The sequence below is a fragment of the Dermochelys coriacea genome, chromosome 2, assembly GCF_009764565.3.
Source record: "Dermochelys coriacea isolate rDerCor1 chromosome 2, rDerCor1.pri.v4, whole genome shotgun sequence".
NCBI classification, from domain to species: Eukaryota; Metazoa; Chordata; order Testudines; family Dermochelyidae; genus Dermochelys; species Dermochelys coriacea.
Window position 1 is genome coordinate 242,733,928 of NC_050069.1, and position 1,080,784 is coordinate 243,814,711.

General features: G+C 41.1%; 2 protein-coding genes and 2 long non-coding RNA genes across 30 annotated transcripts; 1 reads left to right on the forward strand and 3 right to left on the reverse strand.

Moving 5' to 3' along the window:
- Positions 1-215,817: 215,817 nt before the first annotated feature.
- Positions 215,818-873,688, reverse strand: PARD3 (par-3 family cell polarity regulator). 13 transcript variants are annotated; one of them, XM_043509555.1, is made up of 25 exons: positions 873,244-873,687; positions 796,053-796,154; positions 641,725-641,905; positions 607,137-607,315; positions 575,716-575,847; positions 520,709-520,800; positions 516,819-516,830; positions 499,168-499,293; positions 497,235-497,617; positions 481,056-481,195; positions 471,997-472,125; positions 467,621-467,659; positions 453,016-453,204; positions 452,375-452,545; positions 443,434-443,584; positions 432,283-432,472; positions 427,480-427,628; positions 423,446-423,490; positions 415,635-415,862; positions 400,284-400,500; positions 376,116-376,226; positions 354,446-354,703; positions 234,068-234,188; positions 222,158-222,285; positions 215,819-218,036 (listed from the first exon to the last, which is right to left on the reverse strand). In XM_043509555.1, exons 1-25 carry the CDS (start codon positions 873,361-873,363, stop codon positions 217,643-217,645), a joined length of 3,987 nt encoding a protein of 1,328 aa, XP_043365490.1. In that variant the 5' UTR covers positions 873,364-873,687; the 3' UTR covers positions 215,819-217,642. The 13 variants fall into 13 exon arrangements, with proteins under 13 accessions (XP_043365493.1, XP_038248072.1, XP_038248074.1 ...); XM_038392139.2 differs by lacking the exon at positions 516,819-516,830 and adding an exon at positions 516,596-516,679 and having other exon boundaries at positions 215,820-218,036; XM_043509558.1 differs by lacking the exon at positions 575,716-575,847 and having other exon boundaries at positions 215,818-218,036; positions 873,244-873,688.
- LOC122459037 lies at positions 238,097-247,388 on the forward strand. Of its 2 annotated transcripts, XR_006279458.1 has the most exons (3): positions 238,203-238,539; positions 245,069-245,169; positions 245,758-247,388. It is a non-coding gene; the product is annotated as an uncharacterized LOC122459037 (long non-coding RNA). The 2 variants fall into 2 exon arrangements; XR_006279457.1 differs by having other exon boundaries at positions 238,097-238,539; positions 245,069-247,388.
- Positions 327,140-348,470, reverse strand: LOC122459038. Its single transcript, XR_006279459.1, has 3 exons — positions 348,460-348,470; positions 342,157-342,161; positions 327,140-327,224 (listed from the first exon to the last, which is right to left on the reverse strand). It is a non-coding gene; the product is annotated as an uncharacterized LOC122459038 (long non-coding RNA).
- An 80,997-nt stretch (positions 873,689-954,685) lies between the features above and the next one.
- Positions 954,686-1,050,359, reverse strand: CUL2 (cullin 2). 14 transcript variants are annotated; one of them, XM_043509561.1, is made up of 23 exons: positions 1,050,060-1,050,310; positions 1,048,325-1,048,367; positions 1,041,491-1,041,629; positions 1,032,187-1,032,289; positions 1,031,405-1,031,499; positions 1,010,782-1,010,887; positions 1,010,256-1,010,338; positions 1,004,213-1,004,299; positions 995,837-995,933; positions 995,630-995,740; positions 993,839-994,001; positions 992,100-992,224; positions 990,989-991,096; positions 988,619-988,678; positions 988,121-988,249; positions 987,888-987,974; positions 987,142-987,294; positions 986,622-986,699; positions 974,658-974,724; positions 972,497-972,699; positions 969,319-969,420; positions 964,046-964,162; positions 954,686-955,270 (listed from the first exon to the last, which is right to left on the reverse strand). In XM_043509561.1, exons 3-23 carry the CDS (start codon positions 1,041,607-1,041,609, stop codon positions 955,139-955,141), a joined length of 2,325 nt encoding a protein of 774 aa, XP_043365496.1. In that variant the 5' UTR covers positions 1,041,610-1,041,629; positions 1,048,325-1,048,367; positions 1,050,060-1,050,310; the 3' UTR covers positions 954,686-955,138. The 14 variants fall into 14 exon arrangements, with proteins under 14 accessions (XP_043365496.1, XP_043365495.1, XP_043365497.1 ...); XM_043509560.1 differs by lacking the exon at positions 1,048,325-1,048,367; XM_043509562.1 differs by lacking the exons at positions 1,048,325-1,048,367; positions 1,050,060-1,050,310 and adding an exon at positions 1,047,177-1,047,419 and having other exon boundaries at positions 972,497-972,660.
- Between the last annotated feature and the right edge of the window lie 30,425 nt (positions 1,050,360-1,080,784).

Sequence of the window (1,080,784 nt, forward strand, 5' to 3'; positions counted from 1 at the left end):
ATTGGCCAAACTGGACAGTCTCTACGTAAAAGAATGAATGGACACAAATCAGACGTCAAGAATTATAACATTCAAAAACCAGTTGGAGAACACTTCAATCTCTCTGGTCACTCGATCACAGACCTAAGAGTGGCTATACTTCAACAAAAAAGCTTCAAAAAGAGACTCCAACGAGAGACTGCTGAATTGGAATTAATTTGCAAACTGGATACAATTAACTTAGGCTTGAATAGAGACTGGGAATGGATGAGTCATTACACAAAGTAAAACCATTTCCCCATGTTATTTCTCCACCCCACCCCACCCCCCACTGTTCCTCTGATATTCTTGTTAACTGCTGGAATTAGCCTACCTTGCTTGTCACCATGAAAGGTTTTCCTCCTTTCCCCCCCCTGCTGCTGGTGACGGCTTATCTTAAGTGATCACTCTCCTTACAGTGTGTATGATAAACCCATTGTTTCATGTTCTCTGTGTGTGTGTATATAAATCTCTCCTCTGTTTTTTCCACCAAATGCATCCGATGAAGTGAGCTGTAGCTCACGAAAGCTTATGCTCTAATAAATTTGTTAGTCTCTAAGGTGCCACAAGTACTCCTTTTCTTTTTGCTAATAATTTTTGTTGCCCTTTTCTGAACCTTTTCCAATTCCAATCTATCTTTTTTGAGATGGGGTGACCACATCTGCAAGCAGAATTCAGGATGTGGACATACCATAGATTTATATAGAGGCAATATACTATTTTCTGTCTTATTATCTATCCCTTTCTTAATGATTCCCAATATTCTGTTTGCTTTTTTTGACTGCCGTTGCACACTGAGTGGATGTTTTCAGAGCACTATCCACAGTGACTCCAAGATGTCTTTCTTGAGTGGTAACAGCTAATTTAGACCCCATCATTTTATATGTATAGTTGGTATTATGTTTTCCAATGTGCATTACTTTGCATTTATCAAATGCAAAATCCTTAAAGTATCCTGACAACTCTGGATGTTTTAAAAAAACAAAGTAAGGGATAAGAATTATGATGTCTAATTTTCCTTCAGTGAAAATACTGTAGGTTGCTCCCATAGAATAAGCCTCCCAAATGCATATAATCCATAGAGTTTGAACCAATTTCTGCACTAACTCACATTGAAGACAATAATAACTATTAGGCAATACTGTCATACTATACTGTATATTCTCACAGCCATTACAAACTCTAAACAGAGAAACAAGAACACAGCCTATTTTAATTATGTCAAAGCATAACAATATTTGGTATGATTCCTAGCAGAATCATCTGTTTTCTGCTATAAAATTTTCTTCTACTTCTCTTCTGTCTTGCTTCATTTTATCGCAAAGGAAGAAGAGACTGCCTCTAGTTTCTGAACTTTTATTCCTCGCTACACTGTCTCTGGGCCCGACTGGGTGTCTAAAAATGGTGTGCTGAGCTATATAGAAAAGGTGTTACTGTATACTGAAGATTCTAATTCCATGATTTGTACTCTGATTATCACCTTATGGATTTGATATTGAAACACAGTGCACTTTAAAATATTGGCATTTAAATATAGCTTAAAATTTATAAGACCAGACACAAAAATACCAACCCTCCCCTCCCCTCCCCCACAACACTGTACTAATCTGAACATATACACAAAAAAAGTAGTGTTCCAGATGGGTCAGTTTTGGGTCTGGTGCTATTCAATATTTTCATTAATGGCTTGAATAATGGAGTGGAGAGTATGCTTATAAAATTTACAGATGACATCAGACTCGGAGGGTTTGCAAGCACCTCAGAGGAACAAGATTAGAATTCAAAAAGACCTTGACAAATTGGAGAGAATTGGTCTGATTCCACAAAATAAAATTCAATGAAGATAAGTACAAAGTGCAGTACTTCACTTAGGAAGGAATATCAAATGCTCAACTACAAAATGGGGAATAATAACTAGGCATTAATGCTGCTGAAAAGGAACTAGGAGTTATAGTGGATCTCAAATTGAACAGGAATCACCAGTATGATGTTATTGCAAAAAAAGGATAATATCATTCTGGAATGTATTAACAGGAGTGTTGTATGTAAGACACAAGGGTTAACAGTCCCACTTTACTCCGCATTAGTGACACCTCAACTGGCTTACTGTGTCCAATTCTGGGTACCACACTTCAGGAAAGAGTTTAGAAAACCTGATCTATAAGGGAAGTTTACAAAAACTAGACACGTTTAGTCTTGAGAAAAGAAGACTTGGGGAGAGGGGAACCTGACAACAGTCTTCAAATATATTAAGGGCTGTTATAAAAAGTATGGGATTTATTGTTCTCCAATTGTAAAGGGCTTAATCTTAAGGGAGATTTAGGTTAGATATTAGAAAAGGCTTTCTAACTATAACAATAGTTAAACTCTAGAATAGACTTCCAAGGGAAGTTGTGGAATCCCTATCCGGGGAGGTTTTTAAAAATCAGTTGGAAAAACACCTGTCAGGGATGGTCTAGGATTACTTGGTCTGGCCTCATTGCAGGAAGTAGACTTGATGACTTCTCAAATTCCCCTCCAGCCCTACTTTTATAGGAAAACCATACTGTTTTAACTCAAACACACATTTATGGATTTTTGTTGCTGTTGAAAAAAGTATCAAGAAAAATTACATCATGTCACAAAGCAAGGGATATGCTTTCACAGAAACATATATAGTAATGGGCACATACAACTGTGGTCATGTGATTCCCAAGTCAGTTCAACCATGGCAAGACTGCAGTGCATCATGGGAAATTTAGTCCAGTCAGGAAGCCAAGCCCATAGAGTAGAATGGGGACAACAGTCACCCAAATTACAACTCCCACGAGGCACAGAAGCACCTCAGGCAAACAGGTGGATGTCAAACTAATCTGAACCAAAATGGTTCAATTTGATTTAAAAAACAGAAATGCTTTTATTTGGGTTATCTCAGGCTGGTCTCATCCTACATGGTATTTGTCAAGTATGGCATATGTATCATGAAGCAGTTTGCAATGTTATCGGGGTGAAAGTAACTTAAAGGACTTAACGGTACTCTGGAGTCCTGTGCAGAGGGGCGTGGTCTCAACTGGAAGAGGTGGGGCCTTTAAATACCCGGGCCCTTTAAATCAAGCTTTAAAGGCCCCAGGGCTCAGGCTGCAGCTGGGAGCCCCTGGGCCTTTAAATCATCCCCGGAGCTACCAGCTGCAGAGGCAGCTGGGAGCCCCAGGGCTTGGGGCAATTTAAAGGGCCTCGGGCTCCGGGCGCCGTTACCACAGCAGGGCTCCAGGTCCTTTAAATCACCGCTGGAGCCCTGTTGCTGCTACCCCAGGGGCTCCGGCAGCAGGACTCGGGGGGCTCTTTACCGGGCTCAGGAGGTGCTTTACAGGGCCTGAGCTCCCCGCAGTGGCCAAAGCCCTGGGCCCTTTAAAACACCGCTGGAACCCTGCCGCCGCTACCCCAGGGGCTCCGGCAGCAGGGCTCGGGCGGCACTTTATAGGACCCGGGGTTCTGGCCACTGCAGGGAACCCGGGGCCCCTTAAAGCGCCAGCCTGGGGAAGCCGGTCCGGTCCAGCACAGCGTACTGGCTCTTGCCGGTACGCCATACCGGACCGGACCAGCTTACTTTCACCTCTGACTGTTATTTTTTATTGAATTTTACTTTAGACATTTTATCAAAATGGACTAGAGAGTCTTCACAAAAGTTTCTATTCCAAGCATCTCGTTCACAGGAAGGAAAGAAGGTGGTGATAGCTATGTTCTGAAATGTCATTGAAAGCATCTGCAAAGCAGGACTAGATATAAAAGTCTGTGTCCATGTACACCAGGGCTCACCCCAAAGCACTGGTAGAGCAGCAGTGGGGTTAGAGCAATGGTGGGAGAATCTGAGAAAATCCCCATGTAGACACAGCTGATAATGACGAGAGAACCAGTGCAATGATCTCATTACAAGAGTCAGGAGAGTGAAAGCTGAGCAACTGCTACTCTGAAACCTGTGAGAAAGGAAGAGAGTTTTAGTCTGATTGTAAAATTCTGGGTGGTGGATTGTTTTGTTTGTTAGCTTTGTTGTTGTTGTTGTTTTTGCTAATATGCAACTTCAGTGACTGCCATTTTGGACAAAAGAGGTCTTTGTTAAAGATTTATTACCCAAGCCTCTGCAGTTAAGTTATTAGAACTCACAGAATGCATACTCTGAGCAAAACAAGGGAAGATCAGACTTGACATTCCTGATACGTTTAAATTTAATAACCAAGGAGCTCATCACAAATCAGAAGGACAAACGTATTTTAAAAATCTGAAACAAACTCTCATATCTTTCTTATACATTGTAAGAAGCAAAGAAGTGTAGGTCTATATAGCAAGGGGCACTGAAGTCTCAGAGCTTCAGAGGCCAAGCTCCAGCCCAAGCATAGAATCTACACATCTATTTTTAGGTGGTAGCCCAAACCCCACAAGTCCAAGTCAAGATGGGTTCTGAGACTTGCTGCCATAGGCTGCCACTCACTGTGTAGACCAGTGATATTCTGACCTGAGTGGTTAAGGAGTCAAATTAGCTATCGGCATTACCCAAAAGAGTCACAGTAATGTGAACTCATTGTTTAATTTACTATATATAAAGAGAGAGTAGCTAAGATAGCTAATATATATACATATTATTCTTGCACCAAAATGACTGACCAAGTATTCTACAATTGGTTAATAGCATAGTAAAAGCATCCTGACTGGTTAATAAATTAGATTGGTTAATCATTAAATCATGCGGTGTTTTAATATCATAGGATGCAAAAAGCTGCAGGAGATACCTTAAAACAGTGGTTCTGAACCAGGGGTACATGTACTCAACAGGGGTACATCAACTCATCTACATATTTGTCTAGTTTTACAACAGGCTACATAGAAAGCACTAGTGAAGTCAGTACAAACTAAAATTGTATACACCCAATGACTTGTTTATACTAGATAAATTCATGGAGGATAGGTCCATCAATGGCTATTAGCCAGGATGGGCAGGGATGGTGTCTCTAGCCTCTGTTTGTCAGAAGCTGGAAATGGGCAACAGGGGATGGATCACTTGATGATTACCTGTTCTGTTCATTTCCTCTGGGGCACCTGGCATTGGCCACTGTCAGAAGACAGGATACTGGACTAGATGGACCCTTGGTCTGACCCAGTATGGCCGTTCTTTTGTACTGCTCTCTATACTGTACACTAACATGTAAGTACAATATTTGTATTCCAGTTGATTTTATAATTATATGGTAAAAATGAGAAAGTCAGCAATTTTAAGTAATAGTGTGCAGTGATACTTTTGAATTTTTATGTCTGATTTTGTAAGCAAGTAGTTTTTAAGTGAGGTGAAATTTGAGGTATGCAAGACAAATCAGCATCCTGACAGGCGTACAGTAATGTGGAAAGGTTGTGAGCCACTGCCTTAAAGAGGCATTTGAGGCCCCCGAGCTTCAGACTGAGTATCACTGGTGTAGACAGACCCTAAAAGGGCACAAACTCAATTAAAAAAGAAAAAAGAAAACAAAAACCTTTTCATATCCCTTTAATCTGTTGAGAAGCTGTTGCATAACACAACCATTCTAGACATGGTTATTTGGGGCAGGTACTTAACATTTCCTGATTGTATCAACTTTTGAACTATGGAGTGTGATCCTCAGCAGAGCCACAGGCTCCAACTTTGTTCCTCAGCAATTTTAAGGACACGTCCTTTAGACCTAGAATTGGGACAGCTGCAACAATCCTTTAGGGTGAATAAGTCAATAAGGAGATAGACACAAGGATCAAGTGATCCTCAAAACAAATACGAAAGCAAAAATGAGTTCAGTTGTCCTACTTAGGTAGAATTTCACTAGCTAACAACCTGTGACAGTGAAATTTATTTATCTCATGTTGATTGTTTGCTCCTCCATTTCTACCATTTATTTCTACCAAATAGCTACCATTTCTCAGCTTGGAATTGCAAACTATTGGCTGATTCTGAAGATGACATCAGGGGTCCTCCTCACCCAGCTGTGAGAAGATGGCTTTCCCCTGAGGCAGCATGTATTATGAAAGTGATACATGTGTACAGCATCTAGCAGCTCAGCAACTATAGAATGCAGATATTTTGTGAATTTGTGGAGAGCCACCAGCTGCACACTTAACTTATCTCCTCATCAGCAAAGTAGAAAATGAACATACAGGGAAACTCTTCCCACTTCCTACACTATCTCAGCAGTGAGAACTTCATTTGGAAGTTGTAAGAAGTAAGCCATTCTTTGAGGTGTGGATTCCTTTCCTCGTGGGCCTAGCTGTGAAAACAAAACAAGCTTAGAATAGGATCATTAAATATCAGGGTTGGAAGGGACCTCAGGAGGTCATCTAGTCCAATCCCCTGCTCAAAGCAGGACCAATCCCCAACTAAATCATCCCAGCCAGGGCTTTGGCAAGCTTGATCTTAAAAACTTCTAAGGAGGAGATTCTACCACCTCCCTAGGTAACGCATTCCAGTGTTTCACCACCCTCCTAGTGAAAAAGTTTTTCCTAATATCCAACTTAAACCTCCCCCACTGCAACTTTAGACCATTACTCCTTGTTCTGTCATCTGGTACCACTGAGAACAGTCTAGATCATCCTCTTTGGAACCCCCTTTAGGTAATTGAAAGAAGCTATCAGATCCCCCTCATTCTTCTCTTCTGCAGACTAAACAATCCCAGTTCCCTCAGCCTCTCCTCATAAGTCATGTGTTCCAGTCCCCTAATCATTTTTGTTGCCCTCCGCTGGACTCTTTCCAATTTTTCCACACCCTTCTTGTAGCATGGGGCCCAAAACTGGACACAGTACTCCAGATGAGGCCTCACCAATGTCGAATAGAGGGGAACGATCAATCTGCTGGCAATGCCCCTACTTATACATCCCAAAATGCCATTGGCCTTCTTGGCAACAACTGCACACTGTTGACTCATATCCAGCTTCTCATCCACTGAAACCCTTAGGTCCTTTTCTGCAGAACTGCTGCCTAGCCATTCAGTCCCTAGTCTGTAGCAGTGCATGGGATTCTTCCGTCCTAAGTGTAAGACTCTGCACTTGTCCTTGTTGAACCTCATCTGATTTCTTTTGGTCCAATCCTCTAATTTGTCTAGGACACTCTGTATCCTATCCCTACCCTCCAGCATATCTACCTCCACTTCCAGTTTAGTGTCATCTGCAACTTGCTGAGGGTGCAATCCACGCCATCCTCCAAATCATTACTGAAGATATTGAACAAAACCAGCCCCAGGACCGACCCTTGGGCACTCCACTTGATACAGGCTGCCAACTAGACATGGAGCCATTGATCACTACCCATTGAGCCCAACAATCTAGCCAGCTTTCTATCCACCTTATAGTCCATTCATCCAGCCCATACTTCTTTAACTTGCTGGCAAGAATACTGTGGGAGACCGTGTCAAAAGCTTTGCAAAAGTCAAGGAACAACACGTCCACTGTTTTCCCCTCATCCACAGATCCAGTTATCTCATCATAGTAGGCAATTAGATTAGTCAGGCATGACTTGCCCTTGGTGAATCCATGCTGACTGTTCCTGATCACCTTCCTCTCCTCTAAGTGCTTCCGAATTGATTCCTTGAGGACCTGCTCCATGATTTTTCCAGGGACTGAGGTGAGGCTGACTGGCCTGTAGTTCCCAGGATCCTCCTTCTTCCCTTTTTAAAAGATGAGCACTACATTAGGCTTTTTCCAGTTGTCTGGGACCTCCCCCGATCACCATGAGTTTTCAAAGATAATGGCCAATGGCTCTGCAATCACATCCGCCAACTCCTTTAGCACTCTCGGATGCATCCGGCCCCATGGACTTGTGCTCGTCTGACTTTTCTAAATAGTCCTGAACCACTTGTTTCTCCACAGAGGGCTGGTCGCCTCCTCCCTATGCTGTGCTGCCCAGTGCAGTAGTCTGGGAGCTGACCTTGTTCATGAAGACAGAGGCAAAAAAAGCATTGAGTACATTAGCTTTTTCCACATCCTCTGTCACTAGGTTGCCACCCTCATTCAGTAAAGGGCCCACACTTTCCTTGACTTTCTTCTTGTTGCTAACATACCTGAAGAAACCCTTCTTGTTACTCTTAACATCTCTTGCTAGCTGCAACTCCAGGTGTGATTTGGCCTTCCTGATTTCACTCCGGCATGCCCGAGCAATACTTTTACTCTTCCCTGGTCATTTGTCCAATCTTCCACTTCTTGTAAGCTTCTTTTTTGTGTTTAAGATCAGCAAGGATCTCACTGTTAAGCCAAGCTGGTGGCCTGCCATGTTTACTATTCTTTCTACATATCGGGATGGTTTGTCCCTGTAACCTCAATAAGGATTCTTTAAAATACAGCCAGCTCTCCTGGACTCCTTTCCCCCTCATGTTATTCTCCCAGGGGATCCTGCCCATCAGTTCCCTGAGGGAGTCAAAGTCTGCTTTTCTGAAATCCAGGGTCCGTATTCTGCTGCTCTCCTTTCTTCCTTGTGTCAGGATCCTGAACTCGATCATCTCATGGTCACTGCCTCCCAGGTTCCCATCCACTTTTGCTTCCCCTAATAATTCTTCCCAATTTGTGAGCAGCAGGTCAAGAAGGGCTCTGCCCCTAGTTGTTTCCTCCAGCACTTGCACCAGGAAATTGTCCCCTACACTTTCCAAAAACTTCCTGGATTGTCTGTGCACCGCTTTATTGCTCTCCCAGCAGATATCAGGGTGATTGAAGCCTCCCATCAGAACCAGGGCCTGCGATCTAGTAACTTCCGTTAGTTGCTGGAAGAAAGCCTCATCCACCTCGTCCAGTGGTCTATAGAAGACTCCCACCACGACATCACCCTTGTTGCTCACACTTCTAAACTTAATCCAGAGACTCTCAGGTTTTTCTGCACTTTCATACCAGAGCTCTGAGCAGTCATACTGCTCTCTTACATACAGTGCAACTCCCCCACCTTTTCTGCCCTCCCTGTCCTTCCTGAATAGCTTATATCCATCCATGACAGTACTCCAGTCATGTGAGTTATCCCACCAAGTCTCTGTTATTCCAGTCATATCATAATTCCTTGACTGTGCCAGGACTTCCAGTTCCCCCTGCTTGTTTCCCAGGCTTCTTGGATTTGTGTATAGGCATTTGAAATAACTTTTTGTTTGTCCTGCTTTCTTAGTATGAGGCGGGATCCCTCCCCTCTTGCAATCTCCTGCTCGTGCTTCCTCCCGGTATCCCATGTCCCCACTTATCTCAGGGCTTTGGTCTCCTTCCCCCGGTGAACCTAGTTTAAAGCCCTCCTCACTAAGTTAGCCAGCCTGCTTACGAAGATGCTCTTCCCTCTCTTTGTTAGGTGGAGCTCGTCTCTGCTAGTGCTCCTTCTTCTTGGAACACCATCCCATGGTCAAAGAATCCAAAGCCTTCTCTCCGACACCACCTGCGTAGCCATTTGTTGACTTCCACAATTCAACGGTCTCTACCCGGGCCTTTTCCTTCCACAGGGAGGATGGACGAGAACACTACTTGCGCCTCAAATTCCTTTATCCTTCTTCCCAAAGCCACAGAGTCTGCAGTGATCTGCTCAAGGTCATTCTTGGCAGTATCATTGGTGCCCACATGGAGAAGCAGGAAGGGGTAGTGATCTGAGGGCTTGATGAATCTCGGTAGTCTCTCCATCACATAGTGAATCCTAGCTCCTGACAAGCAGCAGACTTCTCGGTTTTCCCGGTCGGGGCGGCAGATAGATGACTCAGTCCCCCGAGGAGAGAGTCCCTGACCACCAATACCCGCCTCCTTCTGTTGGGAGTGGTGATCGTGGAACCCCCATCCCTAGGACAGTGCATCTCATGCCTTCCAATCGGCGGAGTCTCCTTCTGTTCCCTTCCCTCAGATGTATCATCTAGTCCACTCTCCACATTAATACCTGTGGAGAGAACATGAAAATGGTTGCTTACCTGTATCTGCGTTGCTGGTACATGGAGGCTACCCTTTCTTCTTCTGAAGGTCACATGCTGCCAAATTTCTTCACCGTCTTTCTGTCCCTGCTGCACAGCCTGCTCTGAATCTTCAGAACATTGTGTCTGTAGAAGCATATCCTGACGTCCAGGAAATCTTCGGTTTCTCTTACACAATGCAGGGTCGATACTTGTTTCTCCAGACCTTGAACCTTCTCTTCAAATATGGAGACCAGCTTGCACTTGGTACAGACAAAGTCGCTTCTGTCCCATGGAAGAAAGACAAACATGGCACATCCAGTGCAGGTCACAACAGCTGAACACTCCCCATCCATATTACCTTCCTTCTACGAGCTTCCTCAGGAGTTGTAGTAACTACTCAGAGAAGTCAGCAAGATGTAAGCCTCAGTGGGCTCTCCTAAGGTGAACTCCCCAGGCGAACTCCTAGCTTATTATGGGTTAAATCATGCCCCCTGCATAATGCAGCCAGACAGTAGTGTAGGAGTGAGTAAAGATTCCCATTTCTAGTGTGGCCCACATTAAAGGCCAGAATTCCAGACCCTCTGCTTGAAAGAGCACAGCAGCTACTATTGAGTTGTCTCCTTCTGATAGCAACTCTCTAAAAAGAGGACTGTAATGGAAGAGGGAGCCCGGGCTTCACACATCCCCATCCTCCCACATGCTACCCAGCCACATCAGGAGAGTACGTTGTACCCTTTTAAAGGAGTTTTACAAAGTATTCCTCTGTGCTCAGTGCAATTGGGAGTGCCAGGAGGTATTGTTCCTCCCTGAGGTAGAATGCCTCCTGACTGTCTCTTTGGAAGGGTGTGGTTCTACACATTGCTGCAGTCCAAGCACAATCTAGCCCCTGAATGTCTGAACATGCTTGGTTTCTTAATTCAGGCAATGAGTAGAGACGGATGAACTGCATAAGGTATGCAGTTCAGCTTTGTTTGACCAAAGAAATTCAAATCCCAGATGCTTATGCAAACTTTATCTACATATTTCTACATATTTCCCCAAGTACTTGAACCTTTGGGCCTAGGAGACACCTGACACTGAAATTAATGGGAGTTACATGCACACATTTCCCAGGATGGTGAGTCTGTGAAATTATGCTGGAAATCTCATGGGAACAATTTCTCTCTTTCCTCATATTTGCTGCTTCCCACTGGACAGGAAAAACTTGAACAGGCTCACCTGTGGTATTTTGGCAATTCCAGTTCTTCCATAAAAAGGGACAAGAACTCACAGGAGTACCCTAAAGATGAAAAAATATATTTCTCTTTTTAAGTAACTAAAAATGTCCAACCTCTGAAAATGTTCAATCTGGATTTTGTTCAAAGTTGTGCATGGATTTTGGGCCAGTTCTTATTTTTATCCTAACAGGTTGGACAATCTTTAATAAAAAGAAGGTTTCTGTGGGAAGTGCATGGAAAATTGATTCTTGAGGCCTCATCTTGTAATGTATAACATATGAGTGAACTGCTCTGCCAATGCAGAGTTTCATGATGTCAAGCGGGCTCTATGCAGGGGCAACAGTTGCAGTGCAAGCCAGAGAATGCAGGGTCAGGGCCTTAGCTTTCACACTCGTAGGAACATAACAGTATCCAGTGCCACCGCCCATTACATACAGTGGCTCGATTTATCCCATGTGTCTCAACTGCAACTGCAGTGCAAAACCGATGCAGGGTCCCAGTAGCTGAAAATTAAAAAAGGGATTTGTGGCAGTGAAAGTCCATCACAACCTCCCCACTGCCACAACTACCTTTGGGGTTGCCAAGATGACCAGCACAGCCAAAAAAGTAGGTAGTGGTGAATGGAAAAGGGGCATGACTAGAATGGCCTGGGAGAAAGTGATGATTCAGTGCCTCCCTGGCCTCAGCGCCCCCCAACCAGGTGCCCCAACTGCAAGAGACCGTGCAAAGACAGGCAGGAGTCCCTGCCTTCTTCTAGGTGAATCCCCTGTGTGGTGCAGAGGCCATTCTGACTCAGACACGTGTAAATCCTTGTTGCCAAGTTTCTGTGAACCTGCCTTAGAATAACCTTTAAAAATATTGAGCGACTGCTGTAAACTGAATACCAAACACTGTTTACTCGAATAATCATCAGGCTCCAGAAACTCCTAACAATGGCCCTTTCTCCTAATCTTTATCATTTTTATTTTAAAAATTCCTCAGAAGCAACAATACAAGCTGTGGTGGTTTCTTCATCTATGCAGTGCTGCACTGTCCCTTTAGCCTGTTTTACAGAGCTGGCATCCAGTAATTAAAACATATTCCTAACACATCCCACTCTCCTTTGTTATTCATTTTTTATTTAGAGATGGGCTTGAAACCACACCCCAGCTCTGATCAACCCAAAGCCAAGGTTCAGGAGTAGATGTCTCAAGCCCATGTCTGCTTTTAGCATACTGGTTTGTAGGAAGGCATGGTTGTCCATAGGCAGGGCCGGCTCTACAGTTTTTGCCACCCCAAGCAGTGAAAAAAACTGCTGCTGCGGACGGCAAAAGGGAGAAGCTGCTGCCAAATTGCCACCACCGGCTGCGGGACAGAGGAGCTGCCGCCGAATTGCCACTGCCACGGAAACGCTGCCGTCCCTTTCTAACTGCCACCCTAAGCACCTGCTTGGAACGCTGGTGCCTGGAGCCAGCCCTGTACATAGGGAGTTCTTTTATTCTTTATATTTTCTTCCCACACTGTTTCAAAGAACATTCAGCAGTGTATTAATTAGCTAGCACTTTGCAGACCACTATATTCACCTTGTGCAACAGAAGACTCCTGCTGAAGCCCCATCACCTCTTGTTGAGCCAAGATGTATATTTCATGAGTGTGTGGCATGTAAATATGCTTCATGTTTCCTGCTCCAGTTTCCAGGTGCTAATATGGCTAGAAGGATTTGCCAATCCCAATAATAGTGTGTGTAAATGGGGAGGGCAGAGGAGTGTGTGGGAGGGGTAAACATAAGGACAGGGGAGAAAGACAGTTTTGCCTATGAAGCAAAGGGAAGAGCAGAGATCTGAACAGATCTTACTGCCTTTCTAACACATAAATGGAGTTTTAAAGATGAGTTTAATATAGGGAATTTTAGAGCTAAATTAATTTGGTGCTCATCAGTAGGTATTCTTGTACCAGCAGGAAATGCCATATGATATGGAATTTGATTGAACCACCACCATTTTTTGAAAAGACATAAATGGAATAAAAGCTGTCTTCAAAGAAATTGGTTGTATTTATGTATTGAAATTCAAATAAATCTGTCTTCACTAAAGTTGATCAAATTTATACCACATAACAAAGCTCCAGCAATCCAGCAGCTTGGCTTGGTGTGAACATGTTCTGTTTTTGTGTCTCAGGGGTCAGTGGCTCTGCCTGTTATTCTTGGAAACTTATTTATGTAATAAGCTAACTAAGCAAGTTACCAGTTCTCAATTATGCTTAAGCAGGGGAGTGTTGTTCACAAGGGTGTTGGATACAGAAGAAACTGCTTTGAGGGAAAGGAAATAAAACTCTGTTCATTTTCTTCATTTATGTTCTTGCCTAGTACAGCTCAGTGCTGGCAAGTTCAACTCTAGGAGGAATACCCACCTTTTGACAGTCTAGTGATATCAGCAAAATTAAACCTCTGAGCAAAGGCTTTTTAAAATTGGCTTACTGCCTCTGCTAACAAACTGCAAACATAAAAACGCATGTACATATAGACAAAGCCAGTACATGTAGAACCACTGTATTGTTAAAATATATACAAAACCAAGTTCTAAGCATAAATTCTCCTTTAGTGTCTTTCTCTCTCTAAAAATGTATATTCTCTTTGTTTTATTCTCAGAAAACTTTGCGTTTATTCCCACAAGCCTGTTTATAATGATGCTCCAGGTTCAGCGGCATGTCCCCTTTGGCTTTCCTCCTGAAGCACAGAAGCATTTGAAAAGAGCACACCAGGTGTTACTTTCATATCCTCAGACATACTAGAATATATTAACATGAACACTAAATCAAAACACAGCAAATTAATTATCACTGCCAGGGTTTATAAACCAAAGTCTTTATTATCGAACAAGACTTTTGTGCATTGTTTCTATAATCTCAGTTTTCAGATTATTATAGAATCAGATTCCAATAGCTAATTATTGGTTTTAATTATTGGTTTAAATTTGCATAAATTATGGTGAAATGCCCGAGTTTCTCTTGCTTTAATCAATATAAAATATGTCAGAAGGTTGCTTGGGGTTGTAAGATAATGAGATAACAGAAGCTGTATCCTGTATGCTTCATTAATGTAGGCCATAGCCCAAAGAGATCTCAGAACTTCAGAATTATCCCCACTTTAATGTGTGTGAACCGAAGCCTACAACAACTGTTCATCATCTCTGCTCCTTTTGTTACTATTGCCTAGCAATCAGGCTATAAAAACAAATGTAGGAATAATGAAGTGAGTGAATATATCTTTTATAATGGAACCTCAATCTGCTGGAATGGTGGGATTTGCATAAATACTTTTGTGAAAATACCCACCCTTGGTGATTACAGGATATATATTCTTCCTCAAATTGGGCACAAGGGCATCCTTTGAGAATGAGAATGAGAGTGGCTTGCAAGCATCTAAGGGCACAATTTTGGTCAATTGGGCAAATTCAACTCTCAAAGCAGTGCAGCCCCATCAATGTGGGGTGGTATTTGTGTAATTGACCGCAGACTCCAGCCCAATGGAACTGAGCCATTCTTGCTTGCAAAGTTAAAAATCAACGCAGTAGCTGTTCTTGGGGTTATTTCTACAATCACTGACCAATGCATGGTGTAACTGAATCAAATCCATTAATTATGTGTAAAATGGACATCCTTCTATGCCTTAGTCCACTACTTTAAAATATTTAATTATAAACAGTCAAATTTATCAAAAAATACAATTTTATGTAGTTATGACATAGGTGAAGGGTAAGAATAAAAAAATAGTGGAATATGAGAGTTGTGAAAGAAAAGTTATCTTCATCTATTTATCCATCTCTTTTTCTCATATATTTATATAATGCCAATCATTATAGCATGAGGCAGTAACTGATTTTATTTGACCACTACTCTTTACAAATAAGACTGTTAGGGAAAAAAGAAATCAAAATGAATGTGTTTAATTTGTAATTATTAACCTGCATCTTAATTAAAGCAGGTCAGCATTTTTTTAATTGAAACTGTTTTTTGATGAAAAATGACTTTTTTGTCTAAGAGGAATTTTCCATGGGAAAATCTGAAAACCATTTTTTTGGCAGTTAAGAACTGAAAAATTTCTGCCAACAGGTAAAAACATGTCAGTAAAACTAAAGATATTTGCCCAACCAAATTGGAAATTTTGGTAGCTTATTTTTTTAATCTGTTTTTTGGTTTCTCAACACAAACTCAAAGATTTTTGTAGAAAAACTTTGATGAAAACAAGAACAGTTTTGTTTTCAATGAGTTATTTTATGAAAAAATAAATCCTGGACATCTCTAGTCCTAATCAAACACTGGGATTTGAATTCTCACCCTGAGAGGGGACTTGGAAACCAAATTGAGATCCAAACCAAAATTTCATACCTGGCCCCTGCCTTTTTAGGGGCACATTACTGCACATCTTCTTCACATTGAGTAGTCCTTATTCCTGTGAGTGATGCCTATGAAATGAGAAGGAGGTGGGGAAGGGGATTGAAATCTGGATCCATACATAACCTTTGAGGCAATAGACACCCTTTTACAATAACAGAGTGTTTTCCCCTCAAAATAATTGATGGGATTCTTTCTGCCCAGAATCAATGGGAGTTGTAGGCACTTAGCACCTTGCAGGAATAAGCCCAGAATGTGGGACTGTCTGACAGCAGAACTGGAAATGAGTTTATCCACTAGACAAATGCAAAAGAGACAGTATTATCCATAATGACATTTGCTGTGACCTTGAGGGACAATCCTCTCTGGAGTCCAAAGACAGTTCCTTCTCCAGGAAAAATGTGGAGATAGTTTTTTTACAATAACAATGGAAGAACACATGAGAGTACAGTGAAAGGCACAATGGGTCCTCTAAGACAGAGCATGGCTCATTTCTTGAAAGAAGAGGTAGATGTTGCTGAAATTAATTAATTAATTGCTGCTTTGCCTTGGAGTTTACAAAGGAGGATGGGTGACAGATGTCAGAAACACATGGAAATTTCCCAAGTGAGGAGGAAGAAATATTAAAAAAGAAAAACTCTATAGGGTCATGACCAGACAGATAATCAAAAAATTGAAATGTCTGAAGAATGATAGAACTTTGAGACCAGATGGGATCCACCATGGAGAAAAAAAGACATTTAGAGAGATGGGGGAAGTATTAATCACTTTACTGCCCTACAGATTTATGATGTTCATCCATAACAGTAGCACCTGTGGATACTGTATGCTGAAAGTTCTGAGCCTTATCTTCTGTTCTCCTACTTAACATTTTATAATGTATTACTATTGAGTATTGTTATATTCTCTTCACGGTAATTTTGTTCCGACTCTGTAGCTCAGTAGCTTACATATTACATATTTTGAATCTGTTTCTTCTTTTCCTCCAGCTCTTAGTCTATGCAGTTTGAACTTTGTTGACCCCCTCCTTTGCTCTGATTGCCACTTTGTTTTGTCTCAATGGCAAATATAATCCACTTATTGTATCTTATTTCTTCATTGATAAATAAAGTGAACAAAATTGATCCTAATACCTTATTGTTACAATTCTCCTCTGGTCACATCCCTATATGCTGAACAGTTACTATTCACGATGTCTGTCTGTCTTTGGTATCCAAGCTAATTCTTTACTCCCTTAAGCATCTACACTATTTCCTAAGCCTTTTGTGTTAAGGATTGGTACCTGTAGGTTCTACTGAAAAGTTTGAGGCAGATCATCAGCTGGTGTGAACTGTCACAGTTCCACTGCAGTAAAAATAGAATAAAAGTAAGGGAAATTTGCTACATACCCCATAGTCATACATTATGAAACATTAAGTAGGAGAACAGTATCAAGGCTCAGTACTTTCACAATCCATAGGTACCCTTTATAATGTCATGGCTTTTGCTTCAGCTCAGCTTGCCCATCTGTTAAGTGGGTATAATAATACTTATCTATTACATGGGGATGATTCTTAATGCTTGTAAAGAATTCTGATGAAAGGTTCTGCAGCAAGTGCAAATAATGATAATTATTAACAATGTTATCTATTGATCTACTGGTATGGTCCTCATTACCAATGAACCTCAGAATTAGTAATTGATGTTATCCACACAACACCTCTGGGAGGTAGGGAAGTATTATCTCCATTCACACATATGGAATTGAAACACATGGTAGATTAAGTAACTTGTCCAAATTCATACAGAAAGTATGTGTCTGAGCCAGAAAGTGAACTTAAGTCTTCTGAGTCCCAATCCACTGCTCTAGACAAGACTACCTTTCCTCCCTGCAGCATTGAAAAGATGATGGTAAAGCCTATGAAATGAGAGCCATGTACTGCATGCCTAATTGCAGCAGTGAAGAACAGACTCAAAACACTAGTCAGGGACATACTAGCAGAAATTATTATTTAATTAGGAAAAGTCAGCACGGATTCACAAAAGGATATCCTGATTAACAAAGGCTAATGGGATTTTTTTTTTTTAGCTGTAATAAAGAGCTAGATTTTTACAGAGAGTTTCAAGGTCATAAGAGGCCAGATTTTGTTAGAGTGAGGAAGGTGAAGGGAGGCACAAGGAGCCTTCTTCTTGTGCCTATGCAGGATAGAGTAGCAACCCTTGTGCTAGGGAAGCATACTTCCTACACCTTTCCAGCAGTGACTATCACCAGAAAGATGCCAAGGAAGTGCAGGGGAGAGGTGTGCCTGTGAACCTGCTCACACTCTGTAGCATCTCGCAGACCTAGCCAGGCACACTAGATAGGGGCAAGTTCACTCCCGCAAGGATAGGTACCTTCTGAGGCTGGTCCACACTGTATCAACCTGCATTGAACCTGGAGGGAGGAGCGCAAGTTGCAGGAGGGAAGAGTTTGGAGGAGGTACCAGGAAGTCAGCCTGTTTGCATACATTTGGAATGCTAGCTGCAGTTGCAGCACCACAGTAAATAGTTCTCTTAATAAAGCATTAAGAGTAAGAATGTCCAAGGTGGATTAGGTGGCCTAGTGGTTAGCGCACTTAGTGCCACCTTCCAGTGAGCATGTCCTACAGTCCAGGCCCTCTTTTAATCAGAGGTGTGGAGAGGTGGGCACCCAGCTTGTGTGCCTCCTGTAGTAGGGGAAGTGGTAGGGGAGCCCAGGCCTACCCACTACATGGGGCTCCAAACCAGTGCCCTAGGAGGGTCAACAGTGTTTGGTCCCCAAAGGTGCCTTCTGAGTCACCTTCCCTGCTTCACTTCCTATGACCTGATTTTCTCCCCCAGCTTCCAGTCCAATATAAAGTGAAAAGAAAAAGAAAAGGAAACCAAAATCATCAGCCCCAACTGGGCTCAGCAGACAATATTATTCTCTCAGGGAGGCTTCTCCAGAACCCTTGTCAGGAGCCTTCAAGATAGGTCTGTCCTCCTCCCAAGCTTTGAGTTGGGTTGCTCCCTTGTCAACCCTTTCTCCAGCTGGACCATGTTCTGCAGGTCTGAACGTACAAGGCTACCTGGGCCCAGTACCATCCTTTAATGACTTCCAGGCCACTGTGCGATAGGGTGTACAAACCCCAAAGAACCAATTTAGTTTTAGAAATATGGAGTCCTCTCATGTTATTATCCAGCACATAGTATCTGAAACTGGGCCTGTGGGTACTGGGCACAGTCTTTGCCCAAAATGGTTATGTTACTTCAATGAGCAAAGTAGCCTGAATATCAAAAAACAAGTGGTAACTGTGAATGGCAACAGTTCAGCATGGAAGGATGTGACCGGAGAAGAGTCATAAGGATTAGTATGAGGATCAGTTTTCCGCACTTTATATATCAATGACCTGGAAGAAAGAAGATGCAGTAAGTGGATTACACTTGCTGATGATATAAAGTGAAGGGGCAATCAAAACAAAAGGGCAAAAAAATTCAGAATTTATAGTCTAGGAGCTGGAGGCAGATAAATAGGGTATAAAATTCAAAGGATGCAATTAGGGCTGTCAAGCGATTAAAAAAATTAATCGTGATTAATTGCATGATTAATCGCTCTGTTAACAAAAATAGAATACTATTTATTTAAATATTTTGCATGTTTTCTACATTTTCAAATATATTTATTTCAATTACAGCACAGAATACAAAGTGTACAGGGCTCACTTTATATTTATTTTGATTACAAATGTTTGGACTATAAAAAACAAAGAAATAGTATTTTTCAATTCACCTAACACAAGTACTGTAGTGCAATCTCTTTATCATGAAAGTTGAACTTACAAATGTAGTATTATGTACAAAAAATAACAGCATTCAAAAATAAAACAATGTAAAACTTACAAGTCCACTCAGTCCTACTTCTTGTTCAGCCAATTGCTCAGACAAACAATTTTTTTACATTTGCAGGAGATAATGCTGCCCACTTCTTTATAATGTCACCTGAAAGTGGGAACAGGCATTTGCATGGCATTGTTGTAGCCAGCGTTGCAAGATATTTATGTGCCAGATGCGCTAAAGATTCATTTGTTCCTTCATGTTTCAACCACCATTCCAGAGCACTGTACACTTTGTATTCTGTGTTGTAATACATTTGTTAGTCTCTAAGGTGCCACCAGTACTCCTTTTCTTTTTGCGAATACAGACTAACACGGCTGCTACTCTGAAACCTGTGTTGTAATTGAAATCAATATATTAGAAAATGTAGAATCACATCAAAAATATTTAATAAATGTCACTTGGCATTCTATTGTTTAACAGTGTGATTAAACTGCAATTAATTGCGATTGTTTTAATCTCGATTAATTTTTTTGAGTTAATCATGTGAGTTAACTGTGATTAATCGACAGCCCTAGATGTAATGTAAGGTAATAAGTCTGGGAACAAAGAAAACCAAGAAAAAGGGAATATACACTCAACAATCAAACATTATGAAACCTTAAGGAAGAGCAGTAACTGAGGTTAGTGGCAGATAAAACTCTAACACCATTAGCAAAATGCTGAACAGCAATGAGAAATTGAACAAAAACTTGTGATACAGAAAAAAGGTAACAAAAATAAGTCGGGCGAAAAATTAACTGCACACTGTTAAAGAGTGTGGCTTTAAGACCAAATACTGAATATTCCTACTCCACTATGAAAAGCATATTATAGAAAAGGGGACCGTGTAATAAACCCCAACCAGAATAAAACAGGAGCAGAAGCATCTTGATTATTCAGAGATCTGAGATACAGCCCAGGTTCATACTCTTTTACAAGTTGGGAGATTAAGAGGAGGGTTCACTGAGGTACGGTAAACACAATCCTAAAGGGAAATATGAGGAGAGATGCTACAAGGCAGTTTGAGCTCATGACAAATGCAAGGGCAAGGAGGCATGAACTTTAGCTAAGGGCCAGGCACCAAGGGGGTCTAGGCAGAGTTTCCTTGAACAAAGAATGAACTGAGTAACTTATGAAGGGTAAAACACACAAACTGCATGATTCCAAACAACTTGGTGTGACTTATAGAAGGGCACAAAGCAGTGAGCTCATTATAAGCAGTTGGTAGTGGGGACCTAGTAAAAGTAAAACCAGCTAGGGAAAAGCCACTCTTCAGATCAAACCAGATCCAAAGCTCACTGCAGTCAATAGAAAAACTCCTATTAACTTCATTGGCTTTGAATCAGTCCCACAGGGTTTAAGGGTAGATGGCATGGATGAGACAAAGAGGTTACGGAAAAGAAGTGTAAATGGTTTTGAACAGGAGTTTGACATGTGTATAAGTGGATGGACCATGTTGTGGCCCACAATAGAGGGCATATACGTAGTGACTCATATCCTCTCTTTCTCACACACACACACACACACACACACACACACAGATGTGGTACATTTGTGTGTAGGTGGGCAGACAGCTGCTGTATTTTCAAAAGTTTCGACCCATTATCACTTAAACTGTGGAAGTGGGAACACTGCAGCATCTTTAGCTGGACCCAGAAACTTTTAACATTAGATATCACTGTGTATTGTGATAACAATGCCAATCTTTAGACCCATTTGAAAAAACCCAGCAGATTAAATTATTTTTCTGGCAACCGGCAAATCCATTAAAAAAACCCCAAAAAAACCCAGCCAGAATGGTCAAATACAGGACAGGTGGTAATTCTAGCAGCAGGGACAAACCCAAGTGGCACTGTAACCCCATACGTCAAGTCACAATGTCTGGAGTGGTGGGGCCAGGCCCAGCCCTGTAGGACAGGAGCTGCCATTGCAAGGTGAGTGCAGGGCAGGCTTGCGCTCCAACAACTCTCCTCCAGGGCCTCCTCTCTGCACAGGCTGGAGAAGTGTACATTTGCCTACACCAGGGCCAAGAGATGGATTAATCTGGCCCTGGACACTTTCCTGTGACCCTCTGTTTGGGAAACACTTGTCTATAACACACTCCTCCTGCTTTCTTGCTACAGGTTTCTGAGTGCCTGGTGACTCTGAGGTCCATACACATGCCTTTCCTCCTTTCTGCCTAAATCACCTCTGCTGCAGCTTTTCTTCTGTTCTCTGGTAGCGCCATATTAGTGATGCTCATTTTTACTATTTCTGAAAGAGACTTCCCATCACCGCTGAACAACATCACCCCTGAGTGCCTTCAACAGCCAGTTACCAGCTACTTCTGGTGCTACTACTCTATCAGGCCAACACAATTGGATAAGCTGGCCATGAGTAAGGGGTAAGATAGGGGAATGACTCTGCTACCTCTGAAACACCATACCACAGCTACTCTTAAAGAGACAGCCTGCTAACCTGAACTCGAGATTTTTTTTTTTTAAAGAGTTGGTTTTAACAGAAATTTCTGACCCCCATGGTGTTTGAGTGGGCTTGAAATTTCGGTAGTGCATTCCTCTCATCCTTGAAATAAATGTTAACTGAACTGTGAAAAACAAACCATTGACCATATTTCTGTCAGAACAGATTCATGCTAACAATATTCAGCTTTTCATTATCATCCTGCATTTCTTCTTTGCATTAAAAGGCTTTTGGATTAAAAACCTTTAGCAGATAGTACTCAACCAATTTCAGTTTCCAAAATCTTGATAATTCTCATCCTAGCCTGCAGATCTGCCCTGGAATACAAACTCCAATCAGCAGTGCTCACTGGGACATGCCTAATGAGAGTCAGCCTTCCCCTGGGATTGCAGAGAGGTCTCTGAAACATAACTGTGCCCTTCATAATGAGAGAGAGATACCTGGGGAATACTAGTCCTTAGTGAACCTCAAATACAAACCAAGCTTGTTCTCTCATATCATGTTCTAAGTCAATCTGAATGCATTATAGACCACAAAGGCACGAATTGTATTTGATTATTTATAACCATAAAATAAATGGAATAATTTCATTCTTGTGAATTTCCGTATCACAGATAAGGCAAAGAGCAGTAAAATCCCTTGTGGATATATATGATGAATTTGTAATATTCTAGCATCTGACAACCATTCAGAAGAAGATTGTAGCTGAAGGCCTTCTACTACCACCACTCTCTAAATGAAATACAATTTTTAAGTTTTCCAGCAGTGAACTTTCTGATAAGCCAGCAGAGAACAGAGAAGAACTACATTTGAGAGGGGTGGGGGTAAGATTTCACATTATTCTCATGTCTTTGTTCTGAACAATTTTTGCTCCTTCGGATTCAGAATAGACTTTTACAATCCACCTGCTAGTGATCAGGTATAAAGACAAAAATAATATTTCCAGGCATTTACCTTTAATACATCAGACTGTAAGATGAAAGAAGGCCAGTAAATCCCTGGTCTATCAGAGACAATGGTTTCCCATGATTAAAGCTACCTAGGTAACCTGGACAAGACTACATCAAAGTCCTAATTCAGTGAACCTATATGTCTAACCAGACTACCTCTGAGGCTAATATTCTTTCATTTGTGTTAAAATCCTGACTGTTGCAGAGCATCAAGGTGAGCCAGAAAGGTACATAATGGACTGTATTACTGCAGTCCGCCAGCTTCCTCATGATGTATCCCAGGCTTGTGCAGGGATAGAGCAGTCAGCACGTAGAACATACTATATGTCTCACGCATAGTCTGCTCTCCACAGAGTGATATGTTCTGAATATCCAAAAACATCCTAAATTGTAATTGTGTTTGTTCTTTCGGGGGAGGTGAATAATACTGAATTATCTCCAAAAGTGACTAATAAAACAGACAATACCTCCAATAATCAAGAAATATCAAAATTGTAGGTTTGTTAGGGGTGCTGGAACAATTTGTATAGCGGGGGTGCTGAGAGTCACTGGACCAAACTGTATATAATGAAACCATTTCAAGTCAGGGAGTGCAGCAACACCACCAGCACTGCTAATTCCAGCACTTATGAAGTTTGTTATTAAACCTTAAAAAGCAATGTCCAGACTATTTTCCTGCTGAGTCAGAAAACAGGATAGACTTAAAAATAAAGCAAACCAGACTGTCTTTGATACACTTTTACCCAAGGAATAACAACTCCATTGTTTCACAATTGGACATGGACCATTTGGAGACCATCTGTACATCCACATTTTATTGCTCATGCAGTTGATATTTTACTGTAAGCACACTATATTTTTAATGCTTCTTCATGGGGGCTTTTGCAGAGAGATCAAATAACTTTTTTCTTTTAAGAGGAAGATAAAACAGCAGGAATAATACACCTAAGTGTTTTAAATTGACCATTGCACTTGGTATCATAGGAAAAAGTGGGCAAAGTATAGCAAAGCTATATTGCAAAGGGCTGCAAAGGTGCTGATCCTCCAGAAATTCAGATTCTTTCATTTATTGCTTACTTTCAGGAGTAATTAAGACTACCATTTCTTGGTTAATGCCTCCTAATGGTCACTTTATTCTGAAAAACTGCAAAGTGGTATAATGGAGGGAAGAGAAATTAATTATGTAAAAGGCTTATTGGGATTAGCCTGATAAAATCCAAAGGGAAAACATTTTATCTAAGACCTAAGAAAAAGCAAGGTTTTGTCAACTGAAAATGGAATAATTTGTCTGGTTTTGTACAGAGCAATATAGACAAAGGACAACAGATAATACAAAAACTTTAATACTGTGAAATATGAGCCTCTGATTCCTCTTTGGATGTTTCCATTGGAGACCCATCGTTTATTTTTCCCTTACACAATGTAGTTTTAATTTGTATCTGAGCTACCACTCTCTGGCTTGCGTTTAATTTATTCAGTTTACCTATTTACATCCACCACAGAGCTGTGCGTTGGACCCATATGCAAATGAATAAACATCTCAGAGGTTTTTTTGAACACTTTTCTGGTTTAATACTGTATTTGTGCTTATAACAAACACTAAAGTTTTTGCAGTCTGGTAACAATAATATAATCATTTAACTGTTATAGAAGGCTCGTGTATACTTCACCTGCAGTCAAGTAGGGCTTGAATAGGAGGTCTCTGACTTAGCCCGGTAGCCAAATGCAAGTTTTTGGCAATACCTTGTGTTAGTGTCCACACAATTTTTGTTTGTGGAGTCTGAATTTCAAGACTTTAAATTCAAAGAAATTGCCTGATCACCCCTTGTCACTTCTGAGCATTTTAAAATATAAGCACTTATTACCAACCCCTCCTGATTCACTAGCTAAGTGACAGTGAAACCATTTTCATTGAATTTCAATGCTTTTTAAATGAAAACTTCACTTAGCTAGGAGGCACATATGTGATGCTTGTATTAGTGTCTGTATTAGCAGTATGCCTTTTCAGTGTGCCTACTTCTCCCCATGAATCAAGACACAAGGCATATCCTTCTTGTACTTTCAGAGCATGGTCACCTAACAAATTCTTAAATATTGACTCATGAGAGTTAAATTTCAAATTAATAGACATTAACAGATTATAATCTGAATACAAAATCATCTTCTTTTTTAATTCACCTTTTGTTTACTTTTATGCTTTTAATTGTTTATTTTCTATACTAGCTACCACTACCTAGTTGCAGTTTATTCTTCATTTGGCCTTAGCTCTTAGCATCCACAGGTGCAGCTGGCTGGTGGAAGACATTATAAACATAAATGACACCAGTGAGGCACAAATACAAGACAGTCACAAAGAAGAAATGAAGTCAGAGATTTCTGCTGATGCAATGGACAGAGAAGCCATTAGCAAGAAGCTAGTGCTGTCCATTTATCCTTTGACCCCCTCTAAGCACTACATTGTCTATGGTAGAGTGACACCACCACCAGTCAAATGTAGATGATGCATTTACAATTGGAATTTGCCAAATGCAAGAATGTGAACATAGCTGGTCCCCAGGGTTCTATGACACAATACCAAGGATAGTAGAGACACTGGCAGTGACAGAAGAACATGTACAGGTTGGTCCAACAAAGGTCTTTGACACTAACTTTAATCTATTCAGTAGTGACAGGCTAAGAAGCAAGTTCACAAGAGGTTGACATCAAGAATATATTGTCACATGAGCTGGCTTTTATACCAATGTCAATGTTTCCTGACTGCTGATATGAGAATTACCAAGGCTAAATCTAACCCAAAGAATCAGCTACAGACAGAGTTGTCATCTAGATATACTTCACAGGAAGTCAGCTGGATAGTCATTTATGATTCCACAGTTCTTTGGGTGGTACACTGGCCAGCAAGTGGTATCATCAAGGACTCTGTGATCAATTTCAGAGCCTACACTGAATACAAGCTAGTAGCAAGTGATGCATACTTTATCTTTGACAGGTTCAAAGACTTCAACACAAAGGGTGTAACAAGATCTAGCAGAGTTACAGAAGCATCAGTGGAGACCAAGTACAGAGCTACCTCTACAGAAAATTGGTTTAATGGTTACTGAAAATAAGCAACAGTTGATTGACATAATCTGTACAGAACTCATTTAGGATAAGAAGTTTCACCAATGACACACACTAAAGCACAAGCTAGTCATCACAGGCAGAGACAACATCCCAACTGAAATAAACTAGTGAGGTGTGATGATAAACGGAGAGATTATGGCCAACTCAAAAGAGAAAGCCAAAACATCCTTGTACAACAAATGTGATGGTTGTAAAAGAGAGCATAGCGGGAACACCAATATTATTATATGACTATGAAGATTTTGTCTTACTCTTGCACTATTACCTTGAACAGGGCCTAACATCTTTAGTGACTATGGAACCCACAGTCCAAAAGAGAACTGTAATAGGCATTGGTGCTACTGCAGATCAACACCAGCACATTATTCCAGGACTGTTAGCTACCTATGCACTCTCAGGGTGTGTTATAGTAGCTTCCTATTGTGGCTTCAGCAAAGGCACTGGGTTGAAGATTCTGTGACCTGGATACTCCCTCTCTGTCTGTTGGTGACATCAGAGCAGTGATGCCTGATGTAATTGAGCAGGCAACCAAATTCATGCTGCATGCTATGGACAATCAGGTTGTGCCACAATGTCAGAAGCACATCAGAAATCCTGGGCAGCAAAAATTTGCAAAAAGTGCACATCAACACCAGTGCTCATCTCCTAATCACCAACAACTGAAACATTTATAGAAAATATAAAACGAGCACATCCTCAGGCAAGCATTTGCAAAAGGGCTTTGGAGTTGGATTTCCACCACTTGATCCACTGAAGAATGGATGGATATGGAATGGCAGTTCCAAGTCTGTGTTTCCAAAAATTGTACCAAAGTTGCATTTGCTCCTCCATATATTATGAAGTTAATCAAGTGCTCTTTTAAGAATGATGCACCTGGTAAATTTATGAGATGTGTATGTAACCATACCAAATTCCCATTACCATATTCTGTGCATGCCAAGGAGGGGTGTATTGCAATGACCTGACAAAATCAGCATCAGCACTTGCAGATGAAAACAGCAATGACAAGTAGTGACCTATATTACTCATATTAGGACACTCAAAAATAGCTTGAATGAGAAAAAACAATAATCATCATTTATAATGATTAAAAAATGTAGTATTTGGTTAAAATTATTATTATTGTAGTTATAATTTCATTGAATATATATCATTATAACATGTTGACTATTTTTCACACTGAAAAGAGTGGTCACTGTATCAACTGAAAATTGAATTTGGTGCTGTACCCCAGACTCATCCTCAAACGCCTCCATTATTCAAATATGTATTGTTAGTGCTTGATATTGTAAATGTTAAATAGATGCATTTCATGTATTAGAAGTCTTCAGTTTTTATTCTGTATGCTCCAAATCATGCAAACTCTTGCTGACTATGGGAGGGTTAATAGCAGTGGGAGGCATCAAATGTCATTATTTCAAAATGCTCAACAGTGATAGAGTGTCATCAGGCAGAATCTTAAAATGTGTGATCTGACATACAGAATCTACAAAAAAAAATAATCTTGTATGGACCTTAAAGCAAGATTGACCAGAGTAGCTGCTGGAGTAACTCTCCAGGGAAGCAGGGAATAGTGCCATGAAGGTGATTGAGTGTGTAAAACCCCAACCTGCACACTACTATCATGGGGTGTGCTGCTCCCTGTGTAACAACTGCGGGGACAAAGTTTTTGGGCATTCATTTAGGCAGACAAAACTCCAGAAAAGTCAAAGGAGTTCTGACTGACTAAATGCTGGGTAATAGCTGAGCAAGGACTTCAAGAACTGCTCTATCATTTGTCTAGTGGAAACGTCATATTAATCAGAAAGACACAGCATCCAGTCAAAAGAACTTTATCAGAAATCTTTGTTTTGACTGCCAAGGTGCGACAGCTACCTCCTCACTGACTTAGATCAAGGAGATGGCTGTTCTAAATCCAGAAAATCCAGACATGGCCGCACCAATAAATGAGCTGTTAACATTGATTTCTTCTTATTGAATGGTACTTCATTCGCAAATACAGCCAGCTGCATGAAGACCATTTTACTTTTAAAAACTGGGCTGTTCTGAGCTAAAATACTCTGAATATAGATATACCTTTCAAAACTCTTTATTGGCTTTGTTAATGTGTAAAATCCCATTTTTCCACATTTACACAGCAATTCAGACTTAGATGTCAATCACTTTTTCCCCCAAGAAAACAATTCTGTACATTTCATTCCTGTCACAGCACACAGTGAACTATTCAGAAAGGATAAATATCACTTAAGGGAATATTCTTTGCACTGCTTCTGCTGGACCTCTTCTAAAATATTATTTTTATTGTATTTTCTCTTACAACCTGGGATTTCCATGCTGCTGTTTGCATGCAGAAAGCTACTATAAGTGGAACGTTGCACGTCACTTGTTCTAAGCTCATGATGTGGGAAAATGTGCAAAAGCATTACTTTGCAAAAATAGATAAGCAAGCATCTTCCCCGTCAAACGATGTCCCCCATGCTTGGCAGACAACACAGACTGCATAAACCCAGTGCAAGACTGTGTGGTCCACAGAGCATGAAATGTCTTACGGATTAAGAGTCCATATTCTGCTATTCTTCATGTATTGGTGGGGGGGGAAGAGTTCTTTACTATGATGCAGAAACTGCAGTGCATTGCAAAATATTCACAGGAAGACCCTTTAATTATAACTGGGATGAATTTCTTATGAAATATTACCTAGTTAAAGAAGCTGTCCCAAATCCCAAATAGACTGGTGATATTTAGATTGCAAAATTAAGTTCACAGAATGCTAAGGCTCAATACAAGAAGGGTCTCAGTACACAGAACTAATGAACTACTCCACTAAAAACCCCCAGACATTTTAGCTGAATTGTTCCCACAAACAGCTTGAGGTAACACAAAAGCTATCTAAGGTAGTCTTACATAACATCTGCCTGGTGCTAGTTCCATATGTTACTCAGAGTATCTGCTAGTGTTTTCACTTAAATGGGGGTGGTTGGTGTTTGTTTTTCTTTCCAGTTCTGCCATCTGTATCTGCGTTTGTTGGAGGGAAGCAATCCTATTTTGTGATGCCTCAGACTGGAAGACAATATACTGTTTGTATACATTCAGTGTGCTACAGCTTCAATCCTCAGGTCTGCCTGAGTTGAGCTCAGGGCACCTGAGAAGGGAAAGGGCAGACACATCATTATGCCTCCTTTCTGTCCCCTGCCATCTTGTGCTAGTCGGGGGGGAGGGGGCGCAATGGGCTTCCTGTTGTACATTAGAACTGCCTCTGGGAAGCTGTCATTTATGCCAGAAGAAATGGCTTGTTATGTTCCACTAGCAAAAAATCAACTAGAGCATTGTGTTTCTGGCTCTGGACATGCCTGCCTCTGGCACTCTCCCTCTCACACTAACATGTACCCTCTGCCAAGAGATGGGGAGCAGGGAGCTTAGAGCACAATATGGGAACCCTCAGGAACCACCTTTAAGTTAGATTTAAGGTTACCTTGTACTTCTCTGGCAGAAAGTCTCAATTATTCCCCTGCAGTCTCCTGGCACTACTGGGGGAGTGCAGAGGGAGGAGTAAGATAACTTCACCCCTTTATATGAAGCCACTTGCTCACCTGTGTAACTAGCCACCTATTCTGGCCAGTGACTAACAGGGGTGGAACCAAGCCTTCCTTCATCTGCTCTCCCTTCTAGCCCCTCCTTTCCCCCTTGTTTACAAGGCAGTATACCAAACAAGTCCCCCCCCCCTTCCCACTTCACCACAGCAGAGCCATGTAAGGAAATCAGGGACTCTTCCTCCCGTGCGTGGCCATGTAAGGCTGTAACAATCTAGCCCCAGAGTGAACAGGTGCAGGCATTGATGGCAAGGCTGAAAATCAGGCCCAATAACCCGTTCAAAAATAAGGCAGAGTATTTCCATTATATGGGAACAGGGAATGAGAACCACCCGAACACCAAGTCATTCAGAACAGTTCACCTAACCCAGATGGACAATGATGATACGAAGTTCTGAACTTATGCATAAGTGTATAATATTAGAGAAGTTAAGCCTTATTTCACAAGAATGAGTGCAAGAGTTTGGGCCACATTCACACTCAATTGCTCTGGAGCAGCAAGGTGTAAATTACAAGTCATTGCACCAGCCTGAGCTACTGTGTCAGGAGGGATTCACCTAAGTTAGGGCAGGTGGGGGACAGAGGAACACCTGGCTAGTATTGCCCACTATTAGGTCAGTGCAGGGGTTACTGCTTGCATGTTCCCAAGGTATAAGGGACATTGCAGCTGACTTGAGCTGTTATGACCTACCTTCTATTGGAATTTCTACTCCTGTGGACCCTGCACCTGTGGTTATGGATGCAGTTGTTGCTGTACCCCTGGACTGAATTTAGCCCATGACTTTACTGATAGACTTCAGTTAGGCTTAGTGGTAGGAAAACCTCTAAAGGTTTACAGGTTGAGTGTCCTTTGGATCAGTATGCAAAATTTATTCCGGTGCCTATTTATGTTTTACTGGGGGTTGGAAATCAAATGAACTTTAGTTCTAATGTTCTGAAGCTACATGAGACACAACGTAGAGCTTGAAAAGAGGTGATTTTTGCTTTGTAAACTCAAATCAGAAGAGCAGATTCCTTCTGCTTTCAAGAACACTGCACCATCACTTGTTCCCCACAGCAGGCTAAAGAAACCAGCATGAGAAAAAGGAACAAAGGTAAGGGATTGAAAATAAAATAAAAGATGGATTTTGGATGACCCAGACTAACACTGTGCAGGAGAGGACTTATTCTTCTGCATTTCTGAAAGGGTAGCGTAATTTTTGCATGAGAAAGGGAGGATCTTTTAAAAAGGTTCTTTTTCTACATTGTTATTGTCCAAATTTGCCCTTTATTCACTTACCGCATACCCTGCAGCTTTCTGAACAAGCAACGAAGCATGGAACAACTAAGGTATTTTTGATACATAGCGGTAAATTTGGCCAAATGTGGTATTCTGAATATCAGCATGGTCCAGTATCTTATTTTATGCAAGATATTATTTGACTGCTTTTATGTATGTCTCTACTGTTGGTAACTAGCATTGTCAAAAATGGAGCATGCCTCCTTCTTTTACTAGTTGAATTTCAATTAACTGACATTGGGGGGAAAGAGTCGGATACAGTATCATATGCAAAGGCTTCTGGTCTCCTCTTGATATGAATGTGCAACTGTCATTCGTCCTAAGAGGCTATACACATATACTGAATGGAGAAGAGATTCCTAAGGGTTCTTATCTTTGTGGGTATTACCAAAAGAGAAAGAAAACACAAATAGGGTTCTACTTTTATGCTGGTTCTTTGTGGGTATTGCTGGAAAAGACTCATTAATGAAAGCAGAGCTGGGCAATTAATTCCTAACCAATCATTTATTAAACTAGTTTAACCTATTTTTCCATTCATGAATTGTCATCATTCAGTTAATAATTTTCTTGAATGTCTTTATTGGTCAAAATTATTCACTAAATAGCTTGTGTCAATAATTCTTCATGGCTGGATCATGAATAGTGCATTGCTAGTATTTGATATTCAGAATTCACTTCCTGCAAGTATGCTGCGCTGTTTGCTTAAAATGGGCAGTTTCAATTAAATTGCCTTCTAGTGAACTCATTTGCTAGAATATTCCTGAAAAGTGAGTGTAATTTTTCTGTGAACACAGACAAAGCAAATCCATTTAAAACTGTGAATAAATATTTGCAAAAAATGTGTAGCCATATTCAACCTATTCCAGTTGAAACCACCTGTGCTGCCATCCCATCACTTGAAGATGCCCTCTAGACCTCTTCTTTGTTGTGTCAGGCGGAAGTGTCCTTCCAGAAGCAACAGTGTTTTTCACCAGTGAACAAGCCTTTCTATGTAACTGGCTGAGGTCCACGATAATTTCCCTTCATTTTATCCAATTTTCCCAACAAGTGGATGAGTGAGATAACTTGACTTAATGATGGCATTTCAGTACCAGGCTCTTTGGTGACAATACAGAGGAGAAAGAGAATGTCATCACTGCATACTTTTGTTAGTTCTGTATTATTTTCTTTTTGAAAAATTATTCTTCCGTATATTGTCTTGAGCAGCCTTTTTCAGGCTGAATAGCCCTGCTGCTGCTGAGTGCATGTAGTTGATCACCCACACTTAGAACAACCTTTTCTCTTGCTGAGCTTTTTGGAAATGGTAGGCAGCGGGGCTCATGAAGCAATAAAATGTCATGATTACAGAAGAAGGAAATAGTACGAGGCTAGGATTCCTCCCACTGTTTCCTTATCATGTCCTAATTTCAAAGTAGTGTGAGAAATTATGGGGGATTATATATTTCATATATAATAAACAATTTCCTCTGAGCTCTTGTGCTAAGTCCTACCTGGCCTGTTGTGTATGTGAGGAACTCTATTAAACTCCAATCCTAAAAACAACAGCTTGACAGAGTTGTGAACTGTGGTCCCAGTACAGTACGTTTCGTACAGCTGAAGTTACAGAGCTGCATTAACTTTAAATCCTATGGATTGTCTAGGGGGCCTGTTATTTGCTATTCCTTGGTTCCCTCTCCCCTTCCCCAGACTTTCATAGTTTTTGAGCATCACAGAAGAAATGATAATGGTTAATCGCACATGTAATATTGCACTTAAATACAAATTGGTCTGACACAACAACAACCACCAAAGCCCTTATTACCTTATAGTGCCAGAGGTTTACTTTGATAGCTTATTACAAGTCTGTTTATTAGCATGGGATAACACAGTAAAAGGTTGCAAATATAACTAAAATAATACTTAAATATAAGGGTCACAGTCACCTGAACTTTTGAGAACTCGAGCCCCAGCCATGATTGTCCACTTCTCACTTTGTTCTGAATTTACATTTACTGGGCAGGCTAGACTATTCCACCATACATTTACACAGACTGAATCCCATCAAGGGACTCTTTCCCAGCAACATCAGCTAGAACAGTTTGGTTTTGGACCACTCTAATATGACTGCATTTGCTGCGTGTCTCTGAGTTTTGTATATACAGTAGTTTTCCCCTTAAAATAAAAAAAAATCATCATTTAAATGAGCTTTTAGGAGTGGTTTACTCTGGAGCATGCCTGCATTTCCTTTCATTTCATATATACAATGTTGGATGTGAAAAGATGTTTTTTTTTGTTTTATCTATGTCAGACAAATTTCAGGTGGAGCAGGATTGGTCCCTTTGGTAACAATACTGCTTCATTACTTTGTTATAGGTACATAAAACAGGGAGGGATTGAAATAGCTGTAACCATTTGGATAAAAGGTCGGCTCAGATCCCAGGACTACCCATTTCTTTTCTAATGGTTCCCTCTCTAAACGTCTTTCAGGGTCCCGCTAAAAAATCATCTCACACTGACATCTTAAAAGGATTTGTCTAGAGCCTATAAAGGCAAAATTTAAAGATTAACTTTACGTGTCCGTATGCTTTCACCTGCCAGAGTAATTCATTTTGAGGCTTCCAGATTGCTCCAAGCAATCAATACAAATGCAGCTCCCAGGATAACTTTCTTGGCCTAGTGATTTGACCTGCCACCCCTTTCTGTCAGTCCCTCCTCTCCCCTGTCCCTCTTTTACACCATTCCACCAAATAAAACATTCTTATCCCTTGCTCTGCCTCTCCCTACTTATCAGACTTGGTCTTCTATTGCATTGACTTCCTCCCATCTACTCCACTCCACCAGCAAAGCCAACCTTGATACCACATTCACACACGTCTCACACAACGTTGCCTGTGCCTTTTTCCATCCAGGATGAGTAAGAAGGGAAAAAAAAAGGTGGGGAAATCCAAGTATAATTAGCTGAACATTAAAACGGCAAGAGCAGAGACCACTTCAGATTACATTTTGTTAATCTGAGCAACTATATTTGGTGTCTAGATAATACGTGACCCAGTTCAGTAAGGTACTTAAGCACATGTCTAATTTAGGTTCATGGGACTATTCGTATGCTTCAAGATAGACATGTGCTGAAGTATCTTGCTGAATCAGGCCTCTGGTGATAGGTAGATGTGATAGGCCATGCTTTTTAGAACATATCTTTATAAATCCTTTGGACACCTTCTCTGACTTGGATTACTTACACTGTTATCATCAGTCATCTATACGGCAGCTGTGCAGGGTTTGTGTGGTCACAATTGGATTGACAGCTGTGGGCAGTCCTGACGGATCTGTACAAGAAGTGTGAGATGTTCCCACCTTCCACTAGTCTTAGGGTTACACGCTGGGTAAGTGTGAGTAACCCCTAAACTCCCTGCCAGAGTCACAGTGAAGTCTTCATTGGCAGATGATGCAGAAGAACACATTAGTGTCAATGGAGAGGATGGAGATGAAGCACATGCCTTGTGACGGCATAAAAGGGAAACCTGCATTATATATGTAGTCATTGGCCAATCACTATAACCATGGGCAGATAAGGCTCTTCGGCGCAAATCAGCAGCTCATCTAAGAGAAGGATGACTCTGAATACAAATCCTGCACCCATGTCAGGTGCAGTGCTTGTGAGATTTACCGCACCAGCATGGCAACAGCTGCTTGGGCAAGAAAGCAGGAAAGGCTCTGCACAAACCTTTCTTGCTTAAATCCATTCATAGTGCAGGTTGTTCAGCCCACTCTCAAACTCATTTAATGTAATCAACTTACCAGAGTCCTGTGGCAATGGGGAAGTGGCGACATGCACAGGCAGAGGATGCTGCTGGCAGTCATTAGTCACAACATAGTCTTCCAACAGGTCAATAAATATAAGACAACATGAATCCATTCTATGTCAAAACAGTGACAGATGCTGGACAATGTAATTGCATGGTCTAAAGCCATTAAAGATGTGCATAAAACCTGATCTTTGAGAGGAGCCAAATGCTGGTCAGACCATTGGCTTGTGAGAAGTATCAAGTCGCTACACTTCTCAGCAAAGTGCCCCAGAAGATGTCCAAGTCCACCAAAGAAGATCAATATCACTGCCATGAAAGATTCCAGCGAACAAGCAAAGTTGGAACAGGCACTGCAAACTGCATTAGCTGAGGTCCCAGAGAACTCCACAGACATTGAGGAAACCTGGCAGAAGCTCAGAAATGTCACATATAATATGGCATCCAAGTTTCTTGGCTTTGTAAGGTGGAAACACCAAGACTGGTTTGAGGAGAATGACCCTGGAGATAGATCAGCTGTTGGAAACAATGCACACCACATTCAAATACTACATCTTGGACAAGAAATCAGCAATGAAAAAGGCTGGTACCATCAGGACAAACAAACACCACACACCTGATTAAGGCTAATGAAGAACTACTGGTGGAAGCAGAAGGTTGCAGAACTACAGGAAGTGGCTGACAAGCATGAGATGAAGGCTTTCTATGAAGGTCTCTGTGCTGTGTGTGGCCCAAAATCTAGTGGTACAGCCCCTGTCCTCATAGCAGATGGTAACCAGCTGCTCACAGACAAAGGTAATATTCTCTCTTGCTGGGCAGATCATTTTGATAATTTTCTGAACTGTCAATCCACCATGTCTGATGAAGCCATCAACTCACTCCCAAAGCATCCTGTCCATGGACCCTTCTTTAGATGCAGTTACTAAGATCATCAAGCAGTTGTCCACAGGCAAGTCTCCAGACCCCAACGGCATTCCACCTGAAGTGTACAAATGTGGAGGTATCCCACCTGGTCAGGAAACTCACCACCCTTTTCAAGACAATACAGGAACAGGGTACTATGCCCCAGGAATATAAAGATGCTTTCACAGTAGAGCTATACAAAAAGAAGGGAAGTATATCTAGTGAGAACCATCACAGAATCTCACTGCTGTCTGTAGTGGGGAAGATCCTTGCACAAGTTGTCCTCAACAGGCACATCGATCACCTCATGGACTTGGTGTATCCAGAGTCACAGTGTGGCTTTTGTGCTGGCTGTGGCACTATACACATGATTTTTGCAGCCTGACAAATACAAGGGAAGGCTCATGAACAGAACAAGGACCTGTATGTGGTGTTTGTTAACCTGAGCAAGGCCTTTGCACAGTGAATCATGAGAGCCTATGGAAAGTCCTTCATAAATTTGGCTGCCCAGAGGAGATGATTACGGTCATCTGCTCATTTCAGGATGGCATGATGGCAAGGGTGATAGAGTGTGATATCTCATCAGAAGTCTTCCTTGTCACCAATGATACCACAGAAGGATGCATAATGGCTCCAGTCCTCTTTGCCATTGTATTTTCAGACATACTCTTGTTTGCATTCCAGGACTTTGACAGAGATATAGACAGCCAGTTTAGATTGCATGGGGAACTGTTCAATCAACAGTGACTCAGGGACAGCACCAAGGTAACTGAACAGCTATTAAAGAGCTCCTGTTTGCTGATGATGGTGCCCTCATTGCACAAGCACTCACAAACATTCAGCTTATTGTGGACCACTTTGCTATCCCACAAAAAGCGTAGGTTTTACAATCAGCCTGAAAAAGATGGACGTCATGCACCAGCCATCATCAGATCCCTGGCATCAAACGCACCATGATCCCATCCTCACAATTGACAAAAAAGCTCTCATTTCAGTCAGAAAATTCTGCTACCTGCATAGCATACTTTCCAGCAACACCAAATGATCAGCACCTGGCAAAGGCCACTTTGGTATTTGGCACGCTCATCCACTGGCTCTGGAGGGCGTGTAGAATCTGCCTCAGTACACAGATAAAAAATCTATCACGCTATTGTACTCGCCTCACTCCTGTATGGCCGTGGGAACTAGGTGCTCTATTGATGCCACATCAGACAGCTGCAGAGCTTCCACCTTAGCTGCCTAAGATCCATCTGCAACATCAAGTGGCAAGACAGGATTCCCAACACTGAACTCCTTGAGAGGTGCCAAATTTCTGGTATTGAGAGTATACTCATCAGGGCTCAACTTCACTGGGTCCACATGAAGGTTTCCCATATGCCAAAAGTGGTGCTCGAAAGCCCTCTGAGCATGGGAACCTGCTCTAAGGATCGACTCATCTTAAGTATAGACACACCTTGAAGGCCAACCCCAAAGCATGCAAGACAGACATTAAAATCTGGGAACTCGTTGCATTGGACAGACCTAGATGAAGAGGTCTGTGCCACAAGGACACATCCACTTCTGAGGAGGATGGTATTGATATGTACATGGGATTTGTGGGATAAGGCCAATGCCTCAAATCCTTCCCCCAGCAATGACTAAATTGAGAGACATGCAACCACATTTGCAAATTCAGGATTGGACTTGTTTCCCACGTGAGAAGCCATAAAAACAAAATAAACCCAGAATTTAAGTCAACACCAGCTGAACACTCATCTGGTCTAATAAAAGGTATTATTTCACCAACCTTGTTTCTCTAATATCCTGGGACCAACACAGCTACAACAATCTACAATAAACAAGACAGTTATATATAATGGACAGATATACACAGGTATCTCATTCATTACAAAAGCGTCCCATAACAAAATGAAAAATCTCTCCTTTGATCTTACAACAAAGAGTATATCAGACTGCTGCCACAAATCCAATACACATATCAATACTGTGCTTAACATAGTTAAGCTTCACTGAACCTGATGCTAAATTACCTTTCACAGGCAATTACAAAATCTTATAATCATGCAAATTAGTAGTAAGCACCTTATATATCCCAATTAAACAACCACCTGCTATTTCAAGATCCAAGTTAGTCATAGTCAACTTTTTCACTTTTCATTTTGTACTTTTTTTTTTATGTGCAGGGTAACTGACAAGTGAAATGGACTTATAAAGAATAGAAGGTTCAGCTGTGAAGGCATTCAAAAGAATGTTACTTAAAAAGAAATATATATTCTAGGATAGAGAGAGAAGTGGATAGACCCAGACAGACCATATGGTTTCCTTCTCGAATGAACTACCTTACTTCACATTTCAAAACATAGGAAACTGAGGTAAGTGAGGTAAACAGCAGAGCAAAATGGACTGGTGACTGGAATACACTTTAAGGTAAGGCAGTAAGGTGCAGCCAGATAAGTATTTGCTGAAACAGAATGTGTTTTTGAGACTTAAGTTTTTGATTTTACCACAGCAAAGCTATTGTCATTTATTACTTAAATGCAGAGATTGTGCTGAGAGACAATGAGTCTTTTTCCTGTCTGCTTTCAGCAAGAATAATGAACATCCGCTATTTAGGCTCCTAAAACAACAAAAATACCATAACATCCTATGGTCTGCAGAATTAACTGCTACGACGCAAATCAAATGTCTTGAACTGAATGTCAAACATGAAATGCACCAGATAATGAGAACCAGTGTAAATTCTGGAAAATGTTATGGATTTTTTTTTTCAACCAACCCCCATCTTTCCCCTCAGAAGGTTGAGCATATGATTCCAATTGCACAATAGTGACAGAATCTATGCATATAAACAGCTTTTCCTTAAATTTCCAAGGGGTCATTATTAATGGTTTGTAGCCAACAGCACCATTCTTCACAACTGGCTTAGCTGACATCCATTTCAACAAGATTCATGCAGTTTTGAGAGACACTGTGCATGTAAAAAAAGTTTCTCCTTAAATTTTCAGGAGGTTATTAGTGTTCTGTAGCCAACAGCAAGGGTACTTTCAGGCACAGTTCTTCAAGGCAGGCTTGGCTGATATCCCCAAGTACAATAAACTCCTAAGGCCAGATTCTGCTCTCATTTATATTGGCTTTACACCAGTTTAATTCCATTGATTTTAGTGGAGTTACTCCTGGTTTATGCTGATAGATAAGAATCAGACTCCAAAGCTTTATATATAAGGGAATCCTTCATGAGGTGCAACTCATCAATTTGCTTGCAACTGCAGTTTTATATAAAAAAAAACCCACCACACTTATGACAGGACCTAAGGAACTATAAAACATCTTTTTACTTCCTCTGCCTCCAACCCCAATCCTGCCATGCATAGCCATAATAATACAGCCTGAGTATTACTCAGAAATGAACTACATGCATTATGGGTAGCCAAGGTACTCAAGAACTGTCCTCATCCATACAAAAAAAATGGAGAACAGACTGTAAGACTATCATAGTTACTCATCTTATCATGAACTGTGGTCTCTCTTCTTAGACACAATAAATGCAATAATGACACTGAATCTATGGATTAAGAATAGCATCTGTTCACTCTTTAGCTGCATCATGTCTTGAAAATATCACATTATATGATATTTAAAAAGACATCATTTCCAGTGATTCACTGCCAAAGCTGCAGAATGAAAGGGATGGTGAATCTTGGTTGAAAGGGGGAATTATAGATCTATTGTTTCATATCATAAAATCAGATCAGTAGAAAATTTCCTGTTTTACTTTATGGTTGGGAATTTCTACAGCTAAATCAATCAGTAGCAGTTAGACTGTAAGTACAAGCAGCATATCAAAGATTCTTTTCATATCAGAGAAGCTGGAAAAAAACAGTTCTTATGCCAGATAGATGTAAAAGATTATATAGCTGCAGTGTCCTGAGTTTACAAAACTGCCAGTTTAGCAAGGGAGATAAGCAGCAATGCTGATGTATTTATAAGAGTTTAGACATTTATATTGCTTTTTAAAAGAAATTTAATGATCCAAACCATAAATAGCATAAACATCATCAGTTTATTGCCTTTTTTAGTTTAATAGGACTACACAATATAAATACATGTCCATAAAATACCACTGTGAAAATAAGATTGGCAATAAGCTCTCCGGGGCAAGGACTGCCCATTACCATGTGTCTGTACAGAGCCTAGCACAATGGGTCCCTGATCTAATTGAGGCCTCTAGGCATTATTATAATCTAAACATTAAGTAAGAAGAAGTGAGCTGGAATCTATAGTATTGTAGCAGCCAAACAGGAAAATTACATCGCTTCTCAAAAATGTGTTAAGCTAATGTTTGTTTAGCACTTGGGGCCTGATCCCAGGACTCCCACTGATTTCAGTGGACTTTGGATCAGGCCACACCAGCCCTGACACAATAATATCTGCTCCTTTGGGAAAGTAGGAAGGTACAGAACTGAACACACCTTCTATCTTTTCAGATGTACAGACATTTTTTTTGAGGTGGGGTATGTACAGCACCTAACACAATGGGGTCCTGGTCCACAATTAGAGCTCCTCAGCTCTACAGTAAAACAAATAAATAGATAAATCATAATAATGCATTTAAAACTTAGTTTTTAAATATTCACAATGGGCCATATCTTAACTCTGATTCCTTTACACCATGCTACCAATATAAAAGGGACTGTCAAGCTGTTCTAACCTGACCACTGAAAATCCCCCCAGCATAGGGAAATCACATAGAGGGTGTTTCTGTGGTACTGTGATAAGTTATTGGAAGTTAGAGAATCCCTCAGGCTTATCTAACTTATACTGGGGGCTGGACTGGCCCGAGGAGTGCCACAGTAGCATACTGTCAACACTGCCAAGCAGAGCTTGGAAATACCTAAGAATCAGGGCCATTAACTTTCACCAGCCAACAATTTTACCACACTGGAGAGATTTTGTCAGGGTTGAGGCTATCATTAAGGCAATACTGGCTTCACAGGTGACTAAAACATGAAGAATTAAAAATGCTTTCTCTACCTGAAGGTCTTTTAGATCTTTGGAGCAGGAACTGGCTCTGAATCTTTCAGCTGCAAGAGAAAAACAGAAAAGGTTGCCAAAGATCAAAATCTGAGCTGTGTTCCTTGAAAATATCAGGCACTGATAATTCTATCCAAAGTCAATATTGGAGCAGCAGCTTGCGTGATGCAAGCATTAGACTATTACCATAGGTTGGGTCCCCGCCACGGTTAGGTGATGTTTGGATCTGGTTTCTCAGCCAACCTCTCATGCGTAAGTGTTAAAAAGTCAGTATGGAAGGGGTAGCATAAGGATGAGGGCCAAATTGGCCTGAGCAGCTCAGTTCAAGTCAATGAGACCATCAAAGGAATGGCAATCAAAATTTGGCCCTAAATGTAGCCCAGATTTGGCCCTAAATGTAGCCCATCAAAAGTTCGATCTGTCATTTAGCACTTCAAATATCCCCTGAAGAACTATTCCTCTGAGCCTCTTTTTCTTCCCTTCTCCCAAGCCCCATACTTCTTTACCACAATAGGGTGACCAGACAGCAAGCATGAAAAATCAGGACGGGGGGGCGTAACTGAACCCTATATAAGAAAAAGCCCCAAATATCAGGACTGTCCCTATAAAATCGGGACATCTGGTCACCCTATACCACATAGAGATGTTTCCTCCCAGCTCTCCAGGATGGACTCTCATCTTCTTCCCACTCCTGAGTTCTTGGGCTTCCTAACAAATGAACTAGCCTAGCTTGCCCAATAGGCTGCTGTCTGGCACCATTAAGCTGTGTGCTGACCTGGCCATCTGATGCTTTGCCTCAAACACACTGCTATGTCCTTGTTGCCTCTAAGCATATATCTAGGGTCCTGGTGATGCTGCCTATTCCAGCTCTGCTGTTATGTGTGAATGGAATTTTCAGATTGCCATACATCAATGCACATGTGTTTATGTTCAAAATCAACAAGGAATGTAAAGTTAAATACGCTTGACTGTTCCATTGAGCAGACTTGTCTGCCTTGTGCTGCAAACAGGGCAAACACCTCTTGTAGCTCATTTTTGATGGAACTAATGGTGCATGCAGAATCATAATTCAGTGAAATGAATTAAATTATCTAATAGTCTTTTACTCTTGTCACTTATCAATGCCTCCATAGAAAACAAAAATCTGCGTGCCTGTGAGTAACCAAATTTTTTCCACCTCTAGGTGGAGAGACAGCTGTGAGGGAAAGATAGAGAGACAGAGATTCAGTGCAGAGTTGTGAGAGAGAAAAATATGCAAATTATAAATGTAAACAAATCTATAACTCTCAAAAGATGAAGCCTTCAGTGAATTGCAAAAACACTTTCTTCAATAAGTTCTTGTCAATAAAGCATGTTCATCCATTACTTACACAATTTAATAGGCAACTAGAATGATTTATTTGGTATTATTTTCTTCATTTTGGGAAAAGGGCTCCCAGTTGTCCCACTGCTTGAAATTCCCACTGCTTGAAATTCCCCACATCACAGAGCCTTTCCTCTACTCAATGAAAAATGCATGTGGCATCACTGCAATTCTCTTCTCAACATTGGCTGGACTGAGGAATCTCTTGATGGAAAGGCCAAGTGCTTTTTCTCACTAGCAAGTAGGTGTGGTACTTGTAAAACACTCCAGACTCAGCCATCCCAGTAAGCTTGAACCCCAAACTCTGTTCTTGTTCATGGCAGTGCAACTTGATTCCACTGAAACTCAACAACTCACTTATCTTTGACTGAGAGATGCCAAATGTGTTGACTGTCAGGGCATGCTGCAAGACCTGTTTATCCAGGTATTTTCCCAGGGGGTTGTTGCAAGGACTTTGGAAGTTACTCTGGATAATGTTTAGGGCTTGACTGCATCCGCACAGCACAAAGGGTGCCAAGTTGAACCATCCTCTATGGAACTCATGGAATCATTGCAGGCACAAATCCTCTGAGGATTCTGTAGAGTACAGGACATCCTTTGGTAGAATTCAGCAGGCACTATACCTTTCATGGGCTCAGTTCTGCTGGACAGTCAGAAGGGAGCAGTGTCATGACCATTCCCCAGCCCACTCTCTTTGGGGAGGATAGGCTCAAGTAGTCCTTGAGATCTCTGAGCATATGAACTGAAATTGTGTCTTGATTGTGCAGAGGCACATAGGTAGGAAGTTATGGGGGTGTGTACCCTCCCCCCACATTTGTGCAAAGGGCAGATACAATCTCAGCATTGTAGAATAAATATTAATTTAACTGTGAAATGCTTTGGGCCAGATTTTCAAAGGTGCCCAAATATGCAGATAAACCTCATTGGGTTTTCAAAAGAGCCTAGGTTTTAAATGGAACTAGGTACCTATGTGCTTTTGAAAATCCTACTAGGTGCCTATCTGCATTTTCAGGCACCTAAATACTTTTGAAAAATTGGCCCTCTGTCTTCCTGAAAGCTCTTCAACTCTTATACAGGTCCTTGCCAGAGAGTGGATTTTAGTGCAGTATTCCTATTCCTTTTGGAGTTGTTGGGAGCTGACATGAGTCATAACAAGAGATTCAAATTCCACTGGATAAGAGTTGCTGCTCAGGCACGTGGCTCACTCACACAGTTAACCCCTCCTTTTTTGAGCCTCCCCAGGCAGTCTGACACAACACCCCGTTGAGCTGGGGCTGATGCCTGTGCTTCGTTGAACAACGTTGCTATAAAAATCTCATTCTGCTCCTATTTTTGTCTGCTTGTGTTGTGTCCTGTGATGATAATAAGGTAAGAAAGTACTTGTTTCCTGCGGTTTCCTAATGGAATATGCGAAAGGGGTTCTGAAATGATCTCTTTTGTGGCCCTTTCCACACTAGCTATTGAACCATGATAGCCAAGATCAAAACTGTTGCTAATGCAGTTTCCTGGACCATCATAGATCATTTCAGGGAGTTTACAGATGTATCATAGCTAGCATGGTTCCAGCTGGAGTGGAGGAGAGTGGACAGGGCCTTGATATCATAAAAATGGGTGCCTATGATCTAAATACTTGTGGATACTCAAATGCCTCTGGAAGATGACATTTCTGCAACTGACATTTTCAGTACCAGTAAGTGAGCCCTGGAATGGCATTTCTGTCATTTTCGCATTGTGGATGGGATTAGTTTGCAATAGATATAGAGGAGTATTGAGGCCAAGATACTTTTGTGCTCAGAGGTGCCCCCTGGGTATGTTCCCAGGCTTGTTTCTTACACACTCTAAAGCGCTTCCATTTTAAAAAATAGTGTTAAGTTTGATACAGGTAATGAAACTCAGGAAGGCTGCTGACTTCTCTGGAAAATAGGGCAGCAATTTGGATGTGTTAAAGGTACTAGGATCGACAGCTAACATAATCTACTCTGAATATTGTATTTCCCCACCAATCTCTGAGTCTGCTCAGACATGCAGCAGAAGCACAGAAAAGAACTAACTGTGAAGCTAGATTGGCATAGCCCTTTGGAGCTGAATGCACTCAGCACTTTTCAGGATCAGACAATGGCTGGTAGTAAGAGCTCTGCTTCTTTTTTAGGTTAAGAGCTAAGATTCTGAAAAGAAAATGAAGTCAATCTCCCTAGCGAAGGCACTGAGCTAAGTCCAAATGTTTTGAATAAGGAGTTGAACCCAGCAACTTCACAGCACCAAACAGATCATTCTTAAGATATTTTTGAGGGCCAGCAAAACGCTGTAATTTGGTCTGGCTTTTACTCCAATTTGGCAAAAGTAGACACAACTGGGCCAGCAGGTGAAAGGCTCGCTCCTGCGCTCATGATAAACTACTCGCTCTCAGGTTGGTGCAAAAGACAAAGATTTTTGTTTGGCTGTCATCCCCATCAGGCGGGGCACCACTCAGCAGCAACAGGCGAATCACTGGCAGCCAATCAGTGGGCCCCTGAAGTAATCCACCACTGGCAAAGCAGTGGAAATTACATCCCTAGCTTGTACTACAAACATAGCCAGAGTGACAGCAGTAGATCTCCCTCCCAGCCAGCTACCAACTGAGCTGGGCTCACACCTTTTAACCCCTTCTGCCAAGCCTGACACCAAGTTCAGAAATAGCAGGGCAGGGTTGTTTGAGCTCTTAGATGCTTGTTAATTCTTTCCTGAGCAGTGTGGGGTCTGTATACCCTATCACACAGCATAACTCCATTGACGTCAGCAGAGCTACACTGATTTACATCAGTAGAGAAACTGGCCCATCTATCTTTAGGCAATGAAATTTCAGCATGAAGTGTTAGCTTTCAAAACTTGAGGCCCTAACTTCCTGCCTAACCGTTCCCACTATCTCCCTCTCTCATTCTCCCATTGTGCGATCTCCAGATTGCCCTTTACATAGCATGCTCCCCCCTCTCTTTGTCAGCTGAGCACTCCTATCTTTTCTCTGGTTTCAGAGTAGCAGCCGTGTTAGTCTGTATTCACAAAAAGAAAAGGAGTACTTGTGGCACCTCAGAGACTAACAAATTTATTAGCGCATAAGCTTTCGTGAGCTACAGCTCACTTCATCGGATGTATCCGATGAAGTGAGCTGTAGCTCACGAAAGCTTATGCTCTAATAAATTTGTAGTCTCTAAGGTGCCACAAGTACTCCTTTTCTTTTTGCGAATACAGACTAACACGGCTGCTACTCTGAAACCTTGAATTTTTTTGTCTGTTCAGATTGTAAATTTTCTGAGTCAAGGTATGTGCCCTCTCTTATGCTCTGTATATTGCAAAATTCAGTGTTGGAACTCCACAAATAATTAACAACAGTATTAATTCAACTTTCCCTAAGTTTAATTAGTAAAGTACCATGTAAATATTTAACAATACGAGTAGATTCTTTTCTGGCCCATGCTACTGAAATATCTGAGTGACTCAATCATTGATTAACTTTATCTTCACAATACTCTTATGCGGTATGGAGATATTATCCCCATTTTACAGATGGGGAACTGAGGCATATGGTGGATTGAAGCCCAGATTTTTAAATTATTTAGGTGTTGGGATGCTCAGTGTCGCAATGCCTAACTAATTTAGGAGCCTAAATCTCATTTTCAAAAATAACTTAGGCACTTTTGAAAATGAGATTTAGGCTTCTAAATCAGTGAAGCATTGCAATACTGAGCTCAACAATGCTTAAATGCCTTTACAGATCTGGGCCCAAGATCTCACAGTAGGCCTGGAGTTGAGCCAGGAATTATATACAGGTTCCCTGATTCCTAGCCCAGTGTCCAAGCCATGAGACCATTCTTCCTACCCTGATGTATGAAAATAACACTGTACTCATATAATACTTTTTTCCTAAGCGATACAAAGTGGTTTAAGTAGTTCAGCATTATTAATGGCCCAGCTCCAGCACTTCACTGTGGTCTCTTTGGGCCAGACCACTGGCAAAAGTACACATAGACCAAGCAGATCCAAGCGCAGGAGGTTTGTTCCATATAATCAGGAAAAAAAGAAAACCTTGATATAACTCCAGCAGATTTCAGAGAAAAATCCCCACAGATTTTGCCCAGTTCTTCCCCATTGTCCTTCCTACAATGGAGTCAAGATCAGAACTGAGCCCCATATACAAGCAAATACCAAAACCACAACCACTCTCAAAAGTAATGCTTCTCGCCAGTTCCCAGTAGTAACTTTTGACTGGGTTATAATTTTGAATGAAAAACCTCAAACTCATGATACATACTAAATGTGAGTGGGAAGAAAGAGAAAAAAAATCAGCTGTGCGCGCTGTCCAAACATTTATATTTGGGGTGAGTGATATGCAGCGTGGATAGCCAAAAAGTTTCCAACTTTCCCATAGGAGTCTGCTTCCCCTGTGTTTGCAGGTCTGCACATATTAACACAGAATGCTCATCCCATGTCTAACAGAGATATTTACAGCTACCTGCTAGATCCTGCAGTGGTCTTAAGATTGACTGCATTCAACCTCCGACTTGTCTACAGTGCCCTGGATTTTGGACTACAGGAGCATGAATAGCAGTGCCCACTAAAGTGCAGCACTATAACTTCTATGTGTAGATGCTGCAGCCACAAATGAAAATGTTCCTAGCTCACGTTAACGTAACTTTCTTCAAAACGGATGGGGAGTTACAGTGGGGCAGTGTAGACATAGCCCTACATCTAGCAGTGAAAAGGGGCCTTAAAGTAGAATTTATACCCAGTGTAATGGGGCCATATGTAAGTGAGAAACATGTCCAAAATGGTTACTACAGAAAAAAATCAGAACTCTTCAGAAACTAATACTGTGTGTTGGTTTACTGGCTGACTGACATTGTCCTGTGTTACAGTTACTCTGGCTTATGTACCAAACTTTGAGAAATGCATGTTTTATTAAAAAACTGCTTTTAATGGAGATTTTAAAAATAAAATGTAAAAAAACTCTGTTGTTATTTATGTAAATACAATATGGATATTGATGACATTTCCCCTGGTTTGGAAGTAAATATGGCAGAACCCATTGCTCTGATCCATTTGAAAAATGGATATTTTAACTTTCAGATAGTAGAGATAAAGAAAAGCTGTCTGACAATACCAATAATAATGATCCATAGAGAGAACAGCGAGATAGCAGTTGTGTCCATATGTCTGCGTGGTCTTCCCCCTGACAGTCTCTTGAAGGTTGAAGGGGAGCGGGTGAAATTTGAGAATGGGTAGGCAGCTTGTGTGCTGAGACCTCTGCCTCTCATGACAACCAATACTGTTGCATTGTTTCCTTGTGCTCCCGTCAGTCTGTATCCTCTTGTTTTCTTTTTTCTTATACTTAAGATTGTAAGATATTTGGGCAGGGACTGTCTTTTTGTTTGTACAGCACCTAGCACAATGAGGTCCATGACTGGGTCTCCTAGGTGCTATAGTAATGCAAATACAGAAGAAGATTGATTTCATTTTCCTAAAGGGCTCAGTTTTCAGAAGTTTGGGAAACTGCACTAGAACTTCTTTGTTCTTCAAGCTCCTCCCTACCAAACATTACCCCAACCAAATGCTTGAATTGTATGAAACAAACATTTTCTTATTTTTACATTTACACCGCCCCAGTTCAGAACAAATATTTACTCACCACTTTTATTTTTATTAATCTATGTATTTTTCTTGCTGCTAAAAGGGATTACTTGCAGATGCTAGCATATTTATTTTTCCCACAATCTTCAAAGAGTTGGCCTTAGGTTTGGTATTCATTCTTCAAACCAGAAGTTACATACCTAATTCCATTAACATGATTGTCGAAATATGCAGTCTGTTATTTAGCTGCCTTTTTCAACACTGTCATTAGCAAAACATCTCCATCCTACATAAATTAGAAAATCTTTGACCTTTCAGAATCTTACTGCATGCCATCGAAGTATCACATCACTTCTCTTCCTTACCTTGTGCAGAAGATTTCCCATATGTCAAGCAATGGCATGAATATCAACAGCAAAGAGCTGAAAAGCAGCAACAGAATAAAAAATCATGAAGTCAACACAAAAAGGTATAGCAAATAAAAATGTATTACAAGGCAAAATAGTTACTGTTATATTAGACTTTAAAATAGGGTATCAAAGTAGGGTTTTAATTTAAGTACAATTGTCTCTGAATTTGTCAGGGAAATGATTAACCAAGCAATGTTAAATTTGCACAGATTGTTGAACAAATGAATGGAGGGGCCCTACATGCTTTACATGGCAGCACACCAACCAACAAACACACACATTTTAAACGGTTGCAGTTCACAAGGAATGATATTTTCCTTTCAGTTAGCAGTTTCTCTCTGAATTCATTACTTATGGGCTAATGCCCCCCATCTGTGGAATTTGAAGGTGGTCCAGTGTTGTTGCTGAAGGCTCCATGACTAAGCTCTGCCTTTCAGCTCAGGCCCACCAGAAGAATTCTACCACAGCTGTAGAAACATTCCAGCAGCCAATTATTAGCAATAAGAAAAACTGATATAATGTATTAAATTAACCTTAAGATAATAAATCTCCCTTTTAGAAAAAAATTCAATTTATATTCTTGTTATTTACAAGACACCAGAGTGGGTTGAAGTCAGAGACAAGCTGCTAATGGAAAGAGAATGATCAGGTAAGAAATTTCTTGTGCGGTTGCAAAGCTTCCTCAGTCATTAATCATGGGCAGTAGAGAGCAGTGAATCCCAGAAGTAGGCAGAGAAAGGGATAAGCAGAGTTTAATTATTATAGGAGAATAATAGAAAACAAATTGAAGTCCCCACCATGTAAAGCAAGAGTTTTAGGAACTAAGGAGTTATGTGGGACCCAATAGCACATTCCTACCAAAGGATGCCTTTGCAGAGGAATGGAAAGTTACTTCACAAATCTTCCTCAAACGAGGCTCATACATGTTTCCCCCAGTGCCTGTCTCTCAGGACTTCTATAGTTTCCCAGATGCATAGCATGCCAACTAGTACAGGATTTTTACTTTTTGCCTGATGAAACCTTGAGGCCTTGGCATTTTGTATAGAATGAAATGAACAGGGTACAGTTGGTGTACGTACTCCATAGGCTTTAGATATATCTTTTGAGCTCTAGACATGCCATTTATTGCCACAACCTTCCAGGGTTAGAACAAAAATGATTGGAGAATGGTTCCCCAGGAATTGTAGAAAGAGGAATTTACCTTGAACAGAAAGATTTCTGGGGCTATAAGAATAACCTTTTCTGCATGACAAAGGTAGCATGGTTCTTGTACGGATATGAGAACTAATTCCAAGACTTGCCTTTCAGGGGTAATGGTGACTATAAAGACCAGCCAGACTTGTCTAGTTTGCCAACATGGTTAAACTTGGCAACTGATACTCAGATGGAGGCTTCCGTGTGCCTGGCTGCAAAATGTTGCTATGACGTGTCTACAGTACTTGGTTGTAGGACTCCGACAAATATCCTGGAGAAACTCTCATATGGCTGAGATTCCAAGAATTTAGGGATTATTATAATATTTGTATCACAGTGCATCTAAAGGTTAGGGCTCTGTTGTGCTGGGCACTGCTCAGAGGCAGTCCCTTCCTCAAAGAGCTTTCTACTTGCCCTCACACCAGAAACATTAATTTGACCAGACCAATGAATGAAATGTCCTGGTTGAGTTGTCTGGATACCAAATTCTATCAGAGGTTAATGGAGAATCCATGCCAAATTACACTTCTCTTCTGATACCCAGACTGTTAACTGTAGGTGTTCCTGGTCTGAATGAAGGAGTCCCTATTTCAAGAGGTCTGGTGTTTTCTGCGGGTACAAGGGTCTCTGGCTAGCCTATCTAGCAAGTCCAAGTCCTTTTGGGCCAGTGGAGGACTAAGAGAAAGACCACAACTCTCCATTTTACTTTTTTCTGTATCCGTTATGTGAACTGTCTTGAAAGGAAGCAGAATTTTCTCAACCCAGGACATTATTTCCATTGTCAGAGAGAAGATTTGACCTCTGGTTACTCCGTGGTTTCAGAAGGGACATAAACATTCTTGCCTCAGTCATAAGCCAACCCCTAACAGGAAGTAGGAGGAGATTTCCTCTGCAAGTACCATAATTGTCCTATGTGTGGTTTCTTGCAGCTTCCAATGAAGCATCTGGTACTGGTCACTGTCATAGACAGGAGACTGTTATGAGCTCATAGGGCCACGTCTGTGCCATTTTTTAAGACACATCCTGGTAGAGGTGTTAAAATGAAATGAAAGGATGTGTACTATAAGATTCCAGAAATTTGTCTTCCAAGTAGGTTTGCTTTCATAAGAAGGGCCTAGACTGGAAGTTGGGTTGGCTTTCAGCATATTGTTTGAACCCATGAAGAAGCACTGGAGGTTATCTGAAATTGACACCTAATTTTGCATTGCATCAAGTGCATGGTTCTATGTCCTCGGAGGAAATTTCAGAAGGTGCATTTTGAGAAAAGCACTCAGGAGATGAAGCTAATGCATGGCACCAGCAATCCTAGCCATTGGAACTTATTGGCTACTGGTGACCTCTCAAGAAGAGACTGATGTGATGAAGTTTTGGATCTTTGCAAATCTTTACTATTGTGGTAAAATTACAGCCAGAGCTATGTCTGTTTTGATCTCTGGGTGGGTAATTCTCTGCATTGGGGTAAAAAGCACCTCTTGGCTTGGAAGAACTGATGGCTATGAATCCTTTTCAGAAGCTGTTCATTTATTAATGAGTCTGTTTCTCTGGACAGCATACTGATTGCCATGTTGTCTATTCATGGATATAGATGCCTAACTTACAACCTGTGCCTTCTGTGACTATCACCAACTGCTTATGATTCTAGGTGGAGAGAGTGGATCAGAAGAAATGGTTTGCACAGGAACTGTGAACTCTTGCTCACAGATGCTCTTTGTCTTTGTCATGCTGAGGATTTTGTTGGTTTGGAGGAAAAATTATCTGGGTTTCTTTGGAATTTTCTGCTCCAGATTTTTCCCTGTCCTAGGGTAACCGTCTCTTCATTTATCCTTCATGTTGGTAGCAACCAATGGATTGTTATGCTGGTTTTGACAGTGAGGACTGAGACCTCTCTCAATCTCTCTCAGCTAATAATTTCCCTAATGTTTCCCTCAATAGCTCCTCATCTGCAAGTTTGCATGATATCTGAGTAGGATGAGCAATGACTATTCATGGGTATAACATGGCTTCCAAGTTGAAATCCATTGTTCATTACAAATCACGTTAAGGGTTTGAGCAGGACAGAACCCAAGATGTCTTACTCCAAGCCAGGATCATAACTTTAGATTCTAAGCCACTTGTTTGCCGCAACATAGGCTTTCCTTACTAAATATATGAAAATCTTTTGGGATGAAAGGCTGGGGCTGAGGCTTTGAAATTTATGTGCAGTGTATCTTCACTCCTATGGCCTACAGGGTCTTTCAGAAAGAAGTCCCCTTCTGAAGGTGTGACTGCATCTTTCACTGAATAGAGCTACTGCTGCACCAAGTTTAGGGTCCCAACATTGATGAAATGTCTTTGTTTCATGTACACATTTTAATTTAACATCTGATTAAACCAAATGTCCTCATTTGAATCTTAGCATGCTCTCAAAGGAGGCATCAACAGGAAAACATGTATATAATCATGCTGGAAGAAGAAGCTATTTCATTAATATTAATGACTTCCTAGCCAGTTATTGACTCACATCCCTTCCTGGAAAAGTCCTGTAGGTTTTTGGTTTGTTTGTGATGCATGTGTGGGCCAAGTTCTTCCCCGGGCTGCTTACAGTGAGGAGGTAACCACACTATTCATCTGTGAAAGGGGACCACACACCAGAGGAGAGGTGCTGGTACACATACCTTGATGTTGAAGAAGGTTGCCTCAAAGACTGCCTACCTGCTCCCCCAGCTGGCAAGCACACAAGTCCTATAGCAGCATCCTAGTACTACTTGGGGCTTTACTCAGTAAATCATGGGAAGGAATTTCTCACTTACTCCTCTGTAATCTTCTGAAGGTGCAGCTTCATGGGGAGAAGAATCCCCATGTCCATCTGGTCACAGGCTGCCTGGAGTGTTCTTAGGGCTTTAATGTGGAGCCAGCCTATGGAGTCTAGGAGGAGTCTAAAGTGAGACCTTTTCCTGCCTTTCTGAGTCTGAACCCCTTTTCCTAGCAGAACAGGGTTTACAGCAGATGCTCAGAGGGCACAATTCCCATTCCACTGCTGCCTCACATGGGAGCTCCTTGCCCTGTCAGAGCCATGGTCCTTGGGCTGAAAGCACAATTTCCAGTAGGCTGGAGCCTGAGGCAGAGCTGCATAGGATTCACAGGCTCCTCTGCACTTTCAGACATGTCACAGAGTGGGGGAGGAGGGCCGGTGAACATGGTATGGAGCACTGTGAGAGAGACTCTGTGAAGGAGTTAAACTCCAACAAACACTCCCTGGGGGGGGGTGGAGAAAAAGGGCTTTAACCCCTGATTTTCACCCCATTTGGTCATTAACAACAACACTAATTGCTGCTTTGTGAAGGATGAACTTTTGCCTTTTGGGTAGTTTCTGGGATTTGCAAGACTTTTCCCTGATACTCAGTGGGAGGAAGGAGAGCTGTATAGGAACCCTGCTTCTTTCCCAGGATGATGACACACATAAATGTCCGGGGATGGGGAGGGAGAACTCTGGATCCTTTCCAGGGTTTTCTCCCTTCCACTCCAGGTCTTTTGCAGGACTTGCCCTCTGAGTTGGCCATATAGCTTCCTCCTTGTCCTTAGACTCACACCTCAAAAGCTCAGGCACTCCTGATTGAGCTTTTTTGTGTTGGAGAAAACCCTGGCACTGCTAGGGCAGGGTGCTCAGCGTCAGCACTTACAGGCGTTACAGGGGATCAATTATGACCTGCCTGTTAAACTAAAATGTGTATATCAGACAAAGACAGTTCCATCAATGTTAGGAGCCCAAGCTTGGTGCAGCAGTAGCTCCCCCAGTGAAAGACGTAGTCCCACCTTCAGACGGGGACTTCCTTCCAAAAGACCCTATAGACCATAAGAGAGATGGCACACTGCACAGCAATTTCACAGCCACAGCCTTTCAGGACAAAGGTTTTTCCTGGGCTTTTCGGTGTAGCTCAGCTCTTCAGGGTAGAGTGGGGTCGTAGCTCTGAGCCCCATGCCCTGGCAGTGTAAAGGTTGGCTGGCTGGCAACAGGCAGGTCATCATTCTGTAGAGCCTGTAAGTGCTGCCTCACATAGGAACACCGATTTGATATTTAAGCCAGGTGTTTGCAGGACAGCTCTGCCATGCCTGAGTGGGGGCAGAAGAGTCTGGCAGGCAGGTGCTGCAGCAGCATATCTAGGTGGTTAAAATCACCATGCTGATGTTTACCCAATCCAGGGGAGGGGGAAGTAGATTATAAATTGCAACTGCACAAAAAAAGAAAAATAAAGGTTTTAAAACAAAATGGTTAGGAGAAACTGAATTGCCAACTTGTTCCACTGCCAGAGACAGAAAATCTGGTAGTCTGAGCTGCAGAGCAGTGCTTAGTCCTGGAGTCTCCAGCAGCAACACTGGACCACCTCTGAATTCCACAGGTGGGGAGCATTAGCTCATGAACAAAGAACTAGGAGAGAAGCTGTGCAACAGAAAAAAGGAAAAGAGAATTTCTTGCAATCCACAAGGAAAAATAAAAACTTAGCCTGGTAATGGTGCATACTTCAGGAACTGCATCATTGTTTTATTGCTATTATTATTTGTGTTGCATGGACCAGGATCCCATTGTACTTGGTGCTGTACAAACAGAACAAAAAAGATGTTCACAGCACCAAAGATCCTACAGTCTAAGGATCTTTAAAGGAGTACTTTTCAACAGCTGGCTAGTACAAATACCGTGTTGGTATCAACAGATTTTTACAGACGCAAACCAAAGACAAACAGAAAATGTTGTATAATTATAACTACTCATTTATCCAGTTATTTGTCATTTGATGAACTGCTAGTTTTCTTCTTCTTGTCACTAAACAATAGCCAGAGAGATTCAGATATCTGGATGCATAAATATGAACAGTGTGGAAAGTTTTCTGAAAAACTGAATGCAGCTAAACAGTACTTTATAAAGCTCGGTTTATGTGGCGTCCAGGTAGAGGGTTTTCTTTTACTATACATCTGGCTGTAATTATTGCTAGACATATATAATCAGAAAAAAAACATTTGGATATGCTGAACAGGATTTCTTCCTCTTAATGGTAAAATTTACCCTCCCCCAAATCCTTCAGTTTCTGAAAATACTGGGCCAGATCCTCAGCTGGTATAAATTGGGATAGTGCCATTGATTTCAAAGGAATTCTGGTGATTTACAGCATCTGAGAATCTGGACTACCATATATAGTGAATAACAGAGAGTAAATCAGAAGAAAAAAACAAGATCAGAGATTTTTTTTAAAAAGGTAAATGTGATACTAAAATTTAAATTGAATTAAGATCATAATTATTAAATATTATTATTATTATTTATTATTAATATTCACTTGTTTGGCATTGTACAAAACACAAAGGCAGTCCCTCTCCCAGAGAATTTACAGTCTCAGTTTAAAGGCCATATTGTGACACATACACCTCTTCTCTTCTCACTTTGATAAGCAATTATTTACACAAACAGCCCTATTGAGTTCAATGGTGCTATGTGTAGAATAAAGTGCTACTCAGTAGGAGGAAGGGTATTGGAATCTGGCCCTGTAGAAATAGACACACAGAAGACAAGAAGCATTGGAAAACTCAGAGATGACAATGGTCTTTTAATTTTTTCTCTCATAATTATGGTAAACTCCCCTCTTATGGGTATGTATAGGTGTGATTTGATGGAAAAGAGGGTGGTAACTTAATGAACTGTGAGTAGAAGATCATTCCATGCAAAAAGGTTGACATGGGACAATGTGCAATTGAGACAGGGAAGATGCAAAAGATGGGTTAGTTGTTGACAGAGCGGATGAGGTGGATGAGAAGATGAAGGCCAGGGAAGAGCTGGAGAGATATTCAGCACAGAAATAAATCTGAAATAACAGAGCAACTCCCAAAAGTAAACTCCCCTGGATAACTAACCACACTGGTCAATGTGAATGCTGTGATCTTATTCCCAGAAGCACAGTTCCAGTTTCAAATAGCTTCATAAAGCAGTTATGTCATTTCCTATTTAGACACTTCCTATTTATAGCTGCAATGGACACAAAGAGACCCCCTTCTACTATCATAGACTTCTTTTATAACACTAATGAGGTGTATTGGAGGAAGGACCCTCTGCATATATAAGCAAGAGTAACTACAATACCTCTAACTGAATTAAATTAGGTTGAATTTTGCTGGGGTTATAATTTAAGTAATTGACATTTCCAGTCTAAGGACTACAAGATGGTCCAGCACATGATAATGCACATTATGATCATGAGGCCAAATTACCCATGGGCTAAAGCAGCACAACTCCATGGGATTCAATAGAATTATACCAGTTTACACCAGCCATGAATTTGGCCCCTGTAAAGCACAATTTGCTGAGGTGTGAATTATATAAAGTTTTGGCTCCAGAGAAATATTAGGTAACAGAAATGATCCCAAGTTTCAATACTTCAATTATTTTTCATTTGTTTTTGGTGTTCACATGTGGACTTGGCAATAGAAATTGCCTGTTTCCATCTGACAAACACCAGGGTGTTCTAATGAATTGAAGTTAACATGTTCTAAAGGCAAAATAGAGCAGAGGGAAATGAAATGCTAAATGGCAAAAGGGAGAATAAACAAACAAACCTAGTAAAATGCGATAGGCCAAGGTTATTGAACAATACACCATAGTATAGTAGTCTGTTTACTTCCAGTACTTGAATAGGCAGGATACATTGAAGGCACCCAAGACACACTATTCATTATCTAACAGCTGCCTTTGTGCTGAACCACATAGCAGAATCAAAAGGAACATCATGGAATAAAGCTGCCACACTAGACACCTTACTATGGCCCCTGTTAGCTGCCATCAACACTCTTTCCTTCTATTCAAATACAGCACATTGCTAATTTTTCTTTCAAATAATGATGTTACTTGTTCATGGGAAGAGGGAAGAAATATAAAGAAAAATAACCCTGTTGTGTGAAACAATTCTTGTCAAGCAAAGTCTTGATAAAAAGAAATAACCATGTTTGTCATTAAAATATCATCACAAAAACAATGCAAGAATATCAAGTCCAAATATGAGAGAATTGCTAGGTATTTCCCTAAGAAGGTGATTTGAGCTAGCAAATTCATGAAAGCCCCTGGCCTGGAAAGCATCACTATTCAGGACAGCACTCGTGAGTGCTTAAATGCCTTCCTGAACACGAATGGACTGAAGCACATAGGGTGACAAGACAGCAAATGTGAAAAATCGGGACGGGGTGCGGTGGGAGGGGGTAATAGGAGCCTATATAAGAAAAAGACCCCAAAATCGAGACTGTCCCTATAAAATCGGAACATCTGGTCACCCTAGAACAGGGGTGGGAAAACTTTTTGGCCCGAGGGCCACATCAGGGTTGTGAAACAGTATGGAGGGCTGGGTAGGGAAGGCTATGCCTCTGCAAACAGCCTGGCCCTCACCCTCTATCCACCTCCTCCCACTTCCCACCCCCTGACTGTCCCCATCAGAACCCCCAACCCATACAACTCCCCCTGCTCCTTGTCCCCTAACACCCCCTCCCGGCACCCCACCCTCTGTCCAACTCCTGCTGCTCCCTGTCCCCTGACTGCCCCAACCCTTATCCACACCACTGCCCCCTGACAGGCCCCCCGACCCATCCAACCGCCCACCCCACTCCTTGCCCCTGACCGCCCCCTCCCAGGACCTCGTCCCTAACTGCACCCCTCAGGGACTGTCCTATCCAATTCCCCTTGCTCCCTGTCCCCCCAATCCTGGGACCCACTAATCCCCAGGACCCCACCCCCTAGCCAACACCCCCCCTGCTCCCTGTCTCCTGACCGCCCCACCCAACAGCCCTCTGACTACTCTCCGGGACCTCCTGCCCCTTATCCAACCCCGCCTCCCCCTGCCCCCTTACCATGCCGCTCAGAGTGGCAGGACAGGCTTATTGGAAAGCCTGGGAGGTGGGTGGGCACAAGCCGCACTACCCGCGCGGCTGCAAAAAAAATAAATAAATAAAAGAGGAAGGGACAGTGGGGGAGGGGCCAGGGGCTAACCTCCCCAGCCAGGAGCTCAGGGGCCAGGCAGGATGGTCCCATGAGCCTGACATGGCCCCAGGGCTGTAGTTTACTCAACTCTGCCCTAGAAGCACATGCTCAAATGTTTTAAGAGAAGCAGCAATTGTCATATAGGGCACAGTGAAAGTATGCAAAAGGGAGACGGTACTGCTGCGTCTGTGGTCACTGCCACCATTTAGGCACTAGCTCTGCTCTTTGCTGTGAAAACTTTTGCTGATGGTAGAGGAAGAAATACTTTCCACTGCCTCATTTTCCTCAAGTCCTCCGACTTTGCCATTTTCCATATTGTAAGGCTAGCATCTTTCTCATTTTACACTACGTATCTCTTTATCCTTATAGCTCAATCTATCTGGCCCCCACTAGAGCTGGATTTAGGGGCAGGCGACCAGGTGACCACCCAGGATGCCAGGATTGGGGGGCACCAGGATTGGGGGTTCTGGGCTCTGGGTGCTGTTTTTTGTTAGCGACAAAAGGGAAAATGGAATGTTTGAAGTAAAATGTTTCAGGTATTCTGTATGTGGATTTATTTTTCAAAAACCTCCTAGAATGGTCTGGACCTTTGTAGAATCTCATGGAACCTTCCAGACTTTGAGAACTACATTTTTCTCAAACCTCCAAGAATGTTGTCAGCCATGCCCTAGCGGATATATAAGGGGCAAGGCATCACCAGTCAGTCGGTGAGATGTAAGAATGAACTGAAGTAAAGTGAGAGCCCAGCTGCGATATTGTGAACCTTGTTTTATTGTGTAATTGTGAAAGTGTACTTATGTTTTAAGACTTGAAGAGTTTAAGTAGAAACTGATAAAGGACATATCTAATGAGACGCCAGAGATATTTATTGAACGCCTATCTATGCAATATCTCAATATAAAAGAAATACTGTTACTTCTTTTGCCATGTTTAACAGGTAATATTTGATGACTTTCTAAGATTGTGGAACATAGACTTTTGCTCTCCCTAATACTGTCTGTAGAAAATAAAATATGCCCCAAAAGAAGCCTTCAGGAGCTCAGTATAAGAAGTGAAAAGTTCAGTTGCAATCTAGTTTGCAGCAAGGGGAAAATTTGATGGGAAAATATCTGAAACAGAACAACATAGACTGGGCTTTAGGCAGTAGTGATCATCCCAGTGCAGAAGAAATTGAGGAGTGAAGCATAAATGATGGCAGTCCCATTACTAAGAAATTAGCAGATTTACCTGAAGATAAGGAATGAAAATGTGAGGAAAGTGATGTAGAATTGTCCAGTTTTCTTGGTGGCATAAAGGAGAATGATGATAACGAAGAATATGGCTCACAGGAAAAGGAGAGTAATGATGAAGGAAAACCTGGTTTACATGAAAAGGAGAGTAAGGATAAAGAAGAATCAGCCTTGCATGATGACAGAAACAGCAGTGAGAAAAATTTTACACCACAGATCAATACATCAGATCCTGCTTTATGGCCGGCGATAAACTCTGCCAATATTGGTCGTACAATTTTGAACAGCCCAGGCAAAATTTAGGCTGTGAGGTTTCCAGTAAATGAGCCAAAGTGACACTTCTCAAAGTCACATTGCAAAAGAGTTCTCAAGAATGGTGAGAAACTGAATCAGCGTTGGCTAGTTTACTCGAAATCAATTAACAAAAAGTGTTCTGTTTTCATTGCATAGTATTTGACAAGAATGCCAAATTGGTTCTTGCGCTTTCCAGGTACAATTACTGGCATAATCGGAATGCATCCGATGAAGTGAGCTGTAGCTCACGAAAGCTTATGCTCTAATAAATTTGTTAGTCTCTAAGGTGCCACCGGTACTCCTTTTCTTTTGGCATAACTTAGCTGATGCTCTGAAGCAATATGAAAAGTCACCTGGCCAATTTTTTGGCCTACTCCAAATGGATGGAGTTCACGTCCAGGCTCAAGCTGAATAAATGCATAGATGCAGAAAACCAGTGCATTATTCATTTAGAAACCCAGCATTGGAGGAATGTGCTCAAGCATCTAATCTCAATGACCCTCTTCCTTGCAAAGAATAATTTGGCTTTCCAGGGCTTGTTGAATAAGTTGTTCACTGAACAAATGGTAATTTTCTTGGTTTGGTAGAGCTCTTTGAGAAATACGACAATGTCAAGCGTTAGCACCTCCACTGAGCAGTTCATAAAGAAGCTATGGACCATTACTGCAGCAAAACAATTCAAAATGAATTGACTGATCTTATGACAAGGAAGATGCTTCATAACATTGATGCAGTTCCACAAAGCGAAATACTATGCTGTAATAATGGACTGCACTCCCGACATTAGTCTCAGTGAAAAGATGTCATTTGCAGTAAGATTTGTTGACAATGAGGATGAATGTATCCAAGTAAAGGAACACTTTATTTGTTTTTGGTCTGTGAACATCTTTATGGAAGAGGTCTAACAGAACTGTTTATGAATGTTTTGAATGAGAATAAAATGAAGCTTTAGGACGGCTGTGGCCAAGGCTACCACAACAGCACAAACATGAAGGGAAGAAACAGTGAGTCTAGGCAAGGATCCTTGTGCTGAATCCAAGAGCTTTCTTCATGCCTTGTGGCTGCATTCCCTCAGCCTGGTTGTGTCAGATATAGCATCATTTTTTTTAGATTCAGTATCTCTCTTCAGAGTACTGCAAAGAATATACATACTGTTTAGAGCATCAACTATCAGATGGAAGATCCTCATGGACAATGTTACAAATCTGACCAAGAAGCTACTAAGTTACAGTCACTGGGAGAGCCTCATCGACAGAGTAAGGCCAGTGCGGTACCAAGTGACTGAGGTTTATGACACCCTGATGGAACTGGCGCAGTTGAGTAAAGCCGAGGCTGGAATCTGACATGAGGTGCAAAGCCTAGCAAACCAGATCACTGACTTCAAATTTCTAGTCTCGGTTGTAGTTTGGCAAATACATATTCTGTTCCAAGTGAATGTTGTAAGCAAGGCATTACAAACTCAGTTGATGGACATCATCACCACTAATACTTTGATGAGAAGCTGCCTTGGTTTCATTGTGGCCTACAGAGACAATGGATTTGAAGATGCCATCACTGCTGCCAAAGAAATGGCAGAAAACTTAGGAGCTGAACATGTATTCAAGGAAACTTGTATTCATCGGAAGAAGAGACAGTTTGGTTACGAGGGTAGAGATGAGGTGATGGTAAGCTCAGAAGAAAAATTCAAGAGGGAATTTGTTTGCTCACTTGTTGTCATTGTTCGAGTCTCCATCGAAGAAAGGTTTGGACAACTGAAGCACCCCATGAAAAGACTTGGGGGTTTTTGTATGACCTTAGAAAGCTGCCACTGGAAAGGAAAACACTCTTGAACAATTGTATGGACCTTCACCGGACACTGACACATGGGCAATGTTCGGACGTCAATGATAAAGACGTCTATGTCGAATTGGACAATATCAGTCACATTTTGCCACACAGACTCAGTAGCAGTCTCCTCTTCAAGTTCTCTAATTCATTCATGATGCAGAGCTAAAGGACACTTTTCTTCATGTGTGGATAGCTTTGAGGGTTCTATTCACGCTGCTGGTCATAGTCATGAGTGGTTAGCACAGCTTTTCGCAGCTCAGGCTTATTAAAACATATCTTCAATTGATGAGAGACTTGTTTCAGAGTAGCAGTCGTGTTAGTCTGTATTCGCAAAAAGAAAAGGAGTACTTGTGGCACCTTAGAGACTAACAAATTTATTTGAACATAAGCTTTCGTGAGCTACAGCTCACTTCATCCGATGAAGTGAGCTTTAGCTCACGAAAGCTTATGCTCAAATAAATTTGTTAGTCTCTAAGGTGCCACAAGTACTCCTTTTCTTGATGAGATAATGTCATTGCTTGCTATTTTATCACTTGAAAATGCCATTGGCCAGACTTTGGATCTCTATAATGCTGTACATCAGTTTGTGAGGGCAAAGGCAAGACAAGCAACATTTTGAACTAAAGGACATTCTAAGGCTCTCACCGACTGTACTGGTCCACCCAATGTTGGTGTTAGTACATTTCAGTTATTCTTGAAATTAAAAAGTTTCTATAAGTTTAGCAGAAACCATTTTTTTGCTTATATATGGCATGAATAAATACAGATTTACAGATCCTAGCATGCAAATTTATCATCTTATATGAAAGGGATAAATCATGCATGCAAATCATCCATCAAAGTCGTGAAATGGACTACAAATGCAATAAAAATTAAGATATTCAAAAGTTTAACAAATGGAGGGGGAGTGCCATTTGGTGTAGGGCTGGCCCTCGCCCCCATCAAGAAAGTTCAAATATTTGCTCATGCTTGTATATTTTTTTAAAGTTAGGAAACATGAATCAACAAACAGAATATTTGTCATGTTTTCCAGTTTACTTCCTTTAGGGTATTTTTCTTCTGCAGCCTCACTCTGTGTCCCTCTGCATTCAGTACTCCCCCAGCTTTTACAGTCAACCCAGCTGATCACATTATATTTAAACTGAGATACAGGGACCCTTTGCCAGCAACAACTGAAAGTACAATGTACGGAGTCACATCAGGGAGGAGAGAGAGATCAAATCTGAAATCCAGTTCACACCTTTGCCATGGGCTTGTCTACATGGCAACACTGAGAAAATTAATCTGAATTATTTAAAGATGTGAAATTGAAGTTGATTAGTTAAACTGCATTAAATCTCTGCATGTACACTCTCATTCAGAATTAAAGGGACCTTAATTTGGTTTCTCTTACTTCACTAAGGCCACTTTAATTTTGAAAGAGAATATCCACAAAGGGGTTTAATGCAGTTTAACTAATGCACTTCAAATTCATACCTCTAGTTAATTCAGAATAACATGTTCCCATGTACACAAGCCCACAGCAAAGGTGCGATCTGGATTTCAGTTTTGATCTCTCTCTCCTCCCTGATGTAACCCCGTATGTTGTACTTTCATTTGTTCCTGGCAAAGGGTCAGGAAATATCAGATTTTTTTGAAAGCAGCATTTGGTTTAGGCCCGTTCATGGAATAGCCAAGAGGCAAATTACTGTGCAATATTTTCACATGCTTCAGATGAATTCCGTTTGATATCTGTTATATACCAAAGCAGAGCCACAGGAAATATAGCACATCAGAGTACAAAACGGAGGGAAAAAACAAACTAGTTTAGATTTGTTGTAGCCCTACTTTTATAACATACAAATGACTGACACAGTTAAAAGGACTGCAGAAGGTTAGACAGAAGGACAGATTCATCCGTGGCATAACTCATCCAAAGTCCATGGATGAGTCTGCCTCAAAGACTCCAAGTGGATTTCTACAATTTATGGTTTACAAATCTTCCCTAATCCTTGTCCTTCCTATCTGTTATGGGCTACTCACAGGCACTATCTGTCATGTTGCCAAAGAACAGTTGTTTATCTAATTTTAAGAGCATTTGGAAATCATGTGTTTGTTTTTACAAGAAGTATGATAGATGGAATTATGGGGACAGTAATTTGCCTGGCTACAGTGTAACTGGACTACTTATCTGAAGACAGCAAAACCATTAGTCTTCCATCCCTGTGACTACCAGCAACTGAAAGAAATCACCTCAAAAATGTGGAGAAAGTTATCTTTTAAAAGTTATAGGTCAAAATAGATGAAATCACGTGCCTGAGTGTCTGGGGTATTAGTGTGACAGGAATGGCGACTCAATTTCTATTTAACTATAGGATGATTTATGCCTGAGGAACTTTCTTCCCCATCGGGCAAGAACGTTTGGTATTATTATCAGTACTATGTCAGTGCTAATATTCTCCTCCCTGGTGAAAAGACTGAATATTTAAACAGCAAGAACTAGTCATTTTGAATCAAGTCACAAACTGCATTTAGATTCTCAATGCTATATCTGCAGATGTAAAAGTAAGGGGTATGCCCAGCAGATACTTACTCTTCTGCTATCCACTCCCCCATAGATTGTGTCCAATAGGTGAATCTTGCACTGTACACATGCAAATTCTGATTTGTCTTGTTTCCAATAACATATTCCCTCTCCTAGCACTTTTAGGGCTTGCAACCTTTCCCTCTGACGAGCCTCTATTATTTGATTTACTCCCCAATTTGAGTGCACCTCTGATTTAATGGCTGTATCCACTGCATGTGCCCTTTTATTTTTTTTTTCTCACCTCTTTACAGCTTGACCTTCCCTAGACCTTGTTTAAAAGACGTACATTGCCATTTATACTTCCACCTTTTGCTTTCTGGCCTTCTTCCCGGCCATCGGTCATACCTCTTACTTCCCTAAAAGCAGAAGAAGGGGGATTAAAAATAAAAGCACTGATATGATAGGATTGCCACTGATTTCAACAGACCCTGGATTCAGCCCACAGTGAATTGGATGTAGTAAACTCTGTTTATAGAGAAGCACAATGAAATTGCAAATTGCTGAATGCTCTCAACATCTATTAAAACCAATGAATTACAAGGTCAGACCCTGAGTGTATTGAAATATGCAAATTGCTATTCTTGCTTACTTTCTTTTATAATACTTGATATTATTAATATCATTTGGTAAACCTCTAAGGTCCTCACTCATTTTTACTCCAGCACAGGCAAACTGAGTTACTTTTGATTCAGGCCGGAGTTAAAAAATAAATAAGGACAGTAGGCTTTGGCCAACTATTATTAGTAATGTTTTCCCGTAAAAAATTATTTTCTTCACTCTAGGAAGATTCCTCTCTATTTAAGAAAACTCTTTTGTTCTCATCTATAGCAGTGTTGAGCAGCAATGGGAAATGAATTAGAATATCCTGTTACAGACAGAAACAGCATTGTATTCAGGACAGAATTAGTGAAAATATATCATGCTTTCTATAAATCACAGCCCAAAATGACAAATTTCACAGGTTGGTCAGGGTTAAATTGGTAAATTACACAGTCAGTTATGGATTAAACAATAACAGACGATACCCCGAATAAAGCACATAGTTGATTACATTATTACAAATTACTCCCAGATGTTAAAATGTGTTTTCTAGTGAAAAAGATTAAATAAAAAAAGTCTGAAAAGCATCTCAAAAATGTAGAAAGTGAAAATAAAAAAAAGTCATAATCTAGACCCTGGCTGATGTTTTTCTTTAAAGAAAAAATTTATATCTCCACTTGTCCATAGAGCTGATGAAATGAAAAATTCAAAACTTAACACAAGTTGCATTAACTGTAGTCTGTTCATTGGCAGACTAAAATACAGACATTTTTGTAAATTCTTTGACATTGTGATTCATAAGAAGCCTTGCATTTCTATCCTGATTACAATATATATCTTCAGAACTGAGTGGCTACTCCAGATAGTTGCTTTTAACCCAATTAATTAGTCTCTACCCATTCACTTCCCTTTATACCTGCTGGTAGAAATTTAAATTGGCACAGTATTGTCAACCCCAAGTATTCAAAAATCAGAGGCAGTCCCCCAAAATCATGAGATTTATTTTAATCTCATTTTTAAGGCAATGATAATACATTTTGGGTTCTTTTTATTTGCCTATTTTTGGGACAAAGTTGGTGCACTTGCTTCACATTTTCATGTTTTTTTCAACCATAAAGGTTAGAATTTTACTATTTTTAAAAAATAAAAGCAGAGTCACAGGATTCCAAAGCTGGGTTTTAACAAAAAACTCCAAATACTCCAAGACATTTTAATTGTGAGAGAGAGCTGGCAACATTATACGATTTAAAAATGGAATTAAAATAGTCACATTGTTATTTAATAGTTTATAAGTCAAAGCTATGATAATTATTTGTGCATTGCTTGGGTAACTAATTAATTCATTCTTAAGTAGATATTTGCCCAAATGTTAATTACTTGATTACTTTCTTTTGATTTGCAAGAGTTATAAGCTCTCATACAGATCCTTGAGCACTTTCACAATAATTAAAATTGATGACAATTATACTTAATAATAAAACATTGCCCATATAACTTTGAGTTAAGGGCCTACCCTGAAGTTAAGGCATTCAGAGATGTGGATGGGTGCTCATAATTGTTACAGAAAAGAAAGAAAAAGAAAAACTTGCACCAACATTTATTTTATGTACATTAACTGGTTAACCAGACAATGACTGGTCTCATCTACATTACAAATTGAACCAAATTTTAAACACTTTAAAACTGTTGTAATATGGTTCTGTGACATGGGTGAAGTTGGTGTAGATGAGATTTAAGACAAATTACTGCACCTCACCTAGAATTTTGGTCTCTAGGAAATGGCTTCCATTTTTGCTTTGCAGCACATCTTTAATAATAACACTCTTATGTCCATTTTTAGATACTAGGGGTATATTTTTCAAGAGTGCCTAAGTCTTATTTTCAAAAGTGAATTAGGCACTTAGGAGCCTACGTTCTATTGCCTTTCAATGGGACCTAGGAAATATATGCCTCACAAATACCACAGACAAAACAGACAGGGAGGTCGGAAAATGACAGTTCCTCTCTTCATGGGTAGACCTCCATGCTTGGGTGATCCTCTATGAAGTCAGTGGGATTTCTCACAGGCACAAGAGTGCTCCCATAAGGTTGTAACGTTCTCCACATGCATATGGTGTTTGTAAGACTGGGGGGTCTAAGCAGAGATTGAAGATCCCATGTAGAGGCACATATTGGTTAGAAAAACTACTGATTGCTTCTTGTAACTAGGAATATAATAATAAACCTAAACTGATAAATTAAAAGGATAAGATAAATTAGTAAGAGTGCTTTTGAAGTAATATCATCTTTACATTGTAAAAATTCTGTTAATTACCTGGCAGAACTGCTTATATTTTCCTTTAAAGTGTTGACAAATGTATTTTCAGATTCAAATCAAAATGATACTATTTTCAGCTGAATGCATTAATGTTTTATTTATGTATATTTATTTTTTAAAAATATCTGTGATATTTAAGGAATTTATGAGTTTTACGATTGGTTTGTTTTTTCTTAGTAAAGGTTTCTTTTAATCAAAAGTGAGCATTAACTATTTATTAGCTATGGTAAAAAATAAATGTTCAGATCTGGAGGGCAAACACATTGTAAAGCTCTTTCAGTTTAATCCTGGATTATGCAAACATTAGAGTATAGTGAAGCTCACTTAAGAGAAAGGAACAAATGGGTCTGGAAGGAACCGGAAATCACAACTTCTGAGTCCTAGTCCCAGCTGTGCTGCTGGCTTACTGCAAACCTGGATACATTGCATAGCCATTTATTTTCAGCTCTATCTACTCTTGTCTCACTGCCCAAAGCAGTATTGAAATGTCTAGTCTGGTGGCTGGAAGTCAGCAGATATTCATAGGGACACAAGATGTCAGAGCCAGAGGGAATTGTAGTGACCACTAATGCCAGTCATAAAGAATGGGGAGGGAATATCATTCCAGGAACAAATCCATACCAGGGTCATGAATGGTCAAGGAACTTCAAGGAGACAGTATTATATGGCTTAAACTTAATGGCACTAACCACAGAGTTAAGCAACAGAGGTGTTCTAGTGATGTCTGGCAATACAGCTACAGTAGATTATGTCAACATGCAAGGAGGCACCAGATCAGCAGCCGTGTTATGAGAATCCAACATCCTACGTTCATGGGCAGAAAAGAACTTTCTGCCCGTTTGAGCTCTTCATATAAAAGGGAATTAAACACCCAGATAAATTGGCTGAAGGGATGGAGAATAGAATGGGAGACTTGGAGGTAACTAGAGGTAACTAACACCATAGTCAGAGCCCTAGGACAGGTCTGATGTGCCCTGTGCCCTCAGAGAAATCAGGAGGTGCTGGAATTGATGCATTTGAAATCTTACTGATAGCAGGATATAAATGCAGGATACCATCATATTGAGCAATGACATCAGAGCATTTATTTGTGTAGCCTGGTATCTATGATAACTCCCACATGTAACATGGACTGTGTAGGAACCATTTGGCTTAGTGTAGGTGATAACAGACCCATGCTATTCTATAACTTGGGCTGTGAAGTCAACTGCCTCTTATGCTCTTTCCAGGGAGGGGGCACTGATCAGAAGATTGTCCAGGAATCCTCCTCCAGTCTGAGAAAATCTATGATCGTAACTAGCACTTTGGGGCAGTTGCAAGACCAAAGGGTAAAGAAGTAAACTGGAAGTGCTATTCATTGCAGAGGAATTTCAAGTACTTCTTGAGTGATGGGCATATGAAGATGTGCAGATAAGCATCTTTTAGGTCCATCAACAATAGAAAATCCCCTTTAGGAATGGCTGCCAAAATAGATTTCATGGTCTCCATCCTGAACCTAGGTTTTATCAAAAACTTGAGGTCAAGTACTGCTTTATTGTCTCTAGAGCTCTTTGGGACTCAGAATAAGATAAAGTAAGGGCCTAAATTCTCTTGTCCCTTGGAAACTCAGTATTGCAACAATCTGGAGATGATGATCCATGGCCACATTCATGCCCTGTGTTTCATATGGTTGGGGGAAGTCAGGGAGTTCAGGAACCTGGATTTTGGACTTGCCTTCAGCTCTAATAACCCAGCAATCTATAATAAAACATGGCTTATAAGGCCAGCTATGTCCAATACCAATGTATTTTGCATAGTGTTAATCCAACTGTTCATACATGTTTGCCGTCTGCCCCCTATCTGGGTGTCATGTAGGACTGACTGGCCACAAGTCATGCTTGCTGGAAAAAAGAGCTTTCCAGGGCGGATTACTCTGCCCCTTGCGCCTCGGAACTCATTCCACCTGTACCTGGCTGTTGAAATGCTTCAGGAGGACTGAATGTTTCAGTAGGACTGAAAGGAGTGACATGATCTGTAATAAGGCCTGAATTCCCTTTTGAAGCTCTTGGAGGTTCGGAAGGTCCTCTTTAAGTTTTCAAAATATTCTGCTATAGATTTGTCAATTGGTTCACCAAAGGGCCTGCCACCCGGGCACTTAGCATTTACCAGAGCCTGTTAGACACGAGCATCAGACTTCCTTGGCCTTACCCATATATGATGGTATGAGACAAGGCTGCATCCCATTGCCTTTGCAGCACCTCTGAGGCTGTCAAGGAAAGTGTCTGCTATGAAAGCCGCTGCTAATGCAATTTTTTTCAAAGTGACTCCCAAATGGAAAGATTTTCTGATCTTCAAAGGGACTGAATCATTCAGGGAATCAGTCCATATCAGGATGGCTTGTGTGAAAGAGGTAGAGGTTGTGGATGTCTGAAGGCACAGGACCATGAGGAATACATGGTTCACAAGATACTAGACTCTAAACATAAAAGTGGCAGGCTCTGGTATCTTATTGACTGGGAGTGGGGTGGTCCTGAGGAGCATCCCTGTGAAAAACATACATACTCCTGTACTTGTACAAATGTTCCATAGCAATCACGCCAAAACCCAGGCTTCACATCACCCTGAGGGTGGCCCTGGGGAGAGGGGTGATGTCAAGGACCACAGATCTTGAACACTAGTCAACAGGGCCCTTCAGAGGAAGGAAGTTCCAACCAGTCTCCCAGTGACCAGCTAACAGTTGCCAGAATAGAAACTGAACTCTGACAGAAGACTTTAGTTCTGGGATCTGATTGGTGGAATGTTGGGTGTCCTGACTAGTTTCCAGCTTCTATTTAAACCAAGCACAGGAACAGGAGGTTGTCCATGCAACTGGATTCCCCCCTGCATTGGGCTGCTTTGTTTGCATTACTGCTCCTACTGTCTGACTCTGATCTCTTGGGTAACCTAACCCTTTCTGCATTCTGACACCTGACTCTCAGTTTGCCCTGTGGCCTGTCTCAGACTCTGACCTCCTGGTATCTGACCCAGACTGGCCCCCTGACTCCTGCTCTGACCACTAGGTCAGGCCACCCAAGCCCTGGTCATAACATACTGCTGCCACCACCTGCTTGAGCCTGCACCATATCTGGTGTGGGGGAAGGCTCAGGCCCAGTTCCAGTGGAGTGGGGAGCAGTGGTTGACTGACTCTGAACCGTTGATGAGCTCTTGCTGAATCAGATAAGCAGAAGGCTGGCAGAAGAACAAAAGTCCCTGTCCAAATACTCTCAGTGGAGCAGCACCCCTCAGGCACAGTTTTCATTTGCGTTTCTGCTTCTCTGTCATAAGGCAGGCACGTGGCTCAGAAGGGAGCAACCAGGTGATCTGGATAGTAAGCACGGAGGAGGGCAGAGAATATTCCCTTACAGACTTCCCCTTGACCAACGCGCTGCACAGGCTAGCCCAAATAGTCAGATGTTGCTCAGTGCAGGAGGTTCAGTGGAATGCATGGGAGACATTTTTTATTTCAGAAGGCGGAGAAAGCAATTAGGGGAGAGGCTGTTCTAGATTTGATTTGGACAAATAGGGAGGAATTGGTTGAGAATTTGAAAGTGGAAGGCAGTTTGGGTGAAAGTGATCATGAAATGATAGAGTTCATGATTCTAAGGAATGTTAGGAAGGAAAACAGCAGAATAAAGATAATGGATTTAATCAAGAAGGCAAATTTTAGCAAATGCAGAGAACTGGTTAGTAAGATCCAAGTCTAAGGGGAATAACAGTTTGAGAGTTGCAACATGTAAATATTCTGCATGTGGCATATACTTGAAAGTGTGGAACAGATTTCATTAGCACTTATTTGAGCAGGGCAGAGGTTATGTTAGGGAGCCAGTTATAGCTTCCTGATTCTCTGCACCAGCCTGGCCCAAATGAGAGCAGCCTGAAGGCTACTCTGAGTTCTACCAGGTATGTATGTTTCCCTATGGACCATAAGCCATTTGGGAATAGTTGGTACATACCACTCCCATCCCTGCAGCAGACATTCCCCCTTTGTCAGTTCTGTGCCTGCTATGGGCTCCACCACAATCCAGGTATCCTGATCAGGGGACTTCAGATTCTGCTTGCTTTGCAAATACCTGAACAGCACAAAGAAAATGACTGGGGACAAAGAATCTGACCCTTGGATTTTTTTCCTAAGCAAAGTTTTAAGGGCAATGAATGTAGGATTTAAAATGGAGCCCTGGTTGCAAGCTTAACTATGGAGAGACTATTGCTTATTCATAATGATTCCTCTGATTTTCTTGCTACATGCATTCTCCAAGCAGACAATCTAATGGTGTTACGGGAGTTCAGCAGCAGTCACATTGAATACCCATTAGATTCACTTGTGAAAGATTTCCTGTCACTGCCCACTCACTCTCATGATCATATTCTTGGTGTCATTGTACAGCATGGGATGTTGTGGTTTCTTGTCACCAACTGAGCTTCTCCTCTCTTTGTTCATTAACTTCTTAGGGAAATGAATGATGGCAACAGAAAAGGACCTCTGTCTCCTTCATACCTTTCCTATTTCAGTTTTGCTATTCATTTCTCATACTTCCTGTCTCTTGCATTCTCCTGAACTCCTTTCAATGAGCCTCCTTTCTTACCCTAATTTTGGGCAAAGCACCTTATTTCACTGCAAGTCATAAGCTTCTGTGCTCTTGGCAAATGTCAATGAACTGCCTGGCTCATTTTAATCAGTTATCATAATCATTTTTAAAAAAGAGTAGCAATTAGATCACTAAACCAAGAAGTCTCTTGTGTTCTACTAAAAAAAAAAATCTGTTTGTCTCAGTCTTGCTTCATAATTTAATTACTGAAGCTTGATATCATTTTGGTTTCTGTGTAGTGCAACCCCAGCAGAGCAATTATATCCTTTTTAAGGCAAGGTTACTGCAGCACTCTAGAGGGGGCCTGGTAGTGTCTCATATATGGTAATAATTCTACTTCCTTCTATTGATATTGCAACATTCTTCTAGCTACAAAACAGTAGCACTGTTTTGGCTTTCTTACTGCTGCTCTGAACCAGCCTAACAGAGTATAAGTAACTTGTATCAATTAGTTAATATTTTTACAACGCTTTGAGATATAACGCATTGTCTAAATGCTAAAGCATTATTACTATTATCATGATAACTAATTGTTTTTCTTTTGCCTCTCATACATTTCATTTATTTTTTGCTTAAAAAACACAACTGTTATTGTACTATTAACTATGTTTAGCATCTCCTAGTCCTGACATTTAAATGCCTGAAATGTTTCTGCATAATTACCCTGTTCTGTATCACAACACCTAATAAGTTTCCCAGCATTTTAATATTTGCATACCTATATTTTTTGTTTTCAGAATCATAACTTGGATGTTGTAACACAATAAATATAAGGAGAAAATGCTGAGGTCTTAGCACTGTTCCTTTATTCACCTGGTTGCATTATCTTTCCAGATTAAAATGTCTGGTTTCTGTTTTCAGCTAGCCAATTTTCAGTTCAAACTAAAAAAATCATGATTATATTATAATACTAGTGTACTGGAAACGTCACTCGAATCACATAGTTTGAATCTGATCAAATCTAGTTGGCTGTTATGGTCAATAGGAAGCCATGCATTTCAGAAAGATTAATAACAAAGCAGTATTGCTTAAAATCATTGGACACGTTGGAGGAATTCTACAAGTTATTTTCAAAGAGCATGCCCTGGCAGAAGAAGACGAGTGAATTTCCTCATTAGCTCTGAGTTTTTAGTCTCACATCATCTAATATTTTCAGTGGAACAGTATATTATCCAGTTCATTGTAATAAACTTTTATTAACCATTCCAAATGTTAATTACACACTTTGTCCGACATGGACGTTATGCGCTCTCAGAGGGAAGGACTGTCTTTGTTATTTGTCTGTACAATGCTTAGCATATGAGGCCCTGATCCTTGATTGAGATGACTAGGTGCTGCATTAATATAATTTATAAATAATAATTTGCATATGCTGAATTAAATTGGTTTTAAACCTGTCGTTCAAAGAGCTGTAGCACCAGATTTTAGAGAATAACCTATACTTTTGCAGGCACAATTATATGTCTGAAACTATTTGAGCTTGCAAATTGCATCACAAAAATTGGAGACTCATTTAAGGCCAGAAATATGGTTTATCGTGTGAATTTCTCTTGAAGCTATTTTACATTTCAGTCAGTCTAAAGAAATTTAACAATGATCCGCCTGAAAAACTTTAAAGCCTTTCTAAACTGAACAGAACAAAATTACCCTAGTGCTATAAATCATTAGATATCTTCAATACTGTCAGGAACAAACCACTTAAGTAACAACAACTCAGCTCTTTCTGGTGCAACTAATTTGATGTCCCTTTTACATAGCAGTTCTGTCCATTCTGTAGGTTATTAGAACATCTCCTGTGTATTCAGACAGTATGAGGACACTGAGGGTAGCCTCATGGAATTCCATTAGAATGAAAGTAAAGATGTTCTTAATTTGGGACACATCATTCAATATGGCTTGTTACAGACAGTCCTGGAGATGATACAAATATCCACTTTAATCACTCAGGACAATACAGTGCAGTGTGGAACTATTTTAGATCTTACTTCTTTTAATGAGGATTATGCAACCATCCCCCCAATCCCACCCCCAGTACCATACTTAGGATGTATGACAGAGTTTCATGTAATATTTGTGTGAGCCAAGGGGTGGAGTGAGCATATCACACAGTCCTACCTAACAAAACTGATTCTTTATAATAATTTAGAGCTCTTTTGAGGTCTGCCTTGGATAAGCGATAATGAGGATAGACAGTGTAGGGTGGCTTCTCTCCTTTTTGCACTACACACATGACTTCTATTGGGAAGCATAGACACTACTCTCAGATCTAACTTCCTGAATTGGGGTAGTGTGTGGTTATGGATAGGTCTGAGGCTGATGGATTGGGGAAGGATGTTGGTAGATGTGCATGAAATTGGGGTAGTACCCCTAGTTGATAAAAAAGGGGCTGTGACCTATAGATGCACCATCTGCATTATTGTATGAGAACTTGTCATAAGGTAGCAGTGTATACCTGTTGATGGTTGATGTAGCATTGTAAGTATTGTTCTAGGATCTGGTTGATTCTTTCCATTTAGCCATTTTTCTGAGGATGGTAGACAGAGGATAGGTTCACTAATAATAAATGTAGGTCATTATGCCAGAAGCAGGCAGTAAACTGTGTACCCCAGTCAGAGGTACCATAATCCAGGAGGTCATGAAGACAGACTAGGTTTCCCCTGCAGAGGGTAAACCCATGCAGGGCATGAAGTAAGCCATCTTAGAAAAGAGATGGTTTCATGTCAGGGTGGTCATGAAACCATTGCATTCTTTTAGTTCTGAAACAAAATCCAAGGAAATGGCCTCCCACGGCTAAGGTGAAGTGTCAACAGGTTGGAGGAGACCACAGGTTTTCTTGCATCGTATCTTGGTGTGGGCACATGCTAGGCAGTAAGCTACAAAGGTCTCTATTGTGGGATGCACATTCAGAGCCACCAGAAGAAATGGGATGTTAATCTTTGGGTTTTATATCACACTAAGTATCTTGACAGGGTGGAGTTGTGGCACAGTTGTGTCACCACCACGCTCTCAGGTCCTGTTGGAACACAGATATCCCTTATGAACATGATCCCCTCATAGGTGTCGGGGGGTTCTGGTTGATAATGGCCAACTCATTGGATGGTATTCCAGAGACAGAGGCAGAGCAGATGATCCTGACAGGTCCTGGAGGCTAGTTGCATTGGGGAAACTTGAGAATGTGGACTGGTTCCAGACCAGCTTTGGGAGTTGGACCCATATCTTTGGGCAAGGCATGAGCCTTGCCATTTCTGGTTCCAGGATGGTAGATCAAGGTAAAGTTGAACTAGGAGAAGAACAGAGCCCACTGGAGCTGTCGTTGGTTTAGAGCTTTGGCCTTGAGCAGGTGCTCCAGGTTCTTATTATGACAGGCCCCTTCCAGGTAGGGTCACCACTCTATGAAGATGGCCTTAATTGCCAAGATCTCATAGTTTCACTCAGCAAGGAGTATGTTTCCTTGAACAATAGGCAATGGGTTGTAGTATTTGCCTGCGTCCATGCCTTTGGAAGAGGACCACCCTGATCGCCAGACTAGAAACATCAGCTTCCATAACAAAAGCTTGAGCCATGTCTGGGTGAATCAGTATTGCAGTGGTGGTGAAGAAATGTTTCAACTGCTCAAATGTGTGCTGGACCATGGGTAACCAATGGTGAGCTTCTGGAGTAGAGCAGTGAGGGGCTTAGCTTAATTTGAAAAGTTCAAAACGAACCTCTGGTAAAAGTTTGTGAAGCCTAAAAAATGTTGTAGGTCACATACATTGCAAGGGGTGCCCAGTCACAGACAGCCTGGACCTTGTGTGGATCCATCTTGATAGCTTCTGGGGAGAGGATGAAACCCAGGTACTCGGCTGAGATCTGATGAAATGTGAACTTCTCAAGTTTAGGACAGAGACCATGTTGTTATAGTATTTCCAGAACTGCGCAGATGTGTTGGTCCAGATTCTCTCAGAAGATCAGTTTATCATCTAAGTATACCACCAACAAACTGGTCCAGCAGGTTTGTAGCACATCATTAATGAAGTGCTGGAATGTCCCTCAGGCATTACCAAATGGCATAAGCAAATATTCAAAGTGGCCATAACAGGTCAGAAAGGCAGTCTTCCATTCCTCCCGCTCTTGGATACACACAAGATTATAAAATCCAGTTAAGTGAATATGTGGGTGGACCCCATGCAATCCAACAACTCAAGGATTGGGATAGTGGGTAACGTTTCTGATTTAACTGATTTAGGTCCTGTTAATTGACACAAAGACAGAGGCTGCTGTCCTTTTTACAAAATAGAATTGGGGCATCAGCTGGTGAAGTTAACATGTGGACGAACCCTCCAAGCCAGGTTCTCTTGGAGATATTCTTGCAACACAAGAAGTTCAGGCTCTGACATTGTATATATGTCTAACAGTATCTTTGCCCCCAGCTGAAGTTCTGTGGGGCAGTCACAGTCCCAATATGAGAGGAGGTTTTCTTCATTCTTCTTCTCAAAGAATCAGTGTAGTTGCGTTGGGAAGTTCCATAGTTCCTTCAGCAGGTGTTTCAGTGCAGGCAATTACATCTACTTAAGCCTTCTTGGGTCTCAGTGCAACATTCACTGGTCATGCTGTGGGCAAAATGCTAATAGGAAGCTGACCTTCTGCTCTCCCTAGTGAATGAGGGGATCATGAAGAATTAAGTAGGAGATGCCAAGGATCGGGGAAAATGTAAGGAATAGATCACATTGAATTGCATTATTTCTCTGTCCCTGAATAACAGCCTTCAGGGGGATAGTCTCCTCCACAGCTGGACCTGAAGAGGGGAGCCATCAATAGCTTCAATCATGTCGGGCATAACCTTGCTTAGCAGGGGATTGTGAAGGGCCCAAGTTGTAGCTGCATCCATAAAATTGTCCACTTCTCCCGAATTGATGAGAGCCTATTGGAGGAAAATCCATCAGGGGTTTCCTAGGATGTGCAGTTAGATAGGCACCTGCAAATGACAAATGACAAATGACCCTCTAAGAGGGTTAGGTCATGTTTCAGTGAGAACCAGTGTATAGGGAAGTTCTCTTCTTTCAAGGCCCAGGCTGGTTCCCTCCATTCTGCCTGGACTGCCTTGTTTCCCTGAGCTCCTTGGTGTTCGTACTGTGCAGGTCAAGATGGTATGGCCAGGTTCACCATAGTAGAAGTAATAGTGGTGCTGACAGTGCCATTCTTTTTCTTCGGATGTGAGTTGCTGATGAGCATTCCAGTTAGATAGCACTGGTCTACGGCCTTCCAGCAGTCTGCCAGCAGGCTGATTACCAAGTTCACCTTAGACTGGTCAGAGGAGTAGATTTAGGGACACATCAGAAACAGAAGGCAGCACTGGTTCATGAAATCCCCAAACCACTGGCAGTTCCAATCAAACTGTTTGGGCCAGGGTATCACAGGCCCCTGTTCGGGACACGGTGCTGCAGGCTATGTTTGCAGCACAGTATTCTTGTCCCTGAGCTGTCTCACTATCTACTGAAGCCCCTGATGGTCCAAGATCAGTTGCACAACTTGGGCCTGCATTGCTTGATTATCCACATGGAGGGGAAGGACACATTCGGGCAAGTCTGATGCTGTTGGTGGTGCGGCTGGGTCCATCCTTCTCACACTGGGCTCAGTCACACAGGGTTATTGTGGTCCAAACAAGCTGTCATGGCCAAGTCGTGGGCAGCCAGACCTGGCAGTTGGAGCCAGAGTCCACAGTCACAAGACAGGAGTCAAGAGTTGGCTGGGTCACAACACTGGGAGGTCAGAAGCAGGAGACAAACTGGAACAGAACTGCAAGGCAGGAACCAGAGTCAGGCTGAGTCAGGATACCAGGATATCAGAGGCAGAAGGCAAACTGAAGATCAGGAATCATAAGTCAGATGCCAGGTGTCAAGCTGGGTTGGGATGCCAGGATATCAAGTCGGGGAGCAGGAGTAGGAGGAGGAGGTGCATAGTCCAGAGCAGAGTGGAGTCCAGTTGTTCAGACAGCTTCCTGGTCCCGCTGCTGGCTTAAGTAGGGCCAGTGGGCCAATCAACCACTCTAGGACTCCTCCAGTTGAACCATGGGGCCAAGCCTCATGCCAGAGCTGGGCTGTATGTGTTCCAGGTAAGCAGTTGTCAGCTGGCTACCAAGTGGAAGGTTGAAGTGTGGCTGCTCCATTGAACCCTGCAGGCCTGGGTTTGAGATCTATAGCCATGCTCCCTGGGTGCATCCAGGAGGAATTTTCTGATTCAGTCAGAAACCCAGTCATAGACCGGGTCCCCATTGTGTTACACACAACAGCGTAAATGCATAACAATGAAGATAGGGTAAGAAGAGCTTCAATAGTATTTAACCTGAAGACCGATGATATAGTACTGTGATTCTAGCATGACCTATCTTTTCTGATCTGAGTTGCTAAGGTTGTGGTATTTCACTTTAGAAGGTCAGAGGTGTTCTGAAGATACAGATCTAAGATATTCAATGGAAGTGAAGGCCCAACAGAAGGAAAACCATTATATAGAGACACATGCAAGGTCTATAAAAAAGGTCTAAGTCTTATGAAGTGGATTTTTTTTAAGAGCATAAGATTTTTATCATGACAGTGCCCCTAAAGCAGAACCAGTAGTGAGAATAACCATAGTGGCCATAACTACGTTAATAATAAAATGAGAATACTATACTGTGGTGAAGTAAAACCAAAGCAACCACTGCTCAACAAATGGGTTGACTTTTACAGCTGCTTGTTGAGGCTCTGCAAGAACAGGCAATTATTAGTGTATATCAAATGCTTCTTGTCAGAATATTTGTTCGACAAAGGAAAGTTTCTATCAGGGTGGAGAATTATTTTGCAGAAAATTAAATTTCTGTAAACTCTTCCATCTCATTACACTTGTCAGCTCTGCTCTCCCATTCTCCTTCACCCTCATTCTGAGTACTAGGAATTAGGGAAGTGCATAGCTCTGCATATTTGCATTCAGGAGGCTACTAGAACTTAGATTCATTATTGTTAGTAAACACCATGCTTTTGAAAGCAGCTTAAAAGTTAAAGAGCAAGGATAATGGTGCAGAGTGAGGCGTTTATTAATGTAAAGCTAACCCTGGGATGTTAGAGCTGTCAGTTTGAACTGGCTAACAGAGCTGGGGACAGATTTTAGGCAAAAGGCATGTGCAATCCCATGGGGGGGGGAGAATCCTGACATGACTGTTACTGATGGATTGTGGGGAGGCATTCTGGAATTTTCCTGCACAGAATGCCCTTGGTCAAACTGAGTTTTCCTGTAGAAAGCTGAGAGAACTCCTGTGCAACTCATCTCTCCCCTACTATCTCATGCAGAACAAAGTCACTATCAGAAATCTGGGTGGCCCTGGGTGATTGGGGTTAGCTTTTCCTCCATAACTATTAAGGCAGAATTTCTTTCTTTCTCTGATATGCCCAGTGAGCAGAAAACAGAAGAGAAGCACCAACCATCCCTTAGGAGTAAACGGTCATTGTACCATATTTTTTGCCTTGCAGCTTCATCCTCTTTATGCCCTTGATTCAGCAACCTACCTAAGTACACAAGTAATCCTATTAACATTAGCAGGTCTAACCACATGCTTACAGTTCTGCATGTGCTTTAGTCTCTCTTGCCTTATTGGGACATATATTCTCTTTCCTAATCCTCCAAAAGCTACCCTGTGCCGTAACTAAGGAAGAAAGAACTAAGTCTTTGGAGACTGACACCCTCAAATTTACTCTGTAACCTGCTCATTCTTTTTACCACATCTGGAGTCTGGCCTGCAGCCTTTCCCCATCCTCGGGGCAGGGCGGGGGAGGAAGAGAGAGAGAGAGATTGGGGCAAAGAGAGAATAATGAGAGAAGAAAAGTGTGAAAGTAAAAATAAGAAGAGGGAAGAAAGTTGCAAGAGGGCAGTTTAAAAGAGCCTAGTTTAAATGAAACATTGAAATAAAATAAATTCTAGACAAATTAGTCTAAGGTAATTACAGACCATAAAAGTGACTGAAGGGAAGTTTCATCAAAGGTTTATACAAGATGAAAAATGAAGAAATAGAAGTGAAAAAAGGAAAAAACAATGGAGAGAGTGTTATCATGTAGTAGGTTTTCTTTAAGCAACATTTTGAATTATGTTTTAATGATGGCTTGCCTGTTTCTTGCAAAACAAATATCTGAAAATGTGCCTGGTTTCTGGATGAAACTTTGGCTGCTATATATCAACCTTATTCACTCTGAAAAGTTGAAATGAAGACTCTCAAGGCACCAAATATAGGAATCTATTATAGCTAAAATAGCTTCATTAGTCAGTTTTATTATTAACACACACAAATAGCATCAGACCTCCAACTTGTAAAGGTGGCAGCTCTATTTCCAATACCCCAGCACTTTTAATGTGCTTTGAATTTAGACAACAAATTTCACCACTTCCCAACTGTAAATTGGGTGACATAAAACAAAAATAGTGTTCCAACAGCTTTAACATTTTATAGATATTTTAACCAAGCAACAGTCCTTAACCTTAAGAAAAAAGGAAGAATTACAAAGAGCTTGCTATAAAAATACCTAATCCTCAGTAATTGGCTGAAGTTGTGTGGCCCAATATATAGAGCACGGGACTGGGACCTCCAACACTTGGGTTCTATTCCCAGCTCTGGGTGGTCCTGGGCAAGTCACTTCATCCCTTTGTTTCCTCATCAGTAAAATGGGCTAGTGATACCTTGTGGGTAAAAAGAAAAGGAGTACTTGTGGCACCTTAGAGACTAACAAATTTATTAGAGCATAAGCTTTCGTGAGCTACAGCTCACTTCATCGGATGCATTGAGATGAAGTGAGCTGTAGCTCACGAAAGCTTATGCTCTAATAAATTTGTTAGTCTCTAAGGTGCCACAAGTACTCCTTTTCTTTTTGCGAATACAGACTAACACGGCTGCTACTCTGAAACTTGTGGGTAAAGTGCTTTGAGATCTACAGATAAGAGCTTGGTGTTATTATGTGAAGCAGGGTTCAGCACTAGAGGTCTCACTTCATATTGCCAACTGCATAACTAACAATAATGCAATAGAAAGCGTTTAAGCAAACTTGAGTGGATGGATAAAATTTAACCATGCAACCATCTGGCAAATTCCAATTTGTGTGGCGTATTTCCACTAGAGAGTGTCAATCCAAATAAAGCACAAAGATAGCATTGTTCATGGTAACAATATCCCAGCACATTCAGATATTAATAATAGCAATATCTTTCTCAGCCAGAGTGAACTGTGCAGACTTCATTAACATTAGGCATGACATTTTGATGTACTTTTTGGAATCGCATGTGGTCAATTGGCAGAATTTGAAGGATAATAGCAAAATGCTATCAATAAAATAATGCCAGAATCTGTAGAATTTTTGAAATACATAAGTAAGACCAGGCTTAAAATACTTAGTATAATATCATGGAAAAATCCCCTCTGCATTCCAGACCAGAGGTGAAATCTTGTCCCCATTGAAGTCAGGGGAAGTTTTGCCATTGACCTCGATGGATCAGGATTTCACCCAGGATTTTAGAACAAACAGATTAGAAACAGCCTCATTTCAGATTTCAGACAAGACATAGACTGGGCCAGGACATTGTGAATATTTAAGTAACTCCAGTGCATCCCGCTAGGTAGGATGTATAAAATAAACCTGCTGCTTTACGGTGAGGAATGATCTTCCAGTGAGGACTTGCAATGTCTGACACCTATTATTTTGTATTCATCCTCGAGAATCTGAGACACAATGCTTGCTATGTAACAACAAATCTATATATTTATACAGCACTACTGCATATAGTATTTAGGGCTTCGATCTTGCCCTTGTCACACGCATGTCATGCAGCCCCACAAATTTCAGTAGAGGTCCAGCCACACTGAGTCACATATAAGATCAGAGCCGAGATGGAGATGGAGATGAAAGAAGGTTTCAAAGTTGTGGAAATAATTTTTGCTTACAAAAATGAATCTAATCACACATTTTTCCCATTTCTTATACTATTGTTTCCCTTTGACCCAAATATCCAGGGACTTGCCGGGATTGTTTTCATTAGGAGAGATTGATGATAGTCAGATATTTCTTTGGTGCAATCCTATTCATTTATAAAGCACATACACAGAGTCCTGTTTCCCTGAACACAGTGCGAACAAACAAGGAGAAGTTTCCTTTTTCAGAATTCCAAACCTGCTTCAAGCCATCCTGTGCTCAAAAGAAGCTCTCTCTCTCTGCTTCCTCCGTGGTCCTCACTACCATCAATTCACATGGCTTAAAAAGGTTTTCTGGCTGCTTCCAGTTCACTTTCTTCTTCTGACACCCATAACTGGAATCCAGTCAAAAACTCAGCCCCTGTGTTTGCAACCAACTTCCAGGGAAAGCCCTCATAATCTCCCTGAGTTTGTTCTTGCTCAGGCTTTCCACATGGCCAGTGCTTTGGGCACTGGCTTCTATTGTTTCAGCCATTTTATTTCATAAAGGAGCTTAATTGCATTTCTCATTTAGCCAGAATGGAAGGCGGCTAGCATACCCATCGGCTTCAGCAAGGTCCATGATTGCCCATAGATCAAAGACACACTTGCTGGCAGCTACCGACACCCTCCAACATAATATTATTTAACCCTTTGGACTGCAATCATTCCAACCATGCAAATCCTTATAGATTCATAGATACTAAGGTCAGAAGGGACCATCCTGAAATGCATTTGTTTTGAGCTTTGCTGATAGCTAAAAAAACACAAGCTAATAACTATTGAAATGGAAATCAACAACTGTTCCAGGCCTGAGTGAATGGATTTGAGGATTTAGTAACATTGCATACCTGGAACATGTATTCTATACAATGCCAGACAGAATGAATGTATTTCGAATGAATGTGTTCTCTATGGTTAAACACACACACTCACTCCCGCTCTTTCTGTGGAATAAGAACATTTCAAAGCCAGAGATAGAAGACCTATAGTCTTCGCATAGGTCTATAGTCACACATTTTTCCCATTTCTTATATTATTGTTTCCCTTTGACCCAAATATCCAGGGACTTGCTGGGATTGTTTTCATTAGGAGGAGAGATTGATGATAGTCAGATAGTCCCTATAGTCTATAGGTCTTTGATAAGCCAGAGATATAATCATGTCTCTTCTATCTTTGATAAGTCTTATCTAGCCAGTGGTTTGAATCCATGCATAGCATGTACCTATTTTTTTTTCATACAGTTGGTCCATTTATGGGCGTGAAGAGTTATTACAAACTGGAATGATGTATCCAGTATATTGTAATGACACCTTTCTATTTGTGATATGTATTTATATAAGAAAGGAACTGTTGATCATTTTAAGAGCATACTTATGAAAGCAGCAACAATCCTTATGAAAATTAGTTACTGTATAATCACAGCAGCTGTCTCCTAATGTTAAATATCTTACTCCATTTCAATTTTCTTTCTAAATTGCCCAAAACTATTATGATAATAACCCACCTGTTTGCCCAGTTTTCTTCCAGGGAAGGATTGATGAGGATAATTGATTGTGGGGCTGAGGGAGGGGGTGGGGAGATGAGGTCAGCTGATTGCTGCCCGGGGGAAGAGGATGTTGGAGGTCTGTTTTGTTCTGAGATCGGGATCCATTTGTCATGAATGAGATATAGCAGGGACTCTTGGAAGGCACTGTTTTAAGATCCTTCCCCTACTTGAGAATGGCAGATGTTCTGTATGATTTATGGGCCTGGTTAGGAGAACTTAATATTATGGAATACAATGGGCTCCACCCAGTAAACAAATATAAATACATCATGATTTGACACATTTTGTGAACTGCATTAAAACAGGACAAATGCAAACAATACCCCAACCTAGAAAAATATTTTTCTTCTCTATACTTGTACAACTGACTGGGTCCAGACCTCACATGCTATGGGAACCATTACGTCTTGCAAGGGAATAGAACTCATCCTGAACACTACTGTCCCATGGGATCCACACCTTTACATCCTAAGAGATCTCACATCTGTTCCTGAACTCGCCTGCTCTAATAAAATGCATTTGTTTTGAGCTTTGCTGATAGCTAAAAAAACACAAGCTAATAACTATTGAAATGGAAATCAACAACTGTTCCAGGCCTGAGTGAATGGATTTGAGGATTTAGTAACCTGGCATACCTGGAACATGTATTCTATACAATGCCAGACAGAATGAATGTATTTCGAATGAATGTGTTCTCTATGGTTAAACACACACGCTCACTCCCGCTCTTTCTGTAGAATTAGAACATTTCAAAAGCCAGAGATATAATTATGTCTCTTCTATCTTCTCTTCCCATCATTCTAGCAAACATCCTTGTATAGGAGCTGATGCCGCTCTGTTGTATAGCTAATCATCTGTACCCTGTGAATTATTATTTAGAACTAGAACATGCAACTCGAAAATAGTACAGTGCTGGATGGAAGGGAACAGTTCTGTATTGACAAAGGAAATGAATAAAATAACCCAATATACATCTTTTCCATCTATAATTTGTATGATTTTTAAAGTCTAAAAAAAAAATCCAGAGAAATTTGTTTTGGCATTGGAGGCAGAGATGCTGATGTTTTTTCACTTAGATTTTTTATGGTCATGCTATATACACTTAGAAAATGGTGTTTGTAATGGTATGGAAGGGTAGCACTTCCAGCTCCTTGCTTAAAGTTCCCTATTGAAAGTGCTTTTACATGGCAAACTGCCCAATAGATCAAAAGCATTAAGAAACAGATTTTTAAAACCTACTCTTCTTTCTTGTGTTCGCAATTTGCCAGATATAGTAGCTAGAATTGTAAATTATTTCAATTACTCCTGCCAGGTTGCAGGTGCAAAAAGCAAGATTGGATTCAAAATCAAGCCTTAACAGTTAAGCTTTCAAACCAGGGCACGATGGGGTCCTCCACAAATTCAGATGCACCTACTTCGCCTGCAAAAAGCTAACATGTGACTAGGCATTTATGCATCCAAATCACCCAGCTATACAACAAAAGTGCAATATCTGTGTGCGCATCCCTTATGCCCAGCTCTGAAATTTGGCATTAAGGGAATAGCCCATGTAATAAAATAAAGAGGAAAATGAAACAAATTAAGCCGTGGTAAAGAGAAGCAGGTACCAGAAAACAGCCCATTAATGAAGATTTACTAAAAGAGATGGAGAAAATCTTGGGAGATTGGGGAAATGATTCTTCCCTCTCTGACTTCTTCTTCTTAGCATATGTGCAACCTGGCTCAGGTGGCACATGACCAGGATTCATCACCGAATTTGGCCTGCTGGTTGGACCATTAGCTTCTCTGCCTGGGCCAGGTATTGATGGGGAGTGCTACTTGAATGTTGATCCATGCTTCCCCTACTCCCACCCCCATCCCCACCCCCTGACTCAGAAGCATTAATCCTATTTTTTCCTGCTCCAAGAAAAGAAAAAGATCTAGGAATAACATCCAGGTACCTGAAAGCACAAATGGAGGAGAAATGATGAATCATGCTTAGGGAAATTATGTTACCCAGTCATCTTACAAGTCACATGTAACTTGTCTTTGTCTTACACTAAAAATTGAATCTGCATTTTGAAATTGTAAGTGAGAGATAACATTGTGTGCACGAGAAAAAAGATTTTATCTAAAGGTTGTGAATAATCATTCAGAAACCTCTCCCTCCCAGCTCATCTATCCATATTCAAAACTGAAATCTTGGGCAGAACTAATGGCTCTAGCTATGCAGATGGAACTTCCCAAGGGAATGAAGTGTGAACACAGGGATATTAACGTGACCTTAGCAAAGACTGATCTAATCTTGCAGCTGACATTGTTTAGAGTTGCTGGTTTATGAGGGATGGTAGTTAAAAAGATTATTGGATTGGTTAAATAGCTGGTTACAAAGGTATGCAAACAGAAAGAAATACAAAGAGCACCCTTGCTGTGGCCATAAACTAAATATAAAATACTAGGACTTCAAGTAGATTTGGGTCTGTGGTCTAAAGGCCATTAGGTTTCCCTTAATGGTCATAGTTCATTAATTCAAAGTAACTTTGTCTCAGAGTCAGTGGAGGCACCTTTCTAAATAGGGCTTGACAGCAAATTTTGCAGAGACAAAAGACAAATGAATATCATGTAATGAATTATCTTTATATTCAACCTTCTGAAGTCAACAGTCAAAGATTTCCACCTAAGTGAGAATGCATTCATGCTTAATGGAAGCAAGTTCTGACCTGCCCAATGCCAGGTTGTAAACAAGTTTAGGACGGCCAGTCCCACAAAGACCTAGCATATCTACTGCCGAAAACATGTTTAGATAACAGCAATAGCAATACCTTACGGGGTTATGCCTTGGCTTGTACCACTGGAACTGCATTAGAGTCAAAAGAGAGGCATAAACATAAGTGAGAGCTGAATTTTTCCAAAGAAACTTAAAGCTCAGGATACGCCCTTCTCCCTAACTCACAGTGTCTGACAAAGAAAGAATTGAAGGATAGAGAATGGGTATAAGGACTCTAAGCTTTGATTTTTCTGGATTTTGCTAGTTCATATCACAACCTTGATGGTGCTTAGATTGAATTTTTCTTGTTGGTTTTAAAACAAATTTAAGTTATCTTCATACATGAGAATTCACAGTTAGTGAAACCAACCATCTTCAGCCTGGCAGAATTATAGAACCATTTTGTTAGTAAATAGCTTGTAAAGAGCCACTACATAGGAACAAAAAGAAAAGGAGTACTTGTGGCACCTTAGAGACTAACAAATTTATTAGCGCATAAGCTTTCGTGAGCTACAGCTCACTTCATCGGATGCTGTAGCTCACGAAAGCTTATGCTCTAATAAATTTGTTAGTCTCTAAGGTGCCACAAGTACTCCTTTTCTTTTTGCAAATACAGACTAACATGGCTGCTACTATGAAACCTACATAGGAACAGTATGTTGATGATCCATCTCTGTTTTCCTTCTGACATTCCACACTGTGCCTGCTTGTACTAGTGCAGCCATATTATTAATTATTATTCAATAATTATATTTCAATATTGCATGAAGGCCCCATGGTGCTTGGTTCTATGCATGCCATACAAAGACACAGTCTCTGCCTCAAAGAACTTCCAATCTAACAAATAATCTCAAATCAGTCTAAAAGTGCATGTTGTAAACATTGTAATGAAATGGCAAGACATCACATCACAATTATTTGGTTGCTCTCTGTGCTCGTTTGACACTCTATATATGCTGGGAGGGGATATGCAATGTTTGTCCTCATTGACTATATGCCTAGCAGCTTGGAGAGACTGCCGCCCACTTTGGAGGAATCCTGAATGATTTCTGGTGGCTTCTAGCCATTTTTTCAGTTCTTTGCACTGCCTTGTGTGCGTAATTTGTGCTCTGCTCTCTTTGCCTTGGATAAAACTCTCGCTCTGCTCCATTAGAGCCAAAGAGCCACATGCTGAGGATTTCTGCATTAGGCCATAAATGCTCTCGAGCTGTTGGAATCTGCTTGGTAAATAAGTAATAAAAACAAAGGAGAAACTTCTGCTCTCAGTTTTACATGTCAAATCTCAATGCCTATAGTCTATATGGGCTCAATCCTGCAAGGTGCCAAGTCTATAGTCTATATGGGCTCAATCCTGCAAGGTGCCAAGCAACCCGTGGAAAGAGCTGAATGCCAAAGACTTAAGGAGTTAAAGGTGGTCAGCACCATGCATGATCAAGCCATGTGTGCACAGGACTCCCACCGATTTCTGCTATCAGAGCAATTCATTTTGAAAATACATTAAAAAAAATCTCCCACTAACACCAGTGGGAGTTCTGTGCATGTAGAGAAACCAAAATATCATAGCTGAGATCCACTGTGGATTTGAGAGCAGAATTTTACTCCGCTTATGCAAATAATTATCAAGTTGTGGTCTACTGTAAAATGCAGCTGGTTTCACTGTGACAAATTTATCCCTGATGTGTACCCATTGCAGTAACAGCAGTGACACTAGGGATGAATTTGTCCTGGTGCGTTTAAAACTGGGGACAGAAAAAAAGTTCAGGAAAATGAGAACTGGCCTGAACCATCATCCATCACCTGATTAAAACTTTTCTGGGTTCTGATTGGTTCCAGTACCCCTTCCCTTCCCATCCACACCCTGACTTCCAATAATAACTGCATTTCTCTCTCTCTTTGGTCCTCCAGTAGCCACCCTGACTCCCTCTCCTTGCCCACAACTTTACAGTATGCCTGCAGTTCCTCCTTCCCATAACTTTCCAGATTGTGCAAGTTCCCTCACATAGACAAAGGGAAAACACATACAGAATATTTGTTCCTGAATAATTAAAGAAAATGACTAATGACTAGCTTTATCTTGGGGTTTTGGATAAAATTGATCAGTCTTGTTACATTTTGGAACAAATATTTTAAACATATCATAACTTTGCATCAGGAGACACTCTCAGTTACAACAGTGTAAGTCCAGAGTAACTCCATTGAAGTCAGAACTGTTATTCTAGATTTACTCCTGAATAATTTGAAGCACATCTGCTTGAATGTGAAGTATCTGTATTGAGCTGAGAGAATAGAGGAACCCCTCTCATCTTAGAAGTTTGAGTTTCTTTATGCTACCAAGATTTTTTGAGTGGAATACAAATTATCAGGAACTCTTGCAGATCTGATGGGTACCAGAAACTTTTTCCGCTTAAGTCGCAATAGCCATTCGCATACTGATTTAACTTTTCGAGTAAGTACCAAGAATGTATGAAACTCCCTCCCTCTATTTTGACAATCTGTCTATATTTTCATTCTGCTCTTTCTCAGCACCATTTTCACTAGCATTAGAATTTCTCTTCTCTACTTTCTCTCTGCTCCTTACTCACAATCTCTCTTTAATGGAAAATGAATGTATTAATTCTCAGTTTTAGTCAAATTTTCAAAACTGCTATAGAATCATAGAATATCAGGGTTGGAAGGGACCCCAGAAGGTCATCTAGTCCAACCCCCTGCTCAAAGCAGGACCAAGTCCCAGTTAAATCATCCCAGCCAGGGCTTTGTCAAGCCTGACCTTAAAAACCTCTAAGGAAGGAGATTCTACCACCTCCCTAGGTAACGCATTCCAGTGTTTCACCACCCTCTTAGTGAAAAAGTTTTTCCTAATATCCAATCTAAACCTCCCCCATTGCAACTTGAGACCATTACTCCTCGTTCTGTCATCTGCTACCATTGAGAACAGTCTAGAGCCATCCTCTTTGAAACCCCCTTTCAGGTAGTTGAAAGCAGCTATCAAATCCCCCCTCATTCTTCTCTTCTGCAGACTAAACAATCCCAGCTCCCTCAGCCTCTCCTCATAAGTCATGTGCTCTAGACCCCTAATCATTTTTGTTGCCCTTCGCTGTACTCTTTCCAATTTATCCACATCCTTCCTGTAGTGTGGGGCCCAAAACTGGACACAGTACTCCAGATGAGGCCTCACCAGTGTCGAATAGAGGGGAACGATCACGTCCCTCGATCTGCTCGCTATGCCCCTACTTATACATCCCAAAATGCCATTGGCCTTCTTGGCAACAAGGGCACACTGCTGACTCATATCCAGCTTCTCGTCCACTGTCACCCCTAGGTCCTTTTCCGCAGAACTGCTGCCGAGCCATTCGGTCCCTAGTCTGTAGCGGTGCATTGGATTCTTCCATCCTAAGTGCAGGACCCTGCATTTATCCTTATTGAACCTCATTAGATTTCTTTTGGCCCAATCCTCCAATTTGTCTAGGTCCTTCTGTATCCTATCCCTCCCCTCCAGCGTATCTACCACTCCTCCCAGTTTAGTATCATCCGCAAATTTGCTGAGAGTGCAATCCACACCATCCTCCAGATCATTTATGAAGATATTGAACAAAACGGGCCCCAGGACCGACCCCTGGGGCACTCCACTTGACACCGGCTGCCAACTAGACATGGAGCCATTGATCACTACCCGTTGAGCCCGACAATCTAGCCAGCTTTCTACCCACCTTATAGTGCATTCATCCAGCCCATACTTCCTTAACTTGCTGACAAGAATGCTGTGGGAGACCGTGTCAAAAGCTTTGCTAAAGTCAAGAAACAATACATCCACTGCTTTCCCTTCATCCACAGAACCAGTAATCTCATCATAAAAGGCGATTAGATTAGTCAGGCATGACCTTCCCTTGGTGAATCCATGCTGACTGTTCCTGATCACTTTCCTCTCCTCTAAGTGCTTCAGGATTGATTCTTTGAGGACCTGCTCCATGATTTTTCCAGGGACTGAGGTGAGGCTGACCGGCCTGTAGTTCCCAGGATCCTCCTTCTTCCCTTTTTTAAAGATGGGCACTACATTAGCCTTTTTCCAGTCATCCGGGACTTCCCCCGTTCGCCACGAGTTTTCAAAGATAATGGCCAAGGGCTCTGCAATCACAGCCGCCAATTCCTTCAGCACTCTCGGATGCAATTCGTCCGGCCCCATGGACTTGTGCACGTCCAGCTTTTCTAAATAGTCCCTAACCACCTCTATCTCTACAGAGGGCTGGCCATCTCTTCCCCGTTTTGTGTTGCCCAGCACAGCAGTCTGGGAGCTGACCTTGTTAGTGAAAACAGAGGCAAAAAAAGCATTGAGTACATTAGCTTTTTCCACATCCTCTGTCACTAGCTTGCCTCCCTCATTCAGTAAGGGGCCCACACTTTCCTTGGCTTTCTTCTTGTTGCCAACATACCTGAAGAAACCCTTCTTGTTACTCTTGACATCTCTTGCTAGCTGCAGCTCCAGGTGCGATTTGGCCCTCCTGATATCTTTCCTACATGCCCGAGCAATATTTTTATACTCTTCCCTGGTCATATGTCCAACCTTCCACTTCTTGTAAGCTTCTTTTTTATGCTATGTTTAAATAGTTCAAAATTAGGCATGAGTTTAACTATCCCCAGTGAGAAATGCACCATCACTTTGTTGCCTTTGAGAATTTGGACATGAGAAAAATGTCTGAGAACTCTTCCTGACAAGGTTTTCCATATGAAAGACCATCTAACCTGTATGTTTATATTGGGGTGTGATGCTGTGAGTTCTCAACTGCCCACCATAGTCTGCTATTCACCGGAGCCCTGGATATGGTTTGGAAGAGTCCGTCTCTGTAGTGGGAGGGATAGGAGAAATGAATGTGAGGAAATACTTGAAAGGTTCAGCTTCCACTAGAGTAAATCTGAATAGCCTTGAGCTGACAGATGTAAGGGCAATTGTTTAACAAGTTCCTTCTGCCAAGAGACAATATTACAAGCCCCTGTAAAATACAATACACTATGTAATATAAATACAGTACAAGTATGTTTAGCAAATTAAATAGCTGGGAGTAGAATATTTGGCTATTTAGCCACATTTTCTTGACTTCTAATTGTCCAACAGAAAAGAAATGTTGGCTAGATATCAAGTCAAAAAATTCTTGGTTAATTTAACTTTTCATTCTGATTACCCCACACTGAACCTCCTGGTAAACTGAGTAGGTTTTCTAGTTCCAGAGAATAGTTTTGCTTAATAGGAAACTGTTTATCTTGGCCACTAAAATTTCCTCCATGTGGACTGGAATCTCTCAGGTTTAAAATACAGAATTCACAGGAAAGACTGGGAAAGTTACTACGGCAAGTATAGATGTCTTACAATTTATCAGATCCCTGTGCCACTGATAGAAAGCAGGACACACCACCTACATTGTTTGAGGGTCAAATCCCCTTTCTCCATTGCTTAGATGGTCCTTCTTTAGATAAATTGGTGGAACTCTGGTGGGAGAGGGAGGTTCTGGTTGTGGGGGCACTGATCCAACTTCCAATGAAGTCAACAGGAGCCTTCGTTGAGTGGCACGACCCCATCTCTGTGTGAGCCTCCACAGCAATGCATGAGAGGTGGGGCATGGGTGGGATGCCCACATAAAGTACCCCCATAGGCTACTCCAGAACTACTTCACAGAAGCCTCTCTGGAGCAGATCTGCTGCCAGTCCATGGCCTGGGAAAATGGATTACTCTCACTGTGTCCTTCTGTGCATCCCCCCAGCACTGAGACTCAGGCAGAGGGCTGGGTCTAGATATGCTCCTATATGCCAAAAAACAAAGTAAGGCAAGAGCTTACCATAGGTATCCATACTGGTTTTGGCCATATTTCTATAACAAAGGGAATCTTTTGACCAGTCAGAACACTCCCTACCACCTCACTTATATAGATAACAACTTGAAGAAGATACTTCTTGTTTATTAAGTTATAACCATATCCTGGGCTAAATAAAGTCAGAGGCCCAAGGTAATAATTAGCCTGGAATATGGTTATTTTTGAATTAGCAGAAAAAACACAGAAGTTACTGTTATATTGCAAGTAAAATAACTAAATACTGAACTTCTAAGACTTTGTGTATTTTAGAACTAGAAGAAAACCAAATTAGTTACAGTGGCATTATGGAATTGTCAGCATATGGATGGAGAGTTTTAAGGTCAGTCACAAATGAGAGTAAAGGGCTATGCAGATTGGATAGTTACTGAAAAATCAGATTATCATTGTGAGCATCTATTCGTGATCTCTGCACTCTGATTGTCCAAGACTGCTTTATTTCAATATAATCTCTAATAATAGAATTATACCGTGAACACTATGCAGGCTAATCAATAATAATGAATTCATTCAGTGGTGTTATCACTGTATCTTCACCTTCATGGAAACATTCAACATCCGTATCATACCTTAGAAAGTAAAAGCAGACATTTAGATTTTTGAAGCTGCTTGAAGAAAAAGTGTGCTCTATATTTTTCATAAGAACATCCAAGTATTTGAAATCAGGACACTCTATTCTAAAACAATTTCTCAAGACATATAGCATAACCAATAATGCCGGTGTCATACTGTTTTTCTTGGGAATTATCAGCCACCAATAAATAGCAATAAAAATAACGTATGCCAATAAACTGGATTACAATGTTAAAAATATCCTGGGAGAAGCAAACCTCAGTATCTTATATTCCCTATATAGCTTCATAAGTCTTCACAGATGGTATACCTAAAATGCTTTTTCTAGTTCAGGAGATATATTCTGGCTCTAGCACTATTCCCCCTCTTGAGTATAGAGCAATCTTCTCTGTCTCTAGATTAGAAGAAACTTTTCTAAGTGAGCTCACTGTATGACAAAAAACCCAAAGCCAATCTAGAGAATTTAAGCCCTTGACTCTAAAATTAAAAAGGAAATTAAACCTGACAGAGTGAGGTATCCTTTTTATCCAATCTGAAAACATTAACTCTAGAAAGGCACACTGAACTCTGGTGTGTAACAGGCACTGCTTTTATCCAACAGGAACTTCTGTTAGTGCTTTTGACAATTCCATGCATGCATGGAAGCAGCTTTGTCCAGGTGAAAAAGCCCAGGGCTGTAAGTCAACAGACTTGGATTCTGGCTTTGCTGGAGATTTGCTGTGTTGCTTTGAACAAGGAACCTCTCTGGACATTAGTTTCCCCAACATTATAAAGAGGTAACAATGCCTTTCCACCTTTATAATTAGCTTAGAGATCAACAGATGAAAAGTGCTAGATAAGTGCTTAGTGTTATCAGTAATTGGGTGTCACTGGTAAGTCAGTCCATGTTATTCCTTTGGCATGAAACTCACCCCAATACAGAGGGCTCCTCAAGCCCTTATTATGGATCTTATGTGCTACAAGGGGGCTTTTTTGGTATGTTTCACATAACAGCCAACAGCAGGTTCTGATGTGAAAGCTACCTTCTTTCCAGGTTAACCACAGTCTTTTCTACTCTTTCTACCCCTCGGAGCTCCCTGTCAACCTCTTCAATTTGGTATCACTGCCTTCATTTCCTCCACCTCATTACTGCTATTTCTACATCTTATTTCTTATCTTACACCTTATTTCTTCATGAATAGATTTTTTTCAGTGGTTACATTTAAAATTACTCTTTAGATAGGCCCACAAGAAGTAGGGAGAAAGATATGAGAACACTTACTTTCTAACCTAGGTCATTTCTGTTGTAGCAAAATGCACTGTTACTGTAATTCTAAACAAAGTCCTATCAGATGTATTAGATTAATCACAGGGTGTCTCTGCAGCTCATGTAGACATACCCGAGCTAGTTTTACTCTAGTCCCAGAGCAATGAAGCCATAGTAGCATGAATTCAGAGTAGGCTATACAAGCCAACTTGGAACTCTGAATAATTACTTGTAGGACTAGCTCATGCTGAAACATTAACTGCCACAGCTCCAGTTCCCAAAGTAGTGCAGGTATGTCTACTTGCACTTCAATCACACCTTATGATTGCAGTATAGATATACACTCTGTCTTTAAAATTCAGTACTATTTTGATAACATACATTGTGATATTTTCTCTTTCAAGCATAGTTTCCTATTGGTTTACTGCATGCTAATGCTGGGAAGTTCAAGAACCACCTGCCGTCATCCTCAGTATTGTCCATTAGCTCAACGATTGTTTTCTTCATAAACACAAACTCATATCCTAATCTATAACAGACTCTTTGCAGGCTTTCGAACACCTGTTATGAAAATCAAGAGATATGCTAGTGCCAGAAAGAATGGAGTTACATCACTAATTAGTCTGACCCAAGGTCTTCAACCATCTTTTGCTGTGTATATATAGCAGTGATGGAACGAAATCTCAGAGGAAAACTGCAGATTGTTGCCTGTTATTTCAAGAGTGAGTAAAAACAAAAATTAAAGCAGCTGCAATCTTTATTTGTCCACCTTAATATTGCATATTTATTGCATCATGGTTTCAGCAGGAGGGATCTTTTGCTATATGTCAGTCAGTACCACCTCTACTGTAAAATTGTGTCATAACTTTGTTCTTTTAAAACAAAACATCAAAGAGAATTTGCAAATCTGGAAAAGATTTCTGAAAAATTTCAATGGGGTGTCTCTGTGACATTCCGAGTGGCATGAATTGTTTGATACTCAACTATTTACAGATGTACATGGAATTTTGGCTGCATTTGCTGCCTGCATTTTCCAGAGACACTGAGCATATAAATGGAGGGTCAATTTTTGTGTGTATTACAGCAGAACTGATTAACAAAGTGACATTTCTGGGAGTTTTTTCTTGTGCTTGCACACACCGCTTAGTAATCTAAGACAGTGTGTATGTGTGCACAGACACACATCCATGTGTAAAAATTAATAAAAACCTAAATGTTTTTCACATCCTGACATTAATTTTTGTTACAGTAGAAATGCTGAATCTTGAAACTGAGGGAAAGAGAAAATATTCTTTATGCTGAAATAATTAATTTTATATCACTTGAAACTTTCTGAGCTATTATTATTCTTTTGCCTTTGTCCTACCTTCAAGCCCTCTCAAACTGGGATGGAAAGAGTCAAATTATGCCAGAACTCATTTAGAGTACTTTGTCACTTGCCTCCAAATACCAAAATCACCCTGGCATTTGAAATATAAGGGAGTCAGTGTACTCCTTCCCAAATATCACTGTGGCGGCGGCAGATATATTTATACAGACTACAATTAATTATTCTGAAGGATTCCACTAATGTTAATAGCCTTCTTAAAATAAACAAACAGAAAAATTATAAGTGGTATTGGTAGTTCATGTAGAACAGTTGTTTTCAACCTGTGGTCTGTGGACCCCTGGGACTCAGCAGACTAAATCGAAGACTTCCAAAGCAGTTCACACCTCCATTTGAAATTTTTAGGGGTCCACAAATGAAAAAAAGGTTAAAAACCACTGATCTAGAAATTTAAGAATTTAAGACAAATAAAGTGAATGCCCATCTAAAGATTCACAAGCACAAATAAGTACCGAACTAGCTTTTTTCCTGTAAGTGAGTCAAACTTTTTTATGAGATATAGTGACCACAGGACAGAATATTCTGTTCTAGCTAAGTTGTTACTAAAGTGCCCGTCTGCATGATATTTAGGCACCAGCTACAAAAGATAATGTTTTTTCTCATCTTGATTCTGCTATTAATGCTTAGCTGCTTTAAACTCAATGGGAGTTAAGTGAGTGTCAAAGCTGACTGCGTAATACTATACAAAGCTGGGAGGAATCCGAAGTTTTATGCTAATTTTTGCCAGCATTCTCACAGATCTTAGTGCACTTTTCTTCCTGCAAAGCTGACTTAGTATATGAGGTTCTGTGGATTTCCCTTTAATGCCCTAAAGGGAAAAGCTATGAAGCATAAAGGTGATTCATGTCAAAGTGCTGATATTGGAAGCGCAAGAGGTTAGTTATACATCCTAGTACACAGAGCTGTGATTTGGTAGGGAAAGTAGTATATGAATGGAAATCAGCTGGTGTTCTCACCTACATATTACTTCAGATGCACTAACAGAAACAAACATGATGATTTATGTGGGAGAAAATAAGCTAGTAAGAGGTATAGAACTCGACCTCATTAAGATGTAGATGCATATAATACCCTTTAGGCAGGCAATACAGAATTTAAAATGGCTCTGGCAGAATGCCTGTCAAGCCATGTTTGAAGGGCGTCAATAGAAGACACAACTGAAAAGAATTTGTTGAACAGAGACTTAATATTGTAACCCTTTAGGCTTGGTGGTATTCATGTCCCTGTGTTAGCACATATCATGTCCCCATGTTAGCACATCCCAAAGGCTTACACCTATGTATTAGATATTCAGGCAGATTATTCAATGCAGTCTTGCAGGGCCCTTTGAAGGAGAATCTGACATGATGGGCTTGCTGGCCTACCAAGCAAATCAATTATAGGAGAAAGATCAACACTTGTGTATATAGGTTGTAAAGAAACCACCCCTATTGTCCAATGAATAGAAGTATCACTGATCCCTGAGTAATGTCACATTATCCAGTGTAGGTAAAAAATGCAAAGATTCAGATATTTGTATTGTGTGAATAGAGTCAGACTCATAGACTTTAAGGCCAGAAGGCACCATTGTGATCACCTGCTCTGACCTCCTGCACACTGCAGGCCACAGAACCTCACCTATCCACTGCTATAATGTCATGTCATAACATGAGCTATTCCCATAAAGGGTGAAAAACTTTGTGCAGTTATTGATTAGAATGAGGACAGTGAAGTTGCTTCAAGATGAATGACTGACAAGCAATGACCTTCTGATGTTTGTCTGATTTCATATTGTTTGCTGTTATTTATTATCTAGTGCAGGGGTGGGCAAACTGTTTGGCCTCAGGGCCACATCTGGGAATAGAAATTTTATAGTAGGCCATGAATGCTCACAAAATTGGGGTTGGGATGCGGGAGGGGTGAGGGCTCCAGTTGGGGGTGCGGGCTCCAGGGTGGTGTCAGAAATAAGTTCAGAGTATGGGAGGGGGCTCCAGGCTAGGGTGCAGGATTGGGGTGTGTGGGGGGGTGAGGGCTCCAGCTGGGGGGTGCAGGCTCTGGGGTGGGCTGGGGATAAAGAGTTTGGGGTGCAGGAGGGTGCTTGGGGCTGAGATTGAAGGGTTTAGAGGCCAGGAGGGGGATCGGTGATGGGCAGGGGGTTGGGGCATGGGGAGAGGCTCAGGGGTTTAGGCTTCAAGCAGCGCTTACCTCAGGCAGCTCCCAGAAATAGTGGCACATCCCTCTCCAGCTCCTACACGGAGGCATGGCCAGGTGGCTCTGCACGCTGCCCCATCCGCAGGCACCGTGCCTGCAGCTCCCATTGGAGCACTGGAGGGGACCATTGGAGCCCATAGGAGCCCTGATTTAGTGCTTATTGATTACAAGATGGAAAAAATGGTTAGCTGCTATTTAGAATTAACACAAAACTGTAGGCTTCAGTTGGTATGAAGTTATATGGGGCCAAATCAGACTTTGGTCAATATAGCAGATTTTTATGTCAAATGTTTTCTGGAAAAGAAACAGATTAAAATGGAGTAGGCATTATTCAGTTTAAAAATAAATTTCCTGTTATTAGAGCAGGTCACTATAACAGGATGTTTGCTACGTGGAATAAACCTTTGGGGATTGCGATCATACTGGACACAGAACAGACTGTGACAGCAATCATAAAGTGTGCTGAGCTCCAGTGTGGGAAAAAGCAATGGAAACAAAAGCTACAGCACTGTATATTCCTAACACAGATTCACACTGAAATCTGACCTTGAATAATTACAAGAGCTGGAAGTATTTTGCTTTAATTTCCATATATTTCCCATGTCTGTCTGAATCAAAGGAAAAACGCACTTTAGTGAATTAATTGTATTTTATTTCTTTATTTATTTTCCAATATATGTAGACTCTGGGTTCATGTGCAGTAGTTGAAAACACTACACACAGCATCGTAGTGCGCAATGTCAGCAGAGATGCCCTCCAAAAGACTAAAATAAACACCCAGCCCTCCACTGGCAAAACTGAGAGAAGAGAAGTGCTGGGTAACAGGCCATGAAGACAGCATATTTAGATCCTGTTGCACCAACAAGGAAGTGAATTCTAGAGCTGGGAGGCTCTCCATTGCCTGCCCCCCACCACAAGATATTAGCACAGGGTTCCTCAGCTGACTTCTACTGCCAAGAGTGCTAGGAGAGAGGCAGACAAATATAGAGCCAGGTCTCAAGCAATGGAGGGTTTTATAGATCTATTTCAACAACTTGACTGGATGCAAATAGGAAGCCAGTACTGCTATCAGAGAACTGTAATGTATCTATCCAGGCTTTTATACTGAACTCATCACCATCGTAACCAAGTACCTTTACCCCTGAGTCTAAAAACACCTCGCAGAAGGGCAGCCACATTCTGCACCAAGTGGTTGTAAAGGGTACCTCAGGTAGAGCACATATGGTAATCCATTCTGGGGCTTCCAAAGGCAGAGAGAACTGTAGCAGATATAAATAAAAAAGGCCAATTAGGAATCAAAAAGCAATTGTAGGACACAAAATGAGCCCCAAATTGTGACCATCTTGGACGCGGAGTAAGAGCAGACTTGGACCCAGCAGAGGGGGCAGGCAAATTACCCTCATGATGCTAACCCTACCTACCAAGATACTTAGCCCATAAACCCTTCAGAGTTGTGACCGTGCCCATGTATTTGTATATACTAGGCCCAATACAAGGGGGCACTGATCCTGATTGAGGCCTCAGTAATATAAATTAAGTAATAATAATCACTTTAGTCTTCTCTAGGGTGAGCGTCAGCTAGCTCATACTCAACCAAGTTTCTGTCTGAGGCAGGCAGTGGGACAGCAGAAACCCCACACCATCTATGTTCAACACAAAAGAGGTGTGGAGCTGAATGCAGTGATGGCAGGTCACCCCACATGGTGTCATCATCTCCCTCAGCAGCATTCCATACATGTCAGATACATACAATTGTTTTTAAAAGAGTGCCCCCAAATCGCTATAATGGCCAATTTGAATTGTGTTTCTAAATGAGCAGGTTGTGAGTGGTCAGTACACAGGAACCGGATGCGGGAAGTGTGTGAAATCCATGGGTGAACAGAGTCTTATTCCCTTCTCCTGGGCCAATGTAGCTGGCTAGCTGTGGAGGTGAGTAAATACGACTCTGTTTAGAGAGGACGTGCAGGCATTGTGTTCTCCGGAAGCTTAAAAAGACATTGTCCTGAGTAGTGCAACTGCACTGCTCCCTGCTTTGGGCTTTGCCTGGTGAAAATGTCATCTCCATGCAAGAACCTCTACACACGCACTTGCCATTCCCACCAGTATTGGAAGCTACCTCCACAAAGCACTGTATTTATATTCAATTTTAAAATGCTGCATTATTTTTTTCCTGTATCCAAAATGCAAAAGACACACAGGCATGATAAGTAAAAGCTAGATTCACAGGTGAAGCCAGGGTGCACTTCACGCAGGACCTGGGGTTGGTGGAAAAAAGTGGCTCTGAAACACCTTTCTACTTCCCTGGTCCTTGTACCTGACCCAGCATAACCTAGGTGTGACTGAATACACCCTGTATTCACACCCTACAACTTATTGTAACTATCTTTGTCCAAAGAATGCCCTTGCAAGGTATCATTTGAAAACTCATAATTTGCTGGTTAGTATTGTCCTGGTAAAATATGTGTGGCAACATTGTATGTGAAGTTATAAGATTCCCCTGTATGATGTTAACAACACATGTTCTAAAGCCCACAGCCCTGACCAGGGAAGGAATGTGTGCTTGCCTTAATTTGCATTTAAGCAGTAAACAGAGTCATCAAGCAGGGAGGGAAAACAAAGGAAGTTCAAACAGGTGAAAAAAACAGCAGGGAATATTCTTCTAAAGAGACACTGTCTCCTGGGTCTCAGCTGGAAATGTTTTTTAAGAGAGGGACTGAAACTATAAAAAGGAGGGTCAAACATCCCAAGGCATCCATCTCTCTCTCTCTCCCCTCTGCCCATCACATTCTCTGCACTTAAGAACACAAAAGAAAACAGCCATTGGACTTTAAGTGAGGGGTTCTGACCTAAAGAGTTTGATCAACAAACTAGCTGGAAGCATTTGGTGTAGGAAATTTTATTTGAATCTAATATAGTTTGTTAAATTAGGCACTAGTAAATATTTTATCTTTAACCATTTCTGACTTTCATGTCTCATTACTTATACTCACTTAAAATCTCACTCTTTGTAGTTTATAATTTTGTTTTACTGTTTTAGTTAATCCAGTGTGTTTAAGATGAAGTGTCTGGGTAACTATTTAAGATAATAATCTGGTATATTATTCCCTTAAAGGAATAACTGACAATATATTTGTACTGTCTAGAAGAGGGCTGAGAAGTACAAGATATACATTTCTGGAGGAAGATCCAGGACTAGGGGTGTTTGGGGTTACCCAACAGTATAACCAAGGCTGGTGAGAGCCAGGGTGTAACTGGCAGGTTGCAGTTACACGCACACTCACTCAGGGTGTAGCTTGTATCCTGGAAGGCTCTTTGTGAACATCCCAGGTGGAAGCTATTACAGCAAAGCATTTGAAGGAACCCATGGTTGCAGAGCAGGGGTGACACAGCCTCCCACTAGTCTGGAATGTACCCCTGGAACACCACACAAAGACAGCCTATAGAGAACACTGGATCGAGTGATCCCCAGGGACCACTCCCCCAACCTGGATCACTTTAGAGTACTGTCTCCTGCTCAGAAGTGCTCCCAGTACCCATGGGTTGGGAACTGGGGTGTATATGCCAGCTATACAAGCTTTGCATTGCCCACGGATTTCCTCTAAATCAGGGAAATCCCTGGTTTCCCTGTTAGGGCAGCTCTTTGTCTGCTTTCCATTGCCAGAGCCACACAGTGGGGATGTAGTCAGTTTCAGGATCTGACCCAAGCACTTGAGTTAATGTGCCCTTTTGGCAGTGCTCAAAGCCTTAATCCTGATTTAACTGGCTTAATTCCCCTGCATAGGGCTCCCATGCCAAGCCCTGGTTGCCCATACAGAGGGCACTGCCAGGAATAAGAGTCAGTGAGCCCCTGTAACCAGCTGATCCCCAGCTGCCAGGACTGGCCCTGAGGCTCTTTCAGAATCAGTGTAAAATAGTGTGAAGACTGCTTTCCTTTATGCCAGAAAATTAGCTTTGGCACTGCCTGGAATAGGAAGAGTCAGAGCTACTTTTGCTTCCCCACTACCATAACTTGCAACTGGCTGGTCCAGGAATCTGGGCCAATATATGACAAAGGAGAGTGGGGAGTTAAGCTTTCCTTTTCTCTCTGAAAATCATTTGACCATCACATGGCTGGAAGCCATTGCACCTGTGAGCACATCTCGGAGGTCACTGTGGACCGTCTGCTTCAAAATGTTGAAAACAGCAGAACGTACAGGGGGAAAGCGAAGCACAAAAGAATCTGAACCATTCGATTTTTGTTTTGGAGAGTAAAACACTGTTTATTTTCCTTTAATTATAGAGCAATCAGGCTCCTCTAAAAGGGGCCTACAGATTTCACTATAACTTTCCTCTTAATTGGATGTTTGTGAATTTAAAGGTTTCTACTGTGACTTGGGGAGTGAAACAGAAACATCATTTGTACATTAATTTAATTCTCTTATTTTCACCCATTTCTCACAATCAGGTCTCCTTGATATATTTAATCTTTCTCAATGGTTCCCATGGCAACTCCTCCTGGTTGTGGTGCTGCTGAAGACTACTGTAATCATGAAGCCCAGCCTTGCCAAGGGAAGTGTTTTTCCTTTCTCTCTCTCTCTGTTTGTTTGAATAGGGTAGTCCTAAGCAGCTACTTTTTGGCCTTCTCTTGCCCCTCTGACTCCTTGCACTGGCATCCCACAAGGGATAGAAAATATTGAACAGACCTGATTAAGGTTTTAGGATTATTGCTACATTCCGGGCCTCTCATTTTCAGCTATGCCACACATCATTTGTGATGGCGGCATTCAGAGTAAATTCCTGTCACCATAATATGATGTGGATCTAGTTGACATTCATCCTCAGAGATCAATAGCCGCACTGCTGCATTGTTTTCAGTTTCAGAGGTACTGTAGTGTACATCTATAGAAAATAGTTCATACTGTAGTATGTAGTGTCATATCTGTAGTGTTCAGCTATATCAATTAGCCCATATTATACACACCATAGCTATAGTGTACAGCTGTATATAATATCCTATGCCAGACTGTGCTGGCACCAGCAAAGTTTGGATTATGTAGCGCAGGATAGCTTAATGGTAGCACATCATTCTAATTTCCTCCCTACTATTCACCTCCCCCTTCCCCAGACAATACAAGCTCCAAAGGGTGGACTGTGTGACGAGCAAATCAGATATTATTATTAATCACTGTAATTACTTTTCTTGACCCAATTGCAGACCCGTGGAAACTAACCACAGTCTCTGGAGTGCAACCTTAACGAAAACATATTTCCGAGCCACCATTACCTCATTGTTAGTCATTTTAAAAAAGAAAGACTCCTGAACCATTTTTTCCCCTAACATTTCCCAACCCATATATACTGCAAACACATGCATATGAAAGTGTGTGCATGTGTATGTTTCGATAGACAACAGACCAATGGCTCTGTCAAAAACCAAGGTATTTAACATAACCGTCCACATTTAGGAATTGGTGGGTAGCTAAGCTAATGGTTCTCTGCCACTAGCAAATACCCACAAACAATTTAATGTGAACTCTTTAACCACAATAACAATAACATAGCTTCTTCCTGCAAAACAGGTAGTTTGTACAAAGAAAACCCCTACATTCAAACTACAGCTTATGATGACATTTAATGGTGGGAGAATATTTTTGTTTACCACTTCTGAGAGCTGAGAATGCCACAGATTTATATATACATGACATTTATATACCTCCTTTGAGAGGCAGCCATTACAATTTTAGCTAATCGGTGGCTGTGAATGAGCTGTATAAATTAGATGATTTTAACTAACAGTGTGCCTAAATACCTGCTGTAGTACCAGCTTCTCATGGACAATGTGAGCAGACAGTTACTCACAGACTCCCAGATTATGGTGGGCAGAATTTTTTTAAACTTGAGGGGGTAAGGGAGAGCAGAATAAGGATGGTCTTGTGGTCATGGCCCTGGAACAGGACAACGAAGATCTAGGTTCAGTTCCTAGCTTTGCCACAGATTCCTGTAGAACCTCGGGCAAGTTACTTTGCTAGGTGCAGTTGGGCGACTCAAAGGTGGTGTGAACCACCCAGAAGTCCCCTGGTGGGGATTCCTGCCAGCTCCTAAAACTCCCTCCATGCAACCCTCCACTGCAGGAGAGAAGATATCAGGGCAGGGAAAGGGAGTGCCTGGAGGGTATTCTGGCTATCTCAAAGCCTGCTCTAACCTGGGCCAGGAATGAGGCAGAGAATCAGAGAGCCATAACAAGTTCCCTGCAGCTATCCACCACCCCAGCACACGCACTACCCCAGTGCACCCAGCAGAAGCGATGCACAGTAGAGAATATGGCTGTTAATTTCTCTGTCCCTCATCTCCACACTATAAAATGGGGATTATAGCACTTCCCTGCCTCACAGGGACACTGGGAGAAAAAAATCCTCAAGGTTTGTGAGATACGCAGGAACTAGGGAGATGGGGGGCATATAAGGCAACAGACAATAAATACTACTATCCAATTGTCTAATAAGTGGAAGACAAGATATAGAGTGCTAATGTAATGGATCAAATTTCTTGGTCCTAATGAAGAGAGTGGAAGTTGTGGCATTGGCTACAATGGGACTAGGAATTGTCCCAAACTCTAGATTTTCAGTCAAATCTCACTGAGACTATGTAAGTCTGCAAATACAATAACTGCACCTGCATTTTTTTGCTCTCTGATTCACAGGTATAAATAGTAGTATTTAGTTATCTAACACCAGACTTAAGCTCCAATGAACCGCAGGTCTAAAAATGTGGTTGTAATTATTTACTGATGCAAACCTACATCTGCAAAGGGAGTCCAGCACTGAAAATCTGACCCTGTAAGAATTGCTTCTGCTACTACTCAAAGTAGTGAATGTTCCAGTTAATATCTCCAAGCCATTTTTCTGTTGCCGGGCTGACCTGGCATTTCTATTGGAAACACCATGGCTTTGGATGAAATACTTCCAGATGCACATTCTGGCAAATGGTGAAAATGTCTATTCCATAGCAGAGGCATGGACCTTAAACATGCACAATGATTAGGCCAGAGATACAAGAGATGTTGCGCCACAGTTTGTCTTATCTGTTGTTTTCTGTCATGGATTTAACACGACCTTGCTTTTAATCTCATCTTCCAGTTCCTGTTGATCAATTAGCAGGGATATAAAGTCATTGTCTGGGAGGTAGGGTAGGTATATTATGCACACCCTAGCCAGAGTCATGCATTCAGAAGCCTCTGAATCACTGAACTTTGTTTATACTTGCAATATTTAGTTCTTACCTTATATGCAATTCTTAATGCTTATGTAGAACTTTAAAATACTAGGCCACCTATATGGAGGTTGGCATGGGTAGGGGTAAATGACACTTCTCTGCATCAGTGAAAACCAGTGGAAGGGGGTCTTCCTACCTCCTCCACCCCACACACACTAAAATAGAGTGTAGCTACAATGGCACAGCAGCAGGATGGGTTAGCCATCCCAAATACATGCTTTGGTCTATATTGGGTGGTTAGGTTGTCCTATGGCTACAATCTATTTTTAGCACATTATCTTGATCAGAGCTAGCATGAGTATGTCTCCAGAAGCTGGGAATCCCACCGCCAGCTCCAAGTGTGGGCATGCCCTGAGATTCCTTCCAGAGGAAGCCATTTTAACTGCTGAGAGGTCAATATCCATGGGAGCTCTGACAGCAGCAGAAGGGATATAGGGAATCAGACCAGTCCCCCACCACCCCAGCTACACACTTTTTCCAGCTAGAACTGCCTGCTTTGGGGGCAATGCCCGTTGCTCACCACGCCAGCCCAAGGGAAGTTGCAGCCACTTTCCATTGCAATCTCTCCCTCCCCACGCTCCCTTAGCAGACTTTCCACTTCAGCCGCCCTCTCCTGGGGGTAAAACTAGCCCATTAACTAATTTAGCAACATTTACATTACAAACATTAACTAATTAACAAATATCTCTTCTTCTGAGATTCACTGCACAGCATTAGCAAAACTTTACACTGGAAAAGGTATCAAGGTTGCTCAGGTCTCTAACTTCCCAGTCAGTCATTTCACTTGGCATTAGCTACTATGTTTATTTTTGTTTCCCCACTGACAACTATATAAAAAAACCAAAGCAAGCAGCAACTCCACATGCCTCTCTGTTGACTCTTTGATCCCTGAGAGAAACGTGCAGTTATTAGAACATTTATCAGACAATTATGATCTAAATGTTGGTAATTAATGCCTCTCCTTGTCCTTTCTCTCGCTTTAATTTATGTACACATTTGTTTCCTAGGATTTGGCTATGGCAGCTGCTGTAGTATAAAGTTACTTACTTGGAGCAAAATAATAAAGGTCTTTGGGGAGATGCCACTGTGAAACGAGCCAGGACTAAGGGAAGCAGAAATTCAGAAAGATGGACTGAAATGAGTCCAAACAAAACATGCTCACACCAGCTACTCAGCCTAGAAGGAGGCAGGTGGCAGCTATACATCCTCCTGTTCTCCAGCTACCCACTTCCTCTTGTGGTCATGTTGCATTTGAGTTTCTTCCTGTCCTTGCAAGCCAAAATCTGAAAATACTCCTTGCTGCCCTGTGCTTGCAGTTTCTGATCCAGCCTGCACACAGAAGAATTCAACCACAGCTTCCTATGTTCCAAATTTATCCTGCTTCTATAATCACTTTTCTCTCCTTCCTTTCCATGGGCAACTCAGCACCAAGAAGATGTGGGCAAACTAAAGGGAATTCAGAGAAGAACATTTCTAATGATTAAAGAGATGAAGAGTCTGCATGAGGTAATATTAAAAATTTGGATAAATGATGACTTGGGGGTAATATGACAATTGTCTACTAGTTATTTTGTTTATTTTTTTTATTTGGATTTCAATAACTAAAAAGATGCCTATCAAGGGATAGAGGTGCCCTGACACATCATTAACAACGCACTTAAATCTCGGAAGCATCACAATAATCAGTTCAACAGGAGCTTAGCCAGCAAGCCACCTATAAAAACTCCCTTCCACCTATTCATCATCTAACACATACACACTCCTCTCTTTCCAAACACCCAGACAAACAGATGTCTTTTGCAACATGCTCAGAAGGGCACCAAATTCAAACTATTTCAGACCTGAGAGGTCAGGTGGGGGAAATTCCAGAGAACACCCTGGAATACTGATATTTGAATGCTCTAAAAACTCAGAGCAATTGTTGAGTGTGGTAAAGGAAGATATAACTAGGAAATATGGGCTGGATTTAAGAAAAGGGAAATGTAGTGTGAATATATATAAAAAAACAACATTAACAAGAAATCTATCAAAATTTGATATGAGAACTAGTGGGAATATGCCTCGGACATTTAAAACTAGACAAGGAACTTGGAAATATTGGGCTGATTCTCCTGCGCAAAATGAGTGCAAAAGTAGATAAAATGCTATTAAACCTGAATGGTAACAATATATACCCACTTGGAGGATTAGGCCAATAATATGTCACATGTGACCAACAGGACTTTTTTTTATCTCTAATCCATAGATTGTATTGGGATTCCATCACAAGGCAATAATAGCAGCAGACTGCTAGCATTCAGGGGCAAAGAATATGTCTGTGTATATGTTAGTACAGCCCCTAGCACAAGGGGCCCTGACACATGCTGCATCTCATATACATATAGAAAGAGAGAGTACTTGCAAAAAAGTCCTATTATTCTATCCCAACGAATGCTTCACATAAGCACTGGAGTGCACTCATATGCATTCTTGTTGCCCCTGAGTGTCAGCTCCTGCTTGATCCAGCAAGAGAAGGTGACATATTACTTTTCAATAGGCCAGATCCAATTGGAAGTCAAAAATACATCAAGAATTGAAATTGTGGACTGCACTTAAACCACAAAAAACAGCTAGTGAAACAAGACACGTAGATGCTGTGCAGACTTCTGTTCTCGCACTCCACGGTTCCCTAAATGGACATTTAAAAAAAAATTTCTTCCACGCTTAGTAAGCTAAGGTATGAAAGTACCCCAGTTTCACACATTTACAACTTCTGACCCAACTTGCATACATATTCATCACTCCTGACTTTGTAGTTTCCCACAGAAATATGAGAAGCCAAGCCAAAGTATATAGCAAAACTATTTGTCTGCTCAGTGAAGATTTGAAGCAATTATGTGTTTCAAGAAATTTTGCTCAAAGAAAAGCACATTTTTTTCACAAAATTAAAAATAAAAATCTAGTCTGGCAATTGGAACTTATTACTGGATTCATTAGAGCTTCAATAGCCTATGTACTGCCAAGCTGCTTACAAAACAAGATTTAACTGAAATGAGTAGATCTAATGAAGGCCCAGAGTCCATGGGTTGATCACTTCCAGAGTATAAATTATTGGTGGTATTTCTAAACACTGACTGACAGCTGAAGCCAGCACATGTTTCCTATATGACTTCAGATTGTTATTATGGATGGGAGTGTATTTTGTAACCTTTCAATTATATTAGGAAAAAAGGATAATCTTTCAGATTTTTGCTCTCCTCCATTTCTTCTATTTGGATTATCCACAGATACAGTGTCCACTCAGCACAGGTGTCTAGATTCTGATTTCTGTTACAATATTCCAAAGCCCAACTCAGCAAAGGGCCCTTATGTTTGCACAGTGTTCCATTTCCTTCAATGTGTAAGGGGCTGCCCATATGGACTGGCCCTAAAATCTGCACTAATCCCATGGTCTTCATTGAGTTACGCTCCAAATGAATACTAGGGTAACAGAGCAGAATCCTCCCCATAGTCTAAATGTTAAAGAAGAGCATTTAGGATTGTATTTATATATGGCTCTCTTTGGAATCATGCAGGAAATTGTTTAAAATACTGATCAAATGTTTGGTATTTATTTCAGGCTTCAAACTGTGAACTTTTAGGTTCACAAACTGTGTCTTCCTGTTGAAAGTGCCTAGAACATAGACGACACTACCAGAATATGAATAACTAATAATAAGACACCTATACCTTTCTGTAAAGCCACTATACCAGAGGATGTATGTTAACAACTGATCTGCATCCTTTTGTGTCTGCAGCAGTAATTTAGCTGCAGCTTCAAGGCTCTGTGCAATTGTCCTTCCTCCATTGCTGTTCCAAGAGAACAGAATTCAATGTACTGCAAGTTACACATCCTAAGCTGAAAGGAAAACCTGTATCAGAAGTCAAGGTCAATTATCTCAATGTGGGTCTGCTCAGCTGCTATTAGAATAACAAACTGTTCAAGGTGTCGGGCCTGATCACACAATCGTTTCATGTGCAAAACTCCCATTGACACCAAAGGTAATTCCACACATGGAGGGACTACAAGATCAGGCATCTAGCAATGTTTTATAGTTTAAATGTACTATTCTTTGCAATGCTTTAATATGAAAGTACATTAAGCAGAGTAATGCACATATAAAACAAAGCAAAACAATCCCCTCTCCCTCCCACACCAATAGACGCTAAAGATTCCAGCAGCCTCCTGCCATGAAAGAAAGCCTGGATGCATGAAATGTGACTAGTCAAATTTTGCCTATGGTGTTGTAATACACTACAAGTCCCCAAAATACATGTTAAGGAGGGTGGGGAGGGTTCACTTATATAGTCTTGGTTCTGGGTATAGCTGGGTGAATTGTTCGTTACAAATAATGTATCCAATAAATGCATCCTAATGAAATTGGTCACTGTAGTCAGACAACCCTCAACCTGAGCTCGGACATAGCCTTTTCCGTTCTCTGGCCCTGGGTCCCCTACAAGAGTTCCAACTCCTGAACAAGCTCACTCCCAGCATCCTTTCTGGGTCTAACCACTGAGCTCACTCCCAGCATCCTTTCTGGGTCTAATTACCGCCACTTCCTGGAGCGGCTCCTCGGGTCTGGCTACAGAGCACTGACAGAGAATAGATGTCCAGAGTCCTTCTCAGGGCTGCAGTATCTGCCTGTCCTAAACAAGGGGGAGAGGGAAAAGGGGAGGAAGGGAAGGCTAGTCACTGCCTCAGGCTGGGCTCCCCTGGCTGCTGGGCTCTCCTCTTGGGAAAACTCCCCCCGAGTTTGTGGGCAGCTTCACTTTTTTTTTCAAGTAGAGCAGGTTCTGCAGATGCACCTAATTGGCACTGCCCTTGTGCAGTGATGCTCCTTAGGTTTGCTATCAGTGGTCATGTCTCATCACAGCCACCTAGGTCATGTGGTATTGTTTTTGCTCTCTGTTGAATTACCAAAACTTAATAAACAGGCACATTTTCTTTTCCTGTCTGCAAATATCCATGAACAGTGATAATAGTTCGGTGAATGCATTGTATGCGTATTAAACAGAGCTTTTCAAAATGGCCATGAAACCAGTTTTGGTGTGAATAACTCTTGTGTTTATTCACGCTAGTATTTGCAATAGTTTTTCTTGCCATGAACAAATTTGCAAATACATTCTCACTCCTCCTGAGCAAGCCAAGCAAAAATTATTGTGAATACAAGCAAATGAAATCAGTGGGTTTTAGTCACAACAATATTTGTGAATGCTGTTTTGCTAAGCTCTAGCTAGATATATAATGCCATAATGAAAGCAAGAGCTGGCAGAACAAAATAGGAAGTGGCCTGTGGCTATTTTAACTAATAAATGCAATCCACTGAGAGTGGCAGCTCATTTTGGGAAGGGCTTTAACAGTATAGGTTAAGGGGGAATGTGAGTGGTTTCATTTTCCTAAAAAGGGACTTAACTATGAAAAATTTGAGAAATATTGACATAGTTGAGTTGAGAAGCACATTATTCATCTGCTCAAAAGGTTTTAGTTATCCAATCAGTGGGAGTGGGCATAGGGCAGAAACAATGCCATGTGATGTAGATACCCAATCACACATCACAAATAACCAATAGCAAATAGACAAAGCAAAGAGTTTGCAAATAACCCACTGGCTTAGTTTTGTGAGCAAAAATTTGAATAATGAATACTTGGTAGAAATCAGGATCAGGTCTTTAAAAAATTACAAACAAGATAAAAAAAGCTACACTTGCTGAATAGTTTATTTGCAATGAATAATTCAACCAACTCTAATAAAAACCTGTAAATTTGAAAATGCAGAATTTGTTTTACATAAGTGAGTCACATTGTGTTATTTGTTCACTAAACGAATTGGGATGCCCAGTAAAATGCATTTAGTTGCAAAATCCCCTCTGTTCTCTTTATACAAGCCATGCACACACAGTAATAAGGGTTTCAGCATTTCTTTCCTTCAAAGCTACATCTATGTCTGTAAGTAGGAGCGAATGTTTGAGAGGTATTCTTTACAGTATTCTCTAAAATATATCTCTACAGAATTTTTACTTAGCCATCCTAATACAGAGGTGACCAACCTGAAAGTCATAAAAACGTTATCAACCAACAGGAGATAAAAACAATCCTCAGAGACCTACATGAAAATAATCTCTTCAAAAACATCTACAAGAATGAACAAGATTTCTAGATATTTACATATTCTTTTGTAACACCCATTCGTCATTTGCTTTTTAACCAGTCAAAATTAATTATAAAAATGAAAATTTCCAAATAGTGTTTTAATGAAAAGTTAGAAAGTTTAACTTGTGTGAGAGCATTGATAAGTGTATTAGTTTTGAAGGAGCTTTGAAGTTTTGCCTTACACAGTACTCAGCATTTAGAGACATCTTTGATTGAAGTGTTATTTTTAGCAATTATCTTCTCTTTTCTTCTTCTGGAGGAAAAATAATTAATTCTATTCTATAGCTCACAGCATATTCTCTTTTAACACATATATGAAAGACACATTCTGGAAGATTATGGTCAATATATACAGGATTGACAACCAATAACTCATCATCTTAGTGGATGTGTGATGACTGTTAAAGAAAATTCTGTTATACAGAAATCAAATTCTCCTTCTTAACCTTTAGGTAGATTTTTGTTCCTGTGTCTGTGAAAATATAAAAAAATCAAAAAATCTTCAATCATAGGAAAAACAAATATTTCAAGTGATAATTCAGAAGTAGAAATATTCTGTGGTTTGGATAAACCAATGAAAGATATGAAAATTGTCAACAACATTGTTTCTATGACATTCTTCACAACTAAAATGAAGGAAAATATCATTCATCTGTTTTGTCTGTGTGCTGGATTCTTTATCACTTTATTTTAGCAAAAAGCAAGAACAATCTTTTTAGTGGTCACTTGGATCTTAGAGGGAGAGAGTAGAGACCAGTTAAGAACTAGCTGTTAACCACACATTTCAGAGCTGGCTTGGAAGCCAAACTTTCAGGATGTTCAAATCAGGACTTGTGGTTCTTAAAGATTCATAGATACTAAGATCAGAAGGGACCATTCTGATTATCTAGTCTGACCTCCTGCACAATTCAGGCCACAGAATCTCACCCACCCACTCCTATGAAAAACCTCACCTATGTCTGAGCTATTAAAGTCCTCAAATCATGGTTTAAAGACTTCAAGGAGCAGAGAAGCCTCCCTCAAGTGACCCGTGCCCCATGCTACAGAGAAGGCAAAAAACCTCCAGGGCCTCTTCCAATCTGCCCTGGAGGAAAATTCCTTCCCGACCCCAAATATGGCAATCAGCTAAACCCTGAGCATATGAGCAAGATTCACCAGCCACATACTACAGAAAATTCTTTCCTGGGTAACTCAGATCCCACCCATCTAATATCCCATCTCAGGGGATTAGGCCTATTTACCCTGAATATTTAAAGATCAATTAATTACCAAAATCACATTATCCCATCATAACATCTCCTCCATAAACTTATCGAGTAGAATCTTAAAGCCAGATAGATCTTTTGCCCCCACTGCTTCCCTTGGAAGGCTATTCCAAAACTTCACTCCTCTGATGGTTAGAAATCTTCATCTAATTTTAAGTCTAAACTTCCTGGTGGCCAGTTTATACCCATTTGTTCTTGTGTCCACATTGGTACGGAGCTTAAATAATTCCTCTCCCTCTCTGGTATTTATCCCTCTGATATATTTATAGAGAGCAATCATATCTCCCCTCAACCTTCTTTTAGTTAGGATAAACAAGCCAAGCTCCTTGAGTCTCCTTTCATAAGATAAGTTTTCCATTCCTCAGATCATCCTAGTAGCCCTTCTCTGTACCTGTTCCAGTTTGAATTCATCCTTTTTAAACATGGGAGACCAGAACTGCACACAGTATTCCAGGTGAGGTCTCACTAGTGCCCATAACGGTACTAAAACCTCCTTAACCCTGCTGTAAATACCTCTCCTGATGCATCTCAAAACGGCATTAGCTTTTTTCACAACCATATCACATTGGCAGCTCATAGCATCCTATGATCAATCAATACTCCAAGGTCCTTCTACTCCTCCGTTACTTCTAATTGATGTGTCCAAAGCTTATAACTAAAATTCTTGTTATTAATCCCTAAATGCATAACCTTACACTTCTCACTATTAAATTTCATCCTATTACTATTACTCCAGTTTACAAGGTCATCCAGATCCTCCTGTATAATATCTCGATCCTTCTCTGAATTGGCAACACCTCCCAGCTTTGTATCATCTGCAGACTTTATTAGCACACTTCCACTTTTTGTGCCAAGGTCAGTAATAAAAAGATTAAATAAGATTGGTCCCAAAACTGATCCCTGAGGAACTCCACTAGTAACCTCCCTCCAGCCTGACAGTTTGCCTTTCAGTAGGACCCGTTGTAGTCTCCCCTTTAACCAATTCCTTATCCACCTTTCGATGTTCATATTGATCCCCATCTTTTCCAATTTAACTAATAATTCCCCATGTGGCACGGTATCAAACGCCTTACTGAAATCTAGGTAAATTAGATCCACTGCGTTTCCTTTGTCTAAAAAATCTGTTACTTTCTCAAAAAAAGGAGATCAGGTTGGTTTGGCACGATCTACCTTTTGTAAAACCATGTTGTATTTTATCCCATTTACCATTGACTTTAATGTCCTTAACTATTTTCTCCTTCAAAATTTTTTCCAGGACCTCGCATACTACAGATGTCAAACTAATAGGCCTGTAGTTACCCGGATCACTTTTTTTTCCTTTCTTAAAAATAGGAACTATTATTCTCACAGTAGAGAGACAGAAGCCAGACATAAATTATAGTTTAGATTTCTGGCGTCTTTCTACCAGGCCTTTGGACCTCTATGTTGACCAGTAATGTCCATTTTTCATGTAAAAATCAATGTGGAGATCATTTTTACAGCTGCTCTCTTTCCTTTGCTAGATTAGGCCCCAGTTCATGAAGACTGAAGACAGAGAGGAACTGATTAGTTTGCTAGCCTGGAAAGTGGGAAATGTGAGTTCAATTCCCTGGCCTGCCATAGATTTCCCATATGACTTTGGGCAAGTCATGTAGACCAGGCTTACACTAGAACTTTTTGCTCATATAATGTCAGTTAGGGGTGTGATTCTTTATGACATTTTTATACCAGCAAAAAAGCTGTAGTGTGGACATAGTTATACCTGCAAAAAAGTCCTTTTGCCAGAATATCTTATTTCATTCAGGAAGTGGTATAAAATATACCATCAAACCCTTTTAATGTAGACCTAACATTAGTCTCTTCTATGACGGAGCTCCCCAGCTGTAAAAAGGTGTAAAAAGGTTATAGCACTTCCATACTACGCAGGGGTGTTGTGAGAATAAATACATTAAAGACTGAGAGGCACTCAGATGCTACAGTGAAGCAGGCCATTTAAGTACTTTAGAGAGAGAGAGAGAGAGAAGGCACTTAAGCACATGCTTAATTTTTAGAATATCAAATATCTAATTAAGCATGGACCTAGCTGTTTTGCTGAATCAGGCCTTTCTTGTCTGTAAGCTTGTCATTTTATCCAGAAAGTGCAGTGGGCTTTAAAATAACAGGCATTCTCATTGTGTCAAGTTCTGGGTGCCACATTTCAGGAAAGATATGGACAAATTGGAGAAAGTCCAGAGAAGAGCAACCAAAATGATTAAAAGTTTAGAAAAATGACCTATGAGGGAAGATTGAAAAAAATTGGGTGTGTTTAGTCTGGAAAAGAGAAAACTTAGAGGGGACATGATAACAGTTTGCAAGTACTTAAAAGGCTGTTACGAGGACGAGGAAGAAAAATTGTTCTTCTTAACCTCTGAGAATAGGACAAGAAGCGATGGGCTTAAATTGCAGCAAGGGAGGTTTAGGTTGGACATTAGGAAAAGCTTCCTAACTGTCAGGGTGGTTAAGCACTGGAATAAATTGCCTAGGAAGCTGGTGGAATATCCATCATTGGAGATTTCTACGAGCAGGTTAGACAAACACCTGTCAGGAATGGTCTAGATAATACTTAGTCCTGCCATGAGTGCAGGGGACTGGACTAGATGACCTCTTGAGGTGCCTTCCAGTCCTATGATTCTATGATTTACTCCATCAGCAACTAAGGGCCTTGACACCAGACACTTTATTGGTGTTGGTCTGAGGCAGTTTAAAAAAAGCTTTGGGATCTAATCTGCTAATGACCCAACAATAAGCTTCTTTACAGGAAACTATTTCATTGACAAACTATTTCATCCACAGGGCTGGAATTGACACTTCACAACACTTCACAGTGCTGGTAATGGATCTTGACAGAATAAAAAAAAGATACTTACGGCAGAAAAATGAAATCACTAAAAATAAAACTAGAGGCAAAGTACATGAATGCTGTGTCTCTCAGAACTCATTCTAAAGTCTGACTGGGAAAGTTTTCTGCAAGGAAGGGTGGCTATTGGAGGCTCCAGAGCCCACACCTGCCTTCCCAGATGCAACTCTGCCTATTAAGAAGACAAATAGCTAGGGATATTGCTTTACTCATTGTGTGGACTGCACTTTGTGGCCAAGATAAAATGCTAAAAGTGGACAGGAAAACAGGAGCTATTTCTGACAATGATGCCTGGGATTGTTTAGTCTGCAGAAGAGAAGAATGAGGGGGGATTTGATAGCTGCTTTCAACTACCTGAAATGGGGTTCCAAAGAGGATGGATCTAGACTCTTCTCAGTGGTAGCAGATGACAGAAAGAGGAGTAATGGTCTCAAGTCACAGTGGGGGAGGTTTAGGTTGGATAGTAGGAAAAACTTTTTCACTAGGAGGTGGTGAAGCACTGGAATGCATTACTTAGGCAGGTGGTGGAATCTCCTTCCTTTGAGGTTTTTAAGATCAGGCTTGACAAAGCCCTGGCTGGGATGATTTAGTTGAGGATTGGTCCTGCTTTGAGCAGGTGGTTGCACTAGATGACCATCTGAGGTACCTTCCAACCCCGATATTCTATGATTCTATGCCTTTGTTAGATTCTTTCCAAACTATACACGGAATTGGATAACAAAGGTACACATTTTTAAAAGGCTGGAACTGTAGTATGACTTGATTTTTCAATGAGGCACAGAGCATCTTTAAGAGCACAGGCTTCTCTCCTCACCACCTGTGGTGGTCAGTGATCACTCAGTGCTTAAGGTGCCAGCAAGAGCTCTGCTTTATTCTTTGTCTGATTCCAGCTGGCTGTGCATAACAATAAGAGCTTCACAATGTCCCACCCAAATTCTTTATCTGGGAAGCTAAGTCCTTAAAGGACACAGTCCCCAATACCACACCTTCCCTTCCATGTATAGCTGGTCAGAAATTATTCATCGGTATGACTCTTCAATGAAAAATGCTCTTTTCACAAAACCAAAATTTTCTCCAGGAACATTTCAGTTTTGACAGAAAATTCTGATTTTCCACTTTCTGTTGAGAGTACCTAAATGATGTCTCCCCAGCTTCCTTCTTGGCAGACTCTTGCCATAGGCTTTCCAGGAGGACTGGTAAGGCTGAACACCTTGACCCTCTGCCTCCCTGACTCTCAGCCCCCTTCCCAGGTTGGAGGCTGAAGAAGCAGAGCCTGGCCACTCACTTACCTGTCCCCTCCACAGCTACGGGGTAGAAAGTACAGAGAGCAGCCAGGCTCTCTACCTCTCCAGCAACAATACTGGAAAGCTCATCAGTTTCACATTCTAAGAAAGTAAAAATGACAAGAGTTTTCCACGTAAGCAACTGAGAAACTGGAAAATTCCACTTAGGGTCTTCCACAACAGATGTTTTTTATTGAAATCCCTTCCCACAACAAAATGTTACAATTTTGATGTTTCATCCCAGTTCAGGATGAAAATATTTTCAAAAATGTGAAATTTTTCAAGGGAAGGGCTTTCCATTTTCTGTCTATTTTCAAGGCAAAAAATTAACAACATTTTAAAACCTTAATATTAATGCACAACTGTAAATATTTATTACAGACCTAATGACTAAACTTTCCAACAAAGTTCATTTAGTCTTTGAGGTGCTCTGTGCTGCTCCTTGGACCTTCAGGACTCCCTGGGAACACTGGCATTACTGCTATCAGGATGAAGCAAGTCCACTTGTTCTGGTTGCTACATGTGCTCTTTTGGTGGACTCCAACTTTGAGCACTGCATGCCTTTCTGCCTCAGGTCTCTTTTCTTGTAATATTTTGGATTTTCTGTCATGGCCACAGTGTCAGAGCACAGTTCACCCTCCCTAAGCTTCAGTCTGGACTGAGTGACTTCCTTTGCTTGGCAAATTCTAATTGCTTTCCCAAGGGTTAATTCTGGGTCTTCAAATAGTCTCTCTCTGATTTTTTTGTCCCAGATGCCAACAATGAGCTGGTCTCTTATCAGGACTCATTTAGCCTCCCAAAATTAAGATTTTGTGATTGATCTAGTGCCAATCTTCTATGGTTTCACCTTCCCTTTGCACTTCTGGTTTAAAAACATCACTCTTATATGTTTCATTGTTAAATGGGGTGCAGCACTTCTCAAATTTCTGTACTACTGTTTCCTAGGCAGCCTTCTCTCCCTGTTGAATTGAAAATTGAAAATTATTAAACACATCAAGGACTTCAGAACCAGCTACTGTCTTCCTTTTTGCTGCCATCCAATGCTTGTAGATACAGAGTAAAGTGCTGATTACACCTCCTCCAGTTGTCTTCCGTATTTTCAAAGAGTTTCAACTCTGCTGGGGCTTTTAACTGTTCCATTCCTCCACTAAGCATATCTTCTTTGTGTGCTGTACTCCTGGCACCATATGCTAGTCAGTGATCATTTAGTGCTTAAGGTGCTGCTTGCCAAAGCTCTGTTTTTTTTCTGTGTCTGGTTCCAGCTGACTGTGCATAACAAGAGCACTCCACCCAGAATCTCTGTCTGGGAAGCTCAGTCCTTAAAGGCATGGCCTCCAACACCACAACATTATTCCGCTACACCTCATTTACTCATTAGACTAGTAATCAGGAGATCACCCTCTGCAAAAAACCAAAATGCTAAACAGGACTGACTGAGGAAGCCTGTTGACACCAAGGGAAAGTAAAAGTGACTACGGGCACAGATTCAAATGGACTCATTTTGATTGTGGGTATTGCCAAATATTTAACATGTCAATTTTTTTAAAGGTGCCTCAGACCCAGCTTCCATTTTTATGGGGCAATGTCTGTGCTAATGAAGTATTCCAATTAAATCCATGGAACTGCAAGGAAAATCAGAACTGAGCCCAAAATATAAAGGATAATGTTATACACAGCTAAAAGCAGAACCCTCTAGAGTGAAATGCGGCCAGTCTTCAGTAGTGCACAGTAACACAACTGTTTAGGGCAGGAAGTGAAGACGAACAACATATGCCATTGAAACCTCATGAGATATTCAGGTAGGCAAAATGTAGGTACCTTAGTCGAGGAAAAGAAAAATCATGTAATCAAGTGTGTGGTATAAATAAAATGGCAAGGAGTTTGGCAACATATCTCATCCAAATGTTAACACTGTCTAGCCAAAGCAAGGCCTCTTCTCAGCATGCTGGGAAATCAGTTCTATACTGACTGAAAAAAAGAGCACCCCAGCACCATCTACTAAATCATCCTACATGATTTGTGCAGTGCAGTACTTGTGTTTTCCCCATAATGTCTCCTATCCAAATAGTGACCAAGCCTAATCTATTTAGTATGTGACAAGATCACTGCTCAAAGCAGATAGGTCCCCGTGGCCATGAGAGTATTGCTATGAGATTTCTGGTACTTCTTATTTCAGAGCAAGCAGGAAATACTGCAAGAAAACATTCTAGCAAGTTGCAGCATTCCAGCACTTGTATTCCTAGCCAGAGGAAGGAAGTATAGAAGCAATGGAAAATGAAAAATAATAAGGGGGGGAACATTTGACTTTTTCATATCTGTGCAAAGCTTTGTGTCAAGCCTGATGCCAATATGGGGTGAAGGTTTGGGCATCTAGTCTTAGTGGGGGCAATTCCACCCTCCCTTATCCTAATTGTTCATGCCATACTCTTCATGTTTAATTCTCTCATCAGTGCTTCAAGGTCTTTAGGGATTTCAGCAAAGATGACTATGTTATCTGTTGATCTAATGTGTCTTCGGTGCTCTCATTTATCATGATGCCCTTTTCCTTTCTATTCAAGGTTTTTATAAACTTCTCCAAGTGGCAGGTGAATAGTTTCAATGTGACAGTATCTTCATGTCTAATTCTGTTCTTCATCTTGATCTTTTCACTGTCCTTGTCAAGGCTTAAATGTCACCATGATGCACCATTCACATGCGCTGGGATTCTTATAAATGTTTCCTCTCCTTTAATGCTTCTAATGCTGACTGAGTCCAGGTTTTCTGTGTGTACACTGATACCATTACACACCTCATTAAGGGTATGCACCTGCTCTCATTGAAGCCAATGGCAAAACTCCCATTTACTTCAATGAAAGCAGGTTTGGGTTCCATGTGCCTAAATATGTATGCCAGCTGATAAATTAACTTTCAGACAAAACTCAAAGAGGCAGGAAATGTTCCAGGAAAATGCCTTTCCATTTGAACTAAAGAAGGGCTTTTGATAATTGAAGTCTGCAGACACTCTTCTGTGTATAACCCAGAGTTCTTTTGTTTATCCATTTCCTAAACTTGGAAAGAGCTAAACTAAGATACCCTCTATGAAGATGTGAAATACTTCAAAGCTCCTGGACTTTTTCACATAGTGAAATTTATGAGCTGAGAGGCACTGTTACATTATGAGTCAATCACTTTTGGTAAGTAGGTGGATCTCATTTGAAATGAATGGAAATATCCCATTGAAATGAATGGAAATACTGAATTTGGGACAGTATTGGGTACCAATCAACAATAATGAAAAAATCATAACAGGTAAATGTTTTACAGCCTTAGCTCATGACTTGCTGTGTAACGTCTCAAGTGCAAACTTTAACTCACCTCTGTAGTGGTCATTTACTTTGGGTGAGACTTATATAAAATGTTCTCTTTCATAAGAGGAGGTATGGGAAGTATGCAAAGGATAGTGGGGTTTACACAAGGGAACACATTTCCACCAACAGTCTCTACATTTTTGGGCCCCCAAATTCAAATCTGGGTGGAGGCCTCTCTGAAAATTTGGCCCATGATGGTTTCCCAGTTTGGCATAGCTGAGCTGCTGCTTTTGCCCACCTGTCAGAACACTCTCCTGAGTCCTCTGGGACTTCATGTTCTGCTTTGCATTACAGGTCTTGTCCCTCCCATTGCAAATCTCTCATGAATTTTTGTGGTCCAAGATCATTCCACTAAAGGTACAAATGAATTAGGCCATATCTAAAGCTGGGATGAAAAAAATCATGATTTTTTTTCCTCCACATTTTAAGTGTTTCTTTTTTATATTGGAAACTTCAATTTTTTTCAAAATTTGACAACATTTTCTGAAAATAAAATATTGTTTTTGACCAGCTCTCGTCTCTTCAAGTCTGACCTGTGACCTGCTACATCTTCACTACTCTAGTATTAAGCAGAAATCACCACTTTTGCCATTTTACACTGCGGTATCATGGTGTATGTTAAAGTCCACTGACGTCTGGTTTGAGACTACCAAACTAATTTCATTTATGCTGACCTAAATCAGATTTGAACCTTGGTCTCCAAAATTGCCCCCTTAATCTAACCCCCTGCACTATCTGATCACTGCAAATAATGTGCCCTATCTGACAGTCCTTAGTCAGTTAAACTCCTATCGAGCCCGTGAAATGAATTGGAATTTTGTCTAAATTAAAAACAGCTGGATTGGGCCCATTCTTTGTATAATAGCAGGTTTTACTAATTAACTTAAAACTGTCTTCAAAGCCCTATAAAGGTGTTCTGATTTCATGTGCACAGCCACTTCATTAGAATCACATCATAATTGGGTGGGGGAGGGGAAAGCATTCATTTTCAGACAAATGACAAAACAGGTAAGTACAGAAACCTGCTTTATGCTAGAAAACTAGTAGATTCTGCAGACAAGACAGCAGCATTTTACCATCAGCAAAGATTCACATTCCCTACATTTTCCTCTGTCAAGGGACTTCCTTTTTCAATCATTTTCCACTGATAGAGTCCAGTAGAACTGCAGTTATGATGCCTGCACAGTGCTTATTATGAAGTGATTCAGATCTCAGTTGCACTAGGAAGGGAAGTCTGAATCTTAACCTTTGTGATGAGAATGATAATTACCATGGAGAGCAAGAAACAGGTCTTCATGCTCTCTTCCAGTCATACACTTTGCTAATGATTTGCTCAGTGCTTTGGCAAGGCACAAACTTGCAGAAGGACGCAGCTCGGCTTTCCTATTATGTTTTTCTTAACAAAAGCTACTAAAATATCTTAGACTTTACTAACAAATACCCCCAGAAACATTTTTAAAACTACAAATATGAAAGTACAGTGCATTGCCTCTATAATGCTCTCTGCTGTAAGATTACATTTCATATAAGGTTATTGTACTTTGACTATCAGCTACACTGATCTTCCCGGGAAACGCACTCAATTTTAATGTGCACTTCATCACAATACACAGATTCTCTGGCTCCTGAGAACAAACTAATTGAGAGGGTGTGCTGTATTACAAAATGTGATTTGCCTAAAAAGGAGATTACCATCTAGCTTATTAATTTTACATTCCCATACTGGGCTCCTATTGACGTTATCGCAGTGCTTTCTGCAACTACTTACTGCAATTGCATAAATACACACAGATCACACAGCCATTAATGTGATGAAAAGATGAGTTATTATTTATTTATATTACAGTAGTGACTATAGACCCCAGTCAAGACAAGGACCCCTTTTCACTTGAGCCTGTACACACATATAGGAAGACATGGTCCCTGCCCTAAAGAACTTACAATCTGATTAATCTAAAACACTACAAGTGGAATGTAACAAACAATTGGAAGGAAGAGTGGGGGAAATAACAATACAGACTTGTACTTAAGTAGGCCAAATATGTATAGCTAGAGAGTTCTTAGAGTATTTTATTTATAGGAAATATAAAAAATATAAGTCCATCTACCTAGCCATTAATTAGCTGGCAATTCCTGTAAGCAACATGGTAGACGTGAACATTGAGGAGAGATTTGAAAGAGGACAGAGGAGTGGCAGATGAGAATGAGTGATGGTGGGAGAAGAGGACAAATGGCTGATGGAGGTTGGTTGATGAAGCCAACGGGGCAGCATTTGACATGATAAGATATAAAAGCGTGTAACAAGGGAGATACTACAGTACGTTGGAAAGGCTATGGTAAGTTGGAAAGGGACTCGAGTAGAAGCCTGGGTTCACTACAGTGGAGATGATGAAGCAAGTGGAGCCAGTGTGGGCGTGGCTGTGTCAGGGATGGAATGGACAAGCCAGGAAGATGATTTTTTCAGCAGTGTTTTGAATGGACCTCAGGGGAGCAAGATGGATGTCAGGAAATCCAGATAGGAGGTTGCCGCAGTTAAGATGGGAGATGGGGAGAATTTGGATTATTTTTTATGGGTAACTGAATACACTAAACCTAAGTCCCTTTCTTTGTATGTGTAAACAGTCAATAGGAATGTAATGAGATAGATAACAGAGAGGAAATATACATATTACAAAACTATTTTTCACATCTATAACAGATGATTGTGTGGTACTACAAATATTACAAATAGGTTGCTGTAGAATAGTGTAGGTATATAAACCGATGCTCTAATTTTTAGAAGTGTGTACATGTAAAAGTCCTGCAGTCAGTTTTTGTTTTCTTGCCTAAACTGATTTCAGTCAGGTGAAGAAAAGAAGCAGCTGAGTAGATGATCTTAAAATTTTTTGGCCCTGAACCTCACAGACATGGTCAAGTTTAATTACTGACCCTAGCAGCTTAACATTCAGGATGGCTTTAAAGCAAATGTAACCTTTATTACAGAACGGTTTATATAATATAGGTATCTAGGGAGAGCGCATAAAAAAAAACCCCAAGGCTCGTATCCAAGAGAATGCTTCTTCTGCCATATGAATAGTAATAGTGGGCCAAATTTTGAAGTCTTTGGTTAGTTTTATTCAGTTCTTATTCCAGCAGGACCCCTCTTAATTAAAAACTGAGTCAAATTTGAATGAGAATTTTAAAAACTGGTTAAATAACAACAATTATATTGTAGGCCTACGTGGGGCCTTCCAATCAGGGATCTCAGAGCGCTTTGCAAATGTTAACATGTTGGTCACACAACAGGCCACTGACATTGGTAGGGATTACTATCTCCATTTTACAGATATACTCAGTGAGGTAAAAAGGTTAAGTGATTTGTTCTTGGTCACATAATTAGTCTGTGACATAGTAGGGAACATATCAAGATTTGAGTCTGCCAGTTCTATAATTTAGCTCCCAGATCATGTCTCTTTGTCATTAAATGTATGATACAGCAGTGTCTAGAAAGCCCCACTGAAGCAGGGTCCCATTGTGCTAGGTACTGTACAAGCAAATAGTAAGAAGTGGTCCCTCCCCAAAGAGCTCAGAACCTAAATGGAAAAGACAGACAAACTGTGGGAGAAAATACAGAGGCACAGAGAAGTCAAGTGACTTGCCTGCCGGTGGCAAGGAAGGAATAAACCCAAGTCTCCTGGATCCCTATGCCAGTGGCATATCCATAAGTCTGTATAAAAATTAAGGGAAGAAAAATTATTACCTTAGATTTACTTATTGAGGGCAAGTCTCTGAATCAAACCAAAAGAGTCACAAGATTCAAAAAGGTTGTATAGATTACAGAGACATAGCAGAACTAAAGTGCACACCCATACTCCTGCCTGCTCCCCATTATTGAAAAGCTCTTAGGTTAGGTACCTGACTTTTCTGGAACATGAAAAATACCTGTTGGGTGTTCAGGACCTGAAAAAATTACTCTATATGTTGTTGTACTGGACTATCAGCAATGCTTGTGTTTTCGTCCTGATGAGTGTGTAACAAGAATTCAGTGGCCTCATTCACTCCAGGGGCTGAACCAATTGATAGGAATCCAGCCAAGACCATGGCAGAGGTTTGCTATAGATGAGACAGTGCTAATGCAAGACAATGGCAATTTCCATGCTGGGGAAAGAAGTCGGTAGCCAGCCAGCACAGCCCCAAAATTGGACAATGCTGCCTGGGGAAGAGAAGTGACAAAAGCAGCCAGGAGATCACTGATTCAGTGCGCCTTTGCTGATCTATTCAGAAGCAGAAATTGAAGCTGCTTTCCTTAGGTGACAGTGTTGCCAACAATCACAATTTTATCGTAGGTCTCATGAAACCTGGTGTTTTTAGCCCCAGATTCTGGAGTCAAGCAATTATGTAAGAATCTCAACTTTTTTTTTTTTTGAGGTAAATTTCTAGCCCTCATGGAAAGAAAAAACAAAGTTCTATCATTTTTAAGCCAGCCTCAGGATTCTGGCATGCCTGACACATGATTTTTGACCTCTTAGGGTTTGCAATTTAAGGTCAGAGTATTGGTGCAAACATGGCAGCCTCTCCTCTCCATCAAAGGATAAACCCCTTTTGGCAGCCGTGGCCAATGTAATTTTAACCTCTCTGAAGCAGCAGGAGTTAATACAACCCTCGGTCTCTGTTGTTCAGGACTCAGCATTTACTTAGACTGGATGGATTAAAAGGATACTTTATTCTAGCCTCTACTAGGCTGTCTCTTCTGCTCATAGAAAATGACATGCAAAAATCCATAAAATAAACTCAAATGTATTACCTGCTAACTAGGCTAGGTTCTCCTTGCCATATTAAGAATTCGATTTCACAGGCATCAAACAAATGTTTTTAGAATTCCTTAATGTCAGGTACAGACATATAATTCAAGAGACAAACAAAAGGGAAAAACAAGTAGTATCTGCTAACAGCAGCTATGTTCAGATTGTAGCCACATGGTATCTCCTGCTGCCGTGTGGTAAACAGTTTTTAGCCTATTTAACCAAAAATAACAATGAAAACTTATCCCCATGTAGTTTTCTTTTCCCACATTGTTAGAGTGCCTTTTAATGTGAGTGTTTTCTAACATACTTCAGGCATTTTTCTACCTTAAGCTGTATTAATTATTATTATTATTTATAACACTGGGAAAGGTTAGGTCATGTTTTCACAGAGTTCTCAGAATCACAATTTATCTGCTCAAATGTTGACACCAACATGGTTTAAACTCACTGAACTGGATTAAATGAACTTTAGGAAATGGAAACACTTATTCACCGAAATAGCAATTACTAAATCTTACTAGATATGCAATCTTATACAGAAGGGCCAAACCAAACCTCCAGATCCAAACACTCCTGAACTTTGGGGCTATTCAGGATCTGAATTTTTCAAATAGGCTAACAGACAAAGGGTAGGAGGGAAAATAGAAATATAGAAAATTGAAGTGACCTGTCCAAGGTCACACAGCAGGTCAGTTGCACAGCTAAGACTCGAACCCAGCTTGTTAGAATTGCAGACCTGCACCCCAGCTACTGAACCAAACTGAGTCTCTAAAAGTTTTGATACTGCACCAATGTCATTATAGTGGGCAGAATCAACACCATTGACAGGCATAAAGTATAGACTGGGCTCTGAATTTTCTGCCCTGAGTCCCTCCCTACTGTATATGTATTTATGTTTGAATGAAATACAGAATCCCCATTTAGGGATCCAGGTTTAGCTACATTTACAATGAAATCCTGGCCCCAATAAAGTCAATGGAGTTTTGCCATTGTCTTCAATGGGGCCAGGATTTCACTCTTAGGGCTTTTTTGTTCCTGATAGCAGCTGACTCTTTCATTTACTTCAGGTGGTGCTAGAGAGCATTGGCTTCAGGTACTAAGGCAATATTGGGGGGATGCATGGGTAATTAAACTTAGTACAGTAGAAGAGAGAAGAAAAGATACTTCCCATTTCTTCCCTCACTGATGGTTCTATGGAAAGAAAAAAGGAAAATAATGTTGGAGGGGCTATAAATTTAGCTCAGAAAGAGCACTCAGGTCATCAGAAGAAGAGTTCTCTCCATTCTTGAGTCTGCTCCCATTGCCAGAACCAGATGGAGTTCTGAAAAAGAATTATAACCTTTATGTTGAAATTTGTTAGTCTCTAAGGTGCCACAAGAACTCTTTTTTTTTTTAAATCTAACTAGCAACAAATATTAACACATTCGAAAATAATGTGTTTGTCTTATGATGCTGAGAAATGTGGACTTTAGACTCCTTAGTTTCTCTTCCAGATCAAGTGACATCAGAACCACGCCATTCTACTACTCTACATTTGTTCTCCTTGATTATGGTACTTGCTATATCCCACACAAGGAGAAAAACCATGAACCCACACTCAGACTTCTCATGATCTGAGGCAGGACATTTTTATTTTAAAACATTTTTAAAGGAAAATCCTATAGCTATTTTTTTCCTCTTACTATACACACAAGTATTTAACTTTTAGCAAAATCTTCACAGTTTTCTGTTAGGTGGTTTTGAACCAGTAAGCCAGATTTTTCTCACATGAGTGTAACACCACTGAAGATAAATTAGCAAACCTGCAACTTTTGTCCCCAAAGTTTTGGGGAGTAAGAGTTTCTCTGTGGCCCGTGTCTATGTGGCTCTTTCGTGTGTGAGGAGGCATATGCTGATGAGACAGGCAAAACATCAGTATTAAATAATTTATTCACTGCATTTGGCTTTTTTTTCTTTCTGCTTGTGAATTATTCACAAAAAGAGTCCTAATTTCCATTAACATATTTTTCATATGAAATTATTTGATTAACATTGATTGATTATACAGTCACATCACACTCTCTGAGGGTTCATGAACTATTCACTACAAGTATGTTTTTGCCTAGTCTGTATTTGCTATTTATGGTATGAGATTTTTCACCTGAGCCATATGATATTGGTTCTGCTCTCTAACTGGAAGACAAACTTTTATAAAAAGAGAAGGAAAATTAACAAGAAGGCCACACAAATATTTCCAGCAAGAACCTTCAATTGAGCACAGACTCACTTAAGTATTTGTGAGACTTTTGTTTTCTGTAAACATTCTTATGAATAAAAGAATCGCGCATACAGAATTTTTTATGCTATCCTGCTTCTTTGTAAATCTGTTGGTTGACCAAATGGCTCATCAGCTAGTCAAGATCCAAATGCTGCTTCTCTAAAGCTTTGGGGGGAACCATATTTCAACATACCAGTTGGTTATATTTCCAGTATACTTGACATCCAGAATAACTTTGAGGACAGAATTTCTGTTTAAAATATTTTTAAAAGAATCAAAGGTTGCCTCATTGCATGCAGATGAGATTATGTAAAACAGACCCACAAGCTCACCTTTGTGTTGTGAAAATTTGCTGTTTCTTGGAGGTGGACAGATAACACTTTTTCCCCTTTTTACTGTGAGGACAAAAATGACAGCTGTACCTAGCACAAGGCATTGCCATCTGTATGCATTTGGCTAAGCCAATTTAATTCTTAGAATAATAGGACTTTCCAAGCCATCAAACCTACAGGCAAAAAAGAATATATTCTACTTCGCTTTCTCAGATCCCAGGCATGATTTTTCTTCCCTTTGAAAAGTATTGCAATCATTGTAAGAATCAATATATACATATATATGTTTATTTTGTGAGCACATGCCTAGAAACTATATTTGAATACAAATTCTGTAAAGGATATAATGATAGGCAGGTAAGCTCATCAGTCAGTGTTTGAGTCCTTAGAAAATATATCCTTCTCAGTAAACCAGTTTCTATTTAAAATATGTGTGAGAAAGTGAACCAGAAAAGGAGAGAGAGAAATCAGGACGGGAGCTATTTTGTGTTTCATTTCAATAGGAAAATCTGTATGAACAAAATGAGGTTTTTGCTACAACATAATTCAATCAATGTAGATGAGTCACAGTGTTGACTCTTTTACTATGTGCTCCAGAGAATCCACAAGATAGCAAGTTTCGATCCATATTTAAGACCAATACATCAGTCTGAGTTGAATAAGACATCATTCATTAAACAGAAATTAGGAGTAGCTGCCTTGGCCAGATTGCCTGTGGAATTTCAAGAGGATGAGCAAGAATTCTTATATTGCTGAAGAAGTGTGTTTCCTGGCTTGAGCAGACTTTGAAGGAATTCTCTTTGCATTCTGCTCGTAGTACAGTGTGCAGGGAATTATCCTTATCTTTAAATGAACAAATGCTGAGAATCCTCTACCCTACCAGTCCGTCTCAGCAGAGCAGGATAAATGTGTCATTTTTGTCAACTGAATGCACAACTAACTCTCTTCACTAGCTCTTTACATGTTGACTGTATTTTCATCTTTATTTTTATTGATTTGTTCCAGTTTAAAATTCTAGTTGGCTTCATAAAGGACAAAGCAAAAGTATTTTCTTGGTACTTTCACAGTGGCTTGTTTTGGAAAGTGCAAGATAAATCAGTATTTTTAAAAAAAATATACTGGTAAAAATGTTGAAAGGTGTCAGATTTAGGTCAATTTAAAATCCCAGTTTTAATGCAGGTGCAGTCCTAAAGCACCTTTTTTCCTCCATGAAAACATTATTTATAACATACAGCTATACATTTTAGCCAGACCGGTGCACAGTTACATTTTATAATGTTAATGGCAGCAAAAACTACAGTAAAAGTTTCAGTCACGCCTGCATTGAAACACATTGATTTCACTCATTCATATCTTTTTGAAAAGTGATCCTGTGTGGCTGCAACATTTTCATGTATCCGCTCACCCCAGGGGGACAGACGGAGTGTTAAAATAGGAAATCTCAGGAAAACCCATTTTTCCATGTTAAGTTGCATATTTTCATCTTTCGGACAGCTTAAGGCATTTTTCAGCTCACTGATAACGCAAAAATGGCAGTCCAATGGACTCCAAACTTGGCATGTCATTGATCCTCACTGAAGAAGTGCCTCCTAGCCTAGAATGATGAAGAAAAAATAAAGTTATACGCTACTGAACCCCCTCCACACACACACACACACCTCTGTAGCTATTATACTGGGCAGGGCTAGATGACATACTGGTAAAAATACCTCAGTCCCACCTACACTATTATTCCACTGTTGCCACAGTAACAAAGCCTGCTACAGCTCACCAGCACAGTTGGAACCCATGACCCTTTAACACCAAAGTTCACACCTCTACCACTTAACTAAAGGTAGGCAGCTATCCCTAGTGGGTCAGGCACAGAGATAGGAGGGGCCAGGCTCTTACACGATTGTTTCCCAATGAGAGTGCGATTTTCACTTGTGATGTCCTTGCTAATGATGTCAGACACAGGACAGAGTTTCATTAATTTCTGCTTAATTTTTAGCAGTTGATCAACAAGTACGTGCAAAAGTTATTTTTCAATGGTTTATAACTTTATTTTCAAAGGGGTTTTTCCCCTCCATTAGCGCCCACACACTTTCTCCCCTTGTGGCTCCTATTGTAAGTGGTTCCAGGATTGACTCCCATCTACAGGGCTGCAGGCTCAGTCAGCAGCCCACCAGCCCAAAGTCCCTTCTCTGCTCCTGTCCTCTAATGGCACTCAGTTCAGGCGTGAGTAGTGGCACGGATGGATGCCTCTCACCTTCCTCCTTCCCCTCTGCATCCCAGCAGCAAGTAGCCATTTGATGAATGGGAACTGAAACTACCAAAATGGAGAGAGTCAGCAAAGAACAGAGGACAAGAATGGAAAGAGAGAACAGACAGTAAAGGAAATATGGACAAAAAAAGGATGGCAAGTGTTTCAGGACATAATGTGAGAGGACATGGGATTCCATGCCAAATGAGTGGCAGATGGGAACCCTGTATTAACAAAAACAAATTTATTTATCTAATCTGCCTTCCAGCACCATAGTATCTGAGCATCTTATACACGGAATGTGGAGCAATAGCTGAGTCCGTAGCGCACTTCAGGGAGTCTCTCGCAGTACTCCCTATTTTAGGTCAAAACTCTGCTTAGGGTAGGGAAATTTTATTAATTTCCTCTTTTGGGGGGATTTACAGGCCCAAGGGAGTGTCATTGTTGCAAGTATCATTTTCATGATGGAAACACAAAACTCCTTCGGTCTCTCAGTTGCTCAGCATTCACTCTACTGTTCCTTGTTACGTCACAATTCTGCCAACAAGCTCCAGGGCAAACAAAAAATGGATTTCAAATGCTAAACCTAAGTGGGAGGAAAAGAAGGAGCTAAAAGTCTTGCAGGTCTTCTTTATATGTTAAAAAGGGGCCCACCCTCTATTTCTTTTTCTTTTGCATATCACCTTTAAACCAGTCTTGTAGAAAATTGATGTGATCACACTGAATCTCTGTATTATTTGTTATTAATATGGTGCATGCCTTTGTTTGTTCGCTTATGATGGAGAGTTAAATCAAAGGAAGCTGTAAATTGGGAAAACCCCAGGTAATGAAACACTGGCTAAGACAAGACAACCTCAGTTACACCTTCAAAACAACTAAGATAATGACTGGGCCATCAACAGGGAACAAACTATCCATCTTTGCTCCAGCTAGGTTAGAATGGTTTACACTTCCCAAGGCTGAGTCTGGGATTAAAGAGGATCTAAAATCTCAAAGTTCCCAAAAGAGGGAGGAGTGTTGGGTGAGTTGACAGGCCAGCGAATTCACACAGAGACACACAGATGCTGGAAGCAGGTGCAGTCTGCCTCTCTCAGCCAGAGGTGGAGTTTGCTGGGCTCAGGGGAATTTACAAAGGAGTAAGTAATATGCCTGTGTGCCAGCCTTCTATTGTTTTTACCTCTGCTTTACATGCTTGGTGCCTTTGAGGAATGAATAAACACTGCTTTGTTTTGAAGATGTGTACTGTGACAGGCTCCCAAAGGGAAACTCATACAGGTGTCCAAGCTAAATTGGGCCTGTGTCATTAATCCAGTTGTGAGCCAGGGGCTGCAGCCCAGCGATCCAGTCAGAAAGCAGCTAATCCATGAGGTTCCATCCTTGCAAGGTGCAGGACATCTGGGTTATCACCAAAGAGGGTGGACTTGAGAAAGACTGTGGCTTTGTCTACACTGGAAAGTGAACAACAAAACTTTTGTCATTCGGCGGTGTGGAAAAAAACATTCCCCCGAATGACAAAAGTTTTGCCAACGAAAAGTGTCAGCGTGATCAGCGCTTGATTGGCCGCAGCGCTCTCCTGCCAACAAAGCTACTGCCGCTTGTTAGCACTGGAAGTTTTTTGTCGGTGGGAGAGCTCTCTCCTGCCAACAAACAGTGGCTATACTGCGTGCCTTTTCACAGCAGGGCTGTAGCAGCACAGTGATGTCACTAAAAGGTGCCAGAGTAGCAGCCATGTTAGTCTGTATCTGCAAAAAGAACAGGTGCCACAAGTACTCCTGTTCTTTTTACTAAAAGGTACATAGTGTAGATAAAGCCTTAAAGGGGGCCAAGGCACAGTTCACCTGGTAGCTGTGAAAAAAATGTCTCCAGGCCTTTAGCATCCGAAAAGATGTGAACTTGCTCCTCTCCCTGCCCCATTCGCTTCAGTGAGGTATGAATTCTGTTCTCTCTACAGGAAAATGAAGCTTGCTGGGAGATCCACTTTCCTATGCTGAGACTTAAGGCTTGTTCCTAGTTAAGTCACTGGGAGGTTGCTATTCATTTTTGTGAAGGAAGGATAAGGCCCATAGGTTTGTTTTAATGTCAGACACTAGTGCTTTGACTGTCCATCCTCCCCACTCTTATTTCTTTTGACCTGATGTAATTTGCCATGGTTGTGGTAGGTGCAATATTGCCTATGCCATCTCAGCTAAGACTGCAGGTTAATGAGCATCAGTTAACATATGGAACTTATGATTTTGAAATAAACCAAATAACCTTCTATCCTCTTTAGCCAATTGGATCTTTTTCCCTTGCATGAGGTCATCACCCATGATTCAAGCCTGAAAATCCTATCTATTTTTCCATTTGGATGTGGTGCTGTTTCATTTGAAAACTGGATAGCTCTCAACACCATTCCCTATTAATCGAATCCAGTATGTGAACAGAAAACAGTATAGACATTTATTTCCCATTCTCATGGTTATATTTTGGAGCAACAAATTTTCCCAATGGCAAAATGCCGATATTCATTGTACAGCAGATAGTCTGCGAATAAGCAAAATTATCAAAAGCAACCTCATTTTTACAGGCTAATTAAAAGGACATTGTCAAGATTGGTAGCCTTTAAACTGACCATAAATTGGCAGTTGTTCCATTTGAAACCACTTACCTTAAAGGGACACAGTCTATTTAAAACAAATCACACTTCTATCTGAATTTGTTTACCTAGTATTATTACAATCAGTACCTTAACTTACTGTAATTGAAAAAGATTAAAGAAAATGTTTTGTTCTGTTTTTTTTCTCCCTGATTTTCCTTTGTGCATTGGATAAAGTTTTCAAAAATGCGTGACTTAGGAGCTTAAATCCTACTGACTTAAGGACACATTTTCAAAGATGTTTAGGGACCTTAACTTGCAGATTCCAATGACAGTAGGTGCCTACCCTGTTTACATGCTTTTGAAAATCCTACTAAGTGCCTATCTGCACCTAAATATCTGGCCCTTAGGGGGTCTACATCTTACTTAAAGTCGGTGGGCTTCAGACTCCTAAGTCACTTAGGTACTTTTGGAAGTTTTACCCATTGTGAAAAGTTTTTTTCACTGTTATCCACTTAGTCAGTCAATGAGGCCTTGATCCTGCAATTGGCTCCCTGAGGGCAGAACCGTACATGTGCACAGTCTGATTGGACTAGATGGACTAGATTTCAAGTTGACCATGTCCCTTTAAAGGTGCTACCCATAAAAGGCTTTCCTTAAAACAAACCATTGTGGTACATATCTTAAGATCTATTATAAGCCAAATAGTGTGCATGTGCTATGGCAAACTATAGCTCATACTCATGAATTTGTTGCCAGTGGAATGCTCAAGAAGTTTGGATTGGCATTTAAAGGTGAAGTTCTCACTACATATCCAAGGAGATAAGTTTTCATACTTGCCTGCTCCTTTGTTATTCCCTCCTGCCCTTTTTAAGCACGAATACATTGGTACTGAAAGGTACTAGATTCACAGTAGTGGAGACTGATCTGCTAATAGTCAAAACTCCTTCATACTGACCCAAATGTCTACTTAGATTCTGAACTAGAGGGGGCCCCCTTAGAAGGTGAGCAATTCAGTCACTTTTCCAGTTCCAGAGCTCACTGAGATGCCCAACTGTGAGACAATTCTTTTCTATTATTATGATTTTTTTTTCAAAAATAAAGGAAGAACAGACAAAAAAGATAAAGGAATGGGAAGGGAGGGAAAGGGGAGGAAAGGAAGGGGGGCTGAGAGGGGAAAGGCCAGTGACATCTCACTTTCCATCTACTAGGGATTAACCAAAGATTTCTAAAAAATTAAACCAAATCTTATCAAATTTGACTGAGGTCTCCCTTCTCTGAAACATTACCTGCCTTTAGTTGCCAGATCAGCCAAGCTTCTAGCCCTGGAGGCAGTCTGCTCATCCACCTAAGCAATATGAGTCATTTGGCTAGCAGTACAGCGCTAAAGAACCAAGTTTTCTGTGAGTTAATGTTTCCCTGTGAGACCATTCTAATGGGTTAGGATTTTGATGTGCGCTTTTCTGTTTTTTTGTTTTGTTTTGTTTTCTAAAGATGCACAGATATCTACTAGGACTAGACAGAGTGCACCAATTTGCTTCATGCAGGCCACTCACTGTACAGCCATCCGATGGTTGATTCTATGACAATTTCTTCACAGTCACCAAATAATGCTGGATTCAGTTGGATGATTTAGAAGCTGAAGAAACCCAGTTCTTACACTGAATTAGACATAGACACACCCACACACCATTCCCAGAGTACTGGTAGAGTTCATGATCTGCTTATTGGGAACCTTGAACCCATTCAGACTCAGGATTTGATGGTCACTACAGAGGGGTGGAAGTTCATGAAATAGGAATTCCATGTACTTTTCTCCTCATAGCCACTTGATCTCTTTCACAGCACCATGCCCCAGGATCTGCCTTCTGAGCATCCCTGGTATCTTCAGGGAGGCCTCTCACTCTTATTGCTCCCCTGGGGTTCTTTCCCCAGGTTCTTCAGAAAATCTATATTTCATTTTCATTGGTGGGCCAGTGACACCTCACAAAAATCTGAGGTCTTCCACAGGGGAGTGAGATTGTCTCAACCCATTCATAAAGACATATACAGAGACACAGTGGGATAGAGAAACCTTCCCTCTCTGGCTCCAGATGGTTTGAAATGAACACTCAGCTCAGTTTGTCTCTGCTCAGTCTTCTGGAAATGTCTGGGCATCCTCAGAGGTTTAACACTTCTACTAGTACAGTAGTTACTAGTACTAGTGCAGTCACTCCCATACTACATCTCATATGGAATGTTACTCCCATACTAGAAACTTGACAACTATCCTGTACACATCCTATCAGGCTTAGCATGACAGCTAGGGAACCTTCAGGGAAACTTAATTACCATACATTGGAGCTCACAGGCCTTTGCTACTTATGTGATTAGATTAATTTCCTAGCCACCCCTATAGTAACAACAACATTGCCTTTTCTTCTGAAACCAGTTTCAGTTTCAAGCGGTAGCACAGAGATTGTGCCTTGCTGGTCAGCTTCCCAGTGGAGGAGATATATGGACATATTAGAAATGTAATCTCCTTTATTTATACGTATGCACCAGTCCTGAAGTGATATGTTCAAACAGCATGTGGGGCTCTCTCTTCTTCCAGGAATCTTAGCCCAACAGCAGACCCCAGTTCCGAAGGGAGCTAGGCCTTGGCTTTGTTTCATCTCATCACTTTTAAAAAAATGTTTCTTCATCCAAAGTCCTTACCATACTACCACTAGTTATGATGATGTATTGGTTCTGTCTCTGCACAGCTACAAGAACTGATTCAGCCTTATATTGTACAATGTCATGTCATGTCCTCCAATAATAAAGCATGTTAAGATATATGACAATTATTACACAGCAGCAAACCTGCCTTAACATTACGCTGCTTATCACTCCTTATTTTAGCTGAAGACTCCAAAATTCCATTAATTGTTGTTTCTATTTACAGAATTATGTGGGGGTAAATTGTGTGTGTATGTGGGTATAGCAGGGTTGTCTTGGGCTGTGACGTACAATATCAGGTCTGATGCTCCCCAGCCTGGGAAAATCTAAATGGCAGTCTTGAGGTTAAGGAAAAGAGGGGGTTTCTTCTGTTAATAGAAAGATTAACACACAGTCTAATCAATCATGCTAGTTTGAATTTCTTGTGGATAGGTCATGAACCATTACATCAGCATGTAAGAGGCAGTTGATACAAATCGGTAACTAGATGTCATCTCAATGGCATCCTACTATAAGTCCAATAAGTTTAAATGGTACAGAGAGAGCATTTGTGACCAACTAACAGGTATGAGTTGAACATACTTCATCAGTTAAAAAAATGTTTTCTTAAGCAGGGCAGGAGGCTCATCCCTTCCCTGCCAGTGGTGTTTGAGTGCTGACATGTTTGGTGGTTGCTAAATCTCTGATAGTAGTAATTTTCAGAACAGCTCTAAACACTACATGTCACTTTGCAAAGCTCTATAAATGAGTTAACTAGTTTTATCATTTACTAAAGAGCAGGAAGACAACACTCTATGACTTTCCTGGATTGTAACATTACGCTATTCACATCTCTCCCCCAGCCAATACATCGCCACAACCAAATCCACTTCACTTATTCCATTGTTCAAACACAACTCTACCCAATTTAAGAAATCTCAAAAAAGTTCATTTTAATGGTGATCAAGTGATTGTGGCGAAAGACTTTCTATGCTGCTTCAGATACCATTAAGTATCTGGCTTCTGAAATCAAAGTGGACTGAATGAGATAGTAGCATATCCAGTAGACCGATCAGCTTCAAATTGTGGATCATTCCCAGTTCTGTAGTTATTCTTCAAGAAAAGATAGTGTAAAGCTATCGTATAATGTTAACACCAGTTTTAATTTGTACAGCTATTAGGAGGAAAAAGTGACACTTGTCAATAGCACTATTTAGCTGGGTTCCAATGAAGTATTTCATAACATGATGCTTTTAAGGAGATATCTTTTCCTTATTTCTCCTTGGGCACAAATCAAACAGGAAAAGCTCTAAATATGGCTAAACACCACCATTTTCTCAAGTATCTGAGCTTGAACTCCGATCAGAGGTTGGATCAGTTCCTCTCTTTTATTTAGCATCATCTTCAGAACAACACTTTTAATAACAACAGGTGTGTCTGATTTAAGTAGCGAATATTGATTGACTTGTTAGATCTTCCGTGCTTTATGAATTGTTCTCTAGAGGTGATGAAATGGGGAAATCAATGCTCCTATTTGCTTTTATATTCAAGCCTACAGAGCAAGTTGGATTGTCTAACTAAACTGCAGAAGGAGAATAGATATTTTAAGATACCAACAGGTATTGTGTATGCTGAGAAGATAAACATATCATCAACTTTATGGTTTATGAGACATTCATTGTAATCATGTCAGAAAATAAATAATATAAAATCAGCAATGTGAATTGACCCCAAACTAGATGGAAACCATTTTGTGGAGCAAGTAGATTTCCCTGAAATCCCAATTCTATCTAAAAGCATTACAGCAGAGTCAAAACCAAACAGTGAAGACATATATCCTTCATTTTATTATCATGAATGGCCTAATGCATAGTGTTAATGCACTCACACAGAAGTTCCACTCCCTGATTAACATTATTGCTACTGAAATAGAGGTTTATTGCCAGTACTTGTCAACATAAGTACATCGATCATGTAATAAAATGGGGATTCATGTAGCATTTTGGTAAAAAAAAAAAAAAAACAATGGCAGATTGTGATGGGAAAACACAGAAACTATTACTTGTTTGTTTCTCTGGGAGCCAATATCGCACTGCATAAAAATTTGTCCACCTTATTATGCCTGAAAACCAAGCTACACCATAAGTGACTTGCCAGTTAGATTTGTTTTAATGGATCTTATTAATAAATTAGGCACTCACATTTTGCCCTGCTCTAGTTCTGAATGTAAATGAACAAGCTCCCCAGTTGCTCTACACTATTAATCACCTATGTGTTGTTATATTGCAGGTACAATGAATGTTTAATAATAAATGTGTGCTCCATAGATTTTATTCAGAAAATGAAAGCAATACTCTCTGTTGTCACTATGCATTGCCAAGAATCTTCAGAACAAGTGGAACTTCGTTTTTATAAAATATATTATATGCAGTTGGAGAAAGCATAACCTCTGCTGGCATAAAACTGGTGGATCTCCATCCACTTCAGTGGTTCTATGAGGATTTCCTCCAGCTCAGTTCTGGCCCATATCTTTCAAGTGTTATTTTCTTGAGATGGACAACAATAATTAAAACACATTTTCATTATTGCACTGATCAAACTGAAACTTGCCAGTTTTGTCCTAGATAAATTGGGCCTAATATCTACATATATCCTTCATTTTTAATGTACGAGACAAGTTTTAAGGGTGCATACCCATTAACTGAGAAAGAAATACGTTACAAAAACAAGATTTGAAAATAAAACATAAAAAGTTTTGCTGTCAAAGGGAAAGTATGCAGAACTATAAACACCAGAAAAGCAAATCAGGACAGTGTCGATGAAGAGGAATGGGGGAAAAGCTGGAGTTTTCTCCCATTCAGTACTAAGCCCTGGTCTACACTGAGGTCGAATTTAGCGGCATTAAATCGATTTAAACCTTCCACACGACGAAGCCCTTTTTTTTTTTTTTTAAACTTAAAGGGCTCTTGAAATCTATTTCCTTACTCCACCCCCGACAAGGGGATTAGCACTGAAATCGGCCTTGCCGGGTCGAATTTGGAGTATTGTGGACACAATTAGATGGTATTGGCCTCCAGGAGCTATCCCAGAGTGCTCCATTGTGACCGCTCTAGACATCACTCTCAATTCAGATCACTGGTCAGATAGACAGGAAAAGACCCATGAACTTCTGAATTTCAATTTCCGGCCAGCGTGGCAAGTTGCAGGTGAGTGCAGAGCTCATCAGCAGATGTGACCATGATGGAGTCCCAGAATCGCAAAAGATCTCCAGCATGGACCAAACGGGAGGTACGGGATCTGATTGCTATATGGGGAAAAGAATCCGTGCCATCAGAATTCTGTTCCAGTTTTTGAAATGCCAAAACATTTGTCAAAATCTCCCAGGGCATGAAGGACAGAGGCCATAACAGGGACCAGAAGCAGTGCTGCGTGAAACTTAAGGAGCTCAGGCAAGCCTACCAGAAAACCAGCGAGGCAAACGGCTGCTCCGGGTCAGAGCCCCAAACATGCTGCTTCTATGATGAGCTGCATGCCATTTTAGGGGATTCAGCCACCGCTATCCCAGCCATGTTGTTTGAATCCTTCAATGGAGATGGAGGCAACACGGAAGTAGGTTTTGGGGATGAGGAAGATGATGATGATGAGGTTGTAGATAGCTCACAGCAAGCAAGCAGAGAAACCGGTTTTCCTGACAGCCAGGAACCGTTTTTTTTCTCCACAAGCTGCATGTGTTTCAAGGATCACAGGATCTTCTCCTTCCCAGCGGCTAGTGAAGATTAGAAGGTGAAAAAAACGCACTCACAATGAAATGTTCTGAGCTCATGCTGTCCTCCCACACTGACAGAGCACAGATGAATGCGTGGAGGCAGACAATGTCAGAGTGCAGGAAAGCACAAAATGACCGGGAGGAGAGGTGGCGGGCTGAAGAGAGGGCTGAAGCTGAAAGGTGGCAGCAGCGTGATGAGAGGAGGCAGGATTCAATGCTGAGGCTGCTGAAGGATCAAACTAATATGCTCCAGCATATATATGGTTGAGCTGCAGGAAAGGCAGCTGGAGCACAGACCACCGCTACAGCCCCTGTGTAACCAACCGCTCTCCTCCCCAAGTTCCATAGCCTCCTCACCCAGATGCCCAAGAACGCAGTGGGGGGGCCTCTGGCCACCCAGCCACTGCACCCCAGAGGATTGTCCAAGTAACAGAAGGCTGGCATTCAATAAGTTTTAAAGTTTTAAATTTTTAAAGTGCTGTGTGGCCTAGTCCTTCCCTCCTCCACCAGCCCTCCCAGTGCTTCTCTCCTCCACCACCCCTCCCAGGCTACCTTGGAAGTTATCCCCCTATTTGTGTGATGAATTAAAGAATGCATGAATGTGAAGCAACAATGACTTTATTGCCTCTGCAAGCAGTGATCAAAGGGAGGAGGGGAGGATGGTTAGCTTACAGGGAAGTAGAGTGAACCAAGGTTGGGGGGTTTCATCAAGGAGAAACAAACAGAACTTTCACTCCGTAGCCTGGCCAGTCATGAAATCGGTTTTCAAAGCTTCTCTGATGCGCACCACGCTCTTTTGTGCTCTTCTAACCACCCTGGTGTCTGGCTGCGTGTAACCAGTGGCCAGGCAATTTGCCTCAACCTCCCACCCCGCCATAAACATCTCCCCCTTACTCTCACAGATATTGTGGCGTGCACAGCAAGCAGTAATAACAGTGGGAATATTGGTTTTGCTGAGGTCTGTCAGTAAACTGCGCCAGCGCGCTTTTAAACGTCCAAATGCACATTCTACCACTATTCTGCACTTGCTCAGCCTGTAGTTGAACAGTTTCTGACTACTGTGCAGGCTGCCTGTGTACAGCTTCATGAGATATGGCATTAAGGGATAGGCTGGGTCCCTAAGGATAACTATAGGCATTTCAACATCCCCAACGGTTATTTTCTGGTCTGGGAAGAAAGTCCCTTCCTGCAGCTTTTGAAACAGACCAGAGTTCTTGAAGATGCGAGCATCATGTACCTTTCCTGGCCATCCCACGTTGATGTTGGTGAAACGTCCCTTGTGATCCACCAGTGCTTGCATTGAAAAGTACCCCTTGTAGTTTATGTACTTGCCGGCTTGGTGCTCCGGTGCCAAGATAGGGATATGGGTTCCATCTATGGCCCCACCACAGTTAGGGAATCCCATTGCAGCAAAGCCATTCACTATGACTTGCACATTTCCCAGGGTCACTACCCTTGATATTAGCAGATCTTTGATTGCATTGGCTACTTGCATCACAGCAGCCTCCACAGTAGATTTGCCCACTCCAAATTGATTCTTGACTGACCAGTAGCTATCTGGCGTTGCAAGCTTCTACAGGGCTATTGCCACTCACTTCTCAACTGTGAGGGCTGCTCTCATCTTGGTATTCATGTGCTTCAGGGCAGGGGAAAGCAAGTCACAAAGTTCCATGAAAGTGCCCTTACACATGTGAAAGTTTTGCAACCACTGGGAATCGTCCCAGACCTGCAACACTACGTGGTCTCACCAGTCTGTGCTTGTTTCCCAGCCCCAGAATTGGCATTCCACCGCATGGAACCTGCCCCATTAGCACCATGATGTCCGCATTGCCAGGGCCCGTACTTTGAGAGAAATCTGCGTCCATGTCCTCATCATTCTCATCACCACGCTGACATCGCCTACTTGCCCGGTTTCGCTTTGCCAGGCTCTGGTGCTGCATATATTACTGGATAATGTGCGTGGTGTTTAATGTGCTAATTGCAAAAGTGATCTGAGCGGGCTCCGTGCTTGCAGTGGTATGGCGTCTGCACAGAAAAAAAGGCGCAGAACAATTGTCTGCCATTGCTCTGACGAAGGGCAGGGCGACTGACGACATTGGTTTACAGGGAATTAAAATCAACAAAGGGGGTGGCTTTACATGAAGGAGAAACAAAAACAATCATCACACAGAATGGCCCCCTCAAGGATTGAACTCAAAACCCTGGGTTTAGCAGGCCAATGCTCAACCCACTAAGCTATCCCTCCCTCTGGTATTTCAGGCAGGACTGAATCTCCATTAAAGTTTTCAAGGTGCCCCTGACAGACCTCACCAAAACGATTGTTGACCATTGATTTCACAGAGGGAGGGAGGGAGGGAGCAAATGAAAAAACAAAACAAATCTGGTCTATTTCTTGATTTGGTCCACTCCATCTATCTTTTACATCTTTGGCTGGCAGCAGATGGTGCAGTAAGACTGCAAGCCATCCACATCTTCTGGCTGCTCGGCAGAAGATGGTGCAATAGGACTGCTAGCCATCCTCATCTCCTGCCTGCCGGGCAGAAGATGGTACAATAGGACTGCCTGCAGGACTAAAGAGAATGACCTGGTCAAGTCACTCCTAATTTAGTCCCTGCGCCCATGTCTGGCCAGGCGCTCCTGACCAACCTTACTGAGGCTGCCAGGAGCACCTTGGACATGATGCCAATGGTTTTCAGGCCTATTGCACCATCTGCTGCCACAAGGCAATGGGTTGCTGCTGCTGCTGTGTAGCAATGAAGTACCACATCTGCCAGCACCCAGGAGACATACGGTGACAGTGAGCTGAGCGGGCTCAATGCTTGCCATGGTATGGGGTCTGCACCGGTAACTCAGGAAAAAAGGTGCAAAATGATTGTCTGCCATTGCTTTCACAGAGGGAGGGAGGGAGGGCCTGATGACATGTACCCAGAACCACCCGCGACGATGTTTTTTGCCCCATCAGGCATTGGTATCTCTACCCAGAATTCCAATGGGCGATGGAGACTGCGGAACTGTGGGATAGCTACCCACAGTGCAACACTCTGGAAGTCAACGCTAGCCTCGGTACTGTGGAAGCACTCCGCCGAGTTAATGCACTTAGAGCATTTTGTGTGGGGACACACACAATCAACTATATAAAAACGATTTCTAAAAAAACAACTTCTATAAATTTGACCTAATTTCATAGTGTAGACATATCTAATATTAACAATAAGTACAGGCTCTGTTGTGATGCATAGTTACAAGGAAGCATACAAAGGTGAAAGGAAAGATAGGATGTACTCAGGACTAAGGTACTAGACTGGGGAGGCTCTTTTCCCTAGTCTAGTATCAGATGTTAAGGTATCTGGGTTTAAGTGTAAAAATATAATTAGGAAGGCCAAACAAAGAATTTGAAGAACAGCTAGCCAAAGACTCAAAAAGTAATAAAAGAAAATTTTAAGTTGATCAGAAGTAGGAAGCTTGCTAAACTGCCACCAGTGGGGCCACTGGTCGATCAGGATGCTAAAGGAGCACTCAAGGACCGTGTAGTGGGGCGGCTGCTCCACTCCGAGGTAAAAGGGATTAAGAGCAGCTGAGGGAGGCTAGTGAGGTAGTTGGCCCCAGGTGTGGCTTGCTTCATCACGCCACAGCTGGACTGGATAAAAGGGCTCTGGGGACAGGAGACAGAGGAATCTAACTCTAGCCCAGGAGTGGGAAGGGCTAGCTGCCTGGGAGAAAGGTACCTGAAGCAGAGCAATGCTGGGGAAGGGCAAACAGAGCTGGGGAGCTTCAGCCTGGTAAACTCCCAGGCTGCAGGCCTTGTCTAAGGCCAAAAGGGGCAGCCCGGGGATAGGCAAAGACAGCAGGTCCTACCCCCTTGCCAATGATGAGTGGTCATTATAGATTGCAGTCTGCCTCAGGGAAAGCACAGTGGGCTTGGAGGGTTGGGGGTTCCCCTGGGAAGGGAGACCTAGAGCCTGGGGACTGCTGTGGGGCAGAACCCCTAGGGTAAAGGGACACCAGGGTCCAGGAAGGACACGGGGCCTATGGTAGGCAAGCCACTGGCCAGCAGAGGGCACTCCGAGGGTAAAAAAGAGCTAATTCCCAGACGACTAGCAGGAGGTGCCACGCTGTTGAGTCTTCGACTTTGCTACAGACAGTAAGGCCATTGCAGAGAAACTAAATGAATTCTTTGTATCAGTCTTCATGGCTGAGGATATGAGGGAGATTCCCAAACCTGAGCCATACTTTTTAGGTGATAAATCTGAGGAACTGTCCCAGATTGAGGTGTCATCAGAGGAGGTTTTGGAACAAACTGATAAGTAATAAGTCACCAGGACCAGATGGTATTGTGACAAAGCTCTCTCCTTGTCTCCATGGGTCCCGCATTTCCTGGTGGATTTGCTAGCCTCAGAGACTCACTGTGACCCTCCACATAACCCTTCTCTCTCTAGAGAGAAGGGTCACAGTCTACTGAGGCATTTTCATCATAAGCCAGCAAGGGAGGTGAGGAGAAGCTATCCTCCCTTGCACAGTCTCTGTTGTCTCCCAGTCTCAGTGATTCATCAGGGCGTGGGGGTAAAGGGTGGAGCCCGGGCCCACCCTCTACTCCAGGATCCAGCCCAGGGACCCTAATAGTATCAACTATGGTAGCTGACCTTTTAGAAACATGTCACATACAATTTCCTGGGCTACTTCCCCACAGCAGCCCCCACTTCTTCAAGCTCCACTTCACCCTTACCTCAGGGCCTCCTTCCTTGTGCCTGATATGATGTGTTCTGCTCAATCTCTCCAACAGCACAACTTCCTCCCACAGCTCCTGACACCCACACCCATCTGACTAACTGGGAGGCTTTTAACTAGTTTCAGCCAGTCCCTCATTGGCTTCAGGTGTCCCAATCAACCTAGCCTTCTCCCTGCCTTCTGGAAAGTTCTTAATTCGCCCCAGGTGTCTTAATTGACCTGGAGCAGCTTCCATTTCACTTGTCCTGGTACCAGGGATTTGTTCAGCCTGGAGCGAATCTCTCCCCCCCTCCCACTGCTCTCCCATAGCCTTCTAGCTTGGAGGGAGGTGGGAAGCTGCTGCTACTAGGCCCTAAGCTCTCCCTGCTGCTCCAGCTGCTCCCCTGGCTGGGCCAGACACCCACCCCCCATTCTCTGCTACCTGGTTACTGGACCCCCCACACTTGGGTGCTGCTATTGCTGCAACTGCAACCCTGGGGTGGGGGGGGCTGCTAGCCCACTCCCCAGAGAGGAGGAGTGAGGGACCCCAGCCACTGCTGTTGTGGATACCACCACCACCTGAGAGGGGTCCTTTCTGCCTGCCTGGACCACCACCTGGAGTTCCTGGAGCTGCTGCTGCTGCAGAGGCCGCTGCCTGGAGCTGCTGAAGCCCGAGGAGGAGAAGAAGAGGATCATCTGCCAGTGGGGCAGCACCTAGAGACTTTGCAGACCACCGTGGAGGGGGCCCTAAGACTGAGTAATTTTCAAACTGTGCTCTTGTGGTGGGGGTTTTGACTGTGTTTGTAGGGACACGGGGGTGTGGCGTGGAGCTGCCCCCCGATCCATCTGTGTGTCCCCCCCAACCCCCACCACTATTACTACCACCGCTGCCCCCTCCACCACCCCCACTGGCTGTATACCATCTGCCTCAGCTCCTGCCTCTGGACTCAGCTGCTTGCTTGGCTTGCCACGCCCTATTTCCACCCTTTGGGCCAGAAGCAGCAGCAAGCTAAAAAAGACTTGTGCAAGTGCACATGGGCACATGTGCCCCCCCCGGACTGCCTAACCCCCAGCTTTGCCCTTTACTACCTGCCCCATTTGCCACTTGCTTTGCCTCCTCTTTTGCTCCAGCCCCCCTTACTAGCTTCAGTTTGTTTGCCTGCCCCGCCCATTTCCTTCTGCAGCCTTTGTTTGTTTGCCCCGCCCCAGCCTCTGAAGCTAGCCCCTTGGTTTCCCTGTTCTACCCCCAGACCGCTTAGCCCCTCGCTCCGTGTGCCCATGCCCCCTCCCATGCGCTTGTGCAACTCCCCATTTCAGTTGCAACCCTCTTCACTGCACCTTCAATGTTGTTGAATCCCCACCCCCATAGTGCACCAAGAGGAGCCGGAATTTCCACCTTGTGTCGGTGACTGACCCCTAACCCCTGATTGCCCCCCGTCCAGCCCACCCCTTTTGGCGCCCTCCTCCCCTGCCTGCAGCCTAGCGGGGAGGAGTGGTCGACCTGCTTCCCCTCTCCCCTCCTCCTTTTGATGTCCCCCTTTCCTCCTTGCTCATGATGGCGGGGGATGAGACGGGTGAGACCTCTCCAGTAGCCCGAGCTCTCCCTCCCCCGCCTGCCCCTCCGTCACCCCCCCAAGCTTCTACGTCCGCTGCCAAACCATCTGCCATCGCCCCCGCTGGGGCACCAGCAGCGACGGGCACCGGGGTGACCTCCACTGCTGCCACGTCTATCACCCCCTCAGATTTGGGGGGAGTCCTCCCAGCCGGCGGGAAGGGCCAGGGGAAGAAGAAGGGGAAGGGCCCCGCTAAAAAGACCAGGCCCTCCATGGCAGGGGCTGCCCCCAGTGCCCCGGCCCCATCTCCAGCTGGGGCGCCCCTCCCCGCTGTTCCCTCCACCAGCTCTGCAGGTGTCCCTCCCCCGGCCCCTAGAGCATACGCCCAGGTGGCGGCAGCCCCCCCGCCTGCCGCTACATCATTTCTCCAGCCCACCGCCTCCGCTACCATCTATAGCGGCCGGGGCCCCTTTCCCACCATGACCAGGAAGCACGGCGTCCGTTGCCTCCTGGTGCCCGCCTCGCCCCACGTGGAGACCTATGTGCGGGCGTTGGCGAGGGTGGTGGGGCCCACGGCCATTGTGGCGGCCTCCAAAATGTATGGCAAGGTCGTCTTCTTCCTAGCATCGGAGGCCGCCGCCCAGGAGGCGGTGGAGAAGGGCCTGGCGGTGGGGGGCGTGTTCGTCCCCTTAGAGCCGCTAGAGGACCTGGGCGTCCGCCTGGTCCTGACCTCCGTCCCTCCCTTTCTGCCCAATGCCGCCCTGTTACCCGCCCTTTCTACCTTAGGGAAGCCCATCTCTGTCATCAGCCCTCTCCCGTTGGGCTGCAAAGACCCCGCCCTCCGTCACGTCCTCTCCTTCCGCCGGCAAGTGCACCTTCAACTGCCGCCGGCGGCACGCGACGGAGAGGCACTCGAGGGGTCCTTCCTAGTCCCCTACCAGGGGACCCATTACAGGGTGCATTATTCCACGGGGGAGGCCCGGTGCTACCTCTGCCGGGCGATGGGGCACGTCCGGAGGGACTGCCCCCTGGCCCGGGAAGGAGGGGCATCCAGGACACCCGAGCCCCGGCAGGGCACCGGCCCCGTCATCGCCGACGCCCCTGGCTGCCCGGCACCCGAAACTGCCCCTCCTCCTTCCCAGTCCACCATTGGTCCCGCTCGGGCCCAAGGGGTACCTCCCCCACTATGCCCAGACGAGCGGGAGAACCCCGCCCCCGCTGTTTGCAATCTGGCGGGGCCTGTGGAGGAGGGTGCGGCAGGGACACTGCCAAGTATGGGAGAGGACCCGCCCCAAGGGGAATCTTCCCTCCCTTGTGCTGCCCCACCGTTACCCCCTCGAGTCCCTGAGCCATCGCCTCTGCCCCCTGACACAACCCCTGCTAGCCAGCCCCCGGATGATGCCATGGAGGGCTGGGCCCTAGTCCAGGGGAAGCGGGGCAAGCGGAAGGCTCGAGCTCCGCTCCTCCCATCTGACGCGGAGGCCCCCCGGAAGACCAGGAAGGGGGGCACCGATGCCGAGCCTTCCGCTCTACCCACGGGTGTGTTCCACCCACCAGAGCCGGCTGGGGAAGACGTGGCAGCACTGGAAGGCGGTATCTCCCCTCCACGGGAGTCCCTCCCCTCCAAGACCCCCGAGGCACCATCTGAAACCCCAGTGTGCCCCGAAGTAACCATCGCGTCAGGTGCCGGCGGGGAGAATCCCGGGGTAGCGGAAAACAATTTCCCCTCTATATATGAGGAGATCGAGGCCCTGGGTCTGACCCCGGTCACCCAAGGGGAGGACGATCCTATGCCAGCGGGCCTCGATCTGGGCGACTTCTTTCCAGCCCCCCTTTCCCCATACTCCCTCCCCCTAACCGTTGCTTCTGCTCCCACCTCCGAGGAGCCCCTGGACTCCTCCATCAACCCGGCTGCAGAAGGCACCCTGCTGAGAGCCACCGAGCCAGTTGAGGCGACGGCCAGTGCCACGCGGCTGGAACCTGAGCCACCAGGGGCATCCCTCGCTGGTGAGGAGCATTCGACCTCCTTTCCGGGAGAGGACCCTACAGAAGAAAGTCCACCTCCTGATGCCGTGGCTGCCAAATCCACCAGACAGCTTGCGCCCGGCATCGGTGAGAGCCCTCTCCCGACCCAGACTCTCACCTCTACCCCTGCCCCTGCCCTTCTCCCGCCCACCTCCCGAGATATTATTGCCACCCCTGGGACAGTCTCCTTCCCCTTTCCAACAGATGACTCCCAGGGAATGGCCTTTGTGTTTGCCCGTCCCGACCCACCAGGGGCTGCTATCCTCCCTCCGCCGCCCCCTATCGCCCCAGCACTCAGGTCAACCCATCAAGAGCCCCGTCGGGGGTCCGCACCCTGTCTGCCCGTCCCGCTGGGCCAGGGGGCTGTACCAAGGGCCCCATCGGGAAGCAACCAGACCATAACCCCAGCCCCCCATGCGCTGCGAGAGGAGTTGCGGGAGTTCCTAGAAGACGTCCGTGGCTCCCGCAACAAAGTCCAGCTTGCCCTCCAGCGATGGGGGGACTTTAATCAAATCCTCCGGGCCGCAAGGGCCCTCATGGGGGAGGGGAAAAGGACCGGGAGACAGGGTGCCGCGGCCTACCAGCGGGTCCGCCACTTCCGTGACTCCTTACTCACCTACGGGGTGGGTCACGGACTGCTACGCGGCCCGCCGGGAGCCACGAGCATCCCTGCCGGCGAGGATCCCCCCCAGCCCTCCTCATGGCACCCTTTACCATCGCAACATTGAACACCCGTGGCTGTAAGATGGGTCTCCGCAGGTCCCAGGTGCTCTCCTTCCTTCGAGAGGGGAGGTACTCTGTGGTTTTCCTGCAGGAGACCCATACGGATCCGACCGCCGAAGACAGCTGGCGGCTGGATTGGGGGGACAGGGTCTACTTTAGCCACCTCACAGTTCATACGGGTGGAGTGGCGACCCTGTTCTCCCCCGACCTACGGCCCGAGGTGCTGGGGGTCGCCGAGGCTGTGCCGGGTCGCCTGCTGCACCTCCGGGTCCAAATGGAGGGGCTCGTAGTCAACCTCGTCAACATCTATGCCCCAGCAGCGAGCCCGGAGCGGCTGCAATTCTATCAGCAGGCATCCGCCTTCCTCGGCACCTTGGATCCTCAGGAGTGCCTGGTCCTGGGAGGGGACTTTAACATCACCCTTGAGGAACGGGACCGCTCGGGAACCGAGAAGAGCCCGGCCGCCGTCGCCGTCCTCCAGGAGATAGTCGAACACCACTCCCTGGTGGACGTCTGGCGCGACCACCACCCGGATGACGCTTCCACGTTCACCTTTGTCCGGGTGGAGGCCCATCGGTCGCGCCACTCCCGGTTGGACCGCATTTATTTATCACGCTTTCATCTTACACGAGCCCACTCCTCCAGCATCCGGCCGGCCCCATTTTCTGACCATCACATAGCCACCGTGACAGCCTCCCTCTGCGCGGAGAGGCCGGGGCCGGCCTATTGGCATTTTAACAACAGCTTGCTGGAGGATGCGGGCTTCGTGGCGTCCTTCCGGGAGTTCTGGCTGGCCTGGCGAGGGCAGCGGCGTGCCTTTCCCTCGGCACGGCGATGGTGGGACGTAGGGAAGGTGCGCGCTCGGCTCTTCTGCCGTGACTACACCCGGGGCACCAGCCGACGGAGGGATGCAGCGATAGAGCAGTTGGAACGGGAGGTCTTAGAGCTGGAGAGGCGTCTGGCCGCCAGCCCCGAGGATCCACCCCTCTGCGGAGCGTGCCGGGAGAAGCGGGAGGAGCTCCGGAGCCTCGAGGACCATCGGGCTCGGGGTGCCTTTGTTCGATCCCGCATCCGTCTCCTTCGGGAGATGGATTGCGGCTCCCGCTTCTTCTACGCCCTGGAAAAAAAGAGGGGGGCTAAGAAACATATCATCTGCCTACTGACTGAGGATGGCACCCCCCTCACGGATCCGGTGGAGATGTGCGAGAGGGCGAGAGCCTTCTACGCAAGCCTTTTCTCCCCGGAGCCGACCGATCCTAACGCTTGCAGAGTGCTGTGGGAGGAGCTCCCGACGGTCAGCGTGGGCGACCGAGACCGGCTAGAGCTGCCTCTCACTCTGGCCGAGTTCTCGGAAGCCCTCCGTCGCATGCCCACCAATAAATCTCCGGGCATGGACGGGCTGACCGTGGAGTTCTACCGCGTGTTCTGGGACGTCCTGGGCCCAGACCTAGTCACCGTCTGGGCCGAGTCTTTGCAGAGCGGGGTCCTCCCTCTTTCGTGCAGGCGAGCCGTGCTCGCCTTATTGCCGAAGAAGGGGGACCTCCGCGATTTACGAAATTGGCGTCCCGTCTCGCTCCTCAGCACGGACTACAAAATCGTGGCAAAAGCCATCTCCCTGAGGCTAGGGTCCGTGCTGGCGGACGTGGTCCACCCAGACCAGACCTACACCGTCCCGGGCCGCAGTATCTTCGACAACCTATATCTGGTCCGGGACCTATTGGAACTTGGGTGTAGGGATGGTCTGTCGTTCGCCCTCCTGTCTTTAGATCAGGAGAAGGCGTTCGACAGGATGGATCACGGGTATCTAATGAGCACTCTGCAGGCATTTGGCTTCGGACCCAGGTTTGTGAACTTTCTCCGGGTGCTGTACGCTTCCGCAGAGTGTCTGGTAAGACTCAACTGGACCCTGACCGAACCGGTCAACTTCGGGCGAGGAGTACGGCAGGGGTGCCCCCTCTCAGGCCAGCTCTACGCTCTGGCGATCGAACCCTTCCTCTGTCTCCTCCGAAGGAGGTTGACAGGGTTGGTGCTGAGGGAGCCGGAGCTGCGGCTGGTCCTGTCGGCGTACGCTGATGACGTGCTCCTCATGGTCCAGGACCCGGGCGACTTGGTGCGAGTGGAGGCTTGCCAGGCCATCTATTCAGCAGCCTCCTCTGCGCGGGTCAACTGGGTCAAGAGCTCTGGCTTGGTGGTAGGGGACTGGCGGCAGGCGAGCCCCCGCCCACCCGCGCTTCAAGCCATCCGGTGGAGCACGGGTCCGCTGCTCTATCTGGGCGTTTACCTTTCTGCCACGCATCCCTCTCCGCCGGAGAACTGGCAGAATTTAGAGGGCGGGGTGATAGAGCGGCTCCGGAAATGGACAGGACTGCTCCGGTGCCTCTCCCTTCGAGGGAGAGCGTTAGTGCTTAATCAACTAGTCCTGTCCATGCTTTGGTACCGGCTCAACACCCTGGTCCCGGCCCCGGCTTTCCTGACCAACCTGCGGACATCGATTCTGGAGTTCTTTTGGTCAGGACTGCACTGGGTCCCTGCAGGGGTTCTCCATCTACCTGTGGAGGAGGGAGGGCAGGGCCTCAAATGTCTGCTTACTCAGGTCCATGTCTTCCGCCTCCAGACCCTGCAGAGGCTCCTTTATGGTGCAGGTAGTCCGGCGTGGAGCATACTGGCGCACGCCTTCCTGCGCCGCTTCCGAGGGCTCCGATACGACCGACAGCTCCTTTATCTCCATCCGAGAGGTCTTCCGCGAGACCTCTCCGGGCTGCCGGTCTTCTACCAGGACCTCCTCCGGACCTGGAAACTCTTTACAACGAGCAGGTCCGTGGCGGCCACCGAGGGGGCAGATCTCCTCGCGGAGCCCCTGCTACACAACCCCCAGCTCCGTTTGCAGGTGGCGGAGTCCCGCTCGGTGCGCCAGAGGTTGGTCCTGGCAGAGGTCACAAGAGTCGGAGACCTCCTGGACTATGACCGGGGAGACTGGCTGGATCCCCTTACCTTCGCTCAGCGCATGGGGCTTTCCAGACCTTGTACTCCCCGATGCATACTTCAGGAGGTGAAGGCCGCTTTGCCGCCCGCTGCTCGGGTTTATCTCGACCGGGTCCTGCACGAGGGCACGCCCCGCCCACCCACTACCCCAGGCCCGCCGGACCTTTTAATTGGACCCCTCCCCCGTGGACCCAACCGATCCCTTCACCCCTTCACTAGAAGCCGGCTGCACGAGATGCAGCCGGTCTGTTTTCAAACCGCGCCAAGAAAACATCTCTACACGCTCGTGTTCCACACCCTTCACGCCCGCACCCTCGTGTCCCGCCCCGATACAAAATGGCGGGACCTCCTGCCACCTTTGGAGGGTGAAGAGCCCCGGTGGGCCAGCCTATATTCCATCTTAGTCCCAAAGCCCGCCGGGGATGTCAGTTGGCGGCTCCTTCACGGAGCCGTGAGCACGGGCGTGTACTTGGCGCGGTTCACCACAATCCCAGACACCTGCCCCTTTTGCGGCGTGAGGGATACCCTGGCACATGTCTACCTGGAGTGTGCCAGGCTGCAGCCCCTATTCCGGCTCCTCACCAATATCTTATTACGTTTTTGGTTGCACTTCTCCCCTCACCTTCTCATTTATGCACTCCCTATCCGTGGCCCCACAAAGCCCCGGGATCTCCTGGTCAACCTCCTCCTGGCCCTAGCTAAAATGGCCATCTACAAAACCAGAGTGAGGAGGTTGGCCGATGGAGTCTCCTGTGACTGTGGGGCCTATTTCCGATCCTCGGTCCGTTCACGTATCCGGGCAGAGTTCCTCTGGGCGGCGTCCTCTGACTCCCTTGACGCCTTTGAGGAGCAGTGGGCTCTGTCCGGGGTTCTCTGCTCGGTGTCCCCGTCCGGTTCCCTTCTTTTGACCCTTTGACCGCACTCCTGTCCCTGTTATTTTATTAGTTGTCCCCCGGAATTATTTGGGTATCTAGGTCCTGTGGATCCCCCTTTTAGGCTGGGGGGGACCCTTTAGCAGTGGACGGGCTTCGCCCGCCCACTTCCCGGATCCCAATAAGACTGCTCTCCCATAGCCTCCTAGCTTGGAGGAAGGTGGGAAGCTGCTGCTACTAGGCCCTAAGCTCTCCCTGCTGCTCCAGCTGCTCCCCTGGCTGGGCCAAACACCCCCCATTCTCTGCTACTTGGCTGCTGGACCCCCCACTCTTGGGTGCTGCTACTGCTGCAACTGCAACCCTGGGGTGGGGAGGGGCTGCTAGCCCACTCCCCAGAGAGGAGGAGTGAGGGACCCCAGCCACTGCTGTTGTGGATACCACCACCACCACCACCACCTGAGAGGGGTCCTTTCTGCCTGCCTGGACCACCACCTGGAGTTCCTGGAGCTGCTGCTGCTGCAGAGGCCGCTGCCTGGAGCTGCTGAAGCCCGAGGAGGAGAAGAAGAGGATCATCTGCCAGTGGGGCAGCACCTAGAGACTTTGCAGACCACCGTGGAGGGGGCCCTAAGACTGAGTAATTTTCAAACTGTGCTCTTGTGGTGGGGGTTTTGACTGTGTTTGTAGGGACACCGGGGGTGTGGCGTGGAGCTGCCCCCCGATCCATCTGTGTGTCCCCCCCAACCCCCACCACTATTACCACCACCGCTGCCCCCTCCACCACCCCCACTGGCTGTATACCATCTGCCTCAGCTCCTGCCTCTGGACTCAGCTGCTTGCTTGGCTTGCCACGCCCTATTTCCACCCTTTGGGCCAGAAGCAGCAGCCAGCTAAAAAAGACTTGTGCAAGTGCACATGGGCACATGTGCCCCCCCCGGACTGCCTACCCCTCAGCTTTGCCCTTTACTACCTGCCCCATTTGCCACTTACTTTGCCTCCTCTTTTGCTCCAGCCCCCCTTACTAGCTTCAGTTTGTTTGCCTGCCCCGCCCATTTCCTTCTGCAGCCTTTGTTTGTTTGCCCCGCCCCAGCCTCTGAAGCTAGCCCCTTGGTTTCCCTGTTCTACCCCCAGACCGCTTAGCCCCTCGCTCCATGTGCCCATGCCCCCTCCCATGCGCTTGTGCAACTCCCCATTTTAGTTGCAACCCTCTTCACTGCACCTTCAATGTTGTTGAATCCCCCCCCCCCTAGTGCACCAAGAGGAGCCGGAATTTCCACCTTGTGTCGGTGACTGACCCCTAACCCCTGATTGCCCCCCGTCCAGCCCACCCCTTTTGGCGCCCTCCTCCCCTGCCTGCAGCCTAGCGGGGAGGAGTGGTCGACCTGCTTCCCCTCTCCCCTCCTCCTTTTGGTGTCCCCCTTTCCTCCTTGCTCATGATGGCGGGGGATGAGACGGGTGAGACCTCTCCAGTAGCCCGAGCTCTCCCTCCCCCGCCTACCCCTCCGTCACCCCCCCAAGCTTCTACGTCCGCTGCCAAACCATCTGCCATCGCCCCCGCTGGGGCACCAGCAGCGACGGGCACCGGGGTGACCTCCACTGCTGCCACGTCTATCACACCCTCAGATTTGGGGGGAGTCCTCCCAGCCGGCGGGAAGGGCCAGGGGAAGAAGAAGGGGAAGGGCCCCGCTAAAAAGACCAGGCCCTCCATGGCAGGGGCTGTCCCCCATGCCCCGGCCCCATCTCCAGCTGGGGCGCCCCTCCCCGCTGTTCCCTCCACCAGCTCTGCAGGTGTCCCTCCCCCGGCCCCTAGAGCATACGCCCAGGTGGCGGCAGCCCCCCCGCCTGCCGCTACATCATTTCTCCAGCCCACCGCCTCCGCTACCATCTATAGCGGCCGGGGCCCCTTTCCCACCATGACCAGGAAGCACGGCGTCCGTTGCCTCCTGGTGCCCGCCTACCCCACGTGGAGACCTATGTGCGGGCGTTGGCGAGGGTGGTGGGGCCCACGGCCATTGTGGCGGCCTCCAAAATGTATGGCAAGGTCGTCTTCTTCCTAGCATCGGAGGCCGCCGCCCAGGAGGCGGTGGAGAAGGGCCTGGCGGTGGGGGGCGTGTTCGTCCCCTTAGAGCCGCTAGAGGACCTGGGCGTCCGCCTGGTCCTGACCTCCGTCCCTCCCTTTCTCCCCAATGCCGCCCTGTTACCCGCCCTTTCTACCTTGGGAAAGCCCATCTCTGTCATCAGCCCTCTCCCGTTGGGCTGCAAAGACCCCGCCCTCCGTCACGTCCTCTCCTTCCGCCGGCAAGTGCAGCTTCAACTGCTGCCGGCGGCGCGCGACGGAGAGGCACTCGAGGGGTCCTTCCTAGTCCCCTACCAGGGGACCCATTACAGGGTGCATTATTCCACGGGGGAGGCCCGGTGCTACCTCTGCCGGGCGATGGGGCACGTCCGGAGGGACTGCCCCCTGGCCCGGGAAGAAGGGCCATCCAGGACCCCCGAGCCCCGGCAGGACACCGGCCCCGTCATCGCCGATGCCCCTGGCTGCCCGGCACCTGAAACCGCCCCTCCTCCTTCACAATCCACCATTGCTCCCGCTCAGGCCCAAGGGGCACCTCCCCCACTATGCTCAGACGAGCGGGAGAACCCCGCCACCGCTGCTTGCAATCTGGCGAGGCCTGTGGAGGAGGGTGCGGCAGGGACAGCGCCAAGCATGGGAGAGAGCCCGCCCCAAGGGGAATCTTCCCTCCCTTGTGCTGCCCCACCGTTACCCCCTCGAGTCCCTGAGCCATCGCCTCTGCCCCCTGACACAACCCCTGCTAGCCAGCCCCCGGATGATGCCATGGAGGGCTGGGCCCTAGTCCAGGGGAAGCGGGGCAAGCGGAAGGCTCGAGCTCCGCTCCTCCCAGTCTGACGCGGAGGCCCCCCGGAAGACCAGGAAGGGGGGCACCGATGCCGAGCCTTCCGCTCTACCCACGGGTGTGTTCCACCCACCAGAGCCGGCTGGGGAAGACGTGGCAGCACTGGAAGGCGGTATCTCCCCTCCACGGGAGTCCCTCCCCTCCAAGACCCCCGAGGCACCATCTGAAACCCCAGTGTGCCCCGAAGTAACCATCGCGTCAGGTGCCGGCGGGGAGAATCCCGGGGTAGCGGAAAACAATTTCCCCTCTATATATGAGGAGATCGAGGCCCTGGGTCTGACCCCGGTCACCCAAGGGGAGGACGATCCTATGCCAGCGGGCCTCGATCTGGGCGACTTCTTTCCAGCCCCCCTTTCCCCATACTCCCTCCCCCTAACCGTTGCTTCTGCTCCCACCTCCGAGGAGCCCCTGGACTCCTCCATCAACCCGGCTGCAGAAGGCACCCTGCTGAGAGCCACCGAGCCAGTTGAGGCGACGGCCAGTGCCACGCGGCTGGAACCTGAGCCACCAGGGGCATCCCTTGCTGGTGAGGAGCATTCGACCTCCTTTCCGGGAGAGGACCCTACAGAAGAAAGTCCACCTCCTGATGCCGTGGCTGCCAAATCCACCAGACAGCTTGCGCCCGGCATCGGTGAGAGCCCTCTCCCGACCCAGACTCTCACCTCTACCCCTGCCCCTGCCCTTCTCCCGCCCACCTCCCGAGATATTATTGCCACCCCTGGGACAGTCTCCTTCCCCTTTCCAACAGATGACTCCCAGGGAATGGCCTTTGTGTTTGCCCGTCCCGACCCACCAGGGGCTGCTATCCTCCCTCCGCCGCCCCCTATCGCCCCAGCATTCAGGTCAACCCATCAAGAGCCCCGTCGGGGGTCCGCACCCTGTCTGCCCGTCCCGCTGGGCCAGGGGGCTGTACCAAGGGCCCCATCGGGAAGCAACCAGACCATAACCCCAGCCCCCCATGCGCTGCGAGAGGAGTTGCGGGAGTTCCTAGAAGACGTCCGTGGCTCCCGCAACAAAGTCCAGCTTGCCCTCCAGCGATGGGGGGACTTTAATCAAATCCTCCGGGCCGCAAGGGCCCTCATGGGGGAGGGGAAAAGGACCGGGAGACAGGGCGCCGCGGCCTACCAGCGGGTCCGCCACTTCCGTGACTCCTTACTCACCTACGGGGTGGGTCACGGACTGCTACGCGGCCCGCCGGGAGCCACGAGCATCCCTGCCGGCGAGGATCCCCCCCAGCCCTCCTCATGGCACCCTTTACCATCGCAACATTGAACACCCGTGGCTGTAGGATGGGTCTCCGCAGGTCCCAGGTGCTCTCCTTCCTTCGAGAGGGGAGGTACTCTGTGGTTTTCCTGCAGGAGACCCATACGGATCCGACCGCCGAAGACAGCTGGCGGCTGGATTGGGGGGACAGGGTCTACTTTAGCCACCTCACAGTTCATACGGGTGGAGTGGCGACCCTGTTCTCCCCCGACCTACGGCCCGAGGTGCTGGGGGTCGCCGAGGCTGTGCCGGGTCGCCTGCTGCACCTCCGGGTCCAAATGGAGGGGCTCGTAGTCAACCTCGTCAACATCTATGCCCCAGCAGCGAGCCCGGAGCGGCTGCAATTCTATCAGCAGGCATCCGCCTTCCTCGGCACCTTGGATCCTCAGGAGTGCCTGGTCCTGGGAGGGGACTTTAACATCACCCTTGAGGAATGGGACCGCTCGGGAACCGAGAAGAGCCAGGCCGCCGTGGCCGTCCTCCAGGAGATAGTCGAACACCACTCCCTGGTGGACGTCTGGCGCGACCACCACCCGGATGACGCTTCCACGTTCACCTTTGTCCGGGTGGAGGCCCATCGGTCGCGCCACTCCCGGTTGGACCGCATTTATTTATCACGCTTTCATCTTACACGAGCCCACTCCTCCAGCATCCGGCCGGCCCCATTTTCTGACCATCACATAGCCACCGTGACAGCCTCCCTCTGCGCGGAGAGGCCGGGGCCGGCCTATTGGCATTTTAACAACAGCTTGCTGGAGGATGCGGGCTTCGTGGCGTCCTTCCGGGAGTTCTGGCTGGCCTGGCGAGGGCAGCGGCGTGCCTTTCCCTCGGCACGGCGGTGGTGGGACGTAGGGAAGGTGCGCGCCCGGCTCTTCTGCCGTGACTACACCCGGGGCACCAGCCGACGGAGGGATGCAGCGATAGAGCAGTTGGAACGGGAGGTCTTAGAGCTGGAGAGGCGTCTGGCCGCCAGCCCCGAGGATCCACCCCTCTGCGGAGCGTGCCGGGAGAAGCGGGAGGAGCTCCGGAGCCTCGAGGACCATCGGGCCCGGGGTGTCTTTGTTCGATCCCGCATCCGTCTCCTTCGGGAGATGGATTGCGGCTCCCGCTTCTTCTATGCCCTGGAAAAAAAGAGGGGGGCTAAGAAACATATCATCTGCCTACTGACTGAGGATGGCACCCCCCTCACGGATCCGGTGGAGATGTGCGAGAGGGCGAGAGCCTTCTACGCAAGCCTTTTCTCCCCGGATCCGACCGATCCTAACGCTTGCAGAGTGCTGTGGGAGGAGCTCCCGACGGTCAGCGTGGGCGACCGAGACCGGCTAGAGCTGCCTCTCACTCTGGCCGAGTTCTCGGAAGCCCTCCGTCGCATGCCCACCAATAAATCTCCGGGCATGGACGGGCTGACCGTGGAGTTCTACCGCGTGTTCTGGGACGTCCTGGGCCCAGACCTAGTCACCGTCTGGGCCGAGTCTTTGCAGAGCGGGGTCCTCCCTCTTTCGTGCAGGCGAGCCGTGCTCGCCTTATTGCCGAAGAAGGGGGACCTCCGCGATTTACGAAATTGGCGTCCCGTCTCGCTCCTCAGCACGGACTACAAAATCGTGGCAAAAGCCATCTCCCTGAGGCTAGGGTCCGTGCTGGCGGACGTGGTCCACCCAGACCAGACCTACACCGTCCCGGGCCGCAGTATCTTCGACAACCTATATCTGGTCCGGGACCTATTGGAACTTGGGTGTAGGGATGGTCTGTCGTTCGCCCTCCTGTCCTTAGATCAAGAGAAGGCGTTCGACAGGATGGATCACGGGTATGTAATGAGCACTCTGCAGGTGGTTGGCTTCGGACCCAGATTTGTGAACTTTCTCCGGGTGCTGTACGCTTCCGCAGAGTGTCTGGTAAGACTCAACTGGACCCTGACCGAACCGGTCAACTTCGGGCGAGGAGTACGGCAGGGGTGCCCCCTCTCAGGCCAGCTCTACGCTCTGGCGATCGAGCCCTTCCTCTGTCTCCTCCGAAGGAGGTTGACAGGGTTGGTGCTGAGGGAGCCGGAGCTGCGGCTGGTCCTGTCGGCGTATGCTGATGACGTGCTCCTCATGGTCCAGGACCCGGGCGACTTGGTGCGAGTGGAGGCTTGCCAGGCCATCTATTCAGCAGCCTCCTCCGCGCGGGTCAACTGGGTCAAGAGCTCTGGCTTGGTGGTAGGGGACTGGCGGCAGGCGAGCCCCCGCCCACCCGCGCTTCAAGCCATCCGGTGGAGCACGGGTCCGCTGCTCTATCTGGGCGTTTACCTTTCTGCCACGCATCCCTCTCCGCCGGAGAACTGGCAGAATTTAGAGGGCGGGGTGATAGAGCGGCTCCGGAAATGGACAGGACTGCTCCGGTGCCTCTCCCTTCGAGGGAGAGCGTTAGTGCTTAATCAACTAGTCCTGTCCATGCTTTGGTACCGGCTCAACACCCTGGTCCCAGCCCCGGCTTTCCTGACCAACCTGCGGACATCGATTCTGGAGTTCTTTTGGTCAGGACTGCACTGGGTCCCTGCAGGGGTTCTCCATCTACCTGTGGAGGAGGGAGGGCAGGGCCTCAAATGTCTGCTTACTCAGGTCCATGTCTTCCGCCTCCAGACCCTGCAGAGGCTCCTTTATGGTGCAGGTAGTCCGGCGTGGAGCATACTGGCGCACGCCTTCCTGCGCCGCTTCCGAGGGCTCCGATACGACCGACAGCTCCTTTATCTCCATCCGAGAGGTCTTCCGCGAGACCTCTCCGGGCTGCCGGTCTTCTACCAGGACCTCCTCCGGACCTGGAAACTCTTTACAACGAGCAGGTCCGTGGCGGCCACCGAGGGGGCAGATCTCCTCGCGGAGCCCCTGCTACACAACCCCCAGCTCCGTTTGCAGGTGGCGGAGTCCCGCTCGGTGCGCCAGAGGTTGGTCCTGGCAGAGGTCACAAGAGTCGGAGACCTCCTGGACTATGACCGAGGAGACTGGCTGGATCCCCTAACCTTCGCTCAGCGCATGGGGCTTTCCAGACCTTGTACTCCCCGATGCATACTTCAGGAGGTGAAGGCCGCTTTGCCGCCCGCTGCTCGGGTTTATCTCGACCGGGTCCTGCACGAGGGCACGCCCCGCCCACCCACTACCCCAGGCCCGCCGGACCTTTTAATTGGACCCCTCCCCCGTGGACCCAACCGATCCCTTCACCCCTTCACTAGAAGCCGGCTGCACGAGATGCAGCCGGTCTGTTTTCAAACCGCGCCAAGAAAACATCTCTACACACTCGTGCTCCACACCCTTCACGCCCGCACCCTCGTGTCCCGCCCCGATACAAAATGGCGGGACCTCCTGCCACCTTTGGAGGGTGCAGAGCCCCGGTGGGGCAGCCTATATTCCATCTTAGTCCCAAAGCCCGCCGGGGATGTCAGTTGGCGGCTCCTTCACGGAGCCGTGAGCACGGGCGTGTACTTGGCGCGGTTCACCACAATCCCAGACACCTGCCCCTTTTGCGGCGTGAGGGATACCCTGGCACATGTCTACCTGGAGTGTGCCAGGCTGCAGCCCCTATTCCGGCTCCTCACCAATATCTTATTACGTTTTTGGTTGCACTTCTCCCCTCACCTTCTCATTTATGCACTCCCTATCCGTGGCCCCACAAAGTCCCGGGATCTCCTGGTCAACCTCCTCCTGGCCCTAGCTAAAATGGCCATCTACAAAACCAGAGTGAGGAGGTTGGCCGATGGAGTCTCCTGTGACTGTGGGGCCTATTTCCGATCCTCGGTCCGTTCACGTATCCGGGCAGAGTTCCTCTGGGCGGCGTCCTCTGACTCCCTTGACGCCTTTGAGGAGCAGTGGGCTCTGTCCGGGGTTCTCTGCTCGGTGTCCCCGTCCGGTTCCCTTCTTTTGACCCTTTGACCGCACTCCTGTCCCTGTTATTTTATTAGTTGTCCCCCGGAATTTTTTGGGTATCTAGGTCCTGTGGATCCCCCTTTTAGGCTGGGGGGGACCCTTTAGCAGTGGACGGGCTTCGCCCGCCCACTTCCCGGATCCCAATAAGACTGCTCTCCCATAGCCTCCTAGCTTGGAGGAAGGTGGGAAGCTGCTGCTACTAGGCCCTAAGCTCTCCCTGCTGCTCCAGCTGCTCCCCTGGCTGGGCCAAACACCCCCCATTCTCTGCTACTTGGCTGCTGGACCCCCCACTCTTGGGTGCTGCTACTGCTGCAACTGCAACCCTGGGGTGGGGAGGGGGCTGCTAGCCCACTCCCCAGAGAGGAGGAGTGAGGGACCCCAGCCACTGCTGTTATGGATACCACCACCACCACCACCTGAGAGGGGTCCTTTCTGCCTGCCTGGACCACCACCTGGAGCTCCTGGAGCTGCTGCTGCTGCAGAGGCCGCTGCCTGGAGCTGCTGAAGCCCGAGGAGGAGAAGAAGAGGATCATCCGCCAGTGGGGCAGCACCTAGAGACTTTGCAGACCACCGTGGAGGGGGCCTAAGACTGAGTAATTTTCAAACTGTGCTCTTGTGGTGGGGGTTTTGACTGTGTTTGTAGGGACACGGGGGGTGTGGCGTGGAGCTGCCCCCGATCCATCTGTGTGTCCCCCCCAACCCCCACCACTATTACCACCACCGCTGCCCCCTCCACCACCCCCACTGGCTGTATACCATCTGCCTCAGCTCCTGCCTCTGGACTCAGCTGCTTGCTTGGCTTGCCACGCCCTATTTCCACCCTTTGGGCCAGAAGCAGCAGCAAGCTAAAAAAGACTTGTGCAAGTGCACATGGGCACATGTGCCCCCCCCGGACTGCCTAACCCCCAGCTTTGCCTTTTATTACCTGCCCCATTTGCCACTTACTTTGCCTCCTCTTTTGCTCCAGCCCCCCTTACTAGCTTCAGTTTGTTTGCCTGCCCCGCCCATTTCCTTCTGCAGCCTTTGTTTGTTTGCCCCGCCCCAGCCTCTGAAGCTAGCCCCTTGGTTTCCCTGTTCTACCCCCAGACCGCTTAGCCCCTCGCTCCGTGTGCCCATGCCCCCTCCCATGCGCTTGTGCAACTCCCCATTTCAGTTGCAACCCTCTTCACTGCACCTTCAATGTTGTTGAATCCCGCCCCCATAGTGCACCAAGAGGAGCCGGAATTTCCACCTTGTGTCGGTGACTGACCCTTAGCCCCTGATTGCCCCCCGTCCAGCCCACCCCTTTTGGCGCCCTCCTCCCCTGCCTGCAGCCTAGCGGGGAGGAGTGGTCGACCTGCTTCCCCTCTCCCCTCCTCCTTTTGGTGTCCCCCTTTCCTCCTTGCTCATGATGGCGGGGGATGAGACGGGTGAGACCTCTCCAGTAGCCCGAGCTCTCCCTCCCCCGCCTACGCCTCCGTCACCCCCCCAAGCTTCTACGTCCGCTGCCAAACCATCTGCCATCGCCCCCGCTGGGGCACCAGCAGCGACGGGCACCGGGGTGACCTCCACTGCTGCCACGTCTATCACACCCTCAGATTTGGGGGGAGTCCTCCCAGCCGGCGGGAAGGGCCAGGGGAAGAAGAAGGGGAAGGGCCCCGCTAAAAAGACCAGGCCCTCCATGGCAGGGGCTGCCCCCAGTGCCCCGGCCCCATCTTCAGCTGGGGCGCCCCTCCCCGCTGTTCCCTCCACCAGCTCTGCAGGTGTCCCTCCCCCGGCCCCGAGAGCATACGCCCAGGTGACGGCAGCCCCCCCGCCTGCCGCTACATCATTTCTCCAGCCCACCGCCTCCGCTACCATCTATAGCGGCCGGGGCCCCTTTCCCACCATGACCAGGAAGCACGGCGTCCGTTGCCTCCTGGTGCCCGCCTCGCCCCACGTGGAGACCTATGTGCGGGCGTTGGCGAGGGTGGTGGGGCCCACGGCCATTGTGGCGGCCTCCAAAATGTATGGCAAGGTCGTCTTCTTCCTAGCATCGGAGGCCGCCGCCCAGGAGGCGGTGGAGAAGGGCCTGGCGGTGGGGGGCGTGTTCGTCCCCTTAGAGCCACTAGAGGACCTGGGCGTCCGCCTGGTTCTGACCTCCGTCCCTCCCTTTCTGCCCAATGCCGCCCTGTTACCAACCCTTTCTACCTTGGGAAAGCCCATCTCTGTCATCAGCCCTCTCCCGTTGGGCTGCAAAGACCCCGCCCTCCGTCACGTCCTCTCCTTCCGCCGGCAAGTGCAGCTTCAACTGCCGCCGGCGGCGCGCAACGGAGAGGCACTCGAGGGGTCCTTCCTAGTCCCCTACCAGGGGACCCCTTACAGGGTGCATTATTCCACGGGGGAGGCCCGGTGCTACCTCTGCCGGGCGATGGGGCACGTCCGGAGGGACTGCCCCCTGGCCCGGGAAGAAGGGCCATCCAGGACCCCCGAGCCCCGGCAGGGCACCGGCCCCGTCATCGCCGACGCCCCTGGCTGCCCGGCACCTGAAACCGCCCCTCCTCCTTCACAATCCACCATTGCTCCCGCTCAGGCCCAAGGGGCACCTCCCCCACTATGCCCAGACGAGCGGGAGAACCCCGCCACCGCTGCTTGCAATCTGGCGAGGCCTGTGGAGGAGGGTGCGACAGGGACAGCGCCAAGCATGGGAGAGGGCCCGCCCCAAGGGGAATCTTCCCTCCCTTGTGCTGCCCCACCGTTACCCCCTCGAGTCCCTGAGCCGTCGCCTCTGCCCCCTGACACAACCCCTGCTAGCCAGCCCCCGGATGATGCCATGGAGGGCTGGGCCTTAGTCAAGGGGAAGCGGGGCAAGCGGAAGGCTCGAGCTCCGCTCCTTCCATCAGACGCGGAGGCCCCCCGGAAGACCAGGAAGGGGGGCACCGATGCCGAGCCTTCCGCTCTACCCACGGGTGTGTTCCACCCACCAGAGCCGGCTGGGGAAGACGTGGCAGCACTGGAAGACGGTATCTCCCCTCCACGGGAGTCCCTCCCCTCCAAGACCCCCGAGGCACCATCTGAAACCCCAGTGTGCCCCGAAGTAACCATCGCGTCAGGTGCCGGCGGGGAGAATCCCGGGGTAGCGGAAAACAATTTCCCCTCTATATATGAGGAGATCGAGGCCCTGGGTCTGACCCCGGTCACCCAAGGGGAGGACGATCCTATGCCAGCGGGCCTCGATCTGGGCGACTTCTTTCCGGCCCCCTTTTCCCCATACTCCCTCCCCGTAACAGTTGCTTCTGCTCCCACCTCCGAGGAGCCCCTGGACTCCTCCATCAACCCGGCTGCAGAAGGCATCCTGCTGAGAGCCACCGAGCCAGTTGAGGCGACGGCCAGTGCCACGCGGCTGGAACCTGAGCCACCAGGGGCATCCCTCGCTGGTGAGGAGCATTCGACCTCCTTTCCGGGAGAGGACCCTACAGAAGAAAGTCCACCTCCTGATGCCGTGGCTGCCAAATCCACCAGACAGCTTGCGCCCGGCATCGGTGAGAGCCCTCTCCTGACCCAGAATCTCACCTCTACCCCTGCCCCTGCCCTTCTCCCGCCCACCTCCCGAGATATTATTGCCACCCCTGGGACAGTCTCCTTCCCCTTTCCAACAGATGACTCCCAGGGAATGGCCTTTGTGTTTGCCCGTCCCGACCCACCAGGGGCTGCTATCCTCCCGCCGCCGCCCCCTATCGCCCCAGCATTCAGGTCAACCCATCAAGAGCCCCGTCGGGGGTCCGCACCCTGTCTGCCCGTCCCGCTGGGCCAGGGGGCTGTACCAAGGGCCCCATCGGGAAGCAACCAGACCATAACCCCAGCCCCCCATGCGCTGCGAGAGGAGTTGCGGGAGTTCCTAGAAGACGTCCGTGGCTCCCGCAACAAAGTCCAGCTTGCCCTCCAGCGATGGGGGGACTTTAATCAAATCCTCCGGGCCGCAAGGGCCCTCATGGGGGAGGGGAAAAGGACCGGGAGACAGGGCGCCGCAGCCTACAAGCAGGTCCGCCACTTCCGTGACTCCTTACTCACCTATGGGGTGGGTCACGGACTGCTACGCGGCCCGCCGGGAGCCACGAGCATTCCTGCCGGCGAGGATCCCCCCCAGCCCTCCTCATGGCACCCTTTACCATCGCAACATTGAACACCCGTGGCTGTAAGATGGGTCTCCGCAGGTCCCAGGTGCTCTCCTTCCTTCGAGAGGGGAGGTACTCTGTGGTTTTCCTGCAGGAGACCCATACGGATCCGACCGCCGAAGACAGCTGGCGGCTGGATTGGGGGGACAGGGTCTACTTTAGCCACCTCACAGTTCATACGGGTGGAGTGGCGACCCTGTTCTCCCCCGACCTACGGCCCGAGGTGCTGGGGGTCGCCGAGGCTGTGCCGGGTCGCCTGCTGCACCTCCGGGTCCACATGGAGGGGCTCGTAGTCAACCTCGTCAACATCTATGCCCCAGCAGCGAGCCCAGAGCGGCTGCAATTCTATCAGCAGGCATCCGCCTTCCTCGGCACCTTGGATCCTCAGGAGTGCCTGGTCCTGGGAGGGGACTTTAACATCACCCTTGAGGAACAGGACCGCTCGGGAACCGAGCAGAGCCCGGCCGCCGTGGCCGTCCTCCAGGAGATAGTCGAACACCACTCCCTGGTGGACGTCTGGCGCGACCACCAGCCGGATGACACTTCCACGTTCACCTTTGTCCGGGTGGAGGCCCATCGGTCGCGCCACTCCCGGTTGGACCGCATTTATTTATCACGCTTTCATCTTTCACGAGCCCACTCCTCCAGCATCCGGCCGGCCCCATTTTCTGACCATCACATAGCCACCGTGACAGCCTCCCTCTGCGCGGAGAGGCCGGGGCCGGCCTATTGGCATTTTAACAACAGCTTGCTGGAGGATGCGGGCTTCGTGGCGTCCTTCCGGGAGTTCTGGCTGGCCTGGCGAGGGCAGCGGCGTGCCTTTCCCTCGGCACGGCGGTGGTGGGACGTAGGGAAGGTGCGCGCCCGGCTCTTCTGCCGTGACTACACCCGGGGCACCAGCCGACGGAGGGATGCAGCGATAGAGCAGTTGGAACGGGAGGTCTTAGAGCTGGAGAGGCGTCTGGCCGCCAGCCCCGAGGATCCACCCCTCTGCGGAGCGTGCCGGGAGAAGCGGGAGGAGCTCCGGAGCCTCGAGGACCATCGGGCCCGGGGTGCCTTTGTTCGATCCCGCATCCGTCTCCTTCGGGAGATGGATTGCGGCTCCCGCTTCTTCTACGCCCTGGAAAAAAAGAGGGGGGCTAAGAAACATATCATCTGCCTACTGACAGAGGATGGCACCCCCCTCACGGATCCGGTGGAGATGTGCGAGAGGGCGAGAGCCTTCTACGCAAGCCTTTTCTCCCCGGAGCCGACCGATCCTAACGCTTGCAGAGTGCTGTGGGAGGAGCTCCCGACGGTCAGCGTGGGCGACCGAGACCGGCTAGAGCTGCCTCTCACTCTGGCCGAGTTCTCGGAAGCCCTCCGTCGCATGCCCACCAATAAATCTCCGGGCATGGACGGGCTGACCGTGGAGTTCTACCGCGTGTTCTGGGACATCCTGGGCCCAGACCTAGTCACCGTCTGGGCCGAGTCTTTGCAGAGCGGGGTCCTCCCTCTTTCGTGCAGGCGAGCCGTGCTCGCCTTATTGCCGAAGAAGGGGGACCTCCGCGATTTACGAAATTGGCGTCCCGTCTCGCTCCTCAGCACCGACTACAAAATCGTGGCAAAAGCCATCTCCCTGAGGCTAGGGTCCGTGCTGGCGGACGTGGTCCACCCAGACCAGACCTACACCGTCCCGGGCCGCAGCATCTTTGACAACCTATATCTGGTCCGGGACCTATTGGAACTTGGGTGTAGGGATGGTCTGTCGTTCGCCCTCCTGTCTTTAGATCAAGAGAAGGCGTTCGACAGGATGGATCACGGGTATCTCCTGAGCACTCTGCAGGCATTTGGCTTCGGACCCAGGTTTGTGAACCTTCTCCGGGTGCTGTACGCTTCCGCAGAGTGTCTGGTAAGACTCAACTGGACCCTGACCGAACCGGTCAACTTCGGGCGAGGAGTACGGCAGGGGTGCCCCCTCTCAGGCCAGCTGTACGCTCTGGCGATCGAGCCCTTCCTCTGTCTCCTCCGAAGAAGGTTGACAGGGTTGGTGCTGAGGGAGCCGTAGCTGCGGCTGGTCCTGTCGGCGTACGCTGATGACGTGCTCCTCATGGTCCAGGACCCGGGCGACTTGGTGCGAGTGGAGGCTTGCCAGGCCATCTATTCAGCAGCCTCCTCTGCGCGGGTCAACTGGGTCAAGAGCTCTGGCTTGGTGGTAGGTGACTGGCGGCAGGCGAGCCCCCGCCCACCCGCGCTTCAAGCCATCCGGTGGAGCACGGGTCCGCTGCTCTATCTAGGCGTTTACCTTTCTGCCACGCATCCCTCTCCGCCGGAGAACTGGCAGAATTTAGAGGGCGGGGTTATAGAGCGGCTCCGGAAATGGACAGGACTACTCCGGTGCCTCTCCCTTCGAGGGAGAGCGTTAGTGCTTAATCAACTAGTCCTGTCCATGCTTTGGTACCGGCTCAACACCCTGGTCCCAGCCCCAGCTTTCCTGACCAACCTGCGGACATCGATTCTGGAGTTCTTTTGGTCAGGACTGCACTGGGTCCCTGCAGGGGTTCTCCATCTACCTGTGGAGGAGGGAGGGCAGGGCCTCAAATGTCTGCTTACTCAGGTCCATGTCTTCCGCCTCCAGACCCTGCAGAGGCTCCTTTATGGTGCAGGTAGTCCGGCGTGGAGCATACTGGCGCACGCCTTCCTTCGCCGCTTCCGAGGGCTCCGATACGACCGGCAGCTCCTTTATCTCCATCCAAGAGGTCTTCCGCGAGACCTCTCCAGGCTGCCGGTCTTCTACCAGGACCTCCTCCGGACCTGGAAACTCTTTACAATGAGCAGGTCCGTGGCGGCCACCGAGGGGGCAGATCTCCTCGCGGAGCCCCTGCTACACAACCCCCAGCTCCGTTTGCAGGTGGCAGAGTCCCACTCGGTGCGCCAGAGGTTGGTCCTGGCAGAGGTCACAAGAGTTGGAGACCTCCTGGACTATGACCGGGGAGACTGGCTGGATCCCCTAACCTTCGCTCAGCGCATGGGGCTTTCCAGACCTTGTACTCCCCGGCGCATACTTCAGGAGGTGAAGGCCGCTTTGCCGCCCGCTGCTCGGGTTTATCTCGACCGGGTCCTGAACGAGGGCACGCCCCGCCCACCCACTACCCCAGGCCTGCCGGACCTTTTAATTGGACCCCTGCCCCGTGGACCCAACCGATCCCTTCACCCCTTCACTAGAAGCCGGCTGCACGAGATGCAGCCGGTCTGTTTTCAAACCACGCCAAGAAAACATCTCTACACGCTTGTGCTTCACACCCTTCACGCCCGCACCCTCGTGTCCCGCCCCGATACAAAATGGCGGGACCTCCTGCCACCTTTGGAGGGTGCAGAGCCCCGGTGGGCCAGCCTATATTCCATCTTAGTCCCAAAGCCCGCCGGGGATGTCAGTTGGCGGCTCCTTCACGGAGCCGTGAGCACGGGCATGTACTTGGCGCGGTTCACCACAATCCCAGACACCTGCCCCTTTTGCGGCGTGAGGGATACCCTGGCACATGTCTACCTGGAGTGTGCCAGGCTGCAGCCCCTATTCCGGCTCCTCACCAATATCTTATTACGTTTTTGGTTGCACTTCTCCCCTCACCTACTCATTTATGCACTCCCTATCCGTGGCCCCACAAAGTCCCGGGATCTCCTAGTCAACCTCCTCCTGGCCCTAGCTAAAATGGCCATCTACAAAACCAGAGTGAGGAGGTTGGCCGATGGAGTCTCCTGTGACTGTAGGGCCTATTTCCAATCCTCGGTCCGTTCACGTATCCGGGCAGAGTTCCTCTGGGTGGCGTCCTCTGACTCCCTTGACGCCTTTGAGGAGCAGTGGGCTCTGTCCGGGGTTCTCTGCTCGGTGTCCCCGTCCGGTTCCCTTCTTTTGACCCTTTGACCGCACTCCTGTCCCTGTTATTTTATTAGTTGTCCCCCGGAATTTTTTGGGTATCTAGGTCCTGTGGATCCCCCTTTTAGGCTGTGGGGGATCCTTTAGCTGTGGACGGGCCTCGCCCGCCCACTTCCCGGATCCCAATAAGACCCACTGCTCTCCCATAGCCTTCTAGCTTGGAGGGAGGTGGGAAGCTGCTACTCCTGCTGCTACTAGGCCCTAAGCTCTCCCTGCTGCTCCAGCTGCTCCCCTGGCTGGGCCAGACAACCCCCATTCTCTGCTACTTGGCTGCTGGACCCCCCACTCTTGGGTGCTGCTACTGCTGCAACTGCAGCCCCGGGGGGGGGGCTGCTAGCCCACTCCCCAGAGAGGAGGAGTGAGGGACCCCAGCCACTGCTGTTGTGGATACCACCACCACCAGCACCACCACCTGAGAGGGGTCCATTCTGCCTGCCTGGACGACCACTTGGAGTTCCTGGAGCTGCTGCTGCTGCAGAGGCCGCTGCCTGGAGCTGCTGAAGCCCGAGGAGGAGAAGAAGAGGATCATCTGCCAGTGGGGCAGCACCTAGAGACTTTGCAGACCACCGTGGAGGGGACCTAAGACTGAGTAATTTCAAACTGTGCTCTTGTGGTGGGGGTTTTGACTGTGTTTGTAGGGACACGGGGGGTGTGGCGTGGAGCTGCCCCCCGATCCATCTGTGTGTCCCCCCCAACCCCCACCACTATTACCACCACCGCTGCCCCCTCCACCACCCCCACTGGCTGTATACCATCTGCCTCAGCTCCTGCCTCTGGACTCAGCTGCTTGCTTGGCTTGCCACGCCCTATTTCCACCATTTGGGCCAGAAGCAGCAGCAAGCTAAAAAAGACTTGTGCAAGTGCACATGGGCACATGTACCCCCCCCGGACTGCCTAACCCCCAGCTTTGCCTTTTACTACCTGCCCCTTTTGCCACTTGCTTTGCCTCCTCTTTTGCTCCAGCCCCCCTTACTAGCTTCAGTTTGTTTGCCTGCCCCGCCCATTTCCTTCTGCAGCCTTTGTTTGTTTGCCCCGCCCCAGCCTCTGAAGCTAGCCCCTTGGTTTCCCTGTTCTACCCCCAGACCGCTTAGCCCCTCGCTCCGTGTGCCCATGCCCCCTCCCATGCGCTTGTGCAACTACCCATTTCAGTTGCAACCCTCTTCACTGCACCCTCAATGTTGTTGAATCCCCCCCATAGTGCACCAAGAGGAGCCGGAATTCCACCTTGTGTCGGTGACTGACCCCTAACCCCTGATTGCCCCCCGTCCAGCCCACTCCTTTTGGCGCCCTCCTCCCCTGCCTGCAGAGCCTCTGGGTGGCGTCCTCTGACTCCCTTGACGCTTTTGAGGAGCAGTGGGCGCTGTCCGGGGTTCTCTGCTCGGTGTCCCCGTCCGGTTCCCTTCTTTTGACCCTTTGCCGCACTCCTGTCCCTGTTATTTTATTAGTTGTCCCCCGGAATTATTTGGGCATCTAGGTCCTGTGGATCCCCCTTTTAGGCTGGGGGGGATCCTTTAGCTTCGCCCGCCCACTTCCCGGATCCCAGTAAGACTACTTTTCTATAGCCATCTTGCCCCGTCACAGTATTCACCCAAGAGTTCTGAAGGAACTCAAATGTGAAACTGCAGAACTACTAACCGTGGTTTGTAAACTATCATTTAAATCAGCTTCTATACCAGATGACTGGAGCATAGCTACTGTCACGCCAATTTTTAAAAATGACTCCAGAGGTGATCCTGGCAATTACAGGCCAGTAAGCCTGACTTCAGTACTGGACCAACTGATTGAAACTATCATAAAGAACAGAATTGTCAGATACTTAGATGAACATAATTTGTTGGGGAAAGAATCTACATGGTTTTTGTAAAGGGAAATCTTACCTCACCCATCTATTAGAATTCTTTGAGGGGGTCAACAAGCATGTGGAAAGGGTGATCCAGTAGATTTAGTGCACTTAGATTTTCAGAAAACCTTTGACAAGGTCCCTCACCAAAGGCTTTTAAGCAAAGTAAGCTGTCATGAGATAAGAGGGAAGGTCGTCTCATGGAACAGTAACTAGTTAAAAGATAGGAAACAAAGGGTAGGAATAAATGATCAGTTCTCAGAATGGAGAGAGGTAAATAGTGGTCTATACTGGGACCAGTACTATTCAACATAGTCATAAATGATCTGGAAAAAGGAATAAATAGTGAGGTGGCAAAATTTGCAGATGATATCAAACTACTCAAGATAGTTAAGTCCAAAGCAGACTGCAAGGAGCTACAAAGGGATCTCACAAAACTGGGTGTCTAGGCAACAAAATGGCGGATGAAATTGAATGTTGATAAATGCAAAGTAATGCACATTGGAAAACATAATACCAATTATACATATAAAATGATGGGGTCAAAATTAGCTATTACCACTCAAGAAAGAGATTTTGGAGTCATTGTGGATAGTTCTCTGAAAACATCCACTCAATATGCAGTGGCAGTCAAAAAAGCGAACAAAATGTTGGGAATCATTATGAAATAGATAGAACCCGAACCACCAAAAAGGAAAATCAACCTTCTGCTGGTAGCATCTGACTCAGATGATGAAAATAAACATGTGTTGGTCCGCAGTGCTTTGGATCGTTCTCAAGAAGAACCCATCTTCAGCATGAACAAGTCTTCTGGAATGATAGTTGAAGCATGAAGGGGCATATGAATGTTTAGCATATCTGGCACATAAATCCTTGTGATGCTGGCTACAAACGTGCCATGCGAATGCCTGTTCTCACTTTCAGGTGACATTGTAAACAAGACATGGGCAGCCTTATCTCCTGCAAATTGTAACCAAACTTGTTTGTCTTAGTGATTGGCTGAACAAAAAGTAAGACTAATCTTCTCGGTACCCTGGTGAGGTAAGAGTTACTCTTAAAATGTTAGCGTCTTACAGCACCCAAGGTAGAGGGATTCAGGCAAAATATGTAAATTTGGCTGCCCCAGATTATCCAAATATTCGTCCTTATTTATATTTAACATGGATTCTTAGGCACCTACATATGAAAATTTTGGCATAAATGATTTGCCCATGGTCAGATGGTGGGTTGGAATGTAGGAGCATCCTGGACTCCCTTTCCACACTCTATCATGTATCTTTCTGCTGCCTCACTCATTAAGATGAGAGAGGAAAAGAGAACTGAAGGAAAAAAACATGGACAAAGGGACCAAAAATGAAAAAATATAAGCTCTGTGGTTCAGAGAGAATATGCTTCTTTTTTTGATGTGCTTATTACATGCCTTTTGATCCAAGTTCTGTATTATTATAACTGAGCCTAGGGAAGAGAAGGCTGTGAAAGAATGCTGTAAACTACCTATATTATAACTGAATGTGTTTCAGGGGGCTTGTTTTCATTACAAAAACACAAAGGCATGAGGAAACTTTAGCCACACCTGAGCTCCTTAAATGGCAGGCCTGCTTTGACATGCCAATTTGTATTTATAGGTCAGATGGGCCTGATCCTCAGCTGATGTAAATGAGCTTAGCTTCTTTGAAGCCAGTTGAGCTATACCATTTACATCAGCTAAGCATCCTGCCCCAAAACTCCTTGCTTGTTTTGTTACGGTGCAATAGTACCCAGGCAAACATGGGCTTAGTTCTGTGAATGTCCCTCAGCAATTTAAAAGTGAGAACAAGTATTAATCAGTCAATTGTTTCTTTAGTTGTGTTTTTGTAAAGGTTAAGGACAGCAAAATCATTTTCAGGCTCATCATCACTCAAGTGTATCAACACCTCCTGCCCCTGGAAAAGTTGCTCTTTGACTTCTCAGTGGGGAGTCAAACTGACCATGTTTTCTATTGGCTCAGTTGTTCCTTGAAGGTACAGTCTTGTGTTGAGTGGTGCAGAGTAACACTGCTTCTGGGGGAGCACAGGGAGGTATCCCCTTGCCTCCCAGAGTTCCCCGGGGTACTTAGGGAGCACACTTACCGTTATTCCCCTTCCCTGATCACAGCACACTCTCACCCCTTGCACACAAGTCTCATTCTGCATGAGGGAGACCGAATGGTAAACCTGTCCGTCCCCACTTAACTTTCCATTCCTCTTGGGTAACTTTGTGCCCCTGGAGGAGTAGAATGGGAGCAGTCCCCTAAGTTCCTCTTAATGCAAAGACTGTAACTGTGCCTGACTGCCACAGACTATGCATTGAGAGGGAGTCTCCTGTGCCCTCCCCCAGACTTTGTACCCATGTAAACAGGCACAATCACACCCTATTACAGAGGCCAACATTTCACACAACAAGGTCAGAATCAGGGGGAAGGGGGATTATGCTCCAGTTTTATTGCCTGCTTCTTTTTTCTGTAACCATCATTACATCCAGCAATTTAGTGGAATGGTTATGTTTAGTACTGCTCTCCAACGAAGAGAGATTAATTGTCTGCTCTGAAATCTGAACAGGGAGCCCCAGCCTTTGGTTCAGAAATAATATTACCTGTGTTAGTGTTTGTCTTGAAAAGCTGCCTTTCTCCCTTCCCCTTTTGCTCAATGACAGAAAGATTTCCCACTGCCTGGTAATCTCTGCAGCCACCATCGCTTCAAAGTGATGAGGGCATTATTGCAGAATGAAGGTATGCCAGCTTTTAGCATATGACTATAGTCTGTCTGCAGGCCATAATCATTTCAAACCACTTAGGGGGGAAAAAAGTACTATAATAATGTTAGTCAGGTAGCTTTTTCCACCTTATCAGCACCTGCAGATGCAAACGTGCACTGGCAAACACTACACCAGAGGGTAGGATAAAAGTGGAATTAGAAAATATTACCTTCAGGAGATATTGGCCTTCCAAATGCGATATGCAACAGTAATGTAGATAGCATGGAAAAACAGACAATAAGTACAGCTTTGAATTCAAACATGACCTTCAAAGAGCTTTTTCTTAGAAAAACAGAGAAAAAGCCCTAAATCTTTGAAAGAGCATGACCAAACAATAAAACCCCCAAATCCATGTACACCTTTGAGGCTTCACTCTAAATAATGGCCTCTCAGAAGTCTTTTATCACATTTTAAAAGTCTTTATTTGTCACATTTGAAAGATATCTTTTCTAAACCCCGTTTTTATCACATTCTCAGGGTATCTTATCAATATTCACTTGGTGAGCATGAGCATATTTCTAAGTGACAGAACAGAACAGTGTGTGATAAACTGGAATGTTTCTGCAGCTCAAACCAATGTGCAAGATAAAAGAACTCGGACTCCTGCAAAAGCAGTAGGGCTTTGGCTGAAATATCAGGAGCAACCATTTTGTGGGGAATGATTCATTAAGCCGACACTTCAAAAACTGAATGAGCTGCTCTAGTGGCCTAAGAACTAGGTCTGAAATACCCAGACTCCCTTGAACGATAGGTATAGTAACCCCACTCTCATCCTCCCACGTGAGACAAATTGAGTTCCAGACCACTTACAACAGGGTGCCTCATAGACAAATTCTTCAAAAGTGAAGTTCTGTTTGCTCTTCGTGGACATTAAAGATATGTGGCACTTTTTAATAAAAGTAGGTGTGTGCCCTGGTGTCTGTGACCAACACTGGAACCTTTATTCTCTCTTTTCCAGTGTGCTGCCTTCCATAACAGAGGTAGTTGCATTTCAGTAGTGGGTAGTAATTCCATACTGCACATAATTTGTAATGAATTTAAAGATTCTTTGGTCTGAGAGGTACTAACTGTATAAATACAACATGATTATTTAAGGTATCCTTTATTAAGCAAGTAGCATAGGTAACAACTGAGTTTTTTCAGTAAAATAAAATACCAATAATATTTTGCAAATATAATTTGAGACTAGAAATTGTGTTGTTTGATTCAAAAGTGTAGATATGTAGTGTTCCCTCTAATTTTTTACGTCCATGTACGGAAAGAATTTTGTTATGTCCACCAATATGGAGGTGATGTGTGGTGGGGGTGGGGATGAGGGGTTCGGAGTGTAGGAGGGCCAAGAGCTGGGGCAGAAGGTTGAGGTGTGTGGGGGGGTGAGGGCTCTTGCTGGGGGTGTGGGCTCTGGGGTGGGGCTGGGGATGAGGGGTTCATGGTGTAGGAGGGTACTCAGGGCTGGGGCAGAGGGTTGGGTGCAGGGAGTGAGGGCTCCGGCTAAGGATGAAGGCTCTGGGAGGGGACCAGGGATGAGGGGTTCAGAGTGTGGGAAGGGGCTGATGGCTGGGGCAGAGGGTTAGCGTACAGGAGGTGTGGGGTCTGGGATGAGGGGTTTGGGATGCAGGCTGCCCCAGGGCTGGGGCAGGGAGAGAGGACTTCCCCCCCACCCCTCTCTCGTCCCAGCAGCTCGGGGCCGGGTGAGAGGCACCTCTCCCCATTTGCGGCAGCTCCAGCTGGGCTGGGCTAGGGGAGGGGCTTCTCTCCCCGGCAACTCCTGTGGGTCTGAGCTGGGCCGGGCCGGGGGAAGGACTCCTCTCCCTAGCAGCTCGGGTGGGCCTGAGCTAGGCAGGGGCACCTCTCCCCACCTGCATGGCCCTTGAGAACTGGCTGCTTGGCCACACAGCTTACAGGGAACTTAGTAGATATGTCAAGTAATCACCTCCCAGAGCTAAGGGTACACAATGTGCAAATGTATTTAATTCATATAAAGCATTTTGTACTCTACATAAGAGATAGATGAAAAGCATTTGGAAGTTGAGCAAAGGAAAAGAACTGTGAATAAGAGGCCAAAAAGATTCATATCTTCTAAGGTCAGAAGGGACCATTGTGATCATCTAATCTGACCTCCTGCATAACACAGGCCATAGAATTTCCCCAAAATAATTCCTAGAGCATAACTTTTAGAAAAAACGCTAATCTTGATTTAAAAATTGTCCATGCTGGAGAATCCACTACAACCCTTGGTAAATTGTTCCAATGGTTAATTATTCTCACTGTTAAACATATATGCCCTATTTCCAGTCTGAATTTGTCTAGCTTCAACTTCTAGCCATTGATCATGTTATACCTTTCTCTGCTAGATTGAAGATAACATTATTAAATATTTGTTCTTCATGTAGGTACTTTTCGACTGCAATCAAATCACCCCTTAACCTTCTCTTTGTTAAATCACTTGTGCTCCTTGAGTCTATCACTATAAGGCATGTTTCTATGCCTTTACTCATTCTCATGGCTCTTCCTTGAACCCTCTCACATTTATCAACCTTTTTGAATTGTCAACACCGGAACTGGACACAGTATTCCAGCAGCAGTCATACCAGTGCCAAATAAAGAAGTAAAATAACCTTTCTACTCCTTCTCAAGATTCCCCTGTTTATGCATCCCAGAAGTTCATTAGCTCTTTTGGCCAGAGCATAATACTGGGAGCTCATGTCCAGCTGATTACCCACTCAACCCGCAAATATTTTTCAGACTCTCTGCCTCCCAAAGTAGAGTCCCTCATCCTATAAGTAAGGCCTTCATTCTTTGTTAATAGATGTATTACATTTGGCTTTATTAAAATGCATATTGTTTGCTTGCACCGAGTTTACTAAGCAATCTAGACCGTGCTAAATCAATCTTAATTATTTACCACCCCCCCAACTAGTGTGTCATCTGCAAACTTTATCAGTGATGATTTTATGTGTTGTTCTTGGACACTGATAAAAATGTTAAATAGTGTAGGGACACCAATTCCTGTGGGACCCCACTGGAAACAGATCAGCTCAAGATTGATTCCCCATATACAGTTATATTTTGAGACCTATCAGTCAGCCAGTTTTTAATTCATTGAATGGCTGCCATGTTAATGGTATAGCATTCTAGTTTTTAAATCAAAATGTCATGTGGTATCAAGTCAAACACCTTGCAGAAATCTATTACAACACCACCATTATCTTTTGCAACCAAATTTATGATCTCATCAAAAATATCTAGGTTGACAAGATATATTTTCCATAAACCCACGTTGATTTGCATTAATTACATTACCCTCCTTTAGTTCTTTATTAAGTGAATCCCATACCTGCTGCTCCATACACTTGCCTGGGATCAATGTCAGGCTGACAGGCTTATAGTTACCCAGCTCCTCCCATTTTTAAAAACTGGCACAACATTAACTTTCTTCCAGCCTTCTGGAACTTTCCCAGTTCACCAAGACTTATTGAAAATCAACATTAACTGTTCAGCAACCTCCTCAGCCAGCTTTTTAAACCTTTTAGATGCAAGTTATCTGGATCTGCTGATTTAAAAATTTCTGACTTAAGTAGCTTCTGTTTAACATCCTCCAGAGATACTAGTGGAATAGAAAGAGTGTTATCATTACCAGATGATGACACTGCATCATCTGTTTTTCCCCAAATGAAGAACATAAACATTTATGGAACATTTCTGCATTTTCTGCTGCCTTATGGATAATTCTACCATTTCCATCTAGTAAGGGACCAGTACCACTGTCAGGATTCTTTTTGTTCCTAATATATTTTAAAAAATCCTTATTGTTCTTAGCTCTGCTTTTCATAGATTGCACCTTGCGACCTTTTGCTTCCTTTATCAATTTTCTACAATTCCTAACTTCTGATTTATAGTCACTATTAGCTACTTCCCTTTTCTTACATTTGTTTACATATATATTTACATCTATCTTCATTCCCCTCTAAACCAGATTGTTGTTGGGTTTTTTTTAACTAGCACAGTCTTCCTTAGTTATGGGATTGTGGCTTTTGGGGCATCTAATAAGGTTTTCTTAAATGGTTCCCAGTTATCATTCACATCTTTCTGATTTAATTTTTCCTCCCAGCTGATTTGGCTCATAATTATTTTCAGCTTTGTGAAATTGACCCCATTAAAGTACCAAGTACATATATATATTCTTGGTCTGGACTTTATTCTGCTTGCATATTATAAATGTAATGAAGTCATGATCATATAGAGAGGATGGTGTTAAGCCTCTAACGCCTTCTTAGTTACAAGCCATGTTAGTCTGGATCTTTAAAAGCGGCAAAGAGTCCTGTGACACCTTATAGGCTAACCAATACGTTTCCTAGTCTATAAGGTGCCACAGGACTCTTTGCCACTTTCTTAGTTACAGAATCTTAAAATCAACCTGGCGGTTAATTTAGAAACCAATAAAGTATATAAAGTCCTACACAAGCTAACTTGTTTGGTGATAATATTCTCCATTATCTAGAAAAATAGACAACAAACAAATACAGTAGTGAAGTCAGTATCTGCGCAGTATGTTACCTTGTACTGCAACAGAAGATATATTGTTTTGCTCTTAATAGTCTGTTTCTTCAGGTTTTGATAATCAAGGCAGACAGTTTTGAAATTGAACAAAGGCACATTATGATTCAATATAATGACTCTTAAAGGGCATATTTTTTGTCCCATCACATAATGAATCACTATGTATTTATATGTGACAGAAAACACCCGTATTGTAAAAGAACCTGGATAAAAGAGAAGCTAACCCCAATGGATCTGCTTTAGATGTAAAACTTACCATTGACATGCAACTACTGCATTACATCCAGTTTCTAAGAACAGTGTGAGAGCCTAGGTCTTTTGTAAATTTTTATTGTGGTGGAAACAGCAGTACTATATCTGTTCTTGCCTTCAGAAATTAAGGGCAAGTCCACATCTAATCATATAGTGCTATATACAATCTTTTTCCTTGGTGGCAGAGTCCTTTCTAAGGATAATGCAACAAATCTGAAATCAGTGGATTACGGAATTTCTGGTGCTTTCTTCTAGTAGTTTCTTAGTTCAAACCTTGGCATTGTTTTGTAAGTAGCAGAGCTCATTTGCTCCTGTCATGCTGAATGCACAGTTTGACTCCCCATGTGTGAGAAAACAGGAGGGGGGGGGGGGGCTAGCAGTAGCATGGCTGACCAAGCTCTAAAAAAATCAATTCATGTCATCAGCTTTAGAAAGGCAATCAGGTGTTACATCTACATTCCCCTTACAAGTTCTAATCTACTGAAGGTTTAACTGTAGTTGATTTAATGAGGCTACTCTCTAGAAGGTACAGTTTAGGGATTTCACTTAAGAATCAGCGGACGCAAGAGCAGAGGCTTGGGATTTGATAGCTGAGGATGAGAAATCCTTGTTAATCATGCCTGCCTACAAGTCAATAATTAAAATCTCAGTTTTTCCTAAAGGAATTCTTCTCTCACTGGGCCTACAAATAAAGTCCCTGACAACTGTGTCAGATGACTTTCATGCTAAAGGTTTAAGTCACTGGGACAATAATTTAATAGTTTTTCTTGAGAATCCTGCCAAATTAATTATAAGAACTACATGAAAGGGTGCATTCAGTGCAGCACAAATCTGTTAGAGATAGCTCTACCATTTCTATTGGTTTAAAAAGGTTTGTGTTGCTTTCCTGGATCAACAGGGAGTTATGTAAATGTGCCCAGTAGAACAGCGTTTTATAAAATGGGACTTCATTCTCCTCATATTCACTCAAGCATAACCCAAGAGTAAGACAGCTGAAGTCAGTGGAATTACACCACCATGCAACTGCTACAAAATGAGGGGAGAGTCAGGCCTACTATGAGAGCTTCTCCTTGAAAATACAAGCCATAACTATCTGAATCGTCAGCAAAAATAGCAGGTGGTGTCAGGGATCAGAATGGCAGGTCCTCTTTGTGAAAAGCCTGAGTTGAATGAGATATGGAATTAAGAAGTTTCTTGTTTCAATATAATAAAGTACATTGAAATGCAGCATGGCCTGATTTGTTGTGGGTGTTTAGTTCTCTCAAATCCCACTGAATGCAATGGGTACAGCATCTCTGGAAAAAATCAGACCAAGATATGCCAAAACTTAATATTTTCTTTTTGTGTCTTCTGAGGATCTCAGAGCACTCACATATCATGGAGATATGCGCAGTACATCAACCAGACCAGAATTAAAAGCATTACTGAATTTAGGCTCATAATATCCATGTGAAGGAGTAAATATTCTTATTCCCATTTAGCATAGATGGCAAACAAAGGAGAGAGAAATGGCCACCCATCCCCTCAATTGGTGGGACACTTGTTGGATACAGCAGTGATTAAGAACATAAAGACATAAGCATGTCCACAGCGGGTCCCAGCATCCCCTCTGCTGACAGTGTCAGATGCTTCAGAGGTAATGAACAGAACAGGGCCATTTTGAGTGATCCATCCCCTGTTGTACAGTCCCAGCTTCTGACAGTTGGAGATTCAGGGACCCCCAGATGATGGGGTTGCATCCCTGACCATCTTGGCTAATAGCCATTGATGGACCTATCCTCCATGAACACGTCATTCTTTTTTGAACCTAGCTATACTTTTGGCCTTCACAAAATCCCACGGCAATGAGTTCCTAAGGTTGACTGTGTTGTTGAAGAAGTGTTTCCTTTTGATTGTTTTAAATCTGCTGCCTATTAATTACATTGGGTGACCCCTAGTTCTCGTGTAATGTGAAGGGGTAAATAACACTTCCCTATTCACTTTCTTCATACCGTTCGTGATTTTATAAAAGCTGTCATATCTCCTCTTAGTCATCTTTTTTCTGAGCCCTGGTCTACACTGTGTGGAGAGGGGGGGGGGGAGAATCAATCTAAGTTATGCAACTTCAGCTACGTGAACAATGTAGCTGAAGTTGACGCACTTAGATTGACTTACCGTGGTGTCTTCACCGCGGTGAGTCGACTGCAGCCTCTCCCACATCGACTCCATCTGCACCTCTAGCGGTGGTGGAGTACAGGAGTCGACGGGAGAGCGCTCGGGGATCAATTTATCGTGTCTAGACTAGACACGATAAATCGACCCGCGCTGGATCGATCACTGCCTGCTGATCCAGCGGGTAGTGTAGACATACCCTAAGAGGAACAGTCCCATCCTTTTAATCTCCCCTCATATGGAACATGTTCCACACAGCTAATCATTTTTATTTCCCTTCCCTGCACCTTTTCCAATTCTAACATATCTTTTTTTGAGATGGGGAAAACAGAACTGCAAGCAGTATTCAGAGTGTGGGAATACCCGTGATTAATATAGTGACATCATGATATTTTCTTTCTTAATATTGAACCCTTTCCTAATAGTTCCTAACATTCTGTCAGCTTTTATGACTGCTGCTGCACACTGAGCAGATGTTTTCAGGCAACTATCCATGATGACTCCAAGATCTTTCTTGAGTGGTAACAACTAATTCAGACCCCATCATTTTGTATGTAGAATTGGGATTATTTTTTCCAATGTGCATTACTTTGTACTTCTCAGCACTGAATTTCAACCACCATTTATTGCTCAGTCACTCAGTTTAGTGAGATCATTTTGTAACTCTTCACTTTCAGCTTTGGACTTAACTATCTTGAGAATTTTGTATTGTCACCTTATTTTATTCTACTTTTCCAGATCATTTATGACTATCTTGAAGAACACATGTTTCAGTATAGATCCTTGGAGGACCCCCCCCACACACACACACACACTATTTATCTCTCTTTGTTGTGAAAACTGACCATTTATTCCTACCCATTGTTTCTTATCTGTTAACCAGTTATCTCGCCATGAGGTGACCTTTCCTTTTATCCCATGACTACTTAGTGTAATTAAGAGCCTTTGGTGTGGAACCTTGTCAAAAGTTTTCTGAAAGTCTAAGTGCATTATATTGACTAGCTCACCCTGGTTTATGTTAGTTGACCCCCACCCCTCAAAGAATTCTAATAGATTGGTGATGCATGGTTTCTCTTTGCAAAAGCCAGGTTGACTCTTCCCCAACATATCATATTTACTGATGCGTCTTATAATTCAGTCCTTTGACTATAGTTTCAACCAATTTGCCTAGTACTGAACTTGAGCTTACTAGCCTGCAATTGCCAGGATCACCTCTGGACCCTTTTTAAAAAATCAGCATTGCATTAGCTACACTCCAGTCATCTGCTACAGAGGCCACTTTAAGTGATAGGTTACATACCACAGTTAGTAGTTCTGCAATTTCATATTTGAGTTACTTCAGTTTTCTTGGGTGAATACCATCTGATGCTGGTGACTTCTTATTTAATTCATCAGTTTGTTCCAAAACCTCCTCTACTGACACTGCATCTGGGACAGATTTGCCACCTAAAAAGAATGCCTAGAATGTGAGGACAGTCCCAGTAGAAAGAGGGTGGAGAACACACATTGGGGACGCTCTCCCCTTCCAGCATCTTTAGACAATTATTGGCCAGCCAGCAGAAAAAGTGAGCAGAGTGGTCCCTTGGCCCTCTGCTTTCATTAAGTTAAAACCTTGCCTAAGTCATGCAGTCACTTCCTTTAGTACCCTCTGTCCTCCTTATGAGGGAGGGGGGTGGTACGACTCAAATGAGCTGAGTCCTGGGGGTAGGCAGAGGAGAGTCTATCCTGACTTATGGCCTATATTGTAGGAGTCCTATAACTCTCATAGTGGAATCACTTAAAATGCAAGGTAGGTGAGATTATGGGTGACAGGGTGGGTAGCGTCCCTCCCCGTGTTAAGTTAAATAAGATTGTGGCTGCTGCTAAAAATCCATCCCTGTGTTTGGCCTAATTTGCCACTGTGGCCAGATCAATAAGGGCCAGGTCCGTTGCCGTCAATGGGCTTTGGATGAATGACCTGGGTAAGGTCACACAGTAGCACTCAACTCACAGAACTTTGAACCCATCAGTCCTCAGAACTTCCACTCGCCTGTGTCTGATCCACAATACCATATCTTCTATTGTAAATTCACAGTATAGTATACCAGCATCTAACTGAAACATTACAGTTTTACTGCATGAAGTTTTCTTTAAACTGATGAAACCATGAAGCCAGGCTGTGTGGCAGAAAATAGTCCACCGGTCTTGTAAAAATTTCACATCCTAATCTTTAATGCCAGGATTGCATCGATCTTTCCTTCTAGCCATGCATCAGATTATTCTATTGTTGTCTGTGAAAGGGAGATCAAATATCTGCATTTGAAGGAAAGACAAATACTGAATGAACCCACCCAGAAGTGACAGAATTTCAGACTATTACACCTTACTTGGATGAGTCCCTCTCTCTCATTTCAGAGCTTGTCAGTGGCAGATAAGAATAAGGGGAATTGTTAATACATTTACTTACGCAACTGTCCCCAGAAATGATTCCGGGTTCTTGCTGTAATAAAAGAATCTATAGCTTGCTACTCATTTGAAAGACAGGAGCCAACATTATTACAAAATGAATAATAAAGCCAACAACAAAGAAGTTTTTAAAAGCTATAATGCATAACCCCTCAGGACATTGATATGCAAATGTTTTTCCAGTGCACTATTTCAGATTCTTAATGAACATCAGCACACAGTATTTAAGTATATTTATAAAGTATTTGGTAATAAAGGAAAAAAGTTATTTTCTTCATAAATACATTTTTCTCATTATCCAACAAGGAAATAAAAAGCAACAAAAATAAGAAGAAACAAGGAGGAAGAAAATAAAAAAAATCAAATATTTCCTTTTTATTTTTCCCTCCTCATTCCCATTTCTTTCCCTTTATGGAAGCCACTGGGATTGTTAATGTATTAGAAGCTCAAAAACATACTATAAGTCTTCCACTTGAGATTCAATTCTTGATTTTATTCTGCCACTAAAAATGATGCGTAGGTGTAGATTTTGGTGTTGATGAACAGAGTGAAATAAGAAAAAATTGCACTTATCCTGTAGAATGCTATGAGCAAATATATCCAGTATCAGCAAGTTTTACTGTTTCAGGCTGGTTCAGCTACCCATAAACTGATACAGATGTGACCTCCATGTGCAATGAGACATGCAACCTGACCCAATTCCTACTTGGAGGAACTCTTTAACTAGCCTTGCCTTTTCATAGCCACACCCCAAGCTACCTTCAAAACAATTCTGTTTTTCAATTGTCATCCATCTGGAGAGAAGACTGCTTTCTAAAGACTCAGGGCTTGGCTACACTTGTGAGTTACAACGCAATAAAGGAGCCCCAGTGCACTAGCTCATGACCCATCCACACTGACAAGGCATGTAAAGCGCTCTGACTCCACGGCTACAGCGCTGCTGTTACTCCACCTCGGCGAGTGGAATAATGTTTGCTGCACCCCTGCTAGAGCGCCGCGGCGCCAGTGTGGATGCCCTGGTCCTATAGTGTGCTCTGATTGGCCTCCAGAAGTGTCCCACAATGCCTGTGCTAGCCACTCTGGTCATCACTTTGAACACTACTGCCCTGCCCTCAGGTGACCAACCATTCGAACCGCCCTTTAAATTCTCTGGGACTTTGAAAATCCCCTTCCTGTTTGCTCAGCCGGGGTGGGGTGCTCTCAGCAAATCTTTCCAGGTTACCGTGCCTCCACACACCAGGCAATCCCCGGTATGGAGCAATGACGAGGTGCTGGACCTCATCAGTGTTTGGGGGGAGGAAGCTGTCCAGTCCCAGCTGCCCTCCAGCCATAGGAATTATGATACCTTCTGGCAGATATCAAGGGACATGATGGAAAGGGGCCATGACCGGGACGCACTGCATTGCAGGATTAAAGTGAAGGAGCTGCGGAATGCCTACCGCAAAGCCTGCGAGGCAAACAGCCGTTCTGGTGCTGCTCCTGCGACCTGCCATTTCTACAGAGAGCTGAATGTGATACTTGGGGCCGACCCCACCTCCGCTCCCAGTACCACCATGGACACTTCAGAGCCCAGTGCAACAAGGCGGGAGGAGGAGGAGGAGGAGCAAAGCGGGAGCGAGGGTGCTGAGGCGGAGGAAGACACCCCGGAATCCCCAGACGCATGCAGCCAGGAGCTGCTCTCAAGCCAGGAGAAAGGTAGCCAGTTGTGGTGGCCGGTGCTTGGGGAAGGACAAACACCAGAAGAGGTTCCCAGTAAGCGGCTTTTATTTTGGGAAGGAAGTTATTCAGTGCGAGCTCTTGGGGCGAGGAGGGTTAGGGCTGCATGCATGCTTAGAAGCAGAATAGAGTGTGATGTGCTCTCTCATCATGGTAAACGGCCTCAGTGGTCTCTTCAAAGGTCTCATCCAGAACTTGGGTAATGCACTTGTGCAGGTTTCTCAGAAGAGCCACTGTGGTCCTTGTCCCACTAAGGCTAACTTGTCCATGCCACGTGCCGTGAGGAGCAGGGGGACCATTGCTGCACACAGGCAAGCTGCATATAGGCTAAGGCAGAATCCACATTGCAGTAGAAGACCCTCCCATGCTTCCCAGGTCACGCTCAGCAGTGAAATATCTTCCAGGACGAACTCCTGTGGAAAATCTGGGAACAGTGTTTGGGATAGGGGCCCCCTGCCATTGTTGGCTCTCCCCAAGGCACAGAAATTCAGAGGACAGTACAGCCGTGATACAATCAGTCATGCTTGACCCTGTGCTTACGCACCATTTTGAGGCTCCTGTGGGTTATGTGCACTCGCTTTGGGATGGGCAAATTATGCTATTGTGTAGATTGTGCTTGCCCTTAAGTACAGGGGAATCATTGCTCTGTCTGGTGTGAACAATGCTGCCTCTGTGTTGCATTTTGACTTTATAGGTGCAACCTTGAGATCTCAGCCATCCGTGTTATCACCTGCTGAAAGACTCCAAAGAATCAGAAAGAGGCCACATAGAAGCAAGGAAGACATGTTGCATGAAGTAATGCAGCATTCAAATAATGAAAATCTAAAAGTGCAGGAGTGGCAGGACAGTGAAAGGAGGATCCGCCAGGAAAATGAGGAGCGCTGGCACAAAAGCATGATACTCCGGCAGCAAAGCACGGATCGGCTGATAAGCATAATGAAGAGCCAAGCAGACTCAATCCAGGCACTTGTAGCCATGCAGGCGGAACAATACCATGTCTGATCCTCCCCTGCAGCCTTTGTCCCAAAACTCTTTCTTCTGTGCCCCCATGTCACCTCCAACTCACTTTCCCTAACATCCAGGTTCTTACCGCCACCAGCTGCCTCTAACACCTGTAGCTTCACCATCCAGCCCTGAAAACTACGACCCTTACCCTCTGCACTCAACCCCCATCACCATGCAGTATAGCCATCCTGAAGTGCAGCATTCATTGCACAGCACTCCAGACAGCAAGGCTGAGTATGATTACAGGACATACACAAATCTGTGATTGTACCGCTCTCCACCCCACCCCCTTGCCCTTTCTGTTTCCCAAGCAGCTGTGTTTCTTTTTAATAAATGAATTTTCTTTTCAATAAATGGATTTTTTGGCTTTGAAAACATTCTTTATTATTGCATAAAGTGAAAGATACCTTAACCCAAGAAAGAAACAGGCACTGCAAGTAGCGTAGCATACACAGATTCCTACTAACACTGGAACCACTTCCGTGCAGGGTACCAGACATTACTGGTGGCTTTCAGCGTCAAGTTGCTCCCTCAAGGCATCCCTAATCCTTGCAGCCCCACGCTGGGCCCATCTAATAGCCCTGCTCTCTGGCTGTTCAAATGCAGCCTCCAGGTGTTCAACCTCTGAGTTCCATGCCTAAGTGAATCATTCACCCTTCCCTTCACAAATATTATGGAGGGTACAGCACACGGATATAACTGCGGGAATGCTGTCATCGGCCAGGTCCAGCTTCCCATACAGAAAGCACCAGTGGCCCTTTAAACAGCCAAAAGCACACTCCACAGTCATTCTGCACCAGCTCAGCCTGTTGTTGAACCACTCCTTGCTACTGTCAAGGCTCTCTGTTTAGGGTTTCATGAGCCATGGCATTAAAGGGTAAGTGGGGTCTCCAAGGATCACAATGGGCATTTCGACTTCCCCATGATGATCTTCTGGTCTGGGAAAAAGGTCCCAGCTTGCAGCTTCCTGAACAGGTCAGTGTTCCGAAAGATGGGTGCGTCATGCACCTTTCCAGGCCAGTCTGCATTAATGTCAATGAAACACCCACGGTGATCCACAAGCACCTGGAGAACCATAGAGAAATAACCCTTCCGATTAATGTACTCACAAGCTAGGGCTGGTGCCAGAATTGGAATGTGTGTGCCATCTATCGCCCCTCCGCAGTTAGGGAAACCCAATTGTGCAAAGCCATCCACAATGTCATTCACGTTACCCAGAGTCACAGTTCTTCTGAGCATGATACTATTAATAGCCCTGCAAACTTGCATCAATACAATTCCAACGGTTGACTTCCCCACTCTAAACTGGTTAGCAACTGATCGGTAGCTGTCCGGAGTTGCCAGCTTCCAGATTGCAATAGCCACCCACTTCTCCACCATCAGGACAGCTCTCAATCTCATGTCCTTGCACCTCAGGGTGGGGGCGAGCGCCTCACACAGTCCCATGAAAGTGGCTTTTCTCATCCGAAAGTTCTGCAGCCACTGCTCACCATCCCAGACTTGCATGATGATGTGATCCCACCAGTAAATGCTCGTTTCCTGAGCCCAAAAGCAATGTTCCACGGTGGTGAGCATGTCCATAAGCAAACTTGTGTTATATGTGTTATTCGAGTGGATATCGTCGTTGGAGCCCGCACTGTCACTTTGGATCATAAGGAATAACTTGACTGCTAAACGTGACGTGCTGGCGAGACTCGTCAGCATACTCCTCAGCAGTTCAGGCTCCATTCCCGCAGACTGAAAGGGAAGACAGAGAGCACAGTACAAAACACGTTGAAAGATGGTGCCAAATGTGGATGGAAGCACAGGGATTGCTGGGATGTGAACTGATACATCACGGTGCTGTGGGACAGGACCCAGAATGCCTCGCATCCCCTGCCCCCTTCCCATAAGCCACAGCATCAGAATGGGAAGAGGTGCTCTGTGGGATAGCTGCCCATAATGCACCACTCCCAATGCTGCTGCAAGTGCCACAAATGTGGCCATGCCAGTGCACTTGTTCCTGTCAGTGTGGACAGACTGCAGCGCTTTCCCTACTGCGCTCCCAAAGGCGGGTTTAGCTCAAAGCATGCTACATCTGCAAGTGTAGCCATGCCTTCAACATCTCTTGATAATGTGATCAGCTAATTTCCCAAGAGAAGGTCTTAATGCATTTCACATGAGTATATCATATTAGGAAGTGTGGCTCTAATAGCCACAAGGAGTTAATACATGCTACCTTTCACAAACCTACAGTCAGATTCTGATTTCAAAGGAGCAATGCCAAATGCAGAGAATCTAGCCCTTAATCTTCTTTCTTTCACAAAGGTATCTGTGAAACCAGAAGATAATAATCTGAAATTGGTTCTTGGAGAACTTTTCAACCTAGCGATAAGGATTTCATTGAATTTCATCCCTCATAACTGGATGTTTCATGCACCCAAACCATTGAAAGGGTGTATTTAATCTCTGCAAAATATTTTCTCATCAGTAAATACTAACGCCTGTGTGACAAGACCCAGAAGAGCAAAAGAAAAAACCTGCTCTCAGGATGAAAAAGATAGATTGGAAATGACTAAAGAAATGAATTATAGCTCTTACAAGGAAGCCTAATAGTCATTCTTTAACTATAGAGAAAGGAGTATTCCTGCCTTGGTGTTCTGGAGGGAAAGAATTTCCAGCTTCTGTATCTCAAAGCCATAGCTAGGGAAGTGATTCTCAAATTAAAAGTGTAATTTGCAGGGTGTGTCAGTCCGGACACTGTATTCAGTGACCATGGACTCCATTTTGTCTCTGAAGTATTCAGGATATTTTCTCAGCTATGGGAATTTGACCAAGGCACATCTTCCACAGCATACCCTCAGACCAAGGGTAATGTGGAGTCAGCCAAGAAAACAGTGAAGAGGTAATTTATGCCTGGCAGTATCCTCTTGATGGAATCCCTATTCAGCACTCCTGCCACACAAGAATATTCCATTGCAGGGGTGCCAGAGGAGTCCAGCACCAATCACAGAACCAAAACCCTGCTTCCAATGAGAAGTAGTGGAAAGTGGCAGCCAAAAGAAGTGGGAAATGGCAGAATGGAGTTGGAAAACAGAGGAAGTGCATGAATTGTTACAGCCTCTCAGCTCTGGGAGAGAACATTCCAGGCTGGCTCTAACCTTTAGAAAGAAACAAGAACTGGTGAATTCAATGAATTGTGAGCAGCAGCTCCCAGAAAATCCAAGGTGCCCATTCAGAAGTGTCAAGGGCTATGACAAAACTGCAGGCATTTACAAACCAATACACACAGTGGGGAAGTCACCCAATGTGAGTCTGCTGAGAAGCCAAGGGTGCCAGAAGAGTCTGTGAATAATCCTGTGCCCAACCTTCCACGGGGTTGGGAGAGATTCTGGAGAGAGACAGGTTGCCAGGTTCAGAAATATGTGACAGAGGGACAGAAGTAGTGCGGTCCAGTTGCCTATGGAGGAAACCACATTATCTCAGGGACTATAAGTCTACTGTAATCACTCGATTAGAGACCTAAAAGTGGCAATTCTTCAACAAAAAAACTTCAGAAACAGACTCCAATGAGAGACTGTTGAATTGGAATTAATTTGCAAACTTGATACAATTAACTTAGGCTTGAATAAAGACTGGGAGTGGATGGGTCATTACACAAAGTAAAACTATTTCCCCATGGTTATTTCCCCCCCCTGTTCCTCAGACGTTCTTGTCAACTGCTAGAAATGGCCCACCTCGATTATCACTACAAAAGGTCCCCCCCTCCGCTCTCCTGCTGGTAATAGCTCACCTTACCTGATCACACTCGTTACAATGTGTATGGTAACACCCATTGTTTCATGTTCTCTGTGTATATAAATCTCCCCACTGTATTTTCTACTGAATGCATCCAATGAAGTGAGCTGTAGCTCATGAAAGCTTATGCTCAAATAAATTTGTTAGTCTCTAAGGTGCCACAAGTACTCCTTTTCTGTTTGCAAATACAGACTAACATGTCTGCTACTCTGAAATTTGTCATTTAATCCATGGTAAACACAAACTAGGCTAAATGCTAGTAACCTCTAACTGCTAGTGTTAAATTGGTTATAAAAATGGGGAAGTTATAGGCATGATGAGTTGAAGTGGAGGAAGAGAGTCAAGGTTTCAGGCATGACCTGATTTTGGGGTGACACCAAGGGGTTCAGGAATGCAAGCAGAGACAAAGCTGCTAAATCTCAAACTGTAGATTATGTTACACTGGCAACACAAACATTCGCAATAAAGCTTTCCTTCCAACATTGTTCATCAAAGACCAGTCTTTTCATTCAGACAAATCTACATTTTCCCTACCAGAGAAAGTATTTCAGGAAACTGAAAATGCTCATCTGAATTAAGAACCTCAAAACATCTCAGCTGGGGACCTACAAATGCATTTTTATTATTTAATTTTTATATTGAGGTAATGCCTAGACGCTAACCCAGTTGAGGGCCACATTGTGCAAGCCACTGTACAAACATGTAGGTCCACATCCTCAAAGATATTTAGTCATCTAACTCCCATTGATTTTAAATTAGGTGTCTAAATGCCATTGAGGCTCTGGACCATAGTAAATAACAGTCCCTGACCCAAATAACTTATTCATCTCTGATAATTTTCCTGACTTCAAATAAGGGGTACCCATCATGTATTGGAAAGAGTTTCCTCATCTTTAAAGTTATTCTATCCTATTGACTAATTTGACTCATCACATCAAAACAACCAATTGATTGTAATACTCAGTCATTACTCAGTAAAGATATAGAGGTGGTAGTTTTCATGTGTCTCAGTCAGGCAAATTAAAGTAGTAAGGACATGGAACAGAACTGAATGTTTTTACTGGCATCAAGATAAAAACAAAAAGCAATGTTACCGTGCATAGGAAGAGTCAGAAATGAAAAGCCCTACATGTACTTAGTCAGCAACTCCATCGTGTTGCAAGAATAATTTATAGTCTTCTAACAGAGGTCATACCAGATAAACTGAATCCAGATTGATAGTGGCCAAAAGACCAAAGGACTGATTATCATTTACAAATCTGCCAGAGGAGTGTGAAGGTGCTACAGTCTAAATAAGAATCAGACCCCAAGGGTCTAAGAAGTGACAAGATTACTCAGTGGCTGTGTTTGTAAGTTCAGCACCTCAGGCCAAAATTGTCCCCATTGATTTTGTCATAGGGGAGAGAATAGAACCAGAGAATGACCCTAGGAAATGTTCTTATAACAGAGAAATAGTAAATGTTTAGGCCGTACAGGGTGTGGGGACATTTGTACAGTTATTTACATGGTTGACCAGTTCCCTCTCTTATTTTTGGATTTTCTTTAGTTGTTTATCTTATTAGCGTAGGCAGGTTTTATGTTTATTCACTATTTTTCTTGGAAGCACATGCACCCCATTGTGATTAATGTGCTGGCCTGTGGTAATCTCAGTGATCCAGCAGTGAAGGCATTCTTCAGAGCTAGAGGGCTTCAGTTTGCTTTGGATTACTTGCCAGCCAAATGTTTGCATGCACAACATGTGTGCGCTGTTGCAGGCTGTTCAAATCATCCCAAAACGCATTAAAATGAAGTTTTAAAAGTATTCTGAAAATTTAATACAATATTAAATATGATTATTTTAAAAAAGCCCCCAGAGAGTAATAAGGTTGGTGAAGACAGGAGAAGCTTATCCTGATCAGCTTTAATAGGTCTAGTATTCATCAGTAAAGCTTGGGCTGTTGAGGATTATGATGTTAGGAAAAGTAAATCAACATACTAACAGTTCTGCATATTAGCAGTGTTAACTGGTTTACCAGATTGAGGGGAGATTATTACTTGACACTTACATGTCCTTGCTGAACTGCAAAGTGTGACAGCTTAAATTAAAACAAAGTTATCTCTGTCAGAAGAGGAGACACTAGAAATGACAAATACTTTATCTAGTCAAAGAATATCAGGACTTGGGATGCTTTATCTGGGCTGAAGGTGATTACAGCCATCAATGATGGAATGTCATCCACCTACATGTTGGATCAGTGAAAAATAAGAAGTTATTAGTTTGAAATTTGTGAGGTGATTCATCCAAGTGTCTTCTTTTATGATGACAGAGAAGAAGAGATTTACTCTACTCACATTTCAGGCAAAAGGCTGAAATTGTCACTTTGAATTCACAAAAACATCATGACAAGAGATGGGGACAGTAGGTGGGTTATGGCATGGCTGCCATTTAAGCCCACACCTCAGATTTCAGAATCATGGCTGAAATGAGGCAAGCGTTCAGATTCCAAAATCTTGCAAGCTGTTCTCATGAGATTTCAGCCCACCTTAGCAAAAATCTAATAAAATGAGCTGATCTTGCAAGTTTTCTGCTATCTTGAATTGTAGAAGTCTTATGAAATCAGGTGGTCTTGTGAGATTTCCATCATCTTTGACCAAAATCTCACAAGAACAGTGTGGCACTCTATACCTCAAAGCAACACCCTGGAACTCTCATTCATCACTATCATATAATTATGATATGTTTCATAAAAAGTATGCCTAGTGAGTTATCATTGTAAAGGTTTTGATCTGTTGAACATTAATATCCTGTTGTATTGTGTATACTATCATTGTAGGTGAAGTTATGAAGTTTTGCTGTGTGTGTGTTACCAAAATATATTGTGAGGTTGAAAACACCCACAACCAGCCTTACAGATACAACAATAGTAGCCAGATGTGCTGATATCCCATTAAAGAGAATCCACTATCCCAGGAAATGTATACAACGGAGACTTCGCATAGACAGCACATAGACAATGGACACTGCTTGACCCATGTCATAGGAAAAGATCTTTCCTGAAAGCTGGAAGAAACTATAAAGAGGAGAAGTGACATCATGCCTTGGTCTCATTCCCCCACCCCCACAAGTCAACACCTGGAAGCATGTCTGGAAGACAAAGACTTTGAACTGGGGGAGGGTGGTCCTAGGCTGTAGGAGAGTCCCAGCCTGTGTATTGAATTATACCATCTGTCAGGGTGAGACACTGATTGATTCAAATCCTGTTTAGTTTATAGAATTTAGACTGCAAATTTATTTTATTTCTTAGATAACCAACTTTAATCTCTATGCTTACTACTTATAATCACTTAAAATCTATCTTTCTGTACATAATAAATCTGTTTTATATTTTACCTAAAACAGTGTGTTTTAGTTGAAGTGTTTTGGAAATCTCAGCTGAGTTTACAAAGCGTAGACCTCTCCACATCCAGGGAGGGATGGACAGGGTAAAGAACTTATATTGGTCAGGTTTCTGATCAGGGCAAGATAGTGCAGTTCTAGAGTGCAAGGCTGGGGAGAATTGGCTGGAGCCTCTGTATTGTTGGTTCATGAATGGCTGGAAGAAGCGTTCATGCAACTCAGTTGGGTTTGTCCCTGCCTCTGGATGTCTGTATAAGTGCAGTGCCTGCCAGAGGTTTGTAGCTTTCTAACAGCATCATAGTGTGAGAGGGAGCCCAGGTTGGCTCAGCAGTCCCACAATTCAGGTTGCACCCCAGGAAAAGCTTTCACAAACAGCTATTCAGTTTATATCTGAACCAGAAAATACATTCCTTCTGGATGCAATCCCAACAGTGTATAGATTGAATATTTTGCTTTGGACCCATTTCTATTTATAATGTGCAACTAAATTTGTGACAGTTTCTATTTTTACTATGAACTGATTCCTTTTTTACTTCCATCAAAGCCAGGATCCTTATTTTTATGAAACGTTCTATGTAGGTACATTTGTTGTGTGATAAACAGCACACATAATTTCAAACAAGTAGCCAATTAATGCCTTTTGGGTCTGGAATGGTTGACCATTTACTCAAGTGACAGTCTCCACTGCCTTTCACATATATGTACCAATAGGAACTGGGTGGCCTCTTAGTATGTCATTGGAGAATTCCTATCCAGAGTCCCTTTGGCAGACACAGCTTGGACACAGATATATGGTGTTGTTGAAAAGGTTTTGGGTTTTTTTGTTGGTTTGTTTATTTGAGAAGCTGACACAGCTAGATGGTGTATTAGCACTATTGTTTTGACTCGTTGGTCTTGCTGATTATTTCCAAAAACTCTGTTCACTATCAGAGTATGGTCAAAGTAGTATTTCAACTAAGCAATTGCATAAAAATGCATAAAAACAAACATACATTTCAAAGTTCCATATACAATTGAACTGTACGCTGGCAAATTCTGCCATGTCCTTTGTTTAAAAAATAAATCAACTTCAGTAAGGTCTGGACATTCAGAACTTTTACACATAGGGTTTTGTTGGCTTAGCTACAGCTAAATATCTTAATCTAAATTCATCCATAATATAACTACATAGACTTCAATTTTGCATGACACCAAGCGACACTACAGTATGTATGCAATAAAGTCATGAGGGAATGGTTGAGAATCAGGCATGAAGTCATTGACAGAAAAGTATTGTTTTAAATTACTCAGATTACATTTGTAGGGAAGTGTGGCCATTTCTGATGCTGTCAGAGTATTTTGTAATTTACTGATACTTTGTTCGATTAAGGTTTATTTGAAGAACTTTGTGAGCGAAAGTCAGCATCTAAGAGAATACTCAGATCTATTGTACTATTCTTCCCACAGCAGGAGGATTGTGTGCATCTGTACAGTAGAAACTTTTAAATAGTATTTTCTAGGGATGTCAGGGTAAACTCTTAGTAATAGAGATTAGATCATAAACACTAGGTCAGGGGGAGGGTTTTATTTCTTATCTCCAAGTGTAAAGGGTACTTTAATGAGAAACTTTTGAAAGTAAGGCATTACAGGCCTGATACAAAGCCTATTGATGTCACTTGAAGGACTCGCATTGATGTCAATGGGCTTTGGATCAGGCCCTTACTGATTGTCTGCTACTGTTAAGGTATTCTTCTGGTGTTACACCAGGATACACAACTGTATAACCCTGTGGGATTTGTGTAGCAAAAATGTCATCCTCTTTCTTCTTCATGTTGAATTAAAAGTGGAGTCAAATCACAGTGAAAATTCTTTACAGATGCCTATAGAAAAATGAAGGGTGAATGGTCAGGAAGTACACAGTGGCCATCTTTCATTCAATTTCATTTTCTAGAAATCCATGGGGACTCAATTTTACTTACAAATGTTAAGTTTTTGATAGCAGTGAAGGGCAGATTGATATCTCTTTCTCCTAGGGGGTATGGAATTAACCTGTGTAACCACTATATGGATGTTTATGTGCTTGTACAAGTAAAATAAAGACTGCACAACACAGTTCTTTCTCACCTGTTTGAACTATATTCCCAGCAAATAGCAATTATCTAAGAAAGATCAGGCTAATGTATAGTACACAATATATGTTGTGATTCTCTTGGGCACTTTTGATATACTTTGCCACCCCTGCAGGATATTTCCTTCAATGGAGACAATTTGACTACTTACACAATGAGGCCAGGAGCTTTCAGGTAGTAGCATCCTCAACAAATAGAACAATTTCACCATCAGAATCACCAATCCTACATGCCGGGTTTATATCCACAAACTTTTCCAGATATGTCTTCACAATTGATTTTGAACTGGAGCTGAGTTTGCCAGATCAGGGCTCCTGAGGCAAGTCACACAGTATTGGTATTTCGTCTGTGTTCCTGTTTGGTAGAGCCTCCATTAAGGAAACAGTTGGGTCAGCTCAGGAAAAGCCATTTTCTCTTGTTCACTAGAAGCAGGTTGCATTTTAGTTAAATTCACTGATGAAGTTGTAAATCAGAGGGCAAAGTCTCCCAGTTCCTGTGCATATCTGACTCTGGCAGACAGTGTCTCTGTAGCTTGCTCCCTTTCTGCAGTCCCTCCTTTTATTGGGAATGATCTCATTATGATTTACTGTTTGCTACTTAAAACACTTTCTTTTGAAAAATGGCCCTGAATACACTGGCAGAAAGATGAACTCTGCCACCTGGGTGGCTATTTCACAAGTCCTGCAGTTTAGAAACCAAACAGCTCAAAGAACCAGAGGACTATGAGCCTGATTTTCATTTACAGTAAATCTTAATGTAAATGAAAATCAGGTCTAGTTTATTTAAAACGAACTGAGGCCTGGTCTACACACAAAGTTGTACCAATACAGCTAAAGACTATTTAGCTAAATTGGTATAACTGTGTGTGGACTCTTGTATATTGGCTTAATGTAAGAGACCATTACACTCAACTTGCACCTGTAAATTTGTTGACAATTTTGGTATTCTGGAAAGTGGAAGGTCACATTCTGTGACTTGACATAAGGATATTTACAAATTCTATATCCTTTGTGCCTAATCCAGCTTTGTACAATAAATGCACTGGAAATGACCGTATGACATACTGATTGGAGTTGTGCAATGCAGAATCAAAAAGATTTCCTAACTTTAGTGATTGTCCTAGTCCAATTTATAATTTCAAGGGTATCAGTACAATTTGCCCTGAAGCTCTACTCCTGAAGGAAGATATTCTTTGCTAGACCCATTTGGATCCAGTATGCAACTATAAAGAATTACTTGGATTGCCAATAGAGATGAGATTTCTATTGGCATGAGTGCTTTATCAGATGCAAATTCACAGGGCAAGATGAGATAAGTTAAGGAGAGCTTTTCAGCCTCTAAATTTTCAAACTACCTTGGTTTAAGGTAGATACTTCATGTTATTTTAATGTAACTTTTGGGAATAAAACCCTTTAATTTCCATTTTTAAAAGAAGAATCCCTGATGGAACAGTGAAATTTATATAATTGAGGATGCATTGATTACTTAGATTCTTGATTATTATGGTTTCTTCACTGCTTAATAATTTAGCATCAGCCTATACAATTAGTACTAGGTGTTCAAATCTCACATTTTAAGTATTATTAATAATAAATAGTAATACTTTTACCACTAACATACCACTTGATATATTGGAAGCACTTTACAAATATTAATTACATTTACAAAGTGTAGATAAGTACGGACTGTGTTATCCTTTCCATTTTACAGAAGAGAATAAATAGTGAGGCACAAAGATTTAAGGCCTAGATCCTGGTCCCATTGAAATCCTGGTCCCATTTTGCCAGGATTTAAGTCTTAGATCCTGGTCCCATTTTGCCTTATACTTCAGTGGGGGCAAAGATCTTGCTTTAAGTTACTTCTTAAAGTCACATAACAAGCAAGCAGCAGGGTGGGAGGGTTGCAGTGTCCAGGCTCCAGCCCGAGCCTGGAAGTGAACACTGCAATGAAACAGCTCCGCAGCCCAAGTTCCGCCAGCCTAGGTCAGCTGGCATGGGCCAGCAGCAGGTTTTTTTTTTTTGCTATGTGGACATATTCAATGAGGCCTGTGATTGTTTTTGGATTCAAGCTAGCATTCTCAATTACTTTCAGCATAACATTATTCTGGTAGGTTTCATAGTAGCAGCCATGTTAGTCTGTATTCGCAAAAAGAAAAGGAGTACTTGTGGCACCTTAGAGACTAACAAATTTATTAGAGCATAAGCTTTCGTGAGCTACAGCTCACTTCATCGGATGCATTTGGTGGAAAAAACAGAGGGGAGATTTATATACACACACAGAGAACATGAAACAATGGGTTTTATCATACACACTGTAAGGAGAGTGATCACTTAAGATAAGCCATCACCAGCAGCAGGGGGGGAAGGAGGAAAACCCTTCATGGTGACAAGCAAGGTAGGCTAATTCCAGCAGTTAACAAGAATATCTGAGGAACAGTGGGGGGGGTGGGGGGGAGAAATAACATGGGGAAATAGTTTTAGTTTGTGTAATGACTCATCCATTCCCAGTCTCTATTCAAGCCTAAGTTAATTGTATCCAGTTTGCAAATTAATTCCAATTCAGCAGTCTCTCATTGGAGTCTGTTTTTGAAGCTTTTCTGTTGAAGGATAGCCATTCTTAGGTCTGTGATCGAGTGACCAGAGAGATTGAAGTTTTCTCCAACTGGTTTTTGAATGTTATAATTCTTGATGTCTGATTTGTGTCCATTCATTCTTTTACGTAGCGACTGTCCAGTTTGGCCAATGTACATGGCAGAGGGGCATTGCTGGCACATGATGGCATATATCACATTGGTAGATGCGCAGGTGAACGAGCCTCTGATAGTGTGGCTGATGTGATTAGGCCCTATGATGGTATCCCCTGAATAGATATGTGGACAGAGTTGGCAACGGGCTTTGTTGCAAGGATAGGTTCCTGGGTTAGTGGTTCTGTTGTGTGGTGTGTGCTTGCTGGTGAGTATTTGCTTCAGATTGGGGGGCTGTCTGTAAGCAAGGACTGGCCTGTCTCCCAAGATCTGTGAGAGTGATGGGTCGTCCTTCAGGATAGGTTGTAGATCCTTGATGATGCGTTGGAGAGGTTTTAGTTGGGGGCTGAAGGTGATGGCTACTGGCGTTCTGTTATTTTCTTTGTTGGGCCTGTCCTGTAGTAGGTGACTTCTGGGTACTCTTCTGGCTCTGTCAATCTGTTTCTTCACTTCAGCAGGTGGGTATTGTAGTTGTAGGAATGCATGATAGAGATCTTGTAGGTGTTTGTCTCTGTCTGAGGGGTTGGAGCAAATGCGGTTATATCGTAGAGCTTGGCTGTAGACAATGGATCGAGTGGTATGATCTGGATGAAAGCTAGAGGCATGTAGGTAGGAATAGCGGTCAGTAGGTTTCCGATATAGGGTGGTGTTTATGTGACCATCACTGGACGCCCCATCATCTCAGGCATTGGCACCCTGACAGCAGGATTGTCTGGCTATGTAGACTCCCTCCTCAGGCCCTACTTTACCAGCACTCCCAGCTATCTTCGAGACACCACTGACTTCCTGAGGAAACTACAGTCCATTGGTGATCTTCCTAAAAACACCATCCTAGCCACTATGGATGTAGAAGCCCTCTACACCAACATTCCACACAAAGATGGACTACAAGCCATCAGGAACAGTATCCCCGATAATGTCACAGCTAACCTGGTGGCTGAACTTTGTGACTTTGTCCTCACCCATAACTATTTCACATTTGGGGATAATGTATATCTTCAAATCAGCGGCACTGTGATGCGTACCCACATGGCCCCACAGTATGCCAACATTTTTATGGCTGACTTAGAACAACGCTTCCTCAGCTCTTGTCCCCTAATGCCCCTACTCTACTTGCGCTACATTGATGACATCTTCATCATCTGGACCCATGGAAAAGAAGCCCTTGAGGAATTCCACCATGATTTCAACAATTTTCATCCCACCATCAACCTCAGCCTGGACCAGTCCACACAAGAGATCCACTTCCTGGACACTACGGTGCTAATAAGCGATGGTCACATAAACACCACCCTATATCGGAAACCTACTGACCGCTATTCCTACCTACATGCCTCTAGCTTTCATCCAGATCATACCACTCGATCCATTGTCTACAGCCAAGCTCTACGATATAACCGCATTTGCTCCAACCCCTCAGACAGAGACAAACACCTACAAGATCTCTATCATGCATTCCTACAACTACAATACCCACCTGCTGAAGTGAAGAAACAGATTGACAGAGCCAGAAGAGTACCCAGAAGTCACCTACTACAGGACAGGCCCAACAAAGAAAATAACAGAATGCCAGTAGCCATCACCTTCAGCCCCCAACTAAAACCTCTCCAACGCATCATCAAGGATCTACAACCTATCCTGAAGGACGACCCATCACTCTCACAGATCTTGGGAGACAGGCCAGTCCTTGCTTACAGACAGGCCCCCAATCTGAAGCAAATACTCACCAGCAAGCACACACCACACAACAGAACCACTAACCCAGGAACCTATCCTTGCAACAAAGCCCGTTGCCAACTCTGTCCACATATCTATTCAGGGGATACCATCATAGGGCCTAATCACATCAGCCACACTATCAGAGGCTCGTTCACCTGCGCATCTACCAATGTGATATATGCCATCATGTGCCAGCAATGCCCCTCTGCCATGTACATTGGCCAAACTGGACAGTCTCTACGTAAAAGAATGAATGGACACAAATCAGACATCAAGAATTATAACATTCAAAAACCAGTTGGAGAAAACTTCAATCTCTCTGGTCACTCGATTACAGACCTAACAGTGCAAAAAGAAAAGCAGTACTTGTGGCACCTTAGAGACTAACAAATTTATTAGAGCATAAGCTTTCGTGAGCTACAGCTCACTTCATCGGATGAAGTGAGCTGTAGCTCACGAAAGCTTATGCTCTAATAAATGTGTTAGTCTCTAAGGTGCCACAAGTACTGCTTTTCTTTTTGCGAATACAGACTAACACGGCTGCTACTCTGAGACCTAAGAGTGGCTATCCTTCAACAAAAAAGCTTCAAAAACAGACTCCAACGAGAGACTGCTGAATTGGAATTAATTTGCATACTGGATACAATTAACTTAGGCTTGAATAAAGACTGGGAATGGATGAGTCATTACACAAAGTAAAACTATTTCCCCATGTTATTTCTCCCCCCCCCCCACCATTCCTCAGATGTTCTTGTTAACTGCTGGAATTAGCCTACCTTGCTTGTCACCATGAAAGGTTTTCCTCCTCCCCCCCCTCCCCGCTGCTGGTGATGGCTTATCTTAAGTGATCACTCTCCTTACAGTGTGTATGATAAAACCCATTGTTTCATGTTCTCTGTGTGTGTATATAAATCTCCCCTCTGTTTTTTCCACCAAATGCATCCGATGAAGTGAGCTGTAGCTCACAAAAGCTTATGCTCTAATAAATTTGTTAGTCTCTAAGGTGCCACAAGTACTCCTTTTCTTTTTGCGAATATTCTGGTAGTACCCAAAATATGCCAACAGCTCTCAAAGTATATAGGAAGACACAGTCCCTGCCTCAAAGAGTTTGCTATCTGGTCCTTTAAAAAATCTATATGCTAACTAAAGCCCTGATTCAGCAAAGTACTTATGTGCATAGACCCATTGACTTCAGTGAGACTATACATACTGCTTAAAGTTATGCATGTGCTTTAGTACTTTGTTGAATCAGGACATAAAGCCTTTGGACTGTGTTCTGTTCTTAAGTGAGCCTTCCCAATGGCATCTTCTACAGTCATTCGTTCTCATTAGATACAACTCTGCCTGTATCCTAGTGCAATGCCATACCAAATCCAGACAGTGCCACTGCCACAAAGAATACTCAAAACCAAACTGTAGCAAAGAGGCCATGATAGGGTTAAGTGAGTTATCTTGAGTATTATAGGATGGTGTCATGCTCTATCCCCCTTACTACTTCTTTGTGTGTGGTGGAGGGAACTCCCACTGACTACACACACACGATTGTGATGCAGTTATACAAAGCAGGAAGTTGCCTGCCGTCCTGCAAGTAACTTGTTTTTAGAGCATGGACGTGTTGCCTTTACAAAAGTGAGGCTCAACAGTGCTCTCAGGCTTTAACCATTGGCACCTTTGTTAGCACTCTCACTAGGGAAACCATGAAAAATAAAACTATCCTCTCATCCCTTTAGGGGTTTATTCAGAACAGGGTAAAGCATATTGGCAGAACATAAGTGGGAAGTTGGCACTGCCACTGTTTGTGCCTGGGAAGTTATGTAGTGTGACAGAACACTCCGTTTGCTAAACCTAACAACAGGTCACTTTTCAACCAGCATTATTTTTGTTTGTTTGTTTGTGACACTTTCTTTTAGGCTAATTATCGCATCTCTCTCCCCTTAATGTGCAGCCAAGATGTAGTCTTTTAAATAATATGGGGCTCTTCACTTGCTAATTGGGTAACATCACTTTGTGGCAGCCAGAGGCAGAGACCCACTTTTCCCAGTCTATTCATTCAGGAATTCTGCAGACCTCTCTAACTCAAGCATTCCTCACAAAAGTGCTTCCTCTCCTGGTCTCAGTTCTTCCAGATGGTCATCACCCAAGAGCAAAGCCTCTGGTGTTTGCATGTCACTTTGCAAGCAGACACGATCCTGATGTCATCTTTTGACTTGAGCATCCAAGGATCCATTTTGCCCCATCATAGTATCTGGAATCGACACTAGCTGGCAAGTATTGAACCATTGATATAGTCTAGGTCCTTTTGCCCAACTTGCTGTCTTTAGCACGACAGTAATTGTTTTGTTTTTGAAAATCCTGCTTCTTTAGTAGTTCCCTCTCCATGCTGGGATTTATTATGTCCAAATGAGTTTGTATCTTTCTGCCCATCAAAAGCTGGGCAGTCTTCATACCCATCATAGTTTGAGGAATTGTTCTGTATTTCAACAGAAATTGAGCCAGCTTTGTTTCCAAGCTCATATTAATCTTCTTCTTCCCGTCTCTAAAAGTTCTAACGGCTCTCTCTGCTACCAGTAGTCTGTATGTAGCAAAGATCTGCCTGAGCTTTTCATAGGTAGCACTGGAGGTGGTTGAAGACATCACATGCACTTCTAATAATTACAGATGCACTTCCAATATGACTAGAAACATTTTTCCGATATAGACTTTAGGCCTTTACAGTCTGTATGTATGTGGAACAATGGATGCCCTGGCCATTCCCAGGGGTGATGGGTACTCTATGAGCAACACTCTCTCTCCTGGAAGTTCATAGATTCCAAAGCTGGAAGGGGCACGTGTGATCATCCAGTCTGACCTCCTGTATAAAATAGGCCATAGAACTTCCACAAAATAATTCCTAAGGCAAAAATCAGTCAATTATTCTGGTAACAGCAATTGACTGAGATCATCTGCATTGTCATGCTGATGTGCTGCCTGACAGACTATCCCATCCTCATCACCAGTTTTGTAAAGAGACTGCTTAACACAACAAAAATAAATCCACTTACAGGATTGCATGTTGAAAACTTGCCACTTTATTTAATTACATCACAATACAGTGTGTGTGTGTGTGGTGGAGGGGTGTAAATGGGGAGGAGAATTCCCACTGACTAAACAGGAAGTAAGGAAAGGGTCTGGCTCCATCCCATAATATTCTGGGTAACCCAGTCGGTGGCAGATTAGCCACTGTGCCAATGGGACCCATACCCAAGGGCCCTGGAAAAATGGGTGCCCCATGCCCCTCCGTGCTCTGCCCCCCTAGCACTCCTGCCGGGGGCGGGAGTGCTGGTGCTTGCCCCATTCTGCCCATCTGGCACTTCTGCCAGGGAGTAGGGTCAGGGCATGAGGCCTTTCCCACTCCCCCGACCCTGCTCCTGGCAGGCATGCCGGGGGGTGGGTGGAGAGGGACTGCAGGGCCTCACAAAACTGTAATCCACCTCTAAACCCAGTAAACCTATCATGACCACAACCTAAAGTCCAAACTTCAAGCAGGTCAATTCACAGAGCTCTTTGAGAGAAATGAATCAAAAACATTCACAATGACATTTATGACAATCAGTGACTTGAACCAAAAGGAGTGTGACTTTATTCTAACCCCAAGCCTTATGACAGAATTCATTTAACTGTATTTTGAACTTGATAAAGTAATCAGAGCTGCTTTGATTTAGGAGAGAAGAAGCAGTTTGACCTAGTGAAGAGAGCACTGACTTGGACTCTAAAGACCTGGGTTCTATTCCTGTATTTGCCACTGACCTGTGGGGTGACCTTGGGTAAGTCACTTCCCTTCCCTGTTACTCAGTTTCTCTATCTGTAAAATAGGGATAAAAATACCAATCTCCTTTATAAAGCACTTTGAGGTCTACTGATGAGAAATGCTATCTAAGAGTTCTTGTATATGATGACTGATTTAGGTTATGCATAGATAAGAACACGTAAAAGAACTAAAAAATCATTCTGTGTCTCATTAATTGACATTTTTGCTCTGATAAAAGATCATGTTCCTCACTAGACTCATTTGAACTCAGAGTTGCCTACAGCTTCCTCACAATATTTGTGAGTACCTGTTTTGTGTTTAGATAACTAAATTGAGAGGAAAAAATGTCAGCAAAGAGAATGAAATGACAAATTTTTTCAGAAGTTTTGAATTCTGGTGGTTTGGAGTTTTTTAAGTATTCTCCCTGGACTTTTAGCTAGAATCTCAATTGTTGATGAAATAAAAAGAAAAAAAAATAGCTTTTAGGATTATTAACCTTTAATCTTATCTTTTCAAATTACAATAACATCCTTTCTTTGAAGAAATCTTAAATCAATTATTGCCTTTTTGTTACAAAAGGATCTGAGCATGCCTCTGTTAAGTGGGAATTATGAGATAAAGCCCATAATGGGAAGATAGCAGATTCAAGGTGACAATATTTCATTACCTAATACCAAACTCATGTAGCATTAAGAATTTTCTGTTCATTAGGTCTATAGTTCATATTACTGACTAATAGTCTGCAAAATATCACTTTGTAAAACAAAGCAGTTTTTAGTTATAGACACATTAAGAAAAAAAAACAGTGATGAATTATAACCCCCAGAAGAGATTACTTTGAAACACCAACAGATTGTTAACTATGGTGACACATGTAGTTCTGCTAATAGACAGACTCCTAGCCAGACTGTGGCGTTTACAGCCAAATTTTCAATATTGGCCTCTAATTTTGTTTGCATCCAATTTTTGGATGTCTCGCCTAAGTGAACTTGCGGCCTGATTTACAGAGGTGCTCCATACCTATAGCTCCCATGAATTTCCAATGGAGCTTTTGGTGCTGAGCTTTTCCAAAAATCCAGCCCAAATTGCCTCAAGTTAGGCACTCATTATCTGAAACACCCTTACTTTATTGAAGTGAAACCAAAGAGGTGACTATCACAATGTATAAATACCTGCATTGGTAGAATATATATCCAAAATCAGAGGGTTCTTTAATCTAGAAGACAAAAAAACATAGTAAGATCCTGGAAGTTGAAGTTAGAAAAATTCAAACAGGAAATAAGATGCAATTAAACAGTGAAGGCAACAAAAAACTGAAATGGACGAGGTCAGAAACTGCTGGAAAAGGTGAACAGTAGTCAGCTTTGTGACACTGACACTGACCCGCAGGAATGTGAGGTCTGAAGGCTATAAAGGTGCAAGCCCTGGGCATGGAAAGCCCCTTTTTCCATGCAGCAGGCAAGGCAGCATCCATCCTCCCTCCCCTAGGGGTGGCAAATATCAGGTTGGGTTAGGACCTGCTGTAGGCATTATGCTAAGGGGGGCTGGGAAGTAATTTTTCCCACAGCACCAGATTGGCTTCGGTGGAATAAGGTTTTTTCACCTTCCCCACAGCGGGTGTCTGGGAGGACCTTTTCTGGTAAGAAGAAAAGGTAAGACTATATGTTGCAACTTACTTTGTAAGTGTGGAGTGGATGTCCAGTGCAAGTACTCCAAGGGGAAGGCATCCAGCGACCAGACAAATGGCATGGTAAAGGGCTTAAAAGGAGGTGCTAGATAAAGGAACAGAACCAGGGAGTGAGACTGGGGACTCCTAGAACTGGTATGGCAGGGAGCCAACCCTTCCCCCCCTTCCAGTTCTTATAGTGCACCTTAACCCTCCTACAAGGGGGGTGGATGGTAAGGTCCAAGCCACGGGATGGATGGAGGGACCTGGAAGGAAAATGAAGGGGGGCTGGTGGAAGCCCTGGGTAATGATTTGAATAAGCATGAATTGGTCTGCACTGGACACTTTATCTGCCGGGTAATCCAGACATCTATATGATAAAGTTGTGGCAAGATTCAAAGCCATATCAGTGTCTCCTGTCCTTCTTTTGGTATACCCAAATAACCTTACCTTATTGAAGTGAAACTGAAGAGGTGACTTTATCACAATGTATAAATACCTGCATCATTATAATATATATCCACTATTAGAGGGCTCTTTAATCTAGAAGACAAAAAAACATAACAAGATCCTGGAAGTTGAAGTTAGAAAAACTCAAATGGATTGCCAAGGGATATGGTCAAATTTGCATCCCTAGAGGGTGGATGTCTTTCTAGAAGATCTGCTCTACTTCAACCGCAAATTGTTAGGCTTGATTCAGGAATTACTGAATGAAATTCTATGGCCTTTTTCCTGCAGGACGTCAGTCTAGATTTTTATAACCTCTTCTGGCTTTAAAATCGCTATGAATCTATAAAATTTGAGGCAATTTGTTACAAGAATGGCCTGAGCCACTGAAGGCAGTGTGGAACAGCTGGCTATGAAAAGAACTGTGAACCAAGAGGAAACAAACAATTCCTGGTGATCACAGTGGATGAAAAACATAAAATAAGGATCCTAGAGATCCCCGGGTATCTTCCAGAAGTGCCTATTTCAGGATATTTTTCATGCTATGAAGACTACACTGCTTGAAATCTGAAACACAAAATTAAAAATTCACTTCTTCCACTAGCTCTAATATTTTGTTTTCACAGAAAACAGACAACTTAGAAATGTTGCCTGCCTTATCCAGGTAGCGTGTATTGTTGTTGAAATGATTGGAACAGCAGAAACTTATCCTCTGAAATCAATTGAAAGACTCTTAATAGTCAAAATAAATGTGTTTCTGGATATGACATGGCTTCTTCTGCAAAAGTCTCCTGGTCCATGACTACTGATCACATTAATATTCTAGGATATTCAAAGCACCAGCTAATTAAGAGGTTGTTAGCTTTAAAAATCAAAGTCTCATTGAATTCAGAGATGTAAAAGTGATAAATAAATAACACTAAGACTGAGTACATGGAAATAAAATAGTCCTTTATGTGCACTCGGGCAGATCTAAGTCTAGTGGCAGCACAATACAATTTGTGGTCACAAGGAGTGTTGGTCATATGCTCACAGACTAGCACTTGGAGTCAGTATCTTGACTTCTAGAAGAGAAAAAGGACCTTCCCCTTCTGTCAACCCTGCAGTCTGGTTTCTGAAGGAAGGTGCATCCAATCCTCCATGGTCAGAAGAGGGATTGACCGAACACGGGAACTTTGGGAGAAGAGAGAAATAAAAGATATTTTAGGGGGCTTCCTGTAACCCCTTCCCTCTGTAAAACCAAAAGGCCCTTATTACAATAGTTGGGGATTTTACTACTTGTTTACTGTGGAGAGATGGAGGGCTGAGCTGGTCCTGACAGGATTTTTGTGTGTGTTTTTGTAAGGAATCTAAGCACTCCAGACTGGGACTCACTGTCCCTTCCTGCCAAATAACGATTGGAGGATCCTTGGAAAAGTCCTCACAGACTGTTCCTGGATGCTCCAAAGGGAATGTTCTGCCCCCCAAGACAGGTGGATTTTAAGGATTTAAAGGACACATTGACCACCTCAGTTCTAGGGCCTTTCCCCTGTCACCTGTAACATAGGTTCAATGGAAGGCATGCACTCAAAATCTTCCCAATATGGCTTCACCTAGTACACTTCCCGGAACATCTGGGGGTGGGTGGAGGGCTTTAGTGCCAGGAAATCTCATTGGTGATGGTGGGAGGATAATATCTATCTGTTCCTAGCCTGCACCCTCCCAAACTTGTGGAGTCCCAGGAAAGGGAAATGGTGCTAAAAAAGAAAGCTCTTCCCTCGCTTCTATACAAAGCTCTTTACTGTATTTGGCTTTGGGTAATGAATGCAGTTTGGGCCCTGAATCACACCAAAAAGATAGCCCCTTTGGGCATCTTTTAGACCCTTCTCTGAACCTTGAAGTTTGCCCAGCACTAATCTGCTCATCAAATTGTAATGATGAAGTAAAAATCAGATCTTCATTGTGGTTGCATGGGCCTGCAATTAAAGAAAACCAAAAGGCTCTTTCCATACAGTGAACTGCATTCAAGAGCCACATGCACGTTCTTTTAGACTTTAGCTATTCTGGTTTGAGAAGCATTCAGCAGGAATGTGCCAGCAAAAATCATACGTGGAAAGATTGCTGGGCAAACCGATCAGAGATTTTCATTGTTCCACCCACTTTAACTTTTTTCCTCCTGTAGCTCTTTAATTAAAGTCTCTTACTTTAGAAGCAAGGTGCTCAATTTTACCAGAAAGTGGGACCCTAAGTACACCAAGCTTATTTCAAGTATACTAGCAAAAGCATGTTAGCTCAGGGATTGTTTCCCTAAATGCCTACCAGATACAGTATGTCAGAAAAATTGGGTTAAAAAGGTTCCAGAATTGAAGCCTAGTCAAAGGGAAACAGCCAGAGACCTTTCTTCTACTTCCTGCACTGACAGGTCACTGGATTTTGATTATGCAGTCAGATACGGTGTTCATCCCCTTGATAACGAAAGGTGGCTGGCTGGCTGGCTGAGAAAAAAAAGGCATGCAAGACAGCCTTTTGGTCATTGTCTGTGCTATTTCTAGTAATCCTCTTTGCTGTCTAACTCATATGTTCAGGAAGGATTTGGGCCTGTGGGGGTAAATGGAATTGAAATCTCTCAAGAGGAAAAAATGATAAGGGAACAAAGTATACTTGCTAGCATTTCTAAGAGAAGATGTTTAACAAAAGAAGCAGACTGTGCTCTGTATTAGATTACTGCCTGCCTGCCTGGATTGCTGTCACTGGTGCTTTAGAACACCAGCTAAAAACAATACAAAAGCTGTGGCAGTTATACAGCTCTTTAATGAAACTTTAGCAACTGGATCCAAAATATCACTGATCAAATTTAATAATAATGCAGCTCACTCATAGTCTTTTAATAACTATACAGTGCATGGGGAGGAAAAGACTTCTGGAATCTATGAACCCTGTCTCCCTATACCTCCATTTCTTTCACAGCCCCCTTTGCTGGGCTGGGAGAGCATAGGTCAGGGGAACTAGATGACCAACTGCTCTGTAACATGGGTTTTTCTGACTTGGTGCAACTCGGGGGTCTTGATGCCTCTTCTTGTGCTCCATCTCTGTCTATCTCTTTCCAGGTCCTGACCCTGGGTCCCTGATCTGCAGGGAAAAGCACAGGTTAAAAGTGTCAGCAGCTATATTGTGTCTGTACAGAATCAAAAGCATGCAGTGTAATTCAGTAGCGATCTGACAGTTCAGAGTAGAAGATAAGCATTTTACTTGATTGTTTCCTCTGCAGGAACTAACTAGTGAAACTTTCGGTAGTTGAGAAGACTTGCAGTCTATCACAGTTTCTTGTTGGCCAGTCAAACTCCCTCCTATACTGCTGCTGGCAGAAGGAAACATCTTGCTTTCCGTGAGATAGTGTCATTGTGAACTATTGTTAGTTAAAGTCACTGACACTATTGAGCAGGGAGAACAGCTGATTTTCACCTCCAGACAAACAAAATCCACTTTTTGGATTCTCCATTTTCTATCCATAGGCACCTACAGCCACAGAGCTAGATGGTGCTTGTTGCCACTCATAGGCGTAGGGATTGGGCCAGCTAGGCTGCATGTTGCTTGTGCTCAGTTTGCGCAAAACCTGCTTCAGGCTAGTGCCTCCAACAACACTAGGCTCCCCAAAAGGAGAAAGGCAAAGACAGGTTTTTAATCCGCCTCTCCTTTACACCTCTGTGACAGAGTCAGCTGCCTCCTGAGCATGCCCTCATGGCCAGAGGCCACTCTGCAGTACCCTGCCTCTGTTTTTCCCCTTGGTTCCTCAGTAAACTTAAAAAACACAACCCATAGTTAAAACATTCCCCTTCTGGGGGTCCAATTTATTCAATCCTGTGGGTACACACTGGCCCTCCAGGCCCACTCTCCATTCTCTCCTTTAGGTAGGGTGGCCACTCATGCATTCCCAGAATATTGACCATTGCAGCACTTACGGGAATGGTGTGGCCCTGCCCCTGCCAACATGACCTCACCTACACCAGAGTGACCTCGGATGCATGGTGCGTGTGAAGATGCTAGTTTTTAAGAGGACGCTGCCCCTACCACACCTCGTTGGGGCCCCTGAGATCACACCTCATTGGGAAAGAGGGCATTATTTTTTTTAGAGTGCACCGCTTTGCCCCCACCAGCATGACATTGCATGTGAGATCACACCTCATGGGAGGGGCACCATTTTTAAGAGTGCACTGCTCCATCCCCACCAGTGTGACTTTGCATGCAATGTCATCCCTTTCCAATACCAGACAAAACCATGTCTGGTTTTGTCTGTGTACCAGCTTGGGGATATACCCTGGAAAAGCAGGACTGTTTGGTTTAATATCGGCCAAGTGGCCTCTCAATTCTTAGCCCTTCTTCCCAGAGCTGGGTGCCTATGCAGCCTCTCTCAGGCTTCAAGCAGAAGTTTAGCCCTTCAGGCCAAGACCCATCCCCATCCCCATCCCCCCTCCTCCCCCCCGCTCAGTTTTACTCTCCCTCTTCCCTATTTGGTAAGGAGTCCCCAGTCCTCCATCCCAGGACTAAGTCAACAGTCACTCCCAAGCTTTACTTGACTGGAGTTTAGTCTCCTGGCTCTGACTTATCAACTACCTTGGTATCAGGGTCTTTTCTTCAGGAGCCTCTCTCACTCACTGCAGTGTTGTGAGCTCACCACCACCATCACCTTTACCGCAATGCCCTGCCATCCTTTAGGGGAATCTGCTGTCCTCCATCAAGCCCCACCCAGGCTGTTAGCACTGCACCAGCGGGCTGGAGCTCTTCCTTCGCTAATCAGAATTGGGTGGCTGATTAGCCAAGCCACCCTGTTACAAACACAGAGAAGAGGGGAAAACTTACTGCAGCTTTACAAAAGGGCACACAGAGTCTGCACTTGCTCTGTGAATCCAGAGGCACTGTGTCTAATTGAAGAATAATACCATTAAGCACCTGCTGTGGCACGCCTACCCCAGCTGTGGCTTAAAGCCTCAGTTCAGCCCCTAATTTTAATTTTTATGAATCCTCTTGATCAGTTTTGCAATTGTTTAACTTTTAACTGCTCTAGATTGTGACTTATATGAAACACCCTCCCTGCTTCATTTGCATTCAATACAACCCCCTTTTCCCCACATTAATAAAAACAGACACTGAAATATCTGTGTTGCAATGATCATTTCTGGCATCATTTAAAACCCCAGTTTATTAGGCAAGCATTAAACTTCGTACAACTTGATGCCATGCTGGAATACATACCACAGGAAACCAATTTACTTGAATTGTAATGTTAGGATTATCCTTTAGTCTGTCATGACTGATGCTTCATCTGGAGAATTTTTAGAGGTGTCTTGTCAATGAGTGTTAAATTAAATGAATTATTCCAATCTGGTGTTTTGTCCCTTTCTAATAAACCCATATTCCTTAAATTATAATTAAAAAGAAAAATAAAAGAAATGCAAACAGCATTAAAAACTTAGCACCCCAACATTTTGTGGATTTTTCCTCTTCTGTATCCACATCAATAAGCAATTTAACAATAGAAGAATCTCAATGGGAATTCAACCAATGAAATTAATGTAGAGCAGAACCTTGGACTAAAATAATTCTTTGCCCATGTAATTTCTTGCAGCCACCCTTGTGTGAAAGCCCCCATCAGATTACAGGATTTGTTGTATGTAAATTGAAGACTAAATGCTTCATAGCACCTTTCAGCTCTGCAATGCTGGAAATGAGTTTTTTAATAGGAAATTAGATTAGTAATATTTTAGTCAACAAAAATGTGGGAAAATTCTGCATAAAGATGAGAAAATTATTCATGCAAACTAACTTTTAAAAACAAGAATGAACAATTGTACAATTCTGTACACTGCCTCTCACAAAAGAAGTTCTCTGCATTTTTTTTACCATAGAATGGAACAATCAAATATGGTTTATTTCACATCCATACCCTAGCAATCCTATTAGCCTTTTAAGTCTACAAATACTAAATGAACTCATGAATATCAACAAATTGTATAATTCAGTGACTTATACTCAGGTTTGGGAATGACTGTATCTCTATATAGTTTTCATAATAAGTAGCAATATAGTATGTAGGATGAATAGTTACCTGGAAATCTCTTTGAATTCAATCCAAACTGTAGTTTAGTCTTTAGGCCGATCCAAGAGTTGACAGCCTCTGTCCTTTGTTCTAGAGCTGGTTAAATTCCCCTCACTGAATTTCAGAAATTAGAGATGGAAAAGACTTCTTAGATTTTAGTTCTCCCCCAGATAATGTAGAACTATTTCCTGTAGCATTCACTTGACTTCTTTTATAGCATAAATATTTCCCAGGAAAATGGTAAATCAGACCTCCCATTCTATATTAAAGAAACTTATTATTGTTATTAATCACTTATGTAGCATGATTTTGTGTGGACAGATGTTTACAATAGGTTGAGGGGCCAAAGAACCCAGCCTTACCTTGAGACCAGTGTCTTGATCATACAGTATAATAATGTGTGCTGAAAGTGTGGAAGGACTTGTGTGCATTACATATAAAGGATGAACAGAAGGGTGTAAGAATGAAACAAAAGGAAAAGGATAATGCAGGCCCCTCTCTCTTACACTAATTTATACTTACATATACTTTCCCACCAACAAATAATGCACACCAATGCAATGGCTTCAACTTTGGTCAATGACTGCCAGGAGTCTGCACTTTAAATGAAGATGACTCTTTGCGGGTCATAAATTAGAGATGGTTTGATAGATTGTGGATAAAAATCTGCCAAGCCAGGAAGCCACAGAGCAGAGCTGGCAAACCTAGTGTGGTATGAGATGATAATTCAGATGGAATTTAAGTGAGGCAGGGTTTATGGTATGGATTAAGAGGTAGAGAGTGTGGAAAGAAGCAAAACTGGGTTTAATAGGGCATGATAGAGAGCTGGATATATAGAAAGAGAAGGAAAGAACAAATCTGAGGGCAGAGACAAAAATTAGAGGGCAGAAAGTGGTGGTGAGACCCAAGATGAATCAGAGGACCAGGCCCTTCTCTGGTTGATAACTAACAACCATCACAACTTTATCTGGTTCCTTGTCAACACCCTACAAAGAACTCAGGAGAGTAACAATACAGCCAGGACCAGTCTAGACAAAGGGATCACTTTGCAGAAGTCCCTGACTCACAGAGGAACTCAAGTCCTTTCTGAGTATGATCAAGACAAAAAGCCATGACTGAGGCGATGTCCTGGCAACACCAGAGTTTTTCCTGTTTGGATTTGGGGAAAGGAGAGGCAGAACCTCCCAAACTGTAGCATCCATTATGTCCTTCCACTACATGGAGAAAATGGTATTTTCTACCTGAGAGCCAAATTGCAACTGCAGTTAAAGGAGTTGCACAAGGTGTACATCAGACCAGAATTTGTCTCCAAGAGACTAGGAGGTTTCTCCCACTGAGGAATGGCTGTTGAGCCCTCCTATGTAGAATGACACGGAATTACTGACAAGAACTGCTTTTCCTTCAGTTTGTGTTGGAAAGTGAGACTGGGCTCTGCTAAACACAAAAGGATTGTGCAAGGACTTGCACAGGTGACTTGGACAAACTCCAACCAAGGTAATTAAATTTTGCCTACCAAAGGTTCCCTTGACATCTCAGTTGCACACAGTATTCTTCTTCGCTTCCTGTTCTAAACTGTTGTGCAGAGCTGTGCACAGGTCCCATGTTTTACACCAGAGATGGCTGCAGGTCAATGGTGGAGAAGTGAGTCCTATATATAAACAACAGCACTGAGCAAATAATTGGTAGCATCTTCCTTTCTGTCTCACACTGGCCAAATAACTTGTCTACACTCTACTCATCTCCTGTCTGAACTACCACCCTCTCCTTCTCGTGGCTCTTTTTTATACTCATGTCACCCTCCTCTGATCTTCCGAAAATGCTGCTGTTAATTCATCCTTTTCAGTCATCACTTTGATCATATCATCCTTCCCCATCTCTTTGAGTCATTTCACAGGCTTCCAGAAGACAAAAGGAGAGGTGGAGAGGTGTGGGGGAAATCATTAAGATAGGCATAGGCTGTACTGAGCGACCATGCCAATTTATAGCCCTTGCCATTCCTCCCCCTTTTTCCCTCCTGTTGCCCATTTATGAACCTCATTTGAAATGTCATGTCAAATTAAGATTGCATATTTACTCGGGCATGGACTGTGTCTTGTTGGTGAGACATCTAGCACATGTTTGGACACAAAAAGAGTAAAAATATTAACAATCCATTTTGGCAAATTTAACCTTTTATTCTGTTTGCAAATTGTCTTTTAAAAAAATGGTCAAATTTCCTAATTTCTTTGTGAGTAAAAATTATTTGCTTTTTTCTTCAGTGTCAAAATCATGGTTTGCCAGATTGTTTACAGTTATTCACCATGTGGATCATGTTGCTTACTTAATCGTGTGATATTCTTTCTGTTTCCTGACTGGATGACTTATGTACATAACCAACACGCCGAGAACTGTGAACTTCACCACAGAATATACAACCTAAAATGTGCTTTGGGGAACACAGAAATTAATATTTTTAACAAATATTAGCAGATTTCCCCCCCACTATTTTCACAACTCTATTATATATTTTGCTAAGTATGTAGGGACAAAGGGAGCTATTTACACATCACGGTTAGATTCAAATGCTTTAGACAAAGATACTTCCTTTTGTAGGTAAGGGATGCTCATACATGGCCCTGCACCCCACTGAGTATTACATGGCCTTGTGCTTGTCCTTAAGGACATAAAATCTGAATTAAATCCCAGAATAAAGTCTCAGTCTTTGGAAGAGTCCAAACGGAAATAAGAACCAAACCAATGGAGGAACAAAAGTTAACGTCTTCTCCAGCTTACTAGGAGTAAAAAAAAAAAAAAGAGACAGTGCATGTCAACTGTACTGTGGCTTTGGGGAGAACACAAGCACCATGAAAACTCATTTCCTAAAATAATTCTTCAATTATAAAGTGCCCCTGAGAGTCCATTTCCTCTTTTTATGAGGAATAGACCTCTCCCTCTTCAGAGGAACTGGAAAAGTGAACCTCTTAATTGAAAAGACAAGGCCTGAAAAAAACATTGGTGCTATGTAAGGCACTGAGAGGATACTCCAGGTTAGACTACTGAAGTTTAGCTGGAGCAGTGCATAGGTGCTGGAACTAGGGGAGCTGGGGGTGCTGCTGCACCTGCTGGCTTGAAGTGGTTTCCATTATATACTAGGTTTACAGTTTGGTTCATGGCTCTCATCACCCCCGCTACAAAAAGTGTTCCAGCACCCTTGGAGCAGTGATCCCCAAACTGTGGGGTGTGCCCCATGGTGTTGGGGGGGGGCTGAAGAGGAACGTTCGGGAGGCACAGCAATACCTGGGCCAACCCCCATGGGCTCTGGGAAGGGGATGCCACCCAGCCCCACTCTGCCCCCAGCCATGGCCCCCAGTTCCACTACAGATTCCACTACAGTTAAGGGGAGATGCGACAGAAAAGGCTTGGGAACCACTGAGCTAGAGGATGTTAGACAGGAGGATTTAGAGGTGGGATCTGGAAGTTATAAACTATTGGATTTAGCACATTTGAGCTCCTTTGGCCATCTCTTTGCCATGCCTGGAAGCTCATCACAAAAAAGTGGGTGCATTTAAATAAGGCAGTTGGTCTCAATATGTCTCTGGTTTGTTCAAAGTTCTTGTTGAAGGCTCTGAGCAGGAAAACAGTTTAGATTGTTATTTATAGCAGCAAAATGTGTCATTCCCAATTTAATTAATAATCCAGCCTTATAAATATTGTCTAACTACCTGTGTCAATTAACAAGTTCCTCTTCTTGTGCAGTGTGAGCATGTTGCCAAATATAACTACATAGAGTGAGGTCATTTAAAAAGGTCTATCCTCATTCTAGAGGAATTACTGGTTCTAGTGATATTCCCTATACTTAAAATGGGAATACCGCTGGAACCAAGAATACATCAAAAATAAAGGATTCAGGTGTAAAAATCTGTAAAAATCAAGACATGCTAACTTTAAAAAAACCTTTTTATATGTTAAATTGAAAATCCAAACTGTTTATTATTTATAACCCACCAATAATATGCTCAGTGACTTATTTAAGCAAAATAAATCTAGTCCCTGACTCAAGGAGCTCCCAGTCTAACACGCACACACACACACAGAGGAAATCCACAGAAGGACTGGGCAGAAGGAAATTATGGAGGATTATTGAAGTTGTATTATTTCTTTTATAATTGATTCACTTCTTATGGTCAATACACTAGGAGTATATCTTCAGAACGGACCTTAATCTATATGGCTACTACCCGCTCTTCCCTCAAATCCCTGCTCCAGACAAATTTCTCTTTGAGGCTTACAAGAAATTAGTCAAATGCTAATGGATGCAAACAATATTGGTTTATATAAAAAAAAGCAGTTGAAGGTTTCACGTTTTATTCCTCTTCCCCACCCCATCCTCTTTTTAGCTTGTTTTCATAAGCATTGTCTATACAGGCAGCTCCATATGGGGCATATGTAGCAGTGAAAAACAGCCATGTGTAGCTACATGTAGCAGTTAAAGACTCTGGCCGGGAAAAGCTACATGCTGCCAGAGCCTTTCCCCGCTGCTTCTCACCTGCCAGAGCCTTTCACTGAGGCAGGAAAAGGCTCCAGCACCAGAGGCAGTGAGACTCTATGCTGTAAAAATAGCAGTGTAAATGTGGGAGCCATTGCTTGGGCACAGAGAGAGCCGTGCAGGGTACATACCCTATTGTTCTATACTCTACTCGCCTAAGCAATGTCTCACTGCTATTTATACTTGTGCTAGCTGGGCGTGCCACGTCTGTACTCTACACACCACCCAACTGTGGACATAGACGCCGACTGTGAAATATTCACAGTGGAACTATTATTCCTTTGGACAGTGCCTAGCATGCCATGGGCACGACCATAATACCAACAAGGAAAACTAATATCAATCTTGAGAGAGAAAAGGATGAAGCGTTTGTAAACCAGAACGAGAGATGATTCTGTGAGAATAGGGTTTGTGTATGAGTGGGCAATGAGATTAGATTAATTTGCTCTTAATTTATGTCCAGATTGAAACCCTTTTCAAGTGTCTTGTAACATTTCTTAAGAGTCTTCTTCCATCTGTGCAGAAACCAGCTGATGATTTGATGCAAATTATTATTGTTTCACAACCCTCATATTGATTTTTTTCTGTTTTGGATCTGCATCATTTTGTATCTCTTTTGCATCTGTTTCTGAATTCTGTTGCCTTTATTTGTTTCTCTTGATGGCACAGCACCCATTAATACCCTCAGCTGCTTCTTACTTGTGATTGATATTTTCCCCCTGAGCTTTATCAAACTTATTTTAATATTTTCTGTTTTCAGGGCTCATATTTGCTTTTGCAATTTACACTTTATTATAACAGAGTATTTTTCACTGGTATGCGATTTTAAAAGTGAGCCTGCAAGTCCAGGGTGGGATGACACAAAGGTCAGATGAAGAGTATATGAATTTTGTCCTGTATTTGCGTGCTGTGTATGGTTCCTGACAAGTCCTAAGAACCAGACTGAAGACAGTATGAGATGAAGAAACAGTCAAGCCCAGCAAATAAAATTAGGGAATGTTTGAAAATAGAATTGCAAGCCAGGACATGTAATATCCAAATTCACTTTAAGACGCAACAATATAAGTTCAAAGGTTTGAATTACTCAAGTGTACCCTGTCTTCAGCCGACACTGCTCATCTGGCATATCTCTGCATTGTCTGGCCAGAGCTTCTTCCCAACGTAAGCAGCAGAGATCAATGCTGTGCCACTGACACTGGTAAACAGAATGAACGTGAGCCAGACATTAGTAGATTCTGGAAACCTGAACAATATAACCAAGGTCATGATTGGTTAAAAAATTTCTTTTGTTGTTCTTGCTGCTGTTTGCCAGCAATAAATGGCAGTTGTACGTCATGTCTGTGCTATGCTGGGCACCACGCCACTGTAACTGTTTTTGATGGCAGGAGTCCTCAAAGATGTACTTGAAAATATTTGGGCCAGAAAAAATAATTCACTCAGGCCACAGTCTTGTTTCCAGGGAGGCTCTCTAGCAAGAAGGGAAACATACTTTTACAGAAAGGCAGGAAACTCATACATTCATAATATAAAACTCTCCCATGGAATTACAATAGCATTAACAAATTATTTTGATAAAATACAGGAGGATTCAAGGATGATTTTAGGATATCTGGGAGAAAAAGAATTCTGACTGATTTTGTAAGACAACACCCACTGCTGGATCCCTCTAAAAACTCCCTAAAATTCTGTCTCATGACCATTCTTAGTTATACTAGCCCACCAGAGTTAGTCTCATGTTAATTGGTCCACAAATGAACTGCTTAAGTAATGTACTTTGTTTAATGAGCTTTAGCATTAGTCACTAGTCAGAATTAAAGAATTAAATCTCTTACAGCATCTTGCTCCTTCCTCCTAATCGCCCTTCACAACTTAGTAAGTTAATAACAGAAACCCTGTCTATGCCATGTCAGGAAGAAGACAGGATGATGAAAGCAAAAAAAAAAAAAAAAAAATTCTTAGCTAACATAACACAGACATTTTTCAAAGAGTACATCTGTCTGTCCTTATGAACACATCTAATTATGGCAAACCGTTAACACCTTGAAGAGAGACTATCAATCAAAGGTAAACTTTAACATATGCCATATTTGCTCTTAAAACACCTTTCATCTGGCTTTTCATACTTTTCCATGCATGTTCCTTTTTCTTATAACAGTTTATCAAGGGCCAAATTTTGAAAAAGGACTCCAACCTTTTTTCCATTTTTATGGATACAATTTAGTGCCCACAGTTATGTGTGTGTACAAATGCTACCATAGCAACATGAAACTAGCTGATTTGTGGATACAGTCTTGACGTGAGATATCTAGATGGTAGTTGGGCTTGCAAAATTGTGAGTGCAATTATTTGGCTACTGTTAATTGAATGCCACAAAAATGTAGGCTACTTTTCAAAATCAAGCCTTAGAATGTATTTATGCATCAAAACTGCCTGTGCACCTTGAAGTCCAATCTTTATCTTCCCCAGGAGAGCCTACAATAAAGTCACAATACATGATTTGACATTACTACTACCCTGTCAACAAACAAATGTCATGCATATATAGGATTATGACTGACATTACTGGAGGATCCAAGAACAGGAGAAGCTGTGTGAAGAGGAACAAAAACAGACTCAGCTTCAATACTAATGGAGTTTCACTGGCACAGTAACAATGCTTTATCTATAAGTCTTCTCTTTTCAAGTTTTGTCCAGCGTTGACATCTTTCTTTAAGGCTCAAAACCTTAATCCTGAGCAAAGCCTGAGTAAACAGTCTTTGAAGAGGGGTTCTTCATGCCGGTCTGCTGGGAACAGAATCTGGTGCATTTTGACTCTGGAGCACCAGTGGAGACACTCTGTAAACACCTCTGCACTCTGGCTTAGCAATGAGTTGCCAACAGATCTATGTTAATTATGGATCCACTGGCTACAACTTTGCCCATCATGTCCCTACCTCCAGTGGAGATGTGTAGAGAGAATGGTCTTTGAGGACTGCCACAGAATCTGGTCTTAAGAAAATAGCATTTCAGTGTCACAGGTCTGCTCTAAAAATATCATTAGAGATTTCAGTGCATTTTTTTCTGAGAGGGTCTTTAGGTGCTCAAATGGGTTATAATTCTTTTATTTTTTGTCTATATTTATAAGCACTCACAGAAAGACAGACATAAACCATTAGAAATATGATAAAATAGCACCTGTTAAATATTTTTAAAGGTAATGACTGCTCCAGTTTTCGTAAGGTTCCATAGGCAATACTAAGGAATAGAACAGGCAATGCTAAGACCAGAATGGAAACAGCCTTTTATTCTAAATTTCATATGTACAGGGAAAGCCGTTTTACGCAGTTTTGTAAACTCTGCGTAAAAGAGCCATTGTCATCCAATGTCACTGTGTTTACATTAGTAACAATTTTTAAACACTGGAGTACATTATTAACAACAAAAACCATTACCAAACAGGCATAAAGACAGATATATGTGCTGAAAGGTCACATATATTCTAAAAACTGGTTGATGCAAAAATAAAATGTGCCAGTAAAAAAAAAAAAAGGCATATTTTAAATCACACAATCTAAGATTTTTCTTTTTTCTTTCTTTTTTTAAGCATGATATGTTGAGTCTTAATCTCAAGCCTTTTCACATAAGGATTTGCAGGCACTTTAGTAACCCAGCTATATATTTACCATACATGAAGTTCAGACCAACAAACATAAAAACAGCTGCTGCAAAAGAAATTCTCATATCCCATATGCACATTAAATATCACTGCTAGAGCAATCTTATTTCAGTTATTTTTGGACATTAACATGTTTTCAGGATGATGTGTAACAGATTGTCTCCATTTATCTCTTATTCATACATTTTAGAGTTTCTTTTTAATGTGGTACCACAATGCAAAGGTACAGCATATAGAATCACAAGGTGATCATCCACAAAACTTTACAAATGATAGAAAAAAGAGTTGGGTGTATGTGTTTGTTTTCTGGGTTTTTTTTAGTTGTTTTGGTTTTTTTAGTTTTTTGATCCAAAAAGAAGGTCTGATTTCATTTGGTCTTGCTCTAAGCCCTCCTCCCAACCCTCCCATAATAAAGACAAGTGAATTATAATCATATATAGGATGATTGTGGGGTAATTCTTCCCTAATTCTTTTCTTAGGTACAATTTTCACATGACCTCATACATTTTTAAGGAAAACAAATCACAATCCAGCCTTAAGTTTTTCCACAATTCCTCATATTTCATGAAAGAACAAATATATCTGTCATAGTCTGGACTGAGATTTTATTTATAAATATAATACCCTCTCTTTAGTTATTTCACTGGTAAAGTACTACATGTTAAGATATAAGACATTGTAAAAGGATTTCCAGGATAACTGAAAGCCGTAATGTTGTTTTACTTATGAATCAGGATAAAGACTTTTTATATGAGCTCAGAGAAAGAGAATGTGTGCATAACAGGAGAAAAACAGTTTTTTAGAATATAGACAATTAAATATTGATCAACAAAGACTGTAAATGATTCCACCATAAAACATCTTAGAACTTTGATCTTCAGTGGACTTAAGCCCTATCCACTCAAGAGTGATATGTAACCCGGCCCCCACCCCAAGAGAAATAATAAAGATGTGTCAATGCCTTCTTCAACTTCAAATTATTTAATTTATGCCACAATGCTGTATGTTGTGCAATAACTCACTGCAAAGTAGAACACATTAGAGTAAATCCTAATAATAAGCCATTGACAACTACTGGACTGGGCTAGGATGCTTGGTAACCAACACGCTGCTTACCTATAGTATGATTGTCAAATGGTGGAAAATCCTTCCATGAATATAACACTTGGGACAGAATAGCAAAAACATAAGGCCTATCAATTCTTTGCCCATATTGCTAAAGGCACTGAAGCAGACAACAGATGTATTCCTTAGTACCATCAGTTTAAACAGGTTTTGAAATACAAGTCTTTATATGAAAATGTTCTTTATTGCATGATATGTTGATCATCTTTTTCTTCAACTCAAGAATAAAATGGCCTTCCCTTTTCTGGAGTTTGTAATCTGTTCAGCCTGGCTACCTGAGATGGTGAAGGTGGTACATCTTGCCTGAAAGGACCTTTCGGAGGGACATAAGTAGGGTCCTGAATTTTCTTATATGAGTCATAGTTGTTAGGCCCTTCAGAAGATGTCTTTTTTTTCAGTTGTTGCTCTTTCCGCCTCTGCTCTTGACGGAGCAGTTCTTGTGTTTCCAGCATTACCCTGGCATTGAAGCCATGTCCTCCTGTATAGCCGTTTCTTGATCCTTGGTAGCTGGAATACCTGGGGTTTTCCTTTGCAGTCTGGAACCCTTCACCAGGAGAGTAGCTCTGTTCCCAGGAATCTTGAGATACAGAACTTGCATTTTTCCTGCTCTGCCTGAAAATAAGAACAGAAAAATGTTTTTAAAGAAATCTGCAGGATGCTCTTAAAGTTTAAACAATCATTAAAAGAATGGGAATTCAAGCGTCAAGTCAACTTTTTCATAAAGGAGATTCCTCCCACCCCCCACCCCCGATGGGACTCTCAGCTGATGTCAGCCTTACAGCTAGGAGACTTCTTGATAAGTGTTCTTCTTTTCCCCCCAGAACGGCCACTTTGTCTCTCTTGCATTTTAGATACATTTCCAAAGCACTGCAGTAGGGGAACAGAATTTGGCAGCCAGTACAACAATCACAATTAGAATCTTTAAGATGTTATAATTCAACTGGAAACCAACAAAACAGTCTACAAAAACATTGCCACAATGCCAGAGAAACCAGATAATGGCAAGCACATGTAATGAATGGTAAGTCAGTTATGAAAAAAATCTAGACTCCTATTTGATTAAAAAGGCAACAGGTTGATCAATTTAAATACTTGCTTTAAAGCTGTACAAGTCTGCTGACAAAATTCTTCATTGATGTACAGTACCAATCAGGTTAAGTTCCTCCAGAATCCAGAGTTAGGGAGTTTTGTATTATCAGAACTATTTCCCAGCATGCTATATCTTTCATGAAAGGAATGGCAGGGATAACCTATTTTGCTCATTTTCTGACTCCACAGGGTAGATAAATAAATCAAATGCATATAGGAATTACAAATTCTTATTGCTTTTTTGCAATAAATCATCATGTTATTTCAAGGAAACATTATTGTTCTGAAATATCTTTAATTTACTATCAAGCCACTAGATGCTTTTATGAATTTAAAATAAGATTGGATATGATAAAGTAAAACAATTTTGTGCTGGAATAAGAGAAACACCCACTTTGAGATTAAAATTAGTGTAAGAGAATCAAGCAGTAAAACAAAATATATTGCTGCATTAATCAATAAGAAAGTCATTTAACTGCTGTATATATAGTTCAGGTTTTCATGTCAGCACATAGAATAAAAATAAGGCTCAGTTTTGGCTTAGTGGATTCAATATGCAGCTGGAAGTCAGGAGACAAGGGTAATCTTCCCACCACCAACTTATGTGGCAAGTCACTTAACCTCTCTGTGCTTCTCTTTCCACATGTGCAACTTGGCGACAACTATGCTTGCCCCCATTTGTAATGTACTTTGGGATCACTGGATGAAAACTTTTACTATTCCATATAAATGTAATTTATTATTGTTATTGTTGACGTTCGCAAAACAAGGTCTCTGGGCCACGGCTCTATTGCTTACTTGTACACAAGCAAACTGAATGAACCTTAGGGAACAAAGCTTCTAAAGTTTCTGAAATATGGCAAGATAACTTTTCAATATGAAACATTAGCTTGGAGGTAAACATTACTTAGAACAGTTTCACATGGGAAATGGTAATGACTAATTGAGTAGACTTCATTTAATTACTGTTTTCTGGTCCTAATTCAAAATTAGTTGGACTATTTGTGTTGTCTTTTGGGGAAGATTTAAGAAATATAATTGAAGAGGTTTTTATTTGCCTAAAGTACTCAACATTTTAACTTAAAAGATAGACAAATTGGACTGCTTGAAGTTACACAAGATGGAAAGTAACCAAGTTTAAGAATAAAACCAGTTCATCGGTGTTAATCATAAAATTGTAATTGTATCAATGAATTTGGGATCCAAACGGTATTAGTGATAGTGAGATTTCTTCCTAGGTTAATGAAAAAATCTCCAATTATTTAAGAGCTCACTGATGTCCCGTTTTATTGTTTTATTACTGGTAACTTTTTGAACCACAGAATTTCAGCAGCACAATTTTCTAACAATTCCCTTCACCTGGAGCTGAGAATAACCACTTGTGTTCATAGCCATGTGAAGGGTCATATGAACCCTGCAATTAAATGCTCATCAAATGCACATTAATAAGTGTTCTTATTCATTTACTTATAATTTTTCACACTAATCAATAGATTCAGTAAATTTTCTCTTACACATTAAACTTCTCTGTTTCCTATGGTTATTTTCCAAATTTGTGGTCAATGAAATTTCTCTTAAAAATATGAATTTCTGCAGTTGGAACTTTGCATTACAGCTGTTCTCCAGCTTTTAGATATTACAGTGATGGCTATGACAGCAAAAACGCTAAACACAGGTTCAAAATGCAGGATTCATATTTTCCCAGGTGATCTATGCCTTAACAGAGCTAACGAGCCTGAAATGGACTCCAGTTTGTTCAAACAAGCCCTTAATATTATTATTTAAACAGGGTTTGGTGTTTTTACCTCCATGTCATCTAACTCCTGAATCTGTGTGAGCCTTATTTATATCAAGACAGTTCACTGGTGGAGTGGCGCCCTTTGAGAATTACAAGGTCTGAAAAATCCTAGTATAACATGGCTCGAGAGAGAGACTTCCTGTGCCATCTCTTCTTACTCACACTGTCATGATCCTCTAATTTAGCCACTCTGTGACAAAGTTAGTTTGGCGTATGTACACGCAGTCAGAATCTTTTTATATTTATTTACCTTTTTTAATTGCCTCTTCCTCTGAAAGTCATACTAAAATGCCTAAAACATACCGTAGAACCTCAGAGTTAAGAACACCAGAGTTAAAAACTGACCAGTGAACCCACACCTCCTCTGGAACCGGAAGAACACAATCAGCATCAGCAGAGACCAAAAAAAGCAAATATAGTACAGTATTGTGTTAAACGTAAACTCCTAAAAAAATAAAGGGAAAGCAGGATTTTTCTTCTGTATAGTGTAATTTCAAAGCTGTGTTAAGTTGTAAACTTTTGAAAGAACTATAATGTTTTGTTCAGTTACGAGCATTTCAGAATTAGGAACAACCTCCTGAGGTGTTCGTAACTCTGAGGTTCTACTGTACTTCTCCTCAGAAAAACTAGTTTGAGGTGTAATCGACTCTACAGATAGCAAGAGGTATAGGGAGGAAAAATAGTAATAGAGCTGCCATTTTGAAAAATTTCCTAAAAAAACCCTCCAAAACCCATGCATCCGATGAAGTGAGCTGTAGCTCACGAAAGCTTATGCTCCAAAACCCAGACCACCATAACTTTTAATCTCCTTTTTTCATTTTCTTCCAAACTTCCCAGAAAAATTCTACTCCGAGATGAGTTGTGGCATATGAAAACTCAAGAGATATGGTTTCTTTTGCAGAATAGAGGAGATGATGATGGGGTTCAAAATCAGGGACTTAATTGTTAAGCTAACTTCACCTTTAACTATGAAATGTCTATGGCTGCTGCATAATAAAATAGTGAAATGGCCTCTTTTGCAAGGCTTCAGCAGTTCCTGGTGCTGAGATGTATATATAACCATTACCTGCTCCACAAAATCTATATAAAGGGACCAAAGCAAGGGCAACATAGTAATATGTAAGGCACACCCAAATCAAGGAAGTTTTCAAGCTTAAAGTACCCCTAGCGAAAGGCAGCTCCATTCTACCTCAGCTCTTGTCACAGATTTCCCCAATTAATGTCTGAGAATTCTAAAAACTATCTACATTCACATACAGTGTTCAAGTGTAGCCGTTCTTATATTACCTACCCGACAAGTTGGGTAAAATTCTGACCATTCATTTTACTTCGTATTTGGCTTTTTAAAAAAATTAACTCTAATCAGTTCATTGGCCTGTGAACTTTTTATAAGTACAGATTTGTTTAGACGAAAGGATATTAATTCTCAGCATTCCAATGTTAATGATCCAGTAAGTCTGAAGAAACCTGTAAGCCAAAAACTTGGATGTGGCTCAATTTTGGATAGTGTTTCATGGTTGTCTCCATGTTCTTTTGTTTGATTCCTTGTTTTTTTAAAATATATGTCTGTGTATCAACATCACAAGACTGATTTTTGGTTTGGTAAGAAATTAAGTAACAAAAAAAATATGACATACAAAAAGGGTGTAAACACCTCTCAATTTGCTTCTCTCCTCTGATCTATTTTATACTCGAGATTCTTTTCTAGAGAGGGAAAGTGAAACTAGATAGTGTCCCACAAGGATCCACACTTTAAGGTGCATGCATTAAGCACAGCATTTTCCTTCCACAAATGAAATTAGCTACAGGCTCACATATACCACATAGTTTTAGACAGTTACTATACCTGGGTAATGAGCTATACTGGCGCTGAGCTTGTTGGAAACTTTCTCTTTCTTCTTGTCGTTGCCGCTGCATCTGAACTTCTACAGATACGGAGTGTCTGCCACTCTGTGAGTATGTCTTGGAGTTTGGCTAGAATGTGGAAAGTTAAGCAAAATAATTAAGCAAAGCACGAAAATGTCTACATAGGAGCAATTAACTCAATTACCGTTATATAGCCACACACATACTTTAAAATATTCAAATTCAAACGTTCAAACTGGTCTTTCCATAACTGCAACAAATTCTGACCTTTAACACAATGTCATCTGCTATGGGCTATCTTTTAATCTAACCCTCTATTTTGGAAACATTATCTTATAAATACTAAGGACTGAACTGTGATTCGCTCTTATATGAAGGAATACCTAACTCCATGTGAAATCAGTGGACCAGATCCTCAGCCGGTGTAAATCAATATCATGTCTGTGACGCTGAGGATCTGACCCCATGTGAGTAAGTATATCACAATCTGGCCTTAATGTTTGCACATCATTAATTAGTTCAAATGAGAGCAAACACTGCTTCTTACTATGTAATGCAGTAATGTGCACATGTAGGGCTGGATTCTCCAGTCAACTACAAACAGAGCAAATTGTGCACGGGGGGGGGAATCGCTGTCTGGTGTGAAGGAAGTGACCATCACCTCTTGTGCCTGCTCCTCTACTTGCTGCCTTCCCTACGGGGATGCATTGTCCTGCATAAGGGTGGGGGGGAATTGTGTCAGAGATGGGGAGAGCAGGTAAGAGAAAGGGAGGGAAGGGCAGGAAGGGCAGAGTGAGAGTCTGTCACACCTAACTGTCTGCTCGCCTGCTGCAGCTTTAAATTGCTTTGGGGCCAGGCAAAGCAGAATCAGGGAGTCACAGTCACAAATCCCCTTCCACTGTGCTTGTACAGAGAGAATTCAGCCTGTAGTCTTTTGAGTGCCTTCAACTGGTAGTTCTAATAACAGTAATACCAAGTATAGGAAGTTCCCTGTTGTACTACTGTAATCCACAATCCTTAACTGGAAGTTGATGGTGTCTGCAAGTAGAGACTGTAAAATAAAGAATGATGGATTATTTATTTAAAGACAGATTTTCAGAGGCACTGAGCACTTATAAGAGCAGCAGATCCTGAGCACCTCTGAAACACTGATTCTTAAGGTACATCAACACAGGGATAAAAGCTCCGTGGCACAGCTGGGTCAGCTGACTTGGGCTTGCAAGATCCCAGAGCTCAGATTCCAGTTTCAGCCTGAACATCTACACAGCAATTTTTCAGTCCCAGGGCCCAAATCATTTTTATGCCTGTGTAGATATACCCTTAGTCTTTAGCGGCATAACTTGAAGTCTCTGTCTTCCTTATGAAACACTGAACTTATGTACAATGTACCATTCAAAATACCACTTCTCTCTGCTTGGATATGATCCATTCATCAAGTGTATATAATCCTTCCAGAGAAAATGCTAGCAAGTCTTGTGGAGAGACTACAGCAATCCATACCTTATGGCAAGGATTTCAAATACCATTACAGCCGGGATGTAATTGTGGCATTGAAATTATTGAGCATTACATTGAGTTGAAGTGAAAATGGGCTATTGTTTTGATAGTATCTGTGTAGATATACCCTTAGTCTTTAGCGGCATAACTTGAAGTCTCTGTCTTCCTTATGAAACACTGAACTTATGTACAATGTACCATTCAAAATACCACTTCTCTCTGCTTGGATATGATCCATTCATCAAGTGTATATAATCCTTCCAGAGAAAATGCTAGCAAGTCTTGTGGAGAGACTACAGCAATCCATACCTTATGGCAAGGATTTCAAATACCATTACAGCCGGGATGTAATTGTGGCATTGAAATTATTGAGCATTACATTGAGTTGAAGTGAAAATGGGCTATTGTTTTGATAGTACAGAACACTACAAGACTCCAATACGAACATGTTTCAGATTGCATGGTTTCAAGCTCTTCCGTATGTTGCCAATAGAGCAAACAATGTTGTGTGTGTGAGAGATAGGTGAAAACTAATTATTAAAAAAACCCAACTTTTTTAGCTTTTCTCTAAAAAATTATTAGCTGTGTTGGTGCATGAGTTATGTTCAGCCACTTTTTGCCTTTTCCTTTATTTCTTTCACTCACAGTAAACATCTCTTTTGTTTTCTGCCATTATAATTTTTTCAGCAGACATACGCAGTAGTGGCTGACACATCTGAAGGATAAAAGGTTTTTCAAAAGCTCCTCACATTTTGAAGGCAAATGTAAAAAAAAAAAGTTGCAATTCTTGACTTAAGCTGCTCCTTTGTTTTAATAAAAATTCAGGTACTTGAAAGTAGCCAGTAAAACATAAAACGTGAGACAGGTCTACAGCTGCCAGAACCTCTGTTTTGAACAATGATCTGCATCAGATGGAACATCAGCAGCAGCTCAAAATCTGACAAAATTTGGAGAGCAAGTGTTTTACTTGTTAGTAGAAGATTATCTTGTATCCTTTTCTTTTTGCGGATACAGACTAACACGGCTACTACTCTGAAATATGAAAGAGAGTGCATGATACAAGAATGGTGCCTACTTTAGGGATAGATTTACTCTCACAAAACCTCAATACAAATATTCATAACAAAAAAACCCTTAAAAGAAATGTGTGATGATGAGGTAATAAACTCAGAGTATCATAAACAGGAAACTCACTGAGCTAAAAAACTCTACTGAATATACACATCTAATAATTCACAAAGACAAATTTCCTTACAACACTTGACAGACATAAATGAAGAAAAGAGCATTTCACTTCTTCTACAGTATGTTTCCAATTTTCCTGACTTTATTGTCAATCTTGTGATATTCTGTGTTTTACTCAGTGCCCCCATATTATGGAGGCTAGTGATTATATAAGAATTTCAACTTTCATTTAATAAATAAGATTAAGAGTCTAGCCATTCTGGTTACAGAATGATTAAAGAGAAAAGCTTGAAATTGCAATGCAGTAGTATCATAAACATTCAATAATCAGAAGGCAAATAATCTTTTCCTCACATATTTATTATTCATGTTTATTTTTTAAAAAAATCATGATTTTAAGCCAATCTCATGATTTCTGGGGATCTGATTCATTATTTTTGAATGCTTGGGGTTGGCAAACCTGTTCGGTGCATACAGTTATGCACGCACGCACACACACACACACACACACACACACACACACACACACACTAATATAAACAAAGTAACCATGGAAACATTACTACAATGAAAGATGCTTTAAAAATGTTCAGAGGTTATGGTACCAACCGTCAAAAGTAGATGCTTAAAGTTAGGCACTTAAATCTGCATTAGACACCTTAATACCAGTTTAAGACTCTAAAATGTGTCTCTGTATGGGGGAAGGTATGTGGGCTATTAAAGCATCAGGCCCATGAATGATTTCTGAGTGGGGCATGGATTAGTAGTCACCCAAGTTTGAAAATTGCACTCGATGGTCAACATTTTCACGCTGAGGTGTCTTAAGGAAGGTACCTAAATCAACGTATCTGACTTTTAGAAGTGACAAGCGCCTGCAACTCCTATTATAGTCATTTGGAGTCAAAGTTGCTCAACACATCTGAGAAGCAGGCCAGTTATTCATTTGCCTAATGGTACGTCTACACTGTAATTAAAGTCCCACAGTTGGCCTGACTCAGGCTCCCAGGGCTCAGGTTCTAGGACCTGAGATGCTCGGCCTGGGTTCTAGGACCCTGCAAGGAGGGAGGGTCCCACAGCTTGGGTTGCAGCCCAAGCCCAAATGTTGACAATGCAATTAAACAGCCCCTTAGCTCAAGCCCCAGTCCGTTGGCACGAGCCAGCTGTGGGTATCTAATTGAAATGTAGACAGTGATTGCCTTTAGATCTGTCCATTTGTAAATGTTGGTTATAGAATGGATTCAGGTCTGAATTTAGACATCCAAAGTATGGCTAATGAAAGCCTTATATATCATTGATGCGATATCACACCAAAAATCTACCAAATTTGCTCATCTTTTACTTAACTTGATAAGAGAACTTCAAATTGACACATAAAGCTTTCTCTTTGTAAATGATTAATTGAGAAAAACGTATCAAAGTGTTGCCACAATACTAAAATTTAGTTTACAGGTAAACTATATCTTCTAAAGGAAATTTGTATGTTAGGATTTGTCAGTTTCATTTCAGCCCCCAAAACACAACACATATGCACATAATTTATATTACTACAAAAATACACACCAAGAATAAAGGAAAACCTCCATGGTGAAAAAATGTAATATCTTACAACACAAACCATGCACTTGGAACACAGCACAAAAATGTGTTAACACCTGTACAAACAGGGTACCGCAAAGAAAAGTATAATTATAATAATTCTTTGAAGCCATCAAACAAACGTGGCAACAGCTCTTAGTGAAAATTGCAAAGAACTCTGTCCTTGTTTGTGATGAGATTTATGACAAGTGACCTTTTAAACCAAAAAGCGGTCAAGGCTGCAACAACAACCAAGGCTGAATTATACACATAAATGTATGTTCAAGTCTTCAACAGTATATTTAAGTCATGATAATAGCTTCCCACTCAGCATCGTTAAACAGAATACAGGATACTCATCTTGTAAAATGAAAACTCAACATGAAGGTGTGACATGTATGAAATTAAACAGCTCTATTCCTAAATAGACGCTACTTTAAAACCTGGCTTGGGGAAGTTAAACATTTCTATAGCTTCACTTATACTATTAAAGTATAAAGTTGCATCCGATGAAGTGAGCTGTAGCTCACGAAAGCTTATGCTCTAATAAATTTGTTAGTCTCTAAGGTGCCACAAGTACTCCTTTTCTTTTTACTATTAAAATAGTAAAACTAAGATATTATTTTGCATGGAATGTGCTGACATCATTAATCTCTCTGGGCCATATTGTATCCTTCACTACCACCAACAGCGGGACAGAGGTTTTAGTGAACTCCAGCCTGGGGAGAGTGTAGAAGGCAGGAATACTGCCCCTCAGCAGCATTATCCCCCTTTATTGAAGAAGTCTCTCCATGGAGTTCAGGATACTATCCATGGAACTATCCCACTACCAAATATGTGGGTCTTTTGTGGGTAACTTAACGCAGATTTATTCAGTTTCCCTCTCTGTAGGTTGGAATTCACACCCTTTAGGGCAGCAGTAGATTCCATGATTATATGGTTCCTGTAGGAGCTGCACTATCACAGAACTAGAGAGGGAGAGTATGTGTGTGTGCATGCATGCATGCGAGAGAAAGAAAATATGAGGGGAATCCTGGATCCAAGGCCTCTGAAGATTTTGGGGAATCCACTAGCTTAAGAGATGAAACTCACAGTACCACCTACTGTCCAGGGTGAAAGAATTCAGAGAAACTTTGAGTTAAAATTTGCAGAATTTCCTTGCACCTATATAAAAACAAATAGAGCTAATAGTTCTTTATTATTTTCTCAATTAAAAAAGTCACCATTAATTATCTGAATACATTTGCTTAACTTTTCTAGAACAGGCTTCATAGTTTAACCCAAAAATTGCAGCAAGTTCATGGCCAGTTTGTAGACTTAAGGCACTAAAAACTTTTGATGTACCTATGTTCAGTAGAATTAGAAATAGATAAGATTGCATGACCTTGCCTGCTTTATGTAAAGATGTGCTTGACCCAGATGAAATGTAATCCATTAACTGTGGGTTTCAAAATGTACAATGATATAAAACAGTCTATGGATCTAGAGATGTCCTTGAGGAGTATTTTTACCTCCATCTTTTTGTTTACATTGCTACGGGGAACAGAACATATAGTTATATTCCCTTTAAGTAATTGCCAGCAGGCGTTTTATTCAAACACCATGTAATAAGAAAATTTCATCTCTTTGTATACCTTCTCTACAGAGTACATACAGAAAACTGAAAAGCATTAGAATTAAGATTCTGATTTTATGTATAACTGCAGATGGAAAAATAATAGTCACTATGGCAGAAACCAATCAACGTACATTCAGAATTTTGAAATTCTGTCCTTTCTAGTTGTATGAATTCCATTATATAAGCTATAAATATATTGAAATACAAAATGCAATAATTGCATTTTTTAAATCTGCCACCTTCATTTCATGTGGGGTAAATTAGAATTGCCTAATTTAGCATAATTTGAACTAGAAATACATACTTTTCAAATATAAGACTTTTAAGAGGGAACCTAAATCTTTGCAAGGAAGGTATGCTATTGTATTAATTTCCTTAATGGTTGACAAAGAGAAGGATAGGATTTACATACAGAATGAAGGGAAGGAGTCTTTGGGCAGGACCACCTACATGGCTATGGTTCTATCTCTGGACTTTGAGGAAAGAAAAAACATTGTTTGGCTTTTAATGTATATAGTTAGTTCTTTTACATTTTGATCAGGGCTCTTGTATCTTGGGATAAAAATTCTTATAAAAGATCTTGTATCATAAGCCAATTTTAAGATCAATTTAAAAACTATGAAATATTTAAATTCTCATTCTCCTTTTAGTGATGAACCTGTTTCTGCATAATTTACAGCTACTTGTCCCTTAGTACTTCCTGTTTATCTTCCAAGTCTTTGCTTCAACATTGACTGTCATGTGTTTTCCCAGTCAAAAATAGTGTTAAAGTGCTGTTGCAACTGCAGATACTCATAAAAAGCTGACCTTTCTTGTTTTGCATTGTTGGGTAAGTTGTTCAAATTATTTTAGGTTTTATCTTCTAGGAATGAGCTATTAAGTCCCTATGATTTTGTATAAGGTATAAGAATTCCTTCTAGGGATAAGAGGATAGCAAAAAGTGACAGAAAGGATAAGATTTCCATTATGTCTGTTTTAGAAACAGGGAAAAGGACTGAGGTAGAATAAAGCAACAGAGAAGAGAGATTTTGGAGTGAGAATTTCCCAACACCTGTTATACCAATCTATTCTTCATTAGGTTGTTAAATGTTTTTGAGTGTTTAGCTTATGGAAACTATTCAGTGATTTGTCTGTTGCAAAATTCAGTGTACAATTAAAATCCTATACCCAGAACAGTGGCGATATAGTCAGTTTTGACCAAATTAACTGTTGCCTTAAAAAATAAAGGATCTTTATCTGGTGCATAAATATTTAGGAGTAAATTCTGTCTAAATGCAATCCCTCATGATATCGATATTCAGCAAATTGAATCATCCAATCAGATTATGAGTGACTGGAAGGGAATGTTTTTGTGAATGGAAACGGCAATGCTCCTTTTTAGCATCAGTTTTTGTGTGAAAAGGAGTTTTTAATGCTTTTTGGGTGGTAGGTGTGTTTCTTGGAGCAGGGCTGGGAAGCAGTGCTCTGTTTTCAATTGATACAATATCCTTTTTTTCTTTTAATTGGGTGGTTCAATCCCCTGACATTTAAGGCTATAATACTTAGTTGCCGTGTTTTTGTTACTGAAGGTGGGAATCAGTTAATTAAAATGTGACTAGACAAAAAAACTTTGAATACAAGATATAGAAGAAATTATAGCCCGAATCCCACAACTCCAGCATTGGTTCAAAGATGAGTTTCAGCAGACTTAATACCCACAACATGGAAAAGAATAAAAAAAACCCAGTCACACAACATTGGAACTGAAATATCAACACAAAATGACTCCAGCTTTTGAGTGAAAATATGACATAGCACCACCAAACATCTGATGGAAACTATATATCTAACTGATATAGAATGATGCCACACCCGACTCTGAATGTAGACTGGTTCCTTTGCATGTCCACTGCTATTTATTTACAAATATAAATTACACCTTTATTACACCAAATACTGGCTTGATTTCTTGCCAGCAGGATAACAATGGCTTGTTCATATCCCTGTGTTACTTTTCCATTTTAGCTGTGTAGTGTCACGTATATGTTGTGCACCTAATGCAATTGTGAATTCTCTCTCTCAAACACAAATAAGTGGTTAGGGACCAAAAAAAAATAATAATAAAAAAAATAAGCAGGCCATGAGAAAGTTAACTTTTTTAAATCCCTTCAACAAAACTATGAGCTGACAGAAAAATTACTTTGGACTTTAGTGGACTCTGAATGTAAAAATAATAATAAAAAAAGCTTAATCATTGTTAATGGAGAGAGAATGGTTGAAAAAAATCGATACATCATTCAAATGATCTTGACCAAATTTTTATAATTATACCTTGTTATTTTAATATATGTGCTCATCTCATCTTTCACACGCTAGCATTTTCAGAATTTTAAAAAACACTTTAATGTGAATTTAGTGTCCATGAATGGGGCTGGATTTAACAGCCTTAAAGATTCAAGTCCTTTGTTATAAACATAACAGGTCCAGGTTGGGCACTCCCAGCTACAGAGCAGTAAATATGACCTGATGGGAACTTTCAATGAAAGGGATAGTTCAGACTCCATGCCCAGGCAGTCACCAGACTCTTTGTCAAGGGTATAATTCTGTGCCAATTTGACTCAGCTTTTTGCAAGAGGGATACTTTCCCACTAAACTCTGGCTGAGATTAAACTCATTTGACATATGTAACTGAATTGTAGTACCTTTGGTCACTATCAACCCAGGGCAGATTGGAATTGATGACATAGAGATGATAGTCTCTCTAAGGGCTTATCTACACTTATTGGAGGATCGATGCTGCGGCGATCGCTCTTCCATCGACTCCTGTACTCCACCTGATCAAGAAGAGTAAGGGGAGTCGACGGGAGAGCATCTCCCGCGGTAAGTAGATCTAAGCTACGTGGATTTGTGTTATGCTATTCACGTAACTCAAATTGCGTAGCTTAGATTGACGTTTCACTTTAATGTAGACAAGGCCTGTCATACTAGCCATCAAGCCAGCATATCCTATTAGCCACAGAAGTTCTATCAGTACACATAGCACACACTCCAAAACACATTTTCATTTACTATTTTAAAGTAACCAGCAGTCCCATATCGTATCATCACTTTGCTCCCTATCCTCCAGTCTCCCATCACCATGTTAATGAAAAATGCAAACTACTTATCACTTTATAGTGCACATGACCCTGCAGATGATAAGATTGTTTTTTTCCTCTTTCTATCCAAACTAGGGCAAAGTTTACTTCTATCACATGGCTAAGGCACTTTTCTGGATTTAAAGCCTTTTGTCCGTGGAAGCCCCATTTGTGTGACAAACCAGCTCCCTCAGGCAAAAACATTTTTTTTAAACAATAGTCCTCACATACGTGCACTTTTCACTGCTATAGTTTATAGTCAACATCTTACAGACAAGAAGACTGAAAAGGAGTTTGACAAATGCATCTAAGTCTCCTCCTCTATATATATAGTCAACTACTTGCACATTTTTGAAGTCATTGGTATTTAATAACACATCTGGATGCATTTTGAGAGGGTGCCCTTACAAACTCCATAATCTTAGACTAATATATTGAAGATATACACATTGCTTAAGAGAGGAGTTTATGATTCCTGAACACTAAAATGATTGTAAACTATAGAAATGGATGAGATCACTGTTTTATCCTTTCCAAGAACTGTGATCTTAGAAGGCTGGAGTACATGAAAGGAAAAAATAATTCTGGACTAATTTTTTAAAAAGTACAGATATAATAACAATCATGCAGCTAGTTACAGCTTTAGCAACAGAGCAGCTCCTACAAAAGTAATAATAAGCTTCAGAATTAAAATTAATACATTAAGTAGAATTACAGTCACTTTGAGCTCATTTGCATAATCAGTAGAATGGGGAGTAAATGGAGAGATCCCAATTGTTTGAAAGAGAAAAAAAGGAAAGGTCAATGTTCTGACCCACAATTTAGGAAATTATTCCATTCCTAAGGTAATCAGCCTGTCATCCAAATAATTCCCTACTCAGTCATTAATGGAAACTATAATACAAGCCAAGTTATCTGTCTAAAGTTGCTATGGCATTTAGATATACAACAATTTGGCCCATGACCTTCAGTAGTTAAGTTCCCAAGTCTTCAAGAGTGCAAGTTTTTCTCATAAAACACTTTTCCCAAGAACTCTGCTCGATCTCTCATTCTGAGACTAAGAAACAGTGAATATTCATTATGGACAAATACTCCCAATTCCCAACCTTCTATCTCCCCAAAATCTTAGTACAGCAGAAATGGGGTATCAGATTATCTTCACCTCTTCACATGAAAAACATTTGGTAATGAAAAAAATAAAATGTGCATTTTATTTATTCTGTTTCGGAGAAAGTTAAGGTTTTCCATCGTGGCAAAGAGAAGCCTATACAGTATTCTCAGCAGTTTTAGGTCATTTAAGGACACATTTACCTTTGTTCCTTTCCATGCTGCATGTTAAAAACACCACAATTTCAAATGGATGCATTAAAGAAGGATGAGGGCACAAAGGTTAAACTGTGTGTAAACATGTCAGTTCTATATTCACCATCACAGACTCAAATAGAGATGATGTGCACATCTATGATTTTACCTATGTTATCACAAATAACTATCATACTCAGTGAAATTTATCTCTGGGTATTTCCACATCAGCCTAGTGTACATTATAATACTACTAAGTAGGTTTGTCAGAATTTAATTTTCATTTTTTTCCAATTTCAACAAATAATATTGATGTTTATTTTTATCTACTTAAATATAGATAATTGAGTAAAGGTATGGGTTTTAAGCATTTTTTCTAGTCTCTCTCTTTTCTTCTATTTTCTGTTTTTTTCCTATTTTTATCTATTTAAATGTTCACAGTTGCAGGAAATTATGTGAGGGGGCAGTCAGACAATAATTATTTAATGACAGTAGATGTTCAGATTCAAAAAGTTAAAGTTTTATAACCATTAAAACACAAACTGTCAACAGCAAATGACAAATTATGCAAAGTAAACAGTCTTAGAATCAAACTCTAATAAGTTCTCAAGCAACACTTTTCTTACTTTGCCTATCTGTAAATTTCTATTATCATCAATGGAATTTTTTATCAATGTGTGTGTGTATGGTGAAATTGATGTTTATCAGCATTTACCAATAAAATTCTAATCCTTCCAAGCCTAACAACAAGAATACCGCCCAACATACAAGACTATTGGAATTGTGATGTATTGTATTGGCTTCAAGATACAATTGTTCTTTCCTGGAACAGGTTGACACCAAGCTCATTTTCTTTATTGTGACATTTTAATAAAAAATAAACTAGACAAAAATATTTGCCACAGATATTTAAAGAATCCTAATTTAAGAACCATAACTGATTCAAAAACAACTTGACTGATTCAGTTATGGTAAACAAGGAAAGCATGTAGATTTACATAATTGTATCCCCTTGCTACATCAGCATGAACAGGATTTAAAAGATCAATTGGGATATGTACCTCTTCTTTTTAGTGAGAAAATACATGTAATTTTTTTCATAAGGAAAAAATTAATCTCAACCCATGATAATGTCTCACAAGGACCTCAATATTTTCAGGCATTAATTTGGTATATGCATAGGCTTTCCATCCAGTACAGCTTGTATTTCATGAATATATCCATATTACAATGGAATCTCTCCAGTTTGAGAAGTGAAAAATTACCTATTTATGGAAAATGTCCAGACAACTCCCCCTCCTTTAGATACCAACTGAACTGTAAATTAGTTCACAGTGATGAGAAACTGAGCTGTGTTTTGTCACAGAGCAAATGATACCATTTACACAATGGACAGATGGCTGAGCATGATATAAAATGAAATTAGCAACAATGGACCACAGATGGAGATAAGAGAAAGGTCAGGAGTTAAAAGGTCAAAGGATCTACATTGCTTTGTTGCATGCAGGATTAAGGACCACAGCTGAAATGGTTGTACTTAATGTACATGGGGGGAGGGGGAAGCTTTGTCCAGTATATGGAGAATCTAAACACTCACCCATGGTTGTTCAAAACTATAGGTACGTCTGCGGTCTTCCACATCTTCGTCTTGCTTTGCTTGCTGAAATTCTTGCCTCAGACGCTGTATCCGGTCATGATTGCTAGGAGTTGATCTGTTGCTAAAAGGAGGAGGAAGTAAAGGATGAACACACTTTAGAACCATAATCTGTGAAATTTGGTTAGTAGGAAAATGGCAGCTTCTAGTGAAATGACACTACTTTTGAAGTAATGAAAGAATTTTAAAACAAGTTGCAGGCATTAAATAAAATGTTCTTCCATTTGTTCTTACTATTAATGGCGTTTGCAGCTTTAAAAGAAATTTCAAACAGAATGAGAATAAGACTAGTGAGGCAATTTTAAAATGCAATTTCTAAACTCATCAAAGCAAATTGGCACTTCTACAGTTAATGTTACCATAGAGATTATAAAGTACAAAGAATATTATTCATTAGCATCAGACAAACTCGCAGATTAAAAATGAGGAACATATAGAAAAGCTGCCATAATGACCGCTAATGTTTAATAAACATGGGACATACTCATTCACCATTTAATCTATAGTACTGATGTCAAATCTTTAGTTTCATCAAATTAATTTATGATATTTGGAAATTCTGTCTATACACAATTTGATTATTTTCTTCCAATCAATAAGAATCTGTCGTCCCTTAGTTCTGTTTCTAACAAATCTTTTAAACTGATATTTTGATATCATAAAAAGGCAAATGGAAATGTAAAATTAAAAATATTTGACAGTACAATATTCAAAAACACAGCTGGGCCATAGGCTCACAAGAACACATTCAGGTTACAGGCTTGTTGACATCCTGTGACATTCCAGTATTCTGTGGAAGACTGAATAACATTATAGTTTTTTTTATGTACAGTCATACGCAGACTTGAACTATTTAAAACCATAAATTTTCCATAATGGCAGTAACAGGTAATCCCCTCTCCAAAGTACATTTTAAGCTTGATTTATGTGAAACCATCATGAAATATGCACAGGAACGGCTAGTTTAATAAGGCAGATAGAAAAGTGGACATTCATTAATCTCATTGCCATTTTTCCAGCTTCTCTGGTCTTCCCTCACTTCTCTCCCCCCCCCGCCCCACCCCCCAGCCACTTCTAGCATACTTCAGAGTTTTTGATGTGGGAATTGTAGGATGCCCGACAAACAAATCTTTTATATTAAGGCTAACCAGAAACAATTCTTTCTCCATTTTAATATCTTATTCTGGGGCTCTTAAACTCTGCATTTATTGCTTTCTGTTAGTGCTGATGAAAAATGTTATATTATTACATTGTTTCAAATGAGAAAGCTAAAGAGAAACAGTGAAGAATAATTCCATAGATATGTAGACTTAGACACTGTACATAGAAAAAGCATAATGCACACAAATCCCAGATCATCCCCTCTCTTAGGAAAAAAAATCAGAGGGGGAAGAAATTCTGAAGTCTCACTTCTGGAGTTTTCCCTGCTCTATCTCCTCTGGTGGGAGAGACTTGAAGACTATAGATTTCTCAGGTCACCCCCACCCCCCAATCCTGTTGGAGCTATACAGCTCTCGTCTGTGTTAATCTGCAGTGTTACCAGGCACTTTGATTTTTGTAATTGGCACAGTTCAATACAAGTTACAAAATATTTTTTGGTATAGTTTGCTGATTTTCAAAACTAGAGATTCTTACTATAACAAACAAGCAATATAGTAGTAGAGTATGTATAAAATGCAATGCAAAATACATGCAGACTTACTAACATGTTTTTCATTGTTAGGCTTTAAGAGGTAAGAATATTTTGTGTGTGCAATACCATTTAGTTGTGGTAAAAAGAGATTAGCAAGTAGCTCCAGTTAGGCCACTTGATGTACTTTAAATGATCAATAAATATGAGGGAGCTCATCAGTCAGGGGATGTGGTTCATTTCAAACGCAGAACAGATAACAGCATAAGAGAGCCACTGAATGAACTGAGGGGATTAGCCTCTTGGGGGCACAGCAGGAAAGAAGGCATGACAATAAAGAGCTGACTCTGTTTAATGGTAAGAAAAAGTACTACAGTAAGGCAGCTTGTGCTAAAATGTTGGGACAATAAGCCAAAATAGAGTCCACAGATTAAATGGAATTGACGCATTCTATTAACCACAAAATGGGTGAAGGGGTTATTGTAGAAAACATACTGTAAAAAACTTTGGCTCATTCTATGGATGCTGTTAAAAATAGTTCCATCGACAGTTGAATATTACACAAAATAATCAATAAAGGTATTGTAAACTATAATGGTTAAGCCTCCTCTGAAATTGTATGCTCAACAGGTTGGTCGTCTTTTCACTGGAATGAAATGAAGCAACGGAGGGTAAGGAGGACCCCAGGATTTATGAATAACTTCTCCAAAAACTCTAAAAAGGATACATTGTTCATAAATTGCATAAAGAAAATGTCAAGCTGACTTAAGAGAAGCATTTAAGTTACTAACAGCTTTGCCACAGATAGACAAGAAAAACCTTCCACATGTTTTCTATTTTACTCCCAACTGAAAAAGTGAGGGACAAAATCTAAAATTAGAAAATGGAGAGAGATAGGGGATGGAGCTATAGGGCTATTTCACTGAAAAAGTAGATCATTAAAGAACAAAATCACTTCAGTCTCCCAGCACAATTGCCACCCAAAATTCCTTGTGCTGAAAGAGTCACAAAGATACAGAATAAGTGAGATCAAATGACCATATATTAAAAAAACTTTAAAAAAAATAAGAGAAGGTGGGGAATTGGAGGAATGTTAGGATAAAACAGGGAGGTAGATTTAAGAAACCTTTAAGGGGAGGACAGATTATTTTTTGGTGGGGGGAAGGGTTGAGGAGGAGCATATGTTGCCTCTTATTTTATTGTTTTCATTCTCAGCCCTGCACTATGCCTCTTTCTTGAATCACTCCAGTGATCTCCTTACCCATCATATCAAGTTTAAACTTTTCATTCTTGTCTTCAAGGCCCTGCACAACTCCACCCTGGCCTGCCACCCAAGCTTGTTTCTTTCCACCTTTCTCCTCTCCTTCTTAATTCCACCATCCGCTCCTTTGTTTCCTTCACCCGCTCCTATCTTTGCATGCTTCTATGCATAAAATGACCAGTACGCCACAAGAAAACCCTATCCTCAACAAAAGCCTTCTTGAACATTCATTCATTTCTTCCATGAGGAAGTGAAAAAACAAGAAGGAAATTAGATAAATGACACAAAAACATAAAACCACACACACAAAACAACTGTTCTAAAATTACTTCTCTCCTGTGTCTTCCAGTGTGTGTGTGTCTAATCTATGGCTGCCTTTTAGACCTCAAGCTTCTTGGGGCAAGGACTGTCTTTATGTTAGTCTTGTATAGCTCTTAATGAATAATAAATAACCTAGCAAGTTCTTGGTCTATGACAATATCGGTTTTGACCTGGTAAATATGTCATATGGATGCAGGACTTTAGTCACAGAAAATACTCTAGAAGAGAGAGGCTTTGTCGCAGGCTGCTTAAAATTCTCCTTTGCTGGAGTGGACTTGTACAGAACCAGTACTGGTTGAGGATGGGTAATAGCCAGAGTGGCTTACTTATAAGCACTATCTTACATTTTCGTTTGTGTTTTGCATTCACATGAACCCAAAATTTAAAAGCCAACTAAATCCAAACTGTCCAGAATTATCTATGGGGAGGAAGGAGTTTAACTAGAAACTGAGCCTTAGTTTATTTGAAATTTGGCATATGTGAAGCTGGACTGAGTTTCAGCTTTGTATAATAAACCAGCTATTGCCTAGTTTGTGCTGTTGTTACAAACCTTTCACTCAGTTGCAATTTACTTCAAGAGAGGGTGTCCACAACTTCACAGAAGACAATCAGCACCTCACAGGATCAGATACTTGTGAGAACCCAGTTTTTGTGAAGACAAATTAAATTTCCCCTTGCTCCAATTACTAACAGTTCTTGAAGCAAATCAAGAGGAAAGTTTTCAGAGCCAAACTCAGCCCTGGTGTAAGCCAGCACAATTCCATTTGCTGCAATAGAATTGGGCTTGTTTACACCAGTTCTGCATGTGGCCCTTGGTTATCTTCCGACTACAGATGGTACATTTAACAGTTGGCTATTTCACGTATACTACTTAAAACACAGTCACCTGCATGGGCTTAAAAAAAAAAAAGCAACTGTAAGCAAAGCTCATATAGACCAGACCTATCACATATTTTCAATAACAGCAATGACCATAAGAGTCTCAGATCATTAAGCAATGTCTCACCGTGATGTCATGCATTGATGTACAGAGCTGTAATCCTTTCAAAACAGACACTGTCAGTGTGATAAAGTGGATACAAACAAGCTTCTGAACAGAGATGACTAAAGCTTTGGAAAAATTCATTGGCCTGAAAAAGGAGGAAAAAGGATCCTAACACTACCACCACCAGGCTGTAACAACCCGGCTAGAATAACCAGAAAGTTAGTAAACGAACAATGTTTCTTACACCTTGAAATTTTTCAACGTGGATTGGAGCTGCCTGGTATTCCATGATCTAGCTAGCTGCTTAGATCTCCCAATCGCAGTTATAACACACAAATGTAATAAACTGGGTTCTTAATCACGGCAAGCTAGCGAGCAAACATTACCTACTTGTACTAATTACATTTCTTTAAGTTTAGACAGATTACTCATCTCACTTAAACTTTCTTATGTTATTTTAAAAATCAAGAGTTTGATACCTCTCTAGCCACAGGTTGAAGCAAGTAGAAAATGTGTTCCCAGGAATTTTAAAAGGTTGCCTCATTGGTTATTAATGGTATTATCACTCTTGGGGCAATGCATTAGCCTGCCCAATATATACTTGCCAAAGTTCAGAACTAGCTGAGTGTGTATTAAATTGGACCTGTCTTCATTGCTAGGGCAGGATAAAATAGAGGAACAGTGCTAGGGCAGTGTTAATCCACTGTAAAAGCTTCCGCTAAATTTAATGGAATTAGAATAGCATTCCCACAACTGTGCTCATTCAAAGCAGGTGGGCTTGTCTCAAATCACTCAAACAGGTGACTAAACAGCAACTGTCATATTGTTGCAAAAAAGATGAGGACATATGATAAAATGGCATGAAAAACATCCCTGGATTTAACTTTAAGGTTAATGCTATACTAGACCATGCAGCCCGCTATTCTACAAGTTCTAAGTGAGTTTATAAACTGCGATCGACATGGATGAATGTATCCAGACCCAATGTGGTTAATACTTGGTTGGTAAGCTAGGTAGTTAATAGTCCTTCTGTCTTCCATCAATCTAGCCGGAACTCTCTAAGCATGTCTGTGTTATTAGTTTGGTCAGCCATTCTTCTGTCTAGCAGTCTGTGCTGCAGGCATCCAGAATACATAGTCCCACATGCCACTGGTGCCATTTTGTCTACGTGTCCTCCGCACTCTCACTTTCAGAGGCATTATGGAATAAAGGCACAGATTTTCCCAGAGTGCACTTACATGGCTAGGCAGCATAGTACTGGATGTGCAAATGGGGCTAACATAGGGTTGCATCGTATAAAGGAGTAACAATGTGATCACAGCTAACAGTGTGTGTTATAATAGGGTCAGATGAGTGTGTCACAAACGGATTTAAATACCAACTGTTGTAAAGGTACTATGGAACGGGACTTAGGAAGGTGGATCTTTTATTGCTCCTGTTTTCCGCAAGTTCCAAAGAATTTATGAGAAATGGGGCAAGGGGGAAGGTGTTTAAAGAAGAAAATGTATCAATTACTACAATGCAAATAAAAATAGCTTCTCTGCACAAGCTTCATTAAGTTTTATCAGCTAGTATTTGGGGTTTTACACTCAAACCACAGGTCATAAATTCACAGTAAATCCCCCATATGTTCAGCAAACACCTGAATTCAATTTCTCTTGTAGCTGTAGACACTGAATGTGTTGCTCAAATGAATTATGTATGCAAAGTTAGTTTCTAACAGGGACAGCTTCTTGCATGTAGAAGGGTATATCTCCCATTTGAATTTTCTTTTACCGATCTTTTTCAATCTTAGTTTATTTCTACCATATACAGTATTACAAAAGCCCCTCTCTGCCATTTCATATTTGCAAAGTGAATACGGAGAATAATATCTCCTTTCACGTTTGTACTTTTTAAAATGTAGCTAAACTCAGGGATCAGCTTAATATGACAAGCAAGATCTCTTCACATTTTACCCCGATCACATATATATATACACACACATACACACACACAATGGCATATTAATTCCCACCAAAACAAGGCTATAAATACTAGGATATATGTCAGTGTGTATGTGTGAAATCAGCTACTTAGGAAGTTTGATGGCTTTTCCAGTTTACTTTCAGTTTTAAGCATCATCTCTAAAATGAAAAGTATTATGAGAAAGTTATGCAAATCCCAAAAGGCACTCAACTTCCTTCAGCTGATAAAATTCATTTCCAGATTTTGACATTGTGATTTGTTGTCCATTTCACACCAATTTCAATGTAGTAAATCATCACAAATTAAAAATACACAGCTCTATTCTCTGGGTTAAAATGGTGGTCTCCAAAGCTGTTAATATGGCATTTGCTTTTGATGTGATAACTATAGTCCTCTGGATATTTTATAGCTGATAGGGAGGTCGCTTTAGTACAGCAGATTCTTCAAACTCTCAAGATTAGTTTTCACTTCCAAGCCCTATGTGGTCATTGTGTAACAGGGCCATCATTTTACAAACAGTGAAATCTGAGGAATGCACCCAAGACCCCTTTTATTGCGACCATCTTTCTTCCTTATTAGCCTGTCACAGCTCACATGTGGGAGACAGAAATTCTGTTTTGCATTTCAGGGGAATTCTTTAACTAAAAAGAAAAGCAAATATTTTAGATGCCTGCAATAAACATGTGGATTCAGATATTAAGCAACTGGGCTATTTCAAAGTCTAATCCTTACTTTAGAGCTGTGAGGTTGTACAGAAACAATCCAAGCCAATTTCAAATCATAAACAACTGTAAAGTCTGCTGCAGTCATGGCCATAGAGGATTTTGTTTCAAATGCTGGAGTAAAAAAAACACTTCTTTATTTTTAATTTTGTAACATACTATTATGATTCGCTATTTTTAAAAAATTTATAGAAAAGAGAATGTAAATCATTTGACTCAAGGGAAGACCTTTTCAAAATATTAAGGGGGAGGTAGATGAATCCATAAGAGGAATCAACAAATCCCTTGATGGTGTAAAATACAGGTGATCAGTATGAGAGAGATCAGCATAGGAGAGATTAGTCTTCTTGACCACAAAATATGCTAGAGAAGGGGTGAGAGGCAGTCTGTGAACTTCAAAATATTTTCCTACACCAACATTGAAAGCAATATCTTTTTGATGATGAATCCAGTCCTGCAAAGTCTTATGCAGGTAACTGTACATATGATTAATCCCCATAGAATGCTGTGTAGAAGGCCTTGTCTCCTCTAGGAGGGCTTTGGTGCTATAGTTACACTGGTGTATTTAACTGATGAAACACTCCTAGCTGCACATGGTAATTCCAGTATAACTGTGCTTATACCACTATAGTTTATGCCGGTTAGGCCACTAGTCTAACTATGTCCACAGTAAGTCTTATACTGGCAGAGCTATGTAGGTTAAAAAAATTGCACCATTAACTGACATAGCAATAGTAGCACAACTATTAATGTAGACCAGGCCTAAGTCTTTGCAGGATGGGGGCCTAAATACTTACAAATAAATTATATTCACAGAGTAAGTGATTCTGATTATACAATTGATTTTAAAGTCATCAGCAAATTTCAACACGAAATTTTAGTGCATACTTTTATTAACATATCTGAACTGTACCCTTTAGTTCTCTTTCAACATCAACAAGCTTATTTCTTTAAAAGGTCAGAGGGGTTCTATGTCATGCTTAGCGAACTGCTAGAAAGTATATTAGAGAATGGAAAAGCATTTTTAGATTGATTGTTTTTTCTCTTAACCACTGAAATGATCCATAAAAAATTCTATATCGTGGTGTTGTGTATATGAAAAACAAATAGCATTTTCTCTAGACTGCACATTTACTTTCAGTAAAAATGAAAACTTTGTTTAAAAAAATAAAAGTAATAAAACCACAATGTCAAGGACCATATCACTAGCTGGAAGTTGAAGCTAGACAAATTCATACTGGAAATAAGGCACACATTTTTAACAGTGAGAGTAACTGACCATTGGAACAATTTGCCAAAGGTCATTGTGGATTCTCCATCACTGGCAATTTTAAAAATCAAGATTGGATGTTTTTCTAAAAGATATGCTCTAGGAATTATTTTCAGGAAGTCCTACTACCTGTGTTATACAGGAGGTCAGACTAGATCATCATAGTGGTCCCTTCTTTAAAAATCTTTAAAAACTTGGTTGATCAAAACACCTTTATTTCTGCGTAAAATCACATTGGGCCTGAAACGTATTTACTAAAATACTTTTTGTGACTGATATAGTAATTTCCTGCAATGTCTTTGGAAGAACTTACTGTATTAAGTTTATAAATCATTGTTGGCCTGGGACTGTATGGACTGCCATGGGGAATGGTAACCCCAGCTCCTCCAGGAATTAAGAACAGTGGGGGATGATTAGGCTAATTCACTCAGGTTGCAACACCTCCAGAGAATTAACCTCAGAGGCTTGCATATATGAGTTCAAACTGAATTCTCCAGAGGCCAATAGACAAAGAAAGGAATTTTGATTAATAGTATGGCCAGCAAGCGATTAAAAAAATTAATCGCAATTAATCGCGATTATGATTAATCATACTGTTAAACAATAATAGAATACCTTTTATTGAAATTTTTGGATGTTTTCTACATTTTCAAATATATTGATTTCAATTACAATAGAGTATAGGGCTCACTTTATATTTATTTTTATTACAAATATTTGTGTTGCAAAAAACAAAAATAATATTTTTCAATTCACCTCATATAAGTACTGTAATGCAATGTCTTTATCATGAAAGTTGAACTTACAAATGTAGAATCGTGTTCAAAAAATAACTGCATTCAAAAATTAAACAATGTAAAACTTTAGAGCTTACAAGTCCATTCAGTCCTACTTCTAGTACAGCCTGTCACTCAGACGAAAGTTTGTTTACATTTGCGGAAGATACTGCTGCCCGCTTCTAGTTTACAATGTCACCTGAAAGCAAGAACAGGCATTCACATGGCATTGTTGTAGTCGGTGTTGCAAGATATTTAGGAGCCAGATGCACTAAAGATTCCTATGCCCCTTCATGCTTCAACCATTATTCCAGAGGACATGCGTCCATGCTGATGATGGGTTCTGCTCGATAACGATCCAAAGAAGTGCAGACTGACTCATGTTCACTTTCATCATCTGAGTCAGATGTCACCAGAGAAGGTTGATTTTCTTTTCTGGTGGTTCGGGTTCTGTAGTTTCTGCATCGCAGTGTTGCTCTTTTAAAACTTCTGAAAGCATGCTCCACACTTCGTCCCTCTCAGATTTTGGAAGGCACTTCAGATTCTTAAACCTTTGGTTCAGTGCTGCACCTATCTTCAGAAATCTCACATTGATACCTTCTTTACTTTGTCAAATCTGCAGTGAAAGTGTTCTTAAAATGAACAGCATGTGCTGGGTCATCATCCAAGAAAACAATAACATGAAATATATGGCAGAATGTGGGTAAAACAGAGTAGGAGACATACTGTTTTCCCCCAAGGAGTTCAGTCAAAATTTAATTAACGCATTTTTTTTTAATCAGTGTCATCAGCATGGTAGCATATCCTCTGGAATGGTGGCTGAAGCATGAAGGGTCATACAAATGTTTAGCATATCTGGCATGTAAAAACCTTATAATGCCAAATACAAAAGTGCCATGCGAATGCCTGTTCTCACTGTCAGGTGACATTGAAAATAAGAAGCAGGTAGCAGTATCTCCTGTAAATTTAAACAATCTTGTTTGCCTTAGCAATTGACTGAACAAAAGTAGGACTGAGTAGACTTGTAGACTCTAAAGCAGGGGTAGGCAAACTTGTGGGAATAGAAATTGTATGGCGGACCATGAAAACTCAAAGTTGGGGTTGGGGTGCGGGAGAAGGTGAGGATGAGGGCTCTGGTTGAGGCTGTGGGCTCTGAGGTGGGGCTGGGGTTGGGGAGTTTGGGGTGCACGAGGGCTGGGATCGAGGGGTTCGGAGGGGGATCAGGGCTGGGGCAGGGGGTTGGGGTATGGGAAGAGGCTATGGGGTGCAGGCTCTGGATGTCGCTTACCTCAAGCACCTCCTGGAAGCAGCGGCATGTCCCTTCTCCGCTCCTACGCAGAGGTGCAGCCAAGTGGCTCTGCACGCTGCCCCCTCCACAGGCACCACCCCTGCAGCTCCCATTGGAGCGCTGGAGGGGGCCATTGGAGTGGGGCCACTGGAGAGCATAGGAGTCAGAGGGGGGCCATGCCGCAGCTTCCAGGAGCGGCCTCTGATTCTGCACCCCAGCTGGAGCGCCAGAGCGGAGCAAGCCCCAGACCCCGCTCACCAGCAGGAGCTCGAGGACCGGCTAAAAATGTCTGGTGGGCTGCAGTTTGCTCACCCCTGCTCCAAAGTTTACATTGTTTTTTTGAGTGCAGTAATGTAACAAAAAAAAAATCTACATTTGTAAGTTGCACTTTCCTACTAAAGAGATTGCATTATGGTACTTGTATGAGGTGAATTGAAAAATAGTTTCTTTTGTTTATCATTTTTACAGTGTAAGTATCTGTAATAAAAATAATAATATAAAGTGCGCACTGTACATGTATTCTGTGTTGTAATTGAAATAGATATATTTCAAAATATAGAAAAACATCCAAAAATATTTAATAAATTTCAATTGGTATTCTATTGTTTAACAGTGCGATTAAAACTGCAATTAATTTTTTTGAGTTAATCGTGCGAGTTAACTGCGTTTAATCGACAGCCCTTATGAATAGCCTGAGTTTAAACTGACTTCTTTCTGATCCAGCAAACAGATAGGATTTCCAGTCCAATGAGGGCCACAACTCATAGGGAAGGGTCGGAAAGACTTTGGTTTACTGAGCCCCTACAACTCATGAGTGACCTCTGGTAAGCTATTAGCATGCATATAGAAATGTTATTGTTTTTATTATTTTCTCTGTTATGCTTTTACCTTAAGAAAAAATAGAAAGAACTGTGTGGTAACTTAGAACTGTGGGTAATACACTGGTCATAGCTTCGAGAGAGAGAGAGCAAAGCACAGAGCCTCCATTTTAGGCTCTCTGTCTTGCTGGAAATATCACAATGTAGGCAGGGAACTGTGCAACTTTAAAGAAGCCCCCGTCAGGAGAGAGTGAAATGTGCCCAAGGGACTTGATGGCTGGGAGCTTGAAGGTAGAGGGGTACCTTTGAAGGACCATAAAGGGTGAATACAGGTGCAGTTTCCCTGAAACTGTGACACTTTTCCTTTACTGTTTTTATCCTTTATTATAACCACTTTTGTCTCATATAATTTAAAACTACACATTGTCATAAATGTTACAGTCAAAAGAGTTACCTTCAATAAAATTAATTCATCTAGTTTTCTTTTTTGAGCTGAAAAGCAGGTTTTGCCAGTTAAGATGACTGCAAATTATTTCTGTGTTTGGATACCTTAAATGTTACTTTTCTTTTTAAATTCCTATTTGGCATGTACAGTGAAGGACCCAGTCCTGAAGGAGAATTGGTGATTTTGCCATGTTTAAGAAAACTGGATTAGAAACTGTTATAAGTCTACTTTACTTCTGCGTTGTTTTACTTTTCTTTATGTTTCCAACAAGAAACAGACTTAAGATACTGCAACGTACACATATTCCTCTTATCACGGCAGACCGCAGCAGGAATGAGATTTGTCCAGGACAACCTGAGTTACTAAAACATGAGGTAAAGCTGGCACCAAGATGACTAGCCTGGAGGAAGTTATGGAAAAGTGAAGGGGTTTTCTTTTTTCAACAGGAAACAAAGCCCGAGGTTTTGTAATGGTGCTTCGTGAAGGTAGCTACCTGAAGAGAGTGGCAGCATTGTCTAACACTTGAGCAATACAGTAGGAGGCAGATTTATGAGTCAAGATTTGTCCCTACCACTGACTCTTGGCCAAGTCACTGATTCTCTTTTGGCTTCAGGCTACTCATCTGCCAAAGAAGTAATGCCTGCTTTTATAAGATGCTTTGCGAGTCAAAGTAAGTGCTATATAAAAAGTACAAATTTATCTTAATTATTACATCATGAGTGTTTTTTTTTTTACAGAATACAATGCCTTATAACATACGATTCTCACTTACAGAAAAACCATATATTATAGTACAACTACATCTACTATATGTGAAACTTAGCAAGTCAGCTGTTCTGTGGTTAAAACCTCTTTAGCTTTACTCATTTGTTTTTTAACTTTAATGGTATCTCAACAAATTCTATTAAATTGCAGGATTTTTGCTATGAACAGAAATGAAATATGTATAATATATAATGCCACTTTATCTGTCAAATGCCCTTACCTTGATGTTGACATTATAATCTTATTGACTTGCACTAATATCATTTCATTTTGCCTTTCTTATAATCTTCATCAACTTGTGTTGCTGTTTCATTTTGACATCATAATAGTGTCTCCATGGATTCAGGATGACATTGTGTTTTGACATCATGTTAAAAAAAATACCCAATTGATATCATGTCATTGTCACCCTAATATTGTCTCTATTGGATTTGAATTATATTATTTTATTTTGATATCCTTTCTAAGGAGGATTTTCAGCCCATTAAAATGGGTGATAAAATATGACAGTTGCTAAAATAAAGTTATGAAAATGTTCTGCATAGTTGTTGTTGGGTTTTGTTGTTGCTGCTGTGGAAACTTGCGCATTCAAAATACAGTAAGGAATTGGTTCTGTATGGGGGTGATCTTCAGGTGGTATAACGTGCCATAGCTCTGTCACTGGGCCTATGTCAATTCACTCCAGATGATGATCTGCTCCTAAGAGAATGTAAAATGTCTTTTGTTCTAGAGTTTGGTAAAAATGTGTCCGGATTTATTCTCCCATTTCAGAGATTCACGCAGGAGCTCCAACAGCAAAAATATCCTTGCAAATCGGTTGTTGTTTTCAGAACGTCTAAACTGCATGTTTCATGCTTCTACATGTACTAACCAGAAAGTCTCTTCTGAATATCATTAAAAAGATGAGTTTTGTTTCCATGTATACTGAGCAGAAATTATTTTCTGAATATTTTAAAAATGGATATTTATTGATGATTCATCATCTTCCCTAAAATGGAAACTATTATACACGTTATTGTGAATGAAAAATAGTATCCACAGTACAAGTGCAGTTCTATAAAATGCAATACTTGGCCAGATCCTCAGCTGGTGTAAATCAGGATATATCCACTAAAGAAGCCAGTGTTAAAGTATAAATTGTGAGCTTATGTTCTCCTGTAATAAACAAAATTAAAGAGATTGATTCTGGAATGGATGCACTACAGCTAACAGCTTTACCTGGACTATTAGGAAATTACATATCATACCATGTTTAACCATTTAGAGCTATATCACTCAACAACTTGTTTTAGTTATTTTCTAGTTCTTTAATTTTCTTATAGAAAATCAAACAGCATCTTTTCAGAACCAAGTACATTTAATGTATTAAAAAGTATATTTACTCTGTACTATAGTCCACATCCTATTTACAAATGCTCACTGATAAATGCTCTAATTTTTAACATTACTGCATAAGACTCTTCTTGTGCTTAAATCTGATCAAACAGATTATAGAATTTTCCTCCTTCCCCCCATCCTCCTGAAGTCATCATGTTTAGTAGAAATTTCCTGTTTTATCTTATTTTAGAGAGTCCAGAAAGGTTTATTTGAGACAATCCTCTGATCCCATTTCATGAATAAAGATCAATGTTACTTAATGTACTGGCCTTGGGAAAAGGATAGTCTACACATTCAATCCATCCAGTAAAGTTGTTTCTATTAAAAGAAAAACACCAAAATATATTTTTGCTACCATCAATATTCATGTTTAAAAGACTTTTACTGCCTCTCTCGTTCTGGAATTATGAAGTGTTTTCAGGAGCTCTGTGGCTGACAGTCACACAGATGAGAAGAACTTGGAATTATTCAAACAGTTCTTGAAAGCATTTTATAATTCCTAAAAGACAGTTAAGGCAGTCTTTATAAATATATTATAAAGCTACCTGTGGGAGAAAAAAAATGTACACCAAAAGAGGCAGTATAGTTATTAAATAAATAACAGAGGGCCAGATTGTACCCTGACATGCCAATACATATACAGGAGCCAGTATACTCTTTCGGAGTTTCCTCTGGTTTCTTCTGTTAAGAAGGGGCTATCCCTAGTGGAAATGTGCAGACTATTAACCCAACAGATCTCAGGGATCTGACACATAAATTACTTTGTCTTGATGCACAAGGCCAAGATGAAGGATTTCATCTTAAAGCCTGTAGTTATTTGTAAGGCCATGCTGTGGAACTGGGACCATTTTATGAAAAATTGTGCTCTTGATTCTGATTGGCACTGAACGCCTGCCCCACTAACTAGAAAGCATACAGACTCAGAAATTATTTGAACTGCTTATCTAGTAAAGATATATCTTCTGTTTAACAAAATGCTGACATTTATTAAAAATTAAGCATGTATCAATTCCTTTACGGTACGTGAAAAATTCCTCCAAATTATCTGAAAAATTATACGAATTCCAGTTTGCTTTTTATCTTTCTCAACACAATTAGCATCATGATTTATATAATGAGTTCTTCAATGACAGACTAAAGAAACATTCACAAAATGCTGAAGTAATGTTAATGGTTACTCTCTGGTTACTTGATGAGTTTGTCAAATTATAGTCAATAATAACTTCACAGTAACATCACAGAAAATAGGTTTATGGCACAATGGTAATACACTAAGTCAAGGTTGTATCAAGACAGGTCACATGTTAACTTTGTCATGAGAGATTGTTATGACCTAGTAAAGAGAGTTACCATGTAATGTATTACAAGATTTCATGTGCTATCATTGTTCAACTCAGGGTAATATCACTTGCAGCGGCTACTTCCCTGAAAAAGGAAAGGAAACTCCCATAGTATCTACTGGAATTTGCCCACTGAAACAAAAATAAAAGCATGGGTCACAGAAATGAACCTGGACCATTATTTTTCTATCTTGTTATAGGGCTCCATTCTTAAGATTGAGATGAACCTACTAAGAGGACAGGAAATTCATGGAATTTAAACTCAATTTCCTTTGAATTTTTCCATGAGGACTGCATAACGGTTTGCTTCTCAGGGAAAAAGCCAGGGATTATGGTCACTTAACCCAGAACCGCTGGGGATCCATAAACTGCCCCTTACCTCCCGCTTTACGACCTGGCCCCTTCAAATTCCCTGGTCCCCTGGAGAACATGGCCTTTGCAGGACTCCTGTTCCCAGGGGCTCCACTGTCTGCAGTTACCTATAGGTGGTTCCACAGAACGTATGGAAGGAGAGACAGCATGAGTCTATATAGTCTTGCATTAAACAGCTCTTGTACAGAGCCTAACTGGAGGTGCTCCCACAGTCTGGGGAGAAAAGAACAGAACATGTGACAGCAGGATACCTTCCCACTTCTGTAGGCACTGGGGACTCTGCACATGGATGCAAAGGGAAGGAGAACAGGGTCCTTAATTTTTAAGATAGAGAATTAAATAATCATAAAATCCTCATTTTAAGCAATAACCACAAATAAAAGTAACCTTAATCCATACTCCTTATATAGTATACCCTTCCCAATTCCATGTCATCAGCAGTCTATCCAACTAAGCACTAAGACTTGTCTATTTAACTGATTACAAATAAAGGACTATATTCTCTCCTTGACGCATACAGGTAGTTCCTTTCCTTGTTGTTATGAGTTAAAGGTGTACTGAGAGAACAATACAACTCACTAGGCTATCCTATTTATTTTAAATAAACCAAATAGTGTGTCTTATATTACAGCTATGGCTTGATTACTATTGCCAAATTCAGGCGACATTTTTCCCAACTCTGTCATCCCTAGCAAATTACTTGCACTTGATGTACAGCACATATAAAATAAACAGAAAACAAAACTCGGGCCAGTTTAATTTAAATCCTCATAATGGCAGATCAAATTTATGTGACCTCTTTGGTGAATTGGTTCTTTTATTAGTCCCAGTTTAATTTAAAATCAGAGGCTTCTACCAAGAATTAATTAAATATTAATCAAAGTCCAGAGCAATCTCAGCTTCTGTTCCATTAACCTAAATGTGACTCCACACAGAACTACCAATTCAATAATATATATATATTTGTATATATATATTTAAAAGAAGGCTTTTAGTCTTTTCCCTTATGGTGCAGCTCATAGCAAATGCAGACCTGCTATTTGCAGTATGTGTTTTAAAGGTCATAATTTCTTTCCCTGTTCCAATTAAAGCTGCTCTTAATCACAATTAAGCTTTCAAGAAACAATTAACAGAAGTCAAAACTTTTCTTCCTTGATACATTTAAGGGATATACAGTGTGCAGTGTGTCCCCTCTATTACCACTAGTGGCATTGAACTAATTATATGATGTTAAGGGTTCACCTACTTGAGTGTAAATTTTGGTGCGAGTTGACACTAAAAAGAAACATCAATTTATTAGAAGATAAAACTTGTTCTGCAATAATGGAACAGTTGTGTATATAAATTTATTGCAGCTTAATGTTCTCACACATAAAGCAATTAGGGCCTTCTGACAAACAGACTTGCTAAGTGTAAGTGGTAGCATATAGCAGTCTTCAGCTCCAGCAGCAGCATATTTAAAATTGATTGCATTTATTTTGTGCTATAATATCCTCTTCTCAAAACCAAAATTACAACATGATATATGTTCTTATTTATTTATACACACACACACACACACACGTGTGAAATTTCCCCCTTCTGCAGTTTAGAAATCTTTACGCGTTGAGTCTTTGTACTCTTAGAGATTTTTGTTTTAAAAGTGTTTATCCACAATTAAAATGAAACGCTGATCTTTAGTTTCCCTAGCCACAATATATATATAGGTATCAGTTGAATACAATGTTTTATTGATATGTTTATAATTTTTTTTGATTATCTAATCTGACCCTGGGCTCAATTAGATCAGATAATTGCGGTCCCAACTGTATATGTTTTAATTTTTTCACAAAACGTAAAAACTAAAGATTCTCTATAAAAACGCAAATTCTGCATTTTTCCGTGGCAAATGGATTGCTAGGATCTCTGGTCATCAGACTGTTTAAAAAAAATCTAAGGAGGTAATGATGCATACTTTTTTTTTTTTTTTGCACATACGGACCCACCCATCTACTGTGGTCATGATAAATTTCTTTATTTCTGTAATTGTAAACTATAAAACGAACTGCATTTATTTTGCACCTTTTTCCCTCACCACCTACTCTCTTTCAAGTTGAGTACCTTTCAAACAGCTGCCATTTTTAACAAAATAGGCCTTGCATTAAATGTTTTTTTCTTTCCTCCCTCTTCACAAAAAAATTACACTTATACTAGGTTAAGGGTTGATACATTCTACTTGTTGATTAAGGAGCATTTTAAATGTCTGATGCTCCTTGAACCAGGCAGATTAGAAAGAGATACTGTATCCCACTGGAGAGCTGGAAATCTGGGCTAATGTACAAAGCATTTCTTCTAGCCCTAGGAGTTGGTGAGACATTAGACCTTGAAATGAAAACACACTGGTGGAAAATCATGGAGCAGGTACTCAAAGAATCAATTCTGAAGCACTCAGAGGAGAGGAAAGTGATCAGGAACAGTCAGCATGGATTCACCAAGGGCAAGTCATGCCTGACTAATCTAATTGCCTTCTATGACGAGATAACTGGCTCTGTGGATGAGGGGAAAGCAGTGGACGTGTTGTTCCTTGACTTTAGCACAACTTTTGACACTGTCTCCCATAGTATTCTTGCCAGCAAATTAAAAAAGTATGGGCTGGATGAATGGACTTTAAGGTGGATAGAAAGTTGGCTAGATTGTTGGGCTCCACGAGTAGTGATCAATGGCTCCATGTCTAGTTGGCAGCTGGTATCAAGTGGAGTGCCCCAAGGGCGGTCCTCGGGACGGTTTTGTTCAATATCTTCATTAATGATCTGGAGGATGGCGTGGACTGCACCCTCAGCAAGTTTGCAGATGACACTAAACCGGGAGGAGAGGTAGATATGCAGGAGGGTAGGGATAGGATACAGAGGGCCCTAGACAAATTCTTATGCAGATAACTGGCATTTTGGGATGTACAAGTAGGGGCATTGCCAGCAGATCGAGGGACGTTATCGTTCTCCTCTGTTCGACATTGGTGAGGCCTCATCTGTAGTACAGTGTCCAGTTTTGGGCCCCACACTACAAGAAGGATGTGGAAAAATTGGAAAACGTCCAGCGGAGGTAACTGGGATTGTTTAAGTCTGCGGAAGAGAAGAATGAGGGGGGACTTGATAGCTGCTTTCAACTACCTGAAACGGGGTTCCAAAGAGGATAGATCTGTTCTCAGTGGTAGCAGATGACGGAACAAAGAGTAATGGTCTCAAGTTGCAGTGGGAGAGGTTTAGGTTGGATATTAGGAAAGCCTTGTTCACTAGGAGAGTGGTGAAACACTGGAATGCGTTACCTAGGGAGGTGGTGGAATCTCCTTCCTTAGAAGTTTTTAAGGTCAGGCTTGCCAAAGCCCTGGCTGGGATGATTTAGTTGGGGATTGGTCCTGCTTTGAGCAGAGGGCTGGACTAGATGACATTCTGAGGTCCTTTCCAACCCTGATATTCTATGATTCTGTGATTGGTAAATGAGGCTATTTTGTTTTCCAGTTGGAAGGCTAAATAATTATTATCAGTAAAAACAAATGTAAGATTCTAAAGTAGAGTTCCTCATCCCACAGAACACAACCCAAAACTGGGTTACCGGAATGTGTCAAAGGATCGCAGGAATGGTTCCTCACTCTGTGCGTTGCAACCTGGTGCACGAGATCACAGTGCAGGTCTGGTTTGGTCCAGCTGCCCCATGTCATGTTGATGGGGGAGAGGAGGCGGCGCAGCTGGGCCAAATTTGAGTGGCATTGTGGCCCCATGCACCAGATCACCACCACCACTCTCACAAATTTGTCCCAGTCAGCCCTGCATCAGAGGGTCCAGGCGAAATCTGAGTAGCACTGCTGCCCCGGAGATAGCAATTCTTGGAGTGGGAGCTGAGCCCAGCCCACCCTATGGAGTGGGGAGGGAGCATTTGGTGCTTGTTTGTGCTGAACACAAGGTCACTCTGGGATATGGCGTGGGGAGCGTTGGTTGGGAATGTAGGAATTTTGGGGGTCCTGGCTGCTCCCTCTAATCTACTCCTTCTTCTCATGGGTTGGGGAAGAGCAGCCTTCTGCTATGGTTCACTGATAATGTGCTCCAGTAAGTATCGGCCCCCCAAAATGTACCTCCCACCCTCCAGCAGGGCAACACCTCATCTTCCATATCCCCTGTTCTGCTCCTCAGAATAACTCCCACATACCCCTCTCCCACAGCCAGGTGGTTCCCTCTCTCATACCACCCATCCTGCCCCCCCACACCAGATCTTCTCCCTCTACACGCCCTACTCTCCTGCCCTCCATCTCCTTCCCCCAGTCCTCCCACTTTACCCCCCAGGACCCTAAACCCACCCCACCCTTTTACCCTCTGCTCCCCATGACTGGAGGTGGGGACTGCATGTTTTTGGGGGGCGCTATCAGCCAAACCACTCTGCCTCCATTTCCTTCTCCCAGCCATTCACTGCTTTCTCATTATACCCACAGCCCCCCTCCCCACCCCAACTCTCCCACTTCACCTCCAGGTCACCAAATCCCCCCTTGCCCTCTGCTCCCATGGTCAATGGGATGGGCTATGTTTTTTGGGGGTTGTCTTAGCTCAATGCCCCTGCTCCCCATTGCCAGTGCAGCAGGGGGGATTCCCTAATTGTTCACCTCTGGTCAGACCATCCGGAATCTTAGCTCCAAGACTTTCTACCCCCAATGGACTCCTGTGGGGAGACACTGAGTCTGGGTGTATCTTCTGGGTTTCTGGGTTACAACAGACCATCAAGGTTTTCAAATGAGTCTTGAGCTCAAAAAGGTCAAGAACCCTGCTCTAAAGAACATTTTAAAATAATTTCCCGAGTACCTGATGTGTGGATGTACAAAAGATTTTATTGGAATATATATGTAATAAGCATAAAACTCACTAGAGGCTTCCCTACTTGTGAATAACACGAGCTGTCCTATACTCATCAATAAATACTATATATCTCCATGCCTCTGTGTGAATGTAGGCCGATAAATACCTACATATCATATATTGATCGATACCTCTATACTCCATCTCTGTCAGTATGTGGGTATCTTTTTAACTGGGAAAAGGAAAAGGAGTACTTGTGGCACCTTAGAGACTAACAAATTTATTAGAGCATAAGCTTATGAAGTGAGCTGTAGCTCACGAAAGCTTATGCTCTAATAAATTTGTTAGTCTCTAAGGTGCCACAAGTACTCCTTTTCTTTTTGCAAATACAGACTAACACGGCTACTACTTTTTAACTGGGAGTTTCACTTAATTGGAATTGCACTGTATATGATACAAACACCACCAGTAAGGAATCAGTTCTCACACGAGTGGTATAATAAGAGGATAATATTTCATCACTGTTAGATTATTGCTGTGAAACACTGGCATTACTTTTTGGGCTGGGATTTTCAAGAGAGCCTAAGAGAGTTAGGTGTTCAACTCTCATTGAATTTCAATAAGAGTTGGAGGACTAACTCTCTTAGGCTATGTCTACACTACAGCCGGGATCGACGCAGATCGCTCTCCAGTCGCCTGTGTACTCTATCCCCGACAAGAAGAGTAAGGTAAGTCCCGCCGCAGTGCAGACCCCGCAGTAATTCAATCTAAGGTACGTCAACTCCAGCTACGTGAATAGCGTAGCTGGAGAGATGTAGCATATGTTGACTTACCGCGGCAGTGTAGACATAGCCTTAGACAACTTTGAAAAACCAGCCATAAAGTGCAAGAGAAAACTAAGAGAATTATTCCAGCACTTTAGTAAATAGGAAATTGTGGAATCAAAGTTAATGGCATGATGATGACAAATCAATAATGAGCTGCTCACAACTATTTTGAAATCCAATAGTTTAAAAAAAAATTTCTCTCTCTTTACTCAATAAATTTTAACCCAACAGGAAGTCAGACACACATTTTATATTATTTACTCACATACATTATTTATATATTGTATCTTTCTTTGTTGAATCAACACAGTGAAACTCCAGATAAGGATATAGAGATACAGCAAACCATGTGAGCTTTGATCTTTTAGTTCATCAGAACTCCATGACAGCCTTATACCCCGACAGTGAGCTTTTTCACATTACTCCCTTATCCTTCTCTGTTTTTGAGATGTACCACAGGTTGGTGGATTTGAGCACTGTAGGGGGAACCAAGAACTCTTAAGAGCTAATCCCAGCTTTGACAATGACTCCCTTTGTGAACATGGGCAAGCCACTTAACCTTTCTGTATCTCAACTATAAAACGGAGACAACATCACCACTTATCTACCTCACAAGGTGCTATAAAGATTAATGTTTGTAAAAGAACGCTGAGAATAGAAATTGTTGTATAAATTAAATACTATCATTTATAACTACTGTATTTGTAGCGCAGTAAATAGAAATAATTGGTACATGAATTACATTATTTTCAGTATTGTTGCTAGAAACAAATTTAACCTAACACTTACGCTTATATCACCTATAAACACCCCCCAACCCGATAATTTAAACCATTTCCTCCTCTTCAGCTAACTCACCTCAGTGTACAATTCATTTCCAAAAAATCTTTAAATGAAGTGCAGCCTGCCTAATGTTTCTTTCATGAAGCAAATAAAAAAGCTAAACTATCAAGCAATTTTCTTTCCTTCTTTGTGTGTGTGTGTTTATAACGTGAATCCACATGCATACATCTATAGCAAAAAATACATTCTTCCCACAAAGCTGACATTACAACCAAATTCTATTCTACAGCTGTTTCCTAGGTAACCGACATAGCTAGAAGTCGACATTAGGTAGCATAAAGAAAACAACATTCACACCCTGGCATTTGCATTTTTAGAGGAGTGCCTTTTAAGGGGCACTAAGTATCCTCCTCAATACCCCCTGCAGTCAGTGGGACTTAGGAGTGCTCAGCAAGCAGCAGGATAAGGCCCACAGACAGCCAAAAAGCTGCAAAAATACCAGCAAAAGACAATGTCATATAAAGAAGTATTTAGCTTGGACACTCTAATTTCCTTCACCAGACATGAAGAAGAACTGTGAGCACTTGAAAGCTTGTCCCTTCTACCAACAGAAGAGGGTCCAATAAAAAATATTACCTCACCCACCTTGTCTGTCTCGTATCCTGGGACCAAGACAGCAAACAAAACATTGTTGGCAGCTGGAGACTAACATTCATAGAATATCAGGGTTGGAAGGGATCTCAGGAGGTCATCTAGTCCAACCCCCTGCTCAAAGCAGGACCAATCCCCAACTAAATCATCCCAGCCAGGGCTTTGTCAAGCCTGACCTTAAAAACCTCAATGGAAGGAGATTCCACCACCTCCCTCGGTAATGCATGCTAGTGCTTCACAACGCTCCTAGTGAAAGTTTTTCCTAATATCCAACCTAAACCTTGTCCACTGCAACTTGAGACCATTACTCCTCGTTCTGTCATCTGCTACCACTCAGAATAGTCTAGCTCTATCCTCTTTGGAACCCCCTTTCAGGTAATTGAAAGCAGCTATCAAATCCCCCCTCATTCTTCTCTTCTGCAGACTAAACAATCCAAAGTTCCCTCAGCCTCTCTTCATAAGTCATGTGTTCCAGTCCCCTAATCATTTTTGTTGCCCTCTGCTGGACGCTTTACAATTTTTTTTACATCCTTCTTGTAGTGTGGGGCCCAAAACTGGACACAGTACTCCTGATGAGGCCTCACCAATGTCGAACAGAGGGGAATGATCATGTCCCTCGATCTGCTGGCAATGCCCTACTTATACATCCCAAAATGCCATTGGCCTTCTTGGCAACAAGGGCACACTGTTGACTCATATCCAGCTTCTTGTCCACTGTAACCTCTAGGTCCTTTTCTGCAGAACTGCTGCCTAGCCATTCGGTCCCTAGTCTGTAGCAGTGCATAGGATTCTTCCGTCCTAAGTGCAAGACTCTGCACTTGTCCTTGTTGAACCTCATCAGATTTCTTTTGGCCCAATCCTCTGATTTGTCTAGGTCCCTCTGTATCCTATCCCTACCCTCCAGCGTATCTACCTCTCCTAATCTCACTGGTTCATAAGAAGGATAGTAATTCATGAAGTTTCACCTTTCATGGGTTATAATAGTGGCATTCCACCTTCACCTATCCTTAGAAGCACATGTAGCTATTTTATTATGTGCACATTTCCCCTTCCAGACAGCTGTAGCTCAGGAGGGAACTTCTCATTGTTCCCCTAATTGGTTGAAGCATCTGTCAAATATACCCTGATTTGATCAATTAGCTGGCACCTTTAAGTTGTCAACTGAAAATTGGACACCAATCTCTTGAATTTCATACAGTCACTGGAGTATGCAGACCTCTGTAATGATCAATCCCTGGTTGCTCTCCCATCTTCTGCTTCTCTATTTTAACTGACTGAGAAGCTGAATTATTCTGTGCAGCACTGGATATTAAGTTAGTTTTTTTAGTTATATCCTAGGCGAGATGTATTTTTTAAAAGTCCATGTCAGCTCCAGCTTTTAGTAGCAGGACAGCAGAGAAAGTCACTACGTTGAATAGACTACTAATGGAGTAAGATTTACCCCTTGGACACATCACATATTCCCAGGGTGATGGAAACGATGTTTCTATCAGGAAATTCAATGGCAGGGTGTAGGTAGGAAGCACTGAAGATCAGTCAGTTCCAAATGATGATTGCTATGGAAAACATAAAAAGAAAAGGAGTACTTATTTGAGCATAAGCTTTCAAGTGAACTGTAGCTCACGAAAGCTTATGCTCAAATAAATTTGTTAGTCTCTAAGGTGCCACAAGTACTCTTTTTCTTCTTGTGGATACAGACTAACACGGCTGCGACTCTAAAACTTATGGAAAACATGTAGGCTGAGATCGGGTTGGATCACAGAAATCCCCTAGGAGCGGCCACCTCATGTGCCAAGACTACTTCTGCTCCTGCTTTCCTGCCCAGTCAGCTTAGGACTTCAATGCCCTGCCTGGTTTGAGCCAAACCCGCTAGCCTGCTGCAAACCCAGACCCATGTCTGAACCATGTCCCCTAACAGCTGTAGGCATAACTGAAAGCAATTTAAGAAGTGTTCCTGCCTTTAACACTCAGATGCTCAACTCCCAATGGGTTCTAAACCCTAAATAAATCCATTTTACCCTGTATAAAGCTTATACAGGGTAAATTCACAAATTGTTCGCCCTCTATAACACTGATAGACAGGTATGCACAGCTGTTTGTCCCTCCCCCCTTCCCCAAGTATTAATACATACTCTGGGTTAATGAATAAGTAAAAAGTGATTTTATTAAATACAGAAAGTAGGATTTAAGTGGTTCCAAGTAGTAACAGACAGAACAAAGTGAATTACCAAGCAAAATAAAATAAAACACGCAAGTCTATGTCTAATCAAACTAAATACAGATAAAAACTTCACCAGTTCCAGTAAGCTCTCTTTTACAGGCTAGCCTCCTTCTAGTCTGGGTCCAGCAATCACTCACACCCCCTGCAGTTACTGTTCTTTGTTCCAGTTTCTTTCAGGTATCCTTGGGGGTGGAGAGGCTATCTCCTTAGCCAGCTGAAGACAAAATGGAGGGATCTCCCACGGGCTTAAATAGACTCTCTCTTGTGGGTGGAGACCCCCACCTCTCTCCTATGCAAAGTCCAGCTCCAAGATGGAGTTCTGGAGTCACCTGGGCAAGTCACACGTCCATGCATGACTCACAGTTTTTACAGGAAGAAGCTATTGCCCACATGGTATCTTGAATGTCTCCAGGAGGACTTTTTATGTGGATTGGAGCATTCCATGATGCATTGTTCCTTAAGTGCTTCTTGATTGGGCACTTAACTTTGCAAATTCCTTTCTCCAGGAACTGACAAAATGCTCTACTAAGGTTATTTAGAAATCAAGCCAGTACACGGCCAATATTCATAACTTTGAATATAAAAATGATACATGCATACAAATAGGATTAATAGATTCAGTAGATCATAACCTTTACATAGATATGTTACATGGCATATGTAGCATGAACATATTCCAGTTATGTCATGTATATTCATAAGCCTATTTCCATAAAGCCTTATGGTGGGCACCATCACAGTAGGTTTATCTTTTTGCCTTGAAAAGCAAATTTCTCTTGCTTACATTTCCCCTCAGGACTCACATTACCACTCCCCTTGATTGTGCTGGAGTCTGCCCATTTGGTTTACAGGTTAAGCAGATGTGATGACTTCAAGTACTGAATATATTTAACAACAGACCTCCTTTAATAATTAGCGTTGGAATTTGCAAAAAGTGAACATAAAATCAAGATAGGTTTCAGAGGAATGAATCCGATGAAGTGAGCTGTAGCTCACGAAAGCTTATGATCAAATAAATTTGTTAGTCTCTAAGGTGCCACAAGTACTCCTTTTCTTTTTTATAAAATAAAGATGTATCCTCAACTCTAAAATAAAATTAAACTGTGGGTTGTGTCATTATAGAATAGGTCTGGTGGTAATATGCTATACTTTTTACTTATTCAATCATAATATATTTTCTTATTCCAGGTCAATTTTCAGACTCGGTTTTTCAGTATTAAGATTTCAGATGAACAACCTAGCTCCTTAGGATTGGTTACAATTTAATTTTCTGGAACATTAGGGTAACAGAAACAAGATCCAATTGTGCTGCATTCTCTTTTCAGTCCCGATACACAAGCTTACAGAAGTGGTGACATAGTCTCATATGTATTATTGGTGTAAACCATTTTTGGAAAACAGACAATCTTGATGATGCAAGTTTCAAACATAAAATAAAATTTTGTTATTTCATGGTGGTAATGATTCAACTTCAATTCAGACTGAAAATAGATTCAATTAGATTGTTGAAATAATGTATTTTATTTATAAAAATGTATCTATCAAATTACTTGCTGTGGGCTCAGGCATCACTTTGCCATGAGTCCTGCAAATAAGGTAGTGCTTCTCAGGCACATAGGACAGGAGTGTACTGTATATTTAAGGTAAACTCGGTCTTCTCACTCTAGCCAGACTTCTATTGTTTGTAATTATTTAAAATAAGTTGTTTGTAGTTAATTTGATTAGTTAAAAAAAACACCTTTGTATTTAATTATATATATACACACACATAAATACACACACACGCACGCACTTTCTTCAACCCATTACTTTGACTCCTGCTACTGATGAAGAGGGATTGATTTTTAGAGCTGGCTGAAAATTGGAATTTCTGTCTTGTGGGAAATTCCAATATTTTGACATTTGTTTTTGTCCCAAATTGAATTGAAAAGTCAAAATATTGAAATCTTTCAGAGAACAGAGGATTCCAACAAAGTATGATTTGAAAATATGGAAACATTTCATTTTGACATTTTCACTCAAAGTGAAATGTTTTGACATTCTCCAAAACTAAAGCGTTTAGTTCAGTTTGTCAAACTGAATCAAGAGATTTCACTTTGGGTCAGTCTGACGTTAATCTCTGTCCTCTGCTACAGTGCCTTGTGGGAATTGTAACTTAGGTGCCTCATACCTCCCTTCTGCTCTGCTTTTAAAATGATGCATCAGAGTAGTTCAATCACAGTGGAGATGTAGTTCATGCATCATGGGAGATGTAGTCCAGCCAGAATGCCCAGCTTATAGAAGAGAATGGGAGCATGAGGCACTGGACCAGCTAAGGGAGAGAGAAAGAAATACTGAACTGGCTTGAAACAAAATGTTTCAATTCAGCTTGACAAATCAAAATATTTCACTCTGAGTTAACCAACCTGAAGCAGAATATTTTGTTTAGATATTCCCAATGGAAAAATAAATTTTAAAATGGCAGCAAAATTCCTGACCAGCACTACTGATTTTATTAAGTTTAGCCTAATGATAAAAGCTTTAACCACATAATCTAAATGAAACTTTCAAACAATAATGAAAATCTAACAAAAATAGGAGAGGAATGGGGGGAAATGTACTATCCTCCCTTTACACTGAATGTGCACAACCTGTATAAAAATCTGTAAAAAAAGCAGCTATTTTTCACATGGTTACTGGGCTTATAAAAAGACTGAAGAAATAATGGGCAATTTATGCTTTCTGAAATTAGCTACAACAAGGTAAGTAATTGCTGTGCAAGTCATACTGCATTTTACAAACTATGTTCTTCCACTGAACAAGATTCTCAGATTGCCTTTAAAAGGTATTATCTTCTGTAATCATTTTTGGTGTTGAAAGCAATTACTTTTCAATGGGAAAAGCAAGTGCGAGAACAAGGGCATCCAGGACCAGAGTTGCCAGTAGTTTGTAAACCCTGACCTTTCATATTCAGTTACTGACCTAGTTGGTAAAAGGACATTGCAATGATTAACTTACTATCCCCCTCATCTTAAACTGCATGAAAGGCCATTGAGACCTGTGTCTGGTATGCAGCTTTGAAGAAGAAACCTGAATAAGGTTTGATCATCTAACAGGGAATTTTCACCCCTCTGCCCCAGTAAGGTGTGAGTTTAGTGTAAGTAAAATGCATGTAAGGGAGATGAGAAACAAGAAAGAAACCCCACAGCAATAAGTGAAGGGCAGTCAGATACAGAGAGAGCTTGGGACAGAACTGATTAAGGGTTTTCCTGGGAGGCCACACAATAGGCAGGTGGTGCTGTTGCTATTATAGCAGCGCTCAAAGTTAGCAAAGAAGCTTCAGAGTAAGAACAAACAGTAACAGAGCAAATTCACAGAGCTGAATGAATATTTCTGCCCTGCTCACTCTCTCTATCACATAAATAGTTTGGTTTTCAGTGTCAGAGGATTTAAACAACAATAGGCAACTGTGGGAGGAAAATGTTAGCGGCAGTAGTATGAAGTAACAATTGGTGAGAAGAGGTAAAAGATCACAAAGCTTTTATTAAGCTGCCAGTGCAGGCCTATCAGCACACTTGCACTTTGTGGGTTAGGCCCACATCTTCCCCTTCTCACCTTCCAAGGCCATTTGATCACCTGCATTTTGGAGGGAAAGAGATGCAATGGGGCCAGTAATTTCCCTTCAGCACTGCCTGCTGCTGGGGAAGGGGGGGGGGGGGAGAGAAATTACAGCGATGAATCCAGGTAGAGCCTTTCTGCATCTATGCCATAGGTTGTACAGTGGGAGGGAGGGAGGGAGATTACTTATTATAACTCTGCTCTCTTGTCTTCCTCTCCCCTCTTCTTCCCTGCAGTAGGAGAGGAGCCGCAAGAAGGAGTGTAAAGATGTGGAGAGCTCAAGGGGGAGTCAGAGGACTTTTGAAGGAATGGGGCCAAGGTGGACAGATGAGTCAGGGGATGTTTTTTTTTCTGAGGAGATATGAATAAGGTTAACAGAGGATTCAGAAGATTTGAGAGGTAAGGGATATGTTTGCAGGGGTAACAGAGATTAGAGCAATAAGGGATCTGATTGATGTAATGGAGAAATCCTGCAAATGGGGTGAGGCAGCAAGAGGATGAGGGATTTAGGCAATCTGTGAGTGAACAATGTGCATCCAAGGGAGCACGCAAGAGTCTTGGGAAATAAGATACTAAAAGGAGAATAGGAGGACTAGGACAAGTGGAGTGTGGGAAACAGATGAGGATAGGAATTCAGCAGGTAGGGTGGAGGAAGGAAATGGAGTGGAAAGAGGACAAAGTGAGAGAGAACGATGTTTGGAAGAGAAAAGTCTTGAAGAAAGAAAAGTTGCATGAAGGAATTTAACAAAACTGGAGGAAAACTGAGGAAGGCAGGTAAACAGACACGTAGCAATTCTTGTTTCATTCAACTTTTGAATAGACAGTAAAATAACAAAACCCTGAAGATATTTCTGATTATTAGATAGGTGATACCTTAACCCTGGGCCCAACCGATTTTCATTTGGAAAAGGTAGTTGTGGCACTGTCCAATGAAAAGGAGTACTTGCGGCACCTTAGAGACTAACAAATTTATTTGAGCATAAGCTTTCGTGAGCTACAGCTCACTTCACATTCAGTGCCACTGAATGCATCCGATGAAGTGAGCTGTAGCTCACGAAAGCTTACGCTCAAATAAATTTTTTAGTCTCTAAGGTGCCATAAGTACTCCTTTTCTTTTTGCAAATACAAACTAACATGGCTGCTACTCTGAAACCTGTGCAATGAAGTGAGCATCTTACTAGACGACTGCATGGAAACTGGGCAGCCACAGGAAAAATAAGCTAGCTAAGATTAAAGAAAATATTACCACCTTTGTGAGACTTTGAGGACTACTGGGCGGTCTGTGTGAGTTAATGCGATCTATGAGAGTGATTGGTGTTTGTTTACGGAATGTCTAAAGGGAGAAACAGATACTGCAGAGCAAGAAGGTAACAGAGAGCAAAACTGCTGAACTGAAACACCCCCTGTGGTCTGTTTACCGTTTTCCATAAAAAGGAGACACAATGTAGCCAAACCCTATACCCTCGAGTCAGTTCTTCAGGTGTAAAGCACACATATTTATAATTTATTAACAAGTTAAAAATCGTAATTGGTGGGTCTCTGATTCCTGAGAGCCTAGAATTACCCTGAAAACTAAGACTTGGTGTTAAAATTCAATAACTAGTAGCTTTATTGAACACATCCATTCTGGCAGGTTTACCTGCAGCATAACTGTGGAAAACTCCCAAATTCTTGATTCCGAACTGCACTAGGTCTCATGCAAAACCTGGAACAGGGTTATTTGGGGGATGCTACAGCTTTAGATATTATACTGTTTTACTCAGGAACAGTAAACGGCTCTGAGCCAAAATGGATGGAACTTCTGGTACCTTTCTTGTTTGATTCACCTTTGCAGTCTAAAATAAAGGTTTTGTGAGCTTTAACAACAAGAATACTCAACACTTTCCAGAAGCTATACACACATTATCCAATTTAGCCTCACAACACCCTGGAGGTAGGTAAAAAGCCAGTGAACCTGAGGCAGAAAGGTTAAATGATTTGCTCAAGGCCACACCGTAGAGTCACGATCAGAACAGGTTTCAGAGTAGAAGCTGTGTTGCTGGCTCCCAGCCCCATACATAAGGGTATGGGCTCAACTCTATTGTGAGCTCCATAGGGGTGAATTCCTGAGTATACTCACAGCTTCACTGACATCAAAGGTTATGCCTACACTGCAATTAAACATCCATGCCTGGACCATGTCAGCTGTCTTGGGCTAGTTTCAGAGTAGCAGCCGTGTTAGTCTGTATTCGCAAAAAGAAAAGGAGGACTTGTGGCACCTTAGAGACTAACAAATTTATTTGAGCATAAGCTTCCGATGAAGTGAGCTGTAGCTCACGAAAGCTTATGCTCAAATAAATTTGTTAGTCTCTAAGGTGCCACAAGTACTTCTTTTCTTTTTGTCTTGGGCTAGTGGAGCTTGGGCTAAGGGCTGATTACTTGAGGTGTAGATGTTTGGGCTTGGGCTGGAGGCCAGGTCTAGGACCCCATGATGGGGGGAGGGTCCCAGAGTTCCGGCTCCAGCCTGAATCCAAATGTCTACACCTCAGTTAATCAGCCCCTGACCCCAAACCCCACAAGCCTGAATCAGCTGACATGAGCCAGCCACTGCAGTGTAGACATACCTATAGGGGCCCCATAGAGGCTCACAAGTCCTCCTAAACCCAGAGCACATTGCAGTATCTTCTGGACCACATTGCCTTTGATTTAAATAATACAATACAGCAAAAGTAGGGTTGTAAAAGTTATACTGCTATATTTCCTATTGCCTTCTAGTATTGTGCTGTTCAACACAATACAGAGCACAGATATTACAGCAATATGCCCAAGAAATACTTTAAAAGATTTATCAATTTACTCTGTATTGCAATACTGTAAATTAGCTGGGAGATTTTTTTCCAGTTTCGTAAGCAGCAAAACTGGACAAATATTCTCCTACCCCTCAAACAATTGCTTTATTAAATTATGAAATTGACAGCTTTGGAAGAGATTTTTTTTAAAGTGAGTTAATTTTCAGTTCTGTATGGTAGTTTCTGACAGCACTTTTATTTAGAATGATTATTAATCAATTTTAGTTCAGAGAGTTTTCTAATTTAGGAGAAAACTCTATATTTTGTCTCTTTCATCTGCATCAGGTACTAAAATATGAATGTCTGCACTCATTAAAGTATAAATGGGGAGCATTGTCCCATGCAGAGAGACTGAACTAGTGCTAACCTAATGGCACAGCATTCTGAATTTCAGAAAAGAAAAGATTTAAATCTAAACTTTACATATTTTTCATGTACTCCTGCACTGGAACACCATATTCCATTTATATGAATTGGCTAAAGTATACTGACATACTAGGACATAGTTATTTATTTTGGATGCTCTTTCTGGTTAATTCCACACAGTCTAGGAAACTCATGTCCCCATTTAAAAGCTCCATGGGACAATGAATACATATAAGGACAAGAAGTTACAAGACAAGTACATGTGATGGTGGCAAAAGCATCAGACTTGGCAAAGAAGACTTAAAAACAAATTTTTAAAATGTATTTTGACAAACTCACTAGTTGAGTTACGTATTTCTTTAACATTAGCTGGTTTAGCAAATCTGCTGACCTGGTATGATTATTATACTGTGAATATTTTTCATCAGAACCAAGGGTGAAAGTAAGATGGCACGGGCTGGTACAGTGTACCGGTAAAAAGTGGCTGCAGGTACCAGTCCATACAGCTGACTTTAAAGCGCGGTAACAGCAGCGCTTTAAAGTCATTCCCTCTTTTGCACCCCCGTCCACCAATGGGGGTAGGGTGGGGGGGCAAAAGGAGCAGCTGCCCTGGGGCCGGCGATTTAAAAGCAGTGGCCGGAGCCACGGGCTCTCTAAATCGACGCTGGAGCCCCGGGCAGTGCAGGGCAGGCAGAGTGGATGGGCTGCCTGGGGGATGCTGACCCCCCAGCCCCGCCCCTTCCACCTGAGGCCCTGCCCCTTCCATGGGGGGCAGGGGCGGAGCCGGCCCCCGTACCAATAAGAGTTCAGTTTTACTTTCTCCCCTGATCAGAACATTTTGACACAATTTGCACGGTTAAAATAGTTTACAGTATTGTAATACATACACTTCAGCTTTCTGTAAAACAAACATTTAGGCATTTCTGGGTGCACCCTGGAACACAGTTTTTTAAAAATAATTAAGTTCAGTATGACATGTTTTATGTGGGCATAATTTGTGAAGAAAAGCATCCAAACTCAATGTTTACACTAAATATGCGGCAAGGGAGCCATTTATTAGGCTTTCATACAAAATACAAATGTATTACTAAATCTCTATGTCTAAAACTCCGTATGTAGTACATCATATTTTAAATTATTAACATCTCTGCTGGAGAAGCTTCCTTCATAAAATATTTACACAGCACATATCAGGACTCTATATTTTGCCAACAGTTACAGAAGGTGTATGATAAACAGAGTTAACCGGTCACACTTTTTCTCAGTATCCTATCCTTTTAAAATTAAACCAACCAACCAAACCTTAAGTTATTCTTACATTGTGAACTTTGTTATGAAATACTACATTCCAATATAACACTGTATTCTGATTCCTAGGAGCAGTTAGGGTCAAAGGGCAGCCCTTAAGTTAATGATAGCACATGGCTATACAATACAAGGGGCAAGCGTGTAACTATTACTTTTTCAATTAGTAGCAACAATCAATACATGTAGTAAAAAGCCTTAAGGAAACTTGCAAAATGTTGCCAAGTACACATACAGTTCTTTTTACAAAAGTAACAAATATAGGAACTATAATAATGTTTGGTGCTGCCAACCCTAGGTTACAAATCAGGCAACATGGAAGAGGTATATTCTTTAAATTAGGTAAGTTTTTAAAGAAAATAAGCATTGGGTAATTTACTCTTTTCTAATGTAGGTAATAAAACTAAAAGCATTTCCATACTGATTCATAACACTGTATTATTTGACCAGAGAGAGAGGAAAATGAAATTCATGATGCAAACTTTTAAAGCTTGTTAGAATATTATTTAAAAATAAGCAAGAAAAATGTTCTGATTTTTGCAAGTACCGTTCCTATGGGATAGTACAAAAGAGAGCCGGCAGCAATTCAAGCTCTTAGGCTCTTAGAAAGCTTCTCAACACAATATGGGGATTCTTTTGGCATTTGTGTATTCAGTTTGCCAATGTCAAAATAAAATTTTAAAGAGCAATATGAAGGAACATAAGAAAATAATTAATATACAGAAATACTGTCAAAGTTAAAAACAGTCAAATATTTATGTGCTCAGAAATAAACAAGATACCATTACTACCACAACTTCAGTTTTATAACCTGGTTTGAAACATTATCCTAATAAGTGTATATGCTTCTTCAAGGTGGCAAACACCAACATTTTGAATAAGGTTGGTAGTAATACTACTTTAAGTTGTGTACACTAAATACATGTGTTGCGATAAAGGGCTAGCATTAGCTTATATCCCTGGAAAAAAAAACATTAAAAAGGGTTTCTTTACCGTTAAAGTAGGCCTAAAGTAAGGAAAAGTCTATCACAGTCCAAGAAATGAGGATTCTATGGTTTTCACATTGTGGATTTTTAAAAGTTATGTTTTAAAGAAGATGCGACAAACAAAATCAACCCAACAAAAATAATTTTTAAAACACATCAGGAACAAAAGAAATCCGAGCAATGGAATAGGTACTTTACTAGATATGGATGGTAAAATCATCAGTAATGACACAGAAAAGGCAGAAATAGTCAATAAAATTTTTGGTTTTTTGTTTGGAAAGAAACTGTACAATGTAGTCACATCTTATAGAGATAACAAAATACTTTCTATCCCAAAAGTAACTACTAAACAGCAACTACTAAAGTTAAACATTTGAAATTCTGCATGATGAAGGTAACATGCACCAAAGAATTTTAGAAGTACTGGCAGGGAACCCCTGAGCCCATGAAGTTGAAATTTATATTATCGTGGAACACTGGGGAAAATCTAGAACGCTGGAAAACAAGAAAACATTGCACCAATATTTAAAAAGGGTAAATGGGATGACCCAGGTAGCTATTGACTAGTTAGTCTGACATTAAAATCTGGGGAAAATCATGGAAAGGAGTATAAGGGATGTAATCAATAAAGCATTATAGAATGGTAGCATAATTAATGCCAATCAACATGCCTTTATGGAAAACAGATCTTGCCAAACAAACGTGATCACATTTTATGATGAGATTACCAATTTGGATGATAACAAAAATCTTGATATAATATTCTTAGTCTTCTACATAAAGAGCTAGGGAACATTAGTAGTATCACCACCTCATGATATTCTGAACCAAAATTAGCACTTTACAAAAATCAATGCAGCGCATATTAAATGGATTAAAATCTGGCTAAAAGACACATCTCAAAAAGGAATGGTGTTGTTTCTAGTGATGTTATATTAATGATAGTTCTGCAGACCTATCTGAATTGCTTGATAAACTGGACTCATTTGAACCACATAGATTTCAGTATAGCCAAATGCAAGGTCAGGTACTTTGAAGCAAAAAGTGTAGATCACACTTACAGGAAGAGGGACTGGAAAGTAGTGACCTTGAAAGGGCCTTGGGGATCACACGGGATTACCAAATGAAAATGAGTTTCCAGCCCAATGGAGGTTCAGAGCTCTTAGCAGTCTTTGAGTGTATAAGTAGTGGAATATCAAGTAGAGAGTAGTTCTACATATGGCATTAGTGTGAGCATTACTAGAATGCTGTGTCCATTTCTTGTCTCTACACTTCAAAGTGGATCCTGACAAACTTTAAAGGGCTTAAAAAAAGATTGATTTGAGGACTGCAAAAGCTGTCTTACTAAAGAAACTCCATCTATTTAGTTCATCCAAAGAAGGTTAAGCAGAGACTTGATCACGGTTTATAAGTACCTAAATAAAGGACAAGATTTCTGATACCACAGATCTCTTTTAATCAAGCAGACAAAGGCATAACAAGATCCAATGGCTGGAAGATGAAGCTTAGACAAATTCAAAGTAGAAATAAGGCACACATTTTTAAATGAGGATAATTAACCATTGAAACAACTTACATAAGGATAGGGTGAATTCACTGTCATTTATTTTAAAATAATGACAAAATGAATGTGTTGAGTGCTACAGAGCCAGATTTTTGGAAGTTAGGCAATAGGTATTAATTTCTATATTTATAATTTGTATAGGCAAATATGTGTTTACATACCAACCAGCTATTTGCACAAGCAAACAGTTAAGAATCTAATTAGCCATTCATTTGTACAAACAGCTGATTGTAGATTCTGGGTAGAGGCTAGTAGGATTTACTTTATTTATATAGAGATTCCCTTTATATGTATACATATATACAGCCTCCCATCTGAAAATGGAAATACTACTACTTACCTACTTGACAAGGGTGTTTTGAAGCTGAAATTCATTTTTGTGTGAGGCACTTCGATACTATGGTGATGAGTGCCACAGAAAAGGATATAAAATGAATGAACAAATGTAAATCCTCAATCTTATTTGTTTCCCTTATTACCCCTTCAATCCCAATCAATGTGTTCTGTCTTGTTTTAGATTAGATTGTGTTTGTAGAGTGTCAATCACAGTGTGGCCCAGACCAGAGTGGGGTCTCATTGTGATACTGCAATACAAATAAATAAATATAAATGATGTTTGTGATGTAAGTTAGATATGCACAAATATTTGTGCATATTTAACTTGGAAAATTTGACCCTTACCATCTGGTGACTGGAATGTTTTGTAAAAACATAGCTGACTTCAGTTACCAACTGTAAAAGTGATTGGACTATATTATTTCTGGAGTTATTGTCCATTAAACTTGTGTGATCTATTTTTGTTTAGTGATATTATCTATGGACCAACCAAAAGTTGCAGTAAACTTAAATAAGAGTTAAATTTTCCTGCTGGCTGAAGAATTTGCTAATTGCTGTGATATTTAAATAACAATAGGTTTCAGAGTAGCAGCCATGTTAGTCTGTATTCGCAAAAAGAAAAGGAGTACTTGTGGCACCTTAGAGACTAACCAATTTATTAGAGAATAAGCTTTCGTGAGCTACAGCATCCGATGAAGCTCACGAAAGCTTATGCTCTAATAAATTTGTTAGTCTCTAAGGTGCCACAAGTACTCCTTAAATAACAATATACACTGGTTACTAGAAGAAATATATTCTTTATTGTATATGAATAAATGAATCATATAGGTGAAGAAATAAATTATTCACCAATATCAGCTATTTAAAAACTGTTAATAATACTGTTCCTTATGTTAATTTTATTTAAAATATTATTTATAACATGGTATGTACAAATTTATACTAGAATATAACCTCAGAGTTATGAACACAGACAGTTGCAGCGGCACAGGAGCTAGCAAACAGAGCTGTAAACAGGGGAGTTTGAGTGGGAGTTCTGTTGGAGGAGAAGGACTTAGGTGGGAAGGCGATGACAGATACCGAGGCAGCTGTGGGAGTGACTCCTGTAGTGAAAGACACATTGAGGATGACTGGATGTGGAAGCTGTGGTATTTACATGATCCTGGAGGGGGGACCTGGTAAGAGTTTTTTCTGCATGAAATGCCGTCTGATAGAGCTGATGGAGGAAAAGATCCGAGGTTTGGAGATGCAGGTGGAAGGTCTCGTTGAGTTTAGGAAGGTGTTTGAGCAAATGATGGAGCAAAGACATGAGGTATCTGAAGGGAAAAGCTCAGACTCACAGATGGAAGCAGGGCTGGGGAATTTTGAGGGGAGACTGGGTGAGGAAAGTGGTCAGTGGAAGCATGTGACTCAAAGAACCAGGCAGAGGAAAAGACGGGCTAGTGAAGGAGGAATAGAGCTTAGGAACAGGTCTGCAGAGTTGGAAAATGAAGAAGGGGCTCAGCAGGTACTTGTTGAAGGTGGAAGGGTAAGGAAGAAGAGAAGAGAGGCTAGTCCTATAGCAAAAGCGGAAGAGTCAAGGGAGACTACACCAAATATGAGCCCCACGAGGATACAGGATGGGTTGAAGAGGATTATAAGGAAAAGTAGGAATGGAAAGAACTTGCAGCCAGAGGGAACAGGGGAGAGACTGGAGAATAGCACTGTCACCAGGAAAAGGCAGGTCTATGTGATAGGGGACTTTTTATTGAGAAGAATAGACAGGCCTGTAACTAGAGCTGATCCAGAGAATAGAAGGGTGTGCTGTCTTCTGGGTGCTAAGATACGGGATGTAGACCTGAGGTTGAAAAGGATCCTAAAGGGAGCGGGAAAGAATCCCCTAATTATCCTTCATGTGGGAACAAATGATACGGCTAGATTCTCGCTGGAAAGTATTAAGGGAGACTATGCTAGGCTGGGGAAGACGCTTAAGGAAATTGAGGCTCAGGTGATCTTTAGTGGGATCCTTCCTGTTCCTAGAGAAGGGCAACAAAGGTGTGACAAGATTATGACTGTCAACAGATGGCCTAGGCAGTGGTGCTATAAGGAGGGCTTTGGGACGTATGGCCACTGGGAGGCATTCACAGACAGAGGACAGTTCTGTCGGGATGGACTTCATCTGAGTAGGGAAAGAAATAGACTTCTAGGATCGAGGCTGGCACAACTGATAAAGAGAGCTTTAAACTAGGAATTAGGGGGAGATGGTTGGGAGATGTCCAGGTAATCTCCACGCTAGATTTTAGCATTGAGAGGGAAGAAGACAAAGTAAGAAAGGATACAGCCGTGGGTAGGAGAATGTATATAAAGAGCGAGGGCAGTGTGGATACTAGTCTAATAGGTTATACTGGCTGTAGAATGACTGTGCCTAATAGGGTACAAAATGTGAGTGAGGCCAAACAGCAAAAATTAAGATGTTTGTACACCAATGCGAGGAGCCTAGGTAACAAAATGGAGGAACTAGAGCTACTGGTGCAGGAAGTGAAACCAGATATTATAGGGATAACAGAAACATGGTGGAATAAGAAAAGGAGTACTTGTGGCACCTTAGAGACTAACAAATTTATTAGAGCATAAACTTTCGTGAGCTACAGCTCACTTCATTGGATGCATTCCGATGTGAGCTGTAGCTCATGAAAGTTTATGCTCTAATAAATTTGTTAGTCTCTAAGGTGCCACAAATACTCCTTTTCTCTTTGCGAATACGGACTAACACGGCTGCTACTCTGAATAGAATAGTGGAATAGTAGTCATGACTGGACTACAGGTATTGAAGGGTATATGTTTAGGAAAGACAGAAACAAAGGTAAAGGGGGTGGAGTAGCATTGTATATCAATGATGAGGTAGAATGTAAAGAAATGAGAAGCGATGCAATGGATAAGACAGAGTCCGTCTGGGCAAAAATTACACTGGGGAAGATAACTAGTAAAAGCCTCTCCTACGATAGTGCTTGGGGTGTGCTATAGACCTCCGGGGTCTAATCTGGATATGGATAGAGTCCTTTTTAATGTTTTTAATAAAGTAAATACTAATGGAAACTGCGTGGTCATGGGAGACTAACCTCCCAGATATAGACTGGAGGACCAGTGCTAGTAATAATAATAGGGCTCAGATTTTCCTAGATGCGATAGCTGATGGATTCCTTCATCAAGTAGTTGCTGAACCGACTAGAGGGGATGCCATTTTAGATTTAATTTTGGTGAGTAGCGAGGACCTCATAGAAGAAATGGTTGTAGGGGACAATCTTGGCTCAAGTGATCATGAGCTAATTCAGTTCAAACTAAATGGAAGGATTAACAAAAATAAATCTACAACTAGAGTTTTTGATTTCAAAAGGGCTGACTTTCAAAAATTAAGGAAATTAGTTAGGGAAGTGGATTGGACTGAAGAACTTATGGATCTAAAGGTAGAGGAGGCCTGGGATTACTTTAAATCAAAGCTGCAGAAGCTATCGGAAGCCTGTATCCCAAGAAAGGGGAAAAAATTCATAGGAAGGAATTGTAGACCAAGCTGGATGAGCAAGCATCTTAGAGAGGTGATTAAGAAAAAGCAGAAAGCATACAGGGAGTGGAAGATGGGAGGGATCAGCAAGGAAAGCTACCTAATTGAGGTCAGAACATATAAGGATAAAGTGAGACAGGCTAAAACTCGAGTAGAGTTGGACTTTGCAAAGGGAATTAAAACCAATAGTAAAAGGTTCTATAGCCATATAAATAAGAAGAAAACTAAGAAAGAAGAAGTGGGGCCGCTAAACACTGAGGATGGAGTGGAGGTTAAAGATAATCTAGGCATGGCCCAATATCTAAACAAATACTTTGCCTCCGTCTTTAATAAGGCTAAAGAGGATCTTAGGGATAATGGTAGCATGACAAATGGGAATGAGGATATGGAGGTAGATATTACCATATCTGAGATAGAAGCGAAACTCAAACAGCTTAATGGGACTAAATCGGGGGGCCCAGATAATCTTCATCCAAGAATATTAAAGGAATTGGCACCTGAAATTGCAAGCCCATTAGCAAGTATTTTTAATGAATCTGTAAACTCAGGAGTAGTACCGAAAGATTGGAGAATTGCTAATATAGTTCCTATTTTTAAGAAAGGAAAAAAAAAGTGATCCGGGTAACTACAGGCCAGTTAGTTTGACATCTGTAGTATGCAAGGTCCTGGAAAAAATTTTGAAGGAGAAATTAGTTAAGGACATTGAAGTCAAAGGTAAATGGGACAAAATACAACATGGTTTTACAAAAGGTAGATCGTGCCAAACCAACCTAATCTCCTTTTTTGAAAAAGTAACAGATCTTTTAGATAAAGGAAATGCAGTGGATCTAATTTACCTAGATTTCAGTAAGGCATTTGATATCGTGCCACATGGGGAATTATTAGTTAAATTGGAGAAGATGGGGATCAATATGAACATCAAAAGGTGGATAAGGAATTGGTTAAAGGGGAGACTGCGACGGGTCCTACTGAAAGGCGAACTGTCAGGTTGGAGGGAGGTTACCAGTGGAGTTCCTCAGGGATCGGTTTTGGGACCAATCTTATTTAATCTTTTTATTACTGACCTTGGCACAAAAAGTGGGAGTGTGCTAATAAAGTTTGCAGATGATACAAAGCTGGGAGGTACTGCCAATTCAGAGAAGGATCGGGATATTATACAGGAGGATCTGGATGACCTTGTAAACTGGAGTAATAGTAATAGGATGAAATTTAATAGTGAGAAGAGTAAGGTTATGCATTTAGGGATTAATAACAAGAATTTTAGTTATAAATTGGGGACACCTCAATTAGAAGTAACGGAAGAGGAGAAGGACCTTGGAGTATTGGTTGATCATAGGATGACTATGAGCTGCCAATGTGATATGGCTGTGAAAAAAGCGAATGCGGTTTTGGGATGCATCAGGAGAAGCATTTCCAGTAGGGATAAGGAGGTTTTAGTACCATTATACAAGGCACTGGTGAGACCTCACCTAGAATACTGTGTGCGGTTCTGGTCTCCCATGTTTAAAAAGGATGAATTCAAACTGTAACAGGTACAGAGAAGGGCTACTAGGATGATCCGAGGAATGGAAAACTTGTCTTATGAAAGGAGACTTAAGGAGCTTGGCTTGTTTAGCCTAACTAAAAGAAGGTTGAGGGGAGCTCTCTATAAATATATCAGAGGGATAAATATAGGAGAGGGAGAGGAATTATTTCAGCTCAGCACCAATGTGGACACAAGAACAAATGGGTATAAACTGGCCACCAGGAAGTTTAGACTTAAAATTAGACGAAGGTTTCTAACCATCAGAGGAGAGAAGTTTTGGAATAGCCTTCCAAGGGAAGCAGTGGGGGCAAAAGATCTATCTGGTTTTAAGATTCTATTCGATAAGTTTATGGAGGAGATGTTATGATGGGATAATGTGATTTTGGTAAGTAATTGATCTTTAAATATTCAGGGTAAATAGGACTAATCCCCTGAGATGGGATATTAGATGGATGGGATCAGAGTTACCCACGAAAGAATTTTCTGTAGGATCTGGCTGGTGAATCTTGCCCATATGCTCAGGGTTTAGCGGATCGCCATATTTGGGGTCGGGAAGGAATTTTCCTCCAGGGCAGATTGGAGAGGCCCTTGAGGTTTTTTGCCTTCCTCTGAAGCATGGGGCATGGGTGACTTGAGGGAGGCTTCTCTGCTCCTTGAAGTCTTTAAACCATGATTTAAGGACTTCAATAGCTCAGACATAGGTGAGGTTTTTCGTAGGAGTGGGTGGGTGAGATTCTGTGGCCTGCGCTGTGCAGGAGGTCGGACTAGATGATCAGAATGGTCCCTTCTGACCTTAGTATCTATGAATCTAAACACCCGAGTTACAAAGTGATTGGTCAACCACACACCTCATTTAGAACTGGAACTATGCAATCAGGCAGCAGAGACCAAAAAAAAGCAAATACTATAAAGTAAAGGGAAAGTTTCTTTTACATAGTAAAGTTTCAGAGCTGTATAAGTCAATGTTCATCTGAAAACTTTTGAAAGAACAACCATATTATTTGATTCAGAGTTTCGAACATTCAGAGTTACGAACAACCTCCATTCCCCAGGTGTTCGTAACTCAGATTCTACTGTATTGCACAAGTACATTACATTTAAGTTATGTTTTAAAATCTCATTTACAGTTAACAGCTCTGATTCACTCCATTTGCTCTAGATCCTCCAAACTGGGGATTTTTCCCAGCATGGGAGAGTCCTCAGCAGGCACATAGCGGGTGTATTTGGCTCCTAGGGCACTCTCCCTGAAAGGGAGGAAAGGGGGATGGTGGTTTTCAGTGTGATGTAAGGTAATTCAGAATAGAGCGTGCTGTGCTGTTGGCTATTTCAATAGAGGGACTGCACCTTGGGGACTGTTTCCAGCTGGCACAGTTTGGAGCAGCTCCCTACGGTGACCAGATGTCGCTATTTTATAGGGACAGTCCTGATATTTGGGGCTTTTTCTTATATAGGTGCCTATTACTCCCCACCCCCTGTTCTGATTTTTCACACTTGCTGTCTGGTAACCGTACATCTCCCTGACAATCTCGCTTTCTGCTCTGTTTATTAGTCCATTGTACACACATGAAAGTGAGAATCTGGCCCACAATTATTTATCTTTATGGATATTTGTCTCGAACATTTGCGCCATAATAATGAGGTTAACTGCCTAGCAGAAGACTGAAAAATATATGATTAAGTTATATTACATACTAGTTTGAATGCAGTTTAGCTTTAGCACTCCTATGGTATTATGTTTATAACATACAACACACATTACAATTTATTGAAAAAGCAGTAACTCTATAAAAATTGTTGCTTCTTTCCAGCTTAATACTTCCTGCTATCATTTCTCATAGACCAAGAAGAAACTATATCAGCCACAAGGATGAAAAGTAAACTGAAATATGCTTCCATCTGGAAAGACAGAGACCTCTGAGGCATTATCACAGATTCACACTTTCAAAGGGGCCTAGAAGATTTTTTTTCCCTTTGGAGGGTGCAGTGAGCAATCATAACAACAAATTATATTTTCAGCAGGGGAACAACGGTATTCATACAATGAAATATTTCATTACATATGCAGTCCAAGATTATTTACAATAAATGGGTGTGAATGTTCCAGAATTTTAAAAAGGCCAATAAAAACTAGCCATTTCTCAGTAGAAAAAAGAAAAGTTAAAGTAAAACAATCAGCTTTATGGGATGATTGAGAATTCTAAAGTAGAATTATATTTGTAACACAAGTGTTAAATCTGCCCTGTGCTGATTCTTTCAAAATTCTTTAAATCATTTAACAGAAAACAGGTGTTTAAGCTCTTATAATACATCTGTCATACTCATACTTCTTTTTTTGTCCTATTGAATTTAAATGCTAATACAAATGTGACCTTAGTTAGCTCAGCAGTGAAGAATACCCTTCATAAAAATACTTTTATAGATGTATGAAAATGGACTAATAAGTCAGTGTTTCTGGCAAACATTCAGTAAATCATATATAATTCAATACTGTAACTAATCACCTTCTTTGCACCTTTATTTATTAACAGCTCTCTCCTGAAAATTAAATCTTCCAGCCTGACATGATTTAAAAGAAATGTTATTATAAATAAAGAGACTCATACACAATCATTTCATCTACTTCAGGAACAGTGAATAATGAATGATGCTGTCAGATTAGGTCTTGGTTTGACTTGGGGAAGCTACAGTAGCTGCCACTTTTTTGTTATGGCTATGAACGTTTTATAAAAAGCTGATCTAGCTCTATCTTTCTTTTTATGAGCAAAAAGCAATATTAAGTCTTTATACAAAATAGCATGACTCTGGCTTGACAATAAAAAAGAATCAGCAACATGGGCAAGGTATTGCTAAAAAGTTACCACATGAAGGAACCGTATACTTCAATAAACTCATAATTAAAGTACCCATGGACCCTGTGATTAAAAAAAAAAGATGAATTACAGGCTTGTTAGAAGAAAATCCTCCTGTTTATCCATGAACAGGAACAATTAGCATTTAGAATTGCTGATGCTGGACATGATGTAATTTGTTTATTGCTGCCACTTCTGTTACGTATTTCCAACCAAAATAATAGGCACAGAGGTGATGTGCTTCGTCTCTGGGGCAAAGCTTGCCACCTGCACAACTTTTCAGCACCCCAGGCTTGCCAATCAACACAGCAGCTTTGACAGCGATCTCAGAGGAGGCTTTGAGTGTTAACCTCACCAAGAGGATAGAGACGTTGCACACACAGTCAAGTGGAAGGAGATTAACAATAAAATAAAATAAACACACCAGCAAGGGCTAACTCAGACCAAAAAGAGAGGTACAGCTCTACAGTTTGGGTTGACTGGTGCCCCTTAGCATGAACATCAGGCACTGAAAAAAAATCAGCTTCCAGCAATTAAAGTCACAGAGCTTTATAAAATAGTCAATAGGAAGTGATTAGCAATGCTGGCGGAGAATAGAGGTTGTTATTCTCGTAATAAAACCCTAGATCTGAGATTTCTACCTCAGCTTCCACTTATTTGTCATAATTATAGGATGCCTATGTAATAGTCACATTTACTTCCTCCTGTTATCTGTGTTAGTAAATTCGAGTGTTTTTAAGATAATGTACCCCATTCAACCACTACTGTTTTGAACCAATTGCTCATTTTTAAGACATTGGTATATAATACCAATGTTGCTAACTCTTGTGATTTTATCATCAGTCTCACCTTTAATTTTTTTTAAAAGTAGGTTGGTAACCCTCATGGCTGCACAAAGAGGCCTGAAAACAAACCAAGTGGACCCAAAAGGTTTCAAAAAAGAGAAAACAAGTAAAAAGAATGCATGATTTCTGGATGCTTGAGGTTGACATTACTGTAACAGGTTAGATAAAGACGTCGACAGAGCCATATTCTGTTCTGAGCTAGGGATACATTGAAAAACAAGAACTAGGAAAAGAACTCCCATCCACACCTGCCAGTCCACCACAGCTGGAGCAGCAAGGATCAAGGTACAGGGCTTGAGGGAAAGGCCTGAACACTTTAGTGTGTACATGCCCTAGCCTGGCCTATCATATCTCTGTCCAGTGCAAATGACAGGAGATAACTTGCTGAGAAAGCAGTGCATGAGGCAGATAGGACATGGGCTCTGGTTAATGCTGCTTTTGCAGTGTTTACATGCAACCGTATGACAGGGTGATTTTGCTGTTTTCAAGAATTTGACCCTAAGGAAGTAACTTAGAAGGCAAATGTTATTGCAACAGGCACAGTCAAATATTTTTACAAATATATCAACATGGAACGCTTGAAAATTACTCAGAGTTAACAGAGTTGAGAGAATAAAACACTACTTAATAATGTTTCATTCCACCTCATTTTTTAAGTTCTCATATTGTTTGAATACTTCCATTAGCACACTTGATCCGAACCTCAACAGCTACTGATGCATCATTATAAATAATTGAATACAATCCTATGGGTCATTGCATCGGAAAATGCATTCTTGAACGTAAAAACTGATTCTTTTCATCTCATGCAGCTCAAAAATTTTAAAATAATTGAATTTAACTTTGGTAAAGTGATTCGAAGCTACAACAGTCTCTCTTTCCTTCCTTACCGCTGACCTCTTTCTCTACTGCCCATTTATTGTTTCCAAGCCCTCGTCCAGTGGGCAATTAAACTGACCCCAAGCATAGCACTCCAACTATCTCTTTCTGAATAGAATGACACAATCGAGGTGATCGCTTTAAACCTTTTCACATATGAACATCATAGCTGCTTTAATAATCTACCTCAGAACACTCTTATATTTATCATAGCAATAGCACTGAAGAGTTTGTTCTTATTTCCCTTACTAGCTTGCTTAGGGCTAGGTTAGCAATGTGCACAGGGGAAGAGTGCAGGACTAACACTTTTTGTGGCTCAGTGCACTGGAGTTGAGGGAGAGGGTGTGAAGCCAAGACTAGACCCATTAATTATATGCCCACCTATACAGGGGGACTAGTGGCCAGAAGCTATTGCTTTCCACCTGCATTATGAACAGAGATGCACTTGCCTTACATTCCCTTACTCTGCAGCACAGACATAGGCCAGCTCATGGTTGAGCTCTTACTAATTTTACCTTTACACAAAGTTGTCTCCTTATCCAATAGATTAGATTTAGATTTTTTTTCTAAAAATTTAGAAACTAATTTTAAGAACATAAGAATGGCCCTACTGGGCCCCAAAGGTCCATCTAGCCCAGTATCCTGTCTTCCGACAGTGGCCAGTGCAGGTGCCCCAGAGGGAATGAACAGAACGGGTAATCATCAAGTGATCCATCCTGTGTTGCTCATTCCCAGCTTCTGGCAAACAGAGGCTAGGGATACCATTCCTGCCCATCTTGGCTAATAGCCATTGATGGACCTATCCTCCATGAACTTATCTAGTTCTTTTTTGAACCCTGTTATGGTCTTGGCCTTCACAACATCCCCTGGCAAGGAGTTCCACAGGTTGACTGTGTGCTGTGTGAAGAAATACTTCCTTTTATTTGTTTTAAACCTGCTGCCTATTAATTTAATTTGGTGACCCCTAGTTCTTGTGTTATGAGCAGCAGCAAACAACATTTCCTTATCTACTTTCTCTACACCAGTCATGATTTTATAGACCTCAATCATATCTCCCCTTAGCTGTCTCTTTTCCAAGCTGAAAAGTCCTAGTTTTATTACTCTCTCCTCAAAAGGAAGCCGTTCCATACCCCTAATAATTTTTGTTGCCCTTTTCTGAACCTTTTCCAATTCCAATATATCTTTTTTGAGATGGGGTAACCACATCTGCACACAGTATTCAAGATGTGGGCATACCATGGATTTATATAGAGGTAACATGATATTTTCTGTCCTATTAGCTATCCTTTTCTTAATTATTCCCAGCATTCTGTTCTCTTTTTTGACTGCCGCTGCACATTGAGTGGATGTTTTCAAAGAAACTACTTTTCAAAGAACAGTGACTCCAAGATCTCTTTCTGGAGTGGTAAAAGCTAGACCCCATCATTTTATGTGTATAGTTGGGATTATGCTTTTCAATGTGCATTACTTTGCATTTATCAACATTAAATTTCATCTGCCATTTTGTTGCCCAGTTACCCAGTTTTGAGAGATCCTTTTGTAGCTCTTCACAGTCTGCCTGGGTCTTAACTATGTTTGGTAATTTTGTATCATTTGCAAATTTTGCAACCTCACTATTTACCCCTTTTTCCATATCATTTATGAATATGTTGAATAGGACTGGTCCCAGAACAGACCCCTGGGGGACATCACTGTTTACTTCTCGCCATTCTGAAAACTGACCATTTATACCTACCCTTTTGTTCCCTGTCTTTTAACCAGCTACCAATCCATGAGAGCACCTTCCTTCTTATCCCATGGCAGCTTACGTGTAAGAGCCTTTGGTGAGGGACCTTGTCAAAGGCTTTCTGAATATCTAAGTACACTATATCCACTGGATCACCTTGGTCCACATGCTTGTTGACCCCGTCAAAGAATTCTAGTAGATTGGTGAGGCCTAATTTCCCTTTACTAAAACCATGTTGACTCTTCCTCAACAAATTATGTTCATCTAAGTATCTGACAATTCTGTTCTTTATTATAGTTTCAATCAGTTGGCTCAGTACTGAAGTCAGGCTTATAGGCCTGTAATTGCCGGCGTCACCTCTGGAGCCCTTTTTAAAAATTGGCAGCACATTAGCTATCCTCCAGTCATCTGGTACAGAAGCCGATTTAAATGATAGGTTAGAGACTACAATTAGTAGTTCTGCAATTTCACATTTGAGTTCCTTCAGAACTCTTGAGTGAATACCATCTGGTCCTGGTGACTTATTGCTCTTTAATTTATCAATTTGTTCCAAAACCCCCTCTAATGATACCTCAAATCTAGGACAGTTCCTCAGATCTGTCACCTAAAAAGAATGGCTCGGGTTTGGGAATCTCCCTCACATCCTCAGCTGTGAAGACTGATGCAAAGAATTCATTTAGTTTCTCCGCAATGGCCTTATCATCCTTGAGTGCTCCTTTAGCATCTCGATCGTCAAGTGGCCCCATTGGTGGTTTAGCAGGATTCCTGCTTCTGATGTACTTAAAGTTGCTTTAAATTACTTTTTGAATCTTTGGCTAACTGTTCCTCAAATTCTTTTTTGACCTTCCTAATTGTATTTTTACACTTCATTTGCCAGTGTTTATGCTCCTTTCTATTTTCCTCAGTAGGATTTAACTTCCACTTTTTAAAGAATGCCTTTTTGCCTCTCACTGCTTCTTTTACTTTCTTGTTTAGCTACGGTGGCTCGTCTTTGGTTCTCTTACTATATTTTTTCATTTGGGGTATATGTTTAAGTTGAGACTCTATTATGGTGTCTTTAAAGAGTTTCCAAGCAGCTTGCAGAGATTTTACTTTTGGCACTGTACCCTTTAATTTCCGTTTAACTAACCTCCTCATTTTTGTGTAGTTCCCCTTTCTGAAATTAAATGCTACAGTGCTGGAATGCTGTGGTGTTTTTCCTGCCACAGGGATATTAAATTTAATTATATCATGGTCACTATTGCCAAGCGGTCCAGCTATATTCACCTCTTGAACCAGATCCTGTGCTCCACTTAGGACTAAATCAAGAATTGCCTCTTTTGGTGGGTTCCAGGACCAGTTGCTCCAAGAAGCAGTCGTTTAAGGTGTCAAGAAACTTTATCTCTGCATCTCGTCCTGAGGTGACATGTACCCAGTTAATATGGGGATAACTGAAATCCCCCATTATGAGATTGAGTTTTTTATTTTAATAGCCTCTGTAATCTTCCTGAGCATTTCACAGTCACTATCACCATCCTGGTCAGGTGATCAGTAATATATCCCTAGCAATATATTCTTATTATTAGAACATGGAATTTCTATCCATAGAAATTCTATGGTACAGTCTGATTCATTTACAATTTTTACTTCATTTGATTCTAGCCTTTCTTTCACATATAATGCCACTCCCCCAACAGCACAACCTGTTCTGTCCTTCCGATATATTTTGTACCCTGGTATTACTGTATCCCACTGATTATCCTCATTCTACCAGGTTTCTGTGATGCCTAGCTCTCTCCTAGTGCTCTGCTGTGATTACACAAGCCACGTTAAAGCATTGCCGCGAGGCAGCACTTTAATGTTGCCCGTGTAGACAAGCCCTCTGGGATATAAAAACGGGAGATAATGGTACATACATGTTGGGAATGGGAGAGAAATGGAGCCATCTATCAAATGGCTATGTTGCTACAGTGCCCAAATGGTAATGTGACTAGGAGCTAAAAACCTTCCAACCAGAAAGAGGGCTGTTGCTGAGTGTTAACAAGGACAGAGTCATGAGGCCAGAGTGAAGTGAAATGTGAATGGGAACAAAAGATCTGGCTGCAGCAGGGTGAGAAAAACAGTATGAAAGATCAATGAGCATAAGGCAGTTTTGCTCAGCCAAGGGATCAGAGATGGCACCTTCTGTTTATGCTGCAGGTACTAGGCCAGATTCTCTGGTCGATGAGGGCAATGCTGCATCAGCCCCTGCACAAAGGAATTCTCAGGTGGTGTAGAGCTACTCCAACCCCACCTCCCTTCCTTTAGTAGTGGGGGAACACCCAGAGTCTCCCTGTACCTCAAGGATTCCCACCTGCTGGAACAGCCCCTGGCAACCAATAGCAACCAGCACAGTTTAGAGGAGCTGTTGGAGGTGTCACCTACCGCTGAACCAACTGAAATCAGCGGCTGCAAAGTTGGGCTGAGACCTTCCCCCACCTCCAGCTTTGTACAAGCAGTTTGTCCGACCTGGAGCAATAGCCCAATATCCATACTTAACAAGACTTCTCAGTGACATTAGACTGAGGTGTTTTAATGTGTATTTGACCCTCGATTGTATTATATAAGCCTGCGTTAATTAAAAACACACTGAACAGGAATGAGATTAATTTAAGTGGGGTTACTCCCTGTTCCCAAGAGAAGGAAACCAAGAGACAGAACTTAGATGAGACAATAATTACAATTCAAGCACCTTCTCAAAGGCATGTGTCCATGGTGTGTTGGGGAGCCATTCCCAAAAGTACAGTACTCCCAGTGGCTTTGGTCAACTGGAAGAAAGGGAAAGCCTAAATACCAGGAGTTCAGGCTTGTTTACTGTGAAGTTTTAGGGGCCTTTGTGCTGCTGCTCCACTCAGTATAGACAATGAAACATCTCACTTCACCAGCCACTGCCTCAGCTCCAAGTGAGCTATACATCAGATAAGCACTGGAGATACTGGAATGGAAAACAGATAAAAACAATTGTTTTCAAGTCCTTATTTTCCAAAGTAGGAACCTTACCACATAAGCCTTTTATAGCAGCCACTAAATTGGAAGATCTGAAGGCTCATATGAAACATATTGAAAAGGCAAGGGAAAAACATAGCAAGAGAGACTGCTGGGATTAAAAAGATCCTGGTAAAATAAGGTCTGCGCAGCAAATAGAAAGCTTGCTGCTAGAAGTACTGCAGTTGCTACTCTCAGTGTTAAGCAAGGTAAGGAGGGAATTCTTATGACAGCTTGAAAAAAGTAGAAATTAAAATAGGGAAGAATATTTTTTTTCTGAAGAGTCCTGCCACCCATCAAAAGAGTGCTGAACGTAATTTCAAAAACTGAGTTCATTGCTGAAACGGTCTCTGAATCCATTCCGTTTCCAGAATAACCTGTGGGATAATGCATGAAAATAATTTTAAAAAATCTTTGTTGATCTCTGATCTTGGAAAAGATCAGAAAAGAAAGACCCATTAGAGTATCCAGTTCATCACTCTTTCAATGAAGGATTGTTCCCTGCAGAACATTATCTAGTGCTTTAAGAAAAGGAGTACTTGTGGCACCTTAGAGACTAACAAATTTATTAGAGCATAAGCTTTCGTGAGCTACAGCTCACGAAAGCTTATGCTCTAATAAATTTGTTAGTCTCTAAGGTGCCACAAGTACTCCTTTTCTTTTTGCGAATACAGACTAACACGGCTGCTACTCTGAAACCTATCTAGCGCTTTGTTTTTGTTGAGTTTTATCGTGACCAATTATTATCAGCGGCATTTTTCTTAGCATTACTGTAATGCCTACAGTCTCTTGTCATAGACCATGACCCCATCGTGGTAGGTGCTGTACAAACACAGAACCTGCCCCAAGGGACTTACAAGCTAAGTATAAAACAAGAGACAATAGATAGATACAGGCAGATGTGGGAGTATAAGGAAACAATGAGACAATATTGTTCAGCATGATAGGCAATGGATCTCACCACACCAACAGCCTAACTGTTGTAAAGTTTTTTGTAGGCATCACAGCATGGGAGAAAGCACAAAGTTTTTTCAGAGGAGGCTGGCATCATGGGCTAATCAAAGACAAGCATCGATAGCTCAATAGTGAATGAGAGATTTGAGTATGGAGGAGATTGACTAGGCTTTGAAAGTGAATATAAGAAGCCTTGATGTGATAGAGAAGGGGGAGCTAGTGGAGAGCAGCAAAGTGGTAGGTGACATGGTCAAAGCGATGGGCTGGGCAAATGAGCTGAGCAGCAGCATTCTGAATGGATAAGAGTGGGACAAGACTGCATTTGTCAAGACCAGAGAGATGCATGTTGCAGTAAACAAACCACAAAATGATATGCTTGGATGAGAATTTTTGCTGTGTGGATAGATAGGAAAGGCTTTATCTTAGAGAGGTTCTGCAGAAAGAATCTACAATCTAGCCTGCGTGTGATGACCTAGAGAGAGAAGGTGCCCGGGTTACAGGCCTGAATGACAGGCATGATGGTGGTGAAATCCACAGTGATTGAGGAGCTTTCAGCTTTCCCCATCAAAAAGTTATTTCACAGCCTGATATTTGATGTCTGACATACAGCTAATATTTTATTTTTTAAATTTCAGCAGTTACTTCTAGTTATTCCCTATTCATCCCACTAAATAATTCCTAATCACACTTACACCCTTCAAATCTCTGTACATTGTTAAATCCTCACTTAGTCAGATTATACATGCTCTTTTCATCTTTCCTAAATCAACCCTTCCAGACTCTGATTTTTTTTTTTGCTTTTCTCAGAACTCCTTCCAGTTTGTCAGTTGTTTTCAAATAACCCTATATCCACATCTGAAAGCAATATGCAATTTGCCATTGCATCACTGACAGAGTCATTGTTACCTTTCTGCTCTGCGAAATGATGTCTTTATATATGTAAGCTCACTTGCATTAGCATTTTTTGTCAGCTTATTGCATTGCAGACTCATGTCTGATTTGCTGTCCTCAATCACCCCATCATTTTATGGACCATGTTAAACAAGATGGGATGCCAATCACTACCATGCTCCAGCAAATACCTCCCCCAACTCAGACTCATGATTCTGTACTCTCTAGATGGCTAACAATTTTTCTTCTTCTTCATTTCACCCTTTTTTTCCTTTTCTTTTCTAGGGATCAAAGTTAGATTAATGGGAGAGTAACTGCCAGGATCAATCTTCCTTCCTTTCAAAAAAATAAAATGGATACCTTTAATTTTTCCTTCAGCATTCTGGTTTACTTCTAGTCATCAATGAATAGTAAAAACATTCTTTGTAAAGGAAGCTAATTGGATTACCAACTATAGAATAGCTACTGCCTCTCAACAATAACAGGCTGAACAAAAAGCTGAATTTGAACATCAAATTTTGGATGGGAAGGAGGGTTGAAATCTGAATCTGAATTATGTGATCAGGCCCATTTCTACTGCGAAAGCTGACAGACCCAAATAGGATCACAACCCTCTGAAATGGCAAAATGACCTTTAAAATAGTTCCAAAGATCAAGACCTTCCCAAAACCAAGGCTGTACTATTCTAATCATTAGCCATTTTAGGAGATGTATCCTTAGCAAAACCCACATGGGATTTTTTAATCCACATGACATTCCTCAATATATGCATGTTGTATTACACACATTTCTGCCCCTCTGTCTCCAGGCCCCTTCCCAATTTATTCAATGGCCTTGAGGGACATCAAAACCTTCAGATGAAATCCCATTTATTGTCTCTGAAAAGAAAAGACATTTAGCCTTTCCAAAGCCCGTTGGCCTCCTCTCCCTTTGAACAGGCTGCATTCCATGTCCCCAATCCCAGGGTACAGTGACAGAGATGCCAGTTGGCTTTCAAAAAGCCAGCTTTAAAGAGTCTATGCTGAGCAAAGCTGACCTGTATCCTTATCCAGTACAACCCTGGGGGACATAAGAAAACTTTGGTTAACCAAGAATTTTGGTTAAGTAGAGCTCTGTAAAATAGGGGTGTGCTGTGTATTGCATTTCTTGATCAAACAGATGTTGTCTAAGCTGTTTGGATCCTGACATTTCAGCTGATCATTGTTTATTATTCATATCATGCTAGTCACAGTTATGAAGCTGGTTTATGGTACATCTAGTAAATAACTAGGAAGTCTTCTCTGAATTGGAAAGCAAAAACAAGGCACAGAGCAGCCACAATCTTTCTGTCCTTCCACTCCCAAAATAAAATTTAGAGAAGCCATCCATAACTGGCTATTTACAGCATAGGAGTTAATAAAAGTGATCATGTGTCCTAGAAATGGGGATCTTGAAACAGCTCCCCACAATTCTGTACAGTCAGACACATGAAAATCAAACGGCAGTGTACATGCTATTGCACAGAGATCTGAGATCTGCCAGGATGTTCCAGTTTATACATCTGTTCAGAAGGGCAAAATCTGTCTCATAATGCACATGTATAAAGTAAAAGTAACTTCTATTTCCTTATAGGCACTAGAAAAAGCCAATATTCATCACAAGCCAATTTTGCTATAAATCAAACCAAAATGTTTGAATAAAATTCCCCTCAAATACTGAAGATACAAAATATGAAAATATTCCTGAGAATATATGCTATGATCCAAGATTAATATGCATCCATACACCTAAAGTTGTCACATAAAACTTCACTTTTTTTCTCATAACAAAACTACACTTTCTATATAAATTATACTGATCATCAACTCAGACAGATTTGTACTAAGTACAGATTTATCTTGTAGCTAGTTATCCAATACAAACATGACAGCTCATAAATTAAGACAGTTTTATGTGACTTCAAACCTGAAAACTGATGTCCACGGCAAGTATTAATAAAGGCATTAAAATTATGTTTGCCCTGAATAACCTAAAAATATAAACTTCATCATTTCTTTATAAGATCTGGTTTTAATAAATAGCTTCTTCATATGACTGTAAGCACAAAATGATTTTCAGCTCTTCAACAACTGTCATCTCTTCATGGAGCCAAACAAACCAAATCTCCTCCCTTGCAGAAGTGTCATTGATATATAAAAGTATGTTTCCAAATTCTTTTTAATAAAATACATTAGTCTAGCTCCTTCACCTTCATATTTCAATTTTAATATCAAGAGGTAACAAACTATGATCTCTTCCTATGTAACCGTGTGTTTGAAGTTACAAGTCTGCCACTACTTTCATAAATTACAAGAAAGCAATTGATGGAGGAAATATTAAATTTGATCTAGTCCCTATATCATTTTGGTTCCTAATCTAAATCAGGCTTAGCCACCACCCAGGAATGGAATTTTACTGCAACAGCAACAAAATTTCTGTTAAAAGAAAAAAGATTAATATTGGGTGGCCAAATTGTAAAAAAAACAGACACACCTGCTCAGCCTTTAACTTTGCTGATGATATCAACTCTACAAATAATGTCAACAAAATACACAAGATAAGAATTTTGTGACCCTGTTAACTCTTCAGGGTTATCTTTTCTGAAGCACACAATAGATAGAAAGCCAGATGTTTTTAATCTGGAAAAATGCAATGCTACTGCATTGTGAAGCCAGAAGACAACAGACTGGAAGGAAGAGAATAATTTGATAGGCAAAAACCCAGAAGTTAACCTTTTTTGATCTTTCACACATACCAAACAGATTTTCTTGTGCTTCGAAAGCACCTGCTTTCAGAGGGCATGGAAGTTCCCTTGGAACTCCATAATCTCCTTTGTTCTAAAGTTAGAACACTTAAAAGAAACAATGTCATCTTTTAAAAATGGGACCTTCCTGCACAGATCATTTCAGTTGGAAGCAACATGAAACAAACATATAGAAGAGCTAACCTTTTGTCTTTTGCGTTATGAAGTTTTATCTTGAGATGGGGATAATTGTTTCCAAAAAAGACACAGTCACACCAGCAAAGTAGTCAGTAATGACTAGTTGTACCAGTGTTTCTCAAACTGAGGCTCGCGAGCGGCAATTGGCTCTTTAATGTGTCTCCTGCAGCTCTTAGCAGCACATGATACTAAAACACTGTGTGATTTAATTATTAACCAATCTAAGTTATTAACCAATGGGGATTCTTTACTATGTTATTAACCAATTGCAATTGATAAAATAATAATACTTTTGGTCAGTCATTTGGCCATGAGAATAATATAATATAATAATAATATGAAATGAAAAAATGAAACAATGAATTCACACTACTATGGTTCTTTTGGGTAATGTTGATCGCTAATTTGGCTCCTGAACTACTGAGGTTTGAGTTATACAAACATTATATTCTCTCTCTCTCTCTCACTCACACACACACACAAACACACACTCCTTCCATACTCCACTCATTACACACAAATACTACTCAGGGCCAAATACACATACGCTGTGTACATTGATATTGCACCTGCTTATAACAGGTCTAAATATTGACCCCATGTGCTTAAATGCTGCCAGATCATGTCAAGGTCATAGGCCTCAATGAACAAATACATAGCTGAAACCAGTCTGGCTCACCTGTGTGTTAGTATTGTTAAACGAGGTATTAGATTTACCAAAATATGTTTAGACTTTGTGAAATGCTTGTAAGTTGCTGCATGCATAAATCTCTTATATCTGTATCTCATGTTATAAGGTAATAATTTAAGTGTTTGCTCTGTAACTGTAAACCAAGAATCACAAGAGAAACATTACTATGTGTGATTTACTAGTTTGCCACAGAACATGTTTTCTCCTGCCCAACAAAAGAAGGCCCATAAACACCAGACAAAACACTGTGGAACATCACAGAACAAAAGACTTTGCTGAATGCTCTCCACCACCATGAAGAGGAGAATGTGCGCATGAACTTATCCCATCAGCTTGAACTCTGGGAGAAATGGAATAAAAATCCATGACAAGAAGAAACTGGATCTCCATGCTGCTTGGACTCGGAGGGCGGGGGCAAGGATTACTAAGCATAAGCAAAAGGTCCCCAGTGTTTGGCCTGAGATAGACCGACATATAGTGCTTGCTTATTATGGAAGCTTCTATTATCTTTTGGAACCTAAGACTGTAACTCATTTGTGTGCGTATATTTACCTGCTTTAACCCTGTAAATATCTCTCTTATATCTTTCTCTTAGTTAATACATCTTTAGATAGCTTATAATAGGACTGGCTACAAGCATTGTCTTTGGTGTAAGATCTAAGGGACAACTGACCTGGGATAAGTGACTGGTTCTTTGGGACTGGGAGTAACCGGAATATTGTCAGTGTAAGGGACCACTGATCATAGAAGCAAGTTTACCTGGATTGCAAGATAGATCACAGTACCCAAAGGGACTATGTGAGACTCTATGTTAAGGCTGTTATAGTGTCTGAGGAGTCACACTTGATACTTGGTTGGTGAAATCTAAGTATAGAACTCAAAACCAATTTACGGTTTGGGCCCTGCTTCTTAACAGTCTGCCCTGAGATTGGTACGCACACTCTTGAGCCACTTCAGACAGCTCAACTCAGCAATTATTTTATTTTAGGTTTCAGAGTAGCAGCCGTGTTAGTCTGTATTCGCAAAAAGAAAAGGAGTACTTGTGGCACCTTAGAGACTAACAAATTTATTAGAGCATAAGCTTTCGTGAGCTACAGCTCACTTCATCGGATGCATTTGGTGGAAAAAATGCATTTTCCACCAAATGCATCCGATGAAGTGAGCTGTAGCTCACGAAAGCTTATGCTCTAATAAATTTGTTAGTCTCTAAGGTGCCACAAGTACTCCTTTTCTTTATTCTATTAAAGGAAGTTGCTACATTTTTTGCAAATTCCACTCGCATCATTGGAGGGAGTAACATAACCTGTGATAGTCACTTAACCATACAGTGCGTGAAATTCTAGTCCCACTGAACTCATCAGCAAAATTTCATTGATTTCAATGTGGCCAGAATTTAACTAAATAATTTTAATTACATATATATGAGGAAAGCAATAGATTAAGAGAAGGGCAAAATTCTATGCAGTGAAATTCACAGATCTGGATAAGAAAGTAGACATGTCTAAAGACTAATCCACACTTCCAAAGAGCTCCTGCAGAAATCTTGATCCCAACTGAAGTCACTGATAAAACTCAAAATGATTTCAGTAGGACCAGGCTCAATATTCAGATGCTTGCTTAATTCTATCTTATCCCAAAAATATTAAGCATGATCATCGGTCAGAGATAACGTCTGCATTTGGCAGGAAAACATATGCAGCCGTAAAACACCCTTCCAGGAAATCCTCTCTCCCGTCTTTCAAGTCTCTTCTTCTAGTAAGCTGTAGGAACTAAGATTATACATATATTTGTTCCTTACAACAAAAGCTCTCCTAGCCTAAGTCAGATTTAGAGTGCGTGTGTGTGTGTGTGTGTGTGTGTGTGTGTGTAACAAAAAAAAATATAAACGTGCAAGTTCTGCAACTCACCTACTGCAGAACTGTGGTAATGCATAAGAACCTAAAACTGAAACAGAGTAGAAACTGAGTGGATACAAAACTGGAAACTTAATAGTTTGCATTCATTGATCAAGTTGAGAGAAATGCAAAAAAACAGAGCAGCATTAGAAATGAAAACTAAATTAGATATTTAAAATTTATCCACTTTAATAATGTATTGTCTTATTACTGACAAAGGTCAGATTCTGATACCCTTACTCCCATTGAATATCTTACTCCATGAATTCAATGGGACTGTTTGTAAACTAAGGTGTTATTCAAGTACAAGTGCATTGGATTCTGGATGATAAAGCAGGGAAATGATCTTTAAATGTCATTGTTGGAGGTACCTTTGTATAGCTAACAGCAATGTATGCGATGCTATAGTTAAAATAACAACACAGATAAACAGTTGCATGAGTACCCCTTTCACTCAAATAATTGTCAATGATGGTAGATGGTTCCATAACCTTGTACCTTAATGCCAGTGGAAATCACATGAAAATGAAGTATTACTAATATGTTCATGGAAACCGCCAAAGTATTGCTTAAAAGATACAAAATACAAACGACTTTAACATACATTGCAAGTGATTTCACCTCTGTACTATAATGCTTCCCACCTAAGTCTCAGTTCTGGCATGAGTGTCCCTTCACATTAACTGCAATTGTCCACTGCTGGACTTGCTATACATGAGTAAATTTTCAAGAAAAAAATTACAAGTCTATAGACATACTTATCAAAAAACTAGGCATCTTTACGTTTGGAAGAAGTGCTATTTTTTCTCCTTTTTTATAATATTAATTAGTTTCCAAAGTCAGTGCTTAAGATAGCGTTCTTAGGGTCTTAAACCAAACATTTTTAAAACAAAACCAATGCATAGAAAAAGCATTATTTTTACTTCTCTAATATAGCAATGAAAAACTTCCTGTCATCAGTGTCAAGGAGTAAAGGGTTTTATTCACTGTGGGACACTATAAGTTACCGTGGCAAAAAATGCCTACAAAAAGAACACAGCTCTTCAGATAATTAAAGTGCTTTAGCCCACTAGTCAATTGATTTTCTCCTTGTAAAGGTAGCTCAATTGAAATGTTCAGAATAAATCATGTGTTAAAATTATCTTCTAAAGTAAGAGCTGAGTGCATATTGATTAATAATTATTTGCACTAACATACTCAACTAAGACAATACCATCAATTATCTCAAAAATCTGTGAGATCAATCACAATGGAATCAACAGAGTTAAAAGATGCTCTATATTTCTCCCAATGTTTTGAAGTGCCCGTCAAAGTGGCAGTACATAGGAACTCCAATGGCACCTGGGCTTCCTGTTTCTGAAGTGACAGGAGATCTATTTTAAAAACCAATTACCACCTAGATATTTTAACAATGCAATATGACTCCCCTACCTTGAATTACATGGATGCTTTCCATGGAAAGCAAATGTTTTCCACATACAGTATGATGTGTGATAATATACCTACGCCAAGAAAATTCACTTTGTACTTCATGCTCATGCAGCAAGGGAGTGCAGACTGAGCGTAAACTAATGACCAAAATAGATGATATACATGGAGATAGTCATTCAAAGAATGGGTATATTCAGAGTAAATTAGCTATGTCTTAGAAACTAATGAGTCTTCTTAATTGGATTTATCTTAGAAACATAATAAAATCCTAGCAAATCTTTTAAAAAATGTACATTCACTTGTCTGGTTAATACTGGTATGGAGATCATTAATCCCTTATGACATCAAAGTCACAAGTCTAGCACGAGAATGTATTGAAAATCAAAGAGGATTTTTCTTTCTAATAATATACTGTACAATTAGAACTGTGGGAAACTTGCTAGTTTTGGCTCACACAGGTTTTAACCAACCAGATTATTTCAGTAGCTATTGTTTTCATGGTTTCATACCCCTTGAGCTTCATGTTTACTCAACCCAAAATACTGCAAATTGGCAAGCGTCGTTGCATTCTACACATTACATATTAGCATGCTCACTTCTGACTGACACTAGTAATGAGTGAAGGCATTTTTTGGAGAAAAGAAAGTCATAACTTTTAAAACTTAACAGTGAACTGCAAAGAGAAAATGAAGAATTTGTCCCTAATTTTGTAAGAAAATGTGTCTGCACTTTTCTTTACTTTTTTTTTCCCCACATTAGAAATACTAGGTACTTATTTTCCTTTCTTTGCTGTAGGATCCCAGCAGTTGGAGGATCTGAACAGTGATGTTCCAGAAGGGTGAAGACTGAGCTGCAGTTCTCCCTTCCCACAACTGAAGAATAACATGTCAAATCAAAGACTGTCAAGATGGATTTTCAGGCTGATTTGAAAACTTGGTCCAACAAAACGCTTATAACAACCCTTATTAATGTATTTCTTCACCTATGCACCTAAATACATGTTAGAAATTATTACGTTAAGCTAATGTACCAGGGAGCTACTCTCTCCCTTGCCCCTGTCCTGCTGACACAAGAAGAGAAACACTATCTATAACAGAAGTATAAGTAGGTATTCTATACCAGTATTTCCCAACATCTGGTCTGTGGATCGGCGCTTTGTCCCTGAGATCTCACTGACACAGTTTAAAAGGCAGAAAGCAAGTCTCAGGTATTAAAAAGACTGAAAAACACTGTTCGATATAATAACCACCAACTGATATCTGGGACTGCGGTTCAAGTAAACACTGTAGACAAACACAAACTGTAAGAATATGCCTTTTACTCAATTACCCAGTCCTTGTCAATAAAGTAGACTTGCCTACCTGTGGGGTAGTCATTAAGGAGATTATAACCCTCCTGCCACCGTCTCTATAATATGGCTCTTTAAAAATGTTGCCTCTCTGAGGAACACATTGTGTATACCTACAGGAGGAACTGCATTGCTGTTGCTGACCGTTTTCATTATTTAATAAAGGTAAATTTTGTGGTTTGAGTTATTATGAAGAGAATAAGTTTTTTAAAATATTCAGACTGAAGTGTACAGGACTTGCCAGTAGTCATGATTTTCTGGGTCTGTCAATAGATTTTTAAATTTGTCCTGGGATGGGACAGTCCAGGGTCCCTCCCTGCTACATATAATGCTCTGCCTCAGACAGACAGAAGCAGACAAGAAGCACTCATAAGAGGCAGGAGGAATCAGATTTAATACATTTACATTTTGAGGAGGCCTTTGAAGACCAGAATTACAGTTCAGACTAAGCACAGCCTCTCCTTGGGTGGAATTCACCAAGGGGTAGCAGGGCCCGTGCCTGACTCTCCACACCATCAATCACAATTGGAGCTGTGTGGTTGGGACGGATTTCTGTGCCCCACACCTACTCTAGTATGTGGAGATACGGCGAGAGGTGTAACTTGCTATTCTAGCCATGAAAAGGCAAACAAAAGTAGACAGTGTTGATGGATTTAGGAGGGACTATGGGATCTGGACATCTGTGGTCCCAGAGGCTAAGATCCTCCAGAAGGAGTACCGGAGGGCAGTTGTCACTGTTTCATCCAACAGGAACAGTGGCCACAGAGTGCTGCTCAGTGAGAATGCTCTGTCTCTAGCTTCCTCACTGGAAGTTGTTAGTACTTCAAAAAAAGAAAAGGAGTACTTGTGGCACCTTAGAGACTAACTAATTTATCTGAGCATAAGCTTTCGTGAGCTACAGCTCACTTCATTGGCTGCATCCGATGAAGTGAGCTGTAGCTCACAAAAGTTTATGCTCAGATAAATTTGTTAGTCTCTAAGGTGCCACAAGTACTCCTTTTCTTTTTGTGATTACAGACTAACACGGCTGCTACTCTGAAACCTGTTAGTACTTCAGCTGACCTCAACTGCCTGGTTGGGACACAAATACACAGTTTGCAAAGGAAGCCAGGAGCTAAGCCACACAGGAGTTTATAGAGTAAAACTAACAATATGAACTGAATTTGGAAATGAGCTGGACTTCAGTACAGATTATGGAGCACATGTGTAATAAAAAAGTAAACCTCATTCTGCACTAGCTGAAGGTTCAGTATGTATTTGTACATTCAGTATTTGTCCATAATTGCAGTGCTAGTTTTTTAGTTACTAGGTAGATTCTCTTTTAAATTTAACTGGGATGAGATCAGACCTAAAGGGTCTTCAGTGAATAATGGAAACACCACTGAAGAAATAAACCCTCTATGAAATATACAAAAACACTTTATGAATTGAGTCAGTAATTCTTTCAACAGAAGTACCTTAATTAGATGCACACTGCCCTCTGAGCATCTTAATTCTACGCATTTTTATACTTCTAAGCTCCTTGGTAGTGAGGCCTGCTTATTTACATTCATTTGTGTACAATTTTGAACAAAATGTTGAAAAAACAAAGTAAAAAATCCATCTCTTTTTTCCTAAATAAAACTATAATCTATGTGAGAAACATCATCTTTCTTTGATTACCTACTAGACTTACAGGATCACTTTTAATATTTGCATAAATACAGAACAGCACTTATTGAAAACTACATATATTTTTGTCCATTTAGTAATTTCTTTAATAAAAATATACTCTTCACATACACAGATGCAAAACACCACTTGCTAGTCCTTTTCTACACAGAAACATATGCAACATCAAGTTGGAAGATGTCTGCTGTAGCAAAATTAAGTCCATCATCCTGCAACTCATTGGCCCTGCTTAATTTCTTACATTCATTAGCCCCAATCCTGCAAAAAAATTGAGTATGTGCATGTTTACAGGCTCAGTGTCAATGAATATGAAAAGAGTTCCCATTACTAATGAGTAATTCCATTCATGTCAATGGGACTACTCAGAGGTGCAAATTAAATATGTACCTCAATGTTTTCAGAATCATGGCCACTGTTTCCTTGACAGACTTTTGTAGGATTATTCCATATATGAAAATAAGTATACTCAAATAAATTGTATCAAATATCTTTAGTGTCTAGGTCCCCCTCTTTAGTTTAGAATTTTATCCTCTTGACAGAATGTATTATGATTAAAACTGACCAAATAACAGATATTTTAATTTGGAGGCTGAACTGGGTAATGAGGGGGGTTGTGAAAGCTTATTTTAAATGAAATTGATGTTTTCCCCTTGATGAAATGAAAAAACAAATACATAAAACAATTTATTTCAGATCTAAAAACACGTGAAATGAAAAAAAAAGTAACAAGTTTGTTCATTTGTTTAGCTTTTGGGTGTTCTTCAACTTTTTAAATAAATTTAGTTACATTTTAAATTAAACATTGTTTCAAAATGAAAATTCAAAATGTTTCATTATGAAATGGTCAAAATGAACTATCTTGACTTTTTCAGGGAAAAAAATCCATTTTTTTCATCCAAAAGTATGTGTCAAATTTCACCTGAATTGTGAATAGTTATGGTGTCTTGAAAAATATTTGTCCAGTTCTAATTATGATCTCAAGCACAGTAATATTTAGGACTATATATCTTGCCACTAGCTTTACCTTTAATTAGCTGTTTTCATAATGCGCCCAACCACCAGTCCTCCAAATTGAGATTGCTTTCACTTTCTGTTTTTTAAGAGCCCATGTGTCTTTTATTTAATCCTCCACATTTACTTCTTTGCACTACCTCAAAATTTCCTCCAAAATTACTTGCCCTAAATTATCCTTTTAGATTATTTTGTTTCATTTCATTGTAATAAAGTTGTAGATTGTTTTCCATTTACAGTAGAACCTCAAAGTTCCGACCACCAGAGTTACGAATTGACCAGTTAACAGCACAACTCATTTGGAACCGGAAGTACACAATCAGGCAGCAGCAGAGACCCCCCTCCTCCCAAAAAGCAAATACAGTACAGTACTGTGTTAAACATAAACTACTAAAAAAAATAAAGGGAAAACAGCATTTTTCTTCTGCATAGTAAAGTTTCAAAGCTGTATTAAATCAATGTTCAGTTGTAAACTTTTGAAAGAACTACCATGACGTTTTGGTCATAGTGATAAACATTTCAGAGTTACGAACAGCCTCCATTCCCGAGGTGTTCATAACTCTGAGGTTCTACTGTAAAAGTAGTAAACTACAAACCCAGGAGAGTTTCACTGTCAGGACTTTAATGATTTGGGCCAATTTTGGGGTATAATTAGTGATGAGTACTTTGAGTTAGTCAAATTTGGGGTATAAATATTCATGAGTAGTTTGAGAAAACTAGTAAAGAAGGAGAACCTTGGATTCAATTATGAATTAAATCTGGCAATGGATTCAAATTCAAAGTTGCCATTATATGCAAAAGTGTTTTTTGAGTATGGACTGATTACATAAATTGACTTTCAGAATGTTTTCTATTACTTCCCATGCCTCAATAATCCAGATGTCAAACCAGGAACTCATTAGAAACACCAGAACAGATGCTATGCTAGAGTTGAGCTTTCTAAGCAAATAAATTAAAAAATTGTGAACTGCAAAAGTGGTCTCCAGGAAATAGCTTTAGGTGTATTTTGCTAAAATAAGCACTAACATTTCCTACAATCTGCCACAATGATGATTTACAAAAACAACAACAACAACAACAACAAAAAAAACCCACCACGGAAGATAATTTGTCTCCATTTCACTATATCTTTGCTGTTTATTACTCAATAGTTGTTGTCTGTGATGCCTTCGTGACTAAGGGAATTCAGCAGAACTACATACATTAATAAAAACAGCAGAATCTAGTCTTAAATGCAGCCCATGGTCACCCTTTCCCCTTGCAACTGCTATGTGAAGATACAGCTAATCAGTGTAATTTTTTATTGCTGGGGAACAAATAGTGTAAGTGGGTATTTGGCTATAAAGATAATGACTGAAACAGTTGTGTGGATTTACTTTGTGATTTAAACACTATGCAAACTCGTATGCAAAGTAGGTGCATGCTTGTCAGGTTAATTGTTGGCAAGGCTGTTGGTGTCCCACAACTGAGGTTCCCTAACCTAGGCTTTAAATTTAAACACTCTGGCAGGTTCCGTTTTGTCTAAGCCAAACGAACTTTTTCATCTGCTTAGGTACTAGATACTTGTTTCCAGCATACTCCCCCTGAAGATAATCCATCAAAATCATATCATGTCAAGGAGTTAGGAACTAAAGTGTGCATTTCCTGGGTTTTGCCCATGGTATATTTCTTTCCCATCCCAGCAACAGCACAAATAAAGCCTCAGTTGTCAGCACCCCTGATCCTAGAATGACTTATGCATGTATTTATCTTTCTGAAATGTGAGTAGTCCCCCTGAAATAATGGTGCTTCATTTTCTGCATTGCTAACAGTCTCACTGACTTCAATGGGACTGCTCACAGAGCGCAAAGATGAACACACACGTAGGTCTTTATTTACCGTATGAAGGCCTGAGTTTTCTGGCTTTTTTATATATATAAAATTAATTCAGAGCCTGTGCATTAGAGAAATATGTTTTGTTCTTATTTAATTCAGATTTGTAATAGCTTGCTGCCTCCATGGCATGTGACTTGCCAAGAACATCAAGACTTTGGGGCCTTCAAATTCTCAACCTTCCCCACTATATATTTTTTAACTCGGTTGAAATGGAATAATATGGGAAATATACATTTTTCTCACTTATTCTTGTAAATTCAACAATATCATAGAATCATAGAATCATAGAATATCAGGGTTGGAAGGGACCCCAGAAGGTCATCTAGTCCAACCCCCTGCTCAAAGCAGGACCAAGTCCCAGTTAAATCATCCCAGCTAGGGCTTTGTCAAGCCTGACCTTAAAAACCTCTAAGGAAGGAGATTCTACCACCTCCCTAGGTAACGCATTCCAGTGTTTCACCACCCTCTTAGTGAAAAAGTTTTTCCTAATATCCAATCTAAACCTCCCCCATTGCAACTTGAGACCATTACTCCTCGTTCTGTCATCTGCTACCATTGAGAACAGTCTAGAGCCATCCTCTTTGAAACCCCCTTTCAGGTAGTTGAAAGCAGCTATCAAATCCCCCCTCATTCTTCTCTTCTGCAGACTAAACAATCCCAGCTCCCTCAGCCTCTCCTCATAAGTCATGTGCTCTAGACCCCTAATCATTTTCGTTGCCCTTCGTTGTACTCTTTCCAATTTATCCACATCCTTCCTGTAGTGTGGGGCCCAAAACTGGACACAGTACTCCAGATGAGGCCTCACCAGTGTCGAATAGAGGGGAACGATCACGTCCCTCGATCTGCTCGCTATGCCCCTACTTATACATCCCAAAATGCCATTGGCCTTCTTGGCAACAAGGGCACACTGCTGACTCATATCCAGCTTCTCGTCCACTGTCACCCCTAGGTCCTTTTCCGCAGAATAGTGCAAGACCATTAATTTTCATAATTGTATTAGAGTTGCAGTAAAATTTTCAATGACTCAAGGGAAAGATTGTTTGAGACAGCAAGCAATAATTAATCAGAACTACTATTCCTGCATCATTAGAGAAAATGTTAAGAGTAACTTGAATCTAGGGACAAGCAGTTCAGGAGGAAAAAAACAGAATAAAACCCCAACGACCACTCACAATGTACCTTTGCATCCTAAGCATGCTTCGTCAACCGCAGCCTAAGGGCCTAGTGAAATCAATTAACTGTGCTGTTTACTTACAATGGAAACAAACCTGATTGACGCACAATTTGTATTTCAGATTTGAGTGTATTTGTTACTAAAGGCATTGGTACCTGGAGTTGGGAACAAAGTGAGTTCTGCAACACTTGCCTGGCCAGTCTTATAATGCCAGTTTCAGATTCAAATATTAGTATTAGTTTGTGTATTTGTATTAGTATTGGTTTTTGGGTTTAACAATAAATCCACAGGACTACTGAACCCTATTATGACAAGGAAAAAACTTTCCAATGCACCAAACCAAATTCCTCACCCATAAAGTTCCATTACTCTTCTCTGCATAGTTTGAAAGGAAGCAAAATCACATGAATCACAAGTTATAGGGGCCTGCAGGGAAGAAAAATGTTGCTCAGAGTACATTTCAACCACCACTACACAGCAGCTGTTGGCGACTCCGTGCCAGCAACAGGCAAGTGAAACTCCATGAGAACTTGGAGTATAATCTGGCACAGAAAGAGAGGAGCTAGGAAGAAGTTATTCTATGCAGCAGGCTCCCATGGTTTCCACACACAGCTGAAGGAGCACATGTGTTTCGCCATTGTGCGGGAGCCAATGGCAACACAGGTATTGCCAGCACTGGAGCTTGGCTTGAGGGCTATGCCTTAAGGGCAGATGCTATGTGGAATTATCCAGATATTTGTTTGTCCAGTTTATCCCTCAAACTCCACATCCTCAAGCTCCACACATTCAGAAGGCAATATCTGGTTTTAGCTCCTCACACAGAGGCCGAATGCAAGCCTTGGCCACCACAAAGTCTCAATAAATTCTTATTTTGAGAACTCACATGCGAATTACATATGGAAACTCACATGAGAATTACAACTGCTGAAAGCCCTCTACACAGGAGTGAATTTCACCCAGGCTACTAGTTCCACACCCCCCTCAGTCTGCTCTTGCAAGTACAGACAATGTGAGGGATTTCTTCCCATACTAAACCATTAGGTATTTCAAGGAGAACACAGAGACCTAAAATACCAGAAAGCAATTTGATTAGCTCAACTCTCGTTTCACGGCAGTAATTTCATTTGTTGCATTTGGCTTATCTGTAGTCCATCTACAAATCTGTACAAAACCAAACAAATGAACACAATTGTAATGTTTAAAAAAAACACTTAAACCTTAAGTGACTGAAAAAAACAAAATGAAAAAATTACAACTCAGTGATTCAGTTTGTACACATCTGTGAACAGTTTGCATTTTTGACTGTGGCCAATTATATTCTCACGGATTTCATTTATTTTTACATTGGTACAGAATTATAATGTAATCTTAAATCTCCTCATCACTTATTATTGCTTGTCATTCGCTGAGTAGCAACAGTGTGCTTCGCACTGTATGTACCATGGAGAACAACTATAATATTTAAATACATACATGTAGCATTTAGATATGTTACTCTTGAGAAATATGATTATTACTAATACATTGAATCTTAGTACCTGAGTAAAATATTGTCTAGACTCTATTATCCTATCCTTTTGGAATACTGCCATAGGATCTTTAGCTTCCATTTGAACAGACATTAGCAAAAGCAGAAGGTGTTTCAGATTAATATTTTACATCCAGCAGTTGAGCAAATACTTCAAATGTAATGCCAGAAATTGGAATATGTCTAGGTTCCTCAGCTACTGCAGTATTTGAACTTAGGACTGCCTTAGTAAGTCACTACGATCACACCATTACTGAGATATTATGTTCTACAACTATAAGAGTAGGAAGAATTTTGGATTAGTAAAGATTCTGCCTGTCAGGATTTATTTTTATTTTAACTATGTAAACATTTGTGCCTAAGATACAATAAGTATCGTAGCTAGCATTGCAACAGCACGCCTTGCACTAACTGCCAGAGAGATGTAACAGACCTCCTGTGGTCTAATTTAACATAAACAAGCCAAGACGTAGAAAAAGTGAAAACAGTGCCCTGCAGTAATTAGCTAATAGCCATTCCAATTGTGCATGGAGAAACCTGACACATTGGGAACAACTGTCTACCCAGTATCTGATAGTGCTTTACAGGGCATAGCATAGTGCACAATCATGGATACTACTTCAATAATATTTAAAATATAACCAATTCTTGTAAGGGAAGAGTTAAGTTCAAACTCAGCTTTGCATAAAGGTGTGAAATACTTCCTTTTATTTCTCATTATTCTAAAATAAAGAAAAAAGAAAAAAAAGAAAAATGCATTTGTTCCTCTTTTGAACCAAAAACTAGCCAGAACAACTTGTTATATTTAAAAGACTTATACTTATCAAAAATTTCAAATGTTAGCCTAACAAAGTAACAAAAACAAATTAAAAATATAAGACTCTGTGCATCAGTTAATAAGTAGAGCTCATTTATTTTATTGGTAAGTCCTTACTTTAAAATCAAGGGCACATATAGCACATAGACTTTTGTACGTATTTTACAATAGTGGATCTTTCTTATAAAAATCTGGGGAACTAGAAATTTAACTTTAAAAAAAGCCTGCTTCATCTTCTCTGAATGAAATTTGCTCAGCTTCTAAAAACAACACGTATTACTTTGAAAAGGACAATATAGCTTGTTAACATTCTGGAAGAGAGATGAATGTAAACAGTTCACTAGAATCATTCTCACTAGATCTAATGTTCTCCGACTTACCATAAAGATACACACCATGCCAAATCTGCAAAGATTGCTTTTCTTTTCCTTTGTTAATACTAATGACTTCTGCTCTTTACTGATGAGTTTCTGCACTCTCAGGCACTCATTTATTAGTAAATAGAACAGGATTAATCAAATAATACAAATACACATACACAAGATTTTCACTTTTTTCCTGGTTAGATTATGCTTTTTGAACTTCACTCTTTATACTATAATAAGCAAGTAATACACGAGTCACTCTCTAAAGTGAAAGTGCTAAATCAAGTGTATTTAAAAGGAAATAAAGTCATAAACAGTAAGGATGATACATAAATTAAGATTACCTGAAAACGGTAGGGATAAAATTACAGAGATTTAATGCAACTCTTTAACCAGTGGTTCAGCAAAATAGCAGCCAAAATCTGCAACTGCAATTTTAAATGGGACTTGTGATGCACTCAACTGTCTCAGAAAATTTAAGACAAAGGAATTGTACCTTTTACGAAATGGGATTTGAAAAACGACAACTTTAAAATAAAATATTGGTCAGTTAATTGGTAAATATGACCCCTTTTTTTCCCTTCCTCTCCATCTTATTATGTTACAAAGGTCACATTGTGTAAAGGAAAGGAACTGTGGAAACAAAGGACAGCAGCTGGAATATGTTATGGTGTTCTTTAGTGCTACTGTTCTGTGGCAATTGTGCAGTAAAACAGTGGCTATAAATACTGTGAGTACAAATTCCATCTGTGACCACGTAATCAATCATTTATTGACAACGAAGTGAATTTCTCAATGTCTAAATTATCAAGAGTTTTATGTGCAAACCTAGTATCAATGGATGTCTTGCCTTTGGTGTTCTTCCAGATATGCCATTATATTCCTAACATAGTTAAAACCTTCCCTGGAAAAATAATTCACTATTGAATGGAAAAATAATCAAACATACAGATTTAAATAGCTGCAGAATACTTTGAGAATGTTCATGGTAGTATACAAGACTACAGAAATAAGCAATGAAGTTATTCATATCTCATGTAAAACAGAAAAACTCAATACAGTAAAATAAAAGGGATATTTAAGAGGAAAAACTGAATTTTTATTTCAGTTTTCAGGTCAGCTACGGTCAAATATCACCAATTTGGCAGAAATGTAAACAACCCATGGGAGTGTTTTTGCATTCCATATGGGAAGCGTCCACATAAATGTAGCTGCATTTTAGAATGAGGCATTTGATGAGATCCAGAAGTTTATCGGGGTGGTATTTACTTCCTTGCTACGTTGTCCGGCTATGCTGGAAAAAGGACAGGAGACACAGGATGGGGTTTAATTTGGCCACAACTTTATTCTTAAATGCCAAGGAATACCTGGCAGGGTAGGTAATTCCATAAGCATTTCAGTATATACCCAGAGGCTTCTGTGAGTCCTCCCCCTTACTCATCTGGTCCCCAGTCAACCTGCTGCTGAGACCTCACCCCACCCCTTGAATGAGGGCTAAGGGGGAGCTATAAAGAGGGGCTGGCTCCCTGCCTTACCAGTCACAGCAGCCCCCAAACCCCCGTTTCCACTCCTTTAAAGAATACCTCCTTTAAATCCTTTATGTATCCATTTTACCTGATCACTCTATCCCTTCCACTGGACATCTGCTCCATGTTTACATAATGAGTTACAACATCATAGCCTAATTGCCATTTCATGTTTGCCCGAAGTAAGTTCTTCCTAACCCGCTGTAGGGAGGGTGCAAAAAACCATACTTTACATTGGCCAAGCTGGCAATGAGGGAAAAAATTCCTTCTCACCCCCCTGAGAAAGGAGCAACAGTGGATCCTGACAAAACCTGATATTTCACCACTTCCATGAGTGGGAGGGTAGCTGCTGCTCTGCCTGGTCCAGGTAAAAGAGGACTTTTCCTGCACTGTCATGGACTTGTATAGTTCCCCCACTTCCAGCTGCAGCAGAAAGTCACCTCCCCCATGCAGTTCTGTAGCTCTTAATGAGGCATACACCGTTTCCAACAAGTCAGACAACAGCCCTCCCCTCACTTAATGTGCATTGAGGTCATTCCTTTTACTGTTGGGAGATATGATGCCTTTTGTGAATTTCTCATCTGGAAGAGCTTAAGCAATTTCATCCCTTTGCAATGAGTAAGGAAAAAAACGTTATCAAACTGGAAATAACGTCTCAGTGCCTTGAATTAGTCAATGGATATTTACTATCTAGAAATGCTACCAATGGAGAAGCCTCATGTACGAAAAGGAAAAGTCCATCAGTCCTGGGACATATCACATCATTACCATTCCAGGTATGCAGAGAACGTATTTAACTGGAAATGGTGTGATCTGATATGATCTTGTATTGTTACAGCTATGTTTGAATTAAATATGAGAGGAGCGTGGAATGGCCTTCACGGATACTAACGGTTTCCTAATATCATACAAATAGTCATCAGTGCACATTTGGAGTGTTTGCAGGATCAGGCCCTTACTTTGCTAATACATTACTTGACCACTGTATTTAACCCTTTTGTTGCTGGTTGTGACAGGGCAGGGTGACAGAGTTATGCCATGTTTTCATACAGACATGGCTGGAAAACAGAGCAGAGCTAAATGTGTATTTGTGTAAACATCAATTTTTTGAGCAAGGTAGCAGTGTTTACATTCCCGTAATTTAGATTTACTTTTTATTTGTCCTCAACAAACAGACAAAACAAAACCACAAAAGCATTGTCACTATATCACAATTAAAGTTGTATTGATAACAATCTGATTTGCATTCTGTGGCTTCAAACATTGCTTTCACTAGAGCCAAGCAACTTTCCTATTAGTGCCTTCTTAAAGTATACATATGTGAGAGGGTATGTATTTGCAATCATATGCATATGATTTAATCATGCCATATTTAATACATTTTTATCAGTCCAAAAATACTACCTGCTTCGGGGTGACATTCATCTGCCATAAATTGCCCTTTTCATGGTGGGAGATTATCTGTTTAAAAACTATTACTTTTATGTATTTTTGCGACTAAAATTATTAGAACTATTTCCTAGTTATTGTAAGTGACTCCACTATTGTGTATCAAATTACTAGCTGAGCCTTGCAAGTAATCTGGAACATAGCACTTCTGCACTATGCGCTTATTTCCCTCATAACAATAGACACAATTAACTGCAGAACAGACAAGATTAACACTGCTCTATGCTAATCCCTGTATTCTGATTGGTCCCCTTGATTAACTGCACACTGAAGGAAGGACAGTAAAGGTGTCAGGAAAGCCCCTAAGAACTGGCAAGCCTGGAAGGATACTCTGCCAGGAAAGAAAGGAAGAGCAGAAGGTGGTAGTTTGAAACACTTAACGGAATAAAATGATGTGATTTAAAGCACTAAATGCCACAATCCTGTCATGTCAAAGTACTGCAGTCTAAGCAACTGCTTATTCTCCATAAACATCACACACAATGTTCTCAGTACCTGGACAGTAGACTTGGACAAAGATGTAATGAGAAATCCTAACTGACAATGGACTTTGTGGGTTAAGCCTTCTAATAATATTCGAACAGCTTTTGCATTTCTGTACTTGTATTTATTATTAATAATAGAGTTTATTAGGTACCCATCTGCCACTGGCATTCTAGCCCTCTTACATAAAAACCAGCAGTAAAATCAATTAACATCTCATTAAAAGATAAAGCTCAAAACCATGCCAATAAAATGCTAAAACATATATTAAACACGTTCAATCAGCATGATGGTATGCTAACACTCAGTCAAGGTATGCAGAAGTTCAGATGTTGTGTAGTTTTAATGCTAATTACAGCAAGATAAACTATAAAAATAAAATAAATTAATACACTGTGCTTTAATTTCAATTTTAAAGCATATCAGATAGACCCTGGTTCTGTTCCTCAGCCAAATGCTGCATCATTTTGGACTTTTATAGTGGTGTATTTTGTGTGAAGAGGGCCCCCCCCCTTAACAGTAATAGACTGCTGCGAGATTGTTCAAAGATAAAAACATGCACTGTGAAGTCCCTAAAATGTCATGATAAACCAACTCAAATGTCATTATTAAAATATCTCCTTTCATCAGTTTCACAGCACAGATCTCTCCTTGGAATGCCAGAAGAACTGACTCCACTCTGTAATACTTCTTTGGGAACAGGGAATTTCCTTCTGAAGGCTGAATTTAAGACAATGGCAACTTGGCTGCAATGCGCGTGGCATGGTACTGAGATAGCCACCTGCAAAGTAGTTTAAAAGATACTCCCCCTGGAGAAAAAAATCTGTGTGAACCTCTTTTGAAAAATTCTGTGGGGTTGAGTTTCTGGCTCAACACAAGGCTGCTGCAACAATGCTCCCCAGGCGCCTCTAAAATGTGAAAAAATGCCGTTCTCTTTCAAGTGACTCTGTTAACATTCTTTGTGAAATGATAAAAAGGGAGTATCATGGCGTAAAAGAACTGATTATGAAGAAAACAATTTCAAGGGTACCACTTTCCTTTCCTCTTGGAACTATTATACAGTAAGTGACCCATTCCCCCAAACAGCATTATTTGAACACAGGACCAAAGGAAAAAAGTGGATCTTTGTTTTGTGCGGTTTTTGAGACCAGTTATCTATTTGTAATGATAACCTTGCCGGCTTGATTACCATAGGTAGTTCCTACAATATTTCATGCTTTGTCCCTCAAGTTTAATACATTTCTATATAAAATGTTCAAGTGAAGTTCAGGTACTTTTAACTTTTAAAGTGGGGGGAGGGAGAGAGGAGGAAGACTACCTTCAATGGGTGTTTATAATGTGCATTGAGTTGCTACCTGCAAAGAATAATACAAGATGATCTCTTTGGGAAGAAAAAACCTCATGTATAAATGGAACACTGTCAAATTTATAAGCAGCCATTTAGACAGCAAATATGTTGCTTGGGTTTCAGCAGTCTTAAACACTGCGAGCAGCTTAACCTTATCTCCCAGTGCCACTGCCTTCCTGGAGTAATTGATGCTTGGAGTCCCCAATTTCACATAAACCAGGCCACTATGTTATTGTATACAGCAATCTGACTGCTAGCAGAGACAGGAAACTGCACTGAACCCAGATCAATAGACATGTCAACAGTAAGCTGCTTAATCTAATTCTGCCTATCTCATCTTGGAGCACAGAGTTTGCAATTTTACTGCTAGGTCCCTGTGGCAGGAAATGGTTTGGAAAGTTTAGTCTTAAGAAGTTTAAGCGATATGCTTATCCTTCAGACCCTTAAATGTTTATTCAGCAGAATAGCTGCTTTAAATGTTTTATAAATGGCAGCAATGTAAACAAGGCACTTCTTAGTTCCCTCGCAGATGAAAGCTGTAACAGCGATTTCCTTGGCAGTGGACAGGGAGTTTAACACTACAGCCAATTACACTTAAAAGTAACTTGAATTTGTACAGATGTACCAAACTAAAATAAACTTTAAAGATCAGAATATTTTTTCCCCTCCTGCCCTCCTCACTTCCGCTCTAATGGTATTATTCCGACATAGAAACACTTTTGCCTTGACAATTATATTTGTCTTATCTCTAACTTTAATGCAAGTGACAGGAATGCCTTCCTTTGTAAATATCTTTAGCATCAAGACTATTATAATATAGTCTATGAGAAATAAGAAGTCAGATCAGGTGACTGGAAACTCAGATACAAGGTCCTCTTTTGGCAAGCAGAAGAGATGAAAATTAAACCAATGACATTTTCCTCACTCATTTTAATACCCTATTGAGAGTACAACTAGCTTTTCCTTAGCAAAAAATAATTAAAATAAAGTAAAATAAAAAACTTTGCCTAAAATTTCAGAGTGCTAGGCTTAAGGAGAATTTTTTTTCATTTGCTCCCCATGAAAATGACTCAGTTGAGTGTCTGGGCATACTGGAACAACACTCTCACACACATGGGTTTTATTTGATATCATCCCTTGCACTCCTTGAGCCATGGCCCTGTCATAATGTAAGCATTTGTCAATGATACAGAAAAAAAAATTATTCACAGTTCATTGGCAACTGTTCCAGGTCTCAAAGTGCCTGGGGTTTTCAATTTCATCTGGAGTAAGACCAAATCATGTTGGTCCCTCAGGGTTTCATGGTACCAAACAATTCAGAAGGCAATGGCCATTGCCAACAGAGAGAGAACATTTTAGCTCATGGTTTACTTTGGAATCACAATTGATAGCTTCAAACCATGACAGACCTTTAAAATGCTTTGAGAGTCAGTTTATCACTGGGAAACAAGTGTAAACTTGTTTAGAGAAGAAAGATAGTCTTATGCTTAAGGCACCTGACTAGGAATTAGGAGACCTACGTCCTTTCCTCAGCTCTGCCACTAACTTTCTATATGACTTTGGACCATGTAAAATAAAACTTCCCCATCTCACAAGAGTGCTCAAATGCTACACGCATTAGTACTTGTGAGGTACTCAGACACTACAGTGATGAGCATTACAAAAAAGTTAATAAACAAATTCAATAAATAAAGTAAGTGTTACGGAAGACCATTTGAACCTGAAACCTGAGCTCATGGAGATCAGACCCATGAAAAGTAATTCTGCAAAGAAAGAGTGCAGTGAATAATGAAAGTGAAGGTAGAAGTATAAAATGGAAATAAAAAAATAAGATACTGAACTTGAGTGTTCCCATGCACAAAATGATAGTTATGGGGAAATTCTGTAAAAGGTATTCACAAATATTCACTGGAGTAAAAACTGCAAATTCATTTTGAAAGTATCTGTGATCCTGTTTATTCATGTATTGTGAACATGAACATGAACATTGTGAACAAACTCTTGTGGATGTCCATGCTTGACCAAGTTTCATACTGGATGTGTCTGCATAGCTATCCTGAAATCTCTGATCTTCTCTCTTATCTATAAAAGTTTCAGTTTTTCAAACAAGAAACTGAAATTATACTATGCGATTCTGATTACCAATCGCACACCATGAATAAGCAACAATCCAAGCGACACTGGAGGTAACTCATTTGTGACCAATCCATGGACTGAACTATAATTACATAAAATGGCTGTACAGTTTCAAATAAGTTAGTAAAAAGAGTAAAAATAATAAGTTTGTTCAAAGATAGCAATTTTAGATGAATTCAGGAACTTGCATTTTCATATAACTAAGGCTCCGTGTCTTTCATGGAGGTGGCGGAAGTCATGGATTCCACGACTGTCTGCGACCTCTGTGACTTCCTCAGCAGTCAGTGTGGCTGATCCCAGGGCTGCCCAACCAGCTGGCCCTGGGGCCAGCTGCTCAGGCGGCCCTGGGGACAGCCACACCAGCTGCTGTTGGAGCGGCTCCGCAGCCAGCCACTTGGGTGAGCAGTGGTCCCAAGGGTGGCGAGAACAGCTGCAGCTTGGCAACTCCCAGCAGAGGTCCTGGCGACTGCCCAAGCAGTGGCTGGGGCGGCCTGCCCCAGGGACCACCTAAACAGTGTTCCTAGGTGTAGCCAGAGCAGCTGCTACTTGGCGGCCTCTGGCAGCTGGTGCTGCTGGTGAGGTCTTCCCCCACAGCAGCAGCCCCCTAGCCTCCCCCACAGCAGCTCCCCCTCCCCATAGCAGCTCCCCCCGGGACCTCCTAGCTAAGTTTTAGTCAGGGTACTTATAGGTCACGGGGCCGTGAATTTTTATTTATTACCCATGACCTGTCCCTGACTTTTATTAGAAATACCCATGACTAAATCGTAGCCTTAATTATAACACAAAAATCAGGAGGACTCTTCCTCAAGCCCTCACAAAACAATACGAGAACAAGTAAACTTCTATATCTCATCAAAATGGCTATATTAAAGTGCAACTACAGTAATATAAAAACATTCATCATCACAATGAAATCTATGGTGATGTGCACACAGCCCCTCATTTAAGGATCTCAGTGGACAATCTTTTATTCCAGATGTTCTAAAACAATTAGGCCCAATGCAGATCATTAAGATGGGGTTCTTCAGACCTTCACTGCTTACATTGGTATGCTATTCAGCTTTAATGTCTTTTTAATGCCAAATTCACCATTTGTGAAACCACTATTCTCAGCTTTTATCAAATCCCTCCTCAGGACACATTTCTGTCTGGTGTCACCAAACAATCAGCCAACCACTGATAGTTAGATTATGAGGCAGTCTGACAATAGCTGATTTTATTTGTTTATAAAAAATAAAAAAAATTCAGATGCTTTGAAATTATCAGGTTGTGCAATAGCTATTCAATAGAACTCTGTGATATTATCAGTACCCACATCCTTTTCATTGACTGTCTCGCTTGCTGCATCTTGAGTTAAATTTGATTGTAACCTTTTCAGGGCAGGGACTGAGTATTCCTATGTGTTTGTATTGTGATTAGAACAATGGGCCCCTGATCCTGACTGGAATCTTTGGTCACTTCCACAATACAAATAATAATAATAGCTACACTTCTGATCTAGGATACAGAAAGTAAATGCGGACTTATGAAAGTGCAACAGGAACTTACTAGTATAAACTAAAAAAAGAGCAGAAAGCATTTTGTTGCCTAGGAAGAAAACTTCTACATAAATATGAGAGCATGTGATGCATTTTTGAATGAGGTAACTAATTCTGCAAGGATTATAAATTTGGTCCATATAAAGCAGTGGTTCTCAAACTTTCCAGACTACTGTACCCCTTTCAGGAGTCTGATTTGTCTTGCATACTCCACGTTTCACCACACTTAAAAACTACTTGCTTGCAAAATCAGATATAAAAACACAAAAGTGTCACATCACACTATCACTGAAAAATTGCTTACTTTCTCATTTTTACCATATAATTATAAAATAAATCGATTGGAATATAAATATTGTACTTACATTTCAGTGTGATACTTGAGCCTGGTTTTTACTTATGAGCTTTGTCTGAAGCTCGAGCCCGCTGTTTGGGCTGAAGCAGGTATCTTAGCTTTGCAGGGCCCTCTGGGACGTGGGGTCCCAGGGAACTGCCCTGCTTGCCATCCACTAATGCCAATCCTGCACTTGTGACCTCCCTAAACCCATCCTGCAACCCCTAGGTTGAGAAACAATATCTGATGAAGTGAGCTGTAGCTCACAAAAGCTTATGCTCAAATAAATTTATAAGTCTCTAAGGTGCCACAAGTACTCCTTTTCTTTTTGCGCATACAGATTAACATGGCTGCTACTCTGAAAAATGATCTAGATGAGTTGAGTACCCACTGGAAGACCTTGGCATACTCCCAAAAGTACATGTACCCCTGGTTGAGAACCACTGGTTTAAAGGGTTGAAATAAACCTGTAAAGCAGAATATGAAATATACACATGCTCGACAAAACACTGTGTACTTAAAGCTTTTATGTAGTATAGGAGCACTCTACAACTGGAAAAATACATTTTCTTTTGTAGTTCGTGCCAAAAACATGCACCAAAAAAACAAAAACAAAAAAAAAAACAAAAATAAAAGCCTGACGGCCCATTATAGATATACCAGGTGCTTTAGGTATTTACAATTGAAGCATTAAATCATTATTATGACACTGGATCTTAGCAACTTATATCCAAAGCTCTAGTTTCCTGTCTCAAATCTGATTCATTTTATCACTTTATTTAGGATTTCCAGGTTACGCACTTTTAGCTTCATTGGCCAGTGCTGAATGAACTGCCTAAGCCATGATGACAGAAAATTATGGTGATGGATTTAAAGTAAATCACAATATTCACAATCAAAAATATAGAGCTCCCTTGTTGAATAGTTATGTTACCACAAAAACATTGCCTGATTATTATTTTGTTTATACATGTCCTGATCTTGGCTATTTTCAAAATGTTAAACACTTTGCATAAAATAAATGAACTGAAACAGAGCTTGGGTCTAGAAGACAAGATTCCTGGGTTCATGTCTACATTCTGTCACTCATGTGATTTTGGATCCGTCACCGTGATTTTCAGAGGGACTAAGCACTCGCAAGTCCAGTGGGAACTCTGTGTGCACATTTCCTATGAAAATCAGGCCCTTCATCTCTCTGGGACAGATTTCCAAAGGTATTTAGAAATCTAAATATGCAAGTAGGCACATAGTGGAATATTCAAACACACCTAAAAAGTTTAAAGAAAAGGAGTACTTGTGGCACCTTAGAGACTAACAAATTTATTAGAGCATAAGCTTTCGTGAGCTACAGCTCACTTCATCGGATGCATTTGGTGGAAAAAACAGAGGAGAGATTTATATACACACACACAGAGAACATGAAACAATGGGTTTATCATACACACTGTAAGGAGAGTGATCACTTAAGATAAGCCATCACCAACAGCAGGGGGGGGAAAGGAGGAAAACCTTTCATGGTGACAAGCAGGTAGGCTAATTCCAGCAGTTAACAAGAATATCAGAGGAACAGTGGGGGGTGGGGTGGGAGGGAGAAATACCATGGGGAAATAGTTTTACTTTGTGTAATGACTCATCCATTCCCAGTCTCTATTCAAGCCTAAGTTAATTGTATCCAGTTTGCAAATTAATTCCAATTCAGCAGTCTCTCGTTGGAGTCTGTTTTTGAAGCTTTTTTGTTGAAGTATAGCCACTCTTACGTCTGTGATCGAGTGACCAGAGAGATTGAAGTGTTCTCCAACTGGTTTTTGAATGTTATAATTCTTGACGTCTGATTTGTGTCCATTCATTCTTTTACGTAGAGCCCTCTACACCAACATTCCACACAAAGATGGACTACAAGCCGTCAGGAACAGTATCCCCGATACTGTCACGGCTAACCTGGTGGCAGAACTTTGTGACTTTGTCCTGACCCATAACTATTTCACATTTGGTGACAATGTATACCTTCAAATCAGCGGCACTGCGATGGGTACCCGCATGGCCCCACAGTATGCCAACATTTTTATGGCTGACTTAGAACAACGCTTCCTCAGCTCTCGTTCCCTAATGCCCCTACTCTACTTGCGCTACATTGATGACATCTTCATCATCTGGACCCATGGAAAAGAAGCTCTTGAGGAATTCCACCATGATTTCAACAATTTCCATCCCACCATCAACCTCAGCCTGGACCAGTCCACACAAGAGATCCACTTCCTGGACACTACGGTGCTAATAAGCGTTGGTCACATAAACACCACCCTATATCGGAAACCTACTGACCGCTATTCCTACCTACATGCCTCTAGCTTTCATCCAGATCATACCACTCGATCCATTGTCTACAGCCAAGCGCTACGATATAACCGCATTTGCTCCAACCCCTCAGACAGAGACAAACACCTACAAGATCTCTATCATGCATTCCTACAACTACAGTACCCACCTGCTGAAGTGAAGAAACAGATTGACAGAGCCAGAAGAGTACCCAGAAGTCACCTACTACAGGACAGGCCCAACAAAGAAAACAACAGAACGCCACTAGCCATCACCTTCAGCCCCCAACTAAAACCCCTCCAACGCATCATCAAGGATCTACAACCTATCCTGAAGGACGAGCCATCGCTCTCTCAGATCTTGGGAGACAGACCAGTCCTTGCTTACAGACAGCCCCCCAATCTGAAGCAAATACTCACCAGCAACCACACACCACACAACAGAACCACTAACCCAGGAACCTATCCTTGCAACAAAGCCCGTTGCCAACTCTGTCCACATATCTATTCAGGGGATACCATCATAGGGCCTAATCACATCAGCCACACTATCAGAGGCTCGTTCACCTGCGCATCTACCAATGTGATATATGCCATCATGTGCCAGCAATGCCCCTCTGCCATGTACATTGGCCAAACTGGACAGTCTCTACGTAAAAGAATGAATGGACACAAATCAGACGTCAAGAATTATAACATTCAAAAACCAGTTGGAGAACACTTCAATCTCTCTGGTCACTCGATCACAGACCTAAGAGTGGCTATACTTCAACAAAAAAGCTTCAAAAACAGACTCCAACGAGAGACTGCTGAATTGGAATTAATTTGCAAACTGGATACAATTAACTTAGGCTTGAATAGAGACTGGGAATGGATGAGTCATTACACAAAGTAAAACTATTTCCCCATGGTATTTCTCCCTCCCACCCCACCCCCCACTGTTCCTCTGATATTCTTGTTAACTGCTGGAATTAGCCTACCTGCTTGTCACCATGAAAGGTTTTCCTCCTTTCCCCCCCCTGCTGTTGGTGATGGCTTATCTTAAGTGATCACTCTCCTTACAGTGTGTATGATAAACCCATTGTTTCATGTTCTCTGTGTGTGTGTATATAAATCTCTCCTCTGTTTTTTCCACCAAATGCATCCGATGAAGTGAGCTGTAGCTCACGAAAGCTTATGCTCTAATAAATTTGTTAGTCTCTAAGGTGCCACAAGTACTCCTTTTCTTTTTGCGAATACAGACTAACACGGCTGCTACTCTGAAACCTAAAAAGTTTAGGTGCCTAAATATCTTTGGAAATTTGGCCCTCTGTGCTCATTTTACCTCCCTGTAAAATGGATACAAGCCAATTTATCTATCTAACTGGGTGTTGTGAGGTGTAATTAACAAGTTAAAAAAGTTCTTTGCCATCGACAGATGAAAGACGCTCTAATAGATACGCATTAGCAGTGATGGTGTGCATATTAGGCATGTGATGATCCATACTGTGCAATGTTTTGTTAAATGCTTTGGTTACAATTTATACTACTACTACTATTTATACATTTGAAAAAAATACCAATTGCTATTACATTTTTAATGATTTCTAACTCAATGGCTTTTTTGACCAGGCAGGGCATGTAGGAAGCCCATCAAAAGGTCAGAGTCAAATTGAACAGTGGCAATCTTTTTAACTTTTTTGTTTAACAAATGTATCACAGGAACTTTAAAAGCAACATCTCTACCATGGCTTTCTGTATTAGCAAACATTGAACTTCCAGTTATCTGTAAAGGTATAGCCATAGCACAAGAACTTAATCCACCAACGGCTACACAGAACTTCCCATCTGGCACGTTATGGACAACATACCCCAAGAATGCCTGAAATTGTGAAAACCACTATGGACCACATTTGACCACCTCATGTCTCTGGATCTGGCCAAGGAAGGTTAACTTTGTCACCATTCCAAACAAGCACATTATGACTGACCCAACAAGCTACCCTCCCGGTTTTGACCTGCCACACAGACTTTGGACCACGCTGAATTGCATCCGAACTAACCATGTAAAATGCAGCTACTTGATGCACAAATGGAATACATCAAAGACTCCCCTTTGTGCGACTGCAGCGGGGTCCTGGAACCATTTGTGTAGTGGAACTGCAGAAAGCCACTGAACCAAACTGTAAACCCTACATATGATCAAAACCACTTCAAGCCGGGGAGGGGAGTGTTCTACCCTGAGTTCCAGCACCTATGGACTCTGTGAGACTATCTTAACCATCAAACACATCATAATACACTGCCCCAAATATGGATTCAAAGAGTCACAGAGAAAGCCTTGAAATGGCTTATGAACCTACAACTGCGTCTACCAAATGTTGTTCTGCAGACACCATATGCGAGAAAGTGAGAGACCCTTTGTAACTGGACTTAGATAAATGACTTGCAAATTAAAAGAATCGTTTTTATGATTCACTGCAGTAGCTGACTTTTTTCTGGATGCAAGGTTAAAAGTGACTAGTAAACCTTTTAAGGTTATTGAAACTAAATTATTAACGCTACGTTTCACCTTCCTTTTGTCCTCTTCGTGGCATTCACCCTGATTACTTACTGCAGCTCCACTCCTACAAGTTGTAAATCAAATGAAAATCTTTGAAGTACAAAAACATCTGATTAAAATTTTCATCCAGAGGGAAACTGCAGATATGACGGGAAGCCACATAATGCAGTATTTACATTTGAAACATCTGACACCCTCTTATTTTTGTGTTGTGAAAATTGAGCACTTTCCTCTTCATGAGTAACAAAAAGGAGGATTCTCACCTTTAAAACTCATTTGCAACCTTTACAACAACTGTAATATTTTTCTGTTGCGTGACTGCATTTGGTGTGTCATACTTCACATATGTTATGACACAGAGCTATTTGGGACAAAATACATTAGATAAAATGTCCCCCCCTCCCCTTAGCTCAAATATGAACTATCCACAGGTTTGATGAGATCACTCAATAACCTATGGGCTGTTACAAGGTAAACTTGAAATAAGATCTGTGGTTAGCCATTATGAAGAGCTGTAAGGAAATTCCACACATGCCCAAACCTGAGCACTTCCTGGAACTAAACAAAACTATCAAGCTGTGATGAACACTATCTAGAGGAAAAGGAGTACTTGTGGCACCTTAGAGACTAACAAATTTATTAGAGCATAAGCTTTCGTGAGCTACAGCTCACTTCATCGGTGAGCTGTAGCTCACAAAAGCTTATGCTCTAATAAATTTGTTAGTCTCTAAGGTGCCACAAGTACTCCTTTTCTTTTTGCGAATACAGACTAACACGGCTGCTACTCTGAAAACTACCTAGAGGGTAAACATACATTAATCTGCATTTTTTAAAATGTAGTGCCTGTTCCAGCTGAGATATGCGTTTGTTTTAAAAAAAATTTTCTGAAGAAGAGGGCAGATAACCTTTCTTAATACTACTTTTTCAGCTTTAGATCATGTGGGTTGTGGTGTCAATCATCAAATTACTGAGATATTTCAATGAACAGGCGAGCCCTGAGCGACACTCCAGAAAAAGAGAAAACAAAGAGGTAGCTGAGTTTGCCGTTTCTGCTTCCACTAAGTTCCATGGATACAGCTTACTTACAGTCTACTTAGGTTAGCACAAAAGGTTAGCTCTATACAGATCAAATCGCATTCTAGGAGGGATAAGAGACTTTTGCCCCATGGGGAGTTATCGGGGTTCAGCCAGAACTCAGGCTTAAAAGATGAGCAAACTCTCTAGAGGGACTCTCCTACTGCTTCAATACTCTTTACTGTCTCTCAGCACTTTCAAATTTCACCCTGAAAGCAGGAGGCACAGAAGAAGCGTTGGGTTCCTTTTTAAAGGGGCAGCGCTGTCTGTCTAGGTTTTGAGATTGCTCATCACCCTTAGTATTTGAACACCATAGTATCAGTGTGTTGTACAATGGGATTATTACAGTTTGGAACAGATTTTTTCAGTGTTCTTCACTGATTGGTCAAAATGAAGAATAAGGTCCTTCTTAATAACACTGTACACAATGCATGCAATGACTCCACCAAGAATATGTTCAGTCACATAGTATCTAGAATTCTATCTGTCTGAAAAGCCTTTTGAAGAGGAAAGTGCCAAGAACATATTTCCTGTGGGAGGGCATGCATCTCTGTGATGGAGAGAAGTGATGTCAACCCACAGCAGCATGATTGAAGAAAAAAAGATTGAAATGATCAAAGTTCCTAGTGTAAAGACTCCAAAAGACCTGTTTGCATTTGGGCCATTCTGAATCAAGTCTTCGGTTTTCCCATTTTTTTCCCCAATACAAACAACAGAATACTCCATATACTGAACCAGTCACTCAGTGTTGATGGATTTGTGCTAAAATGAGCATTGCTGTTTTCTACAGAAAGCAATAAGGCATGTTTTTCTTACGCAAATTAGAACAAGTAGTGTCAGAGTGAAGCAGCACCGGCAGCTTTTACTTATTGTATAAGTTGTATTCTTGGATCACAATTTCTCCCTCCTCTCCCTTTTTCATCTTTGTGTTGCTCTTTGCTATGCTGCTCTTACTATCAATCAAAGAACGGTATCTCCTACAAACTTGCTCCTACTACAGCCTGCTCAGGAAAAAGCACCTTCCCTTCAATATCTTCGCCCACTCCATGGAAAGACTCTATTACTCTCCAAACTGTATCTCAAAGGCAGCATGACCGGAAGAAATGAGCATGAGGCTGGGAATCAGGAGTTATAATCTTAAACTCTCTGTACTCAGTTTACCTGTCTATATAATGGGGATAATGCCCCCCTCATCCCCCATCAAGGATGTTGTGAGGCTTAAAGTTTGCACAGCACTTTGCACGCATAGCTAACATACACTGTTATTTGTTCCAGCCCATTCGAGGGAAGGAATCTCCTCTCTCCTTCCCCAGGGCACAAGGCACAGCTCCTCTTCCTCTGATTTGATTCAATAATTAGATTTTTTGTTTTTCAACTGAATTTAACAGAACCAGTAAAGGTTTTGTTTGAAATCTGAGAACTTAATCTGAGAGAATGATATGTATGGGGATTTGAATGAAAGCTTAACTTCAGCACCAATAAACAAACGTTTCAGATGTACATCTGTTCTCTGATGCTTTGGGAGGGCGTTTTCCTTCAACTGGTTTAACTCCCTCATTCTCTTTGGTCTGATGAATAACATTCAGGTGAAAGTATATTAATTCCTGTTCCAAATCCAAATGACTTCCACATACAGGAACTTAACCAGGAGCTTGGGTCTCTACATACTTGGTCAACTTTTCCAAACCCAAATGAGGTGATCTATAGACTAGTGTCCCAAGGTGTTGGGGTTGGAGAGTGCATCCAAAGTTGGCAGCATTTCTAACTCCTATATATTTTGTGGACTAAAAGCAGCCAAACCACTATTAAATCATAGAATGAAGAAGTTTTATAAAGCCAACTTTCTAAAAATGTGTAATAAAACCTGTGTCCTTTGTAATTTTCATCCTCCTTCCCCTTTTCTCCACTTGCACGTTTACAGCATACCTTAACGTATGCATCTTTCACATTTCCACCATGTTTTCTGCAACTTTTAAAATCTTATTTAAAATGTTTCATTTTAATTCCTACCTCCCCCAAATACTCTGCTTATCCATCTTTTTTTTTTCCTAAATGTGGGCTTTCATCCACTATTTTCCGCCAGTGCTTTCTCTCCCAGTCTATCCTCTGTTCTTTACACTCCTCTGATTTTACTTCCCTTGGATTTTTTTCTTCCATACCCCATTTCTATACCTTTCCCCTCCACCCTTTTGGTCCTCTTCCCTACTGGCACTCCTAACCCCTCTGACAAAATATCTCCTCGCCATTTCTCAACCCCTCGGGTCTCTTGGGTTCAGGGTTGGGGAACAGGTCATGCTGACTCTCCCAGTGTGGATGATATGTGTATTGGGAGTGAGTAAGAGAGTGAATTTGGAGGTATCACCTTCCAAATGCAGATAAATTAACAGGTCTCTTTCCATTACACCCGACATATATTTTGGCTGACACAGAACAGCAAAAAAATGAATGAAAGCCCTAACACTGTTGGCCAAGTAACTTGTTTTGCTTTTGCTGATTTGGTTTCCAAAAATTCTTCTGCAAATGGTACATTTCTAGCTGATTATGAGGGTCACTATTTTAATAACTTTATGGAATGGCAGTGCTACTGGGGACATATTTAAAAGGTTTGACAATTAAAAATGGCAGAGGCCACAATTTTGATGTGACACCTTAATATTCTTATCATGGCTTAGCTGAAGATTTAAGAATGGATCCACATTCTGTTTACTTATGTAACTTTTATAAGGATGGGACATGCAGGAAACTTTTATGTCAGGGGGGTGGAGGAACGACTGCTTAGAGGTTCTCCACCATACTCCCCAAACAGCAGTTCATTGTTCCCTTTGACTTGGTCAGACTTAGCTTTAAGTCTTTATTTTACTCAAAGATCTCTTACTTGCTAATGCCCTGACCTTGGCATCTGTGCTACTCCTCCTAAAGCTAATGTGATATACTCAAACAATGCAGACCATTGCTTAGGAATATAAGCACCCTTAGTGATGTCACTGAACTCATTAAAGATATAGTTGACTTTTGGCCCTAGAAAACCTAATTAACAAATGTAACCGTAATAGAAAACAGTAGTGCTCGTTGAGAAGCAGAGTAAAACAATACATGTTTTGTTCAAATATAAAAATAGCCCTCGACCAAGAAATACGATTTTTGTCTTAATAATTGTGGCAAACTATGGCTAAGTATGCAATTCCTGAGATAACTGATGTGAAAAGAACGGAGCAACTCAAAATACGATCACACACATATTTTGAAACTCTAATTCTTAATGCAATTCACATAGTTGACAGCAGGGCTACAAATTTCAATGATTCATTTTAGAAAACAGCAAATATTGTGCATTCTCACTCTAAGGATGTGTCAGAAGGCTAACCCTAACAGAAGACTGGTAAAATCTAACCACTGAGAATTACTATAACTTCAATATTTACAGTGATTGCAGCAACACAATAACAGTGCTGTACAATGTGACTGTGGTATTTATTTGTTATAGCTATGGACTGCACATTTACAAAGCAAAAGAATATTTTATGCTTCATATATCACTGCTAGTATTAAGAATTTTATTCTTCCACACACTATTAAACATGCCAATATCTCCCACTGGTGATATATTCTCCATAAAAATTGTACTATTCATTACACTTCTCCCTTTTAATACGTGCTTTTAGAAATTTCTTTAAAAGTTTGCAAGGAATTAAATGTATTTATTTTATTAAATGACTGTATATAAAAAGTCCATCTGTGGATTTCTGGGTCACTGTACAATCTTGCAAGAGAATTTATACAATAACCTGATCTATTCCCAGGGAAAAAAATAATTCTTTTAAATAAAAACAGTTACAAGAAAATAGTTCAAATAAGTGGAGATTCCAAATATAAGTTCTTCAGGGTCAAGATCATATTGTCAAATTGTCTCGAATATGCCTTGCATATGTATTGCACTAGTTATATGAAATAGCTGTTGTCAAACACTGTAGCCAAAATGGTCAGAGATGTACTGAACTGAATCAAAAGACAAAACTATTTAACGTTGAAAATAACCACATAGGGTCTTGGTGAAGAGTCTCATACCCTCAATATGAGCAATTTTTCTCAGCATATAGAAGAAGCCAGAAAATGGGCAAATTCAGGCAGTATATTAAAAGGGAACTGCCTACGAGTAAGATTCATTTCACTACGGAAAACAGTTCCAAGGGAAGGAGAAGTTCCATTGTTTGAGACCTCTAACATTAGACTGGATATAATATTCATTACATTATAGGGAGCAATGCTTCACTGGCAGGAACATGAACTAGGTGACATAAGAGGTCTTTTTAATTCTGAATTCTATACGTCTGTGAAAAATTCTGTCTTCTGCAGAAGCAAACATAAACCTTTGACAATTTTTTAAAGGTTTTGTGCAATCTAATGCTGGATATAAATTTTCCTTAACAGGCTGCTTTGTTTGCTTAAAGTTTTCATTACAAATGGCTCTGTCAAATCAGCTTCACCCCAAATCTCGGTACCCAATTAATAATGTTTGAAAAAATACTGACTCATTTTTGACATTAATGTGAGATGGGTGGCAAAATCCCAAGTTATCAGATCAAAGTAACTCAACACTATGTTAAAACACACTAGGGAACATTTAGTGAGCACCAATAGGGTCTACACAGACCAATTAATGTGCAACACATTAGTGTGCTTTAAAATTGCACCCCGTAAGTACATAGCTTAATGTATAGACAAGCCCTCAGACAGAAAACAGTATGCACAAATATTTTACAAATATGTCGTGTGTTGGGTTTATCATGAAAGAAAATGAGATTTAAAACTATATGTATTTGGGATATATAATCAGAAAACAATTTCACAATAAAACTACATTATGCATAATACACCAAAAAATTAGTTTAAAGTAAAATGAAATCAAACACACACACACTTCAAAGAACAGAAACCCACTTTTTTGTGAAGAATAGAGCAGGCATATCTGACAGATGTTGAGGTCAAATCACCCAACCTTTTCAGCTAATACAAACCCATTACAGCACTTTGTACACATATCTGTGTTGTGAAAATATGCATGTGTTTTTAACTCTTAACCATAGATTAAAGTCTTGCTTCCTGTGTGGTTATTTAGGTGTTGTTGGTTTTTTTAAACAGATGGTCAGAAGTGAGGATGAAGGAAAGCATTGTGTGTGATCCATTGTTCATTCAGAGAATGTTATCTTTGTTTTGTTTAAGTGTCACAGCTCACTGCAGTAATGAGTAGAGGAGACTATTTGAAGTTTTAAATTTTTAAACGAGGAGCTACAAAAAAGAAAACAATAGCTTTTTATGCTTAAGGTAAGCGTGCATATATTATGTATACAGTAAGCTCTTACTCAGCCCATATTTTTAAAACTGTTACAAGAATCAACCATAACAGCTTTAATGTAATATTTTGGACCATTACTGGGAAATAATTTAATGCTTCATATATCTGTGTATAGGAGACTCACACATTTAACATGTATACAGTAAATTTTATATATGCCCCTCACTTATCTCTATACAGAGATTTTATAAAGGACTGTACCATTATAACATTGAGATTATTGCACCTGATTGGCTAAGAATTACACATACTATAGTATCTTTGTTACTGTCCCAGGTTTCTGCCCCAGGCCCACTTGTGTGTCTCATCTACCTATTACAGCTTGTATTTTAGATTGTATAGGAGATTAATAGAACCCAACAAATTGGTGCCAATTAGATAAATCCCATTCCTGTTAGTGTGAAACGGAATGTGAGGGACTGCAGTTCCATTGTTTAAAAGGACATACCTGGTTATATGTGGTTCAAACAGAAGAATGAGTATATCAAGTTATTGTGCCAAAAACCTCATGACCCTATTAAATATTTTTACTTCCTTTCATATTCCTCATCCTTAACTTAAAAGCTCTGCTTATATTTCATCTCATCACTAGTTGTTCCTTGACTCCACCCCACTCTCTGCATGCTCTGCCATTTCAGCTCACCACAACGCTTTCTACCATCAACCACATATGGTCCTACAACTTTTTACGCATAGTGCTGATTTTGCCAGGACTGCCCTCTTTAATCCTGTGCACCAAGTACCCTTTCCCCCCTCATTTAAACCCTTCTTTTGGTTCTTCTTCCACTGCTGACTCTCAAACTAGCCTTCATTTCACTATAGTAAAGAGTTAATGAGTTAAAGATGAGTTAAATGAGTTAAAGATGTATTTGTAACCTTAAGCATTTTTGTGACTGATCACTGTTGTGTATCTCATCATTCTGTACTTGTGGCACCTTAGAGACTAACAAATTTATTAGAGCATAAGCTTTCGTGAGCTACAGCTCACTTCATCCGATGAAGTGAGCTGTAGCTCACGAAAGCTTATGCTCTAATAAATTTGTTAGTCTCTAAGGTGCCACAAGTACTCCTTTTCTTTTTGCGAATACAGACTAACACGGCTGCTACTCTGAAACCTGTCATCATTCTGTGCCTCCTTCACCTTCCCTTTGTTTGCCATCATCCTTTACAGTGGTACAATATATCTAATTTAGTTCCTGGGTGTCTGTAAAGCAACATAATTCATACTTGTGGTGCTATATAAATAATAGCCTCAATTAATATCTGCACTGATGTGTCTGCAGAATATGGGCAACATTTTCCAATTTGGTCCCCTAAAGATAGGCACTTAAAGCAAAGTGGACTGATTTTCAGAGATGCAGAGCACCCACAATTCCTACTGTGTGAGAGCTGCAAGTGCTCAGCACATGTGAAAATCAGAACACTTATTTAGGTGCCTGAATATGGATGTTGGAGACTAACTTCAATAGAAAACATTGGCCTCCATATTGACTTATTAAAAGTAAATACTGAAATGATATTTTAATTTAGAACCTACTCATTTTATAGAGTGGCTGCTTTGTGAACTACAGAAATGGTATAAAATTAATATCCTAAGGGGCATAAAGTTCCAAGTATATAATTTTACAGGATTTGAAATATTAGTGCTCTGCATCTCGATTAATGACAACGGGTGTTTATATATATAAAATGAATAGGCCCTTCAGGAATCAGGAGAGAAACAAACACACGGGATCTGCGTCTCATTTACACTAAGATCTCTTTATATCACTTCAGCTGCGTCAAAGGCAAAGGCACAGCATCATGTAAAGGTGCCTTAGGGCAAATGAAAATCAGCTCCATATTCTAGAACAGGGGTGGACAAACTATGGTCCGTGGGCCGGATCTGGCCCATCAGGGCTTTGGATCTGACCCACGGGACGGCCACCCCGTTGGCGCCATGGGCCCTGCACTGCTGGAAGCGGCCGGCACCAGGTCCCTGCGTCCCCTGGGGGAGGAGGGGGCAGAGAGCAATGTGCGGTGCCCTCATCTCCAGGCACTGCCCCCTGCAGCTCCCATTGGCCAGGAATGGGGAACTGCGGCCAATGGGAGCTTCGGGGGAGGTACCCGCAGGCAAGGGAAGCACGCAGCAGAGCCCTCTGACCCGTCCCCCAGGGGCCACAGAGATGTGGTGCCGGCCGCTTCTGGGAGTGGCGCAACGCCTGAGTCCCACTGCGCGCTGCTGCCACCCAGGAGCTGCTCCAGGTAAGCGGTGCCATGTGGGAGCCCACAACACAAACTCTGCTAGTAAGGCCCTGTTACAAAAAGGGACTAGCCACCAGACAAACAGGAATGGGAAGCAGAACAATGCTTTTGAAGTTTAGCATTGGAATGTACTATTTTAGAAAAGAGGTGGGGTTGTACATTCTCAAGGCTTCCTTTTGTTGGGATAGATTCAAACTAGCAAAAGTGTGGGTTCACTTGGTTGGGAAAAAAGGTTCATTCATGGATTTGTTTTATGAACACAGGAAATACTTCAACTTGTATGGCTGCAACACTGTGCATTGAAATTAAGTTAAAATTAAAATGACTGTACGTCACAGAGAAATTCTGCAAAGACAGTTAATGTAATAATGAAAAACATTTGAAACCAGAACATATGTTATTGTACCCCTAGCCATCTCCATATTAAAATAAATTCATATTCAAATGTTCCCCAGTGATACCCTTCTGCTCTTTCAAATTCAAAGGAACTCCTTTCTAATCCAATACAATCTCTTTCACTCCACATTTCAGCAGCTGTCTTGCAGGATTTCTAATCAAAGCTGATGGTAACTGGTTTTGGCAACAGATTGTAGTATCCCAAATGAGTAATTAAACAAAGAAAATTTGTTAACTTCTTTCTCAGAAGCCTGGGTACATTTCATATTCCTAATATCTTCAAATCTAACTAAAAGGAATTGATGGGTTTTGTAATCTGGTCAACCCTTCTAATATATTTAATGACGGAATGTCAGAGGTCTACGGTATTTGTATACTTCAAAATGTAGACAGCTACATGACAAAGATAAATGTCAGCCTAGAAAAACCATTTGACCATGACAATTTATAAGAACAGAAAATAAGAAACCTTTGGACAACAATTGATTTAGATTTGACTGAGAAACAAGCACATGGAGAAAAAATAAACTGACATATTATCGAAAATCTCCACTTGGGCTTATTCTAAAATACACTTGAAAGGGGGCAAGGGACTACATCACAAAATAAAATAACACTCATTGAAAAACTATATTGATTTGGAAGGCAGAGCCTCAGGGATGTAAACCCAGAAAATCACTATACTCAACTACAAAGGAAATTCATCATGGCAAAAAGGAAGTAGGTGGACTCAACAAAGCTCATGAGGGGTACAGAAAAAACTCGACAGTGCCTGATGTTATAGATTATTTTAAAAATGCTACAATGATCCCCCAGCAATAAATAAAAACATGAGAAATCTAACGGATAAAGATAGTGAAAAACTAATTAGGATGTGTATATTTCATTGAGAGGACAATGGGATTTCTTTAAAATACACTATGTAACAGTATGCTCTGAATACGAGTTTTAAGTTAAAAGTGGTAAAAGTCAGCACACTTAAAAACATAGTATGTAACCACTAAGGAGATTTTACACTCGCACGCAGAGCATATGCTAAAATCACAATTATAAATTCCTTTCCTACAATGAAACAGAACAGCTTGGAATAAAGTCTGAGAGAACTCACTGAGTTGAAAATTGAATAATTTCAAATAGCCCATGATACTAAAGGCAAAGTTAAATATTTCTCAAATTTGTAAGGCTTAAAATAATATTCTTCAATGTTTGTTCTTGATCTGGAGTAGTAAGAGGAGGAGGAGGAGAGAAAATTAAATGGCATCTGAGCAGGACACATTTTTTGCTGTAATAAAATGCAGAGCAGTAGCGGGATCCAGTTGATTCAATATGACACTAAGCACTGCAGGTTAAGAACAGGATAGACAAACACCTGTCAGGGATGGTCCAGGAATACTTGGTCCTACCTCAGCATAGAAGAATAGACTAGAAGATGACCTCTTGAGGTCTCTACCAATATTTAGGGCTGGAAAGGAGATGCAGAACACGAGCTCAATCCTGTACCACTGAAGTCAACCGGAATCTTGCCATTGATTTCAAAAGCAGGAGCATTAAGCTGTTGTACAACATATAATAAATATGCAGAAATTGACGCACAGATATGTATCCCACTTTGCAGATGAAGAAACTGAGCCGCAGAGGGTGTGTCTATTTTGCAATATAAACCTATGCTTCAGCCCCGGCTCAAGCCTAACTCCCTTTGTGTCTACACTGCAATTGCGCTAACCCAGGGCTTGGACCAAGGTCCCAGGACTCTGCAAGGCTGAAGGATCTGAGCTCATGGTAAGCTGGGACTCAGGTCTACTTGCTTTGCAGTGTAGACACTGCACACCTTGACTCAGATCCCAGGAGTCAGCTGGAAGTATCCCACAATTCCGTGGGACAACTTCCTTAGTACACTATCCCAACAATCTGCAATCCATTCTATTGAAAATGGAAGCCAGCCCCCATGTTAACCCATTCTCTTTTCATCACCATCTGCAAGCACAGCATCACAGAGCCTCCTGGGTTTGCACTGAAGAGTGAGCCAATCAAGCCTTTTGGAAAGCAAGCTGCTTCTTGGTAACATGCAGGGTGGGCAGTAAAGTTTTCTCACAGTATACGGTCCTAAGACTAGAGCAGCCACATTTTGGAATGGGTGGGGGGAGCGGGGGAGAGCACAAGCAAATTTGGGATGTGGTTACTTTGACTTGGGTCTGCACACTGCAGTGTGGATGTCAGAGCCCTAGGTTCAAGAACGGATTAGAAAAATCTTAACCTAGGGTTCAAAAACAATGTAGACACTCAAGCCCAGGGTTGCCTAACATGGGTCAGCTGACTCGAGCCCCATTAACTTTGGGCTTACATTGCAGTGTAAATACACCCACAGATGCATCTCTTACCTTCAGCTAAACCCATGAAACCCAGCAGGCTTCACACTGTTGAACTGAGCTTTCTTTGCCTCCATTTCCCCTCTCTAAGGAAAGGGATAAAGACTTATCTAGCTCCCCAGGGTTGTAGTAACAATTATTTGTACAAAGAACAGGAGTACTTGTGGCATCAAGGGCTCGTTCACCTACACATCTACCAATGTGATATATGCCATCATGTGCCAGCAATGCCCCTCTGCCATGTACATTGGCCAAACTGGACAGTCTCTATGCAAAAGAATAAACGGACACAAAACTGACATCAGGAATCATAACATTAAAAAACCAGTAGGAGAACACTTCAACCTCTCTAATCACTCAGTGACGGACTTAAAGGTGGCAATTTTGCAACAGAAAAGCTTCAAAAACAGACTCCAACGAGAAGCTGCTGAACTTGAATTAAATATGCAGACTAGATACCATTAACTTAGGTTTGAACAGAGACTGGGAATGGCTCGGTCATTACACTAATTGAATCTATTTCCCCATGTTAAGTATCCTCACACCTTCGTGTCAGCTGTCCGAAATGGGCCATCTTGATTATCACTTCAAAAGTTTTTTCCCCCCTACTGATAATACTGCCTCTTAATTAATTAGCCTCTTACAGTTGCTATGGGTACTTCCACGTTTTCATGTTCTCTGTATGTATAAATATCTTCTGACTACATGTTCCATTCTATGCATCCGATGTAGTGGGCTGTAGGCCCATGAAAGCTTATGCTCAATTTGTTAGTCTGTAAGGTGCCACAAGTACTCCTGTTATTTTTGCTGATACAGACTAAAACGGCTGCTACTCTGAAACCTGTCAATTATTTGTAAAACACTTTATAAGCGCTAAGTATTATTATTTTTACTTCATCTCACTTGTATTAGAGATTTGATGATGAAATACTCAGATTTAATATACCTATTACTTGTGTAAGTAGACCATAATTCATCTGAAGTTTGTAGCCTAGTAGCTGCCAAGAAGTCTAACTACTTAGATGATTTTCAGATAAAAAACACTCTGAAGACTATTGTTGTAGTAATGAGGTGTTTCTTAAAGAACCCCAAGCAATACATTTACTTTTTAAAAAAATTATCATAATTAGCTTAATACAGTAGCTGTAGCATTTACTTCTCAGAGATACAAAATCTAAGGCCCCAATGCTGCGAACCCTGAAGCATGTGTGTTACTTTACTTATGCAGCAAGTAGTTCCTTGGATATAATTGGGCTACTCATATGAATCAAGTTACACATGTAAATTTAGGAAAAAATACAGATTACAATTCATTTTAAATTTGCATTTCAGCAGAAAAATAGCTCTTTAGTGAAAATAAAAAAAACTACAGCTGCCATCTTTATAAAAATTAACATATTTCTAATCATTTCATTCATGTACAAGTTCACAAAGTGACTTTTTTCAGACACTAGCTTTGGCTACATTTAGTCTCTGGATTTAGGCACTTTATAAAAAAAATAATGATTAAAAACCCCTCAAAACCCAGATTTATTATTTTGAGTTGCTAAGTTCATTGTACACATGGAAATAAGTCAAGGGAAAGAATCTCTTACAACAGATAAACAAATAAACAGAGAAAATAAAGGTCAGAGAGAGAGACTTATAGACCCACAAAATGACTCGGTTTTATTTACAAGATAGCTGCAGAACCACTGTAACAAAACAAAAACACACACAAACACCGCTCTGAAAAGAAGTAGCTAAATGTATTAGCACAACATGATCAAAAATCCAAAAAACAATCACCAAAACCTAAAGGGTTTGGTGAAGAAAAAAAAAAGACCCAATGTTATGTAAAAGAAAAAGGTATGTAAAGGTAAAAATGGCCCAATCCAGAACTTGTAGATGTCAATGAAAAGAATCCTATTGACCTCACTGGTCTCTGGACCAAGCCCAGAGTAGAGTGGAGTGGACTTCACTGACAGAGAAGCAGAACATCAACTTCATGGATCTCATAGTCAGGCACTAAAAATTATTAGCATTTAAAAGGAGATGTGTATAATGAAAATCATTATGAACCAATTCTCCAGTAGCAATTATGGTTGAAGTAGTCAGGCCATTTGCATTTCTGGCCAAAAAATCCATTTGCATTTCTGTCATGTTAATTCTTGTGTCACACTGGTGTTACTAACAATATAAAATAGTTAAAATGTTACTTCCAGAACCAATTATATTTTTCTAGTGAGAAAATTACGTTACAAATCCAAAATAGTCTCTTACTTCTTTTTAAGGAATCAAATGCATTATACAATTAATTCTATAGCAATATTATAATTGCTCATATACTGGAACTCGTGCTGGTTCAAAATGTTCTTTGAATAATGTCTCCCCCAGTCTACCACATACTATACTGTCCAGATAAAATAAGAATTTCTATTTATATAGCATCTTACATGGTCTCAAAATAGATTATAAAATTAGGCCCTGGTCCAGCAAGGGGTTCAGAATCTTGCAAGAGTGGGGAATTCTATACACTGATGATACCTGCCCACCACTGACAGGCAGGTATTTAATGGTACACAGCAATCCACACATTCACATAATTTTGGATTTGGTACAGGATTCGATGGTGTGAGATAAATAAGACCTGGAGCCTCATTGAATGATGAGGATAAAAAGGAAATATTGAACATTGTCCAAACTGCATACAGAGTGACAAAGAGATCCTAAGAAAACATAGTATGTGACCATGTAATAGTGAGCATAATGCACAGGTGCAAGGGGGCCAAATTAAGATTGCAGAGGGAGATGGGCTGGGGCAGTTTGGCAAGGAAATGGACTGGGAGCCAGGCGGAGAGAGGGGAAGGTGAGTCTGGCTGAGCAAGGAGACTAGGATCCAGGGGTGAAGAGACTGGAACTGGTTAGGCACAGAATTGGGAGCCAGGGAAGGTTGACTCGTAGCTGAGGAGGGAACTGGTGGTGGTAGTGGGAGATAGATTAGGAAGTTGGCTAGGGAAACAATGAGCTCAGATAAGGAGTTGGGCGGATGTGGGAAGACTGGGACTGGCTGGACAATCAAATTTGGATTAGGAATCAGTGTGAGGGGAGCAGAGGAGGGAAAATAGATTTGACAAGAAGCTGGGGGGGCAGAGGGGAACTGGGACTGGTTGGGAATAGAGAATGAGACAAGAAGTTAAGGAGGGGTCCACAGGGGAAAGGATCTGAGGAGGGATTGGAAGAGGAGACAGATTGGATGAAGACCCCGTGGAGGGAGACTAGGACTGCAAGCAAGTGGGGGTGGGGCAGAGACAGATCAAAAGCAGAAGCTGGGAGGGCAACAAGACTGATGACATGCAATTGGAACAGTAGGAGAGAATGAGGACTGGCTAGGCAAGGAGATTAGGACTGGGATGAGTAGCCTGAGGAGTGGTGACTGGGACTGGATAGGCAAGGAGCCTAGGCAGTGAAAAGACAGAACTCAGACAGGAGGTGATGAGCCATGTCAATATGATGCAATTTCTGGGGGTTTTTTTAGTTTTCTTTTTTAAAAATCTAGCAATTATACCCCAAAAGTTATGTTAAAAACATAAGTTACAACAAAAAAACCAAAAGTTAGGAAATGCCAGAATTAAGGTTGCAAACTTAATTCATCTCCTGGGTATATGCACTATGATTTTTAATTATATGATCACATGCTATTTTTCCACAGGATCCCTGCCTCATTCAGTGCAGAGAATAGACCTACTCTAGGGATGAATCAGGGCAGTGAAGGAGGCTGTTTTTCTAGGATCCCTGCTTAATTTGCTGCTGAAGAATGGGGCAGTGAATCGCAGGAAGAGAAAGGACAGTCTCATGGTTAAGGCCTCAAATGCTGCCCTAGAGAATGTGATTCTTTCCCTGCCTCTGCCACAGACTTCCTGTGTGATGCTGGGCAAGTCACTTAAACCAAACTGTGCACAGGCTGGTCACCAATTGTGTGTTCCTCATTTTCAGGATGCCCAACTTGAGATGCTGGGGCCTGAACTGCAGAAGTGCAGAGCTGCAACTGAAGTCAATGCAAGCTGTGCATTGGACATATAAAATGCTACATTAATGCAAAGTACTTTGAAAAATCAGGTGCTAGGTGTCAAATTGAGCACCCAGATTTAATGGACAATTTTATGTTAATTTCTTTATGCCTCAGTTCCCCATCTGTAAAACGGGGATAATACCACCCCTCACCTCACAGGCATGTTGTGAACATAAATTCATTAATGTTCATGAAGCACTTGGATACTATAGGGATGAGCACCATAGAAAAAGGAATTTCCAGGAGGAAATTAATAATTCTCTCTTCATACCAGGGTTTGAACTGTGTGCAATAGAAAAAAGCAGGTGGCCACTCATCGAACAAAGAGAAAAAAATAAAATATTAAGTGAGCACTGTCCATCCTGGACACTGAATGAGGCAGGAGCTCTGTGGAAAAATTAATATGTGATCATGTAGTTAAAGATCATAATACATACTCACAAGGGGTTGAATGAAGGTTGCACAGGCCACCCTAATTCCGGCATTCCCTAAATTTTTAGTGCTTGACTTTGCAACCTTAATAATGTTCTTTTAACAAGGGTTGTGTGTGTGTGTGTGTAATTTTATATTAGATACACACACACACACACACTTTATTTACTACACACAAGTTCTTATGAATGCATGCGATAGAACACTAGTCATCATGTGTCTAGGCATCATCGTATTATGCGTCCACTGAGAGACAGAGAGACATACACCCTCCCCCTCCCCCTTCAAACAATGGGAAAGATTGCCTAGTGGCTATGGCGCTAACCTGGGATTCAGGAGACCCTGGGTTCACTTCCCAGCTCCACCACACACTTACTGTGATACCTTGGGCAAATCACTTAGTCTCTCTGTGACTCAGTTCCCTGTCTGTAAAATGGGGATAGCAGCAACCTCGCATGGTGTTGTGAGAAACAATACATTAAAGACTGTGTGGCATTCAGATATTACAGTAATGGGGAGCTATAAATATATGTAAGAGAAAAACAGATAAATAACTTGGATTGTCCCTCTGAAATGCACACATGGCGAGAACTCTACATGAACAGACTTCCCTCCAGCCCCTCCACAGAAAAGAGGTCCAGCCACCTCCATGACTCCAATCTCCACTCTGGAGCTCTGGGTCAATGACTAACTGTGAAAGGAGGCACAAGTGGGCTAGATATGGGGTCTGAGGTAACATATCATCCCCTTGGCATCTAAGGGCTTGTGTTATTCTTGCTTAGAGCCTATGGGTACATGTCTACAATGCAATAAAAAACCTGCGACACTGACTCAGAGACAGGGTCAATTGACTTGTGCTTGTAGGGCTTGGGCTGAAGAGCTATAGATTGCAGTGTAGACATTCAGGCTTGGGCTGGAGCCCAGGCTCTGAGACCCATGCACCATGTCAGCTTTCAAAGCCCGGGCTCCAGCCTGAGCCTGAACAATCTACGCTCTGATTTTTAAACCCGCAAGCCTGAGTCAACTGAGTCAGTCCACCTGCGGCCATGCCACAGTGTTTTAGTACAGTGTAGATGTACGCTCAGGGGCCTGGAGGCAGCCGTAGCAGCATGGCTCCAACAGCATCATGCTGCCAATGAGCCGGTGTCAAAAATAAGAGTATATTAATCCATCCTCCAGGAATATGGATTTAGAATTTAGCAGGGTAAATTCTGGGGCCTAAACAAGTTGATAGTGTCCATTTACATTCTCACCATTGTAATTAGTTCCCTATCTCTCTGCAGTGCACTGAATTTTATACTTTCACATGCAGATCTATAAAACATCACTATACTCTGTTAAACATTATCAACGGACTAAATTGAGTACCAAACTTCAGCTCACTGAACCATCAGGCAATATCCACCCTGGGGCATTTTCTCCCCTTGATGAGCACACGCAAGTCCTAGTTACGTTAATCACACGCATATAGTGAGGCAAATATACCCAATTGTATGTTCAGCTTGTCAAAGTATATCAGTTATTCAGTTAGAAAGGTCTGGCAGCATGAATCATTTCAGTATTCATTCAGCACTGAGCAGGTTTGGAAAAAGTTTTTGATGGAAACATCTTAAATGAATAGGAGTTGTTCTTTAAAATCTTAGATGAAATGTAGGTATAATGATGTAGCATAAGTAAGAATTAGGATTACTAAAGAAAGCACTTTTTCTTCTGATTCTGTCTCTCTGAATCTCTTTTTTTTTTACTCCAGATAATACTTGCATTGTTATAGGTGGTACATGATCCCTTAGGAAACTAGCTAATTCCCAGGTGGATGTCACCAAAGCAACCACATGAGGATCTCACTGTTGTAACCTTTGTCCTCCCCCTTTCTTTTCCACCCTCCTTTCATTGTCTTCCATCTAAACTTTGACTCTATGACCTTTGAGACAGAAACTGTATCTTATTAATCTATAAAAAGTGCCTACCATACTCTTATGGTGTTATATAAGTAAAAAATATATCACTACCCAAGGACTTGCAAATTTCCCAAGAAACAAAGTCTCCATGGGGCAATGTGCTAGAGGAAAAACCTAAGGGCTTGCCTCGACAAATACTTGGGCGTGCAGGAAGCTGGGGTGTAAATCTACAGGTCACAAGTGTGCCACACACTACCTGTCCATGCGGGCCCTGTTACCGTGCACTAAAAGTTCCCTATTGCACTTTGATTTACTTGGCTAAACAGGATTAGGTCAGGGACCTTTTAGTACTCTGTAGCAGGGTATACATGGACAAGTAGTGTGCAGCACAGTTGTGCCCTGTAGATTTACACCCCAGTGGGCTGCACACCAACTATTTATCTAGGCAAACCCTAGGATTCTGGCCACTGGAAGGGAGTACTGGTTAGGACTCTTGCCTAGAATGAAATAGACTTTCTCTGCCTTGCTCCTTAATGGGAACTCCCGTCTTCTCTCCCTGACTATGCTCCCAATTTCATCTGCCTCCTCACACTACCTGTTCCTGACACCTTCATATAGCTGGGAAAGAAGGAGGGCTGAGCTGGTTTTAGTGGGGAAATAAGGAAGGGACAAAGAAGAACTTGGTAGGGAGTCAACAGAGCTAATGAACTGATAATCTGGGGTGGTTGCATTTGGGTGAGAGGGAAGTACATGGTTCTCAGTCCACAGGTGGTTGGATGCCTTGGGTGTCCTGGGACTTGTTTAAAATGGGATGATAGAACAGGACTAGAGGGCTGGGAGGAGGGTTTTTTTGGTCAAGGGAAGTGATGGAAGAGGGCTCTCTCTTCTCAAGGGAATCTGGAGGGAATGGTACCAAAAATAAGTTTATTCTTGCTTAGTGCTTTAAGGTTGAAAGTTAAGCATCATAATGTTCCTCCAACCATAGTATTTTGTTTGCATAAACAGCTGCAATGGCTCCCAATTCTGATTCGGGTTAAAACTCTTTCATTTCTACTCCAGCTCAGTTCTGATGTTCTTCAGTGTCCAATGACTTTGCAGTGAGATTTTTTATGCTGTTTTTCTTTTCCTTCAGATTTCTAAACAAATGTAATATAGTGTAAACTGACAGATTTGCAGCCCTGGAGATGGAAACTAGCCACAGAAAGAGCACAGCACACAAAGGATCAGAACAAGTTTCCTCAAACTGTACGACCAGAGCCTCAACCTTGACCAGAAAGAATTATTGGCTAGCATTTAGTCTTTTTATTCACCAGTCTTTGCATCTCTGCTACTAACAGGGGCACGAGACAAATACAAACAGATGGAATCTCTGCTTCACTGTTCATGCATATATGTGCAATCCTGTTCACAACCTGCCTCCCGTAGTCCCCTTACCACAACATTGCCATTTCACTTAAGCAGTTCAGTCCTGAAGGACCAACTTAGATTATTAGACAAGGGATTGAGCTCTGAGGGATAACTGAATGACTTTTATGCAGTAAACTTCCTCCATGCTGCCTTTACTTTTTTCCTTTGTTCTCCTCTCTCTCATTTTTGTTTCTCATCATTAATTTTTTTAATCAAGTCTGCAGCACCCTTGCAGACACAATGAGATGGTAATGTGACTGAGCTGCAAGAACCTGAACACATACATTGCCTCTCCTGCTGTTTCATGCCCATTCAAGTTGTTCTGATCTGATACAGACAGGGAGAAAGGCTGAATTTAGATAATGGGATCCTGCAGCCAGGCCTTATTTCTGTTCCTGCAGTATTGCAGGGAGGGAATGAACTCCGTTTGGGTGTCCTGGACCAGGTAAATCTTAGGTGAATTCTGGAGAAAAGGCTCATAAAATAAAAAATATTTTAACAGCAACATTTAATTGTTTTATTCTAGTGAATAATGTGTGAATTAGTATACTCATGTAGCTTAATGACACAGATTAGGGGCTAAAAGAAAAGGAGTACTTGTGGCACCTTAGAGACTAACAAATTTATTTGAGCATAAGCTTGCGTGAAGCTTATGCGATGAAGTGAGCTGTAGCTCACGAAAGCTTATGCTCTAATAAATTTGTTAGTCTCTAAGGTGCCACAAGTACTCCTTTTCTTTTTGCGAATACAGACTAACATGGCTGCTACTCTGAAACCATTTGTAATAGGCACTCACAGTGGACATACACAGATTTAAAAAAATCTCTAAAGGGCATAATGGATGTTTCCTGGATTTTGTTGGGCATTATTAGTGCTCCAAAGGTGGGAGAAGAAAGTTATCAAGTACTTGAAATGGAAGTGCTTGAAGAATATAATTTCCTACACTTTAATGTAGGGGAGGGGAAAGGAGGAAAACCTTTCATGCTGACAAGCAAGATGAGCCATTTCCAGCAGTTAACAAGAATGTCTGAGGAACAGTGGGGGGTGGAGTGGGGTGGGGGGGAGAAATAACATGGGGAAATAGTTTTACTTTGTGTAATGACTCATCCACTCCCAGTCTCTATTCAAGCCTAAGTTAATTGTATCCAGTTTGCAAATTAATTCCAATTCAGCAGTCTCTCATTGGAGTCTGTTTTTGAAGTTTTTTTGTTGAAGGATAGCCACTCTGAGGTCTATAATCGAGTGAACGGAGAGATTGAAGTGTTCTCCGACTGGTTCTTGAGTGTTATAATTCTTGACGTCTGATTTGTGTCCATTTATTCTTTTACGTAGAGACTGTCCAGTTTGACCAATGTACATGGCAGAGGGGCATTGCTGGCACATGATGACATATATCACATTGGTAGATGCGCAGGTGAACGAGCCTCTGATAGTGTGGCTGATGTGATTAGGCCCTATGATGGTGTCCCCTGAATAGATATGTGGACAGAGTTGGCAACGGGCTTTGTTGCAAGGATAGGTTCCTGGGTTAGTGGTTCTGTTGTGTGGTGTGTGGTTGCTGGTGAGTATTTGCTTCAGATTGGGGGGCTGTCTGTAAGCAAGGACTGGTCTGTCTCCCAAGATCTGTGAGAGTGATGGGTCGTCCTTCAGGATAGGTTGTAGATCCTTGATGAGGCGTTGGAGAGGTTTTAGTTGGGGGCTGAAGGTGATGGCTAGTGGCGTTCTGTCGTTTTCTTTGTTGGGCCTGTCCTGTAGTAGGTGACTTCTGGGTACTCTTCTGGCTCTGTCAATCTGTTTCTTCACTTCAGCAGGTGGGTATTGTAGTTGTAGGAATGCTTGATAGAGATCTTGTAGGTGTTTGTCTCTATCTGAGGGGTTGGAGCAAATGCGGTTATATCGTAGAGCTTGGCTGTAGACAATGGATCTTGTGGTGTGATCTGGATGAAAGCTAGAGGCATGTAGGTAGGAATAGCGGTCAGTAGGTTTCCGATATAGGGTGGTGTTTATGTGACCATAAAGATTAGGGGCTGTTTCCTTTCCTCTGCACTCTCCAGCTCCACTGTTCATCCTTCTCAGGCTCCAGGCTCCCAGTTGCCTTTTCTCTTGGACACACAGCTGCCTTTTCCCTTGGACACACAGCTTCTCTCTCTTTCTCTTCATTCATCACCACTCTTCTTCCAAATCTCATTTTCTCCCCACCATCTCTGTCTCTTCTCTTAACAACTTATCCTCTGAGTTCACCTTTCCTAATCTCGTCACCATCTAAAATGATCCCCTCACCTCTACTTCCACTTTACTCAAAATTCTGAGATTTTCATCTTCTCTTTGCTCCTCTTCATTCTTGTTCTCTGGCTGCTAGCACATTTTTAAATCAGGATGTAGGAATGGGTGATGAATTCTGGAATGGTATGTGAATTTCAAAACCTCTGCCTTATGAAAGTATCTTTTAAAATCATTTTAAAACAAGCCCCTCCAATACTGAAAATGGCAATGACATATTATGTTGGACATGTTATGAACAGGAAAGAAAAACTTCACAACAGAAAACAAACCACCACATCCGATAACTGTTGTAAGGGCAGATGTGTGACCCACTGGTGAGCATCCTCTCTGTGCCTGATCTGCAGAGGATCTGAGTTTATTACAACCTTAATTAAACAGCCACAGCTAATGCAGCTCATACTTTTAGCTTTGGAGGTCCCCGATTCAATCCCCAGTGCATCAGCTAAGATGGCAATCATCACAGCTGCCCTTCAGAGGTGCTCAGCTACCAGCAACAGGCATAGTATGAAATAAAGTAGAATAAAACTGAATATTTGTTACTTCTGTGAAGCAGTTTTCACACGAGTTCCATAGAGATGAAAGGTGTTATACAAAAACAAGATTGGGAAGTTTTTTCCCTGCTGATGCTGAGATAGATATGAAATCAAGGGTTATCCTTCTTCAGATACTTATTGTGTGACTTCAGACTACATAAATGTCATGCGGAAGAAGAACTGAAAAACTAGCTACATAACTGGGCAGTTCCAAAATGGGAGGTGCCTGAAGTCCCAGTCTTCACCGTCCTCCCCTGTAAAGAGGGGACTTGAACAATTACAGATAGCACAAAAGAGATGACATAACTGCTCAATTACCTTAAACTGTATTCCTGCTGTATTCTACATGAATAGGATACAGACTGATTAAGTGTCTAATGGGACTGACATTAACTAAGTTTATGAGAGAGAGACCTGGTACTTATCTACAAATATACAAAGAGTACAGATGCTAAGAAGAAAAAGATTCAGGATTTGATCTTGAGAGATACCCTTCATGGATTGCTGGGAATTCCAGGTGCTCAGCATCTCTCAGGACCTGAGCATAGTACATTTAGGAATAAGTGGATGATGTTAACAAAAGGAAAATTTAGGTTAAGTTTCAAGAAATAATCTTCCTAGCTATGATATATAAAGAAGAATAGTGTTCCAACATAAAGTGGTGAAAAAAACCCACCCCAAAAGACATTTGAAACTAGACTGGACATGGTGGTAGAAAATATACTGTAAGATTCAATTCTGCGTAAACAGGAGGCTGGACCAGATGATCAACAGGGTCTTTTCTATCTCTAATTAATGTGCTTTTCTATCATTTAACACAATATCATCACCTGGCACTTTTCGTACGTGTATTGGTGTTAACCTTGGGTGCCATGGACAAATTCCAGCTCATGTAATTATCTTTGCCTACCTAATTCCCCTTGAAGATTCAGCTGACTTCAGTAGTCTTCACTTCCTGTCACAGCTGTTATATTTCACTCCAGAGGTAGTTGCATTTCAGTAGAAGGATCTTTACACTTTGGGTGAAGGGTTCAGTAGTGGGGTGAATGGATCTTTATCCTGAATATGTGCATTAGTTAAACTTTATAAAGTTCTTTGGGATCATTGATGGGTGTTCCAATACATTGTGAAGATGAAAGACAACCCTCTCAAAAATCACAGATCAACTTGTGGCTCAATACACCGAACGTGTAACCTTCTCACTACCAGCGCATGGGATGGATGCATAGCAGAGCTCAGAGGTAAGCTTTTTCTCCCAGATCACTGTCCTGTAGAGCTCCTGGTCTCTATAGAAGAGATGCTCCATTTCTTCCCATCACCTTCTCCTGTGGAGCCCTTACCCTCTTCTCCAGCAAAGCCACAGCACTCACTATCTGTGATTTTTAGCTCACAAAACAAGAGTAGGTGAGCAGTTGTCGAGGACTGGATGGAAGCTTTCGTTATACAGGCCCTTGATAATGCAATATCAAATCTCTGTGGGCCATGATTTATTTATGCTAAATTTCAGCTAAGGACTGCATACAGATGAGTTATAAAATCCTAAAATGTTAAAATAAAAATGCTAAAAGCCCTCTGTAAGTGTAACAGAAACAGTGCTATAGTAAAAGCAGGGCCACAATAACAGCAATGGTGCCAGCATAGTATGACTTCTGTGGAAGAATTTGCAGTAAACTAAAAGGCATGAACTGTAAACACATATAGGAACAAATCCTCAACTGGTGTACATTTTCATAGCTCCAACAGCACAGAAATTGTACAGCTGTATTCTTAAAGTTCTTTTATTAATACCATAAAGGTTACTTTTATGAGTATTTATCAGTGTATGGTCTGAAAAAATAAAAGTAGCTTCATACACTTTGTGAATGACAAAGAAAAATTAAGGGTGATGGTTTGCCCTTTCATACTATATGAAAGAGACAATGGGTTTATTAAAATAATTCAGGCAAAACAAGCCACATGGCTAAGTGTAACTATGAAATATGCATGAACAAAATATTTATTTTATGGAAATGTAATATGAGTAAGAACTATGAACATCAGAAAATATGTCAAGAAATGTTGCATGTAAATAGTGAATTATAATTTTGCAAGGTGGCCCTTATCCTGTGTTATTTAAACAATCATTCAAATCCTGTATAATCTTGATTTTTAAATTTCATGTTTCTGACGTTATAGAGTGATATATATTAAACAGACGTACGTCTCCGTCTCCATCTCCATATACACTCACACACACTTTATATACATTTGTATACATTACATACACACACAATCTATTACATACATGATGGAGACAGCAGTGAGTATGGTAAAAAATGTAAATTTGAGACCCAATGAAGCACGATTATTCTTAATGTTGAATGCTGTCTAGGTTCTACCTATTGTCCTATTCAATTCTGATGTCCTAAGCTGCAGCAATTTTACCCACCATCAAAAATGGTACAACTAATGAAAGCTAATGAAATTCAGTCAACTCAAATTATTCGATGTGGCTTTAGAAGACAGACTACAATTTAGCTCTGACCATCTAAGCAAGACTTAGAGAACATTTTTTGAAATTCAGTTTAGACTGGATTGAGTTAAATCATCATACATATTAAAAGAAAAACATGATCCTGGTCTAAATCATGTGCATGCCTAGTATAGACATCAACTGCATTCACTAAGTGTAGTCTTTTTATGAATGAGAGATGAGCAAAGTAAAATGTCAAAATACGAGGATTCTGGCTCCTCCAGATCCACCACCACCAAAACCAGTAAGAGTCCCAGTCTGCCTGGTAGTTTTATCTTTCCTGTCCCACTGAATTCTGTTGTTGACACATAACCAGTGATTGGTAGGGTTAAAACCTGCATTTCAGGCTGCTTGTACTCTGATATGTAGTAAGATTTTCCATCAGGAAGCAAGCAGTGTAACTCCATTGAAAACAGCAGCACTAATGCATTTTCTAAACTAGAAGTTATCTGTGTTCAGAGTATGATCATGTAGGTTCCAATCCCACAACCCTTACTCACTGACTAGTCCTGCTGAAGTCTATTCTATACTGTATAGCTTTTTATATTCTGCTTCTCACTATAGTATCTGAGCACCTTTTAGTAGAGCATTAAGCAACGTGACTACAGATCTATCATGTGCTGTTTGTTCTCTTAACCCCTCCCCGGAAGGAGAAGCATGCAGAGTGGAGTGTCTTGTTTTGGTAGGGTGCTGGGGTTGTAGGGTTTTTGTTTTGTTTTGTTTAATATATCTATTGCTATCTATGTCTTTATGCTAGAGAAAGCAGGTCAAATAAACACCCCGTTCACTTGGAGTGGAAAGTGATGAGTTCTAGGATAGTCTTTTGTTCCTGGGCAATTCATTCCATGGTCTCCTCACCCCCAGAGAAGGTTCTGTCTCCTACAGAGATGAGCTAGATTCTTATTTTTGAGAGTTCCATTGTGCCAGAAGAATGGAACTAGCTCTTTTGACTAAGGTTTCTTCCATTGAAATGCCCTTTCAATTCTGGTGCTCCAAGCTACTACCCCTCTCTTCATTCAAATTCCTTGAGACTCACTTTTGAGGTGGGGCCTATGCAAAGTGACTAAATAGTAATTTTTTGAAAATTTGAAATTAGTTCCAATTGAATCATAAATAACTGCAGATGCCTAACTCAGTAACTGTGTGATCTTATTGCTTTAAAGACTCTCACCCGCACCACCTCCCTAATGTTTGTTACCTTCACCCATTGCATCACACCCAAACTGAAATTGTAAATTCATCAGGGCTGAAGTAATTTCTTTCCGTTGGTACTGTGAAGCACCTAGCACACATCTGAGTGCTGTTGTAGTGATAGTAATAAATGATTGTAGAACAAATCAGTTTTTGAGTCATTGTTCTGGCATCTTCTTCAGTCTATACCCCAAGAATGTTTCCAAATTATAGAGAAATGTGATTCACTATTACTAGGGCGTAAAAAATGAAATGTCCTTAATTTTCAGAACATATGTAAGAAAATTTACACATTATCAGATGCACAGAATGAAAGAAAACTTATTAAAAGCAAATGCATGAAAAATTGATTTTACAGCAGAGAGATCTTAGCTTTAAGTACAGTTTAAAAAAAGTTAGATCAATTAGCAATCTGTGAATGTTAGAAACATCTTAATAGTGTCTCAGACATGAAAGAGTATACCATAGAAAGAGAAAAAGGGGGGAAATTAAATTATGTCTGCAGTCATAATGAATCAAAGCCCAGAAGGAGGTCTCCAAATCAGCAGGTTTTGATGAAATATTAAGGAAAATGATTATTGAGGGAAAATGAATAAGCCTTTTTGATTTCTGCAACCTTTAAATCACACCTAGCTAATTAAATCAGCCCAGATGCATTCCTTCCTTCCTTGAGGGGTATTTAGCTATCCTTGCGAAGGGGTGGGTTCATATGACTACATTTTAGGAACTATGCATGTAGTTGATCTCAGGCAAGTGGACAAAGTGCAACTTAAGAGGATACATAAAACAACACAGAGGAAACCCTTTTACTACTTTTATACTAGATTTATTATGCCAGTGATAAAGAAAATCAGATAGTTGTGTAGCGTTTTCTTTATGGCACATAATACCCAGTGCCATATACTACAACTATTAGGTTACATGGGAGGCATGAGCTGGAAGTAATAATAAACCATGTCTCAGTGCTATAGGCCAGAAATTGAGACTGTTATTTTCCATCTCCTCTGTTTATTAAGTGAGGGTGCTGATAGGAGGATTAGTCTTAGGTGCCCAATAGTAGGACTCTTTCTATAGACACCATGTTCTTCTGCACTAATGGTTCAGTATTTGGATGCAGGGGACACTTTTATTAAATAATGTATTGTATTATACAAGTGCTATATATTATTACAAAATCTATTAATATTAATTTACTAGATGGCTTATAAAAATTAAAATGAAGAAAAACTTGTTCTTTTCCTTCAAATTAATGACTGTAAATCACATAAAACTGCATAAAATGATCGCATACTGTACTAAATTGCTTATCAGTTACAAATATCTACTCTATTAATTGTCAAAATGTTTCATACGTCCATAATCTAAGAAAGATCTGCATGCATGAGTCAAATACATCAGACTGAAAACCTATTTAAATGTCATTGGTATTTTAAGGGATGGAAAATAATTCTGTAGAGATTAAATACAACTGATGTTAGAGGAACATTTTTCAGAAAATCATAATCATATAAAATAGATCATGTGAAAAACCTTTTAACTTCTAAATATCTCAATATCTGAGCCATAAGAAACAAGATTTCAGTGTTCTTATATATACACTTTTAGTTCTTACAAATGATGCCATCATTCATACTGTACCAATACAATATACTACTGGTTATACAGTTTGAGGAGAGGAAGAATGGGAAGCATTATATCTTTCCAGCCAAAAAAAAGTTAAACTTTAAGAAATTACTCAACTTCCAGGGCTGTCAATCTGGAACCTTTCATAAGCATTAAATCAGTTTACAAGATGTTAAAAGGCATTAAAAAAAACCCCACACATATACACAGTGATGTCATTTCCTTCCTAAAAGTTCCTTTACAGGATTCTTTTCCCCCGACCAGGCTGCACCACTTCCGGCAATCATGAAATACTTGGATCGGAAGCAGGATATGTTTTAGGTCACATAAACAAACAAGGCAGGCTAACAGAATAAACAGTGTGGTTAAATATAGTTTGTTTTACATGTAAAGACGACTAATCATAAAATAACAGTGGGTCAAATTGAGTTTGCTAACTATAGGAACATTCGCAAAAAGAAAAGGAGTACTTGTGGCACCTTAGAGACTAACAAATTTATTAGAGCATAAGCTTTCGTGAGCTACAGCTCACTTCATCGGATCTTTTTGCGAATACAGACTAACACGGCTGCTACTCTGAAACCTGTCATTATAGGAACATTATAGAAGTTAACTATTCTACTACCTTTCACCTATCATCATCATCATCTGTTAAGAAGTACCTGTGTACTGTACAAGATGCACAAGGAGACATGGACCCTGATGTAACTTAGTTTAAGGCCTTTGGATCCTGAATTACTACTGAGGGTAGATTATACTTTCCTGAGTGGTCCCAATGAAGTAAATTGCACTACTTACGAGGCCCTAAATAGTGGGAATATAGGGAATGCCTGACATGTCCTTTACAAGAGATATCCACGTACTAAATCAGAATGGATGTTGGGATGCAAGTATGAAGCAGTCACACACGGTTCCTCCTTTGAGGTAATTCATTTCATTTCTTTTTTTAAAATAGGAAAGAGATGAGGTGAGAGTACTAGGAGCCTCACGGACGGGTATGAATTAAACAGTATCTCCACCCTTCTTCACAAGGCAATTCTTGTACTTCCTCAAACACTGTTCTAAAACTACTTCTTGTTTATTGCAGTAATTGTGCTCAGAAGGGGTACAACACATGGGACAAAAGTGTACAGTACTGTGTACATAGAGCAGAATGGTGAGAGAAAAAACATTGTTGGATTTAGAGATTATCCAAACTCCTGATTATCTTTGCTTCCTATGCATATCTAAAAGGGATATTTGTAAAAGTTGATGAATCCAAAATTTGACCTGTTTTATAAATTATGTGTAAAACTCAAATCAGCCTTCTCTACAGAGCTACACGTGGCACCTCTATAATACCCATTTTGCAAACTGTCATCTTTAGCCAGAACACTATAAACATTCTAATATACATGAGTGCTGCAACAGTAATAAAATTTTATTTTTTCCAGTGAGCAGATAACTACTTTTCTTCATATGCACAGTGTATTCTCCCATCTATTTCATTCTTATGATCAGGCAGCACACTGAAATATACAAAAACCTTACTTTCTAACTGCTCAGAGTGCAAGGGTCTTGAGTACTTCACAAGAACTGAGTACAGAGCAGACTGGAGGAACAGCCAAAAGCATAACAGGGAACAATTTGCTTTCTATTTGCTGAGGCTCATACTCAGCAGAAAGATAGGCATGTGTTAGTATTTTGTAAGTTTTTGGTTTGTCTGAAGGTTTATACGGCTTGTGAAACATTAAAGTGTAGGAAATTATATTCTTCAAGCACTTCCATTTCAAGTACTTGATAACTTTCTCCTCCCACCTTTGGAGCACTAATAATGCCCAACAAAATCCAGGAAACATCCATTATGCCCTTTAGAGATTTTTTTAAATCTATGTATGTCCACTGTGAGTGCCTATTACAAATGGTTTCAGAGTAGCAGCCGTGTTAGTCTGTATTCGCAAAAAGAAAAGGAGTACTTGTGGCACCTTAGAGACTAACAAATTTATTAGAGCATAAGCTTTCGTGAGCTACAGCTCACTTCATCGGAACGCATCCGATGAAGTGAGCTGTAGCTCACGAAAGCTTATGCTCTAATAAATTTGTTAGTCTCTAAGGTGCCACAAGTACTCCTTTTCTTATTACAGATGGAGTGCCCTCTGCTATAACTATGTTACACAACATCAGGCCCCAACTGCACATTTAGGCCAACAGGACTAGAAGGGAACGGATGTTAACAGCACCTAATGGGAAGAACATAACACTTCCTTTAAGGACTGAAAGAGCTATTGCTTTTCAAAAGCATTTTAAGGCTTTCAAAAAGAATTTACTGTATTTTTTTTCCAACAAGAAAACCAAAGCTTCTACAGTACAGGTGTGCTGGGTAGCAGAGAACTTTGTGTGCTCACTTTGTTGCTAGATAGTTCATTTGGTGGAATATATTTTATGATAATCACTAGACACCTAAAATAGCAGCTTTTTTCTCTTTTATATCAAGTACTGCGTCACACTAAAGAAAAACACCGTGCAAGTTTATTTTTATTAAACTTTGTCTTCCACAGCATGAAAAAACAAAAACTGCTTTCTTCTTTCATATCTTGGCAACAGGATGTGTTATTATTCCACTTTTGCATCTAGATTGTACAGTTATACTGATGAAGAGTGACAAGTTTTGCATCTCTGCTGTGGTAAATTCCACTTTTTATAACTATCTTGGCTCATCACAGAAAATAGTTGCACAAATAAATCATTTACAGAATTGAACAGAGTTACTGCTTACTTCTAGAAAATTATAACAGTATAGTAGTAACAAGGTGTACTTTTGGGTGGAACCCACTTCACTTCCTGCTTTGTAACCTTCCATAGGAAGTTCATTTCTTTCTTATCTTGCCATACATTTTCCCACTGAAAACATTTCTAGAAGTACTAACTCATTTTGTTTTTGGAAAAACAACAAATAGCTATCACTCTTTAGATTACAAATCAAGCCTGTTTGGAGAGGGAAGAAGCAAACATTCCAGGGTTTCAGTGAGACTGTGGTAAATGTATAATTAAGTGGTTCTCACAATAGTGTCAGCACTTGGGATCTAGTCAGAGAGTATATAGAACATCTGAGTAATTAAAATGAATGTTTTGAATAGAGCTCACTGTAAATCTTCATTCCGTGACCCCCCCCAATAATAACAACCCAAACACTGGATAGTGTCACAGCAAATACTCCTCACAATAGGGACTCTACATAAATCCTCATTAATTTATATTAAATTTTGTTTTACAGTGCAACAAGATACAAGGAGGAAAAAGGAAAGCAACCTAAGCCCCAGGAATACTCGTGCTATTAGTTTCTAATGGTTCCTAGATCCACAGGCCTATAAGACAGAAAACTATTTTTAGGCAGTCTAGGGGGTTGTTGGTTTATGGTGTGGACAGTGGAAGAAAAGGAATGCACTGAACTGCATTAAAGTATGAGTATAGGTGCTAAAATCAAATGGAATAGTAGTAGGCACAAAGGATCCCACTGAGTCTCAAACTCCATTTACTAGCCTGTCTGTGGTTCACCACAGTCACAGGAAGAATATGCCACAAGGAAGAGAAAGACGAGCCAAACATGCATGCCCCTCTTTTTTCCGGTATTATTTTCAGCTTGGTGCATTGGACAGGTATGACTGTTAGCTGTTCCTCACAATGTTGTCATTGAATTACCCAGGATATGATGCATGCCATTCTTAAAAGCCCCTCTTAATAGGAAGTCAGGTTCTCATTTATATTAAGCCTATTTTCTCCATTCTGCCAGTGTAAAGGGGCCTTATAATGGGCATAAATGTAAGGCTCCTTTACACTGCCAGAGTGGTGAAAAGAGGCTTGCTGTAAATGAGAATAGGGCCCTGTGTTTTTAAGGTAATACTAATGAAAATATGTGGATTTTTAAAAAAATATTTATACAGCACCACACATGAATTATGGAGACTTATGTATAAATAAAACTGACGGGTCCCTGCTCTGAGAAGCTTACAATATAAAGACCCGATTCTATTACCTTTGCTCACATGAAGAGGTACCTTTAGTCTGCAAGTAGCCCCATTAAAACTAATCTCAGTGCAGCTACTTGCAGAGTAAGGCAGTACTGAACAAGAATAAGGCTGGAGAATCAAGCTCTAAGACAGACCATCCATAGGAAGGATGGCAATAAACAAAGATTGGGTGAGGTAGGTGCTACTCATAGCCTTATTCAGCCCAGGTAGTTAACAGTCTAAAATGTCATTGGTTAGGTGGTTTATATTACCTTGGTCTTTCATTAATGCTCCAACACTAGCACCTCAGAGCAAATGAAAGAATTGTCATAACTCTTTTTGTGTAAGAGAAAATCTTGGCACTTACAGGATGTGTTACCCTGAGTAATAACTCATATCTTCATCTATTATGGGTATGGAGGTAAGCTTAGATTTATATGTGTGAATGATACCTCAGACTTTAAAGAAAATTCCTATGACTGACATTACTAATAAAGGAGAAGTTTAATATAACAATATGGGTGCCTTAGTTTTTTTAACAAATATTTATCCTGGCAGTTACTATATAATATTTCATAGCTTTTGTGACCTACTGGGCTATTACAGAGAATTATTTCACATAGGCCAGAAAGAATGAGTATGTTTATTCTACTCTTTTAAAATGTATTTTGAAATGATATGAGGATGTGTCTTGCTACTCTGAAGAATTCATTATTCCCACCTCAAGTTAAGCAGAGATAAACACTACTGAACAAATAATAGTCAACATTTAAATAAAACGCTCCCTCTCATGTGTAAGAGCAGCAAATAAAAATATGTGGTGTGACCGTAAATCTTTAAAATAGCAGTTGCCTTTTAGCACTATACAGACAATAGCTGAGGCAACTGTTGTTTTTTTAGGGTTTTGGGTTTTTTTCAGTCCCCAAATATTTCTTTGACACAACTTGATTCCAGTTTTGATGGAAAAGAAACCAGTTCATAGAGGTCTCTTCTTCTAAAATGGGCATTTTTCTTTTTAATGGTCAAATGCATGCAAAAAGCATATGATTATGGTATTTATGTTTCCATTAAAGTGTCCTCAGTGAGTTGGGGGAGTCTACCCTACTATTTTCAAGCTATTTAGATTTGCAGCAGCACAGTGCCTATTTTATTTCAATTATATTTGAGGACAATGCACTCTTGGTGGGAAATGATTACATGGTGACGGCCAGTAAATGCCCATTAGGAGCTGTCTTTCTGTGGACTCTCCAGCTATGGATGTTAGGTGATAGCTATAAAAACTCGATTGTATAGCATCATTGTCATCTACATGAAAAATATTATTGATCAACAGTCTATGTTTTCTTCTGCATGATGTAAAACATACTAACACACACATTTCTAACTAAACTAAAAGCTATATCTACAGGAATGCAGTTCCCAAGACACCCTTTTGGTCCAGTCTTGTAAAATAAACATGCCTCATGAACTCCATCACATTTCTTTCTTTTTAATGTCTAAAGTGAAGAGATGATACGTTTAAACAAAGTCTTAGCAGCACAAACTGTCTGTGCAAATCATTAGAACACAGAAAGGAACTAATATAGCAAAGACAACTAATATAATTACAGCTGAACTGATAATCAACCCCTCAAAGTGCCTGAAGAATATTGAAACTGTAACAAAAACCATTCTCGGAACATATAAGTTAAGAAAAGCCACCTACTGTAATTCCTAGAGATTGATTTGGAGAACCTGTTTAGTGCTACGGAAGACAATTTGATATGACTAGAATTATTAAGATTTAAAATGGGTTTTGAAAATCACCGAGGCTTGTTATCTACCTACATTACTGCAGGCTTGAAATCTGCAAGGATTTCATAAAAGCTCAAAATGAAGAACTTCACAATGTCAAACTATATATATGACTTGATTGATGGTACCCTTCTTTATAAAAGAACCAACTTACAGTACCCATCACTGATTTATTTTCCTCTAACCTCAGTTAAATTCTGCATACAGAAGTATTTTTGAAGCAATCTGAAACTCCACTGGGGTGTGGAACAATTTGTATAGTGGGGGTGCTGAGAGCCATTGAACCAAACTGTAAACCCTGTATATGATGGAAACCACTTCAAGCCAGGGGGTGTAGCAGCATCCCAACCACCCCTAATTCCAGCCCCTATGAATCCCATATGGAAATTTACTAAGGAAAAGGTCCTAGAGAAGGTGCTCATAAATTCTATTATACAGAATTCTTGTAGTGAAAACTGGTGTGATTGAAGTTGCAGTTAGGCAATGGGTGACAGGATGGATCACTTGATGATTACCTGTTCTGTTCATTCCCTCTGGGGCACCTGGCATTGGTCACTGTTGGAAGACAGGATACTGGGCTAAATGGACCTGTGATCTGACCCACTATGGCCATTCTTGTATTCTAATGAAGCACCTTAACTTTTGCATGAGAATTGACCACAATATTATCTATATCCTCAGTTAGTAAGCAAACATCTCTTTCTCTTTTGATTTACTTTGGCATTATATGCATCATTTTCATTTACATTTTGGGAAAGGTGTGGATAGATGCTTTCAGGAACAATTGTTCCTTTGTCTTTTCAATGTATTGCAGAAATTTGTCAAACATTGTAACAGTTCTCATGACATTAAAAAAATCTGAGCAACCCCAAGGACAACACCACAGTCATATCCCATAGATGCTATCACTATAGCATTCTTACACTTAACACAGAAACCAGCTTTCAAAAGATCGTAATGAGCAGCCGTATATTTATATGCTTTATCTACTGCTTGTTATCATTCATATAGCATGACAGTTAAGGTTACGCAACTTGACGGCTAGTCTTGATGAAAATAAAAGTCATCTCAGGATATTACAGAAAAACAAACCCTGACCATTGCCTCACAATTAGACACAATAGTTCTGTTGTAAGTTAAGGAAAGACTTGACATAAGTTCTGAACAACAGTATGCAAGCTATTCTGGAGATATTTTGTTTACAGGTTTCGTCACATGAAAATTCAAATAACCTTTCAAACATATTTAAATATCAAATTTTGTTTGGCACTAAACATAAACCTGTATAGAAATAAAAATGTTTCAACTAAACCATGCCACTTTTAATATAAGCTGAACATTTCAGACAGGGATGCTGTTAGAACTGTTGAATGGCAATCCACCAGATGATCTACTGAGGAAATACTATTTTTATTCATTTCTGTTAACATCTACAAAGGCCGCTGGCTGCTTTCCAAAGAGAAAGTAAAAGATGGTCTCTATTTAGGAGAGCTTACATATTTAAAGACAGATAGGGTAGGACAAATGGGTAAAACTTATAATCAAAATGGTGATTAGTCACATCATTGTGATAGAAGTTTATGTCAACATTAATATAAACAACATGTTTAGGATGTAAATACTATTCCCAATTACTTCTCAAATTAGCCATTATGAGTCATCAAATTGCCTGTGGGCAACATGAGAGGTGGGTCATCAGAATAAAGTTGATGGCTGAGAGGTTAGATGCCTTGTAAAAAAGCTTAGGAAGGGGCAGTCAATACATGGGAGATGGCACAGAAAAAGGCATAGAGATATTTGTGTGGGGAAATGACAAAAAGCAGATGAGGCTGGTATCACTGGTGAAGAGGAGGCAGTGGGGGCAATCAGAAACAAGATGAGGGCACATAAGTAGGAGGGGCAAAGTTATTCAGGGCTTGGAAGATGGTGACTAGAAGCTAGCAGGTTGATACAGTGCTGAGGCATATGTCAAGGTAACGCACAACCAGAGGGTAAAAAAATGTCTCTTATAAATGGCTGGCCAGGAGACACTGCCCTTTTTTGGATAATGACCTAAGGGTGAATTAGAATTTCAATATTTCCAGGCCAGACTACTGTAACATGATCTGCCTGGAGATACCATAAAGGTCATCAAGAAGATAAAGATGGTGAAGCAGGCAGCGATCCACATACTAAAGAAGACATGCACACAGGATGCTCGATTATGAACATACCACACCCTCTCCAGACTCACCTACTGAATATTAAATCAATTCAAATCCTGACCTTCATTCACAAAATCCTAAACAGACTGGGACCCATCCCAGTAATCTCAAAGACTGGTACTCACTACTGTGATCAAGAGTGGCAGCTGCATTCAAACACGGTTTTCATTTGTCAGAGACGAAGCTCTTGCAAGGGTCAGATGCCAAGCTCTCTCAACTAGGACCCATAACCAGAGACTAAGTTTTTGATAGGAGATTAAGCTGAGCATGAGTCTCTCGGACTTGCTGCAATACCCATATTTTAATGAAGGTACTTTCCAACTCCATTTGGAGTTTGACTTCTATTAAGAAGTGGGAGGAGAGAGCGGAGACCTAGGGTCCTGTTGGAGAGTATTCCCATGTACTAGACAAGTTTGTGTCATAGAGCCAGATACGAACCACTGTGATGGGCACTTTACAAATACGATTCCCTTTTCATTTCAACTGTTCAATTTTTCCCAAGTTTCATTCTTGCTACATTTCCTGTCTTCCTTCTCTTTAGTCAACTCTGCTTCCTCACTACCCTGTTTTCACGAAGTCATTTCTCCAGATGCCTATTTCTGCTCCAACTCTAGCTTTTGAATTGCTTTTTCTCAATTTTGATGGGTGTGTTGGGTCTTTCCTTTTCTCATGGCATGATCCAATAGTCCTTAGTGAAGTCCTCTGTACTTCCTGCACTTCAATAACTAACCGCTTGAAGGTGCAAACAAGAGACTAGTGTGCTCTTCAATTCTTCCTTCTCACCACAGTCCAACAATATCCCAGCCATAACTTCACTTTTGCTCTCTCTCACTGTCCTTGATCTTTCATCAGCGATCCCACACAGTTAGTTAGGTCAGGCAGGTCTTACTTTTCTCCCTGCCAGGTTTTCATCAAAGATAACTCTTTTTCTTCATATGACATTGATACTATTCAACTCAGGCATGAAACAGTGTCTTTGGTCTAACAAAAACAGTTGTAAAAGTCAGCGTGGCAACCATACTATCCAACCAGACTATCTTGATTTTCAAGGTCACTAAAAGTGATGTGATTTCTGGCACCTAATTATATTTCCATTGGTCAATACAGGGTTAAGTAAAAAGGAAGAAGGTATGTAAAACTTCCAAGCCTAAAGGTGAAACAGTCTTTGTTTAGAACCATAAGGTTTCCCCCTTTAAAAAAAATAAGCTGTATATTCAGACTGTATTTATTATAAACAATTTTATATTATGCACAAAATAGGCCCTACACCATGCATATTTGCTAAGCAATTTAGAAAAGCAGAGTGATTGAAAAAGGAAAGGCAGCCATATGTTACTGAATGTTAGTAAAAATGTTTGGAAAAGTCCATCTGAAACTTCATTAGTTCTCAATATCTGATGGCATATTTTTCTGTTATAATGTACATATTTCTGCCATGTTGTAGGATCCTTTTAAAAAATATTTCCCCACTCGGTCCAGCTGAGGGTTACCCATAACAGTTTCCATCCGTCTATTAAAAATAGCTCTAAACAATCAGCTAAATTATAGGTGATGGCTACATCCCCTTGAGGTGAAATGCTATATCATCACTGGCACCATGGGAATTTAATGTTGGTTTTAAATGAAATATTCAAATTTAAAGTCCTATTCTGATATAGATTACAGACCTCAGATATTGCAACCAGGAGAAATGGTTTCATTGGGTTATTGTAAGTGCAGCAGCATTGATCTTTTGAGAGAAAAGGGGGGCCTCTATGAGCTAAAATGTATCTGCAATGAATTTATATATTCTATTGAATTACCAATGTCTTCTGTACTAGGAATTTAGAATTGTTTTTTTTTCAACGTTTAGAAAATGCAAAGCTGCCACGCCAGGAATATGAACTAACAAGGCAGGCGTTTCTTAGTTATTTAATAATAGGGGCTGTGTGAACTTTGCCACATTTGGTCTACAGAAACGTAGACAATTTTTTACATTTCTAAATTGTGGAGTTTGGCATCCCAATTTTTGCTGCGAATATTCAGGTGAATTCAAGTCTCAGCTAAAACAGAGTAGAGTTGTACATGATTTTGGAATGAAGCAATGCAAAACTGACATATTTAGCATAGTTTGGCCACCAAAACAAACAAACAGCTCCCCCCATGACCACCAAACAGCCATACACAAATTCCTCCCCAACAGAGTCCATGGTAAGGAAGTTGGCCCAAAGCCAGCCCTAGTTCACTTATTTGGCCTAGGTTTTCTCAAAAAAGTTCACAGAGCTGAGCTGAGGTTCAGATTTGCAATAAAATCAGAATTCAGGTAAGCTTTGCCTGGCTTTTGGTTTCATTACAAGAGTTTTGCACAGCTCAAATAATTACTCCAAACAGAATTCAGAACTGTCATTGTCCTCCAATCACATTAGCAAGACCTTTGATAATTAAACTGTTACAAGTTTGACTATAATTTGAATTATATTAAATAGTGAATCTTGGGTCCAAAACCATTTAAAGAAGGAGATGAAATATTAGAATAATTACAAAAGCTTGTGCTTCTCATTCCATTATGACTTGATTTGTGTTAATTCAATATTTTTCTACATAAAGGCTTTTTAAAAGCCATTAATAAAATGCAGCTCTGGCTTTACAATTGATGAACAGTACTCCTATGGCAAAAACATTATAAAGCTGAATTTTGAAACACAATATTGACTGATGTCTGGTGCCTACCTGTCTACAGGTGAAGACTTTGAATTTCTTGGTTTCTTCACTTGGGCATACAACGCTTCAACTGTCTGTCCTTCCTTGGGGCTTTGTGGCCTGGTGTTAAAAGTCATTGCACCACTGTTTGTGGAAGAGTCATATGAATCCATTCCAGCATACACTGGGTCAGCCTCACATCCAAATGTCCGGTTAAAATCTTGGATCTCGGCATAGTCACGTTCACGAGCTTGTCTCTCTCGAAATTCCCGAGTTTTAGCTTGAATTCTGCAAAATAAAAACAAGGCTGAAACTGAATTTTTAAAAAATGACTCGTGAAAATACTTTTATTCACAATAATATACTTCTTTCAATGCAAGGTTTTTTCCTTGCTAACTAGCGCTTTAGGGCAATATTGCAGGCACATCCTGTACATTCAAATGTTTTCAATTTCAGTCTATGAGCTGGTCTACATGGGGATAACTCAGGCTATGTCTATATGGCCCCGCAGTTCGGACTACAGGGGTGTGAACTGCAGTGTGCGCTAATGTGCTGTGCTGTGCTGTAACTCCTCTGTGTGGATGCTGTGGATGTGAACTAAAAGATATCTAAGTTTGTGTTAATGTAGCTCTGTTTAAACAGGACTACATTAACCCAAACTAAGTACCTTCTAGTTTGCATTTGTAGTGTCCACACAGGGGTGTTACAGCATAATGCATGATGCAGTTCACATTCCTGTCGTCCGAACTGTGGGGTCATGTAGACAAGCCCTCAGAAAAGTTCATCTGAATTAACTAAAGGTGGGAATTACATATGCTAAGTGTTGGAAGGGGCAGGTTTCATTCCTGTTGAACTCCATAGATGTTTGGTGAAAGCACCTATTCCTCACACAAAATAACTGCCTGGCCATTCCTCTCTTCCCAGCCAGTGCTATCCACTTTTTTAGGTAGTAATCACCTGCTTACAATCCACTCACCTATACTAACGTTGTCATGGAAAGTTTGTGCAGGCTCAGTCTGTTTTTTCTAGTGATCTTTCCAGCACTAGATATTGCGACAAGACACTACACTCTAATTCACTTTGAAGTGAATCTGGACTCCAAGAGATTTTATGGCATACAAATAAAAAGCAATAGGTTGTGATTTTCAGTTAAGAAAAAACAGAAAATACACATAGGTGCAATATGATCAAGTGAACATTACCAGAGCAAGTTAACTTTTGTAATTCATTCATTTTTTGAAAGTTTTATTTTGAAAATCTAATGTTTGTATTAACATTAGGGGGGTTTTCCATTTGATTTTTAGGAAAACAGAAAATCTAGAGGTAATCAGTTTGTAATACATCTCTCGAAGGACACCCAGAGAGTTAAGGGCACTTTTTACTGGAATGAGTCAATTTCCTCTTTTCAAATGCTCCTTATTTTTCTCAGATTAAACATTTTTTTTTCAAATAGGCAAAGGAACTAGTTCTCCACGAGAATTATGTCCAAAACAAGTCAAACTTACACTGTTTTTGCTGTATGCCTGTTAAAAAATAGTGTGGTTACAACTTGTTACATAGTGGGGAAAAGGCATATTTTTCACTGTCCCATAATTCAAAGAATAGGTGGTTGTGATTCAAATTGTTTGCAACCTTAACTATACTGGGTTCTATCTATAATACACAAGGTATAAACAAAAAGGACCAAAGTCTAAAAATGACCTGCTTTAGCTGAAGATTTCATTTCTATTTTGAAGTTCTATGTTAATTGTATTTTTGGGGCTTATGTACCATCTGTTGATATTACTGCTATCTGAAAAGAAAAATAAATAAGGGAAGTCAGGCACTGGTAGGTTCTGGCATTTTATCTGCAGTTTCAAGAGCCATCATTTCATCACATCCTAGAGGCTTTAGTTGATATTGCCTTGACTGAACAAATATTTCTAATATTGCAAGCAGCTAACCTTTTAGTGCATGAAAATTGACAATTTAACTATAAATGGCATGAACTAAAACATGTATTGGTCAGTCCAAACTATGCCTGATATGATTTTTACATGTGATGATTATGAATTGTTCCTACCCAACTGGTGAGATCATTCTTAATGTTACAATAAATATCACATTGCCATTCTGGTGAATTTAGCCATGGTTTTCCCATGAATATGACATAGCTATCTACCTCCTAGCAAGATGTACTTTGTAAAGTTTCATCTATTCTTAATGATAGTCTGCCATTCATATATTCATGGGCCATTAATGTTTTTGCAGCAATGCAGTATCATAGCTCACGTGACCGCATATGGTTCAACACACAGTGTTTATCTCTTCTCCTATGGCTGAGGATTGATAAAGTAAGGTGTTATGCCAATAATTATGGTAGTTCCCCGACTAGTTTGTAGAATATTACCTATAATTAATTAGTAATGCATATCCTATTATACATATATAGAATTATAGAATCATAGGGTTAGAAGGGTCTGCAAAGTCCGAAATTTAATCTAAGTCTGCTATGCTGTAGCTTGAACCCATTGCCTCTTGTCCTGCCCTCTTATCCATATTATAATACACAGAGTTAAAAATTAGATTCAAGCCTGAATACCATATAAATAGAAGCAGCAATTTTTCTGTGAATTATACCCCAAGTATTCAATTGCCACTTACAATCAGTAATGTTTAACACAGCATAATTCTAAGGTTAAAGTTTTGGGAGGCTCCTTTCTACTGACCCATAAAAGGTTTTTAAAATTAATTTTCTGTCTTTAAGATTGAACAAAAAGAAAAACAGGCCTATTACACACACTGCTATCACTTTCAAATGTTAAAAATGTATCTAGTCTTGTTTAAACAACACGTTTTTCAAATAATGTTTAAAATACTGTTTTGGCTTACAGTCTTCTTTGGGACACAATATGTTTTAACATTATTTTGTGTCTGCAAATCTAAAGGAATCCTATGACAAGAACAAAAGATTTAAACACATGTTCACAAAGAATGCTGGCTATTGCCCCAAAGGATGCTTTGTGCTGTAATGTCTATGATTTAAACCCCTCTGAAATGTCTTTATGCATTTGGGGCTAAATAACCAGCACTAGAAGTGAATGCTTCAACAGGCTTTTTAAATTTTTTAAAACTTTTTTGGTTTCTTGCTTGGTATATGAGTTCCACTCACCTGATTTCTATGCATTTCATTAAATAAATATACATATGGTAAATTTGGAATTTACAACATTTAGAAGGGATTAAAATACATATGTGCATGTATACATTAATGAAAATATACAGTGCAGCAGGGGCTAGAGCCGAGCAGTCACTGACATTGTTTCATCCCCACGAGTGTTTCTAACTCCTGCTATTTAAATCCTGCCTTAGGAGAAGAGACTGACCATCACGCAGCAGCTCTGTGATGTGGATATACGCCAAAAGATAGTAGACTGACAACTGCTGAATGTAATTTACTTATGACATGGGATAATAAAAATGCCTGTGTCTGGCATTTTAAATCAGCTAATTCTGAGGATTTAGGGCCAGCCTACAGATTGCTAATGGATTTAATAACAATAATAATAATAATGCTTAGCATTTATATAACCCTTTTAATCTTCAAGGCATTTTGCAAACATTGACTAATTTTTCTGCGTTAAAAAGAATCTGAACTTTTAGATTAAAAACACAAGAAGTTTCTAAGCCCATCTGGTTGTAAAGATAGCCTTGAAAATGTCAACTGATGCACTGCTGTATTTCTGAGGCGGCAGACAGTCTGAAACCATAGCATGGGGCAAGGTGTGAACTCTCTTAATGTACATCTGTGGGGCATTAACTTCAAAGGCTAATGATGACCACTTAAATGACAACACTATTAGCAACAGAACTTCATATAACTGTACCAAGAACTTTCCACTAACAAGCTGATCTATTGACACTAGACTACCTATCACCTCTTGATTTTATGTTCATTTGAAATGATGTTTCAGAGAAATAAAGGCCCCTAATCCAGTTACCAAGCCACTACAGCATGTGGTTAATACGTGGATAACCAGGAGTGAACCCTAGGCTTGCATTGCTCTTGCTAGAGGCCTACTCTGGCACACTCATGGCTTCCTGTAAGTCATTGGGCACATGGTTATTTTGCTGTGTAGATGTGCTCCTCTCACTATACCACTGTAACTGGTAAATCTAGTTCTTCTCCTCTCCATAACTAGTATGGATACATATTCTGTAGGTACCACTGTGTATGACTCCTGGGACTCTATTCCCTGTACTTAAGTCAAAAATCTTACCTGACTATGTCACCTGGAAGCTGAAAGTAGGTTTATAATTACACTATCGTCCAGATAGCTTTGACCTGGTCATCAGCGCCCATCTCTATTATGGAGAAACAGACAATACACTTTGCCGAAAAGGAATTATCAAGATCTTGCTTTCTAGAGTGAGAAGACCATTCCAACCAATTTGAAATCTGCCAAATGAAGCCAAAGGGAGTATCAGCAAGTCTCTGATCACATTGCTAAGAATGAGATCCAGCAGACTAGATGACCCTTGCAGTCTCTTTTAACCTTATGGTTCTATGATCGTTTGGCAGCGCCGAAGAAAAACTGCATGAAGGTGTAGTACAACTAAGAGAAGGATTTGAATAACATCTCCAGCAACCACAGACAAACTGTTCCCCTTTCAAGAGACTGGACTGAGTGCTAACAAGTAGACCCATGTCAGGCAATTGAATTTGTGGACAGTGGAAAACTCAAACCTGAGATACCAGCAGATGAGAGTCAAGGTCGATAAGCTGATCTGGCCATTGGAAGAGGAAAAGCCTAACTCAAATATTGGCTTAGAGTAAATTTTTCAAGAGTACCTAAAGCAGCCTAAATACCATTTGTGGGACTTTTTAAATTAGCGATTTAGGTATTTTGGAAAGTCTACCCTATGTCTTTATTAATGTGCACAGTATGGGAGTGCAGTTTGTAGCAAGCACACTGGGAGGGAGTCTGTAATGAACCACAGCACCCAGTTCATAAGCACTAGATCTGTTGTGAAGGCACAACTGTCCTCCCATAAAAGCAGAAATGGGATTGACTGATGCTTCAGGTCTGCAATATGCCTCGCCAATTTAATTTGTTGCTCCTGCTGCTGCCAAGATTCAACCATTGCCCAAGTGATAATCAGTATCCTAGCCTCTTCCATCAAGGCTCAGTGTATTACAAAAATCTGCATTGAACAGTCACAATTCCACACCAGTGATGACTGAAGCAGTATTTATTAAGGATAGAAGTAGCATTATGTAAGGGCAGAAGCTAAATGACAAGCCGCTCGATACTGCCAGTTCACTGGACCAGCTTCCCATAATAGTTAATTTCTCTTTGCTTCAGCCACCTGACTGGCCTGCTTCTGTGTAATGGATTCAAAACAGGAAAAAACGATGGCAGTGACAGAAAGTCTGTCAACATATGTGTGCCATTCAAATGGGATGCCAGCATTCAGGCCAGTATTTGCCAGAGTGTCCATCCAATAAAGAGGTTATTAGGTGGGTTGGTCTGTAACTGTTTCTTGCCAGAGATCTCCCTTTACTGGTGGAAAATGCCTTACGGGCTTGGCATACCAGCAAGTAAGCTAGCTCATGCAGTCCATTCCCCTCTCTACTGCTTTCAGGGTGATGGCAGCCTTTTCCAAGTTTTCCGCAATCTAGCATGTGTGTGAAATTACCCTCTTCTGTATCTTTCTTTGATCTTTATCTTAGTCTCATAACCACTTTTCTACTTATTATGGATCCCACCCATCCATCCATCCATCCATCCAAAGATCTCAGACCTGCTTCCAATGGTACCTTGAAGGCACAGGTGAGAATTACCACCAATTATGATAAATGGCTGAAAACCAGAATCTCAGCTACACTCCCATACATTACTCTGACAATTTTGCACAGTTTGCAGAACTTGCAGAATTTTGGGGGATTGTATTCATTTTTTAAGCTAACATTCATCTCTGTGGAATCTACGGAAGGAACATTTTAATCAAAATCATTTTATTATGGATAGCACTGATGGACAGACACACATTAGTATATTAAATACAAGCAAAAAGAAAAAAAGGTCAAGTAGGAAAACCCTGCAGAAGCAGGAACATGGAGCGCTCATTCCTTTTCACCCTCCATTTGCTTCAAGCATCAAAGTGAAAGAATTAATAGCACAGAGCGTTCCTTTTCCTGCTCACCTGCACAGTACAGCCAGGAATAGCCAGCACAGAGTTCAGAGGCCAGCTTTAACATCCCATAGTATGCTCTTCTTTGCGTTCACAGATGTTCTGAAAGCACACACCAAGTAGTCATGATGGTATATGTGTCATTTCTCTTCAGCTCTGGCCCTCCAGTCTCCCAAAATACATGAAGCACCACTCTGACACAACTGAGCCAACATGTCTTCATCCTTATAATCTGGGCATGGAGTCAAAAGCCAAGAAGTGCAGTTGGCACAGAAACCCAGCTGGTAACCCTGCTGAGGGGAAGGGATAGTAATGTTGCAGTCTGTCTCTTAGGAAGTCTTTTATGTTCTGGCATCTTGAAACTTGCCACACCAAATGATATCTACCTCCCTGGAAGTGGCTCCTGTGATCTACCACAGAGCAGCAAAACTTTTAGCTGAATATTCAATGCTTTGGCCTGACTGAAAGAACAAAGAAGTGCAAAATCAGATCCATCAGTAATCCAAGCATGACTTGGGAAGCTCCAGCAGTGGTGTTCAAACTCTCCCCTGCTTACATCAGGAGCACCATTTTTATCAGTCAGACAAGTCAGTAGCACTTGCTTTGTTGGACCACTTCTTCGACTGTGATCTTCCCAGAGACACAGAGCTCTGCCAGGGAACAGCATTTGGTGTTTGTGGCCAGTCTCCACAACTCTATCATGCAGAGGGACAGTAGATCGAATACTCACACATTTCTGTCGTTAGGCCATTCACCAGCCAGACACACAGAATGTCAGAAATGTGCTTGGTCATTCGCAGCTGTCTTGTCTAGTAACTGCTGGTTCAGGCACTTAGATCATCATCCCGCCAAGAGGCTGAGCTCAGCCAAGTCCACAGTCTCCTCCTCAGTCTTCAGTTTGGTAACATAAATGGACAGCAAATTCTGCATGCACCTCTGCCTCCTTTTCAGGCACCTACTTAGAGCAAGCTGGGTGCTGTTATCTCCTCTATGTGGTTGTGCTTCCACAGCATTGGGTGACAAGCAGCATAATCCTGAAGCTGGAAGATGAAGCAATCTGTAGTGACAAAAAAGTCTCCATGATGGAAAAAGCGAGCATGCCCTGTAAGGCGGAGGATTATAGATTTTACGTAAGAAATTCCATAAATCCTAAAGAGAAAAAACAAAAATATCCACAGTTTTGGTGTGTGCAACTGTTGCTGGGGCTCCAGGGGATAGCAAAATTTCTCAGAATGCTTCCCTAAATTGCTCCCCTGATTGGCAACACTTAGTTGTGAACATGAAAACACAGTTGTGAGGGCAGAAAAGCTTCGGCATTGTCAACCTGAACTGTATCACTTGTAACCTGTTAAAATGATTGCGCCCTTAACTTATTACAAAATGAAGATTCCAGCTGCACTGTGGATGGAGCCTATGCTGCATGTTGTAAATATGCTATCAGGTATCCTTTTGATTATTCAGATAATTGCTACTGTCCTTAAGAATTAAAGTAAACACACTGTTTAAGTGCTGCTAGCTACAAAGTGTTAGACTCCTGTAGTGCAGCCTAGAGGATTTCATGGGTTTTCAGTGCTGTTCAGTTCAACAGCAACAAACACAGTTTAGTTTAACCAGTTAATAAACATAGTGGAATGACTCTTGCTTTTTTTTAAAAATGGGTATGTGGTATTAAAATGTAAGTGTATGGCCACGTTGGATTAAAAAATAAAAGCAAATCCATTGTCCCTGCAATAATTTGTCAGATTTGGGGAAAAACATTTTTCCCTAAAATTCCTTGCAGATTTCAGTTTCTCTTTAGAATGCATTCTTGATTTGAACCTAAGTTTCCAACAGAGATGGGTGAGCCATTGTACTGCCTAGATACATAGATACAGAAGACCTTTAATATACGATCTAGTACTCTGTGTGCACTATGAAAGGTACTTAAAGAAAATAAAAGCTGTTTATTAAAAAACTGACCATTTTTAGCAATTGTCATTCCACCAATGGCCCAATTTAAGCATCAACTGAAGTCAGTGGCAATAGTTTCATAGACTTCAGTGGCAGCAGGACTGGGCCAAAAGAATTAGCCAAAGCTCAGTCCTCTTATGCTCCACTTCCGTGTTCTCTTTTGCAAAAAGTATGGCTACTGAATTACTTGATACACTGCACTCATCTTAAAACATTAAAGCATTATGTAAAAATACAATCAACAATACTAAAATGCTCTCCACTAAACCGATGGTGAAAAGAACAAACACCACTCACATCTATACTCCTTCCCAAAGATCACACAAGAGAAATTCATATTTTGATTTTTTTTTCTTATACTCACTAAGGAATTGTATGCAAAATGTTGTCCAGGATGCCAGAAAAGGTTTGCTGTGGCTCACACTTCTATGGAAAACAATGGAACAATGAATATCTATTGTATATATGGATGTAGAGGGGATGATCTCTGATGAGAGGCGTTAAGCAGCATAGGGATAAACCAAACCGAAAGCAGACTTTACAACCGAATGTGGTATGGTTCTATTTTAAAGATACATGTGAACACTTAGTAGGTTATGTAACAAAACCAAGCAGAAATTCTCTTTATATTACAGTATATAGAATTACTTTTTTTCTTTATATAGGATGAAACAGTTTTATGAAAATATTTGGCTGGGGTGGGTGGGGGTGGGTGTTTTCCAATAAAAATATTATGGTCTCTCTGGGAAATTTGGAAGGACACCAGGAGAGTGTCCTGCTGTTCAACCCTTACTCCATCTGATACTTTAATAGTTCCAGATGGCCTATACTGGAAGATAACGCTGCCTTTATTCTTTTATTATGACCTTTCAGGTCACAAATTATCTGTAGGATGCTGTTGTCATCCTTTCTTCTCAAGAGTAAGGTAGATGCTTAACATTAAATGTCAACTCTTATTAGTCCAAATTTCCAGTGATGCAAAGAGAGTCAGTTATTCCAATCATCATCACGGGGGAAATGTGTTCAGTTTTTGCTATGTTGATATTTTCCCTCTATTCTATAGAAAAGTAATATTTTGTTGGACGCACTTTTTCCATCAGATATCTCTTGTTAACACATGTGGCCAACTAAAAACAGACCATATGGTAGATGATGATCATTTAGAATATGTAAGAAGCTATTGTGAAGAGAAACTGAAGTTTTGGTGCATGCCTTTTGATTTTTTTGTTTTTGTTTTTAGTTTTCATAGGGTTTATTGTGTATGTTTCATTGCTAGACAATAATGAATATTCACATTGTTCTTATCATTTGTCCTTTTCCATAATCAAAGTTCATTGACCTTGCATAGGAAAAAATATTAAATAATCTAATATACTAAATAAAGTAATAGGTTAATTTCTTTCCTGCTGTCACTAAAATCATGTTAGCAGTCTCTCTTCAACTTGACATCAATTAATGATTTTAATTCCAGACTCTTGTTACAGTGCTCACCACCCTTTTGTCTAATTAAAATGGATGATGCATGATGAAGGGAAAATACAAGACTTCAGTTCTTGTTGTAACATTTCTATTCATTAGTATACTTTTTAAAACAAAAGTTTTAATAGCACTAGAGAAAGATGAAGAGAAGTTTATTATATGTCGGAGGCATAGGCTCTCATACCCTCAGGAAATATACAATACAGGCAACAGCCCTTATGGAATGACCAAATAGTCTGGGACAAAATAACAATGGGCTATTTTAATTACTGATATACATTTGAAGTGTTGCATTCAAAATCTGGGAAACAAAATGAGACACTAAAAATACAGTCTTATGTTCAATATTTTTAAAAAATCTGAATTCATATAAAATATTTCCATAGGGATACTGAGTAACCTAACAAAAGATATTAAAAATCTGTTCCAGAATGGCTCTCTTAAAATATATGGCATAACGCTCTTCGTGTGTCTCTATAAGACAAAAGTTCACTAGTTATTCTTCCATTACTTGTAGTTTTTTATCCAAGTAGATAAAGCGGTGACAATGGTTGTCGCACGAGGTTATTCAATCTCTCGTAGTCAAGAGCTCCGTCAGCATTTCCAGTCTAAATTTAGTTTTTCATGTGTTTATAATATGGCATTAAAATTTACTCTGGGATGAAGCTAAATATAACAACATCATAAGCAGCCATTTATAACATCAATTTTCAGTTACTGCCAGGTAGCTCTGGTGCACTACAGTACATAGAATTTCTGAAAAGAACATTCCCTTTCTCTTAGTTATTCTCTGAACCCTTGTTTGGATGTAAATATATTGAATACTAACAATACCTTCATTTTGAAAATTTGGGCAAGTACCAATAAACTTACAAAGTAAGACTGCGATTTCATAGATTCAAAGATGGAAAGGGTCTAGTTCAACCTCCTGCATAGCACAGGATTTGTTACCACATCACTTACAGCAGCAATACAGAAAATCTTATGAGCTGGCAGAGGATACTCTCTGTACCCAAACATCTACCCTCCATTTTTGTTTGGCTATTGTATTAAAAACATGCACTATCCTTTATTTAGTCAAGACACACAAAAAACAATGTTGGGAGCTCCCTCTTCTGACTTTACAGCTGCAGTTGACAGACACTATTCCCAGCGAAGTACTGATGCCATTGGTGGTGACATTTGCACAGACAAGTATACAAACAGAAGAATTATGTAAATTTAATCTCCTTTACAAACTAAAGGACGAAAATGTCAATGCTTCCAAAAACAAAAATAGATAAAATTATACTATACTTATATAAAGAACGAGCATACTTCACTCCTAATCCACACAAGTACAAAAATAATTACAGTAAAATTGAATAATATCTTTAAAACGCAGAGGAAGACACAACCCAGCCAGCATGGTCCCCAGCCTCAGTAAAGCACTTATTCCCACTTCTCTCTCATCTGCCAAACACTCTCCCCTAATGTTTCATAATAAGTATCCAACCTTCTTTTACAGCCCTTTATCCCTCTCCAAGTGAATTTCTCATCCCACCACAAACACTTACTTCATATACTTCTCTTCCAGGTTCAGAACATCCTTCCTCCTCCCAATGCCTGCCCCAATCCCAGACAAATGGTCAGAATGCATCATCTTCCCAAACAGTAGTGTTCAAAGAGTTATAGAGTTATTATTGTTTTTGCAATTACATAACTTTACAACTTCTGTTTTAAAATTGAATTTGGCAAGTGAATTGCATGTAAAGATTGTCTAGACAGTTTGGGGCTTCTGAATGGGGAAGGAATAAAATATTAAAAGTTACTAATGGTTAAAAATATAGTAACCTAGAGATATTTAGCAACTGAACTTAATATCAAAGTGAAATAGACAGAATGAAAAAACACTCCATTAGATCAACGATCTTTCAAGATGAGATAGATAATGGATCCAAAGCTGGATTAAGACATAGGCACTATAGGCCGCGCTTAGAGGGCCATTCATATTCTGAATCATAAGATTACATCAGAATTTCAGCTTTTATTAAAAATAAGTATCTAGCAGTGAAGAACATGGAAAATAACTCTACCATACAACTATTATAGATATCTCAGTCTCTATTTCTCTCGAGTCTGCTATATGGGTAAAAAGAGTTAATTTAGTCCTAAGCATGGAGGTAGCTACTCCTCTGCAAGAAGGCAAGCTATGGGTGTATTTAACCAAACAATACACACATCAAGAAGGAGCGGTTACCTACCTTGTTCAGGAATTTTTGAGTTGGGTCCCCCTGTGGCTGCTCCACATCAGGATAAACATGCACGACCATGTTCTCTTAATTGGAGGGTTTTTTTTTTTTGGCAGTGTCTCCTGTGCCCCAGTCACCCTCATGCCCCAACAGGAAGGTATATAGGGAGGGGTGAACCTGCTGCCACTCCAATTCCTTCTCAACCACAAAAGTCCAAAGAGAAAGACTCCAAGGCAGAGCAGAAAAAGGGTGGGTGGTGGGACACACATAGGTACACGCATCTCAAAGAACTCCAGTTACTGTACAAGATAAATAATCTCTCCTCCTTTGAGTAGCGTCTCTATGGGTGCTCCACCTGAGGAGACTCCTGAGCAGTCCCCCCATCATGGAGAAGGTTGCTGCGGAGGAGGATTCAGTGCAGATTACGGAACAGTCTGAGAGCAGTCACAAAAGCAGAGTGCTGGGAAAATGTGGGTACTGAAGATCAGGTGGCTGCTCTGCAGATGTCTGGAATAGGTATGTTTTTCTGAAGGGCTAATGAGGTAGACTGAGCAATGTCTCTTGGAGGAGGGCCAACACCTGAGGCTTTGTAACAGTTTAAAATGCAGCCAGTAACACAATTTGGATAGTGTTTGGGTGGAAATTGACTGTCTTTTCATACATTTTGCAATTGAGATGAAAAGCCTGGGTCAAATCCTGACACGCCTGGTCACATCTATGAAAAAAGGTGGGAGCTCTTCTTATGTCCAGTGTATGAAAGCCCATTTCTTCTATGGAAGAGTGAGGCATGGGATAGAAAACAGGCAGGTGAATCTCTTGGTTGATGTGAAATTCTGAGGAAACCATGGGAAAGAAGAGATAGTGAAAATGAAGCATGACCTTGTCACAGTGAAACACTGTATATACTGGGTGCAGCCACCAAGGCTCCAAGCTCTCCTATCCTCCTAGCCAAGGTGATGGCTATGAAGAATGTCACGTTAAGGGACAAATGAAGGAGAGAACAGTTAGTCATAGGTTCCATGATCATGGAGGTTTCCTCAGTATACTGGGGACTAAGTTGGGGCCCCATGGTGGAAAGAGGCCTTTCATAAACCTCGTTGTGGCTGGATGGGTGAAAACTGAAAACCTCTCAATAGGGGCTGTGTGTGAAAAGCTGTGATAGTGGCTAGGTGAACTTTAATGGAACTCAACAATAATCCTGAGGTTTTTAAGTTGAACAGGTAATCGAGAATATGTGTAAGGCAAGACTAAAGACGAGGCATAGATCGGCAACTGCACCAAGTCTGGAAGAGTTTCCGCTTCTGCAATTAAGTTTTCCTTGTTGAAAGTCTGCTATGAAGCAGAACTGAGAACTGTTAATACACCTGGGGAGCAGTCTTGTTCTATACCAGAGAGCTATCTAGTAGCCAGGCCTTGAGGTGAAGTGCCGGAAGAGTCGGGTGGATGGAGGAGATGGATCTTGACTGTTGGGTGAGGAGATTCACTGACAGGGAAAGATGGAGAGGTGGTTGCAGAGATATGTGAACCAGCTTTGTGAACCACAACTGTCTGAGTCAAAACTGTGCTATGATGATGGCTGGTAATCTTTCTTGTTTCAAATAGTTCAGGAATATAAGCAGTAGGGGAGTACGGGGGGACAAGCATAAAGCAGTACACAAGGCTAAGGAATAATTAAGGTATCCGCCATTGAGTTGCAGCCATTTTCTCCCCTCAAGCAAAGTCATCTACACTTCTCATTGGATGGAGTTGTGAAGAAATCTATCCGTGGATTGCTCCAGGTAAGACATATCTTTTGGAAAACCTCATTGTTCACAGCTCCTACTCACGGTTAATGTTGAAAGGTCTGCTGAGAGAATCCGTAATTCTGTTCTATAGTCCTGGTAGATTAACAATTGAAATCTGTATGCACTGTATATTTACCAGTTTTATGGCTTCTGCACATAATGAATAGGATCTTTCTCCGCCTTGACAGTTGATATATAATACACTGCTGCTCTGTAGTTCAGCATTATTCTGGTCAGGTGGCCCCTGATGTGGAGGAGGAAGTGCTAGCAAGTATGATGAACTGCTCTGAGCTCCAATATGTTGATATTGAGGATAAACTTCAGAGGGGTCCATCTTCTCTGAGCTATGAGGTTTTGGCAGTGTGTGCCCCAACCTAGCAGAGAAGTGTCTATGGTAATGACTCTCAGGGGAAGGGAGCTGCAGGAATGGAACTCCCACATTTAGGGGGTCATTCCACCAAATTAGAGAGATGAGGCCCCTTCAAGGTATGGACACCCATTTGCAGAGAATGTGCTGTGGTTTGTCGTCTTTGTTTTATCTTTGAAACAAGGCTGGACATTGTGGCAAATCTGTCTTTCGGCAAGTAGGGTCTAACAGTAGTGGAGATGAAATGGCCCCAATGAAATCTATGTATTGAAAGGGTGAGAGCATAGATTTTTTTTGTGTTGAGGTAAAGGCCTACCAAGTGAAACAGAGATCAGGTTTTGTGGTTGCTGTCTATATCTCTAGAAGCAAGTGACCTTATAGGAGCTAATCATCCAGGTAGGGAAAGACAATTATTCACATCTAGGGATGGTGGGAAGCAGCGACTGATAGGGTTTCCATTCTGAGCCATTGAGCATGGATGCACCTGTTCAAAGTTCTAAGGTCTAGAATTGGCCTCCTTCTCCAATTTCTCTTCAGGACCAAGAAGTATTGAGAATAGAACACTTTCCTAACAAAAGTCCAGGGGAACAGGGTTGATCGCCAACCCTGCTACCCACTCCCCAGTGTTAGCAGGGATTGTACTTCTTACCTGAGAAAGACCTCATGAGAAGGGTCCCTGAAAAGAGACAGAGAGTGGGTTGGGGGTGGCGGAGTAGAGAGCCGAATTGGATGGAATAACCTGTAGAAATTATTCCAAGATCCACATGTCAAAGGTGATAAGCTCCAAGGAAGAGAGAAAAGGGGAAAGACAATCCCCATAATGATGGTGAAGTGCAGGATCTAGAGTGGGAGATGGTTCGTGACTCTTGACCAATGGGTGGACATTGACATTTTGAAGATGTCACTGATTGGGAGAATACCCTTTTTTAGATCTGGGCTCTTCCTGAGGGGTTCAGTTGGCCTCATGGGCTGGGGGTAAACTGAACAAGATTATGGAGCAGTCTGTGACCTGCTGTATTTCTTATTTGTCACAGGTGTGTAATTGCCCAGAGATCATAGCATCACCCATGAGTTCTTGAGAGAGCAAAGGGACCCATCTGTGGTGTTGCTAAACAGTTCAGTCCCCTCAACAGTATTTTGTACCTTCTAGGGAAGGCCAGAGTACTGCAGCCAGGAAGCTTGGGGTGCATACAGCACATAAAAAATGGTTACTCACCTTTTTGTAACTGTTGTTCTTTGAGATGTGTTGCTCATGTCCATTCCACTGTAGGTGCGCACACATCCATATGCATGGTCATCGGAGACTTTTACCTTAGTGGTACCTGGAGAGCTGGGTGTGGCGCCCTCTGGAGTGCTGTGCTCATGGCATGGTATATCAGGCTCAGCCAGCCCTGTGCCCTCTCAGTTCCTTCTTGCCCACAACTCCGACAGAGGGACTGGAGAGTGGGTAATGGAATGGACATGAGCAATACATCTCGAAGAACAGTTAACAAAAAGGTGATTTTTTTTCTTCGAGTGTTTGCTCATGTTGATTCCATTGTAGGTGACTCTCAAGCAGAATCCCAGGAGATGGGCTTGGAGTTCACAGTCTTGGAACCGAGAGGGCGTAGGGCTGGCAGCGCCTGATATATTGCGCCATGAGCACAGCACTTCAGAGGGTGCCACAGCTGGCCCTATCGATACCGCTAAGCCAAAAGTCTCCAAGAGCTGCACGTTTGTACGCACACACCTACAATGGAAATCGACTCGAAGAACAATTGCCCTAGCTATGGGGCATTTGGCTATGTTGACTGCATCAAGTGAGGCTTGGAGAGATGCTTTGGCAACTGTCTAGCCTTACATAATGAGGGCCTGAAATTGTTCCCTGTGATCCTGAGGCCGGTGTACAATAAAAGATACAAATTTGGAATAATATGTGAAGTTGTACTTTGCCATCAGGACTTGTAATAGGCTTTTCTGAACTGTAGAGAGGCCAAGCAGTAGCTCTTACGATCCAGATGTTTTAGCTTTATTTGATGGGGTTGAACAGAACCAATGTTGCATTTTCTATTCGTTAACTGCCTCAACTACCAGCGTGTTACTTGTAGGGTGAAGGAAAAAATAGTCCAAGCCTATGGGCCGGATATAGTACTACTTGTCAACCCGATTGCATGTAAGTGGTACAGTGGCTGGAATTTGCCACACCATTGAGGCTGGGGATAGGTAGTGCAATCTTGCCCTGAGGAGATGTATGTGTCTGCCACACATTACATAAGGTCCTGGAAGGCCTTGAAATCATCAGGGTAAGATGATGGAAGAGGCATGACTGCCTCATCTGGTGAGGAAGAGGACTTGTGTGAATGGGGTGTTTCTTCCTCTTCAGCTGGTTCATGTTCCACTTGGGATGTTCCTGTTGAGCAACACTGAAGGGTGTTGGTTGTTGCTCCTGACACATCCTTTTATGAGGTGGAACCCTGTAGAACTGGTCACCATAAGAGGCCCAGGGGTTCCAGTATGACCACTGAGGTGGAGCAAAAGAGATGGAGTGAGGCCCCATGGATGTCCCTGCCAAGGTCTCTGACGTGTTTCCTGCTATGAGTTTCAGTGGAGTGGAGACTGTAATGGTACTGGAGGACAAGCCACAGTTGACAATGGTATGGATGGAGGGTAAGTAGGCTCCAAGAAATGTGTCGGTAACAGTGGTGAATCCTTTTAGTATCTGTCAACAATGGTGATTCAAGCTCTTCCATGAGTTGAAGATCTTCATGAGAGAGCAGCCTAGATTGTACTGGAGATTCTGGTATGGACCTTCAGGAGTAATATATATCACAGTACTGGGGATTGTACTGAGGCTGGGTCAGTATATGACAGCAGCCTTTGCTGGGTTCTAGAGCTGCTGTCTGCAGGGGTGAATTTTCTCTTCTCTTGTCCCGTTCTCAGGAGCGGGGTCTTTTCTTCTTTGGTGGTGGTCCCCTAGGGCCCCTGGAGTGTTTGCTACCAAAGAACTGGAGGCAGGTGGCTGCTCCAATGTACAGGGGATGACTCAGACCCTGTGGGTCTCAGAGAATAGGAGTTTAAGTTTGACCTCTCTGAATTTCTTGCTTTATTAGTTCCTGAATTTGAGTAGATCTTGCATATGGAGGGAATGTGTTTTTTCCCAAAGCAACTGAAGCTGCTTGAATGCCTGTTGCTGCAGGGAAAAGACTTGTAGCAGGTCTGACAGGGTTTGAAGCCTGGAGCCTTGAGCATAATCCATACTCAATGCTGCATCTTGAGGTCCAAGAAAAACAACAGCCCAGAACAGGCAAAGGACAAAAAAAAAAAAAAATGGGAAGGAGAATCCTCCCCATTCCAAAAGGCACAAACTGCTAAATAAGGGAAAAATAAAAAAAGAAAAGAAATACCTGTAAAATTAAGAAAAATAAGCAAGAAGCATAACAAGTCACATGGCTTAGCTAATGGACACTGCAATACTCTGTCTCAAGCAGAAGGCAGCTGAGAAGGAACTGGAGTGGTGGTGGGTCCACCCCTCCCTATATGCCCTTGTATTGTGGCATGAGGATGTCTAGGGTACAGATGCAGACCCGCAGACACATATATAACCTGATGTGGAGCCCCCAGAGGGACACTATTTGAAGAAGAACTGTCTAAATCCAAGTAGTGAACAACCTAGCCAAAGACTTTGAACTTGTTGGAGAATGGAAAAACCCTGGGGAAGGACAAGAAAAACAAAGATGTTAGAATAAGCTGTAAAAAGAAAGTCTCCCTCCAGCCAGAGGAACAGCCCAGAACCAGAAGACAAAACTGGACAGGAGAAGAGGAGAGTGCAGAAGAAGTCTGGACTCCCTGGAAGGCACTAAGACCCAAAAGACACTCAAGAGTAAAGTTATTTTTCCATAGATTTGTGTATCTCAAGTGCTTCATCTATGAGTTAAAATGCATGTATAATTTAGAAGTGCCTTTGCAAAGCCTATGTGTTACTTGCTGTAATTGTCATGAAGTCGACAAAAGGGTGACACAGTAATCCACAGTACACATGTGAGTGGAACTCTGGGGAGGGAGTAGGAAGGCTCTGAAGATACTTGGCGGAGCAGTTGGGCTATGGGATCCAATTTCCCCATGGGGCACCAGACTTGGAGTCTATACACCAGGAGTGTTCCTGAAAGGCCAGATATAGAGACTTTATCATAACCTTAAAAGCCTGTGGCAGCCAAAGGTTTGGGTACAACAGTCAGATGAGCATCCACAAAGGGGAGCGCAGCCAGGGCAGTAACGCTAGCGCTTTTAGTTGCCCAGAAAGGTTTGAAAACGTGACCTGAGTGTAACCAATACAGCAATGTTTGCCTAAGTCTGTAGACAATCTGAAACCCCTGAAGTGTCTACTACCCCATATGTCTCTAAGGGATGTTAAATATAAGACCAACTATTCTGAAGGGACTGCACCAGCATAACCCCACCAGGGGATTCTTTGCAGGGCCGGAGCAGAAGAATCTAGCACATGCATCTCACTAATCCAAGCAAATACACTTGGGGGCCACCCTTCCTCTTGAGGAAGGAAAGGAAAGCTCCTACTATTCCTGAGGGAAAAGAGGGCCCATGCTACTGCCCCTGCCTCTCTGGGAGGAGAGGGGACCCACTGACACCACCACTCCAAGTATTGCACATGGAGGAGCAGGATCAGAGCATGGGTGTCAGGCACAGAGGGTCCCCCATAATGTGGTATGCCCAGAACCCAATATTGCCTTCATCTGGCGCTGAATGGACCCAGTTCTGATCTCTGTTTCAGTGGTGTAAATCCAAGGTAACTTCTTTGCGCTCAGGCTTCAACAACAATGCTACCTGGAGCTGTAAGCTTGTCAGAGCTCATAACCTAAGCAGTTTGGGTCAGATGGTCAGTGCTTGGAGATATTCAAAGATAACTCACTAGCTTCCTTTCTCAGAGTAAACCAGTGCCCCCAGAATGCAGATACACAGTACTGTACTGTCGGGTGAAACATCAACCTGACATCCTGACAATTTACCATTAATAAGTATCCTCTGACAATTTTTATAAGAATGGTGGGTGCTTACTCCAGGTTTCTGACACAGTTCCAATGCAGGTATTTGATAAACATATCTGGTCTATACACCTGTATTTTCAACGGGACAATTTACATACTGCTTTGTTACTGTTGCTGGAACACATGCACCAAAGCTGGCTAAAATGAATTCTCTTTTAAAAAGGAAGTATTATTAGTATTAGTATTGTATTCATAAAAGGCAGTTTTTATCCATTTCAATCAGTGATCAATTGAAGTACATTCATTTGCTTATTTGTCTTCTAATCAATATGAACAAAATACTTTCAAGAGTTTAAGCAAAATACTATTGTAAGCACATTACTATTAAAATTGCAAAGTCAGAGTATAATAATTTTATAAAATTGTGGACATGATTGATTTTTTAATGGACCATTCACTTGTTCTCTGACCCCTAAGGATTTTTCGTTCCAAGCCTCTTACACATAGTAAATTCATTAAATTCAGCCTAGTTCCCAAAAGTATTGCATCATTAAAGGTATAAAGCTTCAAACACCAAACAAAACAGAGTAAGTGAACTGTGCCAGTAAAACATAATGAAAGTGAAAAAAGGAGCCATTATGAACCAGCATCATTTTACTGTCTCTCCCAATAATTATTTCTAGACTTTTCGTTAATTTGCACCGGCAATAATTTATTATGTATCTAATATAGAAAATAGAAAGGAAGAACTACAATCTGACTACGACAATTCAAAACCACCATGGACTGAGTCATAATCTGGTACTTTTGGAAATTTAAGGAAGCACCAAGCACATTTTTGTTGCTATGTTATCATCATTTATTAGTAGTACAGGCCCCTGCCACAAAGAAATTACATTATAATTGTACACATGACACAACAAGAACGAAACCAACAATTGGGGTGGGGATCTGAGGGGAGAGGAAGGATCTGGGTCACAATAATAAGATCATGCTGTTACCAAGTTCTGGCATGTGCATATATTGATGATTCGAGTGAATATATAAATTATTTTGTGACACAGCAGGAATGAGGTTTTAAGGAGAGATTTCCAGGAGGCAAGAGTAGTTTGGTGAATGGGGATTAGGAGGTTGTTTCATACATAGGAGGCTATATAATTATGCAGTAGTACTCAGAGTGACTATTACAATCTGTTTTATGACATGCATATTCTATACTCTCTCCAATATTACTGAGTGCGCGCATAACAGAAAATTTCCCTACCATGAAAAATAATTTTGTATATCATGCAGATTCCAACATTCAGCCTTGATTATATAAACACACACACACACACACACACACACACACACACTTTGTGACATATTTCCTCCAGTTTCAAAATATTCCTTTACAGTTTTATTTGAGAGAGCAATTACTTCAAAAGAATGTCTCAACAAAACAGGAAGACATTTAGTGCTCCTACTTTTGGTTTTATCAACAAAAGGAAAATTAAGCCATAAGTAAAGATCAAAAGCTATGGTTTGGCCTCTATACTAGCAGAAGAGAAACTCAGATATTTACAATTAAACTCTGTTAACAGATTAATCCCATGTATCTTTTGGGGAGCCAAACATCAAATATAGAGTTCGCAGATTCATGTATATTAAGGACAGAAGGGATCATCATGATCAATTAGTTCAACCTCCTTGCATTACACAAGTCATAAAATTTCACCCAGTAATTTCTGCGCCAAACCCACAACTTTTGGCTGAGCTAGGGCATATCTTTTAGAAAAACATACAGTCTTCCACCCCATCCCTAGTAAGTTGTTCCAATGGTTAATAACGCTCACTGTTACAAATGTGCACCTTATTTCTAGTCTGAATTTGTCTAACTTAAGCTTCCAGCGCTTATAGCTTGTTATCCTTTGTTTCCTACAGTAAACTGCCATCTACTCTCAGAAATCTCCCCATGTAGGTAATTTTAGACTGTGATCAAGTCACTTCCTAATCTTCTCTTGGATTTAGCCCTAAATGAAGTAATAAGAAATAACAGAGCCTCGGCCCAGAATCCTTGGGGTCTGCAAGACACAGGGTGAAATTCAGATTGGAAATATTAGCTTGTTTAAAATAATGAGGAGCATACGACACAAACAATATAGAGGCTTCAACGTTAAGGGAAGGAGAACAAGGCAAAAATAGAGGTACTCACCACTCGGTTTTACAATTAACAGTTTAATGTACACATTACTCCATGACAACAAACAGAACTGCAGTGACAAATTTATTTGCAATGATCAAATTTTAAATTCTATTTCTGAACAGCATAAAACCAATTAGTAATAAACTAGGTATGAAAGACTTTAAGGGAAAGATACAAAATGTATTTCAATTTTATATAAATATTTGTTTTCTGAGAAGTCTGTAAAATAGATTATAGAATGAGTCTTGAGAAAAAATTAAAGTAACTCTTTCACGTGCCCTAATTAAGAAATAATTATATAGCTGCTACTGGTCGCATAAAAGATATTGAATGACAGTTTCTTTTGACTGCACTGTTTATGTCCCAAACAAGTCCAGTTTCTCTCTGTTTCTTTCTGTTATATTAACTATATAAACACATCATCATTTGGGTAATTTTATCAGTGAAAACCAAACTTCAGTTGCATGTAAATTCTTGAGTTTAGAAACACCACAAAAAACAAACAAACAAAAACTCTCTCTGCTAATGTTTAAGCAAATACTGAAGTCTACCTCTCCTGTTCTTGCTTCATTCGTATTCTCTCCTCTTCTGAAGTAAGGGCTTCCTGAACTTTAATTTTACCAGTTTTCTCAATCTTGTCATCTTTGCGATGTTTGCCAAACCTGTTAATAACAAAACATTCTAACTTGTCAAATGAACACAAATGTATTTCTCTTTTCCTAAGACAAAGTTGTGCTTATTATCGGAGCAGCTGCTTGAAAACCAGGAGGGGAGACTTCCAAGATTTCTGAACCTCCATTTTTAATATTTTTCTTTTTGTTTTCTTGAGAATTTATAAAGGTGAAGTTTTTTTGTTTGGTTTTTATTATAGCATTGTAAGCTTTTTTCTGACATTTCCAGATCACTATTTTTAAATCCAAAGGCAACCGATGTTTTAAAAATTATTCAACACTACAACTTACAGAGAATGTAAATCACAGTTTACATTATTTTAGGCCCTTCTTTTATGAACTGCAGGAGACAATCCAGAATCATCTATATAATAATTGCTTGACAAGCAATATCAGCTCACTTCACCCTATAGCAGCAGTTGCATTGGCTATAATGGATAGAATTCAAATTGGTGGTTTTCGCCTTTAAAGCCCCAAATGGTTTGAGACCTGGTTACCTGTAGGATTGTCTCTCTCCTTGTGATATGCTGTCGCGATTAAGATCAGTGGAAGTGCTTGAGCTGGACCTCCTCCTCTACATACAGGAAGAAGTTGCTGGCAGAGTGCTCTCCATGAGGGTCCCTCACCTCTGGAACGCCTTTCCCCCTCTTGATTAGCCAGACCTCAGAACTGTTATTTCCAGGAATGCTGTACATCCCACTGTTTTCTGCCAAGCATTTGGGGAGGGGAATGTCTGAGGTTGGAAGTTTATTTATTGTTAGGAGCAGAGTGTGTGTGTTACTTTTTACCTATCATAGATGGAATTACATATTTTATACATTTAAATAAATAAATACATAAAATATTCCTCAAGTTTTAGGGAGTAAGAAAACGACAACTTTTTGGCATATTTAAAGCACAAGGGATAACAGTTACATATCTATTAAGCCCATTGTGTTGATCACTTAAAAAACATTAAGAGTATTTTTTGCATGAAATGCTCTGCTGAAACTGATGAAAGTAGATAGCCACTTGTGTCACTCTTCACTGAGAAGTTTACATCAAAAGTGAAATGAAAGCACTAACCATGTGCAAAGTAGAGCCAGGTCATTCAAATAGCCATCCAGGCAAAACGTTTACAAACAGAAGAATACACACTTCTCTTAAACACTTTAAAAAATTAGTATTCGGAGGAAAACTTTGAAACTAGCAGGAATTTATAACATTTTTTTTCCCTTTTCCCTCCTTCTTTCTAAAACAAAGCCACTGTGTGGGCAGAATACATACCATACAGTGACCCTACAGAAAGATTAATTTTAGGCCACACCATCTAAAGATAAAATTATACAACAGCCAAGTTTATGGATCTTAGGTGTAGCTATACAAAATGAAGAAAATGAGGACTACACAAGCTTTGGAATACATGGATGTTCTCTGTTTTCCCCAGGATGCTCATTTCTAAAATAATCCAGGCCAATGAGGCATGAGGCTAAATTGATCATTAATAATTATTTGAAAGGGAGAGGACATGACAGAGCTGGAGAACATAAAACACTAAAAGGAGGTACAATATTCTGTTAGCAATTAAAATATCTGGTTATACATTGGGATAGTTGCTTTATGTATCACTTTTATAATTAAAATTCAATCAGAGATTAGCAGTACCTGGATAAGATAGGAAGAAGAGTAAAAGGTCAATATGGCTGCACTAGGAGCTTTTTAACGACCTGAAAATCAAAAAGGAATCCTACAAAAAATGAAAAAATTGACAAATTGCTAAGGATGAATGCAAGAATAGCACCAAGCATATAGGGACAAAATCAGAAAGGCTAAGGCACAAAATGAGTTACATTTAGCAAGGGATACAAAAACCAGAAAGAAGAGGTTCTATGAGTACAACAGGAACAAAAGACAAAGCGTTGGTCCTCATTCAGTGGGGAACAGTTAATAACGGCATCAAGAAGATGGACGTATTTAATGCCTATTTTACTTAATGCCTAAGTTTTTACTAAAATTGTTAATTATGTCCATATACTTAACACAATTAATATTAGCAAGGGGGAAGGAACACAAGCCAGAACAGGGAAAGAACAGATTAAAGAATGTTTAGATAAGTTAGATTTAATCAAGTTGGCAAGGTCTGATGAAAATGACCTTATGGTACTTGATGAACTAGCTGAACCATTAGTGATTATCTTCTTCAAGAACTCCTGGTGGACAGGGGCGGTCTCGGGAGGACTAGAGAAGGAAAAACATAGAACCTATCTTTAAAAAGAGTAACGAAGAAGAGCTGGGGGAATTATAGACCAGACAACCTATCTTTGATGTTTGGAAAGATACAAATTGATTTTTTTAACAATTTGTTCCAGTAAGCATCTGAAGGAAAATAGGGTGATAAATTATAACCCACACAAATTTGTGATGCTACACCAATCTAATTTTCTTCTTTGACATGGTTACCGGCTTACTGTGGTCTAGATGAAATTACTGGGGGTTGGGGGAGAAAGAACAACCAGTTAAAAAGTGTACTCAAAGAGTAGTTATCAATGGTTCACTGTCAAACTGGAAGGACATATCTAGTGGGATCTCTCTGTGTCCAGTACCATTCATATTTTCATTTATGACTTGAATAGTGGAGTGGAGAGTATGCTTATAAAATGTGCAGATGACACCAAGCTGGGAGGGGTTGCTAGCACTTTGGAGGACAGAATTCAAATTCAAAATGACCTTGACAAATTGGAGAACCAGTCTGAAACCAAACAGATGAAATTCAGTAAAGACAAGTGCAAAGTACTACACTTTGCATGGGAAAATCAAATGCACGCCCACAAAATGGGGAATAACCAGCTAGACAGTAGTTCTGCTGAAAAAGATCTGGGGTTTATAATGGATCAAAATTGAATATAAGACAACAATCTGATGCAGATTAAAAAAGGCTAATATTCTGGGGTGTATTAACAGGAGCATTGTATGTAAGTCATGGGTGGTAACTGTTCCACTTTATTTGGCACTGATGAGGCCTCAGCTAGAGTTCTGGGTCCAGTTTTGCATGCCACACTGTAAGAAAGATGTGGACAAACTGGAGAGAGTCCTGAGAAAAGCAACAAAAATGATAATAGGATTAGAAAACTTGACCTCTGAGGAAAGGTTAAAAAAACCTGTGTATGTCTAGTCTTGAGAAAAATTGACTGAGGGGGGACCTGATAGTTTTCAAATAGGTTAAGCTCTGTTCTAAAGAAGATGGTGATCAACTGTTCTCCATGTTCACTGAAGGTAGGACAAGAAGTAATGAGCTTAATCTATAGTAAGGGAGATTTACGTTAGATATTGGCAAAAAACTCCAGCAACTTTCTAACTATAAGAATAGATAAGAACTGTAATTGGCTTCCAAGCAAGGTTGTGGAATCCCCATCACTGGTGGCTTTTAAGTTAGACAACACCTATCAGGGATGGTCTAGAATCTAGACTCTAGATCCTGCCTCAGCACAGTGGACTGGACTATATGACCTCTCAAGGTCCTTTTCAACCTTGCATTTATATGGTTCTGTAATCTTCTAAAAAAATCCACCTATTTATCAAATAATAGTTGCTCTCCTTAATAAGACAAGAAAAATTATACATCTCAGGTAAGATTTTCATCCACGTTTTGGATCCTATATGCTGGATGAAAGGGCCCAAGCAGTTTAAAGGAGCGCTAAACCCCAGTATTTGGCCAGAGGATTCCCCCAGGGCCAGAACCATGGAAGATAGCTGCAAGCCCTGGTATATGTGTGCTGGCATGGGGGGAGGGGAAAAGGGGGAAAGAGGCTGGTGGTGAGAGAAGCACCTCAGGGGTCGGGCTATAGCACATACTTCTGTGTGGAGATTCCAGGCAGCATTACGCTCCATAGGCAACCAGGGCCAGACTGTTGTAATTCTGACAGGACCCCAGTGCTGTCTATGTTTTGCCAGAAGCAGCCCAGCATTGGGAAGATGCAAAGGGGACTTGAAGCCACCATGCTCCCTTTCCTACTGCTCCTTTTGGAGCTACACCCTTAATATACAATGAGAAATACAGACCAAACAAAAATGTAATACTTCTTCTCCACCCTAGATAATACTAAAATAATTCTAAATTAAATTTTTTTCTATTTACTAACATAGTTTAAAATTCTTCTAAGGATGGATATAGCTTGCATCATATTATTAAACAATATCCTCTTAATAATAATATAAGCAAGCAAGAACATCTCTCACACATTAATCAGTTTATTTAGTGTTTCCTTAATCCAAGTTCTGCTTCTTAAAGCGTAGTTTTAAAAAATGGTTTAATGCTACTCTAATTGGAACATATACAAATATTTCAAGAATTTTTTTTGACAGATTGAAATAAGGGGTGCAAATTAAAAATACCCTATCTATCCAACAGTGTGAGAAACTGATGATGGAGAGCAACTGAAATCTTGTTCACTCTAATTGCCAACGTACTCTAGGGTTCTATTAATTTTTAGCTTCTTAATTTTTCTTTTGCAGCAAGGGTCAGAGAACATTTCAATACACATGTGAACTCTCAAAGTCAGATTCACAGTTTTAAACCTCAACTCAGCCTATGACAACGATCATTTAATATCAAGACAGTTAAAGATATAAAAGGATCAATTATTTTTCTTTTATTACCTTCTAGAACAGGGTGTCTATTTCAGACATTTTTCAGAGTAGCAGCCGTGTTAGTCTGTATTCTCAAAAAGAAAAGGAGTACTTGTGGCACCTTAGAGACTAACAAATTTATTAGAGCATAAGCTTTCGTGAGCTACAGCTCACTTCATCGGATGCATTTGGTGGAAAAAACAGAGTAGAGATTTATATACACACACACAGAGAACATGAAACAATGGGTTTATCATACACACTGTAAGGAGAGTGATCACTTAAGATAAGCCATCACCAACCCCCCTGCTGTTGGTGATGGCTTATCTTAAGTGATCACTCTCCTTACAGTGTGTATGATAAACCCATTGTTTCATGTTCTCTGTGTGTGTGTATATAAATCTCTACTCTGTTTTTTCCACCAAATGCATCCGATGAAGTGAGCTGTAGCTCACGAAAGCTTATGCTCTAATAAATTTGTTAGTCTCTAAGGTGCCACAAGTACTCCTTTTCTTTTTTATTTCAGACAGGCCACCTTTCAAGTTACAGTATAGCAGAAGAAAGTGCTAACCTTAAAGCCATGGTGGTAGTTTGTTGCATTATTAACAAAGGGAAGAGGGTCTGAGAACAGAGTCCTGTACTTCTGAATCTTTACCTCAAACTAGGATAACCTGTGTGTAACCATCCAAGCAGAGTAAAGTATATAACAAAAATCCTTTTGTTGGTCACCCAGCTGTACTAAACTGGCGTCTGCTTGCTTGAGTGAATTTTCCATCAGCCAATTTGGGGACTGATCCAACACCTATTAACCTCAACAGAAAGACTCCCAGTGACTTCAGTGGACTTAGAATCAGGCCCTCAAAGTTGCTCAACAATATAAGGAAAGAGTGAAAAGAGGGGAGAAAAATTCCTTGGAATGTAATGATAAATACACAGGAGAGTTCATTTCATATTAAAAAAAACAAATCAGATCAGCTTTCAGATTGAGGAAAAATGGTTATATGTGAGCAAGATGAATTCTGAAATGTTATCTATTGAGAAGAGCGTCAGTTAGAAAGAACATATCAATATCTCTGATACAACAAAAATAAACTCCATGTAATCTGCTAAATGGATTTTACTCTGATGCGTTACTGATGAGATCATTGCCATCTGCCAAATCGTCCACATATTTCATTAGAATAAAGAGCTATGGAAGAAATATGCATTAGTTGATTAATGAAAAAAACACAAAAATTGATTGAGACAGAAAAAGTTCAGTTGCATTATGTTCTTTAATAGACAAAGGACCGTCATTAAAAATTAACAAATGGTAAGTGTCTCAAGCTATTCTATCGATGCTTTCTGACGTAAAGTAAGGCATACTCTTTTCCCAGTAGTAGTGACAATATTTTTCTCTCTCACACACACACCCCACTACTCAAAAAGGGTATTAGCAATAACCTATTTAATGTTTTAACCCTGTTGTGTCAGCAAAATTATAAGATTTATATTTTTTTAAATTCTTCTAAACACACAGTACCTCTTTTCATAGATAAAATAAAAAGTATTTTAAATTAAGTGTCCAACGCAATACTTAAAACAAAAAGTTCCTGATTTATGGCAAACAGATGCTTAAAATAGCATCAGCTGCTTAACTTAAAAATGGTAGAATATTAATCCTGAAATATTAATGATCTTGAGAGTTTTCCAGACTTTGGCAAAATTTTAAAATTAATATTTAATAAAATTGCTATTTAATGCAATGTGTGTATTATATATTCCCAACATATATACAGAACATCTGGTGGTCCTAAATGCTCATGTTCTGCACAACCATCTTTACTAACCATGAAGTCTCAGAAAACCTAGGTAGATCAGACTCTGCATGATCTGCCTCCGCAGCATCATTTACCTCCATGTGCCATGGAAGCCCTGCTTGAACTGGGTAATATGGTTGACATGCACATTCTCTTATCCCCCTTTCAAACCAACAAGGATTCCCTGCTTATGTTAAAAAAATGACAGATATATTCTTTCCTCTTATGAAGAGCGTACCCTGGCTGGGTTTTTTGATGCAGCATCCAACAGGGGAGGCCCTGGTTACACGGCTTATTGAGATCTCTCATGCTGCAGAAGCATGTAAAGGGGACCTGCATGCTCTGTAGTGGCATAGATCTTCCATGCAAACGGAGAATACCTCCAGAGGAAACCCTGGGATTCACAGTTTATTGAACAAGAAGATCACTTGCAAAGTCTCTACTGAAAAGGAATACCATCAACACAGACCACTATTACACAAGCTACCAACACAGATGGTCTTTGCATCTATCAGTCATCACCCTTAGAAGGCCCTCCATGCCACAAAGAATGCGAGATGTGTCAAGACAATCACAAGATGCTCCTTTCCCTGTACGTATCCAAGTCAGCATATGCTCTCACAACCAAAATCTAGATCCACTATACTGGGGAGGAAAGACTGTCTTGTGAAATCAGGATGACCCAACTCCTAATCCCAGCTCTGTTGCAGACTTCCTCTGTGATTTTGGCAAATTACTTAATTTCTGTGTGACTCAGTTTGCCCATTCATAAAATGATTAGTAAACCAAGGCATGCTACAAGGCTTGATTCAATAACTTCAATAAAGTGCTTCAACTACTTGGAATGGAAGACACTATATATGGTTAAATGATTATTATTCCATACCAAGCCACTTGCTCCTTGGAGTGTGCATATTTGCAGATCAGGTATGTAACACTTTAGTAAATCTCTCTGTTAAGAAAGTCCATCTTTCTGTAAATTGTTAAACATATGGTTAAACTTCTTGCATTGTTTCCTACAATTATGACCGTTTCTACTTGTTGCTATCATTAAGAGTTGTGATAAACAAATAAAAAGACACCACGTGGCAAGTCAGAAATATGTGAGAAATTAACATCCAATCCACAATACTGCACTTTCAAAGCAAATCATGTGCAGGCTGGGAAGAGCACAGGAGGCAGGGGTAATTTTCTAAGTGACAATATACAGGAGATATCAGCCAGTAAGCAAACAGAGACCTAGAAATATTATCCTTATTCAGCCTGCCCTTCCTGCCCAACTCACTCAGTGATGCCACAATCTACCGTCTACCGTGAGATGCACCATAAATTACTTCCTGGTGGTGAATTGTTATCTGTTAAACAATGAGTTGTGGCATCCCTGAATGAATCAAGAAGGACGGTAACTGATTATGAAGAAAAAAACCTTCCGTTTACACATGACTATCTTGGTAATCAGCAATGATGAGAGTAACCAAAGAAAAAATATATGACAGTTCAAAGGAGATTTTGTAAAATGCAATGCATTTGGAAGTTTGCTCAAATGTAGCAAGAGCTCTTAAAAGGCACACACCCATGAACATGAGAAATATTAGCTTCAATGGTCCTAGAAAGATCAGATTCGATAAACTCAGTGTGTGTTATTTGGCACGGAAAAACAGAAATTTGTTTTTAAAAAAACTCTTACGAGAGATCTGGCCAAATTAAAAGAAGGCTTTTAATCGGTCATGTGCTCTTAATGGACAACATATCCTTCCATTACTGTCATTTAATGCATTTACAAATGCTTTTTGTCCCTCTCTCTCATAGTCAGTATTCACCAGTCAAGGCTTCAATGCTTTATCGGGTAACTCAACACTTATGAGTTCTATAAAGACGTGAACAATAGGATGTAAAAACAACTATTGGGAAATTTGAAATAGAAGATGGGGGGGAGAGAAGAGAACTACTGAGAGTCAATTTCCACTTACAAAGCGAAGGGGAGTGTGATTCTCATTCTGAAGGAGTCACCGATTAAAAGTCTCAGTGCCACAGTACTAGTGATTTTACTGTATAAATATATAAAGGCCTCTACATGGTAATATATAAACAACATATACTGGAACAAAATTTTCAAGTCTATACTTATCAGATTAATCATAAACAATAGCATATTAACATTTGCCAGTTGCTGTCATATCCAAAGTATGGGACTGTGACTTGTTCTACAGACTGTAATTTTTTCTTTTGTGAATTTTCTGTTTGTGAAAAATATTACTCTAGAAGATTTCATGTCAATGCATTTCAACATTATTTCGTTCAAATTTCACTACACAGCTAAAAGGGATCTTATTACCCACATCATGGCTCCTAATGAAAGGCCTAGCATGTCAAACACACAGGCCAAGATGGCCATTTTCTATTGTTGGATTCGTTCAATTATACATATGATGACTTTAAAAATTGTGGATGAATGTGAGCTCTAATAAAGCTACATTATGTGACTTTAAATCACCAGTGTCCACTTAAAGTACTTGAGGAGTGTATTTACGCTGTAGATACTCTTTAGCGTATCCTCTTGACTACTATACTTCTAATTCCTGTTCTGTTCATTTCAATGCATTATTGTTTCAAAATACAATGCTCCAAATGGCAAATTACATCTGGCTCAAGGGCTGATCATGAGAAATACTAGTACTGCTGCCTCTGCCTGAATAACTCTGATAATAATGAGAGATTGATTGTGCTCCAAGCTACCTACATGATGAGAAGGGTCAATCTGAATATTTCTATTAGCTTCTTTTGTTAAACCTAACACTTTGCCAGGTCAGAGGCAAATAATCATACCACATCTGGTTACCATGGTTTTATTTTTCCTAAAGAAGCAGTACAATTTAGAAAATTGGTACTGGTCCAAAGGCAGACCCTCTAAGAAGTGGTAATGAGATATGCATCATAAAACCCCATCCATTCATATAGGCACTTAAGAGAAGGCAAAAATAAGAGTTGGAAGGACAATTTTATCTGACACTTTTTTAGTATTAAAAACAAAGGAAGTAGACCTTAGTATTATGAATAGTCTTTATAAATTCACTTTATAACTGAAACGCTTGCATTTGAGTGTTATATACCCTCAGTGTAAATGTTTGATGCAAAAACCCAGTCAACATGTGCCTAGTTGGCATCTTAGTAAGAAAAAGTTTTTCAGATACAGTGAATTCTTATCATTAACACAGTTAGCATCAGAATACAAATGGTATACACTGATTTGATGGAATATTAAGATATGCATTTGTTAATTAGACCATGAGAACTCCTCAATAACATTCCTCCTACAAATAAGTCTTACAGCCATATAATCAAACTGTAGAAAATGGGAAAATGTATATGGCCACATAAAAGGTTAATCAAACTACTGATAGTTCACGTGGAACCTTCTGAAGATTAAAACTTCCCTACAGATCTCATTATCTGAAAAAATTGAATTGTCAGTCAGCATTTTTTTCTGTCAATTACTGGAAAATCTTTGTTGTTACATGTTTCCCAAAGAATATTCTCTATAGGGCAAATTAAGCATACGTGTTATTACTTTAGACCTTCACTCTGATTCACAAATACACACTTAATATGGGAGTGGGGAGTAGGGGAACAAATGCTTTCCAACAGAGGGTGACAGAGACCATAGACAACTTGGCAGGAACTTGTGGGGGCATGCTTAATTTTAATAAAGATGAGTAGCCACCTTCCTCCATCATGGAGGTGCAGACTCATGGAGACTGCAGTTCTCAGCATGTCATTCTGCATCTTGAGCTTGACATTTTAGAATGCCCCCGGGTACATTTTGGGCACCTCCAATTTGACTGGTAAAACTGAATATGACTTGAACATGGCAGATACTTTTTAATCATAAAGAACCACACTTTAAAATCCTTCTTTTTAAAAAAATCAAGGAATAATCCCAGTGGGCAGGACGTCTTTACAAGGTGCCCTAAGACAGACATTCTTAACCTTTTTCTTTCTGAGGCCCCCCCAACATGCTATATAACTCCTCCACGGCCTACCTGTGCCACAATAACTGGTTTTCTGCATATAAAAGCCAGGGCCGACATTGGGGGTAGCAAGCAGGGCAATTGCCTGGGGCACCATGCCACAGGAGCCCCCTATGGAGCTACATTTCCCAGGCTTCAGCTTCAGCCCTGGGTGGCAGGGCTCAGGGACTTGGGCTTCAGCCCCATGCAGTGGGGTTTCAGCTTTCTGCTCCGGGCCACAGCAAGTCTAATGCTGGCCTGCTTGGCAGCTCCCATGAAACCTGCTCAAGGCCCCTTAGGGGGCCCCGGACCCCGGTTGAGAACCTCTGCCCTAAAACACAATAAATTAATTTATTACATACAAATGAAGTCCATGCTCCTGGGCAAATCTCAAGTGGAGGTCAAAGAATAGCAGTTAAATTGTGTGTTTTAAAAAGTCTTTAAATAAAACATTTCAGACACACTTTTTCGGCTTGGAAATACAAGGCCAGATCCTCCACTGGCATAAACTGGCATATCTCTGTTGCCTTCAGGGCAGCGGAATAAATTTACATTGGCTGAGGATCTAGAATTTAGTGATGAATGTTACCTCAAATGGGAAATATCTTCTGTGTGAAAGATTAAGAGCTGGATTCTGTATTACGGGAATGTTTGTGCAGCACCACTAGTGCAAAGCATCTTAAAAGCTGACATAGCCAGAGATGGGAGGATCATTTTGTGGTAGGAGGAATCACCGGTGGAACAGAGCTGGCAGACAGAATCCTGTGCCACCCCCGCCACAGGTGCTGGAGCTTCGCCAGGGAGAAGGGGGAATTGGCTAGAGCTGTTCTGAGACCTAGAAATACCTGGCTGCCCTAACAGCTCCTTAGGCTATTGGTAGTAAGAGCTAGGATTTGACTTCATGATAACTGGAAGTGCAATAACTGAATCAGTTGTAAATCATGCCTTACTTTATTTGTGTGTGCTTACTTATTTCAGATGAGGAATGTCCTATTTTGATATAATTTAACTGAGAAATAAGATATTAAAATAAAACACTCAATTCAAAATAAGAGTGTCCACACAAAGCCTTCACCAAAATAACTAGAGGTGTGAATTACAAGCAATTGAGTTATTTCAGTGCCAGTTACCATGGAGATGAGGACCTGGTTAAAACAGCCAATTGGCTGCTCTAATTTATACATTCACCTTTTAACTCCTGTTCTCATGTGATCCACAGCCGAGGAGGTAGGCTTGCTGCTTTTTCTTAGAAAATAGTCTAACAGCCCCAGGAACAACAATTTATTATTTAAATCAAAACAACCCCCTTCCTGGCCCATGGGTTCTTCAGGTTCTGACACCTTATTCTTATGATTTGTATTCCACTGGTACCAGGAGGCCTAGCAAGAGTGAGCTGCTATAATGCTTGTTACAGTACATATGAACAGAGCTACGACATCATGAAGGGTTTTGAAAATCTCTATTGCAACTTCAAAACATACTTTCCACAGAAACTTTTGCAGCCTAAAAATAAATCTTAAGAAAACAAATGCAGATGAAATTGGCACTAAGACTTGCAAAACTCTTTATATTACCAAAGCACTTTTCATACTTTTGTAGCCAAGAAAGAGAAATGAACTAGTAAAGATTTCTTCGTACTGCTGATATCATCAGGATCTATTATCCAGATATCCTGCTTTGGAGACTCCTGCATTTTATTGAAGATAATGCAGTGTGTATCATTAGTTACACAGTATCATCAGAGAAAATAAATGTTTTAACTCATTAATTGCTTCTTTGTCTGGACCTCCCGCAGCTAAGCATTAACGTCTTTTTAGTACCAAGTTGTATTCTGAATATAAGACTTTCAGCACTAGAGGTTAAAAAGAAAGAAGCATTAACAATAGTCGGAAATATTTTAGATTATTTATTAGTAAGGCTACGATTTAGTCATGGAATCCATGACTTCCAGCGACCTCTATGACTTCAGCCTTTGGTGGTCAGGAGCTGCAGGGTACCCCTGGCGCCTCCGGTGGCCTCCGGAGCTCCTGGCCCTGTGGGCGGTGGGGAACCCCCAGCTCCCATGAGTGGCAGGGAAACCCCCAAACCCCCACTGGCAAAGGAACCTCCAAACCCCCACTTGCAGAGGAACCCTGAGTCCTGCGACAAGGAACCCTCAAGTCCCAGGCTGCCGGCGGTGGAACCCCCAAGTTCCCATTGGCAGAGGACCCCTGAGCTCCCGGCTGCCAGCAGGGAATTCCCGAGCCCCTGCTGACAGAGGACCTTTGAGCCCCAGAATCCCCAAGCCCCCGGCCACTGTGGGCAGCGGGGGAATCCCCGAGTCCCCAGCCACCGGCGGTGGCAAAGAAATCCCCAAGCTCCCAGTCCCCGTGGGCAGCAGAGAAACCCCCAAGCTCCTGGACACCATGGGTGGCATGGAGCCCTGCAGCTCCCAGCCATGGCAGGGGAACCTCCCAGCTACCGCCGACGGGGGTACTCTGCAGCTCCCAGAGACATGGGAAACGGGGGCCACCCCATAGCTCCCGGCCACCACGGGCAGCAGGTGACAGGGACACCCAGCAGCCCCCAGCTGCTGCAGGCAGCTACTAGCCCCTGCTCAGCTGCCCCGATTCAGGTGGTGTAGGGATCCACAGAACCCCATTTTGTCAGGTATATTTTTAGTAAAAGTCAGGGACAGATCACGGCTTCCTATAACTTTTACTTTTTTGCCTGTGACCTGTCCCTGACTTTTACTAAAAATATCCATGAGAAAACCTTAGCCTTATTTATTAGATGTTCTTGTTCAAATGTTTAATAACATTTCAACTTGCATTCTAAATACTGTTAGCACAGCTCCTGTCTAATGTGTTAGAGGCCCTTGATATTGGTCTAAGGTGTACTATATTCATGGTCTTTATTGCAGTGTTCATTAATATTGATGCAGCTTAGGGCTTTCTAGCTTTTATATTAACCCTTGTATATGGAATGTATATAACCGATCCATAAACTCTGGTTCCGATTTGAAGTTTTCTTACTTAGTGCTAGCTACCTAGCATAATTTTAAAAAAAGCAAATATACAAATATTTCCAGCCATTTAGAAACGAGGCAATCCACAAAACAAACAAAACCTAACACAAGTATTCAGCAGTTGTTAATGCTATATGTTATTAGCCTAATAATAATTTTGTACACTGCAAAAGTGTCATCCATCACAGGATCTGAAGGAACTATAAAAGACAGTAGCGGGTAGGTATTATCCCCATTTTACAGTTTGGGAAACTGAGGTACAGAAAGACCAAGGCCCAAATTTTTAAAAGTATTAGGCATTGTGACATTTAAATCTCATTTTCAAAAATGATTTAGCACTTAGGACCTTAAATCCTATTATCAATGGTATTTTGGCTCCACAGTGCTTAAGTCTAACAAGGAATATCCCTATAAATTTAGCATTGTGGAAATATAATGTATATAAATATTAACCATAAAGATGTATTCACAAAACAGCATGGAAAGACTCCATAGAAGCCATTATAATAGTATGCCATAATTATATGTTAAAAAAGCACAAATCCCAGTAGATCCATGGATAGGGTCTCTGGGCCAAGTAGCACCATGCTCCATTGCATGACTTAAAGGTGTATTTAACTTCCTAACATGCATTTATTAAAAATATATATCTCTGACTAGCTCTGTAAGTTAGGAGGCGCTAGAAATATGGAATCTATAAGGATATTTTCTGAGGAAGCGATCTTTCAAGAATCATTTCTAGTCACCCCATATCAGAAGCTAGCCCAAATATGCTCTGCAGAAACTGCTGATCAAGTGAACATATTGCAGCAGGGTCTACTTTACAAACAACAGTAACATTTGTTTGCACTCCCATCTTTCTTAAATTTGCACAGAAGCAGCAAAAGTTAATGTGCAACAGAACACTACATTAGCTTCTGAAACATTATTGCACATTAAAAAGGTTTACTGCAACTTTGCAAACATACTTACCTGAAAGCCATAAAAAGAGCGATACTAACATATAATGTCAGGTCTGTTGCAGTGCATTCCAATCAGTTCTTCACACTGGTGATGAGGGGCCAGCTTCTTGATGCAGGAGCCACTCTAAATTATCCTTGAAAGAAATTTTAACATACAATATTCTATATAATCCATTACCATTTTGGAATGAAGCCATATTTAACAATGTGTCCATTCTGAGCTGTAAGATGAATTAGCTGAGCTCCAGTGTCTACATGCTGTAGAACCACTGCTCACAATTATACAAAATGTGAGGGGGGTATTTAAAACAACTTCTTATTTTTAAAAATAAATATAAAATCTCTCCTTTAGTGACTGACTGACCTCATTATGTTAAAGTTCCTATTTAATTCCTATGATTTGAGATCAAAATGAGGAATTTCAGAGTTAACACTGAAACATCATTTTTACCTTACTGATCACTAGCCAAATAACCTTTTCGAGGTTAGAGGCGCCTCACTGAAACTTGTGTGGTGTAATAAGAATTTCCTTTTATCAGTTTTAAATTTGTTGCCTTTCAATTTCATTAGACATCCCCATGCTCTGTATTATGAGAAAAGAGTTAAAAAAAAAAAAAAAAGGAAGTGTACTTACTTTATGCTAATCATTATTTTGTATACCTTTATCATTCTCCTCTTATTTGTTTGTTTGTTTTCCAAAAAGTCACAATCATTTAAATATCTCTTCTGATAGAAGTCTTTCTATGTCTCTAGACATTGTCTGCCATGTATTTTTTCAGGTGGGATGACCAGAATTATACACAGTATTCAAAGTGAGGGCTTGCATCTATGATGGCATTAGAATATTTTCAGTATTATTGTCTGCCCCATTGTTTCTGCATCCAAACGTTTTGTTTTCTCTTTTAAGTGCCACTGTGCAATTTGTAGAGGTTTGCAACATCTAGGCCTTTTTCCCGAGTGGTTGTTGTTCAGCAATGTGTATAAGCATTTCAAATCAGTGTTCCAGTATGGCTCTTCGGGACACTCTATAGTAATAACCTTTTCACATTTTGAAAATAGATCATTTATTCCTATTCTTTGTTTGTGTCTTTTAGTTAGTTTCTAATCCAAGACAGTACTTTACCTTTCTTCCTTTACTTTTCTTCTTGTGACTATTTATGATTTGGTTTCCTTAATAGTATCTTGGAAGGCCTTTATCAAAGGCTTTTTGAAAAGCCAAATAAATTATATCAATAAGTTCTTTTTTATCCACTATTTTTGTGATCACACTCAAAATTCGGGTTGGCTGGAGAAGAATAATTTTCCTTTACAGAAATCCTTCTGCTGTGTCCCTATCATATCATGTTCATGGATGTGTTTAATAACTCTATCTTTAATTATTTCAACCAATTAACCTGGTACTAAAGTATGGCTCATTGCTTTGTAACTCCCAGGTTCATCACTCACACTTTTTTTTTTTTTTTTTTTTTTTGGAAGACTGGTTCAACATTTGTTACCCTCCAGTACAGCAGCTGATTTCTCTATACTTTCATCCATGTAGATTTCACGTAGGCTCTAGGGCTTCATAGATTGTGCTCAGTATTTATAGACACAGTCTTTTTAATTGTGCACTACTGATCTACAGGAATCATTTTGTTCATGACTCCAGGCTAATCCACATAGGTATTTCCTGTGCAAACTAGTGTTTGCTACAAATGTAATGATTTTATTCTCTAACAAAACACAAGGAAGTCCTAACAGGAGCATTCCAACACACTATGAATACAGATCAATGCTCATTACAAGTGAAATACAATGTTAAGTTAAAACTCTATTCCTTAGAAATTGATCACTCAAGCAAATGTCAACCTAAGTAGTTCAACAGTCATCTGACTCAGTCTATTCCATTTTTTAAATATAATTTTACATTCATTTTCTTTTAACAAATACAAAACATTCTTAAAACTATTTTCAACCAGGATTTTCAAGAAAGACTACAGCTTTAAAACCAAGATATAGAATCAAAGCATCTCTGAACTATTATGCCAATATTACAGATATCCAGACACTATCAGTTGCAAATTAACTCTCAAAAGAAATGTTTCCAACACACATTCCAATGAATGTCATTAACAGATCCTTTCATCTAACTGCCTTCACTACTGAAGACAGTATTTATTTACCATACTTCATTAGGGACTGAATAGTCAGTAACCTTCAATTTTCACATCAACTGCAGAAAAAAATTCCCATTTTCTATATAGACTAGAATTGAAATTGACTTAGAATATCTAAACTGTCAACAAATTCTTTTAAGAAAAGGTTTGCTTTACAGGGATTATAAAGTAGGTGTCATCCTTGACACTTGCATTCTATATTCACTCTGCAGATCTGGAAAAGAAATGTTAAGGAACGTCAGAAAGGGTCTTAGAAGACTCAGCTGTCATGCTATGCACCTCCTTTTGCTTGCTTTGCAGTCAGATACTGTGTTATAGATGTCAGAGGTTCTCTATTTAAACTCACTGACAAGCAAAGGAAGAATACTGGGAGAATATGTTATCAGCTACTATGCACTTGTCTTTGGTAACAGGTCAAACACTTATTTCTGTGTGTGTTAGAAACAGAAACCCTGATTCTCCTCAAATTAAAATACATACACTATACCCACATCAGATTTACAAATTCAAGATTTACTTTGGAAAAATCAAGTGGTAAGAATACATAGAGCAAAACCATTGTTTCCTGTCAGAATGACAAACTAGAATGCCACATAAGATTATGTTAATCTCTCATTTTATATCCATCTTTCACAATTACACACCAGTACTTTTTGTATGTCATGTCATTTAAAAAGGCATAGAGTTTACTGCTCATTTACTGTAACTGTATTCCTTAAATCACTGCTGGATTATGTGAGGTTGGTTAGTTAGCAATGAGAAATTAGCTACATTAAACCACACACATATGCACCAATTAGATCTCAGTCATAAATAACTATAACGCCTCATGTTTTCAGAAGCAAGAAATGAAACACCATTATGTTAAGGTCTATTTTCCACAAAACAACTGATTATAATTGCCAAGAGGGAATGGAGAGAAGGAAAAGAGATCAGACTATGAAAGTAAGGGATGAGGAGAGTTGGAGGAGGCATTGTTTTCTTCATCTAATAAGAACATAACTATTTTCATGCCAGACTTTTTGTTAGCTTTATTAAACCTTCTCTCTTTCATGTCCATATTTACTTTTAATTAGAAAGTAGGAATTGAAAAATAAGAAAATTCTTTGAATGAGAGTTATAAAAACCAAAGTAATAATCTATATCAGGGTAATATTTGCTCTACGGCTGATTTCTTTTGAAGACTGATGCTTCTGTGTATTCTTAGTAGCTAACAGAAACCTGAACCAGGATCAGAGCAATCTGGCCAAGACGGAACCTAGACAAGCTGGTGGGTCATGAATAGGATTCCCCCAGCATAATGGAAAAGGACTGTGCCTCTTCTATCACAAATGGGAGAAGTACAGTGTTACCCTTTCCCTGTATAATTCAGTTAGGGTCCTACTACATCCCTGACTGTTTTTGGACATGCTGAAAGCAACAATGCCCCATAATACATTGTTCTATCTGTGGTTGACTAGATGTGGACCTTGCTACAGTTATGCACAGTTTGCTTCAACCAAGATGGATTACGGTAATGTACTAGATTTAGAGCAGCCTTTGTCAAGCTCCTGAAACTTCCAAATGGTTCAGAACACACCAGCCAACCGTTTTGGTGGGGTAGGTGACTGGTGGCACAAAACCTGTGCACCATGATCCCAACTGGGTACTAATACTGGTTCAGGTGCAGTTCAAGGTGCCAGTGACAATTTTCAAAGCTTGAAGTGTCCTGCTATGAGACATGAGCTCTCTGGTGTTTGTGCTGGGAACACAGCCTTTAGAGAGCAGGGATAGATAGTGTTCTTGGCTGACAAATTGCAACCACTGGAACTTGTTCCCCCTTAATTGTCTACCAGAGCCCTGGTTTGGTAAACTTTACCTCTTGCTATAAGGCATTATTATTCAGTGAGCCTTATTGCCTCTTTTTTAAGTTGTTTTAGATCAGATCACTTTTTTTTTTAAACTCTACGAAGACTGAGGTGCTTTCCAGTTATTTTGATTTGTGCGCGTTTCAAAACTATTGTAGAAGCATTAGGCACTTCTGCCATATATGTTCAGCTTTAAAGGTCTGGAGATGATTGGTGAAGATTGAAAAAAGAAAGAAAATATTAAGTTTGCAAATATGGAGGTTAATTATTACATCTTTGAAATCACTGAAATTTCAACATTTATATAAGGACTTATTTAACCCTACACATTCAAAAAATGCTCATTTCAAACTGGTCTGCAAATCTTTAGCAAGAAAAAATACTTATTGCTTTTTGTCCTTTCTCAGACACTATGACAAGGAAAACTAAATGAAAAACATGATGTAGGCAGCTCAATCAGGAAGACAATAATAATCTGTGTATGTTATTCTCCCAAATGCCCAGTCAGAGGTCTCAGATGGCTAATGTGGTTGAAATGTGTAACTCAAAGCTACAAATAATATATTTATGAATCTGGACATGTTCAGTGCACTCTGGAAACGGCTGAGTAAAAAAGACAACACTATATCTGATTTCAGCTAAACAAGGTTTCAAACTAAATTATCTATTTCCTCTTGCAGAACTGGATGAAACAACACTGTAAGGCTCCCAGTAATCATTTTAAATGTAATTGTAGGATTAGATTCTAATGGTAATATGGGAATATTGCATTTGCATTGGCTTTCCAATGTGACAGTTTACCCATCTGTGCTCTACAATAGTCGAGAGATGAGATGAAGGCCTGGCATTGTACGATCAGAGCTTTACGTTTTCGTAAACACCATAGGCCAAATTTTGAAATTGTGTCCCCAATCCTGCTAATACTTATGCCCTTTAAACAGATGGTGCTCCCTCATTGACTTCAATGGACTAATCCACATGCTTAAAGTTGTACAGGTGTGTGCTCACTTGATTGGGGCCTTAGTTCAAACACAGGCAAGTATAATTAATTTATATCATAATATCCTTATCTATCCGTTTCATATTCATAAATAATATTCATTTCATGAACAGCCTCCAAAAAGGAAATACATTTCTGCATCACACACACACACACACACACACGCGCACACAGAGACATGCCCACCTTCCTTTTTTGGCCAGCTTCAAACCTGTTTTCATAGCTATAAATGCTGATGCCTATTTACATTCAGACCATTTCTCTTATCATGCATTTGATTCAGGCTCCCCCTCGCCTTAATTTATATTTGCAACCAGATGTGATTAGAAACCGCAGCTTTACTGCTTCAAGAACCGTGAAGGCTGGAAAAATCAACTTCTGTGTCCTAATGTGGAATGCATTTATTTCATTTTTGCTAAATTGGCCTAGGTACAAGAACATTTTATCTGCTCTCTTTCAACATCATGAAACCTGAAGATCTCTTCTCTTTTCCTGAATCTGAACAGTTGTCCCTGTCCACTTGCTAGGCCCAATCCTGCTGCCATGAAAACCAATGGGAGCTTGGCCTTCAACTCCCTTGGGAACAAGATGAGGCCCATAAATCATATTAAAGAACTCACCATGGCTTAAAAGGGTGTCACTCAGTTTGAGTTTGTACTATGCCACCTTTTAAACTGTGATGCCACTGTATTACAGAACCATGCTCAAGATCCTGCCCAGGGAATCACGTTGAGCTGGGTGTTAGTGTACCTGATCCTGACTAACACAGCTCACCACTCTTATAGAAAGTACATTCAATTTGATGCCCAGGGGAGAAGCATCAATGCAATAAATGGGTCTTCTAAGTGGCTACATTTACTATGGTAAAACTGCATGGGTGATACTACGGCCATACTTGTAACACAGGAGCTAAGAACAATCTCAATACTCACCGCTTTAAACTCCAAGGGCAGGGCAAACATAGCCTACCTCACTTTCACAAATAAAAGCACACTGGACACTAAGGAAAAAAATCCATATGCAATTTTCCTTTTCCAGTCCTCTCCCCAGAAAGAATTGCACACAGCAGAAGCTAGTCACATTGCTAAATCTATATTGGAGGTACTTAGATACCTCGTGATGAACTTGTACAGAATAGAACAGCATACAGTCTTCTAGGCATTCCTAATAGTGAAACATAAAAGCCAGCAAAACAATATCTGAATTTAGCAAAAACTGTACTTCCAGCCTGTATACCAGGCCCCAAAAGCTGATTCTTCAATATTTTGCATAAGTTTTCTGTGGCAACAAAGGTCAACTTTTTGCTGAACACAGTTGCAAGTGTATATTAGTATCCTGTATTTAAATATGAGCTTTGGTGTAAAGGAATAATTTTGAACTTTTCAGTTGAATAATTTACTTATACTATTCTCTTCCCCACCCCAAAATATGCATAACACAGAAATGCACACGTTAGAATGAGTGATCATTAGAATATCCAGGCCTGATCCTTCAAGCCCTCTGTGAACAGAACTCCTTTGAAATCAACAGGAATTCTACATATGAAGGGGTTGTAGAATTGGACGCTTCATTTTTAATCCTGATACAGTCACTCTGAGTTGTACCAAATTTCTTTCTTCTATTCCATAAAAGTGGCAAAATAATGTAAGTGTTTAAAAGGTTTATTTATTACTTTAAACTTGTGGTAAGGATCTTAAGGGGAATTTTTGGAAATGATGATTCTGTGCTAAAGAGGGAAAAATGTAACCTGTGGTCTCTAGTGGGAGTTTGCATCTTACACTACAATTTTATGAAGATCCCAGGACCAAATCCTGAGATTTTAATTGAAAGGAAGCAGACTTATTTTTGTGCATTATGTAGGCGCCAGTTTATGAGCTGTCAGTTTGCATATAGGCAATAAAAAGCCCCTTGGCTAAATACAGACACTGAAATAAAGTGTCAGTTACAGTAACTCCATCCCGTAAGTGTTCTTGCCCACGCAATGTAATGAAGAAAGATTATCTTAAGATAAGTTAAGTGCATTGAAAAGCAGCAAAAGAGAAAGGGAAGGAAAGAGATGGAGAAATACTAAGAAAATACTAATAATGCTGTGAGGCAACAAAACATCTAACTATATTTTAATTATGGCTTAAATATTAAGTGTTATTGGTATCATGATTTTCTATTTACCATATGTATGCTCTTTCACCAGTTACCAAACTATCAACTGCATCAGATGTGTAAAAATACAAGGCATGTGGCAGGCAGAAGTGGCAACTGTTATCTTACAAAATGCCACATATTCCATCACTCAGAAAATTATGGAGAATGTATTAACAAAGCAAATCTAAGCACTGCATGAGTATTAGAGATAATTACTTAAATGAACACTAAAAAAAACAAGAGGATCATGATCCTTTTTGAAGAACCAAATTACTGTTGTTTTCCAAATTAGAGATGTCCTTGTGAGGTGCTTAATGTATATGATACAATCAAATTGATTTTATATTTAGCTGTTGATGTCATATAAAAATTTCGATCAGTAATACTTCCCTCTTCTACAGCAATTTCCATTTGGAAACCTCCAAGTGATGAAGAAACATAAAATCCTTATGAATCTCTATAAATTCTGCAAATTACAACATGTGAAAGGACCCCTGTGCTCACATTGAACCCCACTACCTCAATGGTGCATGCAAGTGGTCTACCCATATGTTTTGCCTTGCAAGATTGAGCCACTAGCCTCGCAGAATCCCTGTGAAGTGGCTATTTGTATCATCATTTTACAGAGGAGGCAACTCAAGAACAAAGCAAGAATGTAACTTTTTAGAAGTTGACCCATACCTTATAAAAATCCCTCATTTCAAGGGACATCACTCATTTTACTCCTAAGTTATCTACACTCCACACAAGTCTGTTACTGAAAGTGATTTAACATTAGAAATAAAGAATCACAGAGCTGAGGCTGTAGAAAGAGTTACTGACACTGAAGAAACAAATCCTGTAGCATTTTAAGTTTCCTGCACGAATAATTTGTGTGTCACCCTCATTCTGAGCCTTTATTATACACTGTATACCAAACTTGGGCACTGGCAGATTGAGAGGTATGTGTTGTAGCACCGATTGATCTCAGCAGGAGTTGTGGATGCTTGGCACCTCTGAAAATCAGGCCCAAGGTCATAGATGAAGCCTGTGGCAAAGTTGAGGACAGAACTCAGATTGCTTGATTTCCCACTTCTCATGCCTTAACTACAAAGCCTTACTTTCTCCTAAGATAAATACATGCAACTTCAAAACAACTTGATCTTCTTATTTAGCTTTCGTTAAAAAGACAAGCTAACTAATCCTGCAGTTTTCAGAGTAGCAGCCGTGTTAGTCTGTATTCGCAAAAAGAAAAGGAGTACTTGTGGCACCTTAGAGACTAACAAATTTATTTGAGCATAAGCTTTCGTGAGCTACAGCTCACTTCATCGGATGCATTTGGTGGAAAATACAGAGGGGAGATTTATATATACACATTTGGTGGAAAATACAGAGGGGAGATTTATATATGTGTATATATAAATCTCTCCTCTGTATTTTCCACGAAATGCATCCGATGAAGTGAGCTGTAGCTCACGAAAGCTTATGCTCAAATAAATTTGTTAGTCTCTAAGGTGCCACAAGTACTCCTTTTCTTTATAATCCTGCAGTATAATTCAGATATAGAACAACTGTCAAGCTATACAGAGAACCTACCTTTAATGAATTCTTTACAGAATCAGAAATGTAACAGATACTAAATTTTGACTGAGCTTAATCGAAGCTCTGTACCTTTTCATGGTGAATTATTATTAATGAACCATTAAAATGATACCAGTAACTCTACTTCTAATTAAATTTAAGTAATGAACTTTTGCACAAACAGAAACAGACAGACACTACCTTTATCAAGGAACTTTATTTACCCTTGCTAGCTAGAAGAAAGATTTTGCTTACTTTCTCCCTGTCCACTTATGGGAAAGACGTAGTTACTAAAATCAAACTTAAATCTATCTCTCAGAATGTGATGAAATCTTTGGACAACTGTCATATCTAGATGGAGACAGCAGGTGGGATCCTCCTTTACAACAAGTAGAAGGACCAGAGTGGCATAAAGCAGCTCTTGAAGCCCAAATTCCAGTTGGGAGAGAATTCTCTCAGCATACAAACTAAAGTGGATCACCACCCTTGCTGTTTTACAATGATCCGCTTGCATGCCCTGGCATAGGGAGCATGCCTTCATGCTGGAGGCAGGGTGGGTGTGAAGCACAGAGCACTGTGGCCCATAGAGCAGCCTTAAACAGGCCCACAAGTTTCTCTTAAGTTATGATTGGGACCACTCCAGCTCCCAGAGCAGCACATGATAAGGAGGTCACAAAGGTGGCTTAATGCTGCCTTAGCTGTCCCTCCCTCAGACTGCAAATTCTTAACTGCCCCCTGGGGAAGCTTAGCACAGAATCACAGGAATTCCCAATATGGTGTTTTAAAGGCATGTTCAAATTCTTGGTATTTGGGAGCTTGTAGTGAAATATATATTTGCAAAAGGGCTAGCACAAAGCGGCCTTGTTCCCAACTATCCCAAAAATCTAAAATTTTTGTATAATACAAAAAAATGAAGCTCCATTTTGTTATACATTCTCATAATCTTGAGTGCATAGCACCTACCTGAACATGTCTCCTAAGCCTTTGAGCATTCCTTTCTTTGCCTTAATTTTATCCTTCTCTTTATCGCGGTCTTTCTTCTTGTCCTTTCCAGCCTTTTTTCTGTCACCTTTATCTTGGCTTCCATTCATCTGTCTCTCCAGTGAGTGAGATGGCTGGTCACTTGCTGTGGACACAGATTCTCTGCCTGATCTTGAACTCTCCTCTGTGTCTTCCTCCACTGAAAGAGAAAGAAAAAAATATTGGCGAGAGAGGAACAAACAAATTGTCATAAACATACAGCTAAGGGTAGCATAAAATCCCTTCTTTAGCTGTAAAGGGTTAATCAGTTCCATTAACCTAGTTGGCAGCTGACCAGAAGGACCAATGGGGAAAGAAGATACTTTCAAATCTGGTGGGGGGAGCTTTTTATTTGGGCTTTTGTTGTTCTCTCCAGAGACAAAGAGAGAGACCAAGCAAGTAATCCAGCTCCTACTGAATGATACATCTAAAATTACAGAAATAGTGAGTAATAGCAATGAAATGCGTTAGAGTATCTTTTGTTTTAGCTTGTGAATTTTTCTCTATGCTAAGAGGAAGGTTTATTCCTGTTTTTTTTGTAACTTTAAAGTTTTGCCTAGAAGGGAATCCTTTGTGTTTTAAACCTTATTACCCTGTAAAATTATCTTCCATCCTGATTTTACAGAGGTGTTTCTTTTACTTTTTTTCTTTATAATAAAAGTTCTGTTTTTAAGAATCTGATTGGGGTTTTAATGTCCTAAAAACCCAAGGGTCTGGTCTGTGCTCACTTTGTTTTCTCTCAAGCCTCCCCAGGAAAGGGGGTGAAGGGGCTTGGGGGGATATTTTGGGGAAACAAGTGGTCCTTTTCCTAAATCTTTGTCTAACTCACTTGGTGGTGGCAGCGATACTGTTCCAAGGACAAGGAAGAATTTGTGCCTTTGGGAAGTTTTTAAGCTAAGCCAGTAGAAATAAGCTTCGGGGGTCTTTCATGCGGGTCCCCACATCTGTGCCCTAGAGTTCAGAGTGGGGAGGGAACCCTGAGACAAACAAAAGAGGTTTTTCAGCATATTGTGGAATATGTTTTGGAGCAAGGCATGTGCATAACAACTAAGTAACCATGTGACATTATGTTGTTAACCCTTGATTGCTCATTCTGCGTGTTCCACATCTATGCTCCTCATGTCTATTTTTACCCTCTAACTTCTACAGGGAAGGGAATGAGTGTGTATATTCTGTGAGGCACACAGAACATTGTGAAATAATAGTACTGATCAATAAACAGGGTTAGCCAATAGTGCTGCAAACTGGCTACTTGTGTTGGTGCTTAGATTCTATAGTGAGGAGAGCTTTAGATATGCTTAAGATAAAGAGTGAGATCAGTGTTACATAGTTCATAAATTTTAAATAAATCTCCTAAAAATATACATGTTGTTTATATTACATTAATTTGTAATACACCACATGGCCTGCTACCCTTAATTGCTCACTTCAAACCCTTTATGCGTAACAATCTAACTCCCAGTTGCCTACCATCTGAAGTGGCAGTCTCCAACATTCCTTCTGTTTACCAGTTTGTCCCACTGTTCCTTCCCCTGACCTGAAGAGCTCTGTGTAGCTCAAAAGCTTGTACCTTCCACCAACAGAAGTTGGCTCAAGAAAAGATATTTTATCTACTTTGTCTCTCTCATATCCTGGGACTAACATGATTACAACACTGCAAAAAAAGTCATTTAGGAGAGTTGACCTTTAATACAAGCCTTTAACCGTTTTTCTTCAGCAACACAATACCACCATGAATTTGATTAAATAACTCATCTCCTTTAGCAGTTTATTTTTAAAAAATTACAGTGTTACTGCTCAAAGAAGTTCCATTGGTTGAGGTGAAGACTCTAGAGGTGCAGGTTACGTCATCTGGAACAAATAAGATCTTCTAAGTGTATATTATGAATTGTTTCAAGCCTGGACCCACAGAGAGACTATATATAATTTGGAACACATATTCCAGAAAGCCTAAAGAGAAAAGTGACAACAAAAATATAGTGGTAGCCATTTCTAAATCATTCTCCACTCTAAAACTGGAAAAGCTTCCAGTGGGTCAGTGAAAATGAAACTCACAAAGTTAGAGACATTTTTTGGCTCACCATCATCAGCTGCTGAACTGTCTGAGACTTGCCTGAGCAGTTTGTTGTTCTTCTGTAGGACCACAATTGATGGATTTAGCCATCTGACTCAGGCAATACTTGTTCACTACGCATTCTAGATCTCCTAGAATACCCCATCAACCCACCAGCCTTTGACAAATATATTCTGAAAGTAATATTTCAGGCCAAGCAAATGTGGGTGTAGACATTTATTTCTAAGCCATAATGATTATAATTTTGAATCCCAAGCAACTGAACACAGGGGCAAGATCTAACTGCCTCATGCAATTAGCTCTTCTATGGGGGATGCCTGTAGTAAAACAGCTAATCTACACTACAGCAGCTACAGCAACACAGCTAGGGTGCTGCAGCTGTGCCTCTATAGTCCTGTAGCATAGATGCATGTTACATGGACAGAAGGAGGTTTTTCCATTGATGTAGGTAATCTACCTCTCTGAGAGGCAGTATCTAGGTCAATGAAAGAATTCTTCCCTCAACCTAGCTGTATCTAGTTGAGTTCACTACATTGCATGAAATTTTTCACTGCCCTGAGTAACATAACTGGTTGACTTAAATTTTAGGGGTTGGCCAGGCCTGACAAATTTTCCACTGCAGGTGCACTTCAAATATTCAGGCAATTGTAACTGAGAAGATAAGCCTGAAAGCTTCTGAAATATGTCCACATAGTATTAGTGCTTTTGAGGTCACTGTGCTTACAACCAGAACTGGAACATAGGGATGTATTTAATGATTATTAAAAGTTTAAATCTGGACACAGAAGACCACATTTAAAAACAGTCTCTAATTTTGTGCATTCCAGTTAGCACCTAGAATCCATTGCTGGTGCAAACAACATTTAGACATTTAACTATCTGATCGTGCCTGTAAAGGAATACAAGCAGAACAAAATAAATGAAAAATCTGGTCCACACTGTGACGGGGCAAGGCCAGATGGCTATGGAAGAGTAGCCTTATTGGGATCCGGGAAGTGGGCGGGCGAAGCCCGTCCACTGCTAAAGGATCCCCCCCAGCCTAGAAGGGGGATCCACAGGAACTAGATTCCAAATAATTCCAGGGGACAACTAATGAAATAACAGGAACGGGAGTGTGGTCAAAGGGTCAAACGAAGGGAACCGGACGAGGACACCGAGCAGAGAACCCCAGACAGCGCCCACTGCTCCTCAAAGGCGTCAAGGGAATCAGAGGACACCACCCAGAGGAACTCTGCCCGAGGAACGGACCGAGGAACAGAAATAGGCCCCACAGTCACAGGATACTCCATCGGCCAACCTCCTCACTCTGGTTTTATAGATGGCCATTTTAGCTAGGGACAGGAGAAGGGTGACCAGGAGATCCCGTGACTTTGTGGGGCCACGGATAGGGAGTGCATAAATAAGAAAGTGAGGGGAAAAGTGCAACCAAAAGCATAATAAAATATTGGTGAGGAGCTGGAATAGGGGCTGCAGCCTGGCACACTCCACGTATGTGCGTGCCAGGGTTTCCCTCACGCCGCGAAAGGGGCAGGTGTCTGGGATCGAGGTGAACTATGCCAAGTACACGCCCATGCTCAGAGCTCTGTGAAGGAGCTGCCAACTAACATCCCCGGCGAGCCTCGGGACTAAGGTGGAATATAGGCTGGCCCACCGGGACTCCTCACCCTCCAAAGGGGGCAGGAGGTCCTGCCATTTTGTATCGGGTGGGACACGAGGATGAGGACGTGAAGGGTGTGGAGCACGAGCGTGTATAGATGTTTTCTTGGCGCGGTTTGAAAGCAGACCAGCTGCATCTCGTGCAGCCTGCTTACAGTAAAGAAGTGAGGGGGTCGGTTGGGTCCACGGGGCAGGGGTCCAATTAAAAGATCCGGTGGGCCTGGGGTAAAGAGTGGGCGGGGCGTGCCCTCATACAGGACCTGGTCGAGATAAACCTGAGCAGCGGGCGGCAAAGCGGCCTTCACCTCCTGAAGTATGCGCCGGGGAGTTCAAGGTCTGGAGAGCCCCATGTGCTGAGCGAGCGTCAGGGGATCCAGCCAGTCTCCCCAGTCATAGTCCAGGAGGTCTCCGACTCTTGTGACTTCTGCCAGGACCAACCTCTGGTGCACTGAGCGGGACTCCGCCACCTGCACACTGAGCTAGGGGTTGTGTAGCAGGGGCTCCGCGAGGAAATCTGCCCCCTCGGTGGCCACCACGGACCTGGTCGTTAAAAAGAGTTTCCAGGTCTGGAGGAGGTCCTGGTAGAAGACCGACAGCCCGGAGAGGTCTCGCGGAAGACTCTCGGATGGAGATAAAGGAGCTGCCGGTCGTATCGGAACCCTTGGAAGCGGCATAGGAAGGTGTGCGCCAGTATGCTCCACGCTGGACTACCTGCACCGTAAAGGAGACTCTGCAGGGCCTGGAGATGGAAGACATGGACCTGAGTAAGCAGACATTTCAGGCCCTGCCCTCCCTCCTCCAAGGGTAGATGGAGAACCCCTGCAGGGACCCAGTCCAGTCCTGACCAAAAGAACTCCAGAATCGATGTCCGGAGGTTGGTCAGGAAACCCGGGGCCGGAACCAGGGTGTTGAGCCGGTACCAGAGCATGGACAGGACTAGTTGATTAAGCACCAGCGCTCTCCCTCGAAGGGAGAGGCACGGAAGTAGTCCCGTCCATTTCCGGAACCGCTCTGTCACCCCACCCTCTAAATTCTGCCAATTCTCCGGCAGAGACGGATGCATGGCAGAAAGGTAAACGCCAAGATAGAGCAGAGGACCCGTGCTCCACCGGATGGCCCAAAGCACGGGTGGGAGGGAACTTGCCTGCCGCCAGTCCCCTACCACCAAGCCAGAGCTCTTGACCCAGTTGACCTGCGTAGAGGAGGCTGCCGTATAGATGGCCTGGCAAGCCTCCACCCGCGCCAAGTCGCCCGGGTCCTGAACCATGAGGAGCATGTCATCAGTGTACGCCAACAGGACAAGCCGCAGCTCCGGCTCCCACAGCGCCAACCCTGTCAACCTCCTTCGGAGGAGACTGAGGAAGGGATCGATCACCAGAACATACAGCTGGCCCGAGAGGGCACCCCGCCGTACTCCTCGCCCGAAGCTGACCGGTTCAATCAGGGTCCAGTTGAGCCTAACCAGACACTCTGCGGAGGCATACAGCACCCGGAGAAACCCACAAACTGGGGTCCGAAGCCAAACGCTTGCAGAGTGCTCAGGAGATACCCGTGATCCACCCTGTCGAACGCCTTCTCCTGATCTAAGGACAGGAGAAAGAATGACAGATCATCCCTACACCCGAGTTCCAAAAGGTCCCGGACCAGATGTAGGTTGTCAAAGATGCTGCAACCCGGGATGGCGTAGGTCTGGTCTGGGTGGACCACGTCCGCCAGCACGGACCCTAGCCGCAGCGAGATTGCTTTTGCCACGACTTTGTAGTCTGTGCTGAGGAGTGAGACGGGACGCCAATTTTGTAAATCGCGGAGATCCCCCCTTCTTCGGCAATAAGGCGAGCACGGCTCACCTGCACGAAAGAGGGAGGACCCCGCTCTGCAAAGACTCGGCCCAGACGATGACTAGGTCTAGGCCGAAGACGTCCCAGAAGACGCGGTAGAACTCCACGGTCAGCCCGTCCACGCCCGGAGATTTATTGGTGGGCATGTGACGGAGGGCTTCCGAAAACTCGGAAAGAGTGAGAAGTGGCTCTAGCCGGTATCGGTCGCCCGCGCTGACCGTCGGGAGCTCCTCCCAGAGCACTCTGCAAGCGTTAGGATCGGTCAGATCCATGGAGAAAAGGCTTGCGTCGAAGGTTCTCGCCCTCCGGCACATCTCCACTAGATCCATGAGGGGGGTGCCATCTTCTGCCAGAAGGCAGATGACATGTTTCTTGGCCCCCTTCTTTTTCTCCAGGGTGTAGAAGAAGCGGGAGCCGCGATCCATCTCCCGAAGGAGACGGATGCGGGATCGAACAAAGGCATCCCGGGCCCGATGGTCCTCAAGGGCCCGGAGCTCCTCCCGCTTCTCTCAGCGCCCTCCGCAGAGGGGTGGATCCTCAGGGCTGGTGGCCAGACGCCTCTCCAGTTCTAAGACCTCCCGTTCCAACTGCTCTATCGTCGCATCCCTCCGTCAGCTGGCGCCCCGGGTGTAGTCACGGCAAAAGAGCCGGGTACGCACCTTCCCTAGGTCCCACCACCACCGTGCCGAGGGAAAGGCACTCCGCTGCCCTCGCCAGGCCAGCCAGAACTCCCAGAAGGATGCCACGAAACCCGCATCCTCCAGCAAGCTGTTGTTAAAATGCCAATAGGCCGGCCCCGGCCTCTCCGCACAGAGGGAGGCTGTCACAGTGGCTAAATGATGGTCAGAAAATGGGGCCGGCCGGATGCTGGAAGAGTGGGCTCGTGAAAGATGGAAGCGTGATAAATAAATGTGGTCCAACCGGGAGCGGATCGACCAAGGGCCTCCACCCGGACAAAGGTGAACGTGGAAGTGGGTGGTGGTCGCGCCAGACGTCCATGAGGGAGTGGTGTTTGACTATCTCCTGGAGGATGGCGGTGGCGGCTGAGCTCTGCTCGGTCCCCGAGCGGTCCCGCTCCTCGAGGGTGATGTTAAAGTCCCCTCCCAGGACCAGGCACTCCTGAGGATCCAAGGTGCCGAGGAAGGCAGACGCCTGCTGATAGAATTGCAGCCGCTCCGGTCTCGCTGCCGAGGCATAGATGTTAACGAGGTTGACTACAAATCCCTCCATGCGGACCCATGCGAGGAAGCGGCCCGGCACAGCCTTGGCGACCCCCAGCACCTCGGGCCGTAGGTCGAGGGAGAACAGGGTTGCCACTCCAGCCGTACAAACTGTGAGATGGCTAAAGTAGACCCTGTCCCACCAATCCAGCCGCCAGTTGTCTTCGGCGGTCAGATCCGTATGGGTCTCCTGCAGGAAAACCACAGAGTACCCCTCCCCCGAAGGAAGAAGAGCACCTGAGACCTGCGGAGACCCATCCTACAGCCGCGGGTGTTCAATGTTGCGATGGTAAGAGGTGCCATGAGGAGGGCTGGGGGGATCCTCGCCGGCAGGGACGCTCGCTTCTCCCGACTGGCCGCGCAGCAGTCCGTGACCTACCCTGTAGGTGAGTAAGGAATCATGGAAGAGGCGGACCTGCTGGTAGCCGCGGCGCCCTGCCTCCCGGTCCTTTGCGGCCCGGAGGATTTGATTAAAGTCCCCCCATCGCTGGAGAGCAAGCTGTACTTTGTTGCGAGAGCCATGGACATTTTCTAAAAACTCCCACAACTCCTCTCGCAGCGCATGGGGGTCTGGGGTTATGGTCTCCTGGTTACTCTCCGACGGGGCCCTTGGTACAGCCCGATGGACCACCGAGACGGGCAGACAGGGTGCGGACCCCTGATGGGACTCCTGATGGGTTGGTGCCACTAGGCCCGCCTGGAACCCTGGGGCGCTAGGGGGCGGCAGAGCGAGGTAGCAGCCCCTGGTGGGTTGGGACGGGTAAACACAAAGGCCGCTCCCTGGGGGCCATCTATTGGAAAAGGGAAGGGACAGCCCCAGGGGTGGCAATAACATCTCGAAAGGTGGACGGGATAGGGACAGGGGCGGGGCAGGGTTAGAGGCGAGATTCTGGGCGGGGAGAGGGCTCTCAGTGATGTCTGACGCAGGCTGTATGATAGATTTGGTAGCCACAGCATCAGGAGGTGGACTCTCTTCTGTAGGGCCCCCTTTCGGAAAGGAGGTTGTATGTTCCTCACCAATGAGGGGTGTCACTGGTGGCTCGGGTCCCGGCCGCGTGGCACTGGCCGTCGCCTCAACAGGCTTGGCGGCCCTCAGCGGGGTGCCATCTGCAGCCAGGTTGATGGAGGAGTCCAGGGGCTCCTCGGAGGTGGGAGCGGAAGCAATGGTTAGGGGGAGGGAGCATGGGGAAAGGGGGGCTGGAGTGAAGTTGCCCACATCGAGGCCCGCTGGCATAGGGTCGTCCTCCCCCTGGGTGACCGGGGTTAGATGGACGGAAAATCATTTTCTGCCACCCCGGGATTCTCCCCGCCGGCACCTGACACGACGGTTGCCTCGGGGCACACTGAGGTTTCAGATGGTGCCTCAGGGACCTCAGAGGGGAGATATTGCCTTCCAGTGCTGCCACGTCTTCCCCAGCCGGCACCGGTGGGTAAAGCGGAAGGCTCAACATCAGTGCCCCCCTTCCTGGTCTTCCAGGGGGCCTCCGCATCCGATGGGAGGAGCGGAGCTCGAGCCTTCCGCTTGCCCCACTTCCCCTGGACTAAGGCCCAGCCCTTCATGGCATCATCCGGGGGCTGGCTAGTAGGGGTTGTGTCAGGGGACAGAGGCAATGGCTCAGGGACTCGAGGGGATAATGGTGGGGCAGCACAAGGGAGGGAAGATTCCCCTTGTGGCGGGCCCTCTCCCATGTCCGGCGGCGTCCCTGCCGCACCTTTCTCCAGAGGCCCCGCCAGATTGCAAGCAGCAAGGGCGGGGCTCTCCCACTCGTCTGGGCATAGTTGGGGAGGTTCCCCTTGAGCCTGAGCGGGAGCAATGGTGGACTGGGAAAGAGAAGTGATGGTGTTGGGCGCCGGGCAGCCAGGGGCTGGCGATGACGGGGCCGGTGCCCTGCCGGGGCTCAGGGATCCCAGATGCCCCTCCTTTCCGGGCCAAGGGGTAGTCCCTCCGGACGTGCCCCATCGCCCGGCAGAGGTAGCACCGGGCCTCCCCCGTGGAGTAATGCACCCGGTAATGGGCCCCCTGGTAGGGGACTAGGAAGCACCCCTCCAGCGCCTTTCCATCATGTGCAGTTGAAGCTGCACTTGCCGGTGAAACAAATGGACGTGATGGAGGGTGGGGTCTTTGCAGCCCAACAGGAGAAGGCTGATGGGTTTCCCCAGAGTAGAGAGGGCAGGTAACAGGGCGACATTGGGAAGAAAGGGAGGGACGGAGGTCAGGACCAGGCGGATGCCCAGGTCCTCTAGTGGCTCCAAGGGGACAAACATGCCCCCTACTGCCAGGCCCTTCTCCACCGCCTCCTGGGCGGCGGTCTCCGATGCTAAGAAGACAACCTTGCCATACATTTTGGAGGCCGCCACAATGGCCGTGGGCCCCACCACCCTCGCCATCGCCCGCACATAGGTCTCCACGTGGGACGAGGCGGGCACCAGGAGGCAACGAACGCCGTGCTTCCTGGTCATGGTGGGAAAGGGGCCCCGGCCGCTATAGATGGTAGTGGAGGCGGTGGGCGGGAGAGATGACGTAGTGGCAGGTGTGGGGGCTGACGCCACCTGGGCATACGACCTGGGGGCCGGGGGAGGGACACCCGCAGAGCTGGTGGAGGGAACAGCGGGGAGGAACGCCACGGCCAGTGACAGGGCTGCTGCAGTGAGGGCAGCCCTTGCCATGGAGGGCCTGGTCTTTTTAGCGGGGCCCTTCCCCTTCTTCTTACCCTGGCCTTTCCCGCTGGCTGGGGGGGCTCCCCCCGAATCTGAGGGGGGGAAAAACGTGGCTGCAATGGAGGTCACCCCAGTGCCCGTTGCGGCTGGTGCCCCAGAGGGGGCCCCACCCGTCTCGTCCCCCATCATTGTGAACAGGGAGGGAAGGGGAGATACCAGTAGAAGGAGGGGAAAGGGGAAGCAGGTCAACCACTCCTCCCTGCTAGGCTGCAGGCAGGGGAGAAGGGCGCCAAAAGGAGTGGGCTGGACGGGGGGCAATCAGGGGTTAGGGTTCAGTCGCTGATACAGGGTGGAATTCTGGCTCCTCTAGCTGCACTAGGGGAGGGGGGGGATACAACAACATTGGAGGTGAAGTGAAGAGGGTTGAAACTAAAATGGGGAGTGGCACAAGTGCATGGGAGGGGGCATGGGCGTATGGAGCAAGGGGCTAAGTGGAGTGGATTAGGGCAGGGAAAACAAGGGGCTAGCTTCAGAGGCTGGGGTAGGGCAAACAAACAAAGGCTGTATTAGGAAATGGGTGGGGCAGGTGAACAAACTGAAGCTAATAAGGGTGGGCTGGGGCAAAAACTGCAAGTGGCAAATGGGGCAGGTTGCAAGGGCAAAGCTGTGAGGTAGGCAGTCCGGGGGGGGGGCGTGCACCCACATGCGCTTGCACAAGTCAATTTGGGCTGGTTACTGCTTCTGGCCCTCGGGTGGAATCAGGGCGTGGCAAGCCAAGCAAGCAGCTGAGTCCAGAGGCAGGAGCTGAGGCAGATGATATACAGCCAGTGGGGGTGGTGGAGGGGGCAGCGGTGGTGGTAATAGTGGTGGGGGTTGGGGGGGACACACAGATGGATCGGGGGGCAGCTCCACGCCACACCCCCTGTGTCCCTGGAAACACAGTCAAGACCGCCACCACAAGAGCACAGTTTGAAAGTTACTCAGTCTTAGGGCCCCCTCCACCGTGGTCTGCAAAGTCTCTAGGTGCTCCTCCACTGGTAGATGGTCCTCTTCTTCTCCTCCTTGGGCTTCAGCAGCTCAAGGCAGCAGACTCCGCAGCAGCAGCTCCAGGAACTCCAGGTGGTGATCCAAGCAGGCAGAAAGGACCCCCCTCAGGTGGTGGTGGTGGTGTCCACAACAGCAGTGGCTGGGGTCCCTCACTCCTCCTCTCTGGGGGAGTGGGCTAGCAGCCCCCCCTCCCCGGGGCTGCAGTTGGAGAAGTAGCAGCACCCGAGAGTGTGGGGTCCAGCAACCAGGTAGCAGAGAATGGGGGTGTCTGGCCCAGCCAAGGGAGCAGGTGGAGCAGCAGGGAGAGCTTAGGAGGAGCAGGAGTATTAGCTTCCCACCTCCCTCCAAGCTAGAAGGCTATGGAAAAGTAGTGGGAGATAGATAGATTAGCTCCAGGCTAAACAAATCCCTGGTACCAGGATAAGTGAAATGGCAGCTGCTCCAGGTCAATTAAGACACCTGGGGCCAATTAAGAACTTTCCAGAAGGCGGGGAGAAGGCTAGGTTGATTGGGACACCTGAAGCCAATCAGGGGCTGGATGAAACTAGTTAAAAGTCTCCCAGTTAGTCAGATGGGAGTGGATGTCAGGAGGTGTGGGAAGAAGTTGCGCGGTTGGAGAGGCTGAGTAGTACACACCATATCAGGCACAAGGAAGGAAGCCCTGAGGTAAGGGTGAAGTGGAGCTTGAGGAAGTGAGGGCTGCTGTGGGGCAAGTAGCCCAGGGAATTGTACATGTCATGTTTCTAAAAGGTCAGCTACCATAGCTGATACTATTAGGGTCCCTGGGCTGGAGCCTGGAGTAGAGGTGGGCCTGGGCTCCCCCCCACCAACCTTTGTCCCTGATTAATCACTGAGACTGGGAGACAACAGAGACTGTGCAAGAATGGATAACTTCTCCTCACCTCCCTCGCTGGCTTATGATGAAAATGGTTCAGTAAACTGTGACCCTTGTCTCTAGAGAAAAAAGGGTTACGTGGAGGGTCACAGTGAGCCTCTGAGGCTAGCGAAATGTGCCAGGAAACACAGGACCCACAGAGGCAAGGACAGGGCTTTGTCACAACACTTTAGTCATACATTTATTTACTTATTATTTATTTACTTACTTCACTTCACTAGGATTTTAAAGGTGAATGGATTTTGACCTATGGATGTTCATATTCAAAATAATCACACACTAAATTAATCCTAAAAATGTATCAAGGGTACTGTATCATGATGAGTTGCTGAACAGCTTGTCATAACAATGAATCCCCCTTTACTATTTATTTTGCGTATTCTACACAGATAATATTGCTTCCTTTCCATTGCTGTTCTACAATAAATATTTTTCTATTAAGCTTCCACAGTAGTTTGTCTGCAATTAACTTTAGTCTGCACCATGGCCTCTTCTACCTAATGAACTAGGATGCATTTTCCCCCATGACACACTAGAATAAGCAGATTTCCAGGTTTTTAAAAAGACATGACATGAAGAAAGTTGTTTCCCTTTTGTGCAGCACAGTGATTCTACCATTAAGATATACCTAATTACTTGTGTTTAGAACAGATGCAAATGTTGTCCAATTAAAATTCAAGTCCATGCTACAAATGAAACATCTGATTTTTGTTATGTTGCAGTAATGATGTTAGGTGGCTGGAAAATACACAAGAGATTTTTTTCCCATTTAGGCCATTTAAGGCAAAAATTAACTTGGGATATGCTTCAAGCATCAGTTCAAGCTGAAGACCAAAGTCATCCTTCACAAACCACACTTGTATTAAAGAGAACTACAAAAGGTATTGTGAAGCTATTCCCCTAATTAGGCCATAAAATTGAAAAGATGCACATGAGAAATTGAAGCTATTTAATGTGAAGCTGTTTCATAACTGAACTCCTAGACTGCTTATTGTGATATTTAATATGACTGTAGGTTCTAGCAATTAAGACTCACAAAGATTAGAAAGCTTTGCCAATTTCTCCAGATTCAAATGACTTGTTCTCACCAGAGATAGAAATTTTGCTTCTAGTCAGCTATTCCAAGTATTAAAAAACAAGCACAATGATTCTTATAATCTAAACACCCACAACATTCTTCTTCTTCTTATCTGATTATAGCCATTACAATCCATAAGTATCCTCCTTAAAACTCTTAAAATGTTTTCACAGAATCGGACATTTCCAGATGGTATTCATACTATTTTTAACTGTTTGAACAACATATTGTTTCAAGGAGAGCAATTACATTTAAAAGGCGGTTCAGTCCTTTATCACATACAGTGATATAGTATCTCCATATTTTTACAGCACTTTCATGAGATGATCAAATGTTAAAGAGTCCTTCGTAAATGCAATTCAGAGCTATTGTTTTGCCAACACAAAGGACTGGAAGGAAGAAACATTCCTACTCTAAAACATTTGGAAAATGAAGAAAAATTTCAGGCAAGACAAATTTATACAACCTCACGGGCAACAGCAAATTGACCACCAACATCTTGAATGGATTTTAGGAGAAAAAGCAGCATTTTTAATTCTAAATAATTATAAAATACTTAAATATGATTAAAAAACTAGTTATTTGAGTACTTGAGTGCTAAATGGACCTATATCTATTCAGGACTGTCCAAACTTTGCCCAACTGAAGAGGTCATTTGGCAACATCCATGGAACCTGAGGCCATAGACAATTTGCATGAAATGGAGCAGATTGCTGATACTCTCTGCTTTAATATGTATGCATAGCCCTCAGAGATAAAGGTCCCAGTAAATGACATTGCTTCCACTCTGTTCTAGTACGGCTTTCTAGGATTTGTAGATTTCACTGACCACACCACTATTGTGAATATAAGGGAAGCCACAGGCTGCACAGTACAACTCCATGGTTTGAACTCACTATCCTGCTATAGTACTACCAGTTTCTGTATCACTTATGAATACACAATATTTGTAACATAGGTGAAGCTCTACCAATCTGATATGTTTTACACGGCACTAAGAACCAAAAGGATAAGAGTATGTCCAGTCCTGTATAGGTACACAAGGGGTAGAGTGGCTTAAGGTGCCTTTCCTTATTGAGTCATTGTGTATGGATTGGGCCCAATGCTACATGAACATGAGAACACCCCAGATCTATCAGTGCAAGACTCCTCAAATTGGGCAGGAAGAGGTTTGGGACATAGCCTTGCCTCTTCTCCAAATCATCCTGCAAGTCTGACCTTGTACAGGGTGAGTTTGTGGGAGGGAAGCATCCACTGCACCCTTCCAAAAGGTATACCAGTGGCCATGCATCTTCATACCACCCCTAATGAAGGCAAGTGAACTGGCTCAAAATGTCTTCCAATAAATTGCCATGTTTACAGTCACTTACAAGTGTTCAGTGATAACCCTTTTGTTATGCCCTTTTTTAGATTCCTTTTTTGATCAAATGAGGTTAAAACATTTGAAACTAATTCCCACTGAGCATAGGGTATCTGATGTCTGACAACAGGAAATCACTGTCAGTTGGCTCGCACAAAACAAAGCCATTTAGAAAAACATGGTCTCATGTCCCAAAAGACCTTAGGCATGTACTTTGGAAGAATGATCAAGATCGTTTTACACATTCTCTCATTCTTACTCAACCATTGGTTAACAGTAGATTGACAGCTAGCAGCACAAGACTGGCATTTAGCCTCATTGCTGCATACAATTGCTAGACATGGTGAGGAGGGGATGTAGAATTAATTCTATCTGTAACTATTCTGAGGAATACTGACTCTGGCAAAATGACCTCAGTTTAAGTCATAGAATATTTTTAGGAACAGAGTAAGGAAAATGAGTGATCTTTGAGTATGAGTATAACTGCGGGACCAAATTATTTAATTAAGCATAAACTTTCTCAAACTGAAAACAAATAAAAAAAAAAATAAGGGCAGAAGGTGAAAGTTCACTTTCCAAATCCTTTTCATGAGTATTCGGCCTAACAATTATATTGTTTCATTCTTCCCTAAACCTTCTTCTTTCATAAACTTCTTCTAAACAGAATCAGGTTGATTTAAAAAAATCTTCTGAAGGGTGACAAGCGAAAATAGAACAACAAGAAGATTAAAATTTCAATAATTTTAATACAACCGCCATTAGGATAATTTACCATTCATACAACTGTATTTCCATTCAGCATGGACTGTCATTTTACCAGCCCATTCTTACATAGTTCAATAATTATAAGGTTAGCTTTGAAGTGGTTCTTTTATGTTAATGACACATTCTCCACATGTTGGGTCACACTTGGGGTTAAAGAACTGTAAATGTAAATTAATGCCCATTAGGGTGGGTAATAGCTGATCATTAACTTCAGAATTTTATTATATCTGCCAGCCTTACTCATTCTAATTAAAGAACAGTGGTAATTTTTTTCCCAACACATCATTAATGTACTCTTCCATATTGACATTTTTCAACTTGAATTAAACTTTTTTCTTTTTGGTTAAACTTTTTAATTAAACAAGTTCAAATACAGTCTTATTGAAACTTATTGAAAAAGTATGAAAGTCCTTTCATACTAAATAATTAAAACAAACATGCTCATTTTAATCTCATTTTCTTGCTCTGGAAAGAAAAGCAACTTCAGAATGTTACGATCTGTGAATACATACGCAGGACACAAGCACTTATAAAGCCTAATTAACAATCCAGAGACATCTAAATGATACTTTATTTTAAAAGACTTAAAATACATTTTGTTTTTTTATTTGACCCCTTTTATAGTTATGAATCTGTTTTTAATCCTTCAAAGAAAATTAAACAACATTAACTTTCTTAACATACAGCAAAACAAGGTACTTACAGGTCTCCATTCCTTCATCGTCATCATCTGCAACAGGTTTATCATATGATTTGTCAATTGCAGCTCTGAAGCTCTCATTGCAACCTCGTCCTCGTATTATCCGTGGGCGTGGACGATGGAAGGGAATGTCACCATTCAAAGTCACCTCAGCAACAGCTGTCTGTAGACTTTCTAATGAGCTGGATTTCTTCAGACCTAATGAAGGACCCACATCTCTTGTTGGGGAACCTTAGTGGTTAAAAAAATGTTAATTAGAGGATATTAGGGAATTCGTCTGTGGGGAATATGCTTAACATTATTCACATCATCTCTGTAATCTGTAGGGATTTCTGTGCAGATCTGTTGATTTGAACATGAATGAGTATGTCATGTCTTAGTCAATGACATCTTACGTTTTCAGTGTAACATCTAGAGAAAATATCTTGCCTGTTAATTTCAAGTGGCTTTTTCAACTGAATTTTAAAGACTTGAATCAAAACATTACAGTAGACTAATTTTATAATGAAATGCGTCTGAATAATCTAAGCGGACCTGATGGGACAAGTTCACATATTCGTTGAAAAGATCTGAAGTAGGGATCCAATTACTCAGGTAAACTTGACATCACCTGAAAAAGAACTGCAATTCCGGGACATACAAGTTTGAGGGTAGTGGTGGGACTCAGAACCATCTGAGACCATCTCCTGTGAGTTAAACTTGAATCTTTTTAAAGGTGCGGATAAGAAATGAATTATATGATAAAGGACTTTCTTTCCCACCTCTCTTCCCAGATTTCCTCCCTATGCTTGTGGACCAGGTGCCTGACCTTTTATAATGAGGCAACTACACCTGTGATCCAAATCATCTCACTTCTCACAAGGTGGCATCATAATGTTCAAAGCAGTCAGGCTGGAAGAGCTGGCTCTGAGATTTTTACCAAAGGAAACAGGGATAGGAAGAGGGACAGGAACAAATTTTGCCAGAAGTTCAGAAGCTCCATCAGGATTATGTGGTAGTTTGGTCTACATGGACAGAAGTGCAAGGGAAGCGGGGAGAAATAATGAAACAGAATGGGAGGCCACCTGTGGTTATGTAGGGTTTGCTGTTATGGGTAGATTAATAGGTGTCTTGGGTCAGTCTCTAGTTTTATTATTTGAAGGTGGTGATGAAACAACAGTAAAAACCTCAAACGGCTTGATTCATAGCTCATACATGGTGGTTCACAGAATCATCGTATCTATAGATGGAAGGCCTACTGTACATTTATTGGTGTTCTGGCCAGCATACCTTTAAAGGTGCCACGTGATCACACTTCCAGTGCTTTGTTTGGGAGACCACTACACAGGTTAATAGCTCTTATTATCAGAAGATTTTCCTTAACTTTTCTTAGTTCCTCATATGAACTGTGAAGAAGTCCTCATTTTATGACATTAAATAATTCCACTTCGTCATTGGAGTTCACACTCTTCAAATTTTTTCAACTATTATAATATCCTGACTTAGTTGTCGCTTTGCCAGGCTATATGTACATAACTCTTTTCAACTTCATAAATAAAACAATGTAGTCCTCCACCTGCCAACCCATTTCACTGGTTTTCCCTGATCTTTCTCCCGTTTTTGATTATCTTTCTGGTAATAAGATGTGTGTAACTGAATACACTATTCTAATAATAATAATATAATACCTAGCTTTTATACAGAGCTTTTTCTTAGCTGATCTCAAAGTGCTTTAAAAAAGGAGATCAGTAACTCCATTTTACAGAATGAGATAATGACACACAGAGGGACAAAATGACTTGCCCTCTGTCATTCAGCCAGTCAGTGAAGAGCCAGGAATAGAACAGAGCTCTCCCAAGTCCCAGTCCAGTGCTCCTTTTCCTCCCACAATCATGTATTATTCATACCAGAGCCATGAAGAATGATATTGTTATAAAGTGTTTATATTAGAAAGGTGCCCAGTAGGCCCCAATCTGGATTTGGGCCCCATGGTGCTAGGTATCATTCAAAGAAAAGTAGACAACAGTCCAACCCATCTTCCTAGGACTATTATATGAACGTAAATGTCTTAAATTTGAACTAAATATATTTAAATCTAAACCAGAAATTGTAAAATCCCTGACCCCAAGCATAAGCTTATACAGCATTTCCCAACCAGACTCTGGAGGTATGCAAATGACTGGGGGTGCAGAACAGTGGCATTGCAAAATTGCCCCATATTACTCACTAGCATGGCAGAGTTGAAGAGGGGTGGCAGTTGGCTTCATTTTCCTAACGGGAGACTCAGCTCTCAAAAGTCTGAGAAATACTGAGCTAACCTGAACAGCCTGAAACCAAGTGAACTCAAACAGCAGCTGCCAAAGTGTTTTTTCCACAGCTGCATTCTTGACTGCATGAACTTGCTGAAAAAAATCACTTCTTCTCCATGGCTGTGCAAACCCTTCAGAGTTTGAGTCACACACAGGTCCACAAAAAAACCCTGCAGTTCGAACCTCAGGTGCTGGGAACAAACAAGCCCCTACAGATTCACCTGGAAGTTTAAATTTGTTGAACTCCCACCTCCAAGAACCACCCTTTCTTTCACAGCCAACTGATATTTTTGGAGGGTTAGGGTTATGGGGATCGTTGGGGGCATGGAACAGCTGTTGGGGTGAGCAAGGAAGGCCATCTGGGAACAGGGAGTTCGATGTCTTCCCAGCTGTGCAAACAAACCTCACACCATGTTCGCCAAACTTTTGTGAATATGGGCTGAAGTTTGATGTTAATATTCACACAGCTCTCACCTCTTTTCATCAGATAAATATTTCTGATCTAGTCATTAGCCTAAAAACTTTTACACAGATTACTTTCTTGCATTATGGGTATGTGCACATGTACACACACACCCTCTTCTACTGGTGCTTGCAATATAATAAACCTGATGAGCTGTTTACCGTTCAAGATTAAATTTTGTTAAAACCCATTCATGAGACAGAAAAAAAAATGCCTACCAAAATTTTGAAAGACAAGACAGCTATGAATAAACCGGTTGTTTGACAGATTCACTTTCATATACAAAGGGAGAAGGTTATCCTATTTCCTAGGAACTTACTGGAAGCTTTCTTTCTGCAAAATGAAATCTGAAATACCTTTCTAAATGAAATGTTCTTATATCTTTTCCTAATTGCTGAATGGCTATATACTCTTTTTGTAAACAGTAATTATAAAGCAAGCATTATGTGCCTATTTATGCTCATACAAGACATTTTAAAAAATACCATTTCCTGCTGCCCAGTAAAGATCATTGTGAGAACAATATTTATGTAAGTCATGTTTTCCCAAAGGGAAAGCTAGATGGGATATGACCTAATGTTCCCAGAGTACTGTAAAACTAATAATGGATTGCAGAAATGGTAGGAATATTTATTGAAGTTGGGTGGCCATCAACATAAATGTGGACAGGTTACAGAAGCTGAAAAAGTGAAGTATCACCACAGAAATAATGCAAGTACTGTGATCATAAAACTATTTATATTTTAATACAACACTATCATCTGTGGCCATTTCACAGCAAGGTAATTGTTTTGAAAACATATGGTTAAGTCTTCCTTTAAACTGAGTGGAGAAGCTCAAGATCTGTGTGATCAGGAGAATCATAGTCAGTGGTTAGTCACAAATCTTTGAGAAACTTTGTGAACATTTTTTTAAATAAGTTATTTCAAAATCTAGGAGACATCATAAATTTTCCTTTTTCTACTATAGGGCTAACAGGAAAATATCAACTTTTTTCCATAGTTACAGTTTTGACAGTAATCACTAGAAATATTATACACTCAAAATCAATGTCTACTTCTTTTAGATTTAGTTTGAAGCCTTAATCTAAAGCAATACAAGATTTTCTCCCCCTGCCCCACATCATGTGTGTGTGTGGGGGACGGGGGTTGGGGTGTTTTATTATTATTTAAAGTTTGAAGTTATCAGCATTTTCCTCCCCAATATTTTTTTCCTGACAAATGACTGTTGATGTAGCCAGCCATCTGTAACGAAGCAACACTCCCAATGAAAACCATGCTGTGTTCACCTAGTCCCTTTGCACTGTATATAAATGTTCATTTATTCATCCAAACATTCATTATTCACCCCAAAACATCCCCCCCTCACTTTCTCTGGCATGTACATCATTGCTTCTTATGAGGCACATACTTGCACGCTTACGGTACCTACCCTCAGGACTGGGGCATGCTCCTTCAGACTGCTAACACCCCTTTCTCAGAGGTCACTGCTAGATACCCTCGTCCCTGTGTGAACATACACATGCCTTGTATAACCCCTTATGTACACATGCCTGCAACCAATCTGCTCTTCATCCCCCACTCTGACCACATATATACACCACTCCTTCTCAGAGTGCACCAAAGTAACCTTATGTGAGAGATCCACACATACCCCTATAGAGCATTCTACCTAGCACACATCCTCACTTGGGACGTGCACCTTTATACAGCTCTCTACCCAGCATACACATACATCTCAGACCACACATACTCCTGACAGTGCACATCACATGCCCCTCCGCCCTTTGCTGATCCTTCTATTGTCCCCACATCATAGTAGCTAAGCATTATCTCACAGAACACACTCCCATCTCCTTCCCACGCACACACGTATTCAGTCATACACAATGAACCTCACAGTGCACACATCCACCTTCTCCACATAGCACATGTGTACTCATGGAGACATCTGATACACATGGCTCAATATATACATACTTGCTTCCCCCCTCCAAATGCCTTAGTTCTCCTATTCTACTGTTCTGAACTCCCCTGCTCTAACAACTACATCATACTTTCTCCCCTTTTGATATTATACTAAGTATTTATATAGTGTCGTAACTTTGCCTGATGATTTCCAAAGATAAAAATCATATACAGTTCCTGATTCAAAGGATTTATGATGGTTCCTTTATCACTGATTATTTTAAAAAGACTGTAAAATTAATTTTTAATTGAATTTTCTCTAAATAATTTATTTTCTTTCTTTTAGAAAGCTGTTCTTGATCCTGCAGATGTTTAAATCAAAACTGGAATCATTGCTTAAAAAAAAAGACAATTGACTTCAGTTTCTATCCTCAATAAAACTATAAAAAATAAACTGAAGAGATTTAAAGTCATCCTGCTCTCTAATTAAAATAGTCTCAAATAGGAGTGTCATATTTTATGCTAAATGGAAAAAAAAACAGTACGCTACACAGTGGCAGGTATTATTGATGATATAAAAAGCTGCCCTGCTTCTTAACTGTAAACTTGTGCAAGTCCACAAAGTCTATTTTATTTTATTTTATTTTTGATTGGTCATACAAGAGCAGCAAGTCAGTGAATTTATTTCCTAACAACCACTCTATTAAGTTCTGATAGAAAAAAAATTATATTTTTAGTTTGTTTTTCCACACTAAAGGAGCAACATTTTGGTTTAAAGAAAGAAAACAACAAGCAATTATATCCACTACTGAAAACAGGGGGAAGTTTTATGAAAGCTGATGATATTCACCATGAAAAAAACAACAAATGATTTAGATAAGCTCTGAAAGACATCTTTAGCATTACAACAAGGTGTATATAGAAATAAGAACCAACTACAGTTACTGTATGCTTAAAGCTGGATAAATGAGCCATGCTCAATTGGCACTGAATATACCTCTAACCTTCGGAATGAACTGTAAACACTGCAAGGATTAGACAGTTCAAGTGAACTGAAGAAAGAAAAATAATTAAAAATCTATTATAGTGCCTAGTGCTGATGAGAAATTTGCTTTCCATTTCGGTCAACACAATTAAACCCAGTTTCACTTTTAACAGAGTTTGAGTTTATTTTTCTAAAGTAAATATGCTGAAGTTTTCTATTTTATATAGTTCATCAGAATGTAGCTCATCACCTATATTAAACATTTGTCTTTTAAAACCTCATATAAAATTTTTCAGCCAAACTACTGTAAGTGGATCATTTAATTACAGTATCTATCTTCAACAATGGCAGAACTCCATTGGTTATATAAAGAATCTGGTTAACATCATGGGGAAAAAAAGGAATAAAATCAAAGCACAATAAATTGTGTTCCTCCTTTTTTGAGCCACTGAGGCTGTAAATAAAATATTTATCTTGCTTAGCCCAGGTGGCTTCGTGGTTAAAGTCATACCGTTTAACCCAAGTCATACAACTTGGGTCTCCCTGGAACTTACCATAGGCTTTCTATGTGGTATGATTTGCATCTTACAAATAAACCTAAAACAGTGTGCACCCTTAAATACAAGGATTATATTTTTCTTATTGCACATGTGGTCTTTAGGCAGTATAGACACTGCTCTATCCTAAAAGCAAGCTAAAAAGGAAATTAATATTTATTTGGCAGCTGATCCTATAGCTTTTAGTAGTGCTTAATAATGCAAGTAGCAAGGCAAAGCTTTGAGAGTAATAGGTTTTACAGTTTGCTGGACAAACATGGAAAAAAATCCAATAAAGAACTGACAAAGTAAAATAATAATAATAATAATAAAAATTGAAACATTTCATTTTGAAAATGCTGAAACAAAAAGTTTCAATGTTGTGTTTCTTTTTCCTGAGTTAAGCAATTTTGCAAATTCAACATGAATTTGTTAAATATTTCAATCAACCTGAACCTGTATTTTTCAGCAAAAAAAGTTTTGGAAGAAAACTGTCATCCAGCTCTACCCAGGAGTAGGGTTTACTCCCATCAATAAAAGTTGCAGAATTAGTTCCTGTGTTCCAATCCTACAAAAATGTACACACATTTAACTTTATGTACCAAGCAATCCCATTGACGTTAACAGGATTACTCTCAATTTGTAAAGTTGAAAAAATACCTAACTATTAGCAGCATTTTGGCCTTAGTCAGCAAGATTTTAAGAGTTTATTCCTATTGTCTTATAAAGGTTATTAGTTTTTGAGATACAGGTTATTAGTTTTTGAGTTTTCTGTCTATTATTTACTCTCTAAAATGTGCTTTAAACAGAGAAGCAACTGTAAAATACTATTAATAAATGTGGGTGGGACATCCTATTCCCTGAGTTATGCTAAAAGTAAGTAATACTTTCAGGTTTAAAAGGTGAATTATTCCTAATTAGAGCTAAGTAATGTTACTATATCTTCTGGATATAGCCTAATTAAAATAGAATTCCAAAAGTCAAAAGCTAACTTGCATTAATAAATCATAAGGGCTCATTATTACAGCTGGCACATTATTTTAATTACTAATAAAAATTATGCTTTGAATGTTATTTTTCATAGTCATCATATAAAATCTATTGGGATGCTTAGTGTATGAAAGATGACGCTTTGTTTTGAATTCTAAAGGGATTCAACATGAACTAAGTATGTACAACTCAGACCTACAGTATGCGTCTGTTGGCCATCTTAATGAAAAGATGGAAACTTTAGAATTAAACTATTTGCAAGCACGATGTTAACACTGCAATAGCTAAACAATCAGCTTTCTCTGATCATCCCATTTTAAGTTAGAATTCAAGACCTGAAGAACAGATTTCAGGATTTTTGAAAAAGAAAATCAAAACAAAAGTGAATGTTTATGAATTTCAGGAATGTAGGAACTGGTATACAGTTATACTGTATGACCTGTGTTGAGTATACTACTCAGATATATTTAACTCTACGAAGAATTTTCTCTGTTCTGTGCTACTTGATTATTCACAATAATAGAAAACAGCCATGCAAGTATTGGAATATTTACGTTTTCATGCAATGTGATTGGCAGTTCTGTAATTGTGGTTAGCTGCTTTGACCAAGGTTTCTATAGCAACAGCCTTACTGTCAATTCTTACCTGTTTTCTGGTCATCCACTGTACTGAGCTTAGTCTCGTCAGCTACTGTTAAAAGGTAAATGTATAAGGTTAGCCCAGTTAGTGCCCACACCCCACATGCATACAACATTCCAATTTTCTAAGTTAGGAGGCATTGGTAACGTCACACTCCATGCAAATAATATGCAACACTGAGCAAATATTCTTGATAAAAATGGCAGCAAACTATTAACCATCATGCAATGTCAGTCATTTTCATATCACAGGCAGGTATAATATGTTATTTACATGTTAGAACTTCACAACTAGCCAAGGCAAGTCAACACCACCAATCTTACTTTAGAGAAGGTAGTGAAGTAAGGATTTTAGTTAAGATATCCAAAAATATTATAAAGCAAAAAGTACTCCTTGCATTTTATTAATTAGCATTTTTATTGTAGAAACACTCAAAAACTGTTTATTCAGGTTACTAGATTCTGCACTTCAAAACCTGAATCCAATGACACATCTATGGATAGCTTAGTTAGAAATGTTTTATACCTGATTGTTTCATCACTTAAGAGATTATGTCCGTAAATGGAATATTTAATTCCCTGTTTTGGTTGCTACTACAGTATATGGTTTCCACCACACATATTACTGTATGGCCTAAACCAGAATTGGGACTGGGACACATTCTCTAATATGCTGCTTCATACCTGTTCAGGAAGGACAGGCAGGGCAGAAAAGGTGGGGGGGTAGCACTGTATGTAAGGGAGCAGTATGACTGCTCAGAGCTCCGGTACGAAACTGTGGAAAAACCTGAGTGTCTCTGGATTAAGTTTAGAAGTGTGTGCAACAAGAGTGATGTCATGGTGGGAGTCTGCTATAGACCACCGGACCAGGGGGATGAGGTAGATGAGGCTTTCTTCCGGCAACTCACGGAAGCTACTAGATCGCATGCCCTGATTCTCATGGGTGACTTTAATTTTCCTGATATCTGCTGGGAGAGCAATACAGCGGTGCATAGACAATCCAGGAAGTTTTTGGAAAGCGTAGGGGACAATTTCCTGGTGCAAGTGCTAGGGGAGCCAACTAGGGGGAGCGCTTTTCTTGACCTGCTGCTCACAAACCGGGTAGAATTAGTGGGGGAAGCAAAAGTGGATGGGAATCTGGGAGGCAGTGACCATGAGTTGGTTGAGTTCAGGATCCTGACGCAGGGAAGAAAGGTAAGCAGCAGGATACGGACCCTGGACTTCAGGAAAGCAGACTTTGACTCCCTCAGGGAACAGATGGCCAGGATCCCCTGGGGGACTAACATGAAAGGGAAGGGAGTCCAGGAGAGCTGGCTGTATTTCAAGGAATCCCTGTTGAGGTTACAGGGACAAACCATCCCGATGAGTCGAAAGAATAGTAAATATGGCAGGCGACCAGCTTGGCTTAATGGTGAAATCCTAGCGGATCTTAAACAATAAAAAGAAGCTTACAAGAAGTGGAAGGTTGGACATATGACCAGGGAAGAGTATAAAAATATTGCTCGGGAATGTAGGAAAGATATCAGGAGGGCCAAATCGCACCTGGAGCTGCAGCTAGCAAGAGATGTCAAGAGTAACAAGAAGGGTTTCTTCAGGTATGTTGGCAACAAGAAGAAAGCCAAGGAAAGTGTGGGCCCCTTACTGAATGAGGGAGGCAAGCTAGTGACAGAGGATGTGGAAAAAGCTAATGTACTCAATGCTTTTTTTGCCTCTGTTTGCACTAACAAGGTCAGCTCCCAGACTGCTGTGCTGGGCATCACAAAATGGGGAAGAGATGGCCAGCCCTCTGTAGAGATAGAGGTGGTTAGGGACTATTTAGAAAAGCTGGACGTGCACAGTCCATGGGGCCGGACGAATTGCATCCGAGAGTGCTGAGGGAATTGGCGGCTGTGATTGCAGAGCCCTTGGCCATTATCTTTGAAAACTCGTGGCGAACGGGGGAAGTCCCGGATGACTGGAAAAAGGCTAATGTAGTGCCCATCTTTAAAAAAGGGAAGAAGGAGGATCCTGGGAACTACAGGCCGGTCAGCCTCACCTCAGTCCCTGGAAAAATCATGGAGCAGGTCCTCAAAGAATCAATCCTGAAGCACTTAGAGGAGAGGAAAGTGATCAGGAACAGTCAGCATGGATTCACCAAGGGAAGGTCATGCCTGACTAATCTAATCACCTTTTATGATGAGTTTACTGGTTCTGTGGATGAAGGGAAAGCAGTGGATGTATTGTTTCTTGACTTTAGCAAAGCTTGTGACACGGTCTCCCACAGCATTCTTGTCAGCAAGTTAAGGAAGTATGGGCTGGATGAATGCACTATAAGGTGGGTAGAAAGCTGGCTAGATTGTCGGGCTCAACGGGTAGTGATCAATGGCTCCATGTCTAGTTGGCAGCCGGTGTCAAGTGGAGTGCCCCAGGGGTCGGTCCTGGGGCCCGTTTTGTTCAATATCTTCATAAATGATCTGGAGGATGGTGTGGATTGCACTCTCAGCAAATTTGCGGATGATACTAAACTGGGAGGAGTGGTAGATACGCTGGAGGGGAGGGATAGGATACAGAAGGACCTAGACAAATTGGAAGATTGGGCCAAAAGAAATCTAATGAGGTTCAATAAGGATAAGTGCAGGGTCCTGCACTTAGGATGGAAGAATCCAATGCACCGCTACAGACTAGGGACCGAATGGCTCGGCAGCAGTTCTGCGGAAAAGGACCTAGGGGTGACAGTGGACGAGAAGCTGGATATGAGTCAGCAGTGTGCCCTTGTTGCCAAGAAGGCCAATGGCATTTTGGGATGTATAAGTAGGGGCATAGCGAGCAGATCGAGGGACGTGATCGTTCCCCTCTATTCGACACTGGTGAGGCCTCATCTGGAGTACTGTGTCCAGTTTTGGGCCCACACACTACAAGAAGGATGTGGATAAATTGGAAAGAGTACAGCGAAGGGCAACAAAAATGATTAGGGGTCTAGAGCACATGACTTATGAGGAGAGGCTGAGGGAGCTGGGATTGTTTAGTCTGCAGAAGAGAAGAATGAGGGGGGATTTGATAGCTGCTTTCAACTACCTGAAAGGGGGTTTCAAAGAGGATGGCTCTAGACTGTTCTCAATGGTAGCAGATGACAGAACGAGGAGTAATGGTCTCAAGTTGCAATGGGGGAGGTTTAGATTGGATATTAGGAAAAACTTTTTCACTAAGAGGGTGGTGAAACACTGGAATGCGTTACCTAGGGAGGTGGTAGAATCTCCTTCCTTAGAGGTTTTTAAGGTCAGGCTTGACAAAGCCCTGGCTAGGATGATTTAACTGGGACTTGGTCCTGCTTTGAGCAGGGGGTTGGACTAGATGACCTTCTGGGGTCCCTTCCAACCCTGATATTCTATGATTCTATGATTCTATGATTTGTATCCCGATTATTTTCATTAAGATTTATTGTAGACTACTAGGATAGCAAATACTCAAGGATACTTATGGTTATTTAAGGTATAGCCATAAATTGAGAATATGGATCTCCTTCCAATGTCAACTCAACAGAAATAGTCACTTTTTTAAAAAGAGTATTCAGTGGTTTATTTTTAAGTATATATTTTCACCTGCTATGAAATATCTGATAGAGACAAGGTGCGTGCAGTAATATCTTTTATTGGACCAACTTCTGTTGATGAAAGAGAGAAGCTGCAAGTCTGGAAGGAGAGCTCTGTGTACCTCAAAAGCTTGTCTCTCTCACCAACAGCAGTTGGTACAAACCTCACCCACCTTGTTTCTCTAATATCAGGGGACCACTATGGCTACAACAACACAGCATACAACAATGAAGTATCTTAACATATAAGTATATACCCATGTATATTCATATACATTTGCATGTTTACAACAAGCAAATTTATAGATATTTACAAACTGTACACAGACCACTCATATTTTTATACCACTCCATCACACACACATGTTTAGCTGTGTGTGTCAATCATATATTTGAAATGACAGAAATCTATATTCACAACATCAAAAATACGTTCAGATAAAACATTCAAAGAAATATCAAAGAAATAATACCTAAATCCATGCTTTTGGATTTTCGCGTTTTAACAAACTCCAACTGACTGGCATCTGAAAATTGCTTTGTGCGTTTTTCTGACATGCTCTGGCGTCCGAAACCCTCTCGCTGGAAGGCAAGCACTGGATCAACATCTGGACTAAGAGTGCTGTGGGAAGGAAAAAAATCATGCAGACATTTATCAAGATCATGCAACCCCCTCATCTGCAAAGAGAAGTCTTTATTTGGTACTTGATTTCTACCTTCTTTATCTGTTGATAAAGCAGCCAATTTTAAATAAACCACTGATGTAAATGGAGTTGCATCAAGAATGAATCTGGCCTATTGTGTCCACCACAACAGTGATTTAACAAGCATCAATAATTAAAAGCCTACTAAACCTTTATGGAAAAAATGTGTATATAATGCCGATTCATATGAAAACACATGCAGTAAAAACACACAGAGCTATTAGCATGACAGTGCAGTTTACTTTGACTTTCCATATATATAGGAATAATTTTTGAGTGAGTATTTCTCATTCTTAGTGACACACATGGTTTGTTTTCCAAGTAAGTTTATAGTGTAGTAGTAGTAAAGCACAAATGTGCTGTTCTGTCTGAAGTCACATGAATTTCTCTGAAACTCTGCAGTTAAAGAATTGGGATGAACCCTTCCACCCCAAAAACAAAAACAAATCAAACCAAGGTTCTCTTGTGAATTTTTCAGTGTATTGTCTGGATTTAGCCTGACTAGAAATACTGCCCTAACATGTTCCCATCTCATTTTATTTGGGGGGGAAAAAGATAGTGTTGATTAAGTCACTGGTGTCTGGATTCAGTTCCTGACTTTGCCATGGACTTCCTGTGTGAACCTGGACAAGTCATTTAGCTCTTTATCAAGAAGGGACTTCAATATGTCCCTACCTCACAGGAATGTTTGAGGATAAATGAATTAATGCTTGTAGAATGAGGAGGGAAACTGGAGAAAGAGGGTCAAGATTTGGGGATGGATCTAGTTTGGTGTGGCACTAAGCGGCTCACAAGTGCCAGCTAAACCTTAACTGATAGCTCTTATACTAAAGCATCAGTGTGTAAATCTCAGTCTAAACATCCGTATACTGTAGCTATGCATTGATTTATTTTGTAGAATGTGAATGATTTTTGGGATAGGTGCATGAGATAAGGATAGGTGCATGACTGACAATGGATATATGCTCACAAGTGATGCAATACCTTTCACTTATAAAGGCCCTGATCCTGTCCTACTGAAGGCAATGTCCAATGTCTTTTGAAGTTAGTGGTGTTGGCTCAGACCCATAGTACTTTACATCTAACTGTTGAAGCCATTTCTAAGGTGCCTGTCTCTGTGGTACCCAACGCCATGATTTAGCAAAGCATTTAAGCACATACGTAACATCTTTGTTGAATTGGGGCTAAGCGCTCTACAAATATTAACAATTTAATTGTCAATATTTCTGTGAAGTAGGTGTTATCCCCACATTACAGATGGAGAAAACAGAATTTAAAAAAAATTTACGGCAGTGCAACTGTGAGCCGAATATGGCTCACATGGGTTTAAGAATATGTTCTCAATTACTTCAATTAAACTTATGGGTGTTCAGCACCTCTCATAATCAGATCATAAACATCTTTCCAAAGGCCACACAGGAGCTCACAACTAGTATTGGTATGAGTTGGTATAACATTAAAGTGAGGAATTCCTTTAGCAACATCTGTTAATGTGGTTTATGTAAGTTAGAAATGCTCAGTTTCATCTTGCTGAAGAGAATACATTGCGTGCTTCTTTCTTTGCAAGGGCTAAATTTATAACCCTGTTTGTTTTGGCAGCTTATTCCTTTTCTGGTTTCATTTTCTTCACATAACTTCTTATTTAGCCAAGATATATCATAATTCTTTTAAAGTTGAATATGATGTTCATGTAAATTTAGGTTTGTGTGTTTATTCATTTAAAGTCATATCCAAAATACTAAAACTTGATGATTAAATAAAAATTTTAAAAGGAGATCAAGGAGGGTGGAGAGAGTGGTATGTTCTGAACACAGAACGAGGAGCCAGGAATTCCTGAGTTCTGATCCCAGCTCTTAAACTGACTGACTCTGCTTCTGAGTCCTTGAGCAAATCATTTAACCTCTCAGTTTCTCTTCAACTTCCCCATCTGCACCTATCATACTTATCTCCCCCTCTGAGCTATTATGAGGACCAATTACTTAATATTTGCAAAACATGCTAAAAATTATAGGTATAAGTACAAAGAATTTTTCTCTCATCTAGATGCAAAGTTCTACAAGTCTCAATTTCATTGAAATCTAGGTTGCTAGAAATATCAGAATGTCACATTATGTTACCCGTTTTAATGTCCACAATAATAAAGAATTTAAAAGATATTATTAATGAAGCAATACCTATTTCAATAATTAACAAAGACCAACATCATGGCCATTTGAACATATACACTTTCCAAATGGTAAATATCCATACATTAAAAAGTCAACAAGCATAGTTGAGTAACTAGTAACCCAAAATAGCTAATTTTAATATTTTTCAGCTATGTTAAAGTCACCTTCTGTCTCACATTACTGAAACTCAGTTAATACCCATCACAATTTACTATGTTCTAGCGTACTTAACAAATAAGATTTCTGGAACAACAGCTGATTCTTAAAAGAATGTAACCGTCTACTGACCCTCAGTGTTATTAAAATTCCACTTATTAATCCTGTCTTATTGCCCCTTTGTTTTCATAACATTTTCATCAAGGATTAGGGAAATATTGTCAGGCTGGAAAAAGCTTACATTTTCTGTGGTGATTCAGAACAGCTGCCATTCTTGTTTGGATAACCCTTCATCCATATTCTTAGCTTTACCCTTTGAGCCTTCCAGCAGTATCATACAATGCACCTTCATTTTATAAGTCTTCCTTCATCCATTAGCAGCAGGAAATTAATGCAACAATCTACTGCTGCTATTTATTTTTTACAAATAAAAAAGCATTATATATGAGTAAGGCCCTAAACTGATCTGCTCTTTTATTGTACAACCTGCAATTGTATTTAAAGACCTCAACAATTTCTCATAAAGGTAGAGATTTAAAGGTTATTGTACAAAATGAATTCCACAATATCTAATCTATTTTCTTTGCTGTTATTTTCATTTAATCTCAGAAAGGTATATGAATAGTAAGTTACACTGCAGCAGTAAATGTAAAAAGCATCTGCAGTTTTCAAATGGGCTTTTACTTTATGGTGTAGGTTCTCCCCCACCCCACCCCCATTCAGCTGAAAAATTCACTCAGAGATAAGTATTACATGACATCTTAAGTGCTGTTCAATTTAAAAATCTCAGATTTTCAGCTCTAAAACCTTTTACAAAAGACACAGATGGACATTTCAAGGGCCCAAATTACAGGTGAGACTTTTCTACACAAAAAGTTGCAATATTACCAGAAAAGCAAAATGAAGATGAAAAAAAAGTTATTTTTATTACAGGCATTACAACACTGTTTAGAATTAGCAAAATCAATCCCTAAACATCAACTCAACTAAACATAATATCAAAACAGAATTAGCTGACTGGTGCGAATCAGAATAAAAGGGCATTGCCACTGCTATTTTATTAAGATATTGCTGACAAATTCATAATAGACACAGTAGATGGGGCTAGTAAGAAAATTCTAATTCTTCAGTCTGCTTGTGTTAATTATCACTTCACCCTTAGGAAGTGGTTCCATATAGACCATCTTTTATTTTGCTGATTGCAGTACACAATTACTAGACTTGCAAATTAAAGCACAGTTCTCTTAGATCTGCACTAACAGTATTCAATATTTCTTTTATTAAGAACAATAAACAAGTTAATAATACTAATACATTAGCCATTGGGGCTCATATGTAAAAATCTACACAAGATCACAGATTCAACCCAACCAGAAGGTAAAACTAGGTAATTTGGTTTCAATGTTTTAAATTATGGGAAATGTCACTATACTACTAATGCACTCCTTATAAATCACAATGCTGAACATCATATTCATCCTAAATATTCAGGAAATTTTAACTTGTTAAATGTTATGTGAGCATTAACATATAACTAGCAGGCCTAAATTAAGAGCGCACTTAATTTCTAAATAGATTTATCTAAAAATTATTCATTACCTTAAATACAGTAAACGCTGATGCGTGTGTGATAAAAGTCTCCTAAATATATACTGGTACACAAAATAAAATCTTATTTATAGAGAGACTTATAAACTAACATTTCCCATTGGAATTGATCTTTCATGTTTTATAACCTTAAGCTTTTAACAAGGCAGTCCTACAAATGCTGAAATTTTCTGATTAAACACAAGGCTAGCTCATCTTATAATTTGAATACATAATATTAATTCTGTTAACACAGCTATATACCAATTTGGTCCTAATAAGTTTGTAACACTTGTCTAAATGTGTTTTGACACTGCATAAAACTATACAACTAGAAATTATCTGAATTATCTGAATGGACTTCCTTACTGAAACAGTGGCAATTAAAAGTTTGAAAATGTTGCAGACTGAATGTTGGGTGACCATATGTCCCAATTTTATAGGGACAGTCCTGATATTCGAGGCTTTTTCTTATATTGGAACCTATTGCCCCCTCCCCCTCTTCCAATTTTTCACACTTGCTATCTAGTCATCCTATCTGAAAGTTTAAAAAAAAAAAGAAAAAAAAAGATTAATATTCAGTGTAGCTAACCATTAAACTAAAGAAAAATAAAATTATTACAACTGACTATCATTTTCATGCTCTGGACTATTGTCTTACCAGTCTGTAGATTCATTAATTGTGGCTTTAGCCCATGCGCCAACATCTGTGGTTCCAAATCCTACATCATCATGGGAGCTGGAAGATGATTGGTCAGAAAGATGTGGTGGAAGTACTGGCAGTCTATCGTCTTCAATAATAACAGTGTCATCCTGTGGCATGTTCACTGTTGGAGACAGCTGGTATTTACCTGTTCAATATGGGGAGGAGAATGGGGGAAGAAACTGTAGATAAAGCCCTGAATATTACATATAATATATTCTCCAAATGATAAAATGTCATGTCAAATCTGTCACATCATTGATAAGATTGATGTAACACAATTAGTAAAATTACATGCGACTTATTACATAGAAGTCTGAAAATATACATATCAAGTACTTTCATTCCACTGAAGGAGAATATTAACTGGCTTAGGCTGTTATCCTCAGAAGGAAGAGAGTCAATGGGAACTGAAGGGATTCATCACCTCCCATGATCCAGCCCTGGGTCATCAAGGCCAACATTTTCCAACTTGGTTTACTAACATTAAGAACTTAAATTCATATTTAGATGCCCGAATAAATGGCTTAATTTTCAGAAGTGTTCAGTACTCATAGCTAGAGCTGGTTGAAAAATTTCAAATCTGGAATTTTTTTTTTATAATAAAATAGTTGAATGAATGAATGAATGAATGAATGAATGAAGTCACCTATGTAGGTGCCCAGATAGATTTTAAAATATGATTTCACGCACCAAACTTGGAAAATCTGGCCCAAGACCTTAATTCTGTTCCCACTGAAGCCCAAGTGAATTTTGACATTGATGTTAAAGGGATCAAGAATCAAAAAGATGACATAAGGGCTTGACATTGCACCTCATATGTGAACCAGCTTCAGTGAGACAACTCCCGCAGGCAAGAGTTTTAGCATTGGACCCTAAGGAGTTTTACTAATTAGTGAAACATTGCTTCTTCCCAGCTAAAAGCCAATTTGTATCTTTTTGAAGTTACCACCACTATCTAAATATACATGGAATTATATTTCCCAGTCATATTTTCTATGGCATTTTGCATAATACACTTTTCAACCTGTTTAACAAAAAGCAGATGTAACTTTTAAATGTATATAAAAGTCCTTCATCACCAGAATAGACTAAACAGATACAAATATGTCACAAAGGGGCTTTTTTATGATGATGTTCAGTAATATCACTATAATTTAGCCTGAGTCACCATTTCCTGTTTTTCAGTGCAAACATGTTCAGGGTTAAAGAACAAGTGAAGATATTTAGTAAAACATTAAAACTGATGCCACAGAAAATGATCAGCCTTAAAACGTTGTCAGTTTAGTCTTAAAAATATAAGATTACCTCAATATTTGTAACATCACTGAGCTAAACTTACTTATATTTGCTATAAGGAATACCAATCATACTGCAAATATGGAAATAAAGTTATTCAGTTATCTCAGCCAACTGGCAAGTTATTAAGAGCGACTCCAGTGTATTTGTTATTCAAATTCTTCCATGCGATATAAGCTTCTCTGTAACTCAACAGTACCCCTCTAGACATTGTTGCCTGCTAAAAAATTGCCTTCTAAAAAGTTTGGTTGTTTCCTGGGCATAGACTTAAATATTTCCAATAAATCACCATGAAGTAAAATCGTAAATGTTGCAGGAAACTTTGTTTTCATATAAAATGTAATTAACAAAACTGTCACACTTATGAACAATGAAGAATAAGTTTTATGAAATCAGCTGACTTACCATATGGTATGATATATTATATATGGATATGTAATATAGAGATAGAACCCCATTGTGCTGTATAATAATAATAATAATGTACTGTGTTATAAAAAGTACCAAGAATTGGAAATGTTTTGTTAAAATGAGCCATACATGTGGTCAGATATTAATATTTTGCTCATCACTTATAATACACATAAGTACAAGTGGAAAAACCTGTATGGAGTTATGGGATCTATAGCAATTCTAATTTTTTCCCCTTTTATATAATCATGCTGCTGTACTGTTACTTTAATTGTGCCAATAAACTGATACAAAAGAACATTAGCTAACCCAACAGGATATTAGCTAATTGAATGTATTTTATAAGGTTATTTAATGAAAATTTTGTGGCTGAATGAGGTATTTTCTAAAATAGATGAAAATGACTGAAATACATCAGTACTAAATAGCAAACAACCCGTCATTGTCAAACTGAAATGAATGTGTTCAGTTTGCATAACAGCTAATTCTTTGCCCAGCAATCACTTCTTTGATGGATAGGTTAATGGTTAGCCTGGTAATGTACTCCTTTTCAAACATATTGCCTACAAGATTGTTAACTCTGTAGTTAATGATGTCTCCAAAGAGTTGATTGTGAAAAAGTAGAACCTTATTGCCTTTTACAGATTGAACTTCCAGTTTGAGAGGCTAAAGTAATTCAGTAACATTTTTAACTTTTCCTCTACCATTTTGTCAAGAGTGAAGAATTTTATTTTTTTTTATTGTATTTTATTGATGCTTTGAAATTAAGAAGTAGATAAACTTGAAGCACCCAGGATTTTCATTGCAGACGAAACCAAGTGGGAGAAGGGTTTCACTTTCAGGACACAGTTGGACACACCTCACCGATGGAGAAAGTTAATCATGTCTTCTGTGGGGCATTTACAGCCAGCTGTAAACAGAACCAACCCTTGGAAAGGATGAATCCACTGCCTTGCAAGAAACGTCTCAAAAAAAGGATGATACCTCAAACCTAGAACTCTTTGATAGAACTCGATTGGGCTACTGGTTCAAGAATTTGCTCTTGAGATTCCCTGTTGGAATTCTACACAACCTCTCTAAGGTATAGACTGAGTTTAGAGAAACTCTATACATTTTAGAAGCTGAACAGCTTCTGAAGACCTCTATCCTAAATCTTTTTGTAGTGCTGCTACTGTATTCCAATACACAGATACATACATAGATACATAGATACTAAGGTCAGAAGGGACAATTCTGATCATCTAATCCAACCTCCTGCACAACGCAGGCCACAGAATCTCACCCACCCACTCCTGCAAAAAACCTCACCTATGTCTGAGCTATTGAAGTCCTCAAATCGTGGTTTAAAGACTTCAAGGAGCAGAGAATCCTCCCTCCAGTGACCCATGCCCCATGCTACAGAGGAAGGCAAAAAACCTCCAGGGATTCTTCCAATCTATCCTGGAGGAAAATTCCTTCCTGACCCCAAATATGGCGATCAGCTAAACCCTGAGCATAAAGATAGCTGTACTTTTAGAGTGAGCAAAGCAATTCCTGTTATGCATATGTATGGTAGTTTATGAAGTACATTGGGATGCTTAGATTGGCATTGCCTCTCATCCCAAAGTCATTAGAGAGGCAAGGTGGGTGAGGGAATATCATTTATTGGACCAATTGCTGCTGGTGAGAGAGCTTCACCCACCTCGCCTCTCTACTATCCTGTGACCAACACAGTTAAATCTTCACTGCATACAATCTACGTCATTTTATTCCAACCTAAACCTTGATAAATAACTTCTGATTAGCATCAAACCTTGCTATGGTCATAAGAAATCGGCAAGCATTCAGGCAGCAACTAAAGCTAAGAGATGCAAGATGACTTTGTACTCAAACATTTCCTCAATAAGAATAATTTACATTGAAAGCAGCTCTATATTTTTGTATGAAATCAGAAATCAGTTGCATCATGGACAAAAAGTAGCTACGGTACTTGAGAAAAAAAAGTTCTTCAATTTTTAAGCGTGGGCACAAGCAAGTTACTACATGACCACATGATTTTATTTTAAATTTCACTTTGGAGGAATTGCAAACATGTTACCTAGAAACACTTAATTTAAACCAAAAAAGACCAAAACTAGAAACCCAGTGAAGACGACGGGCATAAATCCTTATTTTTAGGCCCAGATGAGAGGCAACCATGCAGGTAAATCCAAGTTTTCACAGAGGAAGTATGGTAATAGTATGGACAATATACCTCAGTTATCAGGGACGTAAAAAAAATCTAGGAAATCTCAAATTATAAATGCTAATAGAACTGCTAGGTCCAATGGATGATGTGTGTGCTTGTTATATGGTTTATATTTACAACACTGTGGTCTTTTTGCGTATGCCAAAACAAGCAGGTTTGTGGTTACTGACCGCTTCTGTGACCACAGGTAATGCAAACACATTCATGTTGTGCTATTTAGTACACATTGACTCATACATACACTCACACAACATGAGGCAGAAGATTGCACTAACTAGGATTTTATTTGATCAAAGAAGAAAAACTTATCAGAGGGGACTTGACGGAAGCATTCCAAACTTTTAAGATTTTAGTCAATCCACACCGGCCTGCAAATTGGTTTTAAATGTGATGGGATAACAGAGCCATGCTGATTTACACCAGCAAAGTCTGTCCCAGTTCCAGCAAAACCAGTTTCTAACCATGGTTTGCTAGATCACATGTATATACATTATTCAAACATGGTTTGACCTTCTCTGCGATGTCCAGCTGTGTAACCATGGAGTCCCATTAAGGATGAGGGCCGAGACAGACAGAATCAGTACCTATGCTTCAGAAAGTAAGGATATGTTTACACTGGAAATGCTATAGTGTACCATTTTTAGTGTAGACACTACAGTGACAGAAGGGGTTCTTCTGTCATCACAGTAACTCCATCTCTCCTAGAGGAAATAGCTTGGTCAATGGAAAAATCCCATCTACACTGGGACTTAGGTTGACTTAGTTACGTTGCACAGGGCACAACATTTTTCACAGCCTTGAGCGTTGTAGTTAAGCCAACCTAATTTCATAGTACTAATCATCCCTAAAATGAATATTTGCAAGAGTCTGGATGGACTTTTATCCACCAACTGCAGAGCTGGCCAGGGGAACTGTAGATTTTAAGGGGTTTTGGAAGGGGTAAGGTTTTGTGTTTTTTTGCCTGCTGAGACTTCAGCTACTGGTTGCTGCTGAAAGAAAGAAACTGGACTTGATGGACAACTAGTTTTATTCAGCAGGGCAAATCCTATATTCCTTTGATGTCAAATTATAGTGCATCCCTTGACATGCATACCAAATACCCTCTCTCGGGGCTTATTCACCTGTTGCTGCACAAGATGTTTACATGGTAACTCATTAATGCATATACGAATTTTACACGTAAATCCCCTGCGCACTGATAGAAAAAAACAGTAGCTAAGTGCTGTACAAATATTTTATCTGGAAAACTGAAATAGCAAAATTAGACTACTGTCACTTTTAAAAATACAGTGCTAACAATTTCAGATTTTCACTCCTTGAATTTTTAATCAGATCTCAAAATAAAACGTGTCACTTTCTTTAGACAGACGTGAATTTTTTGAGACAAAGTTTCATGGATTTGTGATACTTGGTCACATTATCTTTCTTTTGGATTGTACAAAATGCAATGCAATGCAATGCAACAGAGCTTAAGATAACTTTTCAGTTTTAGTTTTGGCTTTGCTGCATGCATTCAGATTACAATATGACTGAACAGATACAAAATCACACAAACCAAAACTGTGGTGTTTCACAGAGGTCTAAGAAAGGATGATTTTTCTACTTCAAAAAGTACAAGGAGAAATATTTACAAAGCAATAACTAGCAAAAGGCCATAAACGGAGATTTCACTTTCTGAAGCTGAATAGCTATCCTAGCCCTCGTCTACTCTAGGCATTGAGGTCGAATTTAGCAGCGTTAAATCGATGTAACCCTGCACCCGTCCACATGACGAAGCCTCTTTTTTTTTTTTTTTTTTTTTGACTTAAAGGGCTCTTAAAATCGATTTCCTTACTCCACCCCCGACAAGGGGATTAGCGCTGAAATAGTTTTTGGTGGGTCAAATTTGGGGTACTGTGGACGCAATTAGATGGTATTGGCCTCCGGGAGCTATCCCAGAGTGCTTCATTGTGACCGCTCTGGACAGCACTCTCAACTCAGATGCACTGACCAGGTAGACAGGAAAAGGCCCGCGAACTTTTGAATTTCAATTTCCTGTTTGGCCAGTGTGGCAAGCTGCAGGTGGCCATGCAGAGCTCAACAGCAAAGGTGACCATGATGGAGTCCCAGAATCGCAAAAGAGCTCCAGCATGGTCCGAACAGGAGGTACGGGATCTGATCGCTGTACGGGGAGAGGAATCCGTGCTATCAGAACTAAGTTCCAGTTTTCAAAATGCCAAAACATTTGTGAAAATCTCCCAGGGCATGAAGGACAGAGGCCATAACAGGGACCCGAAGCAGTGCTGTGTGAAACTTAAGGAGCTGAGGCAAGCCTACCAGAAAACCAGAGAGGCGAACGGTCACTCCGGGTCAGAGCCCCAAACATACCGCTTCTATGATGAGCTGCATGCCATTTTAGGAGGTTCAGCCACCACTACCCCCGCTGTGTTGTTTGACTCCTTCAATGGAGATGGAGGCAACACGGAAGCAGGTTTTGGGGACGAGAAAGATGATGATGAGGAGGCTGTAGATAGCTCACAGCAAACAAGTGGAGAAACCGGTTTTCCTGACAGCCAGGAACTGTTTCTCACCCTGGACGTGGAGCCAGTACCCCCCGAACCCACCCAAGGCTGCCTCCCGGACCCACCAGGCGGAGAAGGGACCTCTGGTGAGTGTACCTTTTAAAATACTATAAAAAGTTTAAAAGCCAGCATGTTTAATGATTAATTTGCCCTGACATTCGTGGCTCTCCTGGATATACTCCCAAAGACTTTGCAAAAGGTTTCTGGGGAGGGCAGCCTTATTCCATCCACCATGGTAGGACACTTTACCACTCCAGGCCAGTAACATATACTCGGGAATCATTATAGAACAAAGCATTGCAGTGTATGTTTGCTGGTGTTCAAACAACATCCGTTCTTTATCTCTCTGTGTTATCCTCAGGAGAGTGATATCATTCATGGTCACCTGGTTGAAATAGGGTGCTTTTCTTAAGGGGACATTCAGAAGTGCCTGTTCCTGCTGGGCTGTTTGCCTATGGCTGAACAGAAATGTTCCCCGTTGTTAGCTACGTGGGGGGGGGGCGCGGAGGCAAAATGCGACCTTGTAATGAAAGCACATGTGCTATGTATGTAATGTTAACAGCAAGGTTTACCGTGAAAGAGTGTACCCATTGTTCTATAAAATGTGTCTTTTCAAATACCACTGTCCCCTTTTTTTTTCTCCACCAGCTGCATGTGTTTCAAGGATCACAGGATCTTCTCCTTCCCAGAGGCTAGCGAAGATTAGAAGGTGAAAAAACGCACTCATGATGAAATGTTCTCTAAGCTCATGCTGTCCTCCCACACTGACAGAGCACAGACGAATGCATGGAGGCAGACAATGTCAGAGTGCAGAAAAGCACAAAATGACCGCGAGGAGAGGTGGTGGGCTGAAGAGAGGGCTGAAGCTGAAAGGTGGCAGCAGCGTGATGAGAGGAGGCAGGATTCAATGCTGAGGCTGCTGGAGGATCAAACTAATATGCTCCAGCATATGGTTGATCTGCAGGAAAGGCAGCAGGAGCACAGACCGCCGCTACAGCCCCTGTGTAACCAACTGCCCTCCTCCCCAAGTTCCATAGCCTCCTCACCCAGATGCCCAAGAACGCGTTGGGGGAGGGGCCTCCAGCCACCCAGCCACTGCACCCCAGAGGACTGCCCAAGTAACAGAAGGCTGGCATTCAATACGTTTTAAAGTTTTAAAGTGCTGTGTGGCCTTGTTCTTCCCTCCTCCACCACCCCTCCTGGGCTACCTTGGTAATTATCCCCCTATTTGTGTGATGAATTAATAAAGAATGCATGAATGTGAAGCAACAATGACTTTATTGCCTCTGGAAGCAGTGATTGAAGGGAGGTGGGGAGGGTGGTTAGCTTACAGGGAAGTAGAGTGAACCAAGGGGCGGGGGATTTCATCAAGGAGAAACAAACAGAACTTTCACACCATAGCCTGGCCAGTCATGAAACTGGTTTTCAAAGCTTCTCTGATGCGCACCTCACCCTCCTCTGCTCTTCTAACCGCCCTGGTATCTGGCTGTGCGTAACCAGCAGCCAGGCAATTTGCCTCAACCTTCCACCCCACCATAAACGTCTCCCCCTTACTCTCACAGAGATTGTGGAGCGCACAGCAAGCAGTAATAACAGTGAGGATATTGGTTTCGCTGAGGTCTAACTGAGTCAGTAAACTGCACCAGCGCACGTTTAAACATCCAAATGCACATTCTACCACTATTCTGCACTTGCTCAGCCTGTAGTTGAACAGCTCCTGACTACTCTCCAGGCTGCCTATGTATGGCTTTATGAGCCATGGATTAAGGGGTAGGCTGGGTCCCCAAGGATAACTATAAGCATTTCAACATCCCCAACAGTTATTTTCTGGTCTGGGAAGAAAGTCCCTTCCTGCAGCTTTTGAAACAGACCAGAGTTCCTGAAGATGTGAGCGTCATGTACTTTTCCCGGCCATCCCACGTTGATGTTGGTGAAACGTCCCTTGTGATCCACCAGTGCTTGCAGCAATATTGAAAAGTACCCCTTGCAGTTTATGTACTCACTGGCTTGGTGCGCCGGTGCCAAGATAGGGATATGGGCTCCGTCTATGGCCCCACCACAGTTAGGGAATCCCATCGCAGCAAAGCCATCTACTATGACCTGCACATTTCCCAGGGTCACTACCCTTGATATCAGCAGATCTTTGATTGCGTTGGCTACTTGCATCACAGCAGTCCCCACAGTAGATTTGCCCGCTCCAAATTGATTCCCGACTGACTGGTAGCTGTCTGGCGTTGCAAGCTTCCACAGGGCTATTGCCGCTCGCTTCTCAACTGTGAGGGCTGCTCTCATCTTGGTATTCTTGCGCCTCAGGGCAGGGGAAAGCAAGTCACAAAGTTCCATGAAAGTGCCCTTACGCATGCGAAAGTTTCGCAGCCACTGGGAATCGTCCCAGACCTGCAACACTATGCGGTCCCACCCGTCTGTGCTTGTTTCCCGAGCCCAGAATCAGCTTTCCACCGCATGAACCTGCCCCATTAGCACCATGATGCCCACATTGGCAGGGCCCGTGCTTTGAGAGAAGTCTGTGTCCAAGTCCTCATCACTCTCGTCACCGCGCTGATGTTGCCTACTCGCCCGGTTTCGCTTTGCCAGGTTCTGGTGCTGCATATACTGCTGGATAATGCCTGTGTTCCTAATTGCCAAAGTGATCTGAGCGGGCTCCATGCTTTCCATGGTATGGCATCTGCACAGAAAAAAGGCGCAGAACGATTGTCTGCTGTTGCCCTGATGGAGGGAGGGACGACTGACGACATGGCTTACAGGGTTGGCTTACAGGGAATTAAAATTAACAAAGGGGGTGGCTTTGAGAGAAACTGAATGGCTGCCTCAAGGATAGAACTCAAAACCTCAAGGATAGAACTCAAAACTGGGTTGAGCAGGCCATCGTTTTCACAGAGGGAGGGAGGAGAAAATGAATACAAAACAAATCTGGTCTATTTCTTGTTTTGAGCCACTTCATCTATCTTTATACATCATGCCGACAGCAGACTGTGCAGTACGACTGCTAGCCATTGTCACCTCCTGGGTGCTCGGTAGAAGATGGTGCAGTATGACTACTGGCCATCGTCTTCTGCTGGCTGCAAATTAAAAGACAGTGCACTGCCGGTAGGACTCAATCGCCGTGAGACGAAACAAGGGAAATGACCCGGCTGAGTAACTCCCATGTTTGCTCAGGCGCCCGGTTAAAAGAGCACCCAGGACTATGTTGACGACGGCTACCTGTCATATTGCACTGTCTGCTGCCAAAAGGCAATAAACTGCTGCTGTATAGCAATGCAGTACCATGTCTGCCAGCACCCAGGAGACATACGGTGACGGTTAGCTGAGCGGGCTCCATGCTTGCCGTAGTATGGCATCTGCACAGGTAACTCAAGTAAAAAAGGTGCAAAACCATTGGCTGCCCTTGCTTTTACAGAGGAAGGAAGGGAACGGGGGCCTGACAATATGTACCCAGAACCACCCATGACAATGTTTTAGCCCCATCAGGCACTGGGATTTCTACCCAGAATTCAAATGGGTGGTGGAGACTGCGGGATAGATACCCACAGTGCAAAGCTTCGGAAGTCGACTGTTGCCTCGGTACTGTGGACACATGCACTTAGAGAATTTGTATGGGGACACACACACTCGACTGTATAAAAACGCTTTCTACAAAACCGACTTCTGTAAATTCGACCTAATTTCGTAGTGTAGACATACCCTTAGGGAACTGAAAACTAAATTCACTCTTCCTCATGTCAATTTTATAAGAGGATCTCCAATTTTAATGCTGTACATATATGTCAAACATACAAAAAAGCAATGGATGTAATGGCTATGTTGGAGTTCAGGACTTGCAACTCAAGCTAGCAATAAACGTATTTTATTTTAATCAAACATCTTCTTGTGTTTTAAATTTGAAAATCCTTACAAATTAATCCCATGATTGAGCTACTCAGTAAGTCCAACCACTCCTGTGGCAAGAGAAGTCTTTATGAACTAAATCTGTTAGTAGAAAGCTGAACTGCTGCAGAGCAAGTGCTAATAACCTCATTACCCACGGGGGGCTACGCAGACAGTATGGCACGGAATCCAAACAAAGGATGCATAAAAATCACTTATAAAGGTTTTAAAACCGGTGCCCTGCAAAGCAGAAATTCAGCTGAAATAAGGAAAGACGTTATTACTCATATTGTCTTCAGTTTACATTATTTTCTTTTGGAGCATAATTAAAGTGAAGGTGAATCAGTGCTGAAACATAACTATACATTCTTTGTATTCACTGACATTTTATTAGTATGAAACTTCACCACTCAGACCAAAAAGACTAACATGAAGTGTAGCTTCTCACTTCGGACACTGAAAAACATTTTAAATGTTCCCATTATTTCTTCTGTCACCTGTTATGGGATCTGAATCTTACTATATCAATCAATTGATTGACTTCCCCTCTCACATTAAGCTAGCTAGAAGGCTTGTGATGAACAATTCTTTTAAAAAGGCATGCTTTAAATTGGTCATTGCCACTTTCTTGTTCCATGCTTCGCACATAAATAATACATTAATCACCCTTCAATGAGCCAGAAAGGACAAAAACAAGATCTGATTAGCAGAGTCTACTTGACTCACCCATTATCCTACTTAGTGCCGCAGTCCTTGTGGGCGATTCGCTGAGACCCTCAATCCCACTGTATAGCGAATGGGAAATTCTACGTTCCCTGTCATCCAGTATAGTATCTATAGGCAGCTCTGGCCCAGGAGGGCTTCCAGGTGACTCCAACTGCATAGAGAAAGGAAAATCAGCACTGAAGTCCATTTAACAGCATGGGGGAACAATAACAACTTGCCTAAGGCCTGGACCCGGCTGGACACCAAATGCGCTAGAACTTTTCATCCTGGACCCAAAATAATTTGCAGTGACAGCTCTGCTTAATTACCAACTTGCCATGACACTTTACACTGCACCTCCCATTGTGCCTTGTCAGATTTCAATCCTTTCAGCAGAAAATATGTAGACACAAACATCACATTTTGGTTTACCTTTGCAACATAATTCCTGAAATGTACAGTTTGCATGATTCAATATTATCTGACAAACAACTTTGCTTCTTTCACACATTGATAGATTGTCAGGGCAAGACTCCTTGAAGCAGCAGAGAACAGGGAACTCCATTTGGAATTGGACTTCTGACCCTTTTTGAAATGGTGAAATTTGCTTTTGTACATAATTATCATGGGATCCCACATGAAGCTCCCAGTTGTACACATTAGTATTGACATACATGAACACATGCTGTTTATGATGAAGTCTTTGCTCAGACTTTTCCCCTTAGGGTAAAGAGATTTCACATGCCCATCAAATCTGTGAATGTCCCATGTTTTCAGGACCTTTTACTGCATCCCTGTCAGTTTCACAACAAACAGCATTTCCAAAACCTGACATGTCCCTTACACAGCCAAGAGTCCTCTGCCCAGCACGAGTCCTCAAGGCAGAACTCCACCCATGTATGAAAAACCAGATCCCCTATGTGGTGCAGAAGGATGTTGATTGGCCATGCAAATAGGGGGAGAAAGAACCAACACCATTTCTCTCCCCCACTCCCAGCTGTCCTTCCTCAGAACTGTCTAGTGTGTGTCTGGAGGGTGGTCCTGTGTTTTCTCTGAGAGAATCTAGTCGCCTCTCTTCCTATATGCACAGAATAGATTTTCAGAAAGAAGAAAAATAGGTTTTCCTCAATGTACTATAGAGAATCAGACTTCAGGGGAAAGCAAAGCTCTTATAGGGTCAAATAAATATAATTTTGACATCATCTAAGGCAGCGATACTCAGACTGAGGCTCCCAAGCTGCAAGCAGCTCTTCAGTGCGTCTCTGGCGGCTCTCGGCAGCACATGATATTAAAGTACTGTGTGATTTAATTATTAACCACTCTAAGTTATTAACCAATCAGGATGCTTTTGCTGTGTTATTAACCAACTGTAATTGATAAAATAATACTTGGTCAGTCATTTTGCTGTGAGAATAATATGACTAGATAGTACGATAGTAAATGAAATGAATTCACAATAGTAAATGAAACAATGAATTCACACTAACGTGGCTCTTTCGGGTAATGTTGATCACTGATTTCGCTCCTGAACCACTGAGGTCTGAGTACCACTGATCTAGGGGCAACAGCATCTCTGTTAGCCTCTCTGCTGAGACTTCCAATAGGGGTCCCAGGAGTGATATGAACATATGTCCACAAGGGAACCAGTTGAGACTTCCAACTTGTTTCACTTAGGCCAATAACCACAGACATGGAAGACTTCATCTCCCACTATCCAATTCCTGAACTGTCCAATCCCTCTGCTTATTGAGCTTTGTTGAGGTGCCTGAACCAGTCCTTTGGATCCTTGTAGTTACTGATAACTGAGTGATGATGGGCGTTTTGGACAAAATGTCAACCCTCAGCTTAGTTATTAAATTAATTTCCAGATCTCCTAAGGAGAAATTCTAATGAACTAATATAGCACAAATAATTGTATTGTTTTTTAATCATTTAGGGCTTCAAAGGTCAGTATGTTTTGGCCATTTTATCTAAAGTTGCGTTTAGAACTCAATGCACAATATTCTTATATGAATCCTTTAGCATATAAATATCTCATGATCTATCAAAATACACTAGTGCCCAGGTACTGAATTAGGGCTGTCAAGCAATTAAAAAATTAATCTAGATTAATTGTGCTGTTAAACAATAAGAGAATACCATTTATTTAAATATGTTGGATGTTTTCTACATTTTCAAATATATTGTTTTCAATTATAATACAGAATACGAAGTGCATAGTGCTCACTCTATATTTTTTATTTTATTATTTATATTTTTTTATTTTTATTAAAATATTTGCACTGTAAAAAACAAAAGGAATAGTATTTTTCAATTCACCTAAGTTCTGTAGTGCAATCTCTTTATCATGAAAGTTGAACTTACAAATGTAGAAATATGTACAAAAAAACTGCATTAAAACAAAAACAATGTAAATCTTAAGAGCGTACAAATTCACTCAGTCCTACTACTTGTTCAGCCAATCGCTCAAACAAGTTTGTTTACATTTTCAAAAGATAATACTGCCTTCTTCTTGTTTACAATGTCACCTGAAAGTGAGAACAGGCATTCGCATGGCACTGTTATAACCGGCATCGCAAGATATTTACATACCAGATGGGCTAAAGATTCCTATGCCCCTTCACGCTTCAACCACCATTCCAGAGGACAAGCATCCATGCTGATAACAGATTCTGCTTGATAATGATCCAAAGCAATGTGGACTGACATGTTCATTTTCATCATCATGAGTCAGATGCCACCTGCAGAAGGTTGATTTTCCTTTCTTGTGGTTTGTGTTCTGTAGTTTCTGCATCAGCGTGTTGCTCATTTAAGACTTTTGAAAGTATGCTCCCCACCTCATCCCTCTCAGATTTTGGAAGGCACTTCAGATTCTTAAACCTTGATTTGAGTGCTGTAGCTATCTTTAGAAATCTCACATGGGTACCTTCATTGCGTTTTGACAAATCTGCAGTGAAAGTGTTCTTAAACTAACATGTGCTGGGTCATCATCTAAGACTGCTATAACATGAAATACATGGCAGAATATGGGTGAAACAGAGCAAGAGACATATAATTCTCCCCCAAGAAGTTTAGTCACAAAGTAATTATTGCATTTTTTTTTAACGAGCATCATCAGCATGGAAGCATGTCCTCTGGAATAGTGGCTGAAGCATGAAGGGGCATAATACTGTTTAGCATATCTGGCATGTAAATACCTTGAAATGCCGGCTACAAAAATTGCCATGCTAGTGCCTGTTCTGACTTTCAGGTGACATTGTAAATAAGAAATGGGCAGCATTGTCTCCTCTAAAGGTAAACAAACTTGTCTGACTTCGCGATTGGCTATACAAGAAGTAGGACTGAGTGAGCTTGTAAGCTCTAAAGTTTTACACTGTTTTGTTTTTGAGTGCAGTTATGTAACAAAAAAATCTGTATTTGTAAATTGCATTTTCACTATAAAGAGATCACACTACAGTACTTTTTATTTTTACAGTTCAAATACTTGTAATCAAAAATAATAGTAGTGAGCACTGTAAACTTTGTAGTCTGTGTTGTAATTGAAAACAATATATTTAATAATGTAGAAAAACATCCAAAAATATTTAATAAATTTCCATTGTATTCTACTGTTTAACAGTGCGATTTAAACCAGATTAATCATGATTAATTTTTTTTGAGTTAGTCATGTGAATTAACTGCCATTAATGCTTCCTATACTGAATGCGTCCCAAAAGATTTGGGGCATACTGCAATGCCTTGGAAGTCACCAAGCACTGACAGTACTCAGCACTTCTCAGGAATGGTCTCTAAAGGAAGAAGAACAGTTTGTACTTTCACGACTTAAAATAATAAGCAACACTTTTAAATAGCTCCCCATTATGATTCATACTATTCAGATTTCTAGCATGACAAAGAAATTTATGCTATTAAAGTCTTTAAATAAAATCTGCTTCAAGAGCTACAAAGCACTCAACTACAATCTTCACAAGAGAGGCTTTGAAGTCAACCCAATGGGCTAACATCATATGACATTTGGTGTCTGGCTCCATGCCAGGAACACAGAGTGGGTGGGCATTTGAGAAATTCACTGCATTCCGAAGATGATGACCACAAAGACCAGAGTCAGAGGTCATACGTCTGTAAAATTATTATTTCTGTTCTAAGCTATCACCTGTTTAATATAAATGAGATATTTAATGAAGTTCTAAATTGTGGACTTATCTTTCCCAGTTTGATAAGCACTGGGGAGATCCTGCATTGAAGGGTCAACACAATTGCAATTGGAGGCACGTCAAGCTGCAGGAGAATAATCAACTTGCAATACAAGTGAATTAGACTCATTAAGGTTTAAATTGTGAAATGAGGATTTGTTTTATTAGGTTTTTTAAATTGCAGATTACAAGTGACAGCTGTACTAAAATGTAAATTAAACAATATTCTAAGCTTCTGATGCAAAGAAATCAAAGGCAAATTTGGGGAGAATAAAAATGTTAAAATTTAAAATACTGTAAAAAAAACAGTGTTCAGGAATTTAACTTCCATGCCAATTATATTCAAAGATGAACTAATCTTTATTTCACTTTGTTTAAACAAAGTGTGAAAATGAGTCTAAATAGATTAGTAAACTTATGCAATCAAATGATTTATTTTCCCAGAAAGATAGCCCTGTATCCCTGAGTTCAAGTAACAAATGTCTAGCTTTTTACTCAACTGTATAATGTAACCATTTTCTATGTGACAACGAAGCTCTAAAGACAACTATCAAACTCCCTTGAGAGACAATCCCAACAGATTTTTAGAAAGATACACGAACAAAATTTAGAACCATAGAGAAATGCATAGAAATTCACACCAGGTAGGCTGATAAGCTGCAGTGTGCATAAAGAATAAACAACAAGATCATTGTGTTTAAATTGTGCTTTGTAACAGGAACCATGTATTTTACTATTTTCATGGGAAAGTTTTTTCAGTTTCTAATTAGAATCTCAAATGAGAGATCTAAATAAAGACATCAACAGTCAGCTACACAAATATTTAACAAAAGATACAATGCCTTTTCTACACTAACAAAAACTGGATGGGAGGTACACAAGGGCTTTTCAATAAATCTTGTCTACCCTTGTTTCAGGAAAGTTTGTGTAAAAAAATATGTTAAAGTTGGAGTAAATGCTTCTACCAAGACAAAGCAATGGACAGTAAAAGCAACAGTACAGTAAAACTGAAGAGCTGTTGTTCCTGATAGGTGGCTTAATTCTATCCTAAACTGGTTTCGTTGCTATCTTGGCATTATTTAACTTGATTAACAGATAAAGGGCAGCTAATGTAAACAAAATCTTACAAGCTTCCCATTTTCAATAAAGGCATGACTATGAAGGCTAGCGTCTCACAGAAATGCTACTGGCTCCCATTCATTTTGCCTCAATGATTACTGGTAGCAGTAGCATCGCTCTATGATTCCACCTTTGTGCACTAGTACTAAACTATAATGGGCTGCATTAACCAAACCATCTCAGATTCACAAGCAAAATGTTCCATGCTGCAGGTTATCTTCATCTTAAGGGAGTAAGGTTTTAGTTGTTTTTTTTTTTAACTAACAATGAGGATCTCCATCATGGCCCTTTATCATTCAGATGAGAACCAGCTGGTTGCTACAAACTATGTGCACTATCTGCTCCTTATTTGGATGATAAAAACAACTAACTTGGTCCCTGTTACTTAAACAGTATCATCCCATGTGAAGTTATGACCCTAAGTATGTGAAAGGTTATCTGCCTCCAAAATATTAATCTGTATAAGCGATCAAATTAAATTTCATATCATGCATCTTTATAAATGGAACAATCATCCAGCTCTCTCTCATTCCCATTCAGAACATAATTTATCAAAACTCTGATTGACATGAAAGCATTTGTGGTTTTAGAGAAGGGGCTAAAGAAATTTGTTAAATAGAGCACTGCATTCTAACTTCAGGAGACTTAAATTCCTTTCTGCTGCACAAAATTATTCTCCAAGCTTTCTTCTTCCCTTCTCTTCTCCTTTTTGTAGACTAATGTGTCCAAATTACTCAGACCTCCTTTCCCAACACAGTTCCTTTCAGAATACTACTGCCAAAATTAAATAGGTTTTTGATTAACATCTAATTTAGCCTCCCAAACCAGGTACAAACTTGTAATATGGGAAAACTTAAGCAATGGCCGGTGAGGAGGTTAATTCTGGTTTGTGTGCTATTAATTATTTTATATAAAAAGTGCTGTTGGTGTCCACAGCACTGTGCCACTGATTCAGTGTACCAAAGAAATAACACATCTCTTCCCCGACCAACTTACTTAATAAAGCCATGGCCAGTATAACACAAAACCACACACAGAATGATGCAAGTGCATCCAGCTGGAACGCTTTGCAGAAAAAAGTGGCACCAGAGGTTTTGGAGGTTTCTTTGGAAGTTGCTTGGGTTTTGTTTTTTAAAATCAGCCATGGGTTGGATATTGGCAGGCATTTAGTGATCATCTGTTTCAGGCATAAGAAAAATGTGGATGAAGGAGATAAAGGGAGTAGATAGAAGAAAAGGACTGGGCAGAAAGAAAGAAATAGGAGGAGGTGTGGGAAGGAATTATGAAGAAATGAGAAGATGAGGATTTGGAATACGCCATGCCCATAATTTACTTTTCAGTATTTCCAGATATGTTTGGAGCTTGGATACTTGGGGAGATTTTTTACTGGCTTAACTATTTTTAAGCAATTGGCTGTTCTATTTGAGATCTCTTTTCTGACACAGAATCGATAATTAGTGGCACTATCCACTCCAAAAGAGACTGTAGGTTGAAAAATGGATGTGCTACATGTCTCAGTATGGCAACTAAAGTTAAATGCATTCACACATATACAAGTAGGAGGGCTAATTTGTTTGCCCTGTTTCCTCCGTCTATAATGCACCCAAATTATCTCAAAGTGATGAAGGAAAGTGACTGGGACAGATGAGCAGTTCCCATCACTTTAGTGTTAAAATAGATGAGGACAGGGGCTTGCTATTGTTCTCTAGCTCTGAGCTCTGCTTTGTTCTGCATTCAGAAGGCAGGAGGAAGAGAGATGAGCAGAGACACAAAAAGGATTTAGGAGCATGGAAATCTACCAAACATGTTTTCTTTTGGCATGTTTGGAGCTAAGTGAATCTCAAAAATTTCTTTGAAAATACTTAATTGAACAAGTTAATTAGACTATGGAAACCTGTGTCTTATTGCAATGTGAGTGACCATGTACTGGGCTCCCTCCTGATAGCAGATATTCACCTATCCCATCCGTCATTGCAAGCTGTCTAGTGTGGAAGAAGAGGAGGGAAATAGAGCTGGGTAAGTAATAATTCTTATTTTCTGGGCTCAATACATATGCCTGACATCTGTGCTGATTTGGTGGGTGCTGGTGCTTGAGGGTTGTGCATGCATTATGGTGATACAGAAGCCAGCTGTCTGCCCATCCAGCACAATAATAATAATAATAATAATAATAATAATGATAATAAAAACCCTAATGTAAGGAGTCTGGCATTTCTTTTTACAACTTAGGCATTTCAATGATTTAACAAGAAATGACATGACACAAGTCGTCAATGTGCTAAGTGGGCAGAAAGCTGGTTGATAGATCATTAGAAACCTGCTGGCAGCTCCAGAAACCTTTATTAAATATAGCCAATATTAATTTTAAGATCATTCTACTGCAAACTCTACCCATCTCTGCTACTGATGTTTGACACTGAGTACATCACTTAGCCTTTCTGTGACTCAGTTTTCCAGTATATCTGGGGATCAATATACAATACTAGTTATACCCAGGAGGGCTATTAGCCAGGTTGGGGAAGGATGCAAAACCATGCTCTGAAGTGTCCCTAGCCTCTGTTGCCAGAAGCTGGGAATGGGTGACAGGCGATGGATCACTTGATGATTACCTGTTCTGTTCATTCCCTCTGAAGCACCTGTATTGGCCACTGCTGGAAGACAGCATTCTGTGCTAGATAGACCATTGGTCGGACCCAGTGTGGCTGTTCTTATGTTATGAGTCACAGGATACCCAAAAATTGTCAATTTGATAATATATATTTTAGCAAAAGATGTAACTTTATTAAATTTATTTAAAATACCAACAACCAAACAACCCAGAATGTTTGAAATATATTATTATAATGCGATCAGTGTTATGTTCAAACATGGCTTTAAAATTTTAGATAGGTAGATAGATATTCTGCTACATAATATTATTTAATTTAGTGTCAAAGGTAAACTATTAGGCACCATGAAAAGAAATTAAAAATTTAAAACATCAACATGTTTGATAAAACTTAAAAATATTTGAAAGTGATTTCCATCTTTATTTATAGTTCTAGCTAAGTCCTGAATTCAAGATTCTTGTTTCCCCTGCAAAGACTGGGTATACGTTTAACTGGGGAAGTGGCACAATAATTCTGTTCTGATTGGGAATTTTAAATATATGCTATTTTTAGTTTTATAGAAGCTTGCAGTAGAACTTTAAATTATTCAGTTTCAAATAGTGCACTAAAAAATTCACTTCATCCTAAAAGCTTCACACTTCACAAATTAAAAATAGTTTTGAGAATGAAAAAAGAAAGACCATTAAATCTAAAATATAAAAACAAATTGCATTTTAGAAAAAATATTGCATAAACCCCCCTCTACTCATATTGATAGTGTAATCCAATTACAAAATCAATGTACCTCTATGTAGTGTTTCCTATTATTTGTTGATAAATATGCTCAAAAAGAAATAATATACTCAAAAGAAATCAACTTCATCGTTCTGGTAATAAGTTTAATGGGTATAAAACTAAAATTGAAATAATTCCACACTACATTCTTATAGATTTTTAAGTACTATTTTCCTGGCCCCTAAGGAAGCATCAAATCTTCTATCAACAAGAATATCCAAAAGTATTTAAAGCTTTCAGACACTAAATAAAGAGTGTGTTCTTTACCTCATTGCATTTACTTATTCGTCTAGCTACAATAAGCTGAATCATTCCTCGTTTGTTTCCTTCTGTAGACATGGACCTTCTTAGGGTTTCCATAGCATCTTGGTTTGTCTTGCCTAATAATGATTCTCCATTTACAGCTATTAGCTGATCATTCACTCGAAGCCTGCCATCCTGGCAAGAGAAAAGGTAGCAATCAGTCACATAAAATAATGTGTTATAAAGGAAGTTTATGTCTTTAGTTAAAAAAAAAAAAAAACCCAAAAAACCCCCAAACCTTTGCTTAATCCTAATAGTTTATGGCCAAATGAACACTGGTATAATAGCTTTTAAGCAGCCATTGTAGGAAGTGTCTGTTCAAATCATTTATACATTTGCACTTCAAGCCATTATCATAATCTGTTTACCCAAATAGCATACTAATAGAAATGTGTCAGTGATTGCTTTCTTCCTTCCAGAGAGCCTTTAAAGGTTGTTTAAATCCTGACACACACAAATATGTGAATCTGAGTAGCAATCTAAAAGCTACATTTGAGAGAGAAATTAGAAAATACTAGTTCTAATGAACACAGAAATCCCATTCTCCTCCTGAAAGCTGTGGACTAAATAGTGGGAAAACAAAGACAGATGGATATTCCTCTTACCTTTGACGCTGCTCCTCCGTTAATAATGGACTTGACAAAGATTCCCAAATCCGCATGGTTTTCTTTTGACCGGTTACCTTTGACACTGACACCAAGACCAGCTGATCCAGAATCATTAAGTGGAACTTCAAATGTCAGGAATTCCCTGGTGCCATCAGGTGTAAGAACAAGATCTTCTTCTTCTGATTTCTGTCATGAAGGGATTAGCATGGCATTATTTTAAAATGTTTTTTGCTTGCAATTGTCTTTTAGCTAACAGTTAACATTAACAGTCTAACAGTTAACATTAAAGAAATGTTCTTTAAACTGCAATATCACAATATTTCCCACTGAAGTTCCATGGAGAAATCCATGTTAATAGAGCATCTGGTATCACCTCCAGAAGATTCCTAGAACCAGAGAGGGGAGAAAGAGTGCATCCACATGCGCATATGCTTAACCCATCATTGGCTAGTAAAAAGGTTTAGGTGCCATATATATGGAGCACTTTCAATATTGACACAAACCATTTTACTAGCCAGAGGAAAACCATATTATAAGTATTTAAATTATTATACTTTCTTACTTGCAAATACATATGATGCGTACAATAATTTAATCATCTGTGGTATTATGTATTTTAAACCACAGGAGGAAACAAACAGCAGGAAAATAGATAAATATTACTCACTTGCCCCAATTTCTACATTTGGAATTATCAGTATTAAAATAAATGTCTTGTAAAATGTTATAGCTGAAATCAGCAACATGAAACCTTTTTGCTCTTGGGTGCCAAAAAAACTGCACAATCAAGACTGGGCCCAATCACTATTTCCTTTCTTTTCTTGCTCAGCCCCTCACCACTGTTCTTACTCCCCACCCCTCTGGTCCCAGATTCCTTTGAATACATCCCATGCCTTCCTTTCTCCATTCATGAGCACAATTTTAGAAAATTCATCCCAAGGAACGACTATCCTGCGTGGCAGGCAGCTGCTCAGTGACACCCATCCATGCTTCCTCCTAACTGTTCAACGGCAGCTGGCTTCCAACTTCACCGCCTGCTGAGATGAGAACAACCCAAGCAACTATTGCAGTGGAGAGTTGGCTGCCTGCTGCTATGAGGGGCAGGGCCCCACTGAGCAGCCAGAACTGGAGCAGCATTCACATATCTGTGCAGACAGAGAGAGGTCAGGCTGGAGAGGGGATGTTAGATCAACAAGTTTGTTTTCCCTTCTATATACCATCATTTCCATGCAAAAATCTTCTAAAGACATCTGAGTGAAAAGAGATGCTTGAAATAACAGTAAGCACTACACACGGAAACTGGTGAGTATTGAAAAAAAAACCAGTCTCTTCTGTGCCACTCCACCATACAAAAGGAGATATTAATACATGCATCACTGATTGCGACAGCCTCCTGTTTCAGAAGAGATGTGATGTGTGTGTGGCTAGGAGCCTCTAGGTGGATCATCTAGTTCATGCACCTTCTTTGTAGTGGGATCATTTTTGTTACCCTTAACCCTCCCTGAGAGGTGGGTATCAAGACCGCAGCCTGACACACTGAGGCAAAGCCATAACAACATATGATTTTAACATTGACAATGCCCCTTTAATTGGTAATCACAATGCTGCAGAGAATGGAAACACACAGACAGTACTAAAATTTTCCCTAGTCAACAATAATATACCAACAATTATAAGAAAATAAAATTTGCATTGAAGTCATATTGAACATTAAGAATCTCAATTTAAAAACTACAAAAATTGCACCAAGAACATCACTCAACAGCATTAAAATGCACAAAAATGTTAAATGTGGCATTTAAAAATTTAAAATGAAAAGAAAACACAATCACTGCCTAATTGCAATAACTTCTATTTGATCTTGATACACTCCAAATTAGCAGCTTCAGTATGTCAATCAAACACCTCAACATTATTTTCATGATTAGTTGATCTGCAGGAAAAACACATTGCTTCATATACTTTGACATGCCTGAAATAAACACACAAGAGAATCTATGTACTGTGATCCCTGAACAACATTCACCTCCTTTAAGATTTTTCACACACCATGTCCAAAATAATTAGCAATCATACAACATTCTGTTCAGACTTAGTCTGCTGAAGGAAAGGTCATCTGAAATGACTTCAACCGAATGAATGAAGCCGCTCAAGTATGTAATTTGTAATAAAAATTCGATGGATGATAAAATATGTAGGTGAATTTTTGGCTTCAAATTCACACCTTACATCCATTCATAGTAAGTGATATTTAAGATAAATTTTCCACTCTTTAAATATGATTTGAATATAGTATACATTTAAATTATAACCTTTCTCGACTAGAGCGAACTTGTGGCAGTGTTTAGATACACTGAATGTGGAGATAAAAGGTAATAAGATAAAGAACAGATGATGATTCTGTCCTAAACTGCCATTAATAACTCAGCCCTGATCTTAGAATGATCATAAAACTTGTAATTTTCCACAAAGGTAAAAATGGAACCACTGACACTGACAATCTGCTAAGTCCATTTTGTCATTTTAGTAACAGCATCTCCTTCTTATCACTTATTCCTGCTGCTATCCCTGTAGAGAAATTTCCTGCTTGGAAGTCTTCTCTTTGCAAGACCTCGTCTGGGATCAGCTAAAGAATAACCAGCATGGGATGGAGAAATCAACAAACTACTCCCACCTAATGGGGGAAGCAATTTTCAATCAAACTGGGATGAGTTTTCAAAGGGGCTTGCTGTGGTTACAAAGCAGGCGGTATTCTCTACAGACAAGGTTCATTCTATGAGGAAGCGAAGACATTTTTTCTCAGCCTAACTAAGTCACTGAAACTTGTCTGTTGTTACTTTGCGATAATATATAAAGAAATGAACAGAAATTAAATTCATCATGGGGCTCTCAGGCAAACTCCAGTTCATTCTTGATTTCTTTCAAAGCATTGAGTTAAAAAGCTTTGTACACTCACTCAGATTGAAAGAACATACTTATACCTCTAAATTATTTATAGAATAAAAAGCAGACCATTTAAGGATTAAACTATTTTCTCCTTAGTATATATATACACGATCCTACATACCTGGTGATGATACCCGTGTGACAAATTGTAAAACTATGTTATAAACTGCATTTACCTGAAGCCTTTAAACACTTAACCTAACTTTGACCACTCTACCCACACTCTGGCCCCATTAACCCATCTGTACTTCAACTTGTAACATTCTAAACCTTAAGGAAATGCCATCAGCCTAATTTAGTATTATTAATAGTTTGTAAATCAATCACCAAAATAGCGGTTTTCTTCTTTCCTACCACATGTGGAACTTTGGCTTCAAAATTACACTGACCCAAAGCTAAGAACAGACATATTTAGTACTGGACAAGTGATAGATTTAAGGTGACACTAGGGCTAGAAATGATAACCTCACATCACTGGAAATGGAAGAGTCCCAGCTTCTGTCTTTTGTTTGTAGCCTTGGAAAGTCCCAGTATAATCGGACTCTAAAATCATAGCATTTTTATGTATTGAAAGAAATTTTAGTGCATTTTAACAAGATTTTTAGAATGCATTCATTTTCTTCTTCTCTCCCTCAGAGGCCTGTACAGCTGGATTCATGATACTAAGAGATCGTGGCTTTACAGATAGAAAGATTTAAAAAAAAGTCTCAATAAAATTCATAAAAATTGTCTGAAATATTTCTAAAATACTTATTCTGTTATGTGTGACATATTCAGGACACATGGTAGTTTGTTTTGATGTGATGTGAAGGCTTTATTGACACTTTGTTGGAATGACCTGCAAAAAATCATTTATGGCTTCCAATCATTTATAGTTTCAAATTGTATTCCAATTTCATATTAAGCAAGCCCTTAAACCAAACCCCATCAAAATGTACCAGCGCTCACTCTCTCCTTCTCTGTGTCTTTGTATATATCTATATCTGTGTGTACACACATCTCCAAACACATAAGAGTTAAAAGGAGTCAATAGCAGCTCATTTTGTCTGTAGAGAACCGTTTTCCCGGAGGCAAAATTTAGTATTTATGTAAGTATTGGCTAGATGTATGACGGCTAGATGTACTAGAAATCAAGCATGTAGGTGGTCTGCAACACACTGCTGCAATTTCAGTTTTTGGCCTCTCTCAGAGAAGGAACACTGAAAGCTTCTGAGTCCTGTGGTGGATATGCATTAAAGACAAATACAAAAAGAGGAGCTCATTTAGACATGAAATTGGGCCTCCAGTGGAGAAAACATTGTCCATTGATTTAAAAGTGACACACAGAGATTTCATCTACGTTTCCCTCTGTTAAAAATACTTTTTAAAAGAGAAAGAAAATTATTTGTAGTATGTTATGATCATTTTTTTTTGCATTATAGGTTCTACTGGCTTAAAGTGTCTATTTGTCTAGTTATAAATTGATGTACAACTTATCTTGAATTTCCTCAGAACTGACTAATACAAGAAATCTTGTGCTCTCTTTCCCTCCCTAACTCTTCCTATGTTAAGTATTTTAATTTCCCCCATATATTAAACAAACAATAATGAATCTTATTTGCACATATATAACAAGAGTCATCATTCATATTAGCTAAGTTAATATGTCACATCTGGCAGAGACTGCAGTCTGTACAAATCAAATAGCAGCTGCTAAATATCAAAAACTATATTTGAAATGAGTGGTTTTGGTGGGTTTTATTTTATTTTTTTAACATTTTATGGGAAATGTGGTCTACTTAAATTTTAATTCCAGCAAAGAGAAATTATTTGCATGTTGTATGCAGATTAAGTTAGGAATTTGTTTATACACTAGTACAGTGTTTTACTGAACTAGCATTGACGTAATCCTGCTGTCTTACTAGCTGTGATTCATTTTAAAGCAAAGGATTTGGGTTCATGGCCATGCAAAAGAAATTTCAGTTTGAAGCAAAAACACATAGCCCATCTTCAAAGATGCTTTCAATTTAATGCTTAAAATGGATAATAAAAGTGCAAGTGAAAGAATATTTTGCAGGCATTTTTCAAAGGAACAAATATGTTAACATGTGATTTTCATTTAGTATGAAATCAAAGCATTGTGAAAGCAGAAGTCTAAGTATTTCCACGTGTTTTCTTATTTACCTGGGTATAAGAATACCACTGCTTGTCTATACTAATATTTTTCTTTTCACGATCACACAACTATTGTTCTGATCTGTGGATTTATTCACTTACAATGACTATTATAACCAGTTTAAAATCAATATTTAAATCAATTGATCAGAACTCTATAAACCAGTGATTCTCAACCATTCCAGACTACTGTACTCCTTTCAGGAGTCTGATTTGTCTTGCATACCCCAAGTTTCACCTCACTTGAAGACTACTTGCTTACAAAATCAGATATAAAAATACAGAACTGTCACAGCACACAATTACTGAACAATTGCTTACTTTCTCATTTTTACAAAATAATTATAAAAATAAATAGACTGGAATATAAATATTGTACTTACATTGCAGTGTATAGCAGTATAAATAAGTCATTGTATGAAATTTTAGTGTGTATGGACTTCATTAGTGCTTTTTAGGTAGCCTTTTTTAAACCTAGACAAATATCTAGATGAGTTGATGTACCCCTGGAAGCCTTCTGGGTACCCATGATTGAGAACCACTGCTACAAACATCCTGCTTATCATACATTTCTAAACTCTGTGAAACAGGTGAAATCACTGTAATAATCATCAACTACTTTGGATCACACAGGTAATGGTCAGTGGTAGCTACTACAATGAGTACAATTAAAGCTAACATGCTCTATCTCAGATTTTTGCTCTTACTCAAACTTTTCCCACACTATGTACTAAAACCCATAAGTAGTGGTAAAAATATCCCTATACTTCACAGACTTCTATACTGTAGGACTGAAAACCTGGGCATTAATCCAATGGCATGTGGCTCAACCCAGAAAGCCCATAAAATAGCTCTCTTTTCCAAGCTATCTCCAGTTCATGAAAGAACTTCAGTGCCCAGCACAATGATCACATAGGATCCTAACCCTGAACATGTCTCCCATAGGATGACCTGGAAGGGAGCAAAAGGTGACATATCTGAGAGAAAACCTGCGAATCAAAGGAAAAAATCCTGGCTTTGCAGCATTTTGTGGTGGGAGCACACTACAACTTCCAATGGAGGCAATATCAGTATATAAGGGCACCGAGTATGGGAGTAAGGGGACCCAGGTTCTATTCCTAGCTCTGCCATTGACCTGCCAGGTAACCTTGGCAAATCACGTCAACCCCTCAGTGCCTCTGTTGCCCTTTTTGCCCTTTGTCTGTCCCATTTATTCAAGCTGTAAGCTCTCCAGGGCAGAGACTGTACCCTACCACGTGTGTGTAACGGTGACAAACACAAATGAACCTAAGCTTGGTTGGAAGCCTCCAGCTATTACTGTAAAACAAATAATAAATAGTAATAGACTCCTACCCCCTCACCTACCACACGCAAACTGATTTTTAAACCCCATATCTTCCTCCTCCTGCACCTTCACCCCCCAACTCTGCCCCGGTCTGCCCACAAGAGAGGGAAATGCAGGACCAAGACAGCTTCAAATTTTAGCAAACACAAACATTTAGACAAGCAGTCCCCACGACCACTGGACAGGGTCTGTTGAAACCAGCTGGATATTCTAGGGGACCACAGCTGTTATGATAGAAATGGCATGAAGGGGAGAAACGGCTTTTGGCTTAGCAGGCCCCAACCCTTTGTTCTCTTTAGCTGTCCAGAGAAAATTTTCTTAGGGACACACAAACTACCTACTATTCCATCCCTTGTTGACTTTCATGCTAGAATCCACTAAGCAATCCATGACTTGGCTATGGCCACATACCACAAACACTCTATTAAAACTACCCTAAAATTATCTTTCAGGGTGGGTTAGCTTCATCACATCGCAGCGTTGTGTAAAGCAACTTCAGAACATTTTGATGTTGCATCATGAGGTGAAGATAGGAAATCATGAATGGTGTGGAGAAAGTAAATAAGGAAATGTTATTTTAACACAAGGGTCACCCAATAAAATTACCCAGCAGGTTTAAAACAAACATAAGGTAGTACTTCTTCACACAATACACAATTAACCTGTGGAATTCATTGCCAGGGGATCTTGTGAAGTCAAAAGTATAAACAAGTTAAAATGGAATTAAATAAGTTCATGGAGGATAGGTACATCAATGGCTATTAGCCAAAATGGTCAGGGATGCAAACCCATGCTCTGAGGTCCCTAAACCTCTGATTGCCGGAAGCTGGTACTGGACAACAGGAGATGGATCACTAGATAATTGCCCTGTTATGTTCATCTCCTCTGATGCATTAGTATTGGCCATTGTTGGAAGACAGGATATTGGGCTAGATGGACCATTGGTCTGACCCAGCACGGCGATTCTAATGTCCTTATGTTGAATATCTGCCTTGTGATATTGTAACATACTTGCTTTTTACCAGAAGTCAAAGTTGTAAAGATGGTGACCTTAATTTAAATCGGAGGTGGGCAAAATATGGCCCTTGAGCTCCCAGCCAGGGAGGCTAGCCCCTGGGCCCGCCCCTGCTATTCCCACCTCCCCCGCAGCCACAACGCCGCATGGGCAACGTGGCTGGCTCCGGCCGGGTGGAGCGGCTGCGAGTTCATGCTGCTCTGAGCAGCATGTTAAGGGGGCGGTGGATAATGGGTAGGCAGTCCCAGGGGGCAGGCAGTGGTTGGATAGGGCAGGGGTTCTGGGGGGTGGTGGTCAGGGGATGGGGAACAGGGGGGTTGGATAGGGCGTGGGAGTCCCAGGAGGCCTGTCTGGGGACGGGGGTGTGGATAGGGGTCAGGGGGGCAGTCAGGGATGGGGGGGGTTGGATAGGGGGTGGAGTCTCAGAGGGCCTGTCGGGGTGTGGGGTGTGAATAGGGGCCGGGGGGGCAGTCAGGGGACGAGGAGCGGGGGGGGTTGGATAGCCCTCCATACAGTTTCACTCCCCAATGTGGCCCTCAGTCCAAAAAGTTTGCCCACCACTGATTTAAATCCATATTGAGCCACTGGCTTGCTGTACAAAATAATGTTAATAAAACGGAGACAATATAAAAAATTTTCCATGGCTATTCTCTTGAATAATTAAAAAAAAGGTTTAATATCCTGTGCCCCATGTTTATGCCCCTGTAGGCTTGCTTTCCGCCAATATTCCATCAAACCACTTCATTGGCAGGAATGGTCATGGAAACAAAGTATTTCAATTGACTTTCTGGGTGATGTTGGCAAGCCCCTTCACCTCTCAGTGACTTTTCTGGATTGGGTGCCAAGGAAGAACTCATACTTGAAGACTTCAGAGCCCACAGTGCAGTAAGACAATTTTACATTTTTAACATGAGTGTTCAAATTAGAAAACTAATCCTAAAATTTGCACATCCAACCAGGGAACAAAATAGCATGTGACCTACATGTCAAATCAAATCTAACCAACAGATTGAATTTCGAATTTCAAGTATCTTATAATTTCAGCAAGCTGCTTATGATTGACTACAGGATAGGAATTATCCATGGAAATTATTAACTGATTCATTTCAAGAAAATTCACAAACGGAAAATGTTTAATTTGTTATATACATCATTCACTTTGGACTGCTCTCTTCTTTAGTGCTCCATGTAAGTCATTCAGTAATATTCTATGTCCAATGGTAAGAGAGTCTAAACACAGCAGTATCCTGCAGAAGATTACAGATTCTCTCTTTTTTTTTTAAAAAAAAGCTGTCAATTCCTTAGATTGCATTTTTATTAAAAATGTAATCTGAAGCCATTCAAAACTTCCCTAAAAAAAGCTTTGAAGCCAGTGCAATCACCCTCACATCCCTTGCTATCAGTACCAAATTATTAGAAGACAAAAGCTACATCTCTTCCTGTATATAACAAAAAGTTATAAAAAATAATCAGCATCAATCATTCATGATACAGACAATCAACATAAGAGAAAATACCACTGCCAACCTCATCAGCAGGCAAACCTCTCCCCATCTGGTAATAATATCCCACATGAAATGTCAGTGCCGTCCTCAGTATATGCATATAGGTTAAAACTATTCAGACTATACTGCATGGGCTCACTTTTCAAATAAGCCGAGCACCTATGGCTCCAGTTGAACTCAATGAGGAATATAGGTGCTCAGCACCTTTAAGAAATTCAGGCTCCTTCTTAAAGAGACAGCTCTATTTCTTCCATAGGGCAAAGCTTCCATGTAAACTAAAGATCTGTATGAATTACCTCTAAAAGAAGTGATGAGAACTGATACTTCTCCCCTTTGGCAAAATATCAGTGTTACTCCAGGGGGGATTCTGCACTCCTCCAAGGGTGCAGAATTCATAACTTCTGCAGATTTCATGGCTCCTCCGCAGAAAAATGGGGGAGCAAAGATATCTGTGGGGAACACATGCCACTTCTATGGCAGCCCGGGTGTGTCTGTTGGGAGCAACCAGCCACAGAGAAGATCACGACGGGGGGAGGAGGGAGGCTGAGCGTGCATGTGTCCATGGAGAGATGCTAAGAGGGTGGGGCTGGGCATGTGCCTGTGTGTGAACAAGTGAGAGACACTCACTCTGTCCCTCTTGCTCGCTGTTGTTGCATTCTGGACTTGGAGGCAAAGGTCTGTGTGAAGGAGGCTCTGTCCCTGAGGCAGAGCAGAAATGCAACAACTAAGCAAGCAGGTTGCTAAAGTTCCCAATGTTAGTTAACTAAGCCTCCTTTACCTTGCCAGGGGGTGTAAAGGGTGTAAATAATTTACTGTTATTGTAAATGACAGTAACGGAATCCTCACCTAGGAAGGTCTATGTGCTTTCTCCTTGTTTTCCCCCGTGTCAGACAGGCACAATGGGGTTAGATTACAGCATGTGATCTATTTTACTTATCCATTAAAAAAAATGCAAGACAATGATTAGCAAAACTGTACGACTTTCATGTGTGAAAGACTGAGCAATTTAAAGTGACAATCTACTTTACAGAACACCAAACACCAAAATAAAAGTAATGTAATTTAAATGAAAATCCAGGATTATAACTGGAATGCAGAGTATTTGTTATCAAGTATTTGTAACTTAATTTTCATGTATTTAGGAAATGCTGAACAGTTATTGTGATTTTTTTCTGTACAGCAGTTTAAGTAAATTACCAAAATAAGTGAAACTGGTGTGATTATATTGCATTACTTTGACAAATAAAATATGCAGATTTTGAATTTTTTTTGGCACAGAATTTTGGATTTTTTGGCACAGAATTCCCCCAGGAATGTAAAAGTATTCAGCTATTCCATGTTCCCAGTTTATGTAAAAGATTAAGCAGCCAAATTCAAACATATTCTGACAAATGGCCGGAGACAAATAGAAGGTCAGTGCCATGTTAAAGACATACCAAGAGGATATCAAATAAAGAACCATGACTGATATTTTAATGAAAATGCTTACCACTTGCAGTGCCTTTCAGAGGACAGCTCTCCAATAAATGTCCAACTATCAATCCTTTCATTCCTGAACTCTTCACAACTAAAAGCAAAGCATGTCTTTCTAGGTAATTGCTGGTATATTTTCCCCCATCGTTTTAGTACATGAGTGCTTCACAAACATCTATGAATTTCTCCTTACAACACCGATCTGAGGCAAGGAATATTATCCCCTTTTTACAGATGGGAAACTGCACACAAAAAACTCATGGAGGAAGTCTTTGTCTGAGCCAGGATACAAACCCAGATCTGATGACCAAACCAGTGCCTTAACCCCAAGACCATCCTTCTATTTTAGCTGGACTTAGGAAACAAGGTATTAATCAAACCTCAATTTTGGAGGTAAGGTTCATTTATGCCAATTTTACAAATGTGGAATACAGAGAGACACATAAAAGCATACAGAGAGATTGTGATTTTCCCATTGTTGCTAAGTAAACCAGTGGAAGAGTCAAGAAATGGAATCCAGGAGTTCCAATTTTCATTCCCTGACTCTGACCACTAGACCAGCGGTTCTCAACCTTTTTCTTTCTGAGCCCCTCCTCCCCCAACACGCTATAAAAATTCCACAGCCCATCTTGTGCCACAACAGCTGTTCTTCTGCATATCCAGTAGATTAAAAGCCAGGGCCTGCCTTAGGGGGTACCAAGCAGGACAATTGCCCAGAGACGCATGCCACAGGCAGCCCTGCCAAGCTAAGTTGCTCGGGCTTTGGCTTCAGCCCAGGTGGTGGGGCTCAGGCTTTGGCTTTCTGCCCTGGCCCTTCTCTAGTTTATTTTGGCAGACCCGCTGAAACCTGCTTGTGACCCCCAAGGGGTTCTGGAACTCTGGTTGAGAACTGCTTCACTAGACCATGACTCTCTTTTATGTAAAATTCTCAGGTAGCTGGAAATTGTTTTCCTAGCAGTACACTGACATGCAGGTAACTTGCAGGTTTGAATTTAGAAAATAAACAGAGGAAAACAATTGTAAATGCAAAATAATACCCAAACACAATTAACTTTCAAAGAGAAGGGGGAGGGGAATTAATTGGCAGATGTTTTACACAGTATAATTAACAGTTTATTTCAATGCTCTATAACAAGATTAATTATGCTTCAAAACAGATATGTAAGACAAATTACTAGGGTTTTTTTTAATAAGGTCAATCTCCTACATTCAAAACAATCATCCTGTGGAGCAACAGTTGCAGCTCTTCCATTTTGTTTCATTATTGGCCATCAAAGCAGTGCAGCTAGTAGAACATGAAACCAAGGTTTCAAAATGTCATATAGGCGAGACCTATGGTTTGGAAGTAATTTGGCTTCTTTCCTGTTCATCAGTGAAGCAGAAGGTAAGACCTTATGCTTAGCTGGGGCTTGGTTGCAGATAGAAATGAAGGTGTACTTCTTGGTGGGTGACTGATGAGCAAATTTAGATGCTGCAGGGTTAATGCCTTGGGGAAGTTCTTGATTGTTGTTATTATTATGGGAATAATCAGAGCCCATAATCTTGTGAAAGTGAGGGAAATCTAAAGTCATGTACTCTTCTGGACTGGCTGGCAAGGAAGGACTCATATTTAAAGATTTCAGAGCCCACAGAAAAATGAAGTAAAAACTCAATTTCAAATATTTGGGAGGGTCTGATTGCCTACTGCACTACTTTACATGTACACGACTATAACTCCAATGAAATTGAAGCCAATGAAATTTCATCAGCGTAAATCTGGAGTAATGAAGAATTGAATAATGCCCTTAGGTTTTTGCAATATTAATATCTACATATAGGTTCTATTCCTGGCTTGTGATTTCAACAGGTTTTTTAAAAATATACACACAATACAAAACTACCATGAATAACTGTGGCAGTTTTGTTTTTAAATCTAAGAGAGCAAATTTTTTTGTATTTCACCTGTCTCTCCTGATCTACACAGATCCAGCATCATCACTACTCTTACTATTTTCGCTCTGCCTTCTACTGTGAATTCCATGACACAAAACTTACAACCAGCATCATAAGAACCAGAAGTGGGTGCAAAAACAGAAACTGCAAGAGTACGAATCTGAAAGGCCAGACAGCTAAGGACAGGAGAACTAAACACAGAATAAGGCAGAACCAAGGAGAGTGGGGAGAGGCAGTCAAAACAAACAAGATTTAAAAAACAAATAAACCAGTGACTGTATTATTGATTTGCAGCTGGGGAAAATTGCCTTTGTAAATTCTCTAAATTATACTGTATGTGATGGTTATAAAATATTGTTGGGTCATAATTACTCCAGCAGAAAGACCATTTGCATAATGAAGGATCATTGTCCATTACAAATTCTCACTTCTAACTTCCCAAATTGAGTCCAGTTTTTATTCCCACCCAGGAATACATTTTCAACCATCTCTCCCTTTGACTACCACAACTACCTTTTTCATGGCATTCTCAAGTTTCAGGTTGCCAAACATATGGGGATGCTGCTACCCAATTCTCAAGTGTCCAATAAATGCAAAAATAAGCCCATCTTTATAGAATTTCATTGCCCCATTATGACAGGTTTCAGAGTAGCAGCCGTGTTAGTCTGTATTCTCCAGCAATGCCCCTCTGCCATGTACATTGGTCAAACTGGACAGTCTCTACGTAAAATAATAAATGAACACAAATCTGACGTCAAGAATTATAACATTCAAAAACCAGTCGGAGAACACTTCAATCTCTCTGGTCACTCGATTACAGACCTCAGAGTGGCTATTCTTCAACTAAAAAAACTTCAAAAACAGACTCCAACGAGAGATTGCTGAATTGGAATTAATTTGCAAACTAGATACAATTAATTTAGGCTTGAATAGAGACTGGGAGTGGATGGGTCATTACACAAAGTAAAACTATTTCCCCATGTTATTCCCCGCGCCCCCCCCCCCACACACACTGTTCCTCAGACCTTCTTGTCAACTGCTGGAAATGGCCCACCTTGATTATCACTACAAAAGGTTTTCTTCTCTCCCCCCGCCCTCCCGCTCTCCTGCTGGTAATAGCTCATCGTAAGTGATCCCTCTCCTTACAGTGTGTATGGTAACACCCATTGTTTCATGTTCTATGTATATAAATCTCCCCACTGTATTTTCCACTGAATGCATCCAATGAAGTGAGCTGTAGCTCACGAAAGCTTATGCTCAAATAAACTTGTTAGTCTCTAAGGTGCCACAAGTACTCCTTTTCTTATTGCCCCATTATGTATTTCAGGATCCAATTAAAAATTGCCCTCCTTGACTTGATTACTTTTAAAGGGATTATTCCAATCTACTCACGGACATGCACTCTCTACTCCTCTTCTTGTTCCTTCTGCTCACCTAGACCCAACTTTCTTTCTGCACCTAAACTCACCCCTGTTGGGAAGGCACTCCTGCCACTTGAAATAACTTTTCTATATCTCACATCTCCCCATCTTACTACACATCCTGCCAAATCTCTCTTCTCCCTTGCCTCTAACTCTTAATATCTCCCTGCTCTCATTTATTATTTAACTTAGCAACCATGTTACTGAACTATATGAAAATTTTCGAGGTATCATTTGTAGAAAAGATACTATAGACATGAAAAGTATATATTGTATTATTTTATAATAATACTCCATAAGATGATGCATTTCTTGAAATAAATGACTAAGTATATTTTAGTATTCTAATATTAAGAGACTGATATTTCTGCCTGGAGAGTATCAATGGATCTATGGAAATCTCTGTACACAACTTTGCCAAGGGATCTCAATCCAAACCTTCTAAAACTTACTACTTCCTTAACTTGCATCACTAATTCCTTAAAAATCACTTGCAACAACAAACAATGGCTTGAGATAAGGATACATGTCAGCCTTAACTTCAAACTTAAATCACATAATGATTCTTTAAAATATCCTAACTAAATCCTCAGTTTATTGAATTGATAGCCTCTGTCTTCTGACCAGGAGGCTTTCAAATAGTACTGCAAATTACATAATAAAAAGAAGTTTAAAATGTAAGGCTAGCGAGAGCCATCTACAGTATAGAATATGAAAGGAGGGTCTGTGAAACTTTACTTGACGGAAAAGTGCCATATAAATTTTAAAATATTTTGAGAGTCTTCTGAGATGTAAAAGACAAAGCTCTTACCGTTTCCTTTGCAATTTGTGACTGGCTTTGTTCTGCACTCTAAAGGAAGTAAAAAAAGAAAATAAATAAGAACATGGCTACATAAGATATTCACTGTCTATTAGCAGAGGGAAAGGGTCTCAATTCTGGCATGTAGCGGAGATGGGAGAGTGTAGGGAGCTGGCTGGATTCCGCGATCCACAGCCACCCAACTCTGGAACACAGTAAGAGTTGCACGGGCACAGCTCTTACAAATCTTATACCAGATCTTGGAACACAGCCACATTCACATCCACTATCAAGCCGCGTGCCCTCCATTTCTGCCAGGAGTGATGAGGATGTGGTTGGCACAGGACAAAGCCCAGCTGTCCACGCTACCTGTATGCCAAAGGAGATTTCTCCTACTCAGGGTGAGTTCTCTGCTGGCCACCTCTTGCTGAATTAAGGCCACTTTACATGGTACAAACCTGGACAATCTTGTGCAAACATTTTAAAGAAATATCTGTTGTCAAAATGCCCCACGCCTCTCTCAGCAGAAGCGTGGCTTTGAGTTTGGCAATGGAATGGCCACATCCTGTGGTCGTGAGGGGAGAGGGAGTGCTCACGCTCAGTCACACCAGACCCCTTCCACTGCCATCAGTCTCTCCTTAAGCCTAAGTGTGCAGGTGGGTACAGACCTCAGGGGAAAAACATTCTTCCCCATAGGCCAGTTTGGAGGTGTGTTTGGGGAACCGACTGGTTATTACAGGCCCAAGCTCACCCAGGCACCCAGTGGCCATCTTGCCACTACGGCTGCTCAGCCCTCCCTCTCTAGCTGAGGTATTGCCGAGCTGTGTTTCCAGGATGCTGTGGGTCTAGCCAAATGCCTTATTTGGTAGGATTTTTTCTCTCTAGTCCAAAATGACAAGTTTATTTGGGGTTTTCTGGCTTCCTTGCAGCATCCTGGATACTCAGTTTTTTGGCCAAAAGGACTGGGAATAAGAAAGAAATTTAATGTTAGGAAGTTTTATGTGACCATCTAGTGAGCCACAACTTGCAGCCAGTGTCCAATCAGGATAAAAGAATGAAAGGGTGAGCTCTCAGAGATAAACATAAATAAGGGATTCAGAGTATGAAGGTGGAACTACTACCTCACAGGGCAAAGGAGAGACCTTAAATCTGTATCTGCCTCCACCTTGGCTGAAACCGGGGACTGAACATGGGGCCTCCAGAGTTTGCACTAAAGAGCTACGTTCTCAGAACTGTAACATAATTTGCATCCTCTGTGGACTGGACACAAAGAGGTACCTCTTGGAAGCATCCTCATTCTCCTCTTGGGGAAGGGCAAGAGGATTCAGAGGAAGTCTGTGTTCTATTGGTTAAGCTGAAGAGGACTAACCCATATCAACTGGCTACGTGGCATGACGCCATTTATCAACACAGTGGACCCAAGAAAATGCCTGGCATTTTGGGGAAGGGTGTGATAGTTTCATTACCACCGTCAGTTAGAATTAATAAAATTGCAGCCTGCCACTTGGAATTCCTTCCCGGCATTTGTGTTTTATTTGCCTGAGCATCCTAATCAACCTAAGTGCAGGTTTCAATGCTGCTGGTACTGAATGATTTTTCTCTCTCATGTGCACATATGACAACACAAACTGTACAGATTTTATAGTAAACCAAGACAGTCTTTGCTTAAACATTCCCTTAATTACCTATATATAAATAATACTGTGCACTTGCATAGTTACTCCCAGCCAACAATCTCAACATGCTCTAAAGACATTAAGCTTCACAACTCTCCTGGGATGTAGGTAAGTTTTGTACTAAGGCAAAGTTAGAACATAAGAATGGCTATACTGGGTCAGACCATAGGTCCATCCAGCCCAGTATCCTGTTTACTGACAGGATGCCCCAGAGGGAGTGATGCCAATGCCAGGTGCCCCAGAGGGAGTGAACTTAACAGATAATGATCTAGTGATCTCTCTCCTGCCATCCATCTCAACCCTCTGACAAACAGAGGCTAGGGACACCATTCTTTACCCATCCTGGTTAATAGCTATTAATGGACTTAACCTCCATGAATTTATCCAGGCTAAGAGAGTTGTCAAAAGTCATACAGAAAGCAGAACCCACAACTCCTGATTCCCCAAATCAGATCTAAAGAACTTTTTATTGGCATGACAATCCAAACAAGTGTAGCCAAAGTGTAAATGGCTGTAATATTGAGCTCCCGTCAGCAGACAACTCCCAGGATGATGCTTTATGCACAAGATCATATCAAGTAAAGGTTCGTGAAGTATTTATAGTCATGAAAACTCTGTTTATATATTGCTCATTAAATGTACTTACAATATTATTTGTAAGAAATAATAAAGCAATATGGAAAAGATGGAGGGAAAGAGGGGAGGACACAAAGGACAAAGTATTGCAATTGGACCATATGTAAAACATTACATTCATCATTAAAGGCAAACAGACACTTTAGACAGTTTAGATTTTTTTTCCCCACATAAAACTTCTATATGTGAAATTTTGATAAAAGTCAAGAAGATGAATAGTTTTCAAACAAATTGTCTTTATTATTTCTTACTAGCAGACGGAAAAGCACCACTTCAGAACAAGTTTCAGTTCAGCAGCTCCCCACCACTTCTCTACTCATGCTCTTCATTATGCCCCATGACAGCTGCCAGCCAAGCAGAGTTGGAACTTGGTCATGTCAAGGTGTGAATGAACAAATATTTATGCAATCAGGATTCATCGTACATTCTGGGTTAGAATCTCAGCTACTGTATTTTGCTGTAGCTCCATTGGAGTTAGAGCAATTTACACCAGCTTATGATCTGGACCTCTGATTATGTAGGTAAGTAAAGACTTCTCCATCTACCACCTGCCATGACTATGCTGCTATACTGACTTCTGTCAAAATATCACAGAGAGTGGCATCAGCACAGCAGCAGCAGGGAGGCTGCTGAGGCTCAACTCATTTAAAGGAGCTGATTCACTTTGTGATGTCAAAAGATATGCAATAAAACTAAAATTAAACTGATTAAATATTATGGTTAACATGTACTTCTAGGCTATTCTAGATACAAGGAAATTAAATCTTTACAAGATTTTATATGCATTACTATTCATTATGTATTATAACAGTAAGATTAATATAGCAATAATATATACAAAATTAAGGTATATTCTTGCTTCTAAGAGTTTATTTACAACACAAGTATTTCCATTCACCTTTACTGTAAGTTACCAATATTATGAAATTACATCACAGAAGCTTGTAAACCAATTGCTTTCACCTTTCCAGCCATTCAGAAGCATGTGATGCGATTTCCATACCATTCAATTTGATTCAGTCTTTAAAGGAAAGCTTTCATAAACCATGACATATCAGTACCTGAAGTTACATTCCAAAAGTATTAGGCTAACAAATTTAGCCCATTTGCAGCCTTCTCAATCACTACAGTTTTTTAGGGTTAAATGCTGTTTTGAAAGATAAAAGACAGAGCAAGGACTGATATTAAATGCTTTAAAATGCCAAATAAAAATTCATTATTTCTGCATTCAAGATATTAAAAATCTTGTAGAAATGAAACAATTTGTTCATCACACCAAAAAAGACAGCAATTGCTCTTATTGGGCCTGTTTATGAGACTGCATCCAAACAATTTATTTTAATAGCTATATATTTATACCTATAGCACTTTAATTGAATATAAAACATAATATTGTTTATATTCATAGTCTACCTTTTTATAACTAAAGTTATCATGGGTAATCATCAGGGAAATGCGTGTATACACTTTGCAAGTTGAACAGGTGTTGTAATAAACAATGATTGTTTCATTTCACTCAAATTATTCAGAATACATTCTGTGAATTACCCTGCTAAATTAATAACAATGGGAGTCCATACCACATAGGGGATACTTTATATTAAAAAAATAACCTTATTTTCTTCCAAATTCCTCTTTTGGTACCATAGCATTCATAAAGCCCATTCTGGCTTACTTTAAAGTGCTCAGGAATTTTTTTGATCAAATGGTAGGACAAATAGTAAGTTTTCAAACACAGACTTGTAAATGTGAAAGGTATGAAATAATCCACTTGTCTCATGTATTCAAGAAAAGTCCATGCAATAGTTTTGTTTGTAATAAGCATTTCCTGTCCCCAAAACACCACCATCATCTGATTTTAAAACTCCCATTCACATATTCTAGTGAATATACAATTCCGAGACTAGAGCTAAAAAAACCAAAAAACGTTCATGTAAAGTTAACATGACCAGAGAACAACAAAAACTGATTTTCTTGTCTTCATTTCTGGTCACATACATTTACCAGCAGGTATCAGGACCAGACCATTTGCTTAAATTAATCTAAAATCTCCTAGATGCTCTCTGTTTTACGCACCAGTTCCCTTGGATGGAATGTTTCTTCCTGACGGAAAATCAAAAGGCTCACAGTCCCTCCCATCTTAGTGTTTCTCAGCAGGGAGACAGCTTCCTCCTGGGTTTTGCCGGTTAAATCAACTCCATTTACCTGTGACAAATAAAACATATAAAACTGATAAGACTCCAGCATTAGAAATTATTACTGTACCCATCACACAGCACAATTCACTTGGAGGCCAAACTCTGTTACAAATCTAGAAGGAACTAACATAATGACTCTGCATCTGCTCCTATTGAAGTCAACGGGAATTTTGCTAACGGCATCAGTAGGAGCAAGGAATCTATAGGAAAACGCATAATATTCGTTGTTCTACTCTTACATTTCTAATGATGATTTCTAGCATTGAAGAGAAAGAGATGACCAGGAAAGGTGTCACACTGACAGCTTTGGAGACCTCAGGCATCTTTATGCTCAAGAACAGAGCATGTGTGGCAGAAATGGAAATGTCCCCTGTATTGGTTCTTGGGGTGCCCAGGATTGTGAATCACCATGTTACCTCCAGCAAGAGGGAGACTTGCTTGTGCTTAACTGTGGGTCAGCTCCCTCACACCTGCAGAGATTTATCCACCCAAATGAGCTCCTCTGGGCTCTGCCAGCCCTTATTTTGTCTTGCAGGTTAACAATATGTGCACCCCAATCTCAGAGCCCCATTGAAGCGTTCCCCTGTAGTGTTCAACCTTTGTCCACAAAACACTCAGATATGCTGTCCTCAGGGGAATAGTATACACAATGACTTGAATGATTCAATTCAGAATCAGCTTCTTGTACAATACTACAGCACTGAGATACATATATAGTGAAACCAATAATAAGTTTGTTATCAAAGATCAAGAGATCATGAGTAAGGATAATGGAAACAGAAGGGTTACATATAAAACAAAATCATAACATGGTCCCTAGAGACTAAACTTAACAGGCTAACAGTTTCACTCCAAATATCCTCTGCAACAAATTCAGCCAAGGCTGGTTGTGATCCTGATTTCACGGATGTAATCGCACTGCTCAATTACTTCCTAGGTGCAGGATAAAGAGGTGTCCCTTCCTTCCTTGCATTCCTCTTATATTCCTAATGTTGCCAACGCTCATGATTTTGTCTTGAGTCTCATGATAATTGTTTCCTTAAAAGCCCAAGTCCTAGAATCAAGTGGATATGTGATCATTTCAGTCTTCATGCTTTAAAATTAAAAAAAAAAAGTTTCTAGCCCTCATGGCTGTGGAGAAAGCTTCAAAATGTGACCCCAGTGCACCCTCAAGTCTCAAAAAGTAGAAGGCAAATAAAAAGAACACCAAATCTATTATTTGTACATAATCTCATGATTATTAGTGAGCCTGACTCCTGCTTTTTGAACATTTGGGGTTGGCAATACTGTTTCACCATTTGCCCCTCAGAGTCCCCTCCCCACCCCTGTAATTAATTCTCCAGCCTGCTGCCTTCACATCCTCCCGCTGACTTTGCATGTAAATGACTCCCTATTGTGTTAACTTACAATGCTTAATTTACATGTAGACCAACAGAGACAAGTGAATAAATGTCCTTTGCTGGGCAGAAACCTGTTTGTCCACTCTGCTTTAATTTGGATTTCAGAAACATATTTTTAGCACCGATACATAATTTCTTACACGTTTCAGAGTAGCAGCCGTGTTAGTCTCTATTCGCAAAAAGAAAAGGAGTATCCTCATGAAATGTATGTACCAATATGTAAGAAGTTATAAGAAAAGGAGTACTTGTGGCACCTTAGAGACTAACAAATTTATTTGAGTATAAGCTTTCGTGAGCTACAGCTCACTTCATCGGATGCATTCAGTGAAAAATACAGTGGGGAGATTTATATACACAGAGAACATGAAACAATGGGTGTTATCATACACACTGTAAGGAGAGTGATCACTTAAGATGAGCTATTACCAGTGGGGGGCGGGGGAAGAAAACCTTTTGTAGTGATAATCAAGGTGGGCCATTTCCAGCAGTTGACAAGAACATCTGAGGAACAGTGGGGGGCTGAGGGGGGGAAAATAACATGGGGAAATAGTTTACTAGTGTCAGAGTAGCAGCCGTGTTAGTCTATTTGCAAAAAGAAAATGAGTACTTGTGGCACCTTAGAGACTAACTAATTTATTAGAGCATAAGCTTTCGTGAGCTACAAATGCATCCGATGAAGTGAGCTGTAGCTCACGAAAGCTTATGCTCAAATAAATTTGTTAATCTCTAAGGTGCCACAAGTACTCCTTTAGTTTTACTAGTGATAATCAGGACAGCCCATTTCCAACAGTTGACAAGAAGGTGAGAGTAAAAATGTGTGGGGGGTCGGGTGGGGAGATAAGTATTGGGAAATAGTTTTACTTTGTGTAATGACCCATCCACTCCCAGTCTCTATTCAAGCCTAAGTTAATTGTATCCAGTTTGCAAATTAATCCCAATTCAGCAGTCTTTCCTTGGAGTCTGTTTTTGAAGTTTTTTTGTTGAAGGATAGCCACTCTGACATCTGTAATCGAGTGACCGGAGAGATTGAAATGTTCTCCGACTGGTTTTTGAATGTTATAATTCTTGACCTCTGATTTGTGTCCATTTATTCTTTTACATAGAGAATGTCTAGTTTGACAAATGTACATGGCAGAGGGGCAATGCTGGCACATGATGGCATATATTACATTGGTAGATGCGCAGGTGAATGAGACTCTGATAGTGTGGCTGATGTGATTAGGCCCTATGATGGTGTCCCCTGAATAGATATGTAGACAGAGTTGGCAACGGGCTTTGTTGCAAGGATAGGTTCCTGGGTTAGTGGTTCTGTTGTGTGGTTGCTGGTGAGTATTTGCTTCAGGTTGGGGGGCTGTCTGTAAGCAAGGACTGGCCTGTCTCCCAAGATCTGTGAGAGTGTCAGAGTAGCTTCAGGATAGGTTGTAGATCCTTGATGATGCGTTGGAGAGGTTTTAGTTTAGTGCTGAAGTTGATGGCTAGTGGCGTTCTGTTATTTTCTTTGTTGGGCCTGTCCTGTAGTAGGTGACTTCTGGGTACTCTTCTGGCTCTGTCAATCTGTTTCTTCACTTCAGCAGGTGGGTATTGTAGTTGTAAGAATGCTTGATAGAGATCTTGTAGGTGTTTGTCTCTGTCTGAGGGGTTGGAGCAAATGCGGTTGTATCGTAGAGCTTGGCTGTAGATAATGGATCATGTGGTGTGATCTGTGTGAAAGCTGGAGGCATGTAGGTAGGAATAGTGGTCAGTAGGTTTCCAGTATAGGGTGGTGTTTATGTGACCATCGCTTATTAGCACCATAGTGTCCAGGAGGTGTACTGGTCCAGGCTGAGGTTGATGGTGGGATAGAAATTGTTGAAATCATGGTGGAATTCCTCAAGAGCTTCTTTTCCATGGGTCCAGATGATGATGTCATCAATGTAGCTGTTATGGGGACAAACTATTTCACATTTGGGGACAATGTATACCTTCAAATCAGTGGCACTGCGATGGGTACCCGCATGGCCCCAGAGTATGCCAACATTTTTATAGCTGACTTAGAACAATGTTTCCTGAGCTCTCATCCCCTAATGCCCCTACTCTACTTGCGCTACATTGATGACATCTCCATCATCCATAAGTGGTCAAACTGGACAGTCTCTACGTAAAAGAATAAATGGACACAAATCAGATGTCAAGAATTATAACATTCAAAAACCAGTCGGAGAACACTTCAATCTCTCTGGTCACTCGATTACAGACCTCAGAGTGGCTATTCTTCAACTAAAAAAACTTCAGAAACAGACTCCAACGAAAGACTGCTGAATTGGAATTAATTTGCAAACTGGATACAATTAACTTAGGCTTGAATAGAGACTGGGAGAGGATGGGTCATTACACAAAGTAAAACTATTTCCCCATGTTATTTCCCCGCCCCACCCCCCACTGTTCCTCAGACGTTCTTGTCAACTGCTGGAAATGGCCCACCTTGATTATTGCTACAAAAGGTTTTCTTCCTCTTCTCCTCCCCGACCCCTTGCTGGTAATAGCTCATCTTAAGTGATCACTCTCCCTACAGTGTGTATGATAACACACATTGTTTCATGTTCTCTGTGTATATAAATCTCCCCACTGTATTTTCCACTGAATGCATCTGATGAAGTGAGCTGTAGCTCACGAAAGCTTATGCTCAAATAAATTTGTTAGTCTCTAAGGTGCCACAAGTACTCCTTTTCTTATAACTTCTTACATATTGGTACATACATGTCACGAGGATATGAACCAGTGTGACCATGGCTTTTATTTACGACCTCACAGTATATTCTTTGGTAAACCAGAATGCACATTCCAGGATTAGGATATTCTTGCAACCCCCCTGCCAGCTGACACTAAGGGCTTTATGGTCACACCCCACATACATGTTTTTCAGGGAGATTTTCAAAGGCACAAGTGGGAGTTAGTAGCTTAATTCCAATCAACTTTAAATGGGAGTTGAACCTACCATCCCTTGTACTTGTGAAAACCCTTCTCTCTCTCTCTCTCTTTTTTTTTTTTTTAAAAAGAAACCTACTGCATAGCCAAATAGAAACCCATATAAAATGTTGGCATGTTAACCTGTGTTTTTCACCCAAATTATGAAGAATGTTATGATTATTATTTAAACTCTGAATTTTTTTAAATTGTGTCAAAGATGTGTTGCAAACGTGGATTTATGTGACATTTTGTTTAAACAGATAGATATTTGATAGTGACAACTATTATACATCAAAACAATCTTTTACTGGACAATGTATTGATGCAACATTACACGGAAACCTGGAGATCCAAGTTTTATCTTGTAATTAGCATTCCCTCCACAGACACGTAACAGACTGCACAGAGGATATATATGAAACATGTTTTGAGAGTAGACTCTGTCCCTTTATAACAGAGGGAAGAAACTACAGATAAACATGCTATAGGGTGGAATGCAAAACCCTGTTGCTTTGGCATGCTGATAGCCTTTGTCTCTTGCCTCCTCCCGATACTCTGCTCAACAACTGAGCAAGCTACCAAGTGAAATTGACAAGAGATATTGTTGGCTTCACTTTGCTCTGCTGCTCACAAAGATTAGAAAAGTGAAATTTGTAAAATCTGGTCAGTTTCAATTTCTTAGGCTTTTCCATAGTGGTGCAGCAGCAAACTAAAATCAATAAGAGGCCTTGTGAATTTTTATTTAGCTGCTGTGTTGGTATAAGGAGGTGAGAGTCACAGACTGAGAAATGACCAAAGCAACAAGAGGGTGAAACATTGACTTTGGGGAGAGCCCGGGGAAGGATGAAAGAAATGGGTAGAGAGGGAAAAAACAGAAATTAAGGGAAGGTCAGAATGCTGTGAATCAGAAAAAGGTCTTTGGTTCACCAGTGTCTTGAAAAAATATATTATGCATATATGGCACTGTAACGGGGCTCCCTTCTCCATCCCTTTGACCATCACAAACAGACGGGATACTATCCAGGTTTATAAGCACCACTGTGTTAGTTATTAGTACTCCATCATCAGTACAGCCTTGTGCAACAAAATACAAGTGGATATAAACCACCCCCTTAACCCACTCTCCAGGGGCAGAGAGGGAAAAATAAGCTCATCCTGACATCCTGCATCCCCCCTAACCGGTGGTCCCCAAACTGTGGGGCATGTCCCCCTATGGGGTTGTGGAGAAACATTCAGGGGGGGCACAGCAGGGCCTGGGCCAGCACCCATAGGAGGCAGGGAGACAGCACCACCCAGCCCCGTTCTGCACCAACTCTGCTCCAGCCCAGGCTTTCATCCCCATCCCCATCTGTGGCTCCACTCCCAGCCCCAGCCTCGCTCCCACTCCAACAATGGTCCCTCTCCTGGCCATGGCTGGAGGGGAAGGGGGAGGATGGACCAGGGTAAGAGGGGCATGATTGGGCACCATTGCCCTAGCCCCTGCCAGCCTCCTCCCCTTGCACTTCCTTCCTCTCCTTTAAATGTTCCCAACTGATGGGTTGATTGTTCTCACTGGCTTGTCAGCCTCCTGCCTAATTAAGCCATTGCACACCCATCTCTCAATTAAATCCACTCTAAGGGGGAATAGCTAGTGCCTTAGTGCCAGAACACAGGATCAGCACTAGGCTCGTAGCACCCTGTCACAAGCACTCAGCTGGAAAGAAGGTAAATGTAGCGATATCAAATGCAGAAGGGACAAAAGAAATCTTAGCTGACAGACGTGAAAGAGAATAACTCATTTTGGAAGTGACAATTAATCTAAATAAAAGATATTAGGTCAAAATCCATCCCCCATAGTAAGTAATAGTTAATGAAATGGAGTTAAATCAGGGACAAGTTTGGACCAATATTTAAAAGAAAATGTTGGCTCAAGCTGACTGTTTGACACCAGAACATCTTATTTAAGCTCAATATCATAAGTGACAGAATGTGAATCTCCAGCTTGAAGCAATATGATACTACAACGATCTCATCTGCAGGAGCAGAGGGGACGGAGAGCAGGGAATTTTGCAGGTAAACCTGAAAGGGTACAGGGGTATTTGTTTTTAACTGACTTTTCTATCGAACAACAAGTATATGCTTCGATTTGCTCTCTCAATTTACTCTGTTTTACTTATCTCCAATATCTGTGATGCTCTATTCTACGATTTTTTTCTTACAATCTTCTCTCTGGACCTCACTGTTTCCTCAATTGTGTTTTTTCCTCTAATTTATTTGCATTTAAGGAACCATAAATTAACACCAATGCCAGGCTTTAGAAGCCAGTGTCGTGAATTATAAATGCAATCCTTACACCCTGAAGGCCATATAAAACAAAAACAAAAAAACAACCAACAGACCATAAGTCTGCAAGACAATATTACAAAGCAAAAGCACTCCACTTCCCAAGACTGAACAAGATATTCAGCCTCAAAGCCTCCCAACCCTCCCAAATGCCCATTAAAATAAAAGAGAACATTTCTCATCATTTTCCCTTTGTTTGTTTTGTTTCAGCACCTTTCCAGTGTTGCAACACCTTCCCCAGCATTCAAAGACTAGCCACCTTTTAGTTGGAAAGAAGAGGGGAGATCTTATGATTCCAAAGCAGCAGGAGACACATACCCTTTGTTTCATCTACATCCTTAAAGGGACACTTATTTTGTACCAAGTCATAAATATAAAGGGAAGGGTAAACACCTTTAAATCTCTCCTCGCCAGAGGAAAATCCCTTTCACCTATAAAGGGTTAAGAAGCTAGGATAACCTTGCTGGCACCTGACCAAAATGACCAATGAGGAGACAAGATACTTTCAAAACTGGAAGGGGGGGGGGGGGGAGAAACAAAGGGTCTCTCTGTCTGTGTGATGCTTTTGCCAGGAACAGAAAAGGAATGGAGTCTTAGAACTTAGTAAGTAAACTAGCTAGATATGCGTTAGATTCTGTTTTGTTTAAATTGCTGATAAAATAAGCTGCACTGAATGGAATGTATATTCCTGTTTTTGTGTCTTTTTGTAACTTAAGGTTTTGCCTAGAGGGATTCTCTATGCTTTGAATCTGATTACCCTGTAAGGTATTTACCATCCTGATTTTACAGAGGTGATTCTTTTACTTTTTTTCTTCAATTAAAATTCTTCTTTTAAGAATCTGATTGCTTTTTCATTGTTCTTGAGATCCAAGGGTTTGGGTCTATGTTCACCTAGGCAAATTGGTGAGGATTTTTATCAAGCCTTCCCCAGGAAAGGGGTGTAGGATTTGGGGGGATTTTGGTGGGAAAGATGTTTCCAAGCAGGCTCTTTCCCAGTTATATATTTGTGAGACGCTTGGTGATGGCAGCAATAAAGTCCAAGGGCAAAAGGTAAAATAGTACGTACCTTGGGGAAGTTTTAACCTAAGCTGGTAAAAATAAGCTTAGGGGGTTTTCATGCAGGTCCCCACATCTGTACCCTAGAGTTCAGAGTGGGGAAGGAACCTTGACATACCAAAATGTGTGTCTTACAGAAAAATCAAGCTTTTATAAAACTCTAATGATCAAAATGTTCCCGATTTTACCCCCTTCCAATAATTCTGTGAAAAAAATTCTTTGCCCTACACAGGAAAGTAGGGATCGCCCCACAGTCCTCTGAATCCATAGGGCATGCACCTAGCAGATCCAAGTGTGGGCATAGGCAGGGAATGGGTGGAGGCAAGGGGCTGCCATTGACCAAGCTAGCAATGTATCTGGAGAAAGTGGGAAGCCAATGAGAGAACTGGGACTCAGACTCAATTCCTCCCCTGGTCTGCAGTTTACTCAGGGCAGATTGCACAGTGACAATTTACTCTTTATTAATGAACAACTACTGTACCTATATACGCATGATTTCAGAAAAATTCTAATGGAAGTAGGGTTTCTTCCCTTGAACCTATAAAAAAACCCCTATGATGTTTGCAATCCAACACTGTGGCATTTTGCTGGTACAAAAAATAAACAGCACGAAAGCTGAAAAGTGCACTAGATTTTAAAAGTCAATTGATTTTTAATTATGGCAAGCGACAGAACTGGTGTAAATACATAAAAGGCTGTTACAAGAAAGAGAAGGAAAAAAATTCTCCTTGACCTCTGTGGATGGGATAAGAAGCAATGGGATTAAATTGCAGAAAGGAACGTTTAGGTTGGACATTAGGAAAAATTTCCTAACTCTCAGGATGGTTAAGCACTGGAGAGCTTGCTTAGGAAGGTTGTGGAATCTCCATCATTGGAGATTTTTAAGATCAGGTTACACAAACAACTGTCAGGGATGGTCTACTGTAAAATAATACTTAGTCCTATATGAATGCAGGAGACTAGACTAGATGACCTCTCAAGTTCCATCCAGTCCTATGATTCTATTTAAAGAAATTTGTTTTGTAAAATCATTACTCTTAACCTGGCTGGGGACCCTCCTTTTAATATGTGCCATTTTGCAAATTTACAGCCCTTAATTTGTTACATTTCCTGGGATAATATATTTTAAATGAACTAATCCAGCGACTCATGACAAAATACAGAAAGCGCCTTTTGAACTAGACTAGAGGAATAGTAAACAATATTTCATCACCTCAATAAGTCGGTCTCCAGCCTTTAGTCTCCCATCTTGAATAGCTGCACCTCTTGGAAGGATGTTTTTCACATAAATTGGAGCTGAGCCACCAATGGGTACATCTCTTGAGGTGATGCTAAATCCCAAGCCTTCTGTACCTGCATAAACAATATAAAGCATTATCATTTATCTAAGAAATGCATATTCATTTAATTATACTGCATATTAATTCTAATTCATTTGTTGCCAATGTTTTCTGTTGTGACAATTACATACAGAAGCCTTATAAAAATACTGCCTAAGAATGCTTCATAGAAAAATGTGAAAACATAATACCTGGAAATAACAATTTTGAATCTTAGGGCCCCTCGTCTTACAACACAGATGACTGTTGGGTCCTTTCTCATGAAACCTCTGTACTGGGAATATCCTGCTCATTGCCATATCTCCAAACTTCCACTTTTGATTAAGATGAATGAGATGGAAGTAGGGTAAAGCAGATCTGGCATTCCATAACTTCCTCTCCCTTGTCAGTCTGGATTTTGTCCTTGATTTAGTACAAAGAGTTCACTGATTTCATTGGTCAATAATCTACTCTCCTTCTACAATGACTCTTTTAGCAATGTCAGCAGTTTGATACTGTTGACCATGAAGTTTTGTCAACTCATCTATGGACTCTGTAGCAGCCGTGTTAGTCTGTATTCACAAAAAGAAAAGGAGTACTTGTGGCACCTTAGAGGCAAACAAATTTATTTGAGCATAAGCATTTGTGAACTGCAGCTCACTTCATCCGATGAAGCTGTAGCTCACGAAAGCGTATGCTCAAATAAATTTGTTAGTCTCTAAGGTGCCACAAGTACTCCTTTTCTTTCTATGGACTCTGGCAGTGATGGGTGGAAACACAGTTCAGTGGTTCCATTCTTTCCACTGAGAGAGGCTTCAGAATGTATTGTCAATTGCTCATCCACCCTGAATACTCTCTGATGTGGGCTACCACAGGGTTCCAAGCTACCTTACATTGTGTTCAACATTATATTATATAATGCCTCTAAGGAAGATAGTGAGAAGGCTTAGCCTTCAGTGCTATTGAGATTGCACTCAAATTTATGTCTCTTTTGCTGGACACAGATTATTACAGTTTCTCTGCCTGGCTAAAGCTCAATTTAGAGAAATTGGAAGTGATCCTGGGAGATATGAGGAAATAACATGAGGGTACCACAGGTGAAGTTGCCCGTTACTAAAGTGGTATACTCACAATTAGTCAATGTGGTGTACAGCCCAGGGTTGCTTTTGCACCCAACTAACTCCTGGATTCACAAGTAGCCATGGTGGCTAGAAAGGCTTTTTTCCACTAGGCTATGAAAAATTTTTACTTTATCTTTTTGGTTTCAACTGTCCCACAATTATCGGTGGGTTTGTGACCTCCACATTAGATAATTTCAACATTCCAACATGGGGTTATCATTGAGGACCATTTGGAATTTTTCATCTAATACAGAATGTACATAGTCATTTATGGTGCACATAGCTGCTGGAGAAAGATGACATCTTCACCTTAGATTTATAATGTCCCCTATAGTTTGGTTCCCAGTCACCTTAGAGACAACCTCTACCTCAGTAACTGAGATCAGCCGGGAGCTCCTGTTAACAGTCCCTAGAGCTGAACTTTGAGGAAGATGAATGTAGTATTCTCTGTGGAGGGCATGCAACCTGGAATTTGTTTAATGCAAAGCTTGAGTTTGTAAACTTTCAGGATACAGTGTCACGAGCATATCTTTACTCTATTTTTTTGAGAGAGTATGGTCATATTTACATACACCAAAGAGGCTGGAATCCAGTTTAGTTGACATTGATGCATATGTTGATGTCCTTGTTTGTACATGAATCCAGAGAGGTACATAATTGTATATGCTCAGAGATTTATTAACAACACATTTTATAAATTGTAAAATAAAATATGTATCACTTAAGTTAGAATACAAAAGTGGATTTCATTTATTTTCTTACCTAAAGTTCACAAGCATCACCTTCAGCAGAAAAGATGAACATATTACAATGGCCAAGATTTCAGGAGCAATGAGTGATTTTGAGATACAGAGAGACTCCTTGAGACACCTTACTGAGTATGTCTACTCAGTAATTAAACACCCACGGCTGGCCCTCTGCCAGCCAGAAAGAGCAGTGTCTTTTCCAAGTCACCACCCCAAAAAAAAATCTCACATTGACCAGGCACTCCAATAATCTGGGGAAAGATTTTGGAATATTAAATCAAGATGGTCTTTGTAGAAAGAGTTTAAGACAGGAGATGAAAAAAATTACAATTCTTTAATTAAGCTTAAGTTTCCTGAACAAAATGAAGAAAAATACTTTGATGTCCATCATCAATAAGTAAGGGTATGTGATTGATATTGTTCAGCAAGTTTGGGGCAGAGCAATTGTTATGTGCTAACCTAACATGAAATAAATTGGTCTCCCTCAGCTCTACAGGACTCAAGATATTTATGCAAACAGTTTGAAAACCTTCATCCACTTTCGGGACACTACAGAATTTGTCAATGTTACTACTTGGAAAGATGGAAAAAGATATAAATTCTGCAGCCACCATATTTAGGAGATCCCAATATTTTAATGATCTTGCAAAATTTTCATATAATTCTTCACTTCCTTTCTAGAGTGTGAAGATGACATGCAGAAGCCTACGGTTATGGATTGATTTCTCAATAATTTTCCTTTGCAGTGTTTATCCCTTTCTTATTTTAAAGAATCTGGGTTGTTGGTTGTTCTGCTTTAAAAACACTTTTTTGGGCTATGTATTGATATTGTTTTCAAGATACTCAAGTTTCTAAATAATGTTAAGGCTTTGAGTGCATGTCCAAGACAATGTCTCTTCATGGTTAATCTTAATTCCCTTTGACTCATTATTATGTCATTGCAGATCCCACGTTCACACACCATTGGGGGGGAGGCGGGAATTGGACCTCACATTTTCATATTGCAAGTGTGCTTAGCACAGCTATTGTTAAAGCCTTACAAAATTCTACATGTTCACTCACATAAGGTTAATGATTTTTTTTTTTAAACACTAAGTAAAATCTTAAGTCTACTCATCACTATAAAGAGTTGATTTGTAGGTTTTTATACCTAGGCAGATACATTTTCAGGATAAATTTTGCTGGGCTGATTTATAAAAGCTTTATGTTCCCCTTATAGTCAAGATGATTACAGGGTGTCCTCCTGCCCCCCTCCCCTTTTAAAAACAATTGTATTTTAATGCTGTTACACATTTACAAATTTTGGTTAAATTTCATTTTAGATTTTTTGTTCCATCTTGGGATAAAAGTAAATTTTCTCTCAGATGCATCATCCCAAATGCTCATTTCTACAGATAACATAACATTCCAGTTGTATATATCTACTATGAAATCTCTCTACTCTCTGTTGAGTGTAAAAATGGGTGGACCTCTTCTTCAAGATGCTTTACTTTTGCATTTATAAGTGTGAAACCTAAAATGTGGGTTTTTAAATACAACTTAGTTGTCTTGGATAGCTGTAATTTTATAAAAAGAAAAGGAGTACTTGTGGCACCTAAGAGACTAACAAATTTGTTAGCTACAGCTCACGAAAGATTATGCTCAAATAAATTCGTTAGTCTCTAAGGTGCCACAAGTACTCCTTTTCTTTTTTGCGAATACAGACTAAACACGGCTGCTACTCTGAAACCTGTAATTTTGTAGATTGTAATCAATTTATATTGGACTTTCCTAATGACCTAAGAAACCCAGTTTAAAAAAAGAAAAAAAAAACTCACAAATTTGGGAGATATTTTAGTATGAAGATGACATTTTTACCAGCATGCTAGTGTACAACGTAGTATTTTTTCCAACACTCATTTCTGGAAGCGACAGCAAGAAATGTGGCCAACTCATTTTGCCAGAGTTGTTCTTGCTTTTGCTAGGTTATTTATATTTGCAACTGATAACATTTTGGTGAACATTTGCCCTGTCCATTCTAGTCATATTTTTTGTATTTTTCACCATCGTTGTGTATTGGTTATTTAATGTTGTTTAATCAGAACCTGTGTGTTCCATATGTAGTTTGAGGGTTTGAACAAATTTGGAAATCACTCTAATACATTCAACTTGGGGCAACACACATGTGGCTGGATGGATTTTATACCTATTATTTCCTCTGTGCCCATATAATTGATTCAGTTATCCATGCTACATATGACTCAGCCAACTTGGCAGTAGAAATGTGTATTACTTAGGTGACCTGGGAGAATCAATACCCCCCTGCTGCTGAAAGATACTGAACCTATTTAGTTCTTAGGGAATAAAATTGACTATCATGTTATTATTTATGAAAGAACTGTGCAAACATATGGCAGGCTCCACTGGTACCCTTGAAAGATCCAAAGAAAAGATACTTTCAAAATTTTAAAGGAGAAAAGAAACTGGACACACATAGTCAGAACACAGAGTGAGAATGGCAAGGAAGCTGAAGGAGGAGATGAGATTTTTCCCACCTTCACAAATCCACAACATGCTTTACTGACTTGACAGCCCCTTATAATCATCAGCACAAGACAATTTGATTCTCACCCTCAAATTAATTTTTAAGGGGTTGGAACAAGGACAGCATGGACAGACCCTTAGAATCCTTACCTGATTATCTTCCATTTGAGCTAAGCTTTGAAAGCTTCAAGTTAATCTTTTACAGGATTCCAAAGACAAAGCCAGGAAATGGCTAAGTTACTGAATGAGGGCAGAATCCATGTCTCCCTCTACAGCTGCTGTCTCCAAATATGATCAAATTACACTTAATGATACTGAAATTAATGAGGCATTTAGAAATTACCCTACTGATTTGTGTAATTCAAATTCTCAAGCTTCTCTTGATAACATCAGCAGCTTTCTTGACAAGTTGGAGCTTCCTTTCTATCTCATGTGTAATGCTGAATAAGCGTTCTAGAGTCAAGTTACCCAGGGGATGACAAGTGGCAAGCTCAGTGATAAATTCAGAATTAATTGGGCAAGTACTCTAGTCAAGGATAATTGCTCAGAGCAGCATTCTCAACTGAAACAGGGAACTGCAGCTTCAATGTTTTGGATGTTTTGGGATTTGTTTTTTGGGAGGTGGGTAGCTGGTAAAATTAAAAAGGAAAAAAATCCATCATTACATTATACGGTATATGTGAATATATACTGTAATGAAAATCCCTTCCTAAATACGTATCAGCCTTACTATGACCTGGGAAGTTGGTACAGGAATGGCAGGAACCTGCTTGTGTGCCACAAAGTTTCTGTTGCTTCCCTATGAAATAGGGGTTAGCCTTCCATTTTTCTTAGGATCAGCCCGTGGCTGGTAAGCAGTGTCCTTAGTGTTATGTGCCAGTCTCTTTAAGGTTCTCTGCCATGAAAAAAGTGTGGTCTCCTCACCCATCAGTAGTTGATGGCCTACATCAGGTACAGGTGTGCCATTGTGTGGGAAAGTATTGCCCAGACAAAAAACACTAAGGAGGCCTTGGACTTCTCAATAGGCATCTGCCCTTCCTCACTTCCTACTGCAAATTGGATGGAAATCAGTCTTAAATGAAGTGGGGAGGGTCCTGCTGCATTTACAGCGACAGTCCAGAAGTCTCAGAGGAAACAGAAGGAGCTAGGATTTAAAATGAGTGTATTTGAGCTCCCCTACATAATCCGTAAGAGGGCAGTATCTGGAGCTGCTGAAAAGGACACTCGGTGGTTGGCAAACCCAGCTTCCCCTGCATCGGAGCAAGTTGTACAAACCTGAGCATATACAGCCAACAGGCTACAAGGCCTCATGGTCTCCCCCACACTTCAGACCGACACAACAGCAGCATTCTCTCCAGCAGTGTCAATCTCTGCACTTTAGACATTTTATTGCATGCCTGAGAGCCAGCCAATTACGGGAGCAGGTGGAGTACTCCTCACCAATATTCCCTCTAATTTTTGACAGGCTGTATGTGCAAAAAATTTCTTCTGTGCAAATTGTTGTACTTCTATGCAAATTTTTGTGCGCGCAGTGTTTCGCCATGTGCGCGGGATTTAGGATCTGTGTGCGCGCACACACGCACAGCTTAGAGTGAACAGTGCTCCTCACCCCTCGTGCTTAAGCTGCCAGGTTCCTTTGGGAACACAGAAGCAAAATCCAGAGTCTGGCTCTGATGGTTCCACACAGGAGCTAAAAATAATAGTCAGTTAATGGCCAAATGCAGTATGCAAATGGAAGCTAGTCAGGTCAGGAAGCAGCTTTCCGGCAAAGGCCTGAAGGTCCTTTTCTTGGCTTAAAAAGAACAACATACCTGTGTGTTACTGCTAGGCAGGAACCTTGCACACTGTTAATCCATTAACTATTATCTCCCACCGTATGTTCATGGGCTAAGCTGGAGCCCATCCAAGTTCCCATCTTCTTTTGGACATAAGTGCTTCAGAACAATAAAAAATGATACATTGTTGCAATGAATGTTCTTTGCAGCTTTATATCTAATTCATTTGATTCCAGTTTTGTATGCTGGAAGCTAAAGATGTACTGGCTATTCAGATGACGAGACTGCAATATTGATTGCTAAACTCCTTGGATTCTTTTCTCGTATTTAAATACAAGTTAGCCATTTGTTGAGGATGAGGTTGGGTTGAGCTGAAACTCAATGATATGATGAATTGGCACTTTCTCTGGTCTCCATATCGGTTTCTGCAGATTAAAGCTTTAATTAAAAATATATACTTGTGTATATAGCCCTTCAGATTGTGCAAACTCTCCAAATAAGACCCAACTGAGTGCTTCCTTCCAGAGTCTGTAGACAAAGGAATATAGTAACTCCTTGCTTAACGTTGTGGTTATGTTCCTGAAAAATGCGACTTTTTAAAGTGAAATGATATTAAGCGAATCCAATTTCCCCATAAGAATTAATGTAAATGGGGGGAGTTAGGTTCCAGGGAAATTTTTACACACACACACACACACACACACACACACGCACGCACGCACGCACGCACGCACACAGTGTAAGTTTTAAACAAACAATTTAATCCTGGTACACAGCAATGATGATTGTGAAGCTTGGTTGAGGTGCTGAAGTCAAAGGGTGGGATATTTCCCAGGGAATGCCTTACTGCTAAATGATGAACTAGCAATCAGCTGAGCCCTCAAGGGTTAACCCATTGTTATTAATGTAGCCTCACACTCTACAAGGCAGCACAAATGGAGGGAGGGGAGACAGCATGGCAGACAGAGACTATGTGCGAGACAGAGAGAGATGTGCATTGCCCCTTTAAGTACGCTGACACCACTCAAAGTACACTGCCTTTTTATGTAGATCAGCAAGTTGAGACAGTGCTACTGCTAGGAAGCTCCCTTCGTCCTGAGCCCTGTCATGTGTCTCCCCTGCTCTATGCAAATGGGGTAAGCGGGGTGCAGGAGGACACCCTGACATTAGTCCCCTTCCCCCGTACGCACCGCCCTCCCGGGAGCAGCTCCAAGTCAGAGGACAGGAGCAGCACATGCTAGTGGGGGGAGGAACAGCTGAACTGCGAGCAGTTGATAGCCTGCTGGGTGGTTGCTGCACATGGAACTTAGGGGAACGGGGAGCTGATGGGGGGCTGCCGTTCCACCCTGGTACCAAGCCCCCACCAGCTAGCTCCAACGGGCTGCTCTTCCTGAAAGCAGTGGACAAAGCAGGCGGCTGCCAAACAACGTTATAAAGGAGCACTGTGCAACTTTAAATGAGCATGTTCTCAAATTGATCAGCAACGTAACAACATAACGAAACAACGTTAAGCGGGACGACTTTAAGTAAGGAGTTACTGCAATGGTTTAACATATTTGAACATCCATTCTAATCTCAAAAGGGTATTCATCCTGAAGTCTAATTACGATCATTTTGAACATCCACATTAACTGTTTCACTGCCAATGGTGATGCTTTCAATATATATTAGTGTTTTAAATATGAAACACCAGGAACAGTTTCATCATTACCCAAATACAGAGAGCCAATGCCATATATAGAGGAGAAAAGACTTCCATTGGGATAGTGGGCTGTACAGGTAGAGTCTGGATTATTAGATCTGACTTGAAAGACCCAGAACGTAATCTGCCACTCCCTAAATATTAAGGCTCATGGGTCAAGTAGGCAAATAGCTGGGGAAAATCCATCAGCAGCACAGAGATGAAGGTAGCTCAAAGGTAAATTTTAAACAGAAGCATTTTCATGTAATGGCAGCGTTGCAAGTATTGTTCTTAAAATACATAAAACGTGGGGACATTTAAAAAAAATCCATACACGAGTGCCACACACTGTACGGCAATAATTATAGCAGGCAAGATAGAGAAATGGGCTCTTTCAGGTCCATGGTATTTCTCCTCTTTGGAACCATTCTCTGGATAGACATGTTAATTATTTTATTAACCATGCGCTCTATATGGCCAAGTGTGCTTCGTTAGAGTCTATAAACACACCAGCATAACCAGGCAGAGAGAATACATGTTGTGATACCACAAAAGGGGCTACATTAAGATGATCCAAACCATTTTAGATGTCCTCCGAGAAGTGTTTTTTGGAGTCCATATTTTCAGGACTGCGTATGCACAATGAGAATAACTGCATGTGCAAATGGTCAGTTATAAACCTGTGAAATTACGGCAGTTGCATGTGCAAACAAGGTAGCTGCAAAAATTAATTGCATGCCTGTTCAGCTGTGCGGGTCTGAGAATCTAGAACATTATTTTCCCCTCTAACCTAAGAGCCCACTCCTAAATAAATACTGGAATGACCATAGTGCTTAAGTCCAGCCATTTTCACTGAATCCTTGCTAAAACTAATAGTTAGAGAGTTTTTTTCCACCACAGGAAAATGGTGTTTGTAGCACCTCTCTCCAGTAACTCAAAAATGGCTGAAGTGATTTCCTTTCACTTTCCCCTCAGACTTGAGGTAAAATTTTGAAACTCACCTAAGTGGTTTAGAAACCTAAGTCCCATTTTCAAAAGTGACTAGACCTTTGGCTTTTACATTTCAATAGGACTGAGTATCCTAAGCTACTTTTGAAAATTTTACCCCACGCACAGACAACTTCAACCCAAAAAGTGACTATCTCAGAAAAGTACATGCAAAAACAGGAAGCTATCATGAAAAATAGTTAGTAGTCTTTGCATAGCGGGTGCAAACTCCATTTATAACTAATTCAGGGTCTCAGCCTGAAATTTTTACTTTGTCCTTATCTAGGATGCAGTGGAATTTTGCATGAGTAAGACTGATTAAAAACTAGGCTCTGATCCTTCAAGCAGTTCTGCACATGGGCCACTATGCCTTTTTGGAGCCCCACATCTTTACTGGACAGCTGAACAGGTGCAAACGTCCGTCCACAAATTACTATTTGCAAGCTCAGGGCTCAAGAATGGTCTTCAGGATATGGCTCCAAACCAGAAAAATGTAAAGTCTTGCAATTCAAATTAGAAAATCTAAAAACTAAATTATCTAGGCCAATTACCAAATTATCAGATAAGATAGATTGGTTGAATCATCTAAGTTTGATTTCAGTTTTTGCTATAATGTCAAAATAAAATCGTAGAATCTCTGTCCTTTGGTTGACTGTTTTGGTTTTCTGAAAGAGTCTCTTTTCATGCTTGATTTATAGACAGCTTGGGAAACTAGAACTAAAGAGTTTGTTGTTGTCTCCATGGCCACTTATCATATAGGGTTTTCTGCTTAATATTTTATTAAGTATTATTACTATTGTATTTACTAAATCTAGACAAAAAGCTATTTCAAGCCTAAATGAACTGATGCACTAAATGTTAATATATTGAAGGAGCAATGGTATTTTTCCTTCAGATGATGTGAAGCTATTCTAGTCCACAGCAGTCTTGAAATACTCCATGTTGTTTCCAGACTAGTGTGTGTGAACTCTGAGTGATGTGATGCCTTACTGAAAGCAGTCCTTGGAATGCTTTAGGGAATATTGAGCTAAATGTTATAAGCTAATGAACATATGAGACTCCTGGAATCATCTTTTTTTTTTTTTTTTTGGTTTGTTTCTAGTACATTATTTATAAAAGTTGGGCCAGATTTTTCTCAGTTACACTGACTTAAATCCAGAGTAGTTTTGTCAAAAGGAGTTTATTTGGGTCTCTGCTAGTGTAACTAAGATCAAAGTTTGGCCTGATTATGAGTGTTGTATAAGTGACCTTCTTCTCTCTACTTGTCAGCTGGGAGGAATTTTCTCTATTTCATTTCTTGTTTAGGTTTATTATAAAGTATGATACACTGTAAAATGTAAATAAAAATATAAGCTAGTTGTCACTCCTCAAGCTGTCTTAACTTGTATAAACTATGAAGTGTGACTGCAGTTCAAGCCTCAATAGTATTAGAATATCAGCAATAACCCCTACATCTGTATGCTAAAAGTTCAGGCCCTGACCTTTAAGGAAAGATAAATACATATCCATTTTCATTTAGAAAAGCCAACAAACATTCTGCATTGACTGAAACATATTACTGACCTTCTCTTCTGACTTTATTAAGCAGCTAATGCCTATGAAAGATCAGGTTATTTGAAAATGCCAAAATGGCAATAAATATTAAGAAATCATAATTATGAAGGCAAGTACTACAGGGCTGTCCTAGTATGTCATTTTACTTGACATAGCTCACACAATATGTAAAAACACAGCTTTAATAAAGGTCTCTCTCTTTATGTTGAGGGACCCATACTACATCATCTAGAATACACTGATTAAATCAGAAGTGAATTTCAAGTTGAAGCCATAAATATGGGTATGCTTTAACGCACCCCACAGGAAATTTTTAATCAAACTATTTTATTTGGTGAAATAACTGCTATCTATCTGTTAGCCTCCAAGAACATGTATTTGTTATATTTCTACAAAACCTCTTACTACAATGTCTTTCATTAGAAGTAATCAAAGACAATCAATGTCCCTATTTCACTCATTTATAATAAACTACTTGGAGGTATATTTAAGCACTTTGCTTCATTTGTTGCTCCACGTTCTCAGACTAATCAAATTTACGTTCTCAGACTAATCAAATGAAAATCAAGATGGGAAGACATCTTTCTACAGAGGAGATTGACGAATGAATAACGAGGTATCCTTTCTGTATGCATGCATTCTATCCTAGGTTAGCATGCATAAGATAAAATATGCCAAATTATTGTGTGTGTCAGTTTATAATTTGACTTGTACTGTTTTTACATAGCAATTCTTCTTATAAAAGCAATCTATTATAAATAAAACTGAACACCTCTGATATATGTTTTAGGTTGTGTTTTTAAAGTCTGAACTTAGAGGCATTTTTTGTCGAATCAAGTTAAATTGATTAAGTACGGGTACTCGTATTTTTTCTTTTATCTGAAAATTCATTAAAACAGGATTCACTAGTACATGGGGTGTAAAACATTTTTATAGCATGGACCATGTTCCTAGCCAGATTGCCTTGTGGATCTCCACCCTTTCCCATCTCGTGGTTCACGTCTCCCCTCCCATTCATGATCTCAGCATTTACAGCAACTGTTTACATGTCTAAATTATATTCGGAAAACATTTACAGTAATTATTGTTGTCTCCAATGTAGTATTTATAGGTGGAAAACCAAGGGAAAAGTTGGCAGCATGTGATCAACCAGTTCTCTGCAGGACACCAGGAAGTGAGCTACATCTCACAGTTTGAGAATCTCTGCTTTAGCAAATTAAAAACTGATGTTCCTGTTTTCTTTTTTTCCCCAACCTCTTTGGTATCAAGATTGCTTTGTGACAAAATAATTATTTCCTCCAGCCAACATTTACGTTATCATAATTATTTTTGATGTTCTACAAGCTCTGTGAAACATACATATTTTCACCCCTGGCTGAGAAAATTAGATGTTTGCATATTATGTCTCAGTGATATTTTCATTGGCTTCCTATTTATCCATTCCATTAAAGAACAAAAAATCAGTGTAGTGACTGGGGGCATTTTTGTAAGTACAGCAATTCCTTACTCAGCCAATAACAACATTTTTCCAACCAAGTTGGCTTAAGTTGATGGCCTTAAGTATTTCTGAAGGAGCATCAACAACAGAAGCAAACTGTCAATTCAGCCTTATGTCATCCAAGTTTGTAGAGCTTAAAATTCAGTAACCAGAAACAAGCAATCTGGTAGTTCATCAGAAGTTCACAGAAAAGAGGGTGTAATTTTAGAAAGACAACTGCTATCCTAGTTATTATGAAGCCACAGTAAATCTCTACCATTCAAGATGCTCTGTCATCAGCTCCTTTTAAGGAAATCATTTTTATTAATTAACAAAAATCTAATGTGAAACAAATAATCTTTCACATGAAGGCAAAGTTTAACAGAATGGGTAGATATAGCATATTCTGTCACAATGGTAGGCTGTTTGCTACATAATTTCCAATGTCATTTCTTTATACTGAATGCAGTGTACCTTGCCTTGACTCACTTGCTTTAACCTCAAAGACTGTGGCATGCATTGTCATTTAAAAACTCATCATTTGCCAACAGTTACAAAACAGTGGCGTCAGACACATTAGTTCCTATTTTAAGTATAATGAAATAACTAGTATTTCAAAAATGACTGGGTGGTAACTATTTGCAAATACTGACTTTTAATGGTGACTTAAGTACACAAGCTGTACAATTTATATAGCTCTAAATTTGCAGACTGGGCATCTCAAAATGACCTCACCCGTATCCATGATACTAAGCAGCGAGGCACGTTTCATTCTTCTAGATGGGATCGTGACTACTCTCTTGACTTGTGATGGATCAGTTCAGTTCATGGCCATCCTCAGCCAGCAACATGCCAAGTCTTGGATAACTTTCCATGCAGCCAACAGACCGTCGTTGATCCATATTGGGCTACCACTCCCAGTTGTCAAGAGTTCCAAAAAGAAGTGGTGGAACTTCCGAAAGGCTGACTGGGAAAAATACAGGGAAGTGCTGGAGAAGAGTGTGGTGACAATACCAGCCCAGCATATCTCAGTAAATGAGACCTATGATCGCTTCTGTGGTGCTATCTACAAAGCAGCCTACAGAGCCATCCCACACAGTTCATAGAATCATAAAATATCAGGGTTGGAATGGACCTCAGGAGGTCATCCATTCCAACCCCATGCTCAAAGGAGGACCAATCCCCAATTTTTGCCTAAGATCCTTAAATGGCCCCCTCAGGATTGAACTCTCAACCCTGGGTTTATAGCAGGCCAATGCTCAAACCACTGAGCTATCCCTCTCCTCCTGTCCCCCTCCCCCCTGAGCTATCCCTCCCAACTGGTCTACATCCCGTCTCAACGTAGAGAACGCAGCCTTGCTTGAGCAGTATGAGGCATCTGGTGACCTAAATGTCGCTGACCACCTGACCAAATCATTGGACATTGCTCGCTGAGCCAGATGGAAGGAGATGACCAAGAGGATGAGGTTTACCCACTCCAGCTGCAAGCACTGGAGTCTACTTGGAGCAGCGCAACAGCTATCTGCACTCTGCAACCCTCAGTGACACCCAACCAGGTAGCCAGACACCTACTTAAAATGGCCAGAGCACCTTTGGAGAAACAGGTGTGAAGACAATTGAGGAACGAATGGTGTATGTTTAAACATGTACATCAGAAGCTATCGAGAACCACTAGCTGTAACAGAAACTGGGTAGCATCAAGTGTGGAACAGCTGTGGGCTATGGGAACATTGCTCCACAATTCCTGAAAAACCTTGGTCCCTGTGCTCGACTTTGGCTTGTGAAATTCTTTAAGATCATCAGTGAAGATATATCACCAAAGATATGGTGCACCACAAAAGTCATTGGCCTCCTAAAGCCTGGAAAGGACCCAAGTCAAACATCAAGCTGTCATCCCATATCATTATTGTTGGTGTGCTTCAAGGCACTGGAGCACTTGGTCCTTCAGTGCATATTACCCAACAGTGAGAGAATTTTGTGCCCTGACCAAGCCAGCTTTTGCCGAGGCTGTAGCACTTGTGACCAAGTACTCGTGCTGACCACGTGTGTTGAAATGTCTTCCAAAGAAACTTGAAAACAGGTGCTGTTTTCATTGACCTAACAGCAGTGAACGATACGGTATGGCACACTGGCCTGCTCGTGAAGGTCCTGCTACCTTGGGTCATAGGCGTTGTTGAACTGTTCCTCCGCGATAGGCAGTTCAGAGTCCATATGAAGGAGAAGACGAGTGCTTAGAGACGACAGACCAATGGGTTACCCCAGAGCTCTGTGCTTTCTCCAACCCTGTTCAATCTTTACATCAATGACCTGTCAACAACTGAGTCATGAAAGTTCATTTATGCAGACGACATCTGTTGCGGTACCCAGGTCCAGACGTTTCACGAGCTTGATGACACCTTAAACTGGGACATGACCAAAGTTAGCTGACTACTGTAAGACTTGGCGCCTCCACCCAAGCATCATAAAAACAGTCTGCAGCTTTTTCCATCTTCATCACGCCAGGGCAACCCGAGAACTGAATATCTATCTGAATGGTCAGAAGATGACCTTAGAGTTACCATGCCCACCTGAAGAAGATAGCAGCTAAAGTTAAGGCGCGCAATAATCTTCTTAGCAAACAGGCAGATTCGTCATGGGGTGCTTGTGCTCCAACTTTGTGGAAGTCAGCTATTGCTACCTCGTACTTGGTGGCGGAGTACTGCGCACTAGTATGGAGCTGATCGTCACACACAAAACTGGCGGATACGCAGTTACATGCCGCCATCCATATCATCTCCGGCACCCTGCATCCAACTCCACTCCCATGGCTTCCAATTCTGAGCAATATTGCCCTTCCTCATATCAGACGAGAGGTTGCCACTGGCAAGTTACTGGAGAAAGCATGCGCCAACTCAAGCCTGCCGCTGCACAATAACCTTTTTAACCACCAGCTGCACGTCTGCCATCATATCACCTATTGTGGTCTCATCCGCCATGCCAGGATGTTAGGGCAGAAACACTCTGGCGAGAGGAATGGATACGTGTTATAATCCCCAGCCAGTCCCTCATCGCCGACCCCACAATCTGCCCACCTGGGTTTCACCTGCCCCATTGCCAATGGTCCCTGTTGAACAGGTTCCGTACCGGGCAAGGTCTCTGTGCAGCCAACCAGTATCGCTGGGGCCTTCGTGACAGCCCTTTGTGCAGCTGCAGCACAACACAGATGATGACACACACTGTTGAGAAATGCCTGATGACTAGGTTCAGCGGTGGCCTAGAAGAACTGCATCACACCACTGAAGGTGCCATTGCTTAGCTAGATGACCGTGCACACACTAAATAAATAAATATAGCTCTAAAAATGTAGTGTTGCTGTAGCCGTGTCAGTTCCAGGTTATGTGAGAGACAAGATGGGGTGGGTATGTGTGTGTGACTTAAAGTTTAAAAGATTGTCTCTCTCACCTACAGAAGCTGGTCTAACAAAAGATATTGCCTCACCCACCTTGTCGCTCTTTATGCACATCCATATATAGACATAGACATATTACAATACAAGCATGTGCACGCGCGCACACAAATAGAGTAGTTTCGCTCCCCTAAAACTTGATTAGCATTAAACTCAAATTACAGTATCCTAAGGCTCAGCATGAGAAATATCAGCAGTTATATCAGGCAGTGATCTTGACTGAGTATCTCACAACCCTGCAGAGTAAGAAACAACAGCTTTATATAATTTGAAAGAGTAAATTCCAAGTTTTTCAACTGGATGTGCAAAACTGATTTCTAGTGAAGGCAGAACTGAGATATTAGACTTAAGTCATGAAGTTTTTAAGATACAGAATATAATAATTTTGGGATGTTTTAAAAAATATTTACAAGTTACATTTTTCCTCTCCCACTGGGCCCATTTCAATAGGACTTACAGTAACTAAGGCACCTGGCCTTTACAGGTTAGGAGGTACAAAAAGGTCTTCCAATAAAATGTTTCAAAAATAACTTTCCATAAAATATGCTGTCTATACAGAATGCATGATAGGTTGCTGTGGCATTTTATTTGTGATAATTTAAACATGGCTTCATCACTCATGAGTAATATGGCCATACCAAACTCAAGCCAACAGATTGTTTATACTACATTAGGCTTTCATGGAGAGAGAGAAGTCCACACATATTACACTATATATACACACACATCCTCAATATAAATTACTTCAGAAACATGCTCCTTACCTTTTCTCAGTTGTATATTAAGTCTCTTCCCTATCTTTTTGGTGTTATAACCACTGTTTGTAGTGGAGGTAAGAACTTTTTGAGGTGATGGAGCCAGGCCTGATGGTGGTTTCCCTGATGAATTCACACTATGAGGTAGCTGTGAGTAAGAGTCTGTTTGATCTGTCTGGTTACTCATTCTAGATATTCTTTGTAATGTGTGAAGTCCAGCATTGTTAATACTCTTGTTGTCGATATACTGGGAATCAGGGCTAAACCGACTGGAGTAGTACATGTTCTTCTCACTTTGGGATAACTGTTCATATTGCTCTTTATTTGCTGCAGGAACCACATGGAACCAAATGATGGGCGAACGCATGGCTTGACGAAACATATGCTGTGCTCTAGGTTTCAGAATCAATACAAAATTAACAAATTAAGACTGGCCGATGACAAGACATTACAAGCATAATTAATTATGTTAATTAAGTGTTAATTAAGCAACATGAGCTGACAGACATACTGCTGAAACAAATGAAAAAAACCTGAATTTGTTCATTGCTAAAGTTTATTTCCATAGGGCCACATACTACAGCTGAAAAATTCTTAAAAACTAAATATAGGTTAAATATACATTAAAGTTCTGTACATGCTGCATATCACAGCAGCAACTTAAACCATAATTATTCTTTGTCAATTTATCAGTTTTCTGTGGGGCTTATTAAATAATTAACAGCATCTGTAAATACAATAATTGCATTGGTGATATGATTTTCACTACAATTTCTTACAAACACAAAATGGAGTGTTTTTTCCCCACATTGTCCCATTCATATGTCCCTGAAGTAGTCCCCAGTCCCTCTTTCAAAACCTTCCTCAGGACCTTCTTTTTCTGAAATGTCTACAATAAATAGCTCAGCTGATAATAGTCAGTCAACATTTAATTGGAATATAAATACATTCATGCACCCCTTTATGTGTTTGTCTGTTTTCTTAGGTCTCAGTCTTGCAAAAACTTAAACACATACTTAATTTCCTGCCTATTAGTAGCCTCACTGAGTTCAATGAGAGTCTTGTCTTTTCATTGACACCAATGGGTTTTTGATCATTGTCTTAGAACACGAGCTCTACAAGACAGGGATTTTTTTTAACTATACTTCTGCACAATGGTGTCCCGATCCTGGTTAGGACTAACAGAAACTAATGCATTACAAATAACAACGAATGCACAACTGGCGGTTTAAGACATCATTCCTTTAGTTGACAATATATTACATACTGAAAGGAAATTTACTTCTTATAAAAATCTAATGATATATTCCTCAAAAATATATATATTCTGCCCTCTCTCCTCCTCCCCCCTTCCCCCCAGTGATATGAATATTTACTTTCTTTTCTATATTTTTGGACCTGTTTTCATTTAAAAAAAAAATCTTCTTGATTTAACATTCCGGCCTTCCATCAAAGCCCAGCCTCCTACAAAGCAAATTTCTACAGGGAACCTTCAGCTACTTTGTTTACAGTGTCTTATTTTCACACGCACAAAATCACAAATGTTTTAAAATGTTAAACATACAGGACTCCATGCTGCTCTCATATATGCAGCTTGCAATACTGTAAATGTACAAAAACAAGAACCATGACTGATTTTTCAAAACAAAACCAGGCTCAGTTTATCATCTGGTGAAGAAGAAAAATGGGCCCATGATGTTTAAGAAACAAGGCATAATTTATCAGACAACTGAAAAGTCACATATATTCTGATGGCACTAATTATCCTGTAGTTTTGTAGCTTGACTAATTAAAAGAAAAATGCTCTAAAACTGTAGACTATTTCTTTCCTCTATAAAAAAAGAGGTTAGACAATTTGTTTTTAAATGCTTTATTTCCTCAAATTACTGCAATACGCAATGGTTAAAGAAAAAGCAGTAAGCTATCCAGTAAACGCACTTACTGTTCAAATCTCCTATTGCGAAGGTCTCCATCATTAATCCTGACAATACAATCATTCTCATGAAAAAGGTTTTCTTGTTCAGCTTTTCCACCTTTCTCCAGTCGTTTTACTAACAACCCCAGGGTTCTGGAACATTAAGATTACAAATGATTACACATCTAATATTTCCTCAGTACATAATGTCCCCGATATAATATGTTTTCATGATAATCATTAAGCCTACCCTCTGCTTAAAGCAGTACTACTTAACTAAAGAAACAGCTGATCAGGAGCAGGATATCAAAGTTACAAATCACTTATAAACATTACCTGAATTAGGATCCACCCTTAAATAAAACAAAGACTATCTAAGCATTTCTTTTTTGAAATAAGAATATACAATACTGTCTACATTTAAAACTCAAGCAGGAGCAGCCAGTAGATCTCAGTTGACATCACAGTGCAGGTTGATGCAAGAAGCCTGGATTTCTGACTCTTACATGTTTGGCTCCAGGCAGCAACGCGAAGGTGATAGTCTGCATGTTCTCAATAAGGCAACTGAAGGAGGGCACAGCACGTTTAATTGACACTTCAACCCTTCCAGTTAACAGAGAAATCCTCAGCCATTACTACTACTACTACTGCATGGGTGACAATTGATAATATACCAGATAAAAGACAAGCATAGAATGAAGGGATAACTAGAAGATTTAGGAACCCCACTTGGGGTTTACATCCTGAGTAAACCAATTGAAAAAAACAGAAAATAAAACAACATTCTCTGATTTCTTTGAGTTACAGAAACCCATTATTGTTACTTGTAAAACAGTAAGGGGGAAAACTGCAACAGAAGTGTGATCTTTAAGTAGACAAAGAATGAGGAGTACTTGTGGCACCTTAGAGACTAACAAATTTATTTCAGCATAAGCTTTTGTGGGCTAAAACCCACTTCATCGGATGCATGCAGTGGAAAATACAATAGGAAGATATATAGATATAGATATATACATACACAGAGAACATGAAAAAATGCGTGTTGCCATACACACTATAATGAGAGTGATCAATTAAGGTGATCATCATCAGCAGGAGAAAAAAACCTTTTGTAGTGATAATCAGGACGGCCCATTTCCAACAGTTGACAAGAAGGTGAGAGTAACAGTGTGGGGGGTGGGGGTGGGGGGGAGAATAAGTATTGGGAAATAGTTTTACTTTATGTAATGACCCATCCACTCCCAGTCTTTATTCAAGCCTAATTTAATGGTGTCTAGTTTGCAAATTAATTCCAATTCAGCAATCTCTTTTTGGACTCTGTTTTTGAAGTTTTTTATTGTAATATTGTGACTTTTAGGTCTGTAATCGAGTGACCAGGGAGGTTGAAGTGTTCTCCGACTTGTTTTTGAATATTATAATTCTTGACATCTGATTTGTGTCCATTTATTCTTTTACGTAGAGACTGTCCAGTTTGACTAATGTACATGGCAGAGGGGCATTGCTGGCACATGATGGCATATATCACATCGGTAGATGCGCAGGTGAACGAGACTCTGATAGTGTGGCTGATGTGATTAGGCCCTATGATGATGTCCCCTGAATAGATACGTGGACACAGTTGGCAACGGGCTTTGTTGCAAGGATAAGTTCCTGGGTTAGTGTTTTTGTTGTGTGGGGTATGGTTGCTGGTGAGTATTTGCTTCAGGTTGGAGAGCTGTCTGTCTCCCAAGATCTGTGAGAGAGTGAGGTATCATCCTTCAGAATAGGTTGTAGATCCTTGATGATGAGCTGGAGAGGTTTTAGTTTAGGGCTGAAGATGACGGCTACTGGCGTTCTGTTACTTTCTTTGTTGGGCCTGTCGTGTAGTAGGTGACTTCTGGGTACTCTTCTGGCTCTGTCAATCTGTTTCTTCACTTCAGCAGGTGGGTACTGTAGTTGTAAGAACACTTGATAGAGATCTTGTAGGTGTTTGTCTCTGTCTGAGGGGTTGGAGCAAACGTGGTTTTATCTTAGAGCTTGGCTGTAGACAATGGATCATGTGGTGTGGTCTGGATGAAAGCTGGAGGCATGTAGGTAAGTATAGCGGTCAGTAGGTCTCTGATGTTTATGTGACCATCGCTTATTAGCACTGTAGTGTCCAGGAAGTGGATCTCTTGTGTGGAATGGTTCAGGCTGAGATTGATGGTGGGATGGAAATTGTTGAATTCATGGTGGAATTCCTCAAGGGCTTCTTTTCTACGGGTCCAGATGATGAAGATGTCATCAATGTAGTGCAAATAGAGTAGGTGCGTTAGGAGACGAGAGCTGAGGAAGCGTTGTTCTAAGTCAGCCATAAAAATGTTGGCATACTGTGGGGCCATGGGGTACCCACAGCAGTGCCGCTGATTTGAAGGTATACATTGTCCCCAAATGTGAAATAGTTATGGATGAGGACAAAGTCACAAAGGTTTGCTGTGACATTATCAGGGATACTTGTTCCAGACGGCTTGTAGTCCATCTTTGCGGACTATCTTCCTACTGTATGTTCCACTGCATGCATCCGATTAAGTGGGTTTTAGCCCACGAAAACTTATGCTCAAATAAATTTGTTAGTCTCTAAGATGCCACAAGTACTCCTCGTTCTTTTTGCTGATGCAGACTAACAGGGCTACCACTCTGAAACCTGTTACCATTTAAGTAGCCAGTTTACCCTGAAGTAATCAGGTCAAATTTAGTCTAGGTCACTAGAGATGAAAAATAATTACCCTCTGATGGCCTCTGTGCAATGAGCTGGTTACCTCTGTCTAATCTGTATTGCACAAGGGGCTCAAGCCACCCTTACTGGCATTCTCAAAGAGGCAGAAGTGAACTAACATCCGGTCAAACTATCCTCTCATAATTAAAGGTGCCCCTTCAGGTCAGGATTGTGACATTTTGACAGGGCAATGAGTAAGCAGACTGAGTCAGTGTTTAGGACTGACAATCCACACATTACATTTATTTTTTTTAAAATCACCACCTTAACTTCAGCATGACAAAGACAGGACCATATATGCCAGCGGTTCTCAACCCATGTCGCGCAGGCCACTTGCGGCCCAATCAGCACACAGCTGCAGCGCATGTGAAATCCTCAGGGCCATACAGGTAGTATACATATTGTATGGATGCGGCCTACATAACATATAGAGAGCTGCATATGCAGTGGGCACGATGGTTAATTTGGTTGAGACCCCACTGATATATATACACTGTTCAAGCAGAATGCACACATAGAACTGAATGAGGCGGCACATTGATATTTAATCGGACTCCTCTCATGCTTAAAGTTATGTACACACTGGAGTACCTTGCTGAATCAGGCACAAATGCAAAAGTAATGTCTTTAACTTAGCTTTCCCTGTATAAATTCTTCACATACACACACACAGACACATACCCCACACAAACAAAACTATCTCCCCTTATAAACTAATCATACTATGTCTCCTAAAAGCTGAACAGAGAGAGAGAAAAAGAGTAAGAGTATTATTTATATTTCTATTTTTAAATACTCTGGAGTTGTTAAGATGCTACGGGGGCGGGGGGAGCACACACACAGATAATGGGGATAGTATGTATTTATCATCAGAAAACAGGTGACACGAAAACAGCAAACTATCAAACAAGTGATTAAAATTTAATTCATGCTCTTCTGCCAAAAAGCCATATAGAATTAGAATATCCCCCTAAATTCTTAACATAATGTAGATGCATCAGTGTCACAGTTCCCAGGAGAACTGCACTTCTAGTCATCACATGGCTTCAGGTGGAATCATGTGGTTCTCCATTCTCAAGCTAGGACCCTGGCGGCAGTTCCCTAGTACTAACTCTGGTTGTCTCAGCAGGTCAGACTTTGGCTTAAACCCTGCAGTTCTGTTCCCTCCAAGAGCAATGACAGTGGTCAATACAGTGACCAAACTCCTTAAAGAAACTATTTACTTAGAACAAAATCATTTCAGTGAAAACATACCTTAAAAACAAAACAAAACAAAAAAACAGAGTACACACATGTTTAGCTTTTCCCTTAGGCTTACCATTGCCTAGTCTGGGAAGGCCCACTTTTCTTTAGACTCCCTCTACATAGTGTGTCTGTCTGTCTTGCTCATTTTCTCTCTCTCCCAGTCTACTTGTCTCCTCAGACAGCTTCCAACAAGTGTGCAACACCTTAGTGTTCTTTTCATCTCCAAGCTCCTAGCTTTGGAAAAACAAGGCTTGAAAATTGTTGGGTAAGAGAGAGAGACTGGATCCTTGAAGCTAAAAGATCGCTCCATTGTCTTTCAAGTGTGTTCTGGGGTATCTGTATCTAGTTCTACTGAGTTGCTTCCTCATTGGTCTTCCTACAGCCCCCTATCAAATTAGATCAGTACAGTTATACAGGCATTTCTAATATACTACCATAGTTATACAGTAACTTCATCTCACCTCCTAGGTCACACACAATGTTCATAAAATTATTAGAGCTCAGTATTTGTAATGATTACACAGCAATTCCTGTCTGTCACAATCAGTAAAACAGAAAACTCTTTAATAATAGCTCCTGATTACATCTATTTTTCTTTGGTTTCATTGCAAAACTTCTTGATCACATCACTGGGATTTTAAAATTATAGTGTATAATTACAAAATAAAATTTTACTAGGATGTTCTGTCTCTTAGTTGGGGAAAAGCACTAAAAATAACGTTCATAACTGTTGATTACACAAAATACTTTTATTCCTCTAAGTAAAATATAAAGTAAGGCTAAAACAGTTTGCATGCATTTATTACAACATTTTGCACGATAATTACAGTTTCCATGCAGCCTAAACTATAGTTAAGGCTGTTAAAAAAAAATCCATTTTCACTCATTAAGCTTTCTGAAATTATCTCAGGGAGATTAAACTTTCCACCATTATGTCTGTCAGCCCAAAAGTGGGGTTCTGGGAAAGGGCATTATTTTTATTGTTACCCCCTTGGGTTTTTTTTTTTTTTTTTTTACTGAAATCTGACAAACATTCAACTTGTTCAAATAGGATAAAACAACTTACATTTTTGATTAAATGCACCCCATGTAGAGGTGCACCGTGAAGTCCCAATATAGGGCTGAAGTGGGATATAAGTGGTCATTAGGGCCTTATGCTAGCCCCTACAATGGATGTCCATACAATTTATCGTTACATTTTGTTTGGGACAATACTGCTGAAAATCCCACCCTAAATTCTGTGCCCTGACGCATCCCCAATTCAGATTGTAACACAGTTGCGTGGCCCAGCCGCACCTGTTGAAGCCAAAATCAATCCCTCTCCCTGTTCACACAGCACAGATTGGTGGATGACAGTAGGGAAATACTGACCATACACAGTGCCTCCCTTACTTTAGAAAAGGAGTTGGCTCTCCTCCTCATAACTGACAGTTGAGAAGACTATGCAGCCCTCAAGGGATGTCTCCACTCACAGCTTCAAAAAGGAGCCATCAAGAGTGGGTGCAAAGTACACTATACTCTACACCCCACATAGTGATCGGGGATGAGGAAGAAACAGATCCCAGCAAGTCATATTCCTTCACACCCAAAGAGAAAACACCTTTTTCTTTTCTTATAAAATAAGAATTCTTATTAATAAACTCTTGGGGAACCTCTTTCTTCCATCCCCACCCCAGCAACACTTTTGCATGGGCTCAATTTGTACATTTGCCTGGGCTCAATGGTCCATGTATAATCAGGATGTGGGCAAACATATACCTATATACAATCAAAAGGCACACAAGATGTGCTTTGCTGAGGGAGAAGACCCTTTATTTCTATTTTAATTAAAAATAAAGCCCTTCAATATATAATGGCATATCTAATACTTCACTTTAGTGTAATGGTGACACTACAACCTATTCAAATTCTCATAGCTATTGGTTCACCAGACACTTGAGGTATTTATGAGATTTCTTTTTATTTTGAGATTAGTTACCATTAATATCACATTACTTTTTTTGGTATTATTTAATAATCATAGAATATCAGGGTTGGAAGGGACCTCAGGAGGTCATCTAGTCCAACCCCCTGCTCAAAGCAGACCAATCCCAATTTTTGCCCCAGATCCCTAAATGTTCCCTCAAGGATTGAACTCACAACCCTGGGTTTAGCAGGCCAATGCTCAACCACTGAGCTATCTCTCCCCCCGATATGATTGCTATCATTATCCTTTCTAGTGAAGCTGTATTAACCTACTGATAATATAGGACATCTTATTTTCTGCATGATTCATTGTTTCTGAAACCTATCCACATAAGCGCTCAAATCTAATAAAAACCTTATTAATCCTAACCACTGTAAAATAATGTAATACAGAAACAAAACTACATGTCAAAATTGCAATTACTCCCATTAAACAAAGCTTACAAGTTCTATTAATGCAGGAATGCTCAGCTCAGTTGCAGCATCTGGCATTCATGGAGATCTTGCTTTTTACCCAATATTAGAGCTGGATGGACTAAAGAACATACAGCTGAAGTGGCATAATTAGCAATTAGAGCTGTGTAGAGAACAGAAATTCCATTCTGTGAAGGATTTTCAAATTTCAAAATGTGTTTTTCATTTCAGTTAGGAACAAACTTGAAAATCTCTAAACTACTCCACAAAGAAAATGTTTTTAAAAATGTTTGGGGCCCAATCAAAATGTTTACATTCAATTTTGTCTTTTTAAAAATTTTAGCATATATAATACCAAAATTTTAAAAAATCAAAAATTCATTTCAAAAGGAAAAAACTGGGATGTTTCAGCACTGTCAGAAGCCCCCCGACCCCCTTTTTTCCCTCAGAAACAAAATGTTGGTGAATGGTAATGAGATTTTGCAAAGGATTTCATTTATATATAACAGTATATTCCAATGGAATATGGTTCCATCAATTTTTTTCCAAGCAGCTCTACTAGTGATCAAAAGAGGGTGACTAGCCTTAGTCAAATTTAAACCCAGCATCCTCCTGGTTTCTAATCAACTGCTGTAAGCACTACAGATCACATCTGTCTTCCCGTTTTTTTTTTTTTTTTTTTTTTTTTTTATAACACACACAGTTTGCATGTGTTGGAAATAGGCTAACAATACTGTATCACAGTTTAAACACACACTCAGGAATGTTTTCCAATACAACTCTTTCAGAGACGGAATAATTTGCCCAAAAATTTGGCAAGAACTAGTTTCCCACACAGCAATTTCTACTCATGTTGCTGCATCAGTAACAGTAGTTTATGAGAAATGTTACTCTAAAATGGCGTTATTGGATTCATGTCATTGTTGCAATGACTCCATCATTTCATTTACTTATTTTAGAAGTAAAAGGATTTTTGCAGACTTACTGTGGAGTCTACAAAATAAATTGGATTCTTTCCTTGTCAAGGACCACCACCAGTGTTCCCAGTCAATTGAGATTTGCAGCATAGATGTAGTTCAGATGCAAGTATAGTAAACACATACATATTCTGCAGTTCGGCCAGGGATATTAGTGATGATGTGTAACAAGGAAGAACCCTGCATGACTTTCTGATTCCAGGACTCTTTTGCAGACTTGACTGTTCAGTTTTTTGTGCGTTTTTTTTTTAAACCTGAAAACCAAGCACAACTGGGCTGGCATCTAGAGGAAAAACAAACACGAATACCAGTGCCATTTTAGGGAGTTCTTTTTAAGAATATATACATGAATGGTATATTCCTACCTAGGAAAATGCATCATGTTAGAAAACATCTTAATTAACCAGTTCTAACTAATATGATTTTAAGAAAAAGGGCAAATTATTTTCGAAAATATATTTTTAATCCCTACAGGGTTAAATGTGACCAGATAACATGTTTTAAACATTACTAGTCCTTGTCTATGCTACTGCTATCTCAGACTAGAAAACAGACTAATTCTCCACATTTTAAAGAACATTATACATTTTCTCAGTGTAGACAAGGCCTTAGCTAGGAACTCTCCAAGACTGGGATGAATTTCTTATAAGCTCTGCAAAGAACTCTGCAAACCTATGACCAGTAGAAATTACAATGATGTAGGAAATTGCTCTCCAGGCTGTGCTTTACACCAGCTTATTTAACGTGGAGGAGAGGGGGGAGAGCAGAAATGGCAACCACTGAATTTCTGTCTTTTACACTTGTTTAGATATATAATTAGGAATTTAACTGCTTTGATTATATTAACACTTGCACCACTATATTTCCACAAGGTTCATTAGCCTAATTATACAATTAAAATAAATTCAGCCTCACATGTTAACATTTCACTTCTAAGTATAAATTACAATGAATGATTAAAACTGGAAATAAGCACAAATGTTTTATTGACATCTAAATTGCCTGAATTCTTCTTTGAAAATGTGAACTCCCCACAATTGACACCCAGCTGTATGGGAATTATCATAATTTATCTTAATAAAAGCTGACAGTGTAAACACCATGAGCATAATAAGAACATTACACTGAATATGCCAGAATATGGTTCAGCTATCACTGCCCATTGCACACATGCATTGAAGTTATTCTCCTGTTAACTATGATCCAGTTTCAATTGAATCAACTGAGACACAAATGAAAAGAGTCAACTAAAACGTTTAAAGAACGTAACACACAAGGCAATGACTAGAGTAAAAGTATTTCTATAAAACTACTGATTCTGAAACAAAAAAATAACAGGGTCATTGGCACACACAAAGCTGTGCAGTGATGAAACCTGCCACAGAACATTGCCACTAGAACATAAAAGCAATACCATCATACTAGAAAGTGAGACCTTGTCTAGTCAATTAAATGGTCATAGCTGACAGGCCCAAAGGAGGACACCAACCCAAACCTTTACTACAATATTCAAATATTCATTGCCCCACTCATAGCGGTGTTATAATAGTGCTCAGCACTTTCATTCCAGAGGCTCAAGCTTGTTTTCCATTCTTGAACTCTCAGTTCTCAGATTGGCTAGGATGATGAGGTTACATACGACCTTCTGGAGAAGGCGGTGAGGACCAAGATGCCTTGGGTTATTCAACAGCAGCCCATCTGGATGATGATGAAATGGGACTGACTGGCAGCAAAGGGACGCTCTTCCAGTCATTGTGTCTTTGAGAATTAAGGACTACAATGCAGGCCTTGAGGATGGGGAATCAATTAGAGGAATAAATGGGGAGGATTTTCAATGCTGCAATGGGGAGACAAAACACACCCATGTGGCTGCAAAAAATAAAGTCTGCATACAGGAATTTCAAGTATAAACAATGGCTACCAGATATTGCTTCAGTTTTCTTTGAATCTTAAACAACCTAAAGCAGCAAAACAAAGGAGTAAACTTCACTGAAAAAATGTCAATAAATTTTAAAGTGACTTGTTAACTTTGGAACATAAAACACACATATTGGAAATGAAAAAATATGATAAAAAAGAGCACCATGGAACAGAAAAATCAATCACAATTCTTCAGTAGGGGAACTGTATGTATGTTCCGTATCTACCTTCATATAATGCAGAGATTATTTACACCCAAAATCTGTCAAAGTAATATTAAGGTTGTAATTTACAATGACAAAAATAGGAAATACACAGTTTAGTCTGTGCTATTCTATCCCTTCTTTAGGAGTTCCCAAAATACCACGCAGGGCTAGATAGATAAAGATTACAGTAAATCCAGACCAAGTCATACTACCTTATAAGACAGAGACTTTGATTTATGTGGTCTAAATTTATGGACAATAAATGGGATGTGGTGGACAACCTGATGTTTGGATCTGACTTGCACTAAGCAACCACGAAGAAAAGGAAGACATGAATTTCCTTCCTCCACCTTGGTGAAAACATGATAATCACAGGTTCCGACTTTCTGATTTCCCCAGGGATGCTTTACCCCAAGGCCCACCTCACCTCCAAGTGTGCCCCACCCTTGCTCCATCTTTTCCTGCCCCTGCTTCTCCCTCTCCCTGCCCCAGCACCTCTTGCCCACTGCTGAATAGCTGATCAGCAGTGAGCGGGAGGCACTGGGCGGGGGAGGGCCTGCCAGTGGATGCTGAGCATGCACTATTCTTTTTCCATGGGTGCTCCAGCCCTGGAGCATCCTCAGAGTCGGTGCCTATGATGCCAATGACAGGCCAAAGTGAAGTACTGTTCATTGTTGTTGGACCATTACAATGAATCTCACTAACTTCTTGTGACTTGGCAGTATTGCCACATGGAAGTAGGCATCCTGGAGACTGAGGGTAGCAAACCAGTCATTGCAATCTAATGAAGGAAGGAAGGATTGACATTAGGGAAATTATGCAAAATCTTATGTATTTGATTAACATGTTAAGATTCTGAAAGTCCAATATGGTGTCTTTGACCCTCTTGGACTTGGGTCAGAAATTATCATGAGTGAAGTCCCCTTTCCTCAGTGGTGACAGTGAACATGTATGGCCATTACAGTAACTAGAGTCTGAACTTCTTGAAGGAGCACTGACTTATTAGATGGTCCTCTATAAAGGTAAAAGGTAGGTGACTGAGAAAGTGGGTGTGGAAAGAAATTGGATAGAATATCCCAGTCTCACAGTGCATAGGACCCATTTGTCTGTTGTTATGGCTTCCCAAGCAATCAACAAAGTGAGACAATCTGTCCCCAAGTTGGGGGAAAGATCAGCAACTTCTGTATTGCTGCCCTGAAGGGGAAGTCAAATGGCTGATCCCGAGAGCTGACTGAGGATTGCGTATGCTGATTCAACTGGAGTTGGAGAACCCCCTTCTCTGTGATATCTGCTTCCTCCTTGAAAAATCATGCTGGCTTTGGCAGATAGAAAAACTACCTATAATACTGTTGTTTCAAGGGTCTATAGTGATGTCTGTTGGAGGCAGGGGTATAGACCACTAACGAGTGAAGGGTAGCCGGAGAGTCTTTGAATGAATGCAAAGTTTCAACAAAACCAAACATCAAAGGGGAAATCGGTGGCAAGGGTACCAAGCCAGCGATTGTTCCAGCACCAAAGCTGACAGTGCCAAGAGAGCTGAGACTGAAACTGAAACCGAGGCCAATGACTGTAGCGGTGGTGACACCGTGTGAGCCAGAATCAAAAAGTTACCGGAGGACAAGCCCACTCAGAGTCCTCTGCACCATAGCTGAGGAGACAGATGGACCCAGTACTGGAAGAGGTGCTGACAACACAATGGACTGCTGCACCAAAGGAGAGTCTGGTACAGAAAAGTAAAGCCAATCCTTTGCTGCTTTCATAAGTCTGCAGGGTTGTTGCTACCAGCAATGCTTGCACTGAAATGGCATTCACTGGTACCGAAAAATCAACGGTCTCCCTACAGACAGTCGACAGGCACAGTACCAATATCTTCCCGCCATGGTACCAGGTCCATAGCTCAGCTCTGCTTTTGGTACCACTGAATCTTTGTCTACACTGGCAAGTTTCTGCTCCATAATTTATACCACTTTTATTAAAATACTAGAATTAAACCATTGTTGTGTGTCCACATGGTGCTCCTTGTGATGCTGGAACGCATCCGCCTTAGCAGCTCTTGCAACGGCAAAGACAGCAGTGCATTGAGGTAGCTATCCCACTGTGCAACTGGCCGCAGGGTGTTTTGGGAAAGGTTTCCAATGTCTCATGGGACAGGCACAGCATCACATGATGCAGGTTTCCCAATCCCATTGTTCTATGGGCATCCTACTACATTGCCAGCTGCTTTTCAACTGAAGTGGCGGGAGGGAGTGTGTGTGTATGGAGGTGGGGAGAGACAGCGTTTTGGGGAACAGAGAGCGTGTCAGCATGCTGTCTTGTAAGTTCAGACAGTGGCAGGAAGCAACAAGTCCTGGGGAAGGGGGGAAACCCCAACATCAGCCACCACCTCCCTCCCTGGGTTCTCTGCACAGAACTCCTAACACACATTGCACACACCTGCCTTTGGTTCAACAGCACGCGCATTCCACGTTCATGGTTGCCTATGTCCGGAGCAGATCAGCACAGCCACACAAGGGGCTGTCAGAAAAGGTGCTTTGAAAGGGGAGGGGGGCATTTCACCTGCAAGCCAGTTCAACACAATGAGCAGACGGGCATGAGAGTCATTATGGGACAGACTCCAGAGGCCAATTACAGCGCAGAAAGCAATCAAGTGTCTCCACTGGCATAGAGCGCTGGAGCCTCAGTGCAAATAGCCTTACTGACTCTCATCAAGCTGTGGTTTTTTTGCAGTGCTTGCAGCTGAGGAATTTCTGTGCACTAAGTGGCTTGGCAGTGCGTTACAATCTGCAGTTTGAGTGCAAAAAGCTATGCTTTACTGCTACAGAAACTTGCCAGTGTAGACAAGCCCTTTGGGAAGGAGAAGACAGACTGATTCCTCTTTCTCTGCTAAGAAGAGTCCGAGCCCAAGGGTCTATCAGAGACACCACACCCACACTTGCAGACTGCATGTGAGTAACTAGGGCACTCACTTGAGAGCCCCAGGGCTGAGGCATGCTCCATGAGGTAGTGTTAGAGGTACTGGTCTCTGGAAATGGCCTATCTTTTCTAGAAAGAGCAGCAGATACAGCACCTCTCTTTAATTTTCCCCTCACTGAGACAAAGGTAAGGAGGTCACTATTCGGGGTACACACCCCACATGACAGGCAGTGCTTAAAGCCTGGCAAATGTTGTATGCAAAGCACTGAAACTATTAAAAATGAACTTTAAAGTAAAAATAAAATAAAATAAAATTTAATGGATATTAACTTCTATTTCCAGATAAGGCAGGAAGCTAAACTGGCTAACTAAGAAGAAAAAAAAATCCCCATGAGGTAAACTGAATGGCAAGTTTTGACTCAGGCCACGGGCAGTGAAAAGGAACTGAGAGGGCTCAAGGCGGAACAGCCCTTAGGTAGCCTCAAGAGGGCCATGAGGAGGTGCGGCACACATGCCGCCCCAAAGTGTACTGCTGCAGAAAACTCTCTAGCTCTAGCACTCGGATGGCACACACACCTGAGTAAAATACACATGTGCAACCACTGCAAGAATGGCAGTGCTCTGCTGCTCCAGGCCTTATACCCCTACTAATAAACAAACCCACCTGATAGGCAGCCGCTAAAAGCCAAATATAATTTTTTAAATGTTCATTTTCTGAGCCCAACACCGAACACATCACCAAAGTTCGCTCTGGCCTGATATACACTAGAAAATAAGTTGATATAATGGGCAATTCAGAGGTGTGAAAAATCCACACCTCTGAGCAATGCAGTTAAACCTACCTAATACCCGCTGTTAGACAGCATACGTCGATGAGAGAATTCTCCCATTGATCTAGCTACCACTCTCAGGAAGGTGGATTAGCTACCCCAATGAGAGGAACCCTCCTGTTGTCGCAGATAGTGCCTTCACTGAAGTGCGACAGTGGCGCAGCTATGTCTACTGCAGCATTTTAGGAATAGACAAGCCCTCAGTAAGCAGAACTGCATTTTAAAGATTTGCAATATTCCTTGAGTAGCACATGAATGTTCAAATTGGACCCCTGCTTGTTTATAAGGCTCTTGGCTACTGCAGGCGCAGCAATCAGTTAAGATCATCTGCATTCTCTATCAGATATAACACACAGGCATAACTGATAGATGGAGCACATTGTCCTTCACTCTGCAAACCTTTGACTATGTCAGTGACAAATGGAATGTTAACTGGTTTTTGGGTGGGTCATTAGCTTTGTTTGTGTTACTGAGTAGTGCAGTAATACCAAGCACGGTCTCCTTTGAAAATTAATGAATTGACTATTCCTGCCTTCCCCGCCATTAATCTTGCCACTTCTGTTTAAAAAAAACCCACATGCATACAAATACAGTCTTTGAAGATGCAACAGTTCAGCTTCAATTGAGACATAGGCAAGTGTCATTGAAAGTGCATCTAGTCCAGTTTGAGTGGATGTTTCTTAAAGAGATTATGTCCCCTTCAGAGCTAAAACTATTAATTTTTCTCAGTATAGTGGCCTGACCTGATTTATGCAGACTTTATAGCACTATTATGAACACAAAAGCTGACAATCAGAATGTGGTAAAGTAAATGCTATATTGGTTATTCCACAAAACAGGGTGAGCTTTTCAAAAGACTTCCAAACCACATCTTAGCTCTATTGTATGACAGAAGTACAATGCAATTTGAAGGGGACAGCAATGAAGACTATACTCACTATGTTACAAGTAACTTCTCAGGTATTCTAAAGATGTGTTTTTAAAAAAGAACTTCTCCAAAATTCCCTACTGAACAAGTATGTTTGTGTGAGTTGGGGTTCTACTGGTGTTATGGATAAAGCGTTATTCTGGCATTCAAAGGATTTTGGCCCAGTGACTTATGTGACCTTAAAGTCAATTAATCATTTGGTGCCTCAATTTTCACTGTTACAATGGAGATGGTAATATTTACCTACCTCACAGGAGTGTTCTGGGATAAATTCATTCATGTTTGTGCTCACATACTAAGGAAATGGTAAGACACATAATACATAACTAAATGTCACTGCATAGAAGTTTTGCTTGGATTAAAGCAAAATGTAATCTTTGCAATGTTAAGTTTATATATTTATTATGGAGTTTTATATGGTTTTGTTAACTAAGAAGTATTTGGATTTTAGTACATTTTCTCTTTAGCAGTTTTAAATGGTGGGGCTTTTAATAGCTTAAGCATAAGTAGACTGAGAAAGAAGACAAGACAGAGGTCAGCAACCTGTGAAAATCACCACTAGAGTATTCTAACATTTGCATTAGAGATTATAAAGACTTTGGGGCCAAAAGGGACTGCAGCATTAAGGAGCTGGAAAATTTAAAGTGCAGACAGACTGTAAAGAGAATAGGCAACTCATAAGAAGCTGGGGATTGGGAAAACTTTGACTATCATTTTCTAATTTATGCAAGGAATTATGGGTTGAGACTTTCCTGAACGTAAACTAAAATTATTGGTACTATTTGTCATCCGGGGGGATTATCTAAACATAACCTGGTCAGTTTCCAATATATGTCAATTAGTTTGATCCATAAGTTTATCTCCAACTCTTTTCCAATTATTAAAGTTCAAGTTCAAAAAGCGTGGCACACTTGTGGACATTTGCTTTTATTAACCAACAAAAATTCCTGGAGGAGAAATAGCTGAAGAATACACTCGTATGCAGGGCCTTTGATGCTTCACAACATACCTGGTGTCTTAAAAAATAAATCTACTTTATACAGTCATTATGTACAGTATAAACAGTTTAAACTTTACTTTTATTCTTGACAACCATATTACGAGCTTGCAACCCCCAATCGAGTCTCTACTCACTGAAGTAATTCCACTGATGGTAAAGAACTACTATGAGTAAGTGCTTGAAGAAGTGGCTGAATTTTTTTTACATGAAAAATAATTATATTATTTCAATATGAAGTGACAAAAATTACAATATAAACTCATTGTTACAGGTGAATATATCTCTGTACATCTCAGTGTAAAAGCCAGGAGTTTCAGGCCTCCCCTAGTATAAGATTAATGATTAAAGATGATCAAAAAAGTAGTTTGGTTGAATAACCAAAACTAAAATATTACTTTTCATTAGCAATACCCTTAGAGAGTACCCATTCAATAGCTTGTCCAAGTTAATAACTATGGTCACCTATCTTTTAGCAGCACAAAATCAAGAATTAAACTCACGGCATTTCAACTGATATTTTTATTATAATTCCACTGACTTCCTGAGTGGAAAATTCCTAGAGAATTTACAGAAAAATCTCTACATTTTTTACCATCTTACAAAACTTATCACTGAATTACATCCTTTTCACTGACTCATTATTAGATGTGGTAGATTTTAAGAGTAATTTTTATAAAACCTCATTATTCCTACAAGGATTGTTGATCTAATCCCTACTTTTTCCATGAGGGTTGGTTACATGAAAAGAACAGATTGACAGATGTCAGAAGACCTAGAATACATGTGTTTAAGAGATTTTTTTTAAAAAACCACACAGCTTTATTAAACTGAATATCACCCTGATTAAGAGGTAGCCAACAATTCTGATCTGACCCTCCCATCTCTTCCAGTGCAGTCCACGGCCTAGATAACTATGCAAAATCACAGCATGCTATTCCCTCCTGTCTTTATTTATGAGGTTGTGATTAAAACATTACCACTCTCATATCTGCTGACTGAACTCACTGAAGATAGGGTCAGGTCATTCATGGGAAGAGAGAGTCACCATATGATGACAGTTTGCTCTTACCTCCTGAAATCCTCAGGGAAAGTTGCCTTCAGTTCAACAAAATTATTAGTTTTGTCACAGTACTACATGTCAGTATAGCTACTGAAGCATAAAGGTTAAAATAATAATCAGAAAAAAAGTTTTTAAAACCATATTCTCCTCCTTCTGTAGAAGAAAAAATGTATATCGTGTGAAAAGCACTTGATATAAATATCTGATAAACACTTGCTTCTAATCAATTTAAACTAAAATTGCTGATGGATAGGCAGACTTGTAAGAACATAATATCCTTTCATTGTGTAATCTAAGATTACACTTTTTTAAATGCATGCTTTGTCCTTTTTCACCAAAAAAAAGCAGAAATAGTGAATGCAATACACTTAAAGATAAAGGTAATCTCTTCCACCCCCAAATAAATCCTACTTATATTCTTGACAGATTGCCGCCTTTTCAGTATGCCCACAAGCTTTAAAACCCCCACAGTGAATAATGATTGGTACAAAAGTATAAAATTTTACTGAGAATACATTAATGTTTCGATTAAGGATCCTAATTACTAAAATTCTACTTCAGCAAAGCAAATGCTATAAATGGAGTGTTCTGTTTACTAATGTAATCCTGAAAGTTATTTTAATGTAAATCACCTGCATTGCATTCATTTGTTCTGGAACTTAAGAAATTCTTGCCTTTTGTCACGTACATGAAATTTAAGACGGCTGGTGAGAATACATGCCTTCTCACCACCCATCCAACATCCAAAATCCCATACTATAGCCTTTCTTTTTTCCTTTCAACATAGTGAACGCTATTTAATATTACAAGTACTGAAATTCTTTTCTTTCAATCTTGCTTATCAGATGCACGTAGATGTGAGAATTCTCTGGTTTAGAATGCTGCTACTTTGGTAAATAGAGGGAAATAATGCACAAATCTCTCCTGAATTAAAGTGGAAAAATAACTTTGAGAGTCTGAAGGAAATAATTCATATCGTTGCAATTCAAGTTTCCATCAGGTCACAATACAATTCCATTATACGTTAAGGGGACAGATTTCTGCCATCTTTCTTCCCCTTATGTATTGCCTTCGTACAACAGTATACAGAGTGAGTAAGAGTGGCAGAATGTGTCAATTATTTTAAGTCAGTAAAACTTCCTCTTGGAAAAAAAAACCATGTGTTATTTCAATAGAACCTACAGGCACCTATACAAGAAGAAGCACAGCCAAGATAAAACACAGTAAGTTATGATTCAATTAAAATCTTACACAATACGTTACCTTCCGCCTCTGGCACTGAAAGGCACTACATGGATTCCCAAAGGCCCGCCGTCATTGGAGACTTCTACGAGCTTTACCATATCACTGTGAGACAATGATGAATGAGGGAACATGAACATGTGCCGTAAATGAACGAAAAAAACCTATACATACGCACACACACAAAACAGATATTCCAGAACTTAAGCAATGGTGATGAAAGCAATGTTGAAATACTACATACCTGAATATTAGTCTGATGGCATGAAAGGAGATCAATCATCAAAACAATTCCATTAATAACTCAAATGAAAAGTGAACTAGCCCTTTTGGTAACCTTAATCAGCTACATGAATTACAAACTATACAATGGCACAGTTTTATATTTATATTGTTTGGTTTGGGGCTTTTTGTTAAATTTAAGCTTTCTTGTCTACAGGCAAGTAGAGGATTTTTTTATTTCTTTTTCAATTAATGTGTCAAATATGGAACAATCAATTTTTCTCAAAAACTATAAAGTTTTTACTGACCCTATCATACTTCCTTCAGCTATCCCAGTGAAAGCCTGCTCTAGCCTTAAATGTTAGTTTAAACATTATCTTAAACTATTCAAAGAGGACAGTTGAAGTTTTAATGGTAAAACCTCCTTCAGTTTGCAAAACACTAACATCATTTGATGTCTTGTGTTCCCACAATTTGCCTACAGTAGAATCTCGGCATTATGAACACCAGAGTTACAAGTGACCATGCAGCTACACCTCACTTGAAACTGGAAGTACACAATCAGCAGCAGAGATAAAAAAACAAAAAAGCAAATACATTACATTACTGTCTGAAATGTAAACTACTAAAAAAAATAAAGGGAAAAATTAAAAAAAGAAGATTAACAAGGTAAGGAAACTGTTTTTTGTGCTTGTTTCATTAAATTAAGATGGTTAAAAGCAGCATTTTTCTTCTGTATAGTAAAGTTTCAAGCTGTATTAAGTCAATGTTCAGCTGTAAACTTTTGAAAGAACAACCATAATGTTTTGTTCAGTTACAAACAACCTACATTCCCGAGTGTGTTCATAACTCGGAGGTTCTACTGTAGTGAGCTTACTACAATTATTTCCGTTTGCTATGTGTATTTATAGATCTATATTTCTGTCTTCTCAACGAAAATGTTTAATATGCCATGTAGTCAAGCAGAATTAGTTCTGTGTTTTACTTTTTGCTTTAGAAAGAGAAAATCAAATAAGCCAAAGGTCCAAAAAGCTCAAGAAAAGATTTCTAAAGGTATCCGAAGTAAGCCTGAAGCAAATGTCCTGAGTTCAGAACATCCACACGTTTGGGGATGTTTGGTCTGGGAGCCAAAAAGCCATAAAACATTACAAGCTACAGACAGACTAATAATCAGTCAAGACCCCAAATCTAAACACACCAAAACTTTAGGAACAAAAACTCTGAACCCAAATCTGAACTTGTGGTTTTTGCTGGCCTCTAGTACTGTACATTTTTCATATTCTCTGGTACTATATACAGTACATTTGACAGTTGGCTTGCCTCTTGAATAAGGACAAACAAGATTTTACCTATAGTCAGTACAGAAACATATGGCCAGATGCAATGGCCTATGGATGTCATGAGGGGACAGACCCATCACTGCCACACCAAATGACACCATTTTATCCAAAATATTGTGCCTGATATTGGACAGCACGACATCATTCAGAGGAAGGTTCAAGAAACCCCAAAATGGACAAGATGGAGTAATCTGACTTTACGGGATTTTTCTCCTCCTACATCTGTCAGCTAGCAACTACTTTATGTCTCTTCCACATTTTTTTTAAAATCCTACACATATTATACGTAAGTGGCCTCATAATCTATATAAATGTCCAATCTTTTTTTAAAATCCTACTAAAGTCATCTCTCTGTGGTATCATGTGACAATGAATTCTACAGGTTAATTATGTATTGCATAAAAAAATATTTTCCTTTAGCTGATTTGAATTTACTGCCTTTGGCTTTAATTGAATCTACCTTTTAAATTATATAACAAAAAAAGATGAATGTACCCACCTTTCTATCATATTTGTTTGGTATAGCTTTATCTCATGTCCCCTTCTCTAAATCACATTGTTCCCATCTTTCCAATTTACTCCATGGAAATGTTTCCATGCCTATGTTCATTTTCACTGCCCCTCTGTTACCACTATGACTTCTTTGAGATAGGATGACCAAGAACTGATCAATTCTCCAGATGATGGTAAACCACTGATTTACTTGAGAGCATTATAATATTCAGTATTATTTGCTGTCCCAATCTTCATGCATCATAACAGTGTTGATTCCCACTGCACAGGAGCTGTGCACAAGGTCTTCCAAGAATCAACTAAATCCAGGAAGTGTTGCAAGAAGTGCCTTTTGCTCATTATAGGTTGTTGTATATCTTTCTGTTCTAAGGAACACATTTTGCTTTGTTCTCAATTCTGAGGGCAGAGAGGAATATAGGAGTGGCAATTCATGTGATGTAACTAGAACTTTTGTAAGGGACATGCAATATTCCATAATCCATTAAAACTGGACACAGAGGACAAGACAGTTTCCATAACCAAGCCCCAGATTCTGAATTGCTTAAACCATAGAGGACATCCTTTTTCCCATGATCTATTCAAGTTTATTCATAGCTTCTGCTCCCACAACTGCCTTTCTTCTGCAAACAGCCAAAACTCCCAGATCCTGAGCCCCATAAAATGGGCATGGAAAAGTAAAGGAAAATTTGTCCTTGCCTAATCAATGTATTCTAACAGTACATCTATACTGCAAAGAAAAACCCAAGACACTGAGTCTCAGAGCCTGGGTCAACTGACTCAGGCTTGCGGGGTGTGGGCTGCGGGGCTAAAAACAGCAGGGTAGATATTCCCAACCTCCAAGACCCTCCCCCATCACCAGTTTCAGAGCCCAGGCTCCAGCCTGAGCAGGAATGTCTACTCTGCTATTTTTTGCTCTGCAGCCCAAGCCCCACAAGCCTGAGCCAATTGACTTGGGCTCTGAGACTCGGTGCCATGGGTTAGTGCCCAACACATTGGTGCACTTTAGAAATCACACCACCGTCGTATGCACTGCTGCACCATGTGCACAAGCACTAAGAAAGCTCCCACTACATTTTTAATTGATGTGTTTTTCTGAGCTCATCTCTAAGCATACAGGAGAGGTGTTGTTTAAAAAAAGAAAGAAAAAAAGAAGATAAGATGTTGGTACAAAAATCAGTTTAAAGATAGAAACAAACAGCATTAAATTTGATACAAATTTTTATATACTCTAATTAGCAAATAGTATTTTGAATTCATAATACTTCATAAAGTATTTTGCAACTAGGATATGAAACACGCTATTATTTAATGCAAATTAATGCACTTATTATAATACTTAACTCACTCTTTTTAATCCCTATAACAATCAGCAGCTCTACAAATAAAAGGAAGAATTTTAAAATATTCAGAGCATAATGGACCATTTCCCAACGAATATCACAGCCAGGTCTGGGTCAGGTCTTCGTAATGAAACTCAAAGGGCAAAACTCCCTGGATTTCAGGTTTCATCATAAAACTATCAGTCACTGAATCTTTTCTAGTGTGAAGGGGAGTTTCAGGTTAGGCTCATCACCAGTGTGGAGTTCTGTTTTGTCTGAGTAGTCCTCCCCTGCAAAACTCCTCCTTTCCTGTGACTTGTTTACTGCATTTTTGAAAGGTATAAAGGCCTTTAATACCCAAACTCAATATTTTGAGACAGCCACTTGGGCCCATTCCTTCCTCCATCATTAGCACCAAACCCTAAAATGCCATAAGGTTAAGCATCTTCTGTGGAGATAGACCAATCTACCCACCCAACCATACTATAGCAATGGTTCTGAAAATGCTCCATATCTCTGCTGCTGAATCACTAGTCTGGACCCTTTAACACTGTGTCTAAAAGATGCCCAAGGTGCAAAGGGCAAAAGGAAGGACCAGTTTTATGCAGAGTTGCAGTTAAAATAAAATGCATGTTACATGCTTTGTTTTGTTTATTGTATTATCAATCTTGTGATAGTAAGAATTCTTTACTACTCTAAATCTTACTGTTAAAAATGATGCAATTGTAGCAGTAACTTACTCTAAGGAAAAGTTGGTGGTGCTCTCCAAACCACTGTCTGCATGTCCAACTGGTTCAACTCTGCTGTTGTCCTCCTCTGTCCCATCTTCATCCTAGAAGTAAAGAAGATATTCTCCTTCAATATTCGAATCTTTAAATTGCAATTATTATATACAAAATGGAATATATACTTCAAAGATCAAAAGTCTTGTTTAACATTACAAGCACAGTTATTTCATCACTGTGGCTTTTCTGTAACATTTATCTAGAGAATTGTTATCATAATGCACTGCTAGAGTTTAACAGTAAGTATGAAATGACATGGAAGAAAATCCATATTAAGGTAAATAAGGTTTTAAAATGTTACACAACATAAATGCATAAAATAAAGAGGTAACACACAATTTGTTGACTAATGGATCTAGTCCGGTCATTAGGCAGCTTACTAAAGGACTTAAATAAAGAGATACATTCAACTTCAATACTAGTTAATTTAAAAAGAATAAGTTAAAAGTTGTAACAGGTACTACAACTGCTTCTGAATTTCTTTCCCATTTATTCTCTCCAAGGTTGTTTTCTGAAAAGCTTCCATAAATATAAGGGGAAGCTAACTAAGTATACAGAGGAAACAGTGAAAAATGATTATCCTAAAAGTGCTGTCAAATGCCCTAAGTGATCAAACTGAAAAGAACTGGGGAAATACGCCTATATATAAAATCTCTTTCATATTTGCAGCAATCTAAGATGTAACATGTAACAACAGTAGGTAAAATAATATCACAGAAATATGATGTTTTAATTTGACAGAGTGCCTTTAAAATATTTAAGGCCAAATGTTGGATGAATTTGTCTCTCATGTGATTTCACTAAATTAAATGAGGTTTAAATTGGTGCAGTGTTTACATCCCAGTCTTGCAAACCCTTCCACACATACATAATCCTATTGAAGGCAGCATGGATTCTTTTCCTGAATAAGATTCTGCAGGATCTGGCTCTTAGTCATTAAATTATAGATAGATTTTTTTTGCAAGTGTATTTCAATTACTGAAATAATGGAATTATTAATGCCAGCAATGCCAACTAATCTCACATAACAATGCATTATTCCTGAACAAAGTAAAGAGAGTTTTATATATTGTTTACCACAGAACTTCATTAACAGAATTGAGAGGTATTTATGGCTTCAAAGAATGAAAAAAGCTCTAATGTTAATTGATTGATTTTACTTTCCGGAAGTGCGAATTAAAAATACGTATATTATTCACTGTGCCTATAATTTTTAATGTCAGAATTGAGAATAGAGTATTTCCAAATTTAGACCAACGTAATTAAAGGACTTCCATTAGGAAAAGAGAATCAAAAGCATTTTTATAACTAGGTGATTCAGCAGAAATTTATGCTTTTAATTACCCATGTGACCAAACAGAAGTATTATATTGTAATCAGTACAATTCAAAGCACAGATTTAAATTCCATTGGCAGAGGCATCAATCAGCAAAATGATAAGTGATGGGTTATGAGTTCAGCCCACAGAGTCAGACAATATATTAAATTATTGAAGGGATATTAAAGCAAGGCAGAGGCATTCAGTAATGTCCAATTGACATTTTGTCTGAGAGTCTGCAAAAATCAGAGGCTGGATGCACTGAGCTTCTCTGAGTCGTAGGTATGCTTTGTGCATCCTGAATAGCAGGGCACTGCTTGAAGCCAAGCTACTTGAAGATTGATGATCCTATGTTTTTAGAGGGAATAATATGCACTTCTTAGTCATCTCTCTCTCAAACACCAGGCAAGTAACACATTTCAAAGGTTAACCAGCATCTTGAACCTGCCTAGAATTGCTTTATGAATGTAAACAAGAACTGCAAACCAGATATTTTCTATACAGAAAAAGCTGTTTATAAATCAATTGTAAAGTATAACTACAATGTAAGTCACAATTATGCAGTAACATGTTTTACCTGTTTTCATATTTATTGGTGTTAATGAAAGCTGCAACTATATATCAGAATATGGTCAATTTTGTACAACTGAAAATAATACGCAAGGATCATGGACATTATTTACAATTACAGGTGGTGTACAACAATGTATACATTGTGGAATGCAGAGTTGCTTTAAACATGCAAAAAACAGGACATTTAGATTTGTTTCTCACATAAACAGTATCTCCTCCCCAGATTTGATATATAGTGTCATAGCATATGGTGTTAAAATTAATGTCTTATGTATGTCTGCAACGTAGCAGAGTCAGTTACTGTAGCAATCATCTCTTTGAATTTCAGGCATGCACAGACATGCACTCTACACAGGTATGTGGAGTCACACACACCAACAGTCAGCTGCTTTTGTTTCACTTTGTGTAGCTCTTGGTGATGCTTATATATATATATATCTCTGGAGTTGTGTAAGGTGATAAATTTTTATGTGATAGAATTATCAACCCATAATCTAAATAAACCCAGTAAGTAAGGGAACATTTAAGATGCAAGCATCACTCACCAAAATAGAGATAACCACATGTGCTCTTAGTATTATTATCTACCGTGTCCTTCTCTCTCAGCCTCTTCTTGTAGATTGCCAGATCATTTGTTGTTTATTCATTTACATCTCAATCCACCAATCTGAAGCGCACACAATTTTACTCACATGAGGAGTCCCGTTAGTGTCCCTGATACTTTTCACAAGGATAGAGCTATACACATGCTTCAGTGTTTGTAGAATTGAGGATCTTGCATTGAAAGTTTTCTAGACAAATACTCTACCTTTATCTGGTTTATAAACAGCCATGTTTATGGTTCTCTGTAACCTTCATCATCATCATCATCAATGAAAGACAATATGCTCAACATGCACAATCCATGTCTTTGAAACACACCTTCATTCTTTCTCTCATTTCTACTCCACACATGGAAACGGGACATTCCTTAGTGAACACGATAAATTTGTACATTTGAAACAAAAGAGTTTTTCAGTTAGCCAAGCACAAGAAAAAATATCAAGAAACTGAACTTGGATAACTCATGGAGAATAGAATGTTTGGGGGTTTTTTTTTAATCAAAAAGTTATCATCTGATATAGGTGCTTAGACAGAAAGTGTATTCTCAATGCTAGCTACAGCACTACTACCACAATACCATAATCAACAGATGCATCCTTTAAAAAAAAATTAATATTGCCGTAATCAGGAACTCTTTTCCTTCCAATATAACACAGATTTTGATATACATGAAACCAAATGTAGAGTAAATTGGACACCTGCAGAAGCATGTAACTTGAAGTTCTGATGTACTAAGCAAAGTAAATAGCTGTGAAAATCTCTGCATCAAGTAATTATTTCTTTATTTGGAAAGTACTTTTCTTCCTGAAAGGCAAAATCCACCTGTATGTGCTATTACTGAGGTAAACTAAGGAGAAGGCACATTACATTTAGTTACAGAAACCCAACTTCTGATATTCTCTTTGAAGCATGTTTCCCACAAAAACATATTTGTACAAAGTGCAAGGCAAACCTTCTATTTAGTACCACTAGTAAAATATTATACATATAACACCAATATGCTACATCAAAAGAATAAGCATTTCAGTGTAATTAAGAAACAATATGGTAAAAACTTTGTGCAGTAACAGTAATAATTTTTTTGTGACCCAGTTAAAAATTTTTAAAATTTGTGACCCACAGTTAATTGGATAGCCTTGACTGCTTTCAGATACATTATGTACAATTACTCTTAAGCATGTGAAATCAATTAATAAGCTTGTGCATATGTAGGCAATAGCAGATTCTTTCAAATCATTTGTTTATAGATCTGCACTCATGAATCAAACCCCTAAATATGGAAACACAGCACTTTTTCAGAAAAGTAATTATTTTTCTATCATTATTGTACTAAATTTTATAATAAAACTAACTACTCAAACCCTGAAAATAAGCTAAGTTGACCAAACTGGGCATTTTAAATTCTGGGGAATCTTAATGGATGAATACAAGAGGGGATCCAGACACTGAAACTGCATGTTAAAATATTTCAATAATTCTATTTACAGAGCTTAAGTAATTATTACACACACAAAAACTACATTAAAAAAAATGAAGTTACAAAGTCAAACACTCAAAAGTCAGGAAATACCAGAATTAAGGTTGCCTGTGCAACCTTAATTCAGACCGTTTGTGCTTATACTTTCTGATAAAGTATTTAATTACATAATCACATTCTATTGTTTCCATGGGACCCTTGCCTCATTCAATGCACAGGATAGACCTGTCCTGGGGATGCATCAGGGTTGTGTACTAAAGGAGGCAGTGATCTATAGGACCTCTGCTTCATTTGCTGAAGAAGCTGATAAGAGAGTAATGAACAAGGCAGGGGACTTCAGGATGAAAAAGGATGGTTTGTGGTTAAGGTAGTAGAATGCTGCCCTGAGGAAGTATATTCTATCCCTGCCTCTGCCATCTGATGTTACTCAAGTCACTTAAACCTGGGGTCTAAGATGCAGAAATGCTGAGCCCTCACAGCTGCAACTGAAGTCAATGGGAGCTGTACTTCAACCATATAAAGTGTGGTATAATGCTCACTCTGAAAAATCAGGTCTTAGGCATCTCTGAGCACCCAAATTGGCGGGTACTTTTTATCTTAATATTTCTGTGCCTCAGTTATCAGTGTGCGAAATGGAGATACTACCACCTTCCTCCTCTCACTGAGGTGGGGTGTTGTAAACGTTGTAATATTTAAAAACTCCAGCAGGAGAGCCAGAACATCCTCCACCTCGCCTCTTCCCTTCGAGGCCCCACCTCTGCCCCTCAAGCCCTGCCCCCATCGCTCGCTGCTCTTCCCTTCTCCCCACCCTCATCCAGGTTGGGAGGGAGCTGCAGTCACCTGACACAAGTAGGAGGCTGTCCTGGCTGAGTAGGGGCTGGCACAGGTGACGATCCGGTGCCTCCCCACCTCCCCGACCTGTGGTGACCGGACACTGTCAGGTCCCCTTTTCTACCAGACTTTACGGTTGAACACTGGGCATCCTGGCTACCCTATATTGTGAAAACAAATTAACTAAAGTTTGTGAAGCACTCAGACACTATAGGAATGAGCATCACAGAAAAGCCCATGGGAAAATTAATAATTCTGTCTTCAGAGCAGGATTTGAATAGCATGCAGTAAATAAGGCATGAGACCACAGATTGAACAAGGGGAAAAAATACTGAATAGCTATTCAGTAAGGGAGCACCACCCATGCAGTGTACTGAATGAGGCAGAGGTCCTATGAAAAAATTGTATGTGATGATTAGGGCTGTCAAGCGATTAAAAAAATTAATCGTGATTAATTGCGCTGTTAAACACTAATAGAATACCATTTACTTAAATATTTTGGGTGTTTTCTACATTTTCAAATATATTGATTACAATTACAACAGAATACAAAGTGTACAGTGCTCACTTAATATTTATTTTTATTACAAATATTTGCCTGTAAAAAACAAAAGAAAGTATTTTTCAATTCACCTAATACAAGTACTGTAGTGCAATCGCTTTATCATGAAAGTTGAACTTACAAATGTAGAAATGTATACAAAAAAACCTGATTCAAAAACAATGTAAAACTTTAGAGCCTCCAAGTCCATTCAGTCCTCCTTTTTGTTCAGCCAATCGTTCAAAAAAGTTTGTTTATATTTGCAGGAGATAATGCTGCCCCCTTCTTGTTTACAATGTCACCTGAAAGTAAGAACAGGCATACACGTGGCACTGTAGTAGCCAGCGTCATGAGATATTTATGTGCCAGATGTAATAAAGATTCATATGTCCCTTCATGCTTCAACCACCATTCCAGAGGACAGGCATCAATGCTGATGATGGGTTCTGCTTGACAACAATCTACAGCAGTGTGGACTGATGCATTTTCATTTTCATCATCATTAGTCAGATGCCACCAGCAGAAGGTTGATTTTCTTTTTTGATGGTTCATGTTCTGTAGTTTCCACATTGGTGTGTTACTCTTTTAAGACTTCTGAAAGCATGTTCCACACCTCATCCCTCTCAGATTTTGGAAGGCACGTCAGATTTTTAAACCTTGGATCGAGTGCTGTAGCTATCTTTAGAAATCACACATTAGTACCATCTTTGTGTTTTGTCAAATCTGCAGTGAAAGGGTTCTTAAAATGAACATGTGCTGGGTCATCATCTGAGACTGCTATAACATGAAATATATGGCAGAATGCAGGTAAAACAGAACAGGAGTCATACAGTTCTCCCCCAAGGTGATCAGTCACAAATTTAATTAACGCATTGATTTTTAACAAGCGTAATCAGCACAAACGCATGTCCTCTGGAATGGTGGCCGAAGCATGAAGGGGGATAGGAATGTTTAGCATATCTGGAACGTAAATACCTTGCACTGCCAGCTTCAGAAGTGCCATGTGAATGCCTGGTGACATAGTAAATAAGAAGCAGGCAGCATGATCTCCAATAAACAAACAAACTTGTTTGTCTGAGCGATTGGCTGCACAAAATGTAGGACTGAGGGGACTTGTAGGCTCAAAAGTTTTACATTGTTTTGTTTTTGAGTGCCGTTAGGTAACAAAAAAAAAAATCTTCATTTGTAAGTTGCACTTTCAGGATAAAGTAATTGAACTACAATACTTGTATGAGGTGAACTGAAAAATATTATTTCTTTTGTTTGTCATCTTTACAGTGCAAATATTTGTAATAAAAAATATAAAGTGAGAACTGTACACTTTGTATTCTATGTTGTAATTGAAATCAATATATTTGAACATGCAAAAAAAAGTCCAAAAATATTTAATACGTTTCAGTTGGTATTCTATTGTTTAACAGTATGATTAAAATTGCAATTAATAATGATTAATTTTTTAATCACGATTAATTTTTTGAGTTAATCATCTGAGTTAACTGCGATTAATGACAGACCTAGGGATGGTGTAATTAAAGACTATCAATGCATATGTTCAAGAATGCTGAATTAAGGATGCACAGGCCAACTTAATTCAGGCATGTCCTAACTCTTGAGCGAGTGACTTTGAACTTGATGTTCTTTAATTTTTTTCCATGTAGTAAATATTGAGCACACAGGAGAGAGAGACTCCTTGCTCACAGTTCCAGTGCATAGCCCTGGGGCATCAGGAAGCACTTATTACAGACAAAGTCCAGCTTCTGCCCTGTAGTCCTGGGATGAAAGGTGCAGTCCCATCTATAATACAGTACCAATAACCATAATATTAATGCATGATGGATCCATCCATCATATGCATATATAAAAAATAACCTTTTTGATATACTGATTTCAACATATTGGAAAGATTAATCAAACTTATTTTTATGACATCCGTTCTTGTAATATAATGAAATGAAGTAGTATAAATGATGTAAAACAAGACCCATGACGTGCAATACTCATAACAGAAAATGAAGTGTTCTACTAACAGATTTCAGTGTAGAGGAGAACAGACTGTCATTAAAAACAATCTTTAAAATATCGCACAGAAGCAAATTTTATTTCAGCTGGTAAACACAAAGTAAACATTTTGTTTCCATTATTAAAATAACCTTACTACTCTAATCCTTATTCCCCTATTTTGTGCTGTTGTGCTTAAGTGTAATGATTATTTTGCTTATAACAGGTGAGAGATGCTGTATTGGCTATTAAATTCCTAGCAGTGTTTTATAAATGTTTGTTTGGACCCCTACGACATGAAGTAGCTTCTTTCTCTTTATGATCAGGTTTGGTGGGAAACAGCTCTTTACTGACCTTTTTCCAGTATCTTAACTAGCACAAGTACACTAGCCTCTAGCTTTTGTGCTAATGTTCTCACTTCCTGATTAACTGCTGAATCTCCAGAGAAGAACAATTTTCATCAAATCTGAATGGTTACAAAGATAACATGAAAAATGGAAGCTCTTGAATAAACACAGAAACAAAACAAAACAAAAAATACAAATTCTCTTTCACAATTAGAAAGGTGCTTTTTTGCAATCCATATCAGGCACACAGATGTCATTGATGATGGGCAGAAAATAAGAAACCAAAGAGACCCTAAATTAAAACCTCACACACTCCTGCCACCAAACCCCCCCAAAACCAGTCAAAACCAGTCAATAGTCATTATTTTTGTTAGTTTATATTCTTCATTAATCTCAGTTTACTTTTTACTTGTCAGCTTTCACAGGGGAAATGAGTTGCACCCCAGAAAGGACTGTAGCAGCAGGTATGAAGTCTCTGCATGCCTGAAAGCTCCAGGAGGAAGACCAAACTGTGACTGAATGGCACAATCTAGACCTATATTTGTCCTCTGATCATATATACTAGAACCTCGGTATCCTGAAGGTCACAATTTATGACATTTCACTGGTAATCACTGTGGACCTATTCTCTAATGTGTATGTCGTATAGAACCTCATCACACATTAAGCCATACTGACTTCAACGGTACCACTCGTAAGTATTGCTCAGGCACATTATCTGCTACCCCTCTTGAGGCAGCAGTCACGGAGAAAGAGGGTTTGAATATACAGTATTGGATTGTACTGTGTTTGTCACTAAATTCCAGTAGAACCTCAGAGTAGAAATAAATATAGTAGAACCTCAGAGTTATAAACACCTTGGGAATGGAATCATAGAATCTTTAGTCTGCAGAAGAGAAGAATGAGGGGGGATTTGATAGCTGCTTTCAACTACCTGAAAGGGGGTTTCAAAGACGATGGCTCTAGACTGTTCTCAATGGTAGCAGATGACAGAACGAGGAGTAATGGTCTCAAGTTGCAATGGGGGAGGTTTAGATTGGATATTAGGAAAAACTTTTTCACTAAGAGGGTGGTGAAACACTGGAATGCGTTACCTAGGGAGGTGGTAGAATCTCCTTCCTTAGAGGTTTTTAAGGTCAGGCTTGACAAAGCCCTAGCTGGGATGATTTAACTGGGACTTGGTCCTGCTTTGAGCAGGGGGTTGGACTAGATGACCTTCTGGGGTCCCTTCCAACCCTGATATTCTATGATTCTATGATTCTATGAATCATAGAATATCAGGGTTAGAAGGGACCTCAGGAGATCATCTAGTCTAACCCCCTGCTCAAAGCAGGACCAATCCCCAATTAAACATCCATATCCCTAAATGGCCCCCTCAGGGATTGAACTCACAACCCTGGGTTTAGCAGGCCAGTACTCAAACCACTGAGCTATAGGGTTCACCCCTCAAAGGTTATTTATAACTCAAAGTGTTATGGTAGTTCTTTCAAAAGTTTACAACTGCACATTGACTTAATACAGCTTTGAAACTATGCAGAAAAAAAATGCTGCTTTCCCTTTATTTTTTACCTTTAGCCACAGTATTGTACTTTTTTTTTTTTTTTTTTTTTGGTATTCTCTGCTTCTGCCTGATTGTGTACTTCCAGCTCCAAATGAGGTATACGGTTGACTGGTGAGTTTGTAACTCTGAGGTTCTACTGTACCAAAGATTCAAGTTTGGCAGGTTACACCAGATATTTTCGTATTTGAGAATTTGATTTGTGGCTGTGTTGCCAGTTCTGCTACTTAAGACAAACGATTGCCTCTGAGAAAAAACATGTTGTTAATTTGTTTTTTTTTCCCCACTAAGAAATGTTATAAAAGAGCTTTATAATGAAAAAGTAGGTGTTCACTAAAAACATGTGGCAAGAATCTTTATTTTTTTTTATGGTGAATTATTAAAAATGTAATTTCTGTAATTTTTGTTGGCTCTGAGGTTTATCCTCTCACCTCAGGACAAGCGAGAGTTCTTAAAGGAAAGAGCAGTAGCTAGGTGTCTTGGGACTTATTCAGTGTGATCCTTTCAAAGGACAAATTTATAGGTAATTTCTCATTGTCTTAGCTGTGAGTGTTTCACACATATCTCTATATATGTGAGGAAGACAATACTGAAGTGAGATCTTCTTCACATCACATTCAGAAACTTAATGTTAACCAGAAAATGCAGCACAGCCTTATTAAGATGAAAATCAACTCATAAAAACCTGCTCCAAAAGAACAAGCTATAGTGCCAGGAAAAAAAAAATCTTCCTTTTAACTACATATAACATAAAAGAAATCTTCATATACACAACCTGGAATACATGACAAGAGACTTGGAGATGTCCCAAGAAACTAGAAACAGCTGGACTTCTCCGCTCATGAATAGACCTTGCAGAATAGACACACTGAATGTGATCTGCCTGTACTTTTATCAAATGCTATTGCATAGTAAAGTCATGTAATCAGCTTCATGGGGTTGCCTTGCGGATCTCATGTGGCAGAACCAATTTCAGGTTAGCTATTGTTGCTGACATATCTCTAATAAATGGGGCTTTAACACTGACCTTAACGTGACAGCTTGCCAAAGAGCTACAGCAAAAAACGCAGTAAGACTCAGATGCACACTGGCCTAAAGTGTTTGTGTCAATAGAAATACACACTTGATAGACTTTCTAATAGTCTTTGCTCACCAGTGAAGAGAGAACACTGCAAAATAAGAGACTCCATAAAGCTCTTATATTCTCAGCAAATCTGCAATGGAGTGAGCCAAAGGTAGAAATAATAGAAAGATGAATATGCAGCTCCTTCACTGCTTTCCAAAGCAATGCTAGCTATAAAGTAAGTAAATTTGAATTGTCATGGTAATATATTAGTCACTAAGGGCCAAATTGTGATACCCTTTCACACACTGAATAGCACTTTATGGCATTAGTAGTCCCCTTGACTTCAATGTGACTACTCATGGTAAAAAGTGCTATTCACCCTGAGTAAGTGTATTGCAATCTGATCCTTAGTGATTGTATGATCCAGGATTATTGAAAAAGAAGACAAGAACTAAATGGATACAAAGAGTGAAATACAATCTTCACCCCTGCAGATGCTCCTGCCAGTTCAGGTGTGAGGCATATTTGAAGGATCATTCTAGTGTCACTCCCCCACTGTTCACAAAACAGGAACACCAGAGCTCTCAATAGGTTCAGCAGCATTATGTTTACTAATAATTGTAAGATCATAATGCAAATAGTGTTAGAAATTACAGACCTGATACTTCACTGCCCTATACCTTGAATACTCATTTCTTCTTATGTGGCATCTCCATTATTGGAGGTTTGCAACTATGGTATCCCATTCTATACAATCCTCTGCTAATCTCTTTGTGGATTAATAGTCCTTTTGATACACCCAAGATACCGCATCATGCATCCAAGATCATCTTTTTTTTCTATTTCCTGTTCCGCTGCCATAAACTTGTGTCACCCGCTGATCCTCTTAAAATGCGTCCTCAAATCGTAACATTCTTTTCATAAGCTCTCTGAACTAGCATTTGCGTAGTTCCAATCATCTCCAGCACTTTTTCATTGGTTACAAGGTCTATTTATGATATTTTCAGCATTCTTGTTACACCATCATTTGCTGTTTCTTTATTATTAATTATTTTAATGTACATATGCCACAGCCGTAATTTAACACAAACCAAATGTAATTTTTCGAGAACTTAGTCTTCAGATTTATATCCCTTCTCATTAGATGTTATTCGTCTAGAATGTCTTTCACTCTTCCTATTGTGGTGCTGACTTCAGTATCCAATTTTGCATCTGCTGTAATGATGCTTCCTAAATAGCAATAATTTCTTACTTGCGATATAGCCATGTCAATCACTGGTATCTTGCATGTTTTCAGGATCCCACCATACAATCACAGATTTGGTCTTGTCCACACTCATCTGTATACCATATGCTTTGTCATATTCATATATAATCTCCTCTATCATCATCAGACTTTCTTTGGAATCAGCCAACAAACTGTGTCATCTTCATAGCAAATGTTATTCATCCATTTTCCATTAATCTTAACACCTTGTATATTCATTAATACATTCTTGTGTCCTCATTCATAAACTGAAAAGTAAGTGTAAAATGTGCCCAAATCAGGCCAATTCTGGGATCAATACTACTGACAAAATGCCGTTTATTAAAACCTTAAGAAAATAGGTCTTTTGGCCAGAATATGTTGCCACAAAATGCTTTAGCCTGACTAAGCCTGTATCAGATGTGTTTCTTCTTCAGCCATCTGATAACATTTGGGATCCCTGACCTACTTTTTAGCTCTTTTACCAGAAATAATACAAAATCATTTTTGATACAAAACATCAAGAAAATTAGCTATTATAATTATTTTATGTCAATAACTCACTTGCAGAATAATCCATAACCATAAACAAGTTAAATGGTAAAAAAATATTTTCTTAGGGTTTACATTTATTAGTATATGCACATTTCAGTGTTGGTAGTGAAACCTATTGGTGAGCCCACTACAGTATGTTTTTGAAAAATGATGAGATGACAGATAAGAAATAAGAAGGATGGCATGTAATAGGAAAGTACTGATCTTTATTGTGCTAAATATTTCAAATATATAAAATGCAGCATAAAAAACACTCTCAGCAATTTCCAGTATATCTAAAGTGCTTTCTAGGAGATCTGATTAATATAAAATTACAGGCAATTCTGTTTCATTATTTCATATCACAAGTATTTAGATTGTGGTATATGTATTAGACCTATGTATAAATATTAATATTCCATCAAATCGATCAGTCACTTGAAAATAAAATGGGTTCATTTCATATAATTACATTGTTGCAGATTTTTATACACTTTGTATTTTTATATAAAGTTCCACAAAACAGTGGATTGTGCTACTTCAATAAATTAAAAACAAACAAAAACACACACAAAAAAACTTTAGCCTTGACCTCAGGTTCAAACCTGATCAAACGTCTGGCACTGCACATTCTTGGTGTGCAATTTGTAGACTAACATATGGAATCCATCAAGATATGTCTGTGTTAACTAAATAGTGGGGTCAACATTTAAGACAGACCAATAAGTTATGTTTTGCTGTTATGAAAACATGGGACAGATATTTAGATGGATTTAGTTGTGAACATTACACAGGGCTACAGTTACAGTATGGTCTATAATACATTTACCTAGGAAGGTTTAGCTCAAAGCAAGCTGATATAAATATATATTATGCTTTTACTTTTTGTCCAATAGAGCAATGGAGACACAAGGTCATTTAATTTACCTCAAGGTCACTCAGTTATTGTATGTCTCAGAATAAATTAGAACTCAAGCTCCTCTTGATTCTAATAATCAGATGACAACTTCCCCAATGACTCATTTGAAAGTTTAAACCAAAATGTTCACATTAGATTGAAAATGTCTTAACTGAAATATTCTGCAAACTATCGTATTAAGACATATTGCTAAACAAGTTAACTGCATTCATTTTAGACTTCCGGATCTGCACCTTATCTCAAATCAAAGCATGTATTTAAAAGTAAAATAACCTGAACAGTTTGTCAGTTGTTGCTGAAAGGTGTTAAAAGCAAGTACAGTTCCTATCAAATATAATGCATTTTATCAGTGCAACAAGTAGACACCACAGCTACTTAAACCCGTCAAACACTAATATTGGAGAACTTTTGGGGGGGAAATGTATTTTTGATTTTGATCTTTGCAAACTTTGCAAAATGAGGTTCCTATATTTGTTAGCTAACATTATCCCTACTTGATGTTAAACTAAGCTGGAACTTTGTTACAGGCAACACAGCAAAATCTATGTTTATTTTGTATTAAAATAAATAGTTACAAACTTTTTGTCACATTAATACTTATGAAAAAGAAAGATCTCATTACAATCTCTATAAAAAGGGCTAGTGTCTTCAAGAAGCAAAAAGAAAAACATTCAAAAGGGCTTGATGGCAGCTTTGGCAACAAATTTTTTTTTTTTAAGGAAGAAAAACTGTGTTCAAAGCCAGTATTCTCACAAGCATAGTGCATCTGTTTTCTCTGTGAAGTACAGTACTCGGAAAAAGTAGGTCAAGTTAGGCATGTCCATTAGTTCTCCTATAAATAGACTACTTTGAGTTCACCTTCTCATAACTAATGCAGAACAACAGAATTTTTAATACTTTTTGCTTCAATCTGACAAAGTTTGTTACTACTATAGTTTTTAAAAAGCAGGGGGGGGGAGGGGGGGCATCTAGTTCCATACATTCAATTGGGACACATTTTCTCTGCAGAAAAACCAACGTACAAGCCTTCACCTATAAGTTTAGAGTTCTGAAAGATTTCTGTAGAGATGCATTATATACGAGTTGCAGTGTCTTCTCTTGATATAGAGACAAAGAAAGGAGAAAACAATTGGCATAAATCACTTCACACTTTTGCTGTAACCGTTGCTGCATGGTTATTATTCACCTCAACTTTTCAAGGACCATGGCTACATTTTTCCTCATTCTTGAACTAATTTTTTTGAATACAAAATAGCATTTCTTATTTGGGAACCTGAATTTGTCATTAGGTAAATTTCAAATAGGTCTCATAACTCTTTTATCCTTTTTATTTTAATCTGAAATAGTCCCTAGTTGCCTGATTTGCAGATCTGTATCACTATGCAAGGTTTTAACTGGCTTTAGTTCAGTTTGATCCCCTGGAGTACTGAATGTAAGAATCAACCCAGAAGTGAGCTAAAAGTGTTGTGTTCTGTTCTCTGTCACTTTGAAAATCACTTTACTCACTCAGGCATTTTAATATCAAAATTCAGGCTGGATATTTTTCCATCCCCGCGCAGTACTGTTTAGTGATATCAGAAAGCTAATAAAAGTTTGTGCTTTTTAAAATTATATTTAAACCACAAAATATATGTTCCAATAATGCAAAGGTACCTAATATTTATGGGTAAGTTGGTGTGGATGTTTTAACTGAGTTTCCCCTCTTAAGGGGGAGAATGTTGAGATAAAAATAACAGACAGGATTCTAAAAACATTTTTCTTTTTGTGCTACTAACCCCAACTCCAATATCATAAAACTGAAGAATTTTTAAAATCCAGTTTATTCAGAGATTCAGAGCCACTCATATTATGATTTTATTATACTTCATTTTGCTTGGAATCAAAAAACAGGTCAGTTTTACTCTCTGTTTATAGTCTATTTAACCTGCAGTTCTCATGCATTACATGACTGTTTGGTTTGAGTTTCTATCAAGGCAGACTGAAATTTTCATTACTGGTATTAAAAAAATCTCATGAGAATTTTGTTTATCTATGTTAGGTACTATAAATATAAGCACACAAATATACAAGTCCTAAATAATTCAGTGTCCTTTTGAGTTAAATGTATTTCATTCAATTTTAGAGTTTTGTAGTTTATTTTCCTCTTTTTAGATTCACATTCTAGTCTGCCATCCACTGCAGACCCTCCCTGTATCCAAAGTCTGTTCCAATTAAGACTCCATGTCAAGACAGTCTCTTGCAAGATACAGACTTTACCTAAGAGGACCAAATGTGGGGAAAAAATTCAAACTTCTCAATGAATGCTCCACTTGTGAATGCTCCATGTCAACTGCCTACCGGGTTATAACCCGGTCTTTGACAATTTCATTGATTTTTTTAATCAAAAACATTAAATCAAACATTAAAATACAGTAAAACCTGCCTTAGCAACTACCTCTTAAGAGACACCAACTGCCATGACTTGCAGAGGCTATGGAACTTTTTCCTCTTTCATTTAACTGTGAAGAAACTGTGAATAATGATCACCTGTCATCTGCAACCAGCGACCACATTTTCTTACTCCTTTCCAAGCTGGGTGCCCACCAGCAGTTGCTGCTCACCACTCTGTCTTCAGAGCTAGGTGGCCGGAGAGCAGTGGCTGCTGGCCAGGTGCCCAACTCTAAAGGCACCGCCGCCAGCAGCAACAGAGAAGTAAGGGTGGCATGGTATGGTATTGCCAGGCTTATTTCTCTGCTACTGCTGGAAGCGGTGCTGCCTTCAGAGTTGGGCACCTGGCCAGCAGCCACCACTCTCCAGGTGCCCAGCTCTGAATGTAGCGCAGCAGCGGAGAAGTAAGGGTGGCAACACCATACCGTGCCTTTGAAGAGACCATCTCCTACAAATGACCACTTTTGCTAACTCCCATGAGTGGTAGCTCTTGGCGGGTTTTACTGTAAATAGTGTCTAGCACTTCTACAGTTCCTTCCAGCAGATTGTGGCTAAGTGCTCCACAACTTCAATGAATTTAGCTTCACAGCACCACTGGGAAGTAGGCATATTTTATTATTCATATTCTTCATTTCAGGAATCTGGAGCATTAGGACAGGATGATCTATGTTTTAAGAATGATCTCGAACTTTAGGTGCCTTCATTTTGGGGTAGCTCAACCGATATGTTATAGCCTGATTTTAAGAAGAGTGCTGAGCACCCACAAATCCTCGAGGTCATTGGGAGCTATGGATACTCAGCACCTGTGAAAAGCTGAAGCTGAACACAGAAGTTAAGGAAACAAAATGAGATACCACTTTTGAAAAACTGTCTCTAAGCAAATTGTCAAGGGTCACACAAAAAGTGCCAGACTCACCCCTACAGAAACAGTAGCACCAGAGAAACCCTTCACCATGCCACTGGCTTCCTCAACAGGAGCCTCATATGAGAAATCAAAACAGCCTGGGAAATGCACTGACTCAGGACATCTCTGACCAACCTGCTTTTGACTCCCTCACTGGCCTGCCCCCTCATGTTTTCTGTGCTGTGTGCCAGCATCCTTAGTGTGCGCAGGTTGCAAGCAGCTTGCACCAATGTGTCCCCATTAATGAACATTTCTCTGCCAGAAGATCCTCTAAGTCCAATGATTCTGGTCGAAATGTGCATGAGAACCAGGAAGAAAAACCAGCTCTCTGGACTCCCAGACCTTTATATTCAGCGCAAGAGCTTGTGGTAACGAGTTCCATAAGTTAACCATGAGTTGTGTAAAAAAAGTATTTCAAATATTAATTTTATTTCCTTTATAGTTTAGTGTTCCCTTATTCTTTTATTAAGAGTAAATAACACGATTAATCTCGTCAGTACCATCATTATTTTATGTACCTCTTCGTTTCCTCTCACAACCAGAAGCCCCAAATCTTTTTCATTTATTCTCATATGGAAATCTTCCCAGGTCACTAATATTTTTCACTCCCCCTTTTCTTCTTTGTCTGACTGAGTGACAATATCCAATGTAGGCATGTTATTTCAGTTTAAAAGTGACTTATTGGAATTTAGCTTACATTGATAAGAAATTGAGTCAGGGTTTGTCTTGACTAGGAATTAATGGTGTGTTGGACATAGTAACCAACACATTGTAACTAAAAAATTTTATCATTCTAGTTTAGACGAGGTGGTGTGCAACACTTCAACGCAACCAGCTACTGCAGTGTCAGGAATGGGTGAACAAGATCTAGTTAGCTGTTTAACATATTGTAACAACACATCCTTAAATCCTAGTCAAGACAAACTGTTAGCTACTCCAAAATAGGACACACAAACCAAAATAAGTGCTACTACACAAGGTTTTACACAATTTTCAAGAAAAAGCACAAGTTTGAGATTCATGCAGACTCAGGCTGAACTAGGCCACTCTTCTTCATTTACACTATATCTCTTGCCAGCAGATCTGATCTCCTGCCATTTACTTTCTGGGAGAGGCTGGGTAGGAAGGCTATAGCTTCTATTCTCATGTGTATACAGGATTAGACCAATGGCTCATCTAGTCCAGTATCCTCAGAAATAGCTGCTTTGGAGGAAGGTGCAAGAATCCTAACCTGCCCGCAGACAAAGTTCCTTCCTAGCACCATCAGTCCATGAGTGGACTGTGTCCTGAAGGTGGCTAGACATATACTTCAAGCCCAATAAAAATGTTAAAGGTTTCATGAGAGAACAGGACTTCCTCGGTGACCCTTCTGAACAGCCAGCCTGTTTGTTACCACCTTAACAACCCAGGAAGGGCCAGCCACCTAACCTTTGAAGATGCTGGGATATTAAAGAAAACAAAAGCTACTGTGCCTCACAGTTAGAAGATTGTTTGATATAAAGGTCAGACAGTTAAGATTTGTTGGTGAAAGATGTAGCCTGCAAAAAGAACTCATTTCATACTGAACCTAATGAGGTTCACTGGATTCACATGCAATTTTAGATAAATTCAGAAACCCAAGCAAACTGGGAGCTACAAACATACTTCAAGTGAATCCAGTGCTTTTGGTATACTGAAACCAATGCTCACAGCTCTACTGATGCCTGCTATACATGAATATAAGAATGGCCATACTGAGTCAGACCAAAAGTCCATCCAAACCAGTATCCTATCTACTGACAGTGGCCATGGCCAGGTGCCAAAGAGGGAGTGAACCTAACAGGTAATGATCTAGTGATCTCTCTCCCGTCATCCATCTCCACCCTCTGACAAACAGAGGCTAGGGACACCATTCCTTACCCATCCTGGCTAATAGCCATTCATGGACTTAACCTCCATGAATTTATCCAGTTCTCTTTTAAACCCTGTTAAAGTCCTAGCCTTCACAACCTCCTCAGGCAAGGAGTTCCACAGGTTGACTGTGCACTGAGTGAAGAAGAACGCCCTTTTATTTGTTTTAAACCTGCTGCCCATTAATTTCATTTGGTGGCCCCTAGTTCTTATATTATGGGAACAAGTAAATAACTTTTCCTTTTTCACTTTCTCCACACCACTCATAATTTTATATACCTCTAGCATATCCCCCCCTTAGTCTCCTCTTTTCCAAGCTGAAAAGTCCTAGCCTCTTTAATCTCTCCTCATATGAGATCCATTCCAAACCCCTAATCATTTTAGTTGCCCTTTTCTGAACCTTTTCTAATGCCAGTATATCTTTTTTGAGATGAGGGGACCACATCTGTACACAGTATTCAAGATGTGGGCATACCATAGATTTATATAAGGGCAATAAGATATTCTCCATCTTATTCTCTATCCCTTTTTTAATGATTCCTAACATCTCGTTTGCTTTTTGATTGCCGCTGCACACTGCGTGCACGTCGTCAGAGAACTATCCACAATGACTCCAAGATCTTTTTCCTGATTAGTTGTAGCTAAATTAGCCCCCATCATATTGTATGTATAGTTGGGGTTATTTTTTCCAATGTGCATTACTTTACATTTATCCACATTAAATTTCATTTGCCTTTTTATTGCCCAATCACTTAGTTTTGTGAGATCTTTTTGAAGTTCTTCACAGTCTGCTTTGGTCTTAACTATCTTGAGCAGTTAGTATTGTTCTGCAAACTTTGCCACCCCACTGTTTACCCCTTTCCTCAGATCATTTATGGATAAGTTGAATAGGATTGGTCCTAGGACTGACCTTTGGGGAACACAACTAGTTATCCCTCTCCATTCTGAAAATTTACCATTTATTCCTATCCTTTGTTCCCTATCTTTTAACCAGTTCTCAATCCATGAAAGGATCTTCCCTCTTATCCCATGACAACTTAATTTATTTAAGAGCCTTTGGTGAGGGACCTTGTCAAAAGCTTTCTGGAAATCTAAGTACACTATGTCCATTGGATCCTCCTTGTCCACATGTTTGTTGACCCCCTCAAAGAACTCTAACAGATTAGTAAGATATGATCTTGTGCCTTGGGGGTGAGGGATGGAGGCCAGGGAAGAATGCTCTGTGGTTTGAGCATTGGCCTGTTAAACCCAGGGTTGTGAGTTCAAACCTTGAGGGGGCCATTTCGGGAGCTGGGGCAAAAATTGAGGATTGGTCCTGCTTTGAGCGGGGGTTGGACTAGATGACCTCCTGAGGTCTCTTCCAACCCTGATATTCTATGATTCTATGATCTCCCTTTACAGAAACCATGTTGACTTTTGCACAACTATTTATGTTCTTCTATGTGTCTGACAATTTTATTCTTTACTATTGTTTCAACTAATTTGCCCGGTACTGACGTTAGACTTACCAGTCTGTAATTGCCAGGATCACCTCTAGAGCCCATCTTAAATATTGGCATTACATTAGCTATCTTCCAGTCACTGGGTACAGTAGCTGATTTAAAGGACAGGTTACAAGCCATAGTTAATAGTTCTGCGATTTCACATTTGAGTTCTTTCAGAACTGTTGGGTGAATGCCATCTGGTCCCAATGACTTATTACTGTTAAGTTTCTCAATTATTTCCAAAACCTCCTCTAGTGATACTTCAATCTGTGACAAATTCCTCAGATTTGTCACCTACAAAAGACGACTCAGGTTTGGGAATCTCCCAAACATCCTCAGCCATGAACACTGAAGCAAAGAATTCATTTAGTTTCTCTGCAACGACTTTATTTATTCTGCGCTCCACTCAGGACTAGACTGAAAGTTGCCTCTCCCCTTGTGGGTTCCTGTACCAGCTGCTCCAAGAAGCAATCATTTAAAGTATAGAGAAATTTTGTCTCTGCATTTCATCCTGAGGGCGACATGTACCCAGTCAATATGGGGATAATTGAAATCCCCCACTATTATTGAGTTTTTTTATTTTGATTGCCTCTCTAATCTCCTTTAGCATTTCATCGTCACTATCACTGTCCTGGTCAGGCGGTCAATAATAGATTCCTACTGTTATATTCTTATTATATTCTTATTAGAGCATGGAATTACTATCCATAGAGATTCGTAACATGTGGATTCATTTAAGATTCTTATTTTATTTGATTCTACATTTTCTTTCACATATAGTGCCACTCCCCCGCTGCACGACCTGTTCTGTCCTTCCGATATATTTTGTACCCCGGAATGATTGTGTCCCTTGATTGTCCTCACTCTACCAGGTTTCTGTGATGCCTATTATATCAATATCCTCCTTTAACACGAGGCACTCTAGTTAACCCATCTTATTATTTAGACTTCTAGCATTTGTGTACAAGCACTTCAAAAACTTGTCACTGATTTGTCTGCCCTTTTCTGATGTGTCAGATTCTTTCTGTGAATGTTTCTCGTCTGATCTGGACCATACTTTATCCTCTTCCATCCTCTCCTCCTGACTAAAACCTAGAGATTCTCTATCAATAGACTTTCCTCTAAGAGAAGTCTCTGTCCAATCCACATCCGCCTCTGCAGCAATCGGCTTTCCCCCCATCTCTTAGTTTAAAAACTGCTCTGCAACCTTTTTAATGTTAAATGCCAGCAGTCTGGATCCACTTTGGTTTAAGTGGAGCCCCCTATACCAAAAGTTTCCCCAGTTCCTAATAAATCTAAATCCCTCCTCTCTACACCATTGTCTCATCCATGCATTAAGTCTCTGAAACTCTGCCTGCCTACCTGGCCCTGCATGTGGAACTGGAAGCATTCCTGAGAATGCCACCATAGAGGTCCTGGATTTCAGTCTCTTGCCTAACAGCCTAAATTTGGCCTCCAAGACGTCTCTCCTACCCTTCCCTATGTCATTGGTATCTACGTGCTCCAATATGTAAGCACAGTTTAACCGTGAATTGCCTTGCCATTATGGGTTCATGTCAGTTCCTTAACATTATTGGATGAAAGCTTTTCTGAGGTTTGATTTACTCCAAGAAAATCCTACAAAAATCACATACTGTATAATAGTGCAACAGTATAATAGGCACAGAAAGCAAGAGAAATCTATAAAATTGATGAAAAGCAGTTGTCTCTCTCCTTACATATAGCCATGCTGAAGGCAGTAATGAACAGAGAGAGAGAGAGAGAGAGAAAGAGAAAGAGATCTCTTTAGAGTAGAGCATAGAGAAGCTCATAATGGTTTCCTCAGGGATTGGTACTGTTACCAATAAGTGCTGAATGTACTTATTAATGATATGCAAAAGGAAGGCAAAGTAAAGTGATTAAATTTGCTGGTGACAGAATTAAGGTGAGTTTAAAAATAAAATAAAATATCAATCACCACACCAAAACAACCAAACAGCTGTGTTAGAAACTTCAGATGGATCATATCAAGACTGGGGATTGAGAAACGACAGTTACCTTTTCCGTAACTGGTGTTCTTCGAGATGTTGCTCATGTCTATTCCACAATAGGTGTGCTTGCTTGCCACGTGCACCGATGCTGAAAGTTTTTCCCATAGCAGTACCTAAGTCGGGTACGGTGAGGACTTTGTCCATCCTGTCCCTGGCCTGGGAGAACTCTGAGACCAACCAGAGCTGGAGAGGCCTCATCCTGAGTCTGGCGTGACGGACCACGTATGTGCACGCCGACATGTAGACCGAAGATCTCGGAGGCACGCTCTGGCTGTTGTCACTGGGAACCTTGTGACCATGTCAATGAGCCCCTTCAGGATCTCAAACCTGTCTGACGGGAGGAAGGCTCTGGCCGACGAGGCATTTAGGAGCGTCCCGATTAACTCTGTGTGTTGAACTGGGACTAACGTGGACTTGGTGTTGTTTACCAACAGGCCCAAAACGGTGCTTGTGGACAGGAGGAACATCATGTGATCCCTGACCCGCGACCAGGAGCTGCCCTTGACCAGCCAATTGTCCAGACAGGGAAAGATCTGGACCCGCCCCCAGTGCCTCAGGTCGGTCACTACCACCGACATATATTTTGTAAATACCTTGGGGGCAGCGGACAGGCCAAAAGGGAGGACCGTACATTACTAGTGATTCTGCCCCACCACAAAACGGAGGAAGTGTCTGTGCCCCTCGAATATTTGAATGTGGAAGTACGCGTCCTGCAGATCGAGGGCAGCGTACCAGTCCCCAGAATCCAGGAAGGGGATGATGGAGGCAGGGGAGACCATGTGAAACTTGAGTTTCACCACGTACTGGTTCAACTTCACAGGTCCAGGATGGGCCTGAGTCCCCCTTTGGCCTTTGGGATAAGGAAATAGCGGGAGTAGTACCCCTTGCCTTTGAACTCCCTGGTCACCACTTCTACTGCACCCAGGAGCCACCCCACCTTCTGCTCGAGCACAACGTCGTGTGAGGGGTCCCCCAGGAGGGACAAGGGTGGGGGATGGTTGGGCAGGGAGGAAGTAAACTGGAGGGTGTAGCCCTAGGAGATGGTGTTGAGGACCCATCAGTCTGAGGTTAGCCATGACCACTCTGGGAGGAAAGCACACACCCGATTGGAGAAGGGAAGCTTTATTGACGGTGGATCCTTGATGAGAACTGGCAGGGCACCCCCGAGCATCTGGTCAAAACTGCCTTTTCCCCTCCTGATTGCCTTGGAGGACCCAGATTTGGTGGGCGGGCCGAGACTGCCTCTGAGGGCGCCTCTTAAAGTCCCGCAACTTCTTACAGAAGGCCTCATATTTGGGTGGGTGGCCTGAGCGCGAGTCTGCTGCAGCTTGAACTTAGATTTAGCTGGAGCCGATGCATAGAAACTCAGAGTCTGTAGGGTCGTGCGGGAGTCTTTCATGCCATGTTTCAGAGTAGCAGCTCTGTTAGTCTGTATTCGCAAAAAGAAAAGGAGTACTTGTGGCACCTTAGAGACTAATAAATTTATTTGAGCATAAGCTTTCGCGAAGTGAGCTGTAGCTCACGAAAGTTTATGCTCAAATAAATTTATTAGTCTCTAAGGTGCCACAAGTACTCCTTTTCTTTCATGCCATGCAGCCTTGTATCCGTTTGTTCTGCGAACAGAGCTTTGCCATTAAACGGGAGATCTTGCATGAGGGTCTGTGCTTCGCTGGACAGCCCAGAGAGCAGGAACCATGACGCCTTTCTCATGGACACCACAGACATGGACGCCCTTCTCATGGACACCACCGCATCCAAAGCTGCCTGCAGGGTTGCCCTGGCAGCTGCTGTACCCTCCTCCACCCGCACTTTGAACTCCTTCCTATCGCGCTCCTGGAGAGAGTCCTCGAACTTGAGTAGGGAGCCCCACAGATTGAACTCAGAAAGGCCCAAGAGAGCCTGGTGGTTTGCCACTCGTAACTGAAAGCTCGAGGACGAATAAATTTTTCTTCCAAAACAATCCAGCTTCCGTGAGTCTTTATTTTTCGGGGTAGGGGCTAGATGGTCCTGCCGTTCCCTGTGGTTGACCGACTTGACCACAAGGGAGTTGGGCGCCGGGTGGATGTATAAGTACTCGTGTCCCTTGGCGGGTACAAAGTACTTGTGTTCTGCCCTTGTAGAAATGGGGCCAACGAGGCTGGTGTTTGCCACAGGGCATTTGAAATTTTTGCCACCCCTTCATGGAGAGGCAAGGCTACTCTGCCCGGTGCCAAGGAGGACAGCACATTAAACAGGGAGTCCAAGGGCTCCTCCGTCCTTTGATGCCACCCTTTTTAAGAGTTATTGGTGGGCCCTAAAGTCCTCCTGCGGGGCGGGATAGAGCGGAGCCATAATCGCCTCATCTGGGGAGAGCGAGGAGGCTGGTGCGGTACTCTGGGTGTTTGCTGGAACCAGAGGGTCCACCACCTGGTCAGCCTCCAGGCACGGTGCTGAAGATGCATGTCCCACTGACCCCTTCCTTGGAGGTCTGGAGAGGGAAGCCGATGATCCTTCTGAGGCTGCGGCAACCGAGTGAGCCCCCACTGGTATCATTGGGCCGACCACGGGGCCCAGTACCACGGCACCTGCTGCGGCACCAGCAGAGCTGGTTGTTCAGCCTGGCTGGCCTGGCCCATTGATGGACGACTATGAATGGAGGCCGGGCTGATGTACAACCTGCGGCTGTCTCCGGACCGGGAAGAGCAGTGGTGCTGGGAGACTGACCGGGACACTGACCATGGGACCACAATCCCAACGTGGAGGACCAGTACAGTCAGTAACAGCTGCTCTGTGATTGGCTCTGACAGGTGGACACGCAACGATGAGACAACGGCGATCGACACCTGGGGCTGCGGAGGCGATGCCTTGGCGGGGTCTTGGAGCGGGATTCCAAGTGGGAACAGCATCTATGTCTGTGCTGTGACCAGCTGTGATAACCCTCCGAGACAAAGACTTTGGCAATGTCTGCCTCGGTCCCGTCAGTATTCGCTCCTCGAGGTGGAGCAGTGCTGAGAGTCTCGGTCAGATGGAACCCAACTAGACAGTGTGGTGGGAGTCGAGGGCGATCCGCATGGACGGCGAACAGCGCTTGACCGAGACTGGTACTGAGCAGGGGGTGACTCTGGAGATCCCAGCGGTGGCTTGCCTCTGGACCATGGAGCCGACATCGGCAGTGCTCCTGGTACCAGCATGAACATAACATCCTGGGCCGTCTACAGGGCCTCTGATGTGGAGGGCATCTGGACAGCTGGAGAGGTCTGGTCCGAATGGGCCGGGCTGCTCTGCTTAACTTCAGTCGGAGACCTAGAGGCCAGTGGGGATCAAGCACTGCCTGACATGGGTCTAGCCTCTGTCCCGGGTTTATTTTGGTGCTGCTGCAAAGAAGGCATCTTTCTAGCCTTCTTGGTGTGCCCCATGGATGGGGAGCTGTGGCGACTGGTTGATAGTGCCAGAGGGTCGCCGAGCACCAACACCGCAGTGCCCGGTGCCGACTCGGAGCGGCGCGCCAGAATCAGGGTCAGCACCAACTCCGTCAGAATGCCCGGAGCCTAATGTCCCTTTCTCACTTGGTCTGAGGCTTAAACGACTTGCAAATCTCGCAACAATCGCTGATATGGGCTTCTCCCAAACAGCGCCAACAGTCTGCGTGCAGGTCACTCCTTGGCACAAATAGCCTGCAAGTGTCGCACGACTTAAAACCTGCGGCGCGGGGCATGCCCTGGCCCAGGCACTCTAACTGAACTAACTAAACAGTTAACTAACTGCAGGTACTAACACTGAACGAACAAGCAGTTCTGGGGATGAACTACAGCCATAGGTGCCAACTTTTTCCTATGCCGGTGGGTGCCTGTGCCCTCCCGCCCCTGGCCCCACCCCGACTCCACCCTTTCCCCGCCCTGGGCCCCACCCCCATTCCAACCCCTTCCCCAAAGTCTCCGCCCCCTCCCTGCCCCTATTGGATCCCTTTCCCAAATCCCTGCCCTGGCCCTTCCTCTTCCTCTTCCTCTGCTCCGCGAAACAGCTGATTCGCACTGCAAGTGCTGGGGCGGAGGGGGGAGGTAGAAGCAGGACACAGTGGCACGCTCCTGGAGGAGGCAGAGGTGACCTGGGGCGGGCCGGGGAGCTGCTGGTGGGTGCTGAGCACCCACCAATTTTTCCAGGCCCGGAGCACCCACAGAGTCTGCACCTATGGCTATAGCAAAGCTGGAGCAGAGTAGTTCCAACTCACCTTCACTGGCAGAAAGAAGGAACTGAGGGAGGGGGGAGCGTGCAGCTCCGTTTATACCGCTCCATGGAGGCACCATTCCAGGGGTCGCTGGAGCACTCCCCCCCCCATGGGTACTGCTAGGAGAAAAACTTCCGGCACTGGTGCACGTGGCGAGCATGCACACCTATTGTGGAATAGACATGAGCAATCACCCGAAAAAGTTTGGTGACTGAGGTCATTTAACTTGGATAATTGTAAGGTAACATATACTGAGAAATGTCAGATCAACTAGCAGGCTCCATTAAGGGGGTTAAAGAAACAGGGTTCTTGGGAAAAGTCATTGAAGCCAATGAAGAGCAGCAGTCAAAAAACAGAAATTCCAAAATTAGAGCATGATGGGAATGCAATAGTTTTAATATATCAGGATTTTACTAACACGCTGACAGTGTCTCACAAAATCAATTGTCAAGTCAGATTTAAAGCTAGCAATTCCCCTTCCTGCTCCCTTTAGAGGGAAGGAGTGGCAGTGTGACCCATCCACTGGCGTTCGTATTTATTAATATTATACATATTTGAATATTTAAGAAAATAAACACATTGTATGAGACAGATAATAGATCATGTTATGTAAAAATTATGACAAAGAGAAAACTCGCCAAGGAACCATAAGCAAGTGGGGGGGGGGGGCAGGGAGCATGTAGTAGCGAACAATATAAAGCCTTGATTCTCAGGTCCAGCCAATCTGTGTTCAGCCCAGGACCTGAGGGGTTGCGGGGAACAAAGGTGATTGTATTTGAATTTTACACCTCACCCCCCAACCATGCGAGTCAGGGGAAGGGAAAAACTTCATTATATATATATGGACATGCACTGGGGTGGTGGGCACATTTGACTCTAAGGTTATGTTTATACAATAACTGGGAGGTGGAATTCCCAGCTCATGTAGACATGCACACCTGTGCTTGGAGTTCTGCTTGGAGTGTGCTAAAAATAGCAGTATGGCCATAGCAACACAGGCAGCAGCTCAGGGGTTGGGTGGGACTGTACACGGGCAGGTAGCTCAAGCTGCTCTCTTTACCATCATGGCCATACTGCTATTTTTGGCACACTATCTCATGCAGAACTAGCACAGGTAAGCCCACCCAAGCTAGGAATTATACGAGCTGGCGTGTACATATATCCTAAGGCTACCGCAGCCCATGGATGGCAATAGGGGCCATGATGTAGCTTTGTAAAGAAGATTTCAGATTGACAGGTTCTCTTCTCCTATTCACCAAAGAGCACCCTTTGGGTACAGTCTTATTTGGGCAAACATCAGCACATGCACTCGCACCCCAATGTATTCTGGGGGCTGTATATGCCAAAGCATCTTGTTCAGCAGCAAGGAGGTGATAGCACCTCTCTGTGAAGCTCAGTGAGACCACACATAAATGCTGTGGTCAGTACCAGTCACCCTGCTACCAGAAAGGTGTACACAAAGACAAAAGCAGAAAGAAGTAAGGCGTTTAAGGGGCTTATTTAGAAGGAAGGGCGGTGGGGAGAGTATAGCTTCCTCTCTGAAAAAAGTTTGGGATGAGGAAAATCAGTAATATAGTCTACAATTATTCTATAGGTGTAAATACCAAGATCAGACTGGAACTGTCACATGGTGCAAGGCTATATGACTAGGAGAAAAGGGATGACATAAAGGGAATTTTTAACTAAATATCAGAAAAGTTCCCTGTTGGCATGAAGTATCAGATTGTGGAACCATCTCCCAGAGAACAGGCAGAATCCCCCACTGCTTAAAGATACGTAAAATTAGCCTGGATGAGGAACTACAAGATACATTGTAGGGAATAACCTAGCACCCTAATGAGAGGATGGACTAGATGACCTAATAGTACAACAGGATTTAAAATGACTAGAGAATTCTATAACCATTAACCACCTTTACAATTATACAAGTTAAAACATTGTTACTATGGTAATCAATCCTTATGCTTCATTACATAAAATGATTGCATGCAAGTACTGGGAAGGAATTGAGTATAACTCATACCATGATCTAAGCATCGTACAATTAGCCAGGTATGTTATGAGATTTCTTCCGCCCAATTCCTCAGCTCTTTCACATCTACATTACAGGTTAGCTTTAGGATTACATATGGAGTTTGACTTCAAGGCTCAGTGTTAAGGTTCAGATAGGATGCTGCTGAAACCTCATGGACTGTTCCCATACTTATAAATAGGAGACTTATTAAAGGGCCCCTGTATGCACACTGTCGAGCACACACATTCTAAGATGCTCACAAACAATCACAATATATGACAGGTTTCAGAGTAGCAGCCGTGTTAGTCTGTATTCGCAAAAAGAAAAGGAGTACTTGTGGCACCTTAGAGACTAACAAATTTATTAGAGCATAAGCTTTCGTGAGCTACAGCTCACTTCATCGGATGCATTGCTGTAGCTCACGAAAGCTTATGCTCTAATACATTTGTTAGTCTCTAAGGTGCCACAAGTACTCCTTTTCTAATCACAATATATGTGCACTTACAAATCAGGCGGTATAGACGCCAACTCCACTTTACCGGACCTCTGTGACTTCCCTGCAGGTGGGACTGTGAGCCCCTGCTCTGCTGCAACTGAGACTGGTTGGCTGGAACCAGGACGCTGTAGATCTCTGCCTTGTGGCTTGCCATGAGGGTGGGGGTGGAAGGAGGGGTTGCAGCTCGTCTGTGTGCCCGTCTTGCAGCGGTGGCCAGCTCCGGAACAGGGGCTGCATCCCCCCTGGCTGCACCTTCCATGGCTGCACCCCAGTCCAGCTACTTCCACCAGGGGCTGCAGTAGGGGCTCTGAGTCGCAGCCCCATGGCTTCCACCAGAGGGCTGCAGCTGGGGCCATACGTCCCTGCCCTGCTGCAGTGGGGACTGTGTGTCCCCCTCACAGCTTCCCAGGGCCATGCGTCCCCTCCCCCCCCAGGCATGTGCTGGAAGGGGCTACAGCTCGACCTGCACACCCCTGCCCCACAGCTGCAGCCAGCTCCAGAGTGAGGGCTGTGCACACCCGTAGCTGCGCCCCCCGCTGTGGCTGCTGAAGCCAGGACTGTGCCCCCAACCATGGCAGGAGGCTTGGCCTGTCAGTCCCCCACCCAAATGGGATTCCATTCCTCCCCGTTACTTAGCCCTGCTCCCAGCTATTTTTAGTAAATAAAAAGAAAGATCATGGGCTCCATGAATTTTTGTTTATTGCCTGCGAGCTGTCCATGACTTTTACTAAAAATAACCTGTCCATGACTTTTACAAAAATCTTAGCCTTACTTAATATTACTGAATACAAGTAGTTAGGTCTGCAATGTACAAGACAGAAACAAAACAGTGTATGTCTACACCTCAAAGAAAAACCCACAGCTGGCCCATGCTAGCCGACTCAGGCTCACGGGGCTCAGGCTGCAAACCACCCCGCAGGTTCTTTAGCCAGAGCCTGGAAGTCTACATAGCAGTGAAACAGCTCTGCAACCCAAACCCCACGAGCCCCAGTCGGCTGGCATGGGCCAGTCTCAGGTTTTTCTTTGCTGTGTAGATGTACCCACAGTTCCTACCCTAGAGAAGCTTATATTATAGCCAGACCAACACCACCAATTGGACAGGCTGCAATACCCAGAGGAATGGTCCGTCTCCAGACATTTTTATTTTGAGCTGAGACTGCATCTTTACAGACCTGGTTTAGCATTTCTGGGACACGTATAATAGTAAGAACTGTAAGAATAGATGTGCCACTAGACCGGTACAGCACTTGTCCAAAGGATAGGTACAGCATTCCAGGTGTGGAAGGGCAGCACAAAAAAGTGCAAGTGGGAGAAGGATGTGACGCAAGAGGTGAGACAGGATTCATGCAGAAGGCTGAGAAGGTGAGAAATAAAATAAGAAAGAAGAGAGTTAAGTGGAGGCAAAGTTGTACAGGTCCTTGAAGATGAATGCAACAGCTTGAACTTGAGGTGTAAGGCAGAAGGAAAATGTAGTGTAGAAAATGGATGATGTGAATTACTTGGCCCATGCACAAGGGAGGTTAGTTTAGCCATTCCCTTCTGAACAGGCTAGAGGGAAACAAATTGCAGTCCAGAGAGGAAGAGTGCAGGCATCCAGGTGGGACTCTAAAGCCTACATTCTGAACTGAAACACAGGTCTTCCTAAAACTTCAAACCTTAAACTAACAAATGACAACAAAAATCTAGATCACAGATTATTGTCATTTCTCAATTAATCACATCTGTGCATGGACATTATTACAATGGAGAACACATACTGATTGGTTTGTCTAGTTTCCATCACTTAAAGGACCAATAAAAGGATTAGTGTTTCTTAGAGGATTCAGGAAGTTAAATCCAAAAAGGAAAAAAAAAACCCTCAAGGTAAGGTCAAGTAAAATTTTGGTGCTCATAAACCCTGAGAATGGCCTTTTAACAAGCTCGATTATGACACTAATATAGTGTTTGAATGTACATTTATTAGAAACTCTGAAAGGCTTTGCTAAAACTTTACGTAACTGAAAACATCAAACAAAGCACTTATTATTGCCCTTCCTCTCCTCTCCAAAACAAAAACAGATTTCTCTCTCTCTCTCTCTCTCGGATTCAAAGTTCAAAATAATTCAATGAAATAGTAACAGGATATGTCTGTACTGGTTCTTCCCCAGCTGTACCTCTTTACAAAAAGGGTAACAGCATGCATTTGAAAGAGAAACAGTGGTTATTAAAAACTAGAGGCATATCAAAACTGTATAGAATAAGGAATAGCTGTAACAGAATTTCACAGCAATGTTTCCCTTAAAAAAAAAAATTTTAAAAAAAAGGGATACCGGCTTGAGTAAACAGAACACTCACTTTGGCCTTTGATATTCTACATCACTGATATGAAAAATAATTCCCAGTAGACCACACAGAGTGGAAAGCATAATAAGATCATTAGGCTCATGTTTTCAAAACATCTTTTCACCTATTTATTCTGGTATTTTAATAAGATTCACAAACTTGCTGTGTTTTTTGACAGCAGTACACAAATAATGTTTAATTAGAAACCAGAAAAGAAACTCAAAAAGGAAAAAGATACTATTTTTTTTGGTTTGTTTCCAAAAATCAGCTATAAGTAAATGTGTACAATAGGGTGAAAATAACCTTTAACAGCTAGTGACAAAAAGATGTTAAGGGGCTAAAAATAAACCTGCTCTATGAAAAATTAATTAAATTTGAGCACAAGGAATGTACTGTATTTCCAGGCTAAAAGCAAATATGTATGTCAAAAGATCATGACAGCAGCACAGTTGTTAGTTTTAAAAAATTCTTACATATACTAGCAAAAGACTTGATGGAATGTGCTACACCGTTACGCTTATACATTAAAATAAAGCTATTTACATAATGCAATTTCCTTGTAAAATACTGTCAAAGAACAACTGAAAAAAATGACTTGAGCTCCATTATTGAAATGTTAGAATATGCCTGAAGTCACGTCACTTTTACCAACTGATGGTTCTACATCCTCGTTATTGAAAATAAGTCTGTAAAATACTGAACAACAACTTATTTTTATTTGACTTCAAGAACTATTTTTCTTGGACTTTAAACAAAAATGTGTTCCTGTTTGTGAGAGTTTCAGGTCATTAGTGCCAAAACTTTAGCCAATGTTTCATGAGAAAATTACTAATTATGTCTGTTTATGATTACCACACAAATTTCTCAAGAAAATTATTCCCTCTAGGGTATTAAAAGCTAAATAAGTATGAAAAACTAGAATGTGCTTAATGTGATCAAACTAGCATTTCCCGCCAAAATACTTCAATTGTATCCAAAGCAATTAAAAAAAATTAAACGTTAAGTCTAATAAAAGTATTGTACCTCCAAAAGTGGGCTGCTTATACCAGAAATGACTTGATAAAAAATTAAACAGGAATGATTTAAGCTTCAAATTGTGAAGGCCAAATTTTTTTTTTTAACTGTGTAACTGATGTAAATGATTTTTTTAAATGTCTAAGTTCACAGATGAGTCAGAAAGACAGAGAAATCCCAGTGAAATGGAGAAATTAAACTGAAAAATTAAATCAAGTAGCCAAAAAAACCAGACACACAGATGGGAAAAGTTGGCAAAAATAAAAAAGTACAAAAAATCATATTCCTAAGTACCAACACATACAGTGACTTTAAATTATTACTCCCTGAGGAACACAAAGAGACTCATCCCAGATTGTGATTTTGGGGCCAGTCTACTAGCTATTAATGTATGAGAAACAAAGAGCCCTGGAACACATATTCTTGTACAAAGGAAAATGGTGTGACAGACATGGTAGTATCTGCACTGCCAGTCTTCTAAAATATAGGAAAAAATTAAGCCATGCAACACTGTGAAATTAATGTCTTAGAGCAAAAACTTTTTTCTTTAACTGTGTAAATGAGGTAAGAAAGGTGACTCTCAAAATCCATTTGCAGATTTATATTATTACAGGACTGAGCATTATTTGGCTATTTGAGCATTTCTGAGCTTTTCTTTCTTGGAAGTACGTTCAAGTTTAATGATCCAGATGGAAGCAAGGCCATATTTCCAAGGTTCTATACTGTTAAATTTTGCTACTTTAATAACTTTGCTAGTCTTTAATCTTATTTAGAGTCTGTGATTTCAATCACCACAATTACCTTAAAAGCTAATGCATTTCAGAGCATTAGCGTAATCACAGAAAGAGAGAAATAGGCTACCTATGACATAAAAATTAAGAAACTGCATGTACTACTGTGTTATATGTTTTAAGTTCATAAATGTTTTTATTTTTGTTTAAAAAATTTAAAAATTAAACTGAGGTAAATACTGTAAGTACAATAACTTTTTTAAAAACACATTACTGTAAATAAACATTCCAGGGTGTTCAATTAATTCTATTGTACTTCTGGTTGGCATTCCAAAACCCCAGGATTGTATCATATCTCCATCATCTCAACATGGTGGTGTATCCTTTTGGGAATGAGCAGTGAAACACAATGGCTGTTGGCATCAAAAGCAAAAAACACACCACTACCTAAATAGAAAATATTAGGTTGTTAGCTGCATTTGGCAGCAAGGAAGATTACACTAGGCCATCTTTCTGCTGAGCAACTGATGGAAGTAATTACTAGTTTTCAAAGAAAACAGGGTAAATGAGAGCAGGAAAATGCCCCCAAATTGCAAAATACAAATGCATTTACTAGCTCTGAAAAACTATAATAAAGAAAAAAGATTTGTGGATAAAAATATGTAAGTTATCAATGACTGATTTTTCTCAATAAGAACTGTGGTTAAAAATCTATTAATGATATAGCCACAACTATTCACTATAGAAGAGAGGTAGTTATCAATATGTTACATATGTTCAGCATAACCTCTATATACTGCTAGCTGACCTGAACAGTACTTAAGACAAATTTATGTATGAAACTGATGGCAAAACAAGACAAAAAGCAGAATTATAAAAAGAAAACAAAATATTCACCAAAAGTTGAGTGTTGTTGTAGCCGTGTTGATCCCAGGATATTAAAGGTGGGCAAAGTAATATCCTTTCTTGGACCATCTGCTATTGGTGAGAGAGACAAGCTTTTAAGCCACACAGAGTTCTTCTTCAGGTCAGGAAAACTGATTCAAGACAGGTCTACATTACACAGTTAGGTTGAATTAACGCAGTTTACATTGACCTAACTCTGTAAGCGTCTAAGCTACAATGTTGTTCTTATCGATGTAAGTGGCCCACTATACCGACTTCATTCCACCTCCATGAGAGGAGAAGCATTTAGGTGAGGGGTGCACAAAATACCTCCCATGGGCCAGATCCAGCTTGTCTAACATTTCTGTCCTGCCCACCAGGCTCTTTGGCTGCCCCCTCGCGATCTCCGGGCCACTAAAAGTCCCACAGCACAGCGGGGCGTTCAGGCAGGCTGCCTGCCTGCCCACTTCTGGAAGCACCCGGCTGCTTATGGAATGTCTCTGCATGTCCTTGGCAGGGGGGAGGCGGCTCTGCATGCTATCCCCCGCCCCCAGCACCGTCCTCACAGCTCCCATTGACTGGTTAGCTGCGGGAGCAGTGCTTGCAGGTGCAGGCAATGCACAGAGACCCACTGCCCCCCTTCTCCCAAGGGGCACACAGAGACTTGCCAGCAGCAGCTGGGAGCAGCATGAGCCACGGCATGCAGGCAGCCTGCCTGAGCCCTGCTGTGCTGCTGGCCGGGAGCCACCTGTGGTAAACTCCTCCCAGCCAGAGCCTGCACCTCGCGCCCCCTTCCTGCACCCCAACCGTCTGCCCCAGGTCAGAACTCCCTCCTGCACCAAACTCCCTCCCAGACCCTGCACGCCCTACTTTACCCCAATCCCCTGCCCCAGCCTGGATCCCCCTCCTGCACCAAACTCCCTCCTCTTAAGTCAATGTAGTTAGCTTAACGCAGTGCCAGTGTAGACACTGCTTTGCTTGCACCAGACTGTTCTGGCTGTCAGCCCCGTGCAGCACGGCTCCAGCTGTCAGTGCCCCATGACAGCTGGTGCAAGCATCCCTGGTGAGGATGCGCACCAACTACAGGAGGAGCTGTATGTGGACGTACAAAACTCATTTAATTACTGCAGTGACTGTACGTTGATGTAACTTAAGAATATGTCTATACGTACCATGTTGCAGCAGTGCAGCTATACCAATACAGCTGTGCTACTGCAGCAAGTGTGATGAAGATGCTCTATGATGATTGCAGAGAGGTGTCCCATCAGCATAGAAAAACCCTCCTCCGTGAGCGACACATGCCATGTCAGCGGGAGAAGCTCACTAATGTTGGAGTAATTTATGTCATCCGGAGGGGAGGGAGGGGGGGTGGAATATTCACATTCCTGAGCGATACAAGTTTTGCCAACATAGGATATGTCTACACTACAGCCTAAGTCAACTTAATTTTGTAGTGTAGACTTGCCCTCAGAGTATCGCAGCTAAATACAAGGTGGAACAGATTGTTTAGCATAAGTAGTAGCTAGCATTAACATATTTCAAGGGACCATTCAAGGTGAAGCAGACTCCTAATGCTGCTCTGAACTCCCACACTATAAACTCTAAGCAGTATGCCTTTTCTGGGATTTGGCTTTATTGGTAGGTCAATTACCAGTAGCCAAATATAAATGTCAAACTCAGATTTCCCTCCAACCAGGGTTTCATTAAAAAACTTACTTGAATCTGACCCTTTTTCCTCCTGCCTAAGAAACACATTTTTATTCTCCTAGACTGCAGCTAACTGGATGAACCTGCATTTACTTCAAAGAATATGTCTACACAGCAAAGAAAAACCTGCAGTTGGCCCGTGCCAGCCAACTCGGCGTCACGGGGCTCAGGCAGCAGGGCTGTCTCATTGCTGCTTGGACTTCTGGGCTCAAGCTGCAGTCCAAGCTCTGGGATACTCCCACCTTGCAGGATCCTAGAGCTCAAACTTCAGCCTGATCCCTGTCAGCCCAAGTCAGCTGGCACAGGCCAGCTGCAGCTGTCTAGCTGCTGTGAAGACATACCCAAAGTGACTCAGCCATAAGTACATAGCACCTTCCTGCTGGAGTCAAGCATTTGATTTTCAAGATGGCCCAACAGAGCGCTGCTCCCCACTCAGGATCCTGAAGTGTCTGCCACCCTATTTACACACTGTATTTAAAATGTATTCTTTCTACTGCAATCTCTCTCCACTGACCCTCAGGTCACCAGGAGATGGCTACCGACAGGGCTCATGGGTTAGTCTGGGCAAGACAGTTTCACTATCCCTTGGTTTATTTTATAAAATATATTCTAGAAGCAAATACAGTACGAACTAGAACAAACCAAGATAAAGAAAACGGCTCTCTCAAATAAGGGTATGAGGAAAGCTAATTAATTAACACTAATGTTTGTTTTATTCATTTCAAACAGAGATGCTTGCAGATATTTTATTTTTCAACATTTAATTTATTTGCTTTGGATAAATGGATTGAAATTATCAGCAATCACCATAAAAGACAAAGCAGTGGGAAAACATAAGGTTCTGAAATAAACAAAAAATATGGGTTTGAATGAAAATGCAAATTAAGCTCTAATACAGTGGTTGAATATTGGCTCCACTGTGAAGAAACATTGAGAAGGAATCTGAAGCTTAGTACATTTAGGATGCATCACTTTATGGATTTGTTTGTTTGCTCTATGGTGTGTAATTATTATTTAAAAAACAATAAAACTTAAAGACAGGTTTCAGAGTAGCAGCCGTGCTAGTCTGTATTCGCAAAAAGAAAAGGAGTACTTGTGGCACCTTAGAGGCTAACAAATTTATTTGAGCATAAGCTTTCATGAGCTACAGCTCACTTCATCGGATTCTTTTTAATAAAACTTAAAGGAATCTCACTCATATACTCTACATGCAGACTGATGCAAATAATTCATTTAGCTTTTCCACAATAGACTTATGTCCCTTGAGCTCTCCTTTAGCAACTCAATCATCCAGTGGTTCCACTGATTGTTTGGCAGGCTTTCTGCTTCTGACATACTCAAAAATTTTACTGTTAATTTTTGAGTCTTTGGCCAGTTGCTCTTCAAATTCTTTTATATTTGACTTGCCAGAGTTTATGCTCCTTTCTCTTTTCCTCTGTAGGATTGAATTTCCAATTTTTAATGGATGCCTTTTTGCCTCTAACCTCCTCTTTTACTTTGTTGTTTAGCCATGGTGGTTCTTTTTTGGTCCTCTTACTATGTTTTTAATTTGGGCGTATACATTTAATTTGAGCCTCTATTATGCTGTTTTTAAAAGTTTTCATGCAGATTGCAGGCATTTCACTTTTGTGACTGTACCTTTTAATCTTCTTTTAACTAGCTTCCTCATTTTTGTGTAGTTCCCCTTTCTGAAGTTAAATGCTACTGTGGTGGGCTTCTTTGGTTCATCCCCTTCCCATCCCCCACAAGGATGTGAAATTATATGATATTATGGTCATTATTACCAAGCAGTTCAGCTATATTCACGTTTTGAACCAGATCCTGTACTCTACTTAGGACTACAGGAAGAAGTGCTTCTCTTCTTGGGGTATATCACATAAGCTACATCATATTACATAATTCTGTGTACTCTGTGTGCTATATTCAGTATATCTTACTGTGTCGCTTCATTGGGGTCTTGTGACATTTCTCAAAGGAACCCATAAATTACAGGGAACTCTTTTTACCTCTGAATATAATTAAAGATATCTAGTAATGAAACTATTGTCCTTAAGCAATAAAATCAAGATGAAGTGGGGGGGGGGGGGCAGACAAATCACTTACCTGTAAATTATTAACTCTTCAAACTAATGTTACATTATACAATACCATTCCCTATTACCACAAAGTGGAATCAGGTAATTAAAATGACTCGTCCAGACAAGGATTATGCCAGGCAAGTTCTTTTATTTATTTACAATTATGAGTAGGCTGATTCACTACCATTTCCTCAACAGAGTTTGCAGACCTGAGTTACTGTCCAACCTTACTCCCCTGGGAATAGTAAAGGAATACTTGTGGCACCTTAGAGACTAACAAATTTATTAGAGTATAAACTTTCGTGAGCTACAGCTCACTTCATCGGAGCATTCCCTTGGGAATGCTCCTTATTGGTAATCCACATACAGTAACAAACTTCAGTACAGGATTACTTCCTAAGCTTAGCTATCCATAGGTTTTCCCTCCAGAATCTACTTTGTCATAATATTCATACCCCCTTTATTATCCTGATTGGAACTACCAGGATCCACCCGCTAGCCTGACTCAGCAGGAATTTCTCAGGATCCCACCTGAAGCTAGAATGACAACAAACGAGCCTTGACATCCATGTTAAAGCCGTCTATTTTGGTAGAACAAAGAATATTGAAATGATAGCACCTGTATAGCAATGTATATACCTCTACATATACATCCTGTTTCCAGAACAACATTAACCATGTAACTATTTACCACCTCAGTGAAAAAATGCGGGAGTACACTAGGGCGAAAATTTGGGAGGTTCCGTTTGAAAGGACTTCAGTTTCTACATACACGATTTCTTATCCCTTGAATTTTACTTTGAGTTTCAGGTTCAAATAAGGCCAAAATCTCAAAATGATGTTCTATTGAAACCGCGAACTTCACTTAAAAGGTTCACAGATCCCAGCAAACCTGACCTGTGATTTGATTTTGCAACAAAACTAGGTAAGTTTCCCATGGTCGCGGGTTGTTCTGCCCATATCTGAACATTGCTTTTTCTTGTAAGGGACTTTAAGAAGGAAAGAAAAGGAGCATGGCAGACAGGAAGTGGGAAGATTCACCACAGGTAACAGCACAATAGCAGGCATGAGCCAGAAATGTGACAGACGGGCAAAGGGACAGCAAACAAGAGAAGTGAGAGGAATGTAAAGTGCAAGTAGAGGAACAGGAGAAAATGAGCAACATCAAGCATTAAAAATGCTATATTTTGAAACAAAAATGTGGGATTTAAAAAAAAAACCAACTACAGTGTAAATAATTGTTATTAAAAATCCTTGGTTTAAATTGCTGGAAAAGAAGGTGCCTGATGAGTACATTGTGAATTTTAAATGAAAAAAAAAAAAGCTATACTAAAGATGTAATTAAGAAAATTGGTTTACTACACTTAAAACTTTTAACCTTCCTGGTCTTTGAAGCAGATACAAGAACTGCATCTGTTTAAGGTTTGTATAAGAGAGTTGCAATACACTGAAAAGTTTTACAGTGACGCCAGCCAATGAAATAAATTATCTTAATTTGGTTAGATCTATATTCATTAACTCTATTACCCACCAAGGGAATGAAGACAAATTTTAATTTTACTAATGTATTTCACTTAAGCATTGCTTTGGTACTATAGTAATTAAGGGCCCTGTTCAGCACTGCTCACTCTCTCTTCACTAAGGCCATATTCTCACTAAAGTCCCAATGGGAATTTAGCCTAAGAAAGGAGTTCTGAATTGAGCCTCTAATGATTTTAGTGAAATATGGAACTGGCATTCCATGGGACCTAATGTAGAAAATCTGAGAGACCAAAGACATTTAACCATTAGTGTCGCTAATAGTGTTGAATAGTAATAATTTATAAAGCACTCTCACCAAGACACTTGGGGATGCTGTGCAGTAGCACAAATACATTATACAAATAATTAGAACAATTGTATAATAAACCATCCATAGAAAACTTGGAACGAAAGTGAACGGAGGACAAGGGACACAAGACAAGAAAGCAGTAAGGATATTACAGTATTTGTGCATCCAAAAGCGATCATGCTAAAAAATAACCCTACTACATGGAGGGAGGAGATAATAAACTGTTGGTTTTTAAAAGAAGGGAAGGAAGAACTCGAATAGAGATCATCCCAGCAACGGCACAAGAACCTCAGACTCAAGCACCTAAGACTCGAGGGGGTTTCTTTAAAGACAGGAGGTGTATGAGACTGATACCCATCAGATTAAGTTTAGGAAGGCAGACTCGAATACAGTCAGAGCTGATATTGTAATGGGATATATTTAAAAAACAACAAAAACTGACTAGTTGCAACAATGATTTTTCTTGCAATTATATTACACCAACGTCATCTGTGGTTAAAAAATGAGTGCTATAGAATCTATGTCCATTGTATGGTACACACACAAAATAAATAAATATCTGATAGGTCTCCTTTTTTTCCCCCATGTATCAGCAAAAAGCTGAAATGCCCAATCCCAACCATTTTTGGTAAAAGAAAAAAAAATTGAAATTGTTGAATATGAACAACTCTTCATACAAAGATCTAAATTCTACCCCTGGATTCACATGTGCAATTCTCTCTGTTTTCTAAGGCCAGTGTACGTACTGCTACATGCAAGTGTAGGCTGAGGCCCAAAGACTGTCTCTCCTGTTTAAAGCACAATATGAAATGACAGATGAGATACTGTTTATAAAAGCTGAACTATTATTGTTGTCCCTAATCAGTTTATTCCATGTGACTGTCTAATATAAACTAAAGCTCGACTCTACCATACTGAAAAAACTAACCAATATACATGATTATCATTGAAATGAGATAATGGATAAACTTTTAGGTAGACCTGATTACCCACTTTACCACATACTTCAAGAACTTCATTGTTTTTCACACAGAACATATGTGGACAGAGCTCTAAATTCTTGTTAAATAGGCTTTTTTAGAAATATCTCACAACAATTTAGAATGCAATTATTCCTTTTCAGATATTAATACACTCAGCCCTAATATGAACCTTTCAATTTTGAACTTTAAAGCGTTTGTATACATATAGATATACAGAAATACACACACACATATATATATATATATATATATATATACACATAACTGCCCCATCTATATCTAATCACACATATATATGGATATATATATATATATATATATATATATATACACACATACACACACACTTTCATATAAAGCTATGAAATAATGAATGGTATTTCACTACTTCACATGTAAACTTAAGAAAGGGTAATGCAAGACCATATTTTAAGACCCACAGAAAATACATGCTGTGCAATGCTCATCTTATATTTCAAATCTCTGGATCTGATTCACTATCAATATGATTCGGATATTTTTCTGGTTCTAATGGAAAACAGAAGTTACTGGCAGATTTCTCTCTGATCTCATGACATGTCCACCACTCAAGGTTGTTTTTTTTTTAAAAAAAAAAAAAAAAGATTTTCATTCTTTGAGCATCCAGCTTTGCTATCCCTATAAATTTTTCCCCCCAGTTGGCCACATAAGAAGTACAGTCATACCAGTTAACAGCATAATTTTTTTTCCTCACCTGCAGTTTGGTTCCGATTAGTAAGGAATAGGAGGGCAGTAAACTACATTTGGTTTTATGAACACTATTTGGATTTCCTTGCCAGTTACCAAATGAATCCAATTCACAATGATTGTTACAAGCCCAAATAGTGTTCATAAAACCAAATGGAATCATAACTAGACACAGACATATTCCCTAAACTGTTAAAGTGTGGACATCAAACCTGAACAAAGGCTTCCAATAACAGCTTCACTAATGCCAGAGACAGAGGCTGTATCGCCTCCCAGACCTACTTGATATTTCTCTACTTACACATCCAAGGATCACTTTCAGCCTCATAGCTGCAGCATCACATTGGGAGTTCACGTTCAACCGGTTATCTACCATGGCCCTTAAGTCCTTTTCTGAGTCGCTGCTTTTCAGGATACAGTCCCCCATATTCTCTTTTACCTACAACCTTTAGTAATAAACAATCCCTACCAGTTATTGTAGATGAAGAGTTAGAACTAGCTATGCAAATAACCATCACTGTACAAACTACATGTTCACATACAGGAATATTTAACCAAAAATAACCCACATTAAATGATTAATTAACTATTCAAAGTACATGAACTACTCTAAAGAGATTTAGCTATGTCTGTTTTGACCAGCAATGATTATAAAAAGTACTGGCCAAGTATTTCTTGCTTCATTTTTCCTAAATAAAACTTTGCTTCAATACAAATTTTGATTTTGCTTTGATATGAAAAGCTTCAGCCTTCATAAAGTCCTCCTTAATGGATTTTCTCCTTTGTCCTTTCTGGGATGAATGCAAAAGTCATTCCCAGTTATGATTCTGCTACAGACACCCGGAATACAAATGCTCATCTACCTTAAATTTAAATATCTCAAATTTTGCCACAAAGGATTCTTATATTTAAAAAAATCCCTTAAGACCCTGCTAAAAAAAACCCCATTTATTTACTCTCAAATGTGACTGAAATCTGACCTGTTCATTCATTTGTAGTTTATCTGAATGCTTCATCTTTCATTTATTTCAAGTTAAGGTTGTACGGATTCTACTATAAAGCACAAACAAGTCCTACTACAAAATGGATGTTACATAACATTTTTCATACATCTATAGGTAATCTATAGGCCCTTTTTCAGATGCATGGTGATGTTACAACAAAAAGTTAGGATTTTTTTCCCTGGAAGAACGTTAAGAGACTAATTCTTTTCTCAAGTTACAAGGCGCAATCCAATCGACTTCAGTGGGATTGCACTGGTATAATAAATGTTAGCATAAGTTAGCACACAGTACGCAATATCTTTCATCACATAAATAAAACTAAAAAGGTTTAAAATGTTGATTTAGGATCAAGACTTTAAAACACTAAGTAGAGCACTTATGGCCTTGTCCATAGCCCACTGAAGGTAATGTGAGTCTTCCTAGTGACTTCAGTAGACCCTTAACTCTTGTATTTCATCTCTCTTGGTGATTTTATATTCAATGTGCCAAACAACACACAAATACCCATAAATTATGAAGGACAGTTCATGTACACCTGACACCGTCTTGAAGTATGTGGGTTCAAGCGGAAGGAGGACAATGGGTCAGATGACATTTGCAGGGATCAATTAGGTCTGGTTTCTGCTGTAGTCTGGTACCTGCAATTTCAAATGTGGGCAGCGGAGCTGGGGTGGGAGGTGGAATGGACATGAACAACACATCTCGAAGAACAACAATTACGAGAAGGTAAGTAACCATTTCTTCTTCTTTGAGTGCTTGTTCACATCCATTCCACATTAGGTGAATCACAAGCTTACCTCCGGAGGAGGGTAGGAGTCCTGGAACAACTGATTGGAGGACCGCTCTGCCAACTGCCACGTCCTCTCTGGCCTGCTGGTTGACAGGGTAGTGGGTGGTGAAGGTGTGCACCGAGGACCAGGGGGCTGCTCTGCAGATCTCTTGGACCAGGGACCTGTGCCAGGAAAGCCGTGGAAGTCGCTTGCGCCCTGGTCTAGTGGGCCGGAATACCTGCGAGCTCATAGCACTCCCGGATGCAGCTTGTAATCCAAGACGAGATCCGCTGCGCCGACACGGGGAGGCCTTTCATCCTCTTGGCTATGGTCACAAATAGCTGCGCAGATTTATGAAAGGGCTTGGTGCGCTCCAAATAAAATGCCTGCACTCGACAGATATCCAGGGTGTGTAGGCTGCGGTGACTCGGGTCCATATGGGGTTTTGGAAAAAACACCGGCAGACAAATATCCTGGCCCAAATGGAATTGCGAGACCACCTTAGGGAGGAACTTGGGGCGCGGTCGGAGCTGCACCTTATCTTTGTGAAACACTGTATACAGTAGCTCAGAGGTGAGTCGCCTCAGCTCAGACACCCTTCTGGCCGAGGCAATGGCCACCAGAAATGCCGCCTTCCAGGAAAGGTGAAGGAGGGAGTAGGTAGCGAGGGGCTTGAATGGGGGTCCCATGAGCTTTGAGAGAACCAAGGTAAGGTTCCAAGGAGGGACTGGAAGGCGTGAGTATGGAAACATCCTCTCCAATCCTTTAAGGAACCGTCCCACCACTGGGTGGGAAAACACTGAGCCCCCCAAAAACCCCGGATGGAAGGCGGAGATGGCCACCAGGTGCACTCTGAGCGAGGATCGGGCCAGCCCCTGCAGCTTGAGGTGCAGGAGGTACTCGAGGATGGCTTGCACTGGGGCCTGGCATGGCCGCACCTGTCGGGGCTCACAGCAACACAAGAACCTTTTCCACTCGGCCATATAGGTAGCCCTCGTAGAGGGCTTCCTACTGCTAAGCAGAATCTGCTGCACAGGAAGGGAGCACTGGCTCTCCAAGGCATTTAGCCACAGAGCTTCCATGCAGTCAGGTGCAATGATTGCAGGTCGGGGTGGAGAAGCCGCCCACCATTCTGCGTGATGAGGTCCCGGTGTAGGGGCAGGACTACTGGGGCCTATACCGACAGCTCTAGGAGTGTTGGGTACCAGTGCTGGCAGGGCAACGCCAGGGCGATGAGAACCACTGCCACTCTGTCCCTGCGTACCGTACCTTCAGCAGGACCTTGCGTACCAAGGGGAGCAGGGGAAAAGCATACATCAAGTCCCCTCCCCACAGGATTGCAAATGCATCTGCGACTGAGTCTGGGCTGTGGCCCTGGAACAAGCAGAACCGCGGGCACTGGGCGTTGGCCCTGGTGGCAAACAGGTCTACCCGGAGAAACCCCCAACTGCGGAAGAGCGAAAGCACAATATCCACTCTGAGCATCCACTTGTGCATGCGATACGACCTGCTGAGGTAGTCCGCCAGCTCGTTTCACACCCCCGGGAGATACAACACCTCAAGGTAAATGGCGCGAGCTATACAAAAGTCCCAGAGGAGGAGAGCCTCGTGACAGAGCGGCGAGGAATGGGCCCTGCCCTGCTTGTTTATAGAGAACATGGCAGTAGTGTTGTCTGTCAGAACTGTCATGCTGTGACCACTCAGAGTGGCATGAAAGGTCTGGCAGGCTAGTCGAAACGCCCTGAGCTCCTTCACATTGATATGGAGCGACCGCTCTGCTCCGAACCACAAGTCCTGAGGTTCCCCAGGTGAGCCCCCCATCCGTGGTCTGACGTGTCCGTCACCAGCGTCAGGTCCGGTTGTGGGGTGGCAAAGGGGATGCCTTCGCATACCACAGGCTGGGACTGCCACTACAGCAGGGACTCCAGCAAATCCCTTGGGGCTGTCACTACCAAGTCCAGGGGGTCCCTCCCTGGGCGGTACACCTGAGTGAGCCACGCCTGCAGAGTCCTGAGTCTCAGTCTGGCATGCCTGACCACATGTGTGCATGCTGCCATGTGGCCCAGCAGTTGCAGGCAGCACCTGGCTGTTGTCGTTGGAAACTGGCGCAAGGAGACCAGCATTTGCTGGTTAGCCCGGAATCGGGATACTGGAAGGCTTGCCCTAGCCTGCACCACATCCAGGACCGCCCCTATGAATTCCACTTTCTGCGTGGGCACGAGAATGGACTTGTGGACGTTGACCAGGAGCCCCAACTCATGGAACAATCTCAGGGCCACCTCCACGTGGCCCCACACTTCCGCTTTGGATCGACCCACCAGGAGCCAATCATCAAGGTACGGGTAAACCCAGACCCTCTGCATCCATAAGATGGCAGCCACCCCATCACTGCATTTCGTGAATACCCGTGGGGCCGCAGCTAGACTGAACGGGAGAACCACAAACTGGTAATGTTCTTGGCCCACGGTGAAGCACAGGAACCGCCGACGTGCTGGGTGGATGGCGATATGAAAGTACGCGTCCTTCATGTCCAGAGCAGCGTACCAGCCTCCCAGATCCAGGGAAGGGATGATGGTGCCCAGAGAGACCATGCGGAACCGGGCCTTGACCAGGAACTTGCTGAGCCCGCGCAGGTCTAAAATGGGATGAGGAAGTACCAGGAGTAGAACCCTTTTCCCCTTAAGCCATGCAGCATCGCCTCTACTGCCCCACCTCCAGCAGCGAGTGAACCTCCTTCTCTAGGAGATGCTCATGAGAGGGGTTCCTGAAGAGGGACAGGGAAGGGGGGGTGGGAGAGAGAGAGGGAAGAGAATTGCAACAAGTACCCGTTCCATACCGTGTGTAAGACCCAACGGTCCAACGTAATGCGGGACCACGCACAGGAGAAACGGGCCAGGCGGTTCAGGAAACCAGGGGATGGATCTGGTGACTGGTCTGGTACACTGTCCTCAAGCGCACCCTCAAAAGCCTGGCTTAGTGCCCAACTGGGATTTGTGCTGACCACGGTTCTGACCCGGTGCATTATTGTTGTTATTATTGCGCCGTCGCCTACAGTAAGATTCATGCCTATGACGAGGCTGGTACTGGGCTGAGGGTGAGGCTGCAGCTTAAAGGGCTTCCTCTGCGTCACTGGGGTTTGCATACTCAGCGACTTAAGTGAAGCCCTCGAGTCCTTGAGGCTATGCAGCCTCGCGTCTGTCTGGTCCGAAAAAAGCCCGGACCCTTCAAAAGGGAGATCCTGAAGCATACTCTGGACCTCAGGGGCAGGCCTGACTCCTGCAGATATGCTGAGCACCTCATGACCACCCCCGATGTGACTGGCCGCCGCGTCTGCTGAATCCAGAGAGGCCTGGAGAGAGGTCTTAGCTACTGCCTTGCCCTCGGCCATCAGGGTCGTAAACTCCTGTTGGGAACCTGCGGGAGGTTGCCCTTAAACTTCCCCACCGCTGCCCAGGAGTTAAAATTATGCCTGTTGAGGATGGTCTGCTGGTTAGCAATCCTCAACTGAAGGCCCCCTATGAGTACACCTTTCTACCAAAAAGGTCCAGGAGTTTTGCCTCCTTGGCCATAGGTGCCGGGGCCTGTTGTCCATGGCACTCCCTTTTGCGCACTGTCAAGACCACCAGGGAGCACGGACTTGGGTGGCAGAACAAGAATCCGTAGCCCTTTGACGGGGCAAAGTACTTGCGCTCCACACCTTTGGCCATTGGAGCACTGGAGGCCGGGGACTGCCATATAGTCTTATAATTCGATTGGATGGTCTTAATGAGCGGGAGCACTATTCTAGATGGATCTTCGGGGATCAAAATGTCCACCAGGGGGTCCTCCTGCTCAACTGTCTCCTCGGCTTGCAACTCCAAGTTCTGGGTGACCCTACGCAGTAGCTCCTGGTGGCCGGGAGAAGTGGGTGGAGGGCCGGACACGGCTGCTCATGCCACTGCCTCATCCGGGGAAGACGAGGAGGTTAGCAGCTGCTCAACCCTCTCTGGCTGGTCCTCCCTTCTCCCATGGGAGGTGCCTCCAGCTCGGGCCGGGGTGGGAGACCTCGGTGCAGCACCAGACACAGTGCTGGTCTCTCCGGTTTATCCTGGGGGATGCAGGAGACCTGGATACTGTAGCTTCCAATGCCGTCGGGCATCGGTGCGGGGACTGGGACCGCTGCACCGAGTAGCTTGCCCTGGACTGGGCCCCTTGGCACTGTTGATAGGCCCAAGGAGTCCAGAAGGGCCAATGACCTGGTGGTCTCCATTGGGGGTGCCACCCCGTCTGAGGGCCCTTGCTGTCCGGAGCATGGTGCAAGTAACTAACGGTTGGAGTTGGCGCCGACCACGAAGGCCACAGCAGTGCCAATGATCTGTGCCGGCGGAAGGTGGACAAGCAGCTCCTAACGGAATGGGAGCGAGACTGGTACCGATATCCCCAGGACCGGGAACGGGATCTGGACCGAGACAGGCACCGGCATTCTCAGGACTGGGATCGACGTCTGCGGGAGTCCTCCAGTGAAGGCCATCTCAACTCCTCCCGGTGCTGATCTCTAATCGATGCTGGAGAGCGTTGTGCCTCTTCCGTTACTTCCTCGCTCCGACTCACTCCCGGTACCGCGACTTCCTTCTGAGCCATGAGTAACTGGGAGTCCGCGGATGCGGAGCTTGACTGGGACCCACTCCGGGAGCGATGCCAGGACAGCATCCTTGAACAGCACACCATTGCCGGCTTACCCCTCAACGGTACCCGTGGCATGGGTGCCGGAAGATTCTCCCTTTACGGGAGGGGGCTCGTCGCCGACAGCTCAATGAGGTCCTTTGCCACCTCAAAGGTGCTAGGCATAGAGGGCTGATCCATTAAGTCCTCAAGCCCATCGTCCGCACTGAGCTCACTTAGGCCTTGGTAGGACCTGTGGTGCTGAAGCCACCGGTGCCAGTGCGGTACAGCAGCCTTTCCACTCTTATCGCTGCTCGGGGCCCTGGAAGGCATCGGCCTCCTATTCGGGGAACGTCCGCGCCTTCCTTTTGGCTGTGCCGTGGGCCGTGCTGGGGAGGACGAGAGGTGCCAGGGCCTAGTCTGGCACTCTGGGGCTGACAGCTTTCGGTGTTTAGCTGGTGCCGGGTCTCCTGATAGCTCTGGGGCACTACACACCAAGGAAGCCGGAGCCGGCGTCGGTTGCTCTGGGCCCAGTGGCTGGAGTGCAGCTTCCATCAACAACTGCTTTACACAAAAGTCTCTTTCTTTCTTTGTTCTTGGCTTGAACGCCTTGCAAATCTTACACCGCTCAGTTTGATGTTCTTCCCCCAGGCAACGTAGACACGAGCCGTGGGGGACACTAACTGGCATAGGCTTGCGGCATGTGGCACAAGTCTTTAAACCCGTGGGCCTGCGGCATGCCCCATGGCCGGGGCAGGTGCTGGATGCCTCCAAGTACTTAATCACTTAAGTGTCCACAACAAAAGTATGCTAACTAACTGATAACAGCTATCTATGAGAAGGATGAGAGCAGTCCCTTAGCCTAAAGGAGAGAGGTTGTTCCAATGCCACCACGGACGGTAAGAAGGAACTGGAGGGGATCGTGCAGCAGGGGTATATATGCATGGCACAGTGGTGCCACTCAGAGGCTCTGCCAGCCCGACGGAAGCCGCTAAGGGAAAAAGTTTCCAACACTCGCGCACGCAACGCATGCACACCTAATGTGGAATGGATGTGAACAAGCACTCCAAGAAGAATAGTATGTATCTTTTCTAGGAGGGATGGGGATGTTGATGTACTTCCTTCATTATCAGCCTTTGGAAGCCACCTCTGGAGAGGTGCACACACACTACGCTCAAATTGGATTCTCTAGGGACTAACAGACAAAGAAAGGATTGTCTGATAAATAGCCTGGTTTTAAACCAGCTCACAGCCCTCTTCCTCATCAGCAAACAGACAAGATCCCGGTCCACAGAGGACCTGAGAGAAGGATTGGAAGGACTTGGCCTACTGAGGCCCCATAAAACTATTTTGAGATAAAGCTGTGATCAACTTGGGACCACGAAGTAAACCCCTTTGGGTGGGGAGGAGGTTGAAGGACTGCCTCTGTCAGAGCCCGTGCTAGAGTTGGGGTGATCTCTGGTAAACTCACTGGCATGTGTGTAGGTTCTTTTATTGTTTTCAATATGTTTTCTCTGTAGAACTTTTACTTTAAGAATAAAATAGGCTTGCACTAAAAGAGGTATGTGCTATCAACAATCTTGGGCAGTCACACTGTTAACCATCTCTGAAGAGAAAGCAAACAGGTGTGCTTGGGCAGCCTCTCTCTGCTGTGAACAACACAGTGAAGGAAGGGAAATGTGCAGCATGGACCTACTTGGGTGAGAAGGGAGTGAGACACAGGTCTCCACTCACAAAGGCAACAGCCGGGGAGCTGGAAAGCTGAGAATGAGTGCCCTTGCTGGACCACTGACAAGAAGTACAGGTGCAGCTGCCCTGAACTGTGACAGCAAGCTTTAAGTTTTAAATCTGAACAGCACTAGTTCAGAGCCTAAAAGAGGGGAAAAAACTCCTCACTAATTTCTGTAAGCATAAAAATCACCAACTCTTAACACTATATAAACACAAAAATGGTGAAATCATAAAAAACAAAATAAAACCACACCTTGGAGCCAAGAACAAGCCAGGGAGATGCAAACCAATGACAAGAACTTGAACATGGGAACTCACAAAGATGAAAGAAACTCAGCCTTAGCTACAGTGCTAAGGCAAATGTACAGTTCAAGATCTGGTGGCTGCTTATATACCCTGATAGATGAATACCATCTCCTTCTCAAGCAGATGGCATCATACAATCTTCTTACCGTTGCTTCAGGCTCAGACTCTTTGCAGCATTGCAACCCAAAGTCTCATTCTATCTTGTAATGTCTGAAAATTTTTAAATAGTAGATTTATTCATATTAAAAATAAGCATTCAGTTGCTCAAAACAAAGCTGAAGGCAGGTACTCTGTGCTTGGAGATCAAACACTAACAATATCTGCATGTCAGATATCATTGCTAGGAAGAGAACCAGAAAGACCGCACAGAGATTACCTTCGTATTTCAGTGCTGACAGCTGTCACAAGCAAGAAGCTAACTGTAAGAGGAAGCTTTCAGAGTAGCAGCCGTGTTAGTCTGTATTCACAAAAAGAAAAGGAGTACTTGTGGCACCTTAGAGACTAACAAATTTATTTGACCATAAGCTTTTGTGAGCTACAGCTCACTTCATCGGATGCATTTGGTGGAAAACCACTGTAACTCACGAAAACTTATGCTCAAATAAATTTGTTAGTCTCTAAGATGCCACAAGTACTCCTTTTCTTTTTGTAAGAGGAAGGAGGCAGCTAGCGATATGTTTAAAACGAAAAGAGCTCTGCACAGCTTGATCTACTATTCTATAAGTTTCCACCACAGGAGGAGAGCAGAAGTAATTACCTAACTACTTCTTCCCCATCCCCCATTTTCGAATAGAGAAAAATCCATTTTCATTTTCCGTATTTAAAGAATACTGCAGAGCTTCAGGGATTTTGCTATTCAGAACTGTTCATCAGCGATGATCATGAACGTGCATTTCATCTTCTAAATTTGATGCTTTCTTAATTTTTTTTTTAAATGCTTGTTGGAAAACTGAATTTATGTTGAGCTGTGCTGAATAAGCCACTGTGTATTTTGAACAGTGCTCGATAAAGTATCTTGCTTTTATTCATTAATGAACACAAATCAATTATATAATTCCTATGCAGTTTTAATTTAATTGAATGCTGTTCTTTAGATTTGCAAATGGCTTTTCTGATCAGCTGCCTTAGAAATTAAACCATCAAAAATATAACTCCCTTTTCCTCTCCTTCTTCTGCTCGACCATCACATAGAACAGCACAGAGTTTTTAATCCTTTTAAAAAGCAGGGCCTCTCCAGTAAAGCGAAGAATATACTATTTTAATGTGATATTTCTTATGTAAACTTGATCTTTGCCTATTTCAATATTTGGTTATAGAAACTGAAATGACCACCCCATAGAATCTGTATATGTATTTAAACTTTCCATCAAATGTTAACTTTAACTCTCGCCTTCTCCACCCCAACCTCCTGACTGTTATCATTTCTACAGTTAGATGGCATTCCCCAATCTTTGAATCCAATCCTGCAAACCGCTTCAGGTTGGCTGAGCTTTTTAATTAGTTATTTTATGATTTCTCAATTGAACAATGGTAATACTATGCATGTGAACAAATTTTGGGAAAATTGCCAACTATCTTCAACTGATTCTTTGGAATAAGTCTGCTACTGGGAATTCTTAAGAAGAAAAGTTGAGAAGCACTACTTTCATTTAATCTGATTCTATAAAAAAATTATACATTTCTAATTATTATTTAAAGGGATAAATAGTAGAGAGTAACGAACAATTTATGTTAACACTACTTTGAAATCTATCAGAGTGAGCTTGTCTGCCCAGTGAAACAATAAAGGCCCATATCTTCTAGAATGGCTTGTTAGTTTACAGCAATCTATGAAAAATTTGAAAGCTGACACTGTCTGAATTTACAGGTTTCAGAGTAGCAGCCATGTTAGTCTGTATTCGCAAAAAGAAAAGGAGTACTTGTGGCACCTTAGAGACTAACAAATTTATTCCTTCCCCCCCCCCCATCTTGTTAGTCTCTAAGGTGCCACAAGTACTCCTTTTCTTTTTGTCTGAATTTAAACCTTCAAATTCCTGCTAGCGAAGGAATTCTTCAAGGTACAAACAGTTCTGACGTGTCTTATTTTATGGGCTGGAATAACAAACCTTTCTGTAAGTTAAATTTATTGATTCTTTCAGCAAATAGTTTGAATCTTTTGTAAATGAATTGGGAATGATCTTTAAATTGAAGTACAGATTCCTACCCATCATACAGAGCCATGATTCCCTAAGACAATTCAGAAGGCAGACACAAATTTTTCATCTTCTTGGATGTCCCACTTCAAAATGAAGTGGAGGCCTGGTAATGTACCATAGATGCTAATTGCTATTTGTACTATATATTTTCAAGGTTCCCTCCTTCTGAGGCCCTAACGTCCATCGTAGTATACAGAAGCAGAGCTATTTCTTTAACAAGTGACAGTATTGACACCAACAGAAACTGGGTATATTACTCCTTATTATATCATCCTATAACAATCTCACTGCAAGAGTCTGCTCTATAGGGGCCTGTATTGGAAATGAGATGTTTTCTCTCTTGTAAAAATAACTTTATCTGTCTGGCACCTAGTGGCTCTGGGGGGAGTCTGATAAATGAAGGGGGGAGGGGAGGTTGCTCCCTTTTATGGACACCCAGCCAGCCAGTTAGCTATAAAATCCCTCTTGGTGGCTGCTTGCTTTATCTGTAAAGGGTTAAAATGTTCCCCAAGTTAAGAAAAGGGAGTGGGTACTTGACCAAAAGAGCCAACGGGAAGGCTAGAACTTTTTAAAAGGGGGAAAAAGCTTTCCCTTTATCTCTCGGTTGTTCTCTCTGAGCTGAAGAGATAGGGACAGCCAGAATGCTGTGCAAAGTTTGGACCAGGTATGAAAATTCATTGTCCATACCTAGGAGGATTCATTGTGACAGGGAATGTTTATATAGATGAGATTAGGTTTATTTATTTTATTTTCTGTAAGGCTTGTGGACTCCTCTGTGCGATCCCCAGATGTTTTTTGTGTGCTTGTAACCTTTAAGCTAACCCTCAAGAAAGCTATTTTGGGTGCTTAAGTTTTGGAATTCCTCTTTTAAAACCTAGCAAAAGCCTAAGTTCCAGATGTAGTCTCTTTCTTTTTGTTTTTAATAAAATTTACCTTTTTTAAAAACAGGATTGGATTTTTGGTGTCCTAAGAGGTTTGTGCATATTTTGTTACATTAGCTGGTGGCAACAGCTAATTTCCTTTCTCAGCTCTTCCCTGGAGAGGGGGTGGGGGTGAAAGGGCTGGAGGGTACCCCACAGGAAGGAATTCCCAAGTGCTCCTTCATGGGACCTGAAAAGGAGTTTGCATTTGGGTGATGGCAGTGTTTACCAAGCCAAGGTTAGAGAAAAACTGTAACCTTGGGAGTTTAATACAAGCCTGGAGTGGCAAGTATTATTTTTTTAAATCTTGCAGACCCCCACCTTCTGCACTCAGAGTGCCAGTGTGGGGAATCAGTCTTGACAGGGAGTCTTTAACATTAGTAATCCTGGTGAGTTGCTTAATGGATTAATTGTGCTCCTCAAAGCAGAATCCCACAACATTTAGCTATCTCTGAAGGTTACCAGGACCCTCTGGGAAATTTCCTTTCTTCCATATGCTCAAGAGGAAAAGGTGAGGCACAGGATTTACATGTATACAAAATAAGCCTCGCTTTAAGTAACAGTTCCAAAGGAAATTCTTCCAATGAGCAATGTCTCTGGGACCAGTATAGGTGAACCTGGTACTTGCTTCAGTTCTATGAAACTGAACAGCTATATTAGCGCACAGCTATATTCTGGCAGCTTCTTAGCATTGTCATTGCACTTGGTTTGTCACACCAGATCCACAGCCATTTCTGGTAGCTGTACTAGCATAAGTGAGGATTCCAGCTTCACCACCACACCTCTGTAGAGTATAGGGATTAAAGACACCAAATGACTTGGCTATGCAGGTTGGTAGGTCACACCATAGGCTAGACACTTACATTCTTCCTATTTTCCTGTTTTTTCTTGTCACTTATTTCCATTTGCAGAGCTTCTACTGCCTTGAGTGCCTCCCAAAAGAAAGGTAGTGAAAAGCGGAGGCCCGGCAAGGAAGAGCCAATTCAGAGTGCTGCGGGAAACTATTTACTCACCTTATTTTCTGACCTAAAGAATTCAGAGCATTTTAAAATCCAAAAAGACTCTTTTATGCGCGGGACAGGACAGAAGAGTCCCTTGGACAACCCCATTATCTACTTGAAACTTCCTGAACACTACTTCACAGAGGGGACTTATTGCTTAGTTATTATTCACTGTGCAACACGTGCTTATATTCAGTAAGTTCCAGTTCGATTATTATCAAGCATTCCAAATTTAATTTATTAAATGAAAAAGCATTATGTTTATCCAATGAAACATAAAGGGCACAGAGGGACATTCAAAAGGATGTTAAGTTTGAGAAAAGAAGTAAACAGGATTTCCACCTGCATCCACTCTTTCATGTGTAAGGCTCTTCCTCTCCCTCCCCAGTGCTGTGCTTCATTCCATTCTCATTATAGGTTTCCTTCCGTTGTTCATGCCCTGTTAAACAGTTTTCAGTCTAATTACTTATCCTGCTGATATGAAATCACCAAAGGATCCCGCTCTTCCAGGTACATGTGACTTATTAACATCCAGAATGTAATGAATGGATCATCTCTCTCATTTTAAAAAAAATTGATCACAAGAAATAAAAATTTTGCAGGTACAGAAATTAAATCAGTTGACTACAGCTGTTTAAGCAGGCTTTCATAGCATTATTTATTTACCACAAAGTTGGGTAAAGTGGGTCTAGTTACTGGACTGTGAGCAAAACTTCACAAAATACAACATTTATTGGAAAACAGATGTTTAAATATTTAAATATGCAAGTCACTGACATTTTCTAGAAAGGTTAATTTTAAGATTTCTAATCCAACTCCTTTTGCTGAGACAACAGCTTATTTAAGTATTTGAATGAGATTCTAATGACTCAGGAAGGCATGCCTCAAAAATCAAACAAAAAACACTGCAACAGGAGATTACTTACAACTATGGCACCAAATCTACAACACATAATTCAATCAGCAAATGGTTCCAAATAACAAGTTTGCAATATGGATATTTACTGAACATCAAACTGATCAAGCAATAGTGATATCAAGCAATCTTGATCTTCATTTTAAGTCTTTCAATATTCATAACCATGAGATTCTTAATAAAGGAGGAAAACATTAGGCACAATTATTTATTGTGTGAAAAGAAAAATTTAAAACTGGTCATTTCAATATAGTGGCAATAAAGGTAAATAACCGTTATGACTTTAAAGCTAGAATCGAATGACATGTCACTAGTTCAGAAGAATAAAGAACATTTTAAAAAAGATATGCAAAAATAGATCCTTATTTAGTTAAATAGCTTTGTGAGTAACATTACTGGCTTTTCAGCAATAAAATTTACTTCAAAATAACAATCTCTAAATAAAACAAGCCTGCTGTGAAGGAGAGTAGCAAAGAATAGCAGTGCTCATCAGAACACACTCCACGTACTGTATAAATGAGTGTATGGCTCAAAAATGGGTGATACTTCCTGATTCCTACTTTCAGTCCTAATGAAGTTTTTGGAAGCAGAGGAATCCCAATACTTATTTACTCTCTACATATCTAATGCGAATACCCATGCTTCCAGAACCATTATCAATTAGGAATTTGTTTCTTTGTAATATTTGTGGACTAACAAAGGTTAAATTATTAAAGTAATATATATATTAATATATATTACCTGTTCTTGCCTCTCCAGCCACTTGTCCACCATGGGATGACTGGCACTTAACGATGAGCGAGCATTCTCTCTCTGAAACTGGTTAGACCAGTTACTAGTATCCCGAGGTAAGCTTCTGTAGTTTTCATCTTTCTATTTCAAAAGAAACAAAGAAAGTGTCTTATAAAAAAACACAACCAGTCCTTGCACATTGACAATGCAGCTGGTTTTTAAGATAATATGAAAGAAATACTGAAAAAGGAGAAAGTGAATTTGGACAATTACACTGGAAAGATGCATGTATAATTATATTGTCTTGAGTCTGTAAACAACCATTTAATTGCAAAAACTCCCTTCTTATTTAAGCCAGTAAATTCCGAACTAAGTTTTATGAGGGTCTCTATCTCCTGCACTCGCTTGTGCTTTTACAGTCTCTTCCAACTTAAACTTCTACTGGATGGGTACATATTTCAGCATTTTCAAGGTCTCAGACCAACTTTTCCCTCCCTAGGCAAATAAACTACAAGAGGAGACAGCTCATTACTATTTGGGCCAAGCACAAGCAATAGGATGCTACCCTAGGCAAGCTAAGCTTTATAACATACCTCTGTGCCAACACATACACTTACAGGGAAAGAAAATTGTAAAGGACATATTGTAGGGCATAATATGAAATGCTACAAAATGAAACCTTCAATACATAAATGGGATATATGATGAAGTTTTCCAGGCAAGATTTCTGGTAGAAAACAAGTTTTTTCTTAAATATATTGCACTGGAGTGTTAATGCCTCGTGATTGACAAGTTGTTTACTAAAAATGGATTCAGAAAGAAAATTAACTTAAGCATCAAGAAATTAAAGCATGAATTGAACCAGACCCAAATATCCTTGAACAAAATTCCTGTCTGAATTCAAATAAAATTTTCTATTACACTAATTTACCCAGGCATAGATCAGTCAAAAGTGGCAAAAAAATGACTCAGGTTTTTCAAAGTGGCATATTGAGGACTATGCTGGCAAAAATAGATGATGCAGATTCTCTTTCTCTTTTTTAAATTAGAAAGTCTGTTAGTTTACTTGTAGAACTCTGCTGAACACAAGTTTATTTAACAGTGCTATAGAAGGCAGCAAGCAGTGTGTAACGAATGGAATTCTTTCTGTGGATTTTCTCATTTTATTTCCCTCTTTCAGTGAAATGGTCAGTGCAATTACTCTGAGCCAAGAAAACCAACTGTAATCATTTTAGGTGGTGGAAAAGTACAACAAAAATCACAAACTGGATGAGGAAATAAAAGAAATATGATTTGACATGAAGAAAAACCACAATTGGTCCATATGTCATTGATTAGTCCTTGTCATATAACAGACCTTCAGCTAGTCTGAATAAACAGACATCCCTGCCTCTTATGTAAGAAATACTTTTTGTGTTTTATTCTTCATTTATAATTCTATTATGATTGATCTATATTTACACTGTTTTCAACACAGCCTTTTAAACAAGAGTTTTATCTATTCTACACAAAACTCCTTCCCCATTTAGTCTCCATTAATCATGTACAAAAAGTAAAAGCTCTTTGTGAGAACAAAAGAAAAAAACAACAACAACACTATCAAGGCCTGTATTCTAACTTAAGCTGAGCACCAAAGCCTAGACTCTGAATTTAACTAGATGTTATTCAAGACCATCGCTTACAATTAAATTTTCATAGTAATGTCTCAATCAGGAATGTTATGTGACAGCACCAGATATAAACTAACATCTATGGGTTTGAATGGAGTATGGCCAAGACATTTGTGTTTTGACACTGCACTAGCAAATAGCTGAGTGTTCTGGCAAAATGTGGGCATTAATGTTTGCCTTGTAGAAAAAGGTGTGATCATTCCCCTCTATTCGGCATTGGTGAGGCCTCATCTGTCCAGTTTTGGGCCCCACACTACAAGAAGGATGTGGAAAAATTGGGAAGAGCGGAGAGCAACAAAAACTATTAGGGGGCTGGAGCACATGACTTATGAGGAGAGACTAACGAAACTAGGATTATTTGTCTGCAAAAGAGAAGAATGGGGGTGGGGATTTGATAGCTGCTTTCAACTACCTGAAAGGGGGTTCCAAAGCAGATGGATTTAGACTGTTCTCCATGGTAGCAGATGACAGAACAAGGAGTAATGGTCTCAAGTTGCAGTGGGGGAGGTTTAGGTGGGATATTAGAAAAACTTTTTCACTAAGGGGGTGGTGAAGCACTGGAATGGGTTACCAAGTGGAATGGGTTACCGAGGGAAGTGGTGGAATCTCCTTCCTTAGAGGTTTTTACGGCCCGGCTTGTCAAAGCCATGGCTGGGATGATTTAGTTGGCGTTTGGTCCTGCTTTGAGCAGGGGGTTGGACTCGATGACTTCCTGAGGTCCCTTCCAACCCTGATATTCAATGATTCTATGAGAGACATAGGCGTATATACATATGGAGTGTGTGTGTTCATCCTTTTCTGCTAAAAGTAAGCATCAAACACTAATACTCTGGACCATTTGAAAGTAATCTGCTTCTCCCACAAGAAGTTAAGTTCCTCTATACAAGGCTATTTTTCCCAACACTGACCCACAGCTGATACCAGCATTTAGCTGCACCGGTAGAAGCAAAAATAGGAATGCTAATGAAGACCAAGTTCTTGTAGCTGCTGGTGCTTTTACAATGTTGTTAACCTACTCAGAGCAAGTAAAAAATGGCACTGTGGTGTACCTAGTCCACATGGCTGCGATCACCAATAGAGCTGAGAATGTGATACCAAGAACGGAACATTTTAAGAAAACAACTTAGTATAGACAAGCCATAGACTTTTTTCTAAAATATCCCACTATCCATTGCTACCACTGGCTGTTCTTCATTGGTGGTAGCAACAGTGAGCACTAGTGTAGACAAGGCTGGCCACTGGCATTTTAAGTAAAGTCGGATGTAGTCCTGCTCTGTGCAAGGTTATATAAGGGTATTTATGCTGCTGGTGGTCAATGGATGTCCTATCTACAGTAATATTTCCACCAGTACTCCCGCTATCAGAGCTAAAGAAATAGCAGGAAATATTAGGGAGGGGAGCAAAACTACAGTAGATGTAGTTTGCACATTCGGAGCCACTGAAAAAATAAATTAAAATAATTGTTCTAAACTAAGATAAAATATGCAAAAACAATCAAGGAACCTTTTTAAAAATTATCACCCATTCATTTAAAAACAAAACAAAAAAGCATTAGCACACCAGGTTCCTCAGACATGCAAAAATGGTGCATGTCACTTTAACTGCAATATCACATAAAAACAAGATTTTTAACAAGATAGCCACCAGGGTCATACAGAAAATTCTCATTTCTTCTGGAGCTGCAGCTAAGAGTCCTCACGAGACTGCTACTGACATGGATCATTGGTTATAATTAAATGTTCTAATTTTTAAGAAGAATTTCCCCAAACAGCTTTAAGGGACTGCCGATATGTATGGTTCTATAATATTTCTAATGGGAACTGATCAGTATAATGGTAGAGTTGTTAGGTCACAGCATTACAGCAACACTTAACAGTAGCATTTTACTGCATTTCAAATTAAAATGCATATGCCAGCAACTTACGGGGTTTACTTTACTATGGATTCCCTGCTGAATTTTTTCTGAGCTGGAAAAAAAACAGTACAGTGATTTTGCTGTATTTTCAATTTCAGACGAATTACAACTGACAATGAGCTTGTCATTAGAGAGACCCTCTAGAAATTGTTGATAAAATGATGCATTAGCGTGACCTCTGTACAGCAATGCTTTAATTACTAGCTGTCAGTGCATCAACCAGTTTGTGGTTTAAACCTATAGCTTTAACATTGTTAAACTTACTAAGTCACCCTATCCCAACAACAGATATCCTGAACCCTGCAATATGAAATTTCCATGCCTGTTACTTCAGTTGCTACTGGGCCACTCTCAACATATGAACTGCCAAGTGTTTCTTGCTTCCCATATGTCTGATGTAAAATTGATACGACAAGAGCATGCTTTCAATTTTTACTGTTACTGTGGGATAGGAATATAACAACAATGAAATGGATCAAAATAATCTCAGATGAAATTCTCTCTAAAGATTCCTTGTCTCCAAGTTGCACACACTTACTGATGTTCCCACCATAAACATTTCTGCAACAAGCCATTCACTCTCATCTACTGACCCTCCCGCAAGGGACTTTGTTTCAGTCAATGACTTATTTTGCTTAAACTTCTGTTATGCACTCTTGTTACTGCATTGTTTGACATTTCTGGAACGGTGATTTTTATTCCTCTACCCTGGTTGCTCAGAAAATAGTTACAGCAACATCATATGGCTTGTTGCACATGCAGGAACTTTGAATTTAAAGAAGAGCAATGCTTCTCATTTGGAGCTAAGCAATACTGCAATAAAGCATACACAGATACTCAAAGCAGAACTTTGAAAAACGTACTTCATATTACTCATCTGCAGCACTATAGGCATCCATTTGTAAAACTGACAATTTATAAAAAGAAAATTATGTCTGCCATTTTAGATCAGGGATATAAGGGTGGAGCGGGTTGAGAGGAGGAAATACTGAATTCAAACTAGGAAAACATATACTTTTGCCAACTAGATTGCTAGCAAAAAAACACCATAATTTGAATTCCAAGTAACAGCAGCAAAATGTGATCTGTGGCATAGGTGAAGATGAGGTAACAGGAAACTGGCATGCTATTCACTGATGATATGGCGTAAACTGAGCACAATCCACGAAAAACCACCCACATACATCTAGTTACAAAGTTATGTTCTGCAATTTTATACTCTCTTTGCCATGATTGAATCTTAAAGTGCATCATACACATTCAAGAACTATGCTTCACAATGCCCCTGTGACAATGGGAAAGCTAGGCACAGAAGTATTAATTTATTTGCCCAAGATCATAGAATGTAACATAACTGAAGAGTAGAGCCCAGATATCGATTCCCAGTCTTCTGCTCTAATCGTATCATTTTAAAATACTAACTACTGTACATTTAATTTTATCATAGATAAAAACAGAGTCTGCCACCCACAATTGCATTGAGTACCACCTAACTCCCCAAACAGATTCATTGATTTCAATGGGATTACTTGCAGAGTATGACTACTCAACATAGGGATATAAATACCATTTAAAAAGTTAATCATTTCAATGAAATATTTTTTAATCATTTAAACAGTTACCTGGTTAAAGGGCTGGGCGGCTGGGGCCGCTCCAGCTGGGCGGCGCAGGGCCACTGGAGTCGGCCAGCTGGCCCGGGGATTAACGGTTAAGGCAGGTTAACCAAGTAAGACTAATGCTTACCGGTTAATTGGTTAACATTTTACATCCCTAACTCAACATAAAAGCAGCAGAATCAGCCCCACACTGTGGAATTTATCCACGGACAATATACAGAAAATGTATAAACTTCTAGTCCCATGTGAACATTTCTTTACATTGTATTCACTCTCTTATATAACAACTTAAATAATAACAATTATATATATAGACATAGATATATAGATATAAAATGAATGGGTTAATAGAATAATAATTATAATCTATATATGTTTGTGACTTGCCACTAACAAATGCCATTTTACCATTGATCTGGAATCTTGTAATTTGTTACACCCATTCATTATGAACCACTGGAATACAGAAACATCCCAAATTTGATCTTTCTACCAGAAGTCATCAATTTTCAGTGTCCTCAAAGCACATTAGAGGTAAGAATGGTTTAAAAAAAAAACAACAACGTTTATTTATTCTATGAAGTGGTCATGTTGAGCATGAGGCCTCCTATTTGGTCTAGTGAAGGTCACCTGAGGCCACCAATCTTATTTACCAGATTTTAAACAGAAAGGTTTCCACGAATACATTTAATGCAGTGGTTCCCAAACTTGTTCCGCCACTTGTGCGGGGAAAGCCCCTGACGGGCCGGGCCAGTTTGTTTACCTGCTGCGTCTGTAGGTTCAGCCGATCGCAGCTCCCAGTGGCTGCGATTCACTGCTCCAGGCCAATGGGAGCTGCTGGAAGCGGCGCAGGCCGAAAGACATACTGGCTGCTGCTTCCAGCAGCTCCCATTGGCCTGGAGCAGCGAACCGCAGCCACTGAGAGCCGTGATAGGCCGAACCTACGGAAGCAGCAGGTAAACAAACTGGCCCGGCCTGCCAGGGGCTTTCCACGCACAAGTAGCGGAACAAAACCAAAACTAAAACTGAAAAGTTATCTTAAGCTCTGTTGCATTGCATTGCATTTTGTACAATCCAAAAGAAAGATAATGTGACCAAGTATCACAAATCCATGAAACTTTGTCTCAAAAAATTCACGTCTGTCTAAAGAAAGTGACACGTTTTATTTTGAGATCTGATTAAAAATTCGAAGGAGTGAAAATCTGAAATTGTTAGCACTGTAGTTTTAAAAGTGACAGTAGTCTAATTTTGCTATTTCAGTTTTCCAGATAAAATATTTGTACAGCACTTAGCTACTGTTTTTTTCTATCAGTGCGCAGGGGATTTACGTGTAAAATTCGTATATGCATTAATGAGTTACCAGGTAAACATCTTGTGCAGCAACAGGTGAATAAGCCCCGAGAGAGGGTATTTGGTATGCATATCAAGGGATGCACTATAATGTGACATCAAAGAAATCTAGGATTTGCCCTGCTGAATAAAACTAGTTGTCCATCAAGTCCAGTTTCTTTCTTTCAGCAAAAAGAAAAGGAGTACTTGTGGCACCTTAGAGACTAACAAATTTGTTAGTCTCTAAGGTGCCACAAGTACTCCTTTTCTTTTTGCGAATACAGACTAACACGGCTGCTACTCTGAAACGTTTCTTTCAGCAGCAACCAGTACCTGAAGTCTCAGCAGGCAAAAAAAAACAAAAAACAAAACACAAAACCTTACCCTTCAAACCTACAGTTCCCCTGGCCAGCTCTGCAGTGTGTGCTCTGCATATAGGGGATAAAAGTCCATCCAGACTCTTGCAAATATTCATTTTAGGGATGATTGGTACTATGAAATTAGGTTGGCTTAACTACAGCGCTCAAGGCTGTGAAAAACGTTCTGCCCTGTGCAACGTAACTAAATCAAACTAAGTCCCAGTGTAGATGGGATTTTTCCATTGACCAAGCTATTTCCTCTAGGAGAGATGGAGTTACTGTGATGACAGAAGAACCCCTTCTGTCACTGTAGTGTCTACATTAAAAGTGTTACTGTGGCACAGCTGCAGTGCTTCAGCTGTGCCACTATAGCATTTCCAGTGTAAACATATCCTTACTTTCTGAAGCATAGGTACTGATTCTGTCTGTCTCGGCCCTCACCCTTAATGGGACTCCATGGTTACACAGCTGGACATCGCAGAGAAGGTCAAACCATGTTTGAATAATGTATATACATGTGATCTAGCCCACCATGGTTAGAAACTGGTTTTGCTGGAACTGGGACAGACTTTGCTGGTGTAAATCAGCATAGCTCTGTTATCCCATCACATTTAAAACCAATTTGCAGGCCGGTGTGGATTGACTAAAATCTTAAAAGTTTGGAATGTTTCCGTCAAGTCCCCTCTGATAAGTTTTTCTTCTTTGATCAAATAAAATCCTAGTTAGTACAATCTTCTGCCTCATGTTGTGTGAGTGTATGTATGAGTCAATGTGTACTAAATAGCACAACATGAATGTGTTTGCATTACCTGTGGTCACAGAAGCGGTCAGTAACCACAAACCTGCTTGTTTTGGCATACGCAAAAAGACCACAGTGTTGTAAATATAAACCATATAACAAGCACACACATCATCCATTGGACCTAGCAGTTCTATTAGCATTTATAATTTGAGATTTCCTAGATTTTTTTATGTCCCTGATAACTGAGGTATATTGTCCACACTATTACCATACTTCCTCTGTGAAAACTTGGATTTACCTGCATGGTTGCCTCTCATCTGGGCCTAAAAATAAGGATTTATGCCCGTCATCTTCGCTGGGTTTCTAGTTTTGGTCTTTTTTGGTCTAGATTCAAAAGTGTTTTCTAGGCAACATGTTTGCAATTCCTCCAAAGCGAAATTTAAAATAAAATCATGTGGTCATGTAGTAACTTGCTTATGCCCACGCTTAAAAATTGAAGAACTTTTTTTTCTCAAGTACCGTAGCTACTTTTTGTCCATGATGCAACTGATTTCTGATTTCATACAAAAATATAGAGCTGCTTTCAATGTAAATTATTCTTATTGAGGAAATGTTTGAGTACAAAGTCATCTTGCATCTCTTAGCTTTAGTTGCAGCCTGAATGCTTGCCGATTTCTTATGACCATAGCAAGGTTTGATGCTAATCAGAAGTTATTTATCAAGGTTTAGGTTAGAATAAAATGACGTAGATTGTATGCAGTGAAGATCTAACTGTGTTGGTCGCAGGATAGTAGAGAGGCGAGGTGGGTGAAGCTCTCTCACCAGCAGCAATTGGTCCAATAAATGATATTCCCTCACCCACCATGCCTCTCTAATGACTTTGGGATGAGAGGCAATGTCAATCTAAGTGTCAATCTAACTACCATACATATGCATAACAGGAATTGCTTTGCTCACTCTAAAAGTACAGCTATCTTTATGCTCAGGGTTTAGCTGATCGTCATATTTGGGGTCGGGAAGGAATTTTCCTCCAGGGCAGATTGGAAGAGGCCCTGGAGGTTTTTTGCCTTCCTCTGTAGCATGGGGCATGAGTCACTTGATGGAGGATTCTCTGCTCCTTGAAGTCTTTTAACCACGATTTGAGGACTTCAATAGCTCAGACGTAGGTGAGGTTTTTTGCAGGAGTGCGTGGGTGAGATTCTGTGGCCTGCGTTGTGCAGGAGGTTGGACTAGATGATCAGAATGGTCCCTTCTGACCTTATTATCTATGTAAGTTTGGGAACCACTGGTTTAATGGATAGTTGATTATAAAAATTATATTAATTCCACATTACACTAGCCCATCTAAGAGAGAGCATAGTAACTCCTGGGCCGTTTTATGTTTACTCCTAGGGAAATTCTGCTCATGCGCAGAATTTATGCCCCCCTCCCCGATTTTTCTTCTGCAGAATATAGATTCTGCTGGAGAGGGGCTGCAGTTACACCTTTCATCCATCAGGAGCTGATGTGGAGCCAAAAGAGATGGCAGCCAGTCGGCAGACAGTGAGGCTGAAGAGACTGTGTTCCTCACACTGGGGCCAGGTGAGGAGGCATGGCACAGACAGAGCAGGGGACATAGGGCTCGGGAGGGCGGGGGACAGGGTCACAGACTGAGGCTCAAAAGAGTTAGTGGAGGGGACAGACTGAAGCACGGGCTCAGGAGCTAGTGGGGTAACATGGGGCTGAATAGGAAAGGGGATGCAGGGTAGGGTGACCAGACATCCCATTTTTAAAGGGACAGTCCCGTATTTAAGCCCTCATGCAGGTGTCCCAAATTTTCTGTCTCTCCCACCCCCCAGTCAGTACTAGTGTAACCCACACGCTTCCTGGGTGTGGTGTTCTGTCCCAGGTAGTGACACCAAGACCACTTACAGAGAGAGAGAGAGCGAGAGATTAATGAGTTTGCTCTACAGCCTTAGCTAAGAGCCATATGGCTTTTAGCTGATGCAGTAGACACTTACGCACTAAGCTTCAGAGTCTCCAGGTTCGATCATGACGACCGGGGTCTGTTGGTGTTACACTGGCGGGTCCTGCTCGCTGGATCCCTAATAGCCAGCCACCCGGTGCACCAGAAGAGTGGGGGGGGTCCAGTGGCCGACAATAGGGGTGGTTGTGCAAGGCTAGGGGCAGATGAAGAGGCCGGCCGCTCCCCCCATGAACCATCAGTGCAGCCCCCACTGTGTGCTAGCTATCAGCAAGCAGGTCCCTGCCTCTCACTCCACCCCCCCCCCCCCAGTCCCGTTTCCAGCTTCGCACTGTGAGCTGAGGTGGCTGGTGAGTGCAGACAGGCGCCAGGCAGCCGTCAATTACATATCACCACTGCTGCCCACCCAGCGACCCTTTACATGCTCCCCCTCTCGTTGTCCTCTCTCTGCTTTGCCCCTTCTTCCATCCCCAACCCCACTGCTCCTCCATATCCCCCCGACCTCCCAGTGGGTGCCAACCCTGTGCAGAAAACCAACCTCTGGTCAGAGTGCTCAGCTCACAAACAGCCTGGCCGGCTGGCTCCTTTCTTCCTCCACTGCCTTTGGCTGGGCCAGTGCCATAGGAAAGCCCCAAACCTTCCAGCCTGGGGCACTGGTCAGGAGTAGCTGAGCCCTACATGTGCCAAAGCCCCACACAGCACTGGCATGGGGAAGCCTCTCCACCCCTCAGCTAAGCTTTGGAGCGGGCAGGGGAAGCGATTTCCAGATATTCATGCTTTTGGCTACACAGCAGGGATCAGCTAGGGTGTGCTTGCGGGAGGCTCCCCAAGTCCCTAACAATCCTCTCTCCATTCCCGCCCCCAACCCATTATATACTTCTCCCACCCAAATCCAACAGCCCTACTGCTTCTCTCCCAGGCTCCTTCCCTCTCCCTCAGTTCTTCTGTTGTCCCTGAATCCACTAAGCCTGTGCACTGCTTCTGAGGGATGCAGGAAATAAGTTTCTCATTGCAGTTTAAATGAATTACTCAAAGTTCTGTATCAATATGCCTAGTATGGAATTTATTTGTCTCCAAAAAAAAAAAAAAAATTCCAGAACTTGTATTGTTACTGACATACTTGCTGACTGGTATTTTGAAATAATTACCAAAATAATTGAAATTCGAGTGATTATATTGTATTCCTTTGACAAATAAAATATGCTGAATTTTAAAATATTGCGCACAGATTTTTTTTCATTTTTTGGCACAGAATTCCCCAAGGAGTATGTGTTACACTGAGACATGTTTGGTCTTGTACAATTCTAAATCATGTTAAGGTAACATTTCTGTATACGGAATGCAACCTCATCTTTCCCAAGGACAAGCAGTAGTATGTTCTTATGATATTAGTATAATCTGTTTACTAGTTTTCACAATGTTTGAGGTTTGGTACAATACCGTCATTCCATTTTTACTCGACATCAACCATTCTTAAGCAGGTATGAAAACAACTGTTGATCTCAACTGACCTTCACTTCTCCAGAACAAAGCCATTGTACAAAACAAGGCTACTCTATGGGGAAATTTTTTTTTTTAAATAAATGGATACTCCCTGATAGGTATCTAGTGGTGTAGTGAGACCATTAAGCAATGGATGACCTTGTGGGTGATCTCTGACAGAGAAGTCAAATTTGGGATGTTTTCTTTAGTCAGCAGTTTTCTGTGAGTTAGTGTGCCAAATTTCAAGATTTTAGTTCAGTGGAAATATGGAAACAATTGCGTCAGTCAGTCAGTGAGTGACTTGTTACAAGAATCTGTGTATATAAAATGAGACAGACACCATTGCTTAGCGGTCTCCCTTTCCCTCTGGGTAGGTTCAGTTTATTGTATTATTGTACGATGCAGTTTAACAGTCTGTCTAGTTTAAGGTTATTTTAGAACATGACCTTGGAAGGTAAAAAAGTCCCGACAGATGATGGCCATAAGACATGCTTAGCAAGGCAGCAGTTCTAATTACACAATATTTGCATTAATCTTTGTTTTAGAAGGAAACCGTGTTAAAAAATTTTCATAGCCTAGTGTCTTCTCCCAGAGCATGTGAAGTTGCTAACCTAAAACATGGGTAATTTCCAGTTATTGATGAAGGCTATCTTGGGACAGGCCTTTTGCATTCCCTATGAAAGAGACGAGACGGATGACCCACTCACTACTCATTTTGGTTACTGAAGTCTTTAGAAAATGACTACCTCTACGTTTTCATGAATGGGACTAATCTATTATGCATAAAGAGTGGATCTTTAGTTACTAATGCAATGAGAAGACAGCCACATTTAAAAGTCATTCCTATATTTAACTTCAAATCACCTTATGGTCATGAATTTCCAAAGTTGTGCAATTCCAATTTTGCATATTCCACGATACCTTTGAGTGACGAGCAAGGCCTGATACCCACACCCACACACATACACCCCAATTATTTAGGACAGATGTAATGAATGAATGGTTTTGCTGTGCAGCTGGTGTTATATGTAGATATTCAGTGTTGAAGGATATGGATTAAATTCAGAGTAAACTGAAATCTCTTAGGCTGTCAATCAAACGTATGCCGATCTCTCTTGTTTACAGAGGAATGCCAAAAATGTCATGATCTTTGCATGTGCACATGCAAAACGAAAAATTATCAAGCATGCTACAGATTGTATTTCTCAGACTCTCAGGGCTGTGAAGAAATTCTCTTTCCCAATTCTCTCTTTACTCATTAATTTCACAGTAAAATCTCAGTAAAGATAGTGCAAAACAAAACAGCATATGGTGATTGATGTACTGCAATTACAATTCAGAAGTTGGGGCTTATTCCTGCCTGTATGTTTCATAAATCAAAAAACAAGTTAAAACTGTTCTCTCCCAAAGAAATGAATCAAATATTTAAGAACCCTTTCATAAGCAATGAATCTGCATCTGACGCACACATTTAAAAAGCAGTACCTATGTACTCCATCACTAAGCAGTTTCGTATTCATATAGCCAAAAAACCCCTTAAAAGTTTGTTTTCATTTTCTACATCCGTGCAGTCCCTTTCTCTGAAATGATCCAAAGCCTCTAACTTCTTTTAAACTGAGTAGCATAATGTCAAAATAAGCAAATTTAAGACATTCTGGGGTTCAGCCCTGCATTCTTCTCTCACATGACAGTTCCAGAAGAACTTCAGTGGGAATACTTATGTGAGGCAGAGTTGCAGGATCAGATCCTAGGCTTTTATATTTTCAACACTTCCCCCCATTGCATGGCTCACTCTGACACCATGAGATGGCCATTTCTCATCCTTCCTGCAAGCCCTCTGTAAACAGTTTCTAAAAGTATGTAGCTATGCATACAAAAAAAACAAACAAGTTTTCACCAAACAGATTAAGGAAAAAATATTTGTGCACAACTCTGCAGTTTTCATCAGGAATTTGTTTTTGTACCTATATTTATCCAGACGTTTGTGGGTGTTGGACTCAAACTATGTATTACAAAGTGCATTTTATTTTTATTTTAAATCCCTCTTTTCTTCCAAAAATAAAACCGTCTATTTCCTTACCATTTTTCCCTCTTCCAGATTAATTTGTTTTTGTACAGTTGCTCATGAGTGGTGGACTGCTGGCATTTATTTATTTAGATGTGTTGATGAATCATCTTTTTGGGTAGGAAGAGGAACAACAAATAAATAGAATGGGAATAACAAATAAATAATTATAGGAAATCACAGGAGGAAACTTTATGGGTGCAAACATGATTCAAGACTTGTGGTGCTGTAGAGGTCTAACTTGGAGATTGTGGGACAGACCCATCAAAATTAGTACTACTGTTTGAAAAGTATGGCAGGTGGCACACAATCTCATTTGAGGATGACCACATTTTCAAAGTGGAAAAATTGGGACACTATTGGGGGGGGGGGAGGGCGGGTAGTTGGGGATGTAAAAAAAAAACGTGGTTGATGGGCATTAAGAAGTGGTTAAGGGGCCGGTGAGAGAGAAAGGGGTAACCATTATTCTGTCTCCTCAGCCAAACCACACACTTTCCATACTTTATCTGATATCTCAACAGATATGTTGAGAAGGAGGCTGTTTAAAGACTTGTGCAGAAGCAGGAAGGCCAACATGTCAAATGTGTGCCAAGCCTGAGGAGATGTGCTCTCTGTAGTGTTTGTGCACTCAGTCAACCTCTCATTAATTTCACCAGCTCAGCTGACTGATGGCTCTTTCAGGTAGATGTTCGGCCAAACTTTACGAAACACGGAACAGAACTGATTTTTGTAAGGGAACAGGTCTATAGCATGGCCCTCAAAACAGAGAGAAACTCAGTGTTGAGGAGACACGTTCATCTTACCTTATCTACAAATGTGCAAGGAAAAAAGAAAGAACACTTTTCATGTACCTTAGCATCAGCCTTTCCTAAACCATGAAGGAGAAGGCACAAACACATTCTTCGAAAATACACTCATCATAGGCTCATGATTATTATCCCCAGTTTACTGATTGGGAACTGAGGTAGAGTGGGAGTATGTGACTTGCCCAACCTCACAGGGGAAGTATGGGAACTAAAGGCAGATTTCAGCCAATGAGTCCAGTACCTTATCCACATCATCTTCATCCTTTTTCCCCAGCATCTGACTATTAATGTTCCTCTAACTTCTTGGGGACGGAGGGATGAGTGGATGGATTCTCTTTAACAAATATGAAGGGGGATTCCCCCCGGATGAGATTAGGAAAAAGGGGAGGAAAAGGGGGGAAAATAATAAAAACCTTAAAAGCAAACATTTTATTGAAGCGGGGGGCGAGGAGGGGTTGACACTTCTGGTCTTGGTTGGCTTTTGGCTTCATCTCAGCAGAATATTGTCTGTGTGCACAGCACTCAGCAAACAGAATGGCTGAGGAGTAAATGTATAGCACCATCCATCATCTATCTGAGCACTAGACAGAGATTTTTCATTTCACATCTCTCATTCCCAACTTACTGCCGTGATTTCATAATGGGTTTTATAGGCCCTCACCACAGCAAGAAGAAAAAAACAGGTGAGAAATATGTATTTAGTTTTGTTTTGAAAGCAGGAATGCTGAGGTCACCCACGGAGATTGGGATTTTAATTTTTATTGCTCTAAAACAGCAGCAGCAGCTTTGACAGAAAACTCATGAATCTTACACGGTACACGAGAGAAAAACCACACAATTTTACCTTATAATTTTAAGTTCTGTTTGGGTACATTTGATCTAAGCTATTTCATCACCACCTGACAAGGTGACAGCAAAGTGCCCCATCACAAAGCAAAGAAAGAATATATGTATTTGTATCTTTAAATTTTTATCCAGCTACCATAGGCCCATATGTATTTCATTTTCCAGCAAATCAACAATAACTTATTTCAGCAGCTTTATTAATTCAGCAGTTGTAGACATGTTCTTTCTCCGCATCTCAAATGACAAAAGCCCACGGTCTCTTAAAAAAAAAAAAAAAAAGCAGCTCCAACTTAATAAAACTGGACGAAAGTATCACAAAAACAGTTTTGTTTGTTGAAATTATCCTGTTCTCAAGTGCACTAAGCTTCTTTCAAATTGGAGCAATTTTCCAAAATTTAAAATATTTCAAAAGAAATTTCACACAAACGATATTCTTCATAATCTGAACATTTCAATGGTCACTTTTGCTCAAAAATTCACACTTTACATTTTGAAGGAAGGGGGTTCTATGTGTAGTCTCGTTGTTTAAACACAGAGCTCAGAGTGACAAGGACCTGAACTCTTTTACTATCTGAGCCACTGACTGGCCTTTGTACTTATGTAGCACATTACAAACATTATTCAGCTTCTAAATGTTACCTCCATTTTACAGGCGAATGTGAGGCTCAGAGGTGCAAGAATCAGGATTAGTATTCAGGTCACAAACTCCCAGTCTGTGGCCTGATCATTCTAGACTCCTAGACAATCCACTCACGCGTTGCAATTCAGTTACCCTAGATATAAAATGGGGCTAATATCTGCCTTGCCTATCTATGGCTATTGGATATCTTCAGTCCAGTACATTATTCTTAACTCCTTTATAATAAAAATCTATTTTACAGATGGAAAAATTGAGACTTAAAGAGGTTACATGGCTCATACGGAAGTGCTGTGATCTCACAGATTAAGCACAGGACTGAGTCAACAGACATGGGTTTGAACCTGGGTGTCCTACCACTGACTGCTATGTCACTTAAGGCTTTTTATTTAACTTTCATACCAAGCAGCACTTCTCACATATGGAAACATTCCGTTTGAAAAAACACAAAAGGAAACTTGAATAGAAACTTTAAACATTTGATATACACACACAAAGGAGGGTGTCAACAAGGGCTATATCTTTCACTGTTTCCCAAAACAGAAAGTTACCATCCCTGAGCTCATTTCTTTGGCTTGCTCCTTTTGGCAAATTCTATTATGCTAGCCAGCCTCATCAGGAAAAGACAGTTACTTTTTCTGCAACTGGTATTCTTCAAGATGGGTTGCTCATGTCCATTCAATGTAGGTGTGTGTGTTCGCTACATGCACCAGTGCCAGAAGTTTTTCCCTCAGCATAGCCGTAGGGGACCGGCTCCGGTGCCCCCGGTGTGGCGCGCACATTCTGCGTTATATAGTTTGCCGCCATTTTCCCCCACCCTCAGTTCCTTCTTGCCGGTAACTCCAACAGTGGGGAAGGAGTGCACGTTGTGTAATGGACATGAGCAACACATCTTGAAGAACACCAGTTATGGAAAAGGTAACTGTCTTTTCTTCTTCGAATGATTGTTCATGTCCATTCAACTTAGACGACTCCCAAACAGTACCCCTCAGAGGTGGGTAGGAGTTCACAGACGTGAAGATTGCAACATAGCTCTGCCAAAACAAGTGTCATCCCTGACCTACTGAGTGATGATGTAGTGGGCCATGAACATGCGCACTAAGAACCATGTTGTGGTTCGACAGATGTCCTGGATCTGGAAGTGTGCCAGGAAGGCCACCAAAGATGCCTGCACTCTGGTCGAGTGGGCTCTGACGATCGGTGGCGGAGAGACAACCACCAAATTGTAGCAGGTCCGAACGCAAGAGGTGATCCAGTTAGAAATCCTCTGTGTGAACATTGGGAGGCCCTTCATCTTATCAGCTGTAGAGATGAAAATCTGAGTTGACTTATGGAAAGGTTTTGGCCAATCTTGGTAGAAAGTCAGAGCCTTTCTTACGTCCATAGCGCGAAGGCACTTCTCTTCACTAGTCTCATGGGACTTAGGGCAGAAGACAGGAAGAAAGATGTCCTGGTTCATGTGGAATGCGGATACCACCTTGGGAAGGAAGGCCGGCCGGATGGGGCCAGAGCTGGACCTTGTCCTTATAGGAGACCATGTATGGTGGTTCTGAGATCAGGGCTCGCAGCTCGGAGACTCGCCTCGCCGATGTCCCTGCCAGCAGAAAAGCTACCTTCCATGAAAGATGAGACAGGGAGCACGAGGCCAAAGGTTCAAAGGGTGGGCCTGTGAGTCTGGACAGAGCCAAGTTGAGATCCCATTGAGGGGCCAGGGATCAGACTTGAGGAAAGTCTCTCTCACGGCTTGTAAGGAACCTGACCATCCTGTCCTGCGAGAACACCATTGCCCCTGGATTGGCAGATGAAAGGCTGAAATGGTCACCAGATGCACCCTGACAGAGGAGTGCTCCAGGCCCTGGATCCTTAAATGAAGCAGGTAGTCCAAGATCGACTGCACCAAAGAACATGAAGGGGACATTTGGTCGGTCAGTGGTAGAACCTCGTCCACTTTGCCAGGTAGGTCTGCCTAGTTGAGGGCTTTCTACTCTCGAGGAGGACCTTATGGACTCCTTCCAAAAAGGCCCGTTCATCCAGGTTCAGCCACACAACATCCACGCCGTGAGGTGGAGGAACACGAGGTTGGGGTGCAAGAGTCAGCTGTAATCCTGTGACAGCAAGTCGGGTCAGTTCGGGAGGGGCCAGGGAGGGATAGCTGACAAGCCTGATAGCGTCCTGAACCAGTGCTTGCGAGGCCATGCCGGATTGATCATGATAATCTGTACCTTGTCCCTCTTGATTTTCGCAAGGACCTTGCTGATGAATGGAATTGGAGGGAATGCATATATCAGGCTTCCTGCCCATGGCAGGATGAATGTGTCGGAGAGAGAGCCCTTGTCCAGACCCCATCTGGAGCAAAACCTGTGACACCTCCTGTTCTGCCTGGTGGTGAACAAATCCACTTAGGGAGTTCCCCACCTCTGGAAGATCATGCCGGCTACCTCCAGGTGGAGCACACACTTGTAGTGAGAGAGAAGTCCCTACGTAGGTGATCTGTTGGCATATTACTGGCATCCGGAAAGTGACGTGCTTCTAGATGGATTCCATGGTCGATGCATAAGTCCCAGAGATGGAGTGCCTCTTGGCAAAGGGCCAAGGATCCTGCTCTGCCTTGCCTGTTGATGTAGAACATCGAGGCTGTGTTGTCCGTGAGGACTCTGACCATACTGCCGAACAGGTGAGGTAGAAAGACTGCGCATGCTCTGAGCACCACCCTGAGCTCTTTGACATGTATGTGTAACGTCAATTCCTCTGAAGACCACATACCTTGGGTCTGGAGGGTCCAGAGGTGCACCCCCCCAGCCAAGGTCCGAGGCGTCTGAAACCAACTTGACTGAGTGAGGAGTGCTGACGAAGGGAACTCCTTCCAGGACTTTCCCAAGGTCGGTCCACCATTGCAGCGAAGTAAGTGTCATTGTGGGGATGGTGATGACCTTCTCCTAGTGCTCTGGACTGGGAGTAGACCTCCACCAGCTATTGCTGCAGGGGTTGCATCCGGAGCCTGGTCTGGAGCACCACATACGTACATGCTACCATGTGACCTAGTAGGCACAGGCAAACCCTGACCATGGTTCAGGGGAAACGCGGAGACTTGTGCGATGAGGTCTGTCAGTGACCTGAATCTCTGCAGTATCAGGAACACCCTGGTGCAGCCTCGACTCTAGCACTGATCCAATGAACTCTATCCTCTGTACCGGAACTAATGTGGATTTTTTGTCATTCACCAACAGATCCAGGTGACGGAAGGTGGCTAACAGCATCGTGACATCCTTTGGACCTGGGACCTGGCTCTGCCCTTGACTAGCCAGTCATCGAACTACGGGTAGATCTGGACACCCCGATGTCTGAGAAATGCAGTCACCACCGACATGCACTTGGTAAATTCCTGCAGTGCAGTCACTAGGCCAAACAGGAGGACTGCAAACTGATAGTGCTTGGGACCTACTATAAACTGGAGGACGCTTCTGTGTCCCTCGAAGATGGCAATTGAAAGTACGTATTTTTCAGATCAAGGGCGGCATACCAGTCTTCCAGATCCAGGGAGGAGATGATAGAGGCCAGGGAGACCATGCACAACTTCAGCTTTGCTAGGAAGCACTGTCTGCTGCATCCTGGAGCATCACCCTGGCCACAGTTGTGGCCTCCTCCATAATAGCCCAGAACTCCTCCTAGAAGCCTCTGGAAGGGAACCCTCTAACTTGGACATGGCTTGCCACATATGAAAATCATAGTGTCCCCGGAGGGCCTGATGGTTGGACACCCTCAATTGGAGGCTAGAGGACGAATAAACCTTATGCCCAACAAGTCTAGTCTCTTGGAATCTTTGTTCTTAGGGGTAGCCCCAGGTTGACCTTGCCCCGTCCTGTGGTTAACCGCTTCTACCTCTGGGGAGTTGGGAGCAGGTTGGGTGTACAGGTACTCGTGGCCTTTGGATGGCACAAAGTACTTGCGCTCAGCCCTCTTGGAGATGGATGGCAGGGAGGAGAGAGTTTGCCACAGGGCATTAGTGATCTTAGAGATCCCATCATGAAGGGACAGAGCCACCCTGGCTGGTGCCATGGAGCAGAGGACATCAAAGAGAGTCTGAGGGCTCCTCTAGTTCCTCCACCTCAAGACCCAAGTTGGCAGTGACCCTCTTCAGTAGTTCCTGGTGCACTTTAGCATCATTAGGAGGAACCAGGGGAGGGGGCCCCGTTACAGCCTTGTCTGGCAATGATGAGGAAGATGCCAGTGCCGTAAGGTCCATTGATCCTCTGCTCCCTCTTGGACTTGCAGGGTTCTTGCACCCAAGGTTTTGTGTGCTGGAGGAGGTTGGGGGAGAGAGGCAGCCTGGGAGGACTAGATGAATCCCCATGGGTTCCATGAGTACCACAGTGCCGGCCACTGTGCCTGAGGCCATGGGTCCAGTTTCAGTGCGACAATGTAGCCAGTACCACCAATATCAGAACTTGTCCTGCCATCAGGGAACCTTGCTCTGAACCAGGGCTGGATCCTGAGCGTTCGCTTCCAGGTGACTAGGATGGAGTAGAACAGGCTCTGTCCTGACCGGTGCCGGTCACTCTGCCTGGAGTCCGATCTGGAGCGGGGTCTTGGGGACCGGTGGCGCTTGATGGATCCACAACAGCTTGGAACTGTCAATCCACATCTCACGCTTGACGAGCAGGATCAGGACTCTAGGGAATCAGCGATGGTCCAAGGAATGGTACCATCAATCCCTTGACAGGTCCTTGGAGTGGTATCGCAGTCTCAGAGATACCGGGTGCTGGGACTAGTACTCCTGCTGGGGGGCACGTGCCTCCAAAGGTCTACGCCCTGTGGCCGGTGAGCTATGCCCCAAGCCTCTCTGCCCGTGTCCAAGGACCGAATACAGCTGTGCTGTGTCTGCCTATCGCGGTCAGATGCATAGTGGCTACAGGAAGGCGAGCACTGGCGGGATGGTGAGTGGAGAACGAAGGAGTCCGAACACGGGTTTACCCCGTGACCAGCCTGCAAGGCCTCCAGTGTGGACAGCATGCGGCACTGATGGAGGCCTCTGCGACTATCCGGGGTAGCTGGTAAGGAGCGGGTTGGGCTACATCGCTCCTCCGGAGCTTGGGCCTGAGATACTGACGTGGATGAAGAGTTTCCCAGTGTGGGACCTTGCTCACTCCCAGACTTATCCATTCCCTTGTGGGAGGTTGGAGACCTACCTCGTTCCGTCTTCTTAGTCGGAGCCACGGATGGGGACCAGTGCCAACTAGTGGATGGTCCCACGCACTGAGATCAAGGTACTTGGCACTGAGTCAGAGTGCTGTTCCGGTGCCGGGATGAAGACCGACTCCATAAGGAGCGCTCTTAAATGAATACCATGCTCCTTCTCAGTTCTTGGCTTGAAGGACTTGCAAATTTTCCACTTCTCACTAATATGTCCTTTCCCCAAGCAATGCAGACAACTGCTTTGTGATTCACTAATGGGCAAGGGCCTCCTGCAGCGATCACAGGCCTTAAAGCCTGAGGATCGGGGCATGCCTATTCCTGAGGCAAAGTCTTGTTCAGGACGCACAAAGTCTCTAACTATAGCTAAGAGATTTATAAACACGAATAGAAAACTGTACACAGTCTAATACAGAAAATAACTAGTTCGTACGAATGAGCAGCTACAGCACTAACTGAAGAAGCAACAGTTCCAGCACCGTCATTGGCAGCAAGGAATTGAGGGTGGGGGGAACTGGTGGCGCCCTATATACCGCAGCATGTGCACACTACTCCTGGGGCGCCGGAGCCGGCCCCCTCTGGATACTGCTGAGGGAAAAACTTCCAGCACTGGTGCACGTGGCAAGCACACACACCTAAGTTGAATGGACATGAAGGAGAAGGAGAAGTTATTCACCTTCAAGATATGTCCCCCGTGGGTGCTCCACTGTAGGTGTATCTGCATCCCTGCGCTGCTCATTGGAGAGTTTTGGTCGTGGTCTGTCTGGCCCGTGCATGTGCTGCTCCTCGCCTACCACAAGGCTAATCCGCATGTGCAGGCGTTCTTTCCTCAGTTCCTTCTCCAATGCAAGACAATTACTAGAACTCCAAAGTAAAGCAGAGGGGATGGGTCATGGAGCACCATAGGGACACACATCTCAAAGAACCATCATTACTGCACGAGATGAATAACTACTACTTTCTCTTCAAGTAGTGTTCCTATATGTGCTCACTACAGATGACTCCCAAGTAGGGTGACCAGATAACAAATGTGAAAAATCGCGATGGGTGTGGAGGGTAATAGGAGCCTAAATAAGAAAAAGACCCAAAAATCAGGATATCTGGTCACCCTACTCCCAAGCAGTGCCCACTACTAGAGGCTGGGGTTTCAGAGTCAAGTCTGTTATGGATGACAGCACAGTGGCAACAAATTTGGCATCTGCAGCTAAATCTCCCAGGATGGCATAGTGTTCTGCAAAGGTGTGTGCAGATGCCCAGGTAGCTGCTCTGCAGAATTCCGATATAGGGATACCCTTGGAAAAGGTGAGGGAAGAGGAGGAAGTTCAATAACCTGGTTTATATGTAAAGCAGAAATCACCTTAGGAGTGAATTTCAGATGTGGCCGAAGAGTAACCCTGTCACGAAAGAACACAGGAAGGGGGAATACACTATCAGGGCCGCTATCTCCCCTATCCTTCTTGCTGATGTAATGGAAATAAGGAACTAGGGATGTAAATATTGATTTTAAAAGTTAACCACTTAAATGATTAAAATATCATTTAGCCAGTTAACCGTTAACCAAGGTCCCTCTGGCAGGTCGGTGTGGAGCGGCAGGACCTGGGGTCCTGCTGAGGCTGGGGTCCTGCCAGAAATAGAGGTAATGGGGGAAAGGCACAGAAAACCCTTGTCCTATGAGAGTAAGAAAGCATACCCCATGGAGGGTTGTCGGATCCCAGCTCTAGAGAGGTACACAGGCCATTTCTTGTTCTGGTAAGTAGCAAACAGATCTGTCTGTCTCCCCCATTGTTGGAATATGTTGTTTCGGATCATCAAACCTACTTCCCATTCGGGGCCGTACTTGTTGTGTACTCCTGGCAGATAGTCCGCTGATATTAAAGCCTTGTGGGAAATGCACTAGGTTCCATAACTTCAATGCGTCCATGAACAAGGAGTGGGATCTGGCACCTCCCTGACGGTTTATGTAATACATGCAGGCCACATTGTCTCTCATGACCACTGTGTGTGGATTTGATCAGTGGGAGGAAGTAAACACAAGCATTTGACTGCTCTGAGTTCGGCCAGGTTGACGTGGAGGTGCATCTCGGATGACAACCATTTGCCCTGCACCGTGAGACCACTGAGATGTGCACCCCATCCTGTGGGAGATGTATCGGTAATCAGGAGCAACACTGGGGGAAGCTGAACAAATGGGACACCCATACATTTACTGAGTCTTTCCATTAGCTCAAGGATTGCTTGACCCCAATTGGTGGGCATCAATAATAATCTGTCTATCCTGTTTCTGTGTGTATATTGCAATGATCAGGGGTTGGACTTTCTTTTCTAGGCTGGTTTATAGATCTCTAGGGATTGAAGAGTTGCCCGAGAATCCTTCAACATGTGAAGAGATGTGTCTATCTTCTCGGCAAATAACTCTGTCCCTTCAAAAAGAAGGTCCTTCACCATGTTTTGAACTTCTTTACGAAGCCAGACAAACAAACAAGAAGCCCATCTCATAACAATGGCCATTGAAATCAAGCATGCCACTATCTCAGCAGCATCTACTGCAGACTGGAGCAATGTTTTAGCCACCAACGACTATGGTCTTGGATTGCTCCTTATGAGAGTCAGGAAGTTGTTCAATAAAATTTCTTGTAGTTCAATAAGAAAGGCAGTGCGCAGCAGGCAGATGCTAGCGAGTCCAGTGCTCTGGCTGAACTCAGTACCAGGGAACCCGGTGAATACTGAATTCAGTACCAGGGAACCTCAGTACCAGGGAACTGAGTAGGGTGTGAATCTGGTGTACTGGATACCAAAAGATCCATCATGCACTGTCAATCCAATGGTGCCGATGGTGTTGGTTCTGGCAGTGGTTATTGGTGCCAAGTTCAATAACCTGGTTTATATGTAAAGCAGAAATCACATTAGGAGTGAACTTCTGACAGAGCCTTCCCCGGGGCTGATATTCTATGCCTTTCATGCTCCCTTGGTACCGGTACTACTTTGCCCACGCCTAAGAGGTCTTTGGGAAGGCCAACATGCTCTGTCGGTTCAGGACCATGCATGTTCTGGGTCCCAGTTTTAGGCAGCTATGGTGCCAACAGTACTGGTGATACCGATAGAGCCAGAGAAAGTTTTCAGCTCAAACAGGGCACGCTATGGGGGCTCACAGACCATTTCTTAGAGGTCTTGTGCGAGTGGCTCATCACCCTGGGCTCCCCTTCCTTTGAAGCAGAAGGTTGCAGGGAGAGTTCCTGCCAGGACTCCTGGGGTTGGAGGGCCGACTCCATGAGCACGAGTTTGAGTTTTAACTGTGTCTTACTAGGCCTGGGTTTCAGTTGCTGGCATCAACCACACTTTTGTGGTTTTCTCCCTGGCAGCGAATGCACTATGAGTGTCCATCAGTCACTGGGATAGATTTCTTGCAACTGAGGAACTTTATGAAGCCTGGGAAGCTGGGCATATCCCTGTTCTGGGGGGCGGGGGGGGTGTCTCCCTGCATCAGGGTTGGCAAAAAGCAAACCCTATTTATTTTTTTGGCATAGCCATCAAAATACAAACAAGATAACAAAGAAAAATGCTTCAAGAGAAACTAAAATTGACAAATCTAAAGGGAGTTAACAATCAGAGAACGAACAACTCTAGCTCCATCTCTAAGCAGGGGAGGTTCAGAGGAGGGATAGGCCGCACCAGCTGGCTAGCCTCCTGGCAAGCAAGGAACAATGCATGTGCGGGCGGAACAGACTGCTACTAAAATTCTCCAATCAGGAGCGCAGGGACACAGACACACCTACAGTGGAGCACCCACAGGGTAGGGTGACCAAGTGTTCAGTTTTTGACCGGAACACCCAGTCAAAAAGAGACCGACTGCTCCGATCAAGACCACCAACAGGGCCATTAAAAGTCCACTCAGCAGTGCTGCAGAGCTAAGGAAGGCTAGTCCCTATCTGTTCTGGCACCATCCTGCGCCCTGGAAGCAGGTCCGGCTCATAGATGGGGGAAGGGGGCCACATGGCTCCGCATGCTGCCCCCGCCCTGAACACAGGCTCTGCACTCCCATTGGCCATGAACTACAGCCAATGGGAACTGCAGGGTCCTGTGGGTGAGAGCAGCACACAAAGTCACCTGCCGCACCTTCACCTAGGAGACGGACCTGCTGGCTGCTTCCAGGGCGCAGCGCAGTCCATAGTGTCAGGATAGACAGGAAGTCTGCCTTAGCCCCCCTGCTGCGCCATTGACTGGGAGCCACCCAAGCTAAGCCCATGCCCCAACCCCTGCCCAGCCCTAAGCCCCCCCTCCAACCCAGAATCTCCTCCTTCAACCCAAACCCCTCATCCCCAGCCCCACCCCAGAGCCTGCATGCCCAGACTGAGTCCTAACCCTCCTGCACCCCAACCCTCTGCCAACCAGAGCCCCCTCATCCCCGGCCCCAGCCCAGAGCCCGCACCCCCCCAAAGAGCCCTCACCCCCTCCCGCACCCCAGCCTGGAGCCCCCTCCCACACCCTGAACCCATCATTTTTGGCCCCACCCCAAAGCCCGCACCTCCAGCCGGAGCTCGAACCCCTCCCATACCCAAACTGCTTCTCCAGACTGGGGCCCCCTCCCACACCATGAACCCTTCATTTCTGGCCCCACCCCAAAGCCCGCACCTCCAGCCGGAGCTCGAACCCCTCCCATACCCAAACTGCTTCTCCAGACTGGGGCCCCCTCCCACACCATGAACCCTTCATTTCTGGCCCCACCCCAGAGTCTTCACCCCCAATTAGAGTCCTCAACCTGTCCTGCACCCCCAAACCCCTGCCCAGTGAAAGTGAGTGAAGGTGGGGGAGAGCGACCAACCGAGAGAGGGGTAATGCAGTGAGCGGAGGGCAGGGATAGGGTGTTCGGTTTTGTGGGATTAGAAAATTGTCAACCCTCCCATAGGGGCACTACTTGAAGAAGAATCAACAAGCACCTCTTGCAAGAGGAGAAGGTGGGGAAATTCAGTGCATTACAGATGAGGGACTTGACCCTTGAGAGATTTACTTGCTAAAATTTCCATATGCTTCCCACATTAACTACCTCCCTTCCCGGTTTACAATGCACAATGAAATGAGATTCCTAACCAAAAAGACAACAAAGATTGCTTAATTTATTCATATAGATTAGGCCATTCTTTCCTTTGATGAGGCACATGAAGGTGAGCACACTAAAAAAAACTGGCTGCTGACTAAATGGCAAATACAAATAGAAAAAAACTTGCACACCAAGTAAACTCAGCTGTGTGTTTGCTGTTACTGATCCACCACTGCAGAGCATGCTACATGCAGTTTGCTTTGCTTCGGGTAGATGAATGTGAGAAAGAGAAAGAGAAAGCACAAGCAAGTCAATGCACTCATTTTTCCCTTTCACTGCTCCCTCTTGATCTCTATTTCTTCTAAGTATACAATTTCACTTCTTTGGGTTATGGCAGCAATGTTGGTCCTTAATCATAGAATCATAGACTATCAGGATTGGAAGGGACCTCAGGAGGTCATCTAGTCCAACCCCCTGCTCAAAGCAGGACTAATCCCCAGTTTTTGCCCCAGATCCCTAAATGGCCCCCTCAAGGATTGAACTCACAATCCTGGGTTTAGTAGACCAATTCTCAAATCACTGAGCTATCCCTCCCCTAAAATTCTACTCCAGAAAATCACATTAGGGTAATGTCTTTAGAAACCAAAATGTCCATGCCATACCTTTGTATTAAGCAGATTACCAAGTTACCAGACAAACCTTGTGTATTTAAGTGACACAGAATCAAAGCAGGTTTGATATTTAGTAATGCCACCCCATTCCTCACTGTCACAGATGTGCAAACGAAAAAAGTACCTGCTGAGCACACTAAGAAGAAAAGGGCTGAATTACCTTGTAATCAGCATTAGACATAAGATACTACACTCAATGTTCATATAGTATGGTAATGTGTTTGGCACAGGCAGCCAAGATACAGCATCTGAGGGGGGAAAAAACCTCTTGATAATGTTTTGCATGATCTCAGCTCACATATTACTAAAGCTACACAACTCGTGACTTGTGCCATGGAGCTAGGATAGTGGTTTATTATTTTTTAAATTTGTGCTTCAATGTGTAAAATTATTAACAAATCAAACTTTCATATGATATTTTATTGTGGCAGAAAATGCATGTAAGAATATTATTTTATTTTTGTCAGGAGGACTAAAGAAACAAGTCAAAATTACAGTTTTCAAACCAAGGACATGGGAAAATTTGGGAAGTATTTGTTATCAACTTTCTTTTAATTTAATAACTTGAGGGAGTAAGACCTAAAGAACTAACTTGACCTTTAATTACTGGGAATGTAGATGTACCACATATAAGAAAAAATATTCAAAAATTAATCAAAATAAGTTGGTGAAAGGAATACAGAGGAGGTTAGTGTGTGCAGGTGTTAACAAATATGGGCCCTATCCTGTAAACACTTATTCAGAAGAGTAGCTCTAATTACTTCAATAAGATTACTCACGTAGGTGGGGATTACTCATCTGAGTGTAGTTGCCAACATTACAACCTATCTCCAGAAATAAATCTTCAGATAAATAGAAGCTCTGGGGTTCACCAGGCAGTGTATTTAAAGAGCCCCTCAACTGGGAACACTTTAAAACTAATACAGATTTCAGGCTTCTTTCCCCAATAGCCAAGACAAAGAACAGAAATCCACCAAAACTCTCCTTTTCCACCCCACTACTGTATTGTGACATCACAATCTTACATGGTGATGTTTCTTCATGGCAATGCAACATTGCTATAGCACACAGAATACAGAGAGGGAAGAATCCAAAAGGTTCAGTCTAGGTTTGCTTCCAAAGCATCCTAAAAGTTCAAAGCTCATTCAAATCTATAAGGGTCTCCTGTCAGGGACTTGGATACCACCCCACCCCGACACACACACACACGCGCACGCGATTCTGGGACTCTCTGCCTATAATTGTTTCTTGGGTACAAGAAAGAGCCTGGCATCTACCAATGTGATATATGCCATCATGTGCCAGCAATGCCCCTCTGCCATGTACATTGGTCAAACTGGACAGTCTCTACGTAAAAGAGTAAATGGACACAAATCAGACGTCAAGAATGATAACATTCAAAAACCAGTTGGAGAACACTTCAATCTCTCTGGTCACTCGATTACAGACCTAAGAGTGGCTATTCTTCAACCAAAAAAATTTCAAAAACAGACTCCAACGAGAGACTGCTGAATTGGAATTAATTTGCAAACTGGATACAATTAACTTAGGCTTGAATAGAGACTGGGAGTGGATGGGTCATTACACAAAGTAAAACTATTTCCCCATGTTATTTCCCCCACCCCCCACTGTTCCTCAGACTTTCTTGTCAACTGCTGGAAATGGCCCACCTTGATTATCACCACAAAAGGTTTTCTCCCCCCCTCCCCCCCCCCCGCTGGTAATAGCTCATCTTACGTGATCACTCTCCTTACAGTGTGTATGATAAAACCCATTGTTTCATGTTCTCTGTGTGTGTATACAAGTCTCCCCACTGTATTTTCCACTGAATGCATCCGATGAAGTGAGCTGTAGCTCATGAAAGCTTATGCTCAAATAAATTTGTTAGTCTCTAAGGTGCCACAAGTACTCCTTTTCTAAAAGCAGCTGTAAACCTGCTTTTCCCCCCACAGTCCTTGTGGAACATCTCATTCTTTTCCCCTTTCCCTCTTCCCAAGAAACCTACCACCCTTTACTTTCTACTGCCCGAGGGCTGTCTTCCCACATCCTGGCCCCCTGTAGTCTTGTTGGGACAGTGGCAATCCCACTGCCTTCTCCTCTCTTCCATTCACCTTGGGAGACTTACTGCTGTCTTGGCATTCCAAATCCTGCCTATCCAGGAGGACACAAACCCTACCCTGGAGTCCTCTTCCCTACGTCCATGAGAAGAAATAAACCTTTCCACCTGATATATGATGTTCCCTGCTGCCCTGGAAGTAGTCTTTCCTCCCAACTCTATGGAGTCTCTGCCCATCAGACATTTCACCTCTTACCCACTCATATACTTAGAAGTATAATCTAAGTAGCTAACACCACTGTTTAGGATCAGTGGATGGGAGCTGTCTTCTCCTTGCTTTCCTCGCAACTCTACAGCAGAAGCACAGACACTGTAGGGAGCAGAGCAGCAAGTTGCACCACAGAAATAGTAAGGAAGTATGTCACAGCAGCTGTAAGACAGCCAGAAGATGGAACTGCAGTGAAAACACTATCCAATGCCAGTTGTCCATACAGGATAGATGGGTGTTACCTCTAATCCCTTACACAAAGCAGAAAACTAAAAGCATTCTGACTACTTTTCTTGAATTGTACTTGCCGTACATATGCAAAGAAACAGTTTGGAACAAGACAGTTCCATCTCCAGTCATTATCTGAATGGATAGAGAAGAAACCTTAATATTAAAAAGTGGCAGGTTCCTGTTGGCCACAGTCTAAGTATGTATGAAAATCTCTTAGGCAAGAAGTTTTACATGTTGCAAGAGCTCAGTATCAGTCCTCCAGAGCTATCTGATACAAGGACATCAAATCTGCATATTTTATATTGACACAAATGAAATAAATGTTTGTAGTGACAATTTTATAAAATTGGTAATGGACAGGAGATTCAGAAAAATACTTATCAGAAAGTCTTAAGAGCCATAACTGGGATTCTCTGCAAAACGTGGACTAACATTTTTGGACTGGCAATAAGAGATTTATTTATTTATGAATAAACTAAAATAAAAATCTATTTACATAAGAACGGCCATACTGAGTCAGACCAAAGGTCCATCTAGCCCAGGTCCATCTAGCCCAGTATCCTGTCTTCCGACAGTGGCCAATGCCAGGTGCCCCAGAGAGAATGAACAAAACAGCTTTAATGTAACTGCACTCAGAATGAGGTTAATGCACAAAATGTTTACATGAGCAGTTGACTGTATTGTTTACTTTCAATTGTTTGCAACATCTTACCTACCAGAAACTAATACTCCGAGTGATCTGCTTCCCTCAAAAGATTAATGCAGATGGTATGTAAGAAAAAGCATTTTAAAAGATATATTATCAATATCTGCTGTACTAACTTACACTAATTCTCTCCCATCTTCTTGATTTAATGCTCTCTTGTGTCCAGCTTCCCATCACTACATTAGATCAACTGAATTCCTTTCCACCTTGGTCACCATGTTTATTTCCAGGGATGCCATGCTTCAGTGCACTTCAAATATGTTCATGAAAATCAAGAGTAAGTACATGCTGAACATCTAATGATGCACGGAGGCTGAAGTGGAAGCTTGGTTGCTCTTTAAATCCCTCCAAATGCTAGCTTGAGACCCTCAGGGAGGCTCCTGTTCATTCTATATATGTCCCTCTTTTCAATATCCATGTTTCTTGAGTAATGAAGTATAATCTCATTATCATTTCAGATAAATTAATGGAAAATGTTAGCATTTTGCACAGATAATTCTCTGACCCATTTTGTTCTTTTTATTAAAACATCAAAAAACAAATTTTTCAAAATGGCTTTTAATGTTGTGTTCACAATCAAGCACAGGTGCAAGTGACAAAAATTAGACATTTAACTATCAGATTTGACTTGCAGATCAAGTAGACATCTACATGCTATAATTTGCACACACAGTCAATTGCAGAAACAGACTGAGGCTCCTTTAAAAATCTGGCTCTAGACATTTATACTCACTGCATGATACTTCACTGTAGATCCTTTTTATAGGCAGGATTTTTATTTTTAAATAGATGGAAGAATACCACAAGAGAAAGGAGCGTTTTTTTGCAAAAAACATATGTCTTTGTCAGAGGACATAGCCCCAACTCTGCTGCATTTCTGCTGTTTTATATAAGATTTAATCTAGTAACGTAGAATTTGAAATCTGGTGCTGTGATTAACCAAACCACATATTTGAGAAAGAAAAAACATCTAAAATACATGTTCTATCCTTTTCAATATGTGCAGTATAATCACAATAGTAACCAAAAATGTAACTTCTTATCTGGGTAATTAATTTCTATTAGAAATTTAAAGTTAGACAACATGAACGTCTTCTCAACTGTCTGAGTTAGGGGAGAGAAAAGATAACAGACGACTGTACAAAACAAAAAATAACTTGAATCTTTTTGGTTTAAAAAAATAACTTGCGTACAGAAACAAGATTCATGGTGGTTTCTTTAGTTACCAGTATAGCTCACGTAGAGATAGTGAATTCTAAATGAAAGTATGAAGGAGAAAAAAAAAATACTGTGAACCTGACTGTTTCTGCTTTAATTAAGTTATTCAGTGAATCCAACATTTGCAATTTTTTCTTTGTATTACTCGAGTAGTAGTTCTGAAATTGAACACCAGAAATGTTCATTTGCTACAATAGAAAGGTAAAACTAAACAGCTGGTTGGTATGCTTATAGTGCTCTGTGTTATCATACAGAGATTCCGGAGCAACATCAGGATATAAGAGAGACTGGTGAAAATCAGGCACATTGTAGAGGTTGCCCATTCAGAATCAAAGAAAATTGTTCGATAGCATTTAGGCCCTGCTTTACAGAAGTGCTGAGCACTCAAAGCTCCAAAGAAAATTATGGCAAACATCAAGCCATTAGTGAATGTAAGTGACAATATCCTTAAGAACACAGCACATCCTACCATGAAAAGGGTTATTCTGGTGGCATTTCATGTCCACTGGATGAAGAGGATATAAAGGTTGAAACTAAGGGAAAGTTATAAAATTGTGTCTTTGGAACGAAGACATACCGCTCATATATCAGACACAATCTTACACACAGATAAACAAAAACGTACCTTTCTGTCATGACTACTGGGCATCCCAGGGGTGTTCTGCTTGAGGAAGCCTGCTGTTGTGGACCATCTTGTGGGGTTTTTTCGGGAAGGTTCTTCTGAAGAAAAATTAGTATCGCTTACAGAGGTCGAAAGGCCAATCAATGCGGGGTCACTGCTACGCCGTACATGAAGAGGCATATCTGAAGTAATAAAACAAACAACAAGTAAACTGAACATTCTTCCACACACAAAAAAATATATTTTAAAACTCAGGTAATTGGTTGTGACCAAAAGAAGTTTGCAAAGACTGGCTAGTTTCTGACTTCAGGCAACTGCCTAGCAGACCTGGGTCTATTTCTTGAAAACCACTACCAATTACTCCCTGCTTAGCAGTCTCTGAAGAGAAGACAAGGACTGAGTGGGTCCAAAGAGTGAAATATTTGAAGCTACTTTTTGGTTTTATAAGCACGATCACAATATCTTAAGTGCCTTTTACTTTGGAAGGGTTATTTTTTATTCAATTGACCAACCTGAGGCCTCAAAGAAACTACCTGCATCTATTTAAAAAATGTAATAGAAACCAACTATCCAGGAGACTAAGCCAATTAGCCAGAAGCCACTAAAAAATGTGGGAAGGGCTGCCTTGTCTGAGAGAAAAGCCCTGTTGAGAAGCCAGTCCCCTCCTCTTATCTGCTAGGGAAAGGGGTGGGGGTTGGGGTTTCTACAAGGTGCTGACTCTTGGGAGCACCACCTTTCAAATCAGTCACCAGCTAATAAATACCCAATATGTTTGAAGCCCCGCAGCCCTCCCTCTCTCCACTGAAAAAGAGCACATGCACGCACACACACACACCTCTCTCCTCTCCTCTCCTCTCCTCTCCCTTCAAAGTCTCTTGGGTTAAGTGTCTTCGTTACCCTATCCCACGCCCAACCTCCTGGCTGCTGCAACAGGAATATGTCTGTTACCGTACCCTATTCCCCAGCCTTCCAGCTGCAGCGGTTGGCAGGCGGGATGAGAGAGCTATTTCATTAGCAATAATTGAATGCAGCAGGTAGGAAGAACTGTAGGAAAGAAATCTTTATTATATATGCTAGGCAATCGGCTTGCATTCCTGAGCCCCTGGTGATCTCTCATACTAGGTCCCTCCTGAAAAAGGATTTAATTTTTTCCAGGTCCACTTATTATACTACAAGGAGTCTTCAATATATGCTCTGGTGACCCTATCTACCAACCCTCCTTTTTTCCCTCCTCCCCAAACAGCCCCCATTGCCTGCCTCTGGTGCCATTCAATGCTTTCCCATTCAACAATGGAGTGAGACTGACATGATTTTTTTTTCAGAGTAGCAGCTCAAATAAATGTGTTAGTCTCTAAGGTGCCACAAGTACTCCTTTTCTTTTTGCGAATACAGACTAACACGGCTGCTACTCTGAAACATGTTACTTGTTTTAACGGATTTCTGAATATTAAATATGCATATAGTCCTTCAGCACACCATCTCAAATACAGTGTGTTTTTGTTTTCAACTTGCGATGGCTTTAAAAACTTTACTTCCAGTGGCTTACCAATGACTTAAGCATCAGATTTCCTCTAGATGGTAAGCATAATAAAAAACACTGTGGAATCCCAAGAGATCAGTATAACAAAGATGACACAGCTGTAGTCACAGGCAACACCACCACAAAGCGTAATGAAGTGACCACATTAACAGAGGTATCTGAGCTCTTGTCTTAGCCCTCAACATCATCTCTCATTTATTAGATTAGTCTGGTCAGGCAAGTGGTTCTGTGGTAAGAGTTGTGCCACTTAAGAAAAATGCCAATCTATATTTCAGTTCCAAACAGCAGTCACCAGAATATATTTCTCCAGTTTGCTAACCAGCAGTACTTAACCCTACTACATGCACCAATAACTTACAGCCATGTAACCACTTTGTTCACTTGCTATAAGAAATATTTGAGATTAGAAATCCAATAGATAATTGCTGGCATGCTGTCCCTCTTTTTTCATTTTCTCCCTACAAATTACTTGATAAGATGATTTTCAATGAACTGTTATAAGCAGAGTAAATTAAGCTGAATTTTAAGCATGGAAAGAACATGAAATTCTACTCAAGACTACTTTTCTGAAAGAGATGGCAATTAACACTTTATTGCCTCTCTGCAGCAAAACATAATTACTTACATCTTGCTAAATAGTGGTGGCTTTTCAAAAAAGAAAGTTGTTCCACAAGCAAGGAATCCCAAATATTAATGTGCATCAGAAAAAAATTAATGTATCAAGGACAGTATACGACACACATAATACAAGTGACAAGCTTGCTGAAGGAGGCATTTTCAGTCATTTCTTAGACACTTTCCTAAAGGGCTGGAGAGAGGGGAGGAGAGAGGAAAGCGTCTTGTATACACATTGCTAATGAGACGATATTACTTGCTAAGTAACTATCGCTGACATGTACACAGCCAGCATGAGGTCTTTCCCAGATTGATTCCATGTTTAAACATAAAAAAGTGATAGGTGTTAATATCCAGACTCTACCAAACAATGAATTATGAAGTATAATTACTTAAGCACATATTACAGATATTTCCAGGTTACACATATGTAAGTTTTAACATTACACTTTTTGCATTCTTGGAACATGGGTGACAAGCAGTGTAGCTCTATCGCACACCCCTTGCTAAAGCACAACTTTTCACCACAGCTATTCCAACAGATTAATCTCCACCACCCCATAATTACTGCAAGTTATAAGTATCATCTCTGTCTACACTTATCTATATCAATATCTAGCTGATATTGCCATTTCAAAAACTCCTCCTACCCAATTGTGATGGTCAAAAAAGAATATATTGAATTGATTTTCTATTAAAGTATTGTTGGTTATAATTTTCTGGTTTACCTATTTTATAGATTTCAAAAGGATATACTCTGAAATATTAAAAGGAAAAAAATTTTAAAAAATGAGCTTCAATAATTAAACCACCAGATGAAGTGCACATGGGACCAATGCAATGTCACTGATTCCAGGATGAAAGCTGATAACGTTTGATATCTGTGGTTTATTTGAAGATTGAATAAAACAGCAATGAACTCTAATCACAAGGCTTCAAATTCTCTGTGGCACTAATGCACTGTAAATATTGATTTGCGTCTGTAGCTAAGGTGCCTTTTAAATAACCACTAGAAACGGTAAGTCTACTAATGAATTACAGAAAGTTTTAAAAAGAAAAGGAAAGGAAAGTTAAAAGTCAAAGAACTGGGGGGGGGGGATCAAATATAAAAAAAATCATGGAAAGGTGCCCCTGAATCAGTGCTTCTGTCACATTTAAGGAGCTTATGTACTTAGACTACATTTTCAATGCCATCACTTTATGGTTAAGTTAGAAAACTATTATCTGGTAAGCTGGAGCCACCCTGAGGGAGAGAAGGCCTCAATTCAGAGGCTGGGAATTATTGCTGACTGGAAAGTCGCTTTAAAAAAAAAAAAAGCTATAAATTAAAAACCTTCTCCCTATATATTCTACTCTTTCAATATTAGGGACACAGAAGTACAACCCCTCCTTCCTTCCAGCAATTCCATTTTTATTATAAAAAGATTTCCAACTTTCCTGTTTCTGAGCTATAAGGAGCATGTTATTGAACTCCTTATAGCTGAGGTGCTAATATATGTTTAAGGATCTGGCAGATTTTGTCTGTGAGCCCAGAATACCTAGTCCTGGGAGAATTATGTCAGTGCAAAAGGAGGATCTTCTGGTGCTGCAGAGCTGATGAACAGAGTTCCATACCACTTCATCCCTGCTGACAGCATAGATGGGACAGCTGGGGGGTGCGGGAAGGCATAGAAGCTAGGAGACCTCTGTCTTGTGAGGTTTCGGTCCGATGTTTCAGCCCTACAGAGTCATTCACAGTTGACAGGTTTCAGAGTAGCAGCCGTGTTAGTCTGTATTCGCAAAAAGAAAAGGAGTACTTGTGGCACCTTAGAGACTAACAAATTTATTAGAGCATAAGCTTTCGTGAGCTACAGCTCACTTCATCGGATGCATTTGGTGGAAAAAACAGAGGAGAGATTTATATACACACACACAGAGAACATGAAACAATGGGTTTATCATACACACTGTAAGGAGAGTGATCACTTAAGATAAGCCATCACCAACAGCAGGGGGGGGAAAGGAGGAAAACCTTTCATGGTGACAAGCAGGTAGGCTAATTCCAGCAGTTAACAAGAATATCAGAGGAACAGTGGGGGGTGGGGTGGGAGGGAGAAATACCATGGGGAAATAGTTTTACTTTGTGTAATGACTCATCCATTCCCAGTCTCTATTCAAGCCTAAGTTAATTGTATCCAGTTTGCAAATTAATTCCAATTCAGCAGTCTCTCGTTGGAGTCTGTTTTTGAAGCTTTTTTGTTGAAGTATAGCCACTCTTAGGTCTGTGATCGAGTGACCAGAGAGATTGAAGTGTTCTCCAACTGGTTTTTGAATGTTATAATTCTTGACGTCTGATTTGTGTCCATTCATTCTTTTACGTAGAGACTGTCCAGTTTGGCCAATGTACATGGCATAAAGCAGCAATTTAAGAACAGTTAGGAAAGACTGTAATGGTAAAAAATATTTTCTAGGAATATCTACCATTTTACTATGCACAGTGCTCAACCTTCATCTCCCCTACCCTCCAATAAACCTGATTTTGTACATATTCCCTGGTTAGAGCTATAGAAAACTGTTTGCCTCTGCTAATTCACCCTTGAGCAGAAAGAAATTAACACCCATTCTACACAAGCAATTCCCATAGAGCAGTAACCAAACAAGTTTATACTTCGAACATGCGTGCGTACCCTAGGGTTACATATGTTAACTCTGTCTATTACCCAGCAACTATATGAGTAATTAATGTCCCTGTGCTATATAAATCCTTCATTTAGCTGGTGCAGGAATTTCTCTCTCCCCTTCAGAAATCCAATGCAAGTGCTGATTATTTATTTCTTAACAAAATTTTCTGAAGTATAAGCTACCAAAAATCCAAATAATGATATTGCTATGAATTTACATTTTCTGAGCCTACATGCACCGTTCTACTCCCTGAAACTTTAAACATAACTCTGAAAACCAAGCAAATCAAATTCTACCCAATAGCTGTTTCCTAGGTAACCAGCACAGCCACAGACAGTGCAGAGGAACAAAATACGTGCAGCAGTTCTACTGGGGTTTAAAGCAAAATATGTCTGAACTGTTAAAAGCGTCACAGAGGGACCAACACTGAAAATTCCATAGTGTAAACAGTATATGGTAAATAATATGGCAGCAATGGCTATTTTTATAGCTATTTTTATCTTCACTTGTTCAGTTGTGAGAAGATGGACTACATAAATAGGGTCCTTGTCTCCTTCAGTTGTAGTTGAACCAATGAGGATAGAAGTAGCTCACTGCCAACCATTAAATAAATTATTCATCTCTAAAGTGCATGTGTGTGAACTGAGGACTGATGAAAGTGTCCAACTGACATTCCTGTAGAATGAAATCCTCTCTCCACAGACCTGGTAACATGCAAGCTCCTCCTCCCCTGCCGCACCAATCTGCCTCAAACTTCAACAGGAGGGAACATGTCCAGGGACCCCAGGTTAATTCAGTCTTCACATTCATTCTGGCCTCTCTTCTGAAACCACCACCAATGATGTCCCTTTACTACCATTCGTGATGGTGGAAGTTTTTTTTCTAATGTTAACAGCAGCAAGCCCTTCCACTGCCTACCAAGTCACTTTACCCAGTATACAGAACAGCCATTAGAGGGCAACAACTTCTGGTCTTTATTGACTTGCACTGAATTTGAATCTGTGACCTACAAGCGCATTATAAATAATCTACATATTGACAATAGACCACATAGTTTAGAAGCGTTTGGAAACTGAGCATACAGCTTATGACAACTATGTAATGAAACTTGATGTTAGTCATTTAAAAGATTTTTTTCTCCTGGTAACAGACCTACACTTCTCTCTGCGCAAAACTATGTGTATGTGTTTGTGGAAGGAGGCTGGGTGAGGCAGTTCTGCTTTTCCGTTTGAATTTTCTCCATTACAAAACTTTGACAGCTAACCTTTAGAACAAGATATATTGGCAAGGTACTGCTGAATGGATATTAAAAATGTCCAACTTTTACCCCATTTCTGTAAATGTAATGGCATTTGCTCTTATTTCCATGGCAGAAATATCTACTAGAATTATTAGAAACAAGTTGCCTACATTTATGAAGCACAGTCTCATTTCATGTGTCACCAATAAATGCGAGCTAGGGTTTCGCAGCCTCATATCTGCCACTGACGACCAGGACATGTGGAGTTAGAAGAGGCAAAATGGCATTAGAAAAAACAAAGATGTCATGCCAAACACTGACACATCCAGTTAAACATCATTTTTAGCAGAAGGTACTTACATACATATGCACTCCAAAAGGAAGAGAGCATTTTAAAAAAAAAAGTGAGCAGAACTAGAGGTGAGGCCATACATTTCAATTACTGAAGTACAAATAGCAAACTGAGTCTCCAAATGCAGACAATGTATTTGCATGTTTAAGCAATTAGGACGAAATACTGCCACCCCTCATCACCTCAGGAAGCCTGAAATGCAATAAAACTGCTGTGCTCCACAGGAGGGAAAGACAGGTTGTGAGGCACTATGCAGAGGAACTCAGCATTTCCTATCCGAGCCTTTCTTGGGAAGCAGGTCAGATAGTGGTTTTAGAGGCAGAGAGTGGCCAATAGGTCAGTCTATGCCGTTTCACTAGCATCAAAACCACCTCTCATGATCATGTGGGTAGGGAGCTGGAAACTCCACCCACTACTGCAGCCTCTTGACTTCTTTCCAACAACCCCTTAAGGTTACAAGTTAAATTCCACAAAAACTCATGGGATCCCCAAGAACCATGTCTAGAAATCTCATTATTTTAAAAATGGTTTATAGCATGTGACCAGTTCTAAGCTGGAGATGAAGATCCTGTTTGTTTCTTGAGGTGCTAGAATTTGTCAGGGCTCAATAAGTGTTCTCCAGGCCTTCTCCAATGCCCCCAACCCCCTGTGTTATGCTTCAGTGCATTCTCACTGTTAAATATTTGCTTGGGGGAAGAAAAGAAGGATACCCCCATGTCCATTTTGTAATGTCACTCAAAAGAAGACACCACATTCTTTAAAGAGTATTGGGAGAATGTGTTTCAGAAGCCTGCCCCAGTTTCTTGACAAATTTTAAGGGAGAAAAATGGCCTTTGCATATTTTTTGCTCCTCTTCTATTCAGAGGTTCCAAGAGCACGTTTTAAAACTGTGTAAAGAGAGGAAACTAAAGTGACTCAAAGTGCAGGGGCGTAACACCCAGGGACAATCAGAGTTTTTGCATTTCGATATTTGTAACATAGAATAACATAGTTAGTAACATAGAATATCAGGGTTGGAAGGGACCTCAGGAGGTCATCTAGTCCAACCCCCTGCTCAAAGTAGGACCAATCCCCAATTTTTGCCCCAGATCCGTAAATAGCCTTCTCAAGGATTGAACTCACAACCCTGGGTTTAGCAGGCCAATGCTCAAACCACTGAGTAAGCCAACAGCAGCCTCTATCCATCCAACCAGTCCATAGCTGGAACCAGAGGAGGGACTTAGGAACACAGTAATTGCCATATTGGATGAGATCCTAGTTCGGAATCCTGTTTCAGAATGTCTAGTACCAGGTGCTCCAGAGAATGGTATAAGAACCCCACAGCAGGCAGCCATGGAATACTCTGAGATACACCAGCAACATCCCTCCCAAAGTCTCTGCTACGGCCCAGCTTGGTAGCCTACAATACTGCGTATGGATCTTTTTATTATTTACTTAATGCTGCTACTACTACTACAAAAATAAAAGAATCATCCTGTGACAGCAATTTTCCTAACATCTCCACAGTATCTAATCTATGGGCTTTGTGAAACGATGCTGAAATATTTTGATTGCTGAAATGAAGAATGAAGCCTTACGTAGCCACTGAAGAGGCAGAACTGCATGAGAAGACAGACATCTCCTGTGCTGGAGGAGTTATTACTTTAACTCACCTGGGAATGCAGTGGGTTTACGAGCACACCATCATTCTTATCTTACATCAGAATGTAGAAAGCTATCTGCTGTTATGGCCTTCCACGCATATTGATTTTTCAATCTATGTATCCATATGAGGTTTGTATATTATATGTGGACATTCCCAGAGCAAACATGGGTGAATCTGGGGGATGATTTAAGGATGACTGTGTGGGTGAGAGAAAATATACAGAGAGCTGTTGCAGCAGAATGCCTATTGCTCCACACTGATCATCAAGACAAAAATAAATTCTAATTATATGTACCAAGAAACATTCTATGTTTCTGAAGAATTTAGTTAAAAACTATTCACATAATAAAGAAACTAAGAATCTGTCTATTTTCAAGTGAACTTTGTGCAGTTCTGAAAAAGAATATTTCAGCCACATAACCAAACATAATGAGGAATGATCAGAACTAAGATATTTAAATTCATTTAGCTCTTGCTTACCATGTGCTAGGTCCCTTTTAAAGTTTATGCTAAATAACCACAAATGGACTTGCATGTAAAAATGGGTGAATACACAATATACAAACAGCATTTAATCTTGTTTGGCAAGACATAATGTGACCTATATGTAAGGATTAGGAAAGCATTACATTATCAATTAGATTAGTGGGTACATTCAAAAAGCTGCACCAGAAGAAATAGATGTTACTGATCCATGAAAGCATTCCCTATACTTTAAAATAGGAAATACCTAGAAGAAGAGATAAAAAGAGAAAAGATTTAAAAAGAAAAAATGAAAGAAAACCAGAGAACCCTTCAACTCTTCTGAAAAATGACTATGAAGTTTTACCCTGTACCGTTCAACAGTTGCTTCATTTCACCCAAGAAATGACTGAGTTTTACTGTAGGTGAAGTAAGCCCTTTTGTATAAACTGATTTTCATTTTGTTAAATTCACATACGTGTGCTTTGGGATCCTATACAATTAGTAACAAGATATACTATTGTAATTTCTTATGGCAGTTTCTTCAAACTTTGCCACAAAATATTAATTTTAGGTGGAAGTCTGGATTTTCAGTCCACATACAAATCAATATCATTATTGAAATAAACTCTGAAAAGCATTCATTAAAACTTTAACTTTAACTTTAACTTTGAATAACTTTAACAAGAATCAAAATGTGCTTCTCTCAGAAATTTGTAAAGTTATTTAGAAAGCAATTAAATCATAATGTAGACCAAACGCTTTTAAAGATAACATATAGTGTGCAAAAAAAAAAATTTTTTTTAAAAAGGGTTTGAAGAATTTTTAAAACATGATTAACACCTACTTTTTTCTGAGACCCACAGTTCAAATTTGGGGGCAGGGAAAAATTATCTGTTAGTCACACACCACACATGCAAAATATGAACCGTTTTAAGAATTTTAGAAAGGGACCCAAGCTTAAGCTTATAGTGGAAAGTGAATCTAAACCTTAACTCTGGAGTGCAGCCATGTCAGTCCATAATTACACATTTTTTTTTAACTCTGTCGCTACTTAATGATAAGAAAACCAGTAACAGGAATATGTATGCACATAACAGAGATTCTCCACCTAAATTTAGAAAAATATGCCATAATTACCATCAACAACAATCTCAGACGCTACAAACCCTAAGCATTGTATGTCAAAGTCCAACCTGACTTGTTACCTTCTCTGTAAACTACTGATGTCCTACTTCTTGTGACTGTAAGACACATTACTTATATGTCCTATTTCCAGTTTATGGTGATTAGTAATAACGGATGTCATAACTCTAGCTTGGGACAGATTTAAAATATGACCAACATATTTAAGTGACCTAGATGTTCCCTCCATGACTAAAATGATCCTCTGCCTAAAATGAGGTTGCTTGCACCTTCTTCAAGCATCTGATACTGATCACTGTCACACAGGATATTGGACTAGATTGACTATAGGTCTGATCCAGAATGGCAGTTCCTATGTTTTGAATAGAAAAAACCTTAAGATCTCTCTGGGCTTGTCTAACCTGCTTCTCCTCAATCTTTTCTCTGTAGAAAGGGAACCAGCAACTCAAAAGGATTTCACCCATGACTAGCAACACCTGTGTTAAAATCGACAACAAACATAAGTCACTCTGTAGATCTGTGTTATGGCACAGAAATCCCCTCCACTTCCACAGTCCCCACAGGATCTGTCACTGGATAGACTTCCCCAACAGAGTACTCCTGCAACCAGACCGTAAAAGCCATGCGAGGGACTTGCTGCTGCTCCATACAGCAATAAGAGGAGACTACTTACTGTAACTGTAGGTTCTTCGAGATGTGTGTGCCCCATCTGTATTCCACTTCCTGGTATTCACAGAGAAGGAACTAAAGATGCTGTTGGTCTTTATTGCCTCAGATGGAAGCATGAGGTGAGCTAGGGCATATCCACGGACCAATGGACACTACTATCCAGTTCTCTCCAGTTCCAGTTCTCCGAATGCATGGCACGCATGTGTAAGCCTCAATGAAAGAGAGATAGGGACCACACATCTCAAAGAACCTTCAGTTACAGGTAAGTAACCTCCTCCTCTTCTTCAAGTGATGGCCCTCATTTTATTCCACTGAGGGTGACTGACAAGCAGTACCTAAGCTGGGGGAGAGTGGGAGGATGAAGATGGAATGGTCGAGCAGAGAACTTCCATGCCGAAGGAGGCATCCACCATCAAATGTGCTGCAAAGGTGGGCGCCATACTCCATGGGACCTCTCTACATATATCTACAACCAGAACGTCCTAAAGGGAGCTTGTGGTTGAAGCCAGAGCTTTCATGGAGTGAGCCCACAGTCCTGTAGGGGGAGGTAGGCCTGATAGTTGGTGTCAAAGTTTAACGTAACCATAAATCCACTGGGAAATTCTCTAGAGGGAAATGACTTGTCCCTTGAGTCACTCTGCTATTGCAATAAATCAACCATCCCCAAACTTTTTAGGGTCACCCCACTTTACCCCACAGAGAGAGGCAAAAAGTTTGAAGCCCGGAGCTGTGGGCATAATCTAGTACCCACACTTAGTTATGGAGGGGATGGGAAGAGGGGTAAAACCCCCAAGTCTATCTAAAATAACAAACTAGTAACAAAAACTTGTAAAAACTAGAAAAGAAATAAATCTTGTAAACTGCTGAAAAAAGTGTTTAAAAACTATGTATAACTATCTTTTCTACAAGTGCATCAGAGGTCAGACCCAGACCATGCAGCAGTAAGAAGGAACTGAAGATGCAGCTGGTCCACCCGGCCTTTTATCGCCTCACATGGAAACACGAGAAGAGCCAGGGGCACATGAGCGGACCAGTGGACACTACTTTCAAATTCTTCAACTCCGGATGCATGGCACGCATGCGTAACCCTCAGTGGAATATAACAGGGACCATCACTCAAAGAAGAGCTTATGATAAGCAGTTGCTCAAGTCCTCCTCCTGTGAGGGTATCCTTTCTGATGTGCAGCAGCACACTCCTGTGTTGTGGCCAGAGAGGGGATGTAGTATGCACTGTGGGCACAGAATGCTACCAAGCAGCTGCCTTTTCTATGTGTATGGCTTCCTCTCACCACAATCCTGTGAGCTTTTGCATTTTGCCTCCTCTCCTCACGCTACAGCAGAGGGGAGATTTATTCATTAGAGATTTAGAACTGGAAGCTCTCATGAGACTCATCTACAGACTAAGCATGCACTTCCCTAGTAAACTACACCATTAAGCATCTTTAAAAGAAGACCATCTTTTGCAATCATGCTAGCACAAAAAAAAAAAGAAAAGATTGCAAGAAATAATTCACCCTGCGGTACAAAAGGAATTTGCACAAACGAAAGAGATAAAGAGGCTCTTGGATCAAAATAAACTCGGCAGCATACAGCTGGAAAGAAAATTACCACTGATTTACTACATGGCAGTTTCCTTGTCTAGACTTTCCAAACTGCAATACTGCATTTGTGAGAGGAGAGTGAGAGAGAAAAATACTGTCTAAGAAGCAGGTTTGTTATTGTTCGACAATTCCAAAGCGTTCACTAGAAACTTTCACAGGGAGTATCTCTAATTCCCTGAAATTACTGATAATGGGCCAACTGAATGAAGAACAATTATGCTGAAAACTGAATGCTTCCAAATGCCAATTTGTTGCACATTCTGAATTAATATTACATAAGCACTCTCGGTCTCTTGCTGTAAAAGCTAAAGGATAAAAATGTAGGTCCACCAGCTTCTTTAAGCAATTTTTCTCATAGTAAATACGATTATCATTTTTTAAAATTATTATTAGTAACAATACTTAAATGGTGCTGTAGCATATTCTTTGAAATTGTAAACAATGATTGTATGCAGTCCTCTCTATACCCCCGCAAAGTAGGTAAGTTGGGCCTTGCCTACATTGGAGATCTTAGCCAAAAGTGCAAACCCCCTAGGGAGGCAAATCTGATATAAACTGGTATTTGTACATGTGCAGTTTAACCCAGCATGAAAACACTTGTGCAAATCCCAGTTTACATATGCCTTTCCACAAAAGGGGTTTGCACTGGTGCAGCTATGCCAATGACTGGTCACCAACAGCTATAATCAGCACAAATTCTCAGCGAAGAAAAGGGCTTATTTTCCCCATTTCCCATGAGACAGCTGAGGCAGAGGTTTGTGTTCCTTGCCCGAAAGAAAACAGCCATTCAGTGGCAGAGCTGGTACTAGAACTGAGTTTGCTGCTAGCAGCCCAAAATTCATTCAACTACCTAGTATTGTCAGCGGGTCAAGAAGGAAAGCAGAATTACCAAGAGAAATAAAGATAGGGCCAGATGCTTTCCCTCAGCACCCATACTGCCAGCTGCAGGACAGAAGGAGGAACTGACACACTGAACCCAGTTAAGATAACTTCATGCATGTGGTACTGGGTGCAAGAGACACACTAATTAGGGCATTTTCTCCTTTTCTGGTTACCAATTTGGTTCCCCTCCTTCCTCATTGAAGAGACAAAGGAAACGGGGGAGGAAGGGGTACTGGTAAAGAGAGAAAACTGCGGGGACAAAAACAGTGGTTTGGAGAGGGAGTGAGAACAGCACTTGTGGGAGAGAAGAGTATGAAGATGAGACTGGGGGAGAGACAGAGTACATAAAGATCAAGAGACTGCAGGAGATGGGAAGGAAGGGGACCACACAACTGGTGGAAAGACGGATGTGGGAAAGATCGGGAAAGAGAAAGAAAACACTGAAGAAAAATAAATAGCAAGAGAAAAGCTAAAACAGAGCAACACATCACCATATATACTCTGACATATGTTTTGTGGGGCTCATTAAATAACGCAGGATTCCAAAAAAGCCCCATTGATTTTAAGGATGGAAGAGACCATTATAATCATCTTGTCTGACTTCCTGCATAACAAATAAGTTCTGCGTCAAATTCTTAACATCTGGTTGAGTTATAGAATGACTTTTAGAAACACATCCACTCTTGATTTAAAGACTTCAAGTGATGGAGAATCTACCACATCCCCAAGTCAGTTGTTTCCATGGTTAATTATCCACTCTGCTAAAACATATGCTGTATTTCTAGTCTGAATTTCTCTGGCTTCAGCTTCCAAGCACTAGAGCTCATTATACTCTCTTCTGCTAAGGTAGAGAGCCCTCTACTATTAGACATCTCGTTGCCACGTAGGTGCTTGTAGACGGTCATTAAGATACAGCTTAAACTTCTCATTGATAAACTAAACTGAGCTTCTTTAGCCTCTCCCTATAAAGCAGGTTTTCCAGACTGAATCATTTCAATTCATGTGTATCTTCTAAACCAATTACTTTCATGGACTGGGTTTCTGGCACACACACAGAATAGCATGCCAAGTACTACAGAATGCTGCACTTACGTATCTAAGGCTGCAGAAAATACTGTATAGCATTATTCTGTTATTGAGAAATAGCATGTGATCATGTAATGTATAATTTAAATATTACATCATTAAGCAGGAGTTATCAAGCTTTTCGTAGCATGGAACACAACTTAATAACAGAGAGATTGTCCTGCAGCTTGCTTCCCACTCATTACTGTACAGTCCACCTCTCTCCCCGGTGATGATCACATAACATCTGACTACTACAGAGATTGCTTACAAGGAAAAGTAATGTCAGAAAAATAGTTACGTATTATTATTTGCCAGTTTTGTGGTATATATTTTCTGCCACTTGGTACCCTTCTCCTCCTCTCCCCCTATTTGTGATTGTAACTGATCTTGGGTTCCCTTCTCCCCCGCACATTCCTCTCTGTCTCTCAGGTGGCAACTCTCTCACTCTTGGAGAGTGAGAGGTATTGTCTCCAAGTCTTTATGGGACACCAGCCCCATTAGAGGTAGTGAGGCTGACCTGGATCTGGAGATGGAGAGAAGGCAAAGGAGACAGAACCATGTGACCAGCCAGCCCTCTCTAGGCCACCAGTGATCCATGGAAAACATGCTTATCACCGAGTGCTCTATGGCCCACAGTCTGAGAATCACTGTCATAACGCACACATGCAAGGGGAGAATTAAGGTTGCACGGGTTTCATCCAGAACAGCAAGTTCATAACTCTCTAACAGTTATGCAATGAAAAAATAAAGACTTGTGTCCCGAACTTATGGCACATCTTAAAGTAAGGAGGTGAGTTAAAAGTTCTGACATTCTGAAAAAACCATTACGAGTCTCCTACAAAATTAACTCACATCTTGATAGCAGTCATCAGAAATTAAATTGTGTGTTAAATTTAAGAACAATGATAATATTTATACAATATACTCTTTCAAAACTATTAAAAACATTTTATCAACCTGATAAAGCAAGTAGTTTGGAATAAAATGTCCATCAAAATACACCATTTCATTCTATACCTGACCATGAAAGTCAAACAGATGCATGAAATAAAATTCCATACAAGAATGGGAATAAAAAGCTTTCATTCATTAAAGACATGTATTTCCTTCAACATGTCTAAGTATTTTATACGCCTGTAAAAGAATCTCATATTATCTTTAGTAGAAGATTGAAGGAACCCTATAACTTCCACCTGATCTTCTAGAATGACAGGACAGAAATATATAATCCTAAAGCAGCACTAAGATCACAACAATGTTAGCAAGGTTTCAGGGGATGGGGGAAAAATGTTATTTTGGACAGCTGGAAAAGACAGTATAGCCTGGGAGACCGAACATATCTATTCCTATGCCAGACTTGCTTTGTGACCTGGGGGTAAGTGACAATAGTATTACTTGGATAGCAGCAATATTTACAACCTGATTTTTTTCAACTGGAGAAAAGTGAAAATTATGTTATTCCAGTCTATCATTGTTTAAATGAAGTAATAAAGAACTGTTTATTAGTGCCCTATGGGAGACCAGGGTTGAGGAGAGAATTTGGCTGCTTCCGTTTCATTACTGAAGTCTTGGATTTTAGACACTTAAATCAGAATTAGCCATTCCCTCTGCCTCTATAGAACTCAAATACACCATCAGCTATATCAAACTTCAGCAATGTCTGTGCGCAGCTACATAATGGACATCTTTTGTCCAGAAGTGTCAGCAGCCCATGTTAAAGGCAGTGTACATGTACAGCTTTCTTCACTGCAGCACTCAAAGCAAGTCGCACACCATATTTTCTTATTTCTTTTCCCACCAGTTGAAAAGACCAGACTAAAGTTTTAAATAAATGTAAAGAAAAGATGGAGAAATATTAGAAGGTGAGACCTTCTCTAAATGCTATCCAACATCAGGATAGTCAATTTCCTGGCCTAAAATCCATAGACTGTGTCTCATAGACTCATAGATATTACGGTCAGAAGGGACCATTATGATCATCTAGTTGACCTCCTGGACAATGCAGGCCATAGAATCTCACCCACCCACTCCTGCAATAAATCTCTCACCTATGTCTGAGCTATTGAAGTTCTCAAATCATGGTTTAAAGACTTGAAGGTGCAGAGAATCCTCCAGCAAGTGACCCATGCCCCATGCTACAGAGGAAGGCGAAAAAACCCGAGGGCCTCTTCCAATCTGCCCTGAAGGAAAATTCCTTCCCGACCCCAAATATGGCGATCAGCTGTCAGTTGAAGGTCCTGAAACACCTGGATTAAAATGGATTGAAACAGAGAAGCTAATGTAATTTTTATATTTGGTGGAAGCACTTTTCACAAACACACATTTTTGAGCCAACCCTGAGGACTGCCCTGAGGCACGTCTGAGGCATGTGCTTACAAACATACAACAAATGAGGATAGTGACAGTGTATCAAAATCTGTTATATGCAGAAGATAGATTCGCATGGGGTTTATGGCTACTTAATAAAAGGAGGCATCTGTACCCTCTTGTTCCCATCAGAAACTGAACCATCAATGGCATTTTTTATTTCGATTTGAAAGAATTTTAGCTTCTATTGAATAGCTGCCAACTGTAAAGAAAACTAGGCACTAGTATTGCTGTGAATGTGTCTTCATTTGGAAACAACTCCAGAGCTGTTGCTTGTTGTTTGTGTGCATCTCTCTCTCCAGACTCTTGCAGTGTATTCACCTTAATAGCCGATACCCCAAATCACTTGCACATTGCTGCTTGTAGTGGCGTAATGCCACAGCCAAATATGGCTGCCCTGTATAAATACTGTTTAGCTTTGTAGCTCTAAGTTTCAACCTCCCTGGGTTTCCTTTGAGAGAGTTGCTGCCTAGAGACCACTAAAAGAGCCTCAATTTGAATGTTACCTGCAAATAATGTGTACACATACGCATACATAAAGTCCAGGCACTAGTGCACGAAGGGGCAACTCCAGTGACTACTCAAGGTTTGCTCTAAGAAGCCTAGTAGTCTGCAGCTTGGATACCCAATAGCTAATAAACTAATAAAATAATTTAAAATCATCCCCTTTCAGATCTCTTTTCCTGCACTTGTGTCCACACATGGCTTGGCTTTTGACCTTCCTGATCCTTAGCATATTGGTGTGGTCGCTTTTGTGGTCACCTTTACTCCCCCTTGTGCTGTTAGTTGAAAGAGGTGCTGAGTTGTTCTCTCTCATTATTCAAATGACCCCCCCATAACTTCCGTTGGGGGAAAAGGAATATGAACATAGTGGATCATTCCCTATTCTTACAGGGTGAGAAAATGAGGCACCACACTTGGTTCTCTCATAGGCCAGGAAAGGAGGTTGAGGAGTTCTTTTCACCATCATATATATATATATAGGAAGGGACTGGAGAGTTCTTTTCTCTTCCTCCTCAAAAGAGATCTAAGGAGAGGCAACCAGAGGATTTCTCTCCCCCTAACAACCATCCCCATGGACCACAAGGAGAATGAGGTTCACGGTACTGCTAAGTGTTTTGAAAGAGACTGCGTGCGCAGATTAGAAATTACTCCACTTAACAGCACCGGTCAGGGTATACAAGCACATTACACAGCATCAGGCACCTCATTCCAATCCCAAACTCTATCTTGTCCCCAAATAGCAATACTATAATATTTCAAGTTATTTATCAAAATCTGAATATCACTCTTTGTTCAAGATAGCCCAAAAGGACACAAAGTTTCATTTTTCCATCAGGGAGTCCTGTACAGAGTATTTGATTTTCTGACGATAAGGCTTCCTTAAATTTCACAAACACCAGGGTGTAGCTAACTGTGGTTTCCAGTAACAAAAACATAATACAAAGGCTTTCTTATATATAAACCGAATTCCTATCTGTAGTATTTAAACTGCCCTTAAAATGAACCCACATGAGTATTTTTGAAGCTGGATTTCATCTTATTTACACAAATCATTTCAGATTTACAGCCAGGGGCAAGGAGGGATGAGGAACAACTCTGATCTTTTGACAACTCTGAAATAAAGTGAGAAATTAATAGAGAGTTAGTTGTTCCTCAGCCACTCCTTGCTTTATACCCACTTCATCTTTCAGTCTTTTTTCAGAGAGAAATAACAAAACCTGGAGAACTAACAAACAAGTCTGTTTAACAAGCAGCCATCTGTCAACCTCCCTCCTCCTTCAAAAGCACACACACAATGACACAAAAATCAACTGTAGCTTATCCCAACACTGAGCACAAATGACAGTCTGCTTCCCAGCCTGGCCCTATAAGACAAGAGTGTACAAGTTCATTGGTGGTAAATGGAGTGGAGGGGGGAAACAAGTAAGACCCTGGAGGTTAAACAACCACAGATCAGGAGCCAATGCCTATCTAACTTTTGTTGTGGAAGTTTGAGATTGCTCTAATTTGGAATATGCCTTAAACATAATGTCTTACAGCCTTGGGCTCGCTAGTCAAAAATTTAAGCCACATGTTTGAGGGGGTTTTTTTTAGCAGTTGTACTTAGAAATGTTGTCCTCACCAGGGCTGACAACACTACACAGTCAGCAAAGCACTGCACTGAAACACTGCTGTCGCCTCATAATGACAATTTAAAGATTTTCCGACCTGAGGAGGATAACCAGAGAGCATTATTTGTTAAGCAATGATAATATGCTCCTAAACAAGCATGCAATCCCCCCTGCCCATTTCATTTGTTTTAGTCTCCTAGCTGCAAATCTTTTTTGTATCAAATAGAAGACGCCCCAATTTTACAGCTGAGAGAATAATTCATAACCAAAACATTTAACAAATTTTGCATCTTATGATGTTTGAAAATTGTGAGTAGATCACATCCTATCCCCATCTTAGGTCAATGCTTAACTCATCAAAGGAAGGCAAAAAACCTAATGCAACTTGTCAATTGACCACAATTGTAGATTGGTGGGAAATTCCATCCTCATACCTATGTATATTACAGGATGATTTGAAGCATGACATTTAATTATCACATTTCACATATGTAACTGCAAATGTTACTATTGGTCATAAATTGTATCCAACTCCTTTTAAAACCTACCTGTGGTATTTGACTGTGACCTCCTAGGCAGTAAATTTCACAGGATGGTTTAATGCATTTCCTATTTGTTTTAAAGTTACTTATCTTTAACTTTGCTGTGTGACCCGGTTCTCTTACAGTGGAAAAGTATAAAATGGAGGAACAGATCAGGAAATTCTCTGAGAGTTATGCTTCCTTTTTCTAGCATGATGACCGCATCTTTCAACAAGTATATAGGTTCCTCATAATAGTGTTACATTTATTTCAATACTACTGTATTTGCATAGCTACTCTGCAATGGAAATCCAGCACATTCCTCCTTCGAGTCTGACTAGATAAAGGATATCAAAAATATAATCCCTCCAATAAAAGCCGATTTCTCAGCTAAAGACAGGTGGATACCAATGCATACAAATATAGAAGTACTTTGTTGATGCTCATGAAATATAGGTATCATAAATTTCAGTATTAGATAAATATATAAAAAAAACCCCACAACAGTCAAGCTGGTGGTTAAATCTATTTCACATGTCCAGCTCAGCCACCAAACCTCCTTTATTAACAACCTTGGTCTGCATAAACAATTGAAATTCTGTACTTATGCATCTAAATCATCTTTGTGGTTCTCCATGGCCCACTCTATTCCATACCAATTGCCTGTAATAATACCATGTTCACTCCCTTACTGCATTTTTTTGTTTATTGAATTGTTGGTATTTCTGAAAATAAAAACAAAAGGCATCTTTTGAACTGAGATCCAAAAGCTGAGAGATTCTTTCAAAAAGTTGTAAGATGTTTCTAATAACTTGTTTTAGTAAGCCTTTCCCCATACTCAACGGGAAAAAATTTCATCCTCTCCCCTACGGAAAACCTTGAAAAAAAATCACATAATTAAACAAGGTTTCCTTTCTAGAATTCAATAAATTCTAAAATACTTGTGTTTATTGCTTCCAGGTTTTCTTACCATGTTGAAAGCTGCAGTATTTTCTCTGATGATAAACTGAGAAGGTGCAAGATATTAAAGGCTAATTTAGGATCATAAGCAGTTTAAAACCCATTTGTTTTTACAAAAGTGTCCTGAGATTAATAGCAAATTAATAGCAGAAAAAAGTTACTAACCTTTCATAACTGTTGCTTTTTGAGATGTGTTGCTTAGGTCCATTCCAATGTAGGTGTGCGTTCCCCTGAGCACCACCTCCAGAAAGTTTTTCCCTCAGTGATATCCAGTGGGTCAGCTTTGGTGCCCCCTGGAGTCACACTCTCATAGCGCTAGTATGAAGACCCCTGCTGACCCAACGCCCCCTACATTCCTTCTTGCGAGCTAACTCTGACATAGGGGTGCAGTGGGGGTTGGAATGGACATGAGCAACACATCTCTAAAAACAGTTATTGGAAGATTGGTAACCGTTTTTTCTTCAAGTGCTTGCTCATGTCCATTCCAATATAGATGGCTCCCAAGCAGATGTAGGGGGAGGATTTGGAGTTCATTGTCAAGCAGATTGCAGCACCGCTCTGCCAAATCCAGAATCATCTCTAGCTTGCTGAGCGATAGCATAGTGAGCCACACTGCTGCTCTCCAGATGTCCTGAACAGAGGGACCTGTGCCATGAATGCAGCTGTAGATGCTTGTGCCCTCGTAGAATGTGCCGTCAAGACCAGAGCAGGGACTTTCATCAGATCGTAGCACGTGCAGATACAGGAAGTTATCCATGATGAAATTCTTTGGGCTGAGACCAGAAGACCCTTCATCCTATCTGTTGAGTAGTTTTTCAAAACGATTTAGTCCTTTCTATATAGAAGACAAGTTCACGCCTGACATCTAGCAAGTGAAGTCTCTGCTCCTGTTTGTTGGCATGAGGTTTCATATAGAATACCAAAAGGAATATGTCCTAGTTACTATGGAATTACGAAACCATCTTCAGGAAGAAGTCTGAGTGAGGACGCAGCTGGATCTTATCTTTGAAAAATACTGTGTATGGAGGTTTTGAAGCAAGGAACCATAATCTCCAAGACCCTTCTGCCAAAGTAATGGCCACCAGAAAGATTAATTTTCAGGACACGTAGAGCAGAAAACATGTTGCCAAGGGCTCGAATGTCGGACCTATGAGCCTCAACAATACCAGATTGAGATCCCAGTTTGGGTTGTCATACCTGGGGGCACAGTATGTCTAGTCCCTTGAAAAAAACCTACATATTGAGTTTGCAAAGATGGACTGGATGTTTACCCACACATGAAATGCCAAGATTGCTGCCAGGTGGACTAATTGATGACACTGATAGTCCTTGATGGTTCAGCTGTAGTAAGTAGTCGAGAATGAATGACACTGATGACCGCGTGGGCAGGACACCTTTCTGTGCTGACCAAATCAAGAACCTTTTCCACTTTGCCAGGTATGTAGCTCTAGTGAACAGCTTTCTGCTCCCCAACAGAACTTCTTGGACCGATCTGGAGCATGTTAGCTCCGAGGGATTCTGCCATGGAGCTTCCAGGCCATTAGATGAAGGAACTCGAAGTTTGGGTGACCTGGGGACCGTGGTCCTGGGATATCAGGTCTGGAACCTGAGGAAACTCGATTGGTGTTTCCACTGACAGGTTCATGAGGTAGTGAACCAGTGCTGTGTTGGCCAGCTCGGGGCTATTACGATGATTTGCAGTCTATCCCATCTGATCTTGAGCAAGACCTTCTATATGAGAGGAATGGGTAGAAACGCATAGAAAAGATGACACGTCCAGGACAAGAGGAAGGCATCTGTCAGAGATCCTGGGCTGTGGCCCAGGAAAGAGCAGAATTGGAGACACTTTCTGATGTGCTTCATTGCAAACAGATCTAATTGGAAAGTTCCCCACTTCTGGAAGATGACTTGTAGGATCTCTGGGCAAATAGACCACTCACGGTTGTTGGAGAAGACCCTGCTGAGCTGATCTGCTAGTTCGTTCTGAAAACCCAGCAGATAGAAGACCTTGAGGTGAATTGAGTGGACTATGCAAAATTCCCATAATTCCCTCCTGGCACAGGTCTAACACTCCTGTCCGCTACATGTGGTTGGAATGCCTGGCAAGCCAGATGAACTACCCTGAGTTCTCTGACACTGATGTGACGAGAGCTCTTCTGGAGACAAGAGGCCCTGATTTCTGAGGGACCCTAAGTGACCTCCCCATACCATTGCCAACGCATCTGTAACGAGAGACACTGATGGTTGGGGTCTTGAGAAAGGTACTCCCGGGCACACCACTAATGGGTTTAGCCACCATTCGAGGGAAGTAATCACCAACGAGGGAACTGTAATGACCAAGGCTAGATTATGTTGGCATGGTGAATATACCGATGCCAGCCATGCCTGGAGGGGTCTGAGATGAAGTGTCACATGCTGAACCACAAAGGTACAAGATGCCATGTAGCCCAGGAGCAGTAAGCAATTTCTTCCTGTGGTGATATGATGATTCCTGGGTCTTTCAATAAGCTTTTTTTATTGCTTGGAAACATGCTTCTGGGAGAGCTCTGGCCTGTACTGAGGCCAGAATTGCTCCAATGAATTCTATCCTCTACTGGGAAGAAGGTGGATACTGCACATTTATGAGCAGACCTAAGTCCTGGAAGGTCAACTGTATTAGTCCCACATCTGCGTCTACTTGAAGTCTGGACTGACCTCTGACCAGCCAGTCATCAAGGTACTGCTAAACCAGAACCCCTTGTCTCCTCAGGAAGCATGCAACCGACTGCCATGCACTTTGTGAACACCCGAGGGTCCATCAAGAAACCCAACCGGAGCACGATAAATTGGTAGTTAACGACAAATTTGAGGATACTTCTGTGCCCCTGGAAGATGGCAATAAGCATCCTTTAAGTTGAAGGCAGTGTACTAGTCCCCTGGAGGCCAAGGAGACCATGCAGAATGTCAGCTTTTTCATGAATCTGTTGAGGTTTCGCAGGTCCCGAATTGGTTGAGACCACTACTGGCTTTCAGGATTAAGAAATAGCAGGAGTATAAACTCTGGCCCTTATCTCTTGTGGAACATCCTCCACTGCTCCCACACCTTTAGGAGTGACTATACCTCCTGGGCTAGAACCTGCTCATGAGAAGAATCCCTAAACAGCAAAAATGAAGGGTATATCCTAGCGCTAAGATGCGTAGCGCCCACTAATCTGAGGTGATATGGACCCATGCCCGATAGAAGAGGGATAACTGGTCCACAAAACCTGGGGAATTTGGATCCACAAACTGTCCAGGCACATTGTCCCCGAGCATCCCACCTCAAAGCCTGCTTTGACCTTGCCGAGTGTCTGGGGGGGTGTAGATGCAGATGACAACTGTGTTCCCTGTTCCTCCTCCTGCTATACCCCTGTCGACCACATGGGGGGGAAGAAGCAAGCCATAGACTGTGGCCTATAATGCTTCCTCACGGGGGCCAGAGTATGAAGACCCAAGGACTTAAATGTGGCAGAGTGTCCCAGGAGTTAAACTCGTACCTGATCAGGAGTGCCTGCTCATTGGTGATCATAAGCTGGAGACCTCCTGTCAAACAGACCTTCCTCCCAAAAAGGTTTAACTTTCTGGTGTTAGTCCCTGTTAGTCCTGCCTTTTTTGCTCGTAGGCTACCAACACCACCAATGAGCCTGGTGGTGGGTGAGTGTACAGGAACTTTAACTCCTTTGTCAGGAGAAAGTATTTTCTTTCAGTCTTTTTTGCTGTCAGCTGAAAGGATGCAGGGTCTGCCACACTGCCTTGATGGGATCCATAAGGGCATCATTCAGGGTCAAAGCCACTCTTGCAGGGCCTGTTGCTGCCAAGATATCCACAATGGAGTGGGAGGACTCTCTAATTTCCTCCACCTGGATACCCAGGTTCTGAGCTATCCTCCTTAAGAGCTCTTGATGTGCCTTACAATCCTCCTGCGAGGGTGTAATATCAGTTCCCACAACCGCCTCATCTAGGGAAGAGGGGAATGTCATCTGGACCAGCATTAGGCCCTACTCTTCATCTTTGGTACCTGCTGGGTCCCGTGATGCCAACTCCTGGTACACAGCACTGGCCTCAGTACAGAGGCTGAATCACGTTCTGATGATGGAAGCGATGTGAGGTTTGAAGCCAATGAATATGACATCCTAGAATGGGAACCTGGCTGTGCTAGAAATGCCCAGTTGTTTCAGAAAAGCATTTGCACAGGGAACTGCCACTGCCCTGGTGGTCATGCTGCAGGTGGGACCCTTTGGCTTGGATCCATAGGGGGATAGTGCCTTCTGGAATGGAAAGGCCAGCTCCTCCACAAGATGCAAGACTCTGCCTCTGAGGATCCTGCTGGAGACCAGGGCGAAGCAGTGCCAATCAATGCCAGTGAGCAGTGCTGGGAGGGAGGGGACTAGGGCTGTACCATCATGGCTGGTTTCTCCTTCAAAACTATCAGAGTCCTCGAGCCTGCAGAAGACTTCCTCATCAGTGATGCAATTGACAGCTCCTGTATGGCTGGGGATGTGGGTACCGGTAGCATGAGTAAGTCCCTCGCTGCCGCGAATGACTCCAGCATTGACAGTTCCGGTAGAGTTGTAGGGCTACAATGCCTCTCTTGAGGCAGCAAGCCTATCGGCATTGGACTCAACAGCTCTGGTTATCAGTGCCACAGGGTAGACTGACGTGGGTCGCACCCTGGCAGTGTCCCTCTATACTGCTGACCTCGGTGTTGGTGATCGGCCTGTGTCGGTCTTCATTTATTATTTCCTAGGCACCGGCAATGGTGAATGCTGCCTACAATCTCCCACCAACGCATCTTTCTTCGGCACCAGGGATGTTTGACAGAGCCAAGGTTCCTTCGACGCAGTCAAAGTGTCTCGCCTCGATGCCGGAGATAGGGCACAGCACCGGGTGTCCTGAAGCAAAGCTAAGGCACTCCTTATCAAGGAGGTTAGCAGGGTTCTCTAACTCCTAACTAGCTAACTAATAACTGAAACTTAACTACTAAGTTCAATCAATTTAAGAAAGCAACCAATCATGAAGAGGGCATTGAGAAGGATGGGTTTGAAAAAGGAAGGTGCCAGCACTGTCATAGCCTTTCTGCTGCTTTGATCAGGTACACACCCAATTTTAACTTTAAGATTAATGTTAAATCAAGACAAAGAGAGAGAGAAAGAGAGAGAGAGAGAGAGAGAAGTCCACTGAGGAGTACTTGCAGAAGCAAGAATAAGTCGTGGTTCCAGCAACCATCACAGGTGATAAGAAGGAACTGAGGGGGCCACAGGGCAACAGGGGCCTTTATACCAGCACTATGAGAGTGTGACTCCAGAGGGCACCAGAACTGACCCAGCAGATACCACTAAGGGAAAAACCTTCCGCTGGCGGAGCTCCGGGCAAGTACACACCTACATTGGAATGGGCATGAACAATCACTCAAAAAATTTAATTTTAAACTTGAAGTTCAAATTGGGTATGTACATGGGAGTTCTGGCAATCTGAAACAGAGACCAACCTAACAGTAGGCCAGCACTGCGTTAAATTGCAACACAAGGAATGTACATTATGGTCCTGAACTTCCTAAGTTGATAAAGACTGGGAGGAGTACTGTAGGGAGAGCACAGTGAGCACTGTACAAGAAAGAAGCACCTTGTAGTGATTTTAAATTATTTTACAGAGCTAGTCAGCAACAGTCTTGTTGAGTCTCACATCAAGAGTCAGCTGGAGGGACAGCTGTGATGAGCAGGCCTGAAGGCTGGGGCACTCAAAGCTGACAATGGAGAATCTCAGGGGCTCTGCTGACCCTTCCCCCCGGAAAAGTAAAATCTGAGCAACAGCTCCTACTTAGCTGCCAAGAGCTATAGGTGTTTACAACAACATCCAGTGTGGTAGAAGAAACAATCTCATCTTGGATCCTGGCAGGTACAGAAGGCTGAGAGTGATGCTCAGGTAACACTTGGGGGATTTTTAGTTCTTGCAGCAGAATATAGGACACCTGAGTGCCCCCTCCACATCACGCTTTACGAGCTCACTTTCGCTGCCCTCGCACTCACTGCAATGATTGTTTCTGAGCAAGGACTAAATATAAATATATTTGAAATATTTAGGTGTACACATATAGGACCTGATACAAATCTCATTGAAGTCAATTAAAAAAATACCCTACTGACTTCAATGGTATGGATCTAGCCCATAGTTGTATTTCATTATTAATGTAGAAGGAATTGTCATCTTGATTTAATTTTAATCTTAAAGTTCAAACTGGGTGTGTACCTGACCAAAGCTGTAGAAAGGCTATGACAGTACTGGCACTTTCCTTTTCCAAGCCCATCCTTCTCCCCACCTGCTTCCTTCTGGGTTGCTTCCTTAATCCTTCACTATTTGGAACTGATGTGATTTCTAGATACAAAGCCAATCTCCAGCAGTGTAGGGGATTCAGAGAAAAGAAAACAAAAATGGAAGTGCAAAGCAATTTCTGATAGTAAAAAGGAAATGAAAAAATGAATACACTCCAGAGAAGTAAATAAGAGATTTGTATCTAGTGCAGCAAAAGAGAAGGAAGAATTTTATCTGCCAGGCTTTCTTGTTGACAAAACAATCCACAATATAGGTGTTTCCATGACATGTATTAATAAATTAAGCATCCAGACAGTTGGCTTGAATGGAAGAGAAAAGTGGAAGGGAATACTTATTTCCCCTTTAAAGAAAAGCTGGGTTTTTCAGCAGAGCATGTGTACGGTTTGTTGAACCAAGTGACATATTTCTATGATTATTTATTGCTTTTAATACATTGCTTAATGATATTCTCCCATTCTTATTCTTTGGAAAGATGCATGAAAATAGTGTAAGTTATCCAACTGCATACATAGGGGGTCAACTCCACAACTCAGGGAAAGCCCAGCAGTTTTTGAGACCCAATTTGATAGCTGCCTTGGACTATCCCTTGTTGAGAGAGCAAGGATGGCTGCCATGAACAACTCCTCCCATCCCACATCTCTCCACTTTGCCGGCCTCCAGGGGAACAACATCTACTGCACTGCTCACAAGCACCCTGATGAAGAGTTCAGTTGATTTTAGACATCTTTGGTATGGAGAAAACAGGAAATAGTCAAAATGGGCAAAAATGGCAGTGAGGAATTTTTTAAAATTTCAGAATGGCAGCATAGATTAACATGCGGGAAAAAGTGCCAGAATCACAATCCCATCTGAAACAGCGAGAAAAAGGTAAGACTTGGTAGAATTTGACTAGAACTAATATGCTGCAGTGCCTTCAATCCCTAAACACAGTAACTGATGCTGGGAAGGTGACAAGCTTCCAGGTGGATCTTGTGGCTGATGCAGAAGTCCCATAGACGGAGTGCCCCTTGACAGAGAGCCAACAAGTGCACTCCTCCTTGCTTGCTGATGTAGAACACCACCACTGATGTGGTCCATCAGGACTCAAACAACCTTGCCCGACAGGTGGGGCAGGAAGACTCCACACACTAGCCGGATTGCTCGGAGCTCTTTGACGTTTATATACAACTTCTCCTCCTCCGGGGATCACATCCCCATGTGTCTGGAGGTTGCTGAGATGAGCACACCAGCCAAGCTCCTAGGTGTCCGACATCAACTCTGATGGAGTGATGGGGTTTGTCAAAAGGAACCCCTTCCAGGACTGTCCTGAGGTTGGTCCACCATCGCAGCGAGTTAAGTATCGCCTGGGGAATGGTAACCATCTTTTCCAAGGGGTCTCGGGACTGGGAAGAGACCATCCACAGTCATTGCTGCAGGGGCTGCATCCAGAGCCTCACATAGCAGACCACGCAAGTGCATGCTTCCATGTGGTCCAGCAGATGCAGACTGCCCTTGATGAGCCAGTAATCGAGGTACGGGTAGATTTGGATACCCGGGAGCCTGAGGTAAGCCACTACCACCGATATGCATTCAGTAAATACTCTTGGTACTGGGTGGGAGTACAAGTACTCATGCCCCTTGTTGGCACAAAGTGCTTGCATTCGCCACTCTTAGAGATAAGAGCCAAGGAAGAGGGGGGTCTGCCACAGGGCATTAGTGATTTTGAAAACCCCTTCATGAAGGTAGGGCCACCATGGCAGGAGCCAAGGACTTCAAACAGAGCGTCTGAGGTCTTTTCCAGATTCTCTGCCTGAAGCCACAGGTTGGAAGAGACCCTCTTCAAAAGTTCCTGGTGCACTCTGGCGTCATCCTGAGAAACCAGGTGAGGGACCCCATGATATCATCCTCGTCGTTGCCAGGTGAGGCTGCTGATGCCGTGGGAACCTTCACATCTATTGGTGGTCCAGCAGCATGCTCCCCTGGGTCCTCCTGGACCTGCGGAGTCTTAGCCCCCAAAGCCTTGAACGCTAGAGGGGGATGGGATACCAAGGCTGCTGGCTCCCCAAGGCTCCTGACACTGATCAGGCAGCCTGGGATGGTTGGATGAACCCCCAAGAGTTCCAGGGGTACCATGGCACTGCTATGGAACTGGTTTCGTTGCCGTCTGTGCCTGCATCACCGTAGGTACCGGAGCTTGTCCCGCAATCATTGAACATTGCTCCATGCTGGAGCTGTAAGCGGAGCAGTCAGTACCAGGCAGCCAGGAATGGGCGGAGCAGTGTCTCTTGTCCAACCGGTGCCAGTCACTGCGACCCAAAGCTGATCTATCTGAGCGAGTTGGGCATGTTGGTCGGGGTTTTGGAGGCTGATGGCATTTGGCAGATCTTCATCGGACACCCGGCAATCCACGTCTCATACTGCTTAACTAGTACCAAGACATCGAACAGGACCAGGAGCCACTGTTGGGAGGAACCTCCTGAAAAAGGCGACCTCCTACTAGGAGATGGGCAATGATGGCAGGGTGATTGGCAATGTCTGCTCCCTGGTCGGTCCTGTGATCAGTACCAGGCCCTTGGAGATGGTCGGGGCTGGTCCCGGAGATCTTGCCAGGCGGCAGGTGCCAATCCACTGGCGAGAAATGCCTCGAATTCCTTGATCGGGGCCCCCAGTGCGTAGCCCGAAGCGGGCTCCAATGAGTCCGTCTCTCTAGTCCCGAGACATGACAGCTTCGCGTGGGCAAGCGATGATGAGATGTCCCTCTTGATTGGGAATGGTACCATTGAGGCAGGACACACGCATAGGTCCCAAAGAAGGTTCCCCCCCCCCCGCTGAGACTGGGGTACAACTGGAGCCGGTGTGGGTGACACTGGGAGCGCCAGGATCTCCTGAGCTGCTTGAATGGCTTCGGGCATCGATGGCACCTGAAGCTGGCTGGGGCCTGCACTGCTATCTGGAGTTGCAGGCAAGTACAAGATGGGCTGCACCTCTAGACTTGAGCTGGGGCCTGACTTCTTGAAGGGGGAGTTGAGCTGCCCAGCACAGGTTGTGGCTTTCCCCCAGCCCTCTCCTTTCCCTTACGGGAGGTAGGAGATCATCCCTTAACATTCTTCTTCAGCTTCATGACTGGAGTCGCGGAGGGAGACCAGTGCCGTGGATGGCGTGGATGGCGCCGGGGGAGCACTGTGTGTGGAGCCCACAGTGCTCGGTGCGGAGTCAGACTGCTGCTCCAGTGCCTGAGTGAGTGCCGACTCCATTAGTAGCACTCTTAGATGGATATCGCACTCCTTCTTCATCCTATGTTTAAAGGACTTGCAAATACAGCACTTGTCACTTATGTGCCCCTCACCTAAGCTCCTTAGGCAGCTGGTATGTGGCTCACTGATGGACTTAGGTAGTTTGCAGCAATCACAGGGCTTAAAGCCTGGGGACTGAGGCATGCCCCGTCCCCCGGCTGAGTCCCATTCATGACTAACAAAGAGTTGAGAACTACTACTAAGGATAGTAGCTTATGCTCAAATAAATTTGTTAGTCTCTAAGGTGCCACAAGTACTCCTTTTCTTCTTACTACTAAGGATTTAACTAAGAAACTACTAACTATATATAATGCTTTTACACATTTTCAAAGTTTGCAAGAACAGAGAACAAAACAACGCTAGCTGAAGCAGCAGATGTTCCAGCACCGTCACTGGCGGCAAGAAGGAACTGAGAGTGGGGGGAGCCGGCAGCACCCCTTATACTGCACCATGCGGGCACCACTCCAGAGGGCACCAAAGTCAGTCCCTTATGGATACTGCTAAGGGAAAAACGTCCAGCACTAATGCATGTGGCGAGCGCACACACCTACTATGGACTGGACATGAGCAAGCACTCAAAGAAGAAAGAAGTCTTATGAGTTGTTCCCTCAAGGTGGCATGGACCTGCCCGGTATACAAGGTAGCTTGGCTGACATTGCATAGGGAAAAAGAAGACACTCGGATGGGTAAAAGAAGCCACCTCAAAGAGCAGAAAGTTGAAATAAGTATGTACAAAATATCTGAGGATAAGACGATTGTTTCAATGATGTGTGGGGATGAGAGGGCCTAGGAAGGCAGAGTCCTCTCTAGGCATGTCTACACTGCAGTTAAACACTCATGGCTGGTCCACGTCAGCTGACTTGGGCTCGCGGGGCTCCCCCATCAGGGGATCCCAAGACCCCAGGTTCCAGCTTGAGCCTGAATGTCTACACTGCAATTTTACAGCCCAAGCCTATTGACACAGACCAGCTGCTGGTGTTAAATTGCACTGTAGACATACCCACCGAGGCTCTTGTGGAGCGGAAAAAATGGCAACAGGGAATGGCCCTGGAAGTGCATGATATTTAAAGTTTCACTAGCTCACCAGGTCAATGTTCCACGCAGGTGGCCAGTCTGTAATGGTTAAGAAACCGTCAATATGAATACACAAAAACTCCTCCTGAAAACTGAAAAAAGGGGCAGTTTTCTGATACACAGTCATCTTAATGAATGCCACCGTGTCTTATGGACTAGTACTAAGAATAGCCAAGCATCAGGTGAGAAATTTTAGGTACAGAGTGAAAAGGAATTCTTCTTTAGAATATAGGAGGATTTAAGGCACAATGTGCTTAAAAGGGTGCAACGTACTGCTAAATGTTTCACCGTAAAGATGACAGCACACAAAATGCAGTGTCGTGAACCAAGTGATTACTTTCATTTTACAACTGTATTTAAATACTTCCTTTGCTATATTGATTTTCAAATACAGCTAATATGGTGCTGGGGGGATTATTCCCTCTACTGTAACTACTGAAATATTCAAAATGCAGTTTGGAACACATTTTCACACCTGTTGTTATTTAAGTAAATATAATTATAAATTAAAAATATAAATAATATTTTAAAGGAGAACAATACAAAGTAAAGGACTAACAACATTGAAAGTAGCTTAAAAGAGAATTTATTTATGGTATTTAAATGCAGTACTGTGAAGCAAACAACTTGATTCACAGACAGTGCACCTGCTGCTGAATTGTCACTGCCTGACATCCTGTCTTTATTGCCAAATTGCTCATTACGTTTGGCAATTTTCACCTGCGCCTCCAGTTTATATTTCAGCAGGGAAAAAACAACAGTCTGTTTTAACAGTCTTCTGCAGTGAGCTTCCAACCTCCTCTCAGAAGCACACAGGCGCGCGCAGATACAAACATGTTGTGTTGTGTATGGTTATAAAAAAACCCAGCTCAACAACTGATGAAATACCGCAACAGGAAGTTTAGCTTACAATAAATAATAATAATACAAGGAGAATGGGCTAGAATAAGAAATATAACTATAGTAAGCACTTCTACCGATGGCTGATGCTTTCACAGTATTGCCCAGCATTATTCTCATTTTCACATTTAGCTGGAAAGATCCAATTTGAGCCACCCCCATATGTGCACAGTACATGGTTATGTGTTTGTGCCTGGGGAAGATGACAGTCCAGCTGCACCTTATCTATCTCACCTTTTTTATTTTCTGGGGGAGGATTGGTGGTGTGACTTATAAACAAAATGGGTAACATGGCAACCAGAACAAAGAGATGAAAACCTCAGCAGGCCCTTAATCCCCAGCGTAGACACTGCCTCAGAACAGAGACCACTATATACCACTTGCATCCAGGTGAATGGTAGAAGATGGGGACAGCAATACTTTGCAACTGAACCCCTGAGAAACACAGCCCAGCTTGTGGACAAAAAAGCCCCAGAGATGTAAAACAAAACGTCGAAAATGCTATAAAACAATTGCAGCCAGAACACTGTTTTTCATCTGTTAGAAGTAAAATATTCACTGCCAACCTTGCAATTAACTAGAAAATTACAATAATTATAGCAATTTTGTATCCCATCTCCAATCCAATTAATAGATATATGACCTTGTCAACATATAATAATCAGGATCTGCATCTACCACAAAACTAGAAGGGTTTTATATACTGAATAAAAGTTACACAGTAAGAACATGATTATGTTAAATCCTGTAAATATCATTTGTATTCTATGCTTCCCTTCACAAGTTAAAAAGAAAATACAAGAAGCATATTATTTCTATTTTCAACACGTATTCAAATAAAACACTTGAAATAGGTATGTCGAATATCGGATAATGTTATTGGATTGACTTCTATGCCATGGGCTGGAACTCTTTATAACACAAAATGCATCTCATTGTCAACATACAAAGAAATACATTTTAAAGAGTAAATGGAACATCTCTGATTGGTATTAACATATTTATGCCAAAATATTTCAACCAATTTATTTTTGCATGCGTTCACAAAAGCACTTCAGGATGCTACACTTCATAAGTGTTAAATTATACTTCGCCCTTGTCTAGCACCTTTTTATGAAGGGATCTCAAAGCACTTTACAGTCACTGGGTATCCTTCAACATGTTTGTGAGCTACTTGTGTATCATCATATACATTTTATAGAATAATCAACTGAAGTGGAGTGCCTTGTCCTGTGTGTCACAGTAGCCTTGATACAATAATCACTGTGTAGATGCCCTGGAATACTAACAACACTCAGCAGCGTGCACAATGCGGGGGACATGAACTTAGTCATCAGAGGCACAGCACCTCTCTGACCCAGGACACCAAAGCAGGAAAGACTGAGTTCCTGCCGGGTCAGGGTAGAAGGAGGGAAGATCAAGCTTGGGCCCGGGCCTGGTTGAGGAAGGAAAGATCGAGCTCCTGCTGGGGCTGGGTCCAGGTGGAGGAAGTGAAGATTGAGGTCTTCCTGAGACCAGGTGGGGAGCAGGGGCAGTGAGCTCCTCCCGGGCTGGTTGGGGAGGGGGGACAGTGAGTTCCTGGGGGGAATGTGCCCCCCAAAACAGGACAAATTTAGATTCCCGGGCGCACCCCTGAAAACACCATACACCTACCTTAAGGGAGCATCAACACAGAAAACATTCATTAATGTTTGCCTACAGTTGGGAACTCCGAGGACACTGCTACTTGCAGGGCTCAGGCCAACAACTGGGGTGTGCATTTGGCAATGCTACATTTCCACTGAATAGATGCAAAGTCAGTCAGTAGTACAGCTGGGAGTAAAACACAAGTACACATATTTCTCCTTTAGCCACTTGACCAGACTCCTTCCCTAAGCTATTTTGGGTTATTTACAGAAGCTTAAGTGTATTTTAAAAGAGCTGCACCACAATTCCAACTAGCGAGACTGCAGCTTACTTTAAAATGTTACTCCCATATACTTGATACAGACAACTCTTATAGATAAATCCTTTAGAAAAAAATCCTAATAGAAAAAAAAAACTTTTCTAAAGTTTTTTTATAATCAATTTTATGAAAAAAATTATATTTTGCTTAAAATTTTACATGATAGTTGAAAAAACCAATGGCAAAAATATTCTCTGTTGAATTACACAGAGATTTAAAAGGGTATTTCTTCTTTTAAAAAAAGCCATTCCATTTTTATAGAAATCTATGTGCTTTATTAATATTGAATTCTACACGCGTTTTCCACAAGGGAATCTCCATATTATATATCAGATGTCTAAGTAAGATGAAGTATAACCCTTGTACAAGCTATTTTGAGTTAAGTAATATTCTCAACATTTTTCTGCACACAGATTAGGAGGACGAATGTAAATTAAATAAATAAATTGGGGGGGGCGGCATGCTTGTGGCTCCTGGGGAGGGTATATTAATTACCATCTTTCGTATTTTTTTCATTTTTTTGTGTTATAACTTAAGACTAAGCCACACCCAAAAAAAGGAGAGCCCCCAAATTTTTACTATTTATAATATAATAGTGCACAGAGACCCTAGCAGGATCATGGCCACGTTGTGCTAATTGCTGTACAAACAAAGATAAACGTAGTTCCTGCCTCACTGAGTTTACAGTCTTGAACACATAACACTCTCAGTTATGAAATAAAAGACTTTTCCTGACTGTTAATAAAAAGAGGATTTTACTATATGCATCACCAGGTGTTTCAACTGAAGGGTGGTAAGAGTAACATACCTGCATTCCCAGATTTGGGGAAGAGTGCACCTACTGCTGTTTATAGTTCCTTTTTACTCCTTTCATCTTCATTATATAAATCAAAACTGGCAAACTGAAAACTACACACAGAGCAACTTCACTTAGAGATTTTGCTGTAATTTTCTGTGTTTATGCAATTTAAAACTGGAGAGAGACAAAAAGAGCTTATTGCTGTTTAAAGGTGCCTATATCCAATTTATTAAAATGGAGAGGTTTATTTGCTTGCATGCACCAAACATTTACCCAGATTCTGAACTTTAATCAGCTTTTGATCAGGACAGATAATGAATCATATTCCCAACAGCAGTAACGGATAACAGAAGCTAGCATCCTCATAAATTAAGATGAAATGTGCAGAGGCAATGAGAGTTTTTACTTACTTGCACGAAGAACTGAAGGTGTGACCTCAATTTCACTTGTTGCTTGATAAGGCTGAAAGGCTGACACAGAGTTGGAGCCAAGTTCACTGCCAAAAATCTCTGGACTTTGAGTGCCCGTCGAGCTAGCGCTGGTGCCATCACCTCCATGATGTGGATCTTGTTCATCAAATATGGCTACGAGCTGTGAAAGCCAATGTAATCTATTGTTAAAAAGACAGCAACATAAATGTGCCATTGTAAATCAGCACTACATTATCCCTTCTTCAACACCTAAATAGGTGAGGGCCAAGTCACTCCATGGGTTGTCATCGTACCTACCAGTGGCAAGTCCACCAGGGATGTGGTACGGTCATACAGGCTGAGTGCCAAATAACACACCCCATAAAAAGAGCAGGACTGGACTGAGAAAGGACAGGCTGACCAGGATGGAGTCACATCTGTAAAATAAAGCTTCCTTTCTCTGGCAACCCCCTGGAAGATGCCTTTGGCCCTATCTTGCAGTGAATAAATCAGCATCACCTCCTGTAAATGCAAAGGGGCACAATTTGTACTCTCCTGTACCCAGAGGGTGTAATGTGCCCTGAAAGTACAATGGTAAGTAACAGACAGCATTATTAAATAAATGTGTCTGATGAGAAACAATACACATCAAGAAATGCTAGTGTATGTACTGAAGGCTATGGAATGTATGGAGCCTAAAATGTTTTAATTGTTATTAAATACTGCACATTATGTATTTTAATACAATATGAGTTGTGTGCATCTCCAACAGAATTTCATTAACCAACTCTCCAGAGATACTTCTGTCTTTGCATGAAGGAGGATTTCCAAAGGTTTGCATAAAAAATAAAAAAACAGTTGCATTTAGAGCTTTATAAAGATTTATACAAGTCACTTTAATTAAAGGGAGACAAATTCCCTAAATCGATTCTCACTGCAACACAAAGAAAAAAATTATATGTTAAAATGAGTTAGATATTTTTCCATAAGAAATACATGCCAACATTTATTTGGAATGAAAATAATCTATCCAGTTTTGTCAGCTTCAGTGAACCATTTTAAAAACAAAAGGTGGGTTCCATATGAACTCAAGTTTAAAGCTGAGAACTTCGAGGAGGAAGATTATTATATTTACCAGAACTCTCACGCAATTCTAAACTGCTCTGTAATGCAACATCTAAACAAGCACTTCCAAGAAAGTATTGCCTCTGACTGTCCAAGCTAGAGGTTAAAGGGACACAGACAACATAATATCAGATTTCTCTTTGAAAACTGTTTACCTACTATTATTCTAACACCTAAAATTACAACAATCAAAAGAGATTATAAAAAATATATATTTTCTTTAGTTTTTCTGGTTTGTTTTGTTTGCGAATTGACATCATTTGCACAGTTAGTTTCATTGTTGTTTGTGTGGTACCTTGATAAAACAGGGACAAGAAAAATACTTACAGACATTAGAATATGTGATTTTGAAACCAGAAAACTTGGGATCTCAAGGTATCTGAAACAACTTTTAACACTTTTTTTTTTTTAAATGACTAGATTTAAAGGTTGTCAATGTCCCTTTAATTGTTGCAGAGGAAGAAAATCTCTCAGGCACATCCAATGTGCCCATCATTGTAGCATCTAGCGTCAGGGCAAAAGAGTAAGAATGAGGTGGTAGGTAGAAGCTCAGTACTTTTTCCAGGTGAATTTGAAAGGCAAGGACCAAAATAAGAACGAAACTGTGATAGCAGACAATATATTTCTCTCTCAATTCATGAAATCAGACACAAAATATGTCTTCCTTTCATACCAAAGGCATATGAGGGCTGCAAAGAGGTTTCCTCTTCAAATTATTACTAGGGCTGTCAATTAATCACAGTTAACTCACATGATTAACACAAAAAAACTAATCCTGATTAAGCACAGTTTTAATTGCACTGTTAAACAGTAGAATACCAATTGAAATTTATTAAATATTTTTGGATGTTTTTCTGCATTTTTAAATTTATCGGTTTCAATTACAACACAGAATACAAAGTGTACAGTGCTCACTTTATATTATTTTATTGCAAATATTTGCACTGTAAAAATGATACACAAAAGAAATCTTATTTTTCAATTCACCTTCCACAAGTACTGTAGTGCGATCTCTTTATCGTGAAAGTGCAACTTCAAAAAGAATTTTTTTTACATTACTTCGTTTTTGAGTTCAGTTATGTACATCTCTACAGCCTACAAGTCCACCCAGTCCTACTTCTTGTTCAGCCAATCAGTAAGAGAAACAAGTCTGTTTACGTTTACAGGAGATAATGCTGGCCCCTTCTTATTTACAATGTCACCTGAAAGTGAGAACAGGCATTTGCATGGTACTTTTGTAGCTGGCATTGCAAGGTATTTACGTGCCAGATATGCTAAACATTCATATGCCCATTCATGCTTCAGCCACCATTACAGATGACATGCTTCCATGCTGATGATGCTTATTAAAAAAATAATGTTATAATTACTTAGTGACTGAACTCCTTGGGGTGGAATTTTATGTGTCCTGCTCTGTTTTACCCACATTCTGCCATACATTTCATGTTATAGCAGTCTTGGACGATGACCCAGCCTATGTTGTTCGTTCTAAGAACACTTTCACAGCAGATTCGATAAAACTCAAAGAAGATACCAATGTGAAATTTCTAAAGATAGCTACAGCACTTGACCTAAGGCTTAAGAATCTGAAATGCCTTCCAAAATCTGAGCAGGATGAGTTGTGGAGCATGCTTTTAGAAGTCTTAAAAGAGCAACAGTCTGATGTGGAAACTACAGAACTTGAACCACCAAAAAAGAAAATCAACCTTCTGCAGGTGGCACCTGACTCAGATGATGAAAATGAACATGCATCAGTCCGCAGTGCTTTGCATCGTTATCAAGCAGAACCCATCATCAGCAGGGATGCATGTCCTCTGGAATGGTGGTTGAAGCATGAACGGGCACATGAATCTTTAGTGCATCTGGCACGCAAATATCTTGCGATGCCAGCTACAACATGTGAACCATGTGAACTTTCAGGTGACATTGTAAACAATTAGCGGGCAACATTATGTCCTGCAAATGTAAACAAACTTGTTGAGCAACTGGCTGAACAAGTAGGAAGAATGAGTGGACTTGTAGTCTCTAAAGATTTACATTGTTTTGTTTTTGAATGCAGGTTTTTTTGTACATAATTCTACGTTTGGAAGTTCAACTTTCATGATAAAGAGATTGCACTGCAGTATTTATATTAGGTGAACTGAAAAATGCTATTTCTTTTGTTTTTTATAGTGCAAATATTTGTAATCGGAAATAAATAGAAAGTGAGCACTGTACACTTTGTGTTCTCTGTTGTAACTGAAATCAATATATTTGAAAATGTAGAAAACATCCAAAAATATTAAAATTAAGTGGTATTCTATTATTGTTTACCAGTGTGATTAATCGTGATTAATGTTTTTAATCATGCAAATAATCACGATTAATTTTTTAATCTCTTCACAGGCCTAATTATTATTAAAACTTCAGTATCTTCATAAATATACCAAAAGCCCGTTTTTAGTACACTGTGAAACATCATAACTAATGGAAACTGATACTTGTAAGCACTTTTTGTGATTTTTATCCTCACTGTTATTTACTTATTTTTGCTGATACACGAATTTACAAAATTCAGTAAATCACAATGGCTCAACCTGGGAGTATAAAGTTGCAAGCTTCTATTGACTATGACACTGAGGAGTGGGAAGAATAGTCTTATAGCATCAGGACATGAAAAATACATTTAAAAATTTCTCCAGGAGACACAAACTGTTTTTCCCCCCTACAGAATGTGTATAAAACTTTGTCCCAAAATTACATTTTGCTCCTTTGAAGCTAGCTGACAAATGTTCTTCGATTTCTGACATGATAATACCTTTTACTGTAAGTCACCTCCAGGTTTCTCTGTATTCCAATTAGTCAGTCTGTAACCTAAAGACTATACTAACTGTACAAGCCCTTAAAATTAAAATTTCCCATTTCAAGTTTCTCCTTTGGTCCCCGCATATCTCAGCAGTTATTCACCAATTATGACAGCACCAAACTTCCTTCGTAAGGTTTCAATTCCATTGAAAAACACATCAAGTTATAACATTTCTACGCACTACTGGGAAAAAAATATAAGCCATATTCCAGTTCTGAGATCCTGATAACTTCATTTTCTTATTCTACAGTAATGGTTTGTGGTTCAACACATCAGGCTTACCCTGCTGCAGCATTTTGTACATTTACTGTAGAACACATTAGTAATTTTATAAGATTATCATCAATATCATGCTTTCTAATGATAGTCTAGAAAGTCTTCAGCTCCAGGGGACTTGCAATGAGTGGATTCAGACTTTCCAAAAGTGGTGTTAGGGCAATGGTGAGGTTGTAGGAGCACAGGGTAGAAGAGATGTGCTCTGTTAAACCAATGAGCTCCTCTTACATTTGTCCACTCCTGAGCCTGAAAAACACTCTTGACAAACAATCAGCTCAATGCTATCTTCAAGAAAGCTGTACCATTCATTAGACTTCACTCACCTAGGGCTTCAGGACCTATTCATTAAGGATGGAGAAATCATTTTTGTGCCCATGAATACCCAGTACGCACAACAGTAATTTATCCTGTGTTCTCTGGGAACCCATCCTTTCATTACATGTTTATATATATTAGATGTATAGATGTCCTGCAAGAAGCAGCCTGGGATGACAGCTACACTTTGAAGCCAAACATGCATTATTCATCTGACACAGCATCTGGGAAAGATTACAAGACCAGCTTTTATCAGCCTTATCTACAATGGTAAAAGTGTGGAATCATGACAGGCTTTTACTGTCCAACAGAAAAAAGAAGATGGAGAATGAAGAGGAGCTTCTTTTCTTAGACATCACCACCTAGAAACATGCTTCAAAATTCTGTTGCATAAATTCTGAGAAGACATCATCATTAACTTTTCTAAGAAAGAATTTAACAGAATTGGCTAATAATTTTGCAGGGTGCCGGCTGTTCAACACAAAACACTGTGCAATAACTTTCTGGAGTTTTTGGGGCCAATGGCTACTTCTGATAGTTCAACATCAGGGCAACCATCTCTCTGTTGGACTTCCAGTTCTGGACCACACTGCTCCTCATTAACTCTGAGAAAAAGATCATGCAAGCAGCTTCTATCCTTACGGCTGGAGCCCCACGAGCCTGAGTCAGCTTGCATGTGTCAACTACACATTTTTCTTGGCATTGTAGACATACCCTAAGGCTCCTTTGTAAACCCCAGCCCAATCAGGCTTTTTAGTTAACATATTAATCCATATGTATGCAAGATCCTGTGGGCCTGAATTAGCAATAACTCTAAAACAAGTAACGTTGTCTTTAATGTACAGTACCACTCCCCAACTCGTTTACTCACTCTGCCTTTCCTAAATAGGTTAAACCAGTGATTTTAACATTCCAATCATGCAAATCTCCCACCAGGTTTCAGTAATGCCATTTATATCATTCTTTTCGTTGTTGATGAAAATTTCCAATTTCTCTTGATTGTTACCCAGACTCCTAGCATTGGTATATAAACAACTTTAAAACTTCTCTTCACATATTTTGCCACATTGGCTCAATCTGTTCACATTTGACTTCTTAGCACCATCTCCTGGCATTGCTAGTTTAATGCTATCCTCGCTGTTCCAGCTAGTCTCCAACCAAGAAGATTAGCCACCTACAAGTGAGATGCAAGCCATCTTGTTTGTACAGCCCCTCTTCCACTGGAATGTGGCCCAGTGTTCAATGAAAGCAAAACCTGCAGCTTTACACCAGACGCACAGACAGTGTCTCCCCTCCAGTATTTCTACCATGTACCTTCTGTCGCTCATGGACCAGAAGGATTTCTGTGCAGTTAACATGGGCCTGCCTCTTCTTCAGTTCTCTTTCTAAAGATTTCTATAAACTGTGTAGTTCCACATGATGCCATGTCTTTGGTTTCAATATGTATTTTCACTTCACAGGCATAATCCCACCCAACCTTTCAGTAATATCCTGCATTTTTGCTGGGTTGAATGCCTTCTCATTCTCTTTGGCCTCTTGCTACCAATCGTCAGTTGCTCTTTTAGTTTCTACTCTCTCTCATTGTTTCTCTCCTCCTTGTGGGGTCTGCAATAACAATCTCCAAATCTGTTTGCCCAAGAAGTCTTCATCTTCTCAGATGCTATACAGCATTGAAATTTGCACTTATAAACCATCTTCTCCAGTATAGCCACCAGTTTGCATTTCATTTACAAGAAATATCTTACATCTTCCTAAAGAAAGGTAAACAGCACATCTAAGTTGCATTCGATGAAGTGAACTGTAGCTCACGAAAGCTCACGAAAGCTTATGCGCAAATAAATTTGTTAGTCTCTAAGGTGCCACAAGTACTCCTTTTCTTTTTGCGAATACAAACTGACGCGGCTGCTACTCTGAAGCACATCTAAGGTAGGTCACAGCAATTGTTCCCTCATCATCCATATCTACTATCTGATATAGAGCCATACCTAAATGGAAGGAACCTCACTCCCTCGAAAATTCCTGTTTACCCACTCAGGAGTTCACCTGGCATCTATGTCTTGCTGGTTAGCTCTATCCCCTCAATGACAGGGAGAAATTACTCATTCAGATATTCATCAAACACACGTGTATTAATACAGTACTGTTTTCAATATCTTGATAATGTCAGCATTCTTTAAAGACAGAGGAAACCAACAGGGAAAGCTAGAACATCTGAAAGATACACTGACAAGCACAAAGATACCATGAGTCCAAGAACACAAGGGTTCTGAGACCACTTGAGAGTTATGCAGTGTCCTCAACTCCCAGTGGAGTCAGTGGAAAGTGGCAGTGCCCAACACCTTTCAGCTTGTGTTCATCACCTGCTGGGATTGAAATGCATAACTTATTTATGCTTAGCTCCAGGGGAAACTTTGGACCTTGGAGAGAGAGATTTTGATCCTGTCCCATATCAGATTCTGAAATCTAAAGGATCATGTTAAAAGTATTCATCCAAACCAGGAACATTTTGAAGAGTAATTCCCTTAAAAATTACTGACGAAGAGCTGCTGCAAGGACTATCTAATTCATAGATTCATAGATACTAAGGTCAGAAGGGACCATTCTGATCATCTAGTCCGACCTCCTGCACAGCGCAGGCCACAGAATCTCACCCACCCACTCCTATGAAAAACCTCACCCATGTCTGAGCTATTGAAGTCCTTAAATCATGGTTCAAAGACTTCAAGGAGCAGAGAAGCCTCCCTCAAGTCAACCATGCCCCATGCTACAGAGGAAGGCGAAAAAGCTCCAGGGCCTCTCCAATCTGCCCTGGAGGAAAATTCCTTCCCGACCCCAAATATGGCAATCAGCTAAACCCTGAGCATATGGGCAAGATTCACCAGCCAGATACCCAGGAAAGAATTTTCTATAGTAACTCAGATCCCATCCATCTAATATCCCATCTCAGGGGATTTGGCCTATTTACCCTGAATATTTAAAGATCAATTACTTACCAAAATCCCATTATCCCATCATACCATCTCCTCCATAAACTTATCGAGTAGAATCTTAAAACCAGATAGATCTTTTGCCCCCACTGCTTCCCTTGGAAGGTTATTCCAAAACTTCACTCCTCTGATGGTTAAAAACCTTCATCTGATTTCAAGTCTAAACTTCCTGGTGGCCAGTTTATACCCATTTGTTCTTGTGTCCACATTGGTGCTGAGCTTAAATAATTCCTCTCCCTCTCCTATATTTATCCCTCTGATATATTTATAGAGAGCAATCATATCTCCCCTCAACCTTCTTTTAGTTAGGCTAAACAAGCCAAGCTCGTTAAGTCTCCTTTCATAAGACAAGTTTTCCATTCCTCGGATCATCCTAGTAGCCCTTCTCTGTACCTGCTCCAGTTTGAATTCATCCTTTTTAAACATGGGAGACGAGAACTGCACACAGTATTCTAGGTGAGGTCTCACCAGTGCCTTGTATAACGGTACTAAAACCTCCTTATCCCTACTGGAAATGCCTCTCCTGATGCATCCCAAAACCGCATTCGCTTTTTTCACAGCCATATCACATTGGCAGTTCATAGTCATCCTATGATCAACCAATACTCCAAGGTCCTTCTCCTCTTCCGTTACTTCTAATTGATGCGTCCCCAACTTATAACTAAAATTCTTGTTATTAATCCCTAAATGCATAACCTTACACTTCTCACTATTAAATTTCATCCTATTACTATTACTCCAGTTTACAAGGTCATCCAGATCCTCCTGTATAATATCCCGATCCTTCTCCGAATTGGCAATACCTCCCAGCTTTGTATCAACTGCAAACTTTATTAGCACACTCCCACTTTTTGTGCCAAGGTCAGTAATAAAAAGATTATATAAGATTGGTCCCAAAACCGATCCCTGAGGAACTCCACTGGTAATCTCCCTCCAACCTGACAGTTCACCTTTCAGTAGGACCCATTGCAGTCTCCTCTTTAACCAATTCCTTATCCACCTTTTGATGTTCATATTGATCCCCATCTTCTCCAATTTAACTAATAATTCCCCATGTGGCACGATATCAAATGCCTTACTGAAATCTAGGTAAATTAGATCCACTGCATTTCCTTTATCTAAAAAGTCTGTTACTTTTTCAAAAAAGGAGATTAGGTTGGTTTGGCACGATCTACCTTTTGTAAAACCATGTTGTATTTTGTCCCATTTACCATTGACTTCAATGTCCTTAACTAATTTCTCCTTCAAAATTTTTTCCAGGACCTTGCATACTACAGATGTCAAACTAACTGGCCTGTAGTTACTCGGATCACTTTTTTTTCCTTTCTTAAAAATAGGAACTATATTAGCAATTCTCCAATCATTCGGTACTATTCCTGAGTTTACAGATTCATTAAAAATTCTTGCTAATGGGCTTGCAATTTCAGGTGCCAATTCCTTTAATATTCTTGGATGAAGATTATCTGGGCCCCCCCGATTTAGTCCCATTAAGCTGTTTCAGTTTCGCTTCTACCTCTGATATGGTAATATCTACCTCTATATCCTCCTTCCCATTTGTCATGCTACCATTATCCCCAAGATCCTCTTTAGCCTTATTAAAGACTGAGGCATAGTATTTGTTTAGATATTGGGCCATGCCTAGATTATCTTTAACCTCCACTCCATCCTCAGTGTTAAGCGGCCCCACTTCTTCCTTCTTAGTTTTCTTCTTATTTATATGGCTATAGAACCTTTTACTATTGGTCCAACTCTACTCGACTTTTAGCCTGTCTCACCTTATCCCTACATGTTCTGACCTCAATTAGGTAGCTTTCCTTGCTGATCCCTCCCATCTTCCACTCCCTGTATGTTTTCTGCTTCTTCTTAATCACCTCTCTAAGATGCTTGCTCATCCAGCTTGGTCTACAACTCCTTCCTATGAATTTTTTCCCCTTTCTTGGGATACAGGCTTCCAATAGCTTCTGCAGCTTTGATTTAAAGTAATCCCAGGCCTCCTCTACCTTTAGATCCGTAAGTTCTAATAAGCAATAAGCAAATCTCTCTTTCTACATGTGCCTCCTAGCCACTTGCCTGATCTACTAATGTGGGAGAGTTCAATGACTGTGAGAGCCTTGATATATACCCATTGTAGTATGTGTAAAGAAAGCCTGAGGGGAAAAAAGCTGTAGACGTAGGACAGCAGATCCACACAAGAGGATCACTGGCATTCTTTCCTAATGAGACACCTTTTTCAGACAGTTATGCAGTAGTAAATAAGCTTCTACTATGAGTCAGAGAAGCAATCCCTTCACTGCCTGTATGAATTACCTAGTCAGACTGGAATAGGAGAGAAACAGATTTTTGTAATTATTTAAATGAGAATAGGGCAGAATTGGTGATACTGTGTAAGCAAAGCAGTCTTCATATCATGAAAAAGTTTCTAAGATACTGGTCTAAAAAGTACCTATTTAATAGGATAAAATATTAATTACAACTATTGGTACTTCAGATACCAAAAATCATAAATTACTATTTGAGGATAATCAAGTTTTGCACTATCTGTGAATGACAAATGTAGAATGAACATAGGAGCAATATGAAATTTAGGAGTGTTTTTAATGAGATAGTGTCTAAATAATAATTGGTTACTAAGAAAAGTAACTATGAAATCAATTTGTAAGCTTTCTGATAACTGAACTCACTTTAATGGTACAGTGGCAGTCCTAAATACTTAATCATTCTTTGAGTCTCCTCCATGCTTCATTAAAAACCCATTCAAATATAACTACTGTTTCAATGGACTGGTAAAAGTAAAAATACAGCAAAAAAAAGTGACATTTTAGCCAATGATACTTTATTGCCCATAAACCGATAAAAATTAATCAAATGGCAAAAAGCAGAAATATCTAAGACATTCTAGGTAATGTTTATACTACATACTTACACACAACTAAAGAGAAGCTTAATACTTTGAAAGAAAAGGCTCAATTTAAATTTTAAACAAATTACTATAAAAAAAAAACACTTGGTAACTTCAACAAAGAATCAGCTTTTACCTATCCTATTTCCTCAATGTCAAGTTTCCATGAAGTCACAAAGACCATGCTGGATAACACTAAAAATACCATTGTAATGCAATGCTAATCCCAACACTATTTCACATATTTTAATTTGAATTCTTAGAGTTCAAATGAAAGTTTGGACTGCAAAATATAGAGTATGAGAATCATATTTTAAAGTCCAACTTCTCCCATTAGATGGTCACTTCAGATTAGTATTTTTGTGCAATACACATAAGAAATTTAAATAAAGTGGTACTCAAAAACTATGATGCACATTAATTCTCCAAAAGGAAAACCCTTTGGAGGTCTAACTACAAGTCATTCCTACTCCTACTGGCTAGATACAAAAATGCCCTTCAAAAGATACAAATAACTTTGCCTACCAGCCTTTGTGATTCACTTGCAAATCTGTATCTCATCTTGTACTCAGGGGGCCTCATTACTTTGCAGACTGTCAGAGTAAGACCCTTAGGCCCTTTGTATTATTTTAAATCTCACAACATGAGTTAAATAAAATATGTTTAATATTAGATTTAGCATTGCTTTTGATAAATATAGGAGAGGGAGAGGAATTATTTAAGCTCAGCACCAATGTGGACACAAGAACAAATGGGTATAAACTGGCCACCAGGAAGTTTAGACTTGAAATCAGATGAAGGTTTTTAACCATCAGAGGAGTGAAGTTTTGGAATAACCTTCCAAGGGAAGCAGTGGGGGCAAAAGATCTATCTGGTTTTAAGATTCTACTCGATAAGTTTATGGAGGAGATGGTATGATGGGATAATGGGATTTTGGTAAGTAATTGATCTTTAAATATTCAGGGTAAATAGGCCAAATCCCCTGAGATGGGATATTAGATGGATGGGATCTGAGTTACTATAGAAAATTCTTTCCTGGGTATCTGGCTGGTGAATCTTGCCCATGTGCTCAGGGTTTAGCTGATTGCCATATTTGGGGTCGGGAAGGAATTTTCCTCCAGGGCAGATTGGAGAGGCCCTGGAGGTTTTTTTGCCTTCCTCTGTAGCATGGGGCATGGTTGACTGGAGGGAGGCTTCTCTGCTCCTTGAAGTTTTGAACCATGATTTGAGGACTTCAATAGCTCAGACATGGGTGAGGTTTTTCATAGGAGTGGTGGGTGAGATTCTGTGGCCTGCGCTGTGCAGGAGGTCGGACTAGATGATCAGAATGGTCCCTTCTGACCTTAGTATCTATGAATCTATGTTTATGTGGATATTTATTTCTTCTTGTGTATTTCATAGGACAAATTAGAGGAGCACTATCAAAACACAATCTACTCTGCTTCCAAAATCGGAGTTAAAAGTAGTTTCAGGTACCATATTTGCCTCTAAATCCTCCAGCCAGTTTTGTGGATTTAAAACCATATTTTCTAGACTTTTACAATGTTTTTCCCTTCCCAGGTCCTCTGAAGGACTAAAACCAACAGATAATAAAGATGCAAAAGTAAAACTGCAAAAAAAAGAGAAAAAGTATTCTTTTTTTAAAATCACTCCTCTTTCCATTTTAGTTTGCCTTAGATGTAACTTGTAACAGTAAATTTGGAGAAAAGTTTGGTCTTTAATTAATGATGTCCCTTTAAATGGAGTCAAAAGGCTCAATTCCATAGCACTTGACGCATGGTGCTCCCACTGAAAAGAGTGGGAATTCAATGCACCAAATGGCTAGAGTACTGCGTTCAAAGCTCCAATGCTAATGTTATGATTTTAATTGGTGGGAGTTCTTGCTGGATCTCACTTTGGAAGCATCCAGAGTATAATGCTATACTTGTTATTTTTCTCATCTTCATCAAATACAAATGAGTCTGTGGCTAAAGCTACTCATTTTGTAAAAGCAGCCCCCTTTGTTTGAGACTCAGGACATACCATATTATGCAACACACAACAGTGTGTGACCAATTAATTTTTAAAAAGAGAAAGAGAACAAACATCTTGGTTCTAGAGAGGCACTGGGAGAGAGGTACAATATATGATGAGGGAGCTTTGCTTGGAGAGACAATCAGGTAGACTTCCTAACTGTGTGAATAATCAGATTTCATCTCTCTCACACTTGTTCCGTCAGCACAGATGAAAGTATGTAATCCACACTGGGGGCAAAGCTGTTAATATCACTTTGCAAGCAATGTACATCTTTAGAGTGCTCCATAAAATGCTGTCTCCTTTTAAGAGGGCAGGCTTCTAAAAGGGGCCCTGATAGCTGAATAGAGGAGAGTAGAGAACAGTGTATGTGGGTGTGAGGCGACTCTCTGCAGGTCAGTAGCTTTTCAAGTCAAAAATGTGGGTCACACAGGAGCTCTGTAATTTACCATTGACACAGGGGTCGCCAGTTAAGCAGTGACGCTATGCAATAAGTAATTCAGACAGTGGGGTTATTAGAGGGGCTGGTGTCACACTGCAAGATATATTGTTCAAATAAAGATATATTAAATCTAGCAGTTGTCTCATCTGTCATTTTGAGCTGCAGCCTTTAAACACAAAGAGAAAATGGCTATCGCAGTCTCCCAAGTACAAAGGCTATCAATTCTTCTATGTTACTGGATTAAAACAACATTAAAAACCTAAGATTTAATTTGAGCCAAAGTACAAAAAGTATCCAGCTAACTAAAAGCACAAGTCAACATTTGCAACATATTGACATTCAAGGAAATAGATTTTTTAAAATATAACTGCTAATTTTATAGAGAGTATGCTGTTCCGTTTAATTTGCATGCAAAAGCCAGGAGAATATGATTAAAAATACCCATCTTGAGACAGAGATGAAAAACTTCAAACATTTTCTGATTCCTTTCTGTTCCGCTCATTAATTTCAATACCTCACTACAACAAAGGAATAGATAACACTTGTCCTTAACATTAGCTTAAATTATCTTTGCTGTGCAATACAATACCTCTTAAATTAAACTTATTTTAAATCTATTGCCAAGGTTGATTCACAAGGTAAAACACTAACATAAAATTCTGTCTAACTACCCTTTGCCTTTATTATAACCTATTTAGCAACTTTTCATTATAAAAAAAAGTTCTGAAAGTAAAGGCTGCCATATTTTTAAGCCAAATAATTCAGTGTTTGACATTGCTAGGTGCTCATAAACTATAAAGATGTTTATTTGCTGCCTTTTCAAACAAAAAAACCATCAAGTCAACAACTAAATTCAAGATTCTATGCATAATGTCATAGAAATAATTAAGACACAAAACAATAGGCAGAGGTCCATGACATCTTTTTTGTTTAAATGGTACTTTAACAAAGCTTAAATGTAAACAGCTGTGATTAAATAATCACTAGTAGACAACATTTTATAAGTGTTCAATCACCTTTGTTTTAAAAGATATTAACAATGAAAGCACATGCAACCTAATTTTGAATATTCATTAGCTATATACTTGTACAATAAATCACAAAATATAATTCCATTTGGACACATGATCACATTTCAGTTCACACACCAGCTATATAGCATTGGTACGCTGCAGAGGAGGATACAGAGGTATACTATTCGGGGCAGTTCCCAGAGCCATCTTAGCTGACTCAGCCACAATTTTTCCAGGACACATGCCTAATGAGGGACTGTGACAACCTTTAACAAGGTACACCCATCATCACACCTCCCATATATGGAAAGGGATATGTCCACTGCTACTGCCTCACCCCCTTGCCCTCCCTACCCGCTCTGAGATTTCGAGGACTGACACTGCACTCTACATTCCTTGTGCTCTGAATGGTCGGTGCATGGCTATGCAAGGACATAAAAGAAAGGCTCCTTCTTGTACACCCACTCAGTCGGAGTGCATATTGTATACAATGATAAGGAAGAGGACTTATTTCCAATAAAAAGGCATTAAATACAAATTTTCAAAAATGCTTAAGTGACCCAGAAGCCGCAATCCCACTGACTTTCAATGCAAGTTAGGGCTTGTCTACACTACCATGTAGGGTCGATCTAAGATGCACAACTTCAGCTACATGAACAGAGTAGCTGAAGTCGACGTACTTAGATCTACTTACCGCGCTGTCTTCGCCGCGCTATGTCGACAGCTGATGCTCCCCCATCAATGCCACTTTTGCTTCTCATTCTGGTGGAGTACCGGAGCTAATGGTAGAGTGCTCAGCAGTTGATTTATCGTGTCTATATCGACCCCCGCTGGATTGATCGCTGCCCACCGATCTGGCAGGTAGTGTAGACAAGCCCTCAGGCTTCTAAGCATAAAAAAACCCACTTTTCAAAATAGGACTTAGGTTCCTAAGTTATTCAGGTATTTAGGCACCTAAAGATGAAGACAGGCTTCTAGTGGGATTTTCAGCACCTAGGCACCCAAATCCCATTGCAAATAATAGGAAATAGGTGTCTAGGTGCTTTTGAAAATCCCACCAGGTGCCTATCAGCATCTTTTGGTGCCTACACACCTTTAAAAATCTGGCCCTTAGACCTCACGGAAGTAATTAACATTGTCAGGAATGCACCAACAGGAAGGATTGGGGAGGACTACTGAAGAACACAAGACACAGCTGATTATAAATAGGCATATAGCACACTAAATAGTCACTTGAAGTTAAGTTAGCAAAAGATTTTCTCCCTTATACACGGAACTGAAAATGCAATCTACATTATTTTCCAGATAATACTAAGCATTAGAACTTTATTCTCCATTGTTTTGTACTGAGCCAATCACTCCATTGCTACATACAAAACATTAGCAATTTATTAAAACACTTGAGTAATTTTGTAGACAATGGGTAACATTTTCAAAAGCTCCTAACTGACAGCAGCACAAATCCCACTGACTCTCATTGGGATTTGTACTCCTAAACCACTTAGGTGCTTCAGAAATTCCCAACCTAAGCTCCATTTTCAAAGCTGTCTGCTTTGGCTCTTAAGTACCTAAATCACTTTTAAAAAGAGGACTTTGGCCCTACATTATTTAGGGGCTTTTGAAAGTATTACTCGAAAAGCAGATTTCTTTTTATGAAAAAAGCTAAACCAAAAGAAAAGAAAAGTACATTTTACATGAAAAATAATTTGATAGTTAATTTAGGAACATTCTGGCCCTTATAGTCTTTGAGCTCCATTCACCTCCAATGAAGCAGAGCCATTCAAGCCATCAGTAAGCCTCTTTGGGTGCAAAGCAAGGTGGTGGCAGTGCCAAACAGAGCTAAACTGGAAACAGTTTTCCACAAGGGAGTTTTCAAGGTTTTGAAAAATTTTGCTGGCCTGACATGAAAAAAAAAAAAGTCAAAAAACTTGAAAATGTTCATGAATCAATAAGCCAAAAAAGCTTTAAGATGGGGGGTCAAATGAAATTTTATTTTTGTAATTTTGATATATTTCAATTCCAACTTTAAAAAAAAAAGGCAAACTGACAAATTTCTAAACAAAAAGCCATTTGAGTCAAAAAAACAAAGCTTTTCATTTCAAAAATGTTGAAATGGGACATTTCAGCAATTTTGAAGCTTTTTTTCCAAAAAGTCTCTCAATCAGGAGATTTACTGAAACCAACCCTCTTTCATGAATAGATTTGGTTTCACTGAATTGACATTTCCAACAAAAAATGTTTTGACAGAAAATTCCCAATCAGCTCTACTACCCAGACAGGGCAGGCTTAATCTCTGGCCAGGGAATTCACTGTCAACTTGCCAGCAGAAGCTTTCCCGGAGATGCTTTCAATCAGTTTGATCCTGTGGATGCCCTGGTACCACCATCTCGCTGAATAAATTACTTTGGGGGCTACAGTGGCCCACTTGGGGCTCCCTCAGCCCTCCAAGAAGAGCAGGGGCTGCAAAAAGCTTGGGCTGCTGGGAAACAATTCCAGGACAACGGCTTACACAGCCTTTCGTTAAAGTGTCTATTTCATATTGAATTCAAATCTTGTTACGGGGTTGTTTTGGGGTTTTTTTTTTATTAAAAATCATTCATGATTTTTATCTCTCAGTGCCAAATGGATCATTACACTGTCTACACTTATCTTTATTATGCAAAAATTGAACTCCTTTTGTTGAATAGGCAAAATAATATATTCAATAGTAAGTCTGTTTTTCATTAAATTTTGCATAAACGTAGTGTGTGTGTTGCAGCTTATTATCAAGGGTTCCAGGCTCCCACATCATACAGATCTGAGCAGTTTGAACTCTGTATCAAATTTAAATATTTCTCTATTTCCATCAATATAAATTCTTCCCTAGTACTCATGAAACTACATGGGCTTTGGCTGGTGGCTGATTTTAACTTTATAATTTCCTGTAATTTTTGTTGGTATTGTATATTCATTAATACTTCTATTAATTTTCTAGCTGTGTGATTACAGAGTAATCATCATCTATGGATATACAAGTGTACAGATGCATAGCTTTTATATAGCAACTCTGTATACAAATGTACCTTTAGCTATTATACAGATGTAGCTTTAGTAAAAAGATAAGAAGATTGTGTGCAGTCAAACATTTAAAAGCCCAGTTTGAGAAAGAACAGTTCAGCCATACAAATGGGAGAGGGAGGAAATCTTTTTTCAAAAAGGACCGGTCCTATTGTCAAGTTCAATTACTGCAGTCACAGGTCTAACTTGGTCCCTCTCCGACTCTTGATGCCAATCAGAGCACCCATGTTACACAGGATTAAGTTAATCCTAATTGTCTGGCTGGACATGACCACTGAGAACACAGCTAACTTTTTCCATGTGGCTGTTTTTCCGGAAATCACTCTAACCTTTGTTTTTAAATCTACACATGGTAAATGGTTTGGAATCACCCATATGTAAGTTACTCTTCCTTTCTCTCATCCATAGTTTTGGGGAGGGCAGCTCTATGGATATGTTTGTCTCTCACTGAAAAATTAATACTGCCTTCTGGGATTTTTGTTTCATTGTGAAACAGACATATTTAAGCACAGCAGACTAGAAGAGCACTCATCCTGGTTCCTCTTCTCAATCAATCTCCTCTATTCCCTTATCTCTAAATCCCTGCATCTCATTCTCTCCCAATATCTTACCCATTCATCCTCTTTCCCCTGCTCTGTAACACTTCCCACCCCCACACACTAGTGTCTCTCCCTAAGACTGCTCCCCATTATATTCCATGTGGGTTATAACTGGAAAGTGACATATATCAATGACTGTCTTAACTGCCAAGTGAAAAATAAACAGAGATGACAGTGGAGTGCCTTGTCCAAAATCATACACACACAAGCCAGGGCACAAAAATTCACATTCAGATTTTCAGCTGGGAATGGAGTTAGAGATATGACAGTCCAGGGCTCTATGTTGGCATACAAGGTGTAATGCTGAATTACCCTGTAGCCTTGGATTGTTATAAAAAGTCAATCATATGTTTAAACAATTAGGGCCGGATTTTCAAAGATGCCAAGTACCTATAACCCCCATTGACATCAACCAGAGTCCTGGGAGCTCAGTGCCTCTGAAAATCAGGCCCCAAAAGGCTTCCCCCCCCCCCAGCGGAGGGGGAGGGCTTGAAAATTCCATTTAGACTCAATTCTGTTCTGTGTCTGTCATAGTTTCTGTATTTCTCATTGCATTGCTCCTATTAACATTTGTATGAAAGCAGGATGTTAGTGTTTAAGAATATATCTGTTCTATCTTATTTTCCATTTATAATCCTGTTTTATGTTTTTAAAACTCTTCAGCGAGTTGCTCCAAGGCTACCTCAAGGACCTTGCGTTTCTTTCTTTCTACTCTTCTCCAACTGTCTCATATTAAAAAATAATAATAAAAATTTAAAAAAGCACTGTCCTCCTTCTGTACCTTCACTTAATCTCATTACCATTGGTGCAAGCATCATCTCGTCTGCTGCTTCAGCCAGCATCAGCCTTCCTGTCTCTTCGCCTCATCAATTCATTTTTTTAATCTCATCTGAAAACATATATCTGTTCTTCTTTGTATATACTTCCTAATTTCTACTGCCAAACTTCTTTTCTTTTCATTTTGAGCTTTAATTGTACCTATTATTCAACTTCTAAAAATACTTTGGGATGCAGTTTGTAAGGAAGTCACTGAACAAAATAAAGATGTAGTGTATGAAACTGCTACAGGTTGCTGTGGAAATGATTATGCTGTCATAAGAGATTAGAATTTAAGATGGGAAATAAACAGCAGGAGCAGATAATACCTTCAAGATCCTGTTTTAATGAAAACATCCCTGGTAATTAAAAATAGAGAGAAAGACTGGAAATGAGAGAGGCAGAGTCTTTTCTAAAGAAGATATGTTTCAAAGTTTTCATGAAGGATCACCTTTTTTGAAGTTCATCACTTAAGTTACCTGCCTCACTGGAGATCATTTGTTTATTAAAGTAGTTCTGCCCATCTAAAAACAAATGGGGCCACATCATTCATATAATGAGAAACATATTATGCATTCAATATTTGTTCAAACCCCTTGCTTTACTATAACACTGCACCTCAGTGTAGAATATGTGTCTAATAATTCTTTTCTCCCAAATTATTTCTCTGCTTAGTGCAATTATCAAATATCACCTGTGCTAATATATTAGAAGTCCTTAACAGTCAACCTTTAAGAGCCGTGGATATGTCCAGCAAAGCAATATGTAACCCTTTGCTGTACTTGCTGGTTCCATCAATCCATGGGGAAACAAACCTGGCCCCACCCAAGAAGAATATGTCAAGGAAGAAATGAGGAAAAGTGAACTCAGCAAGAAAAATCTTCCTGGTCAAAAGCACCATTTCCAATAGGCTGACAATCTACATTACTATTATTTGATTACTACATTAACAGCTTCTTAAACATAGTGTCTGGGGTTTTAATTGAGTGTAGGAGCAGAGGAATCACCTTTTCCTGTGGCCCCAAGGTTTATAGTATTACTCAACTTGGAGATTGTCTGGGATCACTATTTGGCAGGAACTTGGGAGATGGAAACTTCCCCTACACAGGGGTTCTCTAGAGGGCAGGGCCACAAAGGAGAATGAGAAGCAGTTGCAGAGGAAAAGCATGAAGTATGAACCGATAAATGAAAAGAAAGAGATGGGATAAATGAAGATGCACGAACATGAATAAGAAAAGTAAAACGCACAGAATCTGGGAGATAGGAAGAGGAAGTGCCAGCCTGAAGCACAAGCCGCCCAAGTCATCTCTTGGTGGCCACCACAGATCCAGTGGTGAGCTGGAACCGGTTTGCACCAGTTCACAAGAACAGGTTATTAAATTTAGAAGCCCTTTTAGAACCGGTTGTTCCGCGAGGGAGAACTGATTCTAAAAGGGCTTCTAAATTTAACTGGCCAAAAGTGGCGCCTTAGGCACCGACTCCATGGGTGCTCCAGCCCTGGAGCACCCAAGGGGAAAATTTGGTGGGTGCAGAGCACCCACCAGCAGCTCCCCACCCCAACCCCAGCCCCAGCTCACCTCACCTCTGCCTCCTCCCCTGAACGCGCTGCCCCGCTCTGCTTCTCTGCCCCGCCCCCCAGGCGCAAACATATCTTCTTCCCGCAAATCAGCTGTTCACGCGGGAAGCCAGGGCAGGCTGAGAAGCAGGTGGGGGCTTGGCACTCAGGCCCAGGGAGACGGAGGTGAGCTGGAGCAGGGGGGCACGAGGAGGGCCACCCGCACCGCAGTAGGTAACTTGGGGGGGGGGGGGGCGCGCACGCAGGGGAACCGCTCCCCAGCTCACCTCCCCCACCCTTGGCCTGAGCAGGAAGCCGCCGCCACCTGATTGTCAGCCCTCCCGGCTTCCCGCCGAACAGCTGATTCTCGGGAAGCCGGGGGAGAGGGCAGAGAAGCAGAGCAGGGAGGTGAGTTCAGGGAAGGAGGCGGAGCGGAGATGAGGTAAGCTGAGTCCCGGAGTGGGGCGGGGAACTGCCGGTGGGTGCTCTAGAGCACCCAGGGAGTCGGTGCCTAAGGCGCCACTTTTGATGTGATCAGTGGGGGAGCGGCCGCTCCCCCCTGCTCCCTCCCCAGCTACGCTCCCCCGCCCCTAGGAGCCAATGGGACCTGCCGGATGCTTCCTAGGAGCTGCCCCAGGTAAGCACCTCTGAGACTTCCCACCTCGCCCCCCGGCAGGTGCCTCTGGCTCTTAGGGGTGGGGTTGGCACCCACTACGGTGGCCCATGAGATCCTCCTGCCCGGTTCTGGGGGCAGTCAGGGGACGGGAGAGGGGTGTCAAGGAACACAAGGAGGTTGAATGGGGCAGGAGTCCCAGGGGGCGGGGGAGGTCAATGACCCCCTCGTGGGATGAGGAGAGACCCATTGTTAAGATTTTGGCAGCTCATCACTGCACAGACCTGCACTTTTGCCTGCTCTCTGCCTAAGGTAACAGGCACCAGAGAGGAGGGAGTCTGTACTTGAGCAGTGAGCGGGGAATAGGACACCCAATGAAAGAGAGAACTGAAAAGTCCATCATTTGTACTAGCAACCAAAATAAACTGAAATAAACTCTTCCCCATGACACTTTGGAGTTGTTCATAACAAAGAAAAGTAAAATGAAACGTGTTTCAAGGCTAAAAACTTAAGGTGATGGATAAAATGTGTTCATTTACCAGGCAACTGGCCTCAGAATTCAAAACAGTTACACAGTTCTAAGAGCTGATTTTACAAGTTACAGCATTACAATAATTCCATGCAATGATCTCACTTAACCTTTTTTAATTTATTATTATTATTTATTATTATTAATTATTATGGCCAAAAGTACTTTGGTTCCTAAATACATGTGGCCTGATTTCCAAAAGTGCTGAGTAGCTAAAACATCTTTTGGCTTCAGTGGATGCTGAGCATCTCTGAAAACCAGGGTGTTTTTATTTGGGTACATAAATGCAGATTTTCATACTTAAGACATACCATTTTGAAAGTGTTGGCCTACTCTTATTTGTATTGTGCCAACAGTGTACTAGACATTTTTCCATATTGTCAGATGATGTAATTCCTTAAGGCAAGTGACAAATTGCTGAAAAGGAAAGCTTTTCAGTAATTTGGGTTATAAATAATACACATTGTAGATCACTGAAAACCATTTTGTTCTTAAATCAGTCTGACAATTAAAATTTCAAATACTGCCCATTTACTTAGTGTATCTGTGATTTAAATTCTATGCTGAAGTTCTTTGAAAACCCAAACCATAAAGCCTTGATTTTCAAATATGGCACAGCTTCTGTTTTATTGGTCTTTCTAAAATGCATAGGACAAAGAGATTAGTCCTTATGGATGAATTAGTCCTTACTTGTGGCAGTATAAAAACACAAACAAAAGAGATCCTGGATTACCATCTCTGTCATTCTTATTTTAATATATTGGGCACAGATGGTTAGCACAGAGCTGAAGGCACCACATGGCTACAGGTATCACAGCACTTTCCAAAGAGTTATCTTGCTAAGCTCTCTCAGAATCTCACAGAAAAAAAAAAAAAAATCACTTTTCAGCAGCTGCCAGAGCAAATGCTCCATCAGCCTAGCAAGGAACAGTAGCAAAGAAAAACACAACCTAAAAGAACAGTCACCATCTCCTCACTCTCTGTCACGGATATCTGTGGCAGACTTGCAGAAAGCATCTTTAAAAATTAACATAAATATTAAAAGTAAAAACTGCCTCATCAGAGAGATGGAAACCTGGTTTCCATGAACATGAATCTAATATTTATACCACATAAAGCAGAACACACCATTAAGAGCTCAAAAATAAATCATAGTTGATTTTATTCTCCATGTTCAAAGAAAACTGGAATGGTACAATAACTATGTCTGAAAGATAAGGTGGGTGAGATTACATCTTTTATTGGACTAACTTCTGTTAGTCCAATCTCACCAACCTCATCTATCTCACCCACCTTGTCTCTCTAATATCGGCTACAACATTCCATATAATAACTATGACTGAGAGAAAGGCCATCCTCCCTGCACTGTTCTGGCCTCAGACTCTGCTAACCATTCTATTTTAGATTTAGTTTAGTGCGTTCATAGACAGTATGATGGAAGGACAAATACAAAGAAGAGGATGAAGAATCTAAAGTTGCTGGGGAATAAGTGAAGGCTCATGCTGTAACTTCAATAATTGTTTTGAAAAGACAGAAAATCTTTATATTGAACCCCAAGTTTTCACCTCTAACTCACTAGTCAAAACCTGGCACTGTTTAGCAGTAATTAAGGTTTGTTACAATCAAAAACCTTTTTGAAGCGTTGCATGAAATTAGTTGGTGGGCTTAGTCCAGTTTGCAGAGGACGGACAAACACATTAAAAAAAAAGTCATCATCACAATCCTACATCCTGATTAGCAGAGATGCAGTAAAGAGTGGACTACTCTGTAATGCTGGGAATTTACCCCCCTGGGTCAGGATTGAGGTATATTGGTGAGATAGTGAAGAATCAGAGGCTGCTGGATGGAATGGGTGGTTGTTTGTGGGGGGGTTGGGGGGATTAGTATGGACAATATGGAAAGGAAGGCAGACTGGATATCTTGAGCAGATGGGAAACAGAAGCAAAGTGGTGAACAGTGGGGACTGAGGCATTACGCAGGATCAGAGAGGGATGTGGGGGACGGAAACTGGGAAAAGCAACAGGAGCAGTACGGGAACTGAGCAGGCAGAGGGAGTCTAAGCACCCTGCACACTGTTATTTGCAGCTGTGCTCACCAAGGGAGAAGAGGAACTTCAGATATTCAGTAGCTGCTGCTGGGATGGGGAGGAAAAGAGACGAAAATCAATCTAGGAAGGACTGGCTTGTGTAAATGAACAAAAAAGCATTTCAGTGCTTTGGGATTCCTGCAGTTCTTTGATCAGGCAGCTATTACGGGACTTGGACTTAAAGGGTTAAGCATCATTTACAGTTATGTTACAAGCAGGAAGGAGATACCATGATATACTGTAGTTATATTAATGTATGTGTAGTACAACCTTTGGAAGAGTGCCGGGGAGAGGGTACAACTGTGAGTCTTACATTTTTCTTTGATATCTCATGAGGGTAGAATTAAAGTTCTCTTGGTGCAAGGAAGCAGCCTAGGAAAAGTCAGCTGATACTGAACAGAACTCTTCATAATGGTTTCTACAAGTCATTAACATACAAAACAGGCTCAGAGAATGGCTTGCATTGAGGCTTTCAGAATGGAAGCTATTATATTAAAGATATACATATAGTTAAACTTGCCTCCTAACAAAGCTAGCAAGCTTCATTTTAAAAAATTATTGTAAATTTATTCATTCAGTGTGCATCCTGTGGCAATGAAGGATGCTTGAATTTATGAGTTTCTCAGGTCTATTTTGGATCCTTGACCGCTATATTTCTTCAAAAACAGTAAAGTGCATCTGTATGCAAATGGAAGGTATTTACATGGGTTCAAGCAATACTGTTAATTTTATTTTGTTTTATTATCTTGTAAAATAAAAGCTTGCTATTCAAGATATACACTGAAAACAGTGAAGTACAATTCATCTTCATTGTGCCATCAAGTGCAGTATATCCCTGTGACACCATGTAATTCCTACTCCCCCCTCCATCCCTATCTTTGTACTTTTTGCATCTCCCCAAAATATGTCACATCAGTTGAGGTTCACTCCCATGCAGGAAGACAAAAGTATATAACCTGTCCAAAACTAAAGCCTACATTTCTCAAAGAAGTTGGCAGAATCTGCAATACAAGGAAGAGCCATAATAGAATGGGGGAGACCTGATACTCAAGGGGGCTCAAATAATTATCACCCAAAGCTCTGTCAGCATTTCACATTGCTTCTCTGAGCAAGAATGTTGTGCACATCCATCTGCCAACTTGACGCTGACCACAGCGCACACAGTAGCCAGACTGAGGTGCGGGACACAACCCAAAACAGCTGTTGAGGCAGTGGTGGGTGCATTAGCCTCGACTATTTCCTAGTGCATTTCCAAGATCAGAGGGAAGATGCCCCACTGCTGGCACAAGATGGGCCGGGAGAAGAAGCTCCCTCCTTCATCCCACTGCATCCAAGCGGAACAAGGCACAGAAACAGTTTGGGGGAAGAATGAAACTCAGTACAAAATAGGTTTGTTTTTTAAAACACAACAAAAACAATTTACATCCATCTCTAAGATTCTCTCTAAAGCAGAGATCAAAAATACCAAAAATACTGTGGAAAAAAGTAACCATCATTTGAATATAGGCTGTTGCAAAGTTTACATTAGAAGTACATTAGTATCCCACTAATTCACACTTTGTCAATCTTTAGAATTCACACTAAAAATGGTCCCATCACCTCTCAGAAAACATTCAATAACAAGGACAGTGCTGTGATAAGCTCTCGTGTTAAGAGTGTTACTATGCTTCCAAAATGTTCTTCAGTATATTTACTAATCACATGTGCCAAAATAAATGAATTAAGAACATTTACCGCTGCATTATGCTTGCCTTTTCATTGCGCTTGTTCACTTGCATGCTCATTCACAGAACTTAGTAACGAACAATGGCTGTTCCTGTCATTAAGGTGAATTAATGTGACCAGATTGATCCAGAAAGCTGTAAGCATTAGGCCTGAAATAAATACAAGAGAAACTGAGCAATTTGGTGTAGGAGTCAGATGTGCTGTAGAATCCAAGAAGTGGAGAGGGAAAAGAGTTTTCTTAACTCAGACAGGAAAGATGCAATTAGTCCATGACAATGAAGCACCAAAATCAACCTCCACATACACAGCCTGAGCTGTTCACAGGAAGCAGCTATTATCACAGAGAAGGGTTTTTTAATTGTTATTATCAGTTTTTAAAACATTTCCTGTGTCTCCTATACAGTACCATCCCAGATAAAGCTAGCATTCTAAACGTAGGATGTCAGGACCACAGGATTTACAACTCCCACTTGCAGTGTACGCCTGCCAAAAGCCAAGTCAGATCAAAGTAACATCTGCAAACTGCAGCACTGACAAAGTACCGTATACTATAGGCGTGGCCAAACTGCAGCACATGAGCCGCACGTGGCTCTTTTACAGTTAAAGTGTGGCTCATGGAGCCCCCCCATTCTCCACTCACCAGAGTAGGGGAGGGGCTTGGGGCTTCTGCCCTGCAGCAGGGTGGTGGAGCTAGTTCTGCTCTGCAGGGACGGGTGGGTCTTAGGGCTTCAGCTAGGTGCCACCCCACAGAAATGAAGCTCTGAGCTCCAGGAGGTGCCACCCCATGGGGCAGGTTGTGAGTGTCTTGCAGCTCTCCAACTTCCGAAGATTATTACACAGCTCAGAGGGTTAGTAAGTTTGGTCACTCTTGGTATACTATGAAGCCCAGCCCAGTTTTCTGACAGTGGTGGTGTGATAGTCTCTTCAGGGCAGCCCAGGACCCTAAGACACTGTGTTAAACTCTCAGCAAGAGGGAGTTTTACTGGAGATTAGCCTATGGCAGCTCCCTGACACACCAGTCTGTCTACTTCACCAGTAAACTCCTCAAGACTACCAGTGGTAGCTACAAGGCAAGATTAAGAATCAGTGAACCTCAGTTCCCTAGTTCCCCAGAGACATCTCTCTGCAGTGACCAACCTCTCTCACTGGACACGCAGAGAAATTAAGTTGGCAACCTCCAAAGAAAAAGTGTACACACCAGCCTATTAAAGTAAAGCATAGTCCTCAGCTAATCAACGTAACAGAATAGAGACGGTTTTGCTGTAAAAGAAGAATAAATTAATAAAGAACACAGGCAAGAATTAAAACAAAAAACAAGACAAAGGGATTACAAACAAAACAAAAACAACACTTTCTAGGGCCTTAAACTTAATTCTAGCAAGCTGTATCTTAGCCTAAAACAGTTTCTCACTTACAAACTAAAATAAGCGCCTGCCCTTCAAACCAAGGGGATCTACCATTCACAGGGAACCGCACGCTCTGAACCTATGCCCTCTAAGTGATGGATACCTACGGGGTTCTCTTCCTTTCTTTTTATAGTCCACTGAACGTTTTAAGAGTATCCTCAGATAAAGGTTTTCTCTTCCCTACTATTGTGCAAACCCCATGCTGTCTCCCTCTTCCTCTGGTCAATTTACTTCCCCAATTGGTTTAATCACTTTGTTGAGCTTAGATGAAAATGTACTTGCACTGTATCTGGCCTCATCTTGCTCAATTTGCACTGGAGACACCGGCAAACAGGCAAAACAACATTCCTTTGTCTAGGGCAAACTTGTGTATCCACTGCCTCCAAAACTTGTTTTAACAATATATTTCCATGTACACAAACCATACATACACCACATGGTGATATTCATGACCAAAGTGTCACCAGTTTTCATATCACAGCCAAACAATGTATTATAAGGTAACTATTTTGACAATGGTCTGTTGAATGTGTCCTTTGCCAGTTGGAACAAAGAAGCTCAGTGCCACATGTTTTTGCTTTCTTTTTTCAGGATTCCTAGATCAATCAGTTCTGAATGCTTGGAGCATCTCTAACTTCTGGTCAAAGTAAACCTTTTCTGGAGAAAATAAAAACACTGACTCAGGGATTTGATATTAACTTCTCTACTTTCTGGCCTTGCCTTTCAAACAACTCTAAAAGGAGATTAGAACCCTAAACCCTCTAACTCTTTCCTCCCAGACTACAGAAAGCTAAGCAATTTACAGTTGTTTAGGGTGATTGCCCGAAGCAGAAAATGGGACCTACGGTAGTAAAACTACATACTTAATAAAATAAAATACTTATAAATGAAACAAAAAAACAGCATCTATTTATACTAGGCATTAAAACTACTACTAATTGCTGGTTACAACATAGGTTCAGGGGGAGAGGCGTCATGAGTAAAAAGCATTTCCTGAAGAAGTTATGACTATATTCACAGGACACTGCTTTGCTGAAAAGGGGCAAACACCACTGCCAGATCTTGGCAATAAGCAGCCACCAAATCAAAAATGGTTTTCAGGAACATAAGATAAACATTCTTGTTGGTGCCACAAAAACCTTGATCCTGAGAGAATGATCCCAGAGCATCTAAACCATAAAGAGTGCTTTAGACTAAATACTGTCTCTCACATAGATTACGTATGTGATGGGGTGTATTCAGTCTTTGTGGCTCCCTACTGTCCTACTACACCATGCCTCAAGAAGCATGAGCTGATAGGAAAAGAGCAGTGAAGTTGGAACCTCCAAGCTTGCCTAGAGAAGAGTCTCCAGAGTGCCCATTTTGGAAACCACAGAGACCAGTTCTCCAGGGGCTAGCAAGAGCCAAGCAGAGCCCTGCTGACCCAGATAAAAGGAGCTGAAGGGCCTTAGTAGTCAGTGTCTGGTTGGGACCAGAGGAGCAGGGAAGTGTGCTCCTCTCTGGCCAGGAGCTCAAGTGCTAGCCAGAGATTGTTTCTGGATGCATTCTGCACAGCTGGGTTTTCGCCATGCAGAAGAACCCTAACCCTGAGGTAAGGGTGAAGCTAAAGGGGCCAGGTGGAAGAGGCCCAGGGAAGAAGCAGCAAAGAAGTGAAGGCAAGCAGTGCAGAGTAGTGGGTGGGTCTGGATTTCCCTACCAGCCATTATGGCATAAACCCCAAAAAAAGGTACAGGGTTTACTTGAGAGCCTGAACACAACTTGAATTTAAAGGGGCCCAGAGCCAGGACCAAAGACCCTAACAAGAGCAACAGGATTGTTCATTTACTGGACTCTACTACCCTGGAAGAGTTCATTTGGACTTTGAGACCTGGATGGAGGGCCAAGCCACAGAAGAACCACCAAGGTCAGACAACAGGCTGCAGGGGATGCCAGAGGCAAGAAAAGAACTGCAGTAACACACCCAGCCATTTACACAAGGGGTGACTGCCCCTCCATTACAACATCCAATACCCAAAAATCCCTTTCTGAACCGCACATTAAAATGCCAAATCCTGTCCCCTGATATTTATCAGTTCCCATTTATATCATTATGGAATTATGAGATATATACTAAGTGTATAATTTGGAATCTGCATCAGCATTCATTAATGCAGCTCTTCATGTTATTCAAATGCAGAGCTGATTGGAAATGGAGGAAGGAGAAACGTTACCAAAAAAACCTTAATTTTTCTTTTCTTGTCAGTGAAATTTCACAACGGTATAACCTGTTCTACTTCCAATTATTCGACGACTGCACACTGGTAAAGATGACAGCTACCGGCACGTAGTGTTTCCACATATCAGAAATATCAAATCTACCAGAGCATCAGTTCAGAGAATAAATATTGTCTCAGCAACAGTAACATCACACGCTGTGTGTGTTTTCACTCAAATGTTGCTGGTCTAAATCAGTCATTTAAAAGGCAGAAGTTGCAAACCAAAGGATGATATTCATATTGCTGTTAGTTGCGGGGGGTTCAGGTTTTCCTCCAAACTGGGTCATAATTAAATTCAAAAAGCATTTGAAAATAAAGGCCAAGGACTAAATGGAAGATTCTCAGAAAAGCATGTATCCCATTGTCATACAGATTTTTATTGATCCAATACCTCATCTTACATAGCAAGTTATTTTCCCATCTCTCTGATTCATCATACTGACTGAAATGAAGTAAACAAATATATTAAGGATTAAAATTACGACACATCAGACAGATCTTTAAAATCTGTAATAGTTGAGTGATTTATTCACCTTAAATTATCCTGATGACTATCCAGCCACATTAAGCAAGAATTCAATAAGACAAATATTTGTTTATACAATACAGAAAATTGTGTGTCCTTTGCCAGTTGGAACAAAGGGGCTCAGTGTCATATGCTTCCGCTTTCTTTTTTCAGGATCTTTTGATTTAAACATTAAAAGTAGGCTAAGAAAACATCTACTGTCAAAACAGGCCAGGACAGCCAAAATCCTGGACCAGACAAGTGGAATTTAATTTACCTTATTTACTGAATTTATAAAGTTTGCAGATGATACCAAGCTGGGAAGGGTTGCAAGTTCTCTGGAGGATAGGATTAAAATTCAAAATAATTTGGACAAACTGGAGAAATGGTCTGAAGTAAATAGGATGAAATTCAATAAGGAAAAATGCAAAGTACTCCACTTAAGAAGGAATCAGTAGCACACATATAAATGGGAAATGACTGCCTAGGAAGGAAAGGGATCTGGGGGTCATAGTGGACCACAAGCTAAATATGAGTCAACAGTGTAATGCTATTTCAAAAAAAAAAAAAAGAGAGAGAGAGAGAGAACAGCCTTATGGGATGTATTAGCAGGAGTGTTGAAAACAAGACATGAGAAGCAAGTCTTCCACTTTACTCCACACTGCTTAGGCCTCAACTGGACTATTGTGTCCAGTTCTGGGTGCCACATTTCAGGAAGGATGTGGACAAACTGGAGAGAGTCCAGTGAAGGGCGACAAAAATGATTAAAGGTCTAGAAAACATGACCTATGGGGGAAGATTGAAAAAATTGGGTTTGTTTAGTCTAGAAAAAAGAAGAATGAGAGGACACATGATAACAGGTTGTTAAAAGGAGGAAGGAGAAAAATTGTTTTTCTTAACCTCTGAGGACAGGACAAGAAGCAATGGGCTTAAATTGCAGCAAGGGAGGTTTAGGTTGTACATTTGGAAAAACTTTCTAACTGTCAGGGTAGTTAAGCACTGGAATAAATTGCCTAAGGAGGTTGTGGAATCTCCATCATTGGAGATTTTTAAGAGCAGGTTAGACAAACACCTGTCAGAAATGGTCTAGATAATGCTTAGTACTGCTACAAGTGCAAGGGACTGGACTAGATGACCTCTCGTGGTCCCTTCCACTTCTATGATTCTATTTATTGCCTACAGGTCATGTTGCTGACCTGCAGATAAAAATATTGGGTGTGCTGACTGACTGGTGCATCCAGCCTACCGCTGAAAATAGAAACTGACCTCCTGCCTCAGTTTCCTTGTAAATGTCACCCAAATGAAGAAGAAATTGATGACTGACCCACTGAATACTTTGTTAATTTCTTTCTCCTCTGGCTCTACTCAGCCACTTGAGCTACATGCTGCATTTGACTGATTAATAGTGCGTATGGCTGACTGTGTATATGCTCTCCCTTGAGTGCAGTTGGGTGCAATTGCCACTTAATGGCATTTGCAAGGACACTCAGGCAGGCAGGTAGGCAGGCAATTTTCATTTTCAGCTTCAGATCAGACACTGCCCAGGTAACACAACTAGAGAAAACTATATTTTTGTGATGGATAACCACATTTAGGATCCCAGTAGTCATCTGACAAAAAGAATTTACTAACATGATTAGGACAATGACTTCTTCACAAAAAGTGAGGGACTACAAGATTGTGGGTTGTTTGGATTTCAGATTCCAGCTCTGTCCCCTCATTATTAATGATCTCTTTATATTCTTGAGATATGTATTGTAACAGTGGCTTTGACACCCCATTTATTGGCCATTCTCTATTAATTAATTACAGTCAAAAGCATTAGACTAGTTAATTAGACAACTGAAGTAAAGAGCAACTCAGACAGTTGACAGATCAGAGATGGTCATTTTTGGCCATCTAGCAAGAAATGTTTCATTAAAACTTTAAAAACAAAAAACTTTCAGACCTTTTGCCAACGATCAAATAAAAAACTAATGAGAAGATTAATCAAATACAACCCCTTTGCTACATGCCACAACCCTTAGACAGCTAGGTTGGAATATCTGATGGAGATAATCTGCCATGTCACTACTGTCCTTTGCACATAGCGGATAGTTGTCCACAGCACTAGTAACATAACTGTCTGCTTTATTGGAAGTCTCAGCAAGATATTTGGGCATAAGATGAACACATATGCTCATTATGCTATACCTCTCCCAGGAACGTTATTAAAGCACATGAAAGGGACTGGAGATAGCACTATTCTCCATCCCTCAAGACTGATCCCTCCAGCCAGAACTTCAAGCACATCAAGAACATGATTTGGGGAACCTCGCATTGCTGCCACCTGTTCTGTAACCACCTCGGGTTTGATTCAACCACCTTTACTCATATTGGGTAGTGTCTACTGCACAAGTAGTGTCAGTGGTTGGAGTAAACAGAAGACTCCACACTGTAGGGCAGTCAATCCAGAACTTGACTTTTCATAAATACCACATTAATTTAAAAATAAAATCTCCCATAATCTTAACAGGCATAGAAAAAGGGCTGAAGCTCTCCTGCCTGGAGAAAACAATGAAATGAGTTGTATCACCTCAAAATATACAAACATATGTCTATGTTCAAATGCTTTATGTCCAGCAATTACCAATGTCCATCTAACCAGGAACTTTCAACATTCCACTGAAAATAAATATATTGCTTTTATTTTCACTGGAATTGTGAGCTGGCTTTCATCTTTTTCACATTGTTTCAGACATTTAATGTATTCTCTCCTCACTGGACAGAGATGAACACATTACAGTGAGTCCATCTTAGAAGAACCCGTGGCAGCCAGATAAAACATGGTTATTACTGTCAGAACTCAAATGAAATATTCTGAAAATGGCAAGACGTTATTAGCCTGATGTTCAGAAGAAAAGCTGGATACAGAAGAATGGGGGAGCGAGGAGAGGATGTTTCTCTTCTTTTTCAGGTTTATCTTAAAAATGAGGTTACTCAACACTTTGTGCTTTAAAAAAAGCCTTGATTACATCAAGAAAATGCAATATTAGATTTTTTTTATGCAGACTACTGACAGAAATATGTGAACAGTTATTTTTTACCTAAACAAACTTCATACAATCATAAAATTTCATGTGAAAAGGTCAGTTTGGTGCACATCAGCAATTAGGAAACAAGATTTCTGATATGTTCTGGTTCTCTCTTTCAATATTACCACTTCAAGAAGAAAACCAAGGGATAATAACCGCAAAAAAGCTGAACATGGGTTTAAGCTTATAAATCTCTTTTCTGTTCAAGTTCTCAGTAGCATTTTTTAATACACACTCAGCATTGACAAACTGGTTGCTATTATCCGCTACCATGTTTACTTGTTTTCTGCTCGGGTCAGAAATGAATGGCGTCATATAAGCATAATGCCTAGAATTTTATACATCATATTTTAGGGTGTATTTATTTCAAAAAAGCCCCAGTTGTAGCTCTTCAAGACTCTGGACAGGGTGAGGAACAGGGAAAAGGGGGCACCTCTCACATGAAATCCAGCAACGTTAAAGGGAGCCAGCAGTACTAGTAGTCCTCACAACACCTTGCATTCCCTTAGTGCACCCAACCAACTTATAGTTGTCTGCTGTACAGGTATACCATGGAGGTAGCGTTTCCCTTGAGCAGTCTCACCTCTCTAAATTCACCGATATGGACCAATCAAATGTTTGACGATGAAATCAAGCGCACAGAAAAATGGCATAAAAACGAATTAAGTACAACACTCAACAAAGCAATATTATGGCATGAGATGGATGCATACACTGATTATGCTACACTTCTCCCATGCATATTAATAAAGCACGGTCTTCAGAACCCTATGGAACAAAGACTCTTATAGGCTTTTACAAAATCGAATCCTGGTATCCAAATTGCTTGAAGACGGCCTCAGTAAGAGATATCAAGCTAATATGCCTGGTGCTGATCTTATTTTTACCAGTGTAAATCCACAGTAACCTCACTCAAGTCAGCAGTGTTACACCAGCATAAAATGGGCTCACGCTTGATCAGAATCTGACCCAATATCTTTTCAAACACATTGGCATTTCAGAACATTTCCAACTCATCAGCCCAAAATTAGCTAATTTTTAGTATTGCTAAGAAATCTTATGTATCCTACTTGTGTAAACTTTAAAATTCGTTCCCTCTCAGGTTGTATTCCTAAATTTAAAAAAAAAACCTCTAAAATTTTTGGTCCTAGTAGGTTTTTAAAGAATGCAATGTATTCATTTTCAGTTTAAATAAAATCAGGACTAAGGTGGAAATAAAAATTTGCCTATTGCCCTTTACTGGGTTTACGGGAGTGCTGAATGAAACATGGCTAACAAGTTCTTGTAAGACAGAGACATAAGGACTGGAATCCTCATAAGCCAATCAGAAAGCAGTCTTACAAAAATGCTTCAAGTTCAGAATACACGAATTTTAACAGAGCTACTTCAGATGCCATAATCTAGTAGAGAGCATATCTGATATAATTTCCAAGTATCATATATTAATTACACAGCATTATTTCAGAACTCTGGGTACCATAAGAATGCAGAACACTTTTTAAGCAGCACTGAGCTCACACTTTCTTTATGAAGAAAGAAAAGGAGTACTTGTGGCACCTTAGACACTAACAAATTTATCAGAGCATAAGCTTTCGTGAGCTACAGCTCACTTCATCGGATGCATCCGATGAAGTGAGCTGTAGCTCACGAAAGCTTATGCTCTGATAAATTTGTTAGTCTCTAAGGTGCCACAAGTATTCCTTTTCTTTTTGCGAATACAGACTAACACGGCTGCTACTCTGAAACCTGTCTTTATGAAGAGTATTTTATTCTCTGAAGAATCTTCCAGTATGATAGGCAAAATGTCAAGAATGATAAAAATGGTGCTCTGTACATTAAGATTTCTTTTTATTTGGAAGGGGAAAAAATCCACTCTTGGCTCCAAAAAATCTAGGAAAGGGCATGAAAGATTTGTAGCTGTTCTGTACTAGAGGATCATTAGGCACTTTCTGCTGCTCTGCAAAGTGGTAAATAGGTTTTCAGCTCTTAACTATTTGGGGTTAAAAATAAAACGCAGGAGTGAAACACTGTAGTGCTCTGGTTTCCAAAAGATTTTATTTTTCATTATGGAAAGTAACACTTGTATCCCATTTATCCATTATTCTTTTTGAAGAAAGGGCTAAATAAGATGCACACAAAACCTTTTTAAAATATCTAAGTATTTACCAATGTCAACACACACACACACACGTACGTTTCTTGTTATAACATTAAGGGTCTAGTCCTCAAAAACATGAATTTAGTTAGTTTCTCATTACATCTTTAACGCATGTTCCCCAGCCCAAAGAGTGCACCACAAATATTACATATGCCATTCTTACAGGTCTGTAATAGATGGCCATAAAAATAGGGTAAAATAAAGATTGAATTTCCTGTCTTCTAGAAAGTTATATTAAGAAAAAAGATTTCAAAAGTACAAGCAGGCAACATGTTTTAAAGTAACTGGCATTTGTAAATAGGTTAATCAATAACATTAGAATAAATCCAGAATTCAGTCCCTAACTGAACTATTTTTTGAGGTTACATCTAATCCACTGTTACAAATAGATCAAGTTTATTATAGCCAAACCAAGTTCCGTTGGATTTAAAGTGCTGCTGGAAAAGGAAATCTCACCAAAATTATTCAGAGAATATTTATGTCTCTCTCTCCTCTTTTTAAAAGATATTCTTTTAACTAAAAGCTTTCCAGGATCAATATTTTACTAAGAACATAAGTTAAGGCCCCAATTCAACAAAATCCTATAGCACATATGTAACTATCTATATTCAGCACAGTACTTTATCATATTTTTAAAGGACATTGGTAAACAAACACCTGAATGAATAATTATAATATATTTATTCAAACAGGCTGCAATATCAATATTTTCCTATAAAGAATTTGGATTTTATTTAACGAAGGACTTTGTCATGGAATCTTGTTAATATGGTGGGATGTAACAGTCATCTTATATACAATAGGAATCTTTCTGTGATGACTTCTTTTTTAATAGTAGTAATGGAAAAAGGTTAATCAATGATATTAATTCTAAAATTTGCTGCACAAAAACACTATTTTATATAGATATATCTACACACACTTAACATTCCTAACTCAATATGTACAATAGTAATTCTCAACTTCATCTATAGCATCCATCACATCTGAGGAACTCCTTTTTGTTAAGAATCTGCTGGTTTGATACAAATAGCTCTTCTATATAGTAAGCATGTGTTCTAAACACTACAATCTAATTCTAAACTGAGTTTTCAGTTACTCAAGCGCCTCAACTATCGATATGATTAATTTTGATGTAAATGTGTCTCTCTGGGAGTTTAATCAGCCAAGTCAGAAAAATCTAAATTAAATCAAAGAAATGTAAACTAGACCCCTGAAGCCCAGAAGTAAAAGTAATGTTGTTAACAAATTTTCCAACATTACCTTGAAATTATACATTTTATAATAATCATTTACAAATGTAGCTAACTGCATAAGAAATGAAGCACTGACTCAGATTCATAGAAATATTTTTAAATGATGTCTCTCAGGGATTGGTTCAAGAGGATTGGTAAAAGGATAAGAGGTTTTTGCTTCTGGATCAGTTCCTTCAGATCTGCCCCAACAACTGTTCAGAGGGCTTCAGTGTAATAAAGTAGTGGTGTTGCCAAAAGTTCCCACTGGAAAGGGATTGAGAAAATCCATCTCCACAACCAGTTATAAAGGACATCTTTATTAACAGTCTACGCAGAGAAGTCAAGGACAGAAGGCAAGAAGAATAAGCTACTCCCAATCAGAGATAGCCTCTTCTAGGTAAGAATTTAGGCAAATCTCTGGAATAGTACAGGGAAGCTTGCACTGCCTCTTGTCCATGACGAACCCACTCTTAACAAAATGGACTTGCATCTCCATTCAATCTTTCAAGACACTAAATTCACTCTTACCTATAAAGAACTTCAGTTCCCTAACTGAGGCATAGAAATTCAATCTGAATACATGCAAACCCCATACAACCATATCAAGTTGCAGAAGACAGGCAAGACTGCAGGAACTGTTCAATCATTCTACCTTGGCAGAATAACATGATAGATAGCACATTCAACTGATAAACTAATTAGACTTCACACACACAAAAATGCTTAAAAGTAGGTCTAATTAGGAATACAACATTCTTTATGCCCTGAATGTTTTCAGCTGCATCCTCAGGCTGGAAATAATCGCTGACTTTCTGTTAAAGACTCAAAAGACTCTGTAATAACTGTGAACAATAATAGGCACCAAAGCTAGATCTAAATTCAAAAGTAAGGTCCCTGGATTTGGCATCATTCTAGCGTGGCATACTGAAAGTTTTGTGGCAACTTTGAACTTAAAAAAATATGTTTTTAATGATTAAATATGAAAATGAATCAATCAGTACAGCAGCTTCTGTCCTAGTTATTTTAGTATTAATTTTCCCAGCTGGAGCAGTATTAGAGCAAGTTTGGCTTGATCTGTCACCTTTAGGTTTCCAAGTTAATCCATGAGATGAATGGTATAGTTAACATCTCTCAGAGCAATGGTTTTAGATGATCTGAAGATTCAGAAAGACAACACTGTGTCTGTTTAATCTCCATTCAAATTTTCAACACTATCTTCATAAACATGAGGGCTTGAAAAATAATTTGAAATGGAAGCGGAGAGTCTCTAGAACAATTCCACTGGAATGGTGGATACTGCGACAAATGCCACTGAGTACATGGGAGTCTGCCTGTGTGTTCTCCAGGAAGGTATGGAGCAGAAAACCCACAGAAAAGTGAAAGGGGGCAGCACTGAGAACACAGGCAGGTACACTGTACCATCCCCTGTACCACTGATTTCTTGCTATTTATTCTAAATCCATGACAGGTGTTCATTTAAAAAAAAAAAAGTGTGCACCATGGTAGGAAGTGCTGAAATCAGGGAACAAAAATTTTGTTTCTTCTTCCTCCTCCTCTCTTCCTGCAACACCAAAGAGGGGACCAGAATGTACATAACACTGGGGCATCCAATAGCAGCCAGCTGTGCTAACAGGGCCAGGGGTCTTTTAGGAGTGCACAGATGTAGAGAAGGCTTATGCTGAGACAGAGGTTCCCAGAGTTTAACTGTCATCCCAACACAGATGGGACTATGATGTGGGCAAGAGGGGATTGGCCCTGCTTTGAGCAGGGGGTTGGACTAGATGATCTCCTGAGGTCCCTTCCAACCCTGATAGTCTATGATTCTATGATTCTCCAAACTCCTTCCTTTCTGAGAAGGTACAGCTATCATAGTTGAAGAAAAGACCACAGATTTGTAAACAAGTTTTCCCTTCATGCTCACCTTGTTTCCTGGGATAGGCTAATACGTATGCATAAGAGCACTTTCTACATCATTTTTCTTACACACACACACACACACACACACACACACACACACACACACACAGAGACTCTCTCTCTCCTGCCTTATGGATATATTTAAGATATTGTTTGCCAGGGTAATAGTTTTGGTTCCTCTTATGAGGCACTGAACATTCCTCTTCCATCCATTCTTTGCTATACCCTCCTCCGCTGTGCGATATAACAATTAAGTAATGAAATTTCCATTTTAAGAAAGGAAACATAATCCCCATTAAAGATGGTGTCAACCATGTGGAGAAAAGCACAGCATTTTAGTTCTTTCAAAAATATGTGAAATATAGATCAGAAGGTAAAGTAACACTTTACAGCAATATAAAGAAAAACTAGAGGGAGTCACTGGGTATAAATCTGGAAACTACTAGAGGAATTTTGGTGGTGCTGTAGTAAACTTAAATATTGCACTAAAGATATGTGCAAGACAAAAAAACCTGTTCTTTCAAATGTATCTGTATAACACATTTCATTTGAACAAAGGTGCAAAATTTCTTAGAGGAACATTAAGGGAAAGTTGCAAATTACATTTAATAAAATATATAAAATGCTGACTCTCAATTTACTAAAACAAAATTAGGGCTGATGATATAAACTCACAGGATGCTTTTCATTTCTGTATGTTTGCTTGTTTTTTATAACTAAACAGTGACAAAGGCAAGAAAGCCCAGCATGGGATATAAGAATTTATTGTGGATGTGCTTTAAGTTAATTTCAGCTGCAACAGTTTGCTATTCATCAGCTCTTCCAGCGCCAATTAGCACCATTAGGATTGTGTGTAAATATTTCGAAAACATGTTAGCAATTACCTTAAGGAAATATTCCACATAAAAAACAGGAAGAGATTTTAGATGAAATGCCAAAAGGTAACTGTTACCAACACATGAAGAGAGTTTTCACAAGAGACCACAAATTTATATATCAGGCTTTACTATGCACAAAAATACAAAACGCAAACATGATATGTACACCTTGCTTCCACTAAGCACACTACAATTATTGTTTATTATCCTAAAAGATAAAATGCCTTCAAATTGAAAATAAGAGCTTTCAAAACTCTTCAGTTTGCCTCTACTTTGTAGTGTTAATGAAGTAATGACAAATATCTAGTCAGGGAGCTAAATTGTAAACACTTAAAAATGCAATGGATCTGGGCCTCAATCCCCCTTGTCAATTTCTAATTTGACTGCATTGTTAAATAGAAGAGTAAAATTAGACTAAGAAACTACGAGGGTTAAGCAGCTTTCCACTTTTGTACTTGAAGAGTTGAAAAGGACCCTTGAATTTCCTGGATTCTGCAAAAACTTAATCAGTAGAAAAATAATCCTGTTAGCTATGATGACAGAAGTGTAAAACAGTCTATCCAGCATGTCCCCACGCACGCACGCACACACACAGAGTTCTGTTAAAACTACAGTGTAGCAAATAGAAATACTTTATCATGACTGTTTAAAATTTGATATAGTGCCCTAACTGTGCACAGTATTTCACAAGGCTTGAAAAAATTGACCTAAAAATTTAGGAGAGTCCCAGAACAAAATTTCACTGTCTGAGGCTATGTCTACAACTAAAGACCTTACAGTGGCACAGTTGTACCAATACAGTTGTACCAATACAGCTGCGCCACTGTAAAAATCTCTTGTGCAACCATCTTAAGCCAAAGAGCAGCAGTAGACATAGTGCTGTGCACACTTCCACTTATGCCAGCGTACCTTATGTCGCTTGAAGGGGAGTGTTTTTTTCACACCCCTAAGCAACATAAATGGTAGTGTAGACATGGCCTGAGATAGATATTACAGATGGGTGAGGTTTAGAGGCAACACCCTTGTGAGAGGTCCCAGGTGCTGTTCATGTACCCCAATCAAAGTATTCAATCAAACCCTGACTATTTAGTTTTAGAATGAACCTTTCTATTTACTCCTCTCTTCTCTCCCTACAAACCTGCTGGATATTGAGTGATGGGTCTTCACTACTCTAATCCCACTACTTCTAATCTCACATACAACCTCCCAACCACTGGGGATATAGAGGGGCTTTCAATCACACTACTGTAACCAAAAGCCTCCATGCTATCGCAGAAACGGATGTCCTGTACTTTACTCCACCCTGAGCTTTTCATTTGCATGCTCTCTCTCCATGTTAATATATTTAACTCCAGAGCCTGCCCCTGCTGCCACCCAGAGATTCTGGGCAGCTTTGCTGCTGCACAATAGCAACAAAGCAACCAGTCGCTGCTGCAGCTTAACAAAGCTAGGAGCAGAGGCAATGACACTAGACTGATCTGCTAACGGACTCAAAGATAACATCTGCATCCGTTTATAGATAATTCACATAGTTACATTATCTTTGAAAACATCATGGCTAGAATATATATACATTTTTAATGAATATAAATTCTTGCCAAAATTGATGGGGCAGGTCCCCTCAGTCTTCAGAGCAAACACCATGTTTTTCCTGAGGAGAATGGAAAAGCTGATTTATAAGCATGACATTAAAGGCAAGGAATGCCTAGGTACATTTTATGTATGTAAAGATGCCACATTAACTCAGCAGTCCTTATGATACACACACTATTTTGGATCCACGCTATGGAACACAGGTCCCCAAACTGTGGGGCATACCCCCCTACAGGGGCATTCAGGGGGATGTAGCTGAGACCCGGGCTAGCCCCTATGGAAGGGAGCACCACCCAGCTCTGCTCCTGGCCCCAGCCCCCAGTGGCCAAGGCTCTGCCCCTACCCCCAGCTGTGGCCCCAATCTTAGCCCCCTTACTCTATGGGATGGGGCGGGGGGGACATAAGGTAAAAAGTTTGGGGACCACTGCTTTAGAAATTACTTTGAAAAGACAGAAAAGGCATGGGGGGGGAATGATAAATAGAGGCTTTAATTTATATGGAAAGGCTGGGAAATACACAAAGAAGATTACTAAGACAGACAAAAACTGAACTGAAGTTCGCAAGGGAGATCCTGAAAAGGAGTTAGCTGGGGAGTTGGTAACAAAAATCTCTCTGAACTGAGAATATTTTTAAATACTGTCCTGTAAGACATGAAGCAATTGTCTACTCCCATCCCAAAATGATCAATGTAGTCTTATAACACTATTCCACAGATTTATATACACAGAGAACATGAAACAATGAGTGTTACCAGCAGCTATTACCCCCCGCTCTCCTGCTGGTAATAGCTCACCTTACCTGATCACTCTGGTTACACTGTGTATGGTAACACCCATTGTTTCTTGTTCTCTGTGTATATAAATCTCCCCACTGTATTTTCCACTGAATGCATCCGATGAAGTGAGCTGTAGCTCACAAAAGCTTATGCTCAAATAAATGTGTTAGTCTCTAAGGTGCCACAAGTACTCCTTTTCTTTTTGTGGATACAGACTAACACGGCTGCTACTCTGATAAATTGATGAATTTCTCTTTGTTTTATGAACAGCATTTATGTTTGGAACCTTCAGTATGGATTAGAACTTCCATTTTGTAGCAGAAAGCAGGCTATGTCTGGGGGAACTGCATCAGGGCCTTCAAGGAGTCATCAGCATTAGATATCTCTACCCTGATAGAACAAAGGGGAGTTAATTACTCTTTCAGTAACCCTGCATGGAAAATCACAGCAGAAGGACAGGAACAAAGAAAAAGCATCAAAGACAGCTCTTAACATTGCATGTTCTCTAGCATGGGGAATCTGATGACTCAGCAGGAGGAGTGGAGGGCAGGAGGGACCCAGCCTTCCTTACAGACTTGGACCAAACTCTGAGATACACATAAAAGAACAGACGAAGGGCTATTGCATTCTGGTGTTTGTTGTTTTGCCTACATCTTTAATGCTCTTGCGTTATCTGAGTATGTGCATTAAAAATAAGGAACACGGGCTTTGCAAAAGGCTTCTTAAACTGTCACATGGTCCCAGGAGAGCTAAACTATAATCCTAGAGTGCCCATGGAGATAGACTTTGGTGGGGAGCATACATATGCAACTGGAGGGGGCCTGGAAAAGCTGAGGCACTGGGGGGGGTCTCCCTGCCAAGAGGGGTATCAGAAATGAGGTCTTCATCAGTAGTGGTAAGTCACTACTCAGAGAAATTAGTAGCATGCAAGATTCTACGGCTGGGTCCAATGCAGCACACTGGTGACCAACCACAAAAGGTAGCTCAGCCAGGGCTATAACAAAAGGGCCATTCATTGAGAATGTATCTAACTCACTGACATTTAAATCTGGGGACTACTAAGTCAAGTGCCTCAACTGATTCCAGCTGCTGAAGCATAACATGAACCCAAACCATACACACACCTGTATGCAAAATCATTTTAAAAGGCAGGTATAGACCCACATGGAATGGCAGGTGGGTTAACACATGAAGACAATTAATTTTCCTGAGAACTACAGTGTCTCAATCTACCACAAACAAAATTAGCTATAGGGTAATTAGCTATACCAGTAATAGATGTCAAAGAAACCAATTACGTCTTGGTGGGAGTAGGACAGGGGGTGGGGGATTCCTGCACAAACACCACGTTAGCACATTTTTAAATAAAATTAATTCTTAAAACCCACAGAAACATATAAAACACAATTACAGTCAATTTCAAAATGAGAAGTAGGGCAGAATTTATACTTTAGCAGAGAATGGTATGGAGTGTCCAATAGGTGTCCTGACACTCAATCCAACTTGCCAATGCTGCATTCAAAAGAACTTGTGAGGTAGGAGAGTTCCACCAACCTCATGGTAAGGAGCTAACATTGAAGAAAGAGAATCCTGCATGTATTGCTGATTAAAAGTTCACATTGATTAGTAATCCACCCGATTCTGGTATTTGTGCACAACATAGCCTTTGCTTCAATGGTAGCTACTGCAGGCAAAAGTCCTATAGTAAGAACTCTTAGCGCCTCTGTCTACATGTCATGTCACACAAAAGGGTATGTGACTCAGTTTCCTTGTGTATCAAATTAAGTTTTCTTTGTATTTTGTTACTTCATGCATATAGTGCTCTTTTAGTATAAATGGAAGAAACACAGGATTACTGTCCATTATTATACAGCACTAATACTGTGCTATTATAAAAGAAAATGGCAAGTCAAAAGAAACAATTACTACCACTCAAAAAAATCTACCAAGTGCCACTTACAAAAAGGATGCACTACACATAGCTTATATACTCACTAGCAGACAAATTGCAATTTTTACTGTAAATTGTTATTCTATAGTTTAATAGAGTTACTCATCCAACAAAAAAATGTACAGATAAACAATGAAAAGAACGAATCCCATGATGGCAATATAATTTGACCTTGCTCACTTACTGAGACTAAAAGTGTACATAACACTTCAGAAGCAAACATTGCTTCCGTTTCTCAAAGCAGAAGAATACGAAGGATGTGGATGGCATTTAAAAGTGATCCTAAGATCCACAATGTACTATAATTTTGCATGTTCTACAAAAGTGGGATTTTATACTGATTCAACCAAGAAGTGTTTTGTAATAAAAAAGGTCATTTCTCAGTTAATGCATTTTTCAAGATGTCTGCAAATAAATGCATTTTGTTATTTAATCTTTTTCTTTGATGGAGATTGACAACTTTACTAGGGGTTAGGTTATGTACAGCTAATAAAGTAATGTGATTACTCCATTAGTATACATAATTATTGCAGAATATCTTATTAAACCAATGATTTCTTGGCTTCTCTAAAGACAAAAGGAAAAAATAAATTTACAGAGCTTTAAAATAAACAAAACCTGACATCTACAACTATTAAACACCAAAAATATAATGGGCAGCAAGCTCCCAATTATCTTTTGTACCCAGAAGAGTGGAAGTGTCCAGCAAGATTGCATGGTGGCAGGGGAGAAGCAACAATTATACACAATGTGCAGAAGTCCACACCAGGGACGCATATATTATGTATGGTAATACATCATTTAGGGCAGTGGTTTTCAACCTGGGGTCCGCGGACTGTGTCTATGATTTCGAAACAAGTCCGCAACTCCATTTGAAATTGTTTAACGGTCTACAAATGAAAAAAAGATTGAAAAGCACTGATTTAGGGGATAGGTAGTATACAGAGAAGTAAACTGTGTATGATTTGGAATTCATCATATACAATGAATTCAGTGTAGTACCATCACTGGGTTACTCCACCGCCATTCTCCCTACTGTTGTCTTCATCGTTTGGCTACCTATGGCCTGACAACCATTTTTTGCATAAAAGAATCTCATAACTTGTGGAGGGTCGGGTGGTGAGTTCTGCCACCCCCTTAGTTCTGGTACGAGTTCTATTCATATGTTAAACAAATTCAGCAAGAAGAAGTGAACTTGGGCCTGGTCTACACCTAAAACTTAGGTTGGCCTAATGACATCACTCAGGAATGTGAAAAATTCACACCCCGAGAGATGTAGCTAAGCTAAGTCCCAGTATAGATAGTCCTTGGTTGATGGAAAAAATTTTCTGTCAATTTAGCTACATCTCAGAGAGGTGGATTTGCTACAGTAACAGAAAAACCCGGTCCGTTGCTTGTGTAAATCAGTGCCTATGCTACAGCACAGCTGCAGCTGTGTCACTGTAATGTTTTTACCCTTGGACAACAGCTAGTCCACCCCATGCTCAGCACATTTGACCTCTCTCTTCAGTCTTAATGCCAGATTTACATTTTTACTGGAAATTAGAGGAGAAAAAAATGTGACAGCCACAAACGCTCAAATCCATAAAGAAAATCAGCTATAGTAAAGATACAAAAGAATCCTTTAGTTCCTTGTCCATTCAATCCCATTCTTTGCTTCCCTGCCAACATGGATTACAATAACACCAGTCCAAATAATATAGCATAAAAGTTCAAAGTCCTTCTCTCCAACGTGTGTGTCAAGGGGAGATTACCTTTCTTCAGCGGTTCCAACGGAACTCAGGTATTTGACTGCTTCCCGTAAGGCATCTCTCAGAGTTCACTCCAAGTCCACTATTCTCGAACATTAACCCTACTGCTTTGAAATCTGTAACAATACATTATGGCAAAAGAAATTATTTGGTACCTGTTTACACAATGCTATGTTATGACCTTTTCACTCACATAATTATCAAACAAGTTTTTTAAATCCCTGGGCTCACCTAATGCAGACAAGCAGCAGTATGCTGACTTGCCACTGCAAGAGAAAGCTAGCTGATTTCCCCCTTGCACCATCTCCTCCCTGACAACCAACTTTTAGTAATCTAACAAGGAGGTCTTTGCAACAACTGGGGGATTACTGCCTCCTCTCTTTGAAAAGCTCATGGTCTGACAGAATAGTGCAAAACATGCCTTTGCAAAGGTCACTGCAACTCATGTTCCTTCTTCATTCACCCTTCTTACGGTCTTCAACCAGCTTTTCCCTGATCACATGACAAACAATCCAGTCAGTCATATTTTACATTCATATTGCAACTGAAGATGTCCTAAACCATATTTCCTCCTCCCCACTAATTCTCTCTCCATGCTGGGACCATCCTGCCATTTAACTCCTTCCTTCAGTCATTAATCCAGGGGTGGGCAAACTTTTTGGTCCAAGGGCCACATCTGGGTATGGAAATTATATGGCAGGCCATGAACGCTCATGAAATTGTGGGGTGGACTGCAGGAGCAGGTGAGGGTTCTGGCTGGGGGTGTGGGCTCTGGGCTGGGGACAGAAATGAGCAGTTCAGGGTAGGGAAGGGAAGGGGCTCTGGGTTGGCGAGGGGTGAGGACTCCAGCTGGGGGTGCAGACACCGGGATGGGGCTGAGGAGGAGGGGTTGGGGTGCAAGAGGTTGCTCCAGGCTGGGATGGAGGGGTTCAGAGGGCAGGAGGGGAATTAGGGCTGGGGCAGGGCGTTGGGGCACGGGAGGGGGTCAGGAGTACAGGCTCCAGGCAGCGCTTACCTCAAGCAACTCCCAGAAGCAGCAGCATGTCCTTCCTCTGGTTCCTACGTGGAGGCAGAGCCAGGCAGCTCTGCACGCTGCCCTGTCCACAGGTAGCGCCCCTGCAGCTCCCATTGGCCACGGTTCCCGGCCAATGGGAGCTGAGGGGCAGCGCTTGGGGCGGGGGAAGTGAGCAGAGTCCCCTGGCTGCCTCTGCGTGTAGGAGCCAGAAGGGGGACATGCTGCTGCTTCCGGAGCTGCGCGGAGCAGGGCAAGCCCCAGACCCCACTCCTCAGCAGGAGCGGGGAAAGCCCTGGACCCCGTTCCCCAGCAGGAGCTCAAGGCCAGATTAAAAATGTCTGGAGGGCCAGATGCGGCCCCCGGGGCATAGTTTGCCCATGCCTGCGTTAATCACATACCCCATGTGCAGTGTTTTTGTAAAAGAAGAGTTAAGTGTCTGTTTCAATCTCATTGTATTAACTGCATTAGAACTCACGTGCTGAACGGGGGATTCATAGGAGTTCACACAAGCTCCTTGTCAACATGGCCAGCAACAGGTAGACAATCTCAGATTTGTTTGTTTATTTCAGTAACTCAATCTCAAGCACTCTTCCTTATGGAGTTAACCTTGAAAATTTAAACCAATGTAAACCAATTACTAAGATTGAAAAGGAAACCAGTTGCTATGGTAGAAATGGAGATAGCAGCTGTGCTCCACTTATACCTTTTCCACTCTGTCACACAGATAGATTTAATAATGTAAAATGAGCCAGTTATGATTTGGTATGTTCCAAACAATTCTCTCACTAGACTCCTCTAACATCTCTAGGCCATCCATGTGCTTAAAGGATCACAGTGGCCAGAAATCTATTACTTGTGTGTGGGAAGCAATCAGAGATCCACCCAAATTACTCTGCTTCTTCATTCATAAAATCTGTATGAATTAAACCTCTGTGAATTTGGGAAATGTTACCATTTTACAGATAGCGGCAGAGAGAAGTTACATGAGTTGCCAGTGGTCACACTGGAAGTCAGTAGGAGAGCTTGGATTAGAAATCAGATCTCTTCACTCCAAGTCCTGTGCTTTAATCACAGAACCATCATCCTTCTCAGTCATAAAATCAGAATTAGAAATACATAAACTGTATATGGCATTATCTAATTTTCTAACATTGTTTTGAGACACACTGTATATTCAGTTTTACAAAAAAATACAATCATTGCATTGGGAAACAGCTGGCATGACAAAGAAAAAGCAAATTTGGTGTAATGATCTAATGTGACATTTAAAACCACAAATGTATTAAAAACTTTGGGGAGCTGTGAAAATAAACTAGAGTAAGCACTTTTCAATTCTTTATCAGATAATGCAAACCGAACAGAGGATGGTGGAATTACTGTACTATATTATGTAATTATAGTAACAGAGAAAGGTATGTAATTATCTCTGAAATGCAACTTTGCCAGAATTCCCAAAGAGCTTCAAAGAGAAAATATTGCTTATATTAATTGCTATTTAAAAAAAAAAAAGATTAAAGATAGGACCCTGATAGTCTCTAAAAAAGGAAAGACTTTAAAACTGCAGTGTTCAATAAATATTGAGAATAAATTTAAACTGACATTTGCACATCAATGAATGGAGAGTCACTAGAAGGGATTAAACTTTTAAGAGAATCCTTCATGCAGCATCTAGAGTCAGTGTGTGTGTATCAAGCACACCACTGTACTATAGCTTTGACCAGAACATTAATGGGTCCTGCATAGACATCTTTCCCAGATGAGCCAAATGGGAGCTTTCTTCTGACTAAGCCATTAGGAGTGGAACTAAACTTGTCTCAGCTGGAAGCTATTCTCTGTATATCTTATGATGTGCAAAAGATTCAGTCTTCAACCATTCTTGATGCCTAAGCAATGCAAATCTCATAGGATAAAACAAAGTATATGCACCAAAAAAAAGGAAAAATGTGCATCATCATCTACATAAGTCAGTCAATACCCATTACTGACTATTTGGTGGAAATGCATCTTTTATTAAACTTCTTGAACGACACCTTGTAAAACCTCTCTTTGAGATGTGAGAAAAAGGAAATAAGTTACTTAGATCACATTAACTAAGAGCCAACGTTCAAAGGAAGCACTATTAGTTTCCAATCTTAAAGGTTCCTTGGCCAGCAGACCTATGAAAATATATGAAAAACCTGCCTGACAAGCAGACTTGGCATCAGAATTAAAATGTGCACATGATACATCCTATGAATAGCAAAAATAATGAACTTTGCAGAGGTCATATTAACATAGTTTAATATGTCTCCACAAAGGAGTATTCCCTGCCAGGTCTGATATTTGTCAAATAATGTATTTTAAACAGATGTGAGCTAGATATTTTCATAAATTTGAAGAACTTAATAAATAAATACTACAGAACAGTATTTTGTATTAAAAGAAATTGTATAAAAAAAGTTTGTATGTAAGATTTTCCTGCTTTTTTAAATTGAATCATTATCCAACAGTACAAGTATTGTGAGTTCAGTTAAGTAATTTGGAGGTTTCCATTGCATTTTGTCTAAAAAAAATATTTTGCACACAGTCTTCATCGTACACTTTTGGAATCTGACAATAAAATGAATGGACTGTGGACATGAGTTGAATTTCCTAAATTTTTTCTCCAAGCCACATAAATCGAATAGCCCACTCTTGTACTTTGCTGAGTGCTCCCAACTGCAGCTACTGATCATTGAGGGCACTTTGACAGGTCTACACTATTACTTAAGTCAATCTAACTTGTATTGCTCAGGGATGTGAAAGACACTAGCTGAACGATGCAAGTTACAGCGACCTAAGCGCTGTCCATACCAGCGCTATGTTGGTGGCAGTCTCTCAATCAGCATAGTCTTCACCAGATGCGCTACAGCGGTGTAGCTGCACCAGTGTAGCACTTCTAGTGTAGACCTGCTCACAGAAATTTGCGGCTCAAGCCCCAAAACAATTATTTTTTGACAATATACTGAAAACTGGGGGTTGAAAAATACTCCAAAAATGTAAAGCCAAAATGTGATTGATTTTATTTGCTTAGTATAATGGGTTGAATTTCAATGATATTTTTAAATCCTCTCCAGATAATGGTGGATAAAAAAAAATGGTTGCAAATTTACTGATATCAATCTTTTTGCTAAGCTTAACAACATAAAGTCCATGTGTTATCCAACCCACCACTTTTAAACTAAACATATCCAATTGTCTGCATTTACAAGGCTATCCTAATTTAAGACCACACTTCTGTATCTCGTGCTTCTGTCATGCTTTCCACCTGTGGGCCTCAAAAAAAAATTTACAAATGAATAAATTTAGCTTCATGATACTCTTGTGAGGTAGAAAATATTATTCCATTTTTAGAGATGAAGAAATCAAGGTATGAAGGAGTACGGCATCTGTTCCAAGTCCCACAGGAACTTTGGAGCAGAGATGGAAACAGAACACAGGTGTCTCAAATTCCAATCCTGTGCCTCAACAATGAAGGCATGATTTGTCCTTAATGAGACTGCATCTCTAGTTCCATCTATATCCACATGATCTCTTTTAATGGTAGTCATGGGAGGTGCAAGGCTGGTGGCAATAGAAACATACACACACAAAACAAACAGAATAGGAAATATCAGTTAATATCTGGCCTATCATTTATTAAAGGTATTATCTAGCGCCGAGGAGTCTAGCCAAGCTCATTGTGCTAGGTGCTGTACAAACACAACAGAAAAGATGATCCCGGCTCTAAGGAGCTTACAATTTAAATAGACAAGACAGACAGGGTGGGGGAAGGGATGGAACACAAGCAGAGTGAACAATGTGATAGCAGCAAAAATTTTAGTTCCATTGTGATTTATTTAGGGATTAGTTAGGAGGGGCACAGGGCAGGGAGAAGAGAGTAAGAGAGGCAGGTATGGAGTTAAGCTGAGGCAGAGAGTCTGAGGGTGGGAGTAAATAGCCAGCAGCCACAGGGCAGAGAAAGTCCAATTAAAACAGTAAGTTCTCCAAGGACCAAAGGCCCTGCTTTGGCTGCTTATGCACCTACTGCCTGGAGACTGTGGCTAGCTCTTCTTTAGAGCTTACTCTCCAATGGTGTGGGAGGAGAGACCACTACCAGGGTCCTAATGCCCAGTAGTGGGGAAGGTCTCTGCTGATCCTATTAACTAAGGTGCCAATTGTGACAATGGCTTTTGTGATGTGAGCCATAATACTAGGGATGGTGTAAAAACTCAGGCAGATAAGATACAACCACAAATTCATTTCAGAGAGACCAATAAATACTCAGAGAATTGATACTTACTCTTAGCTACAAGAGGAAAGTTCATATACTTCTTCATCCCAGTATATAACCCCTCAAGCACACAGAAACCTTCATCTCTAAAACACTGGTTTGAATCCAGCCCTAATTCACAGTGACTGAAATCCATTATCCGCTGGCTATTCAATGGTGTATGTGACATGAGTTACTGGTCATCTAGATCTTAGACACATGACACAAATCATAAAAGCCTCTATCACAATTGGCACAATTTGCAAATGTAATTCACACTGGCATCTCTAACTGACTAAATACATCCAGATTCAGAGATTTAAAATCCAAGCTAAAGCACAGCAAAATGTGATATCTGCCAGTTTGTAATTTTGGCTTTTTAGATATTCAAAGTAACTAAAACGAGCAATACCTAAATTTACTTTCTGCAATGGAAGAAAGCCACTTTTCAAATGAGAAATAAAACCAAGATGGCTTAACTGAGATCACTGCAATGCCAGCAAAAAAAAAAAAAAAAGCGCCACACTGCGGGAGAACACAGTTCTGCGGATTGCTATCTTTCAAATCCCACGCACCAGTCTTTGGTTTTGTTAGTTCTAATGATGAGTATCTTTTATATAGGATTTAATTTAATTTAGCTAGGTGAGTTGAGAAACTCATTGAAATTTCATTTTCTACATCTCTGGGTGAAAGACAAAATTGAAGCTTTCCTTTAATCAATGAAACTTACACAGAACACTTGATTAAAGTCTATTGCTTTTTCTAATACCATATGCACCTACATCTTTGTACTAACCTTAATAATGATTGCTGAAGCACCTGATTCACTTGCAAGCCTTATGGCACTCTTCACTTAGAATTGCACTCTCACATGTCTTCTTTCTGAAGTAGTACAATGTTGGCTGAATGGAACAGAACTCAGTCATTCAAGCTTACTTTTTTCTAGGCAAGCCAAGACTCTTACCAGATGTTAGCATCCTTTAGTGGGAGGGGAAGTTCCAACTCTATTAATTTGATAAGGAAGAGCTTTTAAACCATTCTGTATTAATACATAAGTTTTTCTTACTAGAGGTGTACCAAGATTCCTACACCATTCTTTATTAGCCACTAAAATACAGTGCACAACACAAGAAGAAATACTACAATCAATATTTAAACCCAAAGAAAATGCACATTAAACACTAAATTTCTTTCTTTGATGATGTGGTTATGTCCAGGGGCTGATGGTACGTACTATACTCAAACTGCTTAAATTAGATATTGCTATCAGTTATTTTTTATGAACTCATAGAACAGATTTGGGGTAAGTACAGAGTTGTCACTTAAGTCTGAGTTTCCTTGATTAGTTGGGTTTAAATCACACCCTTCAATTTATTTAATAGATTTTTATGACACTATTTCAATCCCCATATATCAACAAGTAATATGAGATTTAGCTGTTCTCACAACCAGACAGAAAACTCCATTAAGATTGAAAATACATATCAGCAATTTAAGGGCCCAATAAAGACCCCAAAGCTTGCAGGAGCTAGAGCTCCAGTGATCCTCCTAAGGAACAAGGGTAGGTGGTATACAACACAAATTAAGTTCTTCCTAACAAAATATCTTTCATTCTGCTGCTCCTCCAAAGTTCACATTCTGCTATCCCTTGACATGGACTTTTTCTTCACACTTCCTTTTCTGTTGACTTCCCTACTACACCTGCTTTTTACACACACACAAGAGCCTCCCATGCCCTCCACAACAAACCCCCTTCAAAAAAACAAATCAAGCCTGTAGCACACATAAGCACATTAGGAGATCTACAAGAAGGGGCAAGGTAGGGCTGGCAATGGCACCACAGCAGGAAGTCATTTCTCCTGTTCAATAAATTGACCAAATAGACAGTTAAAATTAAGTTGTCTCCCACTTTCACAGGATAGTATCTGGCCTAAAAGTGTTATAGGAGTTTTCTCAATGTGGTCACCACTCTCACTGCCACCACTCCTTTGTGTGTGTTAATCTGTGAAGAGCTTGCCTGATTAACTTCAATTTTGGTGGAAAAATTCTCCTCTTGCCAGTGACAACTCTCTAACAACTGATTTACATGTTGACTTCAATCTCCACAAAGAAAAGAACAAGCTACTTTGGACTCAAAATATGCTGCCAAATTAATGTTAATGACAAGTACCGTTCTCACATCATCATTTAAAATCTGAACAAGTTTTAAAACAGAGTTCAATCAACTCATCTTTTTTCTGGGAACAAGATGGTGACTAGATTAGTCTTCTTTTCTACGATAAAAGAGGTGATTAGAAGCATTCAAATAGCCAAATGCAGATTAGCGAGCCAATGGGTAGCTTCAGAAGGGGCCTGATACAAGTCTGAGATGCCACCAGCAAACAATCAAAGCGGGCACTGATTTACAATGCAGTCCATAGCGTGTGGCTCGTGTATACAGGCACATTGCATATTGTCTTATCCTCCAGAGGTGTAAGAGAAACAGCATCTCCCATGCGATGTTCTGAAATGATTCAACATCAACCACTGTGTCCAGAGTAGACTGAAGCCTAGAAGTTTTTTTGTGCAATCTGCAATCATATGTTTGTTTAGGACATGAGCATTATCCCAGAATTCTTTCCAGTGTGATGCAGGATTGAGTGAGGACACTAAGAGCTTTAGCCCCATCCCAGAAAGGTTTGCAAGATTTCAGGCCTGTCTTTGGAAGTTTCCGGAGATCCTCACGTATTGGCAAGTTCAGGCTGACCATGGCTTTCTTGTACTCGTGAGCTGTATGCATTTATCTCCATATCCTAGGTGAGGATATATGCACCAACCAACCAGCACACAGATGTTGATTTTAATGTTTTGGTTATAATTTTCTTTGCAGCATTAAGCTGCAGATCCAGAGATTTCGTATGTGAGCTGTCTGCTCAGACTGGTGCACAACACTAAGCAATTGATTTTACTTAGTTCTAGAGTGGCTGTTCAAAGTGTGTGCATCAGTATCCCATGATGTGCCCAAAAGGTTTGAGACAACCTTCACATGGTGCTCCTGTACTATGTTATTAATACGAGTATTCTCAAAAAGCTACCAGACATGTTAACATGAAGAAATTAATAAGATCTTCTCAGAAATCTTGTTTCTTTATGCACTCAGAATATAACTTAATGATAACCACAGTATATTCATTTGGTAACAAGACACTGAAATAAAAAGCTAATTTCAGACTGATGAGTTGAAGAGCATTAGCTATTATGTTCCATCTATAACAGCTCATAGAACAACGTATCAGAGAATTGTTTATACAAGGTCAGTATTGATGGCTATTTGGCACAAACATGTCCTGATTGTGTGTCAGATTAACTATAATTTTCTCCATTTCATAGAATCAGAAGTGTAGGACAGGAAGGGACCTCAATAGGTCATCTAGTCCAGTCCCCCATATGCATGAATTATTTTAATCTTTTTAAACTATGTTTTTATGCATGGAAGGGCTCTAATGCCTAGTATATTACGTAACAGGCAAATAGTTAAAAAGCAGATCTTACTCGAATTATGATAATGGTTTCCTTTGAGTCATGTTGGGTTTCCAAACCTTGCCAAAGCCAGAAATATCCCCCAAATTATTCAGTGGTTCCCAACTAGACTACATCTTCTGCAGCACATACTCAAATTACTACATTTCAGTTCTTTATATCTGGCATGTCAGAAAATTAATCATAATCTAGAGAGATTACCACTATAAAACACAGGGGGAGAGAAAAGTTCAAGGTGAAACATAGGGATATAATCAGAGAAAAGGCACTGAACTGTGAAAGGCTAAACAACAACAGAAGTTTCCATTCAGTGTGATGCATTAAGCTGTGGAATCACACACCTTCTTCCCTCCCCCCTTCCCCAAGACAACAGTGGACATCTCATGATTTGAGACATTCAAAACTGGACTAAACAAACAACTAGAAATATACTCTTAGGAACAATTCTACACTGACAAGCAAGTAGCAAATGAACCTTTGGTTAAGGCACTGGACTGGCACCCAAGGGATCGGAGTTCAATTCTCAGCGCTTCTAAAGACTTCCTCTGTGTTCTCAGACAAGCCACTTAAGGGATGATTTTTAAAATGTGTCTCCCACTGTCTTTAGACCTTCAATCTCTATCTCAGTTCCCTATCACTAAATATTTCAGAGTATTATAAGAATAATTCATATTTGGGAGATTCTCAGATGGAACTACGTGAGTATCTAGATAAAAGAGAGCAGGATGGTCTTTTCCATCTCTGCATCTATGATTCTGTAGTTAAGCCACCACACCAGTGCAGCAGTAAATATCTTGTCTACACAGGGAAACTAAATGACACAGCAGTGGCAGAAGAGCTGTTCTGCTATAACTCCCCCATGTGGGCACGCTATTCTGGAATAAAAGTGACTTATTTCCAAAATAAACAATCCATTATGTAATAAATTCATTTTTATTCCAGTGTCCCTCCACAGCGGAGTTGTAGTGGAATAGTTACTGCACAACAGCTATGCTGGTCAACTTCCAAGTGCAGACAAGTCTCGAGTCTTGCATAGGGTGAAATCCACTTCTCCACATAGAACCTGAGGCGTCATGCAGGTGAAATAGAGCTGGGTTGGGGTCCTAAATTCCCAGAGAAAGGAAATAATAATGCACCTATAATTTCATTAAAGTCACCTAACACGGGTTTTGGGATAAACTGAGTAGCAAAATTGTATACTCCGCTAAAAACTGTTCAGTAGACAGGGACATGTAGATGTGAATTCCAGACTTATATACAGCACTTCTCCTTGTAACACAACCAATCCTTCATATTACTCAATGTAATCCATCCCCTAAAATAATATAGTAAACTAGATATATGCATCTTAGATCTTTGACCTTTCTGGCAGATTGTTCACCCTTGTAGCCATTCCATACAGACACTTCCCTCATATCTGACCAATTCTCCCTACACAAAATAAAGTATCTTACTTGGGAAGGGGCTTAATCTTTTTTTTTTTTTTGGTCTGTTGAACAAGTAAGAACATTTCCTCTCTGAGATATTTTATTCTCCTAGTCTCATTGGTAACTTGTAATACTGCGTTGAAAAATAGATCATTGTTCCTTGTTGCTCTAAAAACAATACAAAAATAGGAATATTTTTTCTATTAGCATGATCCTAAAACTATAACTTCCACAACTACATTGCTTTATGCTTTAATTGTTAACTTGGACCCTAGACCCTGTACAGTCTTTCTTACAAAATTTCCACTATTTCTAGACTAGGCTTCAGCCAAACCAGAAATACCACGAGAACAGAATTTTTCACAGGATCTCAAAATCTCTTCATGAGATGACAGAGGGAAGTTTTATCTTTATTTTAAAAGGTGAACAAACTTCTTCCAAATTGTCAAGAGCATTTGGCTCACCTTAGTCACCAAACTGCTTCTCAACCCTGACCTATGGAATTTTCCAAATTAACAATATTCACCACTAACACATAGGCATTTTTTCTGTTCTAATAGTTTAGAAGTGCATCAGATCACTACAGGAACCAAGCATTAGAAGAATCAGAATTTGACAATAGCCATATAAACATGTGCACTATAAATCTTAAAAAAAACATTTCCAACATGAAGGTAAATACCCAAAAAAGCTTTAGAAGGTGAAGTTGTTTTTTCCTAGTCTACGTGCATTATTTTTCCTAGTCTACATGCAGAGATTTCAGAGTAGCAGCCGTGTTAGTCTGTATTCGCAAAAAGAAAAGGAGTACTTGTGGCACCTTAGAGACTAACAAATTTATTTGAGCATAAGCTTTCGTGAGCTACAGCTGTGAGCTCTTACAAAGAGCATCTAAGGTGCCACAAGTACTCCTTTTCTTTTTACATGCAGAGAGACTCTCTGCTGCAGATACACTTTATGTGCATTCATAAGAGAAAGGTCATATCCTGCAAAACAGCACAGAAGTTCTGTGTTAACAGGATGGTAATTTACTTATCCCCTAAAAAAAGGATTCCGTCTTTCTATCTTTCATTACTGATTACAGAGATGTTTCACTCACATACATAGATGCAAGATATTTAAGTTATCGCTTTATAAAATTTAGAGATCATCCTAATAAACTAAATAAAGGCAGAAAAAGCAGTGCACTGAATATGAAAATGCACCAATTGCATAAATTGCAGACTATAAAACTGTTTGTTTGTTTTTAATCAAACCTGGCACATACCTGGAAATTTTTAAAACACTTTAAAAGTTGATTGACCAGTTAAGAAATATTTAGTATGAAGCACTGTCTTAATAAATTTTAGAATAAAACTCATAACTGTTTACAATACTTAATAGAAATAAAGACGTGCAAAATACAAAGAGCATTTAAAAAATACACTTCCCAAGCTATTAAGAGATTTCCTGGTATAGACACAATGTTTGCATTTCATGCTGAAGGCTGATTGTAATAGCTATCCTGCTATTTATGTCTACTTTCCCTACAAACATCTGGAAATGGGTAGCAGTGATGGCCGCTTAGGAAAAGGTGGCGGGGGGGAAGAGAGGCATACAAGAAACAAACAGCAGGAAGTGCAAACCTCAAATGTATGTTACAGCTGTTAGCAGTTATGAATCACACACAGAAACAAAAGGTTAATGAAATCCTATTGGCAACAATTCCATTTTTTAAATGTATTTTTACAGTAACTCTGGTGACAGTTTCACACAGAAATAGAAACCTCTACCAAAGGTGAATTAGTAGAACGTCTACAAGAATATACAAGATATCGCTATGTGTTCCTAGGTATTTCCAGGGCCCATGTGTATCTGTGTGCAAGGGGACACACACACACACACACACACACGCACACAGTCTCCCTGCAAGATCAGAGAAAAAAATCTCACTTACTGTGTAATGAATCTGTCTTTCATCTTAACCATTTAAAAATGAGTCAATAATATACAATTTTTCAAGATAAAAAACACATTCAAAATGTGACCTCTTGTTTTAGTTTAACAGAACAGTCCTGTACTATGCTACCAACATCTTCATCCTTGTTTTCTATTCTTAAGTACCTTTTTACAAGTGTCCTGTGACAGAGTTTATCAAACATTCACAATCAAACATATTGGGTATTTACAATTCTCAGAACTGAAGAGCATTGTCTCTTCTGGTGAGGTTTTTGTCCCGTTTAATACATGTATTTTTCTTACAATAAATAGTAGCTCCTGTCACACTTTCTCTAAACAGGACTCAAGGCTGACCTCCTGTGGAGCACTTACTCATTAATTAGTTTAAGTAAAGATTTAAATACCACATTCATACACTCACTTATAATTTAATCTAATTTGGAGCGTTCCAGGAGTTATCAAAGAGACAATACCATGATTCAATTATACAATCACACAGAAAAAGGCTATGTTATCCCAACAGTTACATCTGGACTGCAACCTAACAATATTTAATAGATTATTGTAGCAAGACTTAACCTGACATTTATATTTTCAAATTTATGTTCTAGAAAACTGTCTAATTAGGATACAGGAAACCAGCAACCACAATCACTTCACTAAAAGGCGTATGTTAAATAGCCATATAGTCAGTATAATATAATTGAGGTCTGTCACTTGGAAAACTGCTGCTTAAATAGGTAAAGAAAAATCAATATTCCCTTTTTTCACCATGTGTTTCTATTCCACACTCTACAGACAAAGCAGTCTTTAGCTGTACAAGCTAGAAATCCACAATCATAGTTTCAACAGATTTTGGCATGATTCCATATAGAGGTTTATTTTGAAGATTTCCACTGTTTATTTTGTTGTTTTGTCTTAAACCCACCAAAATTGTGATGGAGTGCCACTAAATTAAGAGTTTGAGGCATTTTTAATCTCAATGGAAATGTTAGCAATATTACACCACTATTTTTAGTAAATGTATAAAATGAATACAATAAATTCTCTTTGTAGTTAAAAACAAAAACAAAAAAGAACCACAATACTCTGTTTAGCACAAAATTATTTCAGTTTAGCCCACTCAGTAACCAAAACTAGCCTCAGCAGAAGTTGCTCATAGTTCAAAATGAGAGAAATCAGCTCTCTCTGGTAGTAAGACTTATACATGCACTATAAAAAGGCAAAGACAAGCATTTATTAGAGCAGGGATTGGCAACCTTTGGCATGCTACCAGGGATCAGCAACCCTTGGCCCACATCGCTTCCCACAGCCCCCATTGCCCTGGAACAGCGAACCGCGGACAGTGGGAGCTGCAATAGGCCGAACCTGCAGACACGGCAGATAAACAAACCTGCCCAGCCCGCTAAGGACCTTACCCTGGCAAGCTGCATTGCAAAGGTTATTGATCCCTGTATTAGAGGAAAATGGAGAGGAGGAAAGAACGGGAAATAATATGGGCACAAGCTCTTTTGCAGCTCATAAGGAAGAACAAGGATGTGGTAGATACTCTAGCTCAACCACGTAATTAACTTTGGTGCAGGAAACCCAGGATAAAAACTCCCTGGCCTATCTTATGCAGGAGGTTAGACCACTAGAGGATCATAATGGTCTCTTCTAGCCTCAAATTCTACAGGTGGGAATTGCATATTATATCCATTATAGTGTTCAAAATGCTGAACATCAAATAAGTGAGGGAGATCTCAATTCTATACCGATACTGTCCATGAATAGAGAGCAGGAATCTTCCCAGGGAAGTACTGGGCTCACTCTTCCCTAGGCAAGCTTTTTTCCTGAGGTCTCACTAATGGAGCTTTCTCCTCATCCTTCCAGTGGGCAGGAAGTGAATTTACTCTCCCTCACTGCCATCCCCAAGGAAGGGGCAGAAAGGCATGGCTCCAAAATTCTGTGTATGCAGAAATCAGTGTGATGTCCTCAGTGTTGTATTTACCCCTCACTCCTGAGCAGCACAACTCTGTCATGCAAAGAGATATTGACCTGCTGGTCTTCACCCTTCGACTTCTCTCAAGGGCCGGCCTCCAGGTTTTAGGAAACCATGCATTAAAGTGACGTTACCCCAGCCCTATCCCTTCCCACCACCACCTTGCTCCAGAGTGGACTTCCACAGGGCAAGCAAGAGCATGTTGCGAAGCCAATACTCCCTCTCAGTGTGGCACTCAATGCAGGGCAGGCCGTGCAGCTGGGTACCTAGTTTTTGCCACCCTCCACCCATGGATGCAGGGGTACAGCATGAGGCACTTCATTAAGGTGCAGTCACTTTTATTCTTGTATAAGAAAAAAGTTGGCAAAAGCTACCCTTACACAAATAATCAGAAAATTATGGTTAGGATTGCATTTTCCTTTAGATGTGGTAAGACAGATCCCACGATGTCAAAAGAAGCTGCACGTATACATCCAAAGGCAGCTGTTAGCTTTAGAAGAGGAAGAAAAACCAAGGCCAGCATTGTTTCTCAAATGGCACGGTTGCCAACCCTACAGGATTGCCCTGGAGTCTCCAGGAATTAAAGATTAATCTTGAATTAAAGACCATCATGTGACGAAATCTCCAGGAATACATCCAACCAAAATTGGCAACTCTACTCATGTATGTTAGAAAAGAAATCTCACCCAGCGTGTATTAAAAAAATAAATCTGATCTTCAGACCATTACACAGTCCTTCAGAGTCTGTTTATTTTCCACAATAGGGGCCAAGACCTTAACCCTTGTACAAATCCTGAGTAAACACAGGGGTTTCTCCACAGAGACTGGGAAGAAACAGAATCCTCCCACCAGGCTGGAAAACACTAGCACAGCCGCTCTGCAATTCTTACTGTAGCCATAGGTCTCCACGGGTAACAGCAGCCCCTGTACACATCCCTCTGTGGTGGGCTTTGGTCACCGAGCACAGCTGTAGGTCTATCTGCCAGTTCATGTCACAACTCCAGCCTACCTCACCAGAAACCTACATAAATCTCAATTTACTATATAGCCCATGGTCATCAAGCATAGTTCTAAGTAATGCAGTGTCCATGGGTAGCTTCTCCACAGAGTAGAATGTTATTTTTAGTTATATCTGTGCCTCTAATCAGATGAATTTTAAACATCAACGATTCCAACATTTGAGAAAGTTTTATATCTGATCCATTTAGTCCTGATGGTGTCCTTTCATAAGCTCCCTCACACACACTAAAACTATTTGCTTTTGAAATAAGGTTTACGGTTACACTTAAATAATCACCTTGTTCATTTAGTACAACCAACAAGGTCTAAGCAGTGACAACCACCATGTTATTCACACTCTCCAGTACACACACAGTATAAAAACAACATACAATAAAGTTCACAGTAATATTTTCTGTTTTTAGGACATATTTAAAATAAAAAATCCTTAATGAGGCAGTGATTATGCCTACACTGAAGATAAACTTTAAATAACAGACCACAATATGCTCAGAATGAGTAATATTAAATGACTAGTAGTAAAAATTCATTTGATCAAAATTCAGATGCTAGAATTACTTCGTTATTTTATTATTTCAGCCACCCAGTTTTTAAAAATCAAAGTAATATATTCCAACTCCCATAATTCTATCTTACGATGTTCTGTGTTTTGTTTTGTTTTGTTTCTAGGCGTCAGCTCCTGGAGGTGTGTTTATAGGTAGGACTCTGAGATTTCATTTAATAAAGAATACCAAGGTTTTAGCCCTCATGGTTGTGGAGAAAATGCTTAATACCACAAACCTAAAGTTCCAGAAAACAGAAATCAAATAGTTATTTATTAAATCATATTTTTAAGCCAATCCCATGATTTTTGAATACTTGGGGTTGGAAATACTGAAATGTAATACCTCAATATTGCACATGTGTATCTTGGCATAAGTCACTATCAAAGTCATCTTGACAAAATACCATGCTTCTATTTAAACCACATTTAACTGGAAATTTTTCTTATCCAAATCATAGAACAAACTAGTTCAGCTACTCCCTAGTGGGAGGACAGATAAAGGGGAAGGGACAGGGAAGGGACTGGGAACATGATAAAGGCCATGGTACATATGGTGCAATTATTTAGACTACTAAAAATATTTTAAAGAATGATCTTTGTGTAGTGGCAGTCAGTCAGTTTCCCATTCTCTTCCCTAAATAGCCCAAGGTGCAGCCCGTCTCTACTGGGGGTTAAAAAACATGAGCTGAATCAGTTTTAAAGACAGTCAAGGATAACAGAATTAAGATAGTTTGCCTAGAGTTGGCAGAGACCTACTTTTTAAACCTTTCCAAGAAGGTATGTTCTAGTCTAAGTCCCTATCATTAATTTTCAAAACAGTCCATCCTGGTGTCCATTAGCCAGACAAGTCTTGCCTACAAGATGGTACCCTCAAATATTTAAAAGTTGTATTTAAAAAACCGAGACAGCTAGCACCCTGATCCTGTGAAATGCTGAGCAACCTTAAGTCAGATTTATTTGTGTGAGGGAGCACAGCCTGGTACAGAATTTAATCTTTAAATGCCCAATGTAGACGTGCTTCAAATCCATGTAACATCTCCTGGGGAAAAAATAAGGTCTGAAATGAATGGAAGCACATATAGCACTTACATTCTACAGTAACTGCCATAGAATAAAAACTTTGCGAGATTAAGTAGATCTACTGTTTAAATAAAACACCTAGAGATATTTTGCAAAACCAAAAACATGTATTACTATTTTCTGCCTTGACAGTACAACTGCCTATTATAATTAGTCTTTAGAGGTAGAGAACAATTTGCAGTAATGTACTCTTCCTGGTGGAGCGAAAATAAATTGATCTCGATTTAATGCAACGTCTGGGTGTGCTTTTTTTTTTTATATGTTAATGTATGTTGATGCTCATTAGCACAGGGCTAATTACAATCACAGATTCCATAAATCATATATAATATTTTTTAAAACCTGTTTGTAACAAGTAAAATTAGACTAGTCATAATAGCCCACTAAAACTTAATGGATGCTTTAAATGTCAAAAAAGTAATTTTTCATTGTTTAATTTCATTCAGCATTTAGGAAACCTGAACATTTAGTTAAAAACAATGCTGCTTTTTAAAAAATGTGTATGTATTTACAACTATAATTCTCTAAATCATCTCCTTAATGCTCATGTCTGTACAACAGCTCAGCTAGAACCATACAATTTACATGTAAATTAAACTGAAACAACACATGCCCTTACATCAGTAGCTTGAAATTTTCATGTCAATTATATGTACATAATAAATGGAAAAAGTTGTAAAACTTAAAAAAACAACAATTCATCTATATAGCAACGTATATTATTACACACTACTTTATCAGCAGACCTGTGGCTCAGGAAAGACCTCTGAAGGTATGATCCCTAGATAAGTAAGGAATAGAGGCTTTGCAGAAGCAGTACGTTTATGGTGATAACTATTCCATGCTTCTTTTTCAGACTTGCTTGTACATAGCACAATTGTACATTACTCAGAATGCCTGGGTCATGTGACTAACACTCCAGCGCACACACTAGGCTCTTGAACCCAGTTTCAGGTCTTAAAACACTGCTGTCAATACCCAAATGTTCTGGTATAGTGTCGCCTTCAGTCTTATTAGGAATAGTGTAGGAGGGGTGCAGTCTCTGAGTACACTCCTTTATGGCATGGCACGCCACTGCAGTCTCCTGCCTCATTTTCCCTTAGAGTTCTTGGAAATAATCCACTCACCCATAAAAAGTCTTTAAAAGCAATATTTTCCCATTCTTGGGGCCTCATTTATTAAAAATAGTCCAGCTCCCAAAAGAGCCCATTTGCCCACCCACAGGTTGAGGGCCCCACAAGTCCTCCTTCCTGGGACTGGACAGTTCTACTCCTGGCCTCCACAGCTTCAAACCCTTGAACTAAAAGGAAAGTTTCCACAGCCCTTTTTCTGGGACTGTGTCCCAGCAGAGCCCTCCTCTCAATAAGCTCTCTCTGACTGCATTAGGAGCCTCCTTTTTGAGTCATCTGCTTTCATCATCTGACCATGCCTTCTACCCTTCCAAGGTGAGTCAAATTACCCGATATCAGTCTGGGATAGCTGGGAGAGAGCTACGCCTTGCCTCACTTACTCTACAAAGCTCCTGATTCCGGGCCCTTCAACTAACAATGGTCTGCATTTTCCTACACCTTCCCTTCTCCCAGACACTAGCTATTCCTTGGGATCATCTTCCCCTCATCCAGTGTCTTCTTTACTTTTTCCTTTAGCACCCTCCTCCAGACACTTGGAATAGGGTAACTGCCCTTTCAAACTACCTCCTTAAAGGGCCAGCATCCATTACAACAGGCACAAACTTAGTTGGGCAAACATTACACTGATGTACTTTGTTCTTCTTGCTTCAGCATTAATAGCACACTGCTCTATCACCTCTGCTTCCCTTAGTCCAAATAAGGAAAAAAAACAAAGTGCACCATAGATAATATTTATTTATGTATTTAATAAATAGCCCAGGAGGATGCAGACTTCCACAGTTTCCACAACACAAAAGGCAGAGAATTCTGGGTGGCTACAGCTCAAAAAGAATTAGAAAAACTTGTGATCCCTTTTGTACAATCCTTAAGTTCCCACCACAGGGAACAAAGAAGCAGCTTGGCAAACGTCTGTGTGAGCAAAAGGAACCAACACTTCAATGAGGGGAGGGATAGCTCAGTAGTTTGAGCATTGGCCTGCTAAATCCAGGGTTGTGAGGTCAATCCTTCAGGGGGCCTTAGGGATCTGGGGCAACAATTGGGATTGGTCCTGCTTTGAGCAGGGGGTTGGACTAGATGACCTCCTGAGGTCCCTTCCAACCCTGATATTCTATGATTCTATAAAAGTCCTAGGCCATAGGTGGACAAACTACGACCTGCGGGCCACATCCGGCCCGTGGGACTGTCCTGCCCGGCCCCTGAGCTCCCGGCCGGGGAGGCTAGTCCCCGGCCCTTCCTCTCCTATCCCCCCACCCCACCCTACCGCGTGGGCAGCGCGCTCATGCAGGGCAGCGCATTTGGCTCTGGCCTAGTGACGTGGCTCCAGACATGCTGCTCTGAGCGGCATAGTAAGGGGGTCAGAGGGTTGGATATGGGGCGAGGAGTCCCAGGGGGTAGTCAGGGGACAGGGAGCAGGGGGCGATTAGATAAGGGTGGGGTCCCGGGGGGGGGGGGCTGTTAAGGGGGGGGGGGTGTGGATCGGATCAGGGCAGTCAGGGGACAGGGAACAGAGGAGTTGGGGTCCCAGGAGGGGTGTTCGATGGGTCAGGGGTTGTGAGGGGGCAGTCAGGGGGCGGGAAGTGGGAGGGGTCAGATAGGGGGCGGCGGCCAGGCTGTTTGGGGGGCACAGCCTTCTCTACCCAGCCCTCCGTACAGTTTTGCACCCTGTTGTGGCCTAGGATTAGGCCAATCCTAGGCCCTTTCTGCCTTCCTGCTCTCCCCCTCCACAAAAAAAAACAAACCAAACAAAAAAAAAAATAACTAAACTTGAACAAACAGCCTCAAGAGAGATAGTACTAGATTTTTAAACACTTTCCATTTAATAGTCTCATAGGAGCCTGAAAAGAATTTGATGACACCTAAGCTTTTTCAGAATTGAAAATATTGGGGCAGGAGGGAAATTTCCCCCATATTATGAACAAAGCAACTGTGGACGTGGTTTATTGACAGCCTAAATCTACAGGGCCTTTTCCATTCCTGTGTATATTCACCCTGGAGCGAAGGGCCAGCAGAAGGCCCTGCATACCATTGACACCCCTGAGTGGGTTTGCACCTCTGTGCCATCTGCACAAGGGGAGGGGTTTCTGCATTGGTCTCAGAAAAGTCAATGTGGAGGGTTGACTGGAGACAAGATGGGGAAGGGACCAGAGGCTCTAACACTATGTGGATTCAATGGCCCAAACACATTGAGCATGTACTCTACAAAGGCGGCACTGCATTTACGTAGAGGCAACACAGGCTAAGCAGTTTTGTAGGTTGCATTTGTTTGCCCCCCATCCCCACACTTCACTTTCATAAAGCTCAATTACTCTTGCTTCATGTGGGTGGGGACGATATGGATTTCACCCACGGAAGGCCTTGCTTTTCAGAGATAGTGAGAAGCGAGGCCAGAAGAGGCATCCTTCAACTTGCTTTCCTCTCGGCGTATTTTTATTTCTGCTTCTGCAACACTCTGGGTATGCAGACTCACTGAAGAATTCCTCTTATTATCTTGGGAATGCAGGTGTATTTGTATTTCCTACCAAAGCCGCTTTCAGACAATAATTTATAACTGGGTTTCTATTACAATTAGTGACATAGCTAACTCTAATGATAATGTGTTTCTACACACATTTTGATTAATACTAAAGCTATGTTTACACTGGGGGGTGGAGAAAAGATGAGTTTTTACACTGACCTGGTTAGCTACCTTGATGTAAAGAATATCCTTTTTTGCAGTGAAGACAAAACTCTAATTAATGAATGAATTAATCTAATTAATAGAGTTGGCTGGACAAAAATAATCCTATTTCATGGAAGATTTTGATATTTCAAAATTTGGTTTCTTTTCAATTCAGAAAAACAAAAATTTCCAAAGGAAATGGAGGCCTGGCTTTGAGGCAATCCAACTGGAGGGATGCCCAGAGCCATGGGCTTCGGAAGCCCCTAAGTCCCTGGATCTGAAGCAGACTTGCCTGAGTTCCATCAGTGCTTGTAAAAAAAAATCACACTGTCTCTGCAGAACTTTTTGATTTTGACCAATCAGCAAACTCCAAAGAAAAAAATTTTCATCACAATTCTTCTAACCAGCTCTACTAATGACCATGATAGCTAAAAGGGCAGCTTCTTTGGCAGCAGTTGCCTTCCTATAATCAGTTCTGCACACTGTTTTTCAGGGTAGATAAAACCAGTAACCATTCCTATGTGACATGTTTGGCTGGCCCCCTTTCTTCACATCCCTTTCTGCTGCTCTGTATGCATGTCCTCCAAACACTATCTCTTGAGGGGGAACTGTGGGATGGATAGTTGCCTAAATTTTCCAAGACGACACTGATATCCACATGGTCTGACCAGCCTGGTAAGTGCAGACATACAAAAATAGCTGACAATGGTCTTGTTTTGACTACAGACCTGCCTGCTGGAACCCAGAATGGACTACCACAGAGTTGTAAAGAAACCTGGAAATAAGAGACAATTGCATCAAGAATTATGTTAAACACAGAGAGTAACAGGAATCCAATTTTACAACCCCCAAACTGAGCCAACCAAAAATATCACCCGAAAAACTAGATTTATTTGGGACAGATGCTATCTCTGGAGAAGAGACATGTACAGATAAAATGGAACAAGCGTCTCAATGTCAAGAACCAGTGCATCCTATAGTTTCTCAATGTGACATCAAGCTAATGGTGAGTACAAAAACACCTAAATAAAGTAAAGATGCTACCCCTCCCTCTTGGGTAAATGGAGGTGTATCACTATGAAAGCCAACTTCACTCTCCATTTGTATTGTATACATACTGATTAAATGAAGAGCCTTGCTAAGTGGGTTTCATTATAAGCCTAATATAAGTTTAATACACTAGATCTAGTTTATTTTAGAGTGCTTTTAATTTCTAAATCATATCTCCATAAGGTAACAATCCAGATTCAAGAGCTCTGAGCATGCAGTAAATAGCAACTCAGATATTGTATAGACTTAATATATTTAAGCAAAGTGGAATTATTCCTTCATTACCAATATGTGGCATACGTTCATAAATTATATTATTGGATTGCAAGATTCATCAAAAGCACAGCAAAATTTAATAAAGTGATGATGATGATGATCTTCTCCTTGTTAGCAATAAATGCTTTATCAGTCAGTCACTTGCAGGAAAACTGTGCACAAATAATATTCTATTGTTTTAAGAGCTAACTTCTGTAAATTAACCGTAAACTCTTCATAAGCCTGTGATAGCACTCTTGTCCGCCAAGCATGTGGACCACACTTTCATTTTTATTCTGGTCTTTTGCTCTTCAAGGTGTGGAGACAGACAGGTGTTTAGCCCAAGAAGGAGGTGAGAAATAGTATAAAATGTAAGGACCTATTAAGCAGCCACCTCCAAGCAAAAAAGCATGTACCTAGCATGCAGTGGAGGGCTCCTTTAAGATAATGGAGAGTCCTGCACAATCCCAGTGAAAAAAGAACGTGTTTAACTTTAGTGCTTAGATACTAATGTGATAGATGACTTGGGATAAATTTAGCATTCCTAATCATTAATAGTTACAGTTGATATAAAATTAGGCCAATCCACCAATGATTTTGAAATCCTTGACCTTTTCTAAGACAGCAAATACTCTTTGTTTAGTAAGACTTGCTGATAGTCAAACCAGGGAATACATATTTTTTCTAGACTCAACATAGTATGTTTATTAATAAAATAATGTTAATGGATCTTGAAATAATCCTAAATTTATCCAGCTTGATCAGACACACTTTCTATGATTAACAACACAGACCAGAATAAAGATTTGTACATAAAAAGATAGAAGCCAAAATTAAAAATGATTATAATCAAACATCAATATTTTACTCTATCTTCTTCCTACATCTTGTGAAAGAAATGAAAGGAACACTGAGTTTAGCCATCATATTCCTGCTAAAACAACTAGCAATCAATTAACACTGTCAGCAATGAAACTCAATTTTCTCCCCTGCATGTGGAGGTGAATACACAGAACAGATTGGTAATTCCCGTTGTGAGTAGAGCTAAGTGTTTCTAAGCAACCTTGCTCCATCATCTTCTGTGACAAAAACAAGTGAAAGTTTGAACTGCAGTCTGATAGAGCTGTGAATGCTAATGACTAACCAAAGAAGAGTGCTTCATTAATGACTTCTGAATGAAAGGTAAAGGAACAACGGGTTTTTTTAAAAATTCAAATGAAACATGTATTTTATTAAATTGAAAATTCAAGCAAATAAATTTAAGTGTACCTTCAGTAACATGAGAAAGAAATAAGCTTTCACTATCTTTCCTCCTTAGATCTCAGATATCTATGGAAAAACTAGTAATATAATATGGTTTTCTCCCACACAGTCCTGTATAATACATCTACCAATACATCCATTTCATAAATCCATGTCCATAATTTGCAATGGAATCATTTATCAGCCTTGGAATTTGCTTAATCCTTTTAGCAGTTCTGGGTGGACAACATACATCACCGGAAAATGTGCTGGTTTGACCTGAACAGTCAGATTCACCATACATCATTACAAGGCAGTACTAGAAATGGAGATGTTGAAAGCAGAACACTGCACTATTATTTGCAACTGAGCCATAAAAACGAGCTCTAAATTAGGCAATGAAGAAACTGCTTTTCAGAAACTATTTTTATATGCATTTTGGCAGACTGGTTAGAATTGTAAGATGTCGAGCCAAAGGTCTGAAATTAGCCTGTGGTGCACTGCCTGTCCACTATGAAATTTACCTGATGCATAAACAAGTATTTTCTCACTATGCTTCTTTCACAGATATATTTTAATACTCTGCATTATGATGCTTATACAAAAGGTCTCTCTCTCTCTCTCTCTCTCTCTCTCTCTATGCATGGTAATGGAATACCAAAGTGTTTACAATCAGACTTGCAAAAAAAAGATTAATTAACATGAATCCATGAATTTTGTGCACTCCACAGTCTGGGAGAGACTGCCCAATTAGCAAACTGACAAGGGCCTATCTCCTTGAAATGAAAAAGCATTAATGCCAGTAGTTAGGCATTTAAATAAGTCTCAAATGTATTCATATTTGGGGCTAGGAACTGGACATGAGTATTTTTAGAAAGTTATTTGAGCACTGGAGAAAGCAAAAAGATTTTGTGTTTCCTACAGGTGAAGGGGGTTTACTAACTTCAGACCAGTGCCACCCCTCCGTGGGAAGCAGAGACAGCATGCTCCTGGTCAGAATTTTTTTTCCTGACATGCCATGGTTAATAGCTCAATATTTTGCATTATGGGGGCAATATCTGTGTTTAACTACATTTTATTTTATGATTTTCTCTCTAGTTCTGTAATTTGCCAAAAAGATAACCTGAAGAGAATCTTGGTCACTGGTAGGTTTGTCATTTTCTCAAAAAGACAAATTGAACTCTGACCACAGAAACACAAGGCCAGAAGCATGAAACAACAAAAATAAAGAAATCCAAGACATGCAATCTCTTCTTTGAAATAAGACAACCATCATCATGGGCATAGGCAAAGCTAAACAAGCTGAGATGGAAATTGCTTATATCCAACAGAATTATTAATGATCAGAGACTGTAAACTCTCTAGGATACGGGAACACTCCATCTGCATTTTTACGACATACAGTTCAATCCTGGTTAGGACATTTGCTTGTTACCATAATATAAATGATTTGCAGTGGTAGTACCACCACCCACCAGGAACAATAGGAATTATACATTTAGGTTGAGATATATGACCCTTTTAATTTATATGATTGGCAACAATGAAGTGAATTTTGCATTGGCTTTGACAGATGGGTAGAACTGCCTTTTTAAAATATAGAATTGTGTTCTCTTATTTGCTGTTCTTAAAATATGTTATTGTGCACGGAAGGTTATTAAATATAAATCTATGAGGATTTCTTAAACTGTGCCTTATAACAATACTGCATAGTAATTTTCTAAAATTATTAAAATATGTGGAAAATACGTGGATACCCTGCATGGCTATCTTGTATATCTTGCCAGCCTGGACTACAATACTGAGCCTAGCTATTTTAATTCAGATCCTTCTGCAGCGAAGGAAAAATGAGTCAGTCCCATTGCTTCTTGAGCCAGTGGTTCTATTCTGCACGGACCTTTGAAGTTACATATTTTTTTTACCATAATTCATTAGTTAGTACATTAAGCTTGTGATGGATCAGTGATTCCACAGCCACATGGAAATGGAATCTTAGAAGCTTTGCCTACATGTTTCTGAATAGCTGTCAGAATTTCTCAGTCTCAACAACAGCCAACACCATTGTCAGCAAAGCTCATACCTTGCAGAACAAATGTGGAGAATGAGGGAGATATCTCTAGCATTTGCGTAAATATGTGCCTCAATTTACCAGCTTGATATTATTCTGGCTGACCGCATAAAACCAGAGACTAAGATCAAATGAACACTAAGTGGGTTAAAACCCCAAGCCTAGAGGAAAAATAGAGGGAGTGAGCAGCAGCTTCTTGAGAAGAGATATTGAATTAAGCAATGCATGCAGCAGGGCTGTGGAACTAAGGCAGAGGCTCTGCAGGATGTGCCTGGGACAGCTGGGCTCCACTAAACTGTGGGGGAGGTGATGAGCTGCAGGCAAGCCCCAGGCAATTGAGGCCTATTGTGGGTTTAACCCTTTCTGCCAGCTTCCTGTGTATTTTGAGTGAATGGAAAATACTTCTGCTTGGAAGATACTTTAATCAGCCACTGATCATAAGCACCCAAAGAGGAGTGACTTGCAGGTACCAATTGTGGGGGAGAGAGGGGGTGGCTGCCACCATAGGATCCAATCTAAACACTGGTTTCAGAGTAGCAGCCGTGTTAGTCTGTATTCACAAAAAGAAAAGGAGTACTTGTGGCACCCTAGAGACTAAAATTTATTTGAGCATAAGCTTTCGTGAGCTACAGCTCACTTCATCGGATGCATTCGGTGGAAAATACTGTAGCTCACAAAAGCTTACGCTCAAATAAATCTAAACACTGTAATACAAGAGGGGGTGGGGGTGTCATTCAGTCAGAGATGAAGATAGTCAAACTTGTCACCTGAAGAGGTACACCTGTGAGGGACTCCAAAGGGGTCTGAGGCACTGCCTGCATTGTAACCATGGCAAGATGGTGAGTAACGCATGCTGTAGGCCTGCTGATCAAGTCTAATGTGGGGCAAACCACTGATCTCCACCCTGGTGAAAGTGCAGGTCAAGGTTTGTCACATTCCAAGAGAGCTCCTGGGAGAGCTCACAGGTACAACTTGCCCCGGAGCCATCACAATGCTTTTACAAAAAGAAAAGGAGTACTTGTGGCACCTTAGAGACTAACAAATTTATTAGAGCATAAGCTTTCGTGAGTGCTCTAATAAATTTGTTAGTCTCTAAGGTGCCACAAGTACTCCTTTTCTTTTTGCGAATACAGACTAACACGGCTGCTACTCTGAATGCTTTTACAGTAAAGCTCAACAACACTAGAGTTTCCATGCACCTCTCTTTACTGTAAATTAGTGCTTTTGTAAAAAAATCATTTTCCATTTAGGTCTTGTGGTGTGACACATAAATCTGAGTTGTTCCCTGACTAACACTGGAGCAGAGGAACTGCCAGTAAAACTGTAACCCAGCATCTTTTTCATAGTACTCTCATTAGTTATGTTTTGTCTGTAAGCTGAAGACACCTTTTTAACTAAATTATACTGAATATATTAACCACAAATGCAAATCATGTAATCTTGCAAAAGGTCCCCATGTCATTTAATTTTGTCTTTTTAAAATCAACATGGAGAATACTAGAAAGTAAAGTATTCAATTTTCATTATTTATTATTATTATTTACTACTACTATTATTATTATTACACTAGTGCACAAAGGCCACAACCAGATTGGGACTACATTGTGCTAAGTGCAATCATATAGCTAACGATTATCCTTGCCACACAAGAGATGGAAGGAAGAGAAGGTGGAACAATTTAAATGATACAGCTTTAAAAGGATAATCACCACATGATATACCTGCATTTAGAGAATTAATAAAATCACTAGCAAACTCAACACAGAGAGTTTCTCTTTAATGTGTTAATACCATTCAGTCATTAATCAATGGAAGACTACGGTTTTGTATGAAACGTTTTTAAATGAAAACTTTTTCATTCTGCAGTGTATTTTCTCTGTAAACACAATTTCACAGCACAACAACAATAAGAATGAGCTAGAGTCTGAAAGACAGCTTTGTATCACACTAAAGGGGCAGTGTCCAGGTTACAGGGCCAATGTTTAATATTTCCTATGTCAGCCTTGCAGAACTACAACTGAGAATCTCGTAAAGTTCTAGACACTCAGTGAGGCAACACACCAAACAAACTAAGGTACTTGATTTGTTATAATCCTAAAAAGCAAATGACTCACTCCAACTCTATGTTCTGTCTGTGTTCAAATGAAGAGCTAAGAGATGTAGATTCAGTAGAGTCCCCTGCTAGCTCCAAAGAGTGGAAGCAATGTGTAGGGTCCATAAGTATTCATTGATAAACTCAGTTCTGTATGGTTCCTTACTGGGCCACCTACATGTAACTGAAGGAATGTAGTTTTAACAGCTATATGTCCCTTATATGAAAGGGCTGACTGATTTTGCCTCAGAGAGACATTTTTAATACAATTTTTTCCCTGAGGAATTTGTATTTATTTGGGTCAGGTGAACATCATGGTATCAAATAGGGTACAAATACATTGCATAATAGACTGATTTAACTGCAGAAAGAACAGCTCTAAAATACTTTTCCATGCAAAATGACGTTCCCCAAAACATTAGACCTTCCCCAAAACTGACAGGTCACCCATTACAGAGTTGAAAAGAAATTCTGTACATGTAGATAAAGCACTCAAGCTATAATTCATGCCATACATTATTTATATCATACCACTCTGTAACACAACAGTGGACAAGTATTGTGGATGATTGCCAGTAATCTGAAGGAGAGGGTCTTAATAGTTTTATGCAACATTAGCTTCAGATTGATAATCAGGTTGATCTACGTTCCGATGCGCAAAGCATTAAAAACTAGAAAGAGTGTGCTGAAGGAATGAAAAAATTGAGAAATTACAAACTTATTCCATTTTCCTACTCGCTTTGCAAATTGCATTAATAGCAATGGGATTTCTGCACAAAGATCCATGATAGAGTATAGTTTTATCGTCATGGGAAAGTTTCCTCACTTACGTCAGGGTAAAAGGACCAGGTGGCAAATGGGTGGGATCTGCAAACATTTTCCCTCCCATAAACCAGGTTCATCAAGCACCTAACAAATCTGTCTCAAGCAAAAACCTTTGCTAATCAAGCTTCAAGTCAACCCTTTGGCTCAAACAGCAAAGACCACCTGTAAGTAGTACTGAGATTCAGGGAAAGGAGCCTTATATTTAAGGAAACTGAAGTGGTGAAGAGATTCCTGAAAGTTTGGCTAAATAAAAAACAAGGCTTTTCAGCCAACTTCTAATTAAACTTCTAATTCATGTATGAATGAGTGAGAAAAGGAGGTTTCAGAAAGAAAGCAAATAAGTGTATGGGTTGGTTGAGATGAAAGCAGGATTCAACCTTTGGTAGAAACTTAGGGTGCAAGGGCAGGGAAAGTTTGTCCTTATGGAACATGGTAAAGGGGGAATCCACCATCATGGCCCCCCCAGTTCAACCCTTCCCGTGGAAATAATAGCTACCAGGAAGGCAACCTTCATGGAAAGGAGGCACAAGGAGCAGGAAGCCAGAGATTCAAAGGGCAATTTAGTCAATGCCATGAGGACACGGTTGAGGTCCCATTCAGGAGTGATGGACTGAATGAGAGGATAAGTCCATAGGAGACCCTAAAGACAGAGTGCCCTTCCCCAGGGGGATGGAAGGCACCGATAATGGCTATGTACACTTTGACAGAGTTGAGAGCGAGGCCTGACATCTTCAAGGAGAGGAGATAGTCGAAAGAGGAGGGACGTCCTATTTTCAGGGACAAGATCCCTCTGTTGGGCCCATGCATGAGGTGAAACACTTCCACTTAGCCCTAGAGGACCACTTTGTCGACTCTTTTTTGCTACTCCAGAGGCTATCTTGTACTACTGATGAACAGTCCCACTCCAGTGAAGTTGCCCATCTAAAAATCAAGCTCTGAGGTAAAGAGTCTGTGGCTCAGGATGCCAAATCCTATCACCAAGCTCCATGAGGAGTTCCAGGAACACTGGCAGCAGGAGCAGGGGACATGCTGATATGCAGAGAAGAAGGAGAAACCAGAACTGGTGAGGCCAGAATAGGGTGATCAGAATGACTGTCACTCTCTCCCATCAGATCTTGGACGGGCAGCAGAAGGAAAGGCATAATTGATTTTGTCCAACCAGACGATGACTAGGATCATCTTGGACAAAATGCATGAGGCAAAACAAGGGTGCATGTGTGGACCACCAGACGCTACTACTTTAAAAATTGCTGGCTCCAGACACATGGCACATGCATATAACCCTCAGTCAAATACAATAGGGGCCATCACTCGAAGAACAGTCCAATTTGTGTTTTGAATTTCTATAAAAAATTATATAGGGATTTTAAAAGGATTACATTTCATTTGTATAGCTTTTCCTTATTTTGAAACAGGAAAACATGTTACCCAAGTATCTGAAAAACAGCAGTAGAGAAAATTAGTTACATGCCCCCTAAATATCCATTTCTAAATACATCTCCAATTTAACAAAAGCTGAAAAGAAAACAGTGGAAGTCATCCTTCATTGTCATAAGGTTAGCCAAACAATAACTTCAAATTACTTTGTTTATGTGAAGACGGGAAATAGCCCTCAAAAAAAAAAATCATTTCACATGCCCCTTTCACTGAAAGCCAATTGCCATGTTCTCTCTCCATTTTGCAAAGCGCTTGGATGTGATTACACCTCCTATAAAAAATAATCTCAGAGAAGTCACGTTTTCAAGTCGTCTCTTACTCTCTTTTCTTCCAGCCACTGTAGATGGCAAGCAGGATAAGATTAACCAAAGAGACTCATCTGTACTTTGCAATTAGGAGCTAATCACCTACTACTGCTTCAGACAAATCTGATTTAGATTTACTGCAAAAAAGAGGATGAAAAAAGGATGGTATGGTTAGCAAAAAGATTTTGGTAAGTCAAAAGTGATTTTCCTTGTAGAAAGAAAATCTAATCTTGTAATTCAAGCAAGTCCTCTCTTATGAATGCTAGAACATTATCTAAAAATCAAGTTATCCATATGATCTTGATTCAATTCATCGCTGGCACCCATTTCTGTTTTTCTATCTGGACATTTATACCATAAATAACAACAAATGCTCATCACCATGAAAACTGAGCATTTTAGAAATATGCTAAACCTATTAAAGGACCTCTGTATTCTTCTTTAAAAGCTCTCTTTGAAGCTGGTTTGCTTTTAATTAGAGAAACAAAATAAATAAAAATAGAGATACACATTGCTACGAATGTGATATACGTTGGTGAAGATCTGGCTCACAGTAAAATTCATTTCTAATTACATTTCCTACATCATTAATCCTATATATGTGGTGTATTTAATGAGATTTACATTACTGTGTGTACACAAGCTATGAAGAAGAAAAAAGAAAACAGTACTTGTGGCACCTTAGAGACTAACAAATTTATTTGAGCATAACCTTTCGTGAGCTACAGCTCACTTCATCGGATGTAGCTCACGAAAGCTTATGCTCTAATACATTTGTTAGTCTCTAAGGTGCCACAAGTACTCCTTTTCTTTTTGCGAATACAGACTAACACGGCTGCTACTCTGAAACCTGTCACTGAAGAAGAAAAAGTAAGCCACGAAACTTTCTGGATAATTGTGGGTCCCCTGTTCCCACTGTCTCCAAGCTAGGAAATCAAAATGTGCATGCAAAACTTCCAGATCTGTGAATAGGAACGGGTAACAAATGGGATGCAGTATCTCTTTCCACACTAGTCGTTTTGTTTTGCTAGGACAGGGTTTTAAATTTTTGTTACTGCAACAGCCTCAAGAAACCTTCTCCATTGACAATAGTCAAGCAGCCTGTTATTCCAGCTGTCATAAAACAAATACATGAAAAGCAGTTCAGCTTTATAAATTTGCATTTTAGGAAAGACATTTTGGGATATGCAGGATGGGATATGAAATAATGCTTCAGATTAGAACATGATTTAAATGGTCATTTCTATCATGTGAAAAGCTGTTTGCCTCATGTCCCCCAAGTTTTAGCTATGTTTTCTAAGAGCGGGGATCTGACTACACTGGAGTCTTATAGAGTCAGGCACTTTTTTTCCCTTAAAAGGTATTAATCTGATATCATTTTATTAGGCCACAAGACCCCTTTATAATCCTGGATCAGTCAAAGAAAAAGATTACATTAGCTACCACTGCAAAACAAAAACTAGAACAGAAAAACAGAACACATTTATCAAGTATATAGAACTAGAAACTGATACTCCACAGGCATATTCTTATTTTATTCCATTTGACAGCACTGCAGTATCAAGAAATGTAATATTTAAACATCTTTATGTCCATTGAATTAGCGTGATAGCAGTAAATTTTACAAACTGAATGAGCTGAGAAGAACAATATGTGGGTAAAATTAACTTCAGGTTCCCAAAATAGTCGTTAATATGCTATTGAATGTATTAATATACATACTAGTTTAAAAAAAACCTATTATGATCTTCACCAGACACAATTCCTATTTGTGATATACAATGTTGTGTATCATTTATAATCACCAATTTAAATTATAAAAACCCTCAAGCAGCAGAACCAATAAATCACAGAATAGCTTAGAGCTATTAGAAAACATTAATTCTATTCCAAAAGCTAAATTACATTTCACAATTTCTGTCAATGGGTTTGAATGGAACCTTCAGATGATTAATGTTTTATCAGAGATTGCACAGACAGTGAACACTGAGCCTGCCATTTAGGATTCGATGCTGGAACCATGTTAGCGACCAAATAAAAAGCTGATAGAGTTATCACGGCTACCGGCACTATTACTACGTTGAACATAACAGATTATGCGCAAATAAATTTGTTAGTCGCTAAGGTGCCACAAGTACTCCTTTTCTTATAACAGATTGAGAAAGTCAAACATGCTGTGACACTGGCAGATGCCAGTTCTTGTCCAGGCTGCAGGTATTAGGTAACTAACAAACTCATAGCTGGAGACCAGGTCAATTCACCTGTATGTTAGTTTTGCTCAAAATAGGCACTAATCTTATAAGAATGTGTTTAGTCTCTATGAAACGCTTATAGATTTCTGCATGCATTAATCTGACTTGTAATGTCATTATTCCATGCTGTAAGAAAATATGTAAGTTTTGCTTTGAAAATGTTTGCTCTTAACACGTGAACTCAGGCATGGGAGTGGTCATCCCCCTCACCACCAACAAATGAGCCATCAAGGAACATCAGTGATCACAGTGTAAAATGATTGGCTAATGGCCCTATCACACCTGGTAAATGCTACCTACAAGGAAGTTTGTCCTGTGGGCTTGGAAGTTGAACGAAGGAAATAAAACAAAGCCACAGGAAAGTTCTCCATCTTTTTGGTTTGAGCATAAGCTTTCATGAGCTACAGCTCACTTCATTGATGAAGTGAGCTGTAGCTCACGAAAGCTTATGCTCAAATAAATTTGTTAGTCCCTAAGGTGCCACAAGTCCTCCTTTTCTTTTTGCAAATACAGACTAAACACGGGTGCTGCTCTGAAACCTATCTTTTTGGTTGATTGAACTCTGAAGGGCCAAAGACTTTTAACTGAAGCCAGAGATCCCCATGAGCTGCCTCCTGGGCCCATTGTGAAATACACTTTGAATTGATCAATCACAATAACTCTGTCACTCTTAGGCGTTGTCTACACTGCCACTTTACAGCACTGAAACTTTCTCACTCAGGGGTGTGAAAAAACACCCCACTTACCGATGCAAGTTTCAGCGCTGTAAAGTGGCAGCGTAGACAGTGCACCAGCAAGAGGAGCCACACTCCCAGCACTGGTAGCTACTCCCCTGGTGAGGGTGGTTTTGTTTTTTTTGTTTTTTGTTTTTTTACAGTGCTGGGAGAGCTCTCTGGTGCTGCAACTACATAGACACGCTAACACGCTGCTGCTGCAGCGCTTTAAGGTTGGTAGTGAAGACATGCCCTTAGGATTTAGATGGTAACTTATTTGTGTGTATATGTTTGCTTGCTTTAACCTATAAATAACTCTCTCCTTCCTTTTTCCTAGTTAATAAACCTTTAGACATTATTACAGGACTGGCTACAAGTACTGTCTTTGGTGCAAGAGTTAGAGTACCAGTTGATCTGGGATAAATGACTGGTCTCTTGGTACTGGAAGCAACTTGAATGTGGTGTGATTTTTGGTATAAGTGACCATTTATCACTAAGTCCAGTTTACCTGGATGGCTAGATAGACTGGAGAGTCTAAGGGGACAGTCTTATCATGGAGTCACAGACAGTTATAGTGATCCAGGAGTTCATATTTGTTACTGGCTTGGTGAAATCTAATTACAGAACACAACACCTGTTTGGGGTGTCTGCCCTGAAGCAGACATTCATGGTCGTGAGCTACTCTACACAGCATGACACATGTATCTGTAATTAACTCAGCTAGTCAGCTCATGCCACCACCCCAGGGACCCTGTTCTAGAACAGCCTCAAGACTCTCGCTATTGGGCAAGAAGATACACACTTAGGGCTGGTCTTCACGCTACTACAATCAATGCAGCAGGGGTTAATTTAGTGGGTTTAGTGAAGATCCGCTAAATTGACCGCAGAGCACTCTCCCGTCGACCCTGGTACTCCAGATCTCTGAGAAGATTAAGGTAAGTCGATGGGAGAGCGTCTCCTGTCAACGCAGGGCAGTGAAAACACAGCGGTAAATTGACCTAAGTTAGATCAACTCCAGCTATATTTTTCACATAGCTGGAGTAGCATAACTTAGGTCAACTTACCCTGGTAATGAAGACAAGCCCTTAGTGTCTAACGGGGAGGCATTTGCTCTCCAGAGAATGACAGCCAGGGCTTCCCAAGTATATGGTCAATTTACACCGCAGCATTAATTTATTTATTTCAGAGACGAAACTGATTAACTGTACCCCAGGTGGGGAATAATTACAGGGATGGAAACCATTTGAGGGAAACCGTTAAGTATAAGGTGGGAATGGTGGCTCCACAACAAATGGCTACAGAACTCTAATCCCCACATCATTCGGACTTGCCTAAAGATCACATTCTGGCACAGCCAGATAAAGTTTTCCTGCCTGAATTGTGGCCCACAACTAATAGAGAAAAATAAATATCCGGATGTTTGTAATCAGAATAGGGCCATCCTTGGGGAAAAATAAAAAAGTTAACAAAAAATAAGGAAACGCAAAAAGCACCGAAATCAAGATACAAAACCTACTCAACTCCAAAATAATAAGCAAACACAGTGGGGGAAAAACAGGACATTCCTAACTATTGACAACAAAAGAGACTGAAAACAAGTCTTCAAAACAGCAGATTTTATTTTCGATTTCTGACTTTTTTTGTTTGATAAATTATTGTGCATCACAGTTCACAGTAAATATTTGAAAAAAAATTAAAGCAGAACACTTGTTAATAACTGTAGGAGACTTCATGAGGAATCTGGATATTGCCTGGACAAAACCATTAAGCACTGGAACGTGGCATTTTAAAAAATGCTGTATTAGTATTACTTAAACAAGATCTTGAATAGCTGTCCTGTTCTATGGGGAAAAAAATTCTCCTTCCTTTTTTTCTGTTGAAAATCAAACACAAAATCATTGAAACCATTTTAATGTTTTTAAAGTTATTCTGTGTACATATAGAACAAGGGTCAGCAACCTTTCAGAAGTGGTGTGCCGAGTCTTCATTTATTCACTTTAAGGTTTCGCATGCCAGTAATACATTTTAACGTTTTTTAGAAGGTCTCTCTCTATAAGTCCATATATTATATAACTAAACTATTGTCATATGTAAAGTAAACAAGGTTTTCAAAATGTTTAAGAAGCTTAATTTCAAATTAAATTAAAATGCTGATCTTACGCCGCCAGCCCGGGGTTCCATTCACCTAGGCCAGCAGCAGACTGAGCGGGGCCTGCGGCCGGGACCCCAGCTGGCAAAGGGCTGGCAGCCAGAACCCAGACTGGCAATGGGCTGAGCGCCTCAGCCCGCTGCCCTTCAGCCTGCTGCTGGTCTGGGGTTCCATCCGCCGGCTCCTGCCAGCCAGGGTCACGGCTGCCTGCCCCTCTCAGCCTGCTGCCGGTCTGGGATCCTGGCCCTGCCCACACAGAGTGGGTACCTACCTTCTCCCTGCACGGAGGCACGAGGCTGCGGGTGTATGAAGAGGGTGCAGGAATCAGGGAATGTGGTGGGGGGGCTGGGTATGTGGGGGGTATGGAGTCAGGGCAGGGGTGTAGGCGTCAGGGCAGGGGTCTGGGGTGTGGGCTAGGGTTGTGGAGGTGCTCCCAGCCCCCTGCCCAGAGCAGCTCACAGCAGGGGGCTGGAGGCTATATGCCCTGATTCCACCCCCTTCCCCAAGACTCCATCCCCAACTCTTCTCCGCCTCCTCCCCAGAGTGGCAAGTGCGCTGCAGCTCCACTTCTCCTCCTCCCTCGCAAGGTCCATTAGCTGATCAACGGCAGGGAGGGAGAGGAGGAGGGGCAGGAACCCAGCACACTGGGGGAAGAGGCAGGGGAGGGGAGAGCTCACCTGCCCTGCAGCAGCAGCTGACAGGACCAAGCTTCTTCACCCTGCCCCCGCTGGGGGGTGGGGCGGGGGGCCGAGAAGAGCAGGCCGGGGTCCTGGCCTGGGTTCGGCAGCGGCCTGAGCAGGGCCAGCGGCTGGGACCCGGCAGGCAACAGCATGCCATTAAAAATTGGCTCGCTTGCATCTTTGGCACACATGCCATAGGTTGCCGACCCCTATACAGAAGAGCAGAAAATCTGGTAGTTTCAGAGGACAGGATCCCCACTCGGAAGTAAGGTATCTCATGTGTACTGTATTCAAATGACAATGTAAAGCGTGGGCATCAGTGACGTACTAAGGTGTTTGACAGTTCAACTAAAGAAAAATCACAAAAATTAATTTACTGTTTTCTAAAATACAAATATCCATGTGTGTTTACCAGACAATAATATATAGCTTGGTGGAACACATGCCTGGCTGGTATTGCAAAAATACTTGGGCTGTTGATTAATCACAGTTAATTCACGTGATTAACTCAAAAAAATAAACCTTGATTAAAAAAATTAATCACAGTTTTAATGGCACTGGTAAACAATATTAATTGAAATTTATTAAATATATTTCAATGTTTTTCTACATTTTCAATATATTGATTTCAATTACAACACAGAATACAAAGTATATAGTGCTCACTTTATATTACATTTGATTACAAATATTTGCCCTGTGAAAATGATAAAAGAAATAGTATTTTTCAATTCACCTCATTCTAGTAACTGTAGTGCAATCTCTATCGTGAAATGCAACCGATGAAGTGAGCTGTAGCTCACGAAAGCTTATGCTCAAATAAATTTGTTAGTCTCTAAGGTGCCAGAAGTACTCCTTTTTGCTGATACAGACTAACACAGCTACTACTCTGAAATTTATCGTGAAAGTGCAACTTACAAATGTAGGGGTTTTTCTGCTATATAACTGCATTCCATAACAAAAAAATGTAAAACTTTAGAGCCTACTTCTTGTTCAGCCAATTGCTAAGAGAAACAAGTTTTGTTTACATTTACAGGAGATAATGCTGCCCACTTCTTATTTACGAAGTCACCTGAAAGTGAGAACAGGCATTTGAATAGCACTTTTGTAGCCAATTTATGTGCCCAATATGCTAAACATTTGTATGCCTCGTCATGCTTCTATCTCCATTCCAGGGAACAAGCTTCCCTGCTGAGGATGCTTGTTTTTTGTTTGTTTGCTTGTTTTTTAAAAAAGTGTTAATTAAATTTGTGACTGAACTCCTTGGAGGAGAATTGTATATCTCCTGCTCCATGGTTTTACCCGCATTCTGCCACATATGTTGTGTTATGGTAGTCTCAGATGACAACCCAGCATATGTTGTTTGATTTAAGAACACTTTCACTGCAGAACTGACAAAACACAAAACGTTTCAATATCCGATTTCTAAAGATAGTTACAGCACTCGACCCAAGGTTTACGAATCTGACGTGCCTTCCATAATCTGAGAGGGACAAGGTGTGAAGCATGCTTCCGGAAGTCTTAAAAGAGCAACACTTACTGCAGAAACTACAGAGCCAGAACCACCAAAAAAGAAAATCAACCCTATGTTGGTGGCCTCTGACTCACCAATGAAAATGAACATGCATCAGTCCATACTGCTTTGGATCGTTATTGAGCAGAATCCGTCATCAGCATGGACATGTCCTCTGGAATGGTGGTTGAAACCATGCAGGGACATGTGAATCTTAGTGCATCAGACACGTAAAGATCTTGCGACACCGGCTACAACAGTGCCATACAAACACCTGTTCTCACTTTCAAGTGACATCGTAAACAAGAAGCAGGCAGCACTATCTCCAGCAAATGTAAACAAACTTGTTTGTTTGAATCATTGGCTGAACAAGAAGTAGGACTGAGTGGACTTGTAGGCACTAAAGTTTTATATTGTTTTATTTTTGAATACAGGGGTTTTTTGTCCCCAATTCTATATTTGTAAGTTCAGCTTTCAAGATAAAGAAATTGCACTACAGTATTTGTACTAAGTGAATTGAAAAATACTATTTATTTTGTTTTTACATTGTAAATATTTGTAATAAAAAATACAGAGTGAGCACTGTACACTTTGTATTCTGTGTTGTAATTGAAATCAACATATTTGAAAATGTAGAAAACATCCAAAAATATTTAAATAAATGGTATTCTATTATTGTTTAACAGTACAATTAATCGCGCCATTAATCACAATTATTTTTTAAATCACTTGACAGCCCTAAAAAATACATTAGTAGTGCTGAACAAATATCGTTGGTGCTTGGTTTTGTTTGTTTTTTTTATTTATTAAAAATGCTTCCTTGTTGCCTTACCTCCTCAAATGGAAAACTGCATTCTCCATAGTAAATTATCTTTAGAGTCCCAAAACATGCTGTTAACAACAATATGAAAAAAGTTTCTTGGGGAAATAGGTAATATAGGATATTTAATGTTTTCATGAAATTTGGGGTAAGGGCAGTTTGTGTTTATCCTCTGCATTCACACTACACAGATATTAAGTGTGTTTGAAATCTGTAGCAAATTTAAATGTTTAATTTTCTCTCAAAATAAAGGCTTCCCATGTACTAGGACTGAATGGGGCCTCTCTAGTTATTGATTTAACTTCACAATTTCCCATTATTTTGACATTTCCTATTAATTTTTTTCCATCAATAGAATTACTAATTAAATCTTCGCTCTTTTCTAAAGCAAAATAATGATTTGTCCTCAACCAATAGATTAAAAACGTATGGTACAAAAAAAACCTATCTAGAAAAAGAAAAATTTTGCTAGCGAGACATGACTGACAAAAAGGAACAGTCTCAGCCCTTAAAACATTGCTAGAACTGACTTGGTTTCCCCTCTTCTTCAGTTCAGTGCTCTAAACTATTAGTTTGCAAAGTTTAAGAGTGGGTGAAACTACAGTAGAACCTCAGCGTTATGAACCCCTCGGGAACGGAGGTTGTTTGTAACTCTAAAAATAACATTATGGTTGTTCTTTCAACAGTTTACAACTGAACATTGACTTAAAACAGTTTTGAACTTTACTATGCAGAAGAATAATACTGCTTTTAACCATCTTTGTTTCTGTGCTTATTTCATTTAAATTGTTTCCTTACCTTGTCAAATTTTTTTTTAAACTTGCCCTTTATTTTTTCCAGTAGTCTACATTTAACACAGTACTGTACTGCGTCAGAGGGGTCATCTGTCTGTCTGCTGATTGCATACTTCTGGTTCCAAATGAGGTGTGTGGTTGACTGGTCAATTCGTAACTCTGGTGTTTATCACTCTACTGTAATTCCAGTGAGGTCTAGTTTAACTACATCCTCACTATTAAACAGTCATTAACCATTCAAACAAACTACCGAGGGACGTGGTGGATTCTCCATCACTCCATGACTAGATGCCTTTCTTGAGGATATGCTTTAGCCAAACACAAATTATGCTATAGTCATGCCAGTTATTGGGCTCAATATAGGGGTAACTGGATGAAAATTAATGGCTTCTGTTATATCAGGTGTCAGATTGGATGATCTAATGGTCCCTTCTGGCCTTAAACTCTATGCAATACCTGATTATTTTCTAACCGCTGTTTTTCTAGATTTCAAGGCCAACATTTTCAAACTTTGGTGACTAAACTTAGGTTTCAAAATAAAAAATAGCTAGACCTGCAGTACACATTGACATTAATAAAACAAATAGATGCTTAACACCTTTGAAAATTAGGCATTTTATTTAGCATACTAAGACAGCATCCAAACTGGGACTTTCAAAGGAGCTTAAGGGAATTGGGCATCCAAATGCCATTGAAATTCAATGGATGACGACCAGGTAACGTCCCTTATGCTCCTTTGTAAACCTCACCCTCAAATTTTGACCTAATTCATTATGCAGTGTCTGGAGGATATTTGCAGACTGCACAGTTAGGCATCTAACTCTTATCAGCTTTCCATGGCAGGCGGGCACCTACCATCTGTAGCTTCAAAAGTCTCCCCTACTCCCATAAAACTCACTTTTTCCACAAAACAAACAAACCAATTCACATCATTAACATGTATATCAACCATCAAACTACTCTGCACATAATGTGATTCAATATTAAGATTAAAACGTTCACAGGTCTCCTCCAGGTACATTTGTGTCTGGTACTTGTTATCTGCACATTTATACTGCAAGCTCCTCAGGCAGGAACCATATCTTCTTTTGCTCATACACAGTTCTGCGCTATCAGGATGCAACAAATAAAATAAAAATTATAATTTACATCTGAGCGATTATTTTGCTAACTTGGCTTTTTTGTACATCTATTTATAGCCACTGCTATAACATCCATATCCAAGGTATCGACATCTGAAATGCTTTTGATCTGAATATAAACTTTAGATCTTTGCGCAGTTCACACTATGCCATCATTAATAAAAATTGCTTTATAGCTCATATTCCTTTCCACTGACTTCTGGGCTATCACACTCCATCTTCTATCAAACACAGAAGAGGACTATACATTTCTGAGTGTCTATAAGGGTTTTAAAAATTTCACAAAAGTAGATCCTTAGCTTAATTACTGGATTACTCAGTTTGCACATATTTGTTTCTAACCCATCGTTTTGATACATACACACAGAGATCTGAAAAAGACTGCTGTTGAAGTTAATGACACCCTCAATTTTCTACAAGAATAGGAGGATAAAGGATATGTCGAACTACAACACCATGAGCTTTTCTTGGCATTATCATGAATCCATGTGATTCACACAGAAAATGCAGTTCCTCTTTCCTTTGATTATCATTTTCTTCCACCTCTCACTTCCTTCATGTCTTCTCTACCTTGCAGTTTCCTTTCACACCCAAGTTCACTTTCAAGCTGGCAGCATATTACCCATCCTGTCAGGAGCTCTATTGTTTTATGTTAGCACTGTTGGAAAGACAGGGCTGAATCACCACTCTTCAGCCCTGAACCAGCACTTACAGTACCCATGTCCACACCAAGCGTCCTGTGCTACTGTAAGTCGCCAGCTGCCTTCATTCTAAGTAAATATTTGAACAATGGGGTTGCTAATAAAACTTGACCTTCTCTGACCTCATTTGTCACATCATTCCATTAACTCAAGCTCAAATTCTTTAAGATTGCTGCTACTAAGACAATGTCCACAAAAGACTTTCATTATGACAAACATCATTTCGTTCTCCTGTTCTATAAAATATTGTGGGTCTGATCTCTTTACACCACTACATTTAAGAACTTATTTTAGTTTACATGCTTTTGAACTTCTTCCCTTTTTATGGGTTCCTTAACCTACTTTCTATGTAACAGAAGGACTGGTTGCACAGACTTTAATCAATATTGGATCACTTTTCAAGGCCTCAGAACTGGAAAGTTGCCTGGAGAAGAAAGGTGTAGGATTTTTATGAAAAGTCTGGTACATCTCCCACCCACCTCACTTCTCAGAAACTTTAATGAAGGCCTGTTAAGGGTGTTACCAACATTCATTCTATTTGGAGGACTGTTCAGGGGTTTGTGCTTTACAGAAGTTGACTTCTTTGTGACCTTACTTTGTTCCTCCCACTATGTCAGGACTCTGGCTGCTGCATCTATGGGCTAGACTGGAAGCATGTCACATTGAGTTATGCTTTAATAAATATGGTATGCTTTTGTTATTACCTTGGTCTGCTATGTATATGGCACCTGCTAATACAACAGAAATCAGTAAGTTTTCCTTCAGCCACACTGAAGTATATCATCCTCTACTTTGGTCTCATTCATTCAAAAGGCATTTGAAAATCTAGTATCTTATGCAGTATATTTTGTAATTTACAAGTACATTATACATTGGTAAATGTGAGTTGTAAAATTCTAATCAAGTTACAGATACTCTCTTAAGTGACTATCAACAGGTTATAAAAGGAATCAAGTTGCTTTGGAAGCAGAGACCACTATCCAATTACAAAGGAGATTTCTAGAGAAGTTACAAGCATCTCTGATGGCCAAAATATCTATTCATGCCACAAAGAGCAAAAAAAAAAAAAATATATCAAACAAGAAGCACGATGATTTGGTTGCAACATGATGGTTAATTTTGTTTAAAAAAAATCTTATTCCCATTGTTACCAATACATCTCACATAACCATCATTTTGAGGGACTGCACTGTATTTGGGTACTCTGCATCTTCTAGCCTACCTAACCCATCTATTAATTCTATAATAGTAAAACCCAGCAATATCAAAAGGAAACACTGAGGTTTCTGCCATCTCTGGAAATAAATTGAAATGTTTAAACAGTCTTTCCCATATTCAATAATGGCAGATCTACCTAGCATATCTAGTGGAATCAAACTGTACAGGAAATCATCTTAGTAATTGGGTAACAGGATTCTGATTTTACTATACCTTCTTAAACGATATCTAGCTATGGGAGGAAATGAGCCCTTTGGGAGCAAATGGAATTGCTAGCTGAGTACAGGGGTTTAAGAAGCAGAAGCTCAAGCTCATAAAGAAATACTTATTAATATTATGCACACATATAAAGTCTATTCTATATTTTAAATTTTTAAAACACAGGAAGAGGCAAAATTCAAATACACTTGCCTCTGAAGAGATAGCAGGAGAATCTTTGGTCTGTCTCCATTAAAATAAATAAAAAATAATACTGCAATGTTAGTACCTATTAAAAGAAAATAAGAACATGACCTATGTAGCGATGTAATATTAATTCAAAAATATAGCAAGTAATATAAATTTAAAAATATTGCTTAGGGAGGAAGTTGGTGGACATAGCTACATCAATGATAATATAACAGATTTGTACAGTCTAAAGTAGAGTAAAACCTTGGATTTCATGCATAACTGAGGTATGCAAATGATCACTAGTTTCTCATAGGACCAGGCACATAACCAAAAAACTATATTAAACACCTAGATATGAAGTGAGACCATTACTGTTCAATGAAAAATTTCAACATCTACTTTTGTATTAAGTTAATAACAAAACTATAGATTTTCAGCATTGTAATATTAAACTGGGAAGAGAATATAGAGCGATTTTTTCATGTAAAAAAAGTTAAATACTTCTGAAGGTATTATAGTCTCAGAATTAAAGTAGTTCCACAGCAGAAGCCAGGAAAACAGGGTTTCATAGAAGATCTTTAGGTAAACAATATTACAATTCAGTAGTAATGTGCAATGAAATTCGGGACAAAGTATTTTTTATCAATGTTGTTTGGATAATGATGCCATAAACACATGACCGGTTCTAATTAATTTTGAATAAAAGATACAAATATCTGTTTGGTAACAGAACTACTGTACATGGACAGATGCTTAACCGATATCAGGTCTTCTTGAGTGAGGGGGAAGTTGGTATTGCCCATTAGAGGACAACCAGGCGACTCACTCCTCCACTGTCTTCAGGGATGACCATACAGCCAATGAAGTTAAGAGAATCTTACTGGAGGTCCCATGAAGCATGTGGTATTTGGAAACATACACAAGCTATAAATCACTTACTTTTTGTACTTTTCATTGTCAATCAATAAAAAATTAATCACATTAATTAGGAGTTCTTCCATAAACTCCCAAGTGTAGGACCCAGTGCCATGAGTTTCTGGTTCTTATTCATTAGGACCATGAGCCAGCAAAGCATTTGATAATATGCTGAATCTTAAACATAAATCATCCCAGTGAAATCAATGATAATACTCAGAAAGTTGAAGTTAAACCATGCTCAAGTGTAGTGCTGATTGGGGCCTATGATAAGGCAGCAGTCTGTCTGGTTGCTCTGAACACAAGACAGAGTGGATTGCCCACTGAAAGCCCAGTGACTAGAAGGGAAAGCAGGATTCACAGTTACACAATGTAAGCAGGCAGCAGTAATACCCTCCCTCTAATGTCTCCTACTGTGTAAGGAGTGGAAGTTTTATCTAGATTGAAGTTCTGGATAATCACACAACATTGTGGGTGTTTATCAGAGTCCAGCCCCTTCAGGTTTTCCCATCGGTAATTTTAACAATTAGGTACACTGTGTGTACCTATGAATGACAGGGCCTGAAGAAGTAAAATCTAAAGATACATATTTTAGATATTCTTGGTTGAAAAAATGGCTGCAGCGTGCATTATTATGGTTGGGCAAATGAGACTCAGGTTTACTGGCTTAACTCAGCACAAACTGCTGCTACTATGTGGTTTTGTTTACTAAAATTGTTGCTTAGTTTTCCACAAAAATGCATTTCTATCCCTAAGTGCATCCTGCCCTCAGTAAGCAGCAGCTGGAACCATTCCAGCAACCCCGGGGGGTAAATATCCTCAAGCCTAATGACAGCACTCTGATTGATTGATTACTTTCTGCCAAGACCCTGTCCCATTCCTCAAAAAACAGGGTGGCTTAGGGGGAAGCAAAACCAAGGTGCTAGTAAGTTACTGCACTACTACCCACACTGCAACGGAGAGAGAGAGAGAGAGAGAACAGGTGCACTTCAAAGTCAATCACAAAGTAAATTTTTTTGGCCATTCTGACAACTAATCTGAAGCTTCTACAACATCTCTAGAGTGAAAAAACATTTCTGCATCTCTGGCAGGCACTGCACTTTCTAGAGCATAATCTGGAATTATTTTTTTTTCTTTTGTTTGCATAGATAGGTAAAGTACCAACAAACATAGCAGCCATTCTTAATTTGATGCTGTTAGTAGCTTAAAAATCTGATATTTTATTTTGTATTTTTTAACAAAGAATATTTTTTGTAATTAAAGTTTGATCCTGCCCAGAAAATATTGTTCTCATATATTTTAATTGCATTGTCTACTCTTTAATAATGCAGCAAGAGAGGTTTTAGAAGCTATTCTTCATGTCCCATAAAACACAAACTTTACTGGCCTGGTTGTAAGTGGGGGCTGAGCATCCACAGCTCTCAATGACTTCAACTGGTGCTGAGCACTAGTGAGACTAAGGCCCTACATTTCCAAAGAAATGCCTGATTATAGCTATGATAAAATTCAAGTATCCCTGCCGCATTCAGTCTTTCTGCAAGATGGCCTCACATATCACCCAGCAAACATGATGCTCATCATCCCTTCCACATGATGTTTCAATATCTGGTAATACCATCTGTGTTGGGGGGTTTTCCAAAGAAAGTGCTGGATTTAAAAAAACGTTAACTTTTAATTTATTCCATTAATGATTAAGAAAATGACTGAAATAATGGTTTGTTTAATATTAATCAACAACAAAATCTGCACAAACACTTAATGTTAAGGCCCATCTGCTGTTAATTCACTCTGTTGTACATATCAGTATTTCATTTCTTTTGAGTTTAACCATTACATATTTTAAAAGCAAGTCATATTTAAAAAAAAAACTACATTGTCTGCTCATACAGGAGAAGTAGAGTGCTGATACAATCTCAGCCAAGTGCACAAGATAGCTCTATTCCTGATATGATAGCTTTTTCAATACCGATACAATCTCGCTACAAGTGTTGGATACACTTCTGACACCAACATGGCTCCCTCCAACATGATGCAAGGTCACTACACTGACCTCTCTAATAATACAGTTCTAATATCTTGTAAGCCTAGGAAGCTCCAGAGTCGGAGCGCTCCTGTTAGTGGAGTATAGAAATAAAACAAACCTTGCACAGTTATTCAGAAATCTTCTGAGACACTGCATGGTACACTCTCCTGATAATATCAAGGTCAATGACATTTGCACACAAGTCAAGACACCCAGGATAATGACCATCTAACAACAGGAATGGTAGCTGGCCCAAAACAACATCACTGGCAGCAAAAAAAAAAAATCACTAAGGCTCCATTGGGCAGAAATGGTGAAAACTATTGATTTTAAAGCTTTTATATTTTTCTGCTTGCACACAGCTAATATATTATGAATGCTTGTCATGCATTTGTTACATAATTTACATTCAGAAAGTATGTAGGCTAGAAATGCGGTATGCCTAATAATTCCTTCCTTAAAATACCCACATAAAACCCATACACAAAGCAGCTCAGTACTCCCAGTAAAAAATACCCACACAGACCTTTTAGGTTTCCTGAGTTTGGGAATGACCTGAAACGTTCAGGCTTCTTCACAGCCACAAATATATCTTCTATATAAAGATGAGGGGTGTGTGTGTGATTTAACAGCGTTGAAGAAATAGCCATGAAGTGCCAATGCATTTTTTTTTTTTTTTTTTTTTTTTTTTTAAAGAGATACCTGAAATGATCCCCCATACTTAACATTCTCCTTCTCTGTGCTGGAAAAAACTGCCAAAGCAGAATGTGGCGACAAAAATAAATAGATGTTGGGTTTTGTTGTCGTTGGGGTTGTTTTTTTGTTTTGTTTTTTAAATAACAGTATAAATAATGCTTTCCTTCCAGAGTAGACCACTGCTCTCCTGTATTAGCTTTTCAGAAATCTACCCTCCTTAAGTTGCCAGGCTTTTAAAAAAAAAAAAAACACACCAAAAAAACCTGCTTTAGCACCTCACAAAATAGATGTACAAAGCTTATTTATACTACAATCTGAAAATAAAAAGCTTTTATGGCCTGAAATATGAGCTTTTAACAACATCTGTGCAGTTAACATGTATAAGCGAATTTCCTAATGACTGTAGGGAATCAAACTCTTTTCAGAAGTACTATCTATCGTAAATATATATTAGTGGCACAATGTTAAAATGATTATATTTTTATTTAATTACAATCCACTCTACATGGCAGTTCATGTAGCCTGGCTCACAATTAATCATCATTAGTGAAAGCTGCAGCATAGTACTGTTCAGAGTAATCAGGATGATTATACAATATATGATCTTTATGTTTCTGTTTTGTCTCCACTGTGGTTATTAGACCCCTATCAATTTTGTAGCCAGGAGGAAAGGTTAGACAATATGGCAACATGGGAAAAAGCTGACCTGAACACGTCTGTCTTTAGCTGAAAAAAACACAGATTAATTAGTTGCATCTTTCAGGCCTTGTAATTTTTATTTTATTTTTTTTCAGAAAATGAATTCAAATACATTAGGGTATTTTGGGATTTAAAAAAATCCTAATTTAAATTAGCAAAAATATAGACATTATTTCTAGTTAACTGTTGTAAGTGGGCTAAACACCACACAAAAGAACTCTCAGAATTTGACATGGATCCTACGTAGAGGAGCACAATTTTAAAATAGAAAACAATTCAGACACAAAATGAACAGAATGGTTCTCTTTAGAGCATAACAAATTCTATTTAGTCTAACAATGGATTTTATTTAGATGATAAATATTCCTAACATAATTCCTAATATTAAATCATAGCAGCAGGGACTTCATTTTATTTGCATCTTATGCAACACACAGCAGGCTGTCAGCATTTTAATAATATTGGGTCCAACTGACCCCTACCATAGGAGGGAACTGAGAGGGAACATAGAGAAGGAAATCTGTGCAAGGTTGTTTAAGGGACAGAAAGGAAGGGCCTAATTGTTAAGACGGTGGAAAAGAAACCAGCAACATCCCGGACATCCAGGAAGGAAGACGAGATCAATTAAATATGATAGCTCTTAACTGATATGTGCCATTACAGATTTATTACAGGTGTTGGTGGAAGTATCATTAAGGTGGCACACCACCTTCCATTTTAAGACCCTTCTTTCAGTTGCTTATAACCTGGCCAAGTTTCAACTATTATGGCTGAAATTCTCCAAGCCAGGTGTCAGACCGATTTTTTTTTTTTTTTTTTTTTTTGGAAAAGAAACAGCTCAGCTGTTTATGAAAACAGGGCTAAGGAAAAAACACAGTGTTTTGACCATATTAAATTCCTGAAGCCCTTTCTTTTAAATGCTCCCATGTGTCTATACCTCGGAGCAGGGACTTCAAATTTAGCAAGTGTGTGTCAGGGTCTAACTTTTGCCATCCCCAAATTTGGCCAAGTTGTAAGTCTCTGAAAATTCAGTTTGTCCATGCTCCGTAGAGTCCTGCTAGAGTTTAACAGCTGAATTCCGGAAACATTTTGTCATCATTGAGCATGATCCACCCTCTGAAACTCCCAGTGCTGAACAGACTGTGTGCATGGAAAGACTGAGCATGCTCTACTCTAGGACTACAAAAACTCAGAAGAGCTACTGTAGGCCAGGCATCAGAATTGAAAACAGCAATCCTGTCTCTCCTGTGCTCTGCAATTCCTTGCCTTGTTCATTTTGAGCATATCTTCCAACTTCTGAAACAAATGAGGCAGGAATCCTAGAGACAGCAGCCTCCTTCACTACACAGTCCCAATGCATCCCCAGAGCAGGTCCACCCTGTGCAATAACTGAGGTAGGCGTCTTGTGGAAAAAATAATGTGTAATCATCTAATTAAAAACTCTATTATCATAACGCTTACTCATAAAAGGGGATCAATTAAGACTGCACAGGCAACCATACTTATGCCATTTCCTATCTTTTGAGCACTTAACCATGCAACCTTAAAGTTCTTTTAACATAGTATTTTTTATTGTTATTGTATTTATACACACAACCCAGAGGATTACAGCATGTGCATGGTTTCCACCAAGATTGTATGAAAGGGGCACGTCAATATTGGTCTCAAAGCTAGAGATTGATGTGGGAGAAGTCTGAAGATTTAAAAAATAAAAACAAAAATCTATTCTGGCATTACATTAAGTTTAAGATGGCCAGAATGGCTGCTGACCCCAAATGGCTTTAGAGAAAAAACTCAATGTGCGTGAATTCCACATTGTACTTGTCGAGATGCTTTAGATTACTTTTAGAAAATTACGAAATTATCTATTTATACTTCAGATTATATTTTTATCCATATTTTTCCATGCATGTTTTGTATCATTAAAAAGGTAAAATAAAACAATTAAACCCTCTATTCTTTCTTAACCTATACTAAACATAAAGGAATATGAACACATCTGATTTCCTGCCCTTCTATGAACTTTGCTAACTGCTGCAGTAGCCAAAGGGGAATTTTTACATTTATGATATAGACTGTAGGGTCAACAAGAACCATTACCCATGTAACAGAAACAAGCATTTGAGTGGTTATACAATGAAGTCTTATGCAGTTTCTGGTTAATCAATGGCAGTGCCATTAGCAAAGCCCTGAAGAAAAAAAAAAAAAAAAAAAAAATCTTCGGTGACGTTACAATTAGGCAGTACCAGCAACTGCCATTGTGTGAATAAATGCCATAAGGAAGAAGGGAAATAAAACAGGAATTTAAAAAAAAAAAATCACAAGAAAACAATTACCCCACAGATGTTCTGTAAAGATAGAATTAAGTTCCCAGTAGTGGGATTACTGAAGGCTTCAGTGTATAACTTTGTTGGCAATTTAAGACTCTTTGAGAAAGCAGTCTAGTGGTGTCACTGCTAGTGATATAAAACAGATGCTACATGCTTCTACATAAAAACTTTTTCCAATATTTTATCTGATTTGTGTATACATTCCCTGAACCTCATTTTCATGAACTCTTGTCTGGTCATGAGGGTCATTAGTTTTGCTTCACCATCAAACTCTGCTGATTAGCATTCCACCACTAATGATAGGTTTCTTAGCATTGAGAGTGTAGGGGTGTACAGATGCATGCAATGTAACAGCAAACCATAGTCCCTTCATACAACAAACACACAACAACAAAGCAAATGACACATGCGCATGCGCACGCACACACAGTCTTCAAAGAGCTTTTCCCCTCCTCTTATCAGCCCACTAATCCCTCCCTTACCCATGTGTTTATTAATGTTAATTGCATAAAATCAGAGCAGGAGTTTTGCCTTATTTCACACTTATTGTGTTATATAAACAACAACAACAGAAGATTCAGTGAGAGAGGGAAATTAGGATGAAACAATATTATATTGTTTAAGAACCCTGAAAACTCCAACTACCACACCCTGCAAACATACTGCAACAATATACCGTATCACACAATACGGCCCTTAGACATGCCTCTGCAAACTTCAGTGACCTCGGTAACAAAACTAAAATATATTTTCTCAACTCTTGCAGCACTCATTGCTCCAGCGGATAGAGTCTATCCCATCAGTGCAGCCTGCACGTGAGATCTGATCAATAAACCAGAAACCAGTGTAGAAATTACTGTTGTAGCATGTGACATTGCCAGACAGCAGTTCTCTTCACTGTCTGATTAAGTAGCTATAAAAAAACCTGACAAGGAAAAAAATTGGAGTTCAGCTTCTGTGTGTGCACAGAATGCACATAGCTGATATAGTAATGCTAACATTGATTTGAAAGAAACTTTATTAAGTTGAAGAATCAGGTGAAGGATATTTTCTAAGGAAAACAGAAGTTCTCTCTCTTTAAACTGTTTCTTTCATTCAGACCCATAAATACATACAGATAAGCTTTCCCTGCCTTCTGACATCCATCAGGCAGTTCAACCAAATGGAAATTCTGCAACAAAAGCACTATCTTCAATTTTATCTGGTCTGCTTTGCTCAAAAAAATACTTGGTCTAGAACACAACAGGCAAGACTTCTCTGCTCTATTTGTGAAGGTGGGTGATTCAATCAAGGCTGAGAAAAGAGGAAATGCCAGAGTGATAAGCAAGGATCTAGAGTAACTATACAAAAAAAGACATCTCTGCTGAAGATTGTACTTAAGTAGGCAATTACATCTTCTCTAATTCTGGCAGACGCTCACAAACAAACCTGCAGGAGTCTGGAACATATCTTTAACAACACCCAACTAGACAAATTCCAGAACTAACTAAAGAACCCTTTAGTAAAAAATACACCACCTACTAAAGATCCCCTAACTCTGTACCAAAGTGGTTCCGCTATTCTGGTAGATCAAGCTTGCAGAAAATGAAACAAGTACCCCTTATGAAACACTTTTTGGGAGGAAGGAGGGGTTTGATGGGCTCACCTCCAACATGAAATCTACTGCAAACAAGGTTCAGAGGTTGCCTGAACTGCTCTTGTCGTCTTCCTGAGACAGTTAATCTATGACATCTTGTTGAGGAAACTACAGCTCTAAATCCCACTAGCATTAATGGAGTCCTTGTCTAAGGTATAAGGACAGACCAAGGTGGATGGAGCCAAAAGTAGCCTCTGAACTAAAAAAAAAACAAAACAAGGAAGTGGTCCCATAAGAGCATATTAAAGATGCTTCAAATATGTCTTGGTCTAATAACAAAAGGAGGGCTAAACTGTGACGAAGAACGTGGAACTGAAGAAATGTCCAACTATCACTTGGTTTGAGTCATAAGATCCACTGTATACAGGCCACATTCCAAGAAAAATGATTAAAAAAATGATAAAACCCATTGTTTCATGTTCTCTGTGTGTGTATATAAATCTCCCCATTGTATTTTCCACCAAATGCATCCGATGAAGTGAGCTGTAGCTCACGAAAGCTTATGCTCTAATAAATTTGTTAGTCTCTAAGGTGCCACAAGTACTCCTTTTCTTTTTGCGAATACAGACTAACACGGCTGCTACTCTGAAACATTCCAAGAACTGTATCAGTTTGAGGCTGTTACGCCTGATCAAAACCAAAGGCTTTCCCAGGTTTAGGATTGTTCAGTTGTAAACAGGCCGAACAGCAAGAGGGATAACACCACAAGAGACAAATGCAATATTGTTCTACAACTGGGAGAGTTTTGATCTGTTGCTTCATCTTGGTAATGACTGATTTGGGGAGGAAGTCAGTATCTGAAGCACATGAAGCAGCCCATACTGGATGGAATCACAAACATTAAAATCTGTATCTGACATGCAGAAAAATCCCGTTGTTTAAATACTGCCGAACATATTACAGCCATTTAAAGGCATTCAAAAATGCAGGTTAATACCAACTTGAATAATGCAGGTTTCTAAACAATTCTCACTAAGGCACTAAATCTGTAACCTCTTTTTGAACAGATTTTTCTTCTTAGCAGAAAAACTACAGGGGTTTTGTGGGGTGGGGTGGGTAAGGTTTGTTCGGTTTACATCGTTCCATGTTTTAACAATTGAACATCTTTGGGTAAAATTTTCAGGTAACATTTGCTCCCTGACCTACGACAAGCTTACCAACTTTCAACAAAAATGGGTAAAAAACTTTAAAAGTTAACAGAATCTGAAACTGACCCTTTAGAATGGCGGTGAACTTTTACAATAGGTGGCACTATGTGTGCTACCCACATATCACAAAAACTATATTATAATTCCTCTCAAATTCTTCTAGTAATACACATTTTCCCCAAAGTACAATACACTTAATGGAGATTGTGTGTCTACAAATATATTTATTTTAGCTTACACACAGATATATCATATGTATGAACACATTAATACCACATATGGATGAGAAAATGAAAATACCAAATAGTTTAGATATTTTGTTTATCCATCCATCAGAAAGCTTCCCTGCATGGCATTCTTTTGTATCCTTACGAACATTACTGCAAAGTACTTTGGGCCAGATCATCACCTGGTGTAAGTAGGCATAGCTCTACTGATTTTGCTGGAGTCTGGCAATTTATACCAGCTGAGGATCTGGCCTCTTATCCTGAACTTTTAAAATGACCAGTGTTACAAGCTCTTGCAGTTTTATAATGAGTCTCGCAATATCTGGGGGGTTTTTCTTAGAGGCTTAGCTGTGAGTCTTGAGAACCTCACTTTAAAAAACAAAAACAAAAAAAACTGGATATATGTTGACAACTGCTGAATATAGATGCTTGCAAATCCAAACTCAAACTTCTCCTGAGTTCAAGGTGTTTGTATTTGACCTATTATATAAATAGCAACAGACTGTAAACTCTCATCTGAACAGTGATGGAGGATTTTGACATGAGGCCAACTAACAAAGAAGGACAAACAGAAAGAACATGCCCTGGTCTACACTACAGAATTTCTTCAGTCTAGCTACGTTGCTCAAGAGTGCGAATAATCCATACCCCTGAGTGAAAAGGTTATGTTGACCATTGCGTTGGTGTAGTTTCTCCCGCCAACATAGCTACCGCCTCTCATGGAGTGGAGTTTTTAAACCAATGGGAGAGCTTTCTCCTTACAACTTAAAGCATCTTCACCAGAAGCACTACAGTGGTGCAGCTGCATCGATGTAGCTGCGCCGCTGCAAACTTGTAGTTTGTAGCTGCCCTATGTTACTTACTTACTTACACACACACACAGTGCTACATTCATAATTGGTGTACTCCACTGATGTCAACAGTGCTATATCAGAGATTAATATGACCCACTGTCTGCAGTACAGCGACTAGTACCAGCCTAAACCTTGGAGTAAGCCAAAGCATCCGCTTCCCTTTGACTAGAAAAATCTTTAGTTTTTAATTGAATTTCCTTTATGGCGTGGAAGAATGTTTTAGTTACAAGACAATCACCATAAATCCATGACATACTGGATTATTATAAAAGGAGTACTTGTGGCACCTTAGAGACTAACGTATTTATTAGAGCATAAGCTTTCGTGAGCTACAGCTCACTTCATTGGATGCATTACTAGCTCACGAAAGCTTATGCTCTAATAAATTTGTTAGTCTCTAGGGTGCCACAAGTACTCCTTTTCTTTTTGCGAATACAGACTAACACGGCTGCTACTCAAACCTGGATTATTATATTGTTTTCGAACTTGAATATTGTAACGTGGATATTTTGAAAACATTTTGGATTTTTAAAGAGGAAAAAATTGATTCAAACACCTTCATGATTCAGGGCTTAAGCCAAAGCCTAGCAGCTTGGGGTTAGTAAAGAAATTCCTTTAAGGTTAAGATTATTTCATTATAGTCCACTATGGGGCTTCCTGCACCTTCCTATGTAATATCTGGCACTGGCCATTGTCAGAGATGGGATAATGGAGTGGATGGATCACTGGTCTGATCAATATGACAATTCCTCTGTTTTTAAGATACTTCATGACTATTTATCCCAATATCTTCCTCAAATAATGATAATTTCCTAAAATATGAGAATAGAAAGCTGTTCCAACATGCACATTTTATGCACTGTTTTAAATCATATTTTGTTTAAATTGTAGTAGATTGAAATTATGTCCCTAGTAAAGTGATGCATTTAAACACATTTATAAAAGAAAAATTATTCTGAATTAGTTTTCAGAGAAACAGGAATAGTTGATTTCAATGTATTGTGCTATATAAAACTATCATGAATAGCCAGAAAGAAATGCATCTGAAACCCTTCACTAGAAAAAAAATAAAAAAAAACTTGTGTGCCCTGTAAATAGATTATTTAGTTTCAACAGAGTAAACCATTTTCCTGTTCATGTAGAAAGTGGGTCAACCTTTCTGAGTGTTCTTTCTGTGTGTTTTCATGTGTTAATGAAAGAGCCTGTGTAAAAGATACTGATTTTCACTTTGATATCATCAAGGCTAAATCTGATGTTTTTCCTTATATATTCTTACGAGAATTTCTAAAATTTTCCCAAAGGTGAAAATTCTTCCACCAGTTTCTGAATCTCCCTCTCTTACACACACAGAGCTGAGAACACACCTGTTGCTGAGAGTAAAATGCCAAGTCGAATGAAAATACAGTCCGCTCTCTCCATCCCAAAAAACAAACCATACTGCAGTAAAAAATAAAGATACAGTTTTATTCATGATACTACTCAGATAATAGTATCTTATTAGATAGCGCTCAGATACTACTGTAATAGGGGCTATATAAGTATCTAAATATAGAAAGAGCAAATCACTTAAGCACACATTTTAAACTTAAGCATGCGAGCAGTCCCACTGAAGCTTAAAATTAAGTACTTGCTTAAGTGCTTTGCTGGACTGAGGGTTTGATCCGCTCTCCACGGAGTGCGTCATGTCATTATATTTTGTGACAAAAGAAAGTTTTTATAACTAGAAAATATAAGATTAAGAATATGTGTGCCTTCATTTCTAGAAAAAGCAACGCCTGAACAAAGCCACCATGTAGCAGAAGCAAAGGAAGGACATTGGCCTCCACTCTAGGCTGACAATACCCCAGGTAATTCCCAACAAGGTTAGGATATGTGGCCTGTTGGGTTAGTTGAGTGAATTGACTACACTACATAGTCAATTCACCTGTTGCCATTGTAATGTCTGTGATGCTAGATAGTCAGAATTATGACCTCTTCATTGCAGGAACAAGCAGGAGGCCAAAAAAATAAAATTAAAAAAAAAAAAATCAGGCTGTGAAGCAGCAACCTCATTTGCAAACAAACCTATTCACTAATTTCAAACATATCAAGAAATTTCTACAGAGCATGTTCAAGATAAGCAGAGGTACTGTAAACCCATCATAAAATAAAAGTTTTCCCATGACAGTGACAGTGTGTCTTAAAATTGCCCATGTCTGGTGTTTGAACAAGAAAATGTTCTTATTCCACCAAAGTGAGCCGATTCTTCACTACAAAGGCAGTTGGGTTTAGTTTCCATTTTTGAACACTGTGTACAATGTACACTGACAGGGACCAAACCCTGTTTAATGGGATGCTGCTCTATTTACTGTCATCTTAATTTTAACAACACACTGAAGTAGGGATATCAATAAAGTTAGTCAGATCATCATCTGAAACACAGTTTAGAGAGAAATTCCTGCTCCGTTCTGCTAAAACATTTTTGAAAGCTTCAAGATATCTGAAGTCATGTGACAAGTCTCAGAACAGAGCTGGGGGAAAAGCTGTTGGGACAAAAAAAAAAGCTGTTGGCTTTTTCAGTGGGAAAATTCATTTCAACTGAGAAACACTTTGCACAAGCACTTGGCATCAGAGAGACATTCTCCCTTTTCCCAATTTGACTCCAAGCTCTGTCAGTCAGTTAATCAAACTAATGTTGTACAGGGGCTGTCATACACTTTAATCAACAACTTGGAATATTAGCTCAGTTTGAGTTGGGTTTTTCCTGTACTGCTTCAGTCAGGGCAAACAGTTCCTTCCCCCAGTTTACTACGTATGTATCAGTTTTCTCTCTTTCCAAACCTTGCAGGTGAAGGACCATCTGGCACCTACCTAACTGCTATGATTCCATGTCATAAATTTGATAATCATCCCAGCTTCTAGAGGCAAAACACAATGTCTTAAACAACTAGAGAGAAAAATCTATAAGGACCTACATAGCATAGAAAATAATCCAGGTTCAGACAAGAAAAAATTCAGGGCCAGATCTTCAGTTGATGTAAACAGGGGCAACTCCAGTGGAGTCACTGAAGCTGCTGCCATTTATACCAGATCTGGCCCATACAATTTCTCAGTGGAGGTGCTTGTTGTCCCATAGGGTGGGTGGCAACAGCTGGTGTGGGGATTGCAAGTTTACACTTTTCTCTTGCCTGTCTCTCAACTATAGAAAACATAGCTTTCAGTCAAAATCCTGGTGACTGATCAAAGATGCACAGTAAAATGTTTATATCAATAGTTTGTGCATCACTGGCCATTTACTATGTGGTGTGTGAATGACGATTTAGCAAAATATCAGTAGAATTGTATGATTTCTTAACCAACATCATAAATTTAACAAACTAGGATGCAAATTAAACTTGTGCAGCTGACTCGGGAGGGATCACAGAAATCTTCTGTCCTCTTACCACCACCTCATCTTTTTCTTCTGCTTTCTCTCTCTCTCCCCTCCTCTCCTTAAATGGCATCTTCTTACTGCTGCTTGGTTTACAATGGGATTTGTAGGAGGAAACCAGGATTTTTAAAGTTTTGTTAGGGGATGAGGTATCTCTCTCCACCCTCAGCCCCTGAACATAAGAAGAATCTACATTTAATGTAAATTTCCTCATACAAACACCATGTTCTTAAAACCGCACCTACCTCCTTCCACTGCATCATTGCCCCAGGTTTCCCTACCTCTTTATTCCGGTTCTTGAATGCTGTGGAGAACAATCCTTATCTGCAAGGCTACTCTCTGTTTTTCCTGCCCAGTGACAGTAAAAATGGCTCTCCCATCTCTTCCTAATGCGGATGCCTTTTAATTGCCATAGAACTCCTACAGGGAGCCATTAGTACCAACCTGGTAGGGAAGACAGAAAATTGACTTGCAGGGAGGGGAGAAGTTTTGCTCCATAACAAGGGCAAGGGGACCATCACACAGAGCCAGACTAAAGAGTGAAATCTGAAGAGCTGCTGGAAAGGAAAGAGTCATAATTTCAAGCTGCTCTCCTAGGCCTACAACTCCAGCAGACCCAGGAGCAAAGTGGGAACTGAGCAAAAGTTACCCTGACTCAGCCTGAGGGGCAGCCATTTCAGATCAGGATTCATCTACTTTGAGAATCAGCAGGGTTGGTCTTAAAAGTGCATGATCGTGTCCTGAATTTCAAGCCCCGTACTGCATTTGTATTTCTTGTTTGCACCTTTTGTTTTATAACTGGAAAATCTTCAGTTAAGAGATTGTAGAATAATATTGTGAAATTAATAAGTATAAATAATATAGTTGATTAGAGCAGTAATTAACAGCTATTTATACAAATAGATGTATGCATAGATATTCATACTCTATATGTAGCCAGTACACACAGTGTGGATATTATTTTTTAACAAGCAGAATATGATTTACTGCCAATATCTCACGTATTAAGCATTTTCAATCTATTTTAATCAACAGTTTGACTGAACATGTTAAAATTATATTCCTGCCACAACTCTCTCATCCACACCTAAACATGTAAAGGTTAAACTAATATGATCTCTCAGCAACACTAGCTGGGGGCGGAACAAGTCAGTCAATCTGAATAAATACAATGCAACTGGAAGTTAATTTATTTATTTACCCAAATCAAGGGTCAAAAAGGAATAATCACTGGACTAAAATGCACAAGTTTCATCACTGATTTCAAAGTTATCAGTTTTTGTTTTACTGATATACATAGTCCCGGCCTAAGTTTAAAAGTGCTGGAAAAAGCCATTGGTTGGAACATTCTGCACATGCAATGAGTTTACAGTGCCCTGTGCATATAACCCACTGATGAGTGCGTGTGTGTACAGGTCCTCTGTAACAAGTCTGCAGGGGATAGGACTCCATTACAGACCGAACTAAAAAGTTGGTCTCTTTAGCTCAAGCTGCAGCAGCTGATGTTTTAGCTCTGGAGGTCCCCATCTCAATCCCCAGTGCATCAGCCAAGACGATAGCTGGCACACGTGCTCTTTTTCAAACACACCGCTACACATACACCATTATGGGTATTGTACACATATTGGCTGGAATACCTGGGATCACTGACTTCAAGGTCTGATTGGGACCAACAGAGTCAGACAATGATGAGCCTCCTGGGTCAAAAGGAAGCCACAGGCATTACAGCTTTACTAGTTCATTGTGAGAAAGATCAGCTGCAGTGCCTATTGTTTGAAAATTACCCAAAAGCCTTTGCTCTGAGCAGCAGCATCCTGCACGAGGAGTGCATGCTTCAGAAATCCCAGAATGTATTGGTACAGATCTGCCACAAACAATGTCACTAAATTGACATGCTAACCTGTTTGTAAACAATGCATGCAGTCAATGTCCCTGGGAAACGTCTTCCTAATCAGGGTGGACATACCCATAAATGTGGGACACATTTCGTACAATCCCTATGCAAATACAAGTTTTTTAAAGACACAACAGAGAAGAAATGTTTTTATATTAAATTTAAATCTTCCCATTAAATGGAAGCTTTGTGCTAATACACATTCTGGTAGTGAAAAGATTTTCTTACTGAACTGTGGATAACCAATATTAACCTAATTAGTGCAATTCATCTCTTGAAAACAAAACTGGAATGCAGCACACATTATTAATATATGAACAAAGTAATTTTGCAGAAATTACAATGAGTTTGTAGGGAAGTAACATCTGAAAAAAATCTAGTCTGCTGCATATTTCCAAAATTCTGATTGTATGAATTTTACAAGCACAATTTACTCAATCCTCCTCATTGCACTTTGACTTAGCCTTCTCATCCCATAGAGAAGGTGCTAGTACTCTGGAAACCCTTTTAAACTGATGGCATTTCTACCTTATTTATAAACACACACACACACACACACACACACACACCCTTCCCTTTTCCGGCGGTTTTCCTCGAAAAGAAGCCAGCATGACAAAAAATAATAGACTATAGCACAGAAAATTCACTGGACAATGTAAAGTGGAATGACTAACAACCTCAGTCATGCCCCCATTTTTCCTCATCTTCACTGCAAAATCTTTTGGCCACACATTCATTGTGCACCACCTGGTGTACTGTAAGCTCTTCCTTTCACCTCCTGGACTACCACCTTGCCTCTCTTCATTGTCTCCAAAATAAAACCATAAAAATCACCTGCATTGTTCACTTCTCTGATCGGAATGAACCCATCTGCAAGATCTTTTCCTGGCTTCTCATAACCTTTTGAATCAAAATTTCTAGCTCCTTGTCACTTTTTTTCAAGACCCTTCAACAACCTGCTCCCATCTGCCTCTCTCATCCAGTTGACTTGTCCCAGCTCCTTATGTTTAATTCTCAATGTCCATTTGGAGCCCAATACAAAACTATGAACACTTGCTACCGCTAATTCCATATTAAAATGAGTGAGACCCAAAATAATCAATGTTAAGCTAAGAATCCCAAAATTCTGGATGTTTATTTAACTTTCCAGTTTTTCAAAACTAGACTAGAACCCTTAAGAAAACAAGATTCCTCATGAGATTTTACTACTATTTTTTCTAGCTGTGGCCAGAAATCATGCAAAAACACACATCTATTGCAGTATTTTGGAACTTGTGGTTCCAGACTTGACCAAATATCTGAAATGCAAAAACACCCATCTAAGCATTTCAGAACCTCTAAGGTTTGAGTTCATTTCTAAAACTGGATTAAGATTCTCAAGTAGGGTGAGGGACAGTTAGTCGGACCAGTTAGTGGAACTATTCTAATCAGAGAGACAGTAACTGGAGGCGCATCACGACCAAGAAAGAGTCTCGCCTAGAGAGTGATTGTGTGTCTTGCTGTCTGTATAGTTCAGCAGTTTACCATACCAGCTAAAGGGGATAAATCAAGATTAGGGCCCTACCAAATTCACGGCCATGAAAAACACATCCCAGACTGTGAAATCTGGCCTCCCCTGTGAAATCTGGTCTTGTGTGTACTTTTATCCTATACTGTACAGGATTTCACGGGAGGAGACCAGCATTTCTGAAATTGGGAGCCCTGACCCAAAAGGGAATTGCAGGGGTGGGTTACACGGTTATTTTATGGGGGTCGCGGTATTCCCACCCTTACTTCTGCGCTGCCTTCAGAGCTGGGTGGCCAGAAAGCTGGGGCTGTTGGCTGGATGCCCAGCTCTGACGGAAGTGCCTTACCAGCAGCAGCACAGAAGAAAGGGTGGCAATACCATACCATGCCACCCTTACTACTATTCTACTGTCTTCAGAGCTGGGTGGCTAGAGAGTGGCGGCTGCTGACTGAAGGCCAAGCTCTGCAGGCCGCAGTGCAGAAGTAAGGGTAACAGTACTGCAAACCTCCCTACAATAACCTTGCAACTCTCCCCCCAACCCCTACAACTCCCTTCTGGGTCAGGACCCCTACAATTACAACACTGAGAAATTTCTGATTTAAATAGGTGAAATAATGAAATTAACGATTTTTAAAATCCTATGACTGTGAAATTCACCAAAATGGTAGGGCCCTAGTCAATATCTATAGAGCTTGGGAAAGGGAGCTCCCAGCTGCCTAGTTTGTCAGGACCTGGCTGGTGGTGCATGTGAAAAGCAGAGCTGGGGATTCAGGCAGCCGTCCAGGTGGGCTAAGATGACAATGTCAGAGATCAGAAGTGCACACCAGATTCATAACTATCTGTTGGCTTTTCCTGGCAGAAATGAAAACAGTTATGATAAACAAGGGGATTAACTGTTTTTCTATTTCATTCCTTTTTTTTTTTAATTTTTAAGTGCCTTTATTCAAGATACTATAGCAATGCATGTGTGTTGGGATGAAGTCTGAGTATGCAGTATCTGTGGTTCACCCCCCAAAAATGAGATTCTTAGGATAAAGTTTCAAAACATTGATTTTTAATTATCTTCTCTGGAAAAGCTAGTAACTGTTTTATCCAAAAACAAGTCACAGAAGATTCAATTGCTTATTGAACAGTAATTGTGTTATATTGGGAAACTAAATTCAATAACTGAACTGTGAAAGAGGGATTTTGATCTTACTTTTAACAAAAAGCAGCTACTCTATATAACCTTAATTAACAAGTCCCTATTAATGCCATTATAACACAAACTGCCTGATACAGAAAAGAGGTGCATGCATCATAACTAGACACAGAAGTACATACATTAAAGAGTTTTTGATAGAAGCTTTTTTTCTTGCTCTCTCTTTTAAATTTCCCTTGAAGTAATGATCTGGATAAATCCTTCTAAGTAACACTACAGGGTAAATGCTATGTATAATCCATGCTTATCTGGGTGCTAACATTCTAGCTTCATTAAAAGCCTCACTATACATAATCACCTTAATTTTCTATTTCCACAACAAATGTCTGTGAAAAATAAGCTTTTTGTGTGTGTTTGCTTTCAACTAGATGCAGTCCTGAGAATTTCCATACAGGTTTACTGCTGTTAATAACATCTTGACGAGCACAATTAAAATATCTCAATCACAAACTTACAGTGACCTCTGCTGAACAGTTAGTATATCTTACTTTTCTTCAAGTGTGGATCACTTATTTACTTACATCGTTTTATTAACCTCTTTCAAATTAGTTATGCACACAATTCTGAAAAACATTTCCTTCTCTTTATTTTAAGTTATAAGACAAATCAGTGGCAAGACAGCTAGTTATGGGGTTTGAGGGGATGCGGGTTGGTTGTTGACTCATTTATTCAGTGGGATTCATTTGGTCTGGTCAGCCAGAAACATGTTCTGCATGTCATGATAAACCACAATGAAAACCTTTGTCCATGTGTTTGTGTATTATAGGGCACATCTCACTCTAATTTAACCAAACTGCTTACAAAAAAAATTACACTCCTTTCACTCAACACAACTGTAACAGGCCTATCTTGCTCCCATGCAGTGAGGTGAGTTTAAATCATGATTTTAAAAATCCAAGTCCTATAGAATGTAGCCACTGATCTTTCAACAGGGGAGTGGGAGAGCCAAGAGCACCTGGGATCATTATGCTAACTTTCCCTTCCTCTCTGCATGCTACTCCTGTTCCTGTTCTCCACTGGCTGGTTCCGTCCTCCTTCCTACCCGGGACCGTGGAGGAATTCTACCAGGGGTGAAGACCTCCCTCCAATTCTCCCCATCTTCTCCTTGGCTGCTCCATGCTCCTGCTCTAAGGGGTAAGGCATGGGAAGGGGAGAAATGACTCGCTTACCAGCCTGGCTGTGCCTGCTCCCTGTCTCCAGGGTGGGAGATCCCTGCTGCTCCCTATCCGGTTGCTCCAGGCCCTGTATCCCCCTGGAAGGGGCAGACTAGGATTGACGCTCTCCATTCCCCTTCACTCTCTAAACTGCTTCCCCCTAATTTTGACTCCCACAGAGAGAAGAGCCCCACTGCCTCCAAAGCCCAACCCTTTTGGAGGGTGAAAGATTGGGAAAGAGGATGAGTTGAACCCCTTCTAGACTCCCCTTTCTGGGCTTGGGGAGGACTGATATCACTCCAGTCCCTAGCTTCTGCTTGCTCCCTACCATCTCCACTCTTCCCCTTCTCTGGGGAACGGCAACTGTCTCCTCCACCTGGCTTTGCTCCTTCCCAGAAGGGTGCCCCCCCCCGTCTCCCTTCCAAACCCCAGTTTTCCCTCCTGGTATCTCCTGGCTTCTTCCCTTACTGCAGAGCCTCATTCAGTAGCACCTACTTCTTAAATCGTCACAGTACTCTCTCCCCCAACCCAGGGCCTGCGGCAGGACATTGGGCTGACCAGCCCCATATAGGTACAAGAATAAAAAGGGAGCTCCCTGATCTTAGCCAGGGGTCCAGGGCATGAGAAGGATGCTCCCCGCAGCATTCTCCATTCAAGTGATAGGAATCCTGGATCCCATGCAATGGGGTCTGGTTAGTGAGGGGAGCAAACTACCTCCAACCCCCTTCCTCCATCCAGTTGGGGTCCAGAGAAAAAGAGACAACCCTTCCAGGCCCCAGCCAAGCAGCAGCAGCTCTGCTGCCACTGTCCCTGATGCCCTCTCTCTCTCTCTCGTAAAGCCTAGGGAAGAATATTTATACTGACTCCCACCAAGAGCAGAGCATGAAAGTGATGTTATTTTGCAAACACATTAGACAAAGTCCTACTGACCACGAACACAGCAGTGAAACTGACTCTGTACAAAGTGCACACAGAAAACAGACTAAACAATTAATGTTATTTTCCTCTAATCTGTGTCAGTTTTAGTACTTTTCAGTGTAACACAATAGTGAGCCATCTGACAGAAACGTGATTTTAAAATTGACAGCAGCCCTTTCAGAAATCTACATCTCTGAATCACTAGATGGATACAGTAACAACATCTGGCAAGAGTGATTTAAAGGTATGACAGAACAAGGGAACTTAAGGTTACAAAAGTCATTGTGCATATACAAATAGAAAATGTGACTACAGCTATACATTCACACACTACAAAAGGAGGCAACTGTTTTACTTGTAGTAATGAGTCCTCTCATAGTACTGGTAAAAGATAATCGAGCCTTTTATTTGGCAAATCATTACAAATTGATGACTCCAATTGGATCAAGTCTGACAACTCATTCATTGAGGAATGCATAGCTCACAAATTATTTTGTCATTGACTTTTGGTTTACAAAATGGATAGGCCTCTGAGACCTTGAAAACTATTTTCACCAAGATTTTAAGCCTCGTGGTTTCATGGTTCAGAAACCTATTTGCTCCAATAAAGATCATCAAGAAACCCTAAAAACTATACAGCTTGGGAAATTGTACAGTGTGTTGCAATGGACATCAGACGGTGATGAGAAAAAGCCTCAAACTCTTTGCAAACAACATTACCCAGGACAAAAAAAAGTGAGAATATGCACATATGCACATATTTCACATAAACACTAACCTTTTCCCCATCACATCTGTGGATCACTCAAAAATATTGCTGCTAGCCCCATCACCATCCCAAGGCCCAATTTTTTCAACAATCAGGGCCTGATCCTGATGTCACTGAAGCCAACAGGAGAAGGCCAGCCAGAGCAACTCTTACAATTTTATCCAAAGTCTCATGATTTGTTGTTTTTTGTAAAATCCCAGGTGCTAGAATCAAGATAATGCATGAGAATCTCAACTTGCATTTTAAAAAAGTTTCTAGCTCATCTTTGATGCAGAACTGGCCCACATTGTTTAAGTGGTGCAATTGGCAGATTTTATTTTACATTTATCTTTAAAGGGGAGTGAACAATAAGATATCAAGGATAAAATAGACCTATTGATGCTTGGTTCTGATCTCAGATATGCAAGCAGGTGTTATCATAGGCCTTGTAATATCAGATACATAGGAGTTAGAATTAAAAAAACAAATCCTGAGTTGTAGCTATAAAACCATCCTGAGAACATCCCATTGAGGACACACTTATGTAATGCACAATTACCCAATATTCACGGTCTCAACCACAACACAGTGATTTATGGACTGTTCGCGGAAATGTATAGATACTGAAAGCCAAAAATCTGAATTTTAGTAGATCTAAATCAGGTGAAATTTATGTTGAATATTATGTTTATACAGAAAAAGGAATCCTTCATTTTTAGAACATTCTGTAAAAAAAATAATTTAAGATACTTTGTGTTTTTTTTTTGTGTGAAAGATACTTTGACATAGAATCATAGAATATCAGGGTTGGAAGGGACCTCAGGAGATCATCTAGTCCAACCCCCTGCTCAAAGCAGGACCAATCCCCAATTTTTGCCCCAAATGGCCCCCTCAGGGATTGAACTCACAACCCTGGGTTTAGCAAGCTAATGCTCAAACCACTGAGCTATCCCTCAATACAATGCCCTAGTGTTTGGCAGTTCTGGATGACAGGAATTAACTTTTTATTTGGGATCAACATAACAAACAGATGGCATGAAAGTTACAGTTGATTAGATCAATGACAACAGTGTCAGCAAGTCTGAGCATCTGACCTTGGCAAAATGTAAGTATTGTAATATTTACTGTACGAAACAAAAAAAACCCTCTAAAGGATGGCTGTTTGTAACCTGTCAGTTTTACACTGGGCTTTTCATTAAAAGAATATATTACTAGGGAAACTGAGTACGGCTTTATATTTTGAAAAATATTTTTAATATATTAACTCCCTACCATGCTTTAATTTACATAGATCTGTTAATTAGCATTAATTCTTTTATTGGTTCATTTCTATATTTCATTAACATTTACATGATTGAAATTTAATACACTACACTAAATAAAACACAGGCTAGGAACTGATTTTTTTTAAATGTTTTTAATAAACCACAATTACATCCAAGTAATCTACATGCATATTTGGATTTATCAGGAATGGTTTAAAAAAACCACTATTAATGAATCTTCACCCTGAAGCTTTTTTGAATGTCCAAATAAATTTCCCAGCTGCATTTTAAAATTAAACTCTTTAGTTTTCATCTCTATACTCTAGGGCATTACTGCACATTGTAACATATTCTAATATGTTTAAATGATACTGATGCTGCAGAATGTTATTTCTTATTGAAAATGGTCATTAATATCACTTCATACCTCAGAGAGAATGATAGTAATTTGGTAATAAAACACTGTATTATCATCATCTTCTAATAACCTGAAAGTGTTGTAATCCTAGGGCCTTGAACGTGTAATGGAATATCATTCCAACAAGCACATTCTGGTCATTATTTAGATGGGAACATTTCCCATGTCTCTCATACCTCATTCAGTAATTGCGCTTCCCGCTATAATTAAATTTGCCCACTTTACATTGTCCACAACGTTTGGAGGTTCTTTTTATTTTTGGTCCCAGGGGACATATTATTGGCTCTGTTTTTGGCACAATATATTTTTAATGACATAGTTTAAATTGTTTATTTTAATTTAAATGACTGTCTAGAATGATAAACATCCTGAATTAGATAAAACAGTATAGCAAAGATATAATAAATAAGAATGAAACACTTCCCTCACAAAAGGTTCTACCGACTAGGAGACAAGATTACTGTCTTCTGGGCATAAGTAAGGTTCTCAGTAGATCAATAGGGTTTACTGGAACCTTGCATGGGTTCTTCAGGAGCATAAATCTGGTTGCAGACGATAGAATGACAGGTGCAGGTTTTAGCCCTTATACAGAGATATTTAGAGTTAAACACATACAGCTCCCAGTGATTTCAACTGGCATTTTGGGCGCTCAGTACCTCAAAGTCTGACCCTACTGTGATTGAAGTTGAGCACTCGAAAATGGAGCCACTTCAGAATTAGAGACCACCGTTGAAAATGTGCATCTATGGGCCCAGCTACACTAGGGAGTTGACAGCAGCGCAGCTGCACCACTGTAAGCTCTCTACGCCGAGGGCAGCGGCTTAATAAATGTAGCCACTCTAAGTCATCAGCCTACCTACTCCCACCCCCACATGTAGCAGAAGCTATGTCAGTGGGAGAAGCTCTCCCACCAACACAGTGCTGTTCACACCAGTGCTTATGTCAGTATAACTTATGTCACTCAAGGGGGGTGATTTATTCATATAACTGAGTGACATAAGCTGTAGACATAGCCTAAGTGACTTGAGACTGCACAATGGCTCAGTGGCAGAATTTAGTTTCCCAATCCCTTTTCCCCAGGCTCTACCCCCTACATAAAATAAGGGCCCGAGCTGGTCACATTTAAAAAAAAAACAAAAAACAAAAAAAAAACAAAACCACACACCTTCCTTTTTGCTTCCAGACCTAATTGAAACAGAAAGTGACAAAATACCATAAAGAAGATTACTCAAGGCATTTTCAGGCAGGTCCAGCAGAAGTAGTATCAGAAATCTGCAAGAAAAAGTATTCTTAGGAGATTTTCTGCTCAAACTTGATGACGGGGATGGAGCGGGTGTGGGTGTGTGTGTCACAGATTATAGTTGAGATGGAACATCAGCATCTGAAAGCTCCACAAACACAATCCTCAAGTCACTAGACTTAACTATTTTCTATACTATATTCAGAAGTGAAAGTGGGCCGGCACAGCATACCGTAAGAAGTGGTCGCCAGTATGGGCCCGTACACAGCCGACAAAACCAGGCCCCTGTACCAGTAAGACTTAAATTACTTTCACCCCGGCTATACTCTAAAAGGCAAGACACCTCAACAAGTATGATGAAGCTGCTCCCCAGGGTGGCTGGGCCCTTAATTGAAGCAGCCCTCCTGAAGACTAAAAAGGCGTATCCAGTTGCAACATGATGAGGAGGCAGGGTGATACATGATTGGGAGTATAATTAAGAAGGGGAAGGTAGGACAGACAGCTTGGAGAGGTCTGGAAAGAGGTGCCTTGGAGAATCTCTCTCTCTCTGGGCAGAGCCTGTCTGCAAGACAAATCCCTTCAGGAAGAAGGAAGATCTAGGGAGTATAAGAGTTTTACCTAGCGGGTAAAAGCAGCAAGCCCCTTCACAAAGAAAGGCAGGCTCAGGGAGGGCAGGAACAAATTTTGCCTAGCTGTTAGGAGCAACAAACCATTCCGAAAGAAGATTAACTTGTGGAGTGCAGAGACATATTTAAGTTAACTATGAGGTTTGAGATGGAGCATGTAAAACATGTATTCCAGAAAAGTAAATAAAACCCCAGGAAAAGGTGTTTGAACCATAAAAGAATCTGTGTGGTAATTAAGGGACAGCAGGGGTTCCTAGAGGAGCACTGTGCATCCATACCTTGGCCACCAGAGGATACCTCAGGACAACCACACCCATACGAGCAGTTTTCAAAGAATGGTTCACGAAGCACTTGCTGGTGGTCCATGGAGAAATGGCTGCTGCTTACACAGTGCTGACTCCTCCTGATTTCTAGCTGTGCTAATTGAAAATGTGACTTTGGGTGCCCATAAAAGCAGTTGGAAACTAGGACAATGATCAAACCTAGTCTCCTACATTAGGGGCTGCTGCTACAGAAGAAAAGGAGAGGTACCGGGAGCAGTCAGCTGCTAGTATGAGAGGAACATCCCAGGAGCAAGGGAAGAAAAAACATCCAAGGAAAGAAAAGGATCAGAAAAAGCATGTGCAGAGAGAAAGGGAACAAAAGGTGAGAGGAACAAAAATGACAAAGGTCAAAACATCAAATAGGAAAGGAAGAGCAAATGTAGATGGTCTGAGTAATTTTCCCCGCCCTCTCAAAATAAAAAAAGCTTAAAAAAAAAAAAAAAAAACTTACCATAGTAAAGACAGCTAACATAATATTAGTCACCTTCCTGATATCAACTTCTATATAAGCAAGTGCTGTAGATGCCTCAGAATTTTACATGATTGTACAAAGATTGGGGAGGCAGGGTATGCATCATGAAGGAGAACAGAAGTGCCAGAAGATCAGCCTTCTATTAAAAAAATGGTCCATACCACAAAAATGTTTGAGAAGTCTTGGGATTACTATTGTATGTTACTAGTAAAGAAACCCTTGGCCTAAAAATTCTTTACTAAGATATTAAATGTTTTCAAAGAAAACCTGAAGGAATTTACAAAGAAAAGAATAAATACATTAAGACCCCAAATCAGTGATGTACTTAAGCACATGCTTAACTTTAAACATGTGAGTAGTCTCATTGCAACTAAAAGTTATGTATATACTTAAGTTTCTTGCTGAACAGGGCCCAAATTTGGGACCAACTATTTCATTGGTTTTGGTCAAACTGAAGTTCTGTTTTTGTTTTTATAAGAAGGTTCTCTTACCAGTTCCTATGATAAAGTAAGTTAGCAGTAATGCATTGATGAGTTTTCAAAAAAATTTTTAGCATAGATGCACTTTTTGGAGTGCATGAGCTATTTAAATTCCAACATTGTTAACATGCGTTCAAAAGGCCTAGCTATGGTAAGATAATTAAAATCAGAATTTAAGACCATATTCTGAAACCTAATGGATTTGGAAGATTTAATATTATATGGTAGTGTTGCTGTGTTTTAATTTACTACTGCTGTTTCAGTTGCAACATAAGCACTTTTACCCAGTTGTTCAAAGCTTTCTAACCGTCTTCTGTTTCAAAAGAAATGAATACTAATTTTACAAATGAAAGAAGAGTTCTGTTCATAAGTAATCTTTGACTGTTTTGCTGACACTAAATTGACTGCCAACCTGTTTGCAATATATTTATTCAACATCAAATTAGAGATATAGATATATACTGTTAAAGAAATATATTGCAAAAATTTTCTGTTTGGAAGAAAGCAACAATTTTGAATTCAGCAAAATAGATACACACGCTATATACATATTACATATAACATTTGCAATGCAGAATGCCTACATGCCATTTTTGTTTAAAATAATGTTGAAAATGGTAAATGTTTATAAATCTAAACTCCTTAATACACTGATATAATAATTGATGCATTAGCTGAATATGGAATTCAAATTATGAACTGATATTTTAAGATTAAGAACAAACTAGTCTTAGGGCACACGGTTAGGAGCCAGAAAAAGCTGAGCTCTAATTCCAGGTCTGACATTTGCCCTATTGTGTAGCCTCCTGCAAATTTCTTAACCTCTCTGTCTCCAAGTTTTCCTTTCTGTAAAACTGAGATAATAGTAACCTATCTGAGAAGGCTGCTGGGAAGACTAATTGGCCAATGTTTGTACAGTGCTTTGAAACTATAAATTGCAATGCTGTTTAAGTGTGTCTTGTATTTTATAGTTCTTTTTGTTTGTTTTGGTTGAATACCTACTGTACATGAAAATATCTTGGCATAAGGTACCTCTATATGCCTGAAGAGTTTATTTGCATTTTATAAACAGATTGAGATTTCATTTAAAAGGATAATTTCTTAAAGTACAGTAACACTTTGAAAACTGTCTATGTAAAAATGGTAATTACCTACTCAAGAAATTGAAGTGTTTGCATTCAGAGTCCTATCTGATTACTCTCTGCCTGCAGAAAGTTTTATGGGTGAGTTAGGAGCAGCAGCATTGGGTTGAGAAAGGAATTCTAGCAGCCCAGCTCAACCCATGGAGTTTATGATGGGAGGTTGGTGGGAGATCGTATCTGACAGCAACTGAAAACGTTCCTCCATTGAGACTACGATACCAACTTTTTAAAAATATGTTTTTCCTTTCCCATCTAGAGTGTCTTTCGGTACACAAGATGTCACCTACTTTCTAGAAGTGTCAAAGTTCTGCCAACCGAGTGATCCGAGTGGACTTCAGGTTTGTAAAGAACAGTACAAAATATTCAGACTCTGAATGTATGGATTCTATTTTTGCTTGCTTCCAAGATCTTGTAACAAGATCTTGGCTGCTTTTAAATTCTAACAGAAAATATGTGAAGCCATCCTTTCCTCTTGTAAATAAAAGCCTGCCCACATGAGGGATTTGCACTGACATTTTTCACAAATAAACTGCAAAATTTGTATACATCAGAAAAATCAAAGACAAGTCATGAACAAACTGTATCCAGAAAAACCTAACAACTGAGACAACCCAACCATTTGACACCCTCAGCGTAACAACTGTCTGAAGTGTGCGCCAAGGATACATGCTGCTGGAAAACATCACCCTCCAAAGATTAGCATCTGGGCTCAAAAAGAAAAGGAGTACTTGTGGCACCTTAGAGACTAACAACTTTATTAGAGCATAAGCTTTCGTGAGCTACAGCTCACTTCATCGGATGCATTTGGTGCATCCGATGAAGTGAGCTGTAGCTCACGAAAGCTTATGCTCTAATAAATTTGTTAGTCTCTAAGGTGCCACAAGTACTCCTTTTCTTTTTGCGAATACAGACTAACACGGCTGCTACTCGGAAACATCTGGGCTCAGTAGTTGCCATACTAGCAGAAGGGAGAAAAGCTGAAAAAAAGGCATTTGTCCTTGGATAAAGCATAATGCGGAAAGTGTATTATATAACTTTTAAGAGAACAATCCTTTCAAATATACAGTGCAGTAAAAAAAAGAAAAACATTTCAAAAAAGAAACTACTTAGTTGAAGTTCTCTTTTTATATAGGATTGCCCTGTTCAACCATCATGCAGATTTCTCCGAGGAGGGTGGGGGGGTTTGAAAGCACACTTTAAGGCAAGATCTAGCAAGAATATTTGGTGCTAACCTTCTACTATAGGTCAGAAAAGGGAAGGGATTGGTCAAAGAAAAACCTAATGCTGCTTTTTGGTGATACCATTTGCTCTTAAATATCTAGCCAGAAATAAAAACGTTTAAAAAAAAAAGTAAAAAGAGCAAGTGATTACATTGGTTGATGAGCACAACTTACTTGAATTCTCTTGAGCATTACTATACTTTCTATAAACAAACCTCAATACACCTACGTATTGCATACAAAAAATTAAGTTAAATTTTTTATTTAGGTGGCCAAGTCAAGCATTCAAAAGTTAGGAAACGTTAGATTAATAATTTCCTATGCAAAGCTTTATTCAGCCTCCTTCTCCATCCATCCTGGACACTAAATGAGGTAGACGTTCCTGTGAAAAAATAGCACTTGATCTTGAATTAAAGGCCATATCAGAATGCATACCACAAGAGGGCCAAATTCAAATCTTTCAAACATTACCTCCTGCTAACATTAAGAATTATTTCCCAATGTTGTGGCTTTGTTAGCGTTTAACTTTAACATGGGAAGGAACGTGCTTTGATGGATTCTGCATAAATATATGAAAATATTTGAAAACTCATGCAAATCTGCACATTTGTTATTTTCAGAAAGAAGATGTTGGCAGGTAGGCAGTAAGTACCAAGACAACAAAAGTCATGCTGAATCAGCTTAAGAGTTCTGCAGACAATGGTAAAACATAGGAATTAACTATTTGGCATTCATACAGGTAGTGTGATTAACATGGCTAACATGCTGTAAAACGCCAAAGTAAAACACTTAAAGAAACAATAGTCAGTATTGCCAACACCAAGAATTTAAAAAACATGAGTCAGACCCAAAGACTGGTTTAATAACAATGAACAACACATTAAGTGTATTGTTTTAATTTGCCTCCTGGTGTTGGATCATTTAGGGAACAGGTTTTCAAACTGCTCTCTACAACCGTGAGGGCTAGGAACTTCATTGGGGATGGAAAAAAGCAAGCAGAGATGGTCAGGCAACAACCTTATTTCAGTAATTGGGGCTTTAAGAAAAATACCAAAGATTGTGAGTGGGCAACAATATTGTGTAGAATATGCAACTGCCTCCCAGAACAGGAGTGATTCGTATTTGTAGCCTCTTTTAAAATACAGGCTTTCCCAGCACATAGGCTATAAATAACAAAGGGAAGTGTATCTTAAATGCCCAGGCAAAAGCACCAAAGACCTAATGGTCATTTGTTGTTTTCCCAATGGTGTGAGAGTTTTTTTAAAAACACAAAAAAAAACTGAAGTGATTACTATTTAAGCCAAATGTATTTTCCTGTTCTCAAAAATGACTTGAAGTTAAAGCATTTTAAGCTTAAATTAATAGCTCTATAGGGCAAGTACCATGTTTGGAGAATGTCTGCACAACACAAAGCACATGTGTTCTAATCCCAATTGTGGCCTCCAGGTGCCATGGCAATACAAAACTTTATCCTTGCTATGCACAACTGTGCACACTTGCTCTTTCACCTCTCTCTCTCATACACTTAAAATGCCACTTCAATAATTGTACATAAAAAGTCAAAATTTATAATTTAGCCACTTTCGTTGATATTTTTGTGTGTCCTACCTATTCTTAAACAGAAAAATTAAAACATTTTGCTACTTTTAAATAAAGAACTAAAATCAGTAATCAGATGCTCTCTTTTTCGGATCTGTGGCTTTTATGCATTCCAATTTTTGTATGACACAAAACGTCAGGCTCTAGCGTATAGCATTCTGCCGATTTCAGAAAGACAGTTTCATCAGGAATGATATCTATCATTGAAAATAAGGGAGTTATAATGGAAATGCTGATACATGTTGGAGCATAACAGTAAAATACTATTACTGAAGCCTAATCCTTCAGAACAAATCATTTTTTTCTGAAACTATCATAATAAGCTACTGACTACCTAGCTGTCTTATAAAGCAAAGAGAAGTGTAGTTCAAGAGACTGGACACAAGAGGTAGCTAGTGACTCCATGTTCTGATTAGTACTTTGAAGAACATGACGACATTATGATAAAATACGAAAGATGCACTACAGCGAGTCAGTGGAGACTACCCAGATTCACCTGAATAAAACTGAACCAGCACAGAAAATGTAAGTTTCAACAGATCTGTGATGGAAGAAAATAATTTAAAAAGTTTTCATACTACATTCATTTCTACTGTGCACTGAAACTCCACAGAGAACAGCCACGTGAAAACTGACATTACCTGTGGGGGAAAAATGCCTTGTACTTTCTTTTGTCATTTCACCTTCAAAACATTAGTCCTCACAAGACAAAAGTTAACATATATAAAAGGATTAATTACCATGTAAGATTTTCAGGGCATGTCTACACTTCAAACTTAAGTCACCCTACGTTACTGTCGTGCCTAATGTCCACACTACCCTCCTTCTGTCGGTGGTGCACATCCTCACCAGGAGTGTTTTCCACCAACTGAAGAGAGGCAGTGTGGAGGGCTGAGAGCCAGGGCTCTTAGTTCCGCACAGCTCCCTGCCGGGAGCCCAGCTGCCCGACCCTGAGCTCTCAGCTTCTTGCCTCCCCACCAGGAGTAGGCGGCAGCCGCCTTGGGCTTCTCGCCTCCCTAAGCAGGGAGCCTGGGCAGCAGCACAGCTGGGAGCTGGGAGCCCAGCAACTGCAGGGCTCCCAGCAGGAAGTACAGACAGCAGCCTGGCTGAGAGTTGGGTAGGAGGTACCTAGACTAGCTGGAGCCCATCACTGGCCCAGGGCTTTTTGTCAATTTCACAGCTCCATGCTGGAGCTTGTGAAATTGACAAGAATGACTGCCAACTGGCCATGTAAGTAATGCAGCATCTACACAGACACTGCACACCCTAACTACACAAATATAATCCCTAAGCCTCTCAGGGAGGAGGAGTTATTATGTCGGTGTTGTGGGGCACTTACATCAGCGGGAGCAAGGCTGTAGTGTATATACAAACATAATTAGGTCGACATAAGCTGCCTTATGTCAACCTAACTCTGTAGCGTAGACCAAGCCTCAGTCAGGCTGCTTCTCTTGGCGAATTATTGGCTTTCAGAGAAAGAATACTATCGGTCTCTCATTTAATTCCAATATTTATTTGATAATGAACAACGCTGACCCTAACTCTAGGCACTTTCTAGGTGATAAACATATTATCTTGAAAGGTTAACAATATTGCTACTGAAGATATAATTATAGATGCACTAGTTTTCATACTGCTCAAGCACATTAATTAAAGCCTGGCACAGTTGCAGAAAAATCAGATACTGCATGAAAAGGAGTATAACGTGCATCACATATCAACTGCAGCATAATTATTACCTCTTCTTGATAAAGATGTTCAGAAGATTAATGCTTCAACACTGTGCACCTAATCATTTTAATCATCATTTAATACAATGGAACCAATCCATCAAAATCCAAGGGAATTCTATTACAGTTATGTTTTTAAAGTGCACACCAGGTAGTTCCAAATGCTTCCTAATGACAATAATTAAACATCTGGTCATGATGACCTATTTGTGGCTTAGTTCTTTCTTGGGTAGTTTCTTCCATTAATTATGTACATGCTGGGAACAGAGAGAATTTACATTATTAATTACAATGCTAGTCTGTGGGAGCACTCATGAAACAACCTGAGAAACTCCCTATTGTACTATCTGCTATCCCTGTTTGGGATTACATATCAATTAGATGAGGTAAGCAAAATAATTTTTCTCTCAGAATTTTTCAGTTACTTTACGCTAGGGTTGCCAACCCTCCCAGAATCGGACTCGATCTCCCAGGGGCTATTGAAGCCAATCCAGGAGATTTTAGGCCACTAACAGTCTGGCGGCACAGTGGGGCTGAGGCAGGCTCCCTACCTGCCCTGACTCCGTGTGGCTCTTGGAAGGGACTGGCATGTCTGGCTCCTAGGCACAAGGGTGTTGAGGGGGCTTCTGACCTTTTTAACATTTTCAGATTTGAAAACAGATGCTGCATTAAAAGAGTACTAAACTAATGCATGCATGCTTGATGTAAAGATTTTGCAAAGAAACAGGATTTTATTAAACATTTCATTACTGTGCCTGGGGGGAAAAAGTTCAATTTTTAGAGTCAACTTGTGTAGAATTCGTTTATCTACCCTCTGACCTTAAAGCAACTGAAAGTAATGCCCAAGTTTTTGAAAGCTTTATAAAAAGCACAACTTATGAAATACTACAAGCAGAAACTTTTATTTAACCGAAGAGTGTTCTTGTTTAGATTTTGCTGTATACTGAAACAGGGACGTAAAGTAGGGTTGCCAACTCTCTAATCACACAAAGTCAAATACCCTTACCCCACCCACCCTATCCCACTCCTCCTCCAAGACCTCACCCCCACTCACTCCATCCTCCCTCCGTTGTTTGCTCTCCCTCACTCACTTTCACCAGGCTGGGGCAGGAGATTGGACTGCAGGCTCTGGGCTGGGGCCAAGGGTTCAGAGTGCGGGATGGGGCTCTGGGCTGAGCCTGGGGCAGGGGCTTGGGGTATGGGCTCTGGGAGGGAGTTTGGGTGCAGGGGGTCTCAGGGATGGGGTAGGGGATTGGGGTGCGTGCGGGAGTGGGTGCGGGCTCCGGCCAGACAGTGTTGACCTCAGGCAGCACCAGGAAAGCTGCCATCATGTCCAGCTCCTAGGCTCGGGGGCAGCCAGGAGGCTCCATGCACTGCCTCTGCCCGCAGGCAACGTCCCTGCAGCTCCCATTGGTTGCGGTTCCCAGCCAGTGGGAGGTGCAGAGTCAGTGCTCGGGGTGGGGGCAGCGCACAGAAGCCCCCTCAACACCCTTGTGCCTAGGAGCCAGACATGCCAGTCCCTTCCAAGAGCCACACGGAGTCAGGGCAGGTAGGGAGCCTGCCTCAGCCCCACTGTGCCGCCAGACTGTTAGTGGCCTAAAATCTCCTGGATTGGCTTCAATAGCCCCTGGGAGATCGAGTCCGATTCTGGGAGGGTTGGCAACCCTAGCGTAAAGTAACTGAAAAATTCTGAGAGAAAAATTATTTTGCTTACTAATTGATATGTAATCCCAAACATTATCAAAACACCATTGTTTGTAGTGTTGGAAAATTTTGCAATGTGACTTTCCATCAAGTAGACCATGAAATGTGATCTCCACCGTGAAATCTGGCTATTGTAGGGGAGACCAGATTTCACAGAGTTGGGCAGCCAGAGACCAGCAGCTGCTGGCCAGGAGCTCAGCTCTGTCGGCAGTGCTGCCACTAGAAGCAGCACAGAAGTGAGGTTGGCATGGTATGATATTGCCCAGCTCTGAGGGCAGCAGCACAGAAGTAAGGGTGGCAATACCACAACTCCCCTACAATAGCCTTGCAACCCTGCCCCCCACACCCCTGTTTTGGGTCAGGACCCCCCATGGTTACAATACCATGAAATTTCAGATTTAAATATCTGAAACCATGAAATTTATTATTTTAAAAATCCTATGACCATGCAATTGACCAAAATGGAACATGAATTTGGTAGAGCCCGAACCATGAGGAATTTGGTGCTTATCACAAAATTCTCTCTCAATTGATTTTTCAGTTTTGGCCTTATATTTAAATGACAGTGCAACAGATGTTTATTCAAAAGAAAATGTTAGTGGAAAACATACACTTAAAGAATTGATTTTTTTTAAAGATACGAACACTCTGTACTTTTATGCAATTATTCCCATACAATGCCTAAATTAGACACACAGTTGCAAATGAACTTTGCATGTCCAATTGCTATTAGAACAAAATTTTTCCTAACCAACTGACCTATGTCAGTTTCGGGGGTTTTGTTTTGTTAACATTTCATATTCTTGTCACAATTTTTAGGCTTAACTTAATTAGATCAAGCATTGCTCTACCAGAGCAAATCTCCTTCTACAGTCAGAGGCCAGACAGCATTCATCAAAGTACCTTTTGCTTCAGTCAGATGGATGCCCTAGACTCTGGAAAGGAGAGAACACACTATATCGCATCAGCCAATATTTTATGTACCATGAACTAATATGTAGGACTGTGTTAAGCTCAGTACTAATACTTTGCAAGAGGTTCATACAAATATTTTCTTTGGTTTCAGTCTCTAAGTGTTTACATCAGAGGTTTGCTTGCGGTACTGATATTCTGATTGAGGTCTCTATGTATTAGCGTAATGCAAACAACTTAAAAATAACCACCATCCACTAGACTGCACATAAGTAATCCAGAGCTGCTTTTGGAAAGCAGTGCCCAGAATATTGTTGCTAACTAAATTATTGAAATAATAATAGTCCAATATTTCAGAGTAGCAGCCGTGTTAGTCTGTATTCGCAAAAAGAAAAGGAGTACTTGTGGCACCTTAGAGACTAACAAATTTATTAGAGCATAAGCTTTCGTGAGCTACAGCTCACTTCATCGGATGCATTTGGTGGAAAAAACAGAGGGGAGATTTATATACACACACACAGAGAACATGAAACAATAGGTTTATCATACACACTGTAAGGAGAGTGATCACTTAAGATAAGCCATCACCAACAGCAGGGAGGGGAAGGAGAAAAACCTTTCATGGTGACAAGCAGGTAGGCTAATTCCAGCAGTTAACAAGAATATCAGAGGAACAGTGGGGGGTGGGGTGGGAGGGAGAAATACCATGGGGAAATAGTTTTACTTTGTGTAATGACTCATCCATTCCCAGTCTCTATTCAAGCCTAAGTTAATTGTATCCAGTTTGCAAATTAATTCCAATTCAGCAGTCTCTCGTTGGAGTCTGTTTTTGAAGCTTTTTTGTTGAAGTATAGCCACTCTTAGGTCTGTGATCGAGTGACCAGAGAGATTGAAGTGTTCTCCAACTGGTTTTTGAATGTTATAATTCTTGACGTCTGATTTGTGTCCATTCATTCTTTTACGTAGAGACTGTCCAGTTTGGCCAATGTACATGGCAGAGGGGCATTGCTGGCACATGATGGCATATATCACATTGGTAGATGCGCAGGTGAACGAGCCTCTGATAGTGTGGCTGATGTGATTAGGCCCTATGATGGTATCCCCTGAATAGATATGTGGACAGAGTTGGCAACGGGCTTTGTTGCAAGGATAGGTTCCTGGGTTAGTGGTTCTGTTGTGTGGTGTGTGGTTGCTGGTGAGTATTTGCTTCAGATTGGGGGGCTGTCTGTAAGCAAGGACTGGTCTGTCTCCCAAGATCTGAGAGAGCGATGGCTCGTCCTTCAGGATAGGTTGTAGATCCTTGATGATGCGTTGGAGAGGTTTTAGTTGGGGGCTGAAGGTGATGGCTAGTGGCGTTCTGTTGTTTTCTTTGTTGGGCCTGTCCTGTAATAGGTGACTTCTGGGTACTCTTCTGGCTCTGTCAATCTGTTTCTTCACTTCAGCAGGTGGGTACTGTAGTTGTAGGAATGCATGATAGAGATCTTGTAGGTGTTTGTCTCTGTCTGAGGGGTTGGAGCAAATGCGGTTATATCGTAGCGCTTGGCTGTAGACAATGGATCGAGTGGTATGATCTGGATGAAAGCTAGAGGCATGTAGGTAGGAATAGCGGTCAGTAGGTTTCCGATATAGGGTGGTGTTTATGTGACCATCGCTTATTAGCACCGTAGTGTCCAGGAAGTGGATCTCTTGTGTGGACTGGTCCAGGCTGAGGTTGATGGTGGGATGGAAATTGTTGAAATCATGGTGGAATTCCTCAAGAGCTTCTTTTCCATGGGTCCAGATGATGAAGATGTCATCAATGTAGCGCAAGTAGAGTAGGGGCATTAGGGGACGAGAGCTGAGGAAGCGTTGTTCTAAGTCAGCCATAAAAATGTTGGCATACTGTGGGGCCATGCGGGTACCCATCGCAGTGCCGCTGATTTGAAGGTATACATTGTCACCAAATGTGAAATAGTTATGGGTCAGGACAAAGTCACAAAGTTCTGCCACCAGGTTAGCCGTGACAGTATCGGGGATACTGTTCCTGACGGCTTGTAGTCCATCTTTGTGTGGAATGTTGGTGTAGAGGGCTTCTACATCCATAGTGGCTAGGATGGTGTTTTTAGGAAGATCACCAATGGACTGTAGTTTCCTCAGGAAATCGGTGGTGTCTCGAAGATAGCTGGGAGTGCTGGTAACGAAGGGCCTGGGAATGGATGAGTCATTACACAAAGTAAAACCATTTCCCCATGGTATTTCTCCCTCCCACCCCACCCCCCACTGTTCCTCTGATATTCTTGTTAACTGCTGGAATTAGCCTACCTGCTTGTCACCATGAAAGGTTTTCCTCCTTCCCCCCCCCCCGCTGTAGGTGATGGCTTATCTTAAGTGATCACTCTCCTTACAGTGTGTATGATAAACCCATTGTTTCATGTTCTCTGTGTGTGTGTGTATATAAATCTCTCCTCTGTTTTTTCCACCAAATGCATCCGATGAAGTGAGCTGTAGCTCACGAAAGCTTATGCTCTAATAAATTTGTTAGTCTCTAAGGTGCCACAAGTACTCCTTTTCTTTTTGCGAATAGTCCAATATGAAAGCTAGATACTCTTAATCAATAGATCTCTAAGTGCTTGAATATAAAATGTATACCTTGAACAGAAAAGAACGTATACTAAAAGCCTAAGGCCCCAGTCCTACAATGAGCTCCATACTGGCAAGCCTCATCTGCTTCTGTGTGGAGGTCATGGAGGAAACAAGAGACCATGACAGCAATGATACTAATACAAAACATGCAAGAATGAAAAGAAGTTACAAGATGTTACATTTGCACAGACAGCAGGAAAATTATATGATATACTGTATTATTTGAGAAACATTAGGTCAAAATGCAATTACAGAGTAACATGCACAAGGGAGCAGAGGACAGTTTGATCTGCAATTTTAACTGTGATTTTCTTCGAGTGCTTATCAGTGCAAGCAAATGGTTTTCTTAGTGTTATGTTATGCAATTAAGAATGAAATGGACTGCGAGTCCCTATTTAATACACATCAGTTGTGTCTATATTTGACTTTTTTTTAATACTGCCTATTTTAATTACTGTTGGAAGATGTCATGAAATCATCATCTACTTACTTAATTAAATAATCCTGATTCATACAATTATGGGTGGAGTAATTAAAATCTATAGATTATATTCTTGAAATTAGTCTCAACCCATATACCCAGCCATACAGCAGCCTTCAGAATGGCCTGTCCATCTGTCAGGCCTGCATCCATACAATGAAGCAGCTCACCAGTGTGGGCTCAATTAATATTAGTGGGGTCCTACTTGTGACAATTTAGGTACTAATATTGTAAACAGCTGCATTGCTGAATGGAATACCAGGTACGGACTGAAGAAAAAATAAACACACCACACATACATATTACTGGTGAACAATTCAATGGACCTGAGTGACAAAAATATAAATGGAATATCTACTTCCAATCTTTTACACAGTTTTAACAGGCATTCTGTTTCAACTCAAGTGTTCTGTGTAAGTAATAATCTGCCATGTAATCAACTTTAATGTGTAAATATATTATGATATGTTTTCTGGTCTATTTTATTTCTCAGAATTAGTATCTGATAATAGATAAAGCCCCTATAGCCACTGAAGATCTCCACCCTCAACCCCATCACCTCACATCTCCCCCTCCACTGCCTCACATGAATGATTACAGCCTCAAACACAAAACTCTCTTCACATGGATGAACCCCTACACCCATGAAGATTCATCTCCATGATCAGGATCCACCTCTGTATTCTGCCTCTCTACTGAGCCCTGATGCAAGACCTGCTTGCCTCCTCTCCCACTCAACAATGCATGCTATAACATTCAGGGAGCTGCGTTACTCCAAACTCCAGCTTTGCGCATTATAAACACCTGCTTGCAATCTTTGCTACTTCTGATAGAAGCAGACAACTGTAATTGTAATCTGTAAGTTATTCCTAAGAGACAACATTTCCATCACTTTTGGTCATCTTCCATCCACGATCATTACAAGGGCTATCCCACTAATATACCTGTCAGGTCTCCTCTGGACATGTGAATACCAGCATAGCCTAGCCTCACCCAACTTGTCTTCAGTTGGAACACTAGGCCCCTCACCACCTCATTCCTATCGCAGAGCATTTCATCATAGTTTCTATCACAGACTTTTTCAATATCTTCATTTCCATAGCGGAGAGCATACGAATTTCTTTTCTTGTGGTTATCAAGTCTCTGTTCTGTACATTAGGATGGGTCAAGTTACAGTTTTATATGCTCTTTCAACTTTATTTGAATCTTTTTAATCAGCAAACTGGGCTCTGCTCCTGCTATTTTCACTAAGCAGCTTTGCTATGATGCCAGGCATCATTCAGGAGTGCACCGTGGTCAGTAATCATTGATCCTAGATATTTAAAATTATTTCACTCTTCTTCATACCATGCCTGTAATATCCTTTATGGTGTGTCCTCCTCCCCAGTTATCAGAGCCTCAGTCTTACCAATGTTCCCTCTAAGTCCCTCCTGCTGAAACTTGCATTACCACTATTCAAAGTTGGTTTGCACATTCTCACAACATTCTGCACATATCACTAAGGCTTTGTCCACACTACCTCACTTTTAGCAAAAAGGCTGTGCTGCCACATCCGTGCCACTAAAAGCTGTAGCTGCTGTTTGTCGTTCCTGCTAACAATGGACTGTTCACACCAACGCTTTTCGTCAATATAACATTTGTCGTTTGGGGAGATTTTTTTTTTTTAAACACCCCTGAAAGACAAAAGTTTTACAGACGATGTTCCAGTGTAGACAAAACCTAAGTCAGTGATCAGCACATTCCACATTATATTCCTTTCCTTCACAGCATAAATCCATACTGAACCTTCCGAACTTCACCTGTTTCTTGCAGATGATTTTCAATAATCTTTTCCCATACTTTCATAGCATGTAATGTCAGCACACAGTGTAATATCTCCTTGATGTTTAAAAACAGTCACCACAAAGCTTTTCTGTGTTTATCTGACATTTTCTGTCTTAATATAACGTAACTGAATAGGTTTGTAAAATACTTGATGCCTTCCCTTCCCAATGGGTTCTGTACATCCACAGTATTTCATCTGGCCCAGGTGCCTTCTCCTCTCTCTTTTTCTTAAATGCCTCTTTTAGGCTACTATTTTTATTTATATAATGGAATTACAAACAGGTTTTCTTTTCTTCTCAACATATCTGATATGTGGATTTTTTTAAAAAACTGGAATATAATTAGATACAAACTTTGTATTAAAAATGATAATGCAACTTAAAGATGTACATGAATTTGTATCTAGAGTGAAAGTTTCAAGATCACACTTCTCATCTTTATTAATTTTTTAATTCTACTTTAACCTTCAAGCAACTAAGGCTATGAAACAGTTCATTGCTGTATTTTACTACTCTGTCAATCCCTATTATAAATATCCTAGATTAAACAAACAAACTACTCCATCTAGAGGAAAACAGATAAAATGCAAAATTAAACACATACATTTAGACTCAATTATAAATAGTTGACGCAGGTTAGGAATCCATTAAGAAGTAGAATATCATACTATCATTTGGCATGATCAGCAATTTTAATATAAAGATATATTAACTATAATAAAGCAAAACTGCTATATCGAAGCAAAATTCCCAAACCCCTTACTTAGCCTCATATGTAGATTTTATATAAAAAACTGACAAAGTCTGACATTCCAGACTTCCAGGGCAAATTCCAGTTAACTGCTGTGACTAAAAAAGTTCTCTCTTCTCTAATCCAGAAAAGGTAGCAATAGATTATTTTAGGGGGGGAAAAAAAAAGAACCAATAGATGAGAAACTGGACATTCTAGTAGTTTAACTCTAAACAATATTGCACTTACAATAGGCCCATTGTTTTCTCTTTTTGGGCAGCTCGGTCAAGTGGCCAGAGCATGGGACTAGGAACACTTGAATTCTAATCCCCATCAGGAATGAAGTCCCAGAGCTGTCACTGACTTGATGTGTTGTCTTTGGCAAGTTATTTAACTTTAATCAGTTTCCCGTATGTAAAACAGGAAAAGTCTTTTACTTCAGATCAGTGTTTTGGGGATTAATTGATCAATTTTTGTACACTGCTTTGAAATTACTTAAGGCTCATAAAAGAGTTTGAACATACAGAATGTTACATAAGAATCAAGTATTACACTATGCCACTTTGCATTTGTAACCTCAATGAAAGCCATGTGAATTCAGCACCTCGTCACCTGGCCCTTCACCTGCATTAAATTAATTGTTCAATGCAATATCCCTGAAATGCGTGTGGGTGTAAATTATTCTCTTTCGCTAAGACAGGGATGAGAGCATCGGAAAGTGCCCATTTCCAGCTCTACAGAAATTGTGCCTTGCGGTGTTCTGACATGAATGGCATTTTTGTTATTTTCTTTTTAATCATAGAATATCAGGGTTGGAAGGGACCTCAGGAGATCATCTAGTCCAACCCCCTGCTCAAAGCAGGACCAATCCCCAATTTTTGCCCCAGATCCCTAAATGGCCCCCTCAAAGATTGAGCTCACAACCCTGGGTTTAGCAGGCCAATGCTCAAACTACTGACCTATCCCTCCCCACAACATCTGGAGAACTTCCAAGAATGTGAAGCTGGCAGCAGCTCAGCAGGTGCAGGTGCCAATTGTGGCAAATATGTAGTGGGAATAGTTCTGGGCAGAAGAAAATAGAAGACAGCTCCTTTCCCTAAAGCTCTGGCACAAAGTCTAACTGCTTGGAGGTAATGAAAAACAATTAGAGAAAAAAGTCTCACCAGGCACAAAGGAAGGTCATTCCTGCAAAGGGGCTTAGACTCCTAACTTGCAAAAAGGTCAAAATTTGTTCAGGCTGCACCCCTTTGATACTGGGACATAAAAAGGTATCAATTTATTTAGTTGGGCTTCAGAATTGCCAATCCCAAACATCATGAGACACGCCTCCAAACAAATAAAGAGCTCTTTTTAAAAATAGATTTTGGTCTATTAGATTTTTTATTTATCTTCTAGTTTTTAAGGGTGCACTTGGGTCTTATTTTTAAACTTTTCTCTGCAATTATGAGTGCTAGAAACTTAGGGTAAAATCCTGGCTTTAAAGGAGTGTACCAGGGCGCTCTACTCTCCGCTGACAGTGCCACCTCCTGGAGGTTCTGGAGAGGGGCTGCAGACTGAGCTAATCTCTTACTCCAGAAGCTGCTGCCACCTCTTCGTGACTCAGCCCTCCGGCCAGGTCACTCAGTGGTTTCCCCTTCTGGTGTAGTCTTTTAAAGTCTCTTGCCACAAAAAGCATCAGGTAGTCCTCACGCCCGCTGCCCTGACAATGTCACTCCAACAGGGACTCAGGCTGTCTTCCTGTTCACTACCTTATGGTGCAACTCCCTCAGTGGCTAGTAAGGGATCCCAGCTCACCCTCTATTCTGGGTTCCAATCCAGGGCCCTGCAGTGAACAATTAAGGTGTGCCTCTGCACCAACCTAACTGCGCTCACTCCTGGACTCCTTCCCCCCTTCATTCTCCGTTACCTCAGGAAGTGAGGCTGCAGACTTCCTCCCAGCTGCCTCCCCACACTATTGCCATCCTCCCAGCTTTATAGAAACCCCGCAGGTTCCCTTACAGGTCAGCTTCCTTCTAATTAGCTTCCACCAGCCTAAATCTCCGCCATTTGCAGCCTAACTGGCTGTCTGGGCTCTCTTGGCCCAATTCAGCTCTTGCGGGGCCAGTGTGGAGAGAACACCCCATCACATGGAGTCAAAAGAAGTTTGCTTTTCTCTTCAATACACCTACAATTTCTTTTCTCTTTAATGAAAGCTGAGAGATTCATGTTATTGGGGTTGAGCTTCAAGAATATTAACAAATACTGCAGAAACTGGCAACACTGGCTCTGCTATCATACAAGACCTGGCATTCGTATATGTGTTTTTTCCAATAAAGCTGAAGTCTGTTCCTTTCTACCAAACTGAGAGTCCTCTCTGTTTCTGAATATCATGTGGTGGCACTAGCAAACAGGACCAGTAAAAACTTCATGATTCTCATACACGAAGAGTCAACATGTACTTTCAGCCTAGGTGATCATTTAAATGAATGAAAAACATCAAATAAAGAACAAAAGTCGGAGCGTGCATGCAGTGAAAGACACTGCCTCGGTATGATCCTTCATCTTGAATCTCCTCACATGCCAGCTCAGACCTAGCAAAGAGTCAGGAAACCCTCTGTCTTATAAAGTTTCAGTACACAGCATTAAAACTAGCTACCCCACATTCCCTCTACTCATTTTTCCTTTTGTGTCACACTAATATTTCTTCTAAAACCAACTTGCCCACAGTAATACAGGATGTTTGTGGCAAGACCAAAAAGAAAAAAAAATAGCCACAAGACCAGACAAGAGTGCTACTTACTTCTTCCCAAAAGTCTCCAGGCCACTCCATTCACTTGAGAACAAAGCAACTTCTGCCATTTCCACATACATTCTCTCCTGCTCATGGAGCACAGAGTGCACACTTTGAATCACCCATTTCCAAATAGCCCCGTCTCCTCCCAATGTTCCCACCTGCTCTATACAAAGGCTGAGGCGGACAAAGTTAGAAGCCATGATATCCCTCCAGCATGTGCGAACCTGTCTGCAAGGTCTTCTCCATCTAGTTTTTGCTGGATCGAATGCATAAAGCTGAAGAACTGGTATGGACTCCAGCATACGAAGCAGATGACCAAGCCACCTGAGCCAGTGTTGAGTCATTTGGGAAGACATTGGGCATCGCTTGGCCCAATGCCTGACATCCTCATTTGTTACATGATGAAACCACTATATGCCTTCAATACCTCACTGCTGTTTCATGTTGAAAGCATAGAGCTGGCACCCAAGCATCTCTGTGGCTGCCAATGTTTCAGAGCCACACACAAAAGGACAGAAACCACTGCTACTTGATGTATATGCACCTTAGCCCAATTTGATATGTGGTGTTGAAGTGGCCGAGGCTTACAAAGAGTGTGCCTAACACCTATAGTCTTACTGATTTCATGTCAGCAAGGCAACACCTCCCTCCTTGGTGATAATGGAGCCAAGATACCCAAAGGAGTTGATGAATTCAACTTCTTGTGCATCTATTATGATGGGGGAGGGACAGAGGTACATCAATCACTTTCATCAGTTTAGTCTTTTTCCAAGTGACTAGAAGACCAAGCTCAGTTACTTCTTTCATAAATATATTCAGAGCACTGATTAAATTAGTTCATGAGGAAGCAAATATATCCTGTCATCTGCATATTCTTGGTCTGCTATGGAGAAATCATGCAATACCACCCACAGCAGGTGGCTCGTGATGGCCTCCATGATTTGGTCAAACAACATTGTTGAACAGATCAGGGGCAGCCATGCACCCTTGACACTGCTGTTGTACTCAAACCAGTTAGACATCCTAGTACCTATGTGGACTCAGCTCTCACTTCTGCAGTGCATTTCTACAAGAAAGTTGAGGAACTTGCAAGGCACACCAGCAGCTTGCAGGCAGAGCCAAAGGGTGCAACTGTCAACAGAGTCAAAGGCAGCTTTTAAATCAATAAAGTCTATCTAAAACTCATCCTTTCTGTGCTGAAACTCTTGAAATTTTCAGGTTTCAGAGTAGCAGCCGTGTTAGTCTGTATTCGCAAAAAGAAAAGGAGTACTTGTGGCACCTTAGAGACTAACAAATTTATTAGAGCATAAGCTTTCGTGATGCATCCGATTAAGTGAGCTGTAGCTCACGAAAGCTTATGCTCTAATAAATTTGTTAGTCTCTAAGGTGCCACAAGTACTCCTTTTCTTTTTGAAATTTTCAGTAATTTGGCTGCTCATAAAAATCTGCTCCATGGGTGATCAGTCAGACACTCCAAGTGGCTGGCACGGTGGCTGCCATGTCAGCCTCAGCAGCGTTGCTTTGGCTTTGGCTTTGTCAAGGAATGCTTATTAAGTCCTCATAAGCAGGACTCCCATCTCCGAACATATCATGGTGACCAGATTCTCAGACATGGCATCACCACCACTGCTTATTCACTCACTGACCTCGCCAATGGGGAACAACAGACAAGCCATGCATGATGTCATAAGTAGAGAATCCACTCACAACATTATCATTGTGTTATGTGATGCCACGTTGGGAGCCAATGCATTAAGAGCATGGCCAGAAAGCTTTGGGCATTTCTATCTGGTGGCCCGTTCCTAAGCTGATTTCAAAAGAAAGCTTAGATATTTTCTCAGCTTCACACTCTTCAGAAGCATCTTTACTCATGTTTTATTCTTAAGAATTGGTAAAAAAATATTTAAGAACCTTCAGAAAAATACTCCAGATTTATGTTTCATATTAGATGTTAACAAAACTTATATTTTAACACAAAAAAACGATTCTGATTATGATCCACATGCTAAGGGGTTTAAATGTTACAGATAGAGGTAAGCCTGAACCAAAACTCAGTTCTTTGAAGACATCTCTACCTGAATCCAATCATTGTGTGGCCTCCCTTTTTTGTATTTTTTAAATGTAGTTATTTATTTATTAAAAAGGGCATCAACCTAAAACTCCAATCTTTGTAAAATTACACACATAGAGACACAGGCAAACAACTATGGAAACAGATAAATCAACAACACTTGATTTATATATAGCATCCTTTATGAAAAATTGAAAAACTTGCCCACAAGGTATTAACAGACCAAAACATGTAGGAGTAATTAAGAACAGATAAGTGCAGCAAATATTTGATTAACCTGGTTTTAACCTTATACACAATGCCAGAATAGTCTTAGAGAATTCTAGGGAGACAGGTCTATTCTGTGACATTTCCAGAGGCTGGCATAAAGTAGAAAAACATTTGGGTGCTTATCCAAACAACTTCCAAAAGATTTGGATTTCATGTACTAAAACGTTTAAGGATTTCCCCATTTTCTACTTTGGAAGGCAAAAGTATGTTCATTCTACAGCAGCCATAAATCTGAATGAGGAAAAAAAGGGTAAGCCATTAAGATTCCAATCTCCTAGTTTACCAGCTATGTGAATAGCAAGGAACAAGTACAATACAGAGAGACTCCCAAGAATGAATTGTAATCCGATAACAGGTTCCTGCCCCTTAGCACTACAATTTATTAAATATATCCACTGACACTATATATAGATAGGTAATTATGCAGGAAAAGAAATGCCCTCAACACACAGGATGTAACATCAAGACTAAAAAAAGGTTTATTAACCCTAAAAAGCTACACATCTACTGCATCAACTGGAAAGACCAAATAAGCAGATATTAAGCACTGATTCTTTGGTACAGCACGGAGAAAGGAGTCCCAAACACTTTTAGAAAACTGTCAATTCTCAAACACACACACACACACACACACACACACACACACACACACACACATTTATATATATATATATTTATATCCAAAAACAGTCATCTGACTCTAAAGGGCACTGCAGAAATTTATCCAATGACATATACAACAAAGTAATTTAATTCAGCATCTACTGATTATTTTAAATTACGTGGCCTTAGTTTAACTTCTTAAGGGGGTTGGGGAATAAGTTTACACATAGACAGACATCTCCACACACACACACACACACACACACACACACACACTTATATACAGCATACTAAATAGCTCCCTCTACCATTGTAGAAACAAACAGCAACTTTAACAACTTTTTCAATGATTCAGAAAATCATTTCCATTCTAAAATGGCAATGAACCACTACAAATACCATTCTATAACTATTTTCACATAAACCACATCTATCAATGTCTCCAAGCTACCACCAGTGTCAGTACTCTAATGCTTTCTCTCAAACCAAACAGCTGCAGTGCACTGATAGGAAGAAGACTGATGTCTTAGTCTTACATCTATATTCACTCTTATTGTATGCCAACTAATGTAATAACCTGAAGCACTGATGCTTGGGTATCATTCATCAACGCACTATGAGGGTTATAAGAAAAAGATGTTCTTTATTTGACAGCTTGCTTTAACAGAAATGTATTGTAATTTTTTTTTTAAAAGTACTGAAAGCTGGCTACTGTCACAAATATTTACAAAAGGCTATTATGGTGGAAAATGTCTGACACAAATTATCTGTTTAACCGTGGTCATATTGTGGGTTTCTGTCAAAACAAAAATCCTAACTTATACATGTTTTGACATTGCAAACTACTAGTGGAGGAAAGGATTTGTGATTTTTATTAAAATTCAAATCATATGATTGATACTATGCAGGGTAGTTGTAGCTGTATCAGTCCCAGAATACTAGAGAACCAAGGTGGGTGAGGTAATGTTTTTTTTAATCTGTTGGTGAGACAAACAACCTTCAAGCCACACAGAGCTCTTCTTCAGATCTGGGAGTACCTTTCCCAGACATGAAGAAGAGCTCTGAGTGGCTCAAAAGCTTGTCTGTCTCATCAACAGACATTGTCCAATAAAAGGTATTACCTCACCCACCTTGTCACTCTAATGATTGAAACTAGTAATTGCACGTTAGGTGTTGAAGCTCAATAGTGACTTGCCAGACATCTGATATTTAAGACCTGGGACATCTTAATCAAGTCCATTTTCTTCAGTAATGCCAGACTGAAGTTTTGTTTGCATAAACATGAAACACAAACAAAACTGAAGCCACTAGATTCTGCTCTTGATTAAAACTAGATCTTAGTTAGGGTGAAGAAATGTGAAAGACTAGTACATTAACTTATTGCTTTCACCAAAGTTTTTTCTTTAAACAAAAGGAAATTATAATTAAAAACAGTGCTTTTGCTGTAAATAATAAACTAACAAATTGTATTTATATTTGTTTCTAACAGCTTAAAAATGGAATACACAGGAGAAAAAAAGGAGGTTTATGGTTTGGGTTTTTTTGCTGATTATGATGCATCAAGAAAACCTGAAAGTTATTTCCTTAAAAAGTGGCATAGGCACTACTTGTTTTATGTTTTTTAAACAAGATCTTCTCTACTCTGCAAGGGTCTATGACAGAGATTCTGAAACTGTGGTTGGTGGATCAGGAGTGGTCTATGGAGAGCTTGCAGGTCATTTGGCAATTCTTGCTTCCAGATGCTAAGTTTCATTAAAGATGACTAAAGATGCGTTCAGTACTTTCCTAAACTGACTTTTCCATGTAAACAATTACTGCAGTTGCCACTGGGATGTTGTCACAAATGGGACTGTTATGGGGTTTAGTTTAGTTGGGACTGGACTAAGATCATTAATTTACCCATATGGACCACTGTTTGGCTACCCAACACTATATTATCTGGGCTGGATTTAAAGCAGTGAACAAAAAAGTGACAGAATTTATATCCTATTACCAAACCTGAGCTAGTGTTTTCAGTCATACAACTCATTTACACTTATTTTGTGCCTGTCCACTCAATGGGCACTGTATTGTATCAAGTATATGACAAAGGATTAAAAATCTATAAGGGTATATCAAAATGCTTCATAACATAAGCTAACCAATAAATAATAGTTGGAAAGAAACTTGCCCTGTGGGCAGGTTATGACAATCCATTACAAGGTTTCTTGCACCTCTCTCTGAAGCATCTGGTACATAGTGATAACAAAAGCTACCTTTCAAGCAATGAACAGAGAATGTGAATGGAGGAAGAAATAGAAAGTTTAGCTACAGTACAAGACGGATTCAATTTTGAAGAATGCTGGCATTTTGAATTAACGGCATTGATTACACTACTGTAGGAAACAAGACGATTCCAAAAGGATAAAACACACAGTACATTACTGTTTCTTAAAGAAACACAGAAGATGAACCATAAAATTTCACTGTCCCCAAAAGTAGAACTTCAGGAGATGTTTTAAATGCAAGAGACTTCTTGCTCATCCTGGCAAACTCCTAATATATATTACAATATCTGTGCATGTACAGAAATTTTAATGAAATGAAAATGCTGAGATTCATAAGGGCAAGAGGATAAATTAAATCAAATGTATATTAAAAATATGCTCCATGAACTCTTACAGAGAAATCACTCATTCTCCCAAAGAGAAGTCACTTAACCGAGGTTTTCTATAAACACAAATTGCAATTTGCTGAATGAAAGAGTGAAGCAATTTCAGACTGCCATTTTACTTCATTATAAAAGGGGTTTTCCAATAGGAGCTCACAATAAATTTCCAATCTATTACCGCATTTTGAAACATAAGAATGCGCACTGAATGCAGCTTCATTACAGTATACTTGGAGAGTGGTCATTTTCATAATCTACAGTTGCTGTTGAAACTGACCAGAAAAGCCCAAAATCTCATACATTCTTTGAGAGTCTCTCACTTAGCAAATCTCTTCATTCTGTTCACATTATTAATGCTATCATTATTTTCATAATAATATCAAACAGAGTGAGAACGAGGTTTCAAAATTTATTAGAACCCCTACAAGCATCTCTAAGTATTTAACAGTTTAAATATTATGCTAGATAAATAAAATTAATTTAAAATGCTGTCCAACAGTATTTTTCATTTCAATCACACATTCAGTTTCCCAAAGAGCTTAGTTGGGACAAAAGATCTTAGTCACAGAAATTAACATTATATAATAGCAGCTAAGAAATTAGTACGTGCAACACTATAGAACATGGCATTGCTGCCTTCACCATTTCACTGCTGACTGTTTATTTTAAATAATAAATGCACAACCATTAGGATTTATTGTACTTCAGATCAGCTGGATAATGCAATCATTAGGCTGAAGTTAGATGAGGTAGCATCTGGTTGGGAGGATGTCATTTGTCAGTGGCTGTTCTTCTAAAAGCTGCTAATACTGTCAGTGAAAATTACAATCCACAAATCAAAAGAAAGTAAGTGCTTGAACTGCGGCATATATGAAATCAGTCAGCTCCCACTGGATTTTCTCCATGTCTTATTACCTCTTTGATTGATTCATGGTTCAAGTGACAGAGAAATCGCTACAAAAGCAAAAACACTGCTTTCTTTTCCATTTGAGAAATATAGTTTGAATCAGGGGACACATTTTTATATCATTAATTTAAAATTTTCTTTCCACTTTGGTCATGAAACATTAAAATAACCCTTTTGTAAGTGTAGAATATTTTTCTCTTTCACAGGCCAACAGAAATATAAACTGTATTAAAAATGACAATTTTATTAGCTAGGCCTGTGACTGGAAGTGACAGTTTTACAATATTAACATCTACTAAACTAATTTTTTAAAATGCAAGGAGTCAGCAAATATGTTAAAAAAATTACAGTTGCTGAAATGTACACTATCATCAGTAAATGCTTTATACCTATTTTAAGTTGCAGCTTTTTCTGGAGGTTTAAAAATGAAGTATGATATAATAAGCTCAAAAATTAGTTGACTACCTAAAATAGATAGTACTAATATATTATTTACATAGCACAAAATAGATATGAAGAGTTAAACTGGCTTTACAATCCAGTTAAAGGAAAACAGCTTTGAAACAGCCATGGTCTCATTGGTCCATGATATCCCTTCAACTGACAAAGAGAGGTGGAGACCTACGGTTGCACATATTGGACCCACTTCAAATTATTTACAATAGCTCTTCCTGAGGGAGTATAGGACTTGTAATGGAGTAATTTCCATGTCAAGGTATAAACTAAGGTAGGTTAATGGCATCAGTGGCCATTGTAAGGCATATGGCCTTCTTTGTCTTTACTAGATTGGTCAAGCAGGATGGGGCAGTAATAGAGGTCAACTGGGATCTTTTATTGTCATTACGTCAATGAGCAACACAATTTATTTTTAAAATTGTACTTTCTCCCAAAACACATTTTGATTATATACACCTAAACAAATAGCAAGAGAAACAGAACATACTAGACCAAAAGACAACAGAATTCAGCAAAGGATTTTGTCAAAACGTATGCAGGAGGTCATCAGGAATTTTAGTTAAAATCTGTGGGATTTCTCATTTAGTTTTTGGTTCTATTTGGTCCTATTGCCATATTTCAATGGCAAATATTTTAGAAAGAGACATTCATAAACATCAAATCAAAGATACAAAAGTAGACCTCTGCTGCTGGAACAATTTTTTTTTTATTTTATTTTATAGAAAATGTGCAAAATCCCACAAAACACATTGCATCAGCCTGACATTTTAGCTGACCACACTGTACACATCATTTGTATCTTAATGTTTTTTAATACGTCTTAATTAGTTGCATAATAATCAAGACGCTAATGGCCCACTTTTTTTGCTTTGTGTTTAGTGCAACATTGTATTGCCAAGCCTGAGAGCTCATCTGTGACCTCAGTCCCCAGTTTCACAAGACTTGGGGGTACTGCAGGGCTATTTCCATGAGGCCTTGCTGAGGAAGGAGCAGGATGGACCCTGGAGTATCCCAGCAGCTGGGATTACTAGCAGAGCCCAGTCTACATACCAAAACAAAAACAAAAAAACAAAAAAAAAAGTGAGTAGGGGGCAGCCTGAAGAATTTCAACAATTGGAGGATTTATGATTTGACAGTCCTTCACTTGGACTGTGAGGGTTAGTTGAGGAGGCTAAACAGCCCTAAATTTCAGCCCTAAACTCTACCCTGGGCTGAAATGACAAATTATTCAGTTAGGTTTACAATAACAACACACCATTTTTTACTATCAACATGTAAAAACTGTTGTTGGAAGACAGCCCACAACACAGTCAAAAGCATGATATCAATGCAGTTTGTAATAAAAACTGTTGATTTGGGGATTTCAAAGCTCCTGGCAAGGTTAAAATGGTTTCAACAATGCACCAAAATATTCTTAATATGAGAAGACATGGGCATGTGTGGACCACTGGATATTAGGCTTTAAGAGGTCAGTTTAGAGGTGACAAAGTCCCCTCTCCCCACCCCTTTTTTGAACAGTGCTTTTATTTAGAGCACTTAGAAACACTGATAGCTATCAGTCTAAGTGGATGGTATTTATTTGGCGCAGTTAGGTAGCTTATATCACCTTTCCATGTTATTACTGATACATCTAGTAAGCAATTTCTCCTCCCCCCTTCCCAAAAAAAATATAAAAGGTGTTCTATATATCATTCTTCATTATCCAGAAATACAAGTGTGATGGATTTGGATTTTGTTCTGTAACCATCTATGTGAGAGTGGAAGACAGGAAGAGTGGTGACCTTGTTGCTGAGTGGGAGAAGTACAGAATTCCACCTGGACAGGCACCAGGCCTGAAACCTGAGGGGGTGCAGGATGGGGACAGGGTGCTTCGGGCTACAGTGGGGGAATGGGGGGGGGGTTTGAGGGCTCCAGCTGGGGTGGAGCTGGGGATGAGTAGTTTGGTGTGTAGGAGGGTGCTCTGGGCTGGGATTGAGGGCGGGAGGGGGATGAGGGTTGTTGTATCTTGTCTTCCACTCTCACATAAATGAGTGATGACCTCAAACTACATGGAGCAGGAGCCCTATTAGAGTTCTCAATCCACAAGGAGGAGGACTGGGACAACGGGAGAAGACTGTGTTTTTCTTTTGTGTTTGAATTTTTAAAAGGCATTATCTATATATAAAGGTATGTATTTACATACATATATATGATTGAATATTTTTATAGATATATAAATAAATGAAAAGGAGTACTTGTGGCACCTTAGAGTGCCACAAGTACTCCTTTTCTTTTTACGGATACAGACTAACACAGCTGCTACTCTGAAACCTGTCATAAATAAATGACTGTTTATATATAAAATAAATATACACACAGTATAAAAGTAATGGTGGGTCTCCTAAAAAGACAAAATTAAATTGGTGGGTTCCCTTGGTAAAAAGTTTGGGAACCACTTCCCAAGGATACATCTATACAAGCAAATGCAGACCAATAATTCTCCACCAAATGTTTTAATGGTTTGATTGCAGAATGATCAAAACGCTAGCCCTATGTGTACAGTAGTGCTTCCAACTCAAGTTCCTCAGAACAGTACTTAAGAGTTAACATGAAATGCTAAGACAGTCAAAAGGCTTGCTGAATGCAAAACCAAAGTAGTAAAATATGGATGATTATAAGACTGAGACTGATGGTTAGAACTTAGCTTGCATCACAATATACCAAGAAGAAATGTTTATGGCAAAAACTATACTCTTCTTTCTTACAGCAGGAATAAAAAATGTTTTAGTATCTAAAACAGATTAGCACCTTTCCATCTTCTAAAACAGCAGACTGTGGCATCTCCACCTAAGTATTTAATACTTAAATTATTAATGTTTTTTTTTAAAAAAATAAGGTTGACTCATTAAACTAAAAATATTCCTTACTGACCACTAGGGGTCATGCACTAGCTATGGCAGCTAGCCAAAATGAAGAAATGTACACAAAACGAGGAAAACTTTCAAAAGTAGTACTCACTAATTCTGATTTTGTTATCCCTTATAAATTGCATCCTTCACACAAAAATGTGATGGTCTCTCTCCATTTCCCAAAGGCTCAATTAATATGATTGTTAGTATTTAAAGAGGTAAAATATTAAAGCTATACAAAGTTTTATCACTATTACTTTAAAATTATATTGATACATCTGCTAATTTAGTATGAAATTACAGTAATTATCCTGTTTTTTCATATATTCACTGATTTACAAAATTCTGTAATCCAAAAATGTGTCTTCCAGCCTTTAATGCACATCAGTGAGGCTCAACTGTAACTAAGATTAAATAAAAAGAAAAGGAGTACTTGTGGCACTTTAGAGACTAAAATTTATTTGAGCATAAGCTTTCGTGAGCTACAGCTCACTTTATCAGATGAGCTGTAGTTTACGAAAGCTTATGCTCAAATAAATTTGTTAGTCTCTAAGGTGCCACAAGTACTCCTTTTCTTTTTGCGAATACAGACTAACACAGCTGCTACTCTGAGACCTAAGATTAAATAGCATTTTAAGGTTAGAATGAACAGCACTGGAGAAGTACACCCTACATCTGGAGATTTTCATATTAAATATTCTGCGGTTCAAATCTCCAAGCATAACAACAAAATATTATTAGTAATCTAAAATTATTCTGTGAGGTCAGCAAAGTCATATGCAATGTGTTTTTAAAACAAGTGCTTCATCTTATACTAGCATGATAACAATGTAATTCTTTTGGTTCAAATGGATATAATGTTTGCCAAAATCTCACTTCCAGTCTTGAAAATTTATGAGCACAGATACATTGGGTGCAGCATGGAGAATACACTTGTGTGTTTAATTCATATATAAACTAATCCCCTCCCTAATGCTCCTGATGGAAAACTAGCATATTTATAGGCATTTATAGTACATTATGTGCAAAATATTTTTACCTTTATTTTCCACACAGTCCATTTTACATACCAACGAAAGCTATTTAAGCCTTTTAGAAAGGCTTAAATAGAGAATGATAGATATGATATGATAGATATGAATATATATTCATTTAATCATTGAGAGGAGTATTGATTTTATATATTATAAACATATAGAAACATTCTGATAAATGTAACTGTGCACATGGACACAATCAATTGTCCCACTTCAGTTTCATTTACTGAAATCCATACCGCATTTTCTCTCCTCTGAAACTATCATCATTTAATTACTACCTCAGTAGGCAAACAAAAGAATTTCAAACTCAGTCCTTTATGGTAGTAAAGCATAGGGCAGTTTAGAAGATACACTGCCCTGTAACCCATGGAACTGGTCCCTCCAGACGAGGTGCTGCTGCACATTTGCATTACCTGTTCTGCAGATAATTAAAATACTTCAATCCCTAAAGCCGTCAGTCTGGTACTTTTCAACATTTGAAAAAGAAAAAGAGCAATGAAGCAGTTTTCATTTAAATAACCGTGCTGATTACCGAACCTTTAAACTTGTCTGAAGAACATGAGAAACAAACATCTCACAGAAAAAGATCATATGATGCAAGTTACGGGCAAGAAGCAGCTTATGAGGCTAAAATCCAATCTAGGGACCTTAAAAACAAAGTAAATAGGTTTTAATTTCTCTACATGGGGGTTAAACAAAAACAAAAACAAAACCTACAGACTCTTGTGACAAAAAAAAAAAAAAAAATTCACAACAGCAGTTTAACAGCAACACAAACAAGTGTCACAGATAAATACATGTCATTTTCCACTTCCTGTGGACTCACAAAGCTAGGTTTACTATTTCAGAATTTAGGAAATTCAAAATTTTATTTTATTTTTTGTTTAAAAGCTATTTTTAAAAAAATGATACAAACCGGCTTTTCCTGCACCTGCCTTTTCTGAGAGTCCAAAGTAGCTGATTTGAAGCTCAGAGACTTGTAGTATCTCCGAACTTTCACAGAGTCTCTCCAGGGATCATATGAAAAAGAGGAAGACTTCTTTGGAATTTTCCTTCTTGGTCTGTCTGCCATTTTAAATCCACAATAAAAAAAACTGAAATTCAGCAGAGATGCTACCTTCCAAGGAACACCAGGTATGCAATGGACTCTCTTCACTCATATAGGAAGAGATGCAACCTAGAAAAACAAAGCCCACCTAAAGGCAATTTTAATTTTGCCAACAGGATACACAGCTGGAAAAGAGTAGGTGCTTTTTTTAAGGCGCACTGTCACTGGAAAGCAGGTTCAAAATCCTTACTGTACAAACTGAAACAGGCTGCAGCTGTGATGTTGATTTAAAAAATGCAGTAACTATCCTGCTAACCATGCTACAGGTGAACGAAAGGAAGTGCACTACAAGCCAACAGGGTGTGGAAGTACTTCTAGCACCAACAGGGTGTGGGGATGAACCGGAAGAGTTTGGGTTCAAAACATCCTCTTAACTCCTTCCTTGCTAAAAGCCACTGAAACTAGTTAGACCAGCTTGGTTATTCAGATGCATAAACTAGCAATGTTATTTTACCCAGAAGGAGGACTTTTTTGTCCTAAACTGAGTTTTGAAAAGGTACCTGCTAGCCTCCCTTTTGGGAAAAAAAATGGGGACATCCTGAGTAAACAACCAATTTAAGATCATTGAACTCTACTCTTTTCTTTCCTTCCCTCCCACCCCCCGCCCATCCCCCACAGTTATTTCCATACATTTTCCACAAGTGGACAGAGCCAGTAGTAGCCTGAAAGCAACAAGCTGCTACTGTCTGAAACTGACAGCCTGGCGATGGAGATGGTAAGAGAACTTAATCCCTGAACCCAAACCCATCAACATCTGCATCTGGCAGACTGGTAGCCGAAGAAGATGCAGCACAGTTTTGGGGAACAGAAAGCTATGCATGGTTTTCCATACATCAGCACACTGGGCTGGGAGAAGTGTACTGGAAAAAAATTAAAATACAGCAGCATAACAATAAAAATTATTGTTATAGTCAAAGTCAAAGAATTTGATAATAAAATAACTAGGGCGAGGATTTGCTCCTTTAAACCCGCCTACCGTTCACATTTTCCTTTTTAAGCCAATCTGGAAATAAAGCCAAAACCACTGGGGACTACAACTTGTGCTGATGAGGATGTGGGTTTTGTGATACACTGTATTGTGGTATGGATGTTTTGACTGCATAACTGTACTAGGACCATTATGATTATAATGGTAAAAAGAGAAGGAGTACTTGTGGCACCTTAGAGACTAAAATTTATTTGAGCATAATGCATCCAATGAAGTGAGCTGTAGCTCACGAAAGCTTATGCTCTAATAAATTTGTTAGTCTCTAAGGTGCCACAAGTACTCCTTTTCACGGATACAGACTAACACGGCTGCTACTCTGAAACCTGTGATTATAATGGTGTAATCCTCAAATTTACTGCTACGCTGATTTAGACTATACTAATCATAGCTTTTGCCCAAAATTGCATGTACACGTATTATATGATTTATGTTGCCAGGTCAGCGAACTACAGGTTTGGTACACCTTCCATCAGACCATAGTAAGTTAAACCTGCTTTTTTTAATTAACTGTTTTTACAGTTGTTTATGCCTAACGTGTCTTATTTGGGGGTAGTTTGCTGAAGCGCAAATAATAGTGCTCTTATCTCCTCATAGCTGTCTGTTACAAGACTGTTTTATTAACCTTCATTTTCACCACTTATCAGAATAGAGAAAACTGCAGCAATGATTGTATCAGATGTTGAGCATATCTTTCAAAGAGGTCGGGCAATTCTTTCTGGAGATCTGTCCTGATTTAGAAGGAATGTTTGTGTGGTTGCTGCTCTTGCTGGTTAGAGATACCACCCAGAAATGCTGGGAAATGCTACATTATGCAGGATCATCTTTCTTAAGAGGAAGTTTTTAAAGTGGCCTTCTCTATAAAACATTAAAACTGTGCAAAGGAAAGGTCCAAAAATAAAGCGCTGAAAACAGGATAGCCATAGCGTTTAATCTTGGCTCCAATGAAGTTTAAAATGGGTCTACTGCCAATCTCAGTGTATATTATAATAAATCTATCTTGATGACACTTATTCATTGAAATGAACATGCTCTTTTATAGTGGCCATTTACTATCCTTTCAGATATCTTGCACTTATGGAACATCACTAATAAAAGTTCACTTCTGCTTTAGCATCACTTCCATAGAATCATAAAATATCAGGGTTGGAAGGGTCCTCAAGAAATCATCTAGTCCAACCCCCTGCTCAAAGCAGGACCAATCCCCAGTTTTTGCCCCAAATCCCTAAATGGCCCCCTTAAGGATTGAACTCACAACCATGCGTTTAGCAGGCCAATGCTCAAACCACTGAGCTATGTGCTTACATATGCAGCATTATAAAACTCAACGTTTTGTAATTCTCCACAGAGATCTACAGCAAATCCAGAATTTGTCAAAATTAGGCCACTGTGACAAATTACTAAGTGGTTCTCACACCTTTTCATTAATTCCAGCAATATTATCATTCAACCTATGTCCTAGAAGTATTTTTTTTTCCCCATCGTCTTATAAAGGGAGAAATGCAGGTAAAGTTTGCGCTGAGAATTCATTAACGTAGTTCTCCCTTGACACAAGTATTGTCTAAAAGAGATACTGCTGTAATTCCACAGATATACCCTGTAGAGCAGGGGTGGGCAAACTTTTTGGCCCAAGGGCCACATCTGGGAATAGAAATTGTATGGCGGGCTTTGAATGCTCACAAAATTGGGGTTGGGGTGTGGGAGGGGGTGAGAGTGTGGGCTCCAGAGATGGGGCAGAAATTAGGAGTTTAGGGTGCGTGAGGAGGCTCCGGGTTAGGGGAATAGGGTGCAGGGAGGGGAGGAGGTGCGGGTTCTGGGGTGGAGCGGGGATGAGTAGTTTTGGGTGTAGGAGGATGCTCCAGGCTGGGATTGAGGGCAAGAGGGTGATCAGGGCTGGGGCAGGGGGGTGGGGTGCAGGGAGAGGCTCAGGGGTGCAAGCTCCAGGCAGCACTTACCTTAAGCGGCTCCTGGAAGCAGCAGCCATGTCCCAACACCAGCTCCTACACAGAGCTGTGGCCAGGCAGCTCTGCATGCTGCCCTGTCTGCAGGCACCACCCCTGCAGCTCCCATTAGACAATGGGAGCTGCGGGGCGGCACTTGGAGTGGGGGCAGCATGCAGAGCAGAGCCCCCTCGCTGCCTCCACACATAGAAGCCGGAGCAGGGCCATGCTTCTGCTTCCAGGAGCTGCATGGAGTGGCCCATCACCCTGCTTCCTGACTGGAGCACCAGAGCAGGGCAAGCGCCAGACCCCACTCCCCAGCAGGAACTCGAGGGCCAGCTTAAAATAGCTGGCGGGCAAGATACAGCCCATGGGCCATAGTTTGCCCACCCCTGCTGTAGAGAAAGTGAGATTTATACACAATAGGCCTGGCCCACATAGGTTTTCCTAAACTAATGGGTAAGTCTTACCCTATAAACTATTCACAGTTGTCTTGTATGTGAAGTGACGATATGAATATATGGAGAGCAAGTTCCTGGATATTGCGTACAGAATCAATGACTATGCAGGCATGTCGTAAGGTATTTTTGTTTTGTTTTAATTTCAGAATTAGTTCCATCAGTGTTAGAAGCATGGAAAGTCCTCCAGAAATGAACTAGACGTTACATGAAGAGACTCCAGCTACCTTTCACTGGATTCTCTCTCAGAAGACATGCGGTTCTAGCAAAAGAGGAAGGCCCTTTTACTCCATGCCATGCAAGGCCAGCAGTTGTAATAGGATGACCTGGGGATGTCCTGATTTTATAGGGACAGTCATGATATTCAGGGCTTAGTCTTCAATAGGCCATTATCCCCCACCCCCAGCCCAAATGTTTCCCCACATTTGCTATCTGGTCAACCTAAGCTGTGGTCACCTTTTCTGCCTAAAAGAATGAGGTGGGGACTCCACTCATATTGCACCCAAAGCACACCTTTTTATCAGGAGGGTTTCCATTGAAGCACCCAATGCAAATCCTTCTCTATTGGGTAGCTGGTTTTTTACAGTGGTTCCAATTCCTGCTGATTCAAGGAGCAAGAGACCAAGCCTGGAAACTGAACCCAGATCTCCCACCTTCATGGCAGTGCAGAATAATATCATCCAGACTACTAGATGGCCTTAAATCTCCAAGTTTATTTCAGAAACAGAATTTAACTTTAAAACTATCACCAGTAATTTACAAGAAGTGAAAATTGAAGGTGGACTCAAAACCTGGGCTTTTCTAGGAAAGGGCATTATATTTACTTCAGATCAACAGAGGTTCTTTTCACATATACAGCCAAAGTATGGTGACCACATTTTACTTAATCATTTTCATAAGTATGTACATCTTCAAGCCACTCTTACCAATTTGCAAACACTACTCAGCAGAAAAAACAGCGTCTTTTAAAACTGTATTCATATTACCTTAAGGAGGTCAATTAATCTGTCAATGCATCTCTGGATGGCAAACAGACCTTTCTGAACCATCAGCAACTTCGATCAATCAAAAGATCATTCCATACTGCAGTATGTTTCAACAAGGTAATGTTTCATCATCATTCTGGGCCAGATTCATCTACCCTTTTTACCCTACTCTATGAATAGTTGTGGTTATTGTTTCATACATGTATGTACATAAATAAAAACAGCATAAAACACAACAGACACACCAAGATAACAGGAAAGCAGCTCTGGATATTGCAACTATATGCCAGAAAGCAAACAGAAAAAATCCTCAGTAGATATGTTTACTTCAAGTGATCAGAAAAACCAAGTTGGGAAGAGATCAGCAACTTACAAAACAGCATTAAAAGGGAATACACACATACAAGAAAGATTCTCATGTCAAGGAAGGTTTTTTGTTTTTGTTTTGTTTTTTTTTTTAAGCTAACTTTAACATTTCTCAGCAGTAGAGAATTCTGCACAATTTCAGATGTTTGTTCATTCAAATAGGAAACTCAAATGTTTCCTCAAAGTTATACGCTTTGCACAGCAGCCACAAATATAGTTAAGTACAAACTTTGTTATTTTAATCACAAACATGTGCAAAGATGGAGGTCACAATACATGACAGCAACAGAGGTAATCACTGGAAATTCAGTTAAATGCTATTGCAAGAGATTTGAGGAATGGGTGAAAAGAGGCATTGCATAAGTTTATAATAGTTTTACAATGTTACAATTCTAAGTTTTCAAGCTCACTAATGACTTGGTTCAGTTCCACAAATTACTGAATTTGGTCTAGATGCTGCTAAGCTTATATTTTGGTCACACGCTGTTAGCAGCTGAAGAAGTGATCTTTAGGCTATGGTGATAATCTTGTCCAAGTTTAACTAAATTGTGTCTTTTTTTTGTGAGAAATGTAGGGCCCAACCCTGAAATTGTGTTGATCCCGGGTAATGAACAATGGCTCAATGTCTAATTGGCAGCTGATATCAAGCGGAGTGCTCCGGGGTCGGTCCTGGGGCTGGTTTTGTTCAACATCTTCATTAATGATCTGGATAATGGGATGGATTGCATCCTCAGCAAGAGAGGTAGATAAGCTGGAGGGTAGGGATAGGGTCCAGAGTGACCTAGACAAATTGGAGTATTTGGCTAAAAGAAATCTGATGAGGTTTAACAAGGACAAGTGCAGAGTCCTGCACTTATGATGGAAGACTCCCATGCACTGCTACAAGTTGGGAATCAACTGGCTAAGCAGCAGTTCTGCAGAAAAGAAAAGGGGATTACAGTGGACAAGAAGCTGGATACGAGTCAATAGTGTGCCCTTGTTGCCAAGAAGGTTAATGGCATATTGGGCTGCCATTAGTAGGAGCATTGCCAGGATTTTGAGGGAAGTGATTATTGATGAGGCCACATCTGGAGTATTGCATCTAGTTTTGGGGGGGGGGGGGGAAACAAGAAAGGATGTGGACAAATTGGGGACAGTCCAGTGGACGGCAACAAAAATTATTAGGGGACTGGGGCACATGACTTATGATGAGAGGCTGAGGGAACTGGGCTTATTTAGTCTGCAGAAAAGAAGAGTGAGGGGGGATATTATAGCAGCCTTCAACTATCTGAAGGGGGGTTCCGAAGAGGATGGAGCTAGGCTGTTCTCAGTGGTGGCAGTTGACAGAACAAGGAGCAATGGACTCAAGTTGCAGTGAGGGAGGTCTAGGTTGGATATTAGGAAAAACTATTTCACTAGGAGGGTGGTGAAGCACTGGAATGGGTTACCTAGGGAGGTGGCGGCATCTCCATCCTTAGAGGTTTTTAAGGCCTAGCTCGACAACGCCCTGGCTGGGATGATTTGGTTGGGGTTGGTCCTTCTTTGAGCAGGGGGTTGGACTAGATGACCTCCTGAGGTCTCGTCCAACCCTAACTTTCTATGATTCCAAGTCCTTACTCACCTAGAACTCTGATTTACATTCAGTTGAAATTTTGCTGTAGAAAAGACTGCAAAATCAGACCCATAATTTGGGAGAATGCAACATAATTATCTAGCTCGAATCTTATATGGCCTCCATTAATGTAGAATCTGAGCACCTCACAAACTAATGAAATTAATACCCCCAACATCCTTTGTGATTTCAAATATTATTATCCCCATTTCACAGAAAAGGAACAGACACAGAGAGACACGGCCCCAATCTTGCAATGTGCAATGCACTGCACTGCGCCAGTCAACCCAAAGAGAGCTTACTAAAGGATCAGGGTTTACGTAACATCTAAAAATGACTCAGGAAGTCTATGGTGGAGTTAGCAACTGAACCCAGATCTCCCAAGTCCCAGTCCAGTGCTTTCATCCACGAGACCATGACACATGTGCACAATTCTCTGACTTATTTTTAAGGTGGTTTAAGGTAGTCTATTGCATGACAACTTTGGCTGCAAACAAATATAATCCATGTTTTCCAAAACATGGACCTTGTACATCTAGATGATATACCCTCCACTGTAGCCCAACAGCAGCTTCAACAGCCCACATTCTACGGTAGCCCAAAGTTTAAAACACGAACACCCTCTCTTCAGTATACTAAAAAACAACAAGAGTTCTTATTTTGACCTAACATCACATGGAGGCAACTGTTTAAGCCTTACATTTTCTCCTGTTAGGCAAGACATGGCCAGAAATTAATTAAAGGGATAAAGAGCCTTTATGCGGCTTTAAAATGGGATTTGTGTAAAATGCAATTTGTTAGCTCACTGGAAATTTCAGCAATAATTTGATCACAGCTCTGGTTTTGAATGTTTCATGGACTCCATTTCAACAACGATCTACCTAATGAATCTCTCATTTTCACCAACTACTTTTCACACACAATACACAACCAATTTCTCTGGCTTCCTAATCACTAATCAAAAAATAGTGCCCTATCTGGTGTTCATAATCACCAATAAAAAGATAATGCTCTAATCTGTTTCGCAACAGCTGAACCACAGATAATAGAAAAAATCTGTTATGAAATATGCAGTTACAATGACATGCAAGTATGGAAATTAGTCTAGATACTGCCACTTTGCTGCATTATATTGACTCACTTTGCATCTCTGCACATCATGGTGCATAAATAAAAGATGAAGATTTAGGCAGAAGGAAAGAGCCGACGTATATTAGGAAATGGTAGGCCAGGCAAAGAAAGCATGTTCTTAGATTGTGGAATAATTTCAGCAAAGTTACTGTCACAATATTTTCTTCTATGAGTGTAACCCAGGAAACAAACAGCAGTGAATTGAGAAGTAGTAAACTATACTTCAGGAGAAAGCAGTACAAGAACCATGAAAGGCTGATGTTTTGATTCAGCATAAATCTTAGACAACCCAAAGCTACTTAAAATCCAATCTACCATTGGGTAAGCAGATCATCTCAACAATGGCCATATACCTCATATCCCATAGCAGGTCAACTCCAGAGATAGAGTCACTATTTCTTATTGTCACACTATCCACCATAATGAAATTGTGAGCCTAATTACTGCATTTACCCTTCCCTTGAAGTCAAACCCTGTCATGCAAATGATATGTTCGAGTTACACCAGCCAGAAACCCCAAGTGTCTAAGCAATTCATTTGGTAGCAGCACTAAAATTATTGTGTGCCTCGAATTATATGTTATTTTTAATTTTTTCAACACAAAAAAAGCGCCTCTGTCCTAAATCCATGTCAAGAAGTAATCATTTCACTTAGAACTTACCTAACAGACTGTTTTTTAATGTTTATATACATGCTTTTTAAAACAGAAGAGTAAAAGTATTTTTTGTACTTTGTTTTTCTTATCATGATTTAGTTTTCATAAATGGTGCCAGTCTGAGATCCTGAATAAGTCCTTTTCACTCACACAAGTAAAGCTGGACAGTAGCACCACCTTCCATGTGCCCCAATCTGACTTGAAAAGACCATAATCAAAAGATGGATGGAAGGATAGACAGGTTTTTTTTTATATGCACACATACCCATTAGGAACTCAAGTGAGATCACAGAGCATTTTGTACAATCTTATCTGATGGCTCTTTGGAAACCTATTAACCTAAACAGAATTTGTTATGATAATTTACAGGTGAAAAAACTCTATATTCAAATAGCAACCCCCTACAGCAATCAGTCCCTAAACCTATACAATTTAAATAAAGTATTAATTATGCAGATAATAGCACTGTAATTTTACACAAAGGAAATAAATTTAGAAACTGTTTTGTGGACTCAAATTAATCTATCTGGAGAATTCCTACTTTGTGCTGTTAATAATGCAAATACAGCCAATCAAGTTGTGTTGATTTTGTACAATCACATACAAGGCTAAAGTTCGGCACAGTTCTCCTTATTAGGGCTGCCTAGACAGAAAAGCTGCTTAACTCAATTGGTGACCGATAGTGCGGAAGTCTGAGCACCCTACCTTCCAGACTGGTGTCTCTAAGGACTCAAACTATTTTGAAGGTTATTTAAAACAAAGGGGGAAAGAAAAAAAAAAAAAACTTTTGAGATACTGAAAATTTAACTGCAGTCAAGATTAATTCCTCACAGACATAACCAACAATGCACTTTATATTGAAAAACATTAACTGTATTTCAAACAGTTTCCTAATACACAGAAAAGTATCATTTTAAATTGATCACATTTCATAATACCAATATGCCTCTCTTTTGGGGTTGGATTGGATACCTCCATCATAAGTAGATTCCTGTTGTTTCTTCCAGTCAAACAATTTTTCTGAACGTTAACCAAAAACTGTTCCGAATGAAAAATGTTTACATCTAGATATAAAAAAATATATTTTTCAATAGCAATGTTTCCATTATACAATGTTTTTCCACTAATGACACCAAATGTCTTGGCAATTTTCAAATGAGTGTCTTATTACACAGAAAGGAACAGGTTTTTGTGCATCTATTAATGTTTTATTATCTAATGGAATACCGCATTAAATTTTAATCTCACGTAGGGATATTTATACGACTAGTTTTACTAGCTAGTATTTAGGATTCATCCAGTCAGATTACTTGAACAGGTAAATATCCTAATGCCCCTTTCTCAGGAGATTGTACTCTCATAACTGTTCAAAATTGAAGTTGTTTTCACAGGAAAAAAAAAAACAAAAACAAAAAACCATCCAAAGCATGATCACCTAATCTGCTTGCATCAAGGAGCAGAAATTACATACTAGTTTTCTATTATACATCAATAAAAGTTTTAAAAATATAAATCCACTTTTCGTAAATGACATTAGGAATAGACTAACAAGAGTTTATATCTTATCAGCATTTTGTGATAAGCTAAAGTAACTGCAAATGAATTCAATAGTTTAGAGTTGTTAAAAAAAAAAAAAAAAAAAAGTACCCTCTTGAGAAATATAGCTCCATGAAAAGTCTCCAACATTGCTAACTTTCTCATCATCATGTTAATGCAGTTTAATGTGAACGTCAAATTGATATGCTGTCTAAATTAGACTGAATCATGCAGTTTCTATTTTTATGTTAAAATCACTAATATAGAAGTTGTGGTTTCAAAGAGAAAATAAATAACCTAAGCCCACAATTAACATTCTAAAGTATATTTTTCCCCCCATATATTCAGGCTTGTTTTTAACATTTAAAATCACTCCAGAGAGAGTCCACTACCACCAATCTTTTCCATTTTATTAAGATACAAAAGAAACCAGGGGATAAGAGGGATGGTGAAAAAGATAAAATAAGACCGTCCTAACAAGCTACATTTTAATGGGAAAGGGACCGTCACAAGGACATGTCTTTTTTTATTCCACTTTTAGCAGCTGTTGTCTATAAGGATCTTTATGTGCATTTATAGCATACAACAATTTTTCCATGTAGACACTGGAACTGAAGCAAATATTCTCCCCATTACTCGTGGAGTTTGTGTTATTTTACTAAAGTAGCTGCCCCTGAATTACATTTAATGTATTTACAATTAAGGTTCCAAAAGACTGTACAGTCCTTAATTGTTTTATATTCTGTACTAGAATTGTTAAATACTCTGTAGAAGAGTTTTGCAAGATAACAGACTTTACAAAAACCTGTATCATGTTTTATATGTATGGCTGCTTAGTTAAAATTAGACCCTTAATAAACTGAAGATATGCCATTGTAAAGTAACAATTAGATACTACAGGAGCAGGGAACAATTAAGAAAAATGCAACACTGCCATTTTAAAGATTACTCCTATGTGTAGCATTAATGCCACTGAGGATGACTGACCAACTCCACTGTCCTTTGTGCATTTGAATATCTCCTCCTTGAAAATGAACATACAGACGTTATGATCTCAGCTCTGCAAAGTTCTCAGTATTCTGGCCCCAGTTCAACAAAATACTTCAGCACGTGCTTAGCTTTAAGCACATGAGTAATCTCAGGCTTCAATGGTAATTTAAGTGCATGCTCAACTTTAAACATGGGTCATTAAACGCTCTTAAGCACATGGCGTTTAAAGTTAAATATGTACTTACAGGCTTGCCTGGCTAGAGGGGCAATAATGAGCTCTGTATCAGGTTTAACAAACATAAAACAATTAAAATATTTGCTATATGTGCAAGAAGTTAGCAACCCAAAACTGAAACAGAATTAGAAAAGTCATTGGTATTCAAAGGGGGTGTAAAAATATCAGAAAATACGTAATCAAAACCTAGTGACTAATGACTGCAATTCTTGAAAATCAAAAGGGAAGGTCAAGCTGGAATGATTAATTCAAGGATAAACTAGTACAGTACAACCTACATACAACATACGTTTATGTTTCACCCTTCACATCGACATCTCAAGGCTCTTTAAAAATAAAATTTAAGTGATATATGCAGTGAGTAGAAACTGAGGATAGAAATGACAGCTTTATAAAATCAGAGAGGAAACAACTAGGCAAACCTACAGAAATGGTGTAAGTCAATTGCCTAAAAGGGATCTTATCCACTTAAGCAAAAAGAAAAAACTGTTGTAATAATGGCACTGCTTATTTCAATGGCAGCGAGAGTTTTTTCCCTATTACTCATGCACATAAAAACACCTACGCACAGTTTCATTATGAAGAGGACCGCACTGGAAGCCTGCAAGCCAAGGTTAGAGCCAAAGAATGAAATCCCTAAGTAACCAGATATTAGGTTCCTCCCTTAGGAAGGAGAGGAGTAAAGAGTACATGACTCAAGTAAGTTTAACAGAAAACCAGTGTTGATGGTAATAGTCATCCTACCTGAGGCTTTTAAGCAAAGCTGTAGTACGAACTGTTTTAGGATGAAACGGTAATGTTACATGGTCTTCACTTGTCATGATCTCTTAGCTGGGCACTATTTTTTAAGAGGAGATTTCTAAAAACTAGACATTGCATGCTGTTACTTTATATAACTTGAGTAACCTTAGCATTTCAGACAGTGAGGAGTCCATACCCCATGATTCCCTGATTTTTAAACTCTTAATACAGCTGTTAAAATACCCCAGTCAATTAAACTCAGTCTCAAGCAAAATATTAAGGACAGTATATAGTTCTACATTTGAGTAATTTTCAAGAAGGTTTTCAGATTGCCTGTTGCTACTCAAAGGCAATTGTGTGTCATGCGGTGAAAGGAGCAGGGCCCTGAGAATCATACCTCTAGACTGAAGGCTCAATCACAGTCCTCAATTGCTCCAGTGCAGTGGAATTACATTTTACAGTAAGAATTGCTAGGAGCACAGCTTGGCAGTTAAATGCCAATGTTTAGCACATTACATAAAACTTCCCCAGCTTATTAATGTCAGTGTTTCCTATTTTATCCAATCTGACTATATTACTTAAGACAGTATTAAAGTGAAACATAGCCTAGCTAACTTCAAACAAAAGAAATATGCGTTACATGCCTGAGATTCTCAAAAATAGGTCCCAGAAGTCTGAACCTACACAAGCAGACTAATATTTTCACAAGTGCTGAGTACCCAGCAGCTCCCAATGAAATCAGTGACTTCTGAAAATGAAATCGGGGTGCTCAGCACCCGAAATTAGGCTACTTACTTAGGTGCCTAAACATGGAGTTAAGATACTAAATTTAAGACAAATTGTGGAAAATCTTGTATATGTTTTTTTAGGGATTTCCTCTCTCTTCTCATCCTCACTTTCATATTCCAACTTTATGTATATTGCATAATGAAAACATCTTAATTTAAATCAAATATTTTATATTACATTTCCAGCTCAATTTCACTAATGTACTCAGTATTTTTGTGAAAAATGCCAATATTAGAAAACTCAGGAAAATTACTTTCATATTGTTTGACTCTCACCTTCTTCCATCCCTCCTCTTCTTTCTCCTACCTCATCTTCAGTGTTCACGCTAGAAACATGAAACATGGTGTGTCACGGGCAATGAACCGTGAGCGTGTTTAATAACAGCCTGTACTCACTCTATCTTTGTCGTCAGCTACATCACAAAGAGTGTCATCAAGGTCTAGGATTCCTCCATCCCCATGCTCCAGGCGATGTACTTGTATCCAATAGTTTGGATCCTGTATGCAAAGAAAAAAGATCCATCAGATATTTCAAGTATATATTGGTAAAAAGATATTCCCCAAACAGTCAATTTGCGCAGTCCTATACTTACTGACGTTAATGGTAAAGTTTCCATTCAGATTCAAGTCCTGTACATAAAACCTTTCACCCTCTAACACAAAAGTGAATTATGTAAAGTGAAAGATTCTTCTTTCTGATAGCACCAGTATTTCTATGGTCCCAATTACTGTAGTATCTGAGCACCTTACACCACCAGTGTGAGATGGGGCATGATAGTACTTCCTGTCTTAGGGTGTTTTTTTTAGGTGACAGAAAATTTTCAAAAACGTCTCCTCAGACTGAAATAGTCAAAGCACTTTAGTCAACAGGTCCCTATAAACAGAAACTCTCTCTATACACCAGTACGAGGTTCATCAAAAAACATTTCCGAAATATCACATCAATCTCCAACAATGCTCTTTCACATATTATTGCTATACAAGACATGTATGTCTCATATATTGTATACATTCTGTATTTGGAAGGAAGGATACCATAATTTACCAACAAATGGGGATATAGGCTTCCACAACTTCCCCCATCCTTGTACCGTACAAGCACAATCAGTAGAATGGTACTGCATCAATAGAGGTACACGCCCATTTTCCTACAGATACCTAATGTATTGAGCCTGGGTTACTACATTTGTTATTTCTAAGAGATATCATTTTTTATAGTGAAAAGTCCTATTATGGCCACAGACAGCTGGACATGACATAATATGTAACTCTTCTTTGCATCTTAGCTAGCCCACCTGTGTCACAATGACAACACTCTGAGCTGTTGTTCAATGTCTAACATTAGGACAAATTCAATAAATTTCATATGGTGGCCAGAGTTTTCAAAACTGAGTAATGGGTTTGGGTGCCTCAGTTTTGGGGGGCCCAATCTATTGCACCTTAAAGTGGCCTGATTTTCAGAAAGTACTGACCACCCATCTTTTAAACATGAAAGACTTAAAAGGGGTCTGAAGATGGGCCCCGAAATCTAGGGCATCCAAAAGCTTGAAAATCATGGCCTGCAAGCCTTATAATAGGAATGGACTAAATATTTTATGAACACATCTCGAAATTCCTGTGGTATCACCCACCACTTAAATGAAGGAAACAAAGCATACGTTTTCACCGAAACCTCTCAAAAAGTTTTAGTAGCTCTGGGTTTCCCAGTCATAACGTCTGCTCTGCATCTGGCTTAATCAGATTGTAAGGTCTGCGAGGTTGGGGCTGTCTCTTGGTTGTATCTTGTCCACGCCAAGAGCACTGTCGGAGCTGAACAAAGGAACAAACAACAATAACATTCCTAGGCAGTGGGTCACAAAGCTGTTGCGCATGAATCTGACATCAAGAGGATGTATTACACAGTTTCTGACTGACTGAGTTCAGGGATAGTGTGGAATTTTTAAAAAAAAAAAAGTGTTTTTCAAGTTAATTGTTGGAGCATCTGAGGTTTCAAAAGGACTTATCCTCAGCCACATTATCTCAATTTCCCATTTGGATTTCTGCATAATTAAAATTACGAATTACCATTTACTCTCACTTTAACTTTTAATATCTTGTAGGCAACAAACTATGGAGTTCAAGTTACCAGTTTTTCAAACTCAAAGCTACACTGCTACCAACAGGGAGAAAGGTACAAAGCAAAAAATCTGTGTGGGATGTGTGGGAGGCAGAGCTCTTGGAAGAAGGGCTTTCCTTTCATTTTTGTATGTAAAGGACTAGAGTTGGGGAGACAAGAATGCCATCCCCACCGGAATATCCCGTTTTAACATGGTGTGGTGCCAAAATATTTGAGGGGAGTTTTTTCTTACGCGGTAGAAAAAAATGCTATTAAGCAAATGCTTTTACCGGAAAACAGCCCCCACTCTCCCTGTTACACCTCCACTTCTCTTTTTCTTCGCTGCTATGTATTGATTTCCATCCTTCTTTGTCCATTACCCTACCCCACTTTCCCTTCCTTTGTCCACCTCCTGTCCCTTCCTTTGCCACCTCAAAAGTCTATGAAGAACTTTATTAGTAACACAATCTAGGCTGCTCTCATGCCTAGTAGTATTTTACACCCCATGGCAACACCGTTTACAGCAGCACAAACACAACATGCATAGGCCTTGGTTTCATACCGCTGCTGCCACTGCCACAGGGAAAGGGGTACTTTGAACAGATATAACCTAAATTTAAAAGATCAATACTTCCTTGGCTCTCTAACTATGTTAGCTTGGCCTTCCATGCAGCATCTCTCATGTGAATGCCCAAGAACCTTAGGGCTCCTAGGACTTAGGATGGAAAGGGAGATAGGCAAGGGAGGTCATAGCCCTACAATTCCCATAAATTCATTGCTATCATTAAACCTTGGGAGAAACTGCATGGAAAGCAGAGCAATCATACGTAATGCAAGTCAGAGAGAAAAGAAAAGAAATGTTTCTTTTTCTCTCGATTTTTATTTTAAGTGACTGGTCAAGTCAAATGACACCCCTGTGAAATTGCCCTATTCATTTTAGGCATCTTGTCATGCACACATTGGCTTTAGTATCACCGGAAATCAATGGAAAACCAGTTCTGAGTTTATACGCTTTAATGATTTGGGAGAGATTAAGTTGCTTAGAGATTTTTACTCTTCTCATTTAAGCCAGGGGTCTCAAACATGCGGCCCACGGGCCCATGACCCTGCTGCCCACCAAGCGCCCCGCAGCCCGCCCCCTCTTCCCCCCCTCAACCGAGCACACCGCATCCCCAGCCTACCTCCAGGCCAGGGGTGGGCAAACTATGGCCCCGGGCTGGATCCAGCCCCTCATGGCTTTGGATCCGTCCCATGGATTTGCCAACTCCATGGTGCTGAGGGTCCGTGCCGCTCCAGGAAGCGGCGGGCACCACTTCCCTGCGGCCCCGGGGGGAGGGGGAGCAGAGAACTCTGAGCTGCTCTTGCCTGTGGTTACCTCCCCTGAAGCTCCCATTGGCCTGGAACGGGGAAGCGCGGCCAATGGGAGCTTCGGGGGAGGTACCCACAGGCAAGAGCAGCTCACCGAGTTCTCTGCTCCCCCTCCCCCCGGGGCCGCAGGGAAATGGTGCCCGCCACTTCCTGGAGCGGAGCGGCATGGGAGCCTGCCCTGGCCCCAGTGCACACCCCTGCCAGCCCAGAGCTGCTCAAGGTAGGCAGCGCCAGGCCAGAACCCAAACCCCTCCTGCACCCCACACCCAACCGCCTGCCACACCTCGCACTCCCTCCTGCACCCCAACCCCCTGCCCTGAGCCCCCTGCCACACCCCACACCCCTCCCGCACCCCAACTCCCTGCTTTGAGCCCCCACCACACCCCAATCTCCTGCCATACCCCGCCCTCCCTCCTGTAACCCAACCCTCTGCCCTGAGCCCCCTGCTACACCCCGCGGGCAGGGGCTGGGGTGGAGTGGGGGCCGGGCAGCAAGGTGGGGGTGATGCAGCCCTCGGGCCAACGTACGAGTCCTCATGTGGCCCTCTTGCTGATTCGAATTTGAGACACCTGATTTATGCAATGCATTCATTTTTAGACTTTAACCTACTTCTCACGTTCCTATCCCAAAGATCAGATTTTAGAAATGTATTTTATTAAAAGCTGTTTTTCTTAGGCCATGTCTACACTACCCACAGAATTGGCAGGTAGTGATTGATCTATCGGGGATCAATTTATCGCGTCTAGTGTAGATGCGATAAATCGATCCCCGATCGCTCTGCTGTTGACTCCAGAACTCCACCAGGGCGAGAGGCAGAAGTGGAGTTGACGGGAGAGCAGCGACCGTCGATCCCGCGCCACAAGGACGTGAAGTGAGTGATTCTAAGTCGATCAAAGATATGTCGACTTCAGCTACACTATTCTCGTAGCTGAAGTTGCATATCTTAGATTTATCCCCCACCCCGTGTAGACCAGGCCTTAGAAACGTCATTCTAGTTAGTGATTTTAAAATCTATATTAAGTATCAAATGCAAAAACATTTCAAAGTTATGTTGAAGCAAGAATATACTGTTCCTGCAGTTTTGACTAAGGGCTAGTCTACACTGGCAATGCTAAAGCGCTGACATGGCAGTGCCCTAATGTGGCTTGTGAGGTCACGGCAGAGCGCTGGGAAAGAGCTCTGCCAGCACACTCAAAAAAAACCCACCACACTTCCATGAGGGGCATAGCTCCCAGTGCTAGTGCCACTGTCTACACTGGTGCTTTACAGCACTGAAACTTGCTGTGCTCAGGGCGTGTTTTTTCACACCCCCTGAGCGAGAGAGTTGCAACGCTGTAAATTGCCAGTTTAGACAAGCCCTAATTTACCTAACACACAGTTTCCCCCTTATTGTAATTGCCCTAGTATCATCATCATTTATACAAAATAAAGTTTTCTACAAGTCCTAGCTCAACATACTGCATTGCTACGGTTAGGTACAGGGCATTAGACAATACTGGCATCATTTTTATAGCTGTTTAATTAGAAAATATCCGTAGTTTCAGATAACATCGTAAGTGTACCAGAAACACAATTTTTACACTTGCAAAAATGAATGTAACACTTCCTGTTTAGAAAAACATTACAAAAGGCAGCGTTCTCTCCTCCCTAGCTCTACACCCCATTTTGCAAGGCAATACCAAGTTATGGGGCTATTTCCATATACAACCTACATTTTAACTACTGAGTAGACCCAATCAGGAAAGCTTTCAATATCAGCCAACTGCACCAAGATTTAGTTAAAACTGTGTACACATATAAAACTTAATGGACAGATTTTAGACAAGGTTTTTATATATAGAGAGAGAGTTTCTACATTAAGATTGTGACCTACTTTGCCTTTTGTTTGTGAAAGGAGACGAAAACACTTCATTCCAATGTAATTAGTCTATATATCGAAAATTCTACAGTAAACAGAAGAGCTCAAGTTTGCTTTAAATTCTTCTCTGAAATTACTTTATGAAAAAACATTCCAAGTTGGTATTGGACCTTCTGGGGCACATGCACCCGGAAGTGATTATACCAAAAAGGGTAATCATGTATGCTTTTGTTTAATTTGAGCATTTAATGTTTCACTGTTTATAAAAAGATCAGGCAAAGCTATCACTTTATACATCCTGTCCTAACGTTCCTCATGGCAAGCTCTAGAACATAGTCCAAAGAAAACATGTCATTGTAAACTCAACTTTCAAACCAGTAAACAGTAGGGAAGACTTAAGTTTCTCATCTCACACCCCATTATGTAAAGCATCTCTACCTCTGGTATCTGAAAAAAACACTGTCAAATGATCAAATACAAACAGCTGGGTTTTTAAGACTCGACAGGCTACAATAAGGTTTACACTTCAAAACAAAACAAGTCACTTATTACAGTGACTCATTACCCCAGCTCAAAGACTTAACTAGGATTTGAGATATAAGCCCAACTTTATCACCATCTGGAAATGAGAAAGAACTAGTTTACAGGGAACAAGAACCAACTTGCCTCTTCAATCCCATCATCTGAACCCTAACTGTTCTTGGCTAAATAGCTTAACCTCCCTAGCCTCTGTTTCCTGTCTGTAAAATGGGGCTATTATAGACAGCGTACAGATGCAAGAGTGGCTAAATCCACAAGAACAGCCAGCATTAAGATGAACTCTGGTATTTCTGGATCTTTACCCTGTTTTCAGACAGTGTGCACGCCGAAGTTCCACTCCATTCAACGTTAATAAAAGGGCAATGTAGCAAACACACAAAATTACATGATCAATAATGGAAGGACAACTTCAAAAACACAATTGCTGCCCTTATGCTACATCATATGCCCAATCTACAGTAAAAACATAGTTTAGATACAAGCTGCATTCTTCTGCCAATTAGCAAGTATTTAGTTTTTAAAAGGTGCTTTTCTCTTCTGTGAGAAATGTCAAAGAAAACAAACTTAATTTCATGCACCACATATATTTTACTGTTTACTCCACAAAACCTGAGCTGCATCTGTTGTGGCTCTTCTAGTTTGACAAGCCACTAACACAAAATAGTAGGTCAGCAAGACTAGACAAGAAATATCCAAAACGAGTTTGGCAAGAGTCTACAGACAAGATCTGCTAAGTAAATATGAAACAACAATAAACCTTTTCATTTAAGTTTCCTCTATACCATGTGGAGACAGTCATTTCTCGATTCCCCTTTGCTCCCTGTGATTACTCCACATTTTACAGTGTTTATCTACATGCCTTTTGAGCAACGGAAAAGACTGTAGTTTCTAGAAATAGATACGGCCAAATGAAAACACAAGATCCTACCACCACTGAACTTTGTGAGTAACTGAAATCCAGACCCAGAACTCAGTCCAAACTTTGGCAATGGTTTCTATCTATACTATACAGCAAAACGAACAAACAACTTGTCCAAAAACCTCAGCTTTGGAAATATTCAAAACTAGGATATACATTATGTGGCTTGAGCCCATCCATAATATTTACTATCTTCAAAAGACACTAGACCAGTGGTTCTCAAACTGTGGGTCATGATCCCATTTTAATGGGACCACCAGGGCTGGCGTTAGACTTGCTGGGGCTTGGGGCTGAAGCTGAAGTCTGAGCCCCACTGCCCAGGGCTGAAGCCCTCAAGCTTTGGTGCCCCTCAGAGCATCGGTGCTTGGGCTTGGGCTTTGCACCCCCCGCCCAGGATGGTGTGGCTTGGGCTTTGGTCCCCCTTCCCAGGGTCATGTAGTAATTTTGGTTGTCAGAAAGGGTTGCAGTGCAATGAAGTTTGAGAAACTCTGCACTAGACTAAATTCTGCAATAAAAATTCTCAAGGTGCCCTATTCTGAACTTATACAGACATCTGATGTGTGCCTATCAGGCTGTGTCACAATTTTTGCTGCGTATAAAAAAAAATACATCTATAAAAGATGATGATTCAAAGCTGTCCTGCTCCTATACCTAGACCAAATGCTCCCTTTTAAAAAAAAAATTTGAAAAACAGTGAAGATGCAAATACACGGAATCTTAAGAGGAAATGCCACTTTTTAAAATGGACCAATACCAAGAACTAAAATATATTTTAAAATGTGTTGAGAAAATTGTTTAAGCAATTCTCAGGAAAATATTTTTATAGCAATATCTACTTAGAATCCATGACAATTTTACACATATGGCTACTCAGGACAATAACATTTTGGTGACAGTTTAAATGTCACTTTAAAATGTTTAATTTTTTTTTTAAGTTTTTAAAATTCATACTTAGCTACTCAGAACTAGGATTTTTAGTATTTTGACCATTATATTCACTGACTTGTTGATGCTAAACTCCGAGTTCAATGAACTTTTTAAATTTTCAGCACAACAGGAATCAAGTTGCATTTTATTACAGTAAGAGGTTAAATTACACTGCTCTACAACAATTTAGTTCTTTTGGGAAGGGTAAATCAGTAAGGCACAATTATTTTGTAAAAGCTATGTGGATGTTTTAAGCATAGTTCAAACAATGCGCAGAACTGACCAATTCACTTCATTCAATTCAAGGGCACAGGTAATGCTAAACCTGAAATTCACTGCAATACTACAGTCATGTAATCATTGCATCACACTCGTCAAGTCTAAGCAAGTCAGTCCTCCTATTTCCTGTGTACACCACCCAGTTACATATTCTACCTGGCTGTGCTTTGAAAATTACTTATATTTGACATTTGTAAACACTTCACTTTCCACCCTAGAGTTTTCCGAAATTAAAGAAGATACATATTTTGTTAAGTGAACATTCACCTAGAAATGCATCTGATGAAGTGAGCTGTAGCTCACGAAAGCTTATGCTCTAATAAATTTGTTAGTTAGTCTCTAAGGTGCCACAAGTACTCCTTTTCTTTTTGCGAATACAGACTAACACGGCTGCTACTCTGAAACCATTAACCTAGAAAGTGAACCCAAGAACAGATTGTCCAACAAAGCTAGAAAGTGATTTACATTTTTGTTTATTCCACAGGGATTATATAGAAAAATAAGACATCATCAGGATAAACTGAGAGCCATCACTGTAAGTAACCTTTTACTATTTTATGATTGTACTCTCCCAGATAATGGAAACAAGAACCATATGCAGAGGATAGAATACATAGGAAAAAGCAATGGAAATTATGTCTGTTAATGGCATAGAAGGTGATTTCCTACTCCTTTAGATCTAAAAATTTTTATGTACTCTGTTTTCATAAGCCTATCCTTTCCAAAAGAGTACAAAGGAGTTTCTAATCGTGAAGGAAAGTTACTGTAAAACTGTTTTCTGTAATATTTTAATTCAACCTATTCAAGAAGAAAACACTTGCAGCTTCTCAGTTCAGAAAATCGCAAAAGGAAACGAGTACTTGTGGCACCTTAGAGACTAACAAATTTATTTGAGCATAAAATTTGTTAGTCTCTAAGGTGCCACAAGTACTCGTTTTCTTTTTGCGAATACAGACTAACACAGCTGCTACTCTGAAACAGTTCAGAAAATGACACCTGTGTTGGGACAACAAAAATAAATTTCCTAAGCTCTGGTCTACACTGGGGGTGGGAGGTGTTTGATCCGGTGAGTAGTGAAGACCTCCCTGTTTACAGCATTTTATTTTGTGACATTCACAACACGCACAAGTTTTAAAAAACAATCTAATCTCAGTCTTCCCTTTATTAATCTACTTATTAGTTTTTCATATGATGCTCATTGCTGCCATATCTAGTCATGACATCAACATACTGTTCCTTCCAATACATCCAGAGGTATATGCCATAGTATATTCGTGTAACTAAAACAAAATGATGCCTGGTTGTTAAAATGTCTGAAGTGGCCAGCAGAGAGCACCATTTGCATTACTGCTCACTCACTGCTAAGAGAAATTCCAACATTACTTCTTCCAAACCATAGGAACCCATGCCTACTGACTCCTCCATCTCGGAGCTGGCAGCCGCCCTATCAGCAGCCAATACAATTGTTAGCTTATTTATCTGGAAACAAACTAAACTAGATCCTTTTAAGATGTAGTTACATTGACTCCATGCTTTCAGACCACCAACAACTGGGAACAAACTTTCAAATGTAACCTTTAATGTGGGTGACTGGTTTTCCAAGGCAAGAAGCATCTACTTATCAAACTGAAATCAATGGCAGCTGCTCAAAATTTCTGAAAAGCAGACTGAAAATTTCTAAAATTGGAGGCACCCAAAATTAGATGTCATTTATTCAAATAAAGCCATTAGAGTTTGTCTGTGTGTTGTCAAGACCTTATAGAAGAGTGACTTTTTTAATATTAAATTTCCTTACATCAAGTAATTCTTTTCTGAAATTATTAGGGGTTTTCTTATATACAACAATAACTTCAAAAAGAGTTAGCATGTTTTAGAGGTTTCGAATTTCCAATTCTATTAATGATTGCTTTACCTTTACAATACTTCAAATAGTAAATGCAAGCACATTTTTCTTGTATTTGTTTAAAATTGTCTGGAATGTAAGAGTACATTACATACGGTGCTGTTATCTGCACTCTTCCTGAACATTTTCACAATAGATAAAGCTTTGATGGCAAAAGCATACATACATTAAACACAAAATAATCAGCCTGGGGTGCATACCAGAACTCTCTGTTCAACAACATAGCACAAAACAAACCACAAAACATTGGAGAATGATAACAGGCCGAAATGAAAATGGTTAATTTACAAAATGGATTACATCTGAAAATTTGCAAATATATTTATTCTTTTCCATGTCTACCTCTGTTCTACCACAGGGAACTTTCAGAAAAAACTTGCAGGTGCCAAAGAAAAGCAGCAAATAGCTTTCAATACAAGATGGATTCTAAATATGTTCCACAGCCCAACAACCTAGCAAACACAAATATTATAGTTCAAATTACATTTCATTCACTTCATATCTCTTCTGGAATTCCAAATAAGACCCATTGTGCAACAAATATTTCAGCTGCAGGAAGAAAAAGTTTTAAAGACAAAGAAATTGTACGGTATCCTGTGTAAGCATGCAGAAGTAGCTATTTCAACATAAGCACGCTCAACTGCTCTCTGAAGACCTAAATCTACAAGATGGGGAACTTTAATGGGAGTTCGAGGTGCTCCTGCACATCATAGAATAGCCATTCTCAAATGGTGGTGTGAGGAGACCTGATATATGAGTTGGCAGCTGTGACCTCTCTAAAATCCCTGGGCCACCAGGACCCTGTGAGTGTTCCGCTCCAGGGCAGGAAAGTCCAGCTCACTGACTTCCCCTTTTCCTACTGCTGATTCTACCCCTCCCTCCGACCTCCCAATCCTAGAGCTGCTCCTTACTCCATCTCTCTCCTGTCTCATGCAGCATTTGGCTCCGAAACAAGGGAACTGGGGAACTTCAAGGACCTATGGAGCAAATCTTCTCAACCCTTGGAGCTAAGCACTGCACAAACACAGGGGAAAGCAAAGAGGAGGGAGAGGCCCTTTCACTCCAATGGCATCAGCCAAATCTCACCCCCTTCATCTTTTACAATCTGCAACCAACAAAATGGTAGAAAAATTTTCTTTTCGATTTGGGGATATGGTGGATTGTGGGATGAATTTCTGGGCATTTTTGTAGATTGTGGATCAAAAAAGTTGAGTTCCATGGCCTTAGAAGAAACTCCTAGAGAAACTCTGGCACCTTGCCAGATCAGCATACTTTTATTTTTACACAGATGTGTACTTTTTTTTTTTTTTTTTTTTTAAACACACCCAAGGCTGCATAACTTTTCCCACTACCACTAGTGAATGGCAGAAATATCCAATACTAAGCTCCGCTCAGTGGAGCATTTTCTTTTCTTTCTAGACAAAGAATCTGACTCCTGTTCCTACGTCATTGTGATAACTTCATATAATGAAAGGCCATCAAAGTTGAAATTCGGATATGTGGGCTATGTCACATTTCCAAAAACCAACACAGACGGGGAAGAGGGTATTTACGGAACAGAAAGCAAAGCTAATTTTTCCCCTCCATATCCACTTTCAATAGTAACAATAAATTACTTTTTAATTTCTCACATTACACACAGTTTCAATGCTCATTACAAAATTAGTGCTTATTCATTTTCTCACGTTAAACAACACGAATTGATCATTAGCCCATTTCAGAACTAGATCTGTGCCTAAAAACCTAACATAATCCACTGAATTGAATGGGCAGTCATGGTTAATTAACTGGTTATTCCTGGATCTCATTTAAATAGCAAGAAGTCCTAATTTAAAATGCTAAGTTTACTTTGGCTGGTAAAGGGCACGTCTAACTTTTACAGACCTTCAAATATATATATAAACCTACTCACTCTTGTGTAAAAGCGAGAGTCCACACAATTAATGATTTCTTAAACTTCTCTTGTTCACTTGGGATCAACACCTGAATATATTCTTATTTCCCACCCAACAGCATTAACTAAAAATACAGACCATCCCTCAGGCAAAATTTTACAGAGTTCTCTCAGTCCGCCTTGGAGCTTTGGATTTTCATCCATTCCTTTTTTATGGGTGTACAGTTGAGTGGATAAGGCAGGGGTGGGCAAACTTTTTGGCCTGAGGGCCACATCTGGGTGGGGAAATTGCATGCAGGGCCATGAATGTAGGGCTGGGGTGGGGATTGGGGTGTGGGAGGGAGAGTGTGGTGCGGGAGTGGGCATGGGATGTAAGGGGGGGCTCAGGGCAGGGGATTGTGGTGCAGGAGGAGGCTCAGGGCAGGGGGTTGGGGTGCAGGAGGGGTGTGGTGCAGAATTGGTGCAGGGTGCAGCAGGGGGCTCAGGGCAGGGGTGCACCCCAAAGCATTTTGAGTTCTAAGGACAAAACATGCTATAGAAAAACTAAGAAGTAGTATTAACAACTATTTTCACAGCATACCAATCTCAGGCAAGAAGAACAATGATTTTTTTATACAGAACGATCTAAAACCATTAGGAAGTGCTACTGCCACAAAGCAAACTAGGAATCTATGGAAGACTGAAATGTTACAATGTTTCTGGTCTCTTTCCACCTATACAAACATCCCAGAACATGCTATTACCATCTCAGAGAAAGCCACCAAGCCAAACAGGATTTTAAAAATTGTAAATTTCATGATTTCAGCTATTTAAAATCTAAGAAATCTACTCTACCAGCCGGATTGGCGGGCAGCAATCGATCCAGCAGGGATCGATGAGTGCATCTAGTCTAGATGCGATATATCCATCCCCGAGCACTCTCCTGTCAAATCCTGTACTCCACTACGGTGAGAGGCGCAGGCGGAGTCAATGAGGGAGCAGCAGCAGTCGATTCACTGTGGTGAAGACACCTCGGTAAGTCTATCCAAGTACGTCGACTTCAGCTACGCTATTCACATAGCTGAAGTTGCGTAACTTAGATTGATTCCTTCCCTCCCTGCCCCAGGGCTAAAATTTCACTGTGTTGTAACTGTACGGGACCTGAGCCAAAAAAGATGTTGTGGGAGGTGTCACAAGGTTATTGTAGAGGGATTGCGGTACTGCTACCAAGAGCTGCCACTCTCCGGCAACCCAGCTCTGAAGGCAGTGCAGAAGTAAGAGTTGCAATACTGTAACACTCTCTTCACCCCCGAAACTCCCTCTTGGGTCAGGGCCCCCAATTTGAAAAACACTGGTTTTCCCCATTAAATCTATATAGTACAAGATAAAAGTACACAGAAGACCAGATTTCATGGGTGGAGTGGGGAAAGAGACCAAATTTCACGGTCCATGATGCGTTTTTCATGGCCACAAATTTGGTAATGCAAAAAAAAAAAAAAAAAAGGCTGGGGGAAAAGGTTGACACATTGTACTTACCATGAATACTAAAATTATCTTAATTTAAATCTTGGAAGGTTGCGTTATGTTTTGTTTAGGAAAGTGAAAAATAGCTTTTTTCAAACACTTGAGAAAAAAATTTAGTGCAGTAATTTCTCCTCTAAAAAACTAGACAGAGAACACACACACACACACACACACACAGCCCCTTATTTCCCCATCCTTCCCAGTCAGAAACAAGATGGCAGTTTTTACTAAGGATTAATTCCACTGTGGTCAGTTCCTGCTGGCTTACTGCCTCATGCCAAACCTCCTTAACAACTCCAACTGGACTAAAACCATGAATAAGGTAAGAAGGATTTCCTTCCTTCCTCCCCCCACAAAAGTACTTGAAAGCAGAGTCACCTGAAAAGGCTTCTCTATACTTCTGTAATAAACATTACAAATAATTCCACAGAAATATAGATTCCATCCCATCCATGACACACGTCCCATCACCAATACTATCTGAAGTTATCATAGTAACAAATATATACATATAGGTGTGCATGCGCACAATTTATAGACGGAAACTAAGTTGTAAAAAAATATGTTTGGCATTGAAAGTGATGAGATCTGTAGCCATCCTCTTCTCTTGTGGGAGTGAGTTCCACATCTAGATTCAGCTCTTTTGTCTCTTGCATTTACAAGCTTCCCCATTCTTATCCCAGCAGTTTCATTATTCCAGTGAAAACTATCATGAAAAGTCATGCGCATGGAGCGAGAGGCAATCTCGCAAGTATTCATGGCTTTATACAAGGTATCCGCAATACTGACTACAATTCTGGTCACCCATGCTCAAGAAAGAAAAACTCAAATTGGAACAGGTGCAGAGAATAGCTAATAGATGGTTGGGGAACGGAGAGCCTGGTTTCTAAGTGGAGAATAAAAACTTGGGCTCCTTTGGCCTAGCATAACACAAGACAGAGGGGATATGATTGCTCTCTATAAATACATCAAGGAGAAAGACGACCTATTTAAGGTAAAGGATAATGTTGACCAGAATAAATGGTTATAAAGTGCCCATGAATAAAATTAATTAGATGATTGTTCTAAGTCTTCTGTCTTAGTGCTCTTGGATTCCTCAGTGCTATTGTGGCAAAAACATACCCCATTTGTATATAGAAATAATCTAATGCAGATGCCCTTAACTTGGGAGATGGGCAGGGCTGGAAGGTAAGAGGAGGCAAGTTCTTCAAAGTGCTTTCCTCTTTCTTACCATCATCATGGTCTTGCCTGGGTTCAAGATTTCACTAGTTCTTCCTCCAGGAAGATAGTGCTCTTTACATTTGGTATAAAGGAAATGTGAAGCTGGGTGTCATCTGTGTACTGCTGGAAATTCAGCCCATACTGTCTCACCAGCTCTTCCAATTACATCGTCTAAATGTTGAACAACACGTGGGAGAACAATGAATTTGGAAGATTCAAAGTGAGGGCTCTAGAAGTGACTCTCCAGTTCAGCATGATAGGAAAAAGCTGAGGCACTTCAGAATGTTTCTATTCACCCCTGAGATTTCTCTGAGGCAGGATTTGCATTTGGTGGTCAGTGGTATCAGATAACGTAGAAACATGCAGCAGAATGAGTATGGATGTGTTCCCATGGCTGGATAGGATTAGGTAATCTAATTCGATGGCATTTGACACAAAACAGTGATTTACCTTCTTGAAAAAAAGAGATACAGACTATGAACATTAAAGATGGCAAATATTACTGTAGATACTACAGAAGTTACAGTGTTTCACTTCCAGCAACTATTATAAACTAAGGAACTACTACATAATGAAATGCCATTACCCATTACAATTATTCCATTGTTGTTACCGCTGTATTGGAATCTTCAAAGTCAACATCTGGAGGATGGAACTTACTTATGTAAAGATATATGCCTGAACCACATGGAAGAAAAGTGCATACAGTATCTGATTCATGAGGGAAAACAGAGGTTACTTACCTGCAACTAGAAGTTCTTTGAGATGCGTTGTCCCTATCCATATTCCACACATGGGATACGCACGCACACCATGCACTTGAATCTAGTATTTCTTGCAGGCACTGTCCACTGGCCCACACATGCACTGTAGCACTCCTTGTGCTCCCAACCGAGGGCACAGAGGGCAGTATGAACAAATGCCTCTCCAGTTTCCCTGTAACGAATCAGCAGCAGAGGGGACAACGGGCAGGTAGTGAAACAGAGATAGAGACCACACATCTCAAAGAGCCTCCACATAGAGGTAGGTCACCTCCACTTCTTCTTTAAGCGATGGTCTGTATGTGTATTCCACATGTGGGAGATTAATAAGCTTTAGTCAAAAAGTGTGCTGTCCACACCATTCAACTGTTGCTGACTGTATCAGGGCATAATGTCTTGTAAATGTATGTGAAGACCTCCAAGTAGCTGCCCTACATATCTTTAGTAAGAGTACATCTCCCAGAGATGCAGCTGAAGTAGCTTGCCCCTGGTGGAATGAACCCAGAAGTGATGGGGAGTGGAGACCAGCTAGCTAGTAACAAAGGGTAATACAATCTAAAATCCATTTCAAAAGTCTCTGCACCAATATAGGTTGGCCTCTTGATTGATCTACTACAGAAACAAATAGTTTGGGTATCTTTCTAACGTATCTTGAAGATAAAAGGCCAATGCCCTGTGGATGTCCAGCAAACGCACTCTTCTCTCCATTTCTCATACATGTGATTTGGAAGAGGGGGGAGGAAATACAGCTAAATAGATGATCCAACTTGTATGAAACTTGGAAACTACCTTGGGTCTGAATCTGGGGTGGGGGTGTAGCAAAATATTTTCTTTATAGAAGGTAGTATCTGGTGGGCCCACTCCCTGTTCACTGACTCTTCTGACCAATGTTTAGCTATCAGAAAGGCCACCATCATGGATAGATGGGTCATAGAGCATGTGGTTAATGGCTCAAAGGGCATCTTTGTGAGAGATGATAAAACAAAATTAAGGGATTACTGAGGTATGATCACCATCACTGATGGACAGGATCTGAGAATCCCCTTCAAAATCTATTTGTGATAGTGTGCATGAAAATCATACTGTTATTCACTGGAGGATGGAAAATGCTGATTGCTTCTAAATGCACCCACAGGGAACTGAATGCAAGACCCAAAGGACTTAAGTGTGAGGAGATTCTCTAAGATATCAGGGATTCCAGTGGAATCCAGAGACAACTTGCACTGATGAGCCCACACAGAGAAACACTTCTATTTAGCTGCGCAACAGCTTCTTGTAGAACATTTTCCACTTTGGTTAAGGACAGATTGCCCACTCTTGGAACATGAGCATTCTATCTCTGATGCCCACTCAAATATCAGACTGAGTTGCAGACCCCATATTGTGGTGTCTGATCTTGCCCCGGTGTTGTATTAGAAGGCCTGTGGATGTTCATGGGTGTCACACTAAGAGCTTCAATAGAACTGTGGTCTACAACTGTCTTGACCAGTTAGGCACGATGAGGATGACTAGAACTCTGTCTCAGTATATCTTCCACAAAACCTGTGGTATCAAAGAAATTGGAAAGAAAACATACCCCAGGTGACCCTTCCACAACATCAGCATGGCACCTCCCAAGGAGTCTTTGACTAGGGCTGCTCTGAAGCAGTAATAAGGAACTTTCCTGTTCACCTATGAGTAAAGCTACGTTTTAGTCTTGGATATTTTTAGGAGAAGTCATGGACAGGTCACTGGCAGTAAAAAAAAAAAAAAAAAACCCACAAAACTGATAGCCCATGACCTGTCCATGACTTGTACTATATACCCCTGACTAAACCTTGGAGGGAGAGGGGTGGGGGGAATGCTTGGGGGAAGGGCAGCGCACGGGGGGGAATGGGTGCTGGGGGGCAGAGGGGTGGGTGACAGCACATGGCCCTGGACCATGGTGCTGGGGGGGTTGGCAGGGCTGGCACCTCCCCTGAAGTGGCAACATCCCCCTCCCTCTGCTCCTAGACGGAGGCATGGCCAGGCAGCTGTGTGTGCTGACTCTGCCCCAAGAGCCAGCTCCGCAGCTCCCATTGGCTGGGAATCGCGTCCCATTGGAGCTGTGGAGGTGGCACCTGTGTGCGAGGAAAGCATGCAGAGACCACTGGCTGTGCCGCGCCTCCGCCTAGGAACAGAGGAATCTCACTACTTCTGGGGAGCCCCCCAAGTTAAGTGCCACACAGTGCCCTCCCCCCATCCCACGTCCCAACCCCTAGCCCTGATTCCCACAAACTCCTGCTGCTGTGGGGGAGGGGCAGTGGCCTGAGACTGCCCCAGTAGCAGCCAGTGCAGGAAGCACAGGGGCTGCCTGAGCTGCTCTGGCAGCCCCCAGGCCAAGCGCACTGGCCACTTCCGTGACAAACTCACGGCCTTATCTGAAGTGAAAAGTTCTATGCCAGTATTCCCTATTGAGCAAAGACGTTGTTGAGAATGGAATCATGAGTCTCCCATTCGTGATTCACAGAAAAAAGTGTCTGCTTAGCAATCTGCTAGGGAATTTTGCATCCTGGTAGGAAAGCTGCTGATAGGGTTACATGATGTTTGATGCACCAGTTCCACAGGGTGACTGCCTCATTCCCCCTTGTTGTTCATATAAAATACTGTTGTCATATTGTCCAGCATTATCTGAACAGGTCTGGATTCGATGAGTGGGAGAAAGGCATTGCAGGCTTGACTGACTGCCCCAAGGTCTAGTAAGTTGATGTGCATACTGGACTCCAAGGGGTCCAGATGCTGTGTGCCATATGGTCACCCATGTGTGCACCCCAACCCAAGAGCAAGTTAACAGTAATAACGGCTGCCTTAGGTGTGGGGGAAAGGATCCCTACCTGAACCTTCTCTAGTTTTGTCCGCCAGAAAAAAGAGCCTAATACCTTGGTTGGAACTGTGACTGTCATTTATGGTGAGTGCACCAAGACAAGCCAGGCTTGTAGGCATCATAGATGTAGCCTGGTGAATGGTGTGTGCACGAGGCATGTGGTCAAGTAGGGAAAGGCAAGTTCTAGTGATATCCTGTGTCTGATAGTGATCCTGTGTACGAAAGTTCTCATGTTCTGAAACCTCCTGAGAGGCAGATATGGTCTTGCAATAGTAGAGTCTAACATCGCCCCTATGAAGTCTATGCACCTCATGCGGGTCAATGTGGATTTTTCGTGATTGACAAAGACACCTAGGAAAGTAAAAGTCTGAGCAGATCGCAGGTTACTCTGTAGATCTCCTTGCAGTTGCTTATGAGAAGCCAGTCATCAAAGTTATGAGAAGACTGTAAATTCTTCTCTTCTTATCCAAGCAGCAATCATGGAGGGGGGACAAGGGGACACTTTTGTCAATATCCTGGGTGCTATGATCAGACCAAAGGGGAGTGATCTGAATTGGTAAAGGTCTTGATCGAAGAAGAATCTGAGGAACCTCCTGTGGGCTGCCTGCACATCTGTATGAAAACATGCATCTTACATGAGGAGAATTGTGAACCACTAATGAATGAATTATTGGTGCCATGGATATCATGCGGAATTTAACTTTAGTTGACATCAAGAATTGGCCTCCTTTCTTCTTGGGGATCAAGAAGCAAGAAGAATAGAATAAACTCCTGTGGTGTTGAGGTGAAACATTTTCTATGGCACCCCTGAAGAGCAGGGAGTTCTCATCTGGTCATAAAATTTCCTTGTGAGGGAAGTGAGCAAGTGGCAAGGGGGCCTGTGGGAAGAAGTTTGCAGAAACTCAATTTAGATAACCGCCATGGATAACCTCTAACACCCATTTGTCTGTAATCAGGGCCCTCCAGTTTTTGGACAAATTGAATAAGGCAAACCTTCAAACATTGATAAAGGGACACAGGTCTTGACAGGGCCATCAAAAGAAGTACCGTGGATGTTGCAGGAGCTGGGTTCCTGTGTCTATAAACCCTCTGTATCTTTTGTGGTGACTCCTGAAGACACTGATGATAAAAGGGCTGAGGAGGTGGTCTTGCCCAATATTCCTATAAAACTTCCTCTTGGGGGCAGAGGTATAAATGCCTGGGAACAAAGCACTGTTCTTGAATCTTTGAGGGAAGGGAAAGAATCATCCATTTTCTCATGGAATAGCTAGATGATACCCCAGGGCAGATCTTGGATGGTACTCTGCACCTCTCCAGGGAAACCTGAGGACTGCAACCACAAGTTGCATGCACTGCAGCTTGGCCAACAATTTGCCCTCATCCACTAAGGCCTGGAAGTGGGCTCCATCCTTCTCTAGGAGCTTGTCCTTAAACTCTAGAAATCTAGCATAACTGATATCACATTTAGACAAAAGGGCCCTATAATTACAAATCCTGAACCAGAGGAAGGTGGAAGAGAAGACCTTTCGTCCCAGAAAGTCGAGTGTCATGTGTCCCTTAGCAGAGCAAGTAGTTTTTGAGTGCTGTTGTTTAGCTGCCTGAGTCACCATGGAGTTTGACAGAGGATGAAAGAACAAGAACTCCCCCCTTGGACGGGACAAAGTAGCGCTTCATGGCTCCATGGGGTGGGAGCACAAGAAGCAGGGGTCCACAATAGCCTCCCTGATTGGAAGGGCCACTCTACTGGGACTCAGAGTAGCAGCCGTGTTAGACTGTATCTGCAAAAAGAAAAGGAGTACTTGTGACACCTTAGAGACTAACAAATTTATTTGAGCATAAGCTTTCGTGACCTAAAGCTCACTTCATTGGATGCATTCAGTGGAAAATACAGTGGATGCATCCGATGAAGTGAGCTGTAGCTCACGAAAGCTTATGCTCAAATAAATTTGTTAGTCTCTAAGGTGCCACAAGGACTCCTTTTCTTTCTACTGGGACTGGAGGTCTGCAGAATGTCTAGTAAACAAGACATGCTGAGGGGCACCTGAATTTCCTCCAGCTGGATCTGTAGCTCTGTCACTATCCTGTACATTATTCTTAGTATTGTTTACCAGTCACAATGACAAGATGGGTCCAGAATTGTCAGATCCAGCTCACCATCCTCCTCTGAATACCCCGACGGGGCCAGTTGTGCATATGGGACTTGTGTACTGATCCTAGGTGTCTGGATTAGGGCTCTGAGAATGCCCAACATTGCCGATAAGTTGGTTCCAATAGTAGAGTGGGACTTCATGACATAGGGTACCACTTGTCTCCTGGCCAGTCGTGTCTGGTTGGAGGTCAGAACTCTGACATTCTAGGAATTCTGTTTGGGGCTGCCGCTCCTCAATGCCAGAGAAACGCCTGCGAAGCCACAGACTCATCAGCAGAGAAAGCTGGATCCCTGATCATCAATGGGACCAATGGTGTCTCCTTCCCTGAAGTAACCATGTCCCAGAATATAGACAGACCCAATAGGTGCAGTGAATGCGGATGAAGAGAGCAAAAGTGTCTTCTAGGGAGATGTACATCTCCAACTGTCCTGGAGTATGAGAAAAGTCCATTGGTGGAGCCAGAGTCTCTCTGGTGACAGTTGCTGTCAGCTCCCTCTGAGCCAAGTCGCTATTAGTACCACCTCGGCTCCCAAAGCAGATAGAAGTACCAGCAGCTGTCTATCCCATGTCTTCACCACAAGAGTTGGTGTCAGAACTGTTGGATCCATACACCTCCAAAAAGGATTTAGTCAGGCTTAAGAGTTTAGCACCTTGCCTGCTGGTTCTCCCAACTTTAACAGCGTCGGGGATGGATCCCTTCTTTTATGGGACTGTCTTAGACGTAGATGTTCTTATGTCTACGAGAGCGTCCCTTACTCTCCTGTGAAGCCTTCGCATAGGCTTAACAGCCAGCCTCCGTTTTCAAGCTTCTGCTCAGAGAAGTACTGCCCACTTGTTGAGGCTGATGTTGGGATCTGACTGGGGCTCCATTGCCTTTGCCATAAGGTGTTCTCTGAGTCTCAGTTTCCAACCCTCAGGAATCGGGGGGGAGGGGGAAAGAGTGGGAAATGCTGCAATGATGTTTGTCACTCTCAGAAAAGGAGCAAGGGCAGGAAACAACTTCTGCACCCCAAGACCCTGGGCATAATCCCAGACGTCTCAGGGGGAAATCCCCAGGTGGGAGAAAAATCCTGACTACTAAAAAATCCTAACTATACACTAATGACATAATAAAAAGGAGCTAAGGACACCGAAGATTCCAATTTAGACCGTGCAGGAGTAAGAAGAAATGGGAGAGGCATCAGCCCATATCGCCTTTTATGCCCTCAGTTGGGAGCACAAGGAGAGCAAGGGTGCATGTGCAAGCAAACAGACACTGCATGCAAGACATTCCAGACTCAGGTGGATGGTATGTGTATAGATATGGAACATTCTAGAAGAAGAACTTGTTATTTAAAGGTGATTGAGCCAGCAAGAGAGAATAAAGTTTCATGTATACACTGTGTTAAGTTTCTGACAGGAAACTGAGTTTACTTACTTGCTCAAGCAAAAAATTATTTCCTGTAGACAGTAGCAGCACTACCGAGTGCACAAGTATTTAAATGCTTTTTATAAGATACTCTTGTTTATTTAAGATTACATAACTGAATCAAGATACAAACATTTGTAGTCAACACCAGCAAATAAGAAAGCATTAATATTTGCGTAACACTGTAATATTTGCATACAACTGTACATAGCTAACAAGGGACAAAATTAGGAAAATGTCAAATTAACTTCCGCTGACTAATGCTGGCAGGCAGACCAAAATCTATCATATAAGAACTTATTACACATACTTAAGGCTTGTCTACATGGTGGGGTAATGCACTCTACAAGGGTGAGATTTCTAAAGTGCACTAACATGTTGCACATTAATTAATCCATGTAGTCCCTGTTTATGCATTTTAACATAGTGCTATTTGAAATAGTACTATATTAAAGTATACTGGGAAACCTTTTGTTCACACCAGCATAGTCTACACAAACCAGTTCATGTGCAACACATTAGTGCACTTTAGAAATCACACCCAATAGAGCATATTACCTCACTGTGTAGACAAGCCCTCAGTTCACAGCAAGCCAGGGTATGAATCTACCGCACGATGACCTGACATGCCTAAGTGTCCATGTGGACCAAGCTGCCATGCACTATAAATTCCCTAGTGCACTTCAGTCTGCAAAGCAGGATAGATCAAAGCACACTAGGGAATTTCTAGAGTACATTAACAGGGTTCACATGGATACTTAGTACATGGCAGGTTAGTGGGGGGTAGATTTACACTCTGGTTTACTGTGAATTAAGTGTTTGATTGGACAAGCTCTTTAATTCCAGCCAAGGATATACAAGGTTTCAAGTGACTCTAAGGCTAAGTCGACCTATGCTACACAACTGCAGCTATGTGAAGAACATAGCTGGAGTCAATGCATCTTTGGTCGAGTTACCGTGGGTTCTACACCACAAGACAGGGGGTCAACGGGAAAAACTCTCCCATCAACTTACCTTACTCTTCTCGTCAGGGGTCAACCGGAGAACAATCTGCTGTTGATTTGGTGGATCTTCACTAGACCCATTAAATCGACTGCAGTGTAGATGTAGCCTAAGTAATCAAAGGCATGGACAGAAGGGCCTTGCAAAAGCAACTCTAGAAACAGCCCCTCTTATAACCAAACTTAGGCAAGAGATGTGTGTTCACCATTACATTAATTATAAGGAAAACTTATGAAAGGGTGTATCTGGACCCTACCTACTGTGTCAGGAGCAATTCTGTGGGAATTCCCAGAACCCTGCACGATGCAATATGCCACAAAGTGTGATATCCCAACACAACTATATAATGTATTTTCCATACTGAATTTAGTCCTCAAGTAAGGCGATAGCTTGATAGACCTAAGAAATTGTTCTGTTTATAACCATAGACCAATTACAACAGGAACAGCAGAGGGGAAGTCTTCTCCGCACTGTCCACAAACTGTCCCTGTACCACAACCAGTGGAATTGTAATCACTGAAGGGACAGTTATAGAGGGAAGATCAGTAAAACAGGGAACACAGGGAGTTACACGGCAAGCAACTCAGCCACACAGATGGAGCAGTGCACAGGGTTTAATAAAGTTCCACTTGTTCAGCTTAACGTGCATTCAGCTTCACTCATTGCAAATGAAACAGCCCAATCCTGAACTGGAGTGACCACCTTTATGGATAAGGGGAAAGTTTAATTCCCTTTCATTCTTTGACTTCTAAGATTGTCCAAAAAGTTACCAGTTATGATGTGCAATACGGTGTTCATATAGACTGTAGAACTACCAGATAACCACTTTCCATCATTACTTAACTGGATTGAACTGGGAACAGCAACTCATACATGAAAGACTCCCCCAAGCCATTCATGTCATCTACATATAATAGCTATGCAATTATGAAGTGAAAAAATATTTAGAGAGATTGAAGCTCTCAGTAAAATTTGCTGCTAGTCAGCAAGTTGAGTAAGAATTTGAGCACACTTAATATTACTATATTAATCTTACCTTTCAATTTTAAACAAAAAAGTTCTTTAAACTTGCATCTTTTTTAAGATGTAAATTTATAGTAGAAGTATTTTGCAGCTCTTTCCAAATAACTGCCACTACTTATTTTCATCTGTAAAACACATTCCTATGACTCTTATTCAAGTCTATATTTACCTAATCATGTTTCACTTAATCCGTTTCTGCTCATGTTCAGTGTTTGTCCAAGACTTTGAAAACACAGAGCACTACACTACATTAATAATGAGTATTAGTCTGATTGCTTCAAAGGTTAATTGAAATGTACCTGCCAAAATGTGAGTTAGGTTTTGGATGCTATCATCATCATCATCAACTAAAAGAGCAGGAGTTGCAATATACTGCTCTAGGCTTTAGTGAGGAGGGAGGGAAAAAAACAAAAAATGTTTATCTCCCATCTTAGCAAGTAAAAAGGAACTGATATTTAATTGTTTTATAGCTACACAGATATTGTTACCAAATTTGAGAGATTTCAGGGTTTTTTTAAACTTATTTAACAGACCCTAGATGTATCATCATCCTTATGATTTAACATTTGTAAACAGTGCCAAAGGCAGGCAAGAAATTTTAATGAGGGTTGGTCGACACTAGGAAATTAGGTCAGTATAACTACGTTGCCCAGTGGCGTTAAAAATACACACCCAAATGACACAGTTAAACCAACCAACCCCTGGCGTAGACAGCACTAGGTTGATAGGAAATTCTCTTTTCAACCTAGCTACCACCTCTCCAGGAGGTGGAGTACCAAGCTGATGGAAGAGCCCCTCCCATCGGCATAGGCAGCATCTTCACTGAACCACTACAGCAATGCAGGTGCCCTGTTCTAAGTGTAGATAAACCGTAAGAAAATCAAGACAAGACCCCTACTGAGAATGCAATGTCATCAATTAAGCTTTCTTCCTACATCAGTTTAACCCTAAATTTTGTAGGTATTTAGCCTTCAGCAAAAAATATCAATTCAAACTTCCTCCTTACACATGCATAGTCACTTTTTCCAAGCCATACTTAAAACTCAGGTATCATCTTCACTTGGGATTGGCCCCAATTTAGCCATCAGAGACCGGAAATTGATGTCCCTGTGCCCATCAAACCCCAAGTGTAGATCCTGGGTTCAAGCAAAGGCAAGCTTAATCAGTGAAAATTACAGCTTTCCTTGCCTACACTTGGGATTTGCACAGTTGTAGATACAGCAGTTACAATCCACTCAGGGCTAAAACCTAGGTATCGATAAGGCCTAACTTCTTCCACAAGCTTTAACAACATTACCCTCCCCTCGAGTATTGTTCACATGGTTATTTAAAAACATGCAAACAGAATGCCAGGGTTTGAACTCAGGCCCTTCAACACATATATCACTGTCTGCCCTGTACTGGCTGTTCCTGTGTTAGACTATAAACTCCTTGCTGCCTGTACAGCACTGAAAGCATGATATGCTGTCAAGAGTGAGTAATAACAGTAATTCAGCCCCATCCCAAGAGAGTTCCCATCCTCTATTAGCTGTCTTCTTCCTCTGTACATTTAAAACCCCTCTCCTTCCTCTGCATCCTTAGCTCATCGTCAACTCTGCCCTCATTTTTCCCTATCATGTCCTACCCTACCCATTTTCAAGCTCCTTTTGTTCCCTTCTCCCAGTCATGACTCCATACCTTTTCAGAATCCTCCCCCATGCCTGAAACAACCTACCTTCCTTTACACATTTAGCAATCTCACTATCCTCCCCAAAATGAACTTATTTCTGTCGCTCATCTACACTCGGGTACTCCACCCACCCACCATAAGATTATAGTACCAATTGAGAGAGAGAACTTCCAGGAAGATAATATGATTGCCTCGAGTATTTGCAAACTAATATACAAGCACATCCTCTCCCTTTATTTTATCACCCCACTAATTCCATCCAGCACCTTACAAGTCCTGTCATCTCTACTCGATATGAATTATGATTGCAGAATCAGGTCCTTAATAACATGAGCAGACTACTGATAGCTGGAGACAGGGTTAATGTTTGAAGCATTATTTCACTTCCTTGTCATCTATAGCTGTATGAGGCATCTAACAATAGTACATTGAATGCCAATGGCTCATTACATCTTGCAAGATTGCTTAAAGCTCTAGTGGCGTGTCTGTACTGGTCAAAAATAAAGCAGGAGACTAGATTGAGAGGGAAGCAAAGCAGCTGGACTTCATGTCCAACAGAGAAAGAAATAAAAAAACTTATCTATTCAGATTGGACGATCAGTGGATCCAAAAGTGGCTGAATTTTAATGTGAAGGAGAGGGAAACCTTCTCTTCTGTTTGGAGCAAACAGCATACATGAGGTTGTAAAAGCAGATTCATTTTCCAGTGAAAGGGAACAATACTGAGTAGCTTTAAAATTTTTGCATAGTATGCAACAATGACATTTTGGTGCACTCAACCACTTCTTAGAAAGTGCTTTAAACTAGTGAATTCGAATTTCTGTAATAAAGCCCAACCTTGGCAAAAGATATAAAGAAATGACCGAAATCACACACAAAAAGGTCACATTAAAAATGCAATGAAATATAATTCTGCATTCCACTCTAGAAGCATACCTTCAAGGCTTGTAAAAGACAAGAGAACTGTCCTTTCTTTTCCCCATCCACTAGAAACACGTATTATAGAGTTCATTACCTGGTTAAACTTGAGCCTGTTTGGGGAGAGGGGCTAGATTAATGGTCCACCTGTTCACCAACTGTTATTTATAAAAGATTCTTTCACTACAACACTAGACAGATAAATGTGAGAAGTCTTCCTAGCCCATGGGGGAAAAAATTACACAAAGTTGATGTTTAAAAAAAAAAAAAAAAAAACCCACATCCCTAAAGGTTTCACAACCCATCTGGAGAAAAAAAAACCCCCACAATGCTTGTTTAGCATTATAATTGTAGAAGAGCATCAATTGTTTATTAAATCATCCAAAACCCATCTTTTCCTTTGAGTAGATCACTATTCTTCAAAGCAAACACTGCCTATTGGATATGGTAAGAGCAATGGCATTAGAGATTTCCTTTTCAATGAGCTCCAGGAAGGAACTATGCAAATCTCTATCCAGTAAGCCTACTTATCTTAGTCATCCTGGACCTTCCTAATGTATCACCACACCAGGGAATAAGGTAAAATATAGAATTACAGATTTTACTATCTGAGGTTTCTCTATAGCATCCATTCACTAGCACTAACACTGAATATCCACATAACATGATTTTACAATTGTAATGCTATATGTAGAGCCCTGCAAATCCTCAGAAATCCACTATATATCTGCAGATATCTGCAACCGCAGGTGCAGTTCTTGGTTTCTCCTTTTTGTGGATTGAGTGCAGATTCAAATATTTAAAAAAAAAAAATCCTGCGCTGAGCTCTAGACTAGAGCAGTGGTTCTCAATGTGGGACCACAGTGGGTCTGAAGCCCTGAGCCCCAGCGCCCCCTAGTGGGGCTAAAGCCTCATGACCCAGCACTTCCCCACCGGGCTCCAACCTCGCAGGGTCATGGACTCCCTGAAACTGGCTTGCAGCCCACCCAGGGGGTCATAGACACCCAGTTGAGAACTGCAGCTCTAAAGTATGCTGGTGCAGATCCATATAAAAGGTAGAATGTGGATCGTGGGTTGGATACAATTTCATTACCTCAGATACAGATTCAAATTTGTGTATCCACGTAGGGTTCTAGCTGTATTTTTTAAGAGGACCATTTGTATCATTGTTGCTACCTACCAATATTATACAATTGCATTAAATTTGATACAAAGTCGATCACGTGCGTGTCAATGGGAAAGTTACCATCTGTTAAGTATGGTTATCCTGGTTAAACACATGTATCATCACTGTATCTGAAGTTTTGAATATTGGCTATGTATTTGTACCTGAAATGTGTTTGCTCTTGGGATGACACCCACAAGGTAGTGTAAATCCAGTCTGCCCAGCCTATTATAAATGGATTATTCAAGCTTGATGGGCCATGATAAGAATAATCATCTTTCCAGATACCTATTCCTGAGTGTGTCTCAGATAGCAAGGAGCCAGTGACCACCCCTAGCAGATAGCAAAACATGTACAGGCATGTGATGTGGACACATGACCTTGGACTCCATCTTTGTCAGTAACTTTCCATACACATGGGGCTGTGGGCTTTGCTTGAGACAGTAAATTTCCATGCACATTGAAAAGGATATAAAAGACACCCGAGAAATATCTATTTTGTCTCATTCCTGCTCCAACTGACTGTGAATTTACAACTAAAAGGAATATTTCAAACTATGGACGAAGGACCTTCCAATCTTTTGGAAGTTACCAGAGAGACTTTTGCAAATCAGCAGACTATTCCATCACTGTTACAAACCTGATCTCAGAACTTTGCAAACATTTCTATCTATAACTCTATTCTTTCTTTTATTAATCTTTTAGTCAGTTTACTAAGGATTGGCTGACAGCATGATATTTGGGTTAGTGGATGAGTAAACCTCAATCTCTTTCAAGATTCATAGGAAAGTACACCTTCAGAATGGGACAGATAAAACAGCTAGTCTTATGATTATAATGTAGAGACACAATAATGTCCCTCAGGGTCTTATAGTTTCATATGTAAGAGAACATGTCACATGAACTCATAAGGGAAATTTATATACTTTATTACTTTAATTAATCCTCTGATCTTGATAGTTAATTATTTTCTGAATAGATCACTTCTGATTTCTGTTTAACAAATGTTTTGAAATAATTAAATATGTAATTTAATAGAGAGAAACTCAAGCTGCAAAATTTAGATAATCAGTCTCTCTGAAACCTGGGGGTGAATGGAAGTGAGATTTTAATTCAGCCCATCCAAGGGATAGGGCTGCTCGAAAAAATCTGGGTTAGGATTTCAAATACCAAGTCCCAGTCTTAGAGGTATTTGTATCTACAGTTTTATTTTATGCCCATAACAAGGGGTTGTTCTGTGTTTGTTTTCTATATCCTAAATATGAATATATTGTAGTTTATTGAAGAAGCCTATTGGAAGATTGAATAAAAAAGTACCTCATTAGTTCACACTGACAAGCAAAAAGGCAAAACAAGTAGACAGCCAGTGTGAGGGTCATTCAACACAGAAGACTGCAATGGCACTCTTTGTGGACCAGCTTTACACTTGATGCAGGCAGTAGAACTAATGGTCACCAGTTGTGCAGAAAGCTACAACTCATTCTTGCTGCTCTGTAGAGATGTAGTGACATTGAAGGAGATACCCGCAACTCGTTATTCTCACCTCACAGCTGATTGCTTATTATTTATATTACAACAGCCAGAGAGATCGGTAAGGACCACAATACTCGATGATACAGCCTCTGCCCTGAAAAAGAGAGTCACAATCTAAGGGCTAGTCTACATAAATATACACCACCTTAACTAAATTGGTTTCCTAAAACCAACTGGATTATTTCCACACAAGTCAGAGTCTGAGCACGCTTATTTCAAAACAGAAGTGGCAAAACTGATTCACCAAAGTTAATAATAAATCAACTCAACTTTAGCCACTTCTATTTTGAAATAAGCCTGGCTTCAGTGGGAGTTTGGGTGTGGACCAGCCTTAAGAAATGAGAAATCTTTTCTTCTCCCTGGTGTACAGAATCTGAAAAATGAATCCCCTACTGGTTACATCCCTTTCTATTGTTGGGTGAGGGGATGAAGACCCCGCCCTTCTGCCTCCACTCCACTGGCTCCTCCTGAAGGCAAGAGGACAGAAAAGGGGCTTGGGACTAGAAATAAATATAAGAAGCGTGACTAAACTAATGGAGAGTAGAGTGGTGCATTTGCTACATTTGGGAGCTATGTAGTGGATGGAGCAGCAGGAAGATGGGTTTTTTTTTTCCTGGGGAGATATCTTGTGGGGCATGAGACAGGGAAGTAATAGCAGCCTTCTCAGCGACTCTCAGACATCCTTTGATAACATGTAGGACCAGCTCTGAGCAGGTAACACATTAGGGAAAACAGCCAAGGAAAAAAGCATACAATTGCTCACTAGCTATGGTTCTACGTCCCTCAAATACATGCCTTAAGTAATAATAATGATTCCTGCCGTGTTCTAGAAGATGTACTGCTTGATTTTTGGGCTATAGCCACAGCTGACAGAGTTTCCACAAGGTAAGATGGTCACTTAGATCAGATAACAAGGTATCTGTGCTACTTGATAAACCTGCCTTTTATTCCAGTTATCTGGTATTTTTAGCTTTGGGGTATTTCTGACCATACGTCTTCACTAGTTCAAATCTCAGAGATGGACTGGGTCAGGACAGCAATATCTGGGACCTGTGCTTTATATACTCTAGTTTGACTGAAGCCTTTTTAAATGCCAAGAAACAATTCTGCAAAGCCAAGTTAATTGTGCGATCATTTATTTAGGGTCAGATTCAATTACCATTAAAGTCAGCAAAAAGAGGAGTTGAATGGGGGCCTTACTGACTCTAAATACCTAGTGTGGATCTACTGCTACATATCATACTTGTTATTTCCCTGAAAAGCTACACGTAAACATTATGCCTGTAAGAGTCAGAGCACTTTCAGGAGGATCAGACACTGAAGGACTGGTACCCCAGCAGGGAATACTGGTTTCTACAAAGACTCGTATAGTATTATGTCTATTCTTTTTCCTATTTAACTTTCATTTATTTCTTAATTTTTTGTATAAAATGTTTTAATTTGGCACTAAAGATGTTGTTTTCTCATAGTTAAGTGCTTGCATACTGTGGTTTTAAAATGGATTCCTTGGTAAAAATACACATGAAAAGTTTTTAAAGCTATATATAGGGACAGTTTGGAGACTAAAGTTCCATCAAAGATCTGATAATTAGAACTCACAGGAGGGAGGGGAAAATGGTCATTTTGCTGAAAAACAGGGATTCTGTCCCTATAAACAGGGGCTACCATGAGTAAATAATCTAAGTGTCTGCTTATATGTGGCAGACAATACCCTCTGCTAGATGGAATCACATCCAAACTGTATGTCATACAACCTACACTGCTAACAACAAAAACAAAATTCTCCTTCAGTTCTACTAGTTAGGACCTGTGATTTTTGGATGAGAAGGATCCGTATTCAATTTCTGCTGACACCATGGAGTTTTGAACAGCCGTGCAAGTAGCACAGTGTCAATGTTTTCTTCTCCACACACAATGGTATTCTCTGTTCCTAGATGACCTTCAGTAGAAAGCTCTAAGGTCTCACATTTAATTTTTCTACATAGGTTACCATGAAATGTATTGTATATCTCGGTTACTTGTGTAAGTACTTTTGTCTATTTTTAGTGAGTTGAATAAATACCAGGGTATATTTAGTATTCCAAAAAATGAGCTGAAGAATTTTACATTTCCAACAAAACACATATTAAAGTATTTTCAACAGCAATTAGAAGAACAAAGTCATAGAAGGGAACTCAGACACATTTCAGAGTCCTGGTTTTTAGAAACTTTTACTTCCTTCTGAGAATCCAAATTATAAAATACTGAAACATGAAAAGGCAGGTGTTTCAGGTTAACAACAAATTCTATAAGCCCAGATCCCTGGGTTATTTTGACATAATTACAATTCCAGGCCCACATTTTTGAGGTTACCTGGCCAGTTTAATTTGAACCTTGAACCACATGAACTCTTGGAAGAAGCTGAATAGACAGGCATGAAGGAGCTACAAGGCAGAACAAAATGGGGTTTGAAGGCAATGAAAAAGGATTTAGTAGATACACTGAGCTTGACTGAAAAAGTGGCCAAAGTGGATAGCAGATTATCTCACAGCCAACAGCTCATAGCAGCACAGGACAACAAAGGCCAATGGAACTAAGATCAATGAAAACAACTAGACATAAGAACTGTTATTAAATGTAGTCTGGGAAACTCACAGAAAAGGAAGGTGAAATAAGATGAGGGGTTCAAGAGCTAGAGGCATATTTTAGGTTGGCAAATGCCAAATGATCCATCCCCATATTTCCCCCCGCCCCCTCAATAAAAAGGGCCTGGAGAATTACATACTCCACATTTTCCACCATAAGGTGGGTGCATAACTGGGTGAAAAACCATTTCCAGAGAGTAGTTATCAATGATTCACAGTCAAACTGGAAGGACATATGGAGTGGGGTCCTGCAGGGATCAGTTCTGTGTCTGGTTCTGTTCAATATCTTCATCAACGATTTAGATAATAATATGGAGAGTACATTTATAAAGTTTGCAGACAATACCAAGCTGGGATGGGTTTCAAGTGGTTTGGAGGATAGAATCAAAATTCAAAATGATCTGGACAAACTGGAGAAATGATCTGAAGTAAAAAGGATGAAATCAATAAGGACAAATCCGAAGTACTCTACTTAGAAGGGAACAATCAGTTGCACACAAACAAAATGGGAAATGACTGCCTAGGAAGGAATACTGCAGAAAGGGATCTGGGGTCATAGTGGTTCACAAGTTAAATATGAGTCAACAGCGTAACACTGTTGCAAGAAAAAAAGCAAACATCACTCTGGGATGTATTAGCAGGAATGTTGTAAGCAAGACAAGAAGTAATTCTTCCACTCTACTCCATTCTGATAAAACCTCAACTGGAGTATTACATCCAGTTCTGGGCACCAGATTTCAGGAAAGATGTGGGCAAATTAGAGAAAGTCCAGCAGAGAAGAGCAACAAAAAAATTATGAAAGGTCTAGAAACCATGACCTCTGAGGGAAGACGGGAAAAAATTGGGCGTGCTTAGTCTGGAGAAGAGGGCATAACAACAGTTCTCAAGTACATAAAAGGTTGTTACAAGGAGGAGAGAGAGAAATTGTTCTTGTTAGCCTCTGAAGACAGGACAAAAAGTAATGGGGTTAAAAAAAAAACTTAAGCAAGCACGGTTTAGGTTCGACATTAGTCAAGGTAGTTAAGCACTGGAATAAATTGCCTAGGGAGGATGTGGAATCTCCATCATTGGATATTTTTAAAAGCAGGTCAGACACACACTTGTCAGGATGGTTTCAATAATATTTAGTCCTCCCATGAGTGCAGGAGACTGGACTAAATGACCTCTCGAGGTCCCTTCCAAGTCCTATAATCCTATGATATTTTTGAGGGGCAGTCCTTCCAAACCCTGTTCCAGGCATATGCATGGCTTGCAGCCCCATAGCCCTCACCACAAAAAAAAGGTGTGTGTGTATGATTGTTGTTGGGTTTTTTGGGGGGGGGGGAAGGCTGGGGGGGGGAGGCTGTCAGTTTACAGATCAGTGTGTACACTCCATGTATCTAACAAGAAATGTATATGGCACCCATCATTGCAGGATCTAGAGAAAAACAGATAAGTAAATCATCACACCAGCTTCCCCACTCCACCCCACCCACAAATGGCCTTTCAGACAGTGTCAATAAATAATAGAATAAATTAACTGGTTCGCACATCAGCCAACTGACTGATCAATCTGAAGTTACTGTGCTCCAGATGCTTACCTTAGACTTCCAGCAATGGTAGACAGCCAGGGTATGCAAGTGGGCCTCAATAGAAATAGGCAAGGAGGCCCAATTTTTAAGGCAGGAGTCAGAAGAGTCCAAAACCTGCCTAGCACGAGATGAGCACACGTGAAAAGAAAGGGTGCACCCGGCCTTGATGTAGTTTCAAGCAAGGCAGTTTCAAGCAAGCAAGCACCTGCACCAATTATTGAAACTGGCATCTTCCTCTCATACTGTCTTGATCTTCCAGTGGGCAAAATTTCCATAACTGTACCACAAGTACCCAAGCCATCCACATGTGCTGAAATCTCTCAGCACACTCCAGAAACATACTACATGGAGTTACAGAAATTTGCTTGGGGATTCATATGCCTTATTTCCCAAGAGGCTACTCAGACTGCTCAGACTGGTTCTGGCCAGACTTTCCTCATGTCTCAAATCTTTAAAAATGTAAAAAAATTAACAGTGCTTCAATCAGACAAAAGACAGAGTAGCTGACTGTTCCTCAGATATACTCTCCAAGGGGGAAGCATGTGGCCCACTGCTTTCTCTTTCCCTTCCATTTTTAGGTGAATCCTTTATCTACAAAACCTGGTATCAACAGAGGGGGGATAGAACCCAGAAACAGCACTACCTTTTCTAAAATCATTGCGTTTACATTGCTGAAGGAAAATAGCCCTCCTGATGTGTTCTTACAATAGAAAGCGGGATCTCTATTGTAAATCAGTGAAGGGAAATGGCTACAAGACCTTACAAAATAGCATAGCAAAAGTTCTTAATAAAATGAAAATAGACCATCTTTTATCCATTCAAAGTGATTTCAGTTACTACTTCAAAGCAAGAGAAACAAATAATCCACAATGAAAGGAAGTGAATCTGTAGCCAGAATATTTTTAAAGTTTTGGTTTGATTTTGTCCATACCCTATGTCCTTGCTAATATTTCCCTTACTCTAAAATTGACTTTAGAATTGGATATAATTAATATATTGTGTATAATTATTTAACTTAATTAAGAAAAAGTAACTGCAGAAAGAAATAGTTATAGCTACATATAGTACAGAAGCAGCTGATGTTTACAGTTCCACACCCAAGAATGATGTAAAGTCTATTGAGTTGTCAAATCATTTAAGGCAAAAAACAACATTTAAAAGGGATTAATGACGAATGATCCACATACTCAGTAACTTATCTTTCAGCCAGCTCATGGGAAGTTGTGTCCATTACATTAAAACAGAAAAGCGATCCTGTATTTTGTACAGATTCATTTTTGCCGTTGGTGGCATTTCACAGAATTCTATACAAATTGCTGGACGCTTATTTTCATACTCTCCTGATTCATCCGACTGGAAAATAAAAATAAAACCAAGCTTCCTAAATCATTTGTCTTATTTGAGAAGATTTCTTTATGTAGCTGTTTTGCTTCTATTTCAAATACTTTAGTCAAACAAATTTACCCACTCCCAATCAAAGTCATTTCTTTCATTCTGGCAGCAAAAACTTCCTTGTTAAAATGTTATGCATGTGTCAGCAAGCTTACTGAAATTCTGGGACTTAGCACATTTGTGTTATATAAATAAAACTTAACTCCTCAAGTACTATCCCCAAATTAAAGTGATAACTGTTCTTATTTGTTACAGGCACAAAAAACATGTGCACTTATTTTGAAAACACTGACATTCCGATGCAAAGGCTGGTGAGCAGGAAATGCAATAAAGTTTTGGGGCCTGCTGGACTAACTGTATTTGAGGGCAGTCAGTAACACTGGCATAAGAAAAGGGAAAATGGAGACTTGCATCCACCAACTTCAAACGTGCCTTCCCCCAGCGCTACCTCCTAGCAGCATACCCAACTCTTCTGCTTCTCTCAGTCAGTTCAGCTCTTCATTGGGCATGGAGAAGTGAGGTTCTGTGCAGAGCCCCTGCATGGGTTAGCTTAAGTAGGACACAGTTCCTCTCTGCTCAGCTGATTTCTGGACCACCTTCTTGCTATGGGAAGTGGGCTACAAGCAAACAGATATGAGGACAGATATAGTGGAGGGGAGCAGAGGAGAACAACACACAGAGGCCCTTACTCGGAACAGAGGACAGACAAAAGCCCTGTGAAAGACACAGATCTAGAAATCCTGGACATATGAGTTTTTTGTTGGTTGGTTTTTTTTTGGGGGGGGGGGGTTGGTCGGGGACACAAGATGGGAAAGGTAACAGATGCCCTATGGGGAGGATGGGGGAATGAAAGTGCAGGCAAAGATCCTGGGGAATGGGAAAAAGAAGATAGAGGGAACATGGAAAGAAAGTGTTGAGATGGAGAGGGAAGCATGGATTGCAGGCTCTCAAGGATCAATCCAGTCAGGACAAAGATGCCAGGGATGGGAGGGGATAAGGGTGGGCAGAGTTCTGATGACGAAACTAGAGAATTCTTCTCCCTCAAGCAATGACTGTGTAAGAGGAGAGTGCATCTAGCAGCTGCTCCACACACACACACACACACACACACACACACACACACACACACACCCACCCACCCACCCCCGTTGGTGTGAGGAGAAGGCAGAGACATTTGATTTGCGCTCCCTAAGGCAGTTCACTCAAGTAGAGACACAGTGCAATAAGAAGAGCCCCATAGACCCTGCAGGGGAGTAGGATGAGACACACACTAGCCACATCTGAGTGATCCTAGGGGAGTGGCAGGACAGGATGGCTTCACTCCCAAAGGTGCACCTGCAAGCAGCCATAAGAGCTCTTCCACCTGGCACTGACAAAATGGAGCGTGCAGGTACCTTGAGGGCTAAGGAAGGATAAAATTGCTGTGGGTGAAGCAGAAAACTGCCTCTTCGTGTACAGAGACAAGGTGGGTGAGGTAATATATTTTACTGGACCAACAGTAAATATGTCTTTTCTTCTGTTGGTGGAAAAGACAAGCTTTCCAATTACAAAGAGCTCTTCTTATTCTTTATTTTACACTGAATGCATCCAATGAAGTGAGCTATAGCTCACGAAAGCTTATGCTCTAATAAATTTGTTAGTCTCTAAGGTGCCACAAGTACTCCTTTTCTTATTTTTTGTGTATATGCAATCCTGCTCCTTTCTGTGTATACATGATGGTGCAGTCTTCAGTTACATGTCCACGTATTTATTCTACAGGATCCTTGCTTCATTCAATGTACAGAATAGATAATAAACACAGGAGAGTTATATAAGCAGCAAGGGTGTTCATTTGTATTCAAGGCTGTGAACTAAGAGAGCTGAGTTCTATCCCTTCCTCTGCCACTCCGAGTGAAATCCTGACTCCACTGAAGTCAACAGGAGTTTTGCCATTGATTTCAATGGAGTCCCAATTCCACCCTCCTTGTCATAATGTTTATGCACAAGGAGGCAATATTGCACTGGACACCTAGACTCTGCCATTACCTAATTTCCAAGTGCTTGACCTGGCAACCTAAATATTCTTAAGTAGTTTTATATGACATTCCCACCATTACCTCTCTCTCGTGTGTGTAAACAAACAGAAACCACAGTATGTAACACACACAAATGCAGTCACTGGACTACGAAAGTGTAAATGCTTCATGGTAAATAAATGAAGGTTGAGAAGTTGCTGTGGAGCCTTGAGGGGGAAGATGAAAAAATAGGGACAAGGAAAGCGAAGTCTTCTGTAGAACCAACTCTTTGTTGTCCCCATTTAGGCCAAAACTACTTTACTGATGAGATGCCTTTGGGATCCATCCAGTTATACTATTTTTTTTACTAGACTTCCACTGGCGCCTAATACAGTTTTGTTTTTGTTAAGTGACGATGATGGGATCGCTTAAAAAGTACTTACATTGAATCAATTCCTCTTGTGACAATCAATTACATGCATTCTGTAAAGCTGGACTAGTGCCTTCCCTTGTGCTATTTCTCTGTAGTATTTTATGCTCATCAGTACAGCAATTCCTCCAATGAAAAGGCTATTACTTTGTGCTCAAGGAAAGGGAGATGATTTTGAAATGCAGCAAGACTATTTCTGGAACTGCTGCCAAAGAAATTACATGATGAATTACAAAGGGACTCAGAGTATGTGAGCGGTTTATTTTTTTGCTTCCTTCAGTTTGCTCATTATTTTTTCGATTTATTTCTCCAAAGTTCCTTTCTCTACACAAAAACCACAAACCTGACTTTTATTTAAAAAAAAAAAGTAGTAAATGGTTAGCTGGTTTTTTTTAAAAATATTGTAATTTTTTAATTGTTAGATGTTCAGTATTAATGAAGGCTAGGAGGAAGTGTCTCTCTCCCAGATCAAGTGCTGATGAGACATACATGCCAAAGGCCCCTGTTTAGGGAAGATAACCCTCCTTCACTTTTAGAGCAAGCAACCCATCCATTTTCCCCTTCGTGTCCTTCAAAGTTCCCCCAGCCAAATGTATTTCCTTGGAAGAAAACAGGGACATGCCATTTAACTTCATAAATATCCCTATTTATAGATTTCAAATGCTGGCAGATATAGGAGACAAATGATATCTCTCAGCAAGAGAAGAACCAGAAGCAATAGACTTGGAAATACCAGTTTTTAATTAAATGTGTTTAACACCATAGAGTATGTGACAACTATTGCCTCCCACCATGAAAAGTTCAGAATGCTTTGCTCAGCAATATGAGCACAAGCTTCAATGCATTTTATTCTTTCAAGGACTGGTGAGAACATTTTATGTTGGAAGAGCAAGAATATTCTCACTGTTCTAACCTCACATGGACAAAGTTTTCTGTTATGTGTTTATCAAAATAATACAAAAAATGGTATTTTATATAATCACATCATGTTTTTCACAAATACATAGGAGCCTCCAATAGAATACAATACATCTGAAAAAATCAGTTGTCCAAGTTAATTTTAATAAGTGCCTGAGTATTTAAACAGATTAGGTTTCAATATGAAATATATTATCTATCTATTTATCTATCTAACAACACACTACAGGCATATTTTATGCCTATTTGGGGGGCAGAGTTGAAGAGAGGAAGATGCATCATCCCACCAAAAGTATCTGGGAAGCAATGTGCCATTAAAAGATATAAAGTTCTAGACAAGGGAGCATGCTACTCCTGTACAAAAGGAACAGGCAGTACTCTCCCCTCATCACCTCAGACATCCATAAAAAGAGATGTCCTCGTAGGGCATCTATCATTGATAACTGCCTGCTGTCACCTTATCTCCCCATTGTTAGAAGCCAGACTCTGCAAGTTCTTTGCGCTTACTTTTCCCTTTAGCATCTGGAGAGAGAAGGAGGGAAGATTTAGCCCTAACTTACTGTCACATTAATTTCTAAAATGTATACAATCCATCATCCATTCAATATTAATGCTTTCACTTCATACAAAAGACAACTTGAACCATTAAAAGACTTGCTAGAAATAGCATTCTCCCTTGGTCATCACCATGTTCCCATAAGCTAATATAGTATGGCATGTTAAGGCCTGGGTTTTAGTGGTCCATTAATAGAGCTCTCTGGTGTATTGGGAAGCACATAGCCACAGGCAAAGGGCTTTCAACCATCCAAGGTGTATATTAAACAAACATTGAACATGCCCTGGGGTGTCTTAATGCTATCATCATCTGGCTCTTTAAAATTTAAATGGACTTTTTAAAAATAATTTTCTCTCTGTTACGCACTATATTCTTCCACTAAAAAAAGAAGTCCCCAGTGCACAAACAGGATTTGGGGTTAAGACACTCATTGTTTTCTATTTCCCAATTAATGCTGATTAAGTGATTTTCATAGCGTTCTCCCTCGCCCTCTTTTAGTTCGCTTGGAAACTTCAAAAATACCTACCACTTCTCCAATGTTTCACTGGTTGACTATTTTTTTTTGGATTTTCACACTTTGCCTCTGCTCATAAGAAATGTATAATTCACAATTTGATCTGACAAGAAAAAAATGCTACTTTTTTTGCTCATTTATGATATATAAAATTGGTTATGACTATTCTTTATTTGGCTTATATTCTATTTCAGAAATTCAGGTCTTGTCTTCCCTGTAAGGTTCTCTGGATAACTAGAGAGATGGTAAAAGGACTTCAGAAAAATCATACACGTGAAACTTGATTTATGGAAGTGATTTTTATTCGCACTATTTGGAATTTGACCGGGGTGGGTTGTGCCGGAGTTAAATAAGAGTGTTAACTTAAATATATGAAGAACAATTGGGGAGAAAGCTTTCTGTCATAGACTCAACATCTCAGCCCCTTCAGTTCACAACTGAGAACGCTCAACACACAAGAGAGTCAGTCAGTCATCCAGCACTACCAGTAAACACCCAAGTTGACACTGAGGAATAAACAAGCAAAAAAAAAGTTATTTTTGGAAGGAGCATATTTGTTAGCTCCTATAGAAAGGTGCCAAAAAAGACATTTATTTTTCTTTTCTGGGTTTATTTTAAAGATTCAACATCCTCACTTCAATTACAGGCTGGAAAGTGCCCAACATACACAGAGTCATCCAAATATTATGGAAGACAAACCCTAAAAATGATATTTCTAAAGGAAAAATAGAAGCAGAATCTTAAAAGAAACCTCACATCTTTCTGGTGTTTTGTGCATACCATACAGGAGCAAAACAATGGCACACACCATTTCCCCCTCCTTGGCTCGTCACCCTTGAAAGTGACTCAGATACTCACTACTGCTAGGGAACAAGAATGGCGATAGAAATGGCCTCCAAGGCCAAAAAGAAATAAATTACGCTGATAGGATGTAACTTCTGCTGTTGAGTTCGACAGGCAGCAGCACAAACAAGAAGTGGCTGCAAGAGTTTTGGTGCTAAAGTCAAGTGTCTCCAGCTTTCTAAGTCCCTCTCCACAAATCAAGTTTCCAAAGCACTCAAAAAAGCATACATCAGAAGTACGAACTGACCAGTGAACTACACCCCTCATTTGGAGCTGGAAGAACAATCAGGCAGCAGCACAAGACCAAAAGAAAAAAAAAAAAAAAAAAGGTAAACACAATACAGTATTGTGTTAAACTATTTACAAAAAATAGGGAAAGCAGCATTTTTCTTCTGCCTAGTTAAGTTTCAAAGCTGTATTAAGTCAATGTTCAGTTATAAACTTTTGAAAGAACCACCATAATGTTTTGGTCAGAGTTACGAACAACCTCCATTCCCGAGGTGTTCGTAATGGAAGTTCTACTGTATATAATCCAGCCAAGCTCACAAGCAATGCAGCAAAGATCTTTCAGTGCATTTTTCTAGCTTTTTCTCTGAATTTTATAACAAAATCAGTGGGGCTTCTCAATATCCTAACATAGCTCATTGTTACCAGATGTATCTAGCCTAAGTTTTCCAAATTCTTCACACACCTCAGTTACACGCTCATGTTTCATATTGAAGCTGGCCTACACAAGGAAGTTTCTTGGACAAGTTGTTTTTTTTCAACATGGAAACTAATCCTAGGGTTCACTTCAACCAGCTAAATTGAGGTAAACCCACAATATGTCCTGATATTAGGATTATGCAACATTTTAAATGCCATATTCTGAAGACACACCTTGGAGACATGTCTTAAATAGTTCAAATACATTCTCTAGCGATGGAGAGGAAGAATGTAGATTATGTTCAGCCCAATATAGTTTGAAAGGACAGCTAATATATTCAGCCCCTCCACTCTTTCTTCATAAATTGATCCCTCCAAACCCACAATTTTTTTTATTCTTCTCTCAACTGTTCTCTTTCAGATAACATAGTGCCCAAAACAGAAAACAATATTTCAAGTGCATTCTTATCAGAGCTATATATCGTTATCCCAGTGGATATTATAATCCATATTAGATTTAAAACCACAAAAACAACAGATCATGGCAAAAGCACAGTACAGCAGTTGTAAGAGACAGAAAAGAAGCAACAAGAAGGAAACACTCATCTTGGGAAAGTATTGTTTTCCACAAAGAGCAGAAAATGCACATGATTTTGTTATGCACATGTCTTGTTAAAAGGATTAACTAGAGAACATGCCAGTAATTTATAAGGGAAAAACCTGTTAAGAGCTATGCTTCATAGCTTGGTTTTAGTAACCAGTATGTCTTGAATTCTAATTCCAACCCTATTCTGTATGGCCTTGGGTAAATCACATGGGCCTGGTCTACAGTAGAGGGGGGGATCAATCTAAGATACGCAACTTCAGCTACGAGAATAGCATAGCTGAAGTCGGCGTATCTTAGATCGACTTAGAATCACTTACTTCATGTCCTCATGACGCGGGATCGACGGCCGCCGCTCCCCCGTCGACTCCGCTTCTGCCTCTCGCCATGGTAGAGTTCCCGAGTCGACAGCAGAGCGATCAGGGATCGATTTATCGCGTCTACACTAGATGCGATAAATCGATCCCCGATAGATCGATCACTACCCTCCAATCTGGTGGGTAATGTAGACGTGGCCTTAAGGTCCAATTCCACAAGCACTGAAAGCCCTTTGCACTTTCCCACTGGTTTAAATGAGCGTTAAGGGTGCTCAGCATCTTACAATATCAAGCCTTGAACTTCTCTCTCTCAGTTTCCCCACTTGTAAAATGGAGGTTGTAATATCTACCTACTTTGCAGGAATCTTTAATGATAAAGAACATGTGGTAGATGTAAACCAGTATATGAACTAACTATTCTTAATTCCCTATCAGTTGGAACCTAACCAGAGTGAAGCAAAAAAATCTAACTACAGGGAGAACAATCTTGACTGATTTACATGAATTGCAACAACCAACCTAATATAGAACTTCACTTTTTGTGCTCTGAGCTATCCATCTGAGGTGACAGTGTCTGTGAGGCAGCTCCTTTAGAGAGAGACCTGGGAGGTTAAACCCCTGGGAGTGCATGAGGGCAGGAGGAAGGGAGTCAGTCTACCTCATCCTAGTGTTCAGTCATCCTGGCCTCAATTTCCCCCCCTGACCACAGGTGCTGGAACTAGCGGTGCTGCTGCACCCACTGCATTGAAGTGGTTTCCATGATATACTGGGTTTACAGTTTGGTTCAATGGCTCTCAGCACCCCCACTATACAAATTGTTCCAGAACCCCTGCCCCTGACGCTCCAATCAATGCGCACACACTCATATTTCAAGCAGCATTCACCCTCTGGTGGGCTTGTTTATTAGAATACAAGATGTAATTAGTTTCTTCACCCTCCTAGGTACAAGTAGTTCCTTCTCTGGGCAGCATGGTTCATCACCTCTACCCCTCCAATCTTAGGCCTTTCCCCCATGGATTGCAGGGGCTCCTGCCCCACACATATGGTGCTGATGAGATAAGGGAACACAGACCCTTCCCCTATGCCCTTGGTTCCAGCCCCAGACCCAATATAGAGAACTTCCATCCATTCTAACCTCAAATTCCTCTCCTTTCTCCATCCTGTGATTACTCTAACTGGTTTACCAGGTTTCTTCCCCACCACTTGGTTCTCCTCAAGCTCTTCCTAACCAAGTCCCTGCATTGGTTTTATTCCATTAAGCCCTTTCAAGGCTCCTATAGGGAGCTTGCTAGTCCCACGTGTACAGTAAGGACTGGGCTACACCTAAAAACTACGTCGACCTAACTACATTGCTCAGCTAGTTAACACCATAGAGACGTAGTATGACAACCTAAGCCCTGGCACGGACACCAGTAGGTTGATGAAATAATTCTTCCATCACCTTAGCTACCATTTCTGAAGGGAGTGTATTAACTACAGCAATGGAAAAAACACCTTCCATCACTGTAGCAAGTGTTGAAACTACAACAGCAGCACTTACACTATACACAGGCAGACTGCTCTGGAGAGCTTCACACCAGATATTTCCTAAACTGCGATAAATCCTGTCCTTCTTATAGCAGGCATAGTTTCAGGCTGCCACCCCAGGACTTTCAGTCATCTGATTCAGGCACAGGTCAGGACTGAGGACCTTAACCGTTTAGAGTACATCTACACTGCAAAGAATTACTTGTGGCAGAGAGTCTCAGAGCCAGGGTCAACCTATTTGGGCCTGCACTAATGGGCTAAAAATAGCAGTGTAAATGTTCAGGCTCAGGCTGGAGCCCAAGCTCTGAGATCACCCCCTCACTGGGTTTCAGAGCCCAGGCTCCAGACCAAGCCAAAAACGTCTACACTGCTATTTTTAGCCCCATAGCAAAACCCCCATGAGCCTAAGTCAGCTGACCTAGGCTCTGAAAGTTGCTATTACAGGTCTTTTTTCTGCATTGTCAACATGCACTTAGAGAGCCAACTCTCAGTCACAGTTCCTGGGAAGCAAGACAGGAAAACAACTTGGAAATAGTGGGAGAAGTTCAACATGTGTTCTGTAGCACTAGAACTATGGATAGAATCCACCAGTTGATGGAAATGTCAGTCAATTCTTCTACAAACAGACCATGTGTCCCTGCTTTGATATCCTGTTCAGGGCTGAAATGAGCACTGGTTTGGCTCTCTCCCTCTCTCTGAGGCAGACTATTTGGTTAACAGATTTTCTTGTCAGCAAAATATTTAGGACCAATTCTCACTGGTAATATTGCATGCAAATTGCAGTCTTGACTGAAATATTAATGGAAGACAGAATGCTTTCACATTCAGATTTAGTAGTCTACAGAGTCTACAGTCAGGGAAAATAGTCCAGATTTTAAATCTTATTTGCAGCCATTCAATACTCTTACAAGTTCCCTTATTAAACATTAGTCTGACCCTTGACCTCCTTTCCGATATGATTTCAGATCCTTGATATGTGACATACCAACCCTTATAAGGCATCTGATGTGAACTGACAGAAATTAACATTTGTTTTCTGTAAGGATTTGAAATTACAAGCTTAATATTCATTTTCACTGAGCTTTTGCATTAGTAAAACCTGAACATATGAATGTTAGTCATAGTGAGATGCTTCCATTTATACCTTGAATTTGTTCCACCTAATGTTTTTCACCCCAGGCCTCTGCTTTACAGATCTAAAAGAAAGATATTATATTAACCGATTACACCACCCAACCTCTCCTGTTATTCTGAATTGCGTACTGTATTGTTAATGTAGCTCTCAACTTCTGGATTCACTGTTTAAAATACTAAATTTCCATAACAAAATACTTACCATAACCAATTATAACATTTGTTATATTCATCCATCACACACACACACACACACACACCAAGAGAAAAATACTATAGATTCAGATTGGTCATAATTGCTTTAGCACTTGCATTCCATGGATCAGCATATACAAGATTTCACATTTGTGAAACATCTTTTCTAAGCACATTAGCAGCACCAAGTTCAACAAACAATGTTGTCAGCATCCTCTGAACAGGTTGGTCACCTGCCCTTGTGGCCACATGATGAAAGTTGCCTATATACATGTTTATTCCTTGTGGAATAGACACACTATGGAGCCAAAGAAGATGGTATAAAAGTTCAATGACCCTAGCAAAACTGAAAAATTGCTGGGGGAAACTGAGAGCTCTCTACCCACAACACCAAAAGCACAACACTTTCAAGCATCTCCTGTACTGCATTAGGCTCTTGCAATGTTATTTATCCATTACTCATGAGCTAAAAGCGGGACTTACAAATACACAAGCTCGAAGGAGTCCAAGAAAGTTAGACACCCAACTTCCCATTTACTTTCAAAAAGAGAGTTGGACATATTAGATATTTCAGCCCCCATCTGCAACATATTCTGTCACTGATTTGGAATGTTTGAGTTTTTAATAAAAGCGTTTATAAGCAGAAAAGGAAAGCTTTTATAACTAAAGTACTAAACACAAATTCTAACTATGGTTCTATATTGCTCATGGGCATGGAGACATGACTTGACACTGAATTGCCAGAAACTTAATTTATCTGTCCCCTCATTATGTCCTTGGGAAATTCTTGGTTCATTTTAGTAGTAGTTAAATTTATTCACCTAAATTTGGGTTATTGCTGCTTATGCACTATATGTATCTTATGACTTTTAAAACAAACTTTGTATTTATGGATAATCTAAGCACTACACCTAGATGTACAGACACTCTTTTCTCAACATATTACATAATTTTTTAAACATTAGTTTTAAGAAAATTTCTAAATTCACCAGGCTCATTAATGGTGCTGAATTGACAGCTTTGAAGCCTGAAGTTCTCTGCTCATTCATGAATGAGTGAAGTACGAGCAATCAACACTACAGTAATAGACACTACAGAAATGCACATGTAATAATCCCTAGAAGCAACCTGTCTCAACCCAGAGCTGATGCATTACACTTTAGAGGGTAAGTGGATAGTTTGGCTTCCAGAGCAATGGAATCTAACATGGGTGCCAACTGTAGTACTGTCTGTTATTATCTGTGCCAAGTTGCCGATAAAACTTATGAGAGCACTTAGTTACACTTCCGTACAGAATAGTGAGTAGTTTTATCAAATTTACCAATCCCATCAAATCACTATTATCAAATATACTTCAAAATAAGGTCAGTAAAAGCCTGCAGATGTCTAGAATACTTGCCTATAGAGATAACCAGAAAGGTTATCTATAGTTTAGGATTATTTGTTATGGAGCTACATTAAAAATATTTAAAAACTGCTTCGAGACAAGGCTTTATTTGTTAACATTACAGTCATAAATAGCAAAATAGTGCTACCGTTAATCCTAATGGGGGAAAAAACTAATTTAAGACCATTCCATATTTGTAAGAACAGCAATTTTCTTCTATGCACCTTTTAATTAGCATTACAAATGTTTACATTAGAAGGAACAATTGCTACAATTTCTCTTCAAAGAGCTCATAAACTCTGCTCCATCCAGCATGTCCACTTCTCAGATTGAGATCACCCTATACCACTTGGAACTGGTTACAAAACACTGCTGCTTCTCTCTCTCTCTCTCTCTCTCTCTCTCCCTCCCCCCCATACACACACACAACCTTCCCATGAGTTTTTCAAGGATCTCAATATTTTATTAAATGCAACACTTCATAAGCAGCAGTGAGCCATATGTAAAATGCATTTGTCTCTATCCAATCTGTCCTTAGCTTTCTGGCTTTTCAGTCATGGGAACAGCAGGTATCAAAATCTTCAAATCTATTTCTGGGAAGAGTATTACTTTGTTGGAATTCTGAGTGTTTTGTTTTATCAAGCAACCAAGAACATTTCCGTGCTGCTGAAGAAAATAAAAGATTAAATGGTTTTCACACTCTTATTCAAATACAAACCAATACCCTGACATGTTTGGAAAGTTTACTTTAAAGTCACTTTTTTGAAAAACATTTTAAAAACTTTTTTAAAGCTCATAAATGGCTAGCTTCAAGTGGGTTTTGTTGTCATGTTGAGAATTTAATGATATATCTAATTTCCCACCTGAGTACTTCCCTCTCTTCCTCACTTTCCCCTTCCCCCACCCCCACCCCCCAAAAAAGGGCAAATAGGCATTTCTCAGCTCACTTCCTTACTATCCTTCCAAGGATGAATGATACTTATAAGGGAGCAAAGGGGTGGAGAATAGATGTAGTCTTGGTCCTCCTCTCCCCACCATGCCTCCTCATTAAGGCTAAGATTTTATCACTGATATTTTTAATAAAAGTCACAGACAGGTCACAGGCAATAAAGAAAAATTCACAGAAGCCCATGACCTATCCGTGACTTTTAGTAAAAAAATATCAGTGACAAAATGGGGAGCTCCCAGGGCCTCCACTGCCTGTGACAGCCAGGAGTTGCATGGTATCCACACTGCCCACAGTGGTTTGGCGCTCCAGGGGCCCTTGACCCCAGCCACCATGGGTAGCTCCCGGCCACCACAGGCTGGAGTCACGGAGGTCTCCAGAACTCACGGATTCCGTAACTTCTGTGACCTCCGTGACAAAATCGTAGACTTACTCATCCAACACAGTTGGCCACCTGCACATAGGGAAGGAAAATTTGCTGCCCTCCATGAGAATGTGAAGCAATGGGCATATTTCTTCCGCACACAGGGGAGCTCTCTGTAACACGCCTCCTCATATTCCCTGTGAAGCACTGCAGCAAAACCCTGCTCAAATGACACAGTCAAGCCATTACAAGCTTTACAAGTTCAAAGTCAGTACAGACTTTATTTAATCAACACGCCGTGAGATATTATTCCCATTTTATAGACAGAATGGAGCAGAGGAGGGAGATGACTTCCCAAAGCTCCACAGTGAGTCAGTGGCAAAGCATCAGCAGAACGCAGGGATGTCAATTCCCAACCCTATGTTAATGGATCTATACCACATGAATTCTTGGCAAAATCAAATCACATTATAAGAACTCGTGTTACAACTTGATAGAGACTTGACATGACAAAATTTGCTTTTTGGGGAGGCTTTTAACTCTAATTGGAGGAATTGATGCTAAGATGCTAATTGTTATTTAGTCTCAAAATTAAAACAATCTTTATAATCAAAGCTCCACATAGGGGCTCTGTGGATATCAACAATGTTTAATAGAAAAAACTGGGCTATATAAATATTTCAAACTATTTTTAATAGACACTGACATTTGGAAATTTCATTACATGGACAGTGTTGTTGGAGCCATGTTAGATATGAGACAGACAGGGTGAGTGAGGTAATATCTTATTGAACCAGCTTGTGTTGGTGAAAGCGACAAGCTTTCAAACTTCACAGTGACCTGAAGAAGAGCTCTGTGGAGCTCGACAGCTTGTCTCTTTCACCAACAGAAATTGGTCCAATAAAAGATTGGACCCACCTTGTCTCTCCCATTGCATGAAAATTATCATTCCAAATTCTCTTTGTAAATTGCTTACCACCACATGGAATAATAAATGTGCAACATAAAAACAAAAATAAGGATTTGAATATCGATAGGGCTCACCACTGACACTTTACAGCACAGCCTCCGACATTTAGAGCCAACAATGGCTTGCCAAAGTTCTAAAAAATAGAAGCACTTATTTGAAATGTTCAATATCTCCCTTCTCTCGATCCTGCTCAATCCAACCAGATCTCTCTTGCTTCCCCAAACCCACCCTTAAAACCTGCTTCCCTCCCTCTGTCTCCCAACTTTGGTAATATTCCATGTTGGACGAATTCTCTCTAGTTCAACATACACTGTCAATATATGGCTGTTACTTACATAGAAATCTCTCACGCTCCAGAGACAGGGTGGGAAAATGCACTCACAAAGAGTGCAGTCTGACTCATGTATATGGTACTGGTGTTGAGCGATTTATTAATTGAATTATTACTGGCTTTCTATAGCAATGATACAACTTAAACACAGTAGTGGGTATTGTAAGCAGTGATTCCCTGGCTTGGTTTCTTTCATGATGACTCGTTTCTTATGTTCTGATATTTTACCATGTGAGATGGGGCAGATAATGGGTATCTTCTATAATTTGACTTAAAACATATAAAGACAAAATCTTAAAGAAGCTTAAAACATCAGCTTTGAAAAACAATACTAAGTTGTGTCAATATCCTAGCCGACCATGGCTCTCTAAATGCTTTATCTGCTTTTGCAACAAATACCATCGCAGTGATCCCAAACCACTTCCAACCTGGAAGTGGAGTCCTAGCCTAGGAAAACTGAAATATAACCTCAAAATTTAACATCAAAACAAACACCCTATTTCTGTAATGTGTACTGAAAAGAGGTAAATTCCTACACCAATACTTCAGAAGAAATATGACAGGTTTCAGAGTAGCAGCCGTGTTAGTCTGTATTCGCAAAAAGAAAAGGAGTACTTGTGGCACCTTAGAGACTAACAAATTTATTAGAGCAAAGCTTATGCTCTAATAAATTTGTTAGTCTCTAAGGTGCCACAAGTACTCCTTTTCTTTTTTCAGAAGAAATAGTGGCACTCCATAAAGAAATGTATATAGGATTACAGACAGGCAAGGCTATTCAGCAACACTGTATCAAAAGTCAAAATGATCAAGTCTCAATGTTGCTGTAACAGGAAACAGTCATTTAAACCCTCTGATATATACTTTTTATCAGGGTGCTAGACTGGGCAAAGTTTGAGATTCTTTCTTGGGCAGAAAGTCTGTCCAAAGTCATAGCTCAATTAAAGTGTAATCAGAGCTGGGTTCTGAATGGAAACTAGAAAGACAATGAAATGACATGGTTTTGGACCAATTTTGATCCAACAAAGAGTTAGTAAAAATAAGTTTTTAGAAAATCTAAGACAAATTTTTCTTTAAATATTCCAATAGAAGACTTTTTGGCTTTGTTTATTTCAAAAAATATTTTCCTGCAGTATTTGCAACTCAAGTATCACAGCACCATACTAGTGCTAGGAACCTGAAGGTGAAACCAAGAGGGAAATTGGCTAATCTGTTCTCCCTATCCAAGCAAAGAGAAGTGAGCGAAAAAAACAAGGGGGAGGTAATTAAAAATTTAAACAATTTTTTTAAACTCTAAAATGTTTTTAACCTAGCAAGTTCATTGCTATAAATGCATTCCTTTAACAATACCAGCTTTAATGAGAGCCAAACACATCTTTCAACACCAACGAAGATATGAAGAAAAATTCAAACTACTACTACTAGCCCTCACTGACCACTAAGACTCACTAAAATAGAGGGCCATAGGCCCAATGTACTTAGTGTTCATACAACACTTGATCAAAAGATCTCAAAGCCCTTTACATAATATTATTCTGATATACCATTCATTCATAGTATATATTATTGCATTTCTCTGTAGTGAACATAGCAAAGCAAGGCAGTCATCTTCTGCTTCCTACTAGAAAGTCTCCATGAGATATAGCAGAGGAATAAGATTGTGCATTAGAGTTTGAGAAAGCTCCAAACTGAAGCCCAGTAGCTTTCCATGGGCAAGCCTGTCCAAAACAACAGGAAAAATAAGATCCTGCAATTTAACATACCAGGTCTAAAACACACATGTATCAGAGCACAAGCTTCAGACCAGCTTTATTTAAAGCTTAGATAAATGCTTTGAATTACTGCTTATACTGAGTCTCACGCATGACAGAAGAAACTGAAATCAGTTCGATTTCTCTGAGCTCCCATTCCAGATTTCAAGTCTAAACAGTTCCAGATTTTCACTTTCCCGTTGCTACCAAGACCCATTAGAGCAACAGCAAGTGTTGAGAATCTGGAAGAGCCTAAAGAAATCATTGCTTTGAAATAGTGAGAAAGTTTAATGTTTTGAATGACAGCATACTGAATACAGCCAGAATAATGAGCTCTATGGTTGTCGCAAGGAAGACAGGAGTGATAGCCATCTAACAATGTCTGAGGGTGGGTCTACCTAGAGGCAGTAAATTGAGTAAACACCAATCCTATGTTTCCCAAGATCCCTTTTGAAGACATCTTCCCAAACCAAAAATTGATATCCAAAGTCCATGTTTGGAAGAAAATGTCAGGATGGTTAGATAAACAAGGTGGATGAAGTAATATCTTTTATTGGACCAACTTTTCTTGGTGGGACACAGAAGCTTACACAGAGCTCTTTATAGGGGATCATTAAGCCAATGAGAGAACCAGAGATCATTTTATAGTCAAGAACATGAACACAGTAAGAAGGTATAGACTAAATATTTAATAATAGAAATTATTAATAAAAGCTTTTGGAACCGTGCTGTGCAATACAAAGAGAAAGAGAGGCCCTCAAAGGTTCATAGACTAATGGCTACATCCTGCGAGACTTACCTTTGCATTTATATTGTGCTTAGAACCATGCCTCAATCAAACAAACACCTGGTGTGACTCAGCACTATTCACTAAAAGGGTCTGTAGGGTTATGATGTAAGTGAGACAGTCACATATGCTATAAGTGGGTGATAAGCAAACCCATGGACCCAAAGATCCGATCTTGGGCACTAATTTTAAGAGCATTTTATTATAATTTGGAATGATAGCACCCATAACATGCTAGGTGCTTTCCACACACCTGTGACTGCAGTGCTTGCCCTGAAGACAATTAAGATGAGTGAATAAAAGAGACAACTCAACCTGGCAAGACCTTGCCTAACTGAAATAGAGCTAAAATTGAGATCTCTTTCAAAACACGGGGAAGTAGAAACACTGCTGCAGGGGTTTTGCTACAAGTATTATCATGGAGAGGCCCCACAGGGTATTTTGAGCTGGTTGCCAGATCAAGGTAACATCGATTAAGCTCCGATTGAGCTAGTGCACTAAAATAGCATGTAACCACAGCGGTGCCAGCAGTAGGAGGGACTAGCCATCTGCGTGCATGTCCAGTGTCTTGACACGTACAGAGTCAGGGCTGTTAGCCCCTCCAACCACCACAGCTACACTATTTTTAGGGTACTAGCTTGATCAGAACTAGTGCAAGTTTCCCTTCTCACCCTGAGAATTACATCCCTATCTCCAAGTGCAGACATACCAACAGTGAGCAAATTGTGACTACCACCCCACCCACTGCCGCCGGCTCCTCCCCCACCCCAACTTCTATTAGCACACAAATTGCAGTCGTTTTCATTTTTACTCCAGCACACTTACTTTTATATGGTACAAAAATTGAAGATGAATACTGTCACTGATGTATTACTAACGTGCTATGTATTTAAATGCCAATTACCAACAATGTAGAAACAGGAAAATGCTGTCCCTGTCCTTAAGCTGCTCACCGTCTAATGCACAGACACTACAGTTCAGACTCAAATGATGCATAACTAGAAGGTATAATTTCATAGTGATGCAGAGGTTTTCTGGCTGTCTTTTTGTTCTTTCTTCTTGTTAAAGAGCTGTCTGGATTAGTGGATTACCCAAATTACCATTGAAAGGGTCTGTACTAACAAAACCACCAGTCATTGGCATGCACAAAGCTATGCGCTTGAGCAACCCCACTGAAGCCAATGAAGTTATTTACATATATAACATTAAGCTACAGGCTGGATAGCACTCCCTCCCCACCCCTCGTGGAGGCTGGCCTGGGCCCGCCACACCCAACCAAACATTATACCCCACAGTTTGGGGACCTCTGCCTTAGACTGTAAGCTCCTTGGAGCAGGGACTATCTTTGAACATTGCATAGCACAATGAGGTCCTGGTCCATGACCGAGTCTCCTGGACACTGCTATTATACAAATAATAAAACGTACAGTTTTATGTCAGATTCTCTTCTAGATGGTTTGCATTTTCAGAAAGAGAGAGGAGTGTTTTGGATTATAAGAAATAAGAGAAAAGGAGTACTTGTGGCACCTTAGAGACTAACAAATTTATTAGAGCATAAGCTTTCGTGAGCTACAGCTCACTTCATCGGATGCATTCGATGCATCCGATGAAGTGAGCTGTAGCTCACGAAAGCTTATGCTCTAATAAATTTGTTAGTCTCTAAGGTGCCACAAGTACTCCTTTTCTTTTTGCGAATACAGACTAACACGGCTGCTACTCTGAAAGAAATAAGAGAAATCCATTTCTTGAAGATAAAACAAAAAAGCAACTATACCAAAAATAGACAAGTCAATAAATAAAACCACAGAACAGTCCATGCAAATGAACATTCCAGGGCTTGGTCTAAAAATCATAGAGCTGGATCATACATAGCAATGGGAGTAAAACCCCTTGGAAGTCCCAAACATGGCTTATTCCCTCCCCCATTAATAGTTCAAAGTCAACTTGCCTTCTTATTTACATATCCTGACCCTATAATTGAGCCCAGCTGGGAAGAGGCCTGTGCCCATCTAGAACTCAAATAAAGTTGACGGGACTTCATCCATATGGACTTGACTGGAGGATCGGGCACTATTCTCTTTTTGCATGCACTTCCCCTCCTTCCCCACCCCGACCACATTCAGCTCCAGCTATTTAGCTTATCTAAGAGAAGGGTAAGAGGTGACTTGATCAGTGTCTCTAAGTACCTATGAGGGATGAAGATTTCTGATCATAGAAGGCTCTTTACTAGTGGACAAAGTTATAAAATCTAATGATTGGAAGCTGAAGTTAGACACATTCTGACTAGAATTAAGGTGCAAATTTTTAAGTGAAAATAATTAGGCATTGGAACAATTTACCTAGGGATCTGCCATCAAAATTAGAAGTCTTTCTAGAAGATATGCTCTAGCTCAACCAGACTTTACAGGCTGTATAGAGGTAATGCAGGGTGAAAAAAATCTATGGCGTGCATTATACAAGAAGGCAGATGAGATGATCATAGATTTGATTTCCTATCCAAGTCAGATGATCTGAGCCTCTGGTATCCCATTAAACAATTTCTCCCACAAGTATTACTGTATAGTTTTTCATGCAAGTGAAACCAATATTTTTAAATATATATGTATACATCTTAAAAGCATGAACTGAACCACCAAGATGTGTACATTCCTATACTAACAATCATCTCATTGCAGTAACCCACATCATTCCTAGCCCCACATGCTCTGTCATTTTTGTAACCCTCAGTCATTTTGTCACATCTAAAAGGCAAGCCCCAATTATGCAAATGGCTTGGGCAGACAGGCTCCCACATCCACTTCAGTCAAGTTACACATAGATGCAGAGGTCTGCCTAGACACAGCAAATTGTAAGATTGTTGCCTAAGAAAAATGAAATTAGTAAGACACATACATGCTTAAAGTTAAGCATGTGCACAGATCTTTGAAAGAATGGTGCTTTTGTTTGGAATTGTAAAAAAAAAATTAAAAATAACATGAGAACATGTTAAATGAGAACATATTAGTGAGTTTAATAAAAATGATTTTCATTATGCTAGATGCCATAGAAACACGTAGTAAAATACAGTCCTTATGCCAAAGAGTTTACAATCTTAGATGCTGAATCCTGCAGGCAATTGACAAGATCCCTGTGACTGCACAGAACTCCACTGTCTTCAATGTGGCACCACATAGGTGTGGGGTTCTACCCACATGTAGCCTGTTGCATGATCAGGACCTTAATAGACGTCTTGTCATCAAGGTAACTTACCACCTCCTACATGGGACTCATCTTATACAATTCTTATCTTAGAACTTGAAGGAGCTTAGAATTTTGCAGAAGGTACTCAGCACCCAGTTGGACCCATTTTCTTTTTTATACATTCTCTCCACCAGCAATCCATACAGACAATAGCAAGTACTTCCTACACCACCTCAGGTTATTGTCTAAATTCATAAGTAACACAAAGACTATGATAGATGTTAATAAAAATCTCTCTGCTTGCATTTTTAGGTGATGTATATAGCAAAATGTGAACCAGCATGTCTAAAAAAGGAAGAATAATAGCTGAGCAGGTTCAGTGACAGATACAGTTGGGATGATTCCTTTTTTGGTACATAACTCAGCAGAATGCAAACAAAATCTGCCCTTCGTGTCACGCTAATAAAAAGGAGAGGTATTGGAGGAAAGAACAAACAGAACAGTTTTTCCTGAGTTATAAAGGACAAAGTGAATGGCAACACTCAGAGAAGCATGCTTGGTTTGTAAAAGCAGAAAGCCCATTCATATTATCTCTACTGATACAACCAGCTTGGAGCTGTCAGTAGTTGTAAGAAACAAAAGGAACTAAAAACATTTTCTGCTCCAGCTGGATAGAGAAGCTTCAGAAAAAGAACGTCAATCACAGTTTCATGAGGAAAAAAGAAAGAACAGAAGTATCATGAGGATCAGAAAGAGGTCCAACAGATTTGGATGCCAGATTACAGTCATGTATGAATCATAGATACTAAGGTCAGAAGGGACCATTCTGATCATCTAGTCTGACCTCCTGCACAGTGCAGGCCACAGAATCTCACCCACCCACTCCTATGAAAAACCTCACCCATGTCTGAGCTATTGAAGTCCTTAAATCATGGTTTAAAGACTTCAAGGAGCAGAGAAGCCTCCCTCAAGTCAACCATGCCCCATGCTACAGAGGAAGGCGAAAAACCTCCAGGGCCTCTCCAATCTGCCCTGGAGGAAAATTCCTTCCCGACCCCAAATATGGCAATCAGCTAAACCCTGAGCATATGGGCAAGATTCACCAGCCAGATACTACAGAAAATTCTTTCGTGGGTAACTCTGATCCCATCCATCTAATATCCCATCTCAGGGGATTTGGCCTATTTACCCTGAATATTTAAAGATCAATTACTTACCAAAATCCCATTATCCCATCACACCATCTCCTCCATAAACTTATCAAGTAGATAAGTATGGGCAATCCCTGCATCAATATAAGCATATATTATATTGTGGGGTTTGGTTTTTTTAGTTTTATAAGACTTTATTTAATTTTTAAATTAAACATTATTTGGATACTATCAAGTTATTTGTTTTATTGAAATGCTATCATTTTTTAAATGAATTATTTTTCCTCCTTTAGAAATGCCATCTCATATTAAATAAATTTCCCTTTCATTACTAATAGTGTTTATGATCTTTATATATAACTCAGCTTCGATAATAAAAGCAGACTGGTCGGTGTCACTTTCTGTCTTTTATGATGCAGCGTTTGGCTTGTGAACACTACAGGAGTAACCCAAACAAGCATTTTATTGGCTTGGGGGGGGGGGCGCGGAGAGAATCATGAGACACAAGGTGAGTGAGATAATAGCTTTTATTGGAACAACTTCAGCTGGTGAGAGAGGCAAGCTTTCACGCATCTAAAATTGTGTAAGCTCAAAAGCTTCTCTCTCTCATCAATAGCAGTTGGTCCAATAAAAGCTATTACTTCACCCACCTTCCCTCTCTAATGCCCTGGAACCCACACAGCTACAACAGCATCATATACAAAAACTCAAAAGAGCATTTATATTGAATTCAGATATTGTAAACGTTTTTTTAAAAAAGAAACACATATTTTGAGGCAGAACTGACCCAGCAGTGTCCCTTTAAGCAATTCTTCAAACAGACTCCATATGGAAATGTAACCGACTTAAAGAACAGCAGCAGTGACTCTTATTGTCCATTTCTGGAAGCACCATCCACTTACAGTGCAGCACTTACCACCATGAGTAGTCCCATTGTCTTCAGTGGACCTATACACTGTGTTAAGTCTTGTAGCTTGTTAGTAAGCATTTACAAGATCAGGCTCTTCGAGAGACTAGAAAAGTCAAGCAGGGTTTCAAAGTACAGCATCAGTAGCACTGTGTACACTGGCGGGAATGCAAAATTTAAAACAGAAGAATCCATTCCATTATCTATTTAATTCAAGAGAAAGATAAAGCAAATTTAGCATCTTCTGACTTGGCACAAGTTACTGTTGATGTAACTGGATATACTACAGAATACAGGAAACTCAATATTTACTTTAAGCATACTGTCACTGTTTGCCCAAAAAAAAATTTTATACACATTTGCAAATTAAAAATTATAGGGACTTTGATTTCAACAAACTGTCTGCACATACTTTGAAAACATATTGTACTGGCCTTGGATAAGATTCAAACACCATCAAGTAATATAATGCTGCTGTGATGAATATATCTTAAATGAAGGCATGAGGGTATACATAAGACAACAGCACAACCATTAGCTGTGCACTGCATATCATGTATAGTCATATGCTGAAGATGGTTATGTAGACAAAATGAGCACTCAAATTGCACTAGAAAGTGTTTTGCCATACTACAATACTCTATAGTGGCTCAGTAGAGTGACCACTTTTCAAGAAATCCAACGGCAATGATTTTATGATTTGGGTTTTTTTAACCTAATGGTTTAATTATTGCTATTTCAATAAAATACAGTGTTAGAGGATGTCACAGAGACAAAAGAAATGAAGTTTGTGTGTTATTTATTTACACCTTTCTTCAGGGGGTAATGGACAGTCTCTTTCCTTGTAACCAAGCAACCGCCTCCTGAGCAGCCACTTGGACTCCCTCAGTTTCTTCTTCTCACAGAAGTCTGCAAAAACACCACCCAGCCCATCATTTTAAAGCCTAGTTCTCTCTCCTTGACTCACAAGTCCCCAGCCCCCTAACCCAGCTCCAGGAAGGAATCCAAACAGACCCTTTACTCCCTGCAGGATCAGCACTCTTAGCTGCAGCTACTTTCCAAACTTCTGTCTTGCATTGGCCTCTTGACTTACCTAACTAGCTCCTCACTCACTCTCTCTCAGGACTCTTCTTTATATCCCTAGGCCTGGCCCACATAGTCACCTGACCTCAGTCATTACTACTCATCCTCCTCCCCTGGGGAGATGAGCTAAACTTGTTTCAGGAGGACCTCAGCCCATTTCCCCCTAAGGGGCCCAGCCACCCTGTGACATTCCCCTAAAGATTTCTAGTTTTCTTCCATGCCACAAGTACAGGGAGTTGAGAATTATTATTGGTTATAGCAGCACCACTGCAGTATCATCTGCAAGCAGAGACAAACCCCAAACAATGAGCCCCATAATTTTAAATGTAGGCAAACTTATGCAGACATAACTATTTTACTCTACTATGTATCATCTCTTGACCTCACCATCATTTCTTACAAATATCAACTGAATGTTATGGCCTTAATAAACACTTTTGGTTTTCAACTGAAAGCTGTCATAATTGGAATACCGTCTGTATTAAAAGCAAAACTCCAGCACTAACACCAAAATTAAGCCTTTTAATTCCTCTGTAACTGACTGGACAAACATTTAGAAATAAGTCAAGGCAACATCTGATACTTTGGGCCAAATTTATCATGGGTGTAACTCCACTGGCTTCCAAGAAGTTACAACCAGGCAATCTGGCAGCTTGTGTTTTGCATACCATTTACTAACATCTGGCATAAGACAGCTACATCACATTAAAACTAAGCTGAAATGTTTTGACCTAATTCTGATTTAGAAACATGTAAGCAGGTATACAATTCTGGATTCAATATTCTCATTGCCAAGCATTACACACTGCATAAAATCTCTACAGTAATGTTAGTAAATTTATAACTGTGAAAGGAATTATAACAAAAGGTAAAGAGTATGAAGACAAATTTAACAAAACACAGAGTCCAAATACAAAAGGGAAACTAATTTCATCTTCAGTTAGCTGATGCTACTGCAAAACATTGTCCTCTAATAGACTGGCTGAATGTGGCATAAGTTCTTTCATATGGACTACAAAACAGCACCAGTGGTGATGCTGGAACAATTTTTTTTATAGTGGGGGTGCTGAAGGCAGAAACCATGTATTTGGGTTTTTATTAGTACTTCAAGCCAGGGGGTGTGGCAGCACCCCAGCATCCCTAGTTCCAGCACCTATGAGCATCAGCATAAAATACAGCAGTGTTTTCCCACATCTTTACCAGAGGGGAAGGATAGGCATGTGACCTAATCAGTCACAGAAAAGGGAGCAAGTCTGCCTTTAATTTCCAACTTGACCATGAATTTCTCATGTAGTCTCAAGCGAGTCCCTTACCTGGGAAGGTACGTCTACACTGCAAATTAGACACCCGCAGCTGGCCTGAGAGCGCTCACTCAGGCTGGTGGGGCTCAGGCTAAGGGACTGTTTGTTTAACAGATCCATAAACCTGGAAATCCTGGACGCCCCATCATCTCAGGCATTGACACCCTGACAGCAGGATTGTCTGGCTATGTAGACTCCCTCCTCAGGCCCTACGTTACCAGCACTCCCAGCTATCTTCGAGACACCACTGACTTCCTGAGGAAACTACAATCCATCGGTGATCTTCCTGAAAACACCATCCTGGCCATTATGGATGTAGAAGCCCTCTACACCAACATTCCACACAAAGATGGACTACAAGCCGTCAGGAACAGTATCTCCGATAATGTCACGGCAAACCTGGTGGCTGAACTTTGTCCTCACTCACAACTATTTCACATTTGGGGACAATGTATACCTTCAAATCAGCGGCACTGCGATGGGTACCCGCATGGCCCCACAGTATGCCAACATTTTTATGGTTGACTTAGAACAACGCTTCCTCAGCTCTCGTCCCCTAATGCCCCTACTCTACTTGCGCTTCACTGATGACATCTTCGTCATCTGGACCAATGGAAAAGAAACCCTTGAGGAATTCCACCATGATTTCAACAATTTCTATCCCACCATCAACCTCAGCCTGGACCAGTCCACACAAGAGATCCACTTCCTGGACACTATAGTGCTAATAAGCGATGGTTACATAACCACCACTCTATACCGGAAACCTACTGACCGCTATTCCTACCTACATGCCTCCAGCTTTCACCCAGATCACACCACACGATCCATTGTCTACAGCCAAGTTCTACAATACAACCGCATTTGCTCCAACCCCTCCGACAGAGACAAACACCTACAAGATCTCTATCAAGCATTCTTACAACTACAATACCCACCTGTTGAAGTGAAGAAACAGATTGACAGAGCCAGAAGAGTACCCAGAAGTCACCTACTACAGGACAGGCCCAACAAAGAAAAGAACAGAACGCCACTAGCCATCACCTTCAGTCCCCAACTAAAACCTCTCCAACGCATCATCAAGGATCTACAATCTATCCTGAAGGACGACCCATCACTCTCACACATCTTGGGAGACAAGCCAGTCCTTGCTTACAGTCAGCCCCCCAACCTGAAGCAAATACTCACCAGCAACCACACAACAGAACCACTAACCCAGGAACCTATCCTTGCAACAAAGCCCGTTGCCAACTCTGTCCACATATCTATTCAGGGGATACCATCATAGGGCCTAATCACATCAGCCACACTATCAGAGGCTCGTTCACCTGCACATCTACCAATGTGATATATGCCATCATGTGCCAGCAATGCCCCTCTGCCATGTACATTGGTCAAACTGGACAGTCTCTACGTAAAAGAATAAATGGACATAAATCAGACGTCAAGAATTATAACATTCAAAAACCAGTCGGAGAACACTTCAATCTCTCTGGTCACTCGATCACAGACCTGAGGGTGGCTATCCTTCAACAAAAAAGCTTCAAAAACAGACTCCAACGAGAGACTGCTGAATTGGAATTAATTTGCAAACTGGATACAATTAACTTAGGCTTGAATAAAGACTGGGAGTGGATGGGTCATTACACAAAGTAAAACTATTTCCCCATAGTTATTTCCCCCCACTGTTCCTCAGACGATCTTGTCAACTGCTTGTCAACTGCTTGATTATCACTACAAAAGGTTCCCACCCCACACCCTGCTCTCCTGCTGGTAATAGCTCACCTTACCTGATCACACTCGTTACAGTGTGTATGGTAACACCCATTGTTTCATGTTCTCTGTGTACATAAATCTCCCCACTGTATTTTCCACTGAATGCATCCGATGAAGTGAGCCGTAGCTCACAAAAGCTTATGCTCAAATAAATTTGTTAGTCTCTAAGGTGCCACAAGTACTCCTTTTCTTTTTGCCAATACAGACTAACACGGCTGCTACTCTGAAACCTGTTTGTTTAACTGTGGTGTAAACATTCGGGTTCAGGCTGCAACTCAAGCTCTGGGACCCTTCCATCTTGCAAGGTCCTAGAGCCTGCGCTGCAGCCCGAACCCAAACATCTGCACAGCAGTCAGTTTTAAATGCAGAACATTTTTTATAAACCCTTTCCTTACGTATCCAGCACTTTTAAGGTAGTTTTATTTAATAAAAAAAAAAATTAAATGCTGGTATGGGGCATTTTTAATTCAATTTGAATTTCCACCCAATAGAGCTTGACAAAATAATCCCAAGAAAAAAATAAATGCATCTTTCACCATTTTCTAACATAATAAAAATATTAAAAATTAAGGCATTATGTAACTTAACTTATACTCCATCTATATATATATATATATTTTTTTTTTTTATGAATCTGAGTGAGTATATCCTCCCAGTCAGCAAAAAGAAGCACCAAATTTAGCATAAAGACTACATACATTTAGGCCAGGTCTATACTTAAAATTCAGGTCAGAGATATAGCATTCAAGGGTGGGAAAATCCATACCCCTGAGCTCTATAGTGATGCCTACCTAACCCTCGATATAAACGCAGCTAGGTCAATGGAAGCATAGTTACCATGACTCTGGGAGGTGGTATTCCTTCAGCAACCGAAAAAACTCTTCCATTGCTATACTCCAAGTTAAGAAAGCATAGCTACAGACCTGTGCTGTTATAGTGCCCGTAGAGTAGACATGGCCTTAGTTAAAAATCAACACATTTTAATGGTTATCAATGAATGAGATTCAACCTCTCTTTTGGAAAATAACTAAAAAGTACACATACACTAGATTATTGAAATCTATTTAAATCAGCAAGCAGGAAACCTTGATTTAACCCTGACACCCACCCCCCATTCTCATCCATGTTCTCTTCCACCTACTCACTTGCAGTGTCTCTCTCTCTAGTTAGGATGGATAGCTGTTGCCATTTACATACTCTGACTCCTCTGTGTGGTTTCATCCAGAACAGCTCCCTCTAGCATTACTGCTTGTTCCCACAGAAGTGCTACGGAACTGCTCAGGAATACTTTAGCAGGGAGGCAGAGAGTTTTCATCCCATCAGCCCCCACCCTGGCCACAGGGGGTAGGGACTTTAAGAGTATGAAGATCCTATTTCATTCATTTTATACTTCAACATGCCTTTGAACCAAATTGGACAATGAGAAAAGCATCCCCCCTTTCAAATCATAGGATTGGCGAAAGAGGGCTAACTACATATTTCCTACCTTCTGACCCTGGGATTCATCTGATGCTTCAGAAAACTGGAAGACACTAACTTTTTTGTTAAATGGTAATTGTAGCATGTAATTTCCCCATTCATTAGAATGTAAGAAGCTGTATGCCAATACTCAGAGCTTGCAGACACTTGGACATTTACTAAAATAGCTATTCCAGAATAAGTGTTCACTGGGGGGGGTTGTTATACTAAAGTAACTGTAAAAAGAAAAGGAGTACTTGTGGCACCTTAGAGACTAACAAATTTATTAGAGCATAAGCTTTCGTGAGTTACAGCTCACTTCACGAAAGCTTATGCTCTAATAAATTTGTTAGTCTCTAAGGTGCCACAAGTACTCCTTTTCTTTTTGCGAATACAGACTAACACGGCTGCTACTCTGAAACCTAAAATAACTGTATAACTATTCCAGAACTACTATATTATAATGTAAATATGTCAAACAGATCACACATATTTCCTGTGTAACAAAGGGTAGTTTTATACATACACATTATCCAGTGCTTGAATATCAATACAGCATTTATATTTCCTTTAACCGTGGAACACATACTATTCAACCAACCACTATTAAAGGAACTGGCGAAGGACACACGTCTTGCAAAAGTCTATGAACATCTGCCCTGCAGAGAGCAGCACATTAGAACCACCCAAGAGAGAAAAGCCTGTATTTTACATTTTACTACAACCTGCTCCCAGTCTTAAAGATTTGAAGTGTGATAGAATTCTATCAGCTAAATTCTCATAATTGTCACAGAATGGGCCTGAGGAGCAGTGAAATGCCATTTTTCCCATTCAAATACATTGCTACACTCAACTTAAATATTTGTGCATGATGTTCTACTCAAAAAAAAAAAAGCGGCCATTAAAACAACTTTTCTTACTACTTTCTACTTCTATTAGCACTTCCAAGCCAACAGTTATGGGGAAAGCCTCTACTGTTGCTGGCTCAACATCTGTTGATGTTAACTAAGCTCTTAATTACAGGGCTAAATTCTGCCCTCTGACAGTTCTGCGCGATTCCAGTGAAGACAGTCTGGCAACAAATATAATGAGGGCATAATTTGTTCTGCAGAGCCTTTATTATTTGTGATGATGCAAAGACAGAAAGAACATAGCTTGTCTTTTAGATCCCAGGTTGGGTTTGTAGTACTGGCTCTTGAGGGAAGGGGGAAATTCTCTCTCTGTCTCTGTCTCACACACACACACACACACACTTCTGCCGTCTTTTCAAGTCCCTGGCAAAACTCCCATTCACTTCAATAGGGCTGAATTTCACCCTCCCCATATCTTTTAACCTGTCCATTGTTTAAATATGGAAATAATTGACAATAAATATGGATCTCCACAATTCCAGTTGACAGTCATTTCAGAATATAGACACATTTTAAACTCAAACATTAAGGGAAGAGACATTCACTTCAATCAGAAAACTCAGAAGCCAATTTCTGAGTGAATCTGAAATAGTTATTCGGCAATATGTCTTTGATACACACTTTATTGGACCGCTCACTTCAACTTACCACAGCCCTAAGAGCAAGAAGGTGTAAAGTAGTGGACTGTTTCTCTTTACTGGAGAGGCTAGAGGTATTATTTGTGCTTACAAAGAATGAAGACCATTACAATTACAGCGGACCCTCGCTAGAGTGTGCATCATTATAGCACGGATTCGCATATAGCGTGGTTGCGGCAATGGATCCCAAATTTAAATATTTAATTTGGGATCCATGGTAACGCGGTCCCCGCGTTAACGCAGTACCACGCATGGATCCCAAACCCCGCATTCTAGCAAGGGTCCAGTGTACGATGTGCGCCCTTTCAAACAATACATTAAAGAGAACCTCCTGATCAGTCAGGTGATGGGGGAGCTGCAATAGGCCACTTACTGAAAGGCATGCGATTTGAAAGCTCTGCTGCATCTTTTATTCTTCAATTTAATTGCCATATTAATTACACAGATTAATTAAAAAGTGGCTTTCACTGAAATTAAATTAGGGGTTGATAAAATAAAATAGCCAAGATAATATTAATTTTTTAGAAAGCAACTAGTGGAAAAATACTAAAATAAAAAAACAATTATTCACAATATGTGCTATTTTCTCCAGACAAGATTCCCATTTTTTTATTATTATTTTTAATAAAATGCAGCACCAGTCTCTCCTACAACTGTATAGTGATGATAGGAGTGACAACTTTAATGTCTTTTGTAATTGCAATGGCAAGTGCCATGTCCTAAAAGTTTCACAAGTGACTAATAAGTTAGCCCATCTTGAGGCAGCTATAAAGAGCATATTTTCACAATATCCTAAGCACCCCCTTCCTTCAAAGAAAAAGAAAATTCATCTGCTTTAAGGTGACAAAATGGGGGCACACAAAATCAGCAGTCACTTCTGAAAATTTAGGGGCATGTCTCTCTATATAGTTGTCTCGAAGGCTGAAACAGCTTCTTCTTATGCTACTTCAATCTAGTCTGTCAGCTTTACAATAATTATACTCAATTAAAAACACCCAGAAAACAGGTTGTTCATTTTACGAGATGGCCTCCAATGGTTTACAACCTCAGTAAATAAATTTTAATACATTTTCATTCAACTACAAACTGAATAGTCCTTCCCATTTTACCTTGCCCCATTATATTCAAGATCATACAGGCACCAAATTACTAAAGGGTAATGAATTTAGAACAACCAGAAAGACCACTTTCTGCAGCAAATTTTAGTCAAATACAATAATTAGCTTAATAAATGTTTACAATATACTTGAGACCGAGGACTAGTGTCCATGCATGTGCAATTACTCATCCACCCTGAGGGCATTCTTATAGAGGGGGTTACCACACACTTCTATTACTTCTCCCCTGCATGATCCTTAGTAAGTGAGGCCATGGGGAAGAAAACAAATGATTTGGGCTGTGGGGCCATCAATAACCTGATCGCACATAGCCCTACATCTCATTTTTATCAACCATGGACCATGAAAAAAGCACACTATAATAACTAAGATAACTGAATTTTGATATCAGGCTGAAATATAGCGTGTTCGGAAAAATACTTACAAGTTCCCTCTATTTGTTTAGACTTCTCCAAACAAATACAGCAGTAAATTCAAGTTAATTAGTTCATTTTCAATAGTACGCTTACAAGCAAAATTAATCTATGGTCAGTTTAACATCCTATTAAACTGACCACAGATTAATTTTGGTTGTACGTTTACTTTCCATGTTTCAACTCTCTCTCTTTCACTCAAAATAGGGGTCCATTCTGGCAAAGGGAACTGTCTCAAGCACTCTTACTTCCACAGATGACAGGATCAGGTCCAAAAGCTTCATTTGGTAAAGACGTTTTATGTACTTAACTAATGATACAATACCAAGTTTACCTATTTTAGCCTGGGTCTAAGGGCTTAGTTTGTAGGGCTCCACCTGGCCATGACTGCTGCGTGATAAAGCTCAACTGTGAAAAGTTCATAAAGTATTTACTTCACAGAAACATCCCAAAGGAGTAGGTGATGTTTTGCAAAACACTGAGCACAATTCCATTTTAAAAGCCTATTACTAGATGGCTTTGGTTTAGCAAAGCATCATGTTCTTAATAGAGAAAGACTATTTCAATGCCAGAAACTTAAAAACATACCATGGATATCTCAAGGAAATGCTTGCTGTGCATGTGGGGTAGGAAATTTTGCAATGCAGATGCTGTCTAGGTGACAAAAAGGTACCTTTTTTCAATCCTGTTAACTAATTCACTACCTATCTGTGGCCTTTTTTCATCTAGACATTGAAAAAAGATTCCTTCCCCCACCTCACCCTCAAGTGTGTTAGCATAATTTGAAACACCTTTGAACATCCTGCGTGCACACAGTGTAACACCTTTAAAAATCACATTCGCTGGCTGTATGGTAACCTGAAGCCTAGGTTAGATAGAGTAACACACAGCTGCAGATTTAAGGGTAACACTGAGCCCTTTGTTTTTTCACTTGATATTTTACATTTTTCCAGCACTTACTTAATTTAAAATGAGACTTCGAACTACATTTTCTTGAGTGATCAACCATTACAAAATTGTAAAAGATGATATCTATCAATTTCTGCTATAGAATATGTTTGGTTTTAAAATTAAACATGAAAAAACTATTCCTGTGAATTGATATATCTGTATCAAAAAGTGTGGTTATCAATCTGAAGAGAGGCTCTGAAAATGGCATGAAGTGAGGTTCAAAGTTTTCCCCTCTCTTGCTGATCTAACTTCTCAAATTTGTTCGGCTTGAAAAATCAAAGAAATTTTTTCTAGCCTCCAGTGGTGAAATTTCAAATCCAAGGATGAGTTTAAGTGTTCTGTTCTCACATCATCATCAATGGAAGAGATTCTGCATGCTCATTTTAGCTAACAATTTTGAGATGATACAAAAGGCAGAAGACATTTGAGCTCTTTTCTCCTTTTTCTCATTAGCCCTCCAATGCCAACATGAGCAAAAACATCATCTCTACCAGAAAAGTAAATAATGTGCTTCAGGGCACACACAAGGCCAAATCTTTTACCCTCACACATTAAGCGACAGTATAGACATATAATGCATCCGATGAAGTGAGCTCTAGCTCACGAAAGCTTATGCTCAAATAAATTTGTTAGTCTCTAAGGTGCCACAAGTACTCCTTTTCTTTTTGCGAATACAGACTAACACGGCTGCTACTCTGAAACCTGTCAGTATAGGCAAGTGAAACTTTCTGCATATGCCATGGAGAAGCAGTCTGGAGCAGGGATGGGACACGGATAGTGAATCCACTAGCCCCAGCAAATGTTGCCTGTGTATCTTTGTGCTGAGTTATCTACAGAGCTGAGTTCTCTGGCTTGCAGGGGAAAGGATTCTTTGCATAGACTCCTAAAAATCTTGCCTCGAAGCAGAAGAATCACACCTGCTCCACCATGCCTGGGGCCTTTTAACAACATAGCGGAAAGTAGGGTTTTTTACACAGAGAAAAAATAAGTTAACTAACAAGATGTCAATTTGCTGACCATAACTGCACTTTACACTTCAGTGGGCTTTTTTGTGATCAATTATGGATCACAACTGCACAATATTTCAACATTTCAACATTAGCCTCATACTCTGAGCTGAACAATAGTTTATCACCTCTCTGCTGCCAACAGGGTGATCCAAATTCAAGAGCAGGATAAAATTCTTATGCCTTCAACCTACAGAGGCTATATGCTTTACAGAGGTTAAATACTCATTCACTAGGAAAGGCTGTGCCCCCACCACTACACTGTTGAAATTCCACCTCTGTCAGTATTTGGTAACTGGCTGTTTTCCCAATGCTTTCAGCTGCAGGCAAGCAGTCTTCACAGGGAGGCAACAGAGGAGAAACTGACAGCAAATGCACACACAAAAAAGTACATTTTAAAAATGCAAACACACTTCAATGCAACAGATTCTTGAATCCAAATGAGTTCAGATCTTGTTATTCCAGTTAGCTATTTTATTAATGAAGCTAAAGCAGCTGGTACATCAAATTATTATGAAATAAAAAAACTGATAGCAATCTACCCATAGTTCTCAAACCTTCTGACAGATTTTTTTTTTTAAATCTATCACCACACAGGAAGAGTGCTCATTTTTTAAAGTACCATTTCATAATTAATTAAATCCTTGCCCCTCTCCATTCAGAATAAACTCTGGAAACTCAAAATAAGTTATTCCTTTATCTCACATGCGTTACATGTACACATTGTTTTATTATTGCATATTTCTCTTAAAGTAGGATATTGCCACTGATCTTTAATAGAGAAGACATAAGTTACCGGGCACCTGTTTTGGGAGAATGAAGTAGTAATCAAGGGACTTTGTAAGCAGATACAAAAAAGTGGGGTACAGTGGAACAATTTTTAGCTTAGCAACTTTGGCTAATTTTCTTCAAAAAATGTGAAATCCTGACAACATATTTCCATAGCTAGAGACTCAATCTTCTTCTTACTGATTAATCAAAGCAGAAAGAAGTCCAAAAATATTTTTGAATTACTATTAGTTTCAATCTTTATAATCTTCTTCCTAATTAAAGGTATATATTCACCCAGAAAGAAGATTCCACCCCCCCAAAAAAAAAACATAAGAAGAGGGAGCATTAGCCTCCAACTCCCCATGTAATGGAAACTGAACCTCTCAGCATTATCAACAGGCTGTGTGTGAAAGCATGTGGAAAGAGTGTGCACATGTAATATAGTGACTCATTTCTTTCAGTAACATTTTACTCAAACCTCCCCTTGCCCAATAACATTTTCTCTTTTTTAAAAAATTGTTTTGAAAGAAGTTTGTTACTAATTCCAATCTTCTCATCCCTGTTCTATGATAATACCCCTATGACTCTTAGTATTGAATTCTGGAGATTGCATTTCACACTCTCCTCTCCTTATCAGTTTTGTTCTATCCTCCTTCAAGACTTAAACTTTAGCTCTTTCACTTTGTACATTTATTTACTCATTTCATTCCTTTATCTTGTCTTGCTTCCATATAAACAACTTCTTTGCTTCCCTTCGTCCGCATTCTTTGAAAGGGAATACTCATTGGGGGGCCCTATTCATGTTCTCATTACCTCAGTCCCTTTCTTTTTGCCGGCCTCCAGGGATATCCCATTTGCTTTCTTCCTCTCTTGTAGAACCACATCTCTTCCTGAATGCATCCCTTTCTCACAGTTTTCCTCTCCCTACTTCCCACAGTCATTCTCCTTCCAGTACTTCCCTAGCCCAGTAAGCATGGAAGTCTTGCAGAGCCAGAGAGACAATGAACTGAAAGGCTAGACAAGTAAATTGCACTAGCACAAAGGAGCACACACAGGGGTATGGCTTTTCAGAAGATGGCCATAATAAAGCAGCAACTACCCAGGCTCTAATCCTACAAGGTTCTGGGCACCTTCACTTCCCAGCAACATCTGGACTGGGCCCACAATGAAAGTACTACAGTTCTAAAACTGTACCGCCCTCAGGCTGAAATGAGCTATCAGTACCTGCTTTCACTTGCATTTAAGGGCCCAGTCATGCAAGGTACTGCAGGTCATTATTCCCATCTAAATCAACAGGAATGGATACCCCTTAACACCAGGGATCAGGAGTTTTGTATTGCTGATAGAAGGACTCAGTAAAGTCTCTACAGACACAGGTCATGCTGTTAGTAATGTCAGAATGCAATTTATATTTTCTGTACTGACACTCCCTAACCTAAAACTTCAAACACCCCTCTCTCTTTAGCAGTTATAGCACATGAACTTCAAAGGCCAAGCACTCTACATTTTACAAGATATTTGGAGAAGGGACCAAATGATATTCACTTTTTCAATAGGTCTACTCACGGGAAAAAAGTTCATAGGTATTTAAAAGTCAACAGCTTCTAGGTGTTGGTTTCTCTCTTCTTTATGTGCTAAATGTTACCAATGTTAAAAAAAAAAAAAAAAGAAGAAGAAACTGAAGTGGAAAATAAATCTTTTCTGTAACCAATGCCTGTTAACATACAGTATATATTGCAACAAAGTGAGTATACAAATCTTCTTTGATCTAGCGGTAACATCTGGAAACAATTTTAGAAAACAACTAGGGCTACAGTCGAAAAATCTGCAACTGCTAAAATATTTTGATCAGTGAAAGAAACTGTATGTTCCCTGATAGTTTGAAATTTGTCCATTTCTGGATAGCTTTGGAGTTGGACTCATTTCCCTTTTACTAGTTTGTTAACGACAAACATTACAAGGCTCAAGCCCAGCACTGCTTCTGAGCCCTTTTAAGTTAAATGCCCCTTCTCAGAGATCTGCTGGATAATGTAAATCAGCACTGAGGGAGTTTAATTTTTTTATTTGTCTTCCAGCACCAGACTTGCTGAGCCATTACAGTGACTCAATCAACATTTTCTTTGTTACAACTGGGAGGGGTCATCATATACATACATACATACACACACATACACACACCAGATGCCCCAAAATATCTTTCAGAACTTCCTTATACTGTACTACCTTTCCCCCCCAATCCTTTTGGTTTTGTTACTGCTTGCAAAATATTTCTGAGCAAGAAGAGCTATGCAATGCTCTAGATTTATAGTAAGAAAATCCCATTTTATTTTCAGTGTATTAGGTCAGTACTGTTGCACATTTTATTCAATTTATATTTACATGAAAAAAGTTGCTTTCAGGGAAAAAGATGTTTTCTTTTGAAGCAGATGCTCATTGGCCTAAACAAAAGGAAATTTTAAGGCAACATGAACCATATTGTGTATATCATCTTCATCTTTTCTTTTCCCTTTTAATCCAGCTGGTTTTGCCTAAAGTCAGTTTAAGAGTACTAAGATACAAAGAGAGGTCAGTCTATGGCACAAAGAAGAACGTGTTACTTCCAACGGCATTTTTTAAACAAACATCATAAACATCTGCAACCATTATTAGAAAGGTTAAAGTGTAGAGGACTATGAGATTCAAATGGTTTCCCGCTGGTTGAAGCCTATCACCTAGAACAGTGTTTCTGAACCTGGGGGTCGTGAGACGGCCTTGGGCGGGGGCGGGTGTTAGAGGGTAGGAAGCAGGGCAATTGCCTGGGAACCCACAGCACAGAGGCCCTCATGAAGCTAATTTATGTGTTTCATCACGAAGCCACAAGCGGGGGTGAGGGGGCAATTTTTTTTTTTAAGTCCAAAGGGGGTCACCAGCACAAAAAGGTTGAGAGACACTAGCCTAGAACAAGGAAGCCTGGCAACTCCCTACAACCCAAGTAGGGACTTTAAACTGATCCTCCAAAGTAGATAGTGACAGTTCCCCTCAACATGCCAAGCTCCTTCACAGCCCCCACCTCCTGAGCACTGTTTAAAAAGCTATGAAATACCATTAATAGATTCTGAATAGAGTTTATATATTACACACCAATGTAACTCTCAAACCATTTTTCCCACACACACTCAAATAGATTATTTCCATCATAAAAGAATATGTATATATTAAGAAGCCTCATAATATTAACTTAAATAATGTTTACTGTATGTGTGGAGTTTTTATACTGTCCAGCTTAAGGAATATATTTATCAGATTGATAAAAAGATGGGCAGGTACCATACTTGAGAGAAACATCCTAATTTTCATGGATTTATTCTTACTAACAATAGTCGATCAGCTATATTCGTTATGAAAAGGACAATCAAGGGTACATCTATATCTACGATCTGTACACTTATATTTTTAAAATATTTATTTTTTCCTAGTCTTTATGGTGATGAACTTCCAAACATGAACTTAAATATAAACCAAGACAGTGTTTCTTTCCTGAGACTGCAGAAAACTCCAACTTCTCTGCTTCTGCTTATAGCTTTTGCCAAGCAATAGAGCAAAATTAACTGTCAGTTCAGTTTCATTGCTTCTATTCAGACCCACCATCAGTAAAGTGGTCAAGAATCATTCTCACAGAACTATGAGCAGCCATGGAGGTACCCAGTCATTCAAATCAATCTTAAATTTTTCAAGAATTGCACATCAAAAGTCAAATATTGGACACACAAATTTCAGCCTCAGGTTATCAGCTGAAATGAGTAGCAGGTTCTTTTCCTATTCTGAGGCTAGCTTAGGGTACATTTATTTAGCTTTAAAGGAGGCTCAAGATTTATGCAAACACTGAATTAAGTGAAGCCTAATAAAATCAGATTTTTCACTGAAGCAACTGAGCATTTGTCATGTCACTTTTTCTCCTGTGTGCTCTTACTGAGACACCATAGAATACTATAGGGTTAGAAGTGACTGTAGTGGTCCCAGCTAAGCTGGCCATCATAAACCTAGGTCCCAATTATGCAAAGCGCAGCAGCATACAGTTCCTGAGTGAAGCCCCACCCAAGTCAGTGGAGTTCCATGCTGCCACAGCAGTCCATCCTTGCACTACACAACGCAGCCCAAGGACGCTAGAAACCATGGGCTGGTCTCTATCACTAGGACCGAGTTTTTAGTAATTATTTTAGGGGTAGAGGTGGGGAGGTGAGAAACTGTTTATGTGGCAAATATCAAAAGAGTGATGGAAATCAGGTATTTTTTAAAGTTATTATCATTGTATCATAACAGACTATCTTTGAGGGATCAGCTTTTAAACAAACTAACTTATTTTGAAGTGAATGCATGGTTTCTGGTACTTTGTTTTACTTGTGCCACATTGCTAGTACTGATGAGCACATAACCAAAAAAAAGTGCAGCACATTCACTAGGAGTACAAACTTTCCCACACTCCCTGCCAATGCACTTCAGTTCTAGGCACAAAGCTGAAACTTTCAACTTTGGGAGGCCCAGCTCTCAAGTAGCTGAGACCCCATACCCATTTGATGCTTGACCTTTTTGCTTAGACAGCCACCAACACCAGTTGTGGCATGTACTCAGATATCCACTAGCATTTAGGGTGCGAGATGACCAATGCACCTCACACAGGTGTTCAAATAACTGTCAGATAGCAGATACTTTGTCACTACTGCCCTAGCGTGACTAAAACTGACAACTAAGCTTTGTTCCAGATGTTCTATATTACATCACTATCTCCAACCAAAAAATTTGTTTTGATTTTCTGGGGGAATGAGGAAAAATAGATATAAGGAACCATTGAAAGCAAGTCTACTGCCTCATTTTCACTCTCAGACTCAAGTCACAATCTCTGAAAGCTTCTCTTAAAATCTTTAGGGTGCCAATAGGGGGATTGGAGGCCTTCTTGCTACTATCTCAAGCAGGGGATTACCAGGTGAGATTCTTTGGCTTGTGCTCTGCAGGAGCTGAGATAAGATGCTCAAAATGGTCCCTTTGACCTTAATCTACCCATCAATCACTTTTCCCTACCTGGCAGTTTTCTGTACTTTTGGTGGATACCGGAATCGTAGCCTCCAATGAAAGTACACCCATTTGATTCTCTCTCTCTTTGAGGCGTGCCACGTGCTGTCAACTGGCCTCTGATGTGGCTTTGTCTCTCTCAAGACTCTCAATGAAATCTATTCAACTTCTGCACATTTACACGTCCAGTCACACACATCAAACGTTAAGAAAATAATCACCACATACAATTGCTTTTCACCTCCAGAGTAACTGTGCATTATCTTCTTTTTATTGTAAGCTTTACATTCTTTATATTTTCCAAACACTTACAGCAACAAAAATCAAGGACCAGGCTGGCAGAAATTCAAAATTGATAACCAAAAGGGACCTCATACCAAAGCCATGTAGACTAAAAATACCAATCTGCTCCTCTTTACAATAAATGTCCCAGCTTCTTACAAACATATAACTAACTTCTCTGACAAACTTCAGAATCTTGGGCATTTAAGTCAATCTTTTGGTGAAGTTATTCAATTTTAATTGTTCAGTTGCTTGTGCCTTTATCTGTAGCAGTCCATAATACATATTTTAATCTAGTTACTGTGTGAAACAGTTTATTGGCATCAATCCATGCATTTCCTTTGAAAATCATACACACTCCCAAGATACTCTAGCTCTCAGCTCCTTATTATTCAGTTACATAGGCCAAGTCTTCTTGTTCTTTTTTCATAATTCATAGCCTCAAAGTCCCCCTACAACATTCTGATTGCCACCCTCTGTAACTTTCAAACTCAAAGTCATTACTGTAATATTGTGAGCAGAACTACACAAAAACTTCTGCTCTCCCCATAAGTAGGTTTTGGAAAATGTATCCATCACCTACTAGCCAGGGTAAAATGCACTGGTGCAAGTCATAGTGGTTTATACCAGTGAGCATTTCTTCATTAGGGGTTTACATCAGTCAAATTACACTGATGTTGCAATATCAGTGGCTGAAATCCCAATGGACACAAGGCCTTAGAGTCTGCCAAACTTGACTGCATTCTCCAAAGAAAGATTTCTTCTTATCCTGGGCAAGTGGATTGTAAGCCCTGCTTACAATTCAAGAATGCATCATATTGAAAGTTGGGTTTGTTGGGTGAGTTTTTGTTTGTTTTAAAGTTGTTGAGAAAAAGCAGAATATTTATATTTCAACTATACAATCTTTATTGGAATATTTTAAAAGATAGAGTACTTGTAATAAAGTTTCCAAGAAAATGTTTAGACTTTCCATCACATCGGCATGGGGATGCAGTCCATCATACTAACAAGTTAACCCATATTTAAATAGAGAGAGATTTTGCATCTATAATGGGAAATATTCACAATTAAAATATATAAAATATAAAATATACTCATTCCTAATCATCAAATACAACTACAGAATAATAAAAGGCAATAACCGAAGAAAATGAAATGTGTTATTCATATGCTATTTAATTTTTTTTTTTTTTTTTTTTTTTTTTTAAATAGTAAGGGTTTCTTTTCTGACCCTAATTTCCTGGTTTTAAACAGGTGTTATTTCCACTCCCACCACATCGATTCAATTCTAATAATTCCAAGTGAGAAAAATAAAATTAAAATAAAGGTTAAAGATTGAGTTACACACTCAGTATTTTATGAACACATTTGCACACAATTCCAAACAGGGTCTTTAGTGCCAGAATAACTCCATTGGCATTTCTTGATTTGTACAGTATGCATGTAAATGGCTAGTGTTGTGTAGGCATATCAAAACCACTCTTCGTTTAGATCTACTGCTAGTCACAAACTGAAAACTGTGAAAAGAGAGAGCTAAGCTCAGTATGGTTCTGATCCTGCAAAGACTTACTCATATGCTTTACACCCTGCAAGCAGCTCTACTGAAATCACTCGGACTATGCACAATATGCAGAATTAAGCAGGTGCATACATTTTTGCAGGATGGGTCCTACAGTCTCATGTAAGTGTTCAAACATTATATAAACTTCTATCAGATTTCTGCTTTCCTGCAAGAGGCTATAACTGGCGCTAGAGTAGTATGTTTTGGAAAAGTCAGAAAAACTTCAAATGATGTCAACATGATACCAAAAATAAATTTAAAAAAAACACACTTGTTCCCTCAAATATATAACTGATTATATTCCTTGCCTCCTTTTCTTTTTAAAAAGCGAAGAGCTGTAAAACTGTTGAAATCCAATACAAGAAGACCATCTAATTTACACTAGAAGGGTGGGGCAGTGACCATAAAAATCTGATATTACCATACCTAAGTATTTCCATATTACTCTCTCATGAATAACCGCACTGTTACTTGGGAAACATTTGGTAAAAACTATCTATATTTATTTACAGAGGTACTCATGGACTCAACAGTATATTATCCAAGTGTCTTAATGGAAGATCGGCAATGCATATAATGTCAAACCTCACTTTTAAATTAACAGTAGAAAACCCTAAAAGAAAGGCCTGTGGTCTCAGTTGGGGTAGATTAGTGTTTTCACAACAAAATTTCCACATAATAGAAGCCATCTTTTTGTAATTAACACCATTCCAACCCACACACAACTGCAACAAAGCTTACCCCGTGCAAAATACACAAAGTAAAATAAAAAGCAAACAGGTCCTTTTCAAAACCCAAGATCAAGAACTCTGAAGGCTAGGAGTGAGCAAAGTTGTAACCTTGCAAATTATCTTTAAATAGTTCATCTGTCAATATATCACATTTCAGAGATACTTAATTTTTTTTTTCCGTAATGTAGCCACATAACACAGAGCTTTTGTCATTGGTCCCTCTCCTCCATTTGCAAACATACAAGCAAACATACTTCCCGCTCATTCTCATGTAACTTCCCTGTGTTACATACTGCAATTTGCTCACATGGAAATATAATATTAAGAATGTATTTGTATCTGTCTTTAATGCAATTTAACAGCTGGAAATAAGAACATGATCCAGTACAATATGACCAGCCAGATATTCATTCACAGACCAGTTTGGGAACCACAGATTTAATATAATGGTATTAATGTAACATTTTAATATTGTAAAAATTAGGCACCAATCCTGCAAATATTTACTGCCAAACATAGTCCCATTTAAGTGAGTAGCATTAAGCTCATGAGTCAGGGTTTACAGTGTTGTGTCTTAACTTTAAGAGTGCTTTGGGACATTGTCTTTTATTTGCATATGAAATGCCATGCACGTGAATGAACCTGTATAAATAACTACAATTGGTATATAGTAAAAAGTTTCACTGAAAGATGTCAAGATGCTATTTCCCGAGTCTAAGCTATGTAACATTACACTTAAGAGGCATATTAAAAATACACTCGGAAGTAGTGATTGTCCCAGAAAAAAAAATTTAAAGAAAAAGGAAACAAAAAAGGGAAACTTTGGTTGCCCCTTTTCCTATACCAGCCAGGGGTTCTCTTTGGAAAAAACCCATGCACATAATTTCCAATCCACCAATGCTAATGCCAACAGACTTTAAACTACAGCTTGGTGCAATTTCAAAAAATCTTGAAGTAAAAATTTCTAAACTGAAACTCTGCAATCAAGTCCTGCACAGAAAAAAAATTCAGGAAGGTAAAAAATAATTCATACCCAACTACTTGAGCAAAGTTAGTGGGGGAGGGGGAAAGCACCAGCTGAAATTTCATTAAACCAACTGGTCTTTATCAAATAGGTCTGGGAATTAAGTTGACCAGAAATGAAAAATGTTTTGCAGCAAAAAAGTAAAATATTGTAAGTGTATACAGAAAGGCAGATACAATTGTTTGTAAATGACTGTATATTTAATCATGCACCAACACCATATAGAAACTGTTCCAGACAAGTTGTAATTATTATTAACGTCACCAAAAAGCAAGTAGGAAATCAATTACATTTCCGAACATAAAGGCAATGGATATATTTCCAGCACACAGGCTCCCTACACTGTCAACTTTTTTCGCAATAACTGGAAGAGTAAACGATTCTCTGTGTTGACATGAGCATTTCTGACACAGACGAGGGCATCGACTTGCCGTGAAGAATGTGCTGCTTCACATTAGTAGTGATCATCCTAGCAAATAATCCAACAAAACGCTCTTTAACCCACACTAACTTTTTTATTCTGCAGCCCATCCTCTTTCCAGCATCTTTCTGTTCTCCGGCACTGCAAGGGACATATTACTTTTTCAGATATAAACATTAGATGCCTATTGTTTTGTGAACTCCACACATTTCACTGCTCTTTTCCTCCTGGGCCTGGAGCAGCCGGGAAGCCTGGGGCTGGATTTGAACTCTTTGCAGTAACTACTGCTCAGGAAAGAGACATCATTTTAAAGGAGACTTGCTTTGGGGATTTTAATTTTGTTCTGTTTCAAACACCAGGCTTTGAACAAATGTAACAAAACCTAAAGCAGGCAGTTACACCGCCTTCTCCAGGACAATTAAACTAACAAGATGTGACCCCCCGACGTGACAGCCAATATCCCAGTTTGTATGGACCTGGTGCACTGAGGATGTATGCAACCAACAATAAGAAAAACATGGGGAGGAGGCATTTCAAAAGCACACCTACAAGAAGCTCGCTTGCTCGTTACAAAATAGCAACGAACAAAGAGTTCAGGCCCCAAAACCCACGAAGTCTTTGCGACTGTGTCTCGCTCCGGGCTAAATCTCAGCTCCCAGCGATCGGTACAAAGAAGCCATGTTCAGTTAGCAGCTCCTTTCACACCGACACACGCTCCCTGTCCCCAGGGCCGGGCCAGACAGCCCAGCAGCGCTTCCAACTTTACTGTCAGGGAAACTAGACCGCTGCCCCCAGGAGCAAGCAGCGCTTGTGGCCCGAACTCGCCCGCGCTTCTTCCGGCCCTGGAGCTCTCCGCCAGGTGGGACACCGCAAACTCCTCTCCTCGCCCAGGGCGGGCGGGGGGCTGCTGAGGCGAGGCGAGGCCAGGCCCCTCCGGCCCCATGCCCACGTCTCTCCCCAGCCGAGCAGCCTGCACCTTCCCCCCCCCCCCCTTTCCAGGAAGCGCCATATTGATCCCGGGCGCCCTCTCCCAGCTCCGGCGGCCCCTTCCCCCGCTCGCTGCCCCGGGGCGCGCAGCCTCACCTTGGCGATCGCCTTCTTGTACCTGGTCACCGCTTGCTGGATGAGGCTGAAAACTTTCATGTTGCCGTCCCCGCAGGGCACGACCACCCGGGTCCGCCCGAAGCACACGGTGACTTTCATCCTGCCCCGCGCGCGCTGCTCGGCCCCCAGCTCCGGGCGCGCCTGGCTCTGCGCCCCCCGCGGCCAGCCGCCAGCACCGGGCAGGAGCCCGGCCCCAGGGAGGGCGGCGGCGGCGGCTGCTGCGGACCGGCCGAGTCCCCGGCCGGCGCTGCGGGGGCCCCGCTCACATGCTCGGCCGCCGCCGGGGCGGTGCCAGCGCTCGCTGCTGCCTCCGGCCACCTGTTCCGCGTCTCCTCCTGCGCGCGGCGAGGCGGCGGCGGCGGCGGCTCCCTCCCATGCGGCGGGGGAAGGGCCGCGCTGTCTCCCCGCTATGGCCGCGCAGGGCACTGCCGCTCGCCCGGCCTCCGGGCCCGCCCTCCCCCAGCGGCGGCAGAAGCGGGGCTGCGCCTCCTGACACATGCCCGGGGGGAGGGGAGAGCCGGGCGTCGGGCCGAGGCCCATGGGGCGCTGTTTACGCGGGACTCTCCGCAGGGCTCTGAAGGAAAGGGGCGGCCCCCCCCCAGCCGTGTCCTTGCCGCAGTGGGGAGCCCTGCTCGGCCCCGGCGCTGGTGATTCGTGCCGAGCCCGCCCTACAGCGCCTTTCAGCCCCAGACCGCTCTGCCTCCCCCGGGAAGGGCAGTGTTGCTATCCCGGCCAAGTCAAGCTGCAAGCAGCCATGGGGCAAGAGGAGGAAAGAGGGAGGGAGGGAGCCCAGGCTAGCAGAAAGGGGGCCTGGTGGGTGAAAGGGGGCCCACTTTGACATCCCCCACCACTTCTCCTGGCGGGGGCAGGTTTTAAACCTCCCCACCCCCCTCCAGGTGCCTCTCTTCGCACCCTCGCTTCTGCTGCTTTTAGGTGCTTTTCCCAAAATGTCAAGGGCCTGTTTTGTCCAGGTGGGTGCAAGCTGCGCCACACTCACCTCTGCCCCCGAGGCCCTGGCTCTTGGAGGCACCCGAGTGTAGCAGAATCTCAGCTTTCATTTTAAACCAGCTCCCAGCCCTGGTCCTTGCAAAGAAAAGCTTGGAAACACATGACATGTGTGTAACAGACTACCCCATGCATCTCTATGGGTGTTAACTGCTGGGGGGGACCTAACTACTCCCAGCAGAGGACTCCAGGTATAGCAGGAGAAGACAAGTGCAATAGGCTACTAAGCAGATGCCCTTTGTTTTTTCTGAGGGAAGGGGGCCAATGCTGGTGTTCCTGAGTGACCCTGCCTCTTGGAAGAGGGGCACTGTCATTCCAGGTGGGGAGCAGGGCCATGACACAAAGGTGGGCTGTAGGAGTGGAGCCATGGTGTGCCTGCCTCCTCAGGTTGCTTTCATTCAGCCAGCCACTCTGAAATCAATTTCTAGCCTGAGATTTTGCATGTTCCAGACATGTCAGGTGAAAGAGTCATAGCAGCCACTTTTGGCAATTTTTGCTGGCGGACAAAAGGCAGGGCGGACTGGAACAATGCACAGGAGCGCACACACACACGCACAAACTGGATCAGTGTGCGCAGATCCCTGTTGACTTCTGTGGGTCTTCACCTGTATGAGTCCAAGTGAGGTGGGGATGGAAGGAGACAGGGACAGAAATTCTGTTTCCTGCCCCCAAGGATCTTTACCAGATCCTAGGTCCTCACAATTTCCCACTTCGTGGCTTATCAACAAGAGGAGCAGCTATACCTATCTGTTGACTCAGAGCAGCCTCCCAGCACTCTAAGGCTGCTCTCAGCCATCATGACTGGGAAGTAAAGGACCCTGAACCCGAAGAAGCTTGGTTAATCAATAGGAGACATAGGCCAATTTACAGCAGTGTATGGGGAAATGAACCATTCTCCCTTCTGGTGTTTTCACAGAGTCACCATATGAGACAGATGTGGGAGTACAAGGAATGAGACCATATTGGTCAGCTTGATAGGGAGCAGCATGAGGAGAAAGCACAAAGGTGCTTGTTAGAAATGTTAACAAGTGGGCCAGGGAAGTTGACACCATGGGCCAATCACAGCAGAGTGTTAACTGCTCAATAGCAAATGAGACGATAGTTTCATAGATTCCAAGGCCAGAAGGGACTATTGTGATCATCGAGTCTGACCTCCTGTCTAACACAGGCCATAAAACTTCCCAAAATAATTCCTAGAGCAGATCTTTTAGGAAAACATCCAATTTTGATTTAAAAATTCTCCATGATAGAGAATCCACCACAACCCTTGGTAAATCGGTCCAATGGTTAATTACTCTTATCACTAAAATTTACACCTAATTTCCAGTCTGAATTTGTCTAGCTTCATCTTCCAGCTGTTGGATCATGTTATACCTTCTCTGCTAGACCAAAGAGCCTATTATTAAATATTTTCCCCCCTGTAGGCACTTCTAGGCTGTAATCAAGTCACCCCTTAACCTTCTCCTCATTAAGCTAAATAGATAGAGCTCCTTGAGTCTATCACTATAATGCATGTTTTTTCATCCTTTAATCTTTCTCATGGCTCTTCTCTGAACTCTCTCCAATTTATCAACATCCTACTTGAACTGTGGGCACCAGAACTGGACACATTATTCCAGCAGCAATCGGACTCGTGCCAAATACAGTGGGCAAATGAATCTCTACTCCTTCCCAACATTTCCTTGTTTATGCATTCCAGGATTGTATTAGCTCTTTTGGCTGCCACATCACACTAGGAGATCACATTCAGCTGATTATTCATCTCAACCCCCAAATCTTTTTGGAAAGAGAAACTGCTTCCCAGGATAGAGTCCCTGATCCTGTAAGTATGGCCTAGATAAGGATGACAGCTGCCCATAAAGGTCCTTAAAAGTGAATACAAGTGCCTTATGTTTGATGCAATAGAGAAGGGAGAGCCAGTGGAGGGATGCAAAGAGAAAAGTGATATGGTCAAAGCAATGGGCTGGGGAAATGACTTTCCACCAGCATTCTGAATGGAGATGAGTGTGGCAAGATTGCATTTGTCATGGCCAAAGAAAACAGATGTTGCAGTAATCAAGACGTCAGATGATCGGCTCTTCATAGCTTTCGGATAAATTATTTACAATTAAATATTCTCTACATAGGCACTACTTTTGTAGAAACTATATGTTCATAATATTATATCTTAACACTTTAAGTACTATAATATGTACCTGGTATTAGCAGATTTTACTACAGTAAGTTCCTGACATGTTTCTTTTCTCAGTGAGTATAATGCTTTTGAAAAGTAATCAGATGGCAGTCCTATAAATTGAACCCTTCAACCCACCCAATAGGTAAAGCCTGGACAATAGCAGTGTAACCTTTTCTAGAGCCCCCTGCCAATGTGTCCACCTCTGATATTGAGATAGCGCCTCCTGAAGGTGAGTGTCCTTTCCCACACCCACTGAGTTATTGGCCTGCCTGCTGATACAGCCAGTGAGGATGCCAGGTTTGATCCCTACGCCCACCACCACCACCACCACCTACCTGGGAGCCTATGCCAAACCCCCTGAAGTCCATAGAAGTCTTTTCCAGTGGGCTTTGGACAAGCCATAAGACCTGGGCTGAAACAACCAACTCATTTCACACAGGCAGTTATCATATGCTAACTTTCATCCACTACCAACCTGTATTGGATTTGAACTAGTGATGTAGTATGGAAACTATATCCCTCTGTACAAGAGGCAATGTGTCTAGAGACAGGTCTAAACTTAAAACGCTGCAGCAGTGCTCTTGTAGCACTTCAGTGAAGACACTACCAGTGCCAATGGGAGGGCTTTTCCCATCAACATAGTTAATTCACCTTCCCAAGGCATAGCAGCTATGTCTAAAGAAGAATTATCCCATTGATTTAGCATTGTCTACATGTGGGGTTAGGTCAGTTTAACTGTGTTGCTCAGGTGTGGATTTTTCACACCCTTGAGTGATGTAGTTATACTGACTTAATTTCCAAGAGCAGACCTGGCCTAGTAGTTGCAGTAGAAGACAAGCACCTGGAAGTTCTCTTTCCTAAAGGACTGCCACCGAAGTGTGATGTACATTTAACCTCTCTGTACTTCAGTGTTCCCATAATTAAAATAGGAATAATACATTTCTCATAGAAATATTTTGAGGCTTACTTAATTAATGTTATTCAGATAATTAAATCAAAGTTTCTCTCTCTCAGATGCATACACATATAAAACATTATATATCCCATTACTCTGATCTGTGTACTGCCATGTTATATTTTACCATGTGTTTATTGTGTATAATTTTTCACTTTTATGAAATAGAAAGGTAAGATTTAAGAAATAAAACTGAAGTAAACAGTTCACTTATCCCAGACATATGAGCTGTAAATACATTCCAATTTTTTTTTTATAGCCATGATTTATTCTTTAAATCTTTTGAAGTTTTCCATTAACCTGCTGCTATTGTACTTTCCAAGTGATCACCAGAGCTGCTGGGAAACATGCGGAGAGGATGGAAGAGTGATAAATCATTGGTATAATAGACATCATCAGAGAAACTTGCAGAAACAGCTGCAAAGAAGCAAAGTCAGTAGAGCTACCCAGAGTCTCTATACTTAATAAACAGTTTTGTAGTGGTTCAGTAAATTTTGTAATGTGCCATGTTATAGTCATTTCAATTATCTATTGAAACTAGGGCTGTCAAGCGATTAAAAAAATTAGTCATAATTAATCGAGCAACTAATCACACTTAATAATACCATACCGTTTATTTAAATATTTTTGATGTTTTCTACATTTTCAAATATATTGATTTAAATTACAACATAGAATACAAAGTATACAGTGCTCACTTTATATTTATTTTTATTACAAATATTTGCACTGTAAAAAGCAGTATTTTTCAATTCACCTAATACAAGTACTCTAGTGCGATCTTTTTATCATGAAAGTTGAATTTACAAATGTAGAATTATGTACAAAAAATAATTGCATTCAAAAATACAACAATATAAAACTTTAGAGTCTACAAGTCCACCCAGGCCTACTTCTTGTTCAGCCAATCGCTCAGACAAACAAGTCTGTTTACATTTGCAGGAGATAATGCTGCCCACTTCTTGTTCACAATGTCACCTGAAAGTGAGAACAGATGTTTGCATGGCACTGTTGTAGCCAGTGTCACAAGATATTTACATGCCAGATGTGCTAAAGATTCATATGTCCCTTCATGCTTCAACCACCATTCCAGAGGACATGCATCTATGCTGATGATGGGTTCTACTCAATAACAGTCCAAAGGAGCGCTCTGAGTCAGAGGCCACCAGCAGAAGGTTGATTTTCTTTTTTGGTGGTTCAGGTTCTGTAGTTTCCACATCGGAGTGTTGCTCTTTTAAGACTTCTGAAAGCATGCTCCACACCTCAACCCTCTCAGATTTTGGACAGCACTTCAGATTCTTGAACCTTGGGTCGAGTGCTGTAGTTATCTTTAGAAATCTCACATTGGTACCTTCTTTACATTTCATCAAATCTGCAGCAAAAGTGTTCTTAAAATGAACACCATGTTCTGAGTCATCATCCAAGACTACTATAACATGAAATATATGGCAGAATGTGGGTAAAACAAAGTCAAAGACATAGAGTTCTCACCCAAGGAGTTCAGTCACAAATTTAAACAACACATTATTTTTTTAAGTTTCAGAGTAGCAGCCGTGTTAGTCTGTATCCGCAAAAAGAAAAGGAGTACTTGTGGCACCTTCGAGACTAACAAATTTAAGGTGCCACAAGTACCCCTTCCCATTATTTTTTTAATGAGCGTCATCAGCATGGAAGCATGTTTAGCACATCTGGCACATAAATACCTTGCAATGCTGGCAACAAAAGTCCCATGCGAATGCCTGTTCTCACTTTTTGGTGACATTATAAATAAGAAGTGAGAAGTTTATCTCTTGTAAATGTAAACAAACTTGTTTGTCTTAGTGATTGGCTGAACAAGAAGTAGGACTGAGTGGACTTGCAGACTCTAAAGGTTTTACATTGTTTTGTTTTTGAGTGCAGTTATGTAACAAAAAAAAATCTATATTTGTAAGTTGCACTTTCATGATAAAGCGATTGCACTACAGTACTTGTATGAGGTGAATTGAAAAATACTATTTCTTTTGTTTATCATTTTTATAGTGCAAATATTTGTAATCAAAAATAATAATATAAAGTGAGCACTGTACACTTTGTATTCTGTGTTGTAATAGAAATCAATGCAAAATATTTAATAAATTTCAAATGGTATTCTATTGTTTAATAGTGCGATTAAAACTGCGATTAATCGAGATGAATTTTTTTTGAGTTAATCGCGTGAGTTAACTGCATATTGGAAATGTTCCTGCACCGCTACAAAACTAATTAGCTATAGATTCGGTCATTGGTCAACATTAGTTACTTCATGCACAGCCACGGCAGCTCTTGTTTTTTCTAAAACTATGGATCCTGCCCTTACAATATGGAACAAGCTTATTGGTGGTTTCCCCAGCCACTCGAGCAGCCTCCAGGAAAACAACATAAATGCAGGTTAAATAAAACTTTAAACATTTTCAGTATTCAGTTTTTTAAATGGGAAAATACAGCAGCAAGGTAAGAGAAGGAAGTATATCTTGAGACCTGATTTAAGGCCAAATCTTACAAATTCACATTCACCTAAATAGAGTACTAAAGTGTATAAAGCTTTTAAGGATCATACCATTAGAGGGGTTAAATTGCCCCTCATGTGTGGAATTGCTACTCTCCCGGTCCCCCAAAAAAGTATTTGCAAACAGCTCTAATGCAATGTTGTTGGATTTGGGGTGTACTTGGGTTTTTTCAAATTTTATTTTATTCAAGCAAGAATAAGTATACAACCATAAAACAGGACTATGTGGCCAAAAAACAACAACCCCCAAAACAGCAAAGTTTCTGAAACTGTCCAAGGGCTAATTATGCAAGATAAATTAAGTATGAAACATTATAAAAGATTATGAGAAAAGGATTATATTAATTAGGAGAAAAATTGGCAAGTCTGCTGATTTATATAAATTACAAGTACTTTTGATGTACTTAATGAAAGGATCCCATGTTTCAATACGGTGACATATATATCTTTTTTGGATGCTGAGTTTTTCGGTGGATAGTTATGCCCCAGGATTAGACAAACCATTTGTTAACTGGTACATTGTTAGAAGATTTCTATTCTAAGGCAATTACCACTGGCAGAAAGGAGTAGGTGATGAAACAGCAGATGGAAATAATCAGAGTTTATTATTAATGATGATTTATATTACCGTAGCACCTAAATACCTCAACCAAGCTGGAGCCCCATTTACAAACGTATAGTAAATGACAGTCACTACCCCAAAGAGATTCTATCCAAGCCCAATGCAGCTAATCTGATGTGAGGTTGATTTAAGCATCAAAAGATATTTGAGCGGTAGAATGACAATTGGTTCTAGGAATGTTTGTCAGATTCAAGGGCATTTCAAAGTTGGCAGCCAGTTTATGGGTTACAAATGACTTTTGGTCTAACAGTAATAATATTTCACACTAACTTAGTTTATACCTTGTTTCAAAGTGATGCAGTTTTAAATTATAAAGATGTAAAACTCAATCAGAATATGGTATGGAAAGACCAGTATAGGCCAGGTGCTACTGAAAGGATTGAAATAAAAAGGAGGAAAGGGCTTGTATACTGATGAACTGTTACTTAGATAATGCAAATAAAACAAAAAAATCATCAGAAATTTTGTAGACTTCAAGGTACAATTTTCAAGAACACCTAAGTGACATAGAAACCAAAGTCCTATTTTCAAAAGTTAGGGAGTCAGGAGCCTAAGTCTCACTGAATGGGGACTTAGATTTAATATAGTAACACCTAACATTTAGGCTGCCTAGATTGTAAGTCCTTTGGAGCAGGGACTGCCTTTTTGTTCTGTGTATGTATAGCCCCTACCACAATGGGTTCCTGGTTCAAGATTAGGGCTCCTAAGCACTATGGTAATACGTAACAGTGGAATCCATGGCCCTGTGTTAGGCACCCAGGTGCCCCCTACAATGCATAGGAAGAATTAAGCACCTGAGAAAAAGCACAGAGCCACCTAAGCTAGCCAGCAGGAAATGCTGAGGAAAGGGGAAGGTCTGCCTTCCCTGCCAAAGGGTGTTAGGTGCCTAGCTCTGGGCTGGATGGAGGTGCCTCCCTCCAGTTGGGTTTCACAGCCATGAACACTGTGGAAGTAGGTGCCTACGCTAGTCAGCCCTTTTTCATGAAAAACCTGTTGAAGCTGTTCTGCTTTGTATGCAATACTTAAATATTCATTGGGCCAGAGAGAGAGTGATTTTATACTCCACTGGTTAGGGCACTCACCTGGGAGACCCAGATTGCAGTCCCTGCTCTAATGAATATTAAATATTTCATACAAAGCAGAACAGCTTCAACGGGAGAGATTGAGAGAGACCCAGGTCAAGATACCCTGGAGCCCAGTGGTTAGGCACTCATCTGGGAGAAGAATCAAGTGTCTGTGCCAAGTCCTCTATATACCAAAAAACTACATTCAGAGAACATAATTTAGAATGAAAAAATCAAGTACTTGAAAGTTAGGAAATGTCAGATTTAAGGATACCTGTGCAACCTTAATTCTGCTATCTTGTGGATGCATTCTGTGCTCTGGATGATGCAAGTGTCCTGTGGAAAAAACGATATGTGATCCTGTAGTTAAGGATGGTCTCATAATGAATATGCATAAGGATGCAGAATTAAAGTTGTACAGATAATTTTAAACCTGCCAGCTCCCCCATACTATTAATGTGAATACATATAAAATCATTTAAGTAGCAAAATTAAGTAATCATCTTTCAAGTGATCATGTTGTTAAGAGCCTGTTGAATAATGTATTAAACACAGTTTGAGGGGCTTTCCTTCCTATTATGATCTGAACAGCATGACACATCAAGATAATGCAGTTGAATTATCACAGGCAAAATTATTGTGTTGGTTAAATATCTTTAAGACTCAGGATGTTCATTGTAATTTCATTTTCAAGGTTCTTAGAAATTCTCTGCTCTTATAAAACTATCATAAAATTACTTCACCAATCTGGATCTTAATCTGCAGAAGCTACTTCAAGACATTTTGAGTCTGCTGAGAGGTTGTCTTCCTTCCACCCTTGTTCTTCTTCCACATTCTCAGTCATTCTTGGCTGGGAGTCACAGAATCATAGACTCATGGTTAGAAGGGACTGCAAGGGTCAACAGATTAAATGTCAGTCTTCAAAACTGTGAATCACAGAATCCCTAGGATCCTAGCAATTGCAAAGACTTAGGGAGTTTTTCCATTAACTTCAATGGGCATTGGATCAGACCCTAAATCCCCAAATAAATAATAGCAAGAAACAACTACAATACTGAGCTCTGTTTGTCAAAAGGCTTGGTCTGCTCTTAAAAATTAGCTCCACCTGGCTATGTCAGAGATCTTTGAAAAATTTCTAAACACCATAATTAGGTCAAAGTATTCCTGAGAATAGATGCAGCTAGGTTGACAGGATTCTTTGGGCGACCTTGCTACCACTTTTCAGAGAGGTGAATTGACTGCGTCAATGGAAAAACCCTTCTGTCGATGTAGGAAACATCTGCACTCCAGTGCCACAACAGCACAGCTGCAATGCCTGTTCTGTAGACATACCTTCATTCGGATATTGTCAGTGCAACATATTCTCTGAACAGAGGCTATGCCAGTTCATTTGCCAGTGCTCAAGTTTTATCTGATTCCACCTTGCAAATTATGTACAGGTTTTATACATATATTAAGAAATCATTTATCTGCTGGCACTACTCTGAACTGCTAGGGATCCCAGTTTAATTTCTGGTTCCATTCATTTCCTTCTTGGAGTAAAAGGTGAAGGGATGTATTGTGGCATTCATCAATGAACTCTCTGGCTGATTAAGGAGCAGCATTGGTAGGAGTGAAGGGAATTCCATCAGGTCTTCACTGGTTGAAATTTGGTGGCTGCAACATGGGGCCTCACAGGGGACTTAAAGAATGGAAAAAAGTGGGTAGGGACTTTCAGGGTTTTAATGGGAATATGAAGGATTAATATACAGACATACCCTCATAAAACCTAGATCCCTGTTAAACATTTATTTAGATGCATTACCTTGGCCACTTTCACTCCATTTATACCACCATGCCTGCATAAATATTTGCTCCAGAGCAAGATTCTGAAGTGCCTGCAAAATTAATTTTCTACAGTGTAAACAAAAAACAAGTGACCAGGTAGAAAGGATAATTGGAGTATGCATTTACTAGAACTCCTTGTCGGAAATGTGACCAGGATGTACATAGTTATCTTGAATGCTGCCACAGAACAACCCTTGAATGGACTTCCCATATACTCCGAAAAGCTGCAGAAGTACACCATGGCCCAATTTCAGAGTTGCTGATCACCTGCAGCTCCCACTGACGAGGAATAGTGGATGCTTAGCCCCTTTGAAAATTAGGACACTACCATCAAAATAGTTTTGGGGCTAAATCAGAAGAAAAGATGGAATAAGAACAAATGAATGGGGGAAAGAAGAGGCGCACCCAACTTCATACTTTCCTTCTTCATATTTTTCTTTACATCCTTTCTTGTCATTTCTTCTCTCTCCCCCCCCCCGATCTTTTATTCTCTTTACCACACCTTTTCCCATTTCTCTTTCCATCTTCCACCTCCTTTCCCCCTCTTCTCCATCTTATCTTCCTTAGCTGCTGAAATGCAGTAAAGAGAAGAATGAAGTGAAATAAGAGACTCCCTGTGTTGAGCTAAAATCTGTGACAGCTTGTCGTATATGGTAAATACTTCTTCATTTTGCAGAACACAAAGACTCTGACAATAAACAGAACAAGCTACATTTACCAAAATGCAATTGCAGTAGAACCTCGGAGTTATGAACACCAGAGTTATGAACTGACCAGTCAATCACACATCTCATTTGGAACCAGAAGTACACAATCAGGCAGCAGCTGAGACAAAAAACCCAAACAAATACTACAGTACTGTCTTAAATGTAAAGTACTAAAAATAAAGGGAAAGTTTAAAAAAAGATTTGACAAGGTAAGGAAACTGTTTCTGTGCTTGTTTCATTTAAATTAAGAAAAAGCAGCATTTTTCATCTGCATACTGAAGTTTCAAAGCTGCATTAAGTCAATATTCAGCTGTAAAACTTTTGAAAGAACAACCATAACATTTTGTTCAAGAGTTTCGAACATTCTCCATTCATGAGTTGTTCATAACTCTGAGGTACTAGTGTATATTAATCTGCTCTAAATCCTAAAAAATCCTGCATTGGTTTAAAATCGGGTTATACCTGGTGAAATTAAAGTGCAGTACTCTCAATACATGTAACATATATCAGTTTCATGAAGGTGCATGTTTCAAGAGAAGCAAAAGTGGTATGAATGCAATCAACATATAAGATCTTTCCCCCCTTTGTTTTTCTAATTTGCTGACTTTAATGAATAAAATATAGCAAATTCCAGAAGTTACCATGAGTAGAAAGGGAACAGTACATGAAGCTAGTGTACAGTGCCAAAAGGAGAGTCTTTGCTCAGGTTTCATCTTGTTTCATGTTGAGTAAACAAGAGTCCTATACACCAGGCACTTCAGGCAGAGTTAATATTCTGGGAACAGATCAAAGAGTCAATATCCTGCTGAGTTGTGACTACTATCTTCTTTAAATAGGAGAATTTATTGAAATGGTATAGGAACAAATTCTTCCCTAAGCTATACACCCATACTTCCCACTGTCTTCAGCAGGGATTCTCTATGCGTATCCAAGGGCAGAATTTGGCCTAAATTTACTAATACACTTTGAGGCAGGTGAGCCTACTTCAGAGTAACCCCTGCGGGGCCAAGTGTGGCACTGCAGGCACCCCCTGCCTCAATCCATTGGCTGTAGCTGTAAGCTTGGCATCAGTCTACACCCAGCTCAAAAACAAACTTTGGCACTCTATACCTTTAAATACACAAACAAAACAACACTCCAAGTCAAATGCCTAACTGCAGTGCTTCAGGGTCTGGGTCTGGGTCTGGGTCTGGGTCTGGGGTATCAAGGAGGAGGAGATGGTCTATCCCACTCTCACACTGCACTACCCTGAGATGAAATAGGCAACCATTTGTAATTGGCCTGCTAGCTCTTCATTGGTCGATATTTCTTCTTGGCCTTCAGAAAGAAAGTTTCTTGCAAGAAACCTGGTATGAGTGGAGGGCATCAGGGCACCAATGCCTCCAGCAGGGGGCAGAGAAGGCCTGATCAATCCCCTCATGCATCTAAAAAAAATTAGATAGGTTGGACAGATAAGATTAGCTCTGTTGATCTTCTGGCTAGTGTCCTATTGGTAGAGAATACATTACAAACAAAAATCCCATTTTTTTCTGATTTGCCACAGACTCTCACAACTGTTCAATACCAATCCAGCTGTCATTATACCAATGGCATCTGTTCTGGGTATTCAGCTGACCCATTATTTGATGATTATTCACTTATAGAAATGTAAATGTTTAATCATATTTTATTAAACTCATTTTTCTTGTTTAAAAACTTAGCCTTGCTACTAATAATACCATAAAACCTAAGTTATGCATAAGATTGAGGAATTCAAGAGCAGTAAATCACCAGGACAGGATGTTATTCATCACAGAGGTGAAAGAAATAAGGAATGAAATAGTGGCGATATGGATCAGCATGTGCAATATAGCCTTAAAAACATCAAACTGTTCCCAAAAACAGGAAAATTGCCAAGCTACTGCCTATTTTCAGAAAAGGAGTCAAGTGACATCCCAGGAATTACAGATCTGCAAATCTCACCTCAATTCCAGGGAAACTGACTGGGAGTCTAATTGAAGATATACTAGTACAGGACTTGGATAAGTAAAATCTGATAAAGTCAAACAAACCCATTTTCTGTAAGGAAAAATTGTGTCTCTTCAACCTGTTATTAGAAATAGCTGATAAAATAGTTGATAATAGTTGATGATGTGGTTGATACTATCACGGTTTGACAAATGCAGTTGCTCACTCGCCAATAGTGAGTGTTGAATTTTCCCTGGAAGTGCAGGACTTACCAATGAGCTGTTGCAGAATTTAAGCTTTCACTTCTAAAAATGGCTATTTCCAGATCCAGATAAAAAGACAATGTTTGAAATGAGAGTGAGTGAAGCGCTTTTTTCCTGTCAGCCAGATACAAATTTTAAAAATTCAGACTATTGAAGATAGTTGTGAGCTGACTCAAGTTTCTCAGCAACTAACTATGAAGCCTGCCTGCCACGAGATGTGGCAGCACTGATCACTATAGTTAAGGTTGCCTCCAACTTCTGTTTAAAGATAGACATCTCTAAATCCTCTAAAAATCTACATGCTTAGACAAATTCCCTTGAAATCTGGTGGGCCTCAGGAGGGTGCAGGATATAGTGAGACACCCAAATTTGGGGTCATTTGAGCTACAGGTTGCAGAGATATAAGCGTTGAAAAAAATAGCCACTTTGCGAAAACTTTCTAGGTAGGATTTTTTGTGCAGAGCTAGAGATCAAAGTATTGATGTGATGCGGGTTAAAATGGTGTCAGTCTGCAGATGGCACCCAGTAAGTTTTTGGGGAAGCCAACCTACAAACAGTATTTAAATAAATGCACATTGTTTTACAGTACATATGTACCATTACAGAAAAATGACTAGAGGGTTTCCATTCCTGGCATTTTATACACTTTAAAGCTCAACCATTGTAAGTGATCCAAAATCCAAATGGTTACTCAAGATTGCTTTGAAATTTGATGGGGGCACAAAGTAGTGGTAAGTGCTCCAAATCTGATGTCATTTGACCAAAGAGTTCCTCAGGTGCACCCACACCCCAATGGTTTCCTTCTGTGGCTTTGTACTCTTAAACTGAGAGGTACTAATAAGTGGATGAACCACAGAACTCATTGAGATTGATGGCTGTGACCACACTCTTCAATTAACATAAGTAAGGATAAATTAATCACAAGCCCCCACCTAGGACAAAAGAGCTTTGCAGTGAGTGGCTGCTATACTTGGAGAGCCTTGGATGGTTGTAAAAGGGTGGCTCACCTCTTAAGGGCCTGGGCTAGCCAACCCTGATTACACAGTGAACCACACCTGGGAGAGAGCAGGGTGATTGCCCTATAAAGAGCACCAGGAAGCAGCAATGAAGGGAAGGTAATACAGGAAATTGTAGGAAGATAGTGATGTGTGAAGGGCTTCTACAGAGAAGACCATGAGCTGAAGTGAGGTGTGATAAAGAGGAGCTAAGGCAGCACTTGAGAGGAAATCTGGATGGAGTTTGTGCCTATAGGTTAGAGCCCAAAGGTGATGCTCCAGCTGGGAGGGTGATCAGAACAGAAGAAAAGCTCTGGCTGTAAGAAAAGACAGTAGAGCTAAGTAGGGGCTTATGTGTGTAATGGACTTTGTTCTGGTCCTGAGAACTGCTAATGACTATTTCTGATGTGAAATTGGCTTGAGGTGGGGTGGTAGTAAGTGAGAAATACCTATATGCAATTCTTAAGGGGTCCTGAAGACAGGGAAACAGCAGTAGGATGCTGCAGAGGCACTTTGTAAATGGAAAAGGAGTACTTGTGGCACCTTGGAGACTAACAAATTTATTAGAGCATAAGCTTTTGTGAGTTACAGCTCACTTCATCGGATGCATCTAATGAAGTGAGCTGTAACTCACGAAAGCTTATGCTCTAATAAATTTGTTAGTCTCTAATTGCCACAAGTACTTGTTTTTGTTTTGCGAATACAGACTAACAGGGCTGCTACTCTGAAACTTTGTAAATGGTAACTCTACTACTTTGCAAAACATAGATCTCCTTGTATTGTAATCATAGCTCTGTCTTATATCTCAAACTAATCCACGTGTTCTCATATCACAAATACCCCTTTACCAAGCAAGCCCAAGTACTGTACCTTGGTATAGATTTACTAACTACCCCAAGAGTATCTGCAAATAAATCCCATAGGCTCTTACAGCTCCAGGGGAATGCAGAGACAGTGACGTGAGCAATAACTCCCCTTGCCCCTTTCGTCCTTTAGCTGGCATCCTGTGGGTGAGAGTGGATGGGCTGTAAAAGGAGGTGAAGAGCTTGTACATTTCTGCAGTTGTGAGGTTGGTAGAGTAAAGGGGTGTGTGTGTTAGCGGGTCATATTGGGGTATTTTTGAAAGCAGGCAGGGTTAAGATTAGATGGGCAACCTTAACTTTGCATTTCCTGGTTTTCAGAAGTTTGAATTTTGCTAAACGCAATGTTCTACCAGGGCATGGCCTACCACCAAGCAACCTTAACTCTGCATTCATGGATTCTTTTTGCCATTGAATTAACTTTGGTTCAGCTCTACTGGTGTTAACAATGTTGGGAGTGCTAATGTAGATGGATAGTCTGCTGCTGCTGGGGTTTTTAACACTGTGTCATGTAAACTTGCTCAAAGAAAGACCAATTGACAGTGTTAAAAATACTAGCAGCAAGATTTGTGAAAGTGCTGAGGACCCAGCAGCTCCTCTTTAAAACAATGGGAGCTTCTGAATGTCAGAAGTCTTGAAAGTCAGGCTATGGGGCTCTCAACATTGCTAACAAAAGTGAGATTGAGCCTGGTTTAGCTATATTAGGAATTTTTAGAAATTTTGTTAGTGCAGTCTTAGCTTCTCTCTGTCTTACCTACAGATGAGTGAATAATTCATAGAAAAAGAGAATCTATCAAATTATTTGCTATTTCCAAACTGTTTGTGAGCACCTTACAATTAGTTTACTTAGGGCTTATCTACACAAACATTTAGTTCATGGCAAACGAGGATGCGAATCTACCCTCCAGTCACCGGCTGCACACTAAGTGTCTGTGTGGACCCTGCTGACATGCACTAACAGTAATTAATTAGTGCACTTTGAACCACTCCTGTTTCAAAGCAGGGCAGACCAAAACGTAGTAAGGAATGGTTAGTGCATGTCAGCAGGGTCCCTACTGACAGTGAGCCGCAGGCTAGCATGGGATACATTTACATCCCAGCTTGCTGTGAACTAAATGTTAGTGGAGACAAGCCCTGAGATATAGCTCTTGGGGACAGAGAGAGACTCATTGTTCTGTATTTGTACAATGCTTAGTACAGTAAGGGGTCCTTATGCAGAACTGGGGTGCCTCTGAGCTACCACAATACAAATAAAAATAGATTTACAAATATGAAATTTGCCAAATTTTTCCCACACACAAAATTTGATCTGAGGATCATTCTTTAACAGGTTAATTATTTGACCTTAGCAATATAGGATGCATGGGTTAGTTTGCATACCTGACTACACAAGTTACGTGGTACTGTTTCTGCTCCCTTGTTGGATGAGTGAAAGTCTTTGAGTACTAATGCTCATACCAAATTTACTATCTGTAAATATTTTTTAATATTTGCTTAAAATTTCCTGTCTGCACAGTCACATGTATGGTAGAATACTGATGGAAAGTGACAAGAAGGGAGGCACAAAATAGACAAGGTGAGTTCAATATCATATTTGAATATTTCTAAAAAGTGCTTTTAGATAATCACTCGTCTCTGCTTTTACCCTTGAACACTGCTATATTCCTGGGACTTTTGAGAGGCTTCCACTATCTGAGGGAGAGCAGAAGAATACAGCTGTTCCTCTAACCTGAAAGCAAAGGGGGAGACATCCTTGCCCCCTCTAGTTCTGTGAGAGTCCTGTTCTGGTGTTCTCCTCCTGCCTGGCTGCTAAGGTAAGAACTCCCCAGTCTGGGTGGGAATCTGAAGCAGGAGCAGCTGGAATAGCTAGTGCCTGACCAAGATGTTTGAGGCTCCCAGTCTCCCTGGCAGCAGGTGGAGCAGGTAGCACTACCTAATGGGGCAAAAGAGGTAGCTGGGAGTCCATTATTCATATCCTCTTTTCTGAACTCTGCTGGTTACCCATTGCCTCCATGGGGAAAGGAAAAAGGGGACTCACTGCTGCCAGCTACTTCTCCTCTCTGGAGAAGGAGTGTGGGGAGAGACAAACACCACAAATAATAAATAATCCAGAGATTTGGTATAAAGTCTCTCCTTTAAAATGCAGGAAATTGCCTCAAGTTTTTCATAGTTTGCAGAGGAATGAATCACCAGCCCCACAACCACCCTTTTCTTGGAAGGGGGAGGGGTTTTTTACCTCATTATAAATTCTCAATCCTGGTCAAACCTAAACAATTGCATTTATGAACAGTAGGAAGGGATGCATGAGGAATGAACAACTTTGCAGGGGTGTCAATGCACATGCAGGTAAGCATGTACAGGCTTTTGATTGGCTGACTGTGATATGGTAATCAGACATTCTGCCTTACTGGAATTACCCCAGTGTGGACAGGCATTCCCATTTCCAGCCCCCATGGCTAATTCCTGTATACACTTTGAGCACCAGGGGCAAGAAGGTACTCTAATACCATGGTGATGACGATGGCATGAAAACTTACAGAACACAAATATTCTGGCGACATTTAAATGTAGAAAATGTCATACCAGTATGGCATTCTTTAGAGCATATGCAATGATCCCTGTGAGTCAAGAACCACCCACCCCTCTGACCGCACTCATGGAAACAGCAGTCCGCAACAGGTTAGGTGTTGTGTATGTGTTGTCCTCTGAAGCATGAAAGGGTGCTGTGGTGTGTGACTCTCACAAAAAGGGTTAATAATTGGTAAAGCCAGCTTTGAGAAGTAGTTGGACAACAAGATCTGGCTCTTATGATTGCTGCTCAGGCATTGAAAGTTTGTTCTGAGGAAGTAAGACTAGTAACCTAATGACTTCAGCGGACAGCTGTGTGGGTGGAATGGATTTCTGTGAGAACCAGTTTGATCTGGTTCTCACCATCTGAGTTTATGCACCAACCCTTCTGCTCCTGTAGCTGATTAATCTCTCAAGATCAAGCAGTTGTAATCTTTATAATTTGCCTCTGGATTCTTTGCTTTCACTTCAGACAACACATACCAGATCAGATGGACTGAGAATCTGATCTACTATAAATTCTGCCTCCTACAACAAGTGTATTTTCTGTTCAAACTCGTATTTGTTTATGCAGTATGATAACTTGCATATTAATGAAGAAAATGGAAAAAGCTTATTGAAAGCTTGTCATCAAGATTCTAACTTCCTGTACAGAAAGGTGGCAGTCATACATAGAAATAAATGTTAAGGGCCCCTAATTCCATTAGCAGTGTCCCCATCGCTCTTCCCCCCCTCCAACCATGTGGTATCGGATTTCTCTTTCTCTCTATCAAAGGCCATTGCTTCTTAATGTATCTCTTCACCTTTGCCAGTCTCCTTTTCCCAGAGTTACTCTCTTAAAAGTTCTCCCCACAGTTCCCACAGAGTTTTGCCTCACCAGACCTGCCCTCTCTTCTTCTTTTCATTGCTGTGGAAAGTCCTTCAGATCATATAAATAAAAGGGGGTAAGACAAGCCAATAATACGAGCACAATCCACACAGTGTGTCTGTCTGTCTCTCTCTCTAATATACATATATATCTATATATCTATATATGTATATCTATCAGAGAGACTGATTGATTCATATATATTTTCATATACATATATGAATCAAAGCACAAATATATATTCTATTTCTATGGAAATCTATACATTTTATTTAGTAGTGAAACTTCATGTAGTCCTGGCAGATCACACTGCTGATCACTTTAATTAAAGGTGTGCCCAGAACAAAAAACACTGGAGCTAAACATACATCAAATTTAGGAAAGCTTGAATCCAGACCTGAACTTTGTGACTGGGCCACACTCTCCATAACAGGATGAGTCAGAACTTCAGATTCACCCAAGCCATCTCTACCTTGAAACTATGGAAAAATTTGGCTGCTCATACAGATCCAAACTGTGTGGCTCAAGCTCATATTAATTTTTAACACCCTCTCTGAGGATAACACGACCTCCCAGGATGCAACTTTAGGCCATCTTTGTCACCCTTCCTGCCTGTGGGACCTATGTAGCAGTAGTCTCTTCTAGGCAAGGACAGTTTCCCCACACACAGTTGAGAGAACTGCTATTCGCTCCAGCAGTTGCTGGCAGCTAGCCCTTGGCTAAAGAAGTTCCTTTCACCAAAATGCAGAATGACCATGGCTCTCAGCAACATGTTAAACCTCTGCCTTTGCAAAGATTTCCTCCCACAATCCCAATGCTAATGACAAGTAACAGAATTAGCCATCACTAAAATATTTTAAAAGATCCATACACATTTAATAGAATATCAGGGTTGGAAGGGACCTCAGGAGGTCATCTAGTCCAACCCCCTGCTCAAAGCAGGACCAATCCCCAACTAAATCATCCCAGCTAAGGCTTTGTCAAGCCTGGCCTTAAAAACCTCTAGGGAAGGAGATTCTACCACCTCCTTAGGTAACCCATTCCAGTGCTTCACCAATCTCCTAGTGAAAAAGTTTTTCCCAATATCCAACCTAAACCTCTCCCACTGCAACTTGAGACCATTATTCCTTGTTCTGTCATCTGTTACCACTGAGAACAGTCTAGATCCATCCTCTCTGGAACCCCCTTTCATGTAGTTGAAAGCAGCTATCAAATCCCTCCTCATTCTTCTCTTCTGCAGATAAACAGTCCCAGTTCCCTCAGCCTCTCTTCATAAGTCATGTGTTCCAGTCCCCTAATCATTTTTGTTGCCCTCCGCTGGACTCTTTCCAATTTTTCCACATCTTCCTTGTAGTGTGGGGCCCAAAACTGGACACAGCACTCCAGATGAGGCCTCACCAATGTCGAATAGAGGGGAATGATCACGTCCCTCTATCTGCTGGCAATGCTCCTACTTATACAGCCCAAAATGTCGTTAACCTTCTTGGCAACAAGTGCACACTGTTGACTCATATCCAGCTTCTCGTCCACTGTAACCTCTAGGTTCTTTTCTGCAGAACTGCTGCCTAGCCACTCAGTCCCTAGTCTGTAGCAGTGCATGGGATTCTTCCATCTTAAGTGCAGGACTTTGAAGTTATCCTTGCTGAATCTCATCAGATTTCTTTTGGCCCAATCCTCTAATTTGTCTAGGTCCCTCTGTATCCTATCCCTACCCTCCAGTGTATCTACTACTCCTCCCAGTTTAGTGTAATCTGCAGACTTGCTGAAGTCATCCTCCAGATCATTAATGAAGATATTGAACAAAACCGGCCCCAGGACCAACCCTTGGGGCACTCCACTTGATATCGGTTGCAAACTAGACATGTAGCCATTGATCACTACCCGTTGTTCAATTCATGGAATGACTGATTGGGACTTAAGTAATTTTTTTCAGTATCCAGACAAACTGCAGTGATGGGAGTATTAAAAAGAAAGGACTGAGAGAAAAAAATAATTTTCTGTTAATGTTTCAGGACTATAAATATATTTTTAAAAAATCAAATATTAAAGCATGAGAATATGTAGGTGCTGTGTAAATAAATAAATAGCCCAGGCAGGAACCACAATGCAGCAACAGAATCAGGCAGCTTTCAAGTTTGTTTAGAAGAACAGAATAATTACTTTACTCTCAGTGCATTTTTGGATCCTGTAGAGCTGGCATAAGAGAGGAAGCACAGCTCATGCAGCCAAGGGCAAGGAAGCAATGTAGGGAACAACATGAAAGTCACCTTGTAAACTGCAAGTTTGAACTTGCTTCTAAGAAGAGTAATAAGTGAGCAGAGCAGTACGTTCTGGCAGGACTCTGCAGTTAGAGGAGGGTAAAATAACACTGCAACCCAGCACAATTGCAGCATGTTAGTGATCTCGGAAGTAGCTGGTCAACAGCGGGTGGAGAATAAAGAGAAGACATGAGGCAGGGCTGTGGGGATCATGAAATGTAAATTTATAAAAGCACTTTAGGAGCTAGATGGTAGCGTGCATGGGATGGGGGGTTATGTCACTCCTATATAGCAATGGTCATGTAATGAGAATTTGTTCTCTAGAAGGAAAAGGTTCTACTCTCTCACTAGTGACTGGAAGAAAACACTTCTGCTCCTTTGCACTTGTATGTCATCTGGTATGGGAGAATCTCTCCAAGTATTTTACAATCCCTAATGAATGTCAACTCCTGTTGTGTAAAGATTGCTGAAAGATTTTACAGATTGGTAAAAGAGGTTACGTGAATTACCCTATGCCATATAACAAGCTAGTGCCAAAGTCAAAATAATAGAATATAACCAACAAAAGTGTGGCCAGCTGATAACTTTCAAGTTTTGCGGAGATTCAAACAGGATTCATACCGAGACCTGTAAAACAGCTAGCTATTCATAGACAGAAATATTGAACTAAATTTTAAACATATTTTTTGCAGTAAAGACATATTGACATTTGCAGCAAACACTAGATCTTGCTATTGTTGCTTAAATAAAATTGCCAATACAGCTAATTAGGTGTATCTATTTTTAACTATATCAAAAAAATTTAATATGGAATCAATAAAATTTTCTCTACCAATATTTAGCCATACAGCAATGTTTGTTTGTTTTTCCTACTAAATCTCTTATCAGCAAAACTGTACTTTATCCCAAGCCATTCCCTTTGTTTCTTTCTATCCTATAATTCAATGACCCACAAAATTACATGAGCTAAATTATAGGAAGATAAATTTTAGGCTACGTTTTCATCTGTGGCTGTAGGGGCATTTCTTTTTATGGACTCTGTTTCATAGTGTGATACTAGCAATTACACAAGGGTCTGTTTTATAAATGGTATCACCCTGGTTACATAAATCTATTTCACCTGTTCCATTAATGACTCCAGCTATAACCTTTATAACTGTTTCAATGAACACTATTAGACGTGTTTCACTGAGGCTCAGCACAGGCTACACTTTAGTCTATAAGAGAGTAAGCTCAGATTTCTATGCAAAAAATGTCGTTTTGCAGGACAACCTTTATAGCAAAGAGTGGAAACAAACAGATACTACTACAGACTTCAGAGTAGCAGCCGTGTTAGTCTGTATTCGCAAAAAGAAAAGGAGTACTTGTGGCACCTTAGAGACTAACAAATTTATTTGAGCAGAAGTGAGCTGTAGCTCACCAAAGCTTATGCTCAAATAAATTTGTCTCTAAAGTGCCACAAGTACTCCTTTTCTTTTTGCTACAGACTGACTGCATGTAGCACTTGTTGAAACAGTCACACTCCACAGGGCACTCTGTCTACGGTTCTGTATGGCTCTGTGTAGGCACATCCACAAGGAATACATGTAAAATTCTTACAATGCCATTTAAAAATACAAGCTAACAAAAAGTAATTAAAAGTTACTTAGGTAATGGAGATATGTTTCCCCAGCAATGCTAAGTTCAGTATCCAAGAGTACAGGGTTCTAGCTTCCTCCATGCAGCAGCTTCTGCAAGGCCACAGAGAAGCAGCTCTACATCTGGCCTGCTGATTCAGCAAGACACAAGCAGGCCTTGCAGCCCTTGTTCTGTGTCTGGTTGCATATGGTCCTTGAGATACAGTGGATACAGATTAGAGGGAGGGGGAGCTCATTCAAATGAGCTCTCCTTTTTCCATGGGCTGCTGAATCCTCAGGCCTGGAGATTCCAGTTCTCACCGGTGCCACTGAGCAACCCTGTTTCTCTTGGAAGGGTTACTCCTGCCCAAGGTGAAAGTAGTGCAAGTATGGCCACCGCCATAGGTATTGGCTCAGCAGCCTTAATATAACAATAATATTTTTAAAAACTCTTATTGCAAAGAAGATACTGGCCTGTGTTGTGGAGCATTTTCCTCTCTTCTATTGCCACATCCCTTTAAAACTGTATAAAAAGTAACAAATCTGAAACAGTTCCCTGCTTGCACAGCTGCTTCTGACATCTGCCAGAAGAGCTATATTTTCTTAACAGGCTCCTCAAACGAGTTGTCATGTCCCAGAAGCCGGGAGGCTAAAGTTGTAGAGCGGCTAAGGAGATAGCCATCTAAAGCACGTTCTCTAGAATGGCCTGAGAAAAAAACTGGAACCAGCGTGGTCAGTCAGGAACAGACAAGACCTGGACCTCCCTTCTAAAATTACTGAGTTTCTGTCCACCCATGTAGCCTTCTAAGGACTTGAGCTCACTACAACTCTGCACCTATGGTCAGCCCTGATAGCAAAATGAACCAAGGAGACCTAGGAACTTCCAAGTCCCCAAGTGGTTACTGAAGTCAAGACCCCTCAATCATAAATTGAGCAGGGAGCAAATGACAAGACATTTTCTCTCCAAAACAGCAATACTTAGTTCTCTTACATTTTCAAACATGCTACCACCATTAACTAATTCATTCTTGCACCATTCCTGTACAATAGGTACAAGTAAGTTTTATTGTCCCCATCTGACAGATTTAGAAACTGAGACATAAAGAGGTGGAAACTTACTCAAGGTCACACCGAGTCAAAACCAGGACTACAGCTGGGAGTTCCTGGTTCCCAGAACCATACTCATGCATATAATTAATGGATATGAAAATACCTGCTCCTCAGTGTGATTCATCAAATAGGATGTGGAGAATATTCTGCTAACAGTCTGGGTAATGGCAGTGTAACCTCTTGCAAACATCTGTTGCAATGCACAGAAAAATCAGCCACTTTATTATTATTTATTTGCATTATATTAGTATCTAGGGGCACCAATTAAGATTAGGGGCCCCACCGTGCGAGAAGCTGTACAAACAGGTACTAAGAAGACAGCTCCTTCCCAAGGAAGGGTTGCAACAAGACCCAACAGGTGGATGAAGGAGATAAATGAGAGTCGTGGGAGGAGGATGAGATAGTACAGAGGTGAGCATGTCCTATCCCTGCTTTTAAAAAAAATCCAATTAATCAAACTCTCATGTCATAAGAGGATCCAGAGTCATTTTATCTACATAAAACATTATTATACAATGACAATGAAGCAGGTGTGTACATGGGAAGGCTGATGGCAATGGTGTCTGTGAAGTGAGTGTTGCCTCAACCTGTAACAATTAGCTCTTCAGAAACAACAGAATGGGTCAGATCCTCACGTGAGGCCAAAATGTACAATGCAAGTCAGAAGGTGAAGTGCAAAGGTAGCTTAGGGCTCCCCTTTGTATTACCCACAGCTAGGTGTTGCTTGTTGCATGGCCATTTCCCCCATTGCTGGATTAGAGTGGCCTAAGGGCTGCTCGGACTTAGGCAGGCCTTTAAATGGCCACAGGGGCCCAAAGACACAGCCCAGGATCAGCATTGCACAAGGGTGCTCTGCCCATGCATTTTTTCAATAATCCAACTCCTTTAGCCTGGGGTGCAAGCAGCAGGGAGGGTGTGTGGTGCATGCACCGTAGGTACATCAGCTCTGCACTACCACAGGAATACCCTTACACTGAGGCAATATAAGCCAGTTTATGGACAAATAAACCAGCCATCATCACTGAAGGATCTGGCCCAGTATCTGTACTGAGAGGCCTTGTTGTGGAACAGTTTCAACACCCTGTATTCTGAAGTGACGCGAAACAGTGTACTAAGTTAGCTTTTTGAATAAGCAGATTTCATGTGTACCAAGCAGTAGCTAACGATATCTGCTTATTTACCTAAGTAAAGCAACATTGTGCATATTTGAGACTATCAATATGAACTATAAACAAGTAGCATAATTTTGATAAAAAAGAAAAGGAGGACTTGTGGCACCTTAGAGATAACAAATTTATTGGAGCATAAGCATCCGATGAAGTGAGCTGTAGCTCACGAAAGCTTATTTGTTAGTCTCTAAGGTGCCACAAGTCCTCCTTTTCTTTTTGCGAATACAGACTAACACGGCTGCTACTTTGATAGTTAATTCTGATAATTCTGATAGTTCTTCATATCTCACTGAATAATATAAACCTTGTCACCAGAGGAAATAGCCATTTGAATTAACTTTTGGATTTGGTGTGGCCTCCTTATCAAAAATTGTGTGAGACACTAGACCTAACCACAGGGGGCCAAAGTCTGCTTTCAGTTATGCTACAGGAAATCTGAAATATCTGGATTGCGGTCAATTGATTTATTCCACATTTATACTAGTGTAACTGAGAGCAGAGGTTGGTCCAAACAGTACTATATACTCCACATATAGAAAGTGAAGTCAATCTGACACCACTTCACACATTTGCAAGGAAACAGTGACAGGTAATAGCATCTCTTCATGACATTTCTCAAGTGCACAGCCAGTTTGGGCAAAACAGGTTAATAAAACAAATAGCAACTGGGGGTCAAGTGCAACTAACAGTAAAATAATGCAAAGGATCAAAACAGTATAATACTGTCCATTGCCATCTTGTGCAGTTTCTGAAGCTGTTTACAGTCAGGATGTATTTTGCAGCTAGTTATACTCCAACACAGGCAACATTTGTGTATTTCCAGTATACAATACCAAAGGATTTACTTACTGCTATAATTCTGTACAAGCAATAATAAACCATTACATACATATATTAAATGGTCTCTCTTTGGCTCAATTGATATTGCAATATGTTTCTGATCCTCCATTCCTAGAGCAAAAAAGAATTCCTAGAAGTCAAGACTGTTAGATGCTCTGTTACACTGCTAGGTTTCAGAGTAGCAGCCGTGTTAGTCTGTATTCGCAAAAAGAAAAGGAGTACTTGTGGCACCTTAGAGACTAACAAATTTATTAGAGCATAAGCTTTCGTGAGCTACAGCTCACTTCATCGGATGCATGCATCCGATGAAGTGAGCTGTAGCTCACGAAAGCTTATGCTCTAATAAATTTGTTAGTCTCTAAGGTGCCACAAGTTCTCCTTTTCTTGTTACACAGCTAGATGCTCTGAATTAGCACACCACCAATCACTCTCATCACACACAATCTATTTCCCTAAGTATCCTCACACTTTCTTGTCAACTGTCTAAATGGGCCATCTTGATTATCACTACAAAAGTTTTTTTCTCCTGCTGATAATAGCTCATCTTAACTAATTAGCCTCTTACAGTTTGTATGGCAACTTCCACCTTCTCTGTATATATATAATCTTCTTACTATATGTTCCATTCTATGCAGCCGATGAAGTAGGCTGTAGCCCATGAAAGCTTATGCTTCAATAAATTTGTTAGTCTCTAAGGTGCCACAAGTACTCCTGTTTTTTTTTAAACACTCCTGGCTTCGCAAAAGTCATTCTTTTTTGCCCACAGGAGCAGACCTGAGTGTGAATCGGACCCAATGTTCCTCAGAAGAAAGGTGTTACTGGCGTGTGTAATGTTACTATATTATTCACATGTATAACTATCATTGGTAACATTGGACATAGATATCCCACTGACAGGATTAACTTCTGCTATATGGGGCCAAATGCTGAAATCCTTGCTTAGTTTTTACTCAGTCCTTGGCAAAAGCACCCATTGTTTTCTCCTGTGTCAGAACCCTAGAGTTTGGCCTGTAGACATTAGGGTGCTTCTTATTCAAGAAGACATATTCATTCAGAAAAACAAACTAAGAGAATTGATGCTATGCATAATAATGCAGTAATATAAGAGTAGCCTGCTGGAGACAATCCTAACTGAAACACTTGTTGTAGTGCGATCTTTTTTCCATGCTTTCCAGGAAGCCCTGACTTCTCCAAAGGAATAGCTGCATAAGAGAACACCAATGCAAGATCAGAGTATGTAAAACAGTAACAGAACCACTGACACCAGGTGTGAGCCAAATGTTCAGAATGACCAAAACAGCTGAATCAGTACAACCATCAGCACTTGAAAAGCACGGGGGTGGAGGCAAGGGGGAAGAATGACTATAGGAGGTTTCATTTGCTTCTGTAGTTGCAGCTGTCACCTAGTTGCTTGTACTCCCCTCCCCCTGACAGGCCACTGGGTTGGTTGCAGGCCTGCTCCACCATGGCTCCTGCTCCATCATTGCTACTCATGCTCTTCTTCAGACATCTTGTGAAATTATGTAGCTCTATTATAACTGTGTCATGCTCTGTCTTTACACAATGGCATTCTTTGTTGGATGGTTTCCTAACAAAAGCCCATTCGCCTACTTAATCTTTGCTACATTTATTTGATTTATTCAGCACCAATTTAAGAGCGCTCTTTTGTCCCTTTATCTCATTATGCTGGCTGAGAAATGTATGGCCAGATTCTGAAGTAATCCCAACTGAAGCCAGTGAGTTAGTTGTGATGTACGCAGGTCTTACTTTCCTTGTCTTCCTTGGCCCATAATCAGTAGTGAGGGTTTTTAAATGGTGGGAGTGAAAGGGGCACAGTCAACTTAATCTAGTCAATTTCAAAACTTGAGTTAAGGGTAGTTTTAGCTACTACATTGCCACGTTGTCCCTTCTCCTCCTGCCAATTTTGGTGGTCTTACAAGCACTTTCTATTTTTTGTAATGTTTTCTCTTCTTGGAGGGAGAGGCCATCAGTCCATGCCCTTGCACTGAGGCAAAATCAAGTAAACCTAACCCACCCTGAGATGTGTTTGTCTCCTGTTATTAAAAATCTCCAGTGATGGGTGTTCCACAACCTCCCTTGGAAGCCTACTCCAAAAATTAACTCCTCTTATAGTTACAATATCTAAATGTGACAGGTTCTCCAGGGTGCAACCAAGTGTGTGGGACTACTGAGCCCTCCACACCCACCAGCCTGGGCTGTCCCTCACACTGTGATGATGCTGATGTCAAGCTACAAGCCTCTGACAGTACCATGGAGATCATTTTTGTAACTCAGCTGGATGTCTCCCTGCCTGTGGATGGCTGTGTAAGTGCAGTACCTGCCAGAGGTTTGTGGTTTGATAGCATCATAAAATGAGAGGGAGCTTATGCTGCTAGAACAGAGGGCTCAGCAGTCCCACAGCCCAGGTTGCACCTTGGGGACCCTGTCACACTGCTAACAACCCTAAGCAGCCAAAACCACAGCTAAGGATCAGTATCAGAGTATCCTGTCCAAACCCCCTTTCCCTGATATGTGTACACTGGGAACGAGAGCAGTGTTAGAGCCTCTGTTGCCCATAACTGCCACCAACTGATCCCTCTGGAGCTAGATATTTTAGCTTTAGGAACAGATTGTACAGGTATTGCAGCCTGATCTACATGAAGTGTGATATAAAAACGTAATTATAGCTCTGCACATGTGCAGTGCCTGGCACTTACACAACCATTCATAGGCAGGGACATACCCAACAGCTACATAAATGATCTCCATGGGTGGCGCATGAACTGCCCCTTCAGGGAGGCTAGCCCATGGCCCTATCCCAGGCCCTGCCCCACCCCTTTTGTCCCCCTACCCCATCAGAGCCCTGAGCTCCTCACCACAGCTAAAGGAACCCCTCCCAGACATCCCAAGTCCTGGCCTGCCAGCTGTCCCAGGTCACCCTGCCCCAGCCAGCCCATGCTAGCCAGGCAACCCAAGCACCCCCAGCCCCGGGGTGCTAGGCAGTCTGAGGATGGACCCCAGCCACCCTGAGTCTTGGGCTGCCGGTCTGCCTGCCCTAGCCTCAGTCTCAGCCCCTGCTCACTTCAGGGAAGAGGAGCAGCCTGGGTTGGGGCCATGGGGGAAGAGCAGGAGTAGGAGGGGGCCTCAGGGCAGAGTCACACCTGGCTGTTTGGGGAGGCTTAACCTCTCCTGGCCTGCGATACACAGCACCCATGATGATCTCCCAGCCACTGATGAACCATCAATTGAGAGGCTTCAGCCAATTCCCCCAGCTCCCCAGCATTGCTCCCCAGAACTGTACTGACTTGCAGTGGTCACAAGCCTGACCAGTTTAAGCTCATTACTTAGTTGTCCGCTCCCTCAGTGTGGACTGAAGATATGCTAGCATCATAATCTGAGCTGAGATTCCCCGAGCACTTCAACCAAAGACACACTGTTTTAGGTAAAATATAAAACAGACTTATTAACTACAGAAAGATAGATTTTAAGTGATTATAAGTAGCAGACCCAAAAATCAAAATTGGTTACTTACAAAACAAAAATAAATTTGCAGTCTAAATTCTAACTTAAACAGACTAAGCAGGATTTGAATCAAGCAGTCATTCACCCTACCAGATGGTACAGTCAGCTGAGTTTACAGTTCCTCAGTACACAGACTGGATCCCCTTCCAGCCTGGGACTAATCTTCCCCAGTTCAAAGTCTTTTTCTTCCAGACAATTTCCCAGGGTTGAGATGGGGGGTGGGAAAGATCAAGTGATGATGTCAATCTCCCTCTTTTATATTTTCTTCCAGCTTCTAGAAGGATCCTTGCTGTGATGTGGGTTAGTCTGCCCGCAGGGTATACATGACTTTCCAAGAAGCCTCTGGGATAGTGGATTGTTTCTGATGAGCCATTAATGCTATCTGGCTATTGATGGCTACTCCTTTGTTGTAACTGAAAGGCTGGCTGTGGGCATTGCCCAACTTCACAACATATTTCAGTAACACACATATAGCAATACTTCATAACTTGACGTACAATGACAGCACATACAGCCCAACAGGATATTAATGTGCAACAGATCAAGACTTTTAAAATGATACCTCACAAGACATGCATTTGTATCAGATATATCATAATCCTTTCACAGTGGTGAATATGGGGCTCCAGGGTGCTCCTTTGAGGTACAGAACGTCACACTAACCTATATATCCAATACTGCAGATCAAGACCATAATTTCTTGTCCTACCTTCAGTAGACATGGAGAACAACTGATCACCATTCTTTTTATTGCAGCCCTTAACATATTTGAAGACTGTTATGTTCCCCATCAGTATTCTTTTCTCAAGACTAAATGTCCAGTTTTTTTAACCTTTCCTCACCGGTCAGATTTTCTAAACCTTTCATAATTTTTGTTGCTCTCTTCTGGACTCCCTCCAATTTATCCATGTTTCCTAAAATATTGCACCCAGAACTGGACATAATACTCCAGCTGAGGCCTTACCAGTTCCAAGCATGACAAACGAACAGAGTGCTCAAGAATAGGATCAAGAGATGCTGTATTGATTTCAGTCACACAGCAACTGGCTTCTGCTGTGATATGATAGAATGTTATAGCAAAGCATTTGTGTTTAATGAGAGGCAACCTTTATTTGTTTGTTTTCCATTGGAAGATTGCTTTGAATTCAATAGGATTATGTTGTCATAACATTCCTTTCTAATCATGATCTATGGCTACTAGCATCTAGCTCACCGTGCTGTCATTTTATTATCATATGTAATCCACCTTGAGAATCAGAATTCTGGATAGGAACAGGAATCCCCGCATTTGGCTGTATTGTGTGAATAACTGACAAATATTAGGCCTGATCCAGCCAGGGGCTGTGCACACAACACTCAATTAAGAGACTGGTCCACTTTACTGGTTGAGGACCATTATTATCCAGAAGAGCCTAAAAAAGGCATTCAAGGATTATTGGGAGCTAGGAGCACTGTACAACAAGAGAGCTATTCCAAGCAAAGGATGGGACCCTGACAGGTAGAGCTAAGAATCTAATTTTATGAGTGAACGTAAACCACACACTATGACATACAGCATGGTGGTTGTGGCTGGAATTCTGTATATAATAGGTGGTTTATTAATTATTACTTATTGTTGCTATTATTATTATTATAATATATTTTGTATGTATTTCTGAAGTGTCCATCACCATAACATTTGGGCAAACTTTTATGGAGAGATTGACTTTATCACATAGTTTCTATGATATTTGGCATATATATAGCAATGAGAGAACCTGTCCTCATGAGATTTACAACCCATGCTCAGCAGGTCTGGCTAGTTTGGATAAGCAGGGTGTAACTATCCAAACATGCAATGCTTATCTGAATTCCTCCTTCTAAATGTATAAGATTCACTTATCCCTCCTGACAGGGAGCAAAATCCTCCTAATATCCTTAGGTTTCACTGTGGCAAACACCCTTTGGCTTTTCTTTACATGTAAGGACCTCAGGACGGGGCAGAAGGAAAGTGAATTTAGTCCACCAGTGACACACTAAAGCTAATACAGAACATTAACAGATACCGTTCCATCATGATTTTGCAATAACCATGGAGAGCCTTTCATTTACACACTGCCATCCTAAACATAGCAGACATCTTGCTACACTACATTTCTTCTAGTAGTATGGAAATGAAAGGCTACCTGTAAAGCACCAGAGGAGAGTAGTAGGATAGAACACATGAAGTATACAGGAATGCCTGTTCATCCTCCAAAGAGATGGATTCTGGACCTGTACTGGGAAAAGTACTCTCTAAGACCTGGTCTACATTAGGAAATTTGCTCTATTTAATAAAATCATTTCTAAATCAATCTACATCAACCTAATGTAGACATCCTTTAACTAGTTTAAATCCTCGCTTAAATCATGTTAGCTTAATTGGTCATTTACAAATGCAAGCTAAGCCAATGTAAGCAAGGATTAAACTAGTTTAAAGGCTTCACCAAATGGTTTGCACCAGTGTATCTTATATCAACTTAAGGCCTGCTGTAAATTGTGTCAGCTAGAGCAGTCAAGGACTTAGCCAGAGTGTTATGTACCATTGTGTAAAAAACACCTCATGCTATCCAAGGATTCCTTTGTGCTGGGGGACTCTTATGCAGTTATGAGCAAAGGACACTTGGTGAAAGCTGAAGATGTAACCTAATATTTTAGCTGCTTATCACAGCTCTTTTGGGGCTTACTGTTTTGTTTTTGCTCAATTTGGAGTGAGTATTTTGAGCCATCTTCTTTCTGCTTCCTACCTGTAATCACCAACAATCACTGACAATATATTTTGTAAATGTAACTTGCTCTGAAACATCTCATTGGTACCTAAACAAAACCTATTCATGACCATTAAATCAATCTTTAAAAATAATGTTATGATGGAATTTGGTTGAAACCATGTTGAAAATACAGAGTGTGACAACTGCCCTTCATTCAGCATGAATATAAGAAGCAGTTATGTGACTTTTTGGAGTAAGATAGGTGGTGATTCCTATTGTTTCAGCTAACATACAGGTCCTATGTGAGACTGATCAAAAAATGAGCTATGTGCATGGAGGGAGCATACACAAGCAGCGTCAGAAGACAGCAGGAAGGCCAGAAAGAAGCAATATGGTAATGTTGCCATAAACGAAAGTGAAAAGAGAAATTTTGGGTAAGAGTGCTGCCTGAAAGGAGGCTTTGAAATGTGTCCAAGGAAACGGCTTCCTGTTTGCTTCCTACTGTATTCAGGGAAACAGGGCTTTGTATGTTCTTTGTAAATAAACAGGATTGCATCAAAGAAATATCTGACTCTATCATCAATTTCTTCTCCTAATGCAGGCAAACACATGAGACCCCAAATATTGGCTAATGGCTTGAATCAAAAAGGGGTAAAAAAAATAAAAAATAAACTCCTGATTGAGGGATGGACAGCATTACAAGAAGCCACATAAATGTCATCAATAAATATAGTCAACAAACTTAGTGCAGATTATCTGAGAAAGGTTTACAGACTCGTAGACTTTAAGGTCAGAAGGGATCATTGTGATCACCTAGTCTGACTTCCTGCACATTGCAGGCCATAGAACCTCACCCAGCCACTCCTGTAATAGACCCCCCCTAACCATGGGCTGAGTTACTGAAGTCCTCAAATCATGATTTAAACTTTAAAGACTTCATGTTGCAGATAAGTCACCATTTACACTATTTTACATCTGAAAGTGACCCGTGCCCCATGCTATAGAGGAAGGTGAAAACCTCCTAGGGTTTCCAACAACCTGACCCCGGGGGGGAAATTCCTTCCTGACCCCAGATATGACAATCAGTTAGCTCTGAGCATGTGGACAAAACCCATCTGGCAGAAACCTGGCAATGAATTCTCATAGATAGAGGGCTAAAAAGAAAAGGAGTACTTGTGGCACCTTAGAGACTAACAAATTTATTTGAACATAAGCTTTCGTGAGCTGTAGCTGTAGCTGTACAGCTCACGAAAGCTTATGCTCAAATAAATTTTTTAGTCTCTAAGGTGCCACAAGTCCTCTTTTCTTTTTGCGAATACAGACTAACACGGCTGCTACTCTGAAACCAGATAGAGGGCTAGATTCTAATCGCTGCGACATTGATGTGAATCTGGATAACTCCACTGAAGTCAGAACTGGTTCCTCAGTCTGCTTAATATCACTAAGTTCAATTTGTCTATAACCAAATATAATATAATATTCTAATATATGTGTTCCTTTATTTCCCTGAACTCTCTACTGCATTTCAACTTTCAGCTGAAAAATGGTCTCTTCTCATTTGTTTGTTTTTAATTTTTCACTTCCTCCCTTTTGTTTATTAGTTAACTCTGCAGCATAGCTCAGCAACATAGCTGAGTGAAGTGTTTGGGGACACACTGTATGAAATATGCTACACTAAATAAAATTGAATTGCACTTTTCAGCAATTTATTTGCAGGGAGAAGCCTGGGAAATTTTCTCTGAGGTTCTGTTGCTTGGCTCTAACTGTTCAATAATTTTGCAGCCAGGAAATACGTTTTTCCTCTCTTAGTAGTTTATGTACTTAGAAGCTTGTAAATTCCCATAAGCCATTAGCACACATATTACTAATAATTGCACTTATTTCTTTTCCTCTAAGTACTGTGCAAATACTAATTACTTCATTAACACTTACAGACTAGTATGAAGTCAATGGAACTAACTGTGTGAGTAAAGATTACTCACATGGGTAAAAGTTTCATGATCTGGCCCATAAGGCTATTAGTATTGACAAGACTATTATTAGAGTGTATTAGAAACAAGCCACAGCACAGACATATAATTTCACCTACACCCAGTTTTAGAGTTCAGTAATACATTAACCAAAATCCCTTTGAAACAGTTGCTCTGAAAGGTAAATGCTGGATCCTACTTAAAGGATACAAAAGAGCCAGATTTTCAAAGGTATTTAAGTAGCTAAAGATGGATGTAGGTGCCAGGTCAGATTTCCAAAAGTGCCTAAAGCAAGTTAGGCACCAACTCACATTGAAATCTAATCATTATAGGGCAGATTTTCAGAGGCGCAGAGCAGCCACAACTCTAAGGCATTGTCTTCACTGCAAAAATAAGGGGTATTTTTACACCGAGATCGCTTTCAATGTAAAATCATAGGGGAGATAAGGCAGTGTAGGTTTACCTCAATGCAATTAGCTGAGGTGAACCGCAGGTGGGGGGGTGCAGGGTTGACCTCAAAAAGCTATATTGAGGTAAAAACTACCTGAGCCTTGTCCCTCTAGGATTTACATCAAGATTGATCTCTCAGGGGTTCTCAAACTTTCGTACTGGTGACCCCTTTCACATAGCAAGCCTCTGAGTGCGACCCCCCCCCTTATAAATTAAAAACACTTTAAAATATATTTAACACCATTATAAATGCAGGAGATGGGATTTGGGGTGGAGGCTGACAGCTCGTGACCCCCCCATGTAATAACCTCATGACCCCCTGAGGGGTCCTGACCCCCAGTTTGAGAACCCCTGCAATATCTCATGTTAGCAATCCCAAGGTAAAAACACATCTCACTTGCAATGAAGACATAGCCTAAATGAAGCCAAGGACAGCTGTGAGTGCTCAGCACCTATGAAAATCAGGCCCTATATTTTTTATTTGTTAAATGTGAGGGTAGTCAGTAGTGGTTTCTGTATGTGTAAATACAGATCTTTCTGTTTTATCCTGAAGAAGGTATAACAGGCTAAATACACAGCTTGGCTGAAAGAAACATTGAAAACATTTTAAACAACTTGATATCAAGACAGCTTTTTTTGAACTTAAATGGATTAAAACATTTTTGTAAACAAAAGTTCAGCAGACCTGCCACATACTTTGTGAGGAGGTTTCAGAGTAGCAGCCGTGTTAGTCTGTATTCTCAAAAAGAAAAGGAGTACTTGTGGCACCTTAGAGACTAACAAATTTATTAGAGCATAAGCTTTCGTGAGCTACAGCTCACTTCATCGTGAAGTGAGCTGTAGCTCACGAAAGCTTATGCTCTAATAAATTTGTTAGTCTCTAAGGTGCCACAAGTACTCCTTTTCTTTTTGTGAGGAGGATTTTCTTTAGTTTTCATTACCACCCACTTGTCAAGGACTTAAACAAAGAACTATACAAACACTGGATCCTCTGGGTGTGTTAAGAATTTACTATTGAGTTGCGGATAAACATCTTCTTTTTCCACATTCCTAACGCCTAGAAACAGATCCTTTTGGAAAGATGCTAATGAACATTGCATCAACAGGAATAACACTTACACGTCCTTTCCTCCAGCCAGTCAGAGAGCTTGACTCCTCTGTGTTCTGAGAGCAGCAAAACAAGAGCCCTGAAGAATCATGTGGATTTGGGAAAGGCAGGGAGGTGAATCAAGAATGCTGATTGGTTTGTTGTGATGTAATGATGTATTGATAGCTAGATATACTTTTCTTCTGGTGTGCGATTAAAAATGAAAAGACTAGCAGACTTCATCAAATAGGCTTTCCTATCTCTTATGACTATGATCCTGTGAAATATATCAAAAGGACTTTGGTTAACCACAAAATGGTCAAATGTGTGTAACCATTCAGAGACGGGTGCTGCCACTGAGTTCTTTTGACCCACCACTGCTCTTCTGGTCTTTGGCTCCAGTAATCACTTTACAATGAGTTTTTGTCACCTACATACAGATGAAGTGGAGCATAACAGTTCACTGTGGGGGGAGGAATAAATCAATGTTCCTATCATGCAAGCCCTTATTCAGGCTAAAAACCCCACTGCCTCCAATGGAATTTCATTTGAAGTCAGTGAGAGGTTTGCTTGAGTAAGGATTGCAGAATCAGATCCTTAATAATCAACAAAAGGGAAACAAATATTGGTAATGTGGTATAATTTAAAAATACTGATTTTAAACAGACACAGTGGCAAAAATAATTATAAAGTTTTTTTTAAAATGCCTAGTGATTTTGGCCTTTTTAAGATGTATCAAGATGGGCACCAAAATCACAAGCTAATTTTGAAAATCTTGGCCTATGTATTGTTTAAAAGCCAGTGTTCCATTTGCGTTACTAATAACTTAAATTAACAGAACTGAAAGAAGTTTTTAAACTCTAAATTACTGTTCCCCTATGTAACTGGTTTCTTTCCTTTTTGCACCTTTTTCAGCTTGGCAATGAAAATAGACGAGTCGGTTTTACTTTTGTTGCCATTTGGTTGCTAGTCAATTTTACTATCTGGTTCTTAAGCACCATGCTGCAATGTTTAGGCACCCGACACTGAAGGGAATGTGTACATTGAAGCTAATTTATTAATAGTGAGCCAAATTCCCAGTTTTCACAGTAGCAGCCATGTTAGTCTGTATTCGCAAAAAGAAAAGGAGTACTTGTGGCACCTTAGAGACTAACAAATTTATTTGAGCATAAGCTTTCGTGAGCTACAGTTCACTTCATCAGATGCTTTTGGTGGAAAATACAGTGGGGAGATTTATATACACACACAGAGAACATGAAACAATGGGTTTTCTCATACACACTGTAAGGAGAGTGATCACTTAAGATAAGCCATCACCAGCAGCGGGGGCGGGGGGGAAAGGAGGAAAACCTTTCATGGTGACAAGCAAGGTAGGCCATTTCCAGCAGTTAACAAGAACGTCTGAGGAACAGTGGGGGGTGGGGTGGGGGGGAGAAATAACATGGGGAAATAGTTTTACTTTGTGTAATGACTCATCCATTCCCAGTCTCTATTCAAGCCTAAGTTAATTGTATCCAGTTTGCAAATTAATTCCAATTCAGCAGTATCTCCTTGGAGTCTGTTTTTGAAGTTTTTTTGTTGAAGGACAGCCACTCTGACGTCTGTAATCGAGTGACCGGAGAGATTGAAGTGTTCTCCAACTGGTTTTTCAATGTTATAATTCTTGACGTCTGATTTGTGTCCATTTATTCTTTTACGTAGAGACTGTCCAGTTTGACCAATGTACATGGCAGAGGGGCATTGCTGGCACATGATGGCATATATCATAGAATCATAGAATCATAGAATCATAGAATATCAGGGTTGGAAGGGACCCCAGAAGGTCATCTAGTCCAACCCCCTGCTCAAAGCAGGACCAAGTCCCAGTTAAATCATCCCAGCTAGGGCTTTGTCAAGCCTGACCTTAAAAACCTCTAAGGAAGGAGATTCTACCACCTCCCTAGGTAACGCATTCCAGTGTTTCACCACCCTCTTAGTGAAAAAGTTTTTCCTAATATCCAATCTAAACCTCCCCCATTGCAACTTGAGACCATTACTCCTCGTTCTGTCATCTGCTACCATTGAGAACAGTCTAGAGCCATCCTCTTTGAAACCCCCTTTCAGGTAGTTGAAAGCAGCTATCAAATCCCCCCTCATTCTTCTCTTCTGCAGACTAAACAATCCCAGCTCCCTCAGCCTCTCCTCATAAGTCATATCACATTGGTAGATGTGCAGGTGAACGAGCCTTTGATAGTGTGGCTGATGTGATTAGGCCCTATGATGGTGTCCCCTGAATAGATATGCGGACAGAGTTGGCAACGGGCTTTGTTGCAAGGATAGGTTCCTGGGTTAGTGGTTCTGTTGTGTGGTGTGTGGTTGCTGGTGAGTATTTCCTTCAGGTTGGGGGGCTGTCTGTAAGCAAGGACTGGCCTGTCTTCCAAGATCTGTGAGAGTGATGGGTCGTCCTTCAGGATAGGTTGTAGATCCTTGATGATGCGTTGGAGAGGTTTTAGTTGGGGACTGAAGGTGATGGCTAGTGGCGTTCTGTTATTTTCTTTGTTGGGCCTGTCCTGTAGTAGGTGACTTCTGGGTACTCTTCTGGCTCTGTCAATCTGTTTCTTTACTTCAGCAGGTGGGTATTGTAGTTGTAAGAATGCATGATAGAGATCTTGTCTCTGTCTGAGGGATTGGAGCAAATGCGGTTATATCGTAGAGCTTGGCTGTAGACAATGGATCATGTGGTGTGATCTGGATGAAAGCTAGAGGCATGTAGGTAGGAATAGCCATCAGTAGGTTTCCAATATAGGGTGGTGTTTATGTGACCACCGCGTATTAGCACCATAGTGTCCAGGAAGTGGATCTCTTGTGTGGACTGGTCCAGGCTGAGATTGATGGTGGGATGGAAATTGTTGAAGTCATGGTGGAATTCCTTAAGGGCTTCTTTTCCATGGGTCCAGATGATGAAGATGTCATCAATGTAGTGCAAGTAGAGTAGGGGCATTAGGGGACGAGAGCTGAGGAAGCGTTGTTCTAAGTCAGCCATAAAAATGTTGGCATACTGTGGGGCCATGCGGGTACCCATGGCAGTGCCGCTGATTTGAAGGTATACATTGTCCCCAAATGTGAAATAGTTATGGACGAGGACAAAGTCACAAAGTTTAGCCACCAGGTTTGCCGTGACATTATCGGGGATACTGTTCCTGACGGCTTGTAGTCCAACTTTGTGTGCAATGTTGGTATAGCGGGCTTCTACATCCATAGTGGCTAGGATGGTGTTTTTAGGAAGATCACCAATGGACTGTAGTTTCCTCAGGAAGTCAGTGGTGTCTCGAAGATAGCTGGGAGTGCTGGTAACGTAGGGCCTGAGGAGGGAGTCTACATAGCCAGACAATCCTACTGTCAGGGTATCAATGCCTGAGATGATGGGGCATCCAGGATTTCCAGGTTTATGGATCTTGGGTAGCAGATAGAATACCCCAGGTCGGAGTTCTAGGGGTGTGTCTGTGCGGATTTGTTCTTGTGCTTTTTCAGGGAGTTCCTTGAGCAAATGGTGTAGTTTCTTTTGGTAACCCTCAGTGGGATCAGAGGGTAATGGCTTGTGGAAAGTGGTGTTGGAGAGCTGCCTAGTAGCCTCCTGTTCATATTCTGACCTATTCATGATGACGACAGCACCTCCTTTGTCAGCCTTTTTGATTATGATGTCAGAGTTGTTTCTGAGGCTGTGGATGGCATTGTGTTCTGCACGGCTGAGGTTATGGGGCAAGTGATGCTGCTTTTCCACAATTTCAGCTCGTGCACGTCAGCAGAAGCACTCTATGTAGAAGTCCAGGCTGCTGTTTCGACCTTCAGGAGGAGTCCACTCAGAATCCTTCTTTTTGTAGTGTTGGTAGGAAGGTCTCTGTGGGTTAATATGTTGGTCAGAGGTATGTTGGAAATATTCCTTGAGTCGGAGATGTCGAAAATAGGATTCTAGGTCACCACAGAACTGTATCATGTTCGTGGGGGTGGAGGGGCAAAAGGAGAGGCCCCGAGATAGGACAGATTCTTCTGCTGGGTTAAGAGTATAGTTGGATAGATTAAAATATTGCTGGGTGGGTTACGGGAACCACTGTTGTGGCCCCTATGATATAACCGCATTTGCTCCAACCCCTCAGACAGAGACAAACACCTACAAGATCTCTATCATGCATTCTTACAACTACAATACCCACCTGCTGAAGTGAAGAAACAGATTGACAGAGCCAGAAGAGTACCCAGAAGTCACCTACTACAGGACAGGCCCAACAAAGAAAATAACAGAAGGTCACTAGCCATCACCTTCAGTCCCCAACTAAAACCTCTCCAATGCATCATCAAGGATCTACAACCTATCCTGAAGGACGACCCATCACTCTCACAGATCTTGGGAGACAGGCCAGTCCTTGCTTACAGACAGCCTCCCAACCTGAAGCAAATACTCACCAGCAACCACACACCAAACAACAGAACCACTAACCCAGGAACCTATCCTTGCAACAAAGCCCATTGCCAACTCTGTCCACATATCTATTCAGGGGACACCATCATAGGGCCTAATCACATCAGCCACACTATCAGAGGCTCGTTCACCTGCGCATCTACCAATGTGATATATGCCATCATGTGCCAGCAATGCCCCTCTGCCATGTACATTGGTCAAACTGGACAGTCTCTACGTAAAAGAATAAATGGACACAAATCAGACGTCATGAATTATAACATTCAAAAACCAGTCGGAGAACACTTCAATCTCTCTGGTCACTCGATTACAGACGTCAGAGTGGCTATCCTTCAACAAAAAAACTTCAAAAACAGACTCCAAGGAGAGACTGCTGAATTGGAATTAATTTGCAAACTGGATACAATTAACTTAGGCTTGAATAGAGACTGGGAATGGATGAGTCATTACACAAAGTAAAACTATTTCCCCATGTTATTTCTCCCTCCCACCCCACCCCCCACTGTTCCTCAGATGTTCTTGTTAACTGCTGGAAATGGCCTACCTTGCTTTTCACCCTGAAAGGTTTTCCTCCTTTTCCTCCCCTGCTGCTGGTGATGGCTTATCTTAAGTGATCACTCTCCTTACAGTTTTCAGAGTAGCAGCCATGTTAGTCTGTATTCGCAAAAAGAAAAGGAGTACTTGTGGCACCTTAGAGACTAACAAATTTATGATAAAACCCATTGTTTCATGTTCTCTGTGTGTGTATATAAATCTCCCCACTGTATTTTCCACCAAATGCATCCGATGAAGTGAGCTGTAGCTCACGAAAGCTTATGCTCAAATACATTTTTTAGTCTCTAAAGTGCCACAAGTACTCCTTTTCTTTTTGCAAATTCCCAGTGTAAACCCAGTGAAGTTAATTGCACTATATTAGGAAGCAAACGACAATGAGTTTAAACTACCCAACAGCACCCCTTTAATGTGCACAGTTACTGTATTTTCCAGGTTTCAGAGTAGCAGCCGTGTTAGTCTGTATTCGCAAAAAGAAAAGGAGTACTTGTGGCACCTTAGAGACTAACAAATTTATTAGAGCATAAGCTTTCGTGAGCTACAGCTCACTTCATCGGATGCATTTGGTGGAAAAAACAGAGGAGAGATTTATACACACACACACAGAGAACATGAAACAATGGGTTTATCATACACACTGTAAGGAGAGTGATCACTTAAGATAAGCCATCACCAACAGCAGGGGGGGGAAAGGAGGAAAACCTTTCATGGTGACAAGCAGGTAGGCTAATTCCAGCAGTTAACAAGAATATCAGAGGAACAGTGGGGGGTGGGGTGGGAGGGAGAAATACCATGGGGAAATAGTTTTACTTTGTGTAATGACTCATCCATTCCCAGTCTCTATTCAAGCCTAAGTTAATTGTATCCAGTTTGCAAATTAATTCCAATTCAGCAGTCTCTCCTTGGAGTCTGTTTTTGAAGCTTTTTTGTTGAAGTATAGCCACTCTTAGGTCTGTGATCGAGTGACCAGAGAGATTGAAGTGTTCTCCAACTGGTTTTTGAATGTTATAATTCTTGACGTCTGATTTGTGTCCATTCATTCTTTTACGTAGAGACTGTCCAGTTTGTTTTTAGGGGTTTTAGGGGTTTTAGTTGGGGGCTGAAGGTGATGGCTAGTGGCGTTCTGTATTTTCCACTGAATGCATCCGATGAAGTGAGCTGTAGCTCACAAAAGCTTATGCTCAAATAAATTTGTTAGTTTCTAAGGTGCCACAAGTACTCCTTTTCTAGTTACTGTATTGTAATTTGATTTGAGTTTAGTCTGTAATTTGTGAACTGTGATAAGAAAAATATTTGGGCTAGAGAATCTGGTTTACAATCATGTGTGTATAAGGGGTGGCATGTACATGCACCACCCCAGGAGCAGCACAGGAGAGGAATCATTTCTCTGAAAGGCTCAAACCCAATTCCTTTCATGTTCATGCCTCTTTACAGGTAGTAATCTGCTACTGGCCCTTAGCAGTTGCAGATTACTTAACACCCCACCCCGCCCCGCTTATTGGCTCAGCTGTGCTGACTGGTACACAGCAGAGGGGAAAAAGCCAATGGCAATTCTCCACTACTTCATAGATACTAAGGTCAGAAGGGACCATTCTGATCATCTAGTCCGACCTTCTGCACAGTGCAGGCCACAGAATCTCACCCACCCACTCCTATGAAAAACCTGACCCATGTCTGAGCTATTGAAGTCCTTAAATCATGGTTCAAAGACTTCAAGGAGCAGAGAAGCCTCCCTCAAGTCAACCATGCCCCATGCTACAGAGGAAGGCGAAAAACCTCCAGGGCCTCTCCAATCTGCCCTGGAGGAAAATTCCTTCCCGACCCCAAATATGGCAATGGGCAAGATTCACCAGCCGGATACCCAGGAAAGAATTTTCTATAGAAAAAGAATTCTTTCCTGGGTAACTTCCTACCCACCTGCATCGTGTCTGATAATGGCAAAAGTGCAGCACCCATCCCAATGTGCCCAGACCCAGGGCTCAGTAAAGCTGTGCAGATCGCAGGGGCTTGTGTGTGGGTTGCGCGGAAGATTTAGACACCCACTGTTGCTTAAGCCCCTGCATGATCACACAGCTCCAGCCGTGATCAGGACCTTTGTAATTAAAAATGCAATTTGGAACAACCCTCCTCATTCCTTCTCATATGTTTATTTTCCTTTTAATCTTTTCCCCTTATGTAATTCTCAGTGTTTTTTGCATGCCCATATTAGCTGGAAACTGAGGACTATATATATGAAGTGGGTTCTATCCCACGAACGCTTATGCCCAAATAAATTTGTTAGTCTCTAAGGTGCCACAAGGACTCATCGTTATATATATTATGACGTTGTTGCCCTTGTTACATGGGGAGTTGATTCCCAAGGGCCTGAGGATACAAGTCTGCATTGGGAGTGTATTTTATTGGGTTGTCTTTATATACTTGCTCACAATAAGCCATGTAGCTATTTTATAATCATTTCACACTGCTAAGTCTTTCTTCTGTAATGCAAGACCTACTTAACTTCTACTGGCAACATGTTCCTGTATTAATAAATAATGCTTAATAAGTATAAACACTAAAAATCTTCTCTGAAAGGAAGTATATGCTAAGTATATACTGAAATGGGTTTCTACATGCACTGATTCATAGTCCAATTATTATTATAACTTGTATTTGTTTATGTTTGGTAGCACTCAAGATGTGCTAGGTACTTTTTATTCCAAGGCGGGATGGTCCCAGCCTTGAGGAGCACTCAGTCTCTGGCCAGACAGAAAGGTATCTAGTGGTTAGGGAAAGAGAGACAATATAATAGGAATTTTATAGACGAGTCAACTAGGGGCATAGCAAGCAGCATGGCAAAAGTGGGTCTGTAAGATGTGGACAGGGAAGGGGCTTTGTGGCTGTATCATGCATGGGGTGGTGAGAAGAAGACATGGAGCTAATTTTGCAAGAAGCCCAAATGGAAGAATGAAGGTGGAAACGCTGGTGGATGGGGCAAAGGGTGATATGAAGCTTAAGCAGGGAGGATAAAGAGGGAAGGACAAAGTTACACAGATTTCCAATACAGTCTCTCTAAAAGACCATTATGACAATCTTCACTTATGTGCTGGAAATACACTTTCACATATGCAAAAGTCAAAACAATTTTAACTACAGGTATCCGAGGGGTAGCTTTGTTAGTCTGTATCCACGAAAACAACGAGGAAGCTTTTTTCCCCACAAAAGCTTATGCCCAAATAAATCTGTTAGTCTTTCAAGTGCCACTGGCTTCCTCGTTAATTTTAACTACAATCCTTCTAATCTGAAAATAGCCCCAATCCTGAAACGTTTTCCCTTTCTGGCTCTTTTAGCAGGTTGATTGTCTTCCATTTGGACAGCTATGCAGGTCTGTAAATGGGGAGAAACATTTCAGATACTTGGCCTCTGATTACAATGCCTCTGATTATAAATTAAAATGGAGGAGGGAGGGAATCTTGCAGGAACCAAATGACTGTAAACGTGGATTTGAATGTCTACTATATGGTTATGCTGGGGTTGGGTTAAGCATGGCTGTAACTGGTCATTCAGGATAAATGTAAGAAACAATCAAACTCCTCTGTGAAATAGATGACTCCTATTGTTTCAATTACCACCCAAATACAGGCTGTGAAGGGATCCTCAGAATCTGAGCTATATGGGTACAGGGGTTTTGCTGGGTATTGTGTCTCCATTGCAACAGCAACAGCAACCGCAAAACAACAAAAAAGTGTGTTCTCAACTCAGGTTAGCTAACCTGTGTTAGCTAACTTGGGTTAAAATAGCAACAAAGATAGGGCTGCTTATCTTTTAACTTCCGCTGACTGCTTGCATTAAAGTCTAACCTAGGGTTAAATTCGAGCTGCTAACCTGAATTAAAGGCTGAGTTGCTGTGTCTTCATGGCTATTTTAACCTCAATTAGTTAATGCATATTAACTAGCCCAAGTTAAGAACACAGCATTTTTACAATATAAACACAGCAAGAGAAGAGCAAGGAAGCACCAGACACAGAAGCAATGGTAGCACAAACCTAAGAAAAAAGTCTAGAGAGAGAACTTTTCGGCTAAGTGGAGGGTGAAAAGGGGTTTGGAACTGACAGTAAAGAAACTGTCTCCTGCAGTTTGATTCTGAGGTCAGGGAAACAGGACTTTGTACATGTTTTGTAAATAACCATGAATGCATCAACAAAACAACTGACCCCAGCATCAATTTCTACTCCAAAAGAAAATAATCCACAAGACCTGAATTTTGGCTAACTGCTCAGGTCAAAAGAGGTAACAAAGTTAAATGGAGTGACAGGTGTGCATAATGCAGCAGAGAAATTAAGAAAACATGGTCCCTGTCCTGAGTAGTTTACAGCGTGTGAATGGAGCTTTTGCATGATACCGCTATCCCTGCACAAGAGCCAGGCTGAATCTGGCTCTAAATAAACACTGCTACTGCCAGTCTTTCTTGACACAACTATTACAACTTTGGAACTACATATCAGAATATGTATGTCCATTTTATATTTCCTGACAACTATCCGTGCTTGTGCCTGTTATACAAATTGAGAAAATATATATGATACCACAAGCAATATAATGGAATCTTTAGCTTAGGGTTTCTTTGAGTGACAACCACCACCTTCTTGGAAATGGAAACAAAGATACCCTCAAGAGGCACAGTCAGTAAAGGTTAAACAATGAGAAGCACGACAGCTGGAATTCTTTTAAGAGTTCTATTTTGAAAATGCATCTGATGGCAAAGCCTCTGTTGCTGCTGACACATGCTATTGTTGAATGGATCAGACATGAAGTTAGGACAATGAGAAATAACTCTGCAGAAATGTACAGCAGCATAAGCAATCTTCTCTTAACCATTTCCATTTCCACAGACTAAGGACTGAAGTCATTCTACTTACCTTCATGCCCTTATTATTAAATAATCACATTGTGTTATGCCAATCATGATCAGAGTCCCATTGTGCTTTGTGCTGTACAAATATAAGATAAAAGACACGAAGACAGGGAGTGGAGGAATATAATCAAATATGGGCCCTTGCTATTTTTTCCCCTGAAAACTATAAATATTAGCTATTTTCATGTGTGTCTCAACCCATGACTCATTATCTGGTTTTTTGTTTTTTTTTTTTTACAGACATCATGAAAGAACCGTGTGTGGAGGAGAGAGCACTGGCCTTGTCGATCAATTGAGGGAGGGTGTTTTGTGCATAAGGGTCAGCATCAAAGAAGGTTCAGAGGTTGTGTTTGAGCAAATGAGGAATTGCTGAAGAAGCAGAGGAGATGGAGTGATGGAATAAGACAGAAGTGTGGGTAAGTAGAGAGGCACAGAGCTGCGAAGATCATTCAAAATGCCCATGAAAAGCTGACGCTGGATGTGATGAAAGATTCATAGATACTAAGGTCAGAAGGGACCGTTCTGATCATCTAGTCCGACCTCCTGCACAGTACAGGCCACAGAATCTCACCCACCCACTCCTATGAAAAACCTCACCCATGTCTGAGCTATTGAAGTCCTTAAATCATGGTTTAAAGACTTCAAGGAGCAGAGAAGCCTCCCTCAAGTCAACCATGCCCCATGCTACAGAGGAAGGCGAAAAACCTCCAGGGCCTCTCCAATCTGCCCTGGAGGAAAATTCCTTCCTGACCCCAAATATGGCAATCAGCTAAACCCTAAGCATATGGACAAGATTCACCAGCCAGATACTACAGAAAATTCTTTCCTGGGTAACTCAGATCCCATCCATCTAATATCCCATCTCAGGGGATTAGTCCTATTTACCCTGAATATTTAAAGATCAATTACTTACCAAAATCCCATTATCCCATCATACCATCTCCTCCATAAACTTATCAAGTAGAATCTTAAAACCAGATAGATCTTTTGTCCCCACTGCTTCCCTTGGAAGGCTATTCCAAAACTTCACTCCTCTGATGGTTAAAAACCTTTGTCTGATTTCAAGTCTAAACTTCCTGGTGGACAGTTTATACCCATTTGTTCTTGTATCCACATTGGTGATGATCTTAAATAATTCCTCTCCCTCTCAGGTATTTATCACTCTGATATATTTATAGAGAGCAATCATATCTCCCCTCAACCTTCTTTTAGTTAGGCTAAACAAGCCAAGCTCCTTAAGTCTCCTTTCATAAGACAAGTTTTCCATTCCTCGGATCATCCTAGTAGCCCTTCTCTGTACCTGCTCCAGTTTGAATTCATCCTTTTTAAACATGGGAGACCAGAACTGCACACAGTATTCTAGGTGAGGTCTCACCAGTGCCTTGTATAACGGTACTAAAACCTCCTTATCCCTACTGGAAATGCCTCTCCTGATGCATCCCAAAACCGCATTCGCTTTTTTCACAGCCATATCACATTGGCAGCTCATAGTCATCCTATGATCAACCAATACTCCAAGGTCCTTGTCCTCTTCCGTTGCTTCTAATTGATGCGTCCCCAACTTATAACTAAAATTCTTGTTATTAATCCCTAAATGCATAACCTTACACTTCTCACTATTAAATTTCATCCTATTACTATTAGTCCAGTTTACAAGGTCATCCAGATCCTCCTGTATAATATCCCGATCCTTCTCTGAATTGGCAATACCTCCCAGCTTTGTATCATCTGCAAACCTTATTAGCACACTCCCACTTTTTGTGCCAAGGTCAGTAATAAAAAGATTAAATAAGATTGGTCCCAAAACCGATCCCTGAGGAACTCCACTGGAAACCTCCCTCCAACCTGACAGTTCGCCTTTCAGTAGGACCCGTTGCAGTCTCCCCTTTAACCAATTCCTTATCCACCTTTTGATGTTCATATTGATCCCCATCTTCTCCAATTTAATTAATAATTCCCCATGTGGCACGGTATCAAATGCCTTACTGAAATCTAGGTAAATTAGATCCACTGCATTTCCTTTATCTAAAAAATCTGTAACTTTTTCAAAAAAGGAGATTAGGTTGGTTTGGCATGATCTACCTTTTGTAAAACCATGTTGTATTTTGTCCCAATTACCATTGACTTCAATGTCCTTAACTAATTTCTCCTTCAAAATTTTTTCCAGGACCTTGCATACTACAGATGTCAAACTAACTGGCCTGTAGTTACTCGGATCACTTTTTTTTCCTTTCTTAAAAATAGGAACTATATTAGCAATTCTCCAATCATTCAGTACTACTCCTGAGTTTACAGATTCATTAAAAATTCTTGCTAATGGGCTTGCAATTTCAGGTGCCAATTCCTTTAATATTCTTGGATGAAGATTATCTGGGCCCCCCCGATTTAGTCCCATTAAGCTGTTTGAGTTTCGCTTCTACCTCAGATATGGTAATATCTATCTCCATATCCTCATTCCCATTTGTCATGCTACCATTATCCCTAAGATCCTCTTTAGCCTTATTAAAGACTGAGGCAAAGTATTTGTTTAGATATTGGGCCATGCCTAGATTATCTTGAACCTCCACTCCATCCTCAGTGTTAAGCGGCCCCACTTCTTCTTTCTTAGTTTTCTTCTTATTTATATGGCTATAGAACCTTTTACTATTGGTTTTAATTCCCTTTGCAAGCTCCAACTCTACTCGAGTTTTAGCCTGTCTCACTTTATCCCTACATGTTCTGACCTCAATTAGGTAGCTTTCCTTGCTGATCCCTCCCATCTTCCACTCCCTGTATGCTTTCTGCTTCTTCTTAATCACCTCTCTAAGATGCTTGCTCATCCAGCTTGGGCTACAACTCCTTCCTATGAATTTTTTCCCCTTTCTTGGGATACAGGCTTCCGATAGCTTCTGCAGCTTTGATTTAAAGTAATCCCAGGCCTCCTCTACCTTTAGATCCATAAGTTCTTCAGTCCAATCCACTTCCCTAACTAATTTCCTTAATTTTTGAAAGTCACCCCTTTTGAAATCAAAAACCCTAGTTGCAGATTTATTTTTGTTAATCCTTCCATTTAGTTTGAACTGAATTAGCTCATGATCACTTGAGCCAAGATTGTCCCCTACAACCATTTCTTCTATGAGGTCCTCGCTACTCACCAAAATTAAATCTAAAATGGCATCCCCTCTAGTTGGTTCAGCAACTACTTGATGAAGGAATCCATCAGCTATCGCATCTAGGAAAATCTGAGCCCTCTTATTATTACTAGCACTGGTCCTCCAGTCTATATCTGGGAAGTTAAAGTCTCCCATGATCACGCAGTTTCCCATTAGTATTTACTTTATTAAAGACATTAAAAAGGGCTCTATCCATATCCAAATTAGATCCTGGAGGTCTATAGCACACCCCAAGCACTATCGTAGGAGAGGCTTTACTAGTTTTCTTCCCCAATGTAATTTTTGCCCAGACGGACTCTGTCTTATCCATTGCATCGCTTCTTATTTCTTTACATTCTACCTCATCATTGATATACAATGCTACTCCACCACCTTTACCTTTGTTTCTGTCTTTCCTAAACAGCACATACCCTTCAATACCTGTAGTCCAGTCATGACTACTATTCCACCATGTTTCTGTTATCCCTATAATATCTGGTTTCACTTCCTGCACCAGTAGCTCTAGTTCCTCCATTTTGTTACCTAGGCTCCTCGCATTGGTGTATAAACATCTTAATTTTTGCTGTTTGGCCTCGCTCACATTTTGTACCCTATTAGGCACAGTCATTCTACAGCCAGTATAACCTATTAGACTAGTATCCACACCACCCTCGCTCCTTATATACATTCTCCTACCCACGGCTGTATCCTCTCTTACTTCGTCTTCTTCCCTCTCAATGCTAAAATCTGGCGTGGAGATTTCCTGGACATCTCCCAACCATCTCCCCCTAATTCCTAGTTTAAAGCTCTCTTTATCAGTTGTGCCAGCCTTGATCCTAGAAGTCTATTTCCTTCCCTACTCAGATGAAGTCCATCCCAAGAGAACTGTCCTCTGTCCGTGAATGCCTCCCAGTGGCCATACATCCCAAAGCCCTCCTTATAGCACCACTGCCTAAGCCATCTGTTGACAGTCATAATCTTGTCACACCTTTGTTGCCCTTCTCTAGGAACAGGAAGGATCCCACTAAAGATCACCTGAGCCTCAATTTCCTTAAGCGTCTTCCCCAGCCTAGCATAGTCTCCCTTAATACTTTCCAGCGAGAATCTAGCCGTATCATTTGTTCCCACATGAAGGATAATTAGGGGATTCTTTCCCGCTCCCTTTAGGATCCTTTTCAACCTCAGGTCTACATCCCGTATCTTAGCACCCAGAAGACAGCACACCCTTCTATTCTCTGGATCAGCTCTAGTTACAGGCCTGTCTATTCTTCTCAATAAAGAGTCCCCGATCACATAGACCTGCCTTTTCCTGGTGACGGTGCTATTCTCCAGTCTCTCCCCTGTTCCCTCTGGCTGCAAGTTTTTTCCATTCCTATTTTCCCTTATAATCCTCTTCAACCCATCCTGTATCCTCCTGGGGCTCATATTTGGTGTAGTCTCCCTTGACTCTTCCGCTTTTCCTATAGGACTAGCCTCTCTTTCTTCTTCCTTACCCTTCCACCTTCAACAAGTACCTGCTGAGCCCCTTCTTCATTTTCCAACTCTGCAAACCTATTCCTAAGCTCTATTTCTCCTTCACTAGCCCGTCTTTTCCTCTGCCTGGTTCTTTTAGTCACATGCTTCCACTGACCACTTTCCTCACCCAGTCTCCCCTCAAAATTCCCCAGCCCTGCTTCCATCCATGAGTCTGAGCTTTTCCCTTCCGATACCTCATATCTTTGCTCCATCATCTGCTCAAACCCCTTCCTAAACTCAACCAGACTTTCCACCTGCATCTCCAAACCTCGGATCTTTTCCTCCGTCAGCTCTATCAGACAGCATTTCATGCAGAAAAAACTCTTACCAGGTTCCCCCTCCAGGATCATGTACATACCACAGCTTCCACATCCAGTCATCCTCAATGTGTCTTTCACTACAGGAGTCACTCCCACAGCTGCCTCTGTATCTGTCATCGCCTTCCCACCTAAGTCCTTCTCCTCCAACAGAACTCCCACTCAAACTCCCCTGTTTACAGCTCTGTTTGCTAGCTCCTGTGCCGCTGCAGCTGTCTGAAAGAAGAAGGAGCCATCAGAAAGGAATGTGAGCTTGTCAAAGTGACTGGTTAGGAAGAGAATCTTAGCAGCTGTGCTGGGGACTTTCATTGGGGCTACCAAAGCCAGAGAGGAGGAGGTTACACTATTCCAGACAGGAGATGCTGAGAGCCTGGATGAGACTTTTGTCTATCTGGGCAGAAAGGAAAAGAGTGATCAAAGAAATTTTATGGTGAGCGAAGTGGAAAGATTAAGACACCACCTGCATGTGCAGACAAGAGAGGAAGAGTCGGAGATGACTCATAGTTTCTGGACTTAGGTGACAGACAGGAATGGTGGTGCTGTCAACAGTGACAGGTCAGTTTTGGCCATTTATATTGAAGCTGTGGTGAGACATTAAAGAAGAGATGTCAGAAAGATAAGTTTGGATGGAGGGAGCCATGTTGAGGTAGATCTGAAAGTCATTGGTGTAAGGTGATGCAGTAGTTAAAGCCATGTAGGCATCTGAGATCACTCACAAAAGACGTAAAGAGAGAAGAAGGAGCCCTCGGGGATCCCTGTTGAAGAACAAGAGGAAGAAAGTGGACTAACTGAACAAGATACTGAAGGAACAATAAAAATTAGAAGAAGCAGGAAAGGACAGAGTCATGAATGCAAGGGAGGAGAAAATTTGAACAAGGGGTGTGTGATCAACAGTGTCAAAACTACAGCCCTTGGATTTGGGTAAGATAAGACTTAGAAATCTTGATGAGAGCAGTTTTTCTGAAGTGGAGAGAGCCAGACTGCAGGGGATCCAAAAGCGAAAGGAGCAGAGAACAAGGGATAGAGGAAGCCTGCATGGCTGCAGGGCATTTTTAGAGAGGCAGTCAGCAATATAGGAGCAGGCGACAAGAAAGCAAATGTTACGAGTGAACCTAGGTTAGGAGCTGAAGGGATGGAGCAGCAGGAAAGAGAAGCAAAGGAGTCAAGAGGGGAGGAGAGAGAGAAGTGGAGGGAATTAATAAGTGAATTAGCAGATGGGACTGAGAATGGTAGCAAGGCATTGGATAATGATAGGTGGGAGGCTATGTATGATGTTAAAGGAATCTGCAATAATGTCTTTGCTGATATTTTTGATTTTATATCTTATTTGTTTCTCAAGTTTAAGGTGGAGAAGTATATTTAAATGATAATGTTCATGGAGGAGAAATATAGCAGCTGGCAAGTGGCTTTTGTGGGCAATTAATATTTTAAAAAAGCTTAGAAAGGAATAATTCTTTGAGGGAATGGTCTACATGGACAAGGAATGACATGTTGGGCTGGATTCAGTGTGTATCATGGAGATAGACAGGAATATACATAGAAGTAACTTTCATACTGTCATACATAGGAGTAAGTTTCAAAAATGAGTTGTAACAGACAAAGTAACCAAGACAAGGATGTCAGATACTTTATGATAAATAGCAGCCCTGATACTCTTATGCTCTCCTCTCACTCACTCTTCCTGCTATAAGCCCACCCTTTTGATCCTTAGTATACTCCCACACTCACCCTATTCATACTTAGCCATGCTCCCACTCATTCCAACGTACTACTGTACAGGTGTGAAACTTACACAACCATTTTTGCCACCCCTGATGTTAACCCATAAGATTAATAAGGATTCCAATATTATTTGTGAGAACAGAATGTTTGATTTTTCTGGGGTGTGGCTGGTGGAATCCTCCTCTGGGTGTATAATCAGGGTCCATGTGTTCCATGGTATGTTTAGAATTGAATCATGTTCTGATTTCTGAGGCTTTGTAATGATCTTTACATGGCTTTACATGATCCTGGCTAGAACAATTCAAACAATGATTCCATGTAACTAATTACTGAGCCACCACGTCCTTAATTGTACCTTTTATTGGAACAAATGACACAAGGCCTGCTCCTTGGCGAAGATCAGAATGAAAAGGAGTACTTGTGGCACCTTAGAGACTAACAAATTTATTAGAGCATAAGCTTTCGTGAGCTACAGCTCACTTCATCGGATGCATTTGGTGGAAAAAACAGAGGAGAGATTTATATACACACACACAGAGAACATGAAACAATGGGTTTATCATACACACTGTAAGGAGAGTGATCACTTAAGATAAGCCATCACCAACAGCAGGGGGGGGAAGGAGGAAAACCTTTCATGGTGACAAGCAGGTAGGCTAATTCCAGCAGTTAACAAGAATATCAGAGGAACAGTGGGGGGTGGGGTGGGAGGGAGAAATACCATGGGGAAATAGTTTTACTTTGTGTAATGACTCATCCATTCCCAGTCTCTATTCAAGCCTAAGTTAATTGTATCCAGTTTGCAAATTAATTCCAATTCAGCAGTCTCTCGTTGGAGTCTGTTTTTGAAGCTTTTTTGTTGAAGGATAGCCACTCTTAGGTCTGTGATCGAGTGACCAGAGAGATTGAAGTGTTCTCCAACTGGTTTTTGAATGTTATAATTCTGGACGTCTGATTTGTGTCCATTCCTTCTTTTACGTAGAGACTGTCCAGTTTGGCCAAGGTACATGGCAGAGGGGCATTGCTGGCACATGATGGCATATATCACATTGGTAGATGTGCAGGTGAACGAGCCTCTGATAGTGTGGCTGATGTGATTAGGCCCTATGATGGTATCCCCTGAATAGATATGTGGACAGAGTTGGCAACGGGCTTTGTTGCAAGGATAGGTTCCTGGGTTAGTGGTTCTGTTGTGTGGTGTGTGGTTGCTGGTGCGTATTTGCTTCAGATTGGGGGGCTGTCTGTAAGCAAGGACTGGTCTGTCTCCCAAGATCTGAGAGAGCAATGGCTCGTCCTTCAGGATAGGTTGTAGATCCTTGATGATGCGTTGGAGAGGTTTTAGTTGGGGGCTGAAGGTGATGGCTAGTGGCGTTCTGTTGTTTTCTTTGTTGGGCCTGTCCTGTAGTAGGTGACTTCTGGGTACTCTTCTGGCTCTGTCAATCTGTTTCTTCACTTCAGCAGGTGGGTATTTTAGTTGTAGGAATGCATGATAGAGATCTTGTAGGTGTTTGTCTCTGTCTGAGGGGTTGGAGCAAATGCGGTTATATCGTAGCGCTTGGCTGTAGACAATGGATTGAGTGGTATGATCTGGATCAAAGCTAGAGGCATGTAGGTAGGAATAGCGTCAGTAGGTTTCCGATACAGGGTGGTGTTTATGTGACCATCGCTTATTAGCACCGTAGTGTCCAGGAAGTGGATCTCTTGTGTGGACTGGTCCAGGCTGAGGTTGATGGTGGGATGGAAATTGTTGAAATCATGGTGGAATTCCTCAAGAGCTTCTTTTCCATGGGTCCAGATGATGAAGATGTCATCAATGTAGCGCAAGTAGAGTAGGGGCATTAGGGGACGAGAGCTGAGGAAGCGTTGTTCTAAGTCAGCCATAAAAATGTTGGCATACTGTGGGGCCATGCGGGTACCCATCGCAGTGCCGCTGATTTGAAGGTATACATTGTCACCAAATGTGAAATAGTTATGGGTCAGGACAAAGTCACAAAGTTCTGCCACCAGGTTAGCCGTGACAGTATCGGGGATACTGTTCCTGACGGCTTGTAGTCCATCTTTGTGTGGAATGTTGGTGTAGAGGGCTTCTACATCCATAGTGGCTAGGATGGTGTTTTTAGGAAGATCACCAATGGACTGTAGTTTCCTCAGGAAATCGGTGGTGTCTCGAAGATAGCTGGGAGTGCTGGTAACGAAGGGCCTGAGGAGGGAGTCTACATAGCCAGACAATCCTGCTGTCAGGGTGCCAATGCCTGAGATGATGGGGAATGTTACTCTTATCTGCCAAAGGCTCTGCTGGTTTGTTTACTTCAGCCTTTCATCATTACACACAGAGAAAAGCTTGATTTTCCTTTCTCTTTCATCCCTCTTACGTCTTCACTAATTTGATGTGAGCCAACATTTAGCACTTTTCCAAATTTCTCACAGAACCAAATGTCAGGCACTTCTAATCAAAGCTGCCTGCAAGGGCTGGCCCTAGATGTTGTCTGGTGGGATGTCTGTTTCACAGGCTGGTGAACAGAATGAATCTCAAATGTAGATGTGCTCAAGATAAAAGCTATGGATCAGAACAGGGGGGCCAAGGGGCCGTGGCATGTCCACTTTTCACCACAGGCCCGACACCCTGCCCCTTCTCTTCCTCCCAGGGCCTCACCCCCTGACCAGGCCAGAAGCTGGAGCCTGATCTGGGTAAGAGCCACCTGGGGAGCCCAGGCAGATATGGGGAGCTGCGGACCCTCCATCTGCCTGGGGTGGGGAGACCAAGAGCAGTCCCCAGAATGTATCTCTGCCCCCCAGACTCCCACCCTGGGCAGATGGAGGGTCCATGGCTCCCCCCAGCTGTTCGGGCAGTTCTTATCATGGCTCTTTGGCTCCAAGGCCCTGTCCCAGGCCAGATTGGAAGCTGGAGCCAGGTTGGGGTAAGAGCCATGTGGGCAACTGTGGGGAGCCGCAGATCCTCCACCTGCCCTGGGTGGGGGATCCCAGGGGACAGGGCAAGGGCAGCTCTCAAATCTCCCCGCACTGGGCAGGTAGAGGGGCCCGGACTCCCTGGTCCAGCTATGGCTTGGCCGGGACCTCATGGGGAGGAGGAGGGGCAGGGTCACGGAAGGGTTAGTGCCTCATGATCCCCCACTTTTAGGAAGACTCCATGGCCCTTGATCAGAATATTAGAGCACCACAAGGCACTGTGGTGTTCAGCACATGATTAATTACTTGATAAATAATGGTAGCCCTGATGCTCTTATGTAGAGTGACCAGATAGCAAGTGTGAAAAATCGGGACGGGGATGGGGGTAATAGGCACTTATATAAGAAAAAGTTGTGAATATCGGGACTCTCCCTATAAAATCGGGACATCTGGTCACCCTACTCGTATGTTCTCTCTCGCTCACTCTTCCTGCTACAACCCCACCTTTCGATCCTCCAATATTTACCCCACTCACACTCACTCACATTCTCACTTACTCCAACCTACTGTGCAGGTGTGAAACTTACCCCATCATTTTTACATGATTAATTAGTTCTGACTGACATACAGTACTTCAAATTAAGCACCTGCTTAAATGCTTTGCTGAGTTGCTGTCCCGAATTCAGGCACAATTTTCAGTTTGGGACCATAACTCTCAGGGCTTTTTGGATCTCAGGTTTTTGTTCAGATCCATCTCAAATCTCGGCCTACTAAGGTAAAAAGAAAGGATAAAGTCACAAAAATAGGGGGAGGAGAACAGAACAAGTTTGCTTGTTATTGAAAACAATGCAGGGATTCCTATTTATTTGGCTAAAATAACTAACTCAGTTTGGAGAGTCAGTATTTCTGATGTTATTAAATGAACACAAGAAAGTGAGATGGTAGCAGCTCTGTGCAGGATGAAGGCAGGTGCGAGTCTCTCAGGAGGGGAAGATGAGACATGATGTCCACATCTCAGTCTCTGAGGTGAGAGTCAGCATGTGCTGCTCCAGCAGTGCTTCCTAGCAGAGGAGAATGTATGAAGTGTGGCTTGATAATGTGCAAGTCAGGTGAGGATTTAAGGTCTGATCCTGCACCCACTGAAGTCCATAGCTGCTGCTTCTTTTCCCTTTATGCTACTTTTCCTGGTGAGGGTTACGGTGGCAGCCTGGAGAGTAGAGAGGACCAGACCTCCCTTTCCTCTGCACCAGGTTTTAGCTCCTCCTGCGGGATTCCCCAGCCAGCCGGGAGATATAATCCCCCTAGTGTGTCCTGGGTCAGCCTCCGGGCTTCCTCCCAGTAGGACATATCCAATAGAGATCCAAAGGAGACCTCCCAGGGTGCATCCTTATCAATGGCCCAAACCACCTCAGCTGGCTCCTCTCAATCTGGAGGAGTAGCGACTCTGCTCTGAGGCTCTCCCGAATAGCAGAGCTCATCACCCTGAAGTCAATAGCAAGGGCCCGTTCACCTCAATGGCACAGGAACAGGCTTTTAAACAGGGAGGAACAGCATCCCAAGAATAATTGGGATGAAGGGAAATTTTCCATCATCTTGGTTCAAACTCCTGTGGCTAAAAGAAAAGGAGTACTTGTGGCACCTTAGAGACTAACAAATTTATTAGAGCATAAGCTTTCGTGAGCTACAGCTCACTTCATCGGATGCATTTGGTGGAAAAAACAGAGGAGAGATTTATATACACACACAGAGAGAACATGAAACAATGGGTTTATCATACACACTGTAAGGAGAGGTTTCAGAGTAGCAGCCGTGTTAGTCTGTATTCGCAAAAAGAAAAGGAGTACTTGTGGCACCTTAGAGACTAACAAATGAAATACCATGGGGAAATAGTTTTACTTTGTGTAATGACTCATCCATTCCCAGTCTCTATTCAAGCCTAAGTTAATTGTATCCAATTTGCAAATTAATTCCAATTCAGCAGTCTCTCGTTGGAGTCTGTTTTCCAAAACCAGTTGGAGAACACTTCAATCTCTCTGGTCACTCGATCACAGACCTAAGAGTGGCTATACTTCAACAAAAAAGCTTCAAAAACAGACTCCAACGAGAGACTGCTGAATTGGAATTAATTTGCAAACTGGATACAATTAACTTAGGCTTGAATAGAGACTGGGAATGGATGAGTCATTACACAAAGTAAAACTATTTCCCCATGTTTCAGAGTAGCAGCCGTGTTAGTCTGTATTCGCAAAAAGAAAAGGAGTACTTGTGGCACCTTAGAGACTAACAAATTTACAAATTAACAAATACTCTAATAAATTTGTTAGTCTCTAAGGTGCCACAAGTACTCCTTTTCTATTTCCCCATGGTATTTCTCCCTCCCACCCCACCCCCCACTGTTCCTCTGATATTCTTGTTAACTGCTGGAATTAGCCTACCTTGCTTGTCACCATGAAAGGTTTTCCTCCTTTCCCCCCCCTGCTGCTGGTGATGGCTTATCTTAAGTGATCACTCTCCTTACAGTGTGTATGATAAACCCATTGTTTCATGTTCTCTGTGTGTGTGTATATAAATCTCTCCTCTGTTTTTTCCACCAAATGCATCCGATGAAGTGAGCTGTAGCTCACGAAAGCTTATGCTCTAATAAATTTGTTAGTCTCTAAGGTGCCACAAGTACTCCTTTTCTTTTTGCGAATACAGACTAACACGGCTGCTACTCTGACTCCTGTGGCTGGGAGTCTGCTTGGGAAAGAACGGTCACACTGAGTTTTAGCTACAGGCTTCGGTTAGTTTTTGCTCTTCTGAGCTGACTCATCCATGCCTGTTGGACATGCAGCAAATTTTCTTTATATTTCTCCTTCAGAATCAATCCCTTGGTTAAATTACCAACTAAAGTTAAGAGCAGCAGCTCTTGGGTATCACCAGTCTATTTCTGCTAGAAAAAACACATTAGACCATTTCCTCAAAAAATAAATATCACACTGGGTCCTGTACTTGAAACCTGCTGGGCATGTTTACAATGCCCACTGACATCAATGGGAGCTATGCACATGAAGATATTGTGGGACTGAATCTACAAAACGTACAAATATCTTACACTCCACAGTCACAGGGTCTGTGTCCTCTATACCCTGGCCTGTGGAGACCTCTCTCTCAGGAAAGTCAGTGTCGGGAAGCAGTTGTACATTCCTGACCACAGGGTCCTGTCAATGCTATTTACTACTCCAATGACACATGCCAGCATAGCATCACAAAGGCTATTCTGAATTTGCACCTCTGCTTTCTGCTCTCACAGAGAAGGCACTTGCTTTGAAGATTAATCTCCTTTTCTGATATAGCTAACCCTTTACATTCACTGCTATTTTTAGTATCTGCGGCTGACCAAAGAGAAATTGCTGTCAGATGGGAAAAAGGGAGATAAATATTTCTTTTTCCAGCATAGTGGTTTCTGCAAGCAAGTTTAATTTTTCTTTCCATGACTTTTAAATTAGTAATACTACATTACGCAGTGGAGTAAAACCCCTGTAATTTGGTATTATTCTGGTAAGTAATAACATAATAGAGCTTTAGCTTGCACAACCTATTGATCCCTTAAATGGTGGTTAATTCCCAGAGCCATCAGTTATCAAAAGACACACATGCTGATTGCACTAGGGAGTAGTAGAGTAGATCTGTCATGGTTTTGCTTTGTCAGTGACTGTGCATGATCAGTGATGCACAATCTAAAGTCCTAGCCTTCTCAGCGTTGCGGGATAATCTCACTGCTGAATGAGTGCCCAGCCATCTTTCTATAGCACTTTAACACAAGCTTGCCCTACAATTATAGCTTTCAACTTGTAATCAGTGGAGGAGGGTTTTTTTGTTTTGTTTTTTAAATTTGGAACCCAATTATGCTACTCCAAGTCAAAGTCAGACTCCCCCCAAAATACCACTCCACTGACACCAACCTCATATACTGTGGCAACATAATTAGGTCCTTACTGTTTATGAAAGTATTATTATTATTTCTGTTATAATGATGTTTAAAGTCCTCAGAGCTCCATTGTGAGAGGCCTCTCTCTCTTTCTGTCACACACACAAGACAGTTCCTCTCCCAAAGAGTTTACGGTCTACTCATATGAGCTACAGACATTCTCTAAATATTACATACAAAAAGTTACATTAAAAGAATGTTAAGGTTGCAAAGTCACGCAAAAGCTAGGAAAGGCCAGAATTAAGGTTGCCTGTGCAATTCATTAATTTATCCTGTACTTTCAATGCATGGTCCCCAAGCCTTTTTTACCACCCAAGCCATATATTGAAGGCAAACTTTTTAATTTCCTTATGGATATTTCTATGGTACATTCAAAGTGTTAGAGTGCTCCATAACATTTATTAACTTGTCTTCACAACATTGCCGTAAGATTAGTTGGTATTAGTGTCCCTGTTTTACAGATGGATACCTGGAAGAGAGGGAAATTCAAGCCAAAATTGTCAGGCATTCACTAATTTTGAGTGCTCAACTTGAGAAACCTAAGGTCTACTTTTTCTGAATACTTAGCATTTTTTAATAGCACTTGGTGTTAAAAGCTCCGCTCCCATTGACTTCAATTGCAGCTGTGAGCATTCAGAACTTCTGAAAATTAGGCTCTATGTGTCTCATATTGGGCACCCCAAAAATGATGAACACAGCTAGTGACCATGTGTGACAAGTTTAGTTTAGGTGACTTGACTAGCATCACATGGAAACTGCTTGCAAAGGCAGGGATAGAATCCAGTTCTCCAGGGCAACGTTCAACTGCCTTCATCATGAGACCATCTTTTCTCTTCCTGAATACCCCCTGCCTCCTTCACTAAACACCTTCCAACTTCTGCAACAAATGGGGCACGGGTCATTCACTATATAACCCAGATTCATCCTCAGTGTTGTTAACCACAAGAGATCAAAAATCCTGACTCAAACCCCCTAAAGAGATAAACAAGTCAGACCCCCCCCCCCAAAATCATGAGATTTCTTTTTAAAAATATCATATTTTGTTTTTTGTTCTGTCTTTTTATTTTTGAACACCCCTGCCCATCCTTGTGCGTGTGTGAGAATGTGTTGTCCACTCTCCCCATTTTATTGGCAAAGATGATTTTGGCCCCTGCTGAAGGAGTTTTAATTCCCACATCTGCCCATCCCCTGCTCCCCCCAGCCTCCATCAGTTCACCCCTCCTCGGGTTCACTCCCCAGCCCCCAATGCCTGAGTTCAGTCCTCATCAGTTCAGTTCCCCCACCTCACCTCTGCTCCTCCTAGGACTTTTCACCCCCAACTTCTAGGCCTGGGGGATCTGCAGCAGGGTCAGCTCTCCCCTTTCCAGATTTGGGGGGAGCTATAGGCAGTGGTGAGCTGGAGCCGGTTTGCTCCGGTTCGCTAAAACCGGTTGTTAAATTTAACAACTGGCCAAAAGTGGGGCCTAAGGTGCTGACTCCGTGGGTGCTCCGGGGCTGGAGCACCCATGGGGAAAATTTGATGGCTGCAGAGCACCCACCAGCAGCTCCCTGCCCCGCACCCGGCCCCAGCTCACCCCCGCTCCGCCTCTGCCTCCTCCCCTGAAAGCGCCGCCCCGCTCTGCTTCTCCGCCCCTCCCCTGCCGCTTCCCGCCAATCAGCTGTTTGTGCGGGAAGCCTGGGAGGGCTGGGAAGCAGGCGGCGGCTTCGCGCTCAAGCCCAGGGAGGGGGAGGGGGAGTGGAGGGGAGCTGGGGCGGGGGGGCACGAGGAGGGCCGCCCGCACCACAGCAGGTAACCCCGGGGGGGGGGGGGGAGCGCAGGGGAACCGCTCCCCACCCCAGCTCACCTCCGCCACCCTGGGCCTGAGCGCAAAGCTGCTGCCTGCTTCTCCGCCCTCCCAGGCTTCCCGCGCAAACAGCTGATTGGTGGGAAGCCAGGGGAGGAGGGTGCGGAGAAGCAGAGCGGGGCAGCATATTTAGGGGAGGAGGCGGAGCGGAGGTGAGGTGAGCTGGGGCGGGGAGCTGCCGGTGGGTGCTCTGCATCCACCAAATTTTCCCTGTGGGTGCTCCAGCCCCAGAGTACCCACAGAGTCAGCGCCTAAGGCGCCACTTTTGATGTGATCAGTGGGGGGAGTGGCCACTCCCCCTGCTCCCCTCCTAGTTACGCTCCTCCCCGCCCCTAGGAGCCAGAGGGACATGCTGGATGCTTCCTGGGAGCTGCCCCAGGTAAGCACCGCCGGGACTCCCCACCTCACCCCTTGGCAGGTCCCTCTGGCTCTTAGGGGCAGGGTAGGCACCCACTATGGTGGCCCACGAGACCCTCCTGCCTAGTTCTGGGGGCAGTCAGGGGACAGGGGAGGGGTAGATGGGGCAGGGTTGGGGGGCATCAAGAAACGCAGGGGGATTGGATGGGGCAGGAGTCCCCGGGGGGCTGGGGTGGGCCACGACCCCCTCGTGGGGTGAGGAGGGAACCGCCTGTTAAGATTTTGGCAGCTCATCACTGGCTATCGGGGCTCTTCACTCCCCTTATAACAGAAGAACCAGGGGTCACCTAAGGAAGTTAATAGGCATCAGGTTTAAAACAAATGAAAGGAAATACTTCACACAACACACTGTCAACCTGTGGCACTTACTGCCAGGGGATGTTGTGAGGGTCAAAATTACAATGGGGTTCAAAAAAGAATTAGATAAATTCCTGGAAGCCAGGCCCATCAGTGGCAATTAGCCAAGATGGTCAGGGAGGCAACACCCTGCTCTGAGTGTCACTAAACCTCTGGCTGCCAGATGCTGGGATTGGATGACAGGGGAAGGATCACTCGATAACTGTCCTGTTCTGTTCATTCCCTCCGAAGCATCTGGCACTGGCCACTGTCAGAAGACAGGATAGATGGACCATTGGTCTGACCCTGTTTGGCTGTTCTTGTGTTCTTTGCCCCAGACCATCCTGTCTCCGTTGCTCAAAAGAGGGGTGGGAGTTGTGGGAGTGGGGGGAAAGAGGGAGCAGAACAGTCCTCAGCTGCCAGGCTTTTTAGCTCCCTCCGTCCCTGCAGTGAGAATGGCTTCAGACTGCGAGGTGGGAGGGAAAAGGGAGAGGAAGAGAGCACTGCCTGCAGCATTCTGCCTAGGAGCTGGGAAAGCTCGGCAGTCAGCCAGAGGGCTCATATTTGCTCGAGGGCTGGAATTTCTTGTGTCGTCGTGAGACTTGTTTCCCTCTCAACCAAAATCCTGTCATACCCTTAAAAAACACGAGAGTTGACAACGCTGCATCCTGTGCACTGAATGAGGGAAGGTGCTGTAGAAAAAAATAGTATGTTGTCATTCCCCTCTCCATCTATCTTCACCACCAGCTCCTGAGCCCTTTGCATTCCAGTCAGGCTGTTTTCTTCTCCGCCATACAGCCTGGGAACTGGCAGGGCAGCACTGACAGCAAAGGACACATTGTCTCTCTAGTCTCATTTCCTGTCTTTGGCACTACAGTGGCCCTCAGAAGCCAAGAGAAGTAATTGCCAGGAAAGTCCTGCTCAACACCTGCAGACTTGGGATACAGCATGCCCTGGACAGACTGAATCAGAAACATTTTCTGCCAAACTCTGACATATCTCTACTGAGCATGTACGGACTGCAATTTCCAATTTATATCTTGGCCAAATTTTGTCTGATTTTCACAGATATGGCAAAAGGCATGCCCCTGCCTTTAGGGCAACATGCTGGTCAAACTTCAAGCTTAGAGGTACTAGAGCTTCTCAGTGAAACAGCTGTAACAATCGTTTAACCTGAGAAAACCAACATATTTCTCCCCAATGTCATTCTCGGAAATGGCTCAACCATTGTAGCTGAAACTTTCAAACAAACAAACCTAGGCGCCGACTTCCTCTCTACCTGGTGGTGCTTGACCTCCCCTCTGCCTTAGGCGTGCCCCCACCCCAACCCTGCCTCTTCCCACCTACTCCCCTGAGTGCACCCCATCCCTGCTTCTCCCCCTCCTTTCCAGCACCACCAGCACACCACTGAACAGCTGTTCTGCACCCTCAGCAAATCCCAGTGTGACCTAGCATTCAATCTACTTTCAGTTGTTTTCAAACAACATATAGTAGTCGCGCCTTCAATGAAATATTTCATTAACTGTGTCATCAGCTTTTACAACTGCCACTATAATGAAAATTGCTTAGTACTTAGAGTGCTTTATGAGCATTGCTTCGTTAATCTAGGACCTGATCCTGTCATGCTGGTATGATTTCAATGGAATTGAGTCCATCCAGGATCAGGGCCCTAATTATTATTAATTATTATTACTATATAGAGGAAAGTCATGAGATCACTTTAAATAATTCAAAAGGAGACAATTGTTTGTGGAGCTCATTCTGGAAAGCAGAAGCTTCACAAAACAAACAAAACAAAACAACCCCCCTCTAAACTAGTTGACCCTTGCTTCTATTGTAGATTAAAGCCATGTAATAAAAAACTGAGCACAATGAAGCAAATAATTCAGTTACGTCCCTTGGTACAGCCCATTGGGAGAGATGTAACTTTTTATTTTAAATACTAATCTTGTTAGTTTATTTTTTTAATGCAATCTTAGGGTATTCAATTTTCCTAAAGGACAAAGCTCTTATTCCTCAGAACTTTGTTGATTCTTATCCTAATTTATATTCCTCACAGATGGAAATCCCTGATGCCCACCCCTAGTCTCAATCACAATAAAACAGAAATAGAAAATACCTCTTGGAGGTTGCTAAGTCCAGCTCCCGGTCAATGCAAAAGGCTTCCCTGCAGTATATGTCTTAATGCTTTACCACTTAATGCTTTATTAGTTTTAAATACCTTAAATATTGGGGCTCTCATCACTACCCTTGGGAAACTGTTGTACAGATCTCATGGAAAAGAAGCTTTTTCTGCTATTCAGCCTGAATTTTCCATTTCTTTCTTTCTTTCTCTTTCAATCACTCCTGATTATATCCCTAGTAGTACCCTAAATAATTTCTCTTCCTCCTTGATGTTTACACTTTGAATATTTATAAACTATAGTGACAGGTTTCAGAGTAGCAGCCGTGTTAGTCTGTATTCACAAAAATAAAGGAGTACTTGTGGCACCTTAGAGACTAACAAATTTATTAGAGCATAAGCTTTCGTGAGCTACAGCTCACTTCATCGGATGCTATAGTGTGCACCTTGTAACAGGGTAACACATTCTAAAAACCTATCTAGGAACATGGACCTCTTCTGTCAAGTCACTCAAAACTCAGATGCTCAAATCCTGCTTTATGAAGGTTCAGGGTCATTACTGCTGAATCATGCTGTGAGTTGGGTCCAAATGGCTCCAACTAGGATAAAAAGGAGGAAAGGGAGGTCTCTCTTCTTAACCAAGAAGGAACTATAAGAGAAAAGGAAAGCTCTAGAAATAATCTAGCTTGGGGAGAAAGCTTAAGCTGGGAATTGTTGTTATGTCATCAATAACCCGAACTCCAGAGAGGGGTTGAGTTTAGACACTAACTTTGAGTGTCAATATGCTGGTGAGGACATGGAGAGACAAGTTCTTGTCTTGTCAGACTGTTTAGGAAGGTGACCCACCAACTGCAAATTGTCTTTTCAGTGACTCATCCAGGTCCCAAATTCAGGGGAGGGTGTGTGTGCTAAAGTCATAGGCCAGTGGCCACAGCTGCCACCTCACACACCAATGGGGTGCTGACCACCCACAGCAGCAGCCCCACAACCCTAATCCTGACCTGGTGCAGAGAGGAGACTTTGGGATGAGGACTTGGATAGCAACTGTCAGCCCACCCAGCACGCACTCTGTGGGGCAGGGCCTGGCTTGCGTCACGACCGGGAGCACAGGGTCACAGCACTACCTAGGTTTGGCTCAGCTTCCCCTCCATCATGAGGATAACCTGTCCAAACCTGAGTGGTGCTGCGCCCCCGTGTGCTAGGTCACAATGACCAAAATGGGAAGCTGGGCCATCCCCGTGGGACCGGAGCCACTGCAGGGTGAATGAGGGGCAGGTTTGCTCTCCAGCACCACTACCCTACCACCCTTCACCCCTGGTGCCTCTCCTCTGCACTAGGACCATGACCCATCTTCCACCTTCTGGGAACCCAGTGGGAAATACTATCCTGAGATGACAGCTTTTCAGCCGTCCCTCTTGTTGTTAGCAGACTTAGTGTTACTAAGATCATTACATGTACTGAAGCAGTACACAAAAGCTCCAGTCAGGAGCACAGCCCAAGTTGCTAGATGCTGGAAAAGCACACCACAGGCATGGTTCTTGCCCTGAACCGCTCATGATCTATTATTAAATAAGATATTTGCATTATGGAAGCCCGTAAAAACCCCAACTGAGATCACTGCCCCATTATGCTAGTCACACAGTCCCTGCCCTTACCAACCTACAGTCTAAATAGACAAGACAAGATAGACAAACAGTTGAGAGAAAAGAAGTGTTATTCTCCCAGTGTCACATATGGAGAACTCAGGCAAAGAGATCAAGTAACTTGCCCAAGATCACACAAGAATGTCTGTGGCAAAGCCAATAACTGAACCTAAATCCCATCTCTAGTTTGAAACAAGATACAAGTCTGTATAACCAATAAAAATGGAGAGGAAGGATGAGGGTAACATAGATAAGATCCTGTGGTGAAAGAGGTTAGCCCTAATGCTTCCTGACTGTTTCAAATTGTCTGAATGTTTTTCAGTTATTGTTGGCTGCCTCATAGCTGTTATTGGTTAGCTGGTTTCTTGTAGTTTTTGCAGCAAAACTGAGTCTTCAGGAAGGAGTAATATAGTTTTCATCAGCTGAATGGAATAGGCAGGACAGATTGTATTCAGAAGAGATAAAGTTTAACCTGTTATAGTACAGAACACTTTAAAAAACAGATTTCATAAACCACAGCAATGTTTCGGGAAAGGAGGTGGAGTTGAAATAGTTTTTAGCATTCTGAAAGTTGGCTCAGCGAAGCATGTATACTTGATATTATCTACAGTGGATCAAACTAGCTGCCAGGTTTCTATTTGTGTGCAGTATAGATTGAATCAGGTGGGATGATGTGCCTGCTTGGTGGCAGGCTTGTGGGCTGTTTCCATGAGAAATTGAGGCCTAATAATTTATTCAGCCTTTAGGGGGAAGAACACCTATAGGGGGAAACATTACTTTGTGATATGCACAGCACACTCCTCCTTCAGATCTGAAGAAGGAAGTAAGAGTTACGACTTTCAGAATTAATTAAATATGAAACCGCTTGGAAAAAAAAAAAAGTTAGCCAAGGTGCTTACTCTGCAGATTCAGTAAAAACTGTAGCCTCTTCTGAGTTTCTCTTCAATATTCCACAGCACAGTCCAACTGGCATGGAATTCAGACACTGCTACGAAGTCTCTGGGATGCCTGTGGTCAGTTAATTACGGGTATACCAGCGTCCATACGTAACACTGATTACTACTCTGGAGCGGCCATTGCTCACAGCTTTCTATGATGAATGGCCGTTTCTTTAAAAATTCAGCGTATACTGCCCCAGGCCTTGGTCTTTATGAGATGTGGTGGTTCACATATGAAATATGGAGCCTGAAATCAATTTCTTTCCCTCTCCGCTATGCTAAATGTGTAACAAAATCTGCTCCATTTACCCTCCATGTACAAACTGTTTAAATGAAAAATCTATAGTAAATGGACTCAGTCCTGTGGGGTGCCGCAAAAAACCCATAACTCCCACAGACCTCAAAGGTTTAGAAGGATTAGAAGCCAAGTGACTACTGAAACAAGAGTTGGAGAAGACAAACTTCAGGGACATCTTAACTTTCAGGCCAGGGATTCCAAACGATTTAACTCTCTGATAGAGGGTATGAACCGTATCGATTAGAACCCTCTTTAGCAGTAAGCTGCATTAGAAAAAATGTATGATATCCCAAGTTTATAAATCTGTGTCTAAAAGCTCCTCACAGAGTGGTGCCTGCTAGAAGAGCAGAGAGAGAATTCACAAGTGGCATTAACAGCTCCATCAATTTTTTTCCATTAATGAGCAGCATAGGCCTCAAACAAACTTTCATGGGCCCCCAAATGTTGGACACCTGATGCTGACCCTGCCTTCATTTAAGCAGAATGGAAAAACTATGGATCTGAGGCAAAGAAAGGCTAAGTTGCAGTCAGGAGACAAAGAGGAGGAGATGGCGGCAACGTTAGATATAATGACACCGGCAGAAAAATCTGATCTCCTGCTGTCAAATAATCATCTAGAAAGCCATGGAAGTCTTAGCACTGGGGGACACAAGGGACTGATGAAAGCACAGTGGCTTTCACAGCTAGGGAACTTGGCTTGAACTAGCCATGTTGATAGGATAGTAACAAAATAAGGGTTATAGGCCTCTTTGAATGAGTTGGTGACACTGGAGTATATAGCCACCGAAGTTGGGAAGGAAAAATCCCCTCTCCACAGAGCATAAGGCCCCACTTACATTGAAGGGAGCCTCATGAATGTTCCCTCCATCTGTACAAACCCCAACCTTTCCCCTCTACCTCCTCACAAACACGACATTCTCCCTCCTTCTTCCCCCAATCCTATGTTTCCCCTCCATTGCTCCTCCTGCCACCCCCTTCATCCTCCCCTCCCTGTGCAAAAACTCCCATCCTTCCCAGCACAAGCTTCTTCCTCAAAATGCTGCAGCAACTCCCATGTTTCCCTGCCCGAAACCCCATATTCTCCAGCTCCACCCCCTTCTTTCCCTGGCTCAGGTCCCCACTGTCTCTGCCAGCTCTCCCCACCAAGGATCCACCGTACCAGCACCCAGCACTCACCAGCTCTCCCTCTTTAAGTTGCTTTCTTGCCCCACCCCACCCACGTCCATACACAAAGTCCATATTGCCAGCCCCTAAGATTCAACACCCTGTCAGGCCCCACAAAAATCACAAAACTGGCCCAACATCTTGTGGGTTTTTTTTTTTTTTAGATTCTATTGTGGGGGTTTTGTCCTCTTTTGATTTTTGCCCTCCTCCTGCCCACCCCCATTGCACAGGATACTTACAGGGCTGCTGCTTTCCCAAATGTACCAAGTAAGGTGATTCTGGCCCCTTCTGCAGGTGCTCTCAGGCTGCCTGATGGTGCAGAGCTCCCAGCTTCTCCCCAGACCTCCTGCCATGGTTGATTAATTCTGTGCCCCAGTTCCCCTCAGTTGCTCTGCATGCCCCGGGGGGGGGAGGGCGGACAGTGTTAGCTTCAGAGGTTCTGACTTCCTCCTCAGTTCTCCTGTTGTAGGGATGGACTTAGGGAGGAACAGCAGAGTGACCCACTTTTCATTGGAGAGGAGGAGGGAGTGAAGACATCCTGAGCTGCTGGGGAACTTCTGCTCCCCCCGGCCCATGAGAATGGTGTCAGTTGCTCCCTTTCTCACCTAAAAACTCTGCTCCTGGGGGCGTGGGGGAGACAGAGTGTTCAGCCTGTGTCCTGCAGCCCCCACTGGGAAGACAAGCAGTCAGAGAGGGGCAAGGTTGGAGCTTTTCTTGTCCGTATGAGACTAGCTCTAGCAGGGCCAAAATTATGAGGCTCCCAAAGAAACCCTGACAGTTGACAATGCTAAGAGGTGCCCACTCCCCAAGAGACCCTGCCTTTGTTCCAGCTCTCAAACCTTCCCCTTCTCCCCAAATTTCCCTGCTCACTGTGCTGAGCCCTATCTGTCTCCCCAAGATACCCCCAAAGGTCTCTCCCCTCTTCGTACCTTTTACCAAGAGGAGAGGTGGCTGCAGCGGCTGCTGGTGGGAAGGCCAGTATTTAGAACTCCTCCCTCACCTCTGAAGACCCTCTGAACCCAGCTGTGGGAGGGGAGGGGAAATGGAGGAAAGGGACCCAATCAGAACTGGGAGGGAGCTGAGCCAGCTGCCCAGAGGAGTCTTAGGGCAGCCTTCTGCCGACTCCGTAGGAGAACACGGGAAGTGTTGCTGGCTGGAGCCTGCCGGGAGGCATCTGCTGTAGTTCTGCCCACCTGCATCGTTAAAAAACCATGAGCCAGGCCCCTGTATGGCAGGAGATTTTTTTTTAAATTCATGAGATTTTTAAAAATAGTAATTTTTGGTTTTCTCTTATTTGCGTCTGGTGTTTGAACCCTTAAGGGGACATGCTTTCAAGTTTCTCTCTGCAGCCATGAGAGCTAAAAACTTGGGCCCAGATCCATAAATGTATTTAGGCTCCTAACTTCCAACCTAAAAACCTTTGTTGATCTGGGCCTTAGGTTTGCTCACCAAAGCAAGTCTGACTGCTTTCAGCCACCTTACCCCACCCTTCCCAGCCAGCCAACAATGCAGAGAAGAAAAGAACTGGCCTCTGGAAGCTGAAGAATGCGGAGTGGGAGCATGTTCTGGTTCACACTACAATTTCACCTGTGTTTGGTGAGCTTAGTTCAGTTTCCATTGGACATGTATCTATAATTCTCTTTGGATGCAGCCTCAGCAGAGAGATCCAGGCCTAAGATGAAGACAAAACAACAAATTGTGCTGCTCCTCCATCTGGCCTCTCCAACGTAATGTTCCAAAGTAAGGCTGAGGCACATTGAAAGGATACCATGCTGTTGTCCATATTGTACCAGTTCTGTAGGTAAATGGAGGACTTCACAAGCATTAAGATGCACTTAATAAAAATAAAGATGCACATTAGCCAAGCCATGGGATTGCCAGAGTGTAATGAAAAACCCCCAACATTACCAAATGTTATGAAAATTTTACTTTCTAACATGTGAAACATTGATTGATAGCCTGCATTATCCCTTAGGACTGAAACCAGAGCCCCACACTGCTTGGATAAAAACTCAGGCAGGTTTTAATATGATTTGTATGGTTTTATATTAAGACACCATCTTAAAAGAAGTTAGCGATGCCAAAAGAGTGGTTTGGGAGAAGGCCCAGTTAAGTTTTTCCCGGAGGACAGTATTGAAATAAATAAATTACATTCTATACAGTTAGAAAATTTCACTACTGACCCAAATTGTTCCTTATGCAAAGAGATAGCAAACTCGATAAGGGCTAGGGGAGAGCCAAGAAGAGTCACTTCTGAAAGGAACATGATTTTACTCTCTTTAGATTTCAGCAAAGCAAACATTATTATAGGTTTGGAATAACAGAGTAGCCATTTTAAACAATAAAGAGAACATTTTGAAAGGGGGTGGTTGCATTTCAGTCCCATTATTTCCATTGATTTTAACAGAATGCATGTAATTAAAACCCACAAAAAGTTTTGAAACTGTATCCTTTAAGTGTCTGAATTTTATATTACTGTAGCAAGACACCAGCCCTAAAAAGAAATTAGTAAGTGAACTGGTGGCTATTGTACTGATCATACTGAAATAATATTTATGGCCTAGAGAAAGATCTTAGCAGTGCTGCCCCAAATGATGAACTCTGTTAAGTCTGTTAAGGACTTTTTTTATACTGGGAACCTTTTAATGAACTGTTAGGACAAATCGTAGCTAAATCCAATCTGCTCAGACTTGTACAGTAGAACTGCACCTCAAGGCTATGTAGAGAGACATTTCAGATGTCATGTCTGCCACATAGAGTTTCTATGTCCAGTGGAGCATGACTACACATTTTATCACCGCTGTCTCTGTTTATTTTAGAATTAAGAGCAGTGCATGGAGCCCACAGCTTCCTTTGGCACCCCACCTGAGTGAGTGTGGAACTACGTAATCCAGACGGTCTTGCTTTGTAGGATACGGACATTGATTCGCTATGCAAAGTCACTGACAAAGCACGGCATGTTAGGACATGTAGCCCCACACTCACAGGAGCCACACCAGGAAAGGTTGCAGATTTTCCAGCCCTGACAGGCCTGAACTCCAGAGCTCATGTCTGGGTATGGGAAAGAATAGCGACAGCCTGCCAGCAAGCCCACAAAAGCCAACAATCTCTTTCCCCTTATTGCCAAATGCTTCAGAACCAAGACCCCCATCCCCCTTGCCTAATTCCCCTCCCTCTTCAGTGCCCAGAGTCCTATCTCTATTCCTTCCCCCACTGTCAAATCACACGCATGCTTTTTCCCCTTTAAAACTGAAATGCCCAAACAAAGGAAGATTCATCATCATGCCTTGTGATGCTGCTGGATGACCTCCTGTCCCTAAGTGTGCGGAGGGCACCCACAACCTGATCTGTAAGCCAAGTGCAAGGGATTCAGACTATTAGCTGAGGATAGATGCATGTGGGAACAATTCAGCTAATTTCTCAATGATCTTGCTCATGAATGGGCAGCAGGTAGTCTTTTGTGAGGTCCACCCAGTCAACAGAACATTTTTTAAGACTATGATGTGTTTCCAGATGAGTGGGAGGTTTCCTTCAGCAAATCTGGAGTGGCAATCTCTGTTCTCCATGTTGTTATGTTTTCAGGCATCTTTCAACAGCTCTAAGGGACATATCTGTGAATCACAGCAGGTGGCTCAGATTTCTTCCAGCATTTGTGGAATTCATGCACTGAATTTCATACATGGAGATGTCTATTCTTTTCATTTTGTGGCTACTGCAGTGTTTAGATCACCAATACATCACCAATATATTAAAAGGTTGGGAAAGATTCCCTTTGGACAAAAATGGACACTAATCCCTTTACCCGGCATCTTTGAGATCACTCCAGCGTACAGATGACTACATACTGTACATGACCCTGTAATTTTCAAATCTGCTGCCTCAGGAGCCTCTTTTCTAATTTACATACTGCAACCCAACAATTTACCACCCTGTGCATTTCTTGGGCATACTTGAGTCTCTTCCCCAACCTCCCTCTTTCTTCCCTGGGCTGATCACAGATTTTATTAGCAGGATTGGATAAACTGCCAGGTTGAAGAAAAGCAGGGGAGATAGACTTGAGTACAGAGTTTATGGAGGAAGAGTGAGGCATTTGTCTTTTGGAATAGTGCAGATATAGAGTTGAAAATTTATGTTATTTAATTAGCGAGGTGCTGGTATATCAACCAGTTGTGTCTGAGAAATAATATGAATCTATAATATATGAAGCATATGCATTGTTACTATATGCTTCTAGTAAGTTACAGGCCATTATGGAAATAAAATCAAAAGATAGACTAGAAGCTCTCAGCCAGTTCCAAAGCTGCCTTAAAAAACACACCCAACCCCCACCCTACCCCTGCCCAGTTGCTGCAAGCTTGGGCCCTAGTTCACAGCTGCTGAGGAAAGTGGTTTTATGCATATTAGAGTAGCTGGCTTCCATCAGGAGGGGGATAATCATAGTATTTACCATTCACTGAATATGCTGAAAACAGGACCTTGTCACTGGAAATCCTCCTAAGCTTCTCTTTTCATGCATCCATTCCCCCTGTAAGCAATAATATATCAAGAGGCTGGGCAGAGTAAGAGTGAAAGAAATAGACACTGTGGCTATATTGAGAATAAGATGCATTTTAGGAGGATTTGCTTTTAGTTGTCTCACCATATAGTACATAGAATCATAGAACTGGAAGGGATCTTGAGAGATCATCTAGTCCAGTCCCCTGCGCTCATGGCAGAACTAATTATCTAGACCATTCCTGACAAGTGTTTGTCTAACCTGCTCTTAAAAATCTCCAATGATGGGGATTCCACAATGTCCCTAAGCAATTTATTCCAGTGCTTAACCACCCTGACAGTTAGGAAGTTTTTCCTAATGTCCAACCTAAACCTCCCTTGCTGCAATTTAAGTCCATGGCTTCTTGTCCTATCCTCAAAGGTTAAGGAAACAATTTTTCCTCCCCCTCCTCCTAACAACCTTTTACATACTTGAAAACTGTTATAATGCCCCCTCTCAGTCTTCTCTTTTCCAGACTAAACCCAGTTTTTTCAATTCTCCCTCACAGGTCATGTTTTCTAGACCTTTGATTGTTTTTATTGCTCTTCTTTGGAGTCTCTCCAATTTGTTCACATCCTTCCTGAAATGTGGCTCCCAGAACTGGACACAATATTCCAGTCGAGGCCTAATCAGAGTGGAGTGGAGTGGAAGAATTACTTCTCATGTCTTGCTTACAACACTCCTGCTAATACATGGCTTTTTTTGGTAACATTGTTACACTGTTGACTCATATTTAGCTTATGGTCCACTATGACCTCCAAATCCCTTTCTGCAATACTCTTTCCTAGGCAGTCATTTCCCATTTTGTATGTGTGCAACTGATTGTTCCTTCCTAAGTCGAGTACTTTGCATTTGTCCTTGCCGAATTTCATCCTATTTACTTCAGACCATTTCTCCAGTTTGCCCAGATCATTTTGAATTTTAATCCTATCCTCCAAAGCACTTGCAACCCCTCCCAGCCTGATATCATCCGCAAACTTTGTAAGTGTACTCTCTATGCCATTATCTAAATCATTGATGAAGATATTGAACAGAACCAGACCCCAAACTGATCCCTATGGGACCCCACTGGTTATACCCTTCCAGCCTGACTGTGAACCACTGATGCTTACTCTCTGGGAATGGTTTTCCAACCAGTTCTTCACCCACCTTATAGGAACTCCATCTAGGTTGTATTTCCCTGGTTTATTTATGAGAAGGTCATGTGGGATAGAATCAAAAGCTTTACTAACATCAAGATACATCATGTCTACCGCTTCTCCCTGTCCACAAGGCTTGTTATCCTGTCACAGAAAGCTATCAGGTTATTTGCTTTTGACAAATCCATGCTGATTGTTACTTATCACCTTATCATCTTCTAGATGTTTGCAAACTGATTGTTTAATTATTTGCTCTATTATCTTTCCAGGTACAGAATTTAAGATGACTGATCTGTAATTCCCTTGGTTGTCCTTATTTCCCTTTTTATAGATGGGCACTAGATTTTTCTCTTTTCCAGTCTTCTGGAATATCTCCCATCTTCCATGACTTCTCAAATATAATCGCTAATGGTGCAGATATTTCCTCCGTCAGCTCGAGTATTCTAGGATGCATTTCGTCAGGACTTGGTGATTTGAAGACATCTAATTTATCCAAGTAATTTTTAACTTGTTCTTTCCCTATTTTAGCCTCTTCTGATCCTACCTCATTTTCATGGATATTCACTATTTTAGGCATCCAATCACCACCAACCTTCTTGGTGAAAACCGAAACAAAGAAATCATTGAGCATCTCTACCATTTCCACATTTTCTGCTGTTATTCCCACCCTCATTGAGTAATGGGCCTACTCTGTCCTTGGTCTTCCTCTTGCTTCTAATGTATTTGTAGAATGTTTTCTTGTTACTCTTTATGTCTCTAGCTAGTTTAATCTCATTTTGTCCCTACTTACTTGTGTTATTTGTTTATACTCATCCTTTGTAATTTGACCTTCTTTCCACTTTTTGTAGGACTCTTGATTTTTAGATGATTGCTGATCTCCTGGTTAAGCTACATGATTGTGGCGGTGTTACTAATTTAGCTGAAGATTGCTGCTTCTGCAGATTTTCCTGTTTTAGGTCCATTTTATTTATTGGAATGGCAAAGGAAAAAGGGGAAGGGTGTAGAAGGTTAATATACTATTCCTCACACTATAACTAAATCTTTCCCATGATTTGGGATGAACTTTAGGAGCAGGTTCACATATAGACTAGCTACTAAAGCTTCAGCTTACGCTCAAGCCTCTTTACACATGCCAGTTTGTTGTAGAATGCAAGGTAAAAATGGTGTTGCACTCTCTCCAGCTATATGCATTTTAACAAAGGAAGTCAAGCTCAACTGAGAAATAATTTGCAACATGTGTCAGGTTTCCCTGATGGTATGTAAAATGTTGAGGCTTCAATATGACACTTATGGGAAAATCTCAACATATATACTATAGATGGCTTTGATTAACACCCAGGGCCAGTATTACTTTACAGAGTTCTTTCACTACTCTTGAGTTCCTTTTGTTGTAAATAGGGCCAAGGCAGGTCTTGCATATTTCCTCACTAGTGTAGAAATTTCAGGGAGTATAACACACTTGAACTGCATACAGCACGCAGGAGTCTATATTTTCACTTTGTATTCAGCTAATTATTGCATTGCATGATAGCAATCATTGATAACAGTAAACACTGTTGCCTCAGGCTTATTTAACCAACCTATACTATTGCCTTGCATCCTAGAAGGCATTTCTATGCAGTCCAAAGGCACTGTGGGGCAGTTTGTCTATTGTTGAGGGAGATAAAGCATGAGATGACCATTATGGTTCTTGCTGGCACCCGTGAGGATTGGAAGTGATGATCTTGGTTGCCTTGAGGAAACTGGGCAGTTGCTTGCTGATCTGCACAAGGCTGTATCACTCTACCCGAAGAGCAGGAGCATGGGGTGAGATGTTAATGAAGAGAATACCTTGACTGATTTAGTAAGACAAGTAGGAGGTGGTAGGGAGAACAATCCATGGGTGCAGGTTGAATGCTATAATATGTGTGTTTAACATATTATTTTAATTTAAATAATTGTATGCTTGAGCTTCTCACACTCAAGCTCTTCCCTGTCAGAAAGTAGGATCACAAATTTTTAAACAGCCCAGTTTTGCTTGAAGGAAGGCACTGAGATGTTCCCATCAACTATGTTTTCATCTGAGTACTCAGAGATACCCAGAAATAGTTCATTTGGAAGAAAAATGATGCTCCTGGCATTCTTCTTTACAGACTACATGGTACCAGTACATCTCTCAAAAGGATGTTAGACTCTTACTTTAATGTTCAAGAGTTCTAGGATTTATAACTTTTCTCTTAATGGGTGGAGAAAGCATCCCAGCTCCAGTTCAGATTATTCATGCAAGATCTGGCAGAATTTTGCACTAAAAGTTTCTGGTTCAGTTGAGAACATACAACTTTAGTGTCTCTCTTCATTTGCTACTAATAAATCCCCTCATGGGGAGATGCAAGTGACTGCATAGTACATTTTAGTACATTCATTATAAATTAATTGAGTACTGCACCTGCAGGCTGGTCCTGTAAATGAAATGTTGCACCTCCTGAAGCTAGTACATACAACCCACTTTACTGAAACAGACAAAGGTAATTCATCCCCTTTCTGCTCTAATACCAAGCAAAAACTTGCATACTTTTGTTTTCACCAGCTGGTTGTGAATAGGAAATTTAAAGCAGAAATAAAGCTACCCAGACATCTCCAGGCCAGCATGATGACAAGGAAATGGATTCTATTGCAACAAAGTACAAGAAAATTGGTTTATGCAGCCACAGTGTTTGGAAAAGTAAATAGCCACACAGTTTCTCTTATTAGCTTCCTTCAAACCCATCCTTAAATGCTCCTTTGCGTGATGCCTACAAAAAACTTAACGCTCCGCACACCAGTAGCCTGAGACCGGTGCATGTCATGGTGACCACTATTATCTGACAGTTTCCTGTACTCCACTCCTCCATTTATCTGTCTGGCTTCAGCTGTTGTCTCTTGTCTTAGAATTTAAGTCTGAGGTCTTTGGAGCAGGGACTAGCTTTTTGTTGTGTTTGTATAGTGCCTAGCACAATGGGGTCCCGGGCCATGAGTGGAAAAATACTTATCACTTCAATTGAGTTAACACTTCACTTGTATCAAAGGAGAACATACTGTAAGTTGGAGAAAAACGAATCTTTCAGATGAAATTACGACACTTGCTGTGGCTCTTGGGCTTTTCTATAGCAACAATCACTATAGTATGACCTTGGACTTTCAGGCTCACCAGTAAAAGGAGTGGCTGTGTCTGTACTTCGAGTACAGACAAGGCACTAGTGGTTTTAAAGCACTGTGCCATGCAGCCCTGCTTGATGTTAGGTGACATCATGCTTGATGCTGGCAGTCAGCGTATGCTAGTGGTCCTGTCATTGCTATGATAGGAAATTTGAGGAAATAAAAGCTAGAATAAATGCAGCCCTGGAAGTTGGATGAAATCTATCCTCTGTGGTCCCTGCCATTCACAGTCCCACCAGTGCTGGATTATTAATGCAGTCTGTTTTTTAGTACTTTGCCAAGACTAGTCTTAAACGCAGAGAAAAACGGGGAAGGTGTCAAGATACCTTGTGTGTGAGAGAAGTCGCAGAAACCCAGTCAAAGGCACATGCCCGCTGCTGGTCTGGGATCCCGGCCTTGCCCACATAGAGTGGGTACCTACCTGCTCCCTGCTTCTAGGCCATTCTTTCTCTCTCTCTCTGCACTGAGCTGATGGTGGGAGTGCACTGAGCACATGGCTGGGGGTGAAGGAGCAAGCTGGGAGTTGGGGTGTAGGGCCTGGCCAAGAGCTAGAATGAGAGAGGGGGCTCAGGGTTGGGGCAAGAGGTTTGAGTGTGGAGTGCTTACCTGGCAGCTCCCATTTGGTGCCAGGGGTGCAGGTGGGAATGTGGGGGTGTGTGTGCAGGAGCTCCCATTTGGTGCTCAGGGTGAGGGTGGGAATGTGGGGGGGTGCAAGAATCAGGGCACGGGGTGTGGGGGGTGCAGGAGTCAGGGCCTGGGGGAGCTGGGTACATGTGGGGGTGCTGGAGTCAGGGCTGGGGTCGTGGGGTTCAGGGCAGAGGGCTGGGAGTGTGTGTACGGGGGTGTAGGGGTCAGGGAGAGGGCTGGGGGTGTGGGCTAGGATTGAGGGGGTGCTCCCAACCCCCTGCCCAGAGCGGCTCATGGCAGGGGGCTGGAGGGGATATGCCCCGATTCCACTCCCCTTTCCCAAGACCCCGTCCCCACCTCCTCCCCGAAGTGGTGAGCGCACTGCGGCTCCGCTTCTCCCCGTCCCTCACAAGGGCCATCAGCTGATGGGCGGCAGGGAGGAAAAGGAGGGGGGCAGGAACCCAGCACGCTGGGGGAAGAGGCGGGGGAGTGCCTGCAGCAGCAGCCGCCACGGACCAAGCTTCTTCACCCTGCCCCTGCGGGGGGAGGGGGCGCAGAGAAGAGTGGGCCGTGGTGGGCAGGATTTTTAATGGCACTTTGCTGCCTACTGGGGTCTTGGCCCCGGCCCCGCTCAGCCCGCTGCCGGCCTGGGTTCAGCAGCGGGCTGAGCTGGGCCGGCAGCTGGGACCCGACAGGCAGCAGCGTGCTATTAAAAATCGGCACGCGTGCCATAGGTTACCGACCCTGATTTAGAGAATACCGAGGTTCTGGCACTGATGTCTGATAGAGCCTTGGAGGTACCATTCCAGGACACACAGTCTCCTCAGGAACAACTCTGAAGTGACTACCTCCTCCTCTTCTCTCAGAAGACAGACTTTTTATTCTTCTTTTTATTATTATTTTTGGAGTGTTTTTCAGCTTCCAATAGATACTGAAGTACTTGGGGAATGGGGGAGTCAGACCCCACACATGCTTTAGGGACTGTTGCATGAAGAGCTTCTGTCTCATTTACTTCTCTTTGCTTTTTACATCCCATAAAAACTTTGCATTTGGATGGAACATGAGAGATGCCGAGACTGCAAGAATGCCTGTTGCTCCAGGGGAAAAAACCTATTGCACGTCTGACAGGCTTTGAATCCCGGGGCCTCTGGTGTACCCCAAATAAGAGGCCACGAGAGCAAAGGATTCAGTTCTGGAAGCTGGGGGAGAAGTAAAAGGGGGGGACCCCCCCTCAAAAGCCAACAATTTATGCCAATAAGGAAATAATAAGCAAAAAGAAATATCAATAATGGAAGGATAAAGTAACTCAATAGCCACTAGGAAGCAGTGGACACAGAATTGCTCTCTCTGAAACCACAGGTTGTTGAAAAGGAACTGGAATGGCAGCAATCCGCTCCTCACTATATGACCTTAAGAATCTAAGAATGACAATACTGGGTCAGATCAAAGATCTATCTAGCCCCGTATCCTGTCTTCCAACAGCAGCCAACGCCAGGTGCTTCAGAGGGAATGAACAGGTGATCTATCCCATCACCCATTTCCAGCTTCTGTTCTGAGGCATGAGGTCATGCAGTAAGCAGGCATGGACTAACTCAAATCCCTGGTCGATAGCGCATGGGCATCATACATGCGCATCATACCATGGAGCACTCCCAGGGACATATACTTGATGAAACTAGATTTCCCAAAAACAACCACCTCTCCCATAGCCTGCTTCCCTACCTCTAACTCCTGTGGTCTATTGTCATTTTATTGTATTTTTGATTTGATTCACAGGGCAGGGAGCTTGTCTTTATTTCCTCAAAAAGCAACACGCACATCCATAAAAGTACACAAATTCTGTATGTCACTTATTTTCCTCTTTGTATACCACAGTTTATAGTTGTCTAACTTCTGAACACCATGAAGCACAGTCTTTAGTACTTACTGCAGAGTCCAAACTTGCTCTCGGTCAAGGAAAGCGAAGGTCAATCTTGCATTGTTTCAAAATTACCATGATCAGATTGGAAATTCTTATTGATTCCTGCTCCTGCTGTGTCTTGTACAAAAACTATGTCGTCTTATCAGCTCCCCAGAGTTGTGCGAAACTTGTCTCAGCTCATGCCACTCTGGATGTCTTCAGATATATCACAGTGAAGCTAAATACTAATCAGATCAGCAACAATTACTCCTGAAGGGTGCCTTCACCAGAGTTAAGTACCTCCCATTAACTGGTATTAATTTGAGGTACTAATCACATTTGTGAAAATTAGTGTTGACACTCCCCCACATTCCTTCTTTACCCCTAGTCATCAGCCTATATGTTACAGGATACATTCTGCCACTTATTGTCCTAAAGATATAACTGAAAGATAACAGTTTATAAAAAAGTATTTTCTCTTAAAATAGTTTTGTATATTACATAGTCAATAGAGACATTCTTCAGAATACTGGTACACTTGCTGAAAGTGGGGAGCTATGAACAGATTAAGAAAGATATGCTCTTTCAAGTTATTTTGAAAGTTTCCTCTTATACACTGCACGGCATTGAACAGATACAGCACTTTTGAGAGTTCCAAGACAAAGTTCAACATTACAAATAATGCAAGTTTGATCTGGGAAAGAAAAACACAGGACCCACCTTAATTTTTAAAAATAAATTTAGATTTAGAGTTAAATTGATGTAGGAATTATCCATAATGACGATTAAGAGCGACAGTAATATTAGGAAAACAGTTTTGCTCTCAGATGATGGACAAAAATCACGTTTTCAGCAGTATGGCTGCAAATATACCAGCAAATCACATATATTAACAGGCTTATTGCAGATGAAAACCTCAGATTTAATTTTGTTCCATAATGGAACACACAAAGACTGTAGCATTTTTTAAAATCTGCCTTTTCCTTCCTCTCTTTTTGTAGCTCGCACCTTCTCTTGCTTATTAGCATTTGCTGGTGCTTTGAGATGACACTTGCCAGGTTGTTAGTTGCCAGGCTGTAGCACAATGCTATAAACAGTATCATCCTGTGGCAAGAATGACTTCAGTGAACTAACCCAACTTGAGAAGGCTGAATCTTTCCCCCTACTTTTTCCCTGGAGGAAGGGTGTGGGTAGGAATAAATTTTAAAGTAAAATTCAAAGCACTGCATAGCTACAGCTACATTTCAAGAAGGGAAGTGACTCAGTTTGCATATAATTATTCAAGATATTGTAGGGGGATGCCAACTATACTGGAATATATGGATCTTTTATGATTACTAGACATGTGTTGACTAAGAAGTGCACTTGTCTAAAAAAACCCCAGAGATAAGGCAACACTGAAGTCCCAAATGTTTGTTCTGGAGTGCACGCAGCAAAAATTCTGTTTAGTCTACAGCATGGTTCTGTAAAAGATGGTTTGTAAAAGTTTGTCTCTGACCACATGAAACGTTAGTATTCTACTAGCAAGACACATGCATAAACACATTTATACTAAAAATTCTAGTGAAAGTATAGACATAGGATTAGAAAATTGGACAGTAAGGAGCTGTCTAGTATACAGAGAAATCACAAGAGGAAATAAAGTATAAACTTGCCTTAAGAAGCTTTAGTACCATCTTTGGAATGCATGTGTTTGAAAGTACAGTAACTGAGCTCCCACTCTACCGAACGGAGACCTACTGTATTCTATCACTCAGGTCAATACTGCATATTATTCTGGGAAGTGAGCTTGGTGTTGTGAATCTAGATCATCCTAACAATGCTACTAAAAGCATGCACCATGTATATACAGAAATGTGTAGTGCCCATTACTGTTACTTACTCAGCAAGATCCAAGTAAACAAAATGTTTTAGCACATTCTGAATGGATTCCGGTATTAAACACATAACAAACCAATCTAATGTACCTAACCAGGTAATTCACATGGTCGTCGTCTTGGAAATGAGAGGCTGAGCATCAGCCTGAGTGAACAGAGGAAGGCCATTCCTGCAGTAGGGAGCTAGAAAAGGAGAGGAAGCAGTGGGAGAAAAGAGTAAATTTAAAGGTACCTTAGGAGCTCGGGAGAAAGGACAGAAATCCTCTTCAGGAACTGGAGTAGCAGCAGCAGCAGCAGGTGCCTTCTGTATGTAGGGCTTGGATACACATGTATAGTATATAAAGCGAAATAACAAGCACATTTTGATTACCGGTCAATTATATTCCTTCTCAGGAGTGTGATGACTACACTAACCAGTTGGAGATTTATGATAATCACTCGAACTTCATGAATGATGAGACTTTAATTCTCTCAATTGCCCGGTTATTCTCCCGCTGTATATTGAGAGAAAGACAGAGACAGACGCATATATACACACTCATGGCCTTTAGACATTGACAAAATATATCAAAATTAGCCTGATTCCAGGTAATCAAAATATGTACTTTAACATAAATCTATTCTTTTAAAATACTGTTTTACTTACCATGTTTATTTTCAGCACCTTATAAACAAGTCCCCATGAAAGAGCTAAATCGGAGGGAATTCAAAAAATGAACATAACTGATACTGTTTTCAGAGCTTCTAGGGCCACAGAATATCAACAGGCATGATTTCATAGCTACTTTTATAATCATTAACCTGGAAACACATTCCATTTCTTTATTTTTTTTATTTGACAAGCAGCAGTATCATGTTCATCTTTTTATTTTACATTTTAATGTAGATACAATTATTAGGATATCTGTCATATTACAATATTTAGTTTAACTTTTTCTTTTAAGATACATTAAAAAACATCAACTGCAAACGTGAAGGAGGGGGGAAAAAAAAGCATGGTACCCAACCAAATTTCCACATTTCAGCAATACTTCACTCATTCTTTTAGTAAAGTTTTAAGAAATGTCATAATGACATGAGCTTGAAATATCTATAGGCATTTTCATTGACGCTCATGACGTGGCACTGGTGATGTTGTAAACAGCAGAAAAACAGGGACTGCCAAGTGACCAGTTATGGAGGCACAGGCCTGCTTCTTCCCACAGGAACACACCAAACAGTGACAGCAATGATCTCCTTACAACCACACCTGCTGGAGAGCAACATCATGCTACATAGCTGTATTCATCTGCTGAGGCCTGGCTTCGCTCGATGTATTGTTTATCTATTAGAACTTCAATACACTTCTTAATCATGCTGATACTTGGGTTAAACCTAGCTCTCGACTGGCTAATTACCTGTGGAAAAAAAACATTTAAATGTATCACTTATTCATTAACATCGCTTCAATGCGAATGCAATATAATTTTCTCGAAAGAAAAAAAGACCACAAAAATTATTATTACATACTACATTTCTGAGAGACAGAAAGCCTCCATCATGTATTAAGGTCAAAAAATACACATGGATTGTTTCTTTCCTGACTATATCTATTTCTTTTATTGATTAAGTTTACTTTTACCATCAATGGAAAATTGTAACTTGCAGTTGCACCCCTTGGTTAGCTTGTAAAGGAACAGATAAAGGGAAACATTCAATTTAAAATTCATAGAGTGTAAATTTCTTCACCTATATTAACAACTTCTTATATCAGTGGTTTTCAACCTGTGGTTCATGGACCCCAGGGGGTCCACAGACTATGTTTAAGATTTCAAAAGGGCTCTGCACCTCCATTTGAATTTTTTAAGGGTCCACAAATGAAAAGGTTCAAAATCACTGTCTTAGATAATAAAAAAGAAAATAATTTTCAAAACACAATGTGCTTTTTGCTATTTATGTTGTTTACTTTTTGAATTTGTCAGCTTGGCAAATACAGTAGAAATCAGTTAGGTCAGTTTCACTTCCAAGTTATAAGTACTGCAGTGTTTCATTTGTGAACATTATACAGTAGTTAGTTATTTGTAAAAGAATAGTTTCAATTAGAAATTAAAACTAAAACAATTATTAGCTGTAGGTTTTATAACTGTTTTTATAAAAAATGTTGAGGCAAATTTGAAGCGATTGACAGTATTCCTTTAACTTGGGTTTATAGTCTGATTGCCAAATGAATTATGCTCAAGATTACAAGTAAAGAGATAACTAATGGTATGTCTACACTATCCGCCGGATCAGCGGGCAGTGATCGATCCAGCAGGAGTTGATTTATCGCATCTAGACTAGACATGATAAATCGACTCCCTGAGCACTCTCCTGCTGACTCCTGTACTCCACTGCCATGAGAGTTGCAAGTGGAGTCGACGGGGGAGTGGCAGCAGCTGACTCATCGCAGTGAAGACATCACAGTAAGTCAATCTAAGTACGTTGACTTCAGCTACGTTATTCACATAGCTGGAGTTGCGTAACTTAGATCGACTCTCCCGCCCCCAGGGTAGACAAGGGCTAAAGAGATTAAATCTAGCATTGGATCTCAGAGCTAAGCACGGTTTTCTCTTCATGCATCATCATAACTAAGGCTGGTCTTCTGTCGTGGCAAAAAAGAAAAAAAAAAGGTAATTCTAATTTTTTAAAAAGGAAGAATAGCAGCAAATAAGTTCATTTTCCTTTTGAAAAGCCATCACTAACAGTTTAAAAACTATATATGAAGACAGAAAAATACAAAAATACACCAAATGATAAGCATTTTATGAAACACTCAATAGCATGTTTGTTTGGACAAAACATGTCATCCATTCATCAATTACATGGTTTTAAAACCATTAAAAAAACCTCAGCTCATTCTCCCATACGCCACTATACAGGACAAATAAAGACAAATTAGAAAAAATGGAGCCTTTCAATAGCAGGTTGGCTGGAGTTGATATAGCCTGTATTTTGAATGAAAAACAAAAACCAAAAACCTAAAAGGCACTTTCTGTAACAGACATCATGGCCTGACAGTCTTAATTATCCTCAGTAATCATCGGATAACATTTCCCATAACTGTACTTCACTTCTTTCATTCCTGCAAAGCTAAGAGGGAACGAGCTAGATTCTATACCTCCTTATGCATCATAACCAAAATTGTCTGCTAAATTCTAATCAATTATACCCATGCTGCTTCAGCCCCAAACTTTGAAGGAATTGAATAGATGCATTTAAATGCCTAATTTGGCCTGCAGAAACATCATCTTTTTCTGGGACTAACTTCCCCCACAGTGAGACATTTGGGCTGTGCCTCTCTTCTTACAACTACTCCAGGCTGTTCTGTCTTGTTCATAAGATTCTGGAGCTTGGCCATGCCCTTTCCATTCACACATCAGAGGTGTTGAAACACTGAATTAGTACATAAATTAAAAAAACCTATTCACTCATGATAACTAGATACACAATGATGGTGGAAGACATCATAATAGACATAGCTGAAGAAATCATCATGGGTCTCTCAACACTTGTAAAAGTATTGTCCATACTCTTACACGCTAGGTGAGTCTATTACTTTAGAGGAGTACACTTTCTTTTGCTGCTCAGTAGCCAAGCTGTATGACTACCACTGAAGTTCAGTGAGAGTTTTAGTGCTTAAGTCACTTCTGAAAATGGGATATATGCTTCTAAGTCATTTAGGTGCTTTTGAAAATTTACCCCAGTATTTGAGATGATGAAAATTATTAGAAAGGAGAAAGCAACAATCTTACTAGCAATGGAAGAAGGGGAAAAAGGAAATACAAGCAGACCTGGTTTTCTGAGAGTAACAGTATCTTTTGCCAGCAATCTCTCACTTGCTTCCCAGGTGAAAACAATTTCACATTGCAACTGGATACAGCGGGGGACATCCCAGCTCAGGGTGGGCCAACTTTTTGGCCTGAGGACCACATCTGGGTATGGAAATTGTATGACAGGCCATGAATGCTTATTAAATTGGGGGTTGAGGTGTGGGATGAGATGAGGGGTCTGGCTGGGGATGCAGGTTCTGGGGTTGGGCCGGAAATGAGGAGTTCTGGGAGGGTGGTGGGGGAGAGGCTGAGCTCTGGCCTAGGGCAGGGGGTTGGGATGCCAGAGCTGACGAGGGCTCCGGCTAAAGATGTGGGCTCTGAAGTGGGGCAAGGGATGAGGGATTTGGAATGTAGGAGGGGGCTGGTGGTTGAGCAGAGGGGTTTGGAGTATGTGAGGGGGCTCTGGGTTGAGGCAGGGTGTTACGGTGTGGGAGGGGCTCTGGGCTGGGGATGCAGGTTCCAGGGTGGGGCCAGAAATGAGGGGTTCAGGGTGCAGGAGGGGGCTCCGGGCTGGGGTGTGGGGGAGGGGTGTTGGGGTGCAGGGGGATGAGGGCTCTGACTGGGGGTACAGGGTTTGGGGTGCAGGAGGGTGCCCAGGCTGGGGCTGAAGGGTGTGGAGGGAGGGGGGATCAGGGCTGGGGCAAGAGGTTGGGGCATGATAGGAGGTCAGTGGTGTAGGCTCTGGACAGCGCTTACCTGAGGCAGCTCCCGGAAGCAGCAGCATGTCCCCCCTCCAGCTTCTACATGGAGGCACAGAAAGGCAGCTTTGTGTGATGCCCCATCCACAGGCGCCACCCGTGCGGCGGCAGCAGCAGCAGCAGCAGCAGCATTTCCTCCCTCCGGCTCCATGTGGAGGCATGGCACAGGCCAGGCAACTCAGTGCACTGCCCTGTCCACATGTGCCACCCCTGCAGCTGCCATTGGCAGTGGTTCCCTGGGAGCTGCAGAGCTGGCACTTGGGGTGGGGACAGCGTCTGGATGCCCCTATGTGTAGGAGCTGGAGGGGGGACATGCCACTGCTTCTGGGAGTTGCAAGAAGCCACGGCAAATGCAGAGTGGGGAAAGCCCCTGATCCCGCTCCCAGTGGGAACTCGAGGGCCGGATGCGGCCCGTATTTTGCCCACTACCGTCCTAGCTCAATGGACATCAGGTGGAGTTTGGTTCAGGGACCTCTGGGTAGCTAAGTTAGTTTGCTTGTATTCATGGTCCCTTTTTGGGTGGAATGCCTCTTTTGCCTAGACAAGGCTCTGCATCACTCCAGCCGTTGACTTGAACTTCCTGTATGTTCCACTAAAAGAAAAGGAGTACTTGTGGCACCTTAGAGACTAACAAATTTATTAGAGCATAAGCTTTCGTGAGCTACAGCTCACTTCATCGGATGCATTTGGTGGAAAAAACACAGGAGAGATTTATATATACACACACACACACACACACACACACACACACACACACACACACACACACACACAGAGAACATGAAACAATGGTTTTATAATACAAATTTATTAGAGCATAAGCTTTTGTGAGCTACAGCTCACTGCTCACAAAAGCTTATGCTCTAATAAATTTTTTAGTCTCTAAGGTGCCACAAGTACTCCTTTTCTTTTTATGAAACAATGGGTTTATCATACACACTGTAAGGAGAGTAATCACTTAAGATAAGCCATCACCAGCAGCAGGGGGGGGGGGGGAAAGGAGGAAAACCTTTCATGGTGACAAGCAAGGTAGGCTAATTCCAGCAGTTAACAAGAATATCAGAGGAACAGTGGGGGGTGGGGTGGGAGGGAGAAATACCATGGGGAAATAGTTTTACTTTGTGTAATGACTCATCCATTCCCAGTCTCTATTCAAGCCTAAGTTAATTGTATCCAGTTTGCAAATTAATTCCAATTCAGCAGTCTCTCGTTGGAGTCTGTTTTTGAAGCTTTTTTGTTGAAGTATAGCCACTCTTAGGTCTGTGATCGAGTGACCAGAGAGATTGAAGTGTTCTCCAACTGGTTTTTGAATGTTATAATTCTTGACGTCTGATTTGTGTCCATTCATTCTTTTACGTAGAGACTGTCCAGTTTGGCCAATGTACATGGCAGAGGGACATTGCTGGCACATGATGGCATATATCACATTGGTAGATACGCAGGTGAACGAGCCTCTGATGGTGTGGCTGATGTGATTAGGCCCTATGATGGTATCCCGTGAATAGATATGTGGACAGAGTTGGCAACGGGCTTTGTTGCAAGGATAGGTTCCTGGGTTAGTGGTTCTGTTGTGTGGTGTGTGGTTGCTGGTGAGTATTTGCTTCAGATTGGGGGGCTGTCTGTAAGCAAGGACTGGTCTGTCTCCCAAGATCTGTGAGAGCGATGGGTCGTCCTTCAGGATAGGTTGTAGATCCTTGATGATGCGTTGGAGAGGTTTTAGTTGGGGGCTGAAGGTGATGGCTAGTGGCGTTCTGTTGTTTTCTTTGTTGGGCCTGTCCTGTAGTAGGTGACTTCTGGGTACTCTTCTGACTCTGTCAATCTGTTTCTTTACTTCAGCAGGTGGGTATTGTAGTTGTAGGAATGCATGATAGAGATCTTGTAGGTGTTTGTCTCTGTCTGAGGGGTTGGAGCAAATGCGGTTATATTGTAGCGCTTGGCTGTAGACAATGGATCGAGTGGTATGATCTGGATGAAAGCTAGAGGCATGTAGGTAGGAATAGCGGTCAGTAGGTTTCCGATATAGGGTGGTCTTTATGTGATTTCAACAATTTCCATCCCACCATCAACCTCAGCCTGGACCAGTCCACACAAGAGATCCACTTCCTGGACACTACGGTGCTAATAAGCGATGGTCACATGCAGTCTTGTACGTGGAGTAACCGCTAAGCATGAAATCCGAACACCCAGGAATTGCAGATGAAGACAGATGGATGACAGTTGTGTGGAGATCAGTGTCTGGATCTTACTGTACCCTCCCTGTATTGAGAAATCTCTGTGGACATCATAGTGGAGTACTTTTGGTTCAAGGACTTCTGGGTCATTTGATGTTCTCGATCTCTCTCAACTCTCTACACAAATAATCCTTTAAGAAGGGATTTAAAAATTCCTTTTATCAGTAAAATGGGGATAACGATGGTTACCTCCTTTGCAAAGCACTTCAAGATCTACTGATGAAGAGCACTAGGTATTAAATCATCACATATCTATATGCCAAAAGCATAATCCTAATCTTTCTAATCCTAATCTTTCTACAAGGCATCCTGGATTATGCTCTAAAAACATTAGTACAAAATGAAGCCCTGAACTACTCAAACTGGCTATTAACAATAGCTTCATAAGCACCTTGGGGTACACAGATTAAAGGGTAAGGTTTTGTATTGATAGTGATGATTTCTGTAGGCAAAAGAAATTTCAGATAACAGGTCTGGACTGGACTGTGCAAGGAAGCATCTGTTAGGTCCACGATCATTAGAAAGTCTACTGGAAAGACTGCAGTGATTGTGGAAGCTAGAGTCTTCAGGCTAAGTTTTGTTTTCTTCACTGATCTGATTGTTCAGCCTCTTGAGAGGCATGATGGTCTGAATTGGTGAAGATGTTTTGGCATGGTGAGGATGTTTTGGCATGGTGAATCTCAGGTGAAAGAGAGGACTGACTGCCCTGTGCTGAATTGTCTCCGGAGGAGTCTTGGTTGGATGCAGAGTCCCCTACAGGTTTGCACTATAAGACCCTTCCTGTGGGACAGCAAGGGTGTATATACTGAGAAAAACTGGTAGAATGGTCTCCTCATAGATGGATCTCCTCTTGGCCTTTTACTTGCTTTATTTAACTTGCTCAACAATGGTGGGAAAGTAGGGAGAAACAGAAAGGTGCCTAACATGTGATCACATTCAGGGCTCAGAGCTCTAGAAATTTTGATTCCCTAATGTGGGGTGGGGATGCTGGAGAAGTCTGTGCTTGCTGCTACTGGAAAAAAAGTTTAAAAGCACTGGGATAGCTAAAGTAGGAGTACTGAGCCACTATTCTGTTTGAGCTGCCAGCCAAAAAATCTGGTGCCTGGTGGAAGGTGTATGGTCACATATGAACTGCCATTAGTTCCTACAGGAAGAGGTGCAAATGTCTCAGACAAAGAAGTGACAATTTTTGCTAGAAAAATGTAATGGGACTGAAGGTAATATTAAGAAATCTGAATGTACTGACATTGACACGAAATAAAAACGTTGCAAGAACTGGGAAAGAAGCATTTCAACTTGGACAGTTAAGAAGCTAAAGTTTTAGAATATGTATCATATGGGTTTCAGAGTAGCAGCTGTGTTAGTCTGTATTCGCAAAAAGAAAAGGAGTACTTGTGGCACCTTAGAGACTAAAATTTATTTGAGCATAAGCTTTCGTGAGCTACAGCTCACTTCATCGGATGCATTTGGTGGAAAATACAGTGGGGAGATTTATATACACACACAGAGAACATGAAACAATGGGTTTTATCATAGACACTGTAAGGAGAGTGATCACTTAAGATGAGCCATCACCAGCAGCGGGGGGTGTGGGGGGAGGAGGAAAACCTTCCATGGTGACAAGCAGGTAGGTTAATTCCAGCAGTTAACAAGAATATCAGAGGAACAGTGGGGGGTGGGGTGGGGTGGGGGGGAGAAATAACATGGGGAAATAGTTTTACTTTCTGTAATGACTCATCCATTCCCAGTCTCTATTCAAGCCTAAGTTAATTGTATCCAGTTTGCAAATTAATTCCAATTCAGCAGTCTCTCGTTGGAGTCTGTTTTTGAAGTTTTTTTGTTGAAGGATAGCCACCCTCAGGTCTGTAATTGAGTGACTGGCGAGATTGAAGTGTTCTCTGACTGGTTTTTGAACGTTATAATTCTTGATGTCTGATTTGTGTCCATTCATTCTTTTACGTAGAGACTGTCCAGTTTGACCAATGTACTTGGCAGAGGGGCATTGCTGGCACATGATGGCATATATCACATTGGTAGATGAGCAGGTGCGTGTGACTTGTTCTTTGCGTAAACAAATTAGTCTAGAAAGAAGGCTGCACCAACTTAGTGTTAGTTCTTAAACTACACATAATTTGCTCTGCATCTTGGAAAAAAGTTTCAGAAGCACTTAAGTGACTTTGGATCCTAAGGCCTAGTTTCAAAAGTGACTTTAGCTCCTAAGTGCCTAAATCCCTTTAGAAATTGAGGCTTATGGTCGTACGTCAGTAAGGCATTTTTGAAAAGTTTACTCTAAGTTTATTTGGAAGCTGTGGCTGACTACCTGATGAGTGGAGTGTCAACAAGATATGTGACAACACTGCTGTGTGATTTTCACTGGTTGCCATTCAATTTCTGGGTGGAAACTGAAGTGTTGGTTTTGTCTATAAAGCTCTAAATGTTATAGGACTTGTCTTGATAGACTGCTTCCTTCCTTGTTCTGCACTGCCAGAGTGGAGATCTGCAGAGGCATCTGAGCAGGAGCGCTCTTCAGTTATGTATGGGAAGGAGCTGCCAACTAGTTTTTTTTCCTGTAAAACCTCCTTGACTTGGTAATTCATTCCTTCTCTTGATGCAAAATAGCCTAAATCTACTACCACCTAGGCATGCTGCAAGGCTCACCTGTCTTTTAAGCAAGGTGGGAATGCAGAGGGAATGAAGCAGATTCCGAGATGGAATGGGTTATTTACTTACTTAATTACTTGGTTCTGACTGGATTTTGTTATAGTATGTAGGTGGCTTATCATATAGTATAATTATGTGATTTTAAGTGATGGAAGATAACCTAAGCCAGTGTTTTCAAGAGTGGCTAGGACTGAGGGTTTCTCAATTTCAGAGAGTTCAAACTAAGATATGTTAAAGAGCTGATTTTCAGAAGGTGGGTGTTCAGATCTCAGGCTGAATATACCAGATCACTAGCGACTTTTGATAGATGCACATTCTGGAGGGTTTTTGGGGGTGGGGAGAATCAATCAAGTCTAGAGAATTTAAGACACTTTATTTCTCCTCAAAATTGAAATGTAGTCTAAATTTTCAACATACTTTTAAAACTGAGCTATAAAGCAAAATGAAATTCAGCCTTTTCATAAGAGCTCTGGGCTGGTTGGGTACCACCACGAAAATTATACATTAAATTCCTGTGACAGGGATAACTGCAGGTCCAGATTACCACAACTAAATGTTCCCATTTAAGTAAAACTCCTACATTCTGAACTAAAGCAATTCTAGAAAAATTCTTTCCAGTCATTAAAATATTAGTTCTGAGGGATACAATGTCTCAGTTTTATGATTAAAAACAGCACTCAGTCATCATACAGATTTTCATTTAAATCATGATAATGGAGGGCATTTCCCCTTACCTCCTGAATAAGAGCATTATGTCGCAGCACTTTACGTGCTTTCATGATACGAACTATAGCAGCTTGAAGGTACATTTTCCTGTCTTCATCTACAGCACTTCTGGTCTGCTCCATCTCCTGAAATATGGGTAAAATGGTGATGCTGCAAACACACTAAGATCAATAAACATTTAGAAAACATCTACAATGCTTCTGACTTTGCTAAAGGAAAAAAAAGTCAAATTTTAACAATGAAATCTAGTTAAATCTCAATTTTAGAGCTTCTGGGCAGGATTCTTGTCTATGAGGTTACAAAGGTTAGTGCACATCCATTTTCCCTTGCAGAAGTGGTGAACTGGATAATGAACTTGCACTGTTCAGGCTTCTGACCAGTATAAGACCGTGCAGTTCTGGGGTGCAAGACTGAGGGGGACTAGCTAGAACCTCTCTATTGTTGGTTCATGAGTGGCTGGGAAAGCATTCATGCAACTCAGCTGGGTGTGTCCTTGCCTGTGGATGTCTGTGTAAATGCAGTACCTGCCAGAAGTTTGTGGCTTTACAGCATCACAAAATGAGAGGGAGCTCAGGCTGCTAGAACAGAGGGCTCAGCAATCCCACAGTCCAGGTTGCACCTCGGGGACCCCATCACACTGCTAACAACCCTAAGCAGCCAAAACCACAGCTAAGGATCAACATCAGAGTGTCCTGTCCAAATCCCCTTTCCCTGATATGTGTACATTGGCAATGAGAGCAATGTTAGAGCCTCTGTAGCCCGTAAGTGCCACCAAGAGATCCCTCTGGAGCTAGATATTTTAGGTTTAGGAACAGATTGCACAGGTATTGCAGCCTGATCTACATAAAGCATGATATAAGAACAATTATAACTCTGCATATTTGCAGTGTTCACTCACTTTTTAAACTGTAAAGCTCTCCTAAAATTCTACAAATCCCTTTCTTAAATGTAAATCCTTTTGAATTAGCATTCTCTAATGAGAAATTGTTTAAAATTGTCCCAATCTGTACTAACAGCCCATTATTCCCCCACATACAGAGACAGAAATGCTTACTGTTTCAGTCAGATTAGAATCTATAAATTATGATTCATGTGGTCAGTGTTTTACATAACAAAGAGAGATGCTCCTGCCTGGAGAACCTTAATTAATTCAGGTAGACAGTTCATGAAGTGGTGAAGATGTCTGAAGAGATCAGTGCAAAAAGATTCCATAAAAGAAGTGTGTTTTCAGGAGGAAGATGTTCTTGAAAGATGAAAGGAAAGTTGCTTGGTGTCTGAGATGAGTGAATTCAAAACATAAAAGGTGCCATGGAAGAAGGTGAAAATCTAAGAATGGAATAAGAATGCAAGGGTAGCTTCAGAAAGGCTTAAAGTGGAAGGATAAAGGAGGAGAAAAAGAGCACATATAAAGGAGCACAACAGCTGAAATGGATCTTGAAATGGAGGCCATGGGGCCTGGACTTCATGAAAAAGGAAAGAGAGCTAGAGATGAATAAAGGTAAAGATCCTGGTATAGTGAAAAGGAATAAGCTATGGTTTCAGGATGTTATGCTCAGTAAAGGAAACAAGAAATGACATGTAATCCTATTTCCATTTTTACACAGAGTGCCTGCAGCTGGCTAAGTTTTTAAACAACAATCACCTTGAGATGACAAAAAAATGAACCATCTTGCAGTCTTACTAAAGAATGGTTCTATAAAAGATTTTTCATAGAAACTCTGAAAGGTGGCAAATGAAGCCCAAATATGAACCACACAGAGGCCTTGGGTGGAAACTTCTACCGCAAAAAGTTGCTACTGCATTAGCTGAGTATACTTTAAACAGAAAGGGAAACAATCAATTCAGGTTTTGATGGGATTCTTTTAATTCAACATCCACCTTTCAGGAGACAGATACTGGGCTAGATGAACCATTGGTCTGACCCACTATGGATGTTCTTGTGTTATATTCACCTTGATAAAAAGCACATAGATAAACACACACACGTATCAAAAATATTGCAAAAATTTAAACAAAACTAGGTATCCAAAAAGAGTTATTTCTGAAAAGTTTAGTGGTGGTGTTGATTTTGAACGGGCTTTTCTAACGGCTCTATATGCACAGTTGCATATACTCAGAAGCAAATGGCAACTGAACAGGGTCTGTAACAAGGTCTGTGGCTTCTCTGATACTGGCAGACTGGGATTTCTATAACAGTTTCATTTCAATTTAAAAATGTATTTTAATAAATAAGAATATGAATAATATAAAAATAAATACTGGAGCACATATAGTAATTGCATGTTGTTTCTGTATTATCTATTTCCAGTGTGTCTTAGATTTCTGTATTAATGCAATAACATTGCAGAAGTTAGCAAGGGAAAAAGATATGCTGGAAGCTGTTAGATCTTTGGACATTTTAGGAGGTGTAGAAATCAAACTGAAATTGTGGGATAAACACATTAGTTGCACATTTCTACAAGAGTGATCAGCAGTCAAGTAGCAGACACCATAAAACACCAACATTTTTATCTTGAGAGTTGAAACATATTGAAATAAATAGTTCACACCTCTCAGAACTATTGTTCCATGCTGTTCACTCAAGACAACATCACACAGTATACTAGTTCACACCTCGCTCACAATTTCAAGCTTAATCTTCAGAGCCATGGAGGTCAGAAGCAATATTTAAAAAATTAAAGTTGACATTCTGGAATACAATTCTGTGACGAGGAACAGGGGAAGTAGATTCTGCATCCACAGAACCACTGAATACTTGGTACTTCCATTTAAGTTAGTGAAACCCATTCTTCACAGTTCTGTAGTTTTAAATAGTTTCAAGAATGGTTTTGAAACATAAAACATTCAATCTGATGAAAATAGGCACTTTTGAAATCTTTGCAAGTCCATATTTATCTCCTTTTTCTAGCATAGTAAAGGTAAGGAAAGACATTCTGATACAGGTTTCTGAGTTCTGATGTTTTAAAAAGGGTTAAACTGAGTAATCCTTTCAGGGCTGTGATTAGATACTAAGATACTTTTGTTTAAAAAGCACTAACAAAAAATATCTGCCTTAGTGGACATGGAAGGCTAAGATCAGAACTAGAGTGTACCCTCATCCTCACAACTTCAAATTTGATTATATACAGAACTCAAAATAGAGATTCCACAAATTCTTGGGTTTGTTCTTTCTAATAAAGCCACATATCCTACCATTTATTATAATATACTGTATTCCAAGTAGTGGATACTACCTTTAATGAAGACAAACAAGTTTAGGGTATTAAACAAGAACAAACGTGTTACAGTATTAGTCTAACTATAGATTTCTTTCATTAATGTAACAGATATAGATACACTTCAATAATTGAGAAACGGAAAAACATTAGTGTAGAATTCATACTTTGGTTCTAAATTTTTCAAAAGACAAAAACCTTCCACAATTAACAAATGTCTTGAATTATGACTAGATAATAAGGATAGGTTTCATTAAGTGCCTCTTGTCTATCTATGACTGGTGAGTTTAAAATTTAGCTCTACTCAAGTTATGGATAGACTGAAGATCACAAAGACCTCCTGATATATACTAGACAAAGCTATCTCCCTTTTCCATCTGTAAATAAGGACAACGATTGTGGCAACTGATGGACTTTAGAGAATGTTAACTAGCAAGTTTTCTCAGAAGGAGCAAAGAGGTGCAGCCTTTTTGGTTTGTCAACACTATCCGGGTATATACAATATCCGAGTCTGGGGAATAAGACGGCTCTTGCATAAGGCTAGAGTATTTTTATTAGCAGTATCTGAATCAGCTAAACCTCTGAACATTGTTATAGCAATAAAACACATCAAGGAGTGCATTAGTGGGCTAATGGTGCTTGCTTTAGATGGACTGTGAGGCATGAATGCTTTCAACCAACCACCTGAGAAATGCACCTATAGCTTACTAACACACATCTCATGGGAGCTTATTCATATCAGAACATGGGTCATGATTCTAAATTCAACTTCTGGGGTAATTTTTTCCACCGGAAAACACAGTCCCTGGTAAAGAAAAAACAGGGGAAAGTTTATACTGACTTTTTTTTTTTAAATTCACTATTTTTTAAAAAAAATCTCCTCTTTCCTTCTTTGGTCTTGGGACTCATAACCTCACCTCATGGACCCAGCTGCCCTTTCCGGCTGCAATTTGTGTTCCAATAACCATGTTCGACTTTATAGTAAATTGGGATTCCAAATTAGTTTTTTCCCCCCCAATAGTAAGTGGTCCTCTGGCCACAAACTGCTGATGAAAGGGCAGTCAGTTCCCCAGGGGACAAGAGGAGACAGTTTCCCCTCCCTTCATCATTTTCTGCCCTAAGCTCTTCTGCCAGCCCCAGTCATCCTTCTTTCCCTCTGTAAAGCCTTATGTCCACACAAACCTTGCACTGGTTTAACTAAAACATTTTTAATGCATTTTGTTTAAACCCCTTTGTAGATACACTTGCATCTGTTTACACCCGACTTACATTAATTAAGGGCATGGCTACACTTGCAGATGTAGAGCGCTTTGAGTTAAACCAGCCTTCGGAGAGCGCAGTAGGGAAAGCGCTCCAGTCTGTCCACACTGACAGCTTCAAGGGCACTGGCATGGCCACATTTGTGGTACCTGCAGCAGCATTGGGAGCAGTGCATTATGGGCAGCTATCCCCCAGCATGCAAGTGACTGCAACGTGCTTTTCAAATGGGGGGCAGGAGGGACATGGAGTGTGTTTTGTGTATGTGGGGGAAGACAGTGGGTTTTTGGGGGGCTGAGAGCATAACAGCATGCTGTCTTGTAAATTCAGACAGCAGCAGACCCCCTCCCGCCACAGCATTCCACACTAAATGGTTGCTTTGTCTTGGAGCAGATAAGCAGCCAGCTGTCAGAAACAGAGCTTTCAGAGGACATATCCGCATTCCTGCAGCGATTCCAAAACAAATGACAAAGAGTGGCCACTTGACCTAAGGGGATTATGGGACGTTTCCGGAGGCTGATCAGAGCGCAGTAATGCAACACCTCGTCCACACCGATGCCCAGGCGTTTCAGCCAAGGTGCACCAAGCGTCAATCTTCTCGCTGAGGTGGAGTACCAGGAGTGCTCTAGTCATGGAGCCAGAACGCTCTATGTGCCTTGCCAGTGTGGACGGATAGTGAGCTACGGCACCCAGGGCTGCTTTAATGCGCTCTAATTTGCAAGTGTACCCAAGCCCTTAGATGAAGTCAGTTTTAAACAACACTTTTATTAACTTTATTGTTGACTTTATTGATGTTGAAAAATACTTGCCTGCGGTGTGTCTTTCTGCATGGATGTGGTAATTTTAAATTTTGTTCGTTTACTGCTGAAGTTCATATTTAATGAAAAAGTAGACTCTGCTTCTATATCTTCCTGCAATAAAAAAATCCAGCATTTATGCATTTTAACATTCATAAATGTTGCCAAAAAGCATAAGCAGCATACACATTTTTTAAGGTGGCAAACAGTTTATGGGGAAAAACAACACACCTCAATAGAACTCTCATATGCACGGTCAGAAGTCTATTGCAACTTATTAAAGTTTTGGAATTCCAAAGATCCATTTGAACGGAGTTCAACTTTTCTCATGCCACAGCTTATTTGGGCTGTAAAATCAGCTTATTTTAGAACCAAAATGAACAGAAAGAACACTGCCATATATAAACAGTGTTAATCAGTTCAAACAATGAAAGTAATTTTTTTCTATTATTGAAACTATTGTTTTAGTATTTCTAAAATACAATTTGGAGAGACTTTTTTGAGAACACACAGTGCATTTAAGCCAAGAGAGGAGACTAGGATTTCCATGCATCTACAGTAGAGTTTTGGGGAGACTGCTGCATTTTCCACAGTCATTCTACACATTGCATGGTTTGCTTGAACAACAAAGAAATTAAAATTTTTATAGTTGTAGTGTACATGGTGATTCAACTATAGGTTCTCCCATCATTCTAATCCTTGCTCTTTCCAAAACACGTATCTGTTTTTATCCCCTCCATGTCTGATAGCCATGCTAGCTGTTCACTGTACTCTGAAGACAATGACTCTCTAAACTGGCCAGCAGGATGACATGTAGCATGAGCACCTATCTTCTTTACCAGTTTCCAATCAAGTAATCTGTACAAGTACTACCAATTCTCCAACCACAGTAAAATGGCAATTTATTGGGATCCTTCATAGAGTACTTTGGAATACTGCCTACACACTGGCTGGTTCACATGCCAGTATTTAGAACACAGGAAGTCAATATTTATCGAATGACATGCTTAGGTAGCATCTTTAATTTCACATTCTAGAAGAAATCTAGCTTATTAAATTAATATTTTTTGCCACTGAGGCACAGTGTAGACAATATATTAAGGGTTAAGGATCAGCAGTTATAAGCAATATAGCATATCAAAATCTTAACAGTTTAAGCACAATAATACTAAGCATACATCAGAACAAAAATACAATCTAGGCCAAATAGGCACTAGGAAAAAAATTATTAGAATGAACCAGTGAATCTATCACCAAGGGGGAAAAAAGTTAATTTCCTGTCTTTCTGAACTTGAACAGAAAGGAAGGATGGTATGTAACATACTTTGTGCTTTGCATTTTATTTCCTAGCTGCTGTGTAGTTCAGATATTGGTAAACCACTTGCAAAACAGAAGTAAGTGCATTTCACTATTTTAGCACCCTGGAGTTCACCGACTTATGTAATAATAAGTACGCTGATAGAATGTGCTCAGCTCAGCTTTCTCATTGTTTGGAGGCATGAAAGAAAGACATAATTAGTATAGGTATTTTGGTACATGAACACTCTAGCTCAGGGGTGGCCAACCTGAGCCTGAGAATGAACCAGAATTTACCGATGTATATTGCCAAAGAGCCACAGTAATACATCAGCAGCCCCTCATTAGCTCCCCCCGCTGCAGCCCACCAGCAGCCCTGCCAGTCAGCACCTCCTGCCAGCCGCAATCAGCTGTGTCGCATGTGCAGGGGGTGGGGGCGGGGAGAGAAGAGGGGGAAGCAGTGAGTGCATGGCAGGCTCGGGGGAAGGGGCAGGGACCTTGGAGGAAGGAGTTGGCAGGGTCCAGGGCAAAGCAGGGAGTTGAGCAGTGAGCACCCCTTGGCACATTGGAAAGTTAATGTCTGTAGCTCCAGCCCCAGAGTCAGCGCCTATGCAAGGAGCTGCTTATTAACCTGCATGTGGCTCCGGAGCCAAAGCTCTAGCTAAAGGACAGATGCATACGAAAGTTAACATATCAAGAAGGAAAAATTACAAAGCTAATGTACTCCCCTTCCAGTCAGAAGTGATGTTAAAAAGAGATCTTTTTAGTTAGTGGGCATAAAGTATCAATTTGAGGTTCCAAAAACAGGAAATTATGAAAAGAATTATACATGAAAGTCAGAGATAGAAAAGACCCATTAGATCAGAGGTTCTCTACCTTTTTCTTTCCGAGGCTCCCCCGCAACATGCTATAAAAATGCCATGGCCCACCTGTGCCACAACAGCTAGTTTTCTGCATATAAAAGCCAGGACTGGCATTAGAGGGTAGCAAGCAGTGCGACTGCCTGGGGTCCCATGTTGCAGGGGCTCCCAGGAAGCTAGGTTGCTCAGGCTTTGGCTCCAGTCCCAGGTGGAAGGGCTCAGAGCCCCATGCAATGGAACTTCAGCTTTCTGCCCTGGGCCCCAGTAAGTCTAACCTTAGCCCTGCTTGGTGAACCCCCTGAAAGCTGCTCACAGCTCCCCCTACCCCAGGGGTCCTCAGACCTCAGGTTGAGAACCGCCACATTAGATGATCTCGTTCAGCACCTATAAGGATAAAACACAATCCCCTGACAGAAGACATATCAGATAGTAAATACAGCATTTCTCTAATATATGCTACCTATTTTTTTTGCAAGTTTTTTGGTACCTTCAACAAAAAACACTTTTTATTTCATGGACCACTTTATTCTAAGACTTTAAGAGACAATACTGAACAAGTGGTTTGGTTCCAGCATCTGGTCAGTGCCTTTACTGCCTCCATCCCAGGCCATAACAACTCTTCTTTACTCCAAAATCAGCCTGGCTCTAGTGGAGCTATGCTTAGAGTTTTCACTGATAGTTATTGCCTCTGAAGCCATAAAGGGAAGGTTTTGCACACAAAAGGGGCTCAGCAGAAAAGATAATACTGCCTCAGCTGTATTACCTTTTCAGCAGACCCTGCTGGCGTACAGCCAGTGTGAGGAATTTGGATAGCATGTCTGTTCGTCTATCCTCCCCACTGGCTATTCCATCCAGAGGTGGGTGCTCATGCCTTTCCCACAGGGATCTGAGAACAGGCATAGGGGAAAATAACATGGACCTAAGTGAAGAGCAAACACTTTTTTTTAAAACAAAACAAAACAAACATCATGAGAAAACAGAAACAAACCATGACTGGAAATGTTACACATTCTCTTTGTGACATTACAACATACCTTGTCTAAGTCATGGTTGATCATTTTGACATCAAGTAATGATTTGATGGTTTTTGTCAGTTCCTTCTCATTCATCTGTGTGCTATCCTGAAGCTCTTTATAACTGACAGTTTCACTGTTGTTGAAGGCAAGCAGTACTGCCATTTGGTATGTTGTGACCATGGCTACATAAGGTTTACACAAATAGTTCATTTTTACTTCACCTGTAGTAGTAATAATAATAACAATAATAATAGTAGTAATAGTTTCATAAACTGGTATAATAAGTTTACAATTATGTTATAAAGTCATATAAGACTTGACTATTAAAAGCTGCATGTGCAGTCCTGGACAAACACTACTACAGATGTGCACACAAATCAGGGATTTGCACTTGTATACATGGCTACATGGGTGTTAATCTAGCTGTGTGTGTAGCATACAGCCTGTTTGTGTAGTCATTTTTGTATGTGTGTATGCAAACAGATTAATGGACTTTTTAACTAAAAATTCAGTATGCTATGGGTATGCAACATGTTTGAGAGATGAAGTGAAGACAGCTAATATTGCACTTGGACAGGGTAGAATTTCATTTATAGTAATGAAGGAAGTAAATCCCAAATAGTTTCAGTGCATTACAATGTTAAAATTGCAGTTAACACTGTCTTACAGTAAGGATGCTCAATGGAAAAAGAGAATTTTCTACAAAGGGAGTTTTCTGAATATTATAAGTTTCTTTACATTTCCCTTGAAAAAAATAAGCACCGGAGAGAACTACCTGACAATTTGTGGGGGTGGATAGATCTAACCTCTGATCTAATGGGGCGCTGGGTGGGGTAGAACTAGACTAATGAGGATCCTCAGTTGTCATGCCACTGCATGCATTTGAATATGCAATGCACTGCTGTGTGCTACTCTGACTTTATCATTCACCTTTAAAAAATAAGCTATGGTGCTCAATTATTAAGGACCCAGTTTACTGAACTATTGGAAATATAATGCAAATGATTGATAGTAAATCATGGCTTAAGTAATATAATTTATATAATTTAGAATGAGCAGGGAAAAAAGTAAAATCATCAATTTTATGGCTCACAGAACTAAAGGATAATAAGCTAAGTTCCCTTTAAGTTGTGCAGCCACGCAGCAGGCTATCAAGGGCCGTGCAGGAAGGGAGATGCACCCCTCCCCTGGCCTGGCCCAGCCCAGCCAGAGCTGCCGTGGCTGGGGAGAGGCATCAGTCCTCACTCCCCACTGAACCCTGGGGCAGCCTGTAGCCCAACCCCCTCATCTCCAGCCACCCCAGAGCCCTCATCCCCTGCACCTCAACCCTGACCCTGAGCCCCCTCCCACATACCAACCCCTCATCTCTGGCCCCACCTCAGAGCCCGCACCGCTCCCATACCCCAATCCTCTGCCCTAGCCCTCTTCTGCACCCCAATCCCCTCATCCCCAGCCCCACCCCAGAGCCCTCACCCCCCCTGCGCCCAAACCCTCTGTCCCAGCCCTGAGTCCCCTCCCACACTCCGAACCCCTCAGTCCCACCACTGCCACATACCACCTCCATATTGGTGCACATAACAAAATTCATTCAGCACATGGATGTAAAAAATTAGAGAGAAAACTGATAATAAGATTAAATATTTTTTTAATGGCTTCCTCCTAGCTGTGAATCACAGAGCTGAACCTCATGCAACAGGCCAGGGAAGCCAACTTATTACTAATTTTTTAAAAATGGTAGTTGGCAATTTAACTTAAACTGGTCTCACTTAAAACTTCTGTGTACTCATGTTAAGCTAAAAGGCCAGTCAAGCAGTACAGAACACTTAACTGGTTGAAGGTCAGCTCATTGGTTAATAACCCAGAAGTTCTGCCATGGCTTTTAAAGCCAACAATGTACATCAATGTTTTTTTTTTTTAAACCAATAATTGGATGTAATGAATTATATGCATAAAATGTAGATTATAAAAGATGTAATTAAGAAATGCTGCTTGAGATAAGGGCAAAACCATATTAATATACTATGAATGTAAAAAAAAGACACACGGCTTTATAAAAAACTGTTTCAAATTGGAAAGGAGTTTATGTATATGTAGAACAGAAAATTATTTATTGCCTGTTATGTGAAGCATGTGCTATTTTGTAAGTTTTCAACACACCAGAAATATCCATTTATTTTACCTGTACAGAGATAATGTAACCAAGTAAGCTTCCTCCCACTGAAGTGCTGACTGTAAAATAATTCAAACTGTAAAACAAAAGTCATCTTCAGTTATATCACTTATAACTATTTATAGCCTTAATAAATCACTGTCACATTACTACTACAGTAGAGAAGAAATACTAATTTAATATTCAATATTTTGTACCTACACATTTAAAAATACTACACAGTATTTCTTCATATATTTACAAGGTGTAAGTTGAAAAATTTGAGCTTTTAGTTTTGACCAAAATGTCTTAGCCAAACATGATTAAATCTACATATTATAATTTGAAACCTAAGACTTTAGAGACTGACTATGTCAGAGATGACATCAAGAAATCATCATATGAATTAACAATCAATGCTGTAGCTCAGTATTGTTCAAATACAAGTGTTATCAATATTGATCCCAAAAGAATAAATTGATAAAATTTGTATAACAATTATTATAATATTGTACTATTATTATAGTATTAATTAGGGTATTAAAAGTGCATTACTACTATTACGGTTGTTACATTGTCGCTTCTATCATCATATGCACAGTACAATTATATTTGTAACCTTTCCTTTGATGCAATCATAATCCTTCATACACTATTTTTGATTCACTGTTTCAATCAAATTAGAAAACCCACTTTATCTGTGTTTTGATATAATTTAGCTAGATCTAGCTGTTTTGATGGATGTTGCTATTAAAGCGAATCATATGTAATTACATATTATGATATATACACATTATCTTTGGTGCTGCAAAAATATGGAAACAATCTAGATTAACATCTCTCAGAATAACGTGCATCAATAAAGAAATGTAAAAGATAATTCAGGAAATGTACCATAACATCATGTACTAACCTGACTGCTTACTCATAATACACATGATGTAATAAACTACATTAATGTTTTAAATTTTTCATGTATGAAAATTTGAACAAACAACAGATTTTCAACAGAAATTAAGAGGTCTGGAGATTCAGATAATCAAGGAAGTTCCATACAATTAATTTATTTTAGATTAAATTTATTCTAATTTCAGAAATTTATTGTACACTACAAATACGTACCCATTTTTATGTTACCTATATCTTCCATACATATTTATATTAATAAATTAAAGGAAGTGGGTGCTTAAAGAAGAGTTATTAGTAGAAAAACCTCAAAAAGCAGCTTTTATTTAATTCCCCAACCACAGGGGTGACAACTTCTCAGAGCATAGCCCACTGACAGCCAGAGATTACAAATGAATGAAAGCTCAGAAGAAAAACAGCTATTTTCTCTTAATGATTTCTTTGAAGCTGTTTTGAGCTAGATCTATAGAGATTTTGTATCTTCCTGAAGTAAGCTCAATTAGTTGTACGATTCTACTGACTAAATAAAGTCAAAAGCAGAATGCACCATATTTTGATTAACACAACTCTAAACGGAACAATAAAGTCAGAAATACAAGTAAAAGCTGTAGCTAACATTTAATTCTGTACATCTGCAAGAAAAAAAAAAGAGGACGATATCTAATAGCAACTTGGTTATCAGATAATCCCCTCATTATTATTCACAACGGGGGTCCAGCGAGCCACAGCGATATACTACCCTTAAAAAGCAAAAGGAGTGTCCTTCAAAATCATCAAAGATGGATTGAATTCCCCTTTATGGTTGCATTGGCCAGCCTGTGTGGATCATATTAGTATTGTTTCATTTTGCAAACAGTCAAAAATTAAATTTCAACGTCACAGTCAGAATCCAAATATTAATTTTCAAAGTACAGGAACGCTACAATTTTCCATAAGAGGCATTAAAAAGGAAGAACAAGATATGAGCACAATCTGTATTTCGGAATAATTCCCTAACATAACTGAAGCCTACATCCTCTTGAAGTAGGCACTTTTAAAGAGTATTTCTATTAGTCATATTTAGTCCAAATGGCCCAACATGTTTAAGTTATTTAGAGAACCCTGTCAAATGTTTTTAAACATGTTATAAAAAAGAATTGGTTCTAACTCTTTTTAAATATGTTACTTCTTAGGTTGGTTTTTTTCTGGAAAGCAGAAAACACTTTGCAATCCAGTTTCCTCTCTCCTTCACTACTTACATTTTATATCATTACATCTGCTGCTATCGTGTTTTACTAGACATGTGCTTAGTGTCGATGAGCCAACAAAGGCACTATGTAAGCAGATTAGCTCTTATCAAACCCACAAAAGTAGGGGTCTAATTTCTTTCTAGTAGGCTAACAAATTGAGCAGGACTAAGCATCACCAAGCGCAGATCGTGCAACCACACCCACTCCATCCCAGTTTTCAGAGGTGTCTCTGGAAGCAAGATTAAACTGCAAGCAAATTTCACTACTATTTTGATGTTTGTAGAGAGTAATATAACCTCAGACCTGCCACAACTGAGTTATCAAGATCTAATTGCCAAGATTATTAAAAATGAGCAGTGTCTCTGGGTGCATCAATTTCTGGATGTCCTCCCTGAACTTTGAAGGTTTCTGATTTTCATGAAATGCTGAACACCCACCACTTGAAAAGTAGTCTCCTTTTTAAGGCACCTCAAACCAGACACCCCAAAACTGAAGCACTTAAAATCATTGATCTCTTGAAAAATCTTAGACAATATTCTTCAACACAGTAATAATCTTGTTAATTTCTTCTTCCTTTACGTTTTTACATACGTTTTAGTGCTTCTGTAAGGTGTCACATTGAGAGCTCTGGAAACTGATTTTTGGTGCGACTATTTTAAGACATTTCAATATAGATTTATCATGCTCATATTCCAAAGCCACACACAGAAAATATACACAATAAGACAAGAAGTCCAAGGGTACAAAGATGTTCACTTAGAAATTAACAAAATGAATGTCTCCTCTTTTCCTTTTTAAAAAAAGTCCTTAATAGTATCTTCCCAGTATTATGGGACAATTTTGTTCCTCACCTGTAAACTGGTCTTCATTTATATACACAATTTGCCAATCCTGGCATTGCTGGGAAGTCTTGAGCATGGCTCTTGTAACTGAGGTGGCTCTCTAGAAGATTCTTGGAATCCAGTTCCCAGTCTAAATAGGCAGTGGGTACTTCATATTACCAGTAGATTCTTCTAAAGCTTAAAACATCCACATCTAACAGTAATTTCCTATCAACAACAAACAGTAACTTTAAGAAGGGAATAAAGGATTGGTGGATTGTTATATATGAGAAAACCAATTTACAGATAAGGAACAAATTGTCCCATTTTCACACCATATGCAATCCACCAATCCTGGCACTGCTGGGAATTAGTAAATTGTAAGAAAGAGAATGAGGGAAGGATCAAGGAAGGAAATGAAATATCTTGACTAATATGAAAAACTAAATTCACGGGGACTACACATTCCAGAGTGGTTCACAGGACCCCTTTGTAAGGAATGGACTGCGTGAGAGAGGTTCCTTAACAGCTATATCTTCAAATTCATTTTTCTTGTGAGTTCAAGGTAATTGTAACAAGAAAAGTTAGTTTGATGCTGTGGATAAAGTTAGCAGTTCCCAAAAAGCTCAAAAAGAAGTTGCAACAAGGCTTGCAAAACCAGACTGAGTTTCCAACTGTGTATGGGATAGCATAAAGGTAGTCCAATCCTTTAACTGCATGAAGAAATCTAGAAATACAGGGGTGAGACTGCAGTAGATTTTCCCTTACAGATCCTCCAAGCTCCTAGTGCCACCATCTAAACCTGAAATTTTGCTGGAACCTTTTCTCAAAAACAGATAAACATAAAGGCAGTCCCTTGACTGAGCCTTCGTTACAGCTGATGCTTCAAATATGGATCAAATCCATTGGTAAGTCTTAGTTCTAATATTTTATCTACTGTCAGGATACTGCCCAGCAAAAGTCCAGAAGCCTCAGTCTCTCGTTTCCCAGCTGAAAGGGACAAGAAGCTCAGGTTCAGGAGTTTGGTTGGACCCCATGGTCAGGATGTTCTTTGGCTATGGGAAGAATTTAAGCAGGTTCCAGGCACCTCTCCTTGAGACAGGCCAAAAAAAGACAGTTTTGCCTTGGGTCAGTTTGGCCCAATCCAACTTTTCTTGGCAATGATGTTTAATAATGACAGAGGAGGAATGTATAGAAGAGCACGCTTGAACACTTTAAGAAGAAATTGTCTATTTTCCAGATTGCCTTCTCCCAGTGCCTGAAGTAGTACACATTAAAACTGCTGTTATAAGATGCAAATAAAGTATATTTTTGAGAAGTTCCAGAGCTCCAAGATCTTGAAGAAAACCTGCCTGCCTGTTCATCAATTAGTCCAGAGACACTCCCATACATAGTTGATCTTCTATCATCTTCCTTTAGGCCTACGTCAGAACCCTCATGAAGCACCTTTCTTCAGAAGCTGAATGCCTTTGTCTGATAGCGAAGGTAACGGCTGACTAGTTACAGCATTCCACAAAGGACCATTCTGATTCCCAGCGAAAAACATATTTCTTCAGGATAAACCTAGTGGCCCAGAATTCCAGTCAGCTGCTACTGTACAGAGCCTCCCTCTTGCACATGGTACATGAGGAAGCCCAGGTGACTAACCCAGCGCCTCTCAGCTTGCATTCATGAAGATCACGATCACGTCAGAAACAGGCTTCCCTTCGTGCAAGCTCTTGGGAGCTCTTCCACCATCTGAGGAAATGAATTACTTGTGTTGGAATGATGGTATGCAGGTATATGGTTTCTCCTTAGCAGTCTCATACCAAAACAAAGCCTGGAGAGAGGGAGAATTAAAGATGGGTTGATAGAATACCAGAATGCATAGAAGATATAGAATCTAACAAAAGGTTATGACCAGGTTGGACTGAACCGTTTAGTTTGTGGGACCTCTGACCTATGAGAACCACCTTGCTGAGGTGAATGTGAGGTTGAGTGCCTAGGAGGATCATGTCCCAGGAAAGTAAGAGCTCTTACAGTGCACCATAAACCCATGGTCTGGAAGAAGAGAGAGCACATGTCCATAAGTATGCTGGAAGAAAGGAGATCTCATAAGCAGGATGTTCAAACTATGGAAAACAAGGATTTCCCCCCACACACACTGAAGCTGGCACCATTATCAACAGGATTTTTAGAAGACTTTTAGAGCTAAGAAAAGATCAAAGGATAGAAAAATGTACTAATAATATAAGTCTCTCAATAGCAAAACAAATGAATGTAGAATCAGCCATATAGTCTGGAATAAGGAGGTAAACTTTAATGTATCCTTTGAGAGGCTGAAATGAATCTAGTCAGAAGGAGACAAGTTCAATGAGGTAGCCCTTTGACAATCACAAAGCATTGGTCCCGATTTTCATCTGGGCCAGTAAAAACCAAAAACAGTTACTGACCTTTTGTAACTGTTGCTCTTCGAGATGTGTTGCACATGTCCATTCCAACGTAGGTGTGTGCACATCCCGACACAGTTGCCAGAATTTTTTTCCTTGGTGGTATCTGTTGGGTCAACTCTAGCGCCCCCCTGGAGCTGTGCTCTCATAGGGCTGGTATAACGGGCCCTGATGAGCCTGCGCCCTTCAGTTGCTTTTTACCAACCATTCCAAGACAGAAGATGGTGGGTGGGCCTTGGAATGAGCATGTGCAACACATCTCGAAGAACAGTTACAAAAGGTCAGTAACCATTTTTTTCCCCCCAAGTGTTTTCACATGTCAATTACAGTGTAGATGACTCACAGGCAGGTGCAGTGAAGGTGGGCTTGGAGCTTAAGGACAAGCAGACTGCAACACTGTGTGACCAAAGTAGGCCTCATCTCTGGCTTCTTGAGTGATGGTATACAGTGCTGAGAACGTGTGCACCAAGGACCAGGTCCCAGCCTTGCAGATATGGTGAATAGAAACTTGATCCAGGAAAGTCGCTGAAGAGGCGGGAGAGGCCCCGCAAGGTCATAACATGCCTGGATACATGATGTGATCTGAGACAAAATCCTCTGAGCAGAGAGGGAAGCCCTTTCATTCTCTCTGCTACAGCTATGAAGAGCTGTGGTTATCTGCGGAATGATTTGGTCCTCTGAATATAAAATGCCAGAGCTCGTCTGACATCCAAGGAATGGAGACGTTCCTCCCTATCTGCATGCAGCTTAGGATAGAATACTGGTAGGAAAATTGGTTGGTTGCAGTGGAATTGAGAAAACACTTTCAGATGGAACTTTGGATGCAGGTGTAGCTTCACTTTATATTTGATGAAAATTGTATACAGGGGTCTGAGGTGAGGGCTCAGATCTCTGAAACTCTCCTGACTGATGTAATGGCTATCAAAAAGGCCACCTTCCAAGCGAGGTGCAACAGTGAGCGTGTTGCTAGTGGATCAAAGGACAGGCTCGTCAGTTTTGACAAGACAAGATCTAGGTCCCGGGGAGAAGATATCAGCTCCTTTATCTGAGGGAACACTGTCTCCATCCTTTTGAGAAAACAAATTATCATCTTGTGAGAGAAAACTGACCTATTGTTGACCTTCAGATAAAAGGCTGAATTAGCTGCCATGTGGACCTTGATTGAAGAAAAAGCTAGGGCTTGCTGCTGCAAAAGTAGGAGATATTCCAGAACAAGCTGCAATGAGGACTGCACAGGTAGAACACCAGGCTTGGAAGACCAGATGGAGAATCATTTCCACTTCACCAGGTATGTCGCCCTAGTGGAAGGTTTTCTGCTGCCCAGTAGGACTTTACGAACCTGCTCTGAGCAGGCTTTCAGGATCAGGAAGTAGCAGGAATAGACCCCCTTTCCTCTTGGCTGATGCAGAGCCTCTTCCATGGCCCCCATCCGAAGAAGGAATTGGACTTCTTGCTTCAATAGTTGCGCGTGAGAAGGGTCCTGGAGAGGGGCAGGGAGGGTGGGTGGGAAGATGGGGTTGACAAAAATTCGAAGGTATATCCAAATTCTTCTGTGTTTAGGACCCAGAGGTCTGAGGTAATGTAGTTCCAGGCGCTGAGGAAATGGGACAGACAGTTGGGAAAAATAGGGGTAACTGGATCCTGAAATGAAAGATGCTTTGAAGGGACAGACTGCAAAAGCATGAATGCCTTGTTCTTTCTCCTCCTCTGGAGGTGTCAGAGCAGTTGAGAGTAGAAACGGCCAGACTGCTGGGGCCTATACTGCCTTCTAGATGCCACAGGTGAATACAGGCTCAGAGATTTCAAAGTTGCCTTATAGTCTTTAGGGCAATAAAGCATCTACAGCTTAGCATCTGTTTGCTTCAAATGGAAGGTCCTGGAGCGTCTGCTGCATTTCCTGAGGAAACCCAGAGGATTGAAACCACGAGCTCCTACGCATGGTGACAGCTGTGGCCATTGATCTGGCCATGTAATCAGCGGCGTCCAAGGCTGCCTGCAAGGAGGCCCGGGTCAGTGTCTTCTCTTCTTCTACAAGGGAAAAGAACTCCTGCCTGGCACCCTGGGGAACCATGTCCTTAAATTTTTGCATAGCTTCCCACATGTTAAAATCATAGCCACCTAGCAAGGCTTGCTAGTTTGCTATACAGAGCTTTTGGGGACCCTTCGCCTTAGGTGCGTGCCCTGCTTAACCTTGATGGTCCCTATCCTTAGCGGCTTCCACCACTAAAGACCCAGGAGAAGGAGGAGAGAATAGGAATTTGCAGCCCTTTGCAGGTACAAAATATTTTTGCTCCATATGTTTAGCTGTAGGCGGGAGAGAAGCAGGGATCTGCCAGAGAGTCTTAACGGGCTTCATGATCGCCTCATTAAGGGGAAGAGCCAGTCCTGAGGGGCCTGCCACTACCAAAATGTCCAGAAGGCCAAGTGCAATCTCTTCCACCACCTCCGCCTGGATGCCCAAATTCAAGGCCACCTGCTTTAATAAGTCCTGGTGGGCCTTGTGCTCATCCTGGGATGGGGATACCCTGGTAGCCATCAGTGCCTCATCTGGGGAAGAAGAGGGGGAGGCAGGTAAGGACTCTGCTCTTTCCTCTGTGTCAGCAGTGACCTGAGGGACATGCTCCAGCAGCTTGGTACCAGGCTCAGTACTGGGCTTAACAGCAGAGTCCAGGTCTGGTGTCTTGCAGCACAGACTCAGAAGCACTCTACCCTCTGAGGCTACCGAATAAGAATGCCTTGAGACAGTGCCCTGGCCTGGCGGAAATCCACAGAGGTTCCAAAAAGGCCACTGCACTGGTGCCTGTCCTCATAGTCCACGTGTTCAGAGGCACCACTGCACTGGATATCCCAGTAATTGTAGGATAGGTGCGGCGAGTAGCGTGGGCGCTCCCAGTGGTGAAAAAAATAGGGCCTCACTTCCAACCCTGATGAGGAAGATGAGCTAAGGTGAGGGGACCATGGAGGTGCCAATCCTCCCAGTGCCAGTTAGTGGTTCTGTGGGGACACGTGGGGGTGAGGAATTAGAGGGGGTTTACCCCTGGAGAGTGGTCTCAGTGCCATTTGGAGGCTGGGGAAGGGCTCTTTGCCACTCGACGACACCAAGTCCTGGATGTCAGAGGATCCTGGGACCGGCAGCATGAGCAAGTCCCTAGATGCTGCATATGCCTCCAGAGTGGACAGTATAACAAACTGTCTGGTACGCTGCCTGCTGGAGGATGGTGCATCCCTCGATGGGGTATGTGGAACTAGAGTCGGTGCCGGTGCTGATGGTGGGGGCTGCAGCAGTGCCAGAAAAGGAGATCGGCATGACATGAGTCTCACACTATTCCTGTCCCCTTGCCTACTCCCTTTTGGTATCAAGGAGCAACTTTTGTCTCAGTGCTTGTAGTGCCTCTTCTTGGGCAAGGAGGAGTGGTGGTGAGAGTCTCGATTGGTGGGAAGAGTTCTCCACACCGAAGCAGAGGTTCTCGGTGCAGAGTCTGATTGCGGCTCCGATGCTAGTCTCAGGGCTGCCTTCATCAGGAGGACCTTCAGTCTCGCTGCCTGGTCTTTCTGGGTGCAGGGCTTGAACTCCTTGCAGATCTGATAGCGATCCTTCCTGTGAGTTTCCCCTAAATACTTTCGACAACTCAACTGCAGGTCGTTCAATGGCATCAACTTGCTACAGGAAGAGCACAGCTTAAAGCCTGATGATGAGGGAGGCATACCTTGTCACCGGGGAGAGGACAAGCCTCTTCAACAAGTGTAGAGGTGTCTGGTTTTGAAAGATTACTAAAACTACTTTCAAACTAACTAGCTACTATAACTATATATACACGCAACAAATAAGAGGAAACCACTGGAGAAGATTGCCGAAGCAACGAGGGAAGTTCCAGCAACCATTATGGGTGGTAAGAAGGAACTGAGGGGCGCGAGCTCAGCAGGGCCCCTTATACTGGCACTATTAGCATACGGTACCAGGGTGTGGTAGAGCCAATTTGACGGATACCACTAAGGGAAAATATTCCAGCAATTGCTCAGGGCACACACACCCCTACATTGGAATGGACACGTGCAAGCACTCGAAGAAGATAGATTTAGTCTCTCCTTGCTGGGCAGAAGTGGGGTGTGAGCCAACCACTCTTCATTGTTGCTTGACAGAAGCATAGAATTTGAAAGCCTGCACTGCTGGAAAGAGCATCTAGAATAGTAACCTCTGGGTCTGCTCTGAAAAGAGAGAGAAAAGATACTTTGAGTGAAAGGCAGAGTATCAGTACTGCCTAAATCTGTTTTTTGAATGTTTTTCCTTGTTCACCCAAGGAAACTCAAGCTCACTAAGATCTGAGGATTCCTCAATGGTGATGTCTAGGATCTCCTCCAAAGAACATGATACCTGTGAAGTGAGCCTGAATCATGGTCAATTGAAATATTGTTTATATGTAGAGCACAGCACAGCACAGAACTCAAATAGCATATGTCATCACAGGGACCTTTAACTAATGTTTTACCTTCCCAGTATGGTTTCTACATTTTACTGAAGGCTTTTAGGTAAGACAGTGAGGCTCTAGAAGTAACCAGACAGATCAAAGCCACAAGATGGGCTATAGAACAGGAATCCTAATTCCTTGAAAATGGATTCAAGATTTCTATATCAGAGGTCTCGAGGGGTGGGCAACATGCTTCAGGTAGCCTCCCTATTGGCTTTTTTATTTTCAGGGGCCTGGGGAAATGGGGAGAAAAGAAAAGCTGGAGAGCTTCAATTTTCAACTAAGGTAAGGCGCTCAGTTCAGACTAACCTACTGTCCATATTTGAATCAAACTCACAAAAGCTTACAACCCTCCGAGGTTTTAGTCTTTTCCTCCCAGACATTTGCCTTTGAATCTCTGGAGAAGTGTGGTGCATACTAAAGGAGAAGGCCCTTGAAAACCCAGAGGAACAGTGGCCAAAAATTAAAAAGAATCCTTGCAGGACCTTACACTGGAGACTCCTGGGAAGTAGGGAGAAAGATTGCCTTTGACCAAAAACATAATTAAGGTAGCTATTAATTCATATATCCAATTCCTGTCACTGTACTATCTGAGGAACATGGGGGATCAAGAACCTGGAGCACAATAAAAATTATTGGGAAGAGGAAAAGAAAGGCAATGCTAAAAGGAAGTAGACAGAAGCCCAAGTCAATGAAGAAGGGGTCAGACCATTATTTAAAAAGAGAATCAAAAAGGAAGGAATTCCAGAACTGGAGTAGGGATTACTTGACTCCTTCTTAGTCTTGCCCTCACTGGACATCTTTGGAAACATTGCTGAGTGGGGGCGTTGCTAGTTTAGCAAGCTGAGGCATAGCTGTTGACAGAATAGGAAAAAGGAGCAGAATGCGCGTGCAAGTGGTGAAGGCAAAGCTGCTTTCATTGGCTAACAGCGGAGATCTTTTGTGGGTGGGTATGTCTGCTGGTGGCTCTTAAGGCCAGTGAGGGAAGACAGACAAAAGGAAGAGCATAAAAATGTTCCCATCTAATAACAGTAGAAAAGGGGGCCTCCTAATAGGTTTGAGGGAGAAAGCTGTTGCAGAAGCCGCATACTAGGAGCATGCTGAGGAATCACCTTCTAATAAAGGCTGTATATTCACCTCTAGGATCTTCTAGAGAACTGCATCAGTGATAACAGCCATGGGGTGGGACTTCCCAGCAGTGCCAGGATTGGTGGAATGAGTATAGTATGAGAATACTTTGTTTGATGTACTACAAGATTTAATATTGCTTAATACAGTAAAGTTGAAATTGAAATATTTCATTAAAAAACTTTAAACACTTATTAAGTAGCAAAAGGACACTTTACAGCAAATATAGAAGTTTTCCATTAGACATCAATTTAAGATTATATCCTGAAATTGTACGTGTACACTTCTATAGACTTCAGTTGTTATGATAAAGTAAAAATATTTTTCATTTTATATGCTTTCTTTCCAATGTGCTTCAGAACCTACATACATGTTGACACAGGTCAACATAGATATTTTGTATATTTTAAATATATACAAGGTACATGTAACTAGAATTTAGAATACAAGAATATAATAAAAATACAGGGCCTCTGAAATGGTGCCACTTCTAGGATGGAGGACAAAAAGCAATCATACAGCATTCTGAATGCCAATAGGGGTGGATGGAGGTTTTTGGACAAAGGCAAGGAGCACAGGGGGAAACCCATACTGTTCTGAAAAGTACAAGAAGAGCTTTCATGCAGAACAGTCAGAATCTTGGTTTTCAAGGGCTCCTCTGAATCACAGGGCAAGATACTTATATGCGCTAAGATTTGATATTAGAGAAGATCATCTTTTCTCCCTGAATATTAGGAATCAACATTTGAGCTCAGAGGTATGTTCCTATAAATTTCAATTATTTGAAGAGCTAGAAGGGCACAGCTAAAATTTGAAAACCTGGAATTTCATAAGATCAGACTTTCATTTGGGGAACCCATTCAAATTTCAGATAACTGCTGTTTGAATAATTGTGGTTTACATATACACCCGACAGACACAGTGGCCTCACAACAACAATTAACGGCTTTTTGTTTGAGATTCTAATAAAGTATTATTAAATTTGCTACAAATTTGCAAGAAACTACTAACCTACCATCTGTACACTTTTTTCCAGTTCCTGAGGAATTGCAAATGTTGATGAAGGAGCCTGAGTTAGAGGCCATGCGCCAGCCTGGGGGTAAAGGGAGAAAAAAAATGAACATTCTAACATGTTAAAATGAGCTCCAAGGAGCATATACGCTAAACAAAATCTTCCTCTTAAGAACTGGTCCTATAGTTCAAGTCAAGTTATAAGACATATGAGTTAGAAAAGGAGTTGTAAGACTCACTAAAATGCATACTGTTGTGAGGCCTTCGCTCTAGGTAAGAAAACTGTTAAGGCCTTGGTTTCTATCTTACCGTTATGTAGTATAGAGGGTAGACTATCTTTCAAAAAAGCTAGGAATAATAGGCTGTTTTATATCATCAGGATTGTTAAATAGTGATATCAAATTCATAAGTTGTCGACTTCATTCTGAGAAATGTTCATATTACTTAGATTTTAGAAAATTGTTTACTTGTTATGGAAATAAATGAAACCAATAACTGAATAGCAATAAATTATTCATTAGTACCTGTAAAACATATATCTGAAAACTAATTCCCAAATCTATAATGGCATCCTGGTTTTTGATAAAGTTGTTGAATTTATTGTTGAGATCAGCGCTAACACTCATGTCTGTATACATTCGATGGAGCTTGCTGGTAAACTCATAACCACAGGCTTGCTGTAATGAAACATTTAAATACATTTCATAGGTAAGATAATTATTTTAATATATTATACACATTTCTTTATATATATTTCTTTAATATATTGTACACATCCACAAAACAGTACTGATATACAGATTTCTATATTGCTAATGCCCTGCCATCTAGAGTATAGCCAATAATGCCTTCATATATAAAATTATATAACCTGTCTTAAGAGGGTTGCTTTTCTATACAACTTATTTCTAAAATTTGTCCTTGCCCAATACTAACTTACAAAACTGAAAGTTTCTAAAGGACTGCCTTAGTTTTGTTCACTGACTGATACTACTATTATGGAAATATGGATCAAGTGGCACATTTTATAAAACTACCCAAAATAAGGAACTACTTATAATATTTGGGGTTTTCCAGGTAACGGATTTTGTTTGTATCAATACATGAATTCAGAACAGATGATGATGTGATTTTTCATATCTCCTACTGGCAACAGCAGCTACCAATTGCTAAATTAATTTTGGCATCCTCTGCTGACCCCTCTTAAACAAGACATGCTTCAACAGTTACTACTGCTCTTCATATTATTTTGAAAGATAATTCATATTACCTTTAGTTTATTAATCATGGCTTCTTCAGAGTCCATAGACATAGATAAACCATGAATTAATCGTTTTGCCAACATTCTGGCATAGAACTGTATGAAACAAAACAAAGCAAGCAAAATATTTTCTCAGATGTGAGGTTTTTTTAAAAAAAAGAATGTGAACACAAACATCCCATGTAAAGCGGTTTAAATAAATTACATTTTTCGTTTAACATTCACTAAAAATTGGAGGTTACCTTCTGGAAAACATCTTTGTCATCAATGTATTTGAAAACAGTAATGAAACTTGTAAGTTTATCTTCTACTTCATTCTCTGTCATTCCTTTGGCTGATTTCTTCAGCAAGTTGTCACAATATTTGGCCAGCTCAAGTAAAAAAACAAAAAGCAAAACAAAATCGACTTGTCAAGTTAGAGAACAACAGTATTTGAAAGTATTTGCAACTACTAAATACGGGTTAAAACATGACAGAGCTCAGCTTACAAATGACACAAACAAGACAAAAAGGGCCACATTTTGAAACAAAGGCATGTCAGATTGTGTGCCCAGAACATGCACATTTTGTGTGGTTCAATAGGTTAAATGCCTATTTTTAAAAAAGGCTTTTGAAGATGATTCAGTAAGTGAAAATTATTTTAATTTGGTGATCACCATGTGTTAATAATGACTGGTTTGAGGGCTTGGGTTTTTGTTTTAAACTACGATCACTATTACAGCACAATATTTGTTACTTACCAACTCGGGCGCTTTGCAGATCGACTTGGGTTCCCTATAGTTTACTACTGATGTTAGAGCCTATGTAGAAATATATAATAAAGACAAATATTAAGAAATACTTCAACTTTTGCTTTAGTGATTTACAGAGAGGTATGAAGACATTGCCAGTTCTTCAGGGCAAAGACTATCCTAAAAAAAGACAAACAGAAAAATGGACAAAAAGAGGGAGATGATGATTGACACAAATAACGTGAAATAGTATACAATGAGCAAATCATAAGCAGTGATATTTATTAAGTGAGACTGTGGAGGACCAAAGGGGAGGAGTAAATAGCACAGGTGAGCAAGTCAGCTATGGAAAGCAAGGTCACAGAATTGTTTTGATTAGGAATGCAAAGGAGGAGAGAGGATGAAAGGTGTTCGAAAAGTAGGGAGCAGGATGAACAAACACGAGAGTGGGAGAACACAAAGGGAGCAGTAAGACGAGAATTCAAAATGGTATATAATTTGGGCTGGGAGTTCACACTGGGGAGTGAAAAGAGAGATCAAATTAGATATAAGCAGCAGTGGCAAAGCCTTAAGTCAGGAGCATATATTTGAACTTCAGGGGGAGACTGTAAAAGTATCTCAGCATCTAAAGGATTATGGGGAGAAGCAGAAGAGGCAGATCTTTGAAACATTATAGTAAAGATGAGATCTGAAGAGAGTCTGAATGCGAGGGAGAAGAAAAGGGAATTAATGATAACTCAGGATCAGGGCATAAGTGATGAGAAGAGTAACAGAGTTGTCAACATTAGTATTCTGAAGAGCAGTTCATATTTAAGTCTTACTGAAATCACTGCAACACAACTTGAGTATATACAAAACCAAAAAATACCATACACCAGTTCCTGTGAATTATATATACATTCAAGGATTGTTGGGTCACAAGTTCTTTTCCAAAGAAAGCAAGCTGAAGGGCTTCACTGAAGCTCTCTACTCCTGTGTTTTTAGGGTTTTCCAGGAGTTTGAAGTTTGTTTGTTTTTTCTTATAGGCTCCAAAGGGATGTAGTGTGAACATCAGCACATTGCTGAATCACATGATGTCCTTGGAGGAGAGGGGTTACAGAGGCCTTCTCTGGAAGGAACCTTGTCTATACTCTGTATATGTAGGTATGGGATTTTAAGCTTCAAAATTCAATGAACACTTAATTGACATATGATATAGGCAATATTTATCACCACAGATAACCATTAACTTTCTATATTACATTATGAAGCTTAAAGCCAAAACTCATCCGTACAGATAAGGTGTCCTGCAGTAATATAGTAAAACCTATAACTCTTCTGCACAGTGCATCATGTGGTTCAGCAACATCCTGATACATGGCTACAAGCCCCTGAAAAGCCTTGTATTAAGAAAATATAGGATGTAACAAAAATGGACAAAACTCGTAGAAGCTCAAAATACACCTCCAAAATAGAAAAACAAAGTGATATTGCAAATATACAATATTTATCCTAATCTATATCTTTATCCCCAACAAAAATCTAAGACATAAGCTGTCCAGAGTTTGGTGACAGGGGAGAAGAAAATTTTGTTTAATAGTTAAAATATTGTACATGTGAAAATTATAATCCTGGTCCAATAAATTAACAACTGGTGGAAGGCATTAGATACCATGTATCTTTTCTTGAAGAAACCAGACACCTGATCTTCAGAGAACCTAGTCATGCTATTAGAAAATAAACTACTACTACTACAGTCTAACTTACATTATATTTATACAGTGCCAACTGTAGTACCTAGGAACAAATGCCTGAACTGACTATACATTTTACAAATCAGTTATATAAACCTCGGTCTTGAAAACGGTAAGTAATCGGAACAGGACAATTACCTATGTTGAGCAATTACACAGTTTCAACTCAACTCTGTACAATCAAGTAATTTGCAACAATAAGATACAAAATTAATGTTTATTTAACATACCTGGCAACTTCAGTGATCAGAATCTAATTCATTATTGCCAAAAGGCAGTTTTGATGTTGTTTAAAAGTTGCTTAGTAGACACAGTATATTATAAATATACTATATTATTTTCACATTAGTTGGAGATAAGGGATCCATTTTCATTTCAGGATCTTAAATAGCTCTTTTGATGAGAAAGCTGTCCATCCTTTTAGGTTGAATTCGAGTACCAATGGTTGGAAAAAATGTGACTGTTTCCTTTGTACACAGGATCTGTTTTTGAGAGTACTAAATTACTTAGTTTTTTTTTCTTCTTTGCTTTAAAACAAGAGACCTCCATGAGAGTTCTCTCAAGGGTATTGTTTTATTGCTCTGGTGAAAAAAAAGGATTACATATTCTGGAATGTAGTGTTGTTTACTATATTGTGAAAAATTACCTTGTCAAGGGCACTCATAAAGTGCTGGTCACCATTCAAAACGGTGTTGATAAGTTGAACAAATTTACTATGTACTTCCAAAACTGACTCGACAAACTGAGTTGGCATCTAAAAATACACAATACAGAAACTTTCAGAATTAAGATGATAAATGGATGTCAACCCAAAGCCTCTCTTCTAAAACTACAGTTATTAAAATAAGTCAACTTTCTTCTTCAAGGTAGCATCTGCATATTGACACTTGAGAGAGTCTAAAGAACTCTACCACCTCCTACAAAAGTGGGCTGAGAGTTCTAATTTAAAAAAAGGATGACAGGAACTGCCCTCCTAAAGCGAACATCAGATCTAGATGTCAAGTTGAAAGTAGTGCTGTATAAACGTGTGAACAGAACTGTAGGTGGAAGTCCTGCTTTTCTACAACAGCAGTTCCACAGGCACATTCCACAAGGGATATCAGAAGCAAGTACTTTGACAAAAACATTTGAGCAAAACAATTTAATAGTCAAAAGTACTTTCAGAAATTCTGATGCAAGCATGGGACTACGCAGCTGTACAACTGCTACTATACAGCAACTAAGCGAAAAAGACTTTTCTGGTACTAGCACAGGATGCCCCGATTTACAAATAACATTTAATCAAACCAAGTGATATTTTTGTTTCCTAATGAACCAAAATGACCCATTGGCAACCATCTGGGAACAAAATTTAGCCGAACAAGAGCACCTTTTAACAGCAGAAGGCCATTTGCCATGATGACTTCACACAATTATTTAAAAAAAAATTGATCAAGTTGATCCAGGAAGAAGAAATTAAAAATCCTGAATCAATGCATTATACAACACAGCTGATCAAAAACTGCAATTTGTGCACAGATTTGTGCAATTGTGCACAATTGTGCAAATCTATTTAATATAAACAAGAAGTAATAAAAATAATTAAAAAAACACATTGTTTAATAGGGTGTTTTATAAGCTACAACATGATACTCATGTTTCTGTTCAGTGCCACCACCCATCTGTGGGCAATAAACTAAATCAGTCTAGGGAAGAAAGCAAAGATTTCATCAGGAATGTAATAAGATAGGTTAACTCAGCTGCCACAGGAAACTTACATTTTCCTGAGAAAGATTGCTGGTTGCTCTAAGGCCCTCATCATGGATATGGTTTTGTAATTCCTGAATCATATGAGGCAAACCACTGGACACAGCACGAAGCAGAGTGTACATATTTGCCATGTCTGCAATAAAAACATACTTTTTACACAATATACTTCAAAAATCCATTACTCTAAATTAACATTTACATAGCACCATAAATCTGCAGGGATCTTTACCAAAATTAAAATAAAACTGTCCCTATCCTTGAAAAATCTTATGAAATAATCAATCTAAATATTGAACATAAAGATAAAGCGAAAAGAAAAGGAAGGATAAAGGTTGAAACACATATCAATTTTCACCTGGTAATTGGTGGAGTTACAACCAACCTACACTTCACATATAGCTAAATTGAAAGAGTTCCAGATAGGAATGGAGTGACAAGAGGCAGTGGCCGAGTATGAAAAAGGTAGAACACCACTAGGCTAATTTATTTCCTATCTTACTAGACCTCCATGTCAGCAGGTAACGGGTGGCAAATCAGGAGAGCTCTGGAATCCTCTGCTAGACTTTTCCCAATTTGCTCCACATCAGCTTAGAAAACTTTTAAAAAGATCTAAGTGATTGTTTCCTAGGAGACAGCAAAAGGAGTCTACCATCCAATACAAAAACTTGATGAAAGAAAACGTGAAATAAAATACCAAACTTTAATCCTGAAAATGTGTAGGTAGGCATATTTGTGATAGGAACACTGCTTATCCCTCTCTCCTCTTGGTGAGTTATTACAAGCCAGTGTCAAGGAACAAAACAAATTAATAGCTAGAAATTCATATTTCTGCATCCCAGACACAGACTTATAGTAGAATGAATCTGTTCCTACTTTACATACATAAGCAAGGAATATAACCAACCCAAGTGTAGGATTGGTACAATAGAGGAAACCTCCTGAAGAATAATTTGTAAATATCCATCAGCATCCACACAGGACGTAGTGAAGCCATCTTAAAGTTCCCAGCCCATCTTTACAGAATTAGATGCCTAAATTACCACCACCATCAGGTCTCAAGGATATAGATATTTCATTGGATGAACAAGAATCTGACTAGCAGTAAACACTGCTTCTACAAGATTCTAGCAACACAGGTACATCTCCTAATAGTGGGAAATGTGCAGAGGCCACTCAAAGAAGAAATAATCTGAACAACATATAGTAAGAGGCGAGATAAACTTTATTAATGGACTGCTACAAGAAAAAAAAAAAGCAGTTTGGATTTTTCCTGTGCTTTGGAAGGTGCTTATTACTTTGAGACACACTGGGTCCTTTCAGTAGCTATCCCCTTAGCAAGAAGGCCAAGGTCGGGGTAGAAAGCACCTGTGGACTGCAGTCTAAGAAAGTCTCACATCAGAGGAATTTCGTCAGACATATGTAAAAAGGCAGATGTACCAACATTTTGGAGCAGTAGGATTCTCTGACATTTGTTCTTCCTCACTTCCAAAGAAAGCTGGAATCATGAGAAACTGTTTGGAAATGTATAAATATAAGTAATATAGGAACTAAGTCTTACAAGTTATGCTATTTTAAGCAGAGGATGGGTAGGTAAAAAGGGAAGGAGAATACTGGAATTGTCCAGGACACTGAGGCACTAGTTCAATGTTAATGCAGAGGGAAGAGTTCTATCTGTTGAAATAATCAATTGCAAAGTAAAACATCATACACAACACCTACAGAACATTTAATATTTTGTGAGACTTACCACTTCTTTTCTCTTGTCTGATGATATTATGGCATTCTGCATGCAGAAACTGCAAATGATCAGCTACCATTCGTTGCTGGCATTCATGAATTACTTTGCCATATGAGCTGGGGTGTAAGTATTTCCGACATCGCATTTCTTCATCTTTTAATCTACCTAAAACCTATAGGCAAATTTTCAAGCTATAGAACAGATAAATACTACAGAACAGTTTAGGAGAGGAAAGGAGAATTGCATATGATTTGAGAATTTAAGTAGGAAGAAGGCAAATTTGAATTTGAGCATGACACTGAGGCATTAGTTCAATGCTAATTCAGAGAGAAGAGTGCTATCTACTGAATCATTAACTTTATTTCTTGCATTAATTCCTGTTTGCATTGGTGACTCATAACTACTGACTAGGTTCAAATCTCATTATAGTTTGTAAGATCTAACGTTGCTGACCATGCTCCTCCTCTTGCAATTTTATTCTGTCCTGGCTTCTGTGACCCTGTCCTCTCCAGGTTCTCATCCAATCTCTCTTATTGCTATTTCAGCATATCCTGCAGAGGAGCCTCCACATCTCCTCTCCAACTTTCTGCGAGAGTTCCACAGAGCTCTGTCCTTGGTCCCCTTCTCTTCTCCCTCTTATCTGGGTAATTTCTTACACAAAATAAATTCAACTACCATCCTAGACTCCCTCTGACATCTCCTCATGGATGTCTAGCTGTCAGCTGAAGGTTAACATGGCTAAAATTGAGCTATTAATCTGCTCCTCTCCTCCCCCACAGTCACCTCCTTCCTCATTCTCTCTGGACAACAGTACCTTCCTGCCTGTAATTCAGGCCCATAACCTGGGCATTATTACACTCTTGAAAATTACTACACTAGGATTCAGAGTAGCAGCCGTGTTAGTCTGTATTCGCAAAAAGAAAAGGAGTACTTGTGGCACCTTAGAGACTAACAAATTTATTAGAGCATAAGCTTTCGTGAGCTACAGCTCACTTCATCGGATGCATCCGATGAAGTGAGCTGTAGCTCACGAAAGCTTATGCTCTAATAAATTTGTTAGTCTCTAAGGTGCCACAAGTACTCCTTTTCTTTTTACACTAGGATTGTGATCGCTGAATTGAAATTATTTTTAAAATCTAGGATTACACATTATATACATTTATCAGTTAATCAGAGTTTAATGTCTGTAAAGTTTGAAACCAAAAAGCAATATGAAGGGCTTGGGTAGTAATATTTACTTAGATTAACCATAACAAAAAAAAAAAATCACAACCACCCCCGAGCAACAAGAAAGCACAAAAATGTATACAGCAAAACAGGTAATAAAACAAACATGATAGAGGTAGAAGACAATTAAAAAGGGGAAATAATTATGGAACAACTTTCTGCAGTGCAGACAGCAAATTCCTCATTTTTCATCTTGCCAACCAGTTTATGTTCTTTAAATACAATTAATTTCATAAGCTGGTTAACAAGGTTTCTGGAAAGCCTATCTGCCATCCGTATACCATCTATGTTCACTCTGTCAAAGGATACCACCATGTGTGTGTTTTCATTGGCCAAGGTAATGAGACAGAATTGTAGAAACTAACATGTCTTCAAAATAAAAAACATCTATTTTTCATTTTGAGTGCATGTAGTTGTATCACCAGAAAGAAAATTAGTACAAAAATCTTTCCCTTCTAAAATAATCAACATTTTAACATTCTATTGTATAAAAAGTAATTAACTTGTTCTGTATTCTGCCTTTAGATGTTTTATATATACACAATAGATGCAAGTCAAAGTAGGGCTTCTTACCTTTTCCATATACTGTGAGCAGTTTGACTCTTGCAATAAGTTTGAAGCTTCTTGTTTATAATACTCCCCTGTTTCATTCAGAAAAGGACACTCAAAAATTTCCTGATAAAACTAAATCAAGAAAGTCTAATCAAGGACAAATAATACAAGGTATTAAAGTATTAACATTCACAATTAAAAATACATCAAGCAATCATGCATTTTTACCTTTAGGGGGAATTTTTTCTTATACTGTTCAACATGAACAAAGGAGTTAATAACCCCATGGATTACTTTCTGGTTTGGGTCTTCTCCACAGCGATCACTGAAACAGGCAAAAACAAATATGCATTCCTAAGAAACTGTATGACTACTAAGACAGACATGAGACATTGAACCCCTTGACATTAGGTGGAAAATTTTCCAGTTATTGTTTTTGTTTAAATTAACCGAAGATAAAAATTTATAAAGCTGAATCTTATACGATATACTAAGGAACACTGATTCAATTTCTCTCCCTCTCATGCCATGAAGACTACATAAATGGTGATGCATAAGTTTTTGCCAACCTCCACAGAACAATTACCGAGGAAGTACTGAGTACATTAACAATACTGTACGTTATATCAGCATGCTACTCAAGTCAATGAACTCCAGCTTGTTAGGAAGTAGGTAAGTAAGTAAAATCCATTTATTCCTGTCTGAATACAGGTGACGTCTTAGAAACTTTTGAAGACTTTTTGATCCGTCACTCACTTGCACACTCAGCAACTGACCTCCCAATGATAGGCCACACACAATTTATTCATCACTATGCTAGTCGTTCCTTACTACAAATGGCCCACCACTACCTCTTCCATTAACTGTCTCCAGGTTAGTCTCATCCCTATACAGGCTGTGACCCAAGTATGTAAGCTTGCACTTGCTGATTTCCGAGAGCGGTGTCTGCTTCTCTCCAATAATATTTCCAATGTAAGTGTTTTTTGTCTTTCCCATCCAGGAGATACAAGTGTCTTCACCAGCACAATATCTCAATGGCTTCAGTTTTCTTTTTGTCAGCAGCATTTGTTCCTCAGGATTCCACTCATAAGTAACAATAGAGAAAGCTTAAGCTTTTCACCTGTTGAACCTTTGTACATTCCAAGATGCCATGGTCTTTCCACACTTTCGTAAGGAAAATCATGGCTGAGCAAGCCATCCCTGGTGATGATCTAATTTTTTTGGTGTAGACTCCTTCGTTATATAAATCTAATGATCTGGTATCAGACCTATCTGCTTCCTCTACCACTTGACGGTTAAATTGTCATGTCCACTTGCATCCTGTTATTTTTTCAACATACATCCATTTAGTTTTCACCACATTCAGGAATAATCGATATTCCTCACTAACAGTTTTTACAGACTTCTACATTCATAGCATTGATGGCTGCAGCAAAGAGCATCATACCTGAATTTAGTTAAGAAGTGTCCACCAACAGAAATCCCAGCTCCTGCCTCTTTATCAAAAACTTCCAGGGCTTCACACGTAATAAATTCTTTGTACATGTTCCTTCTTGTCTCTCACACTGCCCAATGAAAAAGTTTAACCACTCGCAGTCGCTACTGCTGTTCACATCATGGTCTGTTACTGACATTAGATACTAATTCAATGAGATGCTTTGGAATCCTCATGTTTGGCAGTATCCTTCAAAGACGGTCACGCCAGATGACATCAAACACTTTGGAGAAGCCAATAAACAATCTATGGGTGATTATACGGTCTGCATTTTTCAACAGGACATGACATATATTTGCAATTTGATCACATGTGCCTCATCCCTCTCTGAAACCAGCTGGTTGTGGTGATAGCTCTGCTTCTATCATTCACTTAATGCAATCCTGAATTATGTACATCAGCACTTTTAATTGCACATCATAGCAGGGAGATAGTATGCTAGTTACTGTACTCTGTAATATCCTCTTTCTTTGGTGAGGGCAGAAAGATTCCCTTCATTCAGTTGTCTGGCCAATTTCTAGTCATCCATGCATTGTTGCAAATTTTCCACAAGATCAATATAGTTGTCACCAATCACTTTTAGCAATTCTAGTTACGTTATCTACTTAGGTGCTATCACAGGCTCCACTTTCATAATAGCACAGACCCCTTCCTCCCTCAAGACTGATTGCTCTGTCTTGGTATTCTCTTTTCTGTGTCCTGCATTGTAAGTGACTGATGAGACTGGCGCAATAATCCATCCACCTGTATTTGATATCACCACCTTCAGTAAGAACTCTGCCATCATGATCTTCTATTACACTCTGTTGCAGGGAAAACCTTTTAGTAGGAAGTCTGACCACTGTGAATATCTTTTATACTTACTTATATCTTACTCTTCTTATAATTCTCAAGTTCCTTTCATTTTGCTCGGATGTATTTGTTTTAATCTTATCAAGTCTGCCTTTGAATCTGTCTGCTCAATTTCTTGTATTCTCTACTGCGTTCTTCAGTCTCCAAGCCACTTTCTCTCATGATGTGTCATTTTCTCCCACTAACTCAAACTCCTCCTCCATTAACCATGATGCAGTCTGACGCTGACTTCTCAGAATGTGTACTTTATTAGCTTCAAGCATAACAGTAAAACAAAACTGCTACCAAAAATTGTGATAAATTCCATCTTACAAATACTTTCATCTTTAATAACTTACAGACATCATTAGCTCCTTTCTGAGTCAAACAATGGTCACTTTTGCCAAACACTGACTCAGACAGCACATTGTATTCATCCCCTACCATCTGTACCTGAAAGGCTGTCATAGATGGATGCTCTCCAAACCAGAGGAGGTCCACAAAGAACTGATCAAGTATTTCTCTCCCTTTTATGTGAAGAGTAACAAACAGGCACAGGATTCTCTTGTGGTCCTCTAGAACAAGTATGTTAGTGAGAAGCAAGAGGTTGCTATCAAAAAGACCACATGGTTCAACAGCAAAAATGGTCCAGAGCAGCAAAAGGCTAATCATGTATAGGAACCAAGACACACACACATACACAAAGTTAATTACTTTGAGCTCCCCTCTAAACCCATCTAAAATTAGAAATAGTTCCCTGTGAAGCAGGCAGGAAGCTGGATGCCAGAATGACCTGGAAGAGGCTTATTTCTGCTGTAACTGAGACTGACTCAGATACCTCTCAGGTCCTAGCCAGAAGAGGAAAAGATGTTGTCAGAAAAGAAACTACTCTGTCAAGGACCAAACACTCTATCATACCAAATGAAGCTCCATCACTAACATCTGTTCTGGAATACCTCCTGGATCCACAGACGTTGGCTCAGTAAGCACCATTTAAGTAATTCCAAGATTTGACGTTTTCTGAAATCCCTTTGAACCTAAGGAGCAAGCTATATCTAGTGTTTTGCCCTTCGATCCATGGCCATTTTTCTGTCACTCTGATGAGAGTTCCTCTGGAGGGTCCAAAGAGGATTATTCAAAACTCTTGCCTCCTTAATGTGAAACTCGCACAGAAAGAACATCAAGGAAAAAGTGACCTTCGCCAATACAAAAAGGCGGCAGGTGTGTTTTTTACAGACATTTTATAGACACATCACATCTACAATCTTGTTTGTGTTAGTAATGTTTTAGAGCAACCAGTACCATCAAGCTTTCTATGTACCTACAATAATGAAACTCATAAACCAAGAAACCTAGAACAGACAAGAGGAACAAAAATAGACCAGACGCAACCATCACACAAAACAGTGAACTATATATAAAGTAAAAGAAAAGGTGAGTTCTTAAAATTAGCGACAGAATTGGCCCACTGAAGAAGCACAGGCCTGGTATGCACTAGAAACTTTTGTCAGTGTAATAACATGGGTTTGCAGTGTGATTTTTTTAATAAGTTTCTTATATTGGCAAAATATAAGTAGTGTAGAGACAGATATACCAGCAAAAAACTGTTGTCAGAATATCCTATTTCATTTGTGGAACTGGAATTAGCTATAAAAGCCAAAGCCTGTATTTGCTGATAGAAGCTACATTTACAGCAGAAGGGTTTGCTGGTATAGCTATATTGCCAAACATTTTCTAGTGTACTCACTCTTTCACTACAAGTATGCTATTATGTAAGTATTTCAAACATGACCAAAGGACTATGTTGCAAAGAAAATATGTTTTGGCTCACAAAAACTAAGGAGGAAATATTCTAATAGGTAAATGAACACTATTAGGATTTCCTCATATTTCAAGCCACTTCAGAGTTGTTTTATTTTTAAAATAAGATTATGTTAAAAACAAACATTTATATATAACTATTAAAAATGATTCTTCAGAAATGACAATGCCCACTACAGTATTTTAGATCAGTAATTTTTTTTAACAGGCACTTTATAAGTTCCTCATTTCAAGATGAGCACATATAAAACTTATTTCTGAGCAGGATAATCTTGCTACAGATTTTGTTAATATATTTATTGATAGAACTATGGGGAAAACTTCATCACCATGCATTTATCTGATACATCAGATGGCCTGTCAGTCAAATAAGCAGTCTATAGATACCACAAGACTATGCTACATTTGAACTTGCCAAAACATCCATGCTTGAATTTTTTACAATCAAATAAGAAAAATGCACAAATTTTAAAAGTAGAACCCAATGAAACTCATGTCAACCACACTGTTATGTCATTTTAACAACTAAATTATAGTACTGGAATGACAAGGTAACAGTATATTGCACACTGCACAACTGTGACCAATAGGCACATTTAAGGTTCAGGATACAACAGTAAAAACACAGGCTGTCCTTGCAAGGAAAGCCTATGTTTACATGAGATGGCCTTCAAAATACATGTATTGTAGTGTTAATTCTTTAAGTAATCAGAAAGAATGCAGGAACAAATGTCCAATTACTACTTCAGATCCACAGTTCTGTTAATAAATGTGGTTAAAAAGCTGTTTAAAAAAAAAAATCCAGGACACTTCATACACAGTATCTTATTCTTAAGTATAGGTTTCAGAGTAGCAGCCATGTTAGTCTGTATTCGCAAAAAGAAAAGGAGTACTTGTGGCACCTTAGGGACGAACAAATTTATTTGAGCATAAAAGCTTTTGTGAGCTTTTACAGCTCACTTCATCGGATGCATTCAGTGGCAAATATAGTGAGGAGATTTATATACAAACACACAGAACATGAAACAATGGGTTTTATCATACACACTGTAAGGAGAGTGATAACTTAAGATGAGCTATTATCAGCAGGAAGGGGGGCGGGCCGGAAGGAGGAAAACCTTTTGTGGTGATAATCAAGGTGGGCCATTTCCAGCAGTTAACAAGAATGTCTGAGGAACAGTGGGGGGTTGGGTGGGGGAGAGAAATAACATGGAGAAATAGTTTTACTTTGTGTAATGACCCATCCATTCCCAGTCGCTATTCAAGCCTAAGTTAATTGTCTCCAGTTTGCAAATTAATTCCAATTCAGCAGTCTCTCCTTGGAGTCTGTTTTTGAAGCTTTTTTGTTGAAGGATAGCCGCTCTCGGGTCTGTAATCGAGTGACCAGAGAGATTGAAGTGTTCTCCAACTGGTTTTTGAATGTTATAATTCTTGACGTCTGATTTGTGTCCATTTATTCTTTTACGTAGAAACTGTCTAGTTTGACCAGTGTACAAAGTTCAGCCACCAGGTTTGCCGTGACATTATCGGGGATACTGTTCCTGACGGCTTGTAGCCCATCTTTGCGTGCAATGTTGGCGTAGAGGGCTTCTACATCCATAGTGGCTAGGATGGTGTTTTTAGGAAGATCACCGATGGATTGTAGTTTCCTCAGAAGTCAGTGATGTCTCGAAGATAGCTGGGAGTGCTGGTAGCGTAGGCCTTGAGGAGGGAGTCTACATAGCCAGACAATCCTGCTGTCAGGGTGCCAATGCCTGAGATGATGAGGCATCCAGGATTTCCAGGTTTATCGATGTTGGGTAGCAGATAGAATACCCCAGGTCGGGGTTCCAGGGGTGTGTCTGTGCGGATTTGTTCTTGTGCTTTTTCAGGGAGTTTCTTGAGCAAATGCTGTAGTTTCTTTTGGTAACCCTCAGTGGGATCAGAAGGTAATGGCTTGTAGAAAGTGGTGTTGGAGAGATGCCTAGTAGCCTCTTGTTCATATTCCGACCTATTCATGATGACGACAGCACCTCCTTTGTCAGCCTTTTTTTTGCCCTCTTTTTACCCTCTTTATCTTTTGTAAAGATAATGTCACGGCTAACCTGGTGGCTGAACTTTGTGACTTTGTCCTCACCCATAACTATTCACATCTGGGGACAATGTATACCTTCAAATCAGCGGCACTGCCATGGGTACTCACATGGCCCCACAGTATGCCAACATTTTTATGGCTGACTTAGAACAACGCTTCCTCAGCTCTCGTCCCCTAATGCCCCTACTCTACTTGCGCTACATTGATGACATCATCATCATCTGGACCCATGGAAAAGAAGCCCTTGAGGAATTCCACCAGGATTTCAACAATTTCCATCCCACCATCAACCTCAGCCTGGACCAGTCCACACAAGAGATCCACTTCCTGGACACTACGGTGCTAATAAGGGATGGTCACATAACCACCACCCTATATTGGAAACCTACTGACCGCTATTCCTACCTACATGTCTCTAGCTTTCATGCAGATCACAGCACACGATCCATTGTCTACAGACAAGCGCTACGATATAACCGCATTTGCTCCAACCCCTCAGACAGAGACAAACACCTACAACATCTCTATCATGCATTCCTACAACTACAATACCCACCTGCTGAAGTGAAGAAACAGATTGACAGAGCCAGAAGAGTACCCAGAAGTCACCTACTACAGGACAGGCCCAACAAAGAAAATAACAGAACGTCACTAGCCATCACCTTCAGTCCCCAACTAAAACCTCTCCAACGCATCATCAAGGATCTACAACCTATCCTGAAGGACGACCCATCACTCTCACAGAGCTTGGGAGACAGGCCAGTCCTTGCTTACAGACAGTCCCCCCCCCCAACCTGAAGCAAATACTCACCAGCAACCACACACCACACAACAGAACCACTAACCCAGGAACCTATCCTTGCAACAAAGCCCGTTGCCAACTCTGTCCACATATCTATTCAGGGGATACCATCATAGGGCCTAATCACATCAGCCACACTATCAGAGGCTCGTTCACCTGCGCATCTACCAATGTGATATATGCCATCATGTGCCAGCAATGCCCCTCTGCCATGTACATTGGTCAAACTGGACAGTCTCTACGTAAAAGAATGAATGGACACAAATCAGACGTCAAGAATTATAACATTCAAAAACCAGTCGGAGAACACTTCAGTCTCTCCGGTCACTCGATTACAAACGTCAGAGTGGCTATCCTTCAACAAAAAAACTTCAAAAACAGATTCCAAGGAGAGACTGCTGAATTGGAATTAATTGCAAACTGGAGACGATTAACTTAGGCTTGAATAGAGACTGGGAATGGATGGGTCATTACACAAGGTAAAACTATTTCCCCATGTTATTTCTCCCCTCCACCCAATCCCCCACTGTTCCTCAGACATTCTTGTTAACTGCTGGAAATGGCCCACCTTGATTATCACCACAAAAGGTTTTCCTCCTCCCCCACCCCTTCCTGCTGGTAATAGCTCATCTTAAGTGATCACTCTTCTTACAGTGTGAATGATAAAACCTATTGTTTCATGTTCTCTGTGTGTGTGTATATAAATCTCCTTACTGTATTTTGCACTGAATGCATCCGATGAAGTGAGCTGTAGCTCACGAAAGCTTATGCTCAAATAAATTTGTTAGTCTCTAAGGAGCCACAAGTACTCCTTTTCTTTATTCTTAAGTATGTATTCCAATTCATATCTGCTTGTTTACTAGGAATTTTTACATGCACGAATGCCAATATTCAACATTGCAAAACAAACCAACTACTAAAGAACAAATTATGTTGCAAATTTTGTGAACAAAACTGCAAAATACATTACTGGTTTGTAATGATTATGGAAGCATGCCATGAAGAAGAACTCAGTTTGATTTTTGAACAAGCAGTGCTTTAAGAAAACCTTTAAGACTTGTTAACTAGTCAGATTTGATATGGAAGTCATTGAGAATATGGAAGATTAAAATGCCATTTTTACATTTATTTTTCATAGTGCTACTAAATGTAATAGGTTTTCTTTTCACAGTGGATAATATGAACACCTCAACAACTATTAGTAATTTCATAGCTAGTAAAGAAACCAGGCAAAGAGTCCTGTGGCATCTTATAGACTAACAGACGTATTGGAGCATAAGCTTTCGTAGGTGAATACCCACTTCATCAGTACCCACTTCGTCAGATATTCACCCACGAAAGCTTATGCTCCAATATGTCTGTTCGTCTATAAAGTGCCACAGGACTCTCTGCTGCTTTTACAGATCCAGACTAACATGGCTACCCTTCTGATAAAGAAACCAGTTAACTATACGTGTTTAACAGAAAAATCTGTAACCTAGTTTTAGTCAGTTTCTACTAATTACTGTAATTTGAACTAGCACTTCAATCCTTTTCAAATTATTTCTCTGTTTAGGTATTTCATACTTGAATTTTCCTCACAATTTATGATCTTGTCTGCTTCCTGCTGTAATCATACACAAATGCAAAAGTTGACATTCAGCTTGCCTTGTAGAAGTATAGCTTGGGCTAGAGGGGGGGAACAAAGTGTGTTATATTCAAGATTATTTTTAAGTCTCCTAGTTATATTTTGCTGTCTTCTTGCTTTAAAACTCATACACATTTACAGGCTTATTTTTAACACAGAGTATAACGATCATTTGTACTTAGTTAAAAGCATAACTATAAATGTGTTTAAGATTTGGTCAGAAGCCTTTATTAAAAAAAAATTCCAAGTAAATTGTTCAGTTTCTATTGCACTAAAAACTTTCACAACGTTTATAGTTATTTTTCTATAACATACTTGACAATCTAGCAATAAAACCCATTTTCAACATATCAACAGTTTCAGTGAAATATAGACAAGAAGGTGGATGAGATATTCTCTTTTATTACCAGCTTTCAAGCTACAAAGAACTCTTCCTCAGGTCTAGGAAAGATACTCAGAGTGTCACAGCTAAATACAAGGTCAAACAAATAGTTTCTCGTAAGTAGATAAGCCATATTCTAAGGGACAATTTAAGCTGAAGTGGTCCATTAACAACCCTGTAGTTATGAGAGAGGGAGGGGATTTAGTGGGTTACAGATTGTTGTAATAAATCATAAATCCAGTGTTTTTATTACGACTATGATTTTTAGTGTCTAGCAAAGTTATGAATTGAAACTCTTAGGCTCATCTTTTCAAGTTGTTGTGCGGTTTCCTTTGTGGATGGGGACTGATAGGTCAGATATAGAGATCACTTTGTGAAAAGTGTTCAGCCACAGGTGATACGGTGTTTTTCTCTGTTATCACTTTCCTCTGTAAGTTCATTCGAGAGCACAGTGATTGTCTGCTTTCAAACATATAGATACTATTGGGGCATTTAGTCCACTGGATGAGGTACTCCACATGTTGTGATAGGTATGTGTAGGACCCATGGATCTTGAAAGGCGTGATGTGGTAGAGGTGGATCATTGTTGCAGTGGAGATGTGTCTGCAGGTTTTACATCTGTTGTTTTGGCAGGATCTCGTGCCACTTTGAGTTGGTGTGTCCTGGTCTGTGGGGAGCTTGCTTCTGATGGGTTTGGAGAGGTTGGCAGGTTGTTTGAAGGTCTGAAGAGGGGGTTCAGGAAAGATTTTGTTCAGGATGGAGTCCCCATTGAGTATGGGCTGGAGTTGTTCGATAACACCCAGTATGGGTTCCAGTATGGGGTGGTAGGTGACAACTACGGGTGTGCGGTTGGAGGGGGATTTATTTCTGTACTGAAGTAGGTTTTCTTGGAGTATTTGGGTGGCCCATTACATGATGTGATCTACTTCTCTGTGGAGTGTCCTTGTTGGGTGAAGGTTATTTTGACTATATCCCCGGCTTTCTCCTCAGAGCATATTCTGTGGTATTTGAGTGGCTGGCTGTAGATAACAGATTTCTTGGTTTGATAATGGACATATGAAGGTAAGTGTCACGATCTGTGTATTTCTTGTATGTAGTTGTCAGTAGGGTTTCATAGTTGAAGCTGATCATGGTGTCCAGCAAGTTGATACTAGTGCGGAAGTGTTCCAGAGAGAGTTTGGATGGGCAGTGGTTGTTGAAGTTGTGGAGGAAATCTATGACAGCTTAAGTCATCTGTGCAGAAGATGAAAATATCGAATCTCAGGCATATCATTGGTTTTGTGGTGCATTTGTGCAGTAATTCTTCTTCAAGGGGGCCCATGAAGAAGTTGGCATATTCGGTACCATCCTAGTACCTATGGCAGTTTTCTCAGTGTTTGTTGTTGAATGTAAAATGGATTAAATTGATGAGTTTGGCATGTGTATCTGAGGGTTGTCCACTGTCTTGTAAATATCTGAAACAGGCACCCATGCTGTCATTGTTAAGGATTCTGGTATCTAGGGAAATTATGTCCATAGTAGCCAAGTTGGTATTCTGAGGGATACACTAACTCAAAATGTCACACCACCCAGCCAGAACAACAGATGCAAAACCTGCAGACATATCTCCACTGCTACTACGATGAACACCCCACATATGGCACCTTTCAAGACCTATGGTTCCTACAGTTTCCTATCACATGTGGTGTACCTCATCCAGTGCACTATATGTCCCAATAACTATTGTGTGGGTAAAACCAGAAAGACAATCAGGAGAGTCTTGAATGAACGCACACAGGAAAATGATAAAAGAGAAAAATATCGTATCCCTTGTGGATGAACACTTTTCACAAAGTGACCTCTCTATATTTGACCTATCAGTCCTCATCCGCAAAGGAAACCTGCACAACACGTTCAAAAGATGAGCCTGGGTGCTTAAATTCATAACTTTGCTAGACATTAACAGCCACCATCTTAATAAAGTCACTGGATTTATAATTTATGACAATCTGCAACCCACTAAACCCTCTTTTTGTCTTATGACTCCAGGGGTGTTTTGACGTAGTTGGGATTTTCCCTTGTTATGTTCTATGTGAGCCTATGTGAGTCTTACTGTTCTGCATGAATGCTGTGTGTGCCTCAGTTTCCCTGTATATTGCACCAATGTCTAGGTGGTGGGAATAAAGGTGAATGACTTTTGTGGAGGCTGCTCTAGCTGTGTGCGTGGATGCTATGACCGCCCCTTCATAACCTGAGACCAAGCTGGGGGATGTGACCAGGTGACTCTTGGCCCTGGAAGCGAGACAAAGACCAGAGGAAGAGCAACGGGCAGGGCAGGGGCCAGGCAGCTGGAAGAGAGTCAGTCTCGGCTGGCTTGGGGCACAGGGGGAGGGCCAGAGCCCTGGCTCTGGGTTCCCCTCCCCCCCAAGATGGACTTGGCCAAAAGTCACTGATTTTCTGTGCTAACAAGTTATGTCCTACGCTGTGTTCCTGTTGACTAATAAACCTTCTGTTTTACCTGCTGGCTTAGAGTCACATGGGACTGTGGAGTTGGGGTGCAGGGCTCTCTGGCTTCCCCAGGAACCCCGCCTGGACGGACTTGCTGCAGGAAGCGCACGATGTAGAAGGGGATGCTGAATGCTCTGAGGTCAAACCCCAGAAGGTCGAAGCTGTGTAAGCTTCTTGCCCTGGAGACAGTATGCTCAGAGAGAGGAGGCATGCTACCCCAGAGTCTGGATTGGCTTTGTATGGAATAGTTCCAGAGCATTACCCTGGTGACTCGACTCTGACACGTGTTAACGGGCCACTTCACCTTGAAAGATCCCTTAGAATATGTGCTAACTACTTATGCTACACTATCTGTCTGACCTTGTATTTAGCTGCGACACTGAATATCTTTCCTAGACGTGAGGAAGAGTTCCGTGTAGATCAAAAGCCTCTCTCTCTCACCAACAGAAGTTGGTCCAATAAAAAAATTATACCTCACCCACCTTGTCTCTCTAATATCCTGGGACCAACAAGGCTACAATCATTGGGATATATTTAATTTACTAATTTTATATTGTGTTATGGATTAAAAGTTCCAGTTATAAGAGGTATAATTCCCCTTCTACTTACCGATATTTTTTTAAAAAAAAAACACAAAACACATTAGTGGACTGAGATATAATTGCATGAAGTAGAATTTACTTTTATATACAGGCTTGTATACTGAGTACTAGAAATGAGAAGTGTGCATATAATTTAGTTTTTTATATAGTTCAATGTTCCGTCCACTTTATGTAATATTTGCTACTTCAGAAGACATTGTGCAATTCCTGCACTGCTAAACTTGATTCTAAAAGACAGCTACTGCAGTTGCCACTAAAATCTTTACAATTGTTCTTTGCCGTAATATTAATTGCTGGCAATATTGCTTGTACTAATTATGTACGATTGATGTACTTTGTAGCATGGGGCACAGGTCACTTGCTGGAGGATTCTCTGCTCCTTTTAGTCTTTAAACCATGATTTGAGGACTTCAATAGCTCAGATATAGGTGATAGGTTTATCGCAGGAATGGGTGGGCGAGATTCTATGGCCTGCACTGTGCAGGAGGTCAGACTTGATGATCCCTTCTGACCTTAATATCTATGAATCATGGAAGATAGCACAAATACTACTGAAATATTAGTTCAGCAGAGGCAAAATTGTAAAAGTTTGACAGAAAGCACTACACTGTCTGGTACTTGAAAGAAATAATTTTTTGTAACAATAATAATCAATTCTCACTTGTATACTGCATTTCATCATGCATACATTATAAATTGCTTTAGAAAGGAAAGTCATTTGCCTTATTTTACACATGGGGAAACTAAGGAACAGATGTGAAATTACTTGCGCCAAGTCATACAGCAGTGCCTGTGGCAGAGCAGAAAAGAGTAATCAGGTCTAGCCATTAGACGATAATGCTGCTTGGAGCCCTACAGGCACACAGTTTTTACCACTTTCAAAGTTTCTTTAAAAAACAACAACAACAAAAAAAACCCATCATAAGCCCCGCTCTCTTATAGGCCCCGATCAAAAGCCCACTGAAATCAATGGGAGTCATTCCATTGACTGCAACAGTCTTTGGATCAGGCCCATAATCAGCTAGTTCTCCACAGGGAAGGAATATGATCATTTTCATAGTTATTGAAAGTGTTGCTTCATGGTTGACAATAAATAGTCCTCTCTAATAAGCGTGTCAGCATCCTTTTCCTACAAAATACCCAATTTTCATTGATCAGGCCCTCTATCTCAGTAGTGTCATTCACATTTAGGTCCGCTAATAAATAGTCAAGATGAGAATCCGTGCTGCTTGTCCTTAGTGTAACTAAACAGAAACTTCTGCATTGCTAAGTGGTATACTCTTATGACCCTCATTCACCAGACTCAAGAGTTAAGATATGATTATTGTTACTTAACACCCAATTTATCCTTGAATCAGTGTCCATGTTGGCTTCAGAAGAAGTGGTTTTAGGCAGTTCTAAACATTATTAGGTATATTACAGGCTTCAGAAGTAATGTTTCAGGAGGATGTAGTATCAATCCTTAACACATTTTCATAAAATCCAGTTGAAACGAGTAGAAATGAAATATAAATAGTTACTAGTATGCTATAAAGCAATTACAAAGTGCTTCATTTGACTATATTCAATCAGTATAGAAATATTAATCTTCACAACATACTTCCTTATGTGCAGTAGGTAAAAATCCCCATTACACAGATATATAAAGAGGCACACACACTGTGTCTAGCTCAAGGTTTCTCTTCAACTCAGCATTAGAAATAGGAAGAGAAACCAGAGTTCTAGTCTCAAGTCTTAGTACTAAAGAACATTCCCTCTGGATTATAGTTAGGCTGGTAGGATTTGATTTGAACTGTTAGTCCTTAGTAAACATCTATTTCACCTAAGACATTGAAACAGATGAAAAAAAATATACACACACACACACACACATCTCCATTGGTAACAGTCGGCAAGCACAATCTCCCACTTTGCACCTACAGGAATCCAACCCCACAGCAGCACAGGGAACTCTCTCCAGCCCCACTGTCACGGTCCCATTCACTCACAGACCAGCTGGGAGCATGGGGGCCATCTCCAGGCAGGAGCCATGCAGCAAGGGGGTGGCCTCCCCCAGGAGCGTTTGCTCTGCACTGCCAAGGTGACAGCTTTCTCCACACCCCGCAGCTGCAGGGATCCAGTGTCATCAGTCCTGTAACCACACAGGTAGCTCCCTGTAGCCCCAGTGTGAAACTGGAAATTTATTTAAATAGAAATTTTTTAAAAAAAGCTTAAAAATAAAAATCGGTATTAACTGAATTTCAAAAAAATAATCATCATTAAATTCTTCCAGGCCTAACTATAGAGAATTAAATTTTTCAACTCAGGTTCTCTTTCTGCACAAGTAAATCGCAACAAAAGCGTTTATATTTTTTGACAGCTAAAACTTTTGTATATCAACATGTTCAGAGTTGGCTTATAATAAAATAAGAAAGCAGCTTAGCTGAAGTCCAATGAACTCACAGGCCTCTCCAAGCAAACAATTACAAAAAATTTTTAGACCAGGTTAGAAACATTGTAACCAACAGAAAACAAGCAAGCACTCACTTTTTGATTTCTCGGAGGAGCATTCGAATGAGAATGGCCTGCAGCGGTTCAATCATTAATTTCCTCCACATATCAAGTGCTAGCTGTAAAGATAAAAACATCACAGAAAACTTATCCCATAGTAAATGCAGTTTAAAAATCCACAAACTGAAGCAAGATTTGGGCAGGAATTAATATCCGTCCCAATATTTGTTTCCATTCTCAATTCTTTTGTTTGACAAATTCCAGGTCTGCTTTATCAACAATATTTTACCCAGATCCACACCTACATAGATCCTCCCACCTCCAGGTTGTACCTTATTTAATTTTGCTTTTCAGATAAGAAACTGACAATTCCTCTATAAAACTTTTTAACCTGATTTTCCAAGGTGCTCAATACTCCCACTGAAAGTCAAGCAATATATTTTTAGATTGTACATATTTTTAATTTTAAAAAATCAATATTTAAAAGAACAGTTGAATTATAAGATGTGTTTTTATGTACAGTTTATGTTTACCTCTTACAGATACTTTCAGAGATACTTACCTCTCCTATTTCCATCAGTGGTTCACTTATATCCACACCTCCATAGCCATACTGAAGATCAGCTTCAGTTAATTTGTTCTTCTTAATAAACTGCGTGTTGAGGTACCTATGGAAACAAAAGCATTTTAATCAACCCCCAGAGCACAAAACTGAGTGAGATGTTACAAAGGTTATTGAAGTATTTAGCCACACAATGTCTTTAGCCTAGTGGAAGGAGAGAAAGCAGGTGACTTTGAAAATGACTATTACAAGACCTCTTGTATAAAAACAAAGGCTGTAGGACCTCCCTGAATTAATTCACTTGAACTACAGCATTAAAAAAAAGCCTATTTTTTATAAAAATTGCCAGTGATAGAAAATTACCACAACCCTTGGCAAGTAGTTCCAATGTCATAGACTGAAAGTTTAAGGCCAGAAGGGACCATCAGATCATCTAATCTGACCTTTTGTATATTACAGGACACCAGCACTACCCAGCATCAGTATACCAAACCCAACAACCAAAATTAGACCAAAGTATTATAGTCCACAGGAGACTAAATTATTGTGTGTCACAAGCAGAGGACAGAGAGATCAAGATGCATCAATATCCGACATCAGTATCAGGGAATTCATTAAGAGAGATATACCCAGATAATCCTGGCAAATGACCTATACTTCATGCTGCAGAGGAAGGTGAAAAGCCGCCAGGGTCACTGCCAAACTTATCATGGGAAGCATTCCGACCCCACATTGGGTGATCAGTGTGAGCAAGAACCAGTCAGCTAAGCATGCTCAGTACCCCCTCAGAGCACTAGTCCACCCCATCCAGTGTCCCATTTCCAGCCTTTTGCTTCAGAGGAAGACCAGTAAAAACCGCACCCCAGAACACACTGGAGGGCGACAGGGGAAGGAATCCCTTCCTGACCCCTGCAGGTGATAAACTGAAACTGTGAAGCATGAGCAATTAGGAACAGTACATAAATCAGAAGTGCCCACCTGGGCTCCTGAGCCCTGCTCCCCAGGATCCCAAGGAACCTCATAATACAATTCATCCAACTCAAATCTCAAAATTAAGTAAGTTGTATGCCCCCAAAACTCCTGTTGAGAGGCTGTTCCAGAACCTCACTCCTCTGACAGTTAGAAACCTTTTTCTAATTTCCAACCTGAATTTGTTCATGGCCAGTTTATTCTAATTTGTTCTTGTGCCAACTTTTTCCTTTAGCTTAAATAGCTCTTTACCCTCCTTGGTGTTTACTGCCGTAATGTATTTTTAAAAAGCTATTATAGCCTCTCTCTGCCTTCTTTCTGACAAGCTAAACCAGTGGTTCTCAACCAGGGGTGCCCGTACCCCTAGTGGTACATCAACTCATCTAGATATTTGCCTAGTTTTTATGTAGCAGGCTACATAAGAAGTATTAGCAAAGTCCATAAAAATTAAAATTCATACATACAATTACTTGTTTATACTGCTCTCTCTGTCCACACACACACACACACACACACTATACACAGAAATTTAAGCACAATACTTATATTCCAATTTGTTTATTTTATAAGTATATGGTTAAACATGTAAAAAATTAGCACTTTTTCAGTAATAGTGTGCTGCCACATTTTTGTATTTTTAGGTTTGATTTTGTAAGCAAGTAGTTTTTAAATGAGGTGAAACTTGGGGTATGCAAGACAAGTCAGACTCCTGAAAGGGGTACAGTAGTCTGGAAAGACTGAGAATCACTGCGCTAAATAAACCAACCTTTTCCAGTCTACTCTCATAAAATAGGACCTACAGTCTCCTAATCATTTTCATAACTATTCTCTGCACCTGTTTCAATTTGAATTCATCTTTCTTAAAGATGGGTGACCAGAATTGTACATAGTATTCCACATGAGATCTTACCAGTGTCCTGTACAATGGCATTAATACTTCTTTATTTCTACTGGAAATGCCACACCTGATACATCCTAGGATCGCATTTGCCTGTTTCACAGCTCCATTACCCTGGTAGCCCATCATCATCATTCTGTGATCAACCCACACACCCGTTTCTCTCTTCCTCTATCATTTCCAATTGAGGAGACCCCAGCTTGTAGCAGAACTTATTATTAGACCCTAGTGCAGTGGTCCCCAACCTTTCTGTAAGAATAGCACATTCCTATTCCCAGAAGACTGTGGCAGGCGCCATACACCCCGCTGCCAAAATGCCACAGAGAAGTGGCAGCGGAAAGAAGTGTCACCGCCGAAATTCTGCCGAGAAACGTTGCCCATTTCTCGGCAGCATTTTGGCGGGCGGTTCTCCAGCGGCCTCGCTCAGCAGTGGCATTTCAGCGGCGCAGTGTCCTGCGGGCGCACACAACTTCCCCGGCAGGTGCCATTGTGCCCGCAGGCATTGCATTGGGGACCCCTGGCCTAGTGCATGACCTTGTACTTTTTACCATTGACTTGAATCCCATCATTCCAGTCTTCAAGGTCTGCCAGATATTTCTGTATAATATTTTGATTCTCCTCTGTATTGATAACTTCCAACTTCGTATCATCAGCAAATTTCATTGGCACATTCCTACTTTTAGTGCCAAGGTCAGTAATAAAAATATTGAGTAAAACTAATCCCAAGCAAGATCTTGAGGAACTCCGCTATAACCTCCCTCCAATCTGAAACCCTCCACTAGTAACCTCCCTCCAGTTTTCAGCACCACCCTTCCCTTCTCTTCATTAGCCAGTTCTCTATGTACCTACAGTTCTTGTGCTAATCCCCACCTTCTCTAATTTAACTAATAATTTGCTATTTGGTACCATGTCAAATGCTTTATTGAAGTCTAAGTATATTATTGATTTTCCTTATCTTAAAAAAAATTATATATTATATATATATATATATATATGCTATTTTCACAAAGAAGGAAATCAGGTTATTCTGGCACAATCTACCCTTGGTAAACCCATGTTCCTATGGTGCATTACATTCCCTTTACCATTTACCTACATTAGTTTTTTCTTTTCCTTTCTTTCATCATGTGGTCCACAGTCTTCCATACTATTGAGGTTAGACTAACAGATCTGTAATCGCCCAGATAACTTCCCCCTTTTTTAAAACACGTCTGACATTAGCTATTCTCCAATCATAGGGTACTACTCCCGAATAGTTGTATTAAAAATCCTTGATGCTAACTAGCAATCTTATGTGCATATGGTTAATAACCCTCAGAGTTAAAAATATATGCCTTATTTCTAGCCTGAATTGGTCAAACTTCCAGCCACTAGAGCTTGTTATACTTTTGTCTGCTAGATTGAAGAGCTCATTACCAAAGTTTTGTTCACCATTTAGTTACTTATCTTGGTTAAGCTAAAAAGACTGAGCTTCTGGATTCTTTCACTATAAGGCATGTTTTCCTATCTTTTATGGCTCTTCTCTGAATCCTCCTCAATTTATCAACATCTTTCTTGATTTTACAACACCAGACCTGGAGACAGTATTCCAGTAGCAGTCAGACCAGTGCCAAGTACAGAGATAACACAACCTCCCTATTCTTATTCCAGATTCAACTCTCAACACGTATAAAGCATGCATTAGTCCTTCTGGCCACAGCATCACACTGGAATTCCATAAGGAATTCTCAAAACACAATTGAGAATGAATTTAATATTTATTTTAATATCATCACATGATCATATCCCATTAGCTTTTAGATATTAATGACTTTTATAAAGCATATGAAACAATTGCTTGATTTATTATGTTAGTCAGTATTTATCGTGGAGTACTCGCACATAAAAATTGTCAGTAATTACAAGATGCCATTATTAATTGGATCGGACCTGTTTCAAAAGGCACTATGTTTTGACATGTATGGCTATAATTCTCAGTACATACTGTATACAGTTTTATAACTTCCAAGTGATGGACAAATATTAGAGTATCAACTTTAAAATTACAGGTTGCAAACAAAAGTACTTACCTGTTTCTTAGACAACAGAACTTTTTTTTTTTTTTAAATCTAAGTTTGCTTCTCATTACTTGTGCTCTTTTGATTACTTTTTTCATTTATCTTTGCCTGGTAACATTTACTTTGCTTGATTTCAGATTCCTCAAGTGTAGTGAAGTGCGATGATGTGCGTAAGTCATCTTTTGTCCTACATTTACCCAGAAAAATCAGCATTCATCAAAAACTCTATAAAAGGAAAACACTGCACTCAGAACACATCAACTAAAAATACCCTTCCTATTTAGAAGCACTTAAACCTATACTAAAGGCTTCCTGACCCAACTAATACACGGTATTTTTTGGATATCCCAAACTTGAATGTAGGTAACATTAACACAATGGATTACTGTATCCTAGAAAGTAGTGACTGTAAAAAGCATTTGGAGATCATGGTTAAGGCTATATTTTTGTCACAGAATCCGTGACTTCCAGAGACTCCATGACATTCTCTGCTTCAACCAGGGGGCTGTGGGACTCTGCAGCTGGTAGCCAGCAGGGCCCTGGCAGGGTTCCAGTGACAGATGACAGCAGCGACAGGGGGCCCCCTGCAAGATTCCAGCAACAGGTGACATATTTCTGAGGGGGCCCTCCTCAGTATTCCAGTGACGGGAGACAGCCTCGGGCAAGCAACTGGGGTGTCCCGTTTTTCTCTTTGGGAAATATGGTCACTCTGCAGCTCCCAGCTGCTACAGGCAAAGAGGGAACCCCACGTCTCCCAGCCACCATAGTGCAGGGGAAACCATGGAGCTGCAGCAGCAAAAGTCACACAGACAGGTCACAGCTTCTGTGAATTTTGATTTATTGCCCATGACCTGTCCATGACGTGTCCATCACTTTTATTAAAAATAACCATGACAAAAATCTTAGCCTTCGTCATGGTAGACAGCCAACTGTACTATGACCTCATAGTACAATGAGGTGGCTAAAAGGGCTAACGTAGTCACTGAATGTAGCAGATGGGGGACAGAGAGTAGGAATAGGGAGCTGACATTATCTCTATGTATAGCATTAGCGAGACTTACTGAAATACTATCCAGTTCTGGAATTCACAACTCAAAAAGGATGTTAAACTGAAAAGAGTTCTGAAAAGAGCGACAAGGATGATCCAGGCTCTGATGGATTCTCCATAACCTGAAGTCTTTAAATGAAGATTGGAGAACTTTCTAAGAGATATGCTCTACCTCAAAACCAGGAGTTATGGTCTTAAAGTAGAAATTATTGAACAAAATTATTTGGCCTGTGTTGTGCAAGAGGTCAGACCAGAAGGAACAATTATCATAGTCTTGTCTTAAAAATCTGTGACGGCCCCTTGTCCCACAAACATTTGTTTTTCCTAGTTAAATATTTTACTTGGATCAATTCTTACAAAGCAGACCTGACATTCAAGAAATTGAGATAATACAAACTTCAAGATTCAGATTTCTATGAATTATTCCAGTTATACCACTACCTCGGATCCAAACCAGATTGAGAAGAAATAAAGCAGCCAACATCTTTGAATCTGTGTTGATAAAAGGATTAATTGCAAAGTTGGACTGATATAGAAATCAATAGGTTGCAACATAAGAAATAAAAAGGGGAAGTCGAGTTTCAGGGTATCACAGAAAATGATTCCTTAAAAATACCAACACAACCACTTTCTCACCACTACAAACGTAGTCCCAGTGAAAATAATCGCACACTTCTAAGACAATCACTAACCAAAAAAACCTCACCACCAAACAAAAACAAAAAAAAAAACACATACATACCCTACCTCAAACCAGATACAACCAATGCTTTAGAGGACACAAGGCAAGTTTAACCACCACTTACATCACATACAAATACACAGTTTAAAAAAAAAAAAAAAGTTAAAATGGAGTCATTTCAGTTACAGCTCTCCAGTGCTGCACAGTTTGTGTTGTAAACACAGCACGGAACTAGGAGGTGGGTGGCACAGTTAGTTAAACTTGCTATTGATTTTTTAAAAATATGTAAATACTTGTCTTAGCCTCAGGTTATGTAATCTGTTTAGTGAAAATTATAGGCCAAAATTGACCTGACACTATCCCTTTAAACAGAAGCAAGACCTCTGTGAGGAATTAATTATGCTTTACTGTTACAAGATTTGCTCATTATTAATGAAGATTCAAGTTGTCAGAATTTAAATCTACTACTCTTCAACTGAAAATTGTATATACATTTAGCTCCAATATGTGCAGACATAAATTAGCACCATTCTTTTTAGGAAGCAGGGGGAATCACAAAAGAGAGATGTGGGAAGATGGAGAGAAGTGGGAAGATGTTATGAAGTGGATGTCACTTTAACACCTGAGACTCATAATTTTGCTTTATGATTCCAATTGTTGCATGCTTAATCATCACTTGACAAACGATAGTACATGATCTTGCCAATTTATAATTACATGCAATTGGATCATGCAGAACTATACATAATCAAATTCTTTGCTTGTTTTAGAAGCACATTTGGATATCTACATATTTAACTCCTGTATCCATTGCTAATGAATGTGTTTTAACAGATTCTTTGTAAGTCTTGCTATCTGAGCTGACTTATCCAATTCATTAACTGAATTTTGTTTTCTCCGCTCATTCCTGCCTTAATGCCTGAGAGAAGTAAAATGGTAATAAAAAAGCTTGACAGAACAGAACTGCCAGGAGAGGAACATGTTTTACAGTCTCAAACCCTAGCCTTTGCCTCTTTCTATCCATCAATGAGCCACGTCGTCACATCACCTGTTGTGTAAATTCTACAGGGCAGATACGAGTCCTTACTTGTTTCTGTGATGTGCTTAGTATCTTTTTGTGCATCAGAAAATAGTAAATAAAGAACTCCACATAAGGTTACGAACATGTTGCCTACTCCTAAATTGTAGTTATACACTGAACAGCAACTCCAAAAAAAAAAAAAAATATTATGGGGTCCCATGTATTCCAGTTTAAATGTTAAAAAAAAATCCTCACACCTCCCAAGTGCTAGCCCTGTAAATTAAGCCTGGGCTCTGAGAGTCAAATTAGGTTCTCCCCTTCTCGTACAATGAAAGTTCTACAAGCTACATTAGTCAAGTTATATCTGTTTAATTCCACAGTATTGAAATTGTACTCTCAGTATGCACCCAACTAGAATCTAGCAAACAATTCTGATGACAGATAAGGAGGAACAGAATCTGTGTAAGCTGTATTGGGCTCTTCACAATTAACAGGAATAAAAAGCAGTACAAGCTCATTAAAAAAATCAGAGGGTATCATTTCTAATGTAAAAAGAAAAGGAGTACCCGTGGCACCTTAGAGACTAACAAATTTATTAGAGCATAAGCTTTCGTGAGCTACAGCTCACTTCATCGGATGCATTTGGTGGAAAAAGCAGAGGAGAGATTTATATACACACACACAGAGAACATGAAACAATGGGTTTATCATACACACTGTAAGGAGAGTGATCACTTAAGATAAGCCATCACCAGCAGCAGGGGGGGAAAGGAGGAAAACCTTTCATGGTGACAAGCAAGGTAGGCTAATTCCCACCCAGCAATATTGTTAATCTATCCAACTATACTCTTAGCCCAGCAGAAGAATCTGTCCTATCTCGGGGCCTCTCCTTTTGCCCCTCCACCCCCACGAACATGATACAGTTCTGTGGTGACCTAGAATCCTATTTTCGACGTCTCAGACTCAAGGAATATTTCCAACACACCTCTGACCAACATATTAACCCACAGAGACCTTCCTGCCAACACTACAAAAAGAAGGATTCTGGGTGGACTCCTCCTGAAGGTCGAAACGGCAGCCTGGATTTCTACATAGACTGCTTCCGCCGACGTGCACGAGCTAAAATTGTGGAAAAGCAGCATCGCTTACCCCATAACCTCAGCCATGCAGAACACAGTGCCATCCACAGCCTCAGAAACAACTCTGACATCATAATCAAAAAGGCTGACAAAGGAGGTGCTGTCGTCATCATGAATAGGTCAGAGTATGAACAAGAGGCTACTAGGCAGCTCTCCAACACCACTTTCTACAAGCCATTACCCTTGATCCCACTGAGAGTTACCAAAAGAAACTACAGCATTTGCTCAAGAAACTCCCTGAAAAAGCACAAGAACAAATCCGCACAGACACACCCCTGGAGCCCCGACCTGGGGTATTCTATCTGCTACCCAAGATCCATAAACCTGGAAATCCTGGACGCCCCATCATCTCAGGCATTGGCACCCTGACAGCAGGATTGTCTGGCTATGTAGACTCCCTCCTCAGGCCCTTCGTTACCAGCACTCCCAGCTATCTTCGAGACACCACCGATTTCCTGAGGAAACTACAGTCCATTGGTGATCTTCCTAAAAACACCATCCTAGCCACTATGGATGAAGAAGCCCTCTACACCAACATTCCACACAAAGATGGACTACAAGCCGTCAGGAACAGTATCCCCGATACTGTCACGGCTAACCTGGTGGCTGAACTTTGTGACTTTGTCCTGACACATAACTATTTCACATTTGGTGACAATGTATACCTTCAAATCAGCGGCACTGCGATGGGTACCCGCATGGCCCCACAGTATGCCAACATTTTTATAGCTGACTTAGAACAACGCTTCCTCAGCTCTCGTCCCCTAATGTCCCTACTCTATTTGCACTACATTGATGACATCTTCATCATCTGGACCCATGGAAAAGAAGCTCTTGAGGAATTCCACCATGATTTCAACAATTTCCATCCCACCATCAACCTCATCCTGGACCAGTCCACACAAGAGATCCACTTCCTGGACACTACGGTGCTAATAAGCGATGGTCACATAAACACCACCCTATATCGGAAACCTACTGACCGCTATTCCTACCTACATGCCTCTAGCTTTCATCCAGATCATACCACTCGATCCATTGTCTACAGCCAAGCGCTACGATATAACCGCATTTGCTCCAACCCCTCAGACAGAGACAAACACCTACAAGATCTCTATCATGCATTCCTACAACTACAATACCCACCTGCTGAAGTGAAGAAACAGATTGACAGAGCCAGAAGAGTACCCAGAAGTCACCCAGTACAGGACAGGCCCAACAAAGAAAACAACAGAACGCCACTAGCCATCACCTTCAGCCCCCAACTAAAACCTCTCCAACGCATCATCAAGGATCTACAACCTATCCTGAAAGACGAGCCATCGCTCTCACAGATCTTGGGAGACAGACCAGTCCTTGCTTACAGACAGCCCCCCCCCCAACCTGAAGCCAATACTCACCAGCAACCACACACCACACAACAGAACCACTAACCCAGGAACCTATCCTTGCAACAAAGCCCGTTGCCAACTCTGTCCACATATCTATTCAGGGGATACCATCATAGGGCCTAATCACATCAGCCACACTATCAGAGGCTCGTTCACCTGCGCATCTACCAATGTGATATATGCCATCATGTGCCAGCAATGCCCCTCTGCCATGTACATTGGCCAAACTGGACAGTCTCTACGTAAAAGAATGAATGGACACAAATCAGACGTCAAGAATTATAACATTCAAAAACCAGTTGGAGAACACTTCAATCTCTCTGGTCACTCGATCACAGACCTAAGAGTGGCTATACTTCAACAAAAAAGCTTCAAAAACAGACTCCAACGAGAGACTGCTGAATTGGAATTAATTTGCAAACTGGATACAATTAACTTAGGCTTGAATAGAGACTGGGAATGGATGAGTCATTACACAAAGTAAAACTATTTCCCCATGGTATTTCTCCCCCCCCCCCCCGCTGCTGGTGATGGCTTATCTTAAGTGATCACTCTCCTTACAGTGTGTATGATAAACCCATTGTTTCATGTTCTCTGTGTGTGTGTGTGTATATAAATCTCTCCTCTGCTTTTTCCACCAAATGCATCCGATGAAGTGAGCTGTAGCTCACGAAAGCTTATGCTCTAATAAATTTGTTAGTCTCTAAGGTGCCACGGGTACTCCTTTTTTTTTTGCGAATACAGACTAACACGGCTGCTACTCTGAAACCTGTCATTTCTAATGTAGGTTCACAATTTAATGGTTCTGTATTCATTTTTGGACTTACAGATGCATTATTAGACAATACGTATAACCCATTCAGCTCATGTATGAATATTCAGTCCAGCAGTCTTCTTTTCTGTTGTGTAAATTGCATGGGTGATTATTCACAAGTACTATAATTGTAAAAGGCATTTACTATGATTTGGTACACACAGATGGGGGTAATAGCCAGTTTTCATCTCCACAAACTAAAATGCAAATCTTGCTGTGCAACTTTTATTACTTATTCGGATTCAAATGAGCGAGTACTTCATTGAAGGCAAAACACAGTACGCTCTTCAGGTTTCGTAAAGACGCAGCTCCCTTCTAAGGTATCAGTGATCAACAAAAATGTGTTTCACATTTTGAAGGATCCTTAGGCTTAAAATCAATTGTATACATCAAGGGGAATAGGATGGCACAATACTTCTCTGGCCCTGACCTTAAGTGTGCCATTTTATACAAATGGTGCTGCTCTATAATATGGTTCTGTAATACTTTAATAGGTTTTGCTCGTAATTGAATTACTGGGTAGTGCAGTGCTGTAGCCAGAACTTCTTGCTATGTGAGCTTTATTAATATGTATTTTTTAAATTTCATTTTTAGATTAAAAAGAATATTTAGATGTATAAGATACTTCCCCTTCTTCTGCAGAGCCAGCTGAAAACAAACACAAATTAACAATCCCAGCTCTTAGACATGTGCTTATAACATTAGTAATGCTGTTGCTTCAGTGATGAAGTCGACAGGAGTATAAACACACTACCAACACTTTCAATTGTATCTAGTCATTTGGGATGTTCAGGTTGAGACACCTTCAAGAGGTCTTTTTTTGGATGGTGGATACTGGGACAAAGTTCCTCCACTACCTTGGTGGGTCTTGCGCTTATTGGCAGATTTGCTTGCCTTGGGGCTTCACCGCAGCCCTCAGTTTGGCTGTTTTCGTGAACCCACAGTCCAGGTTGACTCCTCCTGTGTCTGACCAGGAGTTGGGAGGTTTGGGGGGAACCCGGGCCCACCCTCTACTCCGGGTTCCAGCCCAGGGCCCTGTGGAATGCAGCTGTCTAGAGTGCCTCCTGGAACAGCTGTGCAACAGCTACAACTCCCTGGGCTACTTCCCCATAGCCTCCTCTCAACATCTTCTTTATCCTCACCATAGGACCTTCCTCTAGTGTCTAATGATGCTTGTACTCCTCCGTCCTCCAACAGCATACGTTCTCACTCTCAGCTCCTAGTGCCTCTTGCTCCTCGCTCCTCGCACCCACACCACAAACTGAAGTGAGGTCCTTTTCAAAACCCAGGTGCCCTGATTAGCCTGCCTTAATTGATTCTAGCAGCTTCTTGATTGGCTGCAGGTATTGTAATCAGCCTGTCTTAATTGTCTCCAGCAGGTTCCCGATTGTTCTGGAACCTTCCCTGTTACCTTACCCAGGGAAAAGGGACCTATTTAGCCTGGGGCTAATATATCTGCCTTCTATTACTCTCCTATAGCCATCTGGCCTGACCATGTCACAATACTCAACGTTTTCTGAAAAGCAGGACGTTTTAAAACATCTAAGTTGGGCACCCAAAAATTACTAATCATTCAAAAATCTTGGCCAATATTTCTCTATGTAATTAAAGTGGGGGGAATCATATTTAATAGAAAAATTAAGGAAGAGAGATAGGGGAATTGTACTCTATAAAGCAGTAGCTTCGTAAAGGATTTATGAATTATTGATAAACAGACTATGAGCTAGGAGATGTAATGCTATGCTAAAAGGACAAATACAAGTCTTGGTTGAATAAATGGGAATATCAAAAGTAAATATGTAATATTTACCATTGTACATGGTATTAGGGAGACCACTACCAAAACAGCATGTCCACACTTTCACTTCAAGAAAGTAAGTTTTCTATTTTTCTTCATGTCAAAGAAATATCATCAATGACAACACATGAAACATGTGCTCTTCAAAGTGCAGGGTAAGTAAAAAAAGGTTTATTGTGTCCATTGTGCAGTTAAGGTCTTAACAGTGCTGTAAAGGGGAAAAGAGCAAGTAGTGTATTGGACAGATCCTTTAGCAGGTAAACATTCCCTTCTGTAATAATGTGCCACGCCCTGAGAGGGGAAATTGTAATTCAAAGTCTGTAGGACTTGAAGCTTGCCTCTTTAATTTACAGTCTTGAAATTAAGACAAGATAAAATGCTGTATGCCTGTTCCAGCTCCAATTGGCGCGTCTCATTCAACTAAGCTGGGTAGCAGGATCCGAGCATGGTTTCCAGTCCCATGATATACCAGGCTGCTGATGGCAACTGTAGTTTTGACACTATAAACAAGGATACTCTCTTCCTCCTCCACTCAAAATCACAACTGTGGGTGCTCAGGCCGCAGAGTGATGGAGGTCCTGTCCCAGCAGGAACATTTTCCTAGAGTCCAAGGCCAGAAGAGACCACTGTTATCTAGTCTGACCTCTTCTATTACTAGGCCATAGAACTTCTCCAAAGTCAGTCCTAGGGCATAAGTTGTAGACAAACCATACACTCTTGAGTTAAAATGGCCAGTGATGGAGAATCCATCACAACCTTTGATAAATTGTTCCAATGTTAATTATTCTCACTAGTAAAAATGTACACCTTATTTCCAGTCTGAAATGGTCTAGCTTCAACTTCCAGCTACTGAACATAACGGGGCATAATAGGTCAGACCAAAGGTCCATCTAGCCCAGCATCTCGTCCTCTGACAGTGGCCAATGCCAGTTACCCCAGAGGGAATCAACAGAGCAGGAATTCATCAAATGATCCATCCCTTGCCACCCATTCCCAGCTTCTGGCAAACCGAGGCTAGGGCAGTAGTTCTCAACTTATCACTGTAGGCCACATATGCGTTACCTGGGCTACAGGGGTAAAGCGCCCTCAGCCCCAGACCCCGCTGTGCTGGATATCCAAGACCCCACTGAGCTGCCAGAAACCTGGACCCTGCCGTGCAGGCTGGCCTTTAGCACAACTGAAATGGGCCGCAATTGTGTGCTCAGTGGGTTGTACACGGCCCATGGGTTGAAAACCGGTGAGCTAGGAACACCATCCCTACCACTCCCGGCTAAGGGCCATTGATGGACCTACTGTCCATAAATGTATCTAGGTGTGGTTTTGTTTTTTTGTTTTTTTTAAAAAAGAACTCTGTTATAGCCTTGGCCTTCACAACATCCTCTGGCAATATTCTTATGTTCGAGATAGACAAAGACTGTTTTTAGCCTGGTGGCTTGGTCACTATTTCAATTTCAAATTCAACATTTCCACCCCTCAGAGAAATTGGGCACAGAAAAACAAGCTCATCTACCTCAAGGAAACAGATCAATGTGAAGGCTATTGAAACGGTATAACACACAGATGTTTACTTTTTTATTCTTTTATGTCGGTTTTCATATAACTTTAGTGTAATGTTAAGTAAAATGAATCCATGACCTGAGCTTGTGTGTCCAATAGAAATATTATCTCCTGGTAATAAGTTTGAGAACCACGAACACGAATCCTCAAATACAAAACTCCAAGCACAATTACTTGTTTCAGATAACAGCATTACCATAAGTTAAAAGGATTCCATGCTATTTCAGTGGTTCCCAAAACTTTAACCACCTGCGAACCCCTTTCATTAAAATCAAGTCTCGTGAATCCCTTCCTAAAAATCAATAGTTCCATGGATTTTCTCCTTTACCTCAGCATAAATTATAAAGCTGTGATCTTAGAAATACACTATTAATCATTACAGTATTTTTATTACATTATGAAAACAGCAACCCTCTTCCAAGATCTCACTTTTGTAGCTTGTATCACTTTTGATTAAGCTGGTTATAAAACAATGCTCCTGTCAGAGGTGCCAGTAAAAAAAGGGGTGTAGGGCTGAAGTCCCCATGCACTCTGGGAGGGCACTGCTGGAAAAGTGGAGGGCCCATGGAGGCCACATGATCCTGGTCGCCCCCACCTACTGGCACCTCTGGCTCCTATGTTGCATCAAGGAGTATCAGATGTGAAACAGCATGAAGTTATTTAAGAAGCCAACCCAAAGAGTTCCTCCTACTCAAGCATTCAAGTCTTGAGCAGTCCAGGAAAATGCCGCACATAAAGCTTAAACTTGTTCTTCATAATAATTTAAACACACTAGCAGCCTATTTAATTTTAAAAACAGCAAAAAATATCCACCTCCCTTTCTATTTCGTAAAAGGAGTCTTGAAGTTTAAACCTCCTCAGTTGGATAGATATGCTTGCTTTGATCCGCTTAGCTCTTGGAAGTCTCCAAGATTCTGAGCTGCTGGCTTCGTACTGCCCAGGGTCCTTATGGAACCTCCTGTAACATGGGAGTTCATGAAGCCCAGTTTGGGAACCACTGTGCTATTTTTTTGCCTTTGTAACAAAAAGAAAAAAAAAACAAAAACAAAAACAAATTAACCAGTGCATCCATATAAGCCTTAGGGTGAAAATACCACAAATTAGAAGTCAAACCAAAAATCTCCCCACTATCCTTCCAACACCCTGATACAGGAAAACCTCAATTGTAAAAGTCTGAGGGGACACCTAAAACTTTCCTAACAACTGAGATTTCAAAAAAATAATGGGGAAATAGCCTATTGGGCTAGAGCACACAAGACATTTTAGATTTAAAGGAAATAATTTAACACTGACGGTAATAAAACAGGTTTACCTATAAATACAGGAACAACCTTGTATCGGGCCCAGTAAGTCAAAGACTATGTCTACACTTCCACTTATGTTGGCAAAATTTACGTCGCTCACTGGTGTGAGAAACCACCATGAAGTGACATAAATTTTGCCTGCCTAAGTGCTCGTGTGCGTAGCACTATGTTGTGGGAGATGCTCTCCCCCATCGGCAGAACATGGCTACACGAACGATCTTACAGTGGCACAGCTGTATCGGTACAGCTGTGCCACTGTAAGCTTGATAGTGTAGACATGGCTTAAGGGAAGACTATTCTGGCGTCAAAGATTCTTCACTGAGAATCGTGTCTCCAGTCCCTGACATTCAAAACTAGCGTCAGTTAACAGAAGCACACGAGCTTAACTCAACTGACAGTATCCATTAATACTGAAGTTTCAAACTGGATAAATCATACCAGATGTTAAGTGGTTTTTTTTGTTTTGGTTTTTTTGGGGTAGGAGGGGGGAGTAGAGGGAGGAGAATCTAATGGCCAACATCATCTGGTACTGTGATGCTCAACTGGTATGAGCAGCAGTAGAAAAAACAACGCCCTACGTTCTAATTATGCCGCTGGTCACCAATTCACAACGTCTGTTTAAGTTTACAGATCTGTAAGATAGGGATAACTACCCGTCAGAACTTTGTGAATACTCATTAATATTATCAGAGTCAAATTATCAAAAGCGCTACAAGTACTATTACAGCCAGTGATCTTGAGACTCCAGCGTCAGCATACATTTAAAATGGAACAATGTTATACACAGAAGTAGACTCTTTTGAAGAGCTTACAGCTAGAGGACATCATGAATGTCAAGTCTTTAATGCTAGTGACATTTTTAATAAAACAAAACTCTGCTCATATTCAATATAGATACAAGTATCAATTCAACTTGTTCACCTTTCACTCCTGGTAAGTGGATGCAATTCAGAACTCAGAGAGCCAAGTTTTCAAATCTAACTATAGCAGCAGACAGCATTAATTCAATTGTATGCATACATTATTTCAATGATGTGACATATAGACATTCAAGGAATTAACTTCTGAAGTGGTGAAGATGCCTCATGTATAGAAAGTTATTCCCTAAAGAGATTAGAGTACAGCAAGGAAGACTAGAGAAATAAAAAGGTTATGTATTAACACAGTAAACATTCACATAGATCATTTGATGTGCCTACAATGGAGAGTCATTTTAAGCAATTCAGAGGAGTGAAATTTTGGAATAGCCTTCCAAGGAAAGCAGTGGGGGCAAAAGATCTATCTGGCTTTAAGATTCTACTCGATAAGTTTATGGAGGAGATGGTATGATGGGATAATGGGGTTTTGGTAAGTAATTGATCTTTAAATATTCAGGGTAAATAGACCAAATCCCCTGAGATGGGTTATTAGATGGATGGGATCTGAGTTACCCAGGAAAGAATTTTCTGTAGTATCTGGCTGGTGAATCTTGCCCATGTGCTCAGGGCTTAGCTGATTGCCATATTTGGGGTGGGGAAGGAATTTTCCTCCAGGGCAGATTGGAGAGGCCCTGGAGGTTTTTCGCCTTCCTCTGTAGCATGGGGCATGGTTGACTTGAGGGAGGCTTCTCTGCTCCTTGAAGTCTTTAAACCATGATTTAAGGACTTCAATAGCTCAGACATGGGTGAGGTTTTTCATAGGAGAGGGTGGGTGAGATTCTCTGGCCTGCACTGTGCAGGAGGTCAGACTAGATGATCAGAATGGTCCCTTCTGACCTTAGTATCTATGAACCTATCTATGAAAAAAAATTCCAAGGGTAAGAGGATGTTTTGGCAGATGGAAAAATGGGCAGTTTTGGAACTAAAAGCACAGTACATAGCAGAAACTCACACCATTAAAGCCACTAGGGAAAGCATGTATGAGATCGACAACAGAAATAAGCTACAATGTTTAACGTTGTTTCTCATTTAGCTCTTATGTTGGTAGCTGAACTACCAGAATTGTAATCATGGACCTCAACTAGGAGATTCTGGCACATCAGAATTCTAAAACAGAAATTTATTCAAAGTCAAATATTCCTTTGTACCAGTTTTAGCAAATGAATTCTATAGCTTGGGAAAGGGAGTGTCATTTATAATGTTTGTATAGTGAAGAGCATAATGAGCCAGGCTTGTCCCTTAGGTACTACTACAACAAAGAAAGATCTATGGGAAAGATGACAACTTATAAAAAGGTGGTTATATATCAAATTTAATCTTGATAATAGAATCCTATTTTGAAATGGAGTTCAGACTTGTTTTTAATAGGGAAAATCGAAATATGTTCAGCAACCTTGAGATAAAAAATATGATTAACTCCTTACTCATCAGTTTTTTCCCCACCAAGCATTTTGCAGAAGTGCTTTGTACAATACTTTAATGTATCAAATCTTAATGACATTTAGAAGATTGTTCTGTGTTAATTTAAAGAGGACCAACAAATGCAGATGCGAAATTACTTTATTATTTTAGCACAGGTACCTCTAGGACCTTAAAATCTTTGTGTTACTTAGTTTTAACAGCCAAACAATTTAAGATTCACAACCTAGATTAAAGACACATCGCTACTAGACTGTATTTAACTCAAAGATTAAAAGAAATGGAAGAATGATAAGGTTCAGCTGATTTTACTTGCATGAAGCATTAAGAACATTAATTTTCTTACCACTAATACAAAACTTATCTTTAGCATGTATTTTACATTATTCAGGCCTTTAAAGTGCCTTTATCAGGAAGCTTTAGACAAGAATGTACTAAATGCAATGTGATTCATGCTCCATAGCTTCCATATTCATGCAATACTTATGTCCATAATATCCACTGATTGCTAGTTGTCTTGTAGCTAATGGGAATGTTTTTGAATTAGCCAGTGAAGTACAAAAAAAGCTGCCATTTGGCTCTCTGAATTGTTTTTACATATCTCTTACTCTAAGAGCAGTGGCATCCCCAATACTACAGTGAAAGTTGAAACATTTTCTTTTCAAATGCTTAAACACATAGAATATGGACATAAAAATGCCTTCTTAGCTGAAAGTTTTTCAGCTCCACAATATTGTCTGCAAAACAGGAATAAAAATTAGGGCCAGTATTGCTGGCCCTGAATTTTAAAGGATAAAATATTGTTTCATCTAATTAAAAAACTGGCTCATTGTTGGCAGGTCGATTACTCAGATATTGTAATTCAGATAAGCCTGTACTTTTTTAACCCTCTAAGTAACATGTACCACATTTACACAAAGGGTCTCTTACAAAAACCCATGATCCAACATGTGTAAACTACAGTCATCACAAGTGACTAAATCACACATATGCCAGGAAGACACTCTACCCAAGGGGCTGGAATGGCTCTAACATCTGTAGTCTTCTTAGTTTAACTCCACACTTACTCAAAAATGGAACACTCCCAGAAAAATTACGCAAAAAACCGTGTCAGTGAAATCCAATTTATATATTACACAATATAACTGGATTTTTAATCATATGAATTTTTGAATTAGGATTACTGTCAATGCGTAATGGATTGGTATTTATGTGACTAGCAATACATTAACATGCACCACAATGTACATAGGGAGCAATTCTGCAAATAGTTAGGACTATGCACCTAAACACTCCTGTACAGAGTTCACACAAGAGTAACTATATGCACACTTGTAACTCTCTGCAGACACAGGCCCTCGCTGCACATGTATTGCATACCACCACCTGCGGATTTGAAAATGCCTTCAATAAGAATACACCGTTTAAAAATGCAGTGCAACTAATGCCCCTCATATGCTATGTTTACCCACTATTGTTCACGCCCTCTAAGGGCTTCTGAAACTGCTAGTATCTATCAATGTAAAATTTCAGTGGCTAGCAGCTGTATCTTCTAGTCATTATAGGCGTCAATTCCAATTTCAGCAAAGCCTAAGCTTGAAAGTAATATAGGGAAGACTAAAGGTCTAGGGAATGAGAAATGGTCAGTCAGTTTAAATAAATACTTAGGCTACAACAGTGAGTGGAGCAGTGATCCCCAAACTGTGGCTCCCTCATCCCCAAGGACTATTTGGCGAGGAACACAGCGGGACGTGGGCCAGCCCACACATGGAGCAAGCACCCAACTTCCAGCTCTGCTCCACCCCCAGCCTCATTCCTTCCCCAACACTGTTTGCTTTATCAAACTTTTGAATCAGCTCTTCACTCTTTCATGCATGCTACCTGTAAAGCCACTGCATTGTCCTTCAAATTTCTCTTTACCATACTTCTGCCATGATGCCTATAAAACATTTGACAATTAGACAACTGGAGTGATGTAACTGCTGTTTATTAGTTGAGGATTATGATCAGTATGCTATCATGTGCTTAAGTCAACTATTTGTCATATCCACCTGGTAACTTGTCTTATATTTAAATTATAAGGTCTTGGGGCATGGATCAACTTTTTGCTATGTTGCACAGTGTGTACACAATGGGTCTGATCCTCAACTGGGGCCTCTAGGCACTACCACAAGACCAAAAAAAAAACCTACACACAAAGTTCAAAGTAGAGAAGGTTGCATCCTTTTCTTCCTCTTACAGCATAAATTAAACTTCTTTCTAGGCATGTTTGGAAAGGAGCCACTCCCTTAGCTTAATCAATTGGCACCAAGTCTATCAGTTCAAATAAACCCTTTGAGTAGAAAGAACAGGAAAAGCAAATTTAAGAAACTAACTTATGTATATAAAAACTGAATGCTGTGTTGCAAGCCTAGAATCTTCATCCAACAAGTTCTTCAGAAACTATACAGGTTTCCACCTTTATACCAGAGACCAAAGATAACATTTTTATTTTCATATGGAGTTCTCAATATACAATAATTTAGAAAAAACCTTGAGAAAAGCAGGATTTTTAAAGAGATATTGTAAGTGAGACATGATATAGTCCTCACAAACAAACTTGTGAAGCTTTTACACTTCCAAAAGAAAAAAAAAACAAACCAATGAAGTGTCAAATTTAAAGTTTTACATTATATACAGCAAGAACATCAGTATTAACTTGTCTTCTCCTGTTCTTTCCACCCACTAGGGGGTCTCATGCACTCGTGCTGCTTTGCATGCATGGAAAGAAAACAGCTATCCATAAAAGGGTTTTATTTTAAAATGTCAGTGGGCAAAAATGAAACCTAACAAATCTAACCTAATAACTACTCTTACCTACCTAAAAAGGTACTAAAGTAATAGCCTAATCCCTAGAAGCAAGGGATGTAAATGCTGCCAATGTTCCATCTTGCAGTCACAGGCAGTAAGAAGGAACTGAGCGATGGTTGAGGCCTCATTATCCTATATGCCTTTCGCTACAGGAATCAAGAGGCCATCCAGGGTGCAGATTCCAACCCAAAGGAAGGGCACTGCTATTCAAAAAGGCCTTGCCTGAAAGATCAGATTCTATTTGCACCAAGGATGGAAACTGCATCACTCGAACAATTCTTACATACAAGAACATTAGAGAACTACAGAGAGATAAGGTAGGTGAGGTAATATCTTTTCTTGGACCAACTTCTGTGGTAACAGAGAGAAGCTTTTCGAGCTATAAAGAACTCCCTCCTATCCTTAATGCACGTAGAAATGGAGAAGGGAGTTGGCACAACTTGGCCAGCTAACTTTCTGTGGACCACTAGCATGTGTTCCACAGATCATCACTAGATCATCCCCATAGTTTGGGAACCATTGCACTAAATACTAATTGAGATCACAATCCTATTTCATATAGACCATTTATCATGAAATTTTAACACTGTAGTCAATGATCTGGGCCATATTCTAACCATGGCTAAAGCTACCACCATATTAGGTGAGCACTCATCTTCTACAGCATTCTTTATTCAACTCTGTACAAATTATTCTCAAAACTTCCTTACTCCAGCGATCTCCAGTTACATCGCTGAAAAACTTGTTAGCAAAATTTACCTGTATAAACAGTCCATGTAGTCGGCCCCTTTACTGTATTCTTCCCAGTATCTATAATACATAACCAGTACTTGTTCTTCAGATTCCAGAACACGCTATGAAGGAAAAAACATGCTATATTATAAACGTTTACTTCCAAATGTAATGGCAAAATATTGTATATCTATGCATGTGCAGTATATTATAATTTTGATAGCATAGAGTCAATTGATTACTATGAGTTTTAGTAGTGTACTTCAAGCCACAAAGACAAACTGAGACAGTCCCTATTTCAGAGAAACTTAATTTATACTACATGCTGGAAAAAAATATAGTTTGATTGAGTCAATGGGTATATGAATGACAAAAAAATAGAACTGCTGAAATATCTTCATTAGTACATGTTTATAATGCAAATACTCTATTGGACAATGCTTTGGTAATGTAGTTTTCTGTGCTTCCCCATCCTCTCCCCCACCTCCTATTTTAAACTTTTTTTTTTTTTAAACCAGTAAACTATCAAGAAATAAGTGGCTTTTGGAAAACTATTCAAATAATTTTAGTTGAAGTTATCCAGTCACACTAAATGCATTTACAATCCCCCTCAAGCCAACAAAATGTAACAAAATTGTACCACTTTTGGGTTATGAGACAATGTTTTATATTCCCTTTAAGGAGTAGTGAAAGCAGCAAGAATATACTTTTAACCTTGTCAGCTACAGCTATCCACATAGGACTTGCAGAAAATATCTTTGTTATATACAGTGACAAAACATGCATACTTTTAGTCATATAATAGTTACCTTGTGCAAATGGCGTACATGATTTTCCAAAAAAAATTTCGTCTCAGTATAAAGTCTCTCTCCAAGAGGTTCTGGATAGGCCACACATAAAGCATAAATGTCCCTGAGTTTGAAGTCAAGGTTTAAAAGGTTCTTTAAATAGGTTTTGTAAATTTAAATTTATACTTATGTTTTTCACATTTTGGATAGAACAAACAGTTATAATGTGTCACACAGGTGTCTGCACAATACTTCTTTGGATACCATTTCTTGGAACAGTAAGACATTAGGCACACATTTTTAAAACACCTCGGCCAAAGTACAAAGTACGTTTAGACACCTAAAAAATAGCCTGATTTTCAAAGTGCTGGGTAACCCACAATTCAGTGATTAGCGCTGTTGAAAATTCGATCCCTTATTGTCTAAAGATGAATTTAGAAGTCTAAATTGAGGCGCACTTTTTAAAGTCTTGCATGATTAGCTTTACTAAAAGCATATGGTCTTAAGACAAGTTACCACTTCATTGCATTTTTAGAGATGTATGAAGTCAGTGAATTACCACCACACATACTAAGAAAGAAATAAATTTTTATGTGTGTTTTGGAATCCTAGTATTTAACTGTATTAGTAAAAAGTCTTTTGTAGTGGAAACTAAACAATGAAGTTGATGGATTTTTGACAAGTATTTACCTTGCTCTGTAAGAAATGCAACTTCCCTGGTTTCTGAAGCTGTGACTTTTTAAAATAAAAAGATTAGGTAATCTCAAAAACTGAATAATTATTTTTCACTCTCAACCAAAATAGATTTTTTATTTGCCAAAAATCACCCCATCCTATATAGAATTAGGAGTGTATTAGAATTTTTATGCTTGCTATTTTTGGGGTATGGAGAGAAACCGACACTGAAGAATGGATCCACTTTTGCTCTTAAGACTTGCTTAGTTAAGTGTGACTGTAAAGCAAGCACAAAGCATGTAGTTGGGAAAGTTTACTAGAAAAAGTAATTTTTTTCAACAACGTGGTCAAGGAAGCAATATACATTTTAGAATAAAGATGATTCCTTTACAGGTATTAGGGTCATTAGGCAATTTTTTTTAGTACGTATTGCTTAGTAACCTTCGAAAAGTAGAAAGGCAAAAGAAAAAAAATAAGTGAAAAACCCCTTCATGCTGATCCATTTTGGTAAGTTTATGTAATCCTTGCTAGAAGTACAGTACCTTAGAAATAAGCCTTTGCATACAAAAGATTATATGAACTGCAACATAGCACACATGACCCATCTTCCTCTAATCATATCTTAAAGTTAATGTAGTACAGCATGTTTGTATGCCTGCTAAAAAGTTTAAAAGGAGATGGACAGCAGGCAAGCCATTTGCTCATTCAACACCAATAAAAGAACAAAGAAGTTTCAAAGAAATTTTCCAAACCTACCTGTAATTCTTAGTTTTAAATGCAAGTGATAGTATGAAAATACTGAAGTACAAACACAAACAAGTCAGAAAGGGGGTTATGTGGCAGCTGGCATCTTAGAAGCCAAGAATTGTAATCTGTGTGTGGAGTATTAATAGAAAACTTTTCAAGAAGGGTTCTCCTCAGCATGTAAAGAGGGAAGGAAATTATTGGGTGGAAACCCTGGTAAAACACATTTATCATTTAACAGTGTGGTTGTCACCATGCCAATGATTCATAGGGATGACTTATTAGAAACAGCAGGACCTAGCTGAACTTCCATGTTGATCACTTAGAGTGAGGATTAGCCAGTTTGAAAAAATCTTGATACATGGGATGAATGGATACAGTAGGTCTTCTCTGGGAAAATTAAGGACATTCGCTATGTCGTCATGTTGAACTCATTCGCAAAGAAATTCCTTCCTGAAGAAAAAGCGATTATATGACACTTACGCAGCCTGCTGAAAGTGATTTTTCAGGGAAACAGTATGCAAATGTAGCTCACTTTCCACAATACTGTAGCACAGAAAACAGAATAGTGGAGAAAAAGTAATCTCTATTTTTTCCTTGTCAACAGACAGGCTGGGTTTGGTTGCAGGGGTGGAACCCAAACACAGAAGGTGCAGCAGCACGATGGTAGAGATGGTCTCTCAAATTCTCCATTACAGAATACCATCATATCCTCCTGGGTGGGGATCAGTGAATAGTTCTGTGCACTCCGATTCTGGGAAGATCCTTGGCTTTAGGAAGGAAAGGGGGGGGGGGAAAAAAGCAGCAGGCATACAGGCAGTATGCTTGGACATGGTTAACAGGACAGCAAATCCCTGGCATTCTTGCCCTTGAAAAATTACATCTTTGCATTGATATTTGACACAGAGATGCAAAACTTGGGAACACCCCACTGGGACACTAAAATGAAAAATTGATTGAGACACTTACTCCCACGTGAAGCTGCAGACTGCTTAGCCACTCTATTGTGGAGTCAAGCGTGTACCTTCTTGAATAAAAGCAAGCAACTGAATCCACTGGAGAAGGACTGTGGTGTCTAAAGAAAAGAGCCCCCAGGATTCTGCTATTTATTTACTATTCTATAGTCAAGATTTTGACATGGATGAAGAAATGAGCTTAGTCCAGGCAAGACTGTAGGTCTTGTATAGTCTGATAGTTCCAACTTCAGGGGTAACAGGAGACAAATTTTGATTCATGGTCCCCTTTGCACTGAGTGGACTCACATGCATCTCTGTTGGTGGAATCTTTAGTTTCTTTTCCTTCAGGAAGCTGTGCGGCCAGCTTCTGAGAATCAAACTTGAAGAGTCCTCATGGGCAGAAGGCAAGATGTTTATACAGACCACCACAGTACACAGCAACCTCATGAGGGTACCAATAATTCTGGATAGACTAAGTGACAGAAACCAGTTTCCATCCTGAGCTTGCTGATTTTCATGAGCAAGATGTGCCCTTCAAGTGCCAGAACTGCTCACTGTGCCATTCAGCCTGGGGACCACAAAGAATACAGAGTAAAATCCCTTAAATGCTGCTCTCTCAGTGGGACAACTTAAGTGCCTCAGTTTCCTAAAGTTAGAGATCAGTGTTGACACTATATGTCACTATAAGACTGGAGAAAGCTGGGGATAGTTTGTTGTGAAGAGCAGGATTAAAGGAGCTCCACAGCATATCCTAATTCATATCCTCTAAACCCTGTGTGTATACGAGATAGTTTGTTTATTTTTAATACATAGAAAGTCTTGCCCTTACTTTAGTGCCATAAGAAGGCATCAAAATGGCTTTTGCTGGATCTAAAGAGGCTCTAACCCTAGTTCCCCTTCCCATCATTCCAAGCCTTTCCAACATACAGAAAATTCTCTTTTTTCTTACAGCCTCAGGCTCAGAAAATCTTCCATCCTTGTAGCCAGTAAAGGAATTGTCCCTTTCCACTAGGCGCCATAATTGCTTTGGCCAAATGACTCAACAAAAGCTTTTTTAAAATAAAACACAGATGAAGCTACTCGACTTATCCATCTGCCTTCCAGGTAAGCAAGCACACCTGCTTAGGTTAGAAGCGATAGCAAAAGTAGAGAATTTAATAGTGTCAAATGCAAACTCTACCAGAAATGCAGATGGTAGAATTCTCTCTCAGTACTAAACTTAAATTTTCTTGCCCTGACAGACCTAACTCGTTACTCAAGGCTATCCTGTTAAAATAAGTTGTTTTGACAGAAGCCCGAGTAATACCTGCCAAAGCATTAGAATTCTTCCCCAGAAAATTATGATCTATTTGGTCTTTAGGGAAGTAGTATCCCTTAGCTGGGATAAACTTTAGACTTAGCTAAGAAACTAAAGCTGAAGCTACAGCTACTAGAGGAATCTGCTCAACTACTTCTTGACTTCTGTAAGCATGTTGAATATAAGCAACTACCTACATTGTTTGGATTTCACAGGGACTTCCCACTGTAAGCAAATAATTTTCTTTATCGATTTGTGCACTAGTATCACCAACTCCTGTTTCACCCTTCAGAAAAGTATTTAACTCAGGTTGGATCTGCAGCTTCTCTAGCCAATGGAGTCAAACAGTAACTGAATCAGACAGGTTTCAGAGTAGCAGCCGTGTTAGTCTGTATTCGCAAAAAGAAAAGGAGTACTTGTGGCACCTTACAGACTAACAAATTTATTAGAGCATAAGCTTTCGTGAGCTACAGCTCACTTCATCGGATGCATTTGGTGGAAAAAACAGAGAGGAGATTGATATACACACACAGAGAACATGAAACAATGGGTTTTATCATACACACTGTAAGGAGAGTGATCACTTAAGATAAGCCATCACCAGCAGTGGGGGGGGGGAGGGGGAAGGAGGAAAACCTTTCATGGTGACAAGCAAGGTAGGCTATTTCCAGCAGTTAAAAAGAATATCAGAGGAACAGTGGGGGTGGGGGGGGGGAGAAATACCATGGGGAAATAGTTTTACTTTCTGTAATGACTCATCCATTCCCAGTCTCTATTCAAGCCTAAGTTAATTGTATCCAGTTTGCAAAATTAATTCCAATTCAGCAGTCTCTCCTTGGAGTCTGTTTTTCAATCAGACGGACATTCTCTTGAATGCGGTATCAGGAATAAGAAGGAAAAAGTTTATTTTTGTGGTTCTTCCTTTCCTATCCTGGCACAAGAGTAAGCTCACTTTCTTTCTTGGTTGAAGTGGAAGAGCCTTCTAAGTAGCAATGGGACATTAAACAACAAATAATTTTTTTGCCTTTGATAGAATTATGTTTAGTTAGAAAAAAAAGTGACGTACTCAAACTGTTGGCTCCCAAAACAGAGCCCTGCTCCCAAAAAAAGGGTCAATTCACATACATGGCTAACTTAGAGATATTGGAGGTGATTCCTCCGTCAAACCTGTCCTCCCAGTTGGTTAAAAGAAATACCTCTTCCCTCACAAAGGAAGTGACCCTAAGAAAGAAAAGGGTGATTAAAAATCCCTGCTAATATGTCCCAAAAATATCCATTTCCAAACCAAGACATGCCTAGTCATTTCTGTCCTGGGGTCTCTCCTGTCCTTTTGGGAGATGGAATGGAATTCTGCTTCTACTACGCAAGGGTTTATCTTGAACAATGGAAGCCAACTGTCCTTTCATTTCAGCCGCTAAATCTGACAGCTGGTCAAGGCCAAATAAGTTGAGGCGCAACTGGCACATGTCCGTAAGTAGACAGAAGAGGTTGCAAGAGCATGTGTGCAACATTGTGAATGGCAGCTGCCACTTGCATTGTGCCTGAGCCAGCAATGCAAAACTAGGCTTGTCTCAGGATAAGGAGAGAATCTAGAAAGGGTGGATAAATATTACCAACCTAACCTCTGAGGTCCCCAAATCCTCCTGAATACTCACATCTCAAGGTTCAAAAACCCATTCAGATTAGACTCATATAGTAGCAGAAGTCTCTGAACTGATGCACTTTATCAGACAGAAGCAGAATTTCCAGAGAATTCTTGTACAGGCAAGTCATCTGGAACCAGCTGACAAGGGAAGCTCACATCCCATTCTGAAGATTGGCAGCCATGTCCATGCAACAAACTCCAACGTGAAGAAAGCCTGAATTATGCTGGCATCCTATTTAAGAGTGTAATTAAGATGGGAGTGTCAAAAAAATACAAAATGTAAATCCAGACTCCCCGATCTCTAGTCTCTTGCAAAATCCTTTGTGCAATGTTAGGGGGAAAACAAAGCAGGAAATGCTACTAGCATTTTATACCCAATTGAAATATTCTATATACAGTATCCTTTATTTCAGATGTCCCCAAGTCTATTTGGTTGGCTGAAAAAGTGACTATTCAAGGGTGAAAAGCCAAGACACCTGGAATTATGCAGTAAAGTGTGGATCTGGATATTGTGGAACAGACTAAAGGAAAAACAAAACGCCACACGATTCTGCACTGTTGAACATCATCTTTCTAAAGATTTACTTTTATTGTTAAACAGTGTGCGAAATAAAAAATGGCAGTTAGCTACCTTACCCCAATAAAATCTGCTAAAAGTACAGGTGTCCTGCTAGTTACTGATTAGAAGCTCTGCCACACCAAATTGTTCAATACTTTAACATTCTAAATTAAAAAGTTACTCTCAATAGCTAAGATACTTCAGTAACAAGTTTTAAACAAAAATAAACTAGCATCTGTACTGTGATAATGCTGCACAGTGCAATAATGCCAGAACGATTTTATTTCTGCGGAGGTGCAGGCAGAGGAAATCTGAAGGTCAAAGGTAACTAAAAATGAGTCATGCTTTAAATAAAAAGAGAGAGACAGTCTATGAGCAGCTCCTTATCAGAGGCAGGTAACACTATTCAGTTGGTATCCCAAACTCATTTATCCTGTTTTTGTCGTCATTTTAAAGAGGCTTGTTCTAAATAAAATGACAACCCTATAAAAAGAACATCAACCAACCTCAGGTTCTGTTGGAATAGAGGGGAGAACCAAATGCCAGCAATGAGGTTCATCCATTGAGAGCACCATCCCTCACTGAAATCCAGGACTCACTTTGACCACTCAACTCCATCTCAACTACTATAAGTAGGTCTCCATTTTTGCAGTGTACAACAGTACACTGCTACAAAATGTGGTCTAGAATCAATTGGATTCCTTTTTCTGTAGCAATATAAATACCAAGTTATTTACAGTAAATATTAGGTTTCTAATACCATACCACAGTTAAAAACTAAATACTTCCTCCTCCTCCCCCCCCCCCCAATTCTTCATACCCATCTTCTGGTTGTATCAGTTTATTTTAAAAGTTGATAGTATAAACAGATCAGACTGATCAATAGTGCTATAATGAGTAAGAGACTCAATACGACAGTTCAAAATGCCTTAGCCACATTACTTCTCTAGGTTACTAAGTTTAATAAAAGACAAGAAAAATAAGAGGCAAATGGTGTAACATTTCCTTCATATACATTTAAGACAAGTTAGTACAAGGTTAAAGCCCTTGCAAATATCTAAAATCTGAACTATCTTAAGAAACAGGTTGTTCCAAACTAAACTATGTTCATTTAAGCAAGACATCTGAAGCTGTTTTAGCAGGTGAGTTGGATCCACCTTATTAAAAAAAAGCGCTGGCTTTTTAAAACTAGCTTTTTATTTTTTAAAGTGCGATTGCAAGAGCATCTGAATTACTAAATGATTGTTCCAAATCTGAAATAAACCAACACTGACTGTACAGAAAAAAAAAAATGGGTAATGTCATTAAGTTTTGACTACCCACCAATGAGACTTGTGTTGATGTATATAATTTACTTAAGCTAGTAAAAGCTCCAAAAAGAGCCAATCTTTGCTTAGAAACTACAAGCTACAGAAGCTCATCCTGCTGCAGAGGATATTCCAAGAAGATCTCCTCCTCTCCTATAGCTGCAAGATGCCAAAATAGTCACTATGCTGCCACCTTCTTAAACATGGAGTTAAGAATTTTTGACCACTGGGGTCCTAGGAATTACATCAAGGGCCTCCACTAAGCATATTTTGGGAGTCTGCTAGTGTGTGTTCTCTAGCTGACCCATGGTCAGTCAGCTGCAGAGTAAGTTCTGAAGGGGGATCAGTACAAAATTGGTCATGCATGGTTCAAAAATAATCTCCATGTTCCTCACACAAAAGTTACAAACTGGGGTTATATAGGAAAAAGACAGTATTTTCCAACACAAAAATATATATATATATATATATATATATATATATATATATATATATATATATATATACACATTCAGCTCCAGATAGTGATTTATGAAGTAACAATTTCAAAGTCTCCTGAAACATGAGAAATGCTGCCAGCTTGAAGTTTTAAAATAATGGCTCCAATGTACACTTAAAAAAAAACCAAAAAACCTGTGATGAGTGATTTATCAGGGCATGAACACTTATCTTATTCCTTTGCAGGCTCTTGGAGTGTTAAACATAAATGTAAATTTGCAAGTATTTTGAATTGACTATTTAAAAAAAAAAAAAAGATTCTGGCTAACTTCTACATCTCAGAGCTACAGCCTTGCTTTATGTGATTGTAACATGTAGTTCTTAAACAGCTTATTTTGCTTTTCAGGAGTTGCACTTACTCTTTAACTGTAACAGAACAATTTGACAAAATCAAGTCCTCAAAGCCAAATCAGTAGTGACTTTTTAAATTATAGAAACAACAAGTGCTTTTTAAATCTGGCTGTCCCAAAGACACAGTGAGAAGTCATGACTCCAGAAGTGCAATTAGAAAAGGGCTTCTAATGCAAAAGCCATCAGAGAACTTATTGTCCTTGAAAGTGAAGTGGTAAGTGGACTTGCAAGAAACTCAATGTTAGGTTATTATTTAGGGACACAATAGAAAGCCATCTACTCTGAAATGCAAACACAGCTTGTTAAACAGGACGTAGATTCAAAAGGCTCTTCTTCCCTTTTTGTAAAATTTAATGTGGTAGAAATCTAGTTATCAAGTTTGTCCTGTAGTATGTGGACGCCTAGATCTGAAAATTACTGCTTGTCAGAGGGATTCAGATTGCAGGTGAGTCTCTGAGAGGTCACCTAGAATTCCCCATAACAAGGCAGCTTTTTCCTCTGAAGGCAAAAAAAGAGTCAATAGGTTATGTCTCTTCATTATGCTACAAGCCTATTTTAGTTGCGACAACAATGCTTCTCTCAAAAAAAGAAGATCCTTTATATCGTAAGACTATACGTAAGAGGGAAGGGTGAGTATCACCACAAACTATATTTAAGAAGGAAAAAAAAAAAAACCCCTATCCTTGGCTGTTGGAGAAGAATAAAATGGTATTAAAGCTGGATGTGAATTTCTAATCTGCAGAAATTTTTGCCTTGGCCACTGTTAATTAAGGAAGTGATTTGAGTTATAACAATTGTGTCTTTACATGCTATCAAGAATACTTAGAACTAATAAGTGGTTTTACTTCAGTGTACAATTAAAATAGCTTGCTTTTAGGAGGAGTCTCAACCAACAGATGTTTTGAATGTAGAACAGTTCCAGCATAGTGGAAGATTGATATAAATGAGTTTAACAAAAACAAATACCTCTTTGGAAGGGAAAGAAAATAAATTAAAACAGCTCTCATTACACCTACTAAGATTTATCCTGCTGAAAGAAATGTGGAAATAATCAAGGCTGAGTTTTTCACTTCTATACAAAAAGAATGAAAAACAAGTAACATTTGTACAAAACCCCAGGTCTTCCTTTCAGCGCCTCATCCAAAACTCATTGAAGTCAGTGAAATAAGCTCATTTGTTTTGATGGGTTTTGGAGCAAGCCCACATTACTGTGTTACAAAGTACGAGGGCCACTCTGTGCTAAAATATATTCATATGTAGAAAAATGAAGTCGAAATTCCGTTTAAAGGATACGAGAAGCGGTCATTCCATGTTGCTCTTTCAACATAATCCAACATTACAACAGCTTTAATTGTTGTTAGAAGTTTGTTCCATGTTTCATCAAAATCAACTACTCGTGGTTTCAGGGACATTGTGGGGATTTAGTGTTAATCTGTAGGGGGGCAGAAAAAAAAAAGTGTTAGTCTCAACCTCCTAAACATTAAGAAGCAGTCAAATGGAACATTTCAAGAGTTTTTAGAAAGTAACTGCTAGAGCCCTGAAACTCTTCTTCCTTTAAAGCAAATAGTAATTTCTTTAAAAGCATCACCTTTAAACTTTCTCTTTATATTAGAAAGAGATGTGTACTATGTACACTGGTGTAATATTGTGAATTAAGGACCCTATGTAAAAATTAAATGCACCTCTTATTCTAATATTAAGGTCACACAAAGTCAAAGTCTATGAAGACTTAAGTTAAGGTTTCTAAAAAGCAATATCAAATCTGCCAAACTGAATGGAACAGTGTGTTTTATAATATACATTTAACAGAAACATAGAATGTTTACAACTTAACACTCTCACATAATGCTATGAATTGCTTTGGTTGCTTCTGAACAAATTAAGATTGTCCCTGCCCTAAGGAGCTTACAGTTTCTCAGATAATGTACAACGTCCTGAATATATTAAAAGTATAAACAAGTTAGTATTGTGTGCCCTACATCTATCTCAGGTCACCAATATTTGTCATGAAAATTTGTCAGACCAGGCACAAAAAACTCTAGCCATCCACCTTTTACTCTTATGATTAACAATGAAAAAGTAGTTCTACATTTTGGCTTGTCAAAAACTTCTGTGTATTCTTCTGGAAAACACAAGTATAAATTTGCTATACTGACCATACATATTTTCACATGCACATACAAAATAAGCAGGAGGTTAACATTGTAACCCACTGAAGAAACACATTTTAGAATATGCTGCTAACAGAATGAGCAAGTGTTAGTTGCTTAGGCAATACTTTCTTTCCAAATGGTTTTAATAACGTTATGCGAATACTTGGTAATCCTTAAACCACGTAAAGTTGACTCCACGCTTGCGATCAAACTAGAGAGCCATAGGTTAAGGGATGAGTGTCAATTTAAAAAAAAAAAAAAAAAACCCACAGGAATTACCATACTAGATCAGACCAGTAGTCCAGCTAGTACAGCATCCTGTGTCTGGCAGCAGCAAGAAACAAAAATTAAGAAACCCTGCATAGACAATGGGTTTATGGGCAGGAAAGGTTATTCCCATAAGATAAAAGTTTCTTCCTTATCCCTCTCAGTTAAAGAGTTAGGCTTATGGTCTTCACATGCTGTTACATAGTTCCTAACAGCAATGGTGAATTGGACATACTCTACCCTTGAGACTGAGATGATCATGCCTGTGAGCTCTATATACTTATCAGGTACTTACTCTATTCTATTTGAATCCCTACACTTTCAGATCTTCATGGATTTAGTACACGGTGGGCAAACTTTTTGGGCTGAGGGTCACATCTGGGTGGGGAAATTGCATGCAGGGCCGTGGCAGGGAGTGCAGTGTGCAGGAACGGGCTCAGGGCAGGGAGTTGGGGAGCAGGAGGGGTTCAGGCTCCAGTCCAGCACTGCTTACCTAAAGCAGCTCCAGGGTGGCTCCCTGCCTGCCCTTGCCCCATGCCGCTCCGGGAAGCGGCAGGAAACATGTCCCTGTGCAGCCCTGGGGGGGATGTGGGGGGCCCACAGGGCTTCCCGCACTGCCCTTGCCATACCTCCAGGTACCTCCCCCGAAGCTCCCATTGGGCACGGTTCCCCCTTCCTGACCAATGGGAGCTGCAGGGGGTGGTGCCCGGAGGCAAGGGCAACACACAGAGCTCTCTGCCCCCCCATCCCCCGGACATGGTGCTGACTGCTTCTGAGAGTGGCGCAGGGCCTGTGGCACCATGAGGGTAGCAGTCCCGTGAGCTGGACCCAAAACCATGAGGGGCCGGATCCGGCCCGCGGGCTGTGGCTTGCCCACCCCTGATTTAGTACCTTTGAGAACCTAACAAATAGTCAATGGACACCAAAGCGTACAGCATTCTGTAGCTCAGCTACTTTCAGTGCTTCGTCCATGAGAAGCAGAAAGACCTGTATTAGTCATTCTTAATTAGAGATGCCTGCTCACAATCCTTCATATTGCCACTGCTTGAACACACAAGGTTCTCTAGCACTTATGAACTTTTGTATGAGAAGGAGGCACCCCATCCTTAAAGTCAGGTGTGCAGTGTAAAATGTTGGGTTGTGCACTGCAGTATTACAATGTGATCTCCTACAATACTGAAGTGACAATCCTTAAGCACTTACTAACAGGTTTAATTCAGCCACCTTGAACAACAGTGAAAGTTCATCATCCAGAAAGCCCATCCTTTGTTATATATCTTGATCTGTTGGAAAATTATTCGTTTTTTTTACACTGAAGCCTTGAAAGGATTATTGTTCAATGACCTTAACTGTCTTGTTCAGAGGGAAAAATTGTCTCTTTCTCAAGGAGTAATGACTCTCTATTTGTAACAAAGCTGGTCAACTTGAAGTGTACCAACCTGGTAACATTTAGGCATTCACTGCATGTGTCAGCACACTCACCTACCACATAGTAACTGCTGTTGGTATTTTTTGGAGTCTTTACTTCCGGATGAAAACTATCCTAACTTAGTAGCTTCCTGTACTTTGGCAATAAACTTGCCTCCTTACTGAATGGTTCCTAGCCCAGTGGATTACATAATTGCTGTGTACAGCTTCTATACAACGTCCAAACAGATTGAGGTCAGCAGGGATTGCTTGAAAGCAATAAAAACAAGGCCATTGACAGTTGGCCTCAGAATGAAGGTAGAATATCAGTGCTTCAAGGGGTCAAAATTCTGAGAAGTAGTATAGGACAGGCTTTAGACAAGGAAGCAAAAATCCAGGTATCTTTAGATAAAAGCCAACTCCCCCTGGGTCCCAAACTCAGGAACAAGAGCAGCTTTTAATGCTACTGGTATAGTCCTTCACAGGGCACAGGAAAGACTGTACACATGAATTCCCCCTACAGAAGGGCATGATTGCACACGAGACAAAAGAGCACCTAGCCATAAACAAAATAGTTGAAACTGACAAAGTGCTGTCAAATGCATAAAATTAAAAAAAAAAAAATAAGTCAACCTCTTTTCAATATGCAACGGCAGCGAAAAAGACAAAAAAGTGTTAGACTACGTAATACAAATACCATTATACAGAAGAACGGCACACCTTCATTTAGTATATCGTATTCAATATTGGCCGCTTTCTCTAAAACAGATATAGTAGAAATAGAGGGTGTTCAGAGATCCCTGACAAAAGCGATTTGAAGCATGGAAATACTTGCATAAAAAGATTAGGTCCATGTAGTTTGAAGGGGACACAAAGCAGGAAGATGGGAAAAACATACATAATAGTGCATGATTTAAGAGATTTACCTTCTTCAACAGTAACAAAGGGAAATTAAATTTAAAGGCAGCAAGTTTTGAACTGATAAAAGGAAATACTTCTAAAAAAATTGACCTGTGGAACTCATCACTAGAACAACATGAAGAAAGAGAGCTTAGTAGGATTTGAGTAGTATTGGACATTTATACAGATGAGAATACCCAGTTACATCAAGATACTGTCCTAGGTTCTACAACAGCAACCTTTTTCCTGCTTTAAAAAAAAAAATACTATTAAACACACACCAAATGATGTATTAGTATTTTCAGTTTAGTAGAAACATTCAAAACATTTGTAAAATGGACACTACTATGTTTAAAGAAAAGATATTTTCCAGAATCCAGAGATAATATATTGCTACTATTAACAGGAATTGACAAAAATGGCAACAAGTTATAATAAATCCCAGGAAAGAAAGAGATTTGAGGGGTATGTCTTCCAAAAGGAAGATGAACTCCAGTAAAAGAAACTAAGAAACAAACCACAACAAAGCATGTCTTTGACAACCAACAAAAATTAGTCTTTATCTAAAGGGATTAATCACACAATTATATTAAAATACGTGGGAACACTTTTTGATGAGACCTAAGCAGAAGTTAACTCTGCTCTTTAAGAGTACGAAGGATCCCTGGCACTTTTTGTATGAGCAAGGTTTAATTGCTACATCCCCACAAAAGGGTTGTGTAGCATGCTGTGCATCAGTTTGTTGCTGCCCCAATTCTCTCCAAGTATCTCTACAGAAGGATGAATTTTCTTCTAGTCATGAGAAACTAACTTGATTGAAGAAAGTATCTCCCCAGCCCCACCATGAGGCATACAGGACCAATGAAGCTGTATTTCAGTGGTGCTGCATACATGTAGTCTGTATAGCAGTTTCAGGTCCTTTGTGACAAAACCCCCGCACAAATGTAAAATATTAACGGGCTTGAGATACAGTGCTTATTGGAGATGGATACATTATTGCAGTTTTTCTCCAGCAAAGTATTAACATAATTTCTTTTTATAATTTCAAAACCTTTTTAGATAAACTAATTAATCTGCAGAAAATTCAGTACGGGTTGTCTATAAGGGGGTGTTACAAAAACACTGTGTACAAGTGTAGCTACAATGCGGACACACTGCACTACTATAAAAAGTAACAAACTAGTGCATCTTGCTCTGAAGTAAGCTGCATCAGTGCAGGTCTACTCTACACCAAGAGTTTGCACTAGTGAAACAGGTAGATATACTTGAACCCCATCGTACACAAGATGCAGCAGACAGCCTTTGGTTCCCGTCCTCATACGTGCTGCTTATGACAATGGAGCTATTAAATGTGATAAACGCAGGTTGTGTGACCACATGCAGGTCCCAATAGTTCTCAGCTATATAAATACGTTGGAAAAACAAGACACAAGGGTGGAGTGCGGGGCCCAGCCAGGGGGAAAAAAAACTGGCTACTTAAATTGGAACATCGAAAAGATTTAAAGTTGGCCAAGTCCAGCAACCAGCGACCTCGAAATCGCCCAGGAGCGGAATCAGCGGGATGAGCGGGCGGCTGGTCCCTCCCCTCCCTGTCCCTCCACACCCACATTATTCACTCCCAAACCAAAAGTGAAACTGGCGGGGACGGGGGTGTAACATTCCCCCGAGGGACGGGGGCGGATTTCGGAGCCTGCGAGAAGCCACTCAGAAGGGCTGCAAGGAGTCAAACATGGCCGGGACCTCAACCCGGCGGGGCTTAGCGTGGGGAGAACAAAACCCGCCACGAGGGCGAGGGGTTTGGGGGAGCAGCCAAGAGACCCCGGAGGAGAGGGGAAGGAGTCAGCCCTCTCGGGAGGCGCAGGGCCAGCAAATGCGCTGGGCGGTAACATACCCCTCCGAGACGGGCCCAGCGGATCCAGGCCGTGCGCGAGGAGGTCATACCCCCTCGGAGCCGGGGGAAGCCCTCGCTCCGCTTCGCCACGGCGTTCGCTGGGGAGCCCGAGGCGCCTCCAGCGCGGGGTTACCTGGCAGCAGAGGCCTGAGCCGGCCGACCGGCCTCCCTCCTCCGTGTCCTGAGGCTGCAGTCCCTGCCCCGTTTCCCCTCCTCACAGCGCTGCCATTCCCCAGCCGCGGCCCCCAGCCCCGTCTCTCCGCCAGCGCCGCCGATGCACTGCAGACAGCGGGGGGGTGTGGGGGGGGGGAGCCTCCGGACACTCCCGCCCCATCGCGCTCCGGTCCTGCCCGATACTCACCCGCCTCGCTGCGTGCGCCTCAAGTCACACAGCCGGCCACTGCTTGCGTCTGCCCAAAGGCGCTGGGCGAACGGCCGGGCCCGGCCGCGATGCACCTCTCCCCCGGCCGGCTTTGGTACAGTCCACACTACGGCAAGGGCGGAGGGTCTAAATTCATTCGACTTCTGTTACCGCAAATAACTAATTGAACTCCCCTTAGCGCAGGGCCAGGCGGGGCCCGCATGCGGATTAATTTCCCTTCTCTGCAGTGCGCATGCGTTACTCCCCAGCTGCCATATGGTTTGTTCTGCGCCGCGCAGTAAGTCCGTCTCCGTGGTGCACTGCGCTCACAGCTCGAAATGGAGCCCCGTAGGGGCCACGCAAGTTAGGCATATGGGACTCCGCTCGCACCGGTTTCCGCCGTTACAGTCGCAGCTCTGCCACTCCACCACGGCTACTGCGCCCACTTTTCTTCACATAGGCCACTGCTGCGTCCTCCCATTCAGCCGCACCACACAAACCCCACCCCGCATGCCTCCAACCTTTCAGAGAATTAAAAGCACGGGAATAGCTACAGTACTAGAAACCCTCCAGCAGGGAGATGTGGGATAATCCCTCAGCCCAGGAAGGTCTCATCCTGCACTCTATTAGAGTTCAATTCCCTAGGAGGCGAGGGAGTGCCTCTTGCGGGGAGGCGTGGTAGGCGAGGCATGCAGCCCTTGCAAAAAGCCCTTTATGCATTTTCATGTTATTTACTATTGTATTCATACCATTACTTGACTGAAAATAAGTACTGTAAATAAAGAAAACGCTTATAATACAAGACATGCACTTGGAGGTTAATCACAGGCATTTATAACAAAATACCTACATCTCCAGACATACATTCACAGCTAACTCCCCTGCTGCCTCTACTATCAACTTCCCCACGACCTTCCTCGCCCAGCTGTGGAACAAAGAAGGGGTTCTCAATCGACTTAACTCAAGCAAGATAAACCTCTAATGAAGACAAGCCAGTCTGTAGTTTACACACAAACCAAGAACACTTTTTCCCTAGTGAAAGCAGTCCACATGTGATTACTGAGAGCTCTCACTCATATCTCCACATAATTTGTAACAAATATCCCACTCACTACCCATGAGATTCTCACAGCTTGATATGCTCCTATCTGTCATGGGGGGATAAGAGGGAAGATCCTCATAGACTGGTAACTGTTTAAAAGATAGGAAACAATGGGTAGGAATAAATGGTCAGTTTTCAGAATAGAGAGAGAGAGAGAGAGAGAGAAATAGTGGTGTCCCCCAGGGGTCTGTACGAGGACCAGTCCCATTCAACATATTCATAAATGATCTGGAAAAAAGGGAAAACAGTGAGGTGGCAACATTTGCAGATGATACAAAATTACTCAAAATAGTTAAGTCCCAGGCAGACTGCAAAGAGCTACAAAAGGATCTCACAAAAGTGGGTGACTGGGCAACAAAATGGCAGATGAAATTCAATGTGGAAAAAGGCAAAGTAATGCACATTGGAAAATATAATCCCAACTATACATATAAAATGATGGGGTCTAAATTAGCTGTTACCAGTCAAGAAAGATCTTGGAGTCATTGTGGATAGTTCTCTGAAAACATACATTAAATGTGCAGCAGTAGTCAAAAAAGCAAACAAAATGTTGGGAATCATTAAGAAAGGGATAGATAATGAGAGAAAATATCATATCGCCTCTATATAAATCCATGGTACACCCACATCCTGAATACTGTGTGCAGATGTGGTCACCCCATCTAAAAAAAAAAAAAAAAAAGTTATATTGGAATTGGAAAAGGTTCAGAAAAGGGCAACAAAAATGATTAGGGGTATGGAACGGCTTCTATATGAGGAGCAATTAATAAGACTGGGACTTTTCAGCTTGGAAAAAAGAATTACGGAGGGGATATGATAGAGATGTAGAAAATCAAGACTGGTGTGCAGAAAGTAAATAAGGAAGTGTTATTTACTCCTTATCATAACACAAGAACTAGGGGTCACCAAATTAAATTAATAGGCAGCAGGTTTAAAACAAAGTATTTTTTCACACAACACACAGTCAACCTGTGGAACTCCTTACCCAAGGATGTTGTGGAAGGCCAAGACCATAACAGGGTTCAAAAAAGAACTAGATAAATTCATGAAGGCTAGGTCCATCGATGACTATTAGTTAGCCTGTTGGGATCCTGGAAATGGGCGAGTATGGTGTACCTAGCCTCTGTTTGCCAAAGAAGCTGGAAATGAGCGACAGGGAAAGAATCACTTGATGATTACCTGTTCTGTTCCTTCCTCCTGGGGCACCTAGCATTGGCCACTCTTGAAAGACAGGATACTGGGCTTGATGGACCTTTGGTCTGACCCAGTATGGCCATTCTTATGTACCTCCCATCCCCAAGGACTCCTCACAGTATTCTGCATAACTGCCTCTTCAGCTTTCACTGAGGATATGCTGTGGGAATCATCAGTTGCCAGTCACTGGGAAGAGTGAAAATTTTCTTAGCCAAGACATAACTTAGCAGGCTGCTGTTTTGCTTAATGATGCCTTTTGCAGTTTGTATAAGTTGGGCAGTATTGCTAAGTTCCACCACAGACCTACCTACATTGGCCCCTCAAAAAGGTGTAAACTAACTTATATAAAACTAACATTTTTATAAGTTGTATGTATTCACAGTTGACTTTCCCCCTCTGTCCCTTACCTCAAACTTCCCCTCTGCTCTTCTCTCATCATGCTGAATCATACCTGTAAACCAGCTCCTCCTTTCAAGGATATAGCCATTTATAAATAGCCTCTTTGAACCAAGACACCCCACTACAGTACTCTCTACTTTTCTCCAACCCATCCACCCACCCAAACAAACAACCCATTAAGCTTTTACCTTCACAGTCTATCAATGTCTTCCTAATCTTAATAGAGCTCAGACATCTCCTTCCCAGAAGGTACTCATCTCTTATTCTTCCAGGAGGCTAGGCCAGTTTTTTCTTGAGAGGGGCCTGGTCATTTTCATCTCTCCTCAGAACACTATTATTCAGTGATCCAGAAGATGACTTCTGCTGTTACTGCTTAGTATGGGAAAGAGAACAAAACCCATCACAAGAACAAGAGAGTTTGGGTCATACAAGGGGGACTATTCCTTTACACCCCTAATCGCAAATGCAAATCATATGGGAGATAATAAGCCCCTTTTACCTCACCCAAAGCAACTGATAAAGCATCCTCAGGGTGGAGCAGCTGATTAATTATCTCAGGATTCAAATATGGCTACAGAGATCAAAGGTGATTTTCTATTTGGAAGGTGGGGTTCTAAACTGCAGAGAGCTGTAAGTTGTAATCAACACCAGGCTCTGGTTGTTGTTGTGGTAGAGTTATACAATGTTTAAATAAAAATAATGTAGTTATTCAATACAAGCCCTGCTTTTCCTAAATAAAGAAGAATATAGACCCCAGCAACTGAGAGAAGGGGGAATTTCTGGCAGCTATCCAGAAAGAAAAATATGCAAGGCCACAGTGTGGGCTATGAAACAACAATTGGACAAGTCTGCAATCACTTAGAGTAAGAGTGCAGCACCTTGTAAGGATCAGATAGTCCTAAGACTGCTGATATTTTTAGATCAATTGCAGTTAGAGGAAGGTTGTGCTATGGTGAAACATCTGCAGCTGTATTAGGTTCAGGTGAAATAAGGCAAAAAAAGAAAATGAGTACTTGTGGCACCTTAGAGACTAACAAATTTATTTGCGCATAAGCTTTCGTGAGCTACAGCTCACTTCATCGGATGCATCCGATGAAGTGAGCTGTAGCTCACGAAAGCTTAAGCGCAAATAAATTTGTTAGTCTCTAAGGTGCCACAAGTACTCATTTTCTTTTTTTGCGAATACAGACTAACACGGCTGCTACTCTGAAACAGGTGAAATAAGAGGCACATTGAATGATATACTCTTAAGCTCTACGGCTATTCAAACAGCAAGCAGAATGGGTTTGAGTGATGTCATGTACTTCTTGTACACAGTAGGTTGCAAGGCTGCTACTAGCAGTCAAGTTTCTGTAGCAGATAGGGACTGACTACAGAGCTTCTCATAGAAATGCACACCAGATGTGTTTTCTATAACAAGATACTTTAAGAAAAGGAGTACTTGTGGCACCTTAGAGACTAACAAACTTATTTGAGCATAAGCTTTCGTGAGCTACAGCTCACTTCATCGGATGCATTACTAGCTCACGAAAGCTTATGCTCTAATAAATTTGTTAGTCTCTAAGGTGCCACAAGTACTCCTTTTCTTTTTGCGAATACAGACTAACACGGCTGCTACTCTGAAAGATACTTTAATGCTCTGTCAGGAGTGGCTGAGGTTAGCTTAATTAAGGTTTGTCTCACACAGCACCGCCTCGTGGCTGAACAGTATCATACAGTTTAGAATGCCGGTACCTGCCAGACCTCTTAACAGGTGGAGGGAATGGAATGTTGAAGTCAAAAGGTTCTTGGCAGTTGGGAATGTCAGTGGGCCAGTGGCTTCTCCATACAGATACAAGGGTGGGGATAAGGGAGAGGTGGAACCTGCCTTTGAAGGCCCCTAAACAGAAAAATTGGTGATATTGGGTTACATAGTAACTAGTTCTAGAGTTTTGCAACCCAACAAAGCAATAGAAAATATTTTTTTTTAAACTGCATGTGTAAAATGGTTGATTTCAATGTTCATGACTTTTAAAAAAATGGTTTTCTTCAAATTTGACTTGCTTTTAAAAGGGTAGTTATGGTCAGAAAAGTAACTAACAATTGCACCTTCTTAACAAATCTGTTCCCTATGCTGGGAGATTTGTTGTGTTTCTTTTCAGTTTGGAAGTTCAGAGTGACAAGAAAACAGAAGATTGTCAAACAATGACTTTCTGAACAAAGAAAAAAAAATCAAAATATATTGTAGTATTTGCTAGTGCAATTGATACCTTGTTCAGAAACGCAGTTTCGGTTCTAACTTCCCTTTCAGATGCACATGGAAAGTTTCATCCCAGAAAGAATGCGGTTTGGTTTTAGCCTACTGATTAGGTTTTTAAGTTTGAGCAAAAGCAGTTGAGCTGTTTTTGTGTTATATAAGCATGACAACCCCTATACACACACTCCCCATGTGTTCTAATCATTTTTTCACTTGCTCAACGAAAAAATATGGAGAAACTAGAAACTTCACAACTGGATTATCAACTGGATTAGATTCTGAAAAGAGACTAAAAATGGCTTCATAATTCTCTCAACAGCTCTGCTCTGCCTCAAGCAGTGTGGGCCTAGAGATGTATTGGCTGCCACTTCCCTCAGCCTCCATTGGCCTTGAACAGTGAACGGCGGTCAGTGGGAGCTGCGATCAGCTGAACCTGCAGACGCTGCAGGTAAACAATCTGTCCCGGCCTGCCAGTGGATTTCATGATGGGCCGTGTGCCAAAAGTGGTTGATCCCTGTTCTATACCATTATCTAAATCACTGATGAAGATATTGAATAGAACCAGACCCAAAACTGATCCCTGTGGGACCCCACTCGTTATTCCCTTCCAGCATGACTGTGAACCACTGATAACTACTCGCTGGGAATGGTTTTCCAACCAGTTTTTCACCCACCTTATAGTAGTTCCACCTAGGTTGCATTTCCCTAGTTGGTTTATGAGAACGTCATGTGAGACAGTATCAAAAGCTTTACTAAAGTCAAGATATACCATGTCTACCACTTCCCCCCATCCACAAGGCTTGTTACTCTGTCAAAGAAAGCTATCAGATTGGTTTGCCACACTTCGTATCTTTCCTATTCAGTGGGATAGTTTGCTCTTGTGCCCTTAATAATATCACTGTGCAAAAACTGCCAACTGTCTTCTATTGTTTTTCCCCTTAGACTTGCTTCCCATGGTATCTTACCTACCAACTCCCCGAGTTCGCTAAAATCTGCCTTCTTGAAATCCATTGTCTCTAATTTGCTGTTCTCCCTCCTACCATTCCTTAGGCCTTGGCTACACTGCCACTTTACAGTGCTGCAATTTTCTCACTCAGGGGTGTGAAAAAACACCCCCTAAGCACTGCAAGTTTCAGAGCTGTAATGTGGCAGTGTAGACAGTGCTACAGCGCTGGGAGCCACGCCCCTCGTGGAGGTGGCTTTTTTATAATGCTGGTGCCACGACTAAACAGCCATGTTAAAGCACTGCCGGGGCAGTGCTTTAACGTTGCTAGTGAAGACATGCCCTTAGAATCGTGAACTCTATCATTTTCACCCAAGCTGCCTTCCACTTTCAAATTCTCAACCAGTTCCTCCCTATTTGTCAAAATCAAATCTAGAACAGCCTATCCCCTAGCAGCTGTCTCCACCTTCTGAGATTAAAAAATTGTTTCCAATACACTCCAAGTACTTGTTGGATAATCTGTGCCCTGGTGTGTTATTTTCCCAACAGATGTTTGAGTATTTGAAGTCCCCCATTACCACCAAGTCCTGTTCTTTGGATAATTATGTTAGCTGTTTAAAAAAAAGCCTCATCCACCTGTTCTTCCTGATTAGGCGATCTGTAGTAGACCCTCTATCATGACATCACCCTTGTTTTTTACCCCTTTTATCTTTACCCAGAGACTTTCAACATGTCTGCCTCCTATTTCTATCTCAATCTCAGTCCAAGTGCATACATTTTTAATACATAAGATAACACCTCCTCCTTTTTTTCCCTACCTGTCCTTCCTGACCAAGCTGTATCCTTCTATACCAATATTCCAGTCATGCATATTATCCCACCAAGTGTCTGTGATCCCAGCTATGTCATAATGATTTGTAACCCAACACCAGCCAAAATTGATCACTTGGGCGACACAGTTCTGTCTGCTGGATACAGTAGAGTAGGTGTCGGAGTAACAGCCGTGTTAGTCTGTATCCGCAAAAATAAAAGGAGAACTTGTGGCACCTTAGAGACTAAATAGCTCACGAAAGCTTATGCTCACATAAATTTGTTAGTCTCTAAGGTGCCACAAGTATTCCTTTTTTTTAGAGTAGGTGTGTTCATGTAAATACAGTCTGGTCCAAAGCCTTTCCCCGCACCCTCCAGATCATCATTAGCTGTCAGGGGAGAGCTCATTCAGACCTTGCTTACAAATCATAATTTGAAATTATTAGGTTGGCTAACTGCTGAAACGAATGCACTGACACTGTCAGAAAAAACAACAGTTGTGTGAGGAAGCTAATCTTTGTTCATACTTTTGAAACCTATTATGTTTTTTCAGGTACAAGTATTTTATCATATATTGTATATGCTTTTAAAGTGTGTATTAATGCTTCAATTTCAATTCAAATTTCCAACCAATAACTAAATTGGCAACACTGCATGTAACTAGTTGACCACTGGTGGGGATATTGGGGAAATTCAGGCAGGGTGTAGGGAAATCCCTGGATAGGAAGCACATATATTTAGTAGTAAGGTGCCATTTCTACAGTCACTTTTCTAACCACAGCAGTCCTTTAAAAATCAAGTCAAATTTGAAGAAAGTCAATTCTGTATTTTTACAGTTCTAAATGTTAGAAGTCAACAATTTTATACACACACACACACACACACACACACACACACTTCAGAAAAAATTGATTTTTGTTTTGGATACACTTGAAGGCAGGGGTACTCAAACTTTTGTTCTCATGATCCCTTTCACATAGTAAGCCTCTGAGTGTGACCCCCCGCATAAATTAAAAAACACTTTTTTGTATATTTAACACCATTATAAATGCTCGAGGCAAAGCACGGTTTGGGGTGGAGGCTGACAGCTCACAACCCCCCAAGTAATAGCCTCGCAACCCCCTGAGGGGTCACAGTTTGAGAACCCCTGCTTTAAAGAGAGCTTCACTTAGGCATAGAATCATATAAGATTAGGGTTGGAAGATACCTCAGGAGGTCATCTAGTCCAACCCCCTGCTCAAAGCAGGACCAACCCCAACCAAATCGTCCCAGCCAGGGCTTTGTCAAGCCGGGCCTTAAAAACCTCTAAGGATGGAGATTCCACCACCTCCCTAGGTAACCCATTCCAGTACTTCACAACCCTCCTAGTGAAACAGTGTTTCCTAATATCCAACCTAGACCTCCCCCACTGCAACTTGAGACCATTGCTCCTTGTTCTATCATCTGCCACACTCTCAACTCTGATGCACTAGCCAGGTAGGCAGTAAAAGCCCCAGGAACTTTTGAATTACATTTCCTGTTTGGTCACCAAACATCAGCACAGTCCACCATCACAGATGACCAGGCAGAGGCTCTAGGCACCAGCAAAACAAACAGGTGCTTGGAGCGGCACATTTCTAGGGGCGGCATTCCGGCGCCAGTCATGCCGCCCCAAGAAATGTTCCCCCCCCATCCCAGCTCGCCTCCACTCTGCCTCTGCCTGCTCCCTGAGCGCGCCACCGCCTCTCCATTTCTCCCCCCTCCCTCCCAGGCTTGCCGCGTGTGAAACAGCTGTTTCATGCTGAAAGCCTGAGAGGGAGGGAGAAGCTGAGCGGCCTCGCGCTCGGGAGAGGTGGTGGTGGTGGAGCAGAAGTGAGCTGGGGTGCGGAGCGGTTCCTCTACCCCTACAGTTACAGCCTGTGCTCCTCCCTACCCTCGCTCCCCTCCGCTCCACCTGCTCCCCTGAATGCGCTGCCTCTCCCTCGCCTGAGACGCAGGGGGGAGATGCGGAGCAGCAATGTGTTCAGTGGCAGAGCGGAGGTGAGCTAGGGCGGCGGGGGGGGGAGCTACAGGCAGCAATGGTGTGTGGGGGGGAAATGCAGCACACCCGGCAGAGGAGGGGGGCCTGGGAATTTGGGGAAGGGGTTGGGAAGGGGCGGAGTTGGGGCAGGGCAGGGGGGCATGAAAAAAAAAGTGGGAGCGGCCAAACATTTTTTTGCTTAAGGCGGCAAAAATCATAGAGCCAGCCCTGGCAGAGTCCACCATTACAAGAGACCATGCAGTCCCGGATTCACAGATGAGCTCCAGCATGGTCCGAACGGGAGGTACTGGATCTCATCGCATGCTAGGGAGACGAATCTGTTATGGCAGAACTATGTTCCAAAAAAAGAAACGCAAATACATACGATAAAGTCTCCAGGGCCATGACGGAAAGAGGCTACTTCAGGGACACAGAGCAGTGTCGTACAAAAATCAAGGAGCTCAGGCAAACGTACCAAAAAGCCAAGGAGGCGAACAGGCACTAAATCATCCCAGCCAGGGCTTTGTCAAGCCTGACCTTAAAAACTTCTAAGGAAGGTCCCTAGGTAACGCATACCTACCACCTCCCTAGGTAACGCATTCCAGTGCTTCACCACCCTCCTAGTGAAAAGGTTTTTCCTAATATCCAACCTAAACTTCCCGCACTGCAACTTGAGACCATTACTCATTCTGTCATCTGTTACCACTGAGAACAGTCTAGATCCATCCTCTTTGGAACCCCCTTTCAGGTAGTTGAAAGCAGCTATCAAATCCCCCCTCATTCTTCTCTTCTGCAGACTAAACAATCCCAGTTCCCGCAGCTGCTCCTCATAAGTCATGTGTTCCAGTCCCCTAATCATTTTTGTTGTCCTCCGCTGGATGTTTTCCAATTTTTCCACATTCTTCTTGTAGTGTGGGGCCCAAAACTGGGCACAGTACTCCAGATGAGGCCTCACCAATGTCGAATAGAGGGGAACGATCGCATCCCTCAATCTGCTGGCAATGCCCCTTCTTATACATCCCAAAATGCCATTGGCTTCCTTGGCAACAAGGACACACTGGTGACTCATATCCAGCTTCTCGTCCACTGTAACCCCTAGATCTTTTTCTGCATAACTGCTGCCTAGCCACTCAGTCCCTAGTCTGTAGCAGCATATGGGATTCTTTGTCCTAAGTGCAGGACTCTGCACTTGTCCTTGTTGAACCTCATCAGGTTTCTTTTGGCCCAATCCTCTAATTTGTCTACGTCGCTCTGTATCCTATCCCTACCCTCCAGCATATCTACCTCTCCCCCCGTTTAGTGTCATCTGCAAACTTGCTGAAGGTGCAGTCCACGCCATCCTCCAGATCATTAATGAAGATATTGAACAAAACCGGCCCCAGGACCAACCCTTGGGGCACTCCACTTGATACCGGCTGCCAACTAGACATGGAGCCATTGGTCACTACCCGTTGAGCCCGACAATCTAGCCAGCTTTCTATCCACCTTATAATCCATTCATCCAGTTCATACTTCTTTAACTTGCTGGCAAGAATACTGTGGGAGACCGTGTCAAAAGCTTTGCTAAAGTCAAGGAACAACCCGTCCACTGCTTTCACCTCATCCACAGAACCACTTATCTCATCATAGAAGGCAATTAGATTAGTCAGGCATGACTTGCCCTTGGTGAATCCATGCTGACTGTTCCTGATCACTTTCCTCTCCTCAAAGTGCTTCAGAATTGATTCCTTGAGGACCTGGTCCATGATTTTTCCAGGGACTGAGGTGAGGCTGACTGGTCTGTAGTTCCCTAGATGTTTCTTCTTCCCCTTTTTAAAGATGGGCACTACGTTAGCCTTTTTCCAGTTGTCCGGGATCCCCATGAGTTTTCAAAGATAATGGCCAATGGCTCTGCAATCACATCCGCCAACTCCTTTAGCACTCTCGGATGCAGCGCATCCGGCCCCATGGACTTGTGCTCGTCCAGCTTTTCTAAATAGTCCCAAACCACTTCTTTCTCCACAGAGGGCTGGTCACCTTCTCCCCATACTGTGCTGCCCAGTGCAGTAGTTTGGGAGCTGACCTTGTTCGTGAAGACAGAGGCAAAAAAAGCATTGAGTACATGAGCTTTTTCCACATCCTCTGTCACTAGGTTGCCTCCCTCATTCAGTAAGGGGCCCACACTTTCCTTGACTTTCTTCTTGTTGCTAACATACCTGAAGAAACCCTTCTTCTTACTCTTAGCATCTCTTGCTAGCTGCAACTCCAAGTGTGATTTGGTCTTCCTGATTTCACTCCTGCATGCCCGAGCAATATTTTTATACTCTTCCCTGATCATTTGTCCAATCTTCCACTTCTTGTAAGCTTCTTTTTTGTGTTTAAGATCAGCAAGGATTTCACTGTTAAGCCAAGCTGGTCGCCTGCCATATTTACTGTTCTTTCTATATATCAGGATGGTTTGTTCCTGCAACTTCAATAAGGATTCTTTAAAATACAGCCAGCTCTCCTGGACTCCTTTGCCCCTCATGTTGTTCTCCCAGGGGATCCTGCCCATCAGTTCCCTGAGGTTATCAAAGTCTGTTTTTCTGAAGTCCAGGGTCCATATTCTGCTGCTCTCCTTTCTTCCCTGTGTCAGGATCCTGAACTTGACCATCTCATGGTCACTACCATGAGGTTCCCCTCCACTTTTGCTTCCCCTAATAATTCTTCCTGGTTTGTGAGCAGCAGGTTAAGAGGAGCTCTGTCCCTAGTTGGTTCCACCTGCACTTGCATCAGGAAATTGTCCCCTACACTTTCCAAAAACTTCCTGGATTGTCTGTGCACCGCTGTATTGCTCTCCCAGCAGATATCAGGGTGATTTAAGTCTCCAATAAGAATCAGGGCCTGTGATCTAGTAACTTCCATTAGTTGCCGGAAGAAAGCCTCGTTCACCTCATCCCCCTGGTCGGTGGTCTATAGCAGATTCCCACCACGACATCACCCTTGTTGCTCATGCTTCTAAACTTAATCTAGAGACATTCAGGTTTTTCTGCAGTTTCAGACCGGAGCTCTGAGCAGTCATACTGCTCTCTTACATGCAATGCAACTCCCCCATCTTTTCTGCCCTGCCTGTCCTTCCTGAACAGTTTATATCCATCCATGACAGTACTCCAGTCATATGAGTTATCCCACTAAGTCTCTGTTATTCCAATCACATCATAATTCCTTGACTGTGCCAGGACTTCCAGTTCTCCCTGCTTGTTTCCCAGACTTCTTGCATTTGTGTATAGCCACCTGAGATAACTTGCTGTTTGTCCTGCTTTCTTATTATGAGGCAGGAACCCTCCCCTTTCGCACTCTCCTGCTCGTGCTTCCTCCCAGTATCCCATGTCCCCACTTACCTCAGGGCTTTGGTCTCCTTCCCGCGGTGAACCTAGTTTAAAGTCCTCCTCACTAGGTTAGCCTGCCTGATTGTGAAGCTGCTCCTCCCTCTCTTCGTTAGATGGAGCCCGTCTCTGCCTAGCACTCCTCCTTCTTGGAGCACCATCCCATGGTCAAAGAATCCAAAGCCTTCTCTCTGACACCACCTGCGTAGCCATTCATTGACTTTCACAATTCAACAGTCTCTACCCAGGCCTTTTCCTTCCACAGGGAGGATGGACGAGAACACCACTTGCGCCTCAAATTCCTTTATCCTTCTTCCCAAAGCCACAGAGTCTGCAGTGATCCGCTCAAGGTCATTCTTGGCAGTATCATTGGTGCCCATGTGGAGAAGCAGGAAGGAGTAGCGATCTGAGGGCTTGATGAGTCTCGGCAGTCTCTCTGTCATATCATGAATCCTAGCTCCTGGCAAGCAGCAGACTTCTCGGTTTTCCCAGTCAGGGCGGAAGATAGATGACTCAGTCCCCCAAGGAGAGAGTCCCCGACCACCACCACCCGCCTCCTTCTCTTGGGAGTGGTGGTTGTGGAACCCCCATCCCTAGGACAGTGCATCTCATGCCTTCCAATTGGCAGAGTCTCCTTCTGTTCCCTTCCCTCAGATGTATCATCTAGTCCACTCTCCGCATTAGTACTTGTGGAGAGAACATGAAAACGGTTGCTTACCTGTATCTGCGTTACTGGTACATGGACGCTCCCCTTTCTTCTTCTGGAGGTCACATGCTGCCACATTTCTTCACTGTCCTTCTGTCCCCGCTGCGCAGCCTGCTCTGAATCTTCAGAGCATTGTGCCCGTAGAAGCATATCCTGACGTCTGTCCAGGAAATCTTCAGTTTTTCTTGCGTAACACAGAGTTGATACTTGTTTCTCCAGACGTTGAACCTTCTCTTCCAATATGGAGACCAGCTTGCACTTTGTCCAGACAAAGTCACTTTTCTCCTGTGAAAGAAAGACAAACATGGCACATCCAGTGCAGGTCACAACAGCTGAACACTCCCCCTCCATATTACCTTCCTTCTACGGGCTTCCTCAGGAGTTGTAGTAACTACTCAGAGACTCTGGCAAGATGTAAGCCTCAGTGGGCTCTCCCCAGGCAAACTCCCTCTGTTAGCCTCTCTGCTTTTCATCGCTCAGCTGGTTCGCAGCTGACTGACTTTATATAACAATCAGGCCCACTCAAGGCTCACCTGGAACAAAGCACTCCCAATTCACACTTTTCAAACAGCCAGTCAAGCACATGGTCAAACAGTCAAACTGTCCCCCAACAGACACTCAGATACTCACCAACACAGCCTTCCTAATGCAGTCCTTAGCATACCTCCTCTCAGACAGATCCCAGGCAAACTCCCTCTGTTAGCCTCTTCGCTGTTCGCCGCTCAGCTGGTTCACAGCTGACTGGCTTTTTATAACAGTCAGGCCCACTCCAACTTAACACTGGATCCAATAGCCTCCCCCACTCCCAATGTAGGCTCCCAGACCATGACCCTGGAGAAGGCACTTCTGATGAGTGAGAGCCTGATCGGAGCTACGTGGTGGGGGAAACCCAGCCACACTGGGCTGTTCACATTTAGTTTAAAGTCTCATCGGAGCCACACGGGGTGTGTGTGTGGGGTGGTGTTGTGTGAAGCAATCATCCCAGAGAGCCTGCAGGCCCTTCTTTTATATGGCGAACCCACCAGGCATTGCTTGCTATGGGAAAGGGGGCCTGGCAGTTTGAAAGCATTGAAATGAATACGGAAGAAGCAGAACCCCACGTGCCTCTAGGGCTTACCATGGCTGCCTGCAAGCTGAATTCTCTTGCCCGGCTGCGTGTGATGACTTACTCACACCAGAGTGGCAGGCACTTCAGTATAAGAGGCAAAATGCAATCTTGCACAGAAAGAACGTGCTGTGTACTATGAATTGCCTGTTTCACTGAGAAAGTGTCCCCTTTGTTCTCTAAAATGTATCTTTTAAAATGCTACCCTCCCTTTTTCTCCTCCTGCAGGTGCAAATGTTTCAACACGGACCCTATCTACTCCGTCCCAGAGGCTGTTCCAGATTAGAAGGCGGAAAAAATGAACTCGGGACGACATGTTTGCCCAGCTCATGCAGTCCTCCTGCATTGATAGGGCCTAGCTGAATGCGTGGAGACAAACAATTGCGGAGTCCCGTGAAGCGTTAAATGAACACGAAGAGAGGAGGGACGCACACAATGAGAGCAGGCAGGATGTTATGCTCAAGGTAATGGGGGAGGAAACTGACATGCTCTGCTGTATGGTGGCTCTAATGCAGGAAAGGCAGCAAGACCACAGATTGCTGCTGCAGCCCCTCTGTAACCGCTCTCCCTCCTCGCCAAGTTCCATAGACTCCTCACCCAGACACCCAAGAACATGGGGTGGGGGGAGGCTACGAGGACCCACACACTCAATCCCAGAGGATTGCACAAGCAGCAGAAAGCTGGCATATCTGAAATTTTTATTTGGTTTCTGAACTTGTCCTTCCTTCCTCCTCCACCCCTCTCCCCTAGTACTCCCCCTTACCCAGTCTACCTTCCGATTTCTCTCAATGTGTTGTGCAACAAATAATAAAGAATGGTTTTTAAACCATTGTGACTTTATTTCCTTTCATATGTATAGGGGCAGGTAACTTCAACAGAAACAAACATAACTATTACACTGTACCTTGGCCAGTCATGAAACTAGCTTTCAAGGCTTCTCTAATGTGCAGCACGTCCTGCTGCACTCTTCTAAGCGCCTTGTAGTCTGGCTATGTGAAATTGGCCACGAGGTGAGTTGCCTCAACCTCACTCCCCGGCATAAATGTCTCCCCCTTACTCTCACAGATATTGTGGAGCACAAAACAAGCAGCAATTACAATTGGAATATTGGTTGTGCTGAGATCTAACCCAGTCAGTAAACTGTGCCAGCGTGCTTTCAAACATCCAAACGCACATTCTACCACCATTCTTCACTTGCTCAGCCTATAGTTGAACTGCTCCTTGCTATGTCCAGGGTGCCTGTTTACAGCTTCATGAGCCATGGTATTAAGGGGTAGGCTAGGTCCCTGTGGATAACTATAGGCATTTCAACATCCCTTACAGTAATTTTCTGGTCTGGGAAGTAAGTCCCTTCCCGTAGCTGTTCAAACAGACCAGAAATCCTGAAGATGCGAGCATCATGCACCTTTCCCAGCCATCCCACCTTGATGTCAGTGCAACTTCCCTTCTGATCCACCAGTGCTTGCAGCACCATGGAAAAGTACCCCTTGTGGTTTACATACTGGCTGCCCCAGTGTTCCAGGGCCAAGATAGGGATATGCGTTCCGTCTATCGCCCTGCCATAGTTGGGGAACCCCAGCGCATTAAAGCCATCCACAATGGTCTGCACGTTTCCCAAAGTCACTACCCTTGATAACAGCTGGTCAATGATTGCATTGGCTACTTGCAGCACAGCAGTCCCCACAGTAGATTTTCCCACTCCGAACTGATTCCTGACTGACCGGTAGCTGTCGGGTGTTGCAAGCTTCCAGAGGGCTATGGCCACTCGCTTCTCAACTGTGAGTGGTGCTCTCATTTTGGTGTCTTTGCACTTCATGGCAGGGGACAGCAAGTCACAAAATTCCATGAAAGTGGCCGTACGCATACAAAACTTTTTCATCCACTGGGAATCATCCCATACCTGCAACACTGTGCAGTCCCACCAGTCTGTGCTTGTTTCCCGAGCCCAGAATCTGTGTTCCATGGCATGAACCTGGCCCAATGCCACCATGATCTCCCAATCGCCACATGCTGTGCTTCTCGGAATGTCTGTGTCCATGTCCTCATCACTATCGTAATCGCACTGTCGTCACTTCCTCGCCTGGTTTTGCAGATACTGCACATACTGCTGGATAATGCATGAGGTATTTACAATGGTCAAAACTGCAGCAGAGATCTGAGCAGGCTCCGTGCTTGCTGTGTGGTGCCTTCATGGGTAATCTGGGAGAAAGGGTGCGAAACGTAGGAGAGCAGAGTGGCAGCGGAAGAGGTGCTCTTCGGTTCACGATAGCCAAAAAAAGGCAGGAAATGGTTGTCTTCTGTAGCTTTCACTGAGGCGGGAGCCCAGGACAGACAACTTGGAGAAGCTTGGTAGCATGGCAAGAGCGGGAGAGCAGAGTTGCGGTGGAAGCTGTGCTGCTCAGTTCACGATGGCCGAGCAGAGTTGGCAGTGGAAGCAGTCGATGAGGAAGAGAAAGAGTAGATACTTATAGAGATTACATAGCAAGATGAGAGGAAATGTGAGATGGATTCATAGTACCAGGAGAGAAGCAGTGCACCGTACTGCACCGTCTGCTGAAAGCAGCATGGCGTCTGCACGCCAAAAAGGCGTGAAACGATTGTCTTCCATAGCTTCCATGGTGTGAGGAGCAACTAATGACACACACCCAGAAACACTCGTGAGAATGTTTTTGCCCTATCATGCACTGGGAGCTTAACCCAGAATTCCAGTGGGTGGCGGAGACTGCGAGACCTATGGGATAGCTACCCACAGTGCACCTCTCCGACATTCGATGGTAGCCTTGGTACTGTGGACGCACTCCGCAAATTCACACGCTTTAGTGGGGACACAAAAGACTGAATGTATAAAATCACTTCCAAAAATTTGAATTGAATAATTTCAAAATAATTTCGTACGGTAGACGTACCCTAAACAAGCCCAGTTCCCTCAGACTCCCTTCATAAGTCATGTGCCCCAGCCCCCTGATCATTTTTGTTTCCCTTCACTGGGCTCTCCTTTCTGTAGTGTGGGGCCCAAAACTGGACGCAATACTCCAGATGTGGTGTCACCAGTGCCGAATAGAGGGGAATCATCACTTCTCTCGATCTGCTGGTAATGCTCCTACTAATGCAGCCCAATATGCTGTTAGCTTTCTTGGTAACAAGGGCACACTGCTGACTCATATACAGCTTCTGATCCACTGTAATCCCCAGGTCCTTTTCTGCAGAACTGCTGCTTAGCCTGTCGGTCCCCAGCCTGTGGCAGTGCCTGGGATCCTTCTGTCCTAAGTGCAGGACTCTGCACTTGTCCTTGTTGAACCTCATCTGATTTCTTTTGGCCCAATCCTCCAATTTGTCTAGGTCACTCTGGACCCTATCCCTACTGTCCAGTCTATCTACCGCTCCCCCCAGTTTAGTGTCATCCATGAACTTGCTGAGGGTGCAATCTATCCCATTGTCCAGATCATTAATAAAGATGTAGAACAAAACCGTCCCCAGGACTGACCTCCATGCAAATGGAGATGAAGTTCTGAAGTCCGATAAAGAAAAATGTGATACCTCTCCTAAATTTGTATGTACTCTGCACAGAAAATGCCCAGAATGACAGACAGAGTTATGGTAAATTTCAAAAAAATTAATGCATAAACATGGGATCATAGAATCATAGAATCATAGAATATCAGGGTTGGAAGGGACCCCAGAAGGTCATCTAGTCCAACCCCCTGCTCAAAGCAGGACCAAGTCCCAGTTAAATCATCCCAGCCAGGGCTTTGTCAAGCCTGACCTTAAAAACCTCTAAGGAAGGAGATTCTACCACCTCCCTAGGTAACGCATTCCAGTGTTTCACCACCCTCTTAGTGAAAAAGTTTTTCCTAATATCCAATCTAAACCTCCCCCATTGCAACTTGAGACCATTACTCCTCGTTCTGTCATCTGCTACCATTGAGAACAGTCTAGAGCCATCCTCTTTGAAACCCCCTTTCAGGTAGTTGAAAGCAGCTATCAAATCCCCCCTCATTCTTCTCTTCTGCAGACTAAACAATCCCAGCTCCCTCAGCCTCTCCTCATAAGTCATGTGCTCTAGACCCCTAATCATTTTTGTTGCCCTTCGCTGTACTCTTTCCAATTTATCCACATCCTTCCTGTAGTGTGGGGCCCAAAACTGGACACAGTACTCCAGATGAGGCCTCACCAGTGTCGAATAGAGGGGAACGATCACGTCCCTCGATCTGCTCGCTATGCCCCTACTTATACATCCCAAAATGCCATTGGCCTTCTTGGCAACAAGGGCACACTGCTGACTCATATCCAGCTTCTCGTCCACTGTCACCCCTAGGTCCTTTTCCGCAGAACTGCTGCCGAGCCATTCGGTCCCTAGTCTGTAGCGGTGCATTGGATTCTTCCATCCTAAGTGCAGGACCCTGCATTTATCCTTATTGAACCTCATTAGATTTCTTTTGGCCCAATCCTCCAATTTGTCTAGGTCCTTCTGTATCCTATCCCTCCCCTCCAGCGTATCTACCACTCCTCCCAGTTTAGTATCATCCGCAAATTTGCTGAGAGTGCAATCCACACCATCCTCCAGATCATTTATGAAGATATTGAACAAAACGGGCCCCAGGACCGACCCCTGGGGCACTCCACTTGACACCGGCTGCCAACTAGACATGGAGCCATTGATCACTACCCGTTGAGCCCGACAATCTAGCCAGCTTTCTACCCACCTTATAGTGCATTCATCCAGCCCATACTTCCTTAACTTGCTGACAAGAATGCTGTGGGAGACCGTGTCAAAAGCTTTGCTAAAGTCAAGAAACAATACATCCACTGCTTTCCCTTCATCCACAGAACCAGTAATCTCATCATAAAAGGCGATTAGATTAGTCAGGCATGACCTTCCCTTGGTGAATCCATGCTGACTGTTCCTGATCACTTTCCTCTCCTCTAAGTGCTTCAGGATTGATTCTTTGAGGACCTGCTCCATGATTTTTCCAGGGACTGAGGTGAGGCTGACCGGCCTGTAGTTCCCAGGATCCTCCTTCTTCCCTTTTTTAAAGATGGGCACTACATTAGCCTTTTTCCAGTCATCCGGGACTTCCCCCGTTCGCCACGAGTTTTCAAAGATAATGGCCAAGGGCTCTGCAATCACAGCCGCCAATTCCTTCAGCACTCTCGGATGCAATTCGTCCGGCCCCATGGACTTGTGCACGTCCAGCTTTTCTAAATAGTCCCTAACCACCTCTATCTCTACAGAGGGCTGGCCATCTCTTCCCCGTTTTGTGTTGCCCTGCACAGCAGTCTGGGAGCTGACCTTGTTAGTGAAAACAGAGGCAAAAAAAGCATTGAGTACATTAGCTTTTTCCACATCCTCTGTCACTAGCTTGCCTCCCTCATTCAGTAAGGGGCCCACACTTTCCTTGGCTTTCTTCTTGTTGCCAACATACCTGAAGAAACCCTTCTTGTTACTCTTGACATCTCTTGCTAGCTGCAGCTCCAGGTGCGATTTGGCCCTCCTGATATCTTTCCTACATGCCCGAGCAATATAGTAGATAAAAGGAGAGACAAGATACTCCGAAAAACTTTAACTCTATGTAACCATATGTAAGGTAAATACATGCCTATGAAAAGTATCACAACTAGTTGACATCTTGTTTGCCTTTTGACTTTATACAACCTGAAGATATGGACATCCTAATAAAGTCCAACCACGATTTTCCATAGCAAGGTTTGTGTAAGCAAATAACAAGTGAAGCAGGGTTTAAGAAATCCTCAACCCCCAGGAATCTGATCACTGTAGACCAGAAGTTAAGGGAGGTGTGGCAATATAGGGTGACCAGATGAAATGGACAAAATATCAGGAAACATGGGGGAAGCAAAAAAAAAAAAAAAAAAAAAAAAGTGGCCACAGTGGAGTTGCTGAAGCAAAAAAAAAAAAAACCGCCGGAGCGGCCAAAGCCACAATATTGGGACAAATGGTGTCCTGACCGTGCATCGGTCGGAACGTGGGACAAAGAAATAAAAATCAGGACAGTCCCAATTTTATCAGGACGTCTGGTCACCCGAGCGACAATGTGTCAAGGGAGGCACAATCTGTATGTTTTTTTTGTTTTTTGTTTTTTTTTTTAAAAAAGGGCTCCAGCTGTCCGGGGGAGGTTGTAAGCGACTACAGACACAAAGAAGGGGGGTGCAATCAAATAAGTTTGAGAACCACTGCGAGTAGGTAACAAAGATTAAAAATGGTGGCAAGATTTCTAATGGGTGACAAAAGGAAACTATATTGTGAAGGTGGGGGACGAATAGGTCTTCGGTCTGCATCTAGTATTAAATGTGGAAGAGAACATTGATATTGCTGCTTTGTCAATGAAAGATGAATTGGATGAAAGTTTGTGATTGTGTAGGGAGCACATATATAGTAGAGTATTGAATATTTTAAAGTATCCAAAATAGTAAGCATGTGGAACAGCGTAGTGGCTCTTTGTGTCAACAATGAAGATGTATGGGATACAGGCATAAGATTGTCTCATGCATTTGGTATAGGGCCAGATTAAAGTTGAATTACCTCTGAATTTTGTAATATTTTAATTTTTATTCTTTACATTTTTAACTCAATGGAAAATTGATTGGCTTTCCAATTTTTTTTTAATGTTAACATTCTTGAGGTTTTTCTGCTAAGCAATTAATACAACCTTAACTCCCTCTTAATTTTTTTCTAAATATGATTTTTTCTAAATACTTTACAATACTATAAAAAATAAGGAAATAAAGAGAATCAAAAAATGAATAGTGTGTGTATAGATGTGAGAATCCCCCAAAGATATCCTTTATCACTGGATACATCCTTTATACCCATTTAAAGTGGTTTACTTCACACTCTGTTGGACTGTGCTGCTTATGAGTTAGCTTATAAAATAATATTGAGCAATTGTTTGATAACATATATACATTTTTCTAGATTATTATGAGGTCTGTTGATAATTAGGAGCTTAATACAATATCAGGAATCTCCAAGCCATCAAAGTTCCTATCTTCAAACCACCTCAGCTTACTGCAGCACTAAGAACCATGGGATACGCCTCCCACAGAAGTCCTAGTGCCTCACACAAGTGAGCTCAGCACCCAGAGTGGACGCAGCTGAGTGGACACACTCAAGTATGGGTTTTCAGTGTAGCTGCTCACACTCTGGCTAATTTAAACCAGGTGTTACTCACCCAAGTTAACTCTGCAGTGAAGACATACCCAAAAAGATTAGTTTAGAAAGTTACCATTTGACAAAACTATAAGCAACTAAAATCACTGTTAGGCAGCCATAATAGTAGGTGTTGCTACACATACTGTCCATAATAAATATCCAGTCCTTTTATGAATCCCACTAAGCATATGAACTCAATGGGTACATCTACACTGCAATAAAAGACCTGTCGCACAGCTGCAGCTGGCCTGGGTCAGCTGACTCGGGCCCACGGTGCTCCAACTTATAGGGCTAACAATTGCAGTGTAGACATTCAGGCTCGGGCTGGACTCTGAATCCCTGCATGTGGGGAGGGTCTCATAGTCCAGACTCCAGCCCAAACCCAAATATCTACCCTGCAATTTTAACCTAGCGGCCCAAGCCCCATGAGCCCAAGTCAATTGACCTGGGCTCTGAGATTTGGTTCTGTGAGTTTTATTATTACAGTGTAGATATACCCAATGATATCTTGTGTAAGTGGTAAAAGCTAATGGAGTAATTGGATATTGATCCTTATCATGTGCTATGGGTATAGTGTTTTGGACCCTGACCTAGGGCTTGTGAGTTGGACCAGGAAATAGAGATCAATTTCTTATCAGCATTCCTGCTTGTTACACCTTTCATAATTACAACAGTGAGTACCATAGATCCGTTATGTGTCTCATGAACCTGCAGGCACCTCAGTAACCTTAAATAAATAGTAGTAAATAAACAGACTGGGTTGGTGCTGAATGTGCCAAGAGCTGTCTATGTGCCATCTATTGTTTTTGTAAACCTCCTCCTCCCCCCTATCTGGGCTGTTTCCCTCCCACTCCACTTGTGTCTGTCTTTCCATGTTGTTTCCAGGTTGAAGGAGGGAGTATGACATAATGACTAGATTCTGCAGCATGTTACTCTCTTCTCTCCTTCTTTCCCCAGTTTGCATGACATCAATATTAGATACTGTGACAAATTGAAAATTAGGCAGCACCCCAAAATATGTGAAAAACACTCAGTTTTCATTAAAATAAATATTAAAATCAGCAACATAGACAATATTGTTGAAACCTAATTTTTCTAAATATTTATCTATTTCATGGTGCCAGAGTATTTCCAGTTTTCTGCAGAAATTAGCTCCAAAAATCATGGGTCTTGCCACAAAACACAAGTAAAGCATGTTACAAAGTATAAAGGCTAACACCATATCTGAAGGAGGATGAATCAGGTTCTTAAGAATTTTATGGATGATGGTTTCTGAAAAATACTGCGTAAATTGCATCACTCATTAGATACGTTGTTTTTTAGTTAAATTGCTTTTCTTTGTTACTTAGAATGTAAAATATCCTATACCTTTTGCCTGTCCATTTCTCATAACAAGTTTCTATTTGTTTCCTACTGGGATCTGTGCAATATATACTTCATATCCATGGGTCTGGTAGATATTTCTTGGAACTGTTGAGCCAAGGTTTGAGAAAAGAATCAAGAATAAAGTTTTTACAGTTCAGTACCCACTTATCCATAGAGCACTTTTTAGAGAACACTGACCCAATGTAACATAAGGCAATAATAATAAGCCAAGATTTTTCTCCATATGTTCCAAGAGAATTGTCAGGGTTCCCTTCCCACTCTGAACTCTAGGATACAGATGTGGGGACCCGCATGAAAGACCCCCTAAGCTTATTTCTACCAACTTAGGGTAAAACTTCCCCAAGGCACAAACTCTTTGCCCTTGGAGGGTATGCTGCCACCACCAAGTGATTTAACAAAGAATCAGGGAAAGGACCAGTTGGAGTTCCTATTCCCCCCAAATATCCCCCTATGCCTTTACACCCTGTTTCCTGGGGAGGCTTGAGAATAATATCCTAACCAATTGGTTATAAAGTGATCACAGAAACAAACCCCTGGGTCTTAGGACCATAGAGAAATCAGTCAGGCTCTTAAAAGAAACAGAACTTTATTAGAAAGAAAAAGGAAAAAGAAGCACCTCTGTAAAATTAGAAGGGAAGCTAATCTCACAGGGCAATCAGATTTAAAACACAGAGGATTTCCCTCTGGGCAAAAACTTTAAAGTTACAAAAAGAAAACCCGGAATATACCTTCCTCTCAGCACAGAGAAAATCACAAGCGAAAACAAAAGTAAACTAAAGCATTTCCTTGCTAGTACTTACTAATTCTAATGGAGTTGGATTGCTTGATTTCTCTCCGGCAAGCACACAGAACAGACAGACCAAGCCTTTTCCCCTATCTAGATTTGAAAGTATCTTGTTCCCTTATTGGTCCTATTGGTCAGGTGCCAGCCAGGTTAGCTGAGATTCTTAACCCTTTACAGGTAAAAGGATATTGTGCCTCTGGTCAGGAGGGATTGTGTAGTACGGTATACAGAAAGGTTGTTACCCTTTCCTTTATATTTATGACAAGAATAATTTCAGAAATTTCTTCCTGGGTTGTAGTTTCAAGTCCCCTCAGCTATTAGTAATGCTTTTGTGGCTTATGATTCTGAAGTTATTAGAAAATGTAAACATTTCAGCCAGTCCAAACAATAAATAAATAGTAATAATAATATCCTCACAAATGATACTGAAATCAACATGTGCCTAATCAAATAGTCCCTTTCTGAACAGGCTAGTCCTCTAATGATTGTTAACTTTTCCGCTCTGTCTTCACTTCTACACAGTTTAGATTCATTTGAACAATTATTCACCTAAGCCTCAATCCCTCAAGCCAGTGTTTCCCAAACTTCTGAAACTTTCCCAAACTTCAGATATGAGTATCCTTTCAGAAAAATGAAACTAATCAAGCCTGCCTTTGACCATACCATGTGTTGGTAAAGGCTCGCTCATTTTAACTTGTATGTCTTACAAACCCAAGCTAATCCTTCATGCCTCTTCCTTCCCCCCTTACTTCAAGAAATGCTTGTGTAGCACTTTATAACATGGTGTAATGAGAAGTGATGTAGTTAATGTGGATATTTAAAGTGTGATCATTGGCATTTGAATTAGCACCTGTTGAACTAAATGAGGCAGATTACCCTTTGGAGCTCTTGCTTCAGGCAGTCTGCAAACTCAGGAAGACACTGCTGCCTTGGTTACACTTGGGGGTCACACATTTTGAAAGTTGTCTTCATAACCATAACAGTTAGAAATTTAAAAAAAGAAGAGACTCTGGAAAATAATCAAGAGGTCTGTGTATGCTTCTCTTATGTCACCCGCCCCTCAGTTAGGCCTTTGGGAGGATGTGCCTCACATGTTGGGAAATGTTATCATAAGTGACATCAGTGGAAAACACATGAAATCAGCAGCACAGAACTTTCAAAGCTTCACAAAGAAAACATGGGTTCCTTTTAAAATCTTGTTTTTGTCAGCCTCTTTTGTCCATCATAAGATAACATTCATAGAATTAGAGTATAAGTGTAGGACAGACTTTGTGGCTATCCAAGATCCTTAGGAAGAAATGTGTTGTTCTTGTAGCTTCTGCCATGGGTAGTCAATTAAGAAGTTAAATAATATGATAATTTCAGCATGCCTTTTTCATGCAAGTTTCTTTTTACTCTTTTAAGAAATGGTAAATAGCAATCCAGTTATGTCCACTAGATGGCAATACTAAGTAGTTTATTTGGAATTCAATAAATAGATAGTAAACCAGTGATATAGATATTAAACAGGATATTTACTGGTTTCAGAGTAGCAGCCGTGTTAGTCTGTATTCGCAAAAAGAAAAGGAGTACTTGTGGCACCTTAGAGACTAACAAATTTATTAGAGCATAAGCTTTCGTGTTGAAGTGAGCTGTAGCTCACGAAAGCTTATGCTCTAATAAATTTGTTAGTCTCTAAGGTGCCACAAGTACTCCTTTTCTTTTTGAGGATATTTACTGTTCATGAAAGAGGTCTGACTAACAATACTGAAATTTCAGTCTATTTAGCCACAAAACAGGAAAAGCAGGAATCCAAGTTTCTCAACCCGATGTGAATTAGTCACCCCCATCATCTTTAATGGTGAGAGTGTTAGTTCACTTTCCATGGCTTCCTCGGTTTCTCTGCTGAGACTGCCCATTAGGGTTCCAACAAACATCATTTATGATGTAAACAAACATCTTTCCTCGTTGAATCTAAGACCACAATTTGTTTTACATGGGCCATGTAGTCAGCTAAAGGTTCCATACCTCTTTACCAACCCCCTGAACTAGTCTCTCTTTGTAATTTTCCCATATTTTTTATATTGTCAGTGAACACAGATCTGGAATATATTCTATTAATGAGTAAATTAGAATCCTTTAGTACCATTGTGTATTTAAGTTGTGTACTTTTAAAATGATAAAACTTTATAATGAAATGCAGTATTGAATTTAAGGGAGCAAAAAGCAGTTTTTAGAGGACACTGAATACATAAAATGCTGTTTGTGCCAAGTTTTATCAGAACTGTAAATGATTTTAGAACTTTCAATTTTCCTATTTCAAATATTTAGATCTTTGCTGCTCTCTGGATATATCAGATATGTCCACAACTGTCTCAGCATGAATGCTCAGTTCTGAACAAGGTACATTCTGCTGTGTTGAAACCATTTTAATTTGGGTTTATTACAGTTAGTTGCTTGCCTAGTTCATTCAAGTTCCTGGACAAGGATTGCCTCTATAAATCTTGTAATGGTATAAATATTTACATCGAAAGATCACAGTAACCAGCAGAAAACAATGCAACCCTCATGGTTCTTCTGAGAAACTTCACTTAGTGAACACACCTTGCTAACACATGCCTGTGGATATACCCCGTAAGCATTTCAAGGGTAAAATTATCCTTCAGCCTTGTATTTCCATGAATCATGCCCAGAATGAGATCAAAGTGCAAAAGCAATTCTGGGTGTATGCAGGACTTCAGAATATAAAGTAGAAAGAATCTACTGCTTCATATCCTTCTATCCCTATTTTAAAAATAATTGTAAATTTTGTTTTAATGATCTTTTAACTACATTTTTTAACATTATTACTTTTCATAATATATTAGAAAGGTTTTTTTCTTGTTCCACAAGGATTGTCCTTTTTTATTTGATCTGTAATCCGAATAAAACTGACATTAAGACAAAATTGTGTGGAAAAAATTGGTTGTTGAAGCCCTGGTTGTAATTAGTCCTATTCGTCAAATTTCCATAAACTGTGTGCATGCGTGCGTGAGTGCGTCCGAACTCCAGGCCACTTCCCAGGCCACTTTTACTTCAGGGCTGGCTTTATTTCAAAACCAGAATGAATCAACTCAGACTACTGGGTAATAACCAACCCAGGCTTTTCTAGTTTCCGTCAGCTGGGAAGAGAGATGACATACCCTTTCCTTATGTTAATGTCCATTGCATCAGTTTCCCCTTTCCTTTTATGTCTGCCCAAATCAGCTATGTGATAGACAGGAACCCAGTAGCTTCTTACATGTCAGAGCAAATATATACCTTGTCAGGTGTACTTATGTAAATTAGATATGTTTAACATCTATTCAAGGGACCTAACCACATCAGCCACACCATCAAGGGCTCGTTCACCTGCACATCTACCAATGTGATATATGCCATCATGGGCCAGCAATGCCCCTCTGCCATGTACATTGGCCAAACCAGACAGTCTCTACGCAAAAGAATAAATGGACACAAATCTGACATCAGGAAACATAACAATCATAACAGTAGGAGAACACTTCAATCTCTCTGGTCACTCAATAACACACCTGAAAGTGGCAATTCTTCAACAAAAAAACTTCAAAAACCGACTCCAATATGAAGCTGCAGAACTGGAATTAATTTGCAAACTGGATACCATTAGATTAGGCCTGAATAGAGACTGGGAGTGGTTGGGTCATTACAAAACCTAAACTTAATTTCCCCAATACTAATTTCTCCCTATTGTTAATCACACCTTCTTGTCAACTGTCTGTAATGGGCCACTCTCTTACCACTTCAAAAGTTATTTTTCCTCCCTTGGTATCCTGCTGTTAATTGATTTATCTCATTAGACTGACCTCACACTTGGTAAAGCAACCCTCATCCTTTCATGTATTTATACCTGCTTCTGTATTTTCACTCCATGCATCTGATGAAGTGGGTTCTAACCCATGAAAGCTTATGCCCAAATAAATTTGTTAGTCTCTAAGGTGCCACAAGGACTCCTCGTTATTTTTGTAAGAATATAGGAAAGCAGGACTTTGCTTAACCTGTCCCAAATGAGGGGGTCACCCTCAGTTGAAAGAACCTCATTAAGCCAGGGTCTTGAATGTCAGAGTCCTGTGAAAGTAAGAGGGGTGGGACAGGTATCCCCTACCAGGAGGCTGTACAGCCTCAAGGGTCCTCTCTAAAGTGGTTTAACCTGTTCTTCCCCACTGTTCAAAGAATAGAGCTAAATAGGTTTCATTAGGAGCCTCTTTGTTAGGTTAAATGCCCAATCAGAGCTGAAATCAGTTGTTGTAGGACTGTGTTTCTGCCCTACCTGCTAAGAGCTAAAAATCACTGAGTGCTGAAATCACTTGAGATCATAGAAGATTAGGATTCGAAGAGACCTCAGAAGGTCATCTGGGGCAGTGTTTCTGCCCAGTCTGCAAAGAGCTGAAAATTACTTAGAGACTGATCTGCAGAGGTCACAACAGAGAGGCAGGTAACAGCAGAAGGTGACTGACAGGCAGCTGGTGAACAAGGGGCTGGTGTGGTAGAGAGGTGCGGCCAGCAGGGTCGCCGGCAGAGAGGGGTGGCAAGTGAGTGCCTAAGCAGCAGTGTGAGTAAGGTACCTCTTTAACCCACCCAGGGTGGGAGGTGAACTCTGCAGATGCACCTCTGAAGTTTGGGTCTGCACTAACCAAGGACAGCAACTGTGAGTGGGGTGCAGAGAAGGGGCAGGCTCATGAAAGGGACTTTTGGGTTGCTGGATTTAAGAACCTGAAGGGAAAAGGACCTACTTGGAGGGTGGATCTTTTACTAATGCTTTATGTTTATGAACTCTGTTTGAGGTGTTTTCCAAAATTAATGCCCAATTAGTTCCCTCCTTTAATTCTTTTCTACACTCAGACTCTGTGCTTGCGAGTGGGGAAGTATCGCCTCTCAGCTGTGCCCAGGGTTGGTGTGTTAAATTCCCAGGTTATGGTGTGGGGCTCGAGCCAGTTCTGAGTTGTATGAATGGAAAGGAACCCCTAGATATTGAACCCGGCCCTGGTTGCTTCTGGCTCCACCTGGCAGAAGGGTTACATATATAATCTAGACAATCTCTTCTAGTTTCATGTTCTCATTGAGAATTCTCACACTTATTTACATGAAGCCCATTAGTCATTGGAAAACTCCCCGCAAAATCCTGATTCCTTTTAAAGCATGGTATGTCTGCTGTAAACACTTCCCATCTACATATGAGCTGTTGAGCATGACATTACGAAATTCAAAGCTCTGTCTCCCACCCTCCCCTGCCATTTTTTATTAATCTTTTGAAATATTTACAGGTATGCACTCTTTCAAAGGAGAAAATGTTGAAATTGAACAACAAATCATGTAAGTCAATACCAGGATAAAAAGCCCTGCTAGAAAAATCCAAAACAATGAGCTCCGTAGAAACAGTTAAGTCGGGGTGGCTAACCTGAGCCTGAGAAGGAGCCAGAATTTACCAATGTACATTGCCAAAGAGCCACAGTAATATGTCAGCCGCCCCCCATCAGCTCCCAGCTCATCCCCCGCACTGGCAGCCCTGCTGATCAATGCCTCCCCCTCCCTCCCGATCAGCTGTTTTGTGGCGTGCAGGAGGCTCTGGAGGGGTGGGGGAGGAGCGAGGGCACCGCAGGTTCAGGGGAGGGTGTGGGAAGGGGTGGAGTGGGGGCAGGGCCTGGGGCAGAGCCAGGGATTGAGCAGTGAGTATCCCCTGGCACATTGGAAAATTGGCACCTGTATCTCCAGCCCTGGAGTCGGTGCCTATACAAGGAACTGCATATTAACTTCTGAAGAGCCGCATGTGGCTCTAGAGTCACAGGTTGGCCACCCATGAATTAAGTGAAGATAAAATACTGGGCATTTTTTGGCTAGCACTTACCCCAAAAAATATAATAGAGGTCTCTGGCATAATAAATAACATAGAAGAAACTACAGAAAAACAAAACATTACAAGATATTCAGGATGCATGATATATCAGACTTCAACATCTGAATTACAACTGTCTTTTTATCCTAGCAAAAGCACATTTCACAATGTCTTAATGTGTATAACATCTGAAACTAGTTGGAAAAGCAGTTCTGTATACCATCTAACCGGTATAAATTTACAAAAGCATATAAAACTTAAATACTTAAATAAGGTTTGCAGTCATTGAAACAAGCAGCCAGGAAGCAATTACAGTAACTCCTCGCTTAATGTTGTACTTATGTTCCTGAAAAATGCGACTTTAAGTGAAATGGTGTTAAGCGAATCCAATTTCCCCATAAGAATTAATGTAAATGGGGGGATAGGTTCCAGGGAAATTTTTTTCACCAGACAAAAGACTATATTATATATATATATATATATATATATATATATATATATACAGACACACACAGTAAAAGTTTTAAACAAACAATTTAATATTGGTACACAACAATGATGATTGTGAAGCTTGGTTGAGGTGGTGAAGTCAGAGAGTGGGATATTTCCCAGGGAATGCCTTTCTGCTAAATGATGAACTAGCAATTGGCTAAGCCCTCAAGGGTTAACTCGTTGTTATGTGTAGCCTCACACTCTACAAAGCAGCATGAATGGAGGGAGGGGAGACAGCGTGGCAGAAAGAGACACACACCCTGTGTATGAAAGAGAGATGTGCATTGCTCCTTTAAGTACGCTGACTGCACTCTAAATACATTGTCTTTTTAAGTACATCAGCAAGCTGAGTCTGCAGCTGCTGCCAGAAACTTCCTCCGTCCTGAGCCTTGTTGTGTGTCCCCCTGCTCTGTGGAAGATGGGGTAAGCAGGTGCAGGAGCAGGGGGGAGGGGGACACCCTGACATAAGCTCCCCTCTTCTCCCTGACCCCCCGAACCCTCCCCCCGCACAGCAAGCAGGAGGCTCCCAGGAGCAGCTCCAAGGCAGAGGGCAGGAGCAGCACATGGCAGTGGGGGGAGGGACAGCTGAAGTGTCGGCAATTGATAGCCTGCTGGGCAGCTGCCACACAGGAAACTTAGGGGAACAGGGAGCTGATGGGGGGCTGCTGGTCCACCCTGGTTCCAAGCCCCCACCAGCTAGCTGCAATGGGCTGCTCTTCCTGCAAGCAGTGGACAAAGCAGGCGGCTGCCAAACGACGTAATAAGGGAGCATTGCGCAATCTCTAACTGATCAGCAACGTAACAACAAAACAATGTTAACCGGGACGACTTTAAGTGAGGAGTTACTGTACTACAGTGCATAACAAAACAAAATTCTTTAACACAGTACTGTTGCAATAATAAGCACCAAATCTTTATTTTCTTGTCAAGCATTACAATGCATAATCTCAAAATGGCCAAGAACTGACTCCCTAAATCCTAATAAGAAAAGTCTACAAACAATGTTTTTATATACAATGTAACCCCTTTTCTAACTTCATGTAACCCTCCACAGACTACAAATTTTCTAGAATATTTTACAGAACCCACATTTCAGCAGATACATTTCACAAGAGTACAATCAATACGACCTTATACGTAATTGAAGTATACATGGGTTTTATTAAATTGATTTAAAAATCTGTATAGTTATAAGAACATAACATAAGAATGGCCATACTGGCTCAGACCAAAGGTCCATCCAGCCCAGTATCCTGTCTACTGACAGTGGCCAATGCCAAGTGCCCCAGAGGGAGTGAACCAACAGGTAATGATCTAGTGATCTCTCTCCTGCCATCCATCTCCACCCTCTGACAAACAGAGGCTAGGGACACCATTCCCTACCCATCCTGGTGACTAATAGCCATTAATGGACTTAACCTCCATGAATTTATTCAGTTCTCTTTTAAACCCTGTTATAGTCCTAGCCTTCACAACCTCCTCAGGCAAGGAGTTCCACAGGTTGACTGTGCGCTGAGTGAAGAAGAACTTCCTTTTATTTGTTTTAAACCTGCTGCCTATTAATTTCATTTGGTGGCCCCTACTTCTTATATTATGGGAACAAGTAAATAACTTTTCCTTAGTCACTTTCTCCACACCACTCATGAGTTTATATACCTCTATCTTATCTCCCCTTAGTGTCTTCTTTTCCAAGCTGAAAAGTCCTAGCCTCTTTAATCTTTCCTCATGTGGGAGCCGTTCCAAACCCCTAATCATTTTAGTTGCCCTTTTCTGAACCTTTTCTAATGCCAGTATATCTTTTTTTAGATGAGGGGACCAAATCTGTACGCAGTATTCAAGATGTGGCATACCATAGATTTATATAAGGGTAATAAGATATTCTCCGTCTTATTCTCTATCCCTTTTTTTTTTATGATTCCTAACATCCCATTTGCTTTTTTTATACTGATACAAACCCAAAATGTAGAAATGCTTAAACCAGTTTAACCCATTGCTTACATTGATTTAGCTTTCATTGGTAAATTACCAATTAGCACTAAAGCAATACAGAGCCGGATGAAGGCATAGACACTGAAGGCCAGAGGTGGGCAAACTACAGCCCGCAGGCCACATCTGGCCCACGGAACCATCCTGCCTGGCCCCTGAGCTCCTGGCCCGGGAGGCTAGGGTAGGCTAGCCCCAGGCCCCTCCCCCGCTGTCCCCCCTCCCACACAGCCATGCCGCCGCGTGTGCAGCACTCTGGGCAACGGGGCTGCCTGCTTATGCAGGAGCAGTGCAGCACTGTGTCTGGCTCTGGCCGGGCGGCCAGATATGCTGCTCTGAGCAGCATGGTAAGGGGGCCGGGAGGTTGGATAAGGGGTAGCGCGTTTCAGGGGACAGTCAGGGGCAGTTGGATGGGGTAGAGGTTGGGGGGGCAGTCAGGGAATGGGGAGCAGGCGGGGATTAGATGGGGGTGGAGTCCCGGGGTGTGGTCAGGGGACAAGGAGTTGGGGGGGGAGGTTGGATGGGTTGGGGGCTTTGATGGGGGCAGGCAGGAGGTGGGAGGGGGCAGAAAGGGAGCAGGGGCCAGGCTGTTTGGGGAGGCACAGCCTTCCCTACCTGCCCCTCCATACAGTTCCACACTCCGATGTGGCCCTCAGGCCAAAAAGGTTGACCACCCTTGCTATAGGCCATGCTAAGGGCCATACAACCTACATTTATATAATTACATTGGACGCTTAGCTTTTATTTAAAAACAAAAGTTTCTAGCCCTCATGATTGCTCAGAAACTTGAAAACATGGACAGGGTGTTATCAAAGCTCTGATGCTTGCCTGAGTCTGCAGAGGCACCATGTTCATTACTGAGAGCCCCTTGACACTCCTGGGTGGAGGAGGGCAGCTGCTTGCTACTCCAGGCTGTGTGCAGGCCCATAGTGTGCGACTGAGGACAGAGCAATAGCGTGTTCTGTATTGTGGTGGTACTAAGACACTGAGTTTCCCTCAGTCCTGGACATATGGTTACACTGGTTTGACGGTTGCTATATTAGGAATTTGCACTTATTTGTAAACAGGATAATTTTAAAAGTGATTTTAGTTAAACTGGTACACTTCTCTAGTACAGCGGTTCTCTACCAGCGGTCCGTGGCCTCCTGGAGGGCCATAAGTCCTTTCAAGGGGGCCTCAGGACCCCCACAGCTGAAACCCAGAGCCTGAACCCCGGTGCCCCCCACCATGGGGCTTAAACCCCGAGCCCTGACACCTCCTGCTAAGAGGCTGAAACTCCGAGTCCCGGCACCACCCCCCACCACTGCAGAATGGGGCAGTCCTGGGGGCAGCTCTACACCCCACTTCCTCCTCTCCCCAACCCCGAGGCCCAAGCCCCTGGCTAAGTCGGAGGCGGTAAGCTGCAGCCGGGCAGTGCAGGCAGCTGCTGCTCTGACTGGTGTCAAGAAGCAGGGAGTCATCTGCTGCTGGTGCCCGGGGTTGTTGCTGCTCCTTAGCTCATGCAGCCGGTAAGAGCTGCCTAGGCAGGGGGACCCCAGTCTGTGGCTGGCAGAGCCCTTGGGGAGTATTGCCCACAGGGGAACCCTCCAAGTACACAGCCCCTAGCTACCCTCTCCCTGCACCCTGAGCTACCCTCCTACCTGCACACAGACCCTCACTACCCCTCTCCCTGCACCCTGAGCAACCCCCCTGCCCGCACACAGCCCCTAGCTACGCTCTCCTTGCAACTTGAGCTACCCCCCAATCCCACACAGCCCCTAGCTACCCACTCCCTGCACACTGAGTGACCTCCCTGCCTGCACACAGCCCCAAGCTACCCTCTCCCTGTACGCTGAGCAGTTTTCAAACTTTTTGAGCTGAACCATCACCACACACAACCCAGATAGGCCTGCTGAAGTGAGTCAGGGGGTGAAGGCGGCACTGCATCCTTGGACCCTGCTGTGCAGAGCTGGCCCAAGCCCCACTGACCCCTGCCCCTAAAAATAGAAGTCAAACTATGCCTATGCCCAAGGGCCCACCCCTGGCCTGGAGTCCTGAGAACCCCCCCCCCATCCCCTGCTGGGTCCAACAGTTTTCATAGCATGTTGA

Excerpts from the sequence above, each read along its gene's own strand:
- PARD3 (XM_038392139.2), bottom strand. The coding sequence starts at position 873,363 with ATGAAAGTCACCGTGTGCTTCGGGCGGACCCGGGTGGTCGTGCCCTGC. Across the intron at positions 499,294-516,595 it reads TTCAGTGCCAGAGGCGGAAG|AACCCTGGGGTTGTTAGTAA; the intron begins GTAACGTATTGT and ends TTAATGTTCCAG. Across the intron at positions 453,205-467,620 it reads CACAAATTGCAAAGGAAACG|AAATCAGAAGAAGAAGATCT; the intron begins GTAAGAGCTTTG and ends CCTTCATGACAG.
- CUL2 (XM_043509560.1), bottom strand. The coding sequence starts at position 1,041,609 with ATGTCCCTGAAACCACGAGTAGTTGATTTTGATGAAACATGGAACAAA. Across the intron at positions 1,010,888-1,031,404 it reads TACATGGACTGTTTATACAG|GTACCTCAACACGCAGTTTA; the intron begins GTAAATTTTGCT and ends TTGTTTCCATAG. Across the intron at positions 986,700-987,141 it reads TTCAGATATATGTTTTACAG|GCTGGCGCATGGCCTCTAAC; the intron begins GTACTAATGAAT and ends CTTTACCCCCAG.